The sequence below is a fragment of the Ambystoma mexicanum genome, chromosome 2p, assembly GCF_040938575.1.
Source record: "Ambystoma mexicanum isolate Mex_15411 chromosome 2p, UKY_AmexF1_1, whole genome shotgun sequence".
Taxonomy (NCBI): Eukaryota; Metazoa; Chordata; class Amphibia; order Caudata; family Ambystomatidae; genus Ambystoma; species Ambystoma mexicanum.
In genome coordinates this window covers 1,090,040,758-1,091,194,190 of record NC_090923.1, presented here as the reverse complement: position 1 = coordinate 1,091,194,190, position 1,153,433 = coordinate 1,090,040,758, and the positions used below count along the sequence as shown (strand labels likewise).

Below are 1,153,433 nucleotides of genomic sequence, written 5' to 3'. Positions count from 1 at the left end.
GTGGGCCTCCCCGAGGCACCAGAGGCAGGCGTTGTGCGAGTCCGTGACCGACATCTTGGACCCACAGTCCCCGCAGTTCTTGAAGCCCGGACGCGGGGTCGAAGACGAGAAAGACATTGCCACGAGCAGGTCTTCACAACAACCGAACAGGTTCAACGAACCGAGAATAGAAAACAGCAAACTCAAACGAGTCGAGGCGTCACAAGATTCACGAAGCGAACACGTTTGCGGAAAAAACGGAACTGAGGCTATGGGCGTTGTGCGTCCTACTTATCACATCGGGTGACGTCGGCCGTTGGAGGAGGTCCTCGGGGACGGCGCATCGACGCAGGACGCAGACGCCAAAGATTTTCCGAAGCAGCACAGCTGTGGACATTACCTGTCCTAGATATGGAATAAGTCGGAGGACCCAATCCCCTCGAAAAGCCCATTTCAAGTATCCGAGGAATCGGGTCAGCCAGAGCTGATAAAGAGGGGGTTTTACAGCAAGAACATTTACTGTTTCAGTGGAAATCACTCCTGCATATAAAGCCTTTCTCAGGTTTCCTAGAAGCTCGATGCCGATGTCACTCTTATTTGATATAGCATTGATTTATTCCTTAGATGCCAAGATCCGTGCATTTGTATAATTTGGTAATTCTTGATACTAGTTGGAGATAAAGAGGCATTTCCCACCTGGCACTTTTTTCAATTGCACGGATCTAGAGCCTTTACAGCATTAATAAAATCCATATTTTACTAGCTCCATTAATTATTATGAAGTTTTTGTTGGTGGAAAAAGTACATACTTCAGAATAAGATTTCCTTTTTTCTAGAGTTTGAGCTAACATGTATGAAGCACTCATGTGTGCTTCAGGCATTTTCTCTTCGGAACGTGGTTGAACAGCGGTGGTACAACTCCTACCGCTTACAGGAAAGTAGGCGTTTATATTTTTTTTATTTTGAAAGGTTTCTTGGCGGATTCATGTACCTCATCGCTGGATTCCATACATTTGTTTGCCCCTTTCAGCTTTTTTATGCCTGTGGTGGGGACCGACCCAGATGGTGTAATTTTAACAGGATTGATATTGTCTTGACAGAGGCTATTTGAGGAGACGGTGACTTTTGTTGCGTTCCAGAAAGGGTCACTATACCAATATTCATTGCAGGAGGTAATAGTGCGACTTGGCTTTCCTTGGAAAGTTGGGTCACATCTATAGGCTTTTCCTCTTAAGTTTCCACAGGTAGTTGGTAATTTCGATACTGAAGTTAGTTTAGAGTTATTTTCCAGTGTCAAATTAGCATTGTTTTGTTTGGCCTTAGTATCAATTAGAGCCTCTTTACCTCTTTTAGCGGACCGTTTAAGAGCCTGCAAGTGCATCTTTTTTGAACGACGAGTTAAGAAACCCCTACACTCATGAATATCAGAGCAGGGGTTCGGCTCTTCGCCAATCTGTTCCATTACGTTTAAACGTGCCGATGGACTATCAGGAGATTCCACTTGTTGAACGGGCTTGTTTTTTAATAGTGAGATAGTACACTTTAATTCGTCAATAGAGGACTTCAGTTCTTTTAAGTTCACACTGGAACTACATGCACAGGGAATCGCAGAAACATTCAAGTCAATTGGGCGGGAGGCTGCTTTTACAGTGTCAATGGAAGGGAACATATGTAACGACACCTGTGTCCCTTTTTCAACATTGACCGGCCTAGGGATAGCAATCGAGGCCTTAGAGGGTTCTTGTTTTATCCTCCTAATAGATTCCCAAACCAATATAAAACCCTCTATACAATCAATTTTGCAGACATTTTGCCATATGGAACATTTTATTTCTCGAAGTTCCAAATGGGACAAATCATGACCTTTATCAAGAAGGTCTAAAATCCTGATGATCACCGGGAATGTATGTGGACTCATACCTTCATTGATATCTGGGGAGTTCACCCTTGTGTGGGAGTCGTGAAAGGAGTAGTTTGTTAATGGTTGTTAGTTCAGGTGAATTTAGGAATTGTTCAGGTATTGGTTCCTTATTGATATTGGCATCTTTGGGGGAAATGTTAAAATGTGTTATGGATGATGCAAGATATTTTTCCAGTGCCCTTGACTAGGTGAGTGAGCATACTTATTGTACTTTTCAGCTCAGTCTTCAGTGACTCATTGTAAAGAGAGTTGACGGTAAGGGATTTTGAGCAAGATTTTTTTCCCTACAATTCGATTCAGATTCTCAAGGGACATAGGCCCTCATTCCGAGTTTGGAGGTAAGGGAAAAACAATGCCTGTAAACGATTACCGGCATCGCTTACCGCTACGGGCTATTCTGACCAACCAGACCGCTATTAACGGCACCGTAAAGTACAATGCCGTTAATAGAGGGCTGGGCGCATGCACGCGACACACCATGCCGGCATTAGCGCCATGCCGTAAACCGGAGTAGATCACAAGTGATGCGGACATGCAAAAACGGCCTCATGAAGGCGGAAAAAGTGCCTACCGGCATGGCGTAAATACCGGCATCGCAGACCTTGCGTAAAGAGCCCTAAGTAGTATTCCCAACTGCCACAGGTGCACACAATAAGCACAGGTGGAGGCAATGGAGTCAGGCCCAGTACAAAAGGAGCACACACCACACCCCCTCCCACACCAAGATGATACCAATAGTAGTAGCATTACTGGAGCTGGAGGACCTGCTTGCAATGCCTCAACATCAACTACAACAACAGCCGACGCCACAGAGGAGACGCAGGAGAAAGAGGGTGAGACAGGCCCAGCATACCCCACCAGTTCACCCACTGTTACCACGCCAGCAGCCCCCAATCCCTCGCATCAGAGCCACTCCCTTCAACCTAACCCCTGAGCAGATGCACACCCTGTACCGTGTGGACCGGGACACCATCAGCACCATAGTGGACCTGATGCACGACAACATAGTAAACCTCATTTAAATACGCCCCGCCATCCCCCCTCTACTGAAGGTAGTGTCTGTGCTCCACTTCCTTGCCACAGGCACCTACCAGCACACAGTGGGGCACATGCATGGCATATCGCAACTCTTATTTTCCCGGATCCTGACCCAAGTGATGGATGCCCTCCCCAAGCACACAAGGGACTACATATCCCTACCACTGGCTCCCCAGGAGATATTTGATACAAAAGTTGCCTTCCATGCACTGGCAGGCATGCCAAATTGTGTAGGTGCCCTCGACTGCACCCACGTGGAGTTGGTGGTCCTGCATGCCATGGATACGGTGTACCACAACCGCAAGCAATACTACTCCATCAATGTGCAGATGGTATGCGACGCCAGCAAGATAATCGCACATTGTTGTGCCCGATATCCCAGATCAACTCAGGAATCTTTGGTCCCGCGGAACTCCACGCTACATGGAGCGACATGCTGTACGACGTGCCTGGCTGCTTGGTAAGTAGCAGGACTGGCACATGGCATTGAAAAGGGGGGATAGATGCACACATCACCACGCTGCCAATGTTGATGAGAGTGCACGATGTGCACATCACCCAATCGTGCCCCAAACCATCACATACCGTACAAGACACAAAATTCCAATATGAATGAAGTAAGGTCCACACCTACAATGACATGACTAACGGGAAACCACATATATACATAATATGAAAATAGAACTAACAGGGCAGGTCAATCAGAAAGAAAACTGTTTACATATATTATTAATACAATCACATATATAAAAAATGTTAAATGAGATGCATTCAGAATATAATTTTCTAATATAAAGCCAATTCATAGGCTACACCTCAATTTGGAGCAGACGGAAGGCAAAAAAATTATACATCATGTTTCACAATCATTAGATGTCTCTAGTATCTGTTATTCCACAGAGATAACTCATCTCGACATGTTTCAGTTCTTAATGTCTTTTATACAGAACTTTCGTCAGGAGAAAAAAGTGTGCATCCAGTTCCTATTGTGCGTCCAGTTTGAGTAGAGATAAAACCAAATACCATACTCGACCTGTCCAAAAGTTAAAAAGGAGAACTTGTGAGCTATTATTGCTACAATCAGTCTCGAAACGTTCACCAATGAACACAGAACCCTCCACCTAAGATTACCATATTACCTCAGGGGGGTTTGTGCGGGGGCGAATGAATCCTTTTATTGAATTGAAGGAGGGCACAAAACTCTCCCCTCTCAGTGGCTGCTCTAAAATCAAGCATAAGATCTAAATTAGCCACTCGTAAAACATGAAAACAGTGGCAAGCTCAGGGCATAAACAGGAAGGCCACATAACTAGTAGGAACCAAACCCACCTGTGTTCAGTCTCAAAACACCATGGAGTGTTGAAAGGTGGACAGCTAAATATTCCACTCCCTCTCCGGGGCCGGTGTCTCCCAGTTAAGGTCACAGAAGTGTCAGAAGACCCGTGGTGTCGCCCTTTGGGCTCGCCGTAGTCTAAAAGATGGAGAACAGCGTACGAATTAGCCTGCGATCATTGGGGAATCCCCACACATAGGTAATCAGGCTACTACTAAATGCCCCAGCCACCTCAACCATATTGGTGTCAAAAGGCGACTTCAACATCAGTACCCAAACTCACTACCTCGGGACATCGACAAAGATAAACATCCTCCACCACCAATTACCTGAAACGATTAAATCCCCAGACTGCCTGTTGACAGTAGGCACGGATGAAGACACCGTTCACGGCAGGAATGCCACTCCTCCTAGACAACAGAAATGTAAAAAAGTGTCCCTCAGTGTTTGTAGAGCTAGACCCCTACAGGGAAAACCTGAAATTAAGTCGCACATCACACACAGCGCAGCAGGGTGACAACAAATGTATCCAGGGCAAAAGTACTAACAGGCCCAAACTGTCCAGCTGTCTCAAGAAACCGGTCTGGTTTACATAGTCATTCGCTCCCTACGCCCGGCACACATACCATTGAAATGTACCCTCTCGCCCGGTCAGCCAAAGATGTACGTTTACTACGGTATCTAGCAAAGGTACTCAGAACAGTAACGCGACTCCGGAGCAGGACAAAAGTACCTCCATTTGATCACCAAGGAAATGAGTGGTAAACCCATTACCTGAGTGGTAAACCCATTGCCTGCACAAGACTCTGAGGTCCCTGCGAACAGAAACCACTGCTGCACTGTGCCGCCCAACGCCGAGTCCGAAAACTTTACTCGCGTAAGGAAAAACAGAAAACAGACTAGTGTTTATACGATGCCGTGCACAACAACGGCATCCTGGGAACTAAGGAGTGACGCAAACTGGAAGCTAACGCAGGCGTCCAGGTAACCAAGGTTACATCCAACCGGACTAGTATGTCCACAGTTATGTCGTATCAGTGCGCGCTCCTGGGAAAGAGAAACACCATGCTAAAGTGGAGCAGGCTGCCCCTAGGGAGTATAAAGCCCGGGGTATCCTTCTGCATAACCCCTGAAAGTGAGAAGAAACTAAACAAATCGGGGAGACTTCACTCAGGTGAAGGAAAACCAGTGAAGAGCTAAATAAGGTCATTAATAAAGACCCATGGACCCATAGTGCCCACAAACCCAAAACTAACTCTCCTATGCTGATTGTAATGTGGTTAACCTCACAACATGGGGCACACTCTAGGAAGCAGTAGAGCCCTCTACAACCGCCAGTTTTTAAATACAATCATGGTAATGCATATTCTGTAACCTGCATTTTCAAAACCAAGGATCACCTCCATATTCAACAGGTAGGTAAAAACTAAATTATATTACACCTTGCTTGTACCCCTTACCGCCTTGATATATATATCCCTCTCTTACACGTATCCCTGGAGAATAGGTATTCTCAATCCTGTTCGTCCCCATCCATAAAAAAGAAATACATCTTCAATAGGAAAGTTACAGTGAAACCTCGCTAGATGGTAAGTAAAGGGGACCAGGACTGGGGGAAGCAAGGGCAAACCCGAAGTGGAAACCAAAACACTCCTATGTTCAATTCTTAGAGAGTGGGCGCGATGGGAGAGGGGAGAGAGAAGGAAGGAAGGGGGATGGGGGACGGCGGGAAAAAGGGAAAAAGGCGAAGAATCTGAGAGCAAAGTCTCAACATTTATCCTGGTGTCTAAAAGATATTAGGTGAAGAATGACACTCGCTTGTCTCTTGAGGAACCTCAGTTTTTTATCTTATTCCACTCTATACAGTCGTTAAGGCCTCGTAGGTCACTCCTCATTCTGAAGATCCTCTCTTGTGTCAGTCTAAACAGCTTTGAGTCGTTGATGGTAGAACCTCCTCTGACTGACTGCAAGATTGTCCATGTAAAATCTTCGTATCCATGTTTCATCGAGCGAAAATGTTGAACCATCGGTGCATTTTCTGTGCTGTTTTTTAAACAGCTTCTATGTTCCATAATTCTTATTTTGATTTTCCTCATTGTTTTCCATACATAGGGCAACCCGCACTTACATCTGATCAGATAAATTACATGGTCCGTATTGCAATTTGTCATGGTTTTCTGTTGCCAGGGTCTTCCAGAACCTATGTCCACTTCTGTGTTTTTTGGTCAATTTCCAAACTCCACAGGAGCCACATGGATAGTGACCAACAACTGGATTCAGTCCCCATAGGGCTGTAATGCTGGGTTGTTCAATTCTTGGTGGTGTGAGTTTACTACTACTCTGTTTCCAATTGATGTGCTTTTTTTTCGGTGTTTCTTTAGTATCAAAAACTCTCCAATTCTTCTGAATAATAGTTTTTATTTTCATACTGAGATTGGAAAAAGTGACACAAACCATTCTGTCTTCGTGTTATTTTATAGGTTTTTCTTCCAGTAATGCTTCTCGATTATTATTGAAGGCCCGCTTCGCTGCTTTCCTCACCAGTTTCTTCAGATAGCCTAGATCTCTTAGTTTTTTAGTTAGAACTTCCGCCTCTGCTTGGTATGTTTCCGTATTCGAACTATTCCTCTTGAGGCGCAAGAACTGCCCAAAAGGGAGATTGTCCCTTAGGTGTTTGACATGGTGGCTGCAATATTGGAGGAGGGAATTCCGATTGGTAGTTTTATGGAACGGTCTAACTTTAAGTACTCCTTGATGATGAAAAATGGTGAGGTCCAAAAAATGAGTGGTATATTGGTCAGATGTCATAGTGAATTGTAAATATCTGTTGAGGCCATTCAGCCATCCAAAGAAGGCTTGAGCTGTTTCTAGGCTCCCTGTCCAGACCACCAAAATGTCATCCATATATCGTGTCCATTTAGTAATGTGTTGTAGATAAGATTGGTAGCATTATAGATATAAGCTTTTTCAAATGCTTCTACATATAGATTTGCCACATTGGGTGCCATAGTTGCCCCCATCGCGGTACCTTCTATTTGCTGGAAAAACTTCCCATTGAACTCGAAATAGTTTTTAGTCGAGGCTAATTCAATACACCACATGAGGAATGACGTAGGTACTGGATCGGTGTTCTCTCGGGTAAGTAGAATCTCTTCTATCGTTTCCAGGGTGGCCTGCTGCGGAATGTTAGTGTAAAGTGAGACAACATCTAGACCTAATAGTAAAGATGTAGTAGGGTCAAACGCGGTATTCTCAAAATGATTAATGGCATCTCTGAAGTCTTTTAAGTAGGATTGCATGTTCTTAACGTAACCCTGAAGATAGTGGTCAGCATATTTCGACAATGGTTCAAGTACTGAATTGATATCAGCCACGATAGGGCGCCCGGGGGGGGGGGTCTACCAGTGACTTATGAATTTTGGGGAGGCAATAGAAGGTAGTGTCACGACCACTGGCGCTTGGAGGGTTTGGCGAAGGTGGAAGTTCAATCGCCATTAGACTGTTCCGCCACGTTTTTTGTTCCAACGTACGGCGCAGTCTAGTGTTTCTCCAATATGGCCGCCCGCTGAGTATTTCACCATTCGAATCTCGGCGGGTCGGCGCGTTGCAACTTGCTTTCCCGTGTGTTGCGTGCGCTCAGTAGCGTTGTTCTTCACTACGACGTCGCACTCCCGTACCTTCCAGCGCTCTCTCTAGCTTCTCCCCCTTTCCTCGCTTCCTGCTTCCATTGTGGATTCACCCCTGCTGGCCGCTTCTCCTGTCAGTTTTTCCTCGTGTTTCCCCTCCTCCGCAGCGTCCACTTACGCTGCTTCTGATTCTTCCTGAGACCTTTATCGCGTCATCTTGGAGTTGCCTTTCTGGATCCTGCTTTATTATTTCCACACTTCTACGGACCTGCTTCAGGAGTCATCCTTCATATTGTGGGTTTTTTTGTGCCTCGGAGGCTTTTTCCCCTATTAACAACTGGCTGTCGCCGGAGGGGGTCATTGTGAGTTTTCTTTATAGAGATTCACGGTGGCTTCTTTTCGAGGCAGACTGTATTTGCTCTCCAAAAAGAAGTCTCAAGGGCTAAGACCGCGGCAAAGGAGAACCCACTACTCTTCTACATCAGGTGAGGAGGAGGAAGGCACTTTGGGAGAACCCTTCATATCAAGTGAGGAGGAGGACATTGCAGACTCTGTGGTCAATACTGTAGGGCAGTCAGTAATCCTTGATAGGTAGGCACCGAGGGTTTGGTAATAATCACAAAATCAGCCTCTTGTTTAGAAAGCCATCCCCTTCCTCTGCTTTGGCTACTTTATCAGAGATAAGTTGCTGTAGGTGTTTAGTTGGAGCTCTTTCCAGGTGAACATAGTGTCTGGTATTAGCCAGTTGTTTCTCACATTCTTTAATATAGTCGCTCTTATTTGGCATCACTATTGCACCCCCTTATCGGCTTTTTTCACCACAATCTGTGGATTAGAGGCCAACGATTGAATCGCCTCGTGTTCCAATTTACTCAGATTTTGAAAACATTTAACTTGTTGTTTCTCAAGGAGACCAATCTCTGCTAACACCTTTCTTTCAAAAACCTTAGCTTCTGGAGAATGGCTGCTACTAGGGGGGCAGAAGGTAGATGGATTTCGCAGCCCCGTTGCATTGGGGATTTTGTCTGTAGCTCCACATTCTTCTGAGTCAAAGAACTCTCAGATGGATCTTTCTGAGGAATTTGTTAAATTCTGTCCGCAACTCGAAAGGGTCATGTTGCTTGGTTATTACAAAACCAAGACCTCTGTTTAGTACTTGTTCTTCCATCCTAGTAACTTGGTAATCCGAAAGATTGACTAGAAGCGATTCCCGCTCCTGAGATGTTTGCTTCCATCGTCCCAACTGTTCCGGTTCTGGCCTTGGTATAAAAAAGGCCTAGAGTTTGCTCTCTGTCCCCTGTTGCCTCTTCGTTTGTTATATTGGCCTCAACCTCTTGCTGTTGTTTGTGGTGCTGCAGCTGATGTCCCTTGTCCTGCATCGTCCGGGTCGCTACTATTATTGCTTGTACTATTTGATGTATTGCGGAAGCGTACTCGTCTGTTATTTTTAGAGGGACCATGTTGTTGTAGTGATCTATTTTGGTATTTTGCATCTACATACGGAAACGCCCGTTCATGTGGGAACTGGGCCAAATCTTTTTTCATTCTCTGAATTCTCTCTGGAGTATTGATAATTTTGAATTCTTTGATCTCCTTCTCTATTTCCTCAATTCTTTTCTTAGTTATCCAATGAGAGAAGTTGTTTCATATTATCTTCTATTTTTTTCAGATCTATTTCAATTTTCTCAGGTTTCTTTAGCCGTATCGATTATTAAGATCAACCAATCGTGTCCACATCGGTTTGCAATCTAGCTCCACTGTACTCGAAATTTGTCATTGTCTAGAAAAAGTTGTGGTTCATTCAATACAGTGAGTCCCTGAGGCAATGATTTGTTTTTTAAATATTCCAACATTATTGCTCCGTGGAGTTCTGTACGTATAAGTATTTTCTTTAATTGAACAAGCTCATCCCATTCATCTGGTTGTTGTATAACATCTTCCATGTCTATATGGTTGAGATTTACGATCGCTTTCATTAAAGGAGAAGCGTAGTCGTCGCTGTAGGTGAGCATTCCACCCCACATCCCACGACCCCCATTCCACCCCACATCCCACGACACGTGCACCACCCATCAGCAACCCTCACCCTCCGTAAGGCCATCATGCACCATGTTGCTGTCTCAAGCATACCACCACACAGGACAAGCATCCCTGGGAGTGCATCGTACGGAACCTACTAGGAAATCCACAGTCCGGCACAGGGCCGGCACAATCACAGGTGTGCTGCATGTCACCATGGGAATGCCAATGCTGATTGCCCATTATTGCACAGACTACTGCCAAATCTCATAGGACACATCACCGCACTATTTTGACACTTACACAGCTGTATGCATACACCATGCATGTTCAACTAGAAGTCAGTGCACACCATCATCATGAAGATGAAACCCATACCATTAGACCATGGCACAGGACATATGGAAGGACAGTAAATGGCGTCAATGCATCCTGGGACATGTGCAAATGGGCAACCATAAACTGCAGGCATGTGCGACTAGTACAACTGCCCTTCATGATTCCCCTGACATGTACCTTCATTTTTATCTCATACAGGTGACAGTGGCTATCCCTTGAAGCCGTGGCTCCTCACCCCTGTCGGAAACCCACAGAACAGGCACGAGGAGGACTACAATCGTTCCCATACCCGTACACGTGTGGTCATCGAGCAGACGTTTGGCCTGTTGAAGGCACGATTTCGCTGCCTCAGCCGGTCGGGTGGGGCACTCCTCTACAGTCATGAGAAGGTGGCCAAGATCACCATGGCATTTGTAATGCTGCACAATTTGTGCATCCGCCGGAACGTGCCCCGGCCCCCTGACATGGAACTGCTACCACCCGATGATGAAGGGGATGAGGAAGATGTGCCAGGACATCATCAAGGTGGAGATGCACAGGAGGGACGTGCTGTGCGCCAGTCAGTGATCGCACAATATTTCAGACATACATGTCAGCAGAGGGTGACATAATGGTTGGACATAGGGCACTAGGTGTGGGTGTACATGTACACTATGCACTGTGAATGATTAAATGACACATGCGCAATGACGAATGTCCACTCTGGTCCTTTTTCACACAACCGGTGTATTGAAAGTAACAATATTAACTTAAGTGTCAAGCCCCTCCACCACCCTCGCCCCCTTCCGGCTCCCCCCGCACACCCTCATCCCCCTGCCCCTCCCACCACAACTCCCCACACACCCTCAACCCCCTACCCCACACACCCTTCCCCCCCTCCCCCCACAAGTCCCATAGAGTACACAAAGTCTACATGAGGCTGCCAGTATTTTCACTCAGCACTGCCAGAGCCAGGGGGTGGCATGTCCCGTCGGCGCAGTGCATGGACAGACCGGCGGAGCAGGCTGGTTTGTGTCTAACTGCTGGTGGATGGTGTGCCCTCCTGCTGGGGTTGTAGGGCAGGAAGACCTGCCTCCAAAGCATCAGCGATGCGCCCTAGCACCTGCCGGAGGCCCGAGACCTCCTCAGAGGCAGTTGGTGTTATCCGTGAAGGACCGGCCCAGTGCTGACAGCTCGGTGCGCCACTCCTCCCTCGCCTGACGGTTGTCCTACACAAATTCCCTGATGAGTCCAGTGAGCAGGTCAGCCCGCTGTGGTCCTGTGGCTGTGCTGGGAATCTGCCTGGTATACCCAGCCTGCTCATCCTCCAGGACACTGAATGCTGGACTTATATGTTCCTGGGTCTGGTCTTGGCCAGACTGCTCTGGGATTTTGGTGTCTACGGTATCGCTCGTAGATGGGGGGGATGCAATTTGGCTTGGGGTGTGGACAACATCCATTGTATCATCCTCAATGGTGCCCCAGATGTCATCCTGCTGTCTTCCACTGTGAGGGGTGCCGTGGCTGCCACCTCCCCAGCCACACTGGATTCCTCAGAATGGGGTGTCTCACAGGTCACCCTAGGCATAACAGTGGGTGGGGGTGGAGGTGGTGCTGTGGCCTCCACGGGCCTTGATGGTACTGGTGCTGTTTGAACCTGTGACGGCTTTGGTGCTGGGACACGGCGCCCCCTGGCTTGTCCCCTGGAGGTAGACGGACAGCTGCTGTCCTCCTGGGTCCTCTTAATGGGTGTGGCCTGTGCAGAGGTGGTGTCCTGCTCTTCGCTGTCATGCTCGCTACCTGTGGGGGGTGGGAGAGAGGGACGACATGAGTGATGTTTCAATGGGCATCATACATACATTGGGACAATTGCTCATCCACACATTTGCGGGTAATAGGCATTTGTGTTTGGAAGGGCACCTCATTTCATACATGGGTGGTAAATGCAGGCATATGTTGGTGTCACTCATGTTGGCCAGGAACAGTGCTGTCTGACATGCACACTATTTTTGTGTGGTATGTGTCATGTACGATATTGCCTTGCACCAGGCATCGGCATGTGTCTCACTTGCTTCGGCATACTTTACAAGGAGTGTGTGTGTGTGTGTGGCCAACCATGGGGTCACTCTTTGGACAGGCAATGGCATTGACTCATCAGATTTGGCTTAGCAGTTTTTACTTTGGACACTCGCCTCCATCAGCAGATGTTGTGGCGCCACACTATCACTCCTACACCTTCTATTGATTCCGGGCCAATCATGCTTGCACATGTTTCCTCCCATGGGGTGAGCTTAATGGGGGAACTTGGTCCTCCTCCGGTTTCCATGGCCTGGGTGCGGTTACAGATAGAATGTTGCGCACCCTTAGGCGCAGATCATCCCACCGCTTACGGCAATCCTTCACCGTGCGGGGTGTGTTGCCCACTGCACTGACCTTCTGAGCAACAAGTGCCCAGATCTCCTTTTTGCGCAGCACTGCCTCTCTCCTCAGGTTGCTGATGAACACTGTGCCTGCATGCTCATGCATGGTGTCGACGAGCATCTGCAGTTCATCCTGGCTAAATCTCTTTTCGGAGGCGGGCAGATCCCTTCTTCAGTGCTTTGGGCATTCTTGGGTAGTAGGAGGTACTTTTAGGTCGATCAGCTGTGTCCCAGGGGCCCTGTGTGCTGATGATGGCAATGGATTGTGTTTTTAAAGATGGCCGCCGTGCTCCTTCCCGTTCCTGTGCGATGACGCTATTTCCGGTTCCGCTATTTAACGGTGACTGTAAATAGCAGTGTTCGCTAATTACGGTCACCGCTATTTACAGTCACCGCTAATGTCGCATTGGACTATGTCGGAGGTGTAATCTGCGCCTAGCTTCATGCCGGTAAGGGCTTTTTGGGGGCCTTTTCCGGCATGGTGCTACGTCCCTTACCGGCATGGTGCAAAGCTTGTGCCCGCAAAGTCGTAATAGTCCTTTATTAGCGGGCTGGTTGCAGCACGGACACGCTATTAGTGCCATGCCGGTAAGGGACGGAACTTACCGCCAAACTCGGAATGAGGGCCTCAGTCATCTTTCTGCGAAAAACCAATGGCGCCAGACACAGCGATGGTACCGAATGCAGAAAAATGCACCTGCGCTGCGTGGGTAGAAGACTCAGCATCGCAGCATTTAGGAGATTGCAATGATGAAACTTCAAATGAAGCAGGATCGATGTAAGACCTGCCTGCGCATACCATAGAGTCAATTGTAGTGCTAGTAATGGTGTGTGGCGTTGAATCGATACAGCGGCCATGCGTAAACCGCTTGCCATGATATTATCTATTCCTACACAAAGAAGTTACAAGAAACTGTAATCGGGGATGGTATAATAAGATGCAAGTAAATGAGCACAACCGGCTCAGGGCAACACTAATTTGACTTAACTTGTGGATCCCTGGTCCGGAAACTCGATTAAATGGAGACTCAATTAAATGGAGTTTAAGCTTCAATGAATGTTGTTCACCTAGGTTTACTCGTGCGCGTGCAATTGGATATTTCTTGCACATAATTTCAAAAACAAAAGGGAATGGTGAGCTGAGCTCGCCGGAGAGCCAGCAAACAGTACAGACTTCAGCACGGGCATGCCAACTTTATATTTACCGAAAATACATAATCCCTTTACTAGTTTCCCATCTGTTAGGCCCATCCTGAGTGGTATCGGGTGGGCCACAGAGGGTATATCACAATACTTGGACGAAGCTCTCAAAACTTATGTCCCTCGTATGCAGTCTAATGTCAGAGACAGTACACAAGTATTACAGTTGATCAAGTCTTTAAAAGGGGAATCAGATTATCTACTAGCTACTTTGGATGTCACAGCCTTATACAGCAGTATTGACCACAAATTGGCAATACAAACCATTGATTACATTTTCAAGGATTTATCAGCATCATTTATAGAGCATGTCAAACTACTGAAAAGCTTCCTTCTATTCGCATTGGAGAATGTGTTCATTTTCAATTATCAATATTATGCCCAAGTGAAAGGGGTAGGTATGGGTGCTAAATTTGCCCCATCTTTGGCCAATCTTTTTATGGCACAATTTGAGAATACATACATATATAAAAATGAGAAATGCACCACTCATCTGATTCTGTGGAAACGTTCTATAGATGTATGGAAAGGTGATCCTGTTTAATTTACTAACTTTGTGCAATACATTACTAATAACAATTATGGCATCAACTTTGTGGGCTCTGCTAATGTCAAAACAATTGACTTTCTAGATCCACTGATTTTTGTGGAACAAGATAGGCTCCATACTCGGATTTTCCGGAAACCTACAGAGGTTAATTCTATACTTTTGTCCCAAAGTAGTCATCAACGTTCAACGATCAATAACATTCCCTCAGGGGAATTTTATAGGGCAAGACGAAATTGTAGTAAAGATATTGACTAGGAGGAGGAAAGTACACTTTTGACTAAGTGATTTATGAATAGAGGATAATACAACAAGGAATGTATAACTAAAGCCAAGTTTAGATACAAGGCGCACAGTCAGATTTACTTGTTGAACAATGAACTGTCAGAAAAGAACCATGAACACTGCCATCATTACCCAATTTTGCAGAGATGCTGCTATCCTCTATCGTTTGGTACAAAAGCATTGCAATATTCTAAGGTTAGATGATTTGTTACCATATTTATCTGAAAAACCAAAGTTTACCTACACATGAGCACAAACTATCAAAGAAAAGCTCAGCCTGTCTTTCCTTAGGCCTCAAAACTCTGATACGAGTGACAAGTGGTTAAACAGAACTGCTGGTTTCTACAAATGCAGCAATTGCAATTTCTGCAAGTATGCTCATTCTAGTTGCCAAACCTTTACGCATAAAAATGGAACCAGAATTCATATTAATGATTTTATCAATTGCAAAATATGTATTGTGGTATATGCAATCATGTGTGTGCAGTAAAATATACGTAGGAAGCACTATTAGACAGTTGCAAGTTCGCATCAGGGAACACATGGCTAGTCTTAGAAACAATTATCCCAAATCTCCTTTGGCAATACATTGGCGAGAGCAACATCAAATGAACAATAGTGATGAGATTCGATTTATTGGCCCGATAAAGGCTAAAGTAGGCAAAAGCGGCAGCAATGTGAGGCGCAAACTTATTTGTTTTTTGAGATGTGCACAAACTGGTTTGAATTGTGACCATGAGATGCATGTGTTTTTATGAGTAATTACAAAAAACCTTCTTTTCCAGTCCATAAGTAATTCTGACTAGGGTTGATGAAACCTTACTGTTTGCTATTTGCATTTTGGCATGCAGTAGCAATTGCATGACCCACCAGTAACTCAAGGACACACTGATTGGCATAATAGTAATGCTCAAATATATGACCTTAGAGAATGTATTCCCATACATATATGCCCCACTATCTTGGGAGATGTGTTTTTTCCCCCCTTTTTACACAATCAATACACCAGAAATTAGTTCAATTGCTTCACCAATACTAACAAATGTATTTCAGAATCAATAATTTCACAGCATGACTAGGATGAACTAGAGAACTCGACATAACTTCCAATATTTTAGGTAGTGATTCGTTCATCAAATTTGTTATTCGTAACCACCTGTAACAATTGAATAACATACTCCGCTCTGGTAATAGATCTCATACCTTATTTGTACATAATACATTTCATCTTGGAAATTATTCCGCTCTGTTTTCATCCAAACAATATATGGGATGTTGATGAACAGATCACATAAATAGAAATGTTTCTCTTTGGGCATTGTTCCTGTTTAAATTTCTGTTATTTACTAACACATGGCAGTGCAGCAACTCACTCTCAATGTGCAGTCTGTGAAATATGCGAGTAAAAGACAGTATATTAATGTTTGCATCAGCTAGTGATGTGACGGTCATGCATTATGTTTGTAAACAAAGATGTCATGTTTTTTACATGTATGAGTACAGGGAGCTGCATTATGTTTTGGGGATTTAACCATTTTAAAAGGTGAGAGCTACTTGATTGCAACTTGTGCAATCATACTTATTTCATAACCTGGGGCATCACACTCTCAACACATTTTGGGGCTTCCCATAGTAGGGATTCAATTTGAAGAAACGTTCAGTTGCTTTTTCAACTTAAGTATGTATTTGTCTGTGCTATTATGGTATCTCATACATTGCGGTATTAATCTGAAGACATGTCCTCACACCAATTAAGATTTGGCAGTAGAATAAATATTATTCATTCTCATTATAGTTTAGAAATAAGGTGCTCCTAATATAGCACACTTCAATGATTACTTCTCTACTTTCAGGAACTTCCTGTGATAGCACATCACCATGTCATTTAATTGATGTCCTGCTACTACACACTTATTTGAGAGAGCCATTTATGGTTTTTGATAGTCTAAGGTAAGGATTTTCGCTTTCCAGACTCACTGACAAGACTATTTCCAAAATAATCTATAAACAATAAGTCTGCATTTCTTGAACTTTATTTTTTAGCGTTGCATTTTTTGCTCTAATTGTGGACTCACGCATAACTAGAATCCAAACCTAATTCATACTGGAAGATTCCAATCTAATCTTCTAAACCAGGCATACGTTAATGTGGAACCAATTTAGGGTGAGCTCAACAAAATGAATATGACTAATCTTAACACAAAGTATAGGTCATTTTAAAATTCACTTGTTCTAAGTGATACACCCGTTTTACCCATGGGTTACTGGTGCGCATGTTTTTGTGGCCACACGTTAAAATACTGCTCCTACAATACCCCTGAGGGGGTTTTTTATAGAAAGTATGCACAGGGTGAATTTGTGTAACTATTCACAAAAATGTCTATATTTGGACTTGCTAACACCTAACTAATGGTGATTTTCATTTTTCTGTTTTTCTTTTCTGCATTTTACATCATCGGTTCAATCCTGGCCTGATTGTGCGACTCCAATATGGTATGGTCTACTAATGCTTCATTGTTAAATGGTTGTCATTATCCACCTACGTTTTATATTTTCAATGATGTTCCTGCCTAACGGGATTGATTATTATTTTGCATTTGTATGCTTACTGTATATATACAGCCTTGACAACGACCAGCGGTCGAAACATGTGTCGCCTGTGTGTTTTTACTAACGAAGAATAAATCAAGACTTGGTACCTAATTGACTCTTATAGATCTTTTGGATGATTTAAAGATAAACTAAAGTTGGACTTTGAGCGTGAGGCACTTTTCTGAACCACATTTTTTGTAATCCTCTGTTTAATAGCTTGGTAGCCAGGTGGTTTGATTGTTCATAATCTGTGAGTTTAGAGCAGTTTCTATGGTACCTCAAGAATTGGCCAAATGGTAGATTGTTTTTCAAACTGGCAGGGTGGAAGCTGTTAAAGGTCAGGAGAGAGTTCCTATCTGATGGTTTATTAAAGGCTGTACTTAAAATAATTTCATTTATCTCCAGGTTTAAGTCTAGAAAGTGTATGCTTCTCTGGCTGTGTTTTTCTGTGAAGTTCAAGAAGGGATTTCGTTCGTTCAGCCATTCCATGAAAGATGCAAGTTCTGTTTCATGGCCAGTGAAGATTAGTAGTACATCATCGATGTATCTGGACCAGAGTTCTATCTTGGTGTTCCACAGGTTACTCCAGTGATATCTTTTTTTCTTCAAAGTCGGTGACATAAAGGTTTGCGAGACTGGGCGCAAACATAGCTCCCATCGCCATTCCAGGGACCTGTTCGTAGTAGGTGTTTTCGTGTAGGAAATAGTTTTTTGTTAGAGCGATCTCCGCCAATTGCATGATGAACGTGACCGGGGTTTGCATGGGTGGGTCTTTGTCTCGCAGTATCTTTTCAATCACTCTGAGGGTTGCCATCTGTGGTATCTTTGTGTAAGGATTTGATATGCAGAGTTACCAGTAGGTTGCGTGTGGAATCAAAGGGTCGATCCTTTATTAGTACTAGTACTGCCGTGGTGTGTTTTAGGTAAGATCTCATCTTGGTTACCTCTGGCTTCAGAAAAAAGTCCAGGAACTGGGACAAGGGTTCCATGATGGAGCCTATGCCAATTACAATTGGTCTGCCCGGGGGTGGAGACCTCCCCTTGTGTACTTTTGGTAACACATAAAATGCAGGTTTCCTTGGGGTTTTTGGATTCAGGAAATCCTATTCCTTGTTGCTGATCAGGTCTTCTGCAATGGCTTCTTCAAGGATGGGGAATATCAGTTGTCTAATGGCTTCAGTGGGATCGATGCCTAGCGGCCTGTAGCTGGAGCGATTGTTCAGTAGGTCCAGGACCATATTCCTATAGTCTGCGGAGTCAATTATGACTGTTGCTCCCCCTTGTCTGCTGGCTTAATGGTAATCGGTTAATTCGCTGATAGGGATTGTAATGCCATTTTATTCTTTCTAGAGAAGTTCTTATAGCCAGGTGTTTCCTCTCCTTCGAGTTCCTAGAGTTTCTTTATCAAGGCCCGTTCAAAAGTAATGGATTCAGGTGTTATGCCATTTGGTGGAGGGTAGAAAGTGGATTTTCCTCAGTTGGTTGCACATTTTTCTCCTGTGATTGTTAGTGAACCAAAGCACTGTTCCAGTCGTAATTTCCTTATGATTTGGGCTATTTCTATGCGTTTTTGAAAGGGGTCATGGTCCGCTGAGGGGCCAAAGGATAGTCCTTTTTTAAGTAGGTATTTCTTGTCTACGTTGTGTGTGTGATGGGATAGATTCATGACGAGGCTTTTAATACATGTCGGTTCCAGGACTGCTGTTGGATAGTCTAGGTTCCTGTTGTCTTGTCTGGCCAAGCTGGCTATATTGATGGTCCCGTCCATCCCTGTCTGTGTCCTGTGCTGCGGGTTACGTGGGGTGATTGGTTTTGCCAATGTACTTGTGGCTGCCATTTGCCTCTGCCCTTGTTTGTTTTGCCTTGTCCTCTTTGAAAAAAAGGTTGTGCCGGGAAGGTTGCATTAGTTGGTGCGGTGTTGTTCACCGAGCTGCTTGATCCTGATGTATTTGAGCCGCTGCCGGAGCTTCCACTAGAGAAGGTCCAGTTGTTTGGTTTTGGCCGGTTGTTCTGTATTTTTCTGTTGTGCTGGTTCAGCTGTTGTCCTGGTGCAGGTGCGGTATTCTTACTCTGGTCTTCATAGTAGGAATCTGTAATGTATGGATAGACCCTTTCTTGAGAGAAGGCGGAGAGGTCTTTTTTGAGCTTTGTCACTTTCTTATTGAGGTTAAAATCTCTCAAGTCCTTCATGGATGCATCTAGGTCTTCTAGGCTTTTTTATATTTTGCAAGGATGTTGGAAGATTTCAGGGCTTGTTTCTCCTCTATTTCTTTCATGCGTTTTTCTGACAGTTTTCGCCGTGCTGATAATTAATACAAACCAATCTCTCATACATTTGTTCGATATGTAACTCCAGTCTCTTCTGAATTCCAGATTTTCTAGGAAAATTCTTGGTTCTATCCTTATTATTAAGCCCATTGGTGTTTTCTGGTACTGAGTGAACATGCAGTTTTACTATCCAGAGAGAATTTGAAATGGGAACTGTATCCCCTGTCTCCCTTCCCTCCTGTCATCCCTACAGGTGGTGAGCAATAATCTTTGCAGATCACGCTGCATATAAAGTCAATAAGGCACGCAGGCTGGTGCCTTCCATATAGCCCTGAAGAATGTGGTCTATCTACAATATTCCACAGAAACCGGTCGGCTTTCAGAACATTCTAATCTAGTGCAAACCAACAACCTCACAGTTTAAGACTGTTCTTGTTTCTTTTATATCCCCTGCAAAAAAGACAGAGGGATATGGCATCTAAACTCAAAACATTATTCTAATGAAGATTTGTATTTTAAACATGCACCTGCTAATCAAAGAAACCCTAATACAGAAATGCCTTAATTTGAATAGCAATTAACACATGCCTAGTTCTTTTTACCTCGCATGTGCTTTTTAGCACTACACAGTGCATCCAAGCAAGATTGAGAGAAAGACAACGCACGTTGGCACTCTTTATATTTAATTGTACTATGTATCAAGTTGGCTCTGTAATCCCACAGGCGTTTCATCTAGCAGGTCTACATCATCTGCATATAGGAGTTGATCAATCGTGTGTTGACCTATCTTTGGTGGGGCAAGCATCTAATATTATGAAAAGCGTCCACTAAATCAGAAATTAACAAGTTAAAGCGTTTGGGCGCCAGAGGGCAGCCTTGTTTAAGACCTTTGTTGGTCCAGATATCCTTTGTTAGGAGACCTGATTTATCCAGTCTAATGTTAATTGACGTCTCTGAATGAATAAAGATCTTGGATAACTTCTAATACTTTGTTGTGGCATCCCCACTGTTGCAATTTTCCCCATAATTCTGGGCGGCTAACGGTGTCAAAGGCCTGGGTGAGGTCTATGAAGGCCATAAACAGCTTCTTTCCTTTGTTTCTTTGCACTTGGGCCTTTAGAGTGTTGTTAATAAAGCTGTTCAATGACGTACACACACCTTTGACAAACCCTGCTTGCCATTCAGCCCTATGACCCTATTCGGTGCTCCACTTCGCCAAGTTCTTCAAAGCTAGTGATGCAAACACATTCCCTGCCATGTCCAACAAAACGATTGGGTGCTAATTGCTTGGCTCGGATCTGAGGCCTTTTTTATGAATCGGGATGATCACTGATTTTTTCCATGTCAGATGTATTAACCTAGATTTCCTAAGGTGATCGAACAGAGTCATCAAGAAGATAGACCATTGTGTAGGATTCTCTTTCGATAGGGCATTGGTTAACCCATCCGGGCCTGGAGCTCTAGAGCTGTTGAATTTAGTGATGATCTCTCGGACAGCTGGCAGGTTGATATCCAATTGATCCCACGTTTTGCTTTCCCTTGGTGGTATAGATGGTTCCAGTTGATTAGGATTGTAACATTTTGAAAAGTATTTAACCCATGTTACTGCTGGAATCGGGTTTACTAGTAGATCTTCCTGCGGCGCATCCAGACTTTTTTTTTTATCTTTTTGATCTAGCTGATTTCATCAACTTTTCAATCATTTGTTTTAATAAAACTTTACATAGACATATAAAAAGACAGAAAACATAAATTGGCTTAGTTAGCATTACAATATCTATTAGCAACAGCCAATTTACAATAATATATGCCCTTTACTATCTATACATTATTTAGCTGTACATTACTAACTTGGCGTGAATATAATCTTAAAAACTGGGTTCTAATTGCCCATCTACTCAGTTATTTATAATTAATAATGTCACGAGAGGTGCAAATTAGATCAGTTTCAATGAGCAGAGAATATAGTAAAAAATATAAAGAAAAAAGATAAGATTGCATATATAGCAATTCAGTTGTGTGTGTATATACATTAATTCATGTAATTTCCAGTTATCATAAAATTATCATAAAGCTTTTTACGCTGTCAATTTTTACTTAACCCAGAAATGACTAATGAATCTTGTCTAATCTTCGAATTGAGGGCTGGACTGAACTGTCAACTCATCCTGATTCCAATTCAGTGCTTCCAAATAGTCATCAAGGCTATTCTCACTTGAATTCTATCCGTTGCAAAGATTTCAGACAAAAACGTATCTGCATCTAAATTTTGATTGTGTAAGAACAGCAATCTAAAGTACGAATTATGCTGATCACTCAAGGAGGGACATTCTGCTATCGGGTGCTTCCACGTCTCGACATTGCCCTTACTGTGACAATGGCAACACTTTATTAATGAGCAATATTAATTTACGAAGAGCCAAATTTCGTCGCGTAGGCCATAAATTGAGCCTCAGTCGCACCCACAGGCTTCTGAGCTTCGGGGAGGGACATTTAGTTATATATCCTTCAACCATGCCTAAAGCTTTAGGAATAAATGGGTTCCAGCTGAAGTCTTTACAGTTTGAGCATAGATTGCATGTTCTTATCCAATCATGTAGCAACAGTTTGCATTTAGCACAAGTTGGATCAATTAACAAAATGTCATCATTATCTGCTACCTCTAATGCTTCCATTAGATATTTTTTTTCCATTGGATATATAAAGTTAGTTTTGAATTGCCAAAAAAGTTTGCTATAACAGAACGTAAATAATTGCTATTTGTACTCCGCATGCACTTTCTATAGAGTAAGCAAAGTTTGCACAGGTGTAGACGATACAATGAAGATGCACCCAATTCAAATCTTATGAGAACCATGGGTGTAGCTTTACGCAGACATAATAGCTCTTTCCAAATCTGCCCTCTGATCTTGTCCAAAATGGTTCTGCTATAATTGACTTGGTTTCTGAGCCATATAGAACTTGGGCAGCTTCTTTTTGTTTAAAGAATGTTAGAATTGATAAGTGTGATAATTTCCTGTACTTGGTGTGTATAACCTTGGCTTGTGATATGGCCGCACACATTTTAGTTGTAATTGCGGTAAGGTATGGTATGTCAGCTGGATTGTCATTTGTATTTACGCCAAGATAGATATACTGATGTACAGTTTGAATTAGGTGCTTCAGAGAGTCCATGTGCTGGTGATTTATTTTTGTCTAGAGCCTGGGCATATCACCTTGGATTTCTCAAGGTTGATATTGAGGTGTTTTTTTCTGGCATATAAATCCAAGGCGTGCTGCATTCTCTGTAGACCTTTTGGTGTTTTAGCTATCTGCACCAGAACATCTGCGTAAAAAAAAAAGACCAGGAATGCAGTGGTGATCCAGTTTTGGTGCATCCGTCAGCAAGAGCATGAGGTCCCTCGCTAGGTCCTCAATGAAGACGTTAGAGGGCAGAAGCAAGAATGCAACCCTGCTTCAAACCGCTGAAAGTTGGAATTGGTTGAGCGAGCATGCCACTCAGGGAAAGGTGTATCTGCCTAGAAGCATTAGTGTGAAAAAGCATGATCCAGGATATTATTGACTTAGGACAGTTTGCTTTCTTGAGGTTCATGTACAGGAGATGCCGCGCCACAGAATCGAAAGCTGCCCGAAAATCTATGAAGTAGAAGTGTAGTGGTTGTCATTGGGCACGCCTGCGCTTGAATTATGGAGATGCATTAGATTGATAGATGTCCCCAGTCCAGCTACGAATCCAGTTTGGTAATTATCCCGTTTTCCGGAAGCCAAAGTCCATTGATTGAATTTTACTGGCACAAACCAGGTAAATATTTTTACGGACAGTAGTTTGTTGGTGATTGCCTGTTCCCTTTTTTATGAATTGGGATAACTATCGATTTCAGCCATGAGCTTGGAAGTATTTTCGAAGCTAATACTTGTTGGAATATACTATGTAGTATGGCCGCCCATTCTAGCGGATGTTCCTTGAGCACGCTGTTACTTAATCCGTCAGGGCCGGGAGCGCAGGATCGACTAGACCTCTGAATATAGTACAATATGTCGTCTTTTGAAATTACCAAGTCAAACTTGCCGATTTTCGTGTCTGTCGGAGGGGTTTCATGCGCTAGTTGTAAGTTATCAGATGTATTTGGCATTGCATCTAGGGGTAGAAAATATTCCTGCCACCTCTCCACTGTGACTCCATTAATTTGTGTTGCTTTTTGGCACGTGTTGGTTACTTTATTTAGCAAAACCCAGATTGCTACTGTTGAATTTTGTGGCCAGTGCCTGTAGCATGGTTGCTCCATACTTTTGGTACATGTCTGCTTCGGATCCATTTTTGATTCTGCGTTTTTAGAGATTTTAGAGCTCTTTCTCTATCTGAGGGGTCGAGATGTTTTATAGCTTGTTTTTGTCTGCAATGTTCTTGCTTCTTGATGCGTAACTGGCATGCTTTGGTTTATGTAGCGTTCTTCCTGTGTTAGTGGAACAAATCACAAAGTTGCAGCACTGTGAGATAATGCTCTACTGTTGTCCAAACACCGGATTAAGGACTTGCTGGCTGCCAATCATTTCCTCCAGCTGACCCAATTTCTCACTGGTCAAATGAAAACGATTTTTACCTGAGTTGATAGTTACTTGATTAGGATATTGAGATTTGAATATCTTCTTATCAGAAGCTTCATTGCACCAAGTGAGAGTAATCCTGTTACGATCACTAGTGGGTTGTTTGATCACTTTCAATTGGTCACTGTTTGCAAAGCTAAGTTTAAACACATATACGAAGTCAATGATAGATGTTTGATTCCCTCTAGACCATGTGGCTTGTGGCGTTCAATCTCCTGGTAAGGCACCATTTGCTAAATGTAAGGAATGGGCCTTGACAAAGGATGTCCACTGTTCAATAATGCGGGTATCCTGATATCTTGTGTCATCAAATAGATGAAGAGTAAGATCAACAATTAGGATAGTCGCTGAGATATCACACGAGGAAGTAATCAAAGACATGAGTGGTTAGGTCTTCTATGAAGCTGTCATCAGATTTTAGCATGATTCCAGTGTAAATTAAGTTCCACAATGGAAGCTCCTTGCTTAATTTTGACTAGTTGAGCAAAGTTGTTGTTTGACGCCCAAGCCTCAAGTGTATTCTGTCACAATTTGAATTGCAACTAATAGTCTGGCAGATGGTCGGCCCTTGCCTGTTGACTTGGCTTTGAGTGGATATCTGGTATCCATTGACAAACTAATTTTGTGCGTTGTTAATCAAGTGGACATGGCCTTTGATGTTCCAGCTGGCTAAGGTGACCACGGTCTGTGAAGTTGTGTTGAGTTGTTATGATCGCATTGGGCCATCAGCGCTTGAAAGCAAAGTGTTAGATGAATTGAAATTCTCAGGTAAGACAGCAAATTGATTAGAGTTTCTCACCATCAGAATGTGAGGATGTGGTCCAATTGGTTGTCAGGTTTCTAGCTCGTTGGACTTAGATGAAAGATCTTGTGTAAGCTCAAAACCAAGATTGAACAGTTCTTTTCTTGCTTGCCATAAGGTATTGAAGACCACCCCTGGTCTAAATTTGATTCCTGACACAATTTGTTTAGTGCATTTGATTTAGCAGATGGTGTAGGCGCCATGTTTTTAGGAGTGTCATGTTGAGTTTTGATAGGAGGCTTGTTAGCGGCGACATCTTGAATTGTATTTGGCGGCCTATTAAGGGAGTCTTGATTGACTGCATCAATTAAATTGTCTAAAGGTTGGTAACTGGGGCCACTTTGACAGGCGGAGTCCTTGGTATCTGCTTTTGGATTTTTTGGTGCAGGATGTTTCTTCCGACTAACATTCAACAGTATCACATTCTGCAATATTTTCAAGGATATCGCTCTTACAAAGTTTTTGGAAGCTGCAGAGCTTGGAATCTGGGCCCGTACAATGTTTTTTGTTTTCTTATTTTGTCGAGTAGGAGAGCAGGTCAGTTTTGTAGTTCGTCGTTTCAATGGTTGCGGGGCAAAGATATTATATTCCTTTGCTGCGTTAGATATTCTCTTGGTGTTTGTTGGTTGATTTGTGTCTTCTCCACTTGAAAGATCAATTAAAGCAAGTGAAGGTGAAGTAGATGGCTCAATTTGTTTAATGATATTAGTAATTGTACGGAGGAAATCATATCCCATTCAGTGCCCAAGCTCTTTTTGTTGTGGGATGTTCTTGTTATTTTTCAGAGCATTGCTATGAGCAATAGCATGGTTGCGTTTCCTCAATCACTACCGGCACCTGAGAATCAGGGCTCAGTTTCCTGTCAAGGTGTTGTTGTGATAGTATATTTAATAGGTCAGATTGTTGATTTAATTTGCCGTCCAACATCTCAAACAACTTAAATAATGATTACATTGTGGTGTTGATAGCGTTGAGCATCAGTTCCAATAAAGGTGTAGGTGGATTTCATTGTGTGAGTTCTATTCGATCGTATGAAGGTTTTGATGTTTGTACTCGTTTCTGAGGTGTCGAATTGGTTTGATATTGAGGACATGAATGAGTTGTGTGTGACTGCTGGAACGACAATTGAGACTGAGAGGTTGTCAGTCTCATGATTTGCATTAGCTATAGGCTGGGCTGCAACCGGCGTTCTGAATGACGAGAATTGGGATTTCAGTTGACTTTCTGAAATAATGAAAGGTTCTTGAGTCGAATAAATGTGTTCACTCGCTACCAGCAGGGCTGCAGAGGCAGGAAAGCTTAAAGATTCTTCGATGGCACGGGTTCAATATTGAAACCTGTTTCAATCTGATGATTTGGAGGCTGAAGCGATGTCTGAACAGGTCTAGAGGAAATGTTATCTGTTTGAAGCTGAGGAGGGCAGTCAATTAAAATGTCATGCTGTTTTGGCAGCAAGAGATGTATGCCAGAAGTAACCTCTGGTTGAGTTAAGTCAGTGGCACACATCGTTCCGTTGGATATGGTGGCCTCTTCATGGTTTTGTGATAACTGTTTATTATGCAGAGGATAATAGCTACGAATATCAGGAGCTCCAGTTTTTTGTTGAGCGTGCATGACGCATCCAGTATGACTTTCAAGCTGCGCTGGTGATAGAATCAAGTTGCTTGAATCAGCCATTGAACGCGACGTTGTAGATTTCAATAAAAGTGGCATGTTAGTTTTGAGGGAGTACATTGCATGCTGTGGGCGCTTCGGATTTAAATATGAGCATGTGTTCACCATGGCGTATTAGATTGCAAAACAAGCACACAATTATCAAGCAAAAATGAAAGCATATAAGTTGTCATCCCCGCACACCAAGACCACCTCAGACAGCCCTTACCAACAGCGCTTCTCAAAAAGTTTGTGCGCATAAAGCGCAAGTCCGTAAAGTATATGGGATTATGAGCGGTGCTAAGGCACTTAGAAAAATTCTGCAAGTCTTCACCTAGAACAGATGAAAAATATGAAGTTTAAGTTGCGTTGCAACTTTTAGGTCTTTGGTGTTAGCAGTAATGGGCTGCTAAGCATACTGTGTGTCCACAGGATTGAGTGTAATGGAGATGAAGTAAAGGCCACGAGTAAGAGCAGAGCGTAGTGCAGCCTCAGACAGCCCTTACCAACAGTGCTTCCCATTTATCGTGGACCAGATTTCAGCTGTTTTTTACCTATTTTGAAGCATAGCCTCTGCATCCTGTTGTACTAGTCATTTTTTATGTATCTTATACCAGTTTCGGTAATGTTGTTTCAGTTTATGGATCTCCTTTTTTGCCCCTATCGTTTCTTGTTCAAGACCCCTATGGAACGATTTATTCCCTTTTTTATTTCCATTGTAACTTGATCAAATACATGGCGCCTGTGAATAAGGGCTTTATTCCCACTCCCTTTCTTATTTTCAAAAGCTTTCAGTAAGCGAGAATAGTCAATAGGATAGCCATTTATTTAGGCAGTTCTCTGGGATATAGCCAGATCAATATTTTCTGTAAGGGATGTTATGTTCTTTGTTGAAATCCGCAGTCTATTCCTTCCTGGAATCACTTCAGGATTGCTGGGAAGACTCAAGTCCTGCATTCTGCCCAAGTCATGGATAGAAGATTATGATCGCTCAGACTTTTCCTCAACCAATATTGATTGATCACCGTAATCATGTTACGGGAGACACACACATAATCTATGATTTGACCTCTGTTCTTCCCTCTCCAAGTCACCTGCCCTGGCGTGTCACCAAAGGTGTTTCCATTCAGGACCAATATGTCTCTTGAAGTTACTACGATTCTCCAGCGTTGCCGCCTTGTCCGCGCTTCTGTTATCGATATATCGTCTTCAAGTTCTCTTTCGTGTTTGTCAAAGCATTGAGAATTTAGATCTCCTCCCAAAACAAGAAAAGGATCTCTCGATTTTTCTCTTTGATCATCGATAAGGGCAACCACCTGTTCCGGAAAGTCTTGTAGTTCCCGCATTCTCTGGTTCCAGTGTAGATTTATTAAGGACACAACCCACTCCGGTTTCTCTTTCCATAGCTTTTTTGCCCACCAACAGTTGGCTATATGGGCTAGGATTGAGTACTTCTAAAGGTTCAAATTGCAGTCGGTTGTTAATGGCTATCAAAAGGCCGGACATAGGCCGGCCTCAAGCTCCTTTTATAGTGGGATTTAGGTAGATTGTTAGTAAGTAGACATCACCCACTCCACCTCAGGCTCTGTAGACTAAGAACACGTACCAAACCCCTCCTTGCTCTCCGCCCTCAATACCCCTTAGGAACAACGGACTCGGCTCTCGCACCTACACCTCAGTCGCCCAGCTCCACCTCCCTTATCATGCTCCGTACACTAGCACCCATCACGCTGCATCTATCACGCCCCAGACTCCCACACCCAAACTCGCACCGTCCACCTCCAGCACCCTTGAAGCCAACGCACGCACTCCACCACCAGGTTTAAGATGTGCTCTCATCAATGCGCGCTCTGTCCATGCCCATGCCATTAAAATCAACGACCTCATCACCACCCACAATCTTGACCTACTTGCCATATCCAAAACTTGGCTCCATGAAGCTTCCAGTCCATCCATCCATCTCGCCCTCCCACAACTACACCATCCTCAGACAGGACCGTAAAAACTCTAAAGGTGGTGGCGGCGTCGCCCTCATCTTTAAAGACACCCTCGCCATGAGAATGTGTAATCAACAATGGGACAACAACGCTGATCTCCTCACTGCTAAGTTGTGGAGTCCCGCAACATAGCCTACACAAACTACGCCGATGACACACAAGTTCTCTCCCCCCCCCCCCTCTCTCTGGAGACTACGACCGAGACTCAGAAGCCCTCCTCAAAATATACTCCACTATCCAAACCTGGATGGCTATCAATGGTCTCTGCTTAAACGGAGACAAAACCGAAATCATCATCCTAGCCCCCAGTGAAACACTAAACTCAGCCCCGACTACTCTCGTATGTCTATCGACAGTATTAGCATACCTGTATCCTTAGCCGTCAAGACCTTAGGAGTCTACTTAGACGCTACACTCTCCATGACCAGACAAACCAACGCCATCGCCTCAGCATCTGCTCTGACCACTAAACTCATTTATGCCATAAAACCTTACCTTACCACGCCCAACTGCCTCGCCATAGCCAGAGCTACTATAGGAGCCAGATTGGACTACTGCAACACCCTCCTGGCAGGCACATCTACTAAAATCCTAAGCAGGCTCCAAATAGTGCAAAACAATGCCCTCTGCGCTGCACTACACATCCCCAAAACTGACTGCTTTTCACAAGCCAGAAGACTCGCCCATTGGCTCCCAGTCAAGGAAAGAATCAGCTTAAAAATTCTCACTCTCACACACAAGTGCATCAATACACAGCACCCCCCTACCTATCTGAAACTATAACAAAGAGCTCCTCCATCCGTCCCAGAAGAAGCCATCACGCCAACCAACTCCGAATACCCACTGTTTGAATGGCCAAAGCCGGCGGCATTGGCTTCCCACACATAGCACCTAAGCTCTGGAATGCCCTCCCCAACTAACTCAGAGCAGAACCCTCCCTGTACTCCTTCTGCAAATCACTCAAAACCACTCTATTCAACTAACATCCTCCCTCCTTCACCTACACCAGCTCGCATACGTCTGATACGAAATGTTCCTGTAGTGAAAATCGCTTTGTAACCATCTTCATTCCATTGTAACCAGATTTTGTCTTCATGCAACAGCGCCACGATGCCCCTGGGCTGACGTGTGCTATAAATGTGAATGAATAAATAAATAAAAATTGTGATTTCCTACGATAATATCTTAGTTGGTGAACAGGTTAGAGAACACCCTCGTATTTCAGCGTGCTAATTTAAACTGTTTGATTTCCGGACTTGCTTGGCATTATGGCTTACCCATTTTTTCAGCCAGGAGCCCCGCCAACCATTTCCAATTCTCCTCCCCTCCTTCGTTGTCTTTAGATCGTTTTTCACTCTTGTTGTAACTTGATCTGTTGGAAACCTGAGATGTTTTGAGTCCACTTTGTTGGGCTCCAGTTGCTTCCCGGTTTCTGTTGTCCTCTCCATCGTTCCTTAGGGCTCTTGATGATTCTGGCATTGGTCTTGATGCCAGATGCGTTTTAGGGGTTACCTCTTCATACTCCAAGTCAAATCCCATCGGTCTCAACGGACACGCCTCTTCCATTAGAAGCTGTGGTATCAATGGAGATGATGGATAAAGGATAACCCTATCTGTCCTTTCTTCTTCTGGGTATCAGTAGCTCGTTCGTCGATGAAGATCTAAGACCCGGAAAATGATGGAAGAGCTGGATCACATTAGCTCTGTTTAAGGTTAAACCATCCTTCAGAGGGGTCATTCTTTCTAATGTCAGGCTTGTGGTGCTCCTGTGTTTCTTGTTCCTTAGTGACTCTACGATCGCTGCATTTCTCAGGTCCACACCTCTGCTTGGTGAGTCTTAAGGGAGATATCACATACAAGTCCTTCTTATGCACCGGTTGGCTCTCTACGAGTCGATAGTGGACTTCGATTGGCACTGGCCTCAGATGTTTGTTTTTGTCTTGTTTCTTTATTTAATTTTCTCTGTAAATATCTTCTTTATCTGGCTATGTGTTGATCATCCTATCCTTCTCCTTTTCCAGGGTCGATTGCTTTCTCAGGCGTTCATGTTCAATGTTCTAATTCAGATCACTGTCGTTCTAAAGACATGGGGCCTCATTACGAGGTTGGAGGTAAGGGAAAAACGATGCCGGTAAAGGATTACCGGCATCGCTTACCGCTCTGGGCTATTACGACCCGCTATTAGCGGCACCGTAAATAACAGTGCCTCTAAAGCGGCATGGGTGCAGGTATGCAACCCTTCATGCCGCCAATACCGGCATGGCGTAAACAGGAGGACATCACAAGTCAGGCGCACATGCAATTACCGGCATGAAGAAGGCGCTAAAAGTGGATACCGGCATGGCGGCAAAACCGGCATCGCGAACCACCCATAAACGGCCATGTGCAGTGTTCTCAACTGCCACAGGTGCACACAATCGGCACAGGTGGAGGCAATGTAGACTGGGCCAGCACAAAAGGAGCACACCACACCCCTTCCCACACCCATTCCCACACCAAAATGATTCCAATACTAGTAGCAATACTGGGGCTGGAGGACATGCTTGCATTGCAACTACAGCAACAACAGGCAGCACAGAGGAGACACAGGAGGAGAAGGAGGGTGAGACAGACACAGCATGCCCATCCAGTGCATGCAGTTATACCACACAGGCAGCCCCCAATCCCTCGAATTAGAGCCAGTCCATTCAACCTAACACCTGAGCAGATCCACACCCTGTACCGTCTGGACCGGGACACCATCACCATCATTGTGGACATGATACACAATGACATTGCCAGCCTCATAGACATCCGTACCACCATCCCCCCTCTACTGAAGGTGGTGTCTGTGCTCCACTTCCTGGCCACAGGCACCTACCAGCACACAGTAGGGCAGATGCATGGCATATCACAACCATTATTCTCACGGATGCTGAACCAAGTTCTCGAGGCCCTCCTGAAGCCCACAAGCGACCACATATCCCTACCACGGACTTCCCAGGAGATCTCCAACACCAAAGTTGGCTTTCATTCACTGGCAGGCATCCCAAGTTGCATTGGTGGCATCGACTACACCCATGTGGAATTGGTGGTCCCACATGCCATGGAGGTAGTGTACCGTAACCTATACCACTCCATCAACGTGCAAATGGTATGTGACTCAAATAAGATCACACATTGTTGTGCCCGATTTCCCGGATCAACCCTTGATTCAATGGTCCTGCGGAACTCTACGATACCACGCTACATGGAGCGACATGCCGGACAACGTTCCTGGCTATTCGTTGAGTTGCATGGCAAGCACATGGCGGTGTGATGAGGGGAGATTTATACTTCACCCGGGTGAGATTGGGGGGGGAGAGAATCATACTGCACCTGGGTGAGATTGGGGGAGGGAGAGATGCGTACTGCACCTGGGTGAGATTGGGGGGAGAGATGCATACTTCACCTGGGTGAGATTGGGGGGAGAGATGCATACTGCACCTGGGTGAGATGGGGAGGGGGGAGAGATGCATTCTTCACCTGGGTGAGATTGGGGGGGGGAGATGCATACTTCACCTGGGTGAGATGGGGGGGGAGGGGAGAGATGCATACTGCACCTGGGTGAGATGGGGGGGGGGAGATGCATACTGCCCCTGGGTGGTATCCGTTGGGAGACTCAAAAAGCCCATACTGTAACACACTGTGCCCCAAAGCAGCCCAGACTGAACCTGAGACCTAACAGCAATATGCAAGACGTAAGCTGCACAACAATGACAAGCCAGTACTGCAACCATACCTTATCCATCCACGTGTACACTGCACATCATCAGACCATACCCCCTGCAACACAAAGCCGCAACATGCTGGTAGTATGCCCAATGCAAATGACCGCTGAACAGCATCACAATGGACAAGCGGCCTTGCGTGCGTACAAAGGAATCACATGTAGTCAATATACAGAATGTCACTGGCACACCACCACAGAAGTGCAGCATGCCAGCATGGGGACATCAAGCGTGGAATGCCAGATCATTAGGAGTCTGGTTCCAACGGTGACAGGATTAAAGCATAAGGTTAACCTCACATCACCTAGATCATGCCAACAACTGCCGTAGGCAAGCACAGTGCATGAACATTCGCAAGGAATAGGATACCCCTGCTTAACATTCTCTTTATTCGCTTTTTCCAGGTTGATAACAGATGACTGGAGAGGTTGTATTGGGGCTTTATCCTCGAATTCCATTGTTACTACTTTGAGTTCAGGGGTAGTTTCACTCCCCTCTTCAATAGTTGTTTTTGATGTGTCCACTTTTTTTGAAGAGCTGATTTTGGCGGTGCATGCTGGATCAGGATAAAGTTCTCTAGGTTACCTTGATCCGTCTGGTTCTCCAGGATTTTGAGAAATGGAATTTGTGTTTCCGTGTGCGTCGCCTTAGCTGGATTTACTCTTAATACCACATCTACTGTTGGGTGTGTCTCCACCAGTTCAAATCCTCTCGACATTCTCCTGTTTTGTTTTTCTTTGATGGGGTCCAATATGGTGTGAAGTAAGCGTGATAATTTTGCAGTAGAGATATCCATATTATTTTGGATTCCTGTCACAAACCCCTCGACATACACCATCTTCGAGTGAAGCATTGCTAGCATCAGTGTTTGATCTTTGAGTTGATTTCCTGTTTGCTTGTATAATTTCATAAACGGGGCTAATGTCGATGTTAAAGTTGAGATAATCAGGAAGTCAGACTTTCTTGACAATCCTTGCAAGGATCCCGTTTGATCTTTTTCTCCATTAGGTTGTTCTGTTTGGGTAGTTTGAGCAGTTTGTGCACTGATCACCACAGTTGTCCTTGGAGCTTGTTCTTGCACTTCAGTGGTCTCCAATCTTTCTTAGAGGGCACTAGTTGGTCTGCTGAAGCTGCCATTGATTTGGATATACAATTACGGTTTGCTACTTGCCTCCCGTGACAATCTACTTTGGCAAATTCAAGTTGGGTATTGCTTGATTGAGGGATCGACTGGGCCAGGCGATCTCGTCTGGCTATCTTTCCATTGTGTAATGTACTGCAGGTTTTGTACATGGAAGTCTTCTGCAGTCTCCACTACTAGGGACGTTTACAGTAGTAGTTGATCAGAGACTTCACTCTGTGTCTGGTTGGTCTGTTTCTTTGAGATCGATTTGTAGAGGATCAGCAGAGTTATCTCGACTTCATGACTGTTTTTCTCGATAATGGAACCAGCCTCCATTCAGGTCTTTGTACAGATTTATAGGTCTTGGCTTCCATATGTTTTGTTCTATTTGAGTTCTTGCCGGATGGCATTTGACCACCTCCTTTATGCTGGTTAACTTTAGTGGGCAGTTTGTTCATATCGGGCCTTTTACGCTGGTAATTGGGCTTGAATGGATTCTCAAATAAGTTGAACTGATGTGTGGTCCATTGCAGTGATGTTTTTGCCCAGTGTAACTCTTGTGGGTTAAATTCCTTACTCATCGTTTTTAAACTGCCTGTGCCATCCATAGGGTCTTTAGTCATGTTGCTAAAGACCTCATGTTCGTCATTTTGTGCGTTAATCGTAACATTCGTGGCAGCCCCCTCCCCTGTACTTTCCACCATCAGTTCCTCATCCTTTGTTTGATCATTTGCAGCATCAGATTTTTTTTAGCTTTGGGCGCGGAACTCTTCACGCTGGCTTTCGTTCAATTGTTTTGCTGCTAGTTTGAACTCCTGTTTAAATCCACACTCTTCAGTAAAGAAGTCTTAAGCTTGGAGGTTTGAGTTTGATTTTGGATGGGGCAAGAAACTGTGTTTGCCAGTGTGCGTGCCAGCTCTGTGTCTCGCGCTCTGAAACTCTTGTGTACGAGCGCAATGGAAATAAAATATCTATCAATGTACAGGGCGGTGTTTGCTGTTACCGACACTTCAATGTTTAAGAGGGGGGAGCGGCACATCTGATTCTTAAATTCTCCACCTTAGTCCACATACCAGTTTTTTCACACTGTTCATAAAGGGCCTCATCTGTTGGAGTCTTTGTGAGGTGTACCCGCTCGCACTGCTGTCAATTACAATACCAGGTTCAGGTTCAAGCAGCGTCGCGGCCATACACAGCTCTGGGTTAGTCGCGGAGCCCAGCTGCACCTTGCTGTTAGCCTGCACCGGCCTGCCCAGACTGTCTTAAATGCACACTGTCATCAACAGACTCGCATAGAATCGAGGTGGAGGTGGGCCGTGACAAGACCGTGCCGTGCCCCCTTGCCCACGGTCCGTCACTCTGCCTCCACTCCGCTGAGTTTTTAAGCTACACTTCAGGGTATGTTGCAAATGCAAAGAAAGACTGCAAAGCACCTCCTGCAGTCCGGTCACACTGCCGCTACGCCATCTGTATTATTTGACCTAGGAATTACGATCTGTTCCATCATAGATATATTTCATCCTTTGTCACTAATGTATATCTACAGCATAAATTATATACATAGGGGTTATAATATTAACAGAAAACCAGAATTATTTTTATAAGGGGGCTAAGGATGTCAACTTGGACATTCACACTTAATGCATATAGTTACAAACAAAACCACAGAGGCATGGTTCTTTAATAACACCCGCCTGGAACAGGTGGATGCCTTCAGATACCTGGGTACGATGTTCAGTAACAAACGGAATGAGCAATCCATGTTAGACCTTCTGACCAACAAAAACAAAACTTTGTCAAACCAACTGATCATCATGGACAAAAAATTTGGTCGCTTCTCAGTAAAGACGGCGACAAATTTTTATAAAATGAAAGTGGTCCCAGCACTTACCTATGGCACAGCGGCATTCTTTGGCATCCCTGACTCAACGTGGCCCAAATTGGAGGGCTCACTTTGAAAAAAAGTGCTCCGTTTACCTGCTTCAACTCCAATAGCCTTGATAAGAAGGGAACTTGGTCTCCCTTCTCTACAAGGAACAGTATCCATCAATACTTTGATGTTTTACAAAGAAGTTAGATCATCTGTGGAGAAAATCTATGCACTGATCCGAGAAGTGGTCAAACAAAACTCTCAAAACCTGGCTAAAAAAAAATCAAATGCTTCTGAAATCAATAGGCAACTCAGAAGAGGAGCTCCTGACAAACCCGAAAAGAATGGCAAAAAAACTGAAAGACTTAGATTGGTGCGACACTCAACAAATAGCAGCAAACTACAAATCAGTGGCTCATTTGCCGGCGTTCGCCCAAAAACTGAACGAACCCATCAGCTATCTACTCCAATTTCCGAACAAGATCTTCCGCGCTACCTTCCTAAGAGCAAGATTGAACACCCTAAAGACCAATGAGGTGCTGAAAATCCGAGGAAAATCTAAATCAGATGGCTGTAGATTCTGTCGGAACTCAGACTTCAAGAAAAGCCTGAGACACCTGATCATCTATTGCACAGGAACAACCAGCAATAGGAAAACCCACCTGGATCACCTCTACTCAAACTTTGCAAAGATGGACGAGGACTACTGGTGGGCATACCTAATGAACGGGCTAAGCCGAAGAGCGCTAATCGCAGTGGTAAACTTTCTACTCAGTCTGAAGCTGGATGCCATCTGTGAAGGTTCAGAGAGCCCCTAAAAGACTTAGCCTGTTTTGATGAGCATCCGGGAAAATACATTTCATCTTCTTCTTCTTTTGTAACAACTGTTAAGTTATACACAATAAAAAAAAAAATAGTTACATTAATTTCCGTGGATAGTAATAAAGTTGTGAGTGCAAGAAAGCGGAGTGACGCACCCTGCTAGACGGTCGCTGACTCTTTTAGTCCCTCTACTAGAGGTTACTATATTTAGTTAGGAAGATATATATATTTCAAAGAAAAGAAGTTATTGCACTTCTCCCAAGAAGGGACAGCACTCCAAGTTGCGGTCGTGCGCCAGTTCAAATGTTCCTTGAAGTCAGCCCATCACACAACAAATGTATTCATGTATCCAGTTTTATTTTGGCATCAGTGAAACAAATTCAACCCTTTACATATATATATATTAATCTCCTTTTGTGGCAATACTGACTGCTTGTCAAGAAAATGATTATGTATTCATTAAGGGGTACTAATTCTTTTCATGAGGTTTAGTCATGTAATTAATTGGTAGCTCTTGTATGCAAGATAATAGACCACCACATGCAGCTCATGTTAAACGGAGGGAAAGCATTTTTAATGTAGCCAATGCATTTCGGTGGATATCGCTCTCCATCAGGGCGATGCCCCCTCAATTATCTATCTCTTGCCAAATCAAATGAACCATGTGCGGTTCAGAAGCCAAATCCTCCTTGCACGACGGTGCATCCCGTTTATTCGTGATAGTGTGACACTGGTGTAGAGTCTATCCGTACCTTCATGTTCATACTATCGTGCAAGCAGGATTTCGGAGAGCGATATGACTAATGACTTCTCCACCGCCCACTTTTTTATGCAAGATCGATGTTCACAAATTCTTTGGTGAATAGGTCTTTTTGTTTTTCCTATATAGAACGGTCCACATGGGCATTTTATTCCATATATCGCCCACTTAGTGAGGCAATTGGTAAAAGTTTTAAGATGCCATATTCGACCATTAAGGTCGATTTCTTTGATCTATGTCAAGTGGCAAACCGAACAGTTGCCACATTTAAAGTGGACTATTACAGGAGGAAGATGCCACAGAGTGCTTTGGGTCAGGGATTTTTCTTTTTGAAAAGGATAAGTGTGCACTAACTTATCTCTTAAATTGGGCATTCTTTTGAAGGCAAATCGAGCTTGGTTTATCTGGAAATCTTCAGTGTGGATCATCTTCTAATGTTTTATGACACTTTCATAGATCATTACTACTAGGAGAGAAGGAAGTTGCACGTGATTTTTTTTCCTTTTGGATCTTGCTTTGTTTGGTAAAGCCGGTCAAGTGGCACAGCGAGTAGAGCGCACGCTTTGACATCCGTGCAGAGCCTGTTAACGCAGGTTCGAATCCCGGCGGGGCCAAACTCAGCCTTTCATCCTTCCGAGGTCGATAAATAAGCACCACACACCGTGGGTAATAATAAGCCGCCCTCAGATACCTGAGGATTCGTAGCGCTATATAAATGCCTAATAATTATTATTATTATTATTAAAATACGTCTGCCCGTTTATGTGGCACGCATGTTTGTATGACCTTCTGATGTGCGAGGGAGATGCGCAATCTTTTAGTCTTGAACTGAGAGCATTACTGTTTGCCTCATAATCATCCGTTTTACTGCAATTTCGTCCGATTCGAAGAAATTGTCCATATGGAACATTTTCCCGCAGACTTAACGGATGAAAGCTGTTGAAAAACACGGGTGTTTTTATGTGCGGGTTTCCTAAACGAAGAAGTAACAAGTTTGTTTCTCGCCTGGCTCTATCCCTCCTAGCAGAGTGATCCCCATAGGCCCAAATATCCAGCTCTGCCAGAGCCATAAACCACCAAACCGATGTGGCCGACCAATAGGCCGCGCTACGCCAGCCTTCTCGCCCGGCTCTATCCCTCCTAGCAGAGTGATCCCCAAAGGCTGAAATATGAAATATCCACCTCTGCCAGAACCATAAACCACCAAACTGATGTATCCAAGTGGGAGAGGACCACACAGACGAGGATTCTGACAAACTGATCCACAGACATTCACACCTCCTCCTTATGTTCACCAACATTGAACCACAAACGAAGGTATTTTGGAAAAAATTGGAAATGCAATGAGTTTGAAATTAGTGTTCTGGCACAGATGGCGCTGATAAGCACCGACAGTTCAAGGGTTTTTATTGAAGTGTTGTGGGCCCTATTGCCGTCCGCCGCTCGCTTTTCTCACTTGGGAATTCCTTCCTGATCCAGGAGTCCCTAACCCCCAGTTAGTGCTATTGAGTAGTAATCCCTAGCTTCTGCAATTGACAATTCTCTAAATACAAGGTATCTAAAGTCCCTCAGACATCCTAGCATTTCCTACTCTAACCAAAGGTTAGTATTCTTAATGGGATTTTGGGATGTGCCTTGCACTTTCTCTGTGGTATTCAGAGTATTTGCAGTTACACTCACTCACTTCTTCTCCTCTAAACGTACTACCACTTTACTACAGCTTATTCCTCCCCAATCCTCTGTCCTTTGTGGTGTTACACTCCTAACTCTCGCTGTCTGTTACTCCTCTTCCCACACCCATCCACTACTCTTCTTCCCACTGCTACTCCCCTCCTCCCACTACTGCTCCTCTCCACACACTACTACTGCTACTACTAAACACTCTCTACAACACACCCCTCTTTCACTCACTTCACAAATACTAAGCTACTTCAGTCCCTTCACATACATGTTCACTCACACAGCAGAGCCCTTGCATTCACTAAACCAGCACCTCACCTGTCGCAACAATAACCTCCTTCCTACTGCTGCTTTGTCCTCCTCATCCGCTGATCTCACCCGAACAACTCGGTTTCAACAATCAAAATGCCTTCCAACTACTTCCCACCTCTGGTCCTTTAGTTTCTCTTCCTCAAAGCATGCCATAGAAAACATCTGTAGTGCCAACTAGCTGAAGTGCCTTGCTATCACCCTCCAGTCTCAGTGCAAACCCATCATGTTCCTTACCCATAATGCTGCTTTCCAACAATGCTGCTCTGAAACACTTGTGTACGAGCGTGATACAAATAAAATATCAATATCCAACCGTCCCCTCATACACAGTATCCTAATCCCCTTTTTATCAAAGTAAACCTTTCTGACTTCCCCAAGCTCTCAGTGACAACTTATTCTGACTGTCCTAGCCTCACCCTTGTATAGACAGACTGGATGAATCATTTATAAGACCACAGCAGGAAACCAGCTAAGTTATTTGAACTTGAAGTTCAAGGTGAGCCAGGTCATCAATGTGAGTGTTACTGCCTTGCACCCGACAGGCTGAGAGCAATGTATATATGGCTGTTTCTTATCCCCCTCAGAATGTTATCTGTTCAGCTCTCCTCTGTCACACCCTTCCTTCTCTTATGGGGTCCTGCCAACCCCTCTCCCTGCTACAGTTTCTCACCATCTTCCCCTTCTCTGTACCCCTGTTGATTAGATGGCTACTTTGCTCATTCCAGTTTCCCCTTCCGATCAGTACTTGTTCATAGCTCCTGCTCAGCCTTCTGTTTTCTAGCGCAGCGCCACATTCCGTTTTTCACAGTGCTTTGTCTCATAGGTCAAAACCAACCCTCATTTTCATTCTAAAAAGAATTGCTGTGACCCACTTTTTTTATTTTTTAAGGGTTTTCTAAAGGAATTGTAAGTAAGGCTCATAATATAGCAACTCGCACTAAGAAACGTTCAAAACTCTGTTCCACATTGGTGCTTCCTTCCAGTGCCCTCGCGCTTTAATATGAGGCCTGCTCTCCTTTCAGCAGACACGTTCTGCACTTAGACATTATCGTTTGAGATGATAGTACACAATATTGATGCTGGATGGGAAGTATATGTTATAAGCCCAAATAATATGGTGACGGAAAAGTAAAACGTGTGAGTAAGCCAATGGCTTGTCCTTTAATGACGATTTTACAACTACTGCCTAGCTAGTCAAAAGAAATGACATCTTTGGCAATCTGTCTGTGTGTTAGCTGTGGATGGATACTCACTTTTCTGAGAATGGCACTACTGCAGCTAGGTGGCTCTAAGGCACGTCTACACAGCAGTGCCATTTGGACATGTACATCTTAGTGTTTGCAGGCAATCGTTGTGTGGCAAATTGGTATGTGATGGCTGTCTGACATTTGTGCCCTTAGCTGGGACTCATTTGCCTTTACTTCCTTGTGGGGCTTGTGCCCCACATTTGAATCTAGTGCAAGCCAAAAGGAAAACGAGTCAACAGCTTAAAGCTGCCTCCTAAAGTACTTTTAAAGCTGAACAGAATGGGCTCCCCGCTGTTAGCTCCACTTTCATTTTGAGCGTAAATTGCACATAAAACACACGTGTAGTCCACAGACGATGCTCTAACTGCAGAACAGTATATGCCATTAATGGAGAAGCACTGCCGACATGCTACACACGTAGAACTGAGCTGGGCAACTTGTACTTGCCTGCTCAGTACTTGGAAAAGAAATTACATCACTCATCGCTGCTTGTCAACAACAAAAGAACCAAACTTGGCTTCAGGGCTCAAGACGAGGGTACACAAAGTCCACCCATTTTTTTCAGAGGTTGGACCCTCTTTGAATTTATGACTTAAAGCTGACCTTCAGGGATGGAACTGCAGTATTCAGGTTGGTAGGCCAGACACTTCACAACAGCACTATATTTATTTTATTTTTATTTTAATGTGATATAGTTTATAAATAAACTTTACACATAAAAATGAAATACAAATACATATTATTTTCACATATAGACACTTATTAACTATTTCACAATTAACACTTGTTACCTAAACTATTCCGTTATATAAACCTAACATTATGAAAATCAATTAATATACTCATTAAAACATGATATAATGATAACAAACTTGGATCTCTAAATTTCATAAAAACCATAAGTATGTCTCATTATAAATCTTCCCACTTGCAAACACAATAAGTCTTAATTTAAAAATTAAGAACTGACCATACAAGGAAGAAAATGGCCATAACACATGCTTTAGATGGAAATGCCCAGGCGGCTTTCTACTACCAACCAAACATTATACATTGCAATCAAACGGCTCATATGCTGTGAATTTACACTGCTCCACCAGAAAGCCAATTCTGCAATGGAGTCAAGAATATGTACAAATCTCCCGTATTGGGTCTGGTATGTTATACATAATTTAGGGCAATTAGTTAGCACATGTCTCCCCGATTCTGCTATTGACTGGTTCTTACATATTCGGCAGTATAGTTGAGACTGTGGTACCTGGTCAGTTACGCCAGTACAAGCCTAAACCGGCAAGTAGTTCACCCTAAGTAGCACTATAAAACGCCTCAGTCTAACTGCTGGACAAAGATTGAAATAAAACTGTGGCTCTTTGTACGAGTATAGAACAAACTTAGTAAATTGATATGACTTTAAGTTCTCCAAATCGGCAAAATTTCTTATCCAATCGTGCATATCCGATTTGTTAGAGAGTGCCATCCTAGTTTTAGGAGTAAACCCGTCAGATCGAATATGCCACCCAATGTCTTTCAAATGGGTATCGGCCTTCTCTTTGAGAAAAACAATTCCAGTTTCTTTACAAGATTCCACCCTCAAGGTGTCAACAAGTGGGTTACCTGTTCTACTCCGCTTCAGTAAATATAATTCAGCCCTTTTTTTAAGCACTAAGGATTTTAGCGAGAAGTCCTAATTCCAACCTAATCATGGCCATCGGTATGCAGGTTGGGAGGCCTAAGATCTTTCTCCAATATTTGCCTTCCAAAACCTGCAACCAATTTAAATTCATATTTAGGAGTGCTTCTAGGCCATAAATCATCATCGGAACTAGGACCTGTTGATATAAAAGTCGTGCAGCCCAAATTGTAAAACCTGACTGGGTAATAGTAAAGCGATATGCCAGCTATGTAATTTGGGCTGCTCTAATCTTTGTTTTGTTTACATTGGAGATAATCACCTAGAGTTTCTATGTCAATTCCCAAGTACCTATACTTTGGGGTGTACAGAATTTCCGAGTTCTTGCTCTTCAGACTAATACATGCTACCTTTTTGTTAGTGAATAACATCACTTGGGTTTTCTGTAAGTTTATTATTAATCCATTGCGGTTTGCGTAAAGCCTTAGTGCTTCGGCCGATCTCCTCAGACCACTAAATGTATGATCTAATACCACTAGGTCATCCGCATACGCAAGGACTGGACAGTGCTTGTCGCCTATTTTCGGGGGACAGTTGTGTACCTTACCAATTGCTACCGGTAAATCGTATGTAAACAGATTATATAAAGTAGGAGCCGTAACGCAGACCTGCTTTACTCCTCTGTTTTGATCGACTTGATCAGTCCTATTACCTTGAAGATCAAGCTCAAGGGAAACTGTATTATTCTGATGAAAAAGCCTTAGATAGTATAAAAGGCCTTTTGGGCAACCAAGCAGTTCAAGTTTGGACCATAAGATATCTCTGCAAACCAAATCAAATGCTGCTTTGAAATCCACAAAAAGCACATAAAGCGGGGGACTTCCCTTTTTCCTGGCCTCGGTATGCAAAGAATCTAGAATAATTAAGTTGTCGTTGAGTAGCCCTCCTGAAAACCACTTTGAAAACAATTAAAGATCTGCTCCTTCTCAGCCTAATCTTTAGTACTCCCGCCCAAAAACGGGGGTTACTTTTCAAAGCAATATTGGCCACACCGTTAGGGCCAGGTGCCCTCAATGACTTTAATCTATTTATTTTCTCGGTTAAAATTGCAATCGTAATAGGCGTCCCCGGGGGGTTATTATAACTAACCTCCTTATCGTTACCTTGGTTCAGGATGTTACGTTCCCTCAGGAAACATTCCCTTCTATATGCTCCCATAGGATTTACTATTGCATTAGTTCTCTTTCCATCTTCACCTAGGAGAGCCGAGATGTTCAGAGTGTTCTTAGAACACAAGATCTTTAAGGTCTCTTGCCATTGATGTAATTTCTTTAGATGTTTTTTCTGTCTTAACCATACATATTACTTAAAGCCACGAAACATTTAGTCGATAATGAGGTTTTCTTAGCCTTCCCAATGTCCGCTCTCAATCGCCTTTTGGCGTCTCTCACCTTACGGTCATACGGATTTCTCAAACCATGACAAGTCACCACCCCTCCGGTCCTAATAGAAGCATGAGTTAATGCAAAGGAGGAAATCCACTGCTCAATCTCCTCTATTGACATGGTCTGAAATGCATCTAAATCCCCATAGGAGTCTGATTAGATAGTGTTCACCTTTGCTATATTACGCTCCAACCATGAAATACGAGTTGCAGCATGGTTAATCCTTAAGTCTCCCATACATTTTATATCGCAGCTTACAACATCAGCAAATATATTTAACTCAAGTGCAGCATGATCACTCCAAATATTATTGGTCACTTTCATATCTCTAACCCAGCCTGCAATATCTTCTGTTACAAACAAATAGTCCAGCATATCTTTGCCCCACAACCCTCCCAGGTGTAATGACCTGGGCAATCACTGTTAGTTCTTCCGTTCACCATTTCCATGTCCCATAATTTGAAGAAGCTCAGCCAATATAGGCCCTCAGACTCAACTTTCTTGTGGGACATTATGCTCATAGGTTTTAGATGATGATTACTAGTAGTACCCTCCCCACCAGTCATGTGACAATTAAAGTCCCCCATGATCATGATGGATCTGTTTCCCTTCCTCATAGTCCACTTGATCATGATATCATGTAGGGCCTCTTGAATAGATTCAGTTTGGGTTTCCCCCGGCGGGTTATAAAGGTTGATCAATAATATATTCTCTGCCTTGTTCTCAATACACAGCGTAAATTCAGTTGCAATCACAAAATCCTCCATTTTAACTGCTATACGATGAGACTTAACATTATGTTGTAAACCAGTTATTAAGCCACCGAATGGTCTTCCCCGTTCCCCCCTTTTTGGCCATGGATTGGTACACTGTGTATCCCTCTATCACCACCGGGGTAGTCAGCCCCACCTCTTGCAAACCTATACACGTAAATTTACTTAAATAGGGTAATGATCCATTCTGGTTGATTATGTGGCTGAAACCCCTGCTGTTCCAAGACAGTGTCGAACTCCCTCAGTCTTTATTAAGGACTATAGGAAGCGATTCGGCCAACCATTTTAGAATGTTCTGTACGTCAGCCATTTGAACCACCTTACTTACCGGCAGTTGAGGGGTATTCATCTTACTTAGTGGTTCAATCACCGCTTTCTTGGGACATTCTAAGTATGTTTTCCCAGGATCTGCATCAATTTCCACGTCGGCCTCATACAGATTTAATTTATGTACATGAAGCAGATCAGCCGTCGCCTGGAATTTACAATGAACAGCCGAAACATTCGTATTTTGGACCTTTAATGGCTCTATATATTCAAAATCGTCCGATATAAGTACTCTTAACTGTGGAATTGAATGCAATCTGATCAAGAATTCTGATCGTGATAACCAATCCTGGTTGTGCTTTTGGTAAAGATTCTTAATTAGGCAAATCCTATTTGTACTAGATACCGGCTGCTGATTAATTTCATCATATACAGACATCTTTGTCATCTCAAGGTGAGAAATTTGTCTGATGCTGTTTGGTGTCGAAAAGGGATTACCTGCTGCCTGTTCCTTCGGCAAAATTCTAGGTGGTGGACCTGCTTCCTCTAACTCCGATACATCTTTGTCCTTATCAGGGATGCGCCAGATAGTGAGACGTCCTTCTCGTTCAGTATTTCTCTTCCTGGCCCTCGCAGCCTTTTTTCCTCGTTTTTTTCGTATTTTTTGTAATTGGGTCTGATGCAAGAGGCAAGACAGCCGTAGTTGGCACTTTTTTTTTTTTTTCTTTTGTAAGCCTTTTTTGCCAATCTTCGCTGTTTCCGAGAAAAATAAACCTTTGAATCATTTGCATCACTTAGATCTAAATCAGCAGGCATAGTGGGCTCGTTAATCATCAATATGGCTTCAGACAAATTATGGTCGCTTTCTTTGTCTCTTCCTTCATTAGCCAGATTGAATGTGCTTTCCAGAATACGGCCACACATCTTTAATAAGATTTTTAGAGCAAACTGTAGAGATGCCTTTGTGGATTGTAGTTCCACCATAGTAGTTGTTCTGGCAAGGGAACCTCCATTTTGCTCTGGCTCTGAGATTTCAGAATGTATCATAAGGTTAGGTGATACTGATGATCTCTCTTGACTGGCACAACTTCTTTTGATGTTTATCCTTTTCCTTTTTCCATCACCGGATTTATCACAGCCAATGTCAATGACCTTTGCACTGAAAGTCATAACTCCAATAAGGAGTTGTCAATCATCAGCTCGGTAGTGCTGTCTAGTATATTATTGGTGCACGGATTATTCACTGCCTCCTTTCCCGAGGTATTTGGAATCACCTCTACTACGGAGCTAAGAGGAAAGGAGGTAGAGTACCTTTTACTATTTTGTTTTTGCTGCTTTGATTTGTTTAGTCCCTGCTTTAGAATTGCCATCTATGACTGTCTCCGCAGTACTCTTGCGCAGTTTATAATTGGTCTGCGCTGCTCTTCTTTTGGGGGGCATCTTGCACTTTCAAAAGAAGCTCACAATTGCCACAAGTCCTATATCAACTCTTGCCTGCTATGTTAGATCAACAAATTCAGTGCCTCAGTGCGGTAGGGGTAATCTATGTTGTGAAGCTCCACTCACAGCCATGTGGGTCAAAGGCACATCCCACAGTCCCCACCTATCTGGATGGATTTGGAGCAAAAGATATAGTGCTCTTTTCAACTTAACGCTGTATACCAGGCACTATAATCAATCACTCACAGTAACCCCTCCGAACGTACTATACGGTTCAGGGGCCCTTCACGGACTTTGATGACCACACACAATACTTGCGAATCCTCGAAGGCACGCCACGGCCCCCCGCTCTGGCTCCGCTCTGGCCGGTGCTCACTGCTGGTCACCGCTTACACCTTCAACGGTTCGAAAAAGAACCCAAAGACACCCGAAGACCGCAAGGCAAAACGCCAAGAAACACTTCAAGCCGCACTGCTGGACCAGCGCACGTACTCACGGATGCGTACGTATGCGTACGTATGTAGCCGCTTCCAACAACTGTACTATATAACCCGAATAAACTGCTAAAAAATAACAAAAAACTAAAGGTGAAATGTCCCATTTCGGTACTGCAAATTCCAGGGGAAACCTTTGAATTGGTTCTTGGAGTTTAAAACATGCACACCTTTTAATGTTTTTAAAAACACTATTAGAAGAAAATATCCTCTCTTGGTTTTGTGTGTGCTTTGATTTTATGAAAGGCACATGCCATTTCGTTCTGTGCAATTTGGATGGTTATGCAAAGTTAATTTACTGAAATGTGCATATTTCACCTTGATATGCTAATTTCTGGCGAGGTCACATATCATTGCGTTTGTTGATGAGTCCTCCCACTTTTATTTTTAGGACTTGACGCCTGCTTGGCAGACCCTCTTATGTTGCCTGCCAGGTCTGACTCTTGAAATTGGCCTGACTTTTGCGAAAATGTACTTCACTGTATGGGCCCACTACAGAGGCACAGGTTTTTTGTAACTAAGCTTTGTGTGCAGTGAGGCTGGCATTTTGGTACAGTTGTGTTAAGGTCACATTTAGGTCTTGTTTAAGGCCATGCCACGTTCTCTGCAGCCTGCCTGAATCATCACTCTCAAATATGAGACTGCAAAGTCTTCACACAAGGCTTGCATTTGCTGAAGTGTTTCAGTGCCATCAACTGGAGAAAAGTGGCTGGAAATTCACAAGCAACTGCTGTGATTAGCTAGCGTAAATCGTAAACAAGAAAACAAATAATTATGGCGTTTCCACAAGCTTTTACTGTGTGAAAAGTGCCAATACGCTTTTTATCTGGAGTGCTGTTTTAGTAACCAAGTTAGCTATTTAATTTGCTCGGTCAGTGGTTACCTCCACGCCTCCCTCTGGTATCTCTGTGAGACATTTCCCGGGCCCCCGGTGGTGGCCCCCCCATTTATTTTCGCCAGAGCCTCCACTCTCTCGTGCGAGACACGTGTTAGCTTGTTTCTTTTGCCACTGGATGCTAGCTTCCACTGGGCCCCCTTGCCAGATTAGATGGGGCTCTTTAGTGATCATTTCCCCCGGGTACCTTGGAGGGTCAAACATGTTAGCCAACTCGATCGTGACTGCCCCTCCCTCCCCCACACCCTCCCAAGGGGGATTATAAGCGCTCTCACTGCCTCCCTTATCCCCCCCGACATCCTCCTCGCCCAGCTTTCCCTCATCTTGGCTCGGTGGAGTATGGCGCTGAATTATATTGGCCCCTGCATCATGTTTATTAACCTGTAAAACCAAGGATTTTCCACCCTCTTGTCTGGGGTTGGAGGAGACTTGGAAGGAAATTAAGTGGTCCTCTTTAGTTACAGGTCTGTTTCACCACTGCCCGCATCCCTTTGGCAGGGTAGTTATTGCATACAGAGATCTCCTCTTGTTCTCTAAATACACAATTGGAGGCTTGGCCCAGAGAAACGCTGGCGCCACCCATCTCGTTGTTTCCTGTGACGCCTTCTATCAAGTTAATGGCCATTGCTCAGCCATCTAGATTGTACAGAAACCCTTTTATCTCTATCAGTTGGTTGACCTCATTGGTTTAAGCATTCTAGAGATCTTACTCTGCCCCTCACCCACCACCCCCCATATTGCACTTTCAGCCTTCCTTTTTCCTATCCCCCCTTTTTTTAAAACACATAGTACCAAAAATACTTAAAATCAATCGACCTAAAACCTACTGTCAAATCATACAATGCAATGGGAGTATAAAATATTAATAAAAGCTCCAACTACAGCGTACATAATGCCCAACTACACACTTCGCAGTAAAATCTTCGATTTCAATTTGCTACACAATGATCTGCTGCACCTTTGGGGGAGCGAGGCATGCCCGACGGCTAAAGGGGCTGCTGTAGTCTGTCTCTCTCTCTCTCTCCTTCCTTCCTCCCTCCCACCACAAAAAGAGAAAGTTAATCTCAGTGCTGAGGATAGGGGGAGGTGATTATGACAACTGTACTAGGGTGGTACTCTTCCTTCCCACAGATACAATGAAAATAATGCTGTTGCTAGAGAAAACGTTTGTGCACTGCCTTTTTGAAGAGTGTGCCGAAATTGGAATATCTGCATGCACTATAAAGGTTGCAGTGGTCCATATGCAGAGAATCAACTAAGAAAACTCCAGTGGCGATTCAGTCCATTGTGGGGTTATACCCTCCGTCCTCCCCGCTCCTATGGAGGGGGTGTAGCAAAACCAGAGCGTTCGCGTCTGCAGGAGCTCCTTTCGTTTTGAGGATGCAAGTCGGCAGTTGCTAGCAGAGTCACATCTTTAATTTGTTGGAGAGACGGAATACATCTCTGTGCCAGTGCGAGACGTAAGCACGTGCCAGTACCCACATCCCTAAAGCTGTGCCACTAATTGGACACATTAGGGTGGAGCCATAGTGGGAGCTCAATAATTCCCCGTGCAGGAACCAATTTCTGGAAATTGTTAAACGGAACCTACAGCCACATTAAAAAGGACTTTTTTCATTTTTCCCTAAGCCAAGAATGTAAATCTTGTATCTCCTGAAGAAGACGTCACTATAATAGAGTATTACGTCGAAAACGTTAGAGAGAAACTTGAGATGAGGCCGTGGTAGAAGATTTTTGTGACCCATCTCAATAGTCTGGCCACCTTGATTACCTACTGTGGCCAAGCATTTTGACTTCACATTCTTTATATAAATAATCCAATTGATGAATTATATGTCATGGTCTTTTATATATTTTATGTATTTTGTATCCCTTGGAGTTTTGTATGAATAGTTGGATGGTTGATGTTTGGATGTGGATGAATGGCTGTACGATTGAATAGGATGTATTTTATTATATAGATGTGTTCTTAAAGTTTTTTCCTGCTATGTAAATTGTTGCCTTAAGTGCAGATTAAAATCATGATTTGAGTCATATATTTAAATTGTATCAGGTTTAATAAAATCCCTTGATACCTATTTTCAAATTGTATCCGCTGGATGCTTTTCCGTGATCAATTGTTACATTAATACCCTAACCCAGAGTGTGGGGTCCCCTGTGTCTTTCAGAAAACAAGCAAAACAAGAGCAGACCATGAATGCTGTTCCATTGTAGTCCCTGTATTTGCAACTGCTAATGGACAGTGGGTAATTAAACTGTGCTCTGGTCAGAATAGGTGAGGAGCAGGGCAGAGACTTAGTCCAAATCCATAGTGCAGCTTGTAAATACACAATTCAATATGGATACAAAAACACATAATAACGTATCAACTTGAGGAACTCACTGTGCCAGATTGAGGTACGCCCAACAGCTAAAGGGGCTGCCGGAGTCAGTCTCACCCCACCTCACTACTGACAGGGGTCAATGGACGTTGTTAAAAATACTTGTCCTCACCAAATGGCCGCCTGCATGCAAGTATCATAGAAAGAAAGTAACTGTGAGTTGTCTAACGCGGTCGTCCACCGCTCCCTGTTCCCATGCAGCCTGCATAGACTGGCCTTGTCCACCCTTAGCCTGCGGCTTCTGTGAGGTGATTTTGCAAGCTGGGCCATGTGCAGGGAGTCGGCTCCTCCGCCTCACGCAAAACGCTCCAGTGATCCTAGTCAGAGACGGCCCTTGTCCGCCCTTCATATATTTTAATTGGACCATCGATATTCCTATCCGACCAATCTATTCTATTTTGGCTGTTATTCACTCTTACTCCCCTACCCTATCTAGTAGTAGCAATTTCATATAGGGGCACTCTACCTTGATTTTCAATATCCCGGGATCACCAAAGGAATTAAAGACCACAGACCTATCGTGAACATATGCCAAAATACTGAAAAAATACTGAAAATGATAAATATATATGGTAGTGGGGTAAGGGGTTAAAAAGGATGGCGGTGAGGTTGGGGTGGGGTTAGAAGGAAAGAAAAACAGGGGGCTCGGGTGGACCCCACCCCCAAATAAATAAAAATAGTTAATTATTTTTCCGGTATTTTGACCACCCTGAAATTTTCAACTCTGATTTTACCTTTGGTAAAACCACATATAACTGGGGCTGCGAGCAATATTGGTACCATGTTTACATATAACATTGCATAGATCCTTACAGGCTTTTATGCGGCAGGTGAGGCAATGCTACTTTGACCAGGAACTATATCAGTTTTTAAGCTTGCTGTTCGGGGTAGATTTTTCAATTTATCAACATCTAGGTTTTTCTCGTTTCTAATTTCCTGCCTCAAGTTCTTCTTTTTTCTTTGGGCGGGGTGGTACATTTCTCAAATTGATGGACAGGATTGGACCCTGACATAGATAAGGATCCACGCCCTCTACACAAGAAAAGATTGGCATCTAATCCAACCTATAATTTGATGGGAGATTGGAGTTTTTTTTACACAGGTTCAAGACCATACATACATTGTCGCTATATGCCTATCCCACCAACCTATTCTATTTTGGCCGTTATCCACTTTCACCTCCCCTACCCTATCTAGTTGCAGCAATCTATCTGGGAACATCCCCATTAGTGTAGCCATTAGACATTTGAAGCAGACCACAGACTTGCCGAGCTACATGATTTAACATGTTTTACCACCTTTTGGACCTCTGTTATTTTCTACCAGATAATCAATACAAGGGGTGTTAAAATAACTTCCAGTGATCAAGTGCATAGCCTGATAGTTCTTAATATGAGTGATTATGGTTTCATCACCATTTGCGTTGCTTCGGTGTATGCACCACCGAGAGGGTTGTATACTTGACACCAATATATGGCGACCATCATGTAGCTAAACATCCACTAACAAAAAATTAGCATTATCAGTGGTTATATCCCTTGCCACCACTGAATTAAAACAAAGCATCAACAGTCCTGCATGCAGCCGACCTGTATCCCCTTTTCTGGCAAGTTTGGGGAAGCTCATGTAACCATCAAAGGTTGCCTCCCCTAGCAGCCACGTCTCCTGAAATAAAAATGTCTTGATCATGAAATAAACTGTACGAATCACCCTCCGAATAAATATTGATTGTAATATAATATTTTGGAGTGCTGACTGGGGGCAGGTGAAAATGCGAGAAGCCGTTTCCAATGTGATTTTAGATGTATCCTCATTGGAGAGGGGCAATGCACCCTGGTTACCAGTGAGCAATAACCTTTCATCTGTTCCTCAAAGTCACTGCTCTGTAGTACACAGAGCTGGTGGAGGACCAAAAAGGTCAAGTAGAACTCAACGGTTTATGGCTGAGTTTTCATCTTGGATTAGTCTAGAGATGCTAAAGGAGGTCGGAGGTAAACAAGGAGTCCCTGGAACTATATACTTGATGGTTGGCTTCAAGTGTTCTGGCATTGTTCTGCGAACATATTTTGCCACCACCCCCATTGAGCATGGGTTCTATTGTGGAAATCACAGCTGAATCCTCCTCAGAGAGGTCAGATTCATTAATTGCCTCCTCCTGAATATCGTGAACAGCATTTTCTTGCACGGTTTGCTGCCAAAGTTTATTGGCCTCGCCATTTAACAACTACGATGTTAAATAACACTCCTTACTCTTGTTTCGTCTAGATCTTATTGCAGCTCTTTTTTGAGCCTTTATTTAGGGGCGACCATTTGTATATCTAGACTTGACTTGTCGATAACATTTAAGACCTTGTTTGATGAATTAGGGCTGACTTGCTTGCCACCACCACCTTTGGTTATATTTTGTCTCCTACGTCTCTTCTTGATGAAGCCAGGTCATAGTTCAGTTCATCAAACACTGCTTTTACTTCAAGCCCAGTAGATTTGACTGCTAGAGTTCCCTCCACCCCCTCCCCCGTGGGACAGATTTTCTATGACAATCTCCTTCTCCTGGGTACCGGTTGATGTTTTAGTTTTTAGTCGAGAGGCCTGTTTTTCCACATGATTGCCAGCAGATTTAGAGGCACTAGCTGTGGTTGTAGCACTACAGGCCATTTGTTCCAAGAGATTCGTTTGTTTCTGAGTATCATTAGAGATACAGTTAAAAAGTTTCAGCAGTCATTTTAGGGCAAAATTAATAGCTTCATTCTATACTGCCAAGGTGCCATTGTCATCCGTGGACATTGATCCGTCATTCCCCACTGAATCATCATCATCATCATCATCCATCAGACTCTGGCTGTCAGCCTCACATACCAATGCCTCTAAAAGCTCAGCTAATCGAGGTAAACATGAAAGTCTTTGACATCCGTAGATATGGCCATATCCCTTAACATGTCATTCATATCAATGGCGGCTGAAGCTGTGAGGATAATTGAGCATGGTAATTGTACTACTTCAGATAGTAAATACAGAGATTTAGTAATGAGTTATTGTCAATCTCCGTTGAAGCGTTTGCAAACCCTAATTGAAGATATTGCTCCGAGGCATGCACTGTAATGATATCAGAGGCAACATTCCTGGGGGGTACTTTAAAGAATTTTGTGGTCTGTTGAACTTGTGGTGCATTATACGCCAGCGACTGTGCACTTACTGTTGTATTAATTTACAACGGTAGCGGGCGCCCCAAGGGTGAAACACGTGTATGGGGTTGCTGGTGGTACTCTCATTCAGGTTGGAATTGCCATTGCATTTCGGTGCTGGACTGCCCCTGGGCAGGACAAAGACTGATATGCAAATGGATATTTCCCATCTGTGAAAGGCACAGTGAGTAAAAGCAGTGGCTGCGAACTCTCAAGTGGTTAATAACCACTGAACAGGTTAACATGCCTTGCTCTGTCGAGAGAGGGGCGCCCGCTACCTTTGTAAACTAAATTTCAAGGAACCTGGGATTGGTAACCCTAGGTCTCCTGGGGGCAACCAGACGTGGTCTCCCTCTCACTGTGCTTAGAGAGGCATCAGCTTCACCTCACTGATGATCCCCAACAAGGGTGAAACACGTGTATGGGGTTGCTGGTGGTACTCTCATTCAGGTTGGAATTGCCATTGCATTTCGGTGCTGGACTGCCCCTGGGCAGGACAAAGACTGATATGCAAATGGATATTTCCCATCTGTGAAAGGCACAGTGAGTAAAAGCAGTGGCTGCGAACTCTCAAGTGGTTAATAACCACTGAACAGGTTATCATGCCTTGTTCTGTCGAGAGAGGGGCGCCCGCTACCTTTGTAAACTAAATTTCAAGGAACCTGGGATTGGTAACCCTAGGTCTCCTGGGGGCAACCAGACGTGGTCTCCCTCTCACTGTGCTTAGAGAGGCATCAGCTTCACCTCACTGATGATCCCCAACAAGGGTGAAACACGTGTATGGGGTTGCTGGTGGTACTCTCATTCAGGTTGGAATTGCCATTGCATTTCGGTGCTGGACTGCCCCTGGGCAGGACAAAGACTGATATGCAAATGGATATTTCCCATCTGTGAAAGGCACAGTGAGTAAAAGCAGTGGCTGCGAACTCTCAAGTGGTTAATAACCACTGAACAGGTTATCATGCCTTGTTCCGTCGAGAGAGGGGCGCCCGCTACCTTTGTAAACAAAATACTGTTGTATTAATGTCTGAGGAATTAAGCTCTCTTCCCCACAATCCTCATTTTGTTTTGCCATTTTTTACCACTTTGCCTTTCTGACTCAAGTTGTAAATTTTTCGGGGTGGCATTTGGGAGGGTAAAGGGTACCAATCAATTGACACTGGCACCTTAATTGTGGTCTAGTGGAGAGAGTGTATAGCAAGCAGTGCTGAAAGCTAATTTCTTACACTCTAAACCAGTTACAGCACTTGTAGCAGCCGCTCCTTAGGCGTACGTGGGGACTATGGAGAGAAAGTAAAAATGCGAAAACAGCCCCACCCGCTCTCTTACGGGGCTTGATGATTATGCAATGTAGCTGCAGAGCAGGCCAACACTGGAGGCAGAGAATACACATAACAAGCACACAATGTATCGCGTCTTACCTATTCACTGCGTGCAATCAGTTGCCTGCCAGGCGAAACATATACACACCAGCGATCCTGTTCTTGAGCTTTTTTTTTACTAACGGTCTCTGGATGTTACTGTGGCAAAAAGGGACTCTTGCTGGAATTACGGTCCACAACGGACCACAGTTGACAACTCCAATCCACTAGCAACACCTGTGAGGGGTCAGAAATGTGAGGCCGGCCAACTTTGTGAAGGTTTTTCAAAAGATGCCAATTAACTCAAAAGTTTGGCTAGACACCTCACTATCCCTACCCTGACTAGTATTTCCCTGCCTAAAAAACACTAAAGGATACACTCTTAACAAAAGGTCTCTGTCCCTCACACTTATACATGCAGTAACTAAAAATGGTAATGCATGGCAGCTCCAAGGCAACAAAAGTGATGCTCCTCTCCTTCTGAATAGCATTTACCTGAAGGGCTTCCTTCTAGCCACTTTTGTTTCCCCACTTCACCCAAACACTGACAATGATGTACTTTTATTCTGCTTCTTACTTGACTTTGGCAATGTGGGTTTATCCCAGCTTTTGTTATGCACTTCTTCAAATATGGACAATAAGCTTTGTAAACTTCAGACATTAATTTTTGGCTTAGCTAAGTATTGCCCCATCTTGTTTCTGAGTTTTAAATAAACTTGCATCCTTAAAGTCAGTCATTTGGCTCAACATAATGTTTTCTAACAGTTTGGTGTTCAAAATTGCCTTATTTTCCCACTGCTTTCTAATAGGAAAGCACCTGCAACAAGCACATGAGCAGTCACAGAGTGCTCCGGTGTCGCAATCATTTTGTGAACTCACTCCATAAGGCTTTCGCATCCATTTCCCTCGCTGCTCACCGGATCTTCACTTCAGCAGCTCCTCGCGACCCGTCAATCTGCTGGTTTCAATCTGCTTCTGCTTGCGCCAGTTGTTCACGGAACTTTTTGTTCTCGCCAGCCACCAGGGAGAGCCTTGTGGGGAGGAAAGCATTCAAAGCGTTTGCTTCCTGCCGCTCAGCCTATGCACAACAGGTCTCCAGGGGGGCAAGCCTCCCTATCTCATGCTTTCCGCTGCACAACCTCTGCAATTAAGGCTTCTGGAGGCGAAGACCCTCTGGGGACTGGCTACTGCTAGTTGCTAGACAGTGGTCGCAGCGTATTTGTCGTCCTCCAGTCTCTGCTGCAATGTGGAGAGTTCCCATCTCCTCCACCTAAGACTACTGCTCTGCTCCTTCTCACCAATGGCCTGCACCAGAGTGGGCCTTTCAAGCCTCGCATTCTCCCTCGGTTGCGAGTAATTCCCATCAACAACCTGCACTTAGCAGTTGTGTTCCTCTTCAGCCCTCTTCTTTGTCCCAGTACTTAAGGAATTATGGGACTCAAGTCCCTAATACAAAAAGAAATACGTTTTTATTGCTTGATGTTTTAATTTTTTTTTTATCTCAAATCCATTTCTATTCCCGATACTATTCTCTACAGGAATATCTTAAGAATCAATCACAAGACTTGATTTCATTGGGAAATAAACGTTTGTAGAGTTTATTAGTCACCAAATCTTTTTCACTGTACCTTTGGGAGTTAGGGGAGCTTCTAGCTCTGTAAGTCTGCATGGGTTTAGAAGGATTTTCATTTCTCCCAATGCCTGAGGGGTTTTAAATGCGTTTAGCCATATTTTTTTTTGTTTTAGTTTTTTAAAAAAAATTGCATGTTTACATTCTCCACAGCTTCAACTCCTTGTAGGGGCATTTCCATTCCATTATCAACATCCTAATCTTTCATACTACTTAAAACGATTACCTAAAAGCATTGACATTTCTTCCCTGGTACAGTTAGATGCTGCATCCCTCGAACGACACTAACCTAATCTCACGGGATTGATCTGTGGGTTTCAGCACAATTTCCACAAGCTTCATTGCTGCCAGTACAAGGCTAGTTCTTTCTCCCAACAGGACCCATTCCCACCATTGTTCAGCCGACAGAGTATAGATTTTCCCAGTATGGTTCCCCAGAAAACTTGCTTGGGCTTCTACCAGCGATTTACAAGAGATTAAGTGGAATAGGGTTTCCACTCCCTCCCCCACTCCACAATACCTGGAATGTGAGTTGGCTCGATCAATTGTCTTCCTTGCCAATTGGATTTCTTTAGTGTGCAAGATATTTTTGCAGGTAGAGTGGCCGCTGGTTCAAGCCTTTACGCTCCCCACTCAAAGTAGGTCTCGTATCTGTTTCTCTGCCCTCTATAGTTGCTCTCCAATCTATGGCCCGGAGCTTTATTTTCACACTTACTGGACTGGCAACCAAATCCTCCACCTACATATTTGACTCTCCCAGAATAGCCTCCACCTTTATTGTCTATCTCATCAGGCTTGTATCCTGGACAGTCTCGCCATTTTACAATTTCGACCAGGCTCGCTGGATTCTCCAGGCTACATTTTCTGGGAGTTCCAAGGTATTCCACAGCACTATCGAGGATAATGATTGTAGTCTCATTGTGGTCTTAGAAAGGGAGTGAGGTAACCTCAAGCTCTTTCGCCAGAAGAAGCCCTCCAATACTACCCAGATTTTCCAGGAAAGATTCAGCATTGCTTCCGCACCATTGGTCAGGATTTGGACAACTTTCTGGCAATAGAATGTAATGATGGTAGTCGAAGATTATTTTCTGTTCTTTCTATGTAGTACAGCATCCTGAATTGACAGCTTTTTTGACTTTCTACCTCAGTAACCTATAATGGCTCAGCTCATCTATTCTTCTTGATTAAAACACCAAGATAGGTGATGGGGTCCACTAGTTCGTTCTGTATTTCCAAACAGGTTTATTTTTTTGTGCGCCGACGATAAAGCTAGGATCTTTGTTTTTTATTTTATTTTTTGTTTTTTTAACTTTTTTACATTTATCTTCATGTCATTAGCCATCAGGTATTTGTTAAATGCTTCAATTCGCCTTTGTACGCAAATGGGCGTTAGATCTCTGAAGACCACGTTGTCGTCATACAGAATCCTTGGTATCTCAATCGTGTTTATCCTGGGTAGGAATGCTCAGACCATTTTCTGGTAATCACCCAGGTCTGCCACATAGGCTAAAAAGCAGGGGCACATCCCTGCTTCAGACCACGATGTGTCAATTTTTACTCGGGAACTGGCCCTTAGATGTTAATCTAATTTGAATCGAGGTGTCTGTGTATAAGGCCCTCATCGCCTTGAGCAAGTCTCTTGGGTAATTCCAAGTCTCCAACTGTGTCCATAGGCGCTCCATATTTAACCCCTCAAAGGCCTGCTCGAGATCCGTGAAGGCCATATAAACACAAGATTTGGACTCCCACTTTTTGCTTCAGAATATTAATTAGAAACGGATTCAATGAGGTCCTCACTCCCTTGACAAACAGTAGCAGCGATGCAAACAATTTCCCAGAGGAATCCAAAAGGGCGATTGGGTGATAATTTCTTGGTTCGCCCCGATTGCACGTTTTGAAACTGGGACTAGGATAGCTTCCCGCCATGTTCTTGGGACTTGTCTGGTGCGCATTGTCTGAATACTGATTGTAGCCATCCCCCCCATACCTCTATATTCTCCTTTAGAGTCTGGTTAGAGAGCCCATCCACCTCTGCAGCTCGAGGAACTAAGTCTGGTTATCATTAGTCTTATCTCTTGCTCGTCGCACTCAAAGTTCCAAGTCCTACTGCTACTTGCAACTCTTTCACACTTTGTGTTCTGGGATTTAGCAAATGGACAATTAATGAGACAATAGCTACAGAAAGTTCAAACTTTGAAATCCCCTGTCCCCTGCACACTCTAATAAGAGAGAAAGGCCATCAGTGGGTAAGATACAAGTGACTGTGCGCTATTTTCCAAACTGAAATACAAATTATATCACCAGCAGCGAAAATCTCGATGACTGACTGGGAACCGCCCACTATGGTTCCCTGCACACTCTTTTCGTTACCGGCATGTCAGTGATTCAAGTAGTATCCGACCACGGTTGTCGTATAGTGAATCCTGGGCGGAAGCCGCCCACGCAGGGGCCTCTCGATGCATTGTGGACCACCAAATAACCTCTGCCATTTTTCCCATAACATAAAACAAACCCATTCGACCACCCCCCTGCTCCACCCCACCCACCCACCCACAACTCGCAGTGTGACCCCCCCCCCCTCCCAACATGAATGCCAACATTTCTCCAGGCCCAGGTGGCTTCAGATAAGTCAATGCCACCATTCCGCCGTCGGTCGGCAGGCAGTACCCAACGTGGGCGTGCCCCCTCCACGATCCAAACTGGGCCCAGCAGTAGTGGCAACCAAACAAAACTAAACCGAATCATTGCAAATGCAGCGAGGTGCGCTGTTGCCGTGTGGTCGGCTTCTTGGACATCAGAGACGGGCAGCAGATGCTGTCTACAGTAGGTTTCTGCAGTGTGCGGATCCAGCTCTTGGCCACCCGGGGCAAGCATAAGCGCATGAGGACAAGGATGAGGATGTAGGAGAGTTTAATGCAAGAGGTGGTCCTGCGCATAAAGAAGAATGGGTTACACCCAGTCCGGAGCATGGTCGGCAGCCATTCGCTTGCTACAGGGAGATATCAGTATTGGGTAAAAAGCAACATTACCATGGTCGCGTTGTGAATCTAGGATCATCAGATAGTGTGGGCATCTTCGAGTGAGGTGATCTGGTGCTACATGGCGTCGGCAGGCTCGTCCCGTGGATTGTGTAGTGGTATTTCTGACTCGATGAATTTCACCGCCTCAACGGGGACCGTGAAGAAGTAGAGTTTTCCGTTATGGGTAAGTTTAAGTCGAGCCGGGAATAGGCTGGCATATGGGACATTGCACTCCCTGAGCAGTTTTTTAACGCCAAGGAATTGGCGTCTCTTCTGTTGAACCGCAACTGAGAAGTCGGGAAAGATCCCGATGGTGTTGGCTTCTAAGCGCAAGTCCCCTTTCTCCCGTGCCAGGCGGAGGATGAGGTCTCTGTCACGGTAGTTTAGAATCCTGGCGATGATGGGTCTCGGGATGTCGCCCGGCTTGGGACGAGGGGATAAAGCGCAGTGGGCGCGTTCGACTGTGAAATACGGTGACAGAGCTGGATTGCCCAGGAGATCTTTAAGTAGGCTCTCGACAGCATCCTCCATGCGCCCCTTGAGTGCGTTCTCGGGAACGCCGATAATGCGTAGATTATCTCTGCGGGAGCGGGATTCCAAATCGTCGCACTTAGCTTTTACTACTTTCATGTCTCGTGACAGGGATGCAACAGTGGACTGCAATGTGCGTACTTCATCCTCATTTGTGGAGATCCTGCTTTCAGCTTCTGTAATTCTGGTCCCGGCTTGATCAACACGTGTCTTAAGCGAGGCGACGTTGGCATTTATGTCATTCAGTTTCTCGTGGAAGGAGGCGAAGTTTTTAGCCATCGATTCCATGAGAGTGGTGAGGTTAGGCCCCGATGTTCCAGGGTGGGCCTCTGCCCCAGGTTCTTCCTGCAGGGATGGCGGTGAGCATGACCCAGTTCTCGAGACGGCCATTGCAAATTTATCCATGGCTTCCCCCCCTTGGCGCACCTCCTCTGTTTATTCGGCATGCTGGAATGTGGTTAAATGTCGGAGTGATCCGCGGGAAGCGCACATGGGGAGAATAAATAGTGACGTCCACGGGGTTCCAGTTGGTCCCCAGCTAATGGTGTCAAGCCTGCCGGGCCCCTGCTGGTGTAGGGGCAGATGACACTGGTAACTCTGGGTGAGGTGGATGGCAGTTCCTGGTGTTAACGTGCGGAGGCCGCCCGTAGAGCAGGCCCGGTGCCTGTGTGGGCCCCCAGCAGAGGCGGGCCCCAGGTGGTGTCCAGGCGAGGCCAGAAGAGGGTAAGGGGGCTAGGGTTCACACCCACTCTCCAGGAAAGACAGCCAGAAGTACGGGATGAGTAGGATGGGGGGGGGCGTATGTCCAGGCCACGTAGTTTTCCCCCAGGCGGTGCAGGTCTGCACTAGCCTTCAGCACAGCCATGCAGCACAAAAGCAGGGGCCCAGGGCAGTTCAAGGGCATGGTGCGTGTGAGCGCCCCCTCCCAGGCTGTGGAGCGGCCCGTAGCCTCATCAGTGCGGCGGGGGCCGCGTGTGCAACGTGTCCCCCCCGCTCTCCTCACCTTGGATCAGTTGGAGCCTGGGTCTTAGCCCAGGGCCCGTGTGGCGCGTGCGCTCACCCGAGCCCCGGCTCACGGGGATCGCCTGCGGCACATGTCCGTCGTGGGGCTCTGGCTTCAGCGGCGTGGGAGGGGGCGGGAGGGAGCTAGAGCAGCCGCGCTCCAGCGTCGGGCCAGCCCCAGCCGCACACCCCAGCGGCGCCGCCCGTGACAGCCCGCAGATGTGCGCGAGCCCACACGGCTACGGGCGATAGAAATGTAGCGAGGTCCCGCAAGTCCGCACGCTGCGGCGGCCAGGCACGTCCCAGGGAGGCCACTCGCGGTCAGACGGCCTCAGGACGAGGCTCTGCAGTTAGGGTCCCAGTGGGCAGATCTAGTCGAAACTTGCAGGGATGAGGCAGAGGACGCTCCCCAACAGCGCCAGTCGATGGTGACCCGCAAAGTTGCCGTGTTGCGCAGATGTTGGCGGATTACTGCCGAGCCACACAGAGCTTATCAGCTAGGCAGCCATCTTGGGCTGCTCAACAGCTGTTCCCTGCACACTCTAAGCTGATCAACAGCCAAAACTTTATAGGGTCAAAGGATTTATTCAGCTTAACAATGATACAAATTATTCAAACAAAGATTTAATTCAACACAAAATGTTGAGACATGTTACAATAAATGATTTCTTGAAGAGGCCATAGACCATTACACTTGGAGCTCTACTCGTTTCGGGGACTCTCCCTTCTTCAAGAGCAATACATACTGTGGATTGAAGCCAGACAAACTGTTATAGTCCCACACAGCTAATCATTAATAAGCACCTATTACATGTCAATACATTCAGAAAAGACAAAAGTCCTCTATTAAACATTTCTATCAACAATTGTGCCATTGTGAATGGAGACCCCACCTACTATTCAAAAGCAAAGCCTACCTGGCCTTCATCAGTTAAGCGTAAATAATCCTCCTGCCAACACATGGCAAATATATAAGTAACCATAAATCCCTTATATGGACTCAATATTCAAAGAAGAAATAAGCCACAAAAATGAACTCACCTTGTTAACTTGGGGAAAGGATTATAATGGTCTGTAAATAACCTGTGCCATCCGGCGCTCTCATTTTATGGAAGTGCTGAAAGGATGTTCAACGTATGCCGGAATCAGCAAAGTACTTGAGATGCCTGCTAATACAAATGACCTGTCGACAGAATACAGCGTGTCATATTCACCACCATGTTCACTTAACTGTGTTTGCAGCATAGCAGTGCACATCCATGTAGCGGTAATCTACAGTTCAGAGCACAGTCCTACCTAACTGCAAAAATGTCCAAACAGAGCTGCCCGCAAGCGACCTAGCAGGGTGTTGCCCTCCAACATTACCCATGTAACAACGCGATAGCGAAGGGCTAGAGTCACAGGTTAGTGAACTCACGTGACATGTCCGTAAACTAATCCAAGCACGGTGGACATTTCTGTTGTAACCATAGAGGCACATCTTAAGTGCAATTACTGTAGATACCCCTCTATAAGGTAACAGGGGACTGTTAATCTAGATAGTGCCTGACCTCGAACAATAAAGGATAAACAATGTACATGCCTTAATTAAAAGGAATTACCCCCGGCCCTGGAGATTATTTTGGCATGGCACAACTGAAGATGCACAACTTCAAATTATATAAGCAAAATTAGAGGATACTGTTACATGCCCACTTATGGTCAAACATAAAGCAAATGTAAATACAGATTACGCCCCAGTCAGCAATAAACATCCCATCATGAAGTGCATCACTTCTCATTTATTGGGTACCTACCCATACAAATTGATAATATAGCTAACAAATACACTTGCCTATCTTTATAATTGCGTGATAAAAAAATTAATGCTATTTACTCGCCATAGGCTGTGCAATAATACATAATATACAGCAGTGTGGATGGTTCTGCTAGTATAATGGAAAGCGATATACAGCAATACTTACTCGAGTGCTGTCAAATCTCATGCATCTCATGCAACTCATTTACATACATTAACCTATGATACATAGTAATCTATATGTCAAACTGCACCATTCAAATGTGAGAACCCCAATGTCAAATAATACCTAATTCAGAGATTACACAAGCACAATCACCCTGGCTCTCAGCGTTACATAGATGCCCTGCTGTTCTTAAATAATACAATTAAGACAAAACTCTTAGTTAAGGCCTCGGGGTTACACTGTGTCCAGTTTATGGATCCAGTACATTTCCTTCTGTAATAGGATGGAGTTGTAATCGCATCCCCTCGCTGGATGTTTCACTATCTCCAATACAATGAATTTCATCTGCGCTACTGTGTGGTTATACTGATCAAAATGTATAACAACCAGTGGCTTTTGTTTACATCCCACATTCAATTTGTTTGTTCCATCGATCTTTAACTGGTCTAGATGTCTGACCCACATATAATCCACAAGGGCATTTGATTGCATAGATACTCCTGCTGAGAGGCGGATAGCAAAATCTATCAAGTTGATCTTTTGGCCAGTGTGTGGGTGTGAGATTGAATGTCCCTTTCTCTGGGTGCTCAAGAGTAATTCTGTCCTTCCCTGTTCCCTCTGCATGTACCAGCGAATCCCTAAAATTACATCCCCTCTTAAAGGCCATAATAGGCGTTTAGGGAAAGGTTAATGGAGTGTAGGGTCATGCTGTAACATTACCCAATTGTTTCTGATGATATTCCTCATTTGAAAACTGTCTCGAAAATTTGGTAACAAATAAGAGTGGAATTTCACTCTGTAACAATGTGTCTTTAGATATTAAATCTGCTCTTTCTTTAGCCTCCTGGAGATCCTCCTCTGGGTAACCACGGTCTTTGAATTTGTCTACAATATCTACACATTCAGCTTCAAATGTCTGTGGGTCTGAGGAAATTCTCTTGGCCCGAAGAACCTGACTATACGCAGACTCTTAACCATAGACTTAGGATGGAAACTTGCAAAATGTAATCAACTATTCACAACAGTAGGCTTATGGAATACTGACATGTTGATGCGGTTATCCTTAAGTTGCAAATTAACGTCAAGAAAATGTAAAGTCGGTTCTCCAATTTCTGAGGTAAACTTAATCCTATCATGGACTTGATTAAGATATGAAAAGAATGCCAATCATTCTTGATGCGTTCCACTCCAGATACCAAAAATATCATCAATAAAACGTTTCCACAGAAGAATTTTAGTGGCCCATTCAATATTTTCTAGAACATGTATCCTCTCAAAATAATACGTAAAGATGTTAGCATACGACGGGGCCATTGCTGACCCCATCAAGGTTTGAGGCTTGTGCGTAAAAGGTTCCCTCAAACCTAACATAATTATTAAATAGGATGATGATCAGTAGTTCTAATAAGAATCGACTGTTCCCCTTTACTAGTCCCTTGTTCAACAATAGCCATTCAATGGCCTCCAAACCATCATTGTGCGGAATAGAGGTATATAGGCTGTACACGTCTAATGAAAACAGTATACAATGATCTTACAAAGCTGTAATTTCACCCAGTGTATTCAAAAACTCTGTAGTGTCACGAAGGTAGTTGGGAATAGTTGTAATAACTTGTCATATATTGCCAGTCGATCAAATAAATATCCGTCCCAGCCACAATTGGTTGAAACTGAAGATTAGTCTGTTTATGGCTCTTAGGCAACCCATAAAAAACTGGGGTATTTATTGATTAAATAATCTTAAATTTTAGATGAAATCCACTCAAAATCAAATGCTTTATTGACACAGGTACAAATCAGTGTCTTGATTTCATTAATGGGGTAATGTAAGTGGACTCATCGTTTAATAGTTGAGGGCACTTGTCTTTATAGAACAAAGTGTCCATCACGACAACTGCACCTCCCTTGACTGCTGGCTTTATAGTGAGTTTGTCATCCCTTGCTAGAAGTTCCAGTTGTTCTGGGAATCGAAGTGGCTTTTAGATCTCATCTCCAAGCGGTCCACTAACTCTGGTTGCTATTGAAAAGTGGGCTGAGTGGCAAAGAATAATTTAAGGCGGATCTTCCGAAGCAGTTTATGCAGGGTCAACTTTTCTTCAAATAAAGTAGTATTAGAAGTTGGTACAAAGGATCAACCCCTATTAAGGATATTCAATTGTTTGTCGGGGTCTTTTTACGATATGTTGACCACCAAGTTGTGTTTCATGATTCATTTTTTTGTCTGACAGGTCTTTTACCCTCGGCAGGTTTTCCTCTTGTGCCTAAAAAAGGTCCTCCCTCAGCTCCTTGTTTATCACTTTCTGATATTGTATTGGCGGGATGGTCAGTCCCTCCCCGTGGCATATTCCATGCAGTGTGAGCAGATGCCCCCTGCCTATTGAGATCTGGTATTTATAGGCTCACCAAAGCAGCCTGTACTGCTACTGTTGGAACCCCATAATGAGACACCCATCTTTCTTTGCTTACTTGGCCCATCATATGGCTTGATCTAAACGATCCTCCATTATTTAGGAGCTCCCATAGGTCTCTTGGGGGTTTTTCTGCAAACAGATTTTAGCATTTTTTCTGAATACTTTTGCATTCCTAACGCCCTTGATACTAGCAGCCAGTTACAATGTTTTTGTTTTCGGAGACGAATATTCTCCATTCTATCCAGGCCTGTTTGCCTAAGAGCTTTCTTACATCTGCTCGCAATTTTCTCTTAGCCACCAATAACGTGTGATCGTAAACATGTTTTGGACACACCCTTCGATTTCCAGTTTTATTCTTTGTTTCACTAAAATCTTTCAGAATACAACTGTATTCCACCTCCCTCTTTTTCCTAATGGCAGGTTCATATTGTTGAGCAATTTTTTGAGCCTTAATGGCATTTTATCCCGAGTCTATTTTTACCCCACGTTACCTCAACTGGTGCCATGGTGTTACAGAGGGGATCCGGACTGGTGTTGCATAGAGAGATGGCCAGTAGATCATGATCGCTGTAAAACTGCTTAATGATTTCAAATGCATCTACCATTGCTATCCGGTTTCTAGACATGAAACAATAATCCAAACATGATCTCTGCGGGCCCCTTCCCCATGTACATGCTCCCAGTTCATACTCTCTTGTTTGAGCATTTAACATAAATCCCTAGCCATTGTTTCTGACACCCAGCTTTGGCCTCTATCATCCGTCTGCACCTTGTTTAGGGGCCATCCTTCGTCATTCAGCAAGCGTATATTCAGATCCCCACATATGATGATGCTGGGATAATCGCCTTCAATCATTACTTCATCAGTCTTATCCATAATTGATTTAACAAATTTCTCCTTTGCAACCATGTTAACTCTCCAATATACGTTCACTAAAAGGTATTTAGTTCTCTCTGGACGGATTCCGCTACCTAGTTTTAAGATTTGCACATAAGGATTAAAATGTTCATAACTATTTACGGTTATTCGGGCATCCACATTTATTAGTATCAGGAGGCCATAATAGTCTTCCTAGAATCCCTTTGAGAACTGGATTTAAATGAGATTAATGACCTCGACACAAGGGTGTCGTACTAAGCCACGTTTCTTGGAGACCTAAAATATCATAATAGCCTAGCATTCACACATTTGTAGCAAAAAGTATTTCAAATCCTCTTGTGTTCCACAATCTTATCAGTCTATGTTCTCTTGTGGTTGGGCTGCTCTTTTTCTGTTTACATTTGACCAATGCACCAGCCCCAGTTTTGGAATTTTGCTTCTTGATGGTTGCCAGTGTGGATGCTGAGGCTGGCTGCCCCTACGCCCAAAGTTTTGGTTCTCAATAGTGAATGTTAGAGGGACCAAGTCTTTTTGGCTAAAGGGCTGCTGTTTCTTTGGCCTTTGGTCCTCATTAGAGACTTCTTTCCCATTTACTGTCGATTTGATATGGCATCGAGCCATGGTGTGTGTTGTCTTTTTTTTCTTTCTCCTACAGAGCGTCTTTGGCCCGCTCTTGATGGTCACTCAGTTCGTAACCCAGAGGTAATAACTTGTCACTCTGGGCTAACATAGCCTCCTTAGTTGTTTGTGTTAGAAAACAAGATGGACTGTGTGATGCTCCACACAGATTCACAAACTCCACCACTCTTAATCTACCCGGGACCAGTAATCCTGCTCTGCTGTCCCGTCACTTTCCTGTTGTCCTTGTCTTTATGTAATGTGCTCTGATGACCGCTTGCTACGGCGCTATAGAAATAAATAAAATAAATAAAAAATGTCTAAGCGCTGGGATGTACTGTAGCAGCTTCATGACATTTCTTTGATTAAGGATAGAGGCATTAGGGCCCGATATGATTCTTTCAAGATAGACCTTTAGGTTTTTTTGTTGTTGTTTCTTTAGCTAGATTCCAAAGTCTGGTACATTCGTGATATGGGGCCTATACGAGCCAGGCTTATCGCGTCTGGCATTAGATCTTTGTGCCCCGGGCTCCTTTCCTTTCAGGTCATAACTCTAGTGTTTTTTCTTCCATTGTTTTCAAAGAACAGTTGGTCGGTGTCACTGAGTGCCACCTGTTCGTATCCATAGGTCTGGACTTGGAGCGCTCAGTCAGATTCATGGAAGTTTGAGTCACTTGTCTTTCAATTTCCTCCCAGTCCGACTGACTTAGGTTGGTCCATTAATCCTCATCTGCTTTCTTGTCAATTAAGTCAATTGGGTTTCCGTAGAGCTTTTGTTTCCCTTCTTTCTCAATTTATATGCCCAGCTGAGGACATTGATTCAACTTCCTTGGTTATTGGGGCCTCCCGGGCCAAAATCATTTCTCTTCTTGGGCGTTTTGGAGATGGTCTCATGTACAGGTGCGGCAGAGTTCTTAAATTCCTTAAGAAGGACCTGGAGCCATTTGATTTTTGTTTCCTCGTAGGGATCACATTTTTAGTTCCCCCCCTCTCTGTCTTCTTTTGTTTTTCCCCTTGCCAAGAGTCCCAACCGGGGCTTGTTGGTTGGTACTTGATTTGAATATTGAGAACGGATTTGTCTCCTTCACTAGTCCTTGGCTTACAGATTCTGTTGCAGCCACCGCTTCCACGACTTCTAGATAATCATTAGGGCTGAATAAAGCAATAGTCTTTGTTTTCATGAGTCTCAATTGATTTCTGTACTGTCTGTTGTTCCCTTTTCCATTGTGAACTCATCCATTTGCAGTCTTCCAGAATGGCATCCATTAGGAGTGCCTTATCCGAGGATTCCCTTCTCGCCATATTACATAGTTGATTTTGCCACTGAAGAGACGCTTCGGCTTCCTTGTTTAATCGTGCTTCAACATTGGTGATAAATCTTTCCACACCCATCAGTTTAGTCTGCACCATCGCGATTAACGTGGCTTGATCTTGCAAAGAACTATGGATGGCTTCGTACAATTTTGTGAACGGTGATAGAGGGATAGTGAGGAACGCCATCAGTGTCCTTTGAAGCCGAGTCATATCTTCATTTGAAGGATTCCACTCCGGATTCCGAATGTTTGAATTACGGTGGGAGGTCTGTGAACTCATCGAGGGAGAGGAAGAGCTGGCATTCAACAGGCTCTCTTCAGATTGTGAGTCCTCCATATCTGATGATGGAAAAACAGCATTCGCATTCATAATTGGTTTCTTGACTTCTTTCCATCCTCTTAGCCCGTCTTCGGTCTGAAGTCTCCTTTTGGTCCTTTGTCATAAATTTACCATGATGAGTGAGGTGCCAGTTTTTTTTTTACATATCATTGGGGGATCTCAGTCCCTACTCCCACACCAAGATCTAAGAAGGTTGGAGGGGAGACGCTCCCACTTCTTCTCACTTTAATGGACATGTCCTGGTCTAGGGCAGTAAGCCAATCCTTAAACGTAACAAAGCTTTTCCTTTTTTGATCCGTGATTTTATCTGTCTGCACAGACAGTTTTCTCGCTAACTGAGCTGCTAGATCAGAGTTTTTAAGCTCTTTCCTTAAACTTACATCAGCCTGTGCCTGCAATTGTTTTTGAATCACTGGCTCCCCTCCCCGAACCTGGATCCGGCTTAAGACCTGCATCATCTGAATGGGGTACAGCCACCAAATTGTCAGTGCGAGTTATGTTTGCACCCTCCGTTGATCCCAATGGCTGCCCAGGGTCTTTGACAAAGACCAACTCTTTTCATGATGTGTACTGGGTGACGAGAGGCTTGAGGGGTACTCAGCAGAGTGATATCAAACCCTCCCCTCTCTCCCAAGGCAGGATCAACTTTGATTACTCGTGGCGTCTTTGCCGGAGAAAGCAATCGACTGCCTTCATCAGGAGCTCGAGGGAAACGTACTAAAATATCGCCATCATGACTGTGCCCCCGCAGTCACTGTGACTTTGGGGGCGCACAAAATACAGACTCCCATTACTGCGCCCAGGCAGAGTTGGGGTTGCGGGGGTGTCCCCCGCTCTCCTTGGGCACAGTAACGGGAGTCGGTGGTTGCAAGGGACAAGAAAGTTTATTTTAAAAAGAATATCACCCTTCGGCGTAAATTCTGAACCATGTTAGTGGGAGGAACTGACGCCCCAAGGACAGTGGGGTGTAGTCGGCACACAGTGTGCCAACGTAAAGGTAAGTGGGTTGGGGTGGTGGTGGTGGTGGTGGGGGGGTCAGGGTGGGAAATGCGGTTAAAGTGATCTTTCTGAACACTGTGCCGCGCCGTAATTGGTGCCAACATTTGTCGGTGCAGTTACGGGCGGCACAGTGATCACATAGATTCAAGCTCGAGCCAGGTTTTCTCTGTCACTTCCTTCAGTGCGAATATTGGCCAGTCTCACCTTATCCAGAGTTATTTCCTCCGATATACACATTAAGGCTCCCTCCTGATCACTCTCACAGCAAATTCCAGCCCCCATTTGGGGCACTGTGCTGATCGCATCCACACAGCGTTCGGAGTGACCATCAGAGAGTGCAGCGTCTTACCTGCATTCTCGTCCACCTACCCAGTGGGCTCTTCATCGGCTGCGATGTTCACCTGCAGGTTGCAGCCTTCGCAGAGAGGGAACATAGCGGGTGGTAATGTAGATTAGTGATGCAGGTTACAGTGGGCTCTGCCGGCGCACACCGGCAACCACCACTTGCACTCCTCTTCGCGGAGGCAGGATGTTTTTATTAGTTCAAGGCAGAGCAACTTCCAAGCAGTGAAGGGGCCAGTGCAATCCACAAAACAGCACCGGCAAACACCACTTGCACTCCACTTACCCATATTAAGATGTTAAACTTGGGTAGAAAAAAGATAGTTCTTGTGTGCACCAGGCTGAGCCAAATACCATCAAGGCTCCAGCATGTGCACTTCGGCCTGCATATACTTGTAAGGGACCGGGGCACATTGCTAAGATGGCCGTTGTGATTCTTTTTCTTCCAGCCTGCACCCGAGCATCTCGGGAAGCGTCAGCATGCATGCTGCAAACCGATTGGAGAATAAACAAGAGGTTTTTAATTATGTTTTTAATGAGACTAGTGGTGCTGTGTGTGTTTTGACCTTATAGCTCCTTTTGAAGGCACAAGAAAAAAAGGTTTTAAGTTTCATCATAAGCATTGCCCAATGTATAAATAGAAACGCAAACCATAATTTGACCATATAACACGTCATAGTGTTCATCAGTTAATAAAGAAGAGTATAGACGGAGAGAGCAAGCAGGATGGATAAAAATTAAAAATGACAAAACAAATAAAAGAGAAAAACAGAAACCTTTAGAATTGCATCAAAAACAGGAGTCCTGCGAGTCCATTTAAGCATCAATAAAAATCTAGAGACCTTTTTCTAACCAACTATACGCACAAACATACAATTACTAATCATAGTTGTGATGCAATTACTTTGACAATTAATAAAGTTGCTTTCCATTCCTACATGATCTTTAAAATAGTCTAATTCCATTGTATTCATTGCATAATGAAATAAATAAAAGGGGGAAAAAATGCATAACTAATCAGGCGATACAAGATGTAAGTAAATGATTTAAGAGTGACATAATTGCAATGGTGTGCAAGTCCGAAATTATTGAATCACAAAAAATATATAACAAAGTGGAAACACCTAAATGAGTGTTTTACAGAGCGTTGCGCGCCGTTGTAAAATGAAATCTAGCAAATATGCCATGCGGGTCATTCTTTCTTACCTGTAATTCACGAAGAAGTCCTGGCTTGTTAGCACGAGAGGAATATTTACTTTGATATCTGATAAGTCAACCATGCCATCCTGCTCAACCATCTCTGTGATAAGCTGGGTATCACCGATCAGGCCCTGGCTTGGCTGACTTCTTTCCTCTCCGATCGACCCTCCCAGGTCCAACTTGGGTCCTTCCTCTATCTCTACCTGTGGTGTTCCCCAGGGCTCTAACCTCTCTCCCTTGCCCACTGCATTGACGCTCTCTGCCCCAACTTTCAGTGCAATGCGGATGACACTCGGCTCATTTTCAGGCCCCCCTTCAGCCACCTCGTCTCCTTCTCTCATCTCTGTCTGCTATCCAGGAGTGGTGTGCCACCAATGATCTCTGCCTTAATGCTAGCAAGACTGAGATTTTCCTCATCGGCACACTCACTCCCTCCTTTCCTGTCACTCTGGCCGGCCACTCTTGGCCCTCTTCCTGCTCCCACGTGTCGCTAACAACCTCAGGGTCATCTTCGACTCCACACATCTGACATCTCTAAGAAATAACCCTACCAGCTGCACCTCCTCTGAGGTATTCTTCCTTTCCTCTCCTTACCCCAGAAGCTCACTGTCTCCAGAGCTCTGGTTCTCTCTAGGCTGGACTACTGCAACAGCCTCTTTCTAAATCTGCGTGCCTCTATTCTCCGCCCTCTGCAACTCATCGAAAACCAAACTGCGAGACTTGTCCTTGGCCTCAAGCCCAGTGATCGTATCTCTCCAGGACTGAAATCTCTGCACTGGCTTCCATTGGCGGCGAGTATTAAGTTCAAAACTCAGCGTTGTCCACAAGGCCTTCTGGGGCCTGAATACCTTCAATTCTCTTCCTAAATATCTTCCTTCTCGAACTCTTCGCTCATCCGCCTCCAACTCCCTCAGGGTCAGTTGCTTCTACAAGCAACAAGCGGTAGTAGATCACTTTCTGCGGCTCGGGCCTCCCTCTGGAACAGCCTCCCTGCCCCTCTAAAAACTGAGGAGAACCATCTCCATTTCGGGAAGCACCTCAAGACCTTCCTCTTTGCTTCTGCTTTCTTTCCACCTCTCCCCTGCTGAACTCCTGGCTAAAACTGCACTGGTCACCTGGCTACCCTCTGTTCTCGGGCCCAGGTCCCCTCACCGCCAATGTCACACCTGCACTGCCCCCCTGGCAACCCTTGCACTCTGGGGCTGTTCTATATCCATACAGCCCCCTACCAGCACTCGACACCTGATGTCTGCACTTACCTTTGCACCTGCCACCAGCTGGCCACATTTCTTATTTATTGTTTTTATTTATTACGGTTTATCCTATGTACTGCACTTCCCTTCCCCCTTGCACTTTTCCCCTCCCCCCCTGCAGTTGCGCGATCTCATTGTCACCTGGCCTAGTAGGATCATTGTCTGTCTTCCCCCTGTCCCCTCCCTTGCCTCTTTTCGCGCCTTGAAACACTTGTGTATAGGCACGTTATAAATGCCATCATATCATATTTATTGAAAACGCTGGAAAAAAACACAGAAATAAGTACAATGTGTCATTGCCGAAAAGCTTAATACAAATAGAATGATGGATCACGCAAGAGAAATAATAGGGCTAAATAGATTTGGACCATGAAAAAGAATTGTGGAAAAGAAATGTTACACCGCGTGTGAACGGCTGTATTTAACCAAAACCAGATATATAATTGCCAAGTCGTGTTTGAAAAAGGTGATATTGAGAATACATGCCAAATGTGGATCACGTGGGGCCACTGTAATAAAGCAAAATTGCTACGATTTAGTGAGTGTTGGAACACCTTGTGTCCAGAGCATGCAGTCCCTCTGTAAACATCAGAAACTGTGTGAAAAATAGGCTCTAATTACCGTCATTTATTGGTTCAACAATGCGTGATCTCAAGACCTATATTGAAAATAAAGAAAAGGCACACAACCTGTACTTACTCGATTTCATCATTGAAATGCACACTCTTGCCTCATCCCTCTTTCTAAACTTCTGTTTCGCCAAGGGATTTTTCACTGAAAAAAATTAATCCTAGGTAGCACAAAGAATCAACCTCTTTGATTCACTCATTGTAGATTGTCCAGAAGTAACGTTTCTTGCACCTTTTACCAGTTATGGTCATAGTCAAGCATTTAGAAGGATTCATAACCAGGCTTTTACGACTTAAGAGGCAATGCCCTCAAGGGAGCATTGAGGACCGGCAGGCGAAAAGTTGAGTAAGATGAGATCATACGCATAGGCTATGACCATATCTTCTAGGATGTATCGAGGTGTGATGCATCAGTAACTAGCAGGTAGCTCCTTCACCCTCCGTTTTAGTTTGGGCTATTAAGTGGTGCTGCAAGCGCTACCTTTAAGCCGAAACTATTGTCACTAAGAAAGAGATTTAACATAAGAGCTTCAAATCGAGGCTTTGAATGGGGGTCTGTAATGCTTTTCATTAGAGATGACATACAAGGATGTATATACATCATGTTTGACTGTGTCCACCCATTTAACACCCATTTGTAAGTTCAATCGATGTGCCCAAAAACACACTCGTTGTTTGCATTTGTATGTTAATGTTTCTAAAAGGTTATTGCAATTGTTTTTTAATACAAAAATATATACTAGTGCTTTTAAGTTAGTGCTTTTAAGTTATGTAATATGTTTGTATTTAATTAGGATTAAAAATAAACCGCTTACTGTTATTGACTGGTTTTGTTCAAAAATGTCTCTGGAAATATCCACGTACTTGCTTGTGGGTAGGGGTGTCTAGTGTTTGATGTACGCAGTACCTGATTGGCTGTGCAGTATGTTAGTAAGATGTGATTAGTGCGCTGCTCTCACATTACTCCCAATTTCCTTTTTCCGAATTTGATAACCCTATTGTGACAACAAATGTGGTTTCAATATTTATCTGGATGAAGAAATGTGCCGAATGTTGCAACTGCACAGTCCCATCTAGATCCATTTCCCCAGGACTGGAGCAAAGTTCTTGGCTGAACCCCATGACTGGAGCCAAGTGCTTGGCTGGCCCCTTGACCCATCTGAATTCCATACTCCGAGACCTTATAGAACCACTTTGGGTCCCCCAGCACAATATAATACAAGGACCTCCGGTTTCCAATACATCACGGTCCAAGTCTGTACCAAGCCAGAATGGGAAAAGATTTATGAAAAATGCCTCCAGTTATTACTGTGTTGCCTTAAAGGGATGGTCTAGTAAAAAATGTTATTTAAAAAATAGATAGGCCACATAAAAAAAAATACTAGCATTCTCCGTTTTAAAACTTCCTATGTAAAATTTTGAGCTATTCAAGCTCAAAATTCGAAAAAGCAAGCACAGGGGCGCAGCCATTTTGTGAAATGGAGGCCCTCCTGTGCTGGCTTTTGCTTTTGCGGCACTAATGAAGGAAAAGCCAGCCAGCTGTAGTAAACAAAGGCTACCGCTGGGTGGCTTTCCCTTCATTAGTGCTGTAGGCGGAGGATGGGGACCGGAGACCAGAGCAGGAAAGCTGCAGCTGAATCTCGGTAAGTGCTATTTATTTATTTTTACAAAAAATAAGCACTAGCTGCGTTTTTTTTTTTTTTTAAGTTTTCCGGGCTGGAGGAGCCTGGAAAACGTAGAAATAAAACCGCAGCTTTAAAAACGTATTTATGTTTGCGGTCGCTTTTGAAGCGACCGCAAACATAAATGCAATGTTATTGTGTTGGAAAACGCTGCAGTTTTTCTTTCCAAGTTTCTCAGGCTCCTCCGGCTCGGAGGAGCCTGAGAAACTTGGAAAGAAAAACCGCAGCGTTTTCCAACACAACCGCGTTGTCTGCCTGAATCTGCTTTACCATTTGGGGCTCTCGGGCTCCCCAGAGGGAGCCCGAGAGCCCCAAATGGTAAAGCAGATTCAGGCAGAAACAACGCGGCATTGCAGAAAACAACAGCGTTGTTTCTGCCTGAATCTGCTTTTCCATTTGGGGCTCTCGGGCTCCCCACGGAGAGCCCGAAAGCCCCAAATGGGAAATCAGCTGCAGGTAGAAACACTACGCGGCATGTAAACATAACCGCGTGTGTTTCTGCCTGCTGTGGCTTTCACTTTGGGTCTCCGGTGCTCCCCTGGGAAATGCAGGGAGAGAATGCAGAGGTTGTGTTGTAGTTCCTGATAAATACTGAACCTGGAAGCTTAAGTCATGTCGACCACTGGAACAGAAAACCAAAGAAGACTAGAAAGGAAAAGCGGCGGGAATGATTTCCAGCGACCGGAGAGCCTGCTGTGTAACCGGAACCTGCTGCAGCCCTGCCTTCCGATCGACCTGGGGTCTCCGAAAACAACGACCCGAACCCAGAGCCTGGTGAGGCCCATTAGACTCAAGCCGACCTACATTTTGAGCCATCCCACGGGTTGCTATGACCTTGCGTTCTTGCAATATCCCAATACCCTGGGACTTCAAGCCACTGTGTGGTGCACGGTCTTCCGAATCTTGCTGAAACTTCGTGGGCATCCTGGTGTATCTCCAGAGACACGAATCGAGTCCACAAAGTCCCCTCACAGGAGTGCTGGACCTTTGTAACGACAAATTCACCCACGATTTTCTGTCGTCTTCTGTGCTCCTTGAAAAGGCGCCAAACCTGCAGAACTGCATTGAACCACGAGAGAAATCTTGCCTAGAGCCTTCTTCATCGATCCCTGCTGAAAAGTCCCTTCTGAGGTCTTTTGTTCAGTCCCTCACTGACTGGGTATTTGGCTGCAGTCCCTGAAGTTCTCCTGCTGCAATCTCTTCATTGCTGAGGTACTGTATTGGCTTGGGTATATACTTACCTTAAGCCTGTTGGGATTTCTGTGTAGCTTTGGGGTGTCTTCTGTGATTGGGAGGTCCCCCATTCAGTACACCCAGTCCCACCGCTAGAATCCTGCTGGGGTTTCTTATGCAAAGCCCCTGGATCCTCTTCTAACCCTAGAAGTAAAGTACTCACCTGTTTGCCCAGTTTTCCTAAGGAACTCTGACTTTTGCTACTTAAGAACTTATTCTAACACTGCCTTTTGGTCACTAGTCCTAGTTACCCACTTCTGCTTCTGAGAACACTCATGCTCTAAGGGAAAGACTTTGAAGGGATTGGGGCTTCTGCCTAGAAAAGAAATCAAGTGTTTTACTTACTTGTAAAGAGTTGGTGGGTAACTGTAATTCTCAGAGTGAACAGTTACAAAAGTTCTTACTGATCTTGAATGTGTGATGCACTATTCTTAAAAGTATGGTTAACATCTTTTCTTCCTTAGCCACTGTTTTACCAGTCTAAAAGAAAGTAGATGTGAAGGTATTTTACTCTCCTGTGATTAGGTTGTGCCCCTTTACAAAAGTAATGTGTTGGTTTCCCCAGATTATTCCTGTATGGTAATTGTATGAGTGTCCTCCAACTGTTGGTATCACCAGGTTAGTCCTGTTAGGAGAACTGTATGAATGTCCCCCAACTGTGTCTTGCTTCCCCTGACTTGCTGCTAGCCTGTCCTTAATAAGTCTACATTAGGTTGTTGCCTACCTAGAATAACTATTCAGTAAAGTGTGACATTGGGTTTTACTTTCCCCTTCATTGTGAAGTTAAAGTATGTGGGTTTTACTTACCTTGTGTTAGCCTTGTGCCATCCAAAACAAGTTACCTTATCTCAATCCGGGGTTCCCTGATTTCCAAAGCATCTGAAATTGTATATTACATCCTTAGGTTTTACTCACCTGGTATAACTGTGTGTTATGACAAAAGTAGTTATGGGTTTTTACTGCACCTAGAATAAGTTTCTCTATTCACCAAAAGTATATTGTCCAGTTGACTGTTTATGTGATTGTTCCAAGAGTCACTGTACAACTGGAAGGGCCTACTGTCTTTGTATTACCAAAAGTAATCTAAATGTAACCATTGGTCTTTTACTCCCAAAGAATAGGCTTGACCTATACGGCTTGACCTATACTAAATGTGCATAACAAGGTTTTGACTTCCCTAGAAGTACTGTTAGGTGTTCCAAATAAGGTTTATACTTGGGTCTGTGTACTTCCAAGTATAGTGTTGTGTTTTATATTGTGATTTCATATAATGTGTTAGTACTTACTTAACCCCTAGATTTATCTGGGCCTACCTGTATTTAAATAAATCCTATATTTTTACAATACATAGTGTTTCAGTGTTTCTTTGGATCATTTGTATGACAATTTCATTTGTACTGTATCTACTGCCCTCTCTCCCTCCTAAGATAAGCCTGGCTGCTCTGTCTACGCTACCATGTACTCAGGTGGTACAGCCGTATACTAAGAGTGGAGTCTTGTACTGCCTCAGTAGAATTGTTTTTCTAGGCCCTTAATTGGACTTCAGAAAAACTGTCCTAACAGTGACGGTGTGCAATATAAATACTTTTAACATTTAAAGTGGACAAACCACTGCCTAATATTGTCACCTAGCATCACTAAGTCATTCACACTATTCAGAAAGTGAGCTATCAAATTATGCTTTATGCGTACTGCTCTTTCGAGGAATGTCATTTTTGCATTCCTTACCACAGCACATATTTAGGACTACCATGATCGGAATGCGTCATAGTGCAAGTCTAAAAGTCAGGATGGATTTATTAGCTTTCACCTGACATATACACATATCTGTGCAAACTGTTGTATGGGTTGTATTGCCTGTAATATTTAGACACGCCACAGAAGAGGCTGTGATAAGGACATAGCTTGATCCAGGCATGTAGATTGTTATTCATGTTGTTTACATTTGCAGTTCCATCAGTACGGCATACACGCTAACATGGCAATGCCATTTAAGGGGTTTCATCCGATCCTGCTTTGTTTGGTTGCATTCTGGGACATGTAGTTTTCCTATTATGAATCAAGGATTCCACATCTCTGCGTTTATCTTATAAAAAGGACTGGCGCAGCATCTATCCTGAATGACTTTTGGCATGTTGAAATGAATGAAAAGGTGAGCATGTAGTTTGCACATCAAAGGAAGCAGGCATCGTGTACCAATAACATAAACAGCCCATTAGTGATACCAACCCAAGGATTTGTACTTGACATGAGCTGCCACTTGACAGAGAAAAGGTTCCCTCCTACATTGCCTCCCTACCCCTATTCTACGTTTTCCCTGTTTCCCAGCCTCTCCAAAACCTACCGCTGTAAAATGTGGCAAGTTGACCCTCTGACCAATGTGGTCCGTCAGCTGCGGCCAGATGGGTAGATACCATGCTGTGAGGGATTGATGGTCAAGTAGACTGCCTGCCCCCAACAAAGCATGTTGTTTTTCATGTAATTGTTTATGGTATTAGCTGAATTCAATCAGCTTTTCAATATACAAAATTCATAATTTAAAATGTATAATAGTTTTTCAGTGACTTACATTTCTAATATAATTCAACCATTATTTACAATTCATCTATATTACACAATGATATACAAACAAAACAAGAACATTCATTTAGCTAATCTAATTACCAAGAAAACAGGCAAGTTGCTATTAACCAAGACACAATCAAATAAATAAGTAAAATACATTTCACATTCAATACCATTCTCTCCCTAGGCATATGGCACATTCTTTCTTATTGTCATGTCTTGACAGCTCCCAATCGTTTCAGGTACTTTGTTATCCACAGCCTGTATCAGTCAGTTCTTTAAACAAAACAAAAATCTCATGAACATAAACATGTTCTTACAACCCACATAATGAGACAGAATTTCGACAAGTTTAAAGCAAATTTGTAATAGTCCCACCGCTACATGGAATTTCTAGCTTCAGAGACGTTAGGAAGTTAATCAAAGCTATCTGTACGCTGCATTTATTTGAGCATAATAGAAAAGTCCATCATGCATCTTGTTCTACCGCTTCTAAGATGGTGATTACATTTGCAAAGTGAGCTGATCTTAAAGCATTCAACTCTGGGCAGTAACATACCAAGTGTTCAAATGATTCAACAGTTTTACGATCTAAACCGAATCGGCAGAACTCACTCTCCTTTGGGCTCACAAGTCTTCTCACTTGTACTTGGCGAGTGGGCCATAGGTCAAGGCGTGCTCTCAAAAAGCCTGATCTAAATGTCACAGATGGAGATTTTAGCAGATACGCTTCAGGCATTTTAACTGCCTTAGGCCAAAATCGGTATTTACAGACTTGGCAGTACTTTAAGCATCGAACTCTCATATCGATCCAGTCTAGTTTGTATATTAATTTTTTAGCTTTATCCGGATTTGTGATTAGCATATGGATTGATGCGTTTGCATTTGCTAAGCAAGACAGACTGTCTCCAACCCACCTTTTCGCAAAATTCTTATCCGATGTAAGCATATAATTTGCGATTACCTGTAAATTATTTGGCTGGTTATTTGCCAACAGACATTTGCATGACAGTGCACAGCATCGCCATAGATGGATGGCATGCAGGGAAATTAGCCCCAGTTCACATTGCATGTATACACCAGGTACACACTGAGGTAAAGCAAGTACTGCTCTCCAGAATTTAGCTTCTAGTCTATCTAGATTTAGGAGTTTACAGTTTAATAATGTTTCCACTCCATATAAGATGGTTGGGATTGCTTTCATAATCCAGAAAATGATTGCTGGTTTTAACGTGAATTTACCGTACCGGTGTAAAATGATTTTTGCCTGCGATATGGCTGTGGTCAGTTTTACTTCCATGCTCTCTACTTGGCAACTTGATGATAGTATGCCTTCAAAAACCATTCCAAGGTAAATGTATTTATTCACGATTTCTAATGGCGTTAGATTTATTGTCCACTTATTTGTTCCTATGATTGTAATTTTCAGCATATGTTACAATCTGTGTTTTATTGATGTGAATCACGAGCTGATTCGTGACAAGATAAGAATTGAATGCATCAAGTAAATTCTGCAGACCTATCGGGGACTTTGAGATGAGCATAATGTCATCTGCGTAGTTCAGATTAGTAATTTTAGTTCCATTAAGGATCGGGGAGTCAGATGATATGTGTAGGAATGAGTATCTGAGGTCTTGTATAAAGTAGTTGAAAATGGCTGCAGCTAGTAAGCAGCCTTGCTTTAAACCACGAGCTGTCTTGATGGGAGCTGTTCATATACGACTAACTTTGGAAGGTTTACTAACAGAGGTATCGGCATGGAATGCATGAATGATATCCTGGAGGACTGGTGGACAACCGTCTTTTTTTTTTTTTTCTCTAATATAACAGTATATTAATTTCTCCAAACACTGACACATTATTGAACAGAGTTTATAAAAACATGGTGAATTGTATGTAATACCTTGTAGCGTAAATATTTAGAAAAGCAGTGGTTCTTGGTTTGAATAACACTTGTTTTCACTTGAGCCGGATATTGTGCCGACTTCAAGGTGACCAGATTTTCCCCTCTGAGCAGCCCCTACCTTTGGGACTACTTTCCTGGGGACACTAACAAAAATAACTTAATATACCAGTCACACTGCAATCCTTCAGATATTGAAGCATTAACATCTGTTGGTTTGAACCTGTTAGTTTTATTATTATTTTTTTTTAAGCTCTTTATTTCTCATTTTCAACAAGTTACAATAAATAACAGAATTGACATCCTAGGTCATTGAACTACAAAATACACAGTAGTGGAAAACAAAATAAAACAGAAATCCAAATCATAACTCTGTGTTCCACCATATGAACCACAAGACCAACCTAAAACAAAGTCAGATGCACCAGACACATGATGACAATAGACGGACAAGACCACACAACAACCACAGAGACCACACAAACGCCAGCCCAATACATTAATGTTATTTGAAAAAAGACCAATGCACTCCACTCCAGAACCTAATCTCCATAAATGTCACTAAAGCTCCCCCACATATCATCGTAAAGGGTTTCCTTGTCTTGTTTGCAATACATAGTTTTCTCAAATCTGGATAAAATTGTAACACCTGAAATCCAATCCTCCACCATCGGCTTCTTTAGTTTCTTCCAGAAACTTACCACTCTTTCACAATACCATAACATATGTATCAAAGTACCTCGTTCTTTCCCGCAGCCCCAACACCGATCATCACCAACTAATCCCAATCTACACATACGTACTGTGGTCCAATATATTCTACCCAATATCCTCTGATGTATATAGTGCAATTGCAAATCCACTTTGGCAGCCGTTGGTACCCTCCAAACCTTTACCCATTCCCTTGGCGCAAGTTCCCTAACCAACTCCTCCGTCCAAGACAACCTCAGCTTTTATTGCATTGAGTGATAGTAGATTGACACACGTACCTAGACCATCCACAAAGCCTGTTTGCTGCTGGTCTCTCATTCCACAGGATTTTGTCCATGCATTAAATTCTCCTTACACCAATTTTGCAAAAAGTTTACCGGGAGCATCTAATAATGCAATAGGCTGGTAATTTTGTGGGTTGGAGCGCTCAGCTTTCTTATATATAGGCACTATTATTGATGTCCAAGATGTCGGTAGTTTACGCTGTGCCATAACTTGTTGAAAGATAGCGTGAAGAATCTCCGCCCAATACTTCGGGTTTTCTTTGAAGGTTACATTATGCAGGCCATCGGGTCCAGCAGCTCTGGAAGAGCTTATATTTGTTATCAGCTCTTCCAGTAACATAGGCGAGCATTGAATATTCCAAGCAGAAGTTGTTTGCATCTGATATTGTTTAGCTCTGTCCTTGTACAGGTTTAAGTAATGAGACACCCATGATATTGAACATATGTTCGCTGTCATGTTGAAAGACCAAAGCACAACGACCACATATCCAATTTAGATAACTACATTTAGCAGTTCTTAGTGCTTGACATCGGTTGGTGAAATTCATAGTCATTTGGCTCCGCTCTTGACGATATTGAGATTTGCGCAATTTGATTTCCGGATCAAAAGTATGCTTATGCAATTTGTTGGTCAAATTTGGAACAATCGTGTTTTTAAAAGGTTCCAGGGAGTTGGAATAATTGATCAAATTATGGGAGTTGCTAGATCTATTTATTACTTGAGAAAACTTTGATAGATTTCTTCGAGACCATTTCAGATTATTTTTAGAGTTAACTTCTAGATGTCGTCCACTCATTGATTAAGTTTTCAGATGACCAATTGAACTGCAGGGAGAGAAGGTGATGATCACTTTGGGACTGTGGAATTATTTCAAATCGGGAGATTCTACAAAGCAAATGTTGGTCAACGTAGATGTAATCGATAATGCTTTGGCTTAAATCGCACTGCCAAGTATGTTTTCGAGGTATATCTCCCTCAACTGCACCATTTACCATACAGAAGTTCCTATTCTTCATGAGATTAGACCAACTAGAGACAGCTTTTATCTTACTTTTCATGCCGGTGGATAGGCAATCTAAGTTTAAATCTCCAGCTATGATAGTTTCTGTAATATCATCAGTTACTACTATCGGATCTATTGACACTGTCAAACCTTGGAAGAATGCTTCGTTGGTTAAGCCAGCCAAGTTGCGAGATATGTTTATGAATGCTATTACGTGGTTTAAAGAGGTGAATTTTACCAGCTGGATGAAGATGTTAATGTTTTTCCAAGCTTCAATTTTAAGACCATGTTTCTTGTTGGCAGCTATTAATAGCCCCGAAGAAGGCCGTCCGCGCACTCCAACTTTCGCTGGCAGGAGAACTATATCAAAATTATCCCATGTTGGAGGTTCGACGTACCATGTCTCTTGCAAGGCAATTACTGCATAGTGTTCAGAAAGTAATTTCATAGAGGTCTGCAGATGATTGACCTTGGGTATTCCAACATGCAACCTTAAATCCATCCCGGATCACGTGAGCGGGAGCCGGCGGTCACTAGACGCGGAAGTGCTCCTTTGATTCTCCCATCTCCCAAGCGCCAAGGCAATTGCCAATGAAGGAATGGGCGCAAACGGGACTGCGCAATGCGAGTGGCATGGCACGCCCGTACTGGAATGGCAACTAGCTGCAAACGTGAGTCCTGTACCTTATGAGGGAAATGTGGAGAGGTTGAGGGACATGGGCGAGCCGAGGGAACCCTAGGGTTGTCAGAGGTGTGTGTAGCAGAATGCGTGACAGAGCCCCCCCGACGCCGTGGGCAGGACGGATTGTCCCGATGAAAACTGGCCACCAACGGGGGAGCGTGGACATCCACAGCAGGGACCAAAGAGCGCTCCTATGGGCCATAACCTGACCAATCCACCAAATACTGCAAACGACCCCTACACACACAGGAGCCCAAAATGTCAGAGACCTCATGATTCACAGGAAGAGAAAAGGCGGGGATGGGCAGGACACGGGGCTGCTGACCATATAGAGCATAGAAAGGGGAGAACCCAGTCGAAGCATGAACAGCGTTGTTATAAGCAAGCTCAGCGAGGTGCAAGACACGTAACCAGGTTGCCTGTTGCTGCAACGTTAAGCAACATAGGTATTGTTCCATTGTTTGACCCGCTCGGTCTGACCATCCGTCCCCGGGTGGTAGGCCGAGGACTACCTCGCGTCAACACCAAGCAACCTGGTCAACGCCCGCCAGAAGCGGGATGTGAATTAAGATCCCTTATCAGAGACCAGAACAGAAGGCAAGCCAAACAAGAAAAAACGGCCTAAAAAAATAACCTAGCCAACACAGGAGCGGAAGGTATTCCCTTTCATGGAATGAAGCGAGCCATTTTGGTGAAGGAGTCAACCACCCGTACGGTATCGAATCCCTGCACCGGGGGTAGATCTGTCACGATGTCCATGGTTAGGGTGTGCCATCCGGTGTTTGCATTGAGCACAAATGGAACAGGTGTTTACGTAACAGTTGACGTCTCGCTTCATGGAAGGCCACCAGCACCAACGTTGTAATAGGGCCAGGGTTCGCCTCTGGCCAGGGTGACCATTAATGGCGGCTTCGTGAGACCATTCTAGGGCCATATTGCGTGTGTCAGTGGTGGGCAGAACTAATCGGTTGTGCACGGAAGGCAACCCGTCATGATACACCGGGTCTCAGTCTGACAACTGATTGGGATGAAGAGCTACCCATTTACGAACAGCGTCCAACAATGGCAAGGATGTAGTACGAAGGCAGATAACGTTACTCTGATCTAAAAGGGTGTCAGGAAAGACCGGCAAGTCAACCCCCCCCCCCCCCCCCAGGAGAACGGGATAAAGCAACAGCCTTCCTGTGTGCGGTACCAGAGCGGTGCTTGATCTGGAAATTAAACGTTGCAAAAAACAGGTGCCACCTAACCTGTCTACTGTTGACACATTTGAGGGAGGCCAGATCTTGCAGGTTTTGGTGATCCGAAAACACAGTAATCCGGTGTTTGGCTCCCAAGAGGTGGTGTATCCAAACCCGTAAGGCGTCCATCACTGTCAGAGCTCTTTCTCTGTTACCGTGTAATGTGCCTCGGTATAGGTAAATTTGCGGGAATGGAAGGCTACGGGATGTAATCGACCCGTGGTGTGACAAGCCTGTCAAAGTACCGCCCCTAACGCAAAAGACGAGGCGTCCGCCTCAACAATGAAAGGGAGTTCCGGATCAGGGTGTTGGAGAACTGGGGCTGTCGTGAAGGCGGTCTTTAAGGCATTAAAGGCCCTTTGATGTTCCTCCAACCAATGATAGGGTGCGTGGGGACTGGTCAGAGCAGTGAGGGATGCCACTATAGAGGAGAATCCGGAGATGAAACGCCTGTAAAATTGGCAAAGCCCAAGAAGGACTGCAGGGCCTTAAGTGTTAGAGGAGTGGACCATTCCAAAACTACCCACACCTTGGAATGGTTCATAGGCAGTCCACCAGGCGTGATACGAAACCCCAGGAACTCAACGTTATCCACATTAAATTGACTCTTCTCATGCTGTACGTGTTCGACCAGGCTCTGAGAAAAGACAAGAATATCGTCCAGATGAATGACCACGAACACGTCCAGGATGTCGCTAAAGATGTCGTTCATAAATCTCTGGAACGTGGCCGGGGCATTGCACAAGCCGAATGGCATTACTGCATATTCGTATAAACCATACCGGGTGCAGAACACGGTCTTCCACTCGTCCCCTTTGCGGACACGGACCAGATTGTACGCACCTCGTCGGTCCAATTTAGTGTAGACGGATGCATGTGTCAAACGATCGAGTAGTTGTGTAATGAGAGGTATTGGGTATCGATCCTTTTTCATAATGGCATTCAGCCGGCGATAGTCCACACATGGACGAAGATCGCCCTCTTTTGTAGGAACAAAAAAAATGGGACTAGCAGCCGGGGAGGTGGACGGACGTATGTGCCCTAATCGAAGAGATTTCTGCACATATTCTTTCAAGGCTTGTTCTTCTGAGGGGGAGAGAGAATAGATGCGACTTGTAGGTATGGCGGACTCGGGAATCGGGTCAATGGGATAGTTGTAGGGGCGGTGTGGTGGAAGAACCTCAGAAGAGCCACGATCGAATACCTTTGCATAATCCCCGTATTCGGCGGGAACGTTTGTGGCAACCGTACCTACTACCTACTACGTGAGAATCAGTTGATGGGGTCGCAACGTCTTCCAAGGTAAGGTGAGCGATGGTCCCCGAGGCCTGTGCTGGTGTTTCGTCCCCTCTGGATGTGGGAGGGCAGAGGTTCTGACACACGTCTGACTCGAAATGCACCCGACCCAACTTCCAATCGATAAGCGGGTTGTGTTCCTGCAACCAAGGTAACCCCAATATAAGACCGAACTGTGGCATGGATATTAGATAAAAACTTATCGTTTCTTTGTGGATAGTCTGGATCGTCAGGAGCAACAGTGCCGTCTGCTGCTTAATGGGACCAGAGACTAAGGCAGTACCGTGAACCGCCTGTACGAGTTCTGGCCGAGTCTTGTTCACTAGGGGCAGGTTCAGAAATTGGGCCAATGTAATGTCAATGTAATTGCCTGTGGCCCCTGAATCAATGAGAATGGTGGCTGGGTGTGTGATTTCTGGGGTGGGTTGCAGGACTGCCTGTACATGGATGGGTCTTATTTATTCACATTTGTTAAGCGCACAGCAGCCCGTGGGCATTGTGGTGCTGGTTACAGTGGATGTTCATATTTTAGTTACAGTAGTCATGTAAACACTTAAAACCTGAAGTGGTCATTGTGGCGCTTGGACAATAGGTGCGGAATGCAAGCTGTGAGCAAGTACATACAGTGAGCTAGCAGCTAGTTGAAGATTGTTGTTTTTAGCTTTTTGCGGAAGGCAAGGAGGGAGCTTTTTCCGCTCTGAGGTCTGCGGATAGCGTGTTCCAGAGCTTAGGAGCCAGGTAGGGGAATCCGATTCCTCCTGCCTTGGCCCTGGTAATTCGAGGTACTGTAAGTTGGTTGGTGTACTCTAGTCTAGTGGGTCTAGTGGATTGTGTTCTGGCTGGTGTGTCCGATAGGTAGGAGGATGCGGTTAAGTTGATGCATTTGTGTGCGGTGGAGAGCATCTTGAAAGTGATTTGGTCTTTAACTGGTAGCCAGTGAGCATTTTTTCTTGCTTGAGAGATGTGTTCTCTTTTAGGAATACTGAGAACTGCTCTGAGGGAGTTGTTTTGAGTGGTTTGGAGTCTGGCTAGGTTTTTTTTTGTTGATGTGCCAGCTAGGAGGGAATTGCAATAGTCCAATTTGGCTCCTGAGGTGGCTCTCGCAATGGAGAGGCAGTTATCTTGTGTTAGAAATGGCTTAATGGCATTCATCAGTTTGGTGCTCAGAGCAGAGGCTGATACAATGGCGCTAACTTGTTTATCCAGAGATAGTGTAGCGTCAATGTGGACTCCGAGCGTTTTAACTGAGGATAGGACTGGGATGACACAGTTGTCAATGCAGAAGTTTTGATAGGTCGGACCCAATTTGGCTAGTTTGGGTTTTTGACCGAGGGTGAGGATTTGTTTTATCCCCGTTTAGGCATAAGCCATTAGTGGCCATCCAGGCTTGGATTGTGGAGTAAATTTGTTGAAGGGTGGAGGCGTCTTGGAGATAGCTCCCGGTGAGGGAAAGTAGCACCTGGGTATCATCAGCATAGTTTGTGTATGTGATCCCAAGTGCATCCAGTTCATCAAAGAGTGCTTTTGTAAATGGATTGTAAAGCGTTGGGGCAGTACAAGGTCCCTGGGGAACACCACAGTGCATGACAGTGGGTTCAGCGTTTGCTATATTGGAGAACACTTTCATGGCTCTGCCTTCTAGGAAGGAAGTGATCCACGTTGCTGCGTGCTTGGAGAAGTGCGCTGCATTAGTGAGGTGGTTGGTGAGGGTGTTATGGTCAACAAGATCAAACGCTGCAGAGAGATCTAGGAGCAGGAGTAAGGCAGGCTTACCCATGTCAAGGATGGAGGTGATTTGGTTTTTCAGATCTAGTAAGGTGGTTTCCGTTCCGTGTCCTTTGCGGAACCCTGATTGTCTCTTTCCAAGGATAGCGTTGGTTTAGAGGTATAGTTGGATTTGCCTGTGGGCAGCCTGATCTAGTATTTTAAGAAGAAATGGAACGGTTGTAATTGGTCTATAATTATTAGGTGGAGAAGGGTCTAATGTAGGTTTTTTTAGGAGTGGACGCACCCAAGCCTCTTTGAGGCAGTTGGGGACTATCCCCGTTTTGAATGAGGCGTTTATGAAGGCGGTAATTAAAGGAGCGATTTGTTCGGCCCATTCTTTGATGATTTTAGGGGGCATACATCGCCCTTGCATAGCGATGGTTTGAGATGTTTTAGGATTTCCAGGACATCTACCTGTTTAGGTAAAGCTTTGTAATGGTCAGAGATTTTGTTTTGGAGGAGGTCTATTTTTTTTTAGCATGGCAGCTTGTATGCTGGAGCACCAGGCTTCATCTTTAACGATTTCATCAGTGCAGGTGGGAGATACTGTTAATTCTTTAAAGATGGTAAAGAGTTTTTTAGATTGTGAATTGGCCGAAGAGATTCTATTGTTGTCGGATTCTGATTTGACTTTGAATATGGAGTCTTTGTATTTTTTTGCGATGGTTCGAAAGATATCTTTAGTGGTGTCACAGCGGTTGGCCTGCCAAGTTTTTAGCGCCTGTCGTTTGGGGTTGCGCAGATTTAGGAGTTCTTCTGTGAACCACGAATTGGAGTGGAATGATTTCTTTTCTTTTTTGTTTTCAAGTGGGGAGACTGTGTTAATGACGCTAGTCAATGTGTCTTTGAATAATTCCGCTAGTTTGACGGGGTCAGGTGAGAATGGTGGTGCTAGGCATGGGAGATTGATATAGACACTGATGTTCTCTGCAGTGAGTTTTTTTGCGCTTCTGGCTACTGTAGCCGGTGCTGGTGTGGTAGGCTTGGCGCATGGAGTTATGGGGATGGTGAATTGTAGGCAGTTGTGGTATGTGCATGGGAGAGCAGTATTGGAAACCATGTTTGTGTCTCAGTTGTGGTCTATAATCCAGTCTAGGATGCGACCTTATGCATGCGTGTGCGAAGTGACTTTCTGAGAGAAGCCAAGGTCACTAACTTCGTGAAGGATGTGGCGGATTTGTCGTTGGCGTCATTGAAGCCTAGATTGATGTCACCTAGGAATAGGGTTTTGGTAGATTTTTTTTGAGGTTGTTTCCTAGAAGGTTGGTAACTTGTCCTATGAAGTCTGATGAGGTTCCTGGTGGGCGGTACACCACATGTATGTTTGTTACTTTTTGGTGACAGGGCTATTTTGGCGGATAAAATGTCTACCTTTCCTTCTCCCTGGTGGGGTATAAGTCTGATAGATATGCTTTCTTTGAATATTAGGGCTACTCCTCCTCCTGTTTTTGGCTAGCCTGTCGTGTCTGTGGATAGAGTAACCTTTGGGCAATGCAATTGTGATGGCTGGACCAGAGGCCTTGTGGAGCCAAGTTTCAGTGATGGCAATTATGTCTAAATCTTGGTTGGTAATGAGATCATTGACTTCTAACGCATCGGCATTAAGCGAACGAACATTGAGTAGGGCGCATTTATAGCAAAGGGGTTGGTTGTTACTTTTTGTAGGCTCTGTGGTTTCTGGTTTAAGAGGCGCGGAGGATTGTTTGGTGTTATTGTGGGTGGGAGTCAGGTGACGCACCTTCGTCCTGCTAATGCTAGTTAGGCTGAGGTGACTGGTGTTAGCATTAAGGATGGTCCTGGATAGTAAGTGATTATTTTTGAGGGAGATAGAGGAGGGTATGGTAGCAAGGTTCATAGGTTGAGTGCGGTTCCTAAGTCTGTGTAGTCTGGATTGCAGTGTAATGGGGTTCATGGCTGCGAGCGTGGTGTGTTGGAGGGGACTAGGCAGGAAGTCCATGGTGGTGCGGTTAAGGCTGCTGTTGTTGTACACGTGGTTGTTTGGACCTGGCCTGCGATCGCGTGTGGGCAGGGTGCCTAACATGCATATGAGTAGAGGCAGGGTGTACATGTTGGATGGGAGAGGAAATCTAGACTGCTCAGTCTAATTGGCGTTTATTCCCTATGACAGTAATAACCTGGAGAGGTTGTTGGCACTATGGGTGATATGCAATCACCAGGGCTGAGAAACAGTAGTGGCAGGCAATCATTAGAGGCTAAGGACTAGCAGTACTAACAATGCAATCAATGCAGGCTAGGCAGCAGAAGTGGCAGGCAATCATTAGAGGCTAAGGACTAGCAGTACTAACAAAGCAATCAGTATGCGCCCAAAAGCGGGAACAGGATTCGGGGTAAAACAAGAAGTGCTCGATCCAGTCCCCGGTACTATTATCGAGCAGTCCGAAAAACTTGAGTCTTGAGTCTTGGGTTTTGGGCGACGAGGACACTCCTTAACAAAATGGCCACTTAACCCACAATAGAAACAAGCGTTGTCTGCCCTTCTTCGTTCACTTTCTGTTGAGGCGATGGGACTCCTTATACCCCCGATCTGCATGGGTTCCCCAGAGGATTCGGAAGAAAACGAGTGGGCGGCTAAGGCCGTTGAATGGGTAAACCCAGCTTCCGCTCTGCGTTCGGATCGCCGGGCATCTACCTGAAGGGCCAAATCCACTAAATCCGGGAACTGAGTTGGTAATGAGGGAACAACCGAGAGTGTGTCCTTCATGGAATTGTTTAACCCTCTATAGAACACTACCACCCTCTTGCTTTCGGGCCAGGACATTTCTGCTGACAGCTGGTTGAACCGGGTGATATATTCGAAAAGGGACCCCCTACCCTGGTTCAAATCCAACAGCTCTAGGTCTCGGGATTGGACTTTGTGACTAGTGTCAAATACCTGTGACATTTCAGCCACGAGAAGATCAAAATCATAAAGGGTAGGGCTGTCGTTCTCTAGTAGGGGGTTGGCCCATGCTCCGGCCGTGCCAGCTAAGTGTGATAACGTGAATGCTTCCTTGGTGGAAGAATCAGGAAAGGCCAGTGGTCTGCACAGAAAATGCAGTTTACATTGGTTGAGGAATGTTCTGAATTTTCTAGGATCACCATGGTACCTGTCGGGAGCCGCTAGTGGGAATGGAGAGGAAGTACCACGGGGATGGGGTTTTGGGTGCTGGGAACAGGAGGCGGACGGGGTTGTGGTGCTGGTGTTGTGTTCCCAAATTTTGGGTCTGCAGGTAGGGGATGTTGCACACTTTGTATTGTATCAAGGCGCTGATGGATAGCTGTGTTAGCAGCGGCCATATCAGCCCGTAGTACTGTGATAGCCTGGACCATAGCGGCCATGGGGTCGTCCGTGGCTCCCTCCATAATCAACACGACAAAGGCTTCACAGTCTGTCGGTGACGGAGGTCTCTCCCATCTACACGACACTTAAGTCACAAGTGCCGCACAGAAAGAAACCAAAGCCACTCTATGTGCAGCCTTTGAGACCACAGGTGGGAGATGTTGCACTCTGGAACCACGGAACTCTGGAGACCCCGATACCGCTGTAAAGCAAACAGTGATTAAGTACCAGGCAATAACAGTCGACACTAGTGCAGAAAGAAGCAGAATAAATGGCTTACCAAGGAAGGGCAGTGAGGACACTGCTTACCCTTTGGGATCAGGAGTTTCCAGGACTCGCAGCAGTTCCAAATTATGGTGTTGGTGGTGGAAAGACCCACTGATGTGTTGCGGTGGTAAGGCTCACCTGAAAGTAAAGCCAAGAGCCAGATACCTGTGGAGCAGTTCCCAGGAAGTCAGGATAACAAGATTCAGAACAAGAGGGAAATTCGAGGAAGTCCAGGAGGCAGTCCGAGGTCATTAACCAGTTGAACGTTAAGGTACCAGCAGCCAATAAGGGTAATCCAAAAAGTCTGTGAGTTTAAATCCAAGGTCGAGTTTTCGAAAGATCCAAAACAGGTATGTGGCGCCAAACAGAGTTTCGAAGAACAGCTGTGAAGCGGTGACTGTACGGGAATACAGCGCTTAAATACTCACTACTTCCTGGTCACGTGACGTGTAGCCGCATCACGTGAACGGGATCGCGGGAGCCGGCAGTCACGTGACGCGGAAGTGCTCGTTTGATTCTCCCATCTCCCAAGCGCCAAGGCAATTGCCAATGAAGGAATGGGCGCAAACGGGACTGCGCAATGCTGGTGGCATGGCGCGCCTGTACTCGAGGGGCAACTAGCTGCAAACGTGAGTCCCGTACCTTATGAGGGAAATGTGGAGAGGTTGAGGGACATGGGCGAGCCGAGGGAACCCTAGGGTTGTCCGAGGTGTGTGTGTGTAGCAGAATACGTGACAGATTCTTGGATGACCAAGATTGCCTCTTGTGACAATGCTCAACAATGATGAAGGATGCTTTGAATGGTTAAAGAATATACCAGTGGAGGTACCAGCATTCTGAGTGAGTGGTAGATAGTTTATTTTTATTAAAAGGAAAATAAGACTGTTAGGCAGAATCCAGGGCATTTCCCTTAGGGAGCACTTCCCCAGATTAGGACTACAGGTGAGAGCAATAAATCCCCTTTGGTATCGGTCCGTACCACAAAGATTTAGTTGGTAGCTGTGGCTGAGCAGTCAGACTTATCTCAAGAGGGAGATGAGCTGTATTCAGGGTTGACACAATAGGTAGCACAAAAACCAATTACAAATGGCACTCTACCATTTCAACGAAAGGGAGGGAAAGTACAAGTTAAACCGATATATCTTCAGACACCCCCTAGCAACACTTCCCTTCGGTTCCGTAGTTCCAGTGGCGACGTCTTGCTCTTCCAGTCCTCAGGACCCTGCTTTTATGCAGAAAGAGACCCATTCATACAGCCTAGCAGTCACTAACACAGTGGAGTGGTATTCTTGGCAGGAGACCCTCGAGCCAATCAGGTTAGAGTGCGACCTGAGTTGCTGTGGCAACTCTGTCCGGGAGTTCTATTCCCCCTCACAAACAGACCCACCCCAGACACAGTGGCGCCGAAAGGAGGGATTCTTGGCAGAAGCCCGCCAAAAGGACGAACAAAGGATCCCTGACCTGGGTTAGGAAAATGGAGTAAGACTCGAGAAAGAAGTTTTATCAAAGTTCTGGCAAATAAAACCTACCGGAGTAAAGTTAATAATAAAATAAGCCAGCGGTATGTTAGAGGCTGTCAGTAAAAGTGGTAGCCTTGAACAATGGGAAAATCCCATAGAGAAATATTCGCGGTCGAATATAAAAGGTAGTAACCACTGCCACCAGCCAGAAACTTTGCAGAGGGGGACTTTAAGGTACCCTCTCGAAAGTGGACATAGGGGGAAAACTATTAACCCCTTCCAGTACTTCCATATTAAGATGGGGTGTACTGGTTAAGTTCATAAAAATCGACTAGTAAAGTCAATGGGGACTTTACATGCCCTGGGAGACAGTAGTCAGTCCCAGGGTATGGAGTCTGTTTGGGGGTCGCTACGACACCCCTGTGTCACGGCACGGAGGATGCTGTGTGACACATGTGCATAAAGATGGTTCCTATGGGTGAGAGAAAAGATCCCATAGGCATTAAACACAAAAATAGCCTAGAACACCCATAGCAAAAATGCCTAAGAGTGGGAAAAAGAGTCTCACTTTTAGCAGGTAAAAAGAAATAAACCCTTCAAATCCAGCAAAGCTGCTGGGGGACTCTATAGGTAAGGGAAATTGGCCATGAAATGAGAATTCTCCCTAACAAAAACTGATCAGTTGTTCCTGGACTGGCTCCTTCTGCCAAAGGAATCCCTCTTGGAACGAGATGTAGTGATTCCAACAATACATACCATTCTCTGCTTAGAGTGCAATTAACTTGTAAAAATGAAATAACCCAGGTTTGCATGATAGATGTGACTAGAACTACAGCGAGCACGGTAGAACCATAAGATAAATGCTAAGGCTTCATGTCGCTATCCCTATGAAATTGGGTCATTGCCCTCTCCTCCCTCCAACGTCATCCTTAACGTCTATTCCCACCAGCGACATGCTTCCACCCAGAAAACCCTCCTGATGGATTTCGGCGATGCAGCAGCTGGGCAAAGATCCCAGACTGCTCCAAAATGTATCTATTCCTGCTACAGTGTAGCTTTTGTTGGGGAAAGCTGACCTATCCCACACCTCCAAATCTCCTGTGGTATGCGTGCCACTGGCCACCACTTGTAGCTCTCAAGGTACCACAAGTAAAGCATCATTCACTTGAATTACAATATTGGAGTCCATACTCCTCATTTTCCTTCCTCTGTTTTTTTCTTGAACATTTTGTGCCCACATGCAAATGATCCACATTCTAGTAGTCCACATTGCCAAATTTCCTTCGACTGTTGTAATATGAACTGACCACTGTAGCCAGACCTAAGGTAGTGGGAAATTAATCTCTCCTAACCACATTCATGCCCAATGAAACATAGACTACGCAGTCCAAGCCAATGTTACATTTCCAGAGCAGTTAAAAAAACAATGGAAAAAGTTTGAAGCTGACAATCCAGAAGTAATCCAGTTACCAGTTGGAGTACAACCAAGGGGATTGAGGAAGCAGGAAATGTCTATTACTAGCTAGAAAAATAGTCAAAAGATTGAGGCTGCAAACTGTTGTTGGCTCAGGTACTGAACCACGATGCACCCAGATGCTTGCATGGCATTGCAAGAATCTCATCATGTTGTCTCACACAAGCATACAATCATACGCATGCATGCAAGATATTTACCGGCAACCCCATCAGCTCTGCACCCACTGCTCCAACCATGTGCGCATGTTCAGAAAGTGGCACGGCTCCACCCATGCTGCCTAGCAACAGGTAAGGACCTTCCATGTGACATTTGCACAGAGCTTACTGTTCAGTTTCAGCTGTACAGTGTGGCGAGTCAGGACACTGACTGCCAGAGGAAATTAAGTACTTTTCTTTATTAAAATAATATAGAAGGCCTAACTTTGCCTACTTCTATGGGTGTTCCCTGCCCATTTTAATAACTAAGGTGCGAGTCCGTCAGTTGTGAATGTCCAAAAGAAACCAGTCCGCTCTCCAAAACTATCCTAACTGAGACTGCCACTAAGAAAAAATAACTTGGGTCCAGAGAGTGACTCCTTCTCCTGAGGTCACTGCTAGTTATCTTTATTTAGTATACAATTTGCAAATGTTGTATTCGTCTTTTTAATTAACCAAATGGAGGTTGCACTTCCTTTCTTCACCTCAGCTCCCTTTTGGCTCTCCTTTATGGTTTTTAGAGTTTTAGTTATAAACCTGCTTGTACGCTTCTGTGGGTATATAGTTTTGCTGTATCCCTCTGGTTTGTATCTGGTAAATGTCTGTAGGCTCTGAGCACTTGCTCCCTTTCTTCTTAATAGTACTTAGTTCAGGATAACACTCGTTCGAGGGGATTGGGTCCTCCGACGTATTCCATATCTATGGCAGGTAATGTCCACAGCTGTGCTGCTTCGGAAAATCTTTGGCGTCTGCGTCCTGCGTCGATGCGCCATCCCCGAGGACCTCCTCCGACGGCACCCGATGTGATCGGTAGGACGCACGACGCCCATAGCCTCAGTTCCGTTTTTTCCGCGAACATGTTTGCTTTGTGAATCTCGGTACGCCTCGACTCGGAGTTTCAATTCTCAGTTCGTTGAACCTGTTTGGTTTGCTGTGAAGTCCTGTTCATGGCGATGTCTTCTTCGTCTTCAACCCCGCGTCCGGGCTTCAAGAAATGCGGGGACTGTGGGTCCAAGATGTCGGTCACGGACTCGCACGACGCCTGCCTCTAGTGCCTCGGGGAGGCCCACCATACGGACGACGGTGTCGACTGCCAGTCGCTCGCGGCAAAGGCCTTGCGGGAACGCAAGAAGAAGCTGTCGGTAGGCTGGGTGTCTAAGCCCCGGAAGTCGAGGTCTGCGGGGCTTTCGACGGATGACTCGAGGGGCGACTCTCCGTCGTCGTCGGAAGTCCAGTGGGTCTCCTTCCAGGAGTCGGTCTCGCCACTCCTCCGCCTCTTCGAGGCATTCCCGGAAGCGCCGGAATAGGTCGCCTTCCCCTCCATGCAAGCGACACCGGAGGAATGGGCTTACTTCGGGAAGCAGATGCTAGCGATTCTGGAATCGCAGGGCACTGGTCCGTCCGCGCCTCCGAGTGGGGTCGGTCGGCACCGGTCGAGAGACGCCACTCGTACGCCTTCAGGCTTGGGCGGTCGGCACGGTTTGTGGGAGAGGTCGTGCTTGGACCAGGGTAGCCATTCTCGTCATTCCCGTTCCAGGTCCCGGTCCTCGACGCGCTCGAGACCGCGTGATCCTGTGCCGTCTTCGAAGAAGTCGACGCCTGTGGCGCCGAGGTCGTTGACTATTTCTCTCGAGGCTCCGCCTCCAAGGGGGTCGTCGTCGGCGCCAAGGTTGTCGAGAGACACGCTCGGAGCTCCGGCTTTGAGGCCTGTGCCGACGCCGCCAATGCTGCAGCTGACGTCGACGCCTTTTCTGTCGACGCCGGCGCCGACTCGTTCGGCGCCCTCAACGCCTTTCGCGGCGGTGGTGTCGGAGGGGCCCCGTGGCACGGGGTTTGGCCCTAGAAAGGCTCTGGCTAAGGCCAGGCACTGCTTTGATCCCCGGAGGTCTTCCTCTCCCCGCCTGGAGTACATTTCAGAAGGTGATGAAGGCTCTGATGGCGGCTTTGTTACGGTTACGGATTAACTTATCTCGGGCCATAGTCAGTTTGATGACCTGCGGCAGTCGCTGTATGATGCCAGTGGACTGGACACCTCTCCGGAGGTGGAGTTTTGTAGGCCGGAGCCTGGCACTCATGTCAGCGCCTTGTGTCTCGGGTCACCTAGTACTTGGGTTGGTCAGCTCTCCCAGGGGAGTTCGTTCAGGATGATCTCACGGACATCCTTGATCTCGGTCCCCCCACTGACCCGGTTTTGCCTTTTCATATGACTCTGCAGAGAAGGGTGGCGGCGGCTTGGACTGCTCCGGAGAGTCTCCCGGCAGTGGGCAAGTCTTTGTCGCGAAAATACCGTCCAGACCCCTGCTACTTTTCTAGGCACCCCACCCCAGAGAGTTTGGTGGTGCAGGCAGCTACGGCCCCGGCAAAGCAGGTGTCGTATCCTACCATCCCTCGGATAGGGACGACAAACGTTTTGATGGCTGGGTGAAGAAAGTGTTTTCTTCGGGGGGTATGGCGCTTCAGGCGGCCAACTCCATATGTGCCTTGTCTCGTTTCTCACACACTCTGTGGAACTGTGTTGCATTAGCGGCTGAAGATATTCCCGAAGGGGACGAACGGGATGGTTTCCTTGCTATGGTTCAGGATGGCAAGGATGCCATGTGTGAGGCCGTTCAGTCGGGTTTGGACTTGGCAGATTGTGTCAGCCGGTCCATGCCGGCGAGCACCGTAATGCGCAGGTTTGCGTGGTTGCGGAAGTCTGGGTTCGCTCCTGATGTGCAGTCCCGGCGCCTCAACATGCCCTTTGACGGTGAACACCTTTTTGGCAGCAAGGCTGACGAGAGCCTTGAGAGGTTGCAGACCTCCAAAGCTGCAGCAAAGTCGTTGGGCGCTGCAGTTCGCCAACCTCCGCCTTTTCGTCCTAGGGGACAGCAATGGAGGGGTAGGTTCATTTCGCTATTACTCATCCTTTAGTAAAGCGAGGGGAGCTAGCAGTCGAAGAGACCATCGTAAGTGTGCCAGAGGTGGAAACAAAGGTACTCGAGGTGCCAAGGCCGCTCGGGCAGTTGCCTCGTTGCCCTCAGGCAACGCCGCAGCCGCTACCACTCAGTCATGAGGCCAGGTCCCATGGTCCGCCAGTTGGGGGAAGGCTGGTGCAGCATCTTGTAGAGTGGCAAGCCATTACTTCGGATGTGTGGGTTCTGGAGATCATAACCCACGGCTACCGTCTTCCTTTTCGGCAGAGGCCATGACAATCCACCAGGGAACCTTTCTTTGAAGTGTCCGGATCCGCTCCTTGCGCAGGAAATTCAAGCCCTGCTGGAGAAAGGCGCCATAGAACTAGTGCCTGTAGCGGAGAGGAACAAGGGATGGTATTCCCCTTATTTTTTGATTTCGATGAAAGACCGGGGATTGAGACCCATCATGGACTTGCGCGGTTTGAACAAACTCCTCAGGAAGGACAAGTTCAAGATGGTGACTTTCTCAAGTCCTCCAGGCCCTTCAACTTCAGGACTGGTTGGTGTGTCTCGACCTCAAGGATGCTTACTTCCATGTGCCGATCCATCCCAAGCACAAGAAGCCCCTGAGGTTTGCGGTTGGCGACTCGCACTTTCAGTTTCGGGTCCTGCCGTTCGGATTGACCTCCGCCCCGAGGGTTTTCACCAAGCTCATGGTGGTGGTGGCAGCGCATCTCAGGAAAGGGGGGATTCACATCTACCCCTACCTGGACGATTGGTTGATCAGGGGGAGCTCTCCCGAGCAAGTCCTGGATCATCTGTCCGTCACCTGCCACTCCCTTCACAGGCTAGGCTTCTCCCTCAATTTAAAGAAGTCCCATTTGACACCAACGTAGCGGCTCCAGTACATCGGAGCAGTGCTCGACACGTCCCTGGGGCAGTGTTTTCCTCCTCAGGTGAGGGCTCTTCACATTCAGCAGATGGTGAACAAGTTTCAATTTGCCCAGGATCTCCCAGCGTCCAAGTTCTTGAGACTGCTCGGGCTCATGGCATCCTGCATTCTTCTGGTGCCAGAGGCTCGTCTGCGGATGAGATCTTTGCAGTGGGCACTCAAGCTCCAGTGGTCTCAGTCCTCTGTTCAGGTGCCGTCCTCGGTAGCCCGGGACCTTCTGTGGTGGGCCGTCGAGGACAATCTGATGAAGGGGGCCCCATTTTGGCTGCCCTGGCCGGAGGTGACGATCGTGACGGACGCATCCCTCACGGGATGGGGAGCTCATGCCAATGAGCTGACAGTCAGCGGTCATTGGTCTCCGTCAGAGTCTAGACTCCATATCAATCTGCTGGAGCTGAGGGCCGTCAGGCTAGCCCTGAAGGCTTTTCTGCCGACTGTGCGCGGAAAGAGTGTCCTGATTCTAACGGACAACACGGTGGCCATGCACTACCTCAACAAAAAGGGGGGGCAGGGTCACTTCTGCTGTGCAGGGAGGCGATGCAGCTCGAGTTCTGGGCCATCCAGCAGGAAGTTTTGATCTCGGCGGTTCATCTGGCCGGAGACAACGAGACGGCAGACGCTCTGAGCAGGCAGAGCACGATCTCTCACGAGTGGGAGCTGGCTCAGGAGATTCTCCTGGAGATCTTTGCCCTTTGGGGGACCCCTCAAGTGGATCTCTTCGCCTCCAGTGTCAACCGGAAGTGCGAAAGGTTTTGCTTGTGGGAATTTCCTCCAAAAGGAGCCTTAGGAGACGCGTTCGTGGTGGAGTGGTCATTCCCACTGCTGTACGCGTTTCCTCCAGTCCTCGCCATCCCGCAAGTGCTGCGGAGGTTACGGAGGTTCGGTTCCCGGATGATCCTCATTGCTCCGGCGTGGGCCCGGAGGACGTGGTACCCGGACCTTCTCCAGGATGAGGTCTGGCATGGATTCACATGCTCATGAATATTCCCCGTCGTCAGGCCGGGAATCCTCGGTATAGAAAAAATCAGTATCAGTTTCGTTTCTGATCTGTCTTTCTCAGTAGTAACCAATCACTGGTCTCTGGGTCATACTGCCCCCAGCCAATGACTGCCCTCTCCCTAAGCCCCTCCCCTGGCAGCCATCCTCAGATTTTTACCGCACGTTCAAGTGTTGGGAGTCCTCGTGTTTAGCTCTCAAGCTTTTGCTGCGTTTTCACGCTTTTTTCAGGAGATTTTCTCATTTTTTCAGTTAAAAGAGCCTCAAGCTCCACCGTTTCTACTTCAGATCAACGGGGATCCGTTTCAGAGTTTTCTACGCCCCTCAAGGGTGAAGATTTCGTCGAGTTACGCTTTTGGAGGATTCCAGAAGTTCCGAGGCCTACCCCGGACATGGCCCAGGAGAAAGGGAGCTCGACGCCCGGGAAGCTATTCCGGACCTGCCCTGGATGCCAGCTTCAGAACGTTTTCAAGGAGGACGAGCATTCGTTATGCCTCTACTGTCTCCATGAGGACAAGACGCACAAGGAAAAGGACTGCACGTTTTGTGGAAATATGTCGGAGCGGACCATGAAGGATTGCCACCTCCGTCTCGCCAACTGGCTGGAAGGTAAGAGGCCGCCAGGCGAGAAGAAGTCCGAGCGGTCTTCTAAGTCCTGTGAGGGTTTGCCGGCGACGGGGGCCCAACAAAGGGCTAAGCACCGTGAGTCCGCGGGCACCGGGAGCGCCGAACGGTCAGGCTCCTTGGCTGCCAGGCAGGGCGCACCCTCCCCGGCGCCATCGACCACGAGCCAACGCTCTGGCTCGGGTAAGAGGAAGTCCGAGAACCCGGCGAAGCTTCTGGAGAGGCCCCGGTCGATCTCGAAGACTCCGGCAGAGGGGGAGCGAGGCTCGGACCCTCCCCTGAAGGTGAAGGCACCAGGCGTACAGAAGGTGACGTTGGCCGTGATTCACCCTGCTAGGACCTCGATTGAGGATGTCGCCGGGGCCCTGGCTCAGCCTGTGGAGGCTACACCAGTGGAGGCGCCCTCAGGTACCAGAGTCTCCCTGCCACCTCGGAGGGAGTCGTCTTTCAGGCCCATCGAGAAGACCCCCACGAAGTCCTCGTTGGAAAAAGGGGGGGGGGGTGGCTGTCGTGGATACGGACACGAGGAGCTCATCCAAGTCGTGGAGGAGACACAGCCCATCGGGAGGGATCCAGACGAGGGCGACGGTGACGCAGACGAGGCTCCTCAAGAGCCCTTACGCCCGTAGTTTCCGGCGCCGCAGGACACCTCGGCGGCCATTTTGTCAGCCATCCAGTCCTTATGCTCAGAGATAAGGACTAGGTTGCCCCTTCCCCCGACGGAGGAGCCTGAGCCAGACCCGACGGAGGATCCGGAGCCAGGACCTTCGGGGAGCCCACCGCCTAAGAGGAGGAGGACGCACCCTAGGCCTCTTCTCCTGCCTTCTCTGCCCTCCCCCTGGTCCACTACCCAAGGGGATGATACAGGCATGGACACGACTACGACGGGTACGGATGACAACGGAGGCGACGACGGGATGTGTCCCCCGTCACCCCCTGCCCGGGCGTCCCCGCCCGACGAGATTGGATCCTTCCATGCAATGATCTCCAGTGCATCCGAGCTCTTCCAGCTCTGCCCCGAGGAAAAGGAGGGGTTCCTTTACCAGCGGCGGGAGGCTAAAAGGAAGACGGTCCTCGCCGTACCGCTTCTTAATGACATCTGGGATGAGGGGCTCGCCCTCCTCAAGAACCCTGCCACGGCTCCTGCGAAGAGGGACCGGTACGAGAAGAAGTACCGGGTCCCCGACGCTGCCCCCTTGTGCCTTAGAGCGCAACCTAGCCCGGACTCGGTCGTCTCGGCGGCGGCCAAGAAGAAAGCGGGGGAGGCATCGGCCTCGACTTCAACCTCCCCTCCGGACGGCGAGGGTAGGAAACTGGATGCGATGGGACGACGGGCATCTCATCTGCAGCGACGACCATCAAGGCGGCCAACGCCCTGGCCATCGTAGCCCGCTACGACAGGGAGTTGTGGTTTAAGATCACCCTCTGTTGGACTTCCTTCCGGATGCCAAGAGGGCTGAGGCCCTGGAAATCTTGCAGGAAGGTGAGATTGCCTCGGACCATGCAATTACGGTGGCTACGGACATCGCAGACACTGGTTTCTGTCAGTTGGGCAACAGCGTTTGCCTGAGACGACGAGGATGGCTCAGGGCGACGGATTTCCGCCAGGACGTTCAGACCAAGGTTTTGGACATGCCCTTCGATGGGAACAACCTTTTTGGCAAGGCGGTTGATGAATTCCCTTCAGGCGATCAAGACGGACACGGAGACGGCCCGTGCACTGGGGGTGCTCCTACAGCGACGGCCGTCCTTTCGGAGCTCCGGAGGCAGACAGGGTACCTCCAAGGGAGCCGGCAGCAGCTCCTCTACTTACCGTCAAGCGGCAAGGTCTTCATCGCAGGAGGCCTACAGGGGACGCGGCAAGTCAGGTGGATCCCGCCGTCGTCGCTAAGGTGGTCAAGGAGGCAAAGCGGCCTCCAAGCAGGATTGAACCGTCCGTCGGGTCGGGCCCCCGCCGAAGCACCCTGGTGGGAGGCCAGCTGACGAAGTTCGTCGGCGTGTGGGAGTCCATCTCCACCGACCGTTGGGTGCTGGACGCCCTGGCCCTGGGGCATGCCCTCGAGTTCCAGAAGAGGTGCCCCCGCATTCCTCCCATGGCCAGGAAGGAACATCACGTCCCTCAACTGCTGTTGGAAGTACAGGCGATGCTCAGGAAAGGTGTCATCGAGCTTGTCCCGAAGAGGCTTCGGGGCTCCGGAGTTTACTCAAGATACTTCCTCGTGGGGAAGAAGACAGGAGGATGGCGTCCCATCCTGGACCTGTGACGACTAAACAAATACATCAAGGCACAGAAGTTCTGGATGGTCACCCTCCAGCACGTGCTGGGACAGCTGGAGGAGGGCGATTTCCTGTCGTCGTTGGATTTGGAGGATGCTTTCTTCCACATCCCTATTCTAAAGAGGCACCGAAAGTTCCTCAGGTTCGTGGTCAAAGGGCGGCACTACCAGTTCGAGGCCCTCCCGTTCGGATTAAAATCGGCGCCCAGGGTGTTTACCAAGTGCCTAGCACCGGTGGTGGCGTGGCTGCGCCTGCAGGGGACCCACGTCTACCCCTACCTGGACGACTGGATCATACGGGCAAGGACAAGGGAGCTCGCCGTGGAACACACTGCAAAGTCCGTCCAGCTGCTCACGGACCTGGGGTTCTCCATCAACTTTCCAAAATCCCACCTGGTCCCGTCGCAAGTCGCCCTGTTTCTGGGAGCACAGCTCGACACAGTGGCGCGGCGGGCCTCACCGTCGGAGGAAAGGATAAGGACCATCCTAGGAAAGGTGCAACGTCTACTGGCCACGGACGTGGCCAAAGTGAGGTCTATCAAGTCCCTCCTCGGAATGTCGACGTCCTGCATTTATCTGGTGCCCCATTGCAGACTTCGGATGCGGCCCTTCTATAATAATATATAATAATTCCTCGACGCCCACTGGATCCAGATGACGGGCAGCTTCGAGGACAGGATCTCGCTCGATGAAACGTTCCGTCAGGCGATACGATGGTGGGGTGTCGGCGCTCATCTGACAGCGGGAACAGGCTTCCTAGCCCCGGCCCACCGGGTGACGGTGACGACGGATGCCTCCCTGGAAGGTTAGGGAGCGCACACGGGGGGCCTCCACGCGAGAGGCCTTTGGTGTTCGGAGGAGAAGACTCTCCACATCAACATCTTGGAGCTCCGCGCAGTGTTCTGGGCCCTCAGGTCCTTCCTTCCGTCCCTCAAGGGCAAGGTGGTGAGGATCTTCACCGACAACATCACGATGTTTTACATTCGGAACCAGATCCCCTGCCCAAGGAAGCCCAGGATCTGTGGCATTGGGCCATCGCACAACGGATGTTTCTGGTACCCTTTCATCTGGCAGGGATAAAAAACACCATCGCCGACTCACTCAGCAGGGAGCTGCGCCCGTGCCACGAGTGGGAACCGCACCAGGTTCAAGTGGACCGACTCTTCTGACGATGGGGCGAACCTCAGATCGATCTCTTCGCGACGGCGGCGAACTCCAAGTGCCGGAGGTTCGCCAGCAGGTTTCTCCAACCGAGGAGCATGGGCGATGCTTTCTCGTTCCCCTGGGACGGCCTGTTCCTTTATGCATTCCCGCCGTTGCTACTCTGGCTCGTCAACCAGCTCAAGAGGTCCCGGTGCAGGATGATCCTCGTCGCACCGGCGTGGCCAAGGCAGATCTGGTTCCCGGACCTTCTGGACTTGTCAGCATCCACACCAGTCAAGCTACCGACGGACGTGGATCTTCTCTCCAGAGAAGGAGGCGCCATTCTTCATCACGAACCAGAGTCGCTGAACTTGCAGGCCTGGCTCCTGCAGCGCTAGAGTTTGGAGGATACGACATCCCGGCTGACTGCAGAGAGGTTCTTGCAAAGGCCAGGGCATCCTCAACTCTCAATTGCTACAGACACAAATGGAAGAGGTTCTCTGTCTGGTGCCGAGCACAGAAGATTAACCCTATGCGGATTACGGCCCCTCAAGTATTGCCGTACCTACTGTCTTTGGCCAAGGCTGGCCTATCTCACGCCTCCATCAAGGTACATCTGGCTGCCGTCTCACGTTACACCAGAACTACAGGACGGGCGTCCTTGTGCTCTCGTCTGGTGAAGGAATTTATGAAAGGACTGTTCCAATCATTCTGGCCAGTGAAGGCCCCTGCCCCGGCGTGGGAGCTCAACGTGGTACTAACTAGGCTCATGGGGGCCCCATTCGAGCCTATGCATTCAGTGCCGTTGAAGTTTCTGTCGTGGAAGACAGCATTCCTCGTGGCCATCACCTCTGCATGACGAGTGGGAGAGATCCAGGCCCTGTCTTGCAAGCCTCCATACTTGACTTTTCACGACACGAGTGTGGTGCGGAGGACGCACCCCTCCTTCATGCCCAAGGGGCCGTCGGACTTCCACCTCAACGAGCCCTTGGTGTTGCCAGTTTTCTTCCCGTCGCCTTCGTCGCCGGCTGAGAGGACTCTAGCGAGTGCAGATGTGGCTAGAGCGCTGAATTTCTACGTGGACCGCACGAAGAGTTTCCGGAAGACATAACAGCTGTTTGTGAACTTTGGACCTGTGAATCAAGGGAAGGCTCTCTCGAAGACTTCCATTTCCAGATGTCTCTCCGGCTGCATCATGCACTGTCACCGGTTGGCAAACCGACCGCTGCCCGGCCATCCGAGAGCCCATTCGACCAGAGCGATCGCTGCTACTACGGCGTTCCTGTCTGGTGTGCCCATGCTCGACATCTGCAGGGCTGCTACGTGGAGGTCGAGGCACACCTTCACGAGATTCTACTGCGTCGATCGGGATTCCAGGGAGGAGTCCAGAGTCGGCCAGGCAGTGCTGCGCAACCTGTTTGCCTAAGGTGAGCCTGGTGAGGAGGTAAGAGTTGCTTAATGTTGAGTTGTTGTATTGCTTGATATTGAGCCTTGTGCCACCTCCCGTGGTTGTGCATGTGTATACTGCTATGTATTCTTATATTCATGAGCATGTGAATCCATGCCAGACCCCATGCTGGAGAAGGAACAAGTTACTTACCTGTAACTGTTGTTCTCCAGCATGGGTCTGGCATGGATTCACATGCGAACCCTCCCGCATACCCCTCTGCGGCTCTTCACTTGGTCATACTGCCACTTCAAGTGCTACCAAATCTGAGGATGGCTGCCAGGGGAGGGGCTTAGGGAGAGGGGAGTCATTGGCTGGGGGCAGTATGACCCAGAGACCAGTGATTGGTTACTACTGAGAAAGACAGATCAGAAACAAAACTGATACTGATTTTTTTCTATACCGAGGATTCCCGGCCTGACGGGGAATATTCATGAGCATGTGAATCCATGCGAGACCCATGCTGGAGAACAGTTACAGGTAAGTAACTTGTTCCTTCTAGACTTGTCCATCTGCCCTCCACGTCGTCTTCCCTACCGAGACGATCTGCTCTCACGGGAGGGGGGGGGGGTAAATTCTGCGACTGGTGCAGAGTTCAGAATGTGGATCCTTTTGAATGTGACATTCCCATGGTTCTGTCTTTTTTGCTTTCTTTCGCCCATAGGGGCTTGCAAGTGGGAACCATTAAAGGTTACCTGGCGGCGCTGTCCATATTTACGCGCTCGTCTGAAGAGTGTTCCTATTTTAAGATTCCTTTAATTTCGCAGTTTTTGAAAGGGCTCACTAATGTGTTCCCTCCGTCACCTTTTTTGGTGCCAGGTTGGGATTTGAACCTTGTTCTTAAGTTTCTTATGGGTGCTCCATTTGAGCCTTTACATTCTTGCCCTTTGAGGCTGTTTACTCTGAAAACTGTGTTTTTAGTTGCGGTTACTTCCGCTCGCAGAGTGAGTGAGTTACAGGCACTTTCAGTTAAGCCACCCTTCACTGTGTTTCATAAGGACAGGGTTGTCCTTAGAGTTCGTCCTTCCTTTCTTCCGAAGGTGGTTTCGGAATTTCATTTGAGCCAGAAGGTTGTTCTTCCGCGTTCTATCCTCCTCCACATCCTGGTAAGGAAGAGGAGAGGCTCCATAGGCTTGATCCTAGGAGAGCGTTGAGCTTTTATATTTCGCGCATGTCCCGGTCAGAGTGGACGATCAACTTTTCATTGGTTACGCTGATAAGCGTTTGGGACAAGCTGTGATGAAACAGACTTTGTCTCGTTGGATTATTTTAGCTATCTCCGAGTGTTACCGCTTGGCGGGTAAGGATCCTCCGGCTGGCTTGCGGGCCCATTCTACCAGGGGAGTGGCTGCATCTACTGCCCTGCAGAGGGGAGTTCCTATTCGTCACATCTGTGATGCAGCCACCTGGGCTTCAGTACATACTTTTGTACGTCACTACTCCCTCGATTCCATCAGAGGGCAAGATCTGGCCTTTGGCAAGGAAGTTCTCTATTCCGCAATTTGATTGGGCATTCTAAATTTGTATTCTAAATTCTTTCCCACCTCCTTGTTTGGTACTGCTTTGGGAGTCTGTCATAGATATGGAATACGTCGGAGGACCCAATCCCCTCGAAGAACAAGTTACTTTCTTACCTGGTAAAGTTTTTTCGATGGGATGGTCCGACGACGTATTCCATATCGCTCCCTCCCTGCCTTCCCCGCTGCAGAATTTCTTTTGCGATTGCAACTTGCGTTCCGCAAGGCCTTGTGTGTCTGACTGGCAGAAAACTGGTGGCACACGTTCTGGGAAAAAACTATAACTGAGGCTATGGGCGTCGTGCGTCCTACTTATCACATATGGTGACGTCGGCCGTCGGAGGTCGTCCTCGGGGACGGCGCATCAACGTCATCGACGCAGGACGCAGACGCCAAAGATTTTCCGAAGCAGCACAGCTGTGGACATTACCTGTCATAGATATGGAATACGTCGTCGGAGTATCCCATCGAAAGAACGTTACCAGGTAAGAAAGTAACTTGTTCTTTTCCCCCCTTTCCCAGGGTATTTTGTCCCACTGATTCTCCTCCTATCCTGTCTCATCAAGGTTTTCTCTTGACTCGTGATATTCATTTCTGCTTATTTGTAAGGTTAACTGTTTCATATCTTCTACCGTGATGAGTTAACTCTGGGTTATAATTTTCTCTTAGATTTAACTGTGAGAATAATTGAACACCAAGAATATAAACTATTTCATTACTGTGATGAGGTGGCTGTGTATTGCAATAATTCTCACTTGTTGCACAGCATCCATTTAGGTTTAAAGCTAGCTCTCTACTGTGTCTTATACTGAGATGAGTTGGCTGTATGAAATATTAATTCACCAGAGTCTCCCCGTTTGCCCGGTTTTCCTTCTTTTCTGGCGTGGAACTTTGGCAGAGGCTTTCGCTCTCAGGGGTCCCTCCTGCTTAATTGATGTCGTGGATGCCATCTTCTTTCTGGCGTTCTTGATCTCTCTCCCTTTTTTTTCGTGGCACTGCCATCCTGCGCTACACTCACGGACTCCCTGTTCTTCTCTGCAGCTGTTGCAGATGTTCCTCGGACCAAGGATCCACCACAGATTGTGTTCTCGCCATTACCTCTGTTTCAGCTTGGGCTCCTGCCCACTTGATTTCTTGTGTCTCGAATAACTCCTGCACGCGAGTTTGAAACTTGTGGGTTTCTCGCTCTCCACTCCCGATCAGTGTAGCGTAGCTTGGGGCCTCTCATATCTTACGCCTACTTTCCTCTCTCTCTCTCTCTCTCCTCCAGCTTCTCCATTACTCCTTGGTAGCATGTCCTTTAACCTCCTGGTCCCAGTAAAGTAGATGTACTGATGTAAAGGGAAACAACGATTTTCCCCAAGATAACTATATCCCTCTACAGTTTCTTCGCTGTCTTGATAATTCACTTGTAATAGTTTTTTAAATGTTGTATTTTTTGTTTTAGTTAATACAACTTTCCACACAACCATTAAAAGAACAGGAACAAAAATAATTACATCATACATAAATTTGCCACACACATACCTCTTTACCCTTATTTCTCAAATGTGTTGCATCTTCCCAGTTTCTCATCCACACCCTGCCAAACTCTAGTAACGGCTACATTGAGCGACAACCTGAACCCCTGACACACTACATCCAGGATTGTTATATCTTAATTGTATTCAGGTCATCCATATACTTTGTAGAACACCTGGCATAGGCCCCTGCCATAGTACAGAAGCCTCTGAGGTCATGCCTCACTGTTTCAAGGTATTCCTGACTTCTGCACAACCTACAAACCCGGTCCATTTCAGGGATACCTGTCCATGCCCCACACACTGCCAATACATTCAACTTTTTAAATCTAAGCAACTTGATGGAGAAGAGGGACACTGATATATGTAGTTTTGTGACTTTCTGTATATGAAATACATCTTCGAAAACGTAGCCAAAAATGTTAGCCTCCCCACATGCTCGTGGATCATAGCCCAATCCCATCTTATATGCATTTTGAAGGAGTAAAGAACGGACCCAAGGCCATCCTGCCTTTTGGGCGTCCGTGCTATACAATCAAAGGTGGTCTCATTGATGCATTTAAATTCCACCAGGGGTGGCAACAGCCTTCCTCCATAGCTTAATGGTATACAAAATAGTTATCCTCCGATAACATTATTTTAATGGACAGATTTCCTTTGTTTATTTTACTAATTGAAACCAGGAATAGTAATCCCAGTGCTAGCCTTATCGCCTCAATAGGCATACCATTTGTTAGGCCAAATATTCTTCACCAAATTCCCCCATCCAATTTTCTTATCCAACTTGCCAGATTCTCATCTCTTTCTCACACACTTGTCTTTAGGGCATAAAGAAAACCTGACACCAGTTTTTGATTATACACATGGATTGTACCGAGGAGGCTATACCCAGCCGTCCTCTGAGCAAAATTAATCATCACAGACTTAGTCACCAGAGATTTCATCCTTCTCTTGCAAATTAATTCAGAATCCCCACTGTTGCTACCTTCATCATACCCCAAGTACACATTTATCAACTTTTTCAGTAACCCCTTCATAGGCGTGTATCGCCTTCTTGTCACCTTTAACTCTCCCAAACCGCATAAACTTGGTTTTGTACATGTTAACCAGAGTCATTTTCCTTAGCATAGTCCAATACTGCCACTGCACTATGCTTGATACCCATGTAAACATTGTCAATAACAACCACATCTACGTATGCAAGCCACACCATGCGTTCATGGCCAGGTCTACGCGGGAAGCTGTTCATTCTGGTCACTGTTTGGCACATGTCAGAAAAAAATAGGTTAATTAACATCGGGGCAAGTACACAGTTGCCACATCCCTTTTCTCATATCAGCCAGGCCAGAAAAATCCCCCATGCTATTCAGCCTTACTCTTGTTTTTCGTTTCATGATGTAGTAACCTCAAGGCATGCAAAAGATTTCCCAGGATCCCAAGAGCTGCTAGCTTTACCCACAGCTTACCCCGATCGGTGGAATCAAAAGTAGCAGAGAAGTCCAGGAGCAATGCATACAAAGGGCATTTCCAGGCCTGTTTCATCAGTGAATTCAACACAATGATTTTATAACTAGGAGAGTGCCTAGGCCTAAGGCCGGTTTGATAAATTCTCAATGTGATCCTCCTGTGCCCATCAGTATTGTATAAAAATGTGTAGAGCGTTGCCTCGGGCGCCAAGGCAGCAAGGCACTAATAACCAATGATGGAGGGAGGAGAGCCACTCAGTCGAAGCATCAAAAGAGAGGTTTTCAATTTCTTTCAAAACTGAAAATGATACAGTATCACGCATGTGGGCCAGCAAGGAGTTCCACATAGTAGGGGCTGAAACTGAGAAGCTACGTCCACCTGTTCAGGGCCCTATGATGAATCAGGATTTTAAGCATAACTTGTGAGGAGGACCTAAGGGATCTAGCTGGTTTATAGAGGGTAAGCTTGGAACAGAGATTTTCTGCACCAGTATTATGAATAGCTCGATGCACCAGGCATAAAACTGAATCCGACTCTGGATCGGCAGCCAGTGAAGCAGGTCCAGAGAATGAGGAAGCCTAGGGGTTTCTAGCGCCAGTCGAGTTGCCAAAGTCTGCCGAATCTGCAGGTGTTGAATCGGGCCTTAGGGCTGCCCAAGGTAGATGCCATTGCAATAGTCCATGGATCTCATAATCATAGACGTAACCATCTTAGCCCGGAACTCCGAGGGAAGAAATGGCAAAGCCTTTTTCAACACTTTCAGCTTAGCAAAGCCTATCTGTCACACAGATGAAATTTGGGCCTCTCTGGAGCCACTGGCAAGGAGCTTTACCCCTAGGCTTTTTACTGCCTGTACTGGCTCTGGACAGTGCTCCAGAGACGCAGGCCAGTAGTCTGTGCTCCATGAGACCCCATCGGAGGGAGAACCCACCATTAGGACCTTGGCTTTGTCTGTTTAATTTAAGCCAGTATAAAGGTAGAATAGATTTGACAAATTACATTGAGTACTTACAGAAATCCATATTTGGTACAATGCTGGCGGTTCCCTTTCTTAAATACCAGAATCAGATGGGATATCCTCCATGACGCAGGTACATTCCCAGTAAAATGTACCTCTTTAAACAAGTCCAAGACAATTTTTGCTTAACCTTCTGGGTTAGTTTTCATAGAAATGTTGGATATCCCATCAGGGCCAGTAGTCCTAGATTGTTACAGCTCCTTTATTATCTGAACAATACTGTTGAGATGAAACTCAACATCCATACGTCCTTAGCTAGAGGCCACCTCCGCCTTGTATTTAGTTGAGATGAAATCACACAAGGTATCTTCACTATTTGAATTGACCAATGGAACAATTGCATCCCCATTCATAATCCAAAGTTTGCAACTTTTTTGGTATTCCCAGAGTTCAAGATGGCATACATAACATGCCACGCTTTGGTCTGCAAGCAAGCCCTATAGCTTTTCAACCAATTTCTCCTGCTTGACGGCCACTCTTCTGTTCACATAATTAATCATCACTTGCCTAATACGTCAAACTGATTGCCTTAACTGTTTTTTCCTGTCCCCAATAGTTTTATCATTGTTTAGGGCCCTGCATCCACCTTAGTAGCGTGACAATTACCAGATGGTAGCAAGTGTAGAAATTGCGATCAGTCCAGCCAAACCTATTTTTACCTTTGTTCAATACTTCTCCAGTGCTTACAATGCTCCCATTCTCACCTATGGCCATCGACCACAATAAAGTGAGAAACGCATGGTCACTAAAATAATTTAACTCAATACTAAGGAGCACTGGAGTAACTGAGCAGCTGGCCCCAGCATACATCTAATCTATTGTAGATTCTGACATTCTTTGTCTCCAGGTCGGAGTGAGGAAGGTCACCCGCTCACTACATCACCATTCAACCTGCACAATACCAGGTCATGAAAATAAATCCACCCACCGATATCTCTGAACACATGGTCTTCCAGCACCCACATTTGTCAAGTGTCTATGTTTGATGTTACCATCTTCAAATCTATAGTCGACACTATTGGAGTTAAGGTCACCCCCCAACAAAGACACACTCATTGTTGAAATCCTGATGCTCAGTAAGGAAGTCATAACTTTTCAACTGTATGGCCTCTGTCTGAGCACCCCCGGGATTATCGTAAGCATTAAATACTGGCATTTCACCTTGGCAGCAAGCTGAATTGCTAACACCGATACATTCAGATCACCACGTCCCATATCACATCTTCCGATTTCACAATTGCGTCAAGGAGTCAAACCACTGTATGGGTGTCTGTCAAAAACACACAATAATGGAGGAGAGAAATTGACACTCTGCCCCGAACCACAGAAGCCGAATTAATTCGACCCTCCCCCGTGGTTGGCACAGGCGCCTGAATTTAGTACATAGGACAACACGTGGCAGCCAATGAGGGGGAAGAGGAGTTAGGGAGAGGTTGTGGATTGGGTAGGGGAGTTAGAAACACCGGAACTCTTAAGTTGGATGGGTATGGGGGAAGCACCAGGAAAATACCCTCCCTACCTGATACCTGCCTATTGACACTTGAGTAACCTGCTGAACAGAACTACATCCAGAGAGTACATAAACACACCTTAATACGTGTGACCATGGAGCATAAGCAAACAGTGTATCATAACAAACACATGTCATAGCAGGCGGAATGAACACAGGACAATGGGGGTATCTCCCATATATGAGTCAGAAAACACATGGCCCATTGGGCAAGCTTCAAGCAACACATAAATACATAAACTTCTCTCCCCTGCAACCGCGTTCCTGGCAATAGTCTTATAACGAGTTAGCAGCACTCTTTATTAGCCATATATTCTGGCATAAACAGTTCTGCGGTTTCCTCAGCTGATTAAGAATGCCAGAGGTAACTCCCTGACTTTTACCGGAGTACTGTTGCAGTCATAACTAAATGCAGGTGACCGTACTGAATGAGCTTGGCACCCACCCCGCAATGTAATGAGCACTTATCTGAACTCAGAGAGCCCTGCGGGACTTCGCGGAGTGAATGTGGCACGCAGTGATCAGCCGGCAGCCTGCCTGCTTTTTCATATGAAAGCAAGCGCCTGCAGTTTCAAAGGTCCGCCTGTCCTGGATTCCTGCAGCGCTCCACCGTCCATGGATTCCTGCAGCGCCACGCCGTCCTGCTTCCAACACCAACCACATCCAAGACAATAAGCCACAACTGTTCACGCGCTGTTGCTCCTTTATGCTGCCCGAAATTAGCGCAGCTGGCAACACAATGCTCACGTGGCAACGCACACGTGTCCTGGACTACATACTCCCATGGGTTGCTGGGAACTGTAGTCTCACCTCCGTATGCGCCGTGTGCATCACAGGAGGCGAAGCTTGTCACTCCCTTGCGCCTCCAGCCCTTATTCCTCAGTGTCTAAGCGGGCCAGTGTATCATTTTGCGGTGTCGCATTACGTAAATGAAGTTAGTCTGTGAATGATGTGCCTTTAATGTACTACATGCACTATTGCGTCGGTATCAATGTGCCGTCCTACATTGTGGCTGGATACATCTGGGGCACACTCCGAAGTATTGAAGCACGTTGTAATGTGCACATATGCCCATGTGTATGCCTGTAGTACCTGGGGCATATACTGCACCACTTGCTGTAATTGTGGTTGTCTGTGAGACCAATGTTGACAGGTTTAGAGGTTTGTAATTCTTGGCTCACCTGTTGTCTCTTTGCACTTTTCTTCTTGACGGTTGGTTTCTTCTTTTTCTTGGAAGTTCGGGTTTTGTGAAGAAAGGGACGAGTCTCCCCTGACGCCACCCTGCTGCATCAGAAGACCAGGCAGATTAGCACCAGGGGAAACCGCCCAGAGCCAGGGAAAAACCTGCAAGGGAAAAATCTGAGGCGATTTGGAATCTTTTCTTGATGCAGTTAAATTCAGGGAGGGAGCAGTCCATGAAATGAATCTGCTTGATGGCGGCCAGGAAGGAGCTGAAAGGAATATGCAGACTGAAGTAATCTGCGGTAGCACAACAGGAAGAAGGTAACAGCAACACAGCTATGAAGGCGGCGGAGCAAGGAAGCACAGAGAAGGCAAGCAACGACGTGGCCAAGGAAGCGGCGGAGCCAGGAAGCACAAGGAAGGTAAGTGGCAACGTGGCAGCAGAGTAACAGAGCCAGGAGGCAACAGGAGCTAAGCGGTGCTGCCAGGAAGGAACGGAGAAGGGGGCAGAGAACAATAAGCGCTGAGCATGGCTAAAGACTAGCAACAGAGCATTGAGACATGCCGACACATGGTTGATCAGTGGTTATATGATGTCTCGAATGCCCAAAAAGCCTAGACCGCTACCATCAAGCCTCGTAACAGCGGCGGCCATGTTGGAAGTAAAGATGGACTCTGCAAGGCGACGCCAGGCTTTCCAGGCAGTCCAAAAGGGCGAATACGATGAAACATGACTACACAGACACACAGAGCGGGATCCACAACTTAACATATCTATTGTTTCAAACATATGCTGGCATTAGCTCGTTGAGACTTTTGGTGTGTCTTAGTTTGTGGCTCCACCAAGCTTCCTTATACAATAATGCATTGGTTTTGTTCATGTTTACCATGTCTACCACCCACCACAAGAGATCCTCGGGTCCATGTTCGAACTCTATGAAGCCTGACACCAATGGTGCTGTGTGTACCCTGCATCTGATCTTTGAGCGATGCTGCCCTATTAGTTTGTTGACTGGATGCTGTCTGGCCCACTTCGCTTAGTCCGCACGAACATTGGATTACATAAATATCTCTGCTTGTTTTGCAGCTTGAGAAGTTCCAAAGGTAACTGTCGCTATGCCATTTTAAATGACTTAATTTTTCTGGTGAATCTGCATACCGTGCAAGTGCTGCATGGGTGCTGTCCAATAATTGCTCTGAGGTTCCATAAGGAACTCCTGGTTTCTTGTTTTCTCATCCGTGAGTGTGTGAGGTACTCTTTTAGATTTTTGTAACTTTTCAAAGGCATTCATGGTACTGGCTAGCCTGGCATGCTTGTCTGTATGATGGTAATCTGCCATTTCTGAGCAATTTCTGCAAATGCGTATGGAGGTTTTCTGTAAAGGATTTCGGGTGATGGCTCTCAAAGTGTAAGAACATGTTCCTGTCTGCTATTTTTGTATAGACCACAGCTCAATCTCCTGTCTTGATTCAGAATGGTTAAGTCTAGGAAGTGGATGGAATTGGAGCTGCTACACATGTTGAATTCTATTTCTGGTGTTCCGTTATTAAGCCAGACATGGACCTCCCTTAGTGTATCTAGATTTCCCCCCCCCCCTGCCAGATGAAAATAATATTGTCTATATACTATTTCTGTTTGGCGATCCTCTGATTGAACGTATTCACACTGGCAAAAACATGTGTGCCTCGTATAGCGCCATGTACAGAACCGCTAGACTGGGTGCGAATGCCGCACCCATCTCCGTACCGCAGACTTGGAGGTAGAATGCCCCATTAAAGAGAAAAGTTATTGGAGAAAGCTATTGTTGGAGTTCTGAAGGGGCTCCTGAGGGACCCTCGGATGTGGAAACAAGGAACAGTCACCACACACGAATAGATACGCCAGACACGAGGTTCCGTTTCCAAAATCTAGGGTTTATTGCAATACAAAATAGTTCCAGTTGGCCAAGTGGTCCACGCCCCGCAACATGTGTCTAACAGACCTCGGGGGGGACGCAAGAGCGCGTGAAACGTACATCAGTTACATATATACAAACAGAGCATCTTACAATCGGTAATGACACATTTGATGCCGCCCCCAATTCATTTCCCTTTGAATTAGAGGCAATGATTGACCATTGTGACAAATATGACACCTTAGACCACCATATTTAGTAAGTTTGCAATCTCCAATTTTACCATTCTTTGTTTGCGAGAACACAGCATTTGTTTTTCATGGGTAAGCTGCGCGTAGGAGACTGGCACATACCAGGCCTCACTATCTCTAAGTTTTGATTCTCGCTCTAGAAGTCAGCCCGCTCTCCGGGCCTCACTGGGCTCAGAAAGGGGGGGCCGTAAAGAAGATCATAATTCAACTCTTTAAATGCTAGTTTCGTACATTGCTATTCTTTCAGGAGACTCGCTAGCATTCGTATACTGATTAAATGCCTTGCTCCCTGTCTTCAAGGATACGTGAGGGAGGGAATCTGGCATTTCTGTCTGGCTCTCCAGTGTAATGTTTCAACATGTTTCTTCGACTTGGACCATTGAAGTGAAATAATATCTACAACAAAGCAGTTTTACGTGAGGCAAAGTGGCAAAGTTAGAGTGAAGAGAGAGAAAACAAAATGGCGATTCTGGCCATCTTAAAATGGCTTCACTCTAGTTAAACTAATAACTACGTAATAACTAATGACTAATGAATATATATTCTTACACTGTAAATGAGGCGGTTGGTCTTTGGCCAACCAATTATCATTCATTTCCGGACCCTCAAGGGGTGCTTAGTTTTTCTGGACTGACGAACCCTCCTCTTGGCCGTAAGCCAAATGTTTCATCCATACATTGCTTCCTCCTCCGACCAAGTATTTGGATTAGATTCGGAATCTGTTTCAAATTCGGACTAATGTACACTTGTTGTCTCCTCGTTATTATCAATTGCCATGAATTCTTTAATGGTTTCATACTCGTTACTATGGTGAGTACTTGATTTAGTAATGTTCTTTCGTGATGAAGTTGACTGGTACCCGGTTTTGGATCTTATGGTGTGAGATTCTCGGATGCATTCTATGGCTGCTTCTTGAGAGATGCTTGTATATAGCCCCTTGATATCCATGGTGGCCAGAAGTTGAGTAGATTATTTGAATGGTGTATCCTCGAAATGTGTGATTATACTCATGGTATCTTTGAGATATGAGGTAGTTTCTTGGCTCAAGCGTTTTAGAATGTAATCTGTACATTTGCATATTGGCTCCAGTATTGAGCCACAGCCAGACAATATTGTCTTTTCTTGTGGACTCCTGGGGTCCTTATGTATCTTTGGCAGCGCATAGAACGCTAATACTCTGCCTTTGGCTTTGTTCAGGTATTAACTTTTTTTTTTTTGTCTATTGGTGTTGGTATGCATAACTGGTTTCCTCAATCTGTTTAGCGATTTCTGTGAGGTTTCTCAGTTTCATATAGTTCTTCTTGTGATCGATAAGATCTCCTACCATCTTGTGCTATTTTTCAGGGGACTGGATGACAATGCCACCCCCCGTATTACTATTTCCATATTGTTACTCTGTGGGATATATTTACCCACTCAGCAGTACTTCCCCACCCCCCACATAACCAAGCTGCATTTCAGCAGAAACCGCAAAATGGCTGCCCTGGATCCTGTGAGCACCATTGCACCCAAACTGCGTTTTTCAGCAACAGAAGGATGACTGCACTGTTTCGCCAAGCGCCATTGGGAAAGATGGAACAGGGAGCACCCCGAGAAAGGCTACTAGGGTGTGTTCTTTGTCTTAAATGGAGTGAAAAAGCAACGCCCTTTTGCTACAAGCCCAAAATTCCCATTGAAAAAGGGAATATTTCACCTTTTAAAATGATGCTGCTTTGATGCTATTTGTCCCGGTTCTTCCGCACACTACCTTTATCAAAAAGGCCCCGTCATGGCCAGCCATATTCACATTGTCCTCCATCAGAAAAGAGCCTTATTACTGAAAGACAAGCTGTGCCAGTGTCATGGTCATGAAGTAGGGGGCACAGGCATGCAGGGGTCGCATGCACAGGAGATCTGGGTGGACACTGTCTTGAGCAAAAGTAAACAAGAACATCCATTTAACACCAAAAAGCTTTTATTATGAACATAGCACTTCAGATGCATTAACCTTGAACATTCCATCCATTAAGCAGGATGCATTAACCTTGAACATTCCATCCATTAAGCAGCCCCAAGTGTATTCTTGGGTGTGGCTGCTAATGGATTGCCTTCGCACGTGCTCACTCTCTAGGAGTGGCAGGGTGTGGCTGGTAAGCCGGCCCTAATGGGCGTGCACACGATTTCAGCTATATAAGCTGCCCCGATCCTCAAGACAGACGCTTCACGTTATTCTACACTTGCAAGCATCGTAACGCTCACTGTCGCCTGAGGTGAGACTTACCTTTGAAGATCCTGCTTCTTGTACATCCTGCTTCCTGCCAGCATATTTACCAACTGGGGGAAGCTGTTCTTACCTGTACATCTCTTCAGCGAACCAAGTATTCATCTTTACACTTTTCGGAACGCTGAGTTCTTCATCTTGGCACCGCAGCACGACACGCTCCATTGTCGACAGCAGCGCCTGCAAGGAAAAACAGAAGACAAGGTTAGACATCGAAAAAGCAGTCAGTTTAAGGTTGCCCTTCGCCATACTTCGTGCTTTTCCTTAAACCGTCACCTACCTGCTGTCGAACATTGCCCTAGCTTCCATCTTCCATCCGGCCGCGTCTCACAGCTGCATTGAGGCTGCATTTCCATCTAAGGGAAGAAAACAGAAGAAAGACATTATTGCGGGCATAATTGAGAGCAACATATGAAGACATTAAACAGAACGAACAGCATCACAAGAGCTCAAGAAAGACTTAACAATCATAAGGAGAAGCATAGTCGCAGCTGGACTGGACTAATCCTTATCAGGGATCAGTGAAGGAACTAGATCCCATTCGATGTGCCCCTGCCGGAAGTAGCAGGATGAAGAGCTTATCTTCCATAATTCACAGGTGAGCTTTATAGGCCGGCGTATGCTCACAGAAACCGTACTTTGGGGTGAAGGGTTCGAGAGGTACAACAATCACAGATTTGCACACCCACACACTCTTATCTCCACGAAGTGTAACGCTCACCTGGTATACACGGGGACGTCACTCAGCCTGTTCTGACCTCTTACGACCTCGAACCCTTCCCTGGAGTCTACTTGACTGGAGACTGGGCCTTGTTTTCTTGGAAAGTGTGCTCTCCGTCCTGCTTTCAGCGCAGGGGCACGTTGATTGATGCGGGCTCGTTGCTGCCTAGTTACTTCACTGGCAAGAGTCCCACAGGTAAGTATAATGAGTCTTTTGAACAGTTCTCTAACTTCGTTCCTTTCCTTCCTTAGATGATGGCCGGCGTCCTGGGATGGCGATGTGCTGCTGAGTTGAGTAGCGCTGAAGGTGAGTGAGCGCGATGCAACCCTTTCGTATTTGTATTCAACTGAGTTATTTTTCGGTGTCTTTTAGGTGCCGCGACGTTTTCAGCGTGGATGCCGGTTATGAAGAAGAAATGCGGTGAGTAAGTGTGGTATGCGGCGCCTCTCGATGTTTCCACGCTAACCTGGAGTGTCTTTTCCCTCTTGCAGATGGATGAGACATTCCGGGGACAGAGTTCCCCTAGAGCGGCTGGGATTCAGGTAAGCGTTGAAGCTCATACAGTCATTAAAAATAAGCGAACTAATGCCTTTCTTCTGTTCTTTTCCCTTTTCCTTAGGAAGTGGCGTGCCGGGATGGGAATGACCCTGCCAAAGATGCCCGCAGAACAGAAGGAGCGATGAATGATGCCCCAAGGATAAAGGTGTTCCTAAAGGTGTTCTTCTTGCAGAAGAAAGATGCAGGCCTACTGGAGACCGATCCGAACATGGTGAGTGTCACGCTGCAGGTGTGGAAAAAAACACAAAGCATGTTTCTCAGCCTGGGCGTGGCTTAAATAGTCTCTGGGTATCCCAGGTGTCTCTGGGCTGAACCACACCCAAGACTAAACTGCACATGTAGTTCAGGGAACCGAAATATGTGGGGGCATCCATCTTGTCCCCATCAATGCACTACAAGTCCAATCCCCAATGTTATCCTATGGGAGTGAGTGAGTCTGGTGTCACAAGCGCCAAGTCCGACTCCAAGTGGGTCTTTGGAGGGATGGAGAGGCCCTTGAGGCTCATGTAGGTGATTGTGGCCTGGCTCCAGCCTAACATCTTGGAGGGCTGGGGACATGAGGGGCAGGAATCACGCAGGAGCAGTATCAATACGTACCACAGCTCACAGCTTTTCTACTCAGGGAGAGGCCCGAAGGGGGTGATTCAAGTTCAGGGAGGGCTGCAACCGCGCCCCAATGCCTCAGCAGAGACCAGGTGAGCGTAACAGCCAGCCAAACCTGAGAAAATCAACAAAGGCTTTCCTTCAGCTACACTGAAAACACTTCAATTTTGCTACCAAATGTCAAAAATCACTGCTTGAAAAGTAAATCATAGCTTTCTGTGCGCATGTCAATTTCATGAAGACTTTTGCCTGGTACAGACTGTTGTGTAAAACGAGCTGACTACAGCTACAGAACAATATTGGGAAGTTGATGGAATGGAAATCCCAGCAACATTTACCGTGTGTCAAAATGGGCTTGTGCAAACCAGAAAAAAAAATGGCTGTTTAATAAGTATAATGTTGAATGAAAGCTTGTCCGTGCCTAGCAATGTAAAGGGATGTGTTGCTGGGGAAACATATATGGGCTGTTTATTCAACAGGCTTGTTTTCATTTAGGACAAAAGAAAAGACTGTTGAACTGCATGGGCTGGATTTTACAAGCTCCCAAAACAGGTTATTCCTGTTGGCAGAGCTAATGCTTCCCCCAAAAGGGAACCACCATACATTTCCAGGACACAAAAGTGCTAATTGCTAGGTTGGAAAACTTTGACTGACCAAGACAAAGAAACTTAACATACTAATCAGACCTGCGTCTGGGCTGAGCCATCTTACAATGGAACTTCCAGGACACGGATGTGCGAATTGAAAAATCACACCTACTTGTGACTTCTACAGGAAGCTTCAAAGGAAATCTCTGACAACCCTGGATTGAGGGGGTAGCTTGGAAGCTATGCCCGTATATGGGAAACGATACTGAACATTTGTTTCCAAAGACTATTTTATAAATAAAACTTGTAAGACTCTTATCTTTGCCACAGGACTTTGCAAAACTGTGAAAAGTTAAAATTAAATGGGATTTTAATGGGCTTTCATTTAAGACGTAAGACTTACTTGACACATGGGGAATAGAAATGGCAGATAATTTGGTATTATAAGGAAAGTATCCATGATGCCATTGCAAATTTTAATACTTGCATGCCTAATGATAATCCACACCCATGTATAAAGTTATAGAATTTTAAGTAATATAATTCTCACTGTAAAGCGCGAGAAACTGGTAGAAGGGCGAAACAAGGTCCCGCAACCGTGAGGATTGGACTGCTATGCTCTACCTATATGTAATCTGCCCATGTGATTGGGTAAAGTCCCACAAATGTATACATGTGTAAATTAGGTTATGACTGATTTTTGGCAAACAGGACCGTGGGATGGCTTTTTACCTCATAAAATGCAACCTCATAAAGTGGGACTCCTCCTAGAGGTAGCAACCAACATTGATGGTCCTATCTGCTTCTTTGAGGTAGGCCAAGCTCGGTTTGCCCACCAATAATTTTGTGATGTCACCATGCTCTATAAATAAGAATGGTTAACAGAGGGCCAGAGGCGCATTCTCCTGAATTTCCAGTGCCTGCATTCCTGATCGTCCACATTCATCCTGCCAGACTCCAGATTTCACTACAAGGCCAAAGCAAAGCTGACCAGATTTCAATGCCAGGCCAAAGCATAGCTGACTCTACTCCAGCAAAGGCCTAGATCAAGAAGATCCCACTAAAATCCCAAAGAAAAGGGGAAAAGCTGTGGTACCTTAGCATCCTGAGACCAAGACCGGCTTGTCCACTTCCTGTGCCATCCAGTGACCTGAATTGCCCAGCTGCATTTGCCATCCGGTGACCAGACTTTTGCCCAGCTGTCTTTTGCCAGGAAAGTCTGCTACCTTGAGCGGTGCAGCGACCAGAAACCCGTTGACTGTTCCAAAATTCCCAAACCCAAGCATGGACTGTGATTATCCCACATCCCATAACACATAGTTTACCCCATTTTGACCTGTTTGTCTTTGCTCCACTCTCTAAGCAATCCGATCCCTAACCTGTTAAAACTGTTAGAATTCTCCATGCACCCTGTCATTGAAATTCCCAGCGTTGGCGCCACTTTCCTATTTTCCTTTTGTTCTGCATAGATCATAAGTCATCAGCGATATTTTGATTTAATTTTCCCTAAAGAAAAGGGGTACACTGCGTGAAGGGTTACAACTGCAGCATAACTTTGATATTCACGGGTGGCATTCCTCTTTTCTCAGCCATTAAATCTAGTTTAAGTAAAATTTGTCTCCTAATTTAAAACGGGTTTTCTCTTTCACTGCTATATATTCCTAAAAAAGAACCTCACTCTACCTTCCAAATCTCTTCACCTCAGTTGTGCGCCTTGGTGGATGTCTGTCGCGTCGCCAGCCCGCCTTCCGCAGCAGGGGTCTGGGTCGGAGCCTCAGAAAAACTGTAGGTGGGCAAATGTTTGTATGGGCAACACGGCGGTCTGACCCTAGGTCTCCCTGCTGGCGCTATATGCACAATGGGGCAGTTTGTGCTGCTTCACCTGGCTTCCGCACTGTCCCCACCTCCTGAGTGGCCCAGGAGCAGTTTTCCAGCCGGCGGACTCTAGTTGTTTCAGCGTGGTGCTCGCCCACGCCTTCCCTTCTCTGCATCTCCTTGATCTAGCGGGTCAGATTTTCAGGCAAAATATCCTCCGATTCCCCTCAGGATTTTCACTGAGGGTACTTCCGTATGCTGGGGACAGGAGCTCGTAATGTGGGCTTCCCAGGTGGCTCCTGAAAAGGATTTTCTTTGATAAAGGATTTATACCGGAGAGGAGCTCAAGCTTCAGGTGGCCATCTTGTGTGCGCGCAATAGCGCCCCTTTTACCATTTGTGTACCATTTGCGACAACCTACTCCAGTCCGCTTCTTCCTCCTCACCAAAGAGCATCAGCAGTGCTGTGTGACATCTTCCTGCCAGGGGTATCAGGAGAGCCTCTCTGGGAGTAACAGGCACACGTCTGCTGCTGGCATAACTCCTCACCTGGTCACCTCTACAGACCACCCAGCTGCCTTTACACAAAGTCCAGCGGCCAGTCTGCCCTTCCCGTGTTATTCTGTGCCCGGCTGGTCGGTTAGTATGTTGACTCCTCCCGTCTTCACTCAATACTGCGACACTAGGGGGTGGTGAAACTTTCTCTGGCCCTTCGCCAGTGTGTGCCTCCACTTCTCTATTATACACAGCACCACATGCCTCTCCTATATATTTTCCTCCTCCCCACCAGCCTGCTTTCAGTAAATATAGCAAGCTCACTGCTTTTTGCTGGATGATTATGCCTGCTGGATGATTATGCCTGCCTTGGGACGTCTGCAGGTGTGGCGTTATAGCCAGGGTCACTGCAGCCTTCTCACCCGCGGGACTTTCCTTGGGCGTTGTGCGCCTCTGGGGAAGCAACTCTGCTATGCTGTCAACATGGGTCTGCACCACACACTGGGCTGCCTTCACTCACTGCAGGCTCCTCCTCAAGACGCCGATCTCCCATGTGAGTACTCGCTCACCCGGGAAGTTCCTTTACCTGCTCTGGTGTTGAACCGCAGCAGCAGGTCACACATGCAGGCTCCGTCTGGGGCCTTGCTCCTTCCCAGCATGTCTTGACTGCAGCACCTGGATCTCCTGTTTGTTGATACTCTGGATCACAGCTCTTTTGCCACCTAGTTCCTTGTCGACCTCGCTCCATGCAGGCTCCATGAGAATCATCTCCATGTAATCTCCGAAATCCATTGCTTACATTAAAAGGCAACGGATTACCCCTCCCTTCATCACACGCATTTGTGGTTACTGTTTTTACTGTTACTGTTTTTGTGGTTACTGTTTTTATTTTTTTAACACTTTTAGCATTTAATCCAGCAGACACTTTTATTCCAAAAGAGAGTTTTATTCATTATTCTTAAAGAAAATTCACATCAAATTAATGTTTTTTAGCCATTTTAAAATACAAAAACATTTATACCAAAAACCATTCAAACAAACAATAATGCTCTTGAATTGTTGTGCTTCGGTTAGTAAGATATGACGATGCAATTTATGACACACTGAATCTCTGAATACAGTTTTGGTGCAGTTTGTACGTACTGCATTCAGGTCAGAGAAGGAAAACCATGCTCCTGGATTCTTTGTACAAAAAGGGGAAGGAAAAGGCAACCGGCTAGTGATGCCGGCCGTGACGTTGGCGAAACGTGTTTCAGCCCCTGTTTGTGATACGAATTTCCCAAATTTTCGGAAACCGTTGTCTTTGGGCCTTCATCAGCACGGGACTTGTTTGATGTATGAAATTATCGATTGTACCCCACTTTTTCAGAGCGAACACACTAAAATGCTAAATATAGAAGCCATTTACGACTATCAAAACAACTCTGTTGGGCAACTTTCAACTCAGTTTTCTTCCTATAGTGCAACCTACTAACCTTAATCTTGATGAGTGTGGTGATGGGCAGACCTTTAACCACCCTTCAGACAGAAGAAATCCATTTAATGAATATTGTATCATTTACCTAAATATAACAATAAACCTCATTTAATAGGCTATTTTTAACAATTGTTCTAGACTTTAGTGCAGATTGCTTAGAAAAGAGCAAGACACACCCAACCGTAAAGATGTCTCATCCCCCACGAAAAAAAACGAAATGAGACCAAATAACTACATATTTCCCTACTACAGGGATATCGCAATCCTTGATGATAAAGCTTGAATAGCTGGTGTTCAGTTTGGACCTGGCCAGCGGTGATCTGAATATAAGCCGCTCTCTTTCCTTCATTCAAACACATCCAGTTCCCAGTCATTCAGAGTTCGAACGTACTGTATATGAGTTGGACATTAGCAGTGTTGGTATCGTTCTCCAGCATGGGGTCTGGCATGGATTCACATGCTCATGAATATTCCCCGTCAGGCTGGGAATCCTCGGTAAAGAAAAAATCAGTTTAGTTTAAAACTGTCTTTCTCCTAATAACCAATCAATGGTCTCTGGGTCATACTGCCCCCAGCCAATGACTGCCCTCTACCTAAGCCCCTCCTCTGGCAGCCATCTTCAGATTTTTACCGCACGTTCAAGTGTTGAGTCCTCGTGCTATAGCTCTCAAGCTTTTACTGGGTTTTGCGATTTTTCAAAGAGTTTAATCTCATTTTGTCGGTCAATCGAGCCTCAAGCTCCACTGTTTCTACTTCCGATCAATAGGGACCTGTTTTGGAATTTTCTACGCCCCTTAAGGGCGAAGTTCTCATCAAGTTTCACTTCTTGGAGGATTCCGGAAGATCTTTGAGGCCTACCCCAATGGCCCAGGACAAAGGAAACACAACGCCCGGATCCAAGCTGTTTAGGAACTGCCCTGAATGCGGATTGCAGAATGTCTTCGAGGAGGATGAGCATTCCAGATGCCTCTACTGCCTTCACGAAGACAAAGGGCATGTGGAGAAGGACTGTGCGTTTTGCAAGAACATGTTGGAATGAACTATTAAGGATCGGTGTATCCGCCTCACCAACTGGCTGGAAGGGAAGAGCCCAGCAGTAGGTGAGAAGAAGTCCGAGCGGTCTTCTAAGACCTTTGAGGGCACTCCGGCGACGGGGTACCAACAAAAGGCAAAGCACCGCAAGTCCACGGGCACCGGGAGCGCCGATCGGTCAGGCTCCTTGGCTGCCAGGCAGGGCGCATTTTCACTGACGCCATCAACCACGAGCCAAAGCTCTGGCTCGGGGAGGAGGAAATCAGAGAACCTGGGTAAGCTTCGGGAGAAGCCCCGGTCAATCCCGACGGAGACACCCGAGGGGGAGCGAGGCAGTGACCCTCCCCCCAAGGTGAAGGCCTCAGGTGCGTCTAAAGTCGTGATGCCCTGATTCACCCGGCTAAGGCCTCTATCGAGGGAGTCGTGGCGGCCCTGGCGAAATCTGTGGAGGCAGCCTCAGGGCCTAGAGTTTCCCTGCCACCGCGAGGGAATCCTCTTTTCAGCCCATCGATAAGACCCCCATAAAACCCCGGGTGGAAAAAAAAGGGGGGGGCCAGTGACCATCATGGATACAGATACAGCCTCTGAAGAGGGGCTGGCTGGAGTTGCGAATGTCCTGAACAAGAAGTTCGAGGAGGTCCGGTCCCACGGGAGGGATCCCGACGAGGCGGACAAAGAAAGCAACGGTGGTGCCGACGAGGAGCCCGTGGAGGCGGAGGATTCCACTCCCCAACCATCGCGCCTGTCGCAGCCGGTGCCCGAGCCACAAGACAACTTGGGAGCTATCTTTATGGCGATCCAGGCATTGTGTACGGAGACGAGGACAAGGTTGCCCTTATCACCAGCAGACAATCCAGCAGAGCCTGGACCGTCGGGAAGCCCTCCTAGATATCGGAGAATTCATTCAGCCCCTCCCTTCCAGCCCTCCCGGCCTTCGCAGCCTTCTCTGTATCCGGATCCGAGGGATGACCCGGGAATGGAGACGACCACGACAGGGACGGATGACGACTGTGGTGACGGGATGGGTTTTCCATCACCACCTCCTCTGGCCTTCCCGCCCGACAAAATTGCCTCCTTCCACACCATGATTGCCAGGGCATCCGAGCTCTTCCAGCTCTGCTCCGAGGAACAGAAGAAGGAAGGTTTCCTCTACCAACGGCGTGAGGCCAAGAGGAAGACTGTCCTCTCGGTCCCATTACTGGACGACATCTGGGACGAGGGGCTGTCGCTCCTGAAGAACCCGTCCACGACCCCTGCCAAGAGAGACCGGTACGAGAAGAAGTACCGGGTCGCGGATTCTACCCCCAATGTGCCTTAGGGCGCAGCCGACCCCACACTCTGTCGTCTCCACGGCGGCCAAGAAGAAAGCTGCGGGGGCGACTGCTTCAACGCCGGACGGCGAGGGGAAGAAACTGGATGCCATGGGACGGCGGGTTATCTCGTCGGCGGCAACGAACATTAAAGCGACCAACGCCCTCGCAATTGTGGCCAGCTACGACAGGGAGCTGTGGTTTAAGATCGCTCCCGTGCTGGACTTCCTCCCGGACGACAAGAGGGCTGAGGCCCTGGAGATCCTACAGGAAGGCGAGGTGGCATCGGACCATGCCATAACGGTGGCCACGGACATTGCTGACTTCGCGAAATCCACTTGGTGCCGTCGCAAGTCGCCCTGTTTCTGGGAGCCAGGCTCGACACAGTGGCGTGATTGGCTTCTCCGTTGGAAAGGACGAAGGCCATCCTGGGCAAGGTGCAACGGCTGTCGACCATGGACATGGCCAGGGTGAGGTCCATTAAGTCCCTACTCGGCATGATGTCCTCGTGCATCTAACTCGTGCATCAACCTCATGTGCCTGTGCAGGCTGCAGATGCGTCCTCTGCAAGAGTTCCTCGATGCCCGTTGGATGAGGCGGCGGATACTTTCGACAGGATCCCGCTCAACAAGACCTTCCACCAAGCGATCCAGTGGTGGGGCAACTGCGCGCATCTGGCTGCGGGTATGGCCTTCCAGACCCCAGCAAATCAGGAGACGGTAACGACGCACACCTCCCTGGAGGGATGGGGAGCGCACACCGAAGATCTCCACACAAGAGGTCTTTGATATGTAGTGACCTCTGCTCCAGGAGCCGTCACTACACATCAATGACCTGGAGCTCCGAGCCATGTTCTAGGCCCTCAGGTCGTTCCTCCCATCCTCAAGGGCAAGGTGGTAAGGATTTTCACTGACAACACCTCCACGATCTACATCCGTAAGCAGGGAGGCACCAGATCCCCAGCCTGGATTCACATGCTGTGAATACATTATATAGCAGTACAAACAATGTGTGGCGGTGTGACATAGGCAAACCACTAAACCGTATTCAATTACATACCTCAGACAACAAACCCAGCAAGTGATAGAGCAAATAGAAAAAACCCTGAAGCTGCGGGGCCTACCTTATTGAAACAGGCGTTGGAGGACCGCACGTCCCACCTGCACATCTTCCACATGTTGCTGCCACAGACAATGATTGGTGAAGGTGTGCGGCACCGCCCAGGAGGCTGCATGGCAAATGTCCACCAGTCGTATCCCAGACCACAACGCCGCTGATGACGCCGTGGACTGTGTAGAATGAGCCTTTGGAGCACCCCTCAAAGGCTTGCCAGCTTTTGTGAGACACAATTAAATTGTAGAGGAAACACAGCGGGAGAGTCTGTGCTTGGAGATAGCCTGCCCCTTGCTGGACGGCATATACACCACTAACAGCTGCTGTGACTTCCTGAAGTCCTGTATGCGATTCAGATAAAACTTTAGGGCACTCTTATCGTCCAGAGAATGCAGGGCCCTCTCTGCTAATGCATCCACGCCAGCAAAGAATGAGTGTAAAACAATAGAGGCAGGTTTGTGAAACACCAACGGCACTTTTGGGATAAAGTGTGGGTTAGTGGCCAGAAGAACCTTGTCCTTCATAAACCTTAGATAAGGTGGGTCAATGACCAGTGCTTGTAATTCTGACACCCGCCTGGCCGAAGTAATCGCCACTAGAAAAGCCACCTTCCATGAGGAACTTCAATGAAGCCGTTGACATGGGTTCAAAAGGAGGTTTCATAAAAGCCGAAACTACATTAAGGCTCCACACCGGTGCACAATTATTCACCCGGTGAAATGTCCGAAACAACCCCTTCAGAAAATGTTTCACCAAGCGATCACTAAATAGAGGAGCAGTATGGCGCTTTCTCGTGAACCTCGAAATCGCAGCCAAATGCACCTTAATGGATGACAACGCCAGGCCCCCTTCTGCAAGGTGTAACAAGTACGGGAGAAACTGAGCCAGGGAAACGTCCAAAGGCTCAACCTCAGGATGACTCTAATACCATTCACAGAATCTTGTCAATTTATGACCATACGAGACATTCGTGGAAGGCGCCCTTGCTTCCTCCAAGATCCGTTGACACTCTATGAATATTCCTTAATGATTGAACTCTGAGTGGTCAGGAGCCACACCGCCAGGCTGAGACATGGCGGATCGTGATGCCACTCTGCCATCGTCCTGAGACGGGAGATCCGGATCTGCTCCCAATCGAACCGGCTCTTCCACCGCCAGATGAAGGAGATCTGAAAACCACGTCTGCCTGGACCAGAACAGAGGCACCAGAATCACCCAGCACTGGTACTTAACAAATCCACTGAATGGTACTGCGAAGGAGCGGGAATGTAGCAAACACATACGCGAAGAGGCCCGCCCACGGAAACGAAAACTCGTCCCCCAATGACTCTTGATCAGCCCCTCTGCTGCCAAACTCCATACACTGCTTTTTTTCCCTTCTAGCAAACCGATCCAACGGTGGCTGCCCCCATCCCCGGAAGATTCTCACCCTATACTGTTTGCTGGTTCGTCAGCCTCCAATCGTGCAGCTGACTGGCGTCCCTGCTGAGCGCATCCGCTTGCACATTCAGAACTCCGGGCAGATGGAAAGCGACTGTTGATCCCTTGAACAAGAGACCAATGCCAAACGTCCTGCGCCTCGTTCGACAGGACTCTGGAATGTGTGCCCCCCACCCCCTGTTTCCTTTAAATAGAACATTGCAGTGGTACTTCAGGGCCCAGTGCACCGCCCGTAACTCTAGCACATTGATATGCAACCCAGTCTCCACCCGAGACCATAGGCCCTGCACCTGTGACTTGTCGAGGTGTGCTCCCCACCCTACCTGGGAAGTGTCTGCTACGATTGTCAACTGTAGCTCCAGCAAGGGCATGCCCTTTACAAGATTGGACGTGCATGTCCACCAAGCCTTCGTCGACCACCAATTTGTCCGACAACTTTCCTCGACTTTGCAACCATCTGTCTGCGAGAAACTGCTGCACTGGCCTCATGAACAGACAGCAATTGGGAGGAAGAGGGATACACAACGCCACGGCCCCTAACAGTGACATGTAACCTCGGACCAAGACCACTGCACCCCCTTTCCACTCGCTTGCCTTGGCCCGCAACTTTTCCACACACTTGCTGGAAGGCTTTACCCCATATTATTCCAGATAAGAAACTGCACCCTGAGAAACACCAACTCTCTGGACAGTGTCAAATATGATTTGTCGAAGTTGGAGAATCCCAGCCTTGGCAAAAGCTGCATGGTCGCCATGAGAGACTCGCTTGCCCTTTCTTGCGACAAACCCCTCACCAAACAATCGTCCAGTTAGTGGTAGACATGATGACCCTCCCTCCCGGAGGAAGACAGCCACTGGGCCCAGACATTTTGTGAACGTCCTGGGGGACGACTTCAGGCCAAACGGGAGGACCCGAAACTGATAGTGTTCGTCTCCGACCACAAAACGCAGGAACGTAGGGTGCTTCCGCCTCATAGGAATGTGAAAATAAAATAGCCATCCTACAGATCCAACAATGCCAGGAACTCGCCCGGCTGCACCGAACGGATGACATCTTGATGGGTGAGCATCTTGAACTTCAGACGTTGCAGAGTCTTGTTCAACGCCGGAAGATAGAGAATAGGCCTCCACTTGCCGTTGGGCTTTTTCACGTCGAAGTACCGGGAGTAAACCCTGTGGCACTGTTGGTTCTATCGCCCTTTTTTCTAGTATGAGAGCCACCTTCTGCCGCAGGATTGGAAGATGCCGCTGCAGCACACGCACCAGCAGAATATGGACTGGAAGACTCCGGAACTCAGCACCGTGTCCAGCACCCAGCGATCTGATGTCATCTTTCGCCACTTGTCGACATGGATGGCGACCCTGCCCCCCAGCAGATTGTCCATATGGGAGTCATTGTTGAGCTTTGGTTTGCCGTCCCTTCGCCGCCGGGGACTGCAAACCTTTCTTTCGCTGAGCTTGGAAGTCCTGGCCCTTCTGAGCTGACTGGACTGAGCGCCGATGACCTTGAGATGAGAAGCTGGAGCCCCTGTATCCTCAATCTCTGGCAGAAGCAAACCAAGCATTCCCAGAGGCTCCAAGAAAAGCTCAAAGAGCGACCACTTTGCGAGGAACCCAAGTATTTCGCGGTTTCAGGGCCTCATCAATCTTCTCGCCCAACAAGTGTTCGCCCTCACAGGGCATGTCGATGACCTTATATTGGACCATCCGACCGAAAGTCTGCACTTCAACCAAGCCTGCCGTCAGAGCACCACCTCATTATTAATTTATTTAAAACCTGACTCCGCCCGGTCCATAGCAATATTGATGCTGTGGTTGGAGGCCTTCTCCCCCTCTTGAACCAACAGCATTGCTTCCTTTCGGTGTTGCTCCGGCAGATGTTCAAGAATCTGGGCCAGCCAATGCTGCATTTCACAATCATATCTGGCCATAATCGGCAAGGAATTTGCAGCCTTCAGTTGTAGCCCCTACCATCAAGACCTTCTTTCCAAAGGTATCCTGCCTCCTGGCCCCACTGTCCAGAGGCGTAACACATTTATGTTGGCTCTTGGCCTTACGACTGGCAGCCGTGGTAAGTGGTAGACTCAGGAGCCTTGAATTTATTTTCAAGGCAGACTTTCTAGACTCCTCACCAAGCAACCCCTCGATCACCGGCACCGCCGGACTCAGAAGAGGCGGCAACCTCGCGTCCAGTTGCCCCAACAAAGTCTGAAGCGTGGATAGTACTTGCAACGACAGCAGAGCTTGCGGGTTAACCAACGGGTAAAGGGGCGGCCCAGCCCCCACCCCACTCGATGTCGAAGGCCTCAGACTGCAGACCCAGAGCTGACGTGTCAATAACTGGATCCTGTTCCTCCTCCATTCCCGAATAACCAGGAAATATAGCTGGATCTTGCTGCAAAATGTTCTCAGGAAGGATGGACTCAAAGGCAGCGGACTGCCACGCCCCACCCGTTGTCAACAACCCTTCCAATTCCATCTGTGATGACTAGAACAGCAGGCGACCACTGTCCGTCTGTGTCGTGGACGGCGCCAACGACACCGTTGACGGGACTGTAGATTGCAGTACTACTGCAACGACGGCACAACTGTCGACAAGCTTGTCGTCAGAACTATGTTTTCTGGCTTCGATTTCACCAGAGACCCAGACTTTTTGGAAGAACTGTACCGGCTGGACAAAGACTTGTGATGGTCCCTAGACGATGAGTGCTTCGAAGACTCCTTCGGCTTCGCCGGGTCTTTCTCTGACACCGTAGACTTCTCGGCCTACCACCAGACCCCTTGGACTTCTCCGGCCGACCATGCTTGGACAACAAGGAGCCACTCGCCTTCGAATGATGCGGCCTCAATGAAGACTTTCTGCCTTTCCCCACCTCCGATGCTGGCAACGCTGCCCGATGATTCTTAGCAGGGGGTTCTGCCGAACCCGCTCGGTGATGCTCTGCGGACTTCGCCACTCTTCCTGAATACAGGCTCCCCCAGGCCGAACCCACCTCGGAAGCCAGGTACGTGCCCTCATTAAGCCAATATATGAGACGTTGAATACCGTATTTAGAGTCTAATGCGAAAACCCCTGACACATCTCGCAGGCATCCGCCAAGTGATGGGGGTAGAGACGGTAAAGACAGTCCATATGACCATCCCCTTCGTTCACCTTCTTCATGCTACAGGTAGCACCAGGCCAAGAGACTTCTTCTGGGCTACCAATTACATCATAGCCCACGAACCAAACGCACGTTCAAAAAACACAAAGAAACACAAGGTGATCCCAACATTTTGGAGACAGTTGAAATCTGAAGGGAAGCCGTGGGATGGGGCTATTTATACCAGACTTCCTATTGGCGGGGCCTAAAGCACCCAAAAAGGACGTTGATAGGGCACTAAAGTGCTGAAGTTTTCCATAGGAAAACACTAAGTTAAAGTTACCAAGGTTTCCCAGCCTGACGGGGAAATATTCACAGCATGTGAATCCATGAAATATCCAATGCTGGAGAAGACTGGAAACCCCCAAATCGGGTTCCTGAAGGAGACCAGCAAAGGCATCTCTAACCCAGATTACTCCGGATCTGCCAACAAGCCTAAAAAAAAGGAACATGATCTCCCTTTCGCCCTCTTTTCCACCCCTCCAAAGAGGACAGGCATGGGGAATGTCCACCCAATTTAGTACCCTCCCAAAGTGGCAGGAAGAAGTGCAACCACACCCAGGCAGCAACTGGACATTCAGAGAGAACTCCACTTCTCTGCCACACTAAAGTGAGACCTGAAAAAAGGAAAGCTCGGGTCTCCCTCACAGCCACAAGCATGAAGGAGTCTCCTACGGCCACTCCCTTCATGAAAACCAGATGGGGGAAAACGCCAATTTAAAATAGAATGTAGGTGAAACTGTCCGCTGTCGCTCTGCAAATACTGTGATCTGTTGTGTACAAAAATGTCAAAACCTATTCCACGAAAGGATAGGTGGCTAAGGAGAGAGACATTCCCGACTCCTAATCACAGCAATTTAAAAAGGGGATCCAAGGCGGTGTCTGGTCTATCTGAAAACTTCCTATGGAAATTTGAACTGCAAAGCAGCCCTGCCACCAAGCATGGTTAGACAGGTAACCTGAACTCAGCCAGCCACTCGATAGGAGTTAGTGAGCACAAGCATAGTAAATGATCCATCTCCCAGGACAGTAGTGACGGGGAATTCCAAGTGCAGAGCTGGCAAATAGGAAGACTGTTGGAGCAGTAGCAAACATTCTATACGAATTGGGGAGGAAAGGAGCTGGCAGACTATTATCTGCATGTTTAGCACTGATACTGGAGGGTAAAGGATAATATATAATGCAGATGAAGGATGAGTCAAGGAGGTGCTGGCAATGGCCAAGGTGGGGTCTGAAAGAAAGACTGGGTCCTCGGTTAAGGAGAAGTAGGCTAATAGATACAGTGATACATAGACAGCAAAAACTTGAGACGCAGAGAGTGAGACCGAGCAAAATAGAAGGTGACCGCGGGACATTGAGCAAGCAGTGGATGCACACAGTGAGAGACAGAAGCTGAGAGAGACGGACCACTCATGCAACTGAGAAAGAGACTGAGCAAAGACCAAGGCAGACATAGAGCAATAGATGCAGAGAAAAGACATAAAAGCAAGTCCTGCCCAAACTGAAAGTGGGGAACCCTGACTGAACCCATAAACAAGCAAAGTTGCAGATTCCAAGACTCAGGAAAACGCACAGACGATGATTGAGGCCCTGATCAAGAGGATAGTATCTAACGATTTGCAGAAACCTTGACCAGAGAATGAAAGGGCAGAGGCTCTGAACCTGGTGAAAAAGACCACATCCAAGGAAAAGCAGAGAAAGTAAGGCAATAGTCACCTGTGGACTAACCCAGCAAAAAGATGTTGTTTTGCCATTCCTGGGCAGTTTTCAGGTACCGCCAGACTGTAGTTGCCGATCGGCCCTGGATTGGTGGGTTATTCAAGGTTTGTACCACAGGTTGTCTCTGTTGAAGCGTTTCTACAAGCAGTGCTACCTTTTTTCTGGGGCTGCACCGTCTTGAACCTGAAACTGGAGCTTTTTGAGATTTTCTCCTCTGGCATTGGTTGCTACCTTATCCGCACCTGTGTGGGAGATAGACTTACCAGAGTTTTCCTCCATAACCATGGCTGTACCTACAGAATTTGTGCTTTATTGCTATGGGGAACACTTACACAACCTAAAACTTAGTGACTGAATGGGTACTTGTAAATGGACAGTTGTTCTGGGATCCCCTTGGGTCCTATGAGCTCTAGGCCAAAGAAGCGTTATTTTAAGCATTTACTCCTGAATGGTAATGTATTTTTAGAGTCTCTGTATTACACCTTTGTCTACTGAAAATGCTATGTCAAATTGCATAACGTCTGGTTATTTATGTAGCTATGTTCTAGGAATGTAATAAGACATTAAGATTCTTGTATTGCCGGTCTAATCGCAGCCTTCTCTTTGGTTGCCCTCTGAGTGGGGTGGCTGTAGTATTCACCTCTTCTTCTCCCTTTTAGGTGCTGTATTTAATGTAAGATATATATTTATTTCATGTATGTTCCGTGCTATCGTTTTAGGACTACTGTCACTGTTTTCTGTATTGGCATTTTGACTGTGAAAGCATTCTAATGTGGCTATGGATGCCTTTTCTTCCTATCTTTTAGCCTTGTATTTTGCCTACATTTATGTAGTGAGCAACAGATGTACTGTAGGAAGGGCTGGGTCTTAGCACCTATGTGTTTATATTTAGACCTAATTAATTAATCGAGATTCTGTGTGATTTTTAAAAAAAAATCTATATATTTTTACATTCAGAATATTACAGCTTTTTATACACAATCAAAAGTTACATCATAATTCATAAGCTTGCAAACAATTACATAAATCTGAAATGAATTACCTAGCGTCTAAAATTGTCATGGCATACCACAATCGATATTGGGTAATACAAAATCCAATATGCACATAAGATACCCAACTATTATCTTAAAAGGTTAAGATCTAAAACGTGCTTAATTTGAACACCACAGTTTGGTATGATGGTTAATGAACAATACGTAATTTCCTCCATATTATTATTCAAGAGAACCGACCAGTGCATCAAAACAAGAGTTTCACAGTCAAGAATTTGGTGTTTGGCAGTTTCTAAAGTATGCTAACCACGCATCCTACAGAATCTCGAAATTCTACTCCTACCTTCGGTCACTCCCATGACCTCCAGAGTATTTACCACATTGAATTTAACGCCTATATTTATGGTAACTATTTATTTGGAAATTCCACCAAGTAGTCATAATTTCCTGCACATTTGATATTGCAATGGACATTCACCACAGGCTTACCATGGTCTGGTCAAAATCGAGAGCATTCTTTTTGATGGAATTAAATCGTAAGTAGGAAGTGCTAGTAGGATCAATAGATAAATTCTGACTCCACCGAGTGGCTTCACTAACTATGCACATCAGGCAAGAGTTACCAAATTCACATGCCCCATTAGTTGAGGCATTCTGAATAATATGCATAATGGAGTTGGGTGTAGAATTCATTAGTTTCCAATATAGGTTCAGCTGGCAAGATTTCATATTACTATCATTGCTATTCAGCCCAGATTCAGTTTACAGATAGTCTATTGCTAGACTGCATGGAAGTTTGGTTATAGTTCAAAGACAGCTACTTTCTAGTCTCACAATTTTAGTGGCATGTTTAAATCCCCACACTTCTGCACCACATGATAACACTGACATATTCTTAGCCTTAAAACCTTAATGAAAGAATTGAGGGAGCAGCCGCCATACCTTTTAGAAAAATCAATAATGGCATTAAGCTGCGGCAGCACATTGACTTCAGTTTTGTCTATTTGTACTTGTCAGGATAGCTTTTCCTTAATAGTAACCTCCAAATAATCCTATTGGTGGACAATGTCTAAATCATGTAAGCCCAATGTCCAGGTAACCTTTTTATTTAATGTATTATGACCAGAATAAAAGGCCATGATCTTAGTCTTTGATGCATAAAACAAGAGCAAAAACTTTAGCTAAGTATCTTAAGTTGTAATCCTTTGGGTGTGCAGTCTAAAAGTACTTAATATGCATAAAGTAAGGGTGCAGTAGTAAGACTCCGACAGTGAAGGTTCATGGTGTTGGCTATGAACTTTTATTCAAAGGTGAAAAGGAAAAGAAAACCCTAACTCTAATGGATTCCCTTCCTCAACAGAAATAACTAGTGTCAGAATGTTGTAAGGAACTCATGGTGGCAACAGCAAAGACGGACACAAGTGATTCAAGATTCAAGGGTGTTTATTTAAACAATATGCAGTTTGGAAAAATGCCTAACCTAAATCTAAGATGGGAGCAAACTTCAACCATCAAATGAAAAAATAAGGCTGTCCTCGTGGCGTCTTGTCAAAGTAAAAAGGCCTATGCTAAAATAAAACTAATTATAGAAAGAGTGTGGGATAGGGTTTTCAATAAAGGAAAAAGTGTTCACAAATAATAAGTCAGGATGTGATTGCCAGGGGTCTCCCTTCCCCACGTTTTCAGCACAGGACAAGGTGGGTCTCCTGAGCACAGCACACAGTCGAGCTTTTCCAGCACAAGCCGACAGTTCCGTTCCAGCTATCAGGATCGTCGATGGTTAAGTCTCTTTAAAAAAAAAAAGTCTCTGTTGAAAATATCAGGCCCTCTAAAGCCAAACAGCACAAGTTCTGTTCCACGTATGGCTTTGTGTGACGGTCTCACCCCTGTATCCCCCTCTTCCGGGCGCAGAACCCTTACAGTTGTATTCGACAACTCAATTAAACAGTTCCTTTCTCAACAAAAATTGGGTGGTGACTTTCCCTCTGTCAGGTTTGGACCCCTTTTCCTATTTTCCGGCTCCCTACTTCAGGTTCACAATGGCTTTTCTTTAGTTTCTCCCTCTGCCAGGCTCGGTTCCCAATGCCAAGGGGGAAAATCCACTTCCCCTCGGCTTCCAGTACTTTTGTAGTCATGAAAACTAAATTTCTCTTTAAACAGTCCTTTAGGCCTTTCCCCTTTTTGTTGCCTTCCCTCTGCCGGGTTCACTCCTGTCAACACAATGTTCATGGGACTGCAGATTTCTCCTACCACACAGGATTAGTTTCCCTTAGTTTCTCAATCATCTGTCGGTCAAAGACTTTCGAGTGTATGGAGGATTTGACAAGATGCCTGTATTACATTTTGACCCCCTTACACCATTTCCTAAGGCCTTCTGGTTACTGTAGTTCAATTCGGTTTCTTGATCGACTCTCCCCTCGACTCACCGGTTGTGATGAACTGCTTTGCTTGCTTGTCTGTAGAGTCAAGGCCGGTACGATTGGGCCATGCGTCTCTCCCCGGCTTGGCTGTCGGCGGAGGAGACGCCCGGGCACCGTTGACATATGCTGCAACACGCTGGCTATTGTTTGCGTTCTTAAGATTCCTTCTTTTGAGGCTTCACAGGTTTTCGATCAGAGCAAGGTTAGTTCTCCCCTTGGTATCCTCTTGACTTGCACCGTCTTTCTCCTCCTCTTGAACTGCTGTGCAGAGTTAGCTCTCATGTCGTGCAGTCTGTTTTGCTCGTAGTGTGCTGTCGTGCTCCACCTTTTATCCCTGTGGGGAAGGAAAATGGCCGTCGGGTGTGCGTGATTCTGGTCAATTGCCTGACTTTGCCTGACCCTTGTATTGGGACATGTCCGGTAAACGGCTCTGGTGTTAGCCTGTTGTCTTTTGTGTTGTGCAAAAGTGTTTGTGTCGGAAAAGGGGAGAGGGCAGTGTTTTGGAATATTCAATGTATTAGGATGGGGAAATGTGTTTAAAGAAGGGGATACTGCGTCTCATCTGCTGGTCTCCCACTCCCCAATGACCTCCCATCCAGGTGATCCTCCCGCCCTGGTTCACCCCCAGGAACTGGATCCAAAAGCGATGGCCATGTCCGGGACACCTGGATGACAGACCCTCGGGGACTAGATAGGGAGACACCTTCTGGTTTCTCACTATGTGCAAAGTAAAAAGTCCCAATGGCCATGTCAAAATCCTAACTCTGACCCTTGCACACTAAGCTAACTAAATCAAAATAGATGTATTCTTGATCCAGAGGAATGGCTCCTGTCCCCTGGACAAAAGGCAGTTCTTGTCTTGACAATATTCTGTTCATGTGATTACAGCCACTCCTTGGCTTTTGGAGAAATATCTTGCTTTCCCTAACCTTCCTCAGGCTTACCAGTTTGTTCCTTGGAATCAGGCACCGTTTGGCAGCTTTGGCTTCCTCTCACCAGCTACTGTGCTGAAGAACAGCAGCCTGGATACTTCCCAATCCGAAACGGGCCCTTGGATGCAGACCTGGTTCCCTCTCACCAAGTACTGCGATGCAGAAACGTTGCCTGGATGTGCTTTCCAGGCTATAGTGGGTGAGACCGATTTGGTTCACTAACCTGCCAAGTACTATGTGGACCTTCCAATTCTCCTTTTTTGGGGGAGAGTGCCAGACTCGGAATTCCACCTGTGTTCTTCCCTTCTGTGGACTTGGCATACTCTCCTGTCAAGCTTTAGTAGAAGCCCATGTACGATTTGGTTTCCTCCACTGTCTTGGGGTCCCTGACCCTCCTTTCCCAGCTTTGCGACCACCTATTTGAAGTTTACCAGGGTCTCTCCTGCTCCATCGCTACATTCCTTTTCATCATTCTCTCCCCTTGCGGACTCGGACACATTTGCCCTTTTAACTTCTGCTCATCTTACTGCCTCTCCTAATCTCTCCCCTCTTCTCTTATCCCTCAGGTATACCCTGATCTTCTTCTGTAACCTTACCTCTTTAACTCATCCTTTGTACATTCTTGCTTTCCTACTGCCTTTAATCATGCACTTATTCTTCCTATCCTGAAAAAAACCTTCTCTTGAGTCATCTTCTAATTTCTGACCTATTTTTCTTTTACCCTTTTTTTCAAAAATTTGTGAATGGGCTGCCTATAACCAGGTAACCCATTATCTGAATCTCCACTCTCCTTCCTCCTTTGCAGTCTGGTTTTTGGCTCTCATTCTACAGAGACTGCCCTGCTCAATTGTTCAAAATCTCTCCTCACACAATGCCGTCACTCCAAGCGTTCTATTCTTATTCTCTTCAATCTGTCCGCGGTGTTCTACACTGCATCACTCTCATTATTCCCTCTTTCCACCTTGGGTACCTCCAGGTTCTGCTCTTCAATGGTTCAGTTGTTAACCTTCACAACAGACCTACTCCGTTACCTGGGCTGGATATTCTTCTCACTCAATCACTCTTTATGCTGCCCTCAAGGCTTGGTACTCTGGCCTCTTTTCTCCCTTTACACTACTCCCCTTTCGGCCCTTATCGCTTCCTTCCGTCTCTTTAAATTTGTATGCCAATGACACCCAGATCTTTCTCCTTTTCCTCATTTGATTCTGCTCTAAACTCTACCGTTTCAAACAGACTTTCTGCTGTCCAGAACTGGATGTCCTCTCATTTGCTACATCTTAATCTCTCAAAAACTGAGTTTCTGGTCTTTCCTGCCTCTATTTCTCCCACCCCACCAGACCCTCCCTCTCCTGTCCCCTTCCTTTTCGCTATCGGCACGCAACTTGGCGTTATCTTGGATGACTCTCTCTCCTTTTCCCTTAATATTTCTTCCATCGCCTGCTCTTGTCGCTATGCTCTTTTTAACATTCGTCATGCTCGCCCCTTTTTCTTTTCATGCTACAAAACTCCTTCTCTTCTCTCTTCTTTTCCAGCATTGACTATTGTTTAGTGTTATTGCTTGGTCTCCCTGCCTCCCACCTTCTTCCTCTTCGTTCTGTTTACAATTCCTCTATTCGTCTCCTTTTCTCCTTACCCCCTTGGTCCTCCATTACACCCTCCCTACTCATCAATTTAATTACTGCCTTTTAAATATAGTCTTCTGTATCACTTTCTTTCAATTGTTTTCAAATGCAACAATGGCCTGGTCCCGGCCCATCTCTCCGCCCTACTCTCGCTCTATGCCCCCTAGCAGTATCAATTTCTTTTAATTGTGCCTAGGCCTCCGTGTGCTTCGTCTCGTTTCTGCTTTTACTCTTCTGGCACCTAAACACCGATACGCTCTTCCCCTATCACTTGTTCCACCTCATCTCTTCGTATTTTTCAAACAAATCTCAATCTACCTTTTTATCTTCTCTTGTCTCTTAAATTCTTTGCTTTCTCTCTCCTCTGATGTAACTTGTACCTATGCTCAATTTTTATCATTATGAATTGTACTTTCAAAATATATATATTGTGTATACTTTATTGTTCAGCGCCTTTGGCGAAAGGCTCTCTATAAATTAAATACAGTGAAAGTGGGCCTCATTACACGGTAGGCGGTAATGGAAAAACGATGCCGGTAAAGGATTACCGTCATCGCTTCTGTCTATTACGACCCGCTTATCCGCCATTAGTGGCACTGCTAAGAACGGGGCCCTCTAATAGTGTCACGGGTGCAGGCGCGCGACCCCTCATGGCGGCAATAGCGGCATGGTGGAAATAGGAGTACATCACAAGTGATGCGGACATGCACATAGCGGCATGAAGCAGGCCCAAAAAGCCCATACCGGCATGCCTGGAAATAGCGGCATCGCGAATCACCCGCATAAAGGGCCATGTGCAGTGTTCCCAACTGCCACAGGTGCACACAATCAGCACAGGTGGAGGCAATGGAGACTGGGCCAGCACAAAAGGAGCACACCACACCACTTCCCACACCCATTCACGCACCAAAATGATTCCAATACTTGTAGCATTACAGGGGCTGGAGGACATGATTGCATTGCAACAGCAACAACAGGCAGCACAGAGGAGACACAGGAGGAGGACGGCGAGACAGGCACAGCAAGCCCCACCATTGCAGCTAGTTGTACCACAGAGGCAGCCGCCAGTCCATTCAACCTAACCCCTGAGCAGATACACACCCTGTACCGTCTGGACCGGGATACCATCAACACCATCGTGGACATGATACACAATGACATTGTCGGCCTTATAGACATCTGTACTGCCATCCCCCCTCTACTGAAGGTGGTCTCTGTGCTCCACTTCCTGGCCACAGGCACCTACCAGCACACGGTAGGGCAGATGCATGGCATATCGCAACCAGTATTCACACACGCTGAACCAGGTGCTCAATGCCCCCCTGAAGCACACAAGTGAACACATATCCCTGCCACGGACTGCCCAGGAGATCTCCAACACCAAAGCTGGCTTCCATTCACTGGCAGGCATCCCAAGTTGCATCGGGGCCCTCGACTGTACCCATGTGGAATTGGTGGTCCGACATGCCATGGAGGCAGTGTACCGAAACAGAAAGCAATACCACGCCATCAACGTCCAAATGGTATGCGACTCTAACAAGATCACACATTGTTGTGCCCGATATCCCGGATCAACCCATGATTCAATGGTCCTGTGGAACTCAACGAAACCACGCTACATGGAGCGACATGCTGGACAACGTTTGTGGCTACTCGGTGAGTAGCATGGCAAGCACATGGCAGTGTGATGTGGGGAGTAGATTGGGGGGGAGAGATGCATACTGCAACTGGGTGTGATTGGGGGGGAGATGCATACTCCAACTGGGTGTGATTTGGGGGGGGGAGAGATGCATAGTCCAACAGTTCAGATCAGTTGACAGACTAAAGAATGCCCATACAGAAATACACCATTGTCCCCCAAGGCAGGCCAGACTGACCCTGACACATAAACTACATGCAAGACGTAAGCTGCACAACAATGACATTAAGCCATTACTGCAACCATGCCATATCCATCCACATGCACACTGCACATCATCAGACCGTACCCTCTACAACACAATGCAGCAACATGCAGCCAATATGGACAATGGAAATGTATGCTGAACAGCATCACAACGGAAATGCGACCTTGAGTGCATACAAAGGGATCACCTGTAGCTATTATACTGAATCTCACCTGTACACCACAAAAGAAGTGCTGCATTCCAGCATAGGAACATCAAGTTTGGAATGGCAGATCACTAGGAGTCTGGTTCAAACGGTGACAGGACCAAAGGATACGAATGACTACACATCACCTAGTTCATGGCAACAACTGCCGTAGGCATGCACAGTGCATGAACACTTGCAAGGACTAGATCACCTTCCCACATTGCAGTTACTTTGATTACCTCCATGCATGTAGGGAAATGGGGATGTCATCCACAAATCAAAGTTGACTTGTGTGTGATAGGTACTGGTTCCATTTGATGTAATCACTTACACAAATCCATTGTTGCACCCATGCAGGTGATGCTGGCTATCCCTTGAAGAGGTGGCTCCTTACCCCTGTCCGGAACCCACAGAACAGGCACGAAGAGGACTAAAATTGTGCACATACCCGTACCCTTGTGGTAATTGAGCAGACATTTGGCCTTTTGAAGACACGGTTTCGGTGCCTCAGTAGGTCGGGTGGGGCACTCCTGTACGGGCATGAGAAGGTGGCCAAGATCACCATGGCATGTATCATGCTGCACAATATGTGCATCAGACGGAATGTGCCTCTGCCCCCTGACATTGAAATGCATCCACCTGGTTAGGATGATGAGGATGAGGAGGGAGAAGATGGGGCTGCACGTCATGCAGGTGGCGAGGCACAGGAGTGATGTGCTGTGCACCAGCATCTGATAGACCAATATTTTTAATACACATGGATGAAGAGGGTGCAATGGATGTGGGTATCAGGGCACTGGGTTTTGTGGGGAAATGAACACTGTGCACTGTCCACCAATAAAGCACACATACACAATGAAAAATGTCCAGTCATGTGATTCGTCATGACACAAGTGTGTATTAAGTTTAGTAATAATATGAAGTGCATGGACCCTACACCACAAGCACCCTTTCCCCCTCCCCCCAAAACACCCCCAAACACCCTTCCCCCTCCCCCATATACCCTTTCCCACCTCCCCCCACAATTCCCCCAAACATGGCTTGCACATCAGTGCAGCATTACAGTACACGAGTCACCAACATCAGGCTGGCCCTACTTCCGCCCTCCTCTGCCAGCATTGGGTGGTTGCAAGTTTGTGCGCCGCATGGACATGCGCAGGGGGCTGGTCTGCCTTGAGCTGGCAGGGGAGGTGGTGCTCGGTTGGTCCGGTCCCTGGGCGGGGTTCTGCCTATCCATAGCGTCTGCGATGCATGTGAGGACCTGCCTCACAGCTGATAATTCTTCGCAAATGCGGTTGGTGCTGGCTTCAATGGCTTGTTTAATGTCCTTGGCATGTTCCCTGTACTCCTCCCTCGCCAGGGCATCCTCGCCAACATGCTGGCCAACCAGCGCAGTTAGGTCTTCCTGGCGCTGTCGAATGATGCTCATTAAGGACTGTTACCGCCTACCGTGTAATGAGGCCCAATGTGTTTGGTGGGGGTGCTCTGTTCTCCCAGTGTGGTCATCACTGGTTCCAAAGAGGGCTTCCCCTTCCATGAGATCCACCTGCCGAGTACCACCCGAGGGGGACTATCGGGTAGCGGCCTCCGCCCTGGCACCATGGGAAGGGGCTCCCCTTTCGGAAGCAGTGACGACCTGGGATTCGTCACAATACCCAAACCACTGAATTCGTGAAAATTCCCAGTCTGGGAGGATATGCTTTGTTGGTCAGAATTCAGTTGAAAAGTCAGCACGATTGAGATTAAACAAAGTGGGGGCTTAAATCCACCCCTGTTTCAGACCTACTAAAGTCTGCAAATAGTTGGTTACCTCCCCAGACAGGGACAATCTCACTTTAACTCTGGTGTGAGTATGTAAGGCTATAATCATTTTGAGCTGACCCGGGGAATTCCTCAACTATGCAGCTTCTGCCATAGGAGTTAGCGCTGTACCGGTTTTAACGAACTATGTATATATTGCATATTTCTTTCTGAGGCTTGATCACATGCTATGCATAGGCCGCCATCTAGTGGAAGCTGAAGTTATTACAGTTTTCGAAATTTAAAAAGGGACGTTGACCGGCCGTGCCAGTAATACTATCCCTAGTGTGACATCCACTGTATCCATGGTGCTTCACGCGTCAAGGTCCCTCAGATTATATTTTTACGCCATGGTCGGTCGCTCAAAGCAGAGTTCCTTCTGGCAATCGCCATTATTTACAAAAATTAATTAAATCTAGTTTACTCTTACTATCTTTTCTTAGCTGTTGTCCTAGAAGAACTTCGGCGACGACTTTGAGGACTACCTTCGTCGAAGGCTGCTCAACTCGCTCGACAAACTCTTCAGACTGCCTCGGTCAGCCACTTCGGGCCTCAACATTTACAGTAGGGTGAGTGGGGGGTGGTTCATTTCTTGGTTTTCCCCAAGAGAATGCACATTTCCCTTTCTTATTTGCTAGGCTGCCTTCCGCATAAACAATGGAGAATACACCATTTAAATTTTGGCCATCTTGCAATCGAAAATTTCCCTGGAAAGACTTGCACTACAAATCCTCTAAGCACAACGAGGGCTTTAGTTTGGGGACTATGACCCATGGGGAGGTGACCATTCAGGGGCTATGAGGCACAGGAAACACCCTGCAATTGAGCCAACACCCACCCCTCCTACCCCATTAATTGTCCCAAGTTCATCCCAGTGGTATGCAGAAGAAATTGATATGGTCATGAGACGTATGTCCTCATTAGCCAATTTCTTTGACAATCACCCAGAGGTTTTAGTAAACCTTCAGGGCACTCCACCAGCTAGTCGGGCCACACATACACAACCCCCCCACCCGCCAAAAGAGCCTGTACAGATACAATAAAATATCTGAGCTGGACCCAGGGCAGCTTTCTTACTACGACTCCACTCAGGACTTCCAGGACACCGGAGCATACACGGACACTGAAGAGCAAGGGGAGATGGGGGATGTAGACCAGTTTATCGTCGTCCTACGTCGCTGGATCATTCAGACCCAGTAGTGGCAGACTCACCAGTTGACCATCAAATTCAATATAATATGCTCCATAAAGCAGCAGAACATTTCAGTATAGATACACAGGAAACCCAGGTAGACAAAGACTTTGGAGAATTGGAATTAATTGGGTAGCAGACTTTTTGTCCCCAAGATGTTTTCAACAATCTGTACAGAGGCAAATTCAACCCTCCTTAGTAACCCCAAACTTAACAGACTGTAAACCTGCGCATTCAAAATGTCTTCCAACCAGCTCCCTCAGACCCCCTTTACATCAGGGGTCAATTAAAACCTGAATCATTGGTGGTTACAACCACTAGAAAAAGAGCGCTACCACCTCTAGCATCTTCAGAAGTGCCCTCACACAAAGAAAGCAACAAAAATCCTACTTTGGGTTGGCCTCCTCGGCAGCCTACCAGTCGAGGATTGCCAATAACACCACCCTACTGGCCAGCTACAACTGCCATAAGTGGGACGAATTGGCCAAACAGATAGCGTCTGCCCCAGAGCCCCTTAAATCACAACTCACTCTCTCCTTTGCAGAAGGGAAAGCTGTTGCAAACTGCATTCTCAAGAATAATGTATATGCATATACATATATGTATATGCATATAAGAATAATGTATATGCATGCATCTAGATAATGCGGGAGGATAATAGCAGAGGGCACGCATATCAAATGCCACGCATGGCTTTAAACTTGACACATGCTACTCTTCTTAATATGCAAATAGAAACAAATGTTTTGTTCGGCAAGGCAGTATGATACCTTAAAGTCACTGTGCAAACTTACTAATCAACCCCCCAAGTGAAAGAGGAGTTTATTATTTTTTGCTGATTCAGGGGGCAAAAATCACAACAGGGGTCAGGTTACAACCAGAGCTCATCCTGGGGCTCACCACAGGGGTAGTCTTTGCAAGTTTTTCAAAGGGGACAGAAAGATCTTGCGGCAGGGGTAGATCCTCCTCTTCCAGAGGCAGCTTAACACCCCCTAACAATGACCGCCCGCTACAGGTACCCTCCCATGGCACTCCAGTAGGACTGCTCCTATCATACTTAACCCACGTATGGGAGGAAATCACCTCAGACAAGTGGGTACTTTCAACCGTAGCGGACGGTTATTGTATAGAACTGCTACAGCAACTCGCCAACTGACCCCCAAGACAAAGGAACACCTCCGAAGAGCAGTGCATCCTATTGGAAGAGGTGGCAGCACTGCTATTAAAGGACGCGTTAGAAGTCGTCCCGCTGAGCCAGGTGAACCCTGGTATCCAATGTACTGCCTTGTACCGAAAAAAGATCTCAAGCTGTGCCCCGTCTTAGATCTGCGCCCTGCAAACACCCGTGTCAAGCCACAGAAATTCTGCATGACAACGCTACAGCAAGTAATCCCACTGCTAAAGCGGGGGGACTACATGGCAACATTGGATATGAAAGATGCATACTTTCATATTTCATTGTTCCCAGCGCACAGAAGATTCTTGCGTTTCAAGATAGCAAAACACTACCAATTGAAGGTGCTGCCCTTCGGCATAGCATCATCTCCAACGGTATTCCCTGAGGTACTGGCGGTGGTGTCGGCGCACCTACGCAGAGTCAATCCCAGTACCCTTTCCTGGACGACTGGCTGATCAGAGGAAATTCCTCAAATTTGCAAGCAAAATACCCAAAGAACAATCGATCTACTTTTCCAATTGGGTCCTCAAAGGGAAAAAGTGTCAAGCCTTGTACCAAAGAAGACCAAACAGTTCTTAGGAGCTGTCATAAAAACAGAAGAGGGTCTAGTCTTTCCATCAAAGGAAAGAGTACAGAACCTAATGCTGCAAATACCCGAGTATGTAGCCGGCCACCAGATAACCGTTTGCAAAACAATGCGCTTGCTCAGGATGATGGCATCATTCATTTACCTGGTCCCACATGCACTATGGTGCATGCACCCAATGCAAGAGTGGTTGGCGAAACAGTGGTCTCAGGCAAGCGGTCATTGAGGTGATCTAGTGGTGGTTTCGCCAACCCTAGTACAAGCTCTACGCTTGTGGACGAAGGAGAATCTTTTGAAGTTAAAACCCTTCCACAACCCGGCGGTGCAAGCAGTTCTTACAACAGATGCATCCCTCACCGGGTTGGGGGCCCATCACCTTCATCTCACAGCACATGGTCTGTGGACACAAATCACAGCACAGAACCACATCAGTCTGCTGTAACTACTAGCAGTGCTCAAAGCGCTTCAAGCCTTCGAAGCACAACTGACAAATCAATCATTACAAATCCTCCAAGACCGCACCACTGCAATGTTCTATATAAACAAGCAGGGGGGCACACATTCTCCATATCTTTCCAGGCTAGCACAGAAAATATGGAAGTGGGCAATCGAGCAGGACATGTTCTTAACATCTCAACTCAAGGGAACTCAATACTCTGGCGGACTCACTAAGCAGAGATCCTATGCCAGAAGAGCACGAGTGTCAGTTTAACAAAACCATTGTAGATTACATTTTCACTCAGTAGGGCTACCCCTCGCTAGACTTGTTCACAATAAGAGAAAACAAACAATGCCCAGACTTCACGTCCAGATTTCCCCAACACGAATCAAGGGGGAATCACCCTGTGCATGAGTTGGTCAGGGAAATTTGCCTACGCTTTCCCCCCAACTCCACTAATGAGCAAAGTGATAAACAAGATTCACAAGGAACAAATGGCATTAATCCTAGTTGCTACTATGTTGCTAGGCAACCTTGGTATCCACTTCTGCGCAAACTGGCGATGTTTGACCCGATCAAAATCCTGTGCCCGTTCAACATGCTCACTCAGCACGGGGGAGACCAAATTAAACCATCAACCTCACTCTATGAACTTGGCAGCTTGACTCCTGAAGTCCTAGAGTTTGGACATCTAAATCTACCTCAAAGATGTATGGAAATCCTCAGAGGCACATAAACCAAACACCAGACACTGTTATTTTAACAAGTGGAGAAGATTTGTAATTTGGTGCCAGTCAAAACAAATAAACCCAATAGAATGTACTCCATCATCATTCTTCATTACATGCTACACTTACTAGTCTCAGGGCTAGTATTTAACTCCTTAGAGGTTCACCTGGCGGCTCTATCCGCATACACCACTTCTCAGAGTAAGGTGTCATGGTGGAAAATCCCTGTTACTAATTCATTAATGGAGGGGGTGAAAAGACTCCATCCTCCTATTTCAAACCCACCGCCAGGTTGGGACCTCAATGTAGTACTTGCAAAGCTCATGGGACAACGCTTTGACCCTATGCATAAATCAAGCCTATAACACCTCGCGTATAAAACCGCTTTCTTGGTGGCGATCGCCTCCATAAGGCGAGTCCGTGAACTGCAAGCATTGTCAGTGCAAAATCCGTTCTTTGTGATCCACAAAGACAAATTAGAACTTGGAAATTAACTTGGGTGAAAACCTATGGTGCGTTCTCAATACCATGTCAATCAGGCCATCGAACTACCAGCTTTCTTTCAAATCCCAACAAGCTCAGCTGAGAAGAAACTCCATACACTAATTGTTCAGAGGGCGGTCCTTAACTATGTAAAGAAAACTAGACAAACTGTTTGTCTCTATAGGTCCAAGCAGGGAAGGAGAGCGCATTTCCCAAAAACACCATCTCCAGATGGATTGTCGGATGTGTACAGCTCTGCTACTCTCTCTCAAGCAGAACACTGCCTTTTTAAACAAAGAGATCAGTCCACTAGGTGTACAGGAGCTACTTTTGCTTTTATCGCAAATGCCCCGCTGGATGCATTTTGCAAAGCGGCTTCATGGAGCTCAGTACATACTTTTACTCACCATTACTGCATTGATACTCGCTCTAAAGCAGATTCCCAGGTGGGACAAGCAGTGGTAAAACATCTATTTGCCGCTGTACCTTCTCACAACCCACCACCTTCTTCAAACACTGCTCGCTAATCTATGCATAGCATGTGATCTAAGCAGATTCCACAAGCCTCAGAAGGGATACAGTACTCACCGTAATCGTAGTTCTGATGCTTGTATCTGCTTAGATTCACATGCGCCCACCCTTCCTCCCCGGGAGTAGAAGGTGCATGGATGTTTCTGGGCTTTATCTGATGTATAATCTGCTTTACTACACCTGCACTCACACTATACTTCACGCAACCTCATGACAGAAACAATCTGAGGGACCTTGATGCGTGAAGAACCATGGGTACAGCAGACTTCACACTAGGGATAGTATTAATGGCGTGCCCCATCAATGTCCGTTTTCTGTAATGCTCCACAGCTTCCACTAGATGTCAGCCTATGCATAGCATGTGAATCTAAGCAGAAACCAGCATCAGAAATACGATTACGGTGAGTTATGTATCCCGTATATCCTCATTACCAAGAAAGTTATGGTGGGTTTAAAAAGGTTTGAAAAAACCCTTTCACCTGAAATGTTAAAGTAGGAAAGTCCATTTGAGCCAAGTCCTGTAATGGAGCGCCCCGGTGCCATGGAGGCACGCCAGAGCACCACATGGAGGGCCTTGCCACTGCCAACAACGAGCATGTGCAGGCCATCAGAGCAGCAAACTGTGAACCTCCCTCGGATCTTCACCAAAATCAGAGAACACTTCTTCCTGAAGTACTGGAGCTTGGCTGTGATTTCTTCTTTCTGCCCCTGGTCCGGTAGTCCTTTTTTTATGCAGATCGGGTCTACACCGAAAGGAAGCTACAGTGATCGCTTACCAAACTAGCGGGCCTGTGGCCCCTCTCTCGGAGCAACCACAAGAGGGGGGAAAAAGCCACTGCAGGCATAAAAAACCCTGAAGTCCTGATGTAGAAGTAACCAGGTGACAGGCTTGAGTGAGTTCGAACAGCGTCTTCATTCCGGGAATGGCGTCTAAAAGGAAGGCAGGCTCGGGTCTGGTGACCAAAGAGGACTCCGTGATCAGTGGGGGGTGAAGTGGTAAAAGAATTGGAGACCCTGGAAGCGGACCACGTGACAAGAGGACTCAGGAGGTGACCACGGCAACCAGTAAACTGGTAGCCGCAAGCCAGGACAAGAAGAGGTAAAGGGGGAGGAGGGGGGCAAAGGAGCAAGAAAAATACCTGGGAGAAATTCGAACCAAGAAAGAAGGTAGGAACCTTGAGAGGAGCCCGGATGGCCAAGGAGGGAACCGCCTAGGAGGAAGCCAAGGAAGGGAGAAAAGAAGCAAGAGAACAGCGAGGAGAGATGCTACTCCATGCGTGGCAAGAGAGCCGGTGCAGCGAGGAGAGGCCAAAGTTAGCAAAGCTCCATAGAGAGCAATAGAAAATAATGAGTGTATAACCCAACAGGGAAGGCAATTGGGTTTCAATGCGCTGACCGCCGGAAGAATGGAGCTAAAAACCTCCCAGCGGTGGCCATGTTGCAAAAGACTAGACTGCACCCCAGAACGTGCGAAACATGATGAGCCAGATCTATGTGAGGAAAGTCCTCCATTCATTCCATAAGCACCAGCTGGCAAGGCGCGTGACATCCTCCACCACCCACACAGAGGAATCCCAACAGGGTACACCTAGGCGGAGGTCCGAGCTCTGATGCTGGGGCTCTGGGAAAGGGGGGCACGGCCTTTATGACCGCCATGCATACTGTTGACCCGAGTGTGCTCCATACGGACCTGTCGTTGGGTGAGGGGAGGTGGGATAGTGTGCTGGGGTGTTGGTGGTGGGTAGTGGGAGGAAGGATGGGTTTAGACGGTCACATTAAAGCCTGTTGAACTAAAAAAAAAAAAATGGAATGACATTCGTGATTGTGTACTTGTGCTTGTTGTGTACTGGGTCAGGTCACTGTGCTAAAAATAATTGTCCATCAGTGCCTGCCGGGTCAGCCTCCCTTCCCTCACTTCATCCCTGTGTGTGCCTGCTCTGGCTCCCACCACATGGTCATCTTCTTTCTTCCCCTGGGTGTTGCGTGTCAGGAGGATGGGGGGGGGGTAAGGGCACATTCCTCCTGAGGCAAATGTTGTAGAGCATTGCACACACCACTACAATTTTCCCTACTATGTCTGGTGCATACATCGGGGCCCCTCCAGTGCGATCTAGACACCGGAATTGTGCCTGGTGCCTTCTGTGCATGTTCCTGTCCCACCTGTGGGCATGGTTGTAGGCGTGGTCATGTGTTTGTGGGTCACTAAAAGACACTGGAGGAGGTTTGAGGAAAAGATTACCCTGCTCTACAAGCACAAACCCTCAGGGTAGGTTTCAAACCTTAAACTAGCACAAAAAGGTTTGTAGGCAGCAGTCAATTTCAGAATAGGATACCGTGTCCTCTTGAGCAGAAAGAGCGCTCAATTATTGAGCGTCACTGGTAGTCCCTTAGAATTAAACCTACCACCAGTCTTGTTAAAATCAAAAAATGTTATTAATATGTAAAACTGAAGAAATCATCTTCAAAGACAAAAAATATAAAAAAATGTCAAACAGTAAGCAATTAAACATTGAACATACAGTTCTAGTTAAAAAGCAATGGTAGAGGTATACAATAGCACTACCTTAATTCAGGTGGTAAATGCTAAATAAACACAAGTTAATAATAAAACAAATTATTCTCAACTTCACTCATTCAAATCAATTATCATCATTCTCTCAATCAAACTTAATCGACCACACTCAACCCGACACGTTTCTTTCCTCAAAACCGATTATGTATAGGGCGTCTCGCGCCACGGAAGATAGCCGCCTCAACTGTCTGCTCCGTCTCCCAGTAAATGAATTGAGGCATATTTATATTCTTTTCCGTCTTTTTCCCCCCCTACCTTCGCTCAATAGAAGCCCTGCATCTACATCCATTGCCCTTATCGAGGAGACAACTTTTTCTCCTTCTCTGCAGCCCGCGCAGCTTGTGCTCCGTGCGGTTGCCTGCTGGCTCTCGTTGCGGCCGCCTCGGAGAGCCTTCCTACAGTGACGCGTGGGCTGCGGCCTACGCAGCTTCTTTTCTCACAGCGCCTCAGTCTGTTCCTAGTTTCGAGTGCTGATATAAATTCTAATACTCTGTTTTTCATACAACGCTGATCCTTCTTTTCAAGTTCAGAACGACGATCTAAATGGAACAATGAGGAAGTTTTACAAGCGGCATATTTGATAAAGGTTGTTTCATCTTTCATCAACAAGGTCACTAAGGAATTAAAAGAAAGTCTGGCACGCACTCTACTACCACCTTCTCGATCTATGCTACTGCTTTTGAGCCCAGTTATGTCTAATTTTTTTTTTCCTTTATTGTTTTGGTTTATATAAACCTCTACAAAATTAAGAATTAAATTTCAAATTTCACAATTAATTCAAAGCAATTACAATTACAGCAAAATACATACCAAGTCATTAAAAACATTACTAAGATTGTTAAAGGAAATAAATAAAATTTCAACCCAATAGTTTTCCTGTCTTTTTCACGACCTCCTTTGATTATACATATCGTTCTGTAAGCTGTCATGTTTGACCTAATTCTTTACACTACTCATTCGTCATGAGATGTTCTTCATCAGTACATTGCCCTTATTTCATTAGATCACAGTTCTGAGAGAAACAAATTACCAACCAATCATGCGCCTAGATGGCTTTAAACATTCATATAAATAATTTATGATTACGGTAAAATGATCATAAAGGACTTAATTATTTACCCAACTCATTCAACATGGCAAATATTATACAAGAATGCATTGTTTCCATGCAGCATTTCACACCAGAGCTTATCTCTTTAAACAGAGGTTTCAGAGACAAACTGCGCAAATATTCAATTATTTTTGGTAACAAATTAGGACATATTAGTAGGAGATGCATTAATGACTCGATCATGCCTACAGTCTTACAGAAGCCACAGTGTTTTAACACCTTCCCACTCTTAGCTCTTATATTCTGAATCTCATAGGTATGTAACACATTGAACCTAAAATGCATGGTCCTATTTATGAAGGACCGTGAGGGATATCTAACTAAATATTTCTCTGGATTTGGGGTCCACTTCCAGAATGAGATGGCTTGAGAGTGCACATTAGAATTTAAAACGGCATTGTTTTCGATCCAGTCATAAGCTTTTACAGTTTCTTTCACCATTCCTGAATTCTTAATCAGTGTTAATTGAGAGCCCCACATTTGATAATGCTCATGGCCCACAATTTTCAAAGAACTCCAAAAATGTCCTTTCAAATCTTCATTTAGAAAGTAATACATTGAGTCTTTTTCAGACACTAAACATTTTCTAAGCAGGGCTAACTTTTTCACGTACGTTGTACTTTTAAGCGATAACAGCCCTAATTCGTAAAAAATCATCTCAAACGGAACATATTTTTGGAATAAAATACAATGAGCCTCATTACGAGAATGGAGCTAATGAAAAAAGGAAGGCGGAATGGTAATAGCGGCATCGTTAACGGGTCTGGGTCTTTACGAACCGACAACCCACCAATACCGGCACCGCCCTACCGTGCCCCCTCATACCTGCATGGGCGCGTTCACGCGCCCCTTCGGGGAGCAAATACCGGCATGCCGGTAATTGGAGGACATCACAACCCACACGGGCATGCAAATACCAGCATCCCAAAGGCGGCAATCAGGGGCTGCACAATGACAGCCATACAGGCATTGCGGACCACTCGTAAACAGCAATTAGCAATCAAGCCAACTGCCGCAGTTGCACACAATCACCACAGGTGAACTCAATGGAGTCTGGCCCAGTATAAAAGCAGTACACCCACACACCACACCCCTTCCTACACCAAAATGCTACCACTAGCTGTTGCAATCATCGCACCGGAGGACATGCCAATACGGCTACAAGTACAGTAACAGCAGCAACTACAACTACTACAGCAGCAACAACAGGCAGCACAGAGGAGACGCAGGTGGGTGAGACAGGCCCAGCATTTACCACCAGTGCAGCCAGTAGTTCCTCGTAGGCAGCCACCAATCCCTCGCATCAGACCCAGTCCATTCAATCTAACCCCTGAGCAGATCCACACCCTGTACCGGTTGGACCGGGACACCATCACCACCATAGTGGACATGATACACAATAACATTGTCAGCCTGATAGAAAAGCGCACTGCCGTCCCCCTGCTACTAAAGGTGGTGTCTGTGTTCCACTTCCTGGCCACAGGCACCTACCAGCACACAGTGGGCCAGCTGCATGGCATTTCGCAACCACTATTTTCATGCATGCTGAACCAAGTGCTGGATGCCCTCCTGAAGCAAGCTAGCACCCACATATATCCCTACCACGGACTGCCCAGGGGATGGGTGACATCAAAGTAGGCTTCCATGCACTGGCAGGCATTCCCAATTGTGTTGGTGCCCTCGACTGCACCCATGTAGAATTGGTAGTCCCCCATGCGGTAGAGGTGGTGTATCGCAATCGCACGCTATACCACTCCATCAATGTGCAGATGGTATGTGACTCCAGCAAGATCGCACATTGCTGCACCCGATTTCCCGGATCAACACATGATGCCATGGTGCTGCCTAACTCCACGCTATCCCGTCACATGGAGCAACATGCTGGACCACGTGCCTGGCTGCTTGGTGAGTTGCCTGACTGGCCCATGGCAGTGCATCGGGGTAGTGATGTGTTGGGATGCATATTCCACCTGGGTGGGAAAGGGGGGGGGTGCGTACTCCACCTGGGTGGGAATGGACTGTGAGTGGAGAATGCATGCAGAGCTAACAACACCTGACCTGAACCTCCCAACCCAACATTATACATCATTGGCACACATCTGACCATTTACGCATATCAATGACCACATGTAAGATGCACAACCTGCCCACCATGTGTATGTCAAGCAATGCATGACTAAACAGGATCGCAACTGTGCCAATGTGGCTAGTGTGACCATGCACAGTGTAGCATACAAAGCATAAATGTGAGGCAAAACATTGTCGTACTACCACAGTACATTAGCCTCAGCATGCATTATTTCACCCTGCATCATCTATTGAAGGCCATCCAGACTACCACACCTCATAGCAGTATAGAATACATCTAGATAATATTTGTGCATGCGTACAGGGACATGTGCATGTCCACACCAAATAGCTGCGGGCATGACTGTGCATTCTGAAGGTTGCAGCTCAGAGTGACACACATTTGTATTTGCTTGCAGGTGATGGAGGATATCCCTTGAACCCGTGGCTACTGACCCCTGTGCAGAACCCACGGAACAGCCATGAAGAGGAGTACAATCGGGTTCACACCCATACCGTGTTGTGATTGAGCAGACCTTTGGCCTGTTGAAGGCGCGGTTCCGCTGCCTAGGCAGGTCTGGTGGAGCACTCCTTTATAGGCCTGAGAAGGTGGCAAAGATCACCATGGCCTGTGTCATGCTGCACAACATGTGGTTCGGAGAAATGTACCACTGCCATCTGACATTGACATTCATGCACCGGGTGAGGATGGAGACTGAGGTGAAGCAGCACCCCTGCCAACATGTGATGCACAGGATGGCCATGCAGTACGCCAATCACTGATTCATGAATACTTCTGAACCACAGGGACTTTGATAGACATGTGTCAGTAACACACTGGGTCCATGTGGACATGCACACAGGGAATGTTGGGAGTTGGGCACTGAACACTGTCATACATTAAATGGATACACACGAAATTAACAATGTCCTGGCATTAAATGTTTTATCACACAACGGGTGTATTGAATCAAACTGCAAAAATGTGACAAACCCCCCCCCACCCCTGAAACCCCTCCAGTGAACTCCCAAACCCCCTCCAGTAAACTCCCCCTAATGCTCCCATTCACCTCCAACACCATGTGAGCCACTCCCATTGTTCTCCCACACTATTTGCGGGACTTCTTGCGGTCCGGGGGCAGCATTTCAGTGTGCCTCGCACTCCTTCTCGTAGGACGCACAGGGCTGGTGGGGACAGAGGAAGCAGATGTGGTGGCTGATGAGGAATTGGAGGGGATTTCCACGCCGGCTGCAAGTCGTGGCCGCTGCATGTGCAGCAAGATGGATGTCAGTACCTGTATGATGGCCCCCAGACAGTCTCATCAGCACTGCCGAGGCATTGACTGCGGCTGTGTTGGCTGTTACGGCGGCTGTGGTCCCCGCTATGGCTGTGGCGATCTCCCGCTTGGTGTCCTCGCCATCCGCGATGTATTGGCGCAGCAGCTCCAACATCGACTCCTGTCGGGCCTCCACCCCCACCAGCCGTACCTCAAGGCTGTTGGTGGGAGCAGGAGTGGTCGGGGGTGCTGTCACGGGGCCTGCATTATCAGTGCTGTCCTCGTGGAAGGGTCTCGGGTCGGAATCGTGCACTGCTGTAGGTGGGTGAGGGCTGATTTTGGGGTGGAGGGGTGGACACGGGGCTTGGGGTGCGTGCCACATCCATGACTCCTTCCTGGTCCACATACTCCTCCAAGCCATCTTCGGTGGTGGCCAGTGCTTCTAGGGCCTCGCCTTCCAGTGGTGTAGGTGTTGGCAGCTGGGTGTCGACTGTGTCAGGCGCATTGGCTGTAGGTGTGGGCTGTGAGGCTGCCTAAGAGGTGGTGGTGTCGGTTGCCCTTTTCTGTGGCAGGGACGTGGATGCCCTCGTGGTGGTATCCTGGTTGGCATCTTCTCCATCGGTGCCTGGGGGGGGTAGAAGAGATGCAGGGCATCAGTGATGGTGTTATATGCTAGATGCATTCTATGGTGCTGTGGAGTATTTCATTAATCATGCATTCATGTCTTACAGGTGTGTCACACAGGGTAGTATGAGGGTGCATTTTGGCATTTGCTGCATGGCAGGTGGCATGCCATTGTATTGGGGTTTGTGTGATGTATTACATGGGCACGGTCCATGTGTGTTGGCTGTGTGTTGGTAATGGGATTGGCACTCAGCATGCATTTCATTGTGGCAGGGTTTGGCCCTCCATCTGGACTTGAATATGTTCATGTGGGTTTTGGGACATGCATTGCCTTGCCTAGACTCTCTTCCACATCACTTGTGCTACATCATGGTTTCCCCTGCAGGGTTCTGCAGGGTCACTCACCTCCTTCTGCGGATGTTGCCGCACCCGCCTCCATCTCCCCAAATCCCTCAATGGACTCCGGATTGATGAAGGTACTTGCCGTCTCCTCCCAAACTGACCACCTGGGAGGAGAGTGGGGACCCCCGCCTGTGGCCATGGCCTGCCTCCTGTTGCTTGTAAGGATGTTACGGACCCTGAGGCGGAGGTCATCCCACCTCTTCTTGCAGTCTTTGACTGTCAGTGGGGTGGTTCCAACAGCGGAGACAATGCGGGCTACCTTCTGCCAGATCTCCTCCTTCCGGAGCTGCACCTCTCGCTTCAGGTTCTGACCTTTGATCAAATCAGCATGTGCGGCAAGGGTCTCCGCAAGCATGTTCAATTCAGCATCAGAAAAGCGCTTTTTCCGCAGGCGGGGAGTGGTCTTCCAGGTTGCCTTGGACATGGTGTAGGTATTGCCACTGGTCTCTCCTGTGAACAACTGTTGGTTTGGGAGGATTGCAATGGATTGTGTTTTTAAAGATGGCCACCGGTGCATTTCCCATTCCAACCCGATGACGTTACTTCCGAGTCCGGTATTACGAGCCTGGTATTAGCATGTTATTACCGGGTCGGTATTAAGCGGTTCCTCTTAGGCGGTGGCGGTATCGGCGTGTCCCGTGATGGCGCTATCGGGTGGTTTGGAGGGCCTTTAGCGGCATGCCGGTATGGCCATTACCGGCATGGGGGGGTTTGCGCGTGCTTGCGCACTCGTAATCACCAGCTATTAGCAGCGTCATACGAGCACGGACCTGCTCATACCTCCATGCCGGTAATGACCCTGTTTTTACTGCGCTACTCGTAATGAGGCCCAATATGTTTTGCCAAATTAGAGTTTCTAATGTTTTCAGGAATGGCGTCAGGGCTTAAGGTAAGAACTCCAAACCATAAGATAATGTAGGTATCACCTTTTAAGCGGTAAAATTGAATACAGGGAGCTAATGTAAATTTCCCACATTTCCTTTCAATGGCCCTAATTTGGTTTACTGATTCCTTAGCTTTCATTAAAAGAATATTTTTGATAAATACATGCGAAAGAGTTGAGGGTCTAATAGTTTTCTGACCAACACAATATATAACTGTTTTACTAGGATTTATAGTCCGTTTTCTTTCCACAATAAATTTCTCAAACGATACAATCAGTCTTTGGAGACCAATCTTCGTGCAATCGAATAGCAAGAAATCCTCTTCATAGGTGACCCTTTTTACAGACAATCCTCCAATTTTATGGGGCAATTAAACCACTCTTATTTAATGCACTGCCAGCTTGGGTAACATATAGGTTAAAAAGGAAGCCACAACTCTACACCCTTGCTTCAAACCATTGTACGTTGTTATTAAATTTGATAAGAGATACTTATTGGTCAACCTCAATCTCATCACTGTGTCCGAGTACAGATATATTATTATGTCAAGCAGACCTCTATCAATCCCCAAATCATACATGGTTTTCCATAAGGTGGGCCTATCAACTAGATCAAACGCCATTGTTAAATCCATTGAGGCTATATATAAAGGGTCTGCGAGTTGTGTTTTAGCTAAACTCTGTAGTTGGGACATCAATAGCCCCCCACATCCGTCCCCATTGCTCTCCGAAAACCAATCTGTCTGCAGTCAAAAATGGAATACTCATCAATCCATAAGGACAAATTCTCCAAGACAATTGCTGCAAATATTTTAGACTCCACATTCATCAGTGTAATGGGACAATAGTTTTTTGGACACAATCGGTTGCCCTTCTTAAATATTAGCAGCACATATGACATTTTCCATGACACTGGTGTCCTCCTAATTTTACAGATATCCGTAAACAATATGTCAAGGAGAATAGCCCACATAGTAGCGTTATTTTTAAAATTTGCAAATGACAGGTGATTTGGATTGGGGTGATAGTCGATTTAGATTATCAAGTATCCAGAGACCATAACAAATCGTTGTCTTGAATTATTTTAAACTCAGCCAACGGCTTCTTATATAAACTCTCAAAGTAATCTGTCCATACTATTGGATCAATCTGATTCGTCAGTTGAATCTGACTCGTTTCCGTACTCTTTATGATGGACCAATATTCACGAGAGTTAGACCCTTTCATCGCCCAAATCATTTGTTCTCCATCTTTTTGGGCAATTGCAGCTCTATAGGCTATAACCCAGTTTTCATAAGATTGTTTGTTTGCATTGTTTAACCTTGATTATCACATCATAGAATTAAGATACGCAAATTTATGAGAGGTCCATTTGACACGTGTACCAGAACTATTCACTTCTACATTCTCTGTAAACCAAACCACATCTTTTTACCAACTTTTCCCATGGTAAACAAATAGACAACAACGCATGATCACTTTCAGGAAAGCACTCTACTTTCAGATTGCGCATGCCACCCTCAAGATGTTCACTCACAAAAATGTTATCTATTGTAGAGCTTATTCCTCTTGCATGCCAAGTAGGCATTGGGGGTCAATCAGAGGTTGGAGCGAAGGGAAAAACGATGCCGGTAATGGATTACCGGCATTGTTTACCGCTACGGGCTATTCTGACCAACCAGACCGCTATTTACGGTACCATAAAGTACGATGCAGTAAATAGCGGTCTTGGGTCGCGCACACGACACGCCATGCCGATATTAGCAGCATGGCGTAAACCGGAGCTGATCACAAGTAATGCGCACATGTAAATAACGGCCTCCTGAAGCCCGTAAAGTACCTTACTGGCATGGAGTACATACAGGCATCTCAGAGAAGGTGTTAAGAACCCTGAGCAGTGGTTCCCAGAGCCCCAGGTGCACACAATCAGCACAGCTGTAGGCAATGGAGTCTGCCACAGCAGAAAAGGATCACACCCACACACCAAGATTATACCAATAGTGGTAGCATTACTGAAGCAGGAGGCCCTGCTTGCAAGGCCTCAACTACAACACCAGGGTCCACCACAGAGGAGACACAGGAGGAGAAGGAGGGTGAGACAGGCCCAGCATGCACCACCTTTGCAGCCACTGTTACCAACCCGGCAGCCCCCAATCCCACGCATCGGGTCCAGTCCCTCAACCTAACCCATGAGCAGATCCACACCCTGTACCAGCTTGACTGTGACACCATCACCACCATAGTCGACCTGAGACATGACGACATAGTGAGCCTCATAGAAATACGCACCGCCATCCCCCCTCAACTGAAGGTGGTGTCCGTCCTCCACTTCCATGCCACAGGCACCTACCAGCACACAGTGGGGCGCATGCATGGCATAGCACAACCGTTCATTTCACGGACACTGAACCAAGTACTGGATCACCTCCTCAAGCACACAAGGGACTACAAATCCCTACCATGGACTACCCAGGAGATATACGATACAAATGTTGCCTCCCATGCACTGGCAGGCTTGCCAAATTGCATAGGTGCCCTTGACTGCACCGACGTGGAGTTAGCGGTCCCGCATGGCATGGAGATGGCGCAACCGCAAGCAATACCACTCCACCAATGTGCAGACGGTATGCAACGCAAGCAAGATCACCACACATGGGTGGGGCCGACATCCAGGATCAACGCATGACTCAATGGCCCTGCGGAACTCCACGCTACCTCGCTACATGGAGCGACATGCAGGACGACGTGCCTGGCTGCTTGGTGAGTTGCCTCACTGTGCCATGGCAGTGCATCAGTGTCATGAGGTGGGGGCCTGCATGCTCAAACCGGGTGGAAATGTTGACGCCAGTGCACCCCACCAAACACTGTGCCACAGAGCCAGTGAAACGGCACATGACTACCGAATCCCACATTGATGAAGTAAGGCCCACACCTAACACTACATGACCAACAGGTGACAAGGCCACATCCCACAACACATGCACCACTCATCGGCGGCCCTCACACACCGTAAGGGCATGTAGGAAAACACACTGCATATGCACTATGTGGCTGCCTCCAGCATATCACCACACTGGAGAGTCATCCCTGGGAGTCGATTGAACTGAGGCCAGCAGGGATACCACACTGCATCACCGGTTCGGCACAACCATAGGAGTGCTGGAAGTCTCCATAGTACAGTGCAGTATGATGAATATGCTACTGACTACAGCCAACACACCCAACTACCGAATCTCCCAGTACACAGCACTTCAAGGATCTTACCCCAAGACTGCTGCATGCATAAAAGATGCTTGTTCTACAAGATGTGCGTGCCATAGTCCATAGACCATCTCGAAGATGCTACCCCTACATCATTCCATTGCACAGGACACATAGCGGGGTCAGGAATGGGGTCAATGCATCCATGGACATGTGCGTATGGGCAGAAATGACCTGCTGACATGTAAGACTAGTTCAGTTGTCCACCATGAAAGTCCAAACACTTACCTTCATTCCCTACACATGCAGGTGATGGTGGCTGTCCCTTCACGCCGTGGCTCAGGAACCTTTTCAGAAACCCCACAGAACAGGCCCGAGGAGGCTTACAATATTGCCCATACCCATGCACGTGTGGTTATTAAGCAGGTACTTGGCCTGTTGAAGGCACGAATAAGTTGCCTCTGCCGGTCGGGTAGGGCACCCATCTACAGCAATGAGAAGGTGTCCAAGCCCCCCATGTCATGTGTAATGCTGCACAATATGTGCATCCCTTGGAACGTGCCCCTGTCCCCTGACATGGGACTGCTACCACCAGATGATGATGAAGGGTAGGAGGAGGAGGAAGGGGCAGGGACAGCATCATGGTGCCGATGCGCAGGAGGGCCATGCCGTGTGGCAAACATTGATTGGACATTAAAACCGAAACACAAGTCAGCAGAGGGTGTCATAACATGGGGACATAGAGCACTGGGTGTGGGGATACATGTACACCATGCACTGTCAGATATCAGAATACACATGCTCAATGATGAATGTCCACACTGGTTTACCTTTGCAACACAAATGGTGTATTGAAATTGTATGTGCATAAGTGTATAACAAACCCTACACCACCCCACCATCCTCCACCTCCCCCCAACACACCCTCAGACCCCTCCCCCCCAACTCCCCAACACACCCTCCCCTCCACCCCCAACTCCCCAACAGTAGTCCCATGGTGTCCATCTAGCCCACATGTGGCAGGTATGAAAGTTACTCCGCGCTCCCGGGGGCCGGTGGAGCCATGTCCCAGCAGCGCTGGGAACGGAGTGAACGATGCAGTGGGCTCATCCGGGTTGAGTGACTGGTCGACAGGGTGTCCTCATGCTGAGCCTGCTGAGAAGAACGCGCCGCCTAAAGGGCATCAGCAATGCGTCCGAGGACGTCACATAGACGGTTTGTGCTGTCCATCACCACCTGCTGCATTGCCCTTAGTTCCTCCCGCCAGTCCTCCCTGCCCTGGCGATTGTCTTGCATCACCTCGGTGATGAGGGCAGTTAGCTGTGCTGCACATCAGCTGATGGGGTGTCGTCCCTGCAGGGGATTGGGCTTCCATGCCCTGACAGGGCTTCGGCTGGGGGACTGGGCACAGGATTGGCTTGTTCCTGTGCTTCTCCACTGGCACATCGGCCAGGTGTGTCTGGCTCCCCTGAGTCGCTGCATGACACATGTGGGTAGTTGCTGGCCTCTGGGGTGTGGACGACTGAGTATGTGTCCTCCTCTGCCACTCCACAGGTGGAAAAGGGTCTGTCCACGGTTTCCAGGGGGGCCGTGGCTGCCACCTCCCCAGCGATGCTGGACTCCTCGGACCTTGTGGTTGACAATGTATCTGTCGCCAATGCAGGGAGGGGTGGGGGTGGTGCACCCTCCAGGGGCCTAGCAGGAGCCGGTGTAGGTGTGTCCTTCCTGGCTGGGAAGCGGCGGACCCTGCCTTTGCCCCTGGAGGTGGTGGGACAGCTGGTCTCGTGGTCCTCGCTGTCATGTTCACTGCCTGTGGGGGTAGAAGAGAGGGACGGCATGAGTGATGATTTAAGACGCAACTTACATTCATGGCTACATTCACATATTCAGTCATTTGGGGTTTATGGGCATTTGGGTATGCAACAGCACTACATTCTATTTATGGGTGCAATAGGTATGCAGGTGTCGGTGTCACTCATCCTGGCCGGGTACTGTACAGTTTGACTAGCACACTGGCCACACCAGCTGCACAGTGTGCATCATGGGGTGTGCCAGTTCGTGCATTGTGTGATGTGCGTTATGCCCTTGCACTTGGAACTTGCTTGGGTCGCAGTTGGTTCGGCATGATTTTAATGGGGGGGAGGGCACCATGCTTTGATTCCTTGGCCGGGCCTTGGGAGTGTATATCATGGAATTGGCATTGGCAGTGTTGCCTTTGGACACTTGCCTCCATCAGCGGACGACGGTGCCCCACACTCCATGTTGCCGACACCTTCTATTGATTCCTGTCCGATCAAGCGTCACACGTCTCCTCCCATGGCATCAGTTTCATGGGGGAACTTGGGCCCCCTCCGGTCTCCTGTGCCTGGCTGCGGTTGGCAGAGGATGCTCCGCACCCTCAGCCGCAGGTCGTCCCACCGCTTGCGGCAGTCCTCAGGGGTGCGGGGGTGGTGCCGACTGCGCTCACCCTCTGGGCCACTAGTGCCCAGATGTTGTTCTTCTGGAGCACCGGCTCTCTGCGCATGTCCCCACTGAAGACGATGTCAGCGTGCTCCTCAAGGGTGTCGACCATGATCTGCAATTCGTCCGGGCTGAATCGCTGCTTGCGAAGCCGGTCTGCTGTCTTCTTGGGTGCTTTTGGCATTCCTGCTGCTTCTGATGGCCTTTCCCAAGGTTCAAAATGGTCCCAGGGGTGCTGCCTGTTGAGGATGGCAATGGATTGGGTTTTTAAAGATGGCCGCGACGCTCCTTCCCGTTCCTGTGCGATGACGATATTTCGGGTTCCGTTATTTACGGAAATCGCTGTTTCCACTTTGTTTTATGGCGGTATTAAGTATGGTGCGCTTCATGCCGGTAAGGGCTTTTTCGGGCCCTTTTGCGGCATGGCGCTAGGTACTTTACCGGCATGGCGCAAAGCTTGTGCCCGCGATGTCGTAATAGGCCGCAATTAGTGGTCTGTTACCAGATCGGACACGTTGTTTGCTCCATGCGGGTAAAGCCCGGTACTTACCTCCAATCTCGGAATGACCCCCATTATGTTAAACATTGGGTGCAACCCCCAGTTCGCACCAAATTCCAGCCAAGCCACTGCATAGCGTCAGATGAAAGATTACAGTCTGCATTTAGGTCCCCAGCCAACAGGATAGCCCCATTTGGATTAATATCCAGCCCTGTACTTATCCGTAGGTTTCAACTATCAAACAAGTTTGATAGCTGTGCATCAGATAATTCAGCAGCTTTCCAATATATATATTAAATATCAGAATGGGTATAGTGGAGTCTTTAGTGTTAATTTTAAAGCTGGCAGAAATAGTGCAATCCATGATCATAGATTTATTCTCCAACACAATAGAGGTATAATTTCGATATGCTAAGGCCAAACCACCTCTCGGTCTCCCACTTGCCCCCTTTCTAGCTGGTAAACAAATACAACTAAAACCATCCATCATCAGCTGCCTATGGCCCAGGTTTCTTGCAAGAGAATAAAATCGAACTGGTCCAAAGCTTTACATAGTTTACTGTTTGATACGAGTTGCATACAACCCCTTGAATTCCAGCATGCAAGCCGGTATTTACTATCGGCGCTAAATAGGTTTATTTACCAATTTTAGCTGCTCAAGTGACTCTCTCAAAGAGAGAGCCAACCATCGCCATTCCTGCATGTCTTTCAATTGCGTTCTTGCTTCAGCTACAATTGAAGATCCCTCGTCCTGTTTGGGGATTAATACTTCTTGTATAATTGTATTTAGCATATTCCCATTGCTTACATGTTTCTTGCTTGTATTATCTGCGTATGAAATTATGTCAAAACCCCTCTTTTATAAAGATCCAGCCTTCTTCATAATTGGAGCCCTAACCAAGGGGGAAAGGATTACCAGCCTAACATAATCATACCTACAATTATGAATCAAATCCACCAATTGTATATCCGCAGAGGTAATCAGGCTAAGTTCTTTAATGTCGCGAAACATATTTAAGATGTATGGCCTATTGAATGCCCTTTGGCCCACTTCCTAAAACACATAATATAGTATTAGGCTTTCCTCATTAGGAAAGACTGGTGCCCTCAAACACTCCACCAGTCCTTCCCTCTTACTTGGAGGCATTACTGAACGAGGGTTAAATACACTTCCTTCTTTAGTGTTTGGTTCTCTTCACACAGTACTACCACCATGTTGATTATTTGCCCTATGAATATTATTATCCATGACACATGCCTCCGTTCTAGTCAATATAGGGTTCATCATTTTTCACCAAACCCACCTGTGAGGCCTCATTTCCTGGTATAAAGTTTTCTCTTGAAATTTGTATTCAGGATGTTTTCAATCAGAATGCTTACTGAAGTCTCTGATAACCCATTTGCTATTCCACCTACGGCCAACAGTACCTTCTTTCCATCATTTAGAGCTGTTAACCTATTGGTGAGATAATTTACAATCTCGACCCAAGAGCAGGATTGCACAGAATGAACTCCTTTATCACCAATATTCATTATATTACTTGTCTCAGCAAGAGGGTTAAAATCATCCAAACAAATGACTGTTCTATCATTTAGGTTGATGGATGGTCTAGTAACTTCTGGACAAACCGATGTGGGGGTATTGGAGCGAGACTGTGCATCTGGGTTCTTGAATATATCAAAGATATCAAGAACCCCATGTTCCATCAGTTTGAGGTTCCTATCAATTCTTGCAGTAGTTTCTTAATTCGTCAGACTTATGGAACCCTCTGAATATTCACCTTGCTTCATGGTGTTGACATCAAGCTTTCTACCTTGTAGCGGTTTAGCCACATGAGAGTCTAGGTTTTTAATAGGCTTCCCTCGTTTTACAATATCAAGGTTATCTTCCTTATCCTTTTGATAATCCTCAATGTCGTCATGTAGATCCATGCAACGCATGAATGTCCATCAAGACACATTTGAGGCTTTGGCGGCACTGGTGTTTTTTCTTCTTAGTTTTATTTCTTTTTTTTAAAAAAAAAGATATTTTTACATCATATTGCATAGATTCCTTGCTTTTATTTGGTTCCCCACCTTTAGGGGGCATAGTATTGCTGGAGGCATTTTTTAGGCTGTGAGCTTTACAACGTACATCGTCAGTGGAGCCTTTATTATCATAAATCATAACGACAACCTCCACTGAGTCTGAAATTTCATCAAGATGTCTGAGTGGTTCTTTACACTGTAAGATTTGGGTGGGTGTTTTAATAGGAACCTCCTGAGAGTCGCTCCTCAACTCTACAGCCATTTTCCTACACAGCTCAGGCAGTTTGTGCCAACACAATTTCATTTAAGTCTTGAGTGCTTTTTTAATTCAACTAGCATCATGTTATTAATGGTGAGTTGACTATCATCAGCGGTATCATTCACTTTCGCAGGGTTGTAGGTCGAATGCATTTGATCGAATGACAATACGCTCGAGTCAATTTGACCGAAAAAAGGGTCTCATTTTTTTTTTGGGTTGGGGGGGGGGGAGGGGACGGGTTACCCCCCCAGACACTGGTTTTTGGTGTTAAAATACCTATTTTTTATTTTTTATTTTTTTTTGTATACCTATATTAGAGCAACAAAAAAAAGTACTTTTCAAAAAAAAAATCGACATTTTTGTTTTCGGTCACATTGACTCGAGCATTTTGTCATTCGATCAAATGCATTCGAGCATTTGACCGGACACCCTTTCGCAGCACTGGCATTATTGCCACACTCACTCGAGTAACCATGTATTGGGTCTAGATGGTGTGAAAGACCCAACAAGGTCATTTCACCTGTGGTGAATGTTAAAGGGGTATTGGCAAATGAGTAGCTTGAATTCAATTCTTTCATTGGAACTGTTTCCACTGCTGACTATTACCTGTTTGGGATTATCGCCAAATAGAGATTGCAATGTTTCTAATAGCTCCTCTATATCGGGGGCGGAACAGATACTCTAAGGAGCATATTTGCACAGACTCCAAGTCCTCATCGGTATCTGATGACCCTGGCAACGGCTTAGCAGCTGCGTGCACTGGACTCGTACGTTTGGTCATAATAGTTAGGGGCTCTGCAGCGATATTTGATTTCGCTTTACTATTTTTACGAGACATTGGGCCTCATTACGAGATTTGCGGTAATGGAAAAACGATGCAGCTAAGGGAATACTGGCACCGCTTACTGCTCTGTCCTATTCCGAGTAGACATCCCGGTATCGGCGCCACCACTGAGAACTTGCCCCTCCGTACCGGCATGTGCGCAGGCACGTGCCCCCTTAGACCGGCAATACCGGGATGCCGCTAACAGGAGGACATTACAAGTCAGGCAGACATGCACCTACCAGCATCTCGAAGGCGGTAATTAGGGATCCCGCGATGCCGGCATCGCAGAGCACACGTTAAAAGCAAACTATGTATCCAAATGCCACAGGTGCACACAATCAGCACAGGTGGAGGTATTGGAGCCTGGCCAAGCCCAAAAGGAGCACACCCACACACCACACCCCTTCCTACACTAAAATGATCACACTTGCTGGTGCAAATTCGTGGCTGGCGGACATACCTGCATTGCCACTCCATGACCAACAACTACAACCAGCACATCAAAGGAGACACAGTGCTCGGTGTCTTTTTACTTTGTTTATTTCTATCGGCAGTCGGAGGCGGGCTAGGGCTTTTCTACAGTCCTCTTTCTATGCCCGTGGCCTCATCCTCCCTGCCTCGCTTTCACACGACCCGTGCACTTATGTGCAGGATCGTTCGCTCAAAGGCACGCTTAAGGCAAGCCCGTCTGTGCCCGTCCGTGCCGGGATGGGGCGGAGGGGCCCCCTGGACCGTCGCTTTTTACTTTCCCTGGCGCCTGACTATACCGTCTGGCCAGCAGGCTGGAACCACCCCAGTCCCATGTTGAAGCATCCTCCTCCATCTATGGTTGATGGCGTAGAGCCTATAAAAGAGACCCCCACCCTCTGTTTACTGAATACCCGATCCCTCCCAGCCCATGCGGGGGAGGTTTGGGACCTGCTTAGCAGCAGAAAACCAGATATTCTGTGCCTAACGGAAACCTGGCTCACGCAGACTTCGGGACCCGCTGTAGTTCAAGCAATCCCTCCCTCCTATCTTATAATTCATCACGACCGCCCACCTCCGAAACGAGGCAGAGGGGTTGCTGTGATTTTCAATAAAAAGTACACCGTTACTGAACTACCATGTCTTCATACACTCAACATGGAAGCTCTCTTTATTCGGTGTGCTATCACGCCTTCTTGGACTTTTCATCTACTACTTCTCTATCGCCCCCGGGCCCTATAGGATCCTTTGGGAAAGATCTAGCTGATCTGGCAGCAAATCTGATCCTCCAATTTTCTAATCTTGTTATTTTAGGTGATTTTAATTTGCACCTTAACATGCCCAACTCTGCTGAAATAAAGTCTTTTTTCGATAGACTCTTGGACTTGCATTTACACCAATTGGTGCAGGCTCCTACCCATGGACAGGGTAGCACTCTTGATTTGGTATTTGCAAAAGACTCTGTGTTATGCCTTGGTCAGATCGAACCAGTGACATGGTCCGACCACCACCTGGTCTCTTGCTCCCTTTTACCTACTACCCCCTTCCGTAAAATCTTGCCCCCCTAAGCTCTTCCTACACTTGTGGCGCTCAGTGGATTCGAAGGCACTTAGTGCCCACATTATCTCAAGCTGTGAGTCTCAGAAGACTTCATCTCTGACTTCCCTCTCTCACTCTCTGACGACCGCAGCCAATCTCTTTGCTCCACTGAAATTGACTCGGGGCCGTAGGCTGCCCTCTCAACCCTGGTTCACGGACCAGTTTAGAGCGGCCCGCCTCCAACTTAGACAGGTTGAACGTAAATGGCGTGCATGCTATAGTTCCCCACTTGGAGACATATATAAATCAAACCGGACTACTTATTTGACCAGTGTAAAACTGGCGACTCCAGTTTTTTCCCCCCCGAAAATCGAACATTCACTGTGCAAACCGAAAGCCCTCTTCTCCATCGTGCACTCGTTAGCCTCTTCGGAGACTCTTACCTCTATGGTAAAACCATCTCAAACACTGCGATGACCTGGCCGCTTTTTTCATAACAAAAATCTATGTAATTCGAGCTAACATCGCAAAATCTCTTGCTTTATTGCCTCCTGATACCCCCCGCTTTGTCCCCTCTCTCCCCACAGACACGCCTGCCAGCTGGTCCTCTTTTCCTCTGTTTACTGAAGCAGAAGTTCTGGCAGCCATCTCTAAGATTAAATCCTCCTCTCCTGAGGATGCTATTCCGGCTGCGATGATGAAGACGATTGCCCCTAACATCTTAACTGACATCACACTGGCGATAAATAATTCTTGCCAGACGGGCCTGGTGCCATCGGAATTGAAATCAGCAAGGGTGATTCCCCTCCTGAAGAAGCCTTCCCTGGACCCTTCTATTCCAGCTAATTTCCATCCTATCGCTCTTCTCCCTTTTCTATCTAAACTTTTGGAAGCTCTGGTGACTCCTTTACTGTCCTCCTTTCTGGAATCCTCAAATATCTTCAACCAAGCTCAGGCTGGGTTCAGGCCCGGTAGAGGCACCGAAAGTGTCCTTGTCTCTGTGCAAGATGACATGTCCAGACTTGTCGATGCTGGCGGAGCTGGGGCTTTGATCCTATTAGATCTCTCCGCCGCATTCGACATGGTGGACCATTCCATCCTCCTCTCCCGTCTCTCTCAGATTGGGATTTCGGGTGATGTCCTGGCCTGGCTTACCTCCTTTCTTTCTGACCGTACTCCGACCCTTGCTATGCCTCCTTTCCTCTCTGCTCCGTGCACCCTCTCTTGTGGGGTGCCCCAGGGATCCCCTCTATCACCAATTGTATTTAATATATATATCTGGGCCCTGATCTCTCATCCGTTCCTATGGGCTCAACTGTTACTCATACGCGGATGATACACAAATCCTGATCCGCCTTGATCAGGAGCAATCTGAGGTTTCAGCCTGCCTCCATGACTGCTTAAGGGCAGTCAGGATATGGATGGACCAGAACCCGCTAAAACTAAATAGGGATAAGACGGAGGTACTATTGGTAGGATGCCCTCCAAACCCCCTTTTGTGGACCCCTGCTTTCTGGCCCCTCTCCCTGGGCCCTCTACCTAGCCCAGTCAGTAAAGTAAAGAACTTAGGGGTCATCCTCTCTGCTTCTTTGTCTATGGCTAACCAGGTAGCAGCCGTCTGTCAATCCGCTCACCACCAGATCCGGGTCCTCAAGAAGGTAGGGATGCAACGGTATAACGGTATACCGTTAAAGATACCGTGAACCACTTAATTGAACAATAATAACCGTCACATTGTTTATACCAGTATACCGTTTATACCGTTTTTCAATCTGATTTGGAAAGGATTCAGTAAGCAAGTGCTGCGCAGTCTTGGTCTTGGATGTGGCGTCTGCCAAGTAGTTTCAGTTGGAGCAGTTTTTAATGCCATTCAATAAACCACATGTGCTTGACACAAAATCAATATGTTAGCAATAGGAAGAATAAACACAGTGCCAAGAAGGAAAAGGGTTTACATTGGGATGGCGGCTTTGGGGTTTATATATTTATAATGGATACTGTTTGCTAAACATATGACAATGGGGGATTTCCCTGGTTCTATCATTGAATTTACATATAATAAGTCACTCAGCTCTGTGGGTATTCCCTGCTGCCATACCAAAGGGTAACATGTCTGATTACTGAACACGTTTTGGCCCGCAAGTAAACTAAAGGCTGTAACGTAAAGAGAGACTGTGTGTATGTGTGCGCGTGTGTGTGTATTCGCACAAGCGTATACTACCATCAGCCTCCATTGATCTGTGGCGTGCAGGCTATCAAGATGGCAACCTGTTCATCTTCACCAGTAGCCAGTGGGGGAGCTAAAAGCCTAAATGTCCACTTAAGAAAAGCTATTCAGTTTGCTTTGCCAGTCGCAGCAGGGCTCCCCCCCTCCTCCTCTCCACACATGTTTTGTGGAAGCAAGGGGGGGGCATTTCATTGGAAAGTATGTTGAAAAGCCCAATTCTGGCCCTGGGTGCCTGGTTTTGTTTGTGATGATAAATCTGGCAATTTATTACCTTTTAGAAAATATTTGTTAAGATTAGTTAACTCCACCTGCTATATCACGATAACCATGATGTACCGTAATTTGGCAAGAAGGTTATCGTACCGTCATAAAACTAATACCCTGACACCCCTACAAGAAGGTTATGCCGTTGATCCCTGAAGCCCTTCGCCCTCCCGTGGTAGCTGCATTGGTGATCTCACGGTTAGACTATTGCAACTCGTTGTACCTTGCACAGCCAAGCAGTCTTATCCACCGCCTCCAACGTATGCAGAATCTTGCAGCCAGGTTAGCCACTGGTTCCCCCTATGGGGCTCACATTACACCAGTGTTGCGCAAACTTCACTGGCTGCCGGTGAGGAAACGAATCCATTTCAAATCCCTGTGCATCGTCCATCGGGCTATTTATGCCCAGGGTTCCGAATTTCTTCAATCCAAATTTACGAGATATATCCCAGGTCGGGACCTTCGTTCCATGACCTTCAATCGTTTGATCATTCCAAGAGCTAAGCGGGAAAGGCTCGGCGGCAGAGCATTCTCTATCGCCGCCCCCAAATTGTGGAATGGCCTTCCTCCGTCTCTGCAAGCCATTGCTGACCATCTTGGCTTTAGGAGAGCTGGCAAAACCTACCTGTTCTAACTCTACCTGTTATCAGTTTTCCTCGCCCGAGCAGTCTCTTTTTCCAGCGCCATGATGCCCTAGGGCGACCGTGCGCTTTATAAGTTACAATAACATAACATAACATAACACAGGAGGAGGAGGAGGAGGGTGAGACAGGCCCAGCAAGTTCCACCAGTGTAGCCATTGGTCCAATGTAGGCATCCACCAATTCCTCGCATCAGGGCCAGGTCCTTACAACCTAACCCCTTTGCAGATCCACACCCAGTACCACCAGGACCGCGACGCCATCACCTCCATTTTGGACATGAAACACGACGACATGGTCAGCCTGATTGAAATCTGCACCACCAGCCCCCCTCCACTGAAGGTAGTAACTGTGCTCCATTTCCTGGCCACAGGCACCAACCAGCACACAGTGGGTCAGCTGCACGGCATATCACAACCCTGTATAACACGCATGCTGACTGAACCAAGTGCTGGATGCCCTCACGAAGCACGCAAGGGACTACATATCCCTAGCACGCACTGGCCAGGAGGTGAATGACACAAAAATGGCCTTCCAAGCACTGCCTGGCATGTCACATCGAATCGGTGCCCTCGACTGCACCCATGTGGAATTGGTGACCCCACATGACGTGGAGGTGGTGTACCGCATTCGTAAGCCATACCACCCCATGTAAGTGCAGATGGCATGTGACTCCAGCAATTTCATCGCACTTTGCTGCGCACGATTTCCGGGATGAACACATGTCAAGATGCTGTGGAACTACTCGCCACCCTGCCACATGGAGCAACAGGCTGCACAACGTACTTGGCTGCCGGGTGAGTCTGCACACAGGCCCATGGCAGTGTGTGTGTGTGTGTGTGTGTGGGGGTGAGATGCATACTCCACCTGGGTGAGAATGGGATGGTGACTGGACACTGCCCATACTGCAAAACACTCTCCCTGAAACATCCCAACCTAAAAATGACACTGAAAATATCAACCCACTCACCCTTGCGGCATAACAATGCCAATATGTCAGACTTGCAAGCAGCCCATACCCCTCACATGTGACCACGTCATGGTCCCTCTCACTCCATCTGGTTGCGTGGTGAGTCCGATATGAAGGCCCCTCAGTCCTGTAAGTCACACTTGCCCTACACCATTTTGGCGCCAAGTAGTGAACAGGCCAGATATTTGCGCATATGTGTAGCCTGTGACTGACAACTGTGATATCCTGCGTACCAACATAAACCATGTACAGCCTTGGTACAGATGTCATGGAGGACATACCCCCACTCATACACTATTGTGCTGCCATGCAGGTGATGCTGGCTAATCCGCAGGACAGGCACGAAGAGGACTACAATCGGGCTCATTCCCGTACCAGTGATCTGATCGTGCAGACCATTGGCCTGTTGAAGGCACAGGTCTGCTGCCTCAGCAGGCCTGTTTGCGCACTCCTCTATGGGCCTGAGAGGCTGGATGAGATCATCATGGACTGTGCCATGCTGCACAACATGTGCATCTGGCGGAATGTTCCACTGTCACCTGACATTGACCAGCAAGCACCGGATGTGGATGAGGAGGGAGTAGATGTTGCATGACGGCCAGGGCCCCATGCACCAGATGGACGTGCGGTGCGCCAATCAGTGCTTGACACTTTCTCGTGAGAGACGGGGATGCAGAGGGTGGAATGGTGGCTGTACTCTGGGCACTGGGATCATGTGCATATGGACACAGAGTGTGGGGGTAGATGGACACTGTACACTCTAATGCATTGAATGGACACACGCCAAATAACCAGTGTCCACTTGTGATTTTCTTTTTTTAATACAACGGTTGTATTGAAAAGTACATTTCGGCATAGTGAATTGGCCCTCCACCGCCGTCCCCCACAACTCCCTCACACACCCCATTCCCCCTCAACTCCCCCACAGACCCCCTCCCCCCACAACACCCCACACATGATATGCAATGCAAGTCATTCTATGCAATATGAGTCCGAACATGCAGGCTGCCTCTGCTACTGGTAGCCTCTGTCGGCCTCTGGGGGCTGCATATCAGAGCGCTGCGTGGTGCGTGTAGATCTACACACGGGGCTCATTTGGGTTCAGCTGGTAGATGACGCTGTGCCCGCATGTTCCACTGTTGGGGCAAGACGCTGCACCTCCAAGGCCTTTGCAATCCTGGCCAGGACCTGCACCACTGCTTGATAGCCCCTCGCATATCAGCCTGGTATTTGTCACCATGGCCCTGTCATGGCCGCAGTGTTGTCACGTGCCTCCTGCCTTGTCAAGCCACCTTCAGCAACATATTGCTTGACGAGCTCCGTAATCTCCTGCTGCCGCCCCTCCATTCGGGCTATGCGCACCTCCTACGTCCCGGATGGCTGTGGAGGTGGACGGGATAACTACTGAGGGCCCAATGCAGGTCTGTCCTCTGGGGGGGCTCCAGGCCTCTTGGATCGCCTCTCCTCCTGACTGGTGTGGAGAGGTGCTGTCTGGGGTGTTCAGTGGGGTGTGCCGTGGGCTCGGTGTGCGTGCACCATCCCTGGACAGGTTGTCATCCTCTGGAAGCATTCCTCAACCTGGCGCTGTCCGTCGTCTCTACTCCCGGGCGCTGAGGCAGCTGCCTCCCCTATGGAGCCGTTTGCGTCTGACTGGGTCCCGTCTGCCACTGGATCAGTGGTTATCTCCTGTGTTCCTTCTATTGGTTTTGCTGCAGTTGATTGCCGCCCCTGTGCCTTGGCATGTTGTATTGGTTTTGGTTTGGGTGGCAGTTGTTGCTTGGTAGTGGCCTTTGATGTGGATGGCCTGGTGCCGTCATCCCTGCTGGTGTCCTGTCCTGTACCGCAGTATCTCCACCATCGCTGTCGGCATCTGTGCCTGTGGGGGACCGGGAGAGGCATGGCATCAGTGATGGTTGTACATGCATCATGCATACATTGATATTGGTGCAGTTGTACCCATGTGATGAATTTCTATCTTGGAATTGTGGCATACAGGTTGCTTGCTATATGAGGGGGGCTATTCAGGCATACGTCGGGTTCTCACATGTGTAAGGTGGTGTATGCTGTGTGATGTGCCTTTGTGTTGTGGGCTGCGTGTAGTGTCACACATGCTCTTTCGCTGTTTGTGGGGTGTTTCAGGTATGGCATTGGCATGCTGCATGCATGTTGATGTGACGGTGCTGGGGACAGCCTCTGGACAGGGATGTGTCCGTGTGTGTTATGGCCCATGCATTGCCTTATGTCGTTATCACATTTGTAAGCCATCATCATGCTTTGGTTTACTATGGTTTGTGTGGAGACTCGCCTCCATCTGCCGATGATGGTACTCCACACCCCATATCTCCGACTCCATCGATGTCCTCCATGCCGATGGTACTGGCTCATGTCTCCTCCCATCTGGTGAGCTTGATGAGGGAGTGGGCCCCGCCGCCTTTTGCTAGACCCTGGCTCAGATTGACGGATGGTATGTTCCTCACACGGAGGCGTAGGTCATCCCACTGCTTCTTCACGTCTTTAACCGTGCGGGCAGTGGTGCCGACCGCACAGACCATTCTGGCCACTTCCTCCCATATATCCTTTTTCTTGATTTGTGCAGGTCGCTCGAGGTCTGCTGCAAAAACCACATCAGCATTCTGGGTTAAAGTGTCGGCAAACATATTCGGTTCATTTTCAGAAAAGCACACCTTGCGCTGGTGAGAGGCACCTTTCTTGATAGGCTTTGGCATTCTGATGGAGATGTATGTGGTGGTTTGGGGGTCCAGGTCCTGTGTGTGGAGGATTGCAATGGATTGTGTTTTTCAAGGTGGCCGCCGTTACATTTCCCGTTCCGGCGCGATGTTACTTCTGGTTCCGTTATTGCCGGTGCCCGTTATTTAGGTGTGGATGGAGGAGGTGTCGGCGCATTACATGATGCCGCTAACGGGGGTTTGAGGGTCGTTAACAGCATTCGGTACGTGCGTGCACGCCCTCTCGTAATCGCCCGCTGTTAGCAGCGTCATTGCTACTTGGACGCGATATTTCCTTCATGCCGGTAAGGATTGGTTTTTACTACGAATCTCACAATGAGACCCATTATCTTCCTATGCAAAAGGCACAGACCAGCAGTCACTGACCAGTAAAAAACGACTCCCGAATGACCAGAATGCAGCCACACTTCCGAGGCCACTTACTGAGGTGCTATTAAACACTCTACGTAGCCGGCAAGCTATCTGCTTAGATGTTATTTCACAACATAGTGCATGGAAGCCACGCCCTGGTCACCGACACCTAGAGGTGAAAAGCATTTCAAACGAACATATAAACAAAGTCGTTGCAAAGGAAACTTTCTGTTTACAGATTTTCAATGGGGTTAGGTTCCACAGTGCCACAAAAGAACTCCATAAGGTGTGGTGAGTATCTTAAGTATAGCTACATTGCGTACACTCACCTGCAAGATTCAGCAGCAGACTGAAACACTTGTGTATAGGCGCGTTACAAATACCATACCATATCATATATCATATCATATCACTGCTTCAAACTCCAAAGATGAAAATACAATAGGACAACTCCGACTATGTTAACAGGTACGGAGTAGGCAATATGAAGTTAGAACAGAAAACTACAAGCGACTTCAGCTGTAAAATATATCAGCTGCTCGTGTCACTAGTAACTTGCGTAGACGCACCAGACTCGCCAGCCTGCTCAGCATTTAAGAATTGTAGTGTAATCTATTCGGCTTCCGATCAAGCTTCAATACAAGCCGCACGCCACACCTCGTATGCTAGACTGACGAGCCGCACCGTGTGTGTAATAGAAAGGTAGATTTGAACTATGAAGCTGAACAGCGGACTAGGAATCTATCCTAACATGTCTTAATGGTTAAAATTAGAATTTGACTGTGAAGAAGTGCAATGGACACATGGGAGAAAAAGCAACACACCCAAACTAATTACCGTCGCGTAGCAGCACAGGTACAGTTTCTATTCGCTCCTTGGCTGTCTAACAAACTGCACTGATTTCACTCTACAGAGATTGCAGGTGGGGGGCCTGTTTTTTTTACAGGGGCACACCTTGTTTTTTTGTTGCTATAAGCCAGAGAAATGTATAGAAACTCCGAAAATTGAGCTATGATCACTAGAACACGAACACCACCACCCCAGCTAAGCAGAGGAAGAGCACCAATATCGAGATGGGATTATCTGATTATACAATTGCAATAGAACCACTATACAAGTATTGGTTAGCATTCAGTCCAATTCCTCCAGTTCGTTCTTAGAGCGAGAAGTTAGCAGAGGGTACTTGTCTTAGAGTATCCGATGTGTTTTGTAGATCACTCCCACAAAACACTCTGCCCGCTCGTCTGGGACTGGGGGTTTTCAAGGGTAACACCCACCTGGAGGAAATGGAAATGGGAGACAGTAATTAGACATATAAGTCTAATACCTTAGTCTATCAACAAGAACTGCTGTCTTCTCCTCCCAGGTTCAAATAAACTTCCATGTGCTCTTTTATCTAACTTCACCTCAACTACAGTCTTCATTTTGTTTGGTCGCGTTGGGTGGAGGTCTATGTTCTGGTGTATCTGCTATTTGTTCATATGGTTTGCTGTGTTCATTATTCACAGTTTAATGCTCTATACTAATGGATTTAAATCAATCGCCGCAACAAATGGTCCAGTGTTGGGGAGTATTCTCATTCTATGGCTGATTTCCCTTACGTAGTGAGTCCCTCAGCAGCTTTGCTGGATTTCTGGAGGTTATTTTTTCCACTCTTACCTGTGTTTTGCCATGTGTATTTCCTCTGCTTTTGTGATTGTGGACTCTGGAGTACACCACTTCAGTAGCCCCACTCTTGTGTGTTACACAGCACCTTGAGTGCAGTGATACAGGGTTGTCTTTTAGACTTCCCACAGACTCCATTTTCTGGGGCTGACTACCGTCTCCCAGAAAAGGTAAAGTTGCCATTAACTTTACATAGTCCTTTTAACCACAGATCCAGTACAACCCATCTTACATGGAGTATTGGAAAGGGTTAATTCTTAGCCCTTTTTATCTGTGCCTCGTGGAGCATTGTTTCGCTCCCTTAACATTAAGACTTGGCTGGTGGTAGTGGTACCTACCCTAATTTTCCTACCGCGATTATGCTACATGACGTGGTATTGTTTTAGGCTATTTTAGTAGCCTCAAACTTTAAACCTGCTAACCCAAATACTTTTTATTTCGGCTCCGGTTGGGTTTAATAGCCATTTCTTTTTGTTAACATCCTTCTTGGATCTTCCTTTGCCGGCAAACCAGGTTTGCCTCCTTTGTTCGCTGACCTTTGGCGGGGTTCTGACCAGAAGCCCTCCTTTGGCGTCTGGGTGTCTAGGTGGGCTGAATACCGGAGCCTCCTCACACCAGGCTGAATCAATCTAAATAAATCAGTATTAACAGCAATTTTTCTAATTACCTTCTCTCCGTTCCTGCTCCTTGAGCCCTGGGGCGCCTCCGACTAGGTTCCCATCCGGAATCGGACTCTCTCTGCTGGTCCGGGCTCAACCTCGGCTGGGGCCTCCTCCCGCTCCACTGTCAGCGCGAGCATTGCATCTCTTCTGCCCTCCTCCTCGGATCGGAGCTTCCTCCAGACGCTGTGAGCCATCTCTTCTTGCTTCCTGGGCCTTCTGGGCCCTGCGACTGAGCCCCGCCTGCTCCGACTCCAATTTAGGCCCCTCTTCGGCAGTCTCGAGCTCGGCCCTCCATTGCGCCCTCTGCATTCCTCTTCGCTGGTCTTCCGAGCCGGCCCTCCACAACTCTGGTCCTCTCACCGACTGCGGCAGGAGCCGCTGCTTCTGGCACTCCGGACTGTCTTCACTCATGCAAGCACGCTCCCCCCACCCTCCCCTTTGACTGTGCCTCTGCCCGCCACCGCTTCATTGCGGGCCCTCGTCGGCAGCTCCTCACTCAGTCCTCCGGTGCGGCCTCAGCAAGTCTCGGCTGTTCTGCTGCGATCTTAAGAGTCCGCCAGTCCTCCTCTCTGGTCCTCCTTCTGATTGTGGTAGGAGCCGCAGCAGCTAGTTCTCTGGTCCCGTCTTCACTCCTGCTGGACTGCTGCCCCCCTTCATCGGTGCCTCTGCCCGCTTACACTACACTGTGGGCCCTCGTTGGCTGAGCCCACCTTCGCCCTCCGGTGCGGCCTCCGTACACTCTGGAGAGCCCGTGCAGGCAGCAGTCTGGCGATTCCTCCGGCCCTCCTCTCCAGCTCACAGAATCCACCTGGCTACGACATGAACCACTGCTTCCGGCGCCCAGCTCCTGTCTTAGCCTCCGCCTGCAGCTCCATCAGCGGACCTCCTCTGACTCCCTCTCTGAACTGTGGCGTGTCTTCCCTCTAAGGCAAGGTTGTCCTTGTTCCCCCACCTGCCACCTCAGCGCAGGAGCGCTGCAGCCTCATCGGCGGACCTCCTTTGACTCTCTTGGGCGTGCTCTCTGGCCCGCAGCGGGTCTTCCCGCCCTCTTCCAAGAACCGGGACCTCTTCTGGCCTTCTCCACCATCCTGGTCCCTCGTTGGGACAGCTGCTGTCTTCCCGCCCCCATCCAAGGACAGGGCCCTCCTCTGGCCTTCGCCACCATCCTGGTCCGTGGTTGGGTCAGCTGCTGGGCCTTCACCTGCTTCCTTGGCACGGAGGCGGTTAGGATCAGGTCCCCCTGCTGCCCCTGCCTCTCAGCCCCTACTGCTGGTGGTCCTCCCCCGCAGGTGCCACCAATTCTCTGCCCCTCCTGCTACCTGCCGCACAGTCCCTGCTGAAGCGCCTCTTCCCTATCATTCAGGTTCTCCCCTTCTTACCACACCCCGCACTGGCCCTGCCGCTGGACCTACTCTCCCCCCCCCCCCTCCTTTTCTCGCAGGCTTTGTCTGGTACTCACCGTCTCACCTCCCACCTCGCAGTCCCTGCTGCGGGGCCTACTCCTGTCTCCAAATCACGCAAGTGCCACCATTTCCCTGTTTTTCCTGCCACCTGCTGCACTCTCTGCTGCTGCGCCTCCTCCCTTTCTGTAACGCTCACCTGATTCCCACGGAGGCGCAGGTCTGGCTTCGAGTGCTGATGCTTCTTCAATGGTGAAGCGCAGGACTCTGAAAATGGACAGGAAGGGCCCTCTATTTTGGCTTCTCCGGCTTGCAGGAATATTCCCCTGTGCGTGAAAAGGGAGTATTACCTACTGACTGAGTTATGCTCAAGCCTCCCTCTCTCTTCCAACCCTCCACGATACCCTTCCACGATTCCCCGTGAAGTCTCACCTTAGGGTCTGAAAGGACGAGCTCTCCATCCTGCTTCTGACGCAGGGGCGCATTGAACCCAGTTACTTCACTGGATTCAGGTTGGATGGGAGTTCAGGTAAGCTTGATTATACTGGTAAGGCGCTGTAAAAGTTCTGTTGCAAGTTCAAAAGTTCAAGCTTTAAATAATGTTCATTGTCTTTTTTCAGGTGATGAATGAAGATTCCTTTGGAGACTTCTTGCAACAAAGCGCTAATGTTGATGTCTTTTCCCCATAGGGGCCGGGGTTCGGAATGCCGGAGATATGGCGCCGACCCGAAGTGAAACGTGCAGTTCCAGTAAAGATCTGGTAAGTCCTAGATGAGCGCTCAGGTAATGTTTTTGCATTCGCTCATCTAATGTCTGTCTTTTTTCCCCATAGGGGCCGGGGTCCGGAAAATGCCTGGAAGCAGCAAGACCCGAAATGAAATGGGAATGACCCAACAGGTAAGTCTTAGAAGGAAACTGCGCTTTTCCTATTCCCTTCCTTCTCTCAACTCTTATTCTTGTCTTTTTCTCTAGGCTCTGGGAAGTGGCTGTGTATCCGGATGATCGCTGCTGAAGATGGAGGAACCCAGGAAAGGTGAGTGAAATTCAGCGCTGCAGCGATCGTAACAAAATGCTTTTAAAAAATGTCTTCCCTTTCAGGATCATCGGTGATGTCTCCGTGGTGCAGATTAGCTGGTAGGTCTCTTGTCTCCCTTTGCAGGTGACCCAGGATGCTGACAGGCGTGGCTGAAGTCCAGATGCAGGAGCTGACACAGTGAGCGTCCAGCTGCGAGGAGCAGAACAACGCGAAGCGTGAGTTGCTGATCGGGTGTGGTTTAAATAGCTTTGGAAGAAGTTCCAAGTGTGTATCCTTCCTCCGATCAGGTATGTATCCTTTCCCGACCACACCCGGGTGGAAAGTAGTCCCACAGGTAAAGTAGTTCCTATTCAGGCCTCAAGAGGGCCTGGATGTGGCAGCATGGTCTGCATCAGGTAAGTGCATATTAAAACACTTGAACACATGTCTAGCTTTATGAGCCTGGCGCCTAAGGCACCAGGACAGAGGTCCAACATGAGCCTGGCGCCTAAGGCGCCAGGACTGCGTCCAAAGGGCCCCAGCTTGGGCCCGCTGGCACTCCCCTGGGGGAAATGATGCCTGCCTCTGGGGTTGCTGGGTCGGACCTGGCTCCTTGGAGGTAGGCATCATGACACTTTCACACAGAATCAGCCAGGATCATACCTGCCTCCACCTGGCGCTCAATCCTTGCTGTTGGACCTCTCCCCACTTGCTCTTCATTGCGGGCTCAGCCTGACCCTTCCCAAGGATCCTAGTTGTGGCCTGCCTGGCTCTTATACTGTTACTCCTCCACCACCTGCTGCAGTTTCTGCCGCTGACCCTCCACCTGCTCCTACATCTGAGCGATTCTCCCTGGAACTTTCGGACTGCTCCAGAACTTGCCTCTCCTGGCTTCTTACCTGCTCCCTGCCACTGAGCCTCCCCGCTTCCTACCCTGCATGGATCTGTCCATCTTCCCTGTCTGCTCCTGATCCAGCCTCGTCTCCCTCTGCCTTCCTCCTACCAATCAACACCTACAGCGGAGCCTCCTCCCGCTCCCTCCTGTGTGGAATCAGCTAGGACCCTCTTACTACGCCTGATCTCCCAACTTCTCGTTGACCACTCCAGTTTTTGCCCGTCTCTTTCCTACCTCCTACCAACCTGACTCTGGAACCTCTACCAGCTCCCTCACTGGTGCGGGCTTCCAGGTCCTGCTAACTGCCACTCATCTCCCCCTGCTAGGCTCCTTGCCTATCCTGCCGACCAATCTGACAGTAATAATTCCTTTCCCCCTCCTGTTGGACTTCTCCCCTTGACCCCTCTCTCCATCTCCTCCTTTCAGCCTTTTTCCCCCTCCTCCCATCCTACCACTTTTTCCTTCTCCATTCCCCTCTCATCCCCTCTGTTGTGTCCTGCTCCAACTCCATTCCCCCTTCAATGCCCTCCCCCACTCCTTCCGTCCTACTCCTACCCTCTCTCACTGTCCTAATCTTCTCTACCCCCCCCCACGGCCCATTCTTCCAATCTCATGAACATTGCTCTCTGGAACTCCAGATCCATCTGCAATAAGACTGCTGCAGTCTTAGACATGTTCCTTCGTCTCAACCTTCATTTCCTTTGTCTTACTGAAACCTGGATCCCCCCTCACAACACTACTGTCCCCGCTTCCCTAACTACCACCTCCTCCTCTCGCATATCTCGAGCCACTGGCCGCGGCGGAGGTATTGGCCTCCTCTACCACCCTAGATACGTTTCCTCTACCCCCGCTCCATCTCTTTCTTCCTTTCCCTTCCTTCGAATTTCTTTACAAATCTTTTTCCTCTCCTCACCCCATCTCCTTTATCTATCGTCCCCCTGGTCCTCTTTCTTCCTTCTACGATGATCTTGATCAGCTCCTATCCCTCATCTCTCCCTCCTCCTCTCCCCTCACTGTACTCGGTGACTTTAACCTTCACCTCCCTTCTCCCCCTCTTTCCTCACCCCTTTTCTCAATCCTTGACTCCTATCTCCTTTCCCCTCTTCCTGCCTCTCCCACTCACTCCTCTGGCTCCACACTTGACCTCATCTTCAACTCGTCCTACCCCTCCTCTGTATCTACACTTCCTACCTATCTCTCTGATCATGCACTACTTTCCTTCTCCCTATCTCCCCCACCTCAACCTTCCACTTTGCCCTCTCCTTCCATCTTCACACGGCACGACCTTCGCAACTTTGATCCCTCCCTCTTTCTCAAAACTTGCTCTGCCTCTCTTCCCTCTCTCCATGATTTCTCTTCACTGACGGCCAATGACACACTTTCCACACTCTCCTCCTCTATCTCCTCCTTTCTTGATCTACATTATCCCCTCTCCTTCCATCCTACACGGAAACCCTCTCATCCGTGGCTCTCTTCTCAACTTCTCTCTATGCAGCGTCTCCTCCGATGTTTTGAGACACTCTGGCTTAAATCTCCCACGCTTTCCAACCAAACCTCATACTTCTCCTACCACTCTTTATGACTCATGCCTCACCTCTGCTAAACGCTCGTACTACTCTAACCTTCTCCACTCCCAAGCCTCTCACCCTCGCCGCATCTTCCAAACTCTCGCTCGCCTTCTCTCCCCTCCTTCACCTGATCCCTCTACCTCTTCCACCCTTTCTCCTTCTGACTTTGCTAACTTCTTTTCATCCAAGATTCTTGCCCTTCGGCAAAAAATCAATAACTTCTATTCTTCCCCTGTCCCAATATCCCCCCCCATCCTACATGTCTGACTTCTTGCTTGTTTCTCCCTCTGAAGTCTCCATCCTCCTCTCCAAAGCCCACCCCTCTTCTGCTCCAACTGACCCTCTCCCCTCCCTCTTATCCCTAAGATCTATCCTCTTATTCCTTACCTAACGTCCTTCAACACTTGCCTTTCCTCTGCTACCTTCCCCTCTGCCTTCAAGCATGCCACGATCATTCCGATTCTGAAGAAACCTGCTGATCCCCTTCTTACTGCTAACTTCCACCCTATCTCTTCTCCCATTTCTCTCTAAGCTTCTTGAGCGTCTTGCCTACTCTCCGCTCTCTACCTTTGTTTCCAATCTCTCTCTCCTTCCCCCCTCTCAATCTGGTTTCAGCCTAAACACACTCCTGAAACTACCCTACCTACATCCTTAACTCCCTCCTCTCCGCTCGACACTCTACGCAATCCTCTGTCCTTATTCTTCTTGACCTGTCTGCTGCCTTTGACACTGTTGATCACCCCCTTCTTCTCAACACACTTTCTTCCTTTGGATTCAAAGGCTCTGTTCTTAACTGGCTATCTACCTAACTCTCCTCCCGCTCTTTCACTGTCTCCTGATGAGGCCGGTCCTCTCCAATCCAGCCGCTGGATTACGGTATACCCCAAGGCTTGGTGCTTGGCCCTTTCCTTTTCTCACTCTACACCTCCCTCCTTGCCCCTGTTATCTCCTCGTTCGGCATTTCTAAGGAATTCACTTTGACTCCTCTCTCTTTTTCCCACCACATCTCTCTCACCTCTCATCCTCGATCCTGTCACTTCCATCTCTTTAACATTCGCGTTGTCCGCCCCTCACTCATCTTCCATGCTACTAAACTTCTAATCTCCTCCCTTATCTTCTCTCGCCTCTTCTTCTGCTCCTCCTAATTCTTCGGACTACCTAATTCCCATCTCGCCCCCCTCAAATCTATCTACCATTCTGCCGTCCATACCCTCTGTCTCCTCTCCCCCCGTGACTCCATCTCTGCTTCCCTTTCCTCCCTTGGCTGGCTCCCATTTCACTCCCAACTTAAATGTCACTTCCTCTGCCTAGTCTTTAAATCTCTCCATGGTCTTGCTCCCCCTTATCTCTCTTCTCTCTTTCTACACTCCCTCCCGCTCCCTTCGTTCTGCTGACCACTTCCTTCTCACCGTCCCTCCATCTCCCTGTGCCCCCTCCTGCTTCTGTTCCTTCCAGCTCCTTGCCCCCCTGCACTGGAACTCCTTACCTCTCTATCTGCTCTATTCCTTCCTTCTCCCCATTCCGCACATCCCTTAAATCTCTCCTTCTCCATTCTCCGCCATGAAACCCCTTCCCCCTCATGCCCCTCCTCCTTCCTTCCTCTCTCCCTCCTCCTCACTCCCATCCTTTTTCCCCTTACCTTCCCTCCCTCTTCTCCACCTCCCCCATCCCTCTCCCTCTCAGTTCTACTGCTATGCTTCCCCTCCTCCCTCCAGTTTAATTGCTCTTCTCACTGTTTTGTTGGACTGATTCATTATTGTATGTTGCTTCCACTGTTTTATGTATCATGTTGTTCTGATCAGCGCTTTGGCGTAAGGCACTTTATAAATAAAATACAAATACAATGTGAGGGAGGGGTGTAGTCACCCCCTGCACAGCGTCTCCTTAGAGACCCAAGTTGCACTTTGTGTCGATTGGCTGAGGCGGTTGTCCGGGCTGGACAACCTCCCTGCTGAGTGATTGACAGCCAGGCTGTGTGAATGGGGGATTTTGGCATAAAAGGCAGGACTCTTGGGCTGGAAGTCGGAGTCGCCACTGGAACTGCAAAGAACCAAAGAGAAGCAGAGAAGAAGACGGCTGCTGCAACCCAGAGTCCCGGTGACTCCCTGCTGCAGTTCTGAGCGATCTACCCTTGAACGACAAGAGAAGATCCAGTCCGGAGTCTTCTTCCCTTGAGCCTGGTGGGATCAACCAGCTCACCCTTTCTTCAGTCAGAGAATCCTCTCCTGGCTCGAAATCACTGCTGTGCTATAGTGGTCCGGATAGCCATCAGAAGAGCCCGCTCCTGATTTAAAGGAGCACACCTTTTATTCATTGTTGTCTTTTTCACTGCTGCTGGCCTCATCCCTGGGTAATGCAGATCGCTCCAGATGTCGTCCTTCTTGTCCCCACGACTGAAGCCGCAGGAACCGTGAGTCGGTAGGAACTACCAGGAACAACTGCCGTGGCACCACCTTTTCTCCAACGGAATAAGGTACTGTGCACTTTCGGTCGTTCTCTCCGTCTGACCGCCAGGAATCGGGCTGAACCATTTTCCTCCTCGAACATTTGTTCTTTCTTCCTTCTCTCTTATAACTTTTCCTTCCATCTGACAATATCTAAGTACTCTTGGCATATCGAATCTCGAACTGTTCAACGTGTGATCCTCGGTAACTGAGCATCTGCTCCATTGACACTGGCGCAGCGCAGGCGTATTGACTTCAATCTGTATCTTTGAACGAGTCCTTTGATTCCATTGCCTTGACAAAAGTATTGCCTGTGATTTTATCCACTTTTCCCTTGTTTGAAATTCTAAAGTACAAACTGTGTTTTAACTTCGTGAGCATTTCTGTCCACGGGTACGCGTTAGTATCGCAACACCGGTCTGTCAAATCCTAATGTACTTCCTTGAATTTGCTGGAACAAGTGGAATTGGTTGTGTAGTGTATTTTACGTGTGGTTTCCAATTTATAGAAGTGAAGTTTTTGTGAACAGATGGTTTAAAATAAATGTACTTATATTTTATACCTTAAACCTTGAGTCAGTGTTTGCTTGAGTCACAGAAATTGTGGTCCTTTGTGTAATCTCTACTACTGCTCATTTACTCTTGAGAGAAGTCTGGCTTCTCCGCTACTGCTACCACTTTAACAGTGTAGTACAGGCTTGTACCAAAGGTGAACTTGTATTACCACTTGTAGTCTTAATTGTGTGTAGTGAGTGGTCCCTAAGGGCACTGCACAGGATTCTGCCTAACATCCACTGCTTCAACACTGAACATCTGTGGCACTAACTATTTGAATGTAAGAACTCTGGGAATCTTTGCTGAACATAATTTGCGCTCTGCATTTATTCCGCTCACCTGCTATTACTTTAAGATCATTGGTATTCCTAGCTACCATACTGACTTTGGTCATCAGGCTCAATGGCTGCCAATAAAAATAACCAGAAAACCACACCTGTCGCAAACGGCTCTACGCCTGCTTCCACTAATTTGCAAAAAAGACCAAAATAGTGACTCACCTCCACCGCTCAACACTTCTGACCCAGCCTTAGGAACAATTTTATCAGAGCTTTGCGTCCCTTTATTGAGACCACAAATCACAAAAACTACAACAGCTAGGTGATCAATGTAAGAGGTGGAGAGGTAGGGATTGCAGAAGACGTATCCCCCAGGGTGGTCCTGCTGGAAAAATCTGTTAAAGCCCTCCAAAAACACAACGAGGACTTAGAAAACAGGAGCATATGCAATAACCTTCGTATACCCGGCTTGCTGGAAGGATGTGAGGGATCTGACCTAATCACTTTTCTTCAAAAGCTACTACCAGCTATTCTTCACTTACCGTCAGACACCCCTTTCAATGTACAGCGAGCTCATCGTGTTGGTCAAAGTTCTACCACAGGATCATCTCATTCTCCTCCTCAAACACTTATTTTCTATCTACTTGAATTCACGCAATTCCTATGTATTATGTCATCTGTTAAGGAAAAATAAGATTTATTCTGGCTTGGTAGCAAACTGTACATTTCCCAAAAGTGGCCAAAAGTACTGCTCTACATAGGAAAGAATTTCTATCCTTTCGTCCTGCATTGAAGCAACTTAATATCCGGTATGGCTTATACCACCCATGCTCATTTAAGGTTACACACAATGGTCACTCTGCCATATTTGATGATCCAGCTGATTTGAGAGTTTTCATTCGTACCATCTAAACTGAAAATATGGACTCATCCTCTCCAGAGAACCCTTCAACCTCTGCTGGATCATGAGTTTCCTTTTTCAGTTTTTCCCATGCTTTATCTTCATTCTTGTTAAATGCCGTTCATAAATGTATTCTTAACTGGTTTGAGACGGGTGCTGATGTGGTGCCCCTCTTTCACTGTGTGCTGTCTCTTTTTGCATTTGGACAGCCCGGTAGGCGCCTTCATCTCCTGCTACATTTTTCTTCCTGTGTTCTCCGTTCCCAGGCCGATTTAGTATCGGTCTTAATGCTGGGATCCCTATTGTTTTTGCTCTACAAGCATCCTCATGTCTGTTCAGCTCTGTTGGATCACCTAATTTCTGCCCTTCCCTCCCTTTTTTTTGGTTACCTTTTGTGTCCTTCGCCCACCCCAATTCTTGGACATTTAACTATATCGTCTTGGTACTATAAATTGGTCTCAGGGAATGCTTCCTATATTGATCAACATCTATTTAAATGACATTTAAGTTTGTGACTTGGAACATTAAGGGATGCAATAACCCCATTACGAGGTGTAACATTTTATCTCCTCTAAATCATTTCAAACCCTCTGTCGTCTGCTTGCAGGAAAAACATTTATCTTCTATAGAAGCTATGAAATTCAAAACCTCATGTGTTAAAGAGGTTATTGCAAGCCCTGCTGTTGCCAAAAATGGTGTTGCTATATTGCTATGCAAGAAGTTGTCCTTTAAAATTTTGGACCAAGATATAGATACTGATGGTCGCTGGGCATGGGTCAAACTGCAGACATTCAAAATAGAGATTTGTTCAGAATTGACTGTCTTCCCAGCCTGATCTGGATTTTTAGACGATTTATCAAAAAGATCATTCTTACAAACAATTTTGCAAACCTGTTTGTGTGGTGACATGAATCAAGTTATGGATCCGTTTTTAGATGGACGTTTTAAATATGAACTGGATTTTCTAAGTCTCACAAATCTTTTTTAGGTTGTATCTCAGAATCTGCCTTAACTGACTCATGGAGACTCTCACACCCCTCACAACTAGCTTATACATTTCATTCACTCCCGCATAATACATTATCCCGTCTTGATTATATTTTTACTTCTAAAACCATCACTGGTACTATAGTTGACTCCACCATTTCTAATATTCTCATCTCTGACCATTCCCCAGTCAGTACATCCCTTTGTGTTTGATGATCTCAGCCGGCCAACCTCAAGGTGGAAATTTAATAATTTATTATTGCAGGATAATCAATTCATTGCCTTAGCTCAATCCTTTTTGCAACAATATTATGAACAGCATATACATGAAGATACTAGCGTTGTTAACAATTGGGATGCATTCAAAGTGGCTCTTGGGTGTCATATTATGGCATTCTCGGGTAAGAAAAAAAAGATGTGTAAAAAACACCTTGATGAACTATACTCTCAACTTACATCTTTAGAATGTTATTATCAAAACCCGAACACTACAAATCTACATCTTGTGATGTCACTAAGTTGCCAGATCAATAAGGAACTAACTGACTTGGCAGCTGTACCAAATGTACCAAACCTCTAACAAGGCCGGGAGGTTGTTTGCTTCATATTTAAAAACAAAGAAAGGTTGTATGTCTCTTGTATAAAGGATTCCTCAGGCAAGGTATATAACCATCCCAAGGATATTCTGAACTGCTTTAAAGAATTCTATGAAAACCTATATACTCCTGATACCCCAAATACCCACTGAAAATATCAAATCCTTTCTCAAAAAAATTAATACATCTTACCCACAGATTGATCTTTCCCATTTAGATAAGGATATTACACTTTCTGACATCATGCTTGCTATAAGAAATCTGGGTAGAAATAAAGCCCCTGGTCTGGATGGCTTTTCTGTGGAATTTTTCAACTCTTGCTCATTCTCTAGCTCCCAAACTTGTGTCCTTATTTTCTCACTTTACTTCACACATCATCTTCTGGCTCTTTCTCTGAAACTCTGCTTATCCTCTGCTTATACTATTCCCTAAACCAGTAATTACCGCCCTATATCCCTCATCAACGTGGAATGCAAAATTTGCCAATAGATTCAAATCCTCCCTTGGTCCTTTCCTGCTATGATAAAATTGGATCGAGTTGGATACGTTAAAGGTCGTAATATTTCCTATAATTCTAAGACTATTTTTGGACGTTATACATATTCTCTCCAAGGACTAAAAGGATACAGGGGTGTTGACACGAGCCTCGCCCAAAACCCCCTCTGGCAAACCCATTGGCCAGGTGGAGTCGGGACTCGGGCCTCTAGAGCCTGGCATCCTCTTCAAAAGCCCTCATGGGGCCAGTCCTGGCGCCTATGGCGCCAGGCTCATACACCATGAAAAACAATGTGCTTGGGAACTACTTTATTGTATTGTCAGCCAACATGGAGGCATCCACATAGCTTGGTTCCTAAGAACCAATCTATGCGGTCTAGTGTTTTGGGTGTGGTAGCCTAGGGACTACTTTACCTGGACTATTTTGTTGGGGCTATTTTAACCACACCCAAGCAAGACAACACGCTTTGCGTTACTTTGCAGCTTGCAACGTGACGCTCACTGTGTCCAGCTATTCCCTCGAACCATCTGTTTTGCACTTCCTATTATGCCACTCCTTTGCCGGGCCTCATCAAATCTTTTTGCAAACGTGCATATCCTTCCCATTTTGTAGTCCCAATTTGTCCCTACGGAATTTTCACTGTTTCCTGTCTTCAACTTCTTCATGTTTCTTTTGATTTTTGTCCATCTGTGTCTGCATTTCCCAGGCTCGTTCATGAACAGCTCCAACGCACACCACTTCCTCTATTTCTTTTATTACTTTGAGAAATGTATCCATCCTTCGCATATTTCACCAGTATTTCAAGGAATTTAAAAGAGCAGAAATATGTTGCTCCACCAAACTCTTGTCAGCATTTCTGGCTCTGGAGACTCATATGCTGGTATGGAGAGTATGTGCAGTCCTCTCGGTATCCGATAGATATATATATATATAGATATAGATATATATAGATAGTTTGTTGATGTATTTGACTAGCAGATTCAACAATGGTAACTAAAGCCAATATGTTAGCATAAGTAGCTGTGCCCTTTTCGAAAGCCAGTCTGATTGTAGGGGATGAAATCATTGTCCAAGGCTCATCTATTGAGTTCTATAAGTAGGATGTGTGCAGAAATCTTGGGAGGAGCATTACGCATTGCCAATATTCTATAACTTTTAGGATTGTTTCGCAGCCCCTTTTTATAAACGGGAACTACAATGCTCTCTCTCCGTGATTTGGGAATCCTGCCTGAAAGGCTAATCACACTAAACGGACAGTTATTTCACACACTGCTTGGGATTCATCTTGATGAGAGCATTACAGCCCCCATTGGATTACAGGGCAAATGTGCTTTTTAAGGAGGAAATTGATTCCAGGTCCAGAACATGGCCGTTGTAGAAGCCCCTTCCTCCCTTACATTACCCGCAAATTAGTTATTGATCTTCTACTCAGCGGTTGTGTTAGCCATTTTTTTATCCAATTAACGTTTCCCAATCCTCTTTAGAAGTAACCTTGCCAATGGCCAAGGAAGTGTAAGTGCACTTGACTAATTTCCAAAAGGCCTGAATATTATTACTTCTAGCCACTGTAATAAGTGTTTGCTATCTGGTCCAAGTTCAATTCACTGCCCACATCTGACGTGAGGTGAAAAAAGTTCCAGCAGGGGATATTCAAATTATGCTGTCGAAGAGGATAGTTGGCCTTATTCAAATTTTATAGGCATTCAAAATGATTTGATTACGTGAATTGATTTCCACATTCCCACTTCTGTCCAAGAGTTGAATAGGTTCCTGTAATCGAATAGTGGCAATTAATGGGAAATAAATGCTCTTCTCACAATATAATTTCCAAGTTGAACTCCTAATAAAATATTGTGTAGTGATCAAATATATAGTCTAATCGTGATTTTATCAAGCTGCTGTGAAAGGCGTCTTGCTCCAGGGACCTTTGTGTGAATTTTACTGATAGAGGGTCCTAATGATCCACGTGTGGAGAGAAATTGTATAGGAATACTGTTTAGTTCAATAGTGTCACCATTTGACCTGACAATTCAGAGCAATCGTATCCAAGCAGCCAAATTTGAAGTCAAGAGGTCATAAAATAAATGGCAAATTCAGATGAAAAGTGCACAAGTGACGTGGCGAGCGTAATGTCCTCAAGTAGCTTGACAATGTGCAATATCTAGTGAGGAAATGTTAGCGGATCTTCAGGGTAAACTGCTTAGCAGTGCCCTAGAGCTAAAAAAAATATTGTAGTACAGATATTTGTCAGTGAATTCACCATCTGATTTCTCTAAGATGATCAATGCATTACCCTAAAAAGATGATTTAGTACCATGTAAATATAATTAACCAAATTAGTACCTCTATCTGGTGTCAAGTCAGGAGGCATTGTAGGTGCTCACTTGAGCCATACTCTCATATAGCGAACTCCACTCACTACCAGCTATGCGTTTGTTTGTACATGATATACTTGACATTGTTGCTCCTCATTGTTGTGTAGTATACATACTGTGGCGTTATGCTGCCATACAAGTAATTACACAAGAAACCTTGCCCAATATAAATGCACAGTGTACTAATGCATCTAGCATTCCTCATTTTGTTCATGCTTCAGAAGAGACACTGAAGGAAAGTTCTTTACAAAAGAAAGATTCTGAAATACCATGAAGGGTTTTCTTTTCAGTGCATATGTAGTCAATGCACATAAGATACCAATCATCTTGTGTGTACAGATAGATGCTCACAGTAAAATTACAGAAACACATCTCATGTTTGGAAATCAAACCCTCTAATATGCACCTCATTTTGCAAATTCTTTTGGCCTCCATTTGTCACAGGTCGAGTTTCAAATATCCTCCCCGTTGGCCATGTTTGTCCCTCATGAGGCCAATAAATCGGATGTCACTTTTGTTCTCAAGTTGGTGACAGTTTTGCCAGTGATTGGCTAATGGTAACCTTGGATCCTGGCTTATAAAGAATAATGTCCAGTTTACAACTGCTAAGTGCTTTCCCTATCTTGTATAGTTAAAATTTTGGATTGTAAATTGCCTGGTTAGCTGCCACCTGGGCTTAATCCTGTGACTGGTCAGGGTGATGAATACTTAAAAATGAGAAGTTAGCCCCGGTTGGCACTTTTACCTTTCAGAAATAAAGATTCATGTATTCGGTTATTTTGTAGTACAACCTATTTATTGGTTACCTATTGAATCCCCGTATAGTCGCATATACATTACTCCTTTGGTCCCAGTTACAGCACTGAGACAGCTGATGTAATTTTTGTTGAGGATACTTGATGTTTAGAGGTCCCAGTTTTGGGATTTTGTTCAAAGCAGTTTATTATATTTGTTGATCAAGAGTTGGTTTCATATTTGCTGGTTCGGTTTTCAAATGTTTGTAAGTTTATTCAATATGAACTTGCATTATTTCTCTGAATCATTCATTCTGAAGATTTTGAATCATTTTTTTTTCAAAGTTAATTCGCTTGTCGTTCCAAAGTTGATTCAATGTTACTTCTCCAATGTCTCAAAGCAAATTGTATATAGGCTGTTTCTGCTGCCCAAGGCAGATTCAGTATTGCCTCTCCTAAATTAGTTCAATGTTAACACTTGCTTGTTTTGGCATTTAGTTTGGGGCTGTTTCTGTTGCCTCAATTTTTTCCAAAGGGAATTCAGTTTGTACTTTTCCTGATTGCCCGACACGTGTTTCCCCGACCCTTACAGGGTGGTTCCTCGGGGGAGGGAGTATTGTGTCCCTTGTCTCCTAATTGAAATTTCTGATGTGTCTTAATTACAGCATAGTTGTATCCTAAAGGTCAAATATTACCATGTAGAAATCACTGTTTGGAAGTACCTTGAGGCAAGATTGAGAAAAGAAAAACATTTTTGTTTATAAAAGAATACCAACGAAGTAATTAGATTAGCGCATAGTTGAATCAATTGTTGCTATAGGTTTTGAATGCAGCTGATTTGTACTTACTAATGCTTTTTGGCTGCAGTTTAGATGTATCTTGTTTTTCTCTATGGGAACGTTGTCCTAAAGAGAAATGAGCTGCTGTCAATACGGGGTGTTCAAAAATGAGAGGAAAATAGTGTATAGCTCTTAGTTGATTCTCACAAGAAAACAGGCCTCTACATAGTTAACAGCATAGGAAATGGAACTGTTGTCAGGATGCCATAAAGCATTTGCATTTTAGAAGCGTGGTTTGCTCACCTAATGTTCTATTTCCTTAGCACTCGCTCTCCATGGTGGAATCGCGTTGTCTAATGGATGCTTTGTCCGCCACTTTGTTTGGAGATTTCGTTGCATCTATTGTGATGTCATCACGGGATTCTCGTGATTATTTGTGGCGTGTGTCCTTTGCGTCCGTCATTTTAGGTTCAGGCTGTCATTGTGTTCTATACCTTTTGGTATGTTTTGTGTATCTCCCCAGTCCGCCATGATTGCATGCACTATATTATAATGCTTTTGAATTGGTGGTTTGTGCGCCCCGAATTCTTTGGTGGATTTGTCCTTATTGGTTGACTTTGCATGATTATTCAAATTGAAGAGAAATAAAGGAAAGAGATTATGTTCTAATGTGCTGTTAAATATGCACAAGCTCCTTTTAGGGATTAAGTAATGAGCTAGGTGTGTTGGTCTCCTTCAATGGTTTTGCTTTGGAGCTGAATTTGCGTGGCGAGCAAAGGCATCAATTTTGAGGAAAAAGGGTTTATCCATTTTGTTATTGTAAAAGATTTGTGGTTTTTCTCTTGGGATAAGGGGCAGAAAGTATATTTTGTGCAAGGATCTTGATGTGGTTAGTTTCATAGAAAATGGTATAGTTCTTGGTCTGAGTTCAGACCTGTGTGGCACGTGTCCATGATGCAGATCCATTTTGCTTCTCTTTGGCGTAAAATGCGTTCTAGATTTCCTCCTCTTGGTGGTAGTTTCACTTGTTCAAGACCAAAGAATTTGAGGTTATTGCTAGCTGTTGGTGGATCCATGAAGTGTGTTGCTAGTGGTGACCCCATATCTTTGTTCTTGATGGATCTGAGATGTTCGCTTATCCTGGTCTTGAGTTTTCTTGTTGCACTGACGATATAGATTTTTGTGCATTGACATTTGATTGCATAGATTACAGATGTGCTATTGCAGTTTATAAGTTGTTCAATTTCTTTGCTTTTGCCTGTGGGTAGTTGGACCCTTTTCTTACCATTGTCCGATAAAGTGCATCTTTGGCAGTTGCCACATCTGTAGTTGCCTTTGAGAGGTGCCTGTAACTAGTTTGTTTGCATTGTGCAAGATTTGGTGGGTGGTGCTTGAAAACGAGATGGACTTAACTTGTCTTTTAGGCTTGGTGCTTTCCTGACGGTTATTGTGGGATGTTCGTCTAAGGTTTCTTGTAGATCTTGATCAAGTTGTAAAATGTTCCAATTTTTGTCCAACATATTTTTGATTGTCAGAACTGTATGTGGTGATGAATCTGGTCTTGGGGAAAGTGAGACCCTGTTGTTGGTGTTTGTTTATCCTGTAGAAGCTGGAGTCTTGTTCTAGTTGACATTTTTAAGTAACTCCTGTTGACTAGTTTTTTGCTATACCCTCCGTCTAAAAAATTGCTTTTCGTCTGTTGTACATGCTGTTCAAAGTCGTCTTGCGTGGAGCAGTTTCTTTTGATGCGTAACATTTCTCCAAATGGGATGTTGTTGATAGCATGTGCTGGATGGTTGCCAGTGGCATGTAGTGGTTGTTTACTGCTGTTGGTTTCACAAAAAATGTGGTTGCATAGTTAGAGTAAGATTGTATGTATTGGTATTGTAGATATTTATCCAGTGTTTCTTGATTTCAATTCCATATGAGTATGTCATCTATGTATCTGGCCAAAAAAGTAATTGTTTTCTGTGAATGCTGGGTGCCGCCATGCATGCTCAAGTTTGCAATGCCCCATGTATAGGTTAGCATACGATGGGGTGAACTTGGCACCCATGGCGGTCCCCTGGATTTGCCTGTAAAGTTGTTTACTGAAAGTGAAGATATTATTTTCCAGAGTGAATTGTAGCATTTGTAATATCATGTGATTTTGGTCGTTGTAGGATATCGATCTTGTCCTGAGAAAATAATTGGTTGTGTGTAGTCCTTTGTCATGCAGAATGCTAGTATATAGCGAGGAGACGTCCATGGTAACTAGCATGAATTCTGGTTCCCAGTAGAGGTTTTCTAATTGCTGGATGATATGTTTTGTATCGCGGATGTAGGAGGTAAGGGATATGGTTAATGGTTGAAGTTGATGGTCAATGTATTCCGAGATGTGTTCTGTGGATGATCCAATGCTATTGATTATTGGTCTGCTGTTGGGCAGTCGGTGGTATGTTTTGTGAATTTTTGGCACAAAGTAGATGGTTGAGATTATTGGGAACTGTGGGTTTACGTAATCGTATTTATCTGTGAGTAGATCTTGGTTTCTCCAGTGCTCACTCATCAACAACCAATCTTTCAATTTTGGTAATGGGTCTGCTTGTAATTTTTTGTAGCACGTATGATCATTTAAATATATCATGGCCATTTCTTTGTAATCTTTGGTGTTTAATAGTACAATATTGCCCCCCTTGTCTGCGCTTTTAGTGGTGTTTGCTGTATTTTGTGGAGTTCTTGCAGTGCCTGGCATTCCTGGCATGTTAGATTTTGTCTTAATTTTTTTTTTATTTATTGTTTTGGTTTATTTACAAACCTTTACAATATCGTAAAAAGAACATTACACAATTTCACAAGATTTTGTCAAACATTAGATGCAGTAAAATTCCAAACTTAAAATCCAAGTTAATCCTTTAATATCAAATATATATCTGTCTGAAAGTATCTGTCTAAATTTACACTATATTACATTTACTAAGTAAAAAAAGAGAAAAACACAGATGAAAACAATATCCTCAGATCCATATCTGTGTAAATCAAAACCATTAAAATCATTTACCCTTATTAACTTAATTCAGACGTTTCTCAAAAAGGTTGTCACAGCTATTTTTAAGCTTAAACAATTATCATGCAGCATTATATGCCATATGAAGTCTCTTTGTACTTCGTGTACCGAAACTACACATTTTGAGAAATACTTAATCCTCTGAGCCTTTAAACCGGGGCATATCAATAAAATATCTTGAAGAGTTTCAACATCATCAGCCATTTTACAATATCTACACCAAGGATCGCCCTCAATCGAACAATTTCTAATGCATAGTATTTGATTGGTGGATAATACATTAAAACAAAAGCGCATGAAATCACTACGCAACTTCTTGCTCGGATATTTGATCAAATAACTTTCCATATCGGCCTGCCATTTCCAAATGGAGTAGGCCAATTTGTACAGTTTAGAATCTAAGATTGTTGTTTTTGTTGTTTGCCAATCCGTGCCCCTTAGACTGAACTTCACTTTACCAGGCTTGTTGCATAGTGAGATCATAGATAGACCGAGCTCTTTCAAACAGGTCTCACTTTCAACTTTTAAAGCTTTCATAAAAGGATTCATTAGTTCACCATAAGCACATTTATACAGAGGCAGAGTCTCTTCCAAACCGCATAAGAAGAGAGTGAGTGCAGACCTATTTCATATCTAATAAGGGCTATGGGTATACATTTAGGCAGAAACCATAAAACCGCTCCTCAGATTTTCCCTTCGATAACGGTCAAATGAGAGTGTAATTCACTTGTGAATAAGTCGATACCATAGGTTAAACGTTGGATGACCTTTTTAATATAAAATTCCCTTAGCGAAACCATCGTAAATTTACCGTATTTGTTGTCAATCAACCTCATTTGTCTGATTGCTATGTCCGATTTCAAACTTAACTGACTTTTTATCAGGGCTAAAGAATCCTGTCCAGAAAAGTAAAAACCTAAGTACTTAAATGAGGGATGTGCCATAATTCTCTTTCCTTCACAAGTCCAAGTGAAAGCCTTCTCCTTTTTATTATTTTTGCCAAATCGAATAATGATTGTTTTTGTCGGGTTGATTTTCAGCTTGAGGCTCTCTATAAATATTCCAAAAGCTCGAAGTAGCCTCTGCAGACCAATTCTAGTGTTGTCCAATAAGAGGAAATCGTCAGCATAAGCCAACCATCCAATGCACATGTTATTCATTTTAGGACATATCAAGCCTTTACCACAGAGTGCCTTTTGTGCACCACTTACATACAAGTTAAAGACCGTAGGGGCCAACATACAGTCCTGCCTTAAACCGTTCGGGATGATAATGGCATTTGAGAGTAAACCTTCAGTAGTCAAGCGAACCTTCAAGCTTGTATCAGTATACAAAGCAATAATGATCTGAAGTAGGGGTACAGGGATTTCAAGTTCCAGCAGCCTCTGCCACAGGAGTGGTCCGTCAACCAGATCGAAGGCAGAGCTAAAATCCATCGAAGCCACAAACAGTGGTCTTGTCCCCTTCTTCTTGGACTTAGCTATTAAAGTTTTCAAAACTAGACCACCACAGTCTGTTCCAATGTGTTTTTTAAAACCAATTTGTTTTTGGTCAAGGATGGATTTATCTGCAATCCATTCTTGTAGTTCCTTTAGGACCAAGGAGCCGAATAATTTGGACTCGGGGTCCGCAATTGCTATCAGCCTATAGCTGGCGGGGCACATACGTGCTCCTTTCTTAAAGACTTGAATAACAATGGAGACCTTCCAAGAAAGCGGTATAATCTTGGTCTCTAAGATGTTAATGAATAGTTTTGACAATATTATTCCCCAAATGACCGGGTCCATTTTTAACAATTTGTTGGATAAGTTGTTCGGACCCGTTGCTCCAGAATTTTTTGATTTCTTAATCATTTCAGTAATATCGTATGATGAAAAGTTCAAAGACCAAGACTGGCTTTCTGGAATAATCAATTTATGTTTAATTTTGTTGTCAATATATAGCTTGGAGAAGTGTCCCTGCCAAACCTCCTCATTAATCCCATTAACTGCCATATCCTGTTGCGGTTTTTCAATTTCATTTATAAGATACCAAATGTTTGTACAGCCATGCCCACGCAGAGCTCTCAGCATAAGCTCACCGTCGTACTGCATTTGCAACGCTCTATATTGTATGTGCCAATTTTTATAGGTTTGCTTGATTTTCCTCATATTCTATTCGGAAGGTACAAGGGCTTTCTTTTTTAATTGTCTAAGATCTTTTCTATATAATGTTTCCCGTGTGTGGACCACTATGTCCATGCAATGTCTTTTTTTTTCTTTCACTTTTGTCCCCGTCGCTAAACGAGGGACAAGATCATCAATAGTATCTTTAATGTATATAGAAAGGTTTAAGGAAGAATAGCAGAAGTCACGGTGTGGCTCGGTCATAGCAAAGTAGTCACTTATCATAGTCGATGTAAACTTCACATTTTTTGTGTGACACCATTTTATTCTATTTGCCTGCTGATTTATCGTAACCCCTTGAGTGTACTTTTCATTTGACGGATTAGGGCAGTTAAAGGCAATTTTACATGAGAGAAAACCGTAGTCACTAGAGCTAGAGTCAATAATCTTAAAATCATACACATTCCCAAAGATACCAGACCACACAAAAATATAGTCCAAAGTTGATTCTAAACCCCTGGCTTTCCAAGTATGTTGGCTCCCACTTAGAAGTTCTAACCCCAGGGATTCTGCGAAATGCATTCATAGTCTACCACGCAGGATACCATAGCCGCCTTTCTGTAAAAGCTGCTCCATATTAGCCAACATTTCATCCCCCACTATCGGTTCACACAGACAATTAGCATTCAAGTCACCAGCCACAATAATTTGACCTCCCTGATTTGTCTCACGCCAAGATTCAATAATCATTTCCAATTTTTTTTAAGTTCCTTTCCGAGTTGTAAGTTGGTCAATTCACTCGGATTCCAATAAATGTTGATAAACAGAATACGGAGCGGCTCCTTGGTTGTGTCTAATTTAAATGCAGTAGCAAGAAAGTGGTGATCAAAACACCATTCCCCCATTTTACACCATGAGTCGATTTGTTTGATGACTATCCGTAGTCCTCCTTTGGGACGACCCTTGATGGAACCCCGAGCATTAATATTAACCACAGTGAACCCTTCCCAGCACAACTGTTCCCTAGACCAAGTTTCCTGGAGAAAAACAAAGTCATATTGTGAGAGAAAGCTCATACATTTTTCATTGTTCAGAAGGTTAACACAGCCCTGTGAGTTCCAGCTCACAAATTTAAAGAACGAGCAGGAGCTAGAGCGGTTGTCCAAGTTTCCTTAGCGAATCAATAGATTCCCTCAGGGTCAAGGCCAACCACCTCCATTCCTGCTTATTCAGGTTTGATTCCTCATCAGAAGAGTTGGTGGTGTGGCTCGGTTGAAATTGTCCTTGCTCAAGCGGCCTAGGTTTCTGTTGTACAACTACTGGGGACTTATATTCGTAAATGTCAAAACCCAATTTTTGGAAAAGCTCAGATTCCTTCAATAGGACAGATCTTATCAAAGCAGATGGTATTACAAGTCTAACGTAATCATATCTAGACTTGTGAATAAAGTCTACCACAGTAATGTCAGCAGAGGTAATCAGATTAAGTTCCGGCATAGTGGCTAGAAGGGATAAGATGTATGATCGATTCAATGAAATGGGAGTTTGATCTTGAAATAAGACAGTTAATATCAAACCCGGAATCTCCGGGAAGGCCGGTTGTTTCAGAGCGGAACCCATGTTATCAAAAGAAGATACCCCATTTTCAGGTTCATATTCACGGGATTTTACCACCTTGTCTGATCCTCTAATTCCTTGATCTGTTCTTATCGACCCATTCAATACATAGCCCTGGGTAGAGACAGACTCCTTGCCCGAAGGCAAGCTCTGTTGGTTGGATCCTAAAGTGTAATTACTCATGGGAGTACAATTTTCACCCAGAACCTTCAAGATGATGCGTCTTAATTCTTGTTCTTTACCCTCTTCAGAGGCACCATAAGACCCAACATTAGACTCATAGATGGCATTGACAATCGTATCATGGTTAGCATTAATATTAGTCTGTTCCCCCAACACCACCACCTGGAACAGTATTCATGACAGTTTCAAATTTTTTCGGGCCAGAATTAGCTTTTACTTGTTTGTCGTAGTTCGATTCACATAGATGGGTAGTAGAATTCATAACAGGGTGCGGCTGCTGGGCAAATTTAGGTATATTAATAGAAGTACATCCTTCATGAAGATTGATTCCCCAGACGGCATTGAGGTTAGCGTTACCTTTACAAAAGTCAAGTGTGTGAGGACCCTAAAATTATATACATAACATCAGATTTACTTTTTAATTCTTCCCTCAAGGTGTTTTCCCCTTCTGTAAAGGAACCCCTCTGAACACCTTCAACATCAGTTGTTTGTCCTAACAAGTTTGCACTAGACTGAGTGGAAGCCTCTGAGTTAGGGTGGGTCAAAGTAGGATTCACAAACAGTGCACCATCTTCGATGACCAACTGCTGTGGATCAACTTTTCTCATACATTTTTGTGAAATTTTATTTCTAGCCGCATTGGTGTTTGTTTTCTTATTTTGCTTAGCCAATTTCTTACTTTGTTGTTTGGAAATTTTTACCTCATAGACATCTTTATCCAGAATCTGTGAGGAACCATTTGTATCCTTAGTCGTGTCTCCAACCTCATCCTGTATCACCCTGGAAGGACTTATGGAGAGAGTGTCCACCCCCACCGTTTGAGTTGATGGAATAATAATTATCTCATCCACCAAGACAGTCTTTTCCTGGGCAGTGTAGGTTTTATCCCTTGTTAGCCTAAGAACCTGAGCCAAGATGCCGGGGGTTTCTCTATTTAGTACCTCCGAGAATGAGTCGGTTAGGTACAAAGGTAATTTAGAAAATTCTTTTGTTGGATTATTCAAAACCTCTGTTTTTTCAGTTCCAATAGAAGTAGTCTATTGAATATACTTAAAGTAGTAATAGCATCGGTGCCCACTTCCCTATCGGCAGCCTGGTTATTACAAGTCGCATCTGGAACTGGTAACTGCCCTGACTTCATTGAGGGAATAAATGGCAGATAAGAATTATCGTAGCAGAAACTGCTTTCTTTCTGCCCATTATGAATATCCGGTACTACATCTCCCACAATGCTATTGTCCCTCCCCTCAGTAAATTCAGGTATTTCTTCATCTACAAAGAGTGGTTGCGAAGGATCAATGGCATCTTCAATTGTTTTGCAGTTAGGAGAACAGTCCTGCGTGCATTGCAATAAAGCGTCTTCCTCGTCACTGATTATTGGGAGAGTAAGAGCAGCTGCCCGCGCCAAACTAGCACGACGCGTGCTGACAGCATTAAAAAAGTCAGCTCTTATGTCTTTCACTGGTAAGCCTGTTTTCTTTCTCCCCATCTTCCAAAAACACTTTCTGACCCACTTAAACTGTGACCCTCAATACACACAGATAGGAGATCAGATTGCATCTCTAAAGACACACACAGGGATGATTGAGCTTTCACAGTAGAAAATTTGCTCTTACCCTCTAAGGCCTCCAGCTTTATCCTGATTGTATGTCAACTTAAGTACTCCACAAAAGATATAAGGTGGCGAAAAAGTACACCACGCACTGCGCACAGTGAACAGTCAACAGTGCTTTATGGTGCTTCAGGGTGCGCGCGCAGGTGCGCTACACCGATGGTATTAGTAGAAAAAGAGGAGAACTTTGCATACACTGTTGGCGGAGCCAATGACGCTGACTCCAGGCAGCGCAGTGTCACCGCCAAAGACGTCCTCCAGGCGGCACGGCAGAAAAAGTAGAAAAGTACAAACGAACCACACGGACAGCGGGTCCCTCCAGTCAACAGTGCTTTCTGGTGCTTCACGGTGCACCATTTGGTTTTCTGTCCTAGAAGGTAGTGGTGCCTTAGATCCTGTTGAGTACCTTTGAAAAAGATGTCAATGACTTTGTCTGCAGGCAATGTGGGTTGAAATTTGGATTTTGTTTGTGTTTCTGCTGCGAGTCCTAAAATGATGTTTTGTTCTGTGGCAAAGGACTCCATTGTATATTGTTCATTCGGATCTGGTATATTCAATAATTGTATTGTTTGCTCCACGTGTTCGACTGAGAGATCCGACGGCATTTCTTCTATTGTGGGTCGCTTTCTTTGGACCTTTTGCAAAAAGTATTTTGTCAATTTGAGTTTCCTACAGAATTGGAACAGATCTACTGTTTGGAAATAATCAAAATGATTGGTTGGACAGAATTTGAGTCCTTTGTTGAGTGCCTTTTCTAAGTTGGATGATATTGTGTGGTCTGTAAGATTGATTACTACGTTTTCCTTTGTTGCTGTGGGTTTTCAGATCTTGTTTTTAAGCCTGTTGTGGCGATATCGGAGTTGCGATCCTTTGCTCCTGGTGCCTCTTGTCCGGTGGTCTGTGTGTTGGTGTATTTGCTCTTAGGGCGTCGCTTCTCGCATAGCTCCTCAGTAGATTTTGCTGTAAAAATTCCTCTAAAAAAGAGGACGGGTCCCTCTTTGTTTTGGAGGTTGTGGTAATATTTCTTGGGGTGCCTGGTTATTTGTTGCTTCTGCGAGTCTGTCTTCCAATTCTGAGTCACTCGCTGTGTCTATCTGAACTGGGTGGTGGGGTTGTATTGGGTTTCAATTTTATGGATGGCTGTACTTTTTGTTTCGTTGATATATTGTATTGTTTGTTAAAAGTATAGACCCTTTTGAATTTATAATCCAATTTGTCTCTTGAGAACTTTGTTTTTTGATTTGTTTTTTATAGTTGTCTATAGTTTCATCTCTTATTTTGTAATTTTTGAAAGTTTTTTAGGGATGTTGAGCTGTTCAATTTTTTCTTTGGTGGCTGTTATTTCTGTAATTAATTTGTCATGTTGTTTTTTGGCATTTTGGATTAATCTTTGTATCGTTTCCTTAGATGTTGTAAGCATTTCTTCCCATTCTTGTAGGCCTGGTAGATCGTTTTCCTCAAATGGTGGAAAAATACATATCCTTATTCTGCGTGGTATGCGTTCTACTTGTGAGTATTTTTCCAAAGTTTTGATTTCCCACCACCTAGATAGCTCTTGTTTTAATAATTGTTCTAGCTGTATGAACAGTTGTCTCAATTAAGGTGTATTGTCCCCTTCCGTTGGGGGTCTTTCCAACTGTTCCTGAAAATGAGTTCTGCCTCTTCTTCCCTTTTTGCGTAATTTCTAAGCATGCTAACGTGTTTCTGGGATGCTGCCTGCTGTTTGGTAGGTACAGTTTATAAAGAATAATGTCCAGACTACAACTGCTAAGTGCTTTCCCTATCTTGTATAGTTAAAATTTTGGATTGTAAATTGCCTGGTTAGCTGCCACCTGGGCTTAATCCTGTGACTGGTCAGGAAGATGCATACTTGACCTTGGATCCTGATTTGAAAAGTCAGGTGTACTCTAATACATACTCTGAGTTGTCTAATTGTACTGCCTAAGTAGTCCTTTTTTGCAAATGCAAATTATAGCATATACAACATATGTTATCCTACAGTTAATGAAATTCTTGATTATAATTTCTCTTCTGCCCTTGTAGGTATATTTAGCGGTGTCCTGGTGTGAATATTTGCACATACTGCAGGTTCCACATTTGTTAAATCCTGTAGTGGTTCTCAGCAAATCACTTTTGCTAGTTGCTAATGTGACAGTGTTGAGAAAAGAAAGGACTGTCTATTTTCGATGGTGGATGCCCTGGTAAATACAAATGTTGGTTTGCTCTTGATGAGCAGCAACAGATTGGCATCTGTTGCGTATGGATAACAATGTCTCTGAACCATCATATGTAGTGTGTGCATCTCTAAAATATTGGGTAATGATATCTATATGTTGGTCAGTAGGTAATTCCTTATTAGCAACTGTTTTAATCATTGCAACCCGCTCCATGTCCGTAACCCAGTTGTTACATTTATGAATAACGGTTGGTGAATACTCTCTTCTGAAATCTCTCTAATAAGGTCTTGCACTCCATCGCAAATTGGCATGTTTCACTAAAGTTTCTGCATGCCCTATGGTATTCCCCCATTGGAATATTATCGACCGTGGATCTCCTATGGCAGCTTGTAGCATAAAGTGTGGAATTAACTTCTGTTGCCTTTCTAAAGGTAAGTTTCATTTTTCCCTTTCGAGATGTAAATGTGAAGATCAAGAAAATCAATGGCATTCTTATGACGGTAGCCTGTGAATTATATACCAAAAACATTGTTATTCAGGTATCGTACATAGTCACCAAATCTCTGTTCTGCGCCATTGCACAAAATGAAAATATTGTTCATGTACCTTTTCCATATAATGAGATATTTGACATGTCCGTTTTCTCTGAGAGCATATGTTGTTGCTTACTGTCAAATAAACAAGTATGGCCAACGATGAAGCATATTTGTTTTCCATCGCAACCCCCTTTGTCTGTAAATAATATGCATCATTGAATAAAAAGACATTGTTAAGAGTAAACCTCAAAAAAGCCTTTATCCCAGCATGAGAAAAAGTGAAGTCCACAGCCTTAATGACCATGCTCGATAGGTGTAGAGTGCCTTGACACAAGTGTTGCCAATTGATATGTCTTGCCATTCAATGTTCTGTAGAAACTGTAGAACCGGTCTGCTATCTGGTATAAAAGAAGGTAACTTAATAACCTTATTTCTTTTGTTTAATAATTTGTATTAAATGTGTACATTATTGAGAATACAATATATAAATTACATGCAGTTATAAGAGCTGTCAAATATTTAACATACATTTAGCATGTTAGAATATCAATGGAATGATGCATATAGAATTGATTGATCTAGTACGAGATGGACAAACAGGGTGGACGGACGAGACAAGAGGCGATGGGGGCAGGGGAGAGGAATTATGAGGAAGATATACAATGTTATTGCAACCTGCAAGTTATTTTAGATGGACTGATTTAGATCTTGAATGAAAATCTTCAATTTCATATCAAATCTATGCAAACATGAAGTAGAAACAGTGTGACATTTCTCTTAACGATCAACGGAACAAATGCAATTCCACCAAGCAGTATGAGTTTGGTACAGTCGTTCCAATTGGAAGTGATTGTAACGCTCACCTGGTTCCCACGGAGGCGCGGCGTCGAAGGCGCAGAACTCTGAAGATGGACAGGAAGGGCCCCTCTATTCTGGCTTCCCTGGCTCGTTGGATACCCTCCTGTGCGTGAAAAGGGAGTATTACCAACTGTGGACCAATGCTCAAGCCTCCCACTCCCTTCCAACCCTCCACGATACCTCCTCCACGATTCCCCGTGAAGCCTCACCTTAGGGTTTGGAAGGATGAGCTCTCCATCCTGCTTCTGATGCAGGGGCGCGTTGAAACCCAGTTACTTCACTGGATTGAGGATTGATGGGAGTTCAGGTAAGCTTGACTGTTCAGGTAAGGCGCTGTAAAAGTTCTGTTCAAAAGTTCAAGCTTAACAACAATGTTCGTTGTCTAATTGCAGCAAGCGATAATGCCTGTGTCTTTTTCCCCCTAGGGGCCGGGGTCCGGAGATGCCAGGAAGCGGCAGGACCCGAAATGCAGTGGGAATAATCCAACAGGTAAGACTTAAAAGGAAACTGAGCTTTCCTTATTCCTTTTCTCCCTCTCACCTTTGTTCTTGTCTTTTTTCCTCTAGGCGCCGGGGCGTAGCTGAATCCGGAAGATCGCTGCTGAAGGTGGAAGCTCCTTGCAAAGGTGAGTAAAATGCAGCGCTGCAGCGATCGAAACGAAATGCCTTTAAAATGATGTCTTCATTTTCAGGGCCGTTGGAGAAATGACTCCGGGATGCAGATTTAGCAGGTAAGGGCTTTTCTTCTCCTATTCTCTTCCTTTCTCCCCTTGCAGGCGTTCCAGGGTGCTGGCAGGCGTGGCTGAAGTCAGGATGCAGGAGCTGACACGGTGAGCATCCAGCTGCTAGGTGCAGAACAACGCGAAGCATGTGTGGCTGTTCGGGTGGGGTTTAAATAGCCTTGGAAGAAGTTCCTGGTATGTATCCTTCCACCAATCAGGTATGTATCCTTCCCCGACCACACCCGGGTGGTGAAGTAGTCCTACAGGTTAAGTAGTCCCATTCAGGCCTCAAGAGGGCCTGGATGAAGCAGCAAGGTCTGCATCAGGTAAGTGTGCACCCAAGCACTTAAACACATATCCTCTTCTATGAGCCTGGCGCCTAAGGCGCCTGGACTGGGGTCCGCTATGAGCCTGGCGCCTAGGGCGCCAGGACTGAGTCTAAAGGGCCCCGACTTGGGCCCGCTGAGACTTCCCTGGGGAAAATGTCTGCCTCTGGGGTTGCTGGGCCCGGCCTGGCTCCTTAGAGGTAGGCATCATGACAGTGATAATATGGAATGCAATACTAATAAACAGGTTGAATAAACTTGGAGAGTCAATCATTTGTAAGTAAGTATTGACAATAGTACCAATCATGAGTTTACAGAGTGATAGTGGTTCTTGGAACATACATTGTTTTGGAAGACTAGACCAGATCTCAAGCCAAGACCTATGTACGCATTTACAATCATAATTTAGATGAGCAAATTCTGCATTGGGTGAATGGCAAGACTAGCAATTAGTGGATGAATTGCTAGAGATTTTTGCAATTCTTGAAGGGGTGAGATAAGAACAGTGTAGAATGAAGTGCAGTGTTTGCGTGAAGTTGGCTGCAACTGAGGAGGAGTAATGATTTCCAAATGTCAGAACTTTCACACTACTCCAGTTTCATGGTCTATTCTAGTTCCCACTATCAAATGATAACAGATATCAGCGAATTGTTGGTGTGATTATCATTCAAAAAGGAGAATAATTTGGTGGCTTTAGTGGAGGGTCTGGACAGGAGTGAAGTCAGAATGGGCGAAGGGGATTTTTGGGTTAGATTGGGTAAAGATTTGGTTAATGTGTTGATGGGTGATCGGTGAAAGTGGATATGCCTTTCTAGGACATTGAACTGATGGCATAATTGTACAAAAGTTATTTCTGTGTTATTGTGAAACAGGTGTTGAATTAATTTGATACCCAAAGAGTATCATCTATTGATAATATGATAGTTGGAATTATTAGGTAAGCTTTTGCAATACCAAAAGAAGATATCTTTAGTTTCAGATTAGGAAAAAGTTAGATGGGAGCTTATTTCATATGGATTTTGAAAAGTGAAGAGAGGGGTAAGAAATGATGTTGGGCCATGAGGGTGCTAAAAGAAAGTAATTGAGGGACAGTGGAGCGGTAACATTGGATTCAATGTTTATCCATCTATGTGCATTGTGTATGCTTTTTTCATAGGGGTAGAATGTTGTCGATTGTTTTAGCATAAAGGCTTTATGATAGGTTAAGAAGTTGGAGAAGTTAACTCCACCTGCTGGTTTGGAAAGGCAGAGTTTAATAGCGATTCTGGGGGTTTTCTGATTCCATAAGAATTTTGAAAGCATAGAATCGACCTTTTTGAAGAGGCTAGTTGGAATAATTGAGTCTACGCATCCCCACTATCATGGGAACAGAGGAGACCAACCTGAAACCATTTTAGTAACTTTCTCTATCATTTTCAAGACCTACCAATTAAAGGTGTATTAGATAAGTTACATGCATTGGTGAGGGGCATAATTTTGGATTTGTCAAGATTAAGTTTATAACCGGAAATTGTAGAGAAATCCTTAATCGTGGTGATTAAATGCTGAATAGAAGATCAAGGGTCGGAAAGATAAAGTAATATGTCATATGCATAAGATGATCATTTAATTGTTGTGTTTTTGATCAGTATACCTTTAATATTAATTAGAGATGTCACGATATTGATTTTTTGACGGTATAACCTTCATTTGAAATGTGGTATACTGCGACTATTGCAGTATAGCGTGCACGTGTGTATAATCCTTGTTTTAAATATTTTGCCAGGAAAAGTCACATTTTCAAAAAGACACAATAGACCAAGAGGTCTAATTTAACGTTGTAAACCAGTACATCCTTTTTAGAAGTTTAACTAAAGAAGTAGGAATCCAAGACATGTATGACGCTAGGGTCTCAGTGTCTGATAGCTGGAAGGTTTTAAAATAAATCACTGCGGGCATAGCGCTGGGCAATCATCCAGGCCAAACTATCGTTTTTCAAGGTCAACCTGCCATCACAGAAGGTGGAACTCCCAATTTGCAAATTATAAGTATTGGAACGCAAGTCTGAGTGAGCAGCAAACGGACCTTTTTTTTTATTTTTTGAAAAAAATATAAAAAATTATGAAGCAGAAATACCAGCATGTTTACATGCTCTGTAGATGGTCTGCTCCTAAAAGGTGACAATATGTAGCCACTGCTGCTGAAGACACGTTCAGAAGGAACACTAGTTGCTGGGATGCACAGGTATTTTTGGGCTAGATATGACAGAATATGTAAATCCTTTTGATGATGTTTCCACCAAATCAGCAGATCCTCATTTCACGTAAGGCTTGGCAGAGCTTTGTAGTCTTTGACTTGAGCAATGATGGCTGCTTCTGGTTCAGAGTCTGCTGCCGCGGAAGTGGACTGTTTCACACTTTCAGTGATTTCCCAAAGTAAATCATGTCGGCGTTTTCTGGGAGTAACATCAACTGTTTTTTTGCTTGCTAGTACTGGAGTTGGACTTGGTGATGGAACTCCAAAGCTTTGCAGCTGCTGCTCTCTGCTGTTCTTCACTACCTTATGGGGTCCTATTTCGTGTCGTGGTGGCAGTGGTAAAATCTGATTCTTGTTCCTCACCTTCTTCCAGGCTGCGCTTATCTTGTAAAGCATTTTGTTTTATTGCTTCTGCCGGGTCACATTACTGATGAAGTGTTCTTTGAACCTTGGATCCAGGAATGAACAGATGTCCAGCAACAATCGTGTTTCAGGTGCCTCGTATATACTGCTCAGGTCTGTTTCAATAGTTTTTCATTTCTCTCGCTAGTGGACGTTCAGTGGGAGCACAAACCAGAACGTTATTCAATAGATGATTTAATATTGGTCTGATTGTTGATGCTGTGACATGTGTGCCACTAGCAAGGGAATATGTGAACATGTGGACTGACCCAAGTACTAATGAAATGAACTCAAGGTTCGTCATGTCATTTTGTTTTCGCATCAAATGCCAGATATTTCTATCTGCAGCAAGAACTGTACACACTGCTTGCTGCTACTCAGTGAAGCGCTCTAACGTGTCATATGTTGAGCCCCACCTTGTGACTACATCATGAATCGGGGAATGTTTAGGAATGTTCAGTTTGTTTTAAGGTTAGTTCTCGTCTTTTCTTCCAGCTGCGGCTGAATTACTCAACCAGCCGTCTGCAACTTTTCACTGCTCTGTCAACGCACTGAATTTTTAAACACTTTTGAATCCCTAAATTTAAGTTGTGGCCAAAGCAGCTTAAGCGTGGTACTTTAAGTACCTGTTGAAATGCTTTCTTCATGTTTGAGGCGTTATCTGTGCCAATACAAGGAAGTCTATTAATGTCTAGCTGCCATTGTTGTAGCATGCCTTCAAATATTTCAGCTACGTGTTCTGCAGTATGGTCTTCGGGCCCATACAGTGTCTCCAAGCAGTGGGACTGCATGACCCACTCTGGTGAGATGTGGAGTGTCAGGCTAATGTATGGCTCCCCTCTGCCACCATTGCTTGTCCAAAGATCAGTAGTTGCTGCAAACCACCTTGCTCTGCCAACAGCTTCCTGCACTTCATTTCTCAAAGCTGAATACAATTTTGGGATTTCTTTTCCAGAATTTTTTTTTCGCGATGGAAGGTCGTATTTAGGATTCAGCTGGTTTACTAAATGCTTGAACCCTGGTCTTCCTACAATCTAATAGGGAACCATATCTTTTGCAATGAAGAAAGCAACAACAGTATTTATTTTGTGCAGAATTAGAGGTACGGTCATATTTCTTTTGCTTCTCAAACATTTTTTCTATTGTATATTGAGTGAGGTTTGCTGGAGATTGGCGGCACCATTGCAAATACAAAAGAAATGAACTCAAAAGTAAACTAAGGTAGGTAAGTTAAAATCATCTACAGGTGGACAGCCCCACACACCAGTGCTAAGGCAGCAGGCAGCACCTCGCCAGTCCAAGCTGGGCCTGTGTGCTGCTGTGTGCTGCTGTGTGTGATGCAGTGACTGCACTAGTGCGCAATGCGCATGTTACACTGCTTATCATGATGATTTTATTTGGTGATGAATGTTAAGCTTTAAACTCAAAATACCTTTGTACTGGATGATGCTTCTGTGGAATCTGCTGTAGTAGTGAAAGTGGCAGGAGGAGCAAGTCGTTTCCTTTTGATGGACAGCTGCGTTTCTAGAAAAAGGGCTGGATGGTGCTCTTGAAGATGTGTTTCCGCCCTTAGCTGACATTTTTTTGGTACAGGCTTGGCAAATGGGAAAGCAGTCTTCTTGAGTTCCACACTGCTGAAGTTCTACGTTTCATGGGAGGGTACAGCTGCATTTCCTCACATGATGGGCCGGCAGTGTCGTTGGGGTTATGGTGGTCATCTACCTCATCCATCATTGTTGGATTTGGTTGTTTTCACTACTTCACTTAACAGTTGCTCTAGCTGCACTTGTATAAATTTGCCTCACTATTTGACCCTGGAATTGGAGATAAAATAGCCTTATTGACTTTTGACTCAGATTTGTGGCAGTGATAGTACAGTATATAGGGGGGGGGGGGATAGAGTCAAGGGCTTCCCTGGCCAAAGGCGTGACAGGGGGTCAACAGGGCCTTGCATAAGAGCTAGGTAACTATTAGCTCAGAAAGGAAATCGCCGTAGGATACAAAAACAATAGACATTTATTTTAACATGAAGACATATTCTCAGATTTATTGTGTGCCGCAGCACAACACATATGCATACAAAAGTACATTTGTAATCTGCATAATAGTGGGTTAATGCAGAGTAGTGACAGTCTATTTTGTGTATTGTTTGAGATCACAATACATTAACATTGTCGACACTTAGGTTGGTGTTTCTGGTTCGGTACATGGATGACAAGAAGCAGTGGCTGGTAGAAGTGGAGCAGCGCTGCAGGGTAGGTACCGAACTGTCTTCAGGACATAAAGGTCGTAGTCAGACTGGGTTAAATGGAAGAGCGTCATCCTATAGTAAGAGAGGAGACTGCGTTAAAAACTGTGAACTGGGTAATATCCACTAATGGTGAAAATGCAGGGAACAGGACCTACCATGTTAACATTGGTTGACGCCATGGCTGAGGTCTTGGTGTTTTACAGCTGGTGGAAATGCGGCTGGGCGGGCATTCTGCAGGAGTCAGAGGCCCGGGGTCTGAGTGAAAGGAGTCAACGAATGACTAGTAAGGAAACAAATGGTGTTCAGTCTTATTTGAAAAAAGGGGGAGAGTGGCCGTGACTATGCAAAGACTAGGAAGCCTCGTGTACAGTGAGCGGCCATGACTAGAGCTAGGATGAAGAGCACGGATGTTGGTAAAGTGCTCTAGTGAGTAATCCGGACAACGACGGATGCGCAAGAGACTATCAAACAAAGTAATGACAAAAGATGGGCTGCGTGAACCATCTGTGAGGAATTAAGTCCATGGATGAAGTGGCAATGATGGGCAGACGGACTGGTTAGTGCAAAATGAGCCCGTGAAGAGAGCTGTGAATTAGCCGTGATCTTACCTGTGCCGGACGGGAGACAATTAAGCCTTGTGTACAGTGGGCGGCCATGGCTGGAACTAGGATGGAGGGCATGGATGTTGGTAAAGTGCACCACTGAGTAATCTGGACAGCGACGGATACGAAAAAGATCATCAAGCAGGGTTTTGACTAAAGATGGGCTGCGTGAAACCATCTGTGAAGAATTGAGTCCATTGAAAAAGTGGCATAACTGGACAGACGGACTAGTTAGCGCAAAAAGAGCCAGTGGAAAAAGAACTGTATGCTGGCCGTGATCTTACCTGTGCCGGAGTGGAGAGAGCTGTGTCACTAAAGTCGGGTGACTGACTGTGGGTCTCTGGCCTCGTTCTGATATAACACTGTTAATCGCAGGGACTGCGCATGCGTCTGAGAGTAGTGTGTTGGAATGACGGGCTCATGGAAGTGTCTCGCGCTCAGAAGCCGTTGTGATGCTGCAGGGAGCGTGTGGGAAAGGGAACAACCAGAGTGTGTTGCTTAGCGCATGCGTAATGGTGTAGTGGCTGTTAAAAAAATAGTTATATCACCAATACAGTATTTCATAAGAGATGACCAGAATATACAGTACACCAGGTTTACTGTTTTAAACGACATGGCATGAGCATTATAGTTGCACTGTTTGTGGTTGGTCATGTAGTACATTAGTCCGTGCAGTGGGCATAGGAAAAGAACAACAAACATGCTGAATATTTAACATTGACTATGTAGTCTTGTAAAACAGGTCATGAACATTGCTGCAGAATTTGTAATGGAAGTACCATAGTTACAGATATTATAGTCTGTGGTATCGGTCAACACAGTTGGAGACCCATGCTTGTATATATCCAAGCCATAAGCCATAAGCTAGTGGGGCATGCCATTCTTTTTTCATGTAGGTGTCCATCGCAAGATATTGGATTGTGGCACTGGCAATACAATCAATAGGCCCACAAGGCCCTCCTCCCGCAAGCAGTAATCGGCTCATCTCTTCCTCTCTGCCCCACACATCTTAGCTCAATTGTAACATGAGATGCAGAAGGCGCTCTGCTTTTCTCCAGGCTCTCAGCCAACGCACTCTCCCTCTGATGTACTAAAAGAGGAAAATTTATATTTTTTCACCAAGGCTAGAAAAGAACAAATAGGCAGAATACATTTTAGACTTTGGACAATGCCCAATTGCGAGAGGGACTGGTAGGCCATAAATTAAGAAGCAAACGCAGCAAGAGCGCCATGGTTTGACTGGATTTTATTTTAAATTCGGGGTACAGGTTCTCCCAACATGTATTGAGGTTTTGAGGACTAGAATCGCTGCTGTAGTTTTGTGTGGTGCCAAAGTGTGGCGTTTTTCACGCATAAACAGATTGCACATTTTACAAAAAAGATCCTTAAAGGCAGTATTGGGAGTTCCCAAGTGCACTATGAGATTCAAAGTAGATATCCACCTGGTGCCTGAACAAGGCCGAGTGGCACACTTAACATATTTTTAATAAAAGATACCCGGGTGCTGAGATGAACTCAAACTTAATTTTTTTTAAAAACATTTTTTATTTGATTGTATTTAGTTAACTTAACCTTTTACAATATTAAGACATTTCACTTAAATATAACACATCAAAGATCACGACACAATTCATTAGATCAATACACTTACCAAAAACATTAATATCATTATTACTAACAATTAATGATGAATTATTAAACACAATTCCGCGACCCCTTTGCTAAAATATTTAAGCAACCGGCCCAGCAAAACTTCCTCATTACCTTCAAATACCCGAAACACAGGCCTACCTTGTCCTAATTCATCCGACTTCCCTCTCTCATATAGTTCTTTGGATCACCGCTATTGTTTTACACTGCGAATAACCTTCAATCATGCTTTCACAGAATGATTCTATGTCAAGACCGGAGGCTCACATTATGCTTCTCTTTCTTTTAATTAACCACATAAAGAAAGCTCAGCAGCAAGGTATTTTGTGCACTTTTATATTGGACAAACTCATTCCAAAAGTGCGCTGAAAAAATACATAACGCAGAACATTCAAATGTATATCTATAGTCCATAATGGTCCCAAAGACGACAAAAAACTTCATATCCCATGGTGCTCCTAAAGGTCATCCAGTGTCCATGACCATGTGGTATTAGTCCTCCAATGGGCATACAAGTGCTCCCATAAACAGTCCTGAACAAGAAATAACTTCCTCTTTCTTTGCTGCTCACAGCAAGAGATACGTCACTTCTTGTTCAGAACTGTTTATTCTATTAGCACTATTTAATTTACCTGTTATATTGATCTGATGTTTATTTTCACAAGCTTTTAACTATTACGTTTTACCTTGATTGATTGAGAGTCTTGTTATCTGGCGTTTGTCTTGTTTTATTGCCTCATTGTTTACCGACGCCAGCTGCTTCCTGCTGATGTCTGGATTAATATGGATCGACCAGGTTTTCGTTCGTATTCTTTTTTTTTTTTGATTGCGGCCCCATTTCTTACCGCTGCGGTGCACGCCGTACCTCTGCTTGCCTCCACGGCCCGGAGTCACACTCTCCCCCGAAGATTTAATACACCCCAGGTCCACTGACTGGGAGCCATCAGCCAGGACAACAGACTACATGTTTAACAGGCTGCGTAAGCCTCTAGACAAAGAGATCAGGGCGAGACTCGGGGCAGAATGTCCACGCCCCGAGATTCCACACAAAGTAGCTATGACGCCAGAACTAGACTCTAAGATGATTACGTTCTTGGCAAAGCATGTGAAAGACCCTAGAAAGGGAATAGACGGAGCCTGGAAGTCCTGCCAGGATAAGCTACTGGACGTTGCTGGTCCTCTCGCAAATATTTTAGACCTGGCGGAAGGATCCTCCGACTCCTCAGATCCAATCGACCCAGTCATTCTTTCCGGTTGGGCTCAGAGACCCATCTGCCTGCTGGGAAATGTGAGCTGCGCTATCTCCATCGAGCGCAGGAAGGGCATACTCTTCAAAATTGACTCAAAACTAGCAGAGCTGGCGAACACGGAGTCGGGCGCCGCCGCTCAAGGGCTACTCTTTGGTGATCCTTTCATGAAGGAGATGTCCAAATTCGTAGGTACCTTTACCGCATTAGATAAAGCCCAGGCCTCCATCAAGAAGGTCTTCGCATCTAAGAATTTCTCCAGGGCCGGTCGAGGTCGCTCTTCCGGCCGTTATGCCTTCAACAGAAGACGTCAATATCAACAACAGAATGCCTGGCAAGAGCGCACCGATGCCTTCTTCCCCTCCAGAGGACGTGGCAGAGGTCGCTACTGGAAAAGGGGACCAAATAGCGCAGTTCAACAACCCTCAGGTCAGTCTAATGATAACTGCACCTGTGCCGCTCACACCCATTGGGGGGAGGCTTGCGCTCTTTACAAAAGCTTGGGGCACTTTGTCAGGGGACGCCTGGGTCACTGACAGGGCACGCGGCCTGCGACTAGAATTCTTCGCAGAACCCTCTCAGACCAGTTTCCCTGCCCCAATAATAATGTCAGAATTAGATCGGAGAGCTTTAGACAGCGAAATTCACAGCCTATATCAGTAGCGAGCGATTTGCCCCTGCACTACTCCGGGCGGTTTCTTCAGCCCAATTTTTCTCATGAACAGAAAGGAGAAGGTAAAGCCCGTGATAAATCTGAGAGCGCTCAACGAATTCATAATTTAACGGTATTTCCAGATGGAAAGCATTCACATGCTCGGGGACCTTCTCAGACAAAACGATTGGCTCATACGTCTAGATCTCAAAGAAGCATATCTCGCGGTGCCTATCCATCAGGCATACGTGAATTATCTAAGATTTTCTTGGGAATACCGAGATTGGGAATTTACGAGTTTACCCTTTGGGCTCTCTTCCGCTCCCTGGGTGTTTACCAAGCTGTTGAGACCGGTAGTGGCTCAAATAAGAGAACTGGCCGTCCGACTGATAATTTACCTGGATGACATTATTCTCCTGGCACAATCTCTGTAGCTAGTACAGGAACTAGCCAGCTAGCCATAGAATTGCTCCACAGTCTCGGTTTCCTTATCAACTGGGAGAAGTCAGTTCTTTGTCCTTCCAGGAATATAGAATTTCTCGGTTTCGTAGTAGACACCCAGAATTCGCAGCTTCGTCTTCCAGCTGACGAGATGCATTCAACCAAAAGAGAAATTTGCAGGCTCCTTCAGAGGGGCTTAATCTCTCTACGGGAGCTAGCAAGAGTAATGGGTCTTCTATCCTCGTCCATCCAAGCAATATTCCCGGGTCCACTACATTACCGGTAATTGCAAAGATTGAAAGGTCCACACCTGAGTTGCAGTCTTATTCTCAATGCTTGACACTGTCCCTCCAAGCGAGGACAGAGCTAAATTGGTGGCTCTCACACATGGAGGCCTGGAACGGCAGGGCCATCTTCGGTTCCACTCCAGATATCATCATAGAATCAGATGCCAGTCGCTCTGGTTGGGGAGCAAGATGTGGCACGGTAGCCACAGGAGGGACTTGGTCCCCGCAGGAGCTGGAGATGCACATCAATTGTCTGGAGCTCCTTGCGGGATCATTCGCAGTTGGCTCCTTTGCCAGGGACAAAGTGAGCTGTTGTATCTTACTAAAGATGGACAACGTATCCGCCGTAAGATACCTCAATCATCTGGGTGGTACCAGGTCTCATCCTTTAGCAGAACTCCCCAAAGACTTTTGCCATTTCTGCTTAGATCACCGGATTTCAGTCACAGCGGAATATCTGCTGGGTCTCAATGTGATAGCGGATTGGCACTCCTGCCATTACGTCGATTCCAGTGACTGGAGACTCGAAAATAATATATTTTTCTGCCTACAGCAGATCTGGTGTCCAATGTCCATAGACCTCTTTGCATCTCGTCTCAACACCACGCTCCCTGTGTTCTACAGCTGGAGACCTGACCCGGCAGCCTCAGCGACAGATGCATTCCTGCAGCCTTGGACACAGAGGGTTCTCTACGCGTTTCCCCCTTTTTCCATGATGGTGAGGACCCTGGCGAAGGTCTGTCGGAACAAAGCAGAGCTGGTCCTCATAGCCCCAGTCTGGACGTCTCAGACCTGGTATTCAGTTATTTTGGAACTTTCTACGAATTCTCCAATCCTTCAACCCCAGTATCCAGATCTCCTATTGGATCCGTGGGAACAAGCTCACCCCCTGCTAGTATCCGGGTCCCTGACTCTAGCAGCTTGGAGGATTTCAGGGCAAGGAGGAGAACCCCGGGCATGTCCAGCAAGGCAATCCATCTCATTGAGGAAAGCTGGGCCCCCGCTACCCTCAAACGGTATTCCAATTCCTGGAACGCATGGAGTGTCTGGTGTCATGACCGGGGCTTCCAACCAGTTTCAGCACCTTTAGAGGAAATTCTCAATTTTTTAGCCTCATTAGAAGAAAGAGGTCTTGCTTACAGAACGGTAAACTCATATCGATCAGCGATCTCTGCAGGCCACAATTTCATACAAGGGGCCCCAGCCGGGGAGCATCATCTCGTTTGCAGATTGCTAAAAGGTGTCCGCCTTACAGTACCACCTCCGTCCCGTTATAGCAAACTTTGGGACGTTAATAAAGTACTCCATCTTTTCCTCTCATGGCCGCCTAACGAAGAACTATTGCATAAGGTGCTCTCCGGCAAGCTTACTACTTTGCTTTGCCTAGTTTCTTGCAGGAGAGTGTCGGACATTAGAGCTCTAGACCTAGAGGGTAGGTCTTTTTCCCCCGACGTTATCGTTTAACACATACGAAGAACTAAATGCGACTCGAGTGATTTCTTACCCGGCTTTTAGAGAGCAACCCAAGCTATGCGTGGTTCAGTGTTTAAGCCTATTTTTTTTTTATTAATAGTATATGGTTAATCAAATAAAAATACCTTTACAATTTCATAATTACAAAAATAAAACATTACAACACATTTTACAGTAATGATTTCATCGAGAACTCACATTTAAAAAAAATATATAATTTTTCTTTAAGACCGGGCTAAAAGATTAAAAAACAGAAGTTATCAAGAAGTCACTGAATATGAATTTGCATTAAGGCAATTGTCATTATCATAATTTCTCGAGATGGTTTCGTATATAGGACAGATTGTACAAGGTTTTGAGACTTAATATTTCTTTTGGGCAAGCACAAGTTATTGTCCTTTATCAATCACTTGGAATTTAACACATTTGTCTCTTGTCTAACAACTTTACCTCCAGAAATCTTAGAAATTTGGTTAGCGAAATAGTCAAAGCTTGGCTCTGTCCCCCCATACATCTTTGCCACAAGGTTTCCCTGCTCCACTCTGAATCAGAGAACAAATAATCCACCAATATTCGCTTTCTTTTGTATTCAAAGAATGGGCAGTAGACTATCAGATGTTTGTGTTTCTAGAACATTTATATGTTCACAAAATCTACATTGTCCAGTATATAGTTTAGGTTTATCAGGGAGCCAATGCATTCGTTTTTAGTTAGTTTGAATTAGGTTTAAACGAAATCTTAAGTATGTCTTGCTTTGTGGCAAGGAAAGATCTCGATAACTTACATGTTGCCCCCATGACCGAGTGAATTTCACATATTCATAGAATGCTTTAGCTTTGTTAATTTTGTCAACCAAAGTGCACCAATAGAATCTTTGGTACTACAATTTACACGACAGAAGACCTAATATTAGATCCTCCTTTGCTATTGTTGTTTCAGCCAAAATGGCATCCATTTTAACTCTAAATTTTGCAATCGAAGGTGGTGAATTTTTAGAGATCATAATGGCCAAGTCTTCATATAATGAGGCCGATGGTGGCGATAGCATTTTGGCATAGTTCGATAGAAGACCCCAGTTCCATTTTACTGATAATGGTAATAGTCCGAGCTCATGACAAATATTGGCATTAGGGGTTAACCTGGCTAGACCCGAGACCCGTTTCCACAGCTTTCCCTGCAAGACATCCAAGATGTCTTCAATGTCACATAAACCAATGTCTGTGATATAATAGGATGGGTTAAACTTTTTGAAGATAACATTTAAGATTTGGTAAAAGGGAGAATCTCCTGAGTCTCTGAAAAATGATCCGCATCTGTCAAGTAAGAGGTAGTATTTTTTCATTTAAGCTATTTTTCCATGTTTCACGCGAGTGTCGTAGCCAAATTGTATCCGAGGTAGCGCATGGAAATGGGCCTTGGAATTGATATACCTTTTAGGCACCAATTGAATTTTGCTGTTATTTTTCTACATCTGCAAAAGAAATTATATATGATTTTGTAGGATTTACCAACAGGTTATTTTTAGTAGCGTAGCTATAGAATAAGTTCAGCTTGGTCTGTAAGCCGAACGGCGTCCGATCAAAGAATAACAGATCAGCAAAACTAAGCCAATTCAATATTAGACCGGGAAAATTACCGCATTCTCCCAACCTTCGGCGAGATCTAGGAGATAAAGGTTAAACAGGACTGCAGCCCTGCTTAAGCCCGATCTCGGTGGGTATAGGATCGGTCATTGCCCCTGCTCTATTCATTCGGACACTAAGTGGTCTGGTGGTGGAGTAGTGCAATATTGGCGACCAAAGTCATGGGAAAGCCATACTTCAGCATTTTAGCCCAGAGTAAGGATCTTATACCAGAATCAAAGGCAGCTGTTAAATCCAGGGCTGCCATATATATCGGTCCTGTATTCTAATGTTTCGTGGACTGATATAAATGGGCAATTATGGTGGCGTTTAGAGAACAGCCCATAAATTTGCAAAAGCCCACTTGAAATTTTGGAAGTAGGGAAAATGCTGATATAAATGACTGAATAGCAATCGGCAATAGACTAGAATAGATCTTTGCAGAGGCATCCATAAGCGCGATTGGACTAAAATTTGCGGAATCATTTGTCACTCCCTTTTTATATATCGGAATTATGATGGCCGAACACCAGGAACTAGGAAGAGTACCTGTTACTTGGATCGCATCAAACTTTATTTTCAATATGTTGGCCCATAATTCGGGGTTTATTTTCATTAGACCGGGAGGGACACCATCAGGCCCAGGTGCAGGAGAGCCATTCGCTTTATTAATGGCCATTCGAATTTCATCAGTAGACCATATACTCTTATTTTTCACAATATTTATTAGATTTAGTGATTGTTCATTAACAAATTGCAGAGGCATTACAAATTTAGTTTTTTATAAATTCTACCCAACCATTCGCGGAAATCGCAGGTTTTTCAATTGCATCTGCAGGTCCAATTAAGGATCGAAGGGTACCCCACACATGTCTAGAATCATTCTGTAAGAGATGACGTAATATTTTTTGATTGTCACATATGTCATATTTAAGAGATTTTAGCTTTTGTCGATATGCTTGTGAAATGAGCTGTTTCTGTCTCAAATATGTAATAGGGTCATAGCTAAATAAACCAAGATCACGTAGAAGTTTAATAGATCAGCTTGTTTACATTTTGGAGAGCAACAAAGTTGTTTAGTTTTTAATTCCCTGTCTCCCCTATTTTTTATTTGATTCTGGGGGGATTCTTCTACAGACCGATCTCCTTTTTCACACTCAACATTCAATAATACTCTGGATTATTTGTTGAGTTGTTGGAAGTCAAAATTCTCTTCTTCACCAATTGCATTCTTCGTCTCTGTCTTCAGTTTTCAGGAATTCGTTTTTATTTTTTATTTTCTTTCTTATTCTTTTCCTGATTGGCTTTGCGTTTTTCGGCCTTGACGATCCCTCTTTATTGCTTCCTAGTTAGTACTGGTTTGATCACTGACTCCTTTTATGTAATCACCTTCGGTGGTTCCTAGAGAATTTGTATTTTCTGTGTCATCTTCAAGGTCGATTAGATTAGTCAAAGTCGATGGAGTATCAGGGTGGGTCTCTGAAATAGAATATTTCTCCTGTCCTAGAGCTTCTTTCTTTGGTTCTAGATACTGAGGAGTGGGGAATTTGCCCTGTAGAATCTTGTCATGACCCACAGGACGCGCCCCTTTTGGTCTTCCTGGTCCTTATCGCAACGGGCCTTGCATTCCCTGACACTCCCAACATGGCCGTCCAGCGTGACACGCCTTCCGCGGCCTATACGTTGGACGTAACGTATTCTACTAATAGACCGCGGCTCTGCGCGTCTCAATGCTATTGCCAAGTAGCGATCAGACGTGTGCTCCGTAGTTTGCAGTATTGCTTTCCTGGTTCCTAGCTTTTCTACTTCCATTCCTTGCCCCTTTCCCTTTTCCTCTTGCTTCCTGGACTCGTGCGCCATCAGCACGTCGTCTTCGTTTCCGGGATCCCCGGATTGCTGCATCCCGGAATCTTAAACACACGCTGGAGTCGGAAGAGACTCGCTCAGCCTTATTCAAGTCCATGTCTGTCCGCAAGAAGACACCACCCACGGAGTCCAGCAAGGATTGGTCTCAGGTGAGAAGGGGGGGAACTCTGTGACAGTTTGAGATGCCTACCGACCGCACTCGAAGTCGACATGTAAGCGGCCGTCCAGGACCTGATGCGAGGTATGCAAGAATTAACCACTGAGGTGCAGAATTTCAAGGCGGAAAACGCTGCTCTCAAGCAATTAGTTCTATCCCGTGATTCAGCCGCAAAAGAAAGTGTTACTGGGCGGCATTGTTGACAAATACGATGGGTCGGCAAAAACCCTTCGTGGATTCCTGGACTCGTGTTTGGTTCACTTTACATTTAAGCCCTATTGCTTTTCCACTCCCAGAGCTAAGGGGGGGTTCATAATCTCTCACCTTTCCGGAAATGCTTTAACCTGGGCTACACCCCTAGTCAACTCCGGCGACGCTCTCCTAGATGACTACAATGGTTTCATACGGGCCCTAAAGACCATGTTTGATCGCCCTGAGCAGGTCTTTAGTGCCCAGGAACGCCTCTTAGACTTTCAGCAGGGATCCCAGGATGTGCTCACATATGTAACCCGCTTCAAGCAATTGGTCAAGGAGCTGATTGGTCTCCGGAGGCAAGTTTTACCCTTTTCAGTAGAGGATTAAATGAGGAGAATGAAGATGAGTTAGCCAGAGTGGCCCGACCAAACTCATTCCAGGCTTTTATGGACCTTGCCATGCAAATAGACTTTCGCATCCAGGAAAGGAAGGCAGAGAAGAAAAAATCTAGGGAAAACCCTCCGAAGGTGTCCTTTGAGAGTACCTCCAAATCTGACACACACCCTTGATCAGTCACCGAACCGCAGCCAAATCTCTTGGTGCAGCAATCGGACAACCACAAACTCGCCCCACTGAAACAGCTTGGAGGGAAAGTTCCTTTCACTATTACTCCTCAATTGGAAGAGGGAGAGTACTGTCGAATCATAGAGGTCAAAGATTATTTGCCCTTGGTGGACGGGGAAGAGGCGCTAAAACCACCCAGGCAACTGCTGCTTTACCCTCAGCCTCTGCATCAGCCGCCTCAAAACCGATCTGAGGCCTTGGTCCACAAAACCCCGGTGGAAGGCAGACTCTCGCAGCATCTATAAGAATGGTGGCGTATTACTTCAGATGCATGGGCATTGGAAACAATAGCCCAGGGTTACTGCCTTCCCTTTCTAAAAAGGCCTCAGGATCATCCAATACGGAACAACTCTTTCAAAGTTCCAGATCCGCTCCTTGTACAGGACATTTGACCCTGCTGGAGAAAGGTGCTATAGAACCAGCACCTGCAGCGGAGAGGAACCAGGGTTGGTACTCCCCTTATTTCAAATACCCAAGCAGGACAGCGGATTGAGACCTATTTTGGACTTACTTGAAGTGCCTCAGGAAGGACAGGTTCAAGATTGTTACCCTTTCTCAGATTCAGGTCTGGATGGTATCATTGGACCTTCAGGATGCTTACTTTAATGTGCCTATACATCACAAGCCCAGAAGTTACCCGAGGTTCGACGTTGGTGGTTCTTATTATCAGTTTAGAGTTCTGCCATTTGGGATGACCTCCGCCTCAAGGGTTTTCAATAAGTTGGTGGCGGCAGCGAGTCTTGGCAGAGAGGGGGCTTCACTTCTAATACTACCTGGACGATTGGCGGATCGGGGCCTGTTCTTCCAAACAGGTTTTGGAACATCTCAGCATAACCTTCCACTCCCTCCACAGACTCCACTTCAAGAAGTTTCACATGATACCATCTCAAAGGTTCCAATTCATTGGGGCAGTCCTAGATGCCTCCTTGGGAAAAGCCTTGCCACCCGAGGTGAGGGCTCAAGATGGTCACAAAATTCCAGAGTGCCCAACGTCTTCCAGCCTTCAACCTCAAAAAGTCGATCCGCCTCATGGCATACTGCATTTTCCTGATGCCAGAGGCTCGCCTGAGAATGAGATCTCTCCAATGGGCTCCCAGGAATCATTGGTCCCAATGATTACGGAAGTTGTCACTTTTTTCAGGTTCTGAGCAAAGTCGCACAGGACCTTCTGTGGTGGGCCTTCAAGGAAAATATTCTGGAGAGCCCTTTTGGCTACCATAGCTGGAGATAACAGTAGTTACAGATGCCTCACTCACGGGGTGGGTAGCACATGCCAATGACCAGACCATCCGCGGTCATTGTTCTCCATCGGAGTCCAAACTACATATCAACCTTTTAGAGCTCAGGGCAATCAGACTAGTGCTGAAGGACTTTCTGCCCTCTGTATTGGGAAAGAATGTCCTGATAATGACTGACAACACAGTGGCCATGTACTACCTCAACAAGAGAGGTGTAGGGTCACTACCACGGTGCAGTGAGGCAATGCAGCTCAGATTCTGGGCAATTCAAGAAGGTATCTTCTTATCGTCAGGTCACTTAGCTGGAGAGGAGAAAACAGCGACAGACGCTCTGAGCAGGCAAAGCAGAGTCTCCCACAAGTGGGTACTAGCTCAGGAAGTCCTTCAAGAGATCTTCACCCTTTGGGGAACCCCTCAAGTAGCTCTGTTCTCGACCGGTGTCAACTGGAAGTGCAAACTGTACTGCTCCAGGGAATTTCCCCCAAGAGGAGCTATACGAGACGCATTTGTAGTGGACTGGGAGTTTCCACTCCTGTACACATTTCTTCCAGTCCCCATCATTTAAGTGATCAGGAGGTTGAGAAAGTATGGGTAATCCATGATCCTAATTGCTCTGGATTGGGCTAGGAGGATGTGGTACCCGGACCTTCTGGACATGTCCATCTGCCCTCCAATACGTCTTCAACAAAGAGAGGACCATCCAGAGGTCAAGACACTCAACCTTCAAGCGTTTTTGAGATATAAGGATTGAGTCCTCCTGGAGAAGATCAGCAACAAAATCCTTATACCGCTGCTGTTAAGTTCTGCAGCTAGTGCAGGGATAAGACTGTGGACCCTTTTACATGCATCACACCCATGGTGTTATTGTTCTGGTTACACCTGGCTAATCTGTGGCTCCAGGTTGGCACAATAAAAGGGTATCTGATAGCGCTAACTATTTTTAATTGCTCCTGAAGAGGTATCTTTCTTCAAAATACCACTAGTGATACAATTTCTGAAGGGATTGTCAAATGTATTCCCCCTGATCCCATTTAAAGTCCCGGTTTGGAATCTTAACTTAGTTTTGAAATTTCTCTTGTGTGCTCCATTCGAACGTATTCATTCCTGCCCTCTAAGATTGCCAACACTAAAGACCATCCTTTTGGTTGCTCTTACATCAGCCCCTAGGGGGGGGTGAACTTAAAGCCTTGTCTTGCAAGCCTCCTTACACAGGCTTCTAGTCCTTATGGTTAAACGTACATTTTTACCAAACATTTTCTGGATTTAATTTAACTCAAAAAATCATACTTGCATTGTATTATCCTCTACCTTATCCTGTGAAGGAAGAGGAGAGATTACACAGGCTTGACCCAGGGCGTGCACTTAGCTTCTACTTGTCCAGGATGTCTAAGTTAAGACAGGATGATCAACTTTTTGTTGGTTACATGGGCCAAAGTTGGGTATGGCGGTCACAAAACAAACCTTATCTACGTGGATCATTTTAGGAATTTATGAATGCTACAGATTAGTGGAAACTATCCTCCTTGGGGTCTCTGAGCTAATTTGACCAGGGGAATGGTTACTGCCTCTGCCTTAGAGGGGAGTCCCAATTCAGGATATTTCTGCGGCGGCCACATGGTCATCCGTCCAATCATTCACCAAGCATTATAGTCTGGACTGGTCTTCAGGCAGGGAAGGCAGTGTTCCATTCAGTACACACAGCCCAATAACGAACTCCTAAATTCTCACTTGAAAAGGAAAATACTCCTGGCTCCAAAGAATGCAAACACTGCTTTCGGACTCTATCAAAAAGATGAGGAATACGTGGGAGGAACAAGTTACTTACCCGTGGTAATGTTCTTTCGATTGGATGTTCCTCCTCGCCCCTCCCAACCTACCCCGCTGTAGAATTTCCTTGTTATTGCAGTATATGCTCTTTCAGGGTGAGTAACTGTCAGGCGTAAGGTAGAGCATTGGAAATGTGCATAAAAACGGAACTGAAGCCAACGGTCGCTGACTGCGCTATATACCAGGGATAACGATTGACATCGAGCCGGAGGCCCTCGAGGGACATCGAATCGACAGGCTTCGATACACAAAACACCCCCTGCTAGAAAAGGATTCCAAAGCAGCTAAAGCTGCATATGGAGATATCAAAAGATGACGAATACGTGGGAGGAACATCCAATCAAAAGAATGTTACCACGGGTAAGTAACGTGTTCTTCTATAGACTGGGACCAGGACAGCGAGTAATAAACATTTGGCAAATGATTTGTTTATATTTCTCAAATAGATGCGGTTAGATTACTAGCGTCCGACAAGCCACCTAGAAACACAACACAATCGCGCGACAGTGAACACCAGGGGGTGAGAACCATCTATTTCTTAATTCCTATAGTAATACACCTACTTAATCAATATAGATGATTTCAACAACATAATTCAATTATAGCCCGCTAGGATGTCAAGGATATTTATTTCAAAATTACAGAATCAGTATTAACTACAGGGTGAGTGGCATGATCTTAGACACTTGATTGTGGGCCTAAGGGATACACCAAGATAATTACTAAGATGGTGGACTTCTAACTGGCATGAGCAGATGGAGCTGGGCCAATTTAATGTGCACACGGCCGTGGATGATCAACTACTCTCGGAATATAAACCAATGTTATAATATTTGGTGTTACTACAAAATTCCATAGATAATTCTACGATTTTTCTATCGCTCATAAGAAAGGACTATTGACGAACATTGAACGTGAACTTTCAGTAATGGAATTTCTGATGTTTGTTAATCTGCTTAGAATCACATGCTGTGCATAGTCCAACATCCAGTGGTCACTGCAGAGTATTGCATTTTGTTTTTCGTAGTCGAAAAGGGGACGTCGACAAGGCGTGTCTAACACTATCCGTATAGTGACGTGCAGTGTACCCACAATCCCTCACGCGTCGAGGTCCCTCAGATTGTTTTTTTCCGCCCAGATATTGGTCGCCTATATGCGGAGCTCCTCGAGAGACATTGCAAAAAACTTTATTCGACCTTTGGTCGCCCATAACTTATTATTACTTACATCCCTCCTTCTGCGTCGTAGCTGCAAAGCTGTTCACCGCCGATCAAGATCTCCGACGGTGGTGCCTTCGGAGGAGGAGGTTGTTCGGCGTTTGCCGAACACGTGGCCTGGCCTCGACGGTCAAATACAGTAGGGAGAGTGGGGTCGTGAGACATTTATTGTTTCTCTTTGAGAATGCCTTTCCCTTTCCCCTCCCTTTCCTTCGGGGTTGTTGTCACATGCAATCTGTTCCTCAGCTATGGAGAGGACACCCTTTAGGTTTTGCCCGCGTTGCAAAGGCAAATTTACCTGGAAAGACTAGCATAAACAGTGTAACCGTTGCTTGCCCCCTCGACCACAAAGAAGATGGCTGTGCGGCCTGTCAGCTCCTTAAGCCGAAGACTTTGAAAGACCGTAGGGTCAAGAGGTGGGCAGCCTACGCCATGTCTAGGTCTGATTCATCACCCGCTGCCGAAAGTGACGAGGAATGTGACACTGCCTTCAAGCTCCTCGTCGTCCGTCCCCGGCCAGCTCGGCTCACGCCCTGCTTATGGGGATGAACACCCCAGCGACAAGGACGCACACCGAAAACACTCCCATAAACATACAACCCACGGCTCTTCCTCGTCGAAGACGAAGAGAGCATTAGCACCAACGGAGACGCAGGTCCTACCGGCGGCCTCCTCAGACAGTAAGAGTCTGAAGCCCCCCTCGCAACCGCAAATTTGACTAGCGACTGGGCTACCCCCAGATAAGGGCGCTATCACTAAACCGCCAGACGATGCGCACCGGCAGAGAGCGCCCGTCAGCGTAGAGCAAGCGACGCCTGTAATGTCGACGCCGGAGGTACCCTCGACAGACAGTTTAGTTGTCGAGAGCCTGGCGAGGATTATTTTCACCGATAGCCAGAGACGGACGGCGAAAGAGACGTCGGTTACCGCTCATAAGACCCGGGAAACGCCGAAAAGGTCAGAAGGAAGGCGGGAACCGCCCGCTTGTCGAGAGGGACTCCTAGCCTACCAGAAGGCTTTTCAGAAGGCGAGGGGAACCTCTCTTCGACGTTATGGGATACGTCGAATCGTTTTCTAACGGAAGGCCCTCCCTTTTCTCCCCCTGACTGCTCCGGGGTACCTCAAGAAACCCTAGAGAGACTCCAGTTCTTTATGGACAAAATGGAGAGGTTTATGGAGTGTCGGAACCTTTCAACACCCAAGAGATCAAGATAGGGACCTCAGGAGGATCCCAGGGCCAAGTACCCCAGGCTGTTTGATCCCCCCCCCCCCAAGAGGATGTAGATCTATATGACCTCACTGGAGAGGACCCCCACTTTCAGGAGGATGACAAATTCTTAGGCAATGAAGGGGAACAAAACCTAGAGGAAGAAGGTTTTGATGACAACCCGGATATAGGTGATGGGGGCTTCGGAGAAGACCCAGAAGAAGGTGCTTCACAGCCCTTGCAGTCCCTATCAGCGTTTTCAGACCCTGAAGCCATAAACCTGTCCCCACCCAAAGACTCACCTATTAGGAATACATCTCCTATAGACGATCAACCTACCTTTAATGCACTCCTACGCAAGGCAGCAGCACATTTCGAGATCGAGACCGGGGAAACTTTTCCTGACATCGACTTTGTAGAAAAGATCATTAAGGAGAAACCCCCCCCCATCAGCCAAAACATTCCCCTCATCGCCTCAGTAAAGAGACAAATTATTCCTTCACTATCCACGCCCGCGTTGATCAGAGGGGTCAACCCGAGGATAGAAAAATGTAGTCCTTCTCCATCGGACCCGTTATACATCAGGGGCCACTCTGTACCAGACGCCTTAGTGGTGACAAATACCAGGAAGAGAGTAGGGGTCCTGCTGTCAACTAGCGAGGCACCACCAGAAAGAGGGTAAAAAATTGTATGCCCTAGGAAAGAGGATTACAGCCTCAGCTGTCTTTTCCGCAAGAATTGCCAACAACTCTTTGCTGGCAAGTTACACAGATGCACAATGGAGCAAACTACGTAAGGACATTGAGGAGGTACCGGAACCCCTACGTACTCTCCTTCTAGCCACGGTGACTGAAGGGACCTTAGTCAACCAAAGCATCATTAAAAATACTCTGGGTGCTGCAGAGACGGCTGGGCGTTCCCTAGGCCAAGGAATCCTACTCAAATGCCATGTATGGCTACGTAATTCAGGCTTTAAACCTGAAACACAAACATCTCTTATTAACAAACCTATAGAAGATGCAAACCTCTTTGGTAAGGCGGTGGATGAGGCACTAGAGACCGCAAAGAAGAAATTTGACACAATCAAGACACTAGATCAAATTTCAAGGCCTCCCAACAAATGGGGTTATGGCAACAAAAGTTTTTTTCGAGGCCAACGCCAGCAGCAACAACAGCAGCAGAAATACTCTGCAGGTAACTGGTCCTCTAACCAAGGCACCAGTGGACAATATAACCAAAGAGGACAACGTCGTGGCAAGGGAAGAGGTCAGGGTCGGGGTCCAACCCCTAGAGGTTCCCAAGCCACCAACACCAAATGACTCAAAGATTCGGGTCCCCTCCCATGCTTCACTGGTCGGGGGCCGGTTAACATCCTTTCTTCCAGCATGGGAGGGTATAACATCAGAACGCTCGGTACTATTAACCATAGCCCGCGGCTACTGTATAGAATTCAACAGTTCCCCTACGTACAGACCCCCAAGGGCACGACGCATGTCGCCAGAACACCTCGCAATCCTTCTTCAAGAAGTGGACCAACTACTAGAAAAATGAGCTATAGAGGTTGTGCCTCTATCCCAGGTAACGGAAGGTATTTATTCAGTGTACTTCCTTGTACCCAAAAAGGACTTAACCATGCGGCCTGTACTAGATTTGTGCCCAGCGAACAAATTTGTCAAACCTCAAAAGTTTCGTATGGTGACTCTACAGGAGGTAATCCCCCTGCTTTCACAGGGAGATTACATGACAACACTGGACATGAAAGATGCATACTTTCATATTTTAATGTTGCCAGCGCACAAGAAATACCTCAGGTTCATGATAAAGAGCAAACACTACCAGTTCAGAGTGCTACCCTTCGGCATAGCATCAGCGCAGAGAGTATTCACAAAGGTACTGCCAGTGGCAGCGGCCCACCTGCGCAGGTTGTCCATCCCAGTATACTCTTACCTCGACGATTGGCTCATAACAGGGGATTCTTACGAAGCATGCTTCTCAAATACCCAAAAGACTGTAGACCTTTTGTTTCAACTGGGCTTCTCCATCAACAAGAAGAAGTCCAGCTTAGACCCCAGCCAGATCAAACAATTCCTAGGGGCTCTAATTCGAACAAAGGACGGACGGCCTCGCCTTCCCCTCCAACGAGAGGGTCCAAAACATGCTGTTTCAAATCCCTCAATATGTGGCCGGTCGAGAGGTAACGGTACGCAAAGCAATGCGCTTACTAGGAATGATGGCGTCATGTTTTTATTTGGTACCTCACGCGCGCCTGCGCCCAATGCAAGAGTGGCTCAACAGCCAGTGGTGTCAGGCCAGCGGACAATGGGACGATCTAGGCCTTGGTTCTCTCCCTACGATGGTGGTCGAAGGAAAACCTGGTAATAGGGAAACCATTCTCCACCCCCGCAGTGGAAGCCACTCTAACCACAGACTCATCCCTCACAGGATGGGGGGGCTCACCTATCCCATCAGACTGCTCACGAAGTCTGGACTCCGAGCGTAGCATCCAAGCACATAAACTTACTGGAGCTACTAGCTGTGTTCAAGGTACTGAAAGCCTTCCAGGCACACCTACAAGGAACGACCGTGATGGTCCTCACGGACAGCACCACAGCCATGTACTACCTCAACAAGCAGGGGGGGCACTCACTCTCCAGGACTGTCCAAGCTGTCAGAGAACATCTGGAAGTGGGCTCTCAGACACATGTTCCTACTGTCAGAACATGTACCAGGGGAACTCAATCTGCTAGCAGACGAACTCAGCAGAGACTTCCCTCTGCCCTCCGAGTACGAATGGTGGTTAAACGAAGACGTAGTCTTCGGCATATTCACACAATGGGGATTCCCAGAAATAGATCTGTTCGCAACTCTGGAGAACTAACAATGCCAAGATTACGCCTCCAGGTACCCCCAGAACCAATCCAAGGGGAACAGTCTATCGATACCATGCTCAGGGAAATGTGTGTGCGCTCCCTCCCCCCCGCCCGGACTCCCCTTCTCAACAAAATAGTGCACAAGATGCACCAGGAACAAGTTACCATGATACTGGTGTCCCCTATGTGGGCCAGACAACCTTGGTTCGCTCACTTGATGGAGATGTCCCTATCTCCTCCAGAGAAACTTCCCTGCCTGTACAACATGCTGTCACAGGACAAGGGCAGGACACGACATCCATGCCCTCAGACCATGAACTTAGCAGCTTGGCTCCTGAGATCATAGAATTTGGACATTTACAACTCCCGCAGAGCTGCATGGACATTCTCTGGGAGGCTAGAAAGCCTAACACTCGTCACTGTTATTCTAGCAAATGGAAGAGATTTGTCATCTGGTGTAGGGAAAGGAGCATCAACCCAGTTGACTGCTCTCCCACACATTGTTCTGTACCTGGCTCACCTACTAGACTCAGGTTTTGTGTTTAACTCTATTAAAGTCCATTTAGCTGCACTTTCCGCATACACCACTTCCCAACTTAAAGCGTCATGGTGGAAAGTCCCAGTTATTAAAGCCTTCATGGAAGGATTGAAGAGGATCCACCCTCCCATAGCTAACCCCACTCCCGGATGGGACCTAAATGTGTTACTAACCAGGCTCATGGGGTCTCCCTTTGAACCCATGCACAAAGCAACACTTAAAGACCTCACTCTTAAGACTGTTTTTCTAATAGCTATCACCTCCATTAGGAGAGTAAGTGAACTACAAGCGCTCTCTGTACTAGACCCCTTTGTTACAATTCACAAGGATAAGGTGGGTCTTCGCACACATCTTAGGTTTGCACCAGAATTTATCTCTAAATTCCATGTCAACCAGTCAATAGAACTACCAACATTCTTTCAAAATCCTTTAAACTTAGGTGAGAAGAGCCTGCATACACTGTATGTTCGCAGAGCAGTGATGTTTTATATGGAAAGAACTAGACCATTGAGAAAGACAAATCCGTTCTTTGTCTTGGTGGCAGCAGGAAGAGCAGGAGATGCTGTTTCGAAATCCACTATTTCTAGATGGATTGTACAATGCATCACTCTCCGTTTCTCTCTTGCTAAGAGCGAACTACCCTTCAAGCCAAGAGCACACTCCACTCGAAGCACCGGGGCTTCCATAGCTTTCATTGCAGATGTCCCTCTTGAGTCCATTTGCAAAGCGGCAACCTGGAGTTCTGTTCACACCTTTACAAAAACGCTTCTGTCTAGATGCCCACTCTAGATCTGATTCCCCGGTGGGACAAGCAGTATTAAGACATCTTTTCTCTACTGTTCCTTCTCACAACCCACCTCCAACTCTGGGTACTGCCCGCTAGTCTATGCACAGCATGTGATTCTAAGCAGATTAACAAACATCAGAAGACAATGCATTACTTACCGTAAAAGCATTTCTGATGGTTGTATCTGCTTAGATTCACATGCGCCCACCCTTCCTCCCCACTCGGATGGAAGGAACATAGACTTTCTTCTTTATCTCTTTTCTGTACTCCCTCACGACTAATAGGCTCCTTCAGGGCAGAAAAAATACAAACGGGAACCTCGTGAGGGATTGTGGGTACACAGCACGTCACTATAGGGATAGTGTTACAGACACGCCTTGTCGACGTCCCCTTTTCGACTACGAAAAACAAAATGCAATACCCCGCAGTGACCACTGGATGTCGGACTATGCACAGCATGTGAATCTAAGCAGATACAACCATCAGAAATGCTTTTACGGTAAGTAATGCATTGTCATACATATGAGTCTTTTTTAAACAATTTCAATGGAATGTTTTACTAATCTAAAGTTTTCATCTTTTCTTTTTTCTTCTGTTTTGTGTTCTTCCCCTTTTCTTTCTTATACATTTTAAATATATTTTTCAATCTTTTCATAATGTCAATTTTGATTCTTTTTCGTCCGATTTATATATTCAATGACCATATTTATGACTAATGATGCAATTTGCTCATATTATTGAATTGGTCAATTACTCTGGCCATATGAAATTGACTATGGTCATGGTTTGACTGTTGGATGTTCCCACTATTGCAATTACGTACATATTGTTATATTTGTGTAATTCTCCATGGATATTGGTTGTAAATGCAATAATCACTAGCCTTCAGAACAACCAGATGTCGAAACAGTTGTCGGTTAGGCTGAGAAATAGTGCAGAGAATCCTTGTTTGAACACAAAGTATAAAATTGCATTTCGAGGGGATTGGGTTCTCCGACATATTCCATATCTATGACAGGTAATGTCCACAGCTGTGCTGCTTCGGAAAATCTTTGGTGTCTGCGTCCTGCGTCGATGCGCCGTCCCCGAGGACCTTGGCCGACGTCACCCGATGTGATAAGTAGGACGCACGGCGCCCATAGCCTCAGTTCCGTTTTTTCCGTTAACGTGTTCGCTTCGTGAATCTCGGTACGCCTCGACTCGTTGGAGTTTGCTGTTTTCAATTCTCGGTTCATTGAACCTGTTCGGTTTGTGTGAAGATCTGTCCGTGGCGATGTCTTTCTCATCTTCAACCCAGCGTCCGGGCTTCAAGAACTGCGGGGACTGTGGGTCCAAGATGTCGGTCACAGACTCGCACAACGCCTGACTCTGGTGCCTCGGGGAGGCCCACGATACGACGACTGTGTCGACTGCCAGTCGTTCACGGCAAAGGCCTTGCGGGAACGCAAGAAGCTGTCGGTAGGCCGGGTGTCTAAGCCCCGGAAGTCGAGGTCTGTGGGGCTTTCGACGGATGACTCGAGGGGCGACTCTCTGCGTCATCGTCGGAAGTCCAGTGGGTCTCCTTCCAGGAGTCGGTCTCGCCACTCCTCTGCCTCTTCGAGGCATTCCCAGAAGCGCCGGCATTGGTCGCCTTCCCCGTCCTCTTCTGAGGACTCCGCCCGTCGGCGGGTCGCTTATCCCTCCATGCAAGCGACACCGGAGGAATGGGCTTCCTTCGGGAAGCAGATGCTAGCGATTCTTGAATCGCAGGGCACCGGTCAGTCCGCACCTCCGAGTGGGGTCGGTCGGCACCGGTCGAGAGACACGGCCCGTACGCCTTCGGGCTCGGGTGGTCGGTGCGGCTTGCGGGAGAGGTTCCGCTTGGACAAGGGTAGCCGTTCTCGCCATGCCCGTTCCAGGTCCCGGTCCTCGACGCGCTTGAGACCGCATGATCCTGTGCTGTCTTGGAAGAAGACGTCAACGCCTGTGGCGCCGAGGTCGTCGAGAGACACGCTCGGAGCTCCGGCTTCGAGGCCTGTATCGACGCCGCCGATGCTGGCGGCACTGCAGCTGACGTCTTTTCTGTCGGCGCCGACTCGTTCGGCGCCCTCGATGCCTTTCGAGGCGGTGGTGTCGGAGGGGCCCCCGTTGCACGGGGCTTGCCCCTAGAAAGGCTATGGCTAAGGTCAGGCACTGCTTTGGTCCACAGAGGTCTTCCTCTCCCCGCCTGGAGTACATTTCAGAGGGTGATGAAGGCTCTGATGGGGGCTTGGTTCCGGTTCCGGTTCCAGATGACCTTATCTTGGGCCATAGCCAGTTTGATGATCTGCGGCAGTTGCTGCATGATGCCAGTGGACTGGACACCTCTCCGGAGGTGGAGTTTTGTAGGCCGGAGCCTGGCACTCATGCCGATTCTTCATATCGGCGCCTTATGTCTCGGGTTACCGAGTACTTGGGTTGGTCAGCTCCCCCAGGGGAGTTCATTCAGGATGATCTCACGGACATCCTTGATCTCGGTCCACCCACTGACCCGGTTTTGCCTTTTCATATGGCTCTGCAGAGAAGGGTGGCGGCAGCTTGGACTGCTCCGGAGAGTCTCCCGGCAGTGGGCAAGTCTTTGTCGCGAAAATACCGTCCAGCCAGTAGCGACCCCTGCTACTTGTCCGGGCACCCCACTCCGGAGAGTTTGGTGGTGCAGGCGGCTACGGCCCCGGCAAAGCAGGCATCGTATCCTACCATCCCTCCGGATAGGGACGACAAACGTTTTGATGGCTGGGCGAAGAAAGTGTTTTCTTCAGGGGGTATGGCGCTTCAGGCGGCCAACTCCATATGTGCCTTGTCTCGTTTCACATACTCTGTGGAACTGTGTTGCATTAGCGGCTGAACATATTCCCTAAGGGGACGAACGGGATGGTTTCCTTGCTATGTTTCAGGATGGCAAGGATGCTATGTGTGAGGCCGTTCAGTGGGGTTTGGACTTGGCGGATTGTGTCAGCCGGTCCATAGCGGCGCGCACTGTAATGCGCAGGTTTGCGTGGTTGCGGAGGAAGTCTGGGTTCGCTCCTGATGTGCAGTCCCGGCTCCTCAACATGCCCTTTGTCGGTGAACACCTTTTTGGCAGCAAGGCTGACGAGAGCCTTGAGAGGTTGCAGACCTCCAAAGCTGCAGCAAAGTCGTTGGGCGATGCAGTTCGCCAACCTCCGCCTTTTCGTCCTAGGGGACAGCAATGGAGGGGAGGTTCCTTTCGCTATTACTCATCTCTCAGTAAAGAGAGGGGAGCTAGCAGTCAGAGGCCATCCTAAGAGTGCCAGAGGTGGAAACAAAGGTACTCGAGGTGCCAAGGCCGCTCAGGCAGTTGCCTCTTTGCCCTCAGGCAACGCCGCAGCCGCTACCACTCGGTCATGAGGCCAGGTCCCATGGTTCGCCGGTTGGGGGAAGGCTGGCGCAGCATCTTGTAGAGTGGCAAGCCATTACTTCAGATGTGTGGGTTCTGGAGATCATAACCCACGGCTACCGTCTTCCTTTTCGGCAGAGGCCTCACGACAATCCACCGTGGAACCACTTTGAAGTGTCCAGATCCACTCCTTGCGCAGGAAATTCAAGCCCTGCTGGAGAAAGGCGCCATAGAACTGGTACCTGTAGCGGAGAGGAACAAGGGATGGTATTCCCCTTATTTTTTGATTTCGAAGAAAGATGGGGCATTGAGACCCATCGTGGACTTGCGCGGTTTGAACAAACTCCTCAGGAAGGACAAGTTCAAGATGGTGACTTTCTCAAGTCCTCCAGGCCCTTCAACTTCAGGACTGGTTGGTGTCTCTCGACCTCAAGGATGCTTACTTCCATGTGCCGATCCAACCCAAGCACAAGAAGTACCTGAGGTTCGCGGTTGGCGACTCGCGCTTTCAGTTTCGGGTCCTTCCGTTCAGATTGACCTCCGCCCCAAGGGTTTTCACCAAGCTCATGGTGGTGGCGGCAGCGCATCTCAGGAAAGGGGGGGGGGGATTCACGTCTACCCCTACCTGGACGATTGGTTGATCAGGGGGAGCTCTCCCGAGCAAGTCCTGGATCATCTGTTACCTGCCACTCCCTTCACAGGCTGGGCTTCTCCCTCAATTTAAAGAAGTCCCATTTGACACCAACGCAGCGGCTCCAGTACATCGAAGCAGTGCTCGACACGTCCCTGGGGCAGTGTTTTCCTCCTCACGTGAGGGCTCTTCACATTCAGCAGATGGTGTACAAGTTTCAATCTGCCCAGGATCTCCCAGCGTCCGAGTTCTTGAGACTGCTCGGCCTCATGGCATTCTGCATTCTTCTGGTGCCAGAGGCTTGTCTGCGGATGAGATCTTTGCAGTGGGCACTCAAGCTCCAGTGGTCTCAGTCCTACGGCAGGCTGTCGGACCCTGTTCAGGTGCTGTCCTCGGAAGCCCGGGATCTTCTGTGGTGGGCCGTCGAGGGCAATCTGATGAAGGGGGCTCCATTTTGGCTGCCATGGCCGGAGGTGACGATCGTGACGGACGCATCCCTCACGGGATGGGGAGCTCAAGCCAACGGGCTGACAGTCAGCGGTCCATATCAATCTGTTGGAGCTGAGGGCCGTCAGGCTAGCCCTGAAGGCTTTTCTGCCGACTGTGCGCGGAAAGAGTGTCCTGATTCTAACAGACAACACAGTGGCCATGCACTACCTCAACAAAAAGGGGGGGACAGGGTCACTTACGCTGTGCAGGGAGGCGATGCAGCTCGAATTCTGGACCATCCAGCAGGAAGTTTCGATCTCGGCTGTTCATCTGGCCGGAGACGACGAGACAGCGGACGCTCTGAGCAGGCAGAGCTCGATCTCTCACGAGTGGGAGCTGGCTCAGGAGATTCTCCTGGAGATCTTCGCCCTTTGGGGGACCCCTCAAGTGGATCTCTTCGCCTCCAGTGTCAACCGGAAGTGCGAAAGGTTTTGTTCGCGGGAATTTCCTCCAAAAGGAGCCTTAGGAGACGCGTTCGTGGTGGAGTGGTCATTCCCACTGCTGTACGCGTTTCCTCCAGTCCCCGTCATCCCGCAAGTGCTGCGGAGGTTACAGAGGTTCGGTTCCTGGATGATCCTCATTGCTCCGGCGTGGGCCCGGAGGACGTGGTACCCGGACCTTCTAGACTTGTCCATCTGCCCTCCACGTCGTCTTCCCTACCGAGACGATCTGCTCTTACGGGAGGGGGGTCAGGATCTGCATCCAGAGGTCAGATCCCTCAATCTTCACGCTTGGCTTCTGAAAGGTTGAGGTATAAGGATTGGGACCTCCCTGAAGACGTGATGGAGGTGTTGCTCTCGGTGAGAAGGCCAGCAACAAAGTCTCTGTACCGTTGCCATTGGAAAAAGTTCTGCGACTGGTGCAGAGTTCAGAATGTGGATCCTTTTGAATGTGACATTCCCATGGTTCTGTCTTTTTTGCTTTCTTTGGCCCACAGGGGCTTGCAAGTGGGGACCATTAAAGATTACCTGGCGGCACTGTCCATATTTAAGCGCTCGTATGAAGAGTGTTCCTATTTTAAAATTCCTTTCATTTCGCAGTTTTTGAAAGGGCTCACTAATGTGTTCCCTCCGTCACCTTTTCTGGTGCCAGGTTGGGATTTGAACCTTGTCCTTAAGTTTCTTATGGGTGCTCAGTTTGAGCCTTTACATTCTTGCCCTTTGAGGCTGTTATCTCTGAAAACTGTGTTTTTGGTTGTGGTTACTTCCGCTCGCAGAGTGAGTGAGTTACAGGCACTTTCAGTTAAGCCACCCTTCACTGTGTTTCAGAAGGACAGGGTTGTCCTTAGAGTTCGTCCTTCTTTTCTTCCGAAGGTGGTTTAGGAATTTCATTTGAGCCAGAAGGTTGTTCTTCCGGCGTTCTATCCTCCTCCACATCCTGGTAAGGAAGAGGAGAGGCTCCATAGGCTTGATCCTAGGAGAGCGTTGAGCTTTTATATTTCGCGCATGTCCCGGGTCAGAGTGGACGATCGACTCTTCATTGGTTACGCTGGAAAGTGTTTGGGACAAGCTGTGACGAAACAGACTTTGTCTCGTTAGATTATTTTAGCTATCTCCGAGTGTTACCGCTTGGCGGGTAAGGACCCTGCGGCTGGCTTGCGGGCCCATTCTACCAGGGGAGTGGCTGCGTCTACTGCCCTGCAGAGGGGAGATCCTATTCGTCACATCTGTGATGCAGCCACCTGGGCTTCAGTACATACTTTTGTACGTCACTACTCCCTCGATTCCATCAGAGGGCAAGATCTGGCCTTTGGCAAGGCAGTTTTCTATTCCGGATTTTGATTGGGCATGCTAAAGTTGTATTCTAAATTCTTTCCCACCTCCTTGCTTGGTACTGCTTTGGGAGTCTGTCATAGATTTGGAATACGTCGGAGGACCCAATCCCCTCGAAGAACAAGTTACTTTCTTACCTGGTAACGTTGTTTCGATTGGGATGGTCCGACAACGTATTCCATATCGCTCCCTCCCTGCCTTCCCCGCTGCAGAATTTCTTTTGCGATTGCAGCTTGCGTTCCGCAAGGCCTTGTGTGTCTGAGTGGCAGTAAACTGGTGGCACACGTTCTGGGAAAAAACTATAACTGAGGCTATGGGCGTCGTGCGTCCTACTTATCACATCGGGTGACGTCGGCCGTCGGAGGAGGTCCTCGGGGACGGCACCTCAACGTCCTCGATGCAGACGCCAAAGATTTTCCGAAGCAACACAGCTGTGGACATTACCTGTCATAGATAATGGTCGTCGGACCATCCCATCGAAAGAACGTTACCAGGTAAGAAAGTAACTTGTCTTCTTAAATAATGCAAAGAATTTTATCTATTTGTACATTCTATGGAACAGAAATGTTAAATCGTTTTTTTTTTTTTTTTTTTACAAGCACACTACTCTAGGTAGCTAATTAACCTTAAGTGCATTTTCAGGAGACCAGGGCGCGAGTCCCTACTTCCTAGGGTTTGCAGCTATACCAATTGAACAGCTGTTTTACAATAGTCTCATACCCAAGCGCATCAACCACCCAGTTAGCCCCAACTCATTTTGTCGTTAAGCTTTTCCACCTCCATGTCTGAGCCTTAATTCTGTACCCTTACACTATATTATCGTTGCATGCTCCCAAGGTGCATAAAAACACACAATGCTGAAACGCAACTAGGCGTCCAGTGTTGCTACCATCATGCTGGTAATGTAGTGTTGCTACCATCATGCTGGTAATGTCTTTCCTGGTAAGAGCAGAACTGGCGTAAGCACTATATGCACCCCGGAAGGACAGATTGTGATTGCTCATTTACCGCCCGCACATAAAGGGAAAAAAAAACTTTTAGAAAATTGCTGCCACGATTGAAATAGAAAAGAGATGACAGCAGCCATCATGGAACATGTTTTCCAAGGCCACCGTCATCCGAAAAGGGACTAAAAATAGATCAGCACCCCGATAGATCAGCACCAGAGAATAGCTTTCACGCCCCCGCTGGAGGGTGTATGTCAAGTCAAATGAGGGATGAAAGGGTCTCAACCCCCTCTCCCGAACCACAAAAGCCGAATAGATCGACCCTCCCACCGTGGTTGGCACGGGTGTCTGAATGTAAATACACAGATAACCACGTGACAGCCAATGGGGGGAAGACTGAGTTGGGGAAAGGGTGTGGAATGACAAAGGGAAGGTAAGGAAGAGAAAACATGCATTTCTTAACACATCACTTAATACTGAAACTTTGTAGTCTTGCACTCCATGCTTGATACTGCCTATCCTATTCAATTCCTGAATATACTAGGTAGCACCTAGGATTCTTAATTATACTCTAACATACCCATGACCATGTATGTGTGTGTGTATAACGTGTATAACGCATAGCAAACGTAAAGCAACATAAACTGTATGGCACACACAAGGGAATCTTCCCTACATGAAGTCAACGTGGCACATGGTTCCGTGGACTGACATTGAACGTGAGCAAACATAAGCAAAAACATAGATTATGACTTGTCTGTAGTTGGATGCCTGAATTAGTAAAGATTCCCCTCTTTACTGCGAGTATTGCCTCATACTCTGGGTATAAACAAAGTTACCAACAACCTACTGAACCAACGCCAGTAGCTCCTGAAAATTGCTCAGAATTTAGCACTGAAACACCATGCTCGAGGCATTTAACGTAAATAATTGAATGTACTTCTCTTAGGGTCTGGGTGACTCGAGATTACACCCAGACATTAGGACATGCCGCTGTTGGAGCCACTGCCTCAAAGCTGTAGTATGGAAGGTTCACCGCCGCGGCCGGGGAAAGCTGCCGAGTGACCCGCGTTGCCTCCAAGAGTCACTGCCGTAGCCCGCAAGGATCAATAGACTTTGGCCGACAACTCTCTCTCACCGCCGTGATTGCCTGCAGCCCCCGCTCGCCCCCGTGAATGTTTGTTTACCCAGATCGCCATCAGTTCGTCCAGAGCCCCATACACGCCGTCCTAACCGCCCGTGCTGCACAACATCAATTATCAGCACCTGTGCACGGGCGGTCAACGGCTAAATACTCCCCTGATGGGCTCCAGCTGTCTCACGGCGCCAACTCCAGTGACAACAATTCGCCCTTAAGCATGCTGGGAACTGTAGTTTTTACCTCCATTTCTCCTATACTGTCTCCTGGGCTTGCCCCACACCCTATTCCTGACAGTGTATAATGGGGTTTAACGCCTGCAGCCTGAGCTGAGGCCGTCTTTTCACTGGGGCCTACTAAAGCGCAGGCTGGTGGGCCGTTAAAACCAATGTCTGCCCCTGAGCCGCGGCGTGCAAAGAATGCTTAGATCAATTGAAATGCAGTGTTGTGCCGCTGCACCCATGTTGGAAGAAATCGCATCAGAAAGAATAGTAGCCCTCTTAAGTAAGGGTAATGGAAAACTTACCACCCATTTCATGTTTGTTTGTTTTATTCACTTATAATGCGCACCAGACCCGAAGGTAACCGGGCGCAACAGTACAGAATATGCGAGGCTTGCAATGTACCTTGCAGTGTCATTAAGAATTTCATACAAGTTAATTGGATTGAACTGTCAACACAGAAATGCAGAAAAGATTTTACAATCTTCTTCTATCAAGGTGATTGGCCGATACATTTTTGGATCAGATCTACTGCCACATTTAAAGATTTGTATGACATTAGCTAATGACCACAAATTTGGGCAGACTCCAGATTGAAGAATGTCTCTAAACTCAAAACACAAAAGATTGGCCCATAAATTTGGGTCAGACTTAAATGTGTTATTGGTTAGCCCATTAGGGCCTGGTGCTCTAGATCTTTTACATTTTTTTAATTGGGCCCAAGACCGTATCAATCTCAATGGAGGGCTCCCATTTAAGGGTGGGGCATTTTGGCATAAAGTCTGTGAAGTTGTCATCCCCCTGAGATGTTTTAAGGGCAAATCTATTGGTATAGAAGTCCAGCCAAACTTGTTCCAAGATCGGATTTAATAGGGCAGTGGCCGGGTGGATGTCTTGTCCACTCACGATAGACCAAAATGTGCCCACATTCGACTTAATGAGGACCTACAGCATTAATTCGGCGTCCTGTTGTAGGAGCCGATGCTTAAGTGATTTTTATACACTTGTTTGGTCTTTTTAATGAGACCGGATCGTATAGTCTCATCAAGATTAGATGATGCAAGTCTCCTAAGGGCTTTATTCATGGTAGATTTAGCCAATGCTAAATCTGAGTTATAACAATGAGTATGCCGAACAACAGGGACATAACTAGCAGACCGTTTCCCCAATTCATTGACCACTGACCTTACAAGCGACATGACAGCCACTGCATTAAATGTGGCCATTTTGCAATCATAAGGGGTTTGATTGAGCTTTGCCCTTAAGTTAAGGTTAAGGGTATTGATATTTTTTGGTGTCCAAGGAACAGCAGTGCCAGATGAATTGGGTATGACCTGTAACTGAGTCTGCAGTTTCCCATTACGATAGTTTAACTTAAAGGTGGCAGTTAAGATACCATGATCACTCCAATTATTCATGTGGATTTCAAACAACAAACATCTTTTGCATAGATAATTATCCACAAAGATATAATCAAGCATGGAGGTAGTCTCCACGCTGCCATGTGTGCCAGGTGGTATCGTCAGTTTGAGATTTTAAATTGCCCACCAGGGGCTGTAGACGAACATTACCCAACATACCATGCATAGCCCGCTTGTTTTTTCTTGGAGCAGCATAGGGCCGCCATATTCATCTCACAGATTTCGCAAGGAGGTTTCTCAAAAACACATTCACACTAGAAGACCCCCTGATGCTCTACCACCCCGCCCCCCAAATTATGTTTGGCAAGCTGGTCAAACATTTGTTAGCCATCTAGAAATGGGGTCGAGGTCATCCAGGTCTCTTGTAAGCAAGCAATGTTAGCATCTCTCAACAGCAGCAGGCAGTCCGGGTTAGTGAATAAATGAAGATTGCCTTTAGAGTTCCATGATTTGAACATAAGTCAAAGGTGCCAACTGGATCAGTCCTGGAGGTAGACTGACTAGGGCACAGGTTTCTGCCACAGGGTCGAGATGATGGTAGCCCAGTCCACATCTGAATCCTGCTGGTTTGCTGAGTTCTTTACATGTGTCCTTTCCTGAAAGCTACGCAAGTGAGCAACAGAGGGTTTGGAGTTTAACTGGGCAGTAACAGGCACCTGAGGCTCTATTTCCCAAGACCGTCTGGATTCCACCTCAAAGCCCAGGTCCCTCAGGGGCCCAATTTGGGTAAGGATAAGTTCCTTGAGGAGAGGAGAGAAGAAGCGAATTAGTATCTCGACACTCTCGGTCCGGGAAGGCCACCCTGGCAATGTCCTGAGAAGAAATTGGAGAAAGGGCAGGTATTTCTGCATCTGTTCAAGCAAATTGGTAATTCCAACTCTAGCTGACTCTTTATTCTAATTAAGTTCAGCGGTTTCTTATAGGGAGCATTATTGCGTTGTTGTCCCTGTAAGGTGGCCAAAAGTTGGCTTTGGGGACCTTTTGAGCTTGTGCCTTGTAAATTAGGGAAGTCCAGTTGGGGGGGGGGGGGGCCTGGAAGATGGTTTATGGTTATGGAGCCGATTCACCAAATCTCTTATGCCTGCCGAAACAGATGGGTACAGCGATACTGGGGGAATATTGTCCGCCTGGAACTTAACCCACCCTACCCCCAAGTCCAAAGAAGGTGCAAGGATGTGCAAATGATTAGATTGATTCATCGTGGAGGAGATCGCCTGAGGAGGGCCCCATATTGGAAGCTGGGATGGTCGGCCAGACTTTACATCAGCTGGTCGTTGAGCATTTGTGGAACATTTGAACTGATCCATAGTAGGTGGAGCTGAGTCACAAGCGAGTTGACGGGAGGACCCCTGAACCATAGGAGGGTCTGATGGTATGGCGTCTTCTTCAAAAGTCTGTGTTTTGCCAGAGCCACATCCCCACCGTGAAGCCGGGGGGGGACTAACAGCGGTAGAGTCGATGGCAGTTGAAAGACGTCTGACCCAACAATCTTCGGGATCTCCAAGAAAGTGTCTAAGTTGCACATTTGCGCAGAGCTGGGAATTTGCACATTGACAGAAGTAAGCATGTTAGTTTGTGCAGTTGAATCAACCAGTTTTGGTTTCAATGCTGTGGCTGTGGGATTTCCCAGCCCCTCGGAGATGAGCTCTAGATTTGCTTTAAATAGAGAAAGAGCAGGAGATTTAGCAAACCGTAGACTTTGGCGTTTCATGGCCAGTTTCCACTTACTAGATCTCGGTTTGCGTAATACAGGGTTTTTTTTTTTTAAATTTCTTTTTTTAGAAGCGCCAGTCTCGAGTATCCTTAGTAGAGGCACCAGCCACCGATGAAACTTGGTTAGCAGTAGGATTCAGATTTGAGGGGTTCAGGGGTGGAATAACAGGTGAAGGGGAGGGGATAGCCCTTATAGTAGGGCAATCAAAGGCTTCTACGCTGGGTGGCATCAACGTTGGGCCAGTAGTAGGGACATCCAGACTGACCGCGTTGTCCAAGATTTCTATTATCTCGGGTCTTGTTGGAAGCGCCTGCGAAGCAGTGAAGGAAGTTGAGCCGCCATGTGGGCCCAGTAGCTGGTCCTGTGCTGCTGATCTCTGGGACAGTTCGGTTCCAATCCAGTCGACTTTGTTGGTTACAAGAATTTCGGAGCCAATACAGTCAATTTCAGAGTTGGCTTCAGCTATTAGTCTTTGAAATTTCTTTAGTTCCGCCCAAATGTTGTCATACAGGTCAACAAATGAGCTGAGTACCACATTCAAAGTGGAAACTGTCGGGGAAGCAAGGCAAATGCGTTCATCCAGATCTTTAAGAGTATGATGCAATCTTGGAGATTCCTCATGTCTCTGGTTGTCATCCCAAGAGCTTACATCCACCGCAGAGTTTACTTAAACCGTGTCTGTCCCCTCAATGATGTTCGTTAGGGCAGTTGGAGTATTTTGGGAAGACCCACCCCTGATCTGCATGGTCTGGCTCCGAGGAGTTGCACCTGCAGAAGGTAAATCCATAGCTTTGTCTGCGCATTCAATAATACGGATATCAGTAATATTGTTATTACCGCCAAAAAAGTCCTGAGTAGTCATCGCTGAATGATCCAGCATAGCGTTACCTCTAAAGGCTTTAGGTAATTTAATTTCCATGCGTGTAGAGGTCGATTTCAAGATGGTTATCCATAAATGTTTGTACCCTAAAACTCCTAAAACAAAAACTGACTCAGCCTATTCTGGGACAGTTGCCCATTAGGAATAGCATGAATGATGAATGCATCCACAGTGTCAGAGTTAAGAATCAGCGCTTTGTGGATAGGAGCTGTGGGACAATGTCCATTATGGATTGATTGTATTTGCTGGGCCGTAGAGAAGGTAGGTGACTGGCCCTCTTTTGAGTTCAGAGAAGTATGAGAGGGGGGTGGAAGAGCACAGAGAGGTTGAAGATGTTAATTGACCAATGGTGGGTGACCAACACTTTGCCGCCGATGGGGGAAGCTGGCTACTGCCCACCGGGTCCTGCAGAATGGCATCCGGACACACAGAGATTCCTTTTTGGCTTATGTTGGTAGAATAGGGTAATCCTTAAGTCAATCAATAAAGGCAAAAATAAACCAATGCACCAGATCAAAGAATTTGTAACAGAAAAAGATAGAATACGAGCCCCGCAGTCTCTGGGCTGGGCTGGTTATATTAGAAAAACAAGCCCAAGGTTAAGTCGTAGAGCCACAATTGAAGTGCCAGTTATTTAGCAAGGAAACGTTCAAGACCAGATCAAAGAGCTCGCAATGATGAAACCATAAATGCGAGCCCTGCAGTCTCTGGTGTAAACAAATTGGAGGCAAGCAAAGATTCTTAGCGGGAGCAGAGAGCACACGGGGTGTAAGGGCTCAGAGGAGATTAAACTTCAGCAGTCTACGCCTCTTCTATCTCCTAGGTTGATTTATCGTGTGCTCTTAATTACGCGTGTGCGGCATAAATGCACCTCCTAGAACGGATAATAATGTCAATATCTCATAGCTGTAAATGTAATTTCTCGGCAAGTCTTACAGGTGCAGCAGTTAATGAACAGGTTACTCAGTAAATTAGTTGTTGGACTTACTGATTTCCGGCAGCCGTCCAAACCGAACAGCCAAACAGCACCAGCCCTTTTCCCACCAGGGCTTTTCGCCGCAAGGGCTGTGGGCTGTCTTAATGAAATGGCACGCTACGAGCGTACTCCGTCGGCGGATCCGGGGCTGCCAAAGGATGTTAAGAGCTGCGCGCTCCTGCTGATTGTGCAGTGCAGAGTAGATGCAAATGCAGAAGTAATGCAGAAATAAAGTCCATGTAGCCACCAGGCAGCAGTCAAAACGAACAGCCAAACAGCACCAGCCCTTTTCCCACCAGGGCTTTGCGGGAAGGGGACATCATATGTAGTTGACGTGGTGTGGAATGTTCCTAATAGAGAAAAGGCTCTGCTTTAGAGGAAGGACAGTGCGGCATAGGTTGAGATATTGTGTCCTGTGGAAAGAGTATATTAAGAGTGTGGGCGGATGGTTGTGTATGAGAGTATGATCTGGATTGGTTGAGTAGTGTGGAGTTGGGAGAGTAAGACGTGAATGGTATGATGTGTGCAGGTGATGGTGTGTTTTGAATTTTTTGTTTTTGGAATTATTTTTTGAGCCTTGTACAAGTGAAAAGAATTACCATTGTCATTTTTGCCAAAAGCGGTCCCTAAATTGACAACAGGTAGTACACGACTGTTAGAGCAGTGTCGGAGGACAAGCAAAAGAGGAGGCAGTGTGGTTGATTGGAATAATGGAGACTCCCTTGGAGCACCTTTTTTACTAAATTGCCGCAATACAGAGACCAACTAATCAAGTACCACTTTGAGTGGGTGCAGAACACGGCAGGGCAATGCTTTAAAGCATGGTCCTGGGAATGCATTTTTGAGAGTGACATAGTTGAAAACATGCATTCTTATTTACTATCCAAACATAAGGGGAAGAAATTAGAGTATACAGAGCATTCTGGCCCTGTGGAACATGTTTGAGGAAGAGAAGAAGTCCCCACAGACTCTAGCACACATACAGACCCGGTATGGTTCCGTATGCCCCGCCCAATACAGGCTCTATCCCGCTTTGCAACCTGCTGCAGGATATAGTAACCCACGACGAGTACGTCCAGTGGAGGACACCAAAGGGGGGGGCATAAGGAAAAGGAGTCAGTAACATGGGTACCACCGGTATTAAGACACATAGTCCGACTGACATGGGCCAAAAACCATGCGACTAATCGAAATGGAAGAAGGCGCATGCTGACATTTTCAGGACGTGTTAAAATAAGCAGAGGAGGTAAAAAAGGCAGTGCGGAAAAGGGAGGAGGCGCGGAGTGCACAAATAACCCCAGATGCATGGATGTCCTGTAAATGAATGTTTAACATGGATAGTAAAACAGGACCAGAGACTGACATTCCAGGAGGAGGGGCTGCACACAGTGATTCCGACGATGGGGCAACAGGGAGTGAAAAGAACGAGGAGGGGCTCAGGAGGAGCTGGCGTCTGATGAGGAGGATGGGAAGGAACTGAAGAGAGAGGGGTAAAGGAGATGGAGAGGGAATGAGATAGCAGACAGGATTGGTCCAAGACACTCCGAAGTAGGATCGGGAAGATGGCATGCCATTTAACTACCGAGCGCATGTGTGGAAGGTATTGCGGACAATGTACCCAGACACCTCGACAAGCAGGCTATTTTGACGCGCACAATGAAGCAAGACAGACCCCTGCACAATACATCCAGCAGATACAAGAGATGTGGACGCTAAAAACATGACACATGAGATATGAATATGCCTGCTTTTTACCACACATTGATTAGAGGATTTCCCACGGACGTATGGAAGGCATTGGGGGAAGGTAGTAGGGATAGAATCAAAAGGTTGGCACGAGATACACGCTCACATAGTACACTTTTGTAAAGCACAACCAGATAATGCTGTAAAAGCTGAAGCAAAATTAGTACAGAACAAGTTGGCCAAACCTAGCATGGAAGGAGCAGTATTAACAAACGTTGCACCAGGACAGCCAGAGCCCGCCCAACAAGGAGGGAGAGCACCCTCAAGCATCTATGGGTTCTACCCAGCTACAAGCACCTGCAGGATATGGCCAGCCACAATGGTATTATCCACAAGGGAAAGGGTATGCTCAACCAGGAGGGTATTATCCACCCAGCTGACCACACTGCCCCTCTCTGTGAATATTATCAACTAGAGAGGGGGTATTCATCGAGAGGAAGGAGGACAGAATATGGATATGGAGGGCCAAGGCGCATGGGCCCATGTTGTATTTGTGGTTGAGTGGGACACTTGGCATGGGAATGTAGGAGCATGTCGGACACCTTATGGCCAGGGTCGGTCCCAAGCATACTAGACCCCCATGCAGACCCCACTGGCTCAGATGCAAATACCACACCATCAGATGCAAGCACCCGATTTGGTAATGCTGCATCAAACTGTGATTTCCCAGATCACACACAGTTACACAACCACAGCAGGTGCCCCAGCAGTCGCAACCAACCGACCTACAGGCCCATGCACAATCGGATCCACCAAAACAGCAGCGCAACAGCAATCTGTTGCACAGAATGTAGTACCCCACCACATGGAGACGGCAGTGTTCAAAGGGATCACCTTTCCAGTCCTGGGATCAACCACGTATTCGTATACGTATATGCCAGCTCCCCTGGAGCCCTGATCTGCCTTGTCCTTTCGGGAAACTGCAGATCCCGAGGAGGGAATGGCGGTAGCAGTGGAGATAGGCCAGAAAGATTTTTCATTTTTAGTGGACACAGGAGCAGCCAAGTTCTGTATTAAGGAGGATATATTTTCTCTGTTGGACAAAGGAATGGACACACAGGGATTCTCTGGGGCTATTGTGACGGTTTCCAATAACTGAAGAGTTGCCTCTTGCCTTAGGCTCACAACAAATTGTAGAACCCTTGTTCTATTCAAAGGACACACCCCTCAACATGTTGGGTAGAGGTATTATGAGCAAATTGAACATGCCTATTTCATTCACTGCGAATGGCATTTTATGCTCCACACCAGTTATACATCTGGCCTTTTATTATAAGTAGATGTTTGTCTGATGCCGTGTTGCGCAGTAGAGGCTGCCTGAATGCACAGAATGCTCTGCTAGAGGGAGCTGTTGCCTTAGGATATACAGTGGTCCAAGTTGCATTGGACCGCTAGAGGGAGCTGTAGGCTTAGGATTTATAGTGGTCCTACTACGTCAATGAAAACCTGCACTTTTGCCTGTGTACACAGACCTGTACTCTAGTATATTATGGTTACAAGCATTATGTGCACATACCACCCTGTTGTGGGTGCAGTGGTACGCCTCACAGTTTTTGTATGGGGTTAAAGTATTCTCGGGCTGGGTGCCATGGATCACATGTTTCGACTGCGCACAGAATATTTAATTTGTCCTGCAGTGGAGGGAGATAGTGTCAGGTACTGTCATCACCATACACTTGGAAGCAGCACTCACGAGGAAGGAAATGTTACCGTTACAAGGGACAGATGACGAGGTGCACAGCTTTCTGCATTGACCCAACACGTTTGATGAACTTGACCGATGAACATTTTGCAAACTATGAGGAGGACAGGGGTAACTCGTATTACAAATATGCATACCATGCCAGGTGACTGTAGATCAGAGAGGTCAACCAGAAGACCCAAATCATGAGCATCATATTGACACAAACACAAGCAAATCTGAGCAACATGCCATCCAAAATATGGACCAGTGGCCCCCACGATGTAGGCTTGCTAAAAGGGTCTGCATAAAGCTAAAAGAGGGAGCAATATTACCCGGGGTAAAACAGTACTCCTGGTCAAGAGGCAGGCAAGGGAATATATGAAACTATATTGGCACTGTGGTGACTGGGGATTATCAAGACTTCAGAATCCCCAAGTGACATGGCCATTTCTCCAGCATGGGGTCTGGCATGGATTCACATGCTCATGAATATTCCCCGTCGTCAGGCTGGGAATCCTCGGTAAAGAAAAAACCAGTATCAGTTTCGTTTCTGATCTGTCTTTCGTAGTAATAACCAATCACTGGTCTCTGCGTCATACTGACCACAGCCAATGACTGCCCTCTACCTAAGCCCCGCCTCTGGCAGCCATCTTCAGATTTTTACCGCAGGTTCATGTGTTGGGATCCTCGTGCTATTGCTCTCGAGCGTTAGTGCTATTTTTTCATGTTTTTTCTCTAAAAACTTCGTTTTTTCGGTCAAAAGAGCCTCAAGCTCCACCGACTCTCCATCCGATCAACGGGGACCCGTGTCGGATTCGTCTGCGCCCCTCAAGGGTGAAGATTTCGTCGAGCTACGCTTTTGGAGGACTCCAGAAGTTTCTCAGGCCCGTCCCGGACATGGCCCAGGAGAAGGGAAGCTCGACGCCCGGAAAGCTGTTCAGGGTCTGCCCTGGATGCCAGCTGCAGAACGTCTTTAAGGAGGACGAACACTCCTTTTGTCTTTACTGGTTACATGAGGACAAGACGCACGTGGAGAAGGACTGTGCGTTTTGCGGCAACATGTCGGAGCGGACCATGAAGGACCGCCATCGTCTCGCCAACTGGCTGGAAGGGAAGAGCCCATCTGGCGAGAAGAAGAGGAAGAAATCCGAGCGGTCTTCTAAGACCTTTGAGGACGCCCCTGCGACGGGGGTCCAACACAAGGCCAAGCACCGCGAGTCCGCTGGCACCGGGAGCGCCGAACGGTTGGGCTCTACGGGCGCCAGGCAGGGCGCACCCTCCCCGGCACCATCAACCACGAGCCAACGCTCTGGGTCGGGTAAGAGGAAGGCCGAGCACCCGGCGAAGCTCCTGGAGAGGCCCCGGTCGAGCTCGAAGGCCCCATCTGAGGGGGAGCGAGGCAGTGTCTCCCCCCCTCAAGGATAAGGCGGTGAGCGCACCTAAGGTGGTGAAGGCCTTAATCCATCCGGCCAAGGCCTCTTTCGAGACTGTCGCGGCGGCCCTGGCTCAGCCTGTGGAGGCTACACCAGTGGTGGCGACCTCGGGCTCAGTCTCCCTGCCACCTCGGAGGGAGTCCTCTTTTATGCCCATCGATAGGACCCCCGTGAAATCTCCGGCGGAGAAGAAAAAGGGGGGGGCAGGGTGTCGTCATAGATTTGGCTTCAACCTCGGAGGAAGAGCTGATCGAGGTCTTAAGCCACGGCCTCGGCGTGGAAGAAGACCGGCCCGTCGGGATGGATCCCGACGCAGGTGACGACGACATGTCGTCGAGGGTGCCGACGGGGCCCCTGATCGCCCGTCGGATTCCCCTCTGCCAGCGCCGCAAGACAACTCGGCGGCCATTTTGTTGGCTATACAGTCCTTATGCTCGGAGATAAGGACGAGACTACCGTTGCCGGCGGAGGAACCACTCCCGTCGGGGGACCCAGAACCGGGACCTTCTGGCGTTCCTCCTCCCAAGAAAAGAAGGATTCACCCTCCACCTCCTTTTCAGCCGTCGCGCCCCGTCCAGCCCTCCTCCCCGTCCACGACCCGAGGGGATGATACAGGGACTGACACGGCAGCGACGGGTACGGACGACGAGGTGTACGACGAGGATCTGCCGTCGTCACCTCCCACCAGGGCTTCTCCGCCCGACGAGATTGGATCGTTCCACTCCATGATCGCCAGGGCATCCGAGCTTTTCCAACTCTGCCCTGAGGAGAAGAAAAAGGAAGGATTCCTTTAACAACGGCGCGAGGCCAAGAGGAAGACGGTCCTTGCGGTGCCTCTACTGGACGACATTTGGGATGAGGGCCTCGCCCTCCTCAAGAACCCTTCCATGACGCCAGCTAGAAGAGACCGGTACGAAAAGAAGTACCGGGTCCCGGACGCGGCCCCCCTGTGCCTTCGGGCGCAGCCTACCCCGGACTCCGTCGTCTCCGCGGCGGCCAGGAAGAAAGCGGGGGGGTGCGGCCTCCACATCGACTTCCCCGCCGGACGGCGAGGGAAAGAAATTGGACACTATGGGACGCAGGGTCATCTCGTCTGCAGCGACGACGATTAAGGCGGCCAACGCCTTGGCTATCGTGGCCCGCTACGACCGGGAGCTATGGTGCAAACTGGCTCCCCTGCTGGACTTCCTACCGGACGACAAGAGGGCGGATGCCCTGGAGATCCTACAGGAAGGTGAGGTGGCGTCGGACCACGCCATCACTATTGCGACGGACATCGCCGACACTGGATTTCGCCAGTTGGGCAACGGCGTGTGCCTTAGGTGGCGTGGATGGCTCAAGGCTACGGACTTCCGTCAAGACGTACAGACCAGAGTCCTGGACATGCCGTTCGATGGGAACAACCTGTTTGGGGAAAACAGTGGACGATTCCCTTCAGGCCATTAAAGCGGAGACGGCCCGGGCCCTTGGGGTTCTGCAACGACGACGGCCGCCCTTTCGGAGCAGCGGAGGCAAGGGCGCCTCCAAAGGTTCCGGCGGCGGTTTCTCCACCTACTGTCAAGCGGCCCGCTCGTCGTCTCAGGAGGCCTACAGGGGACTAGGCAAGTTTGGCGGACCCCGCCGTCGTCGCCAAGGAGGTCAAGGCGGCAAAGCCTCGTCGAAACAGGATTGAACCGGCCGTGGGGTCGGGCCCCCACCGAAGCACCCCGGTGGGAGGCCGGCTGGCGAGCTTCGTCGGCGTGTGGGAGTCCATCTCCACCGACCGTTGGGTGCTGGACGCCTTAGCCCGGGGCCACGCGCTCGAGTTTCAAAGAAGGTGCCCGTGCGTCCCCCCCGTGGCCAGGAAAGAGCTTCACGTCCCTCAGCTTCTCCAGCATGGGGTCTGGCATGGATTCACATGCTCATGAATATTCCCCGTCGTCAGGCTGGGAATCCTCGGTAAAGAAAAAACCAGTATCAGTTTCGTTTCTGATCTGTCTTTCGTAGTAATAACCAATCACTGATCTCTGCGTCATACTGACCACAGCCAATGACTGCCCTCTACCTAAGCCCCGCCTCTGGCAGCCATCTTCAGATTTTTACCGCACGTTCATGTGTTGGGATCCTCGTGCTATTGCTCTCGAGCGTTAGTGCTATTTTTTCACGTTTATTCTCAAAAAACTTCATTTTTTCGGTCAAAAGAGCTTCAAGCTCCACCGACTCTCCATCCGATCAACGGGGACCCGTGTCGGATCCGTCTGCGCCCCTCAAGGGTGAAGATTTCGTCGAGCTACGCTTTTGGAGGACTCCAGAAGTTTCTCAGGCCCGGACATGGCCCAGGAGAAGGGAAGCTCGATGCCCGGAAAGCTGTTCAGGGTCTGCCCTGGATGCCAGCTGCAGAACGTCTTTAAGGAGGACGAACACTCCTTTTGTCTCTACTGCTTACATGAGGACAAGACGCACGTGGAGAAGGACTGTGCGTTTTGCGGCAATATGTCGAAGCGGACCATGAAGGACCGCCATCAACGTCTCGCCAACTGGCTGGAAGGGAAGAGCCCGTCAGGCGAGAAGAAGAGGAAGAAATCCGAGCGGTCTTCTAAGACCTTTGAGGACGCCCCGGCGACGGGGGTCCAACACAAGGCCAAGCACCGCGAGTCCGCTGGCACCGGGAGCGCCGAACGGTCGGGCTCTACGGGCGCCAGGCAGGGCGCACCCTCCCCGGCACCATCAACCACGAGCCAACGCTCTGGGTCGGGTAAGAGGAAGGCCGAGCACCCGGCGAAGCTCCTGGAGAGGCCCCGGTCGAGCTCGAAGGCCCCATCGGAGGGGGAGCGAGGCAGTGTCCCCCCCCTTAAGGATAAGGCGGTGAGCGCACCTAAGGTGGTGAAGGCCTTAATCCATCCGGCCAAGCCCTCTATCGAAACTGTCGCGGCGGCCCTGGCTCAGCCTGTGGAGGCTACACCAGTGGTGGCGACCTCGGGGCTCAGAGTCTCCCTGCCACCTCGGAGGGAGTCCTCTTTTGTGCCCATCGATAGGACCCCCGTGAAATCCCCGGCGGGGAAGAAAAAGGGGGGGCAGGGTGTCGTCGTAGATTCGGCTTCAACCTCGGAGGAAGAGCTAATCGAGGTCTTAAGCCACGGCCTCGGCGTGGAAGAAGACCGGCCCGTCGGGATGGATGCCGACGCAGGTGACGACGACATCGTCGAGGGTGCCGACTGGGCCCCGATCGCCCGTCGGATTCCCCTCTGCCAGCGCCGCAAGACAACTCGGCGGCCATTTTGTTGGCTATACAGTCCTTATGCTCGGAGATAAGGACGAGACTACCGTTGCCGACAGAGGAACCTCTCCCGTCGGGGGATCCAGAACCAGGACCTTCTGGTGTTCCCCCGCCCAAGAAAAGGAGGATTCATCCTCCACCTCCTTTTCAGCCGTCGCGCCCCGTCCAGCCCTCCTCCCCGTCCACCTGAGGGGATGATACGGGGACTGACACGGCAGCGATGGGTACGGACGACGAGGTATACGACGAGAATCTACCGTCGTCACCTCCCACCAGGGCTTCTCCGCCCGACGAGATTGGATCGTTCCACTCCATGATCGCCAGGGCGTCCAAGCTTTTCCAACTCTGCCCTGAGGAGAAGAAAAAGGAAGGATACCTTTATCAACGGCACGGAGACGGCCCGAGCCCTTGGGGTTCTACAACAACGACGGCCGCCCTTTCGGAGCAGCGGAGGCAAGGGCGCCTCCAAAGGTCCCGGCGGCGGTTTCTCCACCTACCGTCAAGCGGCCCGCTCGTCGTCTCAGGAGGCCTACAGGGGACGAGGCAAGTCCGGCGGACCCCGCCGTCGTCGCCAAGGAGGTCAAGGCGGCAAAGCCTCGTCGAAACAGGATTGAACCGGCCGTGGGGTCGGGCCCCCACCGAAGCACCCCGGTGGGAGGCCGGCTGGCGAGCTTCGTCGGCGTGTGGGAGTCCATCTCCACCGACCGTTGGGTGCTGGACGCCTTAGCCCGGGGCCACGCGCTCGAGTTTCAAAGAAGGTGCCCGCGCGTCCCCCCCGTGGCCAGGAAAGAGCTTCACATCCCTCAGCTTCTCCTGGAGGTAAAGGCGATGCTCAGGAAGGGCGCCATCGAACTTGTCCCAAAGAGGCTTCGGGGCTCCGGAGTTTACTCGAGATACTTCCTCGTGAAGAAGAAGACAGGAGGATGGCGCCCCATCCTAGACCTGCGACGTCTGAACAAGTTCATCAAGGCGCAGAAGTTCCGGATGGTCACCCTCCAGCACGTCCTGGGTCAGCTGGAGGAAGGAGACTTCCTGTCGTCGTTGGATTTGGAGGATGCCTACTTCCATATTCCCATCCTAAAGGGGCACCGAAAATTCCTCAGGTTTGTGGTCCAAGGGCGTCACTACCAGTTCAAAGCCCTCCCCTTCGGACTACGGTCGGCACCCAGGGTATTTACCAAGTGCCTTGCACCGGTGGCGGCGCAGCTGCGCCACGAGGGGATCCACATCTACCCCTACCTGGACGACTGGCTCATCCGAGCCAAGACGAGAGGACTCGCCGTGGAGCACACGGCAAGGACCGTCCAACTTCTCACGGGCCTAGGATTCTCCGTGAACTACGCCAAATCCCACCAGGTGCCCGCGCAAGATGTACTGTTTCTGGGAGCGAGGCTCAACAGTGTCCCTTCTGGCCTCCCCGTCGGAGGAGAGGACCAGGACCATCCTGAGCAAGGTACAGCGGATGTTGGTGGCCGACGCGGCCAAGGTGAGGTCCGTCAAGTCCCTCCTCGGAATGAGGTCTTCCTGCATCTACCTCATTCCCATGTGCAGGCTCTGGATGCGCCCGTTGCAGGAGTTCCTGGAAGCGCGCTGGATCCAAACGACGGGCAGCTTCGAGGAAAAGATCACTCGACGAGAGTTTCCGACGAGAGATCCGGTGGTGGGGCACCCGCGCGCATCTGACGGCGGGCATGGACTTCCAGACCCCAGCCCACCAGGAGACAGTGACCACGGATGCCTCCCTGGAAGGGTGGGGAGCGCACACTGAAAATCTGCACGCAAGAGGCCTTTGGCTCCCGACGGAGAAATCCCTGCATATCAACGTCCTGGAGCTCCGTGCAGTGTTTTGGGCCCTCAGGTCTTTCCTTCCGTCCCTCAAGGGCAAGGTGGTGAGGATCTTCACCGACAACACCACCACCATGTTTTACATCAGGAAGCAGGGCGGAACCAGGTCCCCAGCACTGTCCAAGGAAGCGCAGGACCTGTGGCATTGGGCCATCGCCCAAGGGATTTTTCTGGTGCCGTTTCATCTGGCAGGGATAAAAAACACCATCGCCGACTCACTCAGCAGGGAGCTGCGCTCGTGCCACGAGTGGGAACTACGGCAGGATCTAGTGGATCGCCTCTTCCGACGGTGGGGGCACACCCCAGATCGACCTGTTCGCGACGGCGACGAACTCCAAGTGCCGGAGGTTCGCCAGCAGGTTTCCCCAGGCGAGGAGCATGGGCGATGCTTTCTCGTTCCCCTGGGAGGGCCTGTTCCTCTACGCGTTCCCTCCATTGCCACTGCTAATCCGGCTCGTCAACCAGCTCAAGAGGTCACGGTGCAGGATGATTCTCGTCGCACCTGCGTGGCCGAGGCAGATATGGTTCCCGGACCTTCTGGACTTGTCAGCGTCCCCGTCAATCAAGCTGCCGGTGGACGCGGATCTACTCTCCAGGGAAGGAGGCGCCATCCTCCACCACGACCCGAAGTCGCTGAACTTGCAGGCCTGGCTCCTGCAGCGCTAGAGTTTGGAGGATACGACATACCGGCTGACAGCAGAGAGGTTCTTGTAAAGGCCAGGGCGTCCTCGACTCTTAAATGCTACGGACACAAGTGGAAGAGGTTCTCTGTCTGGTGCCACGCAGAGAAGATTAACCCTCTACGGATTACGGCCCCCCAAGTACTGCCGTACCTGCTGACGCTGGCCAAAGCTGGACTGGCACACGGTTCCATCAAGATTCATCTTGCTGCGATCTCCCGATACACCAGAACCACGGGGCGGACGTCCTTGTGGTCTCATCGTCTGGTGAAAGAGTTCATGAAGGGACTGTTCAGATCGTTCCCGCCGGTGAAGGCTCCGGCCCCGGCGTGGGAGCTCAACGTGGTGCTGACAAAGCTCATGGGACCTCCGTTCGAGCCTCTGCACTCGGCCCCGTTGAAGTTTCTGTCGTGGAAAACAGCGTTTCTTGTGGCCATCACTTCCGCACGAAGGGTGGGAGAGATCCAGGCCCTTTCCTGCAAGGCCCCGTACTTGACTTTTCACGACACGAGGGTAGTGCTCAGGACGCACCCCTCCTTCATGCCCAAGGTGCCGTCGGACTTCCACCTCAACGAACCCTTGGTGTTGCCTGTGTTCTTCCCGTCGCCTTCGTCGCCGGCCGAGAGGACTTTGCACTCGCTGGATGTGGCTAGAGCGCTGAAGTTCTACGTGGACCGCACGAAGTGTTTTCGGAAGACGTCACAACTCTTTGTGAATTTTGGACCTGTCAATCAGGGGAAGGCTCTCTCGAAGGGTTCCATTTCCAGATGGCTCTCCGGCTGTATCATGTACTGTCATCGGTTGGCAAACCGACCGCTGCCTGGCCGTCCGAGAGCCCATTCCACCAGAGCGATCGCAGCTACCACGGCGTTCCTTTCTGGTGTGCCCCTGCTGGACATATGTAACCTCTATTTCAGCATGTACACCCTGCCACTTTACCTATGCATGCTAGGCACCTTGCTCACCTTTAAGAGCATACTGAATCATCACAGGTTAGAGTCTGCCAACCACTTTAACTCTATCAGCCTCAATTCTCACACGATGGACATCTTGCCTGGGCCCATCCACCTTACTCGCCACACTACACATGTAGTCACGCATGCACCTAACCATTAGTACAGACTACACAGACTCAGAACACGCACCCACCCCATGAACATCTCTGCCATTCCCACACTGGTAGCACTCGGAAACACCCGACTGGGTTCACGCACCGCCCTCAGAGCAAACACCAGTCACCACTGCTCGATTGCCCGCAAATTCAGTAATACTAAGCTGACCCACTTAATGCCCAGCCACAACACCACTAAACATACCTCCTCAACTAAAATAGGCTCCCCACCTCTATCAGAAAAGAACCACCAGCCTCTGCACTACAAATGAGCCCTACTCAATGTATGCTCTTAATGCCCATGCTCTAGAGGTTAATGATCTAATCACTAGTCAAGACCTAGATATATTATCTATCACAGAAACATGGCTTCACGAGGCTTCCGGCCCCACCATAACGTTAACCCTACCTGTAGGTTACTCAATCCTCAGACAGGACAGGCTTTCCAAAACAGGAGGGGGGTAGCTCTAATCTTCAAAGAGGCCATATCTATAAGACCCATATCTCACCAAGGGGAAGAGAAGGTAGACAGCCTATCAGCCAAATTATCACTCTCTCCAAAAGACACTATAAACATTCATGTCATTTATCGACCACCGGGACCCCCCACTGACTTCCAAGGCCAAGTCATCCACCTTCTCGGAGAAAATATTAAAAAATTGACCAAAACACTAATCCTAGGCAACCTCAACTTAGGATTCAACGACCAGAATGACAAAACTGCCACTTCTCTCACCGAGGACCTCCTCGTTCTGGGCTTCTCACAGAAAATCACTTCTCCTACTCACTCCAAAGGCCACTTCCTAGATTGGGTGATCGACCATAATTGTGATTCAGCCATCGTTTCTAACACTGTCCTCCCATGGACAGACCACACCTTCCTACAATTCACCATCCCATTAACGCTGTGCACTAAATCTACTACTACAGCACCTTCTACCTTAGCTAGAAGCGCTAAATAACTCACTGCGGATAACATCCGTGCCTTTATTGACCTTCCATGCCTAGCACTGCCATTCTCACCAGACCCTAACATCCTAGCAGAGATATTCAAAGACACCCTTACCTGTGCAATTAACACCGTTGCTCCATTAGAAAATAAAAAAGCGAAAAAAATAATTTCATTCCAATTCCTGTTTCACAGAGGAGCTCCAAACCCTGCGCAAAAGCAAACGCCAGGCACTTAAAACTTGGCAGATCAACCGCTGTGACATCACTAAAGAAAACTTCCAAACCATTGCTAAAAAATACAAAGACTCCATCTTCAATGCTAAATCCGAAGCTTACAATCATCAAATCACTGATGCTAACTCCCAAACCAAAGAACTCTTTACTATCTTTAAAGAACTAACAGTCGCTCCCATCTGCACTGACGAGATTGTTAAAGATGAAGCATGTTGCACCAGCATATAACCTGCTATGCTAAAAAAAAAATAGACCTCCTCAAAACAAAATCTCAGAACATTACAAGGCATTGCCTAAGTAAAACTATCCGAGCCAGACCCTGCCTAATTCCAAAAACGGCAACTTTCCCAAATTTACATTTATGGAAATTACAGAAGCAGATGTCATAGACATCCTTAAACATGTCAAATCATCATGATGCAAGGGCGATGTGTGTCCCTCTCCCCCAAAATCATCAAGGAATGTGATGAGCCACTTGCTCCTCTCCTTACCGCCTTCATCAACGCATCATTCAATACAGGCTCAGTCCCCGACAGCCTTAAAGAGGTCTGGGTGCGCCGGCTCTTAAAAAAACGAACGCTAGACCCCTCTCAACCTAATTACTGACCCATAACGACCATCCCGTTTCTCCTTAAAATACTAGATAAGGCCGCCCACAGGCAAATCCAACTGTACCTTGCAACTAACTCTATTTTAGGAAAAAGACAGTCAGGTTTTCGCAAAGGGCACAGAACTGAAACCGCCTTATTAGACTTAAAAAACCAAATCACCCATATCCTTGACAAGGGCAAGCCTGCCCTCCTCCTCCTCCTCCTCTCAGCAGCATTTGATTTGGTTGATCACAATACCCTCACCAATCATCTCACGCATGCTGCGCACGTCTCCAATCATGCAGCAACCTGGGTCACCTCCTTCCTAGAAGGCAGAGCTATGAAAGTGTTCTCTAATATAGCAAAAGCAGAGCCCATTATGATTCATTGTGGTGTCCCCCCGGGATCCTGTACTGCCCCCACTCTTTATCAAAGAGTGGCTTATTGAAAAGATTGTGTATCTGATCCCAAGTGCATCCAGTTTACAAACTATGCTGATGACACCCAGGTTCTCCTTCCCCTTACAGGGATCTATCACCAAGACGCTACAACCCTATAGCAAATTTACTCCACCATCCAAGCTTGGATGGCCACGAACGGCCTTTGCCTCAATGGGGACAAGACAGAAATCCTCATTCTTGGTCAAAAGTCCACATTAGCTAAACTTGATCTACTCGAACTTCCGCATCGACAACTGTCATCCCAGTCTTATCCTCTGTTAAAATTCTAGGGGTCCACATTGATGCTATATTATCTATGGATAAACAAGTCGGCGCCATTGTCTCTGCCTCTACCCTGAGCACTAAACTTATTAATGCTATTAATCCGTTTGTAACCAAGGAAAACTGCCTCTCCATTGCCAGAGCTACTATAGGAGCAAAGTGGGATTACTGTAATGCACTCTTAGCTGGCACCTCCAAAGAAAACCTAGCTAGACTCCGAACTACCCAAAATAACTCACTCAGACCAGCACTCAGTATACCTAAAAGAGACCACATCACACAAGCAAGAATGACTTCACTGGCTCCCAGTCAAAGACTGCATTACATTCAAAATTCTCACAGCCACACACAAATGCATCAACCTCTAAGCACCCTCATACCTATCAGACACACTATCCAGATAACACTCAACAAGGCCTACTATACTTTGCTACACTAACCAACTCACGGTACCGCGCATCAACAGGGCCAAGGCAGGAGGGATAAGCTTTCCTTACCTTGCCCCCAAGCTATGGAACGCGCTCCCTACTGCTCTGAGCCGAAACATTTCTATGCCTTCTGCAAAAATCTTAAAACAGCTCTCCAACTAACTGTCTACACTCATATACCCACTATCTGTATATTTCCTCTACTATGCATACAATCTATTCAGAGTATGCTTGTCTGTATTTTTGTATGTAACTAAGCAATGATCACCTACTGTAACAAGCCCAACAATGCCCCCCGGCTGCTGTGCACTCAACAAATGTGAATAAATAACGCCATCAGGGCCTACAGGTCTGAATTTGACAGTGGAGGCCCCTAGAGCTGTGGATCCTCTGAGAAAGGCTCTGGCTAAGATTGTGAGGCCACAAAAGTGATGGGTGGAAGGTTTTGAATGAATCTGTACCACTGGCGTTGCTCTGGGCGACCTTCCACACCACAGTTTTTTAGCCCGTCTGCGCCATTGCAAAAGGGGTCCAGCCATATGCAAATCAGTCTGGTACTGCCACCAATGGTAGCAGCCCAGCCCGAACTGCTAGGCCAGGTCCCCTCTGCACGGAAACACAAGCAACCCTAGACATATTTCGGCCTTCTTGGGCCTCCTCAGTGAGGTGCAGCTTGGTTCCCTATGGCGCAGCGAGCAAGGGACCCACGTCTGGGCATACCCTCTCTCACCTTTCTGTTTTGCTAAAGTCACCCCGAGTGGGACGGGTATGCCCAGACGTGGTTCCCGAGTCTGCCCGGCCTAGAGACCCAAGCTACTCCTCACTGATTACGCACAACACGGCTGAAACATGTCTGGGGATGCTTGTTGTCTCGTGCAGAAGGGATGTGACCTAGCAGTTCGGGCTGGAGCCCTTTTGGGGTAGGAGCAAGCCTGATTTGCATATGGTTTTTCCCCTTCTGTAATGGCTTGGCAGGCTGAAAAACGATGGTCTGGAGGGTTGCCCAGAGCGTTGCCCGTGGTTATGATTAATTGAAAACCTTCCAGGAGATCTTCGCCCTTTGGGGTACCCCTCAAGTGGATCTGTTTGCGACCGGTGCCAACCGGAAGTGCAAAACATATTGCTCAAGGGAATTCAAGCTTTAGGGGACGCGTTTGTCGTGGATTGGTCATTCCCACTTCTGTATGCGTTTCCTCCGGTCCCAGTCATTCCTCAAGTTGTAAGGAGGTTGCAGAGTTTCGGGTCCCACATGATCCTAATTGCTCCAAATTGGGCCAGGAGATTGTGCTACCCAGACCTTCTGGAAATGTCCATCTGTCATCCATGCTGTCTTCCCCACAAAGAGGATCTACCAGAGGTCAAGACTCTCAACCTTCACGTTTGGTTTCTGAAAGGTTGGGATATAAGGATTGGTACCTCCCGGATGACGTGATGGAGGTGTTGCTTTCGACCTGGCGTCTGGCAACCAAATCCCTGTACCGTTGCCGTAAGTTTTGTGACTGGTGAAGAGGACACATTGTCGATCCTTTTCAGTGTTCCATTCCAATTGTTCTTTATTGCTTTCTTTGGCCCACAAGGGTCTTCAAGTGGGTACCATTAAAGGTTACCTGGCAGCGCTGTCTATTTTCAAGCGCTCGTCTGAAGAATGTTCTTATTTTAAGATTCCTTTGATTACCCAGTTTCTAAAAGGGCTCACAAATGTATTCCCGCCGTCCCCTTTTCAGGTGCCGTTTCGGGATCTGAATCTAGTCTTGAAATTCTTGATGGGTGCTCCGTTTGAACCTTTGTCTTGAAGGTCAACAGTCTCAAAGGACAAGAGTTCAGTTTTCTTAACTGCAGTTACATCTGCTCGCAGAGTGAGCAAGTTGCAGGCACTTTCGTCTAAGCCACCCTTTACTGTGTTCCACAGGGATAAGGTTGTACTGAGGGTACGTCCTTCCTTTCTACCCAAGGTAGTGTCTGAGTTTCATTTGAGCCAGAAGGTGGTACTATGCTTTCTATCCTCCTCCTCATCCTGGTAAGGAAGAGGAGAGACTCCATAGGTTGGACCGTAGGAGAGCTTTGAGCTTTTATATTTCTAGGATGTCCAGGGTCAGAGTGAACAACCAACTGTTTGTGGGATACACTGGACACTAATTGGGCCAAGCTGTTACCAGACAGACCTTGTCCAGGTGGATTGTTCTCCCCATTGCTGAATGTTACAGATTGGCTGGCAAAGACCCTCCTGAGGGTTTGCAAGCTCACTCCATCAGGGTTGTGGCTTCATCCACAGCCCTACAACGGGGAGTTCCTGTTAAGAATATTTGATGCTGCAATGTGATTTTCCATCCACACCTTTTGTCAAGCATTACTCCCTGGATACTTTACCAAATGCCATATCTTGACCATGGAAAGTAGTGCTATATTCTTCCATCTGATTAGGTATATCCAAATTCTTCTCCCGCCGTTCAGATACTGCTTTAGGAGTCTGTCAAAGATGTGGAATACGTTGGAGGACACCATCTATTCGAAGAACAAGTTAATTACAACTGGTAACATTCTTTTGACTGGATGTTCCTCCAACGTATTCCACATCGCCCTCCCAGCCTGCCCCTCTGAAGATTTTCCCATACTATTGCAGCTTACAAGGCTATTTGCAGTCATGGAGGATTGGTTTGCCGTTATGGCACGAGTTGGAAAAAATATGAACTGAGGCTTAGGCCGCTGTGCGTCCTACTTATAACATCCGATGACGTGCCCCCTTGACGGAGGTCTTCAAGGGACATAGACTCGACACAGGATGCCATCTGCCGAAAAATTTCCAAAGCAGCACAGTTGTGGGCATTACATGTCAAAGATGTGGAATACGTAGGAGGAACATCCAGTCGAAAGAACGTTTCCAGTTGGTAAGTAACTTGTTCTTCTCACTGTGTTTACCTACCGCAGAAGCGGGTTCCAACACATGCGCTTACTACAAGGGTATTGTGAAATCTCAAGTGTTGTCAACTGGGTGCTACAAATGGACTTCAGTAACTTACAGATGCATAGCACAGTGATACATAACGTGGATGATCTTTTGGTGTGTAGTCCAACAGAGTAACCAATGTAGGGAGGATTTGGTTAAATTGCTCACATTGTTGGAAGAAGAGGGATACAAAGTGGATAAGGACAAATTGCAATATTGTCAAAATGAAGTTGTGTATTAGGACAGATTATTGGGGAGGATGGTCACCACAGAAAGTACAACAGCGATACAGCACACCCCACAACCAAACCGAGTAAAGGAATTGCAGCAATTTCTGGGATTGTGCAACTATCGTAGGTCATGGATATCTGACTATACTAAACCCCTTCTTCAGGGATTGAAGGAAGCACAGAAGGTGAAAGTCCCCTTGGTCTGGATCCAGGAGAGGATTCATTTATTCAGGGAATTAACTGCGCCTGTTCTGGCAACACCAGATTATAAACAGATGTTTTACTTGTTTGCACACGCTAATGGCCAAGTGATGCGGTCTGTCCTTACTCAGAAGAAACCGCAAGGCCACAAACCTTTCCCTGACTATAGCAGTCCCCTAGATTCTGTAATACAGGGATACTTTCCATGCAAACAGTCGCTCACAGCAGATTTATTCGCAATACAGAAATCGGCCACGATTACATTGGCATGTTCAGTGACCAATGGGAGGTTCAGTGACCAATGGGAGGTTCAGTGACCAATGTAATGTTCAGTGACGCTCTGTGGAGCATGCAGTGTTTGCCGTATTGGACAAATGAGCTTCAGGGTATGAGGTAATACTGACAGATCCCACTATCCGAATTGCAAGGTGCTATCTTGTGAATCCAGAAACATTCATAGCACTACCACTTAAGGAAGGAGATTATTTACATGATTATGATACATACATGGACAACACGGAGGGGATACAGTGGTTCAGGAAGAGCCCTTGGAGGTGGGAGATATGCTCTTTGTTGATGGGTCGTCCGCGATAGATCACAACTCATGGTGACATACGGATGCAGCATTGGTGTTTCACCACAAGGGAGAATTCAAGTTTGGGGCACAAATAAGATTGCACTGCACTTTTCTGCCCAAGCAGCAGAGCTTGTGGCACTAATAAAAGCAGTGGAAACGTCAGATGGTGACTCTGACAGTTTACTTGAACTTTGCATGTGTCCTGTCCACAGTACATTCAGGACTGGTAAAATGGAAAAGGAGGGGATTCTGGAGGAGTGATGGCACCCCTGTACAACCTGCTAAATTGTCAAGACTGATCGCAACACTGCCTCTTCCTATAGTATTAGAAGTGGTGAAATGAACTGCCCAGATCAACAGGACAGACATAATTTCCAAAGGGAACGATGGAGCAGAAGTCACAGCCAAAGAAGCGGTGTACATGTCATTATACACAAGAGAATATACGCCTCACCATATGAAGTACCCATGCTCACACACACCCCACGCCTGTCCACATCACACACGGAGCACTGTAACTTTGTCTGTGACTCAACTAATAGATGTGCAGATGGGGGGGGGGTTCCTCCAGAGAAACAGGAACTTTGGACCAGAATAGATTGCTCCCCATCACCCACTGATTTGAAATGGCAATAGAATAGCACAGGGAAACCAGTAATACCCCGGACACTGCTCCACATCTCACTGGACCAATTGCATTACCTAGCGCACACCTCCAAGGAATATGTTGCTGCAGAAATACAAGAGCAATGGTTCATACCCAATTTACAGGAGCATGTGACTGAATTTGTGAACAATTGTCTGACGTGTCGGCGTTCTAACGCAGATCACACTCTCAAGACAATAAAAGTTGCTTCCTCGTCCATCAGGACAGTTTTTGACATTTGCCCATAAACTATACAGAAATGACACCAGGTGTAATTCTTATCGTTATGTCACTGTAGTTGCATGTCCATTTTCACGCTGGCTTGAGACTTTTTATTTATTTATAAGTTTATAAAGCGTCGAAAGCACACTGGTTTCGGGGCTCATATACATAGACACAGAGTCACAACAGAGAAAGATACGAGACAAAGGACCTGTCCTGTCTTATCCTCCCAAGATGGATAGGCCTACTCCTTACTTCAAAAGATGTGTTTTTAGGCTTTTCCTACAGGCCATATAAGCTGAATTCCAAACTGATGCTTAGCGGGAGGCTGTTGTATTTCTTTGCCGCAAGCACGTGGAAAGCCCTTTCCAGACCATTTGCTCGTTTGTGGGCTCGTACTGCAATCATGCCCAGGGCCTTCGCTCTCAGGGCACTACTGGGAACGTATTGGACGATTTTTTCCTTAAGGTACGATGGTGCATTTCCATGCAGGCATCTGTGACCCAGTGTTAGGAGAGCTCTACATTGGATTCAGTTCAAATCCCTTTCTGTGGTGATGTGTTCACTGTTGTTCTTCCTTTTTATTATTCTGACCGCATTGTTTTCCGTAACCTGTCATTTAGCTACGCAACATTTGCTAGCACCTAGCAGTAGCGCGTTCCCATATTCGAGGCGGGACAAAATGGTGGCCCTCGCGATGATGGCACAGTTCTCTTCATTCAGGAATGGTAGTATAGCTCTGAGGAGGAGCAGGTGGTATAGATTGCTCTTGTGGAGGTGTTGAACCTGAGCCTCTGCTCCCATTGAGGCTTCCAGGTAAAGCCCAAGGGTTTTCACTTTCCCAGACACCTGTATTCAAGCATCTTTGATGTAAAAGGCATTGTATTCTGACCCCAGTTTGGCCCGAGCTTGCTGAGTACCAAAAACCATCATCTGTTTTTCTGCCGTTAAGGCACATCCAATTATAACATCGCAATGTTGACGCTATCCTCGCTGTAGTTATCACATAGTTCCACCACTAGCTAGGTATCGTCAGCTTCAGACCCCCATGCACCCTGCAAAGGAAACTCCTTCCCAAGGACTCTCCCGCGCGGTAGGGACCGGTCAGGTCCTTGTACCAGCATGTGCAGTGTCTGCCCTAGTACCGGCAATTCATCCGAGGGGGTGCCTAAACGCAGCTCTACCAACCCCAGTGTCGAGGGTGTCACACCTACTGGGCTTAGGCCCGAGGAGCAGGGTAGGCCTCGTGATCCACACGCAAGAGTCTTGGAGGAGGTCGGGCCCAGCGAGCCGAGCAACACGTCGCAGGCAGCTTGACAAGATGGCCACCGTGCCAGACAGAGCACCCATCCAACGCCATTCCAGGAATTCAGCGAAGAACGAGTGTCAAGGTGGGACTGGCCTCAACAGGTAGGTGGCCTACAGCCTCTCGCTCGTATGCGCAGGGCAGCTTCCCACTGCGTCCATATGGGCAGGGTATGCAGCGGCTCCAGCAGCTTCCTGCTACCTCCTCCGCACCCCCTGCCACCACTTTGGCCAGTGAAGAGGGATTTTTCGAGATGTTCCTCGACCTCATGAAGTCACCTTGGATGGGGGCTATCCTCAAGGACGCCATCAGGGAAGTCCTCCCCACTATGCTAGCAGCACCACAAGCGCCTCCACCGATGGCCCCGGTGCAGCCGCTGGTCCTGGCGCCCCAGCCAACTCCTCAGGTGGTTCAGTACCAGCCTCCTCATCCCCCGACTGCGGTCCCTGTGCCCCACTCTCCAGCTCCAACTACTCCTCCTTCTCTGCATGATCCTCCTGATCCGCAGGATAAGGGTGAGGAGGAGGATCCGGACACGCCATCCTCACCCAGGTTCTTCCGAGAATGTCCTGCTAGGCTGGCGGAATACCTGAGCCCCCAGCCCAAGCAGCCGGCATAGGGGGTTCTGGCTGAACTCCTCACGTGACGCCCCTCTGCCAAAACAGGGTTTCCTCTGCATACCGATGTAGTCTCCCTGGCCAAGAAGGGTTGGCTTAAGCCCAAATCGGCCCAGCCAGTCAATCGACGCCTGGACGCCAAGTACAGGCAGATGGAGGGGGGATACACTCTTGCTCTCGGCCCATCCTCAGCCACACACCTTTGTGATCGCTGCGGCATTGTTAGGCAGAATAATATGCAGTACCCTTTTGAGAACACCACACACAATTAAGACTACAAGTGACAGTACAAATTCACTTTGGTACAAGCCTGTACTACACAGCCATCGCTACCGCTTTACTGAGCAGCCAGAATTATCTCAAGAGTAAGTGAGCAGTATCAAATAGTTACACAAAGGACAGCAATTACTATGATTCAAACAAACACTGACTCAAGGTTTCTGAGTAAAAGAATATACATTTATTTACACATCAGTTGTATAACATTTCACTAAAGTAAAGCAGTCTAAAAATCACAATCTTAATATACCACACCACTCCCAATAAGTTCCAGACAAGTTAAGCTCACAAAATGAAGTGGGAGTAAAATGGCACTCGAGCAATTTAAAAGGGAGGGAAAGACAAAGTTAAGTAGAAATTGAACCACACCAACAGATCAGTACTTAGGGCAATTGAGCAAGAGGAACTACATGGATAGAATCGGGTAAAAAAAAGGCTTGGGGCCAAAGTCAATAGGACAAAAGTCTCTTGCTCAAGATCACACTGTTCAGGGTGGTTTGCGGTAATGTTCGTGTGACGAGTTCCGGATGAAGTTGGTCGGCAGAAATGTTAGTGTTAAAAGAAGAGAAGTCAAGCCCTCGCATTGGAGAAAGATTTCACACATTTTCACTGCAGCTGAATAAAATGAGCAACCGGATTTGTAAAGTACCTTTAAAACAGAGAGGGAGCTGTAGCTGAGGCGGACGTTCCTGGTAGTTCCTACAGGCTCACGGTTCCTGAAGCGACTGTCGGACTGACGCAAAGTAGGAAGACTGGAGGGTCCTGCACTACCCAGGGAAGAAACCCGCAGCAGAGCAAAACAACGAATAAAAGGTGCGCTCCTTAAAACCCAAGCAGGGTCCGACCTTCCTGGCTATCCGGCCCACTGTAGCTCTGTACAGTGAATTCGACCAGAGGTGGGGTCCTGGCTTGAGGTTTGGGCGAACTGGTTGGTCCCACCAGCTCAAGGGAAGAAGATTCCTCCCTCTCTGTCGTTGGAGTTTGAAGAGTCGGACCTGCAGCAGTGCTTCACCGGGCGGTTCAGTCGTGGTAGGGGTCCTCTTCTGTCAGCTCCTCGTTGGTTCTTTCATTCCAGTGGCGACTCTGCATAAAAAACAGGTCTCTGGGACTGGAAAGCCAGTTTTCCCCCATTCACACAGCCTGGCTGTCAATCACACAGCAGTGTGGCTGTCCTGGCAAGGACAGTCACCCAGCCAATCAAACAGGAGTGCGACTTGGGTTACCAAGGGAACCCATGGCAGGGGTCCTAAGACAACTCCCTCACATCCTGCCTACCCAGACTTTCAGGCGCCTTAAGGAGGGCTTCTGTGCAGAAGCCCGCGAAAAGGCGGCGAACAAAGGAACCAAACCTGGTTTGGAGCGCAGAGTAAAACATGAGTAAGACTTTTACAGAAAGAAATGGCTAATAAACCCAGCCGGAACCGAAATAAAATATATTTGGTCAATCGGATTTATGTTTGAGGCTAACAAAATAGCTTAAAACAATACCATGGTTATTTAAGATATCCGCGGTATGAAAAATAGGGTAGTTACCACTGCCACCAGCCAAGTCTTGATGAAAAGGGAGCGAAACAGTGCTCCAATAGAGACAGACAAAATGGGATAAATATTAACCCTTTCCAGTACTCCATGTAAGATGGGGTGGACTGGGTCTGTGGTTAAAGAGACTAAATATAGTTAATGGCACCTTTATCTTTTCTGGGGGACAGTAGTCACCCCCAGAAAATGGAGTCAGAGGTGGGAAGTCTAAAAGACAACCCTGTTTACTGTGTGTTACACAGCACCGTCAGTGCAGTGACAAAGATGCCTATGGAGTAGGTGAGGCTCCATAGCCCAAGATCACACAAATTGTAAAAACACACACAGCAAAACACATGTAAGAGTGGGAAAAAGCTCACACTCTTACCAGGTGAAAAAAATAAATCCTAGAAATCCAGCAAAGCTACTGAGACTTAGTAGGTAAGGGAAATTAGCCATTCTGGAGAATTCTCCCCAACAGGCATCACTATACTCCAAGCGCCTCCTCTGTGGCTCTACTAGGTAAGGAGATCTTGGAGGCGTACGGAAAGAAACTCTATTCCAGCTCATCCCTGCTCCTTCGTCAAGCCAATGCCATGCTTGCCACCGCTATCCAGAGGTTATGGCGGGAAATTGCGGACTTCCTCCCAGAACTCCCTATCCAGAGCCAATCACATTTTAAGGCGGGGCTGGCAGAGGCCAAGCTGGTGGCGCATGACCTCATGGAATCTACAGTGGCCCATATCAACACCTCTGGCCGTGCCATCTGTATCACCACGGACATGAGAAGGACGGCCAGGCTCTGGGCCACGAAATTCAAGCCGGACGTCCATGAACGCATATTAGATCTACATTTCGAGGGAGGGGGGCCTCTTCCACTCCACCACGGACGAGGAGCTGGACAAAAAGAAAAACCGCTCACAAACGGCCAAGTCTTTATCCATCCTGACAAAGACCATGCCCAAGTCATACACCCAGTCACAGCAGTGCTCCGACAGGGGGTGTACGTATGGAGGGTTCTGCGGCTTCAAGGAATGGAGATCCAGGCAGCCGGACCGCTCGCCGTCTCGGAACCGGTGCAAGCAACAAAAAGATGGCGGGGGAATGAAGGGCTTTTTCTAGTCCCCCCTCCTCCGCGACCGCCTCCGAGGGAGAGAAGGCATGATACAGCCCTTCAAGTCAATGTGTCTCGAGGGGGGGCGGCAGGCTTTCTCTCCATGCACATATCTGGCACCAGAATTTTACAGACCACTGGATCCTCTGTAGAATCCACAGGGTACCGCCTGCCCAGTACAGCCCCTGCACTCCTTCAAGTTGGGACAGCAACTCTTCTGGCGGAGATCCCCTCGCTCGTAGAGAGCCAGGCAGTGGAGGAAGTCCCAGCGAGGCTTTGGCTTTTACTCAAGGATTTTCGCTATTCGGAACCACCAGACGGGCCCGAGTGTTGTGCTGGACCTTTCCACCCTCCACCTCTCCTCACCCCTACAAAAATTCAAGATGGTTACGCCAGCTTTTATAGCGGAGACATTGTGCAAGGGAGACTGGATGTGCTCCCTGGATCTGAAGGACGCGTACCTGCACGTCCCGATTTGGCAGCCCCATCATGCTTTCCTACGGTTCAGGATCATGGGCTACCATTTTCAATACAAGGTCCTGCCTTTTGGCCTCAACTCAGCCCCCAGGGTCTGTACCAGGGTCTTGAATATGGTGGCTGCCCTCCTCAGAGTGCAGGGCCTCCACATCTACCCATACCTCGACGACTGGCTCGCCAGGGCTACATCGCCGAAGCGGTTCACCACTCTTCCCATGCCCTTATGAACACACTGCATGATCTGGGCTTCTCGCTCAATCTCAAGAAGTCGCAGCTGCTCCCCACGCAGACTGACATTCTTGGGCCTCATCTGGGACACATGCTTCGAGAAGGTGTTTCCGTCGGAGGACAAGATCTCGGCTTTTAAGAGGGCCACCACCCACTTCCTCTACAGAGAAGTGACATCGGCATGGTGGTACCAGCATCTCCTGGGTCTCTTGGCAGTGGCCCTATTAGCCGTTCCACACACGAGATTGAGGATGAGGAGGATCCAGCTGCACTTTGCGGCCTCATGGAACCATGAGCAGGGCTCCCATTCCGAGATGATCAATGTTCCTCCATCTCTCCACCCGGACCTAACATGGTGGTCCAGGGACTGCAACCTGCAGAGGGGCAAGCCCTTTCGGCCGCCCACTCCGCAGGCCACCATCACCAGACTCCTCGCTCGAGGGCAGGGTAGCCACCCTGAACGATCTCTCGGTCCACGCCACCTGGACTCGGCAGGAGCAGAAATACCACATTAATTGGTTGGCTCAGAGCATTCCTACCACTTCTCAGGGGCAAGGTTGTCCTCATCCAGACAGACAACTCGACCAGCATGTACTACGTCAACAAGCAGGGAGGCACTAGATTCCCTCCTCTGTGCATACTGACAATCAGCATGTGGGAGTGGGCCCTGGAAAACATCTACCTCACAGCAGTCCACCTCCCGTGGGAATCCAACCTGGAAGCGGACAGGCTCAGTTTGGGAGCGGACAATCACGAATGCCAGCTAAATTACCTTGTTATTCAGGAGGTCTTCAACAGGTGGGGTCATTCCCAGGTAGATCTTTGCCAGCTGGCACAACAAGAAGTGCCCTCAGTTCGCCTCCTGGCAGGGACAGAGCCCTGGCTCCCTGGGCAACGCATTTTGTCTTCAGTGGAACGGAATGGCATGAAGGCTTACGCCTTCCCACCCACTCCGCTGATTCACAGAGTGATTTGCAAGATCAAGTCTCGCCAACTCAACATCATTCTAATGGCTCCATGGTGGCCAGCCAAGCCATGGTTTTCAAAGCTGCTCAGCCTCTCGGAGATGCCTCTGATTCACCTCCCGATGGGCCCAGCACATTTTCGGGCCCAGCAGAGGGGGGCAGGGACATCCACCCCGCGCCACAGAAACTAACCTGCACAGCGTGGTACCTGAGCCGGTAATGCTGCGGCACCTTAGTCTTTCTCAGGCTAATCTGGAAATCGTACAAGGAGCAAGGCTACAAGGGCCCAGTATAAAAGTAAATGGACCAGATTCTGCCACTGGGCAGACTCCAAGGAAATAGATCCCCTAGCGTCTACTTTGGACGACGTGCTCTCCTTCTCGGCGCACCTCGCCCACTCTGGTGTGCAGGTGGATACCTGCCGTACCTACCTCGCAGCCATCTAATCCTATTCGTCAAACATTTGAATGGTCTCGCAAGGCTCTACCTGCCTGTCAAGAGGCCGCACCCTGTGTGACCTCAACATAGTCTTGGGCGCCCTGGCGCACAAACCGTTTGAGCCAATGGCATCCGCGGACATCAGGCTGGTCACCATCTAGACGGCCTTGCTAGTCGGCCTCACCTAGGCTCCTAGAATCGGCGAAATCCAGGCACTGGTCGCCTCTGAGGCATATACTACCTTTCACAGGGACAAAGTAGTCCTGCGGGGACACCCAGCATTTCTGCCCAAGGTGCCGTCTGCTTTCCACTTGAACGAGGACATAGTCCTTCCTATGTTCTTGGCTGATCCTAAGGACAAAGCACAGAGTGCTGCACTGCCTGGATATCAGGCGTGCCCTGAAATTCTACTTGGACAGGACCAAGGGTTTCCGCAAATCGGACGCCCTGTTCGTCACCTTCGGAGGCTCAAGACCAGGCTATCGGGCCTCCAATGTCTTCATATCCCGCTGGATGGCCTCGGCCATCAAAGAAGCGTACGGGGGCCTGCACAAGCTGCTGCCGGACAAAATGAATGCCCACGCAGTCGGGGCTAAGGCAACGGCCATCGCATTCCGGCACCATGTCCCTTGGCAAGTTTTAAGCAGGGCGGCAACTTGGGCCACTCCCTCAGCTTTCTGCAAGCATTACTGTTTGGATGCCGGCTCTAGATCTGACGCAGCTTTCGGACAGGCTGTTCTCAGGAACCTATTTGCTTAAGGAGGGTCTCCTCTCCACCCTGGGGCTACATCCAGTTGTAATCGCCCATGCAGTATGGAGGAAACGGGACAGGACATAAGAGTAATTAGAAGTTACTCACTGTAGTGACTAATGTACTTTTAGTCCATAGTTCCCTTTCCTCCATACGTCCCACCAACCTCCCCCCTAATGATACTGTTGTCATTAGGCAATGTTAAATCTATTGTCGACGCGTCAATGGGAACTGAGGTGTGGCGGCGGAGTCAGGGCAGCGCATGCTCCCTGGGCCGCACCCCTGTGCACCTCTAAATTTAGAGGGGAAGAAGATTTTTTTCTGGTGAAAAAGGTTCTCTCTCTCGTCCCTTTGAACGGACGCCCATGCAGTATGGAGGAATGGGGACTATGCACTAAAATCACGTTAGTCACTACGGTGAGTAATTTATAATTTCTCCACTGCCATTTGGAGTAGCTGTTGGTCGAACGGTGCACTCAAATCCAGGAGTACTACTAGCCCTGCCTTACCCTTGTCTAACAGACTAAGCATGTGAGTCTGTATATCTAACAACGCCGTCCCCGTGCTGTGAGCAGCTCGGAAGCCGGATTGTTGATCATGCAATATGTGATTTACTTTGGTTGCCAGTCAAAGGATCGAATCTAAAGGGTCGACGGGTCAAAGGATCGACACCAAAGGCTCGACAGGTCAAAGGATGGATTTTTTTTCCTCAATATTTCTTTTTTGGGGGGTCCCCAACCCCCTTTTTTTGCTAAAAAACACATTTTTTTCCCTAAACGAAAACCTAAAAAAATATATATAATTTTTTAAAAAATTCGATCCTTTGACCTGTCGACCCTTTGGTGTCGATCCTTTAACCTGTCGACCCTTTAGATTCAATCTTTTGACTAGACACCATTTACTTTGACATGCTTTTGTAGTTTTGCTGTAGCGACTTTGTCCAACTCTTTGAGTACAAAGTTGCAATTTGTGATCAGTCTCATATTCCCAGGTTCTTTGTGATTTAGCCCTATTTTTTTTTAAAGTGGCGTAATGGTGACCGATTTGATGCTCTTGGGAATTGTTCTGTCTCTGAAGGAGTCATTTACTATCTTAGTTAGTACTGGTGCAAAAATCTCCTTATTGTCCAGTATTATTTTTGGGGAGGATGTTGTTTTCGGCACATGTGGGCTTCATGGCTGTCAGAATTTGCATCATCTCCTCTGATGTTATGGAGAGAAACTTGAAACTGTCTAGCCGCAGCCGGGGATGTTCCTGTGTACATGTAGCTTACTGTGCATTGGATGAATCTCGTGATGCTATAATTGACCCTCTGCCCTTCTGGATTTAATTGGCGAAGGCCTCGTGTACATTTTCACAGCCCTCCTGAGAGGAGGGGGAAAAAGGAGGGGACAGAACTTTGGGTTTTTCGATGGACTTTAAGATTTCAAATAGCTTACTGGTGGAAGTAGACGCTGATGTAATCTGGTCAATATTAAAAGTTTTTCTTAGCCTTGCTAATCCCACTCTTCTATAGTTTTTCTGTGCACTTCCACAGCTCTTTGTTGGCTTGTGTGGGATGTTTGAGCCACCTACTCGCCCTTCTTTTTTCTTTCTTGAGTTTGATTAGCTCTGGGTGAAACCATTTCTATTCCCTCTAACCACTTTGGGCTTTAACAGTGCCATCTGCTCTACTTTCTCCCGTGCAAATTGAGAATATTTGTAGAGTGTCTTCACATGTGTCACTCTCCTGGAGATCCTCTAGAACATTATTTATGCACTGTTCCAGATGTGCCAGGCCTATTTTCTTGTAGTTCCTACTTAGAATCTGCTCTTGTCTGTTGTAACTTTTTTTTTGGGGAGTTATTTATTTGCACATCAAAGATTACTTTGAAGTGGTCGGACCAGATGCGTGGAGAAGTCCTTACCACCTGTGCGTCAATGTTTTGTGCGACGACCCATTCGAGCTAGTTCCCTTTGGCTGTTGTAGGTTCCATATTTATATGGCAGAGAGAAAGGCAGCAAGTTAGACCTAGAAGGGGTGGTCCAAGTGGAAGGTGGTCAACCACTCCAGGGCCTTACTTGTGATGCCCAGGTTTCCGTGACTTTGGCAGTTTTGAAACCAGACTGATGGTCATGCTAACAACCAACAGATTCAGTGTGGAGAGGAAGCTGGGAAATGGCCAGCTTTTCCAATAGTTGTCTCAGGAAAGGAGTGATGGAGATTGGACGATAGTTTACCAGGCAGGTAGGATAGGCAGATGACTTCTTGAGGAGTGGCGTGCACAAGGGAGTGCTTAAGGGGAGAGGAGAAAGTTCCAGTGGCTAAAGAGTGATTACAGAAATCGGCCAAGGCTGGAGCAAGGTTGTCAATATGGTCCTTGATGGTTCTGGAGGAGCAGGGGAAGCACCTGTTTGGACGACACTTTCATAGACCAGATTTGTTTAGAAAACTTGTCAGGTGTCGTAGAGAAAGAGGAGAAATGAGGAGGAGGAGTGGGAGAGATGGACAAAGGGCGACCGATGGAGGAAGAGGAGATGGAGGACAGGATGTCCTGAGTTTTAGCGGAGAAGTGGGAGGACAGAGCCGTACAAGGGGCATGGGAGGGAGCAGGGGAGGTAGAGACTGCAACAGCATTGGCCAGTTCCTTGTAGATTTTAAAGAGTTTGGCCATATTAGAGGCCGCAGACACGCGGGCTTGAATGTGTTATCTTCTTGGACAGAGCCTGCCTTGCCTTTGTAGCAGGGGGCAGGCCAGTTTGTCAGTGGATGCGCCCAAAGCCCTCCACTTCATTTTCAGGGCGGCAAGGTCGGAATCATACCAAGAGTTGCACTTGGAGGTAGGCTTCAGCTGGAATCTTATGACTGGGGCAAGGATGTCCAGGGTGGCAATCATATTTTTCTGATGCTTTGCTCAGGCTCATTACCGTACCCATGTAATGCATGAAAGGATCAGCAATGATGAACAAGGCAGACCACACATGCTATCCCGAATTTACCCACGATTGGGGTTCAGACATAGTGTTCACGCTCTGAAACTGCTATACATTAGTCAACAGCTTAATCGGGTCAGAATATCTTAAAAACACAATTTATTCAGAAACATATATAAAAAGAAACCTATATAAAAAATCTCTGCAAATATTGGAGACACAAAAATTCAAAACCAAAAATCTACAAAAATGCAGAAAATACAAACTACACAAGGAAAAACTCCAATGCTTAGCAATTCACTACTGGTGTCAACACCTCATGTGTTTCTGGCTGAATAGGGGCAACCGTGTTCTTAGCATCCATCCCTTTTATCGTTTAACCTTTTAAGCCGTCTTCAGGACACATAAGTATTGGTAAGGTGTACATGTCCAATGTCTCGTTGGGGGACTCATCTCTAGTCATGCGCTGTTAGACCAATATAACAAAATACACAATAATTAAAAACAGACCACTTTCACAAACATTTAATGGATGTTTGAACTACACTTCTGATTACCCACCTATCCATCTTTCTATGCAAGATTTGATACATTACCATACATTCAGCCTTACACACAGTGATTCAATCAGGTTGCTAAAAAAAATGGGAAGTTGCATATTTGTCCTCAATACATCCATTATATATATTTTAGGTAGTCATAATACTAGCATTAATATTATAATTACCTTCAAACTCTTTAGTTCATCCCGCTACTAAACGCAGGATAGTAGTATCTACCGGTGGACCCAGGATTTCTTGCTCATGCCTGTGGTCATCCAATAAGGACCAATCGTCGTCCTGTATGGGTTGAGGCAAGCAGGAATAACAGAGTGATGTCTCTTGTTGCCTCAGGGAATATATTGAGCATGTATGCTTTCACAGATCACATCAAGAATCATTTTTCAGGTGTCTTGACAACGTTCATATGAATCTGTTTGATTGTAAAAACTAACAGCCGGCGTCGCCACCATTTCATATTGCGTGTTACGTGAATCTGGGTAAGTAAGGAACGGAACAGAACAAGACTCCGCCTACCTATCATGCCAAAGTCTTTAGCGCTTTCCAAAGCCTTAGGTGCGAACGCGACAGCAGATTTGCCCGATCAGAAATGATGGTAATGTTAAACCTAATGTTTCCGGAAACGCGCAAAAGTGTGTGTAAGAGCGTAACATCGCCATCTTTGAGAGGGGTGCCGGATCCCCAAGCCATGATGGTGGTTACTTGATATCAGGCGATATGCAAAAATACAGCGGCACGCTCATCTGACAATTACATCCCCCGATGCAGGATGAACATGTGACACGCTCACAGTGCATCCATTTGAGAATCATTAAATATTTAGGGGGAGGCACCTCTTTATAGATGAGCATTGTTATAAACCGCCAAGCTGGTCTGGAAAAACGCACAAAATTGAGGCATATATGCCATAGAAAGGCAAATACTAGGTTCGTCAGAAAAGACACATGCTTGTATCTAGTAAATGTATAAATTCCATTCAGTGGCGATGTTCAGGCCTTTATTGACCGTGTCCAGTCTAAAAATCCATTTCTGTTCTAGCTGTCGCCACATTGTGCGGGGCATTTCACTGTCTGAATAATGAACCATAGGAGCTCAGTTTGTTTGTTTTGCCTCCTTGAAATGGGCTACTAGCGGTTTGTCTGCGATTTCTTTTTTTTTTAATTTCTTTTTTTAATACATGAGCGATGCTCAGAAATCCGTTGCCGGATTTTTTTGTTGTTCCTATATACAGGAGGCCACAGGGGCATTTAATCCTGTAAATTGCCTATTCTGTTTTTGATTATTTATATAGTGCTCCTAACCCTGAGATATCTGGGCGCATTACAAGAGGTTTTCAGTTTATAAGTTACATATAGAGACGGTTGTACAGATCATGCGTTATATACAAAATGCAATTTACAGGTTACAACAGAATGCTAGCAGCAGAATCCTAGGTTGGTAATGCATGGGGTGTAATAGGTCATTGGTGGAAAGCCAACTTTTGGTGTTTTTCCTAAAACTGTAGAACGATTGTTCTGATCTTAAAGTTGTAGGTAGGGAGTCCCACAGTTGGGCCACCACAACAGGAAAACTACTACCCCCTGCTTTTTCGGTTTAAATCTGGGGACTCTTAGGCAAAAGGAATTTGAAGTCCTCGTAGGTCGTGTTGACAAGTTTTTGACACATTTGTCCATTACGTATTGCAGAGCTGAGTTATTTAGACATGTGTGAGTAAGGGAGACGGTTTTAAGTTGTATTCTGTCCTTGACTGAGAGACGATTATTCTTCGGTCTGGCCTGCGAGATGTGTTGTCATCTAGGAATGCTTAGGGCAGTTCGAAAAGCATTGTTTTGTAGAATTTGACAATCTATTAGTTACAATAGTCAAGCTTGGAAAGGATTAAAGCTGGAGCCAAGGTAATGCAGCTCTGTAGATGAAAATGGTTTACAGGCCTGGGTCAACTTGCAAGTGTAAGCTTTTCCAGATGCTGTGGCGTTGACTTGCTTACGCATATTCTAGACTGAGTCCAGGTAGAAACCCAAGGTTTTTACCTCCATAGCCACCTTGATGTCGATGCTGTCAATGTTGAATAAGAGGTAGTGATTAGGGAGTTTGTTGAGATTATCTGGGGCACCTAGAATCAGTTCAGTCGTCTCATCATTCAGGCGCAGGCCATGTGAAGCCACCCAGGCTGAATGACAGATTTTATTCACTAATACCATGTCTTTTACATAATCGCTAGTCAAAGATACCAGGATCTAGGTGTCATCTGCATAATTAGTGTAGGTGACACCCAGAAGGTCTAGGTCATCGAGCAGTGGCTTGCTGAACACATACATCGTGGCCGCTGCACAAGATCCCTGCAGTACTCCGCAGGTTATAGTTGTGGTGTCAGCTGAGGCCGAACGTGAGAAACCACTCAGACCTTTTATTCAAGAAGGATTGGATCCATGCTGTTGCTTCTGGGGGAAAAGTGAGCTGCTGCAGACAGATGCTTACAGAGCACTTTATGGTCCACCAGATCAAATGCGGCTGTCACGGGATGACACCCTGTGATGAGTGGCATAGGACACCCAGGAAGGGTTTGGGTGGTTGTGCCGAAGTAAGGTGAACAGATAAGTACACACACAGCTGAAAGAAATGAGAACGAAGATTAGGCAAGTGTAGCAAGGAATAAGGTACAACAGAATGGATTCCCTCTAGGGGTGTATGCAGATATAGGAAAAGAGTATTCCACGGACCTTAGGAAAAACTCTAGCCTTCTGCATAGTTTTCTATAACGGAGCCCCACGCTGTTTGCTCATGGCTTGGAACAGCAGCTATGGGTGTCTGTAACGTAGAAGCAAGGGAAGGGAAGGGGCAGAGGTTGCCTGATGGAAACCAACAGACAAGCTCTGTACAAAAGGGTCTACAAACAGTACAAGAGAAGATACTTACAGACAAATCCAGGAAAAGGAAGTTGATAGCAAACTAGCAGAAGGAAATGAAGGGAAAGTTGAATAACAGGATTGGATAGCAGAGGACGGTATGGAACAAGGTTGAGAGCTCAGAGGAGTAATAAAGCAATGGGCAAGCCCACAGGATCAGGGCTGTAAGGTAGGGAGCCCAGAGGGAAAAGGCTTAAGGCAGTGGAGTCAAGCAGGCTGCACGGCAAGGAGTCCAGAAGGCTCGGGCAGCAAGGAGTGAGCCCAGGGGAGCAGGGCCGCTGACTGTAGAAGGCTGCAGAGGACTGTAGAGGGCTGCTAGGCTGAGAACCCAGCGGACAAAGGCTGTAGGTAGCAAGCAGCGGAGCGTGATCGGCTGCAAGGTAGGAAGCCCCGAGGACAAGGGCTGTTGGCAGCCGAAGTGAGGCAGGCTGCAGAGCAGGGAGCTCAGAGGACAAGGACTGTAGGCAGCCGGAGTGAGGCAGGCTGCAGGGCAGGAGCCTGGAAGGCAACGGCGGAAGGTAGCAGCGGAGCGTGATCGGCTGCAAGGCAGGAGCCCGGAAGGGCAAAGGCGGAGGCTGGAAAGCAGCAGAGCGTGATCAGCTGCAATGTAGAGAGCCCGGCAGGGCACTGGATCAAAAAGCCAGAGTAAGGAGGAACCGCATACAAGATCCGTAGCTCGAAGCAAAAAGGTGCCAGAAGGACTCTTAATACAAGAGACTGAGCCCCTGCAGGAAGCAGCTTTTATACCGCCCTGCCCAGTACAGAGGCAGGCTAATTGGTTGCACCTGGCTCAGCACACCTGCAGACAATCGGCCACCTCCCTCTGTTCCTGAGCTGGTGGAAGCAGAGCAAATCCCTAGGGCTTCTGGGATTGTAGTTCTGAAGATGACGAATAGGAATGGCCAGGAATAGATGGTTATAGCCAAGTGCATTGTGGTAAGTGTAGTTTGTTGGGAAAAATAGAAAAGCACCAAAGTCTCGCAAATGGAAAATAAAGTCCATATTGATCGTAAATGTATGCGCCCATGGCGCAGGCATGACCGCGGCTGACAAGTCTAATAGGAGTAGGAGTTTTCCCTTGGTCTTTCAGGTCGTCAATCTGGTTCTTTAGGTCAATCAATGCTGTTTCTGTGCCTAGTTGGGGTCTGAAGCGGGATTGCCGCAGCCCTTGTAGATTGTTAGTCTCTAAATACGATTTTATCTGGATGTAGGCTGCTTTGTCGATCTTTATTAGAAAGGGGACTGTTGTGATGGGTCTATTATTGGTTGGGGTACTTGGGTCCAAATACTGTTTCTTTAACAGTGGTAGTACCCAAGAGTCTTTCAGGTTGGTCGGGACGGTGCAAGTTTGAAATGATGAGTTCGAGTGGTGATGAAGGGAGCCAGGTTACTGGCAGATTCTTTGATTATAGATGCTGGGCAGGAATCTCCCTGGCATGTAGAAGGTTTAAGCGAGGCTATGATGTTTTCCATTTTCAAGGTGGAACCTTGGGTGAATGTGAATCGTTGGAAAGGTTTAGAGGGGTTAGATTGGGTTTTCTGACCAGTTGCTTTAACAGGGAGGTTACGTTTTTTGGTTGCGATTTTATTTTGGAGACAGGAAATCTTGTTTGACCACGTTTTGTCCTTATTACAAAGATACAAAATGCATTAGCAGTCAACCAGTGGAGAGATGGGAGATTACAATTCTCTTAGTATGACAGAGTTCTTTCGTGCTAGAACTGGGTTTGTTTAAACGCAATACCTATAATGATAGGATAGTTTGTAGTATCTCGGTTTTGTCTGCAGGGCTTTGAGTTTAGGTGTAAACCAGGCATTCAAGTGGGCTCTGAGTTTACCTTTACCATCACCGAGCCTTAGACAAAATTGCACCCCTGAAAATGCGCAGTGTTGTATAGTTCAACTGGCAATGCAGGGTCAGATGAGGCAGGCAGAGGATTTAGTATAGGGCGGAGAAAGGTTCTGAGTTTGTCCACTGTAATATTCTGTTTATTCCTAGTAGGGAGTGGAGGAGCTAGGAGGTTATTCATCTTGGGCAATGAGCAGTCTTGGATAGTAAAGGTCAGTAGATGGTGGTCAGTCCAAGGGTAAGGTTCAATAGAGGTTATGGCTGTCTCGCAATTCAGGTCAGCTGTCCAATTTAGGGTTCTACCTTTTACATTCAAAGGGTGATGAACTCTTTGCATCAGGCCTAGTTCGGCAAGGGAGTTAGTCCACGCCAATGCATGTTGATCATTGGGATTGTTGAAGCCAAGATTGAAATCTCCTAGGATTAGGATTTTCGATGAGGGTTTAGTATCGGCAGAAAGTATAGTAATTATTAGTAACTCAAGAGCCTCCAGCCCTGATAATTTAGCCAATGCAATTATTAAAAACCATCCAGATCAGTGGTCACAACTCTTGTTAACTCTATTCAAGCATATTCTAGACACGAAAAACATACCCCCTTCATGGCAGAAGGCCATAATTCCAATTTACAAAAAAAGGCGACAGACAAGATCCTAGTAACTATATAGGCCAATTGCCTTACTGGATGTCCCGGGAAAAATTATGGAAAAACGAATACTTAGAGACTTCACAAAATGGACAGTAGAAAAGATAATTGGGGATAAATATCAATCCGGCTTCCTTCCCGGAATTGGTACCATTTTAAATCTAATGATTTTAGCAGCGATTAAAATCGATTAGTGCAATAAAAACTGGTTGTTTCTTTAAAATCGCTTGTGTTTTTAAACAAGCTTTTGACTCTGTCTCGAGAGATATTTTATGGTCAAAACTGCTATCTTCTTCATGCCCTCCATATATTTAATCCAGCAATTTTATACTAATAATTTGATCAGCGTTAAACTAACTAGAGACGGCCTTTTAACAGATCCTAGTCCAGTAAATATGGGCCTAAAACAAGGCTGCCCTTTCGCTTCATTTCTTTTCAATTTTTATATAGCTGACATTTTTGTAGATTTAATGAATACTTGTTTTTTTTTTCTCCAATTACAAAATATCCCAGTGCCTTACTTAATCTATGCAGATGATTTGGTAATACTAGATAGGACTCCAATAGGTTTACAGGGGAAACTGTCAGCTTTAGGTACTTATGCTACCAATTTAAGAATTAATGCTAGCAAATAGAGTATTCTCATCTTTCACCATAGTCGCCCAAAGAATGGATATTGATTTAATTGGTCCATCCTATCTCTCCCAATTGCTCAGAGCTCCCATTACACCTATTTAGGTGTAAACATTAATAGCCGATCTGGCTATCCATACAAAGTGGAGATAATCAATAAGAAACTATTAGCTATCCAAGGCAAATGTCTCCAAAAAAAATATGGGAGATTTTCACTCATGCCAGTTATTTTGTTTTACAACCAAAAAGTGATACCAAAGATAATATATGGCAGTGAATCCAAAGCACTTACTGAATCTCCGAAATGGGAACTCTTAGAGGGTATCTCTTGGAAATCAGTGTTACCACTACCGCAATCAATTCCAATCCAGATGATAAGATATGAATTAGGACTTATATCACTCAGAGCTATAGCAGCACGGTGCTTGCTAGCTTCCTTTTAGGAAATGTAAACTAGCATCACCAGAAGCGAACAATTTATTTCCTGTCTTAAATATGCTATTGCAAACTCCTTATTCTGGTCCTTTGAAGCTCTGGAAACAAACTTGTCTAGTGATAATGAATCAAGCAGACATCTCAATGGAATTGTTAATTGATAACCCTACAAGAGCTACGGTAAAATTGTATGCTTGGGATTGGATAACCACGAGGGAAGCCTGCATGAAATATTCCTTTCTGCTAGTCTGTTTATGAGCTCCCTGACTAAAGAATTTCCCCTGTATAGACTATGCTAACAAGATTATGAGAATGCGATTCAACCTATGTCTCACAAAGGTGAAAATAGCGTCCTATTTATCTACTCCCAATCAAGATATTTGTCGCTATTGTCAAGATTGATGTAATGAAACTTTGAAGCACATTACTGAATGCCCAGGTCTATTACCAGAAAGAATATATCATTTTTTTAAGAACAATAGCTTTTTAACACCTGATACTATGTGGATAGAGATATTTAATGCCTCTCGAGTTTCACTGAATATATCCACTATACAATTTTTAACGAAGCTGAATTTATTGACTGTGATTAAGACATGAGGTGTTAGACTGGTCCTTCTGTTATTTTTAGAAATGTTATAAATATAATCCCTATGTGCTATCTCAATGTCATAGGAAGATTGTAGTTAATCAACTTAAATAATAGAAGGAATGATACACTAGTTTTAACTATATGAAATGAGAAAGGTTTTTATTACCTTTTTTCGCCTATGTAACAGTATTTTAATGGTTGTAAGCTGATGAAATTTTAATAGAATTTTAGTCTGTTGAAATGTGTGTATATATATATATATTTCTGAGGCTTGTGGAATCTGCGGAGTATTGCCGTTTGTTTTTCGAAACTCGAAAATGGGCGTCGACACAGGGCGTGCCAGTAATACTATCCCTAGTGTGACGTCCACTGTACCCAAGATCCCTCACGCGTCTAGGGTCCTCAGATTGTTTTTTTCCGCCATACTGGTCGGAAGCATTTTGCGGAGTCCCCTGGCCTTAGCCATACTTTTGCTAAAATATTTATTAATTTACATCCTTTCTCCATCCCAACGTCGAACTTCGACACTCGACGCCAGCTTGGAGAAGAAATCGACCGTCGGCTGCTGCACGACGGATTTGGGCCTCGGACGGCCTCTGGCCTCGGCCCAGGCCTTGGAAGGCCTCTGCCTTGCAAGTAGGGAGAGTGGGGGGTTGGACATACTCTACACTCTTAGGTACACCCTATACATTTCCTACACTTACCAGCCCGCTGCCTCAAGGTGCGTATGGAGGGTACCCCTTTTCAATTCTGCCCCAAGTGCAATCGCAAATACCCTTGGGTCGACAGGCACGCCATGTGCAATCTCTGCTTGCCGAAGGACCACCCAGAAGCGAACTGCAGAGCGTGTAGTAGGTTTAAACCTAAGACACTTAAGGACCGTTCGACGAAGCGTTGGGCCCACCACGCCAGGCAGGCGGCCATGGCAGCGGAGGGCGCCTGCAGCGACGCCGTACTTTCGGACGACGAGGGCATTACAGCGTCGAAAGACAGCCGAGCGCAGGTCCCCGACCGCGGAAGGTCGTCCGGCAGGGCGGCTATGGGAAAGACCCCCGGCGACACAAGCGCTTCACACACCACACACACCACACACACCACACACACACTAAACACACGAAGTCCAACCAAGACTCGACGCCGTCGAGTTCACGGAAAGAGGCACAAACATAACGGTCTGATTCGGTGTCCTCTGGGCGTTCTCGATCGAGATCGCCGCATGACTCCAGGCAATCATCCACTCTTGCCAAGAGTGCCTCGCTCCCTAGGCTAACAGAAGTTCGATCGTCGGAAAACGAAGACGACTTCGACCCCCAGGCCGCGCTCCAGGAGTCGAAGCCCACAGACCAGATCTGCGCGGCCCCACGCTCGAAGGACAGGGACTCTACCCCCGATCCTCGACGCCAGGCGTCGAAAACCTCCGGAGCCACAAAGGGACAGGGAAAACACTTTTCCACTCACGGGGAGGGGGGAAAACAGCAGAAGAAGCAGCCCCTGCACTCTTCCACACCTGTGAAACACTCCACTCCCCCTAAACAGACAGACAAGACCAGGTCTGCTGATATTTCTAAAAACCAGCAGATCTACTCAAGATAAATCTCCGAGACTTTCTGAGAGTCATTCCCAGTTCCAAAAAATGGTCGCGTGATGACATAGATAGGGTCATGTCAAGGATGTCGTCTTTGGCTGACTTTTACGATAAAAATCCAGACCATTTCCTTTCATATGATCCACAAGGGGCTACACCCTCAGGCTCTAATGATCCTATCCCCTCGAGTAAGAAGCCCCGGTTTGAGACACCGATGAGGTCTACAGACCTCTTCGAGGTACAACCATACTCACGACCATACTCACTGTATCAAGGAGAGGCTTCCTTTGGTGAGGACCAAGATTTTGGCATGGTAGAAGAGCAAACCAGGACGGGCTACTATGGGGATGATGAGGACCAAGAAGAGGAAGACCCTGAAACCTACAGAGTAGATTCCCCGGTAGAGAAGGAAGCCCCGATTACCGACTCCCCTGTGGATAACCAACCCCTCCTGAACGAGGTTCTCGCACGTGCAGTAGAACATTTCCATATTGACACCCACGGTGTCCAGGAGGAGAGGGACTTCGCTGAGGAGTTAGTGGGAGAAAGGAGGCCGGTTGCCCAGACCATCCCTAACCTTAAGTCTATTCAGCGAAGAATAGACCCGTCCCTGGTGAACCCGAACCTCACCAGAGGCGTCAATCCCAGAGTTGAAAAACTTTTCAGGGCAGCCCAGTCTGACCCTCTCTATATAAGAGGACATCTGAAGCCGGACTCCCTAGTTGTCACTAACACTCGTAAGAGGGCTGGAACACCCTTGTCATCGTCCGAAGCTCCTCCAGACAAGGAGAGCAAAAAACTATATGGTTTCGGCAGGAAAGTAGCCTCAACGTCCGCCTATCAGGCAAGGATTGCAAACTCCACCACCCTGTTGGTCAGCTACAACTGCCATCAGTGGGAAGAAGTCGCGGCACTCCTAGCCTCTGCACCAGAACCCTTAAAGGGCCAGTTAGCACGAATTTCCGCAGAGGTTAGAGCCGTGTCTGGGTGCATTTTAAAAGCAACTTTTGACGCCGCGGACAATGCAGGCAGATTGATAGCAGAAGGTACTGTTATCAAGAGACATGCGTGGTTACGGCAGTCTGGTTTTAAGGCAGAAACCCAGGCATCATTGTTGGACAAACCGGTGGAAGCCGATCTGTTTGGTAAGGCGGTCGAAGACGCTCTGAAGAATGCCAAGGACGAATACGAGACACTCGAGTCCCTTGGCCAGTTAACCAATAAACCCCCTAACCAGAGAGGGAATAGTAATTTTCGTCGCCCACGCGGCCAAAGTTCCCAGAGAGGATCTAACTATTCCCAGGGGCAGGGTACACAGTGGAACACCAACTGCCAAAAGTCTACCCAGGGTTACGGCAGGGGTAATAGGAGAGGACGTGGTAAAGGCAGAGGCAGCCCCAATAAAGGAGGCGGCACGCCTCCACCAAAGCAGTGACGCTCAGTTCAGGGTCCCTTCTCACGCAACCCCAGTAGGGTGACGCATTTCCAACTTCACCCAGGTTTGGGAAGGGATCACATCAGACAGATGGGTGCTGTCAACAGTATCCGCAAGGTACTGTATAGAACTGCTGCAGCGTCCCCGGAACCATCCTCCACGACAAAGAGTACACTCTTTAGAACATCAGAAGATTCTCCTCGAGGAGATCTCCAATCTGCTAGCAAAGGACACGATAGAACTCGTCCCGGGACACCAGGTAAACAAGGGTATTTATTCAACTTAGTTCCTTGTGCCAAAAAAAGATTTGACAATGCGCCCAGTATTGGATTTACGGCCTGCCAACAAGTATGTCAAGCCCCAAAAGTTTCGCATGACTACGCTACAAGAGGTAATCCCCCTCCTAAAAAAGGGGGATTACATGGCAACCTTGGATATGAAAGATGCCTATTTTCATATTTCCATGTTCCCAGCGCACAGAAGGTACTTGCGCTTCAAGGTGGACAGTCGGCACTACCAGTTCAAGGTACTGCCCTTTGGGATAGCTTCGGCACCAAGGGTATTCACCAAGGTACTGGCGGCGGCACACCTACGCAGGGAGGCAATCCCAGTGTACCCTTATCTGGACGACTGGCTCATAACGGGTGAAACCCCAGTAATTTGCAGGACCAACATCCAAAGGACTATCTACCTCCTCCACGAATTAGGCTTCTCAATCAACGAGAAAAAGTCAAGCCTGGTGCCAAGCACCTCCAAACAGTTCCTAGGAGCAATCCTAGATACTCAAGAGGGGTTGACATTTCCTTCAGAGGAAAGAATTCAGAATATACGACTGCAAATTCCTCTATCGGTCCGGTCACCAAATAACGGTACGCAAAGCAATGCGTTTGCTGGGCATGATGGCGTCATGTATTTACCTGGTCCCCCACGCGCGCCTGCGCATGCGTCTCATGCAAGAATGGTTGGCGAAACAGTGGTCTCAGGCAAGTGGTCAGTGGGACGATCTAGTGGTCGTTTCGCCAACACTAGTACAAAGCCTTCACTGGTGGACAAGAGAGAATCTTTCACAGGGAAAACCCTTTTACGATCCCGAAGTACAGGCAGTAGTCACTACCGATGCATGTCTGACGGGGTGGGGACCTCACCATCTACACCACACAGCTCAGGGTCTCTGGTCTCCCTCAGTCGCCAAGAACCAAATCAACCTGCTAGAGCTTCTGGCAGTATTCAGAGTGCTTCAAGCGTTTGAGCCCCACCTACTAAACCTGTCAGTGCAAATCCGGACGGACAGCACGACAGCCATGCTCTACCTGAACAGGCAAGGAGGGACTCGATCGCCAAATCTGTCCAAGCTTGCCGAGAAAATCTGGATATGGGCACTCAAACGGAACATCCTCCTGTCATCACAACATGTTCCAGGGGAGCTCAATTCCCTAGCGGATGCTCTGAGCAGAGACTCCCTCCCAGAGGAACACGAATGGGTTCTACACAGAGAGGTCGTAGAAGATATCTTCTCTGTGGGGTTTCCCCACTATAGACTTATTCGCCACAAGCGAAAACAGACAATGCCCAGGATTTGCATCCAGGTTCCCCCAACCAGACTCCCAGTGTAACGCCCTGTGGATGAACTGGTCAGGGATGTTTGCGTACGCTTTTCCACCAACTCCTCATCAGGAAGGTGGTCTACAAGATGAACAGAGAGTCGATGACGCTCGTCCTAGTTGCTCCCATGTGGGCAAGACAACCGTGGTTCCCACACCTACGCAGGATGGCGGTGTGCGAGCCCATCAAACTTCCGGCCTGGTACAACCTACTGTCCCAGCACCAAGGTCAAACAGTGCATCAGCAGCCCAACTCAATGAACCTGGCAGCATGGCTCCTGAGGTCATAGAGTTTGGACATCTCAATTTACCACAGAGGTGTATGGACATCCTAAAGGAATCTAGGAAACCAAACACAAGGCACTGCTACTTTGACAAGTGGAAGAGATTCGTTATCTGGTGCCAGAGTAGACCAATCAACCCAGTTGATTGCACTCCTTCCACTATTGTTACATACATGATCCACCTGATAGATGCAGGATTGGTATTTAACTCACTGAAAGTACTCCTGGCAGCCCTGTCGGCATACACCACTTCCCATAACAAGGTCTTGTGGTGGAAAGTACCAGTAGTTAAAGCCTTCATGGAAGGAGTAAAGAGACTTCACCCTCCTATTTCTAACCCACCGCCAGGGTGGGACCTTAATGTGGTGCTAGCTAAGCTCATGGGCCCCCCTTTCGAACCCATGCATAAAAGTAGTCTCAAACACCTGACTTATAAAACTGCCTTCTTAGTAGCCATTACCTCTATAAGAAGGGTCAGTGAAATTCAGGCTCTGTCAGTGCAGGATCCTTTCTTTACTATCCACAAAGACAAACTGGTTTTACGCACATACCCTAGGTTCTCACCTAAATTTATATCAAAATTCCATGTAAACCAGTCCATCGAGCTTCCGGCTTTCTTCCAGAACCCGCAAAGCTCGGCTGAGGTGAAACTACACACCCTAGATGTGCGTAGGGCGGTCCTCTACTATGTAAATAAAACCAGACCGCTAAGGAAAACAGATCAACTGTTTGTCTCCGTAGCTACAGGCAGAGAGGGGGATCGCGTCTCTAAAGGCGCCATCTCAAAGTGGATTATCAACTGTATACAGCTGTGTTACTCTCTCTCTGAAAAGACTCTGCCTTTTACGCCAAGGGCCCACTCTACTAGAGGCATTGGGGCCACTCTGGCTTTCATTGCAAATGTTCCCCTCGACACCATTTGCAAAGCAGCTACTTGGAGCTCTATTCACACTTTTACTCAGCATTACTGCATTGACACCCATTCCAAAGCAGATACACAAGTGGGAAAAGTGGTTCTAAGACACTTATTTGCTCATGACCCTTCTCACATCCCACCTCCTTCTTCTGGTACTGCTCGCTAATCTATGCACAGCATGTGATCTAAGCAGATTCCACAAGCCTCAGAAGGGATACATTACTCACCGAAATTGTATTTCTGATGCTTGTATCTGCTTAGATTCACATGCGACCCACCCTTCCTCCCCTCCGAGAGAAGGCGCATGATTGCTTGTAGTCTTACCTTTCTGTCTATCTGCTTGGATTATCTGTACTCGCGCTACTCCTCATGCTTCCTCATGTCAGAAAAAATACAATCTGAGGATCCTAGACACGTGAGGGATCTTGGGTACAGTGGACGTCACACTAGGGATAGTATTACTGGCACGCCTGTGTCGACGCCCATTTTCGAGTTTCGAAAAACAAACTGTAATACTCTGCAGCTTCCACTAGATGTCGGCCTATGCACAGCATGTGAATCTAAGCAGATACAAGCATCAGAAATACGATTACGGTGAGTAATGTATCATATATATATATATATATATATATATATATATATATTTACATGGCCACGATAGTGGCCATGTAGTTATGGGTAAGTGGCTCTTTCCATATGAAGAGCACTTTTTGGGCGGCTTATAACTTCGCTCTCCCTGGACGGATCCTCACCAAACTTTGCAAAAAAAAGTATTTGGGTCACTCTGAATTTTTTTTTGCAAAGTTTGGGGAGGATTCGTCCAGGGGGGGCAAAGTTATAGGGGGGTTCCCAAAACTTTTTTTTCCCCATAGACTGAATGGGGAAAAAAAATGTGCTCACGTCTACAGCCCAAACCGTTGGATGGATTTTCACCAAATTTGGACCAGGAGCAGCGGCTTGGTCCCGAAAGCGTGCTTTTGCAAATTTAGTGAAAATCCGTCCAGTAGTTTTTTTTTAAATGACCAAAAAGTAGGTAAAAAAAAATTAGTGATATCTGTGTTCGGTCCGCGGACACACTTCCCTGTTCGCTTCGCGGACAGTGTCCTGATTGGCCAATCGGCTTGCGTGATGTTCGCGGACATGCAACGTGTTCGCTGATTGGACGGCGTGGAGCGTGAAGCGCGTCAGATTTTCGGTAGCACCCGCCATCTTGGACAGCGCGGTGAAACTTTGTTCAAAATTTGTATTTAGTAGAGTGTGTTGGTGTGTAGGAGTGTTTGGGGAGTGTGGGAGTGTATGAGATAGGATGAAAGTTGTGTTTTTTATGTGTTAGATGTTCTTTTTGTGTTCGATTTGTCTGCGGACATCAGAGGTGTTCTGAAATGTTCTAAATAAACTGAATGGGGGGTGTTCTGAGGACTCAATGTGTCCGTTTTGTTCGCAAGCAAACAAACTGTTCTAAGAACACTTGCAGTGTCCTGAAATGTTCGCAAATAAACAAAATGGGGGTGTCCTGAGGATGCTGTCCGTATTGTTTGTCGTCAAGTTGAACATGTTCTAAGAACACTTGCGGTGTCTTGAATTGTTTGCAAATACACAAAATGGGGGTGTTCTGAAGACGTTGTTGAACACTCGCGGTGTCCTGAAATGTTCGCAAATAAACAAAATGGGGGTGTCCTGAGGACGCTGTCCGTATTGTTCTCTGTCAAGTTGAATGTGTTCTAAGAACACTCGCGGTGTCCTGAAATGTTCGTAAATAAACAAGATGGTGGTGTTCTGAAGACGGTTCTAAGAACACTTGCGGTGTCCGGGGAATGTTCGTATGGGGTGTCCTGAAGACGCTGTCCGTATTGTTCTCTGTCAAGTTGAATGTGTTCTAAGAACACTCGCGGTGTCCTGGAATGTTCGCAAATCAACAAAATGGGGGTGTCCTGAGGACGTTGTCCGTATTGTTCGTTGTCAAGTTGAAAGTGTTCTAAGAACTATCGCGTTGTTCTGAAATGTTTGTAGGGGGTGTCTTGAAAACGCTGTCCGTATTGTTCGCTGGCAAGTTGAAAGTGTTCTAAGAACATTCATAATGTCCGCGGATATTAAACGTTTCCATAGAGCATAGTTGAAATGTTTGACTCTATGGATGTGATATGCTGCGGTGGTTGTTGCCAGGGCATAGAGTCTTGGGTGCATGGCCAAATGGCCATGCACCCAAGACTCTATGCCCTGGCAACAACCACCGCAGCATATCACATTCATATTTGCTTATAACTTTGGGTGATAAACAAATGTATAAGGAACAAAGGTATTAGATACTATGGATGTGATATGCTGCTATGGTTCTCCTTATTATTGTATACTTACTGTTTGGTCTAGTAACGGGAGTCCATTTTTTTCTTGTTCATTTCTGTGATAAAAGAAAATAGCCTGTTAGTATTAGTATTTTGTAATGACTTATTACACTGTATAATCAATATACTTTTTTTTTTTTTTGGACCCTCCTATTTAGTAGATTACAAATCAGAGTACTGTGCAATTTGCTCAGTTTCCGTATTTGTTGCTAAAATCATTGGGTCTGTGGGAGAAAAAAAAATCCATGTTGGATTAAAAAAAACCTTTTTCTGTTATGCTACAGTTTATTTGTTTTCAGTGTTCACTTGTTTCTGGCTAATGCTTTATACTTTGGCTTGTTGTATTTTTTTGGAGCAGTAACATATTTATTTGTTTTGATATTATAAAATTTTGGGACAGTTAGATACCAATTGGCGTATTCTGTGTATTTTTTGGTCTAATTTAGTGGTATTCATTTATCTGATTAGTTGTTGTAGAATCTTTGAGCAATTAGATAGCTTTTGGAGTATTCTAACAGTTTATATTTTTTTAACACAAGTTTACTTAGGGTTTAAATACAATTTAGTTGGTTTTAAGAACATCAAATAAGCGTTTGTAAGATTTCCTGGTAATCTCTGCTTTAGAGTAATGGTACTATCATTACATTCAAACCATCCACATTTCTTTTTTTATATATGCAGTGTAGTGCCCTGAATTGGTTGTGGCTCCTGCGTGGTAGATTATACCTATTGTTGTGAAGGTTTTCTTACCAAGTGATATTTGACCATGTGTGACTCCAGTCAGCTTGCAGTTGTTTTTGGTACCATCTGCATTGTAACGTAGAAGCATTAGTATTCTGTATTTACTATGTGTTTGTATTACTAACGTGGAGCGATTATCTGAATTGCAGGTAGAGCATAATCTTCCATGGTTTGCATTTTGTACAGGTCGCTGAAATGGAATGGATTCACAATTTGGTATTGATATATATGAAGCGTTCATTGGGGATTTCTTCTTGTGTCACATTGTTGCAGAGAGTGCATGTATGTTTCCACATGTATGAAATCTGAAAGATTTCATTTATAGGTATGTTTTTGTTTTCCAGTACTTATAGTAAGTACATTAGAAATTCTTGTGGATCTTCCTGTGAATTTATAGTGAATTTCACCATTCCAGCTCAGTAGTCCAATTGTTGTCTTATTCCAAAAACATTATACGTGTTGTCAGGATTGTTTGCTGCATTTCTGTGAAGTACTAACATTTGCAAACACAATTGGTCTGTACTGTGTAAGTAAATGTTGTCAACAATTGGTGGTAATTGAAATAGAATATTTATTGCTACATTTGCGTAGCAACTTACACCAACTATATTTGAGAATTTAAATGGTCCAGGTAGTTCTGGATCTAACTGCTTTTTTTGGAGTTTGTCTTCCTTCTTTAAAGAAGTACTTGGTTTACTTTCCCTAATTGATTCTTTTTTGCTTGTGGTACTTGATGAAGTATTAGTTTCTTTTAATCTCTTGGGAGGATTTGCAGTGACATCCTGTTGCATTTCTGTTTGATTTATTTTTCTTTTATAATGTTTTACTTTTTGTGGAACAGAATGTGTTTAGGTGGGGGGTGTATAGTGAGCGAAGTCTATTGTATTCTAAAATGCAAGGAATATCAGCGTTTATTTTACTTGCATCAAAGTTGATTAGAAATAGACCGTCAAGTGTACGTAAGCGTGATAGTGCTACATAGCTCATGCCTTCTTTAAAGACTGTTACCAATATCTATCATTGCTTTGTCTAGGGTAAGACCTTGTGATTTATGAATCGTGACTCCGTATGCAAGAGTTAGAGATAATTGTTCTCTGCGTACATACATATCTTTGAAGAGAAGGAATCTAGCTGTTGAGCGTCCTATCCTTTTTACTTCTGAAAGTTTGTCAAAGAGTATATTGACAAACTGAATTTTGTTGTCGCGTGGGTATGTTTGAAAGCCAACAACTGTACCCAGTGCTCCATTAACTAGTCCTTGGTCCACGTCAAGGTTACGTTTAAGCATTACTCTGCAATTTAAGGATAATTTTAATATCTTTTCTAAGCCTGCTGTGTTTGAGATTGATTTTTCTAAACTATTTAGTCTTGTTGTGGCTTGGTCACACATGGGTAGTGTCATACCATGTACATCTAGTTTGTCTGTGGCGCTAATTTCCATGATTGGGTGCATTTCTTTACTTAGCATGATTTCATTGAATTTGAAACAGCTTGCAAGAGTTGGCATTAAGGCCATACAATTGACATTTTTGTGGGCTAATTGTTCCATAACATCTGTAGCACATGCATTATTGCCAAAAAGTGCATTCATGTGCCGGGTTTTCAATATTGCTTCTGCTTCTTTAGAAAGTATACCAACTCTGATACTTTTTAAAATGTTGGCATAAGTGAGATCTGCAGATTGCTGCATGTTTTCTGTTAATTCTCTGTATTGGAAATGTTGCCAAATGTTGACATTTCCAATGCTGCCAACAGTTTTACGGCAGAGTTTGTGCCTTAATGTTTTAAAAATAGGCTCACCTTTTACTGGTGTTAATTGAAGCAGATCTCCAAAAACAATGTGTTTTCCTGCAAAGAGCTCTTCATAGCCTGTTTTGAGTACTTCTTGTAATCGGAGGTGAATCAAAGCTAACATCAGGTTGGAGACCATGCTCACTTCATCTATTAGTAGCATTTTCATTTGTTTCAATACTCTGCGTAATTCCATTGCAGCTTCTGCAGAAAGTTTGTAATAGTCTAATTTGTTCTGGTGTTCTACTGGTAATAGTAGTAATCGGTGTAATGTAACACCACCTATGTTGTAGGCAGCTAAACCTGTGGGGGCAGTGACACCAGCTGACAGTTTGTTGTTTGGCAATTGTTGAAGGAACTTACTAATGATTTTGATTAGGAATGTTTTGCCAGAACCAGCTTCACCACTGACGTACAGTAGTATAGGTTTATAATTATGGCAGGAACATGCTTTATTTTCATGTTTTACACCATGTGCAATTTGTTTTGTTCTTGAAAAATGCTACTTTGCTCATTGTTTAGTTTTGATTGTAGTATAGTTAAGTCTTCCTTATCTTCATACTGACGCATGGTGTTTTCTACTTCTATCATAGCTAATGCTGCCTCATTTATTATTAGTGGTTCTCCCAGTGGTTCTTGGCTTCCTGTTACAGAAGGTTGACTACTGTCAGGAGTGTCCTTATCTAGTTGGGCTTGGAGTTCTTCTTCGTGTTGCTGTTCATTGTGCAACATTTTTTTGTACTGTGTAAAGTTTACATCAGTTATAGTGCTTTCATTTGCTTTGAAAGCATCCTCATATGAGACAGTTATCTAGTAATTGTTCTTCTTTTCATGGTTTGAAGAGTTGTAGCAGGGACATGTAATATACTTCTTTATGTTGAGGAGTCTTTAATGACAATTTGATATGATTAATTACATTTGGTTTAGTGAGTTTAACTAAGCTGCCTTCACAGTTTGTCACTCTATATTTACCTTTTTTTTCATCAGGTTTCATATTTTTGTATGTGTAGTTTTGGGCTATGGGGTATAGACACATGTTTTCCAAAGTATTACTTCTGTTTGGGTAGTATGTGTCCAATACATTGTTTTTTAAAATGTCTTGGCTGTTGGGATCATGTTTGGCTATTGTTTCTATATCTTCATATGATTTTAGAACTCTTTTTCTAGATTTAGCTGGACCAAGACTTAGCCATACTATATTTTCAGATTTACCATACAATGCAGTACCAGTTAAACGATCAGCTGCTTCATATGATCCACATTCTCTATGGGTGAGCATTTTTATACCCAAGCTGTATAATTTCTGAGATGCTGTTTTATCTGATGACCGGTCATTCCAGAGGTCTTGGAGCTCTGTCTTTTCTGCTTTAGTTAAGTATGCTGTGACATATTGTGCAACTGCAGTAGAATTGTCTGCAATGTACTGCACATCTATGTTTGCATTCCATAAGTGGGCAATGATTGCATTATAATCATTGATATATTTTTCTTCTTCTTTTCTTTTTATGTAATATGTATTTTTAGGTGACTTACCTTTAACACTATGTCTAACTGAAGACATGAGGTTGTTCACTTGATCTGTATTTGTAACTGGTCTAGGGAAACGAAATCGGTGTTTGGTGTAGTATTTCCCTTTGTTTTTGTATTTGCGACGACAATATTTTCCACATTTGTGTCTTTGAAATTGTAAAATGTGTGCATGAAGATCACTATTTGTGGCTTCTGATGGAATTTCACAAGTGACATATTTTTCAATAAACTTCAAAACAGTGGCATCACTGTCTTGACCAAATTTAGGAGCATCTTTAATCCATAAAAGCATGTGGATATGTGGTGCTCCTCTGGCTTTGTATTCTTTTCTCCAAAAGAAGTGTTGCACTTCTCCAAGGGGAGGAACAGTTTTATTACAAATAAAATGTAGCATAGCAATGAAGCGATGGTGAAAACATCTTGAAACATAAACAGGATCCAAAGAAAAAAGTTCTCCAGGTGTTAGTATATCTGTTTGTTTTGTTTTTATTTGATAGGCGTAGGAAATCATGTAAATCTTCCCATGCATATTCTGCACAACTTAATGTAACAAACCAAGTGGGTGGGCCAAGGTTTCTTATCATACAATGTACATCTCCATGACGTCGAAACCAGTACTCTTTAGTACCACGCATATTTTCTAATAGATTTGAAATATTTGATTGTAAAACCTCATCCTTTTGTTGCACTTTTTCTAATAATTGTGTAGCTGTCATATTTTGAAAGTGATATCCTGATTTTAATATGTGTGCAACTCCGTAACATAAAGTTGCTAGTTCACTTTCAAAGAGTAGGTGGAATATGTATTCACAGATTTAGACAAAATCTGGATCTTCAGAATACATCCGTAATGAGCGGTATTCTGAAGCTGATATTTGAATAGGTCTATCATCATACCTTCCTCCTTTGCCAGTAGGAAAGAGTAGAGGAAAAGCACGTGCTTCTATACTTTTTTCCAATATGCTGATTGGCGATCCTTTTGTTTGACGCATTTGCTAAGTTTCCAGTACATCTTCTACGGTGTCATTACAGTGCAAAGGATGAATTGTATAATGGTCTAAAGTATTTGATATTGTAGCAGGATCTAGTTGCTCAAATTGACCAGCTTCTTGTGTTTCTTGAAAGATACAACTGAAATAATTCAAGTTTTCTTCAATATTAATTTGTTTGTAATATTCATTATTCTCTTTAAGATATTGGAAGGCTTGTCTAACTTTATATAAATCTACCAGCTGTTGCCATATTTTTTTGTCTTTTGTAGGTACTCAATTTACTAAGATAATTAAAGATTGCTGCATTGGACGTTGCACTCCTAGAGTATACACAATTTCTTTTAGATCTAATGGTAAATAAACTACTTTTCCACGAATGCCTTTTACCAATTCAGAGGGAGGTAATTTTGCTGTTTTTGGTTGAAGGCGTATTATTGCTTGAAATGGGTGTACTGTTTGAATTATGATGCTCTCATATAAATTAAGTTGTTGGGGTTTTGGTACTGGGTATAATTCCAAATTATTTGTGATAGCACGTAAAGGAGTTTGGTTGTCGTCAAGTTTTGTAGTGCAGTAACTGCAAAGTATTAAGGGCTCAGTTATTTCGTATTTGTTTTCTGCTACAAGGTAGAGAGCTAATTCAAACCATTTAGAAACTTCATTGTCTTCTATTTTGTATGATAGGTCTACAGTTTTTGTTACTTTTATAAAAAGTTCTACGGCAACATACACATGCATGGTTTGGTACTTCAGATGATGTACTTTTAAATTTTAGTATTTCTTTTTTGTATGTGTTTTTAGCAAAAGGTTGCCATATGTAGAATTGTTGCTTAATTGGTTTAAAGCTATTTCATTCTGTAAATGGCTTTCACTTCCAAAATATTTTTTCTGGATATAGTGAATTTCTTCAAGTAGGTCTTTTGCTGTACCATGTAGAAGGATGTTATTTAACTTTGCTAGCGCTAAAGCAGGACTTTTAGCATAGTACAATTTATAGACTAGATTTCTTATAGTTTAATGTTGTGTTGATATCCTTTTGATATCATGGAAAGTGGTTTTACAAGTAGGTCCTGTAATGCAGGCCAATGAATGTCCATGTAGTCCTGTGTACTTGCGCACTGGGCAGGTATCCATATTTTGCAGTAATTTAATTTTGATTTTGTCTTTGCTTTTTACATATTTATTGAGGAATTGGCGTAAAGATTTGAAACATTGTTTGGGAATGTTACACATTGACGTGCATGTCCATTTGTACACTAGACGTTCTGATTCAGTTGAATGGAGGGGTAATTCTAAGTTTTCAGGGCATATTTTTGTAAGGAGTACTTCTTGTTCCATTATGGTGGTATTCACTTTTTCATAACCTCGACCACTGCTATGCCTGGCAATTGTATTTGTTTGCTTTTGTTTGTACGCCGCTTCATTAAAATATGGTTCTGTGCTCGTAGTGTGATTCCATTCACCTCTGCAGATACTTAAGAAGTTCTTTCTGTTGACATTTCGCTTATTGAGAAGTCTTATTTGTAATTTAGTTATTAGTTTTGTTAGTGGTTTCATTTTGTTTAACAGTAAAATAATTTCTTTTCAGAAGAATTGCACTGTCCATCAACGCTTCTAAGATTAATTTCCTACGATAGGTTTTAAGCATTGAACCTGATTTCTCTCATGTTTTTATAAGATTTTGAAGGACTTTGTGACGGTACATTTTGGCTAAAATACTTTTCTTGGTATGCTTACTTTGCACTATATTAAAATTTGAAGAAGTATTTTTATCTGTAGTGATAGCTGATTTTCTGTTAATTGTTTTTTGGTTTGTTTTACATTTTGATGGAGGAGGCAATGTTTTTGTACTTGAAACTTCTTGTATTTCACTAAATGACTGTATTCGCTGTTTTGTTTCAACTTTTTTTTACAAATTCTGCTAGAGATGGATGCTTATGTTGGACACTTTTATTTTCATTTGCTCTACTTTTGTGTTGCTTTCCACGGACTTGACTTTTGGTAGGCATTCTTTAGGGTCTGTTGAAAAAAATAAAGAAGATATGGGTTGGGGTGTTCTGGAATGTATGTGTGCTGTGTGCATGAGTGTTTGAGTAAGATGATAAAGATGTATGTAATGGTGTGTGATTGTGCATTGGGAACTACAACTAGCAGGGATAGGTATTCTTGAATTTATGTGTTACTAAACTGGGGTTCAGATGACAAAAAAAAAGTAAGCTAGTGGTGTGGAAAAGTACAAATAGTAAATCTAATGTATACAATTAAAACAGTTGTTTGTTCTATAATATGAAAATTGTAGCGGTTCAGTTGGGTAATTTGTGTGTCCAAAAATAGGAATTTGTGGGCCATTCTGGCTGTAAATCGCTGTTTAAGACATGGAGATTTTTGGACAAAATGGTACACAATCTCTATTTTTAGGCACCAAAATAGCTTGTATTAACGTTATAGTATGTTTGATTAATAATACAAATATTATGGTGATATTCTACTTACTTTTTTTCTTAAATTAACAGGTAACTTCTTAGTTCTTTGTTCTTCGAATTTGGCTGCTTATTTTCAGGAGACTTGTCTTCACTGCAATTGTAAAAGCTTCAAATTAGTAACTTTGTTTGTATATAGCGCTGTTTTTAATTTAGATATCGATTTTTTTTTAATCGAAATCCTCAGTGCCTTCTTTAAAACCATTAAACTAATTTATTTACATAAGATACATTGCATCAGTTCAGTACATATATGTTCTTAATGAACAAATTGTATTGAATGACTAACTGTAGCAAAAATAAATATCTTTACTATGCCTTGTAAAATTTATAATATACCAGTGAATACCACTATTTCTGTAAGTAAGCTGTTCTAGGTAATAGCGCCTCAATGTCATGTCTAAATTAAAGTAATTAAGTAAATAAATAAATAAAAACAAAAAATATGAAATTGTATAAGTATTTTTTAATGATTTAAACATAGATTGTGCTTGCATGCAATTTTGTTTGAATATATGTAGTCTATATATATCATTAAAAAAATGTTAGTTTAACATGATTTGAGTGTGTGTATAAAGAAAGTAAATAGTATAAAGGTTTATAAGTGATAGTTGATTTTAGGAAATTGAAAAAATACAGTAAATTAATTTTACAGATTACACAACTAAATGTCTGTTTGAAAATGTGTTCATATACTGTACAGAAAATATGCATACCTGAAGTTTGTGTTCATGCATATGGATATGCATGGAGCTACAAGTAGAAATCTTGGAGACTTGTAGAGTATTTCTGGTAGATGGTGCTTGCCAATGATATGACACTTGTACTCAGAAAGATTCACAGTACATTTGCAGTGCTGATCTATGATGATGCAGTTAGATCTAGAGGTATTGAATGTGATTGGTGCATGGTCATGTGATTTTTTAGCTACATCCAATGAGGGAATGGCAGAGAGAGTGAAGTGGAAATGGTAGAAGGGCTGTTCATGTTACGATATGTCCGCGGACATGGCGGTAGTTCGCGGACATCGGGAGTTATATCCAGGGATTTTTGGGTTCAGAAGTCATGCAAATGAGAATAAGCACTGAAAGGGATTGGTCAGGAAAGTTTAGTGGGTGTGTTGTGCCAGGAGAAAGTTTCTCAGATACTCTTTTTGCTGAGGGAACAAAAGATGGCTATGGCTGTGTGTTTCAGAAAACAGATTGTTTGGATTTTGGGAGATTCGTGGATACATTGGTTGAAGGTGCATGCAGAAAGCTGTGGAGTAGCTGTAGATCTTGGATTCCCACATGTGGAAGTACACTGGCATGGAGTACGTGGAATGAAGTGGTTGGACTTGCTACTTCTCTGTGCTACTTTGGAGACAGAGCAACATCCAGACATAATTGTAATTCATTGTGGAGGGAACAGTTTAGGACATGTGAATGGAATTTTTTCGCAATTTGCTATGAAAGAAGGACTTGGGAAAGTTATGGACATGTTTCCTAATTCTCAAGTGATATTTTCACGGATTGCGCAGAGACAAATGTGGCTTCGTTCTTCTTCATTTGGTCCACAAATGGAAAAAACAAGGCGCAATATTAATAAGGCTGTTTGTGCCTTTCTAAGAGATTTTGGCATGTCCTCTTTTCACAATGAAAATATTATGTTTCGTAGTACATACATTTTTCGCAGAGATGGAGTCCATCTTACTTATGCTGGCAATCACATTTTTCTGAGAAATGTACAAAATGCATTGCGACCTTTTTTGGAATTACAACAACCATTTTGAAGTAGGTGTTAAGCATTTATAATTTTTGACTTGCAAACACCACCCAAAGGCTCTTTTCAGAGCCACCACTTCTTCCCAGAGAAAATTGCAATGTTTGTGATGGGGTAGCAACCCAATTTTTTAAATGTTCGCGAACTGTCTGCGGACTTCTAAAAAATACAAAGGGCCCTGCTTCATTTATTTTCACTTCTATTTTTTAACTGTGAAAGGCGGCTCTGAAAAGAGCCTTATTCTTTTTTGATTTTTGATATTTTGTATGTTTTGTGTTTTTTTATACACAACACGCTAGGAGAGGAGGGGAAAGGAAGGTAAAGGGGGGGGGACACCAACAACAGGGATAAGAAAAGGCGAGCCGAGAGAGGAAGATGTAGAGTGGGTTTTATTTGGGTAGTGAGCAGATCTTCTCGTGCTCTGAGACGATAGTCTCAAAAGCACTACGAAGTCGCTCCCCCCTGCAGAGTACTGTGTCACAGTACATACATACAACTGTGACCCTCCAAAGGTAAGGGTCATCAGCATTCTGTATGGCCTGTGAGGCAGCTTGAGGAAGACGCTGTCCCACAGAGGTGATCCTTGTGGTGACAGGATCAGAAACAGAGGATGAAGTAGAGGAAATCAACCTGCTACGTTCTTCGCAAGGTACAACCCTGCAAATAGCCCCAGAGTGAAATGACCTCAGGTGTCGCTTCATAGTAGTGGTCCCAAAGCTGTACTTACCGTGCTTCCCGCGACTGAGTATCATTTTGCACTCATTGCAGGTAACACGGTTTGCACGGGCCTTAGGAACATTACCATGAATGGTAAATAACCGCCACACCCAAGACTCCCGCCTAGTGCGGGTAGTAGGGTTTTCTTCTACCTCATTCTCATCATCCTCTTCTTCCTCCTCCGCATCCTCACTCCTGTTCCCCTCTTCAGGCCCTTGGGGAGGTGGTGGTGGTGGTGGTGGTGGTGGAGGGTGTGGGGGTGGTGCTGAAGCAGGTGCAGCACCAGGTGGCAGTTCTGCAGCCAGGGATGCCATCTCGATGGTCTAATCTGCAAGTTGCTGGAGAAATAGCTGTGCTCTGAAGAATAGCCAGAAACACAATGAGAATAAGCTCTAGGGCATGGTCTTTTATAGGGGTGCTTGTGCGCGGTTCGCGGACATATCGAACACAAAAGAAGTTTGAAAAGTTTCAAAAGGTATGTAGAAACTCAGGATTACTATGTGGGACTTGTGCCATGGTGAGATTTTATTGAAAAATATTAGGGATTAATTAAAAATGTACTTTTAATTTGTTCGGGGACCCGAACAGTGTCCGCATTCAGAACACGCGATAAGCGTGGGCGCGGTCATATGATCCGTTCGCGAACAAGTCCGCGAAGGAAGCGCATGTCCGCAGGACACCAAATGCACGGAGATTGGCTAGCGCATGCGCGTTGATGTTCTACGGACACTGTTCGGGTCCTGAACTAATTAAAATTGCATCACACGTGAAACAAACATTTCAGGACACTGCGTGTGTTCTTAGAACAGTTTAAATTTGCTAGCGAACAGTAAGGACAGATATAGTGTTCTTCAGTACACGTTCAATTTCGTTTATGTACGAACATTTCAGGACACCAATTGTGTTCTTAGAACATTTTCAACTTGCTAGCGAACAGTACGGACAGGTATAGTGTTCTTTAAGACACTTTAATTTTTTTTTTTTTACAAACATTTCAGGACACCGCGTGTGTTCTTAGAATAGTTTCATCTTGCTAGTGAACAGTACGAACAGGTATAGTGTTCTTCAGGACACCTGCATTGTCCGCGGACACCTACATTGTTTTTTTTTTTTTTTTTAAACGAAACCATTTACAACACAATATAAAAATTAAACTTTAACATATATTAATAATTTATGACAGAGAAGGTGAGGCAGAAACAAACAAAAACAGGAGAATTAGGGGTTTCATCATGATTGTTATTAGGTGAAGAAGGGATGGAAGTCTCATCAAAACGTTTTGGGTTATGGAGAGGGTTTGGGGATAATAGACTGGGATATGGTGAGGAGGGACAAGTAAATCTGGGGCAATGGTACGAGGTTTTTGGTTTAAAATTATCTTCCACAAAAGTTTTCAAATTATTAAAATTAGTCAACAATAAATCCATTTTTTCTTCTATACTGTGAAAAGTGTTATCCATAACAGGTTTTCTGAAGTATTTTCTATTTTGGTATGCTCTGTACAAAAAATATATATATATATGTTAAATGTATACAAAATAATAATAATTAAATGGTTTATATTATAAAGTGTTTACCATTAGTTTCACTATCTTGTGACATTTCGTCATGTGGGAAATGTTCCTCTAGCCATTCCAGAGTATTAGACATTTCTGTGAGAGAAAAAAAAAAGATAAAATATTTTTTTATCTAATACAGAAAGTTTATAAATATATGAATAAAATTAAGTACACTTACTATTTCAGGTAAGATATGTCCTATGTACTCAGTAGGTCTGCTCTTGTTCTCAGTTCTGTCGTGTTTGTGAGGTAATTATGTTGAAAGCCAATTTATTTTCTTGTGGTATATTCCGTTTTAGAACATAGTGCATTTAAATGAATGGTTAGTGTGTTGTATATATGGGTTACATTTCTTATGTATTAGTACATATAATGTGTTTGTGTGCTTTTTTTTGAATTTGTTAAATGTTCCTATGTTATGATATAACAATCAAACATACCACCCCCCGAGTTTTTTAGGTAGTGGTACTGTTCTTCGAACATGTCCGCGAACATTAAATGAGTTTGCGGACATCAAGTACAGTAGAAGAGATTCAGTCAGTTCCATATGATATGTATATAAAGTGAAAGTCATTATTGTTAAGTTGCGCTCCTAAAAACCTATGAAATTCAGTGAAAAAACTTTGTTAAAGGGACGTTATGGTTGAGTTGCGCTACTAAAAACCTATGAAATTCAGTGAAAAAACTTTGTTAAAGGGATGTTATGGTTCCAAGTAAAACCGAAAAAGCCTTGAAATTAGCCAGTTATGGTAAGCTAAGCAACCATAACTCGCGCCACCACCGTGCACTGCTAAGACTAACACCCACGACATCAAAGATGACATCACAAATGTCATTGATGACATCACTGATGACATCACATGTCTGGCTCACTCTTTTTTCTTTTGCTGACATATCTAGGCCACATGTTTTTCTTCAGTAACAGTCAGAAACTAAAAAAAATATTTTATTTGTAGACGTATCCTTCAAGTAGGTTCTTACAGTAATTCCCTTCGAGTCCAGTCACATCATATGAAACATATACATAGGGGAAGACACAAGCTTGAAAGACAGCAATCCTTTTTGTGCATAAAGATAATCAATAGACTTATCAGCACTTTCTGATAGTTCTGTTTTTTTATGGCTGTACTTTCCCTGTATACGGTCATATTTGTATACATTGTACTCGCACTACTTTCCTTAGGGTCCAATCACATCAAGTGATACATATACTTCTCCAGCATTGGATCTTTCATGGATTCACATGCTTAGAACATTCCCCGTCGTCAGGCTGGGAATCCCCGGTACATTATATAGACCCTTTTCCGTAGGAAAGCTTTTTCGACGCTTATGCGTCCTATCCACCTCGTTTTGTATCACGCGTACCCGCGTCGTCAGGGCGTCATGATATAAATACAGGCCCCGCCCCCGCGCTCCCTCAGATTTCAACCGTCTTTCAAAGTAGTGGGATCCTCGTGTTTTACTACTAGTGAAAACTAGGTTGTTTTTGTCTGTTTTTCGCTTCGGCGAAGTTCAAATTCCGGCGAACTATGTCTGGAAAAGCGTTATTTCGCCCGTGTGCAACCTGTGGCCTCAAAAAGGTTTATGAAGGTGATGGCCACATGGACTGTATCTACTGTCTCCACCCGCACCACTCGGCGGATACATGTGAAATTTGTCAGGGTTTCTCCCAAAAAACCCTTAAGGACCGAAAAAGAAGGCTGGTCGACTGGCTTAATGACGGAGCAGGGGCCTACCCGGCTTCGGAAGTTGGCTCCACGGCCTCCAAGGGTAGGTCGGAACCTCCATCGAAGAAGGTACGGCCAGCTGAAACGCGCTCTGAGGACAAGCATAAGAGGAAACAGGATGGTTCCTCCTCATCACATAAAAAGTCCTCCTCTTCATCATCATCTAAGACGGAGAGGCTAGCGCTGTCGAAATCCTCCTCAGGGGACCGTCCCAGGTCTTCCATGAGTCGGGAAGCCTCAGCCGGGAAGTCGGCATCCAAATCGACGACGAAGTCTAAGGGCTCGACGACGACTTGCTCGTCGACCTCGGTGTCATTGACGATGCCTATTACAGTTCAAGCAGCAGCGGTGGGGATTCCCCCGTCGACGGAGACTCAGTCCATGGCTTGGCTGCCCGAGGTCTATGACCCGATCCCCCCGGAGGTCTTACTGCAGCCAGACACGGCCGGCTCGGCTGAAGGAGAAGGTGATCTGGTTCTGCAACCATCGGATTTAGGCTTACGGCCTTCCACGTCGACGACGACGAGTGCAAACGGGGGTGTGGTACCGATATCGTCCACGTTATTGACCCCCCAGACGTTTTTGTCTCTGGATGTGCTTAATACTCTTCAGAAGCTCCTGCAACGGCTGGATACGCAGTTCCCTCAGCCCGGGACGTCATCGTCACTTCTGTCTGTACCTTCCGTCGACGAGCAAACTTGCATGGCTCGATCGATGACGAAACACCCATCGGCTCCCCAGGCAGTAAAAGATCGTGCTCGAGCTCAGGAGGAGGGTGAGTTGTCGGAGTCCGATTCTGTACTGGGTGACTCAGGGTCAGACATCTCCCTGTCGCCTTCGAGGGACCCGACATGGAACTCGGATGTAGAGTTGGAGTCTACGAGGAGCCAGTCACAGCCATCTCCCCCGGATGATGTGGGAGCCTTCCATGCAATGATGGGGAAAGCTTGTTCCGAATTCGGCTTGATTCCGGAGGAGCAGAAGAAAGACTGTTTCCTTTTTGACCACATGGGTCAAAGGAGAAAATCGGTTTTTGCCATCCCAATCCTGGACCATGTGTGGCAAGAAGGTCTCAAAACGATGCGCCATCCGTTCTCGGAGCCGGCCATAAAGGGACGGATCGAGAAAAAGTTTAAAGCTCCGGAGTCCACTCCAAAATGTCTAACATCACAGCCTCTGTCTGACTCGGTGGTATCGGCGGCAGCGGCTAGGAAGGCCAGGGTCCAGCAAAAATGTTCAACGCCACCTGAAAGTGAGGCTAGGAGACAGGACGCCTTCGGAAAGAAGGTGCTCTCGGTCAGAGCGACGACAGTAAGAGCAGCCAATTCCTTAGCAATCGTGTCTCGATATGATAGGGAAATGTGGCACAAATTAGCCCCTATCCTAGAACACCTGCCAGACGAACACCGGAAAGCAGCTATGTTACTGGTGCGGGATGGCGAAGAGGCCTCGAACCACGCTTTCAATATCGCAGTTGACCTAGCAGAATCTGGGTTCAAACAAATCAACCATGGAGTTGTGCTTCGTCGGCAAGCGTGGCTCAAATGTACTACTTTTCGTCCTGAAGTACAGTACAAAGTCCTTGACATGCCATGCGAAGGGGAACACCTGTTTGGCGAAAAGGTTGATGAAGCGCTGAAAGGGATGAAAGAAGACACGGATACTGCTAGGTCCCTCGGCGCCCTGCAAACGGGTAGAAATTTTCGTTCTTTTCGCCCCTTCAGGGGTGCGTCTGGAAACTCCCGCTTTGGAGCCTCGAGAGACCGTGGATTCAATAGGCCCTCTTACTCTTCACAAGGGTTCAGACGAGCGTCCCAGTCGGCTCGTAGAAGCAGGGATTATCAGGCCTCCAGACGGCGAGGCTCGGGTCAGTCGTCGACGAAGACCAAGCAATCCAACAACCAATGACGGCCTTCGGAACGTCCTGGGGGGTCGAGTCTCTCATCGCTTCGACCGATGGAAATGCATCACCACAGATCGATGGGTCCTAGACACGATTCGCATGGGTCATGCGTTGCAATTCAAAGACAAGCCTCCGCGTCTTCCGCCTTTATTCTCGACACAGCCCCACCTCCGAGTCCTACGACAAGAGGCGGCGCTTATGTTGCAAAAAGGGGCGGTAGAGAGAGTTCCTGTAGCGCAGGAAGGACAAGGAGTTTATTCCAGGTTCTTTGTTGTAAAAAAGCCAACCGGCAAATGGAGGCCCATTCTCGACCTGAGGGTACTCAACAAGTGGCTAAAGAGCCTAAAATTCAAAATGCTAAAGCTCCAAGAGGTTATCAGGTCGGTGCAACCCATGGATTATCTATCATCACTAGACCTTCAAGATGCTTATTTTCACATTCCAATACGCCCACGACACAGGAGATATTTAAGATTCGTCGTGGGGAAAAAGCATTTTCAGTTCAAGGTCCTTCCTTTCGGGCTCAAGTCCTCCCCCAGGACGTTCACCAAGTGCTTGGCCCCTATAGCGGCCCATTTAAGGAAGGACGGTCATTCAGTCTATCCATATCTGGACGACTGGCTGGTCAGAGGTTCATCCAAGGAACAAACACGAGACAGTCTACGAGCCACTATGTCCCTCTTACAGGAACTGGGCTTCGCAATCAACTTCAACAAGTCCTCTGTAGAGCCTTCGAGGACCTTGGTCTTCCTAGGAGCGGAGTTTCATACACATACAAGCCTGGTGAGACCATCCAGCGAAAGAATTCAGAAACTTCAAAACAAGGCTTCGGAATGGAGAGGCGGTACCAAGGTCTCAGTGCGCAAGTACATGTCCCTGCTAGGGACCATGTCGTCCTGCATTCCGCTAATAAACAACTGCCGTCTGTTTATGAGGCCTTGCCAGGAATTTCTAGCGGACCGTTGGGCGCAGAGCCGAGGTCGCTGGTCCGACAAACTGGTCGTCGACGACCAACTAGTTCAAGCGCTCAGCTGGTGGAGAGTGTCTACTCATCTAACGAAAGGGATGCCTCTTCTGGAACCAGAGTTTCAAAAGACGGTGGTGACGGATGCATCGCTGAGCGGATGGGGAGCTCATCTGGATATGTTACAGGTACAGGGCCGGTGGTCCTTGCAGGAGTCCTCCCTGCATATCAACCTGCTAGAATTGAGAGCAGTGCGATGGGCTCTAAAATCTTTTCTTCCGCAACTGAGGGACTCGGTGGTGCGTGTCATGACGGACAACACCACTACGATGTTCTACTTGAGAAAACAAGGAGGGACACGCTCCAGATCCCTATCGACGGAGGCACAGAAAATCTGGCATTGGGCCATTCAACACAACATGAAAATCTTAGCGTTCCACCTGCCAGGCGTGAGAAACGTGGAAGCAGATGCCCTCAGCAGAGAAATGAACGAAGTTCACGAGTGGGTACTGAACGACCAGCTACTACAACAAGTATTCAAGAAATGGGGACACCCGCCCATAGACCTGTTTGCAACGAAGAACAACAAAAAATGCCATCAGTACGCAAGCAGATGGCCTCAGAAGGGCTCTCTGGGGGACGCGTTCTCCTTCCCATGGACGAACAATTTTATGTACGCATTCCCTCCATTTCCCCTGGTCCGGAGGACATTGCAATGGATCCTCAGGTACCCATGTCGTGTAATTCTGGTGGCCCCATACTGGCCCAGACAGGTGTGGTTTTCAGACCTGCTACACTTAGCGGCGGCGGAACCGATGAGATTCAAGAAGACCCCCGACCTTCTGTCTCGACAGGACGGTGTGGTTTGGCATCACGACCCGGACAGCCTCCAGTTGACGGCCTGGCTCCTGACTTCGCCGAATTTGGTCGGCTAACGATTCCGGAGGACTGTCGGCGTATCCTACAAGCGGCAAGAGCACCTTCCACAAACGCCTCATACGCGTACAAATGGAAAAGTTTCTGTCAATGGTGTGAGGATCAACCAGGCTTAGCCCCGCAATCGATTAAGCCAGAACAGCTCCTGCCATACTTGCTGCTCTTAGCCCAGAAGGGCCTGTCGGTATCTTCAATAAAAGTACACCTAGCAGCCATTTCCAGGTTTACTCGTCGACGGCACTCGGCACCTTTGTTCAGCGACCGCCTGATTAAACACTTCCTTAAAGGCCTCTTTCGGAGTTTCCCGCCAGAGAAAAAATTTCCTCCGGAGTGGAGCCTCAATCTGGTCTTAACATCTCTTATGAAGCCTCCTTTTGAGCCAATGTCATCATCGTCTCTAAAGTTTCTGTCGTGGAAATTGGCCTTCCTAGTGGCCATCACTTCAGCACGACGTATTTCAGAAGTTCAGGCTCTAATGGTAGACCCGCCATACTTATTATTTTTCAAGAACAAGGTAGTCCTAGCCACTAACCTGCAGTTTATACCTAAAGCTCCGTCGGTGTTCCATAAACACTCCTCTATTGTGTTGCCTACGTTTTTTCCGGAGCCATGCTCGGGAGCGGAGCGCATGCTACACACATTGGATGTAAAAAGGGCCCTTAAGTTTTATCTCCATCGAACGCAACCGTTCACAGAAACAAGGCAGCTGTTCGTGACCTATGGTTTGGGTGCTAAAGGAAAAGCCATTTCGAAACAAGGACTGTCAAGATGGGTGTCATCTACCATTTCGTACTGCCATTCTAGGGCAGGGAAACCTCTTCTGCGACGGCCAAGAGCTCACTCAACTAGAGCAGCGGCATCGTCGACGGCACTGTGGGCCGGAGTCCCTCTGGGGGACATCTGCATGGCGGCTACCTGGGCGGCTACACACACCTTTACCCGCCATTACTGCCTGTCGCAGCAACATGCTGAAGATACCCGGGTGGGGCAGGCGGTGCTTCGACACCTATTCCAGTAAGGTAAGCCCCGGCTGAGGGGTTGCATCCTATGGAATTTGTGACTGTATGTGGTTCGTTTTTCCTGTGTTAACTATTACTGATGTATATATGATCATAGGGAACGGGCTCTGCGAACAAAGTATATGGGTTTGCATGCACGCCTCCTCTTTGGGGGTGGTACTGCTGTGTAATCTGTTCTAAGCATGTGAATCCATGAAAGATCCAATGCTGGAGAAGGGAATAGTTTCTTACCTGTAACTCCATTTCTCCAGCATTGGTATCTTTCATGGATTCACATGCGCCCACCTGCCTCCCCTGAACATGCAAACCGGTTCCCCCACTACTTTGGGGGCCGAAATCTGAGGGAGCGCGGGGGCGGGGCCTGTATTTATATCATGACGCCCTGACGACGCGGGTACGCATGATACAAAACGAGGTGGATAGGACGCATAAGCGTCGAAAAAGCTTTCCTACGGAAAAGGGTCTATATAATGTACCGGGGATTCCCAGCCTGACGACTGGGAATGTTCTAAGCATGTGAATCCATGAAAGATACCAATGCTGGAGAAATGGAGTTACAGGTAAGAAACTATTCCCATAGGGTAAATAGCAGCTTTGAAACAGCAATCATTTATTTGAATGAAAATAATCAGTTACGTTATGAATTGTTTCTGCTACTACTTGTGCTTTTTTGCTAACTTCACTTTCCCTGTATATACCCATATTGGTATGTGTTCTTGTCTCTTTGTGTTTTGTCTATAGTAATGCAATTATGTAATACATGGATTTTATTAGCTACTTATTACATATTTCACAGTACACAAAAATCTATTAAGAAAACAATTATCATTTCATTATTCAACATATTAACATTACGAATATTATACCTTCATCTTGTACGCTGCACACAATGCTATGTTTCTGCATGAGTAGCTTAGTATACTAGATAGAACCCCATAATCGAATGCTATTTATATCAATGCATCGTTCAATGCACTAATTAGGGTATGATATTTATTGCAATGATCCTTGACACTTTTTTCGCAACATTATAATAAGAATCCCTTGTACACATATTTCATGAAAAGTACATACACATGGGATGTCATCAATGACATTTGTGATGTCCTCTTTGATGTCGTGGGTGTTAGTCTTAGCAGTGCACGGTGGTGGCGCGAGTTATGGTTGCTTAGCTTACCATAACTGGTGAATTTCAAGGGTTTTTCGGTTTTACTTGGAACCATAACGTCCCTTTAACAAAGTTTTTTCACTGAATATATATATATATATATATATTTCTGAGGCTTGTGGAATCTGCTTAGATCACATGCTGTGCATAGGCCAACATCTAGTGGAAGCTGCGGAGTATTACAGTTTGTTTTTCGAAACTCGAAAATGGGCGTCGACACAGGCGTGCCAGTAATACTATCCCTAGTGTGACGTCCACTGTACCCAAGATCCCTCACGCGTCTAGGATCCTCAGATTGTTTTTTTCCGCCATACTGGTCGGAAGCATCTTGCGGAGTCCCCTGGCCTTAGCCATACTTTTGCTAATAATTGTAATTTATAATTCTTTATTGACATCCTTCCCCACCCCAACGTCGACCCTCGACGACGGCTGGAGAAGACATCGACCGTCGGCTGCTGCACGACGGATCTGGGCCTCGGAAGGCCGCTGGCCTCGGCCCGGGCCTAGTAGGCCGCTGGCCTCGGCCCTGCAAGTAGGGAGAGTGGGGGGTGGTACATACTCTTCACTCTTGGTATATAGGTACACCTTATATATTTCCTACACTTACCAGCCCGCTGCCTCAAGGTGCGTATGGAGGGTACCCCTTTCCAATTCTGCCCCAAGTGCAACCGCAAATACCTTTGGGTCGACAGGCACGCCACGTGCAATCTCTGCTTGCCGAGGGACCACCCCGAAGCGAACTGCAGAGCGTGTAGTAGGTTTAAACCTAAGACACTTAAGGACCGTTCGACAAAGCGTTGGGCCCACCACGCCAGGCAGGCGGCCATGGCAGCGGAGGGCGCCTTCAGCCTCGGAAGGTCGTCCGGCAGGGCGGCTATGGGGAAGACCCCCGGCGACGCAAGCGCTACACACCCTACACACACTAAGCACACTAAGTCCAACCGAACCTCGACGACGTCGACTTCTCGGAAAGAGGCACAGATAGAACGGTCCGACTCGGTGTCCTCTGGGCGCGCTCGATCGAGATCGCCTCATGACGCAAGGCAATCATCCACTCTTGCCAAGAGTGCCTCGCTCCCTAGACTAACGGAAGTTCGATCTTCGGAGGACGAAGACGACTTCCACCCCCAGGCCGCGCTCCAAGAGACGGAGCTCGCAGTTAACACCAGCGAGGCCCCACGCTCGAAAAACACAGATACCTCTCCCGATCCTCGACGCCAGGCGTCGAAAGTCTCCGGGGCCTCCAAGGTACAGGGAAAACATTTTTACACGCACGGGGAGGGGGGGAAACAGCGGAAAGCACATTCTTCCACTCCTGTAAGACCATCCTTCCCCCCCTAAGCAGACAGACAAATACAAGTCTACTGAGAGATCAACATCCAGCAAGGGTACCCTTGATAAGTCCCCTAAATTGCCTACTAAAATCATCCCCTGTTCCAAAGAATGGTCCAGTGAAGACATAGACAGCTTCATGTCAAGGATGTCTTCCTTAGCTGATTTTTACGACAACAATCAAGAGCATTTCCTCTCGTATGACCCTCAGGGGGCCACACCCTCAGGTTCCACTGATCCTATCCCCCTAAGTAAAAAGGCCCGGTTCGAAAGACCTGAACCCTTCGAGGTGCAGCCTTACTCTACTCCATACTCTACTCCACACCCCAGGTACCAAGGAGAGCCTTTCCCTGAGGGGGACCAGGAGTTTGGAATTATGGAGGAACAAACCGGGACGGAATACTATGCGGATGATGAGGACCAGGAGGAGGGAGAAGATGAGCAGGAAATTTACAGAGTAGATTACCCGGTAGAGAACGAAGCCCCAGTTACCGACTCGCCAGTCGATAACCAGCCCCTCCTTAATGAGGTTCTCGCTCGCGCGGCATAACATTTTCACATCGACACCCACGGTGTACAGGAGGAAAGGGACTTCGCAGAAGAGTTGGTGGGAGAGAGGAGGCCGGTCGCTCAGACCATTCCTATCCTTAAATCCATCCAACGAAGAATAGATCCGTCCCTGGTGAACCCAAACCTCACCAGAGCAGTCAACCCCAGGGTCGAAAAACTTTTCCGGGCAGCCCAGTCTGACCCTCTCTATATAAGAGGACATCATAAACCAGACTCCCTAGTTGTTACCAACACTCGGAAGAGGGCTGGAACACCCTTATCTTCGTCAGAAGCTCCTCCCGACAAGGAGAGCAAGAAACTTTACGGGTTTGGCAGGATTGTAGCCTCAACGCCCGCCTACCAAGCAAGGATTGCTAACTCCACCACCCTGTTGGCCAGCTACAACTGCCATCAATGGGAAGAGGTCGCGGCACTCATAGCCTCTGCTCCTGAACCGTTAAAGGGCCAATTGGCTCGGATCTCGGCAGAAGGGAGAGCCGTGTCTGGTTGCATATTGAAAGCAACTTTCGACGCCGCGGACAACGCAGGGAGATTGATAGCAGAAGGTACTGTTATCAAAAGACATGCGTGGTTTCGGCAGTCGGGGTTCAAAACAGAAACTCAGGCTTCATTAATAGACAAGCCGGTGGAACCCGATCTATTGTTTGGGAAAGCGGTCGAAGACGCACTGAAAAACGCCAAGGACGAATACGAAACACTGAAATCCCTTGGCCAACTAACCAACAAACCCCCTAACCAGAGGGGGAACAGTAATTTTCGTCGCCCACGCGGCCAAAATTCACAGAGGCAACTATGCCCAGGGACAGGGTACACAGTGGAACAACAGCCAGCAGTCTACCCAAAGTTACGGCAGGGGTAACAAAAGAGGTTGTGGGAGAGGCAGAGGCAGCCCCAACAAGGGAGGTGGCACGCCTCCACCAAAGCAGTGACGCTCAGTTCAGGGTCCCTTCTCACGCAACCCCAGAAGGGGGACGCATTTCCAACTTCACCCAGGCTTGGGAAGGGATCACCTCAGACAGATGGGTGCTGTCAACAGTGTCCACAGGATATTGTATAGAATTACTGCAGCGTCCCTGGAACCATCCTCCACGACAAAGAGTACACTCCTTAGAAAATCAGAAGATCCTTCTCGAGGAGATCGCCATTCTGCTAGAAAAGGACACGATAGAACTCGTCCCAGGACACCAGGTAAACAAGGGTATCTATTCAACTTACTTCCTTGTGCCAAAGAAAGATTTGACAATGCGCCCAGTATTGGACTTACGGCCTGCCAACAAGTATGTCAAGCCCCAAAAATTCCGTATGACCACGCTACAAGAGGTAATCCCCCTCCTAAAAAAGGGGGATTACATGGCAACCTTGGATATGAAAGATGCTTATTTTCATATTTCCATGCTCCCGGCGCACAGAAAGTACTTGCGCTTCAAGGTGAACAGTCGCCACTACCAATTCAAGGTACTGCCCTTTGGGATAGCTTCAGCACCAAGGGTATTCACCAAGGTACTGGCGGTGGCAGCTGCACACCTACGCAGGGAGGCAATCCCAGTGTACCCTTATCTGGACGACTGGCTCATAACGGGGGAAACCCCAGGAATTTGCAGGACAAACATTCAAAGGACTATCGACCTCCTCCACGAATTAGGCTTCTCAATCAACGAGAAGAAGTCGATCCTAGTGCCAAGCACCTCAAAACAGTTCCTAGGAGCAATCCTAGATACTCAGGAAGGGTTGACCTTCCCTTCGGAAGAGAGAATTCGGAATATACTACTGCAAATTCCACATTATCAGTCAGGTCAACAAATAACGGTACGCAAAGCAATGCGGTTACTGGGCATGATGGCGTCCTGCATTTACCTGGTCCCCCACGCGCGACTGCGCATGCGTCCCATGCAGAAATGGTTGACGAAACAGTGGTCTCAGGCAAGTGGTCAGTGGGACGATCTAGTGGTCGTTTCGCCAACACTCGTACAGAGCTTACACTGGTGGACAAGAGAGAATCTCGCAAGGGGAAAACCTTTTTACGATCCCGAAGTACAGGCAGTGGTGACTACAGATGCATGCCTGACTGGGTGGGGAGCTCACCATCTCCACCACACAGCTCAGGGTCTCTGGTCTCACTCAGTAGCCAAGAACCACATCAACCTGCTAGAGCTTCTGGCAGTATTCCGAGCGCTTCGGGCGTTCGAGCCCCATCTGCTAAACTTGTCGGTGCAGATCCAGACGGACAGCACGACAGCCATGTTCTATCTGAACAAACAAGGAGGGACTCGTTCACCAAATCTGTCCAAACTTGCCCAGAAAATCTGGATATGGGCACTCAGACGGAACATCTTCCTGTCAGCACAACATGTTCCAGGGGAGCTCAATTCCCTAGCGGATGCCCTAAGCAGAGACTCCCTCCCAAAAGAACACGAATGGGTCCTTCACAGAGATATCGTAGAAGATCTCTTCTCTCAGTGGGGTTTCCCCACTATAGACCTATTCGCCACAAGCGAAAACAAACAATGCCCAGGATTTGCATCCAGGTTCCCCCAGCCGTACTCCCAAGGGAACGCCCTGTGGATGAACTGGTCAGGGATGTTTGCGTACGCTTTTCCACCAACTCCTCTCATCAGGAAGGTGGTGTACAAGATGAACAAGGAATCGATGACGCTCATCCTAGTTGCTCCCATGTGGGCGAGACAACCATGGTTTCCACACCTACGCAGGATGGCGGTGTGCGAGCCCATCAAACTCCCAACCTGGTACAACCTACTGTCCCAGCAACAAGGTCAAACAGTGCACCAGGAACCCAACTCAATGAACCTGGCAGCATGGCTCCTGAGGTCATAGAGTTTGGGCATCTCAATTTACCACAAAGGTGTATGGACATCCTAAAAGAATCCAGGAAACCAAACACAAGGCACTGTTACTTTGACAAGTGGAAGAGATTCGTTATTTGGTGCCAGAATAAACAAATCAACCCAGTTGATTGCACTCCTTCCAACGTTGTAACATACATGCTCCACCTGCTGGACGCAGGCTTGGTTTTTAACTCTCTGAAAGTACACCTGGCAGCCCTCTCGGCTTACACCACATCCCATAACAAAGTATCGTGGTGGAAAGTACCAGTAGTTAAAGCCTTCATGGAAGGAGTAAAGAGACTTCACCCTCCTATTTCGAACCCACCGCCAGGATGGGACCTCAATGTGGTGCTAGCTAAGCTCATGGGCCCCCCTTTCGAACCCATGCATAAAAGTAGTCTCAAACACCTGACTTATAAAACGGCCTTCTTAGTAGCCATTACCTCTATAAGAAGGGTCAGTGAAATTCAGGCTCTGTCAGTGCAGGATCCTTTCTTTACTATCCACAAAGACAAACTGGTTTTACGCACACACCCTAGGTTCTCACCTAAATTTATATCTAAGTTCCATGTAAACCAGTCCATAGAGCTTCCAGCTTTCTTCCAGAACCCGCAAAGCTCAGCTGAGGTGAAACTACACACCCTTGATGTGCGTAGGGCGGTCCTCTACTATGTAAATAAAACCAGACCGCTAAGGAAAACAGATCAACTGTTTGTCTCCGTAGCTACAGGCAGAGAGGGGGATCGCGTCTCTAAAGGCGCGATCTCGAAGTGGATTATCAACTGTATACAGCTGTTACTCTCTTTCTGAAAAAACTCTGCCTTTTACGCCAAGGGCCCATTCTACTAGAGGCATTGGGGCCACTCTGGCTTTCATTGCAAATGTTCCCCTCGACACCATTTGCAAAGCAGCTACTTGGAGCTCTATTCACACTTTTACTCAGCATTACTGTATTGACACTCATTCCAAGACAGATACACAAGTGGGACAAGCGGTTCTAAGACACCTGTTTGCTCATGACCCTTCTCACATCCCACCTCCTTCTTCTGGTACTGCTCGCTAATCTATGCACAGCATGTGATCTAAGCAGATTCCACAAGCCTCAGAAGGGATACATTACTCACCGTAATCGTATTTTTGATGCTTGTATCTGCTTAGATTCACATGCGACCCACCCTTCCTCCCCTCCGAGAGAAGGCGCATGATTGCTTGTAGTCTTACCTTTCTGTCTATCTGCTTGGATTATCTGTACTCACGCTACTCCTCATGCTTCCTCATGTCAGAAAAAATACAATCTGAGGATCCTAGACGCGTGAGGGATCTTGGGTACAGTGGACGTCACACTAGGGATAGTATTACTGGCACGCCTGTGTCGACGCCCATTTTCGAGTTTCGAAAAACAAACTGTAATACTCCGCAGCTTCCACTAGATGTCGGCCTATGCACAGCATGTGAATCTAAGCAGATACAAGCATCAGAAATACGATTACGGTGAGTAATGTATCCCATATATATATATATATATATATATATATATATATATATATATATAGCTAGAAATTAAATTATAAGTTGATGACCTGTTTTAATAGAACTCTAATCTGATGAAATGTTTGTTTACTATTTTTTTCTACTGTTTATATATTGATAGTCGTAAAAATCAACAATTATTTCTTCCTTAAAAGAACTGATGGGTCCTGGGGGTCTATATATCTGATGCATGGGTATAGTGCGAGAGTTGGTGAGGGGGGAGTTTCACTGCCAGCAATTCGCACAACGTGACAAGGGAATGTGTGGAGTCCCAAACTGGAATTGGTGATGAAGGCAACGCCGCCGCCTCTGGAAGATTCTCTATCAGATCTAAGGATGGTGTAATTGGCTGGGATAGCAAGTAAAAGGGTGGGACCAGCAGCTGCATGGAGCCAGCTCTCTGTTATTACTAGGAAGTCCAATTGTTTAGCAGTGATCAAGTCGGCTATGTCTACTGCGTGCGCTACCAGGGATTTTGCATTGATCAGAGCACCTTTAAAGCTGCATAGGACTATTGCTGGGTGAATTGGGGTCTGGCAGCAGGTATTTCTTACCAGTTCTATTAGCTTTGTGGGCGTTTGATGTGACTTTTTTCAGGCAAGGAAGTCGACTGTGTTTGAGAGGCTGTCTAGTAGATGGTCTGGGGGTTTTGTTAAATCTCGAGCCAAGCCTAGCGTTTCTTGCGAAGGTGGTACATGGAAGGTAAGGTCCCGGTGTGGAGATAAGACTGTGGGTCACTTGGAAAGTAGATAATTTACAGTGACCTCCAACTGGCTGGATGTCATCAGCATTAAGGTAGTTGGTTCTGCTGTTTAGCTGTGGCAAGAATTGGGTGGCTCTGATGGTTGACAGAGGGAACTTAGGCTTCAGGGGTGGCAGGAATTTGTTGGGCTTTATCCAGACCAGTATATTAGTCGAAGTTATTTAAATGGCACCTCACTGGGGGCAAAGCCCATAATGTCGGTTGAATCAATTTGCTAACTTGTGGTTCTTCGTATATATGTACCAATTTGCCTTTAAAAGAACACATCCTTTGAAAGACAAAGCGTGGTTTTTTAATGTTGATGTCCTCTGTATGTAGAATGGTCCAGTTTTGGAGAATCGTTCTTCTCGAATAGTGACTTATTTTTAATTTGTTTTACAGTTTTTACAAACATTTTTTAAAAAGTCCTCTAAAATACATTACATTTTCAAATTCAGTTCATCAGATCATCCTATCAATTAGTTTGTTTACTTCATGCTTTTTTTCTTCAGCAGCATCTTATTCACTTGTTCCAAGTAGAACATTAGACATATGTACATTTTGTTATTGGCTCCTTCTGACAACATAGCCCAGGAGTCCGCTCCACACAATGACAGACTTTTCAAAACTTCTGGACCTATGAACTTGTTCTCAACATTTTCAGTCCTACACAGAACAAGGTCAAATGTTTCAGAGTTTCTTTGGAATTGTTGCAGAATCTACACCTAGAGTCAAAGAGCAAATTTTTTTTCTCAAACCTTGTCTTTCTTTAGTTTCAAATAAATTCAACCGGAACTTCATATAGATTGCTCTATGATGCCTGCTGGCAAACTTTTCAAAATAGTTTGGTAATTTGTTATAAGCTTTAGATTCCGGAGCATTATTTTGGCGTATTGTAGGTTTTTACTGTATAAAAAAACTCCAACCCCAGCAAAAGACCTAAAACAAATACCACGAAAAGTTTGGACTACGAAAAGTCTGAACTTTTCGTAGTGTCGGTGGGGTCGGACTTGGGGCTGGGGGGTTGTCCCGCAGGGACAACACCCCAGCCCCCCGCAAAAAGAAAAAAAAACAGGGGCTGCGGGGGTGTAACCCGCAATACCACGCTCCTGATGCTATACAGTATAGTGAGCAGGGTGTTGCGGGGGACACCAACGGAGCGGGCACGAGAAAAAATCAAAAAAGAAAATTTCTAAAACGGGGGCTGGTGCCGCGGGGAGACAGCGTGAAGGAAAGGTAAGTAGGGTTTGGGTATGTTGGAGGTGTGGGTGGGGGTGTGTGGTGTGGGTGGGGGTGTGGGTTTGTAGGGGTTTTTATGCCTGTTTGCATGGGGAAATGTGCAAACCTTTTGTGGTTCGCACATTTCTCATGCAAACTTTTCCGTCGCAGACATTTCCACGACATAAAAATCACACAGATCGATCCTCATTTTGCAGACATCTGTGTTGTGCTCTCTTCTCCGTGTTGTCCACCCAATCTTGCTGACTTTTTAAAATGTATTTATTTTTGAAGTTTGATTCACTTGAAGAGCGTTGTCTGTATTTAGCTGCGCTATAATCTCTTCACAGCGTTCTGGCCATTTGCACAAAATTGTTTCCTTCTTACCACTTTCTGGAATGTGCAGTATATTGAATTGTGGCGGACTGTCTACTCCAATAAGCAAAGCAAATTCTACGTTACTCTCGCATTTATCGATATGAGACCCAGCTCATACCTGATACAGGCGGTCGGGGTTCCTTTTGGCAGGCACAGAACATTTCGCCAGAAGACATTTTCACAAGAAGCCCATATAGATTATGAGCATCCCAATGCAGCTTCAGCTCCATGAATCAGAGCTGGCACTACCTTTTGCCTTTATAAAATTCAACCAAAGGTTTCAATGAAAATTTGCCAGATTTGTTTGTCATGGCACCTTGGGCAGCTAGCCGTTTGCATTTCGCCTTGGTCTTCTGCTTCCATGGAGCGTCGTTGAAGTTGCTGTTAAGCTGCCACTGGTATTGCTTTTTTATCACCCCTTTTCTTCCTTTGAGGTTCTGAAGAATTAAAATTACAGATTTAGTGGGATTTTTTTTTTTTAGACCATTTGCATCAACATAATTTTCCAGAGCAGACCGTTTCTGTTGGAGGCCGATGGGACAAGTTACTTACCTGTAACTATTGTTCTCCTGCATGGGTCTGGCATGGATTCACATGCTCATGAATATTCCCCGTCAGGCTGAGAATCCTCAGTTCAGAAGTGAAACAGATTTTTTCTTCACTGTCTTTCTCCTAACAACCAATCACTGGTCTCTGGGTCATACTTCCCCAGCCAATGACTGCCCTCTACGTAAGCCCCTCCGCTGTCAGCCATCTTCAGATTTGGTAGCACGTGAAGTGGCAGTAGGACCAAGAGAAGAGCCGCAGAGGGGTCGGCGGTAGGGTTCGCATGTGAATCCATGCCAGACCCATGCTGGAGAACCACAGTTACAGGTAAGTAACTTGTTCCTTCTTCAACATGGGGTCTGGCATGGATTCACATGCTCATGAATCAAGAATACATAGCAGTACACACATGCACAATCACGGTAGGTGGCAAGGCTCAACATTAAGCATCTCTTACCTCCACACCAGGCTCACCTTCAATTGAACAGGTTGCGCAGCACTACTTGGCCGACTCTGGACTCCTCCCTGGAATCCCTGTCGACGAAGTAGAACTTTGTGAAGGTGTGAGTCGACCTCAACGTAGCAGCCCTGCAGATGTCAAGCAGGGGCACACCAGACAGGAAACCTGTAGTTGCAGCGATTTCTCTGGTCGAATGGGCTCTCGGACGGCCAGGCACCGGTCAGTTTACCAACCAGTGACAATGAGTGATGCAGGCGTAGAGCCACCTGGTAATGGAAGCCTTGGAGAGGGCCTTCCCATGGCCAAAATTCACAAAAAGTTGCGACTTCTTCCGCAAACACTTTGTGCGGTCCACATCGAACTTCAGTGCTCTAGCCACATCCAGCGAGTGCAAAGTCCTCTTAGCTGGCGTCGGGAAGAATGCGGTTAACACCAAGGGCTCGTTTAGATGAAAGTCCGGCGGCACCTTGGGCATGAAGGAGGGGTGTGACCGTAGCACCACCCTCGTCTCATGGAAAGTCAAATAAGGTGGTTTACAAGAGAGGGCCTGGATTTCTCCCACTTGTCATGCAGAGGTGATGGCCACAAGAAAAGCTGTTTTCCACGACAAAAATGTCAGTGGAGCCGAATGCATAGGCTCGAACGGAGGAGCCATGAGCCTAGTAAGCATCACATTGAGCTCCCACGCCAGGGCGGGGGCCTTCACCGGCGGGAACGAGCAAAATAGTCCTTTGACAAACTCCTTGACCAATCGATGCAACCATAAGGATGATCATCCAGGAGATCTGGTGTAACGGGAGATAGCCGCCAGATGAGGTTTGATGGCAGCATGGGTCAGTCCTGCCTTGGCCAACGACAACAAATAAGGAAGCACCTGCGGAGCAGTGACTCGTAGAGGGTCGATCTGAGTACGGCACTAAACGGCGAACCTCTTCTACTTGTTCCCATAGCATTTGAGTGTAGGTGAAGCGCTGGCCTTAGCGAGCACCTCCTTACAATCTGCCGGGAGATCATAGCCCCCAAACTCTAGTGCTGTAGGAGCCAGGCCTGGGTCGTGGTGCAGAATCGTGCCTCCTTCCCTGGCGGAAGCTTGACTGGAGGGGATGCTGACAATCTTCAGAAGGTCCGGGTACCATATCTCTCGGCCACGCCTGTGCGATGAGGATCATCCTGCACCAGGACAGTCTGAGTTGATTGACTAGTCTAAGAAGCAACGGAGGGAACGCATACAGGAACAGGCTGTCACAGGGGAAAGAAAATGCGTCCCCCATGCTCCCCAGCTGCGGAAACCTGCTGGCAAACCTCCGGCACTTGGTGTTCGTCGCCGTCGCAAACAGATCGATCTGGGGATTGCCCCATCTGCGGAACACGTGATCCACTTGGTCCTGCCGAAAATCCCACTCGTGGCACGACGGTGTCGGCGATGTTTTTCACTCCTGCCAGATTGGAGAGCCCTGGGGATCTGGTTTCCACCTCTGCTTCCGGAAATAGAACATTGTGGTGGTGGTGTCCGTGAAGACACGTGCCACCTTGCCCTTGAGGGACGTAAGAAAAGACTTGAGGGCCCAAAACACTGCCTGCAGCTCCAACACTTTGATGTGCAATGTCTTCTCCTCCAGTAGCTACATGCCTCTTGCATGAAGACTTCCGGTGTGCATTCCCCATCCTTCCAGGGAGGCGTCCGTCGTGACAGTCTCCGGGTGAGGTGGGGTCTGGAAATCCGCACCTGCGGACAGATGTGCGTGCACTCCCCACCACAGTTATGCTTGAAAGAAACCCTCGTTGAGTGTGATCTTGTCCTGGAAGCTTCCCGACACTTGTATCCAACGGACGTCGAGGAACTCCAGCAGCAGACGCATCCATAGCCTGCCCAGCCAAATGAGGTATATGCATGACGACATGCCGAGTAGGGATTGATGGACCTCATCCTTGCGACCTTCAGGGCCAACAGCCGTTGTACCTTGCCCAAGATGGCCACTATACTCTCCTCCGACGGAGACACCCGGCACGACACTGTGTTGAGTTGGGATCCGAGAAACCGCGTGTCCTGCAACGGAATCGAGCAGGACTTTGCGTAGTTCATTAAGAACCCCAGATCCGTCAGGAGTTGGACGGTCCTCGCTGTGTTTTCGACGCCGATGTCCTTTGAGCTTGCCCGAATGAGCCAGTCGTCCAGGTAAGGGTACACGTGGACCCTCGTAGGCGCAGCTGCATCACCACCGGCGCCAGGCACTTGGTGAACACTCTTGCCGCCGACTTCAGTTCGAAGGGAAGGCCGTTGAACTGGTAGGGTTGTCCTTGAACCACTAAGCGTATGTACTTGCAGTGGCCCTTGTGTATTGGGATGTGAAAATGGGCATCTTCGAAGTCCAGCGGATATAGAAAATCCCCCTCTTCTAGCTGTCCTAGCACGTGCTGAAGAGTCACCATCCGAAACGCTTGAGACTTGATGTACTTGTTCAGGCGGCAGAGGTCCAGGATGGGCCTCCAACCGCCGGTCTTCTTTTTGACAAGGAAGTAACAAGAGTACACTCCGGAGCCCCAGAGTCTCTTTTGGATGAGCTCTATCGCACCCTTTTTTAGCACGGCCTGCACCTCCAGCAGCAGCTGAGGAATGTGATTTTCCTGACAGTCTACCGGTGGTATACGGGGACACATCCGTTGGAACTCTAAGGTGTGTCCGTGGGCGAGAGCGTCCAGCACCCAACGGTCAGTGGAGATGGTCTTCCACACGCTGACAAAGCTCACCCGCCGGACTCCCACTGGGGTGCACGGGTGGGGACCCGACTCAACGCCCGGTTCAGTCCTGTTTTGATGTTGAAGCGCCGCCTTGGGGGCACGGCCCCTGTAGTTCTCCTGGGACAACGAGCTGGAGGGTTGACATTAGGACGAAGCACCTCCTCCGAATCCTTTAGAAGAACCTTGCGATTTTCCCTCAGAAGTCAAAGGATGGCCGTCGTTGCTGAAGCGTGCCCAAGGCACGAGCCGTCTGTGTCTGTCTTGATGGCCTGAAGAGACTCGTCCAGTATTTCCGAACAGATTGTCCCCATCGAAGGGCATGTCCAACACCTTTGACTGAACATACTTGCTGAAATTAGTGGCCCTCAGCCAGCCTCGCTGACATAGGCAAATGCTGTTGCCCATTTGGCGGAATCTCATGTCGCCAATGTCTGTGGCCACTGTCGTGGTCCGAAGCCACCTCGCCTTCCTGTAGGATCTTCAATGCCTCTGCCCTGTTGTCGCCAGGAAGGAAGTCCAAGAGGGGGGCCATCTTGAACCAAAGTTCTGTCGTAATGCGCCACGATGGTGAGGGCGTTAGCAGCCTTGATGGTCGTCACTGCCGACGTGATGACGAGGAGGCCGCCAACGAGGAGGAGCTAGACGACTTCTTCTTTGCTGCAGCCTAAACCAGAGTCTGGAGACGGCTGGGACCATAAGCACTTGGGCGCAGAGTCCGGCACCCTGTATTTCTTCTCATACCGGTCCCTCTTCACCAGAGCCGATGAAGGGTTCTTCATGAGGGACAACCCCTCGTCCCAAATTTCATCCAATAGCGGGATCGAAAGCACGGTCTTCCTCTTTGCCCCTCAGCGCTTGTACAGGAAACCCTCTTTCTTCTTCTTCTCCTCCTCCGGGACGAGCTGGAAAGCTCAGAGGCCCTGGAGATCATGGTGTGGAATGAGCCTATCTCATCGGGCAGTGAAGATCTGGCAGGCGGAGATGGGAGATTGCCCCCCCGCACCCCCCAAGCCGCCACCGTCATCCGTGACAGTCGTCACCATCTCATCCCTCGGTGGAGGGAGAGGGAGGCGAAGGGTGGAAAGGAGTGGGTGAACTCTCCTCCTCTTGGATGATGGTTCCTCTGATGGTTCCAGCGCTGCTGGTGGGGCCGCCGGCTCAAGAGGCATCCTTGTTCGGATTTCCGAGCACAGGGTATGCAGAGCCGTAAGAATGTCCACCGAGATATCCCCAGGTGGTCGCTGAGGTGGTGATGGCGGTGACGCAGACAAGGGCATTTGCGGCGTAGGTGGTTCTTCAGTGTCGTCACCGCCCTGCTGCTCATTGGTCTTCACGTTGTTACCTTTGTTGTCACCTTCGTCGTCGCCCTCGTCGGGATCCCTCCCGTAGGGCCTGCTCTCGATCCATCTTCCCTCCTGGAGGATCAGGAGGTTGGTGAGCTCCTCCTCGGAGATGTCCGTGCCCAGGAGGGCTACCGTACCCCCCCTCCCTTCTATGCGACAAAGGGAGACGGTTTCCATAAAATGATGGGCATCATCTTCTCTGGCGCCTTTTCGATGGGCTGGAATGAGGATTCCCTCCTGGCAGGCAGGGATACTCTCGCCTTTGGGGCCGTGTCCTGCGGATCTGCCACGGCGGCCTTCGCGAGGGACGCCACCACTCCGATGGAAGGTTGGGCCCTCGTCTGATGCACCTGGGCCTCACGGTCTTGGCCGAGTCCGCAGCATTCACCTTCGAAGGAGTGTCGGGCCCCCGCTCTTCATTGGCCTTCTCTCCAAGGCCAGGCTGGGTCTTCTCCAAGAGCTTTCCCGGATGGTCCTACTTCTTCTTCGAAGATCCTGAGCGTTAGCTCGTGGTCAAAGGCGCTGGAGACTCTCTACTCGCCCTGGCTGCTGAGGAGCCTGTCACAACGGCGCTCCCGGAGGCAGTGGACTCGACCGCTCACCTGTCTGCTCTGTGTAGGGGAGGCATGCTGCTGGGACTCACCTAGAGCAGGGGCCTTGGCCTGCAGCCACTCGTTGAGGTGCTTGGGCAGATCGGTCCGCATGCGGGGCACCATCTCCCGACAAGCCGCACAGTCAACCTCCACGTGCGTCGGGTCTGAGTGCAGGCAGTAAAGGCACAGGGAATGTCTGTCGTCCGAAAAGACATTCCGTAGGTTGCAGCCGGGGCAAACCTTGGAGAGGCGCCGAGTCCTTCTCATCCACCATGTCCACGTGGCGTAGGCCTTGAAGAAGCTTCTGGAATCCTCCAAGAAGAAACTCGATGAAAAATTTCCCTTGAGGGGCGCTGATGAATCCGAAAAAAGGGTCCTCGTTAATCGGAAGATGGATCGATGGAGCTTGAGGCTCGATTGACCAAAGAAATAGAGCAAAACTCTTAGAAAAATCACAAAACGCAGTAAAAGCTTGAGAGCTATAGCACGAAGACTCAACACTTGAACGTGTGGTACAAATCTGAAGATGGCTGCCAGAGGAGGGGCTTAGGTAGAGGGCAGTCATTGGCTGGGGGCAGTATGACCCAGAGACCAGCGATTGGTAGTTAGGAGAAAGACAGTTCAGAAGTGAAACTGATTTTTTTCCTTACCGAGGATTCCCAGCCTGACGGGGAATATTCATGAGCATGTGAATGCATGCTAGACCCCATGCTGGAGAAGGGGGTTACGTCCAACAGGACTAAATCTGCGTATAGCATCCATCTCAGATGATTTCTGTAGATTGTTGGCGCCAACACAGTCACGCTTCCTACAGTTTCTCCAATGTCAGATATGAACAAGTTAAATAATATGGAAGCCAAAGGACATGCTTTGTCCACCCCCATAAAAACGTTCAGAGGTGTGAAACAAGTACCATTTCGGTCAAGGCAAATTCTTCTCTCTGTTCCGGAGTGTAGCACTTTAATTGCCATGATCAGGTTTACTGGGCAATTTCATTGTCTTAACTTCGTCCATAGGAGTTTTGTCAATGGTGTGCCAAAGCAAGGTAGATTTTTGTCCCTTGTTTAATTGCTTCAATTTTCAGTAGATTGATAAACAAAAGATTTAGCCCACACCCCACACCCTTGACCAATCCAGTTTGTCTCAGATCAAAAGTAAGGGTCCTTTTTAATCCAGGCTGCTAGATGACGTTGCAGTTGGATTGCAAATATTTTTTTTGGGACGTCGAGGAGTACAATTGTCCGATAATGTTTTGGCTCTGATCTTATTCACTTTTTAAATATTGGCACTACAATTTCACTACTCCACAATGCCGGTATCACACAATCCTCCAATATTATTCCGAACAGGAGATCGCAGAAAAAAAGCCCACTCGTTAGGATTTTGTTTTAACATTTTATTAGTTAAGCTGTCTGGGCCGGGGGCCCTGGAGGAACTAGTTTGAGAGATGTTACGAAGGGAGCCAGTGTTCTTCTATGGCCTCTTTCTTCATAAACAATTCGGTGTAGTGAGAAATCCACTGTGCCTGTGATACCATATTGCACAATATGGATTGCTGAGGGGCATCAATGACATTAACAATAGCCGAAAAATCCCTTAAGTTTTTCCGAGACAAAATGCTCATCATTGTTTCTGCATCTCACTGTTCCATTATGCATTTATGGGAGGTTAACCAGTTTTTATCAAAAAATGTCATGAGCGCCCATCTATGAGAACGAACAAGGCAAAAATGGCCTTTTCTATGGGAAGGTACCCACTCTAGAGTCTGCAGCCACATTTTAGCTCACTGTACCTTTCATAGATGGGAAATATCTATTTACATATCAGACTTTGTCCCGCCCACATGGCAGTCCTGCACCGAAATGCTACCAACAGCAACCCCATACACATGTTTCAGCCTTGTTTGCCACCATCAGTGAGGTGGAGCTGTGCCTCTCTGAGCAAAGTGAGCAAGGGCCCACGTCTGGATGACCTTAGGACACTTAGGGTGACCAAACCAAAGGCCCTTGTAAAAATAAAAAAGTGCCATGGGCACCCCTCTATGAGAACGAACAATGCAGTTTATACCTCAATTTGGCTTTTTTTTCTTTTTGATAGGTTAATCACGAAGGCTAACAACGAGAACTATGCTGTTTTTTTTTTTTTTCTCGAAGTGCCCGCTGTTTAAGATTTCAGTATCATGTATATGACGCCTTTTAAACCTCATGTTATGCTTCCTCGCAAGCTTTCTATGTATTGTTCTAATAAGGCACAGTAATCCATTTTATTGCTGCTCTTCTTGTTTATTTCATCTTGCAAGTCTCCCGTGATGTTATCCACCTTATTGGAATCCATCCTCAGTTTATTTCTTCTAGGATCTACTATCACAGGTTGTTTCCATGTATCTGGGGATTTCTTTGTTTCAAGAAATGTTATTTTCACAAGATTGTGATCACTCTGTATCATATTGATCACACACAACCTGCTAATTTTCTGGGCAATTTGTTCCGACACGAAGAAATAATCGAGGACAGATTTTTGATGGTTTCTTTTCCAGGTTGCTCGTGGAGGAATGTCCCCTGCTGTATTGCCATTTCTCCAGCATGGGGTCTGGCATGGATTCACATGCTCATGAATATTCCCCGTCGTCAGGCCGGGAATCCTCGGTATAGAAAAAAAATCAGTATCAGTTTCGTTTCTGATCTGTCTTTCTTAGTAGTAACCAGTCACTGGTCTCTGGGTCATACTGCCCCCAACCAATGACTGCCCTCTCCCTAAGGCCCGCCTCCGGCAGCCATCCTCAGATTTTTACCGCACGTTCAAGTGTCGGGAGTCCTCGTGCTGTAGCTCTCGAGCTTTTGCTGCGTTTTCGCGCTTTTCAGGAGATTTTTCTCATTTTTCGGTTAAATAGAGCCTCAAGCTCCACCGTTTCTACATCCGATCAACGGGGATCCGTTTCTGAGTTTTCTACGCCCCTCAAGGGTGAAGATTTCGTCGAGTTACGCTTTTGGAGGATTCCAGAAGTTCCGAGGCCTACCCCGGACATGGCCCAGGAGAAAGGAAGCTTGACGCCCGGGAAGCTGTTCAGGACCTGCCCTGGATGCCTGCTTCAGAATGTTTTCAAGGAGGACGAGCATTTGTTATGCCTCTACTGTCTCCATGAGGACAAGACGCACACGTAGAAGGACTGTGCGTTTTGTGGGAACATGTCAGAGCGGACCATGAAGGATCGCCACCTCCGTCTCGCCAACTGGCTGGAAGGGAAGAGCCCGTCAGGCGAGAAGAAGAAAAAGAAGTCTGAGCGGTCTTCTAAGTCCTGTGAGGGCGCCCCAGCGACGGGGGTCCAACAAAAGGCTAAGCTCCGCGGGCACCAGGAGCGCCGAACGGTCAGGCTCCTTGGCTGCCAGGCAGGGCGCATCCGCCCCGGCGCCATCAACCACGAGCCAACGCTCTGGCTTGGGTAAGAGGAAGTCCGAGAACCCGGCGAAGCTTCTGAAGAGGCCCCGGAAGATCTCGAATATTCCGGCAGAGGGGGAGCGAGGCTCGGACCCTCCCCCCAAGGTGAAGGCCCCAGGCGTCCAGAAGGTGGCGATGGCCTTAATTCACCCTGCTAAGACCTCGATTGAGGATGTCGCCGCGGCCCTGGCTCAGCCTGTGGAGGCTACACCAGTGGAGGCGCCCTCAGGACCCAGAGTCTCCCTGCCACCGCGGAGGGGGGAGTCTTTCAGGCCCATTGAGAAGACCCCCACAAAGTCCTCGTTGGAAAAGGTGGGGGAGGGGCTGATGGCCATCGTGGATACGGACACGACGAGAGCGACGGTGTCGCTGACAAAGGCTCCTCAAGAGCCCTCGTGCCCGTCGTTTCCGGCGCCGCAGGACACCTCGGCGGCCATTTTGTCAGCGATTCAGTCCTTATGCTCAGAGATAAGGACAAAGTTGCCCCTTCCCCCGACGGAGGTACCTGAGCCAGACCCGACGGGGGAACCGGAGCCAGGACCTTCGGAGAGTGCACCGCATAAGAGGAGGCGGACGCATCCTACGCCACCTCTCCCACCTCTGCGGCCTGCTCTGCCTTCCCCCCGGTCTACTACCCATGGGGATGATACAGGCACGGACACGGCTACGACAGGTACAGATGACGACGCAGGCGACGACGGGACATGTCCCCTGTCGCCCCCTGCTCGGGCGTCCCGCGCCTGTCGAGATTGGATCCTGTCATGCCATGATTTCCAGGGCATCCGAGCTTTTTCAGCTCTGCCCAGAAGAAAAGAAAGCAGGGTTCCTTTACCAACGGTGTGAGGCTAAAAGGAAGACGGTCCTCGCCGTACCGCTTCTTGATGACATCTGTGATGAGGGGCTCGCCCTCCTCAAGAACCCTGCCACGGCAAAGAGGGACCGGTATGAGAAGAAGTACCGGGTCCCCGACGCTGCCCCCTTGTGCCTTCGGGCACAACCTACCCCGGATTCGATCGTCTCGGCGGCGGCAAAGAAGAAAGCTGGGGGGGGCATCGGCCTCGACATCAACTTCCCCGCCGGACGGCGAGGGCAGGAAGTTGGACACGATGGGATGACGGATCATCTCATCTGCAGCGACGACTATCAAGGCGGCCAACGCCCTGGCTATCGTAGCCTGCTACGACAGGGATTTGTGGTTCAAAATCACCCCTCTGTTAGACTTCCTTCCGGACGCCAAAAGGGCTGAGGCCCTTGAAATCTTACAGGAGGGGGAGATTGCTTCGGACCATGCCATCACGGTGGCAACGGACATCGCCGACACTGGTTTCCGTCAGTTGGGCAACAGCGTTTGCTTGAGACGACGAGGATGGCTCAAGGCCACGGATTTCCGCCAGGACGTACAAACCAAGGTTTTGGACATGCCCTTCGACGGGAACAACCTGTTTGGGAAGGCGGTTGATGAGTCCCTTCAGGCCATCAAGACAGACACAGAGACTGCCCGGGCACTGGGAGTGCTCCAACGACAACGGCCGTCCTTTCGGAGCTCCGGAGGCAGACAGGGTGCCTCCAAGGGATCCGGCAGTGGCACCTCCACGTACCGCCAAGCGGCAAGATCTTTGTCCCAGGAAGCCTACAGGGGATGCGGCAAGTCAGGTGGTGCCCGTCGTCGTCGACAGGGAGGTCAAGGAGGCAAGGCGGCCTCCAAACAAGATTGAACCGACCGTGGGGTTGGGCCCCTGCCGAAGCACCCCGGTGGGAAGCCGGCTGGCGAGGTTCGTCAGCGTGTGGGAGTCCATCTCCACCGACCGTTGGGTGCTGGATGCCCTGGCCCAAGGGCACGCCCTCGAGTTTCAGAAGAAGTGCACTTGCATTCCACCCGTGGCCAGGAAGGAAAATCACGTCCCTCAACTACTGTTGGAAGTAAGGGCGATGCTCAAGAAGGGTGCCATCGAGCTCGTCCCAAAGAGGCTTCGGGGCTCCGGAGTTTACTCAAGGTACTTCCTCGTAAAAAGGAAGACCAGAGGATGGCGCCCCATCCTGGACCTACGACGTCTGAACAAGTACATCGAGGCACAGAAGTTCCGTATGGTCACCCTCCAGCATGTGCTGGGACAGTTGGAGGAGGGCGATTTCCTGTCGTCATTGGACTTGGAGGATGCGTACTTCCACATCCCCATTCTAAAAAGACACTGAAAGTTCCTCAGGTTCGTGGTCCAAGGGCGGCACTACCAGTTCAAGGCCCTCCCTTTCGGATTGAAGTCGGCACCCAGGGTGTTCACCAAGTGCCTCGCACCGGTGGCGGCGCGGCTGCGCCTACAGGGGATCCTCGTCTACCCCTACCTGGACGACTGGCTCATCCGGGCAAGGACAAGGGAGTTCGCCGTGGAGCACACTGCGAAGACCGTCCAGCTGCTCACGGACCTGGGATCCTCCATCAACTTTCCAAAATCCCACCTGGTTCCGTCGCAAGTCGCCCTGTTTCTGGGAGCCAAGCTCGACACAGTGGCGTGGCTGGCCTCGCCGTCGGAGGAAAGGACCAGGACCATTCTGGACAAGGTGCAGCGTCTGCTGGCCACGGACATGGCCAGGGTAAGATCTATGAAATCCCTCCTCGGGATGATGTCCTGCATTTATATGGTGCGCCTTTGCAGGCTTCGGATACAACCCTTACAGGAGTTCGACGCCCGCTGGATCCAGTCGACGGGCAGCTTCGAGGGCAGGATCCCTCAACGAGACGTTCCGCCAGGCGATCCGGTGGTGGGGTACCCGCTCCCATCTGTCTGCTCGCACGGACTTTCAGACCCCAGCTCACCAGGTGACGGTGACGACGGATGCCTCCCTGGAGGGGTGGGGAGCGCACACCAGAGATCTTCATGCGAGAGGCCTTTGGCTCCCAGAGGAGAGGCCGCTCCACATCAACATACTGGAGCTGCGAGCAGTGTTCTGGGCCCTCAGGTCGTTCCTCCCGTCCCTCAAGGGCAAGGTGGTGAGTATCTTAACCGACTACACCACCACGATGTTCTACATCCGGAAGCAGGGCGGAACCAGGTCCCCGGCCCTATCCAAGGAAGCCCAGGATCTGTGGCATTGGGCCGTCGCCCAAGGGATGTTTCTGGTGCCTCTTCATCTGGCAGGAATAAAAAACACGATCGCCGACTCACTCAGCAGGGAGCTGCGCTCGTGCCACGAGTGGGAACTAGGCCAGGATCAAGTGGATCGACTCTTCTGACGATGGGGCGAACCCCAAATTGATCTCTTCGCGACGGCGACGAATTCCGAGTGCCGGAGGTTCGCCAGCAGGTTCCCCCAGCCGAGGAGCATGGGCGATGCTTTCTCGTTCCCCTGGGACGGCCTATTTCTTTATGCGTTCCCTCCGCTGCCATTGCTGCTCCGGCTCATCAACCAGCTCAAGAGGTCCCGGTGCAGGATGATCCTCGTCGCACCGGCGTGGCCGAGACAGATCTGGTTCCTGCACCTTCTGGACTTGTCAACGTCCCAGCCAGTCAAGCTGACGATGGACGCACACCTTCTCTCCAGAGAAGGAGGCGCCATTCTTCACCACAACCCAGAGTCGCTGAACTTGCAGGCCTGGCTCCTGCAGCACTAGAGTTTGGAGGGTACGACATCCCGGCCGACTGCAGAGAGGTTCTTGCAAAGGCCAGGGCGTCCTCAACTCTCAAGTTCTACGGACATAAATGGAAGAGGTTCTCTGTCTGGTGCCGTGCACAGAAGATTAACCCTCTGCGGATTACGGCCCCTCAAGTACTGCCGTACCTACTGTCGCTGGCCAAAGCTGGACTGGCTCACGCCTCCATCAAAATACATCTGGCTGCAATCTCCCGATATACCAGGACGACGGGACGGGCGTCCTTGTGGTCTCATCGCCTGGTGAAAGAATTCATGAAGGGACTATTCCGATCATTCCCGCAGGTGAAGGCTCCTGCCCCGGCGTGGGAGCTTAATGTGGTGCTGACCAAGCTCATGGGGGCCCCATTCGAGCCTATGCATTTGGCGCCTTTGAAGTTCCTGTCATGGAAGACAGCTTTCCTCGTGGCCATCACCTCCGCACGACAAGTGGGAGAGATCCAGGCCCTATCTTGCAAGCCTCCATACTTGACTTTTCATGACACGAGGGTGGTGCTGAGGACACACCCATCCTTTATGCTCAAGGTGCCGTCGGACTTTCACCTCAACGAGTCCTTGGTGTTGCCAGTTTTCTTCCTGTCGCCTTTGTCACCGGCCGAGAGGACTTTGCACTCGCTGGATGTAGCTAGAGCGCTGAAGTTCTATGTGGACCGCATGAAGAGTTTTCGGAAGAAGTCACAGCTGTTTGTGAACTTTGGGACTGTAAATCAAGGGAAGGCTCTCTCGAAGACTTCCATTTCCAGATGGCTCTCCGGCTGCATCATGCACTGTCACCGGTTGGCAAACCGACAGCTGCCCGGCCGTCTGAGAGCCCATTCGACCAGAGCGATCGCTGCTACCACGGCGTTCCTGTCTGGTGTGCCCCTCCTGGACATCTGCAGGGCTGCGACGTGGAGGTCGACGCACACCTTCACAAGATTCTACTGCGTCGATCGGGACTCAAGGGAGGAGTCTAGGGTCGGCCAAGCAGTGCTGCGCAACCTGTTTTCCTAAGGTGAGCCTGGTGAGGAGGTAAGAGTCGCTTAATGTTGTTGTATTGCTTAATGTTGAGCCTGTTGCCACCTCCCGTGGTTGTGCATGTGTGTGCTGCTATGTATTCTCTTATTCATGAGCATGTGAATTCATGCCAGACCCCATGCTGGAGAAGGAACAAGTTACTTACCTGTAACTGTTGTTCTCCAGCGTGGGTCTGGCATGGATTCACATGCGAACCCTCCCGCCTTCTTCCCCTCTTCGGCTCTTCACTTGGTCATACTGCCACTTTTCGTGCTACCAAATCTGAAGATGGCTGCCGGAGGCGGGGCTTAGGGAGAGGGCAGTCATTGGCTGGGGGCAGTATGACCCAGAGACCAGTGATTGGTTACTACTAAGAAAGACAGATCAGAAACGAAACTGATACTGATTTTTTTTTTTCTTCTATACCGAGGATTCCCGGCCTGACGACGGGGAATATTCATGAGCATGTGAATCCATGCCAGACCCACGCTGGAGAACAACAGTTACAGGTAAGTAACTTGTTCCTTAATAGACACAAGTCCCTGGCCTCCATTTCCTCCATCCATCGTGACACAATTTGTTTTTGGCATTTCTGCTTTTTGTCCATCTCCTGCTCAACACACACTGTTCTCTGCAGAGATCTGAATATAATGTTTGGTCTCGTTTCCATAGACATGATATCATTTATCTCACATATTTCGTCCACAAAAGGCAATACTCCCACTGTCTATAAATGTGTATTGCCAACAATGTACATTTTATTCCTCAGCTCAATTGTGGTTTCTTGTATATAGGGCGAATGGTTAAGTGTGTTGATTATATGACATCCACTCTTTTTCTTGATTAAGGTCATCGGTCCTGCCATAGGGCAACCCTTTTTCCTTTTTATAGAAGTATTGCCAGTTATTTCATAACCCTCTACACTCCGCATCGTGGAGAGCCATGTCTCTTGTAAATATAGTATGTCCAGAGATCTCAATTTTTGGGATGAGTAATGGAACAGATGGGCAAAACCCCTAGTATTCCATGTGCCCATTTGAAATGTTTTTGACGATTCAGATTTCGGCATTAGCTGTGATTATTGCAGCCCAACACCCCTGCGATCCATCTTACAAGAAACAGAGAAGTGGGAGCTGGCTGGGGAGGGAATGCAGAGGGCGCGCAGCAAGGGTGCGAGGGGGGTGCAATTGCAAAATTTTACAGCAGGAAAATGGTCTAGGAGGGTCAGGGTGGCCAAAACACTCTCACCTAGGGCAATTTTGAAATGGAGCTGGCTTCGAGCAGTGCAGCTCGGGAGCCTACTAGTGTGGCAACAGGGGACCAATCACGGACGAGGGGAGGCGGGGCCGAAACAAAAACAGGGAAGTGGGAACAGGCTGGGGAGGGAATGCGGAGGGCACGCGGATCGGCTGGGGGGTCCAATTTGAACATTTTACTTCGGGAAAATGGCCTAGGAGGGTCAGGGTGGCCAAAACACTCTTACGTGGGGCAATTTTGAAATGGGATGTTTGCCGAGCCTGGGGGGGGGACACTGCCTCCTCCATATCAGACAGGAATTGGTTAAACCGCAAGGGGCAAGGACGCATCCCTGCTTCACCCCTCTCCCGATTTTTATAGGGGCCAAAAGAATCCCCCATTCTGTTTAACCTAACCATATCCCTTGCACTGTGGTGCCGCAATCTCAATGTGTACAGTAGCCCTTCTGGGATCTTAAGCTTCACATGTTTTGCCCATAGCCTACCCTGATTTACCAGATCAAAAGCTGCAAAGAAGTCTATGAGCAGAACATAGAGGGGAGAATTACCTGGTCTTTACACCTGCCATATCAGCGAGTTGTAGGCAAGGCATGGTATCACAAGTGTGACACTGACACAAAGGATACAATTTGTAAAATCTTTATTGAAAATGTTGGTCAGAGAAACTCCTATTCTGCCCTATAACTGATGGTCGAGACTACTATCTTAAACGATAACAAAACATTCTTAGTGGTGTCTGCTAAATCAAAATGGCCTATGCTAACAAAAACCTAATGCCTGCACTATTTCTGGAACAAAAAGTGTAAAAAGGAGAAATGCATGCAAAGGGAAAATCAGTGTTCAAAAGAATAAAGGTAGTTGAGCCAGCTCTCATCCTCACGTTATACCTCACAGAGTAAGGCTGTCCTTTAGAAACCGAGCCAGAGTGTGCCATCCTGTCTATAACACTCTAAACAGTTCCAAACCGTGGATTGAGGCCCGCCTGGCCTTCCACGTTGGAGGCTTTGTTGACTTTCAAAATTGTATTCCAACGTAAAGTCCTCAAATGTCCCCCTCTGCCGGGCCCAATGCATACAACACACAGTTCATGTAGGTCCCCCTCTGTCGGGCTCAGACCTCTCACGTAACAGTTCAACACAGACTTGCTCGGGGGCTCCAGTCCCTTATTTTACTTTGGGACTGCTTCAGTTGGGCTCAAACCCCTTTCGGATGTCGAAGACTTTTGAATGTGCGTGTCTCTTACAGACCACTGCAGGACCACCTTGACTCCAAGTTCACATTTACTCTTGCTTAATTCACCTTCGTTTTATAGCTTCAAACAATATACCTTTCACTGAAGCTTTCGAATGGACTACTTCCTTTCGTTGGACCACTCCGTTACTTAGTATTGCTGATCTCACATCTGCCTTTTTACTTAAAAGTTCAATCAGCGGTCTGCCTTTCTTCGCGTCTCATCCACATGCGTGTAGCCTTCACTTGTGATATAATGTTGCCACTTCATTCGCTTTAACACACACCAGTCTCTCGGGCCGCTTGCCAACTCACTGGCTGTGTGCTCGCATCTTTCTTGTTTTGCTATTTACAATTCACGAGTCAAGGTTAAGTACCACAGGCTTTGCCTCGCCTCCCCAACTCTTCCATTCACCCAAGTGGTTCGCTGGCATCCTTGAAACACAATGCAATCTTCACTTGTGGGATCTGGGCTACTTCACATTTCTATAGCGGTCTGGAGGCAACAACCTCCAGTAGGAAACCATTGGGGTTTTCGGCCCGCTGTCTTGTCTCGTGGTCCGTTGCTCTGCTCCATTAGGTGTGCCTTCGTCCCGGAAGTTCTGTGTGTACTCGTGTTCCTCCTTGCTCAGTGTGTCTTCAGGTGTTGCCTTTTATTCGTGTGAGGAGAGCTCATTGGTATCGGGTGTTTGCGCTTAGTGTAAAGTGCCTGACTTTGCCTGACCCATTAACTGGACATGTCCAGTACGATGTGGGAGTTTGTCTGGTTACTCTGTCACCCTCTTCCTCGGCCCAATGTTTTTTGTAAAAAGGGGAAGGGTGAATTTGGACTTCAGAAAATTCTGCAAAATAGGATAGGGTAGATGAACAAAAAAGGAGGGAATACCGTGTCTTGCCATCTGCTGTCTCACCCCTATTCCCCGAAATCCCCTCACCCAGGTGCTCCTCCCGCACTAGTCCACCCCCAGGGTCTGGATCCAAAGGCCATGATGGCCGTGCCCCAGCCACCTGAGAGCAAGATTCCCGGGGACTAGCGGGTGAGACATCTAAAACCCGTTTGAAATATAATTAAGATATGGGTGTCATTCAACTTTTTATTCAGTCCCCTCAAAACAAAAGCAGAAAGGACTATGCTCATTAACTCGAGCAACAAGATTAGTCAATAATTACTTCGATCCTGCTGATTGCCTTTCTTGAAAATTGATATAAAATGCGACAGCCTCCAGGAGTCCGGAATATTACCGGAGGAGATTTAGCCCTAGACGGGGCTGAGTATTTCCGCCCATCTCTCTGCATTATCCTTCAGTAGTAAGTTTGACATACCATCGGGCCCTAGATTGGTTCAGCCCCTTAACGATCTCTAAAACACCATCTTAGTCAAACTCCACCTCATCTGCCCAGTCACAGGCCTACGTCCAGTTCCTCCACTGAATTTAGAGGAGATGAAACCACACCATTCGTCCTCCCGCATTATATTTACCAAGGTGTCGGGCTCTTCTCCTTTCAGGCCCCTGAACATTTGCCACAGTTTTTTTTGTATCGCCAGCATTCAGGATGGCGTACATGTCTTTCCACACTTTGCATGAAAATCTGTAGAACTTCGTCCCACAACAGTTTCTGTACTCATTTTCCACCGGTTTGGTGTGCATCCTACTTTGTTCTAGTTTCATGGTACTCCTATTCTTCTAATGGCTTGTCTGAATTGTAATCCCAATTACTTTATCAGAAGTCATTTTGGTTTTTTTTTTTTTGCACCAACTAGCTTCACAAATTTCCAATTGCCAATCGGCAGAAACCATGCCATCGGCGATTTAACCCAGGCCACGATTTCATTAGGCTTATGGAGCAATTGTTAGTATACATACTGCTCCGCTAATGTAGCCATAAAATTGGCCATAGCTATCAAATTATGATCCATCCACCCAATCTGTTTTTTCCCATTATTATCTTGCACTTGACCAGTATTCTGAGGGGGCGATTGTCTTGGGAAGCCACCCTCTGTCGTAGTGATAGGATGGTGTGATCACTAAACGCTTTAATGACCACCTTTAACTGCTGGGTAATTAGGGCTCTATTTCCACTTGCATAAAGATAATCAATAGTTGATGTTGACGACCCTCAACACCAGGTCGATGAAGGCGGCATGTCTCCTGAAACTTGCATGTCCGATCTACACATATCAAGAAATACACACTCTGTCAATGTAAGGAGCTGTTATGATTCCGCTTGCAGAGAATAACGCAGGTTAAGAAATGAATTATCGATTTGTATAGATAAAATTGTTGCTAAATTTTGTATTGGTTCCACAAGAAAATGATCGTCCTGCACAGCAGCATTCTCATCCTTGAAGTAATTTATCATTTTCCCTTTCCTAGATGAATCTCCCTGGCCAGCCATTTTATTAGTAGCAATGGCAACATCATTACTAGCCGGTCAAGTGGCACAGCGAGTAGAGCGCTCGTTTTGACATCCGTGCAGAGCCTGCTAACGCAGGTTCGAATCCCGGCAGGGCCAAACGCAGCCTTTCATCCTTCCGAGGTCGATAAATGATCACCACACACATTATTATTTATTATTACCTGAGGGAGCACCTTCATTGCATTCAGGCCGTAGCCCCTCTTGTATGCTACACAAATTGTAGCTTTTGTTGAATGCTTCACACAGCATTGATGTCAACTAACTTGCTTGCCTTTAGAGGCCGACCTTAATCCAAGGAGGTTAAACACTGCAACCACAGCCTAACAAGACTACTGGACTGCACTTGTCAGCAATTTCAATTAATCAATGGTCTTTCTTACAGTGAATTGGTTAAGCACGTTAAGTGACAGTTCCTCTTTCTTCTGGATAACAGCATCTGTTAGCTGCTTCTTCAGCCCGGTCTTAATACTTTAAAATTATTGGATAGTTTTGACATGCCAGGGAGTTCCTCACAGGAACAGGAGTCCATGTCCCCAAAGGGGGCAGTCTCTCCAGGTGAGGCTCCATTTTCCGCAATCCCTAGGGAGGGTGTTGCGGATTATGCTCCTCTCCTTAGACTCACAGGGGTGCTCCCCCTTGGGTAGAAGAGACAAATTCCCTTGATTCTTCACAGGACCCAACAATATGTACACAACGTGCATTCTGGCAGTAGCCGAGTCACTAGTGAAGCATCAAGCTGCACTGACCTGCAACTTCACCAGTCAGCTGCTTATGACGTGAATCCCACGTTACCAGTAAGTAGTGAGTTTGGTCTACGAGGCTGCTAGTCCGTTTCACAATGCTACTCTGTGTCTCTGGCACAGGTGAACGCTGTAGATGTGGGGAGCGGATAACAATCATCGCTTTTATTTCATTAAAAACAAATCGCACCATTACATCTTTTGTATACTTCTATATACAATATATATTATATAATACAACATTTAATGCAAATACATAACATGCCAACACCAATGAAACCCTCCCTAAATCAATCAAATCAAGTTGGCTAAATACAATTCTCTTTATCTATATTCTGTACAATTGTCAAGAAAATAAAAAATTGTAACCATAAATTGTAACTCGGATAATGGCTGGTGTTGCATCTTTCAATAAACTGTCGTAGTCTTAAATCTGGCTTAGTAAAGTGTCCCCAAGTGCTAATAGGAGAGTATGTCTGAAGATTTCTATACCCCAGTCTGTATGTCTGGTGTATCAATGTTTAATCTAAATTGTAATATCACATATAAACTATTTTTAGAAATGGAGGCACAGATGCAAAGCAAGTCTGTCCCCCAATTTCTAAAAAATCGTTTTGGGTTGGATGTATTTGTACATCTGTGCACCCCTCTTTTCAAGAGGGGTGCACAGATGTAGAGGTATAATGTACCCAGAGGGATCGAACCTGTGTTGCTCCTTGTCTTGCTTCCAAGGCGAGCACGTTGCCCCTGAGCTATCCCCCCGAGACTCTGAAGATCTGAAGTACATTTAATGATACAGAACCAAAACTATTGAGCAAGTCTAACATCAGCTTCATCATCATCAGAATAAATCAAACACTGTTGTGGTTATACAAGAGTTAATATATTTAAAAGGGATGGAATTACTCCGAATGTAGCAGCACTATTCAATAACCCAAAGTGCTTAAGCATAGTTAATGTGAAAATATGACACTTCTCACCATTGGGACAGTACCTTGGACAGAGTTTCACAGTGAAGAAGTGAGCAAGTGATCCTGGGTATGCAGCCCACACACACGCATGGCATTCCCATGCACCCACTTGCACGATTTGCACCAAATTAGTGAGATTGTGCTCCAAGGCACACGCACAGTCATTGCTCTTAGGTTTGACACACTCACAGGATGGGATGGCATTTCATTCTCCTATCCTAGTTGTGTTGCTCTGCCTTTTGAGGGCTACTTCAACCTGGATGATTATAGAGGGGTGGAGTAGGGGCAGTATTGGCCTACTGGAATGCAACTGGAAGGCTTAAACCTCCTTCTTACTTGCCTTTAGTATATGCAATACATGCTAGTCAATGTTTCCACTGTTCTGCACCCCCCGTTACCCTTGCACCAAGTTGGCGACTACGTGCAAATGCGGTCATATAAGTGCTGGTTATGTCACTTCCTATATTTGGGCACCCCCCGGGAAATTCATAAGTCGGCTCCCCTGCCCGTTTTATTTCTTTGGGGGTGGGTGTGGTGGGGGGTGACCCCCCCAAACCCTCCCTAGATTGTTATAGCTCCCTCGCTACGCTCGGTTGCCCCGACTATTTCCGAGAAATTTCACCACATACACACTGGAAGAAATCACAAGAAACTAACCTTTGGTCACTGCCCCCGACACCAAAAGCTATCTTTGGGACTGCATGGCTATGCCTGTGATGCTATTGTGTCAAAGATCACACACCATCGCTTTTCAATATACTGCTTTGGGTCAGGGTGTTCACTTTTGGCTCGCCGGCCCTCCGGGTGAAAAAAAAGGAATGCTTCGGCCCCACATTCAAAAAGGTTGGACAAGCCAGCCTTAAACCTAATTCAGTTACCTAGATTGGAGGAGGAACGAGCGGAAGCATTAGACACCCCACTAACACTAGAAGAAATAAGCACAGTAATATCGGAACTCCCGACGACCAAGACCTTGGGACCGGGCGGATTCCCTGTAGTTTTACAAAGCTTACACAACAATGCTGACCCCTAGACTGCTGGAAACTTTAACAGAGGCATAAGAAATGGGGATGTTGCCAGACAGCCTGAGAGAATCAAACATAATGGTCATCCTTAAACCTGGTAAGCCTCTGCAGAACTGCGGATCTTACAGACCTCTGTCAATGGTAAACCTGGACTGCAACATTTTAATTGCAGAATTGGCAAACGGGCTCAAGGTACGGAGTTCACTCTGATCAGATGGGTTATGTCCCGGGGCGCAACACCTCATGGAACCCTCGGAGGTTACACCATGTTATAGATTCCGCTAATCAGTTGACAGAGGACTGTGCTGTGGCCTCTTTGGACGCAGTAAGGGCATTTGAATAGGTTCATTGGAACTTGCTGTTAGCGACACTTGCGTGTTTTGGCATTTGGGGGGGAAGTCATTTTGCGTTGGGTGAAACTGATTTATACTGTGCCCCAGACGAGAGTAAAAACTGGAAGACATGTATGCGAGGCATGGGAGGTTCACAGAGGCACTAAACGGGCTTCTCGTTGTCCCCAATGCTATTTATTTTGGTGTTGGAAACCCTAGCTGTGTTCCTCAAGGAAGAATATGCAGAGGCTGCCATTATAATAGATGGAGTAACACACCTGGTCTCCCTGTATGCCGGTGATGGGCTGTTGTATGTCAATTGTTAGGCAGAATCCTGTGCAGTGCCCTTAGGGACCACTACACACAATTAAGACTACAGGTGGCAGTACAGGTTTTACCTTTGGTACAAGCCTGTACTACTAAGTTCTAGTGGTAGCAGAGCAGCCAGGCTTATCTCAAGAGTATATGAGCAGTAGCAGAGATTACACAAAGGGACCACAATTACTGTGACTCGAGCAAACACTGACTCAAGGTTTCAGGTAAAAAATATAAGTACATTTATTCTTAAACCATCAGTTATAAACACAACACCTCTATTAAACTTTAGACAAAACCACACGTTAAATATACTACAACTAACCAATTCACTTCGTACAGTATGTCTCAAGGTAAGTACCCTGTGTTTGAATGAACCAGTGTTATGAACAAAACACGATACCGCGGATACGGTTGCGATCACTTTTTGACAGTTCGGTCTACTAAATAAACGCGTATCCGTGAAAGGAAATGCTACCGGGGCAAAAACACACTTAGCACCTGAGATACCCAGAGGGAGTCGGAGGCAAAAATCACAGGCAATATTTAGGTTAGGCAGACAGTATTGAGAAACACTCAGAAACAGGAGTTCAAAAGTCAAAGGGTCGGAGCCAGGTTTAGATGACACCGGAGGCCTGTGCCGAAGATCGCACCGTTAGTTCACGATTCCATATAGCCCAAGAGTACTTGAATATTGTCCATTTTCAGAAGCAAAAGTTATAAGAAGGAGGAAAGACCAGGACGAGCCTTGGATATGAAGAAAAGGTGTTCACCCAGTTTCCTCGGGTAGAACACAGTACCTTATTTCCATGATGCAGCTGTAGCCCTGGCAGTTGTTCCTGTTGGTTTCCCGCAGACCCACGATTCCTGGAGCTTCATTGTGAAGGACGACGTCTGAAGGGGGTTTGCACCACACAGGGATGAAGCCGGCAGCAGCGACAACGCAAAGGTGTGCTCCTTAAAAACAGGAGAGGCTCAGCAGGTGGCTATCCGGACCACTACAGCAGTGTGCAGCGATTTCGACCACGGCGGACATCTCTGGCTGAACATGAGCTGGTTATCCCCACCAGGCTCAAGGGAAGAAGACTCCGGACTGGATCTTCTCTTAGTCGTCGAAGGGTAGATGGCTCAGGATTGCAGCAGAGCTTCACCGCAACGGGGTATTTGCAGCAGCTGTCGTTCTCTCCACTTATCTTCGGTTCCTTGTAGTTCCAGAGGCGACTCTGACTTCTAGCCCAAGAGACCTGCCTTTTATGCGCAAAACCTCCATTCACACAGCCTGGCTGTCAATCACGCAGCAGGGGGGTTGTCCGGCCGGGACAACCACCTCAGCCAATCATGGCAAAGTGCGACTTTGGTTTCCTAGGATACCCTGTGCAGGGGTGACTATACCCCTTCCCCACATTGTCTACCTAGACACCCAGGCGCCAAGAGGAGGGCTTCTCTGGATAAGCCCGCCGAAAGACGGTGAACAAAGAAGGCAAACCTAGTTTGCCGCGCAAAGTAAAACACAAGAAGGACTTTAACAAAAAGAAATGGTGAATAAACCCAACCAGAGCCAAAAGAAAGATTATTTGGTCAAGCGGGTTTATGTTCGAGGCTAATATAATAGCCAAGAACAGTACCACGTTTATCTAATATAATTGCGGTAGAAAAGTTAGGGTAGATACCACTGCCACCAGCCAAGTCTAAATGTTAAAAGAGCAAAACAATGCTCAGGGAGGTACAGACAGAAAAGGGGTACAGATTAGCCCTTTCCAGTACTCTATGTAAGATGGGGTGTACTGGGTCTGTGGTAAGAATGACTATGTAAAGTAAATGGCAACTTTACCTTTCTCTGGCGGACAGTAGTCAGCCCCAGCGAAATGGAGTCAGAGGGAAGTCTAAAAGACAGCCCTGGGTTACTACACTAAAGGTGCTGTGTAACCCATACAAGAACAGGGGCACTTGGGGTGGTGTGCTCCAGTGCCCAAGATCACACAATGAGTAACAACACATAGGCCAACACGCATGTAAGAGTGAAAAAAGGATGTACACTTACCAGGTGGAAAAAATAAATTCCAGAAATCCAGCAAAGCTACAGGGGGACTTACTAGGTGAGGGGAAATTAGCCCTAGAAGAATTCTCCCTAACAACTTCTGTGTGCCCCAAGCTGTGAACGGCCAAGACAGTTGAGTACGGGGCCCATTGGGAGTTGTATCTTGGGGTGTGCAGACTTTGGCTAGCTCAGGGAACCCATATCCATGTTCAGGTTCTCCTGCCTTTTGTAGCCACAATGTCCAAAACAGCCACGCTGGGCAAACAGGGTGATATTTCTTTTTTGAAAATTAAATTTGATTGGCATTTGAATTGTAGCAACACAAGACAGCAGTTATGCAATTCTCTTTAGCACCAACATTGGACCCCCCTCTTCCCGGCCATGAATCCTTTCAATTTATGAACATCCAAAATGTGGCTCAAGTTGGAGTCTCCACCAAAACAGGGCTTTTCTTCTGGGCACGCTAGAACTACGGGCTCATGAACTCCCCCACCCCCCCGAATCCCTGACTTAAAACAAAGTGCCTGTCAAACACAGCATCCCGTGCAGAAACTTTCTCCATTCACACCCTCCTCGCACCGTCTCCCGGCCTCACTGGGCCAGAAGTCCATATTTCTCAAAGAACGGAAACCACATTCCCTCTATGTTGGACCTGGACTAGTCTAGGAGGTAGGTAAAATGTTCCATTTCATATATCGCACACATTTTGGAGATCCACTCCTACTCCCCTGATATTCACAGATTTTTCCACCGCTGGGCCAAGCAATACCTTGCTGCCACCAACATAATTTAAAACATGTGACCTTGTGCCGCTTCCAAGTCCCTCTCCTTGCGCACCCCGAAAAGAACAAGCCATGGTGAGTGGTCCCTCTTGATCCCGTCTACCCCTTTGTCTAAGATAAGACCTCTCCAATATGCCTAGACCTCAGAGCATTTCAACCACGTGTATATAATCCCCCTTTTCTCTGACACTTCCGGCAGTGTGGGTTATATCCCTCCTGCATTCTAGCTATCCTCACAAGGGGTAGTGCCACCTTTGTAATAGTTTCCGGGCTTGATGTCTATACTGAAGGGATGTGGTGGAGCGATTAGCCTGCCTACACATGCGGGTCCACATTTTGTCCTCAATATACCCACCTCACTCTCGTACGGGGGGGTTCCCTCAGAGTCGTCAGAAGGAGCAGTTTGTACAACCTGGCCATCAATCCCTTGGATCCCTTCTGCGTGATCAAAAACCTTTCAAAATCCATTAACCCCCTCCTGAGGTTCTCCCCCCATCTTTCCTCAGTCAGGGCTCCCTACAATTACAAGTATCGAAAGGGCGACAACTTACTCAGACCCAGGGCCTCCTCCAATCCATTCAGCGATATAAAGGCTCCCCCTTCCCACATCTGATCCGCTCTTCTGAGCCCTGCTTCATACCAGGGTTGGCACGCCAAAGGCTTTTCAATCCCGTCCCTGAGTGGGGGTGCCCAGATACAGCTTGAGGGTGACGGCCAAGTCGTTAGCCACCTTTTTGTCCCCTCCCTCCTTCCAGACAGACCACAAGACTGGGTGCATCAGAACTCTCCTTGGAATGTGGGTTTGAGGGACCCACAGCCATTTGTCTAACGTCACCCGGGCCAGCTTCTCATTGTCCATTGCTTCTCTGACCCTGGGTTGACGTGATCCACCTAGACATTCAACTGGGAAGCCTTATAATACATTGCCAAGTCTGGGAGTCCCACGCCCCCCTCCTCTTTCGGTCTTGTTAATGTCTCATAGGAGATCCTGTGTTTCTTCCCCGCCAAAAGGAACCGCAGAACAGAATGCTTGAGCTCTTTTAAGAATGCGCTGGGTATCATTTTAAGTAGCATCTGGAATAGAAATAAAAACTTAGGGAGGACAACCATCTTTTATGGGGTACAAGCGGGCCATCCACGACAGCACAGCACAGCCCCTGTCCACCTCTCCATGTCTCGCTTCACTGCTGTCCATAGTGGGACAAAATTGCTGGCGAAGATATCCCTCAGGCTTTTTATCACCTGAACCCCCAAATAGTGAAACATGTCACTCGGTGCCTTTTAAAAGGGAGTCCAGCCACAAACCCCCCTTCTCCGGCCGATAATCCCCCTGCTACGAATGCCATGGACTTTCCCAGGTTAACCTTGAAGCCTGACAATTTCCCATAACACTCCAGGCTTTGCAACATGCCGGGTATCGATTGGGATGGCCTGGTGATAGAGTAGTGCATCATCTGCGAATAAACTTGATTTACAGGGTGTCCCACCTACCACAACACCGCTAATCTCCCCATTGCCTCGGATCGAGGAAGCCCAAGGTTCCATCACAAGTGCGTATATATGGGGGATAGGGGGCATCCCTGGCTTGTACCCCTCCCTAACTGAAAAGACCCTGATTCATTCCCATTCACTACAACCCTCACCGTAGGTTTTGAATACAGGGCTGATATCCATCCCATCCACCTCCAGCCCATTCCCAGTGCCAAGAAAACCTCCTTTATAAAAGCCCAACTCACCCGGTCAAATGCCTTCTCGGCATCTAGGGACAGGAGAAGTGCACCCTCTTCCCAAACTGTGCTCAGCACATGGAGAGTCTTCCGCATACTATCTGCACCCTGTCTGTTTAGTACGAACTCCACTTGGTCCGGTTGAACCAGTCGTGGGAGATAGATCTCCAGATGTGGTGCTAGAACCCTGGCGAATACCTTCGCGTCCAAATTTAGAAGGGAGATGGGCCTGTATGAGGCCATTCTGCCGGGTCTTTACCTGATTTTGGAATTACTGCGATCAGGGCCTGAAGGAACGTGTCCGGTATGGTTTCCTGCCCCATTATCTGAATAAACAGCTTGGCCAGGAGCTTCGCCAACAGAGTTTGGTATTGCTTATAGGAGTCGGCTGTGAAGCCATCACCCCCCCCGGGGCCTACCTTATCTTCAACCTCTTGATTGCTTCCACAACCTCTTGCCGGTTATCTCGCCCTCCAAGGCCCCTCTTTGTGCGAAAGTTTAGGCAAGCTCTGCCCGGCCAGGTAGGTCGTATATCCTCCACGGACTCTTTCTGCTTAGTGTATAGCATTTTATAAAAACTTGCAAATCGTTCCGCTATGTCCGTACCACCCTTCCATATTCGTCCCCCTGTGTCTCGGATACCTTCCACCCTCCTATTAACCTTGCAACCTCTTGTCCTATTTGCCAGGAGGGTTCCCACCTTATCGCCCCTCTTGTACCTTTGCCTGGTGTATCTCATCCTTTTGACAACCTCTCCTATTATGATCGTGTGGAGGGACTGCCTTTTGTCTCTCGTTTCCCCCAGCAGAATATCCCGGTCTATCCCACTCAGGTTTAGCTGCACCTGCATGGCTCTCAATTCCTCTCGCAGTTATCCTCAATGTTCTCTCACGCTTTCTACGGGAGCACTCTGCAATAAGCAGGCTGCAAAAAGCGGCCTTGGCCCGATCCCACACCATCGCCAACCTAGTCTCCTCGTTATCATTAGTTTCGAAGTTAGCCTTTATCTCCTTTCCCCAAACATTTCTTGAACACTTGATCCCTCAGCAGTGTGTCACTACACCTCCATCTATAACTGTGGGACCCTCAGTATCCCCCACTCAGCTACCACAAGCTCATGTCTGACCATGTGATGGCCTCCACCTTCGGGGGCCGATCTCCCCCTCCTCAGATGCCAGCAGGAGGTTTATCCTCATATACGATTGATGTGGGGGAGAAAAAGTATAACCCTGCCCCCGGACCGGGCCACGACCTGCGTCATTCATCTACCCAGAAGTGTTCCTGCAGGAGATCTCCCAGAGCCAGGTTATCCTTCGTAGACCCTCTTGTCCCCACAGTCTTCGCGGACCACCAGTCCAGCTTGGGGTCCATAATCAAGTTGAAGTCACTACCCAATATAGCACCCTCAGCCCACCCATCCATCACCCTAAACGCCTGGCGCAGAAACCGCACCTGACCCATGTTGGGGGCATAAAGGGTGGCCAGTGTGACCCGCATTGAGAAAAAGACCCTGGCCGTGAAGCCAGCGGTGCGGGCCGCACACGCTTAAACCACTGCGTGTGGTGTATGTTCAATTTGTTATGATTTGAAAGAATTCTTTAATTGGCTTGATAAGACACGTAGATTGTTACAAATTATAATTTTATTGCTGTTAAGCGATAACTCCTCACTTCAATTTACTTCTGTTTATAGTACAGATGTTTTCTGGACCAAAATATAGCTCTTAATGTGGCCAATGCATTCCGGATATGATATCCTTCATCAGGGCCAGCTAATTAATGACATGCATCTGTTATCAAATCTCTAATGTTCATAAGTTATTGTATTTACATTCCGAAATAACCCAACAAAATTAAATATTGAAAATTCTAAATACAAAAATGGATAATGCCATTCAAGTTTCAACCGTGTCAAATGAAAAAAGTCAAAGAAAACATCAAATGTGCAAGAGCAGCCATTAATGACCATAGTTCACATTTAAAATCCACAGGTTTACCACAAAAATGATGCCAGTCAATGCAATATATTTAATTACATTTTGTAAAATAGTCAATACATACGTTGCATGCATGTGTCCAATGATCAGAGAACGGTTGAAGTGGGGTGATGGAAAAAATAAAGAAACAGGAGAGTCATAATAACAAATGTTGTTGCAATTGGTGCGTATATATCATAAGGGTGGTGTAAATAGCGTTATTAACAACTCGGTCACTGACCTGCCAGTGTTTCTCTCAGCATTCTAAGGAAATAATAAATGGACCTGACAGTGTGTCATTAGCTGATCGTTGGTCAAGATTGTGACAAAGTTCGTGTGGCTTTCTGAGTGTATGTATATATAAACATGCGCCTTCTTACCCGTGGTGTCACGGATTGAGGTACGATCTCCTTCTGCTGCAGAGGTAAAGCTGGTGAAGTTCCACGTTGCCCTAAAGTGTAATACAGAATGAGTGCAGGCACTGTCATGCTGCTCATTCTAAAGTGTCATGTCCCAGCAGATGTCTGCTGACTGCTCTTACCTTATCACTGTGATGTGTGCATACGGGATTCGGCGCGTGGATGCGGCCCGATCTTTCAGTTTTGTTATATGGACGGTAACCACGCACGAACGTGCGTGCCTGCCGCTTCCATTTTGGAGTGGTAAATAATGTTAACGGTGTTTGAAAGCAGAAACGTACTAGTCTCGCTTGCAGCTATTCAAAACTGTCAGTATATTTAAAAGGCGTTCGTTCTGTAGATGATATCAGAGTTCATATTATACATTTTCTAAAATATTGCGATGTAGCTGCATTCTCGTTAGCGCCACATTATGAAATCACTCGCCAACTTGTAATACTCTTTGTTATATTAGTGCTGATATCGGTTCTTTCACTTTATGGATACAGCTTGTGATTACAAGTCATGTACCAACTTAAAAATAACTCCACTGTGTTATGTTAACACAGTGGGTGAGGTCTCAATGCTATCCAGTAATGTTAATTACCCTATATGTACTTACAGCACTTCATTGGCAACTTGGGTACAAATCATAATTGTAAATATTGTTACAGCACGTGAACAATTCCACATGGTAAGTAAATGCTAACTACAATACGTCTGTTGTACTGTTCGTCTAGTGAAAATCCAAAATGAATATCCTGGTTATAACGGGAGTAAAAAAGGAAAAAGAGAGGGAAAGTTTGAAGACTAAACTAGATCTATAGGTGGTCGATTGAGTGTAAATAGAAAGCCATATGCAGTAAGTAAAAAAGGTGGGCCAAAATTATCACACACAACTTACTAAGATAAACTACAAAACCAAGCAAACAACGTAGAGTGAAAAAACGGTCTGTTTGTCTTAAAACTGGAACTGGTTGTTCATGGTACGGCATCTTGTGTGTATGAGATGAATCACTGACTCTATCATAGAGAGTTAAAACTGTTCAAACTGAACTTAATTTGTATACTGGGCACCGTTGCTGGTGTATTACAGGAAACAGCTCAGGTCATGTTCTTCATTCATCCCGCCGGGAGTGAGGGCATCTAATCTGTCGATCCAAAATGCTTCTTGTTGTGCTCTTAATTTATTTATGTCTATGTTGTATCCTTTGATGGGTATCACTTCCAGTACCTGAAAGCGCATTTGTGTGATAGTGTCCATTCTCTTTAAAATGTCTTGCCACTGCCGATGCTAGGTTGTTGTTTCTTATACATGACTTGTGTTCATTGAGACGTACTCGTATCTTTCTTGATGTCTCGCCCACATAGAATTTTCCACAAGGGCACTTGATTTCGTAGACCAAGTTCTCTGATAGACAGGTTGTGGGTTGTTTCAACTTAATTTACTCTCCTGTTCTGGGATGCAATACTGTTACCTTTTGATGACGTTATTACAATTCCTGCAACTCATGCATTGAAATGCTCCTGGATATTTGTCCGGATTTCTGTTTGCTGATCTTCCTTGCGTGTTAACTAGTAAACTACTGCTTTTTTGGTCGGCAAATACCGGTGGGTGTGAGAATAAGTCTTTAATTCTTTCGTCCCTAGTTGGAATGCTCCATCTGTTTTTGATTATATCTTTAATTTGCCTGCTTTGAATTGAGTATTTCGTCACAAACACTAGGTCAGGATTCTTTTGGTCTGTTTTTTTTTGGTCAGTAGCTGGTCTCGTTCTTTTGTGTTAGTCTTAACTCGAGCTGCTTGCAGGTCTGTTTGTGGATAACCTCTTAATTTAAGTTTCTCCTGCAATATATCCAATTGTTTCTCGCAGTCTTCTTGATCACTGATAATCCTTTTGATTCTTAACATCTGCCCATAAGGAAGGTTCCGTAATATATTCGGGGGATGAAAGCTCAAACGGTGAAGTAAATTATTATGATCCGTAGGCTTAGAGCACAACGTAGTGTCTATTCTTTCACCTTTAATGATCGTTTCCACATCCAGATAGTGTATGTTCGGGTCTCCAACTTCTAGGGTGCATTGGATCCTACTGTCAATATTATTCAGATACATCAAGAATTCATCCAATTATTGTTTGCTTCCAGACCATACACCGAAAATGTCATCGATGTATCGTGCCCATTTTTTTGTGTATCGTTTCCATCTTTGGTTCTCCAGGATGTGTTTCATCTCAAACTGGTACATAAAGCAATTGGCATATGCGGGTGCCATAGTGGCCCCCATTGTGGTCCCTGATTTCTGTGAGTAGTATTTCTGATGGTATTCGAAGCAAGAATGTTATGAGATGAAGTTTAAAAGGATCATTAAGAATTCCTTATTTGCTCCTATTTGACCTGCTTGTAGTAATAAGGTGTCGACTGCTCTCTGATCAAGATCATGAGGAATGCTTGTATATAGACTTACTACATCAATGGTAAACAATATGTCATTTTCTGATAGCGTGATCTGTTTGAGAATTTGAAGAAAATGTGTCAGATCTTTGACATATGTTGCAGTATTCTGTATGATAGGTTGCAAGAAGAAGTCTATGTAAGTTCCTATTGGTTGTAGGATGCTGCCAGTGGCTGCAACAATGGGTCTCCCTGGGGGGTTATTCAAACTCTTATGGATCTTGGGTAATGTATAAAGGTGTGGCATTTTAGGATACCGAGTCAATAAATATGTTCTGGTTTTGCTTGTGATCCACTTGTTCTCCACGGCCAAATCTAGTATGGATTCTAGTTCTTTTTTGATTTCTCTGATGGGATTGTGATTCAGTTTAACTTATGTGTTGCCATCTGACAATTGCTGCATACATTCCTGATGATGTAGTATCTTGAATAACTATTGCTCCTCCTTTGTCGGCTGGTCTGATAGTTATTGTTTCGTTTGAAAAAAGGGTTTTAATTATCGAGAGTTCTCCTCTGTTTAGATTGTGATTCTTGGGTGACTGAAATTGAACTTTCTTTAGATCATTAAGAACCATTTTTTGGAAGATGTCGATAGTTGGAACAGTAATGGGTGTGTTAAATGTACTTTTGGGTTTGAACTCGATATATTCAGTAGTTCCAGGTGGTATTTGCGTTGGTGTTGAGCTTTCAGAAAAGAACATTTTTAATTTAAGTTTACGGATCAATTTGTATACTTCAACTTGGGTGTTAAACCTACTTGAACTATACGTAGGGACGAATTTGAGTCCCTTTTCCAATGTTTTAATTGCTTGATGTGATAATGTCCTTTTTGAAAGATTAACAACTAATTCCGATTGGTTTGTAGTCAGGTCAGCATACCTCGATTTCTTCCTTTAGCCTCACCTTGTCCTCTTCCTTTTTGTCCTAAAAAACTTGTAGGTCCTACATTTGAGGGTGTGGCGGATCTTGTGTTGGTTCCTGAGGTACTGACTGTTATGTTTTCTCCCTTGTTCTGGACTATCTGATTCCGAGCTACTATTGTCTGTTGTTGGTTTGTCTGGTCTTGGACCCTGGTGCTGATATTTACCTGCCCATGTATAAACCTCGTTGTTCAGGTAGTCTTATGTATCTCGTCGGAATTTCCTTACTTTCCGGGCTTCCGGATCACGTTCATATTCAAGTTTGCCATTTGTCATCCATTATTTCAGTGAAAGATTCTGTGCTTGTAATGTCTGTAATGTCTTGGGACAGCGTTGCGATTTCCTTTTCTAATTGTTCTATATTACCTGATAATTCTTTAATGGTTAATAGTATTAGATCCAAGGAGCATTTGTTGAGGATTCGCTCCCATTTGTCTACAAAATCTTTACTCTCCTTGCACAGTGTTGGTCGTAATGGTATCCTTAGTCGCCTCGGGATCCTCTGTGACTTAAAATACCGACCAAGCGTGACAGCATTTCCGGTTAATCAATTTTCTTACTGAGCATTCCAATTGTTTTATTTTGCTTTGTGGGTCATTCGAGGTTGTGGTTCTTGCTGTCTCCTTAATTAGGCCCAGTATGGCATCTGCCTCCTCGGCTGAAAAGCCTAAGGTTGTTGCGCGATTATCTGTGATGTGTTCAATATCTTTGTAACACATAACTTCTATGGCATGCTCAAACTCAAAAAATTCAGCGGATGGAAAGTGGTAAAAACTGAGTCGAGGTGAGTGGGCACTGTCTGTCTTTATAAATCACTTCTATTATTTTCTAAATAAATTTAGATTCTAATGAATTGGGTGCAAACTCGCTTTAAAGGTGCCTCCGTGGAATGGCACGCCAAATGAAACTGAGAAAAAAAAACCCTGCCCGTGAAGCCAGCGGTGCGGGCTACACACCCTTAAACCACTGTGTGTGGTGTATGTTCAATTTGTTATGATTTGAAATAATTCTTTATTTGGCTTGATAAGACACGTAGATTGTTACAAATTATAATTGTATTGCTGTTAAGTGATGACTCCTTGCTTCAATTTACTTCTGTTTAAGTACAGATGCTTTGTGGACCAAAATATAGCTCTTAATGTGGACCCGCATTACCTCACACGTGCAATTTATTCCCAGGAATCTACCCCTGAAGTCTCTCTTGGTCTCAATCTCTGTCAGGTGAAGCGATTTGCCCAGGAGGATACCCACCCCTTCTTTTTTTAAGGATTTGTGGGAGGCCCAGAAAATTGCCCTTTATTGGTGACTGCGCCCCTTTTCGATAGTGTCTCCTGCAAAAATAGAACTGCCAGTTTTTTTGCGGAACACCTTACTGGTAAGGGATTGTTTATTCTGAGAATTGAAGCCCTTGACGTTCAGCGTACCAACATAGATCTCAACCATTGTCCCTAGTACCCTTCGCCCAAGACCTCTCCTACGCCCCTCCAAGCCCGCGGCCTTCTCTGCATCAAGAAACCATGGCATTTGCTGTCCTCGTCCCCCCCACCCCCCCCACCCTTCCCCATCCCACCCATCCTTCCTCCCATGTTGCATAGTCGTTCTCCAACTCCCAGCGTGGCCGGGCATGGACAACGAACCACCAGGGACTCAACCCCTATCCTGGGCACCCTTGACAAGCGAGTCTGATGTTTCCGTGCCCATGAGTCATTCCTGAGGGTCAAGAGTGACCCCGGACCCCTCCTCCCGGCACCCCTTATCCTCCCGGCACCCCTTATCCTCCTGCTTCTCCCCAAGGAACAAACCCTCAGAACATTGTACATAGTTGAACCAAGAAAACCACAGAACATTGTGTGGTTTTCCTTTTTCTACAGTATGCAAACACCGTAGGGCTAGGCCCTTGCATACCAATGACCAGCGGTCCCACAGTGGGAATCTCGCAGGCCAAATGGGGTCTCGCCCTCTGCCTCCACCAGTGCGAAGAAGTGAAGGTTGTTACTTCTCTGACATTTCTCAATGTCGTCCACCTTGAGGTGCGATTTCTCTTCTTGACGCTCCATTTCCATGAAGCGCGCCTCCATCTATGTCTCCAATAGCCCGGTGGATGCTTGGTTGGCCTCTCCCCATCCATTCTGTCTTCCAACGTGGTCACTTTGACTGAGAGGTTGGCCAGTCGCGCCCTATGTCCGTCCTCATCCCTCGGATCTCCTCAAGGATGGTCTGTATGTCTGTTTTGATGGAGCCCAGCTGTGCATGGGTGGCGGGAGCACACCCAGGTTCCATCACTTTGTCATCCGCCTGAAGCTGGAATTTCGCCAAAGCCTCCCTCCAGCTCATGAGCTTCCCATTTTCCGTGCTTCCTTTATTCTCCAGAGATCTGCTATGTGACTCCGCTAGTCCATGGGGTCTCCACCCGGAGCCAGATCCTATGAACACGGATGATTGGCCCCCCGCTCAAGGGTGTAGGGTGAGCACCAACATCTCCAGGGTGGTCATGCTTTGTCCCCAAGGCGGGTTTCTGCATCTCACTCGTTGGTCAACGCAGAAGAGGGTGTCTCTGCTGTTGCACATGTGGGGTGAGGGCCTGATCCCAGCCTACTCACCTCGATCCCCCTCAATAATCACCACACCCTGGGGTTAGGCACATGGCGATGTGTGGGGGGGGGGTGGTCCTCTGTTGCCGCAGGGCCTGTTTACACCCTCGGCGCAGACACCTGGTTGTCCTGCATGGGTTCCTGGCCACTGTTGTAACGCTGATTCTCCCCCATGGGCCTCAGTGCGCTGGCCTCCTTTGTATTCACCTTTTCCCCTTCTTTGGGTGTACTTTGCTATGTGTCTACTCCGTTGGAGGCTGCTGGGCGCCATGATGCACCTGGATCTCCTCTGCGGGCCCCAGTATGCAGGCTCGGACCCTCTTTGCCTCCTGGCCGCCCTTTCCTCCCTCTTCTTCCTACAGTTGCTGTGTGCCTGATTCTTGGGACACTGTCCCCCCCACCCCCAAGATTGTCACCACATTGGATGCCCCTGAGGGGGTGCTTCCGGCTCGTGGTGACTTCCTGCAGGCTCACTGTCCCTCCCCTGCCAGGTCTCCGTCTACGCTCCAGGGCCCACAGTGTTGTCAGCTCCTCCCCCAGGCACCATATAGCTTGCATCGCTTGCACCTGGCCCCCAGCGTGTGCGGGTTGGGCCTCCTCACACCACTCCATGGACATGGTGTCCCCGGAGACTCCCTCAGCATCGGCCCGGCTCACTAACCAGCGCGGCTATGGCAGGACCCCTACTGCAGCCCACGTTGCTGATGCCTTGCTCCTCAGAGCAGTCAGAGTGGCGGCTTCACTTTTGTCCCTCGCCCAGCGGGGCGCGGCAGAGGGGCAGGGGCACCAGCCAGCACCAAGCTCCTTTAAGAACAATCCAGTAGTTTTCGGGTCCACGCCTCACAACCCCCCGGTCTGCCTCAGGTTCCCACGTTTTCAGTCAGTTCAGCAGCAGAGACAAGTCTGCTTTTCGCAATATCATTGCCAAAGGCCCGGGATGGGGACAGAGCTGATCACTCAGGCGGCCATCTCGCCTGCGCCGCCTAGTGGCCTCCAACAGGGGGATATTTCAACCATGCTGCAGCCCACTGACAAGATTAAACGCAGTGAGGTGGTGACAGCCCAGGTCCATGGGGCTGACCTGCTCCCAGCTATGGTCATCCAAATGTCCACCAAATCAGACCTACAAAAGTTACAGGTGGAAATCTGCAACAAAATTGCCCAAAGCATGGATGAACTCCATCTTGGAGATCAGGATCTTGGCACTAGATAAAAGGGTCTCGCAAGCTGAGCACCGGGTGCCTGAAGTAGAGGAAACACCCTGTGAAGAGTCTTATAAGGTGGGTGAGTGCTCTAGTATCTTGGAGGCACACTGTGACGCCCTGGAAGACAAACGGGAGGTTGGAGAGAATCGCTCCCGCAGAAACAATATCCGTATCTGTGGCATCTACCCAAGGGTCAAGGATGACTAACTCCCTGACTTTGTGACGACCTCTTTTGATTCATTTTGGAGATACTGGACGACTCAGCCATAGAATCGGACAGGACGCATCGCACCAGTGCCAGGACTGCTTCCGCACAGGACAGACCAACAGACGTTCTCTCGCATTTTTACTTTTTCAAACTGAAGGAACGCATGACGACTGCGGCCTGACATTGTCAACCATTTCCTTCCGCAATATGTCGATTTCATTATTTCAAGTTCTGGCCTCCACAACTCTGGCGAAGCAGAGGGCACTCCGGCCACTGACAGTATGTCTGCGCAGTAAGGAGGTGTCCTATAGGTGGGGCGTTCCCACTCGCTACACGTTGCCTTTCAAGGAAAGCAGTGGACTGTTCAAACATTAAAGGAAGCAGAGGACCTGCTGATTGCTGGGGGGGGGGGGTGAGGGAGCCTTGACCAACTCTACAGTTTATACGGGTGTGTTGGGAATGCGGCCGTTGAGGCTATTTTTGCTTTTGGATAGGTTCACTCCGCCACAGCTTAGTTGTGTTATGAGGGCCACTAGCTGCAGGTCGGGTATAGGTTTGCAGTGTTGTATTGCCTTCCAAGTCGGATTCCCATGTGACATTTGAAATGTCTGATTTTTGCTTGTGTTTGGGCATGATTTTGGGTTGTAAATAATGACTATGCGACTGGCAGCTGCATGACAGTTCTTATGAGGGATCGTATTGAATTATATTTAGGGGGTGGGTTTGGCATGGTTACATATCTCAGGGGGACGGAGGGGACGGACCTAATTGTGATGGGCACATGCAATGTTCAATGGTTAAAATCCCTGGTAAAAAGGAAATCGAACATATGTAAAATGAGAAACGTCTCTCTCAATAGCTTTTTTTCAAGAAACACATTTTCTCGCATCAGATGAGAAGCGATTACACACTATATTGATCCCTAGGCCGGGGAAGGATCCAATGCTGTGCGATTCCCATCACCCTTACCAATAGAGGCTCAACGCTCTTCTCCAAGATTCTGGCCCGGTGTATAATGGGCGTATTTCCAGAACAATTGTTTTGTCTCTGGGGGTGAGAAGCAGCGGGGGGTGGCAATTCTTATGGGGCCATGATATCCGGGGTAAAACTTCTACAGTATTTCAAGGGACGATTTATGTGTGTGAAATGCCCCCTCCACGTACTTCCATTTGCAGAGGGGGATACCTTGATAGGGGGTTATTTCTATCTGGTTCCCAATCCTCTGATAAAAGCCTACCTGACAGGAAAATTGGTTTTAAGACGTGCACTTTCCTTTGGGTCTCTCCTCCGGGATTTGTGGGTGGTACATGCCTGGAGGCTTTTTCACGGGGATGAGAAGTACTACTTTTCTCACGCACATGTTCATGGGGGTTTCTCCAGAATGGATCTCGTGCTGGTTCCCAGCGCACTGTATCCTTGTGTGCGTGAGGAGGAGTTTGGCACTCGGACGCTGTCGGATCATGGTGTGGTATCGATTACCCTGTCCATTGTGGGTAGGCCTGAGAGACTCTGGCGCACTTGGAAACTGTATGGCGTTGTGTTGCGGGATCTGGTAATTTGGTGCGAGTGTTGGCCAGTGATGACTAATTATTTTCAGGACAAGAATGCATTGGGTCCTTGCCCGGGGATCGTGTGGGATTCCATGAAGGCAGTAGTAAATCTGTAGCGTATACCAGGGAGCGGCACCTAACCCAGCTGCACCTTGAAAAGAGGGTCAAACAAGCTGAACAGGAACATAAAAGAACGGGGTCACGGAAGGCCCTGCGGGCACTGAGGGTGGCACATAAGACGCTCGAGGAGAATCTTGCTGAAAGGATGGCCCAGGCATTGTTGAAGACTAAACAATTTTATTATGCAAATGGAAACCGGGACACTGATTAGCTGAGGATTTTGAGACTCCTTTTTGGGAGTTATTTCGAGGGGAGCCTGGACCGGCTGAAGCTCAGGCCCAATATTTGAGGGACGCGGACTTAGCAAAACTAACAGCCGAAGAGTGGAAGGCTTTGGAAGTCCTAATTTAGGCTGGGGAGATGGAATGGGCTATTAAATTGTTGAAAAAACAGAACCGCCGGTCTTGATGGGTTCACGGTTCCCTTCTATAAAAGGTTTTGCTCCCTTTGGTTCCTACATTGGTGGATCTCTTCAACTCATTTCTGGTGTCTGGGAGGGTGACCCCCTCCATGGGTGCCTCTACCACTATAATGATCCCTAAGCCGGGGAAGGATCCAATGCTGTGCGATTCCTATCGCCCCATCAACCTTTCCAATAGAGACTTGACGCTCTTCTCCAAGACTCTGGCCCGGTGTAGAATGGGCGAATTTCCCTGGGGTTTAGGCAGCAACCAGACAGGATTTATTATGAGCTGCAGCACCCGTGAAAATGTGAGGTGGGTCCTTGGTCTATTGGAGGAGGGCAGCTCTCAGGGGTGGACACGGGAATAGTCATGCTGGACGCCCCTAAAGCTTGGCACCGGGCTGGGGATACCTCGGAGTGGTTCTAGAACAATTTGGGTTTGGTCCAAGATTTACCAGATGAGTCCTGGCCATCTACTAGAACCATTCGTCCTCCCTTCATGTTAATGGACGGCTGTGTCATGGTCATGAAGTCAGGGGCACAGGCATGCAGGGGTCGCATGCACAGGAGACCTCGGTGGACACTGTCCAGGCTCATGAACAAAAGTAAACAAGAACATCCATTTAACACCAAAAGACTTTTATTATGGACATAGCACTTCAGATGCATTAACCTAGAACGTTTCATCCATTAAGCAGGATGCATTAACCTTGAACATTCCATCCATTAAGCAGCCCCGGAGTGGCAGGGTGTGGCTGGTAAGACCGCCCTAATGGGCGTGTCAACGATCTCAGCTATATAAGCTGCCCCGATCCTCAAGACAGACGCTTTGCGTTATTCTGCACTTGCAAGCAGCGTAACGCTCACCGTCGCCTGAGGTCTGACTTACCTTTGAAGATCCTGCTTCCTGCCAGCATACTTACCAACTGGGGGAAGCTGTTCCTACCTGTACATCTCTTCAGCGAACCAAGTATTCATCTTTACACTTTCCGGAACGCTGAAATCTTCATTTTGGCACGGCAGCACGACACACTCCATCGACGGCACCTGCAAGGAAAAATAGAAGACAAGGTTAGACATCGAAAAAAAAAGTTAGTTTAAGGTTGCGCTTCGCCATACTTCACGATTTTCCTTAAACCATCACTTACCTGCTGTGGAACATTGCGGTAGCATCCATCTTCCATCCGGCCGGGTCTCACAGCTGCATTGAGGCCGCATTTCCATCTAAGGGAAGAGAACAGAAGAGAGACATTATTGCGGGCATAAATAGGAGCAACATATAAAGACATTAAACAGAACGAACAGCATCGCAAGCGCTCATGAAAGACTTACAAATCATAAGGAGAAGCATAGTCGCAGCTGGACTGGACTAATCCTTATCAGGGATCAGTGAAGGAACTAGATACCATTCGACGCGCCCCTGCCAGAAGTAGCATATTCCATAATTCACAGGTGAGCTTTATGGGCCGGTGTATGCTCACAGAAACCGTATTTTGGGGTGAAGGGTTCGAGAGGTTCAACAATCACAGATTGGCGCACTCGAACACTCTTATCTCCACGCAGGAGCAGTATCACCACGTACCACCGCTCACAGCTTTTCTACTGAGGGAGAGGCCTGAAGGGGGTGATTCAAGTTCAGGCAGGGCTGCAACCGTGCCCCAACGACTCTGCAGGGACCAGGTGAGCGTAACAGGCTGTTATCTATTTTACAGATAACCAGAGGCATGAGTCAGGGCTGTCCCTGATTCTCCGCCCTGATGTTTGCATTGAGCATGGAACCGCTTGCTTGCCTTATCAGAGCCAGTGCGTGCTTTGAAGTGTTTGGGGTTTGGAGGTGGGGAGAGCTATAAAGCCTCCCTCTATGCCGATGATATTCGGGACCCCCGTTCCTCCTTGGCTGTGCTGCAAAGTGAATTGGCAGAATTTGGGTGGGTCTCTGGCTTCAAAATTAACTTCGACAAGTCGCATGGGTTGGATGCTTTCATAAAACCCCAAGACAGGGGCCTGATCGAGGGACTGGCTACGATACAATGGTCCCGGGATTCGATCCCCCTATCTGGGTATACTTCTCCCCCAGAAAGGCTTCGTAGGTCTTTATGTGTAATTTCCTGCATTTATCCCAGAAGTTGTCTGAGGATCTAAGCAGGTGGGACCAACAGGAAATATCCTGGCATGACATGGTTTAATGCGTTCAAAATTAATCTGATCCCTCGGTTAATTTACCTTTGTTTGCCACTGCCGGTCAGGACACCTGATTCAGAGCTTTGCACGCTTCAGGGGAAAATTATTAAATTCATATCAGGGAATAAGCACGAGAGAGTTTCCAGAAGGGTGTTGCTGAAACCCACAGGGGAATGCTCTGGGTGGTCTGGGAGTTCCCAATGTATTTAGCTATAACTTGGTGGCACAGATTTCATAGGTGGTCACATGGGGGATGATGCCACTATGATACCAAAATAGAAAATAATCGAGCAGGTCCACTCAGTAGTAAGGATGACTCATCTTCCATATGTGGAGAAGAGGTCTCTATTCCTTGCGGCGGTTAAAAGTGAGAAACCACAATTGGAGATAACATTTTACTACATGGGGAGGGCACTCTGAAAGTGGGGCCCTAGTCCCATCTGGAACAACCCAGGTTTTCAGCCTGGATGCGACAGATTAGCGGCATGGCTGACAGATGGGTTGGACATCCAACTGCAGCTATATTGAGATGGGCGCCCATCAAGTTTTCAGGAGTGTAAGGAAACCTTTGCCCCTTCACGAAACTTACCATTTTTGTTATCCGCAACTGAGATATTGGGCTTCAATGGATTGTGTCCTCCAACGTATTCCACATCTTTGACATGTAATGTACACAGCTGTGCACTTCGTGAACTTTATTAGCAGAGGGCGTCCTGCGTCGATGTCGTCTGGTCTATGTCCCTCGAAGGCCTCCATCGAGGGGGACGTCACCAGATGTTAGAACTGAGGCTACGGGCACTGTGCGTCCTATTTGTTTTTTCCACAAATGTGTTGCTTCGCGAAACTTGGCGCGCCTCGTGTGTTTCATCGTTGAGATGTCTTTTTCTTCAACCCCTCTGACTCCGCGGTCTTGCTTCAAGACTTGCCGGGACTGCAAGTCGAAAATGTCGATCACTGACCCGCAGCGCATTTGTTTGTGGTGCTTGGGCGAGCCTCACGACACTGACGACTGTTCAAAATGCCAGTCGCTTACTGCCAAGGCCTTGTGGGAGCTTAAGGGGGAAGCTCCAGGTAGGTAGGGTTTCTAAGCCCAGTAAGTCCCGTAAATCCAAGTCGAAATCCAAAGGCGTGTCCGATGACTTGAGGGGCGACTCTCCGCGTCGGGGGGAGGCCCGGGATTCTCGGTCCCAGAGTGGTTGACGCCATTCTTCTTCCTCGTCGCAGCATTCTCGGAAGTGCCGTCACTGGTCACCTTCCCCGTCCTCCTCGGAGGATGGAGCCGTGAGGAAAGTAGCATTCCCGACGAAGTCCTAGACTCCGGAGGAATGGGCTGCCTTTAAGGAGCACATTTTGGCGATTTTTCAATCGCAGGGCACGGGTCCGGTCGCGCCTTCTAATGAAGCCGGCCAGGATCGGTCTCGTCCCGTGGCTCGCACGCCTTCGGGCTCGTGTCTGCGTTGTGACTCGCATCGGGAACCTTCGATGTCCCGTTCGGACACAGCTTCGGATAGTTGCAAGAGACGTGCTTCTAGGTCTCGGTCTTTGTCCACAGCGAGACTGCTGCAACCTAAGGGCTTGAAGCCGGCGTCGACTCGGTCTGCGCTGTGTCCGTCCGACTCGGACGTCTAGGCGGAGAGTACAGGGCAGAGGCTATCTCTCACTGTATGCAAGTAGATTAAGGGAGATTCCGGAGACAATGCTAGAATATAACAGATTAAAGGTACATACCAAGCTGTTAGTTGAAACAGGTATTCCCTGGAACTGCAGGAGCAGGCTGTAAATAGAGACAGAGAAAAGGCAAAGACAAGCAAGTACGCTGCGCAACTTGGATTGATCAGAAATAAGGGTGTACTGGAATAGGATAAGGGGTCCCCAGGGATTAAGGAAAGCCCTTGGGATAGGTACCAGCAGATTACTCTTAACAGTCATACAGCAACCTCATCGCCTGGGGCGTGCCGAGGAAACTGTTGTACTCAGTGCAAGGGTAAACTGAAAGACCATATACTGAGGCAGGTATGGACTAGGTGAAGGCCACAGAAGTCTTCCCTTATCTGGTCTGAACGCAGACCAAACCAGGGTCACACTGTTAAACGGATTCAAGTGGAGACGCCACAGTGGACCAAGATGTATACAAGTAGAAAGCAGTGTTGAAAGAAATAACCAGGTACAGGACAGGATAGGATAGCAGAAGTTGGTACAGGCAGGAAGCAAGGCAAGGAGCCCAGAGGAACAGGGCAGAAGGCAGAGGAGTGTGGCAGAGCCGTCAGGTGGGAGCCCAGAGGAGCAGGGCGGATGGTACAGGTGGGAGCCCAGAGGAGCAGGGCGGAAGGCTGCAGCAGACTGGAAAGGGAGCTGCAAGCATCAACAGCAACAGGAATCGAAAGTCCACAAGAGGATTTCCAGGAAAGGACAAAAACTGGTAACGGGAGCACCAGCACAAACTCCCAGAGAAAGCAGTTGACTATAAGCTCACTTTGAACAGAAGCAGTTGTCAAAGGCCCTCCCAGCCAGCAGGCCAGCAGGGTGGAGCTGATTGCAGACCCTGGCAGCTGTGTTCAATTAAGCCCAGCCCTGGCTTCAGTAGCCTGCAGCAGTAGCAGCAGTGGTTTCTAACCAAGTGCTCTCCAGCTCTCTGCAGCCTAGCCTGCAGTAGCTTGGAACATTTGAATGCAATCCGGCCCTCTGCAGCTCTTAGTAGATTGCTGCAAACAAATTTATTTAATATGCCTCCTCCAGCCCTCTGCCTTTTGGACAGCATACATGTCCCAGAATGCATCTGCTGGTTTAATCCAAAATCCGGAATGGAAAATGCAGTTAGATTAGCCCAACACTGCAGCCGTAAAACAAGGAAATAAAGGAAGAGGCGGATGTACCGGTGCTGGGTGGCAGGCGAGCAGGATTGCGACAGATGCTTTTGCCATCTTATCAGCACACGGCGCCGTCGGCACCAGTGTCGACGCCGAAGTCTTCGGCGCTCACAACGCTGAGGTTGTCGACTGTCTCGGTGTCGAAGCCTTCCGAGCCCTTGGCGCCTTTTAGGGATTTTTAGCCGAAATTTGCTTTTGGAGTACCCCGATGTGGTGGATTCTCCTAGGAAGCCCACTGTGAAGTCTGTGAGGCCAGTGTTGGACTCCAGGCCCTCTTCTGTCCCCAGGCCAGGGTTTCAACTCCCTCTAGACTACATTTATGAAGAGGAAGAAAGGTCTGATTTTGAGGACCCTGGTGAACTTGATGTGGCTCCAATTTTTTCTGGAGACAATCAATTGGGGGAGTTGAGGCAAACCCTTCATGATGCCAGTGGGTTGGACACGTCTCCTGAAGTGGAATTTGTTAGGCCTGCGCTTGGGGCTCATTCCGAGTCTTCATACAGGAGGCTCATGGCTAGGGTCTCAGAGTATCTGGGCTGGTCCAGTCCTCCTGAAGACTTTTTACAGGATGATCTAAGGGACATCTTAGATCAAGGTCTGTCCTCTGACCTGGTGTTACCGTTTCATCTCACCTTACAGAAAAGGGTGGCTGCTGCTTGGCAGTCCCCGGAATCTCTTCCGGCTGTTAATAAATCTTTGACAAAAAAGTACCGCCCTTCCCTTAGTGACCCCAGGTATTTATCCACACACCCAACTCCCGAGGGTTTGATGGTTCAGGCGGCTACAGACACCTTGAGGCAGGCGGCATACCCTACCATCCCTCCTGTTAGGGACAACAAACGCTTCAGCGGTTGGGCTCGGAAGGTATTTTCTGCAGGGAGCATGGTATTGAAACCGGCCAACTCCACTTGTGCCTTAGCAAGGTTCTCACACACTCTGTGGAACTGGTTCTCTTTAGCGGCTGAGCATATTCCTGAGGGGGAAGAAACGGATGGCTTCCTGGCTCTCGTGCAGGACGGCAAGGATGCCATGTGCGAATCCCTTCAGCCGGGGTTGAATACGGCAGACGGTGTTAGCTGGTCCGTGGCTGCGAGCACCGTTGTACGCAGATTTGCGTGGTTGCGGAAGTCCGGTTTTGCTCTGGAAGTGCAAAGCAGTCTCTGAACATGCCCTTTGATGGCGTACATTTGTTTGGCAACAAAGCTGACCAGAGCATTGAGAGGTTGCAGACCTCGAAAGCTGCGGCAAAATCTTTAAGCGCAGCTGTCCGTCAAGCTCAGCCTTTTCATCCTAGGGGACGACAGTGGCGGGGAGGTTATTTCGTTACTACTCCTCCTTTGGTAGAACGAAAGGGGCCGCCAGTCAAAGGGGCCAGTGAAAAAGTACCCGTGGTGGTCGGGGAAATGGAGGTGCCAAAGCCGCTCAGGCAGCTGCCTCTTGGCCTCATGACTGCAAGCGGTTGCGGCAGTGCCTGAAGGCAATGTTCCATGGTTCGCCGCTTGGGGTCAGACTGTCTCAGCATCTCGAAGAGTGGTGAGCCATTACTTCAGATGCGTGGGTTCTGGAGACCATAGCCCATGGCTATTGCTTTCCCTTCCTACAGCGGCCGCGCGACAATCCACCGGGAAAACTCTCATTGAAGCTTCCAGATCTGCTCCTTGTGCAGGAAATCTTAACCCTGCTGGAGAAAGGTGCTACAGAACTGGTGCCTGTAGCGGAGCGGAACAAGGGATGGTATTCCCCTTATTTTTTTATCCTCAAGAAAGACTGGGGATTGAGACCCATCCTGGACTTGTATTGGTTGAACAAACTTCTCAGGAAGGACAAGTTCAAGATGGTTACTCTTTCTCAAGTCTTCCAGGCCCTTCAACTTCACGATTGGTTGGTGTCTCACCACCTACAGGATGCTTACTTTCATGTGTCAATTCATCCCAAGCACAGAAAGTACCTGAGGTTTGCGGCTGAAGACTGCCACTTTCAGTTTCAGGTCCTGACATTCGCAGTGACCTCCGCCCCAGGGTCTTCACCAAGCTAATGGTGGTGGTGGCAGCGTTCCTCAGGCGAGGGGGGATTTGCGTCTACCCCTACCTGGACGACTGGCTGATCCGAGCGTGCTCTCCTGAGCAAGCAATGGATCACCTGGGTCATACCTGCCGCTCCCTCCACAGGCTGGGCTTCTTCCTCAATTTCAAGAAGTCGCATCTGACCTTCCCAACAGCTCCAGTACATCGGGGCTGTGTTAAGGCACGTCCTTGGGGAAGTGCTTGCCTCCCAAAGTGAGGGCTCATCGCATTGGGCCTGTTGAAACTCTTCACCATCTGCACAGAGTCTCCCGACTTTTGAATTCTTAAGGTTGCTCGGCCTCATTGCATCCTGCATTTTTCTGGTACCAGATGCCCGGCTGAGGATGAGATCCCTGCAATGGCTCCTCAAGATGGAGTGGTCGCAGTTCTTAGGCAAGATGTCGAATCCCGTTCAGATTCCACTCTCGGTCTCCCAGGATCTTCTGTGGTGGGCCAACGAAGGGAACCTGATGAAGGGGGAGCCGTTTTGGCAACCAAGGCCAGAGGTGACTGTAGTGACTGATGCTTCCCTCACAGGATGGCACGCTCATCCAAGCGACTTGACCGCCAGCGGTTGTTGGTATCCGTCGGAGTCCAAACTCCACATCAACCTGTTAGAGCTGATGGCCATCAGGCTAGCCATGAAGGCTTTTCTGCCGGCTGTACGGGGGAAGAGTGTCCTGATCATGACGGACATCACAGTGGCCATGCATTACCTCAACAAAAAAGGGGGGGTAGGGTCACTCCCGTTGTGCAGCGAGGTAAAACAGCTCTGGTTCTGGGCCATCCAGCAGGGAATTTTGGTCTCGGCAGTTCATCTGGCCGGAGAAGAAAATGCAGCGGCGGACGCTCTGAGCAGGCTGAGCACGATCTCTCACGAGTGGGAGTTGTCTCAGGAAGTCCTTCAGGAGATCTTTGCCCTTTATGGAACCCGGCAAGTGGATCTCTTCACCACCAGTGTCACCTGGAAGTGCGAGAGATTCTGCTCAAGGCAATTTCCTCCAAGAGGAGCCTTAGGAGACACGTTCGTAGTGGATTGGTCATTCCCACTGCTGTATGCGTTTCCTCCAGTCCCAGTCATTCCTTAAGTGTTGCAGAGGTTCGGTTCCCACATGATCCTCATTGCTCCAGATTGGGCCAGGAGAGCGTGGAAGCCGGACCTTCTAGAAATGTCCATATGCCCTCCACGCCGTCTTCCCTACCGAGAGGATCTTCTCTCGTCGCGAGAGGGGGTGGGGGGGTCAGGTTCTCCATCCAGAGGTCAAGACTCTCAACCAAGGATTGGGACCTCCCGGATGATGTGATGGAGGTGTTGCTTTTGGCCAGGCGGCCTGCAACAAAATCCCTGTACCGTTGCTGCAAGTTCTGCTACTGGTCCAGAGGTCACAATGTGGATCCTTTTCAGTGCTCCATTCCTACGGTTTTGTCTTTTTTGCTTTCTTTGGCCCACAGGGGCCTTCAAGTTGGTACCATTAAGGGTTACCTGGTGGCACCGTCTATATTTAAGTGCTCGTCTGAAGATTGTTCTTCCTTTAGTCAGTCCTTTAAGAATTTGAGAAATCAAAGGAATCTAAATGTGTTCCCGCCGTCTCCTTTCCAAGTGCCAGTTTGGGATTTAAATTTGGTTTTGAAATTTCTCATGGGTGCTCCGTTTGAACCTTTGCACTCTTGTCCTTTGAGATTGTCCATCAAGCCAGTGTTCTTGGTTGCCGTTACTTCCGCTCGCAGAGTGAATGAATTGCAGGCACTATCCTCTAAGCCACCCTTTACTGTGTTCCACAAGGACAGGGTAGTACTTAGGGTACGTTAGTCTTTTCTACCTAAGGTAGTTTCTGAATTTCATTTTAGTCAGAAGGTGGTTCTTCATTCTTTCTATCCTCCTTATCATCCTGGTAAGGATGAGCAGTGACTCCATAGGTTGGATCCTAAGAGAGCTCTGAGCTTTTACATTTCGAGGGGATTGGGTCCTCCGACGTATTCCATATCTATGACATGTAATCACCACAGCTGTGCTGCTTCGGAAACTTTTTTCGGCGTCTGCGTCCTGCGTCGATGACGTCGATGCGCCGTCGTCGAGGACCTCCAACGTCATCCGATGTGATAAGTAGGACGCACGACGCCCGTAGCCTCAGTTCCGTTTTTTCCGCGAACGTGTTGCTTCGTGTTTCTCGGTTCAACGCCTCGACTCTTTGGAGTTCTGTTCTTCTCGGTTCTTCGAACATGTTCGTTTTGTGAAAGATCCTTCGTGTGAAGATGTCTTCTACTTCGTCTTCGACCCCGCGTCCGGGCTTCACGAAGTGCGGGGAGTGTGGGTCCAAGATGTCGGTGACGGACTCGCACGACGCCTGCCTCTGGTGCCTCGGGGAGGCCCACAACACGGATGACTGTATCGACTGCCAGTCGCTCACGTCCAAAGCCTTACGCGAACGTAAGAAGTTGTTGTCGGTAGGTCGGGTGTCCAAGCCCCGGAAGTCGAAATCTGCAGGGCTTTCGACGGATGATTCGAGGGGTGACTCTCCGCGTCATCGTCGGAAGTCTCGTGGGTCTCCTTCTAGGAGTCGGTCTCGCCACTCCTCAGCCTCTTCGAGGCATTCTCGGAAGCGCCGACACCGGTCGTCTTCCAGGTCCTCTTCGGAGGACTCTGCCCGCCACGTCGTTTACCCCACCAGCCGTGCGACACCGGAGGAATGGGCTTCCTTCGGGAAGAAAATGCTGGCAATTCTTGAGTCGCAGGGTACTAAGCCGTCTGCGCCCTCGAGTGGGGTCGGCCGTGAGAGGTCGAGAGACACCGCTCGCAAGAGTGGTCGGCACGAGTCACGGGAGAGGTCCCGTTCGGACAAGGAGACTCGTTCTCGACGTACCCGTTCCAGGTCCTGGTCCTCGACGCGTTCGAGACCGTGTGCACCTGTGAGGTCTTCGAGGAAGACATCGACGTCTGAGGCGTCGAGGGCGTCGACAGGCTTTCTCGAGGCTCCGGCTCCGATGAAGTCGTCGAAGCCGTCGACGCTCAGGTCGTCGAGGGACACGCTCGGGGCTCCGGCTTCGAGGGCTGTGTCGACGCCGCTGATGCTGGAGGCGCTGCATCTGACATCGACGCCGATTTCCTCGACGTCGACGCTGATCCTCTCGGTGCCGATGCCGGTTCTCTCGACGCCGGCGCCGATTCGCTCGACGCCATCAACGCCTTTCGTGTCGGAGGTACCCCGTGGCACGGGAGAACCCCCTAGGAAGGCTCTGGTTAAGAGCAAGCACTCTCGGGTGCCTTCTTTTCGCCACCTGGACTATATTTCAGAGGCGGATGAGGATTCGGATGGCCTGGTTCCTAGTCAGGTTCCAGATGAAATTGTCTCGGGCCATAGTCAGTTTGACGATCGAGGCAGTCACTGCATGATGCCAGTGTTCTGGACACCTCTCCGGAGGTGGAGTTTTGTAGGCCTGAGCCTGGCTCTCATGCTGATTCCTCGTACCAGCGCCTTATGGCTAGGGTTTCTGAGTACTTGGGATGGTCTGCTCCCCCAGGGGAGTTTGTGCAGGATGATCTGACGGACATCCTTGATGTTGGTCCCCCAACTGACCCGGTACTGCCGTTCCATATGGCTTTACAGAGAAGGGTGGCGGCGGCTTGGACTGCTCCGGAGATTCTCCCGGCGGTGGGCAGATCCTTGTCGCGAAAATACCGTCCAGCCAGTAGCGACCCCTGCTACTTGACCAGGCACCCCACTCCGGAGAGTTTGGTGGTGCAGGCGGCCACGGCCCCGGCAAAGCAGGCGTCGTACCCTACCATCCCTTCTGACAGGGACGACAAACGTTTTGATGGCTGGGCGAAGAAAGTGTTTTCTTCTGGTGGTATGGCGCTTCAGGCGGCCAACTCCATTTGTGCCTTGTCTCGTTTCACGCACACTGTGTGGAACTGTGTTGCGTTAGCGGCTGAACATATTCCCGAAGGGGACGAACGGGATGGTTTCCTTGCTATGGTCCAGGATGGTAAGGATGCCATGTGTGAGTCCGTTCAGTCGGGTTTGGACTTAGCTGAATGCGTCAGTAGGTCCATGGCGGCGAGCACCGTGATACGCAGGTTTGCGTGGTTGCGGAAGTCGGGGTTTGCTCCTGATGTGCAGTCCCGGCTCCTCAACATGCCCTTTGACGGTGAACACCTTTTTGGCAGCAAGGCTGACGAGAGCCTTGAGAGGTTGCAGACCTCAAAAGCTGCAGCGAAGTCGTTGGGCGCTGCAGTTCGCCAACCTCCGCCCTTTCGTCCTACGGGACAGCAGTGGAGGGGTGGTTCCTTTTGCTATTACTCGTCCTTCAGTAAAGCGAGAGGAGCTGGCAGTCAAAGAGGCCAACGCAGGGGTACCAGAGGTGGACGACAGGGTACCCGTGGTGCCAAGGCTGCTCGGGCAGTTGCCTCTTTGCCCTCAGGTAACGCCGCAGCAGCTCCCACTCAGTCATGAGGCCATGTCCCATGGTTCGCCGGTTGGGGGAAGGCTGGCGCAGCATCTTGTAGAGTGGCAAGCCATTACTTCAGATGTGTGGGTTCTGGAGATCATAACCCACGGCTACTGTCTTCCCTTTCGGCACAGGCCTCGCGACAATCCACCGGGGAACCTCTCTTTGCAGAGTCCGGATTCGCTCCTTGAGCAGGAAATTCAAGCCCTGCTGGAGAAAGGCGCCATAGAACTGGTGCCTGTAGCGGAGAGGAACAAGGGATGGTATTCCCCTTATTTTTTGATTTCCAAGAAAGACGGGGGATTGAGACCCATCATGGACTTGCGCGGTTTGAACAAACTCCTCAGGAAGGACAAGTTCAAGATGGTTACTCTCTCTCAAGTCCTCCAGGCCCTTCAGCTTCAGGACTGGTTGGTGTCACTCGACCTCAAGTATGCTTACTTCCATGTGCCAATCCATCCCAAGCACAAGAAGTACCTGAGGTTTGCGGTTGGCGACTCGCACTTTCAGTTTCGGGTCCTGCCGTTCGGATTGACCTCCGCCCCGAGGGTTTTCACCAAGCTCATGGTGGTGGTGGCAGCGCATCTCAGGCAAGGGGGGATTCACGTCTACCCCTACCTGGACGATTGGTTGATCAGGGGGAGCTCTCCCAAGCAAGTCCTGGATCATCTATCCGTCACCTGCCACTCCCTTCACAGGCTGGGCTTCTCCCTCAATTTAAAGAAGTCCCATTTGACGCCAACACAGCGGCTCCAGTACATCGGAGCAGTGCTCGACACTTCCCTGGGGCAGTGTTTTCCTCCCCAGGTGAGGGCTCTTCACATTCAGCAGATGGTGCACAAGTTTCAGCATGCCCAGACGCTCCCAGCGTTCAAGTTCTTGAGGTTGCTCGGCCTCATGGCATCCTGCATTCTTCTGGTGCCAGAGGCTCGCCTGCGGATGAGATCTTTGCAGTGGGCTCTCAAGACGCAATGGTCGCAGTCCTCCGGCAGGATGTCGGACTCGGTTCAGGTGCCGCCCTCGGTCGCCCGGGACCTTCTGTGGTGGGCCGTCGAAGGCAACTTGATGAAGGGGGCTCCATTTTGGCTTCCCTGGCCGGAGGTGACGATCGTGACGGATGCATCCCTCACGGGATGGGGAGCTAATGCCAACGGGCTGACAGTCAGCGGTCGTTGGTCTCCGTCGGAGTCCAGACTCCATATCAATCTGTTGGAGCTGAAGGCCGTCAGGCTAGCCCTGAAGGCTTTTCTGCCGACTGTGCGAGGAAATAATGTCCTGATCCTGACGGACAACACAGTGGCCATGCACTACCTCAACAAAAAGGGGGGGGGCAGGGTCACTTCCTCTGTGCAGAGAGGCGATGCAGCTCGAGTTCTGGGCCATTCAGCAGGAAGTTTCGATCTCGGCAGTTCATCTGGCCGGAGACGAAAACGTGACGGCGGACGCTCTGAGCAGGCAGATCGCGATCTCTCACGAGTGGGAGTTGGCTCAGGAGATTCTCCTGGAGATCTTCACCCTTTGGGGGACCCCTCAAGTGGATCTCTTCGCCTCCAGTGTCAACCGGAAGTGCGAAAGGTTTTGCTTGCGGGAATTTCCTCCAAAAGGAGCCTTAGGAGACGCGTTCGTGGTGGAGTGGTCATTCCCGCTGCTGTACGCGTTTCCTCCAGTCCCCGTCATCCCGCAAGTGCTGCGGAGGTTACGGAAGTTCGGTTCCCGGATGATCCTCATTGCTCCGGCGTGGGCTCGGAGGACGTGGTACCCGGACCTTCTCGACTTGTCCATCTGCCCTCCACGTCGTCTTCCCTACCGAGACGATCTGCTCTCACGGGAGGGGGTCAGGTTCTCCATCCAGAGGTCAGATCCCTCAACCATCACGCTTGGCTTCTGAAAGGTTGAGGTATAAGGATTGGGACCTCCCTGAAGACGTGATGGAGGTGTTGCTTTCGGCCCGAAGGCCAGCAACTAAGTCTCTGTACCGTTGCCGTTGGCGTAAGTTCTGCGACTGGTGCAGAGTTCAGAATGTGGATCCTTTTGCATGTGACATCCCCATGGTTCTGTCCTTTTTACTTTCTTTGGCCCACAGGGGCTTGCAAGTGGGTACCATTAAAGGTTACCTGGCGGCGCTGTCCATCTTTAAGCGCTCGTCTGAAGAGTGTTCTTACTTTAAGATCCCTTTAATTTCACAGTTTCTGAAAGGGCTCACTAATGTGTTCCCTCCGTCACCTTTCCTGGTGCCCGGTTGGGATTTAAACCTTGTTCTTAGGTTTCTTATGGGTGCTCGGTTTGAGCCTTTACATTCTTGCCCTTTGAGGCTGTTGACTCTGAAAACTGTGTTTTTAGTTGCGGTTACTTCCGCTCGCAGAGTGAGTGAGTTACAGGCACTTTCAGTTAAGCCACCCTTCACTGTATTTCACAAGGACAGGGTTGTCCTTCGAGTTCGTCCTTCTTTTCTTCTGAAGGTAGTGACTTAATTTCATTTGGCCCAGAAGGTTGTTCTTCTGGCATTCCATCCTCCTCCGCATCCTGGTAAGGAAGAGGAGAGGCTCCATAGGCTTGATCCTAGGAGAGCTTTAAGCTTTTATGTTTCACACATGTCCCGGGTCAGAGTGGACGATCAACTCTTTATTGGTTACGCTGGGAAGCGTTTGGGGCAAGCTGTAACGAAACAGACTGTCTCGCTGGATTATTTTAGCCATCTCGGAGTGTTACCACTTGGCGGGTAAGGACCCACCTGCTGGCTTGCGGGCCCATTCTACCAGGGGTGTGGCTGCATCTACTGCCCTGCAGAGGGGTGTTCCTATTCGCAACATCTGTGATGCAGCCACCTGGGCTTCAGTACATACATTTGTACGTCACTATTCCCTCGATTCCATCCGAGGGCAGGATCTGGCCTTTGGCAAGGCGGTCCTTTGCTCTGCTATTTGATTGGCTATTCTAAATTTTGATTCTAAATTCTTTCCCTCCTCCTTGCTCTGGTACTGCTTTGGGAGTCTGTCATAGATATGGAATACGTCGGAGGACCCAATCCCCTCGAAGAACAAGTTACTTTCTTACCTGGTAACGTTTTTTCGATGGGATGGTCCGACGACGTATTCCATATCGCTCCCGCCCTGCCTTCCCCGCTGCAGAATTTCTTTTGCGATTGCAGCTTACGTTCCACAAGGCTTTGTGTCTGACTGGCAGTTGACTTAGGTCACACGTTCTGGGGGAAAAAACTACAACTGAGGCTACGGGCGTCGTGCGTCCTACTTATCACATCGGATGACGTCGGACGTCGGACGTCGGAGGAGGTCCTCGACGACGGCGCATCGATGTCATCGACGCAGGACGCAGACGCTGAAAAAAGTTTCCAAATCATCACAGCTGTGGTGATTACATGTCATAGATATGGAATACGTCGTCGGACCATCCCATCGAAAGAACGTTACCAGGTAAGAAAGTAACTTGTTATTCTACGATGTCCAGGGTCAGAGTGGACGATCAACTCTTTGTAGGATATGCTGGACACCGATTGGGCCAGGCTGTTACCAAACAGACCTTGCCCAGGTGGATTATCCTCACCATTAGAGTGTTACCATTTGGCGGGTAAGTACCCTCGTGAAGGGTTGCAAGCTCATTCCACTGGGGGCGTGGCTACTGCCACCGCCGTGCAGCGGGGTGTTCCTATTCGGAATATTTGTGATGCCGCTAAATGGGCTCCGCTCCACACCTTTAAGCATTACTCCCTGGATTCAGTCCATGGTCCGGATATGGCCTTTAGTAAGGCGGTTCTTTATTGCGCCATCTGTTTGGGTACTCTAAATTCTTTTCCCTCCTCCATTTACTGGTACTGCTTTGGGAGTCTGTCAAAGATGTGGAATACGTTGGTAAGTAACTTGTTCTTCGAATGGATTGTGTCCTCCAACTGGTAACGTTCTTTTGACTGGATGTTCCTCCGTGTTCCGCATCGCACTCCCAGCCTGCCCCTCTGGAGCATTTCCAATGCGATTGCAGCTTCCTTTTCACAAGGCTATGTGCAGTCAAGCAGGCATGAGACTGGTGCCACATGTTCTGAGGGACAAAACGTAAATTGAGGCTACGGGTGCCGTGCGTCCTATTTAAATCCGGTGATGCCGCCCTCGACGGAGGCCTTCGAGGGACATCGACCCAACGTCCTCGATGCAGGACGCCCTCTGCCGAAAACGTTTCCAAAGTGCACAGCTGTGGACATTACATTTCAAAGATGTGGAATACGTGTGAGGAACATCCAGTCGAAAGAATGTTACCAGTTGGTAAGTAACATGTTCTTCTCACCCACCCACGAAATAGGAGCAGCTCCTATATGTCAGCTGACTGACTATTCGGCGGCTTGTTGGCGTCGCTGAAATGCAGTGGGTTCTTCGTTCCACATGGACTGGACGTGTGGGGAGGTGGGTCTCTTCTGAAGGAGGTGCTGTCCAAAATCAAAGATGTCACATGGTTGTCTCTTCCAATGAATCCCAGAGTAGTGCTGCTAGGTGATGCTTGTGATGGGGCATTCCTTCTGTCTGGTCCCATGGCCACCCTTATTGGACACTTTTTACTGGCAGCTAAATTAACGATCTCTCGTAACTGGACATCCGTGGAGAACACATTGATTCATATGTGGTGGATACAAATCTGAGACATCCTGGTGGCGGACAAAATTACTGCACTTTGTGAGGGGAGGTATACCAAATATACATCTATCAAGAAACCCTTCATTGACTTTGCGGAAAATTGTCCAGCGATAGTGGTCAAACCCCCACTTCTGCGACACTTCTCATTGGTGTAAGGCGCTTGATGGGTACACCGATATTGGGTCTGGAAGTCTCAGGGGTATTGTGTGTTGTGGAACTCTGGGCTGCAGGGTTTCTCCCCGATGTGCTGACCTTGTTATTCTGTACCCTTTGTCATCTTGTCCTTGAAATGTGATCTTTGTGTTCATGCAAGCGTCTTATCCCACAGTTAGTTAAATAAAAGTTGTTTTAAAAAATAAATCCTTTAGCCGCCTCTGGGAATTAGTGCTTGGTCACAGATGGCTCAAAGAATACCAACTGACGCAGCAACATTCCATGGGATGTAAGGGAAGGAAGGTTCCAGATCTTACACCAATCGTGTGTTCACTCTTTGTCCGTTTTGTGAGACACAGAAGCATAAGGGAAACCTAGGAAGCAAGAGATTACAAAAGCCCCAAGGCAGAGGAGGAGAAACCCCTGCCGAGAGAAGATGAGAAGGAACATGTAGAGATGATGGAATGGAGGTCAACAGAGAGGATGAGAAATGTCAACAAAGCAAGAGAAGAGGGAAAGGAACGAGAGAAGAGAGGGAAGGGGCTAGGGAGTAGGTAGCCCAAAAACTGGTGGAGGACAGAAGACCAAAAGAGAAGACACAAAAGATAAGGGTAGCAACTAATGGCAGGAAAGGAAAAGTATTAAAACTCTTTAATACTTAGCCAGGAAGGTCCCCCTTAGCTTGTGGAGAGGACCAGATTAGTGTGAACAGTTTTGTTGGAGATGGGACTGGACAAGATATTAGCTTGCCTATTCTCTTAAGTTCAGAAGATGTATTTCTGAATGCAAGCCGGTAGTAAAGTTTGAAGTACTATGGTGTCCAACTGTTTGTGCAGTGTCTGATGGTTGACCCTCATTGGACGACCCAAGTTATTGTAGTTTAAGTACCTGGTAGAGTTTAAGAGGGAGCAACATGATAACCCTGACAATCCCTGCACCAACCAAAAAAAGACAGTATAGAAAGAAGTGTTCGGGACAATATAAAACCCGAGTTAGTGAGAGTGACTCGCCCATGGAGCAATTTTTTAACTAAACTGAGGGAAGGACTGAGAACCATGTTCCCAAAGGAAGTGAAATTGGTTTGGAGTCATCTGTTGATTCCTCGCTGTCCCAAGGCCCACAAGTGGAGGTGGTTAGTTCAAAAGGAAGTTTGTTGTGCAGGGCCTAGGATGGCACAAACAGTCGGGAGGTTCAGTGAGCCTGTGATTGGAACAACTTGCAGGGTAATATCGCAGTGTGATTGCTAAAAGCCAATGCCGCATGGCATAGGCGGTGAGTTTGGTACGAGTCCGGAGCTTAACACTGCATAAACGGGGAGAGCGAGGGACGGTCAGGTGGGCGGAGTCCCTAGAGGTAATAGAAATCCAGATTAAGCACAAAGGAGGGAAATGGGTAGACCGTGGGTTAGTGGGTGCAGAGATATGGAGGTTTGTTTTGAGTTTATTTTTTTGAAAAACTACAGTCTTGACATTTGAGAAAAGACTTTTGTTTCAAAACAGAAGACAGACAGAAGAAAAGAAATCAAGGACCAAATCAAGATCATAAACTCCATTCCTTCACAACAGAAATCAACAGTGACATAGGTCATGTGTCGGGCAAATTCCTGTTCCAGTCAGCACATTTTGGGCTAAATTGGGCTGAATAGGAAATTTCAGAAGTTCATTCAGGTAATTTACTATTGCACACACGTTTCGTATTATTGCCAGATGAAATCATATGCCACCATGCTGTCATGTCTTCATCTACAGGTGCATATTGGCCCAAATGTTTTGAACGGATCGCACAGATTGCTTGGCAATCTAAAATTAGATGTTTTAGGGATTCTACTGCATCTAGACAAAAGCAACAGCAGTTATCACTCGTTGATCGATTTTTCCTTTGCCATAGGATTTCTTTCGACTGCAGAGTATTTAAACGAAAACGTCGGAATTGCTCGCAATAGTAGCGAGAGTAGCATCGTAGCAGATAATGGGGCTGTGTATTTAATTTTTTCTGGTCAAATCCTAACCAGGTAGCTGCAACCAGTTTTTCCCGTTTCTCTAAGTTGATGATCCATGACCATGTTTCATACTTTTTCTTGGCATATTGTGGACGCCGAAAGAGGTCAAAGTTGCTCATTTCTTCCGCATCAATCCAGTCTTGCACTCTTAAAAGCCATTGATTCAACAGACAGCCAATTTTTGGCTGGTCAGTACTCGCAAATATCTTATATGCTGGGGCTCCATCGATCTCTTTCATCTTACGCATTAATGAAATGGATTTCCATATCACTTGGCTGAAAAGCGAGTTTAGAGATAACTCATGTCGTATCAGTATAATTGATACGCAGGATGGAAGGTTGAGGACACGCCTCCAGAATTGGCCCTCGAGTTGATTCCATCTTAACTCGCTGATGTTCCAGCCGGCTTCAGCGCCAAACGTGAGAATGGGTACCACCTTTTGTTGGTAAAACATCAATACAGGCGTAAGAGAGAATTTGCCAAAGTCTTTGTTTATCTTCATTGCTTGTAAGGCTAGTCTTGAGGTTTTTAATTTTAGATCTTTTACCCACTGATCTTCACAGATTGATGTATTAAACTGGACTCCTAAATAGCGGATTGAGTTGACTGAAGATAAAAACTGACCATCAACCTTCCACTTGAATGCTCGGTCTTTCTTACAAGACCCGGGGCCAATCGAGTTTTTGTTTTGTCTATGTTGATGGTGAGTTCATTAATAGACAAGTACTCATGAAGACTGCATAGTAAATGTTGGAGTCCGATCTGTGTTTTGTCTAACAAGACCAGGTCATCGGCATATGCGCTATATCTCACCGAGATCTTGTTTATTTTTGGAGGAAAGCTGTGAACTTTCTCTAGATGAGTCGGAAGATCCGCTAAGAAAAGTTTGAATAAGTCTGCTGCAAGTGGGCAGCCTTGTTTGACACCTCTTGTCGTTAGTATATTGTCAGACAGCATGCCGACTTTGTTGAGACGAACTTGAAACGACGTCTTTGAGCGAAGCGCAATAATTGGATTTAGAATTCCAGCCGGGCAGTTCCACTTACGCATTTTAGACCAGAGCAGGCTACGATTAACATAGCCTTCATAGATCTGAAGCAAGCATTTGACTAGGTGAAGCTTTCCACTTGATTTGAGCGCCTCTAGTTTCAAAATTGTCAATATTGCCAGATTCACGTCTACTCCGGTTCCTTTTGAAAAACCTGTTTGTCGAATATCGCAAATTCCTGCATTTTTCGCCCAATTCACCAATTTCAACCTAAGATTCGAACCGAAAAGTTTACCGATTCAGTCTAGCAGGGCGATGGGACGGTAATTTTCCGGAGCCTCCCAGCTGCCCTTCTTATGGATCGGTACCACGATTGCCTTTAGCCAGGAAACAGGTAATATCTGGGCGGAGACGATTTTCTCAAATAGACACTCAATAAAGGGTGCCTATTGACTTATGTTTTTTTTTTAACATCCCATTACTCAGCATGTCAGGGCCGGCTGCACGAGAGCTTTTTAGCAGCTCAATAGCTCTGACAATATCCATTTGTGACATTTGCACATCCCAGAGCACTGGGTCAGCAACCGGATCTAATGTGGTCCCATTGCCATTTGAGTTGAACACTGCTCAGAAGTGTTTACACCACATATCACCCGTGATTGTGTTCTGGGTTGAGTTTAGAGTATTTAAGTGGCCCATGTTTAGGATTTGCCAGATATCACGTGTGTTCTTAGTGATTAAGAGCTTCATCATTAATTCCGCGCGATCCTGCTCCACAATGAGTTTGTTGGATCTTACCCAATTTCTATATCTCGCTCTTATTGATTTTATTTCTTCAGTCAATTGCGGAGTGTTGAGATTTGTTTTCTTTTTTAGTAGACGCACATCTCTTCTCAGTGCTTACTTTTTGTCTTCCATCACTTTACTGAAAGGATGAGTGTGACTTTTGACTTTTTGGGGTAGATGTTTTTTGTCTACAATGTAAATTGACAGAAGAGGAGTATAGTTCACACCGTTATGCAGATTCAGTAGTCTTTCGGTTAGGTTGTCAATTATGTTCGCACTCAGCCGAAGACGATTTCCACTAAAGTTTACTTCAACTGATGAGGGATATCTTGGGGCGTCTGCCGGAGCTGCTAGTAGGCATCTAAGTTTTAATAGCCTGTGATCACTATTGGGCATGTTCAGGGTGAGAAGATTAGTTACCTTGGGCACAAAGTTTTTGGAGACCCAAAAATAGTCAATGATACTGTGAGATGACTGACAGTGCCATGTTGGTTGCGCCGGAATGTCACCTAGGACGGCGCCGTTTAGCAACACACAGTCCCTCATCTTCATTACATCTGACCAGAGTTGCTCTTTCTCACCCAGATCTCCATAAGCGAGTTGTTTATAGCTTTGGATTTTCGAGTCGTGATGAAACCATGTGCAGTTTAGATCACCACAACAAATGATCGTCAAGTTGTTGAATTTCAGGATTGTCTCATCCATTAGCTCACAAATCGCATTAATGAAGACCTTTTCATTGATTTTGGCTTGGTTCCAATAGCAGTTGATAATCAACAATGATGAATTTACCCTCGCCACGTTGATTGATGAGTGCAGAATTATCCCTTGGATATAGGGATTTGGATTAAAGCACGTGGGTGTGGACCAATTATCAGATATACGTACCATTGTCAGTAGGCCTGCACTTGGACGTCCTTGATTGTTTCTGATGGCTGGGTTCACAAATATTGAGAATCCGTCTCTCATAGATGCTTCAGACAACCATGTTTCTTGTAAACAGATGGCGAAAAAACATCATCCAGGGGGACCTCAAAGCCTTGAAAGAGATGACAAAATCCTCTCGTGTTCCACGAGAGGATTGAAAAAGGGCCATCCACAGGTGTCAATCATTGCTATTTAAACGCTTGCCTTCTTGGGCGAGCACCTTGGTTTTCATATTGATGACTCGCTTGACGCTTTCTTGCTTCCACCGCTAGGCTGCTGCGTAGCTGGTCCACGTCAGTAGCTTTAGTTTCTGCTGGGCTGCATCCCAAAGATTCAGAGCAATTGTTCCCAAGTTGTAGTTCCGGTTCGACTGAAATGTCGAATCCAAACATCAAAAGATCGTCCACCGCTTTGAGCAGCGTGTTGCGTACTCCTGCCGATTCTATGTGTAGCAAAACTGCATCGGAACATTGCTCAGTAGCATATTCTATGATTTTAATATCGTCAGTGTTGATCAGACGTAGGGGAGGAATATGCTTGAAAAGTCTCAGCACGTTTGCACGGTTTAAGTTTAGCTCATTATCACCCTTGTGGACGTTTTCCAACCTAAGTTCACACTTGCGATCCACTGCTCGATGATCATGCGGTTTATGGACCTTGGAAGTGAAACGAACTTGCTGTTTACGTTGGTTTGTTGTCAATTTTGGGTTCAAGGTCAAGGTAGCCGCATATGATTTCTTCACCTCTCTGTTAGAAAGGGCTGAACTCGTTACTCGATCAACATATGATTTCGAGGAGCTGGATGACGGCATGGCATTTGTGGCTCGAGCTGATGGATGTAAGCTAGACAAATTTTCATCGCTGGAGGTCTGAGACTTCACGTCGTCATCTTGATTTGAATACGTAGAAAGGTCACATAAGGCTATTGAAGCTGAATTTATTGATGTGACATATTGGCAATCGTCCGAATTTATGCGCCACCGTTTAACCCCAGGTTTTGAGGACGTTGGGTCACAGTTCTTTTGAGGGGGTATTGGATCCTTGGTGCCATCACATTGGCGCTTGAAGAGTCCCGTCCTCGGAGGTGTGGTGAGGTTTCGTATGAAACTTTTCATGGATGAGTGAGTTTGTTTCTTTACTTTCTTCGCTGTTGTAGTGGTTTTGTTTTTGTTAATTGCTTGTGGCTGTTTCTTAACCTCTGTTGCGACTACAGGTGTTTTGGCAGCATGACCCTCAACAACTGTTTTGGCCAGACCAGTGAAGATGCTAAATGCAGAAAACTCAGGTCCTTGCGTTGCCACACAAGGTGGAGCTGACTTCATTTCAACAAGAGGCACACATACAACTGGAGTGGGCTGATCATTTGCTGGCTCAGCTTGTAGTGGAGCGGGGTTGGGCATGAGCTGAGCATTTCCGGCCACCATGGTTTCGGTACTTTCACTTTCGTTTTCAGGGGCTGGAATCAGTTTATTTTGAGCTGGCTTTATCAGACAGATGCCTGCCTCTTCCACAAAATCTTGTGGCGCAACAAAAGTCCTGCAAGATAAAACAGGAGTCCGTGTGGTACCTCCAGAGTTGTTTGCACAGCGATCTGAGCATAGCAAGGGAGCTAGTTCTCTAAGCACCTCCAAGAGACAATTTATCTGGAGCTCATGGCGCTCCTGTTGCGTGGCGACTAAATAGCCAATACGCGATTGCCACTGCAGACTATTGTCTTTTTCTTCTTGCATCTGTGTTTGGACGGCCTTCGTGAAGTGTTTTAAGTGGTCAAGTTTTGTTGAAGGATTTAGTAAAACAGCAGCTTGCTCACGAATCGTTTCATTCAGTGATTCGTAAAGTTTTACAAACGGAATCATCGCTTGGGATGAGGCTGCCAACATGTTGTGCAGCTGAATAGCTGCACCCACCGAAAGATTGATTTTGGAATGGGGCATGTTTTGCCCGTCTTTTCCAGGACTTGGAGCAACTGAGGGATCCGTCAAAGAGGCGAGACGCTTGGATGGAGTTGCAGGAAGAGAGGCAACATTAGATTTTTTTGCTGTTAAGCGCCCTTCTGGTTGTTTGGTGAGGGACAGCAGATTGAAAACGTTGTCTTTTTCTTGAGCGTTCGTGGCTGCAGAAGCTACAGTTAAACTTTGTGGAGACATCATAGTTTTGTGATTCAGGGTAGAGGAGGTCATAGTTACCTGCTGTTTCTCAGTATTACGAGGCTGCGGATTGAACACACGTTTGTGAGCATCCTTATGTTGGTGGGGTTGAAACAGTGTTTCACCGGAAATAATAATGCACCCGTTTGCAGGTTTTGATGGGGGTTGGTTGAGGCTCCTTGAACAGCGGCGTCCTCGTATTGTTTATGGCATTGGATTTTATTCCGTGCTGGGCCGTCCGCCATTGCCTCAAGCGCCTCAATTGGATGTAAGGAAACATCCGACGGGCGCGGTTCTTTCGTCGGCATGGCAGACGCCTCGGACTGAGCTGTAATTTGGGCCGCCGGACTACTCAGTATCGCCGGTGGAAGTTTCAGGTTTCCAGCGGGCATATTGTCACTGGTACGCACATCAGATATTTCAGAAGAGCTCACGTTGTTTTCATCTGAATTGTTTGTGACTGTTCGCTCATCTGTGGGGGCGTTAACCTGGTCATCAAGTTTGGTGAATGGCGAAACTGCACTTTCAGCAGGCCGTTCATGTTCGTCGAATGTTGCATCAATAATTTCGGCGTCTGTTAAATCAAATGGAGAGAAATACTTCTCCGTTGGGTCAAGTTGTCTTGGTATAACATCAGCTATTTCCTCGTGTACAGTTAGCGGAAACGGGATCGGCTCCAAATCAGCCAAAGAAAGGAGTACCAACGGTCTTATTGAATTTTCACATGAGGGGGAACCTGGCTGCCCACTCATAGAATCAGTTACATCTTGTGCATTAGGACTTGGATTCAGACATGAGGAGTCAATATACACATTTGGAACTTCATTAGCAGGTTCTTGATGCACTTGGGCATTGGTGAGCTTGGTGAGAGTAGGCAAAGTCAAAATTAAGCTCTGTTTGTGACGAGGCCGAATCATCATGCAAAGCCGTTTTGCTTACCTTGGCTCCAGCCGCGGACCTCTCAGGCAGCGCGGTCCAAGGATTTAGCATACGGCCCTGCTGCAGCGTCTTGTGGCGTGTCTGTGGGCCACATGAAGGGGGAACTTTTTGCGGCACAACCATACTTGAGACCGTTCCCTGAGCTTCCTGCGCGCCCCGGACGAACTGGGCAAACTGGACTCTGCCGGACTCCGCTCCGCGCGGCAAAAGTGTTTTTAAACACTGTATTGAAAATAGAAACAGGACTCCAGGCGCCAGTAGCTGCAGCTCCTCGCAATGGCAGGCACACACGAGCGGGTCTGGGCAAACTGGACTCTGCCGGACTCCGTTTTGGGTTTATCACTTGGTCAGCACAGCACTCTCCCAGGCAATCTACAGAAGATACAGCCACATTGTAGTTCAGAGCACCAAGCTAATTTCAGCAGATGGTGAACATACAACAACCGGAGGCTTGTCAGCGGTACTCGCTTGCGGTTCCATTGAAGATGCTTGGGCCATTGCTAGGAGGCATTGGGGTCGGCAGATCTGAAATGGTGGACAAGAGAGCAGGATGGGCAGAGAGACTAAGCCACATCACTCTCTGAAAGCCTTTGTTGACCTGCCCGCTGCTCAATATTATCCAATCTTGAGCCGAATTGTTGAATACCACTTAGTGATGGTTCACAATGTTAGGTGTGCTTTATAATTGCTTAAAGCAATCTTCAGGACGTGATAGCCATTACATGGGAGGTGCCAGAGCGTATAGCTTTGAGGTAGTTAAAGGGTTGTTGGAGACGGACATTAAGTAGTTGTACACTGTGATGGGTGTATAGCCATTGGTGACGGTGGCGGTATACTATCAATGATATGACTGAACGAGTTGCTGTGCATGGGTGGAGCTAGCCATGCTATGACAGTAGGAATTTGTTGGTGCACATGGGTAAAGCTGGTGGAAGAGACAGCCATGGTATGACAGTTGATGTCAGTGGGTATCAGCAAGGAGGTATTGGAGCTAGCTGTGCTACGATGGCATGGCTAGTTATATCACCACCTCACATATCCACTAATGTCACCACCTATTATGACAGACCGTGTTGATGATGTGGCTAGGCCTGAAGGGGATTGTGTAGCTAGCAGTGCTGTGACAGGAGTTCATGCTGGTATACAGGAGTAGACTAAGTTTTGTGCTGTCCTTATTATGACAATAGGAGCTGATTTTTGTGGGCTTGGATTAAGGTGCTGGTGGAACTAGTATGCTATGACAGAAGGCATTGATGTTGGTTGGTATGGGTGAAGGAGTTGGTGCTCATTTACTTTTTAACAAAAAACAAAAAAAAATTGTTTTGAAAAAAGAGCATAGTACAAAACGATATCCAATCAAGCACTGGTATTTATCACAGGGCTTACACTCAGCACATTACATCAAAAAGGGGAGGCATGCTTTGGTTCACATAAACGCGATACAATGCAAGGATAGAGTAAATGACATCTCTCAATTCTCAGCCACCAACCTTCCCCATGCTTTCTTATAAGGTTTGCAGGGCAACCCTGCGCAGTATAGATTTGTTTCTCCATGGATATAAACCTGTCTCTTTCGGCAGTCCAGCGACTGGTGCTGGGACGGTCCACTATGCCCCACATTGCAGCAATGATCCGCTTCAATAATCCAATTGGAACAGATAGAAATATGTTGTAATGTATCTTGGTAGCTGAGGTGATGACCTCACTGTGCATGGAATGTGGTGAGGTCAGTGTGAGTGGAGTGTTGGTGTGTTGTTGTCTGAAGGGGATTCTATGCTTAGCAGTTGAAAGTATGCTGACTTGGAAAGGACATGCCAATGTTTGTTCCTGGCAATTGAACTACACTAAACCTACTTAATAACTTACCTTCTGGGTATTACAGAATACTTTCTCATATTTGGTGAAACTAGCTTGCCCCATATTACATGTAGTCCCAGTTTAGTATCCTTAGGCACCTCAAAATCCAGTATCACTTAATTTATCAAAGCATTTCCCCCCAAAATATTGAATCACTGCACGTTGCCATTACATGAAAAAAGGTACCCCCAGGACTCCCGCACCGTAAACAGTCATTCCCTAATATGCCCCATATTGCCATTCGTGAGCAATAAACATGTTATATTTTGTATTGTATAAGATGGAGCCTGGCCGATATCCCTATCTCGCATGGAAACATTAGCGTGTCCGCCCTTTGTTGAGAGAGAAGTTGGAAAGTGATGTGGGCCCACTGGATCCTGAGCAAAGTCAGTTTATTACACACAAATGCCGTTAGCAGTTGATATAGGTGGAGATTACCTTGGTGACAATGTGCTCACGTCAGAATTTGGCCTCCGGGGGAACTAGTCAGAATCTCCTCCAAGGCCAAAAACTGAAGCCCTGTAGTGTGCAAGTTGTATGCATCTGTATCGCTCACTCCCTGGTAGTTTTTGTACCTCCTGCAGATTCTTGAAGGGGAGGAGTTGTCCTTCCTGGAGCACATCCACTAGTGTTGAGATCCCACAGTCCTCCCAAACCCTGAAGTGCTCCACCATCCGTATCTCCGGCAGGTTTGTATTATTCCAGAGGGGCTGAACCTCGGTCAGCCCCAGCTCCTGCCCCACCCATGCCAAATAATTGTGTGCTTCAATCCCCACCTGCTGGGTATGTTGTATCATTTGAGTGAGGGTTGCTTTCCCCTTTCAACTCCCGTAGAGCACTTGTATAGGTGACTTCCCTCATCCCTCTTTTCATTGTTAGTGGGTATTCTAGGGTCTCCATGCAGCCAATCATTCGGCACTCCTAACTCTTAACTGTGCGGCCCAATTATACTGCTGGAGGTTGGATAAACCTATCCCTCCCTCCCTCCCACACCCCCCACCGAGCATTGCAGTTTTGGCAGGGCTATGCTTGGTTGTTTGCTGCTCCACAGCAATTCCTGAAGATCCGCATCAATCCTACAAAGACCGTTTTTGGAATGGAGAGTGGGGCATTTTGCAGAAGTAGTCGGTGCTTAGTTGAGGAGTGCCTCCACGTTTTCAGTGCTTGATGGACCAGCTTATAAATGACAAGGTAACACTAAAAGCGAATGAATGGGTCAGTCATAGCATCTCTAGCAGCATTTCTAATTGGCATGTTTCCTTCATAAAGAGAATCACATTGCCGTTGGTGGTGGGGGTTAAGGATGCACTGTCATATAATTGGTTCCAAGCAATTATTTCCATTTCAACACCTACTTTAACCAATACAAATTATAAACACCAGCGCAACTGCATGCTTTATTTATTTCGCATGTTTAAAAAGTGCAATCCATACCCTGCTCAGGGCATCATGGCTGTACAATGGAATTCAAAGAGTTAAACATAAATAATATACAGCAGTCGATTGACAATAATAGGAAACCTTTTTATGTTCGCTTCAGTCGTTTGTTCCCCTTCATTTAGAGTTATTTCTAGCATTTATTTCCTGGTTTAGATCAATTAGTCTACCTTAAGTTGGGATAGAGGGCATGGGCTGAATCTCTAAAGTACTGATACCCAAAATATGTCGGAATAATGGGCATCTTGAGAACAAGGCAACACGTCGGAGCATGTTGTCTCCTGTCCTGCCGAACAGCTAATATGCTGTATAGCATCAAATGGTAAAGCTTTTAGGTGGTGTCCGAGTTCTGCCTGAAGGTTATTTTTAGAAGTATGATCTGCTCTAGTTACTATCACTTTGGTTTGGTGCGCATTCTGACAGTTGGGGCATATTCAGCTTTTGAGTCGTGGTAGGTTCTGTCCTCATCTCGTGTGCATGCCCCTTCTGTGTATATGTTGTAATGTAATTAGTTATTTATAACATGCTTAATACCCAGCGGTTTCTAAGCGCGGATTCGGGGGACGTACCTGTGTTTGTCCGCGTCGTCTTGCTTCCAAGGTGAACACGTTGCCCCTAAGCTATCCTCCTGGCCCTATATGATTTTGATTGGTAAGAAATTTGTGGGTGATCTGCGTCAGTTGGTGCAGAGCTCTGAGGCATCTTGGGAAAGAACTGCTAGAATCTTCTTGGTGGACTTGTTTCGGGATGTTGCGTTGACTGTTAAATTTTTTGTAACCATGCAAACAATAAGAAATTAGACTATGAACCCCAGCACATGCCAAACAAGAGTTGGAAGGAACAAACTATGTAGAAGCCGGGTGCCATCACTTGTTGTGAATGAGGGAGTTTGCTTGGTTGGTGTGATGCTGATGTTGGGAGCTACTCCGTTAGGGCTGGCACTGTGGCTGATTGTGTTAGCTGTGCGTAATGTTATAGTAACGTTGATGATAGTGTTGCTAGCTGTAGACAAGGTTACATTGGAGTTTGTGAGGGTGCTACTAGCTGCAGATGAGATTATATTGGGTATGGTGATTGTGTTGTGACCCACGTGTAATGTCACATTAGAGTTTGTCATAGTGCGATTTATTGAGGTTAAGTTGCTATAAATGATAGGCCTGCTAACAGTAGTTGAAGTTACATTAGGGTTGGTGATGGCGCTTCTAGCTATAGATAACATTTCATTGATGTTGGTGACTTTGCTGCTAGCTCTAGAGATGGTTATGTTGGGGTTAGTGGCAGTGGTTCCAGTTTTAGATATGGTTACACGAGAGGAGTCAATAGTGCGATTTGGTGAGTAGATGACTGGTCTGCTAACTGTATATATGGTCACATTAGGGGTGGTAACAGTGTGATTAAATGCAGAGAGGGTAACATTAGTGGTGGTGATGGTGTTGCTAGCTATAGATAAGGTTACGTTGGTGCCAATACTGCCAGCTGTTAAGGTTTTATTAGTGTTTGCAACAGTGCTATTAGCTGATGTTATGTTAGGGTGGATGGCAGGACTGCCAACTGTAGATATAGTCGCATTAAAGTTGGGAATAGAACTACTAGCTGTGAACATGGTTACGTTGGTGCTGGTGACAGGGCTATTAACTGAGGTTACATTAGGGCGCATAGCAGGACTACTAATCACTGAGAGAGGAGTAGGGTTGGTAATGGTTCTAGTTGAGGTTATAGCAAGGTTGGTGACAGTGCTGTTGGCAGAGTTTACATTAGGGTAGATGGCAGGACTGCCAACTGTAGATGAATTTACATTAGGGTACGCAGCACTACTAGGTGTTGACAGGGTTACTTTGGTGTTGGTGACAGTGCTGCTAGCTAAAGAGAAGTTTAACTTGGAGTCAGTGACAATGCTGTTACCTGAGGTCTCATTAGGCTGGATGGCAGGACTGATGAGTGTAGATGTGGTCCCATTTGGTTTGATTCCAGTGCTGTTGGCTGTAGGCACGTTTACAATAGGGTTGGTGATCATACTGTTAGTTGCAGATAATGTCACATTGGTGTTAGTTACAGTGATGCTAGCTGTTGATAAGGTTCCATTAGAGCTGGTGAGGGTGCTATAGACTGAGGTTATATTAGGGTAGATGATGGGACTGCTAACAGTAAATGAGGTTGCATTAGGATTGGTAACACTGCTGCTGGATGTAGACAAGGTTACATTAAGGTTGAAGATGGTGCTGCTAGGTGATACGGTTCCATTTGTGTTGATGAAAGTGTTTGCGGATGTTATATTAGGGTACATGATAGGACGGCTAACTGTAAATGAGGTTGCATTAGAGCTGGTAACAGTGCTACTAACTGTAGCCAAGATTAGGTTGGCATTAGTGGCAGTACTACTACCTGTAGAGAAAGTCACATTAGAGTGGATGATGGCGCTGCTTGTTGGAGAAAAGGAAACATTAAGGTTTGAGACTGTTCTACCAGTTGATAAGGTTCCATTCATGTGGATGACAGTGCTGTCTGTAGAGGTTATATTGGGGTACATGATCGGACGGTGAACTGTAAATGAGGTTGCATCAGGGTTGGCAACAGTGCTGCTAGCTGTGGCCCATATTAGGTTAGGATTGGTGGTAGTGTTTGTAGTTGAAGAATAGGTTATAATAGGGTTAATGACGATGCTGCTTGATGGAGAAAAGGTTGCATTGTGGTTTGAAACAGCGCTTCCACCTGTAGGTAAGGTTACATTGGGGTTGGAGACTGTGCTGTCAGTTGATAACATTCCATCCATGTTGGTGATAGTTCTGCTTGCTAAGCCAATTGTAATTGTGGTTGTGTTAAGGTTGGCAACAGTGCTGCTAGCTGTAGCCTGGATTAGGTTGGAATTGGTGTTAGTGCTGCTTGCTGGAGAAAAGGTTACACTAGGGTTGGAAACGGTGCTGCCAGCTGTAGATGTGGTTATATAAATATTGTTGATAGTGCTGTTTGCTGGAGAATAGGTTACATTGTTGTCGTTAACAGTGCTGCTAGCTTTAGACAGTGTTATATATTGGTTGGAGACAGAGATGCCAACTGTAGGCAAGGTTCCATTAGGATTGTTGATAATGCTGTATACTGAGGTTATATTGGGGTAGATGATGGGACTGCTAACTGCAAATGAGGTTGCATTAGGGTTGGTAACAGTGCTGCTAGCTGTAGCCAAGATTAGGTTGGGATTGGTGGTAGGGCTGCTAGCTGTAGACCATGTTGCATTAGGCTTGGTGATGATGATGCTGCTTGCTGGAGAAAACGTTACATTAGGGTTGGTAACACTAATGTTTGCTGTAGACGAGGTTAAATTAGGGTTGGTGTTGTTACTAGCTGTAGGTAAGTTTACATTAGAGTGGAGTATAGTGGAGTTTGCTGGGGTTACATTAAGGTAAATGACCAGACTGCTGCTAACTGTGGACGAGGAAACATTAGAGGTGGTAAAAGTACTCCTAGATGTAGGTATGCTTACATTAGAGTTGTTGGCAGTGCTGTTAGAGGAGGTTACATTAAGGTGGAAGGCAGGACTTCTAATGATATATGAGGTCTCATTAGTATGAGCAATAGTTCCTCTACTGATCGGAAATGTGACATTTTTGTTCTGAGTTGTAAATAAAGGTCCATTGGGGTTACTGGTGTTACTAGCTATAGATAAGTTTACGGTAGAGTAAGTGATATTGCTGCTAGCTGTAGCTGCAGAATCTATTACAATAGGGTTGGACACACTGCTGCCAGCAGTAGGTAAGGTTACATTGGTGGTGTCGGCAGTACTGCTGACTGTAGAAAAGGTTACATTAGAGTAAATGAAAGAACTATTTGTAGATAGGGTCACATTAGAGTTGCTAACTACGTTGCTTACTGTAGACAAGGATGCATTGGTTTTGGTGTTGCTAGATGGTGTAAAAGTCATAGAATATGAGATGCTGCTAACTGTAGAGGTGACATTAAGGTTGGTGAAATTGTTGCCTGGTGTGAGGGTTACATAGGGGTTGTTGAAAGTAATGTTAGCTGAGGTTACATTGGGCCCTATGGTAGGACTTCTAAATGCATATGTCTTAGGGTTGGGAGAACTGCTGCTAGTTTTATAAAGGGTCACATTAGGATAGATGGCAGTTCTGCTGGCTATTGGCAAAGTTAGATTGGTGCTGCTGATGGTGCTGCTTGAGGTAGATGTTACATTAGGATTATTGGCAGTGTAGCTCAATGTATACAAGGTTACGTTTGGGTGAGTGATAAATTCACTAGTTACAGCGAAGCTTGCATTGGGGTTGGCAAAAGTGCTTGTATAACTAGATAAAGTTACATTAGGTTTGGTGGCAGTGCTGCTAGCTGTAGATAAGGGTACATTAGAGTGGTTTGTTGTGCTGCTTGGTGACAAATTAGTGATAGCTGAAAGGCTGACAGTTGTAGATGAGTGTACATGGACACTGGTTGCATTGATGGGCAGAGCTGTAGATCCTGGAGGTTTTAGATTGCTGCTGATGCATTGGAATTGTCTCACTGTCATTGAAGCCTCTGGATAAAGCGCCTCCATCCCAGCTCGGCAAGTACTCTGTGTGGCACAGCCTTTGAAAGCCATATGGAAAGTTCCAGAATCTGCAAACAGAGAGAGAAGTTGATGTCATGATGATTTACTTTCAAATATCAGATTCCCCCATTATACTCTTAATTTTCAATAATGCCCTAGGTTGTTGGACAGGATAGGAATGACATCTGTAAATCAGTTGTCATTGCAAGAACATGGTTATTTGAACATATAACCTGGTTATATGGAAAAATCACTACATACGCCCTTCTAGTCCTTTGGAAGAATATAATACTAGTCACTGTGATTAAGTAACTGATAAGAGGCTAGGGACCATCTCTGTGATATTGGCACTGGAGGCTGTATAGGGTGTCTCCCCCAGGGCCTACCTACGATCCATAGCCTCGTATGTAATGTGGGATCGCAGCTTTCTGTCCTGATAACAGCACCTAAGTGAATAGAGGCTCACACAGTTCACCATGTAGCAGAGGAAAACCCCCATATGGCACATCTTACATGGTCAGCAAAGTGAACCACACACACACACACACACACCCCCAAACACATCTGAGTTCGACAGAATAGTGGAGTGGTGCGAGAGGTGATAAGCTGGGCAGCTAGGTGTCCACATGTACTATGCAGGAGCCATATGGTCACTATGACGTGAACAAAAAAAATGTTGATGGCTGCATGGTTTTGAATTAATCGTATTGTATCCTCCGCACTGCTCTGGGCAACTCTCCACACCATGGATTTTCAGCCTTCCTGACCATTATAGAAGGAGAGACCTTATGTGAATCATGCTTGGTCCCTTCCCAAATAAATAAATAAATAATAAAAGGTGCAGTCCAGCCCAAACAGGATACCAGAAGCCACACCAGACATGTTTCAGGCTGATTGGTCATCGTCCATGAGGTGTAGCTTGGGTCCCTAGGCATGGCAAGCTCAGGACCCATATCTGAGCATACTCTTCCCACTCGGGGTGACTTCATCGAAACATAACGTTGATGGCTGGAAGGCTGACATGGCTAGGCCTCGTGATTTTGAAATGGCAGGTCCCATTTATATAGCTTTGGCCCATAGTGCCAAGGCTCAAGTAAGACCCTGCCAGAGGTTAGCAAGATTTTACCTGGGTTAAAGGCAGGAGGACACAATGTGGCACTCTTTAACACAGTCACCCAGAGAGTGAGCATAATAAAAGAAAAGGCAAATGTTACGATATGGATCCCAAGTAGTTCTGAGGTAGAGAGACTAGAGCTGAGGAGGAGATTAGAGAGAGACTGTGAGAAGGAACACCTAGACGAAGGAAGAGGAGGGAAAGAAGTATTTTGGCAGAACAGAATCCACCCCAGGGGGGAGGGGTAAAAACACCATACTAGCACTAATGTTTGACAGAGGCGCGGACAACCCTCTATCAGAGGGAAACGGAAAATAACCTGGGTTCCATCTGACCTCTTATCCTTTGCACTTATTTTCATACCTTGAAATTGTGGCAGAATTGTCCATGAAAAATAGTCCCATTTATGTTTTTTCTCCATGAAGTGTTTGACTAATGGGGCAAGCTCTATTTCATTTTTAGGACAACTTCGATGTTCCATGGTGTAAACTTTGACTTTTCTGTTGGTCTTCCTTTTATAGTGAAGTCCACACAGGCAAGTGATCATGTAAACCACATGTTCTGAGTTGCAGTTTGTGAAACCATTTTGTATCCATGGTTCGGTCAAACCAATCTCAACTGTTTTGGATTATTTGGTATGTTTGCATACCCCATATTTTCCACATGGAAAGTGTCCTTTAATTCGATCCAACCCCTATATCCTTTATGAAGTGTTATTCCCTTTTGTTTTTCCAAGCCTACTTCTGCTAACCAGGTTACCAATGGAGGTACTCTTGCAGTAAGCAAAAAGCGGTCGTTCTTCTTTGTTTCCCTTTTTGTCAAATACTTTGTTTAAATATTATGTTCCGTAGCTTAAAACTCAAATTTGTGCAATTAGAAACGTATATCAATTTTTTTCATGGCAGTTTTTTCGGTCTTTTCCAATAGAGCCTCTCAAACGCAGGAATTGCCCAAACGGCAGGTTGTCCCGTAGATGTTTTATATGGTGGCTCGTGTATTGCAACAAGGAGTTTTTATCCGTGGGTTTATGTGAGGTAAAAGGGGCTTGTTGGGAGCACAGTGAGCCTGGTTGTGGGCTAAGAGCCCAGAAACTACAATTCCCATGAGAACATGGGGGGGGGGGGGATTGTGTGTGTGGCGTCGCATGCTATTTAAACTCCTCAGCCCGTGCGGCTTGTTGGTGATTGATGGCGAGCAGGCATGGACCGGAGGAGAACAGGCCGGTGAGCTGGCAGACCCGGGCCCACGGGGGTGAGAAGGAAGGAGCAGATCCTGTTTGGAGCCCTCGGAGCCCCTCACGGGGGTGGGGGGCACAGAACACGACACAATACTGGGCCCTTCATCGCGGGAACTGGATTGCCTGGGGAGGTGTCGTCGGGACCCTCCCCAGGCCTCAGATAAGTGTATGCGGGGTGTTGGAAGGAACAGGGGAGGCTGTGCATTGTGTGTATGACGCTACATGCTTACTGCTTAACAACGTTGTATTCTTACGAATTCATGAGTGAAAGTCACGGAGAGTGGAAGTATGATCTATTGTTTGCTGTCACGGACGTTTCTGAACGAAACGGTAAGTCTTCATGAACCCTAATCCTTGAGCCACTGAGGGTGCAGATTGAGGGAATACGAACGTTTGAGGGGTTGGGGATATTTTCTCTTGTCGGGGCATGTTCTACCACCTTACTGGCCACAGGTGCACTCACTGGCAGCAGTGAAAAGGGGTACCCTGAAGACCAATTGGCATGCTGCTGATATGTTATGCACCATATTGAATGTACTGCTTATTCCCTAAACAAGCGAATAACAAGCATATGAGTGCTCAGAGATATCTCCTGAGCAGCAATTGCAACACAGCATGAAACAAGACATGACTCTTTGAGCTAGGGGTCCTAGGAGGCAATGTTTAAAACAAGGATGTTGCACTGGTAGTAGGTTTTCAGGTGATCTAGTAACTCGCGAATTAAGGAAGTTTGTTACCTTGATGTGTTTTTTAACATGTATGTTTCCCCCCTTACTCCCTGTACCTATCCAATTCAAGAAACCCTAACCCTCTTTCTGGTTATCTTAACACCCCCTACCTATCCACAACTTCTCCCTAACCCTCCCCCCTGACCCCCCCCCACCCATTGGCTGCCTCGTGGTTCCCGGTGAATACTATTCAGGAGCCAGTGCCAACCAAGGTGAGAGGGGTCAACTGCATTTGGCTTCCGTGGTCAGGAAGGAGTTGTGAGATACTCCAGGTGTGTGACATAATCACCAACCCTCGAAGTGGGAAAAATAATGCCACCTAAGCCATATGGAGTCCCCTCCACCCTTAACTGAGGTGCTCAAGACACTTCAAGATATTCAAGCAGAATTGGTCCAGTCTCGACAGGAGACCGCCACTTTGAAGATGCAGGTTAGTTGGTGGGTTAATTTATTTTATTTATTTTAATTTTTGTACCGCGCCTCATGCCCGTAGGCCTCAAAGCACATGAACCAAGACAAGACACACAATGAGCAAATAGATCAGACCAGGCAGGAGAACTCAATCAGGGCTAAGGTTAAAACGATGAGTCTTAATTGCTTTTTAAAATGAAGAACAATTGTTAAGGCATATGGAAACAGGAAGAGAGTTCCAGAGAAGCAGAGCTTGGACGTCAAAACTTGTGCCGCCAGAACGCACCAGTTTAAATCTAGATTGGATAAGGGTAGGTGCTGCAGATGATCGAAGATTTCTGGTGGACATGTTACTTTTGGTACGATCAATAAGTATGCTGGAAATGAACGGAAAAAACACTTGTGAGCCAATGTAAGGACTTTGTGAGATTCTTTGTTTCACTGGAAGCCAGTGTAAGGCTCTCCTAAATGTGGAGTTATGTGTACGATAAGGAGCTCGAAATGAGTGTCTACAGCATTATTCTGCGTGACCGGAAGAGCTCTAATGTTAAAAGTGGTGGTACCGGCCAACAGACTATTGCAATAATCCAGCCTGGAATTGATAAAAGCGGTGGCAAGCAGAGCGCAATTTTCATTGATGATAAAGGGGCGAATATATTGTATATGCTTGTTGATGAAACCACATGCAGACTGAATGTGAGGTGCATGGGGCCTCATGGACAGTTCATCGAGGACTACTCCCAAGGTTTTCACCGTCTTGGAGACCGAAATACTGTGACCCGCGATCAGAAAACTTAAATAATCAGATGTTAACTTACTACGACTGAACGAATGACTGTTGCCACTGAAAACCGTCTTCTTACAATTGAGGGCCAGAGAGTTACAGGCAATCCAATTCTGTATGGCGTTGTAGATGGTATTAAGAGCACAGAGGTCCTGCTTATAAAGTAAGTAAAACCTGGGTATCATCAGCGTAGTTGGTATATTGGATTCCCAGGTTGTTCAACAAATCAAGCAAAGTCCGGATGTATATGTTAAATAGGAGCAGTGATAAGCAAGAGCCCTGAGGAACGCCGCAGGTGTGTGTGATAGGGGAAGAATGGTCTTTCCCAACACAAACCCAAACAGTGCGAGGTCCCAAAAAAGAAGCAATCCAATTGGATGCTAAAGTGGAACAGTTGGCGACCTCTACGAGCCTAGTCACTAGTAGATCGTGATCAACAAGATCGAAGGCTGTGGAGAGGTCTCAGAGCATCAGCAATGCAGGAAGACCTTTATCTGCCATGCCAGCCAGAGTGGACTTAAGGTCAAGCATGTCAGTTTCTGTACCATGCTGTGCTCGATAGCCAGACTGTCGTGTACCTAAGATGTTATGTTCCTCCACATGTGCTATAAATTGAATGTAAGCCAATTTGTCTAAGATTTTAAGAATAAAAGGCACATTGGTTCTCGGCCTATAATTATCTATCCATTATCTGTAATCAATGGATCCAGATGGTCTTTTTTCAACATTGGTGTTACCCAGGCAGCTTTTAAGGAGGATGGAACAGAACCCTTATCAAAGGATAAGTTGATTAACTTGGTGAGCCATGGAAGAAGTAAATCCAGTGACTCTTTAAAGATGTTAGTGGGGCTGTCATCTCCTGGGCATGAAGTGGCTTTATGGTCTTGAACAGCTTTTCGCACTTCTTCTTCCGAGTAATGACTGAAGGAAAAAGATGGACGGTTGTTAACAGTATTAGTGGGGATGTTTGATGTGTGTTCCGGTGAAGCAGAGTCCGAAGCGTTAGTGTTTTTGATATTTTCTTTATGGGCTGTAATTTTAGATATGAAGCAGTTGTGAACTTCTTGGCACCAAGCTGAGTTTTAAATGAGATCACTATTAGTGGCTGGGGGTCATGGAATTCAGCTAGGATTTAGAAAACCTCTCCCACGTTAGACTGGGCATTGATTATTCTTTATTATAGTAGGTAGCTTTAGCTGATAGCATATATAAGCAGTCTGTGCAGACATGTAAGGTGATTATTATAAGAGATTGGATTCATTAGGATTCTTGCATCAAGTTCTTTCAAGTGCCCTTTTGGTTTGTCTGGAGGCGATATCTCCAAAAACCAGGTGTTCTGGTTAGTTTCGGGTTTCATCAGTTTAGTTTTCATAGGGTCAAGTTCATCAATTGTTTCCTTAATAGATATGGTAAGATGTTCCAACAAACAGGAGGAATTGGAGAAACTTTCAAGAGACCGCAGATTGGAGAACAATAATGTGGACAAATTAGCAGCAGTGATGTTTCTAAGGTTCCTAGCAAGTTTACGAATACGAGGCAATTAACTTATCCTATGTGGTGGATTAGGTAATGTAATTCTAGCCTGTATAAGAGCTTCATTGGACCTTACACATGGGACCACTGTTAATTGAGAAATGTCTAGATTCTGCGAGAAGAGCCAGTCTAAGGTATGAACGCTCTTTTGAGTAGGTGTTGTAATCCATTGTTTGAGTCCAGTGGATGTGATGGAATCCAACAATATAGAGCCTTGCTGAAGCGCCTGAACTAAATATAAATAGCAGAGGATTCTGGGTAGTGTAGTTTGCAGGCAGAGGACCATGCGCAAACGTGAGTGCTTCATCTCTCAGCCACACAGTTCAGGCAACACAAATAGCCTCCCAAATCACACGTGCACAAAGGTATAAGATGCACAACCTAATAAATCTGAAGCAAAGTACCAATGCTGCAAAATGATGGAATGCAGCAGGAAAGTGATGCTGAAGACGTGAAACGGCTCAAGGTACGCCACTACAGGGAGATTCTGCAGCGGCTTCTACCTCTGGGTCATCAGGTCGATCAAGTACAGTGGTGTTGCAACAACATTTAGGGGTTCTGCTGGCAGCGCCAGAATGGTTTTCTCAGGGATGCTCGAAAGTTTGCTACCTTTTTAACCCAGTGTAATCTAAATTTATTGCGGAAGCCTACAGCATTTGAGTCTGCCCAAGCTCTGACGACATTTGTTATCTTGTACTTGTCCGGGGATGCTGCAGCTTGGGCAATGCCTTTAGTACAGAAGGATGATCCCATACTGTATAATTGGGGTGGGGGGGATTTTCACTGAAATTTGCACGTTTGTTTGATCGCCGCAATGTGTCTTTGGCTCAAGATAAGGACAGGGCGTTCCCAGTGTTGACGCTTATCCACAAGAGCACATAAAATTATCATCATAGCACGTCTCGTATTTGGATTTTCTTGTCCAGCGAATATTGCACTAGATTGCTGTGTTCTAAAGGTGAGCACCTTTAATACTTTACCAGCGTAATTATTTGAAAATCTCATCTCTCAGGTTATTTTTCTGGTGATGGGATCGCAAAGCATTTTTTAAAGTGGCAATGACACTTCCATAGCAGTGGTTCACCCAAAATTTATTTAACAGTGGAAAAAGTAAAAACACAATCCCTCGCAACAGCACATGGGAAGTCAAATCAACCAGAAAACCACACTTCAGCGAGCAGTGCAAACCAAACTCAAGCTGCCAACAGGAAATCGCAACTCATCCCTATCCTATCCTCACTACACCCTACCAATCCCCCAAACACCCCTTCTCCCTCACCTCCTTTTCAGATCTGCCAGAGCGCCTGGGGACCACTCCGGTTGTGACGGTATGTGATACAAATACCTGTAACATTAACATTGATGTACAGTTTGGAAAAAAGCAGCATGAAAGAAATTGCACAATTTTTAAACCAGTATTTTGAACATTTCTTTTGAGCGGGGATCACCTGCTAGCTCTGCCGCCTCTTTGGAACTCGACCACTTCTCCAAAATCCACCCCCACCCCAGGCCCTGTGTGATTTCCCCCTTTCCATTTTTTCAATTTTCACACTGCTCTACTAAGATGGAATCGGCATGTGGCCTGCTTTGGAGCATGTTTGTCATAACGTCCAGCACAACCTTCATATCGCGTCTTATTCTTCAATAGAATCTTGTCTGATAATTTACCGGTTTTCATCTTTCCAACAAACTGGATGCACCTGTTCTCCTGTCCCGTGCAGTGAGTGGTGTGTGTGGCATTGCATAACACATGATTCCTTGTGAAGCAAGATGGACACTGGAGGCCGTTCACTGTGGTGTTCATTCGAGGCACTGCAAACCAATCAGGAAAGCATAGTTAATACACATAGTGATACCGTTTTTACCTTTGCACAGTACGGGGCGTGTTTCTTGCCAAATTTATGAGAAAAATGAATGGGAAGAGTTTGGGGGGCCGGAGGGGTGGGGGGAATAGTGCAGTTTGCCTTAAATATGCCACTGCCATCAGCCTTGTTGCTAAGTGCCTTGTGGGCAAAAATGACAGAAGGCCCCAGGTTGGTGGGCCATGGAGGCGAAGCCTAGAGTGGGCAGAGTTGCACAATGATTAGCTAGTCAGACATCCCAAACACAAAAAAAGTTAAAGGCAGCTGGGCCTCCTCATCCGGTTTTGCTGTCTTGTCAATGGTGGTAATATTGAATGATCAAGCCTGAAGCTAATTTTGGAAATGATAGGGTTCAAGGCAATGGTCAATAAAATAGGCAATGGGAAGGGAGACTACAGGAAGTGATATCACGTGTTAATTTCTACATCATGTACAACCATTTTGTGCATGTCCCCAGTGTTCTTACCCCACACACTGGAACTCCTTTAAATCTGTGATGTTCAGTGACACTTCACCATTTAATCTCAAAACATACCAGGGGTTACCTTCATTGGTGCGTGCTGCTCATGGCATTTTAAAGAGCCCTTAACTCCAACCAGCACCTCCATATCTCCTCCAGCTTCATTGGGCCCAGCTGTAGGGCAGTGAATGAAAATGGAGAGGGAATAGGACAGGATCGTGAGGGAGAAAAGCCAAGATAGAGCAGGTAACATGAACACAGATAGGACAGGAGAGTGGAGAATGAAGGAGGCAGAAGCGTGAGTGAGATTGAGGGTGAGGGAAGGCAGGAGATATGGAAATTGAAGGGTGAGGGTAAAAGGGTGAATGGGTACAGAGAATGAATGAGGGTTGGAGAATGAGGCAATAATTACCAAGGCACAAGAGTGACGGGAAATGCAGGTTAAAGAGGAATAAAGGGAGGGGAAATGGAGAACGGGGTTCAGGAGTGTTAGGAGAATGGGGAATAATGGAGGTCTAAAGAGTCAGTGAGAAATGGAGAGTGAGTGAGTGAGTGAGGGCAGGATAAAGGGAGGCAATTGAGGGAGGAATGGGGAGTAGAGGTGGAGCAATGTAAAGATAAATGGTGTGTGATGTGGGTAAACGAGGGATTGAAACATTTAGTGAAGGAAGGCATGTGAGTTTCCGAATAGCAGCAAAATGAGGAAGAGAGCAGGATCTTCATAACAAAGAACATTTGGCAGAAATAGAGAAAAATAGGCAGGACGATTAAGGGAATGAGGCAAGAACAGGGGATGACGGTGTTAAAAAAGAACAGGAAAGAGTAGGAGAGTAGTGGGCAAATTGCTGGTAAGGAAAAAAGAACGGGCAAAAAGAATGCTGCATAGGAGAAAAAGGAAACTGGGGGGAAAGGAGTAAACTGGGTGCACATTTGTGAGGTGAGCAGGTGCTTGCACTAGCTGCCCACCTGTACACTAACACGGCTGCAATCGATGAATGAACAGGGAAACAAAATGCAGCCACTTAGATAAGGTTGCATTGAAATGGGCTTAAAGGATCCATATGTTTGACGAAAATCCCCTTTGTGTAAATTCTTCGTGTTCACCTTATACGAAGCTGGTAGCTAAACAAGCCCAGATGAAACCCAGGGTCTGGGAACAGGGCTGGGTGCATCTATAATGTGGCCATCCAACCTGCATTTTTCAGGACTACCCCAATTTCATGGTCCGTGTCTCTCGCACAGCCAGCTCGGCACAGGAATAAGGCCTGACCTTTCTCCTCTGAAGCAGGATCAGCTGTCCAAAGTCTTCCCAGCTCACCTTTTTTGTGTGACTGTTAAAAGCACAGGTAAGAACAGCGCCTTTCCCACTGTTCCCCTAGCAACCCCAGGTTCAGCTTTGCGTCAACCTCATTTCAATAAACCGATTTGATATTGATGACCCAAACACGTGGGTGCCTTGGTGAGGACTGTTGTCCCTTCGAAGGTGTAATTATTGGGCAATAATAAATGAAAGAGTATAGCGCTGCATGCTGTGTAAAATAATGGCTTCAGCAGGTTACCTTATATTGAATTCTCTTTCACTGTGAATACCTTTTTTATTAAACCAAATGATATTGTTTTTAGGGACGCATTCCTTTGCAGGCTGCTACTGCAATTGTGCATTCAGGGTGGTGAAAATAAAGCTATACAGGTCTTTTTGCTTGCCCTATTTCTGTAACAATGTATACAATGTTAGGTTGGTTTCTTATGTGATTTGTGTACTTTTCAAGGCATTACTAGAAAACGGATTGTTTTGTTTTTGGAAACCTGACCTGGGGTATGTGACCTATCACTGTGAAGATATGTAGACCAGTGCTTAAATCACAGCCTGTTTCCAAATAACGGTTTCACAACTTTAATGAAATGTGTGATCCTTGGGCAGTCATTGGCCAATCATTTAATCTCACTCTGCCTGATCAGGTGACATTTGGTGTTGCTATAAGTGATTTAGTTTGCAATTTTTCCTATGAATCAAAACCCTCATGGTCTATTAACTATTGAGTTGTTGCATATTAATAATAGTGAATATTGATATACTGCACATCACATTCTCTTGGATTACATGTGAACAGTTATTTGAATGTCTTTACCAATGGTGTCCTAGAGTACTGAAGACTGATGCCACTGCTTGTAATGTTATTTACTGTGGTATATTTTTACCCATGCCGATGCGCCCCACGGCACCCCTTTGCCAATGGGGAAAGAAACAGTCAAAAATAGATGCACTAACCCCTGTGCATACAAAAATCTGCAAAACTGCACATGGTTCACCATCACAAAAGACTGCACACCCCTGCCACACAGTCAAAGTTGGGGTAAAAACAGAACTTGCTGCAGGAGAATGCCAGTGGGTGCTGTTACATGTAACATGAAGCAAGGCCACACAAGTGGGCTAAAAAACGAAAATGCCTTTTGAAGGTTGCAATTGGTTGGGGAAGCTGCCTTTTAAAAGTGCTGTTTTGGTGCTAAATTCGGTCATTTTCCAAGTGAACTATTGAAATTAAGTGTGCTGAAATCACAGATCCTCCAGCTGGCTCAGAAGAAACTGGGCCTCACTGACTGTTGCTGGACTGGTTTTTCATGAATACATTTCTTAGCTGCCGTCATTTTGTTTTTAGTTACATGAGAAAAATGCAGCTAAAAGTGGCAACATATAAATTTCAGCTGTGCAGAGAAAACTCCAAGCAAAGGCTGAATACTTATTTCCAGACTGCAGACAATTTCCAGCACTCAAGGACAGAAATGGTGCTGAATAGATGTGAATGCTGCAAAGGAAACTCGGATGTAAAAGACTCCGTTTAAATGTGATTTTTTCATGAAGTGCAAAAAAATTGCCTGCTTTAAAAGTATGTTTTTGTGCAAAGGCCTAATTCTTAAATGTCAAAATCTACCTATAAACTGTGCTCATTTTCTCTGTTTTAATGAAGATGTAGGTAACTTCAAGTTAAAGCACAATCTTAAATAATTAATTCTGATTTGACAGTGCCCAGCCTGGGAAAGATGACACTTCATGTTAACACCTTGCTGCTACAGGAAGGCTTAATTGATGCTGGAGGTTCTTGCATATTGACAACAATGAACTGATTAGGCATTCGTCTGGGGCCCAGCAAAGGACAATGGTAGGCCGCCTACTGATCCCTACAGGGGAGGACCCGGGAGCTTCCCTCTCAAGGAAGAGGACGTCCCACCCTGATCAAAGGAATGTGACAGCTGTTTGTTGAAAGGAGAGAAAAAAACTGCTGAAACCGCCTTCTGAAATCTGTTGTTTAAAATGCCTATTTGTGATTAAGTTTTGAAAACCTTTAACTTTGCCCCATGAAGGAGGACACATTTAAAAATTGGTGGTTATAAATCTAATTTTATGCCCTTTCTGTGGAGACGTTAGTGAACACTGTACTACATAAGGAACCAAAGTTACAGGAAAAGACTAATTGTGGCAAAACTAATGATGCTGCAAATATGATATTGTATACCCATGTTCTAGGAGTAATCGCTCAGATATGTATTGAATTAGAAATTGTTAGGCCAAACTGTTATGATTAAAATGGACAAAATTCCACAGAACGACAAAGACAGCTCTTACAGAGATGGGAATTGGACGCAAGGATAACTCACAAAATATATAATGTATGTGTCCGATTTTATTAGGGGGCATAATTATAGAAATGTGTATTTGTGCAAAAGTTAAATTGTGGTTCTCCAGCATAGGGTCTGCCATGGATTCACATGCTCATGAACATTCTCCGTCGTCTGGCTGGGAATCATCGGTAAATAAAAAATCAGTTTGTTTCGTTTCTGAACTGTCTTTCTCCTAATAACCAATCACTGGTCTCTGGGTCATACTGCCTGCAGCCAATGACTGCCCTCTACCTAAGCCCCTCCTCTGGCAGCCATCCTCAGATTTTTATCGCACGTTCAAGTGTTGGGAGTCCTCGTGCTATAGCTCTCGAGCTTTTACTGCATTTTGCGATTTTTCAAAGAGTTTAATCTAATTTTTTCGGTCAATTGAGCCTCAAGCTCCACCGTTTCTTCTTCTGATCAACGTTAACCCGTTTCGGAATTTTCTACGCCCCTCAAGGGCGAAGTTCTCGTAGAGTTTCCCTTCTTGGAGGATTCCAGAAGATCTTTGAGGCCTACCCCGCATGGACATGGCCCAGGACAAAGGAAACACGACACCCGGATCCAAGCTGTTCAGAAGCTGCCCTGGATGTGGATTGTAGAATGTCTTCAAGGAGGATGAGCATTCCAGATGCCTCTACTGCCTTCACGAAGACCAAACGCGCGTGGAGAAGGACTGTGCATTTTGCAAGAACATGTCGGAACGGACTATGAAGGATCGGCGTATCCGCCTCACCAACTGGCTGGAAGGGAAGAACCCAGCAGTAGGTGAGAAGAAGTCTGAGCGGTCTTCTAAGAACTTTGAGGGCGCTCCGGCGACGGGGTCCCAACAAAAGGCAAAGCACCGAAGTCTGTGGGCACCGGGAGTGCTGATTGGTCGGGCTCCTCTGCTGCCAGGCAGGGCGCACTTTCACAGACGCCATCAACCACGAGCCAACGCTCTGGCTTGGGGAAGAGGAAATCGTAGAACCAGGGTAAGCTTGGGGAGAAGCCCCGGTCGATCCCGCAGCCGAGGGGGAGCGAGGCAGTGACCCTCCCCCCAAGGTGAAGGCCTCAGGCGTGCCTAAAGTCGTGAAGGCCCTGATTCACCCGGCCAGGGCCTCTATCGAGGGAGTTGTGGCAGCCCTGGCGAAGCCTGTAGAGGCTACCCCAGTGGAGGTGACCTCGGGGCCTAGAGTTTCCTTGCCACCGCAGAGGGAATCCTCTTTTCAGCCCATTGACAAGACTCCCATGAAACCCCGGGTGGAAAAAGAGGGGGGGGGTTGGCTATCACGGACACAGATACAGCCTCTGAAGAGGAGCTGGCTGGAGTCGCCAAGATCCTGAACAAGAAGTTCGAGGAGGTCTGGTCCCACGGGAGGGATCCCGACGAGGCGGACGAAGAAAGCGACGGGGGTGCCGACGAGGAGCCCGTGGAGGAGGATTATTCCACTCCCCAACCGTTCCGCCCGCAGCAGCCGTGCCCGAGCCACAAGACAACTCATGAGCTATCTTGATGGCGATCCAGGCCTTATGTACAGAGATAAGGACAAGGTTGCCCATACCACCATACCACCAACGGACGATCCAGCAGAGCCTGGACCGTCAGGAAGCCCTCCAAGCAAGCGGAGGAGAATTCATCCACCCCCTCCCTTCCAGCCCTCACGGCCTTCGCAGCCTTCTTCTCCTTCCCCGGATCCAAGGGATGACACTGGAACGGAGACGGCCCCGACGGGATGGGCCTTCATTCACCACCTCCTCAGGACTCCGTGCCCGACTAAATTGGCTCATTCCATGCCATGATTGTCGGGGCATCCAAGCTTTTCCAGCTCTGCCCCGAGGAACAGAAGAAGGAAGGTTTCCTCTACCAACGGCGTGAGGCCAAGAGGAAAACGGTCCTCTCGGTCCCATTACTTGACGGCATCTGGGACAAAGGGCTGTCACTCCTGAAGAACCCGTCCACAACCCCAGCCAAGAGAGACCGGGACGAGAAGTACCGGGTCCCGGATTCCGCCCCCATGTGCCTTAGGACGCAGCCGACCCAAGAAGAAAGTGGCGGGGGCGACGGCTTCAACTTCCCCGCCGGACGGCGGGGGGACGAAACTGGATGCCATGAGACAGCGGGTTATCTCATCGCCGGCGATGACAATTAAAGCAGCCAACGCCCTCGCGATTGTGGCCCGCTACGACAGGGAGCTTTGGTTTAAGATCGCTCCCCTGCTGGACTTCCTACCGGACGACAAGAGGGCTGAGGCCCTGGAGATCCTACATGAAGGTGAGGTGGCATCAGACCACGCCATAACGGTGGCCACAGACATTGCTGACATCGGTTTTCGCCAGATGGGCAACGGCATGTGCCTTCGCCGGCGTGGTTGGCTCAAGGCACCGAATTCCGCCAAGACATGCAAACCAGAGTTCTGGACATGCCCTTCGACAGGAACAACGTATGTGGCAAGACAGTGGACGAGTTGCTGCAGGCCATCAAGGCCGACAGACTGCTCGGGCCTTGGGGGTTCTGCAACAATGACGGCCACCCTTTTGGAACTCCGGAGGCAAGCAAGGTGCCTCCAAAGGATTTGGCGGCGGCTCTTCGATGTACCACCAGGCGGCCCGCTCCTCGTCGCAGGAGGCCTACAGAGGACGCGGCAAATCAGTAGGATCTCGTCGTCGTCGCCAAGGAGGCCAATGTGGCAAGGCCGCTGCCAAGCAGGACTGAACTGGCCGTAGCGTCAGGCCCCGACCTAAGCACCACGGTCGGAGGCGGGCTGGCGAAGTTCGTCAGCGTGTGGGAGTCAATCTCCACCGACCAATGGGTGCTGGATGCCCTGGTCCGCGGGCACACTCTAGAGTTTCTAAAGAAGTGCCCCTGCATTCCACCCGTGGCCAGGAAGGAAAACCACGTCCCTCAACTGCTGCTTGAAGTAAGGGCGATGCTGAAGAAGGGAGCCATCAAGCTCGTCCCAAAGAGGCTCTGGGGGTCCAGAGTATACTTGCGATACTTCTTCGTAAGAAAGACCGGTCGGCTGGCGACCCATCCTGGTCCTTTGTCTTCTAAACAAGTACATAAAGTCCCAGAAGTTCCGGATCGTCACCCTCCAGAATGTGCTGGGACAGCTGGAGGAAGGTGACTTCCTATCGTTGCTGGACTTGGAGGATGCCTACTTTCACATCCCCATTCTAAAAGGGCATCAAAAGTTTGAGATTTGTAGTCCAAGGGCGACACTATCAGTTCAAGGCCCTTCCCTTCGGATTGAAGTCGGCGCCCAGGGTATTCACCAAGTGCCTAGCACCAGTGGCGGCATGGCTGCGCTTGCAGGGGATCCACGTCCACCCCTATCTGGACGATTGGCTCATCCGAGCGAAGACAAGAGAACTCGCTGTTGTGCACACAGCAAAGACCGTCCAGCTGCTTGCGGATCTGGGATTCTCGATCAACTTTGCGAAATCCCACTTGGTGCCGTCGCAAATCGCCCTGTTCCTGGGAGCGAGGCTCGACACAGTGGCACAGAGGAAAGGACGAAGGCCATCCTGGGCAAGGTGCAACGGCTATTGACCATGGACGTGGCAAGGTTGAGGTCTCAAGTCCCTACTCGGCATGATGTCCTTGTGCATCTACCTCGTGCGCCTGTGCAGGCCCTCTCGAAGGCTTCCATTTCCAGATGGCTCTCCGGCTGCATCATGCACTGTCTTTGGTTGGCAAACCGACCGTTGCCCGGCCGTCCGATAGCCCATTCCACCAGACCAGTCGCTGCTACCACGGCGTTCCTATCTGGTGTGCCCCCGTAGGACATCTGCAGGGCTGCTACGTGGAGGTCGACGTACACCTTCACGAGATTCTACTGCATCGACCGGGATTCCAGGAAGGAGTCCAGAGTCGGCCAAGCAGTGCTGCGCAACCTGTTCGCCTGAAGGTGGGCCTGGTGAAGGGGTAAGAGATGCTTAATGTTGAGTTGATGTGATTGCTTAATGTTGAGCCTTGCCACCTCCCGTGGTTGTGCATGTGTGTACTGCTATGTATTCTTGTATTCATGAGCATGTGAATCCATGCCAGACCCCATGCTGGAGAAGGAACAAGTTACTTACCTGTAACTGTTGTTCTCCAGCATGGGTCTGGCATGGATTCACGTGCGAACCCTCCCTCCTACCCATCTGCGGCTCTTCTCTTGGTCCTACTGCCACTTTACGTGCTACCAAATATGAAGATGGCTGCCCGAGGAGGGGCTTAGGTAGAGGGCAGTCATTTGCTGGGGGCAGTATGGCCTAGAGGCCAGTGATTGGTTATTAGGAGAAAGACAGTTCAGAAACAAAACTGAAACTGATTTTTTCTTTACCGAGGATTCCCAGCCTGACTGGGAATATTCATGAGCATGTGAATCCATGCCAGACCCATGCTGGAGAACAGTAGTTACAGGTAAGTAACTTGTTCCTTCTCTTCACGCACCTCCCAAGAGTAGAAATCCTTGCACCCGCTTAAAGGACAAACGAAATTTATGAAAAGGAGTGTATACAACAGAACTCCAGCCTGCACGGGCCAACCAGCAGGCTAAACCGGACACGGATAATGGGACCAAACTCAGTGTATACAGTGTATACAAACAAAACATCCACTACAAGCTCTCCCAATGAAATGCTGGGTCCCGAGTGAAAACCCCTCCACTCACCCGGCACCGAGCTCCAAGCACAGCACCCACTCGGCTCAGCGCGTCTCTGAACCGAGCTGCGCAGTGCAGACTCAGCCACTTCTACAACTTTCAGCCGCTCGGAAGCTCCTGATAGCTCTTTACTGCTCAGCTCTGCGGCTTGCGGCTTACTATTCCCCTCAGCCAACGCAAGACAAAACAGAGTCTACACTGCGTACACCGACAGCCGCCCAAGCCGAACGAGCTCCAGCAGTCCGACTGATCAGATCAGAGAAAAGGACCCTAGCAAACATAATGCGTGGTCCGTGGTCTGTCAAGCCGCACTAATCTCACTTTCACGCTCACTCTAGCCGCTTCTGACACAAGCATGAGAAAGGTAGGCCTGACTTATCTCGGTAATGTCTTCAGCGGGACACAAAAATGCTGTATTGCTCATTTTATGTTTTGGGTACAAATCACTTCTGGTGGCATTACAAATTTTAGTACAGCATTGATAATCAAATGGTTTGTTTGCTAATCAAGGACATTTCACTTAGCAAACTCTGTTAATCATTTTTTAACATCTAATTTATGCCTTGGACTCTTGAAAACAGTTGGTTTATGTGTATTACTTTTGTCGTAGATATAGGTTTAGGTACCAAGAGATGATCAAATACTTGGTTATTCTCATACCTCTAAGATTTTCATTTTATTTTTTTATCTTTTAAGTAAAGGCGCAGCTACTTGATCTATCAATTCTTCATCATTATTTCCCTTACTAACTCGTTCCTGAATCACAACCTCAACAGTGGAATTGCCTGTATTAGTTGGAATCGGAAGGCCATGAGTTTGTGGACCATGTGGATGTATTCTAATCCATTTCAAGGAGTCTACCAAGGCCGCCATCATTGTTGCTTTCTCCGTTTGGTCACCACTTGCTAGGTCACATAAGCGAACTTGCACTTGCACTTCGCAGAGGTTTTTGCCTCTTGTTCAAGTCGAGCGTGCACGTTATTGGTGAAGGTCTGGAGATCAATCACTTCTGTATGCATCATTGCTAGCAACGTAGCATGATCCTTCATGTTGTCATTGTCTCGTACATCTTAAAAAATGGGGCAAGTGAGATGGATAAGCCCGCCATGACGTTATTATGGATTTGTATTCCCACAGCTACTAACAGTCGTGCCTTATTAGGGACTTTGTGATTCGCTATGGTTGTGATAGTAGGTATCACTTGTTGCAGTCTAAGTACTCGAGTCATTGATGGATTTCCGTTTTGAACCAATGAGTGCTGAGCTTGGGGTAAGTTAGCTGCCACAGGAGACACTGTCTCAACACACACTTCTGTGAGCGAAACTTCCTCAGTAAGATGGTCATGCTTATGGGTGATACTGGATATGTCTTGATTTCACGGACAAGAGTCATGGTTTAAACTCTAATCAGGTCTCACTACATTGTTTTGAGGAGATTTATTGGTAACCAGCCGGTCTAAGCAGTAAGTGGAATGACTGGTTTGTATGTTATGTTTTCCCGTGAAGTCTGTACTTTTTGTACAGTTTGCTATGCTAGATGGTAAATCCACACCCAGCACACTAGCTTTGGCTTTTATGTGATCATCGCAATCTGCAAAATCTGTTGCAAGAGACTTTTCATTTAGTTTATCCTTGCAAATAAGATTTTTTTAGGCATAGAAGCCTTACGTAGCCATGTGCCGGCGCAAAATGGTGACATGTGACAAATAGGACTTTAGCGAAAAAATGCACCACATCACAGTTCAACAGGCCATGACTATCGCTAGCCGCAGGGTTAAACGCGGGGCTGGATGCAGCTTTTCTAAAATCATGCAATTCGTGTAAGTCTGTGGATATTAGTTGAGAGAAATGCTGATGAGTCTGCAGATAATTGTCTAGTCTCCCCATGGATTAGAGCACAAGTGCTACCATCACTGTCTTGTGTATCCATCTGGGCGGAGGAGCTCTGCAGGATCTGCAGCAATAATAGCACTGAAGATTTTCCATGTGCAAGCTTTTCTCTGTTTGTTTTATGCAGAGACACGGCAGATACGCTGTCGTGGGTTTTGCCAGCGTCTAACAATTCCGCATCAGAGATATATTGTCGGAGCCTGCGTGATTCTCGTACAAAAGTTGCAAAGTATGTATTGCCTGTGGCACTTGTGTTTTATTTAAATGTTTGTTGCAAGCACTCACCTCGCTGAGACGAAGAGCTTTGGTTGTAATCTCATCCAGAGGCCCACCCTGGAGTCGCTGTTGCTGATGTGTGCGAGGCCATGGGTGCAGGGTGGAGTGAGAGACTAACTCCCCGGGCTTGATTCAATCTTCTTTGATCTTCTTTGTTTTTCCGTATAACGGAGTGAATCGTTCGTGCAAAGGAGAGCGGGGATGAAACCCCCTGTCAAGTTCCAGAAGCAGCTTAATCCAAGCGGGCCCGCACTCGACTGAACGCCAAAAACACTCTCGCCATACTCCTGTGACTTTCCCGTGTCAGGGTTAGTGTTTATAGGGCGGCTTTGCCTCCTGCACTGTTTGAAAGGTATGAAAGACTGGTGTTACTGGAGCTCACCAAAGATACCAAAAACACTCTTCCCCAAGATCCACTTGGAGAACCACTCATTCTGGTTGAGGTAGAAAATCCTGTGTATCAATATAAACAATCTAAGGAAAACTTGTCCGCTCTGGAATCTCAGCTAAATGAGTAACTACTCCCCATTTATCTGGAAGTCACTCAAGAAATTGAGCATGGTTTTAAACATGAAATACCTGTACATGTAAAAATTATAAACCTCTGATAAAGTAAGCATGGCGTCCAACCTCATGTTGGCTTTAATTCATCTGAGAATGAAAGTCCTAAAAACCAACTTCGAGGAACTGGTTGGAGGAAAACATGTTATTGTTTTCGGAGACCACCTACAGTTGATGCCAGTGAAAGGGCAACCTATTTTCAAAACATTAGGACACAAAGAATGCTGTAAAGCTCTCGGCAGCATTGGAAATGTAAATCTCAGGCACATTTTTTGAGTTGGTTCTTTGTAGTGAAAATGTTGCCAGTCTTCAGACCTCACATATGCGAACATTTTAAAAAGCATTAGAATTGGGCTGCTTACTAAAGATGCAAAATCCATCTTAAATAGTAGACTAATCCATGAGCTATATGGGTGAAACACATCTGCTCCTGATGTCATGGAACAATGAGCACAACAAAATCTATAGTGTATGTCCATGCCAACACTTGCAAGCTGTAGTCAATTCAACAAAACAATGTTGAAAAAAGAAATGCGACCTATACTGCAGATCAGCTCCAGACAAACTAGAAGTGCACGGCATGATGCTTCCAATGTGTTAACAACACGACTAAATAGCTTAGAAAAATATATCTTCAACATAGCCAGATTAGAGAAAATATTAACTTTGTGTCTAATCTGTAGAGTAATTTTTAAAAGTAACATTGACGTAGAACAAGGCTTAGTCAAAGGAGCGATTGTTATAGTCATGCAATATGTCTGGAAGCCAACAACTGTACCATTCAGTTTGGCCAAACAATAGGATGTTTCTTTCTTTTCAATGTGTCTAACCTCTCTACTGACAAAGACATGTACGTACGCAGAGAGCAATTTTCTCTGTCACTTGCATATGCTGTCACTTTTCACAAATCACAAGGTCTAACCATCGATCAAGCATTGATTGACATTGGCAGCACAGCCTTTAAAGAAGGTATGGGTTATGTAGCACTTTCATGTTCGCGTACACTCAATAGTCGTTTGCGTCAAAGTTAACTAGGAATAGAAGTAAATGCCGGCATTCCTTGCATCCTGGAATACAACAGGCTACAGGCACTATACACCCATCTAAATGTGCACCATGTACCTCAAACAGAGAAACCTTTTAAAAGACAAATAATGGAAACAGAAGCTATAGCAGATTTCCCAACAATACCCCTAAAAAAACTACCAACTCCTGCATCAAACAATACAACCACCAAACTATCAAGTACAAAGGAAAGTTCACATCCATCAGAAAAGACACAAATGTCTCTTCTCCTGCTGTGCTAATGTGACAGTGAATCTTCTTTCAGTTGCCAACAATTGTTCACATTTACTTAAACGGCTCAGACCAGTTGTGTGCAAATTCTCGTCCATCACAGAAATGCCACAAATAATCCTGACAACACTTAGTGTCTCGTATAAGGCAAGAATTGGGCTACTGTGCAGGAATGGTAAAATGTACCATAAACACACAAGAGCCACAATAATTCCTAATGTACTTAATACAAGTACTGGAAACCAAAAACATCCCTATAAATGAAATCTTCCAGATTTCATATACGTGGAAACATACATGCACTCTATGCAACCATGTTTCACAAAACCACATCCCTAATGAAGGATTTCTATATGTATCCATAACATTTTTTGAATCCATTTCATTTCACCAGCTTCTTCAGAATGCAAATCATGGCATATTATGTCCTTTTTGCAATTCAGACAATTGTTCCACCATACAAATAAACTCACATAGCCAATATGCCCATTAATGCTTTTAAAGTACAATGCAGATGAATACCAAAAATAACTGTAAGCTTACAGGCTTCACACATGGCCAAGTATCTCTTGGAAAGATAACCTTCACAACAGTAGGTACTACTTCAGGGCACTAGACTGCATATGTGAAAAAAGTAATTGGTTTCAATATAATGATACCTCCGTACCCCAAAGCATGTTACCAGCAAATTTAACAAATGTCTACTTAATATTCATTCAACCCAAATGTAGTCCCTAAACTGTAGCACAATTAAGTTAGAATAGACCACCAGGTATCTAACTACATCCATAATACTGCAAGAACACTTTGCAAAGTCAATCTAGTTAGAATACGCCAACAGGTATCCAACTACTTCAAAAACACCCTTCACTGCAAAGCACTTAAAATACGATATCTGAATTAACTACATATTCTTTGAGCACTATCCTCAATTGTACTACAAACATAAGTACTCTATCCAGTTAAATTACATTATTCCCCCATATTACAAACACTTTGTATTCCCACTACTTTACCGTACACCTGTTCCTACTAGGGTGATTTTGGCCATACATATAATTACAATGCACATATTACTACTGTGGTGATTTTACCCAGTGCAGCTATTCTGGGGGGCATAGCCTGCAGCCGGCGGCATTTACAAACCCTTTTTTCACCTATAAAACCGGCTTTACATTACCTTCATTCCACTTCCCTACCATTTCTGCACCCTCTCCCATGTTTGTTTGGTAGACTTTTTCCCCACCGCACTGTCCTGTCTGTAGATCCAACATGGCAGGCATTTCCCAAAAATCTGACGTGCTTCACCATCCAATCAGCAAGTGCGTCCGATGTCCGTGGACGACATGTTGGCCCCTGGGCCATTCGGAGGCCTGTGCGTAGACCAAACAGGGAAGTGAGTCCAAGGACCGAACCCAGATATCTCACACCTTTTTTGGCCTACTTTCTGGTAGTTTAAAAAAAAAAATACTGGACGGATCTACACCACATTTACAAAAGCCACTTTCAGGGCCAAGCCGCCGCTCCTGCCGCACGTTTGGTGAATATCCGTGCAGTGGTTTGGGCTGTAGATGTGAGCCAAAATTATTGTCTCCATTGTGTCCATTTGTCATGATCACCTCGAGAATCAAGGGTTAATTGTGCAGACATGCAGGGACCAGATGGTTAGCAGCATGGCATGTCAGACTTTCCTCTCATTCATCAGTGTTAGAATCCACAGTGCGCCCGCATAGAGCTTAATGATAGAGGGTTTCCCCCAAGATGGCCGCCTAGTGGGTTACATACAGAATAGCTTGAAGGAACTAGTAGCTGGGATTTGAGGACTACATAAGCCCCGCCCGTACCTTGGATTGCGCTTTGCGTTTGTTCCGTTGACAGTGGTGCAGCTCTTACCGGCGCTCTGTTCAAAGACCTGTCAAAACAAAAGGAAAAAGCATCTTCTAAAACTTATCGAAATACCAGGAAGTTCCACAGACCAAAGAACCTACGTACTGGACAAGTTTTCACCGCAGCAGTTCTCCAAGTAAGAGGAGCTTTTCTCTGAGCTCAGTGTCAGACAACTACGATTCTACTTCAACCTCTGACATTCCGTAACCTGCAATAAAAGGTATTTTTGTTAAGACATAAATTACAGTATGCGCGCAGATACAAATTACGCGCTCACTTACCGCATTCCTGAAGAAAGCGGTTGCTGAGTTCTCTGAGACTCGGCCACACAGAGAAGCCCTGCAGCAGGCCGTGACGCTCATCATTACGTTGCTAACTATGCACGCCACCTTACCTCAGCACTGCTAGACTTCATGGTGTTCATTCTAAAAGCCTGTGAATCCTCACTTAGGAATTGTTTCTCTCCTCAAAACCTGCAAATAAGAGACAGAAAAAGATTAGACTTTGTCAAGAGAACACCCCCTCTGAACACTATTGTCCCCAGAGACTACCGCACAAAGCAAGATTACAGCAAAACCATAATTGTCAAGATACTTACCATTTCAGAAGGGTTCCATGTGTTAATATAATATGGCGATATTTTTGTGGGGATATTAAGGCATGGAACCTGCGGGGGACACCCCAGCATTATTTTCAAAGGAGCGGGGGACACCTCTGCAACCCCCTCTCCCAAAAACCCCAAGAATTATCCCCCCAAAAATAATGCCTATGGCTGTTCCAGACTACCATATATACGGCGATCTTTTTAGTGGGTATAATATGTAGTGATACCTTCAGAATCACTCTCAGAAATCGTCATTCTGGAAAAGTCTTGCCTCTTACCAACACACCCCTGCATGATAGCAGGACGGAGAGCTCCCCAAAACCAAATCACAGGTGAGACGGGAAGCGGGCACCCAAAAAAATTGTAAGAGCTAACAGCAGGAATAATGGGAGCCAACCGTAGGAATGATTCTAATGTGGACTCTAGACTCCATTTCTTTTATCTTTTTATTTTTTAAAACAGGGGGAACCTTTTGACCAGCAACAGCAGCCCAAAGAGTTTCAGCCCACTTACGCTCCTGCAGAGACAAGGTAAGCTTTACACCATGTAAAAACCACACATTTTAGGACCCCCCCCCTATAACTTTGCCTCCCATTGACGAAACCTCGCCAAACTTTGCAGAATTGATCTGACACAGCCATATACCTTCTTTGTAAGGTTTCGTGAGGCTACATCTAGGGGGAGCAAAGATATAAAACACCCAAAAAGTGCTCTTCCTATGGATTGAGCAACTTAACCAGAACTATAGGGCCGCTACCGCAGACCCCTGTAATATATATTTGCAACGTTTGGTGAATTGGGGGGCGGCAAAGTTATAGGGGTGGTCCCACATTTTTTTCCACATGGAATGAAAAAACTTTGCTCACGCCTACAGCCCTAACCACTGGACGGATTCCACCAAATTTGCGGCAGGCGTGACGGCTTGGTCCCGAAAGTGTGCTTTTGTAAATTTGGTGGAAGTCTGTCCAGTAGTTTTTTTTTTTTAAAACGACTAAAAATTAGGTCCAAAAAATTCGTGATATATAGGTGTGCTCTGCGGACACACTTCCCTGTTCGGTCTGCGGACAGGACTCTGATTGGCTTAGAGGGCAACGTGGTGTGCGCGGACATCGGACGTGCCTACTGATTGGATGGTGAAAAGCGTGAAGTGCATCAGATTTTTGGAAACCACCGCCATCTTGGATTCGCAGACCGCGACTGGTGTCCGCGGACATCGCGGCAAAAACGTATAAACACAACATTGCACTTCTCCAGCATGGGGTCTGGCATGGATTCACATGCTCATGAATATTCCCTGTTGTCAGGCTGGGAATCCTCGTAAAGAAATATCAGTTTCGTTTCTGATCTGTCTTTCTTAGTAGTAACCAATCAATGATCTCTGGGTCATACTGCCCCCAGCCAATGACTGCCCTCTCCCTAAGCCCGCCGCTGGCAGCCACCCTCAGATTTTTACTGCACGCTCAAGTGTTGGGAGTCCTCGTGTTTAGCGCTCAAGTTTTTTACTGCGTTTTCACGCTTTTTCAGGAGAATTTCTTATTTTTTCTTTTTAATTGAGCCTCAAGCTCCACCGTTTCTACTTCCGATAACTGGGACCCGTTTCAGAATTCTTCTACGCCCCTCAAGGGTGAAGTTTTCATCGAGTTTACACTTCTTGGAGGATTCCGGAAGATCTGCAGCCTACCTCAACGGACATGGCCCAGGACAAGGGGAGCTCGACGCCCGGATCCAAGCTGTTCAGGAACTGCCCTGGATGCGGATTATATAACGTTTTCAAGGAGGACGAGCAGTCGCAATGTCTCTACTGCCTCCATGGGGACAAGACGCACGTGGAGAAGGACTGTGCGTTCTGCAAGAACCTTTCGGAACGGACCAAACAAGATCGTCGTTCCCGCCTCGCCACCTGGCTGGAGAAGGGCACAGCAAGTGAGAAGGCGGAGAAGTCTGAGCGGGCTTCTAAGTCCTTTGAGTGCACCCCGGCGACGGGGGCCCAACAGAAGGCCAAGCACCGCGAGTCCGCGGGCTCCGGGAGCGCCGAAAGGTCAGGCTCTTCGGTTGCCAAGCAGGGCGCTACTTCCCCGGCACGTTCGACCACGAGCCAGCGCTCTGGTTCGGGGAAGAGGAAGTCCGAGAACCTGGGTAGGCCGCTGGAGCGGACCCGGTCGATCTCGAAGGGGGAGCGAGGCGCTGACCCCCCCCCCCAAGGCGAAGGCCCAGGACGCACCTAAGGTGTTGAGGGCTTTGATCCACCTGGCTAAGGCCTCTTCCGAAGTGGTAGCTGCGGCCCTGGCAGAGCCAGCTGAGTCTATGCCAATTGAAACGGCCTCTGGGCCCAGAGTATCCCTGCCGCCGCAGAGGGAATCCTCTTTCCAGCCCATCGCTAAGACCCCTGTGAAGCCCCCGGCTGAAAAAGAGGGGGGGGGCGGTGGCCGTTACAGACTCGGAATCAGCCTCTGAGGAGGAACTGGTGGAGACCGAGAAGGGCCTCAACGAAAGGTCCATAGGCCTCAATGAGAGGTTCATAAACCTCAACGAGAGGTTCGAGAAGGTTCGATCCCAGGGGGCGGTCCCTGCTGACGTGATCGAAGATAGCGACGACGAACAGGGCCCAGTGGATCAGCCATCCCGTCCGTCGCAGCCATTGCCCGAGCCCCAGGATAGCTCGGTTTTGTTGGCAATCCAATCCTTATGTACTGAGAGAGGGACGAGATTACCACGCACCCCGACGGAGGAGCCAGAACCAGGCCTGTCGGGAAGCCCTCCGAACAAGAGGAAGAGAGTCCATCCCGCTCCGCCCTTCGTGCCTGCGAGACCGGTGGACCCCTCATCCCCCTTGCCTCGAGAGGATACGGTGACGGGGACGGACGATGACGGCGGCGATGACACAGCGGACATCCCGTCGTCACCCACCCCGCGGGCGTCCCCAGCCGACGAGGTTGGCTCTTTCCACACCATGATAACCAGGGCATCCAAGCTCTTCCAGCTCTGCCCTGAAGAACAGAAAAAGGAGGGGTTTCTGTACCAACGACAAGAGACTAAGAGGAAGACGGTCCTCGCGGTGCCTTTACTTGATGACATCTGGGACGAGGGGCTTGCTGTCCTCAAGAACCCTGCCACGACACTCGCCAAGAGGGACAGGTACGAGAAGAAGTACCGAGTCCCCGATGCCGCCCCCTTGTGCCTCGGGGCCCAGCCCACGCCGGACTCGGTCGTCTCGGCAGCGGCTAAGAAGAAGGCAGCGGGCGCGGCGGCTTCGGCTTCCACTTCCCCGCCGGACAGCGAGGGAAAGAAGTTGGACTCTATGGGACGACAAGTCATCTCGTCGGCGACGACGACGATTAAGGCGGCCAATGCCTTAGCTATCGTGGCCCGCTACGACAGGGAACTCTGGTTCAAGATAGCTCCCCTGCTAGATTTCCTGCCTGATGACAAAAGGGCGGAGGCCCTAGAGATTCTGCAGGAGGGCGATGTGGCGTTGGATCACGCCATAATGGTGGCGACGGACATTGGCGATACCGGGTTTCGCCAACTGGGCAACGGAGTTTGCCTCAGACGATGAGGATGGCTCAAGGCGACAGACTTTCGCCAGGACATCCAGACCAGAGTGTTGGACATGCCGTTCGACGGCAACAACCTCTTTGGTAAGGTGGTAGATGAGTCTCTACAGGCCGTCAAGACCGACTGGTAGACGGCCCGGGCCCTTGGGGTGCTTCAGCAGCGACGGCCCTTTCGGAGCCCCGGAGGCAGACAGGGTGCCTCCAAAGGATCCAGCGGTGGCTCGTCCACTTACCGCCAGGCGGTCCGCTCCTCTTCCCAGGAGGCCTACAGAGGTCACGGCAAGCAAGGGGGTTCCCGCCGTCGTCGCCAAGGCGGCAAGGCCGCTTCCAAGCAAGACTGACCCGGCCGGGTTGTCGGGCCCCCACCGAAGCACCCCGGTGGGAGGCCGGCTGACAAAGTTCATCAGAGTGTGGGAGTCCATCTTCACCGATCGTTGGGTGTTGGACACACTGGCCAACGAGCACTCGCTGGAATTCCTAAAGAAGTGCCCTCACATTCCTCCCGTGGCCAGGAAGGAGAATCACGTCCCTCAACTGCTGTTGGAAGTAAAGGTGATGCTCAGGAAAGGTGCCATCAAGCTCATCCCCAGGAGGCTCCGGGGCTCCGGATTGTACTCCAGGTACTTCCTCGTCAGAAAGACAGGCGGTTGGCGCCCCATCCTGGACCTGCGTCGGTTAAACAAATGCATCAAGGCTCAGAAATTCAGGATGGTCACCCTCCAGCACGTGCTGGGACAGCTGGAGGAAGGCGACTTCCTATCGTCGTTGGACCTGGAGGATGCTTACTTCCACATCCCCATTCTAAAAAGGCACAGGAAGTTCCTCAGGTTCGTGGTGCAGGGACACCACTACCAATTCAGAGCCCTACCGTTCGGATTAAAGTTGGCACCCAGGGTTTTCACCAAGTGCCTGGCACCAGTGGCGGTGCGGCTGCGCCAGCAGGGGATCCACGTCTACCCCTACCTGGACGACTGGCTAATCCGGGCAAGGTCAAGGGAACCCGCCGTCGATCATACGGCGAGGACCGTCCGGTTGCTCATGGAGCTGGGGTTCACCATCAACTACCCCAAATCCCACCTGGTTCCATCGCAAGTAGCGCTGTTTTTGGGGGCGAAGTTCGATACAGTGGAGCAATTGGCCTCCCCTTCAGAGGAGAGGACCAAGACCATCCTGGGCAAGGTGCGGCGCCTGGTAGCCACGGACGTGGCCAGGGTGAGGTCCATCAAGTCCCTTCTCGGGATGATGTCGTCATGCATCTACCTTGTGCCCCTTTGCAGACTTCGGATGCGTCCGCTACAGGAGTTCCTCGACGCCCGCTGGTTTCAGGCGATGGGCTGCTTCGAGGACAGGATTCCCCTTGACGAGGAGTTCTGTCGGGCGATCCTATGGTGGGGCACCCGGGCCCACCTCACGACGGGCACGGACTTTCAAACCCCGACGTTTCAGCAGACGGTGACTACGGACGCCTCTCTGGAGGGTTGGGGGGGCCCACCCCGGAGATCTCCACGCAAGAGGCCTTTGGCTCCCGGAGGAGAAGTCTCTTCACATCAACATCTTGGAGCTCCGAGCAGTGTTCTGGGTGCTCAAGTTGTTCCTCCCGTCCCTCAAGGACAAAGTGGTGAGGTTCTTCACCGACAACACCACCATGATGTTCTACATACGGAAGCAGGGGGGCACCAGATCCCCAGCCCTTTCCAAGGAGGCCCAGGATCTGTGGCACTGGGCCGTCGCCCAGGGGATGTTTCTGGTTCCCTTCCACCTGGCAGGAATAAAAAACACCATCGCCGACTCACTCAGCAGGGAACTGCGCTCGTGCCACGAGTGGTAACTGCGCCAGGATCAAGTGGATCGACTCTTCCAACGATGGGGCAAACCCCATATCGACCTGTTCGTGACGGCGACGAACGGCAAGTGCCAGAGGTTCGCCAGCAGGTTCCCACAGCCGAGGAGCATGGGCGATGCTTTCTCGTTCCCTTGGGACGGCCTGTTTCTAGAAGTGTTCCCTCCATTGCCGTTGCTGCTCCGCCTCATCAACCAGCTCAAGAAGTCCAGGTGCAGGATGATCCTCGTCGCACCGGTGTGGCCGAGGCAGGTCCGGTTCCTGGGCCTTCTGGACTTGTCAACGTCCCCACCAGTCCGGCGGACGCGGATCTTCTCTCCAGAGAAGGAGGCGCCATTCTCCACCACGACCCACAGTCGCTGAACTTGCAGGCCTGGCTCCTGCAGCACTAGAGTTTGGAGGGTACGATATCCCGGCTGATTGCAGAGAGGTTCTTGCAAAGGCCAGGGCGTCCTCGACTCTCAAGTGTTAGTCATAAATGGAAGAGTTTCTCTGTCTGGTGCCGTGCACAGAAGATTAACCCTCTGCGAATTACGGCCCCTCAAGTGCTGCCGTACCTGCTGTTGCTGGCCAAGGCTGGACTGGCTCACGCCTCCATAAAAATGCATCTGGCTGCCATCTCTCGATATACCAGGACGACGGGACGGGCGTCCTTGTGGTCTCATTGCTTGGTGAAGGAATTTATGAAGGGACTATTCCGATCATTCCCGCCGGTGAAGGCTCCTGCCCCGGCGTGGGAGCTTAATGTGGTGCTGACCAGGCTCATGGGGGGGCCCCATTCGAGCCTATGCATTCGGCGCCTTTGAAGTTCCTTTCATGGAAGACAGCGTTCCTCGTGGCCATCACCTCTGCACGACGAGTGGGAGAGATTCAGGCCCTATCTTCCAAGCCTCCATACTTGACTTTTCATGACACGAGGGTGGTGCTGAGGACGCACCCCTCATTCATGCCCAAGGTGCCGTCTGACTTCCACCTCAATGAGCGTTTGGTGTTACCAGTTTTCCTTCCGTCGCCTTCGACGACGGCCGAGAGGACTTTGCATTCGCTGGATGTAGCTAGGGCACTGAAGTTCTACGTGGACCGCACAAAGAGTTTTCGGAAGACGTCACAACTGTCTGTGAATCAAGGGAAGGCTCTCTCGAAGACTTCCATTTCCAGATGGCTCTCCGACTGCATCATGCATTGTCACCGGTTGGCAAACCGACCGCTGCCCGGCCGTCCGAGAGCCCATTCGACCAGAGCGATCGCTGCTACCACGGCGTTCCTGTCTGGTGTGCCCCTGCTGGACATCTGCAGGGCTGCTACGTGGAGGTCGACGCACACCTTCACAAGATTCTACTGCGTCGATCGGGACTCCAGGGAGGAGTCCAGGGTCGGCCAAGCAGTGCTGCGCAACCTGTTCGCTTAAGGTGAGCCTGGTGAGGAGGTAAGAGCTGCTTAATGTTGAGTTTGATGTAATGCTTAATGTTGAGCCTTTGCCACCTCCCGTGGTTGTGCATGTGTGTACTGCTATGTATTCTTTATTCATGAGCATGTGAATCCATGCCAGACCCCATGCTGGAGAAGGAACAAGTTACTTACCTGTAACTGTTGTTCTCCAGCATGGGTCTGGCATGGATTCACATGCGAACCCTCCCGCCTACCCCTCTGCGGCTCTTCACTTGGTCATACTGCCACTTCACGTGCTTCCAAATCTGAAGATGGCTGCCAGAGGCGGGGCTTAGGTAGAGGGCAGTCATTGGCTGTGGTCAGTATGACGCAGAGATCAGTGATTGGTTATTACTACGAAAGACAGATCAGAAACGAAACTGATATTGGTTTTTTCTTTACCGAGGATTCCCAGCCTGACGACGGGGAATATTCATGAGCATGTGAATCCATGCCAGACCCATGCTGGAGAACAGTTACAGGTAAGTAACTTGTTCCTCGCGCCACCACTGTGCACTGCTAAGACTAATACCCAGGACATCAAAGATGACATCACAACTCATTGATGGCATCACTGACATCACATTTGAAATACATTTTGATGAAAAGTCCCTACAAGGAGTTGTGCTTATATTGTTAGTAACAAGATGTCAGGGTTGATTGGGAGACCTATCGTGAACTACTTCATCTATTAAAGAGTGTACTCATCTAAAATCATTGTATTTGAGTGTTGTTAATACAGAAACCTAATCATATATAGACATAGGTAATGACTGCCGCATGCACCATAGAAGTACACTATAATCTTGTAATTTTGGATAGTACAGTAATGAATGCTACCTTATAGTTTTGAGTAATATTAAACATGTAATAACTAGCTAACAATTCATGACTTACAACACTTAAAACACTTGTGCTGGTACAAACAATACATACGAATAACCACAATGCATACAAATCAGAGGCACATACAGGGAAACTAAAGTAAGGAAGAAAGAAACTGCATCATCAGAAAATGTTAATGACATTAAAGTTTATCTTCATGTATACAAATGAATTGTGTGCTTGAGGCCTGCTCATTTACCCATGTATGTGCACCATGAGCTCAGACCAAACCCTAAGGAAAGTACTTAAAGAACATATGACAAGGTTAATGTCTAGATATATAGCACCTTTTTCAATTTTAATATTCTGACTGTCAGTGAACAAAACCACCTGGCCTATATATGTCGGTGAACAAAAACAAGTGGCCCAGATATGTGATGTCATCAATGAAATTTGTGGTGTCATCTTTGATGTCCTGGGTGTTTTGGTGTTTTGCTAAGCAACCATAACTCGCGCTACCACTGTGCACTGCTAAGACTACCATAACTGGTGAATTTACGGTATTACCCAAATTGTTCGAACACAATTGTTCGAATTACCGAATTGACCGAAAGTCGAGTGTCCGAATTGACCTTTGCACAATTGACCGCATTGTGAAGGTCAATTGTGCAAAGGTCAATTGTAATTCGAACAATTGTAGTTTGAACAATTCGTATACATCCGAATTTACGGGGGTTTTCGGTTTTACTTGTAACCATAACATCCCTTTAACAAAGTTTTTTCATTGAACTTCATAGGTTTTTATTAGTGCAACTTAACCATAACGTCCCCTTAAGTGTTTTCATTAAATATATATATATTGTGCTAATCCTTCAGATGGCGTTACTTTTCCCTAGGGGAATGCCTCTCCATTAGGCTAGGCCGTTAACCAATAATTGCCCTAGTGGTGGTAATATGTGGGTGGATCTCATGGGAAGGGACTAATCTCCTGGTGATAAGGACGCGATTAGAAGGCAAAGCCCCTTTAAACCACAACCCGGTAGGCTGATGATAGGACCTGAACCGCATGAGTCTAAACTCATGCCTAAAACCATGTGTTACTGTGAAACATCGAATTACCCTGACGGTTGAGGTACTGGGACGAAGAAGCTTTGGAGAATGCTACAAGTGAGCGGGAAAAACACCAGAGCAGCTGTAGTAAATGGACGGAATGTTCCGTACGGGCAGACCCTACTATATTGGGGCATCAGAGACCAAGGCGGAAGGGTACTGGGAAGGATAGCGGAGAGAGTACTAGAGAGATAACCAGAGAGCAGTCGAGGTGGAAAGAGAAGTCCCGAATCGGAGAGAAATCGAAGCCAAGAGAACACCCAAAGGCAGGCGCGAGAAGCTTGAGCAAGAGATGTGGAGGGTGTGGTTCAAGGGAACGCACAAGTGCGTCTCCTAGGCCAACAGGTTGTTGGTTGTGGAAAAGGCAGAAACAAAGAAGAAAATGGGTGTCCTGTATGGAGGCAAAACGCCAAACTTTATACAACTGAAAACTGGTGGCCAGTGGATGAGTTCAGCTGATCAAGAAGAAGAGTGGCAGAACACCTTGATTGACCAGAAGTACATTGTTGGTAAAATGCAAAGAAAGGGTCAAACCATTCGGCCAGGAGTCAGCCCTACAGAAGGATGGAGATTTGGTCATGGTGGCGTGACCTGTAGTGAGTGGACCAGGCGGTCCAACAAGTGCGTCAAAACCGTTCACCTTATCCGTTCGATCAGCTATCTATACAGACCTGAACAGTATTCAGAGAGGTGGTCACTGGTCGTTCTCTACAGGGAAGGAAGGTCAAGTCCCTGGTCCTCTTCCATACAGCCAGCTGTATGGGGCTCAAGATGTGAACCTTGACAAGAGCAGGAGAAGGCGAATTGACAGTCATCCAAAATCCTTCAGGCCCGATGACGCATCCCAACCTCAATATAGGAAACGGGAGTTAATGAAAGTCTGGGAGAGAGCAGATGAGTGGTTTAAGAAACTCTTAGGAAATCACCTGAAAATTAAGGCAACACAGGTGTTTTCAGTTCATATCATTCATGGTTCACCTAAGTCAGCAATTCAGAACATCGAGACCCCCCCCGCCCCAACTCCCTGAAACGCCATAAAAGGGGATTATCGTATCCATACTGTAAAGTACAACAGAGGGGCCTAAAAGGGTTGGAGGCCCTGGCGTAGTTTATGCTCGCCTTGTCTATCCAAACATAGAGTGGCTCGGAAAACCGTTTGCTGAAGGAGAGATGCACTGTATAGACCCCAGAATTGTCTAGGGCTGGTCCATCGAGCCAAACCCCAATCAATTTCTGTTGACACCACTGTTAATCATTGCTGATTGGTCAACCCAGATCCTGCCGAGAGTCCCCGTCCTTTCAGCTCATGTCCTTTACCTTACCTTCCTCAGAGATGAGATGAGAACAACTGTCAACTTTGTCATTCTCCAGCATGGGGGCCGGTATGGATTCGCATGCTCATGAATATTCCCAGTCAGGCTGGAAATCCTTGCTAAAAGAAGAAACTATTTGACTTTCACTCAAAAACTGTATTTCTCCTCTAAACCAATTACTATCCTCTGGGTCATAGTGTTAGCCATAGAAGGAGAATTCTCCCCAATTTCCCTCACCTAGTGAGTCCCCCAGCAGCTTTGCTGGATTTCTGGAGTTTTGTTTTCCACCTGGTAAGAGTGTACATCCTTTTTCTACTCTTGTGTTTTGGCTCATTGTGTGATCTTGGGCACTGGAGCACACCACTCCAGGTACCCCTGTTCTTTTGTGGGTTACACAGCACCTTCAGTGTAGTAACCCAGGGTTGTCTTTAAGACTGCCCTCTGACTCCATTTCGCTGGGGCTGACTACTGTCCCCCAGTGAAAGGTAAAGTTGCCATTTACTTTACCCAGTCACTATTTGCACAGACCCAGTACACCCCATCTTACATGGAGTATTGTAAAGGGCTAATCTGTACCCCTTTTCTGTCTGTACCTCCCTGAGCATTGTTTCGCTCTTTTAACATTTAGACTTGGCTGGTGGCAGTGGTATCTACCCTAACTTTTCTACCGCGATTATACTAGATAAACATGGTAATGCTTTTGGCTATTTTTGCAGCCTTAAGCATAAACCCGCTTGACTAAATCGTCTTTCGAAGGGATTGTGTCCTCCGACGTATTCCTTATCTATGATATTGTATCTCCAGCTTGCTGGCCTCGGAATTTTTTTTCCCAGTAGAGGGCGCTGTGCGTAAACGTCCGTCGAGTAGGTGCTCCTCGACGGCCACCGTATCGACGCCGACGTCATCATGCCTATAAATGGCCACGCGCAGCGTCCGTTGCTCAGTTCCATTTTTCCGCGCTTCGTGTGCCTCGGAATACCGTTGCTCAGTTCATCAGTCGATATATATTCATATTTCCTCGAGAAAACCGACTCGTACTCGATGGCTTCCTCCTCTGACCCGACGACTCCTCGGTCCGGTTTCAAAAAATGCCAAGACTGTGGGAAGAAAATGTCGTTGACGGATCCTCACAGGATCTGTTTGTGGTGTCGGGGAATCGAACACCAGTGTTCGGAGTGTGAGGAATGCCTATCCATGACGGCGAAAGCCTTGAAGGAGCGTAAGGGGAAGCTCGAGAGAGCGAAGTCAATTTTAACTTCCTCGAAAGTTTCCGCGGTAGAGTCGAGACATTCGTCTCCTCGCCGTCGAAAGCATTCTCGGTCTAGGTCTCGAAGTGGCTCCCACCACTCGTCGAGGTCTAGACACTCGAAAAAAAGATGAAGAATATCCCCTTTATCGTCTTCTAGTTCCCCTGAAAGAGTAAATTGCCCCACAAAACACAGCTCTCAAGCTGAGTGGGAGGAATTCAGAAAAAAGATGCAAAGCACCTTCGAGAAAGCGGCCTCGTCCCCCTCGAAGTCAGCTGAGGGTGATACCCCGGGTGAAAAGCCCAAAAAATCTAAACGCCTCGAGTCGAAGCACCCGGCGAAAGAGTCGACCCGAAAGAGCCATGAGCCATCGGGAAGTAAAGCATCTTCGACGCCATCGTCGAAAGCCCCTTCGAAGCATAGATCGGTGCCATCGACGCAGTTATTGAAGGGTTCTTCGACGCATCCGTCGATCGAGACGACGCCGACATCGACGCCGATTAATAGAAAGACCCACGGCTACTCCACAGCCAACGGTTACACCGAGAGCCTCCGACACCACGTCGAACGTCGTCGACATCCTCGAGCAGGATTCCAATCCTCTCGAGTTCTTAGAGGCCTCTTCCAGTTTTCTTTGTCGGCGCCTTCGAGGATTTTTACATCGGCGTCAACGACATCGACCTTTTCAAGGCCTTTGATGATGGCTCCCTCTGCCTTAGAGATGGGTTTTATACCATTTCACAGACCAGAGCATCCCCCCTTAACTTCAATTTTTGAAGAAAGGGAAGATTCTGACCAAGAAAGGCCTTTTGGGCTGCAGAGGACCACATTACCTGAACCAGAGACTTTTGCCTCTGAGGAAAGAAGGTTGAAAGACCTTCAGGATGCATTACAGGAAGCAAGTGGCCTAGACACTTCCCCAGAAGTGGAATTTGTCAAACCAGACCCAGGGGAACATGCTGATACCCCTTATGGAACCCTAATGTCAAGAATTATGGAGTTCATGGGTTGGTCTGCGCCTTCACCTGTTTTTCAACAGGATGACCTCACAGATATTCTGGATAAAGGTCCAGAGGAGGATCCTGTGGTTCGCTTTCATTCTGCTTTACAAAGAAAGATTTTAACTAACTGGGAAACTCCTGAAGTTGTCCCTGCGGTTAAAAAGAAGTTGTCAGCGAAATATAGGGCATCTGCTGCTGACCCTGAATACCTATCTAAGCACCCTACTCCAGAGAGTCTTGTGGTCCAGGCTGCAACTTCATCAGGCAGTACTTCTGCTTACCCCACTGCTCCTCATGATAGGGATGATAAAAATATGATGCCAGGGCTAAGAAAGTCTTCTCAGCCTGTAGCATGGCTTTAAAATCTATTAATGCAACTTGTACGCTCACTAGGTTCAGCCACACCCTTTGGGAGTGTGCTTCATCGGCGGCTGACTGCATACCAGAAGGAGAAGAAAGGGACGCATTTTTAAATATCATCAGAGATGGTAAAGATGCAATGTGTGAGTCCCTTCAAACTGGCATTGATTCTGCTGACAGTATCAGCAGGGCCATGGCGGCAAGTACCACAATCCGCAGGCATGCGTGGTTGAGAAAGTCCGGCTTTGCTTCTGACGTACAGGCCAGACTTTTAAATATGCCCTTTGACGGTTCTTCCCTATTTGGTAAAAAGGCGGATGACAGTTTGGAAAAACTACAAACATCTAAAGCAGCAGCTAAGTCACTAGGAGCTGCAATCCGACAAACTAATTTTCGTCCCTCAGGATCCTCTTGGAGAGGAAGGTCCTTTCGCTATTATTCCTCATATGGAAGAGGCAGAGGACGGCCGACTCAAAGAGGCCAAGGAAAATTTACCCGTGGTGGACGGGGTAAAGGAAAGAAAGCCGCATCAGCAGGAGCAAGAGCCACTTTACCTTCGGCAACTGCATCAGCCGCTCCCAAACCACTCTGAGGTCTCCCATCACAAGACACCTGTAGGGGGCAGGTTAACTCACCATCTGACGGAATGGCAGGCTATTACGTCAGATGCTTGGGCATTGGAGACAGTTGCCCAAGGTTACTGCCTGCCTTTTCTACGCATCCCTCAGAGACATCCACCGGGGAACAGCTCTCTGAAAGTGCCGGATCCGCTCCTCTTGCAGGAAGTTGTAGACCTGCTAGAGAAAGTTGCCATATAACCGGTACCTGTAGCGGACAGGAACAAGGGCTGGTACTCCCCCTACTTTCTCATATCAAAGAAAGACGGAGGACTGAAGCCCATCCTGGACTTACGAGAATTGAACAAGTTCCTCAGGAAGGACCAGTTCAAGATGGTAACTCTCTCTCAGATCCTTCAGGCCCTCCAGCTTCAGGACTGGTTGGTATCTCTGGACCTTCAGGATGCTTATTTCCATGTGCCTATCCATCCCAAGCACAGGAAGTACTTGAGGTTCGCAATTGGCAACTCTCATTATCAATTTCGAGTTCTGCCATTTGGGCTGACGTCCGCCCGAGGGTCTTCACCAAGCTAATGTCGGTTGTGGCTGCAAGTCTAAGGAGGGAAGGGATTCACGTCTACCCCTATCTGGACGATTGGTTGATCAGAGCAGTTTCTTCGGAACAAGCTCGGATCCAACTAGATTATGTCTGCCACTCCCTTCACAGGCTGGGCTTCTCCCTAAATTTAAAGAAGTCACAGATGATACCATCACAGAGACTCCAGTTCATTGGAGCAGTCCTGGACACGTCCCTGGGAAAAGCCTCGCCATCAGAGGTGAGGGCTCAAGATATTCTGCAGATGGTCACCAGGTTTCAAAATGCCCAACGTCTCCCAGCCTACGACCTTTTGAGGTTGCTAGGCCTCATGGCATCCTGCATATTCCTTGTGCCAGAGGCTCGCCTGAGAATGAGATCCCTTCAGTGGTCACAATTCTCAGGGAGGATGACAGATCTCCTCCGGATTCCGGACAAGATAGCCCACGACCTTCAATGGTGGGCCTCTCCAGAGAACATCTTGAAAGGAGAACTGTTTTGGCAACCATGGCCGGAGATAACAGTAGTCACAGACGCCTCACTCAAGGGGTGGGGAGCCCATGCCAACGACTTGACCATCAGCGGTAGTTGGTCTCCATCGGAGTCCAGACTACACATCAACCTGTTGGAGCTGAGCCATCAGACTGGCACTGAAGGCTTTTCTGACGTCTGTACGGGGGTGTAACGCTCACCTGATTCCCGTAGAGGCGCCGGTCTTGACTGGGCGTATACCGTATCTTCAAAGGTGAAGTGTAACACACGGCTGGCTCTTTGGGCTGGACCTCTGTGCACTGTATGTCTGACTCGAAGGGTAAGGTGTCTGCAGATAGAAAATATGGGATTAAGGAACTGGGTTATTGAATGTCTGTCTCTTCTTCCCTTTCTCTTCTCCTGTAGAACCCCAAAGGTTAACGCTCTCACCTTAGGTAAGTGAACGCCGTGCTCTCCATCTGCCTCGGGGCAGGGTGCTGTAACCAGTTTCTTCACTGGATAAGGGGAGCAGGCCTCTTGACTTCAGAGGACTGCTGTCCGTCGTTTACTGCACGAACGGTAAGTTTCGAGTAATTCTAATGTCTTTAAAGTCTTTAGTAATGTTTCTTGTTTTGCAGGGTTCCGGCGATGGCGGATGATGGGCTGAAGTGAGTTGAAGATGGAGCCCGTGTGATGAATAGAAGCGCCTGGAAGCACGTAAGTAAGCGCTTGTTGCCTGCTTCACGATGCGCTCTAACTGTCTTTTTATTTTGCAGGTACAAGTTCGAAGCGGCTGCAGGGTGCCGGAATACCCACTGGGTTAGATGTGGAAAGGAGTAATAGCACGTGAGTATTAAAGTTCCCCAATGTCTTTAAACGCACCTTGTTTTGTCTTTCAGATGCGGGATGCAGCGCCGAAGGCCTCCGGAGTGTGCGAAGAGTTGGTAAGCTTTTGTCTTTCAGATGCCGGAATGCATTGTGAAGACCTCCGGAGCGCACGAGGAGTAGGTAAGCCTTTGTCTTTCAGATGCCGGAATGCAGCGCGAGGCGTTGGTGACAGCCGATGGACCAGGTAAGTGAAGAGCTGTCACTGAAGACCGTAATGCTAACCTGTTCTTTCTTGTCTTTATAGGTGTTGCTGAAGACTGGATTCAGGATGGTAAGCCTTTTTCCTTAGGCCCAGGATCAGATGCAGAAGACACGATGAGCGTTCTGCTGCAGAGGATGCAGAATAACGCAAAGCAAGATTCATCCATCGGGTGTGGTTTAAATAGCCTCCTGTAGTGCTTAGGTGTCTCCTTCCACAGCCACGCCTAGGTAAGAAAAGAGTTCCTGCTTTCCAGAAGAGTTCCAGTATTCTGAATCTAGGGAGTTGTTCCTGCCCCACCCAACAGGAAAAGTAGTTCCAAACAGAAGAGGATCAGAGGCTCAACTGGCAGGCAAGTAAGCAGCATGGTCTGCTGCAGGTAAGTCCACCCAAGCATTATGAGCCTGGCGCTTACAGCGCTGGGACTGGGCATATTTATGAGCCTGGTGCTACTGGCGCCAGGACTGGGTCCAAAAGGTCCCAATTGGGACTGGTTGGCACTCGGAACCTGGGTTATGGATCTGCTTCCAAGGGAGTTGGGAAAACCCTGACCTTTTGGAAGCAGAGATCATGACAGGGGGAGAAACGTCCTGATAATGACGGACAATATAGTGGCCATGCACTACCTCAACAAAAGAGGAGGCGTAGGGTCACTGCCACTGTGCAGAGAGGCGATGCAGCTCTGGTTTTGGGCAATTCAGGAAGGAATCTCTCTATCGGCAATTCGCCTAGCTGGAGAGAAGAACTTGACAGCGGACGCTCTGAGCAGGCAGAACACAGTCTCCCACGAATGGTAGATAGCTCAGGAAGTCCTTCAAGAGATCTTCGCCCTTTGGGGAACCCCTCAAGTGGATCTGTTCGCCACCAGTATCAACGGGAAGTGCGACAGATTTTGCTCAAGGGAATTTCCCCCGAGAGGAGCTCTAGGAGACGCATTCGTAGTGGACTGGGAGTTCCCACTTCTGTACGAGTTTCCTCCGGTCCCTGTCATTCCTTAAATGATCAGTAGGTTGAGAAGGTTTCGGAAGACCATGATCCTAATTGCCCCGGATTGGGCCAGGAGAACGTGGTACCCGGACCTTCTGGACATGTCCATCTGTCCTCCAATTCGTCTACCGTACAGAGAGGATCTTCTCTCGCAGAAGGGAGGGCAGGTTCTCCATCCAGCCATCAAGACCCTCAACCTTCACTCTTGGTATCTGAAAGGTTGAGGTACAAGGATTGGGACCTTCCAGATGACGTCATGGAGGTGTTGCTTTCGGCCAGAAGACCGGCAACTAAGACTCTATACCGCTGCCGTTGGAATACATTTTGCAGCTGGTGCAGAGAAAAGAATATCGAACCCTTTTCATGTGGTACACCTGCGGTGTTATCCTTCTTACTTTATTTGGCAAATTCGGGCCTTCAAATTGGCACTATTAAGGGCTATCTCGCAGCGCTATCGATCTTTAAGCGCACTGCAGAGGAGCCATCGTATTTCAAAATTCCATTGGTAATACAATACCTGAAAGGTCTAACTAATGTTTACCCTCCAAGACCATTCCAAGTTCCCTTATGGGACTTAAATCGAGTTTTAAACTTCCTAAAGGGTGCTCCTTTTGAACCACTGCACTCTTGCTCATTGAAGTTTCTTACCCTCAAAACTGTTTTATTGGTAGCATTAACATCTGCTAAAAGGGTTAGCGAGATACAAGCCCTGTCTTGTAAACTTCCTCATATAACTTTTCACAAGGACAAAGTAGTGCTACAGGTGAAGCCTAACTTCCTCCCAAAGGTAGTTTCGGAATTTCACATTACTCAGAAGATTACTCTACCTTCATTCTATCCTCCTCCCCATCCGGGGAAAGAGGAAGAGAGACTACACAGGCTGGACCCTAAGCGAGCCTTGAGTTTTTATATCAGTAGACTTGCTAAAATTAGACAAGCAGACCAACTCTTTGTAGGTTACGCAGGACATAAGTTAGGATTACCAATAACCAAACAAACCATCTCCAGATGGATTATTTTAGCCATTCTGGAATGCTACAAACTGGCATGGAAAGAGCCCCCTCAAAATCTAAGGGCTCATTCGACCAGGGGTATCGCAGCATCCTCAGCTCTTCAAAGAGGGGTACCAATTAGAGACATATGTGCGGCTGCCACATGGTCGTCCGCACATACCTTTACCAAATTTTATAGTCTGGATTCCTCCTCTAGTCAAGAGACTAGATTTGGCAAAGCTGTGTTACTCTGTTCATTCTTAAAGGGTAATATGGCATCTCGTACTCCAGCCTCCAATCACATACCACTGCTATGGAAGTCTATCATAGATAAGGAATACGTCGGAGGACACAATCCCTTCGAAGAACAAGTTACTTCTTACCTTGTAACGTTCTTTCGATGGGATGTTCCTCCGACGTATTCCTTATCGCCCCTCCCATCCATCCCCGCAGTAACATTTCCCTTGTGGTTGCAGCTTACGCTCCTTCAAGGGTAGTAACCATTCATACAAGAACTACTTTACTCTTCAAAACGGAACTGAGCAACGGATGCTGCGCGTGGCCATTTATAGGCATGATGACGTCGGCGTCGATACGGTGGCCGTCGAGGAGCACCTACTCGACGGACGTCGACGCACAGCGCCCTCTACTGGGAAAAAAAATTCCGAGGCCAGCAAGCTGGAGATACAAATATCATAGATAAGGAATACGTTGGAGGAACATCCCATCGAAAGAACGTTACAAGGTAAGAAGTAACTTGTTCTTCTTTTGGCTCCGGTTGGGTTTATTCGCCATTTCTTTTTGTTTAAGTCCTTCTTGTGTTTTACTTTGCGCAGCAAACTAGGTTTGCCTTCTTTGTTCACCGTCTTTTGGCAGGCTTCTACAGAGAAGCCCTCCTCTTGGCGCCTGGGTGTCTAGGTAGACTGTATGTGGGGAAGGGGTGTAGTCACCCCCTGCACAGGGTATCCTAGGAAACCCAAGTCGCACTTTGCCATGATTGGCTGAGGTGGTTGTCCCGGCTGGACAACCCCCCTGCTGCGTGATTGACAGCCAGGCTGTGTGAATGGGGGTTTTGCGCATAAAAGGCATGTCTGTTGAGCTAGAAGTCAGAGTCGCCACTGGAACTGCAAGGAACCGAAGAGAAGTGGAGAGAACGACAGCTGCTGCAACCACCCCGTCCCGGTGAAGCCCTGCTGCAGTCCTGAGCTATCTACCCTTGAACGACTAAGAGGAGATCCAATCCGGAGTCGTCTTCCCGTGAGCCTGGTGGGGGATAACCAGCTCATCTTCAGCCAGAGGTCACCTTCGTGGTGGAAATCACTGCACACTGTTGTAGTGGTCCGGATAGCCACCTGACGAGCCTCTCCTGTTTTTAAGGAGCGCACCTTTTATTCGTTGTCGCTGCTGCCAGCTTCATCCCTGTGTGGTGCAGACCCCCTTCAGACGTCGTCCTTCACAACAACGCTCCAGGAATTGTGTGTCTGCGGGAAACCAACAGGAACAACTGCCAGGGCACCAGCTGCACCATTGGAATAAGGTACTGTGGTCTGCGAGAGGAAACTGGGTAAATCCCTTTTCTTCATTTTCAAGGCTTGCCCTCGTCTTCCCTCCTTCTTACAGCTTTTGCTTCCGAACATTGACAATATCAAAGTACTCTTGGCTAACGCTGAATCGTCAACTGTCTAACGGTGTGATCTTTGACAACAGATCTCCGGTGTCACTTAAACCTGGCTTCGGCCCTTTGACTTTTGAACTCCTGTTTCTGAGTGTTTCACGACTGTCTGCCTAACCTAAATATTGCCTGTGATTGTTTTCCTTCAACTCCCTCTGGGTATCTCGGGTGCTAAGTGTGTTTTTGCCCCGGTAGCATTTCATGTCACGGATACGCGTTTATATAGTAGACCGAATTGTCAAAAAGTGATCGCAACCGTATCCGCGGTATCTTGTGGTGTTCATTACACCGGTTCATTCAAACAGAGGGTACTTACCTTGAAACATACTGTACAAAGTGAATTGGTTAGTTGTAGTATATTTAACGTGTGGTTTTGTTTAGAGTTTAATAGAAGTGTTGTGTTTATAACTGCTGGTTTAAAAATAAATGTACTTATATTTTTCTACCTGAAACCTTGAGTCAGTGTTTGCTTGAGTCATAGTAATTGTGGTCCCTTTGTGTAATCTCTGCTATTGCTCATATACTCTTGATAAGCCTGGCTGCTCCGCCACTGCTACCACTAGGACATAGTAGTACAGGTTTGTACCAAAGGTAAAACTTGTATTGCCACCTGTAGTCTTAATGGTGTGTAGTGGTCCCTAAGGGCACTGCACAGGATTCTGCCCAACACATACTGACCCCATCAATGACGGTCCTCTCCCTAAGCCCTGCCTCTGGCAGCCATCTTCAGATTCTGAGGGTTTTTTTCGCGAAAAAAGGTTCAGTTTTTGTTTCCAAGAGCCCATGTGCTCTTTTCCTCATCTGCCCGCAATGGGGATCCATTGCCGGTGAAATTTTGCGCCCCACAACAGCGAAGATTCGTCGACTTTTCTGGAAGGCCATCTTGGCATTTCTTCGCGCCCTCTGACCGTGACGGAGGAGGATGGGAGGAGGAGAATGGAAAGACACTCTTCAGGCCCTGCACCAAAAGCAGCCTGTGACAGACCATGCCGGACACGGGAATGCAGTAAAATAAATAAAATCCCTTTATTCGGGAAACACCTTTTATGGGTATAACTTCAGTAAAGTAAATCAAAACGTCCTCGTCTTTGTATGGGTGTCCTCTTCTTACTGGGTTGCAGATACCAAGGCTTTTAATAGGTCCATGGGTGTTTTCTTTCCTCGTTCGAAACGTCTCTCCTAGAAGAATCAGAGACCGAATGCCTGTTAGTAACGTTTGACGGTCTTTATGGGAAAGGCATGTGCCTCTGACCAATACGATCCTTGTTGCTGCCAAGTTGAAATACGGTAGCCCTGCCTCCTTTACAACCCACGGATTCCCATGGCCACCATAGCAGATTGCTGCCACCACCGCAATGTTGAGCAACCTTGTTCCCCGTTGCAACAGCCGCCCGGCAGCCGGGTGGTGCATCGGTCCTCGCCGTAAACGGGGAGGGATGGACCTTGGTTCTACCGCAGGTCGCGACTTCACTTAAATGAAGGCTTCGACCATTTCGTTCCCGGAGAGGGAGTGCTGCAGCTCCTCAACTTTGTCCCCCAACTTCATGTGCGTGCTTGTCCTGTTGGGCATAGGGAGTGCACCCGTTCCCGGATTGGAAACGTTGTCACTCCAACCCCTGGCCGGCTGGCTTCCTCGCATAGTTGCTCCGCCTTCCCTGCGGTGAGGTCCGTTCTGCCAACCTCAACATTCATAAGACCCCTCTGTCCAGGAGGCAGCTCAGTCCGGCAAAGTGTTACCCTGTTACAAACCCCCACCGAAGGACCTAGCCGGTCGAGCAGCTCAGTGGATTGTGAAAGATGGTCCAGGACAACTTGGAAGGAAGCAGGCTTGTGCAGCGTATGGAAATTAAAAGGCTGAAGGGTCAAACACCACTGCAGAACACAATGGTTGGAGTCCTTCCGGGTTGACGGCCACTGTAGGGGAGCATGGTGGGTGAAGATGGTAAAGGGATGACCCAGCAGGTAATAGCGCAAGGATTCCACGGGCCATTTTATAGCGAGACACTCCTTTTCAATCGTGGACTAGGCCACTTCACGAGGAAGCAACTTGTGACTAATGAAGGCCACGGGTCGTAAGTAGTCTGTAGAGCCCTGTGAGAGGACCGCACCCATGCCAGTCCCAGATGCATCGATCTGCAAGAAGAATGGTTGTGAAAGATCCAGATATCTTAAGACTGAAAGAGGAGATAATGCAATTGAGTTCCACAAAAGCAGCCACTGCGCTTTCGTCTGAGGCGAGATCACCTGAGTGGGATGACTTCAGGGCTTCTGTGAGTGGTGTCGCTATGGTGGAAAACAAAGGGACATAAGACTATAGTATCCCACGAAACCTAGGAAGGCTTGTATAGCCGCCTTATTGGTGGGTAGAGGTAGTTGTAGAATGGCCTTGACTTTATCCACTTGGGGCTGTATTTCACCCCTCCCCACGGTGTACCCCAGGTATATGGTCTGGCTATTTGCTAAAAGTCTTTTTTGGGTTGATGTGTGGACTACTTTTTTCCAAGGTTGCAATCGCCATACAAAGGTGTTCCAGATGTTTGGGCCATGCACAACTGAACACAATATCATCCAGATAAGCAGAGGTGTAGGCATTGTGAGGTGCTAGTATCTTGTCCATATGGGATTGGAAGGTGGCAGTAGCACCATGAAGACCAAAAGGGAGGACTGTGAACCGATATAGCACCTTTGGAGTGGAAAATGCTATTTTCGGTCTGTCTTCCTTCCGGAGAGGTATCTGCCAGTAGCCTTTTATTAAGTCTATTATGCTACGATACTGTGCCGTCCCAGTCGTTCCAAAGGTTTGTCTATGCTTGGCGTGGGGTCGGCTTGGTAGGTTGAGATACAATTAGGTTGGCAAAAGTCCATGCAAAAATGATTGGAATCGTCTGGTTTAGGTACCAGGACTTCAGCGGAACACAAGGGGCTTGACGAAGGTTCGATGATTCCCATTTTTATCATCTCTTGCATTTCCCATGTACCTCATCCCTCTTGGCTTCAGGTATTTGATAAGGTCTCATCCTTTTGATTTTTCCAGGGATAGTATTGATAGAATGTTCTACGAGGTCAGTTCCAGATAAGTAAAAGAAAACGTGGCCCAACGGTTTCAAGGTCTGAATTACTACGTGTTTGGAATGGGGTGTCACATCCATACACCATTGTACATCTTGTAGACCTGAGGGTTCTCCCTAGTGGAACTGTTCAGTATTCGTTTCTTGCTGGTTTTTCCCATTCTTTCAATAGATTGACACAATCGTTTTTATCTATGTTCTGTCTATCTGGTTGGTGAAGTAGATAGTTCACCGGTCCTAATACTGACTTTATGGTGTAAGACCCTCTCCAATGTGCCAGCATTTTATTGGTACTAGTTGTATGTAACACCAGTACTTTGTCTCCGGACTTGAAGCTTCTCATTTTGGAAGAACAGTTGTAATACTCTTCCTCCTTTCCACTTCCCAGGTTCATTTGGGATAGATGTTTCAAGGTATCTAGGTGGGTATGTCATTAATTCACATACATGGCCAGAGGTTGGTCATTCCCCTTTTCCCAGTCTTCCTACAGGGTCCTAGGGTGGTGTCCAAACAACAGTTCGAGAGGATTGTGTCCTCCAACGTATTCCACATCTATGACAGTAATCTCCACAGCTTTTTTGGCGTAGGCGTCCTGCGTCGATGACATCAATACGCTGTCTTCGAGGGCCTCTGTCGAGGGTGGACGTCACCAGATGTTCTATCTAGGATGCACAGTGCCCGTAGCCTCAGTTCTGTTTTTCCGCGAACGTGTTCGCCTCGGAATCTCGGCGCGCTCAATTCTCCTACTTCGACTTAGAAAGTTTGAGAGCATGTCTTTGTCTTCTTCTACCCTGAAGTCAGGCTTCAAAAAGTGTCGGGACTGCGGTTCCAAAATGTCCATTATGGACCCGGATGACATCTGCCTCTGGTGCCTCGGCGAAAGCCACGCCTGCCGACTGCTGCGATGACTGACGGTCCCTGACATTGAAGGCCTTGCGGGAGTGAAAGAAGAAATTAACGGTAGGTAGGGTTTCTAAACCCCATAAGTCGAACTCCGCTAGGCTTTCAGCCAACGATTCGTGGGGCGACTCTCCGCTTTGACGCAAGTCCAGGGGGGTCTCGGTCCCAGAGTGGTTCCCGCCATTCCTCTGCCTCTTCTAGGCATTCACGGAAGCGCTGTCACCGGTCGCCTGCCGTGTCCTTGTCGGAGGACTCCGCCAGACGGCGGGTGGCTTATCCCAACAAGCATTCATAACCGGCGGAATGGGAGGCATTCCGCAAGGAGATGATGGCGATTTTTGAATTGCAGGGCACCATTCCATCCGCGCCTTTGAGACAAGCAGGCAAGGAACGAGCTAGGGCCATTGCTCGCACGCTTTCGGGCTCTGGCGGTCGGCGTGATCATCGGGAGCCGTCTAGGTCCTTATCGGACAAGGTTGATCGCCATAGCCGTGCCAGGCCCAGGTCCCGGTTGTCGACGCCCTCGAGACCGTGGGAGCCTGTGAGGGCTTCTAAGAAGGCATTGATGCCGTCGGCGCCATGTCTGTCAAAGGACTCTCTCCAGGCTCCAGCTCGGAGGAAGTTGTCAGCGCCGAGCCCGTCGAAGGACACGCTCGGGGCTATGGCCTCGAAGCCATTGTCGAAGTCGTCGACGCCGATTACATTGACGCCTTTAAGGGGAATTTACCGAAGGTGCCACGGAGGACGGTGGAAACTGAGGAAGGCTCTGAGTAAATCAGTGAGGCCTTTGTTTGAGCCCTTCTCTGGTCATCCCCCCCAGGATGGATTTGTTCCAGCCTTTGGATTACATTTCAGAGGTGGATGAAGGGTCGGATGAGGAGGGGGTTGTGCCTTCTGAGGTTCCTGATGACCTGTTGTCTGGTCACAGCCAAATGGATGACCTGCGTCAGTCCTTACATGACACCAGTGGTCTGGACACCTCTCCAGAGGTTGAGCTTAGCAGGCCTGAGCCTGGTACACATGCCGAGTCCTTGTACAGGCGTCTCATGTAGAGGGTGACTGAGTACTTGGGGTGGTCTGCTCCACCTGTGGATTTTCTGCAGGATGACCTGACAGATATATTGGACCAAGGTCCACCCACTGACCCGGTGTTGTCTTTTCATATGGCCTTGCAAATAAGGGTGGCGGCGGCTTGGACTGCTCCAGAGAGTCTCCCGGCAGTGGGTAAGTCGCTTCTGAAAAAATACCGTCCAGCCAGTGGTGACCCCTGCTGTTTGTCTACGCACCCTACTCCGGAGAGTTTGGTGGTGCAGGCGGCTACAGCCCCAGCGAAGCAGGCTGCGTACCCTACCATCCCTCCTGATAGGGACGACAAGCACTTTGATGGTTGGGCAAAGGAAGTATTTTCATCTGGGGGTATGGCTTTAAAAACAGCCAACTCCGTTTGTGCCTTAGCAAGATTCACTCACACTCTGTGGAATTGTGTATCTTTGGCGGCTGAACATACTTCCAAAGGGGAGGAACAGGATGGCTTTCTAGCCCTCGTGCAAGATGGCAAGGATGCCATGTGTTAATCCGTTCAGTCGGGTCTGGTCGTGGCAGACAGCGTCAGCCGGTCCATGGCGGCGAGCACTGTGATGCGCAGGTTTGCATGGTTGCGGAAGTCTGGGTTTGCTCCTGATGTGCAGTCCCGTCTTCTCAACATGCCCTTTGATGGTGTCCATCTTTTTGGCAGCAAGGCTGACGAGAGCCTTGAGAGGTTGCAGACCTCCAAAGCTGCAGTGAAGTCGTTGAGCGCTGCAGTACCTCAACCTCTGCCTTTTCGTCCTAGGGGACAGCAATGGAGGGGAGGTTCCTTTCGATACTACTCTTCCTTTGGTAGATCGAGAGGTGCTGTCGGTCAAAGGGGCCAACGTAGGAGTACCAGAGGTGGAAAACAAGGTACTCGAGGTGCCAACGCCGCTCGGGCAGTTGCCGCCTTGCCCTCAGGCACTGCCGCAGCTGCTTCCGCTCAGTCATGAGGTCATGGCCCATGGTTCGCCATTTGGGGGAAGGCTTGAGCAGCATCTTGTAGAATGGCGTGCCATTACTTCAGATGTGTGGGTTCTGGAGATCATAGCCCTCGGCTACTGTCTTCCTTTCCGACAGAGGCCTCATGACAATCCACCGGGGAAGCTCTCTTTGACGTGGCCAGATTTGCTCCTTGCGCAGTAAATTCTATCCCTGCTGGAGAAAGGCGCCATAGAGCTGGTGCTTGTAGTGGAGAGGAACAAGGGATGGTATTTCCCATATTTTTTGATCTTGAAAAAAGACAGAGGATTGAGACCCATCATGGACTTGAGTGGTTTGAACAAGCTCCTCCGGAAGGACAAGTTCAAGATGGTCACTCTTTCTCAAGTTCAAATTCAGGATTTGTAGGTGATCCCTAAACCTCGATGATGCTTGCTTACGTGTGCCGATTCATCCCAAGCACAGGAAGTACCTGAGGTTCACGGTTGGCGACTCGCATTTTCAGATTCGGGTCCTGCCATTCGGATTGACCTGACCGCCGAGGTTCTTCACCAAGCTAATGGTGGTGGTGGCAGCGTATCTCAGGAAATGGGGGTATTCACGTCTACCCCTACCTGGACGATCATTTGATCAAGGAGCGCTCTCCCGAGCAAGCCCTGGATCATCTGTCCGTCACCTGCCACTCCCTTCACAAGCTGCGCTTCTCCCTCAATTTAAAGAAGTCCCATTTGACACCTACCCAACGGCTCCAGTACATTGGAGCATTGCTCGACACATCCCTGGGGCAGTGTTCGCCTCCCCAGGTGAGGGCTCATCACATTCTGCAGATGGTGGACAAGTTTCAACATGCCCAGAGTCTCCCGGCGTTCGAGTTCTTGAGGTTGCTCGGCCTCATGGTAGCTTGCATTCTGCTCACGGGAATTTCCTCCAAGAGGAGCCTTAGGTGACGCTTTCGTAGTGGAGTGAGTTTGTTTGTTAGTTTTATTATTTATAATGCGCAAGCATACCCAGGGGTATCAGGGCGCAGCCATTACAAGAATTTGTGAAGCTTGGTTACAGATCAGAGTGTACAAAGTGGCAATAGGGTACAACAATATTATATACATTTCAACAGTGAAGTACAGAGATAATATATACATATAAAAAACTGGGCACACGTAGTTAAAATGTGTGCTGGTAGCCTGAAAATTGACCAATCAGTGGGCAACGGTAGTGGTCCTTCCCACTGCTGTACACGTCTCCTCCAGTCCCCGTCATTCCGCAAGTGTTGCAGAGTTTACGGAGGTTTGGTTCCCGGATGATCCTCATTGCTCCGGCATGGGCCAGGAGAGCGTGGTACCCGGACCTTATCGACATGTCCATCTGCCCTCCACGCCGTCTTCCCTATCGAGACGATCTGCTCTCACGGGAGGGGGGTCGGGTTCTCCATCCAGAGGCCAAGTCTCTCAGCCTTCATGCTTGGTATCTGAAAGGTTGAGGTATAAGGATTGGGACCTCCCTGAAGACGTGATGGGGGTGTTGCTTTCGGCCTGAAGGCCTGCAACTAAATCCCTGTACCGTTGGTACAAGTTCTGCGACTGGTGCAGGGTACAGAATGTGGATCCTTTTCAATGTTCCATTCCTGTGGTTCTGTCTTTTTTGCTTTCATTAGCCCCCAAGGGCCTGCAAGTGGGTACCATTAAGGGTTACCTGGTGGCGCTGTCAATATTTAAGCACTCATCTGAGGAGTGTTCTTATTTTAAGAGTCCTTTGATTTCTCAGTTTCTAAAAGGGCTAACTAATGTGTTTCCACCGTCACCTTTCCATGTGCCGGGATGGGATTTGAACTTAGTTCTAAAGTTCCTAATGGGAGCTCCGTTTGAGCCCTTACATTCTTGTCCATTGAGACTGTTGGCCTTTAAGATTGTATTTTTAATTGCGGTTACTTCCGCTCTCAGAGTGTGTGAGTTGCAGGCACTTTCCGCTAAGCCACATTTCACAGCGTTCTATAAGGACAAGGTTGTCCTTGGGGTTCGTCCTCCTTTCCTTCCGAAGGTGGTGTCGGAATTTCATTTGAGCGAGAAGGTGATTTTTCCGGCGTTCTATCCTCCTCGGCATCCTGGTAAGGAAGAGGAGAGGCTCCATAGGTTGGATCCTAGGAGAGCTTTGAGCTTCTATCTTTCACGAATTTCCCGGGTCAGAGTGGACGATCAGCTCTTTGTAGGATAGGCTGGAAGGCGTTTAGGTCAAGCTGTTTCCAAGCAGACCTTGTCCAGATGGATCATTTTGACAATCTCTGAATGTTACTTTTTGGCGGGTAAGGACCCTCCAGTGGGCTTACGGGCTCATTTTACTAGGGGTGTGGCTGCCTCCACTGCTCTGCAGAGGGGTGTTCCCATTCATAATATTTGTGAACAGCCACATGGGCCTCTGTCCATACTTTTGTAAGGCATTATTGCCTGGACTCCATCCATGGGCATGATTTGGCCTTTGGTAAGGCGGTCCTCTATTCAGCAATTTGATTGGGCATTCTAAATTCTTTTTCCCACCTCCAGACGTTGGTACTGCTTTGGGAGTCTGTCATAGATGTGGAATACATCGAAGGACACAATCCCCTCGAAGAGCAAGTTACTTTCTTACCTGGTAAAGTTCTTTCGATGGGATGTTCCTCTGACGTATTCCACATCGAACCCTCCCAGCCTGCCCCTCTACAGAATTTCTTATGCGATTGCAGCTTACGTTTCCACAAGGCTTTCTGTGGTCAAACTGGCTGAAGATTGGTGCCACACGTTCTGGGGAAAAAACTACAACTGAGGCGACGGGCGCCGTGCATCCTAGATAGAACATCCGGTGACGTCGACCCTCGACGACAGCGTATCGACGTCATTGACGCAGGGCACCTACGCCAAAATATTTTCCGAGGCAGCACAACTGTGGCGATTACTGTCATAGATGTGGAATACGTCGGAGGAACATCCCATTGAAAGAACGTTACCAGGTAAGAAAGTAACTTGTTCTATGAAGGGAGAGAAACTCATTGAGGACTGTGGGGGTATCTGTAAGGACCATTAGAATCCAAGGTAGAGCCCGATCCTAGTTCTTGCCGTAAGGTGCAGAGACTGGTTTCAGCATCTGTTTAATTGCTTTATTGTAATGTTCGACTTATCCGTCCATCTGGGGATGCTACACTGACGTCTTCAGCTGTTTTATATTCAAGCGTTAACAGACCTGTCCCATTATGTTGGACATGAAGTTCTTGCCCTGGTCACTTACTATCTCCTTAGGTATTCCAACTCGGGCGAAGAAAGGGAGGAGTAGGTCACAAACCTGGGTAGCTGAGGTTGCTCTCATTCGGAATGCCTCGGGATAAGGAGTGGCATAATCTATCAACAGATACTGATATCCCAACTGGATGGTAAGAGAGGTCCCACAATATCCATGCCTATACGTTGAAAGGGTTCTTTGATCAAAGGCATTCATTGAAGAGGTGCTTTTTGGGGAAAACAGGGGTTGGTGTTCTGGCAGATGCTTGGCAAGGATCATTGACTTTCCTATATAGACCGGGCCAATAAAATGTTTCAACACCCTTCCCAGAGTCTTCTCTGAGGCCAGATTACCCCCTGTTGGTTTGTCATGCGCGACTTGCAACACCAACTTTCTAAAGCGGAACGGGACTAGCAATTCTTTCAGTTCACTCCCGTCTTTCCTTAACATCTCGATAATATAGACCACCCTTCTCCGTGCATTGTAGGTCCCTGCTTTTTTTCATCCTTAAGTGCTTGTTCTCGGGCCCTCTGTAAGGTGGGATCAGTCTTGCTTTCTGCCTGGAAGAAAGCCTCAAATCCTTCAGATAGCCAGTTGACGGTGGCGACCGCTGTCCTTTGTCGCCCACTTCCTCTTCTCTCTTGGTTCTATGGGTTTTGCAACATACTGGCTCCTCTATCGCCTCTTCTTAGAAGGGTGCCATCTTTAGCCAGTCCTTCTCGTTAAGGCATTCTCTTAACGTAGGAAGATAGGTATCCAACAACACGGGGACTGTCAGGAATGGTATTATGGCGGCCCTGGCATCCAGTGCGCGATTCATCACACCTAGACTAACAACTCTGGATGGATACAACTGGATATCCCCATGAACATATTTAACCGGTATTCTTATCCCATCTCCTGCTGTCCAACTCCTGGGTTGGTTTTCCATCAATAGTCCCTTCCACTGATATTCTTGGGACTGTAGTACTTGTAAGGAAGGCATGGTATCAACAGAAAGACGCACAATTACCACAGTTCAAGCGTGTTTTTTGAACTTTTTTTAAATGTTTGAAAAACAGCTATCTAATCCTAAATCTAAAGATGGGAGCAAGCTACGACCATCAAATAATAACGCAGTCCTAGTGGCGTCTTCTCAAAATAAAAGGGCCCATACTAAAATAAAATATTGTCAATCCTTACCTCTAATTATAAATAGTGTGGGAAACAGTGTTATGTAAAAGAAAGAAATGTCCAAGAAATTATAAGTCAGGATATTCAGGCAGTTGGCCTCCCTTCCCCAGGTTTTCAGCATGGGAAAAGGTGACACACTCGAGCTTAGCACAGTCTCTGGCTTCTCTAAGTTCAAACATTAGCATCAGGGCCTTCTCTACCCAAGTCTCTTTGCCTGTCAAAGTCTCTTCTTTCAGAGGGCCTGATGCGACAAACAAACAATGCGTTATTTTCCTCTAAGGATTTCACATGCACTAAATTTCTCAGGTGATTGACTTTTCATCTCGGATCCTCCTCAGCTGTGCTCGGATCCTCTTTAACACAATGCTTGTAGGATTTTCATTTATCCAGTTCTTCATCCAATCTCTCGGGCGGTTCACGGTTTACCCCGGATCCCCCTCCCCCTGCCGAGGTCAGATGTGTTTCAACACAATGTTCAATCGGCCTCCATCCGTCAAGCTTGTACCAATTTTAATTAATTTTAACACAAACTTGCTTTACCTAAAAGCTCTGAGCTGATCTCCCTCATTTGGGCTCGGAGCAACTTTATCTACTTTATCAACTTTCTTTACTCTTTTAAAATCAAAGACTTTCGATTGTGCACAAGATTTTGACCACTTCGATTCACAATCTTTTGTTACTCTTTCGCTTTTGCCACCTCTCAGTTGGATACCTTACAGAGACCTTCGAATGAGCACGCATGCGGTGCCGGATCACTGTGTCTAAGGTATCATATCTTGGTTTCAAAGTTCAGTCACTCATCTCTTGTACAATTTTATTTGCGTCGGTTATCACATGCGCTTTATACACTGTCAGGATTAAAGTTTGGGGCAGGAGGAGACATGTGGGTCTGGGAAAAACGTTAGCCTTGCATTTGCTGTTATGAAGGACTACAATTCCCAGCAGCAGTGGAGGGAATTGTAGTCCTGTGCGTGCGATTTTCCAGTTTATTCCAACTATGGGGACTACTTTACATGCCGGCCGCCCATTCCCAGGTGCAGAATATTGAAGCGTTTGTCACGGCCGGTCACAGCGGTGTTGGAGTGTTTTCATGAGGATGGGGACGCTGGAGGACTGCTGGCTTATGCGCCCGGGTCAGGGTGGTGATTGGAGGCTGGAGGACTGCTAGCTGAGGCACGGCCTGGGTCGTGATGGTGGGGGAAATGAACATCAGGCAGCCAAGTCATAGCAGTGAGGAAACGCTGCCTGGGCTTATCACAACGTCCTCTCTTCAGGTCCGGGTAGTCTCGCAGGGAACCCGGACGCCATGCGAAGTACCTGCATGTCTTTTTGAAGTTGCGACGCAAGTGTATGTATTTTCACGGAAATCTTATGAGTGTATGGAGAGTTGGCTGCTGTAAACCGTGTACATGTATATTGCTGTTCTGGGACCTGCCAAGCTCGCCCTCCTGGGGTAAAGGATGGTGGGGAAAGACTGATGTGCAGAGAACGTTACTAGTTGACAGAAGTATGCGGAACCTCTGTATCATTTATAGTAGTGTGTGAAAGATTAACACATGATTGGGTCAATAGTTTGGGTAGCAAGAGACCTAAGGTTACATTTAAGTTAGATTACATGTCCGCTGTGTTGCTTGGCTTGCCTAAAGGGCCGGGTCATTCCCATGTTTCATGCTATTGCTTCAATGTGAGTATGTGCATTCCATGTTTAATCATGCTGCTTGCTATTTGTACATTGCTACATTATTGAAAGGTTATAGGAAGATTTAGAGGGTTCAGGGTCCTATGGTATTAGTTCAGGAGTCAGGCAGGTCAGGAGGTAGGATTAGAAATTGGTTACTTATGTCTGTTTTCCCTATCTCCCCCCATACCTATCCAATTATGCTTACCCTTAACCTTTTTCCGGTTTTCCTTACTTTCCCATCCCTATCCACAAACTCTCCCTAATCCCCCCATACCCTCCATTGGCTTGCATGTGGTTTTCTGTTATTTCAGACATCAGGCGCCCATGCCAACCACGGTGGAGGGTTGAATCTATTCGACTTATGTGGTTCGGGGGAGTGTGTCGATACTCTCCCCCCTTTTGGATTCTTGACACACTGTTCAAGGGTTCACCATATAATGTTGCTACTTGCAACCTAGGCTTTGACACAGACTGGTCTGGTATCTGCCTCCCCAACTCTCACCAGCTATATTGATTTCACTGGCGCTGCTTTGTTGTAGAGCCAAGGAAAGTACCACGGCAGCAGGTGATTCTCCCCGCCTTGATATCAACTTGCAAGAGCCCCGGATACCTCTGACACACAATGCAGGATTCTTCAGACTGGTTTCCTGGTCTTACGCATTCTAGTCTTGAGGTTTCGTGAACGTAGCAGTTCCTCGTCGAAAAGGTCAAGGGCACTTCCCACCTTCCAATCCCCTTCTGTTTTGCCATCTTTCGCCTCGTGTTCAAGTGCCATCTTGGAACTGCAGCTTCCCTGTGTGCTTTGCCTCGCTCAGTGTCCTCTTGTGCTCCGCCTTTTATCCGTGTGGGGAAATGTAATGGAAGTCAGGTGTGTGCGATTGAATTATTAGTAAAGTGCACCTAACACTCTGGTAACTGGGCGCACTGCTTGAGATGCATAACAAGGTTACATAGTGATAACAAGATACAATATAATACAAGTATAGGGAAGTAGTGGGCAAAACAGTTTTATATACAGAACAATATATCTAGGGTTTCCTGTTTTCAGGGTTTCTTTTTTTATTTATTTTTTTACTGCCGGGTGTGTGTTTCCTGTGTTTTCAAAAATGTTCAGTGTTTTCTCGTGCGCCCCCTGCGAAAAATCGCAGATAACTGTTTTTTTCCAGTCTAAACACAGATATTCTTTTATTCTTTCCTTGTGTGCATAAGTAAGGTGCTATCTCTCTTGACCAGCTGCAAGAATAACATAGGCCCAGGTTTGGGAGGTTAACCTCGAAATACAGTACTATTTGATTGGGAATTGGTAGACACCACCTTGGCGCAGGCAGAGCTCCTGCTCATCCTGCTTAAGGCCAGTCTCCATTCTTATTTCACATTTCATGACTCGTAGGCCTCCTTCAGTGTGGCCTCCCTCATAGATAAAAATGATCTGCCAGCAGCCTCTGTTGGACATGCTGCAATGCATAGCAATATGGACACAGTACACAGAAGCATCCTTCCATTGCATGACAATTGCTGCTGGCCAAGCGAGGCAGACTATGCATGGCAATGCCTGCACTTGCCAATACCAGCCCAAAGACAAACTTCCTCTGAACTTAGTAACCAAGGCGCAAGACATGCTTGTGAGGCGAGGGCCTTACAGGTTAGGCTGGACTTCAATATTCTAACTATGACTGGAGCAGCACCACGTTTATCTGCAGTGACAAGCAACTTTAAGAAAGTTCTACCTGTTGGCTTTGCCAGTGCCGGTCACTGAGTGGCTCCCCTTTAATAAGCGGACACACATACAAGACAGAGGAGCTGAGCACATGTTTCTGTTCTTCGTGGGTTCTGAGGGTCTGGATTCTGCCACAGTGCTTTCAGCCTTTCTGCAGTCTTCCAAAGCAGCTCAAGGCACCCAATGGCCAAATGACTATAAGGACATTGGTGCCTTCCTTGTGGACTGGTCCCCCATCCTCTGCTTCCTCAATGGTGCATGGGGCCAACAGTGGAAGCTCTCTCAACCTCCCTGATCTCCCCAAAGATTCCAGTATGACGGGAGCAGTTTGGAAAGAGCCACTCCTGGTCAGGATCTATTGCAACCTTCACCCAGCTTCTGTGTATGGGCTTTGTTGGGTCATCAATTGTCATTCTGGATACTGGTTTACCCTGTCTAAGCAGCATCTACTTTCATTGCATGAGCGGAAGGATGAGGCCTTATTAGACCCGGGCAACTGCCTCGACTTGAAGAGCTGGAAACCTTATTGATTCTGCCGCTGCCCACAGGAAAGCTTCATTTGCACATGTGGATCCCTCGAATAATACATTTTAGCCTCATGTTCTTGCCCCTGTCATGAGGATCTGCTTGAAGCCCAAAGCCAAATGCAACTCTTGGTACGACTCAGACCTAGTCACCCTGAAACATAAGTGCAGGGTGGCTGAGAGGAAATGGCGTGCTTCTGGTACATCCTCTGACAAACTGGCCTGCCGCCTGCTCCAAAGGCAATACCGGCGCTCTGTCCTCACCAAGAAGAGAGCTCTCTTCCAAGCCCGTGTCTCTGCGGCATCTAAAAACTCGGCTGAATTTTTTCAAATCTGCAAAGAACTGGCCAACCCTGCTGCAGTCTCTACCTCCCCTTTCATCTCTAAAACTCAGGACGTCCTGTCCTCTCTCTCTTCCCCTCCGCCTCATCCCTCTACTCCCTGCTCTACCTCTAGCCCCTCTTAGGCCACCTCTCGTCTTCTCTGCCTTTCCCCTGTTCTCCCCAGACAAGGTTTCTAGAGAAGTTCGATCTATGAAAGTCTCGTCAAAACAGGTTCATCCCTGTTCCTCCAAAACCGTCAAGGACCACATTGACTCCCTGGCTCCTGCTCTGGCCGAATTCTGCAACCACTCCTTTTCCACTGGAGTCTTCCCATCCCCCCTGAAGCACTCCCTTGTACACCCTCTTCTTAAGAAACCCTCTGCTGACCGATCCTGCCCGGCTAACTATCGCCTTATCTCCATCACTCTTTTCCTCTGCAAACTCTTGGAAAAGCTGGCCATCTCCCACCTCAATCTTCACACTGAAACTGTTGGTTGTCTCCATGATAATCAGTCTAGCCTCAGAGCTGCCAGAAGCACAGACACTGCTCTCCTGAACATCCGTGAAGACCTGCTCTCCAACCTTTATTCCAACACCCTCTGTGTCCTCATCTTACTTGATCCCTCTTCTGCCTTTGACCTGGTCAATTCTTCCATCCTGTTCAACCGTCTGTGTGATAACCTGGGTATCACTGGTCAGGCCCTGGCGTGGCTGACCTCCTTCCTCTCTGATCAACCCTCCCAAGTCCAACTTGGGTTCTTCCTCTCCTCGATCTCTACCTGTGGTGTTCTCCAGTGGTCTAACCTCTCTCCCTGGTTGTTCAAACAATACCTGGCACTTCTTTCCCACCACATTGCTGCTCTCTGCCCCAACTTCCAGTGCTATGGGGATGACTCAGCTCATTTCCAGGCTACCCTCAGCCACCTCTTCTGCCTCTCTCACCTCCAACTGTCTGTCCGCCACCCAGGAGTGGTGTGCCGCCAGTGAGTTCTGCCTTAATGTCAGTAAGACTGAGATTCTCCTCATCGGCACACCTGCTCCCTCCTTTCCTGTCACTCTCTGGCCAGCCTCTCTTGGCCCTCTTCCTGCTCCCACCTGCGAGGCTAAAAACATCAGGGTCATCTTTGACTTGACACACTCCTTCTCTCCTCACATCTCTGACGTCTCTAAGAAGTCACATTACCAGCTGCACCTCCTCTGAGGTATTCTTCCTTTCCTCTCCTTCCCCCAGAAGCTCAGTGTCTCCAGAGCTTTGGTTCTCTCTAGGCTGGACTTTTGCAACAACCTCTTTCTAAATCTGCCTGCTTCTACATTCCGCCCTCTGCAACTCATCCAGAACAAGACTTGTCCTTGGCCTCAAGCCCAGGGATCGAATCTCTCGGGACTGATATCTCTGCACTGGCTTCCCGGTGGCTTTGAGGATTAAGTTCAAAACCCTATGCATTGTCCACAAGGCCTTCCGGGGTCTCAATACCTTCAACTCTCTTCCTAAATATCTTCCTTCTGGAGGTCTTTGCTCATCCGCCTAAAACTCCTTCAGGGTCAGTCGCTTCTCCAAGCAACAAGTTGGTGGTAGATCTTTCTTCGGCTGGTGCCTCCCACTGAAACAGCCTCCCTGAAACTTGAGGAGAATCCTCTCCTGTTCCGGAAGCACCTCAAAACCTTTCTCTTTGCTTCTGCTTTCACTCCTCCTCCTCTCCCCTGCTAAATTGCCTGGCTGAAACCATCCTCTGGCCCAGGTCCTCTGTCCCGCCAGTCGTACACCTGCGCTGCCCCCCCTGGCAATCCCTGCGCTGGGAACTGTTTTCTGTATCCCTACAGTCACCCTATCAGCACTTGACACCTGATGTCTGCACTTACCCTTGCCACCAGCTGGCTGTACTTTTACTCGTTTATTCATTCCATTTATCCCATGTACTACACTATCCCCTCCCCCTGTACTTTCCAGCTTCCCCCTTCCCATGCACTTGCGCAATCTGAATGACACCTGGCCTAGTGGGATCGCTGTCTGTCTTCCCTTTCTTCCCCCTCCCTTGCCTCGTTGTGCCTTGAAATACTTGTGTATAGGAGTGTTATAAATGCCATATCATATATCTTTGACAATGACAAATTGAAGCTGTCCCTTTTGGATCTGAAGCCTTGTTGGCCTCCCTGCAACTTTTTTGTTCACTAGTTACAAAGAACCAAGTTATTACCCACACAAATGTGCAAGCAGTGCTGAACCCTTAAAGTTGTAAGGCCATCTACGCTATACTTTACAAGTTTAAGCAATCGACTACCAATATCAAAACTAAAATCAAACTAACATGTATGCAACATTTTTCTGATACTTTCTTCCTGACCTTGAAAATTGGCAAAAGTTTTAAAAGTATGTTTTACTTTTCGCATTGTTTGTATGTTTTAGGGAGAATTTTCATTTCATGGCTAATTTTCCTTACCTAGTGAGTCCCTCAGCAGCTTTGCTGGATCTGTGGAGTTATTTCTTTCCACTTGGTAAGAGTGTGAGCTTTTCCCCCACTCTTACCCATGTTTTGTTATGTGTCTTTTACCTGTTTTTAGAATTGTGGGCTTTGGCGTACACCACTTCAGTGGCCCCCTTTTGTGTTACACAGCACCTTCAGTGTAGTGACACTGGGTTGTCGTGCAGACTTCCCACCGGCTCCATTTCTGAGGCTGACTACTGTCCACCAGAAAAGGGTAAAGTTGCCATTAACTTTACTTAGTCATGTAACCACAGATCCAGTACACCCCATCTTACATGGAGTAGTGGAAAGGGTTAATCCTTAGCCCTTTTAATCTGTACCTCCTAGAGCATTGTTTCGCTCTTTTAACATTTAGAATTGGCTGGTGGCAATGGTATCTACCCTAAACTTTCCTACCGCGGTTATCTTATATAAACGTGGTAGTATTGTAGGCTATTGTATTAGCCTCAAACTTAAACCCGCTTGACCAAATACTTTTTCTTTTGGCTCTGGTGCAGTGTATTCGCCATTTCTTTTAGTTAAACTCCTTCTTGTGTTTTACTTTGTGCGGCAAACTAGGTTTGCCTTCTTTGTTAACTGTCTTTTGCCGGCCTTCTGCCAAGAAGCCCTCCTCTAGGCGCCTGGGTGTCTAGGTGGGCTGAATGTGAGGGAGGGGTGTAGTCGCCCCCTGCACAGGGTATCCTAGGAAACCCAAGTCACACTTTTCCATGATTGGCTGAGGTGGTTGTCCGGGCCGGACAACCCCCCCCTGCTGCGTGATTGACAGCCAGGCTGTGTGAATGGGGGATTTTCACATAAAAGTCAGGTCTCTTGGGCTGGAAGTCAGAGAGTCGCCACTGGAACTACAAGGAACCGAAGAGAAGCGGAGAAGTCGTCAGCTGCTGCAACTACCCCGTCCCGGTGAAGCCCTACTGCAGTCCTGAGCTATCTACCCTTAAACGACTAAGAGAAGATCCAGTCCGGAGTGGTCTTCCCTTGAGCTTGGTGGGGATAACCAGCTCATCTTCTACAGCCTGAGGATTTCCTTAGTGGTTGAAATCGCTGCACACTGCTGCAGTGGTCTGGATATTCACGTGAAGAGCCTCTGCTGTTTTTAAGGAGCGCACCTTTTATTCGTCGTCGCTGCTGTAGGCCTCATCCCTGCGTGGTGCAGACTCCCTCATCGTCCTTCTTGCTGAAGCTCCAGGAATTGTGGGTCTGCTGGAAACAACCAGGAACAACTGCCGTGGCACCAGCTTCTTCATTTTGAACAAGGTACTGTGTCCTGCTTGAGGAATTTGAGTGAATCCCGATTTCTCGTTCTACAAGGCTTGTCCTTATCTTCCCTCATAACTTTTGCTTCCGAACATTGACAATATCTAAGTACTCTTGGCACGTTGAATCGTGAACTGTCCAACTGTGTGATCCTCGACAACAGGAACCCTGTTCCACTTGACACTGGCTCCGGCGTCTTGACTCTTGAATTTCTGTTTGAGTGTTCTTCGATTCTGTTTGCCTGACAAAAGTATTGCCTATGATTTTTGCCCCAAACTCCCTCTGGGTATCTTGTGCCAAGTGTGTTTTTGCCCCGGTAGCAATTCTTGCTGTGCATGCGCGTTTAACCGAACTGTCAAACAGTGATCGCAATTGTATTCACAGTAACGTTACTTGTTTCATAACACCGGTTCATTCAAGCACAGGGTACTTACCTTGATTTATACCATACAAAGTGAATTGGTTAGTTCTACCTGAAACCTTGAGTCAGGGTTTGCTTGAGTCACAGTAATTGTGGTCCCTTTGTGTAATCTCTACTACTGCTCATATACTCTTGAGATAGGCCTGGCTGCTCCGCTACTGCTACCACTTTAACATAGTAGTACAGGCTTGTACCAAAGGTAAAACTTGTATTGCCACCTGTAGTCTTAATTGTGTGTAGTGCTCCCTAATGGCACTGCACGGGATTCTGCCTAACAGTATGATTATGAAATCCTTTGGCAAAAACAAAAAGGCAGTCAGTCGGGCGCCTGTCTGTTTTTCAGTGATAATTATAAACCCAACAAAACGTCAACGCAAATTCTTATACCAAAACATCTAAAGCAATACATTCCACATCTGTGCTGGTATTTTATATTTGTATTTTAGAAGCTCGACCTAGTCAGGCTAAATCATAAAAAGAAAACGTTTTAAGATTAGAAAATGTGTTTTCTCTCTCCTCCTAAGGGGGGTATAAATCTCAAATCAACACATGTCTACCATAGCTCATTCCAGTATATAGCAGCAAGTATTTTGCAGGATCGTCCCAGAGCTTTCGTTTTTTTATCGAATGACAGTAAGAGTAGAGCTTCATTGAGCCCGTAAAATGTGTGCCTAAATATTGACATAGCATAATGTCATTTTACATTATCATATTTGGGCAATCCAACATCCAGGCACTTCCCCAAACATACTAAGGAAGGGATTGGAACAGTAAATTAGGTAAAAAGACGATGTAGTAAACCTTGGAGTCAAGGAGTGATCATTCAAATCGTCCTGCTCCGTGCTATTCATTCTGCTTGGCGACAAGAGATTCAACAGTGCCATCTAGTGGCTGGTAAAAAATATCACTAGGTCATGAATTTTCATAGGCAGAATAGAAAACAGCAACAAGGGCTTGAAGGATAGCTCACCGAAACAAACCAACACAGAGCAGCACGTTTTCCGGATGAAATTAATGATGAAATATATTGAAATACTGGGGTTCATCAGAGTCCCCAGAGGGTTTGGAAAATAGGCATTTTTCGGTATTTCCCCAAAATCCAGAAACCCTAAATATATCAAAACAAGCAGCTAGCAAGCAATTTACACACTAGTTAGTGGTCTAATACGTTGGGGACCAACTGGAAGTCCCAAGGAGGGTACAACGTTTATAGACTCACCTAAGTGTCACAATTCTGCTCGCCTGCCTCCCAGCACCTTTACATGCGCCTATTCCTTTATTTCCTTGTTTTACCGCTGCAGTTTTGGACTAATCTAATTGCATGTTCCATTCCGGATTTTGGATTAAACCAGCAGATGCATTCTGGGACATGTAGGCTGTCCAAAAGGCAGAGGGCTGGAGGAGGCATATTAAATACATTTGTTTGCAGCAAACTACTAAGCCGCCAGAGTCTACAATCAGCTCCACCCTGCTGGCTGGGAGGGCCTTTATAAGCTCCCTCTGAACAGAAGCAGTTGTCAGTCAACTGCTTTCTCTGGGAGTTCGTGCTGTTGCTCCTGTTACCAGTTTTTGACCTTTCCTGGATTTCCTCTTTTGGCCTTTTGATTCAGATTGCTGTTGCTGTTGATGCTTGCTGCTCCCTCTCCATTCTGCTGCAGCCTTTTGCCCTGTTCCATTGGGCTTCCACCTGACGGCTCTGCAGCACTCCGCTGCCTTCCGCCCTGCTCCACTGGGCTCCCACCGGCGGCTCTGTCTCACTCCGCTGCCTTACGCCCTGCTTTTTTGGGCTCCCGTCTGAGGGCTGGCAGATTTGCCGCACTCTGCAGCCTTCTGCCATTCTCCTCTGGGCTTCCTTGCCTGGCAGCCTTGCCACCCTCCTCCGCCTTCTGCTCTGTTCCTCTGGGCTCCTTGCCTTGCTTCCTGCCTGTTCCAACTTCTGATATCCTATCCTGTCCTGTACCTGGTTATTTCTTTCAACACTGCTTTCTACTTGAATACTTCTTGGTCCACTGTGGTGTCTCCACTTGAATCTGTTTTTCAGTGTGACCCTGGGTTGGTCTCCTTTCAGATCAGATAAGGGAAGACTTCTGTTGCCTTCACGTAGTCCGTTGAAGTCGTACCTGCCTCAGTATATGGTCTTTCAGTTTTCCCCTTGCACTGAGTACAACAGTTTCCTCGGCACGCCCAAGTCATGACGTTGCTGTATGACTGTTAAGAGTAATGTGCTGGTACCTATCCTAAGGGCTTTCCTTAATCCCTGGAGACCCTTATCATATTCCAGTACACCCTTATTTATGATCAATCCAAATTGCCCAGCGTACTTGCTTGTCTTTGCCTTTTCTCTGTCTCTTTGTTTACAGCCTGCTCCTGCAGTTCCTGTGAATTCCTGTTTCAACTAACAGCTTGGTATGTACCTTGAATCTGTTATTTGCTAGCATTGTCTCCGGAATCTCCCTTAAATCTACTTTCATACAGGGAGAGATGGCCTCTGCCCTGTGCTCTCCGCCTAGACTTCTGAGACTGAGAGGTGAGCCAATTTTTTTTTCATGAGTTCTGAATAGGGAGAATAAAGATTCTGCTCTTAGAGCTGTGGGTAAGGAGTTGCATAATTTGAAGGCTGTGACAGGGAAGCTGCTACCCCCTGATTTTTGTAAGTTATATCTCGGGACTCTGAGGCAGTGTAGTTGAGCAGCTCTGGTAGGCCGGTCAGATTGGCTTTTGGAGAATATGTCCTACAGATATTTAGGCGCTGAGTTAGACAGGCACTTGTGAGTAAGTGTGAGGGTTTTAAGGGAGATTCTATTCTTGACCGCAAGCCAGCCGGCATTACGTCTAGTTTCTGAAATGTGGTGTGACCTTGGTATGTTATGAACAGATTTTAGTGCATTGTTTTGTAATACTTGAAATTTGCTCAGGTTTCTCATATTGGTACCTATGTAAAGTGTGTTACAGTAGTCCAATTTGGATAAAATAAGCTGTTGTTGAAAGGAAAGCCCTGCTTGCATTTATGAGCTTGCAGGTGTAGGCTGTTGTGGAGGCTGTAGCATTTACTTGCTTGGTCAATGTTTAAGGTAGAGTCAAGATAGAATTCTAATGTCTTGACTTCCTTAGAGACCGAGATGTTAATGCCATCAATGCTAAAAGATTTGTATTTAGTTTCAAGTTTGAGTTTGGCTTGGTAGCCTGTCAGAAGTAGTTCTGGCTTCTCATCATTGAGGCAGAGACAGTGAGTGGCCATCCATGCCTAAATGATGAGGTATATTTTGTTTAGAAGTTTAAAGTCCAGGCCGTAGTTCACAGTGATGGGAATGAGGACTTGGATGTCATCTGTATAATTAGAGTAGGTGACACCCAAGTGGTCCAGATCATCGAACAGAGGCATAGTAAAAATATTGTATAACGTTGGGGATACACAGGACCCTTGTGGGACTCCACAGGTTACTGGTGCTGGATCCGCCGACACTGTATGGCAGAAGACTTGCATAGAAATAAATGTCAAGGAAGGATTGTATCCAGGCCGTAGCTTTGTCGGAAAAGTGGGCTGATGAGACAAGGTGGTTACAAAGAACTTCATGACTGACGAGGTCAAAAGCGGCTGACAAGTCTAACAGCAGAAGGAGTTATAAATTACCTTTGTCTTTTTGGTCCTCTATTTGAGTTTTTAGGTCTAATAATGCAGTTTCGGTACCATGTCTAGGTCTGAACCCAGATTGTCTCAGGCCCAAAAGAGATTTGGTTTCTAGGTGTGCTTGTATTTGTAAATAAGCGGCCCTATTGTCAGATTTTGTGGACAGAGCCAGGGCTCACCTGAAGAGACTTCTTCTTGGAAGGCAACTTGGTTTTCTTCTTTACTGTGTGGGTCTCATGCAGAAAGGGGCAAGCTTCCTCTGACCCCACCCTGCTATTGCTAGAAGGTCCAAGCAGGCTGACACTGGGGACACTACCCAAAAACAGGAAAAGAAAACAAAAGAGGGGGAACAACTTGTAGATGTCATTTGCAGAAGGCAGAAAGGGATAAACGAGTCCAAAACAAGATGAGGAGCAGGAACAGCAAGCACAGGGTTGAGAAGGAATCGGGATAGCAACAGGTAACCCCGGAGTCCGGATAGCAAGCAGCCAGGAGGGAGGATGAAAACAGAACAAAGGAAGAAGGAAAACAAGGACTAAAGTAGTGCTGAGCCAGGAATGCACAAAGCAACCGATAAGGGCAACCAAGTGTTGAGACGCGAAGTTGCAGGCTCCTCCGGTGCATACATGACTGCAGCCGGTGTAGTTGTAACAACTGGACCGTGGCTCTGTGTTCTTCACAGGCTCGCGCTGGCCATCTTAGGTGGAAAAATGGCTGCCATAATGGCACCTCCAAGCAGCCCAGAAGGGCTGGGAATAGCACAGCATGACACCCATCTAGAATTTTCAACAAACATGGCGCAGTGGTGATATGTCTTTAGTTAGTGGGGATGTCGGGGTTAAGGTTCTGTTTTTTAGCAGCGGAAGTACCCAGGCATCCTTTAAGTTGGTTGGGACTGAGCTAGTTTCAAATGAGTCATTTATAAAGGTGGCGAGAGATGCTGCACATTCTTTGGCTGCATTTTTAATGATGGTAGCTGGGCAAATGTTGCCCTGACAGCGACAAGGTTTGAGGCTTTATTATGTTTTCAACCTCTTTGATAGACCGAGGGGTGAAGTTAAAAGGGCTACCAGGTTTAAGAGTAGAAACATTAGGTTTGGGAAGGGCTAGATCAGTGCCAATACTGGATTTTTTCTTTTCAATTTTGGATTGAAGCATCAATATTTTATCTAGCAGTGCTGCTTGAATCTTGGTGCACCAAGCCTTGTCTTTAGAGCATGTTTCAGGAGTGGGTACAGGTGACTCAAGCTCTCGAAGGATAGAGAACAGCGCTCTGGTGCCAGATTTGGCATTGGTGATTCTATTGCTAGGAGTTACTTTTAGCTTGGCGGTTGGCAGATTTGTAACAACTGGCAGTTTTAGCAGATAGGTCTTTATTGGAAGCTAACGGAAGGCTTTTCCAGGCTATTTCAGCTGTTCTTTTGTTATTGCCTAGAATAACTTGGGGTAAACCAAGAATTAAGGTGCGCTTGAGGCTTAGCTTTTACGCAATTTCAAGGGAGCTAAGGTGTCAATGGCTTGGATGAGTGTTGAATTGTAAAGGTCTACAAATGTTGAGGGGTCCGTGTTAGTGGTTGGGTAATTGAGGATGGGTTGTATAAGAGGAAGAAGATTCTCAGCTGTGATATCGTTTGTTCCTGGTTAGTGCCTGAGGTGCTAAATCAACAGGCTGGTTTAGAAGGGTACTAGACTGTAGGTTGAATGAGACAAAGTGGTGATCTGTCCAGACACAAGGTGAGTTTGAGAGGATGTTTGTCTCACAATTGAGGTCAGCAATCCAATCTAGGATTCTACCTGGTTTGTGTGTGTGTTTGGTAATGCGATGGGTGATACCCAGTTCTGTTATAGAGGTGGCAATGGTGGTGGCTATTTTATCATTGGCATCTAAAAAAAAACCTAGGTTGAAGTCACCAAGGAGTAAGATTCGTGAGCTAGGTTTGGTATTAGTGGAGAGGAGATGTATATCTTCCTCAAAGGTTAGATTAGGACCTGGAGGTCTATATAAGAGGTGCATTTATAAGGTACATGACACTCAGAGTGGGAGCTTCAAGGATAGTAATTTCGCTGATTGGAAGGGGCTATGTGGCAATGCTCTTAGGTGAGTCTTGGAAATAATTGCGACTTCACCACCTTTAGAGGTTTCTCTATCAAGTATCGTGATGGTGTAGTTATCTGGAATGGCTAGGGATAGTGTAGCTCCAGATGCAGTGTCTGTTATGGTCAGGAAGTCAAGCTTATTTGCTATGATGAGGTCATCAATGTCTAGGGCGTGTGCTGTCAATGATCTGGTATTGACGAGTGCTCCCTTGATCGGGATGTTGGAATTCATGGATTTGTTAATTGGTCCTATGTTAGATGAACAGGAAGAGTTAGATTTCATTATGTTTATGGGGATAATCGGGGCCTTTTTCTTGTTGCAGTGGTGGCCACAGATTTACGTTTGATGGGAGCTCTGAGGTAAGAGATTGGTGGGGTCGTCAGCCTAAATCTGGAACTAAGTCTGAGATTTCGGATTCTTAAAGGACATGGTAGGTTAGGAATCGGTTTGGTGGCATAACAATAGATCCATTGGATGGGTGTGATGGCAGTGGAATTATTTACTGACGGCAGGATGGTAGAATGTGTAGTCGGCTGTGGTGAACAGGGCGGTAGGAAGCAGGTAGGTACTATAGAATTGTGGTGAGGAAGACATGGAAATAGTTACTCTTCCTGGGTAGGATGGCATAGTCCTGGGAAGGCTGCATCATAGATCAGTTAATGGTTGTGCCAGGCAAGGTTGATGCAAGTAAGAATATGGTGGTTACTGTGGTCAGTCACCGTTGTTTTGGGTAGGTCGGTTGATTAAGGTAGTAGCATTGTAGATAGGCATGACAGGGAGGTTTATGTATCTCGACAGGTAATTGTCTGATACGGGTATGTGGTGGATGATGGTATGGTGAAGCTTGTCCTCGTGTATCTTGCATATAAGGTTGGCGAGCAGATAGCAGACTTTGGGCTAATGGCTCGGCTATTAATCTATGTGGAAGGTTATTAAGTTAATCACAAAGGCAGTTTACAGTGAGTATCATACAATGAAAAGCTGTAATGCTAGCAGGTTGAGGATTTTCAGAAGATAGGAAATGGGTAGTATTACTGTGGATATTAAACGCCAGTAGTGAAGTACTAGCAGTTAACGATCTTGAGTATCAAGAATATGAGTCGTGCAAATTATGCGTAGAAGGATCGATTTGATTATTGCGATGGCAGAAAATTCCGACTTTATATTTTAAACCCTTTTACACCACATATATATGCAGGGGGAGAACCCCCGTATCTCCACCCATTTTATTCTATAAGGGGGGGTAAAAACAAAAAAAAGAAAAGTCAGCATCAGTACACCTAGGGAAGCAAGGCGGTGTCTGAGAGCAGTTTGGCAATCACGTGGGTGAAGTATGAAGCGTACGGGTAAAGGGATATACCATACAGGCCTCAGTGCATGCAGCTGGCGGTCAGCTAAGTATGAGGTCGTACAATAATGACCGATGGGCAGACCGTCGGCGACGGCCGTGGCGAGAGTAATCGCCTAGGAATGTGGGAGGCCTAATGGTACTGGGTGGGTTACATAGTAAATGGGCAATGAACAGCTGGTATGATACTAGACAGCTAATAGGTAGTACAAGCACATGAGCAATATGGCAATGGGAAAGGCAATTAAAATTGACCACGTGTAAAGAAAAACATGAATGTGGTAATGAAGTGGGCGCTTGCCCAATTGTAGTTTCTACTTGAATACTGTTGAGCATAGTGTTTAAGGGAAAGGGTCATAGTCCCCGGTCCTACGGCTCCGACAGGTTCTGGACAGGGCATTACTGGGGGACTTTTGCGTGGGGCCGGCTTCCGGCGGCGGCTGTTGGCTGAAATAAGCTGCGTCGTTTCTGGTTGCCTAGCAACCTAATAAACAAAATAACCTTGGCGTGGCATTGGCCATTTTAGGATTAACCAAGTCGATAATGCCGGCGCTCCACGTGGCGGTTGTTGCCACAATTCAAACAGCACAGTTTTGAGCAGAGAAGCAAGTAGGAGTGAGGTGATGTTGGCCTGAGGTTAGGCAAGGCAGATGGGCATTTGTTGAGCAGATGAAGGTCTTTGGCAGGATGGCGAGATCAGATGGTTCAACGAAGCATGCAGGCTCATAGTCTGTCCTGACGAAGGGTGCCGCAACAGCGTAATTGCCTGATCCTGCATGACTTTCATATTGGGACATGTTGGGTATACGGCTCGGGTGCTAGTCCGTTTTCTCTCATAGCGAGCTGTCCGTGAGAAAGTGTTTTGTGTTGTGAAGGGGTCTGGGGGTGGTTTGAGTTCCTAAGTATCCTACCTGGTTGGATGGGATAAAGGTGTTAAAGCAAAGGGGATACTGCATCTTGCCATCCAGTGTTCCACTCCTACTCCCTGAAGACCCCTCACCCAGGTTATCCTCCCACACTGATACACCCCAGGAACTTGATCCAAAAGCGATGGCTATGTCCTGGCCACCTGGATGATAGATCCCTGGGGACTAGCGGGTGAGAAACCTTCAGGCTTCTCACATACTCCTACTTCCATCGGTTCAGGCTTGGTCCGTCGTGGGCAGAACCTTGCAATGTGGCCCTGCTCTCCACAATCAAAACACTGTGGTTGTCTTGAGGGGGAACGTCCGGGAAGTACTCGTGGTTCTTTGCACAATAGCAGGCCACCGACTCGTGCTGGGCTTCTGGGCCTCTGCTGTTATCGTGGTTTGGTGTCGGCTAAATCCTGCCTTCTGAAATGCGGTGGCTATATTGATAGCCCCAGATAAGTTTGGGCGATGATGTTGTCTCACCCATCACTACAAAGGCACAGGTAGGGCATGCACAAACTGTTCCAGTTGTATTTTCTCCACAACGTCGACCATTGTTGTTGAGGTGGGTTTTAACCACTTCTTTGTCAAGTCCTGGATTCTATAGTACAATTGACGGGGTGGTCCTACCCTTTTTGACCTTGACTTCCCGGAGTTAAATGCATTATGCCTTGTCATCTATCCCGAGCCTTTCGAGGATGGCTCTTTTTAGATTTCCATAAGGGGTGTCGCCAGATGGGTTTACTACTTGTAGTCGTCTTGCATGACAACAGTGAGGAGCGGTGCTATATAATGGCCCCACATCTCCGGGGCTTTTTGGCCAGTTCAGGCTACTCGTTCAAAGTTAGTGAAGAAGAACCTGGGGTCTTCCCCAGGTTGGTACTTTTGGAGCACACTCGTAGGGACAACAGGATGACCCTCTGGAGGAGACCATAAAATCAGTGATCTGTTTGAGCACTTGCTGGTTATTCTCATGCGTGGTGCTTTTTATGTGGATGGCCTGTTGGAATGCCTGGCGGTGGGTCTGGGCCTGATGGCTCTGCACCTGCAGCATCTGCTGCAGCTGTTGTTGTCCCTCTGCGAGGGTCTTTACAGTGCCTACCATGATGCTTTTTCTATCCCTCTGCTGCCACCAAAATTTGTGTCCGACAATGCCAGAGACAGGAATGCGTTAAAATAAATAAAATAACCTTAATTCATACAACAGCTTGATGGATATAACTTCAGTAAAGTAGCTCAAAAAGTCCTTAGGTCAAGGAGGCTGTTAAAGTATGGGTGCTATAAGGCACTCAGGGTGGCAACAGTAAAGACACACAAGTGACCACAGTTCAAGGGTGTTTTATTAAAATGTATAAATGGGTGGGAAAAACACCTAATCTAAACCTAAATCAAAGATGGGGGCTAGCTACGACCATCAAATAATAAGGCAGTCCCAGTGGCATCTTGTCAAATAAAAGGGCCTATACTAAAAAAAACTAAAAACTATTGCCAATCCTTACCACTAAGTTAAAATAGAGTGTGGGATAGTGTCCACAAGAAAAGAAAGAAGTGTTCACAAATGATAAGTCAGGGTGTTATAGCCAGGGTCTCCCTGCCCCACGTTTTTAGCACGGGTCAAGGCAGGACTCTTGAGCACAGCACACTCCCGGACTTCTCCAACACAAGCCTACAGTTTCCTTCAGCGGTATCAGGACCTTTGGTGGCCAAGTCTCTTGTCTCTGAGGGCCTGATGTGTCAAAATAACAAAACAAAAGCTTCTTTCCGTATTCCTTTACTTTGGGTGATTACTCTTAACCCCTGGATCCCCCTCTTTTGGGCCCAGACACTTGTCGATTGTTAGCCTCCCTCTTCTGGGTTCACTACAGGCTTTTACTCAGAATATTTGACCTGTTGCTTTCACGAGTCTCAATGTCTTTTTAAATAATCTTTCACTGTGGACATCCCTCAGCCTATCTTGCTTCACCCTGCTTTGCAGGCATCCCTCAGCCGGTTCAGATTTGCCTGTTAAACAGATTCGTTTGCTTTACACAATGCAGGATTTACTTCCCCCTTTCCTCTTGGTTACGGGCCAAAGAATTTCGATTGTACTAGGGGTTTTACTTGACCCTTGTATGACCACTTTGACCTCTCAAATCGGCTCTCCGAGGGCCCTCTGGTATCGGTAGTTTCAACAAAAGGGGGCCGGCGAGAGTCTTTCGATTGAGAGCCCATGTGGCGTCAGACCACTCTGAATCTGGTTTATCCATAGGTTTTCAACAGTTCTGCAACACAACGTCTTTGTTCTTTGATTCACATTAGGTTGCCATTTGGAACCTTTGCTCAACACAGTTCGGTTCTTTATTGGTTCTCCCTCCGACTCACCGGCTTTGATGAACCGCTTGGCATTTCTTGTCTCTGGAGTCAAGCACGGTACCACAGTAGCAAGCGTCTCTCCCTGTCTTGGTTATCAGCGTAGGAGGACTCTGTGCACCGTTGACATCTGTTACACCACACGCTAGCTGTTATTCCCAGCTTTATGATTCCTTTCACTGAGGCTTCGCAGGTCTGGCTCAAAGAGTGAAGGCATTTCCCTCCTTGTTGTCCTTTCGGTTCTCGCCGCCTTTCTCCTCCTCTTGAACTGCCGTACCAGAATAGCTGCCTCGTCGTGCAGTCTGCCTTGCTCAAAGTGTGCTCTCGTGTTCCACCTTCTATCCCCGTGGGGAATGGTAAGGGCCGTCAGGTGTGTTTGGTTGTCAGTTGCCTGACCCTTGTGTTGGGACATGTCTTGTTAGTCTGTTATCGTTCGTTGTGTAAGAAAGTGTTCATGTCGGAAAATGGGTGCAGAACTTCTGTATATCCTATCCTACAGGGTAGGATGGGGAAAAAGGTGTTATATATGAAGGGGGGGTAGTGCTTCTTACTCATCAGTGTCCCACTTCCACTCCCGAGGACACCACATCCAGGTGATCATCCCGCACTGGTCTACCCCCAGGAACTGGATCCAATAGTGATGGCCGTGTCCTGTCTACCTGGATGACAGATCCCAGGGGACTAGCGAATGTGACACCTTCAGGTTTGTCACATACCCTTCCTCCATGCGATGTAGCCACATTTGTTTCACAAATCTACATTTCCTTGGTTTTTCCTTTTCGGTGTTCCACAGTGAAACAATAGGGTTGTAGGTCTGGAAACCATTGCATGACCCGAGGGTTGGAGTCTTTGCGTTGGCTAAATCAAACTTGCAGTGAGTGATCTGTAACAAGTGTGAACCTTCGTCCTAATAGGTAGTATCTGAGATGTAAAATGGCCCACTTGGTGGCACGGGCCCCTAGTTACAACACAGAGTATTCTTCCTTCATGTGGGGAATAGCTTGCGGCTAGCAAATTAGATGGGATGTTCAACCTGGCACAGGACAGCGCCTAACCCTGTGAGGGAGGCATCCATCTGTAATACAGACTCTTTCGACAAGTCGACTACCTTCAGGATTGGTTTCTGGCACAAAGTCTTTTTTAAGGTGTTATAACGGATCATCCTCGTCATTCCAATGTAGTTTCTGGGGTTCGGCATTCTTGAGTTTATCTGTCCGCATGGCTGTTTTGCCTGAACGTTTGGGATAAACCTATGGTAATATCCTATTAACCCGAGAAAAGATCTAAGATCTCTTTTGGTCTTGTGCGTTGGTGTATCTAAGACGGCATTCACCTTCTCATGTTGAGGCTGTACATTCCCATTCCCTACAAAGAAGCTGAGTCCTACTATAAATGACGATATTGTCAATATAAGCTCCACAGAAATTGGAAAAGGGTTTCAGGATTTTATCCATAAGGCGTTGGAAAGTGGCTGGCATGCTGTGTAAGCGAAAAGGGAGGACTTTGTTTTCAACGCCTCTAGGACTGTTTCAATTCAATGTCTTTTTTCTTATCTGGCCCATATACAGGAACTTACCAATACCATTTGTTTAAGTCTAGGGTAGACAGAAAGGTGGCTGCTTTGAGTTTATCAATTGGGTCATTAATGCGTGGCATGGGATAGGCATCGAAGTCCAAAATGGCATTAATTTGATGGAAATCTATGCAGAATCTCCAAGAACGGTCCGGTTTAGTGACAAACACGATAGTAGAGAAGCATGGGCTTGAAGAAAACTCGATAATATTGGCTTTCAACATTTGTTTGACTTCCTCAATCACCATCTGCTTATGGACTTCTGGGAGTCTATACGGTTTTAAATGAACCACTTTATCCTTAGGTGTTTAAATATAGTGGTATGTGCCTTTTATTCTTCCTGGTTTTTCTGAGAACACATCTGGAAATGAGGTAACTAAATCTTATAGATTTTGTTGTTGGACAGATAGCTCGGGAGGAATTAAGTCAGTTATCTATCTCTTTGGGAACCAGGCACGCTAGCACTTTGGCGTGGGTGGCTGACTGGTTCTCTTTCCGCTCTTTTAAGAGATTTACGTGATATAAAGTAGCCCAACCAGACAGAAAACGGAAGGTTCATTTGTAAGTACAGGTTCCTGTTTGTTCCATAGGGTCCGTGCCTCTTGGAGAAAAGTTTTTCTGAGGTGGGTAAGAGGACCAGTACTTTCTGTCTTATGGATAATGATCTTAAGCTCACTTTTGTCGCAAGTGGATTTTTGTTGGTTCTGGGCTTTTTCCATATGAGTACAAACTAGATCTCAAACCAATTTCATTTGTTCTCGCATCCTGGTGGCGGTTTGCGAGATGGGGATGGGTGCCTCTTCTCATTCTTCCCAGGTTTCCCGCAGCATGTCCAGGACATTTCTAGCTTCGCTACAATAGAGCAGTCCAAACGGAGAAACCTGTGGAGGCCTGAGCGGCTTTCCTTACTGCAAATAGTGCCTAGGGGATCATTCAGTCCCAGTCTTTCCCGTCCTTATTTACCCATTGAATCTTTCTACCAAGCCATGGGTTTGGAAATGGTACACTGACGTTTGCAGGGTGGTAATGTGAAGAAGCTCTTTGACTTCTGCCATAAACGTACTCACAAAATGTCAACCCTGGTCTTTTAGTATTTCCTTGGGAAAGCCGACCCTGCAGAAATGCAGTAGAAGGCGTTTAAGGATTTGCTGTGTGGTGTGCTTCGGGATATCGTGTTGCATAGTCCAGAGTTGTAATTTTAACTGTTTATTTATACAATGCTTATTCACAGGTGGTGTGCTTCAAAACGCTTCATGTCAAGAAGGGAGCAAGGGACTATAGTAGTACTTCTTAGGCCTTGAAGTTTCCGAATTATCTAACAGTAAAAAGCATACTAGGCTGGCTTGACTGCATTTCTCCTAGTGCAACTGCATAAGTGTTAGTCACGACTACACTATGGAATGGGAATCGGGACAAAAAGGGGGGTGGCAGGTGTTAGGGAGAATTCTCATTCTATGGCTAATTTGCCTCACCTAGTAAGTCCCCCAGCAGCTTTGCTAGATTTCTGGAGTTTATTTTTCCCACTCTTACATGTGTTTTGCCAGGTGTATCTTTACTGTTTGTGTGATCTTCGGCTCTGGAGCACACTACTCCACGAGACCCACTTTTATGTGCGTTACCCAGCACCTTCAGTGCAGTGACACCGGGTTGTCTTTTAGACTTCGCACTGACTCAATTTTTCTAGGGCTGACTACTGTCCCCCAGAAACAGGTAAAGTTGCCATTTACTTTAAGTAGTCATTTAAAACTACAGACACAGTACACCCCATCTTACATGGAGTACTGGAAAGGGTTAATTCTTATCCCTTTTTGTCTGTGCCTCTCCAAGATTTGTTTTGCTCTTTTAACATTTAGACTTGGCTGGTGGCAGTGGTATCTACCCTAACTTTTCTACCGCGATTATATTAGATAAACGTGGTAATGTTCCAGGCTATTATAGTAGCCTCGAACATAAACCCGCTTGACCAAATACTCTTTTGGCTCCAGTCGGGTTTATTCGCCATTTCTTTTTGTTAAAGTACTTGTGTTTTACTTTGCGCGGCAAACCAGGTTCGCCTTCTTTGTTCACTGTCTTTTGGCGGGCTTCTGCCAAGAAGCTCTCCTCTAGGTGCCTGGGTGTCTAGGTGGGCTGAATGTGAGGGAGGGGTGTAGTCACCCCCTGCACAGGGTATCCTAGGAAACACAAGTCACGCTTTTCCATGATTGGCTGAGGTGGTTGTCCGGGCCGGACAACCCCCCTGCTGCGTGATTGACAGCCAGGCTGTGTGAATGGGGGATTTTCGCATAAAAGGCAGGACTCTTGGGCTGGAAGTCAGAGTCGCCACTGGAACTGCAAGGAACCGAAGAGGAGCGGAGAAGAAGACGGCTGCTGCAACTACCGAGTCCCGGTGGAGCCCTGCTGCAGTCCTGAGCTATCTACCCTTCAACGACAAGAGAAGATCCAGTCCGGAATCTTCTTCCCTTGAGCCTGGTGGGATCAACCAGCTCATCTTTCACAGGCAGAGGATCCTCTTGGTCGAAATCGCTGCACACTAGTGTAGTGGTCCGGATAGCCTTCTGAAGAGCCTCTCCTGTGTTAAAGGAGCGCACCTTTTATTCACCGTCGCTACTGCTGGCCTCATCCCTGGGTAGGGCAGCTCACTCCAGACGTCCTTGCCCCCACGACTGAAGCTCTAGGAACTGAGAGTCTGCAGGAAACTACCAGGAACAACTGCTGTGGCACCAGCTTCTTCAAAGAATAAGGTACTGTGTCCAACTTCGAGGAACTAGGGTGAATCCTTTTCTCCTCATCCAAGGCTTGCTCTCGTCTTCCTCCCCTCTTATAACTTTTTCTTCCTCTGTTGACAATATCCAAGTACTCCTGGCAACGTTGAATCTTGAACTATCTGACTGTGTGATCCTCGACAACAGGAACCCGGTTCCACTTGACATTGGCGCAGGCCTATTGACTTTTATCTTCCTGTCAGCAAGTGTTCTCTGATTCTGTCTGCCTTGACAAAAGTATTGCCTATGATTTTTACCCCAAACTCTTTTGTTAACTCAGTTGCCTAGTGTGTTTTTACCCCGGTAACATTTCTTTCCGCGGATACGCATATCTTTAGTAAGACTGAACCGTCATTACTGTCAAAAAGTGATCGCATACGTATTCCCGGTAACGTCTCTTGTTTCACAACACCGGTCCATCAAATCAATCTTGAGTTGTTTTGCACAAAGAGAATTGTTGTGTGTAGTGTTTTTTACGTATGGTTTTAATTTAATAGAAGTGAAGTCTTTTGCAAACAGATGATTTAGAAATAAATGTTTTTTTTTTTTACCAAGGTTTATTTATTCCGCAGACTCATACAGAGAACAAAGTTTCAACTAATGCATAAATCATTCTTACCATTACAAACATTACATCTTTATATTCCCGTTAATTAACTCTGCAAGGTCCACGGGTTTTAACTTTTCAAACAACCTGCCCATAACCTTCCAACCCACCCCCCACAGCTCCCTCCCCCCTACCCTCCCCATCCCCAACTCATTCAGCTCCCATCTTGCTTGTTATTGAGGAGTCTGGTGTTTCATTCTGAGTTCTTCCTTCTTATTCCTTTTTTAGTAAGAGTCCGGATTTCTAAGTATCCCGGGTCTAAAATAGTGCTTTTTATTTTTGTCCTTTACCATTTCACGAAATGGTTCCCAGATTGACAAAAATTTGAGGTAAGTACCCGTTTGTAATGCGCAAATCTTCTCCATTGCCAGAACCCCCCATATTTTAATCCACCACCACGCTATTATTGGACCTTGCTCAGTTTTCCACCCTTGTGCTAGGGTCCGTCTTGCAGCCGCAAACAGATGTATAATTAATGTAGCTTTGTGTCCCTTTGCTGCGTATCGACTTTCTGTTGTCGCCCCCAATAAGACGACTTTCGGATCTTCTGGGAGAGCAATTCCCATCATTTCTTTAATATGCCCCAGGACTTAATTCCAAAATACCTACGCCTTTGGACAGGCCCACCACATGTGGAAGTAGTCTCCTATCTTCCCACATTTCAAGTACTTTTACCCCTATCTGGACTCTATGACCAAGACACCATGGCCCTTCACAACATCTATGCCACTATCCAAGCTTGGATAGCAATCAATGGCCTCTGTCTTAAAGGGGAGAAGACTGAAATTCTCATCCTGGGCCAGACAAACACATTATCGAAACTAAGCCCCCAATACAACTTCTTCAACATGGACAAATCAACCATCTCTGTATCATCCTCTGTCAAGACTCTAGGTGTTCACATTGATGCAAATCTATCGATGAACAAACAAGTCAGCGCCATAGCCTCTGCATCAGCATTCAGCACCAAATTCATCAATGCCATTAAACCCTATTAATCCACCCCCAACCGCTTGGCCATAGCTAGAGCAACTATAGGCACCAAACTCGATTATTGCAACGCCCTTCTTGCTGGCACCTCCGCCAAAAACATTCACAGACTGCAAACCACACAAAACAATGCCCTCCGAGCTGCCAAGAGAATCCCTAGAAGAGACCACATATCCCACGCCAGACGTGAAGCCTGGTGGCTCCAGGTCAAAGACTGTATTACTCTGAAAATCCTCACCATCACTCACAGGTGCATCAACAAAACCGCTCCAGCATACCTATCTGAAGCAATATCAAGGACCACATCCACTCACCCCACCAGCTCAGTACACCAACCAGCTACACATACCACGCGTAAAGAGAGCCACAGCGGGAGGTCTAGGCTTCTCCTATATTGCACTGGAACTCACTCCCTGCCACCCTTAGAGCTGAAAGTTCCATCTCTGTCTTCCGCAACAACCTCAAGGCCACTCTCCTTAACTAGCAAGTGGAGGACTGCCTCCTCCACTTCTGCCATGTATATTGTAATGTAACACAAATGTAATATAACTTTATTGTAACCTGTATATGTACTGCTAATGACCATGTAACTAAGCTTTGTACTGTAACAAGTGCCACAATGTCCTCGGGCTGTTGGGCGCTATATAAATACGAATTAAATAAAAACAAAATAAATTTCCTCCAGCAGAGCGGTGAGTATCTAGGGTTCATTTTATTCAGCCTGACGGGGGGAAAATACCAGCGATGGACAATCGTATATGCCGATTCTTTGTTGACCATACATCTGGAGCTTTTATGGGCTCTCTCCCATATCCTTACCCAATCTTCCACCGGGATGGTGGCCCCGATGTCTTTTTCCCAACTAGTCTTATATTGCAATGTGTCTTCTGGGAGGGCCCTATCCAGTACTTTATACAGCCTAGAGATTCCCTTTTTTATTTCACCCTCTTGTATGAATATTTGAAGGCTTGTTAGGGGTCTATTGGCCACCCTTCTGATAGTTTGGTGAGTGATCCAATGTCTTATTTGGGTATATCTGTATCTCTGGCCCTCTCCCACATGACATTTTAGCTTACACTCTTCGAAGGAGAGTGGTTCCCCCGTCCCGAAACATGTCCGACAGAACCAGAGATCCAGGTGCTGGCCAGCCTTCCCAAAACTTGGTTTGGAGACCTGGTGTAAACTCCGGATTAAAAGCCAAAGTGGAGTGTGGGCTCAGACCTCGAAGGATTTTTCTCCTCCTTAGCTCCTCGTCCCAACTATTGAGCGCCACTTTAGTGGTTTCTAACAGTTTGCCTCCTACGCATCGATGGTGCACTGGAAGGGTGCACAAAACTTTTAGTGGAGTCTAGTAGTCTCCTGTTCTATCTGTGTCCAACCCAGGTGTGGATTTGGGTCCTCCCAGTGCAGCATGGTTGCTATGTGTGCTGCCCGGACACATCTCTGGATATCCGGCAATCCCAAACCCCCAAGTAGTGGGGGACGCCTCATGAGCTTACGTTGTACCCTGGGCTTTTTACCTTTCCATACAAAGGCCGAAATGGCTATTTGCAAGTCTTGCAGGATCCGCGGAGGGATCTTTATTGGAAGGGAACTAACAGTATATAGCAAACGGGGTAGGAGGGTCATTTTCACAGCTGTTATTCGGGCAAACCAAGACAATTCCTGTCTGTCCCAGCACCGGAGGTCATCCTGCAGCTGCTTCCACAACAGCTTTATATTTGTTTCATATAGGTCATTAACCTTTCGGGTTAAGCGGACCCCCAAATATTCCAGGGAATCTTTTTCCCAGGATAATGGGAATGATCTCTCCACCTCTACCATATCTCCCTGGGATTCAGTAATGTTCAGGGCTTTGGATTTCTCATAATTTATGTGGAACCCAGATACCCTCGCAAATTCCTATAGCTTTTGCATTATCTTTGGCAAGGTGTCTCTGGTATTAGAAATGAACAGCATAAATCGTCTGCGCAATTTTATGGTGTATGTCGCCACATCTAACCCCCCCAATAACGCTATCTTGCCTAATTTGTGCTGCAAATGGTTCCATTGCCATGGCAAATATTAGTGGGGAGAGGGGGCAGCCCTGCTGAGTGCCTCTTTCTATCCTAATTTGCTCAGATGTTTGTCCATTGACCAATGAATTCGTCGAGGGAACCTGAACATTTGCCAGTATCATGGTAATAAACTGGGGCCCACATTGAACCTCTCCAATACCAATCTCGGGTAGTTCCAGTCTAGTCTGTCAAACGCTCTCCTGGCATCTAAAGCTGCCAATGGGAAACGCTGGGCTGTTCGGGTGCCTAGCTCGATGTCTATGGCACGACGTACATTATCTTGGGTGCTTCTGCCTATTATAAAACCAGTCTGATCCGGATGTATAATTCATGGAAGGACCTTCCCTGGTCTAGTTGCTACAATTTTGGCATAAAGCTTTAGCATCTGAGTTCCGTAATGCTATGGGGCGATAATTGGAGCATTCTAATGGGTCCTCCCCTGGTTTCGAGATTAGTAAGGTTAAGGATCTACCCATATCTGGGGTGACTGTACCTTTTACCCTAATTAGATTAAAGAGTTTTACCAGTGGGGCCAGAAGTTGTGCACAGAACGTCTTATAGAATCATCCTCCTAGCCCATCTGGGCCTGGGGTTTTATTTGAATGTAGGGTCGAGATCGCATCACTTCTCTCCTGTGCCGTTATCTCAGCCTCCAATAACTGATTTTCTTCTATTGTGATTTGGGGGAGGGCCATCTTGGCCATATATTGTTCCTGAGCCTGAGGAATAAGTTCTTCTTGTTTTAATAGCTTATGGTGGTAGTTTGCCATTATCTGCATTTTCCCCTTTTCCCCCGAACTGTTCTCCCCGTTCTCCCGGCAGTTGTGGTATATAGTTACGGGCCTTTTGTTTTTGGAGCTTGGCCGCTAAGAATTTATTTGCTTTTCCCCCCATGGACGTAATGGGACTGTCTGATACGTAGGAGGGACTGTGCCACTCGATCTGCTGTATGGGCCTCTAGTTGTGCTCTCATTTTTTAAGCACTCTCAGTGATTGTTTGTTTATGTTGGGTTTCCACTTCTTGGAGTTCATTTTCTAACCTTTGTGTTATTAGTGCCTGTTCCCTCTTATATAGTGCTGCCTGTGATATGAATTCCCCCCTTATAACCGCCTTTCCCGCACCCCATACCGTTCCAAAATCTGTCTCCTCCCTGTCATTCTCCCAGAAATAATTGAGGATCGTCGCCTCAATATGGGCTCTAAGGGCAATGTCTTTCAAAATGAGTTCATTTAGGGTCCAGCGCTGTCTCTTCTGTGTTTTACCTCCCCCATATCCATGTGTAGTATTACTGGCGTGTGATCTGTCAAATACTGTACTCCTATCTCAACTTTCATTATTTGCGGGATCAGCGTGGAAGACACTAGAATCATATCGGTCCTAGAGTATCCCCGATGCACTGCTGAGAAGTCGGTCTACTCCCTGTCCTTTTCGTGGAAGAATCTCCAGGTCTCAATCGCATCTAATTCTCGGAAAGGTTTGCCTAATGCCTGCCTATTCTTCCCATCTGCCAATGTTGGCGGTAGAGTTTTATCTAACAAGGGGTCCATCACACAGTTGAAATCCCCTCCAATTATTGTTTGCCCTTCACACCAACCACCATACTTTTCCAGCACCCCCTTGGATGTATTTATCCTGATTGTCATTAGGCAGATATAATGCTATGATTGTATATTTCCGTTCTTTGATCCGCCCCTTAACCGCAATGAACCTGCCTTCAGGGTCTGCAAGCATGTGATCTTTCCGGAACCTCATTTCCCTGTTCAGTAGAATCGCCACTCCCTTTGACCTTTTTCCCGCTGAAGCGAAAAATTGTTGAGAACAGTCTGTGGGACCTCATCCTTTGGTCTGCCGGAAGGAGATGTCTCCTGTAGGATCGCCACCGATACCCTCAGCTGTTCCAACCTCCCTAGGATAGAGAAATAAATGTATTTACTTTTCAACCAAAAACCTTGAGTCCGTGTTTGCTTGAGTCATAGTAATTGTGGTCCTGCGAGTAATCTCTACTACTGCCCATTTGCTCTTGAGATAAATCTGGCTGCTCCGCTACTGCTACCACTCTTACAGTGTAGTACGGGCTTGTACCAAAGTTGAACTTGTATTGCCACTTGTACTCTTAATTGTGTGTAGTGGTCCCTAAGGGTACTGCACAGGATTCTGCCTAACAGCAGGACAACAAACTTAAAGGCATGGTCCAGTAAAAATGTTTATTGTCCCTACGGGTCGGCCATGTTTTTTTAAGCCTAAGTGGCTCGATTTTAGAAAACTTTCCTATGGACCTTACCCAAGTTTTCGTCCATTAAACGCAAGCGAAAACAGGCACCAGGGAGCCGCCATTTTGTGATAATCCTATCACTTGCCGCATCGCCCTGGCTGACCTGCTTCTGCGGCACTAAATCAAATCCCCCGCCCCTGAGCCTGACATTAACAAAACATTCATATTCCCCGCCTCTCCCCGTGACGTTTCTGTGCTGCGTAGGCAAACGCGCCCAGTCGTCTTCTACGCGACTCCACACAGAACCCGGAAACCAACACAGACCATCTCACAACACAGCGCGCCACAATTCGGAATATGAAACTGTACTTTAAAATCAAACAGCAACACGGTACATTAGGTAAAGTACATTTATTTGACATTAAATATTTAGAGAATATTCAGCAATTGCCATATGAACTCCGAAACCCATTTATTTTCTTTTATCTGTATCCGCAAATCCTTAAAATGTTATTGTGAGTCATGCGCTGTTCCTTTATGGTACACAGGGTGTTGCTTTTCGTAAAAAGAATCACTTTGGAAGCACGGTGAACCGCAAGGCTGTTCTATCAACTAGGCACTAGTCCACCGTAAAGGTTGATATGTTGCTTCTAGCCACTAGTACAGCGTAAGGGCATGTGGGCCCTTGGCGATAGTCCCAAAATATGGTTAACGTGCTCCAGTTGTTCACACGAAGCTGCAGGTGTCTATTGAAGAATCTGTCTGCCGGTGTCTCAAACCGATGACAGTAGCAGAAGTGGAGCAAATACCTGTTATGAAAACAAAAAAAATATAATTGGTCTCGCCAGCCGATCTTCATTAATATTACTCATTTTATTTATTACGGCCGATCAGAAACTATTTGCTTGCAAGGATAGTTCAATGGAGTATGTTCGGCTGTAAAATCAATGCGAAAATTAACGAAATAAATCGAGGCCAACACACAATGAGAAACGACAGTTAGTCTACATGCGTGTGGAATGATATGATGTATGATTTGGCATTTGTAACGCGCCTATACACAAGTGTTTCAAGGCACGACGAGGCAGGGGGGGGACAAGGGCAGACAGACAACGATCCTACTAGGCCAGGTGTCTTTCAGATCGCACATGGGGAAGGGGAGAGGGGGGTAAAAGTGTTGTACATGGTTAGTAGAATACAAGATAAATAATAGGGCCAGCTGGTGGCAAGTGCAAGGTAAATGCCGGGAGAAGGGGCTGAAGGATACAGAGACAGTCCCGTAGTGCAGGTAGGCAGTGCAGGGAAAAGTGGCTGGGCCAAGGACCAAGATCGGTGAGACCAGTGGACCTGCATGCCCATGTGCCCACTACGAATAAGTTTTCCTTGCTTTTCCTAGCTCTTCATTCATTCATTTATTCATGCATCCATTCATTAATTCTTCATTCCGGTATAAAAGCGTCTAAAGATTTACTCGCATTATATTTGAAATTTCCATTGTGTCTCTGCGTAATGCAGTCTGTAAAACGGACCGTGCTCTTGACAACGATTTTTCGTATACTGAACTAAAATGAAACTGTCTAGTTCCTGAATTTTCTGCCTTATCGTCTCTTACGTTATTGCGCACCCCTTTCAAATGAAGTTCTTTCGGCATGGTCCCTGTCTCAAGGTCAAAAAACAATAGACCCTTATACTTCCAGTGCGACTTGTGGGCCTCTTCTGGGCGCAAGCTGAAAATCAAAGCCGCTGTCCTTCGCATTCTTTATTTGCAACATCCCGTAGTAAAGGCATCTGTGAGAACTTGAAGTTTAGAATCCCTCTATGTAGTGTGCCACAATGAACTGGCTTCTCTCCCAAATGCCAGGGCCCGCTTGGCGCGTTCTAAAGCCCCCAATTTTGTCCCCGTTGTCTGCGAGCTATGCAGCCCAAATGGAGACATTTAAGTTTTGGAGGAAGGTCAGGGAAAGTATAAAGTACCACAGGAGTTGAGTTAAAAGTGAGATTTATTGTTTGTTTTATTATTTGCAATACGCAAGCCTCCCCTCCGTTAACAGTGCGCAGCATTTACATTTACATGAGATGAGACATGAGAAAAATATATACATACACATATATGGGGTGAATAGAGAGAATTCAAAGATGACACCCAGCTTGTTCGCCACCCATGATGGTGAAGGTAGGGGTTAGGGTTACAGGTACACTGTACAATAACATTTATTTACAAAAAGACAATCGTATTGCAATTATTTAAACCGGGATTTGTACTTCACAACCATCTGTGCTTCTGGTGGACATGGCACAGTTGCAATGTTCGGTGGCAATGGATCACTGCTCTGCACAGAAACGTCCAATTCCATATCTGTGCTTCTCTAACACAGCAACAATAAGGCCTTTCACAAAGTCGAACTGCATTTCATCATATACTGGTTTGTTCACCCATTGCTTACTTCGTTTTGAAAACACCTTAGTGTAGCGAGGCATCCTTACTTTACCCCTAGTTCTAGATTGTTCACGTCTGACATTGCTGTTATGGGCCAAGACCGCTAGTAGAGTGCGATGTTTCATGCCCCGAAAGCTAAAATGCAAGCGCTTTGGCCTGTACTTTAGGCACATATTGTGGAACACCTCCAAATCTCCAGTGTGACAGAATTCTGTCAGTCCTCTCAAATCTCTTGATAGTTTTGTCGTAAACAATCTTCTCAATGGCTGTGTGTCGGTGAAGATGGAATCAACCACTTCTTCCTTGCCTCCTCTGGGGACAAAGGGCCATTGGTGGAAATGTAGGTTTTCTGACCAGCGGTGAACGTTGGTAGTGGTGCATCAGTGACTTCCATTTTTCAAGTAGTATTTCCACTGACCCTTCACAAGTTTTTGAGCTCCACCAAAGATGGTTGGTGATAGACTGGGACCACTGCAAAATACTTTCAAAACCTTTTTTTTCCTGCAGCCGAGATTTTCTTACTGATTGATTTAGCAAGATGCCATACATCAAATTGATGATTAATAAGCGGGAACTGCTCTCTCATTGTCTTGGCAATTGAAACGTGTCTGTCCGTGGCTATGAGGTCGATGTGCATTCCCCTTGATTGTAGATATTCCACTGATTTTATAAATCCTAGTTTCTCCATGACCACTGAGGATGTACATTGTGTTACCTGCACGACCACCAAACTCACAATTTTCTTACTATCCATGTCCTGAAAGTGTTGGGTGCAGTACTTGGCTGAAAATCCAGGGCTGTCGCACTGTCCATCGCCGGCTAGCCTGAAATGTTTCCCTTCGAATGTACTTGCTAGAGACAATTGTTCAATTTTCCAAGCATCACTAATGGCCGGAAACAGATAATCACGTTGGTATATGTAGTACAGCGATTTAGAAATGAAATGGAGTCCCACAAACTGAAAGAAAGCCTCTAACTTTCTAAAACTGGAGCCACTAAAAAGTGATGCAGCTGCACACAGTAGATTGCCTGCTGGCATTTTCCCCAGCATCGTTTGTGCAGACCCTGAGAACCTATGATTTAATCGACAGGTGGCATTTATTTTGACGTTGCTGCCTTTCATTTGACGAGTCACATTAATCAATGGCTTCCCACATACTTTCCCTCTAACTGCCCACATTTCAGCATACTTATAATTTCCATCAAACAACTGTCGAATACAAAGTATTTGCTCTCTTTCATTAGACTGTCATCCTGCGTCAACGTTGTTTCGGCCTGTGAGGTTGTCGAGATTTCAACACATTGGAAAGTAATATTGCTGTTATCAAGTTCTGATGCGTCTATGGATGCTGCGACTGGTTCATTCTCTGTCATTTCGACATCTGCTACTTCAACATTGATGGGAGAACACAACAATGTCAACATGTTTTTGGGTGGCAATTTTTTGGCGGGTGTAGATTGTGTGAAGTGATCTGCAACTACTTCGGAGCTATCTTCAATAAATTCAATATCATCTTCTTGTAGTGGTGCGGTCGCACTGTAGCAATGGTCCAATGCAACTTTGCTGTATTCTCCAAACACAGTTAATTCATGTTCTGGCCATTGGTCATGAGCATCTCGAGCCTGAACACGCCTCGCCTCAATTAATAGTTCCTCCATAGTGTACATGGTCTGGCAAGCAACATCTCTCATTCGCTTCACTGTCTGTGTATGTATAGTTCTGACACCCACGGGTAACTAGAGGAGAGATTGGAAAAGGGATGTTCAGTTTAAACACAAGATAAAGTGTAGTCCAATTGACTGGAAAAAAAACATACAATAGTCCCCAGCACAAACATTTTTTTAAAGTTATTAACTGTTTGTAACCAACCTTTTTTGTTTTTTTATTCTTTGTAACTTTTTTGACTCGACCTTCAACATCTGCACGCTGTAGCTCCGATTAGTTTCCGCATGTCCTCCCTTCCTCTTGCGCTGCAACGACTATATTTTCTGTATCCGCATAGACAGCACGGAATGAGGCTCCATCGTCTCCCTGGAACATAGTACTTTCCTTACTATGTATCAAAATATTGTTAGCATAAAACACACGTGAGGACGAACACACAGGTACATCTCAATAGCCAAACAAGATTTAAACATTGTGTGCAACAATCAAACGACAAGTATTCGACCAGTGATGATCTATTTCGATGGAGCTCTTCAGTATCCATACCTCTGGCTCTGCATGGACTGCCATGAATGGCTGTATTGGAGAGGAGGCATCAGCATCTCCCTGAAACACAGTACTTGCATTAGTATGGTTTTCAATATTGGAAACATAACACACACTTGGGGTCGAACGCACAGGTACATATAAAGAGATAAGAATCAAGGAAAATCTAAATATGATCACAATTCATCGAGTTATTTCTCCGATTTATTTACATCTGCATCATCTAAATGGGATGTTGTGATTGTAGTGGAAGCTTCGTCGTCTCCCTGAAACACAGCACTTGCGTTAATAGGGAAGAAAGTATAGCAAATTGAATCACGTTATATGATCACGCATGATGGAGCTGTCAGTATCCATACCTCGTGCTGCTGAAGAATATCTATGGATGTTGCAAATGTAGTGCGCACTTCCGAAAGCTGTTGCGCCGATTCGTATATGCATGGTCCCGCTTCCACTTCCCCTGGAATTACTTGAATGTCAGGCTCCGCATCAAGTGCAGGGGTTGACGCTCCATCAACTGCCTGAAACATAGTACTTGCATTAGTGAGGATTACAATAGTGAAAACATAACCCACACCTGGGGTCGACAGCACAGGTACATATCAACCGCTAACCCCGAATGAAACAATGTGTAGAACAATCAAACGATGGAGCTGTCAGTATCCATACCTCCTGCTGGTAAAGAACATCTAGAAATGTTGTAGATGTGGCGGATGCTTCAGCATCTCCCTGAAAGAGAGTACTTGCATTAGTATGGATAACACTAATTATATCTGAAAACAAACACCAGTGGATGATAACTAAGGTGTATATCAATTGGAAAGCACTAACCAAACATTTGGTAAAATAATTACACGATAGAATAAAACTATTACTTGACATGCATAAAACAAGTCTGTAGCGGATTAGCCTAGTAAGATTACCTGATACGCGCTAGAAGTGGTTGATAACTGCGACCACGTCGAGGATGTAGAATGTTCTTGCTTCAGATTCAAGGGATAGTCAAGAAGTTGTAAAGGTAAATTAATGATTGATAATGAAATGCCAATATTAAAAATAGCCATGTAAGGCGACAGAATACTTGAAAAATGCTCAATACAGCACAGTTCCCTGTTCCCATATATATACATTTCGTTTGTGGGTTATGAAATCGAAAAAGAATATATTGATAAATGTCATTATTCAAAAAGCTATACACTCATATCAATATCGAAATTATTACAAGGGATATAACACCTACAATATCAATTAATCCGTTCTGATACCTACACACTACCGCAAGGCCTAAAGCTAAATCCGGACACTTGACTCACCGGTGGCAGAATGTGGACGAATAGAGTGGGAATAGCGTTTTCGAGCAATTTCCGTGTCGTTCGCCGTTTATTCTTCTTTGTTACCCAAGATTTTGTGTACATGTCCAAGGAAAAGTGCTGGCTGCAGATGCGGTATCGATCACCCCTCGTGTCCTGTAAGACTCTACTTTCCAGCTCATCCAGTGGATATCCGCAATGTCTGACCCATTCTCTTATTCGATCAACAGTTTTCGGGAATACATGCATTGTAGTGCCTTCAGATTTCACATGGGTCTTCGTAGGGCAACCGCTAATCGAACAGGCAGGCATTGTTGATAAATCTGAAAAGTAAATATCAACATTATTATACAATCTTCATGAATAAAGATTTGATACAAAAGTAAATGAATCATACAATGATCAATGCAAGGTTTGTTTTGGTCGCCGGAACTATACCAGTTCATTATGTGCGGCTTAGTATTTGCATAAGTTGCAGAAATGTATAAATGATGTGACTAAAATCTGAACATGTGACTCGTCCCTTGGATGTTCTGTCTTGCACGAGAAGGAAACATGCTTACATTATAGACTGGACCCCCGAAGGATGCAATTCGATGACAATAGACAAAGATGAAAATAAATAGATCTATTGATAGCATAGCAATGGAAACTCAAGTCAATAGCAATGGGACCAATGAACATAGCACTATTGTGTACTCTACTCGCAAATAGATAGAAATTTAAAAATCTGCGAAATATGACTAGGATACATGGCGTTACCTTGACCAACAAACAGTTGGATTCAGCAAGCAGAGCAGTATGTTGCAGGAGAATAGGTGGGTGGCCACAGGTAGCACACTGATGGGTTTGCTCTAAGCGGTCACAGAAGTTCACGGATAGCACGACGACGAGCAGATTAGCGTAGATCTCAGTGGTTGCCAGGTAGCACGTTCAGGAGTTGACTTGCAAAGCACAAAGATGTTCTCATGAGACATATCAAGTGCTTTATAAAGTATTAGAAACAGGGGTGTGTTTGTGAATGAATGACGTATGTATGTCGTGGTTTTAGGGGGGTGGCCTGCTTGAAGGGGAGGCCTGGCTGGAGACACGGGGTCTGAGGAGGCCATGTGACCGATGGCCCCTTGGCGTGGGATACCTTTTGAAGTGTACACCTTGGCCGTTCGCGCCCCAGACAGCCCCACATGCCAGCGCTCATCCACGGGTGCAAACTGCCTTTGATAGTATATCGTTGCATATCAATAACAAATGCCACATACCGGAGATTCTTGTGAGCACAGACCCACACTTCAACCGGTGTATTATAGTGGTCAAGACCCTAAGGCCTGTATAATCCAATGGTAATTGTTAATATAGATATGTGTGACTTTTATAGAGACATAACCTACTGAAAGACCTTGAACAAGTGTTATTTAGTGCATGTATTATCGAGAATGTTATGTTAGCTTAGATAGATAGTGACCACCCTGCTTCACAGCGAACAGACCTTCACCCATTCGGGGCACAGATGTCTGACGTCCATCCTTGAATGGAGACACACTTGATTCATTTAAAAAATCGAAACAACCGTTGTTAAAATAGATGTGGTATTTTATTTTGTATCTTATTTTCATGACACAAAAATACAAGACTTTAAAGATTATACAGGTCAGGTTGCAGCACAGCGAGAGAAAATCCCCTGTACTGACCGCTGTCACTTGGGAATGTTTCTCTTATGGCACGAACGGCACAGGCGGCTATCACTCTTCGAACGCGGTGTCCAAGCCGCCCGTGGAGCCACCATGTAAAGAGCGATAGGCCACCAGCCTGTACCACCTGTGAAAAGGAATGAAACAAACTGTTTTTAAATCACCAAGATAAGTTTAATAAACGTTTGTTGTCGATGAAAATTCTTGTAACGAATGGCATTCTGCACGGACAAATGCTAGCTAGACAATGCACACTATTGAACGACTTTCATGCGTTGCTATGATATGAATATATAATTTTGGATATAGTAGAAGAACATGAAATAGGAGTGGCATGACAAGCAGAGTATACTTACTCGTTACTCGGATTACGAGGACGAACAGTTGCGTGAAGTTCGTGCATAAGCACCATCATTATTCTCTACACGGCCCGTGTGAGGCAGGCTGCCCTGAAGTCTGGCAGCTCGGTGATGCATTGCGGTCGTGGCTCGCCTTCCGAAATGTAGGCCAGGCATCCCGAGTTTTCTCGGCATTAGCAGTTCTCGTCCTCGGTTGGCATTAGCTTGCACCGATTGCATGTGCACCAGGTGGAGACGCCGTCCATGCGACTAGGCCCAGGCTCTTCATCTGTTGAATCGTCCTCCCAACTGCCATCCGAATCTCCATCGTTTTCACGTGCTTCCCTTTCCAGTAGGTCCTCCTCGGTATACTCGGGCTCGTACATGTAGGGCATTATTGTAGCCATTGTGTGGTAAACAAAGTAAAATAATTTACAGAGATGGTACAGGTGTTCACACGGGCTACAGGCGGCGAAGGTAGCTGACCAGAGCACAGAAACGAGTCACAGAATACTCAAAGTAACACAGAGAGACGAATGGAATCGAAAATCTGCTGCTGTGTGTGGGGAAACGGTCTGTTTATACTTATTGAGGAAAGAGGCGTCCTGCCATTTCCATGGCGACATGTCATTAGCTGAGGCGCAGCGATTGTTGACACGAGACGTGCTTTGGCTTTGGGAAATGGCCGGTACGAGTCTGCTGATGACAGGCTCCGGGGCGGGGGATTTGATTTAGTGCCGCAGAAGCAGGTCAGCCAGGGTGATGCGGCAAGTGATAGGATTATCACAAAATGGCGGCTCCCTGGTGCCTGTTTTCGCTTGCGTTTAATGGACGAAAACTCGGGTAAGGTCCATAGGAAAGTTTTCTAAAATCGAGCCACTTGGGCTTAAAAAAACATGGCCGACCCGTAGGGACAATAAAATATTTTACTGGACCATGCCTTTAATAGTCTTAGTACATTCAAGTCATGCTTACGTACAGACGGAGGTGCGAGTAAGGGGGAGGGGAGAACAAGCACGTCCAGTCAAAAAGGGTTCCTGCATGAAGTCCAGAGAGGTTGCCCCGCTCGTGGAGCTTAAGCTGAAGGTGCAGTAGTGCTGAACATAGTGAAGCAGCCTGTAGGCAAGTGCAATAGATTGGCGGGGGAGCCTGGGACCTGTAAGGCTCTGGAGGTGAACCAGGCAGCCAGTCAGCAATAACTGAAGAGTTTGGGAGGAGGAGGAGGAGGAATGAGGGTGGAGAGAAAAATAAACTGAGGTTAGCAGGGGGGAGGGAGAGAGGAAGAAAAGAGGAAGATCTTCCGTAACTTAAGGTGCTCCAGCTCAAGACTGATAGAGGCAGGGAGGCTGTTCCAGAGGGAGGCACCTGCAGAGGATAAAAATCTACCCCCAAATCATAAGGACATTTGTTGCCTAGCCTGGATCTTTCTAGAGGTCCAATTATGTTCATCCCAATTCTTGTGATAGGGCCTTCTATGATTGGCAACGGGTTCAGAAGGGCAGGTAATGGGATGTGCATGCTTGTTTTTTTTATATATTTCGCATGTCTGGATAAAGGTCTTTATATCTGCATGGATACCTGGCCAGTAAAACTTCCCACTAACTTGTGCCTGGGTTTTCGATTGTCCTAAGTGCCCCCGGTAAGATGGGAATGTGCAATCTCCAGCATAACCTTTCGGTGGCTCTTGGGTATTGCTGTGTTTTTACTAAGCCTTCCGTAGATGTCGCTCTTCTATAAAGTAATCCTTTTTTAAGAAGAAAAAGGGCCTTCCGTCTCTAAGCCTTTTCATTCTAGAAAATCTTCAGCGAGAGCTCGTTCATTTCACTGGGGGGCAGGCTAGGTCGGGATAAATGGTAGGCTCTTCTCCCTTCCTTCTATGTTAAGATTTATCAGCTTCCCCAAAGCCATCTCTTTCTGTTTTATCTGGTTCACTTTCTTTAAATTGAGGAAATGTAGCCCTTTCCAAAATTCCTTGAGCGATTTGATTTCCATGACCTACTTCAAAAGGGATCTCACCATGATTCTGTAAGAGAACCTTTACATCTCCCTGGAAGTCAGGATCGATTACGCCTGCTAAGACATCTATCCCAAACTTCCACGCTAGGCCAGATTTTGGGGCCAATCTTATATAGCACCCCAGAGGGGGTATGAAGACCAAATCTGTAGCGATCATTCCTCTACCAGGGGCGATAATAGCTTCTCTACTGCTACAGATATCAAAACCTATCGATTCTTTGGTGGCAATGGAAGGGTTAGAAGCTCTGACTACATTTTTGAAATTTGTTTTCTCCAATTAGTTGCAATTGAGGCACATCACACCCCTGACACCATATGTAAGGAACTCATGGTGGCAACAGTAAAGACAGACACAAGTGATCACAGCTCAAGGGTGGTTATTAAACTGTATAAATGGGTGAGAAAATTGCCTAATCTAAATCTAAGATGGGAGCAAGCTACAACCATCAAATAATAAGGCAGTCCTAGTGGCGTTTTATGAAATAAAAGGGTCCATACTAAAAAAAATATTGCCAATCCTTACCACTTAGTTACAAAAGAGTGTGGAATAGTGTTCACAAGACAAGAAATAGGTGTTCACAAATGATAAGTAAGGATGTTATAGCCGGGGTCTCCCTTCTCCATGTTTTAGCAAGGGACAAGGCGTGACTCTTGAGCACAGCACACTCCTGAGCTTCTCTGACACGAGGCTACAGTTTCCTTCAGCGATATCAGGACCTTCGGTGGTCAAGTCTCTTTTCTACAAAGTCTCTCGTTTCTGAGGGCCTGATGTGTCAAAATAACAAAACAAATGTTCCTTTCCATATTCCTTTATGTTGGGTGATTTCTCTTCACCCCTGGATCCCCTCTAACGGGCTCAGACCCTTCTCGAATGTTAGCCTCCCTCTTCTGGATTCAATACAGGCTTTTACTCAGGATATTTCACCTGTTGCGCTCATGAGTCTCGATGTCTTTTTAAACAATCTTTCACTGTGGACATCCCTCCCCCGGGTTCACTCTTGTCAACACAATTTCCTCTCGGTTAACATGCTTCATCCGCCTTTGCAGGCATCCCTCAGCCGGGTTCACATTTGCCAGTTACACAGATTCCTTTGCTTTGCACAATGCAGGATTTTCTTCCCTCTTTCTTCTTGATTATGGGTCAAAGACTTTTGTTTGTACAAGAGGTTTTACTCAACCCTTGTATGACTACTTTGACCGCTTGCGCCTGTTCTCCTTGGGCCTTCTGGTATCTCTTGTTTCAACAAAAGGGGACCAGCCAGAGTCTTTCGAATGAGCGCCCACATGGCGCCGGACCACTCTGCAGCTGTTCTCTTCCTGGGGTTTCAACAGTTCTGCAACACGTCTTCTTTGATTCCCATTAGGTTGCCATTTTCAACCTTCGCTCAACACAGTTCGGTTTGTTATTGGTTCTCCCTCCGACTCACCGGCTGTGATCAACCGCTTGACATTTCTTGTCTCTGGAGTCAAGGACGGTAGTAAGAGACTCTCCCTGTCTTGGTTATCAGCGAAGGATAGCTCTGTGCACCATTGCCATCTGTTTGACCACATGCTAGCTTTTATTCCTGGCCTTATGATTCCTTTCACTGAGGCTTTGCAGGTGTGGGTCAAAATGGACTCTCCGTGTCCTTTCAGTTCTCACCACCTTTCTCCTCCTCTTGAACTGCTGTTCTGGAATAGCTGCCTCGTCGTTCAGTCTGCCCTGCTCAAAATTTGCTCTCGTAATCTCTACCTTTTATCCCTGTGGGGAAGGGAAAGGGCTGTCGGGTGTGTCAATTGCTTGACCCTGCCTGACCCTTGTGTTGGGACATGTCAAGTTAACGGCCCTGGTGTTAGTCTGTTGTCTTTCATGGTGTAAGAGTGTTCATGTTGGAAAAATATCTTACGGGGTTCGATGGGGAAAAGGTGATACAAGGAAGGGGTACCATGCTTCACCAGTCGGTGTCCCACTTCCACTTCCCGAGGACCACCCCCCATCCAAGTTATCCTCCTGCACTGGCCCACCCAGCAAGAACCGGATCCAATAGCGATGGCCGTGTCCTGGCCACCTGGATGACTGATCCCAGGGGACTAGCGGGTCAGACACCTTCAGGTTTCTCACAGCGTCGTCTTCTGGATTGCAGAGACTGAGGCTCCTAATAGGCCCTGGGGTATTTTCTTTCCTCGTTCAAAACTTATCTCCTCTGAAGAATCGGAGACAGAATGCCACTTAGTAAGGTTTCTGCTGGTCTTTATGGGAAAGGCATGTGCCTCTGACCAATCATGTTCCTTGTTGCTGGCGAATTGAAATACGGTATCCCCGCCCCCTTTCCAACCCAAAGATTCCCATGGCCGCCGTAGCCCATTACTGCCGCCACCGCGATGTTTAGCAACCTTGTCCCCCGTTGCAACAGCCGCCCGGCGGCTCGGTGGTGCGTCGTCCATGCCTTAAGCAAGGAGCATGGACCTTGGTACTACCAAAGGTCAGAACTCCTGGTAAGTGCAGACTTCGACCATTTCGTTCCCGGAGTGTCCCCCGAGATCATGGTTATTTGAACATTTTTTAATGGTGAGTTGTTGCAACAGCAGTGTACAAATTACATCTTACCAGTCAAAGAAAAGCAACCCCAAAGTATTTGTTGACAACTTAAGCAAAAAGAACACAAACAGGTTAATAAAACATATACATTCACAGTACAACCAAGGCCTGCATACACTAAAAACATAATGTTGTACATTATAAATTAGGATACTAGTGGCGTGCTGTGAACCAACCATTTAAGTTGCAATAACCGTATTTGCGGGCATCCAAGATCAGAGAGTTCAGTGCCTACCAATAGTGCAAGTAGATGAGGGCAAGGATGCACTCAGTGTATTGTCATCAGAGGGATGGAACATTGATGCAATAAAGGCCCTCCAGGCCTCAAAATTGGGAGATAGATCATCAGTGTGACTATCGCCCCGAGCCACACTTTTGTTTTAGCATCACACCATATCCCAAATTCCATACGCCACTTTTCATATTACAGGCCTTTTTTGAGTTCCCATGACATAGCTATGCATCTTTTAGCTAATATGCATGCCATGTCCATGAATTTGACAGCATGGATGTGTTTACTCGGTCTAGGATAAATGCCCAATAGGCACTCCAATGGGTCCCAGTGATATCTATTAGTTAATGCCGCAACACATGCCTGCCTGATTCGGGACCAAAAACCATGTACCTTTACACAATTCCACATCATGTGTATGAAGTCCACATCCTGAAGGCCACACCAGGGGCATGCCGAAGACACATCGCACATATATGACCCTGAGCAGGGTGGCTAAGTTTATGTGCGATGGAGCACATTAATGTGAATCAGCCTAAATCTAGCGTTCCGTGACACATTGTTTGTAAATCTTAGTGCCATTTCCCAATGCTTTTCTGAGATTTCCGAACAGACATCAGACTCCCATCTTGTTTTCAAATGAATGCATTTCACACTAGCTCTTTCTCATAGGTGTTTGTACAGTCTAGACCCAGGTCTCCAACCACCTTCCAGTGCATACATTAACTCCAGCAGCGTGTCTTCCAGAGGTGGTTCTCTCGATTCAATCCATCTGCCCTTAGCTATGCTAGCCACCCTCATGTACCACATGAATTGTCCCTTAGGAAGGCCTTCTCGATATATCAAGCTATCTAGATATCGCTAAACGTCCCATATTCATACATATCACCCCATGTGACTATACCTCCTCTCCCACTTTCTAGCGACAGCAAATTCCCATATACTTGTACATATGGACGCCGCGATCGGGATATTAGGTGAGTACGGGTGTCATAAGCAGAGTAACCAAAGCACTCTTGACCATATTCGCCTGCCCAATTTCACCAACAGGGGCTGAGAACAAGTATTATCTGCAGGGTGCCACAATATTTATTTGAGCCAGACAGGCCTTGCCAACGAATGTAGTAGTGCAGTTCCAGATCTATATTCGTCTGATAGCCATTTCGTTACTGTGATGCTGGAAATGCATTGGAGGTACAGAGCATCTGTATCCTTGTCCTTTATTGCTTTTTATCGTGTGTTCTGTCGTGTTTTTCACGCAGGAGTTCATGTGAGAATCCTGGCAGTGCAGCTCTTTTGGTTTGGTGAACAGACTCTTGGGATACCCTTATGGCACCCCTGGCTGAGAGTAGAACCCTGTACTCCTAGTGTATGTTTTTGGGCACCTGTCGGTTGCCCACAGAGCAGGGTATGGGCTGGTGGCAGCTCTGTGCTGCATTGATAAGTGCCCTGCGCATCCTCCATTTTGAGATGCTCAGCCCCTGTCATTGGGATCACTAGATTCCTGATGGAGATGAGATGGCCCCTGTGGCCTCTTGCCTTCCATCGCCCGTTACCTTGGTTTTCCCGAAGTCCCGGGAAGCCCTGACTCTGTCCCTTGCCCCTGACTAGCTGTTGGGTGGAAGTTCCATATATGTTAGTGTGGGGAAGTGCCGACCAGACTGGCTGGAGCCTTCCCAACGACTGTATATTGTGGGTACGCCCGTGGGGTGGGACCTGGTTGAATGTAGTGTGTGATGAATATGCATTTTGTGTTGTGGTTGTCCTAGTATCTGGTGTTTGACACAATGACTGAAACAGCCCTGCCCGAAACTGATATGAATGCAGTGTGTAGTGTTGAATGGCAGAGTGCTTGTCCGAATTCACATTCTGTGTTGTGAGTGTCTGGATGGAGAAGAATGGCCTGAATGCAACGTGTGCCTGATTGGCTGCCTGACTGACTGCCCTTCTGAGTGATTGGTTGCCTGAGTGTGACTCAGCGGAGTGAATGGGAGATCAACAGTATATCTGGGGGCCTTTCACTGCTAGAAATTGTTCAGAAGCTGAAGTTGATACTTGATGCTTACACTCAAAGCCGAGCGGGAATAAGGTGAACCGCTGTTCCCTTCCGTGTAATGTGAAAACTGCTGTGCCTTCAAGAACTGATCCAAGAGAGGACCTGGTAAGGAGACCTCTTCCCGAGCTACACGGGACCATCGTGCACCGCTAACCTTCGCCAAAGCTCCCTTAAAGTCAGACCCTCGAAAGGCTGCTGATTGGAGAAGGGGAGCGCTGAGGGGGACTAAAAGAAGCACCAGGCAGCCATCTGCTGTCGCCGACTGCAGCCGGCATGATCCCTTTGCCTAAGAACATTTGATCCAAGCACCCCCTTGTTCATCACCGTCGACCGCTTTCATGCTGCCGGAGAAAGTCAAGGTCGTCGACGACCGAGGAGAATCCGCCGGTGGGTTTCCCGCCACCCGAAGACCTTAGAGAGGCAGACGAAGCTACTGAAGCCAGCCGTGGAACGGTCCGTCGATGCCAAACGCCAACAACTCAATGCCCTTGCTGGGCCAAAGTTCTTCATCCACTCTTTGCGGCAACGAACAATCATCGCCGAGGTGCACCGCATGCCTCTCCTTCACAGGACGTTCACGAGCTTTCGGCAACGAGCACTGCGAAGATCGAATCTACCCCCTCGACGACCGCTGTTCACCTTTTTCTTCATCTTGTAAGTTCACCGATCCGTGGCTTCTGCCTGAAAGGGAGCGCACTCAAGTATGGCCCATCGATTCCCAGACGAACTCTACAATGCAAGGTATATTTGGGTTGCAGAACTATACAAGATGAGACTTTAATAGACAATATACAGACTGGGCTTGTAGTGCATCTTCATTTAAAGGTTGCCCAGGTGGAGGGAATCCTCATACAGAACTGTGCCTAGTGGTAGGGGCCTGGTATTCTGGTAATTGTCTAACCAACTTGTTTTCCTCTTAAGTCTATGGTTGATATTGTTTTGCTGTGTTGATTCGTATGCTATTTGAACTGAGTACAGTTGATGCATTTTAATGGAATCAGAGTAATCGTGGTACCACCTAGAACTGTATAGATTTACCATTTAAGAATTGTGGGAGCACATAGTGTATTATCGTGATTGTAATAACCTTGAACCTTATTTACTGTTTTAACTAATAGTGTGGACATTCCTTTGTGGGTGCTTGGGAGCTACACTGTACTTAAGAACCAGCCCACAACACGTCCTGAGAAGCTAGGCCTGGATTGCCGTCCATTGCTACCAACAATAGAGAATCTTGCCTGGGGTCCGCTGTGCCTCTCCTCTGCCTTATAGAGAGCAGGAGTACAGACGCCTCCCACCGCTGCGGTCCTTTACACTGGTGGCAGCGGTGGGATGCTTATGCCCCAGGCCCCGTACCGTACAAAGTACCGTACGCCACGATGGAGGGCCTGGGGGGTTAGGTGCAGGGTGTGGGACGAAATGGAGCGAAAAGCAAGGGGAGGGGCATCCAGGCGGCGCCCCCACCCCTGGTGCTGCCAGGAAACAAGCAACACAACAGGGAAAGGTGCAAAGGAAAAGCAACAGGGGGGGCAGGGGAAGCCCGGCCCCCAAAGGGACAACAAAGGAGCAGGGGAGTATAAGTAGCCAAGAGAAGGACAAACCAGGTAAGGAGCTCACCTCATTCGGGTAAGCTCCTAAGGCCTGGAAAAGGGGGAGAAGGAAACATTTTGCGTGTTTTCTATTCCCCAGGATCGTGCAGTTTTCACTCACCTCAGCGGCTAAGCGGAAAGCAGTCATCCGAAAAAGGAGAAGTGGTCGCTCACCTCTGCGGGTAAGCGGAAAGGAGTCATCCGAAAAAGGAGAAGCGATCGCTCACCTCTGCGGGTAAGCAGAAAGGAGTCATCCGAAAAAAAGGAGGAGAAGCGGTCGCTCACCTCTGCGGGTAAGCAGAAGGAGCTTGTCGTGCCAGGGACCAGAGAAGGTATTCGCCGGAGAAGAAGGAACCGTCCAGACCGACTGCGAGGGAAGATCCACGTCGGAAGAAGAAACAGCTGGCGAACCAGGATGTCGACAGCGGTCGGAGGGGCCAGCGTGAGGAGCGCGGCACCGTCCAGCAGCAGGGAGACGGAGCACCGCGGGGAGAGGCAGCTGGAGGACCGTGGAAGCAGAGCAGGGAGGCGGAGACAACACTCAGCCACAGCGAGCGAGCCAGGGAAGAGGGGCCGCACCGCCCACACGAACGAAGGAGGACTGCAACCTTTGCCCGGGAGGCGTTGCCTGGCAACCAGGTTCAACAGAAGTAATTTGGAAAGAGAAACACAGCAGCAGCAGGCCTAAAAGGGATCAATACAGGGGAAAATGGGCACAAGGACCCCGTGGCACAAAGGTAGCACCCCTGACTCCAGATCAGAAGGTTGCGTGTTCAGATCACGCTGGGGTCAAGTAAGACTCAATTTTTTCACGAAGAGGAGCGCCAACGGGCGAAAAGGGGAGCTTTACTGACATCAGAGCCAAAACGGCTTAAAGGGTCAGCTACACAGAAGCTATAAGCCAATCCCTGTGGTGCAGTCAGTACACGCTGTGACTTGTACCCGAAAGGTTGGGGGGGGGGGGGTTTGAGACAATCCTCCAACAACAAAAATTGTAAAAATGTTGAAAACATGCATCACGGCTCAGGGTAAGTCGCCCAGAGCCCGTGGGGCACAGAAAGCACGGGGTTGAACAAAGGGTGGTGTCATCTGAAACTGAAAGTAACGAGGACGAAGAAAGGGACCACTTGCAGGCATGGGTAAAATGGAAGGGGGTAATGAGTAAGGATAAACAGAAAAGGGCAAGGGTAGAAAGTGCAGGTGACGGTCAAGGGGCAGGAGGGCCAGGGCCAGCAGACAACGGGGTCCCCATACCACAGGGGTGGCACAAGGGATTCCGCCAGGGTCTATTCCCCAGGGGATGAACCCCAGCTTACCGATGACACCTGCAGGGTTCACCCATGTACCAATACAAGGGACAGTCATAGTCCCAGCAGGGCCACTCACTGGTGCAGCAGGGAAGGAGGGTGACCCAGTATGGTAGGCCCACGGTTGGTAAGGACACCCAAGGCCGGTCCATGAAGGCACAGGCATGGCACATTAAGGAGAAGGTAAAGGAGAAAATAGGGAGAAAAGAGTTCATAGATATTTTTTGAAGGGCCCGGATAGCTTAGTCGGTAGAGCATCAGACTTGCCCTGGTAGAATGCCAAAATAAAGGACAGAATGTATCAATAGAGGACATAAAGGAGGATGAGAGGCTTATTAAGGTACCAAAGAGTTTTTGATAAATGGATGGCGGCTTTTCAAATAATGTCCACTATTATACTGCAAAAATACCCAGAGGACGGGGTACCGTTGGTAACATACCAGCAGGGAGTCTTGAAGGTACAAAGCATTTAGGGGGGTGGGGGGGATATGGAAAGAGTATGACCACGAAGTTAGGAAGGAAATGGTTTGCTTCCCAGATATAGGTTGGGATGAGGAAAACTTCAACCTGTACATATTAAAGGTTTTAAAGGAGAAATGGGACAACAGGGAGCAAAGTGCGGGAGGATATCATAGAAAGCAATACTGGCAAAACGATTACAGAAGTGATTACAAATAGAATAACATGGGTCTCAGAACACCCCAAAAATCTGAAATCCACCTTAGAGAACAAAGAGTTAGTGGGCAAGGGGTTTCATCATCCGAAACAGAGAGCAGCGATAATGAGAAAGGGGATCATTGGAAGGCATGGGATAAATGGAAAGGTGTCGTAAACAAGGAGGGGGAGGCAGGGTCGGAACTCAGAGGGACTCCGGCCCCAACACTTCAGGGGGCACCAATAGTGCCAAACTCGGGAGGGGTACCGCAAGGTACCAATCCACAGCCAATAGGACCTATAGGAGCAATAGCAGTACCAGTGGCAGGGAACCCACCGCAGGGGGTGGCACCACCAGTGGTAGCAGCTGCAGTTAAAGCAGACAAAGAAAGGGGACCACTCATGACTAAATACGGCAGACCAACAATGAGAAAGGACCCACAGGGCAGGTCCACGAAGGCAAGGGGATGGTATATAAACTACAAGGTAAAGGGGAAAAAATATGGTGAAAAGAGTTGGTTGACATTTATTCTCTGCTAAGTTCTCAAAAAAGAGTGATGAATGGGTCAATAGAAGATATAAAAGAGGACGAGAAAGGTGTACTGAGGAGGGCAACAGTAGTAAAGAGCTTCGACAGCTGGATGACTGCCTTCCAGACAAATGCCCACCATTATATTACAGAAATTCCCAGAGGACAGGATAGCATTGGTAGCATATCAGCAGAGGGCGTTAAAAGTATACAAGGCATGCGGGGGGGATGCATGGAATGAAGAGGACCACGAAAAGAAGAGTTGATCAAGAAAAAGGAATCACAGAAATGGCTAGGTATGCAAGGGGAGGAGGAATATTGCAGAGGCAAATGTCTACATATGGGGCGTGCCAGCTCATGGCATATTGATAGAGGGGAGGCTCAGTCCGGCAAGAGGCAGTCAGCTAAAAGGGAGGAACAAGGCCACTGTAACAGAACTGCAAGCATTAGCTGAAAAGCTAAATACGGCGGGAAGGGTCATAGAACAAGTGAAAGTTGTTTTTTAAAGAAGCATTGAGCCAAGGAAGGGGAAAAGAGTGTTGCTCACGGGTGCGGCAAGGGGACTTGGCGGAGGCTGCGTGAGCTAGGAATAACACGCAGGCGGGAATTGTTTCCTAGCTGGATAGCATTATGTGCAGCGGGAGAGGAGCTGAATAATAAAGAAATAGTGGTGCAGTCAGTTAACATGGCAGTGGTGCAGGGGGTGCATCATGCCCAGTTGTATTAAAAGTGTAGCTGTCACCTTGGCGCATTTTCAGTGGCGAGAGGTTCAGGGATCCAAGGCCGGGCACCAGAAAGGAGAAAACGCCCACGCCAAAGAAGGCATGGGTCCCATCAAAAACTCTGGAAAGGGAAGAACGGTTGACTATAAGGTTAACTCAAAAAGTAAAAAAAAAATAATAATAATAATAATTTCGAGGGGGTTGGGACCTCCGACGTATTACATATCTATGACAGGTAATGTCCACAGCTGTGCTGCTTCGGAAAATCTTTGGCGTCTGCGTCCTGCGTCGAGGACCTCCTCCGACGGCTGACGTCACCCGATGTGATAAGTAGGACGCACGACACCCATATCCTCAGTTCCGTTTTTTCCGCGAACGTGTTCGCTTCGTGAACCTCGGTACACCTCGACTCGTTGGAGTTTGTTGTTTTCAATTCTCGGTTCGTTGAACCTGTTCGGTTTGTTGTGAAGACCTGTTTGTGGCGATGTCTTCTTCGTCTTCAACCCCGCGTCCGGGCTTCAAGAAATGCAGGGACTGTCTGTCCAAGATGTCGGTCACAGACTCGCACGACACCTGCCTCTGGTGCCTCGGGAGGCCCACGATACGGACGACTGTATCGACTGCCAGTCGCTCACGGCAAAGGCCTTGCGGTAACGCAAGAAGAAGCTGTCTCGAGGGGCGACTCTCCGCGTCATCGTCGGAAGTCCAGTGGGTCTCCTTCCAGGAGTCGGTCTCGCCACTCCTCCGCCTCTTCAAGGTATTCCCGGAAGCGCCGGCATAGGTCGCCTTCTCCGTCCTCTTCCGAGGACTCCGCCCGTCGGCGGGTCGCTTATCCCTGCATTCAAGCGACACCAGAGGAATGGGCTTCCTTCAGGAAGCAGATGCTAGCGATTCTTGAATCGCAGGGCACCGGTCCGTCCGCGCCTCCGAGTGGGGTCGGTCGGCACCGCTCGTACGCCTTCGGGCTTCGGTGGTCGGCACGACTCGCGGGAGAGGTCCCCCTCGGACAAGGGTAGCCGTTCTCGCCATGCCCGTTCCAGGTCCCGGTCCTCGACTCGCTCGAGACTGCGTGATCCTGTGCCATCTTTGAAGAAGACGTCGACGCCTGTGGTGCCGAGGTCGTCGACGATTTCTCTCGAGGCTCCGCCTCCGAGGGGGTCATTGGCGCCAAGGTCGTCGAGAGACGCGCTCGGAGCTCCGGCTTCGAGGCCTGTGTCGACGCCGCCGATGCTGGCGCTACAGCTGACGTCGACGCGGATTCGCTCGACGTCGACGCCTTTTCTGTCTGCGCCGAACGAATCGGCGCCCTCGACGCCTTTCGAGGCGGTGGTGTCGGAGGGGCCCCGTGGCACGGGGTTTGCCCCTAGAAAGGCTCTGGCTAAGGTCAGGCACTGCTTTGGTCCCCAGAGGTCTTCTTCTCCCCGCCTGGAGTACATTTCAGAGGGGGATGAAGGCTCTGATGGCGGCCTGGTTCCGGTTACGGTTCCAGATGAACTTATCTCGGGCCATAGCCAGTTTGATGACCTGCGGCAGTCGCTGCATGATGCCAGTGGACTGGACACCTCTCTGGAGGTGGAGTTTAGTAGGCCGGAGCCTGGCACTCATGCCGATTCTTCATATCGGAGCCTTATGTCTCGGGTCACCGAGTATTTGGGTTGGTCAGCTCCCCCAGGGGAGTTCGTTCAGGATGATCTCACGGACATCCTTGATCTCGGTCCCCCCACTGACCCGGTTTTGCCTTTTCATATGGCTCTGCAGAGAAGGGTGGCGGTGGCTTGGACTGCTCCGGAGAGTCTCCCGGCAGTGGGCAAGTCTTTGTTGCAAAAATACCGTCCAGCCAGTAGCGACCCCTGCTACTTGTCTAGGCACCCCACTCCGGAGAGTTTGGTGGTGCAGGCGGCTACGGCCCCGGAAAAGCAGGCGTCGTATCCTACCATCCCTCCTGATAAGGACGACAAACGTTTTGACGGCTGGACGAAGAAAGTGTTTTCTTCGGGAGGTATGGCGCTTCAGGCGGCCAACTCCATATGTGCCTTGTCTCGTTTCACACACTTTCTGTGGAACTCTGTTGCATTAGCGGCTGAACATATTTCCGAAGGGGACGAACGGGATGGTTTCCTTGCTATGGTTCAGGATGGCAAGGATGCCATGTGTGAGGCTGTTCAGTCAGGTTTGGACTTGGCGGATTGTGTCAGCCGGTCCATGGCGGCGAGCACCGTAATGCGCAGGTTTGCGTGGTTGCGGAGGTCCGGGTTCGCTCCTGATGTGCAGTCCCGGCTCCTCAACATGCCCTTTGATGGTGAACACCTTTTTGGCAGCAAGGCTGACGAGAGCCTTGAGAGGTTGCAGACCTCCAAAGCTGCAGCTAAGTCGTTGGGCGCTGCAGTTTGGCAACCTCTGCCTTTTCGTCCTAGGGGACAGCAATGGAGGGGAGGTTTCTTTCGCTATTATTCGTCATTCAGTAAAGCGAGGGGAGCTAGCAGTCAAAGAGGTCATCGTAAGAGTGCCAGAGGTGGAAATAAAGGTACTCGAGGTGACAAGGCTGCTCGGGCAGTTGCCTCTTTGCCCTCGGGCAACGCCGCAGCCGCTACCACTCAGTCATTAGGCCAGGTCCCATGGTTCGCCGGTTGGGGGAAGGCTGGCGCAGCATCTTGTAGAGTGGCAAGCCATTACTTCGGATGTGTGGGTTTTGGAGATCATAACCCACGGCTACTGTCTTCCTTTTCGGCAGAGGCCCCACGACAATCCACCAGGGTGCCTCTCTTTGAAGAGTCCGGATCCGCTCCTTGCGCAGGAAATTCAAGCCCTGCTGGAGAAAGACGCCATAGAACTGGTGCCTGTAGTGGAGAGGAACAAGGGATGGTATTCCCCTTATTTTTTGATATCGAAGAAAGATGGGGGATTGAGACCCATCATTGACTTGCGTGGTTTGAACAAACTCCTCAGGAAGGACAAGTTCAAGATGGTGACTTTCTCAAGTCCTCCAGGCCCTTCAACTTCAGGACTGGTTGGTGTCTCTCGACCTCAAGGATGCTTACTTCCATGTGCCGATCCATCCCAAGCACAAGAAGTACCTGAGGTTCGCGGTTGGCGACTCGCACTTTCAGTTTCGGGTCCTGCCGTTCGGATTGACCTCCGCCCCAAGGGTTTTCACCAAGCTCATGGTGGTGTTGGCAGCGCATCTTAGGAAAGGGGGGATTCACGTCTACCCCTACCTGGACGATTGGTTGATCAGGGGGAGCTCTTCCGAGCAAGTCCTGGATCATGTGTCCGTCACCTGCCACTCCCTTCACAGGCTGGGCTTCTCCCTCAATTTAAAGAAGTCCCATTTGACACCAACGCAGCGGCTCCAGTACATCGGAGCAGTGCTCGACACGTCCCTTGGGCAGTGTTTTCCTCCTCAGGTGAGGGCTCTTCACATTCAGCAGATGGTGCACAAGTTTCATTTTGCCCAGGATCTCCCAGCTTCCGAGTTCTTGAGACTGCTCAGCCTCATGGCATCCTGCGTTCTTCTGGTGCCAGAGGCTCGTCTGCGGATGAGATCTTTGCAGTGGGCACTCAAGCTCCAGTGGTCTCAATCCTCCGGCAGGCTGTCGGACCCTGTTCAGGTGCCGCCCTCGGTGGGCCGGGACCTTCTGTGATGGGCCGTCGAGGGCAATCTGATGAAGGGGGCCCCATTTTGGCTGCCCTGGCCGGAGGTGACGATCATGACGGACGCATCGCTCACGGGATGGGGAGCTCATGCCAACGATTTGACAGTCAGCGGTCGTTGGTCTCCGTCGGAGTCCAGACTCTATCAATCTGTTGGAGCTGAGGGCTGTCAGGCTAGCCCTGAAGGCTTTTTTGCCGACTGTGCGCAGAAAGAGTGTCCTGATTCTAACGGACAACACGGTGGCCATGCACTACCTCAACAAAAAGGGGGGGGGCAGGGTCACTTCCGATGTGCAGGGAGGCGATGCAGCTCGAATTGTGGGCCATCCAGCAGGAAGTTTCGATCTCGGCTGTTCATCTGGCCGGAGACGACAACGAGACGGCGGACGCTCTGAGCAGGCAGAGCTCGATCTCTCACGAGTGGGAGCTGGCTTAGGAGATTCTCCTGGAGATCTTCGCCCTTTGGGGGAACCCCTCAAGTGGAGCTCTTTGCCTCCAGTGTCAACCGGAAGTGCGAAAGGTTTTGCTCGCGGGAATTTCCTCCAAAAGGAGCCTTAGGTGACGCGTTTGTGGTGGAGTGGTCATTCCCACTGCTGTACGCGTTTCCTCCAGTCCCCATCATCCCGCAAGTGCTGCGGAGGTTCGGTTCCCGGATGATCCTCATTGCTCCGGCGTGGGCCTTGAGGACGTGGTACCCGGACCTTCTAGACTTGTCCATCTGCCCTCCACGTCGTCTTCCCTACCGAGACGATCTGCTCTCACGGGAGGGGGGTCAGGTTCTCCATCCAGAGGTCAGATCCCTCAATCTTCACGCTTGGCTTCTGAAAGGTTGAGGTATAAGGATTGGGACCTCCCTGAAGACGTGATGGAGGTGTTGCTCTCGGCCAGGCAGCCGGGAACTTAGTCTGTGTACCTTTGCCGTTGGAGAAAGTTATGCGACTGGTGCAGAGTTCAGAATGTGGATCCTTTTGAATGTGACATTCTCATGGTTCTGTCTTTTCTGCTTTCTTTGGCCCACAGGGGCTTGCAAGTGGGGACCATTAAAGGTTAACTGGCGGCGCTGTCCATATTTAAGCGCTCGTCTGAAGAGTGTTCCTATTTTAAAATTCCTTTAATTTCGCAGTTTTTGAAAGTCTCACTAATGTGTTCCCTCCGTCACCTTTTCTGGTGCCAGGTTGGGATTTGAACCTTGTCCTTAAGTTTCTTATGGGTGCTCCATTTGAGCCTTTACATTCTTGCCCTTTGAGGCTGTTATCTCTGAAAACTGTGTTTTTGGTTGTGGTTACTTCCACTCGCAGAGTGAGTGAGTTACAGGCACTTTCAGTTAAGCCACCCTTCACTGTGTTTCATAAGGACAGGGTTGTCCTTAGAGTTCGTCCTTCTTTTCTTCCGAAGGTGGTTTCGGAATTTCATTTGAGCCAGAAGGTTGTTCTTCCGGCGTTCTATCCTCCTCCACATCCTGGTAAGGAAGAGGAGAGGCTCCATAGGCTTGATCCTAGGAGAGCTTTGATCTTTTATATTTCACGCATGTCCCGGGTCAGAGTGGACTATCAACTTTTCATTGGTTACGCTGGAAAGCGTTTGGGACAAGCTATGACGAAACAGACTTTGTCTCGTTGGATTATTTTAGCTATCTCCGAGTGTCACCGCTTGGCGGGTAAGGATCCTCCGGCTGGCTTGCGGGCCCATTCTACCATGGGAGTGGCTGCATCTACTGCTCTGCAGAGGGGAGTTCCTATTGGTCACATCTGTGATGCAGCCACCTGGGCTTCAGTACATACTTTTGTACGTCACTACTCCCTCGATTCCATCAGAGGGCAAAATCTGGCCTTTGGCAAGGCAGTTCTCTATTCCGCAATTTGATTGGGCATGCTAAATTTGTATTCTAAATTCTTTCCCACCTCCTTGCTTGGTACTGCTTTGGGAGTCTGTCATAGATATGGAATACGTCGGAGGACCCAATCCCCTCGAAGAACAAGTTACTTTCTTACCTGGTAACGTTCTTTCGATGGGATGGTCCGACGACGTATTCCATATCGCTTCCCCGCTGCAGAATTTCTTTTGCGATTGCAGCTTGCGTTCCGCAAGGCCTTGTGTGTCTGACTGGCAGAAAACTGGTGGCACACGTTCTGGGAAAAAACTATAACTGAGGCTATGGGCGTTGTGCGTCCTACTTATCACATCGGGTGACGTCGGCCATTGGAGGAGGTCCTCTGGGACGGCGCATCGACGCAGACGCCAAAGATTTTCGGAAGCAGCACAGCTGTGGACATTACCTGTCATAGATATGGAATACGTCGTCGGACCATCCCATCGAAAGAACGTTACCAGGTAAGAAAGTAACTTGTTCTTTTCGGCGGAGAAAAGGTGTGCATGCTTGGTAAGGGCATTGGCCAAAGGGAAAAAGAAAAGTGGAAATGTCCAGGAAAAGCTCCGGAATGATAAGAACGGTTAACTACAAGGTTAACGCAAAAATGAAAAGGAAAACCGCAGGGGAGTGCAATGTAAAAAAAAAAAAAGAAGAAAAAATTGCGGCAGAGAAAGTGTGTGAAGGTTTGGAAGAGGCATTGGCCAAAAGGAAAAAGAAAAGTCCATTAAAAACCTGGAAAGGAAAGTACGGTTGACTACAAGGTTAACTCAAAAGGGAAAAAGGATACAGGGCGGGTCATAAGCAAGCAAGGAACGCCCTAACGTACAAAACGGGTAAGCAGTACGAAAAGCAGGTAATAAATGCAGTGGCGGAAACAGGAGCGCAGGACGTGGGTGTAATTTCGGCAAAAAGGGGTGAATGTTGGGAAGATGCATTGGCCAAAGGGAATAAGAAAAGCTGGGCCGTGGCATACCATGGGGCTTTCAGGGCAGGGGAACTAATGGCCCGTAACACGATAGATGGGGAGGGCCAGGCAAAAAGCGAGGTTAGTATACCAGTCGGGTAGAGGGAGAGCAATATACCTGAACTGCATCGGAGAGAAGGACCACTACCATAGAGGCAGCAGGTATACTGCGTAGCATGGCACGCAATGGGCGGAAAAACAGAAAGTTTCATGTCAGAATTTATAGCACGGAGAACCTGGGGTGCACCTGTCGACTAAGGGAAGGGGGTTTTTTGTGTTAGCAGCATTCTCTGGGCAGATAGGGGCGCTTTTGGGGGGACCTGAGCGGCTGAGGCAACATCAACTCCGGTGTGGCGGCACGTGTCCGGGGTCGGATGCCCAAGGGTAACAAAGACTTGCTGAGGAGAAGGCTGGGCATCACCTCCAACCCTGGTCACGAAGTGCCAAAAAGCCTCTGGTGTGATGTATTCTGTTATGTTTTGGTATTATTTTCTGTAGAAAATAAATAAGCCTAAGGCCTATACGTTTTCCACACCCAAGTCTGCTTGTCATATTATTCCATAGTCTGGGTACAAGGAAGAAGAGCGAAGGGAGGGGCCCACACTACTCAGCCTATGCCCCAGGCCCCGTACCGTACAAAGTACGGCACGATGGAGGGCCTGGGGGGTTAGGCGCAGGGTGGGGGACGAAACGGCGCGAAAAGCAAGGGGAGGGGCAGCCAGGCGGCACCCCCACCCCTGGTGCTGCCAGGAAACAAGCAACACAACAGGGAAAGGTGCGAAGGAAAAGCAACAGGGGGGGCCAGGGAAGCCAGGCCCCCAAAGGGACAGCAAAGGAGCAGGGGAGTATAAGTAACCCCACAGAAACCAAGAGAAGGACACACCAGGTAAGGAGCTCACCTCATTCGGGTAAGCTCCTAGGGCCTGGAAAAGGGGGAGAAGGAAACATTTTGCCACCCAACCCACCCTGCAAAAAGGAAGGAAAGGAGAAAGGAGGAGGAACCGGAACGCTGAGTACTTTCTTCGGTACACGGTAGAAGAAAGTCGTAGGCGGCGGCACGTGTCCGGGGTCGGATGCCCAAGGGTAACAAAGACTTGCTGAGGAGAAGGCTGGGCATCTCCTCCTAGCCTGGACACGAAGTGCACAAAAGCATCTGGTGTGATGTATTCTGTTATGTTATGTTTTGGTGTTGTTTTCTGTAGAAAATAAGCCTACGGCCTATAAGTTTTCCACACCCAAGTCTGCTTGTCATATTATTCCATAGTCTGGGTACAAGGAACAAGAGCGAAGGGGGGGGGGAGACTACTCAGCCGATGGTTTTAGGAATCAGTGTGTAACCGTGCCACTTAAAAAATATCTCCACTTTGTTAAATTGAGGTTTAGTTGTGTACAAGATAACTCCATTGCAAGCAATGGAATATGTTGCAAATGGTAAATTGACTAGGATGAGGCTCTCCAGCGTGCTTGTGAAGCCAGGGATTTAGACTTTGTAGAGAAGTCTAGGGCTGAGCTGATTGTTGCCCTGGTCGACTACCAGACTGATTGTGAAGCTCTTGAAGGGGGAATGCAACCAATGAGGACTCTGCTCCTGGGGTTGTCACTGAATCTGAATCTGGGAATGCCACCATTCCTGCCGACCTCCAGCCATGTTTCTTGAGGGAATGCATTGGAACTTGAGTTAAGGATGCAGTTAGCCTTTGAATACAAAAGTTTGGAAACCGAAGCTGAGCATAAGAAATAGGAGTTGGCACAACAAGTGAACCTTAAAGCCAGGGATCTGGAAAAGGATTAAGGACCTTGGAACTAAAAAAACAAGGACACTGAATGTCAGAAAATCCAGCTCGAGAAAGTTAGTGGAGATTTCAGCGAAACCAGTTGCGTGTCAGGTCCCAAGCCACCAAGTTTATGAAAGATTCGGTGTATGTGTATGTTGAGGGTTCAGATATCCTCCAGTGAATTGAAGCGTTTTAAATGGTTTGTGCAATTCATGATGTTGATAAGAGAATGGGCTAAGTGTTTGTTAAGCAGAGTGCCTCAGACGGGCTATGACTGTATTCTGAAACTGAGTGTGAAAAAACCGAGTCGGTATCAGTGCATGAAGTCTGCTTTGATTGCTAAGTTTGGCAAGACACCGACCCAATACCTTAAAAGGTTCAGGGAATTTAAGAAGAGAGAGAATGTGTCTTGGATTGACTGGGTGAGTGCTGCGCACATTAACATGATGGGGTGGATTGATGGTTACAAAGCGAAATGTTTGTTGAATTATCACACCTTGTGTTTTTAGAGCATTTTTCAGAAGCCTGTTCACCGGAGCTGCATCAGTATGTTGCTGACAGAACATTTTAGATCCCTTTAAGCTGGCCAGGCTGGCTGACAAGCGGGAGTCCCCAAAGGACTCCAGTGGGAAGGAAAAGGACAAAGAACAGGGGACCTCTGAGAAGGCTGAGGAGTCCCAAAGGCAATCGGTCGGGTAAACCAAAACCTTCCTCTCCTAAGCCCCAAAGATCTAGTGGGGATAAGTCCTTTGTGGGTGGGAGTAAGAGTAGTGGTCCGCCTGCTGCAAAGCAGGGTCCCAGTGGTTCCAGTACCGTACCCTGCACTACTGGCACTTGTTGGAACTGTGGGGCTCTGGACCACAAGAGGCGTGACCCTAAGTGTAAGGTTAAGGCACTTGGAGTCCAGGCTGTCAGCCTGACCTACCCCTACTCCATACCTGAGGTGTAGGCCACTGTCCTCCCCTCCTATACTGGAATCACATTCGGTGCTCCTGTAAAGATTTCCCTAGTGTCCCTTGGAGCCTGAGACTAGTACGCAGAAGTACTGGCGACAATCCCACAAAACACCCCTAGGTTTTTGAGAAGTATCCTCTTGAATGGCCAGACTTCTACGGGCTTGAGAGCCGCTGGGGCAAGCATGACAGGACCCTGGTCAAGCCAGAGGACTATGTAGCAGCTCCTCTGAGAACCACCAGGTTAGCTGGTGGCCCTCCCAAATATCGCCTGTAACCTTAGTCAATATTATGATTGGAGACAAGACAGCAAAGCTTCCTGTCCCGGTTCAGGACAATGTACCTGCTAACATTTTGTTAGGAAGTTATTTGGTATAATTGGGGATGATCGCAGATGGTCTACCCATGACTGCTGCGGCAGTTACCCGATTACAGGTCACACCGGGTCCGGTACCCTCGCCGACAGCGGAAACCCAAGGCACCATGAAGAAGGAAGAGCAAGAAGGCCACCTCTGCGAAAGGGACCCCTTCTCTTCCTGCTGCTCTGGCAGCACCCATTGGGATTCATGCTCCGGCTGGGATGGATCCTGTGGGGACCCAAGGCTCAACTCCTGTGGGAGAAGTGCCAGAAGACTCTACTGTGGGAGAGGTACTCAACCCGGAGGACCACCCAGACCTTCAATGCTTGTTAGCTGAAGGGGGGACCCTCGCGGGTGGACTTCTGTAAGGTCAGAGAGAATGCCACTCTCTCGACGGTCTGAGGAAACAGGCCCTGTCCCAGGCACAAGGAGAAGTGCCTAGGACATTCCGGATTTATTGGGAGGGGGAGCTCCTTGTTAGTGAGCCCACTAAGCCTGAACCTGGTGCCCTCAAGCGGTTGGTGGTACCCCAGGTTTACAGGCCCTTCCTACTGCAGTTGGCGCATGAGGTGCCCTTAGCTGGTCATCTTGGTACCAATAAGATAAAGCAAAGGCTCTCTGCCCATTTCTACTGGCCCCGGATGGGAGTAGAAGTGGAGTCCCACTGCAAGACCTGCCCAACTTGTCAGTTGTCTGGCAAGACTGGAGACAGTGTTATTGCCCCACTGCAGCTGGTGCCTTTGGTTGGCACACCATGAGAGTGTGGGCATCGACATTGTCGGTCCCCTTGACCCTCCCACTTTAGGTGGACATCGGTTCATCCTGGTCTTGGTTGATCATGCCACTAGGTACCCTGAGGCTATACCCCTTCCGACGGTTACCGCCAAGGTGGTTGCCAGGGCTCTCCTGGGCATTTTCACCCGTGTTCGATTCCCTTAGGAGGTTGTTGCTGACAGAGGATCCAACTACATGTTGAGTTACATGAAAACCACGTGGAAAGAGTGTGGGGTAACATACAAGTTCTCCACCTCTTACCCCCCTGGGACCAATGGTCTGGTGGAGAGATTTAATAAAACTCTCAAGGACATGCTAGGTGCTTTGGAAGAGCCCCTAAGGAGGAAATGGGATCTCCTCCTACCATGCCTGCTGTTTGCTTACAGAGAGGTACCTCAAGAGGGTGTTTGTTTCAGCCCCTTTGAGTTACTCTTTGGCCATTCAGTGATGGGCCCCCTTGGCTTGATCAGAGAAGGTTTGGAAGCCACCCCTCCAAGTCCTGCCAAGCAAGTGGGGGGGGACTATGTGTTTGGCTTCAGACGGAGGATGACACAGATGATGGGTCAGTCGACAGTGAAATTTAAGGCAAGCCAAGAATTGAACAAATACTGGCATGACCTTAAAGCATCACAAGTGGATTGGACACCAGTACCGGAGATCCTTGTGAAGGAGCCTACCAGGCCTAGGGCTTTGGTAGATTAGTGGACTGGACCCTTCAGGATATTCTCCAAGATGGGCAAAGTCAATTATCTGGTTGACGTGCGAGTCTGTTATGAATTGGATACCAGTAAACGCCAATAAAAGGATACAGGTAGGTAACCAAAAAAGGATACACTTGAAGACGTCCCGAGGTCCCTTGATCTGAAGTGGCACGAAGTAGTCAAGTGATGCCTTCCAACTAATGTCACTCTCTATTAAAATCGACAGTCGAAGAGAGCTATTAGTCGAAGGGGCGCGTATGGAACAATAAACACCAGGCTGTTGATACAAAGAAACTACATGAGGACCTGAACTGATATTAATGGCAGTAAGCGTCCATCTAGTTTACACTAACCTGTTGATCAGGACAGCCACTAATAGATTCCAGGAAGCTAGCAGGTAATCCAAAGGCACAACGACAAGGAAGGAGGTTAGTAGAGGAATTTAACACGAGCGGAACGAGGGCCACACTAGATTCGGGTTGGTGTACAGTATAGCGTCCATTAGTCCAATGCACAACACTCCATGGAAATCCCAGAAGGTGGAATGAGGTGGATAATGTTCCAGGTAAATGAATAGAGTGTCCTTATAAGAAATACTCAGTTTGTGAGAGGAAACTGCCCTCGCAGTAATCTTAATAACCAGGAGGTGGGATCCTGCTACTACTTATATTTGGTTAGCAGGTATCAGGAAAAATAGGTAGAATATCACAACAGTTGTCCCAACCTGAACTGGAACTGAAGTATGTAGTTCGCTGCCTGAACAGCAGGGAAGCTGAAGCGGGAAGTCGGACGCCGCCTTGCGAAACAGATGACGGCTCCGAAAAAGCTGTAGCAGGCAGTCAAGCTCCGTCTTGAGAAAAAGCTTATGGCTCCGAGGAAAGCTGAAGCTGAAGTCGGATGCCACCTTAGGGAACAGTTGACGACTCCGAAAGAAGCTGGAGAAGGCAGTTGGACGCCGTCTGATATCTCCTACTGCGAAGGAACGCGAAGGCAAGAGGGAGCCGAATTAATAACAAGTGGCTCCGGACAAAGTCGCAGCAGGTAATTGAATGCACCGCGATGGACCGCGGAAGTTAAGCTGCTTAGAGGAACTGGAGCGGGAGAAATAACGCTGTAGGAAACTGGAAAACTGAAGCCGCAGAAAAGGCAACTTTAACTCCGTAACGCCAACGTAGAACGATCAGAACCACCGAATGCCTGGAACTGCCGTCTTATATACGTGTCACGTGACAAGCGCATAAAATGTAACAAGAACACAGCAGGTACACATCACGTGATAGAATACATGTGTATCTGCTTTGTTTATGTTCGGTACACTCACAGGTTCTAAGAACTTGTCAGCATGCATTGTTTGGACGTGATACACTCTTTAATAGTGGCGCTTCCCAGGCAGCCTTCCAAGCCATCTCCAGTGCTTGTACAATGGCCTGGCAGTTCTGAAGGCCGTGTGGCTTGGTAGCATGGAACATTTGGGAGTTCTTGATGTAGAAATAGGAGTGACAGTAGTTGTGCCAGCTGCTGATGGACAGCCAGACACAGGCATGACGGAGTCCTTGGGGTAGCCCCTCAGGTATCCCATGTTAACTGGCTCAAGCCTTTCCATAGGTGAGCAGAAGTCTTGTGTCTCTTACTTGCTTCAGAGCAAGAAGAGAGTGAGCCTCTTCCTGATTTGCTGCATAGCAACCCTCAGGATGGCTCAGTGGAGGGAGTGCATCTCTCTCCAGATCTGACGACAGAGCAGCAGAGGGCCTGCAGGGCTTTGCTCCGGCGGTATACGTCCCGTCCCCTTTCCTCCATACTGTATGGGCGTCCCTTCCAAGGGAAGGGAGACGGAACATTTTCACCAGAAAAAACCCTCTTCCCCTTTTAAATGTAGAGGTAGGCAGGGGCGTGGCCAAGGGAGCATGCACTGCCCCGACTCCGCCCTCCGGCGCCACACCTCGGTCCCCTTTTCCTCATCGACAGGAATGGGTCCAATTCACCAGCGCTCCTGGGTTTGGCTTCGGCGATGTAATTCCACGTGCAGATACTTCTGTCTTTTTTGTCTTTTCTATCAGGTACTCGGTACTCAGGCGTCCCACTCCTCCCCGGCGCATGTCGACTTCTACAGGGTTCAGCAGGTGTCCATCCTGAAACGGGCTCTTCCCAAATTCAGACCCCCAAGCCCTCTGCCTACGTTGCCTTGGCCCTGACCACAGTTGGCAATCATGTTCGGCGTGTGACTCACAGTCTTCGAAGGCTCTGAAGAACAGAATAGCCAGGTGGAGGGAGCTCTTCCAGACGTCGCCTCCAGAGGATCTCAAGAACGTTGTGAATCATCGTCCCAGGTCCAAGGTAGGGCTGATATTTTTCAGCGCACCCCGCAAGGGAGACTGGTTCCCAGGGACTTTCCCGCACGGGAGGGCCCGGCCAGGTCCTTCTACCAGCATGTGCACCGAGGCTGCTACAGCTACCGGCCCTCGGGTCGAGGGGTCCTCGGATCCTCCCGGACGCAGTGTTGAGGGACTGGAAGGTTCTTGAACCAGGCTTCCACCTGAGGGGCTCTACCCTTTTACCAGTGCGATGGCCGAGGGGCTACACCCTAATACCTGCAATATGTCTGAGGGGCTACGCCCTAATATCGTAAGAACACTCTAGAGTGGTGGTGCTTTTAAACAGTGACTTTTATTTCAGATAAAAAAACTCAGAAGTTTTAGGAGAAAAATAAATCAAAGTTCAGGATGTATCTCTCACGTGGATTTCATGGTGAAGTATCTTCTTCCTCTGGTATGGCCTGAAGCGGTGTTTAGTCCTCGTAGGCCCAGCACAGATCAGGTGCTCTCCCTTCTCCAACATCTCTGTTCTGAAACAGAGAGGAAAAGAACACACTAGTCCCTTGTTGATGTTGGACTTGTATAGGGGTTGTGTCCCTCTAACCCAATCAGGAGTCGGATCACTGCAAAGTGCATAAAAGCCCCTGCAGGCCCCGCCCCCTTCTTTCCAACCTGAAGGCTGCAATAATGGAAGAAGCATGCTGACAGTGTTTGGGGAATCGGGTAAGTGTACTGCAGGTTTTATAACATTATTTAGAGTTGTTGCTGGCATGTTTTCTGGGCCCCCTTCCCTGAAGTCCAGCCCTCCCACCTTTCCCCAGAGGTCAGTGACTGGACCCCAGTCGGCCCTTTCAGGCGCAGCTCCCTGTCCTTCCCACAGCGTTCCCATGTTTTCTTCTTTTGAACCGCCTGCGGCTGCGTTTGCAGCTGTCAATGAACTCCGGACCCCTCCTGTAGAGTTCCCCGGCGTTCCCGAGTTTTTTCCATTTGAGCCGGCCTCGGCTGCGTTTGTGGCTGTTAGGTAACTACTGACACCTCTTGCTGAAGTCCCAACTCCAGACACGAGGTCCGCGTTTTCCATGCTGTCGGTAGCCTATTCACGGCCGCCGCACCTGTTGCTTTCTGAGGACCGCTCCACCGTTGCAGGTCCGCTTGTCGGCCATGGCTCTGACCCCAGGCGGCCCCAGCCAACTTACTCGGGTCCGCTGGTCAGCTGTGGCTTCGACCCCAGGCGGCCCCAGCCAATGTCCTCGACATCCTCCGCCTCCTCCCCTTTGCTCTCCTGATAACGGCGTCCCCTTGTGAGGCCAGCAGGGGAAGGATCACAATCGGCCGTACATCCGAGGGGGTGCCTATTCGCAGCTCTACCGACCCCGGGTCGAGGGTGTCGCACCTACCGGGCCAAGACCTGAGGAGCAGGGTAGAACCTGTGATCCACACGCGAGAATCTTGGACGAGGCTGGACCCAGCGGGCTGGGCATCACATCACATCGCAGGCGCGTGGCAGGCAGCTCGACATAATGGCCACCGTGCCAATTGGGAACACCCATCCGACATTCCATGAATTCGGCAAAGAACGAGTGTTAAGGTAGGACTGGTCGCAACCAGGTGTGTGGCTGTCCCATATCGCCCAGGGAAAGTATGGAGGAGATTGTCGATATGGAAGGAGGAGTGATTTATTCCATGAAACGCACAGTGTGTTCTAGTCTTCCAGTATTAGCCGCCTTAAAGACCAGCAGATGAGAAGCACCTGTGCGTTGCAACTTCCTTACTTTGTACCCGCGAGTAAGTTTGCTTATGCTCCCTCTTGTGTTCCCTCCCTGTTTTCTGCTTACCTTGTTTGTCGTTTGCTAGTGGGTTTTGCTTTCCACTCGAACGGCTCCTTGCCTCCTTCCGTTTTGGACTACTTACCTCTCCGCTTGCACGGCGTTTGTCGCCGTAACCTGTTTGCCTCTCTCTCAGCCCTTCCTGATACTGCTGTACTCTCTCCCGCACTGGGCGGTTCCCCAGCTTTCATTGTTTTCTGTGAGCGGCGTCTACCGTCGGAGCCGTGTGCTCCTGACACACTGTTCTTTCCTTGTGTTCCATTTTCTCTGTGTTAACCGCACGCCATCTGGACCTCTACCCGGACAACAAGCAACCGCCTACTACAACAACCAGTGCATTCTGGTACTTGTAGGCAATACTACTCTCGCCTTCACTCTTATTGGATTTCTCTACGGACTGCATTAGCTACCATCCATAGCAAGTTCTACCAGGGTTTTGTCATCCAGTTTTTCCCTGGTTTGGGGTGGGCTCCCTGGAGTCCCCGCTGACGGGCACATAGCCTCTTTGGCAAAGTGGACTCTAGGCGAGCCCGTCCTTCTCTCTTCAAACCCAAGAGCAAGATCGGAACCAACTCCACAAGAACCACCTGGAGAGAAAAGAAGGAAAGTTCTACAGACAAATCTACTGCATCTCCAACAGATTCATGAGGTGAGGAGTGGGCTAGTGGGGCTAGTTGTATAGACACTGTACTTGACCAACCTGTCAAACCTGAGAGATTGCAACGCCCGAAAAGAATGGCTAGCCTCGAGCAATATCAGGAAATGGCCAATGCCATACAGGCTTGAACGGTGGAAATGCAAAACCTCCAAGCCGATAACGCCGCTTTGAGACAGCAAGTTCAACAGAGAGAAGACACCAAGGGAGACTTATCTCCAATTTCCCTTCCCTGCGGAAAATTTGATGGCAACCCAAAAAAGGTGAAGGAATTCCTCGTTGCTTGTACAATACATTTTACCTTTTCGCCCTAAAACATATGTGCTGGACAGGGCTAAAGTGGGATTTCTGATTTCCAATATGGTAGGTAACGCCCTTGCCTGGGCAACTCCCTTGGTGACCGCTACAGATCCAGCCTTAAACAACTATGGCACCTTTGTAGCACAGTTGAAAACAAGATTCGAAAGACCCGAAGTCGTCTATTCAACTTTTGAGAATCTGTTAGACATACGTCAAGGAAACTTGGACCTACAAACATATGTCGCCAGCTTTCAGAAAGTAGCAACCGAAGCCGGATGGCCGGAGATGGCTCAACAGGCCATTTTTCATTGTGGTCTGCACGAAGACTTAAAAGACAAATTGGCTAGAGTGACCAGGCCTGCGTCTTTCCAGGAACTAGTGGCCCTGGTTTTGCAGATAGACTACCGTATGACCGAAAGAAGAGCAGAGAAAGAGACCCCTTTCTTTTTCTGCCCTACCTAGCCTACCCCCAACACCTGAAAAGACACCAACCGAAGAACCTATGCAGATAGGAACAGCAAGAGGACCGCTTGCTGCATGCGAACGAAAGAGACGCAAAGATCATGGGCTGTGTATGTACTGCGGCTCCAATGCTCATTTGTTATGGGACTGTCCCGAGGTACCTCCCAGCAGACAGGGAAACGAAAGACCCCGACCTTGAACAGGGAAAAGGAAGGGGAAAGTACAGTTAATCCCTGTGCATTGGCTCAACCCGCTGTAATTGACAGCAACAGTCTAATGGTGATCAAGATTCTTATTGACTGGAACATAGGAAACCCTGTTGAATGTCTAGCCATGCTGGATTGTGGGGCAGCTGGTGACTTTGTGGACGATAAGTGGGCCATGGAGCATCGGATAGCAATATGCTCCAAGATACGACCTATCCCAGTTGAAGGGGTTGATGGTACCCCGTTAACCTCCGGACCCATCAGTCAAGAGACACAGGAATTAAGGTCCAGATTTCCAATCACCATGAATACCTATCCTTTGATCTGATAAGAGCAGCACATTTTCCTATTATCTTGGGCATACCATGGCTTCGAAGAGACAACCCAAGCATAGACTGCTGTTGGAACTCAGTTGAATTTCAATCCCATTACTGCTGTCAACATTGATTCCAGAACCTGCTAAGCTGAAAGTACAACCAATGGTACACAGAACCATAAACAGTGTCAGCTTGATACCTGTCCAATACCAAGAGTATACTGATGTGTTTTTGGACACTGAGCCACGGATACTTAGCCACAAATCTAAAAAACGGACTCATCCGTGAATCCTCCTCATCGGCAGGGGCATCCCTTTTCTTTATTTCAAAGAAAGGGACGACCGAACTAAGACCATGCATCGAGTCCTGAGGACTTAACAGTCTAACCATAAAAGACCGGTATCCCATGCCATTGATGAAAGACATTATAGAGGCTGTCCAAGGAGCCCGGGTTTTCACCAAATTAGATCTTAGGGGAGCGTATCATCTTCTGAGAATCCGTGAAAGAGACGAGTGAAAGACGGCTTTTAGAACACCTCTTGGACATTACGAGTACACAGTCATGCCCTTTGGTTTAGTGAACGCACCGTCCCAGTTCCAACGGTTTATGGACAAAATATTTGCGTATGTACTATATTCTTCGGTTGTAGTATATTTGGATGACATACTTGTATTTTCCCAACACTCTGGAAGAACACCGCCAACATGTTCAGGAGGTACTACACAGGTTGAGAATGAACAGTCTGTTGGCAAAACCCGAGAAGTGTGTCTTTGAAGCTACAACCGTACCCTACTTAGGGTTTATACTCTCAGCAGACAGCGTGCAAATGGATCCCTCCAAAACGCAAGCAATAACTCAATAACTGGTACCCACATCAGTGAAGGACATGGCGATTTTTAGGTCTTGGCAACTTTTACTGTAAATTTATACCCAACTTTTCAGAAATCATCTTGCCCATTACTAATCTCTTAAAGAAGGGTGTTAAATTTGTTTGGAAAGCTTGTTCTGTCGTTAGGTCCCAAAGACTCAAGACAGCTTTTGTGACTGCTCCCATATTGAGACAACCAGACCAGACCTTACCTTTCATTGTGGAAACCGATGCTTCAGGTGGTGCAATTGGGGCAGCACTACTGCAAAGGAAGGAGGATGGATTGGAACACCCCATCGCCTACTACTCTCGTACGCTTAGCCCAAGTGAACAAAATTACTCTGTATTGGAAAGAGAACTCCTGACTATTAGGCAAGCATGCGAAGAATGGAGACATCTATTACAAGGAACCATTCATCCTTTTCAGGTTCGTACTGACCACCAAAATCTGAAGGTACTCCAGAAGATGGAATGCCGGAATTCCATACATGCCAGATGGGCCTATTTTTTCTCTGTTTGACTTTGTTCTGACATACTTACCAGGAAAGGACAATCCTCTTGCTGATGCTCTCTCACGCAGTCAAGGAGACTTTGGAGGTTATCCGGGTCAGGAGATCCTTTTAGCAGCGAAGCGGTTTGTTAATACCCTTAACACTTTTCTGCAACAAGTACAATCCGCCCAGAGCAAGGAAAAGGACCCTCCTAAACAAGGGTATGACTCAAAGGGGAGAACTGTTATTCAAAGAAGGTTTGTTGTTTCTGCCTACGACCGACTTACAAGAACAAGCAATGGCCTGGTGTCATGACGTACCATTAGCAGGACACAAGGGACAAAATGCCACTTTAGAATTGGTTTCTAGGCAATTCTGGTGGCCCACGATGGCAAAAGATGTCAGGAACTATGTCGCCCCATGTCATGTATGTGCCCAGAATAAGTACGCATATTGCAAACCCCTGGGTCTTCTACAGCAGGAAACCCCTCGTGAAGGTCCGTGGCAACACATCTCCACTGATTTCATTGTAGACTTACCCGTTTCTAACGGGTACTCAGCCATCATGGTCACGGTCGATTCATTCAGCAAATTGGCTAATTTCTCACCCTTAAGAGGATTACCCACAGCATGCATTACTGCAGAGGTGTTTTTGTGAGACCTGGTCAGATTACACGGACAACCCTAGACCATAGTATCAGATCACGGCTCACAATTCACATCAAAATTTTGGACTGTTCTATGCAAATCCCTAGGAATAAAAAGATCCCTTTCGTCTGGGTTTCATCCAGAAAGCAATGGACAAACTGAACGTCTCAATACAACTTTAGAACAGTACATCAGGTGTTTTGCAATCAAGAACAGAGAGATTGGTATCAGCTTCTGCCCATGGCAGAATTTTCCTACACCACCACCAGGCATTCCTCTACAGGCATGAGTCCCTTCTCATGCACCTATGGATTCCATCCCAAACACACGCCTCTGTTTGGTCAGAATTCTTCTAATGTACCCTCCGTTGATCTGCTCATGAATACTCTGCAAGACCTTCACAGGAAGACACGAGCCAACCTTGAGATGGCACTTCATAAGAGCAAAAGGTGGGCGGATCTCAAGAGACAACCCAACCCTGAATGGGGAAATTGGTACCAAAGTATGGTTGTCAACCAAATACCTGCCTCGGTGTACCCACCTGGGTAAGTTCTCTCCCCGTTATATTGGACCCTTCCGGATCACGGCTAAAATTAATCCGGTGGCCTTTCGCTTGGCTCTGCCAGCCAAACTACGAAGAATCCATCCAGTGTTTCACACCTCCTTACTGAAAGAATACACAGAGGACTTGCACAAAATAAAAATAAAAAAGACCATCGGATTCCAGCAGAAAGAAGGAACCAAGGAATACACAGTCTCCAGACACCTTGATTCCAGGTACAAGAATGGCACCTTGCAGTATCTGGTACTATGGAAGGGGTACCCAATGTCGGAGAGCTCTTGGGAACCTATTAGACATATATCAGCACCTCGTCTCATTCAGAAGTTCCATCGACTGCACCCGGGAAAACCAGGAGGGTGTCTACTGAGAAGGGGTCATACTGTCACATATCGCCCATGGAAAGTATGGAGGAGATGGTCGATATGGAAGGACTGATTTATTCCATGCAACACACAGTGCGTTCTAGTCTTCCAGTATTAGCCGCATTAAAGACCAGCAGATGAGAAGCACTTGTGCTTTGCAACTTCCTTACTTTTATTTTATTTATTTATTTATTTATTTGGATTTGTATAGCGTACATCTGCCCAGGGGCATCGTGGCGCTGAAAGCATTCTTACTTGTTACAGGCAAACATGGTATGGATATAGATACATTGCTGAACATATATGCATGTTTATATACAGTTGTGCTTATTTATATACAGTTGTGAAAAAAGTTAGGACGGTGGGGTGGAGTTAGTTAAAGTGTGGTTTTGAGTAGTCTGCGGAAGACATGGTAAGATTTTTCGTTCCTAAGTGCTGTGGGAAGAGCGTTCCAGTTTTTGGGTGGTAAGTGTTGGAAGCTAGACCCCCCGGCTTTGCTTCTTTTGAATGTGGGTACGTAGGTCTGGTTGGTCATGTGTGACCTTGTGGGTCTAGTGGATGTGTTAAGGGTAATTCTTTCAGAAAGATAGGGCGGAGCCTTGGCTGAGAGGCATCTGTGGGTGATGGCCATGGATTTAAATAGTATCCGTTCTTTTATTGGTAGCCAGTGGGCTTCTTTCCTGGCTTGGGAGATGTGCTCCATTTTAGGGATGCTTAGGGCTGCTCTTAGAGCATTGTTTTGTGTGACTTTGTACCCGCGAGTAAGTTTGCTTATGCTCCCTCTTGTGTTCCCTCCCCGTTTTCTGCTTACCTTGTTTGTCGTTTGCTAGTGGGTTTTGTTTCCCACTCGAACGGCTCCTTGCCTCCTTCCGTTCTGGACTATTTACCTCTCTTCTTGCGCGGCGTCTGTCCCCGTAACCTGTTTGCCTCTCTCTCAGCCCTTCCTGATACTGCTGTACTCTCTCCCGCGCTGGGCGGTTCCCCAGCTTTCATTGTTTTCTGTGAGCGGCGTCTACCGTCGGAGCCATGTGTTCCTGACACACGGTCCTTTCCTTGTGTTCCATTTTCTCCGCGTGTTACCGCACGCCATCTGGACCTCTACCTGGACAAAAAGCAACCGCCTACTACGACAACAACCAGTGCATTCTGGTACTTGTAGGTAATACTACTCTTGCCTTCACTCTTATTGGATTTCTCTACGGACTGCATCAGCTACCATCCATAGCAAGATCTACCAGGGTTTGTTCATCCAGTTTTTCCCTGGTTTGGGGTGGGCTCCCTGGAGTCCCCGCTGCCGGGCACATAGCCTCTTTGGCAAAGTGGACTCTAGGCGAGCCCGTCCTTCTCTCTTCAAATCCAAGAGCAAGATTGGAACCAAATCAACAAGAACCACCTGGAGAGAAAAGAAGGAAAGTTCTACAGACAAATCTACTGCATCTCCAACAGATTCATCAGGTGAGGAGTGGGCTAGTTGTATAGACATTGTACTTGAGGAACCTGTCAAACCTGAGAGTGGCCTACAGTCTACCCTTCATTTGCGCAGGGCAACTTTCTCATGCGTCCATACGGACTGGGTACGCAGCGGCTCCAGCAGTCCCCCGCTACCCTGTCTGTACCTCCTACCACCTCTTTGGTCAGTGAGGAGGTGCTCTTCGACAAATTCCTCAGCCTCATGAGGTCTCTGCAGATGGGGGCTATCATCAAAGACGCAGTCAGGGAAGTCCTCCCTGCCATGCTAGCGGCACCACAGACTCCTCCATCGTGCTTGCTGACCCCGGTGCAGCCGCCTTCTCTGGCTCCACAGCCAACTCCACAACCTCTGCCACCAGCTCCATGTACCCCTCCTCCTCTGCAAGATCCTTCAGATCCACAGGATACGGACGAAGAGGAGGATCCGGACACACCATCCTCAGCTAGGGCCTTCCATGAAGTCCTCACAAGACGCCCCTCTGCCAACACAGGGATTCCACTGCAAACCGATGTAGCCTCCCTGGCCAAGAAGGGTTGGCTCAAGCCCCACTCAATCCAAGCGGTCAACCGACGCCTGGAGGCCAAGTACAGGCAGATGGAGGGGGATACACTCTTGCTCTCGACCCATCCTCAGCCACACTCCTCGGTGATCACACTACGGCATCACTATACTCCAAGCCTCACTCGTCCTCAGCCTCCTCCTCTGCAGCGCTGCTAGGCAAGGAGGAGAAGATCTTGGAGGCTTACGACAAGAAGATCTACTCCAACGCCTCCTTGCACCTGCGTCAGGCCAATGCAGATGCCATGCTGGATGCCACCAACCAACGGTTATGGCGGGAAATTGCAGACTTCCTCCCGGAACTCCCCTCCCAATGCCAATCTCACTTTAAGGCGGGGCTAGTGGAGGCCAAGCTCATGGCGGACGACTTCATGGAATCCACAGTAGCGCATATTGATACCTCGGGCTGTGCCATCTGCATTGCCACGGACATGAGGCGCACGGCCTGGCTCCGGGTGAGGAAATTCAACCCGGACGTCCAGGAGTGCATCCTAGATCTGCCGTTCGAGGGGGTGTGGGGGGACCTCTTCCACTCCCCTACGGACGAAGAGCTGGACGAGAAGAACAGCAGTTCACAAACAGCAAAGTCCTTTTCCATTACAAAGACCACGCCCAAATCTTACACCCAATCTCAGCAGCGCTAAGAGAAGGGTCGTACATATGGAGGGTTCCGCGGCTTCCAGGAACGCAGATCCAGGCAGCCGGACGGCTCGCCGTCCCAGAGCTGGCGCAAACAACAAAAAGGGGGAGGGAGTAAGGGCTTTTTCCAGTCCCCCTCCTCAGCCTCTGAGGGAAAGAAGGCATGACACGCCCCTTCGGCTCCACGTGTCTCCAGTGGGGGCAGGCTTGCTCGCTACGTACATTTCTGGTGCCAGAATTTTGCGGACCCCTGGATCCTCTACGTAATATCCACGGGATACCACCTACCCATCCCAACCTCTCCTCCACTCCCACAGGTTGGGACCGCAACTCTTTTGACGCAGATCCGGTCGCTCGGGGACCTCTTCCAGTCCCCTACGGACGAAGAGCTGGACAAGAAGAACAGCAGCTCACAAACGGCAAAGTCCTTTTCCTTTATAAAGACCACGCCCAAATCTTACACCCAATCTCAGCAGCGCTAAGAGAAGGGTTGTACATATGGAGGGTTCCGTGGCTTCCAGGAACGCAGTTCCAGGCAGCCGGACCGCTTGCCGTCCCAGAGCTGGCGCAAACAACAAAAAGGGGGAGGGAGTAAGGGCTTTTTCCAGTCCCCCTCCTCAGCCTCAGCCTCTGAGGGAAAGGAGGCATGACACGCCCCTTCGGCTCCACGTGTCTCCAGTGGGGGCAGGCTTGCTCGCCACGTACTTTTCTGGTGTCAGAATTTTGCGGACCCCTGGATCCTCTACGTAATATCCACGGGATACCACCTACCCATCCCAACCTCTCCTCCACAGGTTGGGACCGCAACTCTTGACGGAGATCCGGTCGCTCGTAGAGAGCCAGGCAGTGGAGGAAGTTCCAGCCTCCCAGCAAGGCTTTGGCTTCTACTACAGGATTTTCGCCATTCAGAAGAAGAACCAGGCAGGCCTGAGAGTTGTGCTGGACCTTTCCACCCTCAACCTCTCCTTACCCTTGCAAAAATTCAAGATGATTACGCCAGCTTTTATAGCACAGACATTGGACAAGGGAGACGGGATGTGCTCCCTAGACTTGAAAGACGCGTACTTACACGTCCCAATTTGGCAGCCCCATCTTTCTTTCCTACGGTTCAGAATCATGGGCTACCATTTACAATACAAGGTCCTTCCGTTTTGCCTCAACTTTGCCCCAGGGTCTTTACCAGGCTCATGAACGCTGTAGCGGCCCTCCTGAGAGCAGGACATCCACGTCTACCGATACCTCAACGACTGGCTCGTCAGGGCTACATCTCCAGAGCCGGTTCTCCACTCGTCCCATGCCCTTATGGACACACTGCACGACCTGGGCTTCTCGCTCAACCTCAAGAAGTCACAGCTGCTCCCTACGCAGACTGACATTCCTGGGACTCATTTGGGACACAGGCTTTGACAGGGTTTTCCTTTCGGAAGACAAGATCTCAGCCATCAACAGGGCCACCGCCCACTTCCTCAGCAGAGAAGGGACCTCGGCATGGTGGTACCAACATCTCCTGGGTCTATTAGCGGCGGTTTTGTTAGCCGTGCGGCCTCATAGAATCAGGAGCGGGCCTCGCAATCCGAGATGATCAACATTCCTCTATCTCTCCACCCGGACCTAACTTGGTGGTCCATGGACTGCAACCTACGGACGGGCAAGCCCTTCCGGCCACCCCTCTGCAGACCACCATCACTCGAGGGCTGGGGAGCCACCCTGGACGATCTCTCGATCTACCGCACCTGGACTCGGCAGGAGCAGGTATACCACATAAACTTGTTGGAGCTGAACGCCATCTGGCTAACACTCCGACCATTCCTCCCACTTCTCAGGGGCAAGGTTGTCCTCATCCAGAAGGACAACTCGACAAGCATGTACTACGTCAGCAAGCAGGGAGGCACCAGATACCCTCCTCTGTGCAGACTGGCGATCAGCATGTGGGAATGGGTCTTGGAAAATGAAATTGACCTCTCGGCAGTCCACCTCCCGGGGGAATTCAACCTGGAGGCGGACAGGCTCAGCAGGCTTGGAGCAGACAATTATGAGTGGCAGCTAAACAGCCTCGTTACTCAGGAGATCTTCAACAGGTGAGGTCACCCCCAGGTGGATCTCTTTGCCACCTGGCACAACAAGAAGCTGTTACACTACGGCAGCAAAGGGCTTTCTTAGGAAGAACTTCCTGACCATGGAATCCGCTTTGTCATCATTACAAGTTGCCTTGGAAACTGTTCAGGTCACGTAAACGTGCTAGTCAGCTGATAGGACGTGCTTCGCTTACACGGAAGCCACGCCCCCTTGTTCCTTAAAGCCTTCAGCCACGGGAACTTCGTTGCTGCTAATTGTACGTTACTACGTGCCTTTTCGTAGCCCGCCTATGGCACTGTTTGCCTTCCTCGGATTACCCTCCGTGAACCTTATTCACTTTGAACTCTCGTTACCAGACCTTGGCTTTGTACTCTGTTTCTGCTTATCTGGATTGCCCTACGGAGCCTCCCCGCTCAACCGTTAGCTCTACTGGTTCTGCGGCGCTTCACTTCCGCTCAAAACTGGACTCCAGCTCTCATACAACTTACACTTGCACGAGCGCCTCTGCTTTCCATCTGAGTTCTGGCTCTACGATTAAGACCTGCTGAGATCTGCTTCAGCGCGACGCTTGGTAATCTCGCTAATAGCGTAAGTGTTATCCTGGTTGGTCCTTTTCTTCCTGTTCTATCTGAATCATCTATTTGGAAGTATAAGTCCCATCCTACCAGTTCTGCATATCAAGGATTGCCTTTGCTCCAACTACCTGATTAATTGTGTTCGCATCCTGGGAGACTGTTTGTCTTTTCTACTGAAGTGCATTTACGAACGCTTTCCAGGACATGCACCAACCCGGCCCTAGTGCGTCCCTCGTGCCGTTCGGGCTGTCCTCCCTATACTAACCCTCCCACTTTATTATTTTAGCCTGTCGTTGTCATCCACCATTTGGATTTTGTGTTACTTATTGAAACTGGTACAGGATTCCCTCTCAGATCTACTCACATACACTACCTCAGGTACCAGCAGTTCTATTGTGTTAAATAGAAATAATTTAAAACGCAAGTTAGGCATAATACTCAAACCTTTCTGTATCTCATTCTGTATTCTGCATTGATCTGGCAGTGCGCTCAATCCCGCTCTTTGGCATTATAGACTGCTCTGTCTGTTCTTACATAAATAGCAGAGTGGTACATCGTGAAAAAGAGCCCCTCTCTAAGAGGAAGCCTGATTCTTTGAAATCAGGGGACCTGGGTTTTCTGGAGATGTCTACGGCTCATCCTACATCTCGATCCAGGTTGGGGGTCACGCACACCTTCCGGCTCAGTGAGTAACAGAAGTGTCCCCAGTTCGCATCCTTGCAAGGGCAGGGTCCCGGCTCACTGGGCGACGCATTGATCCACAGGGTAATTTGCAAGATCGAGGAGTCTCACCAACTCCTCATCATTCTGATAGCTCCATCGTGGCCGGCCAGGCCATGATTTTCGGAGCTCCTCAGCCTCTCGGAGGTGCCACCCATACACCTTCTGACTGGCCCAGCACATCTTCTGGCACAGCTGGGGGGGGGGGCAGAATCATTCACCCCGCTCCAGGGAAACTAGCCCTCACAGCGTGGTACCTGAGCAGGTAACGCTTCCGCACCTCAGCCTCTCACAGTCCAATCTGGAGATAATACAGGGCGCCAGGAACAAAGCCACCAGTGCCCAGTACAAGAGCAAATGGACCAGGTTCTGCCACTGGGCAGATTCCAAGGGAATTGAACCCTTGGCCTGTAATTTGGACGACGTGCTCTCCTTTTCGGCGCTCATTGCTCATTCGGGAGTACAGGTCGACACCTGCCGTACTTACCTTGCAGCCATTGGGGCTTACAGGAACTCGGAGAAAGGCATTTTTTCCTCCTCCAACCCTATCGTCAAACGACTGACGGGTCTCGCTAGGCTCTACCCGCCCGTCAAGAGACTGCACCCTGTGTGGGACATTAATATAGTATTGGGCGCTCGGTCGCCCAAACCATTTGAGCCAATGGCTTCCATGGACATTAGGCTGGTCACCATCAAGACAGCCTTACTAGTCGGGCTTACCTCAGCTCGCAGAGTCAGCAAGATTCAGGCGCTGGTCGCCTCGGAACCATATACCACCTTTCACAAGGACAAGGTAGTCATGCTACGCATCTGGCATTTCTGCCCAAGGTTCCATCTGCATTTCACTTGAACAAGGAAAAAGTCCTCCCTACGTTCTTTCCCGATCCCAAGGACAAAGAACAGAGTGCTGCACTGCCTGGATGTCCGGCGTGTCCTAAAATTCAACTTGGACAGGACCAAGGGCATCTGCAAGTCAGACGCCCTGTTCGTCACGTTCAGCGGCTCGAGGCCAGGCTATCGGGTCTCTAAGGCTTCCATATCTCGCTGGATGGTCTTTGCCATCAAAGAAGCATATGAGGGTCAGCACAAGCCGCTCCCGGCCAACATGCATGCCCACGCAGTCAGGGCCAAGGCAATGGCCATCGCATTCCAACGCCATGTCCCTTGGCAAGTCATAAGTAGGGCGGCCACTTGGGACTCTCCCTCGGCTTTCTGCAAGCGTTACTGTTTGGATGCCGGCTCTAGATCTGATGCAGCTTTCGGACAGGTGGCTCTCGGGAACCTGTTTGCTTAAGGGGGGTCTCCTCTCCACCCTGGGGCTACAATCAGTTGTAATCGCCCATACAGTATGGAGGAAAGGGGATGGGACGTAAGAGTAATTATAAGTTATTCACCGTAGTGACTAACATACTCTTAGGCCATAGTCCCCTTTCTTCCATACTTCCCACCAACCTCCCCCCTAATAATACTAGTATATTAGGCAATGTTAAATCTATTGTCGACGCGTCAATGGGGACTGAGGTGTGGCGCCGGAGAGTGGTGTTAGGCAGAAACCTGTGCAGTTCCCTTAGGGGCCACTGCAAAAAGATTAAGACTACAGGAGTAAGCAGTAAACCCAATTGGTAGCAGTCTGCACCACCCAGATTTACCTGGTAGCTGTGGCTGAGCAGTCAGACTTCTCTCAAGAAGAGTTAGGCAGTATATAGAGTATACACAATAGGGTTAAAAATACAGTTCTACCAAAGCTCTGGTCAGTGTTTGCTTGTTCTAAAGTATATAATTATTTATTTAAAAACACACTTGTGAAAATACACTGGCACTAATATATCAAGCAAGTTCAAACACAGTCACTATAAGTATATACACCTCCCTAGTTAATTATTCGACAAGTCTAGGTTAAGACACCACTTATTTAGCAAAACAGAGGTGAGCGCGTAACCGTAGATGGCACTCCAATAATTTGTTTAAAAAGGGAGAGAAAAGGCAGAGTAGGAAAAAAAAGTGTTGGCACCGTGTTAAAGAAACCACAGCAAGTCAGGAAAGACAGGGTCTACAGTAGAGCAAAAGGTTCATGGGCCAGGCCCACTCTTGGAGAGAGCAAGGCAGAATGTGCCCAAGTCACACAGTGGAAATGCACTCAGTCTTTGCAGAAAAGTCAAAAAGAGGTTGGATCAGTTCAGAAGGCAAAGTTAGCAGGTCTGAGGTCAACCCAGTTAGAAAGTCAAAGATTTACGGGACACCTTGGACAATCTGTTGCAAGGGAGACCAGGCAGGACACAGTACCTGAAATGGTGAGAAAGCTGCAGCGTTGGCAGTTGTTCCTGGCAGTGGGTGCAAGTCGTGGCTTCAACCAGAGGAAGAGATGGTCTCGACGAGGAAGAAAGCTGGAGGTCGTTGCACTGCCAGGGAAGAAACCAGCCGCGGAGTTTCCCGATTAAAAGGTACGACCCTTTTATTCGCGGTAGTGGTGAAGCGTGGCCATTTGGCCGCCGGGGTGCTTGGCACGGGCGATTCGACCACGAGACGATCCAGGAAGGCGAAAAAGGCGAACTGGTTGGTCCCACCAGCTCAAAGGGAAGAAGATTCTCCTGGCAGAAGATCTCCTCTGTCGTCGGGGAAGTGGTGAGTTTCGTACAGCAGGGCTCCACCGGTGGTGGTGTCGTTGTAGATGGCTCAGCTTCTCCCCTCTTCGGATTCTTTAGGTCCTGTGGCGACTTCTGAAGTTCCAGTCCCCAAAGCCCTGCTTTTATGCAGCAAAACCCCCATTCATCAGCCTAGCTGTCACTCAAACATGCTAAGTGGTGAGCCGGGCGGCTCACCACTGGGCCAAAAACACACGAGTGTGACTTGAGTTGCCAAGGCAACTCAGTCCAGGGTGCCTAATCCCCCTCCCATAAATCCTGTTGACCGCAGACAGAGTGGCACCATTTGGAGGGCTTCTGTGGAGAAGCCTGCCAAAAAGTGGAACAAAGGGCTCGACTTGGGTTAGAGTTTCAGAGGTGAACACAAACGCCATTTTAAAACCGAGTCTTGGCAAAAAGACCCAACGGGGAATAAATATTAAATAAATAACCCAGCGGTATCTTTAACATTGCACCAAAAATTGGTGCGTTTAAAATGAATGGGAAAATCCCATAGGAAATATTCGGGTGGAATATTTCGTGTGGTATCCACTGCCACCAGCCAGAAACTCGACAAGGGGGGGGACTGGACAGTGCCCCCTTGGAAAACAGACCCAGGGGCAATCGAATTACCCCTACCAGTACTTCCACAATATGATGGTTTGTACTGGTTCTGTTCACATTTGAGACTAGTAAAGCCAATGGTGACTTTACATGCCCTGGGAGACAGCAGTCAGTCCCAGGGTATGGACTCTGTCTGGGGGTCACTATGACACCCCTGTGTTACTGCACTGAGGGTGCTGTGTAACACACTTACTCCATAGGGCTTCATGTGTTTTTGGTATAAGACCCCATAGCACATAAAACACATTACATAGTCAAAGGACATTCTCAAATCATGCCTAAGAGTGGGCGAAAAAGAGTCTCACTCATAGCAGGAGAAAAAAATAAACCCCAAAGGTCCAGCAAAGCTGCTGGGGGACTCACTAGGTTTGGGAAATTAGCCTTAACAGAGAATTCTCCCTAACAGGCGGAGTCAGGGCAGCGCATGCTCCCTGGGCCGCGCCCCCACGCACCTCCTAAATTGAAAGGGAAGAAGGTTTTTTCTGGTGAAAAAGGTTCCGTATCCCATCCCTTGGAAGGGACGCCCATACAGTATGGAGGAAAGGGGACTATGGACACGTTAGTCACTACAGTGAGTAACTTATAATTTCTCACTGACACCAGGCCTTACACATGGTGTAGGCACGAAATTGACACTGGTGACATTGTGCCTGTCAAAAGCAGGTGCTACCGTATGTCCAGTCCAGTGGTCCTTGTCACCAAGGCAAGTTCCCAGGCAGATACCAAGGATTGGAGGTTCTGTGTGGACTACAGAGGAGTCCATGCCGTCACCAAAATGGACGCGCACCCATTGCCCAGGGCTGATGAGCTCGTGGACACCATAGGTGCGGCCAAATTTGTGAGCACCTTTTGACCTTACCTCAGGCTATTAGCAAATAGCTCTGACGCACCATGCCAAGGAAAATACTGCATTTTCAACACCTGAAGGGCTCTACCAGTTTAGAGTCATGCTTTTTGGGTTGAAGAATGCACCTGCCACTTTCCAACGTTTAGTCAATCATGCACTCTGTGGGCTAGAGGCCTTTTGTGTGGCCTACTTAGACATCGTCGTCTACAGTTCCACTTGGGAGGAGCATTTGACTCACTTGGATAAAGTGTTGTGGGCCTTGAAAAGGGCTAACCTCCCTATCGAGGCCACCAAGTGCTAGATGGCTCAGGGTAAAGTCACATATCTTGGTCATTAGGTAAGAGGGGGTCAAATCCAAACTCTCCCCAGCATGGTACAGGATGTCCATGACTGGGAGACTCCCACTACTCAAACCTAGGCGAGAGCCTTTTTGGGGCTCATTGGGTATTATCGCAACTTCGTGGCAGACTATGGAACTATAGCTGCACCCCTGACAGCTCTGACTTCACCCAAACAACCGAGGAAGGTTAATTGGACTGAAGACTGTCAGAGGGCCTTCAATGGCTAGAAGGAAAGTCTGTGTAGGGCACCTGTATTGTGTGCACCTGACAACAGCAAACCCTTTATTGTTCAAACTGATGCCTACGACACCGGAATTGGAGCCAGTTAGATGACAAAAGAGAACATCCGATCATATTAATCAGTAGACAACTCAAAGGTAGTGAACTTAATTGGGCTACTGTTGCAAAGGAATGTTCTCGTATAGTTTGGAGCCTTAGGCGTTTTAGGCCCTACCTTACCAGGTCTCCCGTCACGGTCCAAACAGACCATAAGCCACTGAAGTGGCTTATGCAGATGAAGGGTGAGAACCTGAAACTGCCAGATGGTCCATTAGCCTGCAAGGGCTAGACTGCACCATTGAGCACAGACCAGGGAAGAGTCACGATAATGCAGATGGCCTTTCCAGAAGGTATATTGACCGCCTGGATGAGGGTGTCATTCTCGCGGGAGATTAGACGCCCTAAGCTCAGTCTGAGGCGGAGGGGGCTGTGATGCTGGAAATGCATCGGAGGGACATGGCCTCTGTATCCTTGTCCTTTATTGCTTTTTAATGTGTGTTCTGTCGTGTTTTCCGCACCCGAGTTCATGTGGGACTCCTGGCGGTGCAGCTCTCTTTTGGTTTGGTGAACAGACCCTTGGGATACCCTTATGGCCCCCTGGGCGGGAGTACAACCCTGTACTCCTAGTGTATATTTTTGGGTACCTGTGGGTGGCCCACAGAGCAGGGTATGGACTGGTGGCAGCTCTGTGCGGAATTGACAGGTGACCTGTGCATCCTCCATTTTGGGATGCCCATGCCCTGTCATTGGGATCAGTAGATTCCTGATGGAGACAAGATGGCCCCTGTGGCCTCTTGCCTTCCATCGCCTGTTACCTTGGTTTTCCCGAAGTCCCGGGAAGCCCTGACTCTGTCCCTTCCCCCTGACTGGCTGTTGGGTGGAAGTTCCATATATGGTAGTGTGGGGAAGTGCTGACTAGACTGGCTGGAGCCTTCCGAACAGCTGTATGTTGTGGGTACGCCCGTGGGGTGGGACCTGGGTGAATGGAGTGCTTGTCCGAATCCACATTCTGTGTTGAGTGTCTGGATGGAGAAGAATGGCCTGAATGCAATGTGCGCCTGATTGGCTGCCTGAATGCCCTTCTGAGTGATTGGTTGCCCGAGTGTGACGCAGCAGAGTGAATGGGAGATCAACAGTATATCTGGGGGCGAGCCACCGTGCTCTCTTTGCCTAAGAACATTTGATCCAAAGACTCCCTTCTTCATCACCGTCGACCGCTTTCGTCCTGCCGGAGAAAGTCAAGGTCGTTGACGACCGAGGTGAATCCGCCGGTGGGTTTCCTGCCACCCGCAGACCTCAGACGCTGACGAAGCTGCTGAACCCAGCCGTGGTCACATCCTATCCATTGACGGCAACGACTCGACACCCTTGCTGGGCCAAAGTTCTTCATCCACTCTTTGCGGCAACGAACACTTGTTGCTGAGGTGCACCGCACGCTTCTTGTTCACAGGACGTTCAAGAATTTTCATTAACTAACACCGTGAAGATCGAAGCTGCTCCCTCGACGACCTCTGTTCACCTTTTTCTTCATCTCGGAAGTTCGACAACCCGTGGCTCCTGATTGAAAGGGAGCACACTCAGGAAGGGCCCGTAGATTCCCAGTCGAACTCTACAACGCAAGGTACATTTGGGTTGCAGAACTATAGAAGATGATGAGACTTTTATAGACCATATACGGACTGGGCTTGTAGTGCATCTTCATTTACAGGTTGCCCAGTTGGGGGCAGGGAGGGTCCCTCATACAGAACTGTGCCAAGTGGTACGGGCCTGGTATTCAGCCAATTGTCTAACCAACTTGTCTTCCTCCTAAGCCTATGGTTGATATCGTTTTGCTGTGTTGATTCGTATGCTATTTGAACTGAGTACAGTTGATGCATTCTAATGGAATCAGAGTAATCGTGGTACCACCTAGAACTGTATATATTCACCATTTTAGAATTGTCGGAGTACAAAGTGCATTATCGTGATTGTGTATATAACCTTGAACCTTATTTGTATAAAGACTGTGTTTTAACTAATACATTGTGTGGACATTCCTTGGTGGGTGCTTGGGGACTACATTGTACTTAAGAACCATCCCGCATAACCTCCTGAGAAGCTGGGCCTTGATTGCTCATCCCTTGCTACCAACAATAGAGAATCTTAGCTGGGGTCCTCTGTGCCTCTTCTCTGCCATATAGAGGGCAGGAGTACTAATTCCCCCTACCGGTGCAGTCCTTTACAGTTATGAAACCCAATTGGGCAGCCAATTAATAAAGCTCCAGCCTGGGCAGCTGACCCCCGCCATCCCCGTAGGCCAAGGATAGAACATTCAATGCCAGCCTACGCCGCTTCGGGCCCCATAGGAAGTCTTGCAAGGTGACATTGAGAGTGGAAAAAAGCAGCCCCAATATAATAGTGGACATTTGTGAAACCATACATGAGCTTGGGGAGGGCAATCATCTTAATGATAGCAACTCTGCCTATAAGAGAAAGTGATAGCCGAGACCAAAAGGTTATAGATTTCTTAACACCAACTGCTCTGAGAGTATTGTATGTGTGCATGTCACTAGGTGAATGTGTAATTCGGATCCCTAAGTACTTAAATACATGTCTTTAATTGTATTCACAAATCAGGTAAGGATGATTTATTTATACTGTGTAACCCCATCAGAGGAAAGAGGCAGGACTTCCACCTGTTGAAACAAATTCCAGATAATCTTGAAAAATCAACCATCACATCTAATATTATTGGTAAATTGTGTTGTTGACCCCAGAGTTCATGTGCGTGCCTGTCCTGTTGGGGCTCAGTGAGTGCAGCCATTTCTGGATTGTAAACACTGTCACCCCAACCCGCAGCCGGCTGCCTTCCTCGCATATTTGCTCCACTCTCCCTGCAGTGAGGTCCGTTCTGCCGACCTCATCATTTATAAGACCCCTCTGTCCAGTAGGCACCTCAGTCCTGTAAACGGATACGCTATTACACTGGCTACAGAATGTGGAGGACAAACATCTACAGTGTCTCTACTGCCTGCGCCCTTACCACAAGGAGGTGCTGTGTGAGATATGCCTGGGCTTCTCTAAGAAAATGACAAAAGAACGGTATAGCAGCCTGGCCGCATGGCTCAATCCGAACAATGCCTCTTCCCGGTCTCTGAGCAGGGTCATGCCTCCTCCAGGACTGGCTGGTCCAAAAAGCGGTCTCCCTCTGGAAAGAGGTTGAAGTCCTTTGAGGTCGCCCCACCCGTGGGGGTCCAAGATGAGGCTAAGAGCTGCAATTACGAGTCTGAGTTCGCCGCTGATGCCGGTCCCAGGTTGAATAGGCCACGATCATCATCACTTTCTGCCTCCTGAGCCAGCCTAACATGGAGCTAGTCTTCAAAGCGGAAGTCATCCACCCCGGCCAAGTTATGGGAGAAATCGGATAAGTCCAGGGCGGAGGATGAGGAGTACGCCTCGCAGACTTAAACAGTGCAGCCAAAGTCTCCATCGACCACTTCGTCGGCATCTACTGTGACAGCCACAGTGGCTGTGGGTGCCGATCCTACGAGGTTGGCTTCCACGGTGCAGAGAGTATCCCTACCCCCGTGGTGCGACATGCCACTGAGGCATCAGGGAAGGCTGCAAGCACCCCTGGAGGGTTAAACACACCGGTCCAGGTGCCAGTCCAAAGCCCTCAGAGAGGAAAAAGTGCGGGGTGAGAAGGCCCCGAAACAGCCTTCAGAGGTTGGCGTTCAACCAATGGAACTCTCATCCATAGATGACGACCAATAGTCGGTTCATACAGTCCCCGAGGATGACGGCACAGGACCTTGCGCTCCTTCGCAACATCCTCCACCAAGGGAAATTTCGAGGGGATTGGGTCCTCTGACGTATTCCATATCTATGACCGGTAATGTCCACAGCTGTGCTGCTTCGGAAAATCTTTGGCGTCTGCATCCTGCGTCGATGACGTCGATGCACCATCCCCGAGGACCTCCTCCTCCAACGGCCGACGTCACCCGATGTGATAAGTAGGACGCACGACGCCCATAGCCTCAGTTCCGTTTTTTCCGCAAACTTTTTCGCTTCGTGAATCTCGGTACGCCTCGACTCGTTGGAGTTGCTGTTTTTCTCGGTTCGTTGAACCTGCTCGGTTGGTGTGAAGACCTGTTTGTGGCGATGTCTTTCTCATCTTCGACCCCGCGTCCGGGCTTCAAGAACTGCGGGGACTGTGGGTCCAAGATGTCGGTCACAGACTCACACAACGCCTGCCTCTGGTGCCTCGGGGAGGCGCACGATACGGACGACTGTGTCGACTGCCAGTCGCTCACTGCGAAGGCCTTGCGAAAACGCAAGAAGAAACTGTCGGTAGGTCGGGTGTCTAAGCCCCGGAAGTCGAGGTCTGCGGGGCTTTCGACCGATGACTCGAGGGGTGACTCTCTGTGTCATCGTAGGAAGTCCAGCGGGTCTCCTTCCAGCAGTCGGTCTCGCCACTCCTCCGCCTCTTCTAGGCATTCCAAGAAGCACCAGCATAGGTCGCCTTCCCAGTCCTCTTCCGAGGACTCCGCCCGTCGGCGGGTCGCTTATCCCTCCATGCAAGCGACACCGGAGGAATGGGCTTCCTTCGGGAAGCAGATGCTAGCAATTCTGGAATCGCAGGGCACCGGTCCGTCTGCGCCTCCGAGTGGGTTCGGTCGGCACTGGTCGAGAGACACCTCCCGTACGCCTTTGGGCTCGGGTGGTCGGCACGGCTCGCGGGAGAGGTCCCGCTTGGGCAAGGGTAGCCGTTCTCCCCATGCCCGTTCCAGGTCCCAGACCTCGATGCGCTCGAGACCGCGTGATCCTGTGCCGTCTTCGAAGAAGACGTCGACGCCTGTGGCGCCGAGGTCGTCGACGATTTCTCTCGAGGTTCCGTCTTCGAGGGGGCCGTCGGCGCCCAGGTTGTCGAGAGACACGCTCGGAGCTCCAGCTTCGAGGACTGTGTCGACGCCGCAGATGCTGGAGGCATTGCAGCTGACGTCGACGCCGATTCGCTCGACGCCAGCGCCGACTCGGTCGGTGCCCTCAACGCCTTTTCTGTCGACGCTGACTCGCTCAGCGCCCTCAACGCCTTTCGAGACGGTGGTGTCGGAGGGGCCACGTGGCATGGGGTTTGCCCCTAAAAAGGCTATGGCCCGGCACTGCTTTGGTCCGCAGAGGTCTTCCTCTCCCCGCCTGGAGTACATTTCAGAGGGTGATGAAGGATCTGATGGCGGCCTGGTTCCGGTTGCGGTTCCGGATGACCTTATCTCGGACCATAGTCAGTTTGATGACCTGAGGCAGTCACTGCATGATGCCAGTGGACTGGACACCTCTTCGGAGGTGGAGTTTTGTCGGCCGGAGCCTGGCACTCATGCCGATTCGTCATATCGGCGCCTTATGTCTCGGGTTACCGAGTAGTTGGGTTGGTCAGCTCCCCCAGGGGAGTTCATTCAGGATGATCATGCGGACATCCTTGATCTCGGTCCACCCACTCACCCGGTTTTGCCTTTTCATATGGCTTTGCAGAGAAGGGTGGCGGCGGCTTGAACTGCTCTGGAGAGTCTCCCGGCAGTGGGCAAGTCTTTGTCGCGAAAATACCATCCAGCCAGTAGCGACCCCTGCTACTTGTCTAGGCACCGCACCCCGGAGAGTTTGGTGGTGCAGGCGGCTACGGCCCCGGCAAAGCAGGCGTTGTATCCTACCATCCCTCCGGATAGGGACGACAAACGTTTTGACGGCTGGGCGAAGAAAGTGTTTTCTGCTGGGGGTATGGCGCTTCAGGCGGCCAACTCCATATGTGCCTTGTCTCGTTTCACACACACTCTGTGGAACTGTGTTGCATTAGCGGCTGATCATATTCTCGAAGGGGACGAACGGGATGGTTTCCTTGCTATGGTTCAGGATGGCAAGGATGCCATGTGTGAGGCCGTTCAGTCGGGTTTGGACTTGGCAGATTGTGTCAGCCAGTCCATGGCAGCGAGCACCGTAATGCACAGGTTTGCGTGGTTGAGGAAGTCTGGGTTCGCTCCTGATGTGCAGTCCCGGCTCCTCAACATGCCCTTTGACGGTGAACACCTTTTTGGCAGCAAGGCTGACGAGAGCCTTGAGAGGTTGCAGACCTCCAAAGCTGCAGCAAAGTCGTTGGGCGCTGCAGTTCGCCAACCTCCGCCTTTTCGTCCTAGGGGACAGCAATGGAGGGGAGGTTCCTTTCGCTATTGCTCGTCCTTCAGTAAAGCGAGAGGAGCTAGCAGTCAAAGAGGCCATCGTAAGAGGGCCAGAGGTGGAAACAAAGGTACTCGAGGTGCCAAGGCCGCGCGGGCAGTTGCCTCTTTGCCCTCATGCAACGCCGCAGCCGCTACCACGCAGTCATGAGGCCAGGTCACATGGTTCACTGGTTGGGGGAAGGCTGGCGCAGCATCTTGTAGAGTGGCAAGCCATTACTTCGGATGTGTGGGTTCTGGAGATCATAACCCACGGCTACTGTCTTCCTTTTTTCGGCAGAGGCCTCACGACAATCCACCAGGGAACCTCTCTTTGAAGAGTCCGGATCCGCTCCTTGCGCAGGAAATTCAAGCCCTGCTGGAGAAAGGCGCCATAGAACTGGTGCCTGTAGCGGAGAGGAACAAGGGATGGTAGTCTCCTTATTTTTTTATTTCAAAGAAAGACTGGGGATTGAGACCCATTATGGACTTGCTCGGTTTGAACAAACTCCTCAGGAAGGACAAGTTCAGGATGGTGACTCTTTCTCAAGTCCTCCAGGCCCTTCAACTTCGGGACTGGTTGGTGTCTCTCGACCTCACGGATGCTTACTTCCATGTGCCGATCCATCCCAAGCTCAAGAAGTACCTGAGGTTCGCAGTTGGCGACTCGCACTTTCAGTGTCGGGTCCTGCTGTTCGGATTGACCTCTGCCCCGAGGGTTTTCCCCAAGCTCATGGTGGTGGTGGCAGGGCATTTCAGGAAAGGGGGGGATTCACGTCTACCCCTACCTGGACGATTGGTTGATCAGGGAGAGCTCTCCCGAGCAAGTCCTGGATCATCTGTCCGTCACCTGCCACTCCCTTCACAGGCTGGGCTTCTACCTCAATTTAAAGAAGTCCCATTTGGCACCAACGCAGCGGCTCCAGTACATCGGAGCCGTGTTCGAAACGTCCCTGGGGCAGTGTTTTCCTCCTCAGGTGAGGGCTCTTCACATTCAGCAGATGGTGCACAAGTTTCAGTTTGCCCAGACTCTCCCAGAGTTCGAGTTCTTGAGACTGCTCGGCCTCATGGCATCCTGCATTCTTCTGGTTCTAGAGGCTCGTCTGCGGATGATCTTTGCAGTGGGCACTCAAGCTCCAGCGGTCTCTGTCCTCCGGCAGGCTGTCGGACCATGTTCAGGTGCCGCCCTCGGTAGCCCGGGGCCTTCTGTGGTGGGCCGTCGAGGGCAATCTGATGAAGGGTGCCCCATTTTGGCTGCCTTGGCCAGAGGTGACGATCGTGACGGACGCATTCCTCAAGGGAATGGGGAGCTCATGCCAACGAGCTGACAATCCGCGGTCGTTGGTCTCCGTCGGAGTCCAGACTCCATATCAATCTGTTGGAGCTGAGGGCCGTCAGGCTTGCCCTGAAGGCTTTTCTGCCGACTGTGCGAGGAAAGTGTGTCCTGATTCTAACGGACAACACGGTGGCCATGCACTACCTCAACAAAAAGGGGGGGGGCAGGGTCACTTCTGCTGTGCAGGGAGGCGATGCAGCTCGAGTTCTGGGCCATCCAGCAGGAAGTTTCGATCTCGGCAGTTCATCTGGCCGGAGACGACAACGAGACGGCGGACGCTCTGAGCAGGCAGAGCACGATCTCTCACGAGTGGGAGCTGGCTCAGGAGATTCTCCTGGAGATCTTCGCCCTTTGGGGGACCGCTCAAGTGGATCTCTTTGCCTCCAGTGTCAACCGGAAGTGCGAAAGGTTTTGCTCGCAGGAATTTCCTCCAAAAGGAGCCTTAGGAGACGCGTTCGTGGTGGAGTGGTCATTCCCACTGCTGTACGCGTTTCCTCCAGTCCCCGTCATCCCGCAAGTGTTGCGGAGGTTCGGTTCCCGGATGATCCTCATTACTCTGGCGTGGGCCCGGAGGACGTGGTACCCGGACCTTCTAGACTTGCCCATCTGCCCTCCACGTCGTCTTCCCTACCGAGACGATCTGCTCTCACGGGAGGTGGTTGGGTTCTCCATCCAGAGGTCAAATCCCTCAATCTTCACGCTTGGCTTCTGAAAGGTTGAGGTACAAGGATTGGGACCTCCCTGAAGACGTGATGGAGGTGTTGCTCTCGGCTAGGCGGCCGGCAACAAAGTCTCTGTACCGTTGCTGTTGGAGAAAGTTCTGCGACTGGTGCAGAGTTCAGAATGTGGATCCTTTTGAATGCGACATTCCCATGGTTTTGTCTTTTTTGCTTTCTTTGGCCCACAGGGGCTTGCAAGGGGGGACCATTAAAGGTTACCTGGCGGCGCTGTCCAGATTTAAGCGCTTGTCTGAAGAGTGTTCCTATTTTAGGATTCCTTTAATTTCGCAGTTTTTGAAAGGGCTCACTAATGTGTTCCCTCCGTCACCTTTTTTGGTGCCAGGTTGGGATTTTAACCTTGTTTTTAAGTTTCTTATGGGTGCTCGTTTTGAGCCTTTACATTCTTGCCCTTTGAGGCTGTTAACTCTGAAAACTGTGTTTTTAGTTGCGGTTACTTCCGCTCGCAGAGTGAGTGAGTTACAGGCACTTTCAGTTAAGCCACCCTTCACTGTGTTTCACAAGGACAGGGTTGTCCTTAGAGTTCGTCCTTCTTTTCTTCCGAAGGTGGTTTCGGAATTTTATTTGAGCCAGAAGGTTGTTTTTCCGGCGTTCTATCCTCCTCCGCATCCTGGTAAGGAAGAGGAGAGGCTCCATAGGCTTGATCCTAGGAGAGCGTTGAGATTTTATATCTCGCGCATGTCCCGGGTCAGAGTGTACGATCACACTTTTCATTGGTTACACTGGAAAGCGTTTGGGACAAGCTGTGACGAAACAGACTGTCTCGTTGGATTATTTTAGCTATCTCCGAGTGTTACCGCTTGGCGGGTAAGGACCCTCCGACTGGCTTGCGGGCCCATTCTACCAGAGGAGTGGCTGCGTCTACTTCCCTGCAGAGGGGAGTTCTTGTTCGTCACATCTGTGATGCAGCCACCTGGGCTTCAGTACATACTTTTGTACGTCACTATTCCCTCGATTCCATCAGAGGGCAAGATCTGGCCTTTGGCAAGCAGTTCTCTATTCCGCAATTTGATTGGGCATGCTAAATTTGTATTCTAAATTCTTTCCCAACTCCTTGCTTGGTACTGCTTTGGGAGTCTGTCATAGATATGGAATACGTCGGAGGACCCAATCCCCTCGAAGAACAAGTTACTTTCTTACCTGGTAACGTTCTTTCGATGGGATGGTCCGACGACGTATTCCATATCGCTCCCTCCCTGCCTTCCCCGCTGCAGAATTTCTTTTGCGATTGCAGCTTGCGTTCCGCAAGGCCTTGTGTGTCTGACTGGCAGAAAACTGGTGGCACACGTTCTGGGAAAAAACTATAACTGAGGCTATGGGCGTCGTGCGTCCTACTTATCACATCGGGTGACGTCGGCCGTCGGAGGAGGTCCTCTGGGACGGCGCATCAACGTCATCGACTCAGGACGCAGACGCCAAAGATTTTCCGAAGCAGCACAGCTGTGGACATTACCTGTCATAGATATGGAATACGTCGTCGGACCATCCCTTCGAAAGAACGTTACCAGGTAAGAAAGTAACTTGTTCTTCCATGGACATTCTGTCGACTCACCACGCGTTACTGACAGATATTTAGCAGAGGTTGCGCCCAGCACAGGCTCCTGATCAGCCTCTGTGTAAAAAGAGTAAGTGTCTTCTGATGCCCCCACATAAACCTCCACCACGTTGGGCCCGCACTCCGTCATAAATCACCCCAGTATTGTATGTAAAAGGATACAGGTGTAACCATAAAGGATACAATGGGTAGGGCTCTTCCGGATCCTTGATGTCCAAACAGCTTGACAGTAGTGAAGTCAAAATAGACCTTCCAAATGATACAACTCTCTGACTAATAAAACAGGCAGAGAGAGGGATCACTGGAAAGGGCGTGGGAACATCATTGAAAGTCAGCCTAGGATACAATAAAGTATAATGAGGATGTGTCCCAACATTAACCCTAACTAATAGTACATTAATAGCATCTAGGACCACACTAACCTGTAGATTCCGCACTGGAGGCTCTGCCAACAAGTCTCTGTAATTGTTTCCTTATTTGGATTTCTTCAAAGGAGGGAAGGTTAGTAAGGGAAACTTATCCCGAACGGCACGAGGCTCAAGCTAGATAGCGTGTTGGTGCACCCCAGGATAGCGTCCAAAGTACAGTGCACAATCGCCTTCAAATAAACAGTTGTCAGCAGTACTTCCTTTCCCACGTAGAACAAAAATGATGAGTTGAAATCACCTGTTATCTCATCATAGGTGCCAGGGATTAAATCAAAAGCATAGCTCAACTTGCGTGTGGGATTACATGTGCAATGGTACTCCCAGCCAGGAAACAGCACTTTAGAAACGGTGTGTTGCTTTACACACGATCAAGCGCGGCTGTCCTGGCTGCATGTACTTTGAAGATTTCAGGAACCCGTGTGTTTTTTTACACACAACAGAAGTACACGCAGATGGGACTGCCAGAACCCGCGTGTGAAGGAAAAGCTGTCCGTTGGTCTTCTAGTAGACGGCTGGCGAAATTAGCGTGTAGAAAGATGCACGTGAACAAGAACAGCTGCCGGAACTTCATGAATGCAGCTCCAGGAGTTCGCGTGTGGAAATAACACGCAGGAGGAAAGCCAAAGAAGTTGCTGAAGAGATGCGAGGACGCAGATCAAAGTTTCAGCTATCAGACGCCATGTTGGTTCAATCAGAAGCAGCGAGCAACGTCCCCACGCTGCTTATGAACGTAATGCAGTGACACACGTGACATCCCTAATCATGTGAATTCAACGACGTGAATAATGCAAACGTTGTTTTCCATGCAAGATATCAAACAACCTCCATTTAGAATAGAAAGGCTTAGCAGTTCTATGGGCATAACCGGTTATGTGTGAAGACAGTGTTCCAGGTCCCGAGGTAACTTACCTGCTATGCATGACACTCTCCCAGCGGACTGGAGACGGGTACTGGTATGGATACCGCCTTGGGCATCTACTAAGACAAGGATTTTGTTGCGCCGGACAATGAATCCCTGCATTTGGATGCTCCTCATAGTCTACCCACCAGGCGAGGTGGGATCATTCCACTCCATCTCCAGAGCCTCCGAGCTGTTCCTGCTGGTACCCGAGGAAACCAGGAAGGATAGTTTCCTGTATCAGAGGCGAGAGTCCAAGAGGAAGACTATCGTGGAGTTACCTTTTCTGGATGATATGTGGCAGGAGGGTTTTGCTCTCATTTAGAATTCATGCACGGCTCCAGCCAATCGAGACAGGTTGGAGAAGAAATACAGAGTGCCAGACTCAACACCCAAGTGCCTTAGGTTGCAACCGTCACCAGACTTGGTTGTGCCGACTGCCGCAAGGAAACATTAGGCTAACCCAGCCTCAGCATTTTCAGTTCCCCTGGACAGCGAGGGGGAAAAAGAATGGAAGCCGTGGGGAAGAAAGTCATTTACACAGCGGCATCCACAATCAATACGGCCAATGCCCTGGCTATCTTGGCCAAGTACGACAGAGTTTTGGTGCAAGCTTGGCCCTATCCTGTGGTTACTCTCTGACAAGAAGATGGAAGCTCTTGCCCGCTTTCAGGAAGGGGAAGTGGTGTCGGACCATGCCCTTATGGTGGCAGTGGATGTCGCCGACGCAGGTTTCCGGCAGATGGGGAAACGGAATCTGCCTTCGTCGGCAGGGATGGTTGAAGGCCACTAACTTCCGTCAGGACGTCCAAGCGAAGGTGCTGGACATGACCTTCGATGGCGAAAATGTGTTTGGAAAGGCAGTTGACTAGTTCCTCCAGGCCATTAAAACCAATACGGAGATCCTCAATGCAGGAAGCCTACAGGGGCCACTCCCAGGCCTACTGTAGCAGAATTCAACGTTGCAGTCGCTTGCAGGGCAGGGCACCCAAGCAAGCCTAAACTGGCTAAGACGTCGGGCTCCCACCCCAGTGGGAGGCCGGCTTATGAGGTTCATCAGCGAGTGGGAGAAGATCACCACTGACAGATGGGTGCTGGATGCTCTCGCCCAGGGGCTCACCTTGGAGTTCCAACGCAGGTGCCAAGGTATTCCACCAATTCCCCATCAGGAGCTTCACATCCCTCAGCTCCTCGAAGAAGTGTGAGCCATGCTATGGAAAGGGGCGATGGAGCCATTGGAGAACAAGCTCTTGGGCTCCGGAGTCTATTACAGATACTTTCTAGTAAGAAAGAAGGCAGGGGGTTCGAGACGCATCCTGGACTCACGGAAGAAGTGGATTTCTTGAGGTTGTTTAACTTGGGAGATGCGTACTTCCTTGTCCCCATTCACAGGAAAAATCAAAGTTTCTACAGGTTGTGGTGCAAGGCCAACACTAGCAGTTCAATGCCCTTTCATTCGGCTTGAAGTCAGCCCCAATAGTGTTCACAAAATGACTGGCCCCGGTGGCGCCCATCTGCATCTACAGGGCATTCACGTGTACTCGTACCTGGATGATTGGCTGGTACGTGCCCGATCTCGTGAGCTGGCCGACGAGCGCACAAAGGAGACCGTCCAACTGCTGACTGAGCTTGGGTGCTCCGTGAACTATCCAAAGTCCTGCTTAATGCCATCACAGAACATGCTGTTCTTCTGCGCTAGCCTCGACACAGTGGCTTGCCTGGCTTCACCCTCGGAGGAAAAAATCATTAAATTCAAAATTTCATATTACATTAAATCCAAAAAGAAAAAAGATCCCAACCCCAGTACCCCACAAGACGTAATCAAAACATGTTAAGTTAAATCTCACAATACAACAAAAATGTCCCCAAATTACAAATGTCTTGTCTTAGCAAGAGTTTCATCCTAGACAAAATTGCGTTTAGAATTTGGCAAGAGATCTCCACCATCCTCGCCTTAGGCAGACCAGTCATCTCATTTTGCATGATTCTTTTTTGTAACAGATACTCCTCAATAATATATAGAAACTTTGTTAGTCTGAGCAAGCGCTGTTGGCTATTCCCCAACATACATCTTTCCCACAAACTTTCTCTCCACACCCAAGATTAAGAAAACAGATATGATCCTAAAATCACAACCATATACTGTGCATTCTTTGAACCCCAGAGGGTTAAGTGCTTCAGTGTTTCAAGCTCATTAGACTACAAAATCGACATTTTCCAGTTGTCATGTTAACAACTTTATTTCCAATATTGCACTTTTTCATTTGTCATAAGTTGATTGAGTTTAAATCGCAAGTAACCTTTTCTTGCTTTATTACACAGCAAGATCTCTAAATATCATGCCTGCTCGCCCCATTTTCTCCTAAATTTCACATATTCATAATAAGCTTTACTGTTGATTATTTTCTCCAACAATACACACCAATAATAACACTGGAATTTCCTTTTACAAGCTGGCAGATCAGCAACTAAATCCTCTTTGAAAATCACTGTTACCTCTAATATTGCATCCATTTTGTTTTTGAATTTCAAGAGGGAAGGTGGGCGCCCCTCCATTATCAAAACAGCCACATCTTCATATAAAGACTGTTTAGGTGGAGAAAGCATTTTTGCGTAACTGTTAAGCATGCGCCAGTGCCATTTGGCAGACAAAGGTAATACACCAAGTTTGTGACAGATAAGCATATTGGGAGTTGAGGGGGCTAAGCCACAATCTTCCCTGAACAAAGTCCAAGAATTCCTCCAACTCAAAACTGCAGATGTCAAGGGCATAGAGTAGAATTGGTTCCACTTTTAAGAGATAGAACTGTACAGTGGGCAACAATGAAAATTTACAGTATCTATGATAAATGATCTTCATCTGAAAAGTAAGTGATTTCCATTTTTCATTAAGCACCACCTTCCATATAGCGAATGAATAGCTAGTCGAAAGCCGATAGCCCAAATACCGAATCGAGAGGGTCTGTGGTATGGCAACACCATTAAGAGACCCGGTAAATTTCGATATTTTCCTCTTGCCATCTGCAAATGATATAATGAAAGATTTGGATGGATTTACTTGTAAATTGTTATTGAAAGCATAACTATGAAACAAATGAACTTTGGCCTGAAGACCAAAACGGGTATGATCCATAAATAGCAGATAATCCGCAAAACCAATCCAATTTAACATTAACCTACCCAATTTAACCGGGTAGAATACAGCCTAACACCAGCCTGACTCTAGGTGCGCTAAGTATAAGTTGAATAAGATTGCGGACGGATTGCAAAACTGTTTGAGTCAATCTCGGTAGGTATGGAATTCGTAACGGCCCCGTCCTTAAACAACCTTATTCTATAATTAATTTTTTGATGAAGTAGTGCAATAATGACAACCGGGTGTACTGGAAAGCCCTGCAGTAGCATCTTCTCCCATAACACGGCTCTAATCACTGTGTCAAAGGCAGCTGTGAGATCCAAAGCTGCCATATAGGTAGGACCAGTGTTAGAATGTTTAGTTTGTTCATACCAAGTGAGCCACAATGGTTGCGTTTAGGGGGCACCCTACATTTTTTACGAAACCCTACCTGGAATCGAGGCAACAAATTAAGTTGCCTAATATAATACTGAATCGACTCCAGGAGCAGTCAGGTAAACAATGTTCTCCAGCATGGGGTCTGGCATGGATTCACATGCTCATGAATATTCCCTGTCGTCAGGCTGGGAATCCTCGGTAAAGAAAAAATCAGTATCAGTTTCGTTTCTGATCAGTCTTTCGTAGTAGTAACCAATCACTGATCTCTGCGTCATACTGACCACAGCCAATGACTGCCCTCTCCCTAAGCCCCGCCTCTGGCAGCCATCTTCAGATTTTTACCGCACGTTCAAGTGTTGGGAGTCCTCGTGCTTAGCTCTCGAGCTTTTACTGCGTGTTTCGCGCTTTTTCAGGTGAATTTTCACATTTTTTAAGTTAATCGAGCCTCAAGCTCCACCGTTTCTACTCCCGTTAACGGCTACCCGTTGCGGGATTTTCCTACGCCCCTCAAGGGTGAAGATTTTGTCGAAACAACTTCTTGGAGGATTCCAGAAGATTTGCGGCCTACTTCGAGATGGCCCAGGATGCGAGTTCGTCACCCGGTCTCAAGCTGTTTCGCAGCTGCCCTGGATGCGGGCTGCAGAATGTGTTTAAGGAAGACGAACATTCGCGATGCCTCTACTGTCTTCATGGGGACAAGACTCATGTAGAGAAGGACTGCCAGTTCTGCAAGAACTTGTCAGAGCGGACCATGAGGGACCGTCGATCCCGTCTCGCAAGCTGGTTGGAGAAGGGCTCGACGGGTGAGAAGAAGAAGAAAGGGTCCGAGCGGGCTTCTAAGTCCTGTGCGGGCGCCCCGGCGGCCCAACACCAGGCCAAGCGCCGCGAGTCCGCTGGCTCCGGGAGCGCCGAAAGGTCGGGCTCTTCGGTCGCCAGGCAGGGCGCACCTTCCCCGGCACCGTCAACCACGAGCCAACGCTCCGGTTCAGGGAAGAGGAAGTCAGAGACCCCGGGTAAGCTTCGGGAGCAGCCCCATCCGATCTCGGAAGAGGGGGAGCGAGGCGTCGCCCCTCCCCCCGAAGGAGAGGGCCCGGGACGCACCTAAGGTGGTCAAGGCCCCTACCCAGCAGGCGAAGGCCTCTATCGAGGCTATCGCGGCGACTCTGGCCAAGCCGGCAGAGACACCGCCAGCGGAGACCGCCTCCGGGACTAGAGTTTCCCTGCCGCCAAGGAGGCTCTTTTCAGCCCATCGTCGTGGCCGCCATGATGGAAGAAGCGAGGGGGGGCACGGTGCCCTCCTCGAGCTCGGAGTCAGCCTCGGAGGAGGAACTGACCGAGGCCGTGAGGAACCTCAAAGTCCAATTCGAGAAGGTTCGATCCCATCAGGAAGATCCTCGGGAGATAACCGAGGAAGACGACGATGGTGAGGAAGAGCGGCCTTCCCTTCCGGCGCAGCCGGATCCTAGGCCTCAGGATGGCTCGGCGGCCATTTTGTCTGCCATCCAGTCCTTATGCTCTGAGATAAGGACGAGATTCCCACGGCCCAGGCCGGAGGACCCGCAACTTGGCCCGTCGGGAAGTCCTCAGAACAAACGATGGAGGACCCAACCCTCTCCTCCGCTCGCCCACGTAAGGCCTACAGTTCCCTCCTCATCCTCCCACGAGTCGGGACATGACGGTGCGTTGGGCTCGACGACGGGTTCTGAGGGCGACAACGGAACGGGTCTCCCGGGCCTTGCCGCCCGACGAGATTGGCTCATTCCACGCCATGATCGCCAGGGCGTCCGAATTGTTCCAGCATGCCCGGAGGAGCAGAAAAAGGAAAGTTTCCTCTATCAGCGCCGGGCGGCCAAGAGGAAGACAGTCATCGCGGTGCCCCTAATCGATGACATCTGGGAGGAGGGCCTGTCGGTTCTCAAGAACCCCTACACGGCACCAGCCAAACGGGACCGGTACGAGAAGAAGTACCGGGTCCCCGAAACCGCCCCCCTGTGCCTCAGGGCCCAGCCAACACCAGACTCTGTCGTCTCGGCGGCGAAGAAGAAAGCGGCGGGGTCAGGAGCCTCGACGTCGAATTCCCCGCTGGAGGGCGAGGTAAAGAAGTTGGACGCCATGGGGCGGTGGGTCATTTCGTCGGCGGCGACGACGATCAAAACGGCCAACGCCCTGGCGATTGTGGCATGTTATGACAGGGAGCTCTGGTTTAAGCTGGCCCCCATATTGGACTTCCTGCCGGACGACAAGAAGTCCGAGGCTCTGGAAATACTGCAGGGCGAGGTGGCGTCGGACCACGCCATAACGGTGGCAACCGATATTGCCGATACCGGGTTCCACCAGCTGGGCAACAGTGTTTGCCTACGACCACGGGGTTGGCTCCGGGCAACCGACTTCCGTCAGGACGTCCAGACCAGGGTGTTGCTGCCGTCGAACGGCATGTCCTTGTTCGGGAAGGCGGTGGACAAATCCCTCCAAGCCACAAAAACGGACATGGAGACGGCCCGCGCCCTAGGAGCCCTTCAGCAACGACGGCCCTTTCGGAGCGCCAGAGGCAGACAGGGTGCCTCCAGGGGATCCAGCGGTGGCTCGTCGTCCTACCGCCAGGCGGCACGCTCCTCGTCTCAGGAGGCCTACAGGGGTCGCGGCAAGCAGGGAGCGCCTCGCCGCCGTCGGCAAGGTGGCCAGGGCGGCAAGGCCACCACCTCCAAGCAGGACTGAACCGGCCGTGGTCTCGGGCCCCCACCGAAGCACCCCGGTGGTAGGCCGGCTGACGAATTTCGTCGGTGTGTGGAAGTCCATCTCCACCGACCGTTGGGTGCTGGATACCCTGGCAAGTGGACACTCTATCGAATTCCTGAAGAAGTGCCGTCACGTTACACCTGTGGCCAGAAAGGAAAATCACGTCCCGCAACTGCTGTTGGAAGTACGGGTGATGCTCAGGAAGGGCGCCATCGAGCTTGTCCCGAAGAGGCTCCGGGGCTCCGGGATGTACTCGAGGTACTTCCTCGTCAGGAAGAAGGGCGGCTGGCGCCCCATCCTGGACCTTCGTCGTTTGAACAAATACATCAGATCACAAAAGTTCAGGATGGTCACCCTCCAGCACGTACTGGGACAGCTGGAGGAAGGCGACTTTCTATCGTCGTTGGACCTGGAGGATGCATACTTCCACGTTCCCATCCTCAAAAGTCACCGAAAGTTCCTCAGGTTCGTCGTCCAGGGACGCCACTACCAATTCAGAGCACTACCGTTCGGATTGAAGTCGGCCCCCAGGGTCTTTACCAAGTGCCTAGCTCCAGTGGCGGCGCGGCTGCGCCTACAGGGGATTCACGTCTACCCCTACCTGGACGACTGGCTCATCCGCTCAAGGACGTGGGAACCTGGGATTCGCCATAAACTACCCGAAGTCCCACCTGGTGCCGTCGCAGGTGGCCCTGTTTCTGGGAGCGAAGCTCGATACAGTGAGGCGCCTGGCGGCCCCGTCGGAAGAACGGACGAAGACCATTCTAGGCAAAGTGCAGTGCCTGCTAGCCACGGATGTGGCCAGAGTGAGATCCATCAAGTCCCTCCTGGGGATGATGTCCTCTTGCATCTACCTGGTGCGCCTCTGCAGACTACGGATGCGCCCTCTTCAAGAATTTCTCGACGCCCGTTGGATACAGGCGACTGGCACCTTCGAAGACAGGGGCCCCCTCAACGAGGCGTTCCGGCGGGCGATTCAGTGGTGGGGCGTTTGAGCACACCTCACGGCGGGCAAGGACTTTCAGATGCCGGCGTACCAGGAGACGGTGACGGACGCCTCCCTGGAAGGTTGGGGCGCCCACACCGGAGATCTCCACGCAAGAGGCCTCTGGCTCCCGGAGGAGAGGCTCCTGCACATCAACGTCCTGGAACTCCGAGCCGTGTTCTGGGCTCTCAAATCGTTCCTCCCGTCGCTCAAGGGCAAGGTGGTGCGGATCTTCACGGACAACACCACGACAATGTTTTACATACGGAAGCAGGGAGGCACCAGATCCCCAGCCCTATCCAAGGAGGCACAGGATCTGTGGCACTGGGCGGTCGCCCAGGGGATGTTCCTGGTTCCCTTCCACCTGGCAGGAGAAAGCAACTGTCATGATCTCTGCTTCCAAAGGGTCAGGACTTACCCAACTCCCTTGGAAGCAGACCCATAACCCTGGTTCCGGGTGCCGGCCAGTCCCAATTGGGACCTTTTGGACCCTGTCCTGGCGCCAGTGGCACCAGGCTCATAAATATGCCCAGTCCCAGCGCTGGAAGCGCCGGGCTCATAATGCTTGGGTGGACTTACCTGCAGCAGACCATGCTGCTTACTTAGCTGCCAGTTGAGCCCCTGATCCTCTTCTGTTTGGGACTACTTTTCCTGTTTGGTGGGGCAGGAGCCACTCCCTAGGTTCAGAACACTGGAACTCTTCTGGAAAGCAGGAACTCTTTTCTTACCTAGGCGAGGCCGTGGAAGGAGACATCTAAGCACTACAGGAGGCTATTTAAACCACACCCGATGGATGAATCTTGCTTTGCGTTATTCTGCATTCTCTGCAGCAGAACGCTCACCGTGTCTTCTGATCCTGTGCCTAAGGGAACAAAGGCTTACCATCCTGGAATCCAGTCTTCAGCAGCACCTATAACGACAAAGAAAGAACAGGTTAGCACTACGGTCTTCAGTGGCAGCGCATCTCTTACCTGGTCCATCGGTTGTCACCAACGCCTCGCGCTGCATTCCGGCATCTGAAAGACAAAGGCTTACCGACTCTTCGCACGCTCCGGAGGCCTTCAGCGCTGCATCCCGCATCTGAAATACAAAAGAAGGTGCGTTTAGAGACTTTGGGCAACTTTACTACTCACGTGCCATCACTCCTTCCCACGCCGAAACCAGCGGGTATCCCAGCACCCTTCAGCTTCTCTAAAGCTCCGAACTTGTACCTGCAAGATAAAAGAGACAGTGCGCATTGTGAAGCAGGCAACAAGCGCTCACTTACGTGCTTCCAAGCGCTTCTATTCCTCACGCGGGTTCGATCCTCGACTCTCTTCAGCCCGCCATCCGCCATCGCCGGAACCCTGCAAAACAAGAGGTATCATTACAAAAGAACTTTACATAAGTCAAAAGCCATACTCACGTGCTCCTCAGCACCGCTCCACAGCAGCCACGTCTTACGCACTTAAAGACTTTTAAGACATTTGAAGTGCCCAGAACTTACCGTTCGTGCAGTAAACGACGGACAGCAGTCCTCTGAGGTCAAGAGGCCTGCACCCTTATCCAGTGAAGAAAGTGGTTACGGCACCCTGCCCCCGAGGCAGATGGAGAGCTCGGCGTTCACCTACCTAAGGTGAGATCGTTAACCTTTGGGGTCCTACAGGAGAAGAGAAAGGGAAGAGGAGAGGCGCACCCAATAACCCCAGTTCATTAATCCCATATTTTCTATCTGCAGACATCTTTCACTCCGAGTCAGACACACAGTGCACAGAGGTCCAGCCCGAGGAACCAACCGTGTGTTACACATCACCTTTGAAGACACGGCATTCACCCAGTCAAGACCGGCGCCTCTGCGGGAATCAGGTGAGCGTTACAGCAACACCATCGCTGACTCGCTCAGCAGGGAGCTGCGCGCGTGTCACGAGTGGGAACTGCGCCAGGATCAGGTGGATCTACTCTTCCGACGATGGGGCAAACCCCAAATCGACCCGTTCGCAACAGCGACAAACTCGAAGTGCAAGAGGTTCGCCAGCAGGTTTCCCCAGCCGAGAAGCATGGGCGATGCGTTCTCGTTCCCCTGGGACGGCCTATACCTGTATGCGTTCCCTCCGTTGCCGTTGCTGCTTCGACTCATCAGCCAGCTCAAGAGGTCCCGGTGCAGGATGATCCTCGTCGCACCGGCGTGGCCGAGGCAAATCTGGTTCCCGGACCTTCTGGACTTGTCAACGTCCCCTCCCATCAAGCTGTCGGTGGACGCGGTCCTTCTCTCCAGAGAAGGAGGCGCCATCTTCCACCACGACCCGGCGTCGCTGAACCTGCAGGCCTGGCTCCTGCAGCGCTAGAGTTTGGAGGCTACGATATACCGGCCGATTGCAGAGAGGTTCTTGCAAAGGCCAGGGCGTCCTCGACTCTCAAATGCTACGGTCATAAGTGGAAGAGGTTCTCTATCTGGTGCCGAGCACAGAAGATCAACCCCCTATGGATTACGGCCCCTCAAGTGCTGCTGTACCTGCTATCGCTGGCAAAGGCTGGGCTAGCCCATGCCTCCATTAAGATTCATCTGGCGGCGATCTCCAGATATACCAGAACCACAGGACGGACGTCCCTATGGTCCCATCGACTGGTAAAAGAGTTTATGAAAGGACTGTTCCGGTCGTTTCCGCCGGTGAAGGCCCCGGCGTGGGAACTTAACGTGGTGCTGACCAGGCTCATGGGGCCCCCATTCGAGCCGATGCACTCCGCACCTATGAAGTTTGTGTCGTGGAAGACTGCGTTCCTGGTGGCCATTACCTCCGCACGACGAGTGGGAGAGATCGAGGCCCTATCCTGCAAAGCACCGTACTTGACTTTCCATGCCTCGAGGGTGGTGCTTAGGACACACCCCTCCTTCATGCCCAAGGTGCCGTCGGACTTCCATCTTAACGAGCCCTTGGTGTTACCTGTTTTCTTCCCGTCTCCTTCGTCGCCGGCCAAGAGGACTTTGCACTCGCTGGATGTGGCTAGAGCGCTGAAGTTCTACGTGGACCGCACGAAGAGTTTCCGGAGGACATCACAGCTGTTCGTAAACTTTGGAATGTGAATCAAGGGAAGGCTCTCTCGAAGTGTTCTATTTCCAGATGGCTCTCCGGCTGCATCATGCACTGTCACCGGTTGGCTAACCGACCGCTGCCAGGCCGTCCGAGAGCCCATTCGACCAGAGCGATCGCTGCTACTACAGCGTTCTTATCTGGTGTGCCCCTGCTGGACATCTGCAGGGCTGCTACGTGGAGGTAGACGCACACCTTCACGAGATTCTACTGCGTCGATCGGGATTCCAGGGAGGAGTCCATGGTTGGCCAAGCAGTGCTGCGCAACCTGTTCGCCTAAGGTGAGCCTGGTGAGGAGGTAAGAATTGCTTAATGTTGAGTTTGATGTAATGCTTAATGTTGAGCCTTTGCCACCTCCCGTGGTTGTGCATGTGTGTACTGCTATGTATTCTTTATTCATGAGCATGTGAATCCATGCCAGACCCCATGCTGGAGAAGGAACAAGTTACTTACCTGTAACTGTTGTTCTCCAGCATGGGTCTGGCATGGATTCACATGCGAACCCTCCCGCCTACCCCTCTGCGGCTCTTCACTTGGTCATACTGCCACTTCACGTGCTACCAAATCTGAAGATGGCTGCCAGAGGCGGGGCTTAGGGAGAGGGCAGTCATTGGCTGTGGTTAGTATGACGCAGAGATCAGTGATTGGTTACTACTACGAAAGACAGATCAGAAACAAAACTGATACTGGTTTTTTCTTTACCGAGGATTCCCAGCCTGACGACGGGGAATATTCATGAGCATGTGAATCCATGCCAGACCCATGCTGGCGAACAACAGTTACAGGTAAGTAACTTGTTCCTTGCTGAGGCGTCGTTCAAGGCAATTGGTCTAAAGTTGTTCGGGTCATCTAACCTGCCTTTCTTATAAATTGGTATAATGATCGCCGAACACCAAGAAGGAGGAATGACACCTAACAAATGAATTGAGTCATATTTGATCTTTAAGATCTTCACCCAAGTTGCCGGATCAGCTTTAATGAGACACAGAGGGATGCTGTCAGGACCAGGCGCACTAGAGCATAGTTACAGGTAAGCTACTTAAACCTTTTTCTTTGAGTTTAAACCACCTAGAATTTTTTTTTTAACCGAATCCCTCTGAGACTGTAAACTATGAAGAAGTTATTAATCCAATTTGTGACACAGTTCCCCCTCTAGTTCCACAGGAGTGTGGTGCGGGAGAGTCAAGGGACTCCGGGGAACAGCTTCATCTTCCCAGTGGGGCAGCTCACGAATTGTGGGGAAAAGAGATTGTGGATGGTAGAAAACCAGCCCAAAGTACATACAAGATAAGTTAAAACCCTACCTCACATCCTGAGATCAAGCACTGCCCTCCTTCTAGTGATTCCAACCTCTAACTCTGTGAGGATCCACCTTCTTAACCTTAGCCCCAACTCTGTGGAACTCACTCCCCCTCACATTCAACACACCCAAGACTACATGACCTTCCGCAAAACTCTAAAAAGCTGTCTCTTTCCATAAAACAGACTATGACCATCTATGGCGACTCAGACCTGCAACCCGACGACAAATCTTTAATGAAATCCCGAGCAATGACTCCTCTGAATGTACCTTTTTTGTCACTACTAACTTCACTCTGAACGCAGCAATCACAAACGCGCAGTTGAGATCCAGAATACCGATCTCTTTAGATGATAACTCCACACAGACACTCACATCTCCTATCACTATCCTCACTCTACTCTACACCAACACACAATCAGAGCGCAGCTACAGCACTCGGTCAGTTCGGCCTAGCTGCTTATATACGAAGAATACTGCATCAACACTTCAACATTCTGATAAAACGTAGCTATACCCACGAAAATCAGCTTAGCTGCATACATGCGTTCTACACAGGCCTAACGCAGCCAAAACCCAGTCCTGGTGACCTCCCTCCACACTGCACACATTCAACTGATATCAAATACCACCACACCTAATGCTAGGATGCAGCTACCATCGGGCAATCTCATCAGCTGTGCACATAATCGGTGCACCCTATGACCCCCTACTCTCTTCACTGACCTGGACTACATTCCCCGAGGGCGTTCAACCTTCCAGCGCTTTGAGGTCATACCAAAAATATATAGAGTGCTATATAAATGCCAAATAACATGACATACCTCCACAAAGGAGAAACAAATCGTATTAAGAACTGCGAAAGACATTGGTGAAACAGCTAGGAGAAGGAAGTTATTCTCCTACCCCCACAAGAACTTTATGAAACTGCTTTACTTTCTTTTGGGTTACAGAGAACCCAGTACGTTTGTAGAACTTTTGTTTTGAACAACGTAAGAGGCGTTTGGCCGCTTCATATCGAGGAGAAGAGTAATTCTCCTCGATTAAGAACACTAGCTGGACTTCATAGTGTTTAGTTGTAGTGACAGGGCAAGGCATAAAATAAGCAGTGTCGCATAGCAGTTTTCTATTCAATGCTGTGGGTTTGCCAATTAAATTGACACTTGTGTAGCAAACCTAGCTATTTAAGTTACCCTGTTACAACAAAAGCAACCTAAATTCAACTCTGGATCACACCAACCTCTTCTCTTTTCACTGCAAGTTCAAATGGGCTAATGAATGGCGTGCAATAGTAATCATCTCCTTCACTCTAAAGTGACAAACTCATGCGTCAAAGTGCAAGGTAAAAAAAATTCTCCTTGAAACAATTGAAAACCAGAAGCGATCTTGATCCTTTTATTAATCTAACTGTATCCTCTTTGGTAAATATATATTCTCTTTGGCAAAAACCAGTATGTGTAACTTTATTACAGTCATGCAATTCCATTCCTAACAATGTAAGTTGTTGCATAATGCAGAACAACAGTATTGCTTCTGTAAAACACTGCATGATCTCCATGGTTTACAGTAAAGTTTAGGTTGGTGTATCTAAATCTCATTGTGTGATCTAGATTTTTTTTTTGTTGTGGAAGATGCATCACATTGATGAGTGAACACTTTTGAAAATGTACATGATCACACCGCCAACTGCTTTGTGGCAAATCTAGTTTTGTGACCTGCTGGTTGCATTTATTTATTTGTGTTCATCCATGCAGCTAACCTTTTACATTTTACAGACATTCAGACACCGCTTGCAAAATCCACTCACCCATGTGCATAGTCCAGTAGATTTGATGAAGGGCGAGTACCATTTGCAAGGGATGTTTTGAAACTTAAATGTAACATACCATTTTTTTAAAAAAATGTTTATTTTTTAACAAGGCAGCATAATAACAGTGCCGACATTTATCAATAATTAAGATGCATTATTGTAAAAGCCCAACTTCTCACTTTTCCCCACCCTCCACAAGTTTATCAGGTCTCTCGGAGGTTCCCTCCTTCATTGTAACATACATTTTTTTGCAGGCCATGTCAAATAGGTTTAACTGTGCATAACTTGCTTCTGTATGGCAGCAGTGTGTCAAACATAAGTAGGTTTGTGGTGACATGCACAACTTTACAGAAAGCACATTTACATTTTTTTGTCACCCGTTGCTATGGGTCGAGTGCATTTCTTTTAGGTCGAGTAGATAAACTAAATTAACCTGCAGGTCTAGTGGTATGTTTAAGAATTTGCAAGGCCCGATTAGTCTGTAATATCTTACTTCAGCGGTACACAAAAATGCTGTATTGATGCTCATTTTAGGTTTAGGATCCAAATAAGGTGTGACATTACAAATATTAGTACAATATTGCTAATCAAATGGGTGTGTCTGCTAATCAACATTTTAATTAGCAAACGCTGCTAATCCATTTTAGAAATCTAATTTATGCCTTGCAGGGAAAGAACAGGAGCCTTTGTGACTGGGACGGTGCTTTTTTGTTTAGTCTCCCACAGACTTCCTGAGGAGCACCCGAGTTGCTTTAATTTAGGTTTGGAAATCCACATCAGAGTTTGGGATAGATGGGTATGGTTTTCATTTAATACGAGTCTATAGCAATCACTATTGCACCACTTGGTCAGACTCTTCATTCCTCGTTGCCGCAATATATATAGCATTTTCACAAAGATGACCGGGATCAATTCCTAGGCCAAAATGGAATTGCAGTGATAACGACATTCTTTTATTTTGGGAATTTGACAGGGTGGCCAAAAAAACAGTCTAAAAAACTGTAAGAAACAAAACAAACTGAACAGGGCTATTCACGATTCAGTATAGGTTTCCGTTTAGCAGGGGTTTTGACACCATCCCCGTTCTCTTCAGAGTATCTTCCTGTGTTCTTCTACTTGGTATTAAAGTGGTTTTGGTAGCCTGCTTCTATTTCTTGCGGTGGCCTCCTTATTTTGCTCTTCAACTTTGTGACCGAGGCAGCTGAGCCTGCCTTTCCTAGTTTCCCCAGGAAGGCTTGAGGGTACTTACTCATTCCCTTGTCACAACCTCTCTAGAGGTATCTCGTCTGACTCCTCCTCTAAATTATGGCACATGCACATTCCTCTCCCCATGATGGTCATCACCACTTCAGGTCGGGGGTCACGCCCATAGCCCCATGCCCTGGCCCAACTTTCCCCTCTTTTTCTTTCCTGATATTGGGTCCTTGCTAGCTTCCTGCTCCTCTTTCTGACTCGTCCCTCCCACCTACTTATGTCAGGAGGAGTTTGGTAATACTAGAAAGAGGTTGTTTGGGACATCATATGTGCCCCCTCTCGTCACAGACCTTCTTTTCTCCACACCAAACTCCTACCTTGCGCTCAAACTCCTACTGCCAGCTCCTACTCCAAGCACCCACACTGCCGAACTGATAAATGGCATTTCTAACTTGTCTGTATACAAGTGTTTCTAAACTGGGACTTCAAAGTTCTATAACCCTGTTGGCTCTCCCCGTGGTTTGGTCTTATTGTGAGGATCTGTATGTCGGAATGTCAATCAGTTAGGGGCTCTGCTGGGCCGACCCCAAATTTCCAAAACAAGCACAGTTGAGTGGTGTAGCCCAAGAGGAGCCGCACGGAGCAGAAGCCACCTGACGACCAGCACTGGAGTCCTGCAGCAGTCTGAGGGAGAAGGGGTCAAGCTTCGCCCGAAGCAGAGTACAGAGAAGAGGCATGGGCTGAATCTCCCGAGGAGCACTGCCATAAAACTAGAGGTATGTGGTTGCTCTGGGGAGCCAAGAGAGGGAAGAGTAAATCCAATTACCCCCAAGGTGAGGGAAAGACAACCCCAAGGCAGGATGGAAGAACCGAAACCCTAAGGTGGGGGGCGGGGGGAAAGCGAGGGCCCCCAAGGTGGTGTGAAAGAGGTGAAACCCCAAAGTGGGGCGAGAGGCTACCCAAAAGGGGGTGAAAGAGGAGGAATTCTGAGGGGGGTGAAAGAGACCCGATCCCCAACGAATGGAGAGAGAAGTGTGACAACTCCTGCAGAGTCCTCATAAAAAAACCTACCAAATGTCTCCCAGTTGGCCAGCAGAAGGCAGCCGCTACCTGATCCCAACCCTAGCGGTGGTATTAGCCAGGAGCATCACCTGGGGAGGAGCAGGTTCCCAAGGGAGCCAGAGGACTCGGTTGGGAGGGACACAGTATTTTTCCTCCTCCAGAAGTGGAAGAGTCAGTAATGCCTGTATATATAATAGCTTGCTGTCAGAGGGAGCTATTCTTTCGCAACGCTATTTGCCTGGATGATGGTGAAATCTGTTCTCACCAATTCTTTATTGGTAGTAAGAATCTTCTTCCCAAAGTTGAGCATAAATGTAGCGAGGAAAGCTCCCATGTTCAGCAGGGGAATATTAAAGTTGAATCTTTAAATGTTAACTTATTGGAGTCTGATAGTTCTACTTACCCTAGAGAACCAACCCATTCAGTAGAATCTTGTGAAACCCCTTTAAAAATGAGTCGCATAATGCTGAAAGTACTGGGACGAAGGAGTGATGCAGAGACCCTAGATTGCATTTGCAGGTTAATAGGGCTAATGACCCACACCTAAGGTAAGCTGGGAGGCAAAAAAGTCCCCCTTGAGGTGCATGCCATAGAGGGGAGTAGCAGTGGAAGGTGGAGTGGTTGCAGAGACGCCACAGTACAGAAGTTGCAGCTGAAGTAAAGTAACATTACGTAACTGCTGTAGCTTGCAGTACAGATGCCGGTTCGTAGAGGGTCTTTTCCTTCAGAGACCTGAGGTGCAGAGATTGTGCAGCTGGAAGTGTTATTTTTACAAGCTTCCCTTCTGAAGATCGTGGTTGCAGAGGTAGCGCGGCGGGAAGCCTTCCCCCCAGCAAAGCATTTTCTGGTGGCAGGCAGGCACCAGAGAGCTTTTGAAGCAGAGAAAAGCTCCTGTTTTGCTCAGCACGGTCCACGGACAACCAAGCAGGGCTGTTTTCCACATTGCCTGTAGCAGAAGAAGCCACGAACCCAAAGGCAGTGAGGCGAGCGGATGTGCACAGCAAATCCAGTAAATTCACTTGTGTGTTGTGACCCCGGAGTGCTGTGTAACTGCCCGCTGGCCCGAAGTTTTGAATACCAAACTAATAGAAAAGAAGTAAAGTGGCAGAAACAGAAGTGTGAAGCACGTCGAACTGATGTTAAGCAAAAAGATAATTCTTTTGCATACCAAGCAAATGTTAAGTGGAGTGCAGACCAGCAGACTTTCATTGTGAGCTTAACGGTCAAAACAATTGCCAACACTAAAAGGGGGCAATGTTAGAAACAAGTGTAAACAACAATTGCCAAAGCCGAGAGGGGACAATTAAGAAACATGCTGTTTCTAAACCTATTGTCAGAAGAAGAGAGAGGCAATAGAGGGAACTGATCTAAATAAGCATTGCCTAAACCAAAGAGGAGCAGAAGTGAGAAAAGGCCATTGTCAGCACTTGGGTAATGCAAGGGGGGGGCAAGAGTGTCAGGAAGGCTACCGTTCAGACAAAAGATTTACAGGAGGAGAGGAGCATAACCTGCATCGCATGTGGCAGTCATTAGTGTTGAACAAACAGAACCAGTGTGTCATGTTTTCCCCAAAGTAGTAGTCCAAATTGTATTTGATCAAAATATAAGACTGTTTGAGTTGTATAAAGATACAACCAAACCACAGGAGTACTTTTACAAGTAGTAGTAGTAGTTTTGCTAGTCCTGTCGGGAGTACACAAGGACAAGGGACCTTGTAGTATAGGCCTGGCAAGTGAGTGGACCAGGCAAAAATGTATTTAGTACTGTGGTGTGGTTAAGTGGCAAATCCACAAAAGCACATTGTGAACCAATTGTGGAAACATCCTGACAAACATTGCTGATGCAAGTATGTTGTGAACTATTACAGAAATATCCTGATGGACGCGCCTTTTTTTTGTTCTTGATGAACCGTGGAAACGTCCTTATACTTTGAAGAAAAGTTGTGTAGAGCTCTCTGCTCCAAACCGAGAGACCAAAGAATTGTTGAACATTTTGAACTGTTGGTTAAATTCAGTTGAGAGATCTATTAGGACGTTTGCTCCAAGGCCGTGTTGCCTTATTCTTTTGAATTGCCGATTGAAACCCCGATTGAATCTGGGGGAGGGAGATTGAGCCAGGTTACAAGGAGAAACAGTTACTTGATCTTGAATATAACTGCTGATTTTGTTGTGTCTGAATTGCCATATGTTACCTTATTAAGTTGTATGTATAAGTGTGAGGGACAGAATCCTTTTGTTAGTGTTTACTTTAGTTTATTTTAGGCAGGGAAATCTTACTTCGGGTAGGGATTAGTATGGCATTTATCAAAACCTTTTCAAGGTTAATAAAATGGCATGTTTGGCAAACCTCAACAAAGTTGTCCGCCACATATTTCTGACCCCTCAAAGAAGTGAAACCCCAAGATAGGAGTAAGAGCAGCAAGATGCCAACGCAGGTGAAAAGTGGAATCCCTAGGCAGGGTGAGAGAAACCAGATTCCAAAGCATGTGAGAGGAACCAACACTCAAGGTGGGGTAAAACCAAGGTCTACCTCGAGGGTGGAAACGCCAGAACTTTCCCCGATAAAGGATTACAGGAACACCCTTAGAAGGGGAACGTGCATGCACCAGACATTCCTAAGGGAGAAAAGAGGACAAGAGCCCTTTATCAGACTTGATAGAATTGTGCAGATGAGAGAGCGATTGAAGACATTCAACTCACTTGCTTTGACTGTTCACCAGGGGCGAGGAGCCCTATTGAGAAAGATAAACCAGGGTCTGAGTCAGAAACCAGCCACAATTTACGTGAGGTCCAAGGACCCAATTCTACCTTTGTTGGATTTATGGGTTTCTTTTTGTAGTAGTAGGGACAGAACTCCTGTTAGTATAGGATTCTGAACAGAGGAAATTCTTGTTTTGTAACAGCCTGACGCGCATCCTTGTATAGTTTCTTTTTAGAGTAGTGGCAGCATAGGTTTGTGATTGATAACTAAGTCATCTATGATGCCTCCATTCTGGTCTCCTGATCCTGACCTACCCCAACTTTGTGTTAGAATGGGGCTTTAGGCAGCTATTCTGCTTCAGTTGCTCACTTTGAATATTCAATCATGTAGTGTACTGTCACAGAAGGCCTTAAAAACCTCAATGGATGGTTCAAGGGTTTTTATTTGCATATGTCTTGGCTAGTGGCAGGGTGATGGTGTTGGCTGTGGGGTGATTCGTCTAAAGGGCTCTTTTAACTGGTCCTTCAGTCTTCCCGGGCTACCCGCCACTGAGCCCAGTCTTCTCTGACACCCACAGTCAGATAGATAACTAGATATCAGTAACCCCTATCATCTACAATAACCTCTCTACCGTGAGATGGCCTAAAGGCTGAGGACTTCTCTACCCGACTCCCCCAGGACTTCCTATGGGATCTCTACTGTAATCCTACTCAAGTGATGGTTTTCACAAAGGAATGGTGCTGGTTTTCCCTCAGCCACTCTCCCTGGCAACCGCTCTGGTTCACACCTCTCCCTGAGCTTCCTCCTACCTTCTGCTCTCACCTCTTACTACCTCCGGCCTACGGTTGTGTTCTCTTTCCTACCTCCACTCCTTTTCACCCTCTCCCTCTTTACCTCATCCCACCCTGACTCTCTCCTCCCTCCTCTTGCCTATTCTGTCCCTCGGTTCTTTTCATGCTTCTCTCCCACCTACTCCTAGCACCTACTCTCTCCTACCCCTCTTACTTTCAGTCGTTCCCATCCCCCACTCTGTAGCTTTCACTCAACCACTCACTCCCCAGTCTCTCATCCCTGCCACTCACACTTCCTTACTCTCATTACACCTCTACTGTAGGCTTGGTCTCCTTCCACTACATTTCACTCGACCATGCACACTCCCACTCAGTTATACTCTTTTCACTAGTTACCATTCTCTCTCACACAATTCTTTGCATGTACTCCTATCCAGATGCTCCCCAGATTGTTCAATGCTCTGCTCCACCTGTGGTGCTCCTGGTCTCTCAGTCCACCTGCATGCTTCCTGTCCTCACATGAACATGGCACTCACACTACAGTTTTCACAGGCTGTTTATACCTTTGTCTTCCTGCCCTCCACTGCCCAATTGGCTATGTGCTCCACATGATCCTGGGGTCCAGTCTGCATCTGTCTTTTTCCCTAGGTGTAAGAAGTTCCATTAGCAAGGCATAAAAATCCATTTTAGCCCTATTCCCCTTTGCTCTGTGGCCTATTGAACAGTCTCTATGAGGTCCCTGCTGGAAATTGGGTTGTGTCTCGTCAGTCTCTACAGGGGCTGGGTTATTGGAGGCTGCTGGGACAGTTAGTTTTCTCCTGCGGCCCGCTGAGGTAGTCTGATCTGCAAATGCCTTCTGGTCCAGCTAGTTCTGAAAGGAAACTCTCAGACTTGGCAGCAGTTAGAGATTCACCCTTGAAGTCTCCCACCTCCTCTGCCTCCTCACCTGTGGACGCTTCGTCGGATGAGCTCTCGGAAGAAATGTCTCTTCTTTCTCGCCAGGAGTTGTTAGACTTTTCTTTGCAGGTTTTAGGATAAGCTCTTCTGGAAGCCACACTGCCTAAAAGCAATAAGCCGGCAATAGGGGCTTCCAGTGAGTCCACCCCACTTCAGGGAAAAGCCTTGCTGAAAAACCCTGATGTAGACCTTCTGTTGATGGTATCTTGAATCCCAGGTAAATATGATCTTCTCTCTGTGTTGGTTACTTTTCCGATTGTAAAGACTAAAATTCCCAAGATGCACCGGAACCTGCGTGGCTGACAAGGAACTTGGATTGAACCGAGAGGGATCAGAGTCGTCCTAACCAACAGGAAGGGAATCCAGAAGGTAAATGGAGTAGGAGGATGAGGAAGTAAGTATCGAAATAAATTGGCGGCACGGAACCACGGAACCATGAGCCCATGGAAAGCATTAAAGGATAACGCGGAAGAGGTGGCTCAGGAGCAGAACAAAAAGGAGGAGACAAAGAGGGAGGAACAGAGTAAGAACGGAGGAATGAGTGAAAGCGTGTAGCATACGGAACACTCGAGCAGCGTGTAAACCCGAAGGGAAGCGCAGGGTTGCAACGCGCCGAGTGAAGCTTCCGACGCGTATTTAAACACGTCATCAAAACAAAGACAGAACACTAGTATGCTGCACTGGCTTCACTGAAGCGTAGATGGCTCATCCCTTCCTCCATTGCTCCCATAGCTTCCAGTGGGGACGATTCATGACAGAAACAAAAAGAACTCTGGCCAGAATGGATGGTGCATGACTTTGTGTGATGGAAAGTGGTACCACTTGCCTCATTCATGGTGTGTTCAGGGCAGGGGAGTAGGACTGGCTCTGGCATTCGCCCCGCTAGGGCGCCTACCCCAGGTTGGGAGAGGTCCCTGTTCTCTGATGGGATCATTCCCCTGACCCTTTCACATCACATTAATTGTCCAGCTTAAATCATAAACACCATGCATGCACACAAAGCAGGAAGGCTTAGGGAGAAGGGATATAAATTGCATATGATAGGGAAAGACTAGAACAAATTTAATTGCTGCCCAGCCTGTTAACAAGCAGTATTTGCCTTGTTAATTTCCATGGCTGCCTGCTGCTGACTGCTGTCTCAAGCAAGGGTTTGTTTGCCATGGGAAGGTTTTCCTCTGGGAGGGGTTTTCCAGTTTCTTGGTGGCAGAAGAGGTAGTACTTTGGTAGGATTGTTGTTCTCTGGGTTGAGATTTAGGGTTGTTGAAAACGTGTTCCATGTTTCAGGATAATGTATCCAAGTGTGGAGGGTAGTGAATGATTACAGTTTCTGGTCTGCAGATGGGTATTGGGGTCATATAAAATTGTTGATTGTTTTCCCTCCAACTACTACACCAAATGTACAGTTTGCAATCAGTGTGGGGACTCGATGTTCCTCCTTCACTAGTGCTACGCCAATGACGCATCATCCATGTTTCTTAATTGAGGGTGCATTGTTGTGTGTTACGGTAAGTAGTAGGGCATATGATTTCAAGGCATGGCATGTAGTGTGATTACCTTGCATAGGGTGTTGGTGCACAGGGAATGGATTTTGTGTGAATAACTGGGCTATTGATAGTAATGTTAAATCACTGTCTATGATGTGGGAAACACCAGTTAATTGATGGAGATTGGTAGTCCTGTAATACAGCAGGTTACAGTTGGCAAATTTTGTGACTACATGAATATGATAGCAATATCTGGCAAGTTCTTATACAAAAGCCAAAACTATTGGCTTTGTCAATACATGTTCTCGGTGTGAGTGACATACTTACAGTTCAAGGTACCAATATTGCACAAATTCGCATTGCAGCACTTGGAGTAGCTTGTCACGTGGAAGTTTCCGGCTGTGACACTGTATAGTGTGGCACCAGCCCTGCACCTTTTAAAACATGACCTCACAAATGATGGTGTCTTCAATGACCCTGTTTAGGAGAAAAGAATGACAGTGGTGAGTTGCTTGTAAGTCAGTGGTTTCCAACCTTCGTTTATACTAAACCTCACCTTAAGTAAAAAATGCTGCTGGTGAGCCCCCTCAAATGCCCGAGCTGCTTGTGTTTTCTACTAAACAGTGTGTTTCATACCATCTGAAACAGCTTCTCTCCCTGACCAATGACATGCTCTGTGCGTTTGGGTGGGCACACCCACATTTTGAAGACCACTGTTCTAAGTGATTGTATATGCACTGTGACATGATACAGAAAAAATAGTTTTTGAAACAGTTCAAGAGTTTTTTTTTATTTGTGGGGCCTAGGGCCATCCCTCTCATCTGTCCACGAGCCTCCCCCAGGCAACAGTATGGTTTGGTTAGTTCTGCTAACTGTTAACTCTTACTGTCTACGATCTTCTCTTCTCCTACAGATGGTTTCTCTGCTGGCAGTGTGAAGACGTCATGAAGCAAGACACAGACAACAGAAAAATTCAAACAAAATACCGTTATTAACTGAAATGTCAAAATGGTGTAAGGCCTAACTTGCCATATGCTAAGGTGAGATTTCCTATAGAAACTAAGAATTGTCTGAGTCAGTAAGTTCAAGTTTAGTCTGTGTCCAAAACCTATACTTGCCCTCACAACTAAAGCTAAACAATGTGTAGGGATGTCAACAACAAATTAGTTTTCCAAAATAAAGTCGTTCTGAGGTTCTTCCAGCTCTTGGCTTACTGTTCAGCTCCTCTTCCACTAGTTCAAAGCAATTCCACAAAGTCTTGAAGTTCCCTTCCCCAAGAGGACAGCACAGTTCCAAAAGGGCCTCGAGGTTCCCTTCTCCAAAGCAATAACAAAGTTCACAAGGTCTTGGGTTTCTCTTCCCTAATACATCAGCTTGTCCACTTCGCCAACTCACACTTAGTTTCAGTCTCTTATTACTCAAAACCACTTCCAGTTTAACTTTATACTCCTGTTTCCTTAATGTTTATGCAGATTGCTCTCTTCTGCCTTCACTTCAGCAATCTTCTTCATACGTGAAGATTTGTTGTCTGTATTTTTCCTTGGCTTTCACAGACAAGGAATCCTCAATCTAGGTGCAGTTGTTGGACCACACGGTCCACCCATTGCAGGTCACGCAACCGATAACTCTAGGCTTTCTTGACCACACACGTTTTTCTGTCGCTGCACCTGTGTTCTGGTTCACCTTCACTTTGGATTCTCCTTGCCCGTCTCTTGGCTTTGCCACACAATGTTCTTTCATACAATTCACTCCGTGGTGCTCACTTTCCTTCACCACATTACTTTCATTCTTCAGTAATGTTCAAGACTTGCTTTTCACTTTATTCGATTGTTGTCTTTCAGCATTTATTATGTGTTCTTTACCCATGCTTGCATTCCATTCATAGGCTTATCAAAGTTTTCCTTCAGTTTGATATTCAAAAATGCTTAATTCACGTTATTTCTCTTGTATTCTGTAGCGGTCCGAGTGTTCCCTCTGATTCATTCACTGGTCCTTGACGGCTCCTCTGGGCGTCTAGTTGGTGAGACGGAGGGCAGCCACAAAGGCAGACTGCACGGTGATTCGGCAGGCCGTACAGGTGGTGGTCAGGAACACAGCTCCCCAAGCACCTGGACCCAGGCACAGTGAGTGTACTGAGCAGAGAACGTGGAGACTAGTGACAACAAGGGCTCGGAAGGGGAGGTTGCCACTGGATGCCCTGAACCCAGTCCCTTCTCCCTCTGGACATACGTCTTGCCTTGAACTGGGAGCTGCTAGAGCCTGGAGCACTTGGGGAAGGGTGAGGACGAGTGAAAAACTGTTAAGGTGCTGTGACGAATCCTATGTTGTCGACCCTTTTCATGAGGCCAGGGAGGTGAGGCTGCTACTCAATAGTGCCCTTGGAGGTGGTATTCAGCAGGAGGATCTCATGAGGAGGGATTCCCCCTCTGGAATACAGGGAGGACACCATGGGCAGATATGGTATTCCCAACCCTTACCCACCTCTTTCCTTACCTTCCTCTAACCCTGCAACTGTTCCTATGTACTTGTGTCCCACCACTAATAACTCTAGTACTGGGATGAGCAAGAGTAGGTTTGACTCCGTTGGACTTTTATTGCAACATACTGAGACAGAGGAGGCTTGGAGCCATGAAGAAGCCTCCAAGCAACTTTAATGAACAGTCTAGTTCCTCAGTGGGAGACCGCTTAAACATTGAAGAGGGACTAACATTTGTCAGTCCCTCCCCAGAGGCACCGTGAGCGAAGTCACAATACTACAGACTGAGAAGTTGAAAACAAAGTTGCTGACACAGACACAAACTCCCATCATTCCCATCTGCCCTGCCGACGATGGACAGACTGAGACAAGCAGGAGAAAGTGGTCCAGGCATGGGAGCATTCTGTGTGACACCGACAAACCAAGGTGTGCAGCCTGGCTTCGGAGAAGTACAGCGGGGCCATTGGAGGCAGCATGCGAATAGAAGGAAGTGGAGGGAAGCCGTTTGGGTTTTGGAGAAGCCTGAGATGGACGGCAAGGACCGGGAGCCCAACAACAAGATACAAGGGCGGCCGGGGCCCATGAAGGGGTCTGGGACCCAAGCGAGAGAAAGCAAGCCGATGGGGTCTCGGACCTGAGAGAGTATTGTAAAGGGGGATGGGACCTGAACAAGAGAAGGAAAAGCCTAAGTGAAGGGGCCTGAAACCAAATACAAGAAGACTCTGTGACAGGGTTGAGGACCCACAAGTGGGGACACAGTATACCTGGCGGGGAAAAATTTATTTATTTTGTCATTTATATAGTGCACCTAGCCCAAAGGCATCTAGGCGCTTTAACTTAGAGATTGGTTACATTTCAGGGATCTTGAATAAAAGTTACGGTCATATGCAGTCCAGCACAGTGGTAGCAAATTACAGGTTGCATAATTATCATACATTATTTACAAATTATCTGTAAATCGTGACTCATTGCCACGTTACAAGTGTTGATGCTTTAAGCGTTGTACTGCTGTTCGGGGTACAATAAGCAAAGATAGACATACAGTTAGGGAGTGAATTTATTAGCATTCTAGGTGATTGTCTTGTGAGTTCCCTGGTTTTAGCAGACAGTTTGGCTGTGTAAGAGAATTAGTTGCAGACCCCCTCTGTGAAAAGGTGCATTTTTAGCTGTTTGCGGAAGATCCAGAAGGAGTTTTCTGCTCAGCCTTCCTCGTAAAGCATTCCATTGTTTAGCTGCTATTATGGGGAAGCTGTTGCCCCCAGTTTGAATCTAGGTTTGGTCAGTAGGTTCATGTTGGCAGACTGTGTGGGCCTGATGGACTGGGATCTGATCATTTTGTCGTCAATGTATGAAGGCGCTGTTTTGGACAGGCATTTGTGTGTCAATGTGAGTTTTGAACTCAATCCGTTCTTGAACCGGAAGCCAGTGTGCTTTTTGTCTGGTGGTCGATATATGGGTCCATGTAGTTAAGGATCTTGGCTATGATCGGCCTTAGTGGGGCTCCAGGTGGGGCTTTCCTGCTCAACGCCCTGTGCACGCTCTCCACTGTAAACCCCTGGGACAACTCGCCAGGCCCTACTTAAGTAACATTCTCCACATAGTTTGTCGCGTCCATCTCACCCTCCCCCTACGACATGCCCAGTATCCAAATATTGTTCCTCCTGTTAGTGTCCATCAGTATCTCTTCTGTCACACACACCCATTCAGACACTGCACGCACATCTTGTCTCAGGAGGAAGACATCCACCTTCATCTCGACAATCATGCCCTCCAGTAAAGTCCTGAGTTCTGCTATCGCTGTCAAGATGGTGTTTTCTCCAGAGATTGGGTCCATCATGGCAGCTCCTGCTCCTCAGGGCAGGACACTCTCAGACCATATACCACTGACCACTACACCACTGGGTCGGGGACCTAGGGCGATAATCACCACTTGGAGACTGAGGCACTGACCGCTTTAGCATACAGGGAAACTGTGAGGGAAGGGGTTGACAGATACTTCTTGGAAAACAAACAGTGTCAGATTATGGACTGGTGTGGGAGGCGTTCAAGGTGGTGCTGAGAGGGGAGTGCATGGCTAAGACTGCAGGGGTGAGAGCTGCTCGAACAAAATCGCTGGCACAGACTGATGGGAAGATTAGGCTGAGGGAGGCATCAGGGGTGGAGGAAAATGACTGAATTAAATCTAGCACTCCTTCACATTGAATGTATGCAACTGTGGGATAGACTGGGGAAATGGAACTACTGTGCTGGTATTACCCAAATTGACTTTTTACAATTGACCTTTGATCCTAATTGACCTAATTATAGTGGTCCTAATTGACCTTCTGCACAATTGACCTTTTATAATATTTGTTATTTTATATATGTATTGGGTTGGTTTTGGATTATAAATAATAGAAGGGGATTGGGTGGGGGTTGCAAGGGGTTTTGGATTGAGTGTGGTGTTGTGGGGGGGTTCCCCCCGCATCTATGTTGTAATTGACCTTTTTAAATTAGGTCAATTCTCCTGAGGTCAGTTGTGAAAAATGTCAATTAATATAAATCTACTGTGGTAGGTCACATGAAGGAGACTGACCAGTTTTTGGCATTCATGGCTTTCTTTTATTAAAGTAAGTGGAAAAGGCCTCACTATCCCTAATTTATGGATTTCTCTGTCTAACCAAACTAAGATGCTTTTACTCAATTTTACTTTGGACTTGACAACAGTCTGTCCACGTCCAAAGCTCAGCTGCTTTTTCCCTACCACAAAGACCAAAATAACAAAAGACCAGGAGAATGACTCCCTTCTCCTGTATAGGCTTCATCAGCCTTGGTAGACCTTTTTTAGCTATCTTTTAGCTGTGTCTTTGGATTAACTTCATTAGTTCCTGTAGGGGACTTTTCCAAGTCTTTGACCCCCCCCACCCCTCCCTATTCGTTTTCTTTGTATGCTTCTGCTTTTCAATGTTATGGGCTTCGGAAATTCATGTACAATGTTTTAAGTGTCTCTGAAAGTCTCTCCTTCTCTGAGATTACTAGGGATACTGAATCCCTGTTGATGTGGTACGTATTCCGTGTTTCTGTAGTTCTTTAAAACCTTATGAATAAGACACTTAACATCTTGTTCCTCCTCCTCTGTTCCTATGTCTTTCTTCTTGAGATATTTATTACAGACCCAGGAGTGTCAGGTTAATTGCAGCATTGGCTGCACATGGGGCCTCTGTGGCGGAACAACAAGAAATGGGTTTATAAGCCCTGGGGATGTAGCGTTCAGGCGCCCACAGACCACATTGCCTTTTATTGCAAGAGTATTCACCTCAAGGGTGCCGTGCAGAGTTTGCTTTCCCTCAATTGCCCCATCCTATCCAATCCAGTTTCCCTAACCCTCTTTCCAGTGTTCCTCACTTTTAGGCTTAAGGCTCACCTGTGGTTTCCCGGCGGTCTTGCTCCTGGTGTTGTGCAAGTAAGGATGGTCCTCTCTGGCCGCTAGGGCTTCCTAAGGTGAAACAGGGTGGACCGGCTGCCAGAGAGGCCAGTCCCTTGCTGGGAAGGAAATTAACCTCTCCTCCACCCCCCTCAACCCCCAGCCCTCCAGACCCTTAGAAAAAGGCGAATCCCATAAATACACTTGCGATGTGCCATGGGGGGAGGGAGGGCGTAGTAAGAGACCCTGCACGAACACAATATTATGCAAAATGTAGATACTTAAAGGCATGGTCTAGTAAAAAATGTTATTGTCCCTACGGGTCGGCCATGTTTTTTTAAGCCTAAGTGGCTCGATTTTAGAAAACTTTCCTATGGACCTTACCCGAGTTTTCGTCCATTGAACGCACGCGAAAACAAGCACCAGGGAGCCGCCATTTTCTGATAATCCTATCTTTTCCTCGATCGCCCTGGCTGACCTGCAAATGCGGCACTAAATCAATTCCTCCGCCCCTGACCCTGTCATCAGCAGACTCGTACCGCCCATTTCCCAACGCCAAAGCACGTCTCGTGTCAACATTCGCTGCGCTTCAGCTAATGACGTGTCGCCATGGAAATGGCAGGACGCCTCTCTCCTCAATAAGTATAAACAGACCGTTTCACAACACACAGCAGCCGATTTTCGATTCCATTTCTCTCTCTGTGTTACTTTGAGTATTCTGTGACTCGTTTCAGTGCTCTGGTCCGCTACCTTCGCCGCTTGTAACCCGTGTGAACAGATACCAGTACCACAGCTATAAATTATTTTAGTTTGTTTAACACACAATGGCTACAATAATGCCCTACATGTATGAGCCCGAGGAGGAACTACTGGAAAGGGAAGCACGCGAAAACGATGGGGATTCGGACGGCAGTTGGCAGGACGAATCAACAGATGAAGAGCCTGGGCCTAGTCGAATGGACGGCGTCTCCACCTGGTGCACATGCAATCGGTGCGAGCTAATGCCAACCGAGGACGAGAACTGCTGCTGCCGAGAAAACTCGGGATGCCTGGCCTACATTTCGGAAGTCGAGCCACGACCGCAATACATCACCGAGCTGCCAGACTTCAGGGCAGCCTGCCTCACACGGGCCGTGTTGAGAATAATGATGGTGCTTATGCACGAACTTCGAGCAACTGTTCGTCCTCGTAATCCGAGTAACGAGTAAGTATACTCTGCTTGTCATGCCACTCCTATTTCATGGTCTTCTACCATATCCAAAATTACATCTACATATCATTGTAACGCATGTAAGTCGTTGAATAGTGTACATTGTCTAGATAGCATTTGTCTGTGTAAAATGCCATTAGTTACAAGAATTGTCATTGACAACAAACGTTTATTAAACTTATCTTGGTTATTTAAAAACAGTTTGTTTCATTCCTTTTCACAGGTGGTACAGGCTGGTGGCCTATCGTTCCTTTACATGGTGGCTTCACGGGAGGCTTGGACACCGCGTTCGAAGAGTGATACCCGCCTGTGATGTTCGTGCCATTAGAGAAACGTTCCCGAGTGACAGCGGTCAGTACAGGGGATTTTCTCTCACTGTGCTGCAACCTGACCTGTATAATCTTTAAAGTCTTGTATTTTTGTGTCATGAAAATAAGATACAAAATAAAATACCACATATATTTTAACAACGGTTGTCTCGATTTTTTTAAATGAATCAAGTGTGTCTCCATTCAAGGATGGACGTCAGACATCTGTGCTCCGAATGGGTGAAGGTCTGGTTGCTGTGAAGCGGGGTGGTCACTATCTATCTAAGCTAACATAATATATTCTCGATAATGCATGCACTAAAACACACTTGTTCAAAGTCTTTCAGTAGGTTATGTCTCTATAAAAGTCACACATATATCTATACTAACATTTACCATTGGATTATACAGTCTTGACCACTATAATACACCGGTTGAAGTGTGGGTCTGTGCTCACAAGAATCTCCGGTATGTGGCATTTGTTAATAAGCAACGATATACTGATGCGCGCTGGCATGGGGGGCTGTGACGGGCGCGAACGGCCAAGGTGCCAAACTACATGTACACTTCAAAAGGTGTCCCACGCCAAGGGGCCATTGTTCACATGGTCTCCTCAGACCCCGTGTCTCCAGGCAGGCCTCCACTGAGGCAGGCCACCCCCCTGCAATCCACATAAGTGTGTCTCCATTCAGCAGTCTTCCTGTGCCTTATCTGCACGCCCCAGGCCCATCCACCCCCCTCCCCTCTATCAAAGGCGGTTCACACCCGGGGATGAGCGCTGGCATGGGGGGCTGTCAGGGGCGCGAAAGGCCAAGGTGCCAAACTGCATGTACACTTCAAAAGGTGTCCCACGCCAAGGGGCCATCGGTCACATGGCCGCCTCCAGACCCCGTGTCTCCAGGCAGGCCTCCCCTTCAAGCAGGCCGCCCCCCTAATACCACGACATACATATGTCATTCATTCACAAACACACCCCAGTTTCTAATACTTTAAAAACCACTCGATATGTCTCATGAGAACATCTTTGTTCTTTGCAAGTCAACTCTTGAACGTGCTACCTGGGAACCACTGAGATCTATGCTAATCTGCTCGTTGTTGTGCTATCTGTGAACTTCTGTGACAGCTTCGAGCATACCCATCAGTGCGCTACCTGTGGCCATCCACCTATTCTCCCGCAACATACTGCTCTGCTTGCTGAATCCAACTGTTTGTTGGTCAAGGTAAGGCCATGTATCCTGGTCATATTTCGCAGATTTTTAAATTTCTATCTATTTTCGAGTAGTGTACACAATAGTGCTATGTTCATTGGTCTCATTGGTATTGACTTGAGTTTCCATTGCTATGCTATCAATAGATCTATTTATTTTCATCTGTGACTATTGTGATTGAATTGCATCCTTCGGGGGTCCAGTCAATAATGTTAGCATGTTTCCTTCTCGTGCAAGACAGAACATCCAAGGGACGAGTCACATGTTCAGATTTCAGTCACATCAATTATACATTTCTGCAACTTATGCAAATACTAAGCAGCACATAATGAACTGGTATAGTTCCTGCGACCAAAACAAACCTTGCATTGATCATTGAATGATTCATTTACTTTTGTATCAAATCTTTACTCTTGAAGATTGTTTAATAATGTCGATATTTACTTTTCAGATTTATCAACAATGCCTGCCTGTTCGATTAGCGGTTGCCCTTCGAAGACCCATGCGAAATCTGAAGGAACTACAATGCATGTATTCCCGAAAACTGTTGATCGAATAAGAGAATGGGTCAGACATTGCGGATATCCACTGGATGAGCTGGAAAGTAGAGTCCAACAAGTCTTAGAGGACAAGAGGGGTGATCGATACCGCATCTGCAGCCGGCACTTTTCCTTGGACATGTACACAACTTCTTGGGTAACAAAGAAGAATAAACGGCGAACGACACGGAAATTGCGCGAAAACGCTATTCCCACTCTATTCGTCCACATTCCGCCACCGGTGAGTCAAGTGTCCGTATTTAGCTTTCGGCCTTGCGGTAGTGTGTAGCCGAATGGATTAATAGATATTGTAGGTGTTCTATCCCTGGTAATAATTTCGATATTGATATGAGTGTATAGTTTTTTGAATATTGACATTTATCAATGTATTCTTTTTCGATTTCATAACCCACAAACGCAATGTGTGTGTATATATATATATATATATATATATATATATATATATATATATATATATATATATATATATATATGGACAGGGAACTGTGCTGTATTGAGCATTTTTCAAGTATTCTGTCGGCTTACATGGCTATTTTTAATATTGGCATTTCATTATCAATCATTAATTGACCTTTACAACTTCTGGACTATCCCTTGAATCTGAAGCAAGATGTCATGTCACGCGGGAGACTGGGGTCTGCCGCTCCCATTTCCTCCTGGCGAGTCTACTCGCGCGTTCGTCTGGGGACTCGCCGGGAGGGGAGCGACTGGTTACGGGGCCGGCGGCCTTCGGCGCATGCGCGGGAGACCTCTGTCTCGGTTCCGCGCATGCGCCGTGGACTGGGCTCGCCTCCTTGGAGGGCCTTGCCTTCCAGGCCTCGTTGTGGGTTCGCCGGCGCCCGGAAACGGAACGGCTTGCGTTCCAGGCCTCTCGGGCGCCGGCGGCCCATAAAAGAGGCCGCGAGTCGAAGCGGGTCGCGTCTCAACGCGGTTCGCTTCGCTCGCCTCGTTGTTCCTGCCTCCAGCACTTACCTGGGTCCTGTCTTGGGCCAGCCTGCCTCCAGCTCTTACCTGGGTCCTGTCCTGGGCCAGCCTGCCTCCAGCCCTTACCTGGGTCCTGTCCTGGGCCAGCCTGCCTCCAGCCCTTACCTGGGTCCTGTCCTGGGCCAGCCTGCCTCCAGCTCTTACCTGGGGCCTGTCTTGGTCCAGCCTGCCTCCAGCCCTTACCTGGGTCCTGTCCTGGGCCAGCCTGCCTCCAGCTCTTACCTGGGTCCTGTCCTGGGTCAGCCTTCCACCAGCCCTTACCTGAGCCCTGTCCTGGGTCATCTACCACCAACTGTGTATCTGGGTCATACCCTATGCTAGCCTGCACTCTCCTGTTCCATCCTGGGCATGTTTAGACAGTTCTTTATTTGGCCAGACAGCAAGCTCCATCTGACCTCCCTCTTTCCTGTCTTGCCTGACTCCGAACTTTATCCTGTGTACCATTGGAACCATCAGCACCAGCCAAGCTCCTTTTGCCTACTGCGAATACCCTTTCTGCCACACTGGTCTATCTAACAACTGTCGCTGCACAGAGGTTCTTGGAAGATTCATGGTCTCGACAACAAGCTCCACCTGGACTATGGTTCCATCCATCTGAACCTAACAATCCTCTTGTCACGCTTATCTGGAGAGTGCCTTTCGTGACATTGGGAGTTGGTCCATCCTCCACCCAGTTCCTCTTTTGGGTGGTGGAGAGGCTGGTTCCTCGTGCCACTAGTTCATCAGTTCCCGGACTCCAGACTGGCGACCTCTGCGAGACCAACCACCAAGACTGCAGGTACGCGGTCCTCTCGGGCCAACCAGCTTGACACAAGAACATTCTACATCCTTGACGTGGTCGCAGTTATCAACCACTTCTAGCGCGTATCAGGCAATCTTACTAGGCTAATCCGCTACATACTTGTTTTATGCATGTCAAGTAATAGTTTTATTCTATCGTGTAATTATTTTACCAAATGTTTGGTTACTGCTTTCCAATTGATATACACCTTAGTTATCGTCCACCGGTGTTTGTTTTCAGTTATAATTAGTGTTATCCATACTAATGCAAGTACTGTCTTTCAGGGAGATGCTGAAGCGTCCGCCACATCTACAACATTTCTAGATGTTTTTCAACATCAGGAGGTATGGATACTGACCGCTCCATCGAGCGTCATCATCAGAGCTGGAATTCTTGTCGTTTGATTGTTTTACACAATGTTTAATTCGTGGTTAGCCGTTGATATGTACCTGTGCTGTCGACCCCAGGTGAGTGTTAGGTTTTCACAATTGTAATCCTCACTAATGCAAGTACTATGTTTCAGGCAGTTGATGGAGCGTCAACCCCTGCACTTGATGCAGAGCCTGACATTCAAGTATACGAATCGGCGCAACAGCTTTCGGAAGTGCGCACTACATTTGCAACATCCATAGATATTCTTCAGCAGCACGAGGTATGGATAATGACAGCTCCATCATGCGTGATCATATAACGTGATTCCATTTGCTATACTTTCTTCTCTATTAACGCAAGTGCTGTGTTTCAGGGAGCCGACGAAGCTTCCACCACAATCACAACATCTCATTTAGATGATGCAGATGTAAAGCAATCGTTGAAATAAGTCGATGAAATGTGATCATATTTGGATTTTCCTTGATTCTTTTGGACAATGCATCTTTCGTGGTTATCTCTTTATATGTACCTGTGCCGTCGACCCCAAGTGTGTGTTGTGTTTCCAATATTGAAAAGTATACTAATGCAAGTACTGTGTTTCAGGGAGATGCGGATGCCTCCTCTCCAATACAACCATTCATGGCAGTCCATGCAGAGCCAGAGGTATGGATACTGACAGTTCCATCGAAATAGATCATCACTGGTCGAATACTTGTCGTTTGATTGTTGCACACAATGTTTAAATCGTATTTGGCTATTGAGATGTACCTGTGTGTTCGTCCTCATGTGTGTTTTATGCTAACAATATTTTGATACATAGTAATGAAAGTACTATGTTTCAGGGAGACGATGGAGCCTCATTCCGTGCTGTCTATGCGGATACAGAAAATATAGTCGTTGCAGCGCAAGAGGAAGGGAGGACATGCTGAAACGAATCGGAGCTACAGCGTGCAGATGTTGAAGGTCCAGTCAAAAAAGTTGCAAAGAAAAAAAAAACAAAAGGTTAGTTACAAACAGTTCATAACTTTAAAAAAATGTTTGTGCTGGGGACTATTTTGTTTTTTTCCAGTCCATTCTACTACACTCATCTTGTGTTTAAACTGAACATCCCTTTTCCAATCTCTCCTCCAGTTACCCGTGGGTGTCAGAACTACACACACGCAGACAGTGAAGCGAATGAGAGATGTGGCTTGCCAGACTGTGTACACTATGGAGGAACTATTAATTGAGGCGAGGCGTGTTCAGGCTCGAGATGCTCATGTCCAATGGCCAGAACATGAATTAATTGTGTTTGGAGACTACAGCAAAGTTGCATTGGACCATAGCTTCAGTGCGACCGCACCACAACAAGAAGATGTTATTGAATGTATTGAAGATAGCTCTGAAGTAGTTGCAGATCAATTTACACAATCTACACCCGCCAAAAATTAGCCACCAAAAAACCTGTCGACATTGTTGTGTTCTCCCATCAATGTTGAAGTAATAGATGTTGAAATGACAGAGAATGAACCAGCCGCAGCATCCATAGACGCATCAGAACTTGATATCAGCGATATTACTTACCAATGTGTTGAAATCTCCACAACGTGAAAGGCCGAAACAACGTTGACGCAGGATGACAGTCTAATGAAAGAGAGCAAATACATTGTATTCGACAGTTGTTTGATGGAAATTATAAGTATGCTGAAATGTGTGCATTCCATTAGAGGGAAAGTATGTGGGAAGCCATTGATTAATGTGACTGTCAAATAAAAGGCAGTAACTTCAAAATAAATGCCGCCTGTAGATTAAATCATAGGTTCTCATGGTCTGCACAACCGATGCTGGGGAAACTGCTAGCAGGCAATCTACTGTGTGCAGCTGCATCACTTTTTAGTGGCTCCAGTTTTAGAAAGTTAGAGGCTTTCTTTCAGTTTGTGGGACTCCATTTCATTTCTAAAGCGCTGTACTACACATACCAACGTGATTATCTGTTTCCGGCCATTAGTGATGCTTGGAAAATTGAACAATGGTCTCTAGCAAGTACATTTGAAGGCAAACGATTCAGGCTAGCCAGCGATGGACAGTGCGACAGCCCTGGATTTTCTGCCAAGTACTGCACCTACCACTTTCAGGACATGGATAGTAAGAAAATTGTGAGTTCGGTGGTCGTGCAGGTAACACAATGTACATCCTCAGTGGCCATGGAGAAACTAGGTTTTATAAAATCAGTGGAATATCTACAATCGAGGGGAATGCACATCGACCTCAAAGCTACGGATAGACACGTTTCAATTGCCAAGACAATGAGAGAACAGTTCCCACATATTAAACATCAATTTGACGTATGGCATCTTGCTAAATCAATCAATAAGAAAATCTCGGCTGCAGGGGAAAAAAAGGTTTTGAAAGTATTTTGCAGTGGTCACATTCTATCACCAACCATCTTTGGTGGAGCTCAAAAACTTGTGAGGGGTCAGTGGAAATACTACTTGAAAAATGGCGGTCACTGATGCACCACTGTACCAACGTTCACCGCTGGACAGCAAATGACCATTTCCACCAATGTGAACATGGCCCTTTGTCCCCAGAGGAGGCACGGAAGAAGTGGTTGATTCCGTCTTCACCGACACACAAAGCCATTGAGAAGATTGTTTTCGACAAAACTCTATCAAGAGATTTGAGAGGACTGACAGAATTCTGTCACACAGGAGATTTGGAGGTGTTCCACAATATGTGCCTAAAGTACAGGCCAAAGCGCTTGCATTTTAGCTTTAGGGGCATGAAACATCGCACTCTACTAGCGGTCTTGGCCCATAATAGCAATGTCGGACGTGAACAATCTAGGACTAGGGGTAAAGTAAGGATGCCTTGCTACACTAAGGTGTTTTCAAAACGAAGTAAGCAATGGGTGATCAAACCAGTCTAGGATGAAATGCATTTCGGCTTTGTGAAAGGCCTTATTGTTGCTGTGTTAGAGAAGCACAGATATGGAATTGTGGACATTTCTGTGCAGAGCATTGATCCATTGCCACCGAACATTGCGAGTGTGCCATGCCCACCCGAAGCACAGCTGATTGTGAAGTACAAATCCCGGTTTAAATAATTGCAATACGATTGTCTTTTTGTAAATAAATGTTATTGTACAGTGTACCTGTAACCCTGACCCCTACCTTCACCATCATGGGTGGCGAACAAGCTGGGTGTCATCTTTGAATTCTCTTTATTCACCTCATATATGTGTATGTATATATTTTTCTCATGTCTCATCTCATGTAAATGCTGCGCACTGTTAACGGAGTGGAGGCTTGCGTATTGCAAATAATAAAACAAACAATAAATCTCACTTTTAACTCCACTCCTGTGGTACTTTATACTTTCCCTGACCTTCCGCCAAAAATTAAATGTCTCAATTTGGGCTGCAAAGCTCGCAGACAACGGGGACAAAATTGGGGCACTTAGAACGCGCCAGCCAAGCGGCCCGTGGCATTTGGGAGAGAAGCCAGTTCGCATTTGCACATTGAGGCGCACTACATAGACGGATTCTAAACTTCAAGTTCTCACAGATGCCTATACTACGTGATGTTGCAAATAAAGAATGCGAAGGACAGCGCCCGGATGAGGCCCACAAGTCGCACTGGAAGTATAAGGGTCTATTGTTTTTTGACCTTGAGACAGGGACCATGCCGAAAGAACTACATTTGAAGGGAGTGCGCAATAACGTAAGAGACGATAAGGCTGAAAATTCAGAAACTAGACCGAGTTTCAGTTTTAGGTCAGTATACGAAAAATCATTGTCAAGAGCACGGTCCGTTTTACAGACTGCATTACGAAGAGACACAATGGAAATTTCAAATATAATGTAAGTAAATCTTTACACGCTTTTATACCGGAATGAAGATTTAATGAATGGATGCATGAATGAATGAAGAGCTAGGAAAAGCAAGTAAAACTGTTCGTAGTGTGCACATGGGCTTGCAGGTCCACTGGTCTCACCGATCTCTGTCCTTGGCCCAGCCACTTTTCCCTGCACTACGGGACTGTCTCTGTATCCTTCAGACACTTCTCCCGGCATTTACCTTGCACTTGCCACCAGCTGGCCCTATTATTTAATTTGTATTCAACTAACCATGTACAGCCCTTCCCACACCTGGCCTAGTAGGATCGTTGTCTGTCTGCCCTTGTTCCCCACCTGCCTTGTCACGCCTAGAAACACTTGAGTATAGGCGCGTTACAAATGCCATATTATATATCATATCATTCCTCACGCATGTAGACTGTCGTTTATCATTGTGTGTTGGCCTCGATTTATCTCGTTACTTTTCGCATTGATTTTAGAGACTAACATACTCCATTGAACTATCCTTGCAAGCAAATAGTTTCTGATCACCCGTAATAAATAAAATGAGTAATATTAATGAAGTTCGGCTAGCGAGACTAATTATCATTTTTTTGTTTTCATAACAGGTATTTGATCCCTTACTGCCACTGCCATCTGTTTTAAGACACCGGCGGATGGATTCTTCAGCAGACACCTGCAGCTTTGTGTCAACAACTGGAGCACGATCACCATATTATGGGACGATCGCCAAGGGCCCACATGCCCTTAAGCTGTACTAGTGGCTAGAAGCAACATATCAACCTTTAGGCTTGACTAGTGCCTAGTTCATGGAACAGACTTGCGGTTCACCGTGCTTCCAAAGTGATTCTTTTTACGAAAATGAACACCCTGTGTACCATAAAGGAACAGCACGACACTCAAGATGAAACGGAACAGTTATTGCGGATACAGATAAAAGAAAATAAATGGCTTCCGGAGTTCATATGTCAATTGCTGAATATTCTCTAAACATTTAATGTCAAATAATGTACTTTACCAAAAGTACCGTGTTGCTGTTTCATTTTAAAGTACAGTTTCATATTCCGAATTGTGGCGCGCTGTGTTGTGAGTTGATCTGTGTTGGTTTCCAGGTTCTGTGTGGAGTCGCGCAGACGACGACTGGGCGCGTTTGCCTACGCAGCACAGTAACGTCACGGGGAGAGGCGGGGAATATGAATGTTTTGATAATGTCAGGCTCAGGGGCGGGGGAATTGATTTAGTGCCGCAAAAGCAGGCCACCAGGGCGATCGGGGAAAAGATAGGATTATCAGAAAATGGCGGCTCCCTGGTGCTTGTTTTCACGTGCATTCAATGGACGAAAACTCGGGTAAGGTCCATAGGAAAGTTTTCTAAAATCGAGCCACTTAGGCTTAAAAAAACATGGCCGACCCGTAGGGACAATAACATTTTTTACTAGACCATGCCTTTAAACTTAGTGCTCACATCTAAGTAGGTGCCATTTTTGCAGCTATAGTAGAAACATTCGGCCCTGCATGGCTGAGCGGTAAACACATGTTAAGTTATGTTATTTTGCATTTATATAGGGCCTTATATACCATTGGTATGGTCTGAAGGCGCTGGTAGGTTGAACGCCCTTGGGAACCGAAGTTCAGATCAGTAGAGAGAGTCACAGGTGCATGTGCGCACTGGATATGTGTGCAGCTGGTGTGGTATTCGTGTGATAGCTGCTTCTTAGCGGTAGGTGTGGTGATTGAGAGATCAGGAGTATGTGTTTGTTCTGGCAGGATTTATCCAGACAGAAAGTGACTGTGTTAGGCCTGAGGAGAACGCCTGGCTGGGGGGTGTGTAACCAGCAATGATGGGGAATGTGCGGCAGATGTTGGTATGAGAACAGTTATACCGAATGGTGTCATAGTATCTCTGTGTTCTAGTTGAGTGGTGGTGTAAAGAAGAGAGTAAGCAGGGTGGTGTGATATGATGGGTTATATGCTCTTTGAAATGTTCCCTGCACTCCAAACCATACTGTATACGTCACGCAATTCTATCGGCTCCCCGCACACGTCCGCTCTATACACTTGTCCGCTCTATATACTTGACCGCTCTAGACATCCGTCGATCTGTACATTCATCTGCTCCAGCGATCTACTCACTCTCCGCACTTCCGTACTCATCCGCTATCCACACTCATCCACTCTACATATTCATCCGGTTTACGCTCATCCGTTCTGCACATTCATCTGTTCTATGCACTCCTGCGCTCTACTCCTTCTCTGTATTTGCGCACTCATCCGATCTACACACTCATCCGATCTACATACTCCACTTGTCAACACGTTCTTCCTCTCAGAATGGATGAAGTGTGTGGAACGGATGAATGCGCTAACTGTCATCCACGCCATTCCTTTCGTTCATTCATCATGCATTGTATACATTATATCCATTTAATTCGTTTAAATCTGCTTGCTGTTTCCATATGATTCTTATCTACTTCACTGCTTTGATCTACTTTACTCGTTTAATTTTGTTTGTCCTTTTAGTTTACATTAGGGGTTATTAGCTGTCGGTTTCTCGCATCAGGTAGTTTGTTGGATTGGTGTCATTGAGATGCTGTTAGTCTGTTTGGTTAGTTTGCGTACAGGTTTGTTTTAGGGGAAAGAGCAGGTTTTCAGTAGTTTGCGGAAAGACATTAGATCCTCAGTTAGGCGGATGTGGGGCGGGAGTGCGTTCCATAGTGTGGGAGCCAATGCTCAGAATGATGATCCGCCAAACCTGACTGTTTTTGTCTTAGGAATGACTAGGAGGCCGGCTGAGCTTGATCTTAGGGTGCGTGGCGGGTGGTAGGGTTTTAGCTTGTCTTGAAGATATTGAGGTCCAGTTTTATGCAATGCTCGATGTGAGATGCATAAGGTTTTGAAAGTCGCCCTTCGGGCAACTGGAAGCCAGTGCAGCGTCTTAAGGGCTGGGGAAATGTGGTCTCTTGGGCTGAGCGCAAGTAGCAGTTTGGCTGTGGCGTTTTGTGCCCTTTGTAGTTTATTCAGTTGGTACGTGTGGAGTCCGAGGTATATGGGGTTTGCATAGTCCAGTCTTGATATAACGATTGGTTGGACCGCGGAGAGTCTGTTGGGGAAGGAGAGATATGGAAAAATGTGCCTAAGGATTTTAAGGTGGTAGTGGCAGGACTTTGAGACGTTGTTGACTTGGCGCGAGAGTGTTAGGTCAGAGTCGAGGGCGCATCCAAGATTTTTCACTGAGTTGGAGGGGGTCGGTGAGTTGCCCATGGCGGGTGGCCAGGGTAGTGGGTGCAGCAGAAGTTTGGAGTTGCCGCATACCATGATTTCCATTTTGAAGGGGTTTAACAAGAGGTGGCTTTGGGTCATCCAGAGCTCTGTCAAGGAGGCAGGAGGCCAGGTCAGTCTGAGTTGAGTTTTGAGTTCAGGAGTTTTAGAATTAGGTGAGTGTCGTAGGCGTAGTTGTAACACATAATGTTGTGTGAACGAATTAATGGTGGGAGGGTGGTCAAGTAGAGATTGAACAAGAGGGCAGATAGGCATGCTACTTGTGGGACTGCCGTGTCGACTGGTCTGCCTTGGAAGGAATAGGTGGAGAGTATCATTATTTGGTACCTATCTTTGTGGAATGAAGCTATCTATTTAAGAGCGGTTCCGCGAATTTCTAGGGAGTGGAGGCGGTCCAGGAGGATTGAGTGATTGATTGTGTCGAAGGTGGCGGATAGATCAAGAAGGATTAATGTGGCGCATCCCGCGGAGTCTAGTAGTAGTAGTTTGGGCATTTTGTTTGAGTTTTCTGGTCCTAGTAGGCCAATCCAGGCTTCCTGAATTCTCTTGTTTCCTCCCCCTGTTAGGGAGAATTCTCATTTCTGTGCCATTTCCCTTCAACCTTACAGACCCCAGCTCTTTTGCTGGACTTTTTAATTTTAACCCTGGAGTGAGACCTTTTTCTCACTGTTTTTTTTTTACCCAATTTGGATTTTTGTGTTTTCACTGTTTTTGGAGTCTGACAAACTGCATAGGCACCTGCTTTTTGTATGGTGTCACTGAAATCCTGCACATTTCTCGTAAGGTTTAAGTAGCTTTTCTTGTGTGAGCTACAGTTCCCAAGAATAATAAAGAGAAAATGACTTTACTTACCTTTTCTCTTTGTAGGTCCAGCACGCCTCATTGTATGTGGAGTGCTCGGGGGTTACCTAGTGGCCCCTTATCCTACATTCTAATGTAATGTTTTTATGTTACCCGCACTACTTTAAATGGCTGGTGGCAGTGGTTTACCTTTTCCTACCACTGTGCTTTCTTAGCATGTCAAAACATCCCCAGTCTTCTTTTTTCACCATTTTCTGTTTGATGTCTTGCTTGGGTTTTACTCTGTGCGTTGACAGGTTTGAGACCTTAGTTTGTCTTGCCTTTGGCGTGCTTCAGCCCTGAAGCCCACCTCTGGCTCCAGTGTGTCTGGAAGGACAGGATGTGAGAGAGGGTCCCGAAACTCCCCTGTCCTTTGGCTCTAGGAATGCCTGAATGCAACTAATTCTGATTGGCTGGCTTGCTGTCCTTTAAGGCTGGCTTGCTGTGTGATTTGATAGCCTAGGCTGTGCATGAATGGAAGAAATCTGCTTAAAATGCGAGGGACTTGGGAGTACAGGCAGAGTCGACCACTGGGAGAAACATCAGACAAAGAAACCGTGAACAAAGCTTGCTGCAACCTCCTGGACCTTTGAAATGCCCGGTGAAGCCCTGCTGCTGTGCTGAACTCATTTTTCAGCTCGACAGAGAAGCTCCGGACAAACAACTTCTCCCCTTGGGTTAGTGGGCCCACCTAACCCAGAGACGAACTCCACTGGACCACCATGCCCGACTTGCTGGGCCTCTCCATTGCATCGGAAGCCTAATGCCAGGGATCAAGTGTCCATAGTGGAGTGCAACGTCTGCTGCGGAAGGAATCCGGCTAGAAGCCCCGGGAGTCTCCCAAGGACCCTCCAGAAGCAGGACCTCCAGATCCAGAGTCCCCTCACCAGAGTGCAGGACCGAGGGAGTGAATAGTCCAACCGGTGTCCAAGATCCACAACGGTGCTGTTTGGCAAGCGTTGAAACCACAAAGTGTCTGAACCGAAAAGAGCCCTTGGCTGCCGACGACCTCCCACGTACCACCGCAGGAGCCCTCCAAACGTCCTCCCTCTTGTCCCCACGACTGAGGCTCAGGAACAAGGGTCTGCATCGCTACAGCAAGTCAGAATCCAGCTGGACCGCTCTTCTTCAAACCAGAGGTACTGTTTAGGCTTGTGGTACTTAGCTTATTGCCTTTTAGCCGCGCTCTTCTCAGTTGGGAATTGCATTGGCTTACCTTTCACAAGTTGATTTCAACTCTCTTTGCACAGGCTTAACAGCTTGTGACCCTAAAAGTGATTTTTCTAACAAACTCTCTAACTTTGTGCAATACTATGATATAAGGAGTGCATCAGATCCATAGACTCTGTCCCAAATGACTTTGGCTGTACTGGCTCCCTGAAGACTTTTCTATTTCATTGACGTTGAAACTGTTTGTCTCTCAAAGGTAGTAGCTTACTGAATACTGTTACTGCTGGGAAAGGTGTATCTAGATTTAATTGGAAGATTTGGTTTTCCTCACATATGCTGAGAAACTGTCTAACCTTTTTCCTTCGCCAACCTTTCTTTTGCACAACCTCAGAATCTGCAAAGTATATTAGTGTGATATGTAAATGCATTACTGTCCTTGTGATTGAAGTCACCTCAGGGTGTAGGAATTGTGTAAGAAACATATCCAAAGATTATCCACTAACTTGGTTTAATTCTGAAAAGTGATTTTAAAGTATATTTACATTGTTACTTACACGTATTTCCTTTTTAAAGAATGCTTATTTAAAACTTGATATAAATAATTATTTAATTAATAACAAACCTTGAGTGTGTTACTTGGCTACTTGAATTTACGGATTTTATTTGTACAGCTCACATGTACCCCTCTTGAGATGGGCCTGGCTGCTCAGTCACACTACCAACTTGTGCAGGTAGTACAGACCTATACCAAAAGGTGGTTTACCTAATACCAAGTGGGCAAGGGTTGTGGAGTCTCAAAGTGCGACAGCAACAATTCTTACCCAACACACTCATGCACTGTGTTGAGCCTTTCATGATGGAACCATTTTCTGGGAGTTGTACCACACTTTTCTGGACTTTTAACGCCAGGGTCTGACACCTTGGTGCAGGAAGCTGCCACCACTTGGAAGGGGGTACAACACTCCACCTGATCTGCTCCTTGGAACATCCCTGGGTATACCCAGCTGTTAACCCTGCTGGTATCCGTTTCTGCTGGGCTGCCACCCATTATTTCCACGAGCCACCAGGATCAACCTTCAGGAGTTCCTCAGTTTTGCCAGAACCTTCCTTGACAGATTCTTCTCGCCTTGCCTAAAAGGTCAGTCGGGGGAAGGTCATTTGTTCTTTTCCATGGTCCCGGTTGTTGTTGTTGGCTCAATGTTAGCGCCTCGGCACTGGAGCAAGTAAACTTCTACTGGGAAAGAAGCCTTTACTTATCAGAATTACTTCTCACACTGCAGCCATTTTTGCCCAAACTTCTACTCTGAGTACTTTCCTCTGGGTTGGTCCTAGGGTGGTAAACTGTTAGGGAAGAATTTCTGTTGCTGCATAGACTTCTATAGAACACCCTTTCTTTTTGCTTTGTTTGACGCCTGACCTGACTTTCGGAGTTAAGTAAATCCTTCTTTCTGCTTTACTTCACTTGCTTTGTGCTCTGATCAGGCCATAAAACTATCAGTGCTGGAAGACTGTCTCTTTTTGGACTTTTTATTTTTTACAACTGCACAAATCACTATACACTGAAGTGTGCTCAGGATACCTTGTATGTATCCATATATCTTTTTCTTTTGTAACATTTTGTTTACAAATACAAGGAGTCCAGGATGTACTGGTGGCAGCAGATATTTTCCTACTGTTTTTTAAAATTATTACTTATTTACTTTGCAATTACTGCAAATGGCTACTAAGAGTGGCTAGCACTCGAAGATGGCCGAACTAAAATGTTTTTGCCTGGCCTTTAGCCATATTTTTCTTTGTCCTTCTTCCTGTCCTCTCAAGGCCAGAACAGCCTCATATGTAAAGACCTTTTCTGGGAATAGCAGCTGCTTTCGCAGGCAAAGGGGTGGTCTGTGTGTGCGGCCTGACGTGAGGGTGGGGGCTGGGACTGTTTGGTCTCCGCCCACATCATGGTGCCTGAATGTCTGTTGCTGTGCAGATTGCGTGACTAGTAGCTGTCCATGATGCTGCAGGGCCACCTGCAGGCATTACAATGAAGATGCTACATGAACACCACCTATGGCCCAATCGCACAAACAATGCACATGAAAACATTTACTGTGGTAAAGATTTACATATGCAAAAAGCATAAAAATGCCTTTTATCTGCAAGGCTGTGCATAAAAGTATAAGACCGTAATGATTTGTTTTTTTTAAGAAACTCACTCTACTTTTGTCCATGCATTGTATGCTTCTATAAATGTTTGATACTTGGTGTGGAACCCACATTGGATTACCCAACTGTCAGCTATGTATATATGTATATATATATATAAACTGAGCTAAGTATGTATGCTGCTATGTTTGCATACCTTGGAATAAAGTGTGCTTTAGTCTAGTACTATAAAAAATTGGAAGCATTTTTGTATTTAACTTTGTATGTCATTTCATTCACCATTTCTGTTACCTGCACTACACAACAGTACACCCCTTCTCCTTACTGCGGCCTTAGCACTATGTTCACGCTACTTAAAGAGCGATATATGGCATTTATAATGCGCCTATACACAAGTGTTTTAAGGCGCGACGAGGCAAGGGAGGCGAAACAGAGGGAAGATAGACAGCGATCCTATTAGGCCAGGTGACATTGAGATTGTGCAAGTGCAGGGGGGAGGGTAAGGGGAAAACTGCAGGGGGGAGGGTGCAGTGTTAGTACATAGGATAACAGTAAAATAAATAAAGACAATAAAAGTGCGGACAGCTGGTGGCAAGGTAAAGAGCAGACATCAGGGATCAAGTGCTAGTAGGGGCTGTAGGGATACAGAACAAGTCTCCAAGTGCAAGGGTTGCCAGGGGGCAGTGCAGTGCAGGTGTGCAACTGGCAGGGAGGGGGCCATGGCCAGAGATTAGTGGGTAGCCAGGTAACCAGTGCAGTTTCAGATTCAGCCAGGAGATCAGCAGGGGAGAGGAGAAATACAGTTTGTAAGTGAAAGTGAAACGGTTTCTTTTACAGAGGATTCCCGGCCTGACGGGGAATATTCATGAGCATGTGAATCCATGCCAGACATACCCAAACAAGAAACCCCGATAGGCCCAAGCGCTAATGATGGAGAGACCCACGCGGTTAGCTCCCGTAGAAACTCTTCTCTGTTCTCCAACTGTTGCCAGTACTTGTTATCCGGGGAAGGAATGTGCCCTGCAAGGCCACGAGACCGCACCAGGTGCCTCACAGTGCACATTCATCAGATCGAGGCCAAAGCAGGCCTCCGAACCCTACACAACCAACCATGAGTTATGGCACCCTAAACTGTCCCAGTCCCGAGACCCTGAAATTCCACAAGAGTAGGTGATCCCAGACCACCAACCATAAAACTGCGGGCCATAAAAGATCTTAAAGAAGACGACCATTACGCCTTATCACACAATGACAAGGTTTGTAATGCGAGGTACAGGGTGGAAAAAATGATAGTCCAAAGCGAGGGTGGAAGCATGAGTGTTTGTGGGCATGCCTTCATTTGGTGTCCTTGACGTGATCTCAGCCTCCCCCTCCCCCCCTCCCCGCAGAGGTGGCCAGGCACCCTCTCCGAAGGGTCCGTGCCCACCTACAGTGACCAGTCCCAAAAATGCAAATTTCCCAGTGGCCGTACAGGAGCCATCTTTGCAGAATTCCTGCCCGCTCTTTGGAGTGGGGCGCAGCTCCAAGAAGTGTAGGCCGGTGTTGGAACTCTGCGACAGTGGAGTTCAGGTGAAATCATGCACAACGGTTTAGCCTTGCAAGGGATAACAAGTAGGGAATAGATGTCTGGGAGAGTGTGAATGGTGTGAACACGTGTTTATTGAAATTGTGAGTGTGGCATGTATGCGGCTGTTTTGCTTTTTGGTGGTATTCATTTATTTAGGAGAATATTCAGGAAAGGAACATGGAATGGTAAGCAGCCTCCCCCAGTGAGGGGAGAAGGTGGCGCCACTCATACTGTGTAACTGAGGAAAAGAAAATGCATAGAAGCCGCTTATAATTAGAGAGCTCAGGAATAGTAGTTATTTTAGCTTGTTATTTTAGCATGTTTTATGTGTGTTCCTAATGTATAGGGTGGAGGTCCAGGAGGGGCACGGTGTGATTTGCAGTATATTTTGATTGTGTGTGTGGAAGAGAAAGGGGAGGTGGAAGAAAATAAAAAATTTTGAATTTTTTGATAGGAGGGAGGGGGGTTGAAAATGTATTGTTTTTTTGACAACCTGTAACTGTGTGCATCACCTTAGTACAAGCACAAGGACAGCAAGGGCATGCCCACCACTACCATGGGAGGAGAGACCCCCAATAGAGTACACGTGTAAGGCTCTACCGCTGTACCGAGACAAACTTGAGAAGTACCATAAGCAGTGGGTGACCGAAACAAAAGGAGGGGGGAATGCCCTGCTCGTGGCCAGAGCAGGGCTCCCATAATACGGGTATGCTAGAGCATATGTCCATTTTCCTAACATTTCCTTCCTTCTTTGTAATTGTTTTCCCTATTTGACTATTATCCCTCCGGAAGATGTTCGAAGACACGGAAGATTGTATGGGGAGGACGGACAGGATGGTAGTAAGGGTGATTGCTCAGGACGCTATAGGCTACACTAACCCAACATCTATGTCCACAGCAGCGTCAGCCCCATTGCCCACCAATGTCTTCTCTCCGGACGCCCCAGGACATGCCGATGTCAATGAGAAAGATTTAGAGGTGGCATTGGCTTCGGAAAGAGCAGACAGTGCAAAATGAAGTGAAAGTAGACAGGTATGTAGAACAGGCACCAGATGAATGGAAGGCAGGAGATTTCCTATTCAGGGTAGATAATACAACCATAAAAACCTGCATGTGGAAAAGGAGGGAGAAGGAAGTGAACGGGCGGATAGCCTAGGATATGATAATGCTGACTGGTGGAGTACATTCAATGATTTTGAGGATGCAGAACAGGCACCCGTACAAAATCCTAGGGTGGAAAGTTTATGGAATAGGATGGGAGGTTAGGGAGTCGGTTTGGCCGGATGGTGGCAGCAATGAAAAAGGGAAGTGGGGAAAAAGAGCGAGGGGAACAAAGCATGACTGCAAATGTCTCTCATACATAAAGGGACCGGCAGGCCTCATTATGTGCCATGGGCACAGATGGACAAAAACAATCAAATAAAAGCGCTCCCAGCCCTTATGAGGGGTGCAGAGAAGTGGATCTATGCATTTGAAAAACAAGTGGGTGTGCGCCTAGAAGTAGGAGACATCAAAAGCCTATTGGTAGCTACTATTGGAGATCAGGCTGCCGATGTGTGGGTAAAAGCGGGGTACCCGGGAGTAACTCCGGGAAACGATGCACATGATGGGGCATCCTTTAATGAGATTCAAGCGCAAATATGGGATGCACTACGGCGAGCATTCCCCGACACACCCGACTTAGTCTATCATGCAATGTACTATGGGCGATGATGAAGGCGCCACTCAATTTATTCTCAACGTTCAAGAGATGTGGAGAACTGAAGCGGGTAACGCATGGGATCATGTTTGTGTATAGGCACGTTATAAATGCCATATCGACTGGCCACCAGGGGGCGCACGGATGTGCTTCTCTTCCGTGTGAGCTCCTCACCTCTGGTCCAGATAAGCGGTTAGAGCCCCTGCTGATGGACCCTCCCGTGGCTGAAAGGTGATTAACTCGAAGTCGGAAGAGGCCACCCACCACGTGGGAGAAAACCCCGAGAAAATTGGAACAGCCTTCCCTGAGAAATCTGCTTCTCAAGAAAACGGACAGCGTCGCCACATGAACCTCTACCTTACATGACCAAGGTGAACACTGTTCCATCCTGCGGAACCACGAGCCCCAAGGACAACCCGGGTGCTCTCCCGACGCAGCCAGAGCCTCTGGGAGAAGAGCAGAGGCAGCGAAAGACCACGTTGGCACCCCGCCGTGACAGGGGGAGTGACACGACCCCATCGGGGAGAATCGGAGCGGAGGTCTAGGCATGATTGAGCTGTGCAGCACACACCCGCCCCAGCCCCAGGTGCTGAAACCCCTCCGGCGGTCCCCACACCAACGCACTTCAGTGGGCTACTCTGCCGCAATACAGGCACTATCCACTAGACCCCCGAGGAGACGTGAGGCACCAGGAACAGGGACTGGAACCCACATGACGACAAGCCCCGATAGCTCGTATAGAGGCCCCACCTGCACGTAAAGAAACTTCCTTTCCCACACTGAGGCACAAACAACGCAGGGCTTCGGTGGGCACAGGGGCTCCTGCACAACTCAGGAGCCCAATTGAAACTGAACGCTCGCAAACGTTCTTCCCACCCGAGTACAGGATGCATTCACGGCATCAGGGACCTCAGGAAGCATTAGCAAAAGGAGCATGTGTACACTGCGGTATCTGTAAATAACCCTCCCCCACACTTGGCTGCCAGGGAGTGGAGACAAGAGACATAAACCACAGCCACAGAACTGTAAGTGACCTAAGTTGGGTGCCCCTGCTCTCCCCCTTCTGAGGGTGACTTGACAGGGATCTTGCACCCCTGCACGAGGCGCACATATAGGGGCAAGCAGGACGCACTCGTTGGAGAGACAGAGAAACAGTGGCAAGGATCATACACCCTGGACGTGTCAAAGTAACCTGTAAAACACAAAACATTAAAAGCACTTGCCCCTATTTCCTGAAATCATACTGGGGCCATCCGAGTCTGAAGTCGCCTTCTTGGAGGAACGGGGCTAGATCATGAAGTCGCGCAGATGAACAAGGAATAAGAAACTATTAATAGAACATGAGAAGTGTGCAGAGCCCCAGCACCACACTTCATATCACAGAGATACCATCCACAATGTTCCAAGCGACTGGACAATTACCATGCATGATTCCGCTGCCAACAATATAGACGACCGCCTCGTGGCGACAAGACGGAATGTCTGAGCCTGGTGCCCACAGAGATAGTCGTTCAGGGGAGATAACTCAATCAGCCCTCCCGCTCGCCCCAACATAATCAGGGTCTCTGGGAGTCGTCACAAAGTGTAATAAGGCATATATGAGCGTACAACAAAAGCTTGCCATTTTCGCTTATGCCCCAGCACCCCCCCTGCACCGGCAACCTAAACATGGCAACTACAGAGACGACCAACATCGAATCAGCCGCCACGAAAGGAGACATTGCCGCTCTTTTGTGAAATAAAGAACATGGGGGCTAATATAGGCAGAAAAATAGACAAAATTACACAATGCCTAGATAATATTGAGGATAGGCTAGATGGAGTCGAGAACCATCAAGCATCGATAGACCCTCTCGAGACACAGTTGGAACATAGAATAGCCGATCTGGAGCAGAGGGAGGAGGACTTCAAGCTCAAAATTGATGATTTGAGAAACTGTGAAAGGCCGAATAACCTGCGCTTCTTCGGAATTCCAGAATGGTAAGACTAAACGGAGGATGACCTCAAGAAAATGCTCCATTTCATCATTAAGCTCCTGGTCGCTGATGACGCGAGTGACCAAACCCAAAACTGAACGTATCCATAGAGCTGCCTCCCACCCCCCTCCCCCCTCCACACCTCAAGGTCCAAGAATGGTCCTCGCACGATTCCATCATTACCAGGACAAGACCAGGGTGCTCGAAAAGGCAAGGAGCAGTGGAACGATTACCCTCTGAGGGGCACAGATAACGATATATCAGGACCTATCTTCCTTAACACTGGCACTCAGGCGGATGTGTGGTCCCCTCACGAAATGGTTGAAGGAACGAGACATTTGCTACAGATGGGGATACCGTTTCTCCCTCTCCTTTGAACACGAAGGAACAGAGATCAGATTGAGATCAGAGAAAGAAATGAAAGCGTTCATATCAGAGCTGATTGAATCACACGAAGAGACGGGTGATCGAGAGGATTCGAAACAAGATGGAAGGGAATGGCGCTTTCAAGGCCCCAGAAGAAAGCAAGTTAAAGGCTCAAGGAAATCTCAGAGAGGCAATATCTCCCCAGACGGAGAAAATTTTACGAATCGAGCCTTAAACTCCACCGATTCTACTTCCGATCAACGGGGACCCGTTTCGGAATTTTCTATGCCCCTCGAGGGCGAATTTTTGTTGCGTTTTCACTTCTTGGAGGATTCCGGAAGATCTTTGAGGCCTACCCCGCGTGGCCATGGCCTGGGACAGAGGAGGCACGATGCCTGTTGGATCCAAGCTGTTTAGGATCTACCCTGGATGTGGATTACAAAATGTCTTCAAGGAAGATGAGCACTCCTGGTGCCTCTCCTGCCTTCACAACGTCAAATTGCACGTGGAGAAGGACTGTGCGTTCTGTAAGAACATGTCTGTCCGGACAATGAAGGACCGTCTTATTCGGCTCAATAACTGGCTGGAGGGTAAGAGCCCAGCAGCAGGTGAGAAGAAGTCCGAGCAGTCTTCTAAGACCTTTGAGGGCTCTCCGGCGACGAGGACCCAACAAAAGGCTACGCACTGCGAGTCAGCGGGCACCGGGAGCGCCGTTGGTCGGGCTCCTCGGCTGCCAGGCAGGGCGCAATGTCCCCGACGCCATCATCCATGAGCCAACGCTCTGGCTCGGTGAAAAGGAAGTCTGAGAACCCCGGGTAAGCTTTGGGAGAAGCCCCGGTCGATCCCGACGGAGACAGCCAAGGGGGAGCGAGGCGGTGACCCTCCCCCCACGGTGAAGGCATTAAAGGTTGTGAAGGCTCAGATTCACCCGGCTAAGGCCTCGATTTGAAGGAGTCATGGTGGCCCTGGCACAGCCTGCAGAGGCTACCACAGTGGAGATGACCTCCGGGCCTAGAGTTTCCCTGCCTCCCAGGAGGGAAACCTCTTTCCAGCCTATCGATAAGACACCTGTGAAACCTCACGATGAGAGAGGGGGGGGGGGGCACGTTAGCCCTAACTGACACAGATACCACCTCCGAGGATGAGCTGGCTGGCGCCAAAAATCCTGGACAAGAGGTTCGAGGAGGCCAGAGCCCTTGGGAGGGATCCCGACGAGGCGTACATAGAGAGCAACGATGGGGCCGACGAGGAACCGCGGACCGTCAATCAAGCAGAGGAACCTGCGCCACAGCCTTCGCTCCCATCGCAACTGATGCCACAAGACAATTCGGCGGCAATCTTGATAGCTTTGCAGACCCTGTATACAGAGATATGGACAAGGTTGCCATTACCACCAGCGGACGATCCAGCGCGCCTGGACCGTCCGGGAGCCTGCCGAGCAAGCAGAGGCGAGTGCATCCTCCACCTCCCTTCCAGCCTTCAACCCATCCCCTCCTCCGAGGGACGAGACCGGGACGGAGATGGCGACGACGGGGACGGACGACAACGGTGGTGGTGACGGGACGGAACACTCATCACCCCCTGCCCGGGCCTCCCCCTCCCCCGATGAAATTGGCTCCTTTCACGCCATGATCGCCAGGGCATCAGAGCTGTTCCAGCTATGCCCCGAAGAGCAGAAGAAGGAAGGGTTCCTCTACCAACGACGGGAGGCCAAGAGGAAGACTGTCCTCTCAGTCCCCTTACTAGACAACATCTGGGACGAACGACTGTCTCTTCTGAAGAACCCGTCCACGGCCCCGGTGAAGAGGGACCGGTACAAGTACCGGGTCCTGGACTCCGCTCCTATGTGCCTCAGGGCACAGCTGTCCCCGGATTCGGTGGTCTCTGTGGTGGCCAAGAAGAAATCCGCTGGGGCCATGGCATAAACTTCCACTTCCCCGCTGGACGCCGAGGGGGAAGAAGCTGGATGCCATGGGACAACTGGTCATATCGTCGGCAGCAACGACCATCAAGGCGGCCAATGCCCTCACGATCGTGGCACGCTACGGGAAATCCTGCAGGAAGGTGAGGTGGCGTCGGACCATGCCATCACGGTGGCCACGGACATCGTCAACACCGGCTTTCAGCAGATGGGCAATGGCGTTTGCCTTCTGCCTTCACGCAATGGCGTGGTTGGCTCAGGGCCACTGATTTTCGTCAGGACGTGCAGACCAGGGTACTGGACATGCCCTTCGACGGGAACAACCTGTTCGGCAAGGCAGTGGACAAGTCACTGCAGGCCATCAAGGCAGACTCTGAGACGGCCCGGGCCTTGGGTTCTCTCCATCAGCGACGGCCGTCCTTTCGGACCTCCGGAGGCAAGTCACAAGGTGCCTCCAAAGGATTCGGCGGCAGTGCCTCGTCGTAACGCCAGGCAGCCCACTCCTCGTTGCAGGAAGCCTACAGAGGCTGCAACAAGACAGAAGGACATCATTGTCGTCGCCAGGGAGGCCAAGGTGGCAAGGCCTCAGCAAAACAAGACCGAACCGGCGGTGGCGTCGGGCCCCCACCTGAACACCCCGGTAGGAGGCCGGCTGGCAAAATTCATCAGCGTGTGCGAGTCCATCTCCCCTGACCGTTGGACGGGCACTCCCTCAAGTTCCAAAGAAAGTGTCCCTGTTTCCCACCTGTGGCCAGGAAGGAAAACCATGTGCCACAGCTACTTCTGGAGGTACGAGCAATGCTGAGAAAGGGTGCGATAGAACTCGTCCCAAAGAGGCTCCGGTGCTCCAGAGTATACTCGCAATACTTCCTTGTCCGAAAGACCGGCGGATGGCGGATCATCCTAGACCTTCGCCGCCTCAACAAATACATCAAGTCCCAGAAGTTCTTGATGGTCACCCTTCAACACGTGCTGGGACAATTGGAGGAAGGCGACTTCCTGTCCTCGCTGGACTTGGAGGATGCTTACTTCCGCATACGAAAAGACGTCGATAGTTCCTGCGGTTCGTGGTCCAAGGGCAGCACTACCAGTTCAAGGCCCTACCCTTCGGGTTGAAGTCAGCGCCAAGGGTCTTCACCAAGTGCCTGGCACCGGTGGCTGCGCCTGCAGGGGATCCACGTATACCCCTATCTGGATGATTGGCTCATCCGAGCAAAGTCAAGAGAACTCGCCGTCGATCACACAGCAAAGACCGTCCACCTGCTCCCGGAACTGGGATTCTCCATCAATTTTGCAAAGTCCCACTTGGTACTGTCGCAGGATGCCCTGTTCCTGGGAGCCAGACTCGACAGTGACACGGCTGGCTTCACTGTCGGAGGAGAGGATGAAAGCCATCCTGGGCAAGGTACAACGGCTGTTGACCATGGAAGTGGCCAGGGTGAGGTCCATCAAGTCCCTGCTCGGCATGATGTCATTGTGCATCTACCTTCTGCATCTGTGCAGGTTGCGGATGCGACCACTGCAGGAGTTCCTAGACACCCGTTGGAGGCAAGCGGCGGGCAGCTTCGAAGACGAGATCTCCCTCAACGAGACTTTCCGCCAAGCGATCCGGTGGTGGGGCAACCGTGTATCCTCGAGCTCCGAGCCATGTTCTGGGCCCTCAGGTTGTTCCTCAGGGGCAAGGTGGTGAGCGTCTTCACCGAGAAAACCACCACGATGTTCTACATCCGGAAGCAGGGGCGCACCAGATCCCCCAGCCCTATCCAAGGAAGACCAGGATCTGTGGCACTGGGCCGTTGCCCATGGGATGTTCCTGGTACCCTTCCATCTGGCAGGAATAAACACCATCGCTGACTCACTCAGCAGGGAGCTGCGTTCTTGCCACGAGTGGGAGCTTCGGCAGGATCAAGTGGATCTCCTGTTCCGACGATCGGGAAATCCCCAGATCGATCTATTCGTGAGGGCGACGAACACCAAGTGCCGGAGGTTCGCCAGCAGGTTTTGGGAGCCAGGTAGCTTGGGCGACGCATTCTCATTCCCCAGGGACGGCCTGTTTCTGTATGTGTTCCCGCTGTTGCTGCTGCTACTCATCAGTCAACTCAGACGGTCCCGGTACAGGATGATCCTCGTTGCACCGGCATGGGTGAGGCAGATCTGGTTCCCGGACCTTCTGGACATGTCAGCGTCACCCACCCCCCGCCCCCTGTCAAACTGCCGACGGACGTGGATCTTCTTGCCAGGAAAGGAGGAGCCATCCTCCACCACGACCCGGGATTGCTGAACCTGCAGGCCTGGCTCCTGCAGCACTAGAGTTTGGGGGGTACGATATCCTGGCAGGCTGCAAGGAGGTGCTTGCAAAGGCCAGGGTGTCCTCGACTGTTTAAGTGCTATGGACACAAATGGAAGAGGTTCTCTGTCTGGTGCCGTGCACAGAAGATCAACCCTCTGCGGATTACAGCCCCTCAAGTGCTGCCGTACTTGTTGTCGCTTGCCAAGGCGGGGCTGGTGCACGCCTCCATCAAAATACATCTGGCGGCGATCTCCCGCTACACTAGAACTCCGTGGTGGTCATCTCTGTGGTCTCATCGCCTGGTAAAGGAGTTCATGAAAGGACTGTTTCGCTCGTTCCTGCTGGTGAAGGCTCCGGCCCCAGTGTGGGAGCTCAACGTGATGCTGACCAGGCTCATGGGCCCGCCATTCGAGCCTCTGCATTCGGCACTGTTGAAGTTCTTATCGTGGAAGGCAGCGTTTCTTGTGGCCATCACCTCCGCACGACTGGGAGAGATCCAGGCCCTCTCATGTAAGCCTCTGTATCTGACATTCCACAAGATGACGGTAGTGCTGAGGACGCACCCCTCTTTTATGCCCAAGGTGCTGTCAGACTTCCATCTCAACGAGCCCTTGGCGTTACCCGTTTTCTTCCTGTTGCCTTTGTCGCCGGCTGAGAGGTCTTTCCACTTGCTCGATGTGGCTAGAGCGCTGAAGTTCTACGTGGACCGCACAAAGAGTTTTCGGAAGACATCACAGCTGTTTGTGAACTTTGGCGCTGTGAACCAGGGGAAGGCCCTCTCCAAGGCTTCCATTTCCAGATGGCTCTCCGGCTACATCATGCGCTGTCACCAGTTGGCAAACCGACCGTTACCTGGCCGTCTGAGAGCCCATTCGACCATAGCGATCGCTGTTACTACGGCGTTCCTGTCTGGTGTGCTCCTGCTGAACATCTGCAGGGCTGCTACGTGGAGGTGGACTCGCACCTTCATGAAATTCTACTGCGTCGACCGGGATTCCAGGGAGGAGTCCAGAGTCGATCAAGCAGTGCTGCGCAAACTGTTCGCTTGAAGGTGAGCCTGGTGAGGAGGTAAGAGATGCTTAATGTTGAGCCTTGCCACCTCCCGTGGTTGTGCATGTGTGTGTACTGCTATGTATTCTTGGATTCGTGAGCATGTGAATCCATGCCAGACCCCATGCTGGAGAAGGAACAAGTTACTTACCTGTAACTGTTGTTCTCCAGCATGGATTCACATGCAAACCCTCTCGCCTACCACTGTGCGGCTCTTCTCTTGGTCCTACTGCCACTTTACGTGCTACCAAATCTGAAGATGGCTGCCAGAGGAGGGGTTAGGTGGAGGGCAGTCATTGGCTGAGGGCAGTATGACCCAGAGACCAGTGATTGGTTATGAGTAGAAAGACAGTTCAGAAATAAAACTGATTTTTTCTTTACCGAGGATTCTAAGCCTGACGGCGGGGAATATTCATGAGCATGTGAATCCATGCCAGACCCGTGGAGGAGAACAACAGTTCTCCAGCATGGGGTCTGGCATGGATTCACATGCTCATGAATATTCCCCGTCAGGCTGGGAATCCTCGGTAAAGAAAAACCAGTATCAGTTTCGTTTCTGATCTGTCTTTCGTAGTAGTAACCAATCACTGAGCTCTGCGTCATACTGACCACAGCCAATGACTGCCCTCTACCTAAGCCCCGCCTCTGGCAGCCATCTTCAGATTTTTACCGCACGTCCATGTGTTGGGATCCTCGTGCTATTGCTCTCGAGCGTTAGTGCTATTTTTTCACGTTTTTTCTTAAAAACTTCGTTTTTTCGGTCAAAAAGAGCCTCAAGCTCCACCGACTCTCCATCCGATCAACGGGGACCCGTGTCGGATTCGTCTACGCCCCTCAAGGGTGAAGATTTCGTCGAGCTACGCTTTTGGAGGACTCCAGAAGTTTCTCAGGCCCATCTCGGACATGGCCCAGGAGAAGGGAAGCTCGACGCCCGGAAAGCTGTTCAGGGTCTGCCCTGGATGCCAGCTGCAGAATGTCTTTAAGGAAGACGAACACTCCTTTTGTCTTTACTGCCTACATGAGGACAAGATGCACGTGGAGAAGGACTGTGCGTTTTGCGGTAACATGTCGGAGCGGACCATGAAGGACCGCCATCAACGTCTCGCCAACTGGCTGGAAGGGAAGAGCCCGTCCGGCGAGAAGAAGAGGAAGAAATCCAAGCGGTCTTCTAAGACCTTTGAGGACGCCCCGGCGACGGGGGTCCAACACAAGGCCAAGCACAGCGAGTCCGCTGGCAGCGGGAGCGCCGAACGGTCGGGCTCTACGGGCGCCAGGCAGGGCGCATCCTCCCCGGCACCATCAACCACGAGCCAACGCTCTGGTTCGGGTAAGAGGAAGGCCGAGCACCCGGCGAAGCTCCTGGAGAGGCCCCGGTCGAGCTCGAAGGCCCCATCGGAGGGGGAGCGAGGCAGTGTCCCCCCCCCCCCCAAGGAGAAGGCGGTGAGCGCACCTAGGGTGGTGAAAGCCTTAATCCATCCGTCCAAGGCCTCTATCGAGACAGTCGCGGCGGCCCTGGCTCAGCCTGTGGAGGCTACACCAGTGGTGGCGACCTCGGGGTCAGAGTCTCCCTGCCACCGCGGAGGGAGTCCTCTTTTGTGCCCATCGACAGGACCCCCGTGAAACCCCCGGCGGAGAAGAAAAAGGGGGGGCAGGAGGTCGTCGTGGATTCGGCCTCAACCTCTGAGGAAGAGCTGATCGAGGTCTTAAGCCACGGCGTTGGCGTGGAAGAAGACCAGCCCGTCGGGAGGGATCCCGACGCAGGAGACGACGATATCGTCGAGGGTGCCGACGGGGCCCCTGACCGCCCGTCGGATTCCCCTCTGCCAGCGCCGCAAGACAACTCGGCGGCCATTTTGTTGGCTATACAGTCCTTATGCTCAGAGATCAGGACGAGACTGCCGTTACCACCAGCGGAGGAACCACTCCCGTCGGGGGACCCGGAACCAGGCCCTTCTGGCAGCCCTCCCCCTAAGAAAAGAAGGATTCACACTCCACCTCTTTTTCAACCGTCGCGCCCCGTTCAGCCCTCCTCCCCGTCCACGACTCGAGGGGATGATACGGGGACTGACACGGCCGCGACGGGTACGGACGACTAGGTGTACGACGAGGATCTGCCGTCGTCACCTCCCACCCGGGCTTCCCCGCCCGACGAGATTGGATCGTTTCACTCCATGATCGCCAGGGCATCCGAGCTCTTCCAGCTCTGCCCCGAGGAGAAGGAAGGTTTCCTTTATCAACGGCGCGAGGCCAAGAGGAAGACGGTCCTCGCGGTACCTCTACTGGACGTTATTTGGGATGAGGGCCTCGCCCTCCTCAAGAACCCATCCACGACGCCGGCTAGAAGAGACCGGTACGAGAAGAAGTACCGGGTCCGGGACGCGACCCCCTTGTGCCTCCGGGCACAGCCTACCCCGGACTCCGTTGTCTCCGCGGCGGCCAGGAAGAAAGCGGGGGGGGTGTGGCCTCCACGTCGACTTCCCCACCGGACGGCGAGGGAAAGAAATTGGATACGATGGGGCGCAGGGTCATCTCGTCTGCAGCGACGACGATTAAGGCGGCCAACGCCCTGGCTATCGTAGCCCGCTACGACAGGGAGCTGTGGTACAAACTGGCCCCCCTGCTGGACTTCCTACCGGACAAGAGGGCGGATGCCCTAGAGATCTTGCAGGAAGATGAGGTGGCGTCGGACCACGCCATCACGATTGCGACGGACATCGCCGACACTGGATTCCGCCAGTTGGGCAACGGCGTATGCCTTAGGCGGCGTGGTTGGCTCAAGGCTACTGACTTCCGTCAAGACGTACAGACCAGAGTCTTGGACATGCCGTTCGATGGAAACAACCTGTTTGGGAAAACGGTGGACGATTCCCTTCAAGCCATCAAGGCGGACACGGAGACGGCCCGGGCTCTCGGGGTTCTCCAGCAACGGCGGCCGCCCTTTCGGAGCGGGGGAGGCAAGGGCGCCTCCAAAGGTTCCGGCGGCGGATTTTCCACCTACCGTCAAGCGGCCCGTTCGTCGTCGCAGGAAGCTTACAGGGGACGAGGCAAGTCAGGCGGACCCCGCCGTCGTCGCCAAGGAGGTCAAGGCAGCAAAGCCTCATCAAAACAGGAATGAACCGGCCGTGGGGTCGGGCCCCCACCGAAGCACCCCGGTGGGAGGCCGGCTGGCGAACTTCGTCAGCGTGTGGGAGTCCATCTCCACCGACCGTTGGGTGCTGGACGCCCTAGCCCAGGGCCACGCGCTAGAGTTTCAAAGAAGGTGCCCGCGCGTCCCCCCTGTGGCCAGGAAAGAGCTTCACGTCCCTCAGCTTCTCTTGGAGGTAAAGGCGATGCTCAGGAAGGGCGCCATCGAACTCGTCCACAAGAGGCTTCGGGGCTCCGGAGTTTACTCAAGATACTTCCTCGTGAAGAAGAAGACGGGAGGATGGCGCTCCATCCTAGACCTACGACGACTGAACAAGTTCATCAAGGCACAGAAGTTCCGGATGGTCACCCTCCAGCACATCCTGGGTCAGCTGGAGGAGGGCGACTTCCTGTCGTCGTTGGATTTGGAGGATGCCTACTTCCATATACCCATCCTAAGGGGGCACCGAAAGTTTCTCAGATTCGTGGTCCAAGGGCGTCACTATCAGTTCAGAGCCCTTCCCTTCGGACTACGGTCGGCACCCAGGGTATTCACCAAGTGCCTCGCACCGGTGGCGGCACAGCTGTGCCGAGAGGGGATCCACGTCTACCCCTACCTGGACGACTGGCTCATCCGAGCCAAGACGAGGGAGCTCGCCGTGGAGCACACGGCAAGGACCGTCCAACTTCTCACGGACCTGGGATTCTCCGTGAACTACGCCAAGTCCCACCTGGTGCCCGCGCAAGACGCACTGTTTCTGGGAGCGAAGCTCGACACAGTGTCCCTTCTGGCCTCCCTGTCGGAGGAAAGGACCAGGGACATTCTGGGCAAGGTACAGCGGATGTTGGTTGCGGACGCGGCCAGGGTGAGGTCCATCAAGTCCCTCCTCGGAATGATGTCTTCTTGAATCTATCTCATTCCCCTGTGCAGGGCCCGGATGCGCCCGTTGCAGGAGTTCCTGGATGCGCGCTGGATCCAGACGGGCAGCTTCGAGGAGAGGATCACACTCAACGAGAGATTCCGACGAGCGATCCGGTGGTGGGGCACCCGCGCGCATCTGACGGCGGGCATGGACTTCCAGACCCCAGACCACCAGGAGACAGTGACCACGGATGCCTCCCTGGAAGGGTGGGGAGCGCACACCGGAAATCTGCACGCGAGAGGCCTTTGGCTCCCGACGGAGAAGTCCCTCCATATCAACGTCCTGGAGCTCCGTGCTGTGTTTTGGGCCCTCAGGTCCTTCCTTCCGTCCCTCAAGGGCAAGGTGGTGAGGATCTTCACTGACAACACCACCAACATGTTTAACATAAGGAAACAGGGCGGAACCAGGTCCCCAGCCCTGTCCAAGGAGGCGCAGGACCTGTGGCATTGGGCCGTCGCCCAAAGGATGGTTCTGGTGCCGTTTCATCTGGCAGGGATAAAAAACACCATCGCCGACTCACTCAGCAGGGAGCTGTGCTCGTGCCACGAGTGGGAACTACGGCAGGATCTAGTGGACCGCCTCTTCCGACGGTGGGGCACACCCCAGATCGATCTGTTCGCGACGGCGACGAACTCCAAGTGCCGGAGGTTCGCCAGCAGGTTTCCCCAGCCGAGGAGCATGGGCGATGCTTTCTCGTTCCCCTGGCAGGGCCTGTTCCTATACGCGTTCCCTCCATTGCCACTGCTGATCCGGCTCATCAACCAGCTCAAGAGGTCACGGGGCAGGATGATCCTCGTCGTACCTGCGTGGCCGAGGCAGATATGGTTCCCGGACCTTCTGGACTTGTCCCCGTCAATCAAGCTGCCAGTGGACGCGGATCTGCTCTCCAGGGAAGGAGGTGCCATCCTCCACCACGACCCGAAGTCGCTGAAGTTGCAGGCCTGGCTCCTGCAGCGTTAGAGTTTGGAGGATACGACATACCGGCCGACTGCAGAGAGGTTCTTGCAAAGGCCAGGGCGTCCTCGACTCTTAAATGCTACGGACACAAATGGAAGAGGTTCTCTGTCTGGTGCCACGCACAGAAGATTAACCCTCTACGGATTACGGCTCCACAAGTACTGCCGTACCTATTGACGCTGGCCAAAGCTGGACTGGCGCACTCGTCCATCAAGATTCATCTTGCGGCGATCTCCCGATACACCAGAACCACGGGGCGGACGTCCTTGTGGTCTCATCGTCTGGTAAGAGTTCATGAAGGGACTGTTCAGATCGTTCCCGCCGGTGAAGGCTCCGGCCCCGGCGTGGGAGCTCAACGTGGTGCTGACCAAGCTCATGGGACCTCCGTTCGAGCCTCTGCACTCGGCCCCGTTGAAGTTTCTGTCGTGGAAAACAGCGTTTCTTGTGGCCATCACCTCCGCACGACGGGTGGGAGAGATCCAGGCCCTTTCCTGCAAGGCCCCGTACTTGACTTTTCACGACACGAGGGTAGTGCTCAGGACGCACCCCTCCTTCATGCCCAAGGTGCCGTCGGACTTCCACCTCAACGAACCCTTGGTGTTGCCTGTTTTCTTCCCGTCGCCTTCGTCGCCGGCTGAGAGGACTTTGCACTCGCTGGATGTGGCTAGAGCGCTGAAGTTCTACGTGGACCGCACAAAGTGTTTTCGGAAGACGTCACAACTCTTTGTGAACTTTGGACCTGTCAATCAGGGGAAGGCTCTCTCGAAGGCTTCCATTTCCAGATGGCTCTCTGGCTGTATCATGTACTGTCATCGGTTGGCAAACCGACCGCTGCCTGGCCGTCCGAGAGCCCATTCCACCAGAGCGATCGCAGCTACCACAGCGTTCCTATCTGGTGTGCCCCTGCTGGACATCTGCAGGGCTGCTACGTGGAGGTCGACGCACGCGATCGGGATTCCAGGGAGGAGTCCAGGGTCGGCCAAGCAGTGCTGCGCAACCTGTTCGCCTAAGGTGAGCCTGGTGAGGAGGTAAGAATTGCTTAATGTTGAGTTTGATGTAATGCTTAATGTTGAGCCTTTGCCACCTCCGTGGTTGTGCATGTGTGTACTGCTATGTATTCTTTATTCATGAGCATGTGAATCCATGCCAGACCCCATGCTGGAGAAGGAACAAGTTACTTACCTGTAACTGTTGTTCTCCAGCATGGGTCTGGCATGGATTCACATGCGAACCCTTCCGCCTACCCCTCTGCGGCTCTTCACTTGGTCATACTGCCACTTCACGTGCTTCCAAATCTGAAGATGCCTGCCAGTGGCGGGGCTTAGGTAGAGGGCAGTCATTGGCTGTGGTCAGTATGACGCAGAGGTCAGTGATTGGTTACTACTACGAAAGACAGATCAGAAACGAAACTGATACTGGTTTTTCTTTACCGAGGATTCCCAGCCTGACGACGGGGAATATTCATGAGCATGTGAATCCATGCCAGACCCATGCTGGAGAACAACAGTTACAGGTAAGTAACTTGTTCCTTACAGGTAAGTAACTTGTTCCTTACTCCTAGTTCTACTCTTCCTCGTCATAGTACTGCTGACCCTCCGCGCCCTCCCGTGGTGTGGATTGTCCCATGATCCGACTGGCTTTGCAATGAACTGGGGATTATGGGTAAATAGGACGTGTATATATACCTCCAAGAAAAAAAATAGGTTCCTGTGTGGGAAGCGGATCCTCATAGGGGAGTACTGTGACGAGGAAGAGTGGGACTAAGAGTTAAGAAGATTACCGATAAGTAATCCGAGCATTATATGTTAGATACAACTTTTTAGTTGTTTGAGCTTTCTTGAGCATGTAAATATTCTTACTGAGTTGTGTTTCAGGAAGTGCTATTACCTATTCTCGGGTACTGGTTGCAGTTCAAGAAATCCCAGAAACCTACATTTTTATTAAACAATATCAATGGAAAAAAGTGCTTTAGAGTGCCCCTCAAGCACCATAAAAATAATAACATAGAAGGCAAGGTCCCTAAACTTCATATGACCCAAAGCCTGCCGTTTACAAGATTTGCTTGATTAAAAAAAATACTGAATCCTTACATTTAATGCCAATCTAGATTTTACAGTATAATCGCGGGTGCGGGAAGTCTTCTGTTAAAAACTCAATAAAAAAAGTCTTGTATTTAAATGCACATTCAAAACAACCACACTACTCTATAAAAACACATCTTCCGTTTTTTTCTTCTATTATCAACACTTGTGCATTTCCGCCACCGTGTGGCTACTTAACATATTGCATAGGTGTTTCTTTGACCCGCAGCTTAGATGCTTTTTGAAAGGCTTGATTCAGTTGCAGCGTATTTTGGCATTTTGTATGCAAATCAAACAATATACACCCAGCCTTAAAAAAAAAATATAAAAAAAATTATATATCACCCCGATCGCTGTAACGCGTGAGGCATCCCAAGTCCCCAAAGCATCACAAATTGTGGACATCGAATTTGCATGCAATCTACCTGATACTGGCACTGCACCACCCCTTATTACCCAGGAACTGATACATACATGATTAGACCTGCTAAGTCTCCCGCAATTATGTGGCATTGCCAGCAAAGCGCGACTCTGCCGTTCTACAGTTAACTTTGATCCTTAATAGTTTTGGGCCCCCCCCAAACCCTAAAAAGCACCCCCCCTCCCAATCCGCAAAATAAAGATTACATAACTGAGTCGAATTCAACAGAAACTCGTCTAGGCTTTAAATGGATTATCTGGTTGTCAATAAAATATAAATATTGCACATCTCTGTGACCTGTTTCCGAAAGAGGGTGCTATATTGACAACATTTTCACTTTGCTTTTCAAATGATATATTAATTTTGAAAGACAATAGAACATTATTTTTGAACAAGTATTTATTTAATAAAATGATAACCAAACAGTTACACCGGACCATTATTTCTGTATGAATGTGTCCAAAGTACATGCCCCCTGGAAAAACATTAAATGACTAGGCAGCAGAGAAAACAAAAAGGCTTGTAACAAACATCAAACTTCACTTAGCATTTGAGTTCATGCCCACACAGTAGACACATTCAAGTAATCACAGAAATAATTAAATGAGAAGCGCCCAGTGAGTGTATGCTTTCTACTGCCCATGTCTGATGTGCCTGAACCAAGCCAAGATTAAACTATATATTTCCATCTAGATTTGCATATTGCAAAATCATTAATTTTGTCTGAAAATTCTATTTCTTTAACCATTCCGGACTCCATGCTTAACAGAGCCAAATAATTCAATCTGGCTTCAATCATAAAGGTTAAACGGGGACAGCTAAGAGATATACCTCATTAGTCTTTTGTGATAAAGTGGGCCAAGGGAAGGCTATGCTCTTAAGAGGGGTGTGAATGTGAACCAGTAGTGACCCAAACACAGGATCACAGTCCAAAATAAAAGTAATGTCCAATCAAGGGTCCATACAAATATATATACTTTAAACATACCACGTGTAATAGAACAAATAGAAAATACTTTACAAAATCACACCCCGAAGGAAGAACAGACAAAGATGTAAGAAGAAACTAGCACTCTGAGCGTGGTTCTAGGGGTGGTAGGAGAATTACTAGCTACAAAAACCATACATCGATGTTGAAAACTGGTACGATCATGGCCCAACTAGTCTTTAGGGACAGTTCATGGTTAACAGTACCTTGATTCAGTTCAGTACTCAAGTACTGCTGTACCTACTGACGCTAGCCAAGGCTGGACTGGCGCACGCTTCCATCAAGATTCATCTTGCTGCGATCTCCTGATACACCAGAACCACGGGGCGGACGTCCTTGTGGTCTCATCGTCTGGTAAAAGAGTTCATGAAGGGACTGTTCAGATCGTTCCCGCCGGTGAAGGCTCCGGCCCCGGCGTGGGAGCTCAACGTGGTGCTGACCAAGCTCATGGGACCTCCGTTCGAGCCTCTGCACTCAGCTCCGTTGAAGTTCTTGTCGTGGAAAACAGCATTTCTTGTGGCTATCACCTCCGCACGACGGGTGGGAGAGATACAGGCCCGTTCCTGCAAGCCCCCGTACTTGACTTTTCACGACACAAGGGTAGTGCTCAGGACGCACCCCTCCTTCATGCCCAAGGTGCTGTCGGACTTCCATCTCAACGAACCCTTGGTGTTGCCTGTTTTCTTCCCATCGCCTTCGTCGCCGGCTGAAAGGACTTTGCACTCGCTGGATGTGGCTAGAGCGCTGAAGTTCTACGTGGACCGCACAAAGAGTTTTCGGAAGATGTCACAACTTTTTGTGAACTTTGGACCTGTCAATCAGGGGAAGGCTCTCTCAAAGGCTTCCATTTCCAGATGGCTCTCCGGCTGTATCATGTACTGTCATCGGTTGGCAAACCGACTGCTGCCCGGCTGTCCGAGAGCCCATTCCACCAGAGCGATCGCAGCTACCACGGCGTTCCTATCTGGTGTGCCCCTGCTGGACATCTGCAGGGCTGCTACGTTGAGGTCGACGCACACCTTCACGAAATTCTACTGCGTCGACCGGGATTCCAGGGAGGAGTCCAGGGTCGGCCAAGCAGTGCTGCGCAACCTGTTTGCCTAAGGTGAACCTGGTGAGAAGGTAAGAGATGCTTAATGTTGAGTTGTTGTATTGCTTAATGTTGAGCCTGTTGCCACCTCCCGTGGTTGTGCATGTGTGTACTGCTATGTATTCTTTTATTCATGAGCATGTGTATCCATGCCAGACCCCATGCTGGAGAAGGAACAAGTTACTTACCTGTAACTGTTGTTCTCCAGCATGGGTCTGGCATGGATTCACATGCGAACCCTCCCGCCTACCCCTCTGCAGCTCTTCACTTGGACATACTGCCACTTCACGTGCTACCAAATCTGAAGATGGCTGCCAGAGGCGGGGCTTAGGGAGATGGCAGTCATTGGCTGTGGTCAGTATGACGCAGAGATCAGTGATTGGTTACTACTACGAAAGACATATCAGAAACGAAACCGATACTGATTTTTCTTTACCGAGGATTCCCAGCCTGACAACGGGGAATATTCATGAGCATGTGAATCCATGCCAGACCCATGCTGGAGAAGAACAGTTACAGGTAAGTAACTTGTTCCTTATCTATCATTCAGGCACTCGGTCCTCAGACGTTACGCTCCTCCCCGGCGCATGTCGACTTCTACAGGGTTCAGCAGGTGTCCATCCTGCAACGGGCTCTTCCCAACTTCAGACCCCCCCCCACCCCCCCACGTCCTGTACCTATGTTGCCTTGGCTCAGACCACGGTTGGCAATCATGTTCAGCGTGTGACTTGCTGTCCTCGAAGGCACTGAAGAACAGACTAGCCAGGTGGAGAGAGCTCTTCAAGAGGATCTCAAGAACTTTGTGAAGCATCGAACCAGGCCCAAGGTAGGGCTGATATTTTCCATTGCACCCCGCAAGGGAGAATCCTTCCCCAGGAGTCTCCTGCGCGGGAGGGACCGGCCAGGTCCTTCCATCGGCATGTGCACTGAGGCTGCTACAGCTAACTGCCTTCAGGTCGAGGGGTCCTCGGACCCTCCCGGGCACAGTGTTGAGGGACTGGATGGTTCTGGTACTGGGTCTACACCAGAGGGGCTACGTCCTTTTACTGGCAGAATGGCCGAGGGGCTACGTCCTAATACCGCCAATGCATCTGAGGGGCCGCCTAAACACAGCTCTACCTTCCCCCGGGTCGAGGGTATTCCACCTACCGGGCCGAGGCCCGAGGAGCAGGGTAGTCCTTGTTTTCCACACGCAAGAGTCTTGTACGAGGCTGGGCCCAGCGGGCTGAGCAACACGTCGCAGGCAAGTGGCAGGCAGCTCGACAAAATGGCCACCGCGCCAGAAAGTGGCACCCGTCCGATAACATTCCAAGAATTTGGCAAGGTGGGACTGGCCTCAACCAGGTACGTGGCCTACACTCTACCCTTCATTTGCGCAGGGCAATTTTCCTTTGCGTCCATATGGACAGGGTTCGCAGTGGCTCCAGCAGCCCCCCCGCTTCCCTGTCGGTACCCCCTGCCACCTCTATGGCCAGTGAGGACGTGCTCTTCGAGGAGTTTCTTGGCCACATGAGTTCTCCTCAGATGGGGGTTATCATCACAGACGCAGTCAGGGAAGTCCTCCCCACCATGCTAACAGCACCACAGACTCCTCCATCGGGCCCCCAGGCCCCGGTGCAGTCGCCTCCTCCGTCTTGCTGGCCAGCTGGAGTACCTGGGCCTCCCCCAACCCGAGGTCGAACAGCAGGCAGGGAGGGTTCTGTCTGAAGTCCTCAAGAGAAGCCCCTCTACATCGGTTTGCAGTGGAATCCCCGTGTTGGCAGTCTCCCTGGCCAAGAAGGGTTGGCTCAAGCCCCACTCGGTCCAGCTGGTCTACCGATGCCTGGATGCCAAGTACAGGCAGATGGAGGGGGGGGATACTCTTTTGTTCTCGACTCATCCTCAGCCACACTCCTCGCTGATCGCTGCGGCATCACTATACTCCAAGTCTCAGTCGTCCTCGGCCTCCTCCTCTGTGGTGCTGCTAGGCAAGGAGGAGAAGATCTTGGAGGCATAAGGCAAGAAGATTTACTCCAACGCCTCCTTGCACCTGCGCCAGGCCAACGCAGATGCCATGCTGGCTTCCACCAAGCAACGGTAATGGCGGGAAATTGCGGACTTCCTCCCGGAGCTCCCCACCCAGTGCCAATCACGCTTTAAGGCATGGCTAGTGGAAGCCAAGCTCGTGGTGCATGTCCTCATGGAATCCACAGTTGCTCATATCAATACCTCAGGCCCAGACAGCTGCATTGCCATGGACATGAGAACAGCCTGGCTCCGGGCAACGTAATTCAACCCGGATCTCCAGGAGCGCATTCTAGATCTACCATTCGAGGGGGGGGGGGGCCTCTTCCACTCCACTACGGACGAAGAACTGGACAAGAAGAACAGCTCACAAACGGCGAAGTCTTTATCCATTCTTACGAAGACCACGCCCAAATCGTAGGCCCAATATCAGCAGCGCTCGGGAAAAGGGTTGTACATATGGAGGGTTCCGCAGCTTCCAGGAACGCAGATCCAGTAAGGGCTTTTTCCAGTCCCCCTTCTCAGTGTCAGCCTCCGAGGGAAGGAAGTCAAGACGCGCCCCTTCGGGTCCACGTGTCTCTGGTGGGGGGCAGGCTTGCTCTCCGTGAACAATTCTGGCACCAGAATTTCACGGACCCCTGGATCCTCTCCGTAGTATCCACGGGATACCGCCTTCCTATCACAGCCTCTCCTCCCTCCTCCCCTCCGCTCCCACAGGTTGGGACAGCAACTCTTTTGGTAGAGATCCGGTCGCTCGTAGAGAGCTAGGCAGTGGAGGAAGTCCCAGCTTCCCAGCAAGGCTTTGGCTTCTACTCCAGGATTTTCGCCATTCAGAAGAAGAACCAGGCGGGCCTGAGAGTTGTGCTGGACCTTTCCACCCTCAACTTCTCCGTACCCCTGCAAAAATTCAAGATGGTTACGCCAGCTTTTATAGCAGAGACATTGGACAAGGGAGACTGGATGTGCTCCCGGACCTGACGGACGCGTACCTACACATCCTGATTTGGCAGCCCCATCGTTCTTTCCTACGGTTCAGGATCATGGGCTACCATTTCCAATACAAAGTCCTTTCATTTGGCCTCAACTCAGCTACCATGGTCTTTACCAGACTCTTGAACGCTGTGGCGGCCCTCTTCAGAGCGCAGGGCTTCCACATCTACCAATACCTCGACAGCTGGCTCGTCAGGGCTACATCTCCGGAAGCGGTTCGCCACTCTTGCCATGCCCTTATGAACACACTGCACTACCTGGGCTTTTCGCTCAACCTCAAGAAGTCACAGCTGCACCCTACACAGACTGACATTCCTGGGACTCATTTGTGACACGTGCTCCGAGGGTTTTCCCGTCGGAAGACAAAATCTCTGCCATCAGCAGAGAAGGGACCTTTGTATGGTGGTACCAACATCTCCTGGGTCTACGGGCGGCGGTCCTATTAGCTGTGCCACACACGAGACTAAGGATGAGCAGGATTCATCTGTACTTCGCTGCCTCATGGAATCAGGAGTGGGGCACACAATCCGAGATGATCAACGTTCCTTCATCTGTCCACCAGGACCTAACTTGGTGGTCCATGGACTCCAACCTACAGAAGGGCAAGCCCTTTCGGCTGCCCTCTCCGCAGGCCGCCATCACCCTGGACGATCTCTCGGTCCAGGAATACCACATCAGTTGGTTGGAGCTGAACGCCATCTGGCTAGCGCTCAGAGCATTCCTACCACTTCTCAAAGGGAAGACATCCAGACAACTCGACCAGCATGTACTACGTCAACAAGCAGGGAGGAACCAGATCCCCTTTTCTGTGCAGGCTGGTGATCAACATGTGGGAATTTGCCCTGAAAACGACATTTACCTCTTGGCAGTCCACCTCCCGGGGGAATCCAAACTGGAGGCGGACAGGCTCAGCAGGATGGGAGCAGACAATTACGAGTGGCAGCTAAACAACCTCGTTATTAAAGAGATCTTCAACAGGTGGGGTCACCCCCACGTGGATCTCTTTGCAACCTGGCACAACACGAAGTCAGGCTCTCTGGGCGACGCATTTCACCTCCAGTGGACCGGCATGAAAGCCTACGCCTTTCCACCCACCCCTGTGATCCAAAGGGTAATTTGCAAAATCAAGGAGTCTCACCGACTCATCATTCTGATTGCCCCATGGTGGCCTGCCCGGCCATGGTTTTCGGAGCTACTCGGCCTCTCTGAGGTGCCCACGATACACCTTCCAACAGGCCCAGTACATCTTCTGGCGCAGCAGGGGGGCAGAATCATCCACCCTGTGCCAGGGAAACTAGCCCTCACAACGTGGTACCTGAGCAGGCTAATCTGGAGATCATACAAGGCGCCAGTGTTAAGACACAGGTTTTCAGATCTGAAATACACAAAATACAGAATACAATGCCTTGGATTCTTTGGAAAGGATACAGACTGGTAGCCGAAAAAGGATACACTTGGCGTCTCCTTCTAACAGTATGATGGAAGAAGTAGAACGTAGTGCAGTCAAAGAAAACCTTCCAACTAATGCTACTCTTGACTGGTAATGATTCAAGCAAGAGAGAGTAATTAGAGGGAAGGGCGTGAGTGGACCAAGTTTCACCAAGCTGTAGACAGAGAAAAAATATGTATCAGGATAGTAGACTAATGAGAAGGACAGTAACAACCTATCTATTAAGCACTAACCTTTAGTAAGCCATTTGGAAGTTCAAGGAAGTCCAGGGAAGCAACGAAAAGGAAGGGTAAGTGAGGAAACTAACCCGTACGGAACGAGGGCCGCACTAGAGCCGGGTTGGAGCACCCAGGAAAGCGTCCAAAGTTCAGTGCACTAGGTAGGAGACAAATAGGAGGTGTAGGTGAAGAACTTGATCCAGGAATGTAGTCCTTTAGCTGAAGATTCCTCATAAGGTTGGAGAAGATTGAAATGCCACGTGGGCACATTGCTGTAAGTCCCGTGTAGAACTTGGCTGGGAGTTGCAAAGTGCCGTGTGGGACACGACGAGGAAGCAGCGTGATGTTGGGTGTCGCGTGGAAGACACGCCTGTGGCTGGATGACAGGATGCTCTGCAGGGAATTGGAGCCGAGTGTTGTATGGTGCCGCGTATGAGACATGGCAGAGGCTCCGTATAGAAAACGGAGTGGAATGCTAGGGCGTCGCGAAAGAATGCGGAATCACCCCGTGCGGAGGAAAAAGGCAAGGAAAGAGCGTCTGCTCGATAACAGCAGAAGAGAGCTCCAGACTCAATTGCGCCAAGTAACGCGATCAGAAGCACCAGTGCTTGGGATCTGATCGGCTAAATGGTGTCAGCTGACGTACACCTGACCAACGTGATGACGAGACGTTGGTCAGGTGATCCTGGCTCGAAATGGAAATCCAGCAAGTGAAATGACACGCAAATACGATCGTAGCCCCAACCTTAACGGTGCCTCCCAGATAGCTGCCATTGTGTATAGAACGGTCTAGCCGTTCTGAAAGCCGAAGACGCTGGTAAGCGGGAGCGCGTAGGGATTGTGAATGAGCCAGATGATGCAGGCATGACAGCCAGGAGCAAAGCCACCAAGGCCCAGTACAAAAGCAAATGGACCAGATTCTGCCACTGGACAGACTCCAAGGGAATTGACCCCCTGGCAATTGACCCCCTGGCTTGCAATCTGGACGGCGTGGGGGCCAGCGCACCTCACCTTTTCAGTGCACCTCGCTCATTCTGGCGTGCAGGTAGACACCTGCCGCACATACCTTGCAGCCATTGGGGCTTACAGGAACTCGGAGGAAGGCATTTTTTCCTCCTCCAAACCTATCGCCCAGACACATCTGCTGGGTCTCGCAAGGCTCTACCCGCCCGTCAAGAGACCTCACCCTGTGTGGGACTTTAACATAGTCTTGTGCACCCTGGTGCACAAACCATTCAAGCCAAGGGCGTCCGTGGATATCAGGCTGGTCACCATCAAGATGGCCTTACTAGTAGGTCTTACCTTGGTTCGCAGAGTCGGCGAAATTCAGGCGCTGGTCGCCTCTGAACCACCTTTCACAAGGACAAGGTAGTCATGCTAACGCACCCGGCATTTCTGCCCAAGGTTCCATCCGCGTTCCACTTGAACGAGGAAATAGTCCTCCCTACGTTCTTTCCCGATCCCAAGGACGAAGCACAGAGAGTGCTGCACTGCCTGGATGTCAGACGTGCCCTAAAATTCTACTTGGACAGGACCAAGGGCTTACGCAAGTCGTACGCCCGGTTTGTCACTTTTGAAGGCTCGAGGCCAGCCTATCAGGCCTCTAATGCTTCCATATCCCGCTGGATGGTCTCTGCCATGAAGGACGCATACGAAGGTCAGCACAAGCCACTTCCGGCCAACATGCATGCCCATGCAGTCGGGGTCAAGCCAAAGGCTATTGCGTTCCAGTGCCATGTCCCGTGGCAAGTCATAAGCAGGGCGGCCATGTGGGCCTCTGCCTTCAGTAAGCATTACTGTTTGGATGCCGGCTCTAGATCTGATGCGGCCTTCAGACAGGCGGTTCTCAGGAACCTGTTTGCTTAAGGAGGGTCTCCTCTCCACCCGGGGGGCTACATTCAGTTGTAATTGCCCATAGGAAAGGGGACATAAGAGTAATTATAAGTTACTCATCGTAGTGACTAATGTACTCTTAGTCCATAGTCCCCTTTCCTCTATATGTCCCACCAACCTCCCCCATAATAATACCGGTGTCATTAGGCAATGTTAAATCTATTGTTGACGCGTCGATGGGGACTGAGGTGTGGCGGTGGAGTCGGGCAGCCCATGCTCCCTGGGCCGTGCCCCCGCGTGCCTCTAAATTTAAAGTGGAAGAAGGTTTTTCTGGTGAAAAAGGTTCCGTCTCCCGTCCCTTGGAAGGGACGCCCATACAGTATGGAGGAAAGGGGACTATGGACTAAGAGTACGTTAGTCACTACGGTGAGTAACTTATAATTTCCCAAAGGAAGACAAGTGAGTTCTTCTCAGTTGAATCTTCGTATCTTGAGAGGATCCGATAGGGTCTTAGAAAATCTAAAGGAGGGGTGGGAGACGCCTTCTTTTAAAGGCAAAAGCCCCCAGGTGATTGGATTAAAGCTAGCCTGACTTTGTGGTCCAATCCCTGTTCTTGCACGGAGTGGACTTTGGGTGTGACATGAGAAGGGCAAAGTGCTTTGCTCGAGGTGAAGTGGAGAGGACAGAAAAGAGACACAGAAACAAGATGGTGGAAGTCTCCTTATATTGACCAGGGCCTCCTTCCTACCCTAAACCTGCCCCCTTCTAATCCTGCCCCCTTCCCAATAAGAACAAAGGCACTTTGAGATCCAGCGACCCTAGTGTGAGGCTACTACTTTTTAATGAGTGTGCATCTTTGGTGCCCGGGCCCAGGACAGCTCTCTGGTGGGGAGGGGGTATTAACTGTCCTCACAGAAATATTAGAGGCCTGGTCATCCAGGTTCCTGTCCTGCCATTTGGCAACCTTCACCCGGGTGATCAGAATACACATCATCTTTCACAGATGAGCGCACTCACCGGAGCTGACGCATGTTCGATATTAATTGGTATGTGGTGGCCATGATCATAAGTAGTGCCATTCCTAATCTCAGGAATAGCTTTATTTAGAGTTTACCTTGCCACCAGCATGGGTTACTGTAGTTTTGGTACAGGGGCCATAGCTTAAATGCTGCCAATGCATGGCAGAAACTTGTCTGTCACTGTGGCTGTCAAGTGGGCATCTTATGACCTTTGAATCTGCCCTACGCCACGAGCATGGCAGGCGCTGCAGATCAGGCTACTGATGAGGCAGGGCACAAGTACACTATGCTTTTGCCATAGAGTTGACGAAAAGGGGAATCTGTTTGGCAGATTACACTTTTGGAGATGGAATTACCCGCATAATTGTATGTATTAACACAAATCTAAAAAGCCAGGCCTTTGCACCCTTGCCAGATGGCAATTCTTCACACTATATACATTCTAAAATGTGACATAAGTCAAGCTCAGAAATTGTTTTGTTTTTTTTAAAAAGGACATTGATCAGATTGGACTCCTAATATGAAATACCTCAAAGAAAGCACACACTAAAGTAGAGATGAAGAAGGAAGAAGGCAATTCTATGTCAAGACCGGGGGCTCACATTATGCTTCTCTTTCTTTTAATTAATTAATTAAAGCTCAGCAGCAAGGTATTTTCGCACTTACATGTAACAAAACTCATGTTGGAAGTGCCAGGAAAATAAATAACCAGGAAAAACTTAACACAAAGTTCTCACAATACAATGAAGAGAAAAAAACTCCAAATCCCAGGAACGGTTCGAAAGGCGCGACGCGCATGTAAAGCTCAAGGGGGAGCCCATGTCCGCACTGGTCCTTTCATCTAGCTCCAGTGCTCGCACAAGCATTCCGTCAAATTCTAACGGCTGATGCGGTACGAGCACCGGAGCAAGCCCCTTCACACATATTTTACTCATTTTACCTTATTAAAAAAAAAAAAATGACACTAGCAGTACCTAGGCACTGAGCTCGGTCTGCTTTGTTGTCTGCCAGGTACTAAATGGAGGTAATACTCCAGGGCTTCAGTCACACAGGGTGGCATATAAAAAAAAATAATAATAATATACATACCTGGATAAAGAACTTTTGGGCAATTGAGAGAAGGTGGTCAGCCCAATTAAAAAAAAAAAAAACAATTTAAAATAAAAAGCAGGGTAAGGTGTGTCATTATGGCAGCACAGTACAGTCCTCATTCAAACCAGGAGTGGTCTGAGGAAGAGGAGGGCAGTTGTTTCATTGATGAAGTGGCTATGGAAAGGAGCCTACAAAAGGCCCTAGGGACCGCTGTGGAAAGCAGCGTACAGAAAGCTGTGTCAGGCATGCTTATTCCCATACAGCAGCGTTTGGAAGAAATGGAGGAACGCTTGCGAGACGCTTCTCCGAAAGGAGGTAAAAAGACACATAAGAGGAAACACCTTACCGAAGGGGAAAGTACTTCGGCTCACAAGGGCAAAAGCTCTGAGACCCCCCCCCCGACCCCCACCCGAGCCAGTTGATACCTGCCACTGCTGCATTAACAGAAACACGCCTTCATGACCAGGGAGGTAAACCCTCCTATCGAAAGACCCTCTAACCCTGAGGAAGGAAACAGGGGTGTTAGACCCTCGAGCCCAGAGGGAGACCAGCAGGGCGTTCAAGATGCAAACTCGGCTGTATATGAGGAAGAATCGTCACACACCACCTCAGAAGAAGATAGCGAGAGGTGGGGTGCAAAACCCTCCACCTCGGGGAACGCGGCAGCCCCCATCCCCAAGGCAAGCACTAAAGAACAACACCCTACTGAGGGAATGTTCGATCCTGAGGACTTGATTAATCCCAGGTCCACCGACTGGCAGCTGTCAGTCAGGACAACGGAATATGTCTAGCAGGCTACGTAAGCCGTTAGAGAAAGAAACCTGAGCAAGGCTCAGAGCTGAATGGCCACGTCCTGACATTCCGCCTAAGATTGCAATGACACCGGAACTAGATTCCAAGATGATCACCTTTATGGCCAAGCATGTGAAGGACCCTAAAAAGGGCATAGACAGAGCCTGGAAATCATGCCAGGATAAGCTGTTGGACATAGCAAGTCCTCCCGCAAATATTTTATATCTGGCAGAAGGAGCTTCCACCTCCTCCACCCCTTTTGATCAGATTATACTCTCTGGGTGGGCTCAAAGAGCTATCTGTCTGCTCGGAAATGCGAGCTGCGCCATTTCAACCGAACGCAGGAAAGGCATACTATTCAAGATTGATGGGAAACTGGCAGAATTAGCGAACACAGAGTCCGGCGCGGCTGCACAAGGGGTACTTTTTGGTGATCCTTTCATGAAGGAGATGACCAAATTCGTGAGCACCTTCACCGCTTTGGATAAGGCTCAGGCCTCTATTAAGAGTCTTCTCATCAAAGGTTTTCGCCGGTCGAGGTCGCTCCTTCGGCTGCTATGCTGTCGACCGAAGACCTCAGTATCATCAGCAAAACACCTGGCAGGATCGAACCGACATCTTTTTTCCCTCCAGAGGACGTGGTAGAGGCCGCTACTGGAGGAGAGGATCAAGGAGTGGAACTCAACAACCCTCAGGTCAGTCTAGCAACTGCAGCGCCAGCGCCGCGCACGCCCATTGGGGGGAGATTAGCATACTTTGCAGACGCCTGGGACGTTTTGTCAGGCGACGCATGGGTCAGAAATGCAGCACGCGGACTGCAGCTAGAATTTTTCACGCAGCCTTTTCAGTACACTCCCCCAGTTCCAATCCTTATGTCAGAGCGAGATCAAAGAGCGCTAGACAGCGAAATTCAGAACCTGATCCTGAAGGGAGCGATTCAGCCCTGCTCGACACCAGGCACATTTTTCAGTCCAATTTTCCTAGTACGCAGAAAGGAGAAAGTAAGGCCTGTAATAAATCTCTGGGCACACAACGAATTTATAGTGTATCGACACTTCAAGATGGAAGGCATCCACATGCTGAGAGATCTTCTCAGAGCGATTGGCTTGTGCGTCTAGATCTCAAAGACGCTTACCTTGCAGTGCCCATTCATCCGGAGCACATACAGTACCTAGGGTTTTTTTGGAATCATAAAGATTGGGAGTTTACGAGCCTACCCTTCGGTCTATCTTCAGCTCCCTGGGCATTCACCAAACTGTTAAGACCCGTGGTGGCTCACTTAAGAGAACAAGGCGTCCGCCTGATAATCTATCTAGACGATATCATCCTCATGGCTCAATCTCGAGAGCTACTACAGGCTCAGGCCAGATTAACAATAGACTTACTCCACAGTCTCGGTTTTCTCATCAACTGGGAGAAGTCGGTTCTGCACCCATCCAAGAATTTGGAATTCCTTGGGTTCATTGTAGAGACCCAGAACTCGCAGCTTCGTCTACCAGCTACCAAGATACTCGACCAAAAGACAAATTTGCAGGATTTTACAGAAGGATTTCATCTCTCTACAGGAGCTAGCGAGAGTAATAGTCCTGTTCTCGTCCATACAAGCGATTTTTCCGGGCCCTCTGCACTACCGGAATTGCAAAGGCTGAAAGGTCAACACCTGCGCTGCAGTCTCTCTTACTCTCAAAGGCTGACGCTATCATCGCAGGCAAGGACAGAGCTAAATTGGTGGCTTTCGCACATGGAGGCCTGGAACGGCAGAGCCATTTTCGGTTCCGCTCCGGATATCATCATAGAATCGGACGCCAGCCGTTCTGGATGTGGGGCAATATGTGGCGCAGCCGCCACTGGGGGGACCTGGTCTGCACAGGAGCTGAACATGCACATCAATTGCCTAGAGCTCCTCGCAGGATCATTCGCGAAAGACAGTGAGCTGCTGCATCCTGCTGAAGATGGACAACATATCTGCAGTGAGATACATAAATCATCTGGGTGATACCAGGTCTCGTCCACTAGCAGAGCTAGCCAAAGACTTCTGGCATTTCTGCCTGGATCATCAGATCTCAGTAACGGCAGAGTACCTGCCGGGTCTCAAGAACGTGATGGCGGATTGGCACTCTCGCCATTACGCTGATTCCAGCGACTGGAGTCTCAACAAAAATATATGTTTCTGCTTACAACAACATTGGGGCCCATTGTCCATAGATCTCTTCGCGCCTCGGCTCAACACACAACTGCCAGTGTTTTACAGCTGGAGGCCCGATCCGGCAGCATCAACGACGGATGCATTTCTACAGCCTTGGACGCAAGGGATACTATATGCGTTTCCCCCCTTCTCAATGATAGCGAGGACCCTGGCGAAGGTCCGTCAGGACAGGGCAGAATTAGTCCTCATAGCTCCGGTATGGCCTTCTCAGATCTGGTATCCAGTTATTCAGGAACTTTCCACGGATTCTCCAATCCTTCTACCCCCGTGTCAGGATCTCCTGTCAGATCCATGGGGACGAGTTTACCCCCCTGCTGATTTCCGAGTCTCTACCTTGGCAGCGTGGAGGATTTCAGGGCAAGATGGAGAACTCCGGGTATGTTCAGCACGGCAATTCACCTCATTGAAGAGAGTTGGACCCCTGCCACCCGCAAGCAGTATTCCAATTCCTGGAATGCATGGAAGCGGTGGTGTCAGGACCGAGGCGTGCATCCAGTTTCAGCGCTGTTAGATGAAAGCCTAAATTTCTTAGCTTCTTTAGTAGAGAAGGGTCTAGCCTATAGGACAGTGAACGCATACCGTTCAGCAATTTCTGCAGGTCACAACGTCATACAGGGAGCTCCAGCAGGAGAACACCACTTAGTGTGTAGGTTAATGAAGGGTATCCGCCTTACAGTGCCACCTGCGTCCCGTTACAATAATCTTTCGGACGTCAATAAAGTGCTTAATCTCTTCCTTTCCTGGGCAGATAACGAGGAGCTATCCCGTACGGCACTATCCGGCAAGCTTATGACACTGCTTTGTCTGATCTCCTACAGGAGAGTATCCGACGTCGGGGCTCTAGATCTAGAAGGTAGGTCTTTTTCTCCGGACGGTATCGTCTTTCACATACGAAGGAGGACTAAATGTGATTCTAGAGTAATTTCTTACCCGGCATTCAAGGAACAGCCCAAACTTTGTGTATTTCAGTGTTTGGAGAAAGTCGAAGTGGAGCTGCCACCTCCTCATAAGTCTTCAAACGGGCAACTCCTTATAGCTATTCGTAAAACTCATAAAGCGGTTTCAGCCCCTACCTTAGCTCGTTGGATGCTGGCTCAAGCGGGAATAGATGCATTGCATTTCGGAGCACATTCAGTCAGAGGAGCCGTCTCGAGGACATCATGAGTATGGCTGACTGGGCAGGCGAGTCCATATTTAAACAATTCTACTTGAAACCAGTAGAACAACCTGCTTCGATAGTGGTAAGTAAGCTTTGAACGAGCATAATGTGAGCCTCCGGTCTTGACATAGAATAAAGATTTTCCATAATAACTTACTAGAAATTCTTGATTCTATTAAAGACACGGAGGCGAACATCCCACCCTTCGAAGAAAAGCATATTGTACTGCATGGAAATGATGCTATTGTTGTTCCAAACTGTCAGTTTAACCTTGTTTATACTGCATAATGATATTAAAGTGTTTTCTTCCCGCCCTTTTTTGAGAACTAGGGTTGATATACGCAAGAGCTAACATATATTCTTTTCCTGACAGCTCCTGCAGACCAGGCCGCCTGATTTATACAGTGATGGATCTTTACCCCGTTGGGCCAAGCGGAGGCCAGACGAACAACTCTGATATGAAGATGCAACCTTCCAGCCGTCAATAATAACAACACAGCTCATAGCAATTGAACAGCAGAGCTGCATGGAAGGAAGTTGGGATGATGGTTCCACAGACCCCATTCTTGTCCTGATCTTATCAAGACAGGCTCACAAATCACGGTCCTGAAGAAGATGACAAATAATAGTCATCGAAACCGGTCGACCTCTTTTTGAAACCAAGGATATCCCAAGAAATTAGTCGGGATACCCCTCTGAAAAAGACCAAAACAACATTGTGTTGTGGAGGAAGTATTCAACCAAAAAAACGTTGTATCATGGACTCCTGTACCAAAAACCAATCCAAGTGGGAAAGCACCAAATGAAATACGTCACTGAGGCCATACTGGACCATAATCCTGAAAGAAGGCAGTCAAAAAAACAAAAAAGACCACTAAAAAAGGAGAACGTTACAATGGATGGGCCTATACAAAAATCCCATTTTTAACCTTCAATTTATTTTAGCATTCACAAAAGTGATCCAATACTTGGGGACCACACACTTCTTATGAAGGTCAATAAAAGCAAAAAGGTCCCATGACCTATGAAACAGTTCCTCTCGGAAATGTGGCCCCAAGCCCTACCAAGACATTAATCCTCGCCCCTACTCATGATAGGGAGAAGATCCGTGCACCCTACTCCTAAGGATAGCAGTCCACGTATACTATGAGGACCACTCCAGAAAAAAAGATATTCTGAGGCCACACATTAATTGGTATATGATTAATCACTAGTCTCCATGCTAAAAAAGTGGACGCCACGAAGTGTTCAAAGTGCAACCATGCATGGGAGGGGAAGACATAGGGAAGACATCGCCGCCGCCTGGAACTCTGCTGCTTTTTGTTTTTCAAAATATATATTTTATTCAATATTAATCAATAACAGTAACAAAACAAAAAAGGAAGGAAACAAATCGAACATTAGACAACGGAATTAACACAAGATTGTGATAACACAGTTCATTACAGTGGAAGGACGGATATTAGAAGGTGAAGTTTAGTATGCAACTCATTCATAGCAATATTCTGATAGGGAAGCGATAGTGGAGGGGGATGTTTCTATGTTGGGCCGGGCTATAGCCATGCAGAGTTCAGTTCAGCCAGCGGACACTGGGCGGCTTTAGTGTGAGGGCAGGGTAACGGTCCGCATAGTCCATAAATGGGGCCCAGGTGTTCAGGAAGGGATTGAGGTTGCCCAGGCGGGATGCAGTGACTCTTTCCGCAACAATAATGTCCCAGCACTTAGCCCACCAGAGTGGGATGGAGGGGCCCTCGTGGTGCTTCCAAAGAGGGCGAGGGCGATCTTGGCCGCTAATAGTAGATGGGTGCCTAAGCGGGCTGCGTTTCCTGACATCGGGAGGTCCCCCTCCCCTGAGTCTCCCAGTAAAATGATTCCAGGGTCCCATGGAATATTGAGGCCTGTTATTGCTCGGATATGCGTCAGAACCCCCTTCCAATAGTGTGCCGCTTTAGGGCAGTCCCATAGGAGATGGAAAAGCGACCCCTCTTGCTCACATCCCCTCCAGCAGTTCGGTGAGGGCCGCACACCAGCTTTATACAGTTGGGACGGTGTAATATAGTACCTAAAGCATACTTTATATCCTCCTTCCCTATTAGTAACGCACTGTGGAGTCTTGTCCAAATTTTGTCCCAGGCCTCAGGGTCCAGGGGGCGCCCCAGATTGCGCTCCCAGTTCAGCATGTACCTTTCCTTCGATTCGGGGTTGTTTTTTTCTAAGAGTTTGTAGAGGGTAGAGATCTTACCTCTTGGAGGGGATGTCGTTAGTGATAGTTCGAGGATGTCGTTAGTGATAGTTCGAGGGGTGTTAAGTCCCTGGAGCCTCGTTCTCTGACGGAGCGTTGCGAGATCCAGTGCCAGATCTGAGTATACCGGAATCGTTCCTCCTCAGGGATGTTGAACTTCGCTTTACAGCCCTCAAAGGAGAGCGGCTGGCCTTCATTTAAAAAGTCTGAGATTCTGTGGAGGCCGCCCTCTGACCATTTGACGAAGCTTCGGCGGCAAAGGCGGGGGAGAAGCCCGGATTGCCCCAGATTGAGGTCAGCGGACCCAGCGAGCTTTTGATTCCCCACTTTCTATTTGCAGCTTTCCAATTGTCCATTGTATTGCAAGTTGCTGGAAGCGAAGATATTGCGGGCGGGGTATTCTGGGACTGGATGTGGGGCAGGTCTGATAAGGGGGACGTGCACCATGTTTCTTCCAGTTGCAGCCAGGCTGGGCGATCCCCTGAGCAAGTCCAAGTGAAGGCATGTGCAAGTTGAGCTGCGCGCTGGTTTCGGGTACATTGGTGTGACTGGTTAAGTGAGGTAGGCGCTCACCCACTGCTTCGCTTTGATTCTGTCTTCACAGCGTTTCCTGCAATATGTGCCCTTTAGCCCCGCTGGTGCAGCCAGATGTTCCTTGCATCTCCAGCAACAGAGAGACTGCTGCGAATCAAAGCATCCACGTGACTCGCTCTCCACACAAGAAAAACTATGTACTCAATCTTTGTCTAACACTCAGCCTCCTCAATACCAGGTTGCTCCTTAAGCATGGTATTGAGATAGCCGACCACCTGCTGGAAAGAGAGCCTGACTGGTTTGCCCTCACTGAAACGTGGCTCAACCACACTATCCCCAACATGCCACTCTATCCACCCCATTGAACTATACTACTTCCTGTGACGACCGTGAAGGGAGTAATGGGGGAGGTGTGGTTCTTAATTGTAAGGAGCACCTGGATTGTCATGTCATCCCACATGACAGTCCTGATGGCTGCAAATCTCTGAGTAAAAAATCAAAATCTCAGATAACTCCTCACTGAATGTGCTTGTTTTATACATCATGCCACACTTTGAGGAACAAATCATAGAGATAACCACCCATATTACCAAATCCAGGCACCTGTTAATCATTCTGGGAGATTTTAATTACTGGGACAATGATATCCTGGACAAACAGGGCCTTGCCCTCTCTGATTCATTTTCCTCATTAGGATTTGAACAATGGGTGGATGCTGCAATTCATCTAGGAGGACACACCCTGGACTGGCTGGTTTCCCAAAATCTCCCATCTATAGGTATTACCTTGTGCATGGTCCGACCACTCTTTAATTCAAGCTTCACTTAATCTTCCAAAACCTATATCCAAAAAGAAAGCTTTACCCTGGATCACCAAACATGCTGGTAACTTTAAAAATGTTACACCTGACAGTCTTTCGACGCACCTGGTCTCGAATCTTAAACCCCGGTCTAGTTTCTCTCAGTCCTCCTCGCTTGTGGACCACCTTACCTCCTCCTTAACAGAAACCATCTCTGAACTGGCCCCGTTGAAACAAAAAATGATCAAACCTGAGGTGCATCATAATACCTGGTTTTCTGACATCTCTGCTAGACAAGCAAAAGGGTTGACCAAAAGGGCCTGGCCAAAATAAAATGAACCCCGACTTGTTACTGCAATATAAACTGGCTGTTAAGAAATGTAAGAATGAAATGATCTCCTCTAAGCCATCCTACTACAATAATCTGATTAATAACGCTCGATCTAGTGTCAGTGAGCTCTTCAAAGTATTGAAGGACTTTCAGGACCCATCTTCTTCTAATGATGGCTCCAAGGATGCTGCATGGTGTCAGACATTCCATGACGGCTTATTGGCAAAAATTTCTACTCGGAGAGACCATCAATAATCTTGTCACCATGCAGGTCTCTACTAGCTTACATGCCCCTCTCCTGACATTAGCAATATACCATGTTTCCACTTTTCACATTACACTGAAGAGCAAGTTACTAAAATTATTCAGGACCTAAAACCTATCGCCTGTCCAGCAGACATCTGCCCCGTGGACGTCTTTAAGGACTCCACTGAGGTTCTTGTGCCCTGGATGACCATACTCCTTAATCTTTCATTTGACGGGGGTGTGGTCCCTTCCTCCTTTAAGGAAGCCTGGATCACGCCGTTGCGGAAAAAACCTAGTTGTCCTCCACAGGTTCCAGACAACTATCTGCCCATCACAAATGTGCTGTTTATCCTTAACATCATGGATAAACTGGCATATCTCCAGCTGCAAAAACATATTAAAGATCATGGGATTCTTGGCACATGCCACTCAGGGTTCTGGGCTCAGCATGGGATGGAAACGGCCATGCTGGACCTCAAATCCACCTTGGCCAGCATGGTGGATAATGGCCATCCCACCCTGCTGAAGCTTTTGGACCTCTCTGCGGCCCTCCTGGTAACACACTTGAGGGAGGTTGCCAACTGCACCCCACTAGCCCCTCAGTGGATCTCATCATTTCTTTGTCCCTGTACTGTCCATGTGGCTGTTGGGGAAGAAAGTTCAGACCCCATTGCTCAAACCTGCGGTGTTCCACAGGGGTCTTGTCTCTCCCCAACATTGTTTAACATCTGTATTCTCCCACTTCTTGACCTGCTGGATGCACTGGGGGCGCGGTATACCAACTACGCCGATGATACCTAGGTCGTCCTCCAGGTGAGTGGGAATTATGAGCAGGAGTTGGCTGCCATCAACACCATTTATAAAGCCATCCAGGTCTAGATGGCTGCCAACTCACCCTTAATTGTCGGAAGACAGAGTTCCTAATTGTGGCATCTAAAGTTCGCTTGAGCAGACTAGGCCGTGCTTATGCCAACTTTACTATTGCCTCTAACATTATTGCCTTATTGAAGAAGGTGAAGGGGTCATCCTTGATGATGAGCTATCTGTGTCCCCACGTCGCCTGAACCCGATCATCGTGCAGCCTGATTACGAAGCGAATTAACTATATTCGCCCATTTCTCTCTACCAACAACTGTGCTCTGCTTTCCACCGCATTAATCAACTCTAGGCTTGACTATTCTAATTGTCTCCTAGCAGGCACGTTGCAAGCCAATATTCAAGCTCTGCAGATCGCACAAAATAACGTGGTCCGAGCCATACAGGAACAAATGCGCCCACATCTCAGAGGCCAGAAGGTCACTTCACTGGTTACCTGTTAGACACAGGATTACCATATATAGAGCAACAAGGTAGAATTATCCACAACAGCACTTCCAAACAGTTAATACTTACACAACATATAATAATTCATAAAAAACACAGTAAAAATCAAACCTTTGTAAAAACAAGGTGCTAGTGATATAGAAAAATCTAGCAATTTAATAGCGGCAGTTCATCCCTGATGTAATAGTGGCATCAATTTACTTCATCCTTATGATTCATTTGACTTGTAGAGATGAATTGTGATCAATAAAGATCTCAATACGTATCTAGTATATCTAATTACTAGTATTATGCCTTAACATGTTTCAGTTCTCTATCTTTCTTGAACTTTCTTCAGGAGGATTTCTCAATTAGTCACTTGATTTAAAAAAGACTTGTTCTAAAAAAAAAAAAGCACAGGTCAAAGTCATAAAATACCTCTAGAGGATGAATAGAGGAAAATAGAGTCCCGCAGTATGGATGGTCTACGGTGAAATAGATGGATCTTTGGGGACACGTCCCTGCAACCCCTAACTGTTTAAAACACTGATAAAAGTGGGGGCATATGAATACTCAAGTATCATTCTTACAAGGGTTTATTTCTTAAAAACAACGTAAAAGCTATATTTTAGGCTGGAAAAGGAATGCTTACCTCTCTCAATAGAAGAATAGATATTGCGGTATTCACACAGCTAGATTGGTCCGACTCCTGAGCTAGAGTAGGGCGATCTCTCTGGTGGACTAGTCACTGCCCACTAAAATAAATTACAGAGGGGTGCCAGTTAGCAATTGTCCGTGATGGTAAAATTCCCACTCTTGTGTTAGAAATACTAGTACACTATCTAACATCTCTGCGATCCAGTATCATTGGGCAAAGAAATCTGAGTCTCTAGAGTGATCAATAGGGCACAGAAGGCAACAGGATCAGAATGTGACTTACCTTTGGGTGGCACACATTAGGGTATCCTGGTTTCTTTGTGGTAACTCTGTGTCCACGATCAAAAAATAAGTGACTGCGGGGGAAAAAACAGCCCGCGGTTATGGATTCCACTGGCAGGACTAATTGCCTTGCAACAACGAGGTCGTACGGAGCCGACTACCAGTGTGGTAAAATTTCCCAAAAATGCAGCAAAAAAATCGTGAGTCATATTAGATGTAGTATACATCTAAAACTGAAATTCCAAAGGTGCCAAAGAATGGTCCTTCATTTGTGTCTATACATTGAACGGCACATAGCCGACTTAGGTAGTGGCCCTCTAGTGGTCAGCTAGCAGAATGCACGGATAGATTGGCATACTTGTTTCCTAATTGGAATATTTCATAAGTATGTATGCCTCCTAAATGAATTCGTAACCCCTCGTTATTAGAAAACTACAGGTTGCTAAATTAGCAACTCTTTAAAGTTCTTTTACTTGTAGAATCAAGGCCTCATACGTAACGTAACAGTGCAAACTGTAAACTAAAGAGATGTTGCATATATAAAGGCTATTACTAAAGTGGCTGGCAACTAGATATGTATCTGAAATAATTACCACATTATTTAAGCTTGTGCCACTCGATAGCATCATTGAGGCCTTGAAGATCACTTTGTGTCTTGAAAATTAACTCTTGTTCTTTTTGCAAGAGCTTCTTATTTCTAATGATTGCGTCATCACCTTTTACCACTAGAAGCACAGTCCATTTGAAATTCTGGAGACCATGGTCTTTTTCAACAAAGTGCTTGACCATTGGAGCTTGCATTGTTTTGTTTTTCAAGCAACTATTGTGCTCAGTAATGCAGATTTTAATTTTGTGATTGGTCTTCCCAATATAGTGTAGACCACAAGGGCACGTGATCATATACACTACATGGTCGGTATTACAATTAAAGGTTTTCTGAACCCACAGCCTCTCCAGACCCACAGTGACCTCTTTACATTTAGTTGTTAATTTGCATACAACGCATTGGCCACAAGGATGGCGACCTACAACTGGGGGTAGACCCCATTAGCTGATAATGCTAGTTATGGGGGGAAAGTTGCTTCGATATCGACTCTGACGTACACAATTTCCTATAGAGATGGATTTAGTGTAGGCAAACGGTGGTATGTTGGGATTTGCTTTGGTAGTTCTTGGCAATTTCCAATTTTTGGATATGATATTGCGGATGGTCAAGCTGTGATTTGTGAATGCGTTGACACACACTACTCTGTCAACTAGCTGATTTTTGGGTATTTCCTCGAGAAGGGCCTCCCTGTTATTAAAAGTGCATTTAGCCACTTTTAAAATTAATTTTCTGTAGTATCCTCTCTTTTTCAGTTTAGTCTTTAAATGGTGTGCTTCTTCACAAGCTTCTCTATTAGAGCTGTTCCGTTTTAATCTAAAAAATTGCCCATATGGCAAGTTATCTCTGAGATGTTTTATATGATGGGACTGATAGTGTAACAATGAGTTTTTCTTTGTGCTGTTGTGAAATGGTTTAACAAGAATTCTACCATTCTTATGGTACAAGGTGAGATCAACAAAATGTATGGTGTCTTTTTTCAATCGTCATTGTAAACTGTAGATGTCTATTCAGGCTGTTCAGCCAAACTAGAAACTATTGTGCTGTCTCTAGTGAACCTTGCCAAATGACTAGCATGTAATCGATATAACGTGACCATGCTTTGATGTTATTTTCAAAAGGATTTGGTGCATACACAAATTGGTTTTCGAGAAATTCGACATGAAGATTGACCAGGCTCGGGCCATAGTGGCCCCCATCGCCGTGCCTTCCACTTGTTGATAAAATGTGCCCACGAATTCGAAAGTTTTTTGTGAGTGCTAGAGTGATCCACCACATAGTGAAAGGTGTGGGAACTGGATCGTGGTCTGTCCGTATAAGGAGTATTTCTTCAAGTTTCTCTATAGTGCCCTGTTGTGGGATATTTGTGTACAGAGACACTAGATCTAAACCTAGCAAACGTTGGCCATCTCTTTTGTATTCCATATTTTCAATTTTGTTGATATCTTTAGTGTCTTTCAAATAAGATCTCATAGTTTTCACATGACCTTTCAAATAATGGTAGGCAAATATGGATAGAGGTTCAAGAATGGAATTTATTCCCGCAACAATAGGCTGACACTAAAGATGTCATTAACAATTGAAAATATTAAGCATTCGATTGGCTTACATCTTGCTTTTATTTTTTACCAACAGCAATTCCATGTCAAAAACGCGCTTGTGGGAGCTTTTTGGAAACATGTTCTTAGATTAAATCACAAAGTCCAAGTGACTAATTGAGAAATTCTCCTGAAGAAATTTTGAGACAAAAGATGGAGAACTCAAACATGTTGAGGCATAACACTATTAATTTGATATACTAGATACGTATTGAGGTCTTTATTGATCACACTTCATCTCTACAAGTCAAATGAATCATAAGGATGAAGTAAACTAATGGCACTATTACATCAGGAATGAACTGCTGCTATAAAATTGCTAGCTTTTCTTTCTATGTCACTAGAACTTTGTTTTTACAAATGTTTGATTTTTACAGTTTTTTTATGGATTATGAATAAAACCTATATGTTCTCTAAGTATTAATTGACTGTTTGGAAGTGCTGTTGTGGATAATTCTACCTTGTTGCTCTATATATGGTCTCTTTACCCCAAATCAAAAGGTGGACAAATTACTGCTCATACAGTAATTTTTTGGGGTTTCCCCCTTTCTATATTTGTGTAGACACAGGATTACCCATAAAGTCTTGACTTTGTCCTTTGAATGCTGAAAAAATGTGTGTTCTATCTATCTTATTGACAGAATGAAACCCAGGGAAGGTGGCAGGGAGCTTCGCTCCTCTGCCCGACCTACATTCATCCAGCCCAGGTATAAATTGGTTCATTTTGGGGGTCCTTCAATGTCCAAGCTCCCTTGCTAAAGCCTGGCTCTCTTTACAAAAGAAGTAAAAACACTTCTCTTCAGCCAGAACCTTGACTGAACGTTGGCATCTGTATCCTTTTGGACCTCCTCCCCTGTTGACCCGTGAGACTTCTACTTGTTTGTTTGCCCACCTGTTTGTACGTGTCTTTTTGTGCACTCTGAGGCACACAGGCGTGCAGCGCTTTATAAAAATTGAAATAAATAAGACAAGACACGATCTTAACAGGCATGGTACATTCAGATCATGCAGGTGAACATAGCAGAGAGTGCGTGGGGGGGGGGCATTAGGGACCAAGTGCGCCAAGTCCTATCAGAACATGGGTTAAGCGCAGAGAGATGGTTGTAAAAGTGCAGTAGTGCAAGGCAGTGCAAGGCCCTGGGGCAAGTGCAGGAGACTGGCCAGGAAAGTTTGGGACCTGTGAGGCTCTGAAGGTACACCAGGCAGCCAGTCAGCGAAACTGAGCAGAAGTAGAGGAGAGCGAGCGAGAGAGTGGAAAGAGGTGGTTAGCAGGGGAGAAGGAGAGAGGAGGAGGTGAAGCGCAAAGTTTTGAGGAGTTTCCGGAACCCTTGAGATCTGGCTCAAGATGGAGAGAGGCTGTTCCAGATTGAAGCCCCTGCAGAGGATAAAGATCTCCCCCCATGTTTCTGCTTGCAGATGCGGCTCACCCGCAGAGAGTTGGAGGATCATGAGCGTAGGGCTCGGGAAGGAGAGTATTTAGGAAGAGAGTGTTGTCCACAAGGCCCCAGGAAGCCTTGTGGACATTGCAGAGGCTCACAAACTTAATCCTTGCAGCCACCAGGAGTCAGTGAAGGGATTTCAGCGGTCGCTGGGCTTGAGGCCAAGGATAAGTCTCGCGATTCTGTTCTGGATGAGTTGAAGAGGATGGAGGATAGAAGAGGGCAGGTTGAGAAAGAGGCTTTTGCAGTAGTCCAGCCTAGAGAGGACCAGTGATCTGGAGAGGGTGAGCCTTTGGGGGAAGGTGAGAAAAGGTAAAATACCTTTTGAGAAGGTGCAGTTGGTAGCGGGACCTTTTAGAGATGTCTGCGATGTAAGACGAGAAGGACAGAGTGGAGTCTAAGATGACCCCCAGGTTTTTTGCCTCGTTGGTAGATGGACGTGCAGGGCCAATGGAGGCCGGCCAGAGAGAAAGAGGGAAGGCAGGAGCAGGCGGCCCCATGAGGACAATCTGTCTTATTGACATTGAGGCAACGGTTGTTTGCAGCACACCAGGACTAAATTGCGGACAGTCTGGTATGAGTGAGGAAGAGGCTGTGGGAAGCCTGAAGGAGAGCTGAGTGTCATCCGCATAACACTAAAAGTTGGAGGTGAAGGTGGCTATCCTATGTGGCAGGGGGGCATTGTAGCCATTGAAAAACCAGGGGGATAGGTTAGATCACTTGGGGACACTGCACGTAGAGATAGTGATAGGGGAGAGGAAGGACGTCAATTCCACCTGGGATGGGTGGTTGGAGAGAAAGGTTAGCCATGCCAGGACCTGGTCAGTGATGTCCAGGATATCACAGAGAAGTGCGATCAGGGTGTTGTTTCACTGTATCGAAGGCCGAGGAGAGGTTGAGTAAAATGAGGACAGAGGGAGAGTTGGAATTAAGATTTGAGAGCAGATCTTCACAGGTGTTCAGAAGAGCAGTTTCTGTGCCTCTGGATGCTCTAAAGCCAGAATGGTGGTCGTGGAAGCAACCAGCAGATTCAGTGTGGAGGGTGAGCTGAGAAATAGCCAACTTCTCCAGGAGATTGCCCAGGAAAGGAGTGATGGCGATCGGGCGATAGTTTGCCGAAATGGAAGGGTCAGCATGAGGTTTTTTGAGGAGAAGATGCACAAAGGGAGTGCTTAAGAGCAGTGGGGAAAACTCCAGTAGCGAAAGAGAGGTTGCAGAGGTCGGCCAAGGCTGGGGCGAGAGGTCAATGTTGTCCTTGATGGTTTTGAAGGGACAAGGGTGCACCTGTTTTAACGAGGCTTTCCTAGACCAGACTTGTCTAGTGACCTCCTCAGGTATGACAGAGAAGGTGATGGGTGGGGGTTGCCAAGCCCGGTACAAGAGATGTTTGTGCATGAGGTGGTGAGGGAGAGAGAGGATAGGATGTCCTGAGTTTTTGAGGTGAAGTGTGCAACCAGGGCCGAGTAAAGGGCCTGGGTTGGTGCAATGGTGGAGGAGGCTGCAGTAGGATTGGCTAGTTTCTTTCAGACTTTGAAAAGTTTGGCCGTATTATTGGATGCCGCGGAGATGCGGGCTTAATTATACTCTTTTCTTTGAGCAGATGCAGAGTCTATACTGCCTTTGAAGGAGGCGGCAGGCCAGTTTGTCAGTGGGTTCGGCCAAGGAATCCCATTTCTGTTCAGCTGCCCTGCACTTGCGTTTAATGGCAGCCAACTCGGAATCGTATCAAGAGTTGCACTTTTTGGTAGGCTTCAGTCATACCCTCATGACAGGGGCAAGAATGTTGGAAACTGAGAGGTTAAAGTTAGAGAGGGCTGCGTCGGGGTAGGAGTCAGCCATTGGAGACCTGCAATGGAGAATCAAACATCTGAAAACAAATCGCAATATCAAAGTTGGCACAACCAACCACAAGACAAACAGATTGGCTAACGACCCACTGAAATGCACCAGTGATGGGGAAGCCGACAATAATTTGGGCCAAGGGACTCCAAACCCCAGGAGGGTGTCCAGCCCCTATACTTGAAACAACATCTTTAGAAACCCCTACTGCTCCAAGTCTAGGGCATGGAAATAGGGGGTAACAAACCTCAAGGAGACACCGGCTAGATATGTTATCAAGCCACAACATGACAGAGTCGGCTAACAGACAAGTCCCGCCCATCTGGTAGAGCGGAGGACAAACAAGCTAGAGTCATGTGACGAGACCCTTTTAATCAAATGTCAGTAGTCACTATCGCTATGGTTCCCTTTATGAAGTAATTATAATTCGAGGGGATTGGGTCCTCCGACGTATTCCATATCTATGACAGGTAATGTCCACAGCTGTGCTGCTTTGGAAAATCTTCAGCGTCCTGCGTCAATGACGTCGATGCGCTGTCCCTGAGGACCTCCTCCGACGGCCGATGTCACCCGATGTGATAAGTAGGACGCACAACGCCCATAGCCTCCGTTCTGTTTTTTCAGCGAACGTGTTCGTGTCGTGAATCTCGGTACGCCTCAACTCTTTGGAGTTTGCTGTTTTCTTCTCGGTTCGTTGAACCTGTTCAGGTTTTTGTGAAGACCTGTTCGTGGTGATGTCTACTTAGTCTTCAACCCTGCGTCCGGGCTTCAAGAAATGCGGGGACTGTGGGCCCAAGATGACGGTCACGGAATCGCACGATGCCTGCCTCTGATGCCTGATGCCTCGGGGAGGCCCACGATACAAACGACAGTGTCGACTGCCAGTCGCTCACGGCCAAGGCCTTGTGGGAACGCAAGAAGCTGCTGTCGGGTGTCTAAGCCCCGGAAGTCGAGGTCTGCAGGGCTTTCGACGGATGACTCGTGAGGCGACTCTCTGCGTCATCACCAGAAGTCCAGTGGGTCTCCTTCCAGGAGTCGGTCTCGCCACTCCTACGCCTCTTCGAGGCATTCCTGGAAGTGCCGGCATCGGTCGCCTTCCCCGTCCTCTTCCAAGGACTCCACCCGTCGGCGTGCTGCTTATCCCTCCATGCAAGCGACACCGGAGGAATGGGCTTCCTTCAGGAAGCAGATGCTAGTGATTCTTGAATCGCAGGGCACCGGTCCGTCCATGCCTCCGAGTGGGGTCAGTCGGCACCGGTCGAGAGACACCGCTCGTACGCCTTTGGGCTCGGGTGGTCCCACTCGGACAAGGGTATCCGTTCTCGCCATGCCCGTTCCAGGTCCCGGTCCTCGATGTGCTCGAGACCGCGTGATCCTGTGCCGTCTTCGAAGAAGACGTTGGCGCCGAGGTCGTCGACGATTTCTCTCGAGGCCCCGCCTCCGAGGGGGTCGTCAACGCTGTCGGCGCCTAGGTCGTCGAGAGACACGCTCGGAGCTCCGGCTTCGAGGCCTGTGTCGACGCCGTCGATGCTGGAGGCGCTGCAGCTGATGTCGACGCCAATTTGCTCGACGCCGTTTCTGTCGGCACCGACTCGTTCAGCGCCCTCGACGCCTTTCGAGGCGGTGATGTCAGAGGGGCCCCGTGGCACGGGATTAGCCCCTAGAAAGGCTCTGGCTAAGGTCAAGCACAGCTTTGGTCCCCGGATGTCTTCCTCTCACCGCTTGGAGTACATTTCAGAGGGTGATGAAGGCTCTGATGAAGGCTTGGTTCCGGTTACGGTACCAGATGAGCTTATCTCGAGCCATAGCCAGTTTGATGACCTGAGGCAATCGCTGCATGATGCCAGTGGACTGGACACCTCTCCGGAGGTGGAGATTCTTCATATCGGCGCCTTCTGTCTCGGGTCACCGAGTACTTGGGTTGGTCGGCTCCCCCAGGGGAGTTCGTTCAGGATGATCTCACGATATCCTTGATCTTGGTCCCCCCCACTGACCCGGTATTGCCGTTTCATATGGCTCTGCAGAGAAGGGTAATATAAATCATGAAGAAAAAGGGGGTGTCGATGTGCCTTCAACAGAGATGGGGGTTATTTGATTCCTGAAACTCCCCTGGTCAACCCAATGTTAAAGCAATGAATGCTGCAATATTTTGTTTTAAATCTAATCCTCTTGACAAGACAGGTAAGATACCAAAAGGAGGCAAGTATCATAAAAACATATTTTTAATATATGTAAAGAAATGAAGAAACAATCAACAAGAAATGAAAAAAGAAAAACAAGAAGTCTCAAATCACATGAAACGATTTGGTGTAATGTGGCACACACCTGAACTTTATCTGTTATCTAATCACAGAAAAACATGCGTTTAAATCAAAGCGGTGGTGTCCGGGAAACGACAGAGATGCAGAAAAGAGAGATGTAAAGGGTGGTAGGCTGAAAATATGAGAGGAAAATGTACAGTGAAAATTAGCAGCACACAGTAGGACAGGGGTATATCTGCCTGTCCTAACACAAGTTCAGGAACAAATCGAAACGGTCAACATTGTGTTGTGCTGCTACGATTGGGAGGTGAGTCCTCAGTGTTCCCAATGAAAAAGTCTGGAGATATAAATGCAAACAGAAGGAGTCCTGATATTGCTTCTCAGGTATATTGTCTTTTTCCGAAGTTTCTCTGCAGAGAAGGATGGCGGCGGCTTGGACTGCTCCGGAGAGTGGGCTAGTCTTTGTCGTGAAAATACCGTCCAGCCAGTAGCGACCCCTGCTACTTGTCCAGGCACCCCATTCCGGAGAGTTTGGTGTTGCAGGCGGCTATGGCCCCGGCGGATAGGGACGACAAACGTTTTGACAGCTGGGCGAAGAAAGTGTTTTCTTCAGGGGGTATGGCGCTTCAGGCGGCCAACTCCATATGTGCCTTGTCTCGTTTCACACACACTCTGTGGAACTGTGTTGTATTAGCGGCTGAACATTTCCCCGAAGGGGACGAACTGGATCGTTTCCTTGCTATGGTCCAGGATGGCAAGGATAACATGTGTGAGGCCGTTCAGTCGGGTTTGGACATGGCAGATTGTGTCAGCCGGTCCATGGCGGCGAGCACCGTAGTTCACAGGTTTGCGTGGTTGCGGAAGTCTGGGTTCGCTTCTGATGTGCAGTCCCGGCTCCTCAACATGCCCTTTGACGGTGAACATCTTTTTGGCAGCAAGGCTGACGAGAGCCTTGAGAGGTTGCAGACCTCCAAAGCTGCAGCAAAGTCGTTGGGCACTGCAGTTCGACAACCTCTGCATTTTCGTCCTAGAGGACAGCAATGGAGGGGAGGTTCCTTTCGCTATTACTCGTCCATAAGTAAAGCGAGAGGAGCTAGCAGTCAGAGGCCACCGTAAGGATGCCAGAGGTGGAAACAAGGGTACTCGAGGTGCCAAGGCCGCTCGGGCAGTTGCCTCTTTGCCCTCAGGCAACACCGCAGCCGCTACCACTCAGTCATGAGGCCAGGTCCCATGGTTCGCCGGTTGGGGGAAGGCTGGCGCAGCATCTTGTAGAGTGGCGAGCCATTACTTCAGATGTGTGGGTTCTGGAGATCATAACCCATGGCTACTGTCTTCCCTTTCGGCAGAGGCCTCACGACAATCCACCTGGGAACCTCTTTGAAGAGTCCGGATCCGCTCCTTGCGCAGGAAATTCAAGCCCTGCTGGAGAAAGTCGCCATAGAACTGGTGCCTGTAGCGGAGAGGAACAAGGAATGGTATTCCCCTTATTTTTTGATTTCGAAGAAAGACGGGGGATTGAGACCCATCATGGACTTGCACGGTTTGAACAAACTCCTCAGGAAGGACAAGTTCAAGATGGTTACTCTCTCTCAAGTCCTCCAGGCCCTTCAACTTCAGGACTGGTTGGTGTCTCTCGACATCAAGGGCGCTTACTTCCATGTGCCGATCCATCCCAAGCACAAGTAGTACCTGAGGTTCGCGGTTGGCGACTCACACTTTCAGTTTCGGGTCCTGCCATTCGGATTGACCTCCGCCCGAGGGTTTTCACCAAGCTCATGGTGGTGGTGGCAGCGCATCTATTCACGTCTACCCCTACCTGGACGATTGGTTGATGAGGGGAGCTCTCCCGAGCAAGTCCTGGATCATCTGTCCGTCACCTGCCACTCCCTTCACAAGATAGGCTTCTCCCTAAATTTAAAGAAGTCCCATTTGACACCAACACAGCGGCTCCAGTACATCGGAGCAGTGCTCGACACATCCCTGGGGCAGTGTTTTCCTCCCCAGGTGAGGGCTCTTCACATTCAGCAGATGGTGCACAAGTTTCAACTTGCCCAGAATCTCCCAGCGTCCGAGTTCTTGAGACTGCTCGGCCTCATGGCATTCTGCATTCTTCTGGTGCCAGAGGCTTGTCTGCGGATGAGATCTTTGCAGTGGGCACTCAAGCTCCAGTGGTCTCAGTCCTCCGGCAGGCTGTCGGACCCTGTTCAGGTGCCACCCTCAGTCGCCCAGGACCTTCCTTGGTGGGCCGTTGAAGGCAATCTGATGAAGGGGGCCCCATTTTGGCTGCCCTGGCCAGAGGTGACGATCGTGACGGACGCATCCCTCACGGGATGGGGAGCTCATGCCAACTAGCTGAAAGTCAGCGGTCGTTGGTCTCAGTTGGAGTCCAGACTCCATATCAATCTGTTGGAGCTGAGAGCCGTCAGGCTTGCCCTGAAGGCTTTTCTGCCGACTGTGCGAGGAAAGTGTGTCCTGATTCTAACGGACAACACGGTGGCCATGCACTACCTCAACAAAAAGGGGTCGGGGCAGGGTCACTTCCTCTGTGCAGGGAAGCGATGCAGCTCGAGTTCTGGGCCATCCAGCAGGAAGTTTCAATCTCGGCTGTTCATCTGGCCGGAGACCACAACGAGACGACGGACGCTCTGAGCAGGCAGAGCACGGTCAATCACGAGTGGGAGCTGGCTCAGGAGATTCTCCTGGAGATCTTCACCCTTTGGGGGACCACTCAAGTGGATCTCTTCGCCTCCAGTGTCAACCGGAAGTGCGAAAGGTTCTGCTTGCGGGAATTTCCTCCTAAAGGAGCCTTAGGAGACGCGTTTGTGGTGGAGTGGTCATTCCCACTGCTGTACGCGTTTCCTCCAGTCCCCGTCATCCCACATGTACTGCAGAGGTTCGGATCCTGGATGATCCTCATTGCTCCGGCGTGGGTCCGGAGGACGTGGTACCCGAACCTTCTCGACTTGTCCATCTGCCCTCCACGTCGTCTTCCCTACCGAGACGGTCTGCTCTCACGGGAGGGGGGTCAGGTTCTCCATCCAGAGGTAAGATCCCTCAACCTTCACGCTTGGCTTCTAAAAGGTTGAGGTATAAGGATTGGGACCTCCCTGAAGACGTTATGGAGGTGTTGCTCTCGGCCAGGCGGCCGGCAACAAAGTCTCTGTACCGTTGCCGTTGGAGAAAGTTTTGCGACTGGTGCAGAGTTAAGAATGTGGATCCTTTTGAATGTGACATTCCCATGGTTCTGTCTTTTTTGCTTTCCTTGGCCCACAGGGGCTTGCAAGTGGGGACCATTAAAGATTACCTGGCGGCGCTGTCCATGTTTAAGCGCTCGTCTGAAGAATGTTCCTATTTTAAGATTCCTTTAATTTCTCAGTTTTTGAAAGGGCTCACTAATGTGTTTCTTCCATCACCTTTTCTGGTGCCAGGTTGGGATTTGAACCTTGTTCTTAAGTTTCTTATCGGTGCTCCGTTTGAGCTTTTGCATTCTTGCCCTTTGAGACTGTTGACTCTGAAAACTGTGTTTTTGGTTGCGGTTACTTCCGCTCGCAGAGTGAGTGAGTTACAGGCACTTTCAGTTAAGCCACCCTTCACTGTGTTTCATAAGGACAGGGTTGTCCTTAGAGTTCGTTCTTCTTTTCTTCCGAAGGTGGTTTCAGAGTTTAATTTGAGCCAGAAGGTTGTTCTTCCGGCATTCTATCCTCCTCCACATCCTGGTAAGGAAGAGGAGAGACTCCATAGGCTTGATCCTAGGGGAGCGTTTAGCTTTTATATTTCGCGCATTTGCCCGAGTCAGAGTGGACGATCAACTTTTCATTGGTTACGCTGGAAAGCGTTTGGGACAAGCTGTGACGAAACAGACTTTGTCTCGTCGGATTATTTTAGCTATCTCCGAGTGTTACTGCTTGGCAGGTAAGGACCCTCCGGCTGGCTTGCAGGCCCATTCTACCAGGGGAGTGGCTGCGTGTACTGCCCTGCAAAGGGGTGTTCCTATTCGTCACATCTGTGATGCAGCCACCTGGGCTTCAGTACATACTTTTGTACGTCACTACTCCCTCGATTCCATCAGAGGGCAGGATCTGGCCTTTGGCAAGGCAGTCCTTTATTCCACAATTTGATTGGGCATGCTAAATTTGTGTTCTAAATTCTTTTCCCACCTCCTTGCTTGGTACTGCTTTGGGAGTCTGTCATAGATATTCTTCGAGGGGATTGGGTCCTCCGACATACTCCATAAATTACTTTCTTACCTGGTAACGTTCTTTCGATGGGATGGTCCGATGACGTATTCCATATCGCTCCCTCCCTACCCTCCCCGCTGCAGAATTTCTTTTGCGATTGCAAGGCCTTGTGTGTCTGACTGGCAGAAAACTGGTGGCACACGTTCTGGGGGAAAAAACTGAGGCTATGGGCGTCGTGCGTCCTACTTATCACTTCGGGTGACGTCGGCCTTCAGAGGAGGTCCTCGGGGACGGCGCATCGACGTCATCGACGCAGACGCCGAAGATTTTCCAAAGCAGCACAGCTGTGGACATTACCTGTCATAGATATGGAATACGTCGTCGGACCATCCCATCGAAAGAACGTTACCAGGTAAGAAAGTAACTTGTTCATCAATTTGACACTAGCGAATCAAACCAACTTACTGGCGTTGGTACATACTAAATTGAGCTACATAGAGGGCTTTATCGCAGCTGGGAATCCAACAGGCAATTGGCTAACCCATCGCAATGTGCCACCTATGAGCAATGACATAAGAATACTTAGTAACATAAATCAAGTCCTCTTGGAAACCATCTGGATCTATGAAACACCTACACTAAACAATAACATTGAGGCACCATCCCGTCGGAAGGAGATTGCTGCGGACCATATGGCCAGTCTGGAAATCCACAATCGTAAGGACGGCGACAAAGTAGGAGTTTCGTCTACAACAGATACAATGGAGCACAGTATAATCTCTGTAACATTTGAGAGTGCTCAAAACTTGGGGGTAGCGAAGGAAATTACTACAGAAGACACATACCCACTGTTTGCAAAAAAACAGAAGAGTGACACGAAGGTGCCTACTCAAAATACACAACAGAGACCCACACAGAAGATCAGAGGAAACGCTTCTAGGAGCTTTATTAAGAAACTGTCGCTCCCAACAAAGGAAAAAAATTTCACAAAATCTAAAACGAAAAAACTAAGCAAGGAACCGCCCTTAATGACAGAGGCTTATAATCAAAGCAACACAGAAGCTGCACCGCACGAGTCTCCTCCAAATCCTTTTTTAGATCTCTCCACCTATCCGATGAGTAATGAAATGGATGATCCTACGGCAGTCTTGGCAGATCATCCGCATAACACAGCAAATCAAGATGTTACCTTACCAACTAGCTTCTACAATGGTCTTGATCCGGACGTACCCTTTTTAACGCTAGCTGAAAAAAGGGAATTAACAGAGGCTAAGCTTAGAGCCTGAGAAATGGAAAGCGAAGACAAAAAGGAGCCTTCCAGACATAACAAACACGGATCCTCCACAAGAGACGATTATACCTCACTGTCTAAGAAAGAAAAACTTAATACAAACAGAGGAGGAAACCTTGGGCCTGAAATAATGACGTATAGACCAGCTAATGCAAATTTACAGCACTGCTCCAACAAATGAGGATTCATTTTAGAAGATGATAGCAGACTTGACCCTCCACCCAGGCCTAGAAACAGCCTTTTTCCGTACATGCTAGACGAGGGTAGGGTCGCTTTACTAAGCGGACCCGTAATGAACAAAGGTGAGTCCTGCTTAGTTTTTTCATTGAAATTACACTGTATATAATCGTGCATTTGAAATTGGCTACGAATTTAACAAGCCTATACTTTTGTTTTTCCTAATTAACCAGCCAAATATACCTTCTTTGAGGGAAACCGGTATTCATCTATACTTCACAAACGCATATACGGTAAAACGAAGTGCTCATACATACTTCTTGGAATGATTTCACACTCAGGAACTCTATTAGTATGTATGTACTAGATTTCTCGCTAGTACATGAGCCATGCCTCGCTCAGCGAACAGCTGCTAACAATTGGCATCTGCACGCGTACTGCATGTTTTTGACATACACTTTAGGAAAATTGGTTACTCATGCTACCGCTGTTTCTAGAACACTTGTAGTTCACTGCTTGCCTACAATTAAGGACACATAGTGGTAACACAATCTAACGGGATCACTTATTTCTGTCTTTTGCTCATCTAATATGTAGTGCATGTTTTGATGATTTTATTGATATAAGAGTTAGGAAGCTTCCATAGTACAATGACTACTTTCTGCTCAAGTCCTCTATGGGGTTGTTACAGCGCCAACCTTACCTGAATCTGATCTGACATCTGAATGAATATTGGACTATCCAGCCAGGATGCATGCTAACTAAGGGTAAGAATGGAAACGCTACACAGTACTTTTGCCATATAATTGTTATAGGGCACTGCCTGCCAAAGGAAACTATCAATATCAGCTTTTCCATTTCTAACCTTTGATTAAACTAGATTCATGTAGAATCTAATATAAATTAAGCAGAGCAAGATCTAGTTTTTCGGCGCATCCCTGATCATAGGATCATTTAAGCGCCTTTTTGATCCATGAATTAATGCAACTAAGCGCGTTCCAGTTTGAAAGATACTGTTTAACATGGAATCAACTTGATGTATGACTCTGTATATAAGACAGCATATCATTGTTCTCTGATGACAATATGTTTGAGGAATTGTTGTTGATTCTCATACATTCTAAATGACCTTTTATCTCTTTTTTTTCCTCTTTTCTTTGCCCATTCTCTTTCCCCCTCCGCTATTCGTTGTCTACTTCCAATCATCCGATTGACATTTTGGCACGTAACCTGGTCATTTAATTATTTTTCAGTTATTTTGTTTCTCCCTGTGGGTATGTTTAATTTGACATCCATATGGACAAATGTTAATATGTATGTTTTACTTTGATCATATAACATATACTGTGCCTTGATGAGGTCGAAATGCGTGTTGGCACAATCAGTATTGACATTGGAATAAATGATGTCATTTTAGCATGTGTTCATTAATTTTGTATGCAATCATAGCTATCTGTTAATGCCAGCACATGTACATGCAACCAGTTTAAATATTTATTGTTGAATCCAAAGCCAAGAAAAAACTATGGACACATTATTGGATAATTACCACTGATGAAGCAAGTAAATACAAGCTTCACTATTTCCTATCAACGGAGGTAAGAAGTCATGGAAATCCCCTTGAATACCTGAAAAAATGCCCAGATCTCGGTATCGGATCACAATTTCTGAGGATAAGACTGAATTTGTGCAAAACAAGAGGTGATACCTCTAAGAGCTGGACAGGGCCTAACCAACAGTATCTGTAGATTCTGTGAAACGGAAGGTTCGGTGGAAAACCTACCACACCTCTGTGAACTGCATCAGTATAACCCAGGAGAGGACACTGTATTTTGGATGCTTCCTGGAGAGATACAATGTAATGTCAACAGAAAACTGGTGGCGGACGTTGATGAGAGGGGAGGAAACTTAGTGGATCATAGCAGTGGTAAAATATTTTAGGACATGTCTTAACCCCTGGTTAGGTGACGGCTGTATGTAAATAACACTGACTAATCCGAGGGGTTGGCAAATGTGGAAATGTTTTTTCTTGATGATATGCTAAAAAGTTTACATGTTAAAATAAAAATGCATTTTTAATGAGTGACCTTTTCTCTGAAGTCACTTTTGTGGGTGTGAATATGTATGCAAGCCTTCTAATTTGCATATCTTTTGCCCCAGATGGCCTGTACAGAACTCAACAGGTCGATGTGCTGCATGCATAATGGTCATACTGTTCTGCTATTTTTTGAGTGCTGTGTTAAAATGCCATCTGCCACTAGTCTTAACTAAAAAGTTGATGGGTGGGGAAAGATGGGTGCGAATGACACCGTATGGAGCTGTGCACACTGCTTCTGATGCACTACCACATCTAAAGTGTCCTGCAAAACACTTTTGTAAAGTTGGTCACCCAATTCTGGGATTTTCTCCGCCAAGGAGATTTATAAAATAATCGGTTAAAATGGTACCCCAATGTGAGGGATCGGAAATGTGTGGTGGACAACTTTGTAAATGCCATTTTATTGGATTATAAGGTTGGATAAATGCCTCGCTATCCCTATCCTGATGAGGATTTCCCTGACTAAAATAAATTAAACGAAACACTCTAACAAATGATATCGGTCCCTCACACGTATACATACAATAAGCAAACGAGGACATGCATGGCAGTTCAAAACAATAATTGAATTTGTATTGCACCAATAGTCTTTCTTTATAACCTGGTTGAATTCTCCTTGCCCCAGATTTCAGCAGAATTCTGCTTCACAGTTCAAGAAAAGAAAATAAGGAAGTCCTAGTTTGCAACAAAGTTGCAACACAGTTATTTGCAACTTCAACTTGTCAACAGAAAGTTCACTCCAGTGATTCAACAAACAAATAGAAGGTGGTTCTTCTTTGAACAAGTGAACGATGTGTCCTCCTTAGATACAGGATAATTTCTCAGTTAAACAATAGCAACCATCATTGTCTTGGTCAGGATGAATTGCCACAGCTGATACATTTAGAGAAATATAACTCCTTTGAAAACAGCTTGACAAAGTTATTTTTTCAGTAAAACAAGCCACGCATATTGTCTCTGTCAGGACCACTATATAGCACTTTATCAACTTCTACCTGGTTTATTCTCATACCAGGCCCACATCTCCACAGGATCGCCATCCTGATATACTCCCCTGCCCGAACATCGTTTCACAACAACCGTTTCACAGCAACTAGTGCTTTTGTGGTTAAGGTCAACTGACAAGAGGTGCACAACAACTTCACAGTATTCAACCATTTTCCACTTCAAAACATTTAACCCTTCAGGGAAAACAAGATTCAATGTGTGCTCTTTAATACTGTTCCGTAAATAATGTTCCTCTCCTTCTTAATATCACTTTCCAGAAGGGCAGCTTTTTTGCCACTCTTTTTTTTCCCCCACTGCACAGGTAACCACATTCTGACAGGGATAGGATCCTATCCTGCTTCTCCCCTGGCTTTGGCTATGTGAGTTTATATCAGCTTTCACCACATGTTGTACAAAGTATGGGCAACAAGTTTCATATCTCATGGAACATTCATTAGCCCGCTTTTTCCTTTGGCAATATCTGCTGGATTGTATATGCCTTGATTTTAGTCTCACTTGCCTTGGGCAATGCTTGTAGCTATTAGCTCTAAACAATTTCGCCCCATCGGGTTGCTGGGCATTTCTCAATCACACGTTCTTAAAATTAGTCATTTGGTTTCGCTACATAAGGTTTTCGCTTCTTTTCAATATTTCGGTATTCAGATTTACTTTGAAAACCACTTTCACTGATATGCAAGTGCTGCTTTTCCTGCTTTTCAATTGTTTGAAAGTAGCTCTGAAAGTAACTTTGACTATCGCTCATATGCGAGTGCTGCTTACTTGCTGAATGCCTGCCTTACACACACGAGCGGCTACCGAGCGCTGCGGGGCCACTACCAGCCTGTGGACTCGCTGGCTAAGGCATGCGCATCCTATCCCATAGCTGCATGCCGGACCTCTGCTTCTGGGGCTTCTCACAACCCGGCAAACTGCTTCTCTTAGCCTGATGTCACCTATGCCACCAGCAATTGGAGCTCCTCTTGCTCCTGAGACCCTCCCGTGCACACAAGCCACCGGTGACGGCCTCTGGTGCACACCAGCCACCGGAGATGGCCTCCTGGGAAGGAAAGCTTCCTTCACAATCGCTTGCCGCTGTGCAGCCTCTGCATAACCGGTCTGCAGAGGGCAAGCTTCCCCCTTGCAGGCTGTGAGACCTCTGCCCTTCAGGTTTCTAGAGACACGAGACAAAACGCCAGGACCAATGTTCGGCAGATATCAACTGCGGATACTGAGAGGGTTTGTTTCTAGCTTCTGCCTGGGCTGCCTGCACAAGTCATGCTGTTTCTGCTTCTTGCAGTCTTTGCTCTTCTCTATGACCTGAACCTGAGGGGCCTTTTAAGCCTCTCTGCCTGCCACAGGTGTGGGTCATCTGAATTATTTAGCTGACCACTCCTGCAACATTGTACCTTTGTAGCTCTCTCCTTCTTCCCAGTACTTGGGGATTTATGGGACTTGAAGGTTTTTGAGTTGGATTATTACTTTTAAACCCAAGTCTGTTTCTTATAATATTCTTTAAAGGAATATCGTAAGTATTAGTCATCAGCTTTGATTGAAAAGGGGAAGGCAGTTTGTTTAAGCTGTTATTATTCACAGATTTCCTTTCACTGTACCTTTGTGTGATAAGGATGTCTTTAGCTTTGCAAGTTTCCAGGGTTTTGGAAGTTTTTTTGTTTGTTCTCCCAATACCTAGTATTTTATGATTGTTTTTTCCTGCTATATTTATGTATATCTTGTGGAACTAAAAGATGGTTATTAAAAGAAGCCATTACATACTTTGGCATTGAGGAGACCTCCTTCCTAGTAGAAGAAAAATACTGCGCCTCATCCTATGGAGTCCTCTTGTTCCCCTGGGCCTTTGCTCCTTCCAGGTGAACTTCCTGCAGAACACCACCCCCAAGGTCAGAATCAGAATGTGTTTGCCTTTCCTTGGCCACCTGGCAGAAGACTCTAGGCAGGGATTTAGCGAGAAGTCCATAGGATCCATCACACCACCTTCTGTGATTAATTGGGTAAAAAGCCACACATTTTGCAAAGCCACACAGTTTGCAATCGGTTTTGTGTGGTAGCACGTGAAAAAATCCAATGGATGCAAGTCACCATCAGTGCACAGTAGTATTTTCCAATGCATTTTCATGTTTGTTATGTTGGCATTTATTGTGGGCAAAAGCATTTTCATGCTGGCTGCGCCAATACATGCCAGTATTGCCATGTCTGACGAGCCCAACACCTTGGTGTTGAGAGGTTAAGAGACCCTCTTTGCAAGGGTTTGGAAAAATATGGGAAGGATCCAGAGCTAGTCCTATCCCTAAGGTGGACTGTAGCAGCAGAGAGCACCCCAACTGCTGACCCCCCACACCTGCTTGTTCCGAAATGTTTCTGCACAGACTGGTTTACACGCATGTCATGCCTCGATTAATAATTGCTTGTCAGTCTTCTCTTGTCTTGTGCGGAAATATTGTGCCTGAACTAGAAGAGAGCAGAGCAGAACAAATGAGGGAATGAGACAGAGGCCTACAGAGGCAACCCTACTACACAGAAGTCACGCTGCAGCCAGCAGCAGCAGAGAGAGGCACTGCTTCCTGACACGGCCGTAATGCTGTGAGCCTCACAGTTCCCCTGAACCACACAAGCAAGTGCATGCAACTCAGAAAAAGCCTGCATTGGGGACCGAAAAGAGAGAAGGACACGCACTCGCTAGAAAGACTTACTGGTGGACCGCATGCAACTGGTTCCAAAACACTGACATGAACATTGGCCTTCACAGGCCACCAGCCTCGGTATGTGGCCAGCACCATTGAGGTCACAGGCAAAGGTAGAGGACGACCAACAGACCAGCGGGAGTTGGGAGCGGTGCAGTGTGGAGGCAATTTCTTGAACAGATCATGTATTGGTTTAGGAGTGAGAGTGGTTCTGCAGTATGAGTGTTCTTGTTTGTGTGACAAGTGGGTAGGAAGTCTACTGTAAACGGTCATTGTGAAACAAATGACATGGAGTCAAACGAGGGGGTTTAAATTGTTAAGGAGAGTGGAGGAGGGAGCGGTAGTGTGCAGGAAGGAGTAGTGGTGTGGATGAGGAAAGGGGTAGTAGAGTAGTGTACCGAGGTGTAACATCAAAGGGTGGAGACCAGATCTGTCCTTTCAATGTTCGCACTCCTAGTAGATTGGTGAGAGGAGTAAGGGGGAGTGAGCACAGAGAAAGATTAAGGAAAGTGGCATAAATCGCAGTCTTTGTAGGGTACGTCCCACATTCATGTAGATCACTAACAACTGGCTAGAGTAGGGACAGTTACAAACTCCATGAGGGAGTTTAGACAGTCATATTTCAGATTATCATCTTTCGCATAAGCCAGCTTTGTAGACGACAGAGGTCAACATTCAGTAGTACTAATCTGGGGTTTAAGGATGTCTGGGCTAGGAGAAGTTCATTACCAGATGAGAGAGGGGCCAGCCCCAGGACCAATTAAATCAAAAATAAAAACCCTTGAACCGCCTCAGTGTTGGAACAATTCTTCTGTCAGCTGTGCCACATATAAGAACTTACACCTTTTGGCTTTGCCAGCCATTTAAGTGTCATGCCACAGTAAGAAAGTATATCCATACTGACTGTACCAGTGTAGTCCATTTTAGCCACGTAATAACACTCAAGTAGGATGCCATGCCACAGTAAGAGTATATGCAGACTGGTTCCACCAGTGTAGGCCAGTCAAGCCCTGTGATAACACTTAAGTTTGCTTTAATGTTGATGCACAGTAAAGAATGCCATGCTGCCAGCAGCTCCCCATGCCCTAAATTAAGTGGCACGCTGCCCCTCCTCACATACAGGCAAACACTTTTATTCACATGCATTCATACAACATGCACACTTCCACACCAGCACATTTATAGAGCATTCTGACAACTGGCAAGAACGCATGTATGAAAATAAACATGCATGCACACATACATAAAAACACATTTCATACACATAAATTATACTTCATTTACCTGCTTGCACCCTCAGCACACCGCTGCCACCACACAGGTCCATATGGCTGCACCTCTTCCCTGCAGTGCGAGATTGCTGACTTAAAGGTGAGGACTCCTCTCCTGCATGTGTTTGTGTGTGTGTAAGCTATTAGCGAAATAATGAGACACCAGAGGCCAGACTGTGTTCAACGCCAGCCTCTAATTATTGCAACGTAATTGGTGATGTAGTCCCCTTTGGGCTCTGCCAAACAAACAAATACATAACAGGGGACACACCCCTGCTCAGAGGCAGATAGCACTGTCCTCCATGCAAATAAAGCTCCTGGGTGGACTATGCTGCCTGGCCCTCAATCGAGGGGGAAGTGCTCATCCCCGGCCCGCCCATACAGAGAGGCTGCCACTGATGGGAAGGGATCTACCAAGATGAATCTCGCCTGTCGTAACTGGGGTAAACCAACCCTTGAAGTTTCAGAGAAATTCTGACTATCTACAACTCGGAGGGGACAAAGCGACACCTGTATAAGGTTTAAGGTGAAACTCATGTGGTTGTATTCCACTAGCAACCTGAGAGTCTCTGGAAGAAACTTGAGCTCTCACCCTTAAGACTGCAAGTGATTTAGTAACCTGAAGACTTGTGAACTCTAAAGGAACCTTGACAGTGGTGTAACTGTTAAGAGACTACACTGTGTGGTGGGTCAGGAGGAGGACGCGTACACTCTGAGGGCATGTTTCACAATATTTGGTTAAAGTGACACTATAAGGCCTAACCTTCCCTATCGCTATGGGTCGTCCTTGCCTATGTTACTAAGGTGCTCGTCTTAGTTGTGAATGTCCAAAGAAATAATTTGACTGTCCAAAACTACCCTAACTGACCCTACCATTATGTAAACTAACTTGGGTTGGGAGAATGACTCCCTTCTGAGGGCATTTCTAGTACCGGTCTATAGGTTTCTTCCTTAAAACCTAATCTTCAAATAGTCTCTCGTGATGTCTTGAATCAGTTTCTGTAACTCTTCAAATTAACCATTGACTTTTCTTTCATCCTTGGTAATCACTGTCGGAGACCTTTTGTAAGATTTATATTCTTGGTTGCTAGTTTTAAAGTGTCTCTGGAAATAATTTCCCTTATAGGCTTTCCCTTCTGAGCAATTATAGTCCAACTTGTTGTGCTCTACTTGACTTTGAATATAGTTCGATTGACTAGTTCCTCTGAACTATGTCTTGTGATACTCCTTTCCTTTTATATAACATGTTTCTTGCATAGAATATTGAGTTTCCTTCTCCTTTTTCCATGGTATTATTATCCAGTGTTCTTTTCTCTCTTTAATTAGATTTTTAGCAATGCATTCTTCTGTGTCATAATGCTTTAAGTTCATATATTTTAGGTTTAACTTCACCTCTTGATTTCTACTGGGACAAGTTGTTGGTACGTGATAATGATTCCCTCCGGGGCTCCTGTTATTCATGTTCTCCCCATTACCTTCAATTGATATCGAGAACCTATTTGGGGACATTGTTTATCAGGGTTCTTCTTTCTTGTACCACACCGTTGTTGGTTTATTTTAGTCAGGATTGTCTTCTTCCTCGCAGCATCTTGGTCTCTGCCTGACCAGACACCATGCTGATTTATGCTTATGGTTGTGTCGGCGATGGTTTGTGGAATGGTTGTCCACCACAGGTCCCTTGTGATCTCGCCACCACCTTCGTCCGGGCTCCTGCCCTGTTTGCTTCTCTGACTTGATATCGCAGGCTTCTTGGCTTCTTCTCACTCTGCCCTCCCTCTCCTCTGATGTTACACAGCTCAGGGCCTTTCCGTGCCTGTGTATGCTCGCTCTCTCTCTTACTCTTTGGGTGCACATTATTTAACATACTTGTCCCAGTGGATTTGATATCTTGATGTAAAGGGACATGTTTTTTCCATGTGACTATAGCATCTCTTGCGTGTTTCTTCGTCCCAGTCTTGATAGTTAAGTCTCTGATATTTTAGAGCATCCCATGTAGACCACGGTGTGTACAGATTGAGGGAGTTCCTCACTAGAACGGGAGACCTTGTCTCCTAATGGGGAGTCTCTCCTAGTGAGATCCCACTTGCCTCTACCCCTAGGAAGGGTATTTCGGAGCAGGCTCCCCTCTCTAGCCTCACAGGGGCAAGCGGGCTCCCCCTTGGGGAAAAGGGACGAATTCCCCCGATTTGTCCTATCTGATACTTTACATTTCAGGTTTGCCCAGAAGAGAACCTTTGTGTGTTATAAACAATAAAGACCAACACAAGGGGAATGTCTCCCTTCCCATTACCTTTTCTCAGGTTGCCTCCACAGTTCACAATACCAGGGGGAATGACTCCATTCCCCTGCCCTCGTTCTATGATTTGTACACTTCTCCTCAACGTATACTTAGCTATCAGTCTTGTGGGTGTGGGTCCCAGACCTGTAGGGTTCTCTGCTGATAGTGTGGCAGTTGAGTTTTCTCAACAAATGCCATTTTAATAGAATATAAGGTTGAATGAATACCTCACTATCCCTACCCTGACCAGGATTTCCCTTCCTAAAACACACTAACAAAGGATATCCGTCCCTCACACTTAAACATACAACAAATAAAGAAGGAAATACATGGCAGTTCAAAACAATAATGCTTGAGTTTATAAAGTAACCAAAGTGTCTCTTCAGAACCTAGGTGAACTCCCCATCCCCAGGTTTTAAATGTGATTCTGCTCCACAGTTGAAGAAAACCACAAGGAAATCCTGATTTGCAACCAACTTCCAATATAGTATGATGTAAAGTCAACTTGTCAACAGAAAGTTCCACTACATGGATTATAAGATGATGATTCTTAAACATGTTTTCAGTCCTTCAATAGCAATTATGTTTATATTGGTCACAGTGATTTTCCACTTTTAAGAATTCCAGGAAATATGGCTTTTCTACAACAGCCTTGCTTGGGTCTTTCTCCAGTACTACTAAAATGTGCAATGTCTCTATCAAGACCACCTTGTATCACTCCTCCAACTTCCACTTGGCCTGCCTCATTGCCATGCCTACAATCGCCAAACGTTTGCCACTCAGATCTACTCCCCTGACCAAACAACTTTCCACAAGCAGTGCTTTTTATGGTCAATGTCAAATGGCAAGCACTTAAAACAGCTTCACAGCATTAAAAAAAAAGGACAACTTCAAGGCTTTCAACACCCTTTTAGGGAAGACAAGGTTCCCATAGATGCTCTTCAACATTTTTCTGTGAATGTTACTTTCCTTCTGGACACATGTCCCCAGAAGGGCAGTCTTTCTGCCACTTTTGTTTCCCTACTTGACAAACAACCAAAAACTCACTGGGATAGGGTCTGCTTCTACCTCTTTCCTAGTCTTGACAAGCTGTGGGTATTGTGAGAAACCTGAAGGTGTCTCGCCCACTAGTCCCCGGGGATCTGTCATCTAGGTGGCCAGGACACGGCCATCACTTTTGCATCCAGTTCCTGGGGGTGGACCAGTGTGGGAGGATCACCTGGGTCAGGGGTCTTTGGAGAGTGGGAGTTGGACACTGGATGGCGAGACGTGGTATCCCCTTCCCTGTAACATCTTTACCCCATCCTGCCAGTTTCACGACCCTCGCGCAAAACCCATTGGCCAGGAGGAGTCAGGACTCTGGGCCCCTAGAGCCTGGAACCCTCTTCTAAAGCCCTCCTGGGGCCAGTCCTGGCGCCTATGGTGCCAGGCTCATACACCATGAAAAAACAATGTGCTTGGGAACTGCTTTATTATATTGTCAGCCAACATGGAGGCATCCACATAGCTTGGTTCCTAAGAACCAAGCTATGCGGTCGAGTGTTTTGGGTTTGGTAGCCTAGGGACTACTTTACCTGGACTATTTTGTTGGGGCTATTTAAACCACACCCGAGCAAGACAACACGCTTCGCGTAGCTTTGCAGCTTGCAACTCGACGCTCACCGTGTCCAGCTGTCCCCCCCCCCCCACCCCCCCGAACCTCGGAGAAGCAGAACCTGCAAGGAGACAAAAGGAACATCATTAGCAGCAGCATCTTACCTGCAGTCTTCATCTTTAGCCACTCGCAGCTCCTGAGAACAGCTTCCTCGAATCTGCACACCTCCCGGACAGAACGACCTGAAAGGGGAAGATGGAGGCAACATTAAAGTAAGCAGTACAGACATTTGCAAAGTACAAACTGCTCAAAGGCTTAACTGGCTGGTCGCCTCTCGGCTGGCACCTCTCCGGACATTCCACTCGCGCTGAAGAACACTGCGACCTACAAGGAAGGAAAACACAGGTTAGCAAAGGCAAGACTTTGCCGCGCATAGCGCTTACTTACCGCATCATAGCGCTCTTAATGCGCCATCATTTACCAGCGGGGCTCAACCAAGCCAGGTCGCCGCGCTGAAGCTCTGCATATCTAAGGGAGGAAAAGAGGCATTTTAAAACAAAGAAAGGCATGCAGGATAAGAACAAGACTAAAGAACAGCAATAAGACCTACCTGAACAATATCAAACGGGCCGGCGTCAGTGAAGTAACTGGACCGCACACGCCCACGAAAGACAACGCGCCCCTGCAAGAAGGCAGGACGGAGAGCACGCCTAATTCTACCACAAGGTGAGGAGAGGGCCCCAGATGGCCTGAAATCATACGGGGGTGGAGGGAGGATACTTAGCCAGGTCGGTCAGTCGTGAACACAATCCTCCTGTATTTTCAGGCAGAACCTTCCCCGCAGACCGCATCTGGGAAAAGCTGAGAAGTATACCAGTGAGTAACCCGGCTGGGTGGCGTCCCTGTGGTTCTCCAGCATGGGGTCTGGCATGGATTCACATGCTCATGAATATTCCCCGTCGTCAGGCTAGGAATCCTCGGTAAAGAAAAAACCAGTATCAGTTTCGTTTCTGATCTGTCTTTCGTAGTAGTAACCAATCACTGATCTCTGCGTCATACTGACCACAGCCAATGACTGCCCTCTACCTAAGCTCCGCCTCTGGCAGCCATCTTCAGATTTTTACCGCACGTTCATGTGTTGGGATCCTCGTGCTATTGCTCTCGAGCGTTAGTGCTATTTTTTCACGTTTTTTCTCAAAAACTTCGTTTTTTCGGTCAAAAGAGCCTCAACCTCCACCGACTCTCCATCCGATCAACGGGGACCCGTGTCGGATTCGTCTACGCCCCTCAAGGGTGAAGATTTCGTCGAGCTACGCTTTTGGAGGACTCCAGAAGTTTCTCAGGCCCATCTCGGACATGGCCCAGGAGAAGGGAAGCTCGACGCCCGGAAAGCTGTTCAGGGTCTGCCCTGGATGCCAGCTACAGAATGTCTTTAAGGAAGACGAACACTCCTTTTGTCTTTACTGCCTACATGAGGACAAGACGCACGTGGAGAAGGACTGTGCGTTTTGCGGCAACATGTCGGAGCGGACCATGAAGGACCGCCATCAACGTCTCGTAAACTGGCTGGAAGGGAAGAGCCCGTCCGGCGAGAAGAAGAGGAAGAAATCCGAGCGGTCTTCTAAGACCTTTGAGGACGCCCCGGCGACGGGGGTCCAACACAAGGCCAAGCACCGCGAGTCCGCTGGCACCGGGAGCGCCGAACGGTCGGGCTCTACGGGCGCCAGGCAGGGCGCACCCTCCCCGGCACCATCAACCACGAGCCAACGCTCTGGGTCGGGTAAGAGGAAGGCCGAGCACCCGGCGAAGCTCCTGCAGAGGCCCCGGTCGAGCTCTAAGGCCCCATCGGAGGGGGAGCGAGGCAGTGTCCCCCCACCCCCTCGAGGATAAGGCAGTGAGCGCACCTAAGGTGGTGAAGGCCTTAATCCATCCGGCCAAGGCCTCTATCGAGACTGTCGCGGCGGCCCTGGCTCAGCCTGTGGAGGCTACACCAGTGGTGGCGACCTCGGGGCTCAGAGTCTCCCTGCCACCGCGGAGGGAGTCCTCTTTTGTGCCCATCGACAGGACACCCGTGAAACCTCCGGCGGAGAAGGGGGGGCAGGAGGTCGTCATGGATTCGGCCTCAACCTCTGAGGAAGAGCTGATCGAGGTCTTAAGCCACGGCCTTGGCGTGGAAGAAGACCAGCCCGTCGGGAAGGATCCCGACGCAGGAGACGACGATATTGTCGAGGGTGACGACGGGGCCCCTGCCCGCCCGTCGGACTCCCCTCTGCCAGTGCCGCAAGACAACTCGGCGGCCATTTTGTTGGCTATACAGTCCTTATGCTCGGAGATAAGGACGAGACTACCGTTACCACCAGCGGAGGAACCACTCCCGTCGGGGGATCCAGAACCTGGACCTTCTGGCAGCCCTCCCCCCAAGAGAAGAAGGATTCACCCTCCACCTCCTTTTCAGCCGTCGCGCCCCGTTCAGCCCTCCTCCCCGTCCACGACTCGAGGGGATGATACGGGGACTGACACGGCCGCGACGGGTACGGACGACGAGGTGTACGACGAGGATCTACCGTCGTCGCCTCCCACCCGGGCTTCCCCGCCCGACGAGATTGGATCGTTTCACTCCATGATCGCCAGGGCATCCGAGCTCTTCCAGCTCTGCCCTGAGGAGAAAGAAGGAAGGTTTCCTTTATCAACGGCGCGAGGCCAAGAGGAAGACGGTCCTCGCGGTACCTCTACTGGACGATATTTGGGATGAGGGCCTCGCCCTCCTCAAGAACCCATCCACGACGCCAGCTAGAAGAGACCGGTACGAGAAGAAGTACCGGGTCCCAGACGCGGCCCCCTTGTGCCTCCGGGCACAGCCTACCCCGGACTCCGTCGTCTCCGCGGCGGCCAGGAAGAAAGCGGGGGGGGTCCATCTCCACCGACCGTTGGGTGCTGGACGCCCTAGCCCAGAGCCACGCGCTCGAGTTTCAAAGAAGGTGCCCGCGCGTCCCCCCTGTGGCCAGGAAAGAGCTTCACGTCCCTCAGCTTCTCCTGGAGGTAAAGGCGATGCTCAGGAAGGGCGCCATCGAACTCGTCCCAAAGAGGCATCGGGGCTCCGGAGTTTACTCAAGATACTTCCTCGTGAAGAAGAAGACGGGAGGATGGCGCCCCATCCTAGACCTACGACGACTCAACAAGTTCATCAAGGCACAGAAGTTCCGGATGGTCACCCTCCAGCACGTCCTGGGTCAGCTGGAGGAGGGCGACTTCCTGTCGTCATTGGATTTGGAGGATGCCTACTTCCATATTCCCATCCTAAAGGGGCACCGAAAATTTCTCAGGTTCGTGGTCCAAGGGCGTCACTATCAGTTCAGAGCCCTTCCCTTCGGACTACGGTCGGCACCCAGGGTATTCACCAAGTGCCTCGCACCAGTGGCGGCGCAGCTGCGCCGAGGGGGGATCCACGTCTACCCCTACCTGGACGTCTGGCTCATCCGAGCCAAGACGAGGGAGCTCGCCGTGGAGCACACGGCAAGGACCGTCCAACTTCTCACAGACCTGGGATTCTCCGTGAACTACGCCAAGTCCCACCTGGTACCCGCGCAAGACGCACTGTTTCTGGGAGCGAAGCTCGACAGTGTCCCTTCTGGCCTCCCCGTCGGAGGAAAGGACCAGGTCCATCCTGGGCAAGGTACAGCGGATGCTGGTTGCCGACGCGGCCAAGGTGAGGTCCATCAAGTCCCTCCTCGGAATGATGTCTTCTTGCATCTACCTCATTCCCCTGTGCAGGCTCCGGATGCGCCCGTTGCAGGAGTTCCTGGACGCGCGCTGGATCCAAACGACGGGCAGCTTCGAGGAGAAGATCACACTCGACAAGAGTTTCCGACGAGCGATCCGGTGGTGGGGCACCCGCGCTCATCTGACGGCGGGCATGGACTTCCAGACCCCAGGCCACCAGGAGACAGTGACCACGGATGCCTCCCTGGAAGGGTGGGGAGCGCACACCGAAAAACTGCACGCGAGAGGCCTTTGGCTCCCGACGGAGAAGTCCCTCCATATCAACGTCCTGGAGCTCCGCGCAGTGTTTTGGGCCCTCAGGTCCTTCCTTCCGTTCCTTCACCGACAACACCACCACCATGTTCTACATCAGGAAACAGGGCGGAACCAGGTCCCCAGCACTGTCCAAGGAGGCGCAGGACCTGTGGCATTGGGCCGTCGCCCAAGGGATGTTTCTGGTGCCGTTTCATCTGGCAGGGATAAAAAACACCATCGCCGACTCACTCAGCAGGGAGCTGTGCTCGTGCCACGAGTGGGAACTACGGCAGGATCTAGTGGATCGCCTCTTCCGATGGTGGGGCACACCCCAGATCGACCTGTTCGCGACGGCGACGAACTCCAAGTGCCGGAGGTTCGCCAGCAGGTTTCCCCAGCCGAGGAGCATGGGCGATGCTTTCTCGTTCCCCTGGGAGGGCCTGTTCCTATACGCGTTCCCTCCATTACCACTGCTGATCCGGCTCATCAACCAGCTCAAGAGGTCACGGTGCAGGATGATCCTCGTCGCACCTGCGTGGCCGAGGCAGATATGGTTCCCGGACCTTCTGGACTTGTCAGCGTCCCCGTCAATCCAGCTGCCAGTGGACGCGGATCTGCTCTCCAGGGAAGGAGGCGCCATCCTCCACCACGACCCGAAGTCGCTGAACTTGCAGGCCTGGCTCCTGCAGCGCTATAGTTTGGAGGATACGAACTACCGGCCGACTGCAGAGAGGTTCTTGCAAAGGCCAGGGCGTCCTCGACTCTGAAATGCTACGGACACAAATGGAAGAGGTTCTCTGTCTGGTGCCACGCACAGAAGATTAACCCTCTAAGGATCACGGCTCCCCAAGTACTGCCGTACCTGTTGACGCTGGCCAAAGCTGGACTGGCACACGCGTCCATCAAGATTCATCTTGCTGCGATCTCCCGATACACCAGAACCACGGGGCGGACGTCCTTGTGGTCTCATCGTCTGGTGAAATAGTTCATGAAGGGACTGTTCAGATCGTTCCCGCCGGTGAAGGCTACGGCCCCGGCGTGGGAGCTCAACGTGGTGCTGACCAAGCTCATGGGACCTCCGTTCGAGCCTCTGCACTCGGCCCCGTTGAAGTTTCTGTCGTGGAAAACAGCGTTTCTTGTGGCCATCACCTCCGCACGACGGGTGGGAGAGATCCAGGCCCTTTCCTGCAAGGCCCCGTACTTGACTTTTCACGACACGAGGGTAGTGCTCAGGACGCACCCCTCCTTCATGCCCAAGGTGCCGTCGGACTTCCACCTCAACGAACCCTTGGTGTTACCTGTGTTCTTCCCTTCGTCGCCGGCTGAGAGGACTTTGCACTCGCTGGATGTGGCTAGAGCGCTGAAGTTCTACGTGGACCGCACAAAGTGTTTTCGGAAGACGTCACAACTCTTTGTGAACTTTGGACCTGTCAATCAGGGGAAGGCTCTCTCGAAGGCTTCCATTTCCAGATGGCTCTCTGGCTGTATCATGTACTGTCACCGGTTGGCAAACCGACCGCTGCCTGGCCGTCCGAGAGCCCATTCCACCAGAGCGATCGCAGCTACCACGGCGTTCCTATCTGGTGTGCCCCTGCTGGACATATGCAGGGCTGCTACGTGGAGGTCGACGCACACCTTCACGAAATTCTACTGCGTCGATCGGGATTCCAGGGAGGAGTCCAGGGTCGGCCAAGCAGTGCTGCGCAACCTGTTCGCCTGAGGTGAGCCTGGTGAGGAGGTAAGATGCTTAATGTTGAGTTTGATGTAATGCTTAATGTTGAGCCTTTGCCACCTCCCGTGGTTGTGCATGTGTGTACTGCTATGTATTCTTTATTCATGAGCATGTGAATCCATGCCAGACCCCATGCTGGAGAAGGAACAAGTTACTTACCTGTAACTGTTGTTCTCCAGCATGGGTCTGGCATGGATTCACATGTGAACCCTCCCGCCTACCCCTCTGCGGCTCTTCACTTGGTCATACTGCCACTTCACGTGCTTCCAAATCTGAAGATGGCTGCCAGAGGCGGGGCTTAGGTAGAGGGCAGTCATTGGCTGTGGTCAGTATGACGCAGAGATCAGTGATTGGTTACTACTACGAAAGACAGATCAGAAACGAAACTGATACTGGTTTTTTCTTTACCGAGGATTCCCAGCCCGACGACGGGGAATATTCATGAGCATGTGAATCCATGCCAGACCCATGCTGGAGAACAACAGTTACAGGTAAGTAACTTGTTCCATACCAGGTGAGCGTAACAGCCAGGTAGGATACGTAGGAACTCTACCCGCCCTTTTCTTACACATACACATTCACATGGACAGCCCGCTTTGGGAGAAAACTGTCAAGACTTGATGGTCGTGTAGCCGATGAAACCTCCGTCCCCAAGTACCACTCGAGCAAACAAGAAATTACTGCCCGAACGGTCCTTGAGGCCACAGGTGGTGGATTTTCGTCAGCCGGAACCAGGAATGCCGGAAGATGCCCCCTATGACCACTGTAAGGCAAACACGAAGTTAGGTCATAAACACAGAACCCGAGACTTGTATATGAATATGTAATAAGTCTACAATAGGGCTTACCCTTAGGAGTTGGTCGGGACTTAATAATGGTGTAAGGATGTTTGTCGGAGGCAGCCAGCAAGGGTGACGACCAGATGACAGTTTGGTAAAGCACTTGGTAGGAATGAAATCACCACCTTACGTAGAAGCCAGAAAACGTAAGTCAATCAGTTGAAAAGTGCGTAATCCAAAGTGCGTAATCCAAGAACAAAGTTCATAACAAAAGGGCAATCCAAATAGCAATCCAGGGACGGAAATGTGGTCAAATCCAGGAGAAAATAGTTCCAAACAAAGACAAAGATACCGTGAAGGAAGAAGCCAAATCAGAGTCCAAGATCAATCCGAGGTCAGTGGTAGTAGTCTGTAATCCGTAATGCGCCCAACAGGATCAGCTGTGAAGCGCTGGAGGGCAGTCAGCGCGTCCCTTTTGAACGCTGACTAATGATCACGTGACTCATCATCCGTCACGTGATCGAACGTGCTGAAGGAGGAGCTCTCAGGTGCCGGCAACGGAGACGTTGTAGAATGCCCGTGGCGCGTCTCCATGGCAACTGCCAACGCCGGAATGGAAACCAACGCTGAGATGGCAAGAACCGGCGTCGCTGACCTTGTCCCATTCCTTGCCGGTAGGCCTGCAGGGGAGAGTGTGTCCTGGCATGTATTTCGGTGGTGATAGTGGGGGCTGGATTATGAGAGGTGTCCATGGAACGCGTGGATGAAGGTGGGGGCGTGACAAAAACAGACTAACACCCGAGCATTATACCTGACGTCTACCAATACAATGGTCAGGTGAGGTCAGGCAATTACTGACCGACACTCGCACCTGACTTCCATTAAGCTTCTCAACTCGGATAAAAGGCAGAGTACAAATGCAGACTAGGAGCAAGGCAAAGCACACAAGGAAACAGCAGTTTCGAGGCGGCAGCTGAATGAGAGAAGAAAGCCCTCAAAGCAGGAGGAGATTGCAAGGAGGGAAGTTCCCTTGACCTTTCCGACAAGGAACCGTTACTTTCAAGAGCCCTTGTGATCAGAAAGCAGAAGACCATGAAACCAGGCTCAAGAATCATGTATTGTGTGTCGGCGGTACCCAGGGCCCTCCTGCGTCAGTAATCTAGGTGGGGAGAAGCAGCAGCTGCTGTCGTACCATCCTTGGCTCCAAGAACAAAGCAGCATCAATGAAACCAACACAGCCAGTGAGTTGGGGAGACCGATACAAGGCTGGTCTGTGTTGAAGCCAAGGCTGCAAGCAGAAACATTGTATGGCCAGCGCTGGAATGAACATTGTTAAAATGCGTGTGATAGCAACGTTGAACTGCTGATGAACGTCTGAACTTTGAAAAGAAAAATACGATACCTTTGACAGAGTGGTCCAGCCCCACGTGGGTGCTCAATCGAGGATCTCTGTAAGGTATCCAGCTGAGAAGTGGAAGAAGTGAAATTTAAAGGGTTGTATTATGAAGAGAACAAAATTGTGAATCGAACTGATCCTGCGACGGGTCAAGCAAAATCCCACGCACAGTCGAAAGTCTTCGATTTTGACACAATAAAGAAAGTCTGGAAAATTAGAGAAATGTGGTCTGAGTCCAGCATAGGGGAGCCTTGTGTGAACAGTAACTCACTAGTGAAGTTGTGCATATGAGAATCCTGAGGAGAAAGGTACTTAGTTTGTTTGTCACACTAGGCTCTCTGAAATAAGAGACTTTGATTGGCAAAGAGACTTTGGCACAGAAAGTCCTGATAGTGAGATTTTGAAGTGCATCCTTGTGCTAGAAAAGTCAGAGTGTGTGCTAAGCTCAAGTGTGCCGCCTTGTCCTGTGCTGAAAACGTAGGGAAGGGAAGCGAACGGCTCAACTATCCTGACATACAAAAGAAAAAAGTGTTCAAGAAATGATATAACTTTGTTTCCCACACCATTTGTTTTTCGCGGGGATCCTTTGTTCAGGTGGGCTGGGGAGGGCCATCACTCTTGGATCCCAACCCTGCGTTGGACGAGCAGGGGAGGATCACCGGGGCAAGGGGTCCTTGGAGACTGCGAGACGAGCGCCCTTGGGTGAGACCCAGCATTCAATTTTTTCCAATGCCCCCTTACCAGATGTCCCAGCAGTCTTTATGGGATGTTGTCACCAAAATCACATTTCCCCGAGCACTTTCCCTTATGGAAAAGAGGGAGAAAACAGGAAAACTCCCAATTACCTCTAAAACCCAATATGAATGTTACCTCTCCACAACACTACAACTCCCATAAACCCACTCCCCAATTGAAAACCACAAGGACTGGGAAGAGGCAGATGAGAGCCACGAGGATTACCCATAGGAATCAGTGAGTAATAGATTCCTATGGGCAGTCTCCATGTTGTCCTAATAACGAGGTCAGGCATGGAGGAACAACTATTCACACCTGACTCCAATTAACTCTAGCTGGGAGTATAAAAGCAGCAGCCAGGAACAGCAGGGATGCTGGAAAGTACCGGAGAGCAGAAAAGAGCCCAAGTGAGCTGGACAGACCCTGGGAGGCCTGGAGGAGGAGAAGAAACCCACCCAAACACTGGTCCTGCTTCCAGAGAGGAGATTGCAGTGTGGAGGAGGAAACTGTCCTTACAGAAGGCAAGTCCAGGGGCAGCTGGGGTTGCCTGGCAGTACCGGCAGTTAAACTCCTCCCCTGGGCCAGGCCGGCGAAGCCCGACACTGTACTGTGCTCCAAGATCCCACCTTACACCATGCTTAAAAGGTGGGAAAGGTTGACCCAAGCTACCTCATCCTGACATATTATTTGTGAACACTTCTTTCTTTTCTTGAGAAGTATCCCACACCCTGTTTGTATTAGTTGTAAGGTTTCTTAGTATAGGCCTTTTTATTTGACACAATGACACTAGGACTGCCTTCTTCTCAGTTGATGGTCTACGCTTGCTCCAATCTTAGATTAAGATTAGGCGTTTTTGCAACCTGCATACAGTTTATTAAACACCTTCAGCTGTGATAACTCGTTGTATTACTGTTGCCAACATGAGTTCCGGAGTTTACATCCTTTGCATTAGCCCCTTTCTGCTCTTTGCAATATTGGCCAAATAGTGTTCATGTCCAGCCTCACTTGGCTTGGCCAATTCTTACTGACATCAACTCACAATAACATTGCCCCCACAGTTGCGTTTTCCACAAACTCCTGCTTTCAAGATTAGTCAATTGGCTCATGTATATTAGGTCTCTGCTGCTTTTCCCTAGCTAGATCTCCAGAAATAGCTTGGGAACCATTATCACTCTTATGTGTGAGTGCTGCCTCTGTTTATTTTCAATTGTTCAGTATTCAAAATGAGCGTGTGGATTATTTTCATTCACATGCGAGTGCTGCTTTGCACTTGTTCTGCTACTACGCGAGTGTCTCTCACTCGCACGCCTGCATCCAGCCTGCAAGCTGGGACAGAGCCAACAGTGTTCACTCACCAGTCCCGATGTGCATCTGTGTTCCCCCTACGTTACGCAGGACTTCTGCTGCTCTGGCTATTCATGAGACGGCAATCCTCCTCTGTAAGTCTGCCTTTGTTCATGCCACTTCCACTTGAAGCTTCTATTGCTCCACAGGCCCCCTGGTGCATGTCAGCCACCAGAGACATCCTCGAGGCTCACAGGTGCACGCCACCACCCGAAACAGCCTCCTGCATGCTTCCTGCTGTGCAACCTTTGCACCTCAGGTTTCTGGGGACACTGACCTTCTCAGGACCGGCAGCTGGAATCTGCCCTGCAGTGGTCCCGGCGTCCTCCCTCTCCTCCAACTTGTCTGGGCTGCCAACTCGAACGATGTGCCTTCTGCTTATGATTTCCTCTGCTCTTCACCACCAGATTCAACTCCTTCTCTATGGCCTGCACCCGGGGGGGCTTTTTAAGCCTCCCAATCTCCCTCAGGTGTGGGTCATCTGCACTAATGAACTGACCACTCATGCAACATTGTGCCTCTTCAGCCCTCTTCCTCGCCTCAGTACTAAAGGAAAAATCATGTTTTCTTGCTTCTGTTTTACTTCCAACCCCCAATGTGTTCCTTATAACATTCTATAAAGATACTTTATAAGAATAAGTCATTAACCCTGGTTGTATAGAAAAGGGCAATCATTTTATGCTGGTGTTATTCCCAACTTTTCTGCACTGCTTCCTTGGGTATAAGGGAGTTTCTTAACTTTATAGCTCTCCCAAACTTGAGAAAAATGTTGATCTCCAAGTTCAGGAGTGCACCTGCCTTTTCCTGGCCACCTGGGATGAGAATATAGGGAGGTAATTAATGAGGGACCACCTATGACACCAATGACTTCCAAGGATAGGGTTTCTTTCTGCATCTCCCTTGGCTTTGGCAATGTGGGTTTCTACCAGCTTTCACCAAATGTTGGTCGAAATATGGGCCATAAGTCTCCCAGCCTGTAGACCTTTCATTGGCCTCCTTCTGCTGTTGACAATCAGGCAAGCACAATTTGGTCCAAAGTTTCAGGCTCTTTTGACTTAGACTATTGCTAAACGATAAGACCTACAAGCATTGCTCCTCTTGGCTTGGACAATGCTTGTAGATATTAGCTTTTAATTTCGCCCCCTTGGTTTGCTGGGATTTCCACAGACTTACACCTTTAACATTAGTCATTTTAATTAGTTATAAACTGTTGCTTTTCACTGGTTAGATGTTAGAAATCGCCTTGGGAATAGCTTTCGCTTCTGCGCAAGTGCTGCGTCTGCTGCCCTCAATAGTTTGATATTGAAAATTGCACTCTGGGCTTCTGTCACTTTCATGCGAGCTGTGGTTACTTGCTGAATGCCTGCCTGGGCGGTGCAAAGGGTACTGAAGCACTCTGGGGTCGCTACAAACCTGTGAACTACCCAGACAGGACACGCGCCTCCATTTCCTTTCCTGCTCATAGGACTTCTGTGTTTGCGGCTTCTTGCTTCACAGCCGTCTGCTTCCTTCAATTCGCCTTCGACTGCGTCACCTGTATTTGGTTCCTCTCTTGCTTCGGAGATCTTCTGATGCATGCCAGCCACCAGAAATCTCCCTGAGTCCCTTGGATGCACGCCAGCCACCTGCGACGGCCTCTAGGGAAGAAAAGCTTCCCTTGCCTTTGCTTCCCGCTGTGCAGCCTCTGCAATACATGTCTCCCACAAGCAAGCTTCTTTCCTGCACACTTTCTGTGGCACGACCTCTGCCCTTGGTGAGAAAGCGGAGGGTATTCTCCCAAGTAGACCTCGGGAAACCCTTATTCAGGTGGCCAGGGGAGGGCTGGTGCTCTCCGATCCCAACCCCTGGGGTGGACGAGCGAGGAAAGATCACCTGGGTAGGGGAGCCCGGTGTTATGCTCTGGGAAATGCCTCAGGTGAGAACACGGTACTACATTGCGGAAGACAGAGAGGAGGACGAAGTCCCAGAGATTTTCTTTGGGTATTACACATCTACCTCCCTTAGACCAGAAGAAGCTCCCTTAATAAAATCCAACCACCCTTACACCTGTGATAAACCAACTACTAGCACAGACCCCATTAGACTTGAAAACCGCATCTCCCTGTATTCCTGTTTTCTACCCGAATACTCCCAACCCTTCTCTGATTATTCTTTCCTGAAACCTCTGCAATGTATACTGCATTAACAATACACTACTAGTCCCACAATTCCCCCTGTCCAGGACACAAAAACTTTGGTCATTTTGTTCATGCCACAAAACCTATCCATCTCATCCTTCTGAGTTACCCAACCAACCCCCGTCTTAGAATACCTTTTTCCCATCTTACCATGTAGGATACTCAGATACTCTACCCTCCCCCCTTTTCCGACACAAGCACTTTCATACACCACAAAAGACCACAGACTAAATCCAAAGCTGTTTACCGGACATGTCCAAACCTAAGGGTCAGGCAATTGACCAAAATCCCACACACCTGATGACCCTTTCCTTTCCCCACAGGGATAAAAGGTGGAGCACGAAAGCACAGAACGAGCAAGGCAAACCGCACAACGTAAATGCTAACTCCGAACAGCAGTTCAAGAGGAAGCGAAAGATGGCGAATACCGAGAGGATGACGAGGAGAGGACCTTGCCCTTTTCGATACAGACCCGTGGAACCTACGCAGACGGAAACATAAGACCGCGAACAAAGGCCAGCATGTGTTGCAGCAGATGTCAATGTTACACAAGACCCTCCTCCGCTAAATACCAAGCCGGGGTGAGGCGCTTGTCTTGGTGGTACCAACCTTGACTCCAAAGAGCAGGAAAGCCATGCGGTTCATCACAGCCGGTGTGTCGAGTGGAGAGTCGATAAGAAACTGAACTGTATTGAATGAAATGAAACCAACGGCTAATTTGAACTTTTGAAAGATTTAAAGAAACTGTTGAGGAAAGAGGGGGGGGGGAACCAGCAACAGAGGAGTCTGGCACCACGTGGGTGCTCACGCAGGAATCTCTGGGTGATTACCTGATGGTATGGACTACCATAACCAGAAGGTCTTGGGAAAAGGCGAGAAGAGGTTAAAGTGGTCATACAGGGGTCTCGTAAAATCCCCTGTACTGTTGAAAGTCTTTGTCCAAAAGAAGATTGCGAAAGAAAGGGAAATTAATCCCGCTTGGTGAATTGAGCACCTGAACAGAGTGTTGCAGAAGTTTGCCGCAGGAAGCCGACAATCAGGGGCGAAGTCTGAAGAAATGTTTAAAAAGACATTAAGACTTGTGAAAGTAAGAAATATTGGAAGACCATGGGAAGTGAATGGCCCCCCTTGTCAAATGGGTCCGAGCCCGGTCGAGGGAGATCCAGGGATGAAAAGTCATCACCCAAAGTTCATTGAGAAAGGAACTGTTCAATTGAATTGTGAAATACTACTTGTGAGGGGTCAGCGCCCCGAAGAGGGGGACCCAGGGGTGAAGCTGTCACCCAAAGCCATGCGTGGAACAGAACTTTGTTGAAAATATCAGGGTGTCGAAAGCAAGAAACTTTTGTGAAAAGAGACTTAAACATCGATGGAACCTGCTAGCTGGAACGGAACTGTCGGCTTGTGCTGGGAAAGCTCGAGCGTGTGCTGTGCTCCAAGATCCAACCTTGTCACCTGTGCTCAAAACATGAGGAAGGGAGACCAATGGCAATCGCATCCTGACTTATTTGGAACACTTCTTTATTGAAACACTATCCCACACACTTTTTATAATTTGTTGTAAGGAATTGGCAATAGGTATTTAGATTGGATTGTGTCCTCCAACGTATTCCACATCTTTGACATGTAATGTCCACAGCTGTGTACTTCAGAAACTTTTTCGGCAGAGGGTGTCCTGCGTCGATGGGGTCGATGTCCCTCAAAGGCCTCCGTCGAGGGCGATGTAACCAGAAGTTATAAATGGGACACACAGCGCCCATAGCCTCAGTTACGTTTTTTCCACACAACGTGTTACTGGAAGTCGAAAATGTCGATTACCAACCCGCATCGCATTTGTTTGTTGTGCTTGGGCGAGAGTCATGACACTGACGACTGTTCCAAATGCCAGTCGCTGACTGCTAAGGCCTTGCGGGAACGTAAGGGGAAGCTTCAGGTAGGTAGGGGGTCAAAGCCTAGTAGGCCCCGTAAATCGAAAGGGGATGTCCACCGACGGTTCCAGGGGCGACTCTCCACGTCGGGAGACGTCTTTGGGACCTTGGTCCCGGAGTGGTTCCCACCATTCGTCGTCCTCGTCTCGGCATTCCAGGAAGTGCCGTCCCCGGTCGCCTTCCCCTTCCTCGGAGGATGGAGCCGCAAGGGAAGTGGCTTGCCCGACGAAGTCCACGACTTCGGAGGAGTGGGCTGCCTTTAAGGAGCAGATGTTAGCGATTTTTCAATCGCTGGGCACAGTTCCATCCATGCCTTCTGATGAAGCCGGCAAGGAACGGTCTAGTACTGTGGCTCGCACACCTTCGTGCTCGGGTCCTCGACCCAACGTTCATCGAGAATCTTCGAGGTACTGTTCGGAGAAGGCTCAGGATAGTCGCAAGAGATGTGCGTCTCGGTCCTCGCCTTGAGCGAGACCGCAGCAGCCTGGTAAGGGCTTGTGGTTGTGTCGACTCCGGCGACATGTCGATCAGATACCGACGTCGAAGCTGTGCCTTTGTTCCAGCTCTTGGCGCCTTTATCAACATCGACGCTGAAGCAGTCGGCTCTCTCGACGCCTTTGGGGCTTTTTGCCCGAAATTTACCAGTGGAGATCCCTGACACGGTGGATGCTCCCAGGAAGGCTACTTCTAAGTCTGTGAGGCCGGTGGTGGACTCCAGTCCCTCTTCTGTCCCGAGGTTTTACCTTCCTCTGGATGACGTATATGAGGAAGAATAAAGGTCAGACTTTGATATGGACCCTGTTGAGGCTGATGCGGCTCCTGTCTTTTCTGGAGACAGTCAATTGGAGGAGTTGAGGCAAATCTTTCATGATGCCAGTGGTCTGGACACTTCTCCGGGAGTGGAATTTGGCAGGCCTGAGCCTGGGGCTCATGCAGAGTCGTCCTACAGGAGGCTCCTGGCTAGGGTCACAGAGTATCTGGGCTGGTCCAGTCCTCCTGAAGCTTTTGTACAAGATGATCTAATGGATATTTTAGATCATGGTCCGTTCTCTGACCGGTGTTATCTTTTCATATGACATTACAGAAAAGGGTGCCGGCTGCTTGGCAGTCACCGGAATCTCTTCCGGCGGTTAACAAATCGTTGACCAAGAAATACTGCCCTTCCGGTAGCGACCCCAGCTATCCATCTTCTCACCCCAATCCCGAGAGTTTGTTGGTTTCGGCGGCTACGGCCACCTCGAGGCAGGCTGCGTACCCTACCATCCCTCCGGATAGGGATGACAAACGATTTGACGGTTGGGCACGCAAAGTGTTTTCTGCGGGGAGTATGGCGCTTAAATTAGCCAACTCCACTTGTGCCTTGGCAATATTTTCACACACTCTGTGGAATTTTTTTTCTCTTGCGGCTGAGCATATTCCTGAGGGGGAAGAAAGGGATGGGTTTCTTGCTCTTGTGCAAGATGGCAAGGAGGCCATGTGTGAATCCCTTCAGTCGGGTTTGGACACGGCCGACAGTGTTAGCCGGTCCATGGCAGTGAGCACCGTTATACACAGATTTGCGTGGTTGCGGAAGTCTGGTTTTGCTCCGGATGTGCAAGTCCGTCTTTTGAACATGTCCTTTGATGGCACTCATTTGTTTGGCAGCAAGGCGGACAAGAGCCTTGAGAGGTTGCAGACCTCAAAAGCTGCGGCAAAATCTTTAAGTGCAGCTGTGCATCAATCTCCGCATTTTCGTCCTAGGGGACAACAGTGGAGGGGAGGTTCTTTTCGTTACTACACCTCCTTTGGTAGAATGAGAGGAGCTGCCAGTCAAAGGGGTCAGGGAAAAAGTATCCGTGGTGGTCGGGGAAATGGAGGTGCCAAAGCCGCTCAGGCAGCTCCCTCTTTGCCTTCGGATGCTGCCGCAGTAGCTCCAAAACAGTCCTGAGGCCATGTCCCATTGTTCGCTGGTTGGGGCAGGCTGTCTCCACATCTCGAAGAATGGCGAGCCATTACTTTGGATGCATGAGTTCTGGATACAATTGCCCATGGCTACTGCCTTCCCTTTCGAGGGGATTGGGTCTTCTGACGTATTCCATATCTATGACATGTAATCACCACAGCTGTGCTGCGGTGATTACATGTCATAGATATGGAATACGTCGTCGGACCATCCCATCGAAAGAACGTTACAAGGTAAGAAAGTAACTTGTTCTTCTAAGGCGGCCTCCCGACAATCCACCGGGGAATCTCTTTGAAACTTCCGGATCCGCTCCTTGTGCAGGAAATCTTGACCCTGCTAGAGAAAAGCTCTATAGAACTAGTGCCTATAGTGGAGAGGAACAAGGGATAGTATTCCCCATATTTTTTGATTCCAAAGAAAGACTGGGGATTGAGACCCATCCTGGACTTGCGTTGGTTGAACAAGCTTCTCAGGAAGGACAAGTTCAGGATGATTACTCTTTCTCAAGTCCTCCAGGCCCTTCAACCTCAGGATTGGTTGGTGTCTCCGGACCTACAGGATGCTTACTTTAATGTGCCGATTCATCCCAAGCACAGGAAGTACCTGAGGTTTGCGGCTGGCGACTCGCACTTTAAGTTTCGGGTCCTGCCATTCGGATTGACCTCCGCCCCGAGGGTCTTCGCCAATCTCATGGTGGTGGTGTCAGCGTATCTCAGGCGAGGGGGGGATTCACTTCTACCCCTACCTGGACGACTGGCTGATCAGGGCACGCTCTCCTGAGCAATCTCTGGATCACCTCCGTCTCACCTGCCGCTCCCTCCACAGGCTGGGCTTCTCCCTCAGTTTCAAGAAGTCTCATCTGACAGCTTCCCAACAGCTCCAGTACATCGGGGCTGTGTTGGACACGTCCTTGGGGAAGTGCTCACCTCCCAAGGTGAGGGCTCATTACATTGTGCAAATGGTGGACAGGTTTCAACATGCCCAGTGTGTCCCGGCTTCCGAATTCTTAAGGTTGCTCGGACTCATGGCATCCTGCATTCTTCTGGTGCCAGAGGCCAGGCTGAGGATGAAATCCCTGCAATGGGCCCTCAGGATGCAGGCGCCTGCTACCTTTTTTTGTAAGATGTCGGATCCCTTTCAGATTCCATTCTCAGTCTCCCAGGATCTTCGGTGGTGGGCCACCAAAGGGAACCTGATGAAGGGGGAGCCATTTTGGCAACCATGGCCGGAGATGACCGTAGCAACGGATGCTTCCCTCACAGGATGGGGCGCTCATGCCAACGACTTGACCGCCAGCGGTCGTTGGTCTCTGTCGGAGTCCAAACCCCACATCAACCTGTTAGAGCAGAGGGCCATCGGGCTAGACCTTTCTGCGGGGAAAGAGTGTCCTGATCATGACAGACAACACAGTGGCCATGCATTACCTCAACAAAAAAGGGGGGGTAGGGTCACTCCAGTTGTGCAGAGAGGCAATGCAGCTCTGGTTCTGGGCATTCCAGCAAGGCATTTTGCTCTCAACGTTTCATCTGGCAGGAGACGAAAATGCGGCGGCGGACGCTCTGAGCACCAGAGCACGTTCTCTCACGAGTGGGAGTTGGCTCAGGAAGTCCTTCTGGAGATCCTCGCCCTTTGGGGAACACCACAAGTGGATCTCTTTGCCACCGGTGCCAACCGGAAGTGCGAGATATTCTGCTCAAGGGAATTTCCTCCGAGAGGAGCCTTAGGAGACGCATTTGTAGTGGATTGGTCATTCCCACTGCTGTAAGCGTTTCCTCCAGTCCCCGTCATTCCTCAAGTGTTACGGAGGTTCGGATCCCGCATGATCCTCATTGCTCTGGATTGGGCCATGGGAGAGTGATACCCGGACCTTCTAGAAATGTCCATCTGCCATCCACGCCATCTTCCCTAACAAGAGGATCTGCTGTCATGAGAGGGGGCGGGGGGGTCAGGTTCTCCATCCAGAGGTCAGGACTCTCAATCTTCACGCTTGTTATCTGAAAGGTTGAGGTATAAGGATTGGGACTTCCCGGATGTGGTGATGGAGGTGTTGCTTTCGGCAGAAGGCCAGCAACAAAATACGTGTACCGTTGTCGGTGGCACAAGTTCTGTGACTGAAAAGGATCAACATTTTGTCCTCTGAACCAGTGTTCCATTCCTATGGTTTTGTCTTTCTTACCTTCTTTGGCCTACAGGGGCCTTCAAGTGGGTACCATTAAAGGTTACCTGGCGGCGCTGTCTATATTTAAGCGTTTGTCTGAAGAATGTTCTTACTTTAGGATTCCTTTGATTTCTCCTTTTCTTAAAGGACTTGACTAATGTGTTCCCACTGTCCCCTTTCCAGGTGCCGGTTTGGGATTTGAATTTGGTTTTGAAATTTCTAATGGGTACTCTGTTTGAAAATCTGCACTCTTGTCCTTTTGAGATTGTTATTTTTCAAGACATTGTTCTTGTTTGCGGTTACTTCCGCTCGCTGAGTGAGTGAATTGCAGGCACTTTCATCTAAGCCGCCTTTTACTGTGTTCCACAAGATAGGCTTGTACTTAGGGTACGTCCTTGCTTTCTACCTAAGGTAGTGTCTGAATTTCATTTGAGTCAGAAAGTGGTTCTTCCTTCTTTCTATCCTCCTCCTCATCCTGGTAAGGAAGAGGAGCGGCTCCATAGATTGGACCCTAGGGGAGCTCTGAGCTTTTATATTTCTAGGATGTCCAGGGTCAGAGTGGACGATCCACTCTTTGTGGGGTATGCTGGTCACCGATCGGGCCAGGCTGTGTCGAAACAGACCTTGTCCAGGTGGATTATCCTCACCATTTCTGAATGTTACCGTTTGGCGGTTAAGGACCCTCCGGAAGGGTTGCGAGCTGATTCCACTAGGGGCATGGCTGCTTCCACATCCCTGCAGAGGGGAGTTCCTATAAGGAACATTTGTGATGCAGCAACATGGGCTTCTATTCACACCTTTGTAAAACATAACTCCCTGGATACGCTCCATTGTCAAGATATGGCCTTTAGAAAGGCGGTTCTTTATTCTGCCATCTGATTGGGTACTCTAAATTCTTTTCCAATCCATTCGAAGAACAAGTTACTTACCAAACTGGTAACGTTCTTTCGATTGGATGTTCCTCCAACGTATTCCACATCGCCCTCCCAGCCTGCCCCTCTGGAGAATTTCCTATGCGATTGCAGGTTACATTACTCAAGGCTATGTGCAGTCAAGCAGGCATTGGATATGTGCAGGTCACACGTTATGGAGGAAAAAACATAGGACGCACAATGCCCGCAGCCTCAGTTTATTTGTAACATCTGGTGACGTCGCCCGCCACAGAGGCCTTTGAGGGACATCGACCCGTTGCCCTTGACGCAGGACGCCCTCTGCCGAAAAAAATTCGAAGTACACAGCTGTTTACATTATATGTCAAAGATGTGGAATACGTTGGAGGAACATCCAATCGAAAGAACGTCACCAGTTTGGTAAGTAACTTGTTCTTTTTTAGTATAGGCCCTTTTATTTTCACACCACGCCACAAGGACTGTTTTATTTTTCATTTGATGGTCGAAGCTTGCTCCAATCTTAGTTTTAGGTTAAGATTAGGCATTTCTCCACTCTGCTTTTACAGTTTAATAACCACCTTTGAGCTGTGATCACTTGTCTGTCCTTACTGTTGCCACCATGAGTTCCTTACACCTTCCAATGCCGGGAGGCCCACAGACCCTTTCAGGACCCAGCAGCTGCAATCTGCCACACAGGGGTCCCGGCATCCTCTCTCTCCATCTTTAGTACGGGTGGTCTGCATGTGTTACGCTGCTGCTTCCTACTGCTACTACTTCACTCCTGCTCCTCCTACTCTCTCTCCTGCTCACTCACGGCCTACACTTGAGGGGGCTTTTAAATCCTCTGTTTCCCTCAGGTGTTGTCATTGGTATTAATGACACTACTCCTACAACCTTGCGCCTCTTCAGCCCCCTTCCGCATCCCAGTACATAGGCAATTATGTATGGGACTTGAAGTCACTAATAACAAAGTTAGCTTTCTCCATTTCAGTTACGTTACAATAAGCTGTTAGAAGAGTAGGGCTTTGAGGAAAGTTAAACAAGGGTTTTCCCATTCCTCCTGGCCTGCTTCTCCCAACCCCCAATGTGAGTCTCCCGCAGAACACTACCCCCAGGGTCGGGAGCAGAAAGCGTCTGCCTTTCCCTGCCCACATGAGAAGGGGCCAAGGCCAGGTTTTCTGGATGAATCATTGATTCACCATGCACCTCACTGCAACTGTAAAATTCCCCTCCAGCTAATTGCTGTTATCCGTCAAAAGTATGCAAAATCCCAAACTCTTCGCTGCCCTCCTAGGCACTCACCAAGTGCCCCCCTCTTCATGCAATGCAAAGTTATTTTTCTCATTTTCGCCCTCTTTCATTCCCACCAACACTCGTCCTTTCGTCTGACACACTTTCATTCATGGTCTATTTTTCTATCATAATCGTAGTTATTGCGCCGGATAACCCTAGTTATAATTTCACATGGTGACCTCTTAACCCCCTCCCCACCTCTAACCTGATGCCATTTCATCCTTTTTCCTCCACCAAATGGCATTTTTTCCACTTTTCGTATTCGGCGGTTATCTCTCACATTGAGAATACAAACAATGATGGCTTTTTCCATTTCTGAAAAGCCTTGCTGGTGCATTATGGGACACATTTATAGCTATAATTTTGGGGACAAGGGGCACTTCCTTCTCCATCAAATATTTTAACTACTGGACGGAATAACCCTGGACCCCTCCCGGAAAATGTATTAGTCTCTCTCAAGATCTCCGCTGCATAGCCCCAAAACCGATATAATGGTTTTAAGGAGCAGGGAGCACCACGTTCTCTGTCGAATATTTTACAAACTACTGGATGGATTTACCCCACACTAGTCAAGAAAATTAAGTCAAAGCTTTGTGCCAAAATTGTTTCTTTCTTGGTCCCCATCTTCCAAGCGGCTTTCACGCTTGGAAGATGGGTCTCATACAGGAAGACGCAATAACACTTGGTGAGAAAGACCTTTCATTGATAGGAACAATTCACAGAAGATGAGGATGAATACCCTGGAGGAGACCATTTTAAGGAAGCCAAAAGGATTACAGCATGGAAAGCATACATGCCCTATAAAAGAACTAAATTAATTGGTGAAGAAAATAGCAAAATGCTATTTGAAGATTCCATATGAAAGCGGAACACTGAAGTTGGAAAGGCATCTTTCTGCCCCAGGAGAATGGAGTCCTTCTCCTGGTATTTAGTTAGTTCATACTAGTGGTAGGGTCAAGATAGGTTAGTTTGGAGTGAGGACAGACATCTGAATGTGCGTAAGAATAAATCCACCAGTTTCCCAGCACTGAAATGAACTGCTGTTTTCCTACTAGGTTAGTGGAAAGGCCATCCCAATTCAGACACAGGCACATTAATACAAGAGCTGGTAATTTTGTGTAATTTATGGCACCTAGTTTCTCCAATGTGTACCCCCTAATGTCTTTTGCAGGATGTGATAGCTAATAGGTCTACCATTCTCTGATATAGCGGATGGTGGATGTGACTTGGAAACGTAATAGTGAGGCCCGTCGGCTTGGAGGCGGTGTGAGTGGTCAGAAATGTGAGGTGTACAACTTGATAAAGGTTTTTCACAAGTAGCCATTTTATTCAATCAAAAAGGGTTTGATAAATGCCTCACCATCCCTAACCTAAAAAGGATGTCTATGCCTAGCAAAATAAAATAAAGTGCTCTAATAAAAGGAATCTGTCCCTCGCACTTGCACATAAATCAACCTCCTAAAGTTAATAAATGGCAATTCAAAATTAACAAAAATAAGTTATGTTCAACATAAACCTAACCTAATAACTATATATCTTTGTAACCTGGGTCAGATCCCCTTCACCAGATTCCTGGTCCTCCGCGTCTCCTGGTGTTATGCAGGATGGGACCCCCCCAGCTTGCGTGTGTGATCTTATTTCTCTTAGTTCTCTTCACAATCTCCTTCCTATGGATTTACTCTCTTTAACGTCCTCTTTCCAGTGAATGGGCATTCTGAATTAAAGGGACATGATCCTTTTGCCTAAGATAACGATATCCATTCGGAGTCTCTTCATCCTAGTTCTGATACTTCATGGGTTCTGACCATGTAGGCCATAGTATGTATAGGCTAAGGTAGTTCCTCATGGGAACGGTAAGTCTGAGGTCCCACTTGCTTCTACCCTAGGGAGGGTATTGCAGAGCAAGCTCACCTCCCTAGTCTACCAAACGGGCGGGGGGGGGGATACTCTTTGGGGGGGGGAAGGGACGAATTCCCCTGATTCGTCACAGGAGGCGAACCTCTACCGCTGGTGGGACTGTTAAAGACATCCAATTCAGTTGCAATACGAGGATTTGGCACTAGTCCACTTTGCTTTTAATGCATGTGAAATAGACCTGGTTCTCAGAGAGGAATTTCAGGACCTATATCAAGGAGTAGGAAGTGTGGTTACACATTGACCCAATGATTCTGCTAATCTGCATCCCATTTCACTCGAGACAAAAGGTGGAAGACTAACTTGGACAATTGGAACAGGCAGACATTATTGAACAGGGGGGTCCAGGGACCCACCCCCTGGGATTTCCCTGCAAGTCATTGCCACAAAGCTAAGCAATCAGGAGAAGTCTGCATCTGTGTGGACATGCAGATACCTAAACATGCTGTAAAGGAGAGTCGCCCAGCTCCAATACTGGATGATACCATAGTCCATTTACAAAACGCTAACTTTTTTTCTATGTTCAGTTTGTGCAAATGAATCTGATGCTAGCCAGACCTCAAAGACTTTCATCGCAAATGGGTTTGTTTAGATACATCGACTCAGTTTCGGAGTATCATCGGCCACAGCGGTCTTTCAAAACACAGCGCGAGGTGTGTTAGCTGGCCTAGAAGGTGTAGTTAATAGGAGTAATGAAGTCCTGATAATGCTAGAAGCGGTCTTCACTTGATTGTGAAGTGTAAGACCCTTGTGACACAAACACAAATGCCCCGTCCTGCAATCCAAGGTCAACATCTTTGGGTGTGTTCTCCAAGGCCTGGGCATCTAACCCAATCTGCAGAAGGTGGAGTCCATTAAGGCCTATGCATCCCCCACATCCGCAGGGGAAGTGTGGAGTTTCGTAGAATATAATCCATTTTTGTGTGAGCGTCATCCTGAACTTGGCCACGATAACGGAGCCCCTTCATCATGTGTATGTTTGTGGAAAGCTGTCGCATACGAAACATTTCAAGACTACAAAACGACCCGAGCAAAGGACACTGCAAAGGCCTTTTTCAACCTTGCAAGTAGCCGTAGGCACCCCGAGCACGAGATAAGTACTCAGTGTGTGTGAGAGCAAGGTATGCCATTCGTGAGAAGTGAGGCTGACGATCTGTTAATTACAAATCTCTGTAGAGGCCCTTTCTGTGATATAACAGGGTAACTGGGAAGCAGTGCCTCATTACAGTTATTGGGCAGAGTCTGGAGCAAAAGGAACACTGTGTTTCTGGCACTGGGGTTCATATGAGCCAGTCATTCTAGAACTCGAATTGGGTTCAGACCTGGAATTGTTCAGCTAGAGGAGTCCAATGTGTGTGGGTGTTTTATCTCGTATTGCTTGCCGGGGGACGATTCCTCCCTTCATACTCTGTGTACTATATTGATGTTGCTATGCTTCCATTTCATGTGCCACGTTATGTTGGTGCAATTCATCAATATGTGTCGTAAGTTGGTGAACATGGCAACATAGCAGGGTTTCGATTCAGTCAGGTTAAGTAGTTATTCTGGAGTATGATTAGGATTTCTGAGTAAGTGTGTGTTGTTTGTGCCTTCCCCATTCTAACCCCTACGTAGCCACTCAAGGACCCTAAACCTCTTTCTAGTTTCCCTAACCTTCCCCAAACCAATCCACAACTTCTCCCTAACTCCGCCACCCCATTTGCTGCCGCGTGGTGTCCTGTTAACATTCCATCTGGCACCCGTGCCAACCACAGTGGGAGGGTCCTACTCCATTCTGCTTCCGTGGTTAGGGGGGAGTTGTCTGACCTCCCTCCTAAGCTTAACAGGTGCTCTTGGGTGAGACATGGTGTCCCCCATTGCCTGTTGAGGAACAACATAACCCTCCCACAGCCTTTGTAGGCTACTGTCGAACAGCTCTCCTCATTTCCCCACATTGGAAAGTACTGGGACGAAGAAGAGGAGACTGAGACGAATGACCACTACATCTTTATTTCACCACTTTGGCACTGGAACAAGGAAGAAGCCTGAAAAGAACTGAGGGTCAGGCATGTCCATTTCACTATGGCCAGGCAAGTCTGATGGTGAATCCACACCTGCAACCTGTTGAAGGGTTACAGGTGTATAAAGAGAGGCCAGGGAAACGACATGGAGAGAGACAGGGAGGCCTGTGTGGAAGCTACCTGCAGGGAACCCATGTCGTGAGGAGGCAGCTGTGGAGGGGCGGGGGTGGGGGAGCTGCGAGGAAGCCAGGACATTGGCCAAAGCCCAGAAAAACTGTGGAGCCTCCATGGCAGGTGGGCTGTTGGACTGACACAAGAATGGGAGCCTCCGTGCTGGGCTGTGTGTAGCATCACCTGCAAGCGGGCAGGAAGAAAAGGACACTGTCTGCGTGGAGGAGGCAGAGATGCCGGTTGGTGCTGCCAAGCACCAGAAGTGCGAGCGTGGCGCACAGGAGCCGGTCTGTCGATTGGTGAAGCAAGAAGACTGCTGCCGGAGAGGAAGCCACAAACTGATGCGTGTCGGGGGAGTCACTCAGAGCTGGAGTGGCGCTAGAGCACTACATGTGAGTAGCGCAGTGCTGGTTTAGACTGATTTAACGCCGAGCAGGGTGAAATCTTGAAACTATGCTGAAATTCATATATTGAATAACGAACGGGGTGCATACCTCACTTTTGGATCCAGTTCCTGGGGGTGGATCAGTATCGGAGGATCACCTGGATGAGGGGTTCTCAAGAAGTGAAAGTGGGACACCGGAGGGTGAGATGTGGTAACCCCTTCCCAGTAAGACCTTTTCTGCATCCTTCCAGATAGGATTCCTAGGAATTCAAACCCCCTCCCCTTTTCTGACGCACTCTTTCTCATGGACAGTTCACTGTGAGCGACAACGGACTAACACCAGAGCTGTATACCGGACATGTCCCAACACCATGGAGAGGCAAGCTCGGGCAATTACAGATTATTACACACACCTGACTTCCATCACGCTTCCCCCACATGGATAAAAGGCAGAGCACTAAAGCACACTCTAAGCGAGGCAAACCATACGAAGGGACAGCAGTTCCAAGATGGCAATTTCATACAAGGAGGAAGACGGCGAGACCAGAAAGAGTAGCGCGGGAAGCACCTGTGACTTCTAAAGACCATCACTTTCATGAGCCTTGGAAAGTAAGAAATCGAAGACCAGGAACTGAGGCTGATCAAACCTGGACATTGTGGCACAGGTACCCGGGGGTCTCCCGCGTCGATAACCAAGGCAGGGAGGAGCGATTTCCGCCGTGGTACTGTCCTTGGCACCAACAACAAAGCGGCCTCTGAAAAAGCAGCACACTTGGAGAGCCGGATACTAAACCAGCTTCTAAACCAGCTTGTGTTTTGAACCAAGGTTGCAAGCAGCAACATTGTACAAAGAGAACAGTGTAATAGGCGTTTGTAAAGAGTGACAGATATGAATGACCACGAAAAGGAGTAATTGAACCATACCTTCTCCAGCATGGGTCTGGCATGGATTCACATGCTCATGAATATTCCCCGTCATCAGGCTGGGAATCCTCGGTAAAGAAAAAATCAGTATCAGTTTCGTTTCTGATCTGTCTTTCTTAGTAGTAACCAATCACTGGTCTCTGGGTCATACTGCCCCCAGCCAATGACTGCCCTCTCCCTAAGCCCCTCCCCCGGCAGCTATCCTGAGATTTTTACCGCACGTTCAAGTGTTGGGAGTCCTCGTGCCATAGCTCTTGAGCTTTTACTGCGTTTTGTGATTTTTCAAAGAGTATAATCTAATTTTTTCGGTCAATCGAGCCTCAAGCTCCACCGTTTCTACTTCCTATCAACGGGGATCCGTTTCGGAATTTTCTACGCTCTTCAAGGGTGAAGTTTTCGTCGAGTGCGCTTCTTGGAGGATTCCAGAAGACCTTGAGGCCTACCCTGTGGACATGGCCCAGGACAAGGGAAGCTCTACGCCCGGATCCAAGCTGTTCAGGAACTCCCCTGGATACGGATTGCAGTATGTGTTCGAGGACGAGCATTCTAGATGCCTCTACTGCCTTCACGAAAACAAAACGCACGTGGAGAAGGAATGTGCGTTTTGCAAGAACATGCCGGAGCAGACCATCGGGGATTGGCGGATCCGCCTCACCAACTGGCTGGAAGGAAAGAGCCCAGCGGTAGGTGAGAAGAAGAGGTCCGAGCGGTCTTTTAAGTCCTTTGAGGGAGCTCTGGCGACGGGGGCCCAACAGAAGGCTTAGCACCGTGAGTCCGTGTTGGGGAGAATTCTCTGTTAAGGCTAATTTCTCAAACCTAGCGAGTCCCCCAGCAGCTTTGCTGGATTTTTGGGGTTTATTTTTTTCTCCTGCTAAGAGTGAGACTCTTTTTCTCCCACTCTTCGACATGGTTTGAGATATCCTTTGACTTTGTAATGTGTTTTATGGGCTATGGGGTCTTTTACTCCATAGGGTCTCATGTGGTTTTTGGTAAGTGTTACACAGCACCCTCAGTGCAGTAACACAGGGGTGTCAGTGACCCCCAAACATAGACTCCATACCCTGGGACTGACTACTGTCTCCAAGGGCATGTAAAGTCACCATTGACTTTACTAGTCTTAAATTGGGAACAGAACCAGTACAAACCATCATAATGTGGAAGTACTGGTAGGGGTAATTAGATTGCCCCAGGGTCTGTTTTTCGAGGGGACGCTGTGCAGTCCCCCCTCGTCGAGTTTCTGGCTGGTGGCAGTGGTTACCACGCAAAATATTCCTTAAGAATATTTACTATGGGATTTTCCCATTCATTTTAAACGCACCACTTTTTGGTGCAATGTTAAAGATACCGCCGGGTTATTTATTTAATATTTATTCCCCGGTTGGGTCTTTTTGCCAGGACTCAGTTTGGAGTTACAGAGGCGAACACAAACGCCATTTTAAAACCAAGTCAAGCCCTTTGTTCCACTTTTTGGCGGGCTTCTCCACGGAAGCCTCCCAAAGTGGTGCCACTCTGTCTGGGTCTACAGGATGTGTGGGAGGGGGGGTTTAGGCACCCTGGACTCAGTTGCCTTGGCAACTCAAGTCGCACTCTTGTGTGATTGGCCCAGTGGTGAGCCGCCCGGCTCACCACTTAGCATGTTTGAGTGACAGCTAGGACTGATGAATGGGGGTTTTCTGCATAAAAGCAGGGCTTTGGGGACTGGAACTTGAGAAGTCGCTACAGGACCAAAGAATCCGAAGAGGGAGAAGCTGAGCCGACCTGCAACGACGACACCACCGGTGGAGCCCTGCTGAACCGCCTCACCACTTCTTCCGACGACAAAGGAAGAAGACTCCTCGGATCAAGATCTTCTCTGACTGGTGGGGATAACCAGTTTGCCCATCTTTTTGCCTTCCAGGATCATCTCGTGGCCGCCTTGCCTGTGCCAAGCACCCCGGCAACCGGGATACCACGTTTTACCACTACCGCGAATAAAAGGGTAGTACCTTTTAACCGGAGAACTCCGCGGCTGGTTTCTTCCCTGGTAGTGCAACGACATTCAGCTTTCCTCCACGTCGAGATCTTCTCTTCCTCTGGACGACGCCGCGACTTGCACCCGCTGCCAGGAACAACTTCCCCCGCTGGAGGATCCTCTCCACTTTCATGGTACTGTGTCCGCCTGGCCTCCCTCGCAACGGTCTGTGTGGGGTGTCTGTTAAATCCTCAATTTACCACTTGGGTTGGCCCTAGGCTGGCTAACTGAACTTTTCTGAGCTGAACTAATTCCTTTTTGAACTCTCTGCAAGACTTTCCAACCCTTTTAAACTGTGTGATCTTGGGTACATTGGTGTTCTTCTCTCTCTAAGAGGGAGCCTGGCCTCTGAACTTTTTGCTCACAAGTAGACTTCGACTTTCCTGCCTTGCTGGGTGCTTCTGAAGTATTAGTGTTGTGTGCTTTTCTAATTTCTGCCTTTTCCCTCCCCTTTTTGATAACTTATTAGAGTGCCATCTTTAGTTAAGCGCTCACCTCTGTCTGAAAATAAGTGGTGTTAACTACGACTTTTCTAATAAGGAATAAGGGATGTATATATATTAATAGTGACTGTGTTTTGAACTTGCTTACAATAATAGTGCTGGAGTGTTTCTAAGTGTGTCTTTAAATAAATAATTATATACTTTGATACCAAAGCTCTGGTCGGTGTTTGCTTGTGCTACTGTATTTTGGTACCTATCTTGTATACTCTATATACTGTCTAACTCTTCTTGAGAGAGTCTGGCTGCTCAGCCACAGCTACCAGGTAAATCTGGGTGGTACAGACTGCTACCAATTGGGTTTACTGCCAACACCTGTAGTCTTAAGCCTTTTGCAGTGGTCCCTAAGGGAACTGCACAGGTTTCTGCCTAACAGTCCGGGAGCACCGAACGGTCAGGCTCCTCGGCTGCCAGGCAGGGCGCACTTTCACTGACGCCATCAACCACGAGCCAACGCTCTGGCTCGGGGAAGAGAAAGTCGGAGATCCCGGGTAAGCTTCTGGAGAAGCCCCAGTAGATCCCGGGGAAGCAGCCGAGGGGGAGCGAAGTGGTGTCCCTTCCCCCAAGGTGAGGGCCTCAAGCACGCCAACAGTAGTGAAGGCCCTGATTCACCCGGCTATGGCCTCTATCGAGGGAGTCGTGGCGGCCCTGGCGAAGCCTGTGGAGACTACCTTGGGGCCCAGAGTTTCCCTGCCACCGCAGAGGGAATCCTCTTTTCAGCCCATCGATAAGACCCCCATAAAGACCCCAGTGGAAAAAGTGGGGTGGGGGGGGCCTGTGGCCATCACAGACACGGATACAGCCTCTGATGAGGAGCTGGTTGAAGCCGTGCAAGGCCTCAACAAGAGGTTTGAGGAGGTCCGGTCCCACGGGAGGAATCCCGGGGAGGCGGACGAAGAGAGCGACGGTGGCGCCGACGAGGCTCCCGGGGAGGAGCAACCATTGCGCCCGTCGAAGCCAGTGCCTGACAACTCGGTGACCATTTTGATGGCAATCCAAACCTTATGCACGGGGATAAGGACGAGGTTGCCTCTACCCCCAACAGACGACCCAGCAGAACGGGGGCCCGTCAGGAAGCCCTACAAACAAGCGGAGGAGAGTTCATCCCCCTTGCTTTTCCAGCCCTTACGGCCTGCTCAGCCTTCATCTCCTTCCCCTGATCCTAGGGATGACACAGGAACAGATAGGGCCACGACGGGGACGGATGACAACAGTGGTGACGATGCGATGGGCCTTCCATCACCGCCCCCTCGGGCCTGCCCGCCCGATGAAATTGGCTCCTTCCACGCCATGATTTCCAGGGCATCCGAGCTTTTCCAGCCCTGCCCCGAAGAACAGAAGAAGGAAGGCTTCCTCTATCAATGGCTCGAGGCCAAGAGGAAGACTGTCCTCGCGGTGCCGTTGCTTGACGACATCTGGGACGAGGGACTTCCTCTCCTGAAGAACCCGTCCACGACGCCTGCCAAGAGATATCGGTACAAGAAGTACCGGGTCCCCGATTCCGTCCCTTTGTGCCTCAGGGCACAGCCGACCCCAGATCTGGTCATCTCGGCGGCGGCCAAGAAGAAGGCGGCGGCTTCAACTTCAACCTCCCCACCTGACGGCGAGGGAAAGAGACTGGACGCCATGGGACGAGTCATCTCGTCCGCGCTGACGACAATTAAGGCGGCCAACGCCCTAGCGATTGTGGCCCGCTACGACAGGGAGTTGAGGTACAAGATCGCCCCCATGCTGGACTTCCTACCGGACAAGAGGGCGGAGGCCCTGGGGATCCTACAGGAAGGTGAAGTGGCATCGGACCACGGCATAATGGTGGCCATGGACACCGGGTTCCGCCAGTTGGGCAACAGTGTTTGCTTTCGGTGGGGATGGCTCAAGGCAACAGATTTCCGCCAGGACGTGCAAACCAGAGTTTTGGACATGCCCTTCGACTGGAACAACCTGTTTGGAAAGACAGTAGATGAGTCACTTCAGGCCATCAAGACCGACACGGAGACGGCTCGGGCCTTGGGAGTTTTGCAGCAACGACGGCAGCCCCATTGGAACTCCAGAGGCAAGTAAGGTGCCTCCAAAGGATTCGGTGGTGGCTCCTCGATGTACCGCCAAGGCAGCCCATTACTCATCACAAGAGGCCTACAGAGGGCACGGCAAGTCAGGAGGTCGCCGTTGCCAAGAAAGCCAGGGTGGCAGGGCAGCCTCCAAGCAGGACTGAACCGGCTGTAGCGTCGGGCGCCCACCTGAGCACCCCGGTGGGGGGCCGGCTGGCAAAAGTTCATCAGCGTGTGGGAGTCCATCTCCACCGACCGTTGGGTGCTGGATGCCCTGGCCCACGGACACACTCGAATTTCTAAGGAAGTGCCCCTGAATTCCTCCCGTGGCCAGGAAGGAAAATCACATGCCACAACTGCTGTTAGAAGTAAGGGCGATGCTCAAGAAAGGGGCCATCGAGCCCGTTCCTAAGAGGCTCCGGAGTATACTCAAGATACTTCCTCGTCAGATAGAAGACAGGCGGTTGGCGCCCCATCCTGGACCTGCGTCGGTTAAACAAATACATCAATGCCCAGAAGTTCCGGATGGTCACCCTCCAACACGTGCTGGGACAGCTGGAGGCAGGCGACTTCCTATCGTCGCTGGACTTGGAGGATGCTTACTTCCACATCCCCATTCTAAAAGGACACCGGAAATTTCTCAGATTCGTAGTCCAAGGACGGCACTACCAATTCAAGGCCCTGTCATTCGGATTGAAGTCGGCACCCAGGGTATTTACCAAGTGCCTGGCACCAGTGGCGGCGTGGCTGCGCCTGCAAGGGATCCACGTTTACCCCTACCTGGACGATTGGCTCATCCAAGCAAGGACAAGGGAGCTCGCCGTCGAGCACACAACGAAGACCATCCAACTGCTCACGGACCTGGGATTCTCTATCAACTTCCCCAAATCCCACCTGGTTCTGTCGCAGGTCGCACTGTTTCTGGGAGCCAAGCTCGATACAGTGGCGCGATTGGCTTCCCTGTCGGAGGAAAGGACGAAGGCCATCCTGGGCAAGGTGCAGCGCCTGCTGGCCACGGACGTGGCCAGGGTGAGGTCCATAAAGTCACTTCTCAGCATGATGTCCTCTTGCATCTACCTGGTGCGCCTATGCAGGCTGCGGATGCGTCCTCTACAGGAGTTCCTCGATGCCCGTTGGATACAAGTGGCGGGCAGCTTCGAAGACCAGATCCCGCTCAACGAGGTCTTCCGCCAAGCGATTTGGTGGTGGGCACCCGCGTGCATCTCGCAGCAGGCACAGACTTTCAGACCCCAGCACACCAGGAGACGGTCACGACGGATGCCTCCTTGGAGGGTTGGAGAGCACACACCGGAGATCTTCACGCGAGAGGCCTTCGGCTCCCGGAGGAGAGGTCACTCCACATCAACACCCTGGAGCTCAGATCAGTGTTCTGGGCTCTCAGGTCGTTTCTTCCGTCCCTCAAGGGCAAGGTGGTAAGGATCTTCACCGACAACACCACCACGATATTCTACATCCGGAAGCAGGGAGGAACCAGGTCGCCAGCCCTATCCGAGGAGGCCCAGGATCTGTGCCACTGGGCCTTTGCTCAGGGGACGTTTCTGGTGCCCTTCCACCTAGCAGGAATAAAGAACACCATCGCCGACTCACTGAGCAGGGAGCTGCGCTCATGCCACGAGTGGGAACTGCGTCAGGACCAAGTGGATCGGCTTTTCAGACAATGGGGCAAACCCCAGATCGACCTATTTGCGACGGCGGCAAACTCCAAGTGCCAGAGGTTCGCCAGCAGGTTTCCCCAGCCGAGGAGCATGGGCGATGCTTTCTCGTTCCCCTGGGACGGCCTGTTCCTGTATGCGTTCCCTCCGTTGCCGTTGCTACTGCGACTCGTCAACCAACTCAAGAGGTCCCAGTGCAGGATGATCCTCGTGGCACTGGCATGTTGCCGAGACAGATCTGGTTCCCGGACCTTCTGGACTTGTCAGCGTCCCCCCCAGTCAAACTATTGACAGATGCAGATCTTCTCTCCAGAGAAGGAGGCACCATCCTCCATCACGACCCGGGGTCGCTGAACTTGCAGGCCTGGCTCCTGCGGCACTAGAGTTTGGAGGGTACGATATCCCTGTGGACTGCAAGGAGGTGCTCGCAAAGGCCAGGGCGTCCTCAACTCAAGTGCTATGGACACAAATGGAAGAGGTTCTCTGTTTGGTGCCGTGCACAGAAGATTAACCCTCTACGAATTACGGCCCCTCAAGTGCTGCCATACCTGCTGTCGCTGGCCAAGGCGGGGCTGGCTCATGCCTCCATCAAAATACATCTGGCGGCGATCTCCCGCTACACCAGAACTACGGGACGATCATCTGTGTGGTCTCATCGCCTGGTGAAGGAGTTTATGAAGGGACTGTTCCGTTCATTCCCGCCAGTGAAGGCTCCAGCCCCGGCCTGGGAGCTCAACGTGGTGCTGACCAGGCTCATGGGGGGCACCTTTCGAGCCTCTGCATTCAGCACTGTTGAAGTTCCAGTCATGGAAAACTGCATTTCTTGTGGCCATCACCTCCGCACGACGAGGGGGAGAGATCCAGGCCCTATCCTGCAAGCCTCCATACTTGACTTTTCATGAGACAAGGGTGGTGCTGAGGACGCACCCCTCCTTCATGCCCAAGGTGCCGTCGGACTTCCATCTCAACGAGCCCTTGATGTTACCAGTTTTCTTCCTGTCGCCTTCGTCGCCGGCCGCGAGGACTTTGGACTCGCTGGATGTAGCTAGAGCGCTGAAGTTCTACGTGGAACGCACAAAGAGTTTTCGGAAGACATCACAACTGTTCGTGAACTTTGGACCTGTGAACCAACGGAAGGCCCTCTCGAAGGCTTCCATTTCCAGATGGCTCTCTGGCTGCATCATGCACTGTCACCGGTTGGCAAACCGACCGTTGCCCGGCCATCCAAGAGCCCATTCGACCAGAGCGATCGCTGCTACCACAGCGTTCTTGTCTGGTGTACCCCTGCTGGACATCTGCAGGGCTGCTACATGAAGGTCGACGCACACCTTCACGAGATTCTACTGTGTCGAGCGGGATTCCAGGGAGGAGTCCAGGGTCGGCCAAGCAGTGCTGCGTAACCTGTTTGCCTGAAGGTGGGCCTGGTGAGGAGGCAAGAGTTGCTTAATGTTGAGTTTATGTAATGCTTAATGTTGAGCCTTGCCACCTCCCGTGGTTGTGCATGTGTGTACTGCTATGTATTATATTCATGAGCATTTGAATCCATGCCAGACCCCATGCTGGAGAAGGAACAAGTTACTTAACTGTAACTGTTGTTCTCCAGCATGGGTCGGGCATGGATTTACATGCTCATGAATAACAATTACAGGTAAGTAACTTGTTCCTTACACAGAGTGGTCCGGTGCCATGTGGGTGCTTGTTTGAAAGTCTGTTAGTTATCCAACTGATGCTCAGTGTAAGAAAAGGAATTCTAAGATCGAAGTGGTCATGCAACAGTTCCTGCTAAATCCCGAAAGTCTATTTGTTAGTTTATAGTGCGTTGCATTTGGTCAGGGCCTGGCTGAGGGAGACTAATTGACCAACAGAAAGGGATCTGAGCCCGGCTGAGGGGATCCAGGGTGAACCGCGAGTCACCCGAGAAAGAATGGTCTGAACTTTTGTTTTGGATGGATCTGAACCTGGCTGAGGGGTATCCAGGGTGAGCACCCAAATTGAATACTGGAAAAGGAAAGAAACGTTTTCGTTGTTTTTGTGTACTAGACCCTCTGAGTTAAGAGACTTGCAAGAAGTAAAGAGACTTGAACACAGAAGGTCTTGAACTGTAAAAACGGAACTGTATCCTCATGTCACATAAGCCAGAGTGTGTGCTTTGCTCGAGGGAACCACCTTGTCCTGTGCTGAAAACGTGGGGAATGGAGGCCAATGGCCCAAACATCCTGACTTATCATTTTGTGAATGTTTTTCTTTTTCCTGAATATTGCCGCACATTATTTGTAAATTAGTAGTAGGGATTGGCAATATGTATTTTTAGTATATGCCCTATTAAGTTGACACTACTGCACAAGGACTGCATTATTATTATTTGATGGTCGTAGCTTGCTCCCATCTGTAGATTTAAGTGTAGATGGGCGTTTATCCCACCCTTGTGAAGATTTAATGAACACCCTTGAACTGTGGTCACTTGTGTCTGTCTTACTGGCGATACCATGCCTTCCTTACAGGTATGAACCAGACCACCCGAAAGTGAACTTTATAATTGGAAACAGTGTGACAAGGGCAAAGCCTGGCAAGAGAGGGGAGACAAGTGGGGCCAAACTCAAGAGGCTGACTGGGAGAAACCAGGAAAGTGTGAAGCGGCCCTTAAGTCAACAGGCTGAGACTTGGCAAATGAATGTCAATCTGTATACAGCAACAAGTGTAGATTAACGTGTGTGAACTGGAGAGTTTGGGGTTTCCTGGTTGCGCGACCTCTGATGGGTGGACCGTGTGGTCTGGCAACTGCGCCTAGACCAGTGAGCCCTAAATGAGGAAAGCTACGACATTGTCAAAGAAACCAAGGAGAAGTACTATAAACAGACTGGTGATGCTAACAAAAGGATGCTACGTTGAGGTCTTGGGGAAGGGAACCCCAAGACTTGATGGATTGCAAGTGCTGTCTTGAGGACGGAGCCTCAGTACCACTTTGCCTGTGAACTGTGTTGCTTGAGACTTGGGGAAGGGAGCCCCAAGGATTGTGTGGAACTGTATTGCATTGAACTTGGAAAAGGTAATCTTAAGACTTTGTGAACTTTCTTGAACTTGGAGAAGGGAAGCGGAAGAAGCTAAGAGCTGGACAAAGCTCACGACTTAATGATAGAAACGGTGTTCAACATAATTGATATCCCTACACATTGTTTAGTTTTAATGTTGAGGGCAAAGCCAGGTTTTGGACACAGACTTTTCAGTTGAATGTTTTAACTCAGACTGTCCTTAGCTTTGTTCACGTATGGAAATCCCACCTTAGCATAGGGCAAGTTAGGCCTTCCACCATACTGACATTTAGTTTAATAAATTGTTATTCTGAACTTTAAGTCTGTGGTCTGTCTTACTTCATGATGCCTTTACAATGGTCACACGATTGGCTGTTCTGAAATCCATGTCGTTGCAGGATATCGCAGAAGCCAATCGACCACATTGTGGTATGCAGAAGGTTGTTGATTTATTGTGGGGTGGTCAGTGAAAATAGTTGTTGGCTGACAGACATGACACAAGATATGCAAATATTCATGCAGGGCCTATGGAGGGTATGCACTATTCATAGGCATTGAAGGCGTCCTGCAGCTGGGGACCCATATTGTGATTCCCCCTGTCTCTAATTCAGAAGTAGTCAGTATGGCATATACCGGCACCAACGGGCCAACAAGACCCAGGATCAGATGCAAAAGGAGGTTTGGTTCCCCGAACTGAATAATAAAGTTGATGCCCTGTTGGTCAGCTGCCAGAGTAGCCAATTGACAGGAGAAATTTAGACCTCACCCCTCCACACATTGAATCGTCTGTGAGAGCGTCTGTACCCTGGCAAGCCATAAACATGGACGTTGGAACTATAAAGCAGATGTATGCTGTTGTTTTAACCAAGTAAATCACATTGAGGTAATTTACTTCATTGAAATTACTTTCAATTATATCAATAGAATGACCTGCCCACAAGGTAATTCAGAGTTGGGAGTGTACTGGGTTGGGAATGGTAGGGGTATTTGTGAAGAGGGGAGGGGATGCATCGGGGATCCACATAATATAAAAGATATTTAAAAAAAACTGTTGAAGTAATTTCAACAAAGTATATTACCAATAATTTGCTTCATTAAAATAACAGAACCACAGCAGAACAGACATTTCTTACTTATGCTGGATGAGTGCTAAAGATGACCTGAAGTGCGGTTCTTACCCTCCACTGTTACCAAGACTGTGCTGCTGGTGATGCAGATTTGCAGCTCATGGGCTCCCACAGATGGGGAGAACAGATAATGGACCCCATTTTGTTCAAAAATAATACTCAGTTATCCACTTTGATGATTTTGCTCAAAACATTTTTATATTTGTTTGTGATAGCCACAGACGAATTTTGGATTTACAATTTAATTTAAAAAACTTTTTTTTACTTATGGCTGATGAGCAGTACATTTTTAACCTCCAAGTATACATCGTACTGCCACTACATGTACATGTTTCGATCCAACACGGATCCTCATCAGGTGGCTGAAAATCAATTAAAAAAGCACCAATCAACAAAAAATGTAATCTAGTAAATCATTTTGATCTTGCTCCCTAGATACCAAAGTTGTTCATGCGCCAGATGTGCATGCAAAACCGTTGTGTGTATTCTCCATAATTTATAATACTATCCAACATGCTGTGACTAAAGCTTCACGTGTCACCTAACTCCACCAGTGACTCTATGTTGTGACAGGCAGGCATCTAAACAAATCATTGTCCGTCATGCTGACTGTACATGGCCATATGAACCTTCCCTTTTGGTGTAATGGACCTTTAAATGTGCTAACCAATATACCCTTAAGCTCAAAATCTAAACAATGCTCTGTGTCTGACCACCTGCTTTCCGTTAAGCTCAAGTGTACTGCTCACTGCAACTCAAATCGCTCACCATCCCATTGTGCAGCGGTATGTCGTGTGATAACCTCTACAAGTGAAGGTTCTACCATGTATCACCACATTGTGTGAGCACAGTGGTAAGCATGCAAACTGAAACTGCATGATCCAATATGACTGATGCAGATTTAAAATCTCCATTGCTATAGCCTTAACCCCATATTCCCCCAGGGTGCATAGCACAATGGTTCACTCACGATCCTGCTTGTTACTCTGTATGCTGCATATTGAATGAACAATGCATTTCCCTGCTGTTCGCCAGGTCTATAACAAGTTAATCGACAGTGACCAAGTCTGCTTGCCCCCTGGGTGTTGTACATCTAATCTGGCTGCCATTTTAGCGTGTTGTGCTCCCCCATGACTTCCTGTGACCTTGCGATCCCTATGCGGCAATGTAGATTATCAGTGAGTGTATGGTGGTCTGCTGTCAAATGCGGCTTAGAGGCCAAGCAGAACTAGCAGGCAAGTATGGCCATCATCGAGAATATTAAGGGCATCATCTATCACCTTGATGGTGGCCATTTCTGTGCTGCACCCGCGTCTGAATCCAGATTGGCAGAACTGAAGGAGGTATTTGCTTTGGTGTGTTGGAGAATTTGTGTGGCTACTGCTTTCTCAAGGATCTTACCTAGAAAGGGAAGATGGGTAATGGGGTGGTAGTTGCCGAGTTCGTCAGGGTCTAGTGTTGGTTTCTTAAGAAGCAGTAGGATTTGTCTGTTCTTGAGGGTCGGGGGAAGGTGCCTTGAGTTAGGGAGCTGTTGATTGTCAGGTAAGGGAGAAGTGCTTCAGTCAGTCTTGAGAAAGGCGGCAGGGAGGATGTAATCTGCATATGATGTGGCTTTGAGGGATGCTAAGGTGGCAGTGAGTTCTTCCATAGTTCGTGTCTTGAAAGCTGTTCGGGTGGTTGTGGTTTTGCGAGATGGGAATGGTGCACTGTGCTATCAGTTGTAAAGTTGGTGTCTCTGTTGGCAGAGCATGTTGATCTTGTTGAAGAAGAAAGAGTTGATGGCTTTCAATTTTTTGATGGAGTGTGCTATGGTTGGGTCAGGAAAAGGGTTGATGCCATGCTTGATTGCTTTGAAGAGGGCTCTGCTTCCATTGTTGGCCTTGGCTATGGTGTTTTGTTAGTAGTTGTCCTTGACAGTTTTGATCAGTCGCCTGCGTGTAGCACAGAGTTCCTTGAGCAGGGCGAGGTCGGATGTGCTGCAGGATTTTTGCCAATTCTCCTTGTTTTCTGCTGGTTCGTTTGTTGGGGCCAAGTTTTTGAGTATACCAGTGTGCTGAATGTTTAGGCTTGATAGTGCGCCATTTCACTAAGGTGTGATGGTTGATGTTTGTGAGGGTGTTTTGGAGAAGCAAGTTACATTCCAGGATCGTCAGAGGTACATCAGCCCAAGTGAGGTAGAGTTTGGTGAGGTCTTCTGTGAGAGCCTCCACTGGGATGTTCTTGAAGGAACTGAAGGCTTGGTTTCGAATGGGTTTGCTTGAGAGGTGTGGTGTGACTAATCTCAAAGGGGATTGCCAGATGGTTCAACCAGTTGAGCATAATAGGATAGCTGTGATGAAGGGCAGGCAGTGTGGTAATGAGGTTGAGGATATTAACTTCTCTGTGAGTTGGTTCTTTGTGTGCTTGTGTGTTGATGAGGCCGTGGAGATCTTTCTTCATTGATTTGGTTGCCAGGGATTTGGAAGTCGCTGAGGAAGATGATGTTGGCATGTGTGAGAGACATGGTGGTGACGAAGTCTATGAAGTCTTCGATAAAGGAGGTGTTGGGCCTGGGTGGTCTGTAGATGAGATGAAGTGACTTTGTCCGTTGGGGAGAGCAGGAAGTGGCAGGATATGTTTTCGAAAGAGCCAATGGTGGCGACATCCTGTTGGGTGCATGGCCAAGATGCCTATTGAATTATGGCGAGGCCTCTGCCGATCTTGTTTGGATGGTCTCGTAGTAGAATTCTGTAGCCGTTGGGTGTGAGGACATCTAGGATGTGGGTGGAGGTGGGTGTCCGTTATAAAGATGGCATCCAAGTCATGGTGTGATGAGGTCAGCAATGTCAGGTGCATGGTTGATTTCTGAGTGTACATTAGCGAGCATCAATTTTCATCTAATGGGGATGATGAGGTTATGGCAGGGGTGCACAACTGATTTTGACAGAGGGCCGAAAGTACCTTACATTGGAGCTGTAGTGGGCCGAAAAGTAAATGTGGGCGGGGCGGTAGGCGGGGCGTGGCAGGAGGCTTTTTAAACCCCCAATTTGTACTAAACACATGGAAAAGAATGTTTTTGAGGGGTAACGATTTGCATTTCAAACTTACATTTTGTACTACACATTTTCCATTGTTATAATTTATTTCTATTTAGTTATTGTATCTCGCCTGTTTAATTAACTTTTATATATTTTATTGACCCTAGATTGGACATGCCGTTATTTTGGACTGCTACAGTTTGCTATTTGGGTTGCCCAAGAGGAGTATGGCCTTCGTTGAGTCAGGTTTCCTCAAAAAGCCAAAGATGAACATCTCCTAACTGTGCCTGTTTTAGCTTTATTATTGGGTTCACCCTTGGAGTTAGGTGGGGGGTGTAACACTATGCCCCATGTCCCTCACCCCCAACCAAACACTATGCCCCATGGCCCCCTCACACCCAACCAAACATTATGCCCCATGGCACCCTCACCCCCAACCAAACACTATGCCCCATGACCCCCTTGCCCCCAACCAAACACTATGCCCCATGGCCCCCTCATCCCCAACCAAACACTATGCCCCATGGACCCCTCACCCCCAACCAAACACTATGCCCCATGGACCCCTCACCCCCAACCAAACACTATGCCCCATGTCCCTCACCCCCAACCAAACACTATGCCCCATGGCCCCCTCACCCTCAACCAAACATTATGCCCCATGTCCCTCACCCCCAACCAAACACTATGCCCCATGGCACCCTCACCCCCAACCAAACACTATGCCTCATGGCCCCTTCACCCCCAACCAAACACTATGGCAGTTGGAAAAAACACCTTTTTGGAGGTGTACCGTTTTATTTGTATTTAAAACTTACATTTTGTACTATACATTTCCCCAAATCATACAGGATGAAACAGTGAACCAGACATAGTTGATCAGTGAGAAACATTGCAGCGTTTCTCAGCTGTCAGTTCCTGGATCTCGGGCTCCAGTGAGGTTGTTCCTACTCTCAGGATAGCATGGAGATGTTGGTCAGTTAGTCTTGTCCTTAGGCTGGATTTATGTAGTTTCATTTGTGAAAAAACTTGCTCACAAATGTAAGTACTGCCAAACATAGATACCATCTGATAGAAGACTAATAAAGGCATCTCTCTTTTCTTATTTTTGAGGGCACTACAGCACTGAAGTTCAATCAGTTCCAGTTGCAGTTCAGGTTGCACACTGTCAACATCAGCTGAGAAAGGGTCTGCACAAAGTTTAAAAGATGCTCGCTGGGATTTGAATTGTGAGAAACGATTCTCAAAAACATTTTGCAGTTCCTTCAGGACCTTCACATGCCGATACCACCCTACATACTTGTCATGGGGGAAAACCTCTGTACATGCGGGCTAGTGTGCCAGCATCCCTTTCTCCAGTTGGGCTGTCAGAAGCCTTAACTTTATTTCAAAGGCACAAACTGCCTCAAACAGATCCGATATGAGATTTTGGCTTCCTTGCAACTTTAAATTTAAATCATTGAAATGGCCTGTCAGGTCAGTCAGAAAAGCAAAGTCAGCTACCCAGTCAATATCTAGCATGACAGAAGTGTCCATTCCCTTTTCATCAAGGAATGCTTTTATTTCGTGCCGTAAAGCAAAGAATCGCTTCAGCACATTGCCACGACTAAGCCATCGAACATCGGTGTGATATAGGACATCACCATAATCCGCCTTTACCTCTTCTAGAAACGCCTGAAACAATCGGTGATTTAAAGAGCGTGCACGGACAAAATTAACCGTTTTCACAACAAAGTCCATCACTTGAGTGAATTTCAAATGTTTTGCACATAATGCCTCCTGGTGGATGATGCAGTGATAATTTTTTAAATGGACAGCCTTCTCGCCTAAGTGCCTTTTCAAGCAGCCAATAAACCCATTTTGCTCCCCAACCATGGCTGGCTCCCCATCAGTCGTCACGCCTACCAACGCATCCCATGGCAAATTTAAATCAATGACTTTTTGAAAGGCATTAAAAATGTCAGTACCAGTAGTCCTGCCATGCAAAGATACCAGGGAAGCTAGTTCCTGAAATACTTTGCATTGATTTTCGACCCCCCGAATGAAAATTAAGAGTTGGGCTGCATCACTTGCATCTGTGCTCTCATCAAGGGCAGCTGAAAAGAACTTGACAACCTTACACCGCATTTTCAGTTGGCTGTAACAATTGTCAGCCATATCTACAATACGCCGCTGGATACTCATACGTGAAAGGGGAACATTTGTAAACGCATCTTTTTTTTCTTTGCACACTGCCTCGCAAATCTCCATCAGGCAGTCTTTAACGAAATCCCCATCTGTGAAAGGAAGTGCTGACCTTGCAATAAGCTGTGCAACCTTTATAACTGTCATGATGCCTACCTCCAAGGAGCCAGGTCCGACCCAGCGACCCCAGAGGCAGGCATCATTTCCCAGAGGGGAGTGCCAGCGGGCCCAAGCTGGGGCCCGTTGGACGCAGTCCTGGCGCCTTAGGCGCCAGGCTCATGTTGGACCTCTGTCCTGGCGCCTTAGGCGCCAGGCTCATAAAGCTAGACATGTGTTCAAGTGTTTTAATGTGCACTTACCTGATGCAGACCATGCTGCCACATCCAGGCCCTCTTGAGGCCTGAATGGAACTACTTTACCTGTGGGACTACTTTCCACCCGGGTGTGGTCGGGGAAGGATACATACCTGATCGGAGGAAGGATACACACTTGGGACTTCTTCCAAAGCTATTTAAACCACACCCGATCAGCAACTCACGCTTCGCGTTGTTCTGCTCCTCGCAGCTGGACGCTCACCGTGTCAGCTCCTGCATCTGGACTTCAGCCACGCCTGTCAGCATCCTGGGTCACCTGCAAAGGGAGACAAGAGACCTTACCAGCTAAATCTGCACCACGGAGACATCACCAACAATCCTGAAAGGGAAGACATTATTTTTAAAAGCATTTTGTTACGATCGCTGCAGCGCTGCATTTCACTCACCTTTCCTGGGTTCCTCCATCTTCAGCAGCGATCATCCGGATACACAGCCACTTCCCAGAACCTAGAGAAAAAGATAAGAATAAGAGGTGAGAGAAGGAAGGGAATATGACTTACCTGTTGGGTCTTTCCCATTTCATTTCGGGTCTTGCCGCTTCCGGACCCCGGCCCCTATGGGGAAAAAAGACATCAGCATTAGCGCTTGCTGCAAAAGACAATGAACATTATTATTAAGCTTGGACTTTTGAACTTGCAACAGAACTTTTACAGAGCCTTACCTGAATAGTCAAGCTTACCTGAACTCCCATCAATCCTCAATCCAGTGAAGTAACTGGGTTTCAACGCGCCCCTGCATCAGAAGCAGGAGGGAGAGCTCATCCTTCCTGACCCTAAGGTGAGACTTCACGGGGAATCGTGGAAGGGTATCGTGGAGGGTTGGAAGAGAGTGGGAGGCTTGAGCATAACTCAGTAGGTAATACTCCCTTTTCACGCACAGGGGAATATTCCTGCGGGCCGGAGAAGCCAGAGTAGAGGGCCCTTCCTGTCCATCTTCAGAGTCCAGCGCTTCACCATTGAAGAAGCATCAGCACTCGAAGCCAGACCTGCGCCTCCGTGGGAATCAGGTGAGCGTTACAATAACTCGCAAAGGTGGCACATTCAGATTCTCTTTTTTTCTGGGCAAAAACACACTGTTGCTTAGCCAGCTGTGTTTTTAGCTCCCCAGCTTTCTTAATTCTCACTTCCCCCTGCAAATCCTCATATTGTGAATGTTTTGATTCACAATGGCGGCGGATATTATATTCCTTGGGGACTGCTATGCGTTCGAGACAAATGAGACACGAGTACACATCAGGTTTGGACTCGATGGAAAAAAAACTTCAGTCCACTCATCCTTAAATTGACGGTGCTCCTGGTCAATCTTTCTTTTTTTTTTACTGCACTGAACATTGGCAGGGACATTTTTGGATAAAGATACGAAATCCACTGTTACGCTCCCACTACGACTGTCCAAGTCTAGAGTATATACAAATTATATACTTTTTTGAGAATCCTAGAAGCGACAAAAGAACCAGATCAGATAAAGAACATAGCCTTGCCAGCATACCTTTTCATGCACTTATTGATGGATACTTTCAGGAATAGCGGGCTGCATAGCATATCAACCTGCTATGTTTGAGATTAAGGTGGAAATTGAGGACATACTTTAAAAAAAAATAACATTTCAAAGCACAAGCTGTTGCCAAATTATGAGCTTTTGAAAGGAATTATCACAGGATGACCAATTACTTTAGTGAACATACAAAGAAACTGATCTCAGTTTCTTCCTGGGCAGGGCAAAACTGACAGCAGCTCTACCATATTGTGCCAGAGAAATAGTTTCTGCTTGTGCTTCTATCCCCCTGAACAATGCTTGATGGGGCTGTAGAAACCCACACTCGATGGGTGACAAACGCTTGATCGAGGTTTAGTTGCAAAATTACAGGAGCAGACATCATCCAGGACCATACTAGAAAAGGCTGCAGCCGATTTTGAAAGCTTTAGGAATGTACAAATAAACCACACCCACTGCTGACCCTTGACACTCTGGCCCAACATCTCTAATGATATGCTATGATAGTTTATTTCTGGTAGAGCCGGAGAATTACACAAGGTGAGGGAGAGGGGAGGAGAAAGGAGGAAGAGGAACAAAACAAGCTTTTATCGTACTAGGCCTGACGACATTTCAGATAGTGCTGGAGAGGGAGAGGGGATAGTAAGTGGGGGGCAAACATTTGTTACTATCATACTATTTCCAGGGACAATTCTGGACCTACGAGTATGATCTTTAGGGGACTGCAGCGAATGCCAAAGAGCATCACTAAATGGGAAGAGATCTACGTGGTGATGCCGATTTGGGTTTGGCCCGGGATTTACACACTGGGTGCAGTTGCTATACATCAGGCCAGTGGCCAGGGTTCACACTGGAAAACACATTTCACCTGCCTGGGTGATCCTACGGGGCACCAGGCAAGGCTGCCCGTTGTCTCTGATATTATTCACCCTGGCCCACCTCACCCCTCAACTCAGCACACACACACACACTCACTCTCAAACAAGCACCCATACAGACCCGAACCCCCCCAACTCTAAACCCCCACCCCCCAAATCAGCACACACAAACCAGCACCCATACAGACCCGAACCCCCACCCCCCCCACTCAGCACACACACAAACATGCACCCATACAGACCTGAACCCCCACCCAACTCCAAACCCCGCACCCCCCAAATCAGCACACACAAACCAGCACCCATACAGACCCGAACCCCCACCCCCAACTCAGCACACACAAACATGCACCCATACAGACCCCAACCCCCCACCCCCCAACTCAGCACACACACAACCATGCACCCATACAGACCCGAACCCCCCCACCCACAAACCCCCCACCCCACAAATCGGCACACACACACAAGCTCACATACAGACCTGAACCCCCACCCCCCAACTCAGCACACTCTCAAACATGCAAACATACAGACCCAAACCCCCACCCCCCAACTCAGCACACACACGCTCAAGCATGCACCCATACAGACCCGAACCCCCAACCCCCAAATCAGCACACACACAGACCCGAACCCCCCACCCCCCAACTCAGCACACACATGTTCAAGCATGCACACACACAGACCCGAACCCCCCACCCCCAACTCAGCACACACACAAACATGCACCCATACAGACCCGAACCCCCACCCCCAAATCAGCACACACACAGATCTCAACCCCCCACCCCCCAACTCAGCACACACACAAAAATGCACCCATACAGACCCGAACCCCCACCTCAGCACACACACAAACATGCACCCATACAGACCCGAACCCCCCCACCCCCCAAATCAGCACACAAGCACCCATACAGACCCGAACCCCTACCCCCAACTCAGCCCACTCTCAAACATGCATACCTACAGACCCAAACCCCCACCCCCAACTCAACACACACACTCTCAAGCATGCACCCATACAGACCCGAACACCCACCCCCAAATCAGCGCACACACAGACCAGAACCCCCACCCCCAACTCAGCCCACACACAAACATGCATCCATACAGACCCGAACCCCCACCTCCAAAACCCCCCATCCCCGCACACTCTCAAGCATGCACCCATACAGACCCGAACCCCCACCCCCCAAATCAGCACACAGACCCGAACCCCCCACCCCCCAACTCAGCACACACAAACATGCACCCATACAGACCCGAACCCCCCAACTCCAAACCCCCACCCCCAAATCAGCACACACAAGCACCCATACAGACCCGAACCCCCACCCCCCAACTCAGCACACACACAAACAAGCACCCATACAGACCCGAACCACCAACCCCCCAACTCAGCACACACACATGCACCCATACAGACCCGAACCCCCAACTCCAAACCCCCACCCCCCAAATCAGCACACACACAGACCCGAACCCCCACCCCCAACTCAGCACACAAAAAACATTAAAATCAAAACATTCATACACATCCGACAACCCCCCCACCCCCGCATCTCAACATACACACAAAAAAGATTCAAATCCAAACATTCATACACATCTGACACCCTCCACCCCGCATCTCAACATACACACAAAATACATTCAAATCCAAACATTCATACAGATCCGACACCCCCCACCCCCGCATCTCAACATACACACAAAAAAGATTCAAATCCAAACATTCATACACATCTGACACCCTCCACCCCCGCATCTCAACATACACACAAAAAACATTAAAATCCAAACATTCATACACATCCGACACACATCCGACACTCCCCCACCCCCGCATCTCAACATACACAAAATACATTGAAATCCAAACATTCATACACATCCGACACCCCCCCACCCCCGCATCTCAACATACACACAAAAAACATTAAAATCCAAACATTCATACACATCCGACACACATCCGACACCCCCCACCCCCGCATCTCAACATACACACAAAATACATTCAAATCCAAACATTCATACAGATCCGACACCCCCCACCCCCGCATCTCAACATACACACAAAATACATTCAAAGCCAAACATTCATACACATCCGACCCCTCCCCCCCTCATCGCAACATACACACACAAACATAAAGCAAAACAGACCCGACACACAAACACAAACGGACCACTTACCGGAGACGTGCTGGAAGGCAGGCAGGTAAGCGGCAGGTAAGCTGGAACGCTGGAATCGTACTACGGCTGGCGTGGTCCAAGGCTGAAATGCCTTCCGGCATCAAGCATCATGGACCACGCCAGCTGTAGGGCTGGCCCTCCATTGGTGCAGCACACACGCATTACGTGGCTCGTAGGAGCGACGTGGTGCGTGTGTGTGCTGAGCCAATGAGGGCCGGACAAAAGAGCATGGCGGGCCGCAACTGGCCCGCGGGCCGTATGTTGTGCACCCATGGGTTATGGTGACATGGGTGAGGTTGCTGCAATGCGGTGTCCATGATGTTGTTGATGAGCGACATGGTTGCTGATGAATGGTGATGGTAGGAGTGGCCAGTTGGAAGAGAGGAGTGAAACACATTCAAGGGAGCTTACCTGATGTGAAGAGGGGTGGGGGTTCTGGCCCTGGGTCCTCCTGGTTCAAACAGGTCCATACCGGAATTGCCCTTTTCTCCATCTGCCGTTCACTTCAGATGCCCGGGCGAGAGATACCCTTGATCTAAGAGTTAAGAGCAGAAAGGAAGAGGTGGGGTAAGAAGGTGGGTGGGGCTTAGGCCACGTGACCTAGATCCACTTGCCCTTGCTCGCCAACTGCAAAGGAAAAGAGGCTGGAGGGCTGCTTAGTAGGGTAAAAGCGCAGCCAAACAAGCCACCAACAAATTAGCAGTGATTGACAAGTGGGTGGGGCTTGGGGCACCTGACCTAGATCCGCTTGTACCTGCTCACCAACTGCGTGGCCTTCTGTGACATTCAGCATTGCTGCTTCACACTGTGCTGGCCGAGGGCTAATGGTAATGTGGAGTGGTTCATATAAACTTTAAACTAGGCATTTAGGATTGAACATTGTAACGGAGGTATCAATATGAAGATGAGTTACCAGCAACTGAATGCAGTAGGGGGCAGCCCCCCCCCTAAAAGCTAGGCATAGAAATTCATATGGATTAATTTAGTATAGTAAATGTGTGAAAATAGAACTCATAGGGTTGAAAGACATTATAAACATACCACCATTAAAGTACTAAAGTCAGAAATGCTTTTTTATCATGGTTTAGTAGGTAGGCAAGGTACAGAATGCATATTATAAAAAATTGAGTAGGAAAATGATTAAGTGTTTAACTATACCCAGACAGAAAAGAACTCTACCATTTGTGTAACAGGCAAATGCCTTTAATTCGAACAAACGCCTTTTAATGAGTAAATTGAATGCATCAAATGATGAAGCTCTCTGCAGACAGTGGTAGCATGAGTCAGCCCGGAGCAGGAACATTTCAAGGCCACAGTGCCCTGCAGAAACTAGATAAGCAGTCTGAAACCAGACAGATAACGAGGCCATGTCTGAGTTTCTAGCCAAGGAACACAGCTGCATGACCAAATAAGGCTTGCTAAACTGGGAAAATCCAGTAACTGGTGCCAAATTGTATTTCAATTTGAAAGTTTAAGCAGATAACGAATAATTGCCAGGTGCGAGAGTAGAGTCAATGGAGAGTTTTGCCTGGGCATGCATTAAAAAAGGGTGGGTGTTCGACGCTCTTTCCAAAAAGGATATAAAAGCAAGCTCCGTTTTCAACACGGGGCCAGAGTTCATGTACTTGACAACGATGCTGTTTGTGTCAGTCTGATGTGAATAAAACCTGATGAACCTGACTCCGTCTCCTGCATGCTGTCTGAGTACTTTTTCTGGAATGGCGAGAGCCCCAGATAGTCCAGGACAGCCTGTCGCAGCTGAAGAGGTGCTAAAGAACAAGATCGGGGTCCTGGGACTTCGAGAACACATGGTGAGCCACGAAGGGACAGGATGATGAACAACCGTCTCTTCAAGCCCAAAAGAACTTGGACAGTCAAGATTAAGGTGGGCCATACTGTTCTGCCCAAGATAAGAGTAGAGTAAAGGGAGTCGAAAATAAGATGGATATAGGGCAGTCTGCAGCTGCCCTAGCTGATAAAAAATAAGGGACAGGGAGGCAGAACAGTATGGCAGAAGGGGACTATATATTTTTGGCAACTTTTCAGGGAAAAATGTCAGTCCAGATTTGAAAAAAAGCCAAGGAATCCAAAAATGAGCAAAAACTTGGAGGGTCTTGCAGTCCTGATAGCATGACAGAGGGCCTTGCCATCTGATGATAGGGGAGTAAATTATGGGGGTACCCTCATGTAAAATGTTGGGGTGCCCCCAGAAATTATTGGGGTACCCCATGCAAAATACCATGATACCAGAAGGATACCTGAGGGGAGATATATATATATATATATATATAATACCGGGTAGGACACCAGAGAAGAGGATACCTGAGAAGAGAGAAGATACCGGGGGGGGAGGGACACCTGAGAAGAGAGGATATGCCCAAATTCCTATGCTTTGATATAGCGGCTAGAAGAAACTTGCATCCATAGTCTTGAATAAAATAGGAACAAATGGGTCACCACAGTGGTTAAAGACGCTTGTGAAAGGGATGAGTTTACATCCCATGTCTGGGTAACATTAGGGACAGAAATTCATGTAGCCAGCTGGAGTCTGTCTGATTATGTCACATGTCGTGTTATGTTTTGTTTGATTTTATATATTATGTTGCTTGTTTGATTTCGTTTTTGTGTCATATTGCTTGTGTGCACTGTAAAATATTAGAACAAATATAAAATGATATTTTCAAGCTAAGAAAAAGGCCAAAATATAACAAAAATGTAGATGATCAGATGCTATGACTTAAGGCACGCATCTCGGAACTGTTTGACTTTTTTGAAGTGAAATCACCATGAATATAAGTGAAAAAAGCTGTTGCACTTGTAGCCATTACAAAAAATGTAAACCAGCAGCTATGGAGTTAAATTTGTGATTTCCTAGTACCAGACAAGATAATTAATGCATTGCGCCAAGAACGATAGAGTTTCGCATTTACATGACTAAGTTACAGTGATTTAAAGAGGGCTGTTGTATGTGAGCACTGAAACTGCACAGAGTTGAAAGACAGAATGAGAGGTTTGGACCTTTTAGAAACTTTGTGCGAAGAGGGAATTGCATTGGATTTACAGTGATTGATGTAAAAGGAATGGTGGAGATGTGAAGGAATGATTTCATGAGGTTCAGATAAGAAGTGCGGTATTGTGAAATTCCAGGCTGTTTGGGTGTTTAAAATTAATTTTCTAAAGATGCGCTTAGTTTCAAAGTGTAGATATGTTTGTTTAGTAGATTGAAAAAAAAAATTGTTTTGGGAACACGAGACAAAGGGAGAAAAAACTGCGATTTTGTTAGAGAAATGCAGTGTTAAAAAACTCACTTGACATTTTGTTTATAAGGTGAAACAAACAAATTGTTGAATATAAATTCAGAGAAAACTCCTTAAAAGCGCACAGTTAAGAAACATGTGAGATTTAAACAGTGTTGCTATGTGCAGAATGAAGTGGGCAAACTGGCACACTAACAGCAATTGTGTTTTCGTTTTGCTTAAAAGCAAGACGAGAACTCAAACGAAAGGGCTTTGGGCAGGAATGCACAGTTTTGGCCTTGATTATAACATTGCCAAGTTCAGGAAATTGGCCCATGTTGAAGGAGTGCAGAAAGTGCATTGCGAGCCACATTTACAGAAAGGCTTTAATTATCAAAAGCATGTGCCAAATGCAGATTGTAAATACGAGGCATTTGTTTGTCGAACATTGTTGCGCATTTTCGAAACACTTGTCAAAACATTTGAAAAGTTTGGGGGCATTCTTTGGATGAATGACATTTCTTATGCCCACCAGGTGAGCGCAAGTGGTGAAGTGAGAAGAGAGTTGATGTGGCCCGTGTTTGCATGGCCCACTTCTGGTGGGCGTAGGGCTTGGATTTGGTTGGGTCATTGCATTCTGCATTTGTTTCATTATAACTCGTGGTGGTCATTTTTTAGCAGGGCGGTAAACTAGATGAACAAGTTATTTTCTTACCTGGTAACGTTCTTTCGACGGGATGTTCCTCCGACGTATTCCTTATCTTTGATATACGTTTCCAGCTTGCTGGCCTCGGAAATTTTTGCTGTAGAGGGCGCTGCGCATCGATGTCTGCCGAGTCGATGTCCCTCGATGGCCACCATATCGGCGCCGACGTCACCATGCCCATAAATAGACACGCACTGCGTCCGTTGCTCAGTTCCGTTTTGTAGTATAAGAAAGACATGCCTGAATTGGTTAGTAACCTTGAAGGAGCGAAAGCTGCAACCACAAGGGAAGTTATCACTGCGGGGATGGATGGGAGGGGCGATAAGGAATACGTCGGAGGAACATCCCGTCGAAAGAACGTTACCAGGTAACAACGTAACTTGTTCTTCGAAGGGATTGTGTCCTCCGACGTATTCCTTATCTTTGATAGACTCCCATAGCAGTGGTATGTAATTGGAGGAGGGAGTGATAGTGTTATGTATCCCTTTAGGGATGGACCGAGTGTAATACAGCTTTGCCAAATCTGGTCTCTTGAGCTGTGGAGGAATCCAGATTGTAAAATTTTGTGAATGTATGTGCAGACGACCATGTGGCAGCCGCACATATGTCCCGGATCGGTACCCCTCTCTGGAGAGCCGAAGAAGCTGCGATACCCCTGGTTGAATGAGCCCTGAGGTTTTGGGGTGGCTCTTTCCCTGCTAGTCTATAACATTCCAGGATGGCCAAGATAATCCACCTGGAGATGGTTTGTTTTGTTATGGGTAGTCCCAACTTGTGACCTGAGTATCCTACAAACAGCTGGTCTGCTTGCCTGATTCTAGCCATTCTGCTGATGTAAAAGCTGAGAGCTTGCCTAGGGTCCAGCCTGTGTAGCCTTTCCTCCTCTTTCCCCGGATGGGGAGGAGGGTAGAATGAAGGCAAGGTAATTTTCTGAGTAATAGGGAATTCAGAAACCACCTTTGGGCGAAAATTAGGCTTCACCTGGAGGACAACCTTGTCCTTGTGGAAGATTGTATGTGGAGGTTTACAGGAGAGAGCTTGTAGCTCACTCACCCTCCTAGCCGATGTTAGTGCTACAAGTAGAACAGTTTTAAGTGTGAGAAATCTTAATGCGCAAGAGTGAAGTGGCTCGAATGGAGTGCCCATTAAGAAGTTTAAGACTAAATTTAAGCCCCATAATGGAACCTGGAATGGTTTTGGAGGGTAAACATTAGTTAGACCCTTGAGAAATTGACCACTAGAGGAATTTTGAAATACGATGGTTCCTCCGCAGTGCGCTTGAAGATAGAAAGCGCTGCGAGATAGCCTTTTACAGTGCCAACTTGAAGGCCTGAGTTTGCCAAGTAGAGTAGAAACGATAGCACTGTTGGTGTATCACATGAAAAAGGGTTGATATTCTCTTCCCTACACCAGCTGCAAAACTTGTTCCAACGGCAGCGGTATAGACTTTGTTGCTGGTCTTCTGGCCAAAAGCAACACCTCCATGACGTCATCAGGGAGATCCCAATCCTTGTACCTCAACCTTTCAGAAGCCAGGCGTGAAGGTTGAGGGTTCTGATGTCTGGATGGAGAACCCGACCTCCCTTCTGTGAGTGAAGATTCTCTTTGAGTGGAAGACGGATTGGAGGACAGATGGACATATCTAGAAGGTCCGGCTACCACGTTCTCCTGGCCCAGTCTGGGGCAATTAGGATCATGGTTTTCCGGAATCTTCTCAACCTCCTGATCATTTGAGGAATAACAGGGACTGGTGGAAACGCGTAGAGGAGTGGAAACTCCCAGTCCACTACAAAGGCGTCTCCCAGAGCGCCTCTCGGGGGAAATTCCCTTGAACAGAACAGGTCGCACTTCCTGTTGGTGCTTGTGGCGAACAGATCCACCTGAGGGGTTCCCCAAAGGGCGAAGATCTCTTGAAGGACTTCCTGAGCTAGCTCCCATTCGTGGGAGACTGTGCTCTGCCTGCTCAGAGCATCCGCTGTCAAATTCTTTTCTCCGGCTAGATGGACTGCCGATAGAGAGATTCCTTCCCGAATTGCCCAAAACCAGAGCTGCATTGCTTCTCTGCACAGTGGCAGTGATCCTACGCCTCCTCTTTTGTTGAGGTAGTGCATGGCCACCATGTTGTCCATCATTATCAGGACATTTCTCCCCTGTACTGATAGCAGGAAAGCTTTCAGCGCTAGTCTGATCGCTCTCAGCTCTAATAGGTTGATATGTAGTCTGGACTCCGATGGAGACCAACGACCGCTGATGGTCAAGTCGTTGGCATGGGCTCCCCATCCTGTGAGCGAGGCGTCTGTGACTACTGTTATCTGCGGCCATGGTTGCCAAAACAGTTCTCCTTTCAAGATGTTCTCTGAATAGGCCCACCATTGAAGGTCGTGGGCTACCTTGTCCGGAATCCGCATGAGGTCTGACATTCTCCCTGAGAATTGTGACCACTGACTTCTCAGTGCCCACTGAAGTGATCTCATTCTCAGGCGAGCCTCTGGCACAAGGAAGATGCAGGATGCCATGAGGCCTAGCAACCTCAAAAAGTCGAAGGCTGGGAGACGTTGGGCATTTTGAAACTTAGTGACCATCTGTAGAATATCTTGAGCCCTTACCTCTGGTGGCGAGGCTTTTCCCAGGGAAGTGTCCAGGACCGCTCCAATGAACTGGAGTCTCTGAGATGGTATCATCTGTGACTTCTTTAAATTGAGGGAGAAGCCCAGTCTGTGAAGGAAGAGGCAGACATAATCTAGCTGGGCCCGGGCCTGTTCCGAAGATACGGCCCTGATCAGCCTATCGTCCAGGTAGGGCTAGACGTGGATCCCTTCCCTCCTTAGACTCGCTGCCACTACCGACATCAGCTTGGTGAAGACCCTCGGGGCGGAGGTCAGCCCAAATGGCAGAACTCGAAATTGATAATGAGTTGCCAATTGCAAACCTCAGGTATTTCCTGTGCTTGAGATGGATTGGCACATGGAAATAAGCATCCTGAAGGTCCAGAGATACCAGCCAGTCCTGGAGCTGGAGGGCCTGAAGGATCTGAGAGAGAGTTACCATCTTGAACTTGTCCTCCTTGAGGAAATTGTTCAATTCTCTTAAGTCCAGGATGGGTCTCAGTCCTCCGTCCTTATTTTGGTATGAGAAAGTAGGGGGAGTACCAGCCCTTGTTCCTGTCCGCTACAGGTACCGGTTCTATGGCACCTTTCTCTAGCAGGTCCATAATTTCCTGCAAGAGGAGCGGATCTGGAACTTTTCGGGAGCTGTTCCCCGGTGGATGACTCTGAGGGATGTGTAGAAAGGGTAGGCAGTAACCTTGGGCAACTGTCTCCAACGCCCAAGCATCTGACGTTATAGCCTGCCATTCCGTCAGATGGTGAGTTAACCTGCCCCCTACAGGTGTCTTGTGTGCGAAGGCCTCAGAGTGGTTTGGGGGCGGCTGATGCAGATGCCGAGGGTAAAGAGGCACCTGCTGCTGCTGCGGTCTTAGTACCTTTGACCCGTCCACCTCGGGTGGATCTTCTTTGGCCTCTTTGAGCCGGCTGTCCTCTGCCTTTTCCGAATGCGGAATAATAGCGAAAGGACTTTCCTCTCCCAGTGGTTCCTGAGGGGCGAAAAGGAGTTTGGCGGATAGCAGCTCCTAAGGATTTTGCTGCTGCTTTAGAAGTCTGTAACTTTTCCAGACTGTCATCAGCCTTTTTTCCGAATAACGAAGAACCGTCAAAGGGCATATTTAAAAGTCTGGCCTGTACATCTGGAGCAAAGCCAGACTTTCGCAACCACGCATGCCTGCGGATTGTTGTACTAGCCGCCATGGCCCTGCTGATACTGTCAGCGGAATCGATGCCAGTTTGAAGAGACTCGCACATGGCATCTTTGCCATCATGAATGATGTTAGGGAAGGCTTCCTTCTCCTCTCCATCGGGTATGCAGTCAGCCGTTGATGAAGCACACTCCCATAATGTGTGGCTGAACCTGGAGAGCGTACAGGTGGCGTTGATGGACTTCAACGCCATACTACAGGCAGAGAAGACTTTCTTTGCCATAGAGTCGTACCTCTTGTCATCCGTGTCCTGTGGGACAGTAGGGTAAGCAGTCCTACTGCTGGATGAAGTTGCCGCTTGAACCACCAGGCTCTCTGGGGTCGGGTGTTTTGACAGGTATTCAGGGTCAGCAGCTGCTACCCTATACTTTGTCGACAGTCTTTTATTGACTGCTGGGATGACTTCGGGAGTCTCCCAATTGGATGCAATTTTTCTTTGTAGGGCTGCATGGAAGGGGACCACCGGGTCCTCCTGTGGGCCTTTGTTCAATATATCCGTTAGATCATCCTGTTGGAAAACAGGTGAAGGCGCAGACCAACCCATAAACTCAATTATTCTTGCCATCAGGGTTCTATATGGTGTTTTGGCATGTTCCCCTGGGTCTGGCTTTACAAATTCCACTTCTGGGGAAGTGTCAAGTCCACTGGCCTCATGAAGTGAGTCCTGTAGTTCCTTCAGCCTCCTTTCTTCAGAGGTGAAATCCTCTGAGCAAGAAACTTTTGGTTTACAGAGATCCTCACTGCCTGCTGCAGAGTCTTCTGTTTCTTCATAAATTGAAGTAAGACCAGGGTATTCTGATCTCTGAAATGGAGTAAAGCCCATCTCTAGGGCTGAAGGAGCCAAACTCGTTGTTATTGGACGAGAAAATGTCGAAGTCGACGCCGATGTAACTGGCCTCGAAGGCACTGAAAATGGCGTCGAAAAAACTGGAAGGGGCCTCGAAGAATTCGAGAGGATCGGGATCCTACTCGAGGGCATCGACGACAGTCTCGGCGTCGTGCCGGAGGCCCTTGAAAACACCGTTGGCTGTGGAGCCTTGGTCCTCTCTTTCATTGGCGATGGCGTCGAGTCGATCGACCGATGCGTCGAGGAATCCTTCGACAACTGTTTGGTGGGACAAGAAACTCTTTCTGGGGACACCGAAGATGACGAGGAATGGGACCTTCGTCTCTTTTTTGAGTGTCTAGATCTCGACGAATGGTGGGAGCTGCTTCGAGATCTAGAATGGGAGTGTTTTCGACGGCGAGGAGACGAATGTCTCGACTCGGCCGACGAAACCTTCGAGGAGGATTTGGCTGACTTACCTCTCTCGAGCTTCCCCTTTCGCTCCTTCAGGGCTTTCGCCGTCATGGACATGCAGTCCTCACACTCCGAACAATGGTGCTCGGACCCCAAGCACCATAAACGGACCCTGTGTGGATCCGTTATTGAAATTTTTTTTTACCGCAGTCTCGACATTTCTTGAAGCCGGATCGCGGCGTCGTCGGTTCTGATGAAGAAGCCATCGAGAACGATAAGGAATATTTCGAAATAGATTTAGATAAACCTGACTGAACTGAGCAACGACGTTCCGAGGCCCCACGAAGCGCGGAAAAACAGAACTGAGCAACGGATGCAGCGCGTGTCTATTTATGGGCATGGTGACGTCGGCGCCGATACGGTGGCCATTGAGGGACATCGACTCGGCGGACGTCGACGCGCAGCGCCCTCTACAGAAAAAATTTCCGAGGTCAGCAAGCTGGAAACGTATATCAAAGATAAGGAATACGTCGGAGGACACAATCCCTTCGAAACATTATTTTAAAATGTGTAGTAAAAAGACACATTAATAAAAAGCAAGGAAAGGTTTGAGTGAAGTGACTCCCAGCCTTCTTATGTTGACATTCTAGGTTTATTTCCCGCTTCATAGGCATCTGTATAGCGGTCAATCATGTTACATTTAAGTTACATCTAGGACAATAAAACACTGGCGGCCCATCACCCAGGCAGAGGGCTGGCCAACTGACCAGGTTAGAACCTTCACCCATGCCGTCCATCACTCAGGCATAAACACTCCACATGACATCACAACATTCCTTCTGCAAAGCCAAGCCATTCACAACACACCTCTTCCCCTTACATTGCACATAACACACAGCAAAGCATTACACAACACATCTCCCCTCTTCCCACAACAGCGCAAGACATTACACAACAGTTCAAATGAGAAAAAATAGCGCCTTACATATCAGTGATATTACTTTAAAGCACTGATAGGTTGAACACCCTCGAGAACCATAGGTCAAGTCAGTCGAGATAGATAGCTGATACACCCACGCATCATACAATGCTATGTGTGCAGCTGGTGTAATTGTTGGATGAAAGTTATTTTTAGCGATAAGATTGAGGCTGGAAAATGCTCAGCTAGTTGTGTTTTATATGTTGCATTTATTGTGAAAATAAAGTGCATTACATGCTAAATGAATTTGTTGCAGAGGACAATGAGTTTACATGTAGGCCCAGCAATACGTAAACACAGGATACACAGAGACACCTGGGAATAAAAGGTGTCAACCTTAAAATAAGGAATATTTTTGCAAAACAGAAAAATGAATGTGTTTCACAGTAGGACAGCCTCAGAGTATGACTGGATGTGTTTAGAAGAGTTAAGTGGCACTAGGGTTTTAGAAGGCAAGGAGAAATATGGCAAGAAAGAAATGATTTTTGGTCTAATGATACATTGGTACTGTGTGTCCATGGAGCAAAGACGGCTTTTAATATTACAGATGTGCCATTGGTTTAGCAGTCTTTGAGGAGAATGTGTTAGCTGTGGTGTAATTTCAATAGGCACTTTTCAGTGGTAGTTATTCAAATATAAAGGCACATGTCAGCCCAAGGGCATTGTGGCACGAGTACAGAAGGTTCAATGGTACAGGTACAGGAACACATTGAACAAGAGAAGAATTAGCACATGGATGGCATTGGCGTAGCCAGTTTAGCTATTCATCATGAAGAGATCACAAAGAGGCTTGGTTGAACATGAATGTTTTCAGCATTTTGAGGAAAGCAATGCAAGATTCTTTGATTTCCTAGTGCTGGTGGGAGGGCATTCCAGCTTTTTAGGAGCCAGATGGCTAAAGCTGGGCCCCCCAGTTGTGGATTTTTTAAAGGAGGGCACATATTTTGGACTGACCTGGAGGGTCTGATGCACTAATAAGAGTGATTCACTCTGATAAGTATGAAGGGATGTGGACAAAAAGGCATCTTTGTGTGATGGCCATGAGTTTACTGATAGCCAGTGTGCTTCTTCCTGGCCAATGAAAGGCTTCCTTATGGGAATATTCAGTATTGCCTAGAGACATTTTTCAGTATGATGTATCATTTATTGAGGGCTGTCCATGAATGCCCAGAAAAGGGGCATTGTAGTGATCCAGTATTAGTGCCCACTATAGTTTTGGCAAGGAATACACAATTCCTAGTAGAGGAAAGGCTTAAATGCATGAAAAACCTTTATTTACTAGAATGTATAGAGCACACAGCAGCAGCCCTTAGGCATCGTGGTGCTGTTACAAAGAAGAGGCTTACAGATTACAAAGGAAAATGGCATACATAGTGGTTGCATGCCACAGCTTCGCCTGTAGTTATAGGACAAACAAATACACACTGTAGTTACAATGGATGAGTTGCATGCAGCACTCCAGATAAGCTGTGTAATTGGCCAATTTACGCATGTAATTGTGGCCATTACAGAGAATTTAATTTTCTTCTGCGTACCGTTTACGCTTTATTTATTTTCATTAAAAAGCCTACTTTCCGCCACTAGATGGCACTAGAGTGCAAAAGGTGTCTTGGATCTGCACCAACAAACACATTTCTTTTATCGGTGCAGAGCCTTTCATATGCATGATAATTAAATGGGCGCTTTGGGTTGTTCACTTTAACTATGTGTTTATATTAACACATCATTAACTGGGCGCTTTATATATCTAGGATGTCTGCTAGATTAACACGCAAAAAAAAAGTTGCTTTAAGTCACTAATCAAATATTTTCAACATCATGAACTGGAGGTTTGTTGCAAAGAATCTCCATATCTGAGTTTATTATATAACATCTTTCTGACATCGAACTTGAACAAAAATTGAGCAACCTTTTGGGTGGGTGTTCCTTTGGTTGGATCTCAGCGCCCTTAAGTGTATTTATAAGTTCCTTATACACGGTCGCATGGAATACTAACAACGGAGTATTAGGTTCCTCGACTCCGTTTAATTAAAACAAAATTCCTTGTAGTTACTTTGACATGTAGCCCATGCGCCCACGTTCCTCTGAGAAAGAAAGAAAAGTAGCCCCTTTCTCAGTTTTCCAATGTAATTTTGGGAGTTTTTAATTTTTCTGGTTTATTTCTTTTAAATAACAGTGCCCTTTGTGATAACACGTGTTTCAACAGTATCTCCGTCTTTTTCAAATCAGGGCCAATTGTACTTGTCCACGTTTCTACTTTGTCTTTTTAGTCAAGTCAAGGGTTAAATCACAGGCTTCTTTTTCGTTCTCGTGCAAATACGTCCTCGTTTTTGAAAACGACTACTTAGGAATACTTAGAACTGATGGAGTGGAGTGCATGGAACGGCGGTTTGGAGTGCATGGAACGGTGGTTTGGAGTGCATGGAACGGTTGGAGTGCATGGAACTATTGGACAGTGCTCGATCTCAAGCACCGAATGCAAACCACCATCTCACATCTCCATGCTTACTCTCTTCCTTACACCACCACTCAACTAGAACACAGCGATACTATGACACCATTCGGTATAGCTGATCTCATTCCATCACTTGCCTCATACTCCCCATCTTCCTAACTAAACACAGCTGGTTATACGCCCTCCAGCCTAAGCCTTCTCCTCAGGCCTAATGCAGACAAAATGCGTCGAATAACAACCTGCCAGAACGAACACATACTATCCATCTCCCAACCACCACACCTACTGCTAAGAAGCAGCTATCCCAAGAATGCAACACCTGCTGCACACATATCCGGTGCTCACATGCACCTTATGACTCTCTCTCTCTCTACTGACTTGAACTTCGGTTCCCGAGGGCGTTCAACCTACCAGCGCCTTGAGATCATACCAATGGTACATAAGGCGCTATATAAATGCAAAATAACATAACATGTCTTAAATCACAAAGTACTATGGGGTTAACTAGCTCTTTCAGGTTGACATTATCTTGCATTCTGGGACTTAAAGTATACCATTCAGGACGTGAACATTAAAGCTACAATGATATTCTTTTGGCTTAACACGTAGCTGTAAGGATGTCATGTGGCGTTATTATGCAATTTGTGTTTTTTGTAAGTAAACTCTATAAGACATCATTACTGTTGGCCTTGAAATCCAAACTATTTGTACCAAGTAAACCTTGGAAGCTATGTGGTCAAATTTGCAGAGTGGATTAAAATCCCTGCTTCACAGTTCAGGCAAGGTTTGTGATTCTGGTTCCCGTCCCAAATGCCCCCCTTGCCTACCCGTCCCATCTGTCTGGCCACCCCACTCCATCCTTTCTGGATACAGCCAGAGTACCAGTAGTTCCTTTTTTTCCACCTCCACCACTCTTTAATCCCCCTGATGTGATTAGCAATTACGGGCTAAATTGGCTGTGATGCGTGTCATGCCAGAGATGCAGATTCTTGACTATCTTGGAAGAAACCTATCGGACAATCGAGACTGCTCACCTATGATAGACTGCTCACCTATGATGGGAGTAGAAGATGGGGGAAGGTACAGGCGAGTTATTAATACTCGAGGAGTTCATGTGAATTTATATTAAAGAAGCAGCAAGGAGTAAGCCACGAGACATACACACTTTGGGCCTAATTCACAGAAACCTTTTATAATGGCAACAGCCCATTGGAAAACGCTCAATGAATTAGGCCCTTAGTCATGTGCATTATATAAATTGTCACGACTATTAATGGTATAGTTCAGACAGTGGAAAAGGGGTCAGTCAGGCTTTTTTGACTAGTAACTAGTTGGCAATAAATCACTTGTTATAGACATTTCTGTTTTTGCTAAAAAGACACAGTGGCAAAATTAGTTGCCCAGGATCACACACTTTAGTGTTGAAGCAGGGATTTGGGACCAGTCTGCAACTTATGCACTTGTCTGCATTTCTTCCCAACTGTAATTGCCAGAATCATGTTTTTGGTTTTGTACACAATGTGGGAATCCACATTAATTTCCTGCAGCAGATAGCAGGTAAAGTAGCTTAGCAGGTTGTGACTGTTGCTGAGATTATGTGAGCATATGATTTACTTACAGGAACTTGCAAACACTTGCTTACTCACACTCCCTCTGTTAAGAACTACTATAGATCGAGACTAATGTATTGCTTGCAGAGTTTCCGGAATTTTGAAAATGAAGCGCACGTACTTAAAAGTTATTTTATGGCAGAATATTTTCCACAAGTGTAATAAAATGGTTAAAGGCAAGCCAGACAACTTTGATCTACAACTCTTTTGGTCTACAGGTCCGATTTTACGGGTCTGCTTTTGCATATGCATTGTGTGTATGTTGGATACGTTTTACTCTCTTGCAGAGAAGAAAAATCATTTTTACTCTCTTGAAATCGGATTTACTCTCTAATTTGAAAAATCATGCGTAAAATACTCCCACCTCAAAATCTTATCTGGAGCACTCGTTGCATGTTTACTCAATGTCTACTGTATCCAATGTAAGCTAAACACATGGCATAGCAGTTGATTAAGCCGCAGGAGGAATATGTACAGACACTGCTGGGGGAACTAATAGGGGTAGTCGAACAGGGTAGTTTTGTGGGTTTTGGCAAAAAAATGAGGAGGGCTGGTTCTGCTCTAAGTTCGCTAGGGAAAAATTCCATGGTTTGGGAGCAATGTGGGGGGGGAGCCTAGACCTCCGCCATTAGCTCTTTTGATTAGTGAGACGTGCAGTTGAGTGACATGGTGACTTCTTTTTGGGTCAGGCTGAACTGACTCTATTTACAGTATCAGTTAGATATGCTGGTGCTGTGTGACACATGCATTTGTGCATGATGGTTAGGATTTTGAAATGAACTGTTCCTTCACAGGTAGCCAGTGAGCAGCTCGCCTGGCGTGAGTAATGTGTATTCTTTTGACAAGGCTGACAGCTGCACACAGCATCACTCTGCACTATTTAGAGCCTGTGAAGATTTTTTGCTAGGATGCCTGCAAGGATGGCAGTGTAGTAGTCCAATTTAACTCTGATAATGACACGGTCAATTAATAAGCAGTTTTGTGGGGGAAGGAAAGGGCTGATCGCATTAGTGAACGTGGTAGTGAAGCGGAGGCAATGGCACTCAATGGTAAGTGCAACTGACCAGATTATAGTATCTAACCTGGCACGACATGGACAAGGGTGAGTCAAGGAACACCCCAAAGGGTTGTTTTATTGCTGCAGAAATAGTGTTGGGATTAAAGGAGGCATTGGTGAACGTCATGAGATATGGAGTAAGTGATTCTATACAGGTTTTTTTTAAAACTAACGTGCGGGCAGGGGCAGGCATCGCCTTTGCAGCTGAATGGTCTAATGTTATTCATGTTGTCTATTATTTATGACTTAGAAAGCCCTCTGAAGTTGAAGGGGGTTATTGGGTCCTCTGTGACCTGTGTTTTAGGGAGTTTTTGAGGATAGCATAATGTACTGAATGAGGGTTTTGGGGTGCTCCTAAAAGTCTTTTTCAGGAGCTCCAGCTTCTGTGATGGGACAGCCTGAATGGTGTTAAAAAAAAAAATCATAAACCACTAACCCTGGTTTGTTTGAGGCTTTGGCGGCTGGCATGGAGAAAATTATTTGAAAAATAGTGAAAAACCTTTTTGATTCAGGACTAACAGTTGAGATTCTATTATTATAGGATTCAGATAGTTGAGGAAAGGATTGAATGACGAAGCCAGAAAGCATAGTGATATTGTTTAGTTTATCAAAGAAAACATGTTTTGTTTATTTGGGACATGCACCATTTAGATATGAGCATAATTTTGAAGGCATGAAAACGGCAGAAGGCCAATGAGATTGTTTGCCACAATAATAAAATCCTTTAGTTTTTACCCAAAGCATGGTAATATAGCCAGCTGTGTGACCTGGTGGAAAAATGATGAAAAATATTTAATAAATTCAGGCGCAGGCCATGAACATTTGATTGATTGATATTTTATTTCTATCGCGCTCGTACACAAGTGTTTCAGAGCGCGAAAACAAGAGGAAGAGACAGATGACCTCCAGGTAATTAGAGGCAGCCATAACACAGGGAAACATTTAATTTTGTTTGCTTCCTAATCATTTGCCATAAGAATCATGAAGGACAGTAAAGGTTCAGATAAAAAAATGTAGATTAAACGTCATAGATGACCTGACAGCCATGCAGGGCTTAATGCAGCATCACACAGAAAAAGAAAGGAAGTGAGTTTTAGCATACATGAAGAAAGAAAATGAAACGTGTGCTCAACATAAATGATGATTAGAAAGAGGATTAAAAAATGTTAGGGAGACTTTGGGCCTTTGTTACACAGGATCATAAAAATAAATTGGAAAAAGATAAGTGATTGATTATCTTCAATAAAAAATGAATAAAAGAAAATTTGAGGAAGGGAACGATTGGACAAATGAAGAAAGGGATAGGGAATAAACCCAAAAGCATAAAATGGACAAAAAATCAAAACTTTTGACAACAAATAGCAATAATGAGGTTTTCTGGCCAACAGTAAAAAAAGAACCTAGGGCAATAAAAAAGCATCAGTGACCATGAAGACTGAGAGAAGGAGTATGGCTGACAAAAAATTGGGTCAAATTGTACGCAAAGCCATTTTAAGAACTTATATAGTGAGGTAAGTAAAAAAAACAATTTTTTGAGTGCCTGACGATTTTGATTTATGTTACAGATAAAAGTCGTGGACCTTGCGTGGAAGCACGAGAAATGTCTGCATTGCCTTAATTAGGGAGAAAAAGAAAAAGGTAAGTACTAGTTCACGCTAAAAGGGTGTGGACACACAATTAATCAGCACTAAAAGTAAAAGGATCCAGGTGAGTAATAGGAAAAGAGGTAGTAAGAGACACAATGTTTTCAAATGTTTAGCTGTTTTTCCCAAGATAGGTGCAATCAGGTGTGGAAAGATTAGGAAATAGATGACAGCATGGCCATTTCAGGCAACCACAGAAGTCAAATTGAAGGTTAGTATGTATTTTTGTGTTCATAATGCCACAGAAGGTTGATGTGATATGGGGTATGCAATTATTAGAAGATGCAAATAAAAAATGGAGGCACATAGTAAGAATTGGTGCCATAGTCTCGAATAACAGGGGTAGACTAGATTAAGTTAGGCAGGGACGGTGCGCAGCGAAACACCTCTGTTTGCTTGTGCTTTGCGTTCATCCTATGGAGACAAAGGCCATGGTCCAACCAAGGCAAGAAGAAAAAAGGAAGAATGGCTGCTAAGGAGCAAGCATTTACTGCTGAGCTGAGGAAGCACTTGCAGCTAACCAGGAAGCACATGTAGCTAAAATGAGCAAAGAACCAAGCCTAAATTAAGTATCCTGCGGGGTGGTTGGAAAATAGTTGTTTATGTGCACCAACGAGTAGGGGAGAATGATCCAGAAAGTATTTTTGATAGCAGAAAAGGAGGAAAGGGTTGAAGTTAGAAAGAAAACCTGACCCCTTACCAGTACCTGAATGACTTTTATTCCTATTTTGACTTTCTACAGACAACAGGGATCCCCAAGAATGTCTCTGTCATCTACTACGGACGTGCCTAGAAGACCAGAAAAGAAGACGTCTTTCTTTAATTGTTATTTTTATTTCCTTAGGGTTGCATGTGTCACCCTCAAGAAACAAATGTGTCCCATGAAGGACCAAAATGTGCATTACATGATATTGAAAACAAACTCAGGTTCTAGCTGGCTGACACAGAGTGAAAGATGCGGGTGTCGTTTTTTTAGGAGGCAGGAATGACCCATAAAAAAGAAATGTTTCAATGAAAAATGAAAAACTAGTTTCTCTAGGAGGCAGGGGTGTTCAATAAGAGGGAATGTCTTGTAGTTTTTTAGGAGGTAGGGTATGAGAGCTAGAATATACATTCAAGGGGTTTTTAAGGAGATGGGTTAGTAGGAAATTTGTAAAATAAACATGTCTTTTATTTAACACAAGAAACTCATTCTGTTTTATATTACAGGTATACATCGAGGGACCTGTATGCCTCTGGAAATTAACGTTGAACCGTGTGAGGAAAGAGGGAGGTCGTAGAGAAACCCAGTAAAAGCCCGGCCAAAGATGAATGTCTGAAATGTGTCTGCAAAAGACCGCCCCCCCAATCTTGTGTCCCCATGATGCTGAAACGTCCCCTCTTTTGGACTCATTTGAACAATGTATTTATTGAAAGAGAGAACCTTGAGAAAAATTGAACTTTTGTGAGAAAAAAAAAGACAATGGACTCCTGGTCTAAGCATCAAAGGACCTGGGAGACTGACTGTGTCCTGTCGCCTTTGTCTTTTCTTTTTAGCTGTTTTCACAGACTGTCCACTTATGTCAAACTAAAATGAGTCAAGTGGAATATACGGGAGAAGAAAATGTGTGGAAAAAGAGGGAAAAATACAGTTTGAAAAACATTGTATATATGCAAGCGCAGAAGAAGATGATCAAGGAGAGATTGTGTTTTCATATGTTATATCTTGTCTGCAACTCCCACCCCAATGAAATACAATGGGCTAATGGGTTATCTCAAAGCATGATTAAACTCGAGTCTCACAATGGCTGTGAAATTATCTGAGGCATGCAGTTAGTTTAAAGTAAATTGAGAAAGGAAGGTGGGGCTTAGATGAATGAAGATAAAAAGTTTAGAGACGCACACATTTTAAGAATAATAATGTGTTAGTATTTGACAAATTGTAGGCTTGTGATAGAATACTTTTTAGATAAGTATCAAGGAGGGTGGACATGGATATGGTTAAAAGTAATTGTTTTAACAACCAAGAACTTTTAAGACGGCGAGTACCAATATGAAGATGAGGTACCAGCAACTGAATGCAGTAGAGGGCAGCCCCCCCTTAAAGCTAGGCATAGAAATGTGTGTGGATTGATTTAGTATTGTAAATGTGTGAAAATATAACTCATAGGCTTGAAAGACATTAGTACTTTAATGGTGTTATGTTTATAAAGTCAAACATGCTTTTTTTATCATGGTTTAGTAGGTAGGCAAGGTACCGAATGCATATTATAAAACATTTAGTAGGAAAATGATTCATTGTTTAACTATACCCAGACAGAAAAGAACTCTACCATTTGTGTAACTGACAAATGCCTTTAGTGAGTAAATTGAATGCATCAAATGAAGAAGCTCTCTGCATACAGTGGTAGCATGAGTCAGCCCGGAGCAGGACAGTTTCAAGCCCACAGTGCCCTGCAGAAACTAGATAAGCAGTCTGAACCCAGAGAGATAACAAATCCATGTCTGAGTTTCAAGCCAAGGAACGCAGCTGCATGACCAAATAAGGCTTGCTTAAAGGATAGTTCCGGGACTTTTTTTTTATTGTCCCTACGGTTCGGCCATGTGTTTTTAAGCATAACTCGGTAGATCGTAGAAAACTTTCCTATGGACCTTACCCGACTTTTCGTCCATTAACGCACTCGAAATCAGCCGCCATTTTCTGATAATCCTATCATTTCCCCCCATCGCCCTGGCTCACCTGCTTTTGCGGCACTAAATCAAATCCCCCGAGCCTGACATCAGCAGACGCGTACCGCCCATTTCCCAACGCCAAAGCACGTTTCGTGTCAACAATCGCTGCGCCTCAGCTAATGACGTGTCGCCATGGAAATGGCAGGACGCCTCTTTCCTCAATAAGTATAAACACACCGTTTCACAACACACAGCAGCAGATTTTCGATTCCATTACTCTCTCTGTGTTACTTTGAGTATTCTGTGACTCGTTTCTGTGCTCTGGTCAGCTACCTTTGCCGCTTCTAGGCCTTGTGAACACCTGTACCATCTCTGTAAATTATTTTACTTTCTTTACCACACAATGGCTACAATAATGCCGTATATGTACGAGCCCGAGTACACCGAGGAAGAACTACTGGAAAGGCAAGCACGCGAAAACGATGGGGATTCGGACGGCAGTTGGGAGGACCAGTCAACGGATGAAGAGCCTGGACCATGTCGCATGGACGGCGTCTCCACCTGGTGCACGTGCAATCGGTGCGAGCTAATGCCAACTGAGGAGGAGAACTGCTGCTGCCGTGAAAATTCCGGGTGCTTGGCCTACATTTCGGAAGGCGAGCCAAGTCCGCAATGCATCACCGAGCTGCCAGAGTTCAGGGAAGCCTGCCTCTCACGGACCGTGTTGAGGATGATGATGGTGCTTATGCACGAACTTTGCGGCACTGTTCGTCCGCGTAATCCGAGTAACGAGTAAGTATACTCTGGTTGTGATGTCAGTGATGCCACTACTATTTCATGGTCGTCTCATCATTCGAATGCATGTAAATTGGTTCCATGTTGTGCATTTTCTAGATGGAATTTTTTTCAAAGCAGAATGACATTTTTTACCTGAATCGACAGTGATAAGAAAGTTGTCATTTTAATACAGTTTGCATCTTTCATTTTCACAGGTGGTACAGGCTGGTGGCCTATCGTTGCTTCACTTGGTGGCTTCACGGGAGGCTCGGACACCGCGTTCGGAGAGTAATACCTGCCTGTGCGGTACTTGCCATTAGACAACATTTCCCCAGCGACAGTGGACAATACCGCGGATTTTCCCTGGATGTGCTGCAACCGCAACTTTACAATGTGTAATGTTTATTATTTATGTTCAATTGAAATTAAGATCTAAAATAAAACCCAACATATATTTTAACAATGGTTGTTTTGATTTTTTAAATGAATCTAGTGTGTCTCCATTGAATAGTCTTCCTGTGCCTTGTCTTGTCACACCACATGTCTCCGGCCAGCATCCTCCCTCACGCTGGCCGCCCACCTTCAATCCACATAACCGTTGAACCCATATGCAGCAGACATACATATGTTATTTTGCGGGTTGGCATCAAGCCTCCCGGCCTTGCCTCCGACCCCAAAAATACTTACCACACCACTTTGTTCAAGCGTTGGCAATAAAAGGAAGGCCGTTGGATTTTATTGATACAAAACATGGTTATAGGTAAATAATCAATATGGTTGATCATAATAAATAATCCTTTTGGGCACCGGGTACAGAGATGACCCCCTCTGGCCCGTGCCGCCTTGCCACCACAGGCCAGCCTGCTGCTGACTAACTGCCTAGGCATCCAGGGTCTCCAGGGTGAACTGCACCCATATATTCTCCTGGGAGGGTGAGGTATTTATAAACTCACCCCCCTGCCTTCCATGTACTAGATCCTGCAGCCTGCCTCTTACATGCAGTTAGATGGCCTCTCCTTGGTGAGGCCCTGCAGCAAACGAGTCTTGTCTGCACGACCACCGCCCCAATCCACCCCCCGCCCTATCAAAGGCAGTTCGCACCGGGGTACTTGTGCTGCCAAGTGGAGCTGTCAGGGAGCGATAAAGGCCAAGAGGTGCCAAAGACCATGTACACTTCAAAGTGGTCTATAGAGCATGGGTTGTTGTTCCCATGTCTACCGCCAGACCCCGTGTCTCCTGCCAAGCATCCCCCCTCACGCTGGACGGCCCCCTGCAATCCACATAAGTGTGTCTCCATTCACGAGTCTTCCTGTGTCTTGTCTGCACGACCACCGCCCCAATCCACCCCCCGCCCTATCAAAGGCAGTTCGCACCGGGGTACTTGTGCTGCCAAGTGGAGCTGTCAGGGAGCGATAAAGGCCAAGAGGTGCCAAAGACCATGTACACTTCAAAGTGGTCTATAGAGCATGGGTTGTTGTTCCCATGTCTACCGCCAGACCCCGTGTCTCCTGCCAAGCATCCCCCCTCACGCTGGACGGCCCCCTGCAAACCGCATAATGCCACGGCATATACACGTCATTCATTCACAAACACACCCCTGTTTCGAATTCTTTATAACCCACTTCATATTTCTAATGAGAACTTCTTTGCGCTTTGCTAGTCAACCCGTGAAGGTGCTGGTTATCTGCTCTTCGTCTCTGTGAACTTCCGTGACCACTTCGAGGAAACTCGTCAGTTTGCAAGCTGTGAACTGCTCCCTGTTCTACGACAAGAAACTACTCTGATCCCTGCATCTAACTGTTTGCTCGTCAAGGTAAGGCCATGTACCATACTCATTTTGCGTCCAATTTCTTTTCGTTCAAGACAGTACATGCAAGGAACTAGTCACATGTTCTGAGTTTAGTCAAATTATTTTTCTATTTTTTTAAAGTTATTCAAATACTTATCCGCATGTGAATAACGTGTATAGTTCCAAGAACCAAAACATACCTTGCATTGAACCTTTTATGTGTCATTTAATTTTTTAACACATTGGTATTCATAGAGAATTGTTGATCTTTACTTTTCAGAACTTTCCACAATGCCTGCCTGTTCCATTGGCGGTTGCCCTTCGAAGACCCATAATAAATCTGAAGGTACTATAATGCATGTTTTCCCTAAGACAATAGATCAGATAAGAGAATGGGTCCGATATTGCGGATATCCACCCTCTGAGCTTGAAAGTAGAGTCCTAGAAGTCTTTGCGGACAAGAGGGGTGATCGATACCGCATCTGCAGCAGGCACTTTACCTCTGACATGTACTCCACATCATTGCTAATAAAGAAGAACACACCGCGAGCGAGGCGAAAATTGCTCTCAACCGCTATTCCCACTCTATTCGTCCACATCCCTCCACTGGTGAGTCAAGTTTACGTATTTATCTCTCGGCCTTGCGGTAGTGTGTAGCATTAGCTAACAATAATTTCCCCATTTATGTATCCACTCAATATGAAGGCGGAAGATTCTCCATCCGTGTCGTTATTGCAGTCATCAGCCACTTCAAGCGCCTATCGGGTAATCTTACTTGGCTATTCTGCCACTGACTTGTTTTAGGCATGTAAATCAATAGTTTTAATTTATCGTGTAATTATTTTACCTAATGGTACACCCTTGTACTCGTCCTCTAGTCTTTGTTTTCAGTTATAATTATTGTTATCCAAAATAATTCAAGTACTGTCTTTCAGGGAGATGCTGAGGAGTCCAACGTATTGACGACTACCGTTGATGTCACTCAGATGCTCGAGGTACGTTTCAGGACAGTTCCATCGATGGAGATCATCAGATCTTGCATTCTTGTAGTGTGATTGTTACACACAATGTTTCTTTCGTTTTTAGCCATTGATATGTCCTTCTGTCGTCGCCCTCCTATGTGTCTTCTTTTTTCAATATTGTGTTCATTACTAATGAAAGTCCTATGTTTCAGGGAGTCGATGGAGCATTAGTCCAAGAAGAAGGGGGAGCGTACAGTTACGGGTCGGCGCAACAGCTTGCAGAAGTGTGCACCGCAGTTACATCGTCCCTTGATGTTCTTATGCATTTCGAGGTATGGATACTGACAGTTCAATCAAGCGAAATCATATGACGTGATTACATCCGCTATACTTCCTTCTTTATTAACGCAAGTACTATGTTTCAGGGAGATGACGGAGCTTCTTCTACAAGAACATCACCCCTAGTAGTTGATGCAGATCTCTGGGTGGTGACACTTCCAACGATCGAGCAAATCGAATCATATTTACATATCCATTATTTATTTTAGACAACTGATCATTTGTGCAGGTCTATTTAGATGAGCCGTTCACGCCTGCACAAAGTTTCTGTTCTTTTTATCAAAATAGAAAACCATACTAATGCAATTACTGTGTTTCAGGGAGTCACTGAAGCATCATCTTCAATAATATTATCAATGGAAGTCTGAGGAGCCAGAGGTATGGATCTTGACAGTTCCATCTAACTAGATCAACAATGCGTGAATAATTGTCGTTTGAATGTTCTACACAAAGCGTTCATTCGTGTTTTGCTATTGAGATGTACGTGGGTATTGGTCCCCAAGTACATTTTGTGTTTTCGATATTATTATGCATACTAATGAAAGTTCTATGTTTCAGGGAGTCGATAGAGCGTCAGTGCGTGATGGATGTGCTTATCATGAAAATATAGTCGTTGCAGCGCAAGAGGAAGTGGAGACATGCACACACGAGTCGGAGCAACAGCGTCCTGATGTTGAAGTTCGAGGCAAGAAAGTTTCAAAGAAAAGAAAGCAAAAGAAGGTTAGTGTCCTGGTCACTATATTATGTTGTTTTTCACTGTTAATAGTTCAATACTGTAAGTTGTGTTTAAACTGAACATCCCTTTTCCAATCTGTCCTCTAGTTGCGAGTGGGTGTACGAACTAGATCTACACAGACAGTGAAGCGAACGAGAGATGTTGCTTGTCAAACCTTTTGGCAGGGACTTGAGACTGGAGATGCATCGTGCCAATGGGAAGAATATGAAGTGATTGACAACGGAGCTATACCACCACCAGCCATTGATAGTGAATGTCCTCCTGGTAGTTCGGATGCAGTCGGAGATCAATTCACAGAATCCACACCCGCAAAAACTAAGACCGCGAGAAAGTTGAAGAAATTGTTTTATTCACCCATCTCCGGAGAAGGAACAGATGTTGCAATGGAAGAGAATGAAGTGGACGACAATGAAACACCATCGATATCACTGAACATAGCGGAAGACGATATCAGAGATTCTACCTTTCATGTGAGTGACATGTCCTCAACGTTACAGGCCGAACCAGCTGGGATGCAGAGTGACAGTATAAGGAAAGAGGCCAAATTCATTGTATTCGATAGTTGTTTGATTGATATTATTATTCGGATGAAATGTGGGCATTCGGTTGGTGGGGAAGTATGTGGGGAGCCATTCATTAATGTGACTCGTGCAATTCGAGGCACTAACCTTAAAATACATGCCACCTGTACAAAATATCCTTTCTCATGGTCTGCACAACCTATGCTGGGACAACTGCCAGCAGGCAATCTACTTTGTGCAGCGGCTGCACTTTTTAGTGGTTCAAGTTTTAAAAAATTGGAGTCTTTCTTTCAGTTTGTGGGAATCCATTTCATTGCGAAAACTCAGTTCTACAAATACCAAACCGATTATCTATTTCCAGCCATTAGCGAAGCTTGGAGAATGGAAAAAATGTCTATTGATAGTACATTCGCGGGCAAACGGTTCAGGCTAGCCGGTGATGGACAGTGCGACAGCCCAGGATTTTCAGCCAAGTACTGCACCTACCACTTTCAGGACATGGAAAGTAAGAAAATTGTGAGTTCGGTGGTCGTGCAGGTGTCACAAAGTACATCCTCAGTGGCCATGGAGAAAGTTGGCTTTGTAGCATCATTGCAAGAACTACAATCGCGGGGAATGGTGATCGACCTGATAGCCACGGACAGACACGTTTCAATTGCCAAGACAATGAGAGAACAGTACAAAAATATAAATCACCAATTTGACGTTTGGCATCTTGCAAAATCAATCAATAAAAAATTGTCGGCTGCAGGTAAAAAAAAAGAATTGCAAGGTATTTCACAGTGGTCCAAGTCAATCAGCAACCATCTTTGGTGGAGCTCAAAAACATGTGGAGGGTCGTTGGAAATTCTACTGGAAAAATGGCGGTCAGTAATGCCACACTGTGCGAACGTTCACCGATGGAACACGAACCAACATTTCCACAATTGTGAACATGGCCATTTGTCCACAGAGGAGGCACGGAAGAAGAAGTGGTTGATTCCTTCTTCACCCACTCACAAAGCCATTGAAAAGATTGTATTTGATAAAACTATAACAAAAGCTTTGAGGGGACTCACGGAATTCTGCCACACAGGAGATTTGGAGGTGTTCCACAATATGTGCCTAAAGTACAGGCCAAAACGATTGCATTTTGGCATGGAGGGCATGATAAATCGGACTCTTTTAGCGGTCTTGGCACATAACCATAATGTTGGCCGTCAACAAAGTAGGACGACCGGAACTTTAGGGACGCTTCGCTACAATAAGGCCTTCACTAAAAGAAGTAAACAATGGGTGATCAAACCAGTGTTTGAGGATATGCAATATGAGTTTATTGAGAAACTTATTGTTGACGTCCTAGATAGGCACATAAATGGAGTTGTGAACGAACCTGTGCAGGGGACAACTGCATTGCCACCCAACATTGCCTCTGTTCCATGTCCACCTAAAGAAGAACTCATTGAGAAATACACATCACGGTTTAAATGATTGTAATTTGATTGTCTGTTCTCTCGAGTCTCCTCATGTCGCAGGCCCATTGAATATGTGTAGCTATGTATTGTGTAAATAAAAGTGATTGCTCAGTGTACATGCAATGTGTCTCTCCACCCTTGCCCCTCCCTTCACCGTGCAGTAGTGCGAACCACCCGGGTGTCACCTGTGACTTTGCTCTGGAGTCTCCTCATGTCGCAGGCCCATTGAATATGTGTAGCTATGTATTGTGTAAATAAAAGTGATTGCTCAGTGTACATGCAATGTGTCTCTCCACCCTTGCCCCTCCCTTCACCGTGCAGTAGTGCGAACCACCCGGGTGTCACCTGTGACTTTGCTCTGGAGTCTCCTCATGTCGCAGGCCCATTGAATATGTGTAGCTATGTATTGTGTAAATAAAAGTGATTGCTCAGTGTACATGCAATGTGTCTCTCCACCCTTGCCCCTCCCTTCACCGTGCAGTAGTGCGAACCACCCGGGTGTCACCTGTGACTTTGCTCTGGAGTCTCCTCATGTCGCAGGCCCATTGAATATGTGTAGCTATGTATTGTGTAAATAAAAGTGATTGCTCAGTGTACATGCAATGTGTCTCTCCACCCTTGCCCCTCCCTTCACCGTGCAGTAGTGCGAACCACCCGGGTGTCACCTGTGACTTTGCTCTGGAGTCTCCTCATGTCGCAGGCCCATTGAATATGTGTAGCTATGTATTGTGTAAATAAAAGTGATTGCTCAGTGTACATGCAATGTGTCTCTCCACCCTTGTTCATTTGCGCATTAAATTAAACCAAACAGTAATATAAATCATTTTTCAAAAAATATAGAATGTCTCCGTATTTATGGTTCTGTGGGGCTGCAAAGCACGCAGACAAAATGCAAAGATGGAGTGTAAATTTCAAGTCCTGTGAGACGGCCTTACACTGAATGTAGCTAACTAGGAATGTGTGCTCGTTCAAAGTGAAGGTCAGCTGCTTTGATTTTTTCTAGGGTGCCAGAATGGCCCACGACTCAGTATAAGGTTCTATTGTTATTTGACCTTGACAGGCCGGGACCACGTAAGAAACGATAATGAATATAATTTCAGAAACGAAAGCCATTTCATGTTCGTTCATTAGAAGAAATAACGTCTGCATAGAAGGAGTGGTATTTCGGGACTGCCCTACGCACAGACACAATGGAAAATGCAAATATAATGTAAGTAACTCTTTAGATGAGTTTATACCGCAATTTAATTACTATACAGTAGCTTTAAAGACGGGTTAAATTGGACTTGTTTGTTCTATGTGGCATATTGTTTTGTACCGCGCAATATCTTGGGGAGAACCGTCTCCTTTTACGGAAGCACCTCAAAACCTTCCTCTTTGCTTCTGCTTTCTCTCTCCCTCTCCCCTGCTACAACTGGTCCACTGTCTGCGATCTCGGTCCTGGGCCCTTCCACTCTCCACCTGCACTCCCTGTCAACCCCTGCACTGGTGGACTGTCTCAGTATCCTACAGCCCCCCCTTGACGTTTAAAACCCAGTTGCACTGTCCTAGCTATGAAATAATTTACCGACCGAATATATAAAATGAATAATTTTAATAAAGATCTGATGGTGAGACTAATTTCATTTTTTATGTTTTTCAAACAGGTACTTCCCCCATTATTGTCTGTGTCACGAGTACCAGACACCGGCGGATGGCTTTTTCAACCGCCAGTTGCTTCTCCGCGTGAACAACGTTACCACCCTGACCATTTTATGGGACGATCGCCAAGTACAAGTATGCCCTTACGCGGTACTAACGGCTAGATGCAACATACAGACCGCTGTGGTGGCCTAGTGCCTCGTTGTTGGAACAGCCATGCGATTATCAGTGCGACCGAAGAGCTTATGTTATCGTAAACCAACACCCTGTGTACTGCACACGAACATCGCTTGCCTCAAGACGAACTATTTTGGATCGAGAGCAAAGAAAAATGAAAATCGCTGAATATTCTCTAAACATTTGATGTCCAATAAATGTACTTTGCCAAATGTACAATCTTGCAGTTTGCTTTTAAACCACAGTTTCATATTCCGAATTGTGGCGCTGTATTGTGAGATGATCTAAGACCCTGTGTACAGCAAAGGAACATCGCGTGCCTCAAAACGAACTTTTTGGAACCTGAGCAAATAAAAATGCAAATCGCTGAATATTCTCTAAACATTTGATGTCCAATAAATGTACTTTGCCAAATGTACAATCTTGCAGTTTGCTTTTAAACCACAGTTTCATATTGCGAATTGTGGCGCGCTGTGTTGTGAGCTGATCTGTGTTGGTTTCCGGGTTCTGTGTGGAGTCGCGTAGAAGACGCCTGGGCGCGTTTGCCTACGCAGCACAGTCACGTCACGGATAGAGGCGGGGAATATGAATGTTTTGATAAAGTCTGTTTCAGGGGCGGGGGATTTGATTTAGTGCCGCAAAAGCAGGTGAGCCAGGGCGATGGGGGGAAATGATAGGATTATCAGAAAATGGCGGCTGATTTCGAGTGCGTTAATGGACGAAAAGTCGGGTAAGGTCCATAGGAAAGTTTTCTACGATCTACCGAGTTATGCTTAAAAACACATGGCCGAACCGTAGGGACAATAAAAAAAAAGTCCCGGAACTATCCTTTAACCAGGAAAATCCAGTAACTGGTGCCAAATTTGTATTTCAATTTGAAGGTTTAAGCAGATCACTAATAATTGCCAGGTGCAAGAGTAAAGTCAATGGAGAGATTTGCCTGGGCATGCATTAAAAAAAGGGTGGGGATTCGACTCTCTTTCTAAAAAAGGATATAAAAGCAAGCTCTGTTTTCAGCACAGGGCCAGAGTTTGTGTACTTGCCAACGATGCCGTTTGTGTCAGTCTGGCATGAATTAAACCTGATGAACTCTGACTCCGTCTCCTGCATGCTGTCTGAGTACTTCTTCTGAAATGCCGAGAGCCCCAGAGAGTCCAGGAGAACCTGTCGCAGCCGAAGTGGTGCTAAAGAGCAAGATCGGTGTCATAGGACTTCGAGAACAACATAAAGCTGCATGCTCATAGCATTTGCATGAACATGTTTCTGATGACGTATAGGACGACCGCACACAAACAGCCACTGGTGTGTCTCCTGCTGAGGTGTTCTTGAAAAGGGTAGTGAGTTCGCTGGTGCTGGAGCATGAGTCCAGGCAGGCACAGGCAATTGATCTGCAATTTCTAAGGAGTCATCGGAAAGGAAAATGTTGCCATCCCGAATGCAATTGTGAGATGCGGCTCTCTTATGGAACAAAAAGCCCACACATATGTATGCCCCATAAGTCTTCTCCATATACAGTTGTTGACGGGAAGGGTTCCATGTTCTTGAAAGACAGAGAGGGTGAGGTTGTTACATGGAATTGCAGTTGGTTCAAGCAGTTATCCCTACAAAACCACAGTGACCCAAGAGGAGATGAAGAATTTGAAGACCCTCCAATGGCGTTTGACAATGATTTTCCCTGGTTTGAATATGGCACAGACGCCAGGAGTCAGCCATCATCCCCGGTGATGTGACCAAGCCGGGCTGAAGGAGACTTAACTTTGGAGCTGAGATTCCCGTGAAGGATCACAAGTAGAATGCCGGTGAAGGTGAAAGTGTGGTCTTGCACCTTGAAGCGTCTCTTGTGTTAGATGGTCTGGTTCTTTGGTCATTATTAGTAATTCCGACTCAAACAATATGGCAAAGCACTACTTTATTCTCAATTTAATAAAGCAGGGCAAACTGGCAGACATCGAACTGATGCTTGCACACTCACACACAAACTTGATTGCACAGAGGTTTTATACCCCAATATGTCATTTTTGACATCATTCTACTTGGCAAACTGTAAAACCTATTGGTGGGAGGGATTGGTTAGGGGAATATATCTACTTCACCAGCATTGGATCTTTCATAGATTCACATGCTTGAATATTCCATTGTCAGACTGGGAATCTTCAGTAAATTAAATAACAAAAAATAATATATCAAAAATCTTCCCTCGGGAAAGAAAGCTACACCTAAAGGGCCCTAGAGGCCCCAATCAAGGAGGTGGCAGGGCTTAGGCTCCACCCCAGTCATCCATCTTCAGATTTTGAACTGTAAGTATTACGACCGATGACTGACTGGTGGAAGAGCAGCCTTTCCCCAGGGTAGGAGGGCGGGCGCATGTGAATCTATGAAAGATGCCAATGCTGGAGAAGATCAAGTTACTCCCATGGTAATGTTCTTTCAACTGGATGTTCCTCCCTCGTATTGCTTATCTTTGATATTTCCAATATCCAGCTTTGCTGCTTCGGAAAAATAATTTTCAGCATGGGGCGCTGTGTGTTGATGGCTATCGAGTCGATGTGCCCCGGCGGTCTCTATCTTGACGTCGACGTCACCGCAGGTATATGTAGCTTATGCAATGCACGTTGGACTCAGTTCCGTTTTTACAAGTGGAGCATTATCTTGTTTTTGACGGTTACTCTCCCTGAGAGAGCGTAGACTGCAACCACAAGGGCAATTCTACTGCGGGGTAGGTTGGGAGGGGTGATGAGGAATATGTGGGAGCAACATCCAGTCTGAAGAACGTTACCAGGCATAAGTAACTTGTTCTTCAAATGAATTGTGTCCTCCCACGTATTCCTTATCTATGATACACTCCCAAAACAGTTTACGTAATTTGGAGGTAGGAGTAGAAATTAGTATGGCATGAGTATTTTATGGTTGTGTATGCACTGAATGCAACACTGCTTTTCCAAATGTGGAATCTTGACCCGAGGATGAGTCTAAACTGTAATGTTCAGTAGAGATGAGCAAAGACGACCATGTTGCAGCTGCACATATATTCTTTATCTGAACTCCCCTGTGCAAGGCAGACGTTGCAATGCCCCTGGTCGAATGAGTTCTTAGGAGTTCTGGAGGATCTTTACCTGTCAACTTGTAGCATTCCAATATTGTTAGTATAATCCATCTGGATATAGTTTGCTTGGTAATGGCCATTCCTAATTTGTGACCTGAATAGCCGACAAATAACTGGTCATCCTGTCTTAATCTTGCCAATCTGGAGATGTAAAACCTCTGTGTACATCTGGGGTCAAGCCTGTGAAGTCTTTCCTCTTCCTTCCCAGTATGTGGAAGAGGATAAAAAGATGGTAATGTTATCTTCTGAGTAAGATGAAACTCAGAGTGGTACTAAAAGTGAAGCCTACTTTTCTCCCCAAAATTGTCTGTCTTTATCCTGCAAGCCTCCTCATACTGTCTTTTATAAAGCCTGTAGCTCACTTACCCTTCGGGCTGAAGTAATTGCCACCAAAAAGATGGTTTTTAGAGTTAAAAGTCTTAAGGGACAGGAGTGTACAGGCTCTAAAGGAGCTCCCATCAAAACGTTGAACACCAAGTTGAGATCCCACAGTGGGCCTTGAAACAGGATTGGAGAGAAAACATTAGTCAGTACTTTTAAGAATTGTACTTTAAGATTCCTCTAATAGTACGAGATTTCCTCTGAAGTGCGCTTAAAAATAGAAAGCACTGCCAGAAAACTCTTGATGGTACCAATCTGGAGCCCCAGATTTGCCAGATGTAATAGGAAGGATAACACATCGGTGTATTACATTCTTATCTCTACACCAGCTGCAGACTTATTCCAGTGGCAGCGGTATAAAGACTTAGTTGCTGGCCTTTTGGCCGAAAGCAATCTCTACATTAGGTTGTCCGGGAGGGCCCAATCCTTGTATCTCAGCCTCTCAGAAACCATGCATGAAGGATGAGTGTCCTGATATCCGGATGGAGAACCCGACCATCCTCTCGCGAGAGATGGTCCTCTCTTTGTGGAAGACGTATCGGAGGGCAGATGGACATGTCCAGAAGGTCAGGGTACCTGTAACGCTCACCTGGTATCCTCGGGAACGTCACTCAGCCTGTTCTGACCTCTTACGACCTCAAACCCTTCCCTGGAGTCTACTCGACTGGAGACTGGGCCTTGTTTTCTTGGAAAATGTGCTCTCCATCCTGCTTTCAGCGCAGGGGCGCGTTGATTGATGTGGGCTCTTTGCTGCCTAGTTACTTCACTGGCAAGAGTCCGATGGGTAAGTATAATGAGTCTTTTGAACAGTTCTCTAACTTCGTTCCTTTCCTTCCTTAGATGATGGCCAGCGTCCGGGGATGGCGACGTGCTGCTGAGATTAGTAGCGCTGAAGGTGAGTGAGAGCACGATGCACCCCTTTCGTATTTGTATTGAACTCAGTTCTTTTTCTGTGTCTTTTAGGGGCCGCAGCGTTTTCAGCGTGGATGCCGGTTATGTAGAAGAAATGCGGTGAGTAAGCGCGGTATGCAGTGCCTCTAGATGTTTCCACGCTAACCTGGAGTGTCTTTTCCCTCTTGCAGATGGATGAGAAGTTCCAGAGACAGTTCCCCCAGAGCGGCTGGGATTCAGGTAAGCGTTTGCTTATTTTTAAAGACTGTACGAGCTTCAAAGATTTGCTAAATGCTTACTAATTTCTTTTTTCTGTTCTTTTCCCTTTTCCTTAGGAAGCGGCGTGCCGGGATGGGAATGACACGCCGAAGATGCCTGCAGAACAGAAGAAGCGATGAATGATGGGCAGAAGCGCCGCAAGGTAAGGCTGTTCCTAACAGTGTTCTTGCAGGAGCTGAGCGCAGAAGAAAGATGCAGGCCTACTGGAGACCGATCCGAACACGGTGCGTGTCACGCTGCAGGTGCAGAAAACACAAAGCATGTTTCTCAGACTGGGCGTGGCTTAAATAGTCTGTGGGTATCCCAGGTGTCTCTGGGCTGAACCACACCCAAAACACTAGACTGCACATGCAGTTCTGGTAACCGAAATATGTGGGGGCATCCATTTCGTCCCCATCAATGCACTACAAGTCCAATCCCCAATGTTATCCTATGGGAGTGAGTGAGTGAGTCTGGTGCCACAAGTGCCAAGTCTGACTGCAAGTGGGTCTTTGGAGGGATGGAGAGGATCTTGAGGGCCATGTAGGTGATTGTGGCCTGGCTCCAGCCTGACATCTTGGAGGGCTGGGGACACGGGGGGCAGGAATCATGACAGTACCATGTACTCCTGGCCCGGGGCAATTAGGATCATTTATTTCCTGAACTTTCTCAACCTCCTGATTACATGAGGAATGACGGGGACTGGAGGAAACTGGTATAGGAGTGGAAATTCCCAGTCCACCACGAACGAGTCTCCAAGAGCTCCTCTTGGGGGAAATTCCCTTGAGTAGTACAGTTTGCACTTACGGTTGTCACCGGTCACGAACAGATCCACTTGAGCGGTTCCCCAAAGGGTGAAGATCTCTTGAAGGACTTCCTGAGCTAGTTCCCACTCGTGTGCTCTGCCTGGTCAGAGTGTCCGGTGTCGTGTTCTTCTCTCCGGCTAGGTGAACTGACGAAGGAGAGATTCCTTCTTGTATTGCCCAGAACCAGAGCTGCATTGCCTCTCTGCGCAGTTGTAGTGTCCGTACACCTCTTCATTTGTTGAGGTAATACATGGCCACTATGTGGTCTGTCATTATCAGAACATTCTTTCCCCGTACAGATGGCAGGAAGGTCTTCAGCGCTAGTCCGATTGTCCTCAGACTAAAAGGTTGCTATGTAGTTTGGACTGCGATGGAGACCAGCGACCGCTGATGGTCAAAAATCGTTGGTATGGGCTCCCCACCCTGTGAGTGAGGCGTCCGTCATTACTGTTCTCTCCGGCAATAGTTGCCAAAATGGTTCTACTTTCAAGATTCTCTCCCGACAGGCCCACCAGTGAAGATCCAGTAAGATTCTGTTTGGGATTTGTAGGAGATCTGACCTCTTTCCTGAGAATTGCGACCACTGGGTCCTGAGAGCCCACTGGAGAAATCTCATTTTTAGGTGAGCCTCCGGACCCAGAAAAATGCAGGATGCCATGAGGCGGAGCAACATCAGAAAATCAAAGGCTGGTAGATGCTGGGCATTCTGGAATTTGGTCACCATCTGCAGAATGTCTTGAGCCCTCACCTCTAGTGGCGAGGCTTTTTCCTTATTTATTTATTCGCATTTGTTAAGCGCACATACAGCCCATAGGGCATCGTGGCGCTTGTTACAGAGATGACTTGTTATACATACAAAGAAGTCATTACTTAGTTACAAGAGAGTAGTAAGGAGAAGATAGGAAAGGAAGAGGAGAAGATGTTGTACGACGAGCTAGTTGAACAAGGTGGTTTTCAGTTTTTTTCGGAAGGCAATGAGAGATGTTTCTGCTCTGAGTGTGCTAGGAAGTGCGTTCCATAGCTTCGGTGCAATATAAGGGAAGCTTATTCCACCTGCTCTGGCTCGTTTGATGCGTGGGACCCTAAGCTGGTTGGTGTGGCATTGTCTGGTTGGTCTAGTGGAGTGCGATCTGACTAGCGTGTCAGACAGGTAGGAAGGTGCAGATAGGTGAATACATTTATGTGCAGTGGTAAGTATTTTGAATGTGATGCGCTCTTTGACAAGTAGCCAGTGTCCTGCCTTTCTGGCTTGCGCGATGTGGTCCCGTTTAGATATATTGAGGGCTGCTCTTAGTGCATTATTTTGTGTTGTTTGGAGTTTATTGAGATTATTGTAATGCACTACTGGCTGGTACTTCCATCACTAATCTATCTTGGCTCCTATGGTGGCTCTTGCAATAGATAAGCAATTATCTTTGGTTAGGAATGGTTTAATGGCATTAATGAGCTTAGTGCTCAGAGCGGAGGTAGAGACAATGGAGTTGACTTGCTTGTCCATGGATAGTGATGCGTCAATGTGGACTCCTAGTGTTTTTACAGAAGGTAGAACTGGGATGACACAATTGTCTATGCAGAAGTTTGTGTAGAGAGGGTCGAGATTCTTGAGAGTGGATTTTTGGCCAAGGATGAGAATTTCGGTCTTGTCACCGTTAAGACATAGGCCATTCGTGGCCATCCAAGCTTGGATGGTGGCGTATATATTCTGGAGGGTGGTTGCGTCCTGGAGGTAGTGTCCTGTGAGCGGGAGGAGTACTTGGGTATCGTCAGCGTAGTTGGTGTATGTGATCCCAAGTGCGTCCAATTTGTCAAAGAGAGGTTTGGTGAAAAGATTATAGAGAGTGGGAGCTGTACATGAACCCTGAGGGACTCCATACCTGATGGTGGTAGGCTCTGCGTTGGCTATATTGGAGAACACTTTCATCACTCTGCCTTTGAGGAAAGAGGTAATCCAATTTGTGGCTTGTTTGGAGAAATGAGCGGCCTGAGTTAGGTGGTTCGTGAGAATGGCATGATCGACTAAATCAAAAGCCGCTGAAAGGTCTAGGAGGAGCAGGAGGGCCGGCTTACCTTTATCTAGGATTAGGGTGATTTGATTCTTCAGATCTAGTAACGCAGTTTCAGTTCCATGACCTTTACGGAATCCGGACTGCCTTTTGCCTAGGACAGAGTTGTTTTCCAGGTAGGCCTGTATCTGCATATGTGCAGCTTTATCTAGGATTTTTAAGAGAAATGGAACCGTTGTAATGGGCCGGTAATTGTTAGGTTGGGCGGGGTCCAAGGTTGGTTTCTTTAAGAGCGGGCGTACCCACGCCTCTTTAAGGCTGTCCGGGACTTTACCCGTCTTGAATGAGGCATTAATGAAAGCTGTGATGATCGGTGCGAGGGGTGCAGCACACTCTTTGATTATGTTAGGGGGGCAAATGTCGCCTTTGCATTGAGATGGTTTGAGCTGTTTAAGGATGTGGAGAGTGTCCGACTCGGTGATTGGCGAAAAATTGAATTTTGAGGTGTGCTTATCTTTGGCGGTATTGACGGGGAGGGTCTGTTGGGGGTGTAGAGCCCTATAGTGTTCTGCTATTTTAGTTTGGAGAAAGTCTATTTTATTTAACATCGCTGTTTGGATGCTATTGCACCAGGCTTCATCCTTAACGATCTCATCTGTGCAGATAGGGGGGATAGTGAGCTCTTTAAAGATGGTGAAGAGTTCTTTTGAGTGGGAGTTGGCTTCCAGGATACGTTTATTGTAGGTTTCTGACTTTTCCTTTGTATCTCTAAAAAATACAAAAATGCCATATTCAAGGCAGTCTACTTTGGTGGCCTCACAGGGATTTGCCTGCCATGTTTTGAGGGCTTGGCGCTTACGTTGGCGCAGATTTAGTAAGTCATCCGTGAACCATGAGTTAGAATGAAACGATTTTTTTTCTTTTTTGTTTTCAAGAGGGGCTGCGGTATTGATGGCCATGGTGAGCGTGTTTTTGAAGATCTCTGCTAGAGTGTTGGGGTTGGAGGAAAACGTGGGTGCTAGGCATGGGGTGTTAAGGAAGGGACGTATATTGTCTGCTGTGAGTTTTTTGGCACTTCTGGTTAGCGTGGCCGGTGCAGGTTTTAGAGGTTTGGAGTAAGATGATATGGGGATGCAGAATTGGAGGCAGTTGTGATCAGACCATGGGAGGGCTGTGTTAGAGTTGAGAGTGGATCCACAGTTGTGATCTGCCACCCAGTCTAAGATGCGGCCTATTATGGGTCGGGGCAGTGATTATTTGTGTGAATCCTAAATCTGTGAGGTTTCTTGCGAGGGTGGCAGCTTCTTTGTCGAGTTTATCATTAAATCCAAGATTGAGGTCTCCTAGAAACAGTGTTTTGGAAGTTTGTTTGAGGTTTTTTCCAAGAAGATGGTTGACTATGCTTTTGAAGTTATTAGCCGGGCCTGGGGGTCTATATATGACGTGAATGTTTACCGTATTTTTGGGAGAGAGGGTAAGTTTGGCTGAGAGGATGTCAGTGGTGTCTTCCTCGGGGGTGGGAGTCTGTCTTAAGGCTAAGGTGTCTTTAAAAATCAGTGCAACTCCGCCTCCTATTTTAGTTAATCTATCCTGTCTTAGGATCGAATATCCTGATGGTACAGCTAAACTGATGGTCGGTCCAGCGGCAGAGTGCAGCCAAGTTTCTGTTATGGCTAACATATCTAGGTCCTGATTGGTGGTAATGTCATTAACTTCTATAGCGTGGGCGTTGAGTGAGCGAACATTTAATAACGCACATCTGAGGTGTTGGATCTTTTTTGGTTGTGGTGGCTTGAGGAGTGTGCTAGTGATGGACTTTTTGGTAATGTGTGCAGGCTTGCTAGTCAAGTGGTGTCCGACTTTACGCTGGTCATGTGGGGTTTGATCGAACGTTGGAGCACTGTTAGGGCGTTGGGTCGCTGTGCTGGTGTGTGGTGGCCAGGTCTTGGTGTGGGTGCGAGAGCTTATGCGTAAGTTCCTGTCTGTTGCCTGCATTGGTGTAGAGGGGAGTGCTAAAGGGAATGTCCGTGTTCTGAGTCTGTACTGTCTGAGTATGATATCGGAGGGAGTAGCATGCGTGGTGGTGTGTCTAGGTTCCATGATATGGTTGTCGGGTTGCCCTGCGGGCATAGAGAAGTCAGTACTACTGGTCAGTAAGGTGTGGACTAGGCCTATGAGGAGGTACAGTGTATGTGTGGCGTACATATTGAGGTGGGTAAGCGAGAGTGGGATAGAATTATCAGTTGGGCAAAACAGTATCCCCGTGGTCTCTGGTGACCATGGGGCACAACACTATGTCACAGTGGTCTCTAAGCGACCATAAGGCACAACACAATGTCACAGTGGTCTCTAAGCGACCATAAGGCACAACACAATGTCACAGTGGTCTCTAGGCGACCATAAGGCATAGCACGCTGTCACAGTGGTCTCTAAGCGACCATAAGGCATAGCACACTGTCACAGTGGTCTCTAAGCGACCATAAGACACAACATAATGTCACAGTGGTCTCTAAGCCACCATAAGGCACAACACAGTGTAATAGTAGTCTATGTTAGACCGTACTGCAAAAAACAGTTGTCAGGGGCGGCATACGGTAGGGCATGGCAAAAGCAGAATGCAGGTGATGATACATGTAACTAGTATGAAGCCGGGGAGGCTTGGATCAAAATGCTAATGCAGTGCTAAGACGATTACTAATGGCTACACAGGACTGTTGGTCTGTAATTGGTTGAGTGTGTACAAGTAGGGCAGAGAAGCATTTTGTGGCAGTTCAAGTGCACCATTGTGATGAGGAGACCTTGGAGGTAGCAATGATGAGAGGTTCTTGTATACTGGGTCAGCGAAGACTTGAAACAGTTCAGGTCGCTGGGTAATGCAGTGGGAAAAAGGTTGCTGTAAAGGGCAATATGCTTACCCCAGAGGAGGTGGGCAGGGGTTCTAGCCCTATGCTCGACGGCGTAGACAGGCTAGAGACAGGCACAGTGCCTTCGTGGTGGGCCGGCTCGAATCCTGCTGGCTTGTGGTTGGCTCCCAAGTAGAGGAGAGGGGTCAATCACGATGTTTGCAGGGCTGCGGGGCCGAGTGGAGGGCTGAAGATGCGACGGTCAGCCATTTTAGAATGGTGCAGACCTTGTGGGTTCAAATGGTGGCTGGATGCAATCTGAGTGCAATAAGGGGGCAACTCCTGGCTGGAAAAGGCCACTGGGCAACGCTGGAGCGGCGCGGATATTATTAAATAATCCGCCACGTGTTGTCTCAAAAACGCACGCTCGTGCTGCAAGCTTCCAATATGCAGCTAAGGGCTCATGACATACCTGGAGTCAGGCAGGGCTCGGGGGCGTCGATGCAGGGCTGGCTACTGCTCCTGCAGTAGATGGAAGGAGCTCCTGCTCCTCCTGGCACTGGAGCGGTAGGGGCAGAGTTCCTGGTCCCTGGCTCCTAAGGCTCCGAACAGGCACCCAACAGGCCTTAGTGTGGCCTTTGTGAGGGCCGGCGTATCCGCCTGCCGGCGGATGCTCGTCCGAAGAAAGAGGCGGTCTCAGCCTCGTTTTGGCGCCAGGACTCCTCCAATGAATTGAGTCTCTGTGATGGTATCATGTGGGACGGCTTGAAGTTGAGGGAGAAGCCCAGCCTGTAAAGGGAGTGACAAGTGGAGCTGAGATGTTCTAGGGCCTTTTCTGGGGAACTGGCCCCTATCACCCAACCGTCTAGGTAGGGGTAGACGTGAATCCCCCCTCTTCTGAGACTCCCTGCCACAACCGCCATCATCTTGGTGAAAACCCTCAGGCGGAGGTCAGCCCAAATGGCAGAACCCGAAACTGATAATGAGAACAGCCAACGGGGAACCTCAGGTACTGTCTATGCTTGTGATGGATCGGCACATGAAAGTCAGCTTCAGGATTGGATGGTATATTGAAACCTCCTTGATGCTTGAGGGCCTCAAGGATCTGAGAAAGGGTTACCATCTTGAACTTGTCCTTTATGGAACTTGTTCAAGTCTCTTAAGTCCAAGATGGGTCTCAATCCTTTGTCCTTCTTGGTGATTAGAAAATATGTGGAGTACCAACCCTTGTTCCTCTCCGCTACTGGTACTGGTTCTATACCACCTTTCTCTAGCAGGGTTAAAATCTCCTGCATAAGGAGGGGATCTGGAACCTTCAAAGAGTTGTTCCCTGGTAAATGACTCTGAGGTTTTTGCTGAAAAGGGAGCCAGTAATCTGGGCCATCTGTTTCCAATGCCCATGCATCTGAAGTAATAGCCTGCCATTCTGTGAGATGCTGTGACAACCTGCCTCCTACTGCAGTCTTGTGAACCTCAGAGAGGTTTTGGAGCAGCTGACGCAGTGGCTGAAGGTAAAGTAGCCGCTGCTGTTGCGGTGTTAGTACTTCCTCCGCGTCCAGCGCGGGGAAATGGTCTTTGCCCTCTTTGAGCTGGCTGTCCTCTGCCTCGTCCAAATGTGGACTAGTGGCGAAAGGAGCTACCCCTCCAGGGTGTATATGTGGGGCGGTCTGGAGTTTGTTTTAATGCAGCTCCAAGGGCTTTAGCCACCGCCTTGGAGGTTTGCAGCTTCTCCAAACTCTCCACAGCTTTGTTTCCAAATAAATTAGTGCCGTCAAAGGGCATGCTGAGAATCCCAGATTGTACATCTAGGGCAAATCCTGACTTTCGCAACCAGGGAAGCCTGTGCATCACTGTACTATTACTATCTGTCTCATCTTCGGCCCACCGCCTTAATTGCAACATGTATGCTTGTACCTGTAATACCAATGTATGTATTTATTTGTAACCGCAACTATTGTGACTGTTGCCTACTGCTTGCTAATGTAACTGCACTCTTATGTAACATGATCAAAAAACGTACGCGCCCGTATGCCCCTGGGCCTGGTTTGCGCGTTATAAATAAACCAAATACAAATACTAGCCGCCATAGCTCTGCTGATACTATCTACAGAGTCAGGTCCCGTCTGGTGGGATTCGCACATTGCGTCTTTCCCATCCCTGACAATGGTAAGGAATCAGTCTCGCTCCTCCCCTTCAGGGATATGGTCAGCCGAACTAGAAACGCACCCCCAAACAGTGTGTGTGAACCTCGCTAGCATGCACGTAGCATTGGCCGACTTCAAGACCATACTCCCGACCGAAAAAACCTTTTTGCCCATGGCATCATAACGTTTGTCGTCTCTATCCTGAGGTATCATCGGATAGGCATTTTGCATACTCACGGTGGAGGCTGCCTGAACTACCAGGCTTTCTGGTGTAGGGTTCTTGGAGAGGTAAAAAGGGTCAGAGCTAGAAACTCTGTGCTTAGCTGTCGGCTTTTAATTTACAGCTGGAATTACCTCTGGTGTCTCCCAATTAGTAGCCACACACCTTTGTAAGGTTTGAATAAGATGATCTCACTGATATATTAGACAGAGGGCCACAGGAGGACCCAATTGTCCCATTTCATCAAAGACGGGTGTAGGTCTTGACCACCCCATGTATTCCATAAACCTTGACATTAGATACCTCGAAGTCGCCTCAGCATGGTCACCAGGTTCTGCTCTTGCAAATTCAACCTCTGGTGAGGTGTCTATTGCACTTGCCTTATGGAGGCCTTCTTGCACATTTTTCATGCACGAGTCCTCTGATATCAATGCCTGAGGCATTGATGGTGTTCCATACTGTAACCCAAAGGGTCTCCCTTCATTAGAGGATTCCTCTGCATCTTCATATATAGAAGAGAGGGATTTGAAGAAATCTGAGCGTGGCAAAGGAGTATGTCTTCTCAACCGATGTAGGCATTATATTTGTTGTCACAGGAGCCAAAAAAGTTGAAATTGTCAAAGTCAGTGGCTTTGACGGTTGCGTCGATGATTTCGACATATGTGGTGTCGAGGAGGTCGACACTCGAGGCGTTGATGGCTTCTCCAGTTATCGGCGCTGATGATGCACTTTTCGGTCCTGTCGGAATCAAGTCCTTCGGCATCAATGGTTTAGTCTTTGAGGAGACGTTTTCTCGACTCGAGGGATGGGGTCACTCTCGAGGAGACCTCGGTCCGTGGACGCACGGCTCTTGTGCTTCTGAGGTCTTTCGACCGGAGCATCGCCCTTAGGTGTTGTCGAGGGGGGGCAAGGCCGCGCTCTCGAAAACTCTTAACATTCAGAGCCTAAACTCTTCCCACTGGGCCGGTGAACTAGATTTAGTGGGGCAAACTACCCTTTCCAGTGAACTGCAAGATAGCGATCTATGGTGCAGTTTCTTTCCGTGTCTCGAAGTCGATGAATGGTGTGAACCACATCATGAACGGGAACGTTTGGACCTTTTTCGATGAGGAGAAACTGTCCTCGACTCGTCTGAGGTCTTTTGTTTTGATGGAGTCGAGGGGAAATTTTGGGCCCTACCTGCCGCAAGCTTCCCTCTAAGCTCTCTCAGGGCTTTGACCATCATAGATAAGCAGTCCTCGCAATCCGAAGACAGATGAGTCGACCACAGGAAAATCCTGTGAGGGTCCATCACGGACATGTTTGCACCACAGACACTGCATTTTTTTAATCCAGATCGAGGAGTGGATGACGCCGAATATGAAGCCATTTCTTGGCAGAACTCAAGATAGTAAAGATATTTCGAATAAGATTCGAAGATATTCTGGTCAGGAATGAGGCGCACCGCATCCGAAGCTGTAAGCGTGAACAAATGGAACTGAGGCCAAAGGGTGCTGCATATGCTACATGTACCTGCAGTGACGACTTTGAGACGGGGGCTGGAATTCCAAAGCAGCAAAGCTAGATATTGGAAATATCAAAGATAAGGAATACATGGGAGGACACAATCCATTTGTTACTTACCTGTAAGTGTATTTCAAAGACATCTCCAGCATTGGATCTTTCATAGATTATGACTGCTAGGTATTCTAACCAAGCAGGTCAGACCTCATGACATGCTTGATTGCTAAAGTGCAGTAATACTTATAGCATGCAAAATGCAGCTACCAGGAATACATGTTATGGGATGGTGGGAAAAGGTAACCAGCATTTATTTGCTTAAGGTAGGAGCAGCCTCTTGTTCCTTTGTTGATTATTGGAGTACTGCTTGTCCCACCGCGGATTCATTTTTGCTGTCTTCTTCCAAGCGTGCCAGGCAAAAGTGTGGGTAGTGCTCCGGCAGATGTCTTTTAAGGACACTCTTGCTTGAAAAGCTGTTAGTCGCCCTGGCTCTGGTTTAGTGCGCTGTGAGTGTTGCTGGCAATGGGTTGTTTCTGAGCTCATGACAGTGAGCAATGCAACTAGATACCCAATGTGCCAGGCTCTGTTTGGATATGCATTTTCCCTTGGTTCGTCCCGCAAATGCGATGCGTCTTTTAGAGGCTCTGAATTCCTTGGTCCTTTCTAAGTAGAACTTAAGTGTTCTTGCCACATCTAGAGAATGTAGCATACGTTCGGCAGTTGTGGTGTAGTTGCTGAAGAATGTAGGTAGAATGATCCTTTCCACCAGAATGGCTCCAGACACTATTTTAGGAATACATTTAGAGTGAGGTCGTAAAATGACCCTATCTCTGTGAAAACTGGTGAAAGGAGGTTCAGCAGACAAAGCCTATAGCGCCCTGATGCATGTGGCTGATGTGAGGGCCACAAGAAAAGCTGTCTTCGACGATAAGAATCTTAAATCACACTTGTGTATGGGTTCATATGGTGCTCTCAAGGATGTCAGTGGAAACCTGTAAAGGAATTATCCCTTCCATAGTACTGAGAATGCATCTACCAGGGAGTGTTTTACTGTATACCTGGGAGTGAACTGATCGCATTTGGTGTTCTCATGAGTTGCAAACAGATATATGCTGGGCTTCCCCCACATGCTGACTATCCTGTTGAGATCTTCGTTGTTGATCTCACACGTGCGATTGTAGAAATTGCCAGGTGAGCTTGTCTGCTAAGATGAGGTAGGTTGAGGCTCTAGGAAATGAACCTGCCTGTGCTAAGCTCCATTTGCACTGTGATTGTGAGTTCTAGCAAGATCACAGGAGTGGTTTTGGGGTTTAGCCTAAGCCCCAGTTTGCTAGGTAGAAGAAAAGGTCTTTTTACTCCCGGGTATCTCGTTTGGATTATCCGAAATAATTATTTCCAACACTGCGGTTAGTACGAGAAAATTTGTTTTTTATTGGTGTTTTCTACTGTGGTTCATTCATAAGAAATATTTGTGTTTTAAGAAACACTGTTTGAGACTTGCTGTGCATGTTTGCTCAGCCTTGAGAAAGACCCTTTGGGTCGAAACACGTGTCGGCTGACCAATGTTCAAGAATGCCAAGTGATATGTGGTTAGTGACAATTATGTGACAAGTAGTCGTACATTCATTTGTGGTGTTTAAGTGATGTGGAAAAAATAGTGACAGGTTAAGTACATAACATCAAAACACATTGATGTGTTGGAATTGAGGAATTCGTTTTCAAATTGAAAGAAAAGCGGGGAGGAAGAAGAGAGAAAAGTCAGCAAACTGTTGGATTAAGGTATTTGGTAATAGGGATGAGGTGGAATGCCTCTTACCATGTACTGATTGCTGTGTGCCCTCAGTGGGGTTCTGTATATGAGGACTGTCCTTATGGCAGTCCTGGCTCCTGTTGGGCCCTGGAGGGAGAGGTGAAAAGATTGCAGCTACAATCACGCTAAGGGAGAGCCACTCGGGCACACCGATTCAGTGCCCACCCACGCCTCTAAATGGAACCTTCCAACCATTTCATTAGCTCTTCTTTTCACCTCTCCCTCCAGGGCCCAACAGGAGCCAGGACTGCCATAAGGACAGTCCTCATATACAGAACCCCACTGAGGGCACACAGCAATCGGTACATGTTAAGAGGCATTCCACCTCATCCCTATTACCAAATACCTTAATCCAACAGTTTGCTGACTTTTCTCTCTTCTTCCTCCCCACTTTTCTTTCAATTTGATGTGGTGGAATTGAGGAATTCGTTTTCAATGTGTTTTGATGTTATGTACTTAACCTGTCACTATTTTTTCCACATCACTTAAACACCACAAATGAATGTACTACTACTTGTCACCTAATTGTCACTAACCACATATCACTTGGCACTCTTGAACATTGCTCAGCCTTGAGAAAGACCCTTTAGGTCGAAACACGTGTCGGCTGACCAAACTTGCACAGCAAGTCTCAAACAGTGTTTCTTAAACACAAATATTTCTTATGAATGAACCACACAAGAAAACGCCAATAAAAAACGAATTTTCTTGTACTAACCGCAGTGTTGGAAATAATTATTTCGGATAATCCAAACGAGATACCCGGGAGTAAAAATACCTTTTCTTTTGTCTGCTAAGATGTTGTCCTTGCTGGGAAGGTGCTCCGCTCTCAGGTGAATTATGCGATGAAGTGCCCATTTCCAGAGTAGTTGTGAATCTTGTGAGAGAATGTTGGACTTGGTGCCCCCTTGTTTTTTTGTGTAGTGCATCGACGTGGTGTTGTCCGTCTGCGTGGCCCTGGGAATATTCAAGCATGTGAATCTATCAAAAAGATACCAATTCTGAAGAAATACAGTTACAGATAAGTATCTAAGACTTATAGAATACATATAGGTTAGTACACCATTGGCTGTCTCGTAGAGGTAGTTTGAGGCGTATCTTACATCTAAATGTGTATAATACTGATTATAGTGGACAAAATGGCAGCAGATTGGTCTTTGCAACATTGTATAGCAGGTTGCCCCATTGACCCACTGATTGGTTGGCATTCCCACCCAACCTTGGACTTTCGGCTCAGCTGGCAGCACGCAAGCAAAACGAAACCCAAGTGCTTGAGCCACGTCATATTACTCCACACTTTCCCAATTAGTCAATTATCTCTCATCAGTCTGACCATGAGCCAAAGTTTCCCATCTGTAGTTGACCTTGTAGTCTTCTCTCTGTTCTGGGACATTCAAGGGAGTGTAAGCGCATCACTATCTTCATCTACAGCTTAATGAATAGCCTTTGTTTTTGACTTCTGAATCACGTGTGAGGAGACTGCAAATATGTCCATTCCAACCTCTTATTTAATGCTATTTGATTCCATTATGCTGGGTGTCATTGCTCCTCTTGGCATGTAGAGACTTGCTCACTCCATTTTATAGGATCCTTATCCATTGTTAATTGTCCAATACTTGGCTCTTGCAAATGTTTTCTTGTTCTTTAATCACTTAGAAATATGTCTCACGTCCATGACTTATCCGTCTGCCTCCCTTTGGGGGAATAGCAGCAACGTACAAATAGCATCCTTGATCCCAGGCCAACATAGACTCCTCTTTGTTTTCCACACAAAGCTAATTCTCCAATGTCTCCTGACTCTGCACCCCTGGTCTGTTTGTGAGGTAGCGGAATTGAATCTTTACACAAGCCGACATACATTTTCCTAACATGGCTACCTTGGCCATGTGTTATTTTCCTCTATAGCAAGTTTCTATATGTCTCGTCCACCTTGCTTTGCTGCGTATTTACACTTGTTGGCCAGCAAGTTACTGTATCTTCTTTTGCATACATGATAACTATCATTTTGTACATGTTTTTCTTGTTGCTTCAGTTACATTGTCACTGAAGTAGTGTCACATCGTTTCAGTAAGTCTTTGTATATCTTCATCATCATACCACTCTGCCCTCGTCAGATTTCACTTGGGACTACATGATGTCCAATGGTGCGTGCTGACATCCTTCCACACAATATCCTTCCCCTCTCTGTGCGAGGATACATTCGATAGGGTTGTCCGCGTGCATATCGTCTCTTGTACCCTCAATGCTGTATAGGCATAATACATGGAGTCCCATTTAAGGCTCTTCTACTGTTCCAGTATGACGGCGTTGAGGGGGTAGGAGTTATTGATAATGCATCTATCTGCTCCTCTACAAAAGACTGTAACAGGAGAAGATTAATAAGGACAGACACTGGGATGTTGATTTACTTTTGTGGTTGGCTCATGGGTGAAGTGGGGGATTTGTTGGTAATAATAACGTGCTGTTAATGTTTGTAGGTGTTGAACTTGTATGGTGAAGGTGGGGAGGCTAGCAGGTAGGGTCAGTTATAATCAGCTCCAGTGTGCAGGTCATCATTGCAGGCTTCTACGTTCCACACTGGCAATACAACACAGGCCTGGCAACTTTCTTTCCAATGTCAGTTGAACCCCACAGAGGCCTCAAATGAAAGCCAATTCGATTTAATGGTCATGCAATTAATGCAGTGGATTAAGACGTTTTGTATTGTTCGTATACACTTTCTGCACTTTTCGTCCCCCTAAATTTCAACCAAAAAATCTTCAAATTAATAATATATTTAACTCCGTTTTTTTGTCTTCATTTGTTTCTTTATGTATTTTGTTCATAAACAAATACATGTAGTGCGTTTACGACTTTGTAACTTCTTATTAGGAAAAGGTATGTTTTTTTTTAATACACTTTTATGAAGTTTCATATGAGTACACATTTTTGGTTTGAACGCTTTGAAAGGCATTTCCCCCATAAACGGTGTTTACCTTATCTGTTGTAGAAAAGGGCATAGGGTGTCCAATCTGTTACTCCTTTTGCCCTCCATGCTTGGCCTCCCATGCAGGAAACGAACCGCAGGACAGCAGCTAGAAGCCTGGCCTGGATCCTGGTGGTTTTAATTAACAAAATGGCGCACTCTGTGTTAATTGCTCTTGCCCTACTAGTGGACCCTTCTTGGCATGCTTCCAGCCTGTGTATCTTTTGTTGACAGTTTACTCATGCAGGGAACCCCTGATGCACTTTTCGTGGAGTTAGAGGAAGCGCCAATGGATACGTTTCAGAATGATCTGTGCTGGCCTGATGCGAATAGACAACCATGCTTGATCTATTATAGGCTAACGTTTGTACCAGAAGCTAAGTGCTGAACGGCGCACACTTCCTTAATTATGTATTTTTCTATTTTATTTCTATTTGTTTAAGTGCCAAAGCTTGTAGGCGTCAGGGCGCTACACAAAACGGACAAGACGAGACACAGAGGAGGAGGCCAGAAACCGACCCCAAACCCTGCTTAGACAAATAACGATTTCAAGCCTTTCCTAAACACAAGTGGATTTCTTTCAGTTTGCAGGCTTCTGGGAAGCTTGTTCCATTGACGAGCCATCAAAGCAGGAAAGAAGGACCAATCCCTCTACTTCTCTTGAACCTGGGGATACTAAGACTAAGGGTATCAGAAGATCGAAGATTCCGGGTTGGTTTATATACTTCCACCTTCAATTATGGGGGCGCATTTCCAAACAGACACCTTTGTCCCAGCGTGAGCATCTTAAACCGGACCCTCGGAGGAATAGGGAGCCAGTGGACCTTTTTCCTAGCCCCAGAAACAGGCTTTCTCAGAGTAAAATGACCGACTGCTCGGACCGCATCATTCTGAACCCTTTTTTAACCTACTCAGGCATTCCTTACTGGCCCCACAAATTACAGTAGTTGAGCCTGGATAAAAATATGGCTCGAACCAGCTTCTCACAATTTTTTTGTGTGACGAGGGAAAGATCTGTCTTAAGACTCTTAAGTAATAGTTGGAATGCTTACCCACATAATTTACATGGGCATCAGCACTAAGCGATGCTTCCATGTATATACCTAGGTTTTTTACTTGGATAACATCAGTGACCGAAGTCTGCCAACACGTTCAACAGCTGTTTATGCTCGAGTAGGGCGAAAGCTGCCAATGAATCAAGAAGAATCGGCAGCCCCGACCCACTCCTTTCCAGAGACATTAACATGTGCGTGCGTAAATCGAGATGAGCACTCTCCGTTCCATAGCTGTTGAAAATGTAATAACATATTTGATAAATAGGGGGAACATGATGGAGTATTTGAATTAAATAGACGGTAAGCGAACACGTAGTCTATCCCCGATGGGTTTTAGCCACTGCTAATGTAGCCTGTCTTATGGGTCCCCTGCGTTCTTTCTCGAACAGTGCCTTCTTCCTGTACCAGTTCGGGTAACGAATCGCACCATCACCTTTTAAAGAGACAGAGCGGCTGCCATTCCTTTGTGACCACGTCTTCTACCTTCCATGATCGCTTCTGATCAGACAGAGGGAATAAGGGGCTGGGGCGGTCTCTCCTTTGGTTAACAGCCTTCTGTTAACGGTGGGGTGGACCGTGCTTTTAAACTGAGGGGTACACTGCACCGACACGAGTGCCACTTCTGCTCTTCAGGTGGAGGTGTGCCCCTTGCAGTGAGTGAGAGGACGTAGCATCTGGAGACAGTGTAGTCTTGGAGACAGAAGGGCTCGCATTTTTCTCTCATTTGACCATGTGAAGGACTTGGTATTCCCTACAAATCTCGAGGGTTTGAGCTATGCATCCATATGTCCCAGAATGACGAGGGCTACTTGCCTGCTACCACTCTGCCACTTATCTAACTCACCTTTTTTGGAATTGGTGTTTTTAGAAGGATTTCACCCCCATTTAACACTCTTGGTGGTTTGGAAAAATGAGACCAAGTTATACAGATGATTTTACATGTTAATTATCCGGGAGTGTTTGGCGTGGACACAGAGAGAAATTAACGTTTCTGGTACCCCATCCATTTCGCATGGCAACAAGAATGCATTTATGCCAGCATCTGATTTTGATGCTGACGCAAATGCATTGGATTTCTGTTGGCACTGGCTAAAAGCTGGAGGATTCCATAGGAACCCATGCAATGCCTCCCACCATGCATATAAATGAAGGGACGGGGGCGGTTCAAATAGTATTCACCAAGCCGTGGAAATCGGGGGTGCCCTGATTGCGCCACAGAGAGCAAACCATGCATGGCAATCAAAATTGCATGGCAGTGCCCAGAGGTGCTTACGTATACAGTCCCCTCCTTGCAATTACCATGATTTAGAAAATGACCCCCCCCCCCCCCTCTAGTGTTTTTGATTGCATTACAAAAGTGTTATAACCTAGAGCCCTGCGACTTCTGAAGAGGGTGCCCGAAGACAATAGCATACCATATATAGATTATTGCAATCGTGTGCACCAAGCATAGATTATGTTAAGTATTGATTTGTACAATGCTCCACACAGGAGCGAATTGCTTCGTGCCACAGTCGGCAGTACTGTCTGCCGCCTTTGCCGCTCTGCATGACGTACACACCAGCCTGGTGTACCACCAGCATAACATTCTGATAAAATCATGGATTCCTGTTCAATCGACCTGAATGTATCACCTGTTAAAAGCAAAGAAAGTGGATTTCATAGGAATCCATTATAAATGCACCCCACGTGTATTAATTGCGGCAGGCATGTACCCTTTGTTCTTCACAATTCCAATACCACCGTGGCAAAGGCGACTGCGTCTAGGTTTTACTTTGACTTCTCCACTACATGCACAGAGGAGAACTTTTTACAAAAACGTGCAAATGGGCCCCTTCCAGTTGTGCAATTTCCAAATTGATAAATATAGCGCAATGCAAACACATCGTTTGGGCTTCGTATCAGGAAAATTTGGTGTGCCATTAGTTAAAAAGAAAAGATGACTGACGCCGGGTAATAAGGCACGTTGCCAATGTATGTGAGTAGACCTATGTGAGGGCATTATAGAAAAACTATTTGAGGGAGGGTGGGGTAAAGTGGCGTGTGGAAGAGGCAGGCTTTGAGTATGGTTTTAAAAGCACAGGAAATAATGCTTTGGCGAGCCGTGGTGCTGTGATGGAGAATCGTCTGTTACCTCTTCCTTTTGTGTGTGGGCCTGGGGATTGTGCCTGTTGTAATCTCGACATGTGGGTGGCATGGTAGCGTGTTATTTTTTTTCTGTCTTACACGTGTGTGGTTGTCACGTCTTTGAGGCATTTGTAGGTGAATCACAGGACTCTGGATGTTATATGGCACGCCATCATTTACAACGGCCTTGTCCAACCTTTTTGAATGTGGGGCCGAAGTATTAACTTTTTGTCACCAAGTGGGCCGGCGAGCCAAAAGTCAACAACCTCACCCAAAGCAGTTTATTAAAAAGCAATATTGTGTGACCTTTGACACAATAGCATCACAGGCAGTGATGTGCCATGCAGTCCTAAAGATAGCTTTTGGTGTCAGGGGCAGTCAGTATCTAAGGGAACCCCTCCATCAAATGATCCGAGGTCAGTTGCTTGTGATTTCTTTCAGTGTGTAAGTGTTCATATTTTCCTGAAATAGTGGGGGCGACCGAGCGTAGAGAGGGAGCTATAAGGATCTATGGAGGGTTTGGGGGGTTCCCCCTCCAAGAATTTATTTTCAAATATGGGGTTGAAATGGTGCATTTTACAGCAGATAAACTGACCCAAAAGCCATAAATTCATAATCGGTTCTAAAGGGGAACATGAAAATGTCCTTGTCACCAACAGAAGACAAGAACATTTTACAACACAACACATTTTAATGATCTATGTGTCCACAGTGTAAGACAGCACTGTCACTGATGTAACACATTGTCATGCTGGTTGTGCCCAAAATATGCCTCTTTAGCAACATGTCTATCCTGTCTGTTCCCAATTTAGGCCAACAATGTCCTTTACAAAGCATGATTGATGCTGCCTGAGCATGTGCAGTGTGCCCAATACATATGCCAGCTTACCTCTGTAATACACATTCATGACTTCTGTGTTAATGATTGATGCTGCCTGTGCAGTGTTGTGCCCAATACATATGGCAGTTTATCTCTGTAATACACATTCATTACTTCTGTGGTAATGATCGATACTGCCTGTGCTTTGTGCCCAATACATATGGCAACTTATCTCTGTAATACACATTAATTACTTCTGTGTTAATGATTGATGCTGCCTGTGCAGTGTGCCTAATACATATGGCATCTTATCTATGTAATACACATTCATTACTTCCGTGTTAATTAAAGAAGCATAATCCAATTCAACAGATAACATGGGGAAAAGCGATCACCCAAAGGTGAACCTAATGGAAGAAATGCAATTTGAGCACAATCTTAAAGTATTTGTATTTTATTGAATTTATATAGAATTTACATGAGGAACAAGAAATATACAACAAGCATAAAATGTCAATTGAATCACAACTAGAAAACAGTACAAGGAACAATTTACATTATTGCTGAGGTAAGGTGAGAGTGGAGAGGGACAGAGGGAATGTGAGGTATGAGTGGAGGTAGAAGCAGAAGTAAGAGGGGAGGCGAAAAGGTGTGAGGGAGAAGAGTGGAAAGAATAAGACTAGATAAGAGCGGGAGGCAGGGTAGAAGGGAGTAGAGAGGAAGGAGGGGGTGATGAAGTACAGAAGTAAGAGGGAGTAGGAGGTGAGTGATGAGGTGGTGGGAGAAATAGGAGAGGATGTGAAAGGTGTTAGGGAGGGCATGGAAAAGATAAGATTTTAGAGAAGAGGGGAAGGAAGGGTAGGAGGGAGAAGAGCCGATGCGGAGGGGGAGGCGGTTCCAGTGGAACGGAGCAAGGAGTTGGAAAGAGCAGAAACAAGAGGGGGCGCAAGGTGGTGGAGGAGGAGGAGAGAGTGGAAAAGATCAGCAGACCGGAGAGAACGAGAAGGGGTATAGAAAGTAAGAAGGGAGGAAAGGTAGGTGGGGGGCAAGACCATAGAGGGATTTGAAGACGAGACAGAGAAACTTAATTTGAGCTAGGAGTGAAATGAGAGCCAGCCTAAGGAGGTGAGAGAAGAGGAGATGGAGTCAAGAGGTGAGAGAAGGCAGAGGGAGCTGATGGCGGAATGGTAGACAGACGTGGAGTTTGGCGATAGTTGTTCCCATTTACAAGCAAGTTGAAGGGATGGATCCTGCAAACTAATGTCCGATCGCGCTGTTGGACTTATTGGGCAAACTATTTGCAGCCTTTCTGCTAAAACTATTGCAGAAGTGGATCAAAACAGTGGAAAGAGACAACCCAAGACAGACAGGATTCGTGAAGGGTGTCTGCACAGATCTGAACATTTTCTTGATAAATGTTCTGAGAAGAAAAGCCTTTAACGAGAAGACTAGGATTTATGTGGCATTTCCGGACCTAAGAAAGGCTTTCGATAGTGTGGATCGTCAACTGCTATGGACCAAAATGGAGATGTGGAAATCTCCTCCAGATTTGCTGGGGGCTATTAAGACGCTCTATGATTCTATGACGGTACAAATTCGGCTCAATTCACTGGGCCGTCTGACAAAGCCCATAGACACTTTTGGCGGTCTAAAGCAGGGGTGTCCCTTGGGCCCAACGCTATTTAGATTTATCTAGGGAATCTCCAATATCAGAAAGAAATAAGATCAGAATATTTCCACCTAAAATAGTGGTCAAGGCATGCCAACACTCCTTTTTTCTGATCTTGTGCTGGGCGATATGACACCTATCGTCCTCCAACGGAGTCTGGGCACCCTTACCGTATATATGGGTAAAAACAGTTGGGCAATGAACACTGCAAAGTCTACCACCATGATAGTGGGACCACGAGGACCAATATCTAGTTCCTTGCTGAAATGGTATGTCAAACAGGAACCCCTAGTGTGAACCCAGCAGGTAATCTATCTGGGGGGGCGGTGAGAAAACTGAAGGTGTCTCATCCGCTAGGGCCTAGGGATCTGTCATCCAGGTGGCCAAGACACGGCCATCGCTTTTGGATCCAGTTCCTGGGGGTGGACCAGTGCGGGATGATCACCTGGATAAGGGGTCTTCGGGGAGTGGAAGTGGGACACCGGATAGTGAGATGTGGTATCCCCCTCCCTGTAACTTACTTAAGGATGCAAACTCCCCCTCCCCCCGCAAACCCCCCTACATTTTTCTGACACAAACACTTTCTCACGGACAACTCACTTTGAGGAAAAGCGGACTAACACCTGAGCCGTATACCTGACATATCCCAATACAATGGTCAGGCAGGGCCAGGCAATTACTGATCATTACACACACCTGACTTCCATCACACTTCACCCCACACAGATAAAAGGCAGAGCGAGAAGCACAATCTGCAAACAAAAACAGCAGATGAGTGACTGAACTTTAAATTAAAGATTCGATACCGTAAACAGAGTTGTCCGGTATCACGTGGGTGCTCATTCGAAAGTCTCTGTAAGGTATCCAACCGAAAGCTGACTAATGTTAAGGGAAGGAATTGTAAAATCGAAATGGTCCTGCGACGGGTCAAGCCGAACTCTCTGCACATTCGACAGTCTTCGATACTTGATGTAAATTGATATTGGTTTGAGCCCGGCTGAGGGAGACTAATTGTGTTAAAAAGGGATCTGAACCCAGCTGAGGGGGATCAAGGGTGGACCGTGAGTCACCCGAAAAGAATAGCCTACGAACATTGTGCAAAAGGGATCTGAACTCGGATGAGGGGGTTCGAAAAGGAACAAACATTGTACTAAAGAGATCTGAGCCTGACTGAGGGGGATCCGGGTGAATAGTGAATCACTTAAAGTGAATACGTGTGAAAATCCAAAGAGGAAAATAACGTTGTTTATTTTGGTTGCATCAGGCCCTCTGAATGAAGAGACTTTGAGAAGCAAAGAGACTTGCGCACAGAAGGTTCCAATGCTAATGATCGAACTGTGTCCTCATGCTAAAGAAGCCTAAGACCGTGGTACACTCTAGTGTACCGCCTTGTCCCGTGCTGAAAACGTGGGGAAGGGAGGCCAACGGCCTGAACATCCTGACATATCATTTTTTGAACACTTCTTTCTTTTGTCATAAACACTATCCACCACGCTATTTGTAGTTAGAGGTAAGAATTGTCAATAGGTTTATTAGTATAGACGCCACTAGGACTTTGTTATTATTATTTGATGGTCATAGCTTGCTCCCATCTGTAGATTTAGGCTTAGATAGGCGTTTATCATATCCTTTTTGAAGTTCAATAAGCACCCTTGAGCTGTGGTCACTTGTGTCTGTCTTACTGTTGATACCATGCCTTCCTTAAAGGGGCCTTATAAACAACAGCAAGTTGGACATTCCTCTTCAACAAGCCTTGAAGACTAAACTGAAATCATTGATAGCCCATCGCAGGGTGATGCAGAAAAACGATGGTAATTTTTCTATTTTACCCGTTTCAACTTTTTTCAAAGCTAAAGCCAAGCTGGTCCTAACATACAGTGCTGAGGGTTTTCCTCTAACTCCGTGGGAATTATGGTTGTCTTTGGAAGGACGGTTTTGGAAAACAAATCCTGAATCTTCCAAACCTGATACCCACCTCTGTCATCAGGTTTGAATTGGGCTTGATCTCTCTACAAGCTAGATCGACATGGAAGACCTAGGGCTTGGCCGGAAGGGGCATGAGACTTTTGTAATATAAGCCCAATTTAATATTGGGGCTAGCATTGAAGAACGATAGAAACATCTTACTAAGTGAGTGCGGCAACACCTGCCAGAGATATCTACAGCACCTCCAGACTGACCTGGAAGAGTTAATTATCCGGCCAAGGTAAAGTGGAAGCTTTGACAGGATGACTGGATCAAAACTATTGAAGAAAAGTCCTCCTTCAAACTTCATACTGCTATGAAAGATCAACATAAATTGTGGGGCGTCCTCCTGAAGTACTTAAACTGGTTCCTATACCATCTGTTGGGAAACTTAGTTATGTGCTTTAGGATGAGTCTGTTGCCTACCAAACAGATTCTGAAAAATCTACAAACAAGTGGTTTCTGGGGATTGCAGATTTTGTTTGATGTGTTTCAGTGTTTCTTTCTGTCCTTCTTTCGCTCTGTTCCTCCCAGGCATGACTGAACTACAATCGAAATATTTGGGGCGGGCAGTTTCTGAAAGACAATGTGCGGATGCAGATGTGTTTTGGGCTTTCCTCCAGCTAGGGGAGCATTTTTCGACAACATTTGGACTTGTGAAGTACCTTAAAGAGGTTTTTGAAATGAATGCAAAATACATTTTAATGGAGACCATGGGATCTTCGATAATGGTTTGATACACATCAGCAACTTTGGGCAGCCCCAACCCTCCATTTTACGACATAGCTTTTCACAATTCAACGCAGCCCGAAAGTCGTCCAAGATGGTTTACAATGCCAACCCTCCCTTTACTGCTGCCCTCTGAAACAGTTTGTCCATGGCCCTGAGTTTATGGGTGGTAGCTCTCCCAGGGCGAAATCCAGTCTGTGTAATTTGGTATAGTTGATTTTCGTCCACCCATGTCTGAATGACCCTCGGGACAATAGATGAAAAATAAATTCCTGTCCAGCCCAAAAGAGACAATAATCTATAGTTTGCTGACAGCAACCTGTCGCCTTTTTTATAAACAGGGAGTAAAATTGATTGCTGCCATGATACGGGGATCTCCTGTGCTAAACACACCTTGTCAAACCTTTAGAATCTTGGCCTACCCGCAGGGGTCCTGTTTTAGAACAATAAAAGCAGGTCCATTTGGGCCTGGTGCCCTAGAGTTCTTAAGTTTCGAAATTGTTAACTCAATATCATCCAGGGTTGCTGTCACGCCGCGCGCTCGCTCGCGGGCGCCACTTACCTGTCCTGGGGTCCCTGGTCCACGGCCGCAGCGGTCTCCTCCTTCATGGAGGCTGTACCCGCGGTGGCGTCTCTCCTCACGCCGACCCGCGGTTCGGATGGGCGCCGTGGACGCCGCCATCTTGCGAGGATCTGCGCATGCGCGGATCGTCGGTATTCGACGTCCCGCGCATTCGCAGTGTCGGAACATGCGTTCCAAGCCTCGCTTTGACCCCGGACCATAAAAGGGCACCGCATACACAGGGACAACGCGTCTCAACGCGATTGTTACTGTGTATGCGCTGCTGGAGTCCTGGCGCTTGTTTTCCAGCCCTCCAGTTCCCTGTTCTACCTTTTTCTGCCTAGTCCTGCCTCATCTCCTTATTTCCTTCTTGCTTCCTGGTCCTCCTACCCTTTCTTCCCTTTATTGCTGATACTTTGCCTGTCCCTGGTTTAGGGTAGAGGAGGTCCTCTCTGGGTTCCTAGTTGTAGTGGGGACTCTCCTGTCAGTACTGCTTTTTCTTGCAGTTTGCTTTCCTTTGCCTGTCTTGTGCCCTGCCGGTACCTGTGCCTAACTGCCTTTTGGAAGTTCCTGAGTTCAGCCCTGTTATCATCGGTGATTTCATCAAGCCTTCTCAGCCAGTGGAAACACTGTCCCGACGTCACGCAAATTCTGAGAAGTGCCACCCGTGGCGTTGGGAGTTGGTTCAGTGCCGTCCTGTCTTATATCGTCAGGAGGGGATTGGGCTAATTTCTCGCGTTACCCATTCATCGGCCATCAATACATCGAGATACTGGCAACCTCAACTCCACGGTCTACAGGAAGAAGAGGTAACCCACGATCTCGTGAAGATTCGTTTAACAGTTGCCAGCAAAGTCCATCCACCCAGGCTCTTTCATAGGGCTACTTTCTTTGTCGCTTAAATGTAACAACCATGCATTTTCCTTAATGGGGTTTAAGGTTTTATTCCCTCTTTCGCCCTTGGCCCGGGCCAAAATCTGCCATATATTACTGCTTTCACAGCTTCTGAGGGCACCAATCCTATTTTGCCAATGGCTATTTGTGACCAAGAGTGTCCATCGTTTAGTGAATGCTTGTATTCACCCTTAATAACTTTTGTCTGGCGGCTCATTTCATTTTTCGGACCACCAGCACTTTGTAGCGTTCTCAACTTCCTTCTCATTTCTCTTTTGGCATCTACTACTACCAGCCCTTGGGGTCAATTCCAGTTTTGATAGCTAAACGTTTCAGCCTGTCTTCGATTTCATTACCATTCAATGAGCCCAGCAAAGTTATTTAAAAAAAAATGTTTTTATTTTATTCGGTTTATTACAAACCTTTAAAAAAAAAACAAGATTGAGACCGTTTTTTGATTCTGTTCAAATTCAAAGACTTAAGATGTCTTTGTCAGAAACTTGAAGTGATTTAGTTCCTCTCTTTTTTAATCTTTATCTGCCACCATGCCTTACCAAATTTGCTCTCAAATGCATATACAAACATTCCTGATGTGTTATGCCCATTCTACTTTTGGGATGGACACCGTTTTTTCTTTCGATTGCAGATTTCAAGATTTTAAAGCTAAACTTCCAATACGAGTAACCATAACTTCCCATAAAAATTTGGAGGCGAGGGTCAGTTTTTTATCGTTTCCATCAAACATTATCTGCCACCAGTCTTCAGCACATAAAGTTCCTCTCTTTGTCATCAAATTCCCAAGATGGGTCGTTCTCTCTTGACGGAGGGCTGCACAATGAAGCGTTAGGTGTTTCAAAGTTTCTTCCGCTGAATTACATAGTCTACATGAGCCAATATTATTTGAAACTACTGTCCACATGCTTTCTCTTTCTTTCGTCTTGTACACATTCAGACAGAACTTCATATACAGTATTCTTTGATATAGATCAGGGAATATTTTCCACGAGCCATGAATTTCATTGGCACCTCTTTTTTCACCTGAGACATTTTTCATGGCTGTATGGGAAGCTCTTTGATCACAAGGTGCACACCAATCTTGTCCCCATAGTTTTTTTTTTTTTAACATAATCTGGATTTTGGTGTAGGATGTCAGTGCTGATGTCTAAGTCCATCTTTGCACCGGTTCACCCATAGGGCCAAGATGCCTTCTTTGTTAACAGTTCCCGGATTTTGCATAATCTTGAACTGAGGTAAAACCTCTTTTATGCTCTTTTTTCAATACAAGGACAGGGTGTTCCAACATACCCTAGCATTGATTGAAATTAAGCTAAGTTCATCTCTCGGTAGACTTAGGACACTCGACCAGAACTTATTTTCAAGTGTATTCCATAGATCATGTGGGCAACCTAGGGTACACTCTGCCCCAAAAGTTAAGGCTGGAACCGCTTTTTGTTTGCTTCCGGTTTTGGCCTTTTTCAATGAGTATTTTCCCAATTTTTTCCCAATTTTTTGTTTAGTACTACTGCTTGTAACGTCAGTTGTTGGCATTTTAGTTTAATCCCTTCCACCCACGGTGCATCCGTTATGCTGGAATTGAACTGCATCCCCAGGTACTGCGTCTGTAATGTTATTTTTAGAGGGATTATATATACATATGCCAGCGAAACTTCGTCTGTTGGCGTAGCTTAGCTCCTCTCAAGTCTTTCAGCACTAGGATTTCTGTCTTGGATGTATTAATGCACATACCATTTGCTTTGACGTATGTTTCCATTGCATTTATTTTTCTCTGTAGACCGATAGGAGTTGAGTCTAATAGAATTAAATCGTTGGCATAAAGTAGCCGAATTAGGTGTTCTCCATTGATTTTTGGTGAGAATGATACTGCACTATCGATAGTCTGATGGATGTCGGACATAAACAAATTAAAGATGATAGCTGCCAGTGGACTAACTTTCTTTACGCCACACTGCGTTGGTATGGGAGCCGAAAGCCTACCGGAGCGGTCCAATCTGACCCTAATTTCTATGTTCGTGTGGAGCACTTTTATGGCCAACAGAAGACTTAAAGGGCAGTTGCACTTGATCAGTTTGGACCACAACAGCTCCCGATCGATACTGTTGAACGCGTTGATAGATCAATTATTGCAAAGTAGATCTTACCTTCTTATGGCTTCCATCTTTAAGATGTTAACAATCATAAGATTTAGGCTGCAGCCAACGCCTTTAACAAACCCTGTCTGTCTTTGATCTATATGATTAGACGACTTGCTCCAGGCTGTCAGCTTCTGTTGCAGTAGTGTTGCATACACTTTGCAATTATTATGCCAGTTTTCAAGAAGGACAAACGGGCAAACCCGAAGACTATCACCCTATAGCACTATTGGATGTTCTGAGCACTTTTCCAAGACTGTGGTGGTGCACACTTAAGTAAAATTTCCTTGAACAATGAATAACAAAACTCTGCCCATGCTTGAGGGTTTTCTTTGATTGTAAAATTGGTTAGGCCATTCCTGGCCCACGCCCGAGATGTACTTACTCTGTTAATTATGTCCAGGATGTCACTTCTATCAAATGTCAAGTCCCATCGATCTAGCGAAGAGACAACAGGATCTGGAGCAGTGCCTTTTTTCGCAATAAACTGGCTCTCAGGCGGCTTTTCAAACAAATATGTCACAGAGTCTGACTGGTTAGTTCACTATACCCAGACTGTTCATTGATGAGGCTCCAAAAATCACCAGTATTGTTTATTTTCAGCTTAGCCATCATTAATTCAGCATCTTTTTGCATCACCATACTCCTATGTGCTTTTACCCAATTTGTATAGGACTTTTTTATAGCTTGAATTTTTTCCACATGCTCTAATCTCACCAGGCATTTTACGTTTTCTTTTCTGAATTTCGCGGTCAAATGCCTTGGCGTTTTTGAACGCACAATTTTTCAGCCCTTGTTTCTTTTCCTTAAAGTTTTGAAAAAGATGCGTGTATTCAAGAGGACAGTGCTTGTTTTGATAAGCGTTATTGATAGTTTTTGCCTCCTTCTCAGCGAGTCTCAGTCTAATTCGGCTTGATTCCACTGTTATTTTATGGTTCCAGAGCGTATTTGTTTTGTTCAAGGGGCAGTTCATGCTTAACTTGACCAAATTATGATCACTTTCAGATTTTTCTAGTATTGTGTGTTCACTCTCATATGGACTGCTTCCGAGACATAGATGTAGTCGAAAGTAGGTTCTTGATGGAGCCTCTTCCAGGTTGCTTTTGCCGGTACATCACCCGTGGTGTTTCCATTCAACATGTGCATGTTTTGGGTTTCCATTTCTGCACACCATTGCTCTGCGGCTTTAGTTTTCACTTTCAGGCAGTTTGTATTTAGGTCTCCACATAATAGGATTTTTGAGGCAGCTTCCCTTTCGTTGCTCTGGTCTACAATAGCTGTTATTTGGTCGATAAAGGGAAGAATGCCAGTGGCTTTGGGTTTCCAATAGACGTTAAAGATGTAGAGATATTCCTTTTTATGTGTTGCTGGGCTTACCGACTTCAACAATGTTGATTGAATGTAGGGCGTAATATTAGTGGATTCTTGTATTTCATAACCAGAACTTTTTTGTACCACAGTCATCAGGCCAGCCATTGATCTGCCTTTGGCTTTTTTAATTGCAGGGTTGAAAGCAATTTCGAAACCATCCAACGTTGAACAACTTTACAACCAGGTTTCTTGTGCACATACTATGTCAAGGCCTTCTAGCCAATTCCCTGAGGCCATATGTGCAAATCCTCTGGTATTCCAGCAGCCAAGCCTAATGATGTTCTTTGGCACTGCATTTCGGCATTAGCTTGATTTCTGTTCCACTAGAGCTTTCGGAATCCAGCTCGTCATTGACACCATCGCCCATTGGTCCACCGCTCATGGGACTCTGTTTACTCTTGGTCGAATTTACATCATGTACAGTAGTTATTTTAATAGGTTCCAACTCTTGTCTTGCAATTGGCCTTTCCTGTGTGTCGATTCTGACTGTCTTCTCATTCAAAGTGTTTTTATCCACACAACCCATTTGTCCCATTGCCATATTTGCTCGAACAATCTTGTCAACTCTGTTATGATCTCCAAGTTTTTGTTTCTTGTCAGACACTTCTCTTAAAGTAATAGCAGAGCTTTCTGTTTCATTTTCTCGCAGTTATGCACTTCTACAATATCAAATCCCATAGATATTAGGGCAGGAGCAGCTTCAAGCAAGATATTACATATGATCCTAGAATCGATTTATAATCTTGCAATGTCGTTTCAGGTTTAAGGAATTACACATTTTTTATGTCCTTGGTTTCAATTGTTAGCAAACTTGGTACATAGTGTAGAAGGCGTAACATGTTGTTCCGATTGAGTATCAAGTCTTTGTTACGATCATCCAGACTCTCCACCACTAAACAGTATTTAAAACACAGTTGTTTAGAAGCTGTCACTTTGCCATTGTTTGTAGCTGGGCTGCATTTCTTGACCTCTTGATCTCGCTCCAAAATGACCAAGGGATGATCGGCTGCTCTGTTGGACTTATTGAGGCTCACGCCGGAGGCAGGACAGGGCTTTTGCGACCATAAAGCACTCCGTTTATCTTGAGTTACAAACATCCCAGCTTTCTGCTTTTCATCCTAAAGCCGGCTTCTTTTCCTCAGCCAGTTTTTCCCATTTCTGCCCCAAAGTCACAAACAGAGGGCTGTGAGGATTATCACACTTCGCTGACAAACTGGGAGTCAGTCTCATCAGTGTGCATCAGACTGCAATCCCACAACCTCCTCAGACTCTTTAGCTGGTCCCTCATTTATTTCAATTATATCCTTGTCTTCGTATGTTAAATGCAGATAAGATGCAGAATAGTGAAAACTCAATCAACTTACTAGATCTTTCGTCTTTTGCATTTGGCTTGCCTCGGGCACTAAATTCGGGGCCAAGGACTTCTCCTGCCCTTTTTCCTTGGCCACACTTTGCTCTGAATTCAGGGTAAAGCTAACCAGCTTGATATTTCGTAGGAATGTCCTCGAGTTGTTTGACAGTCGAACTTTCTTTGTCTTTATATTTTTAGATTTTTTTGTTTTGAAATGGTTTGGGTCCAATTTTCATCTCGCTCTCTTTAGTCTTGGAGTCAAATATCTGAAAATTCCAGTGTTGACCTCCTCATGCCTGGGATCACCCATGGCCTGTTCCAGGGACTTCAGACTTATACTCTTTTGTACGGCCGATGTCGATGGAACTTGTTCGTCCATATTTGCATTATTGCTTGACGATTGTACACTCTTAAATGCATCTGCGAAAGACCCAACCGGATCCTCAATGGGAGCTCTTTTACCAGAGCTCAACCGGATCCGCAATGGGAGCTCTTTTACCAGAGCTCAACCGGATCCGCAATGGGAGCTCTTTTACCAGAGCTCAACCGGATCCGCAATGGGAGCTCTTTTACCAGAGCTGTCAGAGCTTTCTACAGTAACAGTTAGCAGATTTTGTTGCTCCGCATCAATCATTTCCCATCGTGCTGGCTCAGTGTTGGTTTCCTTAGAGGAGGTTTTCGTATTTACCTTCCTTCTGCCAACTATCATGTCGTCTAGAGAATCATCTTGATGTACGTCCCCTGCTTGATTGTGCTTTTGCGGTCTTAATAGGACAAGAGCTTCCTTTGCGACTTCTTCCAAGAGTTTTTTGTCCTTGCTATTATTCTTTTTTTGGTCTGCCAAGACTGCTAGCGTAGAATTGATGTTGTTGATGGATTCGTGAAGGGTTTGTTTAATTAAGTTATCACATTCAACATTCACTAATTACGAATTCATCAAAGCAGCTAGTGTGGTTAAATCTTGTACGGTGTCTATTAATTTGTTCATATATTTTGATGAACATACTTAGCGTCATTGATATGGATTACATTAGAATGGGTTGCACGTCTTGGATGATTTTTTTAATGACTACAGCTTGATTTGCATGAGCCTCCCTTCTTCTTGAGGGCACCTTATGATGGGTCCTTCGGATTTTTGGGTAATCCCTTTCCATCATTGAGGATTCCATAGATGAACCGTCTGAAAAGCTATCCATCGTGTGCTGAGGCGCACAAAGCACATTTGTCAGTGTGGAATCCTCAAGCACAATATTTTCGACACAAGGTAAGCTCTGTTGTGGATCACTTGTGTATGGGCGCGTTATAAATGCCATATATCATGTCTGGGGTTTTATAGTTCTGTCTCTAGCAGGGAATTTTTTGCGAGCAATTAATGCCTGTTGAATTACTGTCTTTCCGCCTCCCGCGTTTTAAGGGGCCACTGCGCCATATCTTAGGCAAATTGCCTTTTACATGCTTCTCTAAGTCCTGGTCTGTGTCTAATAATTTAGAGGCTGCTGACTTGCCAGGAGTCTCATCTGTTTTTTTTCCATTTCGTGCTTGGTTAATCTTAGTTAGATCTTGTAGTAGTTTAGTAACCACTTCAAGAGAGTTTTTCCTTTTGGTTGCTTTGACTGGGGCCTGCGAACCATCAACCTCTGGTTAAGCTGTGATTAAGCATGTAGCCTTTGATTGTGGTGACATAGGAGCTTGCGCTATGTGCACCCATGCAATTTTGATCTTATTCACAAGTTTACGGGCAGCCATCTTGTTGCCTCCATGTACTGCTTGTTTTTCCTTTTGAACACTTTCACGATTGTCGCCTTTCATCATCACAAAGCATGAACCATGAGTTAATCCGATCCCCTTTAATGGTGATGACGCTCTCTTGTATAGGAACACTTTGGCAGATCTAAGCCTACATCAAGACGTACTACAGGACAAATGGTCTGTGTTTTTGGTGCAGAGACGGTTATTAGTCTCCAAGTCGACTAACCCGCTTTGCGCGGGGTATCTGAATTTCATAGCGTTTTGCGCCTTCTTAGCTGTCCTATTCACCAAGTCCCCCACACAGCCTGTTGATTGCACCGCCTCCTCCCACCTCTCATCAAGTGTGTCAGAGGCGGCGAAGAAGGAGGTTTTGTGTATGGGGCGTCCGTTCAGCTTTTTGTGTGCATGATTAGAGAGCCATTCGCGGAGCGTGCTCTCCGGTGCCCGCCATGTGATTAATCTCAGCAATGAGATGCTGCAAAACGTCTGGTCTGGTTTCTCCAGGCAGACGGTCTGCTGTTCCGGCGTTTCAGACAACGTAGATATTTGTCCCAAACACAGTCTCTCTTTTAAAGGCGCATTGCTATCGGTCACACCAAGTTCAGCATACATGGTTATGCGTTCATTACCCGCCTCGCCCATACCAATTACATTAGCCTTTGCCACAAAGTTACTATTAAGAGTCAGCGGCTGCAGCGGGGTGCAGACTTACTTGCTGAGCTTGGTGTATGGAAGAACTCGTTGCATCGTCATCAGCAGCATCAGACACACCGCTCCGAAACTGCACTTGTGTCAAAGGTTGCAGCAGAGCTCTTCCTCTTGTTAAGGTCTGCTGAGATTGCATTTCCTTGAGGAGTCAACCCCCTCCACTCCTCCTAGACTCTAAGACTCTGCTCACTCCACGTCCGCACCGCAGAGAGTCTAGAGTTTTAAGGGATACAGGCTCCGCCTCCAAAACAATGCAATGAACAAGCTTCTTCTCAGCACAGCACAGAAGACTTTAATACTCTGCTGACAACGTTATGTCACTGGCAGTAAATTGGGAAAGGAGTAAGTTCGCTTTTCAGACGTAACTGGTGGTCCAGCAAATGCTGATTTGGATAGACGCCACTACAGCTTTGTGGGTTAGTTACCAACTTTGGGCATCATATGGTTAGTGCCAATAAGGCATGGTCACTAAAGCCATTCGGCACAACCTTAAATTGAACAGTTTTCACCAAACATGCGTTATTCCCGAAAAAAGTAATCCGAGGTGACTCTGTTTGCAATACACATAACAGCAAACACCTATGGGGAGGTAAAAGGATTATGAGCCCTCTCCTTGGCACATCCTCTGTTGTTGTAGGCTTCGCCTAAAAAATATAAACAAAACGGTGCCAGGGAGGCTTGATATGGTCCCTTTTCAATTACTGTCAAAAATGCATGCAGCATTAATCACCAGTTACTGTTCAGATTCCAAACAAGTTTACAAAAAATATATATCATTTATTAGTTTTCATCATTATTAAAAAAACTTTGAGTTTGTTCACAGTCAACATTATACCAGTTGTCTGGTTATTGAAGCTTTTAAAGTGCAAATAGCATGTACCATTTCGCAACTGGAGGTAGAATAGCAGAATAAACAGAAAAAATATGAAATCATCACAACAGATACCAAATAATAAACAGTGTGAAAAAACCAGGAGTGAATAAAGATTGAGATCACTCCGGGGTAGTGTTGTGCAAATGTCACCAAAATCAACCTACTCATTCACTACATTCGTTCTAATTCAAATTCAGACATATTCATTCATCGCTTTCCCAACATGTTTCTTTCTGAACGTGTGTGTGTGCAAAGTGACCAGAAATTCTTCAGGGGTAGTCTGCCGTCTACCAAAGCCAAAAATAACCCACTAATGATATCGGAAAGAGTACAAATCATCTAATAACAACTACAATCTGATTATTGCAGAGTCAATCAAAAGGAAGTACAAAAACAAAAAGACAAATCTAATTGCTTTAGGCACATATTCATGTGAACTGAAAGTCCAAACGCTTCTCGTCCTGTGAATGGTCCAAGAATTGTTTGAAACTCAACAGCAAGAGAGGGGCTCCATATCTGAAAAGGGAACAGATCAGGGTAAAAATGAGTAATGCCCTGTTTATTCATTCTCTAGTAAATAGGAAGGAATGAATATTAAACGTAGACCTAATTTCTGAATACTGGTCAACAAATGATATAGCTTCCTAAATTGGTAGGTACATCACTTTTAGTGGTTTGACAAGAAAAGAAAAGAAAAGAGAACGGTGACACTTAATTTCATTCTTATGAGTATTTTTATTCTTATTGAGGCACCAACAAATACAAGGTAGCAGTAATATATCACGTAAATATAATACACTGCTCAATGTGTTGGCTCAAACAAGAATAGTAAAATAAGGAACTCATTAGGACACATATGTGCATCAGGGTGCTAAAGCTCGAAGTAGGGCTAATCACTTACTTCAAAAAACTGGAGGTTCGCAATGGAATACAAGAAGCATCATCCGAATAAGTCTGTCATTAATTTCGTATGGCTACAGTCGATGGTTGTAAAGACCAACGTTGATTATTCTGCATCAGAACGGCAACAAGGAACACAGAAAGAGATGCATCTCTGTTAATATATTCTTAGAGACATTCCCAGTGTAAGCATTTAAAGGAAGAATAAACTGCTTACCATTCTTTATACAAGCATGGTTATGCGGTGGAAGAAACCATGTAGTGTCTCTTTAACTCGTATTGAAAATGTTAAAACTTTATACGTGTTACGCGTGCCGGACTTGGAATAAATGTCCTGTGGCGTTCCTTTGTTGGCGAGTAGCTGCTAAGGGGCTACAAGTGCCGATTAAAGGCCTGTAAATAAAAGCATAAAATGCAATTAAATGGCCGCACGGCGTGAAGGAAAGGCACATCTGTCATCCGCCTATACTCCTCGGAGCATATTGAGACTCGAGTTGGAGAGTGAAGGGGTCAAGTCAGGGTCGTAGTGCACGAACGAGCAGAGGGAAATGGGAAGCAGTAATAGCTCATTAAGTGCGGCACTCCATTTAACATCAAGGAAAGTCTGTATTCAACTGGCTTAAAAGGCTGCGAATTTCGCATATAAAAGATTCTTGTGCCCAGGATTCTAAATCTTACCGCGTAATGCGTATCCTCCATTGTTTCTCCGTTCGTGCTCACAGTGCCGTTGCTGGAGTATTCAGTAGATCACATGATTTTTATGCCTGAATGGACGTGTCTCTGAACGTCTCGTCTCATATGATTGGAACGCTCGCATGTCATGTGATTAAAGCGTATGTCAAGCTGGTACATTTAACCCCAGTTGCATGAATATAGCCAGTCCCTCCTTTGTTTCTTTAGTCGAAATGAGTCCGTATTACCAAAACAGTTGTGAAGCAACCCCCATTGAGAATAAGGCTGTCAAACACACGCGATGCTGTTGAGTCAAAAGTGTTTGTAATACTGGAATACATTTCGTTTTGTGTTTAGATGACCATTTACAAGTTCCAATCCACTTTCTCATTGAGGCCAGTCCTAGAACTATTAGTTAAGAAGATAAGTTGTTGTTCTTTTTTTAGAAGGATCATTTTGTCCCTGTTGGAGTCCATACTAGATGTCAATTTGTATAGTACTGTCCATTTCAGGTCTTCCAATGTGTGTTGATGTTCTATCCAGTGTTCGACCATGGGTGCATTTCTAGTTCGATTTTTTTAGGCAGCTTTTATGTTCGCCAATGCGGAGTTTTACCTTCCGGTCCGTTTTGCCAACATAAATTTTATCACATGGACACCAGATAGCATAAACTAGCAAGGTGGAATTGCAATTGGTATGGGATTTTTGCTGCCATTTGGATTTAAGCCCTATGTCTACTTCTGTACTCTTTGCTGTGTACTTGCAATATACGCACTGTCCACATGGATAATGACCCACAATTTTAGGGAGACCCCATAACTGAGACAGACTCGTCATGGATCGAGGTCTGAGCGACACGTCATTCCTAGTCACTTGTTCTTTCAGATTTTTGCTGCGTTTAAAAGCAACAACAGGTCTAGGTAACGGTGTCTCTCCTTTTTCCAGGATTGGCCAATTTCTCAAAATTATCTTCTTAATGTCATTTGACATGTTGCTGAAGGTGTTTACAAAGATTACTTTGGGATCTTTCTTGGTTTCAGAATGTTCTTTGTACTCCAATAAGGACTCCCGATAGTTAGGAAAGCTCTTAAAAGAGCCAATAACAACAATCTTATACGGATAGCCTCTTTGGTGTAACTTGTTCTGCATCTGGACAGCTTCTTCGTTGAAATCATCCTACTTGGAACTGTTCCTTTTGAGCCTCAAAAATTGGCCCAAAGGGAGGTTGTCCCTTACATGTTTAGGATGTGAGCTACTATAATGCAGCAGTGAATTTCTGTCTGTCGGTTTATTCTAGGGTTTGACAAAGATGCAGTTCTTCATAGGGTCTACCGTGATGGTAAAGTCTAGGAATACAAGTTCGCTGGTGCTGTGGTTGGATGTAAATTTCAGGTATCTGTCTTGACTGTTTATCCACACGAGAAACTCTTCAAGAATTGTTTTCGGGCCAGACCAAATTACAAGGATGTCATCGATGTACCTTCGCCAGATACGTATATATTTGAAAAAGGGTTTGTTGGTTTCATGATTTTATTGATTTCAAAGGCTTCCATGTAGAGGTTAGCTACACTCGGAGCTAGAGTAGCTCCCATGGCCGTGCCATGTATTTGCTTGAAAAATTCACCATTGAAATGGAAGTAGTTTTCAACTAGGCTCATTTCCGCACACCACAAGATGAAGGAGGTAGGTGTAGAGCCAACTTCATGATCGAAAAGAAGTTTTTCTTCCAGCAGTTCAATGGATGTCCTCTACGGAATGCTGCTATAGAGTGCTACCACATCTAACCCTAGTAAGATTTCAGTGTTAGGGTCAAAAGGTAATTCTTCCATTTCTTTTATTATTTGTGTGGTATCCTGAACAAAAGATGCCATTTTGCGAACCATGGGTTGGAGAAAGGTATCTGCAAATTTCGACAGGGGTTCTAATACGGAATTGACCCCCGAGACAATAGGCCGACCCGGCGGTTTAGTCATGGATTTGTGTATTTTGGGAAGTGTATAGAATTGAGATATGTGCGGTTTATCCTTTTTAAGGAAATCTTTCTTGGTGATCCATCCTCTTTGTTCTGCTTTATCCACTTTGTTGTTGATCAAGCTTTGTAGTGTGGACGTCGGGTCTTGATAGATCTCAGTTGCTATAAACTTCTCAAAGAGATCTGAGATGTGTATTGCCCGGACTGTCTCCCCTGGTTCTCACATTCATTAATGTAAGGTCCCAGTCTCTCAAAAAGTGCACCCACTGGACACCATTACTATTACTCTTTTTCTGTAGCATCTCACATTTTTTGCCAACATTCCGATAACAAGGAGTGCCTCAACGAGTGCCGTCTGTCCCCCTGCCTGTGCCACTCATTGCTGTGGAGCTACATACTAATTTCGACTTTGATATCTCCCCTGTTCTTGTACGTTTCTGCAAGGAAGCGAAACATCTTAACTTGCCATGGGGAACAAACTTTATTCATCTCATTGGCTGGTAAGAACAAGTCCTGACCCACCAGCAGGAAGTGGATAAAAGCTGCGGGACATGTACACTCAAGGAGTGCCTCGATGAGTGCTGTCTGCGTGAGCAGCAAGGGGCACAACTAATATTGAAAAGTAAGTGATCCATTGATAGTGAACTCGGGAGGGAATAAAAAGGAAGGTGTAGTTGCGTGGTCACCACCTCACTATCTACCCCCGGCCCCATAACATCTGGTGACAAGATCAGCTCACCAAAGAAAAAAAAAGGGAAGAAAGGACCCGGGACACGGCATCCTCGCACCCTGCTGGGGGAGCCGGGCTGTGTGCAGTGCAGCCTGGGAGTCGCTGCTGCACCGATGGAATGCGGCGCAGTAAGATAGAAGCTCCCCGCTTGGGGAAGGAGAGCACGCGGCCCGGCGTTTGCCTGCGCTGCAAGAAAATAAAATAAGCAGAAGCAAGCTTCTATAACCTGGAGGAGCAGCCCGGCTAGGTGCTGCGCCATGGAGGAAAAAAAAGGAAACTATATTTTAAAGTGGCCAATGCTCTTGCCTGGAGGAGGATAGGAGCCTATGCTACTCCATCACAGGAACACACTCCTGCCTGGCAGAGAGCAGGCAGCCTGTGCTGCGCCGTTGACAAAAGGTACTCCTGCCTGGGGGAGAGGAAGCAGCACCCTCGCTTCAAACATGGGAAACACCTATAAGTCTCCCACATGGGGGAACAGGAAGCGGCTATGCCACCATCGAAAGACAGCACAAGTAAGTCTCCTGCCTGGGGGGAGGACAGCAGACTGTGCTGCAACAGTTCTGGGGAAAGCTGAGGGATGAAGCTGCTCATACAAGGGGGCAGTAGCAGTGGACAGTCTGTCCCCCTGCATGCAGCCAAGTATACTCCTGCCTGGGGGAGATCAGTGGTCCACGCCACCACATGTCAGTGCTACTCCTGCCTGGGGGTGAGCAAGCGGCCTATGCTGCGACAATTACTTTAGGATTCCTGCCTGTGGGTGAGCAAGTGGCCCATGGCGGTACAGTGACTGTTGATACTCCTACCCGGGGGAGAACAGACAGCCCACGCTGGCGCTGCAGGCCCCTCCGTGGCACAGAGCACACTGTACAATGGAAGTAGGCGCTCTTGACAGGGAGAGACGTGCACTGCCTAAAGAAACTCTGGCCTGAAGGAGAGGCCTGGGAGCAGAAGTATAGCTCAGCAAGACAAGGCGCCACAGTGGCTTTTGCGGGAAGCCACCACAGTGAACTTGCCTTTCCTTGTGGCCAACAGGCCAGGAACAGGTCACGCACTGGGACACGTCCCCAACAACCAACGGGCGAAGAGCGGCACAGCAAGAACTGTGGCCACAGTGGCTGTACCCTGGAGCCCATGACAGCGAGGAAACACTCCCGCCTAGAAGAGAGCCTGCAGATGGCACGACATGGACTGCTGCGCATGCTGCACCGAAGCACCACAAGTCCCTTCCACGACGCTGGCAAGACCGCAGCTCTCCCAGGTGAGAGTGCTTGTGCGGTCAGGCAGAAGGTGAGCACGAAAGCGAGCCTGAGCCAAACAGGCTGCCGTTAGCCCCTGCCCGGGAGAGAGGAAGAGGGTGGCAATAACTGGTGCCGCCACAGCTTCCCGCAAGCCACCACAGTGACTCTGCCAATCCTTGCAGCCAACGGGCCAGGAGCAGGTCACGCAGCTTGGGTACGTACCCGCCAACACCAGAGAGCGGTGCGGCAGGCTCTGCTGCCGCTGTGGCCGTACACCAGAGGCGAGCCAGAACAGAATTCCCACCTGTGGGGAGACCACAAGTCAAGCCACTGCTGTACCCAAAGAGAGTGCTTGTGCGGCCAGTGAAGAGGCAAGCCAGTGAGAACTGACTGGGGGAGCCTGGCCACGGTGCAGCCGTTGGTGCCACCGTACCAACAGAAGGTCAAGGTAAAATGAGAAAACTGAAGCAGTCTCACCCGCCGGTCCCCAGGGATCTGTCATCCAGGTGGCCAGGACACGGCCATCGCTTTTGGATCCAGCTCCAGGGGGTGGACCACTGCGCTGATGATCACCTGGCTGAGGGGTCCTCGGGAGTGGAAGTGGGACACCAGAGGGTGAGATGCGGTTTCCCCTTCCTTGTAACACCTTTTTCCAATCGTACCAGGTTGTATACCTAGGCAATTGTTATGATTGAGCTAAAACATGGCGCTGGTGTGCAGTGTATTCTGGGGGCACTCAGAGCCATAATGGATATTTACTCCATGCCTCAGTGAAAAGCTGTACTTACTTTGCTGAGAGCTGAATTTACTTTGCTGAAGAAAACATGCTTTCCAAACCTGGTATGCAGTCAAGGACATTCTGCTGGGAAAGCTGGTTTTGTTATGTCTTGTTATGAGTTATGGGACTGTTTTCCGTGGCGTTTGTTCTTAGTAACCTCAAGGAGCAAAGCGCTTCCCTCTCCTGTCGGTTGACCCAGCTGGCAACCAATGGCTACCCATCAATGCGCAAGTGCATTGCCAGAAGGTTCGAGAAATTACCACCCCTTTTTGAGGAGTACATATATGCGGAACCCCTCAACAGTCAGACGGGACAAGTACAAAGACCTCAGTCGGAAGGGGGACGCCTTTGTCCGGCATACCTGTGAGCTGTTGTGCTCTCGGCCTGGCTGTTATCTGGGTCTTCCAGTCGCTTCTGGCGAGATGAGGGATTCAGTTACGCCCACGGTGATGTATTTTCTTTTAAATTCTCTGTCTTTTCTGTGATTTATTTCTGTGTTATCACTTGTTGCTTCCAAGCTTTGAATAAATAGCCGTATAAGTGCTCATTATTTTCTAAGCGTGCGTGTGGTTGTAAGTCATTGCGTCGTCTACCTGCGTTTAAAGTATTGGCTCTGCAATTGCGCTGGTGATTAATGACTGTACGTGCGCTCTGGGCGAGCAATACAGCACTCAGCCCCCCAGCGCCCTTTCCCGAAATGAACACTTTTTCACAGAACGCTCACTGTGAGAGAAAACTGACTAACACCTGAGCCATATACCTGACATGTCCCAACACAATGGTCAGACAGAGTCACGCAATTACTGATAATAGCACACACCTGACTTCCATCACTCTTCCCCACACGGATAAAAGGCGGAGCACAAAAGCACACTCTGAGCAAGGCAAAACACACAAGGAAGCAGCAGCTCTGAGATTGCAGTTTAACACAAGGAGAAATGCAGCAAGACCAGAAATAGTTGCAGGGAGGGAATTCTCCTTGGCCTTTTCAGAGGACGGAAACCGCTAATTTCACGAGCCCTCGAGAATAAGAAAGATAAGACCAGTAATTAAAGCTGAAGAAAGGTGCAATGTGTGTCGAAGCTACCCAGGTTTCTCCTGCCTCGATAGCCGAGGTGGGTGAGGAGCGATTGCCGCCATGGTGCTGTCCTTGGCTCTGACAGCACAGCCGCTCCAGTAAAGTCGGCACACCCGGTGAGTCGGGGAGACTGATGGTGTAAGAACCAAGGTTGCAAGCGGCACCATTGTATAAAGAAATCTGCAAAGAACAGAGCGTAAGGTGTATGTGATGAGCGACACAAATACAATTGAAAATCCAAGGAGTGACTGTATGTGGCATCTACCTTGGTTTCAAATGTTCAGAGTGGTCTGGCACAATGTGGTTGCTCATTCGAAGGTCTCTCTTAGGCATCCAACTGAGAGTGTAAAATTGTGAGATGTGAAATCAAAGTCGTCCTGCAATGGGTCAAGCCAAACCATGTGCATATTCGAAAGTCTTTGATAGCTAATGCGAACTGTAATTAGTCTGAGCCTGGCTAAGGAAGACTAATTGTGTAAAAGGGATCTGAGCCTGGCTGAGGGGATCTGGGGGGAACCGTGAGTCACCAGAGAAAAGATATTCTATAAGCTTTGGATAAGAGGATCTAAGCCTTGAAGGGGGGTTCCAATCTAAGGATTGTGGTAGAAAAGGGATCTGAGCCCGGCTGAGGGGGATCCAGGTTGAAGAGTGAATCGCCCGACTTGAATGTCTGTAAAGTAACTTTTCAACTGTTTCCTTGTGCAGAAGAAGCCCAAGAGTGTGCTATGCTCGAGTGAACCGCCTTGTCCCGTGCTGAAAATGTGGGGAAGGGAGGCCAATGGCCTGAACATCCTGACTTCTCATTTTGTGAACACTTCTTTCTTTTTCATTAACATTTCCCCACACTATTTGTGACTTAGCGGTAACGATTGGCAATAGGTCTTTTAGTATAGACCCTTTTATTTTGACGAGACTCCACTAGGACTGCGTTATTATTTGATGGTTGTAGCTTGCTCCCATCTTTAGATTTAGGTTTAGATAAGCGTATCACAGTCTTATTGGTGTCTTATCAAAATAAAAGGGCCTATACTAATAAACCTATTGCCAATCTTTACCTCTAAATATGAATAGTGTGAAAGAAGTGTTTAAAAATTGATATGTCAGGATCTCCAGGCCATTGGCCTCCCTTACCCATGTTTTCAGCACAGGATAAAGTGGTTCACTTGAATGTAGCACAGTCTCTGGCTTCTTTAGCACCAGGATACAGTTCGATCATTGGCATCAGGACCTCCTGTACGCAAGTCTTTGTTTCTCAAAGTCTCTTCATTCAGAGGGCCTGATGCAACCAAAAAAAATGACAAGTTATTTTCCTCTTTGGATTTTCACAAGTATTCACTTTAGGCGATTCATTATTCACTCGGATCCCCCTCAGTCGGGCTCAGATCCCTTTTCCACAATGTTCGCAGGATATTTTTTCATGCGACTCATGGTACACCCCAGATCCCCCTCAGCCGAGCTCAGATCCCTTTTTAACATAATTAGACTCCCTCAGCGGGGCTCGGACCAATTTTAATCAAGCATCAACTATCGAAGAATTTCGAATGTGCACAAGGTTTGGCTTGACAGTTGCAGGACCACTTATTAAATGCAAGGCCTTTTCGTACGTGTAGTTTTCATAAACCAAAGTTCACATTCAATGTTGCAAGCACTCCAAAGAACAGGCCAGACATTCACTGCTTCAATTAAATCACCGGCTGGGTTTACGAGTGTCTCTTTATCGCATCTGTTTAATGTTGGAGTCAAAGGCTGTTACCCTTTATCGCCTCAGTGCCTCCCCAATTCTGCCGTTCACCCGGGAGGGCCTGCTGGTAATCTTGTAGCATTGTATGCCATCTTTCTCCTTCTCTGCTGGGCTGGCCTTCATAGCCTCCTTGGCTTCTAGGTGATAGCGGTCTCGCGACAAAGAGGTTTCACTCTCCAGCCTCCTGGATTCAGTCCCCTGGTCTCTCGTTCTGCTACGCCTCCTTTGCCTCTGCCCTGGACGCACAGCCTTCTCTCGTGCTCTGCCTCGCTCTGGACTCCTCAGGGGTCTCCCTCAGTCGTGCTCAGACTCCTCTTTCACGGTTTTCAAAATAAATGTTTTTGGACGTCAACTCCCCTAATGCAATGCACTGCTGCATATTTTGCTCAAACTTCCCCAGCTCCCCAAAACAGCACTCGCAGTTTGGGAGCCTTAGGAGCAAAAAGGGGATATTTTGCTTGAGGTCACAGTCCTACCACCTGCCCCTCAAAGGCCTGGGCTCTCTGCTTTGGCCCCTGGGTTGGCCTTTTGGAGGCACAGCTTCTACTCCATACTGCAGCCTCACCTGTGCTCACCAGTCCTGTGTCTAAGCAGTTTTTCCTCCTCCGGACCTCCAGACTTTCTCCGGCAACAATGGTCTCCCTCTGGCGTCTCGGCACCCTTCAGCTTCCCCAACTCGCTCAAAATGCTGTTTCTGCCTGCTGCGTTTATAATCCCAGCTAGAGTTCATTGGAGTCCGGTGTGAGTAGTTGTCCCTCCCTTCCTGACACTGCCTGACCTCATTATCGGGACAAAATGGAGACTGCCCATAGGAATCCATTGCACCTGGATTCCTATGGGTAATCCTCATGACTCCCATCTGCCTCTCCCTCCCAGTCCTTGAGTATCTCAAAAAGGGAATGGGATCATGGGAGTTGTGATGTTCTAAAAAAAAGGGATAAAGATGTTGTAGATTTGTGTCAGGAAAAGTGATTTGAATGTAGGTTTGTCAAAAAGTGGGTTTTGAGGAAAGAGGGGTAAAACTCATGTTGGAATTTAGGGATGGTCTTTGTTTTCCCTGATGGTTTTGCCTTTTCCTTACAGAAAGGTATTGGGGGATAATGGGACTCTGTTGACAATATCCCATGACAACTGAGGGGATGTCGGGTAGGGGTGTATTGGAATGGGAGGAATACCATGTCTCGCCCAAGGACGTGTCTCCCATAGTAGCCAAGGACGCCCTGCCCATGTGATCCTCCCTCGCTTGTCTGCACCCCAGGGTTGGGATCCAAGAGCGATGGCTCACCCCTGGCCACCTGAACAAAGAATCTCTGGGAATAACCTGGGAGAAACGCCTCAGGTTTCTCACAGAACTCATCACGACACCACAAGGTGTGAGCTGTGTCATGTGTGTTAGGTCACGTGTGTGACCAAGTCAATAAAGGGGCTGAGCGATTTCCTGCTCGGCAGTTTCCGTACCAGTAATCCCTGGTGTCTGTGTACATTATTGCAGCCAGGCAGGGCTGGCAGCATCATGGCCCAGTCGGGCCACTCTGCATGGCAGGGCACCCTCACTACGGTGGGGCCGGGACCCCTGGCCCCATATCAGGTTCAAAATATTTATTCGTGAGGAAGTGTTTTGTTTCTGTGACTCAATCTGAGGAACGTACACCTGTATGGAAGAGGTGTCTGTTCTTTCCTCTACAGTTTGTAGGTATAGTACCTTGCCATGGAGTCAGTAAGTGAGGTTTACTGTCGGATCTCCAAAGGTACAAACTGCTGGTCAAATTTCCTCTCGACTTAGCCCGTTGTCTAGGAAAACAAGTCAGTTACTTGAGTGTTGTTCTTTTTCCTATTCCCACTTGCAGGTTACCTTACTTATAATTATTCATCATATATTTATTTATTTGTTTTATTGAGCTACAGTTTTTTACAACTTTTCTTTAGATGGGAGTTTAAGTCACAGTTAAATACACATCATATAAATCGGGGTTAAAATCATGATTGTTAAAAACCTGATAGTTTGAACTAGGAAATAATCTAGTCAAGTCAACCATAGAGAAATACAAATTGCTTAATACAGGGAACAATGAGCAACTCATGTTACAATATTTAGAACAGTATGAACTTTTCTTCAAAGGAGAGTGAAGGATATGATGCATGCTTCATGTTCCCCACACATAAACAAGGCCCAAATGACTTCCATCGTGAGGCTCCCACCAAGGCCTGCTGCTTGAAGTGCCTGTCGCCTCATGATCTGTACTGACTCACATTGTACCAACAAATGCTTCACTGTTTTTAGCATGCCCTTACCACACAAGCGGCACTTCCTGTTTTCTCTTGGAATCTGCTTCCATGCCCCTTCAATTTCCAGTGTCCTGACCATATAGAGCTTTAATTTCAAGTAGTCCCAAACCAATGAGTTTCCAATGAAACACTTAACATATATTGGAACTTTTTCCTCTCTCCTGAATGATATACATTTTCCAGAGCATAATGCAATCTTAGCAATGTGGCTTCCATACATCATCGAGACTCTAGTTTGGGTCACCGCCAATATCAAACCCTGCAGAGTAGACAAAGGAGCATTGGCCAATTTCCAAGATGATGATGTACAATTCAATTGGATCTTCTAAATGATGGGAATGATTTTTGAATTTCAAGTATACCATTTCGATTGAGGTGTAAGAGAGTCTTAATCTTTTTAAGATTGTACATTCTAATTTGCTAACCTCCTCCAGATTGCCCAACACCCTTATCACAGCCCCATACATAATAATGGAATTGATCTTGGCCTGGTATAATTGGAGGAGCGTGGCAAGAGAGAACCTGCCTTCCTTATTCGCAAAGGCAGCAATACGTCCCAATGTCATGGATGTAATTGCTCTCACCTGGTCTAAGTGCACAGTTCCTTTAAGTCTAGAATCTAAGTGAATGCCCAGGTATTTGTATAAATGGACCTCCTCTACAGATGCCCCCTCCAGGTTCCAACGTGCCTTTTATGATTTTTCTTTTCCTGGGGGGTTTGGGGGATTAAAAGACCATGATCTTTGTTTTGGTGGTGTTAATGACCAGTGAGTTAAGGTCAGCATACCTCTTCAGGTGATGCAAAGCGGTTTGAAGGCCATCAGGGGTGAGATCGAGGATGACGAGGTAATCTGCATAACCGAACCACTGGAGAACTGTGGAGCCAAGCTTGCGGGGAATGATCAATGAATGTATCTTTTAGCGCATCCAGGTCGGAATGATAAAGATTATAAAGCATCAGCGACAAAATGCATCCGTGTTTCAAGCTCCCCTTGAGGCATGATCCAGGGAGATGTGCGACCGTGCTGATCTAACCTAACTTTATCCTCCTACATGATCTTACGAGGGTCAATCATCTTGAGGAGTCCCAGGGAAAAGTACAGGATTGCAACTTGCTGCATAAGCAAGCCCGATCTACGGTATCGAATGCGGCGCTAAAGTCTACGAATGCTGTGTAGACAGGGATCTTCCTAATCTCCCATGCCTGCTGAATGGTAGTGATGAGTGCCAGTGAGTTGACAGTCATGCAATAGCCCTTCCTAAATCCAGTTTGGTTGAAGGGCATGACGTTATGCTGGAGGTACCCACTCGGTTGGAGGAAGCAAGCAGATTCAGAGACTGCATTGATATCTCTGATCTTATTCTTAGCCCCATTGATTATTTGCCAACATTTCAACAACGTTCTTACTAGTGGAGGCCAACACAAGTGCCCTCCACCGAGAACAGTCTACCTGATATTTATGCCTTCTCAGCCATTTACTTTTGCACTGTATTCTATAGGAGAATGTGCCTGTTTAGCCAAGTTGTGTAGTTCCCATCGTAAGGCCCTTTTCTTATCTCTGATCGCTTTGTTATAGCCATTTGAATGTTTTTGTTTAAGCCAATGACAGTCCTGTGTATAGGAGGAGGTTTAACAATAGAGCATTTCTTAATAGATGACATTGCAATCTCCACAACAAGAGAACTAGGATCGAGACCATGCATAAAATACCTTGTGAGAAGATCTTGTGACATTAAGGCGGCTTTGACTAATGAAGGATCATTCCAGGATATGCGATTAGATGGACGATTAATAGTAATTTCCCCAGTTGTTACAAGAGCAGAAGGTTGAATTTGTATTAAGAGCAGAGAAATACAGGGGAAATGATCGCTCTCCTGTCATTGGGAGATGCACATGTCATCTATCTGGGTGTCAGTGTAAGCCACAAATAAGTAGTCCAGGCTACTGCTTTCTCCATTTCCAACCCGCGTGAACCGGTGTGGTTTGTCTGATGGTACAGACCCATTCACCATATTATGATATGATATGATAGTTTATTTATATAGCGCCTATACACAATGTGTTTCAAAGCACTTCAAGGAGGGAGGGGAACAAAGGAAAATACAGTTACATTCAGCAAAAGTCCTTGAAACAGTACACAATGTGAAAATAACTATCATAATAGGCCTGTCGACATTTCTGATAGTGCAAGTGCATAGAACAAGTAAGGCAAGAGGTAATGGATAGAAGGAGAACAAAGCAAGCAGTAACATTACTATGTCTGACGACAATGTATGCAGTGCAGGTGGTAACAAGAGGAGGGGTGGGAGGGGGGGGCAAGGGTAAGGAGGGGGAAGGAGAACAAGGCACGCTACTGAGCAAAAATGTCGGTGACAAATTTGAAAAGTAGGGGGGGGGGGAAGAGAACAAGGGGGGAGGAGGGGGGACAGACAAGCTGCTATCAAGAGTCACAGAACAGATGATAGGAGTAAGTGCTAGGAGGGGGAAGTCTGAGAGGAGGGAGAAAGAAGGGGGGGAGTAGGAAGGTAGTAGAAGAGGATGGAAGTGAGGAGGTGGGAAGGGAAGGAGGCAGGAAGGGGGGGTGGAACGCAGAGCAAAAGAGGGTGGAGCAAGCAGGAAGAGGGCGCAGAGACACTCACGGACGGGCAGGGGGGCACACAGGCACTCACGGGAGGGCAGGGGGGCACACAGGCACTCACAGAGGGTCAGGGGGGCACACAGGCACTCACGTAGGGTCAGGGGGCACACAGGCACTCACGGAGGGGCAGGGGGGCACACAGGAACTCACAGAGGGGCAGGGGGCACACAGGAACTAATGGAGGGGCAGGGGGGCACACAGGCACTCACGGAGGGTCAGGGGGACAAACAGGCACTCACGGAGGGTCAGGGGGGCACACAGGCACTCACGGAGGGGCAGGGGGGCACACAGGAACTCACAGAGGGGCAGGGGGCACACAGGAACTCATGGAGGGGCAGGGGGGCACACAGGCACTCACGGAGGGTCAGGGGGGCAAACAGGCACTCACGGAGGGTCAGGGGGGCACACAGGCACTCACGGAGGGCCAGGGGGGGCACACAGGCCCTCACGGAGGGACAGGGGGGCACACAGGCACTCACAGAGGGTCAGGGGGGCACACAGGCACTCACGTAGGATCAGGGGGCACACAGGCACTCACGGAGGGGCAGGGGGGCACACAGGAACTCACGGAGGGGCAGGGGGGCACACAGGAACTCACGGAGGGGCAGGGGGCACACAGGCACTCACGGGGGGCAGACAGGCACTCACGGAGGGTCAGGGCGGCAAACAAGCACTCACGGAGGGTCAGGGGGGCACACAGGCACTCACGGAGGGCCAGGGGGGGCACACAGGCACTCACGGAGGGGCAGGGGGGCACACAGGCACTCATGTAGGGTCAGGGGGGCACACAGGCACTCACGTAGGGGCCTGCTCCTGCGATCCGGCGTACCGCGGTGGACAGCGGTAGACAGGGCCTTAGGATCGGGCCTTTGGGGGAGGGCCGGCCAAGCCTGCCGGCCTCCTCATTGGCCAAGATGTAGAGGGCCATGGCCAATCCTGAGCCCCATGCACACACCAGCCCTAGCACTCCGGTGAAGCCAGCTGTGAATAACACGGACGCCCATTTTCTTCCTTGACGCTACGATTCTGACCAGTGTGATCTTCACAGTTCCACCCCCTTCCCTCTTGTGCAGATAAGCTAGGGATCTTGGCTTTAAGTCTCCACAAACTAGGATAGGAAGATCTTTATAAATTTCCTCAAGGACAGCCTCCAATTCCTTGACCATGGCAGAATGTCACTTCTCATAAGGGGGGACATAGATGTTGAGAATAATTAGCTTGTATTGTGAGTTTGCCCCAGTTGCTGATGGAGCAACCATCTTACCGATGAGGATATTTTCAGATGTACACACAATTTCTGTCAAGGACGGCCTCTTGGGCCCTGCACTGCTGGGCGAGTGAGAATATTCTTGCCATCTATAATGAGGAGATTTACCAACCAAGTCTCCTGTAGAGCGATCACACACAGTTGGTCGATGTGTTCTAGCAAACCGTCCCCTTCATGCAGGTGCGAGTTCCCACGTGTGTTCCAACTTTATTCCATTGCTGCTATTAAGGTCCTGGGGTTAGGAGCACTTGCTGTGCCTCTCTCCACCACACTGGCCAGCCATTCCCAATGCGATTCCTCTCCTTGTTTCATCCTAGCCTTTTGCTGATCTGAGTCACCAGTTTGCTGGGTATCTACAACTTGGTTGAGGGGTCGAGATGAACAAGGGTACAGGTGCTTAGCTAGCTTCTCAAGTGTTTGGGACCGCTGCCTACCGACCCCTAAGGGCCATCCCTGTACCCCTTCTTACCATTGTCTTCCAGATTTACAGAGGTGCACTCATAGCCTAGCTTAAACAGAAAGGGGGGTGTGCTCCAGAATATAAGAAAGAGTGCTTTCAACAAAGAAGACAACAGAAGTGGCTTGATTCACGTTTTCAAGCATGTCTTCTATGCGTATGTCGCTGCTTCTGATGAATTGCAGCGGTAATATGGTATGCAGTATGCTCCAGAAATCGTGAACGGTTGATGTAATATCTACTTCCATCACAGAATAGACTTTCTATTGGAAGTCCCTTGACAACCACTATAGGCATAGATCCCCGAGCCCTATTGGCAGTGTCAGCAAGCCCACCCAAAGCCACCCGAGTCAGGGCATTATTCATATTAGAATGCATGCCAGTTGTTTAGAAGAGCTGATCTGCAACCAAGCCCCTGTAGCACTGACTAACCTCAAACAGACAGTAGAAAGACTCCTCAATTTGCTCCGTGGCACCAAGATTCCCATGGATTTCATCTGGAGATCTAATCGATGGTTTATAGTGCTTTTCTGTATTCGATTGACAGGTATCCTGGATGTTACCACCCGATGTAGGCGCTGTTATAAATGTTTCCATAGATGGAATAGCAGCACAATTAGACACTGGGTCAGTCTTTACCCGAGTAGACTGACGACATGCTGGTATGATTTCAGGTTCTTGAGTGCCATTTGTTTGGCAGTTCTTCCATTTTCTTTTCACTGCCAAATCCTCATACATGATTGCATGTTTACGTGTCTTTTCTTTACACGTGAGTACCGTGCAGATGAGTTGGGATCAATATTCATTGCCACAGGATCAGCGTGCACTTTATTCCTTTGGGCATAATCATCAAAGGGATTTAACAAAGCAATTACTCTTTCCCTCATAACCTCAACCTGACTAGAGGTAGTGTTTAAAGACTTTTAACTGTCACCATTATCTTATCAATGTTCAGGGCCATTTTACACATATTTTCTGCCATCACATTAAGAGGTTAATTGAAGGATTCATGTTTCAAGAATATTAAACATGACCGCTGAAGATGTACTGTCGTCAGACTCGTATGTATCAGAGGTTTCTTCCATCGTGTCTTCACTATTCTGTGTTGGAGAATACCTCCTCCTCCCCCCCCAAGAGTGCTGGAATTGATTAATAGTTGAGTGCAACAATGTGGGGACATCAAGCCCCTTAAGATTAGTTGAGTCAGCTTGTACAGGGCTTGAGGCAGTGAGGTATACAGCCCTTTCCTGATTGTCAGGCCCCACCAATGACTGTTTATTTAAATCCTCTAAATGAGTATATGGCAAGTCACTAATTGGGCTAGTGTTCTGTATATCCAAGAAGGGGGAGCCTAGCCCATTCTCAGTGAGATCTGTCAAATGGCCCACATTAGGCGTAATCAGGGCTTTTACCACCATTTCTATAACTTTTGTGCCAATGCATGGAATCGATCGGGCAAGATCACCAGCCGGCTATATGCATAAGTCATTTGCGGCTTCCTGAAGACCATGACTGGACACTTGATCTAAATCGGAAACAAAGATCACAGATTTCTGTGTGGCTCCAGAATCTTATAGAGCCACAGTGCATTGTGGACAGGCTCGTAGTGAACGTCGTGAACTTCCTATATGTTTTGCGTGTCTGGTTTTGTTGCCGTTATGTAGCTCAGGATGAGGGAGAGGAGGAAACGCTCCTCTGCTTGTAGGGTTCATGATTTCACTTTGAGGCTCGCCCTCACTCCCTCACCCTCTACTTCTATGATTTCAGAAGGCAGGTCAAATGGTTGGGGTCTATTAATCATTTTATCTTTCCTGGATACCACAGTGCGTTTCACCACCCACTCCACGGTAGTTGCACATCTCGTTGTCGTTGCTGCGGACAGACAGTTTCAATCAAAGTTAGCAATTAACCAATCCCCAGGTAAGTTACTGGAACATCACCAAATGTGAATGCCAGGCAAACGTAATAGAAAACTCCACAGTTTGACACTTCACAGTGAGCGGGTTCAGTATTCGCACAGCAGCGCTTACAGTAGAGAAAGCAAATGGTCACAGTGTTTTGCCTGGTAAGAATGACACTATTCACCGGCTTCAGCCTCATGGCCAATCCACCAAACACTCTGCACACTCAGCATTGAGTAGTGCTTTTAAGAATGAAAGTCTGCCTCCTGCAGTGGAGGAAAAGAAGAAATGGAAGAAATGTTGCAGTTTCTCCAAGATAACATAGCAGCCACAGCCAACACCAAACACTCTGCACATTCTGTTCATTAAGTAGGCGCTATATATATGATAAAAGGGTTACATTCACATTCCAAGAATTCTTTTTAACCTTGCTTGGTCCTAGACGGTCATCATCTGTCTGACATCCTAATCTCCCTCCTCTGTCTCAGCACAGAAACTAAAACCTAGGGGCCTGCAGTTTTCCCTCACTACCTCTGGGGTTGTTCAGCTGGTGTGAGGCCCTGTAAGGGGGCTGCAAATACGTTGACACTTCTCTTAAGCAGCACATTTCAGTGGAAGCTCTTTAGATGTGCAGCAGCAGGGAGTACTTTTCTGCTACAGGCCAAGTGTGATTGTTGGATAAGTGCTGCATTGCCACATTAATACAAGAAATTCCCCTCACAGTGACACAATACCTTCGTCCAAGACAATGATCATCATTACAGAATAGCCCCTCCCTAATTGAACGATCTAGCTTTTCCCATATCCAAGAGTAGAAAGGTCAAGAATCTGTGAATTATTTTTGATGTCTCTATTACGCTAGCTCCACAAATAAATGTTGTTCTGAAGAGCTGCTCCTGACGGCTTCAGCTTGTGTTGAAATGGATATTACGACTCTCCCAAAAATGCAAACCTTAAATTTAGTGCTGCAATTAATTACTAGCTAGACTACGCCATTGCCCCCTATGCCATTATTCCTATTGTGATATAGGATCAGCAGAACACACGAGTTACATGTAAAGTTCAAAACAAGGTTTATTATTGTTTGGAGGGTGGGTGTGGATAGGCCTTTCAAAACCCAAACCGAATATCCTTCTCTGGGAACAATATATAAGCAAAATGTCAGGATGGATTAATTCACTGTCTTGTGGGCCTAAGAATGTGAAAACTAATCTGTACCAAATTCCCTATTTGAATATACAATCTCTTGGCTAGAGTGCCAAGAGCGCTTCTTGCTTCCAACCTAGTCTCAGGGATATCACACTCGGATGCTTCTGGGCAGGGTGCTATATCCCCAAGACCATCCCCTACCGGCAAGTATTTCTCCCCCCCCCCCATGTCAGGCTTTTGTCAGACCTAGATATTCTCACCCTGTAGCTGGCATCGCCATCCTGGGTCAATAGAAAAATACCTGGTAACACACCAGCAAGCATTGCTTCTCCCTTCATGCTGTTATAGTTCCTTCTTGGGCTTCTTGTTCCTCCAATGGTCATATATTCTCCCCATTTGGTCCTCCAGCGGTCTGATATTCTCCTCCTTTGTCAGCATGACATCCTGCACCAGTCCTCCGGCTTCTTCCTGATTTAGCTCCTGGCCTGGATCATACCCCATTGCAACCATTCTCCTAAGTGGCTCAAAGACCTTGTCGACTGGGCTTTCCCAGTGGCAGTTTGCACAGTCAGCGTCTTCTCCTTCTGCCGCTTACTCTCCAGTGGGTGATACTTCACTCCCAAGGTTCTGAAGCAGAAGTGACAGATCGCAGCAGAATCCTGGGCTTTTTTTTATAGTACCCTTTAAAAGTGTTTATCCAATAATGCCCCTGATTGGTTATGTCCTAGCTTTGTGCTGCTCTCCCCATGTTATTCCATCATTTCCCTGGCTTTCTCCCTGGTGTTATCCTGCTTCTCCTAATACTCATAAGTATCCCTGACCATTATTTCCCATGTTGTGGTAGATGTTAATATACCCTTGGACATCTGTGGTGGGGGGTTTAAAGAGCCATGATTTTGAAGTCTGGTGCAGAGCCGCCATTACTGCGATACCAAAGTGCTGTTTCACCGCACCAAGTATGGGTCAGTCTGCAGGCTCTTGTATGAAAGGTCATTCTGTTTGTTCTCTAACAGCAAATCAGCCAGCTATTGGTTCAACAGACAAGTGTGGATCCCGATCAGGGTGCTCTCTGAGAGCTGTTGTATACATGAGAAACCACCAAAGGCCAATTGGACTTGGGCAATATGAAAACATACCGTTTTGCTACAGGGTGGATGTGGGTAGTTTGATTAGTATGCCTTCTTAATACCCTAAAATAGAAGGGTTTGGCAGATGGGGTGGGCTCTTGGCAATCCCTCCTCCAGCAAGCTCTCTAATCTGCCTGTGGCAACCTTGTCCCAAGAGCACCTCGGAGTCCATAAGGATGGCTATCCAATGCGACCATGTCAAAATACCAACCTCTTTTCTAAATGACATCACATGCAAAACGTTTTCGACTAGCGGACATCTCAAATTCCCCTCATTACATTTGTGAGTAGGTTATCCAGTCCTTGTTATGAAAGACTCAGCAGAAGTCACAGGGTGAACAACCCAGACCCACAGGTAGGACCACGCATCAAAAAAAACAGAGGGGTAGCCTACCTGCATGCCGGAACCGCTGAAGGAATGTCCTTGAGATGAGAATTGTGTGGCTTTCATGGTGAAGATGCTTGGAAGGGAGGCAGGAATGTCAGCGAGAAGTGGAGCTGAGGTGGACTCAACCTCCTCCTCCTTCCCAGAATCACCCCCCTCCCCACCCCCATAGGATTCCCAAGATGGGAGTTTTCGGCAAGTCACACCACTACTGGATGCAGGACAGGAAGCGAGAGATTAATGATCTGGTGGGAGTAGCAGGGCTGTAGATGCAGGGAGAGAGGAACAAAGCAAGAGGGCCCCAAAGACCCTTCTCTCCGTAAAGCGAAGTGAAGGGGCCAGTTTCCCCTCCCAAGAACACCCCAGTAATCGGGGATTAAGTACGACAACATAAGTATACTGTTAAAGAACACTTGCAGGTTCTCACACACAACGCACTACGTTTGCATGAAAAAGGCTTCACTAGGTATTAACAAACGTTCGCCGCTTCATGCATAACCAGTATTGTTTTTAGTGGAAAGGAAACAAGGAGAGGGCAGAGGGGTGGCTGCATATGCCTGAAGCAGCCGTTGTCAAGAGAGGAATGCATCAGAGTAGAGTGCTTCCAAGAATGGCAGTTGCATATGCCAGGAGCTACAAGGTAAAGAGCAGAAGGTAAAGGGGTCAGTAGGGGCGGGCACATGCATCAGAGAGAGGGTATGTCAAGAGTGGTTGTTGTGTGGCAGAGGAGCTTTTTAGGCCAGTGGGGAGAATAGGGTCCATGATTTGGTGGAGGAGCCATTCGGGTAACTGAGGAGAGACGGTCCTTGTTAGGGCAGAGGAGACATTAAGGTAATTGGGCAGATCTGTAGCGTGGGACTCCAAGGACTGGAAAGAGTATGTTTCAAGGTGCACAGGTTTGTTCCTGTGATCCTTTGGAGCCCATCCACCGGAAGTATTACTTCAGCAGAGGATCCGCTCACAGGCCCATGCATCAGTGTGTGCGTTTAAACTTGTAGTTTGGCTTTCCCATTTAAATTCAGGACTTTTAGATGTTTTAGATTGCAAAGAACAAAATTAGGACTTGATTATTTGCACATGAAATTAGGAAGCCTGAATGCTCTGGGCGACATAATCAGTTTGTCAGAGCTTTGGAAATCCCTTAATTGGGTATCTGTTCGTAGGTAGGTCAGCGCAGCGACATCTAGACATTTGGATCCCAGAAGTGCTAGCTTGAACAGGATGCATTTCTTTACAGAGTGTCTCTCCCCTGTACGCATCTCAAAGCAACATTTAATGAATATCCCTCCATATAATCATTTTTTTAAAAGTGGTGTAGGAAGTTCTTGATCCAATTTGCCTTTACCTGAAATGTGTTCCCTTTGTGACAAGAAATCTCTATTTGCAGAACTCAAAACGTTTTCAGGAGGTGTTTGTCGAGCAACATCACCAACAGACCCACTTGTGGCTAGTGTGTGCTTTATAAAAGTATCATACAGTACAACATCTTCTTTAAATGGGTTCTTTTTCATCGCAAACAGTTGGGAATTAGTTGAGCAATGCTTAGAGATGACCTCTGTATTTTGTATTGTTGAAATATATTCTTTCTCTCATTCACCCAGTGTAGTGTTGATGATGATGCGCCATCACACAGTTGATCACCCATCCAACCATGGCCGACAAAGGCCTGACTGAATGTCCCCTCGCTCAGTGCAGCTCATTCAAAACCTTCCCGGTAAATGAGCTAGAAGCAAACTTTGCAGACTTCTGCCCCCAGGGAATGCCTCGGTCCTCATAGAGTTGTTCAACAACTCTGCTATGAAACTGGTTGATGCTCATGTCACCCTGAAAACCAGCCAGGCTAAGACCAAACCATCCACCCCCTGGTACTCCTCTGAGCTCACCTCCAACAAATGCTCAATCAGAGCCCTAGAGAAATGGGGGAACAAAAAGTGTAACCCTGGAGATCTTACCAACCTCAGATCTCTCTGTGCTAACCATAGGATTCTGATTTATTGAGACCAAAGCTACGTCACAACCATTGCGGCAGCCTCTAACAGGTGCAACGCCCTCTCAGCAATGCCTTGTCCAATGGATATATCGGCACATACAAAAAAGCATCACTGACATCCAGGATCGCTAACCAGCTGTCTGGATTTATCAGGGAATGATGGACGCCAATATCACCATTTTGAACTTGCAGTATATCACAAAGCGGTTGACAGACTTCCGATTCAACAAGTGTGGAACTCCCCAGAAGGCTTTTGTACCAGGGATAATGTTGAGTATGTACCCAGCCCCTGCTGATCTCTTGGAGGAGGAGGGGGAAGAAGTGCAGCAGGCCAAGCCAAGTGTTTACTCTTTTCAGCGCACTTCCGCTGCTCATTTGAATAGGGAGAGACAGTGTACTCTGGTAAACGCAGGTTCGCCTTTTCTTTATAATACTATGATAAAAATAAATTAAACCATAATGTGCACCACGTGCCACCTCGAGCCATGCTGGCAAATCCCCAAATTGGGACGAGCTTGAGCCTGCCTAATAGTGATCAAAGTCTATGTGATTTCTGCTCTGCTCCCTCAAGACCCGCACCGCAGTGTATGAAGGCATCACGAAGTAAGACGCAGACAACAGATTCAATTTTGTAAATGAAATCATTTATTTTCTTAAATGTCAGGATGGAGTAAGGCTTAACTTGCCCTATGCTAAAATGGGATTTCCCTACCTAAAGAAAATAAGGCTAGTCTGTGTCAGTAAGTTCAATGTAAAAGTCTGTCTGTGTCCAAAACCTACACTTGCCCTCACAATTAAAGATAAACAATGTGTAGGGATGTCAGCAACAAAAGAAACAGTGTTCCAAATAATGTTCTGTGCTCCTTCCAGCTGCTGGCTTACTTTCCATCTTCCCCTATCCCCAAGTTCAAAATAGTTCCAAAAGGGCTCAGGGTTTCCTTCCACAAGAGGTCTGCTCTTCCAGCTTCAAAACCTACAATTAGTTAAAATCCTTTGGACTTCAAAAACGGTTCCAGTTCAACTTTGTAATCCTTCAAGCTTTCCAAAGGTTCGTACAGATTGCTCTCTTTCTCATTCACTCCAGAAATCCTGTTATCAAATACAGTATCCTTGTCTTCATCTTCCTTGGCTTTTTCCTGGCATGTATCACTCGGTCTTTTCTGTTGTCGGACCACACGGTCCACAAGTTACAGGTCACGCAACCAATGTTCCTTGGCACCCTTTTACCCTTCTGTATTCTTTGGGTTTTCTTGCCAACACAAGTTTCCTCTATATGTACCCGTGTCATGAATTTTCCTTCATTTCGGATTCTCCTTGGCAGTCTCTTGGCTTTGCGACAACGCATTTTCCACACAAAACACTTCCTGGTTTTCACCCTTTTCACCACCTTACTTTCACAGTATTCATAAGTGCCCATCACTTGCTTTTCACCACGTTCATAATTGTTCATCATTTGCTTTTAAATGCTGATCACTTGCTTTTCACGTGGTTCATAAATGCGAATTACTTGTTTTCCACTTTAACATATTTATCATAACTTTATTTCAGTTCGGTATTCAATATCGCTTGTCTCATTTTAAATGCATTCACAACAACTTGCAGCTTGCTGAGTATTCACAAACCATCAATCTGGGTTCCACAACCAGTTGTCACAGGTTTCACTTTGTTCAGCATTACCGTATGACCATTTGCAGCCCCAGGAGCGCCCCAGTATGAGTGTTCCCTTTATTCTACACACAAGTATGCAGCCGCTCCTCTGTGCATTTTCTCTCTTCACTACGGCTTCCTTTTGCTCTCCATATACTTTTCGGGAGTCCCGCAAGCAGCGCTCACCTTCGAACCTTGCTGCTCTTTGCAGGCTGCCGGTGAGTCCACTAAGGAAGAGCAGAGCTACCTACAATGCTTGGGAGCCCACCGTGTCCCATAGCTCCGGCTGTGGGCACAAGGCAACAGAGGCTGCAGGTATTTCGACCCTTTCATGGCCTGTTCCGGCCCCAGCATCACTTTACACCTCTGCAGTGACGGGAGACCGTCCCACCAGCCCCTCTCTAGCCTGCTCCACCGTCACCCACATCCTGTCCTGCAGGCAGGTGTCTCCCCTTCTCCCTTCTCTGTTTGCAGTCCCTCCTTTTATGCACCTGTGGCCTATTATCTGGTTGCAAGTGCAAGTCCTTGGTTTCAATTGCCTGACCATAATTAATCCAATACTTTTATTAACTTAAATGTCAGGATGGGAGAAGGCCTAACTTAATCTATCGCAAGGTTGGATTAACCATACCTAAAGAAACCAATTATCGTCTGTGTCCTTGCGTTCAACTTCAGTCTGTCTGTGTCTCAAAACCTTTGCATGCTCTCACATCTAAAGATACATAAAGTGTAGGGATGTCAGCAACCACAAACATAGTGTTCAAAATAAAGATCTGAGTTTCTTCCAGCTCCTTGGCTTGTAGTATAGCCCTTCTTTAAGTTCAAAGCACCTTTACAAACCAAACCTCCCCAAGGGTAACACAGCCTCAACAAGGATCTTGGGGTTCCCTTCCACAAGTTCAACACAGTTCCAAAATAAGACCTCAGGGTTCTCTTCCCCAAGGTTAATACAGTTTCTAAATGATATTCAGTTCTCTTGGTTTCCAGTCGGTTATCCACACCAATTTTGTAGTTCAAGCAGGGGTTTCTGGTCTACGTGCAGTTGTCAGACCACACGGTCCACCCATCACAGGTCACACAACCGAAAACCCTTGGCACTTCATTATAATCACTGGTTCTCTCTAAAGTTCCTTGCAGGCACAGGCCCCCTCTTTATACCTGTACCATTTAGCTATTTGCAGCACTTTGCTCTTTGGCAGCATTCTAGAATCTGCCTCCACATGACTTTAACAATGTTCACTTTGAGGAGACTTTCCTTGCCTGCGCAACACACTTTCACACTTTGCAATAGTGTTGTATTCCTTGTACTTCTCACGTGGTTACTGGCTCTGCTTGAATTCTTATTCTCACGATGTTCATTGACTTCTTGATTCGACTTTCACTGTTAGAATTGCATTTCACTTTCCCTTCATTCAGCCGATAGGTTTCACATGCTTCACACAACTTTACTTCCGTTCAGTATTCAAAACTGCAGATACAATTAATTTCATGTGTTCCACATAACTTTACTTCAGTTCGGTATTAAAAAATTACAGGTAATATTCAGCAGCTTGTTCGGGTTTCATAAAACTCTCCTTTGGTCTCTTGACTCAACAAACCATTGCCTTTCTCCAATCAGCATGCTCACATGCCCGAACCCAAGCCCCCGGAGAGCCCCAGCATGACTTTCCCTCACTGTCACTCACTGGTATTCAGCAACTCCTCTGGTTGCATCAGGTTCTCTCCTTGGCAATTGCTCACGCACTGCCATCCCGTCTGGATCCTCTGCGAGCCTAGCTCACTTTACCCAAACCTTTCTGCTGTATGCTGTGGCTCTTACCTTGCAGGACTCTCTCCCAGCTAAATTCAGGAAACCTGGGTTCTCTCTCCCGAATGAAATATGGCAATCTGAAATCCCAGCTGGATTCTGGGTCCTTCTGATTTCTTTCTCCTTTTATACACCTGTTGCCTGGCAATTGGCTCCAGGTGGAAGTCTTTTGCCTGACCCCAATTAGTGGGACTTGCCTAACTTGTATGCTGTTGTTTCACAGCCCTCTTCCTCATCTTAGTACTAGAGTGGTAAAGTGACATGTCAGTGTGTACTGCTCCTAGGTGCCTCATCCTCGTCCCAGTACTAAAATGGATTAGACCTAGGCAAATGAGCGGAAATGCTTTACCATAGCCTATAAAGGCGGGGTAGGGGAGGGTTAGTTATCAGAAGTAAACGGGGTATACCATGCCTTATCTTTGAACCTCCTTTTCTTCACCCTCTTCCTGGTGCCAATATATTGATAATATTTTCTGGTGTTTTCTTGGTCAGTGGGACAGGGATAACAATATCCCATGAATACATCTGGGTTTAAGGATTCCTCCTGGAATGGAAATGAGGGATACCGTGTCTCACCCAAACACATCTCCTCCTCAATCCCCAAAGACCTTCTACCTAGGTGATCCTCCCTAGCTTCTCCACCCCCAAGGTCAGGATCCAAAAGCAATGGCCTTTACCTGGCCACCTGAGAAGAGGACCCAAGGGGAGTAGTTGTGAGGTCGTCCTCTGGTTTCTCACAGCAGTCTGGTAATCATGGCCCCCATCCAACATACCTCGCAATCACTCTGTGCCTTTCTTTGTACAAATAGTTGGGGCCAGACCAAGCTCTTCGTATTGTGGCAAAGCAAGGCCACAGTATATTACATATTTACAATGATACATTCAAAAGACACATACATTTTAATATCACAATTGGCAGCACCTTTCGTTTGGTCTTCCTTCATCCGCACCTCCTTTTCCCTCTGTTATTCATCTCCAAACAGCTCTAATTTTGTTCTTACCAGTTCTTTAGCAAGCGTCTTAGGGTCTCACTCCCAAACCTCCCTGGGCCTCCCGCTCAGGGCGAAACACATTGGCAGCCGCCGCTGTTGCACTGCGGTGAGCGCTGTTATGCCTTTCCTTTCCACCAGCCAGGGCTGGAAGCAGATGACCAAGGGGCTGCACCTATTTATCAGACCTTACCACCCCCCGCTATGCTAGGCTAACAGGGGGCATTTAACTCCTGGTCATCCTTGCCCTCCATCAGGAGGTTCGTTTTGGCATTGCTCGACCGCCTGAGAAACCGCCTGCGACAATACATAAAAACTAGTTAGCAACCTGCAATAGAAGTATTGGTAGGGTGTGGTGGGTGGGACAAGGTGGATCTTGCAGCAGGGGGTAAAGCAGTGAAAAAGACCGCTCCCCCCTGCACCTCCCCTATATAGGGGGCCCAAAGGGCCTATAATGTCACCCGTTGGAGGTGCGAAGATACCTTTGACCTCCAATCGGCGGATTAAACAGGGGAGGGAGCTTCCTCCCCTTCCTGTCCCTAAGCCCCTTTTGCCCTCTGCTTCCTCTTCCTCCAGGTTCACCATTCTGGTTACCCCGGCTTTCTGCTCCTTCCCTTAAAAAGAAAGAGAAGGTGCAGAGGGGCTTGGCCCCTCTGCCATGTTTAGCCTATGGTGCGGCCCGAAGAGGGTAGGGGGGGCCAGGGCTCAACGCGTTGAAGTATTAAAGGAAGGAACCAAAAATGCATAAACATAGGGGAACCAAACATAAATAAACATGGAGGAAGGCCTAGGTTGTCCAAGGAATTCCCCACGTTGATGTGGAAAAGGGTGGTTTGGGAAGTCTACTTAATTGAGGCATAGTCCTCTACAACAAAGATTGACAAGGAAGCTGGATGAAGGGGTATTATAACATGGCAAACATCATTCAGGACAGTACTGAGGCCAGAGCTATGCTTAATGTTGCTGGGAGATTTCCCCCATTACCCGCAAAATGTTTGGCTTGATAATCTATTGCTGATCTAGCCACACAAATCTCCCTTCTGACCTTCATTGCAACTAATCTCCATAAAATTGTTTTCAATCTCTTGTTTAAAGCGATAAAATTCAATGTTAAATGTATATATGCCTTACAAATACAGGTAAATAAAGATAGGGATGGGGTAGGCACGTTGTAATTGCTGGGAAAGTTTAATTTAATCTGGAGGGATTTGGTTTAAATTAATAAAACCAGAAAAAAACAATGTAGATTGAGCACAATAGTTGGCCACCAAAAGAAAAAGAAACTTGCACGGACCCTGTCGACTCTGAAAGTAAATATGCTTGTTGGACCATTTGAATTTAGGCCAGATCTCTAGGTTGTTTGGTGTGTCAGAACACAAGTCTCCACTTAAATGAATATGATGCCCTTGGATTCAATCCACCAAGATGCATGGTTGAAACTGAGGGAGGCATGGTCTGAGGAACTGGATTTGGAGGAAGAGGGTTGGGAAAGTTTTCTCAGAGTTGGCTACAAAGCTAAGATGGGTAAGTGCTTGAGATTGATATGTTATGTTACTTGGCATTTATATAACGCCTCATATATCATTGGCATGACCTCAAAGCGCTGGTAGGTTGAACGCCCTCGGGAACCGCAGTTCAAGTCAGTAGAGAGAGAGAGCGAGTCGTATGGTGCGTGGGTGCACCGGATATGTGTTCAGCTTGTGTGGTTGTTGCATGATAGCTGCTTCCTAGTGGTAGGTGTGGTGCTAATGAAATTAGTTGGATGTGTTCAGTCTGGAGGGTGGACACCCAGACTGAGTTCTGGCTGCCTTAGGCCTGAGGAGATGCCTAAGCCGGTATGTGATCAGCTAGTTGTGTTTTTTATCGTAGTATGCTGTGTTTTAGCTGAGTGGTGTATAGGAGAGAGTGAGCGTAGTAGTGTGATAGATGGTTATCAGTAAAGCACCTGCGACCAGCGCGAGAGCAGGACAGGGGGGCGTGCATAGCGGCATACATATATAAAGCGGCAGGATGGATGGACAGGGGTAAACATGTGATACAGATAACATGGGGAAACCGGTATATAGCATATATAGGAGATACAGATATGTACCATCTGCCCCAGCATCCGTACTGTCCGCAGCATCCGAATTGGCTGCAGCATCCGCAGTGTATCATCGGTAGTATCCGCGCCATCCGCACTGTCTGCAGCGTTCACACCATCTACAGCGTCCGCACCATGCGCTGAGTCTGCACCATCTGTAGCATCTGCGCTGTCCATGGCATCCGCACCACCCGTGGCGTCCGCACCATCCGTTGCATCTGCACCATCCGTTGCACCTGCATCAACAGTCCATCCGTTCCATCACTCCATCCTTTCCAACCCTCCATCTGTCCATTCCATCCACTCAGTCCGTTCCATCCACTTCTTCCGTTCCATCCACTATTACACTACAACGTTCACTAGGGTGTGTTTACTGGACTCCAGTAAGAATGCATAAACTAAACCTAATAGATAATTACCTATGCTGGGGATGTGGTAGAGATAAAGGAAAATGATTACACCAACTCTAACTGTCCTCGTGTGTGTACTTTCTGGAAAGGTCTTGGATAGAGTAGATATGATCTAAACATAACTTTTCCTAAGGTGAACTGCACAAGTCATTTTACTAGTAAATAATGGAAGGTCTTTGATTGCAAAGGATTGCAAAGGAAGGCCCTCATGGGTGCAGTGAAGTTGATCCTACGGGTCTGGAAGACTAGAAAAAAGCCTACTACGGAAGATTGGACAGTAGGGATGCAGCTATTCTCTAAATTTGAAAAAGGGCAATTGTTAAAAAAGAATCGTGAAGATTTCTATCTCACACTGTGGAGCCCATTCAACACTTTGTACGAATAATTTTCTTTCTTCAAATTAGACCGTAGGTTAAGATGGAGGTACTTTGGATTACGGTATAAAAGCAAAGGATTTTTTTGTATTATTTTTGTCCTGTAAATGTGTTTTTGTAATGTTTTTTTCCATAGATTAAATAGTCACCCGTTACTTTTGTATATAATTGATTTTAGAGTATTGCATTTTCGAAATGCTATGATGTTTGGATTTTGGCTAACTTTAGCAATATTGAATTTTGCATGTTCCAGATTTTCTAATATTATTTAATGTGGTTGATATTCAAATGTATTGGATATATAATTTACTATAAATAAAATTACAAAAAAACAAAACATAAATTAAAATAAACTTGCTTTTATACTTAACAATGATGGTCACCAACGTGTACGGATGACCAGAAAGAACAAGCATTGTTATAGCCAGTTGCAATCAAATGTCAATTATATGTCTAATGATGGCTAACATTTCCAGTGGTGTAAACGTTTTTGCTCCATCTGCCAAGCATCAACACCTAGGACTATTTCCGTTGCAATGATTGCTTCTGGCATTGTGATTTGCTGAAAGATAAACATGGCGTTTGCCTTAGCTGCAGTTATAAGCCTCCTCAAACAAAAAGATAGAATAATAACACGTGATTGAGGTGAATACATATCCATAAACATTTGCAATCTACAACTATCCGTACCAATCGTTTGTTCCCCACTGGGTGTTGCTAAAAGCGACACCTACGAGAGAAAACCTATGAAGGATCCACGAGGTAACATGATTCACAATATCTTGCATTATCTGAAATGGTTAACTCTGTAGCATTTTGGGCATAGAAAACAGCGCCAGGGTTTGGCCATGCAGGTGGGTTTTTGTTGAAAATCAAAATGACGTATATATGATTCAAACGAGTAAATACCTAATATGGTTTTCTTCCGAAAGATAGCACAACTCTTTTCTGATGGACGACAGGTGCTTCGCATGCCTGTGCAGCCGGTGTAGTCCGAACAGGATTTGCAGGCCAGAGAACTTCCTTAAGAAAATAAGAATTAGGGGACAAAATTGTTAACTTTTACCCACCAGTGCATGACAAGCAGACGAGAGTCAGTGCCACCCCTGTAAAGAGACACAAACGTATTGGTTAAAGGACTTTGGATGAGGATTTTGTTTGAGCAGGTGAAGGCTTCTGGCAGCCTCTTAATTAGAGTACGCCTCCATTCTTCAAATCTCCCGCTGCATGCACTCTTAGAAACCTCCTCCCATAGGAAAGTAAACGCCAAATAGACTGACTGCCTAAAGATGGGACATCTTGAAACTCTGCCAATTGGAATTGGCCCCTTGGAATCATTTAACACTGGTAATGGGACAGATCCTAAATGCATGGTGGTGGGCCCTTCGGAATCTTCCATCCACTCGAAGTAGGACCCTTCGAATCTCTGAAACCTGTGAGACAGGGCCAGGTACCTGACTGTCAAAGAGGATATTAACCCCTCTCATCCTAGGGCTGGATGTTTACCAGGGTGTTTGCCAAAGCAAGTCCTGCCCCAGAGGCGAGGAAGGGAGGTCCCCAGTGTCTGTGCCTCCCGCCCCCCTCTAATACACCTGGCTGCAAGTTGGGAGTACCACTCTCAATCACCTCGTACCTACCTTACACTCTGCTGGCCAGTGTCCTCTTTTCTTCTTCAGAACTACTGAATCCAGCGTTCATTGCAGAGAGCATCCTTTTCATGCAGTGGGTGTCAAAGTATCTGCACCGGCATGCCCTAGCCACAACACAAGGGACACATTGTTTGAAGCACAAAGATATGCGCCAGACCCCGTAGCTTTGTTGGACACGAGGTTAGAGCGCTTACCATCAGCTTGAAACCAGGTTTCGAGCCATGCCACTTATGTTATTTTGCACAGTATAAAGTCCACACTAGTGAGCGCATATACTGTTTCTATTTGTGTCCTGATTTTTTTCTAAACAGACTCCTGTGACTTAACAGGCTATAGACGCAGGCTCCATTGCAGTGAATTAATTCAGCATGTAGTACATTTAACAACTGAACCTTTGAAGTGGTTCAGTACTTTACACCTGCCAAATGCATGGTGTGACGGAAAAGTCCTTCGGAACAGATAGGCATTCTGGTGTGTGCTATTCTAGTTAGACTTGAACGCTCCAGAATAGGCTACACGTCTTGAAAAATTTCATTCTACGGATGCCGGGAGATGTCAATTTGATTGGCACTGTGAGCATTGACATAGTTTCATTTTTGTGCCCTGCATAAAGTCGGAGAGCTTTCTAGTCTAAATGAAACATGTAGTACATGTGTATGAAAGAACAGAGAGCCTATCCGGCTTCAGGGGCCAAGTGACATCATAATAGTCCACCTGTAGTTTTGTATTTGTGTGTATTTGTACCGCGCCAAAGCCCAAGGGCATCCAAGCGCCAAAAGAAACAAGGATGAAGAGGACCAGATGGAGTGGCGGCAGGTTTTATTCATTATACAGTAATAGAGCAGTTTTCAACTGCTTTCTAAAAGCCAAGTGATTTTCCGTTTTGCATACCTGTGCAGGTAGAGCATTCCAAGCATGTGCTCCCTGTACATGAAAGGCACGGCCATATCCACGAGCTCGCTTAATGTGGTGTATCTCCAGCAGACAATCCTCAGATGATCGCAGGTTTCTTGTGGGTTGTAGACGTTCAATCTGTCTTTCAAGTAGGCTGGGGCGTTTCCAAAAATGCACTTATTTATTTTTATTCTATTACATTTGTTACTCACCCAGACCCTTAGGTATCACAGCGAGGTAAATGGCAAATTGACAGCAGTTTAAACTGAATCCAAGACGTGACCGGCAACCAGTGCAGTTTCTTTCGTGCTGCCGATGTCGGTTCAGAGCACTTCATCTGGAATATAATGCGGGTAGCAGCATTTTGAATCTTTTGTGGTCCTTGAGTATCTGTCCCATTTGCACCACCCAACAAGGCATTGCAATAATCTGCGTGAGGGAGTATTACCGCTCTACCTAGTTTAACACGATTTTCTACAGAAACTAGTGGGGCGACTTGCCCTAGCACCTTAAGATAGTAGTTGGTGCTTTTTGTGATGGCTGTCACATGGGCGTCACTGCCAAGGCTGTCTTCCAAATTAGTGCCTAGAGTTTTTACCTTATGCACTACCATAATCTGACTTCCATCAATTTCAAAACTGACATACACATGACCCAGGTTATCTCTGGCTTGCCAAGGACCGAACAACATGAGTTCAGTCTTTGTCGCATTCAGGCAAAGCCAGTTGGTTGACATCAAGCTCTTAATGGTCTGGTACACTGAGTCCAGCATCAGTTGGTCCTTCTTGTGGTCCCCACTGATCTCCAGAATAAGTTGAAAGTCATCGGCATAGTTGCAGAAAAATAAGTCTAGCGACTCCAAGTCTTTGCACTGTGGGAGGATGTAAATATTGAATAACGGAGGAGAAAGACAGGCCCCCTGCGGCACACTATGATAGTTTCCACTTCGGACGCACTGTGCCCCAGTGGACTCATGAGCGGCGATCCTCGAGAAATGACTTGAGCCAGTTTATTGCCTCCAAAGAGAGGCCCCCCCACGTCGGCCACTGGTCCAGGAGTATTCCATGATCTAGCAAGTCAAATGCTGCTGATATATCCAACACCATCAGCAGCCCTGACTTGTTATGTTTCAACTTAGAGAGCATATGTGTCTGTAGGCCAAGCAATGCGCTTTCGGTGCCATGAAAGCTCGGAAGCCAGATTGTTTCCTATGCAGAATACCAGCTATGTTTGTGATGGACCTGAGATTGGCTGCATCATTGGGATCTAATCCCATCTTTTTTAGCAGAGGGGTAACCGCAACACTCTTAATAGTCTGTAGGATGAGGCTGGTTCGGAACGAAGAATTTACATACCTAGAGAAATAGGACGAACAGGTCCCTATGCTCTAATATATTTTTTAGATGGGAACAGTTCTCCAGGGCAGTTTGTGGGATGCATGGTTTTAAGGACGTTGTGTATCTCTGCCATGGATGAGTCCTTAAACCTGAATCCAATGTGTGGATCCGGCTGAGTTGGAGTGTCTTGGTCCAAGCATGGGGGGCCTTTATGAGTGCTAACAAGATCCTCTTTCTTCATAGTCTTATTACAGTTGAATATGGTAACTGAGAAGGGGGAAGGCTTCTTTTTAGATTCTGCGCTAATCATGTTTGAAACCTTTTGCAATTTATCAGCAAAGGCTTTCTGCACTCTGTTGCAATCATCATTTGTTGATTTAATGGAGGGATTAGTAGCTGCAGGCTTTTCCCAGGACCTAAATAGTCAAAAAAGCTCCTTCGTATGGTCCCTGGCGAGATTCATTTGATCATTATAGAAGTTTCTTTTAGCTTCTAAGATTTTAGACTTATAATCTCTATCTTTAAGTTTCCAGGCTGTCAGGTTTTCCCAGGAGTTGTCTTTTCGCCATACATGCTTCGCCTGTCTTTTGTTAGCTTTAATTTTCGCTTAGGCTGAGGAGAACCATTTCTGATGGTTAGGCGAGTCTCTGACGGTTCTGGCTTTTAATGGGGCAATCTGGTCTAACATACCTGTGAATTCTTCCTTATAGGTGTTAATAAGGGTCTCAGGACCATCAGACTCATTGGTTTTAATCATCAAGCCCTTCATACATTCAGCCAAAATGGGAGTCGTAACGGCCTTAAAATTCCTGGTTAATATCTTGCGTGCAGGCAGGTTCATGCACTCTGTGTGGAATGGCTGGAAGTTTAATCTGACAAGAAACAAAGAAGTGATCCGACCAGATACAGGGGGTGGTAATGACATTCTCAATCAGAATGTTTCCACTACCAACCCAATCCAGGGTATGGCCCCTCGTGTGCATTGGTTCCGAGTTATGAAGAATAATATGATGGCTTTTTAACATTTTTTCAAGTTCCAATGCTTTTTTGTCCTTGAGGTCACCTTTCCAGAATCTCCCAGTATGACCAGTGCTGAATTAACTGTCAGCATAGGCTCAACAATGTTAATAAAATCATCATTAAATTGATAAAGCAACACCAAATTTATGCTGTGGTTAAAATTAGCAATCAATTTAACATGAACAATGTCACAACCTTTGCACTCAATCTTAGCCTCATAGAGGCCAAGCTCTTTCTTACATATGACCACACCCCCTCGCAGACCCCATCCCAGTGTTTCCCAAAGAACATATAGCCGGGGGTGGGGAGGTCACTTGTTCAATGGTGGGGCTGTGCGCCTCAGTGAAGCCAGGTCTCAGTGTGGACATCATGTGCATCACAGTGTTCCAGGATGTAATAATCGTGGACATCTATCATGTGCTTCACCAGGGCCCGGGTATTCAGTAAGGCCACCATAGGTTTTGTGGGAAGAGACCCCTTTCCCAGTGTAGCATTGGGCGAGTGTGAATCTACCGTTTGGGCACAGCTATCAATTGAGATAGAGGTTCTCACCTTGTCTGTGCTGGCCAGCTTAGTAGCAGTTGTGGTGGGCACTGCACTATTCTCTGTGGAAATGCTAAGGATGGCGGGAGTAACGAGAGGGTTTTGTGCAGCTGGGGCAGTCTTAAATACCTTTTTCATGTGTGTAGCGCGGACGATGGACTCCCTTCTGGCCTTGGCTATGGTCTCCAGCACGTCGGCAATAGCCATCCAGGAAGGTCACAGCACTGTACCACGTCTGCATGTCCATGTATGGACTAGCACATACTAGGTGGGCCTGTCCGTGCCGGCGCGTTTGCGCCGGGTTTCGCGTGAAATCTGCTTCCAAGAACTACAACTCCTGCTGGGGAGTGTAGTTCAGGTACAGAGCGAAGCCTGCAGAGTTAAAGACTCTGATTCAACTTGCTTCATTTCTAAATGGAAAACAAGCCAAAATTAGCCTGTACGTAAAATGAAATGCTAGCCACCTCCAATTACACAATTACTAAAATCTATAAAACACAAGAGTTGAAATAAATATTCACATTCAAATATCAGAAATCTATGATTATCATTCAATTTAAAATATGTTTCCATACAGTATTGACTGTCTGCACAATCCCATCTTATTTATTTACATTGGACGGAAAATGTCTGGAAAGTCCTCGTTTTGAGGACGAATGGTTGCCTAAGCCCTGGGAAGCTGTCCTTCCCCGTGAACCACCCTCACTGCTGGTCGGGCAAGAGCAGCAGTATCTTTAAAATTACATAAGCTACCCTTTCCAACTCGTTAGCACCAGACTGACTGCGAAGACCTACAGAATTTGGGCTGTTTATCAAGAGTACTTTACAGAGTTTTGCGTCACTCCCTCCCAGAGCATGGCAGAACTTCTAACAAAAATAATTTGAGGTATTATCAGTATGGAAATTCTGCTGACATGACATTAGTCCACGTTCCCTTTAGGCGAGCAAATTATTCTAAGCCCCACCATTGAAGGAAACTCATGTTGCCCCACCTACCCCTCCCACGAAGGGAATGTTCAAGAACAATGTAGCAAATCAATAAGCCCTCATTCCATTAGAGGTGCAGCCCATTTTAGGCATGTCAAAATACCAACATTTCTGACATCTTGGTTACACCGTGCATCTGGTCGGACCGTTCTCTCATCCAAGCTAAGATCTCACTACTGTCTCCTCCTCCCAAACTTAATATGAACCCACGTATTCAAAAAATGGCTCGCAATCTAAAGAATCTAACAGCACCAAAACTCACTGAACGACTGTCAACCAAGCTTCAATCCCTAGACAACGTTCATGATCCCACAAAATTGATTAACCATCTGTCAACCAACATCAAAGAAGCAGTTAACGACCTTGCCCCTCTGAAGGTGAAGGCAATAAAAACTGAAACCACAAAGAACACATGGTTCAATAATGAAATTCAAAGGAAGTATTCAAAATCATTCAGGATCTCAAAGCCACATCTTGTCCAGCAGATGACTGCCCCACCAGTATTCTTAAGGAGTCTTTAGAGACCCTGGTCCCATGGATTACCAAACTGGTTAACCTCTCCTTTGATGAGGGTCTGGTGCCAGACCTGCTTAAGTCGGCATGGATCACACCTCTACTGAACAAAGAAGGCCTTGACCCAGCCAACAATGACAATTACAGACCCATAACTAACGTGCCCTTTGTTCTCAAAATACTTGATAAACTGGCCTACTTACAGCTACAGGCCCATGTTGAAAAATACGATATCTTGGGCACCCGTCAGTTGGGATATAGGGCTCGTCATGGAACTGAGACAGCTATGCTTGATCTCAAATCTACACTTGCTAGCATAGCTGACAAAAACCAAGCTGCTCTGCTCATGCTATTGGCCCTCTCCGCGGCCTTTGACCTAGTTGATCACAGCTTACTAGTGTCAAGGCTTGGAGAGGTTGCCAATTGCTCTGCAATCGCATCCAAATGGATTGCTTCCTTTTTGGGTCCCAGAATGGTAAGGGTTTGCGTGGGTGATAAACAATCTTCCCCTATCTCTCAGACATGCAGTGTCCCTCAGGGCTCCTGTCTGTCGCCGCTGCTCTTCAACCTTTACATCCGGCCCCTTCTCGATCTTTTGAACAAACTGGGAGTGCAATATACAAATTACGCTGATGGCACTCAGGTTATTATTCATTGAGTGGCTCATAAAGTAGTGATTCGGAAACCATTGACCGAAAAAATATAAAGCCATAGAAGATTGGATGGCTTGTAATTCTCTGGCCCTTAATGATAAAAAGACCGAACTCCTCATTGTGGCATCTAAGAACACCCAGGAAAAACTGGATCCCAACTACGCCTCTTTTCATATTGCCAACAACACCATCACAGTTCAAAAGAAAGTTAAGACCTTGGGAGTAGTTCTTGATGAGGAACTCTCCATGAAATCCCATATTTCTAGCATAAAATCTAGTTGTGGTGTTATAAACAAGAGAATCAGATATATTCGACCATTCATATTGGAAGAGAACTGTGCTTTATTGTCCACTGCATTGATAAATTCAAGATTGGACTATTGTAACAGCCTCCTGGCGGGCACCACGGCCTCTAATATTCAATCTTTACAAGTGGCACAGAACAATGCCGTGCGTAACATTTTCAATCAGTCATGTCGCACACACATCTCTACTTTTAGGAAAAGACTCCACTGGCTACCCGTTAAACACCGCATAACGCATAAGATGCTTACTACGACCCATAAATGCCTCAGTCTTAGCAGCCCAACCTATCTGTCATCCCTTATAGGCATCAATCCCAACATGTGGAACCTTCGCTCTTCTTCAGCGGTCACTCTCAATTACCCCAAATTCAGGACAGCCGAATTTGGAGGCACTACACTGGATGCTCAGGGTCCCCTTTTGTGGAGCACTCTTCCAGCAGGTATACGGCAGATCCAGAGCTATACCGCGTTCAAACGTGCCGTCAAGACTCACTTATTCAACTTGGAATAATTTCCTGACCCATTTCTCCTTCTTCCTCTTTTCTTGTTTGTCCTCGTCTTGTTCTTGTTCTATGTGTGCCTTGAGGCCGACGGGCATGTTGGCGCGTTACAAAAATTAAAATATATAAATAAATAAATAAAATGCCCTTATTCAAGCGCACCATCCCTGAAAACTAGCCATTTCTTTGACATTTTGGTGAACATCGCTGGCATGGACAGGGCAGGATTTGACCCTCATGCCACTCCTTCTTTTATCTGGTGCCAAACGTGTTGTTCTGGTCACAGATGGCAGCCGACATTAGCACTTACAGTGACCACTGCCCCATATCATGCAGGCTGCACTGTGTAATTTAATCCTGCAACATCAATGGCAAACAACTTGTGGTTTCCCTCTCTACTTTAACTTTTTGTCCTGAATTTGCTGAATGTTTGTACCATGTGCCATGTTCACAACCATTACCGAAGAGCTAATCGCATGAGAGTACCCACATCCACTAATCCGTTGAGCCACTTATGTGCCAATGAGTCCTGGACTTCGAATGAAGAGCATGCGTCATGTTAGTAACCGGCGAGTAGCAATCATGTCTTATGCAGCAACATGATTGTGCTTCAGGTAACGACTTGGCGACGGCCAAAGACTTTTGCTCTGCAGTGCTCCACAAGTGCGTGTCAGAAACATTAATTCCGTCCACCATTTTAAGTTTTCTGCAAACTCCAAATGTAGAGCTAGTTAACCGCATACTGTTTCCCTAACATCCCTGTCTACTTTCTGCACGCCAGCAACGTTGTTTGTGTTTCTTTTTTTTATTTCAAAACTCGGAGACCACCTTTGCATATTATTCAGTGGTCTCCAATACATGTTCTATTCCCTGCAGCAATGGCTGGCAGCTATATTACAAGAAGTTTAGTCTTCTCATTCTATTCTGACTCCTGAAAGCGGGTTGCCATTTTGTGTCGGCTCTGTGTTCAAACACAGATGCCGACACACAGCGAAGCTGCGTACGAGCTTCTATTGCAATCAGTAATTCCGAAAAATGTCTGGCAATACTAATAGCAATAGAAACCTCGGAAGGAGGCATTACTGGTCAGGTAATGCCCCCGGGGCAACCTTAAAGCCTTTGCTGTGCTCTGGATTGTAACTCCTGCCACGGGCCATTACTCGACCGGTAATGCCCCTGTGAGGAATTCAACCATCCGCATGGTGGGTGTGCACTCGCCCGGGCTTTTTTGAATTTGTACATGAAATTGAATGATGGTAGAGCAATCTCAGGAAAATGTGTGCGAATTAGCCCCACACATTTTCCAATGTTCACCGCACAACATAGACATAGACCTGTGTACTCAGGGTGGACTGTGCCTGTAGGCTCAGTCCACCCAGTCATATTCAGTTGGGATCTGACTGGTGGAGTACACAATGCATCTCAGAAGGGGGAGGGCCAATCTTTCCCCCTGCCATGGCCAGCCTAATTAACTAACACAGCCTCCATGGATCCACCCTGTCCTTTTGTTGAGCCTGCAGATATTGGCAGCAATTAACATAATTAACATACTGATAAAGTGTACTTCAAACGGGCCCACGTGGGACCTGGCTGCAGAGGTTAACAAAGGAGACCGGAAACTCCAAGAACCTTTGATATACACTATGTCAACCTGAAGCCAGCAACCGTCCATAGTATCAATGAACAGTGAAATGTCATGTCTGGGAATGCGTGTACTACAGTAGTCATCCCCGCAGGGGGACCCCATTCAGAAGGTACGAGTATGTAGATTGACGGCACCAGAAAGTCTGGTCCTGCTGCAGCTTCAAGGGAGACCTGCCGCTTTAATCAGGAGCCACAGAGAACTGCATTGACCAGAGAGACCCTTTGAACAACAAAAGACCGGGAGATGGGTGGGACTTGGTATTACATGTTTTCACCCCTTTACCGTTTCTGTTGCAAAGCACTCTGGTTATAACCTCACGCATACAGGCAATTGTTGGTGAGGACCCAGGATTGGTTCATTAAAGTAGGCTTAGCCTACACTATTCCCTGAGGTCCATTTGGCTTTAAGAGGGTCGAGCCACTCTTTTGGGCAGATCATCTCAAGACTTTGCAAGGAGTAGCAAGAAGAACTCAGCAGTAAACCCTGGCTGATAGTACAGTCTGCCTTACATCTTCCACCAGTGAAGGAAGGCCGTGTCCTCCAAGAGGCAAGCAAGATCCCGCCCCTAAACATCTTCCAGGGAACATAGGGAGCCGAATCCAGAGGACCCTCCAGCAGCTCCAGAACCAGTACCCACCAAACACACAGCGTGCCCTGAAACAAGCTTCCTAGGTGGGAAGTGCCATAGAGTCTCTGAACCAAACCAAGGACAAGGCAGCTGCCTGCAACAATCTCCTCAGCTTTGGGCTATCCACCTTAAAGGATGACACAAGCCCATTGAAGAAGCTGGGAGAAGTGCCTCAACGAGCATCTAATGACGCCTGCCTTAAAGGACATTTTCGAGCTAGTTTCGTTCTTCGAGCTGCAACCGACTGCAACACTGACCATTGTCAAGCCGCAGTCGCTTAAAGACATCCAAGACGTCTCGACTAGTTCTTCAGAACTGCTGACCAGCAATGAGACAGCGATTCCTGACCCCGAGCCCCCATGTAGGCCAGCCTATGGCCGTCCATCCAGCTTCACTCGCGAAACTGGTTGCCACCTGGTACCCGCAGCTGTCTCCCATCTTGAACTCTGTCACAGAAGCTGCAAAGCGCCCTGAAACCGACTTGACCTGGTCGAGCACCAAGAACACCTACAGGCACAAGGTACATTGTGGTTCTGTTCCCCTGGTCCTTCTCTGAAGTCCCATAGTGACATTTTACGACCCATTGCTCCCTTGGTGCAGAAACCAAGAATCCTTGAACTGTTGTGATTATTTACTTTATCGCCCACCCTCCTGTCAGTATCCAGAGGGCATCCCTTTTCAATCCTAATTGCAGTCCTAATAGGCCCACTGCTGTCCAGCTTCTTCCTCTGGGTTCTGCTCTCCCTGTCAATACAAGGGAATGAAAAGCCTTGCTTCCCTTCCATGTACATTTATAAGTGTTTGCTCCTCATTCTGCCAATCTCCTCTCTCGTTACAGGTATGGACCCTTGTCCCTTTAGTTTAGCCCTGCCCCCTCCTCTCAGGGTGGGCTGTATTTTGTCCTCTGCATTCCTCTGCATTCTTTTCCAGGGTGGGCTGTATTTTGTAGTCTATTATTATCACAACAGACAGTTGTAACAAAGTTGATATTTGTATACAACCTTGACTACATAGTCCCTTTTATCATTGGGTACTAATTGTATTTTCGCTGTGTTGCAACTAACCAACGATCCACAATCTTTCGGAGATAAGCGTTCTGCCCACGATAACAAAATTGGACAAGGAGGTTTATAATTTGTTTGCATTTCCAATCTGTTCGGATCCTAGAGGTGTGAGGCTGATTGATGGTTTAGAAACCAATATTCATCGCTGGACCACTGGTGACCCGTAAATTGTCACAGGATTGTATGGTACCAAAAAAGGAAGACTTAGACATTTTAGTATTGCTTGGTATTTGGACAATCCTTATTAGATTGGAAGAAAATCTGAGAACTGTTCTGTGGGGTCAGAAAAACAACCTCCACTCAGTTACCAAAGAAGGGGAAGTAACCATAGTCTTTGTTAAAATGTAGACTCTTTTATTTCTAGTAGTGGGACAGATGTTAGACTAGAGTAGGTTTTGACCGAGGACAGTGATTATTTTTGTACATCCTGACGAGCACCCCTTTGTTATTTTCCAGAATAGGGGCATGGATATAGAAATAGGGCTTAGAGTAGGTTTCCTTTTAATTTTGAATAAAGAACATCATTGAACCATGTCCTCTTGTTTGTCTCCTATATCTCACCTACCACAGTGAGCATTCAGGAAGGAACTAGGTGTCTCCCATGGAGATTATTGCAAAGGGCTCACTTTCACATAGCTCTGTGTGGAAAACTGTGTTCATGAATGGCCAGGTGACCTGGCAGCGCTACCTCTGTTTTTCATCACTGGGACGCTGCAGGGAGCTGGACTTTGTGGAGCGTCGCTCGATAACCCAGATTAGTCCTGCGTTGTTCTTGCATCTCTTTGTTTCACCTGTCTCATTTGTGGAGTGCACCTGGACATTAGCTTTCTTCTGACCTGGCTTCTGGATTACGATTCAGGCTTTTTGTCACTAGTTATTCGGATCTCCTGGTTGGACCTCCTGCCTGTCCCCAGGGCTCATTGTTTGCTGTCTGGCCCAGAAAATTGATCTGACTGATATCTTGGTTCTGGCTCTGTGGTAGGTATTTTGACCCTTCTCTCTTCCCCCTTGGTATGTTTTCTGACTCTGGCAGCTCTGCTAGCTCTAGCCTCCTTATGTGCCATTTTCTCTCCCAGCCCATCATCGCCCCTGGACTCTGACACATTTCAGCATCTTTGTAGACTTCTGTTACAGAGATTTTTTGGAATGTTGGAACTCTTAAAGCAGTCTGCCATTCTTCCAAATCTGGGAGTGAGGATAAGTCTCCTAGTCCCATAGTGGTCTCCAACATGCCATACAGGATGCCGTAGTGCATTTGTTTTACTATTTATTTGTTTACTGTTTGCCATTCTAGTGTCTTTTGGGGTGGTGCTCTGGTCTCTGTACCTCTGTTACTACTTTTACACAAATGTGGGCTATGTAGTCTTGTTACTTCTGCTTCACCAATCTATTTATTACCATATGAATTTTCTATAGCAAGCTCTGAGCTGTAAATAAGGGAAAAGTAGGAGTACTCCTTTGCCTGCTTAGCAACTACAAGATGGGAACAAGATGAAATAAGCGGTTTACTGAGTACCTGAGCTGGCCATTTCTCTTGCCTGCCTTTGGATTAATCCCTTCACTGAGGTGTGTGAGACATCGTTCTGGTAGGCAGGGTTGGTTTAGGAGATGCCAGACAGGGCACCCAGTAGTCCGACCCATTTGAACCTGACCGAGAGCCTGAACATTTCGTAGACCGAGGAGTGCAAAGCACTGGGAACCCCTTGCACATTTAGTACGCTGAAAAGACCAAAGCACTGAGAGAACCCCATGTTTATTTAGTAGGCAAAGAAGGCCAAAGCACTGAAAAGACAACGTGCATTTAGTAGGCAGAGAAGAAGAGCAAAACGCCAAAAATCCCATGTTCTTTTAGAAGGTGAAAGAAAGACAAAGAATTGACCACTCAAAATGCATTTAGTAGGTGGAGAAGGCCAAAGCAGTAATCCTTACATTGTTTTAGTAGGTGTAGCTGAAGGCAAAACATTGAGAATCCCATATTCATTTAGTAGGAGAAGGAGGTGGCTAAAGCAGAGAACACCACATGCATGAAGAAGAAAAGGACAAGGCACTGAACTCCACATGCATATGTTAGTGTTTTGACCTCCTCCATCTAAGATAATTCTATGTGAATTAAATAGGTTGGGGAGAATGGCAAATCACTGAGAATCCCACGTAATTTAGTAGAGAGAAGGAGATGGCCAAAGCACACAGAACCCCACATGCAGGTGGAAGAGAAGGTCAAGGCACTGAGAACTCCATGTGCATTGAGTGGTTGGAAAAGGCTAAAGAACAGAGAGAACCCCACATGTATTTAGTAGATGGAGAAAGGCAAAGCATTGAGAACCTTGCATGAATTCAGTAGGCAGAGGTTCTCCTCATGTGAGGTTCTCAAAGCACAGAGAACACCACATGCATTTAGTAAATGCACATAGGGCTCTCTGTGCTTTCAGAGAAGGTGAAAGCGCTGAGAGCAATACATGCATTAGGTAGGCAGATAAGGCCAAATCACTGTGAAATCCCATATGTATTTAGTATGTGTAGGAGATGGCCAAAGCACAGTGAGAATCCCATAGACATTTAGAAGGCAGATAATGGTAAAACACAGACTTACTGGGAGACTAGGACCCCGGGGTGTCTTGAAGCTGCCATCAACCCCAACCCCATTCCTCTCCTTGGCACTCTGGCATACATCCCTCCCCATCTCTGATACTGCCATTGCAATGGTGGTCCCCACCTTGCTTCGTGCAGCAGGGCCGTAGTCCCAGGCAGGGGCGCCAGATCTGTACGGACCCGCAGTGAGAGAATGTGGCTGCGACATGCTATCAGATCACTGATACGGCCGGGAGAGCCGAGGTGCCCCGATGGAGAGACACTGTGGCAGGGAGAGTCACACCACGCTGGGGAGCTGGTGGCATTGGGGGCACAGCTAGGCGGGTGGGGTGCCGTGGGGGGCAGAGGAACGTGAATTTGCGGCAGCATCGAGGGGAAGGGAATAGAAGGTGGCTGAGAGGAGGGGGTAGGGCTAAACTAAAGGGACAAGGGTCCATACCTGTAACGAGAGAGGAGATTGGCAGAATGAGGAGCAAACACTTATAAATGTACATGGAGGGGAAGTAAGGCTTTTCATTCCCTTGTATTGACAGGGAGAGCAGAGCCCAGAGGAAGAAGCTGGACAGCAGTGGACCTATTAGGACCAGAAGAGGAGGAGCGGAAAGAATACCATAATGCAGGTGAGAAGGAAAAGGCTATGAAGAGCTGAGAGGGTGAAGTAACCCAGACTGGGAATAGCTGACTCTTGAATTCTCCTAATAAATACTTTATCCTTCTAACTCGGAGTCTGCGTTGTCTGTCAACCCTACACATCCCCCACATACATTTTGTTGGCCAAGAAGGGCAAAACACTGCCAGAACCCCACATGTATTTAGTAGACAGAAGAGAATGCCAAAGTACTGCAAGCCTTATGTCCATTTAGTAGGAGAAGGCAGAGAGAGATCTGGTCCAGAGCTCCAGCTGATGGACCCATTGAAGATGTTCCCAACACCCGGTTTGGGCAGATCACAATCCCGGCACATGACACTATGATGGTCCCTGGCAGAGTGTGACTCAGCGTAGAGCAACGTCCAAGAGTCTAGTGATGGAAGCGCCAGTGACTTTGCAGCGCCTCATGAAAAAGACCATTGGCGACGTGAACCTCCTGGAGGCACTGGTGTACCTGGATGACACAATAGTGTTTGGGAGTACCTTGGAAGAGCACAACAGGAGGCTCATAAAGGTGCTGGATCACCTGCAGAAGCAAGGGCTAAAGGTCATGGTGGACAAGTGCCAGTTCTGCCAGACAAGTGTCAATTACATCGGACAAATAGTCTCTGAGGATGGTATTGCCATGGATCCGGCAAAGATGGATGCACTCCTCACCTGGCCAGGACTTCAGACCCTCAAGGAGTTAGCTTCCTGGGATTCTGTAACTACTACGGGAGGTTTGTCACAGAATATGCCAAAGTCGCCCAACCACTTGTGGACCTCACCAAAGGATACCCACCTACTCAGAGTAATTGGAGGAATACAGCCAACACTATGGATCATCTATATCATCCACGGGTGCCCTTTGTTGAGCGGTGGATTGACCAATGCCATCAGGCCTTCGAAGATCTCAAGCGGACCCTCACCACAGCAGCAACCCTGACATGCGCAGATCTGCAGTTGCCTTACATCCTGCATGTGGATGCTGTGAGAAAGCTGAAGGTGTCTCACTTACTAGTCCCCGAGGATCTGTCATCCAGGTGGCCAGGACACAGCCATCGCTATTTAATCCAGTTCCTAGGGGTGGACCAGTGGGTTGAGGATCACCTAGGCGAGGGGACTTTGGGGAATGGAAGTGGGACACAGAGGGCTGAGACGCGTTATTCCCTTCCCTGTAACACCTTTTCCCCATCCCGCACTGTGGGATATTAGGAGGCTCTATCACCCCCCGCCCCTTCCCACACAAACACTTTCTTACACTGTAACAGACAATGGACTTATACGAGAGCCGTTTACCTGACATGTCCCAACACACAGGTCAGGCAGAGTCAGGCAATTGACAATAACCACGCACACCTGACGGACCTTTACCTTTCCCACAGGGTTAAAGGCAGAGCATGAAAGTACACTTCGAGCAAGACCGAACGTACGAGAAGACAGTTACACCAAACCGGCAGTTAAAGTGGAGGAGAAAGGCGGCGAGACCTGGAAGGACCCAGCCCTTTGCCCTTTTCAACTCAGACCCGTGAAGCCTCCGAAAGGGAAATTATAAGGCCGGGAGTTACAGCTGCTGAGCGTAGCAGCAGATGTCAATCGTACACGGGGGTTTCCCACATTGATAACGCAGTCGTAGAGGCAAGCGGGCTGCCGTGGTACTATCCTTGACTCTAGAGAAAAAAGAAGCCAACAGGTTCAGCAAAGCCACTGAGTCGGAGGAAAACGTATAGTAAACCGAACTGTGTTCAGCCCAAGGTTGCAAGTAGCAACATTTTTTAACGCAAGGAATTTATAAGAAGTTGAGGTCCTGGAGCAGAGGGATCTGGCACCACGTGGGTGCTCATTTGAACAACTCTGACTCAGACCTGTTTTGAAAGTACAAGAAGCTGAAGGCCCCAGGAAAGGGTGGCGTGAAGCATCAGAGTGGTCCTACAAGGGTCATGTCAAACTCTGTGTACTTTCAAAAGTCTCTGTCCCATCGCAAGTAAAGAAAGGCAAGTGTGAACTCGACAGAGGGGTGCCGAAAGAAAGGTAGGGGAAAGGAACCACGCTTTCCGACAAGGTGGTGAATATTGAAGAAAGGCAACTCTGAGCCTGACAGAGGATGCCGAGAGAAAGCTACGCGAAGGAAAACCCCACTTTCTAATTAACTGAGCAATGCATGAAATGTGTTAGAAATACATCAACTGTGTTAACGAAAGGCCTTAGTGAACACAACGGAGGGAGGCCCGAGTTGTACGGAGGATCCGAGCCCGGCGGAGGGAGATCCTAAGCGCGAAGAGAAATCGCCCAAAGTGCAAGGTTATGAGAGAAGAATCTTTGTTCGTTTGTTACTTTTGAATAAATAAGCAATAAAAAAAATAATAATAAGCAAGCGTGCTGACGAGGCACAGGAGTGTGCTGTGCTCAGGAGTTCTGCCTTGTCTGTGCTTAAAACATGGGGAAAGGAGACCCAGCCAAACCATCCTGACTTGTAAACACTTCTTTCTTTTCTGGTGAACATTATCCCACACTCTTTTTGTAACTAATAGTAAGGATTGGCAATCGTTTTTTTTTTTTAGTGTAGGCGTTTTTTAATTGAAAAGACGCCACTAGGACTGCCTTATTATTATATGATGGTCGGAGCTTGCTCCCGTGGTAGATTTTGGTTTAGATTAGACGTTTATCTCGCCCATTATAAGGTTCAATAAACACCCTTGAACTGTGATCACTTGCGTCTGCCTTTACTGTTGCCACCATGAGTTCCTTTCAACGCGAGTCTGGAGTGATTGGGAGCTTTTCTCTACCAGCAGACCAATAGTCACTATTACCACCTGAGGCCTGCACGCTATAGAGAGCGGGAATCCACTTAAATGACATGTACCCTTGACTTGTGTTCGGCAGGAGCAGACCGAAACCATTTGTACATGTCTGAGAGAGCTGGAAGGAAGTTTAAAAATTCACTTTCCATGTAAGCTACCTTGCAACACGCAAAAGATTGCAATGTGTGTGATTTGCAATGACAGTTGTAAATTGCAGTCTACATTGTGTTCATTGCAAAAGACATTGCTGTCGTATCACTATGCTCCAAGAGACCCACCCCTCACAAGCTGGCCAGGCTGCATTTTGTCAATCCGAAACACACCTCTTTCTCCACTTATAATATACAGAATTCCATAGGTTTCCAACGGCACAAGTCGATTAGCGGTTAAAGACCCAGAAGGGAGGTCTGGCTGGCTTAATTTCAGGTCACGGCATAGTTTTAGTCAATGTATATGCGCCTAATGTTGATGACAGTTGCTTTAATGGCATCTCTGTTAAGCTGCAGGAATGTATAGGCTATGCAGTGGTCATGGCGGGGACATGAATGTTGTAACGGAGCTCTCACTGGACAGGTCCACTGACAAAGTCAGATCACTGTGTTGTGCTGCTAGAGCATTGCTCCATCTCAGTGACAAATACGAGTTGATGGATATTTGTAGAGGGAGCCATGAAAAACTGTGTGGATACACATATTACACCTCGGCTCATTATTCACACTCATGAATAGACAAATAGCTGTTAACCAGGCAGGTAGGGCTCTGGGTGAAGCACTGCAACATACTGCCACACATCCTTTCTGATCACTCCCCTGTGCTGGTATCGATCTCACTCCCTAATGCTCTACAATTTAGTAGAACCTGGAGGTTTAAGCCGGACTCCTTTCTGGATGTGGTGCTCAACTCTGACCTCCGTGCATAGATGGCACGATTTCTGGGGAGATATACAAAACATATTTAAGATGGATTTGCATTTCTAGAGAGCATGTGGTACTTGCGGCACTCTTGACAGAACAGAGAAGGCCTTAAGGAATAAAGAAATTTGGGTCTTGGGGCATAAAGTATAAGCCAGACGATACAGTGAAGGGGACAGGCCGGGTAGACTTTTATCCTGGCCCGTAAGGTCTGAGAATCCCCCAGTGCAGATACTAGAAATTGTAGAAAATTGAGTGGGCCTCATTACGAGGTTGGAGGTAATAGAAAAACGATGCCGGTAAGGCATCGCTTACCGCTCCGGTCTATTATGACCCAGCAACCCGCTATTAGCGGCACCCTAAATAACGGTGCCTCTAATAGCGGCATACGGGTAATAGGAGGACATCACAACCCACGTGGACATGCAAATACCGGCATCCCGAAGCCTGTAATCAGGGGCTGCACGATGTTGGCCATACAGGCATCGCGGACCATCCGCAAACAGCAATCAGCAATCAAGCCAACTGCCACAGGTGCACACAATCACCACAGGTGGTGTCAATGGAGGCTGGGCCAGTATTAAATGAGTACACCCATACACCACACCCCTTCCTACACCAAAATGCTACCACTAGCTGTTGCAATCATGGCGCTGGAGGGCATGCCTATACTGCTACAACTACAGCAACAACACCAACTACAACAACTACAGCAGCAACCACAGGCAGCACAGAGGAGACACAGGAGGAGAAGGAGGGCGAGACAGCCAGCAATTACCACCAGCGCAGCCAGCAGAGCCTCGTAGGCAGCCACCAATCCCTCGCATCAGACCGAGTCCATTCAACCTAACCCCTGAGCAGATCCACACCCTGTACCGGTTGGACCGGGACACCATCACCACCATAGTGGGCATAATACACAACGACATTGGCAGCCTCATAGAAATACGCACTGCCATCCCCCCGCTACTAAAGGTGGTTTCTGTGCTCCACTTCCTGGCCACAGGCACCTATCAACACACAGTGGTTGCGAACTGCCATGCAGCTGCCCCACTATTTTCACAAATGCTGAACCAAGTGCTGGATGCCCTCCTGAAGCATGCAAGCACCCACATATCCCTACCACGGACTGCCCAGGAGATAGCAGACACCAAAAGAGCTTTCCATGCACTGGCAGGCATGCCCAACTGTGTTGGTACCCTGGACTGCACCCATGTGGAATTGGTAGTCCCCTATGCCATAGAGGCGTTGTACCACAATCGCAAGCAATACCATTCCATCAATGTGCAAATGGCATGTGACTGGCAAGATCATCACACAATGCTGCGCCCGATTTCTCGGATCAACACATGATGCCATGGTGCTGCGTAACTCCACACTACCCCGTCACATGGAGCGACATGCTGTACCACGTGCCTGGCTGCTTGGTGAGTTGCCTGAGTGGGCCATGGCAGTGCAATGGGCTACTGATGTGTAGGGATGCATACTCCACCTGGGTGGGAAAGGGGGGATGCATACTCCACCTGGGTGGGAAAGGGGGGGCATACTCCACCTGGGTGTTGATGGTGATTGGAGAATGCATGGAGAGCTAGACACTCCTGACCTGAATCTCCCAAACCCAAAATGACACATCACTGGCAAACATTTTACCAATGATGCATATCGATGACAAGAAGTAATGGGCACAACCACGCCACCATGGGTATGTCAAGCAATGCATGACTGAACAGGATTACAACTGTGGCAATGTGGCTGGTGCGACCATGCACAGTGTATAATACACAGCATAAATGGGAGGCTAAACATTGTTGTACAACCACAGTACATCCGCCTCAGCATGCATTATATCACCCTGCATCCTCTATTGAACGCCATCCAGACTATCACACCTCATAGCAGTATAGTATGCATCTAGTTAACATTCTTGCATACGTACAGGGACATGTGCATGTCCACACCAAATAGCTGCGGCCATGACTGTGCCTCCCGAAGGTGGCATCTCAGAGTGACACACACCTATTTAGATTTGCTTGCAGGTGATGGAGGATATCCCTTGAGGCTGTGGCTACTTACCCCTGTGCGGAACCCACAGAATAGCCATGAAGAGGAGTACAATCGTGTTCACACCCGTACCCATGTTGTGATTGAGCAGACCTTTGGCCTGTTGAAGGCGCATTTCCGCTGCCTAAGCAGGTCTGGTGGGACACACCTATATAGTCCTGAGAAGGTAGCAAAGATCACCATGGCCCGTGTCATGCTGCACAACATGTGCGTCCGGAGAAATGTACCACTGCCACCTGACATTGACATGCATGCACCGGGTGAGGATGATGAGGATGGAGACGGAGGTGAAATAGCCCCCCTGCCAGTACGTGATGCACAGGATGGCCATGCAGTACGCCAAGCACCGATTCACGAATACTTCTGAACCACAGGGACTACGATAGACATGAGTCAGTGACACACTGGGTTCATGTGGACATGCACACAGGGATTGTTGGGAGTTGGCCACTGAACACCGTCACACATTAAATGGATATACACGAAATGAACAATGTCCAGCCATTGAATGTTTTTCACACAACGGGTGTATTTGTTCAAACAGCAAAAATGTGACCACTCCCCCGAACCCCCCAGTGAACTCCCAACCCACCCAACAAACCCCGAAAAACCCCAGTGAACTCACAAACCCACCCAACAAACCCCCCCAAAAAACAATATACTCCATGAAATGCTCCCCTTCACCCCCAACCATGTGTGCCACTCCCACTGTATTGCCACACTACTTCCGGGACGTCCGGGGGTGGTATCTCGGAGTGCCATGCACTCCTTCGGTTGACTCCCTCAAGGTCCACATTGCCATCCAAGTCATCCTCGGTGGTGGCCGGCGCATGTAGGGACTCCCCTCCAACTGGTGTGGGCTGCTGGGTCTGATGTGTGTCCGGCACACTGGCAGCAGGTGTTGTTGGCTGTGTTTCCACTCGGTCAGGCACACTGCCTGTGGGTGTGGCCTGCTTGTCTGCCATGGAGGTGGTGGTGGCCCTTTTTCTTTTGGTGGGACGTGGATGCCCTTGCAGTGTTCTGTTGCCTGGCATCTTCCTCATAGGTGCCTGGGGGGTAGAAGAGATGCAGGGCATCAGTGATGGTGTCACATGCCAGAGGCATACAATTGTGCTGTTCAATATTCATTCATTCATGTCTTACAGGTGTGTCACACAGGGTGTTATGAGGGGGCATTTTGGCATTCACTGCATGGCAGGTGGCATGCCGTTGATTTGGGGTTTGTGTGATGTGTTACATGGGCACGGTCCAAGTTTGTTGGCCGTGTGTTGGTTGGTGATTGGCACTCAGCATGCATTTCTGTGTGGCAGGGTTTGGGCCGCAATCTGGACTTGGATATGTTGATGTGGGTGTAGGGACGTGCATTGCCTTGCCTAGTCTCTCTTCCACATCACTTATGCTCCTTCATGGTTTCCCCCACAGGGATGTGCAGGGTCACTCACCTCCTTCTGGGGATGATGCCGCACCCATCTCCATCTCCCCAAATCCCTCAATCGACTCTGGATCGATGAAGCTGCTAGCGGTCTCCTCCCAGGGCATCATCTTTGCAGGAGAGTGGGGACCCCCGCCTGTGGCCATGGCCACCCTCCTGTTGCTTGACATAATGTTGCGGACCCTCAAGCGGAGGTCGTCCCACCTCTTACGGCAGTCCCTGACAGTACGTGGGGTGGTCCCCACAGCCGACACCTTGCGGGCAACCTCCTGCCAGATGTCCTTTTTTTTCTGCTGGACCTCACGCTTCATGTCATGGGATTTCATGAGGTCTGCATGTGCAGCAAGAGTGTCCGCCAACATATTCAATTCTGCGTTGGAAAATGCTGTTTACGCATCCGGGGGGTGGTCTTCCGGGTAGCCTTGGACATCCTCAAAGTATTGCCACAGTGCTCAACAGGCATCAACTCGTGGTTAGGGAGGATGGCAATGGATTGTGTTTTTAAAGATGGCCGCCGGGCCATTTCCCGTTCCGAGGCGAATGCGTTATTTCTGGGTCCGGTTTTACGAGCCCAGTATTAGCATGTTGGTATTACCGGGTCGGTATTTAGGGGTTCCTCCTAGGCGGTGCTGGTATCGGCAGGTCCCGTGATGGCGCTATCGATGATAGCTTCCTGAACCCTATTACTCTGCATTATACAGTAAACCTAGAGAGGTCCTTGGTGACAGACTGACGCAATACCTTGAGAAAATAGAGCTGGCCTGGATTGTTGAGGAGCACAGAGCTCCGCTGAATGCCCTCATCATGTTACAAGGGATTTTATTTGCTTGAGGTATTGCTTGTTCCAACATTCTCCACATTGACATCTCATACATAGGGACTTGTTCAAGTTCTGCCGCTGTATTTTTCTTTAGCATTTATTTGTTTAGCATTTATTTGTTTAGGGTTACACTTGCTCCGACCTTTCCTATATTAACATCTCGTATATGGGAACTTGTTCAAGTTCTGCTTTTGTGCTTTATTTTTCTTTAGCATTTATTTGTTTAGCATTTATTTGTTTAGGGTTACACTTGCTCCGACCTTTCCTATATTAACATCTCGTGTATGGGAACTTGTTCAAGTTCTGCTTTTGTGCTTTATTTGTTCGGTATTCAAATATTCGTCTTTGTTTTATTGGCATACATGACTATTGGTACGCCCGGGGTCCCCAATGGCTCTGGGCTGACTCACTGGTATTTCACACCGTTCCCGACTCGTGGCACGTTGTTGTGCTGAAGCTTCCTGTCTGAGACAGCCTCCTTCGCAGTGCAGACCTTCTTACAGCTCTACTGGCAGCGCCACACTCACCTGCCAGCTTCTCTCCACGTCTGGGACAGAATACCGCTCAGCATGACCGCGTCCCCAGTAGCTCTGCTGTTGGTGCTCCGACGGGCCTCCAATGATACCCGCTGCATCTCTCCTGGTCTCGCGCCACGCCGGTATGTAACTCTTGAAATTGCGAGCTGGCGTCTGGAATTGCCTGCTTTCTCAATCTCCTCCAGCACGGTGTTTTCCAGTTTCGCTTCCTCTTCTGGCTCTGCTTTCCTCTCGAGTGTGGATACCATCTTTAAATGTCCTGAGCACCCTTGGTTCATCAAAACAACTAGTCCCCCTATTAAGCTTGGTGTTTCTCTAAATTTGTATCAACTCCTTCTTCCGCTTCTTTGTCTCAGTACTTGAGGCTTTATGGGAGTTGGAGTTCATAGAATTTCTAAGATTTTTAAAGTGGAATTGGTTAGAACTTTTATTTAGAAAAACATTACAGATAGGAGATGTTAAGAGTGTGTTATATGTATGTGAGGTGTGAATTATATCTTGATTAGAGTCATTTTTAGGAAGGGGTTTCTGGGTTCTATAATGAGAGGGATGTATACAGTGTCAACAAGTCATCATGAGTCATTAGTTACGAGGTCTTCCTCTCTAGAAAGGAAAGAATACCGCATCCCTCCTGATGGGGGCCACCCTCTCCCCGACAGCCATCTTCTCCCATGTGATCCTCCGTCATAATACCACCCGAAAAAAAATGTTTTATTGTTTTTTAAATGTACTTTTTCAAGTTTGGCTGCATATTCGGCCGAATACTAAATATACTATTCGGTACAGCTCTGGTTAACTTCCAATCTACACTTTCAATTGAAGGGGACATTTCTGGAAAAATAGAATACAAACCATCAATAGATGCTTTTGCAGCAGCAACATCTAGGAGAGTGCCATTCATTTAGACAACGAACATAAACGTGCCAAAATGAAAAATTATTCCTGTTTCCAATATTGTTGTATACGTTAATTTAGGCTGAAGTCAATAAAACATTATTCAAATTGCAATGATGTAAGGATTTGAGAGGGAGTGCAGGTACGGGGTAGAAGTAGAGGAGCAACGTGGGTTGCGCGGGGGAAGGTGGGGGGTGATTCTGCTGTTTCACACTACGCCCAATATTGTCTAGAAACTGGCCCAGCCTCTGGTATGGGATGGGTGGGAAGCAGCGGTGAGGTCAGTCAGGCCAGCAGGCAACCTAGTCCCCCTACTTTTTAGGACACTTTTAGTGGCATTGAATGAAACTACCCCAGTAGCCCAGACTGCACTTGTCTGCATGCCTCTTAAAACACCCACTGGCCCTCATTACGACCCTGGCGGAAAGTGACTGACCGGACCGCCACAGCGTAAATAGCGTTTCCGCCATTGCACGAAGGAGCAAAGTGCGGCCCATTCCGACCCATCGGGCACGAGCACCACGCCATGGCGGAAGTGCAAAGTCCGCGATGGCGGAAATGACCTCAAAACGGCCCACACCGCCGCCGTACGGCGCCCTAGGTGCAATACCGCCACCCCTCTTAGCGGTCACCGCAGTGTGCGCCTACCGGAAAGTACGGTGACCGGAAATATACGGAAACGGAAGCAAAAACATGGGCCCGGAACGGGAAACATCCCGCCGTACACCTATAAAACCACTAAAACCACACAACCACTAAAATCACTACCCTGAAACACACCCCAACCCGTCATCCACCCTAGCGAAACCAAGAAAAATGGGAAAAGTAGCGAAGAAAGCGTGCGACCGCAAGCGGCAGGTCCACTTCTCCCGTGATGAACTCACCGTGCTAACAGAGACCCTCCAGGAGAATGCTGCCGTCGTCTTCTCCACGCAAATGACCAGAACGGCACTTGCAAACAAGAAGGCCATATGGGCTCTGGTGGCACAGCGGGTAAGTGCGGTGGGGACCGCACCCCGCACCCCACAGCAATGCCGCAAGCGATGGGACGACCTGCGGATACGCGTCCGCAGCATACTCTCTGCCAACCGCAACATTGCCACAGCCACCGGGGGAGGTCCTGAATCACCCATCAAGTTGACCCCCTGGGAAGAAATCTGTGCCTCCACCATCGGAATGGAGAGCATAGAGGGAGTCGGAGGGATGGAGAAAGGAGTGCAGACATCCGAAGATTCAGGTAGGTGGGCCAAATAAAACAATGCCAAATCCACACAGTCCATCCATGTGAAGTACCATGCGTCCACATAGTGCAACAGAAACACATGTCCAGGAGAACGTCCACACACATCGGCCTGATAGCGCACGTTAAAACCCACAATAAATACATAAATAATTAAAAACCCCTAAAACACGCACTACACGTGCAGCAGGCACACCCTAACTGCAGGCTGCCAAACAACTGCACCCTCACTCCACACACAAATGAAAGCACCTCCAAGGCCCCGACCCAAATCACCCTCAGGTACCACCCCAATGCATGTGATACAATGCCATTCCAATTCCCACAGACCCATCAATAACCCTCGCCCTCCTTTACTCCACCACAGGGTCCGATCCAAACGACGAGCTACAGGACACCCCTACCAGCACACCTGCAAAGAGGGCCAAGACCAACGGCCAGAGACCCTCCACCTCAGCTGCACGCATCAAGACACGGCAGCAGCACAAATCAGGTGGCAGCACAGAGGAGGGAACATCAACAGGCACCCCAGCAGCCAGCATGCCCACACCACCACCACCACAGGTCCCCCCAATGGATGCCACAGAAGGCACTGCCTCTGGTGGCAGCAGCACCATAGGTGACACCCCATTGATGGCAGCATGCTCGGACACAGAAAACGGGGATGTCGAAGTCAGATCCATCCATGACCTGTCCCAATCCCCCTGTCTGTCCCATCCCGTACAACATGAGGATACCACGCAGGGGCACCCACAAGACGACGACTGGCCATCCCCCACAAGCCCTGTGGCAAGGCAACATGAGGACAACAGCCCCTCTGTGACACCCCCGCAAATGGCCATGGCCCAGCAGAGGCAACAGTCCCTCGACCAGTTAATCGTGCAACAGCAGCAACTGGCCACGCTCCTCAAGGACCATGCCGATGAATGTGGGGGCACTAAGGCAGACATAGAAACATCAACTGAGACACTTAGGGCAGATATGGAGAGAGGTACAGAGACGCTAAGGGCACAAATGGAGAGTAGCACCGAGAGCCTGAGAGTCCAAATGGAGAGTAGCACCGAGAGCCTGAGATTCCAAATGGAGAGAAGCACCGAGAGCCTGAGGGGGGAACTGCATGCGACGTCCAAAGACGTATGTGCCGAACTTGCCGCAGTGCGCCGTGTGCTCACTGAGCTCTCGCAAACCCTTAGGGACATGCATGGACGTGAGCAGGCAGACACATCATCCGTTGCAAGTTCCGTCCAGGGCAGCCCCCAACGTAGATCTGGGAGGAACCTGCGCTCCACAGGCAGGGGTGCCCCTGATACCCGCAGAGGGGGCTTGCAATAGCGACAGCCCACTGACAATGAGCATCTTTGGACACTGGTGTTCGGGGGGGAGGTAGGAGGGTGGAGGGGGTGTTTTGGGCTCACTTGAGTGGCGGGTCGATAGGGTGTTCAACATGATATCACATATGCCATAAACAGTGCACGATCAACCAATGAGATGTGTGGACATTGATCTTTGTGTACTAGGCCATCATAGGCGTACAGTCCATATTGTGCATGTCCCAGACACACACAGTGCCACGAGTCCCGTGTCCATGTATCAGCCACCAGGCGTGAGTGCTAGAAGCATGCATCAATGAGATGCTGACGAATGTCACGGGCCTCCGGTGCCTCGCAGACTCCATGAGGTGCTGCCACATCCCCACCCTCATCATGACCATCATCAGGTGCTTGCAGTTCTGCGTCAGGGGGCATGGGCACATTTCTACGTACGCACATGTTGTGGAGCATGACACATGCCATCACCATCTTTGCAACCTTCTCATGGCGGTACAGGAGTGCCCCGCCAGACCTGCTGAGGCAGCGGAAACGACCCTTCAGTAGGCCGAATGCCTGTTCAATGACTACACGGGTACGTGAGTGGGCATGGTTGTAGTCCTCCTCATGCTGGTCCCGTGGGTTCCGGACTGGTGTGAGGAGCCATCTCTTCAGTGGATATCCAGCATCACCTGTATGTGGACGAGAAACGTATGATGTGGAATGCCATTGCTACGTACGCACACCCCCCCCCTTCCTGCCAGGTCATTGCCAAATCACATACCCCACATAATCATGCATGTAATGAGACTCACCGAGTAGCCAGGATCTGTTCCCTGCGTGTCGCTCCATGTAGCGTGGTATTGTAGAGTTCCTCAAGACCATAGAATCATGGGTTGATCCAGGGAATCGGGCACAACAATGTGTAATGATCCTGTTGGAGTCACACACCATTTGTACATTCAGGGAATGAAATTGTTTTCGGTTGCGGTACTGGGCCTCCATGGCATGTGGGACGACCAATTCCACATGGGTGCAGTCGATGGCACCAATGCAACCCGGTATGCCGGCAAGTGCATGGAATCCCACTTTTGTGTTGGTAATTTCCTGCTCCGAGCGTGGTAGAGAGATGTAGTCGTCTGCGTGCTGCAGGAGGGCATCGAGCACTTGAAATAGTGTCCGTGAGAACAGTGGCTGAGAAATGCCATGCAACTGTCCGACTGTGTGCTGGTAGGTGCCTGTGGCCAGGAAGTGGAGTACAGACACCACCTTCAGTAGGGGTGGGATGGCGGTTGGGCTATCTATCATGCTGACAAGGTCAGCCTGTGTCATGTCCACAATGGCGGCTATGGTGTCCCGGTCCAGACGGTAGAGGGTGTGGATCTGCTCATCAGTGAGGTTGAACGGATGTGCTCGGAGGCGTGGGATTGCGGGCTGCCTGCGTGGTGGTAGTGGCTGTGCTGGCGGCCCTTGCTGGCCCTGCCTTGGCCTCCTCCTCCTCCTGCGTCTCCTCCGTGCGGCCGGTTGTAGTTGGTGTTCGTCTTCTTCTTGGAGTTGGAGTACTTGCAGTGCTATCAGGTCCCCCAGGGCCAACATCGCGAGTCCTGCCGGTAGCATTTCGGTGTGGTTGTGGGAGGAGACTGGGTGTGCAATTTATGTGTTTTCAGGCTGTATGGCCTCCACCTGTGGTGATTAATTCCACCTGTGCAAACTGCTCTCCCCTTTGGCCGAGCACGTCCCGCGCACAACGCTGCAATTCGGGGAATGGCATCTTGCTATTGCAATCATGTATTTGTACCCGATGGCCGTGTAAGATTGGTTGATATGTTCATTCTGCTGTGGTCCCATTGTTTCACATACTATCTGTGCAGTCGCGAACAGACTTGTGAAGGGTCAGTGGAACGTAGTACTCGAGTAACGGTGGGCCCTCATGCATCACTGTACCGAGTTGCAACGACGGGCGGGGCGTCCCATTTGTGGGTGAAGGCAGTTGCCATTTTCACACACAGCCGCACTCGATGGAATAATTAGTGATTTCAAACGGCCACAGATGCCTCTTCGACGTGATGTTGCAAATGAGGAATTCGAAGGGCGGCGCTTTCGGTTTTCAGCTAGCGGCGAGGAAATGCCCACAGGTCTGACTGCAAATATAACGTACTATTGTTCAATGTCCTTGAGACAGGGGCCATGGCGAGGATGCAATGATTGATATGAATAGTTTGGGATGCGCAATTGCGACGTGGGCGATGAGGCCGGACGTTCCCAAATACATGTTACTTCACTACACTGGAATTACGGGCTGGGGCACTGTGGATTTTGCAGGCTGCATAACGCACAGACTCAATGGATATTTCTAATGTTATGTGAGTAAATATTCAGGCGTTTTAATCCCGGGATGAGGGAATGATGAATGGATGCATGGGCAGGTGATTTGATACAGAGTTTGCCATGTACAGGGCTTCTTGGGATCTATCCGCCTCCCCTACGCTATGTGATGCAGGGCTGCCATAGTGGGACCATCGTCTATCTGGCCTTGTTGAGCCCTCCCTGTCTCGACGCGCCCTCAGACACTTGTGTCCATGCACGTTAACATTCCCATCTGATGGATTCTGTTTTGACAGACGCATGCACAGGTACACTCGTTTGTGATGGTGTTTGCACCTCGATATAGATGGTTATGAGTCGCAAGTGGTTTTGGGGTGGTGATGATCCTTTGGAGTGGGCTAGCATGCATATGGCTGTGGATTTAGTGTGATCATTGAAGTGAGTTGTTCGAATGTAGTTCTGATGGCCATTCTGTTCTTTTTCTTTTCTTTTGGTTGACAGGTATCTCCTCCCCTTTTGCCACTGCCATCTGTATGCCACTCCTGCAGATGGGTTTTACTCCCGACACCTGCTGCTTCGTGTTAATCAGTGGAGCAGCATTACGATCTTATGGGACGATCGCCAATGGCCCACATGCCCTTACGCAGTACTGGTGGCTCGGAGCAACATTTCGGCCTTTCAGCTGGACTAGTGCCTCCCCATTGGGACGGCCCTGCGGTTCTGTGCGCTTCCATGTTGCCTTTTCGTACGTGAATGTGGCTCTGTGTACCATGAGGGAACAGGGCGTCACACAAGTAGTGGCTGGTCATTTCTTGCGGATGCAGCCCACAATGGTGAAAAGTGTTTTGGAGTTCATGGCCTGATGGCTGTATGGGCTTGGTGATTTTGATGTGCATTAAATTTCTATTCTGATTTGGCCCGTGTAGCGTTTTTCTTTGCAAGTGATGTGGCATATGCCTATTTGGGGGGCGATGTATTGTGAGGAGATCTGCATTGGGTTCCAGCTTCGGAGTTTAGTTGCGTGGTACTGTACTGGGCGCGTTTGCCTACGAAGCCCGTGAGGTCAGGGATGGGGGCTGCCAATATGACAGTTTGAATGTTGTCATGCTCAGGGGCGGGGGATTGGGTTTTGTGTAACAGATGCCGGTCAGCCAGGTGGACTGGTGGAATGATGTGATTCTCGGAATATTGCTGGTCACAGGTGCCTGTGTTTGCGTGCGTTTCTTGGTGGGGGACTGTGGTCATGTCCATTGGGATGGCTTCTGTATTCGTGCCATCTGTGCCCTGCAGCTCCCATTGGCCCCTGTTGTGTTTCTTTTGTTCGTTGGCATGCATGGGTGACTTGTACATTTCACTGGTTGCATTGTGACTTCATTGCACCTACGGGGAGTTGTACTTTGTGGGCAGGGAGCGGTGTACAGGCACTCAGTGGGGCCGTTTACGGTTGATTCGCGATGCCGTACTTCTCACCATGGCGGAATGGTACATTCCGCCATGCTTGATGGCGTTAGGTACATGTCCGCTAGGGTCGGAATTGGCGTACCCTTGCGCCATGGTGGTGTTTGCGGTTTGGCATGGCGCGCGCGTGCTTGGTGCAGTTAGCGTTGGCGTTCACTACGGTGTCGCTAATGGCTTCGTACTTTGCGGTGACGGGTCATAGTCGCACCGAGCGCTATTCGATGGCGGTATTGCATTTCCGCCATCGTTTTCCGAATTCCGCCAGGGTCGTAATGAGGGCCACTGTCTTTATCCTGCAGTTCTTTTTCTGTCTTCTTTCTTGGTGTACCCGCGTTAGGTACGCTGCATTCGCACATCTAAATTTCCAAATTTAGTACCAACCTGAGTTAATTATGTCTGAAAACCCATCTGTTCGTGTTAACACCTGTAATGTGTTATCAGTAGAAGTCATGCGAGTTCCCGCTAGGTGAAACGGTAGCTGGCGTCTATGATATCCACGTGACGTATAGCTGCAGTTAACTCTGAATACATGTAAGCCTGCCGGTGGATCGCCTATGTCCATTGGCTAGAGTCTGCACTTCAAAGCGATTCTTCCGGAATCAAAAGCCAGAAGCCGTGACCAGGGAAGCACACAGACCAGGAGCTCCAAGCAAGGCAGTGGAATCATTTTATTTTATAAGATTGTGTAACATGTGCCATGGTACACTGCCTTCTTCAGAGTGTGTGAAAATCATTGGGGTAGCTGATGGAGGCGGGGAGGCGGGGGTTAGATGCCTGCTGCTACTCTGGGTAAGAGGTAGGAAAAAATCATTTAGATAGTCCAGAATACATTTCAGCTGGTTAGTTGTCGTGGGCAGATGGAAAAGGGATGTTTTCGGAAATCTTCAGCACTGCAACACCAATTTAGGGCAACAGTACCAGGATTGAATATTTTAAATGGTTATTGAGCTTTTATACTTTGCAGAGTAATAGTGGTCCTCGTAGTGTCCATCCCTGTGCACATTTTAGGGCACACTGTGTCCCTGGGAATACCACATCCTAGTCTGGTGGAGGAAAATGAAAATAGGGGAGTAGAGATGGATGAGGTATAGAAAGAACGGCAGGACGCTTCAACTGTTAGAGCGTGGAACATTGAAAATAATGAAATTGTAAATGTATAGTGTATGAATAAGGGGCTCGAGGTGTGCTTGGGCTATTCTAAGTATAGTGAAGTTATTTATTTATAAAGTGCTTAAGCATGTAGGTGTCAAAGCGCATTCATACATTAAACATGGACAAGACAAACAAACCACAGAAAAACTCATGTGAAAACAACTAGCAAAGAAGCTGGCATCGTTAAGTTGGACCAAAGTGAACCCTCGGGAATTATGTAAAGTGATCTCTAAAGAAATGTTTTCAACAGTTTTTATAAAGGAACAAGCTTAGAATCAGAGCGCAAGCGAGGTGGTAGCTTATTCCACCAATCTGAGGCTATTTTCTGAAGTGATCTGCTACCAGCACGGTTACGCTTGTAGCACTTACACGTTAGGAGTTGTTGTGTACTAGAACAAAGAGAGCAAGATGGTTTGTGAAATCTCAGTCGGGCCTTTAGGTAAAATGGGGCATCACCATTAATGCATTTGTGGGTGATGGTCATGGATTTGTACTTTATTCTCTGAGCAACTGTCAGCCAGTGCAAACCTTTCAACATTGGAGTGATGTGAGGCCTGGGAATGTAAGCCACAATCTGAGCGGCAGCATTTTGTATTACTTGGGCACTTTTAATCTTATACAACGGTGCTCCAGCGAACAGTGCATTGCCATAATCGAGTTCTGCCCCTATAATGGCCCAGGTTATGATAGCAGCATTGCAATAAAGTTCTGCCCCTATAATGGCCCTGGTTATGATAGCAGCATTGCAATAAAGTTCTGCCCCTATAATGGCCCCGGTTATGATAGCAGCATTGCAATAAGGTTCTGCCCCTATAATGGCCCTGGTTATGATAGCAGCATTGCAATCAGAGATAAGTTGCCTTATTTGGTGGAATAAGCGCAGGTAGTAGTGACTGACGCTAACTGTGGCTGTAACTTGGGCGTCCATATTCATCTCAGTATTGAGATAAATACCTAAGGATTTAACCTTCCTTAGCATGGGAATGAAATGTGTGTTTATGGACATAGTCATAGCAATTTCTGAATTTCATGATGGTATTAGGGGCAGCCAAGAAAGTAGCTCAGTCGTTTGGTCATTTAGACAAAGCCAATTGTCACTCATCCATGAATAATGACGTTGAAGATGTTATTGGTGTGATTAGTGTCTCGAACAATATCACCAGATAACATGAACAGCTGGGTATCATCAATGTAGTTTTGAAACCGGGCCTCAATCTAATCAAGAGATTGTGGCGTTGTTTTATGTACATGTTGTCATAATTCACCCAAGTATCATATGAAAAGGATACGGTCACCAAAAAGGATACAAGTGGTAGGGCTCTTCCGTATCCTTGATACATCACACGGATTGACAGTAGTGAAGTCAAAATGAGACCTTCCAAATGATACAACTCTCTGACTAGTAAAACAGGCAGAGAGAGGGATCACTGGAAAGGGCGTGGGAGCATCATAGGAAGTCAGCCTAGAGTAAAATAAAGTATAATGAGAAAGTGTCCCAACTAAACTCTCACTAATAGCACATCAATAGCACTTAGTGCACCACTAACCTGTAGACTTAGAACTGGAGTCTCCACCAACAAGTCTTTGAAGAAATCCAGGAATGAAACAATGACAAAAAGGAGGGAAGGTTAGTAAAGGAAACTTATCCCAAACGGCACAAGGCTCACGCTAGATACCGGGTTGGTGCACCATAGGATAGCGTCCAAAGTACTGTGCACAATCACCTTCAAATAAACAGTTGTTGGTAATACTTCCTTTCCCACGTAGAACAGAAATGTGATGAATGGAGTCCACCTGTTATCTCATCACAGGTGCCAGGGATTAAATCCAAAGCGAAGCACAACTTGCGTGTGAAATTACACGTTTAAAGAGTTCAAAAAACCATGTGCAGTTATACACGCAACAAAAGTTCACACAGCCCGGACAGCCACGCTTGAAGAGTACTGTAGACCGCATGTGGTTTTACATGCAACAAAAGTACACGCAGCCAGGACAGCCGCACTTGAAGAGTTCCAGAGTGCGCGTGGGATTTTACACGCAAACAAAAGTACACGCAGCCAGGACAGCCATGCTTGAAAAGTACAGTGGACCGCATGTGGTTTTACACATGACAGAAGTACACGCAGTACACGCAGCCAGGACAGCCGCACTTTAAGAGTTCAAGAAACCGCGTGGGGTTTTACACGCGACAAACTTACACACCACCAGGAAAACAGCATGCAAAGATATCAGGAACCCACGTGTGTTGGTACACACGACTGAAGTGCACGCAGACAGAGCTGCCAGAACTCGCATGTGAAGGAAAGCCGTTGGTTGAACTTCTAATGGACGACTGCCGAAGATAGCGTGTAGAAACTTCACGTGAACAGGACAAAACTGCCGTAACTTCTAGAATGCAGCTCCAGGAGTTCACGTGTGGAAGAAACATGCAGGGGAAAGCCAAAGAAGTAACTGAAGAGATGCAAGGACGCAGATCAAGGATTCAGCTACCAAACACCATGTTGTTTTAATCAGAAGCAGCAAGCAACGTCTCCACGCTGCTTATGAAGGTATTGCAGTAACACACGTGACTACCCTGAATCACGTGAATTCAACGACGTGACTAATGCAAACGTCGTGTTCCAGGCAGGACATCAAACAACCTCCATTTAGAATAGAAAGATCTAGAAGTTCTATGAGCATAACCCGTTCTGTGTGAAGACGGTGTTCCAGGTCCAGAGGTAATATGTCCACCATGCATGACACACATTAAAAGTAAGAGGAGACATGCATGCACCCTGAGAGACTTTGTGTAATCAGATAGGGTTACAATGAATGCTGGCCCAACACCACCAACGCTGACCTTTCTTGTAGAAAAGAGCTAATCCTGTTAACAGCAACATGGTCAAAGTTGAGATTTTTTGTAAGGTGTGACAAAAGGATGTCCTGATCAAGCACGCCAAACTCTGCAGAGAGGTCCAGGAACATCAATAAACCAGCTTTAACCTTATCCAGAATATCGAATATGCTGGACTGAATGTCCAGCATCGAAGTTTCGAATGGATTGTGTCCTACAACGTATTCGACATCTTTGACATCTTTGACATGTAATGTCCACAGTTGTGTACTTTGGAAACTTTTTCGGCAGAGGGCGTCCTGCGTCGATTGCGTTGGGTCGATGTCCCTCGAAGGCCTCCGTCAAGGGCGACGTCACCGGATGTCATAAATAGGATGCACGTTGCCCGTAGCCTAAGTTCTGTTTTTTCTTGTTCCGTTAACGTGTTTGCTTCGGAGACTCAGCGCGCCTTGTGTATGCCTCGTGAATAGGTCTTCTTCTTCTACCCCTCCGACTCCGCGGTCTGGCTTTAAGACTTGACGGGAATGCAAGTCTAGGATGTCGATTACGGACCCGCATCGCATTTGTTTGTGGTGCCTGGGCGAGAGTCATGACACCGACAACTGTTGCAAATGCCAGTCGCTGACTGCTAAGGCCTTGCAGGAGCGTAAGGGAAAGTTACAGGCAGGTAGGGGTTCTAAACCCAGTAAGTCTCGTAAATCTACTAAGGGGATGTCCACCAATGATTTGAGGGGCGACTCTCCCCGTCAGAAGGAATCCCAGTGATCTCGGTCCCGGATTGGTTCCTGCCATTCGTCCTCGTCTCGGCATTCCAGGAAGCGCTGTCACCGGTCGCCTTCCCCGTCCTCCTCTGAGGATGGTGCCGCAAGGAAAGTGGCTTGTCCTACGAAGTCCTCGACTCCGGAGGGATGGGCAGCCTTCAGGGAGCAGATGCTGGCGATTTTCCAATCCCAGGGCACAGTTCCGTCCGTGCCTTTGGAAGAGGCCAGCAAGGAACGGTCTCAGTCCGTGGCTCGTACGCCTTCGGGCTCGGGTCCTCAGCGTGATTCTCATCAGGAACCTTCAAGGTCCCATTCGGACAAGGTTTAGGCTGATCGCAAGAGACATACTTCCAGGTCTCGGTCCTCGTCCCCGGCAAGACTGCAGAAACCTGGTAAGGGCTCGAAACCGTCTGCGTCCTAGATGCCTTTGGGGCCTTTTGGCCTGAATTTGCAGACGGAGGTCCCTGGGATTGTGGATCCTCCAAGGAAGGCTACTTCCAAGTCTATGAGGCCTGTTAAGGATTCCAGACCCTCTTCTGTTCCGAGGCAGGAGATTTTTCTCCCTCTTGATGACATCTATGAGGATGAGGAGAGGTCATATTTAGACTTTGACCCTGTTGAGCCTGATGTGGCTCCTGTCATTTCTGGGGACAGTCAGTTGGAAGAGTTGAGGCAATCTCTTCATGACACTTCTCCTGAGGTGGAGTTTGGCAGGCCTGAGCCTGGGGATCATGCTGAGTCGTCCTACAGAAGACTGATGGCTAGGGTCACTGAGTATCTTGGTTGGTCTTGTCCTCCTGAAGCTTTTGTTCAGGATGACTTAACAGATATTTTGGATCAAGGTCCGTCCACTGACCCAGTGTTACCTTTTCATTTGTCGTTGTTGAAAAGGGTAGTAGCTGCTTGGCAGTCACCAGAATCTCTTCTGGCTGTTAACAAATCATTAACTAAAAAATACTCCCCTTCCGTAGCGACCCCAGCTATCTTTCCTCTCACCCCACTCCTGAAGGTTTGGTGGTTCAGGCGGCTACGGCCACCTCGAGGCAGGCCGCGTACCCTACCATCCCTCCTGATGGGGGCGACAAACGCTTCAATGGTTGGGCACGCAAGGTGTTTTCTGCGGGGAGTATGACGCTGAAGTCAGTCAACTCCACTTGTGCCTTGGCAAGATTTTCACACACTCTGTGGAATTGTGTTTCTCTAGCAGCTGAGCATATTCCCGAAGGGAAAGAAAGGGATGGGTTCCTTGCTCTCGTGCAGGATGGCAAGGATGCCATGTGTGAATCCCTTCTGTCGGGTTTGGACACGGCCGACAGTGTTAGCCGGTCCATGACTGTGAGCACCGTTACACGCAGATTTGCGTGGTTGCAGAAGTTGGGTTTTGCTATGGATGTGAAAGCCAGTCTTTTGAACATGCCCTTTGATGGCGCGCATTTGTTTGGCAGCAAGGCTGACGAGAGCATTGAGAGGTTACAGACCTCAAAAGCTGCGACTAAATCTTTGAGCGCAACTGTGCATCAACCTCTGCCTTTTCGTCCTAGGGGACAGCAGTGGAGGGGAGGTTCTTTTCGTTACTACTCCTCCTTTGGTAGGACGAGAGGAACCGCCAATCAAAGGGGTCAGTGTAAAAGTACCCATGGTGGTCGGGGAAATAGAGGTGCCAAAGTCGCTAAGGCAGCTGCCTCTTTGCCTTCAGGCGCTGCCGCAGCCGCTCCAAAACAGTCATGAGGCCATGTTCCATTGTTCGCCAGTTAGGGGCAGAGTGTCTCAGAATCTCAAAGAATGGTTAGCTATTACTTCGGATGCATGGGTTCTGGATGCAATAGCCCACTGCTACTGCCTTCCCTTCCTAAAGGGGCCTCATGACAATCCACCGGGGAATCTCTCTTTGTAGCTTCCAGATCCGCTCCTTGTGTAGGAAATCTTGACCCTGCTGGAGAAAGGCGCTATAGAACTGGTGCCTGTAGCGGAGAGGAACAAGGGATGGTATTCCCCATATTTTTTGATTGCAAAGAAAGACGGGGGATTGAGACCCATCTTGGACTTACGTTGGTTGAACAAACTTCTCAGGAAGGACAAGTTCAAGATGGTCACTCTTTCTCTGGTCCTCCAGACCCTTCGACTTCAGGATTGGTTGGTGTCCCTGGACCTACAGGATGCTTACTTTCATGTGCCGATTCATCCAAAGCACAGAAAGTACCTGAGGTATGCGGCTAGCTGATCTAGCTGATGAGCATGTTCTCCCAAGCAAGCTCTGGATCATCTCAGCCTCACCTGCTGCTCCCTCTACAAGCTGGGCTTCTCCCTCAATTTCAAGAAGTCGCATCCCAACAGCTCCAGTACATCGGGGCTGTGTTGGACACGTCCTTGGGGAAGTGCTCGCCTCTCAACGTGAGGGCTCATCACATTGTGCAGATGGTGGACAGTTTTCAACATGCCCAGCGTCTCCCGGCTTTCAAATTCTTAAGGTTGCTTGGCCTCATGGCATACTGCATTTTTCTGGTGCCAGAGGCCAGACTGAGGATGATGTCCCTGCAATGGGTCCTCAAGATGCAGTGGTCACAATTCTCAGGCAAGATGTCGGATCCCATTCAGATTCCACTTTGGGTCTAAGAGGATCTTTTGTGGTGGGCCTGATGAAGGCAGAGCCGGTTTGGCAACCGTGGCCGGAGGTGAATGTAGTGAAGGACACTTACCTCACAGGATGGGGAGCTCATGCCGACGATTTGACCGCCAGTGGTAATTGGTTTCCGTCTCCGTCGGAGCCCAAACTCCACATCAACCTGTTAGAAAAGCCTTCAGGGCCAGCCTGATGGCCCTCAGCTCTGTCGTCTGTGCGTGGGAATTGTGTCCTGATCATGACGGACAACACAGGGGCCATGCATTACCTCAAAAAAAAGGGGGTAGGGTCACTCCCGTTGTGCAGAGAGGCGATGTACCTCTGGTTCTGGGCAATCCAGCCGGGAATATCACTCTCGGCAGTTCAACTGGCCGGAGAGGAGAATGCGGCAGCGGACGCTCTGAGCAGGCAGAGCATGGTCTCTCACGAGTGGGAGTTGGCTCAGGAAGTCCTTCTGGAGATCTTCGCCCTTTGGGGAACCCCACAAGTGGATCTTTTTGCAACCAGTGCCAACCGGAAGTGCGAGAGATTCTGTCACAGGTTTCCCCCCTTCTCACCTGTCTATGTTGCCTGATGTCCTCTTTGGGTGGAGTCTTCTTTCGTATGGTTCGGGACTTAAATAAGCCCGCTCGGCCGTCTTCGGCTTCCAGATTACGTTCAGTTTCGATGTCCAGGATCACGGGAAACTCCAGGAGAAGAAGGTATTGGGGGCGTGCGGAAGCGGCACAGAGATTCTGGGAAGTAGAAAGAAGGAAGAAGTTGAAAGAAGGGAAGCCAGGGAATAGCAAGTAACGCTCGAGGAGTTGGGAACACACGTCCGATCACAGCTAGCAGCAGCGTTGAGACGTGCGGGGCCGCGGGGGTGTGGCTTCTTTATAGAGGACGCTGCGTAGAACGTGAAGACTGGTGAGCAGCGTGCTGAGCTTGCGCCATGTTGGTAGTATTATGGAGTGTAAGGCCCGGCGTGACAGGGACCAGGAAGCCCAGAAGGGGCGAGTTTGATGGTTCATGACAGCTTCTGCTCGAGGGAATTTCCTCCGAGAGGAGTCTTGAGACGCATTCGTCATGGATTGGTCATTCCCAGTTCTGTACGCGTTTCCTCCGGTCACCGTCATTCCTCAGGTGTTACGGAGGTTGCAGAGGTTCGTCCCACATGATCCTCATTGCTCCGGATTGGGCCAGGAGAGCGTGGTACCCGGACCTTCTAGAAATGTCCATCTGCCCTCCACGCTGTCTTCCCTACCGAGAGGATCTGCTCTCGCACGAGCAGTTGCTTAAGACCAGACATTTTGGAACAATATACACAGAGTTGGGGTAGTGTTGGGAAGTAAAGCTAAAGGAAGATGAGGTTTTATTTAACCCTGTGTTTGTACACACATTTTAAAGATACAGGTAATATAGAGAGACTCGGGTAAAGACCTGACCTCCAAAAAGTAAACAATGTAAGCATCTCGCAGAATATATTATGAATCCAGTCTGCAGGCAAGTTGAACCTTGAGTAAGAAATGAACAGTACATATGGTAATGTATAAACATTCGTAGTTTAATAGCAAAGAAAGAATCCGAACAACTAGCAGTTTGATTGAAAGGAGAACAAAGTAAAAGGGTTGCATTAATGCATAGCAACAACTTGTCTGAATACGTACGCAAGCTGAAATCTTAAGTGCAAAGGTTAAAATAAGTATTTTACTTCATAATGAAATGTGAATGTGTACAAGAGAAAAGATTAAAAAGCAGTAAATTTGATAATCAAAGTGCTAAGTAAGTTGTCAGGTGAGACACGTCCACAAATGTTAAATGTGTGTGTAGAATGAGTTGAGAAGAGGATGTCTTTTAATTAACCTTGCCCTATTGGAAACTCAATCAGCCACACTTTAACCCTTGTGACCATAAATAAGCCTTTATTCAAAATCCTGTCAGTCCACTAAAACCTTAAATGAAAATCCCCTATGATGCATGTGAGTAAAACCCCAAAACAGCATCCCAAGATCATATCAAACGTGATCTTATAGAAACATGTTAAGCTAAACGTTCATTACTGCCACTCTACTCCCTAAATCTTAAACAGAAAACCACGAGTCCCAGAATGCTAAATAATCTTTAAAAGCTCCTCTCCCACACCGGTGTACCCTCAGAACCCCAAGACACACACCAAAAGAAGCTGTGCAACAGTGTCACAGGTGTACCTAGGCCTTTGTGTCACAAACCTCCAGTCTGTCGTTATTCATGATGTTAAGAACATTCTACCATCCATACAAGAGCAAATACTTTGCTCCCATGTCAAGCCATCAGACATCATGGATATAAATCAATATGCATGAGGGAGCCCCATTGTGTTTCTAATTATTGTTCTGGAAACATGCAGGGTCTGGCAGGCAACTGGAGCTGGCCGTGGTCTTCCAGTCAGATAAACAAATACTAACTTCAATGTGGGAAATGAAAGTGACATAAATCCAAGATAGGTTAGGGGCCAAAGTAAAGAAAATTAGGCCTTGCAAACAAAAAGAAAACCAGTATTATCAAAGCCAAAAGTTCTGAATCCGGGACAGGCATTTGCTAGGCACCACTACAATGATACGACCTGACCATAAGATGGCTACAGCTGGCATGTGGTACAATTACCTGGGCATATGATAGCATTGCCATGCAAAGGCCCATCCAATACTGTGAGAAGACAAGTAAGATGGCCTTGACAAGAGGGGACAGTAACCCCTCTCAGCTGGGGGTTGAAGGCCTACCAGGGAGCTATCCTACCCCCCTGAAGGGGATGGTAGCAGCAGAGCCGGCCCTAATTCTTGCTTGTATGCAGTGTAAGGGCTCAGTAATGCAAGGCTGACAACTGTGTTTAAATAAAAGGTCTTCTTTTGAGAAAACAAAAGTAAATGTTTTCAAGTAAAGCATTGCTTGCCCTAATCTACAGAGGAATTCCCTACCTAGTCTAAAGGCTAAGGAAACATGCTCTAGCATGGGTAAACTGGCCCGCACTCTAATCAACAAACACTGAAAGAAATGTATAAAGCCACACAAGATAATATACTATTAAACAATATCTGGATGAACTTCACCAGTCCTGGGTAAGATCCTTTCCCAAGGTTTTAAAGTCAACTTCAAAGTGTTCAAAGGAAAGGAAAAGTCTTGAATCAGTTCTTATCAGTTCCAAGTTAAAGCAAAAGTTCATCAAACTGAAATCCACTGGTAACAATTCTCTGGTTTTGGTTGAAAATATCCCCTTCCAATTCCAGCAAAGAAAATAGCACCAATGGTAATAGTGGTTATCTTCTCTTCAAGACTTTTTGTCACAGTTCACAATAATAGGTAATATTTACTTTTAGGTCTTCTCTGGCTACAACTTTACAATTGGTTAGGACTTCTGCAGTACATTTGGTATATTTGTCAGGATGCTTCTCTTTGGGTTGCTGCTTCCCTTTTAGCAACCACCCTTCTACTGTTGTTACTGTGAGAACAGTCACCTCTGTCCCACATTATGCCACTACTTCAAACCACTACAATGTGACATGCGATGAAAATTTATTTACCACCACAGTTCAGGTACTTCTACCACTGCTTTGTATGTCTGAATTATCAGGCAAAGTCTGACAAGACACTTCAACCTCTTCAGGTAGGCAAAGCACTTTTCCTTTTTAATGAATTCCTAAAAGGAGGCAGCCTCTTTGCCTCTCCCGTCTGTCTAACTGCCATGAAAATAACCTCCTCCTGCCCACAAGACTCTTCCTTTAAGCTTCAGCAGTCTTTAGCATTACAGGTTAACGTCTGAATATTTTTTACAAGCACTCAGCTCCCTTTCCCCAGCTTCACTTGCACCTTTTCTTTCCAAGTAATTACCCAAAAGCCGTAGTGCCACTCTTTCAGCTTCAGGTAACAATGCCACACTTATATCTGAGTTTACTGGACTGCTGCCAGCTTCAGAGTAGGTGGACAGTTCCAAACAAGACTGGTTTATTTATGAAAAGGGTTCACCTCTTGGCTTGGGTAATGCGTGCTCTTCTCTTTCAGTATTGTGACTTCGTGGAATAATAAAGAATGTCAATTCTGAATACAATACAAGGTTCAGTCTTCAAAGTGAAAACATAATTGGGCACACATGACAACTCTTTAAGGTAGATTTTTAAACTTAAAGAGGAATATAATTGTATTCCCGTGTAGTATTAATGGAGGCAACTTCTGACATCCTTCACAAAACACAATTGGTCACATGCGATGTTCTTTTGATGCAGTTTTCACTTAATACTTGTTACTCTTGTGCAACATTAATGTTAGATTTTCGGAATGGATTTAACAAGCGTTCCTTCTTCACAATTAGGAACACGCAACCACTCTGGTAATCTGAAAAGAGTTCAACAATCATGCGAATATTACAGCTTTGGGAATAAGCGTTAGTGTTACAATTCCATTGATAACAATCAGTTTAAAGATGCCAAACAACTTTTACTCGCTGTAAACGTTACACAAGTTACTTCAGAGCTGGCTACCGTGACCGGCAAGGCTTGTGGAGTGAATCTGAATGCCGTGCTTCACTCACCAGCTTCAGGAACACTGCGGTGGAGGGTTGCTCTGCTTGCCCAACTTCCTCAAGCACTGCTACTACTTTTGGCTCACTTGGGACCCACACCCTTCCGCAGCATGGGTGTCTCCAGTCCGGCCATCTTAATTGGGAGTTTCTTTTACTCCTGAGAACCTCGGCTTGCTTTCTGCTTCTGGCTCTACAATCACAGAAACTCAGCTTCAATTCCAGCACATCTTCCTCTGCGCAGCTTCTGCAATACAGGTTTTGGGAACACAGGACCCTCTCAGAACTTGCAGGGGAAATCTGCTGTCTCCAAGTTCCGGTGTCCCTTCTGTGCTCACACTTCCTCGTGACTTGCCAGCCTCATGGCTCTCCTCTACTACTGCCAACCTTCCAACTCCTGTTCCTTCTCCTGCTGGAGCCTTTTATGCCTCACAGGTTTGACAATAGGCTTCAGGTGTCAGCTATAAGCTTCAATTGCCTTACTCCTGCAATGGCTACTAGACTTAATTACCTGACCACTATATCTACATGCCTCTTCAGCCCTTTTCCTCCTCTCAGTTCCTCTAGGATTCTGGGACATGTAGTTTCTTTTAAAAGAGTTAGGTTTTCTGCTCCTTGATTATTTATCAGGGTAGATTTAATTCCCTTAACATTTTTAACAGAGGGGTTGTGGGTTTTAACTTTTAAAAAGGAAGATGGTTTAGAGAAGACATTTCCAAAATCCTTTATATTCCACCAGTGGGATTGAGTAGGGCATTTAGTTTTAAATACCAAAAAGGGTCTTTGTTTTAGTATAGTGTACTTTTATGTTCCAACCCTAGGGTCAACAACCTTAGATTGATTTAATATGAGGTGGAGAGACATTACAATGACAATAATCCATAACCTCTTTTGGCACAGTAGTAAGAATAACCCTATTGGAGGAAAAATACTGTGTCTCATTCCACAGATTCTCCTCACCACCCTTGGCCCTGTCTCCACCCAGGTGATCCTCCCGCAGTACTCCGCCCACAGGGTTGGGATCAGGAAGCCTCTGCCTTCCCCTGGCCACCTAGGGGGAGATTTTAGGGAGGGTTTCAATGAGTGATCCACAGGATTCTTCTTAGCAGGCACTTGTCTCCAGCCTTGCCCCAATGTATAGCTACTCACCAGTGTCTTTCTATTCTTTTCTGAATGCCTGCAACCAAACACAAAAATCTGAAATAAGGAAGAGTGTGCGATCTGCCAAACAGAGTCCACAGAAGAACGTGTGGAAGCCGCTTCTGAAACCCAACCTGAAGGCAATGTATACCAGAGAAGCTGGCCAGATGCTGAGAGAGACTGCTATCCTACCCAGTAGTTTGAAAGAGCTAGCAGGCTGCCAGAGAGAGCTGGCGATGCTACACACAGACACAAAACAACCTTAGCTTTCCAGGGAATAAAAGGGGAGCCTGGCCCATCCTCACCAAAGAGACTTACCATAATTCCATCCACATCAGGACCCAATACCCAAGCCGGAACATTATAAACTCTATGCCGCCATCTTCGTTGTGTGCAGCGAGCCTATAGGGGAGGAAGTGGGCAGGGCTTTGTTTGATAACCTTCCCTCATACATACACACTCTGGGTGGCAAAATGGGGCTAGATTGTCCAGGGAGTTATCCAATCAAACCAGCGGGAATGGAATTTAAGCAGGAAGTGTGGGTTTTTTGGGTGAGGTCAGAGGTGCCGGATGGCCAAGAGGGGAGTGGTAGGAGGAGTCTAGTTGTGGGAGGATTGTAGTAGAGAGAGAAGTATTAGTAGTGTGGGAGGAGTAGGAGGGAGGAGCAAAGGAATAGTAACATCAAAGTGTGGAGTCCGATATAGGATTGTAACATCATAGGGACAAAGAGAAGGAAGGGAAGAGTGATGAGGGGTGAGAGAGTTAGAGTAGACAAGTAATTGTGAGCAAGGTGTGGCTGAACCTAGTGGAATCCAACAGAGTAAGTGCAAGCGACCTTCCCATAGCCCCACAAGAACACTAACTCTCCCTACACTATCCACGGGTTAAAGTCCCTGAGGAAGCATAGAGAGATACGGTCAAGTACCTTTGTGTTATCAACCCAGTTCATCTAGAGACTTGGCATACTGAGCATGTAACAATTGGTAGCACTAACTTGGGTTAAAGACGCCTGGAAGAGGGAGGTATTGAAATAGACGAGAGAGAGTGGGACGGCCATAAACCCACAAAATATATTAATAAAAACCCTTGAACCGTCTCTGAGGCTGGGTGTGATTCTTGAGTCATCTGTGACAATACCTTCACACAATCCAACACTGCTGGCCCTTTTAGTGCCCAACTATAGGACTTCAGTGCAAGTGACAGATACAGATCAAGTTGCTGACGGCACACTTTTACAAGACATTTTCTTTACACCAGCAGCGCATGCCACCCATTCTTAGCAGGCTACTTGGAAACAACACTGTCAGGCCAAAGTTTGATGTTACTGCATGATAGAGGTATGATATGATTTGACATGATATGGCATTTATAACGCGCCTATACACAAGTGTTTCAAGGCGCGACGAGGCAGGGAGGGGGGAACAAAGGGAAGACAGACAACGATCCTAATAGGCCAGGTGTCATTCAGATCGCGCAAGTGCAGGGGTAGGGGGAAGGGAGAAAGTGCAAGGGGAAGGGGGGGGGGAAGTGCAGTACAAGGTAAGAAGAATAAAATCAATAAATAAATAAAGAGGGCCAGCTGGTGGCAAGATCAAGGTAAGTGCAGACAAGTGCTGGTAAGGGGGGGCTGTAGGGATACAGAGACAGTCCTGCAGTGCAGGGGTTGCCAGGGAGGCAGTGCAAGTGGAGAGTGGCTGGGCCCAGGACCGGGGTCGGTGAGAGTGGCCCAGTTGCAGATTCAGTGCAGTTTCAGCGAAGAAATAGCAGGGGAGAGGTAGAGAGAAAGCAGAAGCAAAGAGGAAGGTTTTGAGGTGCTTCCGGAACCGGAGATGGTTCTCCTCAAGTTTCAGGGAGGCAGGAAGGCTGTTCCAGAGGGAGGCCCCTGCCGCGGAGAGAGATCTACCCCCAGCTCGTAGCTTCGAGAAGCGGCTGACCCTGAGGGAGTTGGAAACAGATGAGCGAAGGGCTCGGGAAGGAAGATATTTAGGAAGAGAGAGTTGAAGGTATTTAGGCCCCAGGCCCCAGAAGGCCTTGTGGACAATGCAGAGGGTTTTGAACTTTATCCTCGCAGCCACTGGGAGCCAGTGTAGAGATTTCAGTCCTGGAGAGATACAGTCCCTGGGCTTGAGGCCAAGGACAAGTCTCGCAGTTCTGTTCTGGATGAGTTGCAGAGGGCGGAGAGTGGAGGCAGGCAGATTAAGATAGAGGCTGTTACAGTAGTCCAGCTTTGAGAGAACCAGGGCTCGGGAGACAGTGCGCTTCTGGGGGAAGGAGAGGAAGGGAAGAATACCTCTGAGGAGGTGCAGTTGGTAGTGTGATTTTTTAGAGACGTCAGATATATGAGGAGAGAAGGAGAGTGTGGAGTTGAAGATAACCCTGAGGTTTTTTTCCTTGCAGGTAGGAGCAGGAAGAGGGCCAAGAGAGGCCGGCCAGAGAGCTGCAGGGAAGGAGGGGGTGGGAGTGCCGATGAGTAGAATCTCAGTCTTACTGGCATTAAGGCAGAAGTCATTGGCGGCACACCATTCCTGGATAGCAGACAGACAGTCAGAGATGAGGGAAGGAGAGGAGGAGGCCGAGGGTAGCCTGAAAATGAGCTGGGTATCGTCCGCATAGCACTGAAAGTTGGGGCAGAGAGCAGCGATGCGGTGGGCAAGGAGTGCCAGATACTGGTTGAACAGCCAGGGGGAAAGATTAGATCCCTGGGGGACACCACAGGTGGAGAAAAAGATGTCAGAGAGGAAGGACCCCAATTGGACCTGGGTGGGTCGATTGGAGAGGAAAGAGGTCAGCCACGCCAGAGCCTGACCAGTGATACCCAGGTTATCACAGAGACGGTTGAGCAGGATGGCATGGTTGACAGTGTCAAAGGCAGAAGAGAGATCGAGCAAGATGAGAACACACAGAGTGTTGGAGTCGCGATTCAAGAGCAGGTCCTCACGGATGTTCAGGAGAGCAGTTTCCGTGCTTCTGGCGGCTCTGAAGCCAGATTGATGGTCATGAAGACTTCCAACAGATTCAGCATGGAGGTTAAGCTGGGAGATGGCCAGTTTCTCCAGGAGCTTGCCCAGGAAGGGAGTGATGGAGATTGGGCGATAGTTAGCCGGGCAGGAGGGGTCAGAAGAGGGTTTCTTAAGAAGAGGGTGCACAAGGGAGTGCTTAAGGGGGGATGGGAAGACTCCAGAGGCGAAGGAGTGGTTGCAAAAGTCAGCCAGGGCTGGAGCCAGGGAGTCGATGTGGTCCTTGATAGTTTTGGAGGAACAGGGGTGAACCTGTTTAGACAAGACTTTCATAGATCGGACTTGTCTGGAAACCTCGTCGGCAGAAAAAAGGGGAAAGGCAGAGAAGGAGGGAGGAGGGGTGGCTGTAGAAGGGCCAGAGGAAGAGCCGGGAAGAGAGGGGGGGGGGTGATAGGATGAGAGTGAGGACAGGATGTCCTGTGTTTTAGAGATGAAGTGAGAGGCCAGTGCAGTGCAGAGGGCCTGGGAGGGGACAGGAAAGGTAGAGACAGCAGCAGGGTTGGCAAGCTCAAAGAGATCCCAGGAAGATTTGCTTTGGGGCGGGTAGTGGGTGGGAATTGCTGCGTGGACTAGCATGGGTTAGGAGCTAAGTTTTCCGACTATATCTATTTTTCTTTTTCTTGCAAATGAAGTATGATGACATGCTACTGTTCTTGGGTGATGTTTAACGTTTGGCTTTGATTATACTTGTCACTTTAGAGTTGTTGTACACTAACTTAAAAACTGGTGTGATCAATTTCCGTGCCAAAGTCTTTTTAGACCATGTGATTAAAGTAACTGGTTTGATTCTGTACATGCAAAGAAGCAATTGAAGGAATACGAGTTGTCGCTGTAGGCAGGGTTGATGAAGTACCTCTGGCAGGGGCGCACATATGAACTCCTCATGTGATTTGTCAGGTGACATCTGCATCGACGATAGCCTATTATGGTAAAGGTTGAAATGCATTTCATGGAGAAGGAGACATTTTCTCATCTGTTGGGCTAAAATTAGAGTTCTGCAAGATTCTTGCTAAGTCTTGTATCAGTCACCTGACAAGCAACCTAAAGACACAAGAGATCTGGAGGTGGTTGTGGTAAGTTCCTGTAAGGATAAGATGCATCTAGTCCTTTGTCTTGCATGACAAATAAAGCTGTTTCTGGTTAACCACTACCCAAAGTGATGTGCAAGCTTGCTTTCTCTGACAGTTTTGGCACCACAAGTCCGACTTCACACACTCCATGAGAGCAAAGACAGCTTGCGGACTACTTTCTCCCAAATTTCTCTCGCTTGCCTAATGAAGAGGTAAAGAATTCTATTTCAAAACTCCAGGAGGGCGGTAGGGAGGATGCTGACTAAGTGGTGCTTTAGCGTAGCCACTTTGGTGAGCTGAGAGCTTTCCACAGTTGCAATGCATGACACAGACTTTGTGGTGTCCCTGTGTGAAGGCATCATGAGTTAGACAGACACAGAAAACAGGTTCAAGTTTTTTCAACAAAGTTTCACTAACTCAAAAAGGCAGGGTGGAGTAATGCCCAACGTGCACTATTCTAAGGTGGGATTTCCCCACCTAAAGAAAACTAAGGATAGTCTGCATCAGGAAGTTCAAAGCAAAACATCTGTCTGTGTCCAAACCTATACTTGCCCTCACAACTAACTGCATACAATGTGTAGGGATGTCAGCACCCAAATGAATAGTGTTCAAAATAAAGTTCAGATATTCTTCTAGCTTTTGGTGTGTACTCCTCTCTCGTTCCCCAAGTTCAAAGTGTTCATAAAGCACAGGAGTTCCCTTCCCCAAGAGTTCAAATCTTCCAGCATTTCAACTAAACACCAAAGGGGCTTTCCTTCCCCAAGAGTTCAAACATTTCAGCTTCCAAAATAACACTTGATGACATAATCACTAAAAAGTTAATTGTACAACACAAGCTTCTTTATAGGCGTTTTCAATGGCTTGTCCATTCAGGGCATCCGGTCTAGAAGCAGGTGTCAGACCACTCGGACCACCCATGACAGGTCATGCAACCAGTACCCCTCCTTGACTGCATCGCATGTGAATGAAGCAAGTCTCACTGCTAAGGAGAAGCAGTGGACTGGCGTTAATGTAAAATACCTCTCCTGACACTGTATGGTGGCTTGGTTGGACACCATGCACTTGTTATACTTTCTTGTATTCCCTTGGCTCTTGCCAAAGCTTGTTTCTTTATACCATACAGTTCCTTGTCCTTTGTTGGCTTTGGCCAATGCTGTATTTCTCATATCATGCATACAACTCTTTATGCCCTCTTGGCTTTGCTAGCACTTGTTTTCAGTTGATGCAGTTCATTGTTTCATTGTTTCAGTACAGTTCACAAACTTGCTTTCATTTAGTTCGGTATTCAAAATGCCCTATATCTGCTTTAACTTGATAGGTCACATAGTAATGCGTGTTTTCTGTTTATATTAATGTCCAATATCTTGTTTCTATGACCACTTGCCAGCCTGTGTGACCCCTTCTGGTTCCACTCGCCGTTTGGACTTAAAGCTCCTTTTGAGGTCATCCGCCGCACCAGATTTCTTTCTTCCAGCGGTCTTCTGTGGCTCGAGCATACCCAGCAGTGCTTCCTCTGCAATGCAGGACTCACACGACCGTTTGTCTGCCTCCTTTTTACGGCTTGCCACCGGCCTCCAACGTCCTGTACTTTCGCTTCCCGCTGCAGAAGCTCTGCACTTTCCCACAGGTCTTGGGCGCTTCTGCTGCCACACCGCTACACCAGAGAGGTCCTCCAGCATTTAGCAACTCGTGGGCGTTCTCCCACAGCTGACTTAATTTCCTTCGGGATTCCAGCTTTTAAAGTTCCTGCCTCCATACTTATTCCAAAAAGGACTAGACTGCTTACCATTAAAGCAGTAGTCCTGCTTCACTCATGTTGTCCTCCTCCTTGTCCCAGTACTTGGCTGTGTTTGATATGTGTCTGCTTGAATAAAGTGAGGACATGTTGTTCTAGTTGTCTTTTTCTTTGTCGCATTGGCATACTTGTCGGTTTTTGGGAATGTTTTAGGGGAAGCACAGGGAAAGGGCTGACAAATGCCTATAAAGGCTTGAGGGATGGCAGGTTCATTGTAAAAGGGAAATGGGGGATACAATGTCTCACCTAAGGTCGTCCTCTCTCCACCTCTCCTCGACCCAGGTGAAACTCCCTTGCATATACACCACCAGGGTCGCGATCCTAAAGCGCTGGCTTTTCCCTGGTCATCCGAGAGGAGGCTACAGGGGGGAAAAGAAGTGAGGGCGCCCACAGGTTCCTCACACCTTGTAATCTCTAGTAAATTAATCTGTTTAAATATAAAATGTTTAGGGCAGCTCCTGGTTTAAAAACAAACAGAATAAACGCGCTCTCTGGTAAATAACTCTGAACCAGGAAATTGATACATTGAAAGCAGACCTGAATTAAATGCGGAATAGAGGGGTCACATGCATAGTGAATGCTTACCCTTCTCAAGATCACGCAGCAGAGTCTCTGGTATTTTATTTTGCTCCACTCCCAGGGCCTCAAAAAAAGTGGAGTCATTGTGTGTGTATGTATCAGGAGCGACTGTTATTTTGGTTGAAAGTAGCCAAAATAACGGGCAGACATGTGTACGGGACAGTCAAATGAAACTGGTCCCCATAACTATTGGAACACCTTCCCACTTTATATACACCAAGTACAAAAGTGCCACATTTGAGTACTTCAAAGCCTGGCACAATTTGACACTGGAGAATCTGCATTACTAGTTCCTGCTAGAATGTACTTTACATCTAGAATGACTAGCCAATTTAAATTGTGAAATAGCATCAAGGAAAGGAATGATAGATCTGAAATAATGGTGGGCTTATTCTACCATGTATGAGGAAGACAAAACCCACCCAAAATGAGGGGACTGAAGGATTCCAATCAAAAACTGTGGACCAGCACCCACTCTGTTCTACCCTCAATTGATAAACGATGAGCCAGATATGGTCACCTGTTCCTCAGGGATTGCGTGCAGATGATGCAACTACTGTGCGTTCCCCCCACTGTTGATGTGACTGCCACACTCCAACAAACACTGCATCAGCTACCATTCCCAAACACCAGTTGTACATTCCACCCCTCAGCAAATGTAAATCAAACTTCAAATATCAAACTTCTTACTGCAACAAAACCTGAAACTGTGGACTTCCATCCTTCGCACACCTTGCCCCTCCAGTTCACTTGTCAATACAGAAACAGTATTTATTTAGGATTTATAAAGCACGAACTATGGCCCGAGGGCATCAAGGCGCTGGGTAGAGCAGTTTTACAGAAACAAGACCATCGGCCTAAGAAACAGAAAGGAAACCAAAGAGATGAGTCTTTAATACCTTCCTAAAGGGGGTATTTGGTCTGAACTCTGAGATGCAATGGCAAGGCATTACATAGGCTGGGCACCAATACCGAAAAGGATCGGCCACCCAGACACTTACGAAATTTTGGAATCTTCAGCAGAAATTATGTTTCCGATCAAAGACTTCCAGCAGGATAATACCTTACCAGTTTCTTTCTCAAATAGTGAGGCACAGCATTATAAAGAGCTTGATGCACAAAATCTTAAACTTGATCCGTGCCACCACCGGCAACCAGTAAAGCCAAAGAAGAAAAGCAACGGAAGGAGTCAATCGAGGAGCTTGCAGAGCAAGTCGGGCCGCCGCATTCTGAAGAACTTGTATTCTCTGAGTCTGATGCTTCTGTTGTCTTAAATAGATACCATTACAGTAATCTTGGGAACCCATTATCGAAGAAGTCACGAGTGTAGTACGGTTTTCCAGAGGAAGCAGGGGAAGAATTTTTCGCAGGGCTTTCAATTTTCCAAACCCAGCTCCACATGTGGCAGAGCTCTGAACTTCATGCGAACCATCAAATAAATGTTTCACACGCAGACTCTTAACAGAGGCACAGGGTACCGGACAAGGGCCAAGGGAGGCTGGCCAATAATGTGTATTCCAAAGGTGATCCCTACCCTTTGGCCCAACCACTAGTACCTCCGTTTTATTCCCATTTAGTTGGAGCCAGTTGGCCGCCGTCCAGGAGCCCACTTTCTCCAGGCAGTCACGCATCTGGCTGGGGAGTGCAGTTTGAGTAGAGTCCAACCGAAAAATCAACTGCGTTTCATCCGCGTATGAATAAAAGAGAACACAGTAGTCAGCAATAAGGTTGGCCAACATCCAAATTAAATAAAAGAAGAGATATGGCTGTCCCTTGCGGGACTCCACAAAGCAGTTTAACAAGAGAAGAAAAACATCCCTGGAAAGAGACTGTCTGCGAGCAGCCCTCCAAGAAAGACTTGAACCAGGCTGGCCCTGCCAGTACGTCCAAGTATGCGCACCAGCAAAGGTACAGCTCAAGTACTTTGGAGATTGTGACAGTTTCCAGTACTGCTACGTAACCCCCCTGTGACAACAACGGGAAGGTGCAGCGGGCAGTACACCAAAGACAAAAAAAAACAAAAGGGGGAAAAAGCGTTGTCTTTTTGTGCGAAGACTGGAAGCAACGTGTTGCAGGATCTGGATCAAAGAACAACTTGAAAACCCTTAACAGGTATAAGAGTCACCAGAAAGAAGGAACAGAGGACCCAGGGTGAAGGAACAAGAAAGGGGAAGCAGAAATGGCAAGGAAAAAACTGAAAGCAGCAAATACAAGGAAGCATCAATACAGAGAACAGCTCACCTGAACTATTGCAACATGAAGCTCTCTGGGCTGTGATCCTTTAACAATGCAAACTTGCTGTGATGCAGGATGACTCTGAGGCAATAAGACATGCACATCTTGGCAGTGTTCCTACGGCCATCTTTTTTTGGCCAGGCAGTCAAACTCTTTGGAGGACGTACCCCTCATCATTGCCATAGAGACGAATGTTGCGGTTTTCATCCCATGACAATATGCCCCCTACGTAATGCCACTGGTCACGGTTTCCAAGGGCATGAGGAATTCAAGCAGCGAATAAGGTCAGAGACATGGATGTTTTTGAAAGACTTCCAGGACCGGCCCCAGGGTCCATAGCCTTTCCAATAAACAAGATACTGTAGTTTACCGTAATGGTATTTGGAGTCACAGATAAAGGAAACTTTGATTCCCAGGAAGAACGCCTTCACCACCTCCTCCAGTGTGGACGGCTGATTTTACGGAATACAATCAGGTGCATTGGACTTTAATTGCAAAATGTGAGAGACTGGATGAAGACGCTTCCACAAAGATGGCAATTTTAGCTTAAAAGCAGCAGGGTTCATGCACTTCAGACTATGAAAAGGGCTGAAATACTTCGATTATAGCTTGAAAGGAACCAAATGACGAGGCAAATACTGTAAGGATAACCAGACCAAATTGCCAGATGCCAACGGCGGGTCTTTTTTGTATCTGCTGCTTTGGCATCTTTCAGACAGCGCATAGCCTTATTATAACATTCTTGGATGAATGCGATGTGTTAATGGGCTGAAGATAAGGAAGCTTCTGAAGGTGTTATAAATTCCATCCCCAGGTGTTTCCAAATATAAGTGTAGAGAAACTGGCTAACTTTTAGGGATGTATGAAGTGTGTTATAAGCAAACTCAGCCATAAGCAGGACATCATGCTAGTTGTCCTGTGCGGTGGAACTAAAACTGTGTAAATACTGCTCAAGAGATTGGTTAAGCCTGTGGATTGTTTGTGGATGGTAACCGGATGTTAATGCCCTCTGGATGCCAAGAAGCTTACAAAGTTGTGCCCAAAACCGAGAGACCTATTAGGGGCCTCCGTCAGATAGAATGGTGCTAGGAAGCCCATGTAATCGAAATATCTGATCCAAGAAGTTTTTACCATAGCAGGAGCATATGGTACTTGCGGTAAGGGAAAGAAATGTGCCATATTTGAGAAACTGTCAACCATAATAGAAGCTCAACCATTTGATGGAGATAAGTCAACTATAAAACCAGTTCATATCTGTTGCCATGGCCTCTCTGGTAATTCCAGTTGTAGTTGTCTGAGTGGTCTGTAACAAGGGGTCTTGGATTGTAGACACACTTGTCATGCCCTGACGTAGTCATGTACATCGATGGAAAGCTTGGGCCACCAGAAATGTCGACTGATGTTTTCATGTGTCACCTTAATCCTTTTATGCCCTGCAACGGTAGTATTGTGATACATCTGTGATAGTTCATTTCTGAGATCTTGAGTGGGTACATGCAATTTAGTGTTGTGAAATAGGAGTCCATGGTGGTTAGTGAGGATGTTTTGTTGAAGTAAAGCATTGGTTTCTTTGGTTTGTTCAGATTCCACAGCAAATCTGAACTTTTGTAAAACAAATCTGTAATCGCATGAATGAAGGTAGCTGTAGAAAGCAGTGTTTCTGATTGGTCTACTTGTTTAGGGGACTTGAAAGGAACTCAGCGATAACATTCTTGTAGCCAGGAAAATAAGTAAAATGAATGTCATACTGTAGAAAGAAATTAGCCTGTACTGCTTGCCTGCTGTTGCGGCATTCGAACCGTTAGAGAACCTGCACATTCCTGTGATCTATACGAACTTCCACCGGATGGATGGAACCAAGAAGCAAATGTCTCTAGTCCAGGCATGCTTGTTTTATAGCAAGATGTTTTTTTTCTAGAACCTTAGAAGTCTGTTCGGCGCTGCAGAGGGTCCGGCAAACATTTGCCGCGAGGTGTTCTATGCCATCAGCCTGTTGTTGTTTCAGTACAGCAACGATAGCTTTGTTAGAAACATCGGTTTCAACTATGAATTGTTTGCTTGCACCTGGTTGACTCAAAATGGGAGCGAAAGCAAACGCCTTCTTTGAAGGCTGTCGTCTGACTGGGTGTCCTATAAAATAATAATCCTTTATTTAACAGGTGGGTCTTAGCGGGGACTATTTTGGAGTAGTTTATAATAAACCTCTGATAGAAGTTTGCCAGTCCCAAACACTGTTGAACTTCCCGGTTAGTTGTTGGAACAGGCCATTCCAGAATAGCTGCCACCTTCTGAGGGTTCATATAAATGGCATTGGCAGAAAGGATGGACCCAAGATAGGGAATAAATTCTTGATGAAAAGAGTACTTCTCTGATTTAGTTATTAGCTGTTGATCAATCAGGCATTGGAGAACAGTCTTCACATGGTTAGTGGGGTCTCCTGGATATTATGAGTAGATTAGGACATCATCCAAATATACGATCACTGTATTTTGCAGATCAGAAAATATCTTGTCCATAAACCTTTGTACTACAGAGGAGGGTGCATTGGACAGTAAGAAAGGTATAGCTCTATCTGAAATGTCTGAATGTAGTACAAAAGGATGTTTTTATTCATCACTTGATTGAATTTAAATAAGATGATAGGCCCAACGAAGATCTAATTTGGTGAAAATTGTTGCCCGCACACTGCCTCCAGGATGTCGGAAGTAAGGGGCAAAGGATATTTATCCTTTATTGTGACTTTATTGAGACCAAGATAATCCAAGCATTGTTGTAATTCTTTATAAGCCTTCCTCGGTACAAAAAAGAGAGAGGGCCCAGTGGGAGACTAAGACGGTGCCATGAGTCCATTTTGTACATTTACTTCAAGATATTCGTGTAGTGCTTCCTTTTCTTGTTCAGAAGGCATTTACATTCTCCCAAATTGTACTAGAGGGTCAGTAACTAAATCTATCGCACAGTCTTCAGGGTGATGGGTAGGTAGAACCCTTGTCTTGTCAGAAAAAAACGTCCTGAAATTCTTGATATTCCATTGGTACGGTAGAGACGTGGGCAATGGAGATAGGAGAGAAAATGCATAATTCTTTGGACAATATTAAGTTTGTTTCTCCTGGAGGAAGAATTGTAGTTGAGTACAACGTATTCAGATCCAAGAAATAAAGTACCAGAAGACCAATTTATGAAGGGTTGTGTAGTTTTAACCATGGTAATCCCAGGATTATAATGAAATTAGCAGCCTTCTTGTAATCGAACACGAGTTGTTCTTGGTGAGTACCAATGTTTAACTGTAAGGTCACAGATTCCTGGGTAATACGTCCAGAAAGAAGGGGTCTTCCATCAACACCTTCAACTGGAAGGCCACATTTCTTTCCCACATGTGGTACATTGTGTCTTGCTGCCCACGCAGTGTCCATAAAGACCTCAGCAGCCCCGCAATCCACAAAGGCATGTGCTTCCACAGATAGATCTTCAGATAAGGAAAGATAGACCTTTAACACTACCAACTGTTCTTCCGTGGTTCCTGTACTTGAGACGATGGTTGGAGCAGGACTTGATTTTAAGAATCTATCCCGATCGTTTGTCCCTTCAACGACTGGAAAGCAGCATTTCCCGAACACCTAGGGGGTGCTACAGGTGCAGAGGTGCAGTCTTTAACCAAATGGTTGCTGGAACCACAATAAATACATAGTCCCACATTTCTCATTCTCCTTCTTTCTTCCTCGGATAATGGTTCCCTGGTTATTCAAATTTCGATCGGCTCTGCTTCGTCTGCTTTTTTTCTTCCCGTTGATGGTGTTAGGAGTTCTTTTGGTAACAGCCCTCTGTTCTTCCTCTTCTCACTGGAGCGTTCTTGGAGGAGGTAATCAAAGTGAACTACTAGCATCTACTACTGAATTGTCTGGGCCAGAGAATTTGTGCCAGCTCATCTTTTAGGGTTTCATTAAGGCCTCTATGAAACATGGTTATTTGGGCATCATCTAGCCAGGCTGCTTTAGAAGCCAATTGTTTAAAATGTGTAACATAAGTTCACAAATCCTGGCTGCCCTGTCACAGATCCAATAAGCCTTCTTGGGCAGAGTAAGTAAGCTCCGGCCACCCAAACAAGCACATAGACTAACAAGGAAACATTGATAGTCATCTAAAATAGGCTTGTTTGTGGTAACCAACGGTGTTGCCCAAGCTAGCGCACTGCTTGCCATATTTGATATTGTGTAACTGACCTTTGAACGATCGGTAGGAAAGGAAGAGGCTTTAAATGTGAATTGTACTGTGCATGTGTCAAGGAATTCCTGATGTTTTTTGGGTTTCCTTCAAATTTTCCACAGGATAATGATCCTACTGGAATTTCCTGAGGAGAATGATGAGTCACGATTTGCTTAAGTCACCATTTCCACCTTAAGAGTTTGGACCTTAGTTGTCAGCACCTGAAGGGTAGCAATAAGTTGTTGCATTTTGTCCATTGTATCGAAATGTATGTATGTTAGGTGTCACAAACTGCATGCACAAGTACATGTACCTGCAAAAGGTTCGGGTCAGGTACTTTGGAGATTGTGACAGTTTCCAGTACCGCAGCGTAACCACTGGGTGACAACAACGGGAAGGTGTAGCCAGGTGGAACGGCAAAGGCCAAGGACAAAGAAAGAGGGGAAGAAACCTGGTTCTCTGGTGGTGCGAAGACTGGAAGCAACATGTTGCAGGATCTAGATCAAAGAACACCTTGAAACCCCTTAACAGGCATAAGAGTTGCCGGTAGGAAGGAACAGGAATGGAGGAACCAGGCAGAAGCAACAAGAAAGGAGAAGCAGAAAAGGAAATGAAGAAAATGAAGGCAGAGAACACAGGGAATGGCTCACCTGAGCTATTGCAAAGCTTGCCGAGCTGTGATTCCTTAAAAATGCTAACTCTCCATGATCTAGGATGACTCCATCGTGAACGACTTCAGTAACTCCAGTGCTTTATGGATCCAACATTTTGCATCTAAACCCACTCCTTTCCAACCATGCACCCTTGCCATGAGAAACTCCAGACTTGGGACCAGACTCACGCATTTTACCACCAGTTGACTCCCCTCCACCCTCATAAACACTCAGAACCCATAACCAGAACTGCCTCCCCGCCACACTCACTGACTTCCCAACCCAGTAACGTCGCTGCAAACACTATTAGAGGTGCATTAATTAATGCTAGATCTCTCACTGCCCACGCCACAGAGGTAGCGGACCTTATCATAAGCCTTGACCTGGGCTTTTTGTCTGTCACTGAAACCTGGCTTCACGCAGACTCTGGACCCCTACTCTCGTTAGCCATCCCACCTCGCTTCAATATTATCAGACATGACCGCTCTACTAGCCAATCTAAAGGTGGCGGCATTGCCTTCATCTATAAAAACTCCCTCAAATTCCGCCTCGCTACTGTTCACCAAATCTCATCTATGGAAGCTCTAACAGCCAAATTCACCCTCACTCCCAACCGCACCATCTCACTCCACCTACTCTATAGGCCCCCAGGGCCATTATCCACCTTTGCGGAAAACTTGTCAAGCATCTTGACAGACAATACCAAACTAATTCCCAAATTATTGTATTAGGCAATTTTAACCTAGGACTCACTCACCCCAATGACACGGCTGCCCTGTCGATTGACAACTTGCTTACTAATGCAGCACATCAACTCCTTGATTGGATAGCTGACCTTAACTGCGGACTCAATATAGTATCTAACCAACCTTGTGTCTGGACCGACCACCATTTAATCACTTTCAACATCCCCGCCAAGACCACCAGCCCCTCTTCAGATATCGCACCTGCCATCCCCACACTTAATAAGCGTGATATAACCTGTGACAAACTCCTCCCACTTATCCTTCCAGTCCTGAATGAACATGCGCTATTATGCACAGACCCTACTGTCCTGGTTGACACCTTCAACCTTACTATGCTCAAAGCCCTCGACCTCATTGCCCCATCCAAACTGAGAAAACCCAAACCACGAGCTCATATTAACTCTTGGTTTACACCCCAACTAAGAACTCTTCGCAAAGAAAAACGAGTCGCTGACATTGGAAAAGTAACCCCACAGAAGCTAATAAATTGTGTATCACACTAGCTACTTTAAACTATAAGGAAGCTATATTCCAGGCTAAAAATGTCTCTTACAATAAACGCATTGAGCAAGCTAAATCCAATACCAAAGAACTCTTCAAAATCCTGAAAGAATTGGAAACCCCCGTCACCGCACCTTATACCTCCATCAAAGACAGCACCTGGTGCTCCAATATCCAGAACGCTCTCTTTGGTAAGATAGCCACTCCCCAAGTTAAAATCAATGACAAACAGACTAGCCTACAAACCAACGTGCAACCCATTCCTCTCCCTACCTTTGACAACCCTATCCCTGACTCACTGACTCTGTTCAGCTTCTCCCCCTTAACTATCCCGGAAGTAGAAAATATCATCAAGAGCCTCAAACCGTCTAACTGCCAAGGGGACCTTTGTCCAGCGCCCATTATCAAGGAAATGGCCCACGAGCTATCTCCCTTCATCACTACTCTTATCAATTCCTCATTCAGCACTGGGACCGTACCTGACAATGCGAAGGATACCTGGGTTATCCCGCTCCTAAAAAAACCCACCCTTGATGCCAATATACCCACAAATTACAGGCCCATCACCACGGTGCCGTTCCTACTCAAAATCATTGACCGAGCAGCATACTTACAGATTCAAGACTATCATGAATCTAATAAACTCCTGGGCCTAAGGCAATCTGGATTCCGACCATGTCACGGAACTGAAACTGCCCTTATCAACCTCAAAACTTAAATTGAAGATCTACTCCTTCTATATCTCTCTGCAGCTTTTGATCTCGTCAACCATCATACTTTGTGTCGCCACCTCAAACTAGCCGCCTATTTTGCTGTCAAAGCCACAGCTAAGATCACTTCATTCTTGGACAAGAGATCGATGCCTGTCTTCTCTCCACTAACAGCAGCATCACCGGCAACCGTCACTTGCGGGGTACCACAAGGTTCCTGTGTTTCTCCCACGTTGTACAACATGTTCACAAAACCTCTATTCGATATTTTGGACTATCTGGTGTCACATATACCAATTATGCTGACGACACCCAGATACTCATCCCTTTCTCAGGAGACTACACAGCCGACTCCCTCTCTGTAAATGCCATCTACCTAGTCATCCAAGCTTGGATGGCGCAACACGGACTGTGTTTAAATGACGAGAAGACAGAGCTCCTCATTCTCGGCTCCCTGCAAATATGATCCAAACTGACCCCTGAGTTCAATTCCTTCATTATCGATTGCAACACTATCAAAACCTCCAAGGACACCAAAACGCTAGGGATCTACCTCGACTCTACCCTATCCTTGGCCAGACAAACTAATGCAGTGTCCTCTGAAGCGGCTTACACTTGTAAGCTTATTACAGCCAGCCGCCCTTTCCTATCACCAGCCAATTGTGTCACACTGGCCAGGACCCTCGTGTTGTCAAAATTGACTACTGTAATGCCCTTTACTTAGGCACTAACAAATGCATTTTAAACAAGCTACAAATCATCCAAAATAACTCTATTAGAGCCGCCCTCAACATCCCAAGGAACCAACACATCTCTGACACCAGACATAACTTATGCTGGCTTTCCGCCACTCAACGAATTTCACTGAAAACACTCGCCCTCTCTCATAAATGCCTCTCTAACCAAGCACCACTATACTTAGCCAATAGATTTACCCTACACAACACCAACAGACCTTGCAGAACTGCTCAGACTAACTGCCTCTCTATTCCACGTTTCAACCTCCAAAGATCTGGCAGAGCCAGCCTCCCTGTTATGGCAGCAAAACTTTGGAACTCGCTTCCCAATTTGATAAGATTCGTACCATCCTTCCACAGTTTTAAAAATATGGCTAAAGCCTGGCTAATTGCCCAAGACCCATCACCCTTCCGCCAATCACTGCCCTGCGCTTGTCGCCTATCCTCACATAGGTCTTGTCCTCGCGCTCACACGTTACTTCTTTATGTATATATGTTTATATGGTATTTGTAATATTCAATTTGTAACTTAACTGTTATTGTTCTGTCATATCTGCCTCAAAATGTTGTAACTAAAATACTCGCCCGGATGCTCTCGGGCCTGGTGTGCTCTATAAATAAGTAAATACAAATACAAAAGTGGCAATGAGATGTGGACGTCTCGGCAGTGTTCCTTCGGCCATCTTTATTTGGGCAGGCAATCTGACACACTGGAAGACGTAACCTCCATCGTTGCATAGAGACCAGCACTGCGGTCTTCGTCGCATGGCAGGCTTTCTCTCAACCCCTGTGAACCAAGGTCTGCGGTATGATACAATCACAGCCCAGCCCAGACTACAAAGGTGCAGCCACTGAAGGAAGGAACTACCCTGAGGGAGGGCTACTGCCCTGCATAATCCAGGCACTTCGGTCTGGCAGTGTGGACTCAAGGTGGCTCACTTTTTGTGCAGGCAGGAGATTGGAGAGCGATGGAAATGAAGAGAGTTGGAGAGCCTTTCCTGGAAACTGGAGCGACTTGGCTGGAGACTGGCACAGTGCAACTTTTATTGTTTGAACATTTGTATGGCGCCTATACAGCAGAAAGTCTATCCAGGCGCTACAAGACAAAGAAGTGGGGGACATAGGAGAAAACAACAATAACGGTCCTACTAGGCCTTGTGACATTCGAATCGTGCAAGTGCAGTATCAAGAAGTGCAGGGGAAGGGGGTAGGTAATGGAAAGGATGGGACGGGAAGAGGGAGAAGTGCTGGAGGGGGGTGCAAGTGGCTGGGGGATGGGAAGGACCAGCCTCAGAATGCTAATCGTGAAAGGGTGCCCAAGGGCAAGTGCTGGTAGGGAAGGACTGGACAAAGGAGGGCCTGAACCTAGGGAGACTTATAAGGGACACAGGCATCCGGTAGTAGGGGAGGAGGGAAATTAGCAGAGGAGTGGGTAGAGGAAAGGAGGAGGAGAAAAGGAAGGTCTTGAGGAGCTTATGGAGCTTAATGAAATCCGGCTCAAAATGGAGAGGGGCAGGGAGGCTGTTCCAGAGGGAGCTCCAGCCGAAGAGCGAGATCTACCCCCAATCTCTGCTTCGAGAAAACGCCTGACCTACAGAGAGTTGGAGCTACAGGACCGAATGACCCCAGCAGGGAGAAAGAGTTGAATGTAGTGGGGTCCCAGTTATCGGACAGCCTTGTGGATGATGCAGAGGGTCTTGAATTTGATCCTTGCAACCACCTGGAGCAAGTGGAGAGAATTTAGGGCTAGAGAGATGCGGTCCCTGCGCTTGAGTCCGCGATTACGTCTTTCAGTCCTATTCTGGATTAGCCGAGCAGCCAGAAGAGCGACAACTCTAGTGAGGTACTTTCCAGCCAGCGCCGGTTGCTCGGCAGCAGAAGCTCGGGATGGAGAACGGATTGCAGGCCATGACCTGGAACTACACTGGCCAGGTCACATTGCAGTAGGCTGACAGCTCCAAGCCCCTGCAACAAGACTGAAGATACCCAGTCTACAGCAAAGGACCACCCAGGAAAAGGAGATTTTTACTTTCTGAGGGTGGGCCCTCATTGAAAACAGCCAGCAGACGCTGCACACAAATATCTAAACAGCAGACGACATAATATCAGCTGTACTAGCCCTGATGAAAGTGGTACCAACACCCGATTACCACTGAAACCGGTCGGCTCACCTTGATACTGTGTCTGTACAGGAAAGAGACTAGGATAAAAAAGATCCAGTGCACAGACCACAGTCCGATCTCTCCATCAAATAAAACGAAAGATCTAGATTTCTGAACACCCAGCGTTTGAAGTCGAAGAGAAGTGAAGAATACTTCATGAATGAGGACAGAGGAGAATATATTTCAAAACTCCGGTCCATTCAGTTTTTAACTATACCCAACTACACACACCACGGTCTCATGGTATGAACGGAATGGCACCTACCAGGGACCTGCGGGTTTTTTAAGTATCTGCCTTCCATAGAAACCAAATAAAGCTAAGAAAATGTTTCACTTGGAAGACAGTATATGATATGGAGGCAATAAAATGCAACCAAATACTGAGCTTGACTGAAATAAAACCAGACAGAGTATATTATATTAAAGGGTTACCAAGAGTGGAGAAACCTCAAAGTTTATCAAAAGCTCGAATCACATACAATAGGACAAGACGGTGGAGAGCTTATGTGGAAATCATTAAGGACAAGAGACATGTGAATTGGAGCCTGATATATAGTGACAGTTGGAAAGAGTTACAGTAACTCGTAGATCAGACCCACGTGTCTTATTTCAAGAGATCACCCTAAAGAGACCCATTGAGAAAGAGAGACATTTCCGTTGGCAAGAACATTGTTAAAAAGAAGAACCCCTGAGAATAAGCCACACGGCAAAGAGGAGGTCACATAACAAAAGACATTCGTCTGGCCCAGTTTAGTTATCAGTTACTAGTGTTAGGGATATATATAGATAGGTTTGGACAAAGGACATTTCCATTATTGACTTCCTGATGACAGACGATCACCTTTAGTGTAGTTAGTGAGGCAGGGAGCTACCCCATAGCGATAGGGAGAGTTGGGTCTGTTTGTCTTTATCATTTAAACAAAATAAGTGAACATGTCCACTTTGTATCCAAATCCTTCTTCTAACCCACTACACCCCTAGTGGTGGTTGGGAAAGTGGTGAGACCAAAGCGATCTGAGCAGGGAAGAAAGAGGTAGAAGTGACAAGTGTGGCAGAGGCGACAGTAGACCAAGCAAAGGCAGTTATTGAAGGGGAGAGATCTGTGTCGGGAAAGGTGGTGAGACCTAAAGAGGTGGATCAGAGAGTGGTGGAAGAAGCATTTAAAAGAGAATCTGGGTTGTGGTGAGAGATCTAAAGTGAAGACTGAGCAAGGTGTTGGAGACAGATGGTAGTGAGGAGAACAGAGCAAGCAGATCGAGGCAAGGAGGTGGCATTCGGAAATTAAGGTGGCAGAGACAGGGTGGTAGCTCTGAGAGGAGTCTAATGTATCCATAGAAAGGAAGTGTTAAGAAGAATAGCCCATGGTGTTGGGAGGAGGTGGCATATGGAGAGGTAAAAGGGACAGTGAGGAGACTGTGACCAGTGAGGAGGAGGAGGTTGTTGAAGGAATAAAGAAGCTGGTCACCTGGATGGCAACATAGCTTGGACATAGAAGGGAGGTTGAGAAGTGGACACCTTCAAATGAGGAATTATGGGAAACGGTATACTTGAGCACCAAGGAAGAGTACTGCACCAAAGAGGTGGAAGAGACTGAGCAGGAAGAATCCTGTTTTAAGTGATGGAGGATAAAGGGCAAATAATTAAGAGACTGATAATTTATTAAAGAGTTGATCTGGCAGGTGGAGTACTGGGAGTCTTGTCAGCCAGAGCACAATGGCTCCAGAGAGCCAAGTCTGGGCCTAGGCAGTTTTAAGAGGTGGGTTAGGTGCCAGTTGGGGTCACAAAGCCTAGTGCTAGTGCAAAGAAGTGTATGGAAGCGACTAGTCTCTCAGGGAGGCTTTATGAGTGAACCTTCTGCCTCTGTTTTGGCTGACCTCTATGTCCTCTTCGACAAGTAGTGGAAAGTCGTGTAGGATATCCATGACTGGTTTAGTTGTGGGGTACTGGACCTTGGAAAGCCCACATCTGTGGTCCAGTTAGCAAAATACTTAGTTTGGGTCACTCTTAAGGCCACAACTCTGATAAGGGGATGTTATAACCGCTTTGGAACATTGGGAATGGAACTGTCTGAACTGGGACAATTACTCCAAAGTGCAGAAGGCCCGACTGTTCACATTGGGCATGAGGAGAGAAGTGAAAGACTTTTTTGGAAAAGGCCACCCTGTTTATTGTTTTGTTGGGAAGAATCCCATTTTACATTTCAGTTGGTCTTATTTCTGTACAGACCTTAAATAAAGCATTGAAGAGAATACTTGATCTTGATGTCTGCTATGTTTTTTTATGTTTTATGTTTATTGAGTTTATATAGCGCGTTACTCCAAAGCGCTTTACAGTATAACAACAAGGTACAATAATGAAAGAAACATATTTACAAACATGAAACAAACAAGTGTTACAGTATGTAGAACAATTTACTCAAAAGGAGGGGAAGAGGGGGGAGGGGAGGGGAGCAGAGGGGAGAGGAGGTAGGCGAAGGGGGTTTCAATGTCTGATTTGAGGTCAGCGGGAGTTGGAGGAAGGGAGGGTGGATCCCCAGGTGACCTCCTACGCCCCCTGGTGGTTTCAGTATCCATTTCGAGGTCAGCGGGAGGAGGGGGAAGGAGAGAGGGGAAGGGAAGGGTGGGCAGCGGGTTTGAGGGGGGAGAGAGGTAGGGAAGGAGAGTCAGGGGGGGGAGTGGAGAAGAAGGGCTTTCAGGGAGGAGCGGAAGGATGAGTAGGTGGGGGTGGAGCAGATAGAGACAGGTAGTGTCATGGCCATGGGGCAAGGGCCCAGGCCTTCATCACCCCCAAGGGCCACTTGGACCCAGTCCTGGTGCCTTTGGCGCCAGGCTCATAGAAATATGTGCTTGAAACATTCTGTGCCTAAGGCACGTGCATTCGGGCCGGGCGTGGCCATAGGATCGCATTGGGAGGCACGTGCCAGAATCCTTGGGCGAGGCAAGGTGGAGCCACAGGGCGTGGCTTAAAGGAGGGGCTGGAGCCAGCCCAGCTGCATGCCCTCGCTTCACGTTACTCTGCTTTGCAGCGTGACGCTTACCGCCGTACCTTACCTTGAATCCGGTACCTCCATCGCTGAAGGCGTGCTTACCTGACTCCAGCCGCTCCATCGCTGAAGACGTACTTACCTGACTCCAGCCGCTCCATCGCTGATGGCGTGCTTACCTGTCTCCAGCCACTCCATCGCTGCATGAGCACCCTACCTGCATTCCGCCGGAGTCAGGGCCTCCTCTCTTCCGCTTCGGACTCGACGCAGGAGCATCTCTCATCTTCTCCACTTCACCGCTTCATTGCGGAAAACTTCTTCCGGAGCCATCAAACTGTCTTCTAGCCTCTGGACTCTGCTCCACTCCGTCGGACCGCTCCTACTAGGGAAAAGAATACAACAGGTTGAAATCTCACAATCACAAACTCTGGGCTGCATTTTACCTGAGTCTTGACCTCCATCAGATCAACCAGTACACCTGTTGACCTTGAGAGCCCATCATCCTCAGGGGAATTTCAAGAGCAGCTCTACGCTTCCGACCCTCATTCACACACCTATTGGGAAACAAGCAGAGACATAGCAAGTTACCATTATTGCTTATCACTACGTCAATACTCACCGCAAAAGACATTATTAAAACTCCAAAGACTTACCTTCAAGTGGATTGGTCACAGCTGGTCTGGATCACCACTTTGCGGGCCAGTGAAGCAACTAGGCCCGTTCTATGCGCCCCTGCTGAAGAAAGCAGGACGGAGAGCCCAGCATCACAAAAGAAAAGGTGAGCTTGCATGGGAAGACTCTTACGTACACTGTTCTGGCACAAAAGGGACGAGGGAATTCAAGACACCTCCACACCATCCTCATTGCCTCTCCTCTTCCCTCAGTTGCGACATCAGTATCCCGAACCCCATTCTCCGAGACAGCTGGGGAAGACAACCGACACCAGGGAGCTGAGTTGAGGGAGGGCTCCAACCGTGCCCCAATGCCCCCGCAGAGACCAGGTGAGCATAACAGGTAGGGAGTTCCAGTGGAGGGGGGCCAAGAGTTGGAAGGAGCGGAAGCATGAGGAGGCACAAGGGGCTGGGGGTACAGTGAGAAGGTAGAGATCAGCTGAGCGGAGAGAGCGGGAGGGAGAGTAAAATGAGAGGAGAGAAGAAAGATAGGGGGGTCGAGGTCATGGAGAGATTTGTAGATAAGACAGAGGAATTGAAATTTCAATTCTGAGAGGAAGGGAAGCCAGCCGATTTGAGAGAGTGAGGTAGAAATAGAGTCTCGAGGGCCAAGAAGACATAGAGTATGGATAGAGGAGTGGTAGATGGATTTTAGGGGAGTCAGGTGAGAGACAGGGAATCCAAAGAGTAGAGCAGAGTAGTAAAAGAGGCGGGAGAAAATAATGGAGGAGATTACGAATTTAGAAGCGTGGAAGGTGAGAGAGGAGCAGATCTTGCAGGTGTTGAACAGGTGGTGCCGACCGGCACGAGAGGTTAGAGAAATGTGGTTGGAGAAGGAGAGAGAGGAGTCAATATGGAGGCCAAGATTGCAGCCATGGGTCGAGATGGGGAGATTGGAAGGGGGAAAGTGGATAAAAGGAGGGGGGGAGGGGAGAGAGTGTTAGGAGGGAAGAAAAGCACTTCAGTCTTGTCAGTATTGAGGGAAAGAAAATGGGATGACATCCAGTTTTTTATGGCCGCAAGGCAGGAAGAGAGAGTGTGGTGGAGGTCGGAGCTGAAGGAAGAGAAGTAGAGAAAGAGTTGGGTGTCATCAGCGTAGAAGTGGTGGGAGATGCCAAAAGAAGCGATGACGGGGTGAGAAGGAAGGTATAGAGAGAGAAAAAAAAAGTCCAAGTACGGATCCCTGGGGAACGCCATAGTTCAGGGGGAAGTTGAAGGAGGTGCGGCCGCCCCTGGAGACAGTAAAGGATCGGAGGATGGAGAGGTAAGAGGTGAGCCAGGAGAGGACAGAGCCTTTGAAGTCAAAGGAGGACAGAGTGCTAAGAAGTAAGGGGTGATCTACAGTATCAAAGGCTGCAGAGAGGTCAAGGAGGATGAGAATTGAGGATTGCTTAGCGTAGCGAACAGTGAGGAGGGAATTGAGTACATAAGTGAGAGCAGTATCAGTGGAGTGTTTAGGGCGGAAACCAGACTGGGAGGTGGGGAAGAGGGAGTGAGAGGAGACAAAAGCTGAGAGTTGAGAGTAGGCTAGGCACTCGAGGAGCTTTGAGATGATGGGGAGAAGGGAGATTGGTCTGAAGTTGGAGGCAAGAAGAGGGCTAGCAGAAGGTTTCTTCAGGATAGGGATGATGGTAGCGTGTTTGAAATCTGAAGGAAAGGTAGCAGAGGAGAGACAGATGTTAAAGAAGGTGGTTAGGTAGGTGTCAAAATCTGCAGAAGCCTCCCCCTGTGTCTCCTCACCTGTGACCTCCGGTGTAAGGGTTAGGTTAGACTCTCTATCTCTTCTTCTTTCCTTTCTGCGTACTTCTTCACCTTTTTCCGCCTTCTTCCCCTTCCTTCGTTCGTAGAGAAAAGGACGCTCTCCACCCGAGGCCACCTTGACAATGATTTGAGAATCGTCAGGCGGACCCAAGGGAGCTTGCCCCCAAAATGCAGGGAAAAAGCCTGGTAAGGCGCAAAAAACCCTGAGCGGAATCAACATACAGATGTAGACCTTGCTTCGGAGGAAAGATCCAATTCCTTAACCGGAGTATGCAGTGGACCCAGGTCAGCTTCGGTGTAATGGCGTACTAGCTGTACCTCCTGGAAGAGGCACGATCCTGAGAACTCGGAGTCCAAATTGGTTCAGAAGGTAGGACAGCCACCTATGCAGGTAAGATAGGGAGAGCTGGAGAGTGATGGCTAACCAAAAAGGGGGAACGATAGGATAGTAAGAGAGAAAGAAAAAGGCGAAGCTGGCAAGGTGCAAGAGAGGGGGAAGGAAGCGCTGACGTGCGAGGCAGGCTATCAGCGAAGGGGGAAAAGAGAGAAGGAAGGCAAACACGGTACGAGGAAGGATGCGACCGTAGAAGGAAAAAAAAAGGAATTAGAGTAAATCGTCTTGGCCGTCACGAGGGAAGGCAAACATAGGGAAGGAAGATGTACGGTAAGGTAAGAGGGCTGAGAGAGGGCTGAGAGCGTAGGAAACGGAGCAAAAACGGAGCAAAAACCACACGGAGAGAGCACCGAGCGGTCCGACGCGGGCAGTTCGAAAGAGTTGCAGCGCGTCTGGCAAGGGGGCGTGTCGGCCTATGTAAACAAAAGGCACATGAAACACTAGTACGCTGTTACTGATTCCGCGGTGGCCTAATGAAGCCGCCATTTGTTCCATACTTTCCACGGTTGAACCATGACAGTAGGGGATGAGGAGAGGGTAGACTTTGGGGATGAGGGAGGTGGCGGTGGGATCACAGGGGGAAGCGGTAGGGTGGGTTTTGGACAGGAGACGGGAGACGCAGGCTGGGGTGATAGGAGAGAAGGTGGACAAGTTAGCAGAGATGGAAGAGGAGGAGGGTGAAGGAGGGGATGTTTTGGCAAAGAGAGAATTATGGATGAGAAGAAGTTGGCAAAGTCAGAGGGAGAGAGGGGAGAGTTTGTGGAAGGGTCAGAAGTAGGAGGGGAAAGAAGGCGAGAGAGGGTCTGGAAGATACAGCGGGGGTGAGAGGCTTGTGAGTGGAGGAGGTTAGAATAGTAGGAGTGCTTGCCAGATGTGAGGCAAGACTCATAGAGAGAGTGATATGAGAAGTTAGAGGATTGGTTAGTCAGAGAAGGGGATTTGAGCCAGCGTCCTTCAAGGCGACGGAGGAGGTGACGCATGGACAGAAAGTGAGAGGAGAGCCAGGGTTCTGAAGGTTTGTGAGAGGGTGAGAAGGAAGTAAGAGGATAGAGTTGGTCAAGACTGGAGGATATAGAGGAGGACATTGAGGAGAGGGTGTCATCGGCCGAGAGGGATGAGAAGTCAGTAAGAGGGGGAAGGGAGGAAGAACAGGAGTAAAGGAAGAGAGAATGGTTGAAGTTGCAGAGATCGTGATGAGAAAAGGAGGGAGAGGACAATGAGGAGGGGGGAGGAGTAAGGGAGAAGGAGAGTAAGGCGTGGTCAGAGAGATAGTTGGGAAGAGACGATAAAGGGGAGGAATAGTAAGATGAGAGAAAGATGAGATCAAGAGTGGAGCCAGAGAAGCGGGTGGGGGCGGGGGTTGGAAGGGGAGAGAGGAGGTAGGAGTCAAGTAAGGAGAGAAGAGGGTAAGAATGAGATGAGGTTGAATTATGTGACACCATTTACTAAAAATGGGAAACCATGTGTTTTATTTGGTTGTACATACCATTTTAAATTGCAAGTACTATATAAAAAGTGCCAGTATCTGGGTCTTGAGATGACTTGACTGGCTGCCCAATTAGAATAAACAGAAGAGTAGCGGAAAGCAGATGTCAATAATGTGGACTGGGGAATTCTTTTAAAGCCACAGATCAGAAAATAAACATGATCTTAACGTCTATATGAGTTGGGAAACATAAAATAAAATGTGGAGCCCATACTTAACAGGCTAAGTGGGAAAGCTCTAGGCCTGCTATATGATCAGGACCTATAAATACTGGATATAAAGGATACTCCACTGTATTGCGTTCATGGTACACAGTGCAGCCGGCAGTCCCAAACACCATATGAAATGCAATAAAGGGGACGTTACTTGAAATCCCCTAGGTAAAATCCACGTTCCTGACCTCGTAGGCAGCAATGTGCCTCAGGTTTGTCTAGTTTTCTTAGTTAATGCCTGTAATTGTTCGGGATTTATGTTAAAACGAACTCTTAACGACCATTTGGTAGCTTCAGCTTCAAAATAAACATTACACACTACACACACCTGAAAATCTAAAAGATGGCCAACAGCTTGCCTGGTATATTGTCAACGGTAACTAATGGAGTTCTATAGTAAGGATATCGGGAGATTTTGCTTACATTTGTTGAAACCAGGGCGATTACAAATTTGAGAAAAAAACTGGATCCTAGGAATAGATCCCTTACAGGACAGGATACCCCACTATGTAATCTATGCATTCCAGATCTTCATCATGCACGTTTTGTGTTCCCAACATTGTTTACTTGCATGATTTCTCTTTTGAAACCAATATTTCCTTAATATAGAACTTGCACTGCATTTGATGTCCTAATGTTATTAAATACTGTGCCAGAAGAGACTATTTAACAAATTGTTTAAATGTTTTAATGATATCAAATATTTTGAGTTCAATGGATAGGACTAAATCTGAGTGAATAGCTGAATTCGTTTTAATGTGTGCTATTTATTGAAATTGTTTGATACTATTTTTTTTTATTCTGTATGGTTTTGGGGTAAACATTAAACAAATAAATTTACACTAAAACTATACCAGTCAACCGCCGGATGAAGATTGAATTGTGTACCTCTTGTGACAATGGAAAAACATAAAACCAACATCAGGTATTCAGTTCACACGTTTATTAATTTTGTCAGAACTGGTTTCTGATGAATACCTATAAGGGGTGGAGGATTGCTTGGGAGCAAGATGTTGGTCTTGGAAGCAGGACAGCACAGGTTTGAATACCGTCCCGTGCTTAGAGACGGGTCCCTGATGTTAAGCGCATAAGAAATTATTAATTGGAAATGGGAGTCTTTGCTCAGAGTATTCGTATAGTTTATGACCCTGATTTGTTGTGACATCACTTGCAGGTGGGGGTAAACTGTGAAAACTCTTAAGGGTATAACTGGGAGTATACCCCTATTCTCATGATTCCATAATCTTAAAATACAGTCTCTGGGATATAGCACCCAAATGTTTCTTAGCAGTCTTTGCTTTATGGATATAATATTCTGCCCTTTCTTTGACAATTTCCTACCTGCAAGTGGTTCTTCCTCTTTGCTTAGGGTGCATATCCGCTCTAGGTTTTCTCATCCTTGGGCGGTGGGTCACATGCCTGGCTCACAACAATCCTACCAACAACTACTTATTCCCCCTTGCTCAGGGTTTTTATCAGGTTGTGAGAATTGTTACTCCGTACACACAGGAAACTCTCCTGGGTTCTTGTTACCTTCGTTTGGTGGCCACTAGTACCTGAGACAGTGGTAGCATGTGAATGTTTTAATTGTAGGTGTGTAAATGTTTCCCAGGAATATATGGGAGGAACCGAGAACAGCAAGTGAGCCCGACACAACCAAAGGTGGGCAGGGAGGCCCCTGCATTAAAAAAATAAATTAGATTGAAATGGTCTATTTTACATGAACACTTTCAGTCAACAATTGGGTAAAAAGTCAGTTTGCAATCGGTTTTGTAAGGCAATACATGAAAGATCCAACAGATGCAAGTCACCATTAGTGCCCAGGGGCATGTAACAACTCATTTTCATGATGCATTTTCCCACAACATACGCCATTTAAAAAAATTAAAATGCTGGCTGTACCCATGCATGTCCATGCAGGTTACACCAGTATGCAAGTATTCCCATATAACAGCATACTCTTGTTTGCTTTGACAGTAAAAAATTCCATGCCACAATACCAATGCAGCAATGTAGGCCAATGTGGCCATGTAGGACCACCACTCACATTGGCTTTACCCTTGATACTCAGTAAAACAAACGCCATGGCACAGTAAGAAAACATGTTCAGAGTGGCTGCACCAAAGTAGGCCAGTCTTGCCACGTAATATCACTTATCGTGCTGGCTTTACTCTTGGTACAAGTACAAAAAAAAGGCGTGCCACAGTAAGAAAATATAACCAGTCAGTCAGTGTGTGCCGTCTACAGCCACTTGTGCCTTGATTCTAAAATCAGGAATGCTCGGCATGTGTGGTGCATACTTTACCACTCGTGTTAATGTAATCTGGTATCCATGACCTTGGGGACTGCTTTTTCCATGAGCACTGCTGGGCAAGAGGAAGCCATCAACAGGGGAGCAATAGAACTAAAAGAGTTTCCTGCCAGACACACAGGGGGCCAAGAAAATGATAGGGCCAAAAATAACCAGCCTACAGACTACTTACACTGCATTACTTGAAAGATATTAAAATGCCTTGTATCTTGTAGCATCGGGGAAAGCTGGGAATTGTAGTCACGGGTGGGGCCGGGACCTAGGGAGGGGGGTGAAAAGTGACATGGCTGAAACACAGGAAAAGATTCAGTTGGAAGATGTTAGTGAATAAAGAAGTGTGTGCCTGTTACCTGGTGTCTGCATCGTTATTGAGGGAGACGCCATGCAGAGTCTTAAGTCCCAGGCAGCCCCTGTTGGACTTCACACTGGCGACGAAGGGGAAAACTATGTTGAGGCTGATTGCGGCAGCCTGTGGTGGGCCGCTGCTCATGGTTACACACACCTGGGCGCGCCAGTGTTTAGTGCGGCCTGCATGTCGCAGGCGGGTGCACTTTGCATCAGCCCGGTGCTACGGTGGTGTTTTCCATAAAACGGAAGCCTGCTGCTGCGGCAGTGATTTCGAGTGCTGGGGCAAAGGTGCACATGGTAGACTGCACCAGCCACCTGACCAATAAGGTGAACGTGGGGGACAAGGAAATGTCTGGCAGAACCGCTAGCTGGTACAGGGGCACTGCATATTGCCCTGCTGATGGTCCAGCTATATGGATACCCCACATCTTTTCTTCTTAAAAGCACCACGTTATCTGCTACATTTGTCACCAATTTTACTAAATCAGCCCTGTGACATCTACCAAGGGTGAGATCATATGCTCTAACAATGTCTGATCAAAGCATTCCGGCCACTGTCTGTGTCACACTGCAGGTGCAAGTACAACAGAGGGCAAATAACAAGGGGGGTCCTGGGAGACTCTCTGCCAGACATGAGTCCTGGTTACAAGAGCCTTACCCAGAGTCTTTAGCTCACTATCTTTCACACAGAAGAAATATCCCAAACATATCAGTCTTTTTGTCCTGCCCTGGGGCAGTCCAGCACCGAAATGCTAGGCAATTCCCCTCTGAACAAGAGTACCAACAGCAACCCCAGACACGTGTTTCAGTCTGGTTGAACCTCATCAGTAGGGTGTAGCTGTGCCTCTCTAAGAATAGTGAGCAAGGGGTCCACGTCTGGATTCCCCTAGTAATTTAGGGTGAGACCCAAAGTTACTTGAAATATGCAAATAAATCTATGTCGATGATATCCACACAGGTCCTTCCAGCTGTATGGGGCATTATACCCAGACAAACACTTGGCAAAATGTACAGGTTAATGGTCAACAAATACACTGACACCATGGACAAGATTGACCGACTGATTCCAAGACTCTTCAAAGGCGTAGCAAAACTATGCAACAGATAGATCAAGCTTCATATTGATGAGGACATTCAGTTGTGGCACAGCACTACAGGGGTGTGAGGACTGGGAATTGGGGTGTTGGACTTGGGTGCTGTGGCAGGAGACAGGCAACAGAGTCTGTTACGTAGGGGGAAACTACAGTTACAGGACATGTGGGAGGGAGGCAGCCATGACATCCTCTTAAGCCCTCCCTCGGCCCGTGCTGCTTGCTGGTAATTTCGGAATTATGCAGACACGGGCTGTGGGCTGCAGCAGGTGTGGACGCTGAGTCGCAGTGGGCGTGTTGCAGTTAGAGCAGCAGGAGAGTGGGTGAGGCGGCAGCGTACTTGGAGGAGCTTATGCTGCGTGTCGGTTCTGCTCCGCGATTACGCAGTGTTGGCGCTTTCCATGCCCTCTCCCAGCGGTAGCAACAGGAGTTCAGCAGGCTGGCGAGTCCTTCCTTTTTCAATGCTCTTTCATCTAACGCCTGGGGGCACCGTGGACAGTTCCCGAGGACAGAGTTAAATACTGCATTTAAAACGTGTACTTGTTTGTGAGAATGCTTAACGGGTGGGGAAATACAAAGGCAAGTTGTGATACCACGGCAAAAGGCTAACATTTCTGGGATAATTTATGAAATAAGTTTTGAATCCTTGAGAGACAAATTCTACATTGTGGGGAGGAGTGGATCCAGGAATGGACGAAAGGAAAGGACACTTGCTGCTTGCCGCCAAACCATATCCACGCTTCTATGCTACATGTATCTGTACTGCTTGCTTCTGAGTCTCTGTGGGACCATTGTATGTGCTCACATGTGCTTGTTACATTGTCTTGCAACCATCTGCATCTAATAATGCAATGCATGTATGAGTATTTTAAGACTGGACGACAGCAGAGTGAAAGATTAAGAACAGGGGCTCTTGATTAAGGAAGGTAATTCTGGAATCAGGCGGGCAGGAATGGTCAGGAGATATTAAGAGTTCTGACTAGGTCATCCAATTCTGGGTGTGCTTAGTATGCTTAATACATGTTACTTTGGTTACATATGTCATGTGTTTCCCTTCCTCCCACATCCTATCCATTTAGGTTGCATAACCCTCTTCCCGGTGTTCCTAATTCCCCCTACCTATCAACAACTTCTCCCTAACCCTCTTCCCCCCACTGGCTGCCACATGGTGACTTGTGGCTGGAAGGTCGACTTCCATTCGGCTCTTGTGGTCAGGGTGAAGTTGTGTTATTTACGCAGTTGGCTTGACAAGGGCATTCCTGTCAATATACAACGGCAAGTGGAGGAAGAACTTCACAAATTACTGGAACAAGACTTTATAGAACCAGCGGTGGGCCCAATGTCTTGGGTGTCCCCTATTTTGCCCGTCCCAAAGAAAGGCCCTGAAGCTATCCGGCTGCGTGTGGACATGAGGCGGCCTAATCAGGCCATCAAAAGGGAACATCTGGCCCCTCGCATCACAGACATGGTACAACTCCTAAATGGTGCCAAGGTGTTTTCCAAGCAAGGTAGATCTGAACAAGGGCTATCAGCAGCTGGTCCTGATCCTGGAGAGCCACTATATTACCACGTTTGTTACGCATATTGCGTTATATAGATACAAGAGCCTGAGCTTTGGGGTTTTGTCAGTGGGAGAAATATTGCAGGCAGAAATACACAATGTAATAAAGCACATGACACCGCATTTCTACCAACTAAAGGGCAGACACCAAGAAAGGAAGTTAGCATGAACGAGAAGCAGCCTAGCTCCCTAGAAAGGACCGCCCAAAGAGTGAAATCAAATAAATCGAGCGAAGAAGAAAATACTCCTTATGAGGCTGTGAATAACGACAGATATCCAAAAGGCCCCCTGCGGAGGATAAAAATTACATTTGCTCAAGAAGTTACTGAAAAGGACAACGATCGAACAGCAGTAAATAAAAAATCTAGGGATGGAGAAGGAGTCGAGCATGTGAGGGGGCGGGGACTTTGAAAGTCCTAGAGGAAAGAAGCTAGCCACGCAAGGCACAGAAGGACTGCACGGGGGAAGCCGGGTTCGATGGTCCGAAGGCCTTGTGAAATGACTATATCACCATGGCCTGTTGGAACACTCGAGGGTTTAGCCACCTTCTGGTAAAGAGTGATGTTAACTTGGGAGAGTTTGACATCATTTGTCTCCAGGAGACGTGGATAACTAAGAAGCCATTTCTGGAGGGCTATGAAACCTACCTGGCACCAGCCGTGCGTTCGGTAAAAGGACGACCCTCCTCAGGTCTGCTAACCGCTATTAGATCTGGATCAGGAATACGTTATGTAGAATCGGTGATCTCAAATATCCATTTTCAAGTTTCTTGTCTGAATTGGTCAAAGCAACTATCAGAAAAGAGTCAACATAACGCAAAGGAAGAAGTAATAATTGTGTTGAACACATATTTGAATCCCGCAGTGATCAAGACTGAGGACTATTTAGAAATGGCAGTTAACATCCTGGAAAGAATACATATGGAGTGGACGCCGAAATGTATTATTCTGTGTGGAGATCTTAATGCGATCTGCCCTAAATCGAAACAACCGCATGAGACTGGCAAAAAGGTGCCACTGAACAAGGTACGTGGTCACCTTTGGATTAAGACAATGGGCCTCATTACAACCTGCCAGTCCGGGACCGTGCAAAATCCGTGACGGCGGTAAAAACGTTTCCGTGTCCGCAAGGTTGCGTAAAAACCATCCGATTACACGCTGTCGGTCGCGCACACCACACGGACTCGGAAACGTTGTTACCGCCGTCACGGAAAACCCCACGGAAATGGAAATAACGCAGCCACAAGTGGCGCAAAACCTGTGTCCGCCTCCGCCACCACGGACACGGAACCGGAAATACCATGATCGCCAAAACAGGAAACAGAGAGGCGGCCATCATATAAAAGCACAATCCATTGCCATCCAGAGTCAGCACAAGCACAATCCTAACTCTGAGAAGCCAAAAGGGACCACCAGCATGTCTGCCAGGATTCCTGCTCAGAGGCAGCGCAAACAGCGCTTCAGCGAGGCAGAGCTAACCGTCTTGGTGGAGCACATTGTGGACAATGCAGAGATGCTGTTCAGCGCCGACCAACTGCATGCAACACAGCAGCGGAGGAAGGAGGTGTGGGCCGAAGCTGCACGCAATTGCACCGCTGTGGGCGTGACAGTGAGGAGCGTGAAGGACTGCCACAAGCGGTGGGACGACCTGAGGCTGAGGGTACGCAACCTCATTTCCACGCACCGCCAACGCAGCAGTGGGACAGGCGGAGGACCCCCTTCCCCACTGAGGCTGCAAGCATGGGAGGAGCGTTGCAGCAGCGTCCTCCACCTTGAGGGAATCCATGGGATCGGGGAGGCTGAGGCAGGAGTGAGCCCACCTGCAGATGCCGGTAAGTGCCCAAACATGAATGCCACATGAAAATATGCAGTTGTGAGTACTGGGCCAAAGGACCCATTAACAAACCCCCCCCCCCAGGCAGTGCATGTGTGGGCCAAAGGACCCATTAACAACCCCCCCCCAGGCAGTGCATGTGTGGGTCAAAGGACCCATTAACAACTACCCCCCCCCCAGGCAGTGCATGTATGGGCCAAAGGACCCATTAACAACCCCCCCCCAGGCAGTGCATGTGTGGGCCTAAGGACCCATCATGATCCGTATAGCAACCAATAACACAGAATGCAATCAGATGCATGTGACTAACACTATTCAATGTACAATCTTAATGACGCATGTGATGCACCCATCTGCCACCACAACAACACTAATTGCATGCCCTTTGTGTCCCCACAGCCGTTTCAAGTGACAGTGATACTGCACAACAGGCCAGCCAATCTGCACCGGCAAGTACACAAGCCACCGCCACCACACAGGAGGATGCTGCCGGCAGTTCTGCACCTTTGGCCACATTATCAGCCACTACAGATGTGCCGCCCACCACCACCACCGACATCCCCACCGTCTCCACACTGCCTGAGTCTAGACAGGTGCCACGGGAACCTATCATGGCCACCCAGCACAACACCGAAGGCAGCAGCACTGCAGAGGGGGGGGGGGCCTGCAGTGATAACAGTGCCCCGCAAGAGCACTCGGAAACGGGGCCACAGGGGGAGATGCCCACATTGGAAGAACTGGGCTCCTTCCATGAGCTGGAGTTCAGCCCCACATCACGGAGGAGTCCCATGAGGTTGCCCACCCCATCCATGGCCGAACTGAATGCCCGCATGCAGCGGATGGAGGAGCAGCAGGCTACCCTCACCCAGCTGGTGGAGAGGCAGCTAGAGGAATCCAGGCTGCAGAGGGAGAGCTACAGCGCCTCAGTGCGTCGCCTGTCGAGGTCCATCGGACGCTTCGCTGCACTATAGTAACCCTTGCACGCCATGTGCGGGAGGGCAACGACCACACCTCCAGGCTTGTAGAGGCCATGTTGGTTGGCCAACAGGCAAATCTGGCACGGATGCCCTCAATCCCAGATTCTGCGCAATCAAACACAACCACCCCATCCAGCTCCACTACTGCCAGCCCAAGGAGGCGCTCGAGTAGCTAACGGGTCCCTCGTGCAAGGTTGCACAGGCACAGAAGCGCACACGGAAGTGATGGCATGTGAGTGGGGCAGTGCAGGACACATGTGGACTACAAGGGTGTGAGAGGGGTGGGCACGTTTGGGTGGTGGGGTAGGTAGTTTTGGGGGTTTGAACAATGGGGCCTGGGTGGGGGTGGGCACGTTTGGGTGGTGGGGTAGGTAGTTTTGGGGGTTTGAACAATGGGGCCTAGGTGGGGGTGGGCTCATTTGGGTGGTGGGTGGCCCCGGGTGTACAGCTTCCCTAACCAATGCACCTCCTTCCCTGTTGTTATTACATCAATACATCACCATTTCGATTCAAGACATACATGTGTGGACATTGATCATTTATTTTGCAGTGCAACTATTAATTCATTGTCGTCACCATGTTCGTGCATTTCTATGAATGTGCTGTGACTCAAAAGTAAATGCGAATCAGGGCATCCTGTGCTCTCTGGCCATCATGTGGACCCCCAGGGGGAGGCGGTGCCATCCCATCCCCATCTCCATCCCCATCCCCATCTCCATCCCCATCCCCATCCCCATCTCCATCCCCATCCCCATCTTCCTCATCTGCGTCTGGTGGCATTGGGATGTTCCTGCACAGGCATATATTGTGCAGCATGGCACATACGAGCGTGATTTTACCCGTCTTCACTGGGCTGTACAGCAGTGATCCGCCAGATCTGCTAAGACAGCTGAAACAGGCCTTCAGCAGTCCAAATGTCCTCTCAATCATTCCACGTGTGCGGATATGTGCCCTATTGTATGCCTCTTCATGCCTGTTCCTTGGTCTCCGTACAGGTGTCATCATCCATGGCGTGAGTGCATATCCCGCATCACCTACATGGGATGTAGATGGGGGAACATGTCAGTGTTTGTGGCATCATGTCCTCATCTGCTGCTGTGCATTCTTGTATCATCATTCATTCATGCATATGTACCATGCAGTGTATGGAGGTATGTTTTGGGCATCACGATGTATGTCGCTAACTGGATATGGGCCTACACATTAACTTGCATGTTTACTGTCTCCTGCGGGTGACATTTGATTGTGTGCATGTCACGGTGCAGTGCTGTCCACACATGGCAGAGTGACTCCACTGTACGGAAGTAGTAAATACACGTCGTCTCATTTACACGCCTCTCGTGCCTTTTGAGGCAGTGTTTCAATTGAGGGTGGGTGTCTGCAGTGGCACAAGGTTCATGGGACAGTGACGGGATTGGCTGTGCCAGCGTGTGCACGGGCACATTGTGGTACTCTGTCATGTCTTCCTTCATGATGTTTGGCATCCGCTGTGTATTTGGTAGATGGAAGGGGGGTGATGCATGTGCGGTCACAGCGGCACACTCACAATGCTCATTGGCCTGGACACACACACACCACTTCGACAGGGTTGTGGCATTGTCAGCTGTACTCACCCAATAGCCATGTGCTTTGACCGGCATAGCGTTCTATGTACCGTGGCAACGTGGAATTCCGCAGTACCATTGAGTCATGTGATGAGCCTGGGAAACGTGCGCAGCAGTGTGTAATCAGTTGCATGGCATCACAAACCATCTGGACATTCAAAGAGTGATACTGTTTCCTATTGCGAAACACCGCCTCAATTGCACGTGGTACTGTCAGCTCAACGTGGGTGCAGTCAACTGCGCCTATGCAATTTGGCATGCCTGCCATGGCATGGAAGGCCAATTTGGTGGCAATGACCTCGGGGAGGGTGCGGGGTAGGGCTATGTGTTCCGACACATGGCGCAACAGGGCATCCAGTACCTGTACCAGGATTTTTGAGAAACAGGGTTGTGTTGTTGTGTGTTGTGTTGATAGGTGCCAGTGCCAAGGAAATGCAGTACTGAGACAACCTTCAAGAGGGGGGGGGTGGCGGTGGGGGTGTCAATTTGGCTGCTGATGTTGTCCTCAATCATGGCGGTGATGTGCAGGATTGTTACACGGTCCAGCCGGTATAGTGTGTGGATCTGTCCTGGGGTGAGGTTCCAGGGTGAGGCCCTGATGCGTGGTATTGCTGGCTGGCGGCGGGGTCGGGCTGGCTGGGCAATGGGGTTTGCCATAGCTGCAGGGTTGGCTGGTTGCCGCCTGCGCCTCCTCCGCCTACACCTCCTCCTCTGCGCCATTACTGCCACCATGTGCAGTGCTGCTTGTTGGTTGAGTAGGCCCAGTCCCAGTGCTACTAGACCTGCTGCCTGCATGGTTCTGTGTTGTGTTGGGCTGGGTGTGGCCCTTTTGTAGGCTCCCAGTGGCCTGCTAGGTCCAGCTGGGCTGATTTGGTGCACCTGTGCCCTGATTCAGTTCAGCAGGCAGTGTATAACGCCATGTTCGCGGTGACGGCGGTTCTGCAAACGTGATCATGGTATTTACGCCATTTTTTGCCGGTATTTCTGTGTCCACGCTAGTTGTGATGCTCACGGTGTTTCGTGTTGACGGTAACAGAGGGGTTTCCGTGCAGACGGACTTAACGGGACCCCTATTTCCGCGGTGGCGGTTGAGGGTGGTGCTATTACCGGGGCCGCGGGTCATGATTGGGCGGACATGGAAACGGTGCCGGTATGGTTTTACCGGCAGTGTTAATTCCGGACCGGAGTACTTGTAATGAGGCCCAATGTCTTCTTGGGACCTGCAGAGCTTAGAAACATCAACACACAAGAATAACCCGAGAATACCGACATGGGAAAGAAATAATTCGACTGCAGATCTAGATCACATATTTGTTTCCAATGAACTGCTCAAGATCATAACTGAGTACGAGGTTATGAGAACAGTTAACAGTGACCATAATCTCTTAAAGGTAAAATGGACTAGGACAAGAAAAGTAAGATCAAAAATGGCAGCGGAGATCGAGACGTGTAAGAGTGGCACAAAGCTAAGATTGTCGGCCAATGCAGTTGTAGAACTTACGGACTCATATATAAACATCTGCAGGACAAATCGGCGAGTAGGCTTGAAAGATAACATTGACTACCAACCTCTGCTAGAGGTTTATGAAGTTAAAAGAAAGACTTGGCCAAATAACAAGTCAAAAACCCATTTACATAAATTCAACAAAAGTATTGTTGAAGAAAGAAAAAAATTAAGGAAACTAAAGTGTCAAGTAAATAAAACATCTACTCCTGAACTGGTAAATGAATTAAAAGTAGCAACCAGGAATTATAAAAGTTGGCTAAAACAGCATAAAGAGAACATGAATCAAGCTGATGCTGCCGGTATGCTGAAGACAGTGTGTAGTAGGAAAACTAGAGATTTTTGGACTCTAATTAGAACCACCTCAGACTCACAAAACAACTTAATAAACAACTTTGTGGGAGAAAAAGCCTGGTCGGCTCACTTCACAAAGTTATTTCAGAAAGTAGGATACCCCTATCTCCCTGAACAAGATCGGGTAAAAACATCTCAATCCCAAGACTTGTTAAAACCATCATGGGAGAATACCTGGGATCAGGGGGACATAAAAAGAAAATTGGCTCAACTGAACAACTCAAGGGCCCCAGGGCCCGACGGCATTACCAATTCAGACTTGAAGGAACACCTTATAGAATGGACAATCTTCATCCATGAGGTAATTAAAAACTGTATCAAAACAAGATCGATACCTGCTTCATGGACTACAGCAACCACTGTTCCGATTTATAAATTGGGACCTAGAGACCAACCTAAGAACTATCGACCTATCGCACTACTAGATGTAGTTGGGAAAGTGTTTGGCTCATTGTTGCTGGAGAACTTCCAAAAATGGTCTAGGACAATGGGACATTGGACCCTCTACAATCTGGGTTTGTGAAAGATGGGGGAACTGCACCAAATATTCTCCTTCTAACCACTTTAAAAAGTTAGATCCAAGAAGGAAGTCCAAAGATCCATCTTGCTTTCATTCACCTGGTCCAGGCTTTTGACCAGGTCAATCGTGAAATTCTTTGGGAAAAACTAACAACAAGAAATTGATCGGAAAGCATCTTAGGGCCTATTAGAGCCCTTCATCAAGACACTTCTATTAGAGTGCGTTTAAATCAAGAGGGGATTCTATCTGTGTTAATTCCAACGGCAAGAGAAGTGAAACAAGGGTGCCCTCTTGCACCAACACTGCTCAACTCATATCTCTGGGATATTGAAGAAATTGACCAGGAGATCTGGTCTTTCCCACCTACAGTAGGGAAGGTTAAGATCCCGAGATTGCTCTATGCGGACAATCTCATTCTAATGGACTATACCCCGATTGGTCTTCAACACCAATTAAATGAGTTGGCGCCATATATAAAGAACAATAACTTAGAGATCAATAAGGCCAAAACTAAAGTTATGATCATGGAGAAACAAAACACCCGCATTGAGAACTTTAGTTGGACCTTGGAAGGGGAGAAAATAGAACAAGTGGTGAAATTCAAATACCTGGGGGTAATCCTGAGTAATAACAAACAGGAGTGGCCAATGCAAGCGCACCTCTTGGAAAAGGCAAGAAAATTGGCAAGTCAAGCAAAAGTAATCGACAGAAGATTTGGCCGATTTACAGCAATCCCTTTGATCCAATTTTACAAGGGAAAGGTGGTTCTGTCCTTGATCTATGATGCAGATGCTGTGCCAACTATACCGCAAGATTTCTGGAAACGTCTAGATGGCTTATTCTGGAAACACACACTGAACTTACCGCAATCAACACCAGCAAAGACCATACGTCAGGAACTCTGTCTGCAATCATTGGAATCAATGGTAGCTAGAAATGCACTAATGCTATACAGGAAGTCCTTGACTAGCACCTGTCTGAATGTAATGTCCATCATCCACACGGAAATTAAAGAACAGAAAAGTAAAATTATGATGTGTTGGATGAAAGAACATCAAAAAACCCTTGCGGAAATAAACAGTTCTGAAGAAGAACTCATTCAAAACCCGAATAAAGTAAAACAAAAACTGCAGGAACAAGATTGGATACAGACTACATCTTTCGGACCAGAGAAGTAAACTGATAAGCCATTTGCCACCAACAACGAGAGGCTTAAATGACTTACCAAACTACCTAAAAAAATTCCCAAGTAAGATACTGCGAGATACCTTCTTACGCGTTTGAATGAATCTCCTGCCAACTAATGAGATCAGATCTATAAGGAAATTAACACTGGACACTAGCTGCCGGTTTTGTAAAATCAAGTCCCGAACAGAGACTCTTCGACACTTATTACTAGCTTGTACTTATTTGTCAAGGTTGAGAATGGCACATCTGGGTCACCTACTCAAGGAGTCAAGAACGTGCGACGAAGAGGACTGGTGGAACCGCTTAATAGAGGGGGAAAACATCAGCTACGTGATAGCGGTCTCCTAGTTCTTCATGAACTTGAAGCTCCAAGACCACAAACTGGAATTAGGCCGTGGGTCGTAAATCTAAAAGATTTGTTTGTGGGCTACTTTGGACTTCAGAAACGAGACCATGTGTCACCACACGGTAGCCCCATATGCATTCCAAGTGGGAAAATATCCCTAGTATCACTCAAAAGTATGTCTACCCTGCAAACACAAGGATTACTTTTAGGAAACAAGTATTTCACAAACAATTTAGCAGGCGTTACTCTCAAGAAGAGAGTGGGTATATTTCCGTGATACAATTGAGGAACTGGCAATTAGGCCAGTGGCTATAATGACTTTCAAAAGAAAATGTGCATATATTACAAACATATTTTTTAATACAGAAAAGTATAACGTGAGGAGTACAATAGTGAGTCCAAATGGTACTCCACGCTTGTTACAGAAATCTCTTTAACCCACTTTCCAAAGTAACTCAAAACAAAGAATCGCTACTTGCAAATTTTCAAAAAATACTATACTATAAGTGATTTAGTTGTGGTTAAACCCCAAAACCTTAGTGATTGTGTTTTCTGTTACTTTTTAGAGATCAGAATTGTGGTAAACCTTAAGGAGTTGGAACGAATAGCAACCATAGCCCTGAGGATGGATTCTGTAGTAATCCGAAACGCGTTGGCAACTGATTGAACTCAATGGTGCTGTTTGGAATGGTCTAAATGGACTTTGATGATTCACCAAAAAATGTTCTAGTGTGAATGTTGTAAACACTAGTCATTGTAAATTGTTTTGAAGATGCTTTTCCCTTTTTTTTTTGAAAATTCGCAAGTAGTGATTCTTTGTTTTGAGTTACTTTGGAAAGTGGGTTAAAGAGATTTCTGTAACAAGCGTGGACACTTGCAATTGACCCAAAGGGTCTATCAAGTGCACACCAGAAAGATTTCCTGGAGGTGGGCATAGGGGGAATGCAGATCAAAGTCTGCTTGGGCCCCCATGGCCACCAAGTTTATTAGTACCAATGTATTACAACATCACAACATTCTCAAAGGGCTTCTGTGGTCCATAAGGACAGCAAAGAGATGGAACACTACTTGATCTGTGTATCGGCCAAACTCGCAACTTATGTCATTTACATCAACAGACAACCGAAGTGTAAACAATAGACATCAAGAGGCAGCTATCCGCCTCTGCATTCTGCCGCACTAGGAACACCCGAGCTGGGTATCCAAGCCATTCACATTCTAAAGGTCATTTAGCAGCACATTCCTATACAGAGTAGGTGAATTTTACCAAATTTGTTAGCGGTTTGCCACTTTCATCAACAGACAACCAAGGTGTAGAAGATAGCTAACAAGATTTAGATGTCTGTCTCTTGATTCTGCCGCACTTGGAACCCCAACACGAGTATCCAAGCCGTTCACAATCTTAGTGTCATCTGGCAGCATGTTGCTTAACAAGGCATGTTACTTGATGAAGCAGGTGACAATTGTCAAGGACAGTTCCACTTCTAGTCCACACATGTACCACTAACAGTCTACGTGGCAGACAGAGGCCAATTTATTCAAGGGCCTCCTAACAACAGGCTAGGGCTTGTTAAACAAAACACATCAAATCAAATTCAAGGTTCATACCCCTTGGACTGAGGCAATCCAGCAGCTCAATCCACAAGATTTCTCTCTGTTGTAGCTTCCTTAAAATGTCACCACCCCTCGACCCCAATGTCACTTGTTCTACTATGACGCATTTCAGTTGCGCCACTGTATGTCTGGCTTCCGCAAAGTGTACCGCAACTGGTGATTTCTGGCTCCTGGTACGGATATTTGATTTATGTTCCGTCCAGCGTATCTTGGCCTTCCTACTGGTCATCCCCACATAGTAAAGGCCGCAAAGACATTTCAGGCCATAGATAACATTCACTGCATCACATGTGCATGAATGTTTGAGCCAAATCGGTTTACCCGAATGTGGATGTCTAACACTGTTACCCTAATGACATTAGCACAGTGTTGGCAATTCATGCAGGGGATCGTGCCCCTGAATGTGCTCATGTCAGATCTCGGGATTTGTAGTTCTGCTTTAATGAGGCTACTACGTAGCGCCTTATTGTTCTTATATGCAAATGTAGGTGTTTGCGGAAAGAGTTGTTGTAGCTTCAGGTACATTTGTAGAATTGCCCAATGTTTCTGTATTATCCTCTTGATTCTTCTACTTTGCGTAGAGTGTGTCGTTACATATACAAGTGTTTCACTGGTCTTCTGGGCTTTGGGTGTGAGTAAAGTGTCTCTTTGAACTTTGCTGACTCTGTCTTTCACACTCTCTATGAGTGTACGATCATAGCCCCTTTCCTCAAATTTCGTCTCCAGCATAGCCGATTGCCGTGTGTACTCCAAAGGTTCTGCGATGTTTTGCCTATACCGTAGGAATTGACTCAGGGGGACACTGTCCAATGTCCTCTTTGGGTGGAAACTAGTCGCAAGAAGCAGGCTGTTCCTGTCTGTGGCTTTAGTGAAAATGCAGGTCTCCAATTTCTGTGCTTGTACATAGACCTCAACATCCAAAAAATGAATATTGGACTTGCTAGTCAGGGTTGCAAATTGGATTCTTGGGTGCATCTGGTTCATCATATTGAAGAAGTCCCGTAATTCATCTTCTGGTCCACTCCAGATCCCGAAAATGTCATCAATGTAGCGGGTGTACAGGGTCAGGTGTCTCGCCCACCTTGGCGAGGAGATCACGTGTTCATGTTCGAGAAAATACGTATATATATTTGCATAGCAAGGAGCCAAGGCTGCTCCCATGCTTGTTACTGAAATTTGCAAAAAGTATCTCTAATCAAACTTAAAGAAGTTGTTCATTAGAAAAAGCTTAAGTAGGGTCAATACAAATACACAGTCGCCTTGACAAGTCTCTGAGTTCAGCAGCAGCCATTCCACTGCCTCAAGTCCCGATTCATGGGCTATATTTGTGTACAGTGATGTCACATCCATTGTGAACAGTGTGTCCCGTCCATCAACAAACTATATTCCTTGGAGTTTTTTCAAAAAGGCCATGGTATCCCTCAGATATGTAGGCTTGTTCTGTATTAAGGGTTGTAAGATCCTGTCCAAGTACTGTGCCAGTGGCACCAGAAGGCTCTCTGTTGCAGCAATTATTGGGCGTCCTGGATGCTTTAAAAGCCTTTTGTGAATTTTAGGAAGTATATATAGGACCGGTATTATGGGATGTGTGTTCTCCAGAAACCTCTGTGTTTTCTCAGATATGACCTCCCTCCTCCCTCCCAATGCTTTAGTGATATTCTGACATGCACGTGACACTGAGACCCTAATATCACCTAGTTATACATTACTTTGTTATGGTAAGGCGTCTTTAAGTTCCCGCGACCCAGGTGTTGATCGACATCTGCCATGTTGCCGGACCGTACACCTCTCTGAATGGGGCTCACAATTGCCCATACCAAGATGGCGGCCGTTGGCACTTGCGCACATGCGCAAAATTGCCATGGCAACCAATATACACAAGTGATAGATAGCCCCGCGCTTATGCGTCGGACGGCTGGTTTCGAACTTACACAGCGAGGTGAGTGCTCGCCCGGCTGACTTCGTTAGAATCTATCCGCCGCTGTGCGGGTGCATCTTGAGTTCAGTACTCATGCATATGTAGAGTATTATTAGATGTATGTGTTGTTGAAACGCGCTAGTGTCCCGCGCTATAATGGGAAGTCTTGTAACTTCATGTTAGTATCAGCATAACGCCACAACGCCATAGATTGCAACGCGGCTTTGACCGCCTATTTGGGGTGCCTGGTTCTCAGGGCTGGAAGCCCCTCGTAATGTCTGGTTTAGTGACGCTGTTTGTACCTTACCTTCCCCCACGGGATGGCTTGTTGGGAGCTTTTAGCAGCTCTGAGTCTATAATGGTGTGCTATATGCACATGAGATTGATTGAGAGGCCATAGGGGCCTGATGCTAGTCAACAGTGAGGTTTCTCCATATTTAATTCTTACACCCCATCCTTCCCTTCCCATAGGGTATCGGGTATCCTCAGGTTCGACACAAATCTGTAGCCAGACTCAGTGAAGCACTGCGGTCCTGTGAGATTGATCCTACTACCTGACAACTACTGTGGATGGACCACAAGGTTTGTGATCCTCCCTATACTATAAGTGATTTAGCTGTGGTTAAACCCCAAACCCTTTGTGATTGTGTTTTCTGTTACTTTTTAGAGGTCAGGCTTGTGGTAAACCTTAAAGAGTTGGAACGAATAGCAACCATAGCCCTGAGGATGGATTCTGTAGTAATCCGAAACGCGTTGGCAACTGATTGAACTCAATGGTGCTGTTTGGAATGGTCTAAATGGACTTTGATGATTCACCCAAAAAAATTCTAGTGTGAATGTTGTAAACACTAGTCATTGTAAATTGTTTTGAAGATGCTTTTCCTTCTTTTTTTGAAAATTCACAAGTAGCGATTCTTTGTTTTGAGTTACTTTGGAAAGTGGGTTAAGGAGATTTCTGTAACAAGTGTGGAGTACCATTTGGACTCATATTGTACTCCTCACGTTATACTTTTCTGTATTAAAAAATCTGTTTGTAATATATGCACATTATCTCTTGAAAGTCATTATAGCCACTGGCCTATTTGCCAGTTCCTCAATTGTATCACGGAAATCCTTGTGTTTGCAGGGTAGATGGACTTTTGAGTGATACTAGGGATATTTTCCCACTTGGTGTGCATATGGGGCTACCGTCTGGTGACACACGGTCTCGTTTCTCTAGTCTCTAATTAGCCCCGAGTGGCCCTGTGGCATTCGCCCCTTTGCACCTGAAGTTCTATTCGAATAAAGTACCTGTACCGATATTCTTCTAGATATCTTTAATTAAATCATTTATGTGTTAGTGCCTCCCACCCCCCACCATTTGCTACTTTGGACTTCAGACAAAACTTTTCAGATGATGAGTAGGGAGGGAGGGAGCTGAGAACAGTATTCTCTTCTTTTCTTTTCTTTTTCTTGTAAATTATTTTTGTAAATTGTAACAAGTAAAATAAAAAAATTAAAAAAAATAAAGCACATTGAAAATTGCATCAACTACAGTGATGACATTCTGGTATTTGGCATAGCTGTAGAAAGATATATGCTGCCACCCTCGCAAGAGTATGCATGGCATTGGAAGCAGCCAACCTCACTTTAAATTAGGACAAATGTGAGTTTTGGAAGGGAACCCTCCGATTTTTCAGGCACATATTCTCAGAGAAAGGAATGACCTCAGATCCTGAGAAGGTTGCCGCACTTAAACGATACCTCCAACAAATGTCTCAGACCAGACAACTCCCAACAGAGACATATTGTTTCATATGCCAGCAGGAGTCTGTCATAAACTGAACAAGCAAAAGAAACCTTGCCCATTATCTGGGCCTGTGAACACTTTCATCTATTTCTCTATGAGAAGATGTTTACGATAGTCACAGATCACCAGGCCCTATTGTTTCTGTACGGGAACCCCCAGGCGAGAATGCCTCCTCGCATTGCCTATTGGGGCCTGCGGTTGCAACACTACGCATTTAACATCATTCACCGTTCAGAGAAGGAGGACAATCTGGCAGATTTTCTATCACATCATCTAAGATCAGAGGATGTGCCCGAACTGTTGGTTTAGTCAGGGAAATGGAGGGGAGCCAAGGAAAGGGCCGGTTTGAGCCTCAAGAAGTGAAGAGGGATGTGGACAGCCTCTTGAAAGTGAAGGAAGAACTGGTCGCATCGGATTAAGGGTTTTTGCTGAAGGGTAACGAGATGGTGGTGCCTACACCACTGAGAAAGCAGGTGGTGGAATCAGCGCATTAAGGGCATCAGGGCATTGTGTTGACCAAAAGAATTTTAAGGCAAAAGGTATGGTTCCCACGACTAGACTCGATGGTAGAAGACCTACTCAAAGAGTACCCCACATGTTGCTCGATCACACCCACAAGGCATCCCGAACTGCTAAGAATGACTGACCTTCCAAAACGGGTGTGGAAGGATGTGCTCGTCGATTTCTTTGGACCGATTGAAGGGGGAAATATGTGCTAGCAGTTGTGGATGAATATCCACAGTTCTCCAAAGCACAGATGGTAACTTCCATGGCAGCCCACCGCGCCATTCCAGTGCTGGACCGGAAATTCACAGCAAATGGCATTCCGAGACAGGTGAAGTCGGACAATGGACCACCCATTCACAAGCTAAGACTTCTAGACATTTGCTCAATATATGGGGTTGAGCCACAGAAAGATAACTCCAATATGGCCCCAGGCCAACGGGACAGTTGAGCACTTTATGGCCAACTTGAAGAGAGCACTACAAATATCCCATTTGACAGGGCAGCCATATGAACAGGTGCTACATCAATTGCTAGGAGATTACCGGAGCACACCCCAAACCTCTACAGGAAAATGCCCTGCAGAGGTAATGTTTGGTCGCAGCATTCTCATTCGGCTGCCACAACACAATACGGAATCTGAGAAATATGTGGAAGACAATGTCATGAGAGCAAAGGACTTGTCTGCTAAGGAGAAGATGAAATGTTATGCCGACACCCGGAGGAGGGCTAAGGACTCCTCACTGACGCCTGGAGATTTGTCAATACGGCTTTTATTCGACAAATGTGTGATTTGCCATAGGTACACATATTGGGAGCATGTACAAACATAGTTCATTAACACAAAAGCATAAATAGCATATATAAAAACTTGATTTTAGAAAATATTTTTGGGTAAAAATATGTGCTCAGTGCGATCCACCTCAGGTCAATAATTTTTGCAACATTGGTTACCGACCTCTTGGGATACTGGCAGGATAGGAAATACTTTGGTATCATATCGCTGAATTTCCATTTTTGATCCTTTTTGCCCTTACGCACCAAGCATGTGCTAGGTAACTTACTACACAGTACACCACTTTCATTTTGTCACAGGTTTTAAAAAACTTGAGCGCAATGCTTGTGCGGCGTTTAACATACGTGTTACATATTGTTTTTGTTTTTAAAATCTCACAACGTGCTACACGGTAGTCCTGGCAAAAAAAGAAAAAATGGAGTAGAGTTTCTTTAACAGAACCACAGATCGGACATGTGTCAGTTTCATCAGGCGACCAATTTATTTGTTCGATATGCCAGGTTCAATTGTGAAAATCTCAATCTAAGATAGAGGCTACGTGCCAGTGGGGTCCTGACTTGGTCAAGATAATTTTCAAACCCTACAGATGATTTATGGGACAGATAAACGGTTTATAGTGATAAAGTCGAATTACAAAATGTCGAAAGTCAAAATGTCGGAAAAAAATGTCAGAATTTTTTTTTTCTAATGTCCTTTTTTTAAAATTTTCTGTTCGAAATGGGGGGTTCGACATAATGTTTTCGACTTTTTCACTGCCTACCCAGATAAACAATACCTGAAGTAACACTCATGCAGTCAATGATTAGCTCAGCCTCAATAATTCTTTGGGAAATGTTTTTTGCTTTAGATATGTCACCCTGTGTGATTCCCTGGGGATTCTGCCAGAGGTCTCCCAATTCCATTCGCGCCAGCATGTTTTTGACATGCCCCAACAATGCCAATGATCTATCACCCTCTGCCTCTAAGATGTGGGCCCTGGCTTCCCAATATATTTTTTTTTTAACTTCTTTTTTATTGGTTTTACAACAAAGGGAAAAATGCATCCCCAACTCCCCCCGTTCCCCCCCTCCCCTTGAAGGCAATTGCTTATGTCCGTGGTCCATTATTGTCATGGGCCACTCGCCAAAGTTATTAAGTTCATAACAGAGAAACTGTCATCCCGGCCACCCCTCACTCTCCTCTGGGAGTGGCCTCTCCTTGTCCGTGAACATATGTGTTGGCACCTTGGAGTTGTATCTATATTATCCATTATTTGCTCCGGCCCCGGCCAGGCCGCCTCCTCCCCACTCACTGAGTTCCCTTTGGTTTGTGTTCTGCCCCCGGGCATAGGGCATAGTCGGGCCAGCCTGTCCTCCTTCCGAGTCATCTGAGTCACTCCTGTTGTTTCCCGCCCCGTCTCCGAACAGGTCCCGCACCAGGGTGTTCCACGCCAGTATTCTGGCTCCGCTATTGCCTTCTCCCCTCTGTGTGGCTCTCATCCAGACGGTCGTTTCCGCTATCGCCCATTTTTGTAGATCTGCCCACCAGCCCTCTGCCGAGGGTCCTTCCCTCGTGTTCCATGCCATTGCTATGCGGCGCTTCGCCAGTATTGTCATCAGGTCTTTCATTTTTGCCACGTGTGCCATCTGCCTGTCCCCCCTCGGGAACAGGCCCAGTATATAAGACCTAGGTGACCATGCTTGCATATGGATTCCTGCCGTCCTCGCCTTACTCTTCACCATATTCCAGAACTCTGTTATTTTGGGGCACGACCAGAACATGTGCACCATGTCCGCTTGTTCTTCCCGGCAGCGTGGGCAGCTGGAAGTTTGTCCTTTTCTTATCTTCATCATTCTTTTGGGAGTTAGGTATGCTCTGTGGACTATGTAGATTTGCAGCTGCCTGAACCTGGCATTCCTAGAAACTTTTTTTGTGTATTGGAGGGTTCTATTCCATTCTCCTTCTTGGAAGGGCTGCTGGAGCTCCTCTTCCCATTTTGCCCGCACGTTCAGTGTTTTCCTATTAGTGGTACCCAGTAGTTGCTCGTAGAGCCTGGACACAGTGTGTCCTCCTTCAGAAATGTCATACCAGGTATCCAGCGCTCCCCCAGTATTCTCTGCCTCCGCCTCTGGCATGGTTCCCCACCTCTTCTTCATTGCTTGTACTAAGCTGTTATACAGGATGAACTGGCCCTTGTGCACCTCTTGCTCCTCCACCAAGGACTGGAATCCGACCCACAGGTCCCCTATTTGGGCTACCCCCTTGTCCTCCCATTGTGCCCTGTACGTGGCCAGGCTTGTTATGCGGGTATCTACCAGACCCGCCAAGGGGATCTGTCTTGAGCAGGGGTCCTGCATGCCTTGCGTTTTCCAGGCTCTTTCCCATAGTGTTCGGCCCAGCTGGGCCATGCTAGGAAGAGACCTAGCCTGGGCAGCTGGCATCCAGAGGAGTTCCCTCAGGTAATATTGCCTGAGTGCTGGTCGGAGGAGAATTGCGTCAATGGAGGTGTCCTCCCCCAGCCATCTCACCACAAATTGGAGTTGTGCCGCTAGGTAGTAATGCAAAAAGTCCGGGAGTTTGATGCCCCCCCACTCGTGGCTCCTCTGTAATGTAGTCAGTGCTACCCTGTTTCTCCCCCCTCCCCACAGGAAGGTCCTCACCAGGTTGTGCAGGCGTTTAAAGAAAGCTCCCGGGATGTTATAAGGGATATTGGTAAAGTAATATAGGAGCCGGGGCAGGACCGTCATCTTCAATAAGGCCGCTCGGCCTATCATCCCCAGTGGTAGGGTCTTCCAGAACTGCATAGCGTGCTCAATTTTGTTCAGGGCCGCCTGCGTGTTGGCTATGTGTGTGTCCGCGGTATCGTGGTGAATGTCCACCCCCAGGTATCTAAAGGTGGTCGGGGACCATGTGAGGCCCAGGTGCGGCAGTTGATCTGGTGGCACTTTTCGCAGGCCCGCCAGGGGGAACAGTGAGGATTTCTCCTTGTTGACAGTGATTCCCGATAGTCTACCGAATGCTCCTAGTGCCTCGAGTAAATCTCGTAAGTGGGTGCGTGGGTCCTGGACGTAGAGCAGTATGTCGTCTGCGTAGATCGATATCTGGTGTGTCACCCCGTCAATTGCTATGCCCGTGTCCATATAATCCGTTCTTAGGAAGGCCGCGAATGGCTCCAAAGCTAGGATATATAACATTGGTGACAGCGGGCACCCTTGTTTCGTACCTCGCCCTATGCTCCATTCCCCGGAGACAAGCCTACCCGTCTTGACCCTTGCTCTCGGGTCTTTGTAGAGCAACTTTATCCATTGAAGGAACCCCTGCCCTATCCCAAAGTGGGCGAGTGCTCCCAAAAGCCAGTCCCAGCTCACCGAATCAAATGCTTTAATCGCATCTAGTGAAGCTACTGCGCACTCCCCCTCTACTTGGTTAGTCCTATCAATGACGTAATGGAGTCTCCGGAGATTCCATGTCGTGTTTCGTTCAGGTACATACCCTGTCTGATCAGTGTGGATCAGGGTGGGTAGCACTCTCTTGAGCCGGTTAGCTAATGCCGCTGTCAGGATCTTGGAGTCCTGGTTTATCAGGGAAATTGGTCTATAGGACCCACACTCGAGGGGTGGTTTCCCTGGTTTAAGTATCGGCACTATAATGGATTCCGACATGCTATTCGGGAGCCTCCCCGTCTCATATGCCTCCTCCAGTGTTTCCAGCAATCTAGGGGCTAAACTGTCTCTGTACTTCTTATAGAATTCCCCCGGTAGCCCGTCTGGCCCCGGGGTCTTCCCTGTCGGTAGTTGGGTGATTACTTCCGCCAGTTCCTCCACTGTGAGGGGAGCATCCAGCATTTGGGCCTGTTCCTCAGTGAGTTGCGGGAGCCTGATTTCCGCGAAGGCGTCCTCTAGGTCCCCCTCCTCCCCCTCTTGGACTTTTGTGTACAGTTTCTCGTAAAATTGCGAGAACACCTCGTTTATACCTTCCTGGGACCTTACCTCCTCCCCTTGACTATTCTGGATTGCATTTATTGGTTCCCGCTTGGCCTCCTGTTTGGTTAGCCAGGCCAGGAGCCTGCCGGGCTTATCCCCCTCTGCGTGCAGCCTCTGTATGTGCTTCCCGTAATCTAGGCGCCCCAGTCTTTCCCAAGTCCCCATGCACTGTTGCCGCAAGGTGGTGAGGTCATCCTGATCTCCTCCGTTCTCCCCCGCCCGTTTCTCGGCCCTCTCAATCTTCCTTTCTAACGCGTCCAGTTGGGTCAGGGTTTCCCTCCTGAGTCCTCCCGTCTTCCCCATTGCCGCACCTCTGACCACCACCTTAAGGGCCTCCCAGATCGTCACCATGCTGTCCACACTACCCGAGTTATGCTCAAACTAGTCTTCTATCGTGCTTTGGATATGTTCCTGGAATTCCCCGTCCAGCAGTGCTTCTGCCCTTAGTTTCCATGTGGGCGTGGGGGCCCCTCTGTGTGTATGTGCCCATGTGACTCTCAAGGGGGCGTGATCAGACAGGGTTCGTGCATGTATATGTGCCCCAGTGAATTCACCTAATGTTTCCCTTCCCGTGAAAAGGCAATCAATCCGCGTGAATGTCCCATGCGGAGCACTGTAATGTGTGTATCCCCTTTCCCCCTCATGTACCTTCCTCCAGATGTCTTCCAGTTCCAGCTGGTCCAGTATCTTCCGCAACCTCCGTGCTGGTGGCGCTGGTCGTCTGTGCTTATCGTCCGACCTGTCTAGTCGGGGGTCCAGTGTGCAATTGTGGTCTCCAGCCCAGATGATTGTAGCGTTCCTGTACGGGGCCAGCCGGGGCGTGAGTGACTCAAAGAAGGCTGTTGCGTCATGATTGGGGGCATAGGTGTTCACCAGGCACACCTCCCGGTTCTCCAGCATTCCGTGGACGATCAGGACCCTACCCTCAGCGTCCTTTTCCTGGTTGATGAGCTGGAATGGGGTGCTCGGGGCGATCCAGGTCATCACCCCCCTTGCGTAATTAGAGTACGATGAGCTGTACATCTGACCTCCCCATTTTTTGGCCACCTTGGTTTGTTTTCCGACCGTCAGGTGCGTCTCTTGCAGCATTGCAACGTGAGCTTTCGTTTTGTTTAACCAGGTGTAGACCCTCAGCCTCTTGACGTATGCATTTAGCCCTCTAACATTCCATGTGACGATGTTTAGGTCATCTCGGTTCTTGTGGGGCAGGTGTTAGTGGCCCTCTCCGTCCCATGGGCCCGTTCACTTTCATCTCCTCTTGACCTGTCTCTTTCCGGGGGTCCTCGTCCCGCATCTCTCCCGTGGTACTTTGTGCGGTTCACACGTCCTCCATCCTCCGCGTTTCCCAGGGGTTTAGCTGCTCTTGCGGTTCTTGGATCCGTTTTTTTCCTGGTGTTTTCCTTCAATACGCTTCGCTGACCCCTGGCGCCCGGGGTCCGCCTCGCGTGTCCGCCTTCCGTGCCTCCGCCGTGGTTTCTTAGTCTGTCATGTCCTTTTTCCCTAGTGCCTTCACCCCACAAACTTAACCTCCTAACAACTGTAACTAAAAACAACAATAACAAACGCCCAGCCTCCCTCCCCCTGCTCGGGCCCCACCGCTCTCCAGGTGTCGCCTTCCTTTCCTCAGGCTTACTTGTCGCGGCGTAGTGCCTTAGAACTGGCACTATAAACATTGTCTCTGCTTGGGGTTCCCACTGTGGGTCTTGGCGGTCCTGTTCCGGAAGTCTTGTGCTCCCAGTTTATTCTTGGTTTAGGCCTTGAACTCGTGAGCTGTTGGTTATCCTGCTCCTTCACTTTTTTACTGGGAGTATCCCTGTGTTTTCTCTCCCGTTTTGTCTTTAAGTTAGTTGCAGTGAAGTGGTGTAGCAACCTGCGGTTCGCTGCAGTGTTCCTCAGATTTTTGTCTCGCCCTGATCTACCGGGCGCCTGGGTCTTGCATTCCATCTTCAATCTCCTTCTCTGTCTCGTCGGGGCGCCTCTCTGTTCCGTCTGTTCCCCTCTTCCGGCTGCGGGAACCCCTGTTGGTCCATCCACAGTTGGGCGTCCGCTGTGGTCTCAAAGATCTGTGTCCTTCCGTTATGTAGCACTTTGAGTTTTGCCGGGTATAGTAGCATGAACTTCACGCCCGCAGCTCGAAGGCGGTCTTTGGTCGGCCAGAACTGAGCTCTCTGCCTTTGCACTAGCGCCGTGTAGTCGGGGTAGATGGTTATCCTGGCTCCATTCCGGGTTATGACTCCTCCGTCTCTCGAGAACGCCAGGATTTTTTCCCTGTCTTTAAAGTTCATGATCTTTGCGATCATAGGCCTCGGTGGTGCCCCCGGGCGTGGTCTCTTTGTTAATGCCCTATGTGCCCTTTCCACAACGAAACCCTGGGACAGGGTCCCGGCACCCACCGCTTGGATCAGTAAGTTCTCGATGTAGTTCGTGGGATCTCTGCCTTCCTCCCCCTCCGGCAGCCCCACTATGCGTACATTGTTGCGTCTAGCCCTGCTTTCCGCGTCTTCGGCTCTGCGTTCTAGCGTTCTGATGCGTTCCAGTGCCTCTGACATTTGAGTTTGGGAGGCGGTCATGTCCGCTGTATTGCTCTGTACCTGTTGTTCTACCGTTGTCACTCTCTCTGCCAGGTTTCTCGTGTCCTGCCGAAGGAGCCCCACGTCTACGATTACTGCATCTAGCTTGCCTTCTATCGAAGTCTTTAGTGCTTCTATGGCCTCCAGGATGCTCCCTTCCACCTGTTTGATCTCTCCATGCGCCACATGTGACGTTACCGTGTCCATTTCAGCTGCCTCGGGCTGCTGATCCTCATTCTTGCGGGCAAATGACTCCATGACCGTCTGCCTCCCCCTACCACCTCTTGGTTTGTCTGGCATGTTGGTTCCGATTGCTGTGTGCCAGTGCGCGGTTCCTGCTCATGCAGTTTCGTGGTGGTAGCCTATCGTTGTTGCTTGGGCTGGGGTCTGTACTATGGTCCTCCTCTCGTGCGGATAGCTTCACCCCGTCTTCCGTGGGGTGGTGTACCCCTGGCTGTTTCTTCCGTGCGGGTGTATGTGGGAGTAGGCCCGCCGGTAGGCCTCGCCAGTTGTGTGATTCGTGCTCTTCTGGGGTCTCTGTCAAGGCTGTTTGAGTGGGCTATATCCTCCTTCGTATGTCCTGTGACCCCCAGGGCGGGCGTTCGGCCAACCTCTCTGGTGTGGCTCTGCCGTCTGTCGCCGTCCGCCCCAGCATATGTTGGTGGAAACTGGCCTCCCGCAGGGGCCCGTCACAGACGCATCACCCTCCTCTTCAAGTGAGTGTTACCGGTCCCCAGGTCGGGGTCGGACACTCCGTTCACCCCCTTCGTCCTCTGGCCTCGGGGTCTCGGGGTCTCTTTTCCTTTCCCCGGCTGGGGCCTTTCAGCGCCCGACTACCAGTCTTCGCTCGGGCTCCGCCACCCGTGCCTGCTGTCGGGGGGCCGTGGGCCCTCGCGCCTCTGTGTGCCTGCCCTGGCACGGCGTTGCGGTGCGTCCTCCGGCCTCCTTCTGCGGTGGCTTTTCCGTCCCCCGCAGCGACCAGTCCTCCAGGGCGCTCCCGGCTGGTGCTCTCGACGTCCTCACCTCCAGCCCCCCTTTGCTGTCTGTCGGGGGGGGGCGCACCCTCCAGTCCTCCGGCGCCGCTGCTGCCGCCTGGTCCTTTTCCGCTCTGCCACGGCTCGTGCTGTGGTCCGTGGGCGTTCGCACCTCCCCCGTCTATCTCGGCACAGCGCTGAGGCGCTTCTCTCGGTCTCCTTCCTTCTCCCGGGCGGCTCGGTGGTCTTCGCTAGGCTGGCTGTCCGCCGGCGGCGCCCCAGGGTCCTGTTTTCCTTCCTCCTGCGCCCGCCTTCTTCTCGGTGGCGAGCGGCTCGCTCAGCGAGGCGCGTCCGCCATTTTGCGTGGCGGAGTCGCGTATCTCGCACTCTCCGTTTTCAGCCTTCTCGGTCCCGATTTTCCTCGGACTTTCTTCTGCGTGTTCTCTGGGCGTTCCGATGCCTTCCCTAGCTCTTCCTCTCTCGTTTTCCTTCACTTTATGGCCTTTTCCAGGATCTATCTCCGGATCGAGTGGGAGCTCTTGAAGACTAGCTCACGCTCGCATGGCCGCCAAGCCACGCCCCATGTGCCGGCTTCCCAATATATATGTAATTCAGGGACCGACCACAGTCTCAACCAGAGGAGGACCGGTTTGAATGGGGCCTCTTTCTGGATTGGTGTTGGCCCAATTCAACGTAAATGGGAGTGCTCAGGAATGATTTGGGCAATCCTAATAATTTTTTCAAGAAGGATCTTTCAGCCAACCCCAGTTTATTGGTATCTGAATGGCCTCACATTTCAGCCCCATACGTTGCTGTTGACTTAGCTTGGGCTGAATACATTTTGATAGCAGGTGAAATGGGGCCTTGGCTGTAGGAATAAATAAATCTCAATATGCCTCCCCCATATTTTCCCAGGAAAAAACTGGATTTGGACGACTGAGAAGGCTAGTTGCCTTGATCGTTAAATCTCACCCCTAGATAGTCGTATTGTTGCACCTGCTCAAGGATGGTATTATTAATTGCCAATCTAAATTTTACTTATTTACTGAATCTGGACCGAAAAAGCAGTGACTTGCTTCTTGCCATATTGATGTTAAGTCGGAGTTCCAGGCACTTTCCTGCAAAGGCCTCCAAAGTAGTTGTGAGGCCCTTGCCAGATGTTGACAACAGGACTCCATCATCTGCAAAAAAGGAAGATTGGAAATGCCTCTTGACCTAATTTCGGGCAGTCTTGGCATTTCAACTTGACATGCCGGACCACCTCGTCAATATAAATCAATTAAGCTTTTAGTGAATAAAGAAGTTTGTGCCTGTTACCCAGTGCCCGCGTCGTTATTGTGGGAGACGCCATGCAGAGTCTTAAGTCGCGGGCAGCCCCCGTTGGACTTCACAGGACAGTTGTTTAATGCCTGAGTCTGTAAGGGATGTGTACAAAAGGGACAGCTATGCTCTCTGAGTTCTGACCTCATATAACCTGTCACTCGAGGGATTTATCTGCCGGTGAAAGGCCTGCGCTTGCAAAATCTGGACAATCCACTGCACAGTTCTACTGTCCTAGAGATAGCTCTGCTGTAACCTGTAAAGTCTGTGGAAACCAGGGAATAGCTCTTCTGTCTGTGGTCTGAGTTTATGCAATGTCTTCGAGGGCATAGCTCTGCTGTCTCAGACCTGGTCCTGCAAGATTGTTTCCACCTTGTCATTAGCCCTTCAGTCTGTGACTCTGGCCATTTGCGTCCCTATAGGAGGGTAATGGGGCAGTTTCCCCCTCCTATTTGCTGCTTTGCCCCCACCCTCCTAACTGGCGCCCTCCCCCCAACCCACCCTTTTGGCAAACAAGTCTGCACAGGAGCTTAAAGATGCTCCTTCTCCATCCGTCATTTGCGCGTTTGCAGGCTCTTTGTTTGCCAAGCCTTTGCTCTTTCTTCTGGCCTGAAAGGGACACCACAGGAATCAATGGGCCATGAATATCACTCAGGTGGGGACAATCACTGTTAAAAGCAGGCTTCCTACATGCCAGGCACAGCATTGTTTTTCAAATGTGCAGCTTGCACTATCATAGAAAAAACAAAAAAGACATTTCCAAACAAATATGCTTCTTGAACTTAAATCCACTATTTTTCTTTAAACTGTTTAGTTTGTTTGTGTCCCGCATACATTCCCTGTTATTTGTGGGCCCCATCCTTTGTGGTTGACAAGCATATACCATCTTTAGCAATATATCCTGTGATAAAACAGCCTAATCACAAATACTTCTTATCTGTTGACTGCAGTTATTTGAAAACGAAACTGTGGTCTCATGGGTGCCAGCTTTTGATTTTTTTTCACAATGGGGCAGAAATTCTCCCACACCCATCAGGAATGTAAGCAAGCGACCAGCCCAACCCATCCCCTGGCCGAACCTGTTATAGCACTTGTTTTTTTTTTTTAAATAAGAAAATGCAACAACTCATAAGATTAACAGTCAGTTTTAAATATATAACCGCTCAGCAACAGTCACTCAACCTGCTGAGCTAACCTGGTAGCCGCTACTGTAGGCTGTGTCTGGATCCCTTAATGTGCTCCAAATCACTACATTGCCAACAGTGCAGTTCATGTACATGACTTCAACGTCAACAGTATTTTCATCTCCAGCCACGCTGACCCTGTATATAGATTCATTGAGGATGTACCAGTGGCGGCTCGTCCATAATGGACGAGGGGGTGCCGACCCACTTGCACCCTTGAGTGTATGATGAGGGGTGCGCGTGTGAATGAGTGAATGCATGTTGTGTGTGAATGTTATGTGAATGAGTGTGTGTTTGTGTTGGGCCAGGGAGCTGATTTTGACGGGTGGAGGGGAGTGCGATTGTGCAACTATGGCATTTTTTTGCCATATATTGGCAGAACAAGCTTGGACATGTTTTCTTATAGTACAATTACTGGCATTATGTGCAAACCAAACATGAGTATGTTCTGATAGGGGAATACTGACATATATTGGTGCAGCCAGCATGGAAATGTATGGGCATAGCCAGCATGAACTTGTTTTTATGCTGGCATGTATTGTGGACAAAGGCATCATGAAAATGTGTTGGGTTAAATGCTCCTGTGCATTGTTGGTGACTTGCAACTGGCGGATTTTCTTATGAGTTACCTACAAAACCAATTGCAAACCGTTTGGCTTATTACCCAATTTTTCAAACGACATTGTGCTGTAAAATGCTCCATTTTAAGCCATTATTTAAAAAACTTCACAGGGGGCATACCCCCCTCTAACCTCTCAGTGTGTCTGGCATATTTGGGGGGAATATTTACACCCCTCGAATTCAAAAAATCACCAGCTGCCACTGGGATGTACAGTCAGAAACTGTAAACAATTCTATAGGGGCAACGTGAGATTCTTAGGACCATTGCTAAATAACCTAGGCAGCAGCTGCTCTACCCCCTCCCCTCCCGGTACTTGGCGCCTGTAGGGGATATTTAACAGACTGTGCTTGACTATCATTTGAACCTGAGGTATGAGTGATATCTCTTCTGTTAAGCTGACTCATTTTGACCGGCTATTATTTGAAGCTGTGCTCGGAGTAATGTCTGCTTCAGTTAAAATAATGCAGTCTCTTTCTGAGTGCATCATGTATTTTTCCAACTGTTGAAAGTGAGTTAACTTTTTAGGATGAATATAAACTTGATGCAAAACTTGTATTGTCTTAAACCTACTCTGAACATGCTTAATGTAACGTTTTTTTTTTTAAACCAGCGTCGCAAAATATTGATATATTTAAACCAGATTGGCCTGTTGACACTTATTTGACCCTTGGGCAACCCTTGGTGGCGCCTCTGTGTGCCACAACCCCACCCACACCCTTAACACTAATTTCAAGGGACACCACTGGCTCTGGGCAGGGTTCAGGGGAGTCGATATGGGGGTATGATGGTGGCTTACCGTCAGGCACCAAAACCGAGGCGAGGCAGAGGTAGAGGACAGCCCTCATGGTGGTTGCTGGGAGGCGCTGAGCAGTATCCCCAGGCGCGGCGCCGCTGCTTTGAGTCGGAAAGCCAGGTGCTCCTGGATTTTGTACTCTTTCAGTGAAAGAAGGTGGGTCATGGGCGAGATTTTTCTCTGGGGTGGGTCCCCGTTTGTGTGTGTCCTGAAAGGGATTTGGGTGTATAGGACGAGGGAGCTGCGTCGAAAATGACTTCATGTGCCTCGCGCCTAATCCCCGGCCATTTGTTTGAAGCAGTCGAAACCCTGACGATACACATTGTTATTTTTTAATATGTCTCCTGTAAATAGAATGGAAACAGGTTTGCACACTTTCGTTGAGGTAGCATGCGATCTCTCGAGCTGCAGACTGGGACCAGCTCTGCCAGGTGTCCACTGGCCTTGCTGGGCCAGCGTTTTACGTGGGTTCTGCCATCCACGTATGCCAAGGCCTGCCCCTGGTCCTCCTGTTTTATAATTCGGGGCTGATGTGTATGCATGTGGGGAAACCTCTGTGACCTGTGGTAGCAGTGTTGCACTTGCTGGTGAAGGAACCACGACCTTGCTGCAGATGAAGGAAGCTTGTGCGGTTTCTTATGTTGTACCAGTTCTCTACGTGAGTGAAGCTTGCCCCCACACCCGTCTGCACTCCACCTACTCTCGCGCTACTGCTGCACTGCTGCTGGCCTGTACCCTTTGGGAGGTATGGCGCAATCCATCACAGACACCTTTGTGTGGAGAAGGCCGCTTAAATGTGACAGGTCAACGCTCCCATAAATTGCTCACCTGGCGCCATGAACCGCACCACGTCTAACAGAATGAACCTTTCCATGATTAACCCCTCTTGCAAAAACGCCCAATTCCGTTGTCCATATTCCAAACCTATTACTACTCTAATGACCGTTTGCCAAATCAGCTCGAGCAACTCTCCACTGACATCCTCGCTCTTTCTCTCACCATCTGCTCCTTCACCTCGGTCCCGTGAAGAGAACTGAGCAAGCCTTCCCTAACTTCACCCTGCCATTTTCCCTAAAACTTCCGCAAAGCAAGCGCCCAAATCCGTGTTTCTGCTGGCACTCACATCCTTCCCATGAAGTGTAATTGCTGCTCCATCCCTCAAAGTGTTATTTATGCAGTTGGTTGTTTAATTCCTCTGCTACACTATTCAATCTATGCGATATGTGTCCTCGTGCTCTGGTCGAGTGCTCTCCAGCTTTTCTCACACACGTCACCCTTCCTATTTAATTTCCCATTCAAACGACGCACTGGTTTTCTCTGCACAAGTCTCTCCTCTCCCCGTTCTCCCCTCTTTGTGGCTAGTCAAAAAAGTTGCCAATTCTGTGCCCCGAGCCCATACTCCATATCCCCATCTGTGGGAAACCTGCCTCTTACCAATGGGGCCAGCCAGTACTGCCTCAATGTTTTTCCCTCTCTCCTATGGTCCCAAAAAAATTCCAACCCCCGCTTCGAATTCCGTAGCCCACCCCTTCCACGTAGTTATTTCATCTCCACCTCCCTGACTACACCTGATTACCATTCTCAGCCCCAGCACATGTATGGTGCAGATTCATATTTCTGGCGCGCCACTCACCCTAAACACATTCCAACCTCTGTGTAGCCAAAACAAATACTAAGGCATAGCTAACAGGCTTATATGTACTTTGGCTTTCTTAGACAGGTGTTCTTTTGGCTTACCATTCTTGTCCAAACTGGTTTAATTGGCCTCATCGGACAAACTGGCTTCTCCCACTTGGGCGCCCTTTCATTGTGGCTGGGACCACCACCAGAAAACAGTGGAGTGTGTCCTTTTGTCTTTATCCCTAACATTTTGCCACAAAACACTGCTATATTTACCAACAAATGGCCCTCTTGCCAGTCTCAGCCGAGATACCAAGCGATGATTGAATGGCCATGGAGTCCAAACCTGGAAGGCACGCAGTGTGGCATCTTTATGATATGTCTTTTCTTGCCACGCTTGGGGGTCTTGCAGGTGGACTCTGACCAGATTTCTCACTTTCTCCATACATGCACGTGTGCTCTGTACCATTGGAGGGTCGTGATTGTGTCGGCTGCTTTGTCTTTACCAGTCCTATCGCATGGTATCTAGTACATCTCGTGGATTCTGACCACACACCAATTCAAATGGAAAGAAACTACTAGAAGGTTGGGGTGCCTTCCAGATGGAGTAGAGCCAAAGGGCTCAAGTCATTCCAGTTTTGCGCGTCTTCCGCGACGAGCCATCTCAGAATGTGTTTTAAGTGTGGATTAAACTGTTCCAGCAAGCCAACGGTGTTGGGGTGGTAGATCGAGGTCCGGATGGTGTTTATGTTCATCAAGGTTTTCATGTCCTCCCATCAGCTTTGACATGAAATGGCTTTGTTGGTTTTGACCGAGACGCCCATCCGGGTGGAGTAAGGAATGAGAACCTCGAGGATGCCCTCCTTAAGAGAAAAGCCTCAGGACACTGAGTTGCATAATCTGCTTCTCTCCCCTCCTACTGTCTGCTGTCTACTCCACCACACCATCTATTCAGTTGTCCTTTTACTCTGACACCTTCCACTCACCTTCTACTCTTTCACTAACATACTCATTCACCCACCTTAAATGCACACTCACAACACAGTATCTCTTGCTCTCACCACCAATACCTCACCTTTTCTAAATTCGCCTCCACACTCCTGTCCACTGCCCCTCCTCCTTCTGGTCTCTTGGTCTGCCACCATTTCCTCCTCTGATCTCACCCGAACAACCCACACCTTCCTGTTTTCCATCCCCAGCTTCATCCCACCCCCCCCTCCTGCTCCCATTGGTCTTCTCGCACTGGTTCCCCAGGCCAAACTCTACCTGTCTTCCCCAGGGAGACCTCAAAATGCATAATAAAATGGGCTACACCATCCCCTTTTGCCTTGCGGGTCGGCTGCGTCCAGTTAGTGGGGTCCCGAGCTGGATGATGTTCGAATTCATGTGAGAGGGCCGTGCCTTGTCATGAACTATAGGTATGTTTTTGAGTATTTCTTGTATCCATGTCAGTGAGACATTCTGCAGCTAATTCATTAAAGTCTGTGTTACGTACCGCAGCTGTCCTCTCTCAGTGCATTTCTGAGTGCTGGGAACGTGTAGTGTTCCTTGGCCCATAGGGTTGCAGCTGCTCAGGTTAGTGGTTCTCTCTCTCTGGTATGAGTGGCGCTGACTGTCTGGAGGTTTTGGTGGGTTGTCATGTTTTAGGCACTCCGTAATGAACTCTGATGGATGTGTTGGCCTGAAATGAGAAGAAAGCAAATGGCCAGGATCTTCATACAAGGAATGTGATGATTACTGATGGTAATGCACAGGCACATATAGGCACTTAGGGAGTGGACAGGATCTCTGGCCCTCCCGACTTTCAACTTCTCCCCTGCTGGGGTAGGAATGGCTTTGGCTTAAACACTGGTAGGCCTCCCACCCCAGGCCGAGAGGTGACCCCATCCCCTCTTGACAAAGTCAGTCTACTGACCTTGCAACAAAGGTCATGTATGTTTAGGGGGAGAACCTTGAGAGATTCCATTTATCAGTGGAAATAGATGAAAAGACCTCCAAGCCCCCATTTAATTCCAGGAGTAGGCAGTTTGCTATACAGGCTGACCTGGTATACGCCAAAAGAGCTCCTCCCGAATCCTCATGTACCAGTCATCTGAATTAATGGAGACTGCTCATACTGGTTCTCCACAAGCGTTAAGATGGATGTAGACCATCATGTGTGCCTTGTAGAAATACCAATTATGCAAGGACTTCAGGACTAGTGCTCACTGAAACGGACTGAAAATAACTTGGGAATATTTCCCAATGTTGGGCTGTGAGAAACCTAAGGGTATTCTCCCAAGTAGATCCAGGGAATCCCTTATTCAGGTGGCCAGGGATGAACTAGCCCTCTTATCCCTACCATAGTAGTGGCCAAGCAGGGAAGGACCACCTGGGTAGAGGGAATTGGGGTTGTGCTTAGGGGAATGCTCCGGGTGAGATGCAGTATTCTACTGAGGAAGAAGGAGAGGAGGAGATTCCTGAGGACTTTGTAGGCTGTACTACATCTACCTCCCTGCCTCACATTGCATCTCTCTTGCCCAAATATAACCACAACTACTAGAATCCCTGTTTTCCTGTTTTCGGCATGAATGCTCCCAATCATTCTTCTCCACGTCACTCTGATTATTCGTTTCTGAACCAACAATCTACTTGAACTAAACACTACCGTTCCCACAATTCACCCTGTTCCTTTCACGATAACCATCCCGGTCATTCCCGTTGGTTTAACACACCTTATCAATCTCACCCTTCTAAGTTTATCAAAACCCCTGGTGCGAGGGTTGTAATTCCATATAGCACCTTTTCCCCATCCTACCCTGTAGGATATTCAAACACTTTACCCCCACCCCTTTCTGACTCTAACACTTTCGCACATCATAAAAGATGACAGACAAACACCAGAGCCGTTTACCCGACGTGTCCCAACCCAATGGTCAGGCAAAGTCAGGCAATTGACCAGAATCACAAACACCTGACAACCCTTTACCTTCCCCACAGGGATAAAAGGTGGAGTGCGAGAGCACCATACAAGCAAGGCAGAACGCACAACGAGACAAGAGTAGGAGAAAGACAGTGCAAACCGAAAGGGTGACAAGGAGGGAAGTGACCTTGCCCTTTCCAACCAAGGCCTGTGAAACCTCTGTGGAAGGAATCATAGGACCGTGAACAATAGCCCAAGTGTGTTGCAGCAGATGTCAACGGTACACAGAGTGTGCCTACGCTGATAAGCAGGACACGGGTAGGTGCCTGCTACCCTGGTACCGGCCTTGACTCCGATACGAAGAAAGCCCAACGGTTCATCACAGCCGGTGAATCGAGGGGAGATCCGATAAAAAGAAACCGAACTGTGTTGAACAAAAGTAGCAAATGGCTGATTGCAAAATGTACAAAGAACTTTTATTGTGAAAGGGGAAACCAGCTGTATGTGAGCCAGGTACAACGTGGGTGCTCACTCGAGAAACTCTGGGTGATTACCCGATTGTTGAAACTACTAGTACCAGAAGGCCTTGGGAAAAGCGAGAAGATGGGCAAAGTGGTCATACAGGGGTATAGTAAAATCCTCTATACAGTCGAAAGTCTTTGACCAGCAGATCTTCTTGAATAAGGGAAGTGAAACCCATATCGCAAAAATAGTAGAAGGAATTGTGAGATTGGCAAGCGGGAATGCGAAGGAGGGATGCAAATGAAAAGGGGCGAATTCTAAAGTCCCAAAGGAACAGTGTGTTGACTAAAGGGTGATCTCGACAGAGGGTTGTCCACCTTGAACTGTTTAAAAGACTTTAAGATTTGTGACTGCCACAGAGGGAAAGCCATAGTGAACCTGACCGAGGGAAGCAAACCGTCGAGAAGGACCTGCACCCGGAAGAGGGGGATCCAGGGGTGAGAAACCATCACCCCAACAGCACGTGAAAGCAACCGAGAAATAGTTTTTGAATACAAGCCAGAGTGAACCCGGCAGAGGGAGGCAGATATTCAAGAGAGGTCTGAGGTCCAGAAGAAGGGGACTCAGAGGTGAAGAATCATCACCCGAAGTATAACATAAAAGGAACTTTTGTTAGTTATTTGTATATTTGAATCTGTTAGGCCATCAGAACCAGGAAGGTTATCCTCCAAAGGTCCTGATATCACTAAAAAACTGTTTGGGCATCTGAGCTCAGAAGAGGAGAAATCCTGGGGTGAAAAGTCTACATAATGAGAGGAACTTTTTGGTTGTTATCTTTTGAATGCATCGGACCCTCGAAGGCAAGAGACTTTTTACAGAGCAAAAGACTTGGCCATCGAAGATCCTGATAGCTGAGAACGGAACTATCGTCTTGTGCTGGGAAAGCTCAAGCGTGTGCTGTGCTTCAGAATTCCGCCTTGTCCCATGCTCAAAACGTGGGGAAGGGAGACCACGATTACCGCATCCTGACCTGTGTGAACACTTCTTTATTTCTTATGAGTCCTACCCCACACTCTTTTGTATTTAGCGTAAAGTTTGGTAATAGGTTTTTCTTAGTATAGGCCTTTTATTTGACAAGACGCCAGTAGGACAGCCTTATTTTGATTTGATGGTCATAGCTTGCTCCCATCTTAGATTTAGGCTTAGATTAGGCATTTTTCCAACCTACCTTTACGGTTTAATAAACACCTTTGAACTGTGATCACTTGTGTCTACCTATTCTTTTTTTTTTTAAACCTTTATTTTTGCGCTTGACGGTTACAATACATTTCAAACATCGTACATATGAATTTTATACATAATGTAGTGATTCAGGACAGAAAGGACAGTTTTGGACAGCAATTTCATCTTAGATGGGACTGGGCGACGAGGACTTGTTTTCTGCTATATCCTGGGTGTCTGTGAGGTAGCGGCACAACAGTGACAAAATGTCTTTCGGTCTGCATGCAGATGTCACTCCTCTAACATAGCCCTCTTCGCAGTCTTGTACCGCAATCAGGTCCCTGAGCCATGTCTGGATAGTAGGGGCCTTCCAGCATTTAAGGATGTTCTGCTTGGCGACCGCGCCTGACACTGAGAAGAGTCTGCGCGATTTAACCGATATCTCCTAGCAGATATTTCAGACGGGTGGCCAGGATTTGTATTTCCAGTATATTACTGAGCGTTGTGGCTACTTCCTGCTAAAATTGCCTGATAGGGGGGCATTCCCAGTACATGTGAATTGAGTTAGCCACTCAGGCACTGCATTTGGGGCAAAGTACCCGTTTGGACATATCGAATTTGTTCACCTTGCAGGGTGTAATGTGCAGGTGGTTCAACGCTTTGAATTGTATTAATCTGAAATTGGCGCAGAATGAGATAGATTTGGTACAGTGGCAGTATTTCGCCCATTTAGCATCTTCTGTGGTTATGTTTAAGTATTTTTCCCATTTGCTCTTCATATTATTTCTGGACGGGGTGTGCGCTGGTACTGCCTTGTACAGTGAGATGTTGCCTTTGGAGCCTGATGGCGACATGGTGCTGGACAGAAATGGATGTGGGGTTGGGGCCATTGGGAATGTTGCCCATTTGTTTTTGCATGATTCCCTTAGGTGGTGATATTGCAGTGTTATGGCTAGACCGCCCCTAAACTCTTGAACTTTCTTTAAGTGGCCAAACCGACCCTCGGGGACGATATCCCCCAGACACATGTCCTTATGGGGAACCCAGCTTTTCTGCATTGCCGTCTCAAATGTGGGTGTCATGTCTGGGTAGTGTCATAGTGGAGAGTGCGGCCAATATGGTTCAGAGCAACCAACTCTGTGAAAAAGACCCGTCCAGGCTCGTACTGTGCTAGTTACGGGGTCCACCTCCACCGTATCTCTCCCTGCTCTAGCAAAGATCATTGACTGTAAGGAGGTGGGGGAGGCAGCAAATTTCTCTGCCTGGATATGGGCATATTGTTCCGTACAGTTGAACCAGTACTTTGCAAAGTGTGCGTGTCTGTCTATTCTTGATACCTGCAATCCTTACAGAGCCAAGAGGAGACTTCATCTGAATATTACAGAGACAAAGGGGTAACTGTTTAGGGTGGTTGGGAGTGGACCTTGTATTTTAACCTAGAAACGTTCCAACCCTAATGGCGCCAACCCACAGATGCAGTAGATGGGGATGAGCGTTAAGTTCCGGATCATAAGTCAATCCTTGCTGCACTGCCATTGACCCAAGATGCCTTGAAATCCTCAGCCCGAAGAAAGGGGGGTGGGGTATGTGATGAATGTTGGTTTCTGCCTGAGCCTTAAGGTGTGTGTTGGGTTGACTCTGGGGTATGATATGGAATTGGCATTGGTGGGATCCCGGAGTGTCCCCTTAAAGCCCAGCAGTGGGTCATCACATTGTTTATAATGCATATTTTTTTCCTGTGGAAGTACCTTTTTTAATCTATACAAAAGGGTTTACAGGCCCTCTAAGGCAGTGCCCACAATGTAATATCCAAATAAATAATACAGCAGAGTGTACAGATATAGGATTCAGCAATCGATCACCACTAGTGCCACAAGAGAGAAGCTAAAACAAAGAGGTAATGGCTGGAAGGTTTAGACTGAATCCTAACCACTGGCATTGCTCTGGGCAACCCTCCAGACCACAGGTCTTTGCCTGCCAAGCCATTTCAGAAGGGGAAAGACCATATGGTCCCAGCGCAAACTGCTAGGTCACATCCCTTCTGCATGAGACCACAAGCATCCCCAAATATGTTTCGGCCTTGTTGGGCCTCATCAGTGAGTAGTAGCTTGGGTATCTAGGCCCAGCAGGTACGGGACCCACGGCTGGGCATACCCGTCCTATTGGGGGTTACAAAGCAAAAAAAAAAAAAGAGGTGATGGCTGGAAGGTTTAGACTGAACCTTAACCACCGGCATTGCTCTGGGCAACCCTAAGGAGGTGGGGGAGGCTGCAAATTTCTATGCCTAGATATGGGCATATTGTTCCGTACAGTTGGACCAGTACTTTGCAAAGTGTGTGTGCCGGTCTATTCTTGATACCTGCAATCCTTACAGAGTCAAGAGGAGACTTCATCTGAATATTATAGAGACAAAGGGGTAACTGTTTAGGGGGTGTCACGCTCACCTGGGTCTCTGCGGGAGCAATGGAGTCCTTCGGATCCCTCCTCTTCTACCCTGGGATTGGGAAGCAGACATGCAAAGAGAGATTTGGTGTTTAGAGGGATTTTTTGAATTGGCTTTCTAAACCTCCCTCCGCCCTCCCTGTATCACTGTGGTGTGCCTTCCCTAATTGGGGTGTGGCTCACCTTTTGAATTAGAATGGCACGCTCTCCATCCTACATCCACAGGGGCGCTGAAGTCTGGGATTCAGAGCTAATAGCTCACCGAGTTCAGGCGGTGATGCGTGTGAAGGTGCCCTTTCCGGAGTTCGCCTAGTCACTGCACTGGGTATGTCCGTGAGTTCAGGTGAATGAAGAGCCCACAGGTAAGTCCAACTTTGAGTGGCAAGTCCAACCAGTTACTTCACTGGATTGCGTGTGGCTTTTCAAAGGCGGGCGGTTGATCGGGCAAAACTGAGCGCTGTAATAATGTCTATTGTCTTTACAGGTTTCAAAGCGGGCTGCCAGCCGGTTGCGGGCGTTAGAGAGAAGAGTTCAGCTAGCCTTGCCTCGAAAGGTAAGTTCTGTGTTCGCGCGGGAGAGGGTTTTATTTTGCATGCACGCGCTTTCTTGTTCTGACTAGTTCTCTTCTTTCTTCCGTAGATCGCGTCCGGAGCACGGAAGAACTGCAGAGCGGGTCCGGAGCGCTGGAGAACTGGAGACCGGGTCCGGAGAGCAGGAGAACTGGAGATCAGATCCGGAGAGCAGGAGAACTTGAGATCGGGTACAGAAGCGCGGATAAGAGGCAGTTCACCTGCTCGTGAAGAAGTACAGCTGATGGTGATCCCAGAAATTCCGAGCGATGGAGGGGGAAAGCAGGTTCATCCTGTCTTTCATGTTTCACTTCTAAAACCAGTTCAACCCGGGACAAGATTAACCAAACCACCTGACCCCATCCTAATAGATGGAGAACCTGAATTCGAGGTAAAAAACATCCTGGACTCTAAAATGGTTAAATCAAGACTTTTTTATTTAAATCGACTGGAAGGGTTACGGACCACAAGAAAGGTCATGGGAACCTAGTGACCACATTCATGCTCCTCGATTAGTGAAAAAATTCCATCGGGACTTCCCAGACAAGCCAGGGCCAAGGGGAAGAACAACTTTAGGAGGGGCCTTGGGGGGGAGTGCTGTCATGATGCCTACCCCCGGGCATCCGGATCGAGTCCATCAGCCCCGGGAGCAGGCATCCAGATACTCATTAAAACCCCAACAGCCGGGCTGGGGGCTGTTTGGATTCAGTCCTGGCGCCTTAGGCGCCAGGCTCATCATAGAAATCAGTCCTGGCGCCATAGGCGCCAGCCTCATAGACTTTACTTACCTTATGCAGACCATGCTGCAAATGAGTCCAAGCCAACGTGAGGCCTGGATGGGACTATTTTATTACAGGGACTATTTTTTACTCGGGTGTGGTTCTGGGGATCTTCTTACCTGGGACTAATTTGCAGGCTATTTAAACCACACCCGAACAGCAGCTCATGCTTCGTGTTATTCTGCATCCAGCAGCGTAATGCTCACTTTGTCTGCAAGTCAGCATCCAGTCTTCTGCCACGCCCGCCTCGAATCCGGAGCTCCTAGACAAAAGGAAAAGAAAGGAGAAGAGGTTAGATCACGGACATTATTTGATTCTTTACCTGATTCCAGACCCAGCACATCTCCGAGCCTGGAAAGGACATTATTTCAGCACGCTTCGCTTCGCCAGCAGCAGCGCAGCGTTATACTCACCAGTCCACTGCATCTTTCAACTCGGCGCTGCCTCCATCATTTTCTTCGTCGAAACCCAGCACCTGGGGGGAAAACAAAAGGAATAACAAGGTGAGCCGAGAAAACCGACAAAGACAATCTCTTTGCCACCATAGGCTTACCTGCTTTACCACCGGAGGTATTATCCTTTAATTCGCTGCATCTTTCTATGCTACACCTATAAAGGGAGAGATGACAGCAAGTTAAACTCATGCAACTTTTACCGGACAGTGTTTGGTAATACAGACTCTTACCTGAACGCCATCAGCTGCCTCCAGGCAATATTCTTTTGGACCCAGCTGCAACCTAACGAGGGAATGGAACAAGAGTGAACATCGGACATATTGAACTCTTTGAACTTTATAGACACTGGAGTCAATATTCCTCCGGAACTCCTCCAGTACCTTCAAACCAGTGAAGTAACTGGTCTCTACGCGCCCCTGCATGCCATGCAGGATGGAGAGCTCATCATTTAAAAACATAAGGTGAGATTACCAAGAGGGGATATCGGAGGTGATTAGTGGGGAGAACGAGAACAGTTGGGGGGGGGCATCACTAAAGTCCACGGGTGGCTAAATCCCTTTCTCCACTTGCAGGAGAATACTTCTACGAGTCCAGCAGACAAGATTAGGCGGGCCAGTCCAGACTGTCATCTCTTCACTACGCATCACGTTGGTGGAGACCGCAGCTGTCTGGGTCCGATCGACGCCCCTGTGGGAACTAGGTGAGCCTAACAGTCGTTAAACCCAATCCTACAGTAGAGTGGGAAGACATAGAAGAATTCTTTCCTGCAAGCGACGCGGTACCAGGTACAAGCGGGATAAATATTGACGATGACTTTGATACCAGAAGCATCGGGGAAACAATTGATAAAATATATGATGAGATGGGACTAGAGGTAGCCCACCAAGGGGGAAGGGAAGATGAGCGCTTAGAGAGCACTCAGCTATATGACACTGAGGATACCACCCAAGGTAGTGGGAGCAGGGGACTGTCCCTTGATAGACTGGAGATCAGGCAAAACGAAGAGGATGCAAGGAGTTGCGTAAACTGGGATTACTCAGGATCGGACTCCGGTGGGGATAGAGGCACAGGAGGAAGGGAGACAATGTGAAAACCTGCTCCCTCAAGGCCAAGGGGTACGATGGTCCGACGCCAGTGAATCTGAACCTAGGACATCAAAGCCTACCAAGGCACATGGCAAACGTGAGGGAAAACCCCGCGATCAGAGGGGGGAGCCAGCATCCACCTATACAGGCAGATTAAGGGCACTGCCGGGTAGACGGCAAGATGGTAATTGTGCCCCGCCAGTAGTCGGGAGGAGTGGGGGAAAAGAAAAGGAAGATTGTGCCTTTCAATTCCCGCTGCTAGAAAAAGGGGGAGTGAGGCCACAATACATTCCATGGCCACACATGGACCGAGAAAACTTAAAAAATAAGCTTCCAATGCGGACATCGGGGGCTGGGAAATGGATACACGAGTTAGAAAAGATGACCGCGGGAGTCACACCTTAGCTATAGGGGACATCAAGGGCCTCCTGATCGCCATACTTGGTGAAAGGGCTGATGATGTGTGGAAACAGGCTGGGTATTCAAGGGTAACGATAACTAACACTACCTATGATGGAGCACCGTTTCATAATTGTAGAGCAGCAGTGTGGAAAGCGCTGCAAACGCTATACCCAGACACATCAGACATGGGAGCTATAATGACTCGGAAAATGAAAGAGTCGGATGATCCGTTGATTTATATCCAAAATTTTCAAGACGCGTGGGTGCTCGAAACGCATGAGTCTTGGTCAAAGTCTATCCCTGTCTTCTACCACATACTGTGTCAAGGGTTGCCTGAACCGGTGCAAAAACAGCTCAAGAAATTGGTAGGGATTGAAGCCAAACCGTGGGCTGAAATTCAATTGACAATTGCACACTACTGCAGATTGTTACAAGAAAAGAACCGAAAAAAGGAAGCAACCGGTAAGGGGGAGGAGGCGAAGCTGGTACAAAAGAAGCTCTCAAAGTATATTCTCGAGGGAGCCATGTTGACCAGCCCAGCCAAGCCCAGCATGCAGCAAGTAAATAACCAAGCTAATACGGGATATTACCCAAGGGGTAGAGGATTTAGAGGAAGAGGATGGCAAGGTGGCCAGGGAGGTTTTCATGGTAACCAGGGAGGTTTTCAAAATAACCAAGGCAGATTTCAGAATGAACAGATGAACGGTCAACCCATGCCGGATGGGCAGATGGTCTGACCACCGCCAGTATGCTGGCTGTGTAGAATGACAGGACATGTGGCGCGCATGTGCAGAAACCAAGGCATGTGGCAAAATGGCCAAGGAATGGGAGAGGGTATGGTGAATCAGCCTGCTGCCCCGTAACAAGGCAGTGCGCAGGGCCACATAGTACAGCAGCAGGCAGCAAGCTTGCAGCAAGGTGCACAACAAGGGTTTCAACCCTCAAACATGGGGAACTTGCAACAGGGGCAGCCCCAACAGGCACCACCGCCGGTGCCACAAGGAATGAACAATGAAGGGGGAATCAACCCTGGGAATGGGGGTATTCCACAAACGTACAGCTCACGGGAAACTCTGATGTGCTCTATCCTATCGGTGACACCAGACCCTAATAGGGAACCCAGGGTAAATGTCACCATAAGGGGTAAAGAATATTCCTTCTTAGTTGACACGGGTGCAACGTGTTCGTGCATACGAGAAGGCAAGTTTTCCTTGTCCGGCGAGGCTATAGATACACAGAGTTTCACTGGAGCTCATAGCAGAGTTCCCTTTACGGACACACTCCCAGTCTTAGTGGGAGAGTGTGAAATGAATGTGCCCTTATTGTACTCACGTCAGTCCCCAGTAAACATCATGGGTCGAGATTTGATGACAAAGTTGAATATGACAATCTCGTTTACTGAGGATAGTATAGTGTTCTCCACGTCAGGAATGCACTATTCTAATGTGTGCGAAATGATCAGAGCATACTCTGGACGTGCAGCCATGAGAGCTATACCGCTGGAGCCAGAAGTTTTCGCATATGGCGTACGAGTGCTTATGGCGGGATTGCCAGGCCTCGCAGACAAACCTATGAGAACCCCTGACAAATTTCTATTTAGACCAAGAATACCCATGCATGAGGAAGAGGGACAAATATTTCCCTTGGAAATACAATCTGCCGCAGTAAAGGGGAAGGTGGTCCTGGTAGAAGGATTTGATGACGAAGGAAGGCAATGGTGCGCTGTTATCTTCATTGAAGAAGGGCATCGAGTGACTGACGTCACGGATGATGATCTGTTCGAAGAACACCCTGACTTAGAAGAGACAAGAGTGGAAGTAAGTCTCATATTCTGGGTCAAAATGATCAAACGAGAAGTGCCACAGAGAATGATGTTGGCGCTGGTACATCCAGAATACTTCGAGGAGGACATGGCCCAGTGTCTGTCGCAGTATAGACGATGTAGGACTCCTGAAGGGGGCGGGAGAGGTGAGAATCAAACTAAAGCCAGGAGCAATCCTACCAAGAGCACGACAGTATCCCATGTCCAGAGAAGCAGATAAGGGGATCGCGAAGACAATTTCCGCCATGATGGAACAGGGCATCCTAGTGACGTCAGAATCACCATGTAACACAGTGATCTATCCCGTCAAGAAATCGAAGGGCGGATCTTGGCATTTAATCCAGGATTTAAGGGAATTGAACGACATTGTCGAAGCCGAGTTCCCTCTAGTCCCTAACCCGTCTACAATTTTGGGTAGCATACCCACTGAGGCAAAATATTTCACGGTGATCGATTTGAAAAATGCATTTTTCTCAATTCCGTTGCACCGTGACTCACAAGACTTGACATCTTTCTCGTTCAGGCAAATGCGCCTGAAAAGCACGAGGCTGCCACAGGGGTATTGTGAGTCCCCATCCATTTTTAACAGAGTCCTGCAAATGGACCTAAACAATATTGCGGTAGAAGTGTTGTTTTGCAGTATGTAGATGACATTCTGATCTGCAGCACCACTGAGGAGCAATGCAGGAGTGACTCTGTCCAGCTACTAACGATACTAGCTGAGAAGTTGACAAGGAAAAGTTGCGATACTGTCAGCAGGAAGTGCTGTACATAGGGCAACTAATCTCTCATGAAGGGAAAAGGATAACCCCAGAAAGGGCTGAAGCCATCATGAACACGGCCAAGCCACGCACGATCAAGCAAATGCAAAGCTTTTTAGGCCTGTGCAATTATGTCCGAGCTTGGGTCTTTGACTACAGCTTGTACACCAAGCGCTTGCTTCAGGCCCTGAAGAAGGCCCAAGCGACAAAGGAAGAAATTGGGTGGACTGAGGCAATGAAAAAGGGTTTTTCAGAACTCAAGGGGGCAATTTGTAAGGCCCCAGTTCTAGGGATCCCTAATTATGTAGAAGAATTCTATCTATTCTCACATACCGATGGCAATTTTATGACGGCAGTACTTGCTCAACTAACATCGCTGAGGTGTAAACCTCTAGCATATTACAGCGGGAGTCTGGACCCGGTTATGAGGGGCCACTTCCCAAGCGAATAAAATCTGGCCACCGCCGCGTTTGCCATCGAGAAGGCGTCTTCCATTGTGATGGGGTGCTCCATGACATTGTATGTCGAGCACTCACTGTTCGCCATACTGGAAAAGCCAAAAGGCACATTGACATCACAGAGAGCATCCGCCTGTGAGGTAATCATCTCTAATCCATTGATCAAAATAGTTTAATGTAAAACGGTGAACCTTGCAATGTTCATAATAGAACCAGTAACCGAGGGTGAACCAGTCCATGACTGTGCAAACTATGAAGAATTCTACGATGAAATCCCAAAGGTAAACGAAAACACCCTGCCAAGTGGGGAGGTCGTCTTCATTGACGGGTCTTCTAGAATATACCCAAGAAGACGGACAAATGTATACAGGCGTAGCCGTGGTGAAACACCTGGCGGAATGAGAGTTCCAGGTACTCGTCAGTGCGCGAATACCCTCTCACTATTCAGCCCAAGCTGCAGAACTGGTGGAACTGATACTCGCCATTGAAAATCATGAGATCAGGAAGTAACGGTGTACAGTGACTCTGCCTATGTGACTTCCACCGCTCACGCAGGTTTAGCACGATGGAAAAGGAGGGGTTACCTCCGAACAGACGGTACGCCAGTGCAACATGCAGCCTTACTGGATAGGCTGATAAAAGCACTACAGCTCCCAGTGTGCATAGCGGTCGTGAAATGCGCCGCTCACACCAAGGGGACAGATTTTGTGTCACGTGGAAACCATGAAGCGGACACGGAAGCCAAGCGCATGGCATCCAAGAATGAAACAATCATGGACGTGGAGGTGCCATGTACCCATGAACGAATGATGGTAGCACGAGCCACACCAGAAGCCTATAGCAATATGGGGCAGACTCAGTTAATGGAGCTCCAAGGGGAGGCACCTCAGGAGGAGAAAAATGTATGGAAGCGTCGAGGGTGTTCTTTAAACCCCTCTGACGGATTGTGGAGGCAAGACAGCACTGGTAAACCAGTAATGCCTGTCACCCTTCTAAAGGTAGCGTTAGAACAGCTACACTACCCCTTACACATGTCAAAAGAAAATCTTGCTGCAACGCTCGCAGAAGACTGGTTCACGCCGAATTTAGCGGAGCATGTTGCATTTTATATAGTGAACTGCATAATTTGTCAGCAATTCACCGCTGGGCACACATTAAAAGTAGTGAGAGGAATCATTTCCAGACCTAATGGACCATTCCAGCACCTACATATTGATTATGTCGATATGGTTCAGGTGTGTAATGGGTACAGGTATTTAATTGTGGTGGTGTGTCCCTGTACACACCCCGATGCAGCCTGTGCTGCAAAATTTCTGGTGAGGGAAGTGTTCCCTAGGTGGGGGGTGTGCGAGGTAATGAGATCAGATAATGGGCCCCATTTTGTAAACACAGTGTTTGAGCAGATTAGCTTGTTGCTTGGTATAAAGCACAAGTTCTCGTCGGCGTATCACCCAGAGGGAAATGTGATATGTGAGCGGCTCAATGGCCTGTTAAAAGAGAGAATAGCTAAATTAAAGCTCACATTAAAGAAATGATGGCTGCACTGTCTACCACTGGCATTGTATGCTCTTCGGAACCAACCAGGCTCCGACCATCATCTTAGGCCGCACGAAATTGTTACTGGTAGAAGGATGAGGAAACCTCTTACCCCCCAAGACAGGGCTAGATGTGATGCCCAGCCTGCTAGGGAGGTTCTGGGAGCAGAGATGAAGAATTACCTTGACTGTCTCACATCCAGCGCCACTGTCATTTCAGGCCAGCTGCAGCGACGGCGTAAAGGGAACAGCACAGCACAAACCACAACAGACAGTGCTGATGCAGGCGCAGCTCACAGCCTTCGTGCGCCTCTTGTCTTCCGTGGCGACAGCGTCCTCATACGGAATTTTACAAGGAAAAAATGGGACGAGCCAAGGTTTAATGGCCCTTTCATTGTAGAGGACTGCACCCCGTCCGCTGTCAAGCTCGAGGGCAGAAGAGCCTGGATCTTCCTAAACGACATCAAACCGTTTATAGGCGAGAGCACTCCTACTGCATTTACCTCCGAGGAATCTACAGACAACAGGGAAGGACCTCAGCACGTGCAGACAAGATCTATGGCGAGGAAGAAGGACGCATGAGCAGAGAAGAAAAGAAAAGAGCCCATTTGTGAAAATCGTGTCCACACTGAACTTTTCCTTTATGAAAAAGAAAAAAGACAAAACCAAGCAAACGAACACTCTGTGCAGCCAAAGGTGCAGGGTAAAAGGAGAATCATATATTCCGGAACCACAGTGACACTGATAACTCGAACACGTTGAACCATACGAAGCATTGAACATGAACTCTAAGACTCTGATAAGTAGTAAAATAAGACATTTCTGAGAACCAATAAATGTTATCCTACAGCATTCAGTACCAAGACTTTGTGTACAGAACTTATAGTACATCCCGGCAGAAGTCTCAAGTGGGATGTACTCACCTACCTTCAGCTCGTGCTCCTAACATATCCATCACTCATAGGGAGAGGAACGGGTGTCACAGAATACATTCTAGATCCAGAAAATAAGAAGGTAATCAGGCAACTACTGACTGTCATCACAGAAGTCTTCGCCGAGTTGCCCGAGAACAGTGAACAAGAGACTAATGCTCCCACCCCAAGTGATCATTGATGAAATAACGTATACATTATTCTTCCGAATCATAGAGTGCCCAGGATTTGTCGGGAGAACCACAGATACACTGACTTTCATCAGAGATCCCCGAAACAAGGACTTTTTGAACCAAGTGTGGTATAAACTGAACCATGTGGTAGCAATCCACGGAGCAGGAAAGTGCAAAAACTGCTCACGACAAAAGAAAGACTTGTGATCGGGACCCAGCAAAACAAAACAAATGTCCCCGTCCCCTGCAGACATGCGGCTAGCCCACAATGTCCTGATTAGACTAGTCACAGACATCCAGAAATGGTGGGAAGGCCTGCTGATGTTGATGTCCCTTTCCTCAGAGATCCAGTCAATTTTCTACACATGAAGACTCTGCTCCACAGGATTATGCTCCAAGTGGAACTGTCCAACTTCCAGCGAGAGTTCCTAAGGAGATTCCTGTGAGACTGTCTGCCGAGGGACAGTTCAAGGGAAGTACAAAGACTGTCCAGAAAAAAAAAAGGAGGGGCCTGTGATCTAGAGGCCAGAAAGTAAGAGCGAATGTCGTTGACACCAGAAGATAGCAGATACGCATTCCGAGGCTTCTTCCACCTCATTGAGAACTTTCCAGAACTAGTGGGTAGACCCATCACTGTCAACGTGCCCTCCTTCCTCAGCGACCCAACAAAGAACGCACAACTGAACAGGCTCCTGAGAGCTATCTTCTCGCAGCTGAGAAGCAATTATGGACATCCATTGCTGAGGATAGCCTTAGAGGGGAGAGATCCACGATAAAACTTTTTATCATCCTTCCGCCGCGGACAGAGTAAGAAAACAAGGACAAAGTTCTCCATTCTGCTAACATAGGACAGATTGAGAAGAGCGGAAACAAGGATAACCACTTCGTGTTCGTATTTTATTTTTATTTTTATGTTTATTTCCTGTATGTTTCTTCTATTTTTCATCATCTTTCTGCCGTGGCGCAGATGGAGGAGAGAGACACTATTCTTCAACGTGCCAACGAACGACCAATTGGAAGGAACGGACATGAGAATTTCATGATTGTGTTTCCATTTTCAACATCTTTCTTATTTTTTCCTACCTTCTCATATGTTCATTTTTATTTTTATTTTTTCGACATTTTATTTTTGCGTGATTTGTAGCAAATCCATCTCTTCATGGTGTCATTGCGAACAGATTCCTGCATGTCCTCAGGGCCAAGGTGAATTGGAGGAGTGCCCTGGGACTGTGTTTATTATAGAAATGCAAAAGGAAAATGATATGATAAAGACAGTAGTCTAACCTTTCTCCATAGTCTAGCTAAACGGTGGTGTGCCGCATATCTCGAGACGACTGGTTACACCCATGAAGGGGACATTTGAATAATACTCGTCACTTTAGTATTTGCTGAACCATTTTGAGCAACGAGATCAAAGTAAGAAAGGAAATAAACTATTGACTATGGACTTGATCGGCATGGGGGCCCAGAACAGTAACCTAGTTTTGCCACCCGTGGAGGGGCGCCCCCGCTTCCCTGGAAGAAGATGCTGCAAGCTATTGTTTAAAGCCATTATATGTATATGCATAGTGATTATTATTGTGTTTTCGTCTCTAACTATCAGAAATGCATTTTTTATTGGTGCACGGAGTGTCCCATTGTCTGTGCATCCACCAGATAACGAATATCTGGGACCCACAAAAGCACCCAGACCATATATTGTCATCCCTGTTCCAAGAAAAGCTGGTGGTAAAGCAAACGAACTGAAATCGAATGTAATAAATAGTGACAGTAACACGGTTGAGGTTATGAATGATGAGAAAAGCTGGAGACAGGGTCAGCTCAGAATGAATTATAACATAGCACTGTCCATGGCACGCACCCACACACTGAATGCACACGAACAAGGGCAAGTGTCAATGGCTACAGAACCTCAGACCAAATCAACAGTAAAAGAAAAACTGCCTAAGGAACGACCGGCTCCAGAAAATAGTGGAAGTAAACAAGAGGAGCCAGGCGAGAACCCAAGCAGAGGGGACATGACAGAATCCCTCAAAGAACCGGAAGAAGCCACAAAAGAACTTACTGAGAAAACACATGTGTTGGTTGAGTATGTGTTCCCGCTCATACTTAGAGCAAAGAAGCTACATGAGGAGCTGAGCAAGAAAACCACAGAAACTGTAATAACGAGCACACCTGCTCCAACGCCAAAAATAAGCATCAGGCCTACAATGCTGCCACGCATTGGGAAAATGACGAGCCAATGGTGGTGGGAGGAGGTCTACAAAAGAATGCATGAGGGAAGGAAAAGAAATGCAAAACATCCCCCTATTACTGCAAGGCAGGAGCTGAAACCTGCCCCACCAAGGATAATACCCGAAAGCCTACCCGAATGGAAGAGCAGTACAGACGCGTTCAGGGACATATGTTAAGAATCAAGAGAAGCCCATATGAAACCGACGACGAACTGAACGATTACTTGGACAGTACAGCCCATCTAGGAAACAACATTTGGTACCAACACATGAAGGAAGTTGGAAGGAGGCAATCAGAAGGGGAATGTTTCGTCTGTGCACTCCTGCCATGCAGCATGGGCAAGTCCAAAATCTTTGTAGCGATAGAAGTTGATGTCCCCACTGCACATTGCATGTCACACGTAGCAATGTGCAACACTAGAGGGCAGTTTATGGGGAGAGACGCCTCCCTGATATGGGCCAACGAAAAGGATTTCCCTGATGAAGACGGTTGTGTTCAGGACATCAAAACAAGAAACAGGGCGCACACCAAGAATCATGTGATTAGATATGAGAACCCTGACGTCAAAGGATCAGGAATAAGATGGGAAATAAACCCGAGACTGAATGCCCAAGGGAAAACAGCTGAAGAAGCTGAAATCTGAAAGAATTGAGGCCAAATGCAGATCTGGGGGTCAGTAGTGTCCCCAAATGGATGGGAAGAAGGGGTCGTGATCTGCCGAGTCTGGATGGTCGTTGGAGCCTGCCAAGAGGCAATAGAAAATTCACAAAGACTATGCAAACCATTGTGGCCAAGATTGGTAAAACTACTGACAAGGGTCAAAGACAGAGGAGGACCCCTGCAAATGGTACCATTGGAAAACCCAAAACTGTGCTTCTGAAGTAATGGCACAAGGAAAATGGGGAAGAATCAAAACTGCGGGCGAATATATGAAGCCCCAGGGATGTTGCAAGGAACTGCAGTCCTGATGGACCCTTATTGGGCATGTGGATCCAAGGCATATATAAGACTACCAAGGAACTGGGGAGGCATATGCACACTGGTGAACGTCCATGTTCCTGCACTAGTGATACCAAAAAATGCTAAATTTGGACAGTTTCCCGAAAGCAGATGCTCATCTAAGAAGAAGGAGATCTGTGGAACTGGTATCCAGGATGAAGAGGGAAAATGACTTTTCTCCCAAATCAGAAGAGGCATTCCATGCAATCCCATATGAACACAGGCTGTTCAGCCTCACCTCAACAGTATTAACAACACTACTCTTGCCCCACATCCAAGTTGGAGTGAATGCTAAATGGTTGCAGATAACCAGATGGGAGTTATTGCAGACCATCAATACCACTATAAAATGATTCAACGCGATCAAAGAAGAGCTAAGAGCAATCAGACTGATGACTCTCCAGAATGGATATGCGCTTGACATGATTACAGCGATGGATGGAGGTGTTTGTGCAAAAATCAGCGAATCGTGTTGCACATTTATACCATCGCACGATGTGGAAAATGGAACCCTCACCGAGGCCATAGACATGCTGACAAGCCTTAAGAACCAGATGACCGAGGAAACAGATGAAGTGGACGATGACAGCTGGTTTGGGAACTTATTCTCCTGGGTCCCGCAATGGATGGCTGACATATTCAAGATACTGGGAGCCTTACTAGCTATGGTGCTGCTAGGGTTCTGTGATATCAAGAAAACTGCAAAGAAGGCCATTGGGATGAAAATTATGGTCGATATCGAGCCAGGTGGGAAGCCCAGAGACCTGACAGACGAAGAGATAAAGGACTTCGTGAAGGCCAGTGAATTTGCACCAGAGGGAACACAATACACTTATCCCAAGAAACGAAGAAGGTATGAAGGAAAATGGATTTATTGCAATCCAAATGGACAATGCCAGCTGATGACCTGGAACAAAGATGAGCATGTGAAAACAGCAGGAAGCTTCAAGGGGGTGATAAAGATATGGACACCAAAATTGCATACATTCACGCCATCTTGTGCAAACCCAGAAGACGATGAACAAGACATTGAAGAAACAAAGAAACTAAATATAAAGAGGGAAGCAGAAGTGGTCGATGAACCGACCAGAGGGGGGAGTATAGAGGAGGTCCCAGATATGTCCTGCACCCCTGCCCCCCATTGCGAGTTGCCAGTAAAATACTCGCCAAGGTATGTGACGTATGAGGAGCAACTGAACCAACAGAGAGCCGCATTGGGCCTCTGCCCAGTGTACATTAAAAGATCAGTACCTGTTGAAATACCGATAAGCAGACAGCCCAGAGCAGGACGGTACCCAATCAGACAACCATACCAGATGCAGAATTAAATACACAAAAAGCTGGAAACTGAAGCAGATTCACGATGAACCAACACGTGACCAGCCAGGCACGAAGATGTACCACCGTCTGTTGTCACCCAGATCCGGGGTGCCATAACTTTCCCTGATAAGAGACTACAGTTTCGAGGCCTTCCTTAGCCAACTAATTGACACATCGCCCTAAAACCACTGATTGATGGGAGGCAGGGTGAATCTTGTGACACTAGACACCTGGGTGTCCAGCCTGCTTGCTGCTAATTAAAGTGGAGATTTATATTTAGGGGTGTAACCTGCCCAATCACAATTAACCAAGGTATCTGGAGTCCTATAGATACTGTAACCAATAGGACGTCGTACTTATGGTGACGTCAATCACGTGTGATATAGAGGGATGGGCGTAGACGCCCACCAGATAAGAGTTAACCAATCTGCATGCTCTATTGTCATATATAGATATAACACCTATACTTAAGTTACCTTTCCCAACCAATTATATTGCGTGATGATTTTTTGTAGAATTAGACGTCAATGATGACAAGTTTAGCCTGTAAAAATAGCTGTTCGGCTGAAGCTCGAGGAAGTCGGAGCGAGACAGGTGTTCGCAATGCTGCTGATTTCCATATGCTGATGTATGTATTATTAAACGGACTTCCCTTTGCCAATTTATTGAGTCCTGATTTTTGAGATGTGCTGGAGTATGTGAATCCTGCACTCTGTCCTCACATGGTGCAGCTATCTAGTATTACAAGTTCTCGGGGGTTGAGTACTGACCAATGGGCCTGTCAGTAATTTCCTCTCCTCGTGAACAAAAGAAAAAAGGCAGATAAAAGAAAACAATAATATTGTGAATACATGTATGAGAAATGTCAACAACATTGTCCAATATCCTACAAAAGGACCATTCTATTTCTCAAAATATTTGTTGCCAATATTTAATTATATGGTACATTTTTGTCTCTTGTCTGATTGCCTACATTATCACTTTACAACTCTTATTTGTAAAATGCACAATCAATCAGGTAGGTATATGAACATAAAGCTCAAAAGGGGGCCATGTAACCCTAATAAGATAGGAAAACCAATTAACTTTTATTTGCTGTTCATCTTTCAGGGAGAGTTTACCTTTTTATATTCTAATTATCTTTAAAGAAAAATTCCTTGGGTGGGCAGCCACCTCTTACCGTCACTTATCACAAATGTCATCTCATGTCACGGGTTAAATTCCTCCTAAAACACAGTAATATTCAGTGTTACTTGCTGTTAATCCATTGTGTTGTGCTGTTTAAATATTCATGTTAGTACATTTTCCTGTTCCATTTAACAGATCTTATTTTCTGAAAAAAGACACGGGTCACTTGCGCGACCATTCTTTTGTCTAAGTTCCTTGATGTAACAACAATATGGATCAGTTTGATTCAAGCACATACTTTTATGTGTTCAAAGATAGTCCGATGCTGTCTGACCCCATGTTTATCATTAAATAGTGTATCGGTTGTGCGAGTATTCTGTGTGCCTTAAATGTTTGTACTGCACAGTTTTAAATACAGAGATAAGTTCTATTGTTCTGTGCTGGAGCGCATCAGCGGGCTATTGGTTTAGTTATACAGTCAGGTTGGACCCCAGGGCTTTCCTAACAATTCACAAGCATCGTCTCATGCGTCTCGCGTCGGCTTTCTGTGGCGACGCCGGCTGTTGATGTCTTTATTTACTGACGTTGTCCTGGTTATCTGATAGTCCTTCTTCTGTCTCCGTTGCTCGGCCTGAGACGTCGGCCATGTTTTGGGCTCACCCACCATATTAGTCTAGTTATACTGTGTGTTCTCACCCATATTTGCGGTGTTCCATAAAAAATTGTCAATTCCAAACTATTCTGTTTGCGCATTTTGGCTATTTACAAACTACAATTCAAATAATTTGCTGCCTCACTAGTGTGATATTCGTTATGATTTGTCCAACTGCTATTTATCTCCCCAATAATTCCATCTAAGATGTGTAAGTGTTTCCCCATTTTAGTGATTCCAATAATAGTCATACACAGTCCTACGTAGCAGGGGGTAATTATGATTTTTGAATCGATTCACAGAAGTGCCAATTCAAATTTCCATCATGGATTCCATTTACACTGATTTCATGTTTAATACATGAGGTATGTTTTAGTCATGAGGTGATTTCCAGATACGTAGATTGCTAAATCTAAGAAATGTATGCTTTCTTTGTTATTCGTCCCAATGAATTCAATCTCTACCTGATTTTGATTGGCTTTTGTCATAAAATCTTCTGTCAGTGGTCCGTTCCAAATCATTAGCATGTCATCTATGTAACGTGTCCATAGAATGACGTTCTTCTTGTAATTGGGGTCCGTGTATATGTACTGGTCCTCGAACATGCCCATAAACAAGTTCGCTAGGGCTGGGGCATATTTAACGCCCATTGCAACTACTCTTTTTTGTTTAAAAAATTGGCTATCAAACAGGAAGATATTATTTTCCAAAGTTGCCATTAGCATTTCCTTCAACATGCTGACAAAGTGATAGTGAGAGTCAGATTTGTTTCTGAAAATATAGTCAATGGGTAATAATGCCGAGTCATGTCGGATAGATGTATACAACGCTTTCACATCCCATGTTGCCAATTGATAGGTAGGAAGCCATTTGTCTTTTAAATATGCTTTAACTTCTGGTACGCTTGGTCTTAAAACATTGTCTATATATACTGCAATTCTTTCAGTGGCCCAACCGATTCCACTGAGTATTGGTCTGCCTTCAGGTACGTGCTGAAAGGGTTTATGTAACTTAGGGAGAAAATATATTGTTGAAATTACCGGTTGTTTTATGAATAAATATTTCTTCTCCTCATCTGTGATTAGCCCTTTGTGATGCCATCCTTGAATTTGTTTCTTTAGGTCTTGAATGATGTCCTGCTTAGGGTGTGTTTGCCATCATTATGTAATCTTTCCTATTCATGACAATTATATTTCCACCTGTATCGGCTTCCTTTATGACTATTTCTGTGTCTTGTTGTAAATTCTGTAGTGCAAGGCGCTATTTTGATGTTAAATGTTGTCTTATTGTTCTGTCGCCTTTTTTCCATCGATGTTGGTCTATAATGTCATTTAAATCCTTGGTAACTGATTTATAGAATGTGTCTACCATGTTTTCAGGTAGAAGTTGTGGTGTAAATTTTGATTTTAGTTCTTCTTGTGCAATGTGTAGATGCAACTCCCAGTTCTTGTAATGTGTGGTGTATTTCAAATTCCTCTGATTCTTGCAAGGATCTTAAAGTATGTATGTTCCCTTAATTCTTCTATCGTTATTTCACTTCTGATTGTAGGTTCTGATGGCTCATGATATCTGGCGACTTACGTTGCAAAATAATTTTTCTATTTTAATTTTCTTACGAATTTGAAAATGTCTATGTGCACTTCTGTGGCATCGTAATCACACGTTGGTGCAAATAAAAATCCTTTATTTAGTAAAGTAGTTTCATCTGGGGTCAAAATTCTGTCTGACAAATTTGTTACCAAATCCTTTATTTGTTCTTTTTGGCAGCTTCCCTGGCGCCCGCTCTGGTTAATCTTCTGTAATTTTCTAAACCGTCTGGGTTGCCTACTCTCAGGAATGTGGGGTAAACTATCCAAGAACAATTCTTCTGACCCAGATTCCCCTTCCTCCTCACCTGTCTGTGATTCTTCGGATGAGTCTTCGGAAGATATCCCCCTCCGGCTTCTCCAGGCGTGCTCCGGCTTTTTTGGACGGGTATTAGGAAGAGCCCCACCGGAGGCCACCCTGCCTGCTAGCAGCCGGCCCGGCAGTGGGGGCCACCAGCGGGTCCGCCCCACGACCAGGGAAAAGCAAAGCTGAAAAACCCTGGGACGATGTTAAACTGCGGTTCTTGAATGCAGTCGACTTCGATGGCGTATCCAGTCTTTCCATAAGGTGTTGAAGAGGATATGAAAATGCGTGTTAACAGATGCGTTGTAGGAACACAAGGTAAGAGTAAAGGGGAAAACTCTGAGAAGGCTCGGAGTGGAAGAATGCTCCAAAGAAAAGCAGAGCGCAGAGGAGGGGCAGAATGGCGTTCGGTAGAACAGAACGAACCACTAGGAGAAAGTGAGGGAGGTACGGAGAAGACAAAGCAAGGAAGGCGGGAAGGCAGCGGGAACCACCAGAACAGTGGACGGAGAACAAGCGTCTATACCCAAAGAAGGAGGGTTGCAACACATTGTCGCTTAGGCGTGACGCATATATGTACGTGACGTAAACAACTAGAGCGCTGCATTAGTTTCCACTCAGTAGCCCTTCTTCCATTTCCACCATAGTTTCCAAGGACGGCGGATCGTGACACCTACATTTACCTGACCCCCTCCTCCATCTCCTCTGGGTGTATGCTGTTCCTTGTCTGTGTTCGTTGGTAGTTGAAAACGGACTTGATTTGGAGCCATATTCCTATACCCTTTCTTATATCTTCTTATCTGATTGAGGAAGCGATGTCCTTTTTTGTTCTTAGCAGCCTCTTCAGTTGTTTCCTTATCCCTTTCTGGTTCAGAGTCAACATCCAAACTGCCAGTTGACGTATTTGGTGTACTTCCTCGTGATAGTGGTTTATTGAATTGATTATATTTTTCCTGGAAGGTGTACACCCTGTCTTCCCGATAGTCTCTTTCATCTCTGAAAAAGTTTCTTAGTTTCCTTAATTTTATTTCATTTTGGTATTCTTTCACAATATCAAACATCTTCTGATAGTTTTTCTCTTTGGTCACTTCCAGTGCCTTTGTGTCAGATATTTCTTTCTTAATGATTTCAATCTGTTCCATAATCGATTTGTGTTCCCTAGTTGCATGCTCCATTAGGAGCTAGAGCATATTTGTAAAGCTGTCGTTGAGGTTCTTTTCACAGTGTTCTGCTAAGTCTTTATCCTCGTCTTTTGTGAAGTCTGGAAATATCAAAATGCATAGTCCTTTGGGTATTTGTTGTTTGGATAGATAATTCCTAAGGGAAATGATCTCCCAATATTTATCAATTTCTTTTTGGGATGCTCTTTCTAATGTGATAATTTGTATCTTAAATCCTCTCTTTTGGGCGCACTGTTCGTGAAAGCATGTAGATTACTCCCCTTTGGGGTAAACAGTTTGATGGCTTCCTCTTCTCTATTTTGGAGATATTCTGCCATAATGCTATAATAGCAAGATCCTTCGTTCCGGTCAATTCTGTATCACCAACAGAGCATACCTTACGGCAGAGATAATTTCTAAGTTCAAAGGCGCAAGCACACAAGAATGTCCCAAATGCAGGGAAGTGGGGGCAGGGATGACACACATGTTCTGGGGATGCCGGTTGATACAGGGGTTCTGGGAGCAGCTAGCAAATAAAGCGGCTAAAGCGCAGTACATTTGGAAATACAAGCCCTGGAGGCATGCATACTAGGCAGGTACAGGAGGAGCTCGAAGAACAAACCATTGAATAAACTTAAAGATTTAATGTATATGCTAACCAAGCGATGCATAGCCATGAGGTGGAAAGATACTAAAGGACCAAGTGTTGTCAGTTGGTGGGAGGAGTTGAAGAAATGGCCGGCGGCTGAAACAGGAGTGTGGGGAAATGCGCTACACGAACAAAAATTTGACATGAGTACAGACATTCAGCAGTGGATAGCTTTGACTGTGTCACTGTTCAGCCCGCAAAGTGAGGATGTAACCACATAAGAGGGCGCGAGGCGCGTGTATATGGCGAAACTATGGACTCAATGCACAATACTAAGATGTGTAGACAGGGTGAACGTTGGGAAGTTGGGGTGAGGGGCTAAATGAAAATGTGAAATTGATATATGTGTAAAATTGGTTTGATGTGTTGGTTATAAAAAACAATAAAAACAAAACTTTTTTTTAAAAGGAGGTGCAGGAGATGGTGACAGTACCTAGAGAGCTGAGGGGTTAGGAGAAGGCGAAGGGGAGATCAAGTGGGAGGTGCAGAGCAAGAACGAAGTGCAGAGTGAATTTGAGGAGCAGGATGAGGGGAGACAAGAAAAGTTGCTGGAAGTGAACATTGAGTAAGAGGAATTTAGAGAACAGAGAAGGTTCAAAGAAGTGCTGATCGGGAAGGAAGACAGAACAGAGTTTGGAACAGACGAAGAGAGGCGATAGAGAGAACATCTGTAAGAAGTCAAGAAGAGAATGGGAAAGGAAAAAAGACTGTAATTGGAGGTATAGAGATGAATCGGACAGAAGAAAAAAAGAAAAAAGAATGTTGTGAAGTTTCCTGGAGGCGCAGGGCCAGCAACGTTCATACAGAAAGACCATGCCAGTCTACACGTTGTCGGGAAAAGTAAGAGGAAGAACAAGCTTGTGGCAGAATGATGATGAGATCAGCCAAAAGCTAGCCATAGGATCCAGGGTGAGACTTGTAGACGGCCCACCAGTCACAAGTGAGCATCAGTTCAGCAAGGAGGTAAGCGAGACTACGGAACAGGCTCTTGAGCCACGCAAGCTAAGTAGGACCAGGCAAGGCACCAAGAGTCCCTCACGATCCACCTCTGTGGCAAACTACATATATGGGTACAACAAAACCTAGAAATTCATTTAATTTCAGATAGCTTTATTCGCCAGAGCCATAAAAGCACAGCAGTGCAAAGTCCAGCAAGTGTCAAACAATCATAAAACTATATGCAGATATGAAAATTCATTATCAAGATCTTTCAGTAATTTTAAAACAAATGAGTTCCTTCTCATGACCACAATTGGTGAGCAGTTGTCAAAGTCCATGTGCAAATTCTTTTCCATCTATTAATCAGAACCCGCCCCCATACTCTAAGACATATATTAGGTACACCATAAAAGTTAAATACCTATGAGAAATACAAATACAGACCTGAGCACTCATTTGTGTGAACTCAAAACAAGCTCCATTTTCTCTTTCTCCAAGCTCTTGAGTTAATTTTTCTACAGTATGGACTACTAGACTGTCACCTGACATACAACACAAATTCACAGCATGCATTGTAGCTCTAATATTTCTACCTTTGAACAGGGATTTCAAAAAACCTTTTCTAATGCCCAAGTACAGGGGACAGATCAGTAGAAAATGGATCAAGCATTCTCTCTGCGTGTCACAAAAGTGACATGTGGGTGTACTGCTAGAATGAAGATTACCCAAGCAGCTTACAGCCCAGGGAGTCTTGATTCAATGAAAGACACAGAGGCAAGCATTATGCTTCAACTTATTTAATCTAACCCTTCAGCAATTTCAATGCTTAACATCTGAAGATGAACACATTTTATTTGTGAAAAAACTACAGTCCTCTATAGTCCGTTCTCATTTCTGTAGTTCTTTACAACTTTCTGTCTCTGCACCTTCTAGCCACTTCCTGTCTATGGCCCTTCCTTTTCTTTGGATGCTCTGAACTGCACCATGTACGTCGCAACTGCGAAGATGAACTTGATCTATTCATACCCTTTCTCAGGGCTTTCAAAGTTTTAATGACGAAAGCGATCATTTTAGGGTCTAACTCGGGGGCTTTGGCAAGTTTGCACATCAGATCTGGGCACTGGCATCCCGCCCTCGTGTGCATCCTGGTGTCCTTGTCTAGCGGCTTCTGGATCCTCTGGGCCATGTACTTGGCCATGTACTTGGCCACCCTAGGTTATGTTTGGCAGTCCAAAGACATTGGGTTCCTGATCTCATCCGGATCAAACGTATCTGAAATCTGTGTCTGGAACCTCCAGATTCTTATCTTTCCTGGATTTTTTGTTGCCCACAGGGGCTGGTAGGTCCTCCTTTGGTTTACAGTTCTCTCCTTGCGAGGATGCTGTGGTATCCAGGGAATATCCGCCTGTGTCGCCCTTATTGTCGTCCCCTGGGATGGGGGTAAGGAGGCTTGGCACCGCTGATCTCTGTAGGAATGCTTCTTTGAGCTTTATGAGGTTGTCAGCAGCCTCTGGGGCATGGTGTTTGACCGAGGAGAGTAGAAGAGTGTTTCCTCTTCCAAGTCGAGTTACTCCCCTGTAGGCTCCTCTCTAGAGCGGCAGTCTATGAGGACGTGCTTTGAGTACCTTTCTGGGTGCTTTTAGCTCTCTTCCCTAGGATAGTTTCTAGGGTGGTCAGCCTTTCTTGTAGTGGCCTGACCCTGTCTGCCACTGCTTCCGCCAAGGAATTACCAAACACCTTTTTAAAACTGAGCACCAGGTCGTTCTATGCTTGTTCATCCTCACTCCAATCAGATTCTAACATAGTTGGTAATAAAATCGGTCAGAATGTATGCAGGTGCTCTGTGCCAATGCCTGAACTAGCAGGTTGAAGCATATGTCCGATGTAATTGTTATAGGTGTAATGCCGTGGATTGATCTGCACCCACAGTTAGATTACTGCTTTGACTGTGTGCCAGCAGTGTGCCTATATTACCTAATCCTTAATGTGAATTGATCACTGCCTTTCATCGTGCTTATTAGGAGTGGCAAAATGCTCCCAGCTGGACTGGCACTCCTGTGTGCCTGAAGTGTTGTAATCCGTCAAGAGGATGTCATACACACATGAGGTTGACAACCGTGCTCGGAGGTGAAAAACTACTGCTGTGCAAGTGTGTTTGCGGCATACCTGAGCCTTGTTAGTGAGAGCCTTGTGTCATGCTATTGCTATGTGGTAGCTCCACCGCCCTGGAGGGACGGGGGTCGATGCCACTCTCATAACTGCTGGACACATATGCATGCAACTTCCATTAGCCGAACCCTTACCCTCCCCAGAGAAAAGTTAGACCACACAGTTTTTAAGTGTTGGCAATAAAAGGCTGTAGGATTTTATTGTTACAAATATGGTTATGGAAATGGAAACAATAACAATAATCGCATATCCTAATAATATCATACTTTTGGGCACCGGGTCCTGCAGTTACCCCCTCTGGCCCGTGCCACCTTCTTGTCCCACGATTTGTTGTGGTCACCGTACAGTGTCCTGTTTTTCTCTTCCTTGTTCTTCTCCCTTCTTTTCTAGGGTGGGAGGGTTTTGTGGAAAAGAAGAGAAAGTGGAAGACGCTGAGTGAACAGCAAACTTCCTGACTGTTTGGGTCCCCGTTCAGGGGCCACAAACAGTTTGTATTCTTGTGAGCTGTGCAGCTCTTTTTTATAAGACCCAGGGGTAGCCCTGGGTCTTTGATATCGGGCTGTGGGGGCTGAGGCCCAACCCCCAGGCTGGCTGTAGCTGACTGTCTGGGCCCCTGAGGGGGGTGGGGGGCAGGTCATTGTGCTCCCCCTCCATGACTGCTGATTTCCTCTGGGTGCTTAGCACCGTGTTGCTTTTGGAAGGGTGAGGTGATTGTTCACACCTCACCCTTCCCGTGCTTTGTAGTGGGAGAGACTGCGTGTCTCTGCATAAGTAGGGTAGGGGGCGCAGGCTTGGGGGAAGGAGCTGCCCCTCTCCTGGGCCTGCCAGATGGTACCAGCAGTTACCCTGCCTCGCTTTGAGAGGCCCTGCAGCATTGCCCATAACTGCTGGACTCATATGCATGCAACTTCCATTAGCCGAACCCTTACCCTCCCCAGAGAAAAGTTAGACCACACAGCTTTCAAGTGTTGGCAATAAAAGGCTGTAGGATTTTATTGTTACAGATAAGGTTATGGAAACAACAACAATCATTGTATATCCTAATAATATCATACTTTTGGGCAGCGGGTCTTGAGGTTACCCCCTATGGCCCGTGCCGCCACACACGGGCAGGTTATCGGCTGTCTGTGTTCCCCCAAAAGTTGGTTATTTACAGCCCCTGGTGGCTAGAGTAGCGGAGATTTCTCGAAAGAAATGTTCCATGCCGTGCCCTGATAGATGGGTGCCGTCCTTGAGGAAAGGGTTGCGGTCTCCCAGTGTTATGGCCGGGTGTTTTATGAAACCCAGGGCTCTTGCTATACACAATTTCTCTATCCCTCTGTTCAGTTTCCTTCTGGAAATATCCACTGATTTATAACAGGTGGCCCCCTGCCATTTTCTTCTAGGCAGGATTGCTGAGAAGTAGATTTCAGTGTCCCTCCAATTGTGTGAAATGCCTGCTAACGAGGGGCACATTTCTTCGAGTAAACTTCGTCTTCCTATGGACACCAGGTCGTTGCCCCCTTGATGTATTATCAGGAATTCCGGTGGATCTCTGTATGGGACCAGCTCCACTAGTTTATCGTGGATGTCTGCCCGAAGGAGGCATCTGTTTCCCCACCAGGATGCAATAGTGTTCCTAAATGGCGGGCCCTCCTTGATTTCTTCTGCCTATCGCGCTGTCCTAAACGAACAAATATCCAACTATCCACGCTGATAGGAGTGGGACCTTCCACCCGTCTGGTGTTTCTGGCAGGTGGAGAAAAAAGGAGGGGGTTGAGGGGGGGGGAGAAAGAGAACTATATTAGTTCTGGTCTGATATATCTTTTGTAACAATCTGTCTTCCAGCCCCCTATGTTTTTTAATTGCTGGGGGCCAAGTCCTCCTTGCCATGCTGAGGTTGCGGCCCCAATTCTGAAGGAGTGGGTGCCAAATTCCTTCGGGTCCCACCTTGCTTTGCTGATTGCTTTTGTCAGCACCCCTTTAAATTGATAGCGGCTTAGTGCAGAGGCATCCCTGTGGATTACAAATCCCCCCCCCCCACTTTGGGTCTTTATGCGTAATAAAGGTTGGTGATGCACACCGGGCAGTTTGTTGCATCATCAATGTAGCAAATGTTGAAGGTTCGTTTAGCCCGTTTTAGACTGTTGAATGTCTATGCTGACGCTGTCATGTCTAACCCTGGTCTCCATCCATGATACCTAAACCATTGTTGGCTTTGGTGCTAGAGGCGATGAGCTCTCCTATTCAGAATGCCCCAAAATATGCCAGAAAAAATGCCGTTTTAAATAACATGGTCTCATATGGATGACAGCATATGCTGTCTAGCTGACTGTTATCTTTATTAGTTTGTCAAAATCTAGAGGGCGGCGGATGTCTACCTGGGGTCCCTCCATTTTGCCCCAGCCTTTCATGGCATAAGAAATCAGGGCGCTCTGGGTGGGATCGGAGTCCCCCCGTAGTTTCGAGAAATAGGATATTGCTGCAAGGTGTCTTTTTGCCCAATCTTTCTTGAAACCCTGCTCATGAGCCCATTTTAAAAATATTTCTATATCTTTAATTGTTATGAATTCTATTTGGTTTTAACTTGTTGCTCTAAAGACTATTTGCAGGTACTTACTGTACTCAGCTCTGGTGGTGCTTGCCAGTGCTTTCTCTGCCATCTCTGCAAGGAACCCCGTGCCTGGGTTCATGATCTCTGAGGGCAATGTGTTGTTGGCACCCGTTTTTGAGGTGCCTGGTTTTTGGTGTACATCCCGGCCTTGGCTCTCTGGCACTGGCGTTGATGTAGTTTCTTTTAGATTCCCATTATTGCCCAGCAGTCCGCTGGTATTAACGTCATCATTTCTTGGGCGTGTGGTGCTAGCTCCCAGAATTTTGCCCACTGAAACCGAGATAAGGCATCTGCAATGTAATTATCCGTTCCAGTGATGTGTTTGGCTTTAACAACAATGTTTTCTTGCAGTGTGACTGCTGTAATGGCTCTTAGGACTTTTAGTACTAAATGGCATTTGGTAGTTCTTCTGTTTATGGACGGCCATGTTGGCACACCAAATCAAGAGCTCTGTGTTATCTAGCTGCCTGCCCCAGATGCGTATGGTTAGCCAGATGGGAAATATTTCTAAAAGCATAATGTTTTTCGTCCACCCTGCTGGTTGCCATGATTTAGGCCAATGCCCAGCCACCCATTCTGTATCTAGTATGGCTCCAAACCCCTTTCTCCCGGCTGCATCTGTGAAGAGGACCCTTTTTGCCCGTTTATTCAATGGCGTGCGCCAAAGTTTTTGAGGAAATTCCCCCAAACTTTCAGATCTTCTTTCACTTCTTTGCCTAGCCGGATGTGTAGGTGGGGTTTGGTGCATGATTTGGTTTTAAACTCTAAACTCCTGGAAAATATCTTGCTTTGCGGGATGATTCTGGAGGAAAAGATGAGACTGCCTGCCAGTGATTGAATTTCCTTTACTGTGCCCTTGTTTTTTGTACTTAAGTCTTGTATTTTCTCCAGGAGCTCTGCTATCTTTGTTTTTGGGATTCTGCAAAGGCCCTCTGCTGAGTCTATCTCAATCCCCAAAAAGATTATGTTGGTGGATGGTTTGGTTGTCTTCTCTGTGGCCAGAGGGATGCCCCAGAGTGAGGCCATCCTTTCTAGCTCTGCCAGTGCCCTCTTAAATTCTCCCGACTCTGCTGGTCCCATCACCATGAAATCGTTGCGATAATGTACTACTTTGGCCCCTGGTCATTGTTTTTGAAATGCCCATTGTAACAATTAGCTGAACTGCTCAAAATGGCTGCAGGATACTGCGCAGCCCATGGGGAGGCATCTGTCAACATAGAATTTGTCTTTGAAGGTAAACCCTGGCCATTGCTGTGATTATGGGTGGACTGGTAAAAGTCTGAAGGCAGATTCAATGTCCAGTTTGGTCGGCATTCCTACCGCAGTCCTTTATAAGTCTTACTGCTTCTTGGAAATGTGTGTAGGATACCGCAGATTCAGTGTGCAGGATGCCGCTGTTAAGTGATTGACCTTCTGGGTAGGTATGGTGAATTAACCTCATTTTGCCAGGTTATTTTTTGGGAACCAGGCCTAGGGGTGATACTAGGTAGTCTGAAAATGGCATGGAGTCCCAAGGACCTGCAATCCTGCCCAGGCGTAACTCTTTCTCTATTTTGTTTTTTATTACTTCTGGGTTGTCCCTGGCAGACTTCAGGTTTTTTGGGATTTTGCGGGAACTTGTTCCCTTGAACGGAATGATGAAACCCATTTTAAAACCTTGCTGGATCGCCGTGCTGATTTTCTGTCTGGATAACTCATCAATGTTTTGCTGAAATTGTTTGGGTTGTTGGGGGTTCTGCCTGGTTCTAAAACTGGCTGGTCAATTCCGTCCAAAAACACAGCTAATCAGCTGTATTTTTGGATGGAATTCAGGTGTTGGCTGGACAAAGTAGTTGCTAATCTTTTGTATTCTTGGATGGTAGTCTCGTGCAATTGCTTGACGGGTGGTCGCCATTGCAGTTGTGCAGTTGTGTTTATACCAGCATTCTTTACCCCAAGTGCACAGGTTCTTTCCAAAATTCCTGCATGGAATATTGGCTTTAGTGGCGTGGTGATTTTTGTTCTGTCCGTGGGCATTTGACTTAGCCACCCAGGGCTAGTTTTTCCGAGAGGGCTGCTCCCCTTTCTTATTTATTTAATTGTCAGAACTTCTGGCCCCTTGTGAATTTTTATTGGTTTTGGTTGTTGCTTGGGAAACCTCCTCCTCAGATGGAAGCTCGGCGTTTAATATGTATAAGTCATTCTGAACCTCATCTCATTCTGTGGCTGGCCTCTCTGACATACTCCGTCTGAATCTAATATCGTATGCTAACCAGATTTTACCTTTTGAGCGATTTTTACTTCTCTAACTTTGTCCATGTAAGCCCATAGCTTGGCACCATCCCCGGGACATTTTTCCAAGCATATAGTTGCTAAAATGGCAAAGGATTTCAGCCAGTTGTCCCAGTTCTGCTTGACCTGGGTGTTCCTGGCTATCGCCTTTTCCTCTATTTTCTTGGGGTCCCTAAAAGCATCTCTCCCCTTGCGTTGGGCTTCTATAAGTGAAAAGATTTTGATTATTCTTTTGCCCATATGGCCTCTTTGATTGTATTGTCTATGTTCCATGCTAAGCATCTTTTATATCTATTCCGAATTTCTGTGTGAAAGGATTTCAGCTTTAGGTCCAGTTGGGCACTGCTGATCATCAACATTTCAGCTGTGCTGTTGTTGTTTGCATCTACTTGCCCTGGTGTGCTTGTATTGGGGGTTGTCCATGCTTTCAGTGCACCTCCCGGGTCTGATGTTGCTGTTGTAGGCACAATTGGACTTGTGGCTGCTGCTGCCGGGGTGGCTGTTATTGTGGGGGGCAAAGCTGCTGCTAATGGTACAGGGGTTAATGGTGTTGGTGTTACTGGGGCGGGGTGGCATTTGTAATAATTATGGGTTCCAATAGTGTGTTGTGGCTTGGTGGCCCATTTGTGCCTGTGGGGAGTTGTTGTTTGTCCCTAATTTCCAGCGTCATTTGTTGCATCTCTCTCATGTTCTCGCATAATTTTTGACAAAATACTGATTTTGTTACCTTTGGCCGTTCCTTCTGTTGACTTCCTATTCTTTGGGGGCGGAGGGCTGTCTTCCACACCAGGTGGCATGGGCACCCCCTGCTTTTGGTAGGCCATATAGGTTTTCCCTGACCCAGCCCCAACCGTAATGTTCAGCTGCATCAATTGCTGCAAGTATGTGAGGAGATTTAGGTTTTGGTGGCGAGTTTATGGGTTCCTGCGGTTTTCGTTTGGGAGCCATTTGCATGCCTGTTTGTAGGAAGAAACAAAACTTTTTATGTTTGTACTTTATGTAAATTTAAATTTGGTGTCTGCCCTAAATGCAGAAGAAAATTCTATGCTGAAATTTGGTTGTCACCCGTATATGGGTAACTGCCTGATGGTGTGACCTGTATGATAACATTTTTCCTTGAAAGGCTGTTAGAAAAAGTTGTGTGGTAGTGAGAGCTGTATTTTGATTAAATGCAAAATTAGCTGGTATAGGCGTTCGTGCAGGATCTGAAATTTAAAGTTTTCTCCAAACCTTTCTTTGTTCTTGTCATGTGCATGCCTGGTGTCCTCATTGCTGTGGGACTCATAGATCTGTAAAGTTGTTGTCTATTTCATTTCGAAATTGCCTTGTACTATGCACGGTACCAACTTTGCAAATGCGATTTGTTAAACCAACCGTTGTGTTTTTAAAGTAAGCAAACCCCCGTGTTTGTTAAATCTAGCAAAGTACGTGTTTCACCCATTGTAACCTTTGTCGTGTATTTGTAAAACATGAGCGGTCAATGTCTGCATGTTGCTCCGTGTTGGCTTGCTTCCAAAGGGAGTGTTTACTTTAAGAGAACAACCTGCCTGATGCCTGTCGTTGCCGCGCAACCCGGCGCAGGGGCTCACTTACTTGTGAAGGTGAAATCAAACGCTGCCTGCGCCGGGCTGCTTTGTTTGTTTTTTCTCCCTCGGCCTGGCCAAAACGAGACGTCCTGCTCTCCGGCTTGCAGCATGCTCCTGGATGGGGCTCCCCACGAGCTTCTGCTTTCCGCTCTCCTACGACTTGAATTTTTGAACAGGACTATGTTCAAGGTGGAAAAAGACACAGAGATTGCAGCGAACTTTGGAAACAAGAGTGCCCAAGGGAGGGGTGGCAAAAGGAAGATGCTGAGTCAACATCAAACTTCTGCCAGAAAAGAAGAGAGAGAGTGGAAAAAGCTGAGTGAACAGCAAACCTCCTGAGTGTTTGGGTCCCCGTTCAGGGTCCACAAACAGTTTGTATTCTTGTGAGCTCTGCAGCTCTTTTTATAAGACCCAGGGGTAGCCCTGGGTCTTTGATGTGTGGCTGTGGGGGCTGAGGCCCAACCCCCAGGCCGGCTGTAGCAGACTGTCTGGACCCCTGAGGGGGGGCAGGTCATTGTGCTCTCCCTGCCTGACTGCTGGTTCCTCTGGGTGCTTAGCACCCTGTTGCTTTGTGTAAGGGTGAGGTGATTGTTCACACCTCACCCTTCCGGTGCTTTGATGTGGGAGAGACTGCGTGTCTCTGTGTAAGTGGGGGAGAGGGGTGCAGGCTTGGGGGAAGGAGCTGCCCCTCTCCTGGGCCTGCGGGTGGTACCAGCAGTTACCCTGCCTTGCTTTGCGAGGCCCTGCAGCATAGCCCATTCTCTGTCGTCGCCGCTGCCCAGCGTGACCGAGGGGGTTACTGCAGGTGACATGAAATGAACAAGGGTCCCGCTCGGCGTCCTCAGCAGGCAACTCCAACCTGTGGTGTTGAATTAAAAAAGCTGGGCGGTCTGATGGACGCGATGCGGTTGGTGTGTGCGATGTATTCAAGCCAAATGCTGTGCTCCTGAACAAAATGAAATAATTTCAGTCTAAATAAGATAACGCTAGTCAACCACACGTTGTACGATCTCGCGCTGCAAGATATACAATGAAAAACCGGTGTGCAATCCCAAACAGTAAGTGGAATCCCCTCAATTACACACTATAAAAATTAGATTGCACTTATCTTGCTGCAGTGCAGATAAAGAAGAGGAAGGGCCATAGACAGAAAGTGGTTAGAAGCTACATAGATAGGAAGTTGTAAAGAACTATATAAATGGGAAAGGACTATAGGGGACTGTAGTTTAAAAAATACAACTGTTTCATTTTCAGATGTTAAGTGTTGAAACAGCTGAAGGGTTAGATTAAAGAAGTTGAAGCATAATGCTCGCCTCCTGTCTTGACATAGAATTCCATTTGTTGTATATAGTGATTAAAGGTAAAATACCTAGGTGCATCTTAATATAAAGTGCTCTCATGGATTTCTGGGTTATATCGTCTAGCTAGGCTTCATGTCCAAAATTGTTTAATCCCCCAAAAGGCGCTAAGCAATGGGGAGTTAACCATGGTCAACACATCAGACTCTGCCTTGCACTGGTATGCCTTTTTTGTAAGTAATTAAGTGCCACTATTGATTCCACAAGACCTTTCCCAGCATACAGACTTCCCAAGGTTGTTTAGCTCCTCTTATGTGTGCAAACAATGGGAGAGAACTGCCTCCATTCTGAGTCAGGGCATCCTCAAGTGCTTCCCTCAATGTAACTAATTTCGTCGTCGACCACACCCTGATCCAGAAAAACGCATGTAACTAATTTCGTCGTCGACCACACCCTGATCCAGAAAAACACAGACCTAGATTTACAAACATACTCAATCCTAGTCATGTTTGTTTCTAAAACACTGGCATGCTTGGTGTGCAATACGGTAGTCCAGGATACTCTTGAGAAGCGTGTTTTCTAGGACTGTAAGTTTCCTTCAATTGTTGGCTCCCCAAAGCTCACCCCCAAATATGGCAGCCTGTCTGGCCTGTAGTTTATAGGCGTCTAGCATGACAATGCACGCCCCTCCCTCTGAATTCCTTGCAAACCTCCCCAGAGCGCTACTATAGCAAGCCAATGTTATGCCTACCCTCTCAATTTGGGCATTCCACTTGCAAACATCTGTGATCCTCAAGCCCAGGTAGTCATAGCTGTGCACTCGATCTATTACCTGGCCATCCAACAAATGTCTCGCCTCCATGTTTTTCTTTGCCCTTGGGCCCCTAAACACCATAACCTTTGTTTTTTGGGCATTAGTAGATAAACCATTAGTCACACAAAACTGCTAAGAAATGTTACTGTTTTTTTAGTCCAGTCAGCGTGAGGGACAGCAAGACTACATCATCTGCAAAGAGCATAATAGGATAACTGTGCTTTGCTAACTTTGGGGCATCTATGGGGGTGTTGATCAAATCATGTTTGACCCCATTAATGAATAAACAAAAAAGCTTTGGGGCCAATACACACCCTTGTCGAACGCCCAGCTGGAGGTCTAACCCTGCTTAGAGAGCCGTCCGCATGCCATCAGACCACTGCTGAGTTCTGACCATAACACATGTTATTTAGCCCCTAGTAGCACAAGTGGGATTTGGAATCTAACAACACCCTCCACAATCTTCTCCTTGGGACTCTTTCGAAAGCTGGGCGCATTTTAATAAATCCTGCATAGATGTACATCTTTCTCAAAACCACAAACTTATCAAGCAATAATTTGAGACACAGGCATTGGGCGGTGATGCTGGTGAAACTCTGGAAGCCTCCCTGGAGATGATGGATAAAGTTTTCTTCTATTTGGGCTTCCAGATGATCCAGCAGATCTTTGAAAAAATGTTACCACCTGCAGCGAGCAGTGAAATAGAGTGGTAGTTGCCCAGGTCATCCCTTGAACGCTTTTTATGAATAGGGAGAATCTTCGCTCTGGTCCATGATGAAGGGACCTTATTCAATCTCAACACTTTATTGAACACTTCCCCAAGGACTGAGATCCATATCTCAGGTTCTGCCAGGCAAAGGTCCACCAATACTCTGTCAGAGCCCAAAGTTTTACCCGCTCTCTGGCTTAGCAGTGTGCACTTAATCTCATTGTTGGTGAACAACAGGGGCAACACATCCTCAGCGCAACCAGTCAAACCTTCCTCAGCCACCCCACTCATAAATAGCCTGTTTTGCTTGTTTAAATTCATAAAATGATCATGCCATATGAGATGCATCACTCTTGCTCTGGTGGTTTACCCTTTCCTAACAGAGCCTAGAAACTCTTTGAGTCATATTGGCTACAAGCATTGTCCCCTACAATTCTTGGGTGTGAGCCTCCTTTTTTCCCTTAATCATGTTTTTATATGCAATCCTAGCATCTCATAGGGCTTGTAAACCTCTTGTCTGTGCATTCTTAGCATGGGGAATCACCCCTCTGCACCCTTTGCTCTACAGCACTCTCCATCATACCAAGAGGGGTCTCTATTGAGCTGTTTCCTGACCTCTGTTCTCAGTTCAGAGAAATACTCCCCTGGGCACTTGATTATACCTTTGAAAGCCTCCACTGTTTCAGAGAATTTGCTTACTGGGAGAGTCAAATTCCCAGTATTAACATGGGCATGCGTGCTGGTTTCTCCTCTGTACTAACACGTGTTATGAAGGCACACGTGTCCCAGCCGTACCCCCAATTCCCCTGTTTTCCTTCAAACAAAAATACCCATTGTAGTCCGTGCTCCTTCCTTCCCGGAAAGTAATGGGTTTCATTCATACACTGTTTTAGTAATTAATGACATAGCACACTCCTCCTTGGAGCGTATTAAGTTCACAATCAAATATTCATAACTTCATAGTGATGTGTTCTAATCATCAGACTGAAACAAACATATCCCTCAATTCGAGAGTGTAGCAGCAAAACCACCTCAGGCAGCCGGTACACTGACTGCGACCACAACAGCACACATCAAATAGGCATTTAGTACTTAGCTTTGTTGTCCAGGAGCCCCATCGGACTGCCCAGACCAGAAGACCTTCAGCGTTGGAAGCAGGGCACTCTACTGATCACCGCTGCATGGCCCAGAGTCTCTCAGTGCCTCCCAGTCCTTTGGCGTGCCGCTCCTAGAACTCCTCTGCATACTCGCCGTCACCGCCCATGCATACAAAATAATCTGCACCTGGCACGGGCAGTTGACGGCTAATAAGCCGTCTCTCATTATCGCCAGCCGGTGCAGCGTGCGAACCCGCTCAACTACAGAAATGCCCCAAGTACTGCTGGGACTTGCAGTCCCAAGACTGCTTCAGTGTTACACCGCCTTTCCTTCCTGACAGTGCCTCCTCTCCCAGGGCCCTTCCCAGGACCTAGTTTCTCAGAATGTCGCAAATGGAATTCTCTCACCAGTTTTGGAGCATATATGGCCTCTGCTGGTTCCCATGAACTGTCGTCAGGACCATACCCAGACCATTGAACGAGATACCATAACTTGTGTCGCCTTCTTTTGGAATCCATGATCCATCTTACTTCATATTCCACTTGGCACGCTTTCAAAATGGCTGGTGGACATTGTTGCTGCAGGTTTAAGTAAAGACTCCTGGAACACTGGATGGATCTTTAAAGCCTTTGGCAACTGCAATTGCATAGCCATAGATGGCATACACTGTATAATTTCATAAGGCCCAATGAATTTGGGTGCAAACATACGGGGACCCACCAGAGACAGATTCCGTGTAGATAGCCATAACCTATCTCCCACCTTGTATGTTGGGGTCTCCTGACGTTTCTTGTCAGCCTGTGCTTTATACGCACATTTAGCTTGCTCTAAATTTGATTGTGCCTTCTGTCTGATATCGAGATGCAACTGCTTGCGCTCTTGAAGAACTGGAATCTGTTCTACTTCCATCAATCTTTCAGGAATCATGTTCTGCTCGTGACCATATAAACGTTAATTGGGTGCCATATCTAAGGATGCATGCTCAGTGTTATTGTATGTAAATTTAGCCAGCCATAACGCCTTCACCCAGGATTCCATACCATCTCCCAAATAGCAGTGCAAATATTGCTTGAGAGTCTGGTTAACTCTCTCCGTCTGACCGTCAGTCTGTGGATGATAACTAGTGGAAATAGCACATCTGATTCCCAACATCTGGCAAAAGGCATGACAGAACCTTGAGGTGAATTGGGGCCCATGTCAGAAAACAAGGCTTCTGGGGAGACCATGCAATCTAACAATGTGCTGCAAAACAAATTCTGCCAATTGTCCTGCAGCAGGAATTCCTACACATGGAATAAAATGAGCTTGCTTAGACAAGTAATCCACCACAACCCAAATTGTATGATGTTGATTTTCCAGGGGAAGAACCATAATGAAGTCCATGGAAATGTGTATCCATGACCTCTCAGGTGCGGTAAAGGCTTTAGCAGCCCCATCTTTTTAGTATGGTCTGCCTTGTTGCATACACAGTTTTTACATCCTAGAATATAGGCCACAGTATACTTTCTCAAATCAGGCCACCAGAAATACTTCTCCAACATACTTTGGGTCTTCCTCTAAACAGAATGACCAGCTAAAGGAGATTTATGACCCCAGTACAAGGCTTTGTCTTGCAACTCCCTAGTAGGCAAAAATAACTGCCCTGCATGATAAGGAAACCCCTCCCGTACCTTTCTTAATGGATGACTAGTCCCCCATTGGTGCAACGCCTCTGGACTGAGCCTTTTAAGTACTTTTCCCAAGAGGTCCTCCGTAACTGCTCCAATTACTTTCTTGATCGTGGGGGGATTAGAACACACCCCCAGGCCCATCCAGGCAGCGAACAGGGAGCAGACAGGAGCCTTAGAAGTGGGTCTTTGGTGGGGGCCAGCGTTCGCCTGCTGGCTTCCTTAATTGGCCAGGATGTAGGGCGGGGTAGCCAATCACCATGGCCCTCCTGCAGGAGCACAAAGCACTCCAGTGCTCGTGTGCAGGTCGGCCATGTTGGAAAGGTTGTGGGTTGCAGCAAAGTCCTCGAGTGCCCCTGTGGAAGTCAGCACTCCGATCTGCAGAGGTACGCAGTTAAACACCAACACACCACTCAAATGAGGGATGGATACGAGCGAGAACGCTCTGAGTAAGTAAAACAGTGTACAGCCCTAAAAGGCTTTCCAGCAAATGATGATTCTTTCAGGAGGTCACATGGAATAAGCCGCAATGAGGGAGCTGTTCAGGCTGTAGCTCGATGTCTGGATGGTTGCTGTGAAGTGAGGGGCAGGCATTTCCTATCTACTGACAGTTGCCTCACGCTAGCGAGAGCCCTCATTCTGTGAAGACTAGACTACTGTAATGCCCTCTTAGTTGGTACCTCTTCAAGCAACCCAAAAGAACTGTAAGTAATTCAAAATAATGCACTAAGAGCAGCATTGAATATCCCAAAAAAGGAACACATACCTGCTGCAAGAATTAAAGTTCACTGGCTCCCCATCCGCGAGCAAATTCACTTCAAAACCCTCACACTAACACAGCCTAGCAAACACAGCCCCTAAATACCTCGTCAATAAAATCATAAAAAATCAATCTAACAGCCCAATGAGAGCTTTGCAAGCTAACCTGCTCGCAACACTTAAATTTAAGCTACAAAAGGCTGGTGGACGCAGCTTACCTCTAGTATCAGCAAAATGGTGGAAAGCCCTACCCCTGCAGTTTAGGGCCGAAACCTCCCGCTGGTCCTTCTGCAAAAATCTCAAAACCTGGCTTTTCTCACAAGATGTATAACGCATTTGTATGTGTCTTACCCGCAACACTGATATTACAACATGAAATTGTACTTGCACTTGTATTATGCTCTACATTACCACACTTTCTGTAACCAGCGCCCTGATGCTTCTGGGTTTGGCGCGCTGCCCAAATAAATAAATAAATAAATAAATAAATAAATATGAGGGTGAAGAATCCTCTCACTTGAAATTTAAGGGTTGAGGATTAACCTCCTCCCTTAGAGTAAATCCCTGCCTGAGGAAATTATTTCTTGCTTGTGAAAATGAGTTTGTTACCAGCTGAGAGGGCACCAACAACCTCACCTTTCCCAGGTTGTGATCGCTAAGAAACTCGACCTGAAAAGGACTGAATATGCTCCAGGCCTGGGGTGTTAAATAGGAGGTTCAAAATGTTGCATCTATTTAAGATGAAGCCTTCATGAGTTCTACATCTGCATTCTAATGTAAAGGTATGAATCTTTGTGGCGGACTTCCGAGAATGGGAGTGGGATTGATGTGAAGGTGGTAACCTCAAAGAGGCTTGTGATTCTTGTCTTGTTTTTTTTTTTACCCCTAACATTTCTCCCCTAGTTTTGGACATGGTCTGCCCTTGTCCTCACATGGGCTTCAGCATGACAGGCTAGATCTTCTGTAAATGGAATAACCACTTGATTGATCCTAATTGGGGCCTTATGAATATTAAACGGTTCCTTCTCTGTTCTAAAATTAGGAATTCACCCAGAGAAGAGGGATTGTTGGAATAAATCACCTCGCCATGATCCATATCACATTCCTCCTTAAATGAATCCTATCTATCTGTAAGTACCGTAAGATTAAGGAGATCAACCTCTTGCAATAATGCATCTATTTCTTCCAGTTCCTGGTGGTGGGAAGGAAGAGGTATGAAGCACGGCGTATCATTGAGTATCATGACCGTTGCTGATGATTTTTTATGTTGAAATTTCCTTTTTTCCCCTGGTGCCTTTGTTTGGTAGGTTTCAATCGGGGATGTAGATGGGGTGCACAAACATTTTTCGAGAACCAAATATCGTGGATCTCGAAAGAGATCTTTTTTCTTCTTTTTGCCCACTTGAACTTGTTTCACAGTCCCTTTCTTCTTCACAAAAACATTAAAGATAGGTTTGGTTGGTGATTCTAGCACCTCAATAACTTTGTGGTCTGGATCTTGCAATATAATGCTCTCATTACCCTGAGCCCAGTGCTCCTCATTAACTGGGATTTGAACATTATCTACATTGCCACACTCAAGAATAGAGGGCTGCAGCTCTCGGTCTCTGGGCACCGGGGCTGGACTCGTGATCGAGGTCACCAGTATTGCATTTTCATTTCCCTCCGTGACTCCCTTCTCCTTTTGAAACAAATGCTGCTCAATGGAGGTTATTTTTGTTGTGAAACATGATAATAGGCCACATTTCGCTGTGGCTTTCATGTCCAGTGCTTCATATAATTTAGCCAAAGCCATTAGAGCAGTGTTTATGGTTGTAAGTGCAACCTCCATCATGGGAGTACAACCCTGACTCAAACCCAGAGACCTTCGCAGAGTAGGGCTAATACAATAGACCGACAAACTAGATGATGAGTGCAAGGATTCCGGATATAATATAGGCGATTGTGATAAATTTAACAGAAGGGGAGAAATTAGTGATGGTAGTTGGGTATCAGATGATAAATTAGTTACTGGGACTAGATGTTGGGTTACCCCTATTTTGATAATACATGTCCATCTGTTACTGCGGAAGTGTTCAACTTGGAGAATTGGCCTGAGTTTTTGCCAACCCTGTCCAGATGATGAATTATTGGCAAATGCCTGCCTAAACTAGGAGTATAAACAAAAGAGCCACCCCCTCACTCCCCCCATGGACCTATGCTACAGTAGTCTGGGGAGATTGAATACCCTCAAGGCAGAGGGTAGCTGGAACATCAGCCCCCCACAATCCAAGGTACGGAGGGTTAGCTCTTCAACCAAACCCTGCTGCCCCTCTCCTCTCTCAAAATGTGGGAGTTTGGCAACAATAACGGAATCTGATATCTCTGCAAAATCAATGAGCAGTTCCTCTGTCGAAGGAGGAGCAACAAGGGGCTGATACTCGAGACTCCCTGGTTCATAGGTTTTATCCACTTCGACTTCAGAAGGTTTCCTTGATTTTGCCCAATAGCCTCGATTTATCAGATGTTAAAGATTTAGAGGTCAGAGTTTGCAAAACTCTTGTTCTTATTAGGGAAACCCTATTCCCTGCACCAGTCTCGGGCATACCAGCAGTTTCAAAAGTTGTGTCTAGAGGGCGTTGCGGGGAAGCTTTCCTGGGCATTGCTGATTTAAGTGTGTATGCATATGCCATTTTCAAACACAGTTTTAAATGTGTAACGAGGGAAATACTAATAACCAATACAAATCAAGAGGAAACGAATCAAAAACACTGATCCTTTACCGTACATAGATATTTCCAAGGCGGGCAAAGTTGAATATTAATAATGGAACACCCGCCACCGCCGCCCGACTGTCCAATTGCCTAACTGAACTCAGTGAAGCACTGTGTGATGCGTGCAGGAGGCAGTTTTAAAATGTTTTGGCAGAAAGGGGCATGGCCAACACACGTCTTGTAAAAGTTTGCTGAATTTGTCCGAAGTTAAGCAGTAAAGCTGGAAATAAAATGAAAAATAAGTAGATAAATGTTCTCAAGGTTCAAAGTTCCCAAATCCACAAAAAAGTAAGTCTGTTGGTCCTCGCCCAGCGTACCTCACGCCACTGCAGAAAAAGTTCCAATGGGCAGCCGGTAAGTAGTTTTCTGTCTAACTGCACTCAATGAAGCACTCCGTGATGCCCTTTCAACTTTCAGAAAAAAAATACCACAATGGTAATCTTGGTCACGATAAATTGTCTCTTCTTCCATAAAGTTTGCCACAGGATAAAAGAGAATTTAATATCCCCACTGTCAATAATAAAAAGTTCTTGATCAACAGTTAAGACTTCTTTAGTTACAGTTTTATTATTTGTATACTGGTCAGGATGACTTCTTAGTGTTGCTGCTTCCACTTCAACAACCACACCTTTACTGACTTTTACTATGAGAACGGTCAATTGTGTCATACAGTACTTAATTTTGTTCAAACTACTGCAATGTTGCATCCACTGACAACCAGATATACCACCAGAGCTTCAGTACTTTGAATTGTGAAGCAAGCCTCAACAAGATACAGTCTAAGAACTTCAACCTCTTCAGGTAGGCAAGGCACTCTTCCTTTGAATTACGTTCTTCAAATAGGGCAGCCTGTTTGCCTCTCTTGTCTGTCTGCCACAATAACAACCTGGATTGACCTTTAAGACTCACTTCTCTATGGCTTCCACAGTCTCTGGCACAACATGCTGTCTCTACTTCGAAATATTCCTTACAAGCAACCAATTCCCCTTCCCCAGCTTTACTCACACCTTTCCGCCAGCTATCAGCCCAAATAATTACACAAATCCTTGGTGCCACTCTCTTAGCTTCAGGTAATACTTGTACACTTGTATTGTTAGCCACTTGATTATTAATAACTTCACAGTGCAGCTGGATGGCTCTTTCACACTTAGAAAGGTTGGCTTCACTATTAATACGCGGTGCCTCTTGGCTTGGGTAATGCTTGTTCTTCTCTTCAACAGTTTATACTCTACTTCATAAGAATGAAAGTTATGTCACTTCTAGATACAGTATAGGATTCTGCCTTTATCTAGAAAAAACAATTCGGCACACGCAAACTCTCTTTGAAGTAGATTTCAAGGTTTAAAGATAGATATTTTATTGTATTCCCGTTGTGAGAAATCTGAAGGTGTCTCCCTAGCTAGTCCCTGGGGATCTGTCATTCAGGTGGGCAGGACACGGCCATCGCTATTCCATCCAGTTCCTCGGGGTCAACCAGTGAAGAAGGATCACCTGGATGGGGGGGTCTCTGGGGAGAAGGAGAGGGACACCGAATGGTGAGACGCAGTATCCCCCTTCTTTTAACACCTTTTCCCCATCCTACTACATATGATATTCCAAAACAATGCCCCCCTTTTCCGACACGAACACTTTCGCACAACATGAAAGACAATGACTAACACCAGAGCCAGTTACCTGACATGTCCCAATACAAGGGTGTTACGCTCACCTGGTCTCTGCGGGGACGTTGGGGCACGGTTGAAACCATCCCAGGAAGTAGAACCCGCCTGTCTGCTTTCTCCCACTGCAAATAGGCTGTGGACTGCTGCGATGAATTGGAACACTGATCCTGCGTAAGAGAGGATGTAAGTTTGCTGGCCTGTGAGTGAATTCCCCCTCAAACCCTTCTTCACATAGCGTGGTTTCCGTGAGTATGCATCGACCCATTAAGGCTAACCTGTGGATTATTATGGTGAGCTCTCCGTCCAGCTACTTCTGGCAGGGGTGCATTTAGGATGAGGACGAGTTCCTTCACTGGTCCTTCATACGTGGTGTCCAGACCAGCTGAGACTATTCCACGCCTTTCTGGTAAGTGTCTTTCAGTTTTCTCTTTGTCTTGAAGTATTTGTATTGTCTTTCTCACAGACTGTTGTCAGCTCTGTAATAATGTCTATCTTTCTCCCAAATAGGTGTGATTGCGGCCCAGCAGAGCTACAGAGCACGAGGTGGCTCCAGATGAGGAGCGGAGGATCCTGCGGCGGTCCGGAAGCAGGTAAGCAAGCTTTTAAGGATAAGCATGAAACATTTTTCAAGACCAACCTCAAACTGAAAGTTCGTAATGTCTAACCTTGCCTTTTGTCCTTTTACAGGGTCCGCCTTCGTGGATGAAGAAGATGTCAAGCTGCGGTGCCCAGAGCTGAAGTCCTGCATTCCGGAGGATGAAGAAGATGTCGTGCTGCGGTGCCCAGAGTTGAAGTCCTGCATTCCGGTGGATGAAGAATGGACGCCAGGCTCAGCAATGAAGAATGCAGGTGAATGCTGACTCCAGGAGGTAAGCGTATGAGCAGGAGACTGGATTCCCAAAGGTAAGTGCTGCTTTATCCAAGGGGGCGGTGAGCGTTGCACTGCATGCGAATGCAGATTAACACGAAGCGTGCGCCTTAGGGTTGGGTTGGCTTTTATAGCTGAGCTCTTAAGGCCACGCTCACTAGTTCTGTTTTGCTTGCCACACCCTGCACGTGCCGCTTATAGATGGAAAGTTGCATGTGTAGTTCAAGATGGAAAGCCACACCCGGACTGACTGCACACACATGGAAAGTTCCTGAAAAGCACTCCTGCCCATAATAAAGAGTCTTGCTTATAATAATAATAATAATAATAATAATAATAATAATAATAATAATAATAATATTTATGTTTCTCCATGAGCCTGGAGTCCAACCGGGCCCCCTGTGTATAAACGTCCAAAAGGGACGTGCGTGAACCATGCTACCCCTTGCTCCCACAACCTGATGGTGCAGCTCCTGTGATCCTGGGCAAGTGGCCATGACAGCACTTCCCCTCAAGGCCCCTCTCAAGGGTGGTCCTCCTCTTGGTCCTGGTTTGGTGGGGTTGTCGCGATGGATCTGCCTAACTAATCGGGGAGCATTGACATGTTCGCTGGGTTCCCAGGTTCGGTCTTGTGGCCTATATCCAGTCTTTGAGGTTGTATAATTTTGATCGGACCACCTTAGAGTATAGGATAGTTTTGACTTCATACTCTGGCTCCCCCTCAATTATCTCAGGATCTTGTGGAGTGCCAACACCTGTCCCCGGTTTCATTACTTTTAGAAGTGAAACGTGAAACACCGGATGAATTCGCATGTTGGATGGCAACTCCAATTTCATAGCGGCTGGATTGATTATGGCTTTGATTGTGTAGGTACCCAAGTATCTGGGGCGGAAAGCTCCTGTTCCTTTCAGAGGGATGTTTTTTGATGCCAACAAGACCTTGTCTGCGATTTGGTAACCGGGAGCTTCTCTTCGATGTTGATCTGCAAACCTTTTCTGTCTCTCCTTGGCTCTGGCCAGATGCTCAGCTGCTTCTTTAAAACCCTGGGTGATGGTTTTGTGCAGGTTTGCTATTGATGGCATTTCTAATGTGTCGAGTGGACCGAAAATGGATGTTCGTGGATGCCGTCCGTACACAGTATAAAGCGGACTTTGTCCTGTACTGGTGTGAATGGAATTGTTATATGCGTACTCCGCCAACCAGAGGATGTCTTTCCAGGATTCTTCGAATTGTTGTAACATGCATCTTAAATACTGCTCTGGGGTCTGGTTGGTTTGTTCGGTCTGGCCATCGGTTTGAGGGTGATGAGTTGTGGACAGCTGAAGGTCGATTTTGGCAATTTTACCACACCTTCTCCAGAATGCTGAAACAAACTGAGTTCCACGATCCGATAGTAATACCGATGGGAACCCATGCAGTCACACAATCTGTTCCAGAAACACTGTCACGAGAGCAGAATCGGTGGGGAGTCCTTTCAAAGGAATGAAGTGGGCAATTTTGGAGAACAAATCCACAATAACTAAGATGGTGGTGTAACCGTTGCAGGAAGGGAGATCTGTAATAACATGCATGGACAGAGTGTGCCAAGGCGCTGGCAGTACCATCAATGGACGTAGTAGACCAGCAGGATTTTGCTTTTGGGTTTTGTGTTGAGCGCAGACACCACAGGTCACAATGAAGTTGGTAATATCCTTTCTCCAAGTGGGCCACCAATAGTGCTTCTTTACTTTAGCCTGCGTTTTTGCTATTCCTGGATGTCCTTCCACCAAGGAATCATGATAGTTGGTGATGATTTGGTTTTGCAGTCTCTTATCCGGAATGTACAGTCACCCTTGGAAGTAGGGTAGATCGTCTTTAATGGTATATCAGTCTCTTTTTTGAAGCCATTCCTGTTGGGCAGATTGACTCATCTGGCATCACAAATCGGAATGTAGATCGACCAGACAGGTAGCCATGACAATCATATTTTGGATCCGCTCTTCAGGAATGATAGCCACAGGGTCCGGCGTAGTGAAAGCTTCCTTTTCCTCGCTCATGCGGGACAGGGCGTCCGCTTTTCCGTTACGAACTCCTGGTCTATAGGTAATGATAAATTCGTATTCCGCAAAGAAGAGGGCCCAACGAAGTTGGCGCGAAGATTGCGCCTTAGCAGACTTTAAGCATTGTAGGTTGAAGTGATCCGTGATGACAGTGACTGTATGTCTGGCTCCGAGAAGATACTGTCTCCATGCTTTAAACACTGCCTTGATTGCTAGCAACTCTTTGTCAGTGATTGCATAGTTCAATTCGGGAGCAGAAAACTTACGGGACCAGAATGCCACAGGGTCTAACTGTCCGGTTTCAGGGTTCGGTTGCGACAATACAGCCCCCATTGCTATGTTGGAGGCATCAGTTTCAACCACATATGATAAGTCTGGTTGCGGGTGTCGTAGAACTGGTGCTGTGGTAAACACTCGTTTTAGTTTCTGAAAGGCTTCCTCAGCCTCTGAGGACCAGCAGAATTGTTTGTTTTTTTCACAGCAGAGAGGTAATAGGATGGACTATCTGAGAGAAACCGGGTATGAAACGAAGATAGAAGTTGGCGTATCCGAGCACACTTTGTACTCTTTTTGTAGATGTCGGTGAGGGCCATTGAAGGATAGCGTCCATTTTGCATGTATCCATGCGAACGCCTCGTTGTGTGAGAATAAAGTCAAGAAATTTGACCTCTGTTACATGGAAAAAACACTTCTCCAGAATGCCGCGGGGGCATCACATACCCCAAAGGGCATCACCTGGTATTCATAGAGGCCATATTTAGTACGGAATGCCGTCCTCCACTCGTCTCCTTTGACCCTTACAAGATGGTAGGCCCCTCGTAGGTCCAGTTTGGTGTAAATCTGGCCGTTTTTTACCTGATCCAAGAGTTCTGGGATAAGTGGTAATGGGTATCTATTCTTCAGTGCTCTATAATCAATGCAAGTTCTTAAGTCGCCCTCCTTTTTGGGCACGAAAAAGAGCGCTGAGGAGGTATGGGATTTGGATGGATGAATGAAGCCAGGTAAGATTTAGGTGTTGGTTTTCCTGCTCAGTTATAGCATAAATCCGACTGCAGGGTATCTGGGCTCCGGGTATGAGATCAATTTGGCAGTCTGAAGACCTGTGTGGAGGAAGGACGTTTGCTTGTTCCTTTTGAAAGACATCCTGGTAATCTAGGTATTCGAGTGGCAAGGAGCCAGTGAGACCCAGTACGATTCCTTTCTTAGTTTTCGGGTTGGAGGGCTTTGAGTTTAACAGGTGTCAAAACAGTCTTGGGGAAAGGTCAGAACTCGTTTTCGCCAATCAATCTTAGGGTTGTGGCTCTCCAACCAAGGCATTCCTAATATCATCTGAAACTGTGGAGCACCAGTGAGATCGAAGGTAATGTCTTCTTGGTGGCCCACCTGACACAACAGCTTGACTTTTTCGGTATAATGTGTTACTGGGCTGGATGAAAGTTGAGATCCATCTACCTCTGTGACATTTTCCGATTTCTGCTTTTGTCGGAGAGGAAGGCCTATTCGGATAGCCAGATCTTGGTCAATGTAGTTTCCCACAGCTCCGCTGTCAATGTATGCTTCCAAAGCATGTATTTTTTACGGTTGTTTGTGGTCTACCAAGAGCACCGGTGTCAAGAATAGGGTTTGGGGCAAGCCAAAGAGACAGTTTGTGAAGAAATTAGTAGAAAACTACACTTCCCAGCATGCTTAGGGGCGGTTGTAGTCTCAATGACTTCGCGCTGTGAGCCAGCTGTAGATCATTAAGACTGTATTTAAACGTTGTCACGCCGGTTTAGATGGAACTCTGAAGGGAGTTGGAGGTGGCGCTCTTACCATGCCGCTGGGACAGTGAGAGGGTGAATTTCGCTTTGATGTGCTGCGGCTCTCCTTGGGCTGCGGTGTGACTCTCAGAGGCCAGGTGATCTCGCGCTCACAGTTCGGAGCGCATTTCCTCCCTGGGCCGCGGCAGTGAGCTAGGACATCCATGTGCTCTGCGCCCGTAGAGAAAGAAGTCTGGGCAGTACGCGGTGGTAAACCACAAGAGGTCACGGCGTCTCTAAGGCGGCATGCTACGAGGTCCGGGTGAGCTTTTGAGTCACCCGGACACTAAGATAAGTGAACAACAATTGTTGGTTTAAGGAATTGTGAACTATGTTATGAGTTTTACTTTCAATTATTGAACTAAAAGCTTTATTTCTTTTGGAACGCATGAAGTTATATCCAAGCAGCGGAAGGTTGTTTGTAGTTTGATGTAAAACTGGAGTATGATGCAATACTTGCAGGGAAGAGTAGTATCTTTCCTGATGGTGCAGGGTACGAGGTGTGGAAGGGCAGAGTCTTCCATGCACAGAGAACACCATGCTTTATGTTCTGCTTTATGTTGAATGTAAGCCCAACCGGCCATGTGTCATGTTATTTCATTCTAGGGAAAATTCCCTTGTCTGTGCCATACAGTTTATGGTTTGCTTCATGTTTGCAATGTGGTGTCATAATCTTGTTTCCTCTGTATGTTGACACGTTATCAGGTATGGCAAATAACAAGCAATGGTATTAAACTGTTTCAGTAAGCAGGAGTAGGGCAGGAAGTGGTATCTAGTGTGGAGAGCAGGTTTAGGATCACAGTCCGTGGCAGTATTAGGTATTGATGTTAGATGTATAGATATGCATGTTTGTTCTTCCCTACCTTTTCTTTGTCAGTCCACCCCCTTTCCCTAACTCCGTGTAAGGAATAAGGGCCTGTGGTGCAGAAGGAAGCGGGTACGGCATATCTAAAAACTACAATTCCTAGCAGGCATGGGGAAATGTGTAGTTCCTTGGGTCTGTCGGTACTCAGCTGCCGGAACTTTGCAATTAGGGATTGGGCTCTTAACGGCCGCCCGCCCGTGCTCATGTGCTGTTGATTAATGTTGGAGAGCATGGGCGGCGGCGGCGACGGCGGCAGGAGCGAAGCAGGAACGCTGAAGGTGTAAGCGAGTGGCGGGAAGGAATCACGCCGGTTATGTCGCAAGGCATCTTTATATCCCGGGGTGCGGCGGCACACGCTCCTTAATCTGCTCCAGAGCTACAGGTCCGGGTCAGCCGCAGTAGGCTCCCGGACCATCAGTTAAGTGTTTCTATGTTTGTTTACTTGGCCGGTTTACGGCATTCACATGGAGTAAATCAAAAGCTTCAAGTATTTATGTCCGGACGTCTGAGGAAAAACGTCCGGACCAAAAGTTAAGTGCAGGCACATAAATCCTTGGTTTTTTGGGCAAGACAAATACCAGTCTGGTAGCCGGCACATTGCTTACCTCACGTTCTAAGCACCAGGGAAAATTCAACTCTTCTAATTCGCATTTTCCAGTTTTTTCTATGTGCAATGTATTATGTTAATCCATGTTTTGTGAGGCATGTGAACGTCTCAATGTTCTCTGTTCATTATCAGTGTATTATGGTTTTAAGTCATTTCTAGTTATTCGCTTTTCCCTAGAATGGAGAAAAGCGCCTTTCTATGTGCATTATGTTGTGTTAATCCATGTTTGCTCCCGATTTGTGTAGGGTGGCGTGTTATGTGTTAATTAATTACTGAAGATAGAGTCAGGTCAGGTTGCAGGTGTATTAAGCTATCTAGTCAGGAATTGTAGGGGTCTTTTGTCGTTTTATGTCCTATTGTCTTCCCTTCCTTCCCTTTATTGGTCCATCCCCTTTCCCTAACTCCTTCTTCCCCCCATTTGCTGCCACGTGGTTCTCTGTATTATTAACATTCAGATGCCCGTGCCAACCACAGTGGGAGGGTCAATCTATTTGGCTTCTGTGGTTCGGGAGAGGGGGTCGATACCCTTTCATCCCTTCGCATACTTGACAGAATTATCAGCCCCCGATTTAGGGGTATTTGAACCACCCAGGTCAAATAGAGTCGAATCCTCCCTCTTTAGCAGAAGTGCTAAAGACTTTGCAAGAGATTCAAGTAGAGTTAGCACACGCAAGACAGGAGTCTAGTAATATAAAGGTCCAGGTACAAGGGTTAGTAGCTCAGGGTGTGGCCATCTACCGGGGGTAATGCAGTAAGAACCTCTACGGTTATTGTACAACCACGTAGTAGTGTTCCATTGGCCGCACCAGAAAGATTTGCTGGTGATCCCAGGAAGTACATGACATTTTTAACACAATGTAGGTTACATTTTATGTGTAAACCTGCTGCATTTGAGACCATCCAAGCCAACACAGCATTTGTGATTCCCTATTTAACGGGAGATGCGGCGGCGTGGGCCATGCCTTTGGTACAAAAAGATGATCCATTATTATACAATTGGGACAGATTTTTGACAGGGTTTGGGTGGCTGTTTGACCATAGAGAAGTTTCTTTGGCCCAAGACAAGGAATTGTTGGCATTAAAGCAAGAAACACGTGATTTAGTATCATATGTTACTCAGTTCAACCGCTTGGTGATAGAGACAGATTGGCCAGAGAATAAACAAAGGTTATTATTTTATCAAGGATTTACGGAGGAATTGAAGGATGTGATGGCTCAGGTAGAACCTCAATCTAGTTCATGTACTGCAATGATTGATCTAGCCTTGAGATTGGATCATCGTATGAATGAAAGGAAAGGGGATAAGAAGAGACTCGAGGCGGTACCTTTTGCAAGATTGGACAAAGGCCAGGGATTGAAAATTAGTGATGGGGAGCCCATGCAAATAGGAGGCATAAGAGGCCCTTTGTCAGCTGCGAAAAAAGGAGCCACGCAAGGTTAATAACTTGTGTTTGTATTGTGGTCAACCAGGACATTATATACAAACATGTCCCAACACTCCGAAAAGAGCCATGAGAGGTGAGGGGAGCAAGGTAGAGGTGGGAAAAGGATTGGGCCGGCCTTAGGGGGAACTCAGGTGTCAGGCCCCAGCATAAGTAGGTTCCCAAACTGGGCAGCTAACACAGTGGCTAATAAGAATTCTCATTTGTATCTGTTGGTGACATTGGTATTTGCATGCACAAAACAAATGGTGTCAGCTATGGTGGATTCAAGCGCCACTGGAAATTTCATTGACATTGGTTTGGCAAGGAGGTTGGGTTTACCTTTAAGAGAAAAAGCACAGGTAGAAGGGGTGCAGTCAGTGGATGGTTCTCCATTGATTTCTGGTCCTATTTGTCAGCAAACACAAGCAATCCAGATGCAGTGTCGATCAGGACATGTGGAGGAAATTGTGTTGAATCTAATAGCAGCACCTCAGTTTGGCCTTATTCTAGGTATGCCTTGGTTGATCTTGCACAACCCTAGTATTGACTGGGTCACGCGGGAGGTATCATTTGAAAGGTCAGGGTGTGAAGAACATTTGGAGGAAGAGGTTGGGCCGGCTCTATTTCTGACAGATCAGGCAGGAGATCTACAAGTGGTGGGAGCTGTGGGCACTGGTATTCCTAAGCAATATATTGACTTTGCAGGTGTGTTTGACAAAAGGGGAGCAGAGAGACTGCCTCCTCATCAATCCTATGATTGTGTGATTGAGCTAGAACCTGGGGCCAAGTTACCGTGCAGTCGTATTTATGCCCTAACAGAAAAAGAAAATCAACATTTACAAGAATATTCGGATGATATGTTACAAAAAAGGGTTTATTAGACATTCTACTTCTCCAGTATCATCACCTTTATTTTTTGTTCCAAAAAAGGAAGGAACACTTAGAACCTGCATTGACTATAGAGCTTTGAACAAAGTAACCATAAAAAATAGGTATCCATTGCCTTTAATTTTGGTGTTACTGGATCAGGTGAAAGCAGCAGTGGTATATACTAAGTTGGATTTAAGAGGTGCATATAACTTGATTTGTGTAAAAGATGGAGATGAGTGGAAGATTGCTTTCAGAACTAAATTTGGATTGTTTGAGTATTTAGTTATGCCGTTTGGACTGTGCAACGCACCTGCAGCATTTCAGTACTTTATGCAGGAATTGTTGAGTGAATTCTTGGACATATTTGTCATTGTATATATAATGATGATATACTGATTTATTCTTCTTCAGAGGCCCAACACATAGGGCATGTGCGAGCTGTGTTACATAGACTACTGGACCATGAGTTGTGTGTAAAATTGGAAAAATGTGAATTCCACACTACTCAGGTGGAATTTCTTGGATTCATACTCACTCCTACTGGCATAGTAATGGATCGGAAGAAGGTACAGGCAGTCACAGACTGGCCAGTGCCTCAATGTGTTAAGGACCAGTCTTTTATGGGGTTTGCCAATTTTTACAGAAGATTCATTTCAAATTTTTCACAAATTGTCACACCTATAACTAAGTTGTTAAGAAAATCTTCTGGGTTTTGTTGGAATCAGGAAGCAGAGAGGGCTTTTCATGAATTGAAAGAGGCATTTACCTCAGCTCCTGTTTTGAGACATCCAGAGCCTGAAAAACCTTTTCAAGTAGAAACAGATGCCTCCAATGTAGCAGTGGGAGCTGTGTTGTCTTAAAAGGATGGGGAAGGTAGGTGGCATCCGGTGGCTTACTATTCTCGGAAACTCACCAGTTGTGAGCAGAATTATTCTATTACCGACAAGGAGTTGTTGGCGATAAGGGCAGCATTTCTGGAGTGGAGGCATTATCTGTTGGGAGCGAAACATCAGGTGATGGTAGTAACTGATCATAAAAATCTTCAGTACTTTAAAACCGCACATACTCTAAGCCCAAGACAATTGCGTTGGTCACAATATTTCAATGAATTCGATTTCCTGGTAACTTTCCGGCCAGGGAAGAAAAATGGAAAGGCTGATGCATTATCTAGACAGCAAAATTTAGAAAATGTTGTGACAGAGGTGAAAACAATTCTTCCTGTGGAGAGACTGGTAGGAGCAGTGACCAACAGTCGGTTGAGACAGGTGAAGAATGAAGTGAAGAAAAAAGAGGGTGTGAAATGGGGCACAAAGAGACCGTTAGAAACGGTCAATGATGATCTTCCATACCATGCAGGGAAGTTATACTTGCCTACTCAAGATTTACAAACAAAGGCATTGCATTGGTGTTATAACTCACCTTTTGCGGGTCACGCCGGGAAGAAAAAGACACAGGAAATGTTGACAAGGTATTTCTGGTGGCCAACCTTAAGACAAGATACCATGAAATATATTCAAAGATGTGAAACATGCATACGTAGCAGGGCAGATCATGTAAGAAAGGCAGGACTATTGCAGCCGCTGCCTACTCCGGAAAATGTTTGGACTCATATTTCAATGGATTTCATAACTGATTTATCTCCTGATAATCACTATGACACTATTTGGGTAGTCGTAGATTATTTGTCCAAGCAAGCCCATTTTTTGTCTTGTAAGGGTATTCCAGGGGCAGGGAAATTGGCAGAGGTATTGCTCCAGAATATTGTTCGGCTGCATGGGTTGCCACAAAGCATTGTGTCTGATAGGGGTTCCCAGTTTACATCTAAATTTTGGCGCGCCTTTCGTCAGAGGTTGGGTATGGAGTGTGCTTTATCTACGGGCTATCACCCACACACTGATGGACAGACTGAGCGTGTCAATCAGACTCTGGAACAATATTTACAATGTTATTTGCATGAGGGCATGGACTCCTGGGTACAAGCTTTGTGGTTAGCAGAGTTTACGTACAACAATACTGAGCATGCTTCACTGGGAATGGCACCTAATGAATGTTTGTATGGACAAGTGCAGAATATGTTGCTAGAACATTTACCAGCAGTGGAAATATTTCCAGCCTTGCAGGAGAGAAAATAATTACTTTTGACTATTAGACAAAAGGCTAGAGTGAACCTAGAACAAGCAAAAGAGGTCTACAAGAAACAGGCAGATAAAGGAAGGCGGCAGCTCCTTAATATAAAGTGGGAGACAAAGTATGGTTATCTACACGCAATTTACCACTGGCAGGATATTGTAAATGTTCACCAAGGTTCATTGGGCCCTATGAAATTGTGAAATGTGTATCGCAATGGCTGTTAAACTAAAATTACCAGACACGTTAAAGATACATCCTGCATTTCATGTGTATTTGCTTAAACCCGCAGTTCCGGGAACAAGTGTACAGAGGCCTCCAGCCATCACCAAGGAAGGTCAAACAGAGTATGAAGTCAAGAAGATATTGGACTCAAGATGCAAACAGCAGAGTTTATGGTATTTAATCCAATGGGCTGGTTATGGGCTGGAGGACTGTTCTTGGGAACCTGCCAGTTCAGTTCATGAACCACGATCGGTGAGACAATTTCATTTGCATCATCCGGAAAAGGCAGGCCCTGGGAGAGGAGGTACTGTCAGGAATAGGGTTTGGGGCAAGCCAAGGAGACAGTATGTGTAGAAATGAGTAGAAAACTACACTTCCCAGCATGCCTAGGGGAGGGTTGTAGTCTCAATGACTTCGCGCCCTGAGCCAGCTGTAGGTCATTAAGACTGTATTTAACCACTGACCGCCCGTGCACTGGTGCTGATAATTGATGATTGTGCAGCATGGGCGGTCACAACGGTTTGGATGGAACTCTGAAGGGAGCTGGAGGTGGCGCTGTTACCATGCAGCCGGGACGGTGAGAGGGTGATTTTCACTTTGCTGTGCTGCGGCTCTCCTCGGGCTGCGGCAATGACTCTCAGAGGCCAGGTGATCTTGCGCTCACGCTTCATAGCGCATTTCCTCCCCTGGCAGCAGCGGTGACTCTCAGAGGCCAGGTGATTTTGCGCTCACGGTTCAGAGCAATTACCTCCCCGGGCCGCGGCAGTGAGCTAGGACATCCATGTGTTCCGCGCCCGTAGAGGAAGAAGTCTGGGCAGTACGTGGCGGTGAACCACAAGAGGTCACGGCGTCTCTAAGGCGGCATGCTACGAGGTCCGGTTGAGCTTTTGAGTCACCCGTACACTAAGATAAATGAACAACAATTGTTGGTTTAAGGAATTGTGAACTATGTTATGAGTTTTACTTTCAATTAATGAACTAAAAGCTTTATTTCTTATGGAACGCATGAAGTTATATCCAAGCAGCGAAAGGTTGTTTGTAGTTTGATGCAAAACCGGAGTATGATGCAATACTTGCAAGGAAGAGTGGTATCTTTCCAGATGGTGCAGGGTACGAGGTGTGGAAGGGCAGTGTCTTCCATGCACAGAGAACACCATGCTTTATGTTCTGCTTTATGTTGAATGTTAGCCCAACGGGCCATGTGTCATGTTATTTCATTCTAGGGAAAATTCCCTTGTCTGTGCCATACAGTTTGTGGTTTGCTTCATGTTTGCAATGTGGTGTCATAATCTTGTTTCCTCTATATGTTGACAGGTTATCAGGTATGGAAAATAACAAGCAAGGTTATTAAACTGCTTCAGTAAGCAGGAGTAGGGCAGGAAGTGGTAACTAGTGTGGAGAGCAGGATTAGGATCACAGTCCGTGGCAGTATTAAGTATGGATGTTAGATGTGTAGATATGCATGTTTGTTCTTCCCTACCTTTCCTTTGTCAGTCCACCCCCTTTCCCTAACTCCGTCTTCCCCCCATTGGCTGCCAGATGGTTCTCTGTATTATTAACATTGAGACGCCTGTGCCAACCACGGTGGGACGGTCGATCTATTCGGCTTCTGTGGTTTGGGAGAGGGGGTCGATACCCTTTCATCCCTTCGTATACTTGACAACCGGGATGACTAGATGTGAGGTCTGTACAGATTCCTTTTTACCACTCGACCAGTGGGCCCCTACGCTTGCCGGGCATTGGAGTTTTCCAAGTCTTGTTCTCCTTCTTCGTCTTTGTCGGTTGCTCCGACTATTTTCCTGGGTGGCTTCACCGGGCATTCTCGAACAAAGTGACCTGCTTTTCCAGAGTACAAGCAGAGTTGTTGTCTCCATTTTTCTCGTTCTGCCTTGGTGAGTGGGCTCTGTAGTCCCCCAATTTGCATGGGTTCGGTCTGTTCGCGTGACTTGGTGGATTATCACGAGGATGCACATAGACCGGTCGCCCTTCAGCCCTTGTTCGATCCATTTTTCGATCCTTCAGCCTGTGATCGAGCTGTACAGTTAGGTTGATATATTCAGCACAGCCCTCTGGGGGATTTATCACTCGAGCTAAAACGGCCTTGAGTTCTCCACGCAATCCACAGTAAAAGAGCGTAGTCCTTTTTCCTTCTGGCCAATTTGTTTGAGCTACAAGATGATTGAAGTATGCGATGTAGGTTAACCAATCCTGATTTCCCTGTCTGAGTGACAGTAATTTGTTGTCCAGGGCCTGTCCTTGAGTGTCTCTTGCAAACAATTTCTCCATTTCGTGCTGAAAACCCCTAAGCTCCCGAAGCAAAGGATCATCTTGATTTACCAAAGGTATTGACCAGTCTGCTGCACTGCCTCCCAAATACCAGAGTATGAACACCACTCTGGCTTGAAGCGGCATTGATTCATAAATATGGCGTACTTGTTAGGGTTGCCTGTGAAATGTTTGGGCGGGGCCAGAGGAGCTGCTCCTAGAAGAACCACCTGAACTGGTGGTGACTGGTGCGGTGTGGGAGTAGGCCCTGGCAATGGGACCTGGCCAGCTTGTGCCTAGAGTAAATGTCTTTCCAAACCATCAGTACGCTCTCGGTTCACAATAAGGTCCCTTCTTAAGGCATTGGTTTCCTGCCTAGAAGCATGAACTTCAGCCCGTAATTCACCCAAAAGTTGGGCCAATTGGTCAGTCTCTGAGGTATCCATAACGCCCAGGCAGAGATTTGTAGTGGCTTTGCGTTCTGTTACGCTCACCTGGTCTCTGCAGGGACGTTGGGGCACGGTTGCAGCCCTCCCAGGAAGTAGACCCCTCTGTCTGCTTTCTCCCGCTGCAAATAGGCTGTGGGCTGCTGCGATGAATTGGAACACTGATCCTGCGTAGATATGAGAAGACGTAAGTTTGCTGGCCTGTGAGTGAATTCCCTCTCAAACCCTTCTTCCTATAGCGTGGTTTCCGTGAGCACGCATCGACCCATTAAGGCTCACCTGTGGATTATTAATGGTGAGCTCTCCATCCTGCTACTTCTGGCAGGGGCGCATTTAGGATGAGGACTGAGTTCCTTCACTGGTCCTTCATACTTGATGTACAGTCCATCTGTGACTATTCCATGCCTTTCTGGTAAGTGTCTTTCGGTTTTCTCCCAAATAGGTGTGATTGCGGCCCAGCAGAGCTACAGAGCACAAGGTGGCTCCAGATGAGGAGCAGAGGATCCCGCGGCGATCTGGCAGCAGGTAAGTGAGCTTTTAAGGATTAGCGCAAAGAATTTTGCAAGCGCAACCTCAAACTGAAAGTTCGTAATGTCTAACCTTGCCTTTTGTCCTTTTACAGGGTCCGCCTTCGTGGATGAAGATGATGTGGTGCTGCTGTGCCTAGGGCTGAAGTCCTGCGTGCTGGAGGATGAAGAATGGACGGCAGGCTCAGCAGTGAAGAATGCAGGTGAATGCTGACTCCAGGAGGTAAGCGTATGAGCAGGAGACTGGATTCCCAAAGATAAGTGCTGCTTTATCCCAGGCGGCGGTGAGTGTTACGCTGCATGCGAATGCAGATTAACGAGAAGCGTGCGCCTTGGGGTTGGGTTGGCTTTTATAGCTGAGCTCTTAAGGCCACGCCCACTAGTTCTGTTCTGCTTGCCACACCCTGCCACTCCTTGAAGTTGTACGTGCCGCTTATAGATGGAAAATTGCATGTGCAGCTCAAGATGGAAAGCAACACCTGGATTGACTGCACACATGTGGAAAGTTCCTGAAAAGCACTCCTGCCCATAATAAAGAGTTTTGCTTATGTTTCTCCATGAGCCTGGCGCCAAAGGCGCCAGGACTGAGTCCAACCGGGCCCCCTGTGTATAAACGTCCCAAAGGGACGTGCGTGAACCATGCTAACCCTTGCTCCCACAACCTGATGGTGCAGCTCCTGTGATCCTGGGCAAGTGGCCATGACAAAGGGTCAGGCAAAGTCAGGCAGTTGACCAGAACCACACACACACCTGACGGCCCTTTCCCTTCCCCACAGGGATAAAAGGTGTAGCACAAGAGCACAGGACGATTAAGGCAGACCGCACCTCGTGAGAGCTAACTCAGCACAGCAGTTCAAAAGCAGGCGAAAGACAGCGCATACAGAGGAGGTGACAAGGAGAGAAGTGACCCTGCCCTTTCCGACGAAGCCCCAGGAAACCTCTGCAGATGGAAACCTAAGACTGAGAACAATAGCCAGCTGGTATTGCAACAGATGTCTATGGTACACAAGACCCTCCTCTGCTGATAACCAAGCCGGGGATATACGCTCCATGGTACCAATCTTGATTCTAAGGACAAGAAAGCCAAGCAGTTCATCACAGCCGGTGGGGAGAGTCGATAAGAAACGGAACTGTGTTGAATGAAAATTAGCAAGCAGCTAAATTTGAACTTTGAAAGATTGAAAGGAACTATTGAGAAAGAGGGGGAAAACCTAAAACAGAGGCATCCTGCACCACGTGGGTGCTCACGCAGGAAACTCAGGGCAATTACCTGATGAGAAGAGACTTCTTTAACCAGAAGGCCTCTGGAAGAGGCGAAGATAGGTCAAAGTGGTCATACAGGGTTCTTGGAAAATCCTCTGTACCATCGAAAGTCTTTGCCCGACAGATGATTGTGAAAGAAAAGGAATTGAATCCTGCTTCAACTGAGTGTTGCAAAAGTTAGCAAGAGTGAACCCGGCTGAGGGAAGCCGACAATCAGGGGCAAAGCCTGAAGAACTGTTTAAAAGTGATTAGGATTTGTGAATGTAAGAAGCATTAGAAGACCAGGGGAAGGGAATGGTCCTCCTTGTCAAGTGGGTCCAAGCTCGTTCGAGGGAGGCCTAGTGGTGCAAAGTCCTCACCAAAAGTCCATTGAGAAAGGCACTTTTTGTTTGTTGGTTTGTTGTTGACTACATCAGGCCCACGAAGGCAAGAGACTTTTATTTGAAAAGAGACTTAACCCATCAAAGAACCTGATGGCTGGAACGGAATTGTCGGCTCGTGTTGAGAAAGCTCGAGCATGTGCTGTGCTCCAAGGTCCCACCTTGTGTCATGCTGAAAACATGGGGAAGGGAGAACCCTGGCAATCACTCAATCACATCCTGACTTATCATTTGTGAAAACTTCTTTCTTTATTGAACCCTTATCACACACTCTTTTTGTAATTAGTGGTAAGGAATTGGCAATAGGGTTTTCTTAGTATAAGCCCTTTTATTCTGACACAACGCCACAAGGACTGCCTTTTTTTTCATTTGATGGTCGGCGCTTGCTCCCATCTTAGATTTAGGTTTAGAATAGGCGTTTGTCCACCCTGCATTTAAAGTTGAATAAACACCCTTGAACTGTGGTCACTTGTCTCTATCTTTATTGTTGCCAACATGAGTTCTTTACATATGGTGTCAGAGGTGGGATGTGACTCAATTGAAACTAATTGGGGAACCCTACAATTTCAAAAACTTAGTCAGAGCACCTCTAGCCCTTCCATTGCCACTAAAGAATCAATTGAGTTTGATATCTGTAGCAGTAGGGAAGCTATTATTCCCCCGGGGAAAAGAGGAACGATTCCTCCAGACTTGGTTTTGATACCCCCTCCGGGGTGTTACATTCGACTGGCCCTAAATTCTGGCTTAGCGTGGAAGTTCGGGATAGACATCTTAGCAGGCACTATTGATCCCGTCTTTCGGGGAGATGTGAAAGTCCTCCTACAAAACCATGGCAAGATCCCTTTTGAGGTACGTCGGGGAGATCAAATTGCACAGGGAATTTTGGAAAGGAGCACTATTCCCTCAGTTTAAAGAAAGTGAACCAGATAAAATGTAAAGAAGTAACTTAGGTTTTGGGGATGCCGATAAATAATTAACATCGAAGAAAGGTAGGGAGAAGAACCCACCATCTATCCCGATCTAGCCTTCACTCAGCAAAATGATCCAGCTCTTGCTGAATCATTTTTACAAGCAATTCCAGAAGAAGAAGGCTTAGAGAAGGGGAGTCCCTTTTTCTTTCCAAAACAAGGATTGTTTTACAGAAGAGAAACCTCCCCAGAAGGCATGGTAAAAACCCAATTAGTGATACCCAAAAGCCACCAAAAGGTTTTATTGGAAATCGTGCATTTCCATCTTACTGGAGGGCATTTAGGACAATCTAAAACACAGGCGCATATTAGTGGGAAGTTTAACTGGCCGGGTATCCACGCCGATGTGAATAATTTCATCCAGACTTGCAAAATACGTCAAAAGACCAGCACGCACATCCCACCACCTGCCTCGCTGAACCCATTGCAGATCATAGAATTCCCCTTTTCGAGAATTGGTATGTACATAATTGGACCACTTGAAACATCCAGATTAGGTCATAAATATCTCCTGGTGATCGTGGATTATGCGACCCAATATCCTGAGGCATTCCCAATGCGAAATAATAGTACCCAGCAGATCCTTAAACATCTTCTACCGTATTTCTCCAGGTTAGGTTTTCCTAAGGAAATACTAATGGAACGGGGCTCAAATTGTATGAGTAAGCTGATGGCCGAAGTCAAAGAGCTACTCCACATTACCACCGTGCAAACATTTGTGTACCATCCTCAGTTCGATGGCTTGGTAGAAAGATTCAATAAAACCCTAAAACGAATTCTAAGAAAACTGGTAGACAAGGACGGGAAAGACTGGGACCCAATGATCTCATGGGCACTATTTTCAGTGAGGAAAAACCCCCAAGTTTCCACAGGTTTCTCTCCCTTTGAGTTACTCTATGGAAGAGAGCCGAGAGATGTCTTGGACATGCTCTGGGAAACCTGGGACAAATATGAGGAGGCCCCTACCCCATCTCGCAAACCGCCACTTGAATGTGAGAACATATGAAATGGTCCGAGACTTACTTTCTACTCATATGGAAAAGACCCAGACCCAACAAAAGGCTACTTATGACTAGAAAGTGAATTTAAGATCATTCTAAATAGGACAGAACGTACTGGTCCTTTTACCAACCTCAGAGAACAAGCTTGTCTCCAAATGGTATGGACCTTATGAGATAGTATAACGAATGGGAACCTGTACTTCCAGAGTAGCCCAACCGGATATAAAACAGAAAATGCAATTAAATCATGTAAATCTCTTGAAAGAGTGGAGAGAGAACCCGTCAGCCACCCATGCCAAAATACTATCCTGTCTGGTTCTCGAAGATATAGATAACTTTGATTTAATTCCTTCTGAGTTATCCACTAAAAACCAACAAGATCTAAAAGATATAATAATTTCATTCCCCGATGTATTCTCAGAAAAACCAGGAAGAGTAAATGGTACACTATATTAGAACACCTAAAGGTAAAGTGGTACACTTAAAAACTTATCGACTGGGGGGCTTGGCCAGCCGAGGAAGCCGACAGATGTAGGATCGGTGAGCTCCCTTCTCCATGGTGGCCCTGCGGCCCGAATCCCCCCAAATAGTAATAATTTGTTGAAATTCCGAAGTGGTGTGGAAACAAGAATGCCCAGAGCACCAGCTAGACGAATGAGCGGTGCCGGAACGACCTGCTGAAGCGAAAGAGGAGGCTGGATCCTGCAGGGTGGGGGGATAGAGCTTCAAGATGGCAGACAGGAGAAGCGAGGAGGCGGTGACAGCGAACCCACGCTGATGCTGTGAGCGGCCGTTGGAGAGGAGAGACCCGCAGGTAGCCCAGAACTTGAGAACCCCAGTCGGGGGCTGGCAGTGCAGTGAGGGACCCCGGAGCCGCTCGGTGGGGACCCGGAGTGAAGGACGTAGGCGGCGACTCCGTCTCCCACTCCTAGGTAGGAGGTCTATTGATGGGAGTCGGGAGGGCGAGACCCGCTGAAGTAGTGTGCAGACGGGAGGCCGCAAGAAGCTCTGGAGCCCGAGAGACAAGTGAAGGTGGTGTGCGGCGGGCGGGGACAGAGGCGAAGGAGAGAGAGGCCGGAGAGAGAGGTTACTGGGCGTGTGCACGGGAGGGCACAGAAGTGGGTAATACCGCGCCAGCATGCCCCTTCGGGGGTGGAAGCGGATCGGAGAAGATGAAGATGAGCGAACGTGGCTCACTCATCCATGGGCTGATTATATTAAGTGAACGGTAGCACTATAAGAAGCTAGATCTGAGGAGCACTGTTTGAAACAGAAATGTAAACAGTCGGAGGGCGCAAGACGCAGAGCATGATTAAAGACTGAGGAAACAGAGGAATAAACACGGGCCCACAGATGGGAGAGCACCCAGGAGGCTGAAGTATGAGACTTTAACGGACTTGGTCTCTGGGCAGATCCGGCAATACATTGGTGGAAGGAACCCAGCTGAGTATACCTTCAAGATGCTTTAGGAGGGATACCACCCCAACAAGGGAGGCTCACAGAGGAGGCTACGAATCAGAAGCACCACGGCCAAGGGTAGGTATACTGAAAGGTTGAACTTGCCCATAAACAGAAACTCACCCTCCGCAAGGGCCTTGCAAAACATGTACAATACATGACCAAAGGACGTCCCCAGCTTAACAGCCAGCAGACCCCGAACAAGTTTCAGATAACTCACATTAAGACGAAAGAAGGGGGGGAGAAGAACCCGTAACCCGATTGGAGCAGGCCTGTCCATGGTGGCTGACACTAATGGCAAGACCTGAACCAAGGGGGTATAGCCTGACAGCATGCTGGGCCAGGGAGATACAGAAGATACCATAGTCCCCCCAAGGGGAAAAGGAAATGGCCAAGCAAGTAGCAAAACAGGAAGGGCCTGCATCGGGGGGCATAAAATCCCTGATGCAGGTCGCAGACACACAAAAACGCACCCAGCTGCAAACAGCTGCCCAGGTGCACTCACCCCCTTCATGACAGCCCGCATGAAGGAGAGGACCCACCTATTAGGGAATCGGACTTGACGGTGATGCTACTGGAATTAAAGAAAGACATTAAAGAAAGCGCCTCTGAGCTGGTCAAGTCAATCACAGATCTTAACAGAAACGTCCTGGCGATTGAAAAAAGAGTTGACGAGGTGGAGACTGCCGTGGGTGAACAAGGGCACGAACAAGATGAACTGGCGAAAAGGATGAAGGTGCTGGAACAGCAGCTGGAGCGGGTCCGAAGTAGCCAAGAGGATGCTGAAAATAGATCAAGGCGGAACAATATATGCATTCGGGCGATCCCCAAAGCTGTTTCAGACGGAGACCTGCAGCAATACGTGGTTTTGCAACTGTCACAACCGCAGGTTCCTGGCGTTTATGGAAGAGGTGGAAACATGGCGGTCGTCAGACCGTGCCGCCACGTTGTGCTCACTAGCGCGGTTTACGTTCTAGTCCTTTCCAACATGGCCACCGCTGAGAGTACTTCTCTGCTCACGCTCGGCGGTTCGGCGCGTTGCAACTTCTGTATTCTTCTTCGTTGCTAGCGCTCCACAGTACTCTCGCTTTGCGGAGTTCCGCTCCTGTCCTATTTTTCTCCTGTTTGTCCTCTCTCGCTCTCTCTTTCTTACCGGTGCTCCTTCTTCGTAACCGGGCACTTGTTTGCTCTCCTCCCTTCTTTTTCTCCTGCCTTATTTGTTTGGTTTCTCTCTCTAAGCCCCCCCCGTTCATTCGGGGCCGTGCTCCTTCACTTATTGCTACACCCTACCGTCTGTTTTGCCGGTCTCCCGTATTCCAGCTGGCTTTGGATCTTCCTCTCGTTCCGCATCATCAGATACCTACACTCCAAAGGGGTTTTTGTGCCGTAAGGCTTTTCCCCTTGCCGCACTTGTTTGTCGCGGGGGGGAGTCCCCGCGAATTCATTCCCAAAGGGTCGCGGTGGCTTCCTCCCGAGGCAGACCCTATCTGCACAAGGAGAGGAGGACTTTTACTCGTCGACCTCGTGGAAGGAAGTTGGACTTCTCGTCTTCATCAGGTGAGGAGGAAGGGGAATTGAAAGACTCTCAGGGTTTGAGTGGGGTGGACCACATCACGGACAACCCTGCTGATACGCCCGCAGTGTCAGACATTGTTGATAGCTTGCAACGCCAAGATACAGACATGGCAACTCCCCAGCAACTTCAAGAACTGGTAGCGGCGGTACACAACTTAAACCTGGAAGTTCAAGCACTTCAAACGGCAAATACCGCTCTCCAACAGAGAGTCACCGCCAGAGAACAACAAGTCACAGACCTACCGCCTTTGCCTCTGGTGTCGGGAAAATTTGACGGATCTCAGAAAAAAATCAAAGAATTCTTGGAGGCTTGTCATATCCATTTCACATTCAGACAGAACACCTTTTCCTCTGATCATGCCAAAGTGGGGTTTATGATCACTCACATGACTGGGAATGCTCTAGCCTGGGCTACCCCTCTGGTGTCCCGGTCCGACCCAGTATTACAGGATTATGTAGCATTCAAGGATCTTCTCAAGCAGGCATTTCTTTGCACCGAAAGCGCTCACCAGGCTAGTGAAGACCTGTTGGATGTACGTCAGGGTGGTTCTGACCTACTCACTTACATATCCTCCTTCAAAAGACTAGCTGCTGAAGCCGGCTGGCAAGAAGAGGCTCAATATACCATCTTCAGGAGAGGTTTGCGCGAAGAGCTAAAGGACGAGCTCGCTAGAATCCCTCGCCCTGATTCTTTCTCAGATCTCACAAAAGCTGTGGTACGAATAGATTTTCGGTTGTCTGAAAGGAGAAATGAAAAGAGAAAGACCCGTAACGTCGGTTCCTACCCCGAGACTCACCCCTCGACCTTCTCACCTGCCGCTCGTCCATCCACCCGGGAAGAACCTATGCAGATAGGAACAACCAGATCGCCCTTGACAGCTGAAGAGAAGAAGAGGAGAAGAGAAGGCAACCTGTGTCTATACTGTGGCTCCTCCACTCACCTCTTGAGAGACTGCCCAGATGTACCTCCCAGACGTTCGGGAAACGAACGCCCTCGGTAGTTGGTAGGACGGACTACCGAGGGGCTTTTCTCAGTTCTTATGTAACACTTTCAGTTACTTCTGCTCAACCCTCGGAGGACCAACGTCTTATGGTGATATCCGTCCAGCTTCAGTTCAGAGGAAAGGAAATAGAGACTCTGGCCCTGCTGGATTGTGGAGCAGCCGGAAACTTCCTGGACACCCTATGGGCTGACAAGATAGGCCTTCGTAGGATAGCCAAGAAGGAAGACCAGAAGGTAGAGGGTGTAGATGGTACCCCTCTGTGCTCCGGCCTCATTACCCATACCACAGAGGAGGTACGAGTATCCATTCAACAACACACTGAAGTACTGAACTTCGACATCATCCGAGCAGCTCATTTCCCAGTCATTTTGGGGATTGGATGGCTCAGACAACACAACCCTACCATCGATTGGTCGGCAAATCTCCTAAGTTTCCATTCGGCCTTCTGCCAGGAGAAGTGTCTTCCAGGACCCTTCTTCGAAAGCGTCAAGATGGGGTGTGCCCCAAAGAGGAGCACGATCCACTGTATCCCAAACAGTTTCCAGGAGTACGCCACAGTGTTCCAAGACCAACAACCCATGGAACTTCCTCCTCACCGACCTGAGGACTGTAGGATAGACTTAGTCCCTCAGGCTCTGGTTCCGTTTTGTAGGATGTATCCCCTTTCATTGTCGGAAAAAGAAGTCCTTAGACGTTACTTAGATGACAACTTAGCCAATGGACTTATCCGACCGTCCAGATCACCAGCAGGAGCATCTTTATTCTTCATTCCAAAGAGGGACTCCAAAGACCTAAGACCTTGTATCGATTACCGAGGGCTCAATCAACTTACCATCAAGGACCGGTACCCTATGCCCATCATCGCTGAGATCCTGGAGGCCATCCAAGTTTCGGTAGTGTTTTCCAAACTTGACCTACGGAATGCTTATCATTTGCTCCGCATCAGAACTGGTGACGAATGGAAGACGGCTTTCCGCACTCCCTATGGATTGTTCGAATATCAAGTAATGCCGTTCGGATTGGTCAACGCTCCCTCAATCTTTCAAAGGTTTATGGACCGTATATTTTCAGATCTCTTGGGTCAAAATACCGTTGTCTATTTAGACGATATTCTGGTTTACTCCCGTAAACCCGAAGAACATACCCGTCATGTGAAGGAAGTATTACGCAGGCTGCAGCATCATCATTTACTGGTCAAGCCGGAAAAGTGTGCTTTCGCTAAATCCTCTATCTCCTATTTGGGCTTCATCTTATCCAGCGAGGGAATCGCCATGGATCCGAAGAAGGTCGAAGCTTTACTAGGCTGGCCCTCCCCTTCATCGGTTAAAGAGATCCAAAGATTTTTGGGACTGGCCAATTTTTACCGGAAGTTTATTCCCGAATTCTCCAGACTCACCCTGCCCATCACCTCCTTACTGAAGAAAGCCTCCAGGCCATTTCAATGGTCCAGGGAAGCCGAAGAGAGTTTCCTTTGCCTGAAAAGAAGGTTCTGTTCAGCCCCTATACTGAGATAGCCGGACCAACTGCTCCCCTTCATTCTTGAGACCGACGCCTCTGCGGGTGCGGTTGGCGCTGTTCTCCTACAAAAAGATCAGGGTCAAGAACATCCCATCGCCTATTTCTCAAAGACCCTCAACCCTAGCCAACAGAACTACTCCGTTATAGAAAAGGAACTGTTAGCTATGAAACTGGCTTGTCTTGAATGGAGACATCTTCTCCAAGGAAGCTTACACCCGTTCCTGATACGGACTGATCACAAGAACCTACAGATCCTACGTCAACAAGAATGCTATAACACCAGACAAGCCCGATGGGCACATTTCTTTGCACAGTTCCATTTTCTCATAACATACATACCCGGAACCCAAAACCAGGTTGCTGACGCCTTATCCCGCAGAGATGAGACCTCTCTGGGATACGAGAAAGCACTCATGTTTCCCCATATCAAGATCATTTCCGCCGTATCGTCTTTCCTGGAAAAGGTGAAAGAAAAATCTCTTTCCCCCGAAGAAACACTCCTGCAAGTGGGGAGGACTCCGGTGGATCTGAGGGACGGTCTGTACTTCTCTCGAGGAAGGCTCATCCTTCCTTCACAGGACCTCAGAATACAAGCTCTCCAGTGGTGCCACGACTCAAGGGTAGCCGGGCATAGAGGATTACGAGGGACCCTGGAATTACTGCAGAGATCTTTTTACTGGCCCGGTATGCGAGCCGATACTCAGGCATACATCCAGACCTGTCTTATCTGTATGCAAAATAAACATTCCACTCGAAGTCCCCTTGGCCTGCTTCAACAAGACCCGATTCCATCAGGCCCCTGGAAGCACATATCTACAGATTTCATTGTAGACCTACCGAATTCCCAGGGCTGTACCTGTATCATGGTAACATTGGACTCCTTCTCGAAGTTGGCTCATTTTTCCCCCTTACCCAGTATACCTTCGGCCTCCCTTATGGCGGAAGTCTTCATGAAAGATATCTTCAGATTACATGGTCTCCCCAAAAAAATCGTGTCTGACCGTGGGAGCCAATACACCTCAAAGTTCTGGACAGCCTTGTGCAGACTGCTGGGTATCGAAAGGGCTCTATCTTCTGGGTTTCACCCACAGACCAACGGGCAGACAGAAAGGCTAAACGGTACCCTTGAGCAGTATTTGAGGTGTTTCATCAACCAACAACAAGACAACTGGGTGTCCCTCTTACCAACAGCTGAGTTTGCTTATAACAATTCAGTACACAGCGCACTGGGAATCAGCCCTTTCTTTTGTACATATGGGTACCATCCAAAATCCATAGTACCTACCTTCTGGACTGAGACTCCCATACCATCCTTGGAAAACTCTCTGTCTAGATTAAAGGAAGCCCATAACACCGCCAGCCAAAGTCTTCTAAAGGCCAATACCCGTAACAAACTACAAGCGGATAAACACCGGAGACCTGTACCGGAGTGGAATAGAGGATCTAAGGTCATGCTATCCACTAAGTTTTTACCCCGCTGGGTACGCCCTTCTAAACTGTCCCCCCGATTTATTGGTCCCTTCGATGTTCTATCCAGGATCAATCCGGTGGCTTATCGCCTCAAACTGCCTAACAATCTTAGTCGCATACATCCGACCTTTCATGCCTCTCAATTACGTCCCTTCAAATCAGGGAACAGGAAACAGAATACCCCCAGACTCCCTACTTTGTCTGCTCCCAGCTCTGAAGAATACGAGGTCTCCCATATCCGGGATTCACGTTATCGCAGAGGTCGCCTCGAATATCTTATTCATTGGAAGGGGTATCCTTCCTCAGAAGATACCTGGGAACCTAGGATCCATGTACATGCTCCCCGCGTGTTACGTCAGTTTCACAGATTACATCCCGGCAAGCCGGGGGGTACCCGACTTCGAGGGGGGCATACTGTCACAACCGCAGGTTCCTGGCGTTTATGGAAGAGGTGGAAACATGGCGGTCGTCAGACCGTGCCGCCACGTTGTGCTCACTAGCGCGGTTTACGTTCTAGTCCTTTCCAACATGGCCGCCGCTGAGAGTACTTCTCTGCTCACGCTCGGCGGTTCGGCGCGTTGCAACTTCTGTATTCCTCTTCGTTGCTAGCGCTCCACAGTACTCTCGCTTTGCGGAGTTCCGCTCCTGTCCTATTTTTCTCCTGTTTGTCCTCTCTCGCTCTCTCTTTCTTACCGGTGCTCCTTCTTCGTAACCGGGCACTTGTTTGCTCTCCTCCCTTCTTTTTCTCCTGCCTTATTTGTTTGGTTTCTCTCTCTAAGCCCCCCCCGTTCATTCGGGGCCGTGCTCCTTCACTTATTGCTACACCCTACCGTCTGTTTTGCCGGTCTCCCGTATTCCAGCTGGCTTTGGATCTTCCTCTCGTTCCGCATCATCAGATACCTACACTCCAAAGGGGTTTTTGTGCCGTAAGGCTTTTCCCCTTGCCGCACTTGTTTGTCGCGGGGGGGAGTCCCCGCGAATTCATTCCCAAAGGGTCGCGGTGGCTTCCTCCCGAGGCAGACCCTATCTGCACAAGGAGAGGAGGACTTTTACTCGTCGACCTCGTCGAAGGAAGTTGGACTTCTCGTCTTCATCAGGTGAGGAGGAAGGGGAATTGAAAGACTCTCAGGGTTTGAGTGGGGTGGACCACATCACGGACAACCCTGCTGATACGCCCGCAGTGTCAGACATTGTTGATAGCAACACGTGCTCGCAAACCATGGCGGCTAAACAAAGTGACTCTAAAGGACCAGGTCCTTAAGTCTAACATAGAATCCACCCTGAGAAACTATTTTAAAGAAAACATAACACCAGGTGTAGATTGGGGTATAATCTGGGATGCTAGTAAGGCACTGATCCAAGGAGAATGTATCACTCCAACGGCAAACCTCTTCGAAGAGAAAGCAAAAGTGAGACAGAAGTTGGAGGTGGAGGTAAGGGTCGCGGAGGCACAACATAGGGACAAAGGGTCACAGAGTGCCTGGCGGGAACTTAAGAGGGCTAGAGCCGCCCTAGAGACACACCTAGCGGATAAGTCAGCGCAGCTTCCCCTCTGGACCAGGCAAATGTACTATATCAAGGGGGATAAAGCTAATCGGTTCTTAGTTGCCAAATTGAGGAAACAAAAATCCAAAAACTATATTAGCCAACTCAAGCGCCCCAGGGGAGTTTGGGGGAGAGAGGAGGAGGAAATAGCTGACATCATGCATTTATACTACACGCACAACCTGGCCGGGGATAACTTGGAGAGGAAGACACAGAAAGCATTCCTGGGAAAAGTGCAATTACCACAGATGCTAGAGGCCCCGTTCTCGGGAAGTGGGGGAGGGCAGAAACACACTGAACTGAACAAGTCCCCGGTCCTGATGGGCTTGGAAATGCATACTATAAGACGTTTAAGACTATACTAAGAGGTCCCCTAACAAAATAGTTTAATCACATAAGGGATGCAGTGCAGATCCCGGGGGACATGGGTCCCACTACCACAGTGATCCTGCTATAACCCGGAAGAGGCACGTCAGACTGTGCAAGTTATCGCCCCATTTCTCTGTTGAACGGAGACGCAAAACTGTACACATCGATCTGAGCACAAAGGTTGGCTAAAGTTCTCCCGTCGATCATACACCCAGACCAAGCCGGATTTGTAAAAGGACGCCACACATATGATAATATGCGTAGAGCCATACATACACTCGAGTGGGGACGAAGGTCAGGACAACATATGTCGGTATTGGCCCTGGATGCTACAAGTGCCTTCGACAGCTTGGATTGGAACGTTTTGCAATTGACCCTGGAAAAGTTTGGGTGTGGCCCTGTTTTTTCACATATGGTCTTGGCTAATTATAGGAATCCGACCACTAGGCTAATGGTAAAGGGGCAGCTCACGGATAGCATTCTGATACGCAAAGGGACTCGGCAAGGGTGTCCACTGTCCCTGCTAATCTTCACCAATCTTCGCCATGGCATCCTTGGCACAAGCGGTCCGGGCGGAACAAGAGATTCAGGAGGTGGAGGCAGGGGCCAGTGGTACACAGAAAATAGCCCTATACGCAGACAATGTTTTACTCTTTCTCAAAAATAGGGCACACTCTCTTCCCAGGGTTATTAGCTTTGAGCTGGGGGCAAATCTGCCACGATTTTGCAGATTTCTGCTGCTATTACTGCCACCGGCAGTAATAGCACCAAACATTCCCCATTGGGCCCAATGGGGAATGGGAAATTCCCAAATGGGGCCAATGGGGAATGGGGACTTACTGTTCCGCAAAACCCGTGATCTTGCGCTAATAGCGCCGGGGGGAGGGGGGGTTTGGCAGTAGGGCTAAAAGCCCTGGCGGTAATACTGCCAGAGTTAGCGCTCAACTCGTGATGAGGCCCTAAGTCTATGGCTCTCAATATCACCGAAGATCCAGAGCGGGTGGTGGAGTGGGGGAGACGCGACCCACTGAAATGGGAACAAAGGTCAATAAAATATCTGGGGATAAATCTGGCATCCACAGACGGCAGGCTGTATGGGACCAACATTCCAGAGTCATTAAAGACCCTGATAGAGGACCTCAAAAGATAGGATATGAAGGAGTTGTCGTGGTTTGCGCGCATTACAGCAGTTAAGATGTCCCTCCTCCCAAGGTTCCTATATGTGATGGGAGCTCTTCCAATACAGGTCCTGGGGTTGGCGTTTAAAAATCTGCAGAGGGAAGTCCTGGCTTTTGTTTGGAAAAGGAGGAGACCATGGGTGTCTAGGAGGGTCCTATTTAGACCACATTTACTCAGGGGGTTTGGGGGTACCTGATTTCCGCAGATATCTATGGGCGGCACAGGTGGCACCAATGTTACAATTGGCTCCCAGGGAGAACCAGATTAGATGGGCAACCTTGGAAAGGGAGGCGACTAAGATTCCCCTGCAGAACCTGGGCTTCTTGCCCCCTAGACAAAGAGGGAAAGAGGGCACGCTGTTAGAAGCAACAAAGGCCACCCTATGGTATTGGGATAAGGCACTACAGGGGAGGAGAATAAAAGTGGGAGGGGTCCCACTCACACCAATGGCGTACAACCCAGACTTTATGGCGTAAAACCCAACTTTTGGCAGCACTGGGGAGAGGGGCAACCTGGTGCATTGGGGTATTTCTATGAGGAAGGGATACCATTGACCTTTGAAGGATGCAAAGAAAAGTTTAAAATACCTGAAAGCGAGCACTTCCAATATGCCCAAATTTGACATTGGATCACAAATACCAAAGTAAAAGAAGGGGCTAGTCGAAATCCAATAGTGCTGGAACTATTGGATAGTGAAGGAAGGGGTCCCAGAGAAGGCGATGTCGAGGCTGTACTGATTAATAGATGGGTCAGTTGGGTCAGATCCGGAAGAGGCCCTACCTTACATGCTGAAATGGGAGCGGCATCTAGGGAAACCCATTACAGGGCAGACTTGGAATCACATTTGGAGACAGGCAATGAAAGGTCGAGGTGCACCCACATTAAGGAATCCACATACAAATTATGCCTAAGGTGGCACATGACACCACATCAAATGCACTCTATTAATGCAGACTACTCTTTGATATGCTGGCGGGGCTGTGGGGACCTGATTCATATGTGGTGGGCTTGCCCGGTTGCAGAGAGGTATTGGAAAGAAATTGTGAGCCACATCAAGGAAATAACTGGGGTGCAATTGCCCCTAGATCCGGCTGTGGTCCTGTTGGGAGAAGTAGAGGAGGGAATCTATGCCACCTCCGGATGTAATGCCACCCTCATCACCCATATGCTGTGTACGGCTAGAATCAACCCGGCTCAGGCATGGAAGAATAAGCAGGGGCCGGTGGTAGCTATGTGGTGGGTGAGACTGTGGGGGTGATGGCTATGGAAAATATGACAGCGTTGGCATAGGGATCTTATCAAAAGTACTTAACCACATGGATGCCCTTCCACAAATGTACAGGGGACAGGGAGCAGATGTACTTCAAGCCCAAGGTGCTCCGCAAGGTTTCTATTATCTGAAACTGTTCTAGACTTGGGGGTGTGGACTCAACCTGTAATTGTAATGGAAGGTGTTATCCAAAGATGGATCAACTCAATCTAATATGGACAATTAAATAAGGGAAAGGGAGGGGGGTTATAAATGTTGAAATTAGGAGCCTAATTACACTGCAATGGAAATAAGAAATTGTAATGATGGTTTGCAGAACAAGAAGGTGGAATGTTGTATTGTGCAATGTGAATTTGTTATTGGTTCCCCAAATAAATAAAGTCGGTAAACATTTTTTTGAAATGTATCGACTTCTGGAATCTCGTAAACAGATAGTGATCGAGGAAGTCAACAAAATGATGAAAGCTAACATCATTGAGCCCTCCTTCAAGTCCATGGTCCTCTCCTATCGTGTTGGTCAATAAATCTGACCGTTCCTGGAGATTTTGTATAGATTTCCATCAAGTTGATGCCATATCAGATTTCGATACCTATCCCATGACACGCATTGACGGTCTAATTGATAAACTCGGAGCAGCCAACTTTCTATCGACCCTACATTTAACTAAGTGGTACTGGCAAGTTCCCATGTACGGACCAGATAAGGAAAACACAGCGTTTTCAACGCTGCTAGGATTATTCCAATGTAAAGTCCTTCCTTTCAGTCTACACGGTGTGCCAGCCACTTTCCAATGCCTCATGGATCAAATCCTACGACCCTATTCTGATTTCTGTGGAGCTTACATTGACGATCTCGTCATTTATAGTAAAACTTGGGAGGCCCATTTCTTCAATCTTTATACCACCATGAAAGTTCTCAGAAACACTGGCCTAACTGCTAATCCAACTAAGTGCAGATTGGCCCAATCTGCTGTAAAATATCTTGGCTTCTTCGTAGGAAATGGGAATGTACAACCCCAACTTGAGAAGATAAAAGCTGTCTTAGATACACCAACTCCCAAGGCCAAAAGATATGTTAGAGCTTTTCTGGGGTTAATAGGATATTAACAAAGGTTTATCCCTAACTTTTCAGACAAAACAGCCTGGCTGACCGATAAACGTAAGAATGCCGAACCCCAGAAACTTCATTGAAGAAGACGAAATATGTTATAAGACCTTGCAGCAGATGCTTTGTCAGAACCCCATCCTGAAGGGAGTCGACTTCTCTAAGGAGTTTGACTTTCAGACAGATGCCACCCTTACAGGGTTAGGAGCCGTCCTGGCCCAGGTTTGCGATGGATTGGGACATTCCAGACTTTTCACCAGCTGAAAGCTGTTCCCACCTGAAATAAATTACTCTGTGTTGGAACTGGAGGCCCTGGCCATTAATTGGGCCATTATCCATCTTAGGTACTACCTATTGGGGCAAAGGTTGACACTTATCACAGACCACTCACCCCTAGTTTGGATTAGCCAATGCAAAGACTCCAACACTCGGTGTCACACCTCTGGAGTATCACACAACTCCCCCATAGTCACAGAAGCCAAATGTAGTTGACCCCTCCCACCTTGGTTGGCACGGGATCCTGATTTAGATAGCAACAGGCACCTCGAGGCAGCCAAAGGGGGGAAGAGGTTTAGGGAGAGGTTGTGGATAGGTAGGGATTGGTTAGGGTAACCGGAAAGAGGTTTAGGAAACTTGCAATAGGATAGGACTGGGCAACACAGGGAAAAACACATAACCTGACGATGTAGCAAACACTTGTCTCAACCCTTGATTCTTAAATAATCAGTACCCTTCTTGGTTAGGATACAGACTCCTGTGTCTTACATTCATACACCTTCACTGAATAAGCAACAAACATAGGCACATACAGCATGAATGACTTGAAGCCATGGATGACTGATACATACACATGTGAACATAATATTGACCACAGTACTCTTCTCAATTGGCAATGCCTCAAGAGAATGACTCAAGCCCTTTTACTGCGGTCAGAACATGATATAGAATTAGAGGTTGGCTTAAAAACGTAATGGCTTGGTACAAACATGAAATGGACTCAATGAGCATCCACAAACAAACATAGCGTTACTTTACGGCATGCACTGAATGCTGCTCCCGTATTCTGAACGTACCGTTCTGTGAAACATTGATATGCCTCTTATGGTTCACACTGCTATGCTAGGTACTAACACCGCATGCGTTTGGGAAAGGCACACAAATTCACACGGTGTTACATGATAAATTCAGCAATGATTTCAAGAAACAACAATACCTGGGGGGTGTGGGGGGCTCGCCGGCACCTTCCCAGGCAGAGATACTCCTGCATTGTACAGACTCGCGCTGTGCTCCTGCTCCACTTCAAATGCAAATGGAACGCTGCTCGGAATGCAGGGTTTCACCGCCTGGCCCAGGTCTTGTGGAGTTCACCGCCTGGCACAGGTCCTGTGCATATGCCTCCTACATTCGCCTTGTCTCCACACCTGCTCCCTCCGGCCCGAGGGATGCCTTAAATAGCAAATGAAACACACCTGCCTCTCTCTGGACCAACAGCACCCCAGAGGCTCATGGGAACTGTAGTTGCTTGCCTGATTTCGCCCGGAGCAACCTACCGGGACTGTATTTCAGGTCCCTTTTCCTCACATTACCTCCTCCTCTAGGGCCCTTCCCTGGGCCTGGCTTTCCCGGGTGGGACGGATGAAATAGTCTGACCAAACGGTCTGCATGTACCGCCTCAGCCGGCTCCCAAGAGTCATCCTCCGGCCCACAACCTGCCCAAGATATGAGGTACCAAAGTCGTACACCACGCCACCTGGAGTCCAAAATCTTCTGCACTTCGAATTCCTCTTGACCATCCTTCTTCACCCACGGAGCCTTTCTCGTCACCAAACCAGGAGCTGTAGGTTTGACCAGAGAAACATGGAACACTGGATGAATCCTCATATGAGAGGGCATCTGTAAACGTACTGCAGTATCAGACACACATTTCACCACAGTATAAGGCCCTATGAAGCGGGGCAAATATGTACGAGATCCAAACAACTTAATATGTTGTGTGGACAACCATACTCAATCGCCCACCACATACTTGGGATTACATCTTCTCTTTCGATCTGCTTGTTTCTTATAATTCACCTTGGCCTTATTCAGATTTTGGCGTGCCCACTCTTGTATCTCAAGAATCTCTTGCGAACGTTCAGTTACTGCCGGGATCTTATCGAACCTAGGTAACTCCTCAGGTAGCATTCGGCAATCCCGCCCATACAAACAGAAATGAGGAAACATGCCCAATGAATCATTTTTGCCATTATTGTAACAAAATTCTGCCAGCCAAAGAGACCGAACCCATGAAGACTTGCCTTCTGCCAAAAAGCATCTCAAATATTGCTCCATGGTCTGATTTACCCTTTCCCTTTGACTGTCTGTTAGGGGATGGTATCTAGTGGATAATGCACAAGAGATTCCGAGCAATTTACAGAAAGCACGCCAAAACTTAGAGGTGAACTGTGACCCTTGATCAGACACTATGGTTCTTGGTAAACCATGCAATTTTAGAATGTGCTGCAAGGATAATTCTGCCAAGATACCAGCACTTGGAATTCCATCACATGGTATAAAATGAGCCTGTTTCGTTAAATAGTCTACTACCACCACGATTGTGTCCCAATTTTCATCTCGGGGCAACTCTGTCACAAAGTCCATGGACACACACGCCCAAGGTTCAGTGGGAGTGGCTAATGGCTGCAACAACCCTGCTTTCTTTAAATGATGTGCCTTGGATCGTACACAAGTCTCACACTCTGTCACATATTTCTGTACCTGAGAGGCCCACCCCTCCCACCAAAAATATCGTTGCACCATGTCTTGGCATTCCTCACACCACCATGCCCTGCCATGGGTGAATTATGGCACCAAAACAAAGCTTTCCATCTCAATGCCTCATTAGGAAGGAACAATTTCCCCTCATGATAAGGCAGACCCTTCTGTATGACTCTGGCATTCCCCTTCTGTACCCACTCAGTCTACTCATCGTTGGGAAAATGCTGACGTACTTCCTCCAGCACCACCGCCATTACCGCCCCCAGAATCTTTTCCACCTGACACTGCCCTCTCTGTTTCTCCTGCCTGGATAGGGTATCGGCCTTGCCATCGCTCCAACTCGGTCTGTGTGTTACCACAAAATCAAACTCTTCAAAGAATTGGGCCCATCTCAATTGCCGAAAACTCAATGTCCTAGCTGATCTTAAATATTGTAAATTCTTATGGGGCCAACATCCGGTAGTGGTCATCACTGATCATGAGGTAATGACGCCATTCCAAAAAAGCCACCCTAAAGGCCAGAAGATCTTTATCCATGATGGCATAATTATTTTCCCAATCTTGTCAATTTACGAGAGAAGTATGCCACTGGGTGTAGTATACCCTCCCGATCTGCCTGTAACAGAATTGCCCCTATGGCCAAATTAGAGGCATCAGTCTCCACTTGAAACTATTTCTCCAGATTGCAATGACAAAGAATCGGGGTCTCCGTAATGCAGCTTTTAATCTCTGAAAGGCGTCCTCTTCCTCCTGATCCCACTGAAACTTGGTAGTTTTCTTTAACAATTTAGTAATAGGTGTGATAATCGCAGAAACTCGCCTCATTCTGGCTCCATCTTGAGCTATGTACATGTCTACATGTAAGTGCCCCGATGCCTACGGGCGGTCGGCGCTATATAAATAAATAAATAAAATAAAAGAAACATTGTGTATACATCTTCTATAGAAATTGGCAAAGCCCAAAAATGATTGAATGTCCTTCACACACTGAGGTGTCGGCCGCTTGGTCACTGCCTGCACTTTCCTCTCATCCATAATAACTCCTGATGGTGTCAAAATAAAACCCAGAAATTCCATCCTGCTAGCATGAAATTCACATTTCTCCAGTTTGGCGAACAAATGGTACTCCTGTAATCTAGTCAAGACTGTTCTGACATGCTGTACATGTTGTTCCTCAGATTCAGAAAAAAATCGAAATATCATCTATGTACACAATCACAAACACATCCAAATATTCTAGCAACACCTCTTGCATAAAATGTTCAAATAACCAAACTTTGTTCTGAAAGCCGTCTTCCACTCAACACCCTCCTTCACCCTGATGAGATGGTACGAGCCCCTCAAATACAACTTAGTATAGATCTTAGCCAACTTGACCTGGTCAAGGAATACAGAAATTAAAGGTAATGGGAACCGATTCTTACTGGTCACCCTATTTAATGCTCTATAATCAATGCAAGTCCTTAACGTACCCTCCTTCTTTGGCACGAAAAACAAAGGAGATGAAATGGGTGACTTGGAAGGTCTAATAAACCCACAGGCCAACATCTCATCTAAGTATTCTCACAAATGTTGTGACTCTTTTTCAGATAAGGCATACACCCGACTGCAAGATAACCTCGCCTGGGGCTCCAACTCAATCACCCAATCGAAAGACCTATGGTGTGGTAACTGAGATGCCCCCCTTTGTCAAACACATCAGCAAATTCTTGATGCATTACAGGCAGGGAGATAGCTATGGCCCAATTTGCACCTGCTGGTTTACTCCTTCAACCAAAAAGGCAGTTGGACCCCCTATCCCTGTCAAATGAGAGGTACACTGTTCTTCCTCAAAATTCAATGTTCTTCCTCGCCAATCTATGCGAGGATTATGTGCCACTAACCAGGGCATTCCCAAAATCACACCAAACTGAGGAGCCGCAATCAAGTCAAATGTGATGGCCTCTTCTTGACCCTCACCACACCACATCCACACTTCCCGAGTCGGAGTGTTAATGGGACCTGACGTAAAGCATGACCTATCCACTGCCTGCACCAATTCACTCTCCTTTTTGATTCTTATGGGAATTCCTAACTTGGTAGCCAGAGCAATATTCATGAAATTTCCCGTGGCCCCAAAATCCACCATCGCTGAACCATTTCCTTACTATTTGCAAAAACCAAAGACACCAGTAGATATATGTGATGGGCCTTAATCTGAATAGTGTTAGCTACTGCTGAAGGGAACTCTGCCTCCTGCTGGCTCAGTATAGTTGTTCCCTCACTTAGAGAGCCCCTTCTTTTCCCACCTACGCCTTTCTTTTTGCCCCCACTTCGAGTGGGAGTATAGGGAAAGTTCCTGATGAAATGCCCTGATTGTACACAATAATGGCACAAGTTATTGGCCTTCCTTTTCTCCTTCTCTTCCACTGTCAAAAGTCCCCAAACACTCTCCGTCTGCATGGGTTCTCCCGGCTCACCACCTGAACGTCCTCCACCTTCCTTACTCCTATCCAAACGTACAAAAGGCATTCCGTCTGTCCTCCTCTTCTCCCCTTTCCGTTCCCCCATCTATGGTTCAATCTCAGGGCTAAATCAATTAAAGCGCTACATGACTCGGGCTGGGGTTCCACATGAGCTATGGCATCCTTTAGCTCATCCTTTAGTCTCTGATAAAATAACACAGCTTACTTGAGTTCAGGCCACACTGTTTCCAGTACCAAATGGTTAAATTGTGTCACATCTTACTAAATCTTTAGTACGCTGTCTCATTGCTAGTAACTCCTTATCTTGAGCCAAGGACACATTTCGCTGGTCGAATAATCATGCAAATTCTACTGAAAACCCTGCCCAATCATAGAGGATTGTCTCATCCTTTTGAACCAGCAGAATTGCCCATACTGCTGCGTCTATAGTTGAATAAGAAATAACAAAAGCTGTCCTGTCCTGGGCAGACTCAAAAGCAGTAGGTTTGCACAAGAAATTTAACTTGCATTGTGTCAAAAAGTAGAAAACGTTCTTGGGTCTCCTGCAAAACTCTCAGGGGCTGCCAATGGAACACCCAAATGTTGTTGCACCACTACGGTATTGGACTGACTAGCTGACCCTGAAGACGACATCATCGCCGTCTCCCCATGCAGTAGAGTACCTTGCGCAACTAACCCACTAACTTGCATCTTCAACGTAGCCATCTCTTTTCGTTGAGTCGAGACTGAATCAATTCTGCCTGAATCTCCTGTAAGGCGTTTAACACCTCTGCTAAAGGGGGAGGGGACTCCATCTGGCTTGGGTGGCTGAATTATTCCAATTTGGGGGTTGGAGTATCACACAACTCCTTCCTATCCACAGAAGCAAAATGCAGTTGATCCCTCTCACCTTGGTTGGCACAGGCTCCTGATTTAGATAGCAAACAGGCACCTCCAGGCAGCCAAAGGGGGGAAGAGTGTAAGGGAGAGGTTGTGTATAGGTAGGGGGTGGTTAGAGTGACTGAAAGAGGTTTGGGAAACTTTCAATGGGATAGCACTGGGGAACACAGGGAAAAAACACATAACCTGACCATGTAGCAAACACTTGTCTCAACCCTTGATTCTTAGATAATCAGTACCCTTCTTCGTTAGGAAACAGACTCCTGTGTCTTACATTCTTACACCTTCACTGAATAAGCGACAAACAGAAGCACATAAAGCATGAATAACTTGAAGCCATGGATGACTGACACATACACATGTGAATATAATATTGACCACAATAGTTTTCTTAATTGATAATGCCACAAGAGCGTGACTCAAGCCCTCTTACTGCGGTCAGATCATGATATAGAATTAGAAGTTGGCTTGAAAATGTAATGGCTTGGTACAAACATGAAATGGACTCAATGAGCAGCCACAAAATAACCTAGCGTTACTTCACGACATGCATTGAATGCTGCTCCCGTATTCTGAACGTTCCATTCTGTGAAACATTCATATGCCTCTTATGGTTCACACTGCTATGCTAGCTACTAACACTGCATGCATTTGGGAAAGGAACGCAAATTCACAAGGTGGTACATGATAAATTCAGCAATGATTTCAAGAAACAACAATATCGCATATTCAAAGTTCCCAACCACTTAACTGTTGCCTGGGGGTTTGCCAGCACCTCCCCAGGCAGAGATACTCATGCGTTGTACGGGCTTGTGTCGTGCTCCTGCTCCGCTTCAAATGCGAACCAAACGCTGCTTGGAATGCAGTGGTTCACCGCCGGGTCCGGGTCTTGTCAAGTTCAACGCTTGGCCTGGGTCCTGTGCATATGACTCTCACATTTGCCATGTCTCCACACCTGCTCCCTCCGGCCCGTGCCTGCCATGCCAACAATCACCAACAGGCAGCATGGGCCGAGGGATGCCTTAAATAGCAAATAAAATACACATGCCACTCTCTGGACCAATGGCATCCCAGAGGTTGATGGGAACTGTAGTTTCTTGCCTGATTCTGCCCAAAACAACCTCCCAGGACTGCATTTAAGGCCCCTTTTTCTCGGTATTACCCAAATTGTTCGAACACAATTGTTCGAATGACCCAATTGATCGAAAGTCAAGGGTCCGAATTGACCTTTGCACAATTGACCGCATATATATATATATATATATATGTATTTTGCTTTGGTTATATATATATATATATATATATATATATATATATATATATATATATATATATGTATATATATATAATGGGGGGTTGCGGGGGGTTTCCCCCCGCAGATATGTAACAATTGACCTTCACAATTCGGTCAATTGTACAAAGGTCAATTGTGATTCGAACAATTCGTATACATCCCTTTTTCTCACACTCGGGTCATGCAATGGTTTCTAAACCTACAACCCTATTGTTTCACTGTGGAACACCGAAAAGGAAAAGACCAGATTTCTTTTCCTGGTTCCCCTGTGAAACAAATGTGACTACATCGCATGGAGGAAGGGCATGTGAGAAACGTGAAGGTGGCTCCCTAACTAGTCCCTAGGGGATCTGTCATCCAGGTGACCAGGACACAGCCATCGCTATTGGATCCAGTTCCTGGGGGTGGACCAGTGAGGGAGGATCACCTGGGTGTAGGGTCCTTGGGGAGTAGGAGCCCCCTGCTGCCATCACCATGCACGCGGCCCGGTCTGCACCACGCGACCAGGAGGAGCGTCGCCCCTCCCGCTACACTAGCATTAACACAGCTTTGCAGCGAACAGCTGATTGGGCTCCCGCCTCTGCCAGCCCCTTCTCTCCCGCTTTAAAGGGAGAGGAGGCCGACCGGCAGGCGAAGCCGCTCTATGGCGAAGGCATCTGGATAAGGCCTTCGTCACACTCTGCAGCTCTCCGCTGCCTGACGGCGCACAAGGCGCCAGTAAGCTTCCTGAGAAAAGGTAAGGCCACTTGCTGCCTCAAGAGCTTCCCTGCTCACTATTCGTACCCCCAAATGAGAAAGGCTCATGTCTTTACCCTATGCCCTCCTCCCTTCTGCCTTAGGAATGCACGACTCCGGTCGCGCACCCCTCCCACTACTCCCACCACCTACATTCCAAGTCCGGCAGACCGCAACGTGAGGGTCGGCCTCAGATGTCCACCACTCTCATGCAGCCGCAACATTATTACTCCCCATCGATCTGTGCCTCTAGCCATGAAGCCTGGGAACTCTAATATTCAGCTGCAGCTACAAGATGCGCATAACAATACTCGCTCATGGTCCCCCATGCATGCCCCCCCTGTAGCATGCACGTCCGCCCACGCAGCTGAAGTAGGTCCCCCGCCCACATCTGCGTCTCTCTATGAGCCACAGTATGCAAAACTAAGCACTGTTTGCCCCCTGTTGTCCATATCATCTGTGCAACCTATTGCACCTTTACAATTATTGGCCAACCCTGCTGGCATTACTGTGCTCCCCATGCCTGCTTCCCCCAAGGCACCGTTGCCTAATGATGTCAATCCTACGCACTCTGACAATATCATTACTATCAACCTTGTTCCTACGCCCTGGGGCATCGAGATGCCCAAGATTAACATTGACTCTGCATTGCAGTCCATGCCTGTGCCCCCTGAGGCCCCTATGACAAATGTTGAATCTGCATTGCGTTCCATGCCTGCGCCCCCTGTGGCCCCTATGACAAATGTTGAATCTGCATTGCTTTCCATGCCTGCGCCCCCTGAGGCCCCTATGACAAATGCTGAATCTGCATTGCTTTCCATGCCTGCGCCCCCTGAGGCCCCTATGACAAATGTTGAATCTGCATTGCTTTCCATGCCTGCGCCCCCTGAGGCCCCTATGACAAAAGTTGAATCTGCATTGCACTCTATGCCTGTGTCCCTTGAGGCGCCCATAACTGCACTATCCAATTGTACAGTACCTGCCCACGCCCTTGACCTTAACGACCTTATCATTAAGGACAACCTTGACCTCTTAATTCTTACAGAAACCTGGCTGAACAAAAGCTCAGGCCCGGCACTATCTCTTGCCATTGTTGTGTTATGTTATGAAATTTATAATGCGCACCTGGTACCCGAAGCCTGATGGGCGCAGACTAACAAACATAGAGCAAAACTAAACATACAGCAGAACTAAGAGCTGTCCGTTGTTACTACTAGCACGGCTCTAAGCAAAGAGCAATGTTTTCAGCTTTTTTAAAAAAAGTTCTGTTGAGACCAACGTTCTTATTGCAGTTGGGAGGGCATTCCAGGCAGTGGGGGCCGCTACTTCAAAAGACCCTTGCCATGTCTTGTTGGTCTTGTGCCGGGGAACAATGAGTATATTTGAGTTGTCCGATCTCAGTGACCTTCCCTTGTCTTTCACGATTATGGCTTCCTTCAGATATGATGGCATTGGACCAACAATACATTCCCTCAGGGTACTCTATCTTCAGAAAAGACTGCACCTCCCAGAGAGGTGGGGGTGTGGCCCTCATTGCTAGAGAAACCTTTGCCATCAGAGAAGTGGCAGGGCAACCTGACCACAATAGTGACTACCTCCCATTAAAAAATAATGTTTCCCATAACTGCACCATAACCATGCATATTGTCTACAGACCTCCTGGGCCCATCGCTGACTTCCAGGACACCCTCATCCTCTCACTGTCTGACAACATCAAAAAGACGTCCCAAGTCATACTCTTGGGTGATCTAAACTTAGGGCTCAATGACCCCAAGGACTCCCATGCCAAATCACTCAAGAAAGCCCTATCCACACTGGGCTTCTCGCAATCTATCTGACCCTACCCACATCAAAGGGCGCACACTCGAATGGATCAGCCACCATAACTGCTCCATCCAAATCACCGCCAACACTCCCATCCCATGGTCTGACCACCACTACATTCAATTTAACCTCAATACTAATAAAGGGCCCCATATTCCTATCTCCCCATGCCCAGCAGCCCTCGCAAGAAGTTTGCGCCAATTGACAGCTGAGAACATAGCACCTTATTTTCTCAACCCAGCCCTGCAGGCCCCATTCTCTAGCAACCCAGAAACCCTACCTAACACCTTCAAAGATATTGTCACCCAAGCAGTTGACGCCATTGCGCCACTCACCCTAAAAAAATCCAAAAGAGCCAAACATTCCAACACATGGTTCTCAAAAGAACTCCTTGACCAACGCTCTCAGAAGAGGATTGCCCTTTCTGTATGGAAAGCCAACCCATCAGAAGCCACCAGAAATACCTTCAAAGCCATCTCCAAATCACACAAAACCAACATCACCCTAGCCAAAGCTGCTTCCTTCAATTCAAGGATCTAGTATGCCAAATCTGGGTCAAAAGACATTTTCACTATCTTTAGGGAATTGGAAAAACCATCCTCTCCTCCTACCTCTCTCATCAAAGATGAAAACTGGTGCAACAGTATTCAATCTGCCATGCTAGACAAGCTCAGCTCTCTTCAAACCAGAATTCGCGGCCATCAAAAAGCCCTGTCCCGCCTCATAGCCAACTTGCACAGTAAACCCCCCACGCCCACAAAGACCAACTCCTCCCCACTGTTTGACTTCAAAGATATTACTGAGTTGGACGTCATCGCCCTGCTCAAATCCATCAAACCTTCTAACTGTAAGGGAGATTCCTGTCCAGCGGTTGCCAGACATTTCGTCGAAAAAAATTGGTCGACCAGACAAATGGTCGAACCAATTTGGTCGAAAACCAAATGGTCGAAATTTTTTTTTTTTTTATTTGAACCCTTTTTTTTTTTTTTTTGGGGGGGTCCCCCCCCAACCCCCTTTTTTTCTCTAAAAACCCCTTTTTTAACTAAACGAAAACCCGAAAAATAAATATATAAATAAAAAAATTCGACCATTTGGTTTTCGACCAAATTGCGTCGACCAAATTGCAGTCGACCAGTTTTTTTTCGACGAGTTGACTGGACACCCTGTCCAGCCATACTTATCAAAGACTCGGCCCATATTCTAGCTCCCTTCCTAACTGCATTTATCAACTCTTCCTTCCAGGCGGGCCACGTTCCAACTGAACTTAAGGAGGCGTGGGTACATCCACTCCTCAAAAAACCCTCCATGGACCCAACTGTCCCTGGGAACTATAGGCCCATTACCACTGTACCTTTCTTACTTAAAATGTTGGACAAAGCAGCCTACATGCAAGTCCAAAACTTCCTGGAAGATAACCGTCTCCTCGGCCTGCGGCAATCTGGCTTCCGCCCATGACATGGTACCGAAACGGCTCTCCTGGATTTAAAAAACCAAATGGACGATCTGAGAGACACAGGTAAACCTGCTCTCCTTCTGCTCCTGGACCTATCCGCAGCCTTTGACTTGGTGGACCACAACACCCTGTGCCACCATCTAGCAACACAAGGTAACTTCTCCCCCAAAGCATGTGATTGGATTACATCCTTTCTCCAAGAGAGGGCCATGAAAGTCTTCTCTGACTCAGCCTGTGCCACCCCTAGACACATCAAATGCGGTGTTCCACAGGGCTTGTGTATCGCACCCACGCTCTACAACCTCTTCACGAGGCCCTTGTTCAGCATCCTTGACTCCCTGTGCATATCGTATACCAACAATGCGGATGACACACAGGTACTCATCCTACTCACAGGGGACTACCTAGCGGATACAAATACACTCACCACAATTTACTCCACTATCCAATATTGGATGGCAGATAACTGGCTCTGCCTCAACATTGAAAAAACAGAACTTCTACTCATAGGATCACCCTCTACCTTGGGTAACCTCGATGAACAGTACGCATCTTTCACTATTGACAATATTCCCATCAAGGTCTCCAACAACGTTAAGACACTCAGAGTCTACCTGGACTTCGATCTGTCCATGGATAGACAGGTTAATGCCATCACCTTCTCCTCAGCCTACTACTCTAAAGTTCTAAACGCTGCCAGACCCTTCCTGTCACGCCAGAACTGCCTCACCATTGCCAGGGCAATAATTGGATCGAGGCTGGACTACTGCAATGCCCTACTGGTTGGGACCTCCAACAAAAACTTGGCCAAACTTCAGTTAGTCCAAAATAACACACTAAGGGCGGCCACAGGGACCTCTAGAAAAGACCACATTTCCGAAGTTAGAAGACAAGCCGACTGGCTCCCGGTCAAAGAGAGAATTGTCTTCAAAACCCTTGCCCTCACCCACAAATGTCTCCATTAACTTGCTCCCCCTTACCTGACCCAAAGAATCACCAAGCACACTGCCACAAGACCCTTAAGGAAGTGCTACTCCAACATGATTGTCACGCCGAAAACACACAAAGTGTGCGCCAATGGCTCCATTTTTCCCACTGTGGACGCCACCCACTGGAACGCACTTCCCTCTCACGTAAGAATGATCGAGTCCCACCAAGCATTCCGCAAAGCTATTAAAACTAAGCTTTTTGTTTGAAATGAAAATGCTATCAATCTGTAACGGTAAGCCTCTCATCATGCATCTGTATGTAACTATATTTGTATTTGTGTAACCAAGAGACCTCTGGTCAGCTGTCTAAACTTTGAATCAAAATTCCTACAAATTCTTGTAACAGCGCCTCGATACCCCCGGGCTGCAAGTGCACTATATAAATGCAAATAAATATATAAATAGGAGTGGGACACCGACGGGTGAGACACGGTATCCCCCGTCTTTCAACACCTTTTCCCCATCCTACTACATAGGATATTCCAAAACACTGCCCCCATCCACTTTTTCCGACACTAACACTTTCACACAACATGAAAGACAGCAGACTAACACCAGAGCCATTTATGCTGATATGTCTTAAAACAATGGTCACGCAAATTCAAGCAATTGATCAGAATCACACATCCCTGAGAGCCCATGGTAACGTCTAGGTGTGCTACCCAAATGTTCGAAGTGTCGTTAATATATTTAAGGTGAACTATTTTGCCTCCCCATGTTTAAGTGTCACTTTGTCAGCTTTGTGGTGTAAGGTGTGCAGTTTGTCACTTAGTTCGTCACGTACCAGAAGATCCAAGGTCGGGTCTCTACTGCCTCGGTCTTCCCTCCCTGGTCTCGGGTTGTTGTTAGGTCGGCAGCCGATCTGATCTGGGAAGCTGCTCGCAGCCTTGGGTGAATTGAAGGACTGCGTCTTCCCGGCATGCAGAAAAAAGGGTTTTGCAGGAAAGAGCACAGAGTATTGTATTTGACTGTCTCTCAGGCGTCTTTTCACTCCTGCAAAGGACCTGTGCGATGCTTGAACTGCTGATGAAAAGTCTGGGTATATTTGGATTTTGTCTCCGTCATAGTGCAGCTCTCCCTTTTCCCTGGCAAGTGGCAGGATTGTATCGTGGTCTCTGCAGTTAAGCAGTCGCGCAATGATGGGGCGCAGGGCTGCTCCTGGGACTGGGTGACTAGTAGGTAACCGGTGGGCACTTTTGACTACAAAGAGATGGGATAGTGAGGGTTTTCCAAACAGTTCTTTACACATGACTTCTACAAATTCCTCCACCTTCTGCAGAATTTGTCTCTCTCTTACCCCGACCAGGCGGATATTTTTGTGGCAGGTTCTCCACTCTAGATTCTCATTTTTAGCTGTCACTGCTTTTACTAGGACTTCTAATGCAGACACTCTGGCTATTAATGCAGTGCTTTTATATTCCAGGTCTGACACCCTCTATTCGGCTGTGTCCAATCTGTCACCGTGTTTATCTATCCGGTGCTGTAGCAGATCAACTTTTGAGGATAGAGAGTTGAATTTAGAATCCAGATTCCCGATGCCTGCCTTGAGTTCTAACAAAATCTCTCGGATGTCAATGTTCAGAGTTTGGGCCATGTTTCTGTCCTGTTCCATTATTGCTTCTGGGGCTCTGACTGTGATTGTGGCCCGAGAGTCTTGGCGGCAGATCCACATTCAAAATTCAGTTTCCTTTGTGATTTGTCTGATTTTTCCATGCTCGATTACTATTGCTGACGAGGTTGGAGTAGACTTACCAGGGGGTATTACGACAGGATTGGGAGTGTAACTTTTGAACTAGGTGGCGATTTTGTCAGGAGGTCCTAGCAATTGACTGGTCGGAATCTGTGTTGATTGCCGCTGTGCAGGTGATATTCGTATCGCTTTACTCAATAAGCTGTGCCAGCTGTGGGATCCTCCCTTTCGCCAGCTGCGCTCTTCAGGGCGTTTGCCAGTTGGTGTTCCTCATGATATGATATGATGATATGAAGGGTTATTTATAATGCGATTAATACCCAGAGGTTTCTAAGTGTGGACCCAGGGATCGAACCTGTGTTGCTCGTGTCATCTTACTTCCAAGGCAAGCACGTTGCCGCTGAGCTATCCTCCCGAGACAACAACTTTTGTTCCGGTGACTGTGTAAGGTGGCTCCTTGTCGCTTAACTTAAATTGCCGAAATATCATTGCAGTGCCTATGTTTCTTTGCCCACCATGGCAGGTGTTGAATGCCTATCTCCTGGAGAGCTTTTTGTACGAGGGATGATCTTTTGCTGCTGCCGTAAGCTATTTGACTGCAGTGCTTCCCACCAATACCTGGGTCTCTCTTTCCAGTTTGTTTCGCTCTGGTTGTAAGAGGCTTTAAGTAGGTGAGTTGTGCTGGTCAGGAGGTGGTCCTTCGCCTGCCAGCAGCCAGGTGGTTAATGAGCTGTGTATAATGCCCTAGGTTACTTGCTGTGGAGGTGGTGTTTCAGTTCCCCTTCTACTTGGTTGGTCGGGTTATTTTGTGGTTAAATGACACATCTTAGCATGGTCCCTTGCCACCGTGCTATTAGCTGTGACTGCAGCCTAATGGTTTAGGGCCGTTCTGCAGCACCTGGTTCCCGGTTGCGCTATGCGTGCGCTCGTTATAGTGGTTTAGCCTGCAGTGTTGTGATGTGTAGGGGCCGAGTGTCAATGGGCGACCAGACCGATCCACCTTCACTTTAGAGATGGGTTCCACTGAGAGACCTTGGGGCAGGCTCCAGACTGCCTCCAACCCCAGGTCCTGTGCCAAAGGGGTCATCACAGCCAGCTGGGCTTACCTAGTGTATTTCGCAGTTAGTCGCTCCTCACTGCCTCTGCTCCAGGTGGGCCTGCGCTGAGGACCCAGGTGAGTCTGACCATCTGGGGGCTCTTTTATGTGGGGGCGTCGTCCCCCCTTCGTCATTCGGGTGGATGGTATGACTAATATCATGTGGCTGTCGGGTTTGTGCTACTCGCTCACCAGTTCTGCGCGGGTCACCTGTTTCCGATCGTCGGCCAGCTGGGATGCCCCAAGGAGGTTCCAGCCAGGTCCGGTGCTGCTCCACCCGCGTGCCTGCTCTCCCTCCTCGTTCGCTGTCACAGCGCTGCAGGGCCTGTGCTCGCGATGGTGCTTTCGGTGTTACAGTTCCAGCGTCTCGGCAGTGCTTCCCATGGACAGCCTCATTATCAATGAGCTCTGTGGGGCGTGTCTCCTTGCCTCTCACTTTCTTGGTCACCCGCTAGGTTTGGGGTGCCCGTCAGGTTTCACCAGCGGATTCCCGGTGCCACCGCCATCTTCAGGTCGGCTGTTGGTTCTTCCTCAGAGCTGAGATTGCGTTCCCACTCAGACACCGCTGCTATGATCTCCCAGGCCATCTCACTTACAAATTGGGATAAGGGGAGCTTTGGGTAGCTTTCTTCAATGTTAGTGTGAAGTCTTTGTCACCTCAGACGCAATATTTGCAGGATATTCGGGAGCCCTGTGTGGAGCTCACAGTAGAGCCACCATCTTGTTTGGGTTCTCTAGCGCAGTCTAGCAAACAGTTCCTTGGTGTCTTCACTAGACTCACAAAGTTCTTGTTTAAGCAAAAAGTTCTGTTGAAGCAAAAGGTTAGCAAAAGTTTCTGTATCTTTAGATTACTTGGTGTACTCCCCTGCCAGGAATCATTATACCATTTTCAAATGCCTGGTGTATTCACCTGACAGGACTTCTCTTTAGGATTCTAAGATCACCTGGTGAACTCTCCTGCCAGGAATCTTGATATAATTTCAACTGCCTGGTATACTCGCCTGAGGGATCTGAGGGTGTCCTCTCTTCTTTCCCCAATATACCCATCTCCCAGGTGGCCAGGGAAATGCTGTCACTATCGGATCCTGACCCTGGGGGTGGATATGCGAGGGAGGATCATCTGTGCGGAGAAGACTTGGGGAGTGAGTATGAGGCACCGTTAGGTGAGATATGGTAACCCCCATTTCCCTTTCACCACGTGTCCAATGTCCCCCAAGCCATTATAGGCTGTTGTCAATCCCTTCCTTACTTTTCCTGTGAATCATTCCCTAATACACACCGGTTATATACTGGCACGAAGAAGAGACCAACTAGAGAAATACAGCGTCTCTTTATTGATACACATACATATACATACCAGTTATCTACTGCGACAAGGAGGAGGTAACCAATAGTAATACAGAATTCCCAAACTAACACTGAGCAGTTTAGTCTTTTTTCAACCAATCAACCTAATGGGAGGTTGAAAAGCCGGAAATATGAAGAACATGGAGGCAGCTGTGGAAGGAGGTCTCCAGACTGTGGGACGAGAGCAGACCTCTCTGGGAAGGTGGCGTGGCATTTGGAGTACTCGAGGATCCAGAGAACATGCGGAGTGTATGCAGCGGGAAGTGCGGCTAAAGGAAGCGGAAGGCCGGTTGCAGAGTATGGAAAATCAACCAGCTGGAGAAGCTGCCGAGGGAGGGAGACTAGTTGGAGACTAGTTGGTGGGAGCAAAGCCATGGCGAGCCGCATGAGAGAGAGAGGACGTGACAGTTGTAAGCCTTGCTGGAACGCCGTAAGCACTGACCTGTGTCTCAGCTTTGAAAAGGGGTTACAGGGACAGCAGGCGAGCATGTAAGACTTATAAGAAAGTTAATGAATGCAGATTTAAATGAAAGCAAGCACTTTCATGAAAATAAGTATCTTGAATACTGATTTAAATGAAAGCAAACACTTAGATGAAAACAAGTATTTTGAATACTGAATTATATAAAAACAAATACTTTGAACTTTGAATACCGAATTGAATGAAAGCAAGCACGGTTGTACACCGTTATGAATGAAAGTTGTTTTGTGGAATCACATGAGTCAAAGGAACTATGTAAGCATTGGCAAGAGCCACAAGGATATAATTGTGAACTGTGCCGATTAAGAGAACATGTTTTGGCAAGAGCCATAAGGATATAAAGGAACTGAGCAGCTTGAGAGAAAAATCATTGGCAAGAGCCATAACAGGAACTGTGTAACTTGAAAGAACAAGCATTGGCAAGAGCCAGGAGAGTATGTGAAAGTGCAACATGCAAATGGTGGCAAGATAAGCAATGGTAAAGCATTATGAGGATGTGAACCGAGAATAAGCCACATACCACTGTAGAGATGAGACAGTGGCCACGTGCATATGAAGAAGCAAGTAAGGTGTGCTAACTGTGTGACCTGTAGTGGGTGGACGGTGTAGTCCAAGAACTGCGCCTTGCGCCTAGACCAAATACACCCCTATATGGAAAAGCCACTTAAAGTACCACAAAGATGTGATTGATTCTAAACAGAAACCTTGTGAAAGCAACCAATTTAACTCTATGCAATTAGTGACAGCTAACCAACAAAGAAGAGTTAGGAAGGAAACCAAGGAATAGTGTTGAGTTGGAACTGTTGAGAGATTTGAAAGCTTGGGGAAGGGAACCCTTTTGACCAAGAGCTGGACGAAGCTCTGATCTTTTATTTGAACACTTATCATTTTGAGGCTGACAACCCTACAAATTATGTACAAGTAGATGTGAAGGCAAGTATAGGTTTTGGACACACAGACATTTGCTTTGGACTTCCTGACACATACTTTGCTTAGCTTTATTTAGGTAGGGAACGAAAAAAGAAGTTATGGAACTATGTTCCCTCCTGGCCTGTCCCTGCTCCCCACACACCCCATCGCCCCCGCACACAATGGACATGCCGCCCCACCACATGCGTCGTACAAACCCCTAAACAAATGCGCCAGCTGTTTAAGGCAACGTTCAGTGCATTGCACTGAAGTTCAAGTTTCAACTTCTTCCTACACTTTTATTTTAAAACGAAACCATTCTGGAACTGTTTCCTTTTAATATAAAAGTATAGGAACAGTAAAACTTATTTTTTTTAAAAGTAGAGACGAGCCGCTCAAAACCGCTTTCGCCCACTTCGACCACTGACCTTAACATAGGGCAAGGTAGGCCTTTTTCCAACCTTCTTTATTTTAATAAAGGTTTGTAGCCCAAACTTTCAGTGCATTGTCTTTGTCGTATTCATGATGCCTTCACAAGTGTGGTTGCCATTTTCAAATGTCCCGCTCGTTGCAGGTTTGGAAAAACCTTGTGTCTGCATTTTGTACTTCGAGCTCCTGTCATTTTGCACAAAATCCCTTGTCCTCCTCTCGTCTCAGTACCTCAGGGTTTATCGGAGTTAAAGTCCATAACTGGGCTTTTAACTGCTGGATAATTTTTCGCACAATATTCACAAAAAGGCACATCAAGAATAAAAGGTGTTATGTGTGAGTTATTGGTATTTGAGTGAAAGGTGTGGGCCTGACTCGAATGACAATAGGCCATTAGGAACTTGCGTATCGGAGGGTCTTCCTCATGGGGATGCGGGGACACTGTGAACCTTCCAATGAAGTCATGGCATCTCCCCGGTAGTTATCTCCCCCATGTGATCCTCCCTCATACAACTGCCCCCGGGATCAGGACCAGTTAGCGTCAGCCGTCCCCTGGCCACATGGGAAGACGTCCCCGCCGGGGAATCTGTGATAGCTTCATTGGATTCATCACACTTATCATTGTGGAACCATAGAAGGAATAAGCTTTGTGACAAAAGGAGGGATTCGGTCACTTCTCCCCAGTGGGGAGCCTTTCCTTGTGAGGCTAGGAAGGCGAGTGTGCTATACGATATTCCCCATAGGGGCGGCGGTAAGCAAGACCTCACAGGGAGAGACTCTTGTCTTGGGAATACAGACTCACTTTCCAATGAAGAACTTCCTTTCCATTATCCTCAAACACCCGCTACAAACCTATCAGTTGATGGACAACCATAATCCTCTTACATGTGTAATTGTAATGTATTGACAGCAGAAACATATCCGCCTGGTACTGTGAGGAGTAAGAACAAAGGAGTGATAAAGAATGCCTGTCTGTCAAGCACTGAGACGAAGAAACTTAAAGGAGCTATGCAGAGTAGAACTCCAATACAAAGGATGGACTATCCTCAGAAGCTGGGGAAGCCTCTGCGTTGCGTTATAAAAGGGGGAGGAACAAGAGAATGTCAGAACCCGACCCGGCAATTACAAACTAGCTGGAGCCGTGACACTGGTGACTCGGGGAGAATGCTGCTTCACCTACTACAGGTGGCGTGAGTGAAGAAGTGCCCTGCAGTGCAAAAAGTGGAAAACCAACTAGAGGAAGTCAGCTCCACAGTTGGTATTCCCATGAGGGACATCCACAAAGGGGGTATGGAGAAACCCCCAATCTGAAGGTGCTTAACCTAAAGCACACCAAAGACAGACATAGGAAGGTCTGTTTACAGACAGAGGAAACCAAAGGAAAGAAAATTGTGTAGTAGGGTGAGAGGACCGAGAAACCTATACCCTCTATTCGCTGATACCACAAACAGTCACTGAGGTGTGTCCAGCAAAGTCGAGGGTGCGGATCGAAAAGAGCTATCCCGACCGAAGACCAAAAAGAGTCGGATGCTGACTCGGTGATGCAGCCCCTGTACAACAAAGGTAATAGGCAGAGTGGGAGACCCGGGGCACAGGGCATGGGCAACACATATATGTACAACTACAGAGAGAATACAAACATAACGATTGGAGAGAGCCTCCTTGTCCCAGTGAGACACACACTCATAAGAAGAGTGAGAATCACTCAGGGACTCATACTCATCCCAGTGAGTGGTAAAATCATAAGCAGAGTGAGAATCATTCAGGAACTCCTCATACTCGTCGCAGTGAATGGCCAGATCATAAGAAGAACAAAAGTCAAATTTGGACTCCACCTACTTGTTTCAGTGTGAAGCTAAATAACCAATGGAAAGAGTTTTTGTGAGCACATACTTGTTCATCCGCAAGAAGAAATTAGGGTTCTGAGGCATAACCTCTATTCAGAGACTCGGTCAAGAATCAAAGAAAGCCCAGCCAGAGAGGATTTTGAAGAGTCAGGGAACAATATAGAAGAGACTAGAAAAGCCACCTGAAGAAACTGAAGGACTTATTACGAGAGATACCAAAAGCCTATCTTAAAATGCCATATTGAGAACTTTGCTGAAAAGCAACCCAGGAAAGGGAGCCATTCTCCAGGCCTTTTGGTTGTGTATGTAGTGGTAGGTTCGGCCTAGGTTTGTTTTGGATGGAGGACCGACTTTGATTGTCGACTTCACTATTGACGAGCACCCTAGTTTAGTTGTGTTAAGTATGGAAACCCTTAGGATGGTGTGACGAATCATGGGATTCAGTCGCTTTCCCCATGGGGAGAGTTCCTTCCTTTGAGCCTAGGGAGGTGAGCCCAGTACACAACATTCCCCATAAGGGTGGCGGTAAGCAGTACCTCACAGGGAGCGACTCCCCTCTTGGGTATAAGGGCTGCCTTACCAATAAGGAACTCCCTATTCATTATCCTCAGTCACCCACTACAACCATATCAGTTGACATACAACCAGACTCCTCTTACATATATTGTTATGTAATGGCAGACGAAAAGTATCTGCCCAGCACTGAGAAGAGTAAGAACATAGGAGTGATAAAGAATACCTGTCTGTCAATCACTGAGACAAATAGACCTAAAGTAGTTATGAAGAATGTAACTCCAACACAAATGAAGGACTATCCGGAGAGACTGGGGAAGCCCAAACATTGCGCAATAAAAGTGGGAGGAACAAGGGAATGTCAGATCGAGACACGGTAGTTACAAATCAGCTGGAGACGTGAAGCTGGTGACTCAGGGAGAACGTTGCTTTTCCTGGCTAAATGCAGCATGCAACAAGTGCCCGTAATGCACAAAGTGGGAAACCAACTGTAGAAAGTCGGTCCCACCATTGGCGGTCCCAGGAGGGATGTCCAGAAAGGGATGAGGAAAAGCCCCAACCCAAGGTGCTTAGTGTAAAGCACACCGAAGACAGACACAGGAAGGTTTGTCTACCGAAGGAGGAAGCCGAATTGAGAGAAAGAAAATTGCTTGGTGGTGTGAGAGGACTGAGAAACTCAGATACTTTACCCGCCAATACCACAAACAGACACAGAGGTGTGTCCAACAAAGTCAAGTGTGCTGACCAAGGAGCTATCCTGAGCGAAGACCACAGAAATCCAAATGCCGGGCCGGTGAGGCAGCCCAAGTACAATAGAGGTAACGGGAAGAGCGGGAGACCTGGGGCACAGGGCATCTCTGGGGAGTGTATACAAGTTTTCAGAAAATACAAATATAACAATTGACGTGGCCTTACTTGTCCCAGGGGTGAATGAAGCATATTTAAGGACTATATGTGTCCCAGTAAATGGCAAGATTGTAGGGAGAGTAATACTCATTCAGGGACTCTTCATACTCATCCCAGTGAATGGTGAGATTATAAGACGAGTGAACATCTTAAGGGACTCCTCATAATCGCCCGAGTGAATGGCAAGATCATGAGAAGAGCAAGAATCAAACAAGGACTCAGTCTAATTGTTTCAGTGAGAGGACAAATAACAAACTAAAGGAGAATTTTTCTGAGGACTGTAAGGAAGGCATGGTATCAACAGTAAGGCAGACACAAGTGACCACAGTTCAATGGTGTTTATTGAACTTGCACAAGGGTGTGATAAACACCTATCTAAACCTAAATCTACAGATGGGAGCAAGCTACGACCATCAAATAATAATAATGCAGTCCTAGTGGAGTTTTGTCAAAATAAAAGGGCCTGTACTAAAAAAATCTATTTCCAATCCTTACCACTAATTTACAAATAATGTTGGGTAATGTTCATGAAAAAGAAAGAAGTGTTCTCAAAATAATATGTCAGGATGCTCGGGCCATTGGTCTCCCTGTCCCACGTTTTCAGCACGGGGCAAGGCGGGTCACTCGAGCAAAGATGCACTCTGGCCTCTGCGGCACAAGGAACAGTTCAATTTTGCCAGTTCAAGAACTTTTGTGTCCAAGTCTCTTTACCTCTTGAAAGTCTCCTGACGCATGGGGCCTGCTGTACCAAAAATGACACGCAAACGTTCTTTTCATTTTCACCAGTATTCAGCTTGGGTGTTCACCCTGGATCCCCATCAGCTGGGCTCAGATCCTTTTCTTAACAAAAGTTCAACTTTAGATCCCCTTCTTCCGAGTTCAGAACCCTTTCAAAACAAGGTTCAGAGAATTCTTCTTCGGGTGACTCACAGTTTACCTTGGATCCCCCTCTGCCGGGCTCAGATCCCTTTCTTTTGTTCAATTAGTCTTCCTCAGCTGGGCTCAGACCAATTGTGATGTACATTTGTTAGGCAGAAACCTGTGCAGTTCCCTTAGGGACCACTGCAAAAAGTTTAGGACTACAGGAGTTAGCAGTAAACCCAATTGGTAGCAGTCTGCACCACCCAGATTTACCTGGTAGCTGTGGCTGAGCAGTCAGACTTCTCTCAAGAAGAGTTAGGCAGTATACAGAGCATACACAATAGGGCAGGTAAACACAGTAGAACAAGCAAACACTGACCAGAGCTTTGGTGTAAAAGATATATAATTATTTATTTAAAAACACATCTATGAAAACACACTGGCACTAATATCAAGCAAGTTCAAAAACACAGTCACTAAAGTATATACACTCCCTTAAAAGAATATTAGACAAGTCTTAAGTAAAGCACCACTTATTTTCAGACAGCGGTGAGCGCTTAACGCAGATGGCACTCTAATAATTCGGTTTAAATGGGAGAGAAAGGCAGAGCATACATTGAAACAGATCCCAACACTTTCAAAAGAACACAGCAAGAGAGGAAGGCAGAATCAAACCGTGAAGTTAGAGTTCAGAAAGCCGGATCCACTTTAAGATGATCAGACCTAAATGTGTCCAAGGTCTCATGGTTGAAAAGTGCACAAAAGTCTCGAAAAGGTTCCGAAAGAAGTTGGACCAAAAGAAAGGGACCAGTTAGATGGTCAAGAGGCCAGCCCAGACTAGCAGGTTAAGGATTTACTGTCACCTTGTAGCAATCTATAGAAAGGGAGGCCAGGCGGACACAGTACCTTGAAATAGTGAGAACACTCCAGCGGGGGCAGTTGTTCCTGGCAGCGGTTGCGAGTCGGTGCTTTGTCCGGCAGAAGAGAAGATCTCGTCGGGGAGGAAAGCAGGAGGTCGTTGTGCTGCCAGGGAAGAAACCAGCCGCGGAGTGTCTCGATTCGAAGGAGCGGTCCTTTCTTTCGCGGTTCAGTGGTAAGTGGCTATCCGGTTGCCGGAGTGCTTGGCATGGGCAATTCGACCACTAGACGTCCTGGTAGGTGAAAAGGAAAGCAAACTGGTTGCCCCCACCAGCTCAAGGGGAAGAGACTCTCCGGCAAGAAGATCTCCTCTGTCGTCAGGAAGTGGTGAGACGGTTCAGCAGGGCTCCACCGGTGGTGTCGTCGTTGCAGGTCGGCTCAGCTTCTCCCTCTTCGGATTCCCAGGTCCTGTGGCGACTTCTGAAGTTCCAGTCCCAAAAGCCCTGCTTTTATGCAAGAAACCCCCATTCATTCAGCCTAGCTGTCAATCAAACATGCTAAGTGGTGAGCCGGCCGGCTCACCACTTGGGCCAATCACACAAGAGTGTGACTTGAGTTGCCACGGCAACTCAGTCCAGGGTGCCTAAACCCCCTCCCACACTCCTTGTGGTACCCAGACAGAGTGGCACCACTTTTGGAGGCTTCTGTGGAGAAGCCTGCTAAAAAGTGGAACAAAGGGCTCGACTTGGGTTGGAGTCACAGAAGAGAACACAAACACCATTTTAGAATCGAGTTCTGGCAAAAAATACCAACCGGTGAATTGATATTAAATAAATAACCCGGCGGTATGTTCGAGGCTATAGGAATTAAATAATTAAAGTTGGTAGCCTCGAACAATGGGAAAATCCCATAGAGATATATTCGCGGTCGAATATAAAAAGTAGTATCCACTGCCACCAGCCAAAACTCGATCAGGGGGGACAGAGACGTGTCCCCTCGAATAACAGACCCCGGGGCAATCGAATTGCCCCGACCAGTACGTCCACAATATGATGGTTTGTACTGGGTCTGTTCATAATTTGGGACTAGTAAAGCCAAGGGTGACTTTACATGCCCTGGGAGACAGTAGTCAGTCCCAGGATATGGAGTCTATGGTGGGGTGTCACTATGACACCCCTGTGTCACTGCACTGAGGGTGCTGTGTAACACACATAGTAAAAGCACATGAGACCCTATGGAGTAAAAGACCCCATAGCCCATAAAACACATTACCAGTCAAAGGAACCCCTCAAATCATGTCCAAGAGTGTGAGGAACAGAGTCTCACTCTTGGCAGGAGAAAAAAACAAACTCCAGAAATCCAGCAAAGCTGCTGGGGGACTCACTAGGTTAGGAAATTCATCCTAAACAGAGAATTCTCCCTAACAACATTAAACTATCGAAGACTTTCAAATGTATAGAGGGTTTAGCTTGACCCATTGCATGACCACTTCGATATCAATATTTCTTTCTCTCACACTCAGCATCAGTTGGATTCCTAACACAGACTTTCGATTGAGCACCTGCGTGGCGCTGGACCACTCTGTGTATGGTATCTTTTTTTTGGCCTCCCAAAGTTCAATTATAAAGTTCAACTACTTCCTTTGGGTTCCAATTGTATTCATGTCGCTCATCCCAAACACCTTGCACACTGTTCTCTTTATACAATGTTGCTGCTTGCAACCTTGGTTCAAAACACAAGCTAGTTTGGTATCAGTCTCTCTGACTCACTGGCTCTGCTGTCTTTTCTGATGTCTCTTTGTTGTAGGAGCCAAGGACAGTACTACGGCAGCAATCGCTCCTCCCCGGCTTGGTTATCAATGCAGGACAACCGTGGGTACCTCCGACACACTGTGCATGTTTGGTCAGCCTTAGTTCCTGGTCTTCGGTTTCTTACTTTCCAAGGCTCACAAAAGTAACAGTACACGTCAAGGGTGCTTCCCTCCTTGCAACCCTCTCTGGTCTCGCCGTATTTCTCCTTGTATTAAACTGCCATCTTGGAACTGCTGTTTCCTCATGTGTTTTGCTTTGCTCAGAGTATGCTTTCGTGCTCCGCCTTTTTTCCCTGTCGGGAAGTGTGATGGAAGTCAAGTGTGTGTAATGATCCGTAATTGTCTGACCATGGTGTTGGGACATGTTAGGTATACGGCTCTGGTGTTAGTCCGTTATCGCTCACGGTGATCTGTCCTTGAGAAAGTGTTATTGTCGGGCAAGGGGCGGGGGCTTGAGCTCCTAGGCATCCCACCCGGTAGGATGGGGGAAAGGTGCCACAAGGAAGGGGACACTGCGTCTCACCCTCCGGTGTCCAACTTCCACTCCCTAAGACCCCTCATCCAGGTGATCCTCCCGCACTGGTCCACCCCCAGGAACTGTATCCAAAAGCGATGGCTGTGTCCTGGCCACCTGGATGGCAGATCCCCGCGGACTAGCAGCTGAGACACCTTCAGGTTTCTCACAGGACGCAGTTGTTTATCCTAAAGAAGAAATAAGGGTTGTAAAGCACAACACATATTTATTCAGAGACTCAGTCAAAAATCGCAGAAAGAAATCTAAAGAGTCAAGAGAACCAATATAGAATGGCCTGGAAAAGCCCCTTGAAATAACTGAAGTACTTAGTAAAGGAGATAGCAAGAGTCTAGCTGAAGATCCCATATTGACGAAGACTTGGTTGAAAACCACCTGGTATTTTTGGTTGTGTAGTAATAGTGGTAGGGTCAGCCTTTGTTAGATTCGGACACAGATGACAGACTTTATTTGAACTTTGGACTTTACCATGGATGACGAGCACCCAAGTTTAGTTCTGTTAGGTAGGGAAACCCTTAGGATAGGGAAAGTTAGACATGTTCTTTATTATTTTTCTAATAGACCTGTTGAAAATGGTACACAATTGTTAGTCTCCTCCTTCTGACCTACCACATTGGGTGTCAGTAGTGGTATAACATTTCTTGGAATAAGGAGGATAGTAAGGGATGAACACGAATGTAACCGATTGATGAAGGAACTGGCTAACACATTTATGGTGAGAGGTTATCAAGAATCTGAGGTACAGTAATCGCAACAGAGAGCCCAGACACTTCCAAGAGAAAGTCTACTTATTAATGAAACCACAAGACCACAACCAGATCTGGTATATGTATCTAGGTACAACATATAGCCAAAGAATAAAGAAGATCACTCATAAATATTGGTACTTTTTCCTCAGACGACACCTACCTAGAGATCCCCCACTTTTTGCATGTATGAGAAGCAGGAACTCAAAATATATGCTTGGCAGAAGTGATACAAAACACAAAGAAAAACAGCACGCCAAATGTGGCACCTTTCCATGTCTTCAATGTACTTACTGTAGTTTTGTGTTGAAACGGAATCTGGTTTACCATCCTAACTGGCAAACAATTCTGTCTCAAAGCCTTTGCTACTTGCAACAGACACAACAATATATGACATAGAGTGCCCTTGTGACAAATACTATGTGACCAATCCAGGAGTAAAGGCAAACTTAGATGGAATGAGCACCTCTTGAATTTACGCACCAGGAATCTAAGATCTCCAGTAACTGCCCATATTTTGGAACAAGGCCATCAAATTTTGCAAATCAAATTTCAAATTTTAGAAATAATCCCTTCTACACCAGACGAGTGCAACCTGGCAAAACTACTGGATCAAAAAGAGACATTTTGGACAGACCGTCTCTTTGTCCCCTGCCGGTCTGAGTGCAATTACTCCTGCTATAAATGACATTGTTGTGAAATCAATCCTCTTTGTTTGAGGTCTGTAATGTTGTCCACCATTCATAATTTCATATCTCTGCCATGTGAGGATTCAGTAATTATTATCACAAAAATGTCAGTTATATATGCATGATAGTGAAATGTATTCTGTGTCAAATTTAGTTCCAAGAGATCACATCATTCACACTGTCACAAATGCTTGCTGACTCACTATTGTGAGGAGCCAGGATTGAGACACGGACACAGAGGAGACATATTTTTGGTTATAAACATTTATTAAAATAATTAGGTTGGAAAATGCCTCAATATCCCTATTTTAGGAGGGATTTCACCACCTGAAACCAAAAACTACAGAGTGTGTCCAGTGTCCAGATGTCCAAACAAAATATATGTCTCAGACTTGACAGTGGTTAAAGCGTCACCCTCCAAGTCTCCCACCTCCTCAGCCTCCTCACCTGATTCTTCGTCGGATGAGCTTTCTGAAGGTATATGTCTTCGTTCTCGCCAGGAGTGGTTAGGCTTTTCTTTGCCGGTTTTAGGATAGGCTCTTCTGGAAGCCACACTGCCGATTGGCAATGTGCCGGCAGTAGGGGCCCCCAGTGAGTCCACCCCACTTCTGGGAAAAGCTTTGCCGAAAAACCCTGATGTAGACCTTCAGATGGTTGTATCCAGAACGCCCAGGTAATAGTGTCATTTTATTCCGTAGGATTCCTTGGAGAATGTAAAAACTACAACACCCAGAATGCACTGGGAACGGTGATTGTGAATAAACGGACCAGAGACAGATGATCAAACAAACTGGCACAGGAATCGCTGTGGTCTCAGGTAGGTAAACTAAAGGTAAGTAGTGGGGCAGAGAGAAGGAACAAACGAAGGAGGGCAGGAACAAGCAGCCGAAAGCAAAAAGCCACCGGACCCGGAGGAGCGTTATGTGGAACGCGGGAGGAGAGGCTCGAAAGCAGACTAGCCCAAGAGAGAGACGGGTACGTTCAGGAAGGACGAGAGAAAAGAGAGAAGCAAGCTGAAAGCGGAACATTCGAGCAGCGTGTAAACCCGTAGGAAAGAGCAGGGTTGCAACGCGCTGAGTGCATGTTCCGACGCACATTTAAACACGTCATTGTGAAGTCAGCACAGAGCACTAGTGCGCTACACAGACTTCAGCTGAAACGAGGTTGGCTCATTTCATCCTCCATTGATCCCACAGTTTCCAAGGAGGTCGAGTCGTGACAGTATGACCCCTTTTCGATGGCACTCCTCCTGGTTTCCCTGGGTGCAATTTATGAAAAATGCATAGAAGCCGGGAGGCCTTCAGATTTCCAACTGGTTCCCAGGTCCTTTCTGACCAAGGATATCCCTTCCAGAGGATAAGGTATTGTAACGTTCCATTCTTGAATCTGGAGTCCAGAATACGGGATACTTCATATTCTTGTGGAAGGATAGTTCTTGTGACCTTCTTCTTGTATCTCCTATGATAGGGATCAGGAATATATATCTTGAGTAGTGAAGAATGGAACACTGGATGGATTCTTTTCAAGGACTGTGGCATGGCTAACTTAAACACCACAGGGTTGATGCATTCTGTTATGGCAAACGGACCAATGTACCTTGGAGCAAACTTTCCTGAATGGACCCACCGGGGTAGGAATTTTGTAGAGAGCCAAACCTTGGTTCCGACCTGCCATTCAGGGTTAGGTCTTCTTCCAGGATCGGCCCATCTTTTGTACTTCTGCCGACTGTTCTCCAGAGCCTCTCGAGCCTTTATATGGGTGTCCTTTAAGACGTTCAAGATCTGATCAAGTGTGGGTACCTTCGTAGGTCGTATGTCGGGGAAGGGTAGGTGTCTGGGATGATATCCATAGGTGCAGTTGAATGGGCTCATGCCTATAGTAGAGTGGAAGGTGTTGTTGTATGAGAATTCTGCGACAGGCAGGAGTTGGTACCAATTGTCTTGAGCTTGGTTACAGAAGCATCTCAGGTATTGTTCAGGTGTAGCATTGAGACGCTCTGTTTGACCATTGCTTTCGGGATGGAATCCGGAAGACATAGCTTGCTGAATGCGTAGTTGTTTGCAAAGAGAAGTCCAGAACTTTGAAGTGAATTGTGTTCCCCTATCAGACACAATAGTAAGGGGTACTCCATGAAGTCGGACGATCTCTCGAAGGAACACTTCAGCAGTGATTGAGGCCGAGGGTGTTCCTTTCAAAGCGGCGAAGTGAGCTTGCTTACTGAATGAATCCACTACTACCATAATGGCTGTATGACCCATTGATTCAGGTAGCTCCACAATGAAGTCCATTGAAATATGTTGCCAGGGCCCGGTTGGAGGTTCCTCTTGTTGTAACAGGCCCAATGGTTTGGCTGTGCTGTATTTGTTCTGTGCACACGTGGGACAGGAAGAAACATAACCTTTGGTATCAGTGACTATGGTAGGCCACCAAACGTGTCTTCTGATCAACTCCAGAGAGGCTGTCTGACCCTTGTGTCCTGCCCTGGGTGTGTCGTGACACCATGATAAAGCCCTGGACTGGAGTTCTGTTGTTGGTAAGTAAAATTGGCTCTCTTTGAACCAGTATTTCCCTCTTTTGTTTAATGATCCGTTCTGTGTAATAGAGGTGTCTTTTTGAGCCTCATATACTTGTTGAAGGAACAGATTGATGGTGCCAATAAATCTCTTCCCAGATAACATAAGCTCATGTCCGGTGTATTTCCCTGATTCTTCTCCATAACTTCTAGATAGAGCGTCTGCTAGTATGTTGTCCTTCCCAGGTACATAGGTGAGTTTGAAGTCGAACTGAGAAAAGAAATAGGCCCACCTTGCGTGACGTGAATTTTGGCATTCCATTTGTTGTAGTATACTCAGATTTCTGTGATCTGTCCGAACACAAAAGGAATGTTGGGCTCCTTGTAACAAATGCCTCCATTCCTCACAGGCTCTTTTGATAGCGAGAAGTTCTTTTTCAAGAACCGAATAGTTCCTTTCACTGGGATTCAGAGTCTTTGAATAGTAGGCAATGGGGTGTTCCAGATTGTCTTCCTTTTTTTTGTAAAAGAGCAGCACCTATAGCTCCATAGGAGGCGTCTGTCTCAAGAATGAAAGGCAATGTCTGATCAGGTTGTCTAAGTACAGGGGCCGTGGTAAAGGCTTCCTTGAGTCGGTTGAATGCTTGATCAGTTTCTGGGCTCCACACGAACTTCACTCCTTTTTTTAGTAACGCCGTGATGGGTAAGACCATTTCTGAAAACCCACTGATAAATTTCCTGTAAAAATTTGCTAAACCTAAAAAACGTTGTACATCCTTGACTGACTCTGGTACGGGCCATTTGGTAATAGCTTTGGTTTTGTGTGGATCCATCTCAATTAGGTTAGCGCTTAAGATAAAGCCTAAATAGGGAACAGTAGTGCCTTCAAATATGCATTTTTCTGGTTTGGCAAGAAGGTTATTTTGACGGAGTCTTGTAGTACCTCTCTGACATGTTGACGGTGTGTTTCCAGAGTGTTTGAGTAAACCAGGATATCATACAAATATACAATAACCCAGGTGAATAGTAAATCTGCAAAGACTTTGTTCATGAATCGTTGGAACTGAGCAGGTGCGTTGACCAAACGATACTCATAATGCCCTAGTGGTGTTCTAAACGCTGTCTTCCACTCGTCCCCTTTTGTTATTCTAAGCAAGTGCTAAGTGCCCCTCAGATCAAGTTTGGTGAACCATTTGACCCCCTGTACGGCTTCCATGATATCCTTAATGAGAGGCATTGGATATCTGTCTCTTATGGTAGATCTATTGAGACCCCTGTAATCAATACAGGGCCTAAGTTCATTGGTTCCTTTCTTGGGAATGAAGAACAGCGATGCTCCTGCTGAGGAAGTGGATGTTGGATCATTCAGTTTTGGAGATTTGTGTTTAAGTACTCCCTTAAGGCTTACTTTTCTGGGAGGGATAAAGGGAACATACGCCCAAATGGAACTACTGCGTCTGGCAGCAATTCTATTTTACAATCTTCCGGTCTGTGTCGAGGCAAAGGCCGAGGTTGAATGTCCAAAAAGACATCTGTATATTCTTTGTATTGCGGGGGTATGAGGTTTACACTAAGTATAGGTATCGGTCTTTCTGTGTGTGTGAAACAAGAGCCAAAGCAATACTCAGACCGGAATTACACCTTGTTATCCTTCCAGTTTATCAGTGGATTGTGCATTCTAAGCCAAGGGATACCCAATATAACTGGGAAATGTGCTGCCTTTATAAGATCAAAACACAAGTGTTCTTGATGGGAATGCATTTGTAACGATACTTCCTGAATTTCTTCTATGATAGGCCCTGAAGTTAAAGGAGTTCCGTCGACACACTCTACGGGAATAGGCTGGATCTTTGTTTTCCTTGGTATTGATTGCGTTCTTGCCCATTGGTCGTCCATAAAGTTGCCGGCCGCCCCACAGTCTAACATAGCAAGACATTCCATTCCGGGTGGTTCTCCCACTTGAGTAGAACCTTAAACACCATCAAATGATGGGAGGCTTCTAAGGTAACCGAAGGTTTAGGTAGACAGGGATTAGCAGTCTGAACCCCTATCTTGTGCCTGCTCAAGGTCAGGGTTTGTCGTTTCCCGCCTTCCTGGGTGGCACTTCAGGGCAGTCACAAAGCAAATGTCTATCTGAGCCACAATACAAACAGAGACTCAGGTCCTTCTGTCGCTTCCTTTCCACTGCAGTCAAAGGTCCTCTGGTTGATCCGATCTGCATGGGTTCTTCGGAGCTGGCTGTTACAGGCACCTTGTCAGAAGGGATCTGAAGACTAGGAGGCAACAGAGGGTAAGACTTGGGTCGTTTCTTCTCAGCTCGCCTTTCTGAAAGCCGATACTCAATTTGTAGGGCCAATGTGACCAAGTCCTGAAATGTGGAAGGTCTGGCGATTCGAGCAAGTTCATCCTTGATCTCCTCTTGTAGTCCCCTCCGAAACAATGTCTGTCTAGCAGAATCCGGCCATCCGGTTTCTTGCGCCAGTCTTTGGAACGTGGAAACATATGTTTGTACATCCGACGTTCCTTGTCTGGTGTCCAACAAATTCTCATATGAAGAATACTGTACTTCAGGCCTCTCAAACCGAGTACGGAACAGCTGTACAAACTGATCGTAGTCATTTAACAGCGGATCGGAGGCTGTCACCAGTGGAGTAGCCCATGCTAGGGCGTTACCCACCATGTTGGATATAAGAAAGCCAACCTTAGCCTTATCAAGTTCAAATGCTTTAGGACGGAAGGTAAAGTATACCCAACATGCGTCCAGGTACTCTTTGATCTTCTTAGGGCTACCGTCATATTTGACACTAGATAGTGGCAGTGAAGGGAGGTCACCTCTGACTTCCTCCCTCTGAAGTAACTGTTATCTCAAAGCGGTGTTATCTGCTCTGAGGGCAGCGTTATCTGTCTTGAGGGTTTGTACCTCAACGTTGATTCCTTGTATAGCGTTAACCAACTCCTGGTATTGTTCTAGGCTAGCCATCCTTTGGTGTTGCAATCTCTCAGACTTGACAGTAGTTAAAGCGTCACCCTCCAAGTCTCCCACCTCCTCAGCCTCCTCACCTGATTCTTCGTTGGATGAGCTTTCTGAAGGTATATGTCTTCGTTCTCGCCAGGAGTGGTTAGGCTTTTCTTTGCCGGTTTTAGGATAGGCTCCTCTGGAAGCCACACTGCCGATTGGCAATGTACCGGCAGTAGGGGCCCCCAGTGAGTCTACCCCACTTCAGGGAAAAGCTTTGCCGAAAAACCCTGATGTAGACCTTCAGATGGTTGTATCAGATGGTTGTATCCAGAACGCCCAGGTAATAGTGTCCTTTTATTCCGTAGGATTCCTTGGAGAACGTAAAAACTACAACACCCAGAATGCACTGGGACCGGTGATGAATAAATGGACCAGAGACAGATGATCAAACAAACTGGCACAGGAATCGCCATGGTCTCAGGTAGGTAAACTAAAGGTAAGTAGTGGGGCAGAGGGAAGGAACAAACGAAGGAGGGCAGGAACAAGCAGCCGAAAGCAAAAGCCACCGGACCCGGAGGAGCGTTATGTGGAACGCGGGAGGAGAGGCTCGAAAGCAGACAAGCCCAAGAGAGAGACGGGTAAGTTCAGGAAGGATGAGAGAAAAGAGAGAAGCAAGCTGAAAGCGGAACACTCGAGCAGCGTGTAAACCCGTAGGAAAGAGCAGGGTTGCAACGCGCCGAGTACATGTTCCGACGCACATTTAAACACGTCATTGTGAAGTCAGCAAAGAGCACTAGTGCGCTACACAGACTTCAGCTGAAACGAGGTTGGCTCATTTCATCCTCCATTGATCCCACAGTTTCCACGGAGGTCGAGTCCTGACAATATGTCCTCAGTCCGTAATCCCATCCTGGCCCTCACACGCTAAATAAACTATAAAGGTGCAAAGTGGATTGTTTCTTGACTTTTCCAAGTGCTCCAATTTTCAGGTTCAATACACAAGTTCAAATCCAACAAACAGGCTCTTCTCATGAACAATAGGCGCTTGACTTCTCCAAGTGCTCAAATGTACAGTTCAACACAAAAGTTCCAATTCAACAAAAAGTGTTTTCTCGTGAACAATTGTCTTCTTCCCAGGGATTAGCTTTCTTCCCTAGGCTCCTTAGATCAACTTTCACCAGTTGAACAAAAATATTAATCAACTTTCAAGGGGGTTACTCTTTCCCCTCAGTATTTTCACTTCTTTGGGGGAATTGGCTCCCTTACCCAAGCTTTCTCTTCCTTTACTATTGTACAATTCTTTAGGCATATGCCTTTTCCTAGGGACTTCCCTCTTCTGTTCTCTTTATAGTTTTCGAATAATTCATTAAACCAAGGACCTTTCCTTGCAGGTTTTTACAAATAGTCTTAATATTTATCTCCACCTGGGCATACCTCTGCCAGGTCACGTTGCATAATTGTTTCACCTTCACCTGGTGTACCTTCCTACCAGGACTTTGTTATTTTAAATACTTTGTTGCAGAGGTTCTTAACTTCACCTGGTATATTTGCTTACCAGGACCTTACTGTCTGACCCACTCTTTCTTTCATGTTATGGTTTAATAACCTGTTAGCAATTGGCTTTATAAACACTTTGTGGTGTTTTGCAGGAGCGTTTGCTTTATTTAGCCACCCAGTAACCCACTTGCTTGTTTTAGGTTCACCAGTGATTTTGGTTGCTGGTGCACAGAAAGCTTTATTAGTTGGCAACCCAGCATCCCTAGTTTCTTCCCAGGGCTTGCCGATTTTCTTCAGTGCCTCTTTGTTCCTCTCCACCTTGCTGTGCTGCCTTTGCATGCACTTCATCCAGCGCTGCAGTCTTGTGGTGCTTTTCGTGATGCGCTGTTCCCACAGCTTTCTCTCTCTTAGGTCTGTACCGCCCGCACCTTGGCTTCTCCGTTCCTTCATCAGGTCTGCCTCTCCGACTTATGCCACATCGTCGCTGCCATCAATGCGGTGCTCAGCAAGCTTACAGTTCGCAAGGTGAGTCAGCTTCTGCAGCTCTCCTGTCTTGTGCCTGCTGTCAGCTGCAACCGGCCCGTATTTAAACTTCCCGATCTGCTAAATCATTTCCCAACAACTAGACTGCGGCGTTCACAGCCCAGTCCTTATAATTATCATTACTTTGTCACTCTTCCTCGTGTCAGTTGTTCTGTAATTGGTTTCTGAATGACTTGACGGAAGTGGCAACTGGGCTTCCTGGGGAGTGTTCGTCACTACTTCCTGCCTCTTCCTCGTCACATCCAGCAATATATTCTTCCTAATGGGAGTTTGGGGTTTAGATGCACTAGCCTTATACAGAGGTGGGGGATGAGCGTGGCAATATGCCATTAAGGCATGAGGGACTGAAAAGACATCCCTGAAGGGGAAAGTAGGGCATGTGTTGTCCTTCAATGATGTCATTGAGTCTCCTTGAGAGTCACCTCCCGCTAGGTGCTCCTCCCTCATATAACCGCACCCCAGGGTCAGGATCAGGTAGTGGCTGCCGTCCCCTGGCCACATAGGGGGAAGTTATCCCAGGAAAGGAGCGAAGACCTCCTCAAATTCATCACACTATATAGTATTTCGTGTTCAATATTAGAGGCTTCAGGGTTTCTATGACTAAAATTGCCATATTTTAATTAATTGAGGGAAAATAGCTGCAGTAAAACCGTTGCCTTACAATGCTGAGGTACTCCGATGTGTTTGAATGTTTTCAGATCTAGGGAATTTTCAATCAAATTTACAAGAGTGTAGCTAAAGGTACTCATGTACTTCTATACCATTTGGAAATCAAATTACATGCTTTACAGTCCACCAGTCATGTTTACATAATTATGCAATATGGGTGTCAACTCAATGGCATTATCACGCTGATGACGTCATCACGCACACTTGCGATCGGCCATTTTACCCACAATATTGTATATACTGCCTTCCAGAACACACGCAATGTTTCCAGCACTGTGCTTCATTGTACACATTGTGTTCTTCCTCCATAAAGTGAGTTTTTGTAGCTTTTTGATACCTATGGGCTTACTGAACCACTGTAGGTCTGTCATAAGGTCTTTTGATACATATTTATTATATTGTAGGATCTAGTGGCCGGTACTTTGGCAACACACTATTGGAAATCGATAGGGAGACATGGTGATAATGCAGGTATGGATTTTTATAAACATTTTAATATTTGGCTGTCAAAGTCAACAACTTTTGGCATTTGTTTGGTTAACAATGGGACATGAATCTCTTTCATATATTTAAACAGCAAAATAGTTGGATATAGATAGGCAGGTAGAAAATATGTTTTCCTTATGTTTCTTTTACAGTAGCTTATATGTGATATCGACACTGTACTTTTGTCATTTATATTTTTTCTAGATTTTGGTCCCTGAGGGTGGACTCTAGTCCGAAATGCATTGGACCTGATTATTTGCCTTTGTCTCTGGAATGCTTTCATAATTTTTAGTACTATGGAAATTTGCTTACTGTACACTACAGTCTTGATTTTTGGTGGATTTTGATTGAGAGACTTTTAACCATTGTCAAACACTTGATTATGTTTTATGTCTGACACACAAGGTCCTTACAATCTTCTTGGTTATCTAATCCAGAAACAGTTTATACTAATTGTCCAGGTATGCAGCAGCAAACACTGTTAAGGCTGCTGAACTCTACGCATCACTCTTTGGAATGTGGCTGGCACACCATGTAGCCCGAACGGGAGTACTGTAAATTGAAATAGACATGTTGCGGGTTTGAAGGGATTCTTCAACTGGCCATCAGGGCTAAAGAAATATGCCAACATCCTACTGTTAAATAGATTGTTGATATAAACTAAGTTAATCCAGCTTGCTCAATTAAATAATTAATCGATGCATCTTATTGGGTAAGCATTGAATGAGGTGATTTTGTTCAACCTGCAGAAGTCAATATAGAACCTCCAATTTCTGTCAGGTTTAGTTACAAGGACAATTGATGAGACCCCTTGCCTCCTGGAGGTTACATGGACTCTGAAGTCATGCAGTTTCTGGACATCGGCTTCCATGGTCTTTTGTCGAGCTTCAGGAAGTCGATATTGGTGAAGATGTTCAGGCTTGCCCTTAGGAGTCTCAATTGAAATTACAAATCCTGGATTTGTCCTGGGGTCTCAACGAAAATGTTGGTGAAACGATGCTGAAAAAAGTATTATTGCTCTTTAGTTTGTTGTTCTGTTAGGTTGTCAAGAATGAATCCTGTGTGGCTTGTGTGAGACAGGCATGGTATCAAGAGAGGCACAGGCTCAAAAGGGTTTGTTTGAAAATCTTTATTTACTAAAGTTCTTGGGTTGGAGTAATGCCTGACTGGCCCTAACTCTAAAGGGGTAATTCCCTTAACTGATGTTTCTAATGGCCGTTGTTGTCTAATAGTCCAAAACAAAGGTTTGTCTATGTCTAAACCTGTGCTTTCCCTCACTCAATACAAAAATGTGTTCTGAAGTATTTTAAAAAAGGAAAATTAGTGGTTCAACAACATTTGGGAAACCAAAGTTGATTTCAGCTGGTCTTCTCTCTGGGTGCTGTTTGGTCACTGCCACACAAATGAGTCCAATCAACAGGACTGTTCGTAAGGCCTTCTCCACAGGCCCGATGTAGTTATTCTAACTACCTTCAATGTATATGAGTTCCTTGGGGTTCCCTTACCCGAGCTTCAGCTTATTCAAGTTTCTAAAACACCATGGTAGAAATGTAACACAGTTACTTTTGTAAGCTTTTCGGGGTTCCCTTCTCTGTGCTTTAATCCTTTTAATACTATAATGGAAACTACCAAATCTCCAACTTGGTTGGGCCTTTTAAGGTTCCCTTCCCCAAGTCCAGGTCCCTTCCAACTTTCAAACACAAAGTTACTGTTATCAGGATGCATTCTTTGATATGCCTCTCAGGATTCCCTTCCCTGAGCTTAGGACTTTTCCAGCTTTCAAACATAAAGCATAATATATCACAGTTCCTTCTTCATTTTACAGTGTGCCCTTCCCCAGGTTTAGGCTCCTCTAATTCAAAACACAAATGCAGCTGGTCAGGATGTACCTTTTTTTTCTTATTGACAATCCTTTTCATATATCATCCTTTCATGGGGTAGAATTAGAGGCTTTCCAAAATATCAGGCGCTTTGTTTTTCCTGTGCGAGACCACTCTGATCCTTTGCTCTGTCTTTTTTTTGCCCATATTTTATTGATACCTTTTTTTTACTCTTATCGTGTTACCTTGCACCCTCTCTTCTGGTTTCCTTTTTATCGTGCCCCTGGCACTTTTCCTTGACTCTTTTCTCTCTTCGTTGCAGGCTACTCGCACCCTTGTGCTTTTCTTTATTTTCTCTCACTTTCCCCTTCAATCGTTTTTTTGCTCAATTTCCGCTCTGATCTGCTTTTTGCTTTAAGCTGTGCTTTTAGCCTTTTCACTTCCTGCTTCGCTATTGTTTTCAGCTGCACTTTCACTTTCTGCTTCGCTCTTGCTGTCAGATTTTATACTTTCCTTTCCTTGCAATTCCCTGCAGCTTTTACTGTCCGTGCCTTTTTCCCGCTCCGCTCTCAGCCAAACGCATGCTCCCGAGTTTCTCTCACATTCCCCATCAAACTCACCTGGCAGCATCGAAAATGGAAATGCGGTGTTGAGGTCAGGGTCTCACCACCTGCCCCTCAGGTACAGTTGGGGTTGGCACAGGCCACAAGGGAACGAGCACTCTCATGAACCTGGCCAGCAGAATGCAGGCTACGCTTCTCCGGCTCCCTGGAGGCACAGCTCCCTCACCGAGCTGCAGCCCTTAATCCACACCAGGCCGGCGTTTCTGTGCACCATGGTCCTCCTGCCTGCAGCTCCTGCTTCTCTCTCCGGGCTCCTCTGGTCCGGACTGCATCCCCAGGTCACTCCTTTCTGTGTGCATGACCAAACCTTTTATAGTGAACAAGCCAGTCAAGTGATGTCAGGTGTGAGTAGTTACTAGTGAATGCCTGACTCTATTAGTGGGACAACCTGAGTTCTTTCTAAGGTCATTTTCCCTTACTTTCCCCATGTTATTCCTATGGGTAATCTTTACTGATCTTAGTTGCCTCCTCCCCGTCTCAGTATTTGTTGGAAATGGTGAGGGGGAGTTAGGGTGAAATTGTAAACACCCAACAAAGGCCGAGGGAGATTAGTTTATGGTGTTTTTAGTACTGGGGAATACCATGTCTCACCCTTGGGTATCCTCCTCCCAATCCCCTGTGACCCTCCACTCAAGTGATCCTCCCTCTCTTGTCCAACCCCAGCCGGGATTCAAAAGCGATGGCTCTTCGCTGGCCACCTGAATGGAAGATCCCGAGGGAGTGGGTGGGAGAATACCATCAGGTTTCTCAAAATTGGCTGTAGCTATTGTTTCTTGTCTGCCAGTAGGTGGTCCATAGGAGCCTAGTCCTCTGTCTTCTTCCAGGCTTTTATCCAGTTGACTTGATAGACCGGATTGGTCTCCCACCATATTCCTGCCGAATGTTTCTGCGGGTCTTCCTGCTGAATATAATAGTTATGCTTGCTGAGGACCTGAATCACTTGCCAAATATCCACCAGCTTGTTCATTGAAGGTAGGAGTAGAACCAAAAAAATGTGTCCTACAGTGACTCGTCTGAATGCACAGACACTCTGTCATACACCCTCTTTTGTCTCATGCTTAGTCATTTCTAAAGTTCAGTTATTATCCTTTCTTCTCTGCACTGCAAGGCCTCTCCATCTCTCTCTCAGGATTGTAGGGATTCCTCCCTTTGCCAAACAAAAAAAAAACCTTCTTGTGGCTCTCCTTCTTTCTGTTACATACTTCAGGGTCCAAGGGTTACCCGCCCACTGTTTGTAACCCTTTGGGTCATGTACGAAACCTGAGGGTATTCTCACTCCTAGACCCCTTAGATCCTCTGTTCAGGTGGCCAGGGAAAGGCCATCACTATTGGATCCCGACCCTGGGGGTGGAGAAGCGAGGGAGGATCATCTGGGTGGAGGGTCCTCGGGGACTAGGAGTAGGGTGCGCTTGGGCAAGACATGGTATCACCCTTTTCCTAGTGACAACCAACCCAACCCTTCCCCCAAACTTTATGGGCTTTTGTAATTTCTCTCACAATTGACAGTTGACAGTACTGGGACGAAATACAGGCAACTAAGAACAATGAAGACTATGCTCTTTTACCACTCTAGGAATGGGACGAAGAAGATGCCTGCTAAGAACAGTGAAGGTAAGGCATGCCTCTTTAATTATGGTCAGGCAAAGTGGAGTAATCATCCACACCTGCAGCCTGTCAAGGGGCTGCAGTTGTATAAATGGAGCCCTGCCCAGTGGCAGACAGACGACAGGAGAAGGACCAGGAGGCTGGTGCATGCAGCAAAGGAACATACAACACAGTGTGGGAGGTGTGACTCCCTGGAGCAAACTGGGAAACGTGAAGGGAGCCGTGCAGGAAGGCTGTCCCTTTCTCTTCTACTCAACATGCTTGTTGCCCTATGGTGGAGGACCACGCCAGGAGCATCAGAGGGGCAGGAACTGGAGACCCATGTCCTAGATATAGAAGGCTGTGTGATCTATGCTGAAGCACAAACTCCTAAAAGCGACCAGTGAGTTTCTAATGCCTGAAAAACCCTGTGCGTGTGTGTGAACTCTTTATTTCTTGAATACTTCGTATCGGAGCGATCGTGTGCTTCAGAGTAGCCCATTTCCAAAATTCTCTGATTCCTTTAATTTCCAATTATTAAACCAACAAGATTATGTTGTATAGGAGTGGCCGGGTGATTTGGAAATGCAGGTTTTCTAAAGTCTCCCATCCCTTTCATTTCAATTAACTAAGAAATGTGAATACTTTGTAGTGGAGTGGTTGCATGTGATGGATAACACGTTTTTGAAGGTCCCAGAGCAAGGAACTGTGCAATTAAAGCAAAACAAACAAATACTGAGTTACAAATAAAGTGAAAATGGATCATAAGCCATAGGGTAATCATTAAATACCGAACTGAATGTAAAACCTTGCTACTCAAAAGAATTAAGACTTTTGAACCCTACAAGGAAGAAACCTTTAAACTTAAACAAACCATTATGTGTTAACCAACAACAGTATGCTAAAATCCTAACCAACAGTGGAATCTCCAAACTGAATGCCAGCTGCAAATTATCTGACCAACATTTAAACCAGCATTAACTGAATCGTGGAAACATGGATATTTTGTTTCTTTTTAACTATATCACTTGAATCTTGGGGAAGGGAGCCCTGAGTTCTAACAAGGAACATTTATTCTCAAGGTTGTTTGAACTATGTGATTTGAAACTTGGGGAAGGGAACTCTGAGTTCTAAAAAGGAACATTTAATTTCAAGGTTGTTTTAAATATAACATTTGAAACTTGGGGAAGATAACCCCGAGTCCTAACCAGGAATATTCCATGCTCAAGGTTGTTTGATCTGTATAGCTCGGAACTTAGGGGAAAGCAATCTTCGAGACCTGAATAGGACCAAAGGGAACTTGGAGTCTTCTTTTTGGGGAACTGTTTTATGCTTGGGGAAGGGAGCTGAAAGGAAGCTGTGAGCTGAAAGAAGCGCCAAACTTTGTTTAACACCGTTTTCTTTTGGTTGCTGACATCCACCCCCATTATATAGATTAACTGTGAGGGCACGCATAGGTTTTGGATGCAGAGAAATTCCTAACCTGAACTCTTTGACATAGACTTTCCTTAGTTGTATTTAGGTAGGGCAAGTTAAGCCCTTTTCCATCCTGACATTTTAGTTAATAAAAATGTGTTTGAACCTGAGATCTGTTGTCTGTGTCCTCCTTCATGATACCTTCACTGTCACTCTTTCACACTTCACTGTAACACACCCCACTACTGGGCTCAGAGGACACCCCACCCATTTACTGGAGCACACAACCTCTTCTGTGGTTCAAGGGCCTCTCCTCTTCTGTTACACATCTCTTCTGGGAATCAACGTCCCTGTCTCTTACTATGCATTGGAGCTGCTGCCACTTGTCATCTATAACTGTGAACACCCCATTCAAGTCATCACTGACCACAAACCACTGTTACCGATCATGAAAGACATGTGTCCTCTTACATCTCAGACCGAAAGTTGGCTTTTATAACTCTAGGAGTTGTCACATAGCTGAAGCAACACACAATTACTGACTCCGGAAAAATGTTAAAGGGTTTAATTAAGCAAAAGCAGAACATAAGACTATTGTATGGAAAGGTTTTCAGGATGGCTTTTAGAAACATAGTCCTTGAAAGCAGGATAATATATGAAGGATGGCAAATAAAAAGTCATACAGAAGGTTCCAGAAAGGAAGGTCTACTGATTAGTGATTTCTAGATCACAGTTCTTATCCTTTCTTTTGGGGACACCCCTGTTTGTAACACATTGCATTTCATGGGGATCAAAGTCACCCTCTCTGTCTCCATCTCGTTGAAGCACACACCTCCTATGTGTGAAGGGGGATCTCAACTTCTGTTACACATCCACTCTCCGGGGGAATCAAAGTCACTCTCCCTCTTACTACTTTTCACATTAGCCTTCTGGGTGCATGGGGCTCTCCTCCTCCTCACAGAAGCACACCCCTCTAGTGTGGTTTTAGGGGCTCACCTCTTCCTCACAGGAACGCATCCCTCTTCTGGTGTTCAGTGGGCTCTTCGCACCCTCACTGGAGCACACCTCTCTTTTGGGATTGAAGACGTTCTGATCCCCCTTACTGGAGCAGAGCCATCTTCTGGGTTTCAAGGGGCTCTTATTCCCCTTATTGAGATACACCCTTCTTCTGAGGTTTCTCTTCTCAACCTCACTGGAACATTCCCCTCTTTTGGGCTTAAGGGGATCCCCTTCTCTGGAGCTCTCCAGCTCTCTCACTAAACTGTTCTCTGCAGCACCCAGTACAGAGACACTGGTCCTCATGACCAGGTTGCCCCTAAAACCCACCGATAGGCGGCGGGTTATCGGCAACCCTGTAACATTTCCGCTGCCTGACTTCCTGGTAAACTCCCTTTCCCCTGGAGTCCAATGGAACTCCACGGGAATGGGGTCAATGAAGCACTGGCACCATTGCTAACAGTGCCGGTGCTTCAGTAAAAACACTGCCAGTAGGGGCCTGAACTCCCGATAGGTCAGGCTTCCAGGGAGTTATGTGCCCCTACTGACAAACTCTTAGTTTGGCGGCCCAGAAAGGGTGCTGGTACGTTGCTACCAGCCCCCTTATTTTCGGACCACCAAACTTGTAATGAGACTCACTGTCTGTGGGCCTTGGCCTCAGTTTTGTAACCGTCACCATCCTCCCATTGGCTTAGGCACACTTTTGAATTGGTTAAGTAATTGGCTTCCTTTTCCAAGCAAAGGGAGGGAATTTTTCAAAAGTCTTTATTTCATTTTCATATTTTATTTAAAGCTTTGAGACATTTGAGAAATTGTAGATTTGTGCAGTCATTCCGACCCCATCTCGGGATCGAGTTCCAAAGGGTGGCGTGTGACAAGAGAAGGGCTGTTTGCAAGTCCATCTTTGCAGTCGAGATGTGATTCAAGCCGGTTGGTTGATTTGGTGCACAAGGAGCGTGTGCCACAAGATACGCGGAGCTTATCTGTCGGGTACACTTGTGTGCTACTCGTTACTGCATTGTAGATGATACATGAAGTCATGATCAGTATCATGGCCTGGAGAGGAAGCCAATTTCCACTCACCTGTAATAAGATGCGCTGCAACGTGGTGGGCTGTTTTTAGGGGAGCTAAGCAGATGTCAGCTATCCCCATATGGGGGGTATTTCTCCCATTGATGTTCGAGACCACAAGGGCCTACACTGCGGTCTGGACAACCTGCAGTGGGATGAGGGTTTGATTTTGCAAAGCATGGAGATTTAGAGCCTCGCTGTTTGGGCCTTCTTGGCTATGTGTTTCTGGAAGGACAGACTGATGTCAATGATAAGGCCTAATGATTTTATTAATCCAAGAGTTGCTCATCAAATCCTTCTAGGAACATATCATTGAGCCATTGTTGGACAAGTTGCTGTTTAGCTGGGACCGATGCAGATGAATTCAGTCTTGGGTGGGTTAAGATTTAGGTAGGCAGTTGAAATCCAGGACTTGATGATGGCTAGGTAATCGAGGAGATGACTGATATCCTGTCGGCTGTTTATTCTCATGTACACCTGAGTATCATCTGCGCATTGGTGGATGGCTATATTGGGATCTTTGAGGAGTGTGCCTAGAGACTCCATGTAAAGTTTAAAAAGGATAGGTGAGAGAATGTAGCCTTGTGGTACTCTGCAGGAGACAGGGAGTCTGTTAGAATGCAATGTGCTCATTTGTACATGCTGGTGTCTGCCCGAGATGTAGGAGGTAAACCAATTAAGGACAGTGCCAGAGAATCCCATCCTGTCAGCAAGGAGGCAGAGGAGGATGCAGTGGTCTACTATATCAAAGGCAGCCGAGTGGTCAAGGAGGCATGTATTTCCCATTGCATGTATCCATGATTTTGATGGCATCCTTAACCACCTGGATGGTGGCGGTCTCGATGCTACACTTAGGGCGGAACCCTGACTGATAGATGTTTAGGAGGTGTAGCCGTCTGGTTCTGACAAGTAGTTGTGTAGCCATTGCCAATAAACGTGAGGTTTGTAAAGTACTAATAGATGGCTAGATTGTCTGGCTCTAGGGTAATTTCTTTTAAAAGCGGTCATCTGCGAAAAGTCTTGAGGGTGTCCGGGAATTACCCTTCTGTCAGGGAGGCCTTAATAATGCTGAGGCGTGCATTAAGTGCTAGGCCAGTCAATTGTTTCATGATGGAGACAAAGATGATATCATCAGACTGGGAAGTAGATTTGAGAGAGGCCATTTTTTAAGGAGGTCTGGCGGAGAGAGAGAGGGGAGATACTTTGGTCCAGAAGGGCAGGTTTGTGCTGCTGTGCAGGGAGTAAATGCTGGGGAGACTGATTCAATCTGTTGGATTTTGTCTATTTTTTCCAAAAAAAAGGTTGTTGATTCTGTCTAATTGGTTTTGGGGCTTGGTGGTGTAAGCCACTATATCGCTAACACATTTGTATGGTACTGTAAAAGAGAAAGTAGAAAGGGGAGTTTGGGTGCAGTGTGAGGCATTGGCATGGCAACTTGCCGATGCTTGGCGATTAAATCGGCGAAACACCAGCTGGGCCTTGTTTTTTTTTCATTTGCTTGGCCTTGTTTTTTATTCATGTGCTTCTGCCATTTGTGCTTTCATGAGTTTACCGAAAGCGAGCAGCAGAGTGATCTTTCAACAGCCATCTTGCTCGTCTATTACTGTTGTGGGATCAAGTTTGACAGCACGAGCACAGCATTTGCTCGTGCAAAGGGGAGCTTAGCGCGGCGGGCAAAGTGGGAGCAAAGTCACAAATGTTTTTCTGCTACCTTACTAAAGGTTAGCTGCGTGCTGCGGGCGAAGTGGAAGCGAAGGCACGCTGCGTTGATTACAGCAGCAGGTCACTGCTGTCTCCTGACTATTTTTGCAAGTCTAGACTGCATATATGCGCGTTCACACTGTTTTCATCGTTGTGTGCTCGTGGAGAAAGTCTGCAGAAGAGGCAATTTCGCAGTTACACTCTCCCTTAAATAATTTCCCAATTTTTAGATAAAAATCGAAATATGATTGCCTGAAAATGGATCCATTCCACCCAACTTTTGAAATAATCTCAGTAACTCATGTCTCATGTTTATGAATCAAAGTACATTTTGATGGAGACTCGTTAATTGGCCAACAAGATTTAGGAGGCACAGACGTATAAATACATCATTATGGAATGTGGCTATGGCAACCACGTAGGGTTTTTGCCCCTGGTTTTTGTTTCGCTGCTATACAGCATCTTGTCTTGTAATTCTATGTCAAGATGGAGGCGAGCATTATGCTTCATCTCAATGTATTCCTGTCTCCAGCAGTTTCAACCATAAACACATTTTTTGTAACTTCCCATATGGGAAAAATATATATTTTTTTGTAACTTTTTAAACCAATAAACTACATTTCCCTTTTATCCCAGGCCAACTCTAGTCCCAATGTCCTGGCAACGTGATCCTAGTCCTTCCCCTTCCTGGTTTCTCCCTCTTCTTTCCTGCTCTCCATGCAGATAAGTAGCATTTATTTTAGCTGCGTAGAGTGGGTATATAGCTAAACGAATACTATGTTTGATAAGCCCACACATTGAGCATGGATCAGCTGCGCCAAGGAAAACTATCATAATTACGAGCATGTGACGTATTTCGTTTAGTGTGTATAATAATTCAGGTAGTGCGGAGACAGTGGCATTCACGGCATACTTGGGGCTCGCCGTCTTCCGCAGACACTCACTAAGTAGCCCCCTCTCTCGGGAGGAGGAGAGGAGCTTCTGCAGCCAGTGCGGCCTTTCAGAGCAGCCGCCACCTTCGGGGAGCGGAGTCAGGCTCGCGCGAGCCAACTATGCACTATACTGGCGCGAGACAGAGAAGAACGCTCATTGGTGAGGGAAGCGCCCCCACCCTTGGAAACTTGGAAAAGAGGTGCCTTCATTCATCCTCTAACGGATCCGAGTGTCTGAGCTACGATCAGTGTACGTGCTTCGTTCTGGAGCATAAAAATACACGTTTAAAGTTAAATTACACACTTGGAGCAGGATAAAACACTGCAGCCCTTCATTCTGACAACAGGAGAAATAGAACGCTCGCCTCCCACAGTGAGAGATAAGCAGGGCAGTCGTGTGCATAAGAATATTGTCCAGAAGCCTGCTCTGCAGGCCAGAAGGTGCAGCCTCAGACTAAGAATACAGTGAGCTAGTGGACGTGCCACTACACCTAAGCAGGTATCTAAAGCACATTCCAGCACAAAAAGAATGACAGAGTTTGAATGGAGCGAAGAGGAGCAAGAGGCAGCCTACTCTGAGAATCTAGCCTATAGCTTCAAGGAAGTGCTTGGGGACACACTGATAGACCCAGTGGCTCAAGGGGTGAGACCCCTACAAGAAAGACTGGAGACCATTGAGACTTATCTGAGCCATAAAGAGACAAGCACCATACCCAAAGAAAGGACATCCACAAGGACCCACGGGGGTGTAAGAAGACCCGGAAGAGAAAAAACTCTTCTGACCGCCCTGGTTCATCCAGATGGGGCAGAACTAAAGGCCCCTGAGGCTACTGATGCATTTATAAGACTGCAAGACTCATTCATGCATAAGTCAGGAGTGCTGAGCCTCAAAACACCCTACCCAGGGGAAGAAAATATGGACAATGAAGAGCAAGACTCCGAAGAGGAGCCAACAGAGACCCCGCAGTCTTCTCAAGACGAGGGCAATAAAGGAGAGGATGAGGAGGTATAGCCCCCACCTAAGAAAAAGTTGAGGAAGCTCAACAACATGGAGGACGAAGAGGAAATCTCGGACATGTTCGAGCCATAGGACATCCAAAACCCTAAGTCCTCAGAGTGGTTGCCATCACCAAGGGTTACAAAATACATGACCCACAGATTACGTAAAGCCCTAGAAAAAGTAGCAAGGCAACGAATGCGGGCAGAATGCCCTAAACCAGAACTACCAGGGAAAGTGGCAGAAGCACTGAAACTCGATCCAAAGATGCTCGCCTTCGTGTCGAAGACTTCCAGAGATCCCAGAAAATGGATAGACAGAGCCTGGAGAAGTTGCTAGGAAAAGTTGCTTGATCTAGTGGGACCTCTCGCAAAGATCATGGACTTAGCGAAACGAGCAAGAGATACAGGTGAATAGGTGGACCCAGAGGCCTTCGTTAACTGAGCCCAAAGAGCAGTATGCCTCCTGGGTAACGCTAACTGTGCCATATCTTCAGAGCGCAGAAGAGGACTGCTCCTTAAAATAGATTCCAAGTTAGGTGATCTATTGTCCTACGAAGAAGATAGTGAAATGGCCCACAGACTACTATTTGGAGCGACCTTCAGGAAGGAAATGAGGAGGTTCGTAGGTACCTACACCTCCTTGGAGAAAGCTCAGGCGTCAATAAAGAAAATATTTCCCGGAAGGGTTTTCGCCGGGACGGGTCGGTATTTAGGCCGAGAGACCGGTCGCTACCAAGCCACAAGAAGGCATGAGAACAACAGGGCCCACTAGTGGGAAAACAGGCAGCAAGACGCCTTCTTTCCCTCAAGAGGACGCTTCCCGAGAGGAAGGCAAGGCAGAGGACAAGGCAGAGGACAGAACGTCCCTTCAGGTGACACAGAACAAGTATCCGCCAGTGGGGGGAGAACATAAATGTTTTGGGAGAACTGGCGCGCACTTTGCAGCATGCCTGGGTATTGCAGACAGTCAGAGGGCTGCAGCTAGAATTTACACAATCCCAACCCCCTCGTCCCTTACACTCAGCGCAGGTAGAGAGAGAGACATCCCACACAGAGCTGTGAAGCCTGTCAATCAAAGGAGCGACAGAGCCTTGCGCTATAACCCCGAAGTTTATAAGCAACATGATCCTGGTATACATGAAGGACAAAGTAAGGCCCGTAATAAATTTGAGAGAGAGGAACAGTTGGGTGGTTTACCACCATTTCAAGATGGAGGGAATCCATCAGCTCAGAGATACCCTCACACAGGGCAATTAGCTCACGAGAGTCGATTTGAAGGATGCATATCTCCAATACCAGTCCAAGAAGAATATTGCCCCTTTCTAGCTTTCGACTGGGGTGGGCAATTTTGGCAATTCGCGACAATGCCGTTTGGGCTAGCCTCAGCACCATGGGTATTCACGAAACTCATGAGGCCGATAGCCGCGGCAATCAGAGAGAAAGGGATAAGAATGATTATATATCTGGACGGCATTCTGCTGATGGCAAACAACAGAGAGACGCTCCGATACCAGAAAAAATGGGTAACAAACCTCTTGACGTCTCGAGGGTTCCTAGTGAATCAAGAGAAATCAGAAGTGATATGAAAAGATATATATGGGATTTTATCGCCATGCAACATGCAGAATGGAGGTGCAGCCATATGTAAGGATATGGGGGTTTTTACTGCCAACATGCAATAGACAGCAGAGAAATACAGCCAGGCCCAGTTTTTTCAAACTGCAGGCATTACTTCAGTAACGGCCAGTAACAGCCAGCAAGCAAGTTTTCAGAATACTTAGTAAAAAAAAAAAAATACATTTTAGCATGGTGTGCTGCCAGTTATAATAAGGAGGTGCACAATTTTATATTGGATGTTTCATGTATGGAAACTGCATTAGAATACATAACTGATTAACCTTGCACTAACAATACTAAAGTGGTGTCCAGTCATTTGGTCGACAGACAAACGGTCGACGCAATTTGGTCGAAAGACAAATGGTCGAATTCTTTTTTAATTTATCGACCATTTATTTTCCACCAAATGACCTGTAACCTACTAAAGTACTAATTTCAACTTTTGATTTGATTTGATTTTGATGCATTTTTAAACGCGCACCAGACGGGGTGAACCATATTCGAGCGCAGATGAAAACTAGATTTCGAATTGAACAGCTACAAAAACAAACAACATTGGAGTTCTGGTTCAGTCAGTTTATTCCTTTATTTGAATAGGAACATTTTTAGTTTCTTCCTAAAGATGTCAAGAGTCTCACAAATTCTAAATTCCAATGGCAGACCATTCCAGACTCTGGGGCCAAAGGCTCCAAAGCTTCTGTCTCCTCTAGTTACAAACTTAGTTCGTAAACTACAAATGAGGAGTTTATCCTCTGAACGTAGATTCCTTTTGGGATGATATGATGTGATCTTATCAGCCAAATATACGGGTGCTAGTCCCTTCAAACATTTGAAAACTAGGCATGCCGTCTTAAATGTAACTCTATCCTCCACCCTCAACCAGTGGATGGATCTTCGTAGCGATGAAACATGATCTCTTTTCCTAAGATTACCAATTACTCTAATTGCTGCATTCTGTGCCCTCTGCAGTCGGTCCATTGGAATATAGGGTAAAATACTCCGTAGTGAGCGCAGTGCAAAATCAATTGTTTTTACTTTCGCTCCCACGAGACTCTCGCTCCCCAGATTCTCCTGCCACCAGCAACCTAGATTTTTAACTTTTTTGGCATACTGCAACTGTTCACCTAGAATCAGTGGTGGTGGGCCATGTCTTTCCTGTGACGTTTTACTCTTTGGATCAAACAATATAATTTCTGTTTTTGCCGCATTTAACTGCAACTGGTTGTTAGTCATCCACTCCTTGAGTTCTTCCATGCATTGATTTATTCGTTCAAAAGCATCTTGGCTATCCTGAATTTCTATATATATCTGCGTATCATCTGCATATGAATGAAACAGTAGACCGCATTTTCTTTTTTTTTTAATTTCTTTATTGGCATTTTGCAAAACAACTCAAGCAGACAACCCAGTAAACAACCCGTCCCTCTGCCCCGGTACACATTAGAGGACAGTTCAAGAACACTAGAGGTGATCCAATCCACATGAGCAGAGCCTCCTCTGGGGCCCTCCCAACCCTGGGGCCCTCCCAACCCCACCTACCCACCAACATAACCTTATAGTACAAAGCGTCCAGTCCATTGACACAGATCTAAGAGACAGACAGAAATCGCCCCGCAGGGTCACGCCAGTCAGAAGATCCCGGCTTATCTGGAGATCCAGGGCCACCCCCCTCCAACTGGCCCAAGAGGTATACCGTGTATACATCCCACATCCTATTTTCACCTCAGCTTTTCCCCCTCATCACATCCCATCTGGTTTCCATGTCGTTGGAATATAGTATTTATTTATTTATTTTAATCCTTGTATAGCGCCAACATGCCCGTAGGCCTCAGGGCACACATAGAAACTTAACAGGACAGACGAACATATAGAGTAACCTGTATAGAGCAGAGAAGGAGATAAGTCAAAGAATTTATTCCATGTTGAAAAAGTATGTTTTTACTGCGCGTTTGAATACGGTATAGTTCTGAATCTGCCGCATCTGGGCTGGAAGTTTGTTCCATAGTAGGGGTCCCTGTGCGTCAAGAGTAGTACCTCCAAATTTAGCTGTCCTAGTTTTTGGCTGTTTGAGAATAATGGCCGAGGATGACCGAAGGTTCCTGACGTTTGGCTTAATGCTTATGCGGTCTGACAGGTAGGTGGGACTGCTGAGACTAAGGCATTTATGGGTCATGGTTAATATCTTATGGGTTATCCGATGTTTGATAGGGAGCCAATTAAGTTTTTTCCTGAAATTGGAAATGTGTGTGCGACGGGACTGAATGAAAATATTGCGCACAGCATTATTCTGAGCCACTTGTAATGACTGGATATTGAGAGCTGTGGTGCCCGCAAGGAGGCTGTTACAGTAATCCAATCTAGAATTAATTTGTGCGGTGGAAAGAAGAGCGCAGTTCTCTTGTGATATGAATGGGCGAATGTACCCTATTCTCTTATTTATGAGACCACAGCTTGATTTAATGCTGGAAACGTGAAATTTCATTGACAGATCTTCGTCGAGAACAACTCCCAAGGTCTTGACCTTCTTCTGGACGAGAATGGTGTTATCAGCAATATGGAAGCTAGCATAGTCGGGATCTAGTTTCGCCCTAATGTTTTTAGATGCCACGATGAGGATTTCAGTTTTTTTATCATTAAGGGCAAGAGAGTTGCAGGCCATCCAGTCTTGTATAGCTTTATATATTTTGTTGATGGTTGCAGAATCGCTGCTATATAGGCCACTCAGCTGTATAACCACCTGAGTGTCATCGGCGTAGTTCGTATATTGTACGCCTAGTTTGTTCAAGAGGTCAAGAAGGGGACGAATATAGAGATTGAAGAGCAAGGGCGAAAGACAGGAGCCCTGCGGAACTCCGCATGTCTGAGAAATTGGAACAGATTGGCAATCGCCCACGCAAACTCTCACCATTCTGGGACCCAGAAAGGAGGCAATCCATCTGGATGCATTTGCGGAGCACTTGGTGACCTCTCCGAGCCTTGACACCAGTAAGCTGTGATCAACTAGGTCAAAGGCTGCTGAGAGGTCAAGTAACATGAGCAGGGCAGCTTGATTATTATCAGCTATGCTAGCTAAGGTAGATTTGAGATCTAGCATAGCTGTCTCAGTCCCGTGACGTGCCCTATAGCCCGACTGACGGGTGCCCAGGATATTGTATTTTTCGACATGGGCCTGTAGCTGTAAGTAGGCCAATTTATCGATTATTTTGAGAACATAAGGCACGTTGGTAATAGGCCTGTAATTGTCGTTATTCGCTGGATCGAGGTTCTCCTTTTTCAACAAGGGTGTGATCCATGCCGACTTTAACAGTTCCGGCACCAGCCCCTCATCAAAAGAGAGGTTAACCAGTTTAGTGATCCATGGAACCAGAGTTTCTAAAGACTCTTTAAGAGTGCTTGTGGGACAGTCGTCCGCAGGACAGGACGTGTCTTTGAGGTCTTTTATGATTTTAAATACTTCATCTTCAGTATAGTGTTTAAAAGAGAATTGAGGAATATCGTTTTCAGAGTTGCTGGGTGAAGTGGTGTCAGTAATGTTTTGCGTGGATGTTACATTGCCTAGGGCTTTTTTTATTTTTTCCTTATGAGAGTCAATCTTGAGTGAAAAAGCTTCATGAATACTCTGGCACCATTTATTGTCCTTGATGATGTTGAGGGTGGTTGGGGGCTGACTTTGGAATTCTGCTAAGATTTTAAAAAGCTCCCCTGTATTAGATTGAGCATTCACTATTCTTGCATTGTAATGTGTGGCCTTTGCTTCTGTGATGAGTTTTTTTATAATTAAGGATGGATTTTTTGTAATTAGCCTGTGTATTGTAGTTAGGATCCTTCCTCCAGGCTCTTTCGAGTGCTCTTTTTTCTTGTCTGGCTACAAGAATTTCATTGGTGAACCATGGTTTCAGTCTTTATTGTCTTCATTTTCAGTGGGGCAAGATCGTTTACTGTACATCTTTTGACCACTTTGTAATAGTCGGACTCCATGAACTTCCCCATCCTATAGCCACACAGCGTTTAGCCAGGATTAAGAGCAGATTTACCAGTTTCCTAGTCTCTTTGGGTATCTGCTCTGTGTACCCTAGCAAGGCCATCACAGGGTCTGGCATCAACCGTTGCCCCACTATGTCCCCAATCACCATAAACACCTGCCGCCAAAAATGCTCCAGCTCGACACACTCCCAAGCCATATGAAGGAACCCCGCCCCCTCATATCCACATCTGAGGCATGCCCAGACCTCTGAGGGAAGTAGCCCCTCAGCTGAGCAGGTGAGTAGTAACACTGATGCAAAAACTTATAATGGATCAGCTTGAGGTTCAGGTTGACCGCCCCCTCCCTGGTCATCTCACAACAGTACCTCCAAGTATTTGCTGGTAATTCCCTTCCCAGCGATCTTTCCCACCTTTCCTTAGATAACCTCCCCTCGACCAAACTCGCCTTCAAAGCCGATCCATACAGACTGGAGAGCACCTGCCGTCCTATATCTCTCCCCAGCACCTTACTGAGCAGCTCAACCTCTACGGGCGATTACGGGGAGGAAGGGGAACATCCTCTGTAATGTCACCATCAACCTGTAATACAGAAAAACCTCCAGTGCCGACAGGGCTCCCCTTTCCCTCAGCTGGTCTAAAGAGATGAAGTTCCCATTCGGAAAAAGGTCCCCAAGTCTAGTGACACCCAGCCGTTTCATTGTGGCTACATACTTTGCCTCGCTAGTCAGGGGGATACCAGGATTATATATCGGCGGGAGTTCCGGCGAGTAGAGCACCCCCCCAGCGGACGCACCCCCCAAAAAGGACCAGGCCCAGCAGGTAAGCTCCACACAATTGCTAGGGGATCGCAGACGTCCGGGGGCCATCAGGATAACAGATCGTAACAATGCCGGTGAAGCAATGGACCGTTCAATCTCCACATGTCTATGTTCCGCCGCCATCCCATACCAATACCTAAGATAGCTAGCCTGTGCCACAATGTAGTATAATTCGAAATCAGGGAGTGCTAAACCCCCCTCCCGAATCGGCACCGTGAGTTGCCGCCAAGAGACCCGCGCACTCTTACCCGCCCAAACAAAGTTCGTTATTGCGGAACAGAGATCTCGGAAGTATTTCTGAGGGACCTTTATAGGCACATTTAAAAACACATACAGAAACTTAGGAAGGATAGACATTTTGACTGCCGAGATCCTGCCATACAGATTGAGAGGAAGTGAGGCCCATCCCTGCATCGCCTTTTTAGCCGACTCTAAAACCTCCACGTAGTTGGAAGTATACACCACCTCTTTCTTCCCTGCCACAGTGACCCCCAGATAACGTGTGCTCTGCACATCCCATCGGAATGCCCAGGCGTCTCGGAATGGAGAGGCCCCACCCGCCAATGGGAAGATCACAGATTTACTGGCGTTTACGCTAAGCCCTGAGAGGTCGCCAAAACGCTGAAGGTCCAGCATAACCGGGTCCAAATTGACCTCGGGATGACGGATGAATAAAACCATGTCATCCGCGTATAACGAAATTATGACCTTGTGGGTATGCAGCTGGACTGCCCGGTGCAGATGAAACTCCCTGACCCATTCAGCCCAAGGTTCTATCGCCAGGGCGAACAGCAGGGGCGACAGCGGACAGCCTTGACGAGTCCCCCGTGTCAGCGGCAGTGCCCCAGTAGTCAGCCCGTTCACCCGCACTCTAGCCACCGGGTCGGTATATAGAAGCGAGACCAAGGAGACAAAGAAATCACCCAGGCCCATCCTGCGCAGAACAACAAATAAAAACAACCACTCCACAGAGTCAAATGCCTTAGTGGCGTCCAATAGGACCACCACCACCGAATCATCCGCCAGAAGTGCCGCCATCAACCCAAACATCCTACGCAGCCCAAACGAAGTCGAGCGACCCGGGATGGTAAGGGCCATAACTGACATTAGCGGCGCTAAACGCGACACCACGATTTTTGCTAAGATTTTATTATCAAGATTGATAAGTCAAATCGGGCGGTATGATGAACAGTCACCCTCTGGCTTACCTGGTTTCAACAAGACAACCACTACAGCTTCCCTAAGGGAGTCAGGCAATCTACCCCTGGCCATGGCCTCCTGATGTACCCGTAGAAGATATGGCACTAATCTGTCAGCGTAGCACTTATAAAATTCGGCTGTAAAGCCGTCGGGCCCCGGTGGCTTCCCACCCGGCAATGATTTAATGGCATCCAACACCTCCTCAAGTGACACTGGCCTATTCAGCCATTCCCTCTGCTCATCCGAGCACCAGTACAGCCCCACACCATCAAGAAAGGCTTCTAAATCCTCCTGCTCCGCCGCCAATTGAGATGAATACAACCGGCCATAATATTCCTGGAACTCCCAAACTATCCCCTTGTCTTCATAAAGGGATATCCCTTTCTCGTCTATGATTACCGTCACCCTGTTATCCCGACCTCCCGACCGAACAACTCTTGCAAGAGACCTCCCGGAGCCTGGCCCTCTCGATACTGCCGGGGAGTTACCCGGTCCCACAGATATTTGATCTCCCTCTGCGCTAGGGCATTAAACTCCTGCAATTTATGTTTAATGTTCCCTTGTTGGACCGCTGACGGCACAGGCGCCCCCACCTGCAGAACCCGCAGTGCTTCTTTTGTATCCGCCAGATCCCTCCGTCGCTTCCGTAAGATCCCCAGCTCCTTAGCGATGCCCTCCCCCCGGATCACACACTTAAATCCCTCCCACAGGTTACCATCGGAAGCTACCGACCCATCGGTAGTCTCAAAGTACGCATCTATCGCCTTTGCGAGCTCATCCCTGAAGACCTCGTCAGTGAGTGCCTCACTCTTAAACCTCCAGGATGGTCTCACTTTGTCCCGGCCATCCAAGCGGGTCGATAGTAAGACCGGAGCATGATCCGATAAAGTCTGAGCCAGAATACCCACCCCTATCGACCGACCGCATTTTTTTAAATATTCTAAAAACTGGACGAAAGTACAAATTAAAAATGAGAGGGGATAGGGAGGAGCCCTGGGGAACCCCACATTCCAGCTCTACCATCTGGGAGGTGTAACCATCTAATGTGACCCTTTCTGATCTATCTTTAAGAAATGATTCAAACCATCTCACCACTTCTTTAGATGCTTTTCCCACTTCCCCAATCCGTTGAGCCATTTTCTGGTGGCTCACAGTATCAAAAGTCCAACATCAATAATACTGTTGATCTTCCCTCATCCGCAGCTATAAGCAAATCATTGTGTACGGCTAAGAGAGCTGACTGTGTAGCGTGCTTTGGGGATGAAATCCTGACTGAAGGTTATCTAACAGTTCTTCTTTATCTACAAATGCTTGGAATTGGGAACAAGCCACTTTTTCCAGGATTTTTGGTGGCCACATTAAATTTGCCACTGGCCGATAGTTCTTCATTATTTCAGAGGGCTGAATGAGAGTTTTCCCAAGAAATGAAGTGAGGGGAGTTGGCAGTTTGTGCTGGGACCAGGAGACAGACGGTGCCATATCTGTTGAACTCCAAGTGGGTTGAGCGCTGGCTACAAGCATAATCAGCTGGCAGCTCCCCACACATACGAGGGGGTTTGGCACTGAGCCTGGTTCTCCGAAGACAGCAAGGTTGTGCGGGGACTTCAGATTTCACTGGCCTTGGTAAGATTGGTGCCAATTAAGGGAAAAAAAAAGAGTATGATGTATGTGTGTTGCTAGAATTTATTGGCAGTGCAGGGAGGTTAGAAGAAATTGCATGTTTATTTTTCTCTCTATGTTCAAGGTGTGAGAACATAAATTTGTGTTTGCAAAATACCTGCTTGTTTCTGTTGTTCTTTTATCTTGCAGGTGATTCTGTAAATACCATGTGGTAAGATGTTTCGCGGTTTGTAATTGTCATGTAATACAAAGTACAGATAAAAAATAAACTGAGACTTTGGTGTCATTCATGCATCTGTGAATCATTTATATATGTGAAGCACAGAGGTGATGTTTATATGAGTGCAGTAGTGCATTTACCAATTTACCACTGCAGTTAAAATAGCAAACAAGAGAAAGTCAGTAGTAAATATCTACAAAGTAGGAAGGTGTGTGTATGAAATGTAATGAGTGATTCCTTCCTTGCATGCTGAAGGGAAGAGGTGCCTAATCTGGCACTTAGATTACTGGATGTACATAAACTAGTAATACCAGCCACAAACTATAGGTGGCGGTCTGAATATACTCATTTGGCTCTCTGAAGTGTCCTAAATCTGGGGCTCACTACAGGCGACTAGAAGACATTCTAATAGAAAGGAAAGGTTTGTTAATGATTGGGTTGTAGTATAAAAAAAATATGCTCACCACTATACCATAAAAATGAGGTAATTCTGAAAATACCACAAAATAAAACACCACTAAAATTACCACCAATATAAGCTAACAATATATAATCACCAAAATAGAATAATACCAAACCCACTCTAAGTGTAAGGTCAATTTACTGCCAATTTACCACCAAGATTTTATGGTAATGAAAATACTGCCAAATCCCGAATTTACCCCAATAAGACAAAATCTCTTACAGATACCAGCCAAGGAGGCGAGCATTACTTTCCCGCCCTAGATACACGGGAGTGTTAATGTTGATATATAACAATGTACTTACGATACATTTTTGCAGAATAGGGTGTGTATCCACCTCCCCAATACATCCGGTTGTATCCTTCATTAGGAGAGGACCAGAAGAACAGTTGAGCCAGGTTATTGGGAAGCACGAGCTGTTTGAGAGCAAGACCGTCAGTTTTAATGCAGAAGAATTGCAGAAGAGGGCAGTGGAGAGAACAGAAATCATGTTTGGACTAGTGCAAAGTTCAGTTCAAGTTGGACTGCAGTTAAGAGCACTCAAGAAGAGGGAGAGAACAGGAAGTGGAAGGACTAGGATGACGTGACCAGGACATTGGGACTACAGGTGGCCTGGGACAAAAGTAAAATGTAGTTGTTTGGTTTAAAAAGTAAAAAAAAAAAAGTTTTCCCAAGTGGGAAGTTACAAAAAATGTGTTTATGGTTGAAACTGCTGGAGACAGGAATAAATTGAAGATGAAGCATAATGCTCGCCTCCTTGTCTTTAATAGAATGAAGACTCCCAGAGCTATTAGCAGGGGTAATCTTCATTGGCTGGCCTGAGGCATTCAGCGTGAATTAAAATGAGGCCATGCCACTCCGGCTCTTTGCCTCACATGCTGACAAGAAAGGCGTTCATGCCCCCCTCATTGTCCATTTCACTTGGATCCCTGCTGATGTTATTTAAGCAAATACGCAGCAGCGTTTACCCCCCAACCTCCGAGGATGGTGTGTGCGGCCAACTTCAGCTGGGTTCCTCTTAAGTTTCCATTCCCACTGTTGCTGCATGGTGGCAGACCGTTTGCAGCTTTTAAAACGTGCATGCAATGAACTTCAAGGAAAATGCGGGTGTCTTTCCCTAAAAAGTCAAATCAAATGGCTGAAGTCATTGGTAGTTGTTTACTGAGGACTTCCAGGCAGGTAATATATCCTTTAACTTGGAAGTCACAGTTCATTCTTACGGAGGAAGACATTAATCAAATTCAGGATCGTTATCCGTCAGTGCTGCATGACGGGTAGAATATGTTAAATTACACGGCAGCTTCAGCCCGAGTGGCTGAAGAATATTGGGTTTGCTGAAGAATATTGCAATTCATATGTTAGACACCACCAACCTTATTTGTCTCTTGGCCAGGGGTGTTGCTAGGTCTGGAAAAGATCTGGCTGACACCTGGCAACTTCTTTTGACGTAACTTCTCATGATGCCCTCCAGTATCAAAGACTCATTCTGAAACGTCATTTTCGGGGAGGTCACTGGTGTCACTACATATGCAAATTAGAGGGCCCCGCAAATCTTAGTGACAGCCCTGGCCACGCTGAATTTTGGAGTGCCAGGTGGGAGCACATTTTAATGAGTCGTCCAGAGCACCAAATGGGCATGTCGGAATAACAAGGCCGGGGAATTGCGCAGGAGCATCCAGAATGGCATTTTATGGAGGGAGTCGGAGCGCGTGCCCGCAGTGCCCCCTCCCCACCCCCTACTGCTCCCAGAAGGGTCTCTGGGTCAGAACACACCTGCCTCCCCCTCCTCTCCTCGCTTTAGGCCTGTCTATCACTCTGTGTGGGTTTCTTTTGCAATCTTCATCTCTCTGCCTTACCTTCCCTGTTTAATCTGCTGAACTCTCTCTACCCCTAAAACATCACCCCCCACACCCGCCTCATATCTCTGGTTATAGACCAGATCGCTTTTCATTTCCTATCTCTGCGAAATGCTTTACATTTGAGGATGCGGTTTTAATATCTGTAAACGATCCACTGCACTATTAGCCAATGAATACCCCGGAGCAGTGGCAGGGAAATGGATCTGAGACTTGCAATTTACGGCAACAATGGTATGAAATCATATCCTACATCTGCCATCTTTCTTTAAAAGCTGACAGGGAAGACCTGTTTGTTCTGTACATTTCACAAGGTGGAGAGAGAAATTAGTCTTTGAAAGACATGAATAGCTGGGATTTGGTGTTTCAACTATGTAGGGTGGGGCGCCCTTTGTTCTGTGTCCTTGCCCGCAGCGATCAGGGCCTCCCTTGTTTTCAGGGTGTACTGTCTAGCCCTATGCTCTTTCAGTGCTATTGAGTTTGCTCCCATTGGACTAATTATTGAGAGACAGATCTCCCTCCCCAGTGGCCAAAGGCGTGAAGTGCTCCTCAAGGGGACCAGTCAATGGCATTTAGCTACCCTATGGGTGGCAGGTCGTGGGTGTATTGGAAATCTGCAAGGGACCTGGAGGAGGGCCGCTGCCACCCCAGGCCCCTCTCCAAGCTCTGCCATTGTAGCCTGCCCTTGCTGGCAGCTTTGTACGTTGGCTTCATGAGGTTTAGGTACAGTCACTAGACTGGGAACGGATGATGTGGAAATAGAAAGCCTCCTTCGTTAATCCGTCACTTAATGCTGAGGCCCGCCTTGCCCCTGTGATTAGTTGCATATGGGTGATCAGCAGCAGAGTGCATGGAGCTCGCGGACCCCCGGCAGTGGGCGTGTGCAGAACGTTAGCCTGCGCCAAAAAGCAGAGGGTGGACTCTAACGATGCCCCATTTGTTTATAGCGCTTCATAGCGGTCCCTGCCAGCCCCCAATTGCTATAATCATAGCTGTATTTGCTCAGTTTATTAACCTCAAAGGGGGAAGCCTGAGCGTTTTGAATCTCCTCATACTGCCTAATTTGTAAAAAGAATAAATAACTTCCATGTGCTGTCTCATTGGCGAGAGCACTTGAAGTTTTTTTTTGGTTTGGGAACTTGTGAATACTTCACAACATGCTAACCGTTTGTATATCCTATTTAAAATGAAAAAGATATTTGGGCCAATGAATTCGGCAAAAGTGAACCTCAGGCATTAAAGGCAAGTCGGCGCCAGATTCCTGAAGTGGCATGGGGCTTCCGGATTAGGGTACTAGAATCCAAACTTTTTTATGTTGACCTCCCCCTTGATTAAAAATATTATGGTCGGGCCCCAAAATGCCAGAAATGCCTATGCTTTCTATTGAAAGCAGTCACCTACTCCCTTTTTAAAGAGACCCACAACCCCCCTAGATGTCCTTCAGACCCCCTATGGGGCAGCCCCAAAATTTTAAGATTTTCACTCTTTGAACTCGTTTATGAACGAGAACCATGGGATGTCCTGATTATGTTTAGAGAAATATGGGAGGAGAGAGAGGAGGTCCTAATTTCACTCTCCCAAACTGCAAATAGATTGAAAGATCACATAAGATATTTATTCCAGACTCACATGATTAAAGCACAGGAGCAACAAAATACCTCCTATGATAAAAAGGTTTCGTTGAGGTCCTTTTTCTTAGGACAGAAGGTGCTTGTACTATGGCCTACTTCTGAAAATAAGCTAGTTTCCAGATGGCACGTGCCATACAAGCTACTAGAACAAATGCGTCCCTGTAATTATAAGATCTCACAACCAGACCGCTGTCTTAAAACCCAATTTTACCACATAAACATATTGAAGGAATGGAAGGAAAATCCATTATAGTCCCTGATGGATCATATTGTAGAGGAGCAGATGGACACGTCATACTAGCTTCCCCCACCTCACCTCCACCCCATTGGAACAGCCGAAGAGCCCCAGGTGGGACACCAGGTATCATCCCACTACCGCATTGAGTGTATGAGAGACGATATGCACTGAGACAACGATATAAAATGTGCACCTGTACTGAAAGTGTGGAAGGATATCTGCACAAAGAGCTATAATTGAAATCGGACAAGGGCAGAGTGATGTCATGAAAAAAAGACTTGAAGACGTACTGAATTGATATGCAAATACTTCAAGAACGAAGATGTAACTGAAGTAATAAGTGAAACATGTTATCAGAGATGAAGAAATCATATGCACCAAAGAAATAAGTGCGGAGAGATGAAGTGAATGTACATATGCAGAAACGCAAGGTAGCTGAGACATATAGAAGCTTCCTGCAGAAGCAAACATATTGTGGCTAAGGCGGTCATTAGAAAAAGATGGGAGTCGGACTTGTGTTGAAATCAATCAAACTACTTCAGAGACAGACCAGGCCTGCAGAACCAGAAGATGCTGAAAAAACAGTTTTGTGTGGGAAACACAGAGGAATCTATTGGCCTGGGATCAAGGATACCACTTCAAGGGATAATTGCAAGGCACAAAGGAAGTCAAGAGGAAAGGCCATGTACGTAAGATATATTTCTCTTAAATTAAGCAAAGAAGAAAGCATCTGCAAGCACCAAGTATTGGACAATTAAAGATGTGAAAAGCATATGCAAAGCAGAGTGACAAGTCTCCAGGGCCAAAAGGAGTAATGACACCCAGCTTTATTAAATCAAATAGCAGGAAATAAAAGGTAGACATTGACAAAATCATGGTCTCCTCACACGTGATTCAGAACAGAGAGAAGGCTACTAGGTCAACCATAAAGAAGTAGTCTTGGCTTGGGGCCTGACCGATGAGATATGATGGACTAATTGGGCAAGTGGGTAGTAGTCTGACGTTGTTCTCTGCAGCTGAGTTTCGTTTTTGCTTACGTGCTGCTAACGAGCTGAAAGTTCAAGGTTGGGAGAGAATGACAACCAATCAGAGGGTCTATGTAGCAACATGCTATAAATTGTTGCACAGGCCAACCCGCTGATGTTATTCTACTACAATCTGTATTATACATATTTGGAGGTGGTTCAAGGCATGCTTACCAGATAAGGGGCATCCAGTAATATAACTAATACTTATATGATATATAGGCACATATGTTCCCTTAAACAATCCCTCCCTTCAATAGGTTTTACAGTTTGCCAACATATGATGACGTTATAGCTGATGTATATTAGGGTATAAAGCATTTGTATAATCAAAATAAAAGTGTGAGTGTGTGCACTACAGTTTGTTGTTCGCCAGATTGCCCTACTTTATTTTATGCTGATAATAAAGTAGTACTTTGCCATATTCTTTGAGTGTCCAGTTATTTGGGTCTGAGATCATTATTGGTAATTCCATCTAGTACATGAGATGCTTCAAGGTGCTAGAGCACATTTTGGTAGCAGTGCGGATGGTTCTTGGACGATTGACGACTTCCGACATTAGCCACAAGACCTTGGAGCTTCCTGTGGAGAGCTACGTGCAAGACACACGTGTGAACAGAAATCGGTTCGCTGGTGCCCCTTTGAAAAACTTCCTGTGCTGGCCCCTGCAGATGCCCTGTGGACTGAAGACGAACTGGTCGATTGGGGAAGAGTCGATGCTGAGGGACTCGAGCTGAGCCACAGATGTAAGTAGAGCATCGAAAGTGGCAAATATAGGGGCAGGGACTATATTGTAATTATGTGTATATTAGTAACAGGATTTTGGGGGATTAGAAAGAAAATACATAGATACCTCAACTCTTGGTTCCAAGAGGGGTTGATCGGTACGCACTAAAACTCCAATAGGGGTATTATTTAAGGATTCCTGAGGCAAGGTCAAAAAGAAGAGTGTGTATCAAACTCCAAAATGGGGTAAAAACTGAGATGAGATACATTTACTGCCGAAAGTAAAGGAAGGCGTATGCAAAAATTAAATGTGCACATGTGCATGGGGTTATAAATGTGTCAGTGTAAAACCTTTATTGTGTCTAGATTAGCAGATATAAAGTGATATTAAACTATTAAGGGGATCATATTTTTAAATCAGGAGATTGATGTCAATCAGGAGGATAACAATCAAATGATAATAATAAATAAATAAATAGAGAAGAGATTCTTAAAGTGTCAATAATAAAACAAGACAGTAAGAATTGATAGAAATTGTAAACAAAGGGGTGAAAAGAACATCATCGCATAGACTTTTAAAATTGGTTAAAAACTTGGTTTTCTGGTAATGGGCGGCAATTGATGGTGCGTGCTCAAATCAATCAGTGTGGTATATTTCATAAAGTAAGTAAAAGACTAAAAGGTCTGGTAAGTATTGGCTATCAAAATCAACTTGTCACTATGGGGGACAGTCCTCTTTTACACCTATGCAGGACACTGGCAAGATATACACCCAAGATAAGGCAGTATCACACGCAGTGGGTGAGGGGCACGACTAATAAAACACTTATGCCGGGCCTCAAGAAGGTTTGTCGTCAAAAACAGTATTGTGACACATGACAACATACTTGCATGCAACATATAAGGGGAAGAAGTTACAGAAAAGAAAGGTTGGCCGTTTTGGAGTTGTGGAAGATGTACCAGAGTGAGAAAGAAGATCCCCCTTGGGAAGGAGTGGATGCTTAATCAGCATAAAGGAGACGATGTAACCCCTTCGGTTCCTCTTTCCCCTACTGAAAACAAGAGCGCAGATACTGTGAAACAGGGATTTTATCCTTTAAAATAATTGAATGAAGCAACAGGGCTTGTTAATCCGACATACACATCCCCCACTTATAACAGTGAGGATCGTGTCAAAGAGAGCAAAAGTAGAGCACGTAAATATATGTCAACAAGCAATGAAAGTAAACAGCATGATGAGAGACATACAGGACATACAGATGGAGATAGAGGAAGAAGAAAAGAGACAAAGAGAAGTGAAAGACAAGGCTAAGGGAGTGACGATGGTACAGAACGAATGGATGAGAGGACAGATATTACTTAAACTAGATGACAAAGGCATTGGTGGGGTTAGAGAAAGGGAAGAAAGAGAAGAGAAAGAAAAGAAGGAAAGAGAACAAGAGAGCATTCAAGGAAGAGAAGGAAAAATAGAGGAAGCGAAAGGAAGAAGGTACAAGGCACGGTAAGAAAAGGAGAGACTAGAAGAGAAGAAACAAGAGGAGATGGAAACAGACATTTTAAATACATAGGTTTCAAAGAAGGCAAGAGGAAAAAGAAATGAGAGATGACAAAAAGGGAAGAAGAGATGAACAGGAATAAGGGACTAAGGGATAACGAAATATATCATCTATTCAATAAAAGCATGGTGCTGATTGAAGCACAAGAACAATCAGAAGAAGAGAGAGGGTCACATCAGCCCTGCAGGGAGCTGCAAGGGATACCGAGAATACAAACATGGGCTGATGAGCATGAAGTAGAAAACATAGGGAAAAGGATTGTGGATTTATATAGGCAAATAAGGGATAAAGACGGGTGTAAAGCCAAAGAGAATGTCGAAGGGTCTTTATCGAGGGAAACAGAAGGAAGGCCAGATAACATATTAAAAGATGGACATAGAACGCTGTCTTTAAGTAGAGTAGCTCTTGATGATGTGGAAGGGGATGAGAACCATGCAAGCTGGGGTATAATGAGGTCAGACGAAGAAAGGGAAGAAAACATGAAATTGCGATGAGAGGGTGCATGCCATTTTTTGAAAGACTCAAGTGTAGAAAAAGGGGTAAAATGGTCAGACTTGCAGGACCCTGAAGAAAAAAACACCAGAACAGACACCATATACTGAGCAGCCACAAGCAGGATCATGCAGTATTAGGGACATATCCCCGCCTTATGTAAGCAGATTAAGGTCACTACCAAATCGGAGACAAACAGGCAAGACCAGCCCCACCTGGAAAACCAGAAATGTTGGGGTATGATTACGGATCAGGATTTTCACAATTCCCATTATTAGAGAAAGGGGGAAGATGACCACAATATATACCATGGCCAAAAATGGACAAGGGTAATTTTAAATGTAAATTGCCTAGTTTGACTTCATGTCCTGGAAGAACAAGTTACTTTCTTACCTGGTAACGTTCTTTCGATGGGATGGTCCGACGACGTATTCCATATCTATGACATGTAATCACCAGAGCTGTGCTGCTTCGGAAACTTTTTCGGCGTCTGCGTCCTGCGTCGATGACGTCGATGCGCCGCCGTCGAGGACCTCCTCCGACGTCCGACGTCATCCGATGTGATAAGTAGGACGCACGACGCCAGTAGCCTCAGTTGTAGTTTTTTCCCCCAGAACGTGTGACATTAGTCAACTGCCAGTCCGACACAAAGCCTTGCGGAACGTAAGCTGCAATCGCAACAGAAATTCTGCAGCGGGGAAGGCAGGGTGGGAGCGATATGGAATACGTCGTCGGACCATCCCATCGAAAGAACGTTACCAGGTAAGAAAGTAACTTGTTCTTCGAGGGGATTGGGTCCTCCGACGTATTCCATATCTATGACAGACTCCCAAAGCAGTACCAAATCAAGGAGGAGGGAAAGAATTTAGAAACAAAATTTAGAATAGCCAATCAAATAGCAGAGCAAAGGACCGCCTTGCCAAAGGCCAGATCCTGCCCCTGATGGAATCGAGGGAATAATGCCGTACAAATGTATGTACTGAAGCCCAGGTGGCAGCATCACAGATGTTGCGAATAGGAACACCCCTCTGCAGGGCAGTAGATGCAGCCACGCCCCTGGTAGAATGGGCCCGCAAGCCAGCCGGTGGGTCCTTACCCGCCAAGCGGTAACACTCCGAGATGGCCAAAATAATCCAGCGTGACAAAGTCTGTTTCGTCACAGCTTGCCCCAAGCGCTTACCAGCGTAACCAATAAAGAGTTGATCGTCCACTCTGACCCGGGACATGCGAGAAACATAAAAGCTCAAAGCTCTCCTAGGATCAAGCCTATGGAGCCTCTCCTCTTCCTTACCAGGATGCGGAGGAGGATAGAAAGCCGGAAGAACAATCTTCTGGGCCAAATGAAATTCCGTCACTACCTTTGGAAGAAAAGAAGGACGAACTCGAAGGACAACCCTGTCCTTGTGAAATACAGTGAAGGGTGGCTTAACAGAAAGTGCCTGTAACTCACTCACTCTGCGAGCGGAAGTAACCGCAACTAGAAACGCAGTTTTCAAAGTCAACAGTCTCAAAGGGCAAGAATGTAAAGGCTCAAACGGAGCACCCATAAGAAACCTAAGAACAAGGTTTAAATCCCAACCGGGCACCAGGAAAGGCGACGGAGGGAACACATTAGTGAGCCCTTTCAGAAACTGTGAAATTAAAGTAAGAACATTCTTCAGATGAGCGCTTAAAGATGGACAGCGCCGCCAGGTAACCTTTAATGGTACCCACTTGCAAGCCCCTGTGGGCCAAAGAAAGCAAAAAGGACAGAACCATGGGGATGTCACATGCAAAAGGATCCACATTCTGAACTCTGCACCAGTCGCAGAACTTACGCCAACGGCAACGGTACAGAGACTTAGTTGCGGGCCTTCGGGCCGAAAGCAACACCTCCATCACGTCCTCAGGGAGGACCCAATCCTTATACCTCAACCTTTCAGAAGCCAAGCGTGAAGGTTGAGGGATCCGACCTCTGGATGGAGAACCTGACCCCCCTCCCGTGAGAGCAGATCGTCTCGGTAGGGAAGACGACGTGGAGGGCAGATGGACAAGTCGAGAAGGTCCGGGTACCACGTCCTCCGAGCCCACGCCGGAGCAATGAGGATCATCCGGGAACCGAACTTCCGCAACCTCCGCAGCACTTGCGGGATGACGGGGACTGGAGGAAACGCGTACAGCAGCGGGAATGACCACTCCACCACAAACGCGTCGCCTAAGGCTCCTTTCGGAGGAAATTCCCGCGAGCAAAACCTCTCGCACTTCCGGTTGACACTGGAGGCGAAGAGATCCACTCGAGGGGTCCCCCAAAGGGCGAAGATCTCCAGGAGAATCTCCTGAGCCAACTCCCACTCGTGAGAGATCGCGCTCTGCCTGCTCAGAGCGTCCGCCGTCACGTTTTCGTCTCCGGCCAGATGAACTGCCGAGATCGAAACTTCCTGCCGGATGGCCCAGAACTCGAGCTGCATCGCCTCCCTGCACAGAGGAAGTGACCCTGCCCCCCCCTTTTAGTTGAGGTAGTGCATGGCCACAGTGTTGTCCGTCATGATCAGGACAGCCTTCCCTCGCACAGTCGGCAGAAAAGCCTTCAGGGCTAGCCTGACGGCCCTCAGCTCCAACAGATTGATATGGAGTCTGGACTCCGACGGAGACCAACGACCGCTGACTGTCAGCCCGTTGGCATGAGCTCCCCATCCCGTGAGGGATGCATCCGTCACGATCGTCACCTCCGGCCAGGGTAGCCAAAACGGAGCCCCCTTCATCAAGTTGCCTTCGACAGCCCACCACAGAAGGTCCCGGGCGACCGAGGGCGGCACCTGAACCGGGTCCGACATCCTGCCGGAGGACTGCGACCATTGCGTCTTGAGTGCCCACTGCAAAGATCTCATCCGCAGGCGAGCCTCTGGCACCAGAAGAATGCAGGATGCCATGAGGCCGAGCAACCTCAAGAACTCGAACGCCGGGAGCGTCTGGGCATGCTGAAACTTGTGCACCATCTGCTGAATGTGAAGAGCCCTCACCTGGGGAGGAAAACACTGCCCCAGGGAAGTGTCGAGCACTGCTCCGATGTACTGGAGCCTCTGTGTTGGCGTCAAATGGGACTTCTTTAAATTGAGGGAGAAGCCCAGCCTGTGAAGGGAGTGGCAGGCGACGGACAGATGATCCAGGACTTGCTCGGGAGAGCTCCCCCTGATCAACCAATCGTCCAGGTAGGGGTAGACGTGAATCCCCCCTTGCCTGAGATGCGCTGCCACCACCACCATGAGCTTGGTGAAAACCCTCGGGGCGGAGGTCAAACCGAACGGCAGGACCCGAAACTGAAAGTGCGAGTCGCCAACCGCGAACCTCAGGTACTTCTTGTGCTTGGGATGGATCGGCACATGGAAGTAAGCATCCTTGAGGTCGAGTGACACCAACCAGTCCTGAAGCTGAAGGGCCTGGAGGACTTGAGAGAGAGTAACCATCTTGAACTTGTCCTTCCTGAGGAGTTTGTTCAAACCGCGCAAGTCCATGATGGGTCTCAAACCCCCGTCTTTCTTCGAAATCAAAAAATAAGGGGAATACCATCCCTTGTTCCTCTCCGCTACAGGCACCAGTTCTATGGCGCCTTTCTCCAGCAGGGCTTGAATTTCCTGCGCAAGGAGCGGATCCGGACTCTTCAAAGAGAGGTTCCCCGGTGGATTGTCGCGAGGCCTGAGCCGAAAGGGAAGACAGTAGCCGTGGGAAATGATCTCCAGAACCCACACATCTGAAGTAATGGCACGCCACTCTACAAGATGCTGCGCCAGCCTTCCCCCAACCGGCAAACCATGGTACATGGCCTCATGACTGAGTAGGAGCGGCTGCGGCGTTACCTGAGGGCAAAGAGGCAACTGCCCGAGCGGCCTTGGCACCACGGGTACCTTGTCGTCCACCTCTGGTACCCCTGCGTTGGCCCCTTTGACTGCCAGCTCCTCTCGCTCTACCAAAGGACGAGTAATAGCGAAAGGAGCCACCCCTCCACTGCTGTCCCCTAGGACGAAAAAGCGGAGGGTGGCGAACTGCAGCGCCCAACGACTTCGCTGCAGCTTTTGAGGTCTGCAACCTCTCAAGGCTCTCGTCAGCCTTGCTGCCAAAAAGATGTTCACCATCAAAGGGCATGTTGAGGAGCCGGGACTGCACATCAGGAGCAAACCCCGACTTCCGCAACCACGCAAACCTGCGTATCACGGTGCTCGCCGCCATGGACCTACTGACGCATTCAGCCAAGTCCAAACCCGACTGAACGGACTCACACATGGCATCCTTACCATCCTGGACCATAGCAAGGAAACCATCCCGTTCGACCCCTCCGGGAATATGTTCAGCCGCTAACGCAACACAGTTCCACAGAGTGTGCGTGAAACGCGACAAGGCACAAACGGAGTTGGCCGCCTGAAGCGCCATACCACCAGAAGAAAACACCTTCTTCGCCCAGCCATCAAAACGTTTGTCGTCCCTATCAGAAGGGATGGTAGGGTACGACGCCTGCTTTGCCGGGGCCGTGGCCGCCTGCACCACCAAACTTTCCGGAGTGGGGTGCCTGGTCAAGTAGCAGGGGTCGCCACCGGCTGGACGGTATTTTCGCGACAAGGATCTGCCCACTGCCGGGAGACTCTCCGGAGCAGTCCAAGCCGCCGCCACCCTACGCTGTAAAGCCATATGGAACGGCAGTACCGGGTCAGTTGGGGGACCAACATCAAGGATGTCCGTCAGATCATCCTGCACAAACTCACCTGGGGGAGCAGACCATCCCAGATACTCAGACACCCTAGCCATAAGGCGCCGGTATGAGGAATCGGCATGGGAGCCAGGCTCAGGCCGACCAAATTCCACCTCCGGAGAGGTGTCCAGTCCACTGGCATCATGCAGCGACTGCCTCAAATCGTCAAATTGACTATGGCCCGAGACAATGTCATCCGGCACCTGACTAGGAACCAGGCCATCCGAATCCTCATCCGCCTCCGAAATATAATCCAAGTGGTGGAAAGGCACCCGAGAGTGCCTGCTCTTAACCAGAGCCTTCCTAGGGGGAACGCCCGAGACACGGGGCACCTCCGACACGAAAGGCGTCGATGGCGTCGAGCGAATCGGCGCCAACGTCGAGAAAACCGGCAACGGCGCCGAGAGGATCGGCGTCGACGTCGAGGAAATCGGCGTCGACGTCAGATGCAGCGCCTCCAGTATCGGCGGCGTCGACACAGCCCTCGAAGCCGGAGCTCCGAGCGTGTCCCTCGACGACCTGACCGTCGACGGCTTCGACGACTTCCTCGGAGCCGGAGCCTCGAGAAAGCCTGTCGACGCCCTCGACGCCTCAGACGTCGATGTCTTCCTCGAAGACATCACAGGTGCACACGGTCTCGATCGCGTCGAGGACCGGGACCTGGAACGGGTACGGCGAGAACGAGCCCCCTTGTCCTAACGGGACCTCTCCCGTGACTCGCGCCGACCACTCTTGCGAGCGGTGGCTCTCGACCTCTCACGGCCGACCCCACTCGGGGGCGCGGACGGTTGAGTACCCTGCGACTCAAGAATCGCCAACATCTTCTTCCCGAAGGAAGCCCATTCCTCCGGCGACGCACGGCTGGTGGGGAAACCGACGTGCCGGGCAGAGTCCTCTGAAGAGGACCTGGAAGGCGACCGGTGTCGGCGCTTCCGAGAATGCCTCGAAGAGGCCGAGGAGTGGCGAGACCGACTCCTAGAAGAAGACCGACGAGACTTCCGACGATGACGCGGAGAGTCACCCCTCGAATCATCCGTCGAAAGCCCCGCCGACTTCGACTTCCGGGGCTTGGACACCCGACCTACCGACAATTTCTTCTTACGTTCGCGTAAGGCCTTGGACGTGAGCGACAGGCAGTCGACACAGTCATCCGTGTCGTGGGCCTCCCCGAGGCACCAGAGGCAGGCATCGTGCGAGTCAGTCACCGACATCTTGGACCCACACTCCCCGCACTTCTTGAAGCCCGGACGCGGGGTTGAAGACGAAGTGGAAGACATCGTCGAAGGAACAATTCACAAACGAACAGGTTCGAAGAACCGGAAAGAACAGAACTCCAATGAGTCGAGGCTAGAACCGAGAAACACGAAGCAACACGTTCGCGGAAAAAACGGAACCGAGGCTACTGGCGTCGTGCGTCCTACTTATCACATCGGATGACGTCGGACGTCGGAGGAGGTCCTCGACGGCGGCGCATCGACGTCATCGACGCAGGACGCAGACGCCGAAAAAGTTTCCGAAGCAGCACAGCTGTGGTGATTACATGTCATAGATATGGAATACGTCGGAGGACCCAATCCCCTCGAAAATCGATTTAGGAGTTAGCAATAGCTGGCATTAAAGGCCTGCTGGCAGCCATTCTAGGGAGAGGGCTAACAACATTTGGAAACGAGCATTGTATGCGGGTGTGACTGCACAAAACACGACACACGAGGGAGTGCCATTTAACAATTGCAGAGCAGATGTATGGCGGGCACTCAGAGTACAATATCCCGATACATCAGAGATAGGTGCGATTATGACTATAAAAATGGGTGAGGATGAAGACCCTGTTGCCGTTTTTCAAGATATTCAAGAGCGATGGCATCTTGCGACAAGACAGCCGTGGGATAAAACAGTGGCATTATTTTACCACATTTTGTTAGGGACTGCCCGAGCCAATGCAACAGCATATAAAGAAACAGGTAGGGATGTAAGCAAAGCCATGGCCAGAAATACAGTTGGCTACTGAACATCATTGTCGATTGTTGCAGGAGAAGAATAGGAAGAAAGACGAGAGTAGAAAGCAGGAGGAAGCAAAGCTAGTTCAGAAAAAACTGTCAAAATTAGTCATACAGGGAGCGTTATTGACAAGTGGTGAAGGTGTGACGACACAAGAGATGCGACCAGCACAGTAAAACAATATAGTGTATCCTATGGACCAGAGTATGTAAAAACTTTTGGCCAAGAGGGAGGGGCAATGGACCTAGGGGAGGACGAGGTGGATTTCAAAACCCTCAGGGAGGATTTAATGGCAGACAGCCGCAACAATGTTGGAATTGTGGAAGGATAGGACATATAGCCAGAAAATGTAGAAGTGAAGGGGGTACTGGCAACATCTGCGAGTGGCGAGCAGAGCTGCAGGCAACCCACAGAGAGACTTCCCAAATGCAAGCATGTCTGACAACACACAGAGACATGGACACGGAACAGAGAGAAAGCAAAAAAGACACCCGAAGGAGCCGCCAGGGACCAGAGAGTGAAGAAAAGGGAACTCTCATACGCGGCGCTCCTGGGGCTATTGCAAAGCAAATATAATTGCTTGATGAACTAAAACAGACATGCAAGCAGGAGTGAACCCAAAGTGAGGGGTTATAAGAGCAAGTTGAACTATAAGAGAAAGCTTCGTGAATTGAGAATTATTGAATACCGAACTAAAGGAAAACTTTGATAAGCCTATGAATGGAAAGCAAGCATGTGGGAAACACAAGTAATAAACGCTGAAAGGCAATGAACAAATCTTGTGAGATAAATTGAATAACAAGTAATGAGCATTACTGAAGAGTGTGAATGTAATGTGGTAAAGGAAAGTGAGTACCTTTGAGTGAACTGTATGAATGAATACATGGTGGCAAAGCCAAGAGACTTGCAAGGTGAAAAACACAATTTAGCAAAGCCAAGAGACTGGCAATGAGAAACCAAAGTGAATGTGAACCAAAACTCAGGGGCAGTGATAGAAAAACCTGTGTGGGAAAGAAAGCCTAGGGTTATCGGTTGCGTGACCTGTAATGGGTGAACCATGTGGTCCGATAACTGCGCCTAGACCAAGGATACCCTGTTTGTGAAAGCCAAGGAAAAGACAAGCACATTTGAAAAAGATTGCTGAAGTGAAAGCAGAAGAGGGCAATCTGTGTAAACTCTTAAGGAATCAGGAGGAGTATAGCATTGACCTGTAACTGGTTTTAAATGTTAAGAGGCTGAACTTAAATGTGAGCTGGTAAAATGGACAAGCTGATGTCTTGGGGAAGGGAAACCTAAGACCTTGTGAACTTTGTTGTTGCCTTGAGGAAGGGAACCTTGAGGCCTTTTTGGAACCGTTATCTTTTTGGGGAAGAGAGACCCGAGACTTTATATAACTGCCTTGAACTTGTGGAAGGGCAGCTGGTTAGTAAGCCAAGAGCTGGAAAAAGCTCAGAACTTTATTTTGGAACACTAGTTAGTTTTGTTGTTGACATCCCTACACATTGTGTCCAAAGCCTATTCTTGCCCCCACAACTAAAGCTAAACAGACATATTTTTAAGTTGAATTTACTAGCTCAGACTATCCTTAGTTTCTTTGGGTAGGGAAATCCCACCTTAGTATAGGACAAGTTAGGCTTTACACCATCCTGACATTTAAGTTAATAAAAGCATTTCCTTTGACCTTTGAATCTGTTGTCTGTGTCTTGCTTCATGATGCCTTCACAGTGGTTACATAAAAACAATGGATTACATACTCAAAACTCGTCATTACTGACATTAGAACATAATCTCATGATACAACATCTGTGGGGACTGGGGATTGGTTAAGGGAATTGGCTACATATACACTTTATAGGTGTTAAAGCTTTCATTGAGTGACAATCTGAATATCGTAATATAGAATGGGTGGCCTAACACCAGGGGTTTTGATTAGCTGGCTTTCAGGTCCTTGGAGAGTTGACAGGTCATCAAGACATGACTCAAACAGAAGTAGGTGGGAAAGAGGTCTACAGACTGCTTTCCTTTGAATAAAAAAAGATACGATCCGTTATTCGTAGGTCATGAGCCAGTGGGATCCCTTTTGTACTCAGCCTTGTGCAGCGTCTTGTGTGTACGTGTAGGAAGTGAGGCAGGTGTTCTATCTGTTTTGGCTTCTAATGAATACACATTGTCTGACAATTGTGGGTCACGTTTGATGGAACCGTCGTTGGAATTATTTTATCCTGCATTTATTAGGATTTTAGCTAATATTACTGTGAGTGTTCTAGTTTCTTCTACCACCAGGGACACTATTGAGTTATTCTGCGTGGAGTGCTTTTGGCGTGTGTGCTTGCACCTGGCTGAAAATGTGCTCATCTAAACTTTAATTAATCTGGGATTATACTTCTTGCATCCTGGGAATTGCTATCTTGTGCCTTGGTTCCCGCGTTTTCACCCTATCTTATTTCACAGTAAACTTGAGTTTGATCGTCAACTCCTGACTGAGCTCTGCATGGCTCTGTATTTCTGTGATTTCAGCATTTTGTGTTCTCTCAAAGCCTTGAGGCCTTTGTCTATTTAAAAAAGCTTGCTGCGGCTTCCATTTTGGAAAATATGGCTTCCCATTAAACTTGCTTTTCTATGTTAGTGAGCTATATTTGCATGTCATTCATGTTGCATTCAGCTTATCCATTATGCTAATAATCATAATTTCCTGTAGTTGCTGTGTTAATATTCTTCATGTATAAATGCGTATATTACCTGGCGTATGTGTTCTTCATGTTGAGTGCACATTTGCTTTGTGTCTAATATATACATATGTATTGTTACGTTTGTTTGGCTGCTCTTGCCATCTTCAGCCTTAAATTGTCTCCACGACTCCCTGTACCTGCCTGGGATAAGGGCGGTATGGTTGTCTCAGTGAATAACGCTTCGCACCTGTTCAGTAGTTGGCAGGGGGAGTGGCAGAAGCCATGCATGACGTATTCATATACCTCCCAACATGATGGTGGTGTCTTCTGCACTTTATGGAGGGTGGTTTGGTCAGTGTCAGAACCCTCCCTTCCTGCATCTCAGCTTTTGCAATTTGGGCAACCCACTGGTTGAAGTGAGTTGTGGTATTGCCTAGGATTAATTGAGTAGGCAAGTTGGGAATCAGTCACTTTTACCGATAGTTCTTTTCCCACGATGGTAAGAGAGATTTGTTTGTGCGGTGTAAGGAACTCATGGTGACAACAGTAAAGACAGACACAAGTGATCACAGTACAAGGTTGTTTATTGAACTTTATACTGGGTGAGATAGATGCCTAATCTAAACCTAAATCTAAGATGGGGGCAAGCTACGACCATCAAATAATAATAATAAGGCAGTCCTAGTGGCATCTTTTCAAATAAAAAGGGCCTATACTAAAAAACCTATTGCCAATTCTTACAACTAAGTTACAAAAATAGTGTGGGATAATGTTCACCAGAAAAGAAAGACGTGTTCACAAAATGATAAGTCAGGATGGTATGGCTGGGTCTCCCTTCCCCACGTTTTTAGCACGGGACAATGCTGGATTTCTGAGCACAGCACACTCCTGAGCCCCGCCAGCACAAGGTTACAGTTCAATTCAACGTTGCCAGCACTTTCTAGGGCCAAGTCTCTTTCCAGCAAAGTCTCTTGCTTTAGAAAGCTGGATGTGCCAAAACAGTAAACAAACAAAAAATTCCTTCTGGAATCTTGTACCTTGGGCAATTGCTCTTAGCCCCTTGGATCTCCCTCCGCTGGGCTCGGATCCTTCTTGCAACTTGGGCCTCCCTCTGTCAGGTTCACTACGGCCTCTCAAATGCAACTTGTAACTTCCCACTACGGACAACCCTCGACCGGGTTCACTCTTGTCTATACAGTGTTCACGGGTGTGTTACTCTTTTCCCCAACTCACAGGCATCCCTTAAACCGGGTTCACGTTTGCCAAATATGCAGTTCACTTTACGTTCTCACAATGCAGGATTCACTTCCCTTAGCTTTCTCCTGCCACAGGTCAGAGACCTTCGAGTGTACAAGGGATTTGATATGACCCTTGTAGGACCACTCCGACACTTCACGCCACCCTTTCCTGGTACTTGCAGTTTCAATCCGAAAAGGGCCAGCTAGAGTCCTTCGAATGAGCTTCCCCCAAAAGTTCAAACACACACAAGTTCCTTTGTTCTCAATTTATTGCGTTCATCTGATATTGCCACTTACAACCTTGGGCTTAATATGATTCAGCTCGCTATCAGCTTCCTCTGACTCAGCGATTGTATTGGGTCCGCTGGCTTGGCTTGTTTCTGGGGTCAAAGACAGTACCACGGTAGTCAGCGTGCCTCCCCGTCTGTGTTATCAATGCAGGAGGCCCCTGTGCACCGTTGACATCTACTACTCCACACGTCAGCTGTACTCCCCAGTCTTGTAATTCCCTTTCCGGAGGCTTCACGGGTCTGAGGTGAAAAGGGCAATGGCAGTTCCCCCTTTGTCATCCCTCCAGGTCTCGCCGCCTTTCTTCTCCAATTGAACTGCCCATTCTGTGTAGCTGTTTCGTCATGTGTTTGGCTTTGCGCGTAGTGTGCTCTCACACTCTGCCTTTTATCCCTCTGGGGAAGATAAAGGGCCATCAGGTGTGTGTGATTATTATCAATTGCCTGACTCTGCCTGGCCCTGGTGTTGGTACATGTCAGGTAAACAGCTCTGTTGTTAGTCCATTGTTTTTCACGGTATGGGAAAGTGTTTGTGTTGGAAAGTTGGGGGGAGTAGAGTTTCAAAGTATCTTCCGGGGTAAGATGGGGAAAAGGTGTTACATGGAATTAGAGCCCCCATAGGGGGGTTGGTAAACTCAGAATCGTGAGATTGGTAGGGTTTGTGAAACAAACGGGATTAACCAGGATTGTTATCGTGGAATAAACAGAGGGGATTGTGGGAATGGTAGTGTTTTGTCAAAGTAGACTGGGAGTTTGGGAAAAAATGATCAGAGGGACATGGAAGGGAATGATTGGGAGTATTTGGGTAGGAAACAGGAAGACAGGGATTCCTGGAGTTGTGGTTTTCGAGTGCAACACGGTTTGGGCTCCTAGGGGATTTACCAGATATGGAGGGGTCGTTGGATTTGGATAAGGGAGATTCTTTGGGTGGAAGGGAGGTAGATGTGGAACAACCTACAAAAGCCAAAGGGACTTTGTCCTCCTCACCTTCATCCCTTTCTCAGGTACAATACTGTGCCTCACCCGGGGCATTCCCCTGAACATAACCCAGGCTCCCCTACCCAGGTGATCCTCCCTCAGCCGTTCCCTGGCCACGTGAATAAAGGATTCTCAGGGTCTGCTTGGGAGAAAACCCTCAGTCACAGTGGGTAACCCTCAGTCACAGTGGGTAACTCTCAGTATGCACATGGACACAGTTGGTCTTTCTTTTCCCACCACTTGCTAACACCTAGGGAGTAGTTTGGGTCGTATGGCACAACTCCTGCTTTCACTATTTAACAGGGCCCAAATTCTTCTTCCTCTTAGAGTGACAAGGGCTCTATAGCTGTTTTGGTTTCCAGTGCACAGAAAAGCATTGCTATTCCTCCCGGTTTTCTTTTTCTTGTTTTTCTGGCAGGGTTTCCCCGTATTTTGTTCCCCATGGGCCATTATCTCATTGGGCTGGGCAAAGAGGATGCTGGAAAAAGAGATTTACCAGATCTTAGTGAGACTTCGATCTCTTGTATGGTTTTCTTCCTTGGGTGTTAATAACCATTGAGGTAAGACATTGAAGGGACAATATCTTGTGGGATGGCCCAAAGTTTCCACAGGAGAAGCACTTCTGTTCCTAGGGTAGGAGATTGGGGGGTATAATGGATGGTATATTTCCATCGCCTATCACTATAGCGTCCACATCTGGTTTGCTAGGTTTAGGTCTATCGAGTGTCCCCAATCCCTGTTCTTCTCAAAAGTTATCTGGGTATGAGACCTCTATAATGAGGACCTCAAGGGTCTCTGTGGCCCTTTTTTGGATATTATGGGGTTATTATATCAGTTGGAAGACATTCTTCACATGAGGGATCTAGCTTGTCTTTTGTGGTAGAGAGAGAAAAACGTGAATGGTATCTCTTTCTCTTCCTGTTCCAATAGGAACTTAGGTCTAGATGAGGTTTTATCAGAAGTGACTTGGAGGGTTTCTAAGATTTCCTGAACCTCATGGACACTATTATTAGGTGAAGAGGTTAGGAAGAAATCATACGGTTAGGGGGTAGTGGTCTACAACCTGCTCGGGCTCCCAAACTGAGTCAGCCACAGGTCTCTCCAGGGATATTACATATTACTATTGGCAGTGCTCCAGCCGACTTGTGCAAAAGATGTATGGAAATCAACACCATGCGGCAGCTTTCTGCATTGTGACAGAATACACCTTGCAGGTCTGGCCATTTGATCTCTCCTGTATATATTTAAATGTTGAAAACACAAAAACCTAGCCAATTACATAGTAAAGCAAAAATGAATTGTATTGTGTGTTTTGAGGTTCAATAGTAGAATTGTCTTTTGATGTTTAATGAAAGTCCTCATTTCCTGGAGCTGCTACTTCCTAATGACATGCCAATGTTTTGATACAATGGTGCAGAGAGGCAAGGACACCATGCAAAATTCTACACCTAATCTCATGCTCAAAGTGTTAATTATATAGCGCTTTTGGCAAAGCGTTGTACATAGATAATATTGATCACAATTATCACCAAACTGGAGTCGGTACTCCTTTATGAACCTTGAAAGGATAAAAGGCTGAGTTGGCCTTGCCGGGATTAGAACCTGCAATCTACAGATCGTGCACAGATTGCAGCAATGAGCGCTCAACTGGCTGAGCTATCTTATTGGCTAACATCCTTCAGAAGTCAGTAAACTGAGTATTGACTGAGGTATAATAATAACACTGCCTAGATGTTGAACGAACCATGCATGAAGCGCTACATAAAGCTAAATACTTATCTGGATTATCACAGGGACAGGTTTTGCTGAGTTTCTATTTCAATTACAAATCTGACTTTGATTTGTTTGTTTTTGAACAGCTCTTGCACTTCCTGGAGAGTTAGACTTTGGATATTTTAATTGTAGTCTTGAAGATTTGAGAGGCTATAACAACTGTGATTGGTGTAATGACAATCACTCACCCTTGAGCAAAGACTCTGCTGCCACTGACCATTTATAGTAATGTACCCCATTGACTGCAAGGTTGAATGGATGTAAACTAGACCGTGCATACTCATCATTTTACACACTTCTTTTTATAATTAGAGTGTAAATTAAACTATAAGTGTAAAATGATCTGCCTCTGCATGATTATGCACACAGCATAGGAACTCTGAAAAATACAATTGTGCAATACTGGTTTGCTTTCACTGGAAAAAAAGCATAATTTGTTACAAAAGATGAATTCTCAATTGCAACTTAATTTTCCATCTTATTAATTAATTATACAGCCCTAAAAGGCTAGGAAAAGAAATATGCACAGTGCTTCTGTTTGATTGAGGAGCATCTACACACAACACAGCAGAAGCTGAATGGAAATAAACCATTCCTTTTATCACAGTGTGCAGTTTCGTTTTTTGAAAGGCTTCAGAAAAATAAATTCTGTTTCAGAGACTTAACTCCATGGCTTGCAATCACATCCATGTAGCTAAAAATCAAAAGAAGTGTTCTGGTTTCTGTTAAGTAACCTGACCTTTGCACTGCCTTGTGCTCTAAACTTGTGTGTAAGTGGACACAAGAAAATAATAAAGTTGTCATATTTACAAGATTTTCATGTGTAAAGAGGCCTGATACGAACCTTATCTGGAGGCCTGACCATCGGTGATAGAGAGGCCTGACCCTCATAGTTTGCCTCAGTATGTCTCACCACTGTTGCCTGCAAGGTGGGTGTTCCTGGTTTTCAAGATTGGAGATAGAATTCCAAACCTGCCTGCTCATGCTCCCTTCTGAGGGATGATGAACTTTCCCAGGAGGTTAGGGAATTGGGAAGTTTGCTATTTTCGCATGAGCCCTCGCCTTTGGCATGAACATACTCCAAATTAGAGTGGAGCTCAGATTCCTCATTTTTTTCCTTGGGTCCTAGTCTTATGGGATAGGTCATCTAGGATGGTTGGTGGACTTTCCCTTGAGACTTCACAACCTAAATACCCGACCAGTTCCGGATTATGGGCCTGATCACAAGTTGGACAGTATCCCGGCTGGGATACCGCCCAAATTTATTAGCGTTAGCGTACTACCACCGGATCACGGGTTGGGCGCTAATTGTTAGTCCCCATTCCCCATTGGGTCTACTAGACGCAATGGGGAATTTCCAGCACAATTACCTCGCGGAAATACTGCTGCAGTAATTTTGCCAAAAATTGCCATTTTCCCAGCGTGTTTACCCCCAGATCTGAGCTGGGGGGTAAACACGCCCAACTCATGAGGAGGCCCTATGACTTGGATGTTTTGGACACAGGGAAAGAGTGCTAGGATTCTCAAGCACTCTCTTTTGTCTCTGGCTCAAATATGCAACTAGTTTGGAAGAAACATGGACCTGAAAGTTTAAGGAGAGTATTACCTACTCCCTCCTAGGGCTCTGGACGTCATCGGGACTTAGTAGTTTGCAGCTATTTCCCTCAACTTTTCTTCTAACTGGATGAATGGATTGGGAGGTTAACAAAGTGAAGGTAAGTCCCAGCCCAATAGTGCTTCCATAGTAGTAACCATCACTGTCTAGTACTGGTTGCTGGATAGTGGGTTCCGAGGTCATACAATGCCACCCACTACTGGAGAGGGCTACCACCATTGGTTATTTAGGGGTACTGGGTGGGCTGAGGTTTTATTTTGGTGATAGCCTTGTGGGTCATAGCCACTTAGGGAGGCGATAGACCTGCTTTCTTCTAGCAAATTTAATCAGCTATTAGGGAAAAAGACTTGAGTCAATATTTTGGTATCCAGTCATTGCATCGACAACCAAAGCATCAACAGCCATACCATCTAAAAAAAAGCATTAAAAAAAAGCCTCTAATGCATTTTTTTAGATGGTAAAGGGTTTAGTTTAATAAAAAGGTGTTTTAAAGGTTAAAAAAGGGAGGATGGGGGACCCCGTGTAAAAAAAAAAAGAAAAACAATGCACTAGAAGCTTTTTTTAGATGGTGTTGCATTAGATGCTTTGGCTGTCGATGGAATGACTATAAACCAATATTTTCTCAAAGCCGGACATAGTGGGGCTAGAAAAGGTTCTGGTTAGGTTCAGGGTCCGCCACTTGTGGCAACCAGGCAGCATCCCACTTCTGACACCATATGTGAGGGTGCAGAAGTAAGGCTCAGATTCAATGGTGGCATGCTTTTGGGCAGCAACTTTTATTATACGAAAAAGGGCTGGAGAAACCTCTTTCCCTAAAACTTAGAGGGGTTTCACTGTCTCTAAATAAACTAAGGAAATTGTCAGAATTTCCAAATTATAAACCCTGTCACTGTTGTGTCCCAAAAAGCCTACTTCTGTCCCTAACACTAATAACCTAAACCAACTGTGCAAGGATGATCTCTTTCTAAAATAAAGTGTTCTGTGTAGATCCAACCGACAGAAAAGATTCCAGTCTCTTGAGCGATCACAAGTGGCAAAAATAAGACTAGGGTAGTAGTTCTTCCCCTAGAATCCTTCTTATGGGTCCTCTCTCCCTTTTAGGGCCTCTCTGGCCTGTACTTGACTAACCAAATGTCAATAGGCAGTTCACAAGAATATGCTCCTTATGCTTCTCTTATTTATCCCACCAACTTGGCACACTCCTTTCGGCCAAGTGCAGGATCTGTTTGCAAAATGTAGTCTTCAATTATTTTGGTGCGGCTCCCAGACTCGCAGTATTCCAGATGTCTTGATTTCTTCCTTGCCAAACAAATGTCCTCTCATGGACTGTCCCTCTTTTTCCCAGGCTCGCAATATTCAGACCGGCTTGGTATTCTCTTCTGCCAAGCCTAGTTGCTTTGTTTACTCTCCTGCCAAGCAACAGTCCCAATGTTTTTGGGTGCGGTTCCCAGCCTTGCAATATTTGTATTTGCTTTGGTTCAATTTCTGATACACGTACGGGCCCCAGACTCACAATATTCAGATGGCTTCAGCTTCTCATATGGTTGATTCTCGTACTAGGTTCCCATGGTCCCACACCTTCTTAATCCAGCTTACGCCTTTACCCCTGTACTCCCCCAGACCTTCAGCACAACTTGGGTATCCTTCGTACCTGCTTACAACCTTCTGGTAGGTACTGGCATTTCCTGAGTGGCTGCTACATCTCTGTAGGCTTTGGTTGCATTTGGGGCTACGGTGCGGTTGGCAGCGGTTTTCCAGACTTCTGCTTCTCCCCGGTGGTGCATCATCTCTCACAGTTTGACAGTTTGACAGTGCTTTGGATGCTCAGAGTTTCCTCATGGCAGCAACATAGGCAGTCCTTGCTTCTGGGACCTCGCTCCCGTTCTCCTCCTCTGTTCTCGGCTTCCCTCCTGCTGGCTCTCGTACTTTTCACAGCTGCACAGTTTGCCGGTTTCCTCCTTGGAGGATCGTTCTTTCTATGCCTCTCAGCTGTGGGATCTTTAAACTCCTGCATTGCAAAGGGGAGTTGCTTTGAGTCAGTCACATTAGTTGAGAAGTTGAGCGCTCACTCTGCTTCTCCACTGTGATACTTGGACTCCTGGTCATCATCTTCTTCTCAGTACATGCCATAGAGTCTGATGTAATATACTTTGCATTTTCTCTGAATACTCTGAATCTTGTCAAATATATTAGGTGGAGTAACTTGACAATAACAGATATTGGCTTTATCAAATGACGGGAGGGGAGGACTGGATATTGGAGAAGGGTTTAGGTGTACTAACGCTGGGGCATACTGCGTTCTCTGAACATGGTCGTCCCTAGTCCCATAAGGGGTTCCTCGCCCATGTGATCCTCTCTTAATGCACCACCCCCAGGGGGACTATTGTACTGTGGGCGCACAGCTGTGGCCCCATGGGAAAGGTCTCCCCTTAGGGGAGAAAGGACAACATCCTCAGATTCATCACAATAAATCAATAAGGTGCTCGTCAGGCAGTCATAAAACACAAAAATGTCTGCTGTCCAAAAACGAATCCTAACTGACTCTACAACTATCCTAACAAAAATAAGGTGAGAAGCATGTTTCCCTTCTCCTGATTGTCTTTTCTCTCATGAGTTTCTCCTTGGCTTAAAACTTCTTATTAGTAGGTTAATTTCAAGTAGTCTCTTATCACCCTTTTAATAAGTTCTTGTAACTCTTTCACAAGCTCTGTGGGGCTTCCCTCCTCATTAGGGATTGTTTTCCAGGAATCCCTTTTGTCACTCTTGTCTTTTCCTCCACAATGTAGTGCCTTTTCTACTTTGGTAGTATATACTTCCTTAGCTGTGATATGTTTTCTTTATAGTTAAGGTTTCCCCTCTACTGGGGTGGTTTGTTTAGCTTATCTTTACTCTTGTGGGCCTCTCATGCCCTCCTTTCATAGGATTCACCTTTCGGTTTACAGTCTCTGCCTCTTAACATATTTAGTAGTTTCCCCTCTTCCAAGAGTATTTCTGTCTGATTTACAGATATCTCTTCCAGCTTTTATTGTGATTCACTTGGTTTATCTTTACTCTTGTGGGCCTTTCTTTTCCTCCCTTTGTAGGATTCTCCTTCTGGTTTACAGTCTCTGCCTCTTAACGTATATAGTATTCTCCCCACTTCCCACGATAATTGTATCCGACTTACTGATATCTCTTCCAACATTTATCGTGATTTGCTCTTTCTCATTATTATAGTTTTACTTCCTTGACTTCCACGTTACTGTCTCGCCAATTCTAATGAGACGAGTTCCTGCTATTCCATAATGATCCCCTCCCAGTTCTCCTGTGCTCCCTGTTACCCGGGATTCTGTGGGGGAACATCAACGGGGCCTCTCTTCACTTTGGGTCTGTTTGGTGGCTTGTTTTCTCAACGTCCCCTTCTTCTCCGGTGTCCCACTCTCTGTGCTCGATCTCCATGCAAGCGTGGGTTGCTGCTTCAGCAACATAATGGTTTTGGTGTTGTTCTGTGGGCACCCTGCCCACCACAAAGTCGTTGTTGTGACGCCACCACTATCTGTTCTACGGCTTCTCCTTCAGTGTGGACGCTACATTTCCGGTGCTTTGCTCTGGCTCCAAGATCAGTTTCCAAACTTGCAAGTTCTGCAGCTCTCAGTGACTCCTCTTCTCTGAGGAGTGACCCTGCTTGGTTATGTGCATCTCTGCCTCTCTACTAGTCTCCTCACCCAGTTAAATGGGGATTTCTGTTTAAAGGGATAAATCCTCTTTTTTGTTGGTAATAGTATATTTTAGTTTTCTCTTCAACGAATTATATGGCTTGTATACTGTTCCGTGCATCTGAAATTCCCATGTATGCCACCATGGGGTATGACTTAGGGAGTTCCTCACAGGAAGGAAGTCCTTGTCCCCAAAAGGGGGGCCTCTCCCAGTGAGGTTCCATTTGCCTCAACTCCTGGGCATGGTGTTGTGGAGCGGCTCACCACCCTAGCCTCACAGGGGGGACCCCCCTTGGGGAAAAGAGATAACATTAGGTCTTAGTCTGCCAGGATGCTCTGGGGCTTGGACAGATTCTCCTCCAGCGGGTTGAGACACTGAGTAAGACTTCCCAGGGACTGCCCCATCATCCCCCAACCTCTTGGGGTGTGATTTGGGGTGGTCTCCATCAGTGGAGTACCTCCCTGCTTTAGGATTTAGTCCCTGAGAAATCGTTGCGCTGATGCCCCTTATGTAAGCTCCCTGGCTGGTGGTCAGATTGCACCATCTCATTCGCCCTCCTCTAGTTTCTGACCTGGCCCAACATGGTCTGCTGACACCTCCCCTCTCTCGCTTTCTCTCTATCGCTCTCTCTCTCTGCCCTCTTCCCACCTTTTCAGGTATAGCAGTTCCATCCCCCCCTCTTGCCCCTATCTTTCTACCACCAGTGTCGTCAGCATTCACCATCACCTCCTTCTACCTCCTGGACTATTGGTCTTCTAATGGTACTTCTACTCCAATCCCTCCACTCACTCTCTCCATAGATGTTATTGGTCGTCCATACAATTCCCCCTCTTTCTCTGATGGTCTGCCTCCTCCACTCTTCAATAACTCTTCATCCTCTCATGACAACTGCCTCAGCCCCCAACCTCCAGAGTTTCCTTCCAAGGGGTTTTATGATGACTTCACAGGAAAGGGCACAAGGCACAAGCAAGTTCTACGATCATGCGTCTCCTGACCCGCTTGAAGAGATTGCATAACCTGAACCAGAGACGTCTTTATGGGAGGGCAAAAGGGGCACTTGCCCCGCGACCCCTCCTTGGAGGGGGCCCCACAAGGCTGCATGATCTTTTGGAGTCAGTTTCTATTGTTGTCCAAACATAAATGGTACACGTTGGGATACTTTATGGCATGCTGCTGAGGTTAAACCTATTGCCTGTCTTTTATTGATGAGAACTTTCTGCTCTGATTAATTCATTCTCTAATTCTTTCTGTGTTCACTGTAGTATACATAGTTTATGCATTCACTATAGCACACCTCCTGTAGCATTCTCACCTTTATATGGGACCCTCTTGATCATGTGCAACAGCCAAAGTTGAAATGCATTTTGATACATTTGGGATCTGCAATGGTTCAGAAGATAGCTCAGTGTGTTAAGCACTCATTGCAGAGATGTCTGTGTTATATGCAAGATTACACAAACAAATTCCAGGAAATGCCAACTCAGCCTTTCTTATGTCAGAAGTCGATAAACCTACATGTATAAGTACTTTGTTTTGTAGCACAGCAGGTGCTATTAAATGCAATGTCACTGCACCAGATAGCAGATGTTATAAAAACAAAAAGCATCAGTATGGTCTAGAAATCAGAAATCTGTTTCTTCAGACGGGTGGTTGTAAAACCAAGGCAGCCACCCCTAACGATGTGCATAAGTGTTAGTCTGGAGAGGTAATTAGGTAACCATATTCAAGACTGTGGAACCAAGGCATTCATTCTCGTGTCCTGGCTTTGTTAGCAAATGATACAGTGATCCTGGACAAATCATCTTATATCACTGACAGTACTGTGCTGTCTTCTGTGAAAAAAGGTTTGCCTTCTCACATGCTGGTGGCATTGTTTAGCCCATTGCTTGATTGTTCCTTTTAAATAGGCCATTTGAGTGGGAGGGGTTATACACAGAAGAAAGTGACCAGATATTGCAGGCCTCAGGCAAGCACATTTTAAGGTCTGCTCGTTGGACACAAAAACGGTTTGCTTTTTTGTACAATTCAAAGGTTTATCTGCACGTTTATAAATAATTTCACAAGCCTGTGTTTTCAGCATAATTAAAGCTTTAAAATACAAAAGAGAATCCCAGATACAATATTTTAAGATCACATCAATTAGACTGCTGGTACGTTAATACTTCCCTTAATGATAGAGACAATGAAGCTAGAATCATCATCATTTTGCATAATATGCTTCTATAAAACTTTGTTTTAAAAAACTGTCATGTTGGGTTATGCAATGTGACTTTCCATGTCACTTCTATAAAACTGCATAGTCTTAGCTCATGGTAAGTAATGGAAAAGAAAATGGCAGAATTTGCAGAATGGGCTCGAATCCCAGCATCACTGCCTTACCAATGTGTGATCCTCATCTCATTTAATCTCATATTGCCTTTTAGAAATGTCACCCTTCAGAGTGATTTTGTTCTCAGGCTATGGTCTTCAAAAAAAGCCTCACACTTGCTTTCAATGGATATAGTGTTACTTCCCTATAATAATAGTCAGCATTTATATATTGCGCACCATAACCACTTGTTTCTTTGCTCTCCAATGGTAACACTACTTGAAAAATATGCCCTTTTTATCTCAGTCTCAGACATCTTCCTAGAAGCTTCCAATCTTCATTCACTATCTATGCTATGATATGTGTAGCTTTCTTCTTCCTTCCAATTGATCTCCTGTATCCATGCTTAAGCACTTTTGCATTATGTGAGGTGGCTAATCCGAGTTGTCTATTCTGGATTATGTGCACCTTTTTCATATGATCTGTTTCCTGCACTTATACTATGGCCAGTATACCTTCCTTGTGGCTGCTGGTGATGAAAAGTGTCCTGTACCTATGCTACAACACAAGTACCCTTATCGTGGACCGCTAATGTTGTCCTTGAAATGCTACTTCTTTATCATTCTGATTACAGCAAGAATAAAGAGGCTAATGGGACTGTAAGGGAGAACCTTTGCTTATTTTGCGAGCGAGCATATCAAGCTATGAGTGATGATCAGGATGTGGTGGGAGCATGACCAGATATTCAGACCCCTTAATTCGTTTTTGTTTGGTGGAGGGGGGCCCCTCAGATGTGCCTGCCCCGGGCCCCAAAAGGGCTTGAGATGGCCCTGAACTGAACTGCACCTTTAAGTGTAAAAACCACAGCAAAAAAACTCTTGCAAGTGCTCGCTAATTAGTACAATGCACACCATTTTAGGGGTGTCAGAAAGAATACGAACAGAGGAAAAACCTTCAAAGAAATGTCTGATTACATGTTTTGCAGGGGGTGTAGCGTGCGATTTGGATTCAACAATCCCTATTTAATGCTTAAGACAATGTAGGGAGGCATTATTGTATAGTGGCATTGAGGTGTTTTTGGACGTCGGGGCTAGGCAGTGCCATCAGCACGATGCCCGGTTTGATGCCTTGACCTGCATAAACCAGCTAGACCTCAGGGGGATAAATAGTAAGGTAACTTCCTCTCCAACCCCTTCTATCATTGATCTGCCACTGGCTCTGCTAAACCCATTTTTTCAATCTTATAGAAACACTACGAGTCTTCCGAACCAAGCCTCTGATCCAATTTTTAGCTGCATTAATCATGTTCCCCCAACCCAGCGGTAACCCGTGGCGAGCGGCCTGTTCTTAGTCTGAGTATTATATTGTCGAATATTGCTGGCTTAAGTGACAAATTGTTAGATGCTGATTGGGCAACTATTATCCGACAATACAATATTGTCTGCCTCCAGGAAACTTGGCTGCTAGTGGCTCCAATATTACCCAGATGCACTTGTTTCTCGATACCGGCTAAGAAAAGTGTGTTCTGTCATCCAAGGGGGGGGTTTGACTACATGGTTTCGCATACAGTCATCTTTTGATATTGTGAAGCTCTCAACAGACCAGGATTTTATCATGGCTTTTTCCCTGATGGGTCGAGGCAACGATTTAAATTTGAGGGTATTAAATATCTACCTCCCGCCAAAAATCAGCTCAGCGATGGATAGAGTTTATTAGACTCACTTGAGCAATTTCTACTATTAAAGCCCAGGGAGCACTGTCTTCTTATAGGCGACTTTAATGACAAATTAGAGGGCTCATCTGAGTCAGATGAGGAGAGCAAGCATTTTGGAGAAAGTAGGTGAGATTCTGAGTCTTACCTGCTATCCCTAAACCCCATGCTCGGGGATGTGCTTTGCGGTCCATCTGCAGGAAATATGCCCTTTTGAATTAAATGGAAGGCTTCTGGTGACCGCCCTTTTGGGACCCACGTTTTTAGGAGAGGTTGCGCTCCAACTATTGATTGTTGTATTGTGGATTGCCACCTATTTTCTAAGCCAGTTTTATGATATTAAATAGGGTACAAAGTGACCATCTGCCAATAACCATGCTGATACAGTATGCACACATGTTAAACTCTGCCCCTGATACACCAACATATGGAAATACCACACAGCGATTGAGACGACTTAATATGGTGGAATTTGGTGAAATCATCCATTCTGCCTCGGCCAGTAGCATTAGTTATCTTGTTTGGCCGAAGTCCTCCCAGGTGCTGGCGTAGTATATATGTATGATAAACTCATGAATATTATGCATCACATGCATACACTTTATAACTACCAAGTACATCTGAACAATAATAGAATAAGAGATGCATTGTGGTATGATAGAGTGTGCAGGTCGATGAAGAGTAAAATCTATACCTCAAACAGGGAGAAGTTGAAGTATCCACATATTTTGCACAAACTTAAAAGGGAATACAAGGAATTGTTAAAAAGGAAGAAAATAGAACACACAGTCGGACAGTGGGATCAATTAGAGTTGGCGGTCCAGATGAATAATAATAAACAGTTCTCAATACTTGACATTCCAGGCATGGTATTTGCCAAAGACCTTCTACCTAGGGTCAAGGACTGGGCTGATTCTTTGAATCTTCTGGAGCCACCCCAGGCTGATATTCCACAATTGATCATGGTTTGGTGCTTTCTACACTGATACATTTTATATTGGTTAGTCAGAAGCGGGGAGCTATGTGTGGCTTTTATACATTTAGAAAAAGCCTTTGATTCAATCCCTAGGCGAAGGCTATGGGGAAAGCTATCCGCCTTAAAAATGCTGGTTGGACTTCTGAACTGTATGCAACTTTGTTATAGAGACACGCATGCTTCTGTGCAGGTTTCTTCTGAAGACCAGTTGTCTAAACCATTTCAGACCAATAAGTGTGTCAAGCAGGGATGTGCCCCGGCCCCAATGTTATTTATTCTGTATTTGTCCAATTTTAATCCAGGAAACATGGGAACCAGGGTTAATTCCCCCTCTTTTTGAACAGCACTACTTTTGATTATCTTTGTATGCTGACGATACTGGGCCGCAGCAGAGACTTTATTTTATGCTAAAGAATATTTCAGATGAAGACCAAAGTTTAGTTTTTTGCCAACGGCAGACATTGTTCAACTTGGGCCCTTGATGGTGAAAGGATTGAGATAGTAAAATGATACTGCTACGTTGGGTTACTTTTCATCAATACCGGGAAATAGTCAGGGCATTTTTGTTGCTACTGCTGAGAAGGCTGCGGCTAGGCTGGGCGGCCTGCTTAGATTCTATTTTATGTATGTTGGCTGTATGTTGGATAAATGTTTTGGGGTGTACAATGCCAAGGTTTGCACTTTGCTGATTTATGGGAGTGAGACTTGGGGCTATGCTGATTGCACAGCTTTAGAAAAGATTCAGAACAAAATCTTGAAGAATTGAGTGGGCTTCCCTTAAAGCGCCCCAAACAGTGCCCTGCGTCTTGAAACTTGCCCAACCACTAGCAAGGGTATTGCAGAGCTGCTCACCTCCCTAGCTAGCCTCAAAGGGGGAGGCTCCCCCCTGGGGAGAAGGGGCATATGATTCGTCATAATGGGCACAAGAAAAGAACGAGGCAGTGTCAGAATCAGTGAGAATAGAGAAGGAAGAAAGTGACAGGAAAATGGACTAAGAGGAAGGTGTTGCAGTGAATATGATTGGAGGAGAGGGGTGGGAGAAAGAAGAGCATAGGAACTTCCTTCCTGTATCATCAATTTACTACAAACTCCAACCATGACCTTTTCCAAACACCCACACTAGTGCCTCTCTGTGCAGGTCTTATATACTGCCGGGGCCCTCCCCTTGGGCCGGCTTTGAAAAAAAGACTGCAATTGTATGGGTAAATTAATATCAGTTTGTGACTGGGTTGCTCGTATCCAAGTTCGTGTTTCAGGTGTGGAGGAGTTTTGCGCAGGAGTTTTTGCTTGTGCATGTACCGAGAGTCTGCCATCTTGAAATTCCAGTTTCCCTCTTGGTGTGTTCACACACATGCTTGTGCGTCTGGAAGCAGTGCTGCATCTCTCCACAATCTGACTGCAGAAACGGCATGCCCTGGTCTGTCCCTGTTTATCATGGTGAGTGTTTGTTTGTTTGGGTGTCAGGCTGTGGTAGTGGTGTGTCTCTGTTTGGTGTATGTACAATTAGACAGCAAGTAATTCCACGCCCACTGTCTTTCTAGTACTAGATCTGCAATGCCTGTAGTATACAATCATTCATTCTAAGCTTTCTCAGTCATAGGGCCAGTGGCATTTTGGCTCTGTATGTGGCTGTCCCTTGCCCAATGGTGGGACTAAGCGAAATGGACCATGGGATCCTCCCCATAAAACCCCAGGGCTCATCATCTATTAGTTGGGGGAGGTACCAGACCCCCGTTTTCACCTCAATAGAGGTCCTCAAAATAAGACCAGGGACTTTTTCACAGTGCCCACTTGAAATGTTACCCTGGGTGTTCCTTTTCAACCCCATTGCACTGTCCCGCTGGACCAGCATTACAGGTGGTGAAGAGGGTAAATATGAGGGGTGGCTACACAGTGACGCAGTTGATTATGAATTCCATAATCCTTTGCTGGAAGGTCACAGTAAGAGGATGCAACATTTGGAAAAGGTAATAGGTGCAGATTGCCTTGTATGGGAGCCATGTGCAACAAAGGTGTTGACCACTGCCACTTTGTGACTGGTTGTCCAGAAACGGTACTACTCTGGTTAATAATTTAAGCTAGTAGACGATTGAAGAAACAAGTTTGCTAATATGTAATTTAAAAGACAGAATTAAGAACAAAACTACTTCCAGGTTCTGGACCTGTTCCACAGGAATAAGACAAGACCAGAGAGAATCTTGATCAGTAGATATCACCCTGTGTTTAGAATCATATCACCATTTTCATATATTTGGAGTTTGATTATTTGATTTGTAATAATTTGATGGAAAATATAATATCAAGAAAACATTGAATGATTTTACAACAAATCATTAGCTTGCAGTCATTACATTAATAAGAATGAGTAAAATGCATTGGAAATATGGATTTCATTCAAAAGAACTGAGGAAGTGGAACTTATATTGACTTATTTTGATATGATTTTGTTTTTATGACTGTATTTTTATTGTATTCAATGTTTTCAGGTTAATTATATTACATTTACAGTGTAAAATAGATGTCTTTCTTTCGTGCCCTGTAAACAGACTAACCTGTGTTTGTTAGGACACTCCTTTAACTACATAGGTCCCACAGCTTTTAATTGTTCCTTGGCCACTTGTGGGTTCTTGGGCTGAGCCAGACACTTCTTAGGTCCCATCTCCAAATATTGTTTCATGACTCGTTAAAACCACTGCTTGGTTTTTCATCCCACTTAAAGCATGGCTGCCCACCCCGCACCTTATTGCAAAATCCACATATTCTTAACCATGCCATGTGATAATTGAATGAAACGTACCCCCTGTAGAGGCAAAAACATGCAGGAGAAGGTCGGGAATTCCATTTAAAGGAACCTAATGGGTGAAAACATTTCATTAGCTTAGACAACCGTGTGCCTGTCTCATTGGTGAACTTCGCTAACATCTTCTTTTAAGAGTGATGTAGAGGGCCTAGGAGATAATGTCACTGTGTCTTACAAATATGTGATTAATGGCCTTGCACATACAGAACTCTTGTAGGAAAATTGTCAACACGTTTGTCATCAAGGAACAAAGCATGTAACATTCTTCTCTGAGCAAATATAATCAAGATCACGGCAGCATGATTGATGTTCCCGGGAGGCAAGTGCTGCATTTTAGCCTATGCGGCTGATTCATAGGCAGCGACACACAGTAGTCAGGGCTTGTGCGGCACAGACATCGCGCTAAGTGAACCACCAGTGCCGGAGTGTGGTCTAAGCTCAAGGTGAAATAATGTGGGGCAGGCAAATCATGCCACAAAAAGGTACCAGCTAAACACATACACACTAGTTGGAGAGGAGTGAGGAAGATATTTGCAGATTTGAAGTTTATAGGTTGAGGTCTGGGGAGTCAGGGTAAATCTTGACCTGGGGTCCCTTGGGCTACCCTGCTAACTAAGCTCGGAAAGGAGATGTTGTATTGTCACGTCCTGCGGCACCTTGTACCTTTACTACTCAGAGATCTCCCTTGAGAAAATGAACTGTCTCAATGGGGCTCAGTAGAGAGTGTGACAATGCTGAACGTATGATTGTGGTCCACTTCCTCTCGTTCATGTACTCATGCCTGGTCTCTTGCGCACGGCAGGTCAGATCTGCCGGGCGCACAGGACCAGGAAAGCAAAGTTGTAGTGTGCCAGTCCAGAATGGGTGCTGGTATGTTGCTATCGGCACCCTTATTTCCGGACCGGCAGACTCGTAATGAGGCCCTATGTGTACTTAGCAGGGCAGTGTAAAACTCTACTGCAGCCAATTATCCTAGCAGTACCAGATTATTCTATTTCCAGTTAGTTAAAAAAAGTGCCAGGGTCAGGTATGCCCCTTTAGCAGAGCCCAGACATATTCTATTATGCCCGGATTGATTTTGCCCACTTAGCTCAGGAAGGCCAGATACTATTATGTCCAGTTACAACAGTAGTACCAGATTCGATGATGCCCAAATAGCACAGTAAGGCCACATTGCAATATGTTTAGTTATCACAGTAAAGTCTGTGATTTGTTATGTCTGAAAAGCATAGTACACCCAGATTCAAATGTGACAAATTAGCACTTCCATTCTCGATTCCATTGTGGCAAATGTGTGTGTGTCTGTTTCTGGTATGTGCAGTACTATGGGAAGTACGGGCAGTTGTAAGAATGGTGCGTGTGCATTTGAAGTGCTGCAGTTGTTATGAATGCTTTTCTTGGATGGTGTGTGTGTGCTTGCAGTGCTGGACTGATGTGTATGTAAAGTGTGATTCTGGGGTGAGTGTGTAAGTGTGCCCATGCAGTTCTGGTTCTGTGCTTGAGTAGCATACTCCTGTGGCAGTGTGCATTTGTGTAGTTCAAGGAAGAGAAGTATGTGCACGTCTGTCTATGTTGCGACGGGGTCAGGGGGTTGACCCCGTCAGCGAGGTGCAGGGACCCCACCCAACCAGGTGGCCTGCCAGGGCATATGCCAGAGCCAGTCCTAACCTAGAGGCAGGCCTAGAGAGTTGGAGGGACCCAGTTCCTGCCCCCCTAAGTGTTGTGATGAATTCGAGGGAATTTTTCCCTTCTCTCTAATGGGGAGGGCCCCCCCGGTGAGACTAGTGAGGTGACTCTGCTCCGCAATACACCATCTAGGGGTAGAGGCAAATGCGACCTCACTGAGAGAGACTCCCCCTTTGGGGACAGGGATTAACATTCCGAGGAGGAACTCTCTAGATGACAGAACAACAATACCTCCATGATGTTTTCCTATGCCAGTCGCAGGTAACAGGGAATACGGGAGTCCAAGGAGGGTGATGGAGAAGCCAGTTTGACCAACATAGATGAAGAGATATCAACTATTAGAATGTTTCACACTCAGTTAATGAGTGGTGAGGAAATTCACTCCATCTTGGAAAATGTCAATACCAAACTTGAGAGCGATCAAAAAGATCTGGAGGCTAGAAAACTGAGGAAGTATAGAAGGGATATGTTAGATTACAAATATGACGTGGTTTACACGTGGCAGGACATATACCAACAGTAAATGCAGCAAAATTGCTCAAAGAGTGGTTCATCATCGTCAGTGGTTCCATCTAGTGACAGTGATTCAAGTCCAGCATCAGTGAATAACAAGTTGTATACTAATTGACCTTTTCACAATTGACCTCGGGAGAATTGACCTAATTTAGAAGGTCAATTAGGACATATATGCAGGGGGAAACCCCCCGCAACCCACCACCGAATCCAAAACCCCTGCCACCCCCTACCCAATCCCCTTATATTATTTATAATCCAAAACCAACCCAATACATATATACAATTACTAAAATAATATAAAGGTCAATTATGCAGATGGTCAATTAGGACCTTTATAATTAGGTCAATTGTGCAAAACGTCAATTGTAAAAGGTAAATTTGGGTAATACCGTATAACAATCACTTCAAACATGTACTACTACTGAATCTAATACAAGAGACCAAGGAAACCCAGGGGCTACACCTGCAATATGGACAGGGTCCCAAGATGTGGTATCAGTACCAGACACCCCGCTACTAGACGAGCGAGGAAGAAAGCTACCCGTGTGCAAACAACCACCCTGCAAGACTTGATAATCAATCTATCGAAGTATAACTTGACTGACTTTCAGAGGGAGACATTGATGTTAGGTTTATCGTTTGTACCCACATATGATTCAACCTTCTTACAAGAACATATAGATTTTCACAGATTTTTTAGAAAAATACGATTGGAGATATTTTTTGCCACCACCAAACTAAATTCACATTCAGATGACGAACATCATGAATTTCTAGAATTTAAACCCAAAAGTAGTTTCCATCCACCAATCTCGGATAAAGCTATGGAGGTCTTTGAACAAATGGTACTGAATGATATGAAGACAATTAACTTTAAACCTAAAACCTAAATCTAGGGGTAATCCGCCTCAAAACATTTTGTTAAGTTAGTGTCTAATTCAGAACTAGTTTTCAAACCAGCGGATAAAGGGGTTGCCCTAGTGGTGCTAAATACCAATGATTATATCACGGAATGCGAGATACAACTATTGGACCAAAATACATATGTGAAATTAGATTTTGATCCCACACCTGCAGTGCAGATACTGATTAAACAAGTATTGGATGAAGCAGAACAAGAGGGCTGGATTTCTGACAAAACTAAGATGTTCCTGACAAACATGTACCCACTGACACCAATTTTCTATATCCTGCTAAAAATTCACAAATCACTTACACCAGGTAGACCCATCGTGGTAGCAATGGAAGGTTTGTTGGTACCACTAGCAATCTACATTGACAAAATCATTAAACCCCTCATAATGGACACTCCAACTTTTCTGAAAGATGCAGGTGACTTTTTGCGGCAATTGAATGTACTATCTTTGAAAGATCCAAATCTGCTGTTATTTGCATGGGATGTTACCAGTCTTTCTACTTCCATTCCACACAATGAAGGTTTAAGTGCCATGGAGTGGTTCCTGCTACAACAGGGCGAGATTGGGGCTGATAGGACTTTTGTGTTAACATTGTTAAAACTGGTCTTGAAAAAAAAGTCTTTAGATTCAAGAAATATTTTTATCTACAAATTACAGGGATTTCTATGGGAGCCAGTATGGCTCATTGCTATGCAAATGTATTTATGTATTATTTGGAACAACCACTGATACTGTCAACTGAGAATGCACAAAATCATCCAGTTTTCTATAAGCGTTACATAGATGATATATTTGGATTTTGGCAGAGAACAGAGGTGCAATTTACTGAGTTTTTGGAGGATTTGAATACTCTACATGCTAGAATACAATTCACGTTCTCTTTAGGCCAGAACGATATACATGTTCTTGATGCACAGATCTACCTTAGAGATGGATGTTTGGTAACTAATCTCTATACCCAACCCACAGACAACAAAAGCACCTTACATGCCAAAGGTTTCCATCCTAAAAGCACTAAAAAGGAGTAGCCGTTAGCCAGCTGGTGAGAATACAACGCATTATATGTGATCCTGTTGAGTGTGAGCGACAATGCAACATTATGTTGAAACGTTCTAAAGCAAGAGAAGTTTAGATAGAGATATTTTACTACAAGAATGTACGATACCAACATAAGACAATCTAGTGAATGTCTATACACATTTACAGCAAGGCAAGAGAGTCAAGAGAATAATAGCTAAACATTGGCCAATATTGCAGCACAACAGTATAACAGCCGACCTCTTCCCAGGATTTCCAATTTTTGCCTATAAGAGCAAAACATCCCAGAGAGGGAAGTTGGTGCACGCAGAATGTGAGGCTAAGTTGAAGTCGAGTAATACTAAAATTGGCGAGTACCATGTCATGCATGCCATCATTGCCACAATGCTATACAAGGTTCAACCATCAACCACCCATATTCTGGGAAGGAGATCAAAATCAAATTAGCGGCAATATGTGACTCTATGAATGTGATTTACGCGTTGAAATGCCCATGCAGGGTCTACTATGTAGGTTTAACTACACGCAAAGCAAAACAGAGATGGAGTGAACATAAGTCACACATACAAACACAGAACCAGAAGAGTGGGAAAAGAGATGGGGACACAGTTAAATGGCTACACCAGCATGAGATCTGGTGGATTATGACCCTTTACACCCTTTACACCCAAGAGGCATGAATATGGAGTTTGATTTGAATTGTTATGTCTAATAACTGGCTTTTAGTTGTGATCTGGACAGTTGAGGATCTTTGAGGGATAACCGATACGGGTGATAACTTTGGGTTTATAACACCGGGTGTTTAATTTTAAAGTATGGTGATTGGATTACTAACTGTATAATTCTTTTTCTATCTCTCCTTTTTTTGTTTACACTTTCTTTTTTTGACTATTTACTTAATAGATACACTTTCAAGACTGTATTTAACTCGATTCCCAATACCGTAGACCAGCCGGAAATCTGGAGGGTGCAGGTGTTTGCTACCTATCAACACTTTCAATAGTTTATGCTATTTTACCCATGTGTTGAATGGCAGATAATGGGTTACGTGTTTGTAACTGGCAGAACGTTAATGTTTTTCTTTACAGATTATCAAGGTAGCTTTAGCTAGTGACTCTGCACACTCATACGGAAGGACAACTTTATTGCTGTTTCTGTCCTTCCCATTTGGAGTGCATTTTTCTCTTTGGTTAAAACAATTGACTTTTGGACCATATATTTTTTTTTAAATATACTACTCAATTTTTTTTTCGTCTTGGTACAATGGTACACTGGGGGTGCAACGGCTACCTACTGACACCCCTACCAGTGAAGTCATTGGGCACCCGAGCACCTCTGCGCATCACAACTGAAATACGATCCGTAAACATTGAGTCATTCCACTATGGCATGTTTTCTGGTATACGCAGGATTGCCTCGCATATGCGCACTCTTGTAGGGTGATTTTTATACTGCCGGTTTTCCCTTACGGGTCATTTCCGGCAGTAGTGCACTACACAGCGTTTGGAGTAACTGGCCAGCGGTCGATTCATATTATCGATTCATCGTACTTCGATAGCATGACGTCAAGGTATGTAGAATACACCCTTTTTTTAGAGCCCCGAGATGCTTTCAATAGTGACCCATGCAAAGGCTTTATCATCCTAACATATTGGTTCACCTTACTGTAGGTTTTGGTGTGATATTTTGGAATAGCATGGTGAGTGAATATATAGCAGACTTAGGTTAATTAACAATTGACTACATGTTGAAAGAACGATTCAGAGGTATGCAGACTATTATTTGTAGAGCTTAGAGTAATATGGATTAGCAACCTATTATAGGTCTGGAATACTCTTTTAATTTGTTTTTATTGGTTTGGTTGCAAAATGCAGCCTTTCAATAAGCTCATACTCGTTACAAAAGCCAAAATATACATATACATTTAACATCTATAAAACAAAATCCTCAATACATATCAGAATATGCATATACACATGTATGAAAACATCATAATATGCATTACAAAAGTAAAAAATACATGCTATCTGTATAATTTACAATTCTAAAATGATCAATTCTAACATTTTTAGTTGTATAATTTCATTTTCGGGTGATATTAAATCATTTGGATGACAGACCTAAAGTTGGCAAATCCAGGAATCTCATTGCAGCTATAATGATTGAGATATGCTCACCATTATAAATTCTGCACCTGACAGTTTCAGGTGTTAATATTCTATACTCCTTAAATACATGGTGCAAATGCACTTCCCTTAGATCCTGGAGTGCCGGACAATATACCAGTATATGTTTTAACGTTTCCAATTCTAACCCATTTTTTCAGTAGCAACATATTCTTTCATTAATGAAAATGTTTACTATAGAACCTAGGAGGCCCCAAATCGGCCACTGTTTTAATCTGAATCTTAAAAACATAGTCCAGTATATACGATCAAGGAATTTTATCATGTAAGTTCTAATGAATTCATCTGTTTTAGCATCAGGGATCCTTAATGGAAACTTTTATACTTTTGGGACGATTCCCAAGTAATCCTCCAGTCATACCACCATAATTTGATTTTAGTTTTACAACGGTAGCGGGCGCCCCTCTCTCGAAAGAACAGACTTGATAACCTGTTCAGTGGTTATTAACCACTTGAGAGTTCGCAGCCACTGCCTTTACTCACTGTGCCTTTCACAGATGGGAAATATCCATTTGCATATCAGTCTTTGTCCTGCCCAGGGGCAGTCCAGCACCGAAATGCAATGGCAACTCCAACCTGAACGAGAGTACCACCAGCAACCCCATACACGTGTTTCACCCTTGTTGGGGATCATCAGTGAGGTGAAGCTGATGCCTCTCTAAGCACAGTGAGAGGGAGACCACGTCTGGTTGCCCCCAGGAGACCTAGGGTTACCAATCCCAGGTTCCTTGAAAAATAGTTTTACAACGGTAGCGGGCGCCCCTCTCTCGAAAGAACAGACTTGATAACCTGTTCAGTGGTTATTAACCACTTGAGAGTTCGCAGCCACTGCTTTTACTCACTGTGCCTTTCACAGATGGGAAATATCCATTTGCATATCAGTCTTTGTCCTGCCCACGGGCAGTCCAGCACCGAAATGCAATGGCAACTCCAACCTGAACGAGAGTACCACCAGCAACCCCATACACGTGTTTCACCCTTGTTGGGGATCATCAGTGAGGTGAAGCTGATGCCTCTCTAAGCACAGTGAGAGGGAGACCACGTCTGGTTGCCCCCAGGAGACCTAGGGTTACCAATCCCAGGTTCCTTGAAAAATAGTTTTACAACGGTAGCGGGCGCCCCTCTCTCGAAAGAACAGACTTGATAACCTGTTCAGTGGTTATTAACCACTTGAGAGTTCGCAGCCACTGCTTTTACTCACTGTGCCTTTCACAGATGGGAAATATCCATTTGCATATCAGTCTTTGTCCTGCCCAAGGCCAGTCCAGCACCGAAATGCAATGGCAACTCCAACCTGAACGAGAGTACCACCAGCAACCCCATACACGTGTTTCACCCTTGTTGGGGATCATCAGTGAGGTGAAGCTGATGCCTCTCTAAGCACAGTGAGAGGGAGACCACGTCTGGTTGCCCCCAGGAGACCTAGGGTTACCAATCCCAGGTTCCTTGAAAAATAGTTTTACAACGGTAGCGGGCGCCCCTCTCTCGAAAGAACAGACTTGATAACCTGTTCAGTGGTTATTAACCACTTGAGAGTTCGCAGCCACTGCTTTTACTCACTGTGCCTTTCACAGATGGGAAATATCCATTTGCATATCAGTCTTTGTCCTGCCCAGGGGCAGTCCAGCACCGAAATGCAATGGCAACTCCAACCTGAACGAGAGTACCACCAGCAACCCCATACACGTGTTTCACCCTTGTTGGGGATCATCAGTGAGGTGAAGCTGATGCCTCTCTAAGCACAGTGAGAGGGAGACCACGTCTGGTTGCCCCCAGGAGACCTAGGGTTACCAATCCCAGGTTCCTTGAAAAATAGTTTTACAACGGTAGCGGGCGCCCCTCTCTCGAAAGAACAGACTTGATAACCTGTTCAGTGGTTATTAACCACTTGAGAGTTCGCAGCCACTGCTTTTACTCACTGTGCCTTTCACAGATGGGAAATATCCATTTGCATATCAGTCTTTGTCCTGCCCAGGGGCAGTCCAGCACCGAAATGCAATGGCAACTCCAACCTGAACGAGAGTACCACCAGCAACCCCATACACGTGTTTCACCCTTGTTGGGGATCATCAGTGAGGTGAAGCTGATGCCTCTCTAAGCACAGTGAGAGGGAGACCACGTCTGGTTGCCCCCAGGAGACCTAAGGTTACCAATCCCAGGTTCCTTGAAAAATAGTTTTACAACGGTAGCGGGCGCCCCTCTCTCGAAAGAACAGACTTGATAACCTGTTCAGTGGTTATTAACCACTTGAGAGTTCGCAGCCACTGCGAAAAAATAAAAATAATTTGATTTTAGCTTTCGTCGGATTGTGGATCAGCATGTCTAGCGATATGTCTGCATCTTCCATATATTGGGTTGCAAGTATCATGCAGGGTTCCAGTGACTTATCTATAGAGGAGGTCAACATCTTTGCTACAACATCTAAGATAGAGTTGGGAATGAGGTCAGCTAAACATTTCCTATATAATGTTAATATCTTCCACCCAACGATTATGTTCAACGAAAGCAATCCTAGCTCATATCTTAGAATTGCAATTGGTTGACTAGCCGGTAGCATCAGGAATTTTTTTCCAAAAGGCCCCTTCAAGCCTAGTCCAATATAGGACACCTTGATGCAAGCGGGTCTCAGCGCGTATGTAATCGTCACTGTTTTTTGTTTGTAATAGATTATTAGTGTCTCATAGGTTAATTTACTGTATTTCAGCTGCATCACTCTGGCTTGTGATACAGCTGTCTGCATTTTCTTCCTTAAGCCAAAGTGGTGTGGTAAATCAATCAAGCTGTTATTCATATTAACCCCAAGATAGCGATACTCATTTACTGCTCCAACAAGGCTATTGTTAATCGTCCACTTAAATTATGTGTTTTTTCTTGAATTAATTTCGTTTTTTCCAAGTTAATCAATACATGTTTTTTTTTGCTGCATATGATTCTATGGCAGTTGGTAAATTTTGTAGGCCTATAGACATTCTAGAAATCAAAACCAAATCATCGGCATATAACAGCCAAGGTATCTTCTCTACACCCAATTTGGGTGTGTCTGATACTACCTTCATCAAGTCAATGCCAATATCTGTTATAAAAAAGTTAAAAAAGAGTTGCTGCTAAAATACAGCCCTCTTTTAGCCCTCTATAAGTCTTAATAGGCTGCAAGAGTAGGCAACCTTGGTTTAATCGAATTTGCACGGATGTATTTGTGTAAAATTAGGTTATCAGTGCTTGAATATAGCCTGGGAATTTGCTTCCTCCAATTTATTTAATAATAGTTCTCTAGAAGCAGAATCGAAAGCAATTTTAAAATCAATGAAAGCCATGTAGACTGGTTGTCCTGTTAGTAAGCTTCAATATTTAACTGATTATCCTGGTTTGCATTATTTAATGTCGCCCAAATTTTCCCAGTATTCTTGGATGCTATCGCTCTCAGCATATATTTGCCATCTTGTTGTAGGAAGAGTGCTCATTGTGATTTGCACCAATTTCGATTTCTGGTCTTAATTTTCTGAATTGCGGCCGGTGTTATATCTATATTTATTTGCTCTGTTGCTGTAATGTCTTTTCTCATCTGTGTTTTTTGTCACGTACACTCTGATCAAATGAGTGCTTGTGTTTATAGCATGGTCTTGTCGTTTGAGGTATTTGGATTCTAAGTAGACTCATGATCACTACATATCTACCATCTGATTTAACCAGTTTCTGATTAAGTAGCCTATTTTTGGAGGAGATGCAATTGTGAAAATATTGTATGTAATCTCTCGACCATCTCAGCCTGCTTCTCCCACCAGATAATAGTATTGTAGTTGGGTAGTAGGTATTCATGATCTTAGGAACCACCTGCTTCCGGGTTAAAGATAAAAAAAAAATCATGATCACTTTGAATCTGATGGATTACTTCGAAATGAGTTAGGTCATTGAACATCTTTCTCTGAACATAGACATAATCAATGATTGAGCTGGACCGACCATGCCTCCACGTTGGTCTCGGTGGAATGTCACTCTTTAATGTGCCATTGACCATAATGAATTGTCTCTCAAGCATTAAGGCCATCCATCTTGGAGTGGCCTCTGTGGAGTCGTTTTCTTTTGCTGCAAGGCACTTAATATTTAGATCTCCTGCATTTATTACTTCAGTGATTTTACTTTCTGAATTAATCATATCAAGCATCTGAACAGCTCCCTTCAGAAACAAATTATCCGATATTCCTGCATGATTCCATTATAAGTTCAGTAAGGCAATGATCCCATTTTCAGATTTTATCTGGCTAGCTGTGTGTAAGGATTTGGGGAATCCCATGAGTCTAGATAAAAGCTGCTGCTGATTTTCACCACTACTAATAGACCAGAGGCACGTCTCCCAAAAGCACCTCTAATTACAGACACTAAGACTAGGACATGGTCTTCCCATACTGGGGGTTTAAGAAACCATGTATCTTGTAGCACAATGATATCATAACCCTTGAAAGCGTCTACTTTATTGGATAACAGGTGAACCCCCTTGTGTTCCAGCTTGCCAATTTGAATTTTTGTTGTATGGGATTGGAGTTCATGCATTGTTTGTAATTGGAAATCTCTGATTGTTACCTATAGTTAATATTTCTAATGTTGTTCTGTTGGCTAGTAGGCCCTGCGCCTGCACTCAGCTGATTTGTTATTTGATTGACTAGTCTTGCTTCCTTCGTGATTCCTTGAGTACAAGTGATCCTCAAAGTAGAATACCCCAGCTCTATTGGGGGTTGGGCAGGCTTTTTGTATTTGTCTTCTGTTGAGCATATAGTTCTAATATTGCCATCGAAGCCACTTCGTGTGGTAGCAGGAGAGTTCTGGCAGATAGTCTTTCTTGATTTTGCATTAAAGCACTATCACTGTCTGGTGTTTGATGAATTTGAAGGGAATCCTGTGACAAGACAAAACCTAGTTGATACAGTTCATCTCTGGCTAACCATAGTGTGTTCATGATAACTCCTGATTGGATCCATGTATTGCGTGTGCGGAAATGAGCTAAAACATGGCGCTGGTGCATGCCGATTTTGGACATTCACTTCCATTACTGCAATGAAAGTCTACATTTCTGTGAGCTCAGTTCGGAGGCACACATGAATTCTGCAAGGGTTGTGAGATTCAGATGAAATCATTATGGAGGATAGTTGGCCTATTGTTCAATCAAGGACGCGCCAAGAAGGGTGTCAGAGTTGTGCAGGTGCAGTGATAAGTGGTGCTGGGAACTAGTGTGTGGGATACAAACTGGGGTTTTGCACTATTAACTGGATTGTTCCACTCTGTGCTTCCCATGCTTGCTGTCTATCCTTCGGCCGGGGACAGTTGGCAACCTGAGGTGGGCGGGGATTTGCTCCCCATAAGAGAATAGGTATCCGGGTAGTAGAATTGAAACTCCAGGTGATGAAGTCTTGCTGAGAGGAAGGACGCTCTGCTCCAGACCCCATTAGCACATGTGATCTCTCTGCCTACTTGCCTTGGAACTGGGTAGTGTTGTGGTGGCTGAGATGGCGATTTCTCCTGCAACTGCACTAACAGTGATTTAGACTAATACGATCGCTCTTCTTTGCGTGTATATGTCCATGTATTATTATCTTTTATTTCACGGTTAAGCTGTCTATCTGTGAAGTGTGAATAAACGGCCTGTAAAGAGTCAATTATATTCTAACCATGAGTCTAAGTCTACATTATTGCCTCCCTAGGTCCAAGATCTTTTGGTCCGTGTAATATGGTAAGTGGTTTCTAGGGTAATTACACGTGACAGAAAACCAAAACAATCCATAACCTCACTATGCTCAAATTGCTATGCTGTACAAATTAAACCTTTATTATATCATATGTTTGTAGATCTTCAAGCGAGAGAATATCGCTAAATACATTCAGTATACTTTCCCTATTTAGAGCATACTGGGTATGGTTCAGGTCTCCATTGGAGTGCTAGGGAGTGGCATTTTTTGTGGTATTATTTGTTCGTTTGGTAACCTTTTTGGTATATCTGTGTCCGTGTAGTCTGGTAAGTGGTTTCTAGGGTAGTTACACGTGACAGAAAATCAAAACATTTTGGCGCTGTAAGCAGGATCTTTGTGCTGTTGTTAATGCCAAAGAACCCAACGAATTTGGCACTTGGACTGAGACAGGTAATTCTCTTTTTGTGGTAAGAAGGAAAGTGGGTGTGTTTTGAGGTATTGTTGATAGGGACGGGAAACATTCATTGACACCATGAGTTCTCTATTTAGGAAAAAAGCAAGCTCCACAGACGGAGACTGTCCTGAAGTAACAATCCTAGGGTGGACAAAGAGTCCATATGATAAATTGGCACAGACCAGGGCATGTGGCGCAGGTTTCAGTGAGACCTGGGATACAAGTTTAGGAGAGGCAAGTCGGGACGAGGTGGTGGGGTGCGTGCAACAGGTGCTCATGGAAAAGGGGGCAAGGGTGGATTTTGTTGCATGCGTTTAGAAGGATACACCAACAGAATGTAGAATTGCAGGCACAAGGAGCTAGCTGCTATTAAGATGGATTTATGAACTCTGATCTGGTGGGCAGAGGTTCAGAAGGCCAGCCCAGTTTCTTGGAACAGGGTAACTTTCTGGACAAGCCAGACCATTCAATGTAGCAATGGCGGCGGTCAAGACTAGGTCTCAGGAGGGGTGATGGTGACTGAAAGACCTCAATGAGCACACAGAGTAAAGGACACTTTCAAATCACTCCCAGGCAGGTGTATATATATATTAAAAATCCAAATACATTTATTCAAGGCCTTTGAGTTTCAACACAATAGTTATTATCAGTAACACTTTTAAACCAACACAATCCTAATAAAATATATATATACAAGACCAAGTGGCCTAAAGGGTTAATGCATGAAATGGGTCCACAACGTAGAAAGGGAAGGAAACAGGTAGTACAAATAGTCTTTAGGCGGTTCTGCAGTAATCACAATCCTAACTGAAAGGCAGTCCCGTACCTAAGAAGAGGGGAGCCTATTAGTCAAATGTACTTGCAATGCTGGCGCACGCGGTAGTGCAGATGGGCGAACTGGGTTCTCTTGTAGGGTCTGTAGCAGCTCAGGAAGGTGGGTGAGGTGATGCAGAATAGGTTCCCACTATTTGTAGATGGCCCACCCAAAGAGGCAGAGCAAGTTCCAAGAGTTGGGAATGGATCGATAGCTCAGGCTATCTATGGAAAGGAGAGGGGACTTGGGGGCCACTCATGCATTAAAACAGGTGGATGCGCTGGGGGTCACCGGTAAGGTTTGCAAGTACTCACCGACCCCTGGCGCACTCCGGACCAAACTTCGGCAGTCGAGTCCACTTCTGTTGCAGGTTCAAATGCGGCAATTCTGCGGCTCTGCGGCTTTCAGCAACGAAGTTAGTGTTGATTCCCAAATGGGACAGTGGTGATTTCTCCGCTCGTGGTGGATGGATCAGGCCAGTTTCACTGTAGCAGGCTTCAGGGCACAGAGGGGCATAGCTGCAAGGCACCTGCAATGTTCGTCAGCACGGCTGGGCGTCACGGTAACCGCGTGTACTCCGTTTCGGGCGCTCTCTCTTTACTACAGACCTGGGAGCGGCAAGTGTACGAAATTCGGTGTGAGAGTGCCGTGAACACAGAGCTTGCGATGTACCAAGTTTCAAGGGCCTCCCCGAAACGGCAGCGGTATCAGAGCAAAGGTCCTGCGCAAGCTGGTCAGCCCACTGGTTGGCCCAGGGATAATTCCGAGAAGGCTTACTTGCAGGGTTTGATGAAGGTGCCGAGAATAGTTGGTCCCACTATTCCAATGGGTCAAAGTGCCTTTGTAGACCTTCTAGTTTCATCCGATGCAGAGGGTTCCAGCGGGACGACAGCAGGCTCAGGGTGCCAAACCTTTCTGCGGGTCACCAGCGGTTCCTCGACTCGGCTTCTTAGTTTCAGGATACTTTGATCCTATCCTTCATTCGGTGAGAACTCAAGAGATCGACATGGTATGAGTGTTTGGAGCCTTCTCTTATCCGGAATCTCCTTCGCGCCAAAACAAAGAGGACCCAATGGGAGATCACATACAGGTACACCATACGTGGACCAATCACAGACCATGGTGGTACAGGCATTTACAGCACACCAGACTCTCTGGGACCCAGGATGTGTATTGGAACCAGACAGTCCAACCCACATCATAAATGTTCAGACACAAGGCATGCTGAAGCCTGCAAAAGCTTTGTGTTTCGCAGGAAAATGCATGCCCAAATAAGGACTGACCCGGGTCGGCTCGACCTGCTGAAGGCGAAGGGGCAAGATGGCCAAAGAACAGGACAACGAACCTCGTGGCATGTCCATTTTGGAGCAAGGCCACCTATTCATGCCAAACGCAGTAAACACGGTTTACCTGGCAGGAAAGAGTTAAAAATATTTGAAAAGATAAGCTGCCACCAGCCCTGTCCAAGGCACATCTGCACTTTTAAAAAATCCTTCCAGGGTGTCTAGGGCCTTTTGAAATGACAGGAAGACCCAACTGCACTGTACTGTAAGGTACATTGTGCACTTGCAACATGTTGCAGAAAAGTTGCAACAATGACAAGGACTAAGGGAAACAAAGTCTCCCAGTACTGACTGTCTTTAAGGGCATGTCAGTTTTCCAATAATAAAGTGAGCGAAAAGCCCAGATGGAGTGTAGCAGGCTGTGCTCCACTGGCAAAGTCAGACTACGGTGTAAAACAGCAGCAAAAAAGTTGGGGGGTACACAACTGGAGGGAAAACTTCACATACATGGGAATCTTTCCTAAAACTTGTTGAGAAACAGATTGCGTTAATGCAGCAGCTTCAAATGAAGCTATATCATGACAAGGCTGATAAATATCAAGCAGTAGCCGAGTAAGCTGCTGTGAGAGTCGCCCAATATAAATATCGAAAGAGAAGAGGGAGGGTGAACACCCAAAAGGTGGCAGCAGTAATTGCCTCCGCAGGGGTTGATTGGGACCCCAACCAATGGGACGGAGATGTTTTTGATAGTACCAGCTCAGAGACTGGGTTGGAAAGGGAAGTGCCGTCCAAACTAGACCCTGGTTGGAAAGAGTGACGGTTAAATCAGTCATGCGTAGGCGATCTGGGCCAAATCCGAATAATCAGGCAGGTGAGTTAGTAGATTTGACAACGTTAGAGGATTACTCTCAGCAGGAGGTTGGGGAAATAATCAACTGACTGAAACAGAGGGCCGGTGAGCCTCTGTTAACATGGATGGTCTGATTATTTGACGGAGGTGCAGTGGGTCTTCTTGTGGACGCGACAGATGCTGCAAGGTTTCTGTCATTGTCAAAAGAAACACATATTCCTGAGGTTTTGCGTGCAGGACCACCTCATGATCAGGATGGGAGAGAGCCACAAGTGTTGTTACTACAGTTAACTGGACAAGGGTGTAATCGCAAGTACCCGATCATCTCGGACTAGCCTAGTGAGGAGAAGAAATGGTACACATTGAGAGAGGCGATTCAGAAGCTTAGAGAACATGCCATCAAAGAAGCCATCCATGTTGAGACTCCCGAACATATGGGGGTAGTAGCATTATCGGTCTCAGCCCGAAATACCATTACTCAAACTGCTCCACCGGCATACAAAAATGTCATTATGACTTTGCTTGTGGGGATGCCTGGTAAGATAACGGATGAGGTGGTGGATGCTATCAGACAGTTGGCCGACCTAGGGGAATGGGACAAGACTGAAGAAAGACCTTGTGAGAGAGAGAGAGAAAGAGAGAGGGGCGCAGTGACAGACGAACCTCTGGAAGGAGGGTCGATCACTGAGATTCCTGGGTATTCAGAAAGGATATGTTTTTGGAGCTACTAAAAGATGGAGTGCTGCGGGAAGACATTGATGGAATCAAAACCGAAAAATCGAACGCCTCTATAAAAAGAGAGGGCTAGAAGGAAAGAGCGGTACAAGCAAGTAAAAATGCAAGACGTGAATAAATTCAATGGGGCAAAGGTCCCTTCAGCATGGCCTGAGGAGGAGGCAGATGAGGAGTCATTGGGGACACCTTTACCCTATCAGCTGACCTATCCTGAGTTAAGGAAAGTTGTGAGAGCAATGTTGGAGACAGAGTCCAAATACGTGCATTCAAAATACGAATCGGATTGTGGTCAAACTGCGGTAGCGGCTGCCCGAATTAAGGTAGACAGACGGCCTCATGTGAATGTGAAGTTATTCTGGCAATCGGGAAATACACAAGAGGTTCGCGCCTTAATTGATACCGGGTCTCATTGATTCACGGGAATCCTTCAAGGTTTAATGGCAAGCATTTCACCATTACTGGATTGGGAGGTAAAGAGACTCCTGCAGTCCAAACTAGAGTTAACATGAGAATTGGTCATCTGAAAAGGAGCAAATACCAAGTGTTGATTGTTCCCATACCAGAATACATCACTGGCTTCGATATTCGGGAGGGGTTGACACTAGGGTTGGAAGATAAAACCTATCAATTTGTGGTGAGAGCCCTTGACGTGTTTCCTGTAGGAACATTGAAAATTCCCCCTTACAGGTTCCCTTAGCCACAAAACAGGTATCATCTGTAAACTAATATTGTATTCCAGGAGGGGCAGAAGGAGATTTCAGACACCATCAAAGGATATGTGGAAGAAGGCGTGCTACGACCGGTCACCACGGCTTGGAACAATCCGGTCTGGCCGGTTAAGAAGCCAGATGGAAGCTATTGGATGACTGTGGATTATCGAGAGTTGAATAAGTACACTCCTCCATTAATACTGCAGTCCCAGATGTGGTTACCTTGATTGAGAATGTGCAAAAGTTCGATGGAACCTGGTATGCGGTAATCAATCTGGGGAATGCATTTTTCACAGTACCGATTGCGGAAGAATGTCAAGAACAGTTTGGGTTCTCTCGGAATATGAGGCAGTGTACGTTTCAACGTTTGCCCATGGGGCACATGCATAGTCCAACCATCTGTCACCGGCTGGTGGCTGAACATTTAGATAAAATTCTGTGCAAACCTGATGTGCAGATCTCGCACTATGTCAATGATATTTTCATACAGGGAAAAGATGAGCAGAGTGTGCAGATGCAGCTAGACCTCATTATTGAGGGACTGAGAAAGGAAGAATGTGATTTTTATGGGGGTTCAGTGGCATAATGGGTATCGTGAAATGGTGGCAAAGGCTAAACAAAAGATCCTTGAGTTCTCCACACCTACGAACAAGAAACAAGCTCAACAGTTCATAGGTTTGTTTGGGTTTTGGAGACAGCATATACCACATTTGGGGCAGATTCTTGCGCCCCTTTACAAAGTGACACGAAAGAAGTCCAACTTCAAGTGGGGAGAGGAACAAGAGAAGGCAGTTCAGTTAGCAAAATAAACCATACAGAGAGTGTTGGATTTATGGCACGTGAGAGCAGGGGAAGTGGAGTTAAATGTGTTGTTACAAGAAAACTATGCAAATTGGAGTTTGTGGCAGAAACAGGACCGAAAGCGTGTTCCCCTTGGGATTCTGAAGTCATAAGTTACCCGACGCTGGTGACCGATATACTCCTTTTGAAAAGCAGTTATTGGCATGTTATTGGGCTCTGGTGGACACAGAACAAATGACGATGGGTCACAATGTATTGATACGACTGGAAATTCCGATCATGCAGTGAGTAAAGAGCTCCACTAAGACACATCGAATAGGACATGCCCAAGAAGCAAGCATCATTAAAAGGAAGTGTCACATTCAAGATCATGACAAAACGGGAAAGGGGGGAATTGCGAAATTGCATGAGCAAGCAGCAGGTGTTTCGTTGGTTGATCTGGAACCCTTGGAGGAGGCTGAGGTGAGGGAGGCTCCTGTGAAATGGGGAGACCCGTATAGAGAGTTGACGAGTGAACAAACTGAACATGCATGGTTCACTGATGGTTCCGGCAAATATGTGGGGACCGAGCGACACTTCAAAGATGTGGCATATAATCCTAAAATGAAGAAAATATTGACCACATCAGGGAAAGGGAAGAGTAGTCAATTCACAGAATTGTATGCAGTGTATCAGGCATTGAAGCAGGAGATGCCTGGTTGTTGTTATGTATACACTGACTCCTGCCCAGTGGTGAATGGGCTAGCTGTTTGGTTGCCAACATGGCAGAAGAATGGATGGAAGATTCATGCTAAAGAGGTGTGGGGGAAAGAGTTGTTGCAAGATATTGCCAAAATGTTGATGCATAGTACAGTAACCGTTTATCATGTAGATGCCCATTGCGCAACCAACAAGTTGGAACGTTGGTTCAATTCTTTGCAGATGACCATGCCAACATTTCAGCCATGGACACGAGGTCTGAGGAAGATGGATCTGGAAGGGCTTGCTAAGTGGGCACACCCGAAAAGTGGGCACTCTGAGAAAAGACTACCATTAGGTGGGCACAAGATTGAGGAATTAGCCTTCCGTTAGGGATCGTGAAAACTGTGATTTTACAATGTTCAGTGTTTCAACATCACAAACAGAGGTTTATATCATTCAGGGTACATTGAAACAAGGTAAATTACCTGGACAAATCTGACAGATCGATTATATCGGTTCAATGACGATTAGCAGAGGATACCAATATGCATGCACAATTGTGGACACATTCCGGATATTTGTAATGCCATGCAATAGAGCTACACAATTGAATATGATTAAATTGTTAGATCTAGTGGCATTGTATTATGGAGTACATTTGCAGATTTAAAGTGACAATGGGCCACATTTTAATGGAAAACTGATTCAAGACTATTGTCAGGAAAAGGGTGTGGAATGGATCTTTCACGTCCCATATCACCCCAAGGCTTTGGGGTTGATTGAAAGAATGAATGGGTTGTTGAAAGAACAGTTGCGAAAATCTTTTGAAGGAAATCTGAAAGGGTGGCGTGAGCATGTTTTGGATGCGGTACAAATATTGAATAACAGAGCGATCGCCAATGGCGAAACTCCATTAATGCATATGTTAATGCCAGCCTTACAAATGAAGCCGAACAGAGCATGCAAAACTTTAATGTACTGGGAAATGTCACCTGGAGCGCTAGCTCCTTACCAAGCCACACCAGAGTATGCAGGGGTGGATTTGCATGCAAAGGAGGAGATTAGGCTCGATCCCAGGGGAATCAGTGTTATTGACACCGGGATTGGAGTGCAAATCCCATCAGTACATATGGGATTAATTGCCCCTAGATCTGGATTAGCATTAAGGGGAATCCAAGTTTTGGGAGGGATTGTGGATGCCGACTATCAAGGAGAGATAAAGATCATCCTCATTAATAGGGGGAGAATGTGTTACCTATCCATAAAGGTGATAGGGTGGCGCACTTAATCATTGTACCTGTAAAATTGTCCATGGTGAGAAAGAGAGAGCCACCCACTCTATTCACTACATGTGGGGACAGAGGTTTTGGTTCGCCAGACAGAATGGTTCCAGGAGCAAAAGTCTGGGTTGAAAAGCCTAGTGGTCCTCTGGTTCCGTCAGATGTAATTGCAGCAGGAAAGGACCAAGTTGTTCTTGCAGTGGAACCAGGGAAGAGGAAATGGAGTCATGTACCCGCTGACAAATGTTATTTAGGTGAGTGATGTGCTCCACTGATATCTTGTTTTCTTTTGAAATTTTGTTTTCAGACCCTGTTCGTGGTGTTTGCACTTGTGGATGTGTGTGGAGTCTATTTGGGCGGATCCAGGGACATGCGAGAAACGGTGGCAAGTGTCTCCATGTTGCAGCTGAATTCAACGATCTGGATGACGAATGACAATTTTGATGTTACCACGCCACGTGCTGCCAGTTCCGCTGCATGGTGCGTGGCTCATGGAGGAAATGTTGTGGGCATGATGTTTTGCCCCCTTCTGCAGTTTCCATGTCTTTTGTACGGCATGGCTATGCTGTGATTGTGGATCAACCTGAGAATATATGGGTCTTACTGGCCCATCGTGGACTGAACATCTCACATTTCTGTTTGACTGATGTTCATGATGCTGCGAATTTAATTTCGACATGCCTTGTGGCTGTGCCTACGCCGGCCCCTGTGTTGCGGCACATTTTCGGAGTACTATACAACGATTCCCTTGTGGAGGATTCGGATGTCAGAGGTATTTTTTCATCTATGGCTACTGCCGATTTTGCGCTGACACTGATCGCAAATGGAGAAATATGACTTACATTATCACCTACAATATTGCTCCTGTGTTGAGTGCTATGTAATGACTTGAAATCTGCAGCGCATTGGTAAATGTCAGCAAATAGACCTGACTGATACTCAAAGCGGCACTGACTTTGAAAAAATTTGATGTGCCCGATCTATATCGGTGTGTACTGAGGTGTCTAATAATATGTTCTGCAATTTTACTGTTTTAGTGGACAGCCACATTCAACATGTTAAAACTCCCTACTGGTTGGCTATTTTCCTGCGGTAATAGTACCTACTCCTATATTCATGCTAACATTTCTGGTGGCCGTTGTGCCTTGACACGTCTTAGCTTAATGATGTTTCCTTTGCAGCCTGCTATTCGCCGCTCTACGCATGCGCTTCACCATATTGGTTTATCTCCTGATTGTGATACTAATGTGCGGTTGCTTCTGAAACTGAAGTGTTACGCTGGCCATTTCTTTGGTGGGGGTATGCGGGTTAGCTACTGGGGGCTATAAATCCTTCATGGCTTGTCTGGTGGTGAAAGGGCTTAACGAGACCTCTCAAGCTTTAACTGAGCTGCTGCTAGACAACAAAAAGTTTAGAAATGCTATTTTACAGAACAGGGCTGCTATTGATTATTTGTTTTTGAAACACAATTTAGGTTGCAATGCCATTGAAAGGATGTGTGGTTTTAATTTAGAGGATCGTTCCCGTTCTATTGAGAAGCACATTGGTGGTTTAAAGGACCTGATTTCCCAAGTCAATCAAGATTAGGGCGGGAGCTGGTGGGATCAAATATTTTCATTGATTCCTGGGGGCATTGCGTTATACATTTGTTTGGATTTTTTCTGTAGTGATTGTTTTGGTTGCTTGCTGTTGTTGCATCTCTTGCATTTCAAATTTGATGGGGATGTTTTGTCGGTTTCGAGAACTGTCTTTTTGTCCATTTGGTTATGGCAGTTGATTGTCCAAAGGGTGGAGTGACATGCGTGTACGAAAATAAGCTAAAACATGGCGCTGGTGCGCTGCCATTTTGGACATTCACTTACATCACTGCAATGAAAGTCTACGTTTCTGTGAGCTCAGCTAGGAGGCAGACATGAATTCTGCAAGGGTTGCGAGATTCAGATGAGCTCATTATGGAGGATAGTTGGTGTATTGTTCAATCAAGGACATGCCAATAAGGGAGTCAGAGTTGTGCAGGTGCAGTGATATGGGGTGCTGGGAATGAGACCGCTGGAGGCAAACTGAGTTTTTCCACTATTAATTGGATTTTTCCGCTCTGTGCTGCCCATGCTTGCTGTCTGTCCTTTGCTTGAGGACCGTTGGCAAGCTGAGGTGTGCAGGGATTTGCTCCCCATAAGAGAAGAGGTATCCGGGTAGTAGAATTGAATTGGAACCCCAGGTGATGAAGTCTTGCTGAGTGGGAGGATGCTCCGCCCAAGGCCCCGTTAGCACATGTGATCTCTCTGTCTACCTTCCTTGGGACTGGGTAGTGTTGTCGTGGTAAAGATGACGTCTTCTCCTGCAACTGGACTAACAATGATGTACACTAATATAATGGTTCTTCTTTGTGTGCATATGTCCATGTATAACTCATTATCTTTTATTTCACTGTTTAGCTGTATATCTGTGAAGTGTGAATAAACGCCCTGTAAATATCCAATTATAGCATAACCGTGAGTTTAAGTGTACATTATTGCCTCCTTGACTCCAACTACTTTTGGTCCGTGTAATCTGGTAAGTGGTTTCTAGGGTAATTGCATGTGAGAGAAAAGCAAACCAATCCATAACCTTAATTTGCTCAAATTGCAATCCTGTACAAATTCAACCTGCATTATAGCATATGTTTGTAGATTTTCAAGTGAGAGAATATCGCTAAATCCATTCAGGATACTTGTCCTATTTAGAGCATAATGGGGGTAGGGTTCAGGTCTACATTGGAGTATTAGGCAGTGGCATTTATTGTGTTGTTTTTTGTTCGTTTGGTAACCTGTTTTGTATATCTGTGTCTTTATAGGGTATTTGGCAATTGAAATTATTCAACCACAAATCTGAGTGTGGATTTCGATCATTCTGTTTCTCGAATATGGAATTAGTAGGAAGAATACTCAGGTAATTACTATTTGGACAATGCAAAGTAGCAGATAGTTTGAAGGATTTTTCCATTTCTGCATTCTATGGTAGAAAATGTAGCCGTATTTTGCTATATTTGCAGCGTTGGAATTTCGACATCTAAATTGGTCTTTTGTTTGTCCGCATCATTTTCTAGCAGCCTTTCAGGGCTTACAGGTGCTGGCAATTTAGTCATGTTGTCATCTTTATTCATCTGTTCTGCAGCCTGAATCAGGTCATCTAATGGTTCTCTGTCTGATGGGATTTTTAGTTTTTTTGATATTCTGACTAGTTTCTTCTGTTTTTTATTGTTCCTTAGATTTGTATGAAATCTGTCTCTCGGGGGTCGTCAATAGTTGAATACATTTTCTGGATCCTGTCTTCATTACTTTAGAGCGACCTTTCTGTTTCTTAGGTTTTAATTCTAATTGCGGCTCTTTACCTTTCCCTTTAGTTCCTTGAAAGATCTTAAATGTGCTTTTTGTAGAATGTAACACAGGAGAAGGTTCATCTGTATCTCTTTCATCATTCATGTTATTCACTTGGTTAACTAGTATAACAGAAGTTATACTAGTCTTTTTCACCACTAGTTATTGGGTTCTTTGCCAGAAATTGTGTCGGAGGTGGAACTGTTCTTATTACATTACATCTAATCAGATACCATTGGTGATACTATTTTCATTTTTTCATTGCATTTAACAGCCTGTTCACTTGACATTTTTAACAAGTCGGACTGAATGTTTATCTTGTTGTCAAGTGTCTCGTATAATTTAGCCAAAGATAGTAGAGCGCTTTTCATCGCTCCTTGGGTTATGTCTAAAGCTACTCCATTGCTTTTTTGCGGATTAATATGTCTTTGTCGAGTTGGGTTGACATAAGAGGCTCACAGCATGAAGAAGTGTCTAGAGATGATTTATACATAATCAGAGAATCCGATAAATTTGACGGTTACCGCGAAGGAGTAACATTATGCAGATTTGGGAATTGTGTATCAGGTACCAACATTATTTCTGGGTTATCTTGTGTCTGATTTATAGTATTAAAGATTGGGGCATTCTCAGCGATTGCAACAACGTCTTCGTTTGGGCTGCTAGCTCTTTAGCTGTTAAGGGTCTCCCTATACTCTCAATACCGTTGACGGGAGTGTGTACTATACTAAGTTGGGCATTTGCATGAACTTGGACTATTGTCGTGGGTCTTTCAAGGATGCACGCAGCACTTTCTAATTGGAGCGGTTGTGATTTTGGCACTCCTGCAAGTTCCGGTTCTTGATCTATAGTTTTGTGTATAGGGTGTCCGAGATTTGATTAATCTCTGTTGAAGCTGCATTTTTCTATGGTTCTTGTAGCCCACGTGGTGTACCAATATTTATCGGGATTTTTGGACTTTGAAGTGTCAGTCTGTCTTTCTGTAGTTTTTTGAAAGTCCAAACTGTTCTAATATCTACAGTAAGAGATTTAGCACGCTTCCTTTTGTGTAGACACTTCATATGGCGTGCTGGCTCAAAGTTTTCAATTTCTTCTAACGGGAACACTGTTGTCATCGTGGCAAGGGTTTCACTACAGGTGGCATAGCCGTCTTTAGAGTATATGAGTAGCTCATGTGCCTGCTCACGTAACTTATAGCATGCTCTGCACAGGAAACACTAGTGCTTCTTGCTGCTTTAGTGTGTGAGTTTAAGACAACTCCCACAACATGCACACATTTCCTATCGGAGCTTGTTACACAGGGTCTCAAAATATACTTTTCCTCTAATTGGAGGAACTAGCGTTCCAACCCCTTACCCCCTAGCCCCAGGGCACAGGGAACAGCGAACAGCACTTGCCAATGGCACTTCCAAATGCGTGTGCCAAATGCACGTGGCTAGAGTCTTATGAAGGTGCTTCTGGTAAGGAGGGGCAGAGCCAACTCTTTGGAATTAAAATATAGCCAAACAATTACCTGAGGGATCGAAGTGAGGACTAGGAAATGCCGGAGTCGAACCCCGTGCACATACCGCCTTTCAAAACGCCAGCCCTTACGCGGTTGCAATGTGAAGAAATAGGCGCAATGCATGCTGGGAAACGCCTGGAATACGCTAACGGATTGGAGTATAACTTTGTAGGTCTTTGAGTGCATTTTTTCCGGCGACGAGATACGCCAGACTGTGCATCTTATGAGGTACTTGTTTTACAAAAGTCACAAAGGAGTGCCTATGGGCTAAATAGGCTGGGTTTGTCCCGACAGATAGTATTTTAACACAAAAAGGAATACACCAGGAAATTATTAACAAATGCAACAATTATCACACTGTTCCAAAAAGGATCCTGATGGAAGAACCAATATGGAACAGAACAGGAGGTGCCCCAGCTTACAATATGCATTGGCAGAAGACAGAATTATGGGGTGAAGTTCTAGCTACAACTACCTAGGTTCCTTCTAATGCTAGATTGCGCTGATGTGCAACTTATCTAATAGCAGGGGAAAAAAGTGTCCATGGGCTGTGGATCACTCGCATCCCATGCACACTCAGGTTAATGCCAGAGGCAATCAATTAATTAAGACATGTGGTTATGTAATACTCATGGGGATCTAATTCCATAATGTATTTGTATAATGAAGTTAGAACTACTTTCAAAGCAGGAAAAAGTAAGTCATGGTTTTTGAAGTATAGGGCTAATTCGCCAAAAAAGAGTTATTTTTATAAATAATTAGGTAGTGATCGTTTGTGGTCTTTCTTAATTTGTACAAATAATAATGTAATCACTTAGTTATCCATTTAAACAAACAAATATCCAATTTATTAATACATGGCAGTCTATAATCAGCAATATTACCAATTGTTGGTCAAGTGGCACAGCGAGTAAAGCGCTCGCTTTGACATCCGTGCAGAGCTTGCTAACGCAGGCTCGAATCCTGGCGTGCCCAAACTCACCCTTTCATCCTTCCGAGGTCGATAAATGAGCACCACACACGTGGGTAACAATAAGCAGTGCTCAGATACCTCAGGGTTTGTAGCCCTAATAAAATGCCAAATTATTATTATTATTATTATTATTATTATCATATAGTAACACGTCTTCAATCAAACAGTATATACATATTAGGTACAGTAGAGGCCCAACTACTGCTCAGATGGCTCAACGCGTTTCAGGAAGTAATTTCCCTTCTTCAGGAGCAAAATAGTCAATGTTATCGACTGTAAAAGTTCATATGTTCATAATCAGAATTCTTCCCAGCAATCTGCTTCCCTCTAAAGAGAAAATCACAGAAAATGGGAATATTTTTAGTGCAATGTTTACCAACTTAGGTATTCATGAAGATTTGTGGTTTTTGCAACAGAAATGTCCCTACCTCTCATTGGTGCCCCTTAGGTTTTCCTATGTCTGGGATAGTCAGTTATCACGATGGGGTTATTATCATCCAAAATCAAATGGTTGTCCCCTCGAGTATGGTGAGTTAGTCCAAAGTGGTTTCTCAGGTTGCTGGGGCTGGTGACTCTACAGAGAAAATTATATATGCTGAAAACTAAAATATTCCACATATAGTGGTGCCAACTAAAGATCACATGGTCATTCAACATGCCTTCAAAGGTAACTATTGTCAGGTTACTTAAGGTTACTACATGAGTAGTGGTCACAAGATCCTATGTATGAGAAATAGTGTTCACTCACCCCTTCTCCCAGGAAGGGTATGCAAATCCTGTGGTCAGTCTAGTACTCAGATTCTTGAAAGAAGCAGTGCTCATTTCATTGGGAAGTCCAGTGTAGTCTATGAACATTACCTACAAGTAGTAAGGGGAGACAGGTCAGTCCCTGTAGTGCCCACATATAGTGGAGAATCGAGTTAAGTCAAATAGTGAAAAGTAAATAAACAGGGAGCTGTCCATAAGCGTGGGCAGCCTTTTACCTCTCAAAGAATGGTGCGAGTTCTGGGAAGGCATCCGCAAATGAAAGAAGACGTGGGATACCTGTTGGTATTAACCCGACGCAACGCCGGTGCACGCCAACGCGGTGATGTCAGATGTAAACATCTGACCTCAATGCGCGACGCGCCTCCAACATCGCGTCATCATCTCTATTCCCGACATGGGGGACAGAGGAAAAGGAGATGCGTGTCATTTCATTTGTGAGGGAGAGTGAACCCTTGTATGTTTTGCACCTTGACTAAAAAGAAAGTGATTAATGTATTCAGTGGAATAAATGCAGGATAAATGCGTGCAACACCCAGCGGGGCACCTCTGCTCACAGTCTTAACGTGCTCAATTACCATGGTTACATCACATTTGTCTAGTGTAGCAGATTCTGTTATACATTATAGTTCATTCATATTTTTTCAACATCAGTCCAGGAAAAATGTTGCAATTTATACATAGTGTTACAGTTTAACCATACTGTACAAGACAGACATGGTGGACAATAATCTGTTGTTAGATACATCGATCAAGAAAAATGTATGAGTCATTATGTCCACCTTTCAGGATATTTATCCAATGTAGGTACGAGCTATATTAGCATATTGCCTGATATTCTAATATTCTAGTATTCTAAGTCACTATTAGTGTGGCATAGTGTGATCTTCTAAGGGACCACTTGAGAAATGGTCAATTTGATAATAGAGACAACTATCAACACTGGTCACAGATACTGCCGCTCAAGTTTGTCAATGGGGTTGTATATACATAACAATGTTCACAATTCTGCTCATAAGAACGCTCCTAAGTGGAAATCCTCATTCATTCCATATGGACACATGCTATCCAATTTGTCGATCCAGTAGAGCTCACGTTGGTCCATCTTTTTTGCGTGGTTGCCCCCTCTAGATGCTCTTTGTACCACTTCAAGGATTTGATATCTCAATTGGGCTACGGTGTGGTTTTTTTCCAAAAATGTCTTGCAACTGGCGACCGTTTGTTCTTGGTGCGGATGTTACTTTTGGGTTCATTGCATCTCTCCTTCATCTTACGTTTAGTCTGCCCAACGTAATATATGCCACATGGGCAACTCAAAGCATAGATTACAGATTTAGTGTTGCAGGTTGCATATTTGTTACGCTCACCTGGTCTCCACAGGGGCGCCGAACGGTGCTGGACGGTCCGGTGTTGATTGGTTCCTTGTGTTCCCCTCTGATTCCCCTTTTCGTCTCAAAAGCAGGTTGCCTAAAATGTTAAACCAAATGTTACCCAACCATAAAGACGAGGGCAACTGCCACCTCCCGTGACCTCTTCTTGCACCCCTCTGCTATGTCTCACCTTTATGTTATGAATGGCGGACTCTCCATCCTGCGACTGTGTGCAGGGGTGCGTAGTAGTTCAAGGATCCAGTTACTTCACTGATCCTGCGGAGTTCTAGACAACTGTGACTCAATGGGTAAGTCTTTATTCCAAAGTATGGATTGCTTAAGAGTTCAAGGTGCCAAAAGTGCACTCCTGGTCCTCTTCCTTACTGGTTTCCCCTCGGTGCTTAATATGGAGCGGGGTCCCTTCCGGAAATGGTAGCTGGCTTCCAAGGTAAGTCTAGCGGCAGCGTTATGCAATAGTCTTTCCACACGGTATTGGTTCTCTGCGCACCTAACCTGCTGTTCTTTGTATTCTGCAGGTGTGGTATATCCAAGACAGTGATTGGGTGGTGATGTCTTGCTGGATCGCGAGGAAGTGCTGCCTTCAGGTGAGTAGCGGTGCTGCGCAAGATTTTAAAGTCTGAATGAGGCCTTTTCCCCACTGCGCGGCTAACCTGATGTCTTCTTTTGTGTTCTACTGATGCGGCAGGTCTGGAGCGGCGATCGGATGATGGAGCAGTGATCGAGTGATGGTGCTTTGATGGATCGCTGGGATGAGCAGCCTTCTGGTAAGTATTAGCGTTGCGCAGCTAAACTGGTGTCTTTTCCTTTGCAGCTCAGCAGAAGCGATGACTCCAGAGCGACCGAGATGGAGCATCAGGTAAGAGCCTTGTTCTGTTCTCTTCTCCCTCTTTCTTCCTTGCAGGTAACTCGAGAGGACGGGACGGGCGTGGCTGAAGACAGGCCTGGAGTTTGCAGACACAGTGGGCGTTTACGCTGCAGGAGTGCAGAATAACGCGAAGCGTGTTCTGTACTGAAGACGTGCTTTATATAGCCTTCAAGAAGTAGTCTCCAGGTAAAGTAGTCCCTCCAACCACACGCTACCAAGTAGTCCCTTGGTAAAGTAGTCCCTTCAGCCTGCCTCAGAATGGTCTAAACGTGGTTCTCTCCCTTTGAAACCTGCCTTACTTGACGGCGACCGAGTCCAGGAAGCCCTTAGGGAATCCTTTGGGGCCTTGAAGGTCCCTGTGAGTGCCAATACCCTGGGCTGGTTGGTCTGTTCCTGATGTCTGGGGGCTGGTACTGTGACAATATTGTCAAAGTTTAATTTTGGCGCCTGTTTAGGGATATCTCACATAATCACCTTTTGTGATATTGTTACAGTTATTACAGTGTAGACATGCAAAGGTACCCAATTATTTAGTTTGTAACACCCTTTGTCGTTGATCTTGAATGCGTTCTACCTTCACCAGTCGATCTCTAAAGTTCTTCCCTCTTTTGTAGGCAATTAGGGGTGTTGAATAGAAATGAATTTATACAGTCGGCGTGATCTCGCATATGAGCTCGCCAACACTACAATTCCCAGAAGTCTAAATAATCACCTGACCTTGATAGACACATGACTGAATGTCACATGACATTAATCAGTAGTAGTGGATCTAAGTAACTTACGGTCTACACAGATTTGTGTGCAGAGACTGCAAGTTTCAGGTTTTGGAGTGAATGAATACTACCGGCAAGGTAAGAAAGGCATGGGGGAATCTACATAATGACCGTGAGTGAACTGAAAATTAGTCATATTGACAGAACGTTTTTTCACGTAGGTTTTTCCTGTAACGTTGAGGACAGAACCACGAGGTGCTCACTGTTGCAGTAGCACTAACAACAGGGCACACAGGTAACACATTCACCTTCTGATAAGGAATTACGCTATATTTTTAGTAAAATGTGTGATTAGATTTTGACACATATTATTTCAACACAAACAGAATGAAAACTGGGTAGATGCCACGGATGCCAACAATTAATGGTTCACCTCTGAATTACGAAATATAAAAGACATGATCAGGAAATACAGGTACGAACAGTGCAACCTTCCGGGCTGATGATATATCGAACATTTGAGTGCAACTAATAGCTAACACACACATTACTGTTATTTACAGCTCATCTTTAAACTACACCATTAGATGACGTTTGCATCATTCCACAACAAGAAGGGGTGTTTGAAGTCGTAAAGACACAGAGAAAAATGAAACCAAATGAATATATTGTTGCTTTAACTGTTGACTTTGAATTATGATTATGACAAAGAAGTATTGTGTTTAAAAAGGAAAAGTTATTGCTCCTGAAGAAGAGAGGCACACTCTCGAAACGCGTAGAGCTCTGAATCAAGAATGTTTTTCTATTTTCTTGAATGTTATAGATTTCTTTGAGTGAATTGAACTCAAACATTTGTTAACACATGGTATTAAAATACTATTATTTTGGTACAATCATTTCCTTAAAATTTTTTGTGTACATTGAAATAAGTTGGTTCACTAAATGTTTATACTTAATATTTTCGCAAAGCCAGTAGACTGAATAGTTAAATATCAGTAAAAGATTGACATAAAATTATATGTTGTTTGGATACTGCAATCCAATATTTAGAGGTGTGCAGGGGACGGGAGTTCCTATTATCAATAGGAACACCATTTTTTTCCATAGTATACTTAAGTAACCTGACAATACTTACCTTTGAAGGCATGTTGAATGACCATGTGATCTTTAGTTGGCACCACTATATGTGGAATAGTTTAGTCTTCAGCATATATAATTTTCTCTGTAGAGTCACCAGCCCCAGCAACCTGAGAAACCACTTTGGACTAACTCACCATACTCGAGGGGACAACCATTTGAATTTGGATGATAACAACCCCATTGTGATAACTGACTATCCCAGACATAGAAAAACCTAAGGGGCACCAATGAGAGGTAGGGACATTTCTGTTGTAAAAACCACGAATCTTCATGAATACCTAAGTTGGTAAACATTGCACTAAAAATATTCCCATTTTCTGTGATTTTCTCTTTAGAGGGAAGCAGATTGCCGGGAAGAATTCTGATTATGAACATATGAACTTTACAGTCGATAACATTGAATATTTTGCTCTTGAAGAAGGGAAATTGAGCCATCTGAACAGTAGTTAGGCCTCTACTGTACCTAATATGTATATACTGTTTGATTGAAGACATGCTAATATATGATGATCAACACTTGGTAATATTGCTGAATATAGACTGCCATGTATTAATAAATTGGATATTTGTTTGTTTAAATCGATAACTAGGTGATTACATTATTATTTGTACAGATTAAGAAAGAGCACAAAAGGTTACTATCTAGTGATTTATAAAAATAACTCTTTTTTGGCCGATTAGCCCTATACTTCAAAAACCTTGACTTATTTTTTCCTGCTTTGAAAGCAGTTCTAACTTCATTATACAAATACATTATGGAATTAGATCTCCATGGGTATTACATAACCACATGCCTTAATTAATTGATTGCCTCTGGTATTAAGTGTGCAGGGGACGCGAGTGATCCACAGCCCGTGGACACTTTCTTTCCCCAGTTTTGTACCATTTCCTAGTGTCAAGGCAGTGTTTTTCTCCGCTGCACCTCAATAAACACCTATCAGTCCTATAGAATTCTTGATACAACCAGGTGTGCAGACTGTGTTCACAATCTTTCTGTACTTATCTAATAGCAGACAGGATAAGGAATGGAAATAAACCTCAGTCCTAATCTGCAGCTGGTGGCAAGATACGTAATCTGGGACATCCTCCTGCCTAAAAAACATTAAACGCACTGCGTAATTAACACAGTGGGCCTCATTACGAGGTTGGCTATTAGCGCCATGACTACCTCCAATACCGGTACCGAGTCCGCCCTCGTTCAATGGGGACTTACCGGTCTATTCCGACCTTTGCGGGACAGGTAAGTCCCCATTGAAAAAGCCATTCCCCATTCCCATTTCAGCCCCCATAGGGCTCAATGGGAAGGTGCTAATAATGGTACCGCAAATTGCGGTACCGTTATTAGCTCTGAAGTCCCTTAACGGGCCCCGTCCATAACGCCTGGTAAAAGGGACCCGCTAAGGGACTTCGGAATAGGGCGCAAAGGAATTACCAGCACCGATGTCCTTAACGGTGCCCGGTATCCCTTTGCGCCCACCTCGTAATGAGGCCCAGTGTGTGACGTGGCAGGCAGTATTAAAACACACACTAGGTCACTCTATTTTCAGTAACAATTCAAATTTAATTACCTATAGACCCAATCGAATGTGTACCATTATTCATCAGTTCAGTTAACAAGATTAAAACAGAGTATTTCGAACATTCAGGTAGTTCACTATGACTTGTTTGTCATTAAAGGTATCGTGTGCTCTGAAATATTATTGTGCCGAGGGCTCGGGCATGTGTTTTTAAGTATACGCTGATCGATCGCACAATCTTTTCCAATGCACCTTACCGTAATTTTCCTCATTTGTACACATGCGAGATCAGGCAGCAGCGCGCAGCCCTCTTGTGATAATCTGATCCGTTGCTGCATCGCCCAAGGTGGACTGCCCTGTCGGCACTAAATCATATCCCCCACCCCTCAGGCTGTCATCACCAAACCTAGTCATATTCTCCCCCTATCTCCATGACGTTACTGGGCAGCGTAGCCAAACGCGCCCAGTCATCACCTACGTGACGTGACGCAGAACCTGGAAATCAACACACATCAACCCATAACAGAGCGCGTCACAATTCGGAATATTAAACTATACTTTAAAAGGAAATAGCAAAACGGTACAATTTTTAAAGTACTTTTATTTCACAATCAACACTCCGAGAACATCCAGCAATTGCCATATTCAATGAACAGGGTACTTTATTTCTTTTTTCTTGGTTTTTTTCTCAGTCCACAAATGTTTATTGTGAGCCACGAGGTGTTCATTTTGGGTAGGTATAAGAAGCGCATCAGACGCACCGTGAATCGCAAGTCTTGGGCATCAGCTTGCCGCTAGTTCACCGTAAACAATGTCAGGTTGCTCCTTATCGCTGGTACCGCGTAAGAGCATATGGGCCTGTGTCGATCATCCCAAAAAAGGGTCACTGTGACACAGCCATTCAAAAGTATCTGCAGCTGGCGGTTGAAAAACCCATCTGTTGGGATCTGAAATCGATGACAATCGCAGAAAGGCACGATGTAGCTGTTTGGAAAACATAACAGAAATGTGTCTCAATAGCCGATCTTTACTACAATTTATCATTTTACTGATTAATTCGGCCCGCGTTAAAACTAATCATGAACACAGACGTGAAACAATGGCAACACAGAGAAAACAACGTGAAAACTAGTCCACAATTATATTCAGAGCATAGTGCTATGGAGTATGTTCAGCTCGAAATGGGATGCGGAAGCTGACGCTACAATTCGAATAACACATAGACGGCATTTTAATTAAATATTAGCGTTGAACCTGGGGGAACCGAGTGGTGGTCTACATGCATCTCGATGCTGGACTCCCCATGTGCCTGGGAACAAAGACAAGTACACACACAGGTTGTACTTGCGTGTCATTGCAATATGCCACAATGAACAACCCAGTACAATGTAATCTAGCAATAACGGTGGGCTAATGATAAATTGAGTCATTGGTCTATATAAATTGTTGAAAGTGAAATTTACATTATATTCAACATTTCCATTCTCTTGGCCTAATGCAGAGACACCGTTCAGATAAACGCCTTTTCATAAAATGAAATTGCATGAACCTTTGTCCAGTTTTGGAATGGTGAAACTTATCATATTTGATGTTATTACACCCCTCCCTTAATTCATTCCTTTGGGGGGCATGCCTTTCTCTCAAGGTTGAAAAACAATTGAACCTTATACTGTGTGCGATGCGTGGGCCTGCTCAGCGCGCAAGTAAAAAATCAAAGCTGCTGATCTTTACTCAGAATGAAGATACATTCTTAGCCTGCAACATCTTGTCTCGGAGCATCCATGAGAAAGGGACTTGTGGGGCATAGGCACAGGAGAAAAAATGAGGGGGCTGTCAGTGCTCGCTGTTCTTGGCGCTGCTAAGGGGTAGGGACACAGTTGGACTCCATTTTCTGTACCCTCAACTACAACTTTGGACTAGGCCGCATTCTGTCATTGCTCTGCTTATGTCAGGGCCTTCTTCCACATGGCAGCAGAAGGGCAAACGATGCGCTCCCCACGAGTGCAAGAGCAGGGTGTCACTTTTGCGTATAATGTATGGGGGCGGGGGCTCAACCGACCCACTCCTTCCTTACATTAGCAACGACCCCAACACATGTCCCCATGAATATATTGGTCAGAGTGCAGCTATTTCTCACCAACAACCCACTTTGATCAGTGAATGTCCCAGAGTAGGTTGAGGAAACTGGGAAGTGTGAAAGTACAGTGTTATATTGTATGGCATTCGTAAAAATGGAACTTGTTGAAAAATAAATTGACAAAGAGGATAGATTTCAAAAGACAAATTGGATGCTTTATTTGGACATTTCATAAAAACATTGTTGATCAAAAAAAGAGATGGGTAATCATTTGAACCTGGAAGTGAACTGTTCCACAAGCTCTGTTTTAGGTGGACGGGGTACGTGGGCAATGTTTTGTGGCAATGTATGTGTACTCGGAACACAATCGTGCGCGATTCCTTGAGGATGTATCTCCAAGACAGTCATAATAAGATCTTTCACAAAATCAAATTCCATTTCCTCATATATTGGCTTGACCACCCATTTTTTGCTTCTTTTCGTAAAGGCCATTGTGTAGCGAAGCATCCCAAAGTTTCCCACAGTCCTCGATTGTTCATGCCCTACATTCTCGTTATGCGTCAATATCGCTGGTAATGTCCTATATTTCATACGTCTATGCTAAAATGCAATCTCTTTGGCCTGTACTTTAGGCACATATTGTGGAACACCTCCAAATCTTCTGTGTGACAGAATTCTGTGAGTCCCTTCCCTTCAGATCTCTTGATAGAGTTTTATCAAACACAATCTTCTCAAGGGATTTGTGTGGAGATGAAGATGGAATCAACCACTTCTTCTTCCGTTCCTGCTCCGGCGACAAAGGGCCATGTACACATTGGTGGAAATGTTGGTTTTCTGTCCAAGAGTGAACGTTGGAACAGTGGTGCATTATTGACTGCCATTTCTCTAGTAGAATTTCCACAGACCGATCACAAGTTTTGGAGCTCCACCAAAGATGGCTGCTGAAAGACTGGGACTACTGTAAAATATTTTCAGACCTTTTTTTCCCTGCTGCTGAGATTTTTTTATTGATGGATTTGGCAACGTGCCATACATCAAATTGATGGCGAATATTTGGAACTGCTCTCGCATTGTCTTGGCTATTGAAACATGGCTGTCCGTGGCTATGAGGTAGATTTGCCTTCCCCTCGATTAGAGATCTTCCAGTGATTTTATAAAATAAAAAGTTTCTCCATGGCCGCTGAGGATTTACATTCAGACACCTGCACGACCACCGAATTCACAATTTTTTTTACTTTCCATGTCCTGGAAGTGGTATGTGCAGTACTTTGCTGAAAATCCTGGGCTGTCACACTGTCCATCGCCAGTTAGCCAGACTGTTTTTCGGAGAATGTACTTTGAATAGAGATTTGTTCAATTTTCCAAGCTTCACTAACGGCAGGGAATAGGTATTGACCTTGATATTTATAGTACTGCATTTTAGAAATGAAATGGAGTCCCACAAATTCACAGAAACTGGACAGCTTACTGAAACTAGTCCCACTGAAAAGTAAAGCAGCTGCACACAGTAGATTCCCAGCTGGCAGTTTCTCCAGCATTGGTTGAGTGGACCATGAACATTTTTCATGGAGCATTTCACAGGTGGCATATATTTTGAGGTTAGTGCCTTGTGATACACGAGTCACATTCACCAATGGCTTCCCACATACTTCCCCTCTCACCGAATGCACAAATTTCAGCATTATTATAATCTCCATCAAGCAGCTGTCGAATACAATGTATTTGGGCTCCTTTATTAGACTATAATTCTGTTTTAAGGTTGTTTCTGACTGAACTGTGGTTGACATATCAGCCAAACTGGTTATACTGTAGTCGAGATCTTGGTCTAGTTCCTCGGTCAATTGTATTGATGCTTCAGTCTCTGTCATTTCAGCATCTGTTACTTGAACATGAATCAGAGAAAACATCAATGTCGATTGGATTTTAGGTGGCCCTTGTTTGGCGGGTGTCGATTGTGTCATGTGGTCTGCGACTAATTCAAAAGCACCTTCATTACATTCCGTTTCATCTTTATCTGGTAGAGCAGTCGCATTGTAGCAATGGTCCAACAACACTTTGCTGGCTTCGCTGGTCACATTAATTTCATTTTCTGGCCATTGGGCAAAAGCATATTGAGTCTGCTTATTGATTTGAACACGCTGCGCCTCAAATAATAGTTGCTCCATGGTGAAATCAGTTTGGCAAGCAGCATCTCTGATTTCTGTCACTGTCTGTGTCTGCATAGTTCGTACACCATCGGGCAACTAGAAGACAAGTTTGAAAAACATGTTCAATGTAAATCCAACATACAGTATTGGACAACTAGATTTTTTTTTAAAACATGTTATGAAGGCACCAGCACAAACCACTGTTTGAAAATGACATTTTTTGTAACTTACCCGATCTTTCTTGATTTTCTGTGAAACCTTCTTCTTTACTGTAACGACAGCACCAGCAAGCTGGTCCACCGACTCGGATCCACGTGCCTCCTCTTCTATATCCAGATCTTGTATACATCCCTAGAAAAGAGTAACCTTTCAAAATAAGTCATTTGTATTTGAAATCAAATTATTCCATCGCACACATGCCTTACCCAGATACCCTCGTACCCCCTTTACATCATTTAGTCAAAATATACATTTCAAATTTCACCTGATTGATGGATAGTTTACTCTATCAAAGATGACTGTGCGAAACACACTGATTGAAATGTTGCACTCAAGCAATTTGCAAAAGCTGCTTGTTTATAATAATGTCACTGTCTAACAGTATTAGATCTACGACCTACTTTCTTTCATTTGAGGGAACTGTCAGTATGCATACCTCTTGCTCCTAATCAACTAGGAGGGATGATGTAATTGTAGTAGAAGTATCAGCATCTCCCTGTAACACAGTACTTTTTTTAGGTAGGGATGAAAACATTTAAATTGAGCACACACAATTTAACGCATACAATGGTACATATCAATAAAAAATCATGAATGAAACATTGTGTAAACGAATGACACGGTACGTAAATATGATCATTATCTCTAATTCCATGCATAAAACAATTCCGGAACTGAATAGCTAAATAAGACTACCTGATACGCGCTCGAGGTTGTTGTTGACTCCAGGCATGACATGGATGCAGAATCTTGCTCCTTCATATTCAGTGCATAGTCATGGAGTTGTAAAGGGAAAATCATGGCGCCAATCATAAAAATTGGCATGTAAAGAGACAGATTACGAAAGAAATATGCTTTTTTCAAAAGGAACTATATAGTTATCTGTGCCCATAAATCGTTTTCTATGATGCTCCCAAAACCAAGGACAGATGTTTAGCAAAATGGTGTTTAGTTATAAAGCAATACAATCTTGTGAATAAGTATTATAAGGGACATTTACACCTAAAACACCAATCTGTCCATTTAGTTACCTGTTCACTACCCCAAGGGCTACAGATAAATCCAGAACCGTGACTCACCTGAGGCGGCCTGTGCATGAATAGAGTCGGAATTGCATTTGGGAGCAATTTACGAGTCTTTCCGAGTCGATTCTTCTTTGTGTACTTGGATTGGTCATACATATTTGTGGCAAAGTGCAGGCTGCAGACGCGGAAACGATCACCCCTCGTGTCCTTCAAAACTTTACAGGCTCTACTTTCAAGCTCTTCCGGCTTAAATCCGCAACATCTGACCCATTCTCTTATTTGATCTATATTCCTCTGGAATACATGCATTGTAGTGCCTTCTGATTTGTTATGAGTATTAGAAGGGCAACCGAAAACAGTACATTCAGGCATTGTTGGAAATTCTCTAAAAAAAAAAAAGGTCAACAATATTCAAAAATTACTTGGCATAAAAGCGTGAGAAAGAAGTAATTAGACCATACTTTTCTTCTATGCAAGCTATGTTTTGATCACCGAAACAAAACCAGTGTACCTTGGCCACCTGTATTATAAGATAACTTTCATAAACAATTTGTTGATGTGAAGAAAATCATAACATGCTACTCGTCCCTTGAATGTACTATCGTGCATCAAAAGGAAACATGCTTATAGACACGGTCCACGAAGGATGCAATTCGATGCCAATTGACACTGATGGCAATTAATTCATAGCAATAACACAACAAATTAAAATCAAGCCAATGCAATGAGATGAATGAACATAAGACTACTGGGTACGTGCGTTCAAAATAGATAGACATTTAGAGATCAAGGAGATATGATTAAGTGACCTGCCCTTACCTTGACCAACAAACAGTTAGATTCTGCAAGCATGGTACTTAGTGGCAGGAGAACAGGTAGCACGACGATGAGCTGACTCGCAGTGGTCACAGAGGTTCTCAGGTAGCACGTTCACGAGTTGACTTGCTGTGCTCAAAGATGTTACCATGTTAAATATCAAGTGGTTTATAAAGAATTAGAAAAGAGGGTGTGTATGTGAATGAATTACATGTATATGGAGTGGTCTTATGTGGATAGCAGGGGCGCAGCCTGCTTCAGGGGAGCATGCCTGGAGACACAGGGTCTGGCTAGGCCATGTGTACAATGGGCACTGGGCGTAAGATACCTTTGAAGTGTACATGGTGTCTGGCACCTTGGCCGTTCCCACCCCTGCCAGCCCCCTTCTGAAGCACACATCCTCTGGTGCAAACTGCCTTTGATAATGGGGGGGGTGGATGGGCCTGAGGCGTGCAGACAAAGCCCGGAACACTGCTGAATCGAGACACATTTATGTGGATTGCAGGGGCACAGCCTGCTTCAGGGGAGCATGCCTGGAGACACGGGGTCTGGCTAGGCCATGTGTACAATGGGCACTGGGCGTAAGATACCTTTGAAGTGTACATGGTGTTTGGCAACTTGGCCGTTCCCACCCCTGCCATCCCCCTTTGGCAGCACACATCCACTGGTGCAAACTGCCTTCGATAATGGGGTGAGGGGGCGATGGATGGGCCTAAGGCGTGCAAACAAGGCCCGGAACACTGCTGAAAGGAGACACACTTGAATCACTGAAAAAATGAAACCACCATTGATGATAGTTCCATTGTGTTTGATTTTGTTGCTGATGGAACAAATGTTCTATAAAGTTCTGGTTGCAGTACAGTGAGGGAAAATCCCCCGTACTGACCGCTGTCACTCGGGAAAGTTTCTCTAATGGCACCAATGACACAGGCGGGTATTACTCGTCGAACGCGGTGTCCAAGCCTCCCATGAAGCAACCATATAAACGAACGATAGGCCACCAGCCTGTACCACCTGTGAAAGAGAAAGATATAAACTGTTTTTAAATGAACAAGATAAGTGTATTAAACCTTAGTTGCCAATGAGAAATCTTGTATCCAATGGCATTGTTGCCAGTACAAATGTTACCTATACACTGTACAATATTGAACAGCTATGTATTCCATTACATTTGGGACATATTGCTTCACGGCTGTACATGACATAAACATAAGGAGACCACTATGATTTCCCCAAATTTAGAGTGATGTATAGAATTGCAAGACTACATTCGTTTGGCAATCATAAATCAAAGTTACGACAATATAGGAGACAACCATGAAATGGTAGTGGCCTAAGTGACATCACAACTAGAGTACACTAAATTGTTGCTTGGATTGCGAGGGCGAACTGTTGCGCGAAGTTCGTGCATAAGCACCATCATAATCCTCAACACGGTCCGTGTGAGGCAGGCTGCCCTGAAGTCTGGCAGCTCGGTAACGCATTGCGGCCGTGTCTCGCCTTCCGATATGTAGGACAAGCATCCAGACTTTTCTCGTCAGCAGCAGTTCTCCTCCTCGGTTGGCATTAGCGTGCAACGATTGCAGGTACACCAGGCGGAAACGCTGTCCATGCGACTAGGCTCAGGCTCTTGATCTGTTGAATCGTCCTCCCAACTGTCGTCCGAAATCCCCATCGTTTGTGCATCTTTCTCTTTCTAGCAATTCCTCCTCGGAATACTCTGGCTCTTACTGGTAGGGCTGTATTGTTGCCATTATGTGGAGATTTTCTCTTTTATAGTAATGGTACTAGTATCTGTTCGTACAGGCTACAAGCAACAAAGGTAGCTGAGCAGAGCACAGAAACGAGGCACAGAATACTCAAAAAAAGACAGTGAAAGGAATGGAAAAGCAAATCTGATGTTGTCTGTTGAGAAGCGGTCTGTTTATACTTATTGAGGAAAGAGGCGTCCTGCCATTTCAATGGAGACACGTCATTAGCTGAAGCGCAGAGAACGTTGACACGAGTCGTGCAATGGCGTTGTGAAATGGGCGGTATGCGTCTAGTGATCTCAGCCTGAGGGGCGGGGGATATGATTTAGTGCCGCCAGGGCAGTCCACCTTGGGCAATGCGGCAACGGATCAGATTATCACAAGATGGTCGTGCCCTACTACCTGATTTTGCAGGTGTACAAATGAGGAAAACTACGATAAGGTGCATTGGAAAAATTTGTGCAATCAATCAACATATACTTAAAAACACATGCCCGAACCCTCTGGACAATAATATTTCAGAGCACACTATTCCTTTAAGGTGTTTGAGAAGACCAAAAAGGCTATCTCTCACTGTGAAAGGCCCCTCGGAATATCAGGGGGTGCCCAGCCAGTGGAGAAGGAAACCTGTATAGTCTCTGACAGTTCTAAGTCTACCGGTTTCAGTGGTTTCAGAGTTATTTACCCACTTTCTTCAAGACAGTCTTCATCCGCGGATGAATATAAGTTTTTGCCACGGGAATGGAAAGGATGGGACTCTGAATTCTTCACTCCTCCTTCCTAGAACTGCCATGCAACACGTGAACAGAAAGGTGGCCCTGTAATGTAACAAACAAATACAGGGTCACTCTTATGTTGCATGACTAAATTGATTAGATCTGAATTAATGCCAATTTTAGCATGTTCCACAATACACAACATTTGAACAATATATCGCATTATTCACTCCTTCAACTTCGTTGTGGCATTTCTATCTCACTACGGATGGTAAAATACTGTTAGGCAACTACAAAATCAGGTGTTGTAGAAGAGCGATGTTACATCAGCCTTAGATTCGATTTGTGCCATGCCGGTATCCCAGCCAATGCTGGCGGTATGGCAGATTTGGTCTGCCGCTAATGACAGAAAGGTTGTATCTGTTTATAACCCATGTGTGATATGATAGGGGAACTAACTTGTGTTCTGTATATGTGTTTACAAGTGATAGAATATTTTGTGATGATATATATTTTTCTATTGATTCTATGTCAAATGAGGACATGATTAATATGTGAGATTGCTACCTGATTTTGCAATACGAAGTTCGTTTGATGTATGTAAAACATTCTTTTTTGTTCAACAGTACTCTTGTTCAGAGAATTATTTGAGAGTGGTATAACCTTAGGTTCACATGATTAGAGAGTGCTGGTAGTGTTCCGGGCAGTCCAAGCCCAGACATTATTTCTACTATTTTAGTGTTTCGGGGCTAACCCCTTTTGTACTAGCACCCCGATTCAAATTGTTTTATATTTCCATACCACAACACTAAATAGTGTTTATTGACAAAAGGTGTTTTAGTTTTGAGTGCGGTCCTAACCCTGTATAATAATGCTCTCACTCGTCCAGTACAGAAAAAGGAACTATAGTACTAAAAGTAAGTGGAGTAAATAAGAAGTCATGTGGCAATTTCAAACTCTTCCCAATATATACAAAGAGACTCTAACTTCAAGAACCAGTGAAACCAATACAAATCATTATTGGAGTAATCATACTCATCCCATAAACAAAGGTGAGTATAACAAATTGATGTTGAGAAGAGTGAATGAGAATCATTATAATAGCACTCATACTCGTCTCAGTGATAGAGAGGAAGACAGCATAAGAATCCCCAGAAGAGGAAATCTTCATGCTCAAGTCAATCAAGAGAAACTAAGTCAAGAGAAAAGAATGAAATCCAGGGAAAGCATCTCAGGAGAGATCCCTATAAGAGGAAACCCCCAATTAATAGAAGAGGTTACAAGTAAAACGAGCAAGAAGTTGAGAGTTGTAGTATAGGAGAAAAGAAAGGAAAACCATCAAAAGATCAGAACGAACTGCATGAATTGATAAAAGCAGTCACCAGAGACTATTTGTAAATATCATATTGAACTGACGTGTATGCCTGAACACACCAGGAGAAGGGAGTCATTCTCATGGCCTTAATTTCAGGATAGTGTTAGGGTCAGTTAAGGTTAGATATAGACAGTGGCATGTGAGAACTTTGTGAACGTTTTTCAAAAGATGCCATTTTATTAACTCAAAAGGTTGGATAAACGCCTCTGTCTACCCTTATGTGGATTTCCCTGCATATCAAGATAAACTAAAGGAAACACTCTAGGCCTTATTTATTCAAAGGTCCCACTCAGGTGTGGGCAATTAGAACCACTAGGCTGCATGTTGCAGTTTAGTGCCTCTGAGGTCTTCTTCCTCTTCCCAGTACTTAGGGCATTGTGGGACTTGAAGTCCCCAATGTTGTATTTCTTTCTTTCTTCACATGGTTAAAATGTACAATAGACCATTAGGATTGTAGGGTTTCTAGGGAAAATATTAAGGGAGGCATCCCAGTTTTCCTGACCTGATCCCCCTCCCCATGTGATCCTCCTGAAGAACACCCCCCCCCAGGGTCGGGATCAGGAACCGTCTGCCTTTTCCTTGCCACTTGAGAAGGGTGCCAGACCAGGGTTCCTGGGGGAAACACCTCTGATTCATCACACAATTCAGTGAAATAAGTGAACAGAGTTTGTTTCCTTCTTCTGACCCGCCACATTGTGCATTGTAAATGAGTGTAATCACGAGAGCCCGTGCAAGAGGAGCCAGCTTCCCCTACCTAGCAGCCCTGCATTGGAACGCCCTTCCACCACCCCTACGAGGAGAAAACTCGCACCTGGCGTTTCGCAAATCAGTGAAAACGCTGCTCTTCTCATAAGCATCTATCGCCCCCAACAAATATGAGATCTATGCCTGTAAGATAACAATGTTTAATTGTATGCTATGTAAGATGTAATACCATTTCCTTGTAACTAAGCACTGCACAAGTAACCCAAGGGCTGCAATGCCCAAGGGCTGCTTGTGCGCTGTACAAATGTAAAAATAAATAGATAAGTAAAGTGTGGGTAAAGCTGACTCTTTCACAGTGCCTTTCAGCCTCTCTTCTAGCCAGAGTTCTCTCTCTCGTCTTTTTCAAACCCGGAACTCCCAAAAGGTACCTGGGCGCAACTAGGAAACCCCAGACTGCAACCTGGGGAACAGAATCAAGAATTGAAATGCAACGGGCTGGGATTCTTCCTGCCAAACGGAGATGAGACACCTTAAATCCGACCTCTCAACCTAAAATGGAAACCAGGGGAATGGTGGGGGCACATAAAATGGACTGGGAGTGAGAAGGGACTGCAGGGGAGGAGGGGAGGCACATAAATCCTCCCCAAACCCAATTGGAAACAAAACACATCAGCACATAGAGAAAGCCCCAAGGAAAACTAGCATCCTGATCACATGACTGCCACCCTCCAAATGGAGATTGAAATGGGGGTGGAGCTAAAACCCTCCTTAAAGGCTTTCAGCAGAAGTTCCAACTCCCTGAAGGACATCACAGTCAGAGATTGGCCAATGGGAGCATGTGATGAAGAGGATCATTGGGAACGGTGGAATGGTGGAGGTTCAGAGACCAGGCAGAGGATGGACGGTGGAGCAGAGTGCTGAGGAGACTGGCAGTGTTTTGTGAGAGTGCGAGTAAGGTATTGTTTAAATGAGTTCGGCTGTGGAGTTCAGTCGAACATTGGAGAGCAGAGAGAGCAAGTCTTTATTTGGTGTTCAGTTCATCTGCTATGGCTCCTTTAGATATCCTTTAAATCTCCTGAACTTTGTAAAAAAGGAGTTCCCTGGCACATAGCGTTTCAGTCAAGCTGCAGGAAGGAGAAGGGTCGAAAAGGTATATTCAAGGCAGCCTCTTCCACTGATTCGAGTGCCCGGGAGCACCAGTGACAGTAGGAACACATATGTAACCCCACTGTCCTCCGCTTACCAGACGTCAGTTGCAACTACATGAGATCGTAGAGCCATCATCTAACCAGGTCATTTTGGAAGAAAATGCAATACCCCCACAGTTACACCATCCATCACGGGGCCAAAAAGATGTGGAGATGTGGAAATAAGACTACGAGGTGGGTGTTGAATGTGGCGATCTTTAAACGTTTTTAAAATCAAAGAGGTCGCCCTTGAGATGTCCCCCTCATCCCTCCTAGTTGCAAGTTCCACCATTGTTCACTGTGCCAGGAATCCTCGCTGATTTGGCGGTCATTGACCAGGAAATCTTAAATATAGCGAATAATGCGCACGTCTTGACAGATGCTGAAATGTTAGGGATCGAGACTTTGACCTCCGGTAATGTGCGCAGGACAGGTTGTGGAGTGGGTGGTTTAGAGACCAACGAGATAGTGGCCGCGTGTGCTATATCCCGTACTTTGCAATGGACCGCCCCCAGCATGTCCAGCTCCACTTTCACAACTTCCAGACAGGGCATCCGATATCAGAAATGCAGGGGAAATAGCAGGGTGAAGCACATAGTACCCTTTCTACCCCAGTGAATGAGGGCTTACTGCTAAATTTGGTAGCCTGCTTAACCAAAGACACAGCCAACATTAAGGAGAGGCTTGAGCACCAAATGAGGTTTGAGGATTTGAGTCAAGCGAGTGCCCATGTATTATGGTTAACACATTAAGCGAGAGATCACAACAGTGTGCAGAGCCCGGTGTTCAGTGTGGAGGGCCCTATGAATGACCCGCTTCCCCAGAGCTCAACAAACCCTAGTAGTGTTAATGTTAAAGGTTTTTATACCGCGCACCGATGCCACTTGTGTGGTCTCCAGGTGCTCAGACAGATCTGTAATGCAAGGAGCAAGGGTGGATGGTTAGTAGGGTTGAGCTCTAAAAGAGCAAGAAAGCTGTGATGTTCTGTTGGCAGCTTCATTTTGAAAAAACACTGTTCACTGAGCCTAAATGTGAATTTCAGAAGTTGCCCACCATGTGCTGTTGTGCGAGATTATGCGTGGTTTGTTTTGTTGTTGTGGTTTTGTTGTTGTGAAGTACGTGCCGACTGTGGGGCTGTACAGGTCTGGTTGTGTTAAGTCCAGAGTTTGAGAGGTGCATGCAGAGGAGTGGGTTTGTTAGTACGGATTGTTGTTAAAACTCCTGGAAATTCATCCAAGTGCTCCACACCTCCCACCCCCAAAATCCACCCAAGTGCATCAAATATCCCACGCTATGTATCCATCCAAGTGCAGCACTCCATGCCCACTCCCCATAAATCCACCCTAGTGCACCACTCCTCCATCCCAGCAGTCAATCCAAGTAAGTCACACCCCGCCTGAAAATCGATCCAAGTGCATCACATCTCCACCCCCAAAATTCACTCAACTGCGCCATAACTCTGCTCCCTGAAATCCATCTGAGTGCATCACTTCTCTCACCCTAGGAATCCATCTGAGTATGTCACACCCCTGCCCCTGAAAAATCAGTCTAAGCGCATAACATTTCCTACCCCTGAAAACTAAGTGCGTCTGATTCCCTGGCATCCATCGCAAGTGCATCACAATTCTTATCCCTGAAATCCGTCTAAGTGTGTCACACTTCCTACCAATTGAATTCATCTGACTGCGCCACCTGTGGCTGTCGTGATCTTTGTCTCCCCCCTATTTGCCTTTTCTGGGTTTTACCTTCATTGTCACCTAAGGGGTCAAGATTCCTAAGCTTCTCCAGGATTCGTTAAGCTGTCTGATTTCTTAGTACAAGCCCTATTTCTATTACGATGATGTATTCACTGGCCTATGGTGAATGTGCAGAGAATGGTTAGTCGTCTTCCCCTAGATACCCTACAGGCGTTGTCTTTTATTTATAGGGGAGGGTCTGAGGCATTACCCCTGTTTACTTGTTGGTCCCCAGTGGGGGCATGCCTAGGCTGAGAGTCTCCCTTCCCTGATTTTCCCTGCCCCGGTTTTCCTTGAGGATCCTTCCCTGGCCTAATCGTATTGGGCCTACCAGCGTCTCCTGTTTCTTAATGGTCCCTCTTTAGGGGGTGGAGGAGACGGAGCGTCTCTGTTTAAGGTCTCTCCTCCCAGTCCTATCACTCATTCCTCTATTGTTTTGGGCTACTCTTCCTTTTTCAGTAGTTGGCCGGTTAAGAGTTGTGCAGGCGCTGTTTAGTCAGTTTTATTGTGTTTCGAGTCGAAGAGCTAGGTTTTAAGAGGTTTTCTGAATTGATGGTCCTCCATAGTTCTTATTTCCATGGGAAGGGAGTTCCATATTTCCATGGCTAAGCAGGAGAATGCTGATCCACCCAGTTTTTTCTGTGTGTATTGTTTGGGTTCTAGGTGGATCTCGTTGCAGGATCTCAGGGTTCTGGTTGGGCTGTAGATGGAAAGATTCTTTTCAATAAATTGTGCTCCCTGGCCGTGTATTGTTCTGTATGTTATGCACATTGTTTTGAAAGTGATTCTTTTTTTGACCGGGAGCCAATGTAACATCCTAAGAGCTGGTGTGATGTGAGCTTTTCTGTTGAGTTTAAGAAGTCTGGCTGCTGTGTTTTGCATTTGTTGCAGTTTCCTTAGTATATAGTCTGGTATTCCAAGGTATATGATGTTAGCATAATCTATCCTGGACAGGATCAGAGATATGATGGCCAGTATTTTGGGCATGAATAAGATGAATGGTAGAATTATTTTAATTGTTTGTAGGAGGAAGAAGCACTTCTGGATTATCGTATTAACTTGGGGTTCTAATGTTAGCTCTTTGTCCATGATGACTCCAAGGTTTTTTACAGCTGCAGATGGTGTTGGTGGATTTGCCAGTTCTATGGGCAATGGGATCCGCTGATTGTTTCCTCAGTCTTCAGGTATAATCATGATTTCAGTTTTGTCTGGGTTAATGTTGAGTTTGTTGATGTTCATCCATTGGTAGAGCTCCTTGAGACACCGTTAGGGGTGCGTTCTCTTCTTGTAATTCACTGTATTTGAAAAGGATTTGTGCATCATCTGTGTAGTTGTAGCATGTTAATTTGTGTTTTTTATGAGTTTGATCAGCTGAGGTATGTTGAAGAGTAGCGGTGTTAGCGCTAAGTCTTCGGGTACTCTGCAGGTGGTATCCCTTGATGCGGATTGGAAAGGTTTTAACCAAGGGGTTTGTGTTCTTTCCGAGAGGAAAGATTTGATCCAGAGCAGTGCTTCGTCAGTGAGCCGTATTTCTTCTAGTCTTTTTATCAGGATGTTGTGGTTGACTGTGTGAAATGCAGCTGAGGGATCCAGTAATATCAGTGCTGATTTGGTGTTGGCGTCTGCGTTCATCTTTAGATCATCCCATATAGAGACTAGTGCTGCATCCGTGCCTCTCAAGGATCTGAAGCCTACTTGTGCCTGGTCTAGTAGATAGTTATTTTCAACATGCTCCAGTAGTTGTTGATAGACGTAGGTTTCTAGTAGTTTTGCCAGGTATGGGATGTTTGAGATCTATGGTTTGAGAGATCTTCCACATCGCCCGTTGTGTCTTTGAGAAGAGGTTTGATTTAGGCTGCTCTGAATGCTCTTGGTACTCTCCCTGTTGTAAGGGTATTGATTGAAGAGGTTTAGGTTGTATTCCAATGGTGTGTCCTGTACAAGGATGGATTTATAGAATGCCTGGAGGGCAGGGGTCCATTGGGGAACCTGCTGTGTTACTCTTTTTAACCAGGCTTAGTAGTTTTTCTCTTGACATCTGTTGGAAGCATCACATTTTATTTTGTGGACCAGGGGATGGTGGTAGCAGTTGCATTGTTTGGTTGATTGGTCTGTTTTTTATGACTCAGTCTATGTTGGTGATTTTGTTCTTCAAGTGATCTGCGAGATCGTCGCATAGCTTTTGGGATGGTACTGAGTTGTTGCATCCGGATGGGTTTCTCATCTCATTTACAATGTTGAATAACTCTCTTTGGGTGTTGGTGGCTTTTCTGATCCGGTTGTCGTAGTGCTTCTTTTTTGCTTTGAGAATTTTAGATGTGTATGCTTGAATGTGTAGTCGGTATTTTACTCTTTTGTCTTGGTCGTAATTTTTTCTCCAATCGTGTTCAAGTTTATGGTTAGTTCTTTTCATTGCTTTTAGGTGGGGGCTGAACTATCTGGCCACTGCTTTCCTTCTTGATGGGATGACACGATTTTTTCCGGGCAGATGGCATCTATTGTTTCTGCAATCCATTTCTGGTCTGTGTCTGTCACATCCAATTATATGACTGTTGGCTTTGCGGTTTCTAGTTGTTCTTCTAAGTTTCTGTTCCTGATGGTTTTCCAGTTGTGTTTCCAAATTGGTGAGTATTTTTGCAGATTTTTGGCTAGGTTTGATGGTATTTGGATCACAAAAGGGATGATGACGGGTCACTTCATAGTATTTGGAAGGGCGTTGCTGTTGAGATCAGGTTTTTTTGGGAAAGATTGCATCTAGGTTATGTCCTGCTATGTGTGTGTTGCTTCTTTCACCATCTGTCGAAGTTTCATGGTCTCCAGTTGCTTGATTAAGGTTTTCTGTGAGTTGGGGTTCTCTTCTTCGAACTATATGTTGAAGTCCCCGAGAATGATCATATGATCACGTTTGATGGCTAGATTATTGACTGCTTCTATGAAGGTGACTGTGAACGCAGGGTCGTAGGCTGGTGGCCTGTAGACAAGTATGCATGTAAGGTTTGATTGTGGGCCCGTGGTAAGGTGGGGGATGAGGGATTCGCAGTTCTGGACATTTAAAGGCTGCACTGTTTTCATTTTTAGGTGTCTTCGTATGCTACTGCGAGCCCTCAACCTCTTTTTCTTTTCTTGTTCGCCTGTTTGTATTTGAAGTTATCAGGCAGCAGGTGCGTAGTATGACTTTGTAGTTTTCAGCTAGCCATATTTCTGTGATGAATAGGATGTCAATGCCCCTGTCGCAGAGTAGGTCATAGATCTCGGTTGCGTGTTTGGACATAGATCTGGTGTTGATTAGGTTGCAGTGTAGTTTTCTCTTTGTAGTCAATTGATTTGTTCTGGTTTGCATCTGTGGGTGGTTTTGTTGATGGTTCTCCTTATCGTCTTTGGGTTGTTGAGAGTGTTCGGTTATTCTTATTTCATTGTTGAATAGGTCGGTTAGGTTTCTAATTGGGTTCATGGCCATTTCAGGCTCCTCTTCCGATTCAGTATAGTGTTGGCGGTTCTCTTGGGGTTTGGTGATATTTGGAGTGAGGTTGCAGCTTCTCATTCTTCCAGTTGTTTCTTCCTTTTTCCTATGGGGTCCTAGTATTCTGCTGTCGTTTATGGGCATCTGTTATGTTGATCCGGTTGTTGTGAGGTATGTGTAAGGCAGAGGGATTTGAGTCTTGTTTTCAGGGTGGCTCTTATTCCTGTGATGGTCATGGCTGTGCGTTCTGATGATGATCTGGAGTTTTCCGGGGTAGGAAAACTGTTGTAGTTCTCTTTTGAATATTCTTTCTTGTCACTTTCTCTCGTGTCGGCAGATTCTATGGGACCGGAGGCTCCCATTATGCTTCTCTTTCTTTTATTTAATTATTTAAAGAAAGCTCAGCAGCAAAAAATATTTTCTTCAGTGTGCAGAAAAAATATGTTACAAATAAACACAGACAGGAAACATTATAAAATATCTTAAAGTCCTGAAAAACACATAAAACTTCATTTCGCAGGAGGCTTGTGGAAGGTTCAACGTGAGGTCACCAACATGTGACTTGAATCCTCCAATGAGTGAGTAAGTCTCTGCATAAACAGTCTTGAATATGATGCCACTCCCTCATTCTTTGCTGCTCACAGCAAGAGATAAGTGCATCATATTCTAGATCTGTTTTATATTATATGTGTATAATATTTATTGTCATTAGTGTTATTTCATTTGTATGCTTCGCGCAGCGTTCTCCGTGCGTTATCTTAAAGGGTTAACTTCCCTTTTGTTTTTTCATGTCGAACGCACTAAGCGTTCCCTGACAGCTTGACTGGATTCTCTCCGACGCCAGCCGCTTCCTGCTGGCGTCGGAGAGTACTGCGCGAGTTTTCTCGTTCGGCTTTATTAAGCCATATTTACTTGATTTAAGAGGGTCCGCCTCCACGGAACCTCGCGTATTTATTCCGCTTTGCTTCCCGAGGCCCGGCAACGCGAGCTGCCTCAGGAAGCAAAGCGGAATAAATACGCTGTGTGACTGCGGTCCCACCCGCGGTCACCAGAGGGAGCACCTGCACAGGTCCCTTTCTCAGCTTTCATCGCATTTCTGTTGTATTTCACAACGGATTTAGCGATCGCGAGTGCCAGGAGCTGCTTTCACCATCATTAGTGGAATTTTTCTTTTTTTTTTTTTAAAAAGAAAGAAAAGAAGAGGGAGACAGCTGATAGCTGGTTTTGCCCTATGGGATCAGGGCCTTACAAAGACTCCCCATTACATACCGTGGGCTTTGAGAGAAGGCGGTCTGCCCACAGAGAAAGAAAAAAAAAAGGAATATATGAAAATATATTCAAGTAATTATAATTGAACCAACAAAAAAAAGATAAGGGAGAATAGAAAGGTGCTAATATAACATGGCAGCTCAGTACTTCCCTCAGGACGGCCAGGATTGGTCTGGATATGAGGAAGATACATTTGACATTGATGGAGTGGCAATGGCTACCATCCTGGAAAAGGTGCTGGGTTCCACAGTGGAGACCAGCATCAAGAAAGCTGTGACAGAAATGCTCCTGCCTATTCAGCAGTGCCTGGATAACATGGAGGAACACTTACAAGAAAACTCCCTACCAAGAAAAAAGACCCAAAAAAGAAAGCACCATTCAGATGGGGGATGTACACCAGCTCGCCTGAGTAAAGACTCTACGACCTCCGCCCCGCGAGCCAGCTAGAACCAGCCACTGCTGCCCCATCAGAAGCCTTCTCCAGGCTGAAAAAGGCTTTTTTGAATAGGAAGTAACCCCCTTCGGCAGATTAACCCTCTTACCTCGAGGAAGAAAACAGGGGTACCAGACCCTCAAGCCCAGAGGGATGTCAACAGGGCTTTGACCAAGAGGAATATGACCTTCACAGTCAATCTCCAGTTTCTTCCAACGAAGACACGCAGACAATAGGGTCACAACCCTCAACCTCAGGGATTGCGGCAGCCCCCATCCCTAAGAAGCCAGCCAAAGAATCCCTTTCCTCTAAGGGGATGTTTACTCCAGAAGATTTGGTGCACCCCAGATCTACAGACTGGGAACCATCTTCTAGGACAACAGAATACATCAAGGACAGGCTACGTAAGCCATTGGACAAAGAAGTCCGAGCAAGACTCAGAGCAGAATGTCCACGCCCGGGGATCCCAGATAAGGTAGCTCTGACACTGGAGTTAGACTCCAAAATGATTACTTTCTTGGGAAAGAATGCTAAAGATCCACGAAAGGGCATAGATCGTGCCTGGAGGTCATGCCAAGACCGGGTGTTGGACGTCACTGGTCCACTGGCAAAGATGATAGACCTGGCTGAAGCAGCCATAGATTCAGGAGAACCCATCGATCCTGTGATACTCTCGGACTGGGCTCAAAGAGTCATTTGTTCGGTCGTGAACGCCAGCTGTGCCATATCGGCTGAGCGCCGCAAGGGTATCCTTCACAAAATCAACGCCAAGCTAAGTGAGTTAGCAGATACTGAATCCGGGGTGGCGGCCCAAGGTCTGCTCTTCGGCGACTCCTTCATGAAGGAGATGTCCAAATTTGTGGGCACCTTCACTGCACTAGACAAAGCACAATCATCCATCAGAAGAGACTTTTCTTCAAAAATGTTCACCAGGGCCGGACGAGGCAGAGGTCGCTCATTTGATAGAAGACCTCAACAATCCAGGGATCAACACGCCTGGCAGGATCGCGCAGATACCTTCTTCCCTTCGAGAGGGCGAGGAAGAGGTTGCGGTTGGAGGAGAGCCGCCCGGTACCCAGCTCAACAACAAGCCACAGGTCAGTCTACCTATCGCAGCGCCAGCGTCGCAAACGCCTATAGGAGGGAGGCTAGCTCCTTTTGCGAATGCTTGGGATTCCTTATCAGGGGATGCATGGGTCAGAGATACAGTTTGCGGCATGCGCCTAGAATTCTTCGCACATCCCTTTCAAACAAGTCGTCCCATTCCCATTCCAATGTCCAAAGAGGACGAGGTTGCGTTTGACAAGGAGATTCGCAGTCTAGCGATGAAACAAGCAATCCGCCCCTGCACAAGCCAAGGTGGCTTCTTCATCCCAATTTTTCTGGTACGCATGAAAAAGAAAGTGCGTCCAGTGATAAACCTGAAGGCTCTCAACGATTTCATCGTCTACCGCCATTTCAAAATGGAGGGTATTTACATGCTCAGAGACCTCCTGAGACCCAACGACTGACTTATGCGTTTGGGTCTGAAAAATGCGTACCTTGCGGTGCACATACATCAGGACCACGCAAGTTATCTGAGATTCTCTTGGAATCTTCAAGACTGGGAATTCACGAGCCTGCCATTCGGTCTCTCTTCGGCTCCTTGGGCTTTCACCAAGCTCCTGAGACCAGTAGTAGCATAGACCTACTAAACAGTCTCGGATTCCTCATAAACTGGGAAAAGTCCATCCTCCTTCTGTCCAGAAACCTAGAGTTCCTAGGGTTTGTAGTAGACACTGAATTGGCTCAACTCTGTCTCCCGACAGCCAAAATTCATTCCACCAAACGGGAGATCCGCAGACTCCTGCAGAGGAACGAGATCTCTCTTCAGGACCTAGAGAGGGTAATAGGACTTCTCTCCTCCTCTATCCAAGCTATTTTTCCCGGACCTCTGCATTACCGGGAGTTACAGAGACTGAAGGGACAACATTTAAGACACCGTCTGTCTTATTCACAGCGACTGACTGTCACCAGAAGCAAGAACGGAACTCAACTGGTGGCTTACCCACATGGAGGCCTGGAACGGCCGAGCAATCTTCGGATCTGCACCAGACATAGTGATAGAGTCAGACGCCAGCCGTTCCGGCTGGGGAGCGAGATGCGGTCCAGTAGCCACAGGAGGAACGTAGCCTCCTCTGGAACTCGAGATGCTTATAAACTGCCTGGAGCTCCTAGCAGGTTCCTCCGCAGTACGCTCCTTCGCCAAAGACAGAGTGAGTTGTTGGATCTTACTGAAAATGGACAACATTTCTGCAGTAAGATACATGAATCATCTGGGTGGCACCAGATCTCGACCTCTACCGGAATTAGCCAAAGATTTTTGGCATTTCTGTCTACAACACCAGATTTCGGTCACGGCAGAGTATCTACCAGGCCTTACGAACGTAGTGGCAGACTGGTACTCCCGGAACACGACCGATTACAGCGATTGGAGGCTCGACAGAGAAGTCTTCCTCCGAATTCAGCAAATTTCGGGTCCCATGTCCAAGGAACCTGTTTGCCTCACGCCTGAACACTCAGCTACCAGTGTTCTTCAGCTGGAATCCAGATCCAGCAGCGACGGCGACGGATGTTTTCCTCCAACATTGGACAGAAGGGGTACACTATGCCTTTCCCCCCTTCAACATGAATGTGAGGACCCTGGCGAAGGTCCGTCAGGAACGAACAGAATTGGTTCTTATAGCACCGGTCTGGACCTCTCAGACCTTGTAGCCAGTTCTTCTGGAACTTTATTCGGATTTTCCAATCCTTCTACACCGATTTCCAGATCTCCTGTTAGATCCAGCGGGGCAACGCCACCCCCTACTCCTCCACTCCTCTGACCCTGGCAGCCTGGAGGATTTCAGGTCAAGGTGGAGAGTTCCAGGCATGTCCCACATGGCAGTCAGCCTCATCGAAGAAAGTTGGGCCCCAGCCACACTCAAAAGATACTCTAACTAATGGAATGCCTGGAGAAACTGGTGTCAAGACAAAGGCTTACATCCAGTTTCGGCATCTATAGAGGAAATTCTGAATTTCCTAGCATCTTTAGTGGAAAGAGGTCTAGCCTACAGGACAGTTAACGCATACCGTTCTGCCATTTCAGCAGGCCACGACCCTATAGAAGTTATCCCAGCAGGAGAGCACCACCTAGTTTTCAGACTACTCAAGGGCATCAGACTTACAGTCCCGCCTCCGTCCCGTTACAATAAGCTTTGGGACGTTAACAAAGTGCTCAACCTTTTTCTGTCCTGGCCAGATAACGAGGAGCTATCCCGCAATGCCCTATCAGGCAAACTCACTACACTGCTCTGCCTCGTCTCCTGCAGGCGAGTTTCTGATGTCAGAGCCCTAGACCTAGCAGGCAGAATCTTCTCCCCTGATGGCATAGTATTCCATATACATAGGAGGACAAAGTGCAACTCAAGAGTGATTTCTTATCCTGCCTTTAGGGATCAGCCCAAGCTCTGCTTAGTCAGCGGCCTGAAGGCTTACGAAGAGGTTACAGCGCTTCTCAGGACCTCGCCTGATGGGAAACTTTTGATAGCCTTACGCAAACCTCACAAAGCGGTTTCCGCTCCAACACTAGCATGCTGGGTGCGGTGGACCCTAACCCAAGCAGGAATAGATACCTTGCACTTCGGAGCCCACTCCGTGAGAGGAGCCGTGGCTTCCAAGGCTTTCCAAGTTGGGATCCGACTGGATGACATCATGAAAATGGCAGGCTGGGCAAGTGAATCTGTGTTTAAGCAATTCTACCTGAAACCGGTAGAACAGCCGGCATCCATTGTGGTAAGTAAGCTTTAAACGGGCATAATGGGAGCCTCCGGTCTTGACATAGAATAAAGATTTTCCATAATGTCTTTCTAGAAAGTCTTAATTCTATTAAAGACACAGAGGCGAGCACTATCCCACTCGGCGAGAAATTTAAATATATAATTCTGGATGGTTATACATACAATGCAAAATGGTTGCATGATTTTGAATGCAGTATTGTTCATTAAAATAACAATGTATTTCTCTCCCACCCCTCTATGGGAACTAGGGTTGTAATATACATGAACTGATTGCGTTTTTTTCTATCTCTCTGTCGACAGCGTCAACAGACAAATCCGCCTAATACATGGCACATTTTCTTTGCGATAAGATGGCTTCGGTTCCAATTCTTCTATCGGACAAGTTTGCAGCTTCGAAAGAGGAAGTTGCATCATATTCAAGACTGTTTATGCAGAGACTTACTCACTCATTGGAGGATTCAAGTCACATGTTGGTGACCTCACGTTGAACCTTCCACAGGCCCCCTGGGAAATGAAGTTTTATGTGTTTTTCAGCACTTTAAGACATTTTATAATGTTTCCTGTCTGTGTTTATTTGTTACATATTCTTTCTGCACACTGAAGAAAATATTTTTTGCTGCTGAGCGTTCTTTAAATATTTAAATAAAAGAAAGAGAAGCATAATGCTCGCCTCCGTGTCTTTAATAGAATTAAGACTTTCTAGTAAGACATTATGGAAAATCTTTATTCTCTGACGTGGCATGGTCTGGTCTTCTGGTATTTTTCAGGTCGCCTCACAGTTGTGAGTGGCTATGCGTGATCTGGATTATTTTGGATTACAGGGTCGTAGGCCCTCATGTGTTAATTATTTGTGTTTTCGGTCTGCCTTGCGGTTGTCCACCTTGTTGGTTTTTAGGTTGGGTTCCTTTCAGTGGTGGTTTCCCTTTCCGTGGCTAAAGTAGCGGGTGTTGAGAGTGGCTGAATCGGGTCGGTGGTTGGCGGTGGTCTCACGCTTTGTGCAGCCTTGATGAGTTGGCTCGGGTAGTTGTGTGAAGCGATGGTAGATGATGGGCAGGACTTGGTAGAGGTCCTATTTTCTCCCTTTGGAGTAGTTTTACCAACTACTCTGATTCTGGGTTCTGTCTTACTTACGGTTGTTAAGGTTTCTGGCGGGGTTGCCTGTGTTTCTATAATTGTTGCAAGTTTGCCTCCTGCCTTTTTGCTTGGGTGTGAAATATGGCTAACTAACGCAGTTGGTCTAGATTCAAGTAGGGCTTAAACACATTTCACCTAAGTGGGGGATATGGCTCAACAACACAATTCACCTAAGTGCAAGTTATGGTTAACTCACACAATCCGCTCAGGTGTGAGACATGGCTAATTGACACAATTCGCCCACATGTAAGATATGGCTGACTAAGACAGTTGGTCTAAGTTAAAATAGGACTGGAGCACAATTTGCCTAAGTGTGGGATAAGGCTAGCCAACATAGTTGGTCCAAAATCAAATAGGGCTAGAACAGTTTGCCTAAGTGTGAGATATGGCTAACCAGCACAATTTGGCTAAGTGTAGTAACACCCAGATTTGGCACACCTGGATAGAGGGAGAATGGCTCAAACTGAGGGCACAACAGTAAATGCAGTAACACTGAAAATGTATGGTTTACAAAGCAATCAGACCAAATGCGAGACACGATTAACTAAACACAAACAGTTTAAATGCGAAATATGGCTAACTGGACACAATCAGGCTAAATGGGAGATATGGTGAACTGGACACAATCAGGCTTCATGCGAGATATGGCTAACTGGACACAATCAGGATAAATGTTAAATATGGCTAACTGGACACAATCAGGCTTTATAAATGCCAGATATGGCTAATTAAACACAATCAGTCTAAATGTGAGATATGGCTAACTGGACACATTCAGGCTAAATGTGACATATAGCTAACTAAACACAATCAGTCTAAATGTGAGATATGGCTAACTGGACACAATCAGGCTAAATGTTAGATATGGCTAACTGGACACAATCAGGTTTTATAAATGCGAGATATGGCTAATTAAACACAATCAGACTAAATGCAAGATTTGGCTAACTGGACACAATCAGGCTAACTGCAAGATATGGCTAACTAAACACAATCAGTCTAAATGCGAGATATGGCTAACTGGACCAATCAGGCTGAATGTGACATATGGCTAACGAAACACAATCAGTCTAAATGCAAGATATGGCTAACTGGACACAATCAGGCTAAATGTTAGATATGGCCAGGAGGAGTGCTGCGGAGTACCTGTTGGCCTGTCTTGATGTCCGCCTGAGGTTCCTACTGCTCCGGCCTACTGTGGACAGCTCTACTACATCCTGGACTTGTGTTAACTTGGAGTACGTTTTGGGACTTATTAGCACTCTCCCATTGATCTGTTATACATATGCCTGTGTAAAAAGCAAAGGATGTATTTATATTTTGTTTTCTTTTAGTTGCGTACTTGGCCACGCCCCCTTTGTCAACGTAACGTTTTAAAAACACGGGTACGCGCGCAACTGCACGCGCACCTCGAGGAGTGCCGCAGAGTGCCTGTTGGCCTCTTTGCCTTCTTGCAGGAGGCAGGCAGAGGCATTGGCATTCCTTCGACTCCTCTGTAAAATTGCTTTGGCACAGAAAGGGCTGCAAAATAATAAAGGCAAAAAAAACAACAACAAAAAATGAGCAGCATGGAAGGTCCATCTTATAGATGAGGATGCTCCACCAGTGAGAAGTGATCTTTTTGAGCCTCCCAAGATGGTGTCAGTTGCGACCGCCCCGGAGATAATGATGCTGGACGAAGAGGGGGTCTCATCGCGATTTTACGAGGTTGACTGATGGTGCCCGTGAGGTGCCAGACTCTCTGGATAATGCCTATCGAATATTTAAAAAACAAAAGAAAATCAAGCAGCTTAATAAAATTTTTAAAAAACAGCAGCAAAAAAGAAAACTAAAAACATACAACAAGTGAGGAAAGGTAGATCTAATGATGCGAGGACATTTTTGCGCAACATGGCAACGCCACCCCTGCTGCTGCAGGTGGTTCCCAACAAGAAAACTCTGACTCAGGTCTGCTAGGCCGATTTGGAAGTCTTGTTATCCCCTGCGGCGCAGAATCCCTTACAGGAAACAAAATATGGTCGGGGTTTGGAGTCCGATGAGAAAGAACTTTTGAATATGTCCACTTATACTTTTCAAGATCCTAGGGAGCAGCCGGCTGTCCAGGTGATCGATGTCCAAGTCCAGAACTTTACAGTGCTTTAATTGGAAATTAAGAGGCCCCTCTCAAAGGAGGGAAGGGCGCCCTTTTTCACCCGGGCCCAAATGTCATGCACAATAGGTCAGTTACACGCCCATACAACACCTTGCATAACACTCCAACACACAGTACTGTCAAGCTCCCCGGGTCTCAGCCAAACCCACCAGTTGTCCCATCACCTAGGGTGCAGGGGAGTCGCCATCACCGATGGTTTCAAATCAAACGCAGAGGACGGCGTTGTTTGTTTCCTCGTCTCCAATGGCAACTGCCATGGAGATTGCGATCGGGCTGGAACAGCCGATCGCGATTGCTTCCGGGTTTCACATCAACTTCCCGATCACGTGCACGGAGCCTCGCTCACGTGATTGGGAGGCGGCTCGCATAAAACCCAGGAGCTTCTATTCACTCGCCGCTTCACAGCTGTTTTCACAACACTGTTCGGCGTCTCGACTCTTGTTATTTTGTTCTCATCGGATTTTCGACTTCAGGCTTCCACTTAACGGATTGATTAAACTCTTGCTCCTTGGATACGTTTGCTGGAACTTTGCATAGATACTGGTACTTTGGACCTTTGGCTTACGCTTAACGGACTGCTTTGGATTTCCCTATCTGCTCGCTTTCTACAACCTGGATTTAGATCTTGAGATTGGTTACGACCTTCATTCCGCTTTCTTGGAAAATCATTACTTTTAACCTAAGGGTTACAGGTGGACAGCCCGTACCTGCGCTCCCCTGCACCAAATCCTCAGGCTCCCTTCCACGGAACTTAGGTAAGAGAGTATCATTGATTTGTATTTCACTACAGCACTGTCTTTGCCTGTACTAACCCTGATTTCCTCCCAACAGCCTCTGGGGTCCTCGGCGCCATCCGATTCGGTGAACCATCAACCACCTGTGGCCTCAAAGCTCGCACAGAGAGTGTTAATCTTCTCTCCCTGTGGGTGATTTGTGGACAGAGGCTCAATACTCTTCACTACGTGGCAAGTCACGACAGACTGTGAAGCCGTTGCGCTGTGTCGAGTATGGAGCCCGTAGCCGAAGACCCTGTGGCTGCTTTGGTGCAGGCACTCACAGTACTGAGGGCAGACATGACAGCAGCCAATGCGGCTATACATCAGAGATTAGACATGATCCAAAGTATACAACATCCGTTACCCGCTGATGTAGAGTTCGGGGAAGCCGCCGCTCAGCCCCCAGTTGTCCGACCTATTGTTCCCCCTGTAGCGCCACAAGTTCCTGTACTCATGCCTACGCCCTTTCCCTTGGCCGCCCCAGAAAGATTCCACGGAGACCCTAGAAAGTTTCGCACTTTTATAAATCAATGCAAACTCCATTTTCTTTGTAGACCTCAGGCTTTTCCCGATTCCACCACAAAGGCGGCTTTCACCTTGTCCCATCTGGCCGGTACCGCTGCTGCATGGGCCAATCCCCTACTGGAGAGCAACAGTCCTGTCTTATACGACTTTGAGTTATTGATCACAGAGTTGTCTCACGTATTCGACACGCGTCATAAAGCCCAATCCCGGGATCTTGAGCTGTTAGATCTGACTCAAGGAAAGGGGTCACTCATAGAATACATTGCCCGATTTAACCAACTGGCTGCTGAAACATCTTGGCCCGAAACCAAAAAAGCAGTAGTGTTCTACAGAGGGCTTAGTAACACCATGAAAGATGCTATGGCCGTCATTCCTTCTTTGCCCACATCTCATACTGACTTAGTGGACCTCGCCTTACAGATCGATGCAAGGCGTTCCGAACGCAAACTGTACTACTAGTTTGGCCTCCCCTTCCTCCGAGACAGGGGGTGAACCCATGCAAATAGGAGGTATTCGTAGCCCGATCACACAACTAGAAAGGGACCGCAGAAGAACGGACCACGCCTGCTTCTACTGTGGCTTGAGTGGGCATTTTGTAAAGTCCTGTCCCAGACGCCCCAAGTTAAAGAATCCGGTTTTTCGGAATGCTTGACCCTAGATCCGGGGGCCGGATCGGGCAATCCCTCAATTCCCTCGGACAAATTCCCCACCTTTGGCAGGATCAGGCCGGTGATGGTAAAGGCTACGTTAAAACCCACACCCGACATCGTTCATTCTGTTTCGATCTATATCGATTCCGGTGCCACTGGCAATTATGTTGATATAAACCTGGCCGGGTCATTGAATCTGCCCCTAATTACCAAACAGCATCCAGAACCAGTACAGGCAGTGGATGGCACAGCACTGATTTCTGGCCCAATACGACAACAAACAGCCCCGATCACTCTGATTATACAGAAAACACATCAGGAAGTGTTATCTTTTGATTTGATAACGATGCCCCAATTCGGGATTATACTGGGTCTCCCATGGTTGCATCAACATAACCCTCTGATTGACTGGAAGTCAGGGCAGGTTCATTTCGAATCCGAAATCTGCCAGAACTTTTGCCTCACTGCACCTGACGACACTGAATCTCCCTCACGTGCCTTGGGGGCCATTGCACAACTTACACTACACGAGGACGCTGCCACGTCCTTAGAACCTCACATGGTAGGGGCAGTTGCACCAGGTATCCCTCTGGAATATAAGGACTTTCAGGAGGTCTTTGATAAGGGTTCTTCGGAGGTGCTACCACCACATCGTTCTTACGACTGCCCTATTGACCTCATCCCTGACTCCAGCATCCCTTCGGGACATATTTACTCCTTGTCCCCCTCAGAGGAACAGGCATTAAAAGAGTACATTCAAGCGGCTCTTAAGGTCGGCCATATACGCCCTTCCACGTCTCCGGCAGCTAGCCCTATATTTTTTGTCCCCAAAAAAGAGGGCGACTTACGTCCTTGCGTGGACTACCGCCGCTTGAATAATATCACCATAAAAAACCGGTATCCAATTCCCCTGATTACACCATTGTTGGACAGGTTGAGTCATGCCAATATCTTCACGAAGCTCGATCTCCGCGGAGCCTATAATTTAATCAGAATTCGCCCCGGAGACGAGTGGAAAACGGCCTTTTGTACTCGGTACGGGCTGTTTGAATACGTGGTCATGCCCTTTGGGCTTTGTAACGCCCACGCTACGTTTCAACGTTTCATGAATGAGATTTTTCACGACTTGTTGGACATCTGTGTAGCAGTATATCTCGATGATATACTGATATTCTCACAGGACCTGAGACAACATGTACTACACGTCCGTGAGGTATTGTCTAGGTTACGCAGTTTTTCACTCTACGCTAAGCCAGAAAAATGTCAGTTCCATACTGAGAGTGTGGAATTCTTGGGATTCCACATTACCCCTGGGGGTTTAGCAATGAACCAATCCAAGGTTCGGGCAGTCTTGGATTGGCCAAAGCCCTGTAATATTAAGGCATTACAATCATTCCTTCGGTTTTCAAATTTTTACGGGCGCTTTATCCAGGATTTTTCGTCTCTTGTAACACCTCTTACTACTTTAACCAGCCCCAAGTCACCTTTTATCTGGTTGGAAGAACACCAGACAGCTATGGATGCGCTAAAAGCCGCGTTTACTACGGCTCCTGTACTGAAGCATCCCGACCCAGAACTCCCATTCATTGTAGAGGCGGATGCATCCTCCTTTGCTCTTGGTGCGGTGTTATCCCAACATTGTCCTGGTTCGGGTCAGCTACACCCAGTGGCGTTTCATTCTCGAAAGTTCACACCTACAGAAACGCACTATACGGTCACGGAGAAAGAATTGTTGGCCATCAAGGATGCCTTTCAGGTCTGGCGGCACCATCTGTTGGGGGCAAAACATACAGTCACAGTATTCACAGACCACCGTAACATCCAAGACTTGGCCTCACTCAAGTGCATCAATAGTCGGCAGGTGCGATGGCATTTATTCTTTGCCGCCTTTGACTTCCAGATCAAACATCGGTCAGGTCTATCCCACGGGAAAGCAGACGCTTTGTCTCGTTCTCCTGGAGGAGTGTCCTTGCCTGTTTTCCCAGAAAAACTACTAGATCAGCACGTCATTTGCCTCTGTACCCCTCCTTTGCCACTTCTAGAGTCCATTTGCACATGGGTTTCCTTACACCCCGAACAGGCCTCCGAGTGGGATCCAGTGTTTCATGATGGGTTGCCATTCATACAAAACAAGTCATGGTTACCAACAACCGACACTCGCAATCTTGCACTGGAATGGTCCCACGACAGTGCCATTAATGGCCATCCTGGACAGAAGCGTACGCTGGACCTCCTCAGACGGTGGTGTTGGTGGCCCTCCATGAAACACGATGTTGAAGGATATGTCAACACGTGCGCTGTATGTGCCCAATGCAAGCATCGCCGAGGACGTCCGGTGGGACTCTTACTCCCATTACCTATACCTCCTAGGCCCTGGCACACAGTGTCAATGGATTTTGTGACAGACCTGCCTCGAACCAAGGGCTTCGACACCATTTGGGTGGTGGTTGATTCCTTCTCCAAGATGGCCCGTTTCGTTCCTTGTTCTGGCATCCCATCAGCCCCGGCTTTGGCCGACCTTTTCTTTAGATCAGTCTTCTGCCTTTTCGGGTTACCCACTGTTATAATCTCGGACAGGGGTCCCCAGTTCACTTCTCGGTTCTGGCGGGCGCTCACAGGCCTCTTGGGCATTGATTCCCGTTTTTCCTCCGCATACCACCCGGAGACGGATGGCCAGACGGAGAGGGTGAACCAGGTCATGGAGCAGTATTTACGTTGCCTTATTCTACAGCACCAACAATCCTGGCTGAGTGTACTGCATCTCGCTGAATTCTCATATAACAATGCTTTGCATACTTCTACTGGCTTTTCTCCCTTTTTTGTTTTGTATGGCCAACACCCCCGCACCTTGCCTGTTCCTGATCTCACACATTCTGCCAATCCTGCCGCTGTTTCCTGTGCACGTGACCTATCGGCCGTTCATGCCCAGACTCTCGCTCACCTTCGTGAATCCCAAGTCTCTGCGAAGTCTGCGGCTGACCGGCGGAGGGCTGTGGCACCTTCCTATGTAGTGGGGGATAGGGTCTCGCTTTCCTCTCGCCACCTCCGGTTGCCTGGTTGTCGCAAATTGCTACCCCGGTTTGTGGGCCCATACAGGATATCTGCTGTAATCAACCCTGTGGCTTATCGCCTCTCTGTCCCCGCCTCATGGCGCCTTCATCCTGTATTCCATACATCCTTGTTGAAGCCTTGTCCTGCCCCTACCCGTCTCAGGTCTACGCCTAGTCCCATTTCTGTGGGTAGCTCTGTGGAATATGAAGTGTCGGGTATACTGGGTTCCCGTATGGTTCGGGGTTGTCTCCAGTATCTGGTGGACTGGGCGGGTTTTGGTCCGGAAGAGCGATGTTGGGTCCCTGCGGATGATGTCCATGCTCCGAAGCTTGTCTCCCGTTTTCATTTCGATCATCCCTCCTGCCCACGTGGACGTGGGCCATTGAGGGGGGGCTCTGTCATGCACAATAGGTCAGTTACACGCCCATACAACACCTTGCATAACACTCCAACACACAGTACTGTCAAGCTCCCCGGGTCTCAGCCAAACCCACCAGTTGTCCCATCACCTAGGGTGCAGGGGAGTCGCCATCACCGATGGTTTCAAATCAAACGCAGAGGACGGCGTTGTTTGTTTCCTCGTCTCCAATGGCAACTGCCATGGAGATTGCGATCGGGCTGGAACAGCCGATCGCGATTGCTTCCGGGTTTCACATCAACTTCCCGATCACGTGCACGGAGCCTCGCTCACGTGATTGGGAGGCGGCTCCCATAAAACCCGGGAGCTTCTATTCACTCGCCGCTTCACAGCTGTTTTCACAACACTGTTCGGCGTCTCGACTCTTGTTATTTTGTTCTCATCGGATTTTCGACTTCAGGCTTCCACTTAACGGATTGATTAAACTCTTGCTCCTTGGATACGTTTGCTGGAACTTTGCATAGATACTGGTACTTTGGACCTTTGGCTTACGCTTAACGGACTGCTTTGGATTTCCCTATCTGCTCGCTTTCTACAACCTGGATTTAGATCTTGAGATTGGTTACGACCTTCATTCCGCTTTCTTGGAAAATCATTACGTTTAACCTAAGGGTTACAGGTGGACAGCCCGTACCTGCGCTCCCCTGCACCAAATCCTCAGGCTCCCTTCCACGGAACTTAGGTAAGAGAGTATCATTGATTTGTATTTCACTACAGCACTGTCTTTGCCTGTACTAACCCTGATTTCCTCCCAACAGCCTCTGGGGTCCTCGGCGCCATCCGATTCGGTGAACCATCAACCACCTGTGGCCTCAAAGCTCGCACAGAGAGTGTTAATCTTCTCTCCCTGTGGGTGATTTGTGGACAGAGGCTCAATACTCTTCACTAAGTGGCAAGTCACGACACCAAAGGAGACTGGCCGCCGCTCAAAAATTCAGGTTGGACAAAAACAAAAAAAACACAGGAACATGTATTGCCTAACACGGAGTACAAGGAAAAAGGTTTCTGTCCAACGGAAGGTAGAGAGTCATTGTGGGGTAATACTCTGCTGTTAGAAATACTACTACCAATGGACGACGGTCTAGTTTTGAATTGCAGTAATGTTCTAAGACTATTCAATCATATTCCTATACTGCGCCCTATGGATACGGAGGTATCCATAGTGGTGTTTCTGAATGAGTCGTAGCTGGACAGGGTTGTGCTCCATTTGATCTTGGTTAAGAAGCTACTTTTGGAAGCCTCGACCTCCCTGCTGCCTTTGGTATTTGAGCTATCTGAAGCCGTGGCTAAAACCCGGTCAACAGCAGAGAAAAGGCAAGGTGTTACATTTGAGAAATAATGCACCGTAGATTGTGATATCTGTCAACTTAAACTCTACTGTGGCGTTGAATTTGCAATCCCACTCATAGTAACATTTAGCTGATGGAATGGACTGGATAGGAAGGTCAGGGAAGAGCCAAAAGCTGCTTCAAATGTGTTCAAAGGGGAGGGCTGGTCCTGGATGGCCGAGGCTTTAATAGTTTACAGTAAAAAGTAGTATGGATAGCCAGACTGATTTGGTCATCAGATCCTGGAACACTGGGTTTCACTCATCTTTTTATTGAACATGAAATTGGCTTTGAAAAGGTTGATGTTCTATGTTTACAGGTAAAACCTATATTTGATGGCTATTGTTCTTAATTAAACCAAGCTAAAAAGGGATTAAAGGGGAGACCCTCTTTGGGTCTACTGACATTAGTGAAAAATGGCCTGGGTTTGGCAGAATTACAGACGTGAAATCCGAACCCGTTTATGCACGTCCTTCTGGTAAGATTGGATCAGGAAGGAGTCCAGGGCTCTCAATTGGGGGTAATTCTAAATTTATATTGGAATTCCATAGGGATGAAAGTGGGAAACGTTGAGGAAAGTGTTACAAATATAATTGAGAAATGCATAGTTATATATGGAGATCTGACAACAACTTGTATAGATAAAAAGGGCCAGATAACTGAATTTGATTTTTCCGCGAATACTGAGCAGGGAAGATGATCGTCATGGGTTAGAGCTTTACATTTTATAGATTTTCATATGCTAAACGGGCAGACAAGCGGTGACATCCCGTGTAGACCAAACTGAGAGTCCTGTGCTACTTTTTTGTTTCAGGGAATATGATTCCCCTAGTAAAAACATTGGAGGTTATCGCAACAATGAAGAACGATCATGGTTTATTGAAAATGACATGGAGCGTTGTAACACCACCAAGAAGGGAAAGGTGGATTCCTAACCTGGAGATATCGCAGGGTAGAAAAAGTGTGAGGAATTCGACCATACGCACGAGGAGAGTGCGCTCGCCTGGGCTTTTTTTGATTTTTAAATAATGAAAATGAGGTGAGATCAGCCTCTGAGAAAGGTGCGAGGCCATTCCGCGCACATTTCATCTGCTTCCCGTGCAAAACGCATAGTCACATGTACTCCGGGACTGCACAGCCTACAGGCGCTGTCTTCCCCTGTCATATTCAACTAGAATGTGACAGCCCCGGGTACATCAAAGCATCTTAAGGAGGGGGACGGGCACACCTTCCTCCAGCATGGGCAGCCTAATTTAAATATCAAAGGCTCCATAGATCTGCATTTCTTTTGTCCTCCGGCTGGTGGCAGTGCATACTACTGAGATGATTCAGCAAGCCTGCTCAGTGGGCTTGGTTGCTGAAGAGACAAAAGGAAGGCGGGACCAACACTCCTTTGGTATGCAATGTGTGAACGTGAAGCTAGTTCCCACCTCTCTGTATGAAAGGCAGTGAATGGCCTGTCTGGGTTCAGCAGTTACCGCAGGTGTGCCTGCAGAGCAGACCCTTTTCGGAAGGGAGAAGTGTGTGGTTTGGGAGAGACAGGAAGTCTGCTCCAGGCACAAACTTCAAGGGAACCCTGTGCTTCAAGCAAGAATCACAGAGGGCTCAGTTAACCAGAGAGACACTTTTGATCTACAACAGACAGGGAGATGGGTGGGACTTAGGTATATGTTGTCACCCCCTTGTTTGTCCTGTTGCAGAGCACTCTGTTCCTGACCTCATGCATAACAGAAGATTGCTGGTGGAGACCCAGGTTTGGTTCATTAAGGTGGGCATAGCCTGCACCAATCACTGGGGCCCATTTTGCTTTAAAAGAGGGCTGAACCCCTCACTTAGCAGATCATTTGAATACTTCGAAAGGAGTACGAAGGACTCATTTGGGCCAGAGCTCAAGGTACAGTCTACCTTACATCTTCCACCAGTGAAGGAAGGCCAGGAGTTCCAAGAGGGAAGCAAGATCCCTCCCCTAAACATCTCCCAGGGAACAGAGGGAGATACTGGACTCAGAGGACCCGTCCAGCAGCTCCAGAACCGGTACCAAGCCAGCACACAGCATGCCCTGCTAGGTTCTACCAGCAAGTTTCCTAGGCGAGAAGTGCTGGACAGTCTCTGGACAAAGGACAAGGCTGTTGCCTGCAATCAATCTTCTGAGCTTTGGGCCGTCCACTTTGAAAGGACACAAGCCCTGCAAAGAAGCTAGGATGAGTGCCAGACCAGCATCATCCAGCGTCCATCTTTTAAGGAAATTTTTGAGACAGTCGAGTCCTCGGAACTGCATCCGGCTGCACCACTGACTGTTTTCACGCCGCAGTCACAAGAGCCGTCCAAGCCGCCTCAACCAGCATTCCAGATCCGCTAACCAACACACAGGCAGCGATTCTTGGTCCTGAGCCGCCGCACCGGACAGCCTGCAGACGTCCGTGCATCCTTGCATGCCGAACTGCCACTAACTCTATCTCAAGGGCTGGGAAGCACCCTGGAACCGCCTCAACGCTATCAAGCATCAAGAACATCTTCAGCACCAGGTACATTGTGGTTCTGCCCCCCTGGTCCTTCTCCGAAGGCCCCTAGAGAAAGTTACGACCCTTTGCCCCCTTGGTACTGAAACCAAATAACCTTGAACTGTAAGACTGATTACTTTACCAACTACCCTCTTGCATAGCTCTCAACCTTTCTTGGACCCTGGGCGGGTGAAAAAACCCGATTTTGTATTTGGCGGGTGAAAGCCCATTGATTGCTATGGGCGTGCAGGGAGCTTGGCGGGTTAGAGCTGCCAAAAGCAGGTGAGTTGAGAGGTATGCTCCTATTAGTATCCAGAGTGCACCCCTTTCCTTCGTCAAACTGTCTGTCCTCTGTGTTCCTTCACAGGGTGCTTTGTATTTTGTAGTGTGCTAGAACTGTCAGTTATAGTAATAATAAAGTAGATATTTTTATACAACCTTGACTGGACAGTCCCTTTTATCATTGGGTAATCATTTCGTTGTGTTGTAACTAACCAACGATCCACGACCTTGAGGAGATAAGCCTGCCCTCCCGTCCACGTTATCAAAAATCGGACAAAGAGGTCTTATAATTCACTTTGTATTCCGATCTGTTCGGATCCCTTCTGGTGTACTAGAGGTGTGGGGTGTATTGATGGTTTAGAAAACAATATTAGCTCCTTGACCACTGGTGCCCCAGAAGTTGATTCGTCACACACAGGCTGCATATGAAGCCCCAAGATGTAAGGCTCCTTTCAGTAAAATACAAGGACGACTTGAGAAATCTGGGCTGAATTGTACTGCCATAAAAAGTATAAAGCGGGAGACCACGCAGGGCCTGTGAATACAGTTTAGACACACACGAGCGCAAATGGATGCGTCCTCGAGTATCGATTTTCAATCTACTCCTTGGTTTTCTAATCTACAGACCGTGGTCACGTCACTCCTGTTGATACTGCCCCTCCCTTGTGTGCGCAGACGCTAGGGGATTCCCAGTAACTGATATGGGATGGCCCAGCGAGAAGAAACACGCCCGGCCACTTCACAGTTCATCTTTCATCATCTGTTTAAAAACGGGGTTTCCCAGAACCAGTTCCTGGAACAGAACAGCTGCTGCTGGGAAATGCGTGATTTGTGAAATGGCACCCACTGGGGATAATTAGAAGACGCTCCCTAAAGGGCATGACCAGGCCTGTTTACTAAGGCACCTTTTATTGTGGTATGTACAAAGAAACCAGTTCTTGGATGACCAGCTCAGAGGAGTTTCCGACACGGAAGTTATGTTTTTGAGAATGGTTCTCAAACGAAGTACTTCGATCAGATCATAGATTTTATTATTTTGTGGAATCGTAAAACCTTTTCCTTAACTGCAATGGGCTTCATTTAGAGTTTGCAGTATTTAGCCCGAGCATCACACGCTGTAACAGGAGTCTTGCAGATTGTGGCCCTTGACATATTGCCAATTTTGGGGTCACTTTGAACGCCTTTGGGTATTATATGACTGCATGTGGTATTTATCACATATGGCAATAGCACGTTTTAATGGTTTTGTGTGGAGGAGATTCCATCCACGCAAAACTAAAGGGTTTTGGTGGTGACACTCTTGAAACTCTGAATTTGGCAGTGCAGTAAAAGTGGTGGTAATTTCATTACTGTCACTTTTTTACTGCAGCAGAAAACTGAATGAGGCCCAATGTTCTTTGATGCATGTGGAGTGACAGTCTGTGCTAGGGGTTGAAGCCAGCCTCTACATTTTGATGGGCGTGGTTGTTGAGTAGACAACATAATCGTGAGTGTTACTAGTGAACAACAAAAACACATTTGGCATATCACAAACATCACTTTGTTATTTTTGTGAAGTACTCTCATTTAATGGCACATATCCCCATTTAGGACCATAAATGTTCGAGTCCTGGACCCACTGCTCGAGTTTCTTCAAAATAAGTGAGTAAGATTTTGCTAAAAGCGTCTAGAATTGCGATGGATGTTGGTTTAAAGGATTAGCTCCATTGCCCTTCTTAAAAGAGCAGTAAGGTAAGAATGATGCCATGAGAGTGTATATATATATATATATATATATATATATATATATATATATATATATATATATATATATATATATATATATATTATAGGGCGGGGATAGCCGCCTTATATTTAAGTCGGAGACGCATAGGAACCCCTCAAAATTCTATTCTTAATAACCTTTGATTCGGGTAATGGATTTGGCTGGAATTTTGGAATTAATTAAAAGTCTGCACCCCCCCTCCCCCCAGACTGCAGGGTTTCATAAGGATTCGTTAAAAAATGGAAAAGTTATTAAGCAGCAGGTATTTTTTTCTCCAAAAGCGCAGCCTACTTCCCATTCATTTTCCCATAGACAAAAAAGGTCAATTTGTGCCAAAGCGCACAGCCTAAACCGATGGACGGATTTGGACCAGGTCCGAAACAACTTGGGCACAAAGCGTTGACTCGCAATGCTTTTGTGGTTTAGGGTTATTCCGTGCAGTGGTTATTTTAAAACTTGACAGAGAAGGGGGTTCTCCGTCCCCATAAAAATTATTGTTATTTCTATCATGGTACATTGCAGGATCATGGTTTTCAGAAATGAAACAACGCCATCTTGTTTTTCTATCGATACGAGAGATATTCGCTTATGGGAGTTGGAGGGGACATAGGGACCAAGTTTGCAGCACAAAGCTTTCCGTAGCCTCGGCTATAGCCGCGAATAGCCGACATCTCGATGCAAACTGCGTCACAGAAGCAGCATGTGTTCTGCGGTGAATGGGAGAGGGCAGAGGAGGCGAGGAGACCGTCTCAGGAGTGGGGGGAGCTGGCACAGATGAAGGGGGCCATTGGTAAGGGCCTGGGGGGGGGCAGGTAAGCATTTATTTCAAGCGATTTGACGATATTGCATGCCGAGCCAAAATATTCCAGGAAAAACTTCATATACCAATGTTCAATCATACAATCCAATATACATCTGTCAAATGCCAGGAACTACTTCATATGCCCAGGTTCAGCCTTCTTGCCAATTGTATGGCAGGAACACCTTCACAAGTCTGGGTTGAGCCTCAAGTGCCCATGCTCAGTACTATAAGTCGGATGTAAACATATGCCGAGGTCGTTCCTAATATGCCCTTATTTCCACTTCATATGCCCCAGTACAGCTCTATAGACCCAGGTGCAACATCACAGGTACAGCCTCACATGCATGCATACTTTATATTCACAGCTATAACCTCTTATTCATATGTACAACCTCATATGCCAGTGTGCGGACTGATAGGTTATGTTGACTTATACCATGCACCGTTACTACCACTGCCCCGGTCTCCAGGCACTCATGTGGCTCTGCAAGAAAGAGGGGTGTGCGTTAGTGAGGGTAGATTGATAGGATAGGTTCAGAACCAGGAGAAATGGCATCTGTGTGTATTGTTTTGCGTATGAATTGGTTGTGTGACCTGGCTTTTTGTATCCGTAGGGCTAAGACTCAATGCCTTGATTATGTAGTAGTGTTGTGTTGGGTGTGTGTTTGTGTGTTTCGTGTCAGGTTTGACTGGTAATATAGTTGTTGTCAGATCCACTGAAGGGCTAACACAACTTCACCCTGACCACGGAAGCCGACTGGAAATCGACCATCCACCCTGGTTGTGGATAACAGGTCGCCACGTGGTAGCCAGAGGGGGGAAGAGGGTTAGGGAGAAGCTGTGGATAGGTAGGGGAAGTTAGGAACACCGGAAAGAGGGTTAGGAAACGTAAATGGATGGGAAGGGGGAGAAAGGGAAAACACATAGCATTTGTGACCAAGTAACTTGCATCAACCCCAAGCACCTTCAGCAGTGGAATGACCAGATATCTTCTCTACCTACTACCCGAACAGACTGCCCTTCCTTACTCAAGAGCTCCTATTTGGAAAACCTGTACTCTCCTGTCCTCCTTTCAAACATGCTCATACATTCATTACACAAATAGAAGCAGATGGTTGCCAGACAATAGCACAAACATAAGCACATGTAATGGACTCATTGAACCCGGACACTGACAAGACAAGTACATATATCAGGCCAGCCTTGTTTCTTGGAATAGGGTAACCTTCTGGACAAGCCAGACCAATCAAGGTAGCTTGGCGGCGGTCAAGACTAGGTGTCAGGAGGGGTGAGGGTGACTGAAAGACCTCAATAAGCACACAGAGCAAAGGACACTTACAAATCACTCCCAGTCAGGTGTATATATATTAAAAATACAAATACATGTATTTCAAGGCCTTTGAGTTTCATCACACAAATCAAAATCACAGTAATACTGTTAAGCCAACACAATCCTTTCTAAATGCATATATACAAGACCAATGGGGTCTAAAGGGTTAATGCACGAAATGGGTCCACAACCTAAAAGGGGAAGGAAACGGGCAGTGCAAGTAGTCTTTAGTCCCTTCTGCATCCGACACATTCCTAAGAGGCAGTCCAATCCCTAAGAAGAGTAGAGTCTATTGCTCAAATGTACATGCAATGCTGGCGCACGCGGTAATGCAGATGCGCAAAACGGGGTCTCTTCAAGGGTCTGTAGCAACTCAGGAAGGTGGGTGAGGTGATGAAGAATAGGTTCCCACTATTCGAGGGGGGCCTCCACTTGAGGGCAGAGGCGATTCCAAGAGTTGGGAATAATTAGCTAGTTCGCACTAGCGGTGGAAAGGAGAGGGGCCCTCAGGGGCCACTTGTGCATAAAAATGGATGGAGGCGCTAGGGGCCACCAGTTAGGGTTGCGATTACTCACCGACCCCCAGCGCACTCCGGACCAAACTTCGGCAGTCAAGTCCACTTCGGTTGCAGGTTCAAGTGTGGCAATTTGGCAACTCTGTGGCTTTCAGCGACGAAGATACAGCGATGATTCCCAAATGGGACAGTGGTGATTTCTCTGCTCCTGGAGGATGGATCAGGCCAGTTTCACTGCAGCAGGCTTCAGGGGCAAGAGGGGCACAAATGCAGCGCACCTGCAAAGTTCGTCACCACGGCTGGGCGACGTCATAACCGCGTATGCTCCGTTTCGGGTGCACTCACTTTACTCCAGACCTGGGAACGCCAAGTGAACGAAATTCGGTGTGAGAGTGCCGTGAACACAGAGCTAGCGACGTACCAAGTTTCGAGGGCCTCCTCGAAACTGCAGCGGTATCAGGGCAAAGAGTCTGCGTAAGATGGTCAGCCCACTGGTTGGCCCAGGGACACTTCCAAGAGAGCTTACTTGCAGGGTTTGATGAAGGTGCCGAGAATAGTTTGTCCCACTATTCCAATGGGTCGAAGCATCTTCGCAGACCTTCTAGGACGACCAGATGCAGAGGTGTCCCACAGGACGACAGCGGGCTCAGGGTGCCAAACCTTTCAGCGGGTCACCAGCGGTCCCTCGACTCGGCTTCTTAGTTTCAGGATACTTGAATCATATCCTTCATTCAGTGAGACCTACAGAGAACAACATGGTTTGGGTGTTTGGGGCCTTCTCTTATCCAGAATCTCCTTCGCGCCAAAACGAAGAGGACCGAATAGGAGATCTGGTCACATACAGGCAAACCATAGGTGGACCAATCAGGGACCACGGTGGTCCCATGCATTCACAGCACTCCAGACTCTCTGGTACCCAGGATGTGTATTGGGAACAGACATCCCAGCCCACATCCTGGAGGCACACACACAAGAGATGCAGAAGCCCGCGAAAGCTTGGCGTTTCGCGGGAGAATGCATGCCCAAATAAGGACTGACAGGTCGGCTCTACCTGGGGAAGGTGAAGGGGCAAGATGGCCAAAGGACAGGACAAAAAACCTCGTGGCATGGCCATTTTTGGAGCCAGGCCATCTGTTCGTGCAAACGCGGTAATCGCGGTTTACCTGGCAGGAAAGGGTTAAAAATATACGAATTTTAATTTTTTTTATTTTTTATTTTATTTTGGTTGGTTAAATTAAATTATCCTTTAAAAAAAAAAATGTTCATAAAACTTCAAATTACAAATCGCATCACATCGCGTTAGGAAGAGACAAATGACAACTTAGAAAGAATAAAGATAAAATGAGAAAGCCACAGAATAAAAGGCAAAGAGAAGTAAAGATCAATATAACAGCATACTTAAAAAACTCAATTCTAACGCCCAGCCACCAACACATTATAAATAAGACCTAAACATGTGTGACAACTAATAACCCAGAATAAAATCACTAGATGATCAGTCTTTAGGCAATACTGCACTTAAAAATTGCATAGTGGCTATTCTCAATGAGATGTTCGAGGTAGCAAATAATTCATACCATAGTTCATCATCTCACCGCATTAAATGATGTGTTTGGATTAACTTGTGAAGGTCAATTTTCCTTTGTTTTCTCAAGGCAACACACACAATTAATACGTGTTTTAGTGTCTCTTCCATTCCATCAACTTTTCAAAACCGACAGTACGAGGCATCAACATGTATTAGACCCCTTCTTAATAAGATTTGATTGGTTGGCCATAAGTTCATGCAAAATCCTAAAATTTGGCTTCTAAGTGTGTATGATGGGCACTTGAGTAAATAGTCAGCTGTTTGCCGAAATTTTCTATGACCAAAGGATGATCTGTCGAAGTCTCTTAGCAATAAGCATTTCTGTTGGGTATGATGCCAATCTAGTTGATATAATTTGAGCTTGGCTTTCGATGGATTATTGAGCAAAAGGTCTAGCGAGATGTTCGCATCAGCCAGATCAGAGAGGACACTAGCTCTCCAGTTTGCTGGAAAAGAGTGTGGAGAAAGCAAAAGATAGTTTGCCAATATTGAGAGCAAATTGTTTGCAGCAAGACCCAGTAAACATTTGCGGAAAAGACAACATCTCTTCCAAAACACTTGGATGTGCATTGACAAACTGCCCAACTCAAACCGCAAGAGAGCATTTGGCGTTGTGTTAGGGAGTTTAAGTACTTTTTTCCAAAATTGGGCTTCCATTCTATCCCAATACAATGGCTTTTGTGGGAGCCATGTCTCATCCCCATAGGTGACGATGGGGATTACCTTCTGCTGATAAAAGGTTAGAACATGAGCACAAGAAAATTTACCAAACTTGGCCTGGAGGACTTTGGCCTGAGAAATTAGAGTGGAGAGTTTGCCAGTAATGCTACATTTGTGGGGGTTATTTTCAGGAGAATTACTAAACATAACTCCCAGATATTTATAGTCATTGACTAAAACCAGTTTTTGATTCTGAAGGAACCACTCATAGTGTTTAGTTTGTTTCAGTTTGCTCTTTCCCAATTCCATGACTTGGGTTTTCTCCAAGTTGAGTGTTAGATTATTTTTGGTAACAAAGATTTCTAGTTGGTTAAGTAGAGTCTGTAATCCACTTGGCGTTTGTGAGATAAGAACCAGGTCATCAGCATAGAGAAGCCATGTGATGACCTGGTTACCAAGCTTTGGCGCATCATTTGTTACCTTCAAGAATTTAACTCCCAAGTCAAGAATAAATAAATTAAACAGAGTTGAGGCTAGAATGCAGCCTTGTTTAAGGCCGCGTTTGATATGGATTATTTCTGATAATAGCCCACTCAAGTTCAATTTGACCTGCATTGTGGTATTTGTATGAAGCAGCTTTATGAGTGAAATAAGAGAAGGTGGGCAGCCAAAACTCAGCAATTTGTTGAAAAGTAATTGGCGGTCCACAGAGACAAATGCGACTCGAAAGTCTACAAAGGCCAAGTATAGAGGTTGCTGTCCTGCCGCATAGGCTGCCTTAATGGCATTAAGCGTGATGATATTAATAGCAGTGCCAAGGCCCGCCACAAAGCCCGTTTGAAAGGGATCTCGACGATTTTCACTAGGAGCCCAAATATTAAGATATCTCAAAATGATATGGCTAAAAATCTTCCCCGGTGCATCAAGAAGTGCTATGGGGCGATAACTTGCCGGATTCGTGCGGTCTCCTTTTTTATAGATTGGCACTACTACAGCTTGACACCAGGATGTTGGAATGCATTGCTTCGTTTGGATGGAGACAAAGATGGTGTAAGATATTCGCCCATAATTCAGGATGCTGTTTTAAAACAAAATCTGAGAGGCCATCCGGTCCGGGAGCTCTGGAAGAGCTGGCCTTATTTATGTAAAACAACACATCTTCTCGATCAAAGTTGATAAAAAAAGGAAGGATAGTTGGCCTGGGCGGCAGCCGATCAGGACTAGTTTGTGGGAGATCATAGATGTTTGTAAAATATTCAACCCAACTTTTTTCCGGCTCCCCGTTAAGTTGGGAGGATAGCTGAGAGCACGTTGTGGCCGAATTAATTAACTTCCAAATCTGAGAGGTGTTTTTGCCCTGAATCGTGTGAAGCCACCGCTCACCATCCCTTTGATACATTTCCACCTTGTGACCACGTATCCAATTCTTACGAAATGATAAGCTGCCACCAGCCCTGTCCAAGGCACACCCGCACATCTCCTAAAAAATCCTTCCAGAGTATCTAGGGCTTTTTGAAATGACTAATTGACCCAAGTGCACTGTACTGGAAGGTACATTGTACACTTGTTACATGTTGCAGAAAAGTTGTAACATTGGAAAGGACTAAGGCAAACAAAGTCTCCCAGTACTGACTGTCTTAAGGGCATGTCAGTTTCCCCATAAAAAGTGAGCAAAAAGCCCAGGGGAGTGCAGCAGAAGGCTGAGCACCTCTGGTAACGTCAGAATATGGCGTTTAACATCAGCAAAAAGTTGGGGGTACACAACTGGAGGGAAAATTACACATGAATGGGAATCTTTCGTAACACCCACGAACATCCTATGGGAGAGCGGAACGTGGCAACTCAGCGCTGCGTGTGAGGTGCGACCTGCAGCACCAGAGCTTAAGAAGCAGCCTCTCCCTCTTGTGACCTATCACGTGGCCACTTCTGGCCTTGATGGGAAATGTAGTTTCTCCTGCAGAAGCCCGCTCCTACTGCCTGACTAGGCCACAGCTTGCAGGCCCAGAGATTATGGCTCCTGCCACAGCACACCATCCTAACAACCTCATCCCCAATCCTTACATTACCCCCTCCCTCAAGGCCCCTTCCGGGTCTGGGTTTGTCTGGATACAATTAATGAAACAACCTTACCAGCCTTGGAGCATGAATCATCTCAGCCGGTTCCGACAAGTTATCCTCAGGACCGGACCCTGCCCATTCAATAAGATATCACAACCGATTGTGTCCAGAATCTGGTGAACCTCATACTCCTCGTGTCCATTGTAAGGAAGGCTTGGTATCAAAGTAAGACACACAAGTGATCACAGCTCAAGGGTGTTTATCGAACTTTATCAGGGGTGTGAAAAACACCAATCTAAACCTAAATCTAAGATGGGAGCAAGCTAGAACCATCAAATAATAATAATACAGTCTTAGTGGAGTCTAGTCAAATAGAAAGGGCCTCTGCTAAAAAAAAAAAAAAACGATTGTCCATCCTTACTTCTATGCTACAAAATGTGTGGGATAATGTTCACAAAGACGGGTCACTCAAGCACAGCACACTCTTTGGCACAAAGTCAGTTTCTTTTACCAACATCAGGGCCTTCTGTGCCCAAGTATCTTTTGTGCAAAGTCTCTTGCCTCAGAGGACCTGCTGTACAACAAACAAAAGTTCCTTTCTCAATATTCACGTCGGGTGATTTACTCTTCACCCTGGATCCACCTCAGCCGGGCTCAGATCCTTCTTTCAACATTAGCCTCCCTCAGTCCGGTTCAGACCAACTTCAATTTTTAGGCATCCTCAGTCGGGTTCCGGTTTGCCACAACAATCTTCTCAGGTGCGTTACTATTCACCCAGGATCCCCCTCTTCCGGGTTCATACCCCTTTTCTACAATTAGTCCCCCTCGGTCGGGTTCAGACCAACTTCAGTTTACAGACAATCAAAGACTTTTGAATGTGCATGGGATTCAACATAAACCGCTGCAGGACCACTTCGATTTTACAGTTCAACAATTCTTCCCTGCTCAGAATAGGTGAGGGGCACCAAACAGAGACCTTCGAGTGAGCACCCACACAGAGCCAGACTACTCTGTATCTGGTACCTATCTTGGTTTCACAAAGTTCAGTTGTATTCAAATTCTCTTTCTTCATACAATGTTGCCGATTGCAACCATGAGCATAACACAGACCGGTCTGCTTTCAGTTTCTCCAACTCACCGGCTGTGCTGAACTCATTGCCATTACTTTGCGGTCGGAGTCGAGGACAGTACCACGGTGGCAACCGCTTCTCCCCGCCTTGGCTATCAATGCGGGAGGGCCCTGTCTACCTTTGACATATGCTACACCGTTTGTCAGCTGCAATTCCTGGTCTTATGTCTCTTTTCCATGAGGCTTCTTGAAAGTCGTGGTTCTGTGTAGAAAAGGGCAAGGGCAATTCCCTCCTTGTCATGCTCTCTGATCCCGCCGCCTTTCTCCTCGGTTTAAACTACCATCTTGGAATTGCTGCTTCGTCGTGCTTTTTTCCTTGCTCAGAGTTTGCTTTTGTGCTCCGCCTTTTAGCTGTGTGGGGAAGTGTAAGGGGAGTCAGATGTGTGTAGTTATCAGTAATTGCCTGACTGCCGGACTCTTGTGTTGGGACATGTCAGGTATTCAGCTCTGATGTTAGTCCGTTGTCGCTCACAATGAATTATCCGTGAGAAAGTGTTTGTGTCAGAAAAGGGGGAGGGGTTGAGTTTCCAGGTATCCTACCTGGTAGGATGGGGAAAAGGTATCCTAAGGAAGGGGATACCACGACTCACCCTTTGATTTTCCACTTCCACTTCCCGAAGACCTCCCATCCATGTGATCCTCCCACACTGGTCCATCCCCAGGAACTGGATCCAATAGCGATGGCCGTGTCCTCACCACCTGGATGACAGATCCCAGGGGACTAGTGGATGAGACACCTTCAGGTTTCTCACCCCATCCTCAATTAGTACCATTGGTCTCTGGGGTCGGGCAGAAGCAACTGAAGGTTTCACTCAAGAAACATGAAAAACAGGATATATTTTCAAGTTTGCTGGAAGATTCAATAGAACTGCAGTTTTAGACACACATTTCACAATAGCATACGGCCCAATGTACCTTGGCAGACATTTTTGAGATCCCTTCAGCTTACAATTCTTTGTAAACTGTGAGGGATTCGACCATCTGAGCGTTTTTTGTTTGTTTAAAAGAATGAATGATGGAAGATCGCCCTCCGAAAATATGTATGGCCGTTCCTGCACATATTTTCTACGCTCACCGCCCAGCAGAAAAATAGTCATATACTCTGGGAGGACACAGCTTACCAGCGCCACCCTCCCCTGTCATGTGTAGCTGATACTGACAGCCGCGGGTATATCAAAAGCCTTTGGCCGTGGACAGTCTGATTAGAATTTCAAGGCCCCATGGATTTGCATCTCTATTGTCAAACCTTGCTGGTGGTAGCGAGTACTGAAGAATGTTAATTAGCAGGCCTCAAGGAAGGCCTGGGTGCAGGAAGTGACAATGAAGACCAGAGGCCAACAACTCTTTGTAATGCAATGTGTCAGTCAACTTGGTACTAACACCCCTTCTTGGTATGAAAGGGCAGTGAATGTCCTGTCTGGAACCATTCCTTTCATAGCAGGGAAGGATGTGAATTGTAGGAGACGAAAGTCTGCCTGTAACCCACTACTTCAAAGGAGGCCCATGTTGTGATCAAGCGCTGCATAGGGCTCAGTTAATTAGGGAGACACTTTGATGTACAGCAGATAGGAAGATGTGTGGGACTTAGAAGTATATGTTGTCATCCTTCCCGTCTGTTGCCAAGCGCTCTGATTCTGACCTGAACCATCACTGAAGATTTTTGGTGGAGACCCAGGATGTGCTCACTTAAGTTAGGCTTGGCCTGCTTCAATCTCTGGGCCCTGTTTGGCTTTAAAATAGGGCAAAGCCCCTCACTGATCAGATCATCTGAAGACTTTGCAAGGAGTAAGGAGGAGGACTAGTTTGGACCCGAACTGAAGGTACAGTCTACCTTACATCTTCCACAAGTGAAGGAAGGCCAGGATTTCCACGAGGGAAGCAAGGCCCCTCCCTAAACATCGCACAGGGAACAGAGGGAGATACTGACTCCGAGAACCCATCCAGCTCCAGAACCAGCACCCAGCCAGCACACAGCGTGCCCTGCTAGGTTCTGACAGCAAGCTTCCTAGGTGGGGAGTGCCAGAGAGTCTCTGGACAAAGGACAACACTGTTGCCTGCAAACAACCTCCTGGGCTTTGGGCCGTATGCTTTATAAGGACACGAGCCCTGCGAAGAAGCTAGGAGGAGTGCCACTGAAGCATCATCCAGCATCCATATTTGTAAGGACAATTTTGAGACCGTTGAGTCCTCGAACCGCATCCAGCTGCACAGCTGACAGTTGTCACACTGCAGTGACCAGAGCCGTTTGAGACGCCTCGACCAGTATTCCAGATCCACCAACCAGCACAGAGACACAACTATTCTTGGTTGGCACTGAGCCGCCGCGACGGACAGCCTGCAGACGTCCGTCCAGCCTCCCTTGCTGAACTGCCTGCCGCCTGGTACCCACAGCTGTCTCCCGCAACTAACTCTGTCTCAAGGGCTGTGAAGCGCCCCTGAACCGACTCAGCGCTGCAGTGCACCAAGAACTTCTCCAGCACCAGGTACTTTGTGGTTCTGCCCCCCTGGGACTTTGGTGCTGGAACCAAATAATCTTGAACTATAAGACTGATTACTTTACCAACTACCCTCCTGCCAGTATGCAGAGTGTATCCCTTTCCTTTGTGAAACAGTCTTCCCTCTGTGTTCCTTTACATTGTGAGTTGTAATTGTAGTCTGTTAGAACTGTCTGTTGTAGTAATTGTATATAACCTTGACTGAACAGTCCCTTTTATCATTGGGTAATAATTGTATTTTCGTGGTGTTGCAACTAACCAACTATCCACAGCGTGGCGGAGATAAGCCTGCTGTTTCGTCCACGTTACCAAAAATTGGACAAGGAGGTCTTATAATTAACTTGTATTCCAATCTGTTCGGTTACCTTCTGGTGTACTAGAGGTGTGGGGCTGATTTATGGTTAGAAACCGTTATTCATCCCTGGACCACTGGTTCCCCGGACGTTGATTCGTCACATAAGACAGCCACACTTTATCTCCCACAGCATACCTGGGACCCTCCTGCCTTTTCATGTCTGAGTATTCTGTAAGGAAGGCATGGTTTTACAAATAGGACACTGACTAAGAGGTACAGTTTGTAAAAACCTTATTCATTTTTTGAGGGTTTGGAAAAACTCCTGCTTTGCCCTATAGCTATTATGAGAGTAGTCTCTACCATCAAATAATAAAGAAAATACAGTCCTAATCCGTCTCTGTCAAATCAAAGATGGCCTATCCTAACAAAACATAATGCCTTCCCTATCTCTTATACAAAATGTGGGTAAAGGGGAACATGTTTGCAAAGGAAAATCAGTATTAGAATATAAAGAGTCAATGTGGCTGAGTCAGTTCTCCTCCTCACGTTGGACAGCATGGAGATCTGTTGAAGGATATGCTTTGAGTGAAAGGCCGTAGTGAACCCGATTGAGGGATACTAACATTGCAAGAAAGATCTGAGCCCAGCTGAGGGGGATTCAAAGGGGTGAAGAGCAATCATCCAACGTGAAAGATTACCAAAGTAACATTTGTTTGTTTATTTTTTATGGTACAGCAGGCCTTCTAAGGCAAGAAACTTTGCAGGCAAGAGACTTGCCCTAGAAGGTCCTGGCATATTTGAAAGGAACCGTAACCTCATGCTGGCGAGGCCCAGGAGTGTGCTGTGCTCAAAGGTCCCTCCTTGTCCTCTGCTAAAAATACTGGGAAGGGAGGCCCCAGCCCTAACATCCTTACTTATCATTTGGTGAACACTTCTTTCTTTTCTTGTGAATATTACCCCACTATTTTGTAATTTAGTTGTAAGGATTGGCAATAGGTTTATTTAGTATAGGCCATTTTTATTTGACAAGACGCCACTAGGACTGCCTTATTATTATTTGATGGTCGTATTTTGCTCCCATCTTAGATGAGGTTTAGATTAGGAGTTCTTCTCACCCATTATACAGTTTAATAAACACCCTTGAACTGTGATCACTTTTGTCTGTCTTTACCGTTGCCACCATTAGTTCCCTTCTGTACACAGGTGACTCTAGCTAAAGACACATTCTGTAAGTCTGCTGGAGTGCCCAAAATGGCTCTTATGACTGCTTACTGGCAGAGTCCATCAATGCCTTCATCGCCTTCCCATTGACTAAAGCTTTCTCATAGGTAAAATCGGCTGAGGATTGGCATACGCATATGCCAAAGATTTCTAGGTCTTCCTCTTGTTCTTCCCATACCTCCCCTTTAAGACATCCTATTTCCATAGTCTCCTCCCTCTGTTTTTTGGCACAATGCTGGGCTAAATTACCTGTCTCTACATGAAAAGAAGACAGGTGGTTATGGCTTAATTCTTTTGGACTCTTCTCTCCTTTGTTCTTCTTTACCCCCAGGGTCGGATTTTTTTATTTCTACCCTCTCTTTTGGGGTCCACTCCAGGGGTTTAGCGAGTCCTCCTCCTCATTCTAATATCTGGGTTTGAGAGCGGTAGGTTGGTTTTTGATCTTTTCGGTCTTTACCTTTATGTATGGAGCAGACATTTTTTTACTGCGTCTGTGCGATTTTGTGCCTATGCTAAGTGTGGGCCGATTTAACTGCAATACTGCTTTTTGTAAGGAAGGAGGTAGAGAGTTGATCAACTGTTCCAAGATGGAACTTTCTAGTAACGGCACCAGAGTTTTATTACCAACCCAAAGGGAGAGTGTATTTTCAATAGAGGTTCCAAGTAGCATTTTTTAAAACTTTCTCCCCATCCCAGCTGCACGGCTAATTGCACAAAATTCAGAAATAAATTCCCTAGGTCTTCCACCTCCTGGTAGCGTTGTAATATTCCTTGAGGTAGCAGGGGTCTTGCTTGTAATTCGACCAACTTTGCCAAATGTTCTTGAAAACGTGCCCCGGCCATAATCTGATGGGCAGCAAGTTGAGCTACGACTGCCTCAATATTGGCCATATTTTCAGGAGGAGTTAGGGTTCCCTCTGTTGTGTTTTCCGACTCAGAGAAGAAAAGGGTCTCAACGTCTTCAGATAAGGTTTCAAAGTTGTCTGAGCTTGATCCTAATGAAGGGGGACATCCTAGTATTTATCTCTAAGGTGGATCGACCAGGAACCGAAGTGGGTTTGTCACCGAAAATAAAAGGTTCTGGAACTGTGGATTCAGGGTGCTAGGTCTAATGAAAATGTGGGAGGGTCTTAATTTTAAGACTATTCGGTCCCATAGTTGTAGTTGATAGTGGGAGACCGAAGCGTATCTAATAGCACCTGGGTTTTGAAAAAGAAATCCTGTTGACTAACCTGGCCTTGGAGTTGGGAGAACAAGGTCTCCTTAATGGTGAATATTCAATCGGAATGAAGGACTTCAATAATCCTGTTTTCCCCTTCAGGTGGAATGACAATGACTAGCATAGGTACGCAACCTTTTTCAATTGAGTCAGATCCCACCCCTGACAACACATGTAAGGGAGGCATGGTATCACAAGTATGAAACTGACACAAGAGGTACAATTTGTAAAACCTTTATTCAATTTTCGGGGTTTGGAAAAACTCTTGCTTTGTCCTATAGCTTTCATTGGAGTAGTCTCTACCATCAGATAATAAAGAAAACACAGTCCTAGTCAGTCTCTGTCAAATCAAAGATGGCCTATACTAACAAAACCTCATGCCTGCCATATCTCTTATACAAAAAGTGGGTAAAGAGGAATATGTATGCACAGGAAAATAAGTGTTAGACTATAAAGAATCAATGTGGCTGAGTCAGCTCTCCTCCTCACGTTGGACAGCACTGAGAATGGCGGCCCCCTTAGACAGGATGACACACTCTGGCTCAGGTTCTCAAAACAAAGGCAGTTCGAAACGTGGCTCGAGGCCCACTTGGCCTTCCACGTAAAAGTCACTTATTCCAGCTTTAAAAGTTCTTTCACAGTTCAACAAAAGTTCCCGCAGGTCTCCCTCGGTTGGGTTCGGACCTCTCAAAGCAAAAAGTTCACGTAGGTCTCCCTCGGTCGAGCTCGGACCTTTCAATCACAGCACTTGCAGGGTGCCTTTCCCCAAGCTTAATTCATATTCTTTAGGGGTTCCCTTCCCCTGACTTATCACACTTCCGGCCTCCCTCTGTCGGGCTCAGACCTTCCTAATGTCGAAGACATTTGAATGTGCGAGGCTTTTACTATAGACCTCCGCAGTACCACTTCAACTTTCCCTTTGGTTCACACTCTTATGTTTTTTGCCTCCGTGTCTCTTGGTCTGGGTAGTTCAGTATCATAAGCACAAAAGTTCAACATTCACGTTTTCACTTCCCCTTTTGCCTGGGTTAATTTTGACTATTATGCATCTTAGTTCAATCACTTAGTCAATGCGTTATAACAAAACATTTCACCTTTCGCAGAGACTTTCGAGTGGGCTACTACCTTTCGCTGGACCACTCCGCTACTCTGTATCACTGGCTTCTCAGTTATCAGTAATTTAAAGTTCACCACAGGTATGCCTTCCTTCGTGTCTCATCCACATGCATGCTGCCTTCAATTGTGAGCTATACTGTTGCAACTTCAATCTTTCCTTAACACACACACCTGCCTTTCATGTCGCTCGCTAACTCAACGGCTGTGTGCCTTCCATTTTTGTCTGTTTGCGGTTTTAATTCACGAGTCAAGGTTAATACCATAGGCTTGGCCTCGCCTCCCCAACTTTGTCATTCATCTGTGAGGGTCGCTGCCTCCCTTGAAACACAATGCAGTCTTCTTGTTTGGGATTTGGCCCTCTCTGCATACCTTTCACGGCACTTTGGAGGCAACGACTTCCTGCAGGGAACTCCTGGGTTTCTCTAGCCTTTGCTCTCACCCCTCTGTCGGTCACTCTACTTCAGTAGGTTTGCATTCGCCCCGGGCGTTCTTCTGCTCCTTCTCATGTTCCACCTTGCTCAGAGTGTGTCTCTATGCTCTGACTTTTATCCGTGTGGAGAGCTAATGGCTACCAGATGTAAGTAATTAAAGTCAAGTGCCTGACTTCGCCTGACCCGATTAGCGGGACATGTCCAATGTAATGCTCAGGTGTGAGCCTGTCTTTCCTCACCTGGTAGGATGGGGCATGGGTACGGGAAAGGAGGTAATACTGCATCTCACCATCGGTTGCCTCACCCCCACTCCCTGAAGACCACTCACCCAGGTGATCTTCCCACACTGGTCCACCACCAGGGACTGTATCCAAAATCGATGGCCATGTCTTGGCCACCTGGGTGACAAGTCCCTGAGGACTAGCGGATAAGACACCCTTTGGTTTGCCACAATTCCTTATACCATTCGTGAGCCCTCACCACGTGTTGCCGAACCCTCTGTCTGATTATGGAAAGCTCCTGCTTACGCTCTGTTACTGCTGGTATCTTGTTGCTATATTGGCGCACCTCTGGCAGCATGTTTAACTCCTGCCCGTCCAAGCACATATTAGGTGAGTTGTTATAACAGAATTCCACTAACCATAAAGCCTGATCCCATGACGTCATGCCATCAGCAATGAAGCAAAACAGGAACTGTTCCATCGTCGAATTTACTCTCTCCTGTTTGCCTGTATCTGTGGGTGTTAACATGTGGATAGAGCGTAGGAGATTCCCAACATCTGACAAAAAGCCTGCCAAAACCTCAACGTAAACTGTGATCCACGATGAGATACAATCGACCGTGGCAGACTATGCAATCGCACAACGTACTGTAGGAACAATCGAGATAATTCCTCTGCTTTGGGTACCCATATGCAAGGAACAAAATGAGCTTGCTTGGAAAGGTAATCAACAATCACCATAATAGAATTATACTCCCCATCCTCCGTAAGATCTGTTACAAAGTCCATAGATCTCTGCCCAAGGCTCGTCTGGAGTTGGCAGAGGCTGCAATAAGCCTGCCTTCTTCAAGTGATCAGCCTTGGACCTCACACATGTCTCACAGTGCTGAATGTACCTATGAGTGTCAAAAGCCTGGCCACTGAAAATATCTGTAACATTCTCAAGGTCTTTTTTTCCCCAACACAACCCGCCAATTGCGACTTGTGGCACCAAAGCAGCACCTTTTCTCTCAACGATTGAATGGGTAGATATAGTTTGCCTGCCTGATATGGTAAACAATCCCAAATACTCCTGTTTCCTTTGTTGTCTTTCCAATTCTGTACCTCATGTGTCGGACGACTTTCCCTTACCTCCATCAAAATGTCCCTAGTAACAGACCCCACTATTCAGTCCACTGCTGTGATATTCCTCTTCTCCTGAAAAGCAAAAACGCAACCTCCATGTTCCATTGTTGTGTAAGAGCATCCGCCTTTCCGTTATTCCTCCCTGGCAAGTAAGTTACTACAAACTCAAATTCCTCAATAAACTGAGACCAACGCAACTGTTGTGGGTTGAAGGTTTTAGCTGATTTCAGAAACTGCAAATTCTTGTGGTCTGTAAGCACTCTTACTGGATGACGGGCACCCATAAAATAATGCTCCCATTCTTGAAAAGCTGCCTGCATCGCCAACAGCTCTTTGTCAGTAATGGCATAATTCTGCTCACAGCTGGTCAATTTTCTTGAAAAGAATGCCACTGGGTGCATCATCCCATCTTCTGTTAGTTGGAACAGGATTGCCCCTATCACTAGATTGGAAGCATCCGTCTCTGCTTGAAATGGTCTTTCCAAATCAGCATGCCGCTGTATCAGTGCTTCCGTAAATGCACTTTTTAACTTCCGAAATGCAGCTTCTGCTTCCTCATCCCACCTAAACTTAGTGACCTTTTTTAGAAGTTTTGTGATTGGGGTAATAGTGTGTGAGAAATCGCTAATGAAGTGGCGGTAAAAGTTGGCAAACCCCAGGAAGGACTGAACATCCTTTACACACAGAGGTGGTGGCCACCATGTGACTGCCTGCACCTTCTTATCATCCATAACCAGCCCCGCCTTAGTAAGTATAAACGCCAAGAATTCTACCTGGGTGGTATGGAATTCACACTTTTCCAATTTGGCAAACAGATGATACTCGTGCAAACGCTGGAGCACAGCTTTAACCTGTTGGACGTGTTGTTCTACAGAATTGGAGTAAATCAGAAGGTCATCTATATACACAATGACAAAAACATCCAAATACTCCTGCAACACCTCTTGCATGAAATACTGAAAAGCTGTGGGAGGATTACATAATCCAAAAGGCATCACCAGTTATTCAAAGAGGCTGAACTTTGTCTGAAAGGCCGTCTTCCACTTATCTCCCTCCTTTACACGAATCAGATGATAGGCCCCTCGCAAGTCTAATTTAGTATAGATCTTGGCTGATTTTAATCTAGACTGATATTAAAGGTAAAGGGAATCTATTCTTTATGGTGACTCTGTTCAATGCTCTGTAATCAATACAGGTCCTCAAGTTACCCTCTTTCTTTGGAACGAATAATAAAGGAGAAGAGACTGGGAACTTGTAATGCCTAATAAAACCACAGGCTAGCATATCATCCAAACAGTGTTGTAAATGTTGTGTTTCCTTCCCAGGAAAGCGTGTAGATGCAACTGCATGGTAACTTCGCATTAGGCTCAAGGTCAATGACACAGTCGTAGGGTCTATGAGGAGTAAAGACCTCTGCTTTTCCCTTGTCAAAAAGCTCAGCAAACTCTTGAGGCTCCTCTGGCAGAGATGTAACCACTGCTCCAATACTTGCATGAGTAGTTCTCTCCACCAAGAAGGCTGTGTGACCTAAGGCTTCCCTCACATAATCACCACACTTTAACGGGTCAAATGTTAAGTTCTGTTCCTCCTGATCAATTTCTGGATTATGTGTCACCAACCATGGCATCCCCAGAATCAACCGAATGGAGGCGCTGCGATCAAATCAAAGGTGATGATCTCCTCATGTCCTATTGCACACACCATCTTAATTGGTAGAGTTTGTGTGGTCATTGGCCCTGACAGTAAGCAAGACCCATCGACTGCTCGTACCCTTTGGCCGAGTAAGTATTGCTCATTTGGTTGCAAGGGTAATATCTAAGAAATTCCCTGCCGCTTCTGAATTTACCATTACAGAAACGTTTTCTTCCGTGTCAGTGAAGCATAATGTCACAAGAAAGTACAAATGAGGTGTTTTGTTTTGACTCGTGTTGGCCACCAGATTTGGGAACTCAATTGCAGTAAGTTTTGGTGTAGTCGTTCCCCCATCTACCAAGCCAGTTTTTTTTACCAACTCCAACCTCTTCCTGTCTGCACTACGCATGGGAGTGTTAGGACAATTTATGATATAATGCCCTGACTTCCCACAGTATAAACATAAATTGTTTGACCTTCATTTTTCCCTTTCTTCCATAGACAATGGCCCTCGCACACTGTCAATCTGCATAGATTCCCCTTCAGCTAATTTTACCGGGGTCTCTCTACCTCTGTCCAATCATGCAAATGTCAAAGCAAGTTTCTCTTTTCTCTCACCGATTCTATGATTCAACCGTAATGCTAAATCGATCAGCGCACTGCAGGAGTCTGGTCGTGGCTATACATGAGCTATAGTATCCTTTAACTCATCCCGAAGCCCCTGATAAAACAATACTGCTTGCTTGGGCTTGGGCCATCTTGTCTCCACCACCAATCTGTTAAAATGAGTAACATAAGTCACCAAGTCCCTAGTTCCCAGCCTCCACCCCAATAACTCCTTATCCTAGGTTAAAGATACATTTCTTCTAACAAATGCTTGAACTCTTCCAAGAACTGATTCCAGTTATACAATATTGGGTCATCCTTTTGTACCAAAGGAATGGCCCACGCCGCTGAATCCCCAGACAAGTAAGAAATTACAAACGCGGTACTCACTTGTGTAGCCTCAAACACAGTTGCTTTACATAGGAAGTTTAACTGGCATTGGGTCAGAAACATGGAGCAATTCCAGGGGCCCTCTTAAAATCTTTCTGCCTCTGCCAATGGTGCCCCTAATGGTTGTTGTACCACTAATGTGTTACCTTGACTGGATGAAGCAGCAGGAGGGGCAGAGGCGACACCCTGCAAAGGGGTATTCTGCGCTATTAATCCACTAACCTGAATTTTCCACAAATTAGTCTTCTGTTGATAATGCACTAGTTCTGCTTGAATCTCTTGTACCGCCTTCAAGCACATGGGCCAAAGGCAGACGGGTAGACTCCATTTGGATTGGGTGGTTTATCTTTTCCGAAATGGGGGATGGTGATTATGTCAGATCCACTGAAGAGCTAACACAACTTCACCATGACCACAGAAGCCAAATGGAAGTCGACCCTCCACCCAAGGTTGGCACGGGTTCCTGGATGTAGATAACAGGTCACCACATGGCAACCAGAGGAGGGAAGAGGGTTAGGGAGAAGTTGTTGATAAGTAGGGGAAGTTAGGAACACCGGAAAGAGGGTTAGGAAACATAAATGGATGGGAAGGGGGAGAAAGTGAAAAACACATTGGGCCTCATTACGACTTTGGAGGCAGCCATGTCCTTAATAAGGGCATGGCTGCCTCCAAAGTCGGGTCCGGGTTCCTTGAATGAGGAATTACCGGGCCATTCCAACCTTGGAGGATCAGGTAATTCCTCATTCAATTTACCCATCCCCATTCCTATTTGAGCCCCCATAGGGCTTAATGGGAATGGGGAGGGAGCTAACAACGGGTCCGTTGTTAACGGGCCTGTTATTAGCTCCCTGGTCCCCTCGTGGGACCCGCAAAAGATGTCTGGTCTGACCAGTCGTCCAGAGTGGGTCCCGCAAGTGGACCTCGTAATAGGGTGGAATGGGTTTAACGGCTCTGGCACCTTTACCGGCACCATTAAACCCATTCCGCCAGCCACCTAATGAGGCCCATAGAATTTGTAACCAAGACATCTGCATCAGACCGAAGCTCCTTCAGCAGTAGAATGACCAGATATCTCCCTTACCTACTGCCCAAACAGACTGCCCTTCCTTAGTCAAGCCTCCTATTCGGAAAACCTGTACTCTCCTGTCCGTCTGTGAAACAGGCTCATACATTCATTACACGAATAGAAGCAGATGGTTGCCAGACAATAAATTGCACATACATAAGCACATGTAATGGGCTATTTGAACTCTGACGCTGATAACAATATGGAAGCATGAAATGATTTATTAAGAAATGCTCAATCAATCGTCCAGTGGACCCTCTCCTTTCCACACTGGTCTCGGAAGCATTCCGTGTTTAGTGTGTGCCTTATTTTCCATGTGATAGCATTGCTTGACCCATGCACCTTTCCCCACAACAGCAAATGTCACAGTATGTAGATTGACAACAAACAGTGCAAACTCACTTTATCAGAGGAGTCATTGTGTGGAAGCTGCCCTTATCCACTTACCAACTCGGCACTGCGAGCTGCTGTAGGCTCTTGCCGCAACGCGACACGAACGCGCTTCCTGGAGGAGGCGCGTCATCTCCAGCACGTGACTTGATCACGTGACTTCAGGATCCTTCAAAGGACAGACGCTGCCGCCCGCACTGTGGGAACAAACAGTGCAAACTCTCTTTATCAGAGGAGTCATTGTGTGGAAGCTGCCCTTATCCACTTACCAACTCGGCACTGCGAGCTGCTGTAGGCTCTTGCCGCAACGCGACACGAACGCGCTTCCTGGAGGAGGCGCGGCATCTCCAGCACGTGACTTGATCACGTGACTTCAGGATCCTTCAAAGCACAGACGATACCGCCCTTGTGGCGTTAAGCCCGAGGGAGTAAAGCCCATCGGCTGTTGTGCGGCTGTTTGGCGCTGGGGAGCTGTCGCTAGGACAAACAACACGATGACGACGACGAAGGAGGGCCCACAGACTCGCCAGAAATCATTGCTCTGCAGAAGAAAAGCTTTGTTAAGTTTTCCAAAGGAGGTAAGCCCTACTCCCCCGGTGGAGTTAAAAGCACAAAAAGATCTAATTGAGTTTGCCATTGAGAACGGCTTGGAGGTGGTTACTTGTTTGGGCAAAGGCTTGGTGCCGTCACTAGCCGCTCTAGCCCAAACAACGTTGGGCCCACCCAGATTGAGAGATGGTTCTAGGAATACATGTAACCAAAGGGCAAGCCCTGACATCAGCACTGGGGAATTGGCTCGGGATTTCTCTCCTTCAGTATATGTTGACGCGTGTGAAATTGTGCAAGCATCGCGATTTGAATTAACGGACTCTGAATTGATGGGAACTATCCTACCAATTGGCTTAACGCAGGAAATGGAGCGGTTCGAATCCCCGCTGTGTAATATTTACTCCGCGGAAAATTCAGGAAAGGCTGATGCCTCTCCGCTTCCTTCTTTAGCAGTTGGAGGCGTGATTATTTGAGACATTCCCACCTCCTCAAACGAGAAACGAAAGGAACCAAATCAGAACATGGACCCTGGCGAGGGGGCGCTTCCTGATTCGCGTCCAGTACCAGTGCCAGTAATAGAGCAAAACTCTACTGATCTCTCTGTTCGTGAAGCTCGACTGACGGCTCGTTTGAAAGCAGACTTTTTAGCCACCTATGAACGTCTGAACGCAAGTTTTCTGAAAAATCACTCCACAGAGAAAAATAAGTCTCAAAATCAGAAAAAACGACGCTCTGGGAGCGAAAAAAACACCTTTTCTGAAAGACCCGAAACTTCGTTGCTGTCCAGTTCAAACGATTCCGCCCATCAATCGTCATGCGAGAATTTTGAACTATCTGGTACAGACGAAGTTGAAAAAAGAGCTGTAACGTGTATTCCACCTGCAGACGACTTGCTTAGAAAGAAAAACGCAGTTCCCAAGATGGCTAAAACTGCCCAGGAGGCGACTAAAACTGATCAAACAGCTAAAAGATCTATGTCTACCGCGGCAGGAATCCAAATACATAACAACGTATTGGCCGCAACATCAATTGCATTACTTCCATTTATGAAGTTGTATGAATCTATACATGATGCAGTAACCGATCAAATGACCATGCTGGTAGACATAAATGCAAAAATGAGAAGTCTAGAAAGTTTCTCGAAAGCAATTGATGCTAGATTGGATATTGAAGCTGAAAACTCCTCAAAATGGCAATCTAGTCTAAGTGACTTAGCCCGCCAGTCAAATAGTGACAATTTCGCATTAATGGACGCTGTAATTGAGTGTACAAAGTGGATGCGTCATAACACACCAACTTTCACGAGTCCAGTTTGTGAATATGTTCATGCTCCTAACTGTCATATTAACTTATCTAAGGATCAACCCTCGGAGACCGGCCACGTATTCCAGAAGCACCCGATGACCCTGGGTGGCCATGTACGCAGTACCTCGGCAGGTTGCTCAAGTATTACAAAAGGAGCCCCTCCTGGGCAGGTTCAGCACGCAGTGGTGAGCTCCATGAATAACTGTTTGCTGCCTATTGGGGCCAACACTCATACTCTGCAACAAGCACCTCCATTGATTGTTGTAGAAGGCGCTGCCCCGTCTGCCACGCTTGGTGTGGTTATCCAAGCAGATAAAGTTGCAGAGGTACAAGAACAAATAAACTTAACGGAAAAACTTTCCTTTGGGATTTTCAAAACACCAACAGGGCTGGCGAAAGAGAATGAAAAACAAACCCTGCAACAAAAGTCTTGTGGCACAAAAGGTGCTCCAAATCTTATAACTCGGAAACAAGTAGCCAAACGTGCCCGAACATCTTGCAAGAAAAAATTCATTCGAAACTTATCAACTCTGCCGTCCATTTCCCCATTCAAGCGGCCGGAGAAAGGATTGGACGGACAATTAAAACCTAAATTGGCTCTGGTGAAAAAGTTACCATCCCAGCCAAATGCCAAAAGAGCTAGAAAAGCTTTTAGTAGTGAGAATGATTCAAGTTCTGATGCATCATTGAAGTTATGTGAGTACTCAACATACTCTATAGACGACGATGACATCGAAGACAGTGTTGGCACTGTAGCAGTGCCAAAGTCAATCACCGTAAGACCTGGCAAAGAACCCATTAAGCGGCCGACCGAGTCAAATACGAATTCGACCAGCCCTGGCGTGCAAGTAACCACAAAAGTCGCAAGGGCTCCTTCCATATCGATTGCCACCAAAGAGAGCTTAGGGGCAAACGCGATTAGAGGAAGGGCGGAAGCTCTCCCATTTCCCCTGTGGAGTAAATTAAATCCAAAACTAACAAGTGCACAAATTGAAAAACTTGACAACAAAGAAAACATGTCCAGCAAAAATCGACCTGAAAATACACGTAAAGGCATATGGAAAATCCAAATCAAAAATGCCTTGCCAGAACAGAAAGAGGTAAATTTAAATCGAAAGAACATTCTGAAACTGCTACAGTGCATTGCAACGCTGCGTGCAATAAAATCGGAAGACATAGCAGTTGTTGAATACATGTCTGAGGATTTTTCGGACTGGGTAAATTTACATCTACACTCTCGTGCTCTCAAGACGGCCATATTAGATGCAGCGGATGACCTCTTGTTCTTCGGCTTCGAAGTAATAAGTGTTGATGCTTGTGATGAGGTTAGTCCACACTTATCACCAGTGGAACAAACCGAACAAGAAAAAAGAAGAAAAGTTCTGTGGGACCATATGAGCATCAAATACACACCCTGTACAAAAACAGCAAAACAACAGGACTATTAGCAAAGAGCGGACAGCAGAGAAGAAAATAACCAGCTGCTATCCTGGCTTTAAACATTTGTTTGATGGAAAGTGGCAATTCCCGATGGACTTGTCAATTATATGTTTACAGGAAACATGGCTGCGCGAGTGCCCTGGTTGTGATGGGTACACAGTCCTTCTGAATCCTGCTGGAAAAAACCTATTTGGTCGTCCCTTTGCTGGCCTGGTTACAATGATCAAGAATAATAACGATTGGACGATCATATCCTCTGTAAATCTGAACATGTTTGTACAAGTAACAAAGATTCAGATAAAGTGTTTTGCTTCACTCAGGAATCAAGTGTTATTGATTGTCAACATTTACTGGAATACTGCAATGATCTCGCAATCAAAATTCATTGGAGCCGTACTGTCGGAGGTTGATAAGTGTCTTCTAGCAGATGAGGATCCAGAAATTATATGTGGTGATTTCAACTATGCCTGGTTAAATATGCCAACATCTAAATGTGATGAAGATGGTATAATGATTAACGGTAAACTGCAGGATCGAGGTGTCAGATGGTTAAAAGAAATGGCATTGAGAGAGTGCTCAATGCTGAACGGAGCAACCCGTGGTGATATTCCTCCAGGCTTTACTTGGAAACGAGGCGTGAGTAAAAAGACCCTTGATTACATTTGGGTGTCCAAAAAATTGTTAGCAACAGTCTCTTCATTTGAAATAAAACAGACTACAAGAGCGACCATGATGCAATGTTGTTAAGCTGGGAAAAAGCAACAAAATCAGCCTCACTTAAGTATCTTGAGAGCGTAACAATAAATAACGGAACAAACAGATTGCGCATGAGTGCACCTCAGTTGCTAATGTTGACAAACAACCTTGAGAAAGCGCCCTCAATAATTTCAAGGATCAATTATCCCTTGTTAATACACTACTTTAAAGGGAGGAATATAATCCACAAAGGGTTTGCATCTGAAGTAAAACATCCTTTCAATGCAACCATAAATCAGGAAAAGAAAAAGTTACGAGATGATATAAGGCTCCTGAAAAAAGTCGATCCTGAAAGTGCTCCCACCAAAATAAAATCTAGATGCCAGAAATATCGTAACTGGATTAAATCCTTTAATTTTTTGCGAAAGCAGTCTCAAGATGAACAGATGTTAAAATTGATTATTTTGAAGGACAGCAGACACATTTGGGAGATAATCAACACTGGTAGCTTGAATCACACCTATTCAATGGCGAATGGTGTGAACGGGGCCAGCTGGGTCGCTTACTTTTCCGCTGTCTTTGATGGCTTAAATTGCACTGTGGTACCCTTGACATTAACAACCACTGCAAGATGGAATGTAGAAGATTCTGCAGAAGACATCGAATTGCCAATTACGAAGTTAAAGGCTTCTAGGGCTGCAGGCCCCGATGGTATCTCAAATGTGATGCTAAAATCCCAAAAGTCTCTATGGGCCAACAGGATGAGATTTCTGTTTGAACAAATTTTGCGTGAAAAAATCCTGCCGGCTTCATGGTTAAGGGCAGGAGTGGTTCCAATATTCAAAAGGGGCAATCGAGACGATCCTAACAACTATCGCCCGATTGCCCTTTTGGACACAATCGGCAAGGTCTTTGGAGCCTTTTTGCAAAAGCGGCTGTCAAATTGGACAACTGAGATTGCCGTGAGGGACCCCAGGCAAACAGGATTTACCAGAGGAGTTGGAGTTGAATTAAATCTGGTCCTCCTAAACTGTTTAAAACTCGATGCCTTGAAGAGAAAGAAAACGCTGTACCTTGCATTCATAGACCTGAGCCAGGCATTTGACAGCATAAATCGTAATCTCCTATGGAAAAAACTAAATGACTGGAATTGCCCAAATGACTTGCTGCAGCCCTTGATTGCCCTCCACTCCAATACGTCCTTTAGAGTAAGGTTAAATCAGCAAGGTGATTTGTCAGATGAAATAGTCACAAGAAGGGGCGTGAAGCAAGGTTGCCCGCTTGCTGTCCTACTTTTCAAACTTTTCATTTCAGACTTATCTCTGGCATTTAAAGATCAAAGGATTTTTCCGCCGTTAGTAAATGGGCAACAAATAAGCTGGGTCATCTATGCTGACGACATCGTTCTCATAGACACTACTCCAGTTGGGCTTCAGAGACTGCTGAATGCGTTTCAAAACTATTGCCTGCAAAACGACTTACAAATCAACTCCAAAAAGTCGAAGATAATAGTGATTGGACGTGGCTCCCAAGCACGTTCTCGTACATTTTGCTGGCAAATAATGGACAAACGACTAGAGACATCGAATAGCATCAGATATCTAGGAGTACAATTTAATAATTCTATTCGTGAGTGGGACTGGACACAAGACTTGGTGGCCCATATGCAAATGTTTGCATTGCAAGGTGCCAAACTGCACGCAGCATATGGCAAATTCTCTTTTAAGCCAATCCTAACATTCTACCTACAAAAGGTGACGCTGGCTATAACATTTGGGAGTGAATCTGGCTGGAACATCCCTCAGGTTTTGTAGAACAAACTGGAGGGAAATATCTGGCGAAAAGTTCAAAGGCTGCCAAAAAATTCTGCAATGACAGCGATACGTTACGAGTTATGCATTGATTCACTCTACGGTACTGTGCTGTGGAAATCCATCTCCACTCTGAGAAAAATGATGCTGGAACATAATTCAACACCATACGGAATTTTGCATACAGTTTCAGAGCATCCGTCTGCTGGTTTGATAAACAAGTGGAAAGCCAAGCTGGTTTGCATATTACATAATGCCGATGTTTCTCTCGAGACCGTAATCCTGCGACCGCAAGTGGCAAAAAAGAAATTGCGCCAACAAAATTGGATACTAAATGAGGAGGCTAGAAACAAATTGGCATCTTCCTTAGACCTTGGAAGCACCCTGAATAGATTGGACATTTTGCCAAAGTACCTAGATAGATTTCCATCAAGCTATCACAGGAACATGTTCCTACGATTACGCCTTAATCTCTATAAATCCAAGGTGATCCTTGTACTGAGGCATGAGATATCTGAACAGGACGCTCGATGTCGGTTCTGTAACCAAGCAACAGAATCATTACGGCACTTAATCACTGCATGTGAGGCGATTGCTGTTCAGCGCCACCAGCATTTAGCCCACTTTGCCCCCTTATCTGGAAATATGGATGCTTGGTGGTGTTATTTGATTGGTGGCATCAACACTCAGTTAATTTGTGCAACCATAAACTTTTTGGATGCCTTGGACTTATCCAATTTGGAGGGCCTGGTCTGAGAGACGAGGACCCTTTTGAATTCTGTGAATGAGGTTGTTTTAGATCCTAGATACTAGGAGATTTGTAACCTGTAACTTAAAGTTGTCTTTATTTTGTACAAAATGATGTTACATAAAAAAAAAATTAAAAAAAATTACTTATCTTTGGCCCGAGGGACCATCCGTGGTACCCACAGGCGAGCTTGGTAGTGCGCGGACAAGAAATGCTTCTGACCCGCAAGCCTCCCGGCGTCATTATGAGAGAGCGGAACGCAGCAACTGAGCGCTGCGTGTGAGGCGCGACCTGCAGCACCCTTCGCAGAGCTTAGTGGGGCGAGACTAAGGAGAAAGGACAAGCCCTTTCATCCACACCTCGTATTTGCTGTGCGCACGCCTTCCCAACACCTGTGTCCTCAGCTGCTCCTGCTCTCAGCCCTTGGCTGCATAAATCCGTAATCACCAGCAAGCGGCACAGGCTGGGGCGGAGCTTAAGAAGCCAACTCGGCATCCTCTCCCTCATGTGTCCTGTCACGTGGTTGTGGCCGGCATTGATGGGAAATGTAGTTTCTCCTGCAGAAGCCTGCTCCTACTGCCTGACAATGCCACAGCTTGTTGGCCTGGAGATTATGGCTCTTGCGACAGCACATCAACCCAACAACCACATCCCCAATCATTGCAGTCGTGCACAGTGGCTAGTTGTATCCAGAACGGGGCGGTCCATTGTCGTATTTGTATGTTGTGTGCAGGAGAATGTTATGTTAGTGTGTGTTTCATCTGTAGTTTGGCTGGTGTTTATGGTTGATGGTTGTATGCACTGGTTTGTTCTGTCCGTAAGGGTAAGTCCCAGTCTCAGGGATAGTTTGTTGTGTGCTGATGTTAGTTGAGTTTGGTGTTTGTGTAGTTTAGCTAGCCCTTAGACGTGTATGGTGCTTGTGAGTTATGTAGGAGGTGAGCAGAAGCAGGGTGGTTCGTTAGTACGCTGGTTACTCACAAAATTCTTCCAGGTATGTGATCTCACCTCATCCAGCTGCAACTCCATGGTACCCTTCAAGTCTTCCAGATGCGGTACACTGGCTGCCCCGCCACCTCTCTGAGCTCTGTGCACTAGCCCCTCCCACAAGTTCCTCTGAGTGCAGCACATAGGCTAATCCCACAAGACTATATGCGCAGCCAGAAATTATTAGATACTATTCTGCTTTTGGGTGTTGCAAGATTAACAACTAATTGGACACATGGCTAATCCTCAGAACTTTCTAGAAGACATACGTGGCGAATCTACCCAAATATATCTAATGTGACACATGGTTAGTCTACATAATTCGATCTACTGTGGTGCATGGCTAAATCTTCCCAGATTTATATAAATGTGATGCATGGCAGGCATGTCCTCAAAGATCTGTCTAATGGGAGGCATGGCTGGTATTTGCAGATCTAAGTGTGACGCATGGTTGGGAGAGGAGGAGTGGGGAGGGGTTTGTGGTTAGGCAATTTTCCTTCGGTGCTCATTGATTTCGCTGATATAGTCCCTTTGTGCTGGTCATTTGCAGATGAATAGCCTTGTTTTCAGTCATTTCCTGAAAGTGAGAATGTCTTCTGGGTTCTAATTTCCTTTGGCATTGTGTTCCACAGATTAGCAATTAGTCGTGTGAATTAATTTCCTCCTAATTTCCTTTTTCGTATTGTTGAGGTTGCAGCTTGATCTTAGGTCTCTTCCCAGTTGGTAGCAGCTGATCTATGCCTGGAGAAATCTGGCTTCTTGTCCATGTGGTGATTTGTGGGCAATGCAGACGCCTTGAATTTAATGCGTTTTTTTTACTGGGAGGCTTCTCAAAGCTTGTATGATGTGGTCTCTTCTGCTTAGTCTCAAGAGTATTCTTGCAACAGTGTTCTGGATGCATTGATGTTTTTTGGTGAGACTTTCAAGCCTTCCCAGGTAGTGGCTGTTTGCGTAGTGATTTGTGACAATATCAGGGAAATGATTGCAAGGACTCCATGTCAAAAGGTGAGGTAAAGGAGTATCCCTTTGATTAGTCTCAGGAGGTTGAAACACTTCTTTGTGATGGCATTCATTTGTGGTTTAAGAGATGGTTTGTTGAGCATTCCTAGGTTGTTTATTATACTTGAAGTCTTTGGTTGCGTTCCCATGCCTGGTGACCAGTCCAGTTGTGAGTTGGTTCCGTTGCCCTCTGCGGGTACGATCATTAATTCTGTTTTGGGTGGGTTCAGTTTGAGGTTATTCATTGTCATAGAGTTGTATATGTCAGTCAGACAATTGTTGAGGGTGTTTGGTTCTTCAGTCGTTGCTATCCTGACGATGAGTTGTTTGTGATTTGCGTAGTTGTGGCCAGTCAGTCTGTAGGCTCGAATGATTTTCATCAAGTGGGACAGGTAGACGTTGAAAAGGAGAGAGGAGAGGCTGGAGCCTTGTGGCACTCCACACAAGATATTTTTGGTATTTGAGGTGAAAGGCGGAAGGTAAGTCCTTTCAGATCTATTAGTGAGGAAGGAGTTTTACAATTTTAAGGCAGTCTTTTATACCTCATTCCACCAGTCTTTTTATTAGTGTTGTGTGACTGATTTTGTTGAATGCCGCTGACATGTCCAGTAGTATAAGGGCTTAAGTGTTGTGTGACTGATTGTGTCGAAATGCTGTTGACATGTCCAGTAGTATGAGGGCATATTGAGAGCAGTTTTCTGCATTTATTTTTAGGTCATCCCATATGGATAGGAGTACCGATTCTGTTCCTCCGATTGGTCTAAAGCCAACTTGCGAGTGGTTGAGTATTCCATTAGTTTCTGCGTAGTTAAGGTGGATTTTGTATGCATGCTTCTCTAGTATTTTCGCCAGGTAGGGCAGGTTGGTTATAGGTCTGTTGTTCATGAGGTCTTCCGCACTTTCTGTTTTGTTTTTTATCAGTGGGTTGATGTATGTAGATATGAAGGACTTTGGTATTATTCCTGTTTTTAGGTATAGGTTCATTAGATGCCGGAAGTGTGATGCTGGGGTGCTGTGGTGGATTATTTCTTTGTAGATGTCCAGGGGGCAAGGATTGCTTGGAGATCCTGTGAGGTTGGTGTCTTTTATTAGTGGGGGGGAAATGTTCTTCGTATATTGGGTCAAAGTGGACGAGTCTTCCTTTGGATGGTGTATCGCCAGTTATCCATGCTTAAGTGGATATGTTTATATTTGCACGTTTTGCATAGCGGTCTTTTGGATTGTTTCAATTTTTGTTCTAAGGCAGTTGGAGATGTTGCATAGTGCTTATGTTGGGGTGGCGCCTTTGTGGCAGGATGAATTTCTGTTTATCTCTTTGATGATTCTGAAGAGTTCTTTTTGTGGGTTGGTTTCCGATTGGAATATTGTAGCGTAGCATTTTTTTTTTTTTTGCTTTGACGATTTCTATAATCTGAGTTGTCTTTGGTATTTTATTTTGTCCAGTTGGTTGTAAGGTTTCCTCCAGATTTTTTACAGTTTGTGATTTGTTTTTTTGAGTTCTTTCAGCTCTTCAGTGAACCACTTTGCTGCCAACTTTTTTAGCTGGGCCTTTGAAAGGTTTTGCTGGTGCTGGTTGGTCTACGGCCTCAACGTGTTGAGTATGTTTTCCGTTGGGGTCATTCAGTTCAGCTCGGTGGTGTTCAGTTGAGTCGATTCTAGTAGATCTATTGAGGATTCCAAGCCAAGACACTTCCAGTATCTTTTCCTAGTGGCATGCAATATTGCATTTCTGGACGGTATGCAGGTTTGAAGTTTGATGCAGAATGGTATTAGGTAGTGATCACTCATTAACATTGGTGTTGGTGGGGCGGATGCACAGAGTCTTTCTCTGCAGAGAATTGCGTCCAAGGTGTGGCCAGTGATGTGGGTGGATCCATTTACTATTTGCTTGAAAAGGAGTGTTTCCTGGATGGCGCAGAGTGAGTTTGCTGTGGTTTTGTTCTCTCTTTCAAACCAGATGTTTAAATCCGCCAATACGATTATGTTGTCATGGCAGCAGAGTTGTAGCCAGGATTGTCTAACAAGTGGGGCCCGAAGCTAATGTTGGCCTCACGGCAGCAACGTGACATCTGTAAATGTCCACATGGCTATGCTGAGTGGGCATTTACAGATTTTGGGTGGGCCTGGCCGGTCAGGCCCTACCCTGTATATGCCTCTGCAAGGTAGGTGGATAGGTTGGCGATGGAGTCTGCAAGTTTCGTCGCAAAGTTTGGGTTGTAGGATGGCTATCTGTAGATCAGAAGGAACACTATTTTGGCTTGGTCATTGAGTTTGATCTTGACAAGGAGAGATTTGCAGTTGTCTATGGGGGTCATTACGACCCAGGCGGTAAGTACGCCAACTGTACCACCATGATGTAAACTACGTTTACACCATGGTGGATGGCGGATTTACTGCCCCATTCCAAGGTGAGTGGGGCGGTAAATCCCCATTTCCCATTTTACCCTTCCCCATTCCCATTTTTGCCCCATAGGGCATAATGGGAGTGGGGAAGGCGCTAATTACGCCACCGTAAATTACGGTGGCGTAATTAGCACCAAGGCGGTTTAGCGCCATGGATTTTAACGGCTGCTAGAAGCAGCCGTTAAAATCGGAATCAGGCGTTAAGGGTTAACGACGGCGTTAACCCTTAACGCCTGAGTTGTAATGAGGCCCTATGTCAGTTGAAGTGAGTGGCGCAGCACGGCACAGATGTGTTCTTTGTGCACCATTTCCATTCCGCCTCCTCTTTGGTTTTTGCTTTTGGCATGTATTAGTTTGAAGTTGTCCGTTATGGCTTTGTGCATGATAGTTTTGTAGTTGACTGATAGCCATATTTCTGTGAGGATAAAGAGTGTCTGTGCCTCCTTCACTTAGGAGGTCGTGAATTTCTGTTTTGTGTTAAGCCGTAGATCTTATGTTGAGTACACTGCAGAGTAATTTGTCTATTTTGCCTTGTGGGTTGTTGTCTGTTATTTCATCTGTTTGTTGGGTTTTCATTACTGGGGATTTTCTCCTGGTTGCGCTTGCTAGGTTGGCTTGTTCGTCGAGCAGTCTCATTAGGTTGATGGTGGGGTTGCTTAGTTTTGGTTTGTGTGGGTTGTTTGAGTGTGGGTCCTTTATTCCAGTCTTTGGTAATGTAGGGCATGTTAATGGTTATGGACTTGAGTTTGCCCCAGATTCTTGTTGGTTTTTTTTCCAAAGGTGTTATCTGGGTTGCAATGGTTTGCTTTTTGGTGTGTTTGGTTTGGGATCCTGGAGGGGTTCAATTTTGTTTGGGTTCTTGCATGTGAGTTAATTGCTGGTTGTCTAATATCCATTGCTATGGAGTCGTAGGTGGAGTGGTAGCATGAGAAGTAGTCAGTGTTTGCTCTTTTCTTGGTCTGTATCCTTTGTCCGTTTGGTGGTGTCGCCATGGGGTTCCTAGCTATTGTGAATTCTTGAGGGTAGGTTTCTTCTTGTAGGGTTATGGTTTCCCTCCTGTTTCTGTTTTCCTTTTTTGCTTCTTTGTCTTTCTTGTGGCGAGGCATGGTGGGGGCTTTTTTGTAAGTTTTTTTTATATTAAGTAGTGAGATACGTTTCCTGAAGCGAGTGTCCTCTTGTTTAGGTAGTTTCCTCCTCCCCGCTAATATTTCCTTTGCTTTCGTAATTTACTTTTATGTTTGAGGTCTATATTTTATTTATTTTTATTTATTGGCATTTGTAAGGCGTTTATACAGTAAGTAAATTGAGTTTCAAATTTGTTGTTAGTTGTATATTGTTTATTGTTAATAGTGAACCAGGGGCGTGAGCTTTCGTGGTTGCCTGGTTTCCAGTTATATTTTCTTGCGGTCCTGGCTTCCTTTTGTGGTTGGTATGGTCCGAGTGTGTAGTGCTGTGATGAGCTCTGCTTTGCAGCAATGCTGGTAACTCTATATTTTGAGTTTTGTGCTTGAGTTGGGTTCGCAGTGGCGAAGGCCTCCCTGGGGCGTCTTTGTATTGCTTCACAGTGGCAATGGCCTCCCTGTGGTGTCCTGGTATTACTTCACAGTGGCGGGTCCTTGCATGAAGAGGGAGGTCCGGCAGTTATGGTGTGGCATTAGAGTGTAACTAGATTTTCTCTGTGGTCGGGACCGACTGCAGTTAAAACCTTTGCGTGGTAATAAGTAACTAATCCCAATGTGTTTTGGAGTGCAGCGAAATTAGTAGCGGGTGGATCAGTGCCCTGTTAGGTTTGGGTGCAGCAGCTTATACATGGTCACTGGAGGGCATGGGAGTGTATCAAGGTTCAGACGGGCTGGGCTGCATGGGGACCTAGCAGTCACAATGTGTACTTCTGAGTGCAGTGTCTAACCTATAGTACAGATACTTGTGATAATGGCTGGTTTCAAGATGTGTGCATGAGCCTACATTGCAACTAGTGTGGAAAAACGTGTGCAACACTAGCTAATAATGGAGCAGAGCACAGTTCAGCACAATGGCTAACTATGGAGCTCAGCAAGGTTCAACTGAATAGCCAACTATACAGCACATTTCAACCAATAGCTGAGTATGGAATGAAGCACAATTCAGCTCAAAGGGCAACTATAGAGTGCAGCACAGTTCAGCACAAGCTAACCTTGGAGTACAGCACAGTTCAACACAGCAGCTAAGTATGGAGCGCAGCACAGTTCAGCACAATGGCTAAATTTGGAGAACAGCACAGTACAACCAAGCAGCTATAGAAGGCAGCACAGTTCAACACAATGGCTGACTATAGTGTGAAGTACAATGGCTTACTATAGAGGGCAGCACAGTTCAACACAATGGTTGACTGAAGGGCACAACACAAAGGCTAACTAGGACACATTACAATGGCTAACTTTGGAGGGCAGCACAGTTCAACCCAAGCTAAGTATGGAGTACAGCACAGTGGCTAGCTATAGAGCGCAGCACAGTTCAGCACAGTGGCTAACTGTAGGGCGTAGTACAATGGCTACCTATAGGCCTGCGCACAGTTCACAATAGAAGTTGTATAAGAGTGGCGTGCTTTTCTGGAACACCGTGATGGCTGTGCTCCCCGCTCGTACCACCTTACCTGGTGTTTGCCATAGGATGACTTGTCAGGCATCAGTGGACGAACAGGAGCAAACTGGGATGAGGCTGCCCAAGAGGAGCTGCCCTTTGCCTCTGGCCCTTAGCCGTGGGCTGCCCGGGCAAGGCTGCCCTAGCTCAACCAGTTAAACGCTTCCTAGTTCTCACTGGGCCAACCACAATGGAGGGAGGGCGGCAGATGGGTGGAGTGGGGAGGGAGGGGAAGGAGCGAGGAAAGCAGGTGGCAGGGGCCACAAAGAGGGCCTGAATTGGAGCA

The 1,153,433-nt window shown here is 47.0% G+C and overlaps 1 protein-coding gene across 7 annotated transcripts; it reads right to left on the bottom strand.

The window, feature by feature from the left end:
- Positions 1-383,209: 383,209 nt before the first annotated feature.
- Positions 383,210-881,021, bottom strand: LOC138567144 (mucin-2-like). Of its 7 annotated transcripts, none has more exons than XM_069645075.1 (6): positions 880,869-881,021; positions 780,400-780,513; positions 685,546-685,669; positions 552,639-552,788; positions 395,272-395,415; positions 383,210-387,864 (listed from the first exon to the last, which is right to left on the bottom strand). In XM_069645075.1, the coding sequence occupies exons 3-6, from the start codon at positions 685,625-685,627 to the stop codon at positions 384,059-384,061; spliced, it is 4,182 nt and encodes a 1,393-aa protein (XP_069501176.1). In that variant the 5' UTR covers positions 685,628-685,669; positions 780,400-780,513; positions 880,869-881,021; the 3' UTR covers positions 383,210-384,058. The 7 variants fall into 7 exon arrangements, with proteins under 7 accessions (XP_069501176.1, XP_069501178.1, XP_069501173.1 ...); XM_069645077.1 differs by lacking the exon at positions 685,546-685,669 and adding an exon at positions 614,212-614,314; XM_069645072.1 differs by lacking the exon at positions 685,546-685,669 and having other exon boundaries at positions 383,210-385,164; positions 385,195-387,864.
- Positions 881,022-1,153,433: the final 272,412 nt, after the last annotated feature.

Coding starts and splice junctions, on each gene's coding strand:
- LOC138567144 (XM_069645071.1), bottom strand. CDS start 880,917: ATGAGGGCTGTCCTCTACCTCTGCCTCGCCTCGGTTTTGGTGCCTGAC. Junction 552,789..780,399: donor TCGGAAGAAAACCATATTAG/GTATTTACTCGT, acceptor TCTCCTAAACAG/GGTCATTGAAGACACCATCA. Junction 387,865..395,271: donor TGTTGGAAAGATGAAAACCG/GTAAATTATCAG, acceptor CTCTGTTTGCAG/ATTCTGGAACTTTCCATATG.